The sequence below is a fragment of the Chiloscyllium plagiosum genome, unplaced genomic scaffold, assembly GCF_037043375.1.
Source record: "Chiloscyllium plagiosum isolate Xiang-an unplaced genomic scaffold, Cpla_swu_hap1 HiC_scaffold_32, whole genome shotgun sequence".
In the NCBI taxonomy this organism is placed as follows: domain Eukaryota; kingdom Metazoa; phylum Chordata; class Chondrichthyes; order Orectolobiformes; family Hemiscylliidae; genus Chiloscyllium; species Chiloscyllium plagiosum.
In genome coordinates, this window is record NW_028270170.1 from 38,000,336 (window position 1) to 39,153,768 (window position 1,153,433).

Below are 1,153,433 nucleotides of genomic sequence, written 5' to 3' on the forward strand. Positions count from 1 at the left end.
GTGTGGACTTATTGGTCCAAATAGCCTGTTTCCACACTGTAAGGATTATATTCTAAAAAATAATTTTGGGTACATTACTCAGGGAATCCCATGGCAAGCAAGACAGAAGTGCTCAACATTGTGCATTCTAGCTTCCAAGCCTCTGACGTCATATTTAAAATGTTAGAGTCAAAAAAAACTGCAGAGGCTGGAATCCAAAGTAGACAAGCAGGAGGCTGGAAGAACATAGCAATCCAGACAGCATTAGGAGGTGGACAATGTTTCGGTGTAACCCTTCTTCAGGCCTGGGGGTAGGTGTAAAGGGAGCTGCAGATAAAGAGAGTGGGAAAGTTTTGGGTGGGGAGAGGAACGAGGTTGTGAGATAGGTGAACACAGGTAGAGGGTATGACCTAGTTGGTCGATGGGAGGAATGGAAGGGTGGGGGAGGGGCTGGAAAGGGAGTAGGGGGATGCGAAGGGAGGTCATTTGAAATTGGAGAAATCAATGTTGAGTCCTCCGGGCTATAGGCTGCCCAGGCGGAGGATGAGATATTGTTGCTTCAACTTGAGGTCTGATTCGCTGCGTCAATGGAGGATGCTGAGGATGATCATGTTAGAAAGGGAATGCGAAGGGGAATTAAAATACGTGGTGATTGCCCCTGTGGGTCCAGCTGAGATGCTCGGTGAAATGTACCCCGAGTTTACATTTGGTCTTCCCCATGTAGACAAGACCACATTGGGAGCACTGGATATAGTAAACCAGGTTGGAGGAGAGGCAGATGGACCTCTGTCTCACCTGGAAGGACTGTTTGGGGCCCTGGATGGAGGTGACAGGGAGGGGTGGTGTGCTGGTTGGTAGGTTTTGCATCTTTTCCCCTTGCAGGGGAAGGTACCGGGGACTTTGGGGGGTTGGGCGTCAGTGGGGAGAGTGGCACAAACCAAGGATTGGCAAAGGGAATGGTCCTTGCAGAAGGCAGATCGGGGTGAGGGGGGAGGGGGTGCGGTGGAGAGGTGTTTACAGCAAAGGAGTAGGGCATGGGGGAGGTGCATTGGAAGGTTATCTGGATGACAGAGTAGGGAAAAGCACTGTTCAAATTCTGCGATGCATGGGAGTGGAATGTCTCCTCGTCTGAGCAAATGTGATAGAGGCAATGGAATTGGGAGAACGGAATGGAGTTCTTGCAGGATACTGCTGGGTGGGAGGAGATGTAGTCCAGCTAGTTATGAGAGTCTGTGGGTTTATAGTAAACATGTGTCTTAACAACATTTCATTTAACTCTTCCCATTTCCTCCAAGTCCAGGAGCCATGGGCACACAGATGGGCCTTAGCTACACCTGCCTCTTTGTCAGCTACATCGAACAGTCTTCTTCAGTACCTACACAGCCACTGTGCCACAACCGTTCCACCATTACATCGATGACTGCATTGCGTAACATCCAGACTGAACTGGAATAGTTCATCAATTGTGCCCACAACTTCCATCCTCCCTCCCACAAATTCATATGGTCCATCTTGGACACCTCCCTCCCCTTGCTTGACCCGTCCATTTCCATCTCCACTGACAGTCACCAGACGGACGTTTACTATGAAAACCCTGGCTTGCTATGTTCTTCCAGCCTCTTGCTTGTCTTTATTTACAATGTTGGAGGACACCACTTCTGGCACGATAGATGATTGTGGCCTGAATGACACAGATTATGGTAAGAAATGAGGCAAACTGGTATAAGAGTTCCAGGCAGGTCGATTTTTACAGTGGGAACAACTTCCTGCATCTTTTAATCAAAATTCTGGGCAGAGGGGAGATTCTCACTCGGCAGCAATGGGTTGCCTATTAAAGAGGATTGTTCCTTATTAATGATCTTAATAACTTGCCTCCTTAACGTGCAGTTTTCTACTGAAACAAAAAAAACTTCTAGAAAAACTGAGCAGATCTAGTAGCATCCAAGCACAGAAATAAAGTTTCAAGTTTACAGACCCTTATTCAGAATAACTTTATTTTTATTCTTAGAAGCTGCCAGGTTTCTGAGCAATTTGTTTTTAAACTACTATACCACTTTTTTTTTTAGATTAGATTACTTACAGTGTGGAAACAGGCCCTTCGGCCCAACAAGTCCACACTGACCCGCCGAAGTGTAATCCACCCATTCCCGTACATTTACCCCTTTACCTAACACTACAGGCAATTTAGCATGGAAAATTCACCTGACGTGCACATCTTTGTGACTGTGGGAGGAAACCGGAGCACCCGGAGGAAACCCACGCAGACACGGGGAGAATGTGCAAACTCCACACAGTCAGTTGCCTGAGTCGGGAATTGAACCCGGGTCTCTGGCGCTGTGAGGCAGCAGTGCTAACCACTGTGCCACCGTGTCCTCTTCTTGCCAAATTCACATTTTCCCACATAATATTCCACTTCAAAATATTTTCCATTTGTTTAATCTTATACTATATGTATTCCTTCGCAGACTCTCTACCTCCTCGTGGCGACTAACTTACTGATTATTAAGTCGTTGGCAAATTTTGCTATCATACTAGATTAACTGTTGTATAGTTCCCTGCTTTCTGTCTCCCTTGTTTATTTCTTTAATAAGGGTGGTCAATTTCCTGTTATCCCAGTTGGTTGGGCCATGCCAGAATCCAAGGAATTTTAGAAGATTGCAACCAATGCATTCACCCTTCCTCTGCAATCGCTTCTCTTAAAAACATAAGAATCCAGGCCATCAGGTCCAGAGGACTAATCAACCTTTATGCCAGTGAGTTTGCCTAGTACTTTTTCAACTTCCCTCAAATCAAATGAGAAATGCACTGTGAAACAAAGTACAACTTTAAAAATGCTTTATTAATTCATCTGGGTACAAATCAATGATATTGTGCAAAGTGATACTTCAAGGCAAAAAAATTACATTTAACTCATTTCAAAATATCCTTTGTTCACATTAATGAAATAAGCTTATCATGAATATCCCCTGAATAAAAGTACAAGCTACTTTGTTATTGCTACCACAATCATCAAAAAAAAAGAGTTACATTCATTAATCAGTTGCATCATCATTTTAAGACACATTCAATAAAAGCATAGGGAAGGGCACAAGACTTGAAATGTGGCACTAACACCAGTGTGCGCAACCAGATTATAAACTCTAGAGTCACAGTAATGTTGTCACCAGCATTTTAATAAAGACCTAACAATAGGAGTGGGAGCCTCTCAAGCTATACATCTATTTTAGATATGCAAAAGATTCTAGTGCCCCTGCCCTTCCAAATATATGTTTCAAGTATGGCTTGTGAGCTTTATGCCAACAGGCAGAAGATAATTATAGATACATCAGTACTGGGAACAATATCAGGTGATGAATTGAGAATGTTACATATTCAACTACTTTAACTAAATACAGATTTTTTTCTGATTTGGAGGTGCTGGCATTGGACTAGGGTGGACAAAGTTAATTATTCTCCACAACCACCTAATGAAGGAGCGGTGCTCTGAAAGCTAGTGCTTTCAAATAAACCTATTGGACTATAACCAGGTGTTGTGAGATTTTTTTTTTAAAACAGAATTTTTCTGTACAGTTTAAAATCGTCACATGGGAGGAAGTCATTATGTCTGTGCTGGCTCTTGAAAAAATAATCTGATTAATTCCACTCCCTTGCTCTTTCTTCATAATCTTTCCTCCTTCAAGTATTTCTTCAACTGCCTATTGAAGTTATTGAATTTGCTACCACCATACTTTCCAGATTATAAAATGTGCTGCATAAATAAAGGCATTAAAATACTGAAAATGACTGGTATTAACTCTCTATGCTGTTTATTCATTATTGGCCAATCAGTAAAGTTTAATTATGAAGTCAAAATGTTTGAATTCTCCTTAAAGTTTCTTACTCACAAATATCCCTTCCTATTAGGACACAAACTGTCCATCTTAGTTGGAACCTATCCTTTACCACATACCGAGGCTAGCCTCTATCAATCCAACTAACCACACTACAAGACTTGGACCTTTGGAAAAGTGGGTGGAACTACCACGTTTGGGTCCAGCCCAGCATTTTCCCTGACTCCACAAAAATCCAGTCCTTGACATAAGTTCCTTCAGTACAGCAAAGGTCCTGCTTCTGATTAAAAGCTATATTATTTATAACACTAATTATATTTCCCATTCAAAAAATACAACTTCAAAATATATATATTTAAAAATATTATATGAGAAAAGATCCATATAAATGATTAGCAATCAAACTCAATCCTGGGAAAGGAGGACTGTTATTAGCTGCTAATGGACATTATGGCAGATTATACTGATGACCAGTCTTTTTATTAATTTTCTTTTAATAGTGAGCCAACAGACTTTAGTTGAGGCATGCACACTCGCCATCATCATTGACTCAAATTCACTTCAGCCATGCTGTTTGATGACTTCAAAACTGACCGTTCTGATTTTCAGGAGAAACTAGCAATACTTTAATTTCAGTTCAAACCAGACCTGTGACATAACCCCAAAGTTTATAAACTGTCTCAGGTATGGCAGAGTAAAACACAAGAACCTTCAAAGTGGTCTTGCAGACTGGTAATATTAGAGATATTCTTTCAAGTCCCAGTGCCCAGCCCTTGTTTCATTTTACAAAATACAATTCTGAGATTGCACAAGTTATAAAGTCCCATACTAATCTCAGGAATGACATAAATCCCAGGAAATAGAAAACACACTCAGTTTCCACAACTCGTAGTAATGCTTCATAATGCCAAAGATAGGAATCTTACTCTATATTAACATGCACTTATTTCTTATTAAAGATAGCTCCAGGGAGGCCTTTTTCATATTAAAATTAATTTGGTCAAATCACTTCAGCACTTTCCAGCAATGAAAATCCCTTTAGAACTGACCAGTGGCAAAGAGATCATTCTCATTTGGCTGGACATGTACGGGGATAGTGAGTCTTCCCCAGTCAACCAAAGCTGCACATCTGTAGTGATCCTCAATGATTCATCTGTCATGAGAATCTTTAATATATTGGTTCTTCCACAGAACACAAAAAATAAAATAAAATATGGCCTCTCATTATTTTATTCTCCTAAAAAGGTGAGACCTTTGAGTTAGTCTTCCCTCATCCTATCCCGCGGCAGCTTAGTTTCCCCAATGGTCTGCCTCTTGGAAGGGACAGGTGGTCAGGATGCAGAAAGTGGCATCGTCACCATCTTGTACCACAGCTGACACAAAGTAATGTTTTTCATGGGGAAAGAATGCATCACCATGACCCCACACAAGGTGGATTAGCTCACCCCTTGCCACACTCAATGGGATGACAGACTCCACATGGTGGCCAACAGTTTGCTCTTCAGCCTCCACGGCCCACATGACCTGATACATTCCCACTGAACACTACGTTGTGAAAGGCTTGAGCAGCCTCAACTCAACTGAATGGGGAGAAAAAATAAAACCATCGAGACAACCGAACTCTGACCTATCAAGGTTGATAACTGTATCAGTGGCAAGAACAGCGAGAAGTGGCCAGAAAGTCAATACGCTTAGCTTATCTCAAAATGTCCAGTGTATTATCTCCTTCTGTTGACTTCTATTTTGGAATCAACTGAAGGTGATTCTGTTCCTCTGACACCAAGGACAATCTAAAGGAGTTACATTCAAAACCTATAATACTAAAACATAACTGGAAGTTATTGTAAAATTTATAATTGAAACAGCAAAATGAAAGCAAGCATTAGGTCAAACTGCTTTTGAAAACCCATTTGCACAAACTGAATAAATAGTAATTTTCGAAAGTGTATTTAAGTCACTGAGGTGTGGAATCTGAACCAGCAAATACTAAGCATCACACAAGGGTAATGGCACAGCCTGGTTGCTGAAGGTTAGTTTTACAGTTGTAGAACTGTTTCACCATTGCAACCAGTCCTCACTGCACCACTGCCAATGGAACCCTTTGTTGTTCCATCTTAGAGTGCTTGTTATACTACTATTGCAGATGACCGGAGAGTCATGTAATGAAGGAGGCCATTTGGCCCCTCATCTGTGCTCTTTGAAACAGCTTATAACTAGTCCACACATACAAAAGATCTCCTGCAATGTTTTTTTCTTTCAAGTGATGACCTGATTTCTCTTTGAAAACTATTGTAGAATCTTCTGTCAATGCCCTTTTGGCAAAGCATTCCAGATTATAACAACTAGCTGCAAAAAAAAAACAAAAGCAAAATTTCTCCTAATGTTTTCCCAACCAATTATCTTGTATTCTGATCTTCTGATTACCCAGCCCTCTGTAATGCACTTCACCAAACACCTTGTAACTTTCCATGGAAATTCAACCCCAAAGCGTATCATTGAGAATGGTTATTTGCCATTGATTATGGTTATTTGCCTGACAATAGCAAACTCTCAGCAACTTTATTGCCCCAATAATTCAGTTATTTAGATGCATAATATTTGCCAGTGTTATATTGCATATTTATAAACGGGGATTTCCTGTACTTGCAAACAATTAGATACTCTGAAACTCTTCATAATTCCACAGTTTCTAAATAAGTAACAATTATTTTCCTTAAAGAAATGTATGTAATGAATAATCCAATTTAGGTTTTAAAAGGACACAACAAATTAGGAATTTCACACTGAATTTCAACATAAACAACAGTTTTTAGAACTCCAGGTTTGAGTTTTAGTTTGGACTTTCCTCGTGGTTTGAGGATCCAAGTGGTTAAGGAAATCGGAGTTTTGATGACTGAAATAACAAATCGGAGTTATCATCCCAGTATACAGAAGATACATACAGAAAAATTAAATTAAGACTTGAAATTTAGACTTCCGTCCTTAACCCTCCAGGTCCAGGAATTGCTGTAGTTGGAAGCTGGAGTGCACCGCAGGTCAATTCCAGAATCTGGAATTTCAAAGTCTGGGGAAATAGGATGCCCATTTTGTTTCACCAGCGAGAAACTAGGAATCTGGATCTGTCAATGAGGAACAAGTCAGACATTAGTGCTTTCAATCTACAAATGCAGACATTTAAACTTCATAAATTAGAACGTATTAAAACTTGGGATTTTATTTTCCTGTACCAATATTTAAATATTCTTACTAAACTGTCATTGCAAGTTTTAAAAACAGTAGGCACAGTTTCAAATATTTAATCTTAGAGCGCGTCACCACTCAGTAAGATCAAACTTGATACGTAACCTAACTTCATATACCTGGCTTTTCCCATTTCTCAATGATTTTGGTGAACAATAATCTAACAATCTCAAGATTTAAAACTGACAATTCATTTAGCATAACATTTAAGAAAGGAGTTTAAAATTTCTATCAGCCTTTGCCTGCAAGATTTTCTTGATATCACTCCTTAAATTTTTGGCAAAACCTAGACTCCCAAACAGCAAAAATAGCTCCTCTCTCTCTCTCTAATAGTATGCTGGCCTTCATAACAAGAGCTGAAAATGTGTTGCTGGAAAAGCGCAGCAGGTCAGGCAGCATCCAAGGAACAGGAGAATCGACGTTTCGGGCATAAGCCCTTCTTCAGAATCAGCCCTTCATAACAAGAGGGATTGAGTATAGAAGCAAAGAGGTTCTTCTGCAGCTGTACAGGGCCCTGGTGAGACCACACCTGGAGTACTGCGTGCAGTTCTGGTCTCCAAATTTGAGGAAAGACATTCTGGCTATTGAGGGAGTGCAGCGTAGGTTCACGAGGTCAATTCCTGGAATGGCGGGACTACCTTACACTGAAAGATTGGAGCGACTGGACTTGTATACCCTTAAGTTTAGAAGACTGAGAGGGGGTCTGATTGAGACATATATAAGATTATTAAAAGATTGGACACTCTGGAGGCAGGAAACATGTTTCCGCTGATGGGTGAGTGCCGAACCAGAGGACACAGCTTAAAAATACAGGGTAGACCATTTAGGACAGAGATGAGAAGAAACTTCTTCACCCAGAGAGTGGTGGCTGTGTGGAATGCTCTGCCCCAGAGGGCAGTGGAGGCCCAGTCTCTGGATTCATTTAAGAAAGTGTTGGATAGAGCTCTCAAGGATAGTGGAATCAAGGGTTATAGAGATAAGGCAGGAACAGGATACGGATTAAGGATGATCAGCCATGATCATATTGAATGGTGGTGCAGGCTCGAAGGGTAGAATGGCCTACTCCTGCCCCTACTGTCTATTATCCAAATGGCTCTGCACACACCCTCACATCCATAAACTACCTTAGGAAAAACCCTTTAATCCGATTCCCTCATAACCGACAGGGAGCATCAACATGACAAACTATACTCTCCTTCAAAACAAAAAAAAACTTACCAGATTACTGATTCCTGTAGCCACCTGGCCAACGGTAGCTCTTCGCATATCATGTACAATCAGACACTCTCCACTGAATGTGTGGATTCTAGCTTCAACTCCTAGAATAGAAATCACAGCACTTAGAAGAACTCTGGCTTTGTTTCAGCTGTCCTAAACAATTGCTACCAAGCCTTCAAATGCTTAATTTCTGCACTGCCATATCATTAATCTTGTTCAGTCACTGGGTTAGATTTTGACACCTTTACACTTGTGATTCATCTGAATCTTGTGGTCTGAGCTTTCACAATAGATGCAGAGGAAGGGTTTCGGGCCCTCTCATTTCCGTTTCCTTTCAGTGTCATGGAATGGACGCATCCTCTTAAGAAGATGTCAGCAATAAGCTGTGCCTCTGGGATTCCCTAACCACTCGAGGGGGCCTGGGAGGGAGGCAACAGATGCTGAGAAACAGAAAATAAAAACACGAGTAGACCAGTCTTTTGAACCTGCCCCACCAATTCAATATGATCATTATCCAACTACCTACCCTGGGCCAATTGCACAATTGCGTTTATGTTCCTATTTCTCAACACAGACCAGACAAGGAATGTGACCAGGCCATGCTAATCAGAAGCATTTAACAGCATCAAAATTCCTATGATCCCCTTCCACCTGCCCAACTAATACAACAGTAGGAATCAAAAGAAATTGTTCATCAACCTATTTTCGTGTTAACTTTTCTTATCTAATTTATTAGCAAGAACCCACATGCTCTAAACTTTGACCATCACACTTGTGTGTGAGAGACTGATGGAGAGAGATGTCATGATTTCTCACTATTTTTAAATTCCTTATATTTCAGCAAGGTCTCCAGAATCGAATAATGTTATCCTAGTTTATTTCACTGATTAAAGTCAAGAAATAGTCCATCTTTCTGTATATTAATAGCCAATATCAAAGAGTAAATGGATTTGGCATTGTTCTACCTCTCAATATTTTCCAAATATTTAATTTTAGATATTTATCTGGATAGTTTTAAATGGGTGTCCACTCATCTCAACCTTTTTTTTAAAAAAAAAAATCTTATTAGCATAACATATTGGGAAATGGAATCCTGGGTTTACTCATCTACACTAGTCAAAACTTTTACAAAAGATTAAATTAGTCCTCGGCACTGAGTGATAGCAAACCAACCAGCATTTTGCACTTCATGCAAATTATTTTTCAATTGTAGCCAAAAGAAATACAGATCAGTCACTAATTCACAAATAAAAACAAATTGCTGGAAAAGCTCAGCAGGCCTGGCAGCGACTGTGGTGAGACATCAGGGTTAACGTTTCGGGTCCATTGACCCTTCCTCAGAACTGAGGAGGGAAATTCTGAACTGAGGAAGGGTTACTCAACCTGAAACGTTAACTCTGATTTCTCTCCACAGATACTGCCAGACCTGCTGAGCTTTTCCAGCAATTTTCATTTTTGTTTCTGATTGACAGCAGCCACAGCTCTGTCGGCGGATTCACAATTCCATATTTTACAATCTTCTGTCCAAGACTAATTCCATCTTTTGTGATTCACTTTGATGAGGATCATTCCTCCCTGACTATAGAACATAGAACAGTACAGCACAGTTTAGGTCCTTCGGCCCTCGATATTGTGCCGACCTTTTATCCTTTACTTCCCTTAAGGTTCACAAAATATAGGTCAATACATATCAATGATTCACTATGTCATCTAAACATCAATTAAAGCTTGACTGTAAAGTGGTAGACGACCATTTGTTGTCTAAACATTTTTCAAATGGGCATTCTGAATGTGCTTATTTTACCATTGAAAAGACTTGGCATGTCCTGCTGGTGATCTAGTCGCTGACTGAGACTAAAGCTGGCACTATGGCCATCAGTCAGACTATTCCAAGACATTGAATGAATTCCAGAGCTATAGTTACCACTGAGGCTAGGCATTCCTTTTTGAGAATCCTGAAAAAAAAAAAGGCAGTACATTTCTGGTTAAATGTCATATGCAGCACTGGAATTGCGGAGTGTGAAAATAATTAAATATACATTGGTTGGAAATATACATTTCCCAATTGGTAGAAGCAGAACACTGCAGATGCTGGAAACCTGAAACAAACACAGGAAGTGCTCAAAAAACTCAGCAGGTCTAACAGTATTTGCAAAAAGAGAGTGAGAGTTAAAGTTTTGACTTTGAGTTCAGAACTGAAGAACAGTCATATCGAAATCAAATGATTTCTATCTCCACAAATGCTGGTAAGACTTGCTGAGTTTTTCCAGTATTCTCTATGCACGTTCCCATTGGTAGATTGAGTTAAAATTTCTCCCCTGACTTTTCCTGCCCAAAGCTACATGATATTAACCAGTCACCATATAGTTTTAAAATTATACTAATTTGCATGCTGTTCCCATAGGCTTGTTGCCCTTGACTAAATCTTTCGTGAGAGATAATGTAATCGATCTGCGTAGTCTAGTAATATTCTGGATCAGTGGTGCTGGAAGAGCACAGCAACTCAGGCAGCATCCGAGGACAGGCAAAATCGACGTTTCGGGCAAAAGCCCTTCATCAAGGGCTGATCCAGAATCTCGTTTCCAGCATCTGCAGTCATTGTTTTTACCTCGTAGTCTAGTAATAGATTAGTTGTACCTTATCATAGTCTTCCATTATGCTGTATGCGTCACTGCTTAACACATCTAATATGTGATCTTCCAACCTTTCCGGAAACACTTGCGATAAGTTGTAAAGTAAAAATTCTGAAACATCAAATGAAAAGATTGAGGAAAACGAACAGACAAGATACTAAGTCTGAATGTTAACAGCAGGCCACACTGTCTTTCAGGCTAAACAGATCACAAAGAACAGGATTATGATAACTTTAAGAAAATACTGATGGAAAATAGTGCACTCACAACCAAACAGAAAAAGATATCCACATTCTACCATCACCTGCACTTTTTAATTACTCAAAGAAACCTTGCAATAATGTCGCCTCTGTGACACCTCAATGTCCAAAAGCACATTATGGTAACTCATATATGCTTGGAAATTGCTATGTTTTATTCGGAATCGTTTCGGAGGACCAGTGCGATGTCATGGTGTGTGTGCGTGTGTGTTCGTGTGCGTGTGTGTGCGCGTGAATTTATTACTTAATCCTTCCAAAGGATACAAGTCTGATCGTTTTTCTCATTATTTCAGAAAGTTTAAAACAGTTCAGGTTACCTCTCTGCAGGTTCCCATACTCTTCCAACAGTTTCCTGTCTGCCTCGTTATTCTGAAATGAAGGCAATGACAATAGTGGTGAGGGAGTGGACAGATCTTCTTCGTCACTGAAGGGCTCAGTCACTTCCTCAGGGATCTGAATCTCTTCATCACGCAGAAGCAGCTGGCTAAAGTTACAGGCGAGTCGAATTAGGTTTTTGGGTCGAGGCCGTCTTTGATAGGCTGGTGGCAAACTTTTCTTGGTCAGAGTTTCCACTGAGCCCATTTTGCCCACGTTGAGTGGACCTCCCTTCAGGTAACAGAATCTGGGCTTGTTTGAGTCAATGTTGGTTGGCACTGGCTCTGATCCAGGAGGAGGCCGGCCTCTTGTGGTACAGTGTCCACCGTTCAGGTCCGGTGCCAGGCCAGTCGCTCCACCATCACAACCGTCATCATTTGACTTAGAAGCACAAGTTATTTTCTGAACAGGATTAGTCGGAGAACCGCCTGTAGCCCCTGCAATTCAAATGAGGGTAAAATTTAAAAAAATCAAAACATGGGAAATAAACAAATATTACACACTTGCAGTTCCAGTGCCACTGTTTTCAATGAGACACTAACTTCCACCCACTTTTAGGTGAACTCTTTTTCACACCCTTTCAAGGACATCACAATGTAAGGTTATTCAACACGTAACCAGGTAGTTACGTGGACTGAATCACATGTACTTCACTCTGTTGGATAATGTGTTTAAACTTGACTGAATAAATAGCCTTAAATGGTTTGAATCTACATTGAGGAGTAAAGGCTCAAAGAACAGGTCTGGCTGCTCACTGTGGCTCGTTACTGAGTGTACAAGCCCAACCTACTCCAACTCTCCCCAGAAGAAAATCCTTTCATACCCAGAAGCAGCCTAGTGAAACTGTTCTGAGGAAGGATCATCAGATTCAAAACATTAACTCTGATTTCTCTCCACAGATGCTGCCAGGCTTGCTGAACTTTTCCAGCAATTTCTGTTTTTGAACCTTCTCTGGACTACTTCTAATGCCATGATATATTTCTTCAGATAAGGAGATCAAAACTGCTCATGTTATTCCAGTGCCTTGAATTGATTTGACAGGGCCTCCCTATTTGTATATTAAATGCACTTGGAATAAAGGTCAACATTCTATTTACCATCTCTACGGGGAAGGAACATGGCTGCTCACTTTTTGAAGTTTATGCACCCGGACCCCAATACTCTGTGCTGCAGCTTTCTCTATTTAAATGATATTCAGCTCTTTTGTTCTTCACATTTTTCATATTATATTCCATCTGCCAAGCTATTGCCTCCTCACCTAACCTGCATGTGTCCCTATGTAGATGCCTTGTGTCATCCTCACTACTTGCGTTGCCAGCTATTTTTGAGCCATCTAAAAGCTTGTTGAGAGTACATTCACTTCTGTCATCCATGTCTTTGATATAAAGTGTAAACAATTGTAACCCCACCCATAACTCCCTCTAAGAATTTATTTCCTAGTGCTCACACCTCCAAACAGATCTTATTCCTAGCCTCAGCCTGACATTTCATACTGCTCAAGGTTACTGCAAGTGAGATTAACAATGGAGTGCCCACTTGTAGGCAGCTCAGAGAAACAGACAGAAGGCAAAATGAAACTTGGTTGAGACTTTGCAAGCTCACTTTGGACATTTACTGATGTCAAGAAAAAGGAGAATTTCATATCATTGGACAGGGCACAGCCCAAACCCAGGTGGTGAGAGACACAGACATTCCCTGGGTGTTTTGAGGATTTTACATTGTCTTGTCTTTGTCAAGCTCTATTCTTAATACAAACATATTCAGCTTCAATTAAAGGAAGGCAATTCATGAGCCATCAACCTCTACTTACGTTGTCGCAGTACGGCTAGCGCTCTGTGCACCTGGGCATGGAGTTCAGATACTGTAGCTCTGTATTGTGGGTCTTTCACCAAACCAGCCCTGATGACATTAGCCGTGTGTGGACTGCACGTGGGTGGGATTTCATCCACTGGAGGATCATGTGTCACAATCTGTTGGGAAACACACCAGGAAGTCAGTGGTGATGTGTAATCATACTATTATCTGTGGGACACTAAATTTAAAAACAGTTGCTCAACAATGGACAAAATTATAAAATTTAAAAGCGCTGTAACAGAAGTTGGGTTTGCCCGAAGCTGAATGAAATTCAGAAGGTCAATTGTGCTACAAGGTATTATTTAGACTGTTATTTGAGTTATGGGAAATATCCACATGGGCCTGAGCTACTGTTTTCTGTGGCATCGTATGAATCCAGTTACAGTGTCACGGAGACTGGGAAAGGGCGTGATGGGGTTTTGGGGGCTTGGCAATGCTACAATATTCTTTCAGCTGACTACTGCAGCACAGTGAAAAAAATGCTCAAATTGATTTGAACTTCAGCCTTCATTGTGTTGAAAATATACAGCTGTTTAGCATCTTTCCATTCAAGTCTGGGATCTCAAGCCAGATGGCATTTCAAGCAGGGACAGTCACGCACACAAACTCCAATTAACACGGCATGTTGCTTCCTCGATATAAAACCTTACCCATTTGCACTCATCAGTTACCACAAATTTTGCTACACACCATTAAAACTCACCTTAAGCAGCAATTGATTTGTGGAAACATTTTTCCAGGGATGACAGCCAGTTAACATGTGCAGCATCATACAAGCAACACTCCAGCTATCTGCTCTCACACCAAATCCCTGGCCTGCAACAACCTCTGGGGCCATGTGTGTCACTGTCCCAAAGCAGTGATTGCCTGTAGAGAGAGACAAGGAATTAAACATATGTTACTCACAAACAATTCCATCGGAAGCACGCTGAAAACAGAGAAGTGGGCAGTGTCCAAACAGTACAGAAGGATTTATTTGCTGTCCTCCTCCCTTTGAGATAAAATGAAGTTCCAACTGACTTAATCAAACTGCTTGCAGATGGGAGTATTCAGCTATTCCTCAGTAGGTGCCTGCATTCAACTGGACCTCCTGAAAAGGTGCACCACCAGGTTCTGAAGGAGTGCTTGTCCAAAAGCCTTGCACATAACAGATGCGTATTACTCATTATCCAACACAAGAAGTCACTGAAGAACCATTTGTCCCGAAACGTGGAAGTCTAAAGATATTCAGCTCTGGCTTTCTCACCTGCAGTTCACCAGCATTAACTAGCAGCCCACCAGTCTTGTGGCACAATGGTAGACCCAAAGGTTCAGGTTCAAGTCAGGACGTGATGTCATAGCACACCCAACCCCGTAATTGAAACAAACTTGTGTGGCCCGTGATAAGCTGCTATGGACTCTGTTAAACTCCTATCCTCATGTTATCTCCTTCCAGTTTTTCTCCCATCTCCGTTTGCCCCTCCCAGCCCCACGTCTTTTCTGAGCTACTTTCTTGTTAAGATACATCTCAGTGTGTTCAACCAATGCGTATAATTAACTCTTACCATGTGGTGTGCTCTTGCCCACTGATTTCAATTGCGTTGAATGTCCAAAGTCACAAAGATAAACCTCCAAACCCCTCTGCGATATCAGCACATTGTCGGCTGAGAAATATATAACACAGCAATGATTAATATTGGGGTAGAATCCTTCAAGGTCAGTAGTCAGCTTGCAATGTCTAGTCAAAAAATAATGCTCATTTTATGACGTACAATAATATCAAAGGGATTGAAGCAACAAAGATCATTTTAAAGATGAGACTAAGTTATCACATCAAAAATATACTTCCTGATGGAAACCCAAAATCAACAGTAATGAAGGAGTGGTCAGCTATGACCTCACCTTTAACATCTCCGTGCACAATTCCATGAGAGTGTAAATGTTCCAGTGCTTCCAGGACATGCCCAGTGTAATGCAGAGTCAGAGCTTCAGGAAGAGGTCCTTTGTTCACTATTAGCTGTGCAATGGATCCACCTAAACCAAGCAACAAATCTCACAAATGGCATTCCAGGATATGAACAAAATACATTAACAGCCCACTTGTGAGGACACAATGGATTGTACAAAGCAAGCGAATACTATTACCATCTGCTGTATTTTCCAGCAATTAGACTAAACCAGCTGACTGAGATTTTCCACATCTCAGTCTGCCCTGGACTCAACCCTGATAAATGCAGACTGAGCCCCAGAGCAGATCCAGTTGTAGCTACATATATTGGACTGTAGATATTAAACATGACAGAATAGATCTAGGTAATCAGAATAACAAAAAGCCATGGTTTTATAAAAACCTAAACTTAACATCGATAACCACCAAGTGGCAATTTATCTGGATTCTCTCCTCCTATCGATTTTAATGCTCTTTGCACAAAGCACCTTCATGGAAGACCAAAACCTCACCTTCATCAGCAAGAAAAACGCCATATCCAATCAGCCACATAAAAGCTGATTGGCAGACTTCTTGGCCGAGAAGGTCTCTCGATGAAGTCCAACCTTTCCAGAGGCTGCTGGCCAATCAGAGGCCAGGAACCTCAGAGCTAATCAATTGTGGCTAGAGGCCTGGGCTCAACATTGAAGGGTTGCAATGGCAAGGAGGATTTCTTTTGGGCTGAGGGAATCCTAGGAGTGGGGTGACCAGCCACATGGGTAGGCGGTGGTGTTAACAGCTCACTCCTTGTTCCCAGTCTGGGCCTCCTGATTGGGACAAAATGGAGGCTTCCCTCCCAAAAAATGCGGAAGGCCATCTTGAGTTCCCAGTCAGAAAGGCAGACATTTTCTCACCAGCCAGAAAGCTGAGAACTCAGACTGGTGAGGAGTGGAGATCATTAACTGCTCATTTAAGAGCTTTAATTGACAGTCAATCATGAAGGTTACCTATGGACCTTCCCACACAAAAATTAATTTCTGAGGTGACAGGAATGGTATAGGTACCTTGGCAGTACCAACTTGTCTAATCATTTTCCCTTTTCATCCCACAATTTGCACAGTGTCATGTCACGTCAACTCTTAATATATTTCCCCCCCCCCCCCCCCCCAAGTCTTTCAAGATGGAGCATTAATCCATTCTAACTGCTTGAATGCAATAATGTGTTTGGTAGAATTGGAGTGCAGATGATTCGAAATGTGTCAGATGGGGGTGATGCTTATACCAAGATTTGCATCTTACCTTGAATCAGTTGCATAAAAAGAGTGATCATTTCCCCCTCTCGTACTCCCCCATATAGTGGAACAATTCGCCGGGAGTTAACCTTGCTCCAGGTCAGTAACTCTTGTGGCTGGAAATTAGCCAAATGAATCTGGAAAGGATCAATGGACAGTACATTCTCAAACCCATTATTTGTATATACATTACAGTTCTATCAAGGCAAAACTATCAGCCCGAAATCGAAGGATTCAATGCAAATAGCACTGTTATTACTATTCGGCCACTTAGGTGCTGCTGAGAAATTAACACTGTTTGATCGCTCATTTTATTAAAAATTAAACAAGAAATCCTATTGATGCACACAAGTCTTACAGGTGAAAGATGGTAAACTAGAAGAGTTGGAGAATTTCACTGCCATTTCACTGCTGTGGGGTAGCACAGTGGCTCAGTGGTTAGCACTGCGGCCTCACAGCGCCAGGGACTCAGGTTCGATTCCAGCCTCGGGTGGAGTTTGCACGTTCTCCCCGTGTCTGCTTGGGTTTCCTCCAGGTGCTCCAGCTTCCTACCACAGTCCAAAGATGTGCAGGTAGGTGAACTGGCCATGCTAAATTGCCCATAGTGTCCAAGCTAGGTGGATTAGTTGTGGGAAATGCAGGATTACAGGGATAGGAGAAAGAGGATGGGTGTGTCTGGGATACTCTTCAGAGGGTTGATGTGGACTTGATGGGCTGAACAGCCTGCGATTTGCTCGATGTCAGCTTTCTCTTCTAATGCCACGTGTTTCAGTTTCTCAAAGTGTTTTCCATTCTGCCACAAAACTTTTAAAGATCAGAGAATGAGCTGCCAGAGGAAGTGGTAAAAGCTGATACAATTACAACATTTAAATGGGCATATCTGCTTGGGTATAAGAATAGGAAGGCTTTAGAGGGATATGGGCCAAGTGCTGGCAGATTAAATTTAGGATATCTGGTTGGCATGGACGAGTTGGACCGAAGGGTCTGTTTCCATGCTGTACATCTCTATGTCTTTAAGTGACTTAGCCACACTTTCTTGCTCAAGGCTCCTGTGAATACTATATTGTCCTTCCATTACTTCTCCTTCCATTGGATATTTGGGGACATCTTGTCAGATTATTGAGCTGGCCATTTTCCAAATGTAAGTATTGATAGCAAAGCTGTCCAACTGTGGAAGGCAGGAGAGCTGAATGGAGTCCTATCCTTGCCTAACTGACTCCCTTCTACAGTGTCTTACAGCACCATGATGAGGAACCTTCCTTAGCATAAAGGTATCTAGCATTGTAGGCAGACTGGGCAATCAGATATGGTCCATAGAACTGAACTGCTCACCATATAAACCAACTGAGATGTAATGAGTCAAACAAATGATTTCTTTCCATGTTGTACTCCAGTTATTTAATTAAAATACTGCCTAGTTATTTTCCCAAAAATACATTTACAATTGTACAAACCTACCCTTTTAGCAGCACAGGTGAAATCAGTAGAATGATCCTTTGCCACATACACTTCCCCAAAGGTTCCAACACCCAGAGGGCTGGAGATGAGCGACCACTGCCTGTTTTCTTTGTACTGACAGTCCACAGGTTGCAATTTCTGGACAGTGAAAACGAAATGAATTTCAATGCAGGTTTCATTTATAAAAGCACAACATCAGCCAGAGAAAGCTTCCACATTTCAAGACTCTAAGCCTTGAAAGCTGACTGTGTTCCTGCTAGCAATCATAAAGGAAACAACACCCCACTTCTCAAATGCAGAAAGATACTCTCTTCAAAAGAGGCAACAGTTTATCAGCTGAGTCAAGTGTTGGCTTGCCTGAGTTCATCAGTTTATGCCCTTGAGTTAGGCATTTGTATGTTGAATGATTCCACGCATACGCAGCCTGATATTTTCAGATAACACTGTGGAAATGACATAGGCACCATCTTCAAGATGGGACACGAAATTAACATTTCATTTGTTGAGATGGACATAAAAATCCAATGGAACTCCACTGAATTGAACTGGGAGCTTGCCCTGGCCAATATTTATCCTCAATTGATGCCACCAATATAAATAAATTGGTCTTTCATTTGACAATTGGTTGCCAGATTAATTGTGCAAATTGGCTCCCTCATTTAACTATACTTCAAGAAAGAACTGCTTGGAAAGCCCAAGAATGTGAAAGGGACTGTGTAAAATACATGTTACTTTTTCTCTTTTAGGTCTTCTGAACATCACAGACCAGCCAGAACCTATGAGAATTTGTAACCAGTTTCCTCCTGCATCACAGCTCACGCCATTCAATAACCAATGATTAGGAGTTAAGTCAATGCTTAGTTTGACAAATCCATCGGACAGCTCCAGCAAATGGTTTGGATGAGACACCGCACTGCCCTGAAGTGGATGGAAAAGGGACTTTCAAAAGGGAATCTCCTGGATCAATCCAATGCTTCCACTACCTATTTCTCACCTCAATTAAAGCTCGATCTAGGTTCAGCTGGTGAAGAATCAGAGGGGAGCCCTACTTGGAGTAACAGAAGTTTTGGTATTTCAAATACATCAATGTCTTAAACAAAGACACCATATCAGACTGGATTACCAATATTGCACTCCGTAACAGCATAATTTAGCATTTTGTAAATGTTGTACTTTTTTACCTCATGCTGAAGGACACCTTCATTAGTTTCTGGAAACTTTTCCTTTTGTTTCCACCTATCCGAGTAGATTTCCCACTGTAGTGCATGATTTCCCAAGTACATTATACTGTCAGAGATCACATAGCCCTTCCTAGCATCACTGTGACTGGCAGAGAACTGTGGTGGAGAGGTCTCTTCTGCACTGATTGAATCAGGAATCCTTATTCCAGTGTCTCCTCCTTCATCATTGATGTACAGCATAGCTGCACTATTTTTCAAACAAAGTTCCTGCTTTTTGAATGTCTCAGTTGGATCAATCTGGTTTAATTCAGGTTGCCGAACTGAGCCAGTGTGTAACTTCCAGTCGAAAGTCTTTGCCACTTTTGGCAAGGCCATATTGTGCATGAGGCCGCTATTTTTCGTTGATGATGAGGGTATAGGCCTGACATTAGATTTCTTCACCGTGTTTTCCAAGTTTTGAATATTATAGTATATATTCTCAATTTTTTCATCTTCCCGGAAGCGGTTCTGCAGACCTAACCCACAGAACCCAAGAGAATCTCTCTCGACTGTGCGGAGGTGAACTTTTTCAAGATCACAACAGCTGCTGCCACTGATGGTAGTGCTGCTGCAAAAGTCAGAGGTGCTGTTGTCAGCATCGTCTTCCTGCAAATAGAAAACATGACATTTCACTATCACAGGGATGAAGTTCCATTATAGAAATACAAAAGCCCCCTAGAGTCCAGAATAGAATTACCAGAGGCTACACAGACTCAAGCTTGCTTCACAAATATGGTAGATCACTGTTTGTAATCTTAGAATGAGAAAGACAAAAGAAGGGTAGAAATCCTTTATCAAATAGGTGTCAAATTAGAGGTTAAGGTTTGTGATGCCACCTGTCCTAAAATCTCCAGGAATCAAATAATAATTTCCCAACTAGCTCAACATGCAATCCCACAGAAAGTTCTGGGAGTACTTCAAAAATGGCGGAGGTGGAGGTAGACATGTTTTATTGAATGCTTTGGATAATTACTATGAAAGAAAGTGGACAATGGTGAGGAGTGGGTGACAAACGAAGTTACTTTTCAACAGATGTTACCTCTGTTTTTCTGATCACATGGGCTGCCTGACTAACTGAGTATTTCAAGTTTTTTCTGCTTGGCTTAAAAGGTGACAAATTGGACTGGACTGGAGGGCTTATCATATAAAGGAGAGGTTGACTGAGCTCGGACTTTTTTCATTGGAGAAAAGGAGGAGAAGAGGGGACCTAATTGAGGTATACAAGGTAATAAGAGGCATAGATAGAGTCGATAGCCAGAGACTATTTCCCAGGGCAGAAATGACTAACACAAGGGGTCATAGTTTTAAGCTGGTTGGAGGAAAGTATAGAGGGGATGTCAGAGGCGGGTTCTTTACACAGAGAGTTGTGAGAGCATGGAATGCGTTGCCAGCAGCAGTTGTGGAGGCAGGGTCATTGGGGACATTTAAGAGACTCCTCGACATACATATGGTCACAGAAATGTGAGGGTGCATACATGAGGATCAGTGGTCGGCACAATATCGTGGGCTGAATGGCCTGTTCTGTGCTGTACTGTTCTATGTTCTATGGAATCGGAGTTCATTTCAGGAAACTGTATTCAATGATGAAGACCACAGTGTAAGGATACAGAGGAGTCTAAAACAGGAGTACAAACTGAGGTCCAGAGAAAGGGTACCACATACTTGAACTGGTATTGGAGGACAGCTCTCCTGCTCAGGGGTCTTTGATCGATTTTGCGAAGCTTTGGTCTTCCCCTTGACCTTATGTTTGGATTTTCTCTTCCCACGCTTCCTTCTGGGATATTTATGAAGTTCATGGTCCTGTTGTAACTGGGGCAGTTGTCCTTTGACGAGCTTTGCCACATTATTTGGAATACTTTCTAAACTCAACCTTTCTGCATGGTTACTAAGAAAACAAACAAACAAAAAAACCTGGTCAACACATATGTACTGATGTGATTTTAAATGTGGCAATCTCACAGCCATCATTTTTACTTATACAGTCCACAGTACAATATCAACTTAAAACAATAACTTTCTCAATCCAATTGTTTGTATTTACATACAAATATATTCAATGTAATTCTTAATCTGGACACGTTTCAGAAATTTGGATTGCATTCCCTTGAGTTTTGATGGTCTTTTCTAAATTATCTTTCACCATTAGTAAGCTAATCAGTCAGTAATTGTGTTATTCCATTGCAGCTAACATTTGTCCAGTTCTAAGCCACCTCTTCTCCTTTAATCAAGGAATGACTGCATTGAAGCTGTATTTAATTGGACACCCATTACCTGTAACTGTTAGGTGTAGCAATAAACTGCGGCTTCTCACAACTGGGAATGAGCTTCTGGTTCCCCACACCTACAAAGAGAAACATAGAATCTTTTACACATTGCAAAAGAATGCCTCCAACTAATGCTAATAAGAAGTACCATATTAATCCAAACAGAGGAAGCTGTCAAAACTAAGCTGGTCAATTATACAGGGCAGGAATCAACATCATCTCAAGTTATTTTGGAAGTAGGAAGCAATTCTTAAATTAATGACAGCTCTGTCTCACTAATAGATGATATGTGCGGCCCAGATACCTGATGGCCCAAGAAGTTATTTGTTATTTTTTTTTAAGTGTGTGGTGAATTGTTTTCTTTTATACTTATTTCCAATTCGCTCATCAATAATTTATTTTCCCGCTTACCCAGAATCAATCTGAATGCTTCCGCTATAATGCAATGCTTCTGTCACAAAGGGAAGCAGTGGGTGGTGCCCTTGAACATCAACAACTCTGACTGTTATTCTGTCAACAGCAATAATCAAAGATGAGGTGGGATTAATTTCTGTCTCTGTTTCAGAATAGATCCCTACAAATATACAGTTAATGATCTTTAACCTTTCAGGAAGAAATAAAATCACTGGAGAACAAAAGTGTGCTCTTTGACATTCCCAGTGTTAGGCATCTATGAACATCACTGCTGTAGAAAGACAGAAATGCTGACATGGCACATCTTCAGTTGACTTCTGCCAAACCTCTGTATAGTGAGTGATGTAATTCAAGCCCAATGCAACACAGGAGGATTCTCGGTTTACCTGTCGCCTGTGCGATGTATGAATATTTGCTTCCATTTTCATCTGTTTCTTGTTTTGCTGTTCCTTCAGTTAAAACTTTCTCTGGGAGGCACATTTTTGTGCAGCGTTTGTATTCGCTGATCTCAGATCTTTTGCTCTCCATCTGGCTAACTGGGAGTTCCTGTTGGTCCCTGATGTCTGATTCAGCTGTGTGACGAGATGAGTGTTTGACTGCCATCTCAAGTTGACCTGGAATGCAAGCAATAAAAATAAAATTCCAAGGAAAGGAAAATTTAAAAAAAAATTGAGTAGGAGTTCACTTTGACTTCTTAGCCAAGCGATGAATTATATCGATTGGGCAGATACCAATTTGAAATGGAAGACATTGAGTCATGCCACATACTGAGGCCATTCAGCCCATGATGCCTCTGCCAGCTCTTTGAAAGTGCTATCCAATAAATTTCATTTCACTGTTTGTTGCTAACAGCTCTACAATGTTTTCTTCCATCCAGCATACATCCAATTCTCTTTTGAAGTTACAATTGCATCCGCTTCCAAGCAACGTATTCCACATCATAACTCACTATTTCAAAAAAGATCTCTTTTTTGCCAATTATCATTAAGACTGCTCCCTCCAGTTATTGATCCACCTACATATAGAAAACAAGTTTCTCCTTATTGACTGTAATCTAAACTGCTCACAAATTTTCAACACCTTTGTTACCTTTCTCCTTCTCCATTCTGCTTTAAAGAAGAGCAACCCCGGATTCTCCACTTCCTTCGAATAACCGTGTTCTTCATTGCAAGGTAGAGATTGTCCTCATATAATGTGCTCACAGTTTTTTTTAAGTCTTGAAGAGATTTATTCTCTGTATGGAGTGTTTGATTTAGTTGTTAACCGTTGTTGTTTTACATTGTTAATTCCCAGTAGACGAGACTCTATGCCAATTTCATGCCATGAAAAACATGAGATCCCAATGTGCTTCACCTCAAATTAAATAATTTTGAGGAGTGGTCACAGTCAAAATATTCAATTTTAAAATACTTTGCAAAGAAGTATCGCAAACATAAAAGCATTGCTCACAAGCACAAGTGGAATTGTGACTCAAAAATCTGCTTTTAACTGTGCTTTTGTTCAACGTCTCTTTCAAAGATGTAACCATCAATATTGCAGAAATGCCTTTGTGCTCCACAGGAGTGTCTGTCTATATTTTGTGCTCAGATGTGTGTGTAAGGCTTCAACAGCTCTCTTAAACCAAACAGCATTCAAATAATGTCAAGGTCTCATCCAATGAAGGGTTAAACTAGGCAAATTTCCACACACTATTCCTTATTAAATAACCCCAATGATAATAGTGTCCAGAGTACTAATGTATAGCATCCTTGCTGCCTCACAATCTGCATCTCTCACATTCTTCTTTTCATAACTATAGAAAGACTTAATATTCTACATCGCAGTTCAATTGCAGTTGGATTGTAGCCACTGTGGTAACTTCAAGAGACTTTGCAGCTAATTTGTACAGAGCAAGCTTCCACATAGAGCAATTAATTACTAGATCATCTGTTTTGGGTGTTTGTTGAGAGATAAATGGAGACTGTACATTAGCATCCACCATTCAGAGGCAGGTCTATAACTTGCATAAGTCAGTAAAATTGAGGTACTCGACCATCACTGATGAGGGGCTGCTGATGCTACCTTTGGTTCTGTCATTTTACTTTAACCTTGGGTGGGCATGGACCCTCAGTGCACCTAAACAATTCAGCAGTGCTATTTGACATTGTTTAGAATTACAGATCTTCTTGTCCACACAGGCAAGGAAATGTGTGTTGGTGACAATCTTGTGCATGTTCAGTTTTTCTGTTGCTGTCAAATTTATCAAAAGTTCACTCAGGCAAATTAGGCACAGTATCAACTGTGTCTTGTTCCAGACTGATTTCCAGGGGGAAATGACACATTGAGTTTACCTGGGCTGCAACAACCTAGAAAAAGAAAAAGTGTTAGGTTGGAGTCTTAGTCAAGACAGAGTTTGCTATTCTCCAGCAAGGCCTCAGTGTTGTTTGATAGTGGAGAGTTATGGTCCCCATTCCTAATTGCTATCTAATGGCCCCTATCAGATTTTTGGCATAATGGGGTGCATTTGGATTTGACTGTGAAGCCCCCCCCCCCCCCCCCCGCCCGCCCCCCTTTGGTATACTGGTGGCACTCACTGTCCTGGCTCACAGAAATAATGATCATTTGGGCAATATACAGAGGATGATGCACAGCCAAAACCTCATGGAAATATTTGACTAAAAAAGGCATCAGTTGCTTCAGGAGACGGAAGGAATAAAAAAAAATAGTATTACACACAGTCTTCACATCGCCAACAGACAATTCGGTCAAACAAACAGTCTCACACCAGTTTCTAATGTTCCATAGAAGTCACTATCATCCAATAGAATGAGCCATGCAAAATATGTTTGTACAGCCCAATCTGCTCTTCTCTTATCAATTAGACAGTCCCACAAAATGCATTTGCTCATTAAAAGAAAATTATTGCTGACGTTTCCATTTTACTTTGGTGAAGTTTGAAATGGAATATTTTAACACCAAGGTGACATAAGTTGCTGTAAGGATTAGTGGCATTGGCCAGATGTTGAGTGAAGAGCCATTCACTCACAAATAATTCTAAACAACACCCTGCAAGAGAAGCCTATATGGCACTGTGAATTATTTGATTTCCCTCACCCTCAGCCAGCCTGTGGTTTCCTTGTGTGGAACTGGCATCTTTGTACCTACAAGCTGCTGTTGGTTGTATGTTATGGGCTTGTGCCAACTAGGAAATTGGCTGAGACTACCTGCACACATTCCACTTAGGAGCCTTTGAATTGCAGAAAGAGGAGTCTTTTATATCATGTCTGGGCTGGGTAGAAAACCAGATCCCAGAAATAAATAACTTCCACAGCAGTCTGCTGCACCTTCTGAACTTAAGACTGTTTTCACTGGATTCAACCCAAGTTGTTAAAAGCCATACTGGAGGAAGTTTAAGACAGCCGGCCACAAGTCACCTTGAACAACAGTCATCCAAGAACACTGGGCACCAAAGGTAAAGTGACACCGCAGCAAATCACAGAACTAATTTTCCAAGTCCCTTTGTGTCTCTCAGAATGAACATTATGACTTGGCATTATTCTCCTGTCTTTTCTCCACAAATGTAAACAATTATCTAATGCGCTCTTGGCGTTTTGTTTGCAAAAATAAACTTTCTTCATAAATAATCCATTAGAACCTTTCAAAACAATTTAAATCAGACAATGCTGAAAACACAACAAAAGAGCACAGATGCTGAAGTGAACACTTAACACTATTTGGTGGAATTGGAACATGAATATGACAATTATATACTGTACATGTACATGACAAACATACAGCCCCAGGGATTCTATAAGTTGTTACATCCTTGGGCTTGAACGCCTCATTTGAATCTGTCTCCACACTTTCAGACAGTACATTGCAGACCCACTGTATTGCAGCCTAACCACATGATGAGTTTTTTTTAAAATTCCTACTTTGCATTTGTTTCTTTTGCAAATTACCTTATGTCCCGGTCATCCCGTTCTCTATTACTTAATTAGCGGAAACAGTTTCCCCCTAACTACTCTGCCCAGCTCCCAAGGACTGACTACAATAGCAGAATTATTCCTCAGTAAAACCCGTTCAAAATGAACAATTGATACAGGCAGTCAGCGTGATGGAACAGTCGCCTCTCATTGTCTGTTTCTAAACCAAAATTGGTGTTTTCAGCCACTATGCTTCGCTAGTGTTCCCGGAAATCATAACGAAAGAGGTTAGAAGGTGTCCGTGTTTACCCGAAACACGCTTGCTGCTAACCAGCATCACATTTCACCAAAATGCCCACAAAAGTGGAAAGTGTGTAGTCTAAAAACGCCGCAGATGTAACAATATCGACTCGTACTGTATGGGGAGGGTTGAACCCGTGAGGTTTAAGATTTTGAACAACCAGATCACTTCATAATAAAAACAAACTTCCAGTCACGGTATTTCTTTGACAAGGAAGAAAGTAACATATTCCTATTCTGAGAACAAAATTAGCTAACAATTAACACAGTAACATTTCCAGTGACTTTCCAAATTTATCCTGCAGTTTCCTGGTTTTCTCGCTCGAGGTCAAAACGCACTCTCAGCTGGAACACTGAACAAAACCCTTGTAAAACCTGTGGTGTACATACCCCAGAGGCAGAACAGAACCGTCACAATCACGAGTCCCCTGCTCCCAGCGCTGAGGAAACGGCTTCTGTAGTTTCTAAGAAAAATCAACTACAAAAACTGCTCCGTCTCAAGTCTCCTCCCTCGCTCTTGCTGGAAAACAGCCAAAAAAGTCTGAACCAATGACACAGCAACAGAATGAGCTCAACCCCAAAGCCATTGGCTGCTGGTGTTCCTGATTTACAGGAATAGTACCACCTCATTCAAGGAAGTTTTTTTTAAAAACTGAAACAACAGGCCTGGTCGGTATGAGCGTGTCCCGGTTTGTGGGGTATGGAAACGTTTGTAACACGGTGTCAGGGACTGTACTGTGCCCAGCTTGTAATTTTTCGATCCATTGTTGTCAGCCAAGCACAGTGCTAAAGAGTGAAAGGCTTGGTACAGAGCACCATGGCAACAGATTCCTGCATTAACATTGAAATATTAAACCAAAGTCCTATCCACATTCCCAACTTCCCAAGGATCTTAAAAAAAGAGCAAGGAAGATCTGCTCACTGTCCTGCCCTCAACCACCAAAACAGATTATAATGCATGGCTATTATCCAAATACTGTAGATGTTTGTGAGAACTTGCCCTGAGCATAGTTGCCTTCCGCGTTGCTTCGTTGTAAATGCACATCAAAGGAACGTTAAATGGTTGCGAAATTATGCATTTCCTGAGGCGAGTGCTATCAGATTAAAAAACAAGTTCTTTCAATATTCGGTGTCTAATGCAGGGCCTGGATTAAACGTTCCTTGTAATAATAAATTGCAGTGCAACCGTGATTATGACGTTTCTCAGTATTTCATACAAACACCATTGTTTTCATGCTATCTAGGTCCCACACAAACAATTTGGGAATGACTAAATATTCTGTTTTAGTAATGTTGTGAATAAATGAAAGTTGACTACTTAGATTTCCATATTAGCACTCACAAGTTAAATAAAGGCATTATGTAAACTGGTGCTGAAAATGTGTTGCTGGAAAAGCGCAGGTCAGGCAGCATCCAAGAATCGACGTTTCGGGCATGAGCCCTTCTTCAGGAACTTGTGTCGACTAAAGGGCTTCACCTTGACCCTACTGCCTGATGAAGGTTGGTTCAAATTATTCTCGTGCAGCAATTCAAAATGAAGCCCATTGGCTCACCAAATTGACTGGTGAATCTACATAATGCAGGCTCTGTGGCTTTAACTTTTTTTTTTAACCCCCACACTACCACCTAAGTGCGGTAGTGCTTATTTTTTCCCCCAGCACCCATGGTGTGTGTGTGCAGGTGTGAGACACAGTGGAAGACACAAAGTGCACCAATCTTTACTCAATTTCCACCACCAGGAAGATAGGAAAACACCCGGGTGGCCAGTGACAAACACTGCCCTTTACATCAAAGGGCAGTGCTGTGTGATCAAAACAGTTCTGTGGCTTTAATGTTACGAACACACCATTATCCTGGTATTTGATTCTCATGACAGTCTATTCCAAGTGCCATTACGTGGTCAATCTCCAAACCTGTCTCAGCCCATCAGCTGCTGAAAGCCACATCCCGGACTTTTCACCTTTAGACTTCTGGGGAGGTTTTATCAAGGGTGGCAGAGATGGAACTTTAGCAAACTTAGTCAGCCCACAGTGATTTCTTTGTCCAGTTATCGGATTGCCCCTTTCACTGAGCAAGGTTCCCAGTTAACTGATAAGATATGTGCCATATATCTGCATGAGAATAATTTGAACCAATCTTCCTCAGGCAGTAGGGTCAAGGTACACACTTTCAGTCAACACAAGTTTACATAATGCCTTTATTTGACTTGTCAGTGCTAACATGGAAATCTAGTGATCAACTTTTCATTTATTCATAGCATAAATTTCACCAACAAAACCATTTTTTTAAAAAAAATCACATTTTATTAACCATCACACCTGACTAGTTGCAAATTATTGAGTTGTGCTTCCCTTTTCAAAGCAACAAACTACACATGAGGCAAAGCAACCACAGTCCCAGAGGACCAGTCTCATTAGGGAGAGACAACTGGTTGTGGTTTAACTGGAGGGTCGCCACACCTCAAGTGATGGGCAAGGTTGAGAAGGCAGAACCTGCAGCTGGTGCACAAATGGAATCTGGATTGTTGGTGACACTCTGCATTACAAATTAACCATCCACCTAACCAAGCTAACCGACCATGTTTTGGGACAAACGATAAGTTGGAACTAACAGGAGCATGTGTGCAATGAAAATTCAGACCCGTCGGTATGCTGTGTGTGTGGTGACCTACAGAAACCAGAACGCATAGAGCATGCTCAAACAACAATGCCTTACATTCATATCAAGAAACAAAGAAACTTCAGAAGCATAGCCACAATTATATTGTAGGAAAATGTGGCAGGTAATATTTTATGCCGCAAGATATCACAGACAGCAATGAGGTAAATTGCTCATTGATGTTTATGGAGAGGTCAATATTGGCTAGGACACTGGATGAACTCTCTCCTTCATTAAATAGTGTCATGGGATATTTTAAACACGTCAGACGAGGTAGACTGGACACTAATCTAACCTCATTCAGTAGATTACATCACCAATAATGCCTCACTCCTCGAACACTGAACTGCCAGTCCGTAATGTTCTCATACCACTGGACTGAGGGATCACATATAGGAGATGATGGGTCAGTGAGAGGGGTATTGTCATTGTCAGAGGATGGGAGAAGGTGGTCATTATGTGGGGAAGGGGTCACTAAGTGAGTGGGGAAGAAGTCAGTATGTGTAAGTGCACGGGGGGCGGGGAGGGGTTTAGTCATTTAGAAAAGGTAATTTACAAGATTTGAACATCACTGACTGGTCCAGAATTTTTTATTGCCCATTCCTGAATGTCCTTGAGAAGGTGGTGGTGGTGGTGACGTTTCTTCCTGAATCACTTAGTCCACATGGTGAATGTTCACCATAGTGGGGTTAAGAAGGATGTTCCATGATTCTGGCCCAGTGATAGAGAAGGAACAATGATTATAGTTCCAAGTCAAGATGGCGAATGACTTGGAGGATGCAGTTATTCACATGTATCTGCTGCCTTTGTCCTTCTAGGTGGTGAGGGTAAAAGGTTTAGAAGGTGCTGTTGGTACTCAGTGCTTTCATTGTGTGGCACTGGTGGAGGGAGTGAATGTTCAAGGTGTTAGATCAGGTGTTAATCAAACAGGCTGCTTTGTTCTGGAAGATGTCAAATTCCTTGGGTGTTGTTGGAGCTGCACTCATCCAGGTCAGTGGATATCATTCCATTACACTCCTTAATTGTATCTTGTAGATGGTAGACAGGCTTTAGGGAATCAGGAGGTGAGTTAATTGCCCAGAGCTCCTAGGCTCTGACCTACTCGTGTAGCCAAGGTATTTATGTGGAGAGTCAATTTCCTGGTCCATAGTGACCCCTAAGGATGTTGATAAATGATGGTATTCAGTGGTAATGATGACCTTGAAATGTTAAGGGAGGCGGAAGCAGGGTGTCAGTGTATTTCTGCAGATGGGATAAAGGGCAATGTTTGCCATAGAGTGTGGGGTCAATATGTATCGACATATACTTTATGACAAATGACTTTATTTGAATTTGACCAGCAACACGAATGACCACTAAATCAAACAAGTCCTGCATTTGAAGTTTTATATATTATTTGGATGTCAATCACAGAGTGGTGGGGAGAAGAGTTACGTGTCAAAAAGAGTATGATTAACAAATAATATTGGCAAAGATCTACTGTGATTATACCACCTTTTTATTTAATTTCTAGCCTTGACAAAACAGGGTCATGGTAAAGTCAACGCAGCAGCTGAATTGAACACAGATATTTCAGTCAGGGATTGCATCATGCAAAGTGCTTAAAGCCTTTCAATTCTCCTGTGTGTAGCTGTGTTAGTGTGCAATTCATGTAATGCTGCTGGTGATTGAAGACAGATGATTCTTAAGAGGCCAAGGCTAGGGGAGCAAGCACTCAGAGGCAGGAAATCAGAGCCATTTGAATTCTGGATGCTGCACAATATGTTTGTATATAGCTGTCTGAAACTGGGTTTACCTAAACAGAACACAACTCACCAGGAATGTTTGCTAGTCTAGTCTATTAATTACTGAAAATGTAGTTTCCTCTTTGGCACTCAAAATAAAAACTGGAGGTTTGAGAAATGCTTCAAAGGTCTTTGACAGGCAACCATTATGAACGTATCTCAAGAAAATTTTATATGCAATATAATTTGATATATAAATTTTTCACTCAATAAAAATCTACAGTAATAAGTTCAAAGAAATTGGTAGGCTTATTGTCATCACCCAAAGACTTAATTACAACTGAATTTCTGCAATAACTGTTCTTTATTTAAGTACTTCCATTTATATAGTACCATACACAAGTTCAGGACATTCCAAAACACTTCGCAGACAATCATGTACTTTTGAACATGACTGGCGCAACATACAGAAAACACAAGTCAAAATACACTCACCAATCTCTCACAAATAGCACTATCACAATGATCAGATAGTCCATTACAGTGACATTTGTTGAGGGATAAACATTTGTAGAATCATAGCATTCTTACAGCATGGAAGCAGACCATTCAGCCCATTAAGTCCACACTGACCCTCTGAAGAACATCCCACCCAGACCCACCCCATAACCTTGCATTTCCCATGGCTAATCCATATGACCTGCACTTCCCTGGATACAATAGGCAATTTAGCATGGCCAATCCACCCACCCTGTACATCTTTGAACTGAGGGAGGAAACCAAATCATCCAGAGGAAGCCCACACAGACACAGGGGGAATGTCTGTGTGGGGTTTGCACAGTCACCCACCCAAGGCGGTTATCAAACCTGGGTCCCTGGTACTGTGAGGCAGCAGTGCTAACCACTGAGCCATTGTGCTGCCCTCAAACATTATCCAGGATACTAGCAGAACCCCATTGCTCTTCCTTTATAAGAATACAATGGGATCATTTACATTCACCTACTGGGGCAGACGATGGCTCAAGTTTAATGTGTCATGTATAAGACCACACCCCTGACACTGCAGCACTCCCTCAGCACTGCAACTTCCTTTAACCCATTGTCCCTGGAAGTCCACTTGCGAAGAGGGTTCCTTTAACAGCCTATTCCCATTCCTTGTTGAGCAGAACTGAAATTCTTTCTTCAATTAAAAGAATCATATTTACCATTGTGAGAATAAAAGCATTTAACTACAATGGCACACTTCTTCCCTAATGTTCTGCAAATACCCATTTAGGAAGCAATAATATAGAAGGCATGCTGAGATAATTGCAGACAGTGAGATATTGTACCTTACCAATGTTACATGGAGGCCAAACTGTTCCACCAATCAATCCCATTATGGCTGATACATATCATAGCTCTATTTATCCACCCTGGTTGTATATCCTTTGCCCTAATGAAATTGATCAGTTTCAGCTGACCCCGTCCTTAACAGCTTCTTGATGGAGAATTTGATTTCCAACAGTTTTTATCTGAAGAATTGCTTCCTGACATTTCTATTAAATGGTTCTAATTTTAACAGTGCCCTGAACACCTACAGTCATGGAGTCATAGAGATGTACAGCACGGACATAGACCCTTCAGTCCAACTCGTCCATGCTGACCAGATATCCTAACCTAATCCTCGTCCCATTTGCCAGCACTTAGCCCACATCCCTCTTAACTTTCCTGTTCATATACCCATCCAGACGCCTGTTAAATGTTGCAATTGTACTTGCCTCCACCACTTCCTCTGGCAGCTCAATACCCTTTGCGTGAAAAAGTTGCCTCTCAGATCCCTTTAAAATTTTTCCTGTCTCATCCTAAACCTACGGCCTCCAGTTCTGGACTCCCCTACACTGGAGAAAAAACCCTGTCTGTCTATTTACCCTATCCATGCCCCTCATAATTTTATTAAAATGTCTGTAAGGTCACCCCTCAGCCTCCGATGCTGCAGGGAAAACAGCCCCAGCCTATTCAGCCTCTGGCTGTAGCTCAAATCCTCCAACCCTGGCAACGATTTCTGAATCGTTTCAAGTTTCACAACATCTTTCCCGTAGGAGGGAGACCAGAATTGCACAGAATATTCCAAAAGTAACCTAACCAACGTCCTGTACATCTGCAGCATGACTTCTCAACTCCTGTACTCAATGCTCTGTCCAATAAAGGAAAGCATACCAAATGCCTTCTTCGCTATCCTATCTACCTCCATTAGGGGAAAGAATTTCTTTGCATCTATCCTATTAATTACTACAGACAAGCCATAGAATCAAGCCCAAGGTTACAATCCAGTAATAAAACCAGTCAACATGTATCCTCAGCAACACACTCTTACACTGTCTGAATCAACATGACACATGAAGAATTGCCAAAGCAAGCAGCCTTGGCAGACTTTGAACCTTAGCCTGGGAACAAAAAGGTATAAGGCTGCTGACCAAACTGAAAACATCAGAAGTAATAATGTAGGGCCCTGCACTCTATACATGCAAGAATTGTACTCAGTGCCAATGCCATGCTAAAAAGCTCAAAGTGCTTTTACTTGTGCTGCCTTTGGAAGCTTCTGAAGATCAGAAGGTAGGACAAATACCAGACACTGAGGCACCCATTGAGCTGGCATGCCAAGTATACTATACGGAGACAGTTAAAACAGGTCTTTATGGCAGAATGCCTGACACTCACTGACCAAAGTGAACAGTCCATGGTCTGGGGTGTACCCTCATGGTGGTCAAATGAAACACTACAAGAACACACCGAAGGCTTCACTTAGTTGTTTTGGTATTGACCCTAATTCCTAGGAGTATCAAGTCCAAGAAAGCTACATTTTGCCCAACTTAAAATGGGCTGCACGGTGGCTCAATGGTTAGCAATGCTGCCTCACAGCGCCAGGGACTGGGTTCGATTCCATCCTTGGGCAGCTGTCTGTATGGAGTTTGTATATTCTCCATGTATCTGCGTGGGTTTCCTCCCACAGTCCAAAGGTGTGCAGGTTAGATGGATTGGCCATGCCAAATTGCCCAGTAATAGAACATCGAAAAGTACAGCACAAAACAGGCCCTTTAGCCCACAATGTTGTGCCAAGCATTAATTCTAATGTAAAGTAACCTAACCTATGCACCCCTCAATTCACTGCTATTCATGTGTAATATCCTGGGATGTGCAGGCGAGGTAGATTAGCCATGGGAAATGCATGGTTACAGCAGTGGGGTGGGTCTGGGTGGGATGTTCTCTGAAGTGTTGGTGTGGGATGAATGGCCTGCTTCCATACTGTAGGGATTCGATAATAATAGACCATGTCGCTCCTTCAAAAGCAAGTCTGTATTAGAAGCAGAGAAAAAATGCATCAAGAAGAAATCCTCAGCCAGCAACTCGTTCAAAATGCAATCACTTTCCTTATTTTATCCTGTGAACTGTTATTCTACTCCAAGACTATACAACTTTACTACCATAAAACAGAGGAGCTGAAGCAGGTCATTCAGCCCATTGAGTCTGCTGTGCCATTCAATGACATCATGGCTGATTTGATAACCTTTAACTTCAATTTCCTGCTTTTCCCCTAAAACCCTTGATTCCCTTACTGATTAAAAATCTGTCAATCTCAGTCTTGAATATACTTAATGACCCAGCCTCAAATGCCCTCTGTAGTAAAGAATTCCAATGATTCACTGACCCCAGAGAGAAGAAATTCCTCCTAATCTCTACCTGAAATGTGTCAGCCTTATTCTGAGATTATGCCCCCGGCCCCAAACTCTCCCAAAAGGAGAACCAACCTCTCTGTATCCACACTGTCAAGCCACCTAAGAATAGCTTAATAAGACCACCTCTCATTCTTCTAAACTCCAATGAGTATAGGCCCAACCTACTCACCTCCATACCCACAATCAACCTTGTGAAACTTCTCTGGACTGCCTCCAATGCCAGTATGTCTTTCCTTAGATAAGGGGACCCAGACTGTTCACACTATTCCATCTGTGGTCTGACTTATGCCTTGTATAGTTTTAGCAAGATCTCCTTATTTTTATACTCCATTCCCTTTAAATTAAAGACCAATTCCATTTTCCTAACCTATTACCTGCCGAACATTGAAGCCAGCTTTTCATGACTTATGCACAATGACTCCCAAATCCCTCTGTGCTTTGTGTTTCTGCGATCTTTCCCCATTTAAATATTAGTCAGTTCCTCTAGTCTTGTCAAAATGAATAATCTCATATTTTCCCACATTATATTCTATTTGCCAAGATTTTGCACACTCCCATAACCTCTGTACATCCCTCTGCAGATTCTGTCATCCTCTCCACTTGCCTCCCCATCTATTTTTGGTGCTGTCCACAAACCTGGTTACAGTTCATTCACTTCCCTCATCCAATTCATTAATATATAAATAACTGTGGCTGAAGCATTGATTCCTGTGGCACTCTACTAGATTCCTGTTGCTGTCTGAAAATGACCCCTACCCCTGTTTTCTCAACTTCCTGTTAGCTAATCCTCTAATCCATGCTAATATATTACCTCAAACACCATTATAGAACCCTTGACAGTGTGGATGCAGACCAGACCATTCAGCCCATCTCAGTCCATCTCCAGAAAAAAAGTTTATCTTAAAATTCTTACCTTATTAAGTAGCCTAATCAAATGCAGTCTGAAAATACAAATATATTACATCCACTGCTTCCCCTTCAACTGTCCTTTGTTACGTCCTCAAAGAATTATAATAAAATATATTAGTCATGATTTCTCCTGCCTGAAGCCATGCTGACTGGTTGATCATACTAAGTACTTCTGAATGTTCTGCTATTACATTCTTTATAAAAGGCTCTAACATTCTCCTTTTTGAGTAATCATACCATGTCGATTAATAGGTACCACATTTTATCTTTAGCTCCTATTTCTGAACTCCAGCTTCTTAGCTCATGATGCAAGGCCTTTGTGTTAGGATCTCAAGTTGTCCTGCCTTGACTGGCCAGCTACCTTGCAATGCTGACTAAGACACAGACTGTTTGTGTGTGTTTCTTTTCCTTTTACTACATGGCTATAGTGGCTACTCTTCAAATGTAATTCATTGAAGTGTTTAGGAATGTTACAAAAGGTTCCTTTCAAATGCAACAAGTATCCTTTATTTGTTTAAACCTGAACATCACTAATGATGTTACAAATCTAGAGGACAGGAGGCAAAACAAATGAGTGTCACAGACCTGCTGAAGACCACACGGAGAGGTGAGATAGGCCACAGAGACCCGCTCCACAACAAGGCTAAGGAAATCCTAGTCCCACTACTGAAAAAGAAGGGATGTGAATGGCCTGTACAAGCTGCCATTATTGCTTCAGTTCCCCTGGCATCATAATAGCTAAAGTCACAGTTTGACCTGGAGGTGAAATTGAGGGAAGAATGATGAGGGTTAGTGAGTTAACACAGTGAGAATCACGCAGCACTTGCTCCAGACAACTGACACAATTTACAAGGAAATCACAGAGTTGTCTGATTTGGATCGGTTCAAAGATCCTCCCTGACTCTCTGTCAGCCTTCTGCCCTGTGCCTGCTCACTACCCACCAGCAGAGGAAGTTATCAGCAAGCTGCTGTGACATCTGCTCTTACAGTCAGTGCGCACATCACTTTTGGAGTCTACATTTGACTCAAGGTGGAGTTGGCTACGTGCCAACGACAGTTACAAGGGCAGCAGTTATTCTAAGCAGCTGTAAGGTTCTATCCACCTGTCATAGCCAAGTGCACTGTGACTGCATTCATCTTTTGTTTTTCTACGTGTCCCAATACCACCAACACCATCCCTTTTGTCATTTGATCTCTGTTATTCTCAACAACTCTCAGATGATTTTTTTTTCCCTTTAATCCATCTCTTCACTGAAGCCCTACCTGAAATAACTCCATAGAGGTTGGTATCCCGTCACCAAGTCACCCTTTATCTATATGTGCATTGTACTTGACACTGGTCCAGCAAACGCAAAGTGAACAGAGCCTCTAACACTCCTGTTCTTATCTGTCAGCCAGGGCTCCCTGACTGAACCTGTTAATTTGGTCCAATCAGGAAACTCATATTCTATGAGGTCCGCCAGGCTGACCTCATCACACTGACTGCATTGCTCCCACTCCGAGTAAAAGACATAGACCGGGTCATTTTCTTGTACCTCCTCCTGGGGAGTTTGAACTGGATAAGGTTCCTCTGAGTCTGACTGATTCGGGCAGTGTGTAATGCAGAGTAGCTCACATCTTACGTCAGGACTGTTTGGGAAGAAATTAATTCTCTTCTTCAAGCAAAGGTGTCAAGGCAGCGACATTAGCTGTGACCATCTCAGATGTAGCCCCCGACTTTTGACTTTTTGTCAACATGTTCATTTTGGAAACCACTAGATGACTTTCGTGCAGTTCAACCAGTATCCAGCGGTGACCTTTCCTCGGGATAATTACTCTTGCTGCCCATAATGATGTGCTGTCGTATATGGTGATCTGGTCTCTCTGGGCCCAACTTTGACTTCTCCCATCACCACCAGCTGTTTCAGTTTTGCCAGACCAGATATTTCTGCATCCAAAGTCTGATATTGTCAGCTGAAAAAAGTGTGTCCAGAAAATTTCAAACTATTCCTGACCCTCCCAGTGATGGTATCACCGGTGTGTATCTGCCAGTGGTAGCTCAACGCATCCACATTTGCTACTTGACCTCCAGACAGTGTTCCAACTTATAATTATACACACTTAGTATTAGAGCCCACTACTGAATTCAGCCTGAGGGTGTCCACTTCCATTGGAATACCCTGCAATTCATGTGCTCCATGCCGCATTTTCTATTGACAAAGCCAACTGCAATGTGCCAATTGGCGCACCGACCTCTACACCGCTGAAGCCAAGCGCCAGCTCGCAGATACCTCCTCCTACTATCCCCTCGATCATGACCTCATCTCCCATCACCAAACCATCTCCCAGACCATCCACTACCTCATCACCTCAGGGAATCTTCCACCCACAGCCTCCAACCTCATTGTCCGTGAACCCTGCACTGCCCGTTTCTAACTCCTACCAAAAATTCACAAACTGGACTCCCCCGGTCGACCCATTGTCTCAGCCTGCTCTTGTCCCATTGAACTCATCTCTGCATACCTGGATACTGTTCTGTCCCCCTTAGTCCAGGAACCCCCCTACCTATGTTCGGGACACCACCCATGCCCTTCAGTTCCTCCAAGATTTTCATTTCCCGGTCCCCAACACCTCATCTTCACCATGGATATCCAGTCCCTATACACATCCATCCATCACAACAAAGGTCTCCAAGCTCTCCTTTTCTTTCTCTCAAGCCATCCCAACCAGTACCTTTTCACCGACATTCTCATCCACCTGGCTGAACTGGTCCTCATCTTTAACAACTTCCAATCCTCCCACTTCCTCCAAACCAAATGGTAGCCATGGGCACCTGCATGGGACCCAGCTATGCCTGCCTCTTTGTCAGTTACGTGGAGCAGTTCATCTTCCACAGTTACACCAGCACCACCCCCCACCTGTTCCCCAGCTACAATCGAGGAGATTGAACAGATCAGTTCATCAACTTCACCAACACCTTTCACCCGGACCTCAAATTCACCTGGACCATCTCGGCACCGCCCTCCCCTTCCTGGACGTTTCTATCACCGTCTTTGGTGACCGACTAACCACAGATATCTACAACAAGCTCACCGACTTCCACAGCTACCTAGACTACACCTCCTCCCACCCAACCTCCTGCAAATATGTCATCCCTTATTCCCAATTCCTCCACCTCTGCCACATCTGTTCCCAGGATAACCAATTCCACCTTAGAAAATCCCAGATGGTGTCCTCCTTCCAAAATTGCAATTTCCCTGCCCACGTGGTCAACGATGCCCTCCAGCGCATCTCCTCCACTACCCACACCACTGCCCTCGAACCCCGTCCCTTCCCAATGCAACAAGGACAGAAGCCCCTGGTCCTCACCTTACACCCCGCCAACAATCAAATTATCCTCCAACACCTCCACCACCTACAAACAACCCCCACCACCGGAGACATATTTCCCTCCCCATCCCAATCATCATTCTAGAGAGACCATTCCCTCTGTGACTCCCTTGTCAGGTCCATGCCCGACACCAGCCCACACCCTACTCCTGGCACCTTTCAATGCCACCGCAGGAAGTGCAAAACCTGTGCCCACACCACTCCCCTCACCTCCGTCCAAGGCACCAAAGGATCCTACCACATCAGTCATAAATTTACCTGTACCTCCACCAATGTCATCTAATGTATCCTTTGCACCCGACGTGGTCTCCTCTACATCAGGGAGCCAGCACAATTACTTGCAGATTGTTTCAGAGAACATCTCTAGAATACCCAAACCCACCAACCCCACTACCCGGTGGCTGAACAGTTCACTCCCACTCCGTCAAGGACATGCCCTGGGCCGCCTCCATCGCCAAACCCTTACCACCTGGCGCCTGGAGGAAGAATGCCTCATGTTCCACCTTGGGACCCTGCAACCACACGTGATCAATGTGGATTTTAACAATTTCCTCATTTCCCCTCTCCCCACATTGTCCCAGTCCCAAGCCTCCAACTCGGCACCGCCCCCCTGACTGGTCCATCACCTTTCCCATCTATCCGCTCCACCCTCCTCTCCGACCTATCATCTTCTTCCTCACCTTCATCTACCTATTGCATTCTCAGATACCTTTCCCCTATCCCCATCCCCTCTCATTTATAGCTCATCCCTCTCCGGCCCACAAGCTTCATCCCTGATGAAGGGCTTATGTTCCCCACCCCGAAACATCGATTCTCCTGCTCCTCGGATGATGCCTGACCTGCCGTATTTGCCATCACCACACTCTTGACTCTGATCTCCAGAATCTGCTGTCCTCACTTTCTACCAGTTCAAATGGGTCAAGCTTCCCAAATAACAGCATGATGCCAGAAACGCTTACCCCAACTCAAAGACAACTGTTGCAATCCACATTTCCTCAGGATTGTGCTTTGCACTCATAACATAACTGCACAGAGGCCGGTATCCCATCACCAAGTCACCCTTTATTTACAGATGGAGAGTTCTTGACACTCAGAGCCAGCTCTCAGAGTGAACAGGATTTCTGACACTCCTTTTCTTATCTATCAGCCAGCGCTCCCCGATTAGACCAGGTTAACAGGCCCATTCAGGGAACTCATATTTTACAAGCTCCACCTGGTTAACCTTCTTACAATCACTACAATACCCCCAATGACAAAGCCAGCTGTACCTCTGTTCTGTACTGGCTTAGAAACACTCATATTTCTGACAACTTCTAGTTTAGATGAAATTTGACATACTGAATGAAATTTTATGCATGCAGCAGGACCCTCCTCACTACCTTCGGGGAAGGGTTACCACATTAAATGTCAAATCAGGCAGATAAATAGCCAGTGATGGCTGGTCCTCGGGTCAAGAACACTGGATGTGGAAATCCCATCCCTGCTCCCCCCCAGAAGAAACAAGACTGGTCTCTCTCCATGACAGGCAATGCTACGGAGTCTGGTGCTCACTATGTGAAATTCACACATCAGAGGCCTAGCACTGTCAAGAGACTCAAGTGAGCGAGGGGTGGATGGGGTTTGCAGGGGGTTAACACTCTAGGGGAGGGCAAGGATTCAGATGAAAAGACAGGGGTAGTGTGAGCTTCCATGGGGCCCGCTCTCAAATCTGGGTCATACCAATGAGGCACCGAGTGCCTGACAATGAGGATAGCCCACCATCGTCACCCTGCCAACCATCGAGCCTACAAACAAACCTAACAAGTTGAGTCGCAGCATTGCCAGGGAGTGGCCTTTAAGCAGGCATTCATTTCCACTTGAGGACCTCACTGGCATCAGGAAGGAGCCACAAGCCTTCCACCCCCCCACCCCCCCCCCCCCCCCACCTCCAAACTCACCTTGGCAGAGGGCATCAAGTTCTGTCTTTAACTTTATCTCTCTCTTCACAAATGTTGTCTGATTGGAGTGTTTCCAGCATTTTCAGTTTTGCTTGGAAACTTCTATTTAAGTAGACAGAGAAGGGCAGCACAACACTACTGAAGGAGGGTCACCCCATTGAGAGAGAAAAAAAGTGCATTTAAATGCAAGCGCTAGAGTGAAAGTCAGGTTTGTAGTTAAATCTGCAAATCAAGACTGCATTTGTAAGTCCCACCCATCGAGCTAGAATCTCAGAGTACATTCCTGAAATGAACATCTTCCTCCTGAACAAGTACAGTCATAATTTTCTCCCATTTTCCTGGCATGTGTCACATCTGAGTTTATCATCTCTATTATGCTTGCTACTCAACTCTTCAGTAGTCCGGTTATCATAATACGCGCTTTACTGCCTCTGCAGTATTTATAGCTTTCTATTGTATCTCAACACAGCTTGATTATTGGTGAAAAGCATTTTGATGCTCTATGTTTAAAACAGTGCGGATTGCATGGGTCTCTGATTGTAGCAAGCAGATAAGAAACAAAATGTCAGACTGAGATGAGATCATCTACCTTAATATATTTGATAGCAAGTACATAATACTGGAAAATCAGTGAACATTTTCCACTCTGAAGAGGGTACTGCATTGCTTCTTCAAAATTGGTTAGGAAATTACTGAATTAACTAGTTTGTAACTCTTTCGAGAAAGCCTAAGGTAATGCCACCAGACTAGCAAATCAGGGCTCCACGCCAATGGTCTGGCGACATCAGTAAATCCCCACCATGATAAATTGAATTCCATAAAAATTTGGAATTAAAAAGCTAATCAAATGACGACCAGAGCAACTATTGCTGTAAATGCCCATCTTTAGGATCAGTATGTGGGAAGAATGTGCTATTTTTCCCGGGCAAATGACTTTGGGGCAGATGAAAAGCAATAACTAACTCTCCCGACAGGTGTGGGCCCGCAGCAATGGGGAAGGAAGTCTCCCATTCTGACCAGGACTGGCCTTCATATGACCAGATCTAGTGATGTGGCTGATTTTCAACCGCCTGTTAAAATAGCCTCACAAGTTACTCCACGCAGGGGCAATAGATTTAAGACAGATGTCAGAGGCAGGTTCTTTACTCAGAGTGGTAAGGGTGTGGAATGCCCTACTTGCCAATGTAGTTAACTCAGCCACATTAGGGAGACTTAAACAATCCTTGGATAAGCACATGGATGATGATGGGATAGTGTAGAGGGACGAGCGGAGAATAGTTCACCGGTCGGCGCAACATCGAGGGCCGAAGAGCCTGGTCTGCGCTGTATTGTTCTATGTTCTAAAAACTGGTCCAGCCAGTGATGCTCATGTTCAGTGAACAAACTTTAAAAAAGGGTCATGAATGACATTGAATAAACGCCAGCACTTTCTTGTAACTGAGTCAACATCATCAGTGCAAGGAGAAGAGATATTCTCAGGTTAATGGTGATAAGGTGAATGCCTTGCCCTGCGAATGAAATACACAGGTAACAATGACCCCAAGCCATGTTGACCTGGAATGCAGCTCGGCATGTAAGAGAAGGAGGAAGTTGGGTTCATTCCAGCAAATCTGGGAGGACTCCAAATACATCCTGGAAATGAACAAAGGAGAGGCTAAATATAATCCAAAAAAATAAAGCATTTATGTAGCACCTGTCATGATGTCAGGATCTCTCAAGTGAAACACAGAAGCCAATTGTACACAATGAGCTCAAACAACAAGGTAGCAATGGCCAGTTAATTTAGCTTTTATATTATTGTTTGAAGGATAAATATTGGTGAGGGTACCAAGGTTAACCCTCACTATCTTCTTCCATCCCAGCAGTGAGATGTGACCCCGACCTCCTGACTCAGAAACATGTAAATTACCAGTAATCATGGCTGACACCACGGACGCTTGAAGTGGTTCGGTAACTGTAAAGTCAGACAAGGATTTAATATAATGAATGATCCCTGTTTTAAAGACATTGAAAATTTCTGTTTTAAAATAAAGCTGCTAATATGAAAAACAATAACCACAGCTCCTATGCATTTCACAACTATGAATAAATAAGCATACCACACATTATTCCCATAACATGCAACAAAAGAAAATTACAAAACATAAAATAAACAAACTATTGTTCATTGTATTGTTCACATGGAGTATTAACTCTTATAGGCAGTCATGTTATCCAAATTACCAACAGCATTAAAAAAAGTATTGATAAAACAGAAACAAGAAACTGGACATGGCAGGTAAATCAACCCAACTGACTGACATTCTGTCCACCACCTCCAACATTCACCCCCCTTCACCATTGAGGCACAGTGGAAGCAGTGGGTGCTGTGTAACCTGCCAAGACCCCTTCCATACTCATGACTCTGATCACCCAGAAAGATGCATGGGACAATGACCATTTGCATCTACCTTCCGGGATATACTCATCTTGATTTGGAATGATATCAGCATTCCTTCACTCTTACTGGGTCAAAGTCTGGAAGATTCCTGAAGAAGGGCTCATGCCCGAAACGTCGATTCTCCTGCTCCTTGGATGCTGCCTGACCTGCTGCGCTTTTCCAGCAACACATTTTCAGCAAAGTCTGGAAGTCCCTTCCAACTTGCACCAGGCTGTTCTGAAGGTCCAAGGACTCCAGAGATTTTCTTAATTTATTCATGGGACAAGGGCCTCACTGGCTAACTTAGCCTTTATTTTGCATCCCGTATTGCCCAGACAGCAGTTAAGCGTCAACCACATTACTGTGGGTCGGGGGTCACATGTAGGCCAAGATTGGAGTGGTGCTGGAAAAGCACAGCAAGTCAGGCAGCATCCGAGGAGCAGGAAAATCAACATTTTGAGCTAAAGCCTTTCCTGATGAAGGGTATTTGCCCAAAATGTTGATTTTCCTGCTCCTCGGATGCTGCCTGACCTGCTGTGCTTTTCCAGCACCACTCTAATCTTGACCCTAATCTCCAGCATCTGCAGTACCCACTTCTGCAGGCCAGACCAGGGAAGAATGGCAGATTTCTCTCCCTAAAAAGGACATTAGTGAACCAGATTTTTTTTTTGGACAATTCGACAATGGATTCCTTTTCATTGTTGGACTCCTAATTTTTATTGAATTCCAACTCCACGGTCTGTTGTGGCATGATTCAAACCCAGGTCCTCAGAACATTACCTGGGTTTCTGGATTAATATCTAGTGATAACAACAGGACGTTGCCTTTCCTGCAAGATTCAAGAAGGTAGTTCTCCATCACCTTCACTGAGATAATTAGGAATGAGCAATAAGTAATCACTGATGATCATGTTGCATGAACGAATTAAAAAAAAACTAAAAGCAATCAAACATGTAGCTAATGTGACCCTAGGTGACAGTACTTATCATAGTCATTGCTGTGTTTGCAGTAGGTATTCCCGCAAAAATGCTCTTAACCTCCTGCATGCTTTTGGGAGGTGCTTTGTAAGAAACAGTCCCAAAAAGGGATAACCTTCCACATGTTCCACACATACACCTAAATAAGGGCAGACACCTAATTCATTAAGTAATCATAACAGTATTGCCATGCTGAGTGGGGGTAGGTATAGGGGCTGCCAGTCATTGTGGGACTTCTTTAGAGGCCACAGAGGAAACATCACTCCTGAAATATGCTCAATATTGTTTTCAGCGACAGTTGTTGGCACGCAAGATAAACGGAGTCACCTGCAAGTTGTGTCACCAATGACATTGATACTCAATTTGATATTGATGTCAGACTCATTTTATTTGAGTGTCACCATTCTGTAGACATCACTGTCTGCTGCTGTATATCTTCACTGCTGGATTTTCACATTTACAACAACACCAACACTGCAGCCCAATGGAGGAAAGACTCACCCTGGGGCAGGTTTTGGTAAAGAGTCAGTTTGTAATGGGAAATGGCCTAGTCATAGAGCTGTACAGACCTTTCGGGTCCAAGTCATCCATGCCGACCAGATATCCTAAATTAATCTAGTCCCATATGCCAGCATTTGGCACATATCCCTCTATGCCCTTCCTATTCATACACCTATCCAGATGCCTTTTAAATGTTGTAATTGTACCAGCCTCCACCACAAGGTTGTTTCCCTGGGTTGGGGGCGAGTCCAAAACTAGACAGCATAGGTTTAGGGTAAGAAAGAAAAGAATTTAAAAGTAACCTAGGGGCAACTTTTTCACAGAGAGGATGGGATGAATATAGAATGAGCTGCCAGAGCAAGTGGTGGAGACTGGTACAATTACAACACTCAAAAGGCATCTGGAAGGGTACATGAGTAGGAAGGGTTTAGAACGATATGGGCCATCTGCTGGAAATGGGACTAATTTGGGAAATCTGGTCAGCATGGATTAATTGGACCGAAGAGTCTGTTTCTTTACTGTATAACTCTATGACTCCATTATTAGTTCATGGAGGACTTTGCATGGAATCATCAAGAACCTCCAGAAGACCAGTGGAACAGGTTGGTATGAATTCAAAGATAGCTAAGTACTTGTGGTTAAAACAACTTAAAGTCAAAGAAAAATAGGCCAACACCATTTGCATCTGTAACTGCTGGGGAGGGAGTGGCATCGTGGCACCCGAACCCTAAGCTCACACTCTCCAGACTTCAGCTCAAAATGGTGGAATTTGTATCCAATGAAAATCTGGAATCAAAAGCTAACCCAATGATAACCATGTACCATTGTCAATTATTGTAAAAACCCATCTGGTTCACTAATGTCCATTACAGAAGGAAATCTACCCTCTTTGTCTGGCCTGTTTGTGACTCCAGAGAGACAACAATGTGACGGACTCTCAGTTATCATCTGAAATGGCCCAGCAAGCCACTCCGTTCAAGAGCATTTAGGGATGGGTGATAAGTTCCTGCCTGGCATCCCATGAATGAATAAAAAAAGTGCAAAAATAACAAGTTGGCTCTGAATGGTGTGATGCCCCTCATTACAATGTTAAGCTTACAGAAATAGAAGAGGAATGTATTTGACTGACAGAAATTAGTTTAATTTCCAAAGGTCTCTGCTTGAGGTAAGGCATGGAAAAGAACATTTATTTTTGAAAACATTATTGCAAACGTGGGATGTTTTCAAGCAGTGAAATCAAATATGTATGAAAAAAAAAGACCAGCCAAGGAAAATCCAGACGTATGCACACAGTCAAGTGTTAGGACCTGTACTGTAAAGACAATATTTATAGAGCCACAAGTATGGTGTATACAAAGCCCTGGGTTGACCCTCTGTTTCTTCTGGCTCAGCCCCTTCCACCCACACACATTTATGGTGAGTTGCTAGACTATGTGATACTTTGTAGAGTATATCAATTTTCCTTTTTTTTTTAAGAAACCTGTCTCAGCTCAACTGCTAATACAACTTTGGTTACCTCTAGACTCAACTATTCCAACACATTCCTGGCTGGTCTCCCACCCAATATCTTACGTAAACTTGAGATCACCCAAAGCTGCTCCTGTCTCAAATCACAGTAAGTCCCATTCCTCCATCATCCCTGTACTCACTGACCTACAGTTTTCCCATCCTTCTTTTCAAATTCTTCCATGGCCTCGTCCCTCCCTATATCTGAAATCTCCTCCAGTTCCACAATCCACCAGGATATATACAGTTACACCTTTTTGGTCTCTTGTGCATGTTCAGGTTTAATTGCTCCACCACTGGTGGCTTTCAACTGACTAGCTCTCAATCTCCAGAAATCCCTGGATGAAGGCTTCATCTGGAGGCTCACTGAAGATGTTACCTAGTATGGTGACAAACTGTCTGAAAACGATACTTCCAGCTCAGCGAGCAAACCTATATTCAGAACCTGAGCAACAGATCTTCTCAAAACTCGCTAACTGTTTCATAATGCTTTCTGTGGAATCTGTCATTACACTAAAGGCACAATTAAATGCAACAAGTTGTTGAAGCTTCCTTTTTGTTAAAGATGGCCATTATTACATCTGGGTGAGTTGGCTGCACAGCTGAGGAAGCAACTCATTTCACACAGCAGTGGGCGAGTGATGTCACAGAGTCAAAAATCTGCTTTGCGTGAACAATGATGCAGCTGCAAATTTACAGGAATGTAACTGTGATTGTAAGTGTCCACCTCAGACCAAGTTCTGGAAGAACAAAGCTTTTAGAAACCCAGTAGTTAATAATTAGATTTAAAGGGGCTGTACTTTCATAAAAAGCAGTAGTTTTCTTTAGAGGGTGCTAGTTATTATTGAATGTGCTCTGCCACCATTTCAGGCATTGTTTTTGAGATGGTGACAAATAGCTGCATTAGAATACCTTCTCATCTCCTGTTCGATCTTAAATCAGTGCTCCTCAAACTTTTTTTGTTGTGAACCATTCTGGTGCTTGCAAGTTACCAAGAGTCCAGACCTGAGAGTGGGAGGGGTTGGGTGCATGCCCAGTGATAGCAGGTCTAAGGGGGAGCGGTTTAATCCAAATTATAAAGCAACTAACCTTTACTTTATTCTTTATTTCCAAACAGGATTCAGATCTCTAGTTAGGCCACATACACAAAAATGGTGATTTAAAAGGTGCCACAGAGTTGATTTTACTTGGGACTCCATAGCACTTTTGTTGCTTTGAAGCTTGTGACTCCACAATTTTGCCCTGTGTCCCCACTGGAGGTCACGACCCATAGTCTAGAAGACCTGGTGTTAAATCACATCCCTTGCTTGTCAAAAGGTTCTGCCAACTTCTCACTTTAACTCCTAAAGACCCTTGTTGATCTATCTGTACCAAGTATAGAAGATGCTTCTGTTTAAAGTAATTCTTGTGTATTTAATCCAGGTTGGTTGTAAGCCATCCTCCTCTACTGCTGCCTCAATGATCAGTTCAAGATAATATTTTCCTCAATTTAAAAAAAAAAAATCTTACACCGATTGAAAAGATATCCAACCCATTAGTCCCAATGTCTGTTAGCCCTGATCAAATACTTTTCTGCCTTTAGTTAGTCTTAATTGGTCCTATTTTTCTCTTTGAAGTGAATACTAACTGACTGTGGTTCTTCTATTTTGATTTCAAAAATATTTCGACCTGAGCCAATCTCCCTCTCAATCGTTCCTACCACAAGATTTGCCATTTTCTCTTCCACTATTAGTTTGCCCTTCCTTAACAACATATAGCCCTAACTTGTCCTTCCATTTTCTACCAATGTTCTCTCATCGAAGGGGTAGCATTATTAACCATACAAAAATTAATGATGATTATAACGAGTTAGAAGACTCTCCGGGAAGATGCATAAAGCAGACAGAGCATATCCTTATGTCTGGTTTCCATATCTCATTTGTCCTTGATCAGAAGATCATTCACCTCAATCCAGAGATGGTACCTGTGGGGCACCAGTTCCCATCATGTATGGCTGACCATGAATCTCTCTTGCCCCCACGCCTGCCATGGGCATTTTGGAAGGATCTGCAGATTCACAGTCAGCCTGTCTGGCCATATGAAAAACATTGCTTCAATGGCTATCAAGTTCAGGAGTAAGACTCAAACTTAGAGATCCTGGCTTAGGTGCACTACAATATTATTACAGAGAAAATAAAAGTATACTTCAGGATTGCTCTTGTCACTATATTTAGCAAATTCACTTTTATGCTACTTTGTACATCATGGGACAAGGGATGTTGATGAAATGGAACACACTGAAATGTCCAGTGTAAGTCAGGCAGAGTCAATTCAGGCAGAGAGCATTTACATGAAGAATGAAGCTTCCTCTACATCACTTTCTTTCAGCAACTGTTGAGAAAGTACCCTTCCATCCTATTATATGGTATTTATCAACATAAATTGTAAAAAGAGTAAATAGTGTCAAGTATTGCTGAACACAGACACCATCAAATGTTGTGCTTATAGTTTCTTCCTTCCAATGATCCAGGTTGAATCTTCAACAAGTTGCTTTCACCTAGCTATCCTAATCTCAACCCATCAATCTAGCCTGGATTAGAAACATGCCATTGAGCTAAAGGTCAGTACCTAACCTAATTTGTCATGCAATTTACCATCTGTTCTATTCAAATAATTCATGATGTAATAACCACACAATAGATTTCTCATTACAACTCTCAAGAATAAACTCAGGAACTCCCATTCAATCCAGTTGAAGGTTAAACTGGGTCAGTGAATGTGTGATTTCATGAAACAATCAAGCTACATGACAGTTAAACATGTTCCAAGATACCAGCGATTGTCACATATCCCAGATGCAGAGTAGACAGTAATATGATGATACCAGACAGTCATTTATAGAGAGGCTGTTTCTTTCTTCTTGTCCCATATATTGTTCACAAGCATATATAGACCTCATTACTCATTTTGTGTAACTGTCACTTTAACACCTCAGCCCTGTCAAGGGCCAGGATTTTTGCCCACTGTAAATTTACAGTAAGCAGTTTTTGTTTTACTTCTGAGAGATCTAGGGAAGTGGACATCAGTCAACATAGCCAAGAATCTACTTATCTTTTAGTTTATTTGCATACACAAGTTTTTATGCAGCCGCTGTTTTGGTAACTGTCATCTTCTCAGTTGTCAATGTGTGTGTGTTATTGAAATATAGTTTCAATTGTGCTCCAACCAGTACAGCTTATTAAAATGATAATAATTTCATTGTTAAGGGAGAAAATAATTTTCAATGTGAAGTATTTCCTTCAACAATCACAGAAAAAAAGGTATAACATGAAAACGTAGTGTATTAGAAATTTTGGAAATCACTTAGCTCAATTTGCAATATAGAGTGACACTAACAGCATGGGTTTTATTTCCCGCACTGGCTGAGGTTATTATGAAGGATTCTCCTTCTCAACCTCTCCCCTCACCTGAACAATGGTGATCCTCAGGTTAAACCACCAGCAGTCATCTCTTTCTAATGAGAGGGCCACCCCATAGTCTGATAAAACTATGTCAACTTTATCTTTACTTTGCTGGAGATTTTAAGTTATTTGTTGATAAGGGATGCAAGACAACCTGGTTTTATTCTTTCCTGGGATATAGGTGTCTCTGGCAAGACCTGCATTTATCACCCATCTCTAATCACTGTTGAACAGAGTGGTATGCTATACCATTTCAGAGGGCAGTAAAGAATCAACCACAGCAAAAAACACAGATCATGCTGGAGAAACTCAGCAGCTCTGTGGGAGAGAAAACAGAGTTAACATTTCGGATTCAGTCACCCTTCTTCAGAACTGGTTGCTGGACTCGAAACATTAACCCTGTTTTTCTCTCTACAGATGCTGCCAGACATAATGAGTTTCTCCAGCATTATCTGGTTTTGTTTCAGATTTCCAACATCAGTGGTTCTTTGTTTTATACGAGTCAACTACATTGCCTTGGGCTTGTAGTCACATGTAGTCTAAATATGGTAATATTTAGTTACCTGAAGAGCATTAGTGGATTAGGTGAGTTTTAAATTGATAATAAATCCATATCACCATGACTAGGTTTCAACGTCTTAATTAATTATGAATTTAAATTTAGCAAAAATATGAACTGTAGATAACAAGCTGCTCAAACTTTGTACTGGTGGTCTCATGTGAATCCCTCATTGTGATTAGTGGAATTCCTTTTCGTATTCAGCCTTCTCTTTTCAAGAGCATTTCAAAAATTACTCAGATTATATAGTGTAATATTACTCCTCCCACCCTCAGGACTGCATAGAAGAACTATGTACATGGCCAGGTGCACCCAGGGCCGAAAACTGTGACACAACAAAACACTGGTCATTAATTTTCCTGTTGCTCTCAGAGCAACTGTTGGAGTACTATCAGGCAGTACACTGTAAACCACTGCTCAACCTTTGTACTGAAGAGCTACTGGGTTGCTGTCATTTATGAATTACTCTTACAGGTCATATTTCTCAGCTAGAGATCAGACCATAATCAGTGTTTATTGCTTTGCCAACAGCTGTAATAAATCAGAAATAGATGTTTCATGGAGAATAAACATCCTCTAAAAGATAAATGATATGCAACTTTTTTTAAAGAATTCCAAGAAATGTGTGTACAAATTTAACAAGCTCAAAAGTGTCCATAAACAAGCCCCTTTGCCATTTTTTGAGATTGCTAAAGGAAGGTTGAATTCATCAAATCTCTTTTCTTGAAACCTAAACCTACCATCACAGTTGTACTGTTTTTAAAAACTCCCTGGTGTGATTCAAATTTAAACCTTTACAGCAACATTTAAAGCAACAGCTGCTTTTGAAATGAGTATCGATCCATATAAAGTGTACAATGACACGGTTTGACATTTTGTAAAATTAAATGTACACTGTATGAATAGCACATACTCTTCATTATGGTGCAAATTCGGATCCAGCTGCAGTTCGGATTCCAAATTTACACCAAAAGTTCTTAGTTTTACACTGGAAATTGCTGTTGTCATGTAAACATAGCTAAAAAGTTCTTATAATAACATTGTAAACACAGAGCTGAGATATTTTAATGCAAGTAAAGTGTTTCCACCTTTACTAGTAGTGTAATTTGCAATTAATGATAATGCAATTAACAACCAGTGGGAATTAAATGATTTTGTAATTAACTACAAAGACCTTAATTTCTAAGAAGAGTGGTTGTGACTACTGGCTTCTATGAATTGCCAAACCCATTAGGATTGGAGATTATTACCCAGGATACTGTGTAATTGCTATTTAATATTAATCTGTAATACAGTATATAATGAAAAAGGGCTAATTCATAATCTTATTGAAGACACTTTAGGGATGAGTGACCACAATATGGTAGAATTTTACAAAATGATTGAAAGTGAGAGGTGCAATTTGAAGAAAGGATTTTCAATTTCAAAACGAGAAATTATGAAAGTTAACTAAGAAGATGAGGTGCAAAGTGACTTGGGTAGATTAGGAAAATACATTAAAAGGCATGACACTACACAGACAATGGATGATCTTTAAACAAGTATTTCACAGCCTACAGCAACTATACAATCCTCAAGGTGCAAAGTCCTCAAAATAGGTGAATCAACTATGGCTGGCAAAGGAGGTTAATCATTGTTTCAGATGAAAAAGATGTATAAAGTTGCCAGAAATAGTAGCAAGTCTGAGAACTGGGAGGACTAAAAGATTATAGTAAAGGAGGATCAAGAAATTGTAAGGAATGGAAAAATAGAATATGAATGCAATCTAGCAAAAAAAACGTATAGCTAATATGAACATAATTTCAGTACAGGCAGGGTTGGGAGAATTTATACTGAAAACAAAAAAAAAAATGCTGGAAATCACAGCAAATCAGGCAGAATCCATGGAGAGAAAGCAAGCTAACATTTTTAGTCTAGATGACTCTTCAGAGCTCAGCAAGGAGAATTTAGAATAGGAAACAGGAAATACAGAAATGACAGAGATAAATGATTACTCTCTATGTGACTTCACAAAGTAAGATAAAAAATGTCTTCCAGAATTAGAAACCCAACTCCCCAATGAGGAATTGAAGGAAATTATTTTAAGTAGGTAAGTTGTACTGGAAAAATTATTGTGCTGTTAATTGATAAATCCCCAGAATAATATTTTATATCTCAGAGTATTGAAGGAGGCAACAAACTTCCAAATGCAGAGACTTTGGAATAATTCCTGCAGATTGGAAGCTAGCAAATGTCAACTTAAGAAGATAGCATGAGGGAAAACATGGAACTCAGACGTGTTAGCCTTACATCAGGAGGAAGGAAGGTACTGGAATCTATTATAAAAGATGATGACAAATTGGCATGGGTAATATTGATTTCCAAATGGAAAATAATGTTTAACAAACTGAGTTTTTGAGGATGTTACTAACAAAAAGGGAAGTTAATGGGCATAGTATGTAATTGATTTTCAAAAGGAATTTGACAATGCTCCCCGCCATTGAAGCGTGCTAGTTAAACATAAACATTTGGGATTGGAGGTAATGCATTTTTTTTAAATTTAGAATTTGCTAATCAGCAGAAAGCAGTGCAGTAATAAACAAACAATCATTCTCACAGTGGCAAGTTATGTCTAGTTCAGTATCGCAAGCTCAGTACTGAGGCCTCAGATGTTCACAATACAGTATACAGTAGTGAGCTGGGGACCAAATGTGACATTTCCAAATTTGCAGATGATATAAAATTGAGGGAGGGGATAAATGATCAGAAACAGAGGATCAAATTGTATATGGATCATGTCACATCATCCCCAGCATGGCACGTTGTACTGTATTGATAAAATTGAAATCGAAAACTGGACATCAATAATGATAACCTGATTTAAATATGGAAATTCATCTTTGTTTTTAATTACAAAGGGTCAGTACCTGGGCACCAAGTGTTCACAATATATGTCAATGATTTGGAGGTGGGGATTAAACATGTTATTACCAAATATTTGTATGATACATAATTTTGTGGGAACATCTGTTGTGAGGAAGACTTGATGAACCCCATAGTAAGTATTGTACAAGGTTCTTATATGCTGGTACAATTTAATCTAAATTCTGAATTATATTGAATCTTATCTCATGTCTACCTTTCCTTATCTTTATCCCTTACCCTTACTCCCAGCAATATTTTCCCTTAAAGAAGTAATTTTTTTTGTGGGTGTTGCCAGTTAGACCAATATTTATTGCTAATCCCTCATTGCCCAGAATGCAATTAATATACAGCAACACTACTGTGGATTTGATGTGTAGCCGAGTAAGGACGAAACATTAGTTTTTTTAAAAAATAACAATTGGCAAGGTTACATGCTCACTTAGTAGGCTCACTTTTTTTTTCCCAGTGATTTCAAATTTCACCGCCTGGGTCATGGTAGGATTTGAACCCTTATCCCCAGTATATTAGTCTGGGGGTCTGGTCTACACGTGCAATAGTATCACCACTGTAGCACTGCCTCCTTAACAAACAGAAAGGTGAAGATTCATATTACTGATATTAATTTAAAGTATTCACACATCAGCTCCTGAATTTCCACTTTTAAAAGATAAGTGGCCTAATTCTGTACTTTTAAATGTTTACTTGCCATTGCAATGTTGCTTTGAACTTAATGGCTTACAAATGAGTAAATAAGGAACTTTCCTGGTTTCGTGGGTGGATATACAATATTATGCCGTACTGAGCCACATGAACCAAGACAGCCTAGTTGACTTGACAGGGAGTGAATCCCTAGAGATGTACAGGGGCAGGAAGAGAATACTTAAAAGGGATGTCAGGAGAGCTAAAAAAGGACATGAGATAGCTTTGGCATATGGGGTTAAGAAGAATCCAAAGAGATTCTACAAATACATTAAGGACAAAAGAATAACTAGGGAGGGAATAGGGCACCTTAAGGATCAATGAGGCCATCTATGTGTGAAACCACAGGATATGGGTGAGATACTAAATGAATATTTCACATCAGCATTTACTGTGGAGAAGGACATGGAAGCTAGGGAACTTAGGGCAATAAATAGTGATGTCCTGAAAAATATCTATATTATAGAAGAGAAAATGCTAGAGGTCTTAAAATACATAAATCCCTGAGACCTGATCAGGTTTTTCCCAAAACTTTGTGGGAAGCTAGGGAAGTAATTGCTGGGCCCCTTGCTGAGATATTTGTGTCATCAACAGCAACTACTGAGGTGCTGAAAGATTGAAAGGTGGTTAATGTGGTGTCATTATTTAAGAAAAGTATAAGGAAAAGCAGTGAGCCTGATGTCAGTGGTGGATAAGTTGTTGCAGGGAATTCTGAAGGGCAGTATTTACATGCATTTGGAAAGGCAAGGACTGATTAGAAACAGTCAGCATGGCTTTGTGCTGGGGAAATCGTGCCTCACTAACTTGATTGAGTTTTTTTTAAAAGTGGTGACTAAGAAGATTGATGAAGACAGAGTAGAAGTTGTTGTCTTTATGGACTTCAGCATCATGGTTCCACATAGTAGACTGGTTAGCAAGGTTAGATCACATGGAATATATGGGGATCTAGCTAATGGGATACAAAATTGGCTTGAACAGTAGGTGACAGAGGGTATTGATGGAGGGTTGCTTTTTCAACTTGAGGCCTGTGATCACTGGTGTGCCGAGAGGATTTGTGCTGGGCCCACTGCTTTTCATCACTTACACAAATGATTTGGATGTGAATATAGGACGAATGGTTAGTAAGTTTCTAGATGAGACCAAAATTGGCGGTGTAGTGGACAGTGAAGAAGGTTACCTCAGAGTAAAGTGCAATCATGATCAGATGCGCTGGGGCAGGTGGAGCTTAATTTAGATAAATCGGAGTTGTTGCATTTTGATAAAGCAAATCAGGATAGGACTTATACAGTTAATGGTAGGGCCCTGGGGACTGTTACTGAACAAAGAGATCAAGGGGTGCAGGTACATAATTCTTTGAATGTGGAGTCACAGGTAGATAGGGTGAAGAAGGTGGTTGGTATGTCTGCCTTCATTGGTCAGTGCATTGAGTATAGGAGTCGGGAGGCCATGTTGCAGCAGTACGGCACCTTGTTTAGGCCACTTTTAGAATACTGTATTCAATTCTGGTCTCCCTACTATAGGAAACATGTTGTTAAACTTGAAAGGTTTAGAAAAGACTTACAAAAATGTTGCTGGGATTGGACAGTTTGAGCTTTAGGGAGAGACTGAATATGCTAAGGCTTTTCCTTAAAAGGTTTATAAAAATTATGAGGGGCATGGATAGGGCAAATAGCCAAGGTCTTTTTCCCCAGGATTCATAACTGGAGGGTATAGGCTTAAGGTGAGAGGGAAAACTTTAAAAGGGACCTGAGGGGCAATATTTTCATGCAAAGGGTGGTGCATGTATGGAATGAACTGCTATAGAAGTTGGTGGAGACTGGTACAATTACAAAATTTAAAAAGGCATCTGGTATTTGACTAGGAAGGGTTCAGAAGGATATGGGCAAAACGTTGGCAAATGGGACTAGATCAGTTTAGGATATCTGGTTGGCATGGACATGTTGAGCCAAAGGATCTGTTTTCATGATGTATACCTCTATGACTCTATCACTATGTAAAGCAACTTCTGGAGGATTAGGACAGGCTTTGTGAATGGGCAAGATCATGGTGTAGAATTTAATATGGAAAAACTTGAAGTTATGCACTTTGATAGCAGGAAGTGATGTACAGAGTATTTCTTAAATAGTAAGAAGTTGAAAAGAATAGATATCGAAAGGGACCAGGTGTCCTTTACATGAAGTCACTGAAGGCTAACATACAGGTGCAGCAAGTCATTAGGAAGGTGAATGGAATGTTAGCTTTTATTGCATGAGAGTTTGAGCACAGCAGTAAAATCTTGTTTCAGTTATATAGAAGCATGGGGAAACCACACCTGAAGTACTTTGTGCAATGTTTGTCTCCTTACCTCAGCAAGGATAATATTGCCATAGAGGGAATGCAACAGAGGACAATCAGATTGGTTTCTGCGATGTCAGGAATACTCTAAGATAAATTAAGAAACAAGGTCTGCAATCTCATTGATACCCACAACATACAAAAATAAAGGGATAATATGGCACTGTCAATGTTGGACTGGGGTGGACAAAGTCAAAAATCACATGACACCAGGTTATAGTCCAACAGGTATATTTGAAACTGCAAGCTTTCGGAGACTCCACTTCTTCCTCAGGCAGCTAGAGAGAGAGAATTGGACACAGAATGTACAGTAAAAAGGTCAAAGGGTCACACAACATATGCAAATGTATTGAACAAACCTAGATGGTTTTAAAGTCTTTAAACAGTTAGAATGGAAATGTAGATTTCGATTGATATGTAAATCCCAGAATTTCTTTCAAGTCACTGCCCCAAGATAACTTCAGGTTTTAGCAGAATAACGGTGTCACCTCAGATCAGACATGGTAGATGCAGGTACAATATTTCCCCTCATTGGGGAATCTAGAATCAGGAGTCACAATATGAAAATACGGAGAATGCCATTTTAGGACCAAGAGGTGGAGAATATTTTTCGGTCAGAGGATTATGATTATTGGTCAGAGGGTTGAGAGCCTTTGGAATATCCTTTCCCAGAGGATTGTGGAAGCTATGTCTTTGAGTATGATTAAAATAGAGTCGAATTGCTGATTATCAATGGTGTGTAAGGATATGGGGATAGTGTGGGTAAACAGTTGATCACCAATGATCATATTAAATACTGCAGTAAGCTCAATGGGCTGAAAAGCCTATGCCTTGTTCTTATGTGCTTATGTTGCTGTGTTGAACACACAGGAGAAACATCATAGAACGATACTTTTTCAAAGAAAGTTATGTTTGCTCTTTGCATTTGAGCATCTTTCTTTGTGAGTTATAAAACTATTACATATGGAGGAATAGAACATTTGACTGGGCAGGGCAACTGCAGGCAAGAGCTTATGTGCTGAGACCTCCAGAAAAATGTGTAGAATTGGCAATCCTAATAGGTCTGTTGTCTGCGCGCTTTGGACTGTGTGGGCGAAATTGCAAGCTGTCAGTCACACTTCACTTTAGCTGACCAAGAGTCTAGTTTGAAAGAAGCCTGAATGACTGAATTATTATCCAAACTAATAAATATGTTTGGAAAATAAACACTCCTCTGAATGCAAACTAAATTAAGATATTAGACAATAACGCTGGACCTCTTTGCTATGAACAGTGGTTATGACCGTAAGATTATGTTGCGAAAAATTACCGACTAAATGAATGTCAACTAGTATTAGGATTTGCATATATCCCATTAAATTAATTCTAAAGTCCAAATGATATGGTAAATAACTGTGTAAATTGAGCTGTGAATTTTAAGGTGGCTCAAACATTAGAACCAGAAAGGTTTAGCTATTTAAATATAACTTAGAATCAACTAAATTAGATTAGACTTAAAAGCCTTAAGATTAGACTTAACATCATATTTTTATCTGAAGCCTTTGCACTTACAGATGGTGAAAGCCAAATCATTCAGCATAGTTGATTAATCCAGAAACAGCTCACAGCCATGACTTCCCTTGCCTGCACCTTCACTGTTCAAATCAAAGATCCATTCTTCCCATTAGTGAAAGATATAAACGAATACTTTGAATTTACATAGTTCCTTTGTACAAAAAATAAAACACCTTCCAAAGCCCAATACAGAGTTTAGGGAAGAAAATGTATTAAATCAGTATACCACAAGCTATCTTGGAGCATGAACTGACTTTTAAATGACATTAATGATAAATGTGTAGCTCAAGTTTGGGTAATTAATGTAGAGTTTTAATTCAAGTATGAATTTGTCCATGGTAAGCAGAACCCCACATACATTTAGTCAGTATGCACTGTGGTCAGTAATCTTCGAGAACATTTAAGGGACCTCACAGAATCAGACTGACAAAACCAACACAAATATTTGTTGCTGAAGATCAGTTTGCTGTTTATTTTGTACCAGCACCATTGTCTCAACATAACCTTTGAGGGTCGTAGGATGGCTCAGTGGTTAGCACTGCTGCCTCATGGCACTACAAACCTGGGTTCGATTCCAGCCTTGGGTGACTGTGTGGAGTCTGCATATTCTCCCTGTGTCTGTGTGGGTTTCCTCCCACAATTCATAAATATACAGGTTAGGTGAATTGGCCATGTTATATTGCCCATAGTGTTCAGGGATGTGCAGACTAGGTGGGTTAGTCAGGGGTTAAGTTTAAAGTAATAGGGTAGGGGAATGGGTCTGGGAGGGTTACTCTTCAAAGGGTCGGGCATAGACTTGTTGGGCCAAATGTCTTGTTTCCATGGTGTAGGGATTCTATTCTATTCTTAATAGTGCTTGTTGAAATAGAGAATAGGATTAAGTTATAGAATAAAGTGCAGAACCAGACACAGAAATCAAACTATAGATGGTTTACTGGTTTGGCAGAATATAGCAATTGATATTCCTCAGGGATCTGCAACAGGCTTTCAGCTTTTGATTATCTGCATCAATCACTTAGATGAAGGATCTTTGATGAAGTTCTACGTCCGTCTTTGCAGATGACGAGAGGAAGATTGTTCTTTAGAAGTGTATTGTAGCATATTCAAACAAGTTGATATAAAATATCTATATCACACCGCATTAGGACTCTTCTGGTGCATTGATGGTGTCCCTACCTCCGTTCCATAAAGTTTGGATTCACATCTCAGTTTAAAAAAAAATCAATATCTTTTTTAGCAAATGTAAAATTACTTTCTGTTTACCGCTGTAGAGTTTGTGCATGAATGACTTGAAGTTGCTTAATGGTCTTTGCATGTTGTCTTATGGGATGGTCAAAACCTAGTAGATCGGTGACTATAAGACATGTTGATCAGCTACTTGTGGCCTACAAATTGTTAAATGATTTTTAGTGAATGCTTGCACAGCAGTTATTATTTTGAAAATTCACCAAAACCTCAATTTTCCTGCTCCTCGGATGCTGTACTTTTCCAGCATCACTCTAATCTTGACTCAATTTTTGGGTCAATACTCAGCTTTGCCTAGCTAAGGTCTAAAGGCATCCTTGACTGCTGGCTCAAGGTAAGCTCTCCATCATTACTAAAGTCCTTTCAAGCATCGGAGTAAGTCTCCCAGGATAACACTTAAGGTTAGAACATTGTTACAATTTTTTTCAAACAATCATATGTTCCAATTTGCTTCATAAAGTTGCAACACTACTCATAATTTCAATTCATGGGTCCACTATTCTCAAGATGTCTTTCCTCTAGGCCACGTTGACGAAGTTATAGGGAAAGGAGTAGGCCATTTAGCCACCTCAAGCCAGTTCCACTGTTTATTACAGCATGAACTAATCTGTATTTGAAATCTATTAAGCTGTCACATACCTTGACATCCTTGGCTAATAAATGACAATCTTGAACTCTGAAAATTGAAAACTCAGCATCCGGTCGTTTCAGAGAGAGAGAGAGAGAGAGACACAGAGAGAGAGGAGAGAGAGAGAGACACAGAGAGAGAGAGAGAGAGAGAGACAGAGACACAGAGAGAGAGAGAGAGAGAGAGACAGAGACACAGAGAGAGAGAGAGAGAGACACAGAGTCACAGAGAGAGAGAGAGAGAGACACAGAGTCACAGAGAGAGAGAGAGAGAGAGAGACACAGAGTCACACAGAGAGAGAGAGAGAAAGAGAGAGAGACACAGAGAGAGAGAGACACACAGAGAGAGAGAGAGAGAGAGAGAGTTTCCACATTTCCACTGCCCTTTTGTTGGAAAAATGCTTGCTAATTTCACCCCAAATAGCAAAGCTCTAGTTTCAAAATTGCGCCGCTTTATGCGGCACTTCCCCACCAGATGCACACTTCTTTGTGCTTACACCATCAAATCATTTTACAGTTTTAAGCAACTCTCTTTGATCACTCATTACCTCAAGGGATTAGAAGCAGGTTCATGCAGCATGTGCTCATAATTTAACCCTGGTGAAATTTTGTAAGTGTGCTGTATATTTCATCCAAGACCAAACTGAGTTTTCTGAAGGAGATGCCCAGAGTTAATCTACTTTGAGGCCATGTACAATGCAAGCATCAAATCCTTTCCTTTTGTATTCTAACCCTCTTGAGGCAAAGGTCAACTCCCTATTAACCGTTGTGCATCTGCACACTGTTATACATGCAGCTTGTCTTTAAGAGAGTTCCTCTTCAAGGACTACATGTGTATACAATTTTGTAAATTTGCCCTGCCAGTTTGATTTACATTTGCAAACTGCACACACAGAAATCAATTAGTTTGTTGTAAAGTGTATTTTATACCTTTTTTTATAATTTTTATTCCTGTTTTAAATAAACTAAGCCAATGCGTATTACATTAACGATAATTAATTTCTCATCGGGGATTGAGAAACTCTGTGGGTTAGTTTAAAATCACTTTAAGCCAATGCGTATTACATTAACGATAATTAATTTCTCATCGGGGATTGAGAAACTCTGTGGGTTAAAAGTGATTTTGTGATTGAACCAGGTTTTGCTTAATTAAAGAAAACTTTTTTTTAAAAAAAAGAGCCCTTGCAGAGTAATATTATAGGACAGAATTTCTAGCATTTCTGTGTAACACTTAAACGCCTGATCATTCAATAATTAGGGCACGTCTTTCCCATATAACATTTTTAAGGTTCGGGGGCAGCAATTATTCAATAAGAAGTACTGAGAGATATCAGTGTTCATTCAATATTTTGGGGGTAGGACCACTTTAATCTATTCAAATTATTTATTAGCCTGACCCAAATTATAACAAGAGTGGATAAAGAATGGAGCTGGAAAAAGCACAGCAGGTCAAGCAGCATTGGAGAAGGAATGGATTTGACGTTTCAGGTTGGAACTGTTCATCAGGACTAATGAAAGATTCCAACTGGAAACACTGACTCCCCTTCTTCTCTGATGCTGCTTGGCCTGCTATACTTTTTCCTAGCTCCACTCTTTATCCGCTCTGACTCTCCAACTCACTACCTCCAAATTATAACAAGGGATGTTCAAAATTTTCTTCAATTCCAAATGCAAAATACAGCAGACAAGAAAAAAAATACAGAAAATACTCAACAGATCAAGCAATATTTCTGCCTGCCTGACCTGTTTTCAGCATTTAGATTAGAGTAGTGCTGGGAAAGCATAGCAGGTTAGGCAGCATCCGAGGAGCAGAAAAATCAACACTTCGGGCAAAAGCCCTTCATCAGGAATGAAAGTGCTTTTGCCTGAAACGTCAATTTTCCTGCTCTTCGGATGCTGCCTGACCTGCTGTGTTTTTCCAGCATTACTCTAATCTAGACTCTGATCTCCAGTCCTCACTTTCACCCTGTTTTCAGCATTTTCTGTTTCAATGTCTTTTTGCAAATTCACGACTTCTATGACTGAATTTCCACTGCCAACAAACTATAAGAGTTAAATTGGCTTCATATAGCCACCTATAGTAGTTTTGTATTACAAGGCAATGGACACAATTCAAAGTTACACTGTGCACCATTCCTGCACCAATGTGCACTCAAAGCTACTTTGCATAAATACAAAAGTAGTTTTGTCAATACATCTGATGTGAATTAGATCGCTGTACATATAATACAAAACGAACCAGTAGTTTGCATAACTGCACACTGCAACTGTAACCATCATTCAGTAGTTGGTATTGTAGGTTGTTGTGTTTAAAGTTACACATTATTAATACTCTTTATATTAGTTGATCTAAATGGGGTTTTATTAACTAAATTACTTGTTGTATTTATATTTTTGAATACAATTAAGCAGCAGTTGAGAGTAAAAAATGCATATGCAGACCAGTTTCCTGCCCAAATTTACTATATTGTCACAAACCCATGCATTATATTTTGGGAGTAGGTGCCAACAGCTGTTGAGCATACTCTACAGCAAGAGACCTACTCGAACACTCAACCACAACTACACCTATTCAAAACATATAAACAATGTCTATTTTCAAAATAGTTAATAAGTTTCCATTACAACTAAGTATGTGTAAATAGCCCATGGTTCGGCCTTACAAACTCTCCAGTTTACAGAGTTATAGAACTTTTAAACTTGTTTAAACCTTTAGAGATTTTTCTAATCGACCTTTTACGCAGACCTCCAGATCGGAGGGACATTATTACAACAACTCCTCCATTTAAAGCTTTGCTGCTCATTCAGCAAGATTTAACTGAGGGACTAAAACGTCCTTCAAATATGGGACAAAATATGAATGCATTAATGTCAACTGCTGGCTGTGAAATTTGAAAAATGTTAGTAATAACATTTACCATGAAAAATGCTCTGACATTTAAAACAAAAGAGAGACTTTGTACCGTTAGGAAAATATAAAATGTCTTCGATGCTGTTTAACAAACTTCCTCTTTTTAAAAAAAAACAAAGCAGCCATTTTATATTTTACATTTTTTTCAAGCTCACCAAGACTGGAACAAATCCCCTTCTCAATTTATTACCACCCCAATAATTCCCAGCGATTCCTCGCTGCTAACACTCACCTGGGAGATCGGGGCAGGTGAGATTCAGACAACCTGCCGGTCTCTCTTTATTTGCCCCTTTTTAGACCCAGAGCAAATGGTGAGAATCGGCGACACTTAAAACCGCTTTATCGCCGACAGCAGCTTCAAACTGATTAAATACAAAACTGAAACCGAGCCTTTTATTGGGGCTAAAAATATACCTCACAGCATCAACCCACTAAAACCCAGGCGTGACATGTGCCTGTAACAAAGTGAGGTGTATTTCAAGGTATCAGCAACTTCTCTGAAGATTTCCCTGACTTTTTTTTATTAAACAAACACATGTTTATTGCAATAACTTTCGTGTTTGTGTTCCAGTTGCTTACAGTTTAATATTAATTGTTGTTGAAGTGAATTTCCGATGCATTTGCACCCTCTGTTGGGCGTCAGCAGCATTGTAAATGATCTCTCCAATCAGTGCTTAGAGAAAGTGAGGACTGCAGATGCTGGAGATCAGAGTTAAACAGTGTGGTGCTGGGAATGCACAGCCGGTCAGGCAGCGTTGGAGGAGCAGGAGAATCGACATTTCGAGCATAAGCCCTTCATCAGGAGTGGGGGGTGGCCCAAGGGAGCTGAGAGATAAATGGGAGGGGGGAAGGAAGCTGCTAATGCAGTAGGTAGGTGAAGTTGGGGTGAAGGTGATAGCTTGGAGAGGAGGGTGAAGCTGCTTTTAACAGACATCTCAAGAAAGAAGTTGTATTTGTATCACATCTTCCCCAATCTCAGGATGTTCCAAAGTGCTTTACATACAAAAAATTACTTTCGAAATACAGCCTTTGGAAGAATCGCTGCAATATCCTACAACAGAAACAAAGCCAATGAGCAAAAACAGAAACAGAAATTGCAGGAAGAGACTAAGCATGTCTGGCAGCATCTGTGGAGAGAGAAACAGAGTTAATGTTTCTGGTCCAATGACCCATCAGATCTGATTTCTTCCAGTTTTTTATTTCTGCTCTTGTTTCTGATTTTTCCAGCATCCACAGTTCTTTCAGTTTTTAGTCAATGAACAATTTGTTTTTGGTGTTTAATAAATATTGTCCAGGATAACTTGATAACATTTCATCTTATTAGTAATTGTGCCCTGGAGCTTTTACCTTCACTAAAACAATTTGACATGTTTTTTAAATCTGTTTCTGGAACTTGAACACTAGCAGCATTGATTACCCATCCCTAAGTGCATGGGAAAGAGGCAGTCTTTTGAAACATGCAAGGTTCTAAAAAAATTGACAGGGTAAACCATGAAGAGTTTGTCCCTTTTTGCTGAGAAGCTAGAGCTTGTGGAGTGGGGGGGAGTCAGAGTCATAGAATCCTTCAGTATGGAAACAGGCCATTTGGCCCAATAAGTCCACACCAAACCTCTGAAGAATAACCCACCCAGACCCATTCCCCTACCTATCACTCTGCGTTTCCCTGACTAATGCACCTAAGCTATGCATCCCTGAACACAATGGACAATTTAGTTTTGACCAATACCTGCACATCTTTGAATTGTGGGAAGAAACCAGAGCACCAATAGGAAGCCTACGCAGACACGGGGAGAATGTGCAGACTCCACCCAGACAGTCACCCAAAGCTGGAATCAAACCCAAGTCCCTGGCACTGTGAGGTAGCAGTGCTAACAACTGAGCCACTATGCCAGCCTCCCAGAAGGGGTGAGTATTTAGGACTGAGCTGAGTAAACATTTCTTCACAGAAAGGGTTGTGAATCTTTGGACTTCTGAATCATCAAGGGTTGTGGATGGAACATTATTAAAGCTGAGGCAAACACATTTTTGCTCTCTTAGGGAATTGAGGGCTACGTGGAGTAGATGAGAAAGTGGAGTTGAAGTCGAAGATCGTCTCTGGTGGCACTGAATAATGGAACAGACTCTTGGGGTCATGTGACCTACCCTTACACCTACTCCTGTCTGCGCCTTGTCAATGGTGAGGAGTCATAAGGCAAGTTACTCACCAAAGAATTCTCTGTCTGTGACCTGCTTTTGTACCAACAATATTTAGATAGCTCGTCCAGTTACATTTCTGATCATGTGTAATCCTTGTGGATAATTCTGTGATGTCAATGACAAGAGATGATACTTAAATTCTCTCTTATTGGAGATGGTGATTGCTGGGGACTTGTGTCTGAATACTACTTGCAATTATCAGTCTAAGTCTAAATATTTCTCATGTCTTACTTCTTGCAGACATAAACTGCTTTAGAATTCAAGGAGTTGCAACTGCTACTAATTATTGTGCAAACATCACTACTTCTGAACAATGATGTGGAGAGTCACTGGTGAAGCGACTGAAAATGATTGTACCTCGATCCCTGAGAATGCTGTGCAGTGCTGTACTGAGAATGATTGGCGTCCCAACATCCAGAGCAATCTTGCTTTGAGCTGGGCATGATTCCAACCAATAGATCCGTTTCTTCTAATACTATTGACCTCAATTTTGCTTGGGCTCTTGAATACTCCATAAATTGTTCAAATGTCACTTCAATGTCAAGGGTAGTCTTTCTCACCTCATGTCTGGATTTTAGTTCTTTGTCTATCTTTGGACAGAGCTGTAATTAGGTTTAGAGCTGACTGACCCTGGCAGAACCAAAACTGAGCATCATTGAGGAGATTGCTGCCGAGTAGTTTTATTTGACAGTACTATCGAAGACACCTTCCATCATTCTGCCGTGATTAAGAGCAGACTGATAGGTAAGTAATTATAGAGTCATACAGCACCACAAACTGTCTGTCTAACCTATCCATATTCACCTGGTATCCTAAACTGAACTAGTCCAGATGAAGGGCTTTTGCCCGAAATGTCAATTTTACTGCTCCTCGGATGCTGCCTGAACTGCTGTGCTTTTCCAGCACCACTAATCCAGAATCTAGTCCCATTTGCCTGCATTGGCCCATATCTCTCTAAACCTTTCCTATTCATGTACTGTCCAAACGATTTTAAATGTTATAATTATGCATTACCTCTATCAATTCCTCTAGCAGCTCATTCCATACATGCACCACCTTCTGTGTGAAAACTTTGCCCAAGAGGGCCCTTTTAAATCTTACCTCTCTCATCTTAAATGTATGCCCTTTGGCTTTGGGTTCCTTATTTTTGGAAAAAAGACCTTTGCTATTCACCTTATCAATGACTCTCATGATTTTATAAACCTCTAAAAGGCCACCCTTCAGCTTCCAATGCTTCAGGGAAACAAAGTCCCAGCCTATCGAGCCTCCCTTTATAACTCAAACCTTCCAGGCTCTACAACACCTTTGTCCATTTTTTTTTCCCTCCTGTTTCTAGTTTAACAACATCCTCTGTATAGCACGGAGACCAGTATTGTACATAATATTCTAAAAGTGGCCTCACCAATTACCCTGATTCGATTTGCCATCTTTTGCTGAACTGAAAATAATTGTCAAATTTTCCACAAACTGAAATTGCTGGAAAATTTCAGCTGTTCTGGCAGCATATGTGGAGTGAAAGCAGAGTTAATGTTCCAGGTCCAGTGACACCTCTTCAGAACCCAGAATATTTCTGTTTGTGTTTTTGATTTCCAGTAGCTGCTCTATTTGACATTTTTTTAAAATCTAATTTTCCACATTGTTTGCCAGATACTAATATCGTGGTTTTACAAGATCAACTTGATGAGGGGGACAATTATTTCTGGACAATATGTCTTCAGTACTGCAGCCAGGATATTGCTGGGGTCGACAGGGATTGCTAACCCAATAGCTTAATCCATTTCTTGAAATCAAAGGAGTGAATCAAATGGACTGAAGACTTCAATGTGTGATAGTGGAGAGCTCAGGATGAAACCAAAATGCATCATTCATCGAATCCTACACTGTGGAAGCAGGCTATTTGGCCCATCAAGTCCACTCTGAAGAGCATCTCAACCAAACCCACACCCCTACCCTATATTTCCCATGGCTAATCCATCCAGCCTGCACATCCCTGTACAATTTAGCATGGTCAATCCACCCAACCTGCATATATTTGGGCTGTGGAAGGATACCAGAGCATCCAGAGGAAACCCACACAGACATGGAGAGAAGGTGCAAACTCTGCACAGGCAGTTGTCCGAGATGGAACTAAACCTGGGTTTCTAGTGCTATGAGGCAGCAGTGCTAACCACTGAGCCACCGCACCACCCCTGTGTCATCTGTGTCTCTCTTTGTTTTTAGATTAGATTACCTAAAAATCTTTTCTTGCTCTTTGAGCACAACTATTTGATCTTCCCACTTAATAACATCAACGTTCATTTCCACTTTCTTCATCTGTGTATTTTAGGACTTGCATGGCCCTGACTTAGCTTTATAATGACCACAACATCAATGTGGAACTCCCATTTCAATGTGACTGACCATCCCACAGGCACTGAGTTTACAGGAAATGGAGGCATTTAGATAGTGATGACTATTATAAGGATAGTAACACCTAAGCTTCTGACTGTGAATGTGGCTGCTATGGTCTGGGAGTCACTGAAATCCAGAGGACATCCCTACCAGCATAGGTAAAGAACTAGTTCATCATTTGGACTCTCTCTTTCTATCATTTCCATGGCTATGCTGTTATTTCCACAGTCATTTCAACTTCCAAACAGTTTTTTCTAGCCTTTGCTTAAGAACCTGGCCTGGACCTTATTGATTTTTACGTTTCCTATGATCTGTTTCAAAGATTGATTTCTTGGCTCATGTCTTGCCCGTGCTGATGAGAGTCATAGAGTCATAGAGATTTACAGCACGGAAACAGACCCTTTGGTCCAACTCGTACATGCTGACCAGATATCCCAACCCAATGTAGACTAACCTGCCAGCACCTGGCCCATATCCCTTCAAGCCTTTCCTATTCATATACCCATCCAGATGCCTTTTAAATGTTGTAATTGTACTCGCCTCCACCACTTCCTCTGGCAGCTCATTCCATACACGTACCACCCTCTGCATGAAATAGTTGCCCCTTAGATCGCTTTTATATCTTTCCCCTCTCACCCTAAACCTATGCCCTCTAGTTCTGGACTCCCCGACCCCAGGGACAAGACTTTGCCTATTTATCCTATCCACGCCCTTCATGATTTTATAAACCTCTATAAGGCCACCCCTCAGCCTCCGACGCTCCAGGGAAAACAGCCCCAGCCTGTTCAGCCTCTCCCTATAGTTCAAATCCTCCAAACCTGGCAACATCCTTGTAAATCTTTTCTGAACCCTTCCAAGTTTCATAACATCTTTCCAATAGGAAGGAGACCAGAATTGCACGCAATATTCCAACAGTGGCCTAACCAATGTCCTGTACAACTGGAACATGACCTCCCAACTCCTGTACTCAATACTCTGACTAATAAAGGAAAGCATACCAAATGCCTACTTCACTATCCTATCTACCTGCGACTCTACTTTCAAGGATCTATGAACCTGCACTCCAAGGTCTCTTTGTTCAGCAACAGTCCCTCGGACCTTACATTAAATGAGAGAGTTTCTCTAACTTGTGAATGTATTCTACAAAAGTCTCACTTTGCTAACAGCCAGCTTGTTTTGCTTGCTATAATTTCATTATTATTGTGCCATAATAAGTCAAGAATTTCATTCATTTTGGAATGGTCCACACTACTGGGGGTCTCATGGGCAACACTAGTTTGAAACAGAAATTGACCAAGTCTATTTAGACAGCACCTGCTGAACCCACAACCAGTAAGATTTGGATGGACGAGTGCAACACATGTATGTGAACACCACCACCTGCATGGTCCCTCTAATCAAGTCACATCCTAACTTGGAAATATATCGTCATTCCTTCATTCTGGATTCCTCTTCACACAACATTGTGCATTTACATACAACACATGGATTGCAGTGGTTCAAGAAGGCAGCTCACTCCCAACTTCTCAAGGGCAACTAGGGAAGGGCAGTAAATTCTGGTCCAGCTGCGACTCCAACTCTGACAAGAGAATAAAAAACATTTATATCAGATCTTTCCATTCCTCTGCCTTTGGGCTCATTTTGCCATCTCCTTCTCTTCATTACATCATAGCTTGTAGAAATTAAAGCAGCAGCCTCTTGCACCATGGAATTCTCTCCACTTTCCTCATCTTCTCCACAAAACCTATTTCTTGAGCCAAGCTCTTGGCGTACTGCCAAACCTCTCCTTTTCTGGCTCAACATGCATTTTCGTTATGTCCACCTGCAAAGTCCTTGAGGCATTTTTTATCTTAAAGGTGCTATCTAACAGTAAAATTCTGTTCTTATTCTCACAATTATTTGCTTTCTGGCAAATTACTTGACATGGTCCCAACCCCCACACAGTCATATGAGATGGAGAGGGTCCTTTATATAACATTTATTTCTTAATGCAGCAGTTGAGCCAGGACTCTACTGTCACTAGAAACTGGAAGGTGTTACCCTCATGAAGTCTATGAGCATAGCTGAGAAACTTAATTATTTCAATTTGGAGTTGGATTTGGTACTGGGTAATGAACCCAGCCCGGTGTTAGATTTGGAGGTAGGTGAGCTCTTTGGTGATAGTGACCATAGTTCAGTTACATTTACTTTAGTGATGGAAAGGGATAGGTATATACTTCAGGACAAGAATTATAGCTGGGGGAAAGGCAATTATGATGCGATTAGGCAAGGTTTAGGATGCAGAGGATGGAGAAGGAAACTGCAGGGGATGGGCTCAATTGAAATGTGGCCTTGATAAGTATGTACCTGTCAGGCAGGGAGGAAGCTGTTGAGCGAGGGAGCCATGGTTTACTAAAGAAGTTGAAGCTCTTGTCAAGAGGAAAAAGGAGGCTTATGTAAGAATGAGACATGAAGGCTCAGTTAGGGTGCTTGAGGGTTACAAGTTAGCCAGGAAAGACCTAAACAGAGAGCTAAGAAGCACCGGGGGGACATCAGAATAGATAGGATCAAAGAAAACCTTAAGGGTTTCTATGGGTATGTCCCTCTCCTTCCTAAACCTTTCCATTTCTATCTCGGGCGACTGAATCAACACGGACATTTACTATAAACCAACCAACTCCCACAGCTACCTAGACTACACGTCCTCCCACCCTGCCCCCTGTAAAAACGCCATCCCATATTCCCAATTCCTTTGTCTCCGCCGCATCTGCTCCCAGGAGGACCAGTTCCAAATCCGTACAACCCAGATGGCCTCCTTCTTCAAGGACCGCAATTTCCCCCCAGATGTGGTCGACGATGCCCTCCACCGCATCTCTTCCACTTCCCGCTCCTCCGCCCTTGAGCCCCACCCCTCCAACCGCCACCAGGACAGAACCCCACTGGTCCTCACCTACCACCCCACCAATCTCCATGTACAGCGTATCATCCGCCGTCATTTCCGCCACCTCCAAACGGACCCCACCACCAGGGATATATTTCCCTCCCCTCCCCTATCAGCGTTCCGAAAAGACCACTCCCTCGTCAGGTCCACACCCCCCACCAACCTCCACTCCCGGCACCTTCCCCTGCAACCGCAAGAAATGCAAAACTTGCGCCCACACCTCCCCCTTTACTTCTCTCCAAGGCCCCAAGGGATACTTCCATATCCGCCACAAATTTACCTGCACCTCCACACACATCATCTATTGCATCCGCTGCACCCGATGTGGCCTCCTCTATATTGGGGAGACAGGCCGCCTACTTGAGGAATGTTTCAGAGAACACCTCTGGAACACCCGGACCAACCAACCCCACCACCCCGTGGCTCAACACTTCAACTCCCCCTCCCACTCCACCAAGGACATACAGGTCCTTGGACTCCTCCATCGCCAGACCATAGCAACACGACGGTTGGAGGAAGAGTGCCTCATCTTCCGCCTAGGAACCCTCCAACTACAAGGGATGAACTCAGATTTCCCTAGTTTCCTCATTTCCCCTCCCCCCACCTTGTCTCAGTCAAATCCCTCGAACTCAGCACCGCCTTCCTAACCTGCATTCTTCTTCCTGACCTCTCCGCCCCCACCCCACTCCGGCCTACCACCCTCACCTTGACCTCCTTCCACCTATCACATTTCCAACGCCCCTCCCCCAAGTCCCTCCTCCCTACCTTTTATCTTAGCCTGCTGGACACACTTTCCTCATTCCTGAAGAAAGGCTTATGCCCGAAACGTCGATTCCCCTGTTCCTTGGATGTTGCCTGACCTGCTGCGCTTTTCCAGCAACACATTTTCAGCAGGAATAAAAGAATGACTACAGTAAGATTAGGACCAATCAAGGATAGTAGTGGAACATTGTGCGAGGAGTCTGAGGAGATAGGGGAAGTGCTAAAAAATGATGATGTTGTCAAGGAGAATACTGAGACATAGGCTATGAGACTAGATGGGATTGACGTGCACAAGGAGGAGGTTTTAGCAACTCTGTAAAGTGTGAAAATATATAAGTCTGCTGAGCCGGATTGGATTTATGCTAGGTTTCTCTGGGAAGTCAGGAAGGAGATTGCAGAGCCTTTGGCTTTGATCTTTATGTCACCATTGTCTACAAGAATAGTGGCCGAAGACTGGAGGATAGTAAATGTTGTTCTCTTGTTCAAGAAAGGGAGCAGAGACAACCCTGGTAATTATAGGCCAATGAGCCTTACTTTGATTGTGGGTAAAATGTTGCAAAAGGTGGCAAATGGAATTTAATGCAGAAAAGTGAGGTGAATCACTTTGGAAGGAGCAACAGAAATGAAGAGTACTAGGCTAATAGTAAGATTCTTGGTAGTGTAGATGAACAGAGAGATCTCGGTGTCCATGTACATGGATTCCTGAAAGTTGCCACCCTGGTTAATCGGGTCGTAAAGAAGGCATACAGTGTGTAAGCTTTCATTAGTAGAGGAATTGAGTTTTGTTGCCATGAGGTCATGCTGCAGCTGTACAAAACTCTGGTGTGGCCGCACTTGGAGTATTGCATACAGTTCTGGTCACCGCATTATATGAAGGATGTGGAAGCTTTGGAAAGGGTTCAGAGGAGATTTACTAGGATGTTGCCTAGTATGGAGGGAAGGTCTTATGAGGAAAGGCTGAGGGACTTGAGGCTGTTTTCGTTAGAGAGAAGAAGGTTGAGAGGTTATTTTATTGAGACATATAAGATAATCAGTAGGTTAGGTAGGGTGGACATGAGAGCCTTTTTCCTCAATGGTGATGGCTAGCACAAGGGCACATAGCTTTAAATTGAGGGGTGATAGATATAGGAGAGATGTCAGAGGTAGTTTGTTTACTCAAAGAATAGTAGGGGCGTTTAACACACTGCCTGCAACAGTAGTAAACGCCAACTTTAAGGGCATTTAAATGGTCATTGGATGGACATAGGGATGAAAATGGAATAGTGTAGGTTGGATAGGCTCCCAATTGAGTTCACAGGTTGGCGCAACATGGAAAGCTGAAGTGCTAGAAAACAAATATTTCATAAAGTCTAAGATAGGTTCCTGGCAAAAAAGAATCAACTAACAACTACACTTTGCCTTTGATGTAAGTTTTATCAGTTAAGAATTAACTCTTAAACCAAAGAAGGATATAATAGGACAGATGACCGTACGTTTGATCAAAGAGGTGGATCTCATTGAGCAAGGTAAAGAGGTGGGCATGTATATCAAAGGGATCCATTGCTGAAGACCCAGAAGTCCTTGACTTTGGAGGGAGGACTATGGGGGTTGCATATCCAGAACCTGTCAAGATTAAAGAATTTCAAATCTCAAACCTGTTTGGAGGAAAAAACTAAAATGTAGTTCATAGAATTTTGTTTTCTTTTGCTTTCTGATGTCCTGTATACAGGTAACCAGGTTGCACTGTCACATTGGGCCAATATGTAGAGACAGTTACCAGTTTATTTAGAGCCTTGAAACAATCTTCTTGCCAGAGTGGTGTAAAATTTTTGTTCAATTTATAAATACATGTCTGAATTGTTCAGTCAAATTGCAGATTTCAGTCAGACTTACAGATTTGTCATAGTGAAAAGAGAGGCCATTTGGTTCATTGTGACTGCATCGGCTTATTAAGACCATAAAACCAATAGACATAGGAGCAGAAATTAGGCCATTCAGCCCATTGAGTCTGCTCTGCTCCAACATTCAATCATGGCTGATAAGTTTCTCATCCCCATTCTCCCACTTTTTCCCTGTAACCTTTGATTCCCTTGATATTCAAGAACCTATCTATCTCTGTCTTAAATATACTCAATGACCTGGCCTCCACAACCTTCTGTGACAATGAACTCCAAAGATTCTGGATGAAACATTTTCTCCTTATCTCTGTTCTAAAAGGTCTTCCCTCTACTCTAAGGCTATGCCCTTGGTCCTAGTCACTCCTATCAATGGAAACATCTTCCCAACATCTACTCTGTCCAGGCCGTTCAGTATTCTGAATGTTTCGGTTAAATCCTCCTCATCCTTCAAAACTCCATGAGTATAAACCTCAGATGTTTCTCCATACGTTAAGCTTTTCATTCCTGGGACTATTCTCATGAACCTCCTTTGAACATGCTCCAGGGCGAGTACATCTTTCCTGAGATATAGGGCCCAAAACTGCACACAATACTCCAAATGTGGTCTGACCAAAGTCTTATTGAGCCTCAGAAGGACATCCCTGCTTTTAAAAAACATTACTCCCAATTTTCAGCTTTATCTCCACACTTTTGCACATCACTTTTATCCAATTATCATCCAATGCACTCTTGAATGCCTCAATTGAACCTGTCTCCAATAGACTTTCCAAATGTTCACTGAGTCAAAACCTCACTTCACTCTTGTTTATTTTGCAGATCATATTAAATTTATTCCTTCTTGTTCTTGTTCCTTTTATGAGCAGGAAGAGTTTCTCCCTATCTCCCCTATTTGGCTCACTTATGATTTTGAAAACCACCTAGTGGTATCCTCTTAGCTCACTAAGGAGAACAGTCCCACCACCTTCAATAACTAAAGTTTACCTTTCCTTGAACCATTCTTGTGAACTACTTCTGCAAACTCTTCAATGCATTTACATCATTCCTATCATTATAGAATCCCTACAGTGTGGAAACAGGCCATTTGGCCCAACAACGCTGCACTAACCCTCTGAAGAGTATCCCACCTAGACCCCTACCCTATTACTCTACATTTCCCCTGACTAATGCATCTAGCCTACACATCCCTGAACACTATGGGCAATTTAACATGGCCAATTTCAGACAACCTGCACATCTTTGGATTGTGAGAGGAAATCAGAGCACCCAGAGGAAGCCCATGCAGGCACAGGGAGAATATGTAAACTCCACACAGTCACCCGAGGCTGGAATCGAGCCTGGGTCCCTGGCGCTGTGAGGCAGCAGTGCTAACCACTGAGCTACTGTGCCATCCTCAAATATGGTGCCCAAAACTGTGAGCATTGGTCCAGCTGAGTTCTGATAGGTTTCCTGTTCAAATCCACCATCATTGCCTTGCTCTTGTACTCTATGCCCCTATTAATAAAACCAAGGATACTGTGTACTTTGCTGACTGCTCTCTCTACCTATTCTGCCAGTTCCAATAATCTGTGCACATATACACCCAGATCCTTCTGCTCCTGCACCCCTTTAGAATTTTAACCACTATATTATATTGTCCTTCAATGTCCTTCACACAAAAATGCATCACCTCACTTTTTTTGCAATAGAACTCATCTGACAGCTATCTGCTCACAGTACCCCCTTGGCTATATCTTCTGGAGTTCTACAATGTTCTAAACTTACAATTCTTCCAAGTTTTAGGAAGGGTTTGGAGGGATATGGGCTGGGTGCTGGCAGGTGGGACTAGATTGGGTTGGGATATCTGGTCAGCATGGAGGGGTTGGACCGAAGGGTCTGTTTCCATGCTGTCCATCTCTATGACTCTATGACTCTATCTGCAAACATTGAAATTGCCCATGGACACCAAAATCTAGATTATGAATATATATCAGAAAAAGTAAGGGTCCAAATACCAATCCCCTGGAAGCTCCACTACAAACCATTCTCCAGCCTGTGCAATATCCATTGACCATTAATCTGTTTCTTCTCATTCAGCCAATTTTATATCTATGTTGCTCATGACCTTTGATCCCATGATGTATAAACTTCCTCTTAAGTCTGCATTGCATCAAACATCTGAAAATCTGTAAACACCCCATCAACTGTGTTACCTCATCTTGTCTTTCTGTTACTTAAAAACTTCCAGCAAGTTAGTTGAATATGATATTCCCTTTAGGAGTCCATGCTGATGCTTCCTAATCATCTAATATTTACACAAGTAACTAACAATGCTGTCCCAAATAATCAAATAATTTAACTGAATACAAACTGACTCATCTGTAATTGCTCAATTTCTCCTTACAGCCTTTCCTGAATAAGGCCTTAATGTTAGAAAGTTTTCAGTCTTCTGAGAGCACCCCAAAGTCTAGGGATGACTGAAAGATTGTGACTGGTGGCCATGCAAGTTCCATTCTCACTTCCTTCAAAATCCTTGGATGCAACTCATTCAGTCCCAGCACCTTGTCAACTTTCAATACCCACAGTCTATTGCTATAGTGAATATAACATTATCCCCATAAATTTTGAACTGTCTAGTGACTGACTTCTCTCCTTGCTAGCCATGGCCCGGGCAGCATGTCACTCTTCAGTAAAGGCAGATGGAAAGTATTCTTTTAACACTTCACCCATGCCACCTGCCTCCAGATGTAAATCGTTTCGGTCTCTAATTGACTCTACACATCTTTTTACTGCCCTTTTAGTATTTATTCAGCCATAGAAGACTTTGGGATGCCTCTTTATATTGGCTGCCAGTCTTGACTCATTTCCTCTAAACTTCCCTTATTTACATTTTCACCTCCCCTCTAACTTTGATGTCTCTCTTGATTCTCAATTTTATTTTCTTACTGACACTTGTCAGAAGAACGCATTTTCTCCCTTGCCTTAATTTCTATCTCCTTTGTCATCCAGTAAGCTCCGGGATGTAAGTTTGCTCGCTGAGCTGAAAGGTTCACTTTCGGACGTGTTGTCACCATACTAGGTAACATCATCAGTGAGCCCTCGGACGAAGCTTTGTCCGGAGGCTCACTGAAGATATTGCTCAGTATGGTGACGAAATGTCTAAAAATGAACCTTCCAGCTCAGCGAGCAAACCTATATCCAGAACGTCAAACTGAGCTACAAATCTCAAAAAAAAGTGAGCTCAGGATTTGTTTGTTCTACTTTTCCCATTTGCGGGTATGTGCCTTAACTCTACCCAACACATCATCTTTGAAGGTTACTTTATATCCTGCCAACGTTTTGTTCCAGTCGATCTTGCCCAGCTCTGTTCTTGCCCCATTGTGGTCTGCTCTCTGCCAACTGATTTTTCTCATACTGGACCACTGCACTTCATTCCCCACCAGCATCCTGAACCTTACAAGGCAATGATCACTGTCTCCTAAATATTCCCCAATTGACATTTGATTAACTTCGTCCACCTGATATCCTAGAACCACATCCAACAATGCATCCTTTCTTGTTGGATTGAAAGATAATGCTGTAGGAAGCCCTCCTGTATGCACTCCTGCAACACTTGCCTCTCAACCTCACCATAACTGTTCCCCAATTTGGGTAATTGAAATCTCCTATTGTAACTAACCTATAATGCTAGCATCTCTCTGTAATTTCCCTGCAAGTTTGTTATTCTAGATCCTTTCCACTAATTGGTGGCCCACTGTCTACACCTAGCAACCTAATTGTACACTTGGTGTTCCTTAGTTCTAGCCAAGGTGATTCAGTGGTTGTACCTCTGTCTCAGCTCGATGGGCTGAGTGGCCTATCTTTGTCCCTTGTATGCCGGAGAAATTAGACAACCTTTTCGAGAAAAGTGCAAAGCTACGATGGGATGAATGGCCATCTCCTATGCCATTGGATTCTATGAGTGTGATATCAGAATGAGCGAACAATGGTTCCACAGAATCCTTCTCAGGCTGGAGTGCATGTATGATCAAACAGTTTTCTGGGCTAAAGAAGCGAGCAGCACTTTCCTCTTTTTTTGTTTTTCTATGCCCTAATGCAGCCTCACATTCACCTTTACAGATATGCACATTGTTCACTTTAAGTTATTTTACTTGATACTGGGTTTTCATGTCTGGTTCAAAGAAATGTTGTTAGTTCTAGTAACATGATAAATTAACAACCCAGGCCTCTGAGTCATGTCCTCTTCCTGCAAAGTTTGCAAATGGTAATTGGAAGCAGGCATTGACTCTTCAGATACCTAACCTTTTGTGTCATGAAGTTTGCCAACAGTAGTATTCGTTGCTAGGCATTAGCTTTCCAAGCGAGATCATCATACTATCTTTGGCACAGCCAAAGTGTTTAGACTGTTACTTTATTATGTATCACAGGATAAATTTCTTCCTCCCACATTCAGGGTCACGGCATCTGACAGCTGATGCAGTTCCCTTCTCCCTAAGAGAGCAGCTGTGGTTGAGAAACAACAACCTCACTAATATAGAGGCCAGCACGTAAAATAATATTACTTTAAAAGTAGGAGAGGTGATCACTGAGTGAAAGAGAATTAATGCACAGGTCATGACGGGGTTAGGATAAGTGTTGTAGGGAGTGGTGAATTTTCTAGCAGAGGAAGAAAGGATTCCAAACCTCAGTTGAAGTCGAAGGTTTTTGTAAAGTGTATGACAACAGGGAGGGTGACACAGCTGCTCAAAGTTAGCACTGTTACCTCACAGCACCCAGAAGCCGGGTTTCAATTCCATCCTCGGGTGACTGTTGGTGTGGAGTTTGCACATTCTCCCTGTGTCTGCGTGGGTTTCCTCTAGGTGCTCCAGTTTCCTCACACAGTCCAGAGGTGTACAGGTCAGGTGGATTGGCCATGCTAAATTGTCCATAGTGTTCAAGGATGTGTAGATTAGGTGCATTAGCTATGGGAAAGCAGAGTTAAAGGGGGATGGGTCTGGGTGGGATGTTCTTCAGAGAGTTAGTATGGACTTGTTGGGCTGAATTTGACATTGTAGGGATTCTGTGGAAAATATCAATGAAAGTGAAAAATTACAAGATGACAGCTAAAATTCTCATTTATAACATTATTTTTTTTCAGAATTAAGTCAATATTTGTGACTATGTCAATGATAAGTTATAATGTGGTGACCACATCAACTTGCTCCAATGTTTCTCCACTGTCAGCCAGCTGGGTGGAGTTGTTCTTATTTACTCCTGTTCCTAGCTACTGAATTGTAGCTAAAGAATTCTGCTCTAAATCTAATCTAGGGAGATGGTTAGATTTCCTCTTGTTGGAGAAGATCATTTCTGGTTCTTGCCTGACCCAAATGCTTCTCTGCTGCAAAGTTCCCTGATGTACTCTGCCTAATGATCTCCTGCCCAGTTATGCAGAAATATACAGATGCTATTTTAAGGCTCTGTCAAAGATGGTCTATAAACATTTCCAACTTCTTCTACTGTCAAAATAAAGTTTGCATTGTTTATTTATTTTGTAATCTGATTCTCTTTCAGTCCTGTGCGTAATTGCGTAATTGCGTAGCTTACATAGAAATCAACAATATGAACAGGGCAGCAAGATTAGGATGGAAATCTCAGCAGGATTGTCCAATCATTCATGTTAGGATAAAATGTGTATATTAGAAGGTCCTACAGTAGGATAAGGATTAACAAAGCAATGGCAGCGTGGATACAAAATTGGTTAAGTGTCAGCAGTACGAGGCAGTATTGAATTATCGATTATCAGACATGGGGGAGTTATCCAGTGCTGTAGTCTAGGGGATACTATTAGGATCACTGCTTTTTTTGATATAACATCAACAAACCTGTACTGGAGGGAGATAAGTCCAGAAAGTAAAACTGTCTGTAGTCGTGCACGTTCCAGTGCTTCAGGAAAAAACCCGTGTCCCTTTTAAATGAGTTGAATGTTTCTGTCTCAACTTCCAAACCAAACCGGACAATGACTTCCAGACACCCATCCTCTGAGTTTTCCTCACAGCCTTTCTAATCCTTTCTCCACATACCTTAAATCTCTGAGCGCTGGTAATTCATCTTTCTGGTAAGGGAAACAGGTCTTCCCAGATCACTCTATGTAGGCCACTTGTTATTTTGAAAGCCATGATTAAGTAACTGGACAGGTTGTCATTAAAAAGACAACATTAGGCTAACTTTCATTTTGCATTTTATTGAATTCAAATCTCTCCATCTGCCATGGTGGGATTTGATCCCACGTTCCCAGGGCATTAGCCCTGATTGTAAAAGTTGTCCACCTCATGTGATCTTAGAGATGTAGAGCACAGAAACAGACCCTTCAGTCCAACTCGTCCATGCCTACCAGACATCCTAAATTAATCTAGTCTCATTTAGAGTCATAGAGTTATAGTGATGTACAGCATGGAAACAGAGCCTTTGGTCCAGCTCATCCATGCCAACCAGATATCCGAACTTAATCTAGTCCCATTTGCCAGCACTTGGCCCATATCCCTCTAAACCCTTCCTGTTCATATACCCATCCAGATGCCTTTTAAATGTTGCAATTGTACAAGCTTCCACCACTTCCTCTGGCAACTCATTCCATACACGCACCACCCTCTGTGTGAAAAGGTTGCCCCTTAGGTCATTTTTATATCTTTCCCCTCTCACCCTAAACCTATGGTGGGCGGCACGGTAGCACAGTGGTTAGCACTGCTGCCTCACAGTGCCAGAGACCTGGGTTCAATTCCCGCCTCAGGGAAAAATGTGTAAATGTGGCAGCTGCCAAGAGGCCTGCTGTCAAACCCCCTAACCTGACCACATCAAATCTCCCTTTGTCTATCTTTGCAGGCCCAATACCCTCCCTAGATTGAAGCCAGAGTCAAGCCAAGTTTCCTTAACACCTCGCTTTGAAACTAGGTAAAAACAATGACTGCAGATTCCTGATGGAGGGCTTTTGCTGCTCCTCAGATGCTGCCTGAACTGCTGTGCTTTTCCAACACCTCTAATCCCCTCCCTTTGAAACTGCCCTTTCTCCTTCCTGATCTAATCACATCCAACCCTAGTATGTTCAAATTTTCCCATCACCGGAACAATTCCCCCAGATTGCCAATACAGCCATGCCAATTCCCAGACTGCTCGGTGTGTACTTTAGACTCATAAATAGTGGGCAGAGGGTCAGAAGAGCAAATACATATGCACTTTTCTCTGTGCAAAAACAATTGGACAATAATAGTTGAAAAGGTCAACAACAAATAACAACTGGGAGACAAACAGTGTAAAAGACACAAAATTCTTCAATTAGATTGAAGTGAACTTTTTTTTTGTTTTTTTGTTTTTTTAAGATTAGACTCCCTACAATGCCGTATTTTGTGAAAGGGTTCAGAAAGGATTTACAAGGATGTTGCCAGGATTGGAGGATTTGAGCTATAGGGAGAGGTTGAACAGGCTGGGGCTGTTTTCCCTGGAACATCAAAGGCTGAGGGGTGACATTATTTCTTGTGAAAGTGCAGGTGAAACTTGGGATGCGGAAGGCTTCTTTGGGGCCTTGGACAGAGGAGAGGGGGTTGCAGGTTTTGCAATTCCTGCAGTGGCAGGGGAAGGTGCCAGGAGAGGAGGGTGGGTTGTTAGGGGTGTGGACCTGACGTTTCCTCCGGGTGCTCCAATTTCCTCCCACAGTCCAAAGATGTGCAGGTCAGGTGAATTGGCCATGCTAAATTGCCCGTAGTATTAGGTAAGGGGTAAATGTAGGAGTATGGGTGGGTTGCGCTTCGGCGGGTCAGTGTGGACTTGTTGGGCCGAAGGGCCTGTTTCCACACTGTAATGTAATGTAATCTAATCTAATCTATGCCTTCTAGTTCTGGACTCCCCCACCCCAGGGAAAAGACTTTGTCTATTTATCCGATTCATGCCCCTCATGATTTTATAAACTTCTATAATGTCACCCCTCAGCCTTTGATGTTCCAGGGAAAACAGCCCCAGCCTGTTCAACCTCTCCCTATAGCTCAAATCCTCCAATCCTGGCAACATCCTTGTAAATCCTTTCTGAACCCTTTCACAAAATACGGCATTGTAGGGAGTCTAATCTTAAAAAAACAAAAAAACAAAAAAAAAGTTCACTTCAATCTAATTGAAGAATTTTGTGTCTTTTACACTGTTTGTCTCCCAGTTGTTATTTGTTGTTGACCTTTTCAACTATTATTGTCCAATTGTTTTTGCACAGAGAAAAGTGCATATGTATTTGCTCTTCTGACCCTCTGCCCACTATTTATGAGTCTATAGTACACACCGAGCAGTCTGGGAATTGGCATGGCTGTATTGGCAATCTGGGGGAATTGTTCCGGTGATGGGACAATTTGAACATACTAGGGTTGGATGTGATTAGATCAGGAAGGAGAAAGGGCAGTTTCAAAGGGAGGGGATTAGAGGTGTTGGAAAAGCACAGCAGTTCAGGCAGCATCTGAGGAGCAGCAAAAGCCCTCCATCAGGAATCTGCAGTCATTGTTTTTACCTAGTTTCAAAGCGAGGTGTTAAGGAAACTTGGCTTGACTCTGGCTTCAATCTAGGGAGGGTATTGGGCCTGCAAAGATAGACAAAGGGAGATTTGATGTGGTCGGGTTAGGGGGTTTGACAGCGGGCCTCTTGGCAGCTGCCACATTTACACATTTTTGGACCAACGTAAATGAGGTCAGAATTACGATTGTACATGCAAGTAGGTATTGTCAAGCTAGAAGGTAATCCAGCAGTAGCAGAAACCACCAAGCAGCTGCGATGGTAGTAATAAGGAACAAGTTAGTGAATGGGTGAGGTGCAAGACTAACCTTTGGGAGGGCAAGACCTAGAGCTTTATGGGGAAGGATATCAAGGGAAGGTGACCCTTGCATAGAATTGTGTATTTTCACTAATACGTCTCATACATCACCCGAAAGTGAAAGGATCATGAGACAGATTAGTCTTGCTACTCTCCTTGTACTGCTACAACTCCAAAGGAAGAACCATTGAAGGCTCCTAAACTAGCAGTGGCAGAAGCCAACAGCAGTCACCAAAAAACCCCGTAGAGAGAGAAGGAGCAGGAGAAGAGTCATGCTAAAGGAGAACTCTTGCACAGAACAGAATCTCCAGGCTACAATGTAGCTATCTCCAAGTGAGTGACAGCCAGTGTCAACTGTGCCTCAAGATGTCATGCTACCTAGTATCCATGCTAACTACTGAATGAGAATCTGAAAGTGCATGGACTAGGTGGCAATCCCATTCCAGTAGCTCTTAGGATAACAACTGCCCTTAATTTCTAAGCTAGTGGATTGTTTCATGGAGCTACTGAGGATCTTTGTGACATTTCACAGGTGGCAATCATTCAAGCAACAAAAACCTCTTCTCATATTAGCCTACCAGGCATGTGTTCCTCTTCCACATTAGACAAAGCAGGCCTTGTAGATTACCACCAGGGAATGAAATAGCAGCAACCTATCTTGTTTTCTATTCCCTCTTTTCATTCTCCCAGTCACATTGACACCCAAGATCTTTTGGCACACCCATGTCTGGGAGCAAGAAACATCTAGAAGTTGGTAAAAAAAAACTCCTTCAGCACCTGGTGCACTATTCTTTGGAGAAATTTGCAACTTCCAACTATGAAAGAAAGTACCAAATTAAATTGAAGTAACAATCAATAAGAGTCACTTAACCAGCAACTAAGGTGAAAGTACTTGATGACCCATTTAAATAGCTGAGGTGGCAGTGTGCTGACGTGCTTCTGTCACTGAATATTCAGCTGAGCAACATTGAGTCTGAAATGTGGAGCTTCAAAATTACAATATTGTCTCATCAGCTTTTAACATTGATTGACATCTGATCTGCCTGTCCTGTATTTTTCTGTCAGCTGTTCACTATGTGTGTGCTACCCCTTCATCAATATAGCTTCTGTCTCTACAAGCCCCTAAAAAATCCTTGTGTGCTTCCAAAACCAATAATGGTGCTTGCAGCTACCAGAATATGGGTATCATTATCCCAATATTTTTGCTGAATTTATTTATAATTAGACTCAAAAGGTTCAAAAGCCAAATGTGCATTCTTCAATCTTAAATAAATACAGAAACTGCTTGAAATACTCAACGGTTAGGTAGCAGCTTAAGTAGAGAGAGAGAAAGAGACACACACAGACAAACAATACTAACAGCTTAAATTTTACTAGCTTTTGGGCAGAGGGACAGTTGGAAGAAGTAGGAGAAAGTGGGGACTGCAGATGCTGGAGATCAGAATCGAGGGTGTGGTGTTGGAAAAGCACAGCAGGTCAGGCACATCTGAGAAGCAGGAGTATTGAAGTTTCCTGCTGAAGGGCTTATGCTCGAAACTTTGATTCTCCTGCTTCTCAGATGCTGCCTGACCTGTTGTGCTTTTCCAGCACCACACTCTCGACTATCATAAAAGAAGTGCAGGCAAAGGCCCCATGAAGGACTATCTGCCCGGGCTGTTGGCATTTTGCTGATGTAGAACATTTGCATGAGGTGAGGAGGCTGCTAATGTGGTCACAGTGATCTCACAGATGGCAAGTATAGGCTCCAGACACATCTTTTGACCTGACCTCAGGGAAGACCGTAGTAAATTTAAGTGCAATTTTCAATTCACTGTCCTTTCAATATTTCCTCTTCTTTGTGTCCCAGGTTATGCCATGGTAGTGACCAGTAGAGGGTGCTGTTATCAGCTGCTTGTTCTGACATTGTAAAGCAGCACTCAACATAATTAAATATCTTAATAGAAACCACAAAAAACACTGGAAATGTTTTTATGGGAAACACACAAATATATATACTTCCAGTTATTAAAAAAATGATCTGCGCTTAAGCATTTTCTTTCTCTCGTCCTCTGCCCCAAACTTGGTTTGAGACAAAAAAAACTGCAGATGCTGGAATCCAAGGTAGACAAACAGGAAGCTGGAAGAATACAACAAGCCAGGCAGCATCAAGAGTGGAGAAGTCAATGTTTCCATTTCAGGACCTGAAGAAGACCTGAAATGTTGACTTCTCTACCTCCTGATGCTGCCTGGCTTGCTGTGTTCTTCCAGCCTCTTGCTTGTCTACCTCTGCCCCAAACTAGCAGGCAAAATTCTTGCACCTCAAACACTAGCAGCTCAGATACTGGCAGACACTGACAGATGAATACTAACAGTTCTTTATGACCAGGTCCTCACTGAAACCTCCATATGGCCATCCAGGAATTGGAAGCTGTGGTATAAACATCGCTCAGCACCTCACTGCCATCTGAACAGCACATATGAGGAAGAAAAACGGCTGCTAGAATTTCTGAGACAAATCTATTCACTGGGACATCATCAGAAATCTCATGATGTTCTCAAAAATGGTCACAGACCTGAAACATGAAATCTTTGATCTCCCTGTTAACTGACCAGTTGACAATGTCACTAAAAGTAGTTAATCAGAGCAGTGGTTCTGTACAGTAGCATTCCTGAAGAAGGGCTCTTGCCCGAAACGCCAATTCTCCTGCTCCTTGGATGCTGCCTGACCTGCTGCGCTTTTCCAGCAACACATTTTCAGCTCTGTACAGTAGCATATCAAGGAAACTAAAACATTGGACTTTAACTCTATCCAACAAACAAAAGCATCTCTTATACATACAAGACTACGCTTACAGACATTTGAGGCACCGGGAATGTCCAATAGCTGAATGGATCCCATTTAACTGCAGTTGGAAGACCTCAGATGGTGGTCTTTTCCCACTGCACTTTGGCAGCAGCTGCCTCAAGTCTTAGTGCGTCCCTCAGCACATAGTCCTGGACCTTGGAATGTTCCAGTCTGTGGCACTTGGTTGAGGTCAGCGCCTTCTTCTGGAAGACCAACAGATTTTGGGTAGAATAGCGAGTAGGATCATTTAAAATATACCATGTATGCAACAATGCTGACCTGTTTGACTTCAGTGAATTCCCAAATCAGATACCAACCTTCCAGACAATCCCCCAAATGGGAGTGACGCCTCGCCGAAGAATTATATTTACTCTAAAAGTTTACTCAATGAGTTTGAATGATCATTTTATTCAGATTTGTTTTATTTTTTGCTTGGTCATGTAAAAATTATATTTACTAGCAGTTAAATATTTAAGATAGGGCTTCAAAGTAAATTCACAAAATTACTTTCTTGATAGCTTCAGTGTTCAGATTTACCATTTTAGGATTGATAGCTTTAAAGAACAATTAATCATACTTGAATGTTCAATTTTCTGATCATTTGTCATTTATTGATATCTATCTGTGGAACTGCTTTTGGTCTGTTTATGGTGAATCATTAGATATTTGATGCTCACTTCAGATATTAATTACTTTTTGTTCACTGTCATGTGAGTCTTCTTTTTTTTGTTTTTAACTGCAGTTCAGTGGACCCGAGAGACTCTGGAATTATTTTCCTGAAGTCAGCAAAGATCAAGCAATGTTTAATCGAAGTCCTCAAAATTATCAAGGATTTTAACAAAGTAAACAAGTAGAAAAAGTTTTGGCAGGAGGGCCAGAAACCAAAGGGAGCATAATTAATTAAACTGGCAAAGAAAAGTAGGGCTGAATCTTACCAGAAACTGACCAAGTGTCAATTTTGGTGAGTTTCATGAAGAGTTTCATGAGGATGTTGCCTGATGTGGAAGGTACTAGCTATGAAGAGAGGTTGAGTAGGTTAGGATTGTTTTCATTAGAAAAAAGGAGATGGGGGGGGGGGGACCTGATTGAGGTCTACAAAATCATGAAGGGTATAGACAGGGTAGATAGAGATAAGCTTTTTCCCAGCGTGAAGGATTCAATAATGAGAGGCCATGCTTTCAAAGTGAGGGGTGAAAAGTTTAAGGGGGATACTTGCTGCAAGTACTTTACACAAAGGGTGGTATGTGCCTGGAATGCCTTGCCAGCAGAGGTAGTAGAGGCAGGCACAGTAGATTTACGTAAGATGTGTCTGGACAGATGCATGAGCACGTGGGCAGCAGAGGGATACAGATGCTTAGGAATTGGGCGACAGGTTTAGATAGTGGATTTGGATCGACTCAGGCTTGGAGGGCTGAAGGTGCTGTTCCTTGTTCTTTGTTTATCAAAGTGAGGCCAATTGAATTTCCTCCTCTGATTACCTATGCACCATATTCCTCTGGAGCCCTAATCATCCTATTCTTCCAATCACCATAGGTGGAAGTACTAGCCACTACCAGGTCATCCCAGAATCCTTGGGGCCAGTGTCTTGTTTGAAGCTCAGTCATGCTCTCAGCCAAGCATGGGCAGCCTGGAGTTTCCTTGGCTAATGGGACAAACATCAAAAGCAAGGCAAGGGACTGATGCTGTGAGCTTCGAAGTAGGCATAAAGTGAGTTAGCGCTAAGAGAGTGAACAAGCAACCTTAAAATGCAGACTGTTCCAAACCATGAGCTGGGAAAGCACTGCCTAAAAGGATGATAGAGGAAAGGGCAATAATATCCTTCAAAGGTGAATTGAATAATTGTTTGAAAGAAATAACTAACAGGGATAAACGGAAAAGGTGGTAAGATTGCAAATGATTGGAAAGCTCCTTCAAACTGTTGGCACAGATAGCAATAGACCAAATTATTTCTATTGTGTTATAGTTCCCAATACTTCATGATAGGTGATATATTTGAACCACATGGCAAAGTCAAAATTCACATGATTTTCAAATTAGTGTAAGTCAGACATAAATTATTGAACATGAATAACAACATATCCAAAATATGTGGTTTTTCCTTAACCATGTCGTAGAGTCATCGTGATCAAATAAAGTGTCCTATAATAACAGAATGATGGCAGAATGTCATCCAAGTGTAAATTATGTGCTGTACTGAAAAGTTTTGCGTAGGGCAATCGTGTTACATTGTAGTACAGATCTAAGACTTATGTATAAAAACATAAGTTTCCACTTCAGGGTTGAAATTGGATTGAAGATCCTTGTAGTATTGTTTTTATTCTTTCATGTTGATTTCTGAACCCTTTGTTCCAACAATGCCCTGAATTACATTCACAGGTACACGATCTATGTTTGAAAATGGTCTGTGAAGCAATATGATCAGATTAGAGTGATACACTTTTCCTAAAGGGAAAAAAAAGTACATTGTCAAGTACCTGATACAACAACAGAATAAAGCCAAAGATTGCAAACATTTCAAACAAATGAAGTGCCTCAGACAAAATTGAACTTGTTCTTACTTGTTTTCATGACTTTCTTTCTGATTCCTCTTTCTTTCTTTCTCGGTGCACTATTTACTTTATTTCCTCTTAATTTTTGCATCTTTCTCATTTGGTTGCATTCCTTCTCTGCTCTAGCTTTCCATGATGTCTGAAGCCCTCTGTGGCTATTCCATCACATCAATCATTCAGCCATCATTTGGGAATAAAACTAAAAGGAAACTAGCACATCAATGGGCACACTGGGAAAGAAAATTCCCAGAAAAGCTGGAAACACAAGGGTCCATCAGCATTCATGGACAGGACAAATAATTGACCTTTTGTCATTTTTCTGTCTTTCTCAGAACTAGAAAATAAAAGATGAACTGGCACATCCATGGGAATCAAGCACTGAGGTAGAAGGGGTGGGGGAGGTCACTAAACAGCAACAAAGGATTAGATTGTATATGAGTTACATCACATCACCCCAGCATGGCATCTTAAATTAGTAAAGCTGAAATTGAAAGCTAGACATCAGGAATGATAACCAGTCAATTATTGTGAAATCTGATCTGCTTTTTTTTAACACAAGGATTCATACTTAGGGCAATTGTTCACAATATATGTCAATGATTTGGAGGTGCTGACAAAACCTATTACTTCTAAGTTTGCAGCTGATACAAAGTGAGGTGGGAATGTGTGTTGTGAGGAAAATGTAAAGCAGTTTCAGGTCGATTTGGACAGGCTTCGTGAATAGGCATGAATATAACCAAAACATGTGAGTGAAATAACTCCATGAAAGCCGGAATCCCGTCACCAAGTCACCATTTATTTGTACATGTATTGTACATGTCACTTACCCAGCTAGCTCAGAACCAGCTCCTCAAGTTAACAGAACCCCTGACGCTCCTGTTTGTATCTGTCAGCCAAGGCTCCCTGATTGGAAGCGGCCAACAGCCCCAGTCAGGAAACTCATATTCTATGAGGTCCACCTTACTGACCTCAATCACTGCAAATATACAAAAGGAATTTGGTGCCTTTGGTGAGAAATCATTGAAGGTTAGTTTGCAGGTGCAGTAAGCTATTAGGAAGGCTGCTGAAATGTTAGACTTTATTGCAAGAAGATTTAAGTACAGGAATAATGAAATCATGCTTTAATATTATAGAAGCTTGGTTAGACTGTACCTGGAGTACTGTGTGCAGTTTTGATCTCCTTATCCTGGGAAATACATTATTAACTCATAGGGAATGGAACAAAGGTTCACCAGACTTGTTCCCAAGATGGCAGAACTGTGCTATGACGTGGGATTTAGCAAACTGGGCCAGTATACTCTACCATTTCAAAGAATGAGAGATAATCTCATTGGAGCCTATAATGTACTTCAAATGATAGTCAAGATAGATGCAGGAAAGGTGTTTCTCCTGGTTGAGGAGCCTAGACGTAATGGCCACAGTTTAAATATAAAGCGATACCACTGAGGTAAAAATGAGAATTTTCTTTTACTTGGGGGTTATGAACCTTTGAAATTCTCTCATGCAGTCAGCTGTGGAGGCTCAGTTTTTGAATATGTTTAAGGTAAAACTTCATTTAATTCTGATCATCAATGGAGTAAAGAGATATGGGGCTGGGGTGAGTACAAGATGTTAAAGTATTTGATTGTAGATCTATACCCCCATGAGGGGCCTCTCGGTTCTGAGATTGGTCAAAAGAATCACTAGGAGTCCAGTCTATTTCAGCAAGGTTTGTTACAATCAGCCATGGCTACTGTCAACCAACAGAGTGACAGAGATAGGATCGGTCGCAATCTTTTTAAATGACATATGGCACTGGAACAGGTGATCCTGGATCATCTACTTGTTCACATTTTGTTCAGTACTGGTCAGAAGACTAATATCAGGGTGAGTGCTTTAGTGCATTTATCAAGAATAAAACCAGAATAACTCATGAAGGCATCAAACCGCTCATCAATGTAAGAGAACGTGGAGAAGAGTGACAAAACAATTGGAGGAGAACAGGGAGAGAAAAAGACACACACTATTTATCCATGAGAAAAAATATAGCCTACATTTCAAATGACATCACAAAATATCAAAATGTTCAGAATGATGAGGAGGCTAACAGTTTGGGTCTCTAGGATCATCAAACAATGTTAACTGTTGAACAGAGTTTTTTGAACAGCCTTGGGTGACCATCTGTGTGGAACTTGCATGTTCACCCCTTGTCTGTGTGAGTTTTTACTGGGTGTTCTGGTTTTCCCCTCCAGTCCAAAGATGTGCAGGTGGATTGGCTATGGCAAATGAAGGGTTATAGGGATAGGGTAAGGGTGGGGGGAGCTAGGTCTGGGTGAGATGCTCTTTGGAGGCCTGAACAGCCTCATTCCACACTGTAGGGATTCTATGATTCTAAGGGAGTATCCTCATGATTGTAAAGACGGCACACAGTTTGAGTGTTTTATAGCAAGCCATTTTGAGGAATTATTGAAACAATTCTAACAACACAATAATTTAGGAGCAATCAAGAGCTGCTGGAATGATTGATAGATGCTGTGAAACCAAATGCATGAGGACTAATATGATATTCTCCAACAAATCTGTAAGCAGATACCTGAGGCTTAGAGCAAGTATTATATCGAATTAAACCTAACAAGCAGTAGTAAGATAAGATGGAGGCTGAAAAACCTAATGAATTGTGCTGCATAGATAGAATACCTTGAAAGGACAATATATTGTGAAAGTGGACCAGCACTGCCCAGGTTATGGTAAGGCAGCAGGTATGTGTGGTCTGGGTGTCTGAATACTAAAGTATCTCCAAGAGACAAAGAGAGAGAGAGAGAGAGATAATATCAGTGTTTCTGCAGAACAATGCAGTGAACCATCATTTGGCCTATTTGGAAGCATTTGAATCAGATTCTGTTTGAGGCATGTGTATCTCCAAGATACGTGTAACCTCAATACTGCAGGGAGTTTTGACGAATGCATAGGATAGGTGGAAAATTGGAGCAGTGTGGAAATGAACCTTTCAGCTCAGCGAGCAAACCCACATCCAAAACTTCAACCTGAGCTACAAATCTTCTCAAAACTCACTAAGTAGATCATAAACTTTAGAAGAAATGCAGTTCATTAACTTTCAAAAGGATTCAGGATGAGAACTTTGATCAACCTTCATGAAGAAGCTTGAAGTTATGGAACCAGACCGGAAGAGTATGGACTTTTGTTTACGGATTGTATTCCAGTTCCAAGAATTTTGTAACTGTAGATGAGAAACTTACTAAACACAACTCGTTCAAAAGTGAGCCAAGGTGGGTTAATTGCTGTGATACATAATCCTGCTGCCTGGTGATGGATGTTGACATGAAGCACATCATGATAGTTGGCAAACCACACAGTGCCATTTATGAGTGTTTCCCAGGCTTCCTCATCTAGAAGGATGTCCAATTACATGGCCTTCTTCAACTTGTTTATTATGACCAATCATCCCCAGTCTACAAACATCTCAGATCTTTGGAGAAAGAATCACTGTGCAATTGGTCCTTTTAGAAATGTAAATATCCTAAAACCTTGCTTGCATTTAACTATCTGGTTCCCTTGTCAACATCTTTACATCGATTCCTGGTTTTCATTGTGGAAGATGTTTTCTCATAATCGAACCAAAGGAGCCATGTTTGCCAAACATGATCATGATATCAACGCCTGCAAAATGTTGGAAAATTAACTGGTGACTGAGCTAATATCATGATTTATTTAATCATCTGCCACTAACAAAAAGATTATTTGATTCAGAGCCAACAATCATCCGATTAAGTCAGGAGCAGCATTTTTTTCTCTTTAAGCTGCAACATGAAGTTACGGAACAGGCTATAAATGAGCAGCTCACTTTAAAATATTGATCTTGCACAGCCATACTAAATAACTTAAAGATTCCACAACAATAAATTAATGGTCATGTGCAACAAAAGAGGGACATTGATGAACTTTCCGCTCAGTAGTCAGAGGGTGGTGATAGGAGGGAAGAAATTATTTGGTATTGCTTCAAATGTTTATTTGGAAGGTTCAGTGAGGAGCCAGACAGCTACCTCAGCCCCGCAAGGGTCCAACAGTTCGCCTTCACCTGACAGCTGCCCCAGAGACAGGACCATTGACAAATGGACAATGGTAACCCCATAAACTGGGGGTTAAAGAAGGTCCTTTTGTTGTAGAATAACAGGGGGCCCACTCAGTAGTTGGGTTCTGCTGGCACCTCAGCTAAATACCAAGAGACTGGATGGTTAATATACAGAACTGTAAACACAATAACTGTAAATATGATTAACTCAATCTGTTCTCTGTATGTAAAGACATGCAATGTATATATATGAATGGTATGACCAATTGTACAGGTTCCAAAGATTTATTTCTATGAATAAAGTATATTTTGAAATTTAAAAAAAGTTTGGAAGGTTCTTGTACTTTCTCAAGCTATCTCTCTACCAAGTTAACTGCTTTCATATTTCACAGAACAATTTGTTTGGAAATAATGGACCAAGCAAAAAGTCCAGAGAACATTTAAGACTAGTTTTGAAAATCATTTTCTTCTGGATGCAATGCTGATTGCAACCCAGAAGAGGGAGCCATCATGTACCACCAACACAAGTGTTCCAGCCAATCCTTGTGCTACTTTGTTAAAACAAAAGTTGGGTTAATACAAGAGCCCACATATGAGAGATATTTTCCTGTCTTCAGTAGTTTCCTTTAGGACAATGAAAATTTGAACTGTTGTTTAAAGTAGGAACGGAATTCATATCTTTCCAGCTGAGATGTCTACGATTAAAATTTGGTAATTCCATCTGTCAAAAGCAATTCTTACTCAGGCAAAATGGTTCCATGTGACTATATAGCTCCCTTCAAACCTCTGTTAAAGGAGAAGAGATGCACTGCTGTAGAGACTGTCAAATTTATGCATGCTGATGTTGAAGGAATTGTGTGGAAATCATGGAGGACTAGAACATGGCTTCAAAGATGACATCTCCCACAGAGAAAGAAATGTAGCCATGGGAGGTTGAAAACCTTGTTTGAAACTAGGGCAAATATAATGTCAAGCAGAACCAATAACAATGAAGCGCACAAGAATAATGTAAAAGCAAGAAAGACTTCCATTTATGCATTGCTTTTCATAGTCACTGGCATCTCAAAGTATTTTACAGCCAATGAATTAGTTTTGAAGTTGTTAAAAATGTGAGGGTTTTATTAGCTAAATATGTACTGAACTGTCACTTTTAATTCAAAGTAAAATAGACTAACAGAGAGTTCTGAAAAGTGTCAACTTTAGTTCTCTCTCCTGAGATGCTGCCGGACCAGTTGGGTTTTCCCAGCATTTTCTGTTTTTATTATAGTAGAAAAGAATATGTATCCCGTTGATAGTTCTCCCTGACAAAAGGCCTACGTGACAAGGTTGCTATGGAAACAGGGGTTCAGGCTCTATTGAAACCAACATGGACGTTATTACCATTTAGTTGTACTCAGGTAAACAAGGAGAAATGTGCCTGCTAAAAGCTAGGAGCACTTGGACTCATTGATACTGTGGGAGAGTCTGGTATAATGAATAAATGTGGTGTAGGACTTTTGGATGTCTTAGGAAGTTAAGGGGAGATATCGTTTCTGTAGTTTTAGCTTCCCATTACGTAATATTTCGTTAATATTGATTTCAGGTTGTTTGTTACAGTAAAAATCTTAACAATGTGAAACCTTCTTGTCAGATTATTTCAAAAGTGTCCATGATATTTTGTCTGGCATATGAGCCTACAGGCTGCAATGTGTACACTGAAGTTTGCTAGTCCTTAAAGAAGTTAATTTTGGTGTATTCATTTAAAAATGAGCTTGCTTATTTCGAGAACTCAAGCATTTCTGGGGAAGGTTGGCTTATCTGTGAACACAGAGAGCTAGCCTTTTCAGACAGACAGATATGCACACAGAAAGGTGCTGCCAGTTGCGATATAAGACCAAATTCAAAAACCAAAACCAATTGTCTTGGAATTCCAAAGAGAAACTTGGTGAAGAATTGATTTCCATACTACAGGAAAGGCAATCATAACCATTGTTTTAGCTCCTTTAGTATCATATTCCTGAAAATGTAAGTTAATTGATGTAAAAGCTACATTTCTGTAGAGTGAAAAATTTCAAAGGGAGTATTTTTGAAACTAGTTATCGAAGCAGGTGATATGAAAGCAAAGCCGTGGAAAATAAACAAGTATGTTCATGCATTGAATGATGCAACAAGGGTCTGATATTCTCACTTAGATCCATCTTACTGAAAGCAAGTTGCATTTCGCTTAAAGGAGACTCATTTATCTTCATGATACATGTCAATTTTCTGTAGATCCTGGAGATTCTACTGAATTTGAGTAATGTGTGATAAATAAGATAAAAAGGGAATTTAAGATTGGAAGTCAGGCTTTGGGTGCTGTTATATAGATTTAGGCATGAAACAGGTAAGACGTTGGATCAGCAGTCTTGCTTGAAAGTGTTAATTTGAACCCCAATAAATCAAGCCAGGTCCTCACATAAAGATGACTTTACATCCAAGTAAGAAACAGTCCACTTGGGAAGTTTGTTTGGATAGTTTTGCACTCAGAATGGAGTCGATACCAGTTGTGAAATATTTCAACTGAGTATTTAAATGAAAGATAATATTGTTGAGTAAGTATTGAGAACAAATAGAACATTAAAGAACTTGAATTTAGAAAAATCACATCCAAGTTTCCATCCTTAGGTGACATAGAAGATAGCAGTGACCACTTTACCAAAAAGATGTGGATGCTTTGGGGAGGGTGGAGAGGAGGTTCACCAGGATGTAGCTATGAAGAGAAGTTGAGTAGATTAGGATTATTTTCATTGGGAAGATGGAGGTTGAGGGGAGACCTGATTGAGGGCTACAAAATCATGAGAGGTATAGACAGGGTGGATAGCAAGAAGATTTTTCCCAGAAGATTTTACTAGGGGTCAAGAGTTCAAGGTGAGAGAGGAAATGTTTAAGGGAGATATGCGTGGCAAGTTCTTTACACAGAGGGTAGTGTGTCCTGGAATGCATTGCGAATGGAGGTGGCAGAGGTGGACACGATAACGATTATCTCTAGATAGATTCATGAATGGGCAGGGAGCAGAGGGATACAGATTCTTAGAGAATAGGTGACAGGTTTAGTTGGAGGATCTGTATTGGTGCAGGCTTGGAGGGACAAAGGGCCTGTTTCTGTGCTGTAATATTCTTTGTTCTTTGTTTGTTCTATATCAAGCCAATCATTTTGTGTGATGATTCACATCATGCCAATGTTATGGATGACTATTTGTACATTGGCAGAGTTTATGTTGGTGGGAAAGAATAATAAATGTTATTTTTTGGCCTGGGAAGCCAAGAAAATAAAATGATGGTCAAAAGTACTTCAGTCTCTGAAACAAAAGCCACCGTAGAAGCAAGAGATGTGGGAGGATATTTATCCAATAATCTAAAGGAAATCTTTACAAGGGGCAAACTGAGAAAAAGTTTGTCCATATAATGTTATAAGGATAACTATTCTATTTTCTACAATGTACATCCAATGAAGGGTGTTGGTGAGAAAAGGTTGCTAGCACGAAGGATATGTTATAAAGAAAACCAATTTATAAAATAAAGTTGGTTAACACAAGTTCATAAGACCATAAAATATAGGAGAAAGTGAGGACTGCAGATGCTGGAGATCAGAGCTGAAAATGTGTGGCTGAAAAAGGGCAGCAGGTCAGGCAGCATCCAGGGAACAGAAGAATCCACGTTTCGGGCATGAGCTGAGCTCGTGCCCGAAACGTCGATTCTCCTGCTCCTTAGATGCTGCCTGACCTGCTGCGCTTTTCCAGCAACACTTTTTCAGCATAAAATATAGGAGCAGACATTAGGCCTTTCAGCCCATCAAATCTGCTCTGCCAATCAATCATAGTTGATAAGTTTCTCAATCCCATTCTCCCACTTTCTCCCTATAACCCTTTGATCCCCTTGATTCTCAAGAACCTGTCTATCTCAGTCTTAAATATACTCAATAATCTGGCCTCCACAGCCTTCTGTGGTAATGCATTCCATAGATTCCCCACTCTCTGGCTGAAGAGGTTTTGCCTTATCTCTGTTCTAAAAGGTCTTCCTTTACTCTAAGGCTGTGCTCTCGGGCCTAGTCTCTCTTACCAATGGAAACATCTTCCCAACATCTACTCTGTCCAGACCATTCAGTATTCTGTATGTTACAATTAGATGCCCCCTCATCCTTAAAAACTCGATTGAGTATAGTTTCAGAGTCCTCAAATGTTCCTCATATGTTAATCTTTTCATTCCTGAGACCATTCGTGTAGACCTTCTCTGAACATGCTCCAGGGCCAGTTCATCTTCCTGAGATATAGTGCCCAAACTGTGTACAATTCTCCAATTGTGGTCTGACCAGAGCCTTTTAGAGCGTCAGATGTACATCCCTGTTTTTATGTTCAAGTCCTCTCAAAATAAATGCCATCATTATATTTGCCTTCTTTACTATTGACTCAACCTGCAAGTTTAACTTGCGAGAACCCCGGACTAGAACTCTAGTCTCTTTGTACTTCAGACTTTGAATCTTCTTCCTATTTAGGAGATAGTCCATGCCTCTACTCTTCCTATAAAAATGCATGACCTCATACTTTCCCATGTTGTACTCCACTTACCACTTTTTTGCCACTCTCCTAACCTGTCCAAATCCTTCTGCAGCCTCTCCAATTCCTCAATGCTACCTGTCCCTCGACCTATCTTTGTATCATCTGCAAACTTGGCCAGAATGCCCTCAGTTCCTTCATCTAGATCATTAATGTATAAAGTGAAAAGTTGTGGTCCCAACACTGAGCCTTGTGGAACACCACTTGTCACCAGCTGCCATCCTGAAGAGGACCCTTTTATCCCCACTCTCTGCTTTCTGCGAGGCAGCCAAGCTTCCATCCATGCTAGAACTTTGTCTCGAACACCATTAGCCTTTATCTTACTCAGTCGCATTCCGTGCAGCACCTTGTCAAAGGCTCTCTTGAAGTCCAGGTAGATGACATCCATTGGCTCTCCTTGGTCTAATCTGCTCGCTAATTCTTCAACGAATTCTAGAAGATTTGTCAGACTTGACCTCCCCTTGGTGAAACAATGCTGACTTTGCCCTATTTTACCATACACTTCCAAGTATTCAGAAATCTCATTCTACACAATAGATTCCAGGATTTTACCTACGACAGAGGTTAGGCTAATCGGTCTGTAACTTAACATCTTTTGCTTTATTCCCTTTTTTAAACAGGGGTGTCATGATAGCAATTTTCCAGTCCTCTGGGAACATCCCTAATTCTAGCAATTCCTGAAAGATCACCACTTATGCCTCCACCATCTCTTCAGCTATCTCCCTTAGACCTCTGGGGTGTAGTCCATCTGATCCAGGTGATTTATCTACCTCCAGGCCATTGACTTTTTCTAGCACCTTCTCCTTGGTGATGGCCACCATATTCAGCTCTGTTCCCTCACTCTCTTGAATTTTTGGGATATTACTTGTGTCTTCCACCGTGAAGACTGATGCCAAGTAATTATTTAGTTCCTTAGCTATTTCCTTGTTCCCCACTTCTATCTCTCTAACGTCATTTTCCAGTGGCCCAATGTCCACTTTTGCCTCTCTTTTGCCCTTTATATATTGAAAGAAACTCTTATAGTCTTCCTTTATATTACTGGCTAGCTTACCCTTATATTTAACCTTCTCCCTTCTTACTTCTTTTTTGTTGCCCTCTGCTGGACTTTGTAAGCTTCCCAATCCTCTGGTTTCCCACTGCCCTTTGCCACAATATATGTTTTGCTCTTTTGCTTTTATGCTATCCCTGACTTCCCTAGTCAGCTATGGCTGCCTCATCCTCCCTGCATCATCTTTCTTTTTTAGATTAGATTACAGTGTGGAAACAGGCCCTTCGGCCCAACAAGTCCACACCGACCCGCCAAAGCAAAACCCACCCATACCCCTACATTTACCCCTTACCTAATACTACGGGCAATTTAGTATGGCCAATTCACCTGAGGCAGGAATTGAACCCGGGTCTCTGGCGCTGTGAGGCAGCAGTGCTAACCACTGTGCCACCATGCCGCCCTCGGGATGAATCTCTGCTCTGTCTCCTGAGTTACTCCCAGAAACTCCTACCATTGCTGTTCCACTGTCTTTCCTGCTAGGCTCCTCTGCCAGTTAATTCTACCCACTCTTCCCTCATGCCTCTGATGTTGCCTTTATTTAGCTGTACTACTGTTACCTCTGATTCTATCTTCTCACTCTCAAATTGCAAAGTAAATTTAATCATATTATGATCACTGCCTCCAAAGGATTCCTTCACCTTGAGCTCCCTTATCAAGTCTGCCTATTTGCGCAACAGTAAATCTAGTATTGCCTGTTCCCTAGTGGGCTTCACCACAAGCTGCTCCAAAAAGTAATCGTATAATCACCAGCCATCAGGCTATTTCTTAAATGAAAATATCACTTGCAAGAAATTATGCTGTGGGCCTAGAGTCACACATAGGCCAGACCAGGTAAGCACAGCAGATTTCCTTTTCTAACGGGATTTTTAATAAGAAAAAACAAGTTCACAATCATTCAACTCAAACTTCAACATCTGCTACAGGGGGACTTGAACCCACACCTCAGCAAATAACCTAAGGTGCTGTACTACAGGTCCAGTGACTTACCAGTATGCCACTGCCTTGCTTATATAGTTTCAATAAACTTTATTTAAAGACATGTGAATCTGTTAATGTAGAAAATAGTTAGGCAGATGATTTTGGTTAGTCAATTAAATAATTAATTAAATAATTAATTGACTAGACCGATATACAGTGGGAACAAGCTGGATTGGCTTGTGGGCAGGAGCTGTAAGACTGAATTGTATGTTTACATAAGAAAAAAAAGACTGTATTGTTAATAAACCCTATCCACAAAGAAGGATGTCTTGCTTATGACTCACTGACTGGCTTGGATCTGAATTGACAACAACTGTTATTGTGTTGGAAACTGAAAGATAAATTAGAATACAGGAATGACTCTAATTCGGAGAATGGACCTTTTACAGTCATTCAAGCTGACAGGTAGCGTCTTGGTTTAAGGTCTCATCCAAACTACACACCTACAGTATTAGACTGGAGTGAGCACCTTGCCTTTTCTACTTAAGCTCAAAAGAAGGACTTAAACCCAGCACCAGGCACCAAGTGAGCCACATCTGACACATGAAAGTAATGCAAGAATTGGGACAGGAGAACTAAACTTTAAGAGATAGTTAGCATTGTATAGAGTCGTGAACACCATATGCCAGTTAGTTACAACCACACATTTGAAGAAACATGTGATCAAAGAAACAGTAGGTTTATCCAATAATCATCAGTGGTGTTGTGAGGCATGGGCTAATGCTCTAGGGTTCAAAGCCCACCATAGGATCTGCCTGAATTTAAAACCTGTTAATAAATCTCAAACAAAACATTATTCTGAACAATTCTTGTCAGAAAACATATCAGATTTATTAATGCTGCCTAGGGAAGGAAAATAATCATTCTTACCTGATTTGGCCGATCTGTAACTTGAGATGGTGGATGGTGGGACCCAGGGAAATAGTGAGGAAAGAGATCAATCTGAGACTGGGACAGTTGGGAAAAGGAGCGAGTCAAACAATCAGGGCAGGCAGGGACAAGGTAGGACTGATAAATTAAACTGCATTTACTTCAATGCAAGAGGCCTAACAGGGAAGGCAGATGAACTCAGGACATGGTTAGGAACATGGGACTGAGATATCATAGCAATTACAGAAACATGACTCAGAGATGGGCAGGACTGGCAGCTTAATGTTCCACAAATGCTACAGGAAGGATAGAAAGGGAGGCAAGAGAGGAGGGGGAGTGGCATTTTTGATAAGGGTTAGCATTATGGCTGTAATTATGGACGATATCCTGGCAATATATCCAGGGACATTATTTGGGTGGAACTCAAAAATAAGAAAGGGATGATCACCTTACTGCGATTGTATTATAAACCCCCGTCAATGGGAAATTGAGAAACAAATTTGTAAAATGATTTCAGTTATCTCTAAGAATAGTAGGGTGGTTATGATAGGGGATTTTAACTTTCCAAACGTAGACTGGGACTGTCATAGATTTAAGCATTTAGATGGAGATGAATTTGTTAAGCGTGTACAAGAAAACTTTATGATTCAGTGTATAGATGTACCTACTAGAGAAGGTGCAAAATTTGACCTACTCCTGGGAAGTAAGGCTGGACAGGTGACTGATGTGTTAATGGGGAGCACTTTGGGGCCAGCAGTCATTATTCTATTAGTTTTAAAATACTGATGGAAAAGGATCTAAAAATTGAAATTCTAAAATGGAGGAAGGCTAATTTTGATGTTATTAGACAAGAACTTTGAAAAGCTGATTGGGTACAAATGTTCGCAGGTAAAGGGATGGCTGGAAAATGGGAAGCCTTCAGTAATGAGATAACAAGAGTCCAGAGACAGTATATTCCTGTTAGGGTAAAGGGAAATGCTGGTAGGTATAGGGAATGCTGGATGACTAGAGAAATGAGGTTTTGGTTAAGAAAAAGAAGGGAGTATATGTCAGGTATAGACAGCAGAGATCGAGTGAATCCTTAGAAGAGTATAAAGGTAATAGGCTTATGCGTAAGATGGAAATCAGGAGGGCAAAAAGAGGACATGAGATAGCTTTGGAAAATAGAGTTAAGGAGAATCCAAAGGGATTTTATAAGTACTATAAGGACAAAAGGGTAACTGGGGAGAGAATAGGGTCCCTCAAAGATCAGTAAGGCAGCCTATGTGTGCAGATGGGAGAGATATTAAATGAGTATTTTGCATCAGTGTTTACTGTGGTGAAGGGCATGGAAGATATAGAATGTGGGGAAATAGATGGCAACATCTAGGAAAAATGTCCATAATACAGAGGAGGAGGTGCTGGATGCCTTGAAATGTATACAAGTGGATTAATCTCCAGGGCCTGATCAGGTGTATTCAGAAGTCTGTGGGAAGCTAGGGTAGTGATTTCTGGGCCCCTTGCTGAGATACTTGATTCATCGATAGTCACAGGTGAGATGCAAGAAGACTGGAGGTTGGCTAACGTGGTGCCACTATTTAAGAAAGGTGGTAAAGAAAAGCCAGGGAACTATAGACCAGTGAGCCTGACGTCAGTGGTAGGCAAGTTGTTGGAGGGAATTATGAGGGACAGGAATTATATCTATTTGGAAAGGCAACAACTGATTAAGGGTAGTCAGCATGGCTTTGTGCATGGGAAATCATCTCACGAACTTGGTTGAGTTTTTGGAAGAAGTAACATAGAGGACTGATGGGAGGAGAGCAATAGATGGACTTCAATAAGACTTTCGACAAGGTTCCCCTTGGGAGACTGGTTAGGAAGATTAGATCTCATGGAATACAGTGAGAACTAGCAACCTGGATACAGAATTGGATCAAAGGTAGAAGATAGAGGGTAGTGGTGGAGGGTTGCTTTTCAGACTGGAGGCCTGTGACCAGTAGCATGCCACAAGGATCAGTGCTGCGTCCACTGCTTTTTGTCATTTTTATAAATAATTTATATGTGAGCATAGGAGATATAGTTGACACCAAAATTGGAGGTGTAGTCGACAGTGATGAAGGTTACCTCAGAGTACAACGGGATCTTGATTAGATGGGCCAATGGGCTGAGGAGTGGCAGATGGAGTTTAATTTAGATAAATGTGAGGTGGTGCACATTATGGAATTGAATTGAATTTATTGTCACATGCACCGAGGCACAGTGAAAAGCTTTGTCTTATGAGCAATACAGGCAGATCACAGAGTTAAATAGCACAGATAGTAAATAATAGGCAAATAGTGGCAAAAACAAAAATGAAGATACAAGCGAACGTTAAGAGTTTGTGAGTCCATTCAGTATTCTAACACAGTCGGGTAGAAACTGTTGCGAAACTGGCTGGTGCATGTGTTCAGGCTTCTGTACCTTCTCCCCAGTGGTAGAGGTTGTAGAAAAGCATTGCCAGGGTAGGATGGATCTTTGAGAATGCTGGCAGCCTTTCCTTGACAGTGGGCCCAGTAGATGGATTCTATAGATGGGGAGTTGGCCTTTGCGATTGTCTGGGCTGAGTTCACCACTCTCTGTAACTGTCTCCAATCTTGAATGGTACAGTTGCCAGACAGATACATCAGACAGAATGCTCTTGATGGTACACCTGTAAAAGTTGGCAAGGGTATTTGCCGTCATGCCAAATTTCCTCAGCTGCCTGAGAAAGAAGAGACATTGTTGGGCCTTTGTAACCAGTGCATTCACAAAATCAAATTTAGCAGGACTTATACACTTAATGGGAAGGTCCTGGGGAGTGTTGCTGAAGAAAAAGACCTTGGAGTGCAAATTCATAATTCCTTAAAAGTAGAGTCGCAAGTAGATCAGATAGTGAAGAAGGCATTTGGTATACTTTCCTTTATTGGTCAGAGCATTGAGTATCAGAGCTGGGAGGTCATGTTGTGGCTGTACAGGACATTGATTAGGATGTTGATTTGGAATATTGCATGCAATTCTGGTCTCCTTCCTGTCAGAAGGATGTTGTGAAACTTGAAAGGGTTCAGAAAAGATTTACAAGGATGTTGCCAGGGTTGGAGAATTTCAGTTGTTAGGAGAGCCTGGATAGGCTGGGGCTGTTTTCCCTTGAGCATTGGAGGCTGAGGGATGACCTTATAGAGGTGTATAAAGTCATGAGGGGCATGGATTGGATAAATAGACAAAGTCGGGGGTGGGGGAGTCCAGAACTAGAGGGCATAGGTTTAGGGTGAGAGGGGAAACATATCAAAGTGACATAAGCTGCCATTCACGCAGAGGGTGGTGCGTGTATGGAATGAGCTGCTAGAGGAAATGGCGGAGGCTGATACAATTGCAATATTTAAGAGGCATTTGGATGGGAAACATGAATAAGAATGGTTTCGAGGGATATGGACAAAATGTTACCAAATAGAACTAGATTAGGTTCGGATATCTGGTCTTAATGGATGAGTTGTACTGAAGGATCTGTTTCTGTGCTGTATGTCTTTATGACTCTTTCACTCTAAGAGAAATGCTACAGCTCCATGGACACAGCAAGTTCTTCTGAAGAATAAGTAACCAGATAGATCTGTTTCGCAAGTGATGTTGGTCAAAGATTAAAAGTTGCAACTTGTTTGAATAACACCATGGGATCTTATGCATTCAGCTAAGAGGACAGACAGTGCCTAAGTTGAACATCCCATCTGAAAGGCAACAGTTCTGGTATTGCAGCCTTTCCTCAATACAGTACTGCACAGACGTATTAACTGAGATTTTCTGGAAAAGTCTTTTGAAACTATGACTTTTTGATTTAGAGCTACCATGCTGCTAGAGGACTACATGTGTGGAAAGTGCAACCAGCTTCAGCTCCTGAGAGACTGTGTTAGGGAGCTGGAGCTGGAGCTGGATGCATTCAGGATCATCCGAGATGCTGAGCGATTCATAAATAAGAGTTTTAGTGAAGTGGTCACACCTCAGACAGTAGCTGGGTGACCACCAGGAAGGGCAAAGGAAGTAAGCAAGAAAGTGCAGGAATCCCCTGTGGCCATTTCCCTCAAAAACAAGGATACCGTTTTGGATACTGTTGGGGGGATGACTGTTCAGGGGAAAGCAGCAGAAGCCAGGTTGTTTCACTACGACTGGCTCTGGAAGTACAGCAGGAAAGAGTAAAGGTCCCCTTAGTGATAGGAAACTCGATACTTAGGGGGAGAGATAGGAGACTCTGTGGTAGCAAACGGGAATCCAGGATGGTGTGTTGCCTCCCAGGTGCCAGGGTCCAGAAAACAGAAAGTTCTCAAGGGGAGGGTGAGCAGCCAGGAGTCATTGTGCACGTTGGCACAAACCTTATCGTTAGAAATAGGGATGAGGTCCTGCAGACTGATTATAGAGAGCTAGGAATAAAATTAAAAATCAAGAACTTGTTGGTAATAATCTTTGGATAATTTCCAGTGCCAGATGCTAGTAAGGGTAAGAACAGGATGAATGTGTGGCTAAAGAATTGGTGCAGAAGGCAGCGATTCAGATTTTTAGATGATTGGGATCTTTTCTGAGGCAGAGGAGACTTGTTCAAGAGTTGCACCTGAACTGGAGGGGTCCAATATCTTGGCGACCAGATTTGCTTGTGCTGCAAGGGAGGTTTTAAGCCAGATTAGCAGGGGTTTGGGATTTTCAACAACAGGGAGGCAAGTCCGAGGCTCGAAGGAGATACAGTAATCAGAAACAGTAAGCTGAAGAGACAGGTCACTCTGGAACACAACATGAGCAAGGAATGCATATTGGATTAAATTGCATTTATTTCAATGCAAGAGGGCTGACAGGTAAGGCTGATGAATTCAGGGCATGGATTGGTACATGAGACTGGGATATTATAGCCATTACAGAAACATGGCTAAGGGAGCGACAGGACTGGCAGCTTAATGTGCCAGGGTACAGATGATTTAGGCAGGACAGAGGTGGTGGATTTAGGGGAGGGGGAGTTGCATTTTTGATTAAAGTGAATATCACAGTAGTAGTCAGAGATGAAATAACTGAAGGATCATCCAGTGATGCTTTGTGGGTGGAGCTAAGAAATAAGAAGGGGATGGTAACGTCATTGGGGTTGTGCAGTAGGTCCCCAAACAGTCAACGGGAATTAGAGGAACAAATATGCAGGGATGTTGGGGAGACTTGCAGGAACAGTAGGGTTGGCATAGTAGAGGATCTTAATTATCCAAACTGACACTGCTAGAGTGTGAAGGGCTTAGATGGGGTGGAATTTGTTAAGCGCATTCAGGAAAGTTTCCTTGAGCAGTATATAGAGTATCCTACTCAGGAAGGGGCAAAACTCATCCTACTCTTGGGAAATAGGGCAGAACAGGTGATGAAAGTGATAGTGGGAAAGCACTTTGGGACCAGTGACCTTAGTTCAAATGGAGGGGGACAAAAACCATACAGTGACTAGTGGAGCGCCCATTACTGTTTGTTATCTATATCAATGATTTGGATGAGAATATACAAAGCATGATTAGTGAGCTTGCTGATGACACTAAAGTTGACAGTATTGTGGACAATGAGGAAGAAATTGCAGCAGGATCTTGAACAGCTGGAGAAGTGGGCCAAGAAATGGCAAATGGAGTTTAATATAGATAAGTGTGAGGTCCTGCATTCTGGAATGTCAAATCAAGGTAGCAGTTTCATGGTGAATAGTCTGGCCTTAAGGAGTGCAGTGGATCAGAAGTACCTTAGATTTCAGGTGCATTGTTCTCTGAAAGTGGACTCACAGGTAGAAGAAGATTTTGGTACACTGGCCTTCATCAGTCAGGGCCTTGAGTATAGAAGTTAGGAAGTTATGTTGCAGCTGTACAGGGCGTTGGTGAGACTGCATTTGGAGTATCATGTTCAGTTTTGGTCACCTTGTTATTGGAAAGATATTGTTCAAGTGGAAAAAATGCAAAAGAAATTTACAATAATGTTGCCTGGACTGAATGCTCTAAGTTATAGAGAGAGCTTTGGCAAGCTAGGACTTTTTTCTTTAGAGTGTAAGAGATTGAAGAAGGATCTTATAGAGGCGTATAAGATCATAAGAGGCATGGAGAGGGTGAATGCATAGAGTCTTTTTTTCCTAGGGCTAGGGGATTTTGGACTAGAGGGCATCAGTTTAAGGTTAGAGGGGAAAGAATAAAAAGGAACCTGAGGGGAAAAATTTTTACACAGAGGGTGGTAAAATTTGTAATGAGCTGCCAGTGGAAGTTGTTGAGGCAGGTACATGAACAACTTTTAAAAGGCATTTTGTCAAATACATGGATTGGAATGGTTTAGAAGGATATGGGCCAAATGCAAGGAAATGGGGTTAGCATGGATGGACATTTTGGTTGGTATGGACCAGTTTGAGTCAAAGGGCCTGTCTCTGCGCTGTAGGACTCCACGACTCAATGAGGATGTAAGTTTAACATCTTAAAGAGAAAATATGATCAGGCTTGAGTGGCAGCATATGTAAAGAAGAATCTAATGAAACTGGTCATGTCTCACTAAATTACTAAATGAAGTGTCTAATATTTATGAATGAACCTGTCACCAACTTATACTGAATAAATATAAAGATAAGTAAAATGGTAACCTACAGTGATGTGTTTCATATCTATAATAGATAAACAAATGAGGTTATACTGAATGAAAAAATATAGATCAATAAGGAGGAATATGATTTTCAACTGTACCAACTTGAAAAAGTAAGAGATCTGATGGGCATAATACATCGAGATTTAAGTGAAATGTTTGACACAAAGCAACAAAGAAAACTTGTGTACATGTTTGAATACTGTAAAGATTGTTTATGGATTTCTCAGATGGAACAAAAATGAGGATACTTGCGAGGGAATGGAGGCTATATCCCCCATGGAGCTGTATTTGCAAAGAAGAAGGTGACCAGTGATGTGACAGGAGTTGGTGATGTTTCTAGAAGTGAGGATAGATACAATAATATCCTTTTTTCTGATACCATTGAACGGGAACCTTGGAAATAATGAAGTGATCAAATCAGAGGAATTGGTAGCACTCAGACATTGACTGACATGTTGTTTTATATCAATAAATGGGTGACGCAAAAGGAAACAGATTAAACTGGATCAGAAGTTAAACAGGTCCAAAGCTATCTTGCTAAAACCATCAGCAGTCAAGAAAGCAAGCAAAAAAATTAGGTGTGTTTTCAAAGGATTACAGGAGAACTCCCAGGAAATGTTAATAAGTTTGTACAAGGCATTGGACCAACTGCAGTTGGAACACTATTATATATCTCTAGGCTTCACATTATGAATGCATCTTGGAGTTTAAACAGGGGGTAGCTCACTTGATAACTTGGTTATAAGAAGAAGCTGGAAAACCCGAGAAAAAATTCATAATTCAAAAAAGGCTTGGGAGTGGGTGTCTGTGCAGTAAGGGTACGGGAAAGTTGGGGGGGGGGGGGGGTGGCGGCGGTGGGGTAGTAGGAGGGATGTAATCTTATCAAACTATGAAAGATTCCAAGTGCTACACATGGTACGATCTGCAACCAAATTACAACATAATTACAAAAGCTATCACAAGAACAATAGACATGGAAGAGGGGAAGTTAGAAAGCATGTGGACAGATGGTCCAATTTAAATGCAAAGTAAGCAGATCTGTTACAAAAAGCAGATCAAATAAGAGACATGTGGTCTGCAAAGAGTAATATTACAAGCCTGTGAAGCCAGTCAGTAGCATTTTACCCTCATTGTTACCCAGCACTAGATATTTGGGCACTGGGTCCCTGAATTTGCAATATGCACTGCATATGTTTGAGGTTGGTCTCTGCTAATGTGGCATTGTATAATAAATAGGTACGTATTTATATTCTTCTTCTTTTGGTGTATTAACACATTCAAATGCACATTTTCGATCATATACTCAAGCATTGAAGGAAAATTAGAACAAGATGATCTACTGACCAAAGGCTTAGCTAAAACAGTTGATCTTAAGGAGTGTCTTAAAGGAGAAAAGAAGCAAGAAGACTGAAGATGGGAATTCTGGAGTCTTGGGCTGTAGTGGCTGAAGGCACAGCTGCCAACAAACAATATACCAACGTGTCAGTGTGGACTTGATGGGCCAAATGGCTTGCACACTGTAGGAATTTTATGATTCTATGATTCTGTGAAGGGCATGGGGTTGCACAACAAATCAGAATGAATGTACATAGAGTTCTGGATGGTTGTATGACTAGAGGAAGTGACAGAGATAGGAAGGCAGTTTAGCTATGAAGAACACAAAGTTGAGAACTTTATATTTCATATTGTTTCTCTGAGGCACATAAGCAGATCAGTGAGAACAGGGTGATTAGACTTTGGTGCGAATTAAGACACAGCAACATAGTTTTGGATGAGCTTACTTTTATGGATGGTTGAAGCAAAATCTTTTTCAGGAGACCATTCAAATGAAAATTAATTTTAGTGCTAGGCATAAGTCCCCAAAATTATTTGCTTTGAGGGTCTGCAACCTTTGATTGGCATGACTTAAAGGTCTGTTGCAGAACTAAAAAAGAATTAGAAGGAATGTATGTGCTGGATTTTTTAAAATCTTTGATTTCTAGACATTCATTGTTACTAAGAGGAATGTTTTGTGGAATTCCCATCATCTAGGCCAGCATCAAACACTGCAAAGCTCCTGTCCATGAATAAACCAAAACATGGAAATGATCCAAAACTCTGCTGTGCAGGTTTTAAACTTGACCAAGTCCTGTTCACCTTTCACCCTGTGCTCTCTCACCTACTTTGGTAAACATATGGAGTTTAAAAATGTTATTCTTGTTTTCAAATTCCCCACATCCTTTTCTTGATAATCTCCTCTAACTCTGCATCTCTCTGAGGTATCTGCACTTCTCTAATTCTGGCCCCATTGTGCATCTGTAATTTGAATCACTCTGTCTGGGCTCTAAGCTCTGGAATTCCCTCCCTACACCTCCCTGCCTCCCTAAATTGCCTTCCTCCTTTTAAGCTATCTTTGAAACATAAATCTTTGAGGAGATTTATGATCATCTGAATCACTATCCTAATGTCTACCTTAAACATTCACTCCCACCACTAATGTTACACAGTAGCAACAACGTGCCCAACTTACAAGCTGAACTTAAGCAACTCTCTTTCAATAGGCCCCGCAAAGCCATGGCCTATACCACTTAGATGGACACGGGCAGTAGATCGATAGGCATACCACCACTTGCAAGATCTGTCTAAGCCATTACCAGCCTGACTGGGAATCACAGATCAGATTTTTCAGTCTCTTGATAGTCAGAGACCAGCCATACCCTGAGAAGTGTGGCTGGGTCACTCGGATGAGCTGTGCCAGTACTATGTGGGAATTTCCCGGGAAGTTGAAACTCTAAATTATGTAGTGTCTTAAAAGCTTCTGAAAAACTCCCAAAATCTATGTTAGAGTTGTAAACCTCAGATAATTCTGACTTACGTTAAGTTAGCCAGGAATGATTAGAGGATTAAAACCTCCTCTAATTTCTGGCTATCTATAAAACTGACTTCCTTTGACTCACCACTGGACCTAATCAATTACTTGACTTGATCAGCATTGCTGGAAATGTGTTGCTGGAAAAGCGCAGCAGGTCAGGCAGCATCTAGGGAACAGGAGAATTGACGTTTCGGGCATTAGCCCTTCTTCAGGAATGATCAGCATTGCTCACAATAGAAACCTAAGTGACACCCCATTCCTGCCATAGACATACAAACCCCGACCCCTAATGCATGGATACCTGACTTACCACACTCCTTATGGACACACAACCAAATCCCCATCCTGGACACCTGCCCACTCCCAACTGTAATGGATACCTGAGGGCAACAGAGCTTACCCCCCCTCCCAGACACCATTACATTTCCCTTCCTTACATACCTTTCATCTGTACCTCCCCATAACCCCTCCACTCTACCACCATACATTTGCCACTCTATGCCTCACCCATTTGACATCTGTAACCCTGCCACCCACCTTCCAACCAAACAACCCCATCCACCTCATACCCTACACTTCCAACTTAACTTATGCATTTGCCTTTTCTCAATTACCTGGTGAGATGACTTTGGGACTTTTAAACATGGACCACTGCTACTACTGATAAAAGATGTTGTGGTTTCCCTTACAATCCACTCACCACTGCCTTTGCCGTTTCCTTTATTGCTTCAGTTATGTGACTTCTATCTCTGAAGGTCATCCAGAAAAATCACAGAAAGCATACACTAGACTCACTTTTCTAAACAGGGCCGGCTGCTTTAAATGTTATAATATTTCAAGTGCTCACCCAGGTACTTTTTAAAGCTTTAAGGTTTCCCACCTCAACTATCCTCTCAGAGAGTGTATTGCAGATCCCTATGCCGTTTGGGTGAAAAAATGCTTCCTCAAATCCTCTCTAAACCTCCTGTTTTTCATTTTAAAGTATGCCCCCTTCTTATTGATCCTTCAATGGAGAGAACAGCTGGTTTTTCATTGATCCTGTCACATTGATCCTCACCAGATAATTGAGAAAAGGCAAATGCATAAGTTAAGTTGGAAGTGTAGGGTATCAGGTGGATTGGTTGGAAGGTAGGTGGCAGGGTAAAGTGCCAGGATAACCTCTCATAACCTTAATGCACTTCCATCATGTTTTCTTTACACCTTCTCTGCTCCAACAAAACAACCCAACTTATCCAGCCTTACTTCTGGGTCAAAATGCTGCAACCCTGGCAGCATCCTGGTGAATCCAAAAGAGGTGGAAGAAGTGGCCCATTCTGCCCATTAAAGGCACTACAATAAATGTGAATTGTTGAATTGAGCCACCATGCTAAAGATGACTTGGTTTAAAAAGCCTTGATGTGGAGGTGTCAGTGTTGGACTGGGGTGGACAAAGTTAAAAATCACTTAACACCAGGTTATAGTGCAACAGGTTTATTTGGAGGTACTAGCTTTCAGAGCACTGCTCCTTCAACAAGGAGCTGTGGAGCAGGATCATAAGACAGAATTTACAGTAAAATATAGTGTAATGCAACTGAAACAATATATTGAACACACCTAGATTGCTGGGGTCTAGATTAAAGTGGTGCTGGAAAAGCACAGCAGGTCAGGCAGCATCTGAGGAGCAGGAAATTTAATGTTTCAGGCAAAAGCCCTTCATCACCCTTCACACAAACCAAGATTACTGTTAAGTCTTTCATCTTTTAGAATGGGTTACAGGTTTCAGATCATTAATACGTAAATCCCAGAAATTCTTTTGAGTTGCATTCTCGAGATAACATATGAAAAAAAAAGTGACAGCTCAGCTCAGACAATGCATTAAAGTTTAAACAGCGGAATCATCTTTAGCCCCTGAGTGTACCTGACAGCCAGCCAGCCGCCTCCTCACCTGAGCACCAGGTGGGGACGCGTGTGGGGCGAGGGGGCGGGGCTAAGGGGAACCAAGCGCCGCCCACTCGGCGAAGGGGGCACGCGCTCCTGCCCGGACGGCCAGCCGGCAGGCGCGTTCCCGCCCTTCCAAAGCCAGGGTGACGCGCCGTGCCACGGGAGCGCGCCCGCCTTCCGCGCTGACATTTCTCGCCCAGGTGAGGTGCGGCTGCGGAGGGTTGGTTGCAGTTTGGTCGGAGTAAAGGAAGGCGATAGTGAGTGAGGGAGGGAAAGAGAGAAAGAAAGAAAGAGGAAAATAATCCAGACGGGAAGCTTCACCAACATCACTGCATTGGAAGGAAGACAAATATACTGCTAAATCCAAAGGAAACCTGTGTGCGGGGTTAAAGTGTGTGTGTGTGTGAGAGAGAGAGAGAGAGAAAGAAAGAGTCGGAGTTCTGGTCAAAGAAAGAAAGTCTCTTCTATCTTCTGTTCCTCTCTCTCTCTGCCGGTCCGGAGAGACACAGGGGGAAACCATGGCGGAGCAGGAAAGCCTGGAGTTCGGGAAGGCAGACTTTGTTCTCCTGGACACCGTCAGCATGAGAGAGTTCATGGCCAACCTGAAACTGAGGTAAGAGAAGGTTAAGGGAAAGAAGAGACGTCCCCTTTTCCCTTCCCTACACTTGGACCATGTGTTAGAAAAAAGAAGGAAATGAGATTTAAAACGAGGAGAAAGGTGCTGGGGATAGAGGCTGTGTTCGACTGTGTAACGTCAAAGCAGGGGAAATTCCTAGTAAACACACCGATTTGGTGGAAGGTTTCCCTGGGAGCGGGGGGAGTTAATCTAACATTACCTGTTCATTTACATCTGGGGAAACTGAAACTTCTTGTACTGATTGTTAGGATACAACCCTGGCGGCGCAAACTTTTTTTTGGAGTCATGATGTTGGAGGTAAAAACTTGTCAAGTGTTGCTTTCTGTTTCATTCCATGAGCCTTACTTGTACAGCGATGTTCTGCTCCATCATAGAGGCGAAAGTGATGTCTGCCCCATTGTATGTGGAGCATATTGTACAGCAGGTAACGTTGCTACGATTGTTAAAATCTAATTTTATTGCAGAGCTGTTCTCTGAACTGTCTCTTTTAATGTGGAGCAATGATGGGAATTGGCATAGCCTGGGAGGTAGTGTTGGTGAGGAGGATATGTGTCTGCCTTATTCCTGCTGACAATCCAAATTTCTTTTGTGATGGATTTATCTCCCCCACTCTTACAAAGCCTAAATCAAATACATTTCTCTAATGTCTAACCACTAAGTATACAAACATTCATTATATCTATGTACATACATATATACATTCATATGTATATGATTGACTGTGCCACCCCTTGCACTGTGTGCATTTAGGCAACTACAAGGCAATATTCCAATTATTGTTCTCAGTAAATTATGATCTGTTGTTACCTGAAATGCAGCAGAAGCAACAACAATGTTCAAGATATAATTTAATATAATCTTAAAAGAAAACTATGGGGAAATACTGGGGATTGGGATGAGGAGTGTAATTTCTGAGAATCAGTACAGGAATGGAGGGCTAAATGGCAACCTCCTATGTCCCATGATTCTTTGAAGAGTGTTTTAGATGTTACTGTTGGAATTGAACTCCTAGCTTAGCTGATTACTTTAAAATTGCGTGCATTTACATTCTGAACAACAGAGGATGATTACGAGTGTGTTACAAGACTAACACAATGGAGGAGTTGAGTGTTAAAGATTGTGTTTTTTTAATTGTCCAGCCACACTCCGAGTTGACTGTATTCTGTTTTGTGACTATTAATTGTATCACTCCACAAATGGTTGATTGTTTCATTCTGGCAGCCATAATTGCTGTGTGCCTTTGTGTCATGTGGCATGGAGGAGAGAAGTTTGCTACAAAATTGTACATTGTACGTCAGTATAGTTTTTTTTTTAATGCAGTTGCATGTATTGTCAACCCATGTTGTGAAGTCAAAAGGATTTAGGGGTTGCCTGCACAATTGTAAATTGCACTTTAAAACTGTTCATTGTGTGCTCAGTACTTTGAGATGTTTGATATGGAATCACTTCTTCTCAAGTTAAATTTAGGCAGCCTGTTATTTGGGATCTGGCTCCTGATGATTGTGCTGTTTCTATAACCCAACAGCAGGCAATTGGACCCGGTCTAACCCGTGTCTACTACTAGGCTACAGAAAACGAAAATAACAGCATACACAACAGGAATAGGTTCACGGTTGATGGGCTCCCAGAATCTAAATTAAAAGAACAGTATAAATGCAGCATCAATGATTGTGATTTGATCTCCGCATCAGTTCTATGCTAGAATCATAGAGTTGTACAGTTTGGAAACAGACCCTTCGATCCAACCTGGCCATGCTGACCAGATATCCTAAATTAATCTAGTTCAAATTGCCAGCAGTTGGCTCATATCCTTCTAAACCCTTCCTATTCATATACCCATCCAGATGTCTCTTAAACGTTGAAATTGTACCAGCCTCCACCACTTCCTCTGGCAGCTCATTCCATACAAGCACCACCCTCTGCATGAAAACGTTGCCCTTAGGTCCTTTTTAAATCTTTCCCCCTCACCCTAAATGTTTGCCCTCTAGTTCTGGACTCGCTCACCCCAGGGAAAATATGATGGTGACTAAACAGAAATAAAACTCTCCATTATAAATTTTACCCCAAAAATGAATTCTGTTGAAATTCAGTTCAGATTTCTGCTTTGCTTTTCAATTTGGCTCCTAACAATATAATTCTAGCAATTTTATTGAAAGACTGTCTGAGTATCTAAATAGATTCTGATCATTGATGCATTCTAATTTAGTTATCTTGGCTGATGAGGACTTCGCTCCCTGTGTTCCTTCATACATTGAATCATTTTATTAAGTTACTTTAACACAAGTATATTGTTGAGATAGGAAAGGATCTTATTGCATTTTGTTACTTATTATTTTTAAAAGTATTCCAATGAATCCTTTTAAGCAATATTTGGTCTATATGCCTGTATGTGTCAAGTTGATCAGTGTTAGCAAATTGTTTTACCAAGGTGAGTATCAGTTGTGTTCATTTTTACCCTGATTGATATGTTATACATCTGCATTTCTTATAAGGGGTTATCGACTAATGATTCCCTTCATAATGTGGGGTGCTGAAGTTAACTTCAGCACAATTACTGTTTAGTCACTGAGCTCAGGACAGATTAGGAATCAGTCCAGAAATCACTGGTCCAAATAGTTCACTGACACACTCTACAAACCAAAACACTATAAGATCATCTTCAGTTTGAAAATATTCTTGAATTCTATTCATCCCACCCTAGATATACTGCAACATGTGAATAGCAAGAGGAGAAACTTACTGCTTTTGTATTTCTAGACTTAGGCCACAGAAAAAAAGTGTAGGTAAAGTTTCTATTCTTGAACAAGGTTTGTTCACCAGCTCAACCTCTTGAATTTAGGCTGTGGCTCAATTGTAGCATTTAATCTCTCCCTTTTTATGCAAAACATACTTTGAGGGTATGACATTCAGATTTGTAGCCAACATTTTAGATTTATTTTGATTTGGTTCCAAGAAGTGCTATAATTGACATTAATCCCTTCTGTGAATTTAGTAGCCAACTATGCTTAATGCTTGGTAATTGGACACGTGGAGCAATGTTTTAATACTGTCAATAAACTTCAATAGTTATTGCTATTACAGCAAACAAGTAGCCTACAATTGAGAGTAACTTGTTTTATATGCTTTTGTTTTAAATAGACCTTTTGTTCTGTAATATATTTTATTTTGCCCATTGCTATTTAGAGCTACCTTTTGGAACAAAATTGAATTCATTGGTAACAGTCTTAGCTTTGAATCGTAAAGTTTGTGGGTTCAGGTCCCTATCCAGAGTCTTGAGTGCATCAATCCAGACTAGCACACCAGAACAGCTTTGTCTCTCAAATGAAACATTAACCCCGAGGAAGTAAGCGAGTGTCCTGTTTCATATTTATCCCTGAACAGACATCAATCTGCACTGTCTGGTCATTATCTTGCAAATTGCCTGCTGTATTTCTTGCAACATAACAATAATTAAATTTCAGAGGTATTCTGGCTGTAAAATGCTTTGGGAGGTTGTGAAAATGAAAGGCAGTATATAAATTCAAGTCTTTTCTTCCTTGATCTCCAATTTAGTGCTAAACCACTGGAATGATTGGACCAGTTCATGTCTCCTTGAACTTTATTTGGTGATCTTGCAACTAAACCATCATCAGTTTACCCTATGACAGGCCCTCTTTTTCTTTTTCTTTTCTGCATTGTCTCTCCTTCTTCTCTCTTTCTTCAGATTCTGTCTGCACCTCATCCCCCGCCCCCAATCTGAGCTTGCTTAAAGCTTCTTGCATTTGGAGCTTTTTCTGAAAGGTTCATTAAATGGTGAGTATTTCCAGTGTTTGCTATTTTTAATAATATGGACTCCATTGGCTGAATGGTCTTATTCCTATGCCATCATGGTGTTATGACTGTGTTTTTATGAGAGTAAGACATGGGAAGAATGGAAATCTTCTATTCTAAGGGTTTTTGTTCTTCCTTGTTTGAAACTGCAAGTAGATTTAATGTTTCAACTGAGAGCATTCCTGATGGTTTATCTCCAGGTTCCTCAATGGTCAGGTGAATGTAGGCTTGAACAATAGGGCAGTAGAACTCTCAATAATCAGAGTTCTACAGCACAGAGACAGGCCCTTTGACCCAAATTGGTCCATGCTGACCAAAATGTCCATCCATGCTAACCCCTGCACTTGGCCCATCTCCTCCTAACCTTTCCTATCTGTGTATTTGTTCAAATGCCTTTTAAATTTTGTTAATGCACCCACCTCAACCACTTCCACTGGCAGCTCACTCCATCTGGATGTAGGTTTGCTCGCTGAGCTGGGAGATTCGTTTCCAGATGCTTCGTCACCCTACTAGGTGACATCTTCAGTGGGCCTCAGGCGAAGCACTGTAAATGATTCCTGCTTTCTATTTATATGTTTGGGTTTCTTTGGGTTGGTGATGTCATTTTCTGTTCTTTTTCTCAAGGGGTGGTAGATGGGGTCTAACTCGATATGTTTGTTGATGGTGTTCCAGTTGGAATGCCATGCTTCTAGGAATTCTATTACATGTCTCTCTTCGGACAAGCCAAACAGAGACACGCACGGGAATTCCTAGAAGCATGGCATTCCAACTGGAACTCTATCAACAAACACATTGAGTTAGACTCCATCTACCATCCTCTGAGAAAGAACAAGAAATAAGATCACCAACCCAAAGAAACCCAAACATATAAATTGGAAAGCAGGAATCATGTACAGTGCTTCGCCTGAGGCCCACTGAAGATGTTACCTAGTAGGGTGACGAAGCATCTGGAAATGAATCTCCCAGCTCAGCGAGCAAACTGACATCCAGAACCTCAACCTGAGCTACAAATCTTTTCAAACCTTGCTAAGCTCATTCCATATATGTACCACCCTCTGTATAAAAGAAGTTGCCCTCGGGTTGGCTTCTATTCTTTTCCATCTAACTCTAAACTGATGTCCTCTAGCCCTCGATTTCCCCAATCGTGGGCAAAAGACTGTGTGCATTCACCTGATCTATGCCTCTCATGATCTTATATTCACTTTCTATAAGATACCCCCTCAGTCTCCTACACTCCAAAGCTAAAAGGTCCCAACTTGTCCAACCTCTCCCTATAACTCAGACCAGAGAGTCCTAGTAAATTTCTTCTGCCCGCTTTCCAGTTTAATAACATCCTCCCCATAGCAAGGTGACCAAAGCTGAACACAGTACACCAAGTGCAGCCTCACCAACATCCTGTACAACTGCAACATAACTTTGATTAGATTAGATTACTTACAATGTGGAAACAGGCCCAACAAGTCCACACTGACCCTCCAAAGAGCAACCCACCCAGACCCATTCCCTTACATTTACCCCGTCACCTAACACTACGGGCAACTTAGCATGGTCAATTCACCTAACCTGCACATTTTTGGACTGTGGGAGGAAACCGGAGCACCCGGAGGAAACCCATGCCAATAGTTGCCTGAGGTGGGGATTGAACCTGGGTCTCTGGCGCTGTGAGGCAGCAGTGCTAACCACTGAGCTACCGTGCAGCCCACATGTCTATACTCAGTGCCCTGACTGATGAAGGCCAGTGTGCCAAAAGTTGCCTTAACTGCCCCGTCTACCTGTGACTCCACTTTGAGGACCTTGCACCTGAACTCCCAAGGTCCCTCTGTTCCACAACACTACACTCCTTAAGCCCTACCATTCACCATGAAACTGCTACCTTGATTTGACTTTTCAAAATGCAAGACCTCACACTTATCTATATTAAAACTCCATTTGTCATTTCTCGGCCCACTTCCCCAGCTAATCAAGATCTTGCTGCAATTTCTGATTGTCTTGCTCATTGTCCACTATACTACCTATTTTAATGTCATCTGTAAACTTACTAATCATACCTTGTACATTCTCATATAAATCATTGATAGAGATAGCAAACAGTAATGGGCCCAACACTGACCCTGAGGCACTCCATTAGTCACAGGCCTCCAGTTTGACAAGCATCCTTCCACTATTACTCTCTGATTTCTACCATTAAGCCAATTGTGTATCCAATTTGGCAGCTTCCCCTGGATTCCATGCAATCTAACCTTCCAGAGCAGCCTACCATATGGAACCTTATCAAAGGCCTTACTGAAATCGATATAGACTAGGTCTACTGCCTTCACCTATTCAACCTTCCTGGTCACTTTAAGAATGAACTTTAACAAAATTGAGAGGCATGACTTCCCTTGCACAAAGCCCTGCTGACTACTCCTAATCAAATCCTGTCTTTGCAAATGCATGCATATTTTATCTCTTAGAGTCTTCTCAAGTAACTTACCTACCACAGATGTTAGGCTTACTGGTTGATAGTTCCCAGGTTTTTCTTTGCAGCCCTTCATGAATAATGATAGAATATTCACTACCCTCCAGATCTCCAGCACCTCATCTGTGGCTAACGATGATACAAAATTTCTTTTGCTGATTCAGTACCTCCATTGCCACTTCATAGCTTCCTCTTGACACTACTGGTATTAACGCAGCAATGGGTAGGGATGAACCATTCCAGAAGCCTGAAAAGCGAACCCATTTGGAATTGATAATGGGCTTCCAGGAGGGTTCCTGTTCCAAAGACACTCATTGCTTGATCAAGGGACCCTGATTCATAAAAGTTGAGATACAACAGGAGATGGATGGGGTGCTCATTGAAAGCCATCACCGATTACTGCCCCTTGCCTTGGCTATGGACAGAACCCTTCCCCTCTTGATGCTTTGGCAATTCTGACTCTGGTGGATGCAGTAGCAGCTCTCAACCTCCTGAGGCGCTATCTGCAGTGATAACTGTCAGGATTTGATGGGCTAGCAATATCATAGCAGATACCACGATTGTGTCCATCTGAGGCCTAGGATTGCCAGGTGACTGAGATCACATGTGAATGACAGTCGAATGGAGGATGCAGAGTGAAGGAGGGTTGGTAGCAAGGATAGAGGTGTGACTATGATTTGGACCCCATGTGGCGTCCCTGAATTCTGTATGGAGTTTCTTTGAAGAAGGGGACTCCCTTTGCTTTTCAGGCCTCCTGCCCGATCAGCTTGGTGCCTGCTTTGGCTGAATACCCATGGCAGTGGATGAGACCCATCCTGGCCTCAATTGGCAGGAGAGTAAGAAGAGAATCCTGGCCTCGATTGGCAGCTGGGTAGGAAAAACATCTGTGAAGCTCTCAACCCTGGATTTAACCATGGCTGAAATTGAAAGTCAGCACATTCCCCATCTAGTTGACTCCTGACTGATTAAATGTCAATCCCCAAAGCACTGGGGACAGTATTAGATTCTCCTCAAAGATGTGAGAATGCTCTGGCATTTCTGTCTCTTTCCCTCGCATTTTCTTTTTGGAAATGTCTTACAAGCCAATCTTTGCACACTTCAAACTATTTCTCCCCCAAACCACCTTTATGTCAAGGCAGTCACCTTTATTTGAGCCGTGCATTCAGGTGTTTTCTTGTATCTTAAGGGCACAAAAGAGCTCATTATCCACTTGCACACAATTCTGGCTGGTGAGTGTGGTAGTCATCCATCTGATAGCACTATGACTAATTCAATCCCCTCCCCACCACCCAGGGTGCTAGAGGGCAACAAATTGGACAAAGACCAGAAATTGAATCTGGACCTCTCCTAGTCTATGCATAGTTCATTTCCATGTTGGGTAGCAATTTTACTAATTCAATGATTAGGAGAACCAGACAAGCTATTTTTAATTCACGAATACATGTTGATATAGAAATACAAAACTACAAGTCAGCTTTGTATTACATTTCTGAGCAAAATGTTGTAAAAGCTAATAAAGTATACAGAAGCAGTTCCACATGTATTTATTTATTTATTCAGTGTTTTTGAATTCTTCAGAAACAGCATGAGGATGCAATCAAAAATTCCTTGAGTGAATTATAAGCAAAGCATATATTTCTGCTCCTGCTGATAAAAGCCCATGCAGAAACAGCCTGTCTCCTTTTTCATTAAATTGCACACAGTGTAGAGGAGTGAGGTGGGGGTGGGGTGGGGGGGGCGGGAAGTAATACCAAGCAGAAAATTAGTGTGAACGATTTGGGTTCTTTTATGGGACATTGTTTCAAATTTTGATCTGTCTGATCAGGACCTTTCCAATATGCCTGGCACTCGACCAATAGAACGTGAAAGCAGTGGTTTTAAATTTAGATAAAATCTGTTGAACTATTGCTCGCCATAAGATTTGAGGGTGTGGCTTGTAAATAATTTGCTAACTAAGGTAAACAGTTAGGACTCATTTACTTTGGGATTACTCATGTATATTCTTTGTGGACCAATCTGTATTCCTTGTTTTGAGATCTGAACCATTTTCAGTAAGTCTCTGACACACATTGCTGCAGTGACTTAAAAGCCAGACAAAGTGGTTGTTATGAAAGGCTAAATTGGGCACCATAGTCTGTTAGACAATAATTTGCACAAGAAAGTACTGTGGTTGAGTGATGTATTAACTGCAAGTACTTATCTTGAGCGCTTTATGTATTTTTGGAGAACCCCAAGGGAATGTGGAAAACATGTAAGAATTGTTGTAAAACTGTAATTTGTCATTGGCTGAACTTTGTAATTATAGGTGGCCTTCCTTGTAGAATCGTTTGTACTTAGCTCCTACAGTATCACTTGTGGAAAGGGTTACACTGGGTCCTATTTTAAGAACACCAGGCACAAATCCATTCAAAAAGATGTAAACGCTGCACTTTCTCTTTGCAAAATGTCGATTTATATAGAATGTTAGCAGTTTATATTGGTACAAACTTGAATGCTCTAGCAAACTAGTGAGAGTTTAAAAAAAGAGTTGGTATGATTGAAAGAATTATACATTTATAATTATAAATTATAAATAGTTAGTTGTGCGTCATTCTGTGCAATTTTGCAGCTGAAGATTCCTTGATCTCAGCCATGTTTCAGACTAAGTACCTAATGCATCAGGTAAGTTTGCACTTTTTGTAAAGAAATAAAGACATACTATGCATGTTGGAAATGTGAAATGTAAACAGGAATTTGGCACCTGAAATAAGACACAATAATGTAATGTCTTAAGGCCATCACCCCTTCTCCCTAAAGAAAAATCGCAGGATTGTTCATTAGGGGTCAACAGTGGATCAATGTGAAGCAAATAATCTGTTTGTTTACAGATGCTGGTAGGTGTGTGCTTCCCTTCTCAGAGTTTTTTTATGATTATCGTCTGTTTAGTTCAGACCTATATTATTACAGATTAATCTAATTTACTATGGGCATTTGGGACCTCTTGAGAATTGAGAAATTAACTTGAAACATGAGGAAGAAGCCTAGTGAAGTACCAATTGTGCAAAAGCACAAGGCTATATCACAAAAACAGGAAATATTTGAATGATAATTGAAGGTAATATCTAATCTTCAGATTTAAAAGATTGCAAAATGGTTGAACATTGCCCTTGTGTTTTATGCAATCTCATCCACTCAGTACAATAACAGTTTATTACTTCCCATCCATTTTTCTCTTGAAACTACTTATCTAGCCAATACCATAAGCAACCAGGGACTCTGGCAATAAAAGTGCAAGATAGCTGGTTGGGTTCTTTGCCACTCTGCACGTGGGAGAACCAACCAAGATTGAACTATTAGTGTTTTTAGTTTATTTATTAGCTGGGATGGGGCAACTGAAGTACAGGAAGAAAAATAACAAAATGAGAAGAAAGATTGAATCAATAGAGAGCAAAGAAACAGAAAGGAAAAGTACATTCGTTTTTAAATTCAACATTTTTTAAAAGAATCTGAGGTGATCTGCTATTGAAAGAAATGACGCTTTGGAAATTAAATTGATCTCCTTTTTAGCTGAGGCTGAGAAAAATAGCAGAGCTATGAACCACCTCATTTTAAAACAAAGGCTTTTTGCCGTTTAGTAGGAACCCACCTTTTTGTGATGTTTAATTGACAGTGTCTAATTGTGTGTCATGCTGTTGAGAGACACACGACTGTGTGATCCACAAGTCCTGTTTTTGTCAAATTCTGATCCAAAAATGATATTTTAAAATCCTGTTCGTTGATTCAACTTTCATTGTTTCCTTGTTATTTGCATTCGTTGTATCTTAAGTTATATTGCTTTGAAATAAACATGATTATTAGTTTTAACCTGAATATAATAATCTGACAGTATGATGCTGTTTTTTGAAATAGACAGCAAAGCATGCTTTTGTTGGTCTTCAGCAATTCTTAGTCTTGCAGCATGTAGTTCTATCAAAGCTCAGTTCTGAAGAAGGGTCACTGGACCAGAATTGTTGATTTTTGTCTCCACAGATGGACCTGCTGAGGATTTTTTCAGCCATTTGGTTTTGTTTCTGATTTCTTGCATCTGCAGTCCTTTTGGCTTTTTGTTCCATCAAAGCGACTTTATAGAGATACAAGTTCCCATTCATTAACTGTTCAGGCTGTTCAAGGGCAACTGTTTTTCTTCAATGCAACATATGGTCTTGCATTGCAAACCTTTAAAAGGAGATTTTACTATTCAGCATTGATGAAATGTACAAGAAAGCTCGTTGTACTGTCTCTTCAATGTTTGTTGAGGAGGCTGTCACACTTAGAATATTTGACTTGCGTTCGCTCTCTCAGGGAGGAGAACCATGTATTGATGGACTTTGACATTATTTGTGACATCATGTGTTTTGGTTTACAATTAAAAATAGTTTTCATTATTCTTCAGTCCCTAAATTGGTGAAACCCCTCACATCACTAATTTGACATTTCTATTTATCTACTGTTTGTTTCTATTGTTATGTGGATAGAGTGGCAATTTTATGAATGGTTTTACTTAAATCTATGATCATTTCGATGTTGATTGAGATTGCCTGAAGTTAGAGAGAGTTTACTTCACAAACAGGAGCATGTTATCCATGAAATATCACCAAATCCCCTGAGGGCTAAGTTTGAGGCAATCAGTAGGGTAATTCAGAAGGGAGCTCCAGAGTGGCTGTCAGGCTAATTTGGAGGAAGAGTGGAATTGATTAGAAAGTAAAGTTTCGCAATTAGTTACCTTGTACCTGAATAAGCATTACTGTGGTGGTTTGAGAGAGTCATCATAGAATTATTATCAATATTTGTACATCTGTGTATAGTTGACCTGACCGTGGGCGGCACGGTGGCACAGTGGTTAGCACTGCTGCCTCACAGCGCCAGAGACCTGGGTTCAATTCCCGCCTCAGGCGACTGACTGTGTGGAGTTTGCACATTCTCCCCGTGTCTGCGTGGGTTTCCTCCGGGTGCTCCGGTTTCCTCCCACACTCCAAAAATGTGCAGGTTACGTGTATTGGCCATGCTAAATTGCCTGTAGTGTTAGGTAAAGGGGTAAGTGTAGGGGAATGGGTCTAGGTGGGCTGCGCTTCAGCAGGTCGGTGTGGACTTGTTGGGCCGAAGGGCTGTAAGTAATCTAATCTAATCTAATAAACTGTAGTGAGATTGCAGCAACATGGGAGAACAAACAAAAACAGAGCAAATCATGTTGAGGACACAAGTCCTTTTGGGAAAAGTAAAACTTCAAAGTAGAAAAGAACAAAGGATACCTTGCAGCTAGGCAAATACATAGTTATTTATACTATGCAAAAAGTGCATTTGTGTAATGTCTTTCTCAATCTCACATCTCGCAACGGTCAAGAAAGTACTTTTTCTACGATAACTACTATTATAATGCAGAGAAGTAAGACAGCAACTTTGTATGCCAGTCTGCAAACAACAATGAAATAATAGAACATAGAACATAGAAGAATACAGCGCAGTACAGGCCCTTTGGCCCTCGATGTTGCGCCGATCCAAGCCCACCTAACCTATACTAACCCACTATCCTCCATATACCTATCCAATGCCCGCTTAAATGCCCATAAAGAGGGAGAGTCCACCACTGCTACTGGCAGGGCATTCCATGAACTCACGACTCGCTGAGTGAAGAACCTACCCCTAACTTCAGTCCTATATCTACCCCCCCTTAATTTAAAGCTATGCCCCCTTGTAATACCCGACTCCATACGCGGGAAAAGGTTCACGCTGTCAACCCTATCTAACCCCCTAATCATCTTGTACACCTCAATCAAGTCACCCCTAAACCTTCTTTTCTCTAATGAAAACAGCCCCAAGTGCCTCAGTCTTTCCTCATACGATCTTCCTTCCATACCAGGCAACATCCTGGTAAACCTCCTCTGCACCCGTTCCAGTGCCTCCACATCCTTCCTATAGTATGGCGACCAAAACTGCACACAATATTCCAGATGCGGCCGCACCAGAGTCTTATACAACTGCATCATGACCTCAGGACTCCGGAACTCAATTCCTCTACCAATAAAAGCCAGTACGCCATATGCCTTCCTCACCGCACTATTTACTTGGGTGGCAACTTTCAGAGATCTGTGTACATGGACACCAAGATCCCTCTGCTCATCCACACTACCAAGTATCCGACCATTAGCCCAGTACCCCATCTTTTTGTTATTCTTCCCAAAGTGAATCACCTCACACTTAGCTACATTGAATTCCATTTGCCACCTTTCTGCCCAGCTCTGCAGCTTCTCTATATCCTGCTGTAACCTGCCACATCCTTCCTCACTGTCAACAACTCCTCCGACTTTCGTATCATCCGCAAACTTGCTCACCCAACCTTCTAACCCCTCTTCCAGGTCATTTATAAAAATGACAAACAGCAATGGTCCCAAAACAGATCCTTGCGGAACACCGCTAGTGACGGCACTCCATGAAGAAACTTTGCCATCAACTACTACCCTCTGTCTTCTTCCATCCAGCCAATTCCTAATCCAAACTTCCAACTCACCCTCAATGCCATATCTCCGTATTTTCTGCAGTAGCCTACCATGGGGAACCTTATCAAATGCCTTACTAAATTCCATATATACCACATCTACCGCTTTCCCCTCATCAACCTCCTTCGTCACCTTTTCAAAGAATTCAATAAGGTTTGTGAGGCACGACCTGCCCTTCACAAAACCATGCTGACTATCCTTGATCACATTATTCCTATCCAGATGTGCATAAATCCTATCCCTTACAATTCTCTCTAAGACTTTGCCCACAACAGAAGTGAGACTCACCGGCCTATAGTAATGTTCTAAAGATGTTGGTTGAGAGCAAAATTTTCAAAAGAAAACAAACTCTGGCATGCTCAGGCCAGTGTGTTCATTCAAAAAATGTACAAATGCCATTTGGGTATGAAATCTTTCCTTGGAATGCCTTTCACGTGCAGTTTTTGTAATAAGGATATTAAAGTGCTTAAATGAGTAAAACTACTATATAGTGTTTAAAATTTAACACTGGTTCACTTTTTCCTTTCGAGTGATTCTGAATATGTACGATGTATAGTTGTTGTGTGTCAGTTCAGTTGGGGATTCTAACCTATAAATAGATCTAGTGGGCTGAGGTGTCTATTACTTGATTATTTAACCTAGTTAAGCTTGCAACTACAACCACTTGGGATATAATTTGTCTGAGTCAGCAAACCCTCAGGACATTTGGGATTGGTGCTATAGTCACAGTTCTAATTTACTGTGCAATATTATAGATACATAATTGTCATTGTCTAATCATAACAGAGGTTTTATATTTTATCTGTTCAGTTAACAGGCCAGGAAACTGCTTGTCTTTTACCAGCTTCTTTCTTTACTCATTGGAACATGATGGACTTCTCACAGAGAAGAATATTCTTGTCCTGTTAAATTCTAGATGATCGAACCATGATGAGAACACTAGACAAAGGGGGCAAATGAGGCTGTTACCTCTTTGATACTTCCCAGATTTCTTGGAATTGTATGAATATAGCTAGAATTAATTCCGCTATGCGGGAGATAGTTGGTTTATGGAGATAACCACAAAGATGCTGTGTTGACCTTTGCATTGCAATTGGCAGTCTCTGGAGCATTTATAGTTAGAGACATAGAGATGTACAGCATGGAAACAGACCATTCGGTCCAACCTGTCCATGCCGACCAGATATCCCAACCCAATCTAGTCGCACCTGCCAGCACCCGGCCCATATCTGTTCAAACCCTTCCTATTCATATACCCATCCAAATGCCTCTTAAATGTTGCAATTGTACCAGCCTCCACCACTTCCTCTGGCGGCTCATTCCATACACGTAACTCCCTCTGCGTGAAAAGGTTTCCCCTTGGTGCTCTTTTATACCTTTCCCCTCTCACCCTAAACCTATGCCCTCTAGTTCTGGACTCCCCGACCCTAGGGAAAAGACTTTGTCTACTAATCCTATCCATGCCCTTCATGAGGACTGCAGATGCTGGAGATCAGAGTCAAAAAGTGTGGTGCTGGAAAAGCACAGCAGGTCAGGCAGCATCCGAGGAGCAGGAGAGTCGACATTTTGGGCGTAAGCCCTTCATCAGTACTTACGTCCTTCATTAGGGCTTACACCCAAAATGTTGACTCTCCTGCTCCTTGGGTGCTGCCTGACCTGCTGTGCTTTTCCAGCACCACACTTTTTGACACTGGAACATTCACCTGGTGGAAATCTAAGAAAAGAATAAGAGAAGGCCTGTCAGTTCTTATCCTATCATTGAATAATGCACGCTCATGCTCCACCCTCATTAATTGCTGGTACTATTTTTGGAGTTGGGGGAGAAAACCTCAACACAATATGTTTTCAATCTGCAATTTTAAGTTACCAATAATTCTTTGAATGCTGTTTCAGATTACCATTTACGCTGTGCACTGTAATATAGAATCTGAAAATGGTACTGTCCTGAAGGGATAGAATAGGTGTAGCAGCCAAAATTCTTGTTTCTTTTCCAGGCATTTACTTTCACCTGCTTCTATTTTTTTTGTGGGGTTGGGACAATAGAGGGGAGAAAATAGATTGGCACTCTAAATGATGTTTGTTTGTTTGAAGAGCTGGTACAGACATGATGGGCTGAATGACCTGAGCACTGGAACAATTCCGTGATCTTACATGGGAGCAGCGCAATGCAGGTTGATCACCCTTCTTCAACATCATAGAATGCATCTCAACTTGCCAATTAGTCATACTGTGATAATGTAAAGCTATCCATAAGCATTTCCAGACAGACATGCAGAAGATTAATGAGCCACTAAGTTAGAGAAAACAATAATGTTACAAAAAGATGGAACTAATCCGTTAATATTCCAGTGCTTCCAGTGTTGATTTGAGGGAAAACTGGAGAATGATTTGGGCAATTTAGACTGTATTTCATTTCCGTAGATTTTTTTGTTGCCCTTAAGGGAAGTTGGTAATGTCACTGATTCTTTATTGTGTGGCCCGTGTTATTGTTGAGGTTCAACTGCCACCAGAGAAACTGATGGAATTTAGTTAGTAAGTGTGGCAAATAAAGCTTGTCTTTGTATTGGTGAGCATGAAACTGTAATTGATTGAATCTGGACAAAGTAACACCAGACACCGAAATGTGGTGGACTGCACTCCAAGATGGCCTTGGTTCAAGGTCAGAAGGCAACAAATGCTGACCTTGCCAAGAACCTCAAAAAAAATTAAAAAGACTGCGTATTTTATGAAATCTGTTTTTTTTTTTGGAGATTCTTTAACGGTTGATTTACAAAGTCAAAACACAATTCATCAGAATCAACATGATTTTATGAAGAGTAATCATGTTTGACTGACCTGCTATCATTCTTCAAAGATGTAGCAAGCAAAGTAGATAATGGGGATCTTGTAGATATAGGATATCTGGATTACCAGAAGACATTTGATAGGGTGCTGCACAAACTTAACATACAGTATAGGATCACATGGTGTGAAGGGTAATGTTTTATTTTGGATGGCGGATTAGCTAACTAACAAACAGAAAGTAACAACTCATCATAAATGGATCTTTTTCTAGTTGGCAAATTGTAATTGGTGGTATGCTACATGATGCCATATTAATTTCTTAAAATGCAGAGATTAAATTACCATAGCTAAATTTACCAATAATATTGAAATAGCTGGGAAAGTAGGTTGAAATGAAGAAATGAATATTTAGTCATCGAGATGTACAGGATGGAAACAGACCCTTTCCATGCCTGTCCATGCCGACCAGATATCCCAACCCAATCCAGTCCCACCTGCCAGCACCCGGCCCATATTCCTCCAAACCCTTCCTATTTGTATACCCATCCAAATGCCTTTTAAATGTTGCAATTGTACCAGCCTCCACCACATCCTCTGGCAGCTCATTCCATACACGTGCCACCCTCCGCGTGAAAAAGTTGTCCCTTAGGTCTCTTTTATATCTTTCCCATCTCACCCTAAACCTATGCCCTCAAGTTCTGGACTCCCTGACCCCAGGGAAAAGACTTTATCTATTTATCCTATCCGTGCCCCTCATAATTTTGTAAACCTCTATAAGGTCACCACTCAGCCTCCGAAGCTCCAGGGAAAACAGCCCCAGCCTGTTCAGCCTCTCCCTGTAGCTCAAATCCTCCAAACCTGGGAACATCCTTGTAAATCTTTACTGAACCCTTTCAGGTTTCAAAACTTCTTTCCGATAGGAAGGAGACCAGAATTGCATGCAATATTCCAACAGTGGTCTATCCAATGTTCTGTACAGCTGCAACATGACCTCCCAACTCCTGTACTCAATAATCTGACCAATAAAGGAAAGCATACCAAACGCCGCCATCGCTATCCTATCTACCTGTGACTCCACTTTCAAGGAGCTATGAACCTGCCCTCCAAGGTCTCTTTGTTCAGCAACACTCCCTAGGACCTTACCATTAAGTGTATAAGTCCTGCTAAGATTTGCTTTCCCAAAATGCAGCATCTCGCATTTATCTGAATTAAACTCCATCTGCCACTTCTCAGCCCATTGGCCCATCTGGTCAAGATCCTGTTGTAATCCGAGGTAACCCTCTTCGCTGTCCACTACACCTCCAATTTTGGTGTCATCTGCAAACTTACTAACTGTACCCCTGATGCTCATATCCAAGTCATTTATGTAAATGACAAAAAGTAGAGGACCCAGCACTGATCCTTGTGGCACTCCACTGGTTACAGGCCTCTAGTCTGAAAAGCAACCCTCCACCACCACCCTCTGTCTTCTACTTTTTGAGCCAGTTCTGTATCCAAATGGCTAGTTCTCCCTGTATTCCATGAGATCTAACCTTGCTAATCAGTCTCCCATGTGGACCCTAGTCGAACGCCTTACTGAAGTCCATATAGATCACATCTACTGCTCTGCCCTCATCAATTTTCTTTGTTACATAAATTGATATAAATAAGTTCGGTGGATGGTCCAAAATTTGAAATTTAATATCAATAAATGAGTAGAGTCAATTTAGTTATTGCATCTTTGGAGTCGTATGTAGCCCAGACCATGTAAGGATTTTTTTTTTTGCGAAATGATATTAGTGAATCAGATGGGTTTTAATGACCATTGACAATAGACCAAATATTTTCACAATTCAAATTTCATGGTCTGTCATGGTGGCATTCAAACAAAGGTCCCCATAATATTATCTGGCCCTCTGGATTGGAGTGACATTGCCACCCACACCATTGCTTCTGTCTGAACTCTGACCAGAGGTTTGCTGGCGTTCCTTGACTTTTGGCAGTGTTTGGCAGTCTGCTCAAACAGTGTATCATTTAACTTGTTCCAATTTCCCTGTCTTTTCTAAAGATCTTATATTCTAGAATGTTTTGTTCCCATTAGTGGAGCCTCTGAAATGGCTACCACGTCATACTGTTTAAGTTGACCTTCTGCTTCTGGTAACTTGTTTCATTCCTTATGTTTCATGTATTTGAGTTCCGAATGCTTATCTGCTTGATCACATTCTTATTTCGTGAAGATGTTTCTCTCTCGATTTTGACTTGATTGTACTTTTCTTGCTAAAGCTTGGTATTATGCTCCATGGGCAATTCAATATGCTCTATAATTTGCTTATTTTTGTCATTTTTTGCATCTGGAATATTTATCTTAATTACTTCTCATTTGAGTTTTGCTGTCATTCGTCTTTCTTATTTTTAGGTTCATATTTCTCTCTAAATCTTTGTCATCCTCTTCTCCAAATTGGTTCACCATTTTTATTAAACCTACTCATACTTCCTAATGAAACTTTTGTCCAGATCTTGTTCAGCAACAGCAGTACAGTTCTTACTAATCAGAGTAAGAGTCCTCCTGCTGCATGTTGCTTAAATTCAGTTCGGGTCTCCTCCATAATACTCCACCATTCTAGTTCTCCCACTGCTGTTTAAATTCACCACCCAGGCATCACTGTTATCCTCAACTGCTCAAGTTCTCTCTTGTTCTAACTGATATCTAAGTTGTTTTCCAGTGTTGTGCAGTTAAGTTTTCTGTTCAAGCTGAATGACCTAATGAAATGGATCAGCATCATTTTTATATTTAGAGACATAATCACATGAGCTATGACACTGGGTTGAATCATTTTTCTTCTATTAAATGGATGAACCTCAAACAAGCTGAATCCAACTTAAGTAATGTCTGACATCAAGGGTGGTATGGTGGCTCAGTGGTTAGCATTGCTGCCTCACAGCACCAGGGACCTGGCTTTGATTCCACGCTTGGGTGACTGTGTGGAAATTGCACATTCACTCTGTCTATGTGGATTTCATCTGAGTGCTGTGGTTTCCTCCCATAGGCCAAGTGGACTGGCCATGCTAAATTGCTCATTGTGTTCAGGGATGGACTTGGAAGGGTGAACTTTCTAGGGAAATGCACGGTAACAAGGATAGGGTAGGGAGTGGGATGGGATATTCTTCAGAGAGTCGGTGTGGACTAGATGGGCCTATAATAATGACCTGCTTTCACACTGTAGGGATTCTATACGTAATATCTTGAATCCAATAAACAACTGATCCAAATCACCCAGTTATTTGAAAAAATACTGTTTATGATCTCTTCTCCATCTCTCACGTAAATGAGCCTTTGAAATATATAACACGGTTTTGAAGGGGCCTGCATTGTCTGGTCTACAGTGCAGATAAATTCACACCTTTGTCCCACTCCTCCACCCTCAAGTCGTGCACATCTTTTTGCTCAGTTACTTTTAGTTCCACAGACCAGACCTCAATGACAGTATGTAAAAAAAAAAAAATCTTTTCAGTTCTACTTACTGTTCAGTTTTGAAGTCTTGTTGCTGATGGTCTGCCCATGTGACAGTTGATTTCTGTGCTTGGATAGTCTCCATAATCTGAATGTGTGCCTTTGTAGGTGAGGGATGTTTGACAAGGCTTGTTTATTCTGCCAGAATTGTAACTGGGGTGTGTAATGGTGCGTAAATCATGTTGTGTGGTACAGGTGTAGCTTTGGAAACCAGCAGTGTTCTAGGTTACTAGCTAACCCCTTTTTAATTTTGGGCCAGAGGTGTATATTTGAGGAAATGTGATATTAAGAAAGATAATAAGTACTGGAAGTGTTGCAGGTCAGTCAGCATCAGAACGTGAAATAAGTTAAACATTTTGGATGGAATTGCAAGCTACACAGGAAAAGAGGTGTTTATGCAAGAGAGGCAAGTGTGTGCAATTGTCAGGAAGACATTTTTAGCTTATGTTTAATATGGGTTTGGCATTCTCATATTTTAAGCATTTTAATCATGTCTTGGTGCTAAGAACTGATCATGTTTTAATTCATATGCATTTTTCCATATAAATGACTAAAGTTGAAATTGTTGAGGCACATGATACATGCAAGAATTACAAATGTATTAAAGTCCTTAAATACATTTATTTTCATGTTTTTCAGATAATAATAAGTCATGGGTTGTCAGTATCATTTAAAGAAATTCATCATCTGTACTTCCAAAAGACTCATTGTGTAATGATTTCACTTGATCCTCTCTTTATCCAGTTAGAAGTCTTGCACTTCCATTGCTAATTGAAGGATGCAGTTTGTTAATGCTTTGTCTCTGTGCAGTGAAGTGCATGGAATTTTTTTTTGTTAATTTTATCTGAAATTCTGTTGCTTTCCAAATGCAAACTATTTGTTGTATAGTCTCATGTGCATGACTTCTTAGTTCTTAATCTGGTAATCTGCCATTGACATTAAATGTAAACTTGAAAGATTTTTTGACTTGGGATAGGAATTCAATCAAGGTTACTTGTATCAGTATGTGCATGTTTCCAGCAGGGGCATGATAGTCAGTCAGATCTGGGGCTGCAGTCTTTGTTTTTGGTCATGGATTTCTAACCTAGTGCACTGAGGCCAATTCTACCAACTCTATCAATTGGAATTGGTCATCTTACTCTCAATATTGTCTCTATTCCAAGATTTTATTGATGATTATTTCACTCTGTTCTCATGAGAATTCAGACAAGTTTGTCCACTCCTGTGGGACACTCTGGGCACGTGTGTCAACAGATTGTTAAATTGGTGATGACGTGTGGTGAATACAGAATGACCTGTCCAAATGCAGCAAGACTTGCCCAATATCCAGGTTTAGGCTGATATTTGATAAATAATATTCATATCAAGCCAGTTGCGATAAGGGAAGATCGGGGAGCAAATGACTGCAGATGCTGGAATCTGTATTGAAAACAAAAAATGGTGGAAATCACAGCAGGTCAGACAGCACCCGTGGAGAGAGAGCAAGCTAACGTTTCAAGTCTCGCTGACAATTCTTTAGAGCAATCTGTGAGAAAATCTAACTGTTGTCCCTTGACATACAATGGCACTACTATCACAGAATCCATGAGGTCACCATTGACCATGTAAGTACTGTGGCTAGAAGAATAGGCTAGGAATCCTGCAGCATTCCCCAAAACATGTCCACCACCTACAAGGTATAAGTCAGGAGTGTGATGAAAAACCTATGTAGGACAAAGCATCCCACTTGATTGACACAACATCTGCAAATACCAACTCTTCCCACCACCAATGCACTGTGTACACCATCTACAGGATACAGTGCAGAAATTCATCAAAGTTTCTTTTGACAGTGCTTTCCAAACTCATGACCACTACCATCTGCAAAGGACAACAGATACCATCACGTGCAAGCTACTCATTATCCTCACTGTTTCTTCAGTGTCACTGGGTCAAAATTCTGGAATTCCATTTTATGTGTGTTTACACCAAATGACCTGCAGTGGTTCAGAAAAGCAGCTCACCACCATCTTCTCAATGGCACCTACGTATAATTAATGGATGTTGGCCCAAACAGTAACACCCATGTTCCATGAATGAATGAAAAAGTGGGCAGTCTTGTCACTAAAACCATCTTCTACCAACATCCATGTCCATATACTTCTTAATTAAGAATTTGGGCCCCAGATATCCTCCCCTCACGCCCTATTGAGGAAATTGAAACTGCTGCATTTGTTGGTCTATCTGTGGTTAGCTTGCTATGGTCCAAGGATTGACTTAGACCCCTCCAGGACTTCGATATACACTGCATTCACCAACTGAGCTAATGGGATTACTGCATTTTCTGTCATGTAAATGTAAATTCTGATGTTCAGTGTTAAATTTATTGCTTTAATAGCTAGGTTACCATGCATAATTTGAAACTCAGCCGCATTCAAGATACAGGTAGTCATAGAGGTTGGTTTTAAAGTGTATCTTTAAAGCAGGAGAGAGAAACAGGAGAGGTTTAGGGAGAGAATTCCAGCATCAGAGAGTAAAGGAAAAGTGGTTGTGCAGGAGACAAGAGTTGATGGGGCACAGATATCTGCAGAGGGTTGAAGGGCTGATAGCATAAGAAAATATAATTGTTACATACAGAATTGCAAGGTCTTGTCTTCAGTCTCAGTGAGTGGAATGTACAATTTCTGTTACAACTATGTGGTTGATTCAAGGGCTTTTTGATATAGGAGAAAATCCTGCAAACCACTGTTTGAATTTGGAAATTGATCCACCATCATTGAAGTTGCTATAATTTAAAATTACTACCTGTGGTTCCTAAACGGAACAGGTTTATTGCTTTAAGTTCGCTGATCAGAAGCCAAATAACTCAGCAGAGAGAGGGAAGCAAAGCCCTGAGTGATTGCCTCTGGTGTGAATTTGCCTCTATGTATGGAAAGATTACATATAGCGAAAGAAAGATGTCAAATTGCGTCACTGCAGTATTATTTTAAACATCTGAGCTGTTTTACCCAAATGATTGAATACCAGTGGTTGATTGCACAGGATTCTACAGGATCTGACAGCACCGCAAGCATGTCATTTGTGACTAGAATATTTTGGAATACTATTTGAATCCACTTCAGTGTTGATGGCCTCCCTCATTCCCACTGATACATACACTGGAAGAGAAACCTTTTGAGGAAGCACATATGTTTCATTTTGTACTTTCATATTTGGTACAGGATTTTTTTTTTAGTAAGTCTGAGTCAGTACTTTATGGGGATCTGTCATCCTGATATTTGATTAGGCATTGGTTTAAACAGGGCACCTGTTGGTTTTCATTGTATTTCACGTTATCTAATGAAGGCAGCGCTACTTTGAGAATTCAATTGACTTGAACAGTCAAGTTCTAATCTGGTCACTGCATTCTGACTAACGTTTGAATAATCCAAGGTTGTAACCTTTGGTCTGGCAGCACATTTATAGTTAAAGTTTGCACTGAATCTTTGAAACCATACTTGGATAGAATTGATAAGCAATTATCTTTGTGACCATAGCTGCTAACCAATTATATTTTTCAACTGTCTATTCCAAAGTCAATTGAAATAGCTTGATCCTTAAAAAATAAATAATTGTGCATATTGCTGAGCTATTTTACATCATTATTTAAAGTTTTTTTTTCTCTTTTTTCATTACCCCCTCTTTCTCAGGCCCCAATTTTATTTCATACCTAAAGCCACTGAGCTGTCCTTGAATATTATTCCATTGTCATCTCTGGTTCATCACATAGGTGAACCTGAACCAATCGTTGACCAGAGTTTAGATGGCAGGGTCATCATGGCTAAACTGGTGCTCTCTGCTTGATGTCCACACACAAGTAAACTTTCCAATAGAGGTCAATGAATATTGATAAGAAACAGAGAAAAAAATTGTATTACTTTACTACAGTACTGGAGTTTCAGTCTTAAGTAGATAAGGCTTCTTTATAGAATTAATGTTTCATTTTACATACATTACCAATCGCATTGAGTGATAAGCTTAGGTCAAACTACTTGTTCAGAGGAATTATACTATATTTGAACTTGTGTATGTTTGCAATTTGTGGAACCTGTAGCGGAATGATGCAATGCCTAAGTTTTCAGTGCTGGGTAATCTGATGATTTTCAATCCTTCAATGATTGAAACCATCTCCAAGAAGCACTGAACATAGTTCCAGCCTTGAGTTCTTCAGAACTTTAAAACAAAGGGGCTGAGGTTTCTAAGTGAAACTGATTTATTTTTAATATAATTGGAATACAGACTTTGCAATCATTAACTCTCCTGTGATCCACGAATTAGTGCATTGGTGTTTGGATATTATAGGATTTGGGAATTGATTGATGGCAGAAACAAAAAGTTATTTGTCTATGTTTTCTCAGCATAATGGAAATGATGACCTATTCCATACTAATGGATTACTAGTAAAATTATAATCAAAATTGTGTTCCAGTCCCCCAAATCATTCCCAAACACTTACAAGTAACTAATTATGGAGAAATTTAAGGGAACCATCTGTGTTGTTTAAAGAGTAATGGAAGGCATGGAGGCATCAGATTGAGATGCAAATTGATTAACCACTTGTAACAAGGGTCTTTATCCTTCAGAAACATTGCACCACAGGGTGAGCCATTGATGCTAAACATTTTTGCTTGCAGGCAATTCTGGTCTCCCTCCCATCGGAAGGATTTTGTGGAACGTGAAGGGTTCAAAAAAGATTTACAACGATGTTGCCAGAATTGGAGGATTTGAGCTACACTGAGAGGCTGAATAGGCTGGGGCTTTTGGAGGCTGAGGGGTGATCTTTATAGTGGTTTATAAAATCATGAGCGGCATGGATAGGATAAATAGACAAGGTCTTTTCCCTGGGGTGGGAGAGTCAGAACTAGAGGGCATAGGTTTAGGGTGAGAGGGGCAAGATATAAAAGGGACCTAAGGGGCAACATTTTCACACTGAGGGTGGTGCATGTATGGAATGAACTGCCAGAGGAAGTAGTGGAGGCTGGTACAATTACAACATTTAAAAGGCAAAAGAAATAGGAAGAGTTTAGAGGGATATGGGCCAAGTGCTGGCAAATGGGATGAGATTAGGTTAGGATATCTGGTCGGCATGGACGAGTTGGACCAAAGGGACTGTTTCCATGCTGTGCGTCTCTATGACTCCACTTGCCCTCACTTTGGGGACTAAGAGCTGATGAAATTGAAGTGACTGTCTTTATTTTGTGCAAGATTCATTTTGGAGTTGTTTTCCAAAGGAATATATTTAGTAAATAAAAAATAACCTTTTAGAAAACTTAACAATAAAAAGAAATTTATGCCAAATGAAATGGCTGACCTAACACATTTCTTAGTGGTGAGTTAACTAGTAGTCTCTATTTGTGAGACATTGCAATTACCAAAGATAAATGGAGAGAAAAATGACTGTGATGCATCTTCAAGACTAAACTGCATATTGTTAGAGCAAGTATTTATTTTAAGAACTTAAAAGGTTCTCTGTACAACAGTAAAACTTTGTTTAGACTCTCTTTTTTCACCAGTCCTTATACTAATTCAGTGGTTAAGTAGAGTCAGAGAGTTGGACAACATCGAAATAGACCCTTTTGGTCCAATTCATCCATGCTGACCAGATGTTCTAAATTTATCTAGAATCATTTGCCAACATTTGGCCCATATCCTTCTAAACACCCTTTCAATTAAGGTTCTATTCGGTAGTATTATTTATAATGGTTCCAAATTCAATGTCCAGCCTGTGATGGTATGAGTTGGGAGTTGAGGTGGGGCGGGGGGGAGGTGGTGTTGGTGGGAGAGAAAAATTTGAGTAAAGAATCTTTTGCTTTGTGCTGATCATTGTGTTAGGCGAATGGAAATTATGGGCACATAGAAACATTTTGACAGTCCGCTTGGGTGGAGGTTACTGTTTTGTTTTAATTTGTTTATAGGATATGGGCATAGTTAGTTAAGCTGGAATTTATTGCCAGCTGGTCTGGTGACATCTGGAGAGACAGAGATTGTGTTTTGTAACCAATATAATGCTTCATTGGATTGAAGATTAACTCTGTTTCTTTCTCCAAAAATGCTGCCAGATCTGCTGAGTTTCTCCAGCATTTTATCTGTTCTTTTCAGATTTTCAGCATTCACAGTACTTTGCTTTTAATTCAGTGTTCGTTGCCTATTCCTAATTGCCCTTTAAACCTGTGCAGATGAGTTACTGCAGTTTTTGGCTGGGATAGGTGATTGGATGAGACAAGTGGATGGAATTTAAAAAATGTTATCAAACTAACTTTGAAAGTGGTTCCAACCACTTTAGTTGATGTAAGATAACCCCATACAGCAGAAATGCATACACAATTCAATACAGCATATGGGATGTGATACATCCATTTTTGAAGTTAAAAATCACACAACACTAGGTTATAGTCCAAAAGGTTTAATTGGAAGCACTTGCTTTCGCAGCGCCGCTCCTTCGTCAGGCCTGATGAAGGAGCGGCACTCCGAAAGCTAGTGCTTCCAATTAAACCTGTTGGACTATAACCTGGTGTTGTGTGATTTTTAACTTTGTACACCCCAGTCCAACACCAACATCTCCAAATCAACCATTTTTGAGTGTACTTCGGTGCTGATTTTGTTTTTGTTGTTCTGCAGTAGCCCACAGTATGTAATAAGCTGCATGATGAATAGACTTTCTCTCTTTCTTTTTAGATATCTTCAAATTGTGACATAAATTGAGCTTCTGAGTCACATTACAGTTTTTAGCCAGGCTATTCCCTTCCTCAGAAGTGGAAATAGAGTTTCAGGTGAGGGGGATGGTGGTGGGGAAGAACTGGTAGGAGAGAGATGATTGGATAGGTAGACACTGGGGAGGCTCCTGCCCCCTTCCCACCACCTCAGAGTGGGAAGGCCTTCCTGATCCAGTGAGGTCCTTAAGTGATCAAATAATGACACCCTCAGAGCCTTGTCCCACTTGGGCTGCAATTATTTCAGTTTTCAGTGGGGTGAGAAAGGGCTGATCTATCTAATCCTGACCAGAAACTAGTGTAGGGTCTTTGGCAGGATGGGTATTGGGATCCTTCAGTCTGCACGTGTTTTTGCACAATCACAGCTTGCTGTCTACATGCCAGCTTTCCCCCCCCCCCCACAAAGACCTTACTTCTGACCCCATTGCCTGGTCTCTCCTTGACCCCAGAAACTGTCCTCCGAAACAGCACTCTTCTGTACTGTCCTTTCATTTGGGGACCTGGTCACTGCTGTGGCATTGCTGAGCTCTGGAGAAGGTTTCCTGTTGAGTGGGACCTTCTGGTCTGACTTTGGCTGCCAACAGACATTCTCGCTAGTTTTACAAACAGCTGCTGACTTGACGTGTAATCCAGCAGGTTTTCTGACAAAGTCAGGCAATGGGATTTTCTCAATTAAATCTTCTTACTTTCATACTTAATCTGAAAACAGGGAAATACTGGCCTTTTCTTTAGTTATGCTAAACGTTTTAGTGATGTGAAGTGCAGATCCTAGTGTTGGTGTGTGGTCTGCTGCTTATACATGCACAATATAATTACCCAAATCAAGTGAGAACTACAACATGCTTACTTGGAAATCAAAACATTTCTCAATTAGAATTGAACTATGTTAAATTATGGCTTGATCTGCACCTTGAGATCATTTGCCTGTCTTTGTTCCATATCCCTTAACAAACCTGCCTGAGGAATCTCTTTCAATCTTGGTTTGGGACATTTTTACTTGAATCCTGCCTTAGCTACAGACAGGTCCTGATTTCCCAGTCTATTTATGCATAGATCTCCCAACGGATATTTTCCTACATCTACTTATCAATCAACTCCGTTAATCTTCTTAAACACCTCAATTAGATCACCCTTTTAATTTTCCATTTCAATAGTATACATGTTGAATTTATGCAAACTAGCCTCATAACTTGTCCCTGTCGCCTCAGAATCATTCTGGTGACTCTACACCTGTTCCATGGCTCGAACATCCTTGATGTGGTGAGGTGCCCAGAATTGAGTGCCAAATACAATCAAATGTTTGCTACAGAGTGTGTGTGACATGGTAGACTCCTGATTGCACCACCAGCAACTCCTTTATTTCTCCTTTCCCTTTTCTTGTTTTCTTTGAAGGTTGCAGCACACTTTGGATATAGCTCAGAGACAAGTGAAAACTCTCTGGTCCATGCAGGGGGTTGCTTTCTGCTGCAATTTTTACAGAAACAAATCACAAATACTGCTATTAATCCCCTTTTCTGCACTTCAAAAAAAAAACTCTAATTAAATAGTCCTTGGTGACTTGCTGTGATGAAATCAAAAGTGAACAGTTAGTGGAAACTTACAAAACTGGAATGGAAACTTGTCAGAATCAAATCAAAATAACATTTAGCAGTGTGGTGATGTACCCCATCCACTGTGGTGCTCACTGGTCTGTTAAAGGTCTCTGCTGTGCTGATGAATCCTCCTTTCTAAACTTTATTCTTGGACTTGTGAAGTTAAGTGATGGGGATGAACGACGAGTGAGTCTTAACAAGATGAACCAGTTCTTCTCTAAACAAGGTGATGTAGTTTATTGAATAATAGAACAGGTACTGTCCAGGTTACATTGTGTAGTCAGATATAGTCTTAATAATGATCAGTATCCACTGTAATAAATCACATTTTTGGGATTATGGACTGAAATTAGTTTCGGATTATTAGAGAGTCCAGGAGAGTTTCTTACCTTGAAAATTGAATATTGCATAATTTTATGCTGTGCAATCTGGTGTTGTTTTTTGAAGCAGTGAAGGAGGGCATTTGAGACTGAGCAGAACCAGAGTCTCTGAGTAAAGGAAACACTACCTGATGAAAGCCCTCTAGTTGAGTTGCTGAGAGTAAAATGCTTTAAATACCTGCAAACTGAAAACATTGCTTTCGTGCTCTCTTGACCTCTCACTTTTGAACACATGTTCTCTCCCCACCTGCCCCTTCCCATATGGGGGGAAAAGGATAGAAAACCCAGAAGGTTTAATAGAGAAGATTCTAATCCAAGAGAAGACCCAAGTCATAGAGTTGTAGAGCTGTACAATATGGATGCAGACCATTCGGTCCAACGTGTCTATGCCGAACAGATATCCTAGATTAATCTAGTCCCAGTTGCCTGTATTTGGCCCATATCCCTCTAAACCCTCCCTTTCATAAACCTATTCAGATGCCTTTTAAATGTTGTAATTGTATCAGCCTCCAGGACCATCTCTGGCAGCTCACTGCATACGCACACCATCCTCTCTGTGAAAATGTTACCCTTTAGGTCCCTTTTAAATCTTTTCACCTCTCACCTTAAACCTATGCCCTCTAGGTTTGGACCCCCCCTTGGCTATTTACCCTATCCATGCCCCTCATGATTTTTCAAACTCTATAAGGTCACCCCGCAGTCTCCAATACTCCAGTCTACTCAATCAATGACCAAATTGAAGAAAGACCCTGTAGACATGTTCAGTGCTAAAAGCTTAAGAAAATGGCTGACAGTTTTACCCATCGTTAAAATCTGGACAGTGATCTTCAGAATTTTGTTTACCTATCTATATTCTTTATTCACTCATAGTATCTATGTCAAAATGTTTGCCGTTTGTCTATCTTTATTGTGAGTGTGTGTGTGTGTGTGTGTGCGCGCGCGCGCAGGGGTTTTGTAGGAGTAAAGTTCCATAAAAATACATTACAAATCCTTTCTTTACTCTGGATTTTGTTAAACTTGTATCTAACTTAAAAGTGATTCCTTTGTTAATGACGAAATCTGGTATGAATTGTTTGTATCCTGATTCGCAGTCAGTCAGCCAAATTGTTCATTGTCACAGTATAATTGAGATTTTATAGATTTTTGGGATGGCTTGTGGAAGGGTGAGGCACCATTACTAGTACACTTTTCTCCATTAACTCTAGGGATGGCCCTATCTGGATCGAGAATTGGGATGACTTGTGTCTCCATGCAAGACTGTATGACATTATCAGATTGGGTAGAGCTTAATGCAGACTCAAATATGATCCTTTTCAGAGCCATTATTTTCTACCACACGTACCATGCAGGCTCTTCCACTGTGGGGGAAGGACCATTACTGGCAATCCCCATTCAGTCCTAGAACAATATGAATTTAAGTCTAGTGTTTACTTATAGAGATTGAGCGCAGGGATATTTCATGGTTGCTTCTTTTCTGTTTCCTTAAACTAGTAAGGTCCTGAAGGTAATTGTAGTGCTTTTACGTGTGAAGCGCTGAAAGCATAGGACTTGAACTTGGGATCCTCTGAAATTGAATGGCTCGTTTATACACAGCCGTTAATAGAGCAAAGGCTTTGAAAACCTGCTTTATAGTTGGAAGACTTTGCCTCTGAGGGTCAGTATTATAATATCTCAAATTTTCACCAGATATTTCGGGGAAATGACTTTTACCAATATGTTTTTCTCGGCGGCAGTAGTTTTCCTCTACTAATCTTTTTGTAAACAGACATGATTATACTCTTGATTCTCTGTTGACACTGAACCTATGATCACACAAATGACTTTTTGGACTGGAGAGGGGTTTCCTTTTCATTGAATGTTGAACATAATCTTCTGGATATCAGGACAATTGGAACTGTTAATTTGCCTTTGAATTATGAATTTAACCCTGTATATTTTAGGACTGCATTTGTGAAACAAGACATTTCCTACTTCTATACAGTTTAGTTTCAGTGCCATTGGAAAAATTGCTGTTACTGATTTAAATCATTGTTTTGAGTGAAAGGGATTTAGTATAAGGGCTTAGTTGTGAAGGCAGTAACGGTGTTCCAAATGCTGTTTCAAGACAGTTGAAGGAAAATGTTTATTTTTTTGCTGGAGAATTAACTTCCTTTTCTCTGATTTGTGCCTCTTTGGGAAATTTAACACAGGAAATTATCCTGAACATTATGACTTGCTTTTTTGGAAACAGTATTTTTATAATATCAAATTAGGCATCAAAAATATCAAGGTAACGTGCCATCATAATGTTAGAAACGTTCTTATCTTCAATTTATAGAGCATAGCATTGGATTTGTTAGAAAGTAAGGACTTTCATTTAAGTTGGGAATTATCATTTCCCTTGGGTACCCTGAAACATCAATGTATTGCTTTTGATTTACAGTCACTGTTACAGGGCAAGAACAGCAGTCAATGGACATATAAATGATCAGAAACATTAGTGAATACATAACCTAAAAACCTGTTTTCAAATGAACTTATAGTGGCTTTGAAACAGGTTTGGAACCTATGGTTGGAAAAGTTGCTTTGAAATTGCATGTCCTTCCTTTACAAGGATTCCACTACAATCCTAATGCTCCTTAATCCAATGCCTTTAGCAATATTGATGTTTTCCAGTATTAAAATTGGGCTCTGGTGGATGGGGTGAATAAGTAATAATACAAGGGAGCAGCTTGCAGATTTTCAAGATCAAACTAGGTAAATTCAGCCTTTAATAGGTCCCACTTGTGATTAAAAAAAAGTGCATGTAACATACTCCAAGGAGCAAATAAAATGCCACTTAAAATAAGAACAATAAATTAGCATCTTCTGTTGAGTGACCATCTAAAGCAAAACCCATTGTTAAGCCACCCAGAAATTAAAGGTGTATTTTATGAAAAGCACATCAAATTTTCTCAAGTTCCAGCATGGATTATCAAACTGGAAGGTTTGTTTTCAGACGTTTCATCACCATACTAGGTAACATCTTCAGTGAGCCTCTGAATGAAGCATTTGTGGTGTAGCCTGCTTTTTATGTTTGAGTTTCCAAGGGTTGGTGATGTCATTTCCTGTGGTGACATAATTTCCTATGGTGATGTCATTTCCTGTTTCTTCTCTTGGGGGGGTGGTAGATGGGTTTCAAGTCAATGTGTTTGTTGATAGAGTTCCGGTTGGAATGCCATGCTTCTAGGAATTCTTGTGCGTATCTCTGCTTAGCTTGTCCTAGGATGGATGTGTTGTGTCAGCCAAAGTGATGGCCTTTCTCATTTATATGTAAGGATACTAGTGAGAGTGGGTCATGTCATTTTGTGGCTAGTTGATGTCCATTGGTTTCAATGCCTAATGGCTTGGGAATTACCTGGAATGATCTTTGCTCATCTTGACTTCTTTGCATTAACATTTGTTGGAAAAGTGCACATATGTATATTGATAAAGGCTTTTAGTATGATCACTGTTGAAAATCTTCTGACCCTGTGTAAATTTGCACATGAAAGTCAACTACTGAGATGTATCTGCTTGTGAAATCATATTTTCAACTTTGCATATTCAACATCATACTGTTTTCATAAAGTACCCTTAACATAGTAAACACCCGAAGGCACTCTAGAGGAAGGTTATTAGACTGAGTTTGATATGGAGTCACATCAGGTCAGTTAGCTAAAATATTTCTGAATGATGGAGGTTTTAAAAAATCTCTTCAAAGAAGAGAGGGCTAGTTAGGCATAGAGGCTTAGTAAGAAATTTCCAGAGCTCAGGACCTAGTCAACTGTAAGGACTGTAATCAGTAGTTAAGCAGTGAAAAATTAGGAACGTTGCAAAGGCCAGAATGGGAAGAGAGCAAGTATTTCCAAGCATCTCCAAGGGCTGGAGAAGGTTGCTGGAATCTGCAAAGGCAAAAGCCGTGGAGAAATATGAAAACAAGGATTGAGCAATTACTGAGCTGTGAGCGAGTGGAGGTTAGTCAGCACAAGGGTGATGGCTAAATGGGATTTGGTAAATGTCAGGATATGGGAGAAATGAAAAGCAAAACAAGATCAGCATCTGGTCATGTCATTTTGTCTCATTCTAATATTGCACCTTCAAAATGTGAACTACAGGGCAGAGTCCCAAGGTGTTGCTCCAATGGTCAGTTGACCCGGAATTGTTGGGTTTTATTTTGCTTTTGGATTGGATCTAAAGCTACAGTCTCAACTGATATGCAAGGAGTTGTCAGAATGCCAATTGGTTTTTTTCAAAAAAAACCTGAGCACTTGGGTAAGTAGGAAGCATGGGTTTAGGGCGGAGTGAAGAATTGTTTCAATTTATATATGACCAGTGTCTTTGAAATGTCTCACAGCTTAACTTTACAGTAGACACTTGCTTTTAACAGGATTAATGTGCAGGAATATAGGGTCCAGCAAGTTCAGCTGTTTGATTTGGGTGTTGGATAGTTGAAGCTCTAACATGTAGGTAAGACTCTTGTGGTGCCAATTGATGCACACAGAGGCTACTGCAAACTAAATTTCAGTGAACTAATCTTCATCATATTATTTCCACACTTGGAGGTTTTGGCAGGAATCAAATCCTTGATGTCTTGCCATATTCCATAAAATCCAATCTCTTTCAAATTAAGCTGCACATAGTCTGCTTGATTACTGCTTCATTTGCACTGACATACCCGGAGCCTTATTGTCGTCTGTGTTTATCTTCAAATCCTTTCATGGGTTACTTTCCAAGATGCAAGGTGCTACATGAATGAAAACAGCTCTTTGCTCCATTGCTCACAGCCCATTTTCCTGATTTCTCTCTTGATTTATTTAACTTAAGTTTCTAATTAACCTGTTCAGAGATGTTATTGCACACTTTATTCTGTAACATTATGGGGTCCTGGGTTCAAATCCTGTCATGGCAGAGAGCAGATTTTGAATTCAGTAAAAATCTGGAATTAAGAGTCTAATGATGACCATAAATCCACTATCGATTGTCAGGAAAAACCCATCTGGTTGATTAATGTCTTTTAGGGAAGGAAATTGCCATCCTTTACTGGGATCTGGTTTGCATGTCACGCTCGACCCACATCAATGTTGTTGACTCTTAACTGCCCTCTGGGCAATTGGGGATGGTCAATAAATGCTAGCCTAGCCAGCGCCACTCTCACCTTTTAATAAATAAAAAAAAGGACCTAATTTCTCCTAATCAACCAGTTCAGAGATGTTATTACACACCTCTGGAGCAGCTGGAACTACTCTAGACCAGAGGTTGGGGCACTACTACTGAGCCATAAGAAGACTCTCCCTGGTTTCACTTAACCTAATCAGCTGACTGAGAGCATGTGTTGTAGTTTGTCTTAAAGGCGTTGTATAATTGCAAGCTGCCTGGTTGGTTAGGACACTGGAAAATGGGTAGTAGTGTATTCAGTCACTTGTGCTTGTTCCACCTTTCTATATTTTGAGTCTATGTTCTCATCTTCATTTTGTAATCCTTATTACCTTTGTTGTTACCACAATGCAAAATCTGTCAGTTTCCATTCTGTAATTTTCATTTCCGTCAACATTGACGGACTGTTTTTGGGATTTAGGCTTGGTGGTGAGGTGGGAAAGAGTTCCAGTTTTCCACTATGTTTTTCTGCACTGATGTGGCACTTCATTGTGGGCATTCAAGACAGAGGAAACATTTTACATCTCTCTACCCACTTAATTATTTTTTAGTCATCTTACACTTCAGAACTGGATCACATCATAGTCTTCTGTTCTCTGGAATACAAGTCCTGTCCTCATAATTTAAACCTTTTAGCCTCAGTATCCTTATGAATTCTGAATAGTCTGCAAGCACCTCTTAAGAGCTGAGCACAGATCTGATGGGGGATGAAAATTCCTATGGTGGGAACGTATAAAGTTATTAATAACTCAGTGTACCAAAGGAAATTGTTTCTGAGTTTCTAGCTGTTGGACTGAGTTTGTGGTTTGGCAACACTTTTACTTGTAGGCAGCATGTGGTCAATGCAAAGAGTATGAAGGTACGATGGCAAACATTCATCCAAAAAACTAACCTAAAATGAACTGAAAAACTTGTCCTCATCCAATTACCTATAAAGAATTCAAAGAAAAGTGTTTAATCTGTGCGTGTACATCCTTCAGTCCCAGTTGAATCGTTGAGTCCTCCAGGAATGAAAATTAATTCCACAAAGCTGACTCATGTAGCACAGAGAAAAACAAGAGAAAAGGACAAAATAATGAACTAATAGTTGAGTAACCGAGAGTGCACTCCTCAATTCTCCCTCTGCCACTTTCCTTCTCCTTAGATTTATAAAATGTATTTAAAATAATGTCAGAAATTCTGTCTTCGCAACCATCCTAAATGTTCAGGTTCACATTTAGGATCCTCTTCTTCCTCATGGAGACATTGTAGTGATGGGAAGGTCTAATTACAGGGAAAGCAATTAACATAAGCTGCTTTCAATGTAATGGATACTCTAGGAGTTCATAATGAAAATAAAATATTGTGGGTAAACTAGACAAGTATAAAACGTCGAGGGAATGGGGTCGGCACATTTGTCTGAAATACTCCCATTCTTTGATCTGCTTCATCTGAAGATTATACTTGACAGTGCCTCTGCTGCACAGCAACATGAGATGTTGATTGTTATGTCTGACAATTAGGAGACAGGTGGTTCTGTTCCAGAGTTCATATACAAGGCAGGGGATGTTCACATGTCTGGGCTTTAAAATTACACCTCTATATGGGATTACATTCATAATTTGTAAGCTTTTGTAAGTCGGATGTTTGTAAATCAGGGACCCCCTGTAACTTTTATGATATCATCATATACTCATGATATCATCACTATCACAGCAAGTGACCTGAAGGTATAAAGATCTCTGACTCCATCTTAGCTGAGGTCACTTGAGACATGAGGCCACTGATGAAAGTTGTTTACTCTTTTGTAATCAAATAGTTTAATGTTAGCCCTGATACAAAAATGACTGTAATATCGGTTGAATCTTTAAATACCATGTTACCCACATCTAGGTGTTGTATTACAGAAGCTGCCATCAGCATTGCCAGATCAGGTACACTGCTGGACGCAAAACCCACACCACATTAGTTCATTACCCACTGATGGTATGTCATTTCAAATAGAACTGAGGGGTATGAATCCACTGTCACCATCACACCTTCACGTTATATTTCAATTTGTCAGTGTTGAAAATATGAACCCATGACAAATTCAAGACATTTCTTTACTTAATTAAAAAACAATAAACACTTTAACATCTCTCACCAGCATCTATTTTCCTCTAATTGTTGTGAATCCAGAGGTTATTTAGATTATTGTGGCTTTAAAGAGTTTAGCCTTAAGCATAGCTCCATTTAACAGAGTAAAACATTGTCCGTTACATTTTGTATTCCTGCACATATAAAACAGTGTAGCCTCTGCTGTCGTATGAAAATTGCCATGCAAAATCTAAATTACTTTTCTTTTCATGTGAGTGCAGCTAAATTCCTTATCTTATTTATCAACGTATTTCATTCACTCGTTTTGGAAATGACCCCACTAGTGTGGCTGTGCAGAAGTTACCTGTAGTTTATGTTGTCCTCATTGTACACTCTGTCTGTGCTAGTTTACACATGTTCGGTATGTTCCATGCTGCCAACACTGCACAAGCTCCCAGTAACAGTGTACCTTCATCGTGACCAAACAAAGAAAGGCATGTTTACTGTTTAAAAAGTCTGCTGTCACTAAGCTTGACTGTCAAGACTGAAATGTCTAATCTTCTAGTTTACTGTAACCACATTAGTTTATGTAACCCGAGGGGCAGGTTAGATTTGAGCTTTTAGAAGGGAGGAGGAGGAAGAAGGAGTTATAGATTCTTGTAAACAGAATGCAATCACTTTGCAATCTGTCTTCCAAAATGTTTTGAGCATGAAGTGGGCCAGAGATATGTATGTGGGAGACAGCAATATGTGAAACTAATGTTGTAGTGCTGACAACAGAAGCAAAACATTTCCTAATCTTGTGGTGTAAAAGCTTCAAAGTTCTAAGCTGAATAAATCTTCCATTCTGTACTATATCTGATCAACATAGCTGACTGTTCTCTAGCTCCCCTGATATCTCATTTAGTAAATCATTTGTCCATTTTACAACTGAGCTGCACAGATGAGGCAGGCATTGAATTCATTTTTTGTCTGTACTAAGTCTTTGCTAGAATTATATAGTGCAACCTTTGGACCATCAAATCTGTACCATGAAAATAATCTAAATCTACACTAGTCCTACTTTCCAGCACTAGGCTCACAGCCTTGATTGTCACATCATTTCAAGTGCTCATGCAAGTACATTTTATAGATTGAGATTTCCTGCCTCGACTACTCTTCCAGACAGTGCTTTCCAAGCCCCAGCCACCTGAGTGAAAATTCTTTTCCTCAGATCGCCCCTCTAAACCTCTTACCTTCCAGATTAAAAGTGTGTCTCCTTGTTACTGACCTTTGAACTAAGGGGAGCTACTGCTTTCTATCCATCCTGTCCATACTCCACATAATCACATACAGTTCTGTCAGGGCTCCCCTCAACCTTGTCTGTTCCAAAGAAAACAACCCAAGCTTATCTAGCTTCTCTTCATCGCTGAAATACTCATCCAGGTAACATCCTGGTGTATCGTCTCCACACTCCCTCCAGTGCAGTCACACCCTTCCTATCGTGTAGTGAGTAGAACTGCACATCGTATTCCAGTTGTTGCCTGAGCGTGTGCAATGCCAGCAGAACCTTCCTGCTGTTATAAAGTACACCTCAATTTAAAGGCATATGTCCCATGTACCTTCTTAACTAACTTATTTAACCTGTCCTGCCACCTCAGGAATTTGTGAACAAACAGCGCAAGATCCCTCTATTCCTCTGAGCTTCTTGATGTCATACCATTTATTGAGTACTCCCTTGTCTTGTTAATTCTTTCAAAGTGCATCACTTCTCATTTATCACCTTTTAAACCCCATCTGCACTATTCTGCCCCTCTGACCAATCCATTCATATCCTACGTAACCTAGATCATCTTGTTCATTGTTCATCCTCCTTTTTATTACATGCTGCACCTGGCCAATATGCAAGCTTACTTATCATCCCTCTACATTTTCTTATATATCATTTTTACATATGTCACAAAAAGGGACCTAACACTGATCCTTGTGGTACGTCACTAGTCTCTAGCCTCCAGTCACTAAACAGCCTTCTACCACCATCCTCTGACACCTGCTACTAAGCCAATTTTGGATTCAACTTGCCAGGTTACCCTGATGTCTGCCCTGGGCAGTAATTAGATTGACCATTCAGCCAGTGTTTTAGGACTAAGGAAATGAAAACCTGCTAGATTTCCTGCTCTTGATCATTTTCAACTGGAAATGTTCTTGCCATTTGTGAATGGGATATTGCAAGGTAGCACAATGTGTTCTCTGAGCACGCGGATTGTCCTCACTAGACTTTGGTTAGAAACATACAATATGCAATGGCTTTGGGAAGAATTGCCAGTTTATAGCAAATAAGATGAAATAATGTAGGACTAAATGAGGATAAATAGTCCTTGTTACTGGAGGTGAATTGGGAATCTATCCATCACTTCGTAATGATTCGTCTGACCCTCTCTCTTTTCCTATCCTTTCCTTTAGATTTCACCTGTTTTAGAATTTACTAATAATTCATTTTGAAATCATCAACTTGCACCTTCTGCAATTCTATTGCAAAGCAATGCAGTTGCTTTCTTTATTAAACACCAGAGAACATTCTTTGAGGCAGCTGAGCAGAACAGAGTTCCATGGGTAAGAGACATTTGAGCTTCAGTTAATTTGCCAAGACTCTTCAGGCTTCACAAAGTGGAACTGAGTTGTAAATATTTATCTAAAGCATTTTATTTATTACTTCCTATTCAGTTTGGCCAATTGCACCTGGAGTTTCAACCTTCTGAAAGCATTTTGGGTCCAAACAGCATAATTGTTGGACTACAGAAAAAGCAGGAAATACTCAGGAGCTTTGGCAGCTCTTGTATAGAGAGCGAATGAGTTAATGAGCTGGAAATTATGGAATTGGGAATGACAGCTGTCTTCCCTCTGCATCCCCCAGAAGGAGAAAATAATGTCAGTGGTCAGCTGACATTACTGGCTGTTTGGAAACCTGCCCCACAGCTATAAAGAATTCTGGGAGATTAAATTAGCTTCTAAGAACATACCCATACATCACCCTCAAGCTGCTACTCAATCACATTGGCAAGCAGTACCAGTGGTCTATAGTGAGTGCTGCTGGGACTACCAGCAAACCAAGGAATCAATACCCAATGGATTCTGAAGGAGGATAAATCCTGAGACCCAGGATAAGTGTTGTCTTTGGTACCTTTGCGAAAGGATAGCTTCCAAACTTTGGGTAGGTGGGAAGGAAGGGAATGGGTGGATGTTTCCAATGGGTGAGGGCAACCTCCAGTGATGAAAACGTCTTCCTTCCTGTCACTTTATACAGTTTGAAACAAATATAAACTACTCGCATTAATCAAATTATTCTGTGGGCAGTATAGTATTAGGATCAGTGAGCTTTTAAAGAGTTTGTTTTATTCTTCAGTATTTGCTACATATGGTGTGGGGGTTGTCTGCTAAATTTGATACCTACCCACCCTCTTTTATGAGAGTGAACTTGTGGGATTGAGTGGGAACATGCTAAGTTAGCTGTCCTCCCTTTATTACATGCTGCAATTGTCCAAAACATGTACTGGAGACCATGTACAAGTCATTCTACTACAAAGCACATTTTGTTAATGCAAATTTACTAAACGTGATTAATGGATTGGAGACACTGTCTCTGAAGTACTAATTTTTAAAGTGTATATTGATTATAATGCGATTCTAGCCCCATTAGTTTAAATGGTGCTGCTATTATATTGAAATTTTCTTATAACATAGGGTTACACGAGAACAGAACTACTGCGTTGTAGCAAAACCGACTGAAATATCCAATTCAATGTTTCAGGTTGGTAACTTTTCATTAGAACACAGGCACAGCAATCATACACCATCAATAATAAAATTATTTGTCATAAATGTTATGCTTTTTTGGCATTCAGTCATGCCCTTGTGTGGCTTTGCAACAGGATTTCCCTATTATTAAGCTACCAATTAATTGTAATGCCTGTTGCACATGTGCTAATAGTTGCAGCTTCATATATTCCAGCAGCTACTGATCCCTTTGCCTACACTGATTTTTCTTGTGGTGGGTTTGATGGCTATTTTTTAATTTGAAAGTATTACATGCCTTTGGTATGTTGGAATACACTAAAGTACAAATACATCTCTCCAAATGTCACCTTTAATCAAAATAAACGAAATACGTAAGCACTATTATTTGCAGTTACAAGGTATCCAATATACTTGACCAACACAGAAAATTACTATTCACAAACCAATCTTAATTCAAGACTGTCCGACTTTAGTTGGTCTCTGTCCATTTTTTGCATAATTATTCTTTATATTATACAAGTCTTTTCATCGTATGCACATGCATTATTATTGGCTGCTTGTTTAGTATTGGTTTGTTTTCCATTCCCTTGTTGGGGAACTATGGACATCTCAGACTGATCTCTGTACTCTATTCAACTGGTGAAATCACATCTTTCTGATAACGTGTCAGAAGTGAAGGAGATCCTTCTCTCTCTCTCATAATTGTCTGATTGCTGCAATAATAAGACTGCTTGTTCATATTCACTGCATGTGATGGAGGTTATAACTGCCCCACATAGATACCGATTTACTAGGTGAGTTGTTAAGAGTGTGAATGTTTACACTGTGGCTCTCTATTTCTCAACTCTGGCAATGATTTTGCAGTTTATCAAATGGTATTTAGCTTTTTATGGTGTAACTTTGATTTTGTCACTCACTCCTGTTACACTTTCTGGCTATGATTTCTTTTAGAGTAGATACAGTGTGCTGTGACTTTAGCTTTTGGAGTGGATGACCATGTCTTCAGTAGGTGCATTTATTCACTCTCCGATTGAACTATGCAAGTGTGTGCTGGATTTTTTTAGGATCCCTTGGTATTTCACTACTTGACTGGGATTGGTATGGACATAATGTATGGTGTTAAACTTCACAATCATTTATGAAATGCCTGAATTTATCATTCTTATTGAAAACCATTGTTGTGTGTCGACTCAATTCCTTGTTGTCTTGTGCATATAGCTTCAACATCTCTTTTCCTATCTCCTTGGGGATAAGGGCTCTCTTGTGCAGGACGCTTAGGTATTCATCTGTTTGTCTAATGCTCCCATATTGCAACAGGTATGATCTTGATGGTTTTGACCAATCCATTCATTACTACTACTTGTAGCTCTTAGAGTTTTGTGTCATATCACATAGGTTTACTTGATTTAGCAAGACTGTTGTCTCTGCTGGGTTGATGACTTCCAGAGCATATTGACCTGTTGCTTTGCATTAAATTTGGAAGCTTTCACATTCTAGCTTACCTCCTAAACTTTCTTCAAAGAGAGTGCTGTTTTCAAAAACATGACTGCAATGTATGTTTATTTGCAAGTCACTTCTAAATGATTTGGAGATAGTGAGATCTGCATGATTGGATGGCGGAGTGGACTCAATGGGCTGAATGGCCTAACTTCCATTGCTATGTCTTATGGTCTTATGCAGATGCTGGAGAGTAAGAGTGGATAAAGAATGGAGCTGGAAAAAGCACAGTTGGTCAAGCAACATGAGAAGAACAGGGGAGTCAATGTTTCAGGTTGGAATCTTTCATCAGGACTGGGGGAGGGGAAGGGGGCTGAGAAATAAATGCGGTGGTGGGGTTGGGGAAAGGTGGTTGGGATGACAATAGTTGGATGCGGATGGGAGGTGGCTGTGATTGGTCAGTGTGACAGGTGGTGTGAGGTGAGAAGAAAGTCGGACAGATTGGGTCAGGTTAAGGGGATGGAGTAGAGAGGGAGGGCTGGGCCTTGGATGAGGTAAGGGGAGATTTGGATAACCATACAGCCTTAATATAGAATTCACCAGCCTCCAGATCTTTCCACCTCATCCCAGGCCCAGCCCTCACTCTCCATCCCAACCCGCTTAACCTGACCATATCTGTCCATCTTTCTTCCCACCTATACACTCAACCCTTCCCGTTGACCAATCGCATCTGCATTTCACCTGCATCCACCTATTGCCATCCTACCCACCTTTCCCCCAACCCCAACCCCTCCTATTTAGTTTGCAGACCCCCTCCTCCTCCCCCAATCCTGGAGGAAAGATCTGGCCTGAAACATCGACTCCCCTCCTCCTCTGATGCTGCTTGGCCTGCTGTGCTTTTTCCAGCTCCATTCTTTATTTATCCTAAATGAAAACTTTGCAAAAGAAATAACATTCTATGCAGTTTCTTTGGAGCATATAGAAGGGATTTAAGAAATTTACTTTGAATTGACATGTGGTCAGACTCTGCTGTCACTTTGTTTCTGGCAAGCAGTTAATGATTAAAATACTCACCTTGGCATTAGCCAGTCACTCTTGCTGATTCTGCCATTTTGTAGTCATACGCTGGATGCAAAAGTAGCTAGTTGTCCTTGCTGCAAAAGGATTGCTTAAAGTCTGGTTCCACAGACATCAAATTCAAGCTGACTTTGTTGTCCGTTTTATCACCTCGGTGTTGAGGGTTGAAATTATTTTTTGATTCAAGCTGCTTTTTAGTCTGTGCTGCAATCCACTGCACATTCTTAAAAAAATGTTTTATGTCGAGGTTCATTCTTTGACAAATTCAGCAAAGAGCTTTGTTAGGTAGTTGACAAATCCAATAAATTGTTGCACTGCTTGCATTATCTGTTGGTTGCTGCATTTCTGTTACAGTTTTCGTTTTATTGGGATCAGGGCAAAGTTCTTTTGCTGTCAGTTTTCACGATTTCTGTATTTGGTTCTTTAGCTCCATCTCGTTCTTGTTCAGCTTCTGATTATTCTGATGAGCTCCCTCTAACATTTACATGAGACGTGGTTTATGACGGGAGAAGCCATTGTAACTCTCCACCTGTGCACGAGGTCATCCATGATGGCTTCCTGCCTCGGGAGATCACTGACCACCTCATGCTGTCTGCACTGATACTCTTCTGGAGCACTGCATGTGCAAAATGGCACATGGCGCTTGTGACCATTTGTGTGTCCGGGATGTAGTTAACAAACATTGCTTTCATCCAGCATCATTTTCTCTCTAGATTACTAAATACATTTGCCATGGCAACTTGCACCAAAATTTCTTTGATTGTGCTATTATGTGATTTCTTCAAAGCTTTATTGATCTATGCATATTCTGAACGTTCCATCTTTTTTTTCCCCCACAGTTATCAGGCTTGGAGTTGCCACTTTCTTCATTACTCACTTTTCCTCCGGCCCTTCTATCTTACCATTCAGGTTGGATTTAAGAGCAACTTTTCAGCTACAGCTGCATTGTAGCTTTCATATGTAAGGGACCAGACCAAGCTTTCGACTTGCTTCAGATGATATGATTAGATTTTGCTTTATTGTCTCTTATTTAAAATTGTGAATCTTTCAATTTGGCTTTCAGTTTTACCATCTTGCGATGACATTTATCATCACTATTGAGGGCTTCATTTTCAGGTTATCATCTTGAACCATTTCAGTAAAGCTCATAATCTGGTATGAAGCAAAGGTTCCTGTTGGACACTTTCAAATGAACTTAATGAGCCTTTCTGCAGTCATCACTCCAACAATCTCAAACCATTTATCACCTTCAGAACTGACAATGTCCACCTGTTTCATGATGTAAAAGGCAAAAAGTTGTTATAGTCATACGACCATAGGGCTTCTCACTCATTAGAAAGAGTGGTGGTTGTTTAACCTGAGGGTGACCTCAGCTGGTATGGGAATTGAATGCACACTTCTGGCATCATTCTGCTTATGGGGTGGTTTAGGGTGCACTGCAACCTACTTCATCTTTACCCAGGACTGGAAAAAGTTTGGTTCTGTAGCTGTTGCATCGTTTTGCCACTGAAACTGGAATAAGTTCCAGTTTTGTCTCCAATCGCTTTCATCTCCATGCCACCTGAATTAATTCTTCCTTGTTTCTTACAATGGCTGCCTCCCTTGCAGCTCTGAAAATCTACACAATTTCAGCTGCTTACTTGTGACGCAATCTTTCATGTGGGTTTAATGGCTTCAACTGAAATTAACTACATTGGAGATCAGATGTCTCTGTCACGTCAAAGTATTTAATACACAGGTATGTTTCTCCAAACATCCACTATCACTTACAGGTTAAGAAAAATTTGCTTTGAACTGAATTTCCAAACAGTAGCATACAAAAATCACTTAAAGTATAAATGACATGAAGCACCTGTGAAATGGGTGTGTTTATGTATAATGTATAAATAGATGTTTTCAACTGGAGCCTGGTTTACTGTTTATAGCAGTTAAGTAATTGAGTCATTTTCACAGATATTATGTGTAAACACTTTTTTTTGTGCAGGTGTCTTAGTATGTTTTGGGGCAGCACGGTGACTCAGTTGTTAGTACTCCTGCCTCACAGCGCCAGGGACCCGGGATCGATTTCCACCTCGGACGACTGTGTGGAGTTTGCACATTCTCCCTGTGTCTGAATGGGTTTCCTCTGGGTGCTCCGGTTTCCTCCCACAGTCCAAAGATTGAGTGAATTGGTCATGCTAAATTGCCCACAGAGTTAGGTGCATTAGTCAGGGGAATGGGTCTGGGTGGGTTACTCTTCGTACGGTTGGTGTGGACTAGTTGGGCCGAAGGGCCTGCTTCCATACTGTAGGGAAGCTAACCTAATCTAATCTAATGTAATCTAATCTGTTTCCTGACTATGTTGAATCACAATTGGGATTAATTTCCAGTGAGCGATTTTATGATCACTTTGGTTTGTTATGAAGTAGTCTTAAATGTAGTCTTTGGTCTTAAATGTAACACATTTTACCCTGTGTAGTGCTGCATATTTTCTGCATGCAAAACAGTAAGGTCTAAAGAGTATTGCACATGATCCTGCTGTGCAGATAAATGTTTCCCCTTTGGGATTGGCTTCCTTTGCAAGGTTGAGTGAGTGGTCTCAAATCGACTTCAAATAGCTACTTTACTGCACGCTTATTCCAGAATGGACCAAGGGTTTCAGATTTCCTGATTCTGATTCCTGGTGGAAGGAACTGGAAAATAGTGAACTTGTAAATGGTAACCCAATTCTCATGTCTGAACTTGTGAATCACTTGTACCTGTGCTGCATTGTGCATGGGTTGAAAACCTGGCAAATGGAGTAATAAGCAGCTTACAATAAATGCAATGGCGATTCAGGAAATGAGCTTCATTTTGGTCAAAGTAAACTCTGCCTTCAGTTTTCCTACCATATTTTCGTCTGCATGGTAATATGGCAAAGTGCTTCAATGCTCATCGTTAAATTTTGTGTGTAGCGCACTTGGCTCTTTCGGTGTGAGGAATGTTTAATCATTTTATTAACTTTAATTTTGCAGTGCATTCCATACAATTGCTTTCGTATTTAACTCAAATTAATTAGAGTCGACCGGACGTTTTTTTCTTAAAATTGTAAACAAATATTTTGTACTTCAAATAGAGCCCAAGTGTTAACTGTGGATTTTGGTAATGTTTTCATCTGAATCAGAAAGTTTGTGGAAGTAGGAAATGTTAGCATGAAAGTATGCTTCATATTCTACTGGAGTGTTATGAGAGTGTTGGAATGGCAAAGACAGTATCGTTAGGATAAGATGTTGGAAACTCTGTCTGCCATATTAAATGGATGGAAATGATCCTCTAAGAAAGAAAGTAGGTGAGCTCTCCTGATTATTGTTTCCTCCTGGGTAACTTGAAATCCTGAAATACACAAATACCAAGCTGATGTTCTTTATTTAGTCTGTGTCATTGAGCTGTACATTATGGAAACAGATCCTTCAGTCCAACTCTTCCATTCTGACCAGATATCTGAAATTAATCTAGTCCCATTTTACGAGCATTTGGCCCATATCCCTCCAAATCTTTCCTATTCATATACCCATCCAGATAACGTTTTAAATGTTGTAATTGTACCAGCCTCCATCATTTCTTGTGGCAGCTTATTCCATACATGCACCACACTTTACTTGAAAAAGTTGCCCCATATGTTCCTTTTAAATTGTTCCCCTCTCATCTAAACCTATGATCTCTAGTTTTGGACTCTGCTACCTTGGGAAAAAGACCTTGGTATTCACCCTATCCAAGCCCCTCATGATTTTATAAACCTCTATAAGGTCAACCCTAAGCCTCTGATGCTCCAGGGAAAATAGTCCCAGCCTACTCGGCCTCTCCCTATAGCTCAAATCCTCCAACCCTGGCAACATCCTTGTAAATCTTTTCTGAACCCTTTCAAATTTCATAACATCCTTCCCACAGCAGGGAGACCAGAATCGAATGCAGTATTCCAAAAGTGGCCTAACCTATGTCCTGAACAGCCACAACATGACTTCCCAACTCCTATACTTTTAGAGTGGACAAATTTTGTGGAAAATAGCTGGAAATAGCTGAGAATGCTGCAGTAGAATGACTGGAACCATGGCTTTTCCATTGGTGCACAATATTAGAATTATTCTCATCAAATGTTTTGAGGATGCCACTGCTAATAGTATTATTGCAACCTGTATTCTGAATATAGTAGCAATGCTTGTGGCCAGAGCGTATCAATCTTGCTTTAGGAAAATGTAATGTTATCATGATACTTGTAATAGCATAAGTATCTAATTGGGAGGGAACAATTAGTTTTACTAGGAAGGAAATAGGCATTTCTAATATATATCCATGGCACAAAAAGTGCTACTGCTGGGAATGTAAATTATAAGCTGAGTTTTGGTAGAGTGTGGAAATCTTTCTGATGAATTGAGCTCTGATTTGTGTGGCCTTCAATGTCAGTACTCATACTTTATTTCCATATGTTTTGTGACGTGGACAAGTATCACTTTGTACACCCACTACTTTGCATTCGCAGGATTGTTAGGATAACTGTGGGCATTCCATTAGCTTGAAGCACAGACAGGCACTTCTGTACCAAAGCCAAATCAAATTGTACTCTTCAATTTGGGTAGTTTAAAAATAGCTGTACTCTTTACATGTGCCCAATGTGTACTGTGGCAAGCAGGCAAAATATTTTGTTCTGGTACTGTTTGCTAACTAAAGATTATCGACCTATTGACACCTGTTTCCATCTTTACTCCCACTCTGGTGTTGTTACCGTCGCTGCTCTTCAATTGCCAAAATATCACAGTCTAAATACTTTGTTGTACTGATACAGTTTTGAGAGCAAAGAGAAAATAATAACCATATATCTTTCCCTACATGGGAAACTTCAACTGTCTGCTCTGTGACCTTGGTCAGATGTGGATTCTTTTTCTAACTAACCAAATTAATATGCAGTTGCAACTCTGGAGGAGGTGGAACTTGAAAAGAGGCATCCTGGCCTTGAGATAGAGGCACTACTATGGTGCCAGTTGACTACTTAAAAATATTGTTACTTCAGTTGGATGGTGCATTGCCTTGTTTCTGTGGTTTTTCCATCCAGTACAGATTTTGATGTGCATGTGCTTGTCTAGCAGGGATGAGGGGCTTCAGTTACATGGAGAGATCGGTCACTTTACTACAGAGGACATCAAAGGGAAATTAAATAGAAGTATTCCAAGCCATGAAGGGTTTTGATGGGCTAAGTGAGGAGAAACTGTTTCCACTGGTAGCAGAGTCAAAACCAGAGCCTGTGGAGTTCTGTTAAATTACAAAAGCCACCAGAGAATTATTTCTATGAAGAACGACGTGACAATCTGTACTGTTAAAAATACTTGCTTTAAAAGATTTCAGAAGCAAATTAAGAAAGAACTTTCAAAGAGGAACTAGAGAAGTACTTGAAAAGGAACAGGTAGTAGGCCTCTGAGGAAAACAAGGAGTAGAATCATTGCACATCTTTCAAAAAGCTAACACAGACATAGAGATCTGTATGGCTCCTCTATTGACTCTATTGCCAATGCTGTCAGTCACGTGGTCTTGCATGACCTCTTTTTACTGCCTTCCGGCAGCAAATGTGAAGTGATTACCAAGAAACTGGATTGCAGTAGTACAAACACACCAGCACTGAAACTTGTCCTTAACTGGGGTCAAGGGAATTTGTTTGAGTAATATCAAAGGAACTTTGCTAAATTTTAAGCCTGAGGATGTTAGAATGTGGAATTATTTGTGAAAACGTAGAGTGGACAGAATATATTCCACCAAAGTACTATATTAGCATCCCTCAATTTGAATACAATTCATGCCAAATTGTTACAAGAATAGATTGGCACTGTTTGAACTGATTCTGCCTGTTTTGTGCTAAATGTACAGATGTGGAGGTTGGTGTTATGCATGGTGTCTACTTTCACTTCATTGCATCTATCTCGGATAGTTTATTTGGATACATTTAATACCAGTCTAGTACAATGAAGGGCTGGATGCCTGTACTGACAATTTCTTGCCATAATTTCCATTTTTCATGGAATCCCTTCAGTGCAGAAAGAGGCCATTTGGCCCATCAAGTCCACTCCAACCCTCCAAAGAGCACTCCCCCCAGACCCACTGCTCCACCCTATCCCAATCAGCTTCCATTTTCCATGGCTAATTCACTTAGCTTGCACATCCCTGGACACTATGGAGCAACTTGGCATGGCCAGTCCACCTACCCTCCACATGTTTAAGCTGTGGGAGGAAACCAGTGTTCCTGGGGGAAATACGCAGCCACGGAGAGAATGTACAAACTCCACACAGTCATCCATCCAAGGGTGGAATCGAACCTGGGTCATTGGCACTGAGGCAGCAATGCTAACCACTGTGCCACACTGAGAGCCATACTTTAGAGCTGCCATACTTTTGAAGAAAATTGAAAATTACTGGGAAACATGAACTTCTCTTGCAGGATTTAAATTTTAACGCCAGTTAACTAACAAACTGCGAGCAATTTTATCATTTAAATTAAATTCTGTGAACTGAGTGGCCCTATTATCAGAGCTTCAGGTAAATAGTGTTATGCCTTAGCAAGTTTTTAAATTAATTTCCATCACTATTTGTGTGCTTTGCAGAAGTATATTTGCCTCTTTGTTTGAATAAAAGTTTGTTCCCAATTCAGCAGTGTGATAATTCAGATCCAATGATTGTTTGAAAATTTTTCTCAAATGCATTTTAGAAAATTCTGGTTCATGTTTAATTCTGGTCTCCCTGCTACAGGAAACATGTTGTTAAACTTGAAAATTTGCAGAAAAGATTTACAAGGATGTTGCTCGGGCAGTACAATTTGAGTTATTGGAAGAGGCTGAATAGGCTGGGGCTGTTTTCCCTGAAGCATTGGAGGCTGAGGAATGACATTACAAAGGTTTTTAAAATCATGAGGGGCACGGATTGTGTGAATAGCCAAGGTCTTTTTCACAGGGTAGCAGAGTCCAAAACTGGAGGGCAAAAGTTTAAGGTGAGAGAGGAAAGATTTAAAAGGGACTTAAGGGGCAGTCATTTCATGCAGAATGTGACACTTGTATGGAATGAGCTGCTAGAGAAAGTGGTAGTGGCTGGTACAAATACAACATTTAAAAGGCAACTGGATGGGTAAATGATTAGAGCTGAAAATGTGTTGCTGGAAAAGTGCAGCAGGTCCGGCAGCATCCAAGGAACAGGAGAATCGACGTTTCGGGCATAAGCCCTTCTTCAGGAATGAGGAAAGTGTGTCCAGCAGGCTAAGATAAAAGGTAGGGAGGAGGGCCTTGGGGGAGGGGCGTTAGAGTTGCGATAGGTGGAGGGAGGTCAAGGTGAGGGTGATAGGCCGGAGAGGTCAGGAAGAAGATTGCAGATTAGGAAGGCGGTGCTGAGTTTGAGGGATTTGACTGAGACAAGGTGGGGGGAGGGGAAATGAGGAAACTGGAGAAATCTGAGTTCATCCCTTGTGGTTAGAGGGTTACTAGGCGGAAGATGAGGCGCTCTTCCTCTAACCGTCGTGTTGCCATGGTCTGGCGATGGAGGAGTCCAAGGACCTGCATGTCCTTGGTGGAGTGGGAGGGGGAGTTAAAGTGTTGGGCTACGGGGTGGTTGGGTTGGTTGGTCCGGGTGTCCCAGAGGTGTTCTCTGAAACGTTCCGCAAGTAGGCGGCCTGTCTCCCCAATATAGAGGAGGCTACATCGGGTGCAGCGGATGCAATAGATGATGTGTGTGGAGGTGCAGGTGAGTTTGTGGCGGATATGGAAGGATCCCTTGGGGCCTTTGAGGGAAGTAAGGGGGGAGGTGCGGGCGCAAGTTTTGCATTTCTTGCGGTTGCAGAGGAAGGTGCCGGGAGTGGAGGTTGGGTTGGTGGGGGGTGTGGACCTGACGATGGAGTCACAGAGGGAGTGGTCTTTTCGGAACTACGTCCCGCCAGACGTAGTCGACGCTGCCCTCCACCGCATCTCTTCCACTTCCCACTCCTCCGCCCTTGAGCCCCGCCCCTCCAACCGCCACCAGGACAGAACCCCACTGGTCCTCACCTACTACCCCACCAACCTCCATGTACAACGTATCATCCGCCATCATTTCCGCCACCTCCAAATGAACTCCGATTTCTCCAGTTTCCTCATTTCCCCCCCCCCCCCACCTTGTCTCAGTCAAATCCCTCGAACTCAGCACCGTCTTCCTAACCTGCAATCTTCTTCCTGACCTCTCCGCTCCCACCCCACTCCGGCCTATCACCCTCGCCTTAACCTCCCTCCACCTATCGCAATTCTAACGCCCCTCCCCCAAGTCCCTCCTCCCTACCTTTTATCTTAGCCTGCTGGACACACTTTCCTCATTCCTGAAGAAGGGCTTATGCCTGAAACGTCGATTCTCCTGTTCCTTGGATGCTGCCGGACCTGCTGCTCTTTTCCAGCAACACATTTTCAGCGCTGATCTCCAGCATCTGCAGTCCTCACTTTCTCCTGGATAAATGATTAGAAAGGGTTTAAGAGGGATATATGCCAAATGCTGGCAAATGGAACTAGACTAATTTAGGGTATCTGGGTAAAAACAATGACTGCAGATGCTGGAAACCAGATTCTGGATTAGTGGTGCTGGAAGAGCACAGCAGTTCAGTGCTGGAAGAGGAGCAGTAAAATAGACGTTTCGGGCAAAAGCCCTTTATCAGGAATAAAGGCAGAGAGCCTGAAGCGTGGCGAGATAAGCTAGAGGAAGGTGGGGGTGGGGAGAAAGTAGCATAGAGTACAATAGGTGAGTGGGGGAAGGGATGAAGGTGATAGGTCAGGGAGGAGGGTGGAGTGGATAGGTGGAAAAGAAGATAGGCAGGTAGGACAAGTCATGGGGACAGTGCTGAGCTGGAAGTTTGGAACTAGGGTGAGGTGGGGGAAGGAGAAATGAGGAAAATGAGGAAATGAGGAAATTGATGCCCTGGGGTTGAAGTGTTCCGAGGCGGAAGATGAGGCGTTCTTCCTCCAGGCGTCTAGTGGTGAGGGAGCGGTGGTGAAAGAGGCCGGACCTCCGTGTCCTCGGCAGAGTGGGAGGGGGAGTTGAAATGTTAGGCCACAGGGGATGTGTGGTTGATTGGTGCAGGTGTCCCGGAGATGTTCCCTAAAGCGCTCTGCTAGGATGCGTCCAGTCTCCGCAATGTAGAGGAGACCGCATCGGGAGCAACGGATACAATAAATTCTATTAGTGGATGTGCAGGTAAAACTATGATGGATGTTGAAGGCTCCTTTTGGGCCTTGGATGGAGGTGAGGGAGGAGGTGTGGGTGCACGTTTTGCAGTTCCTGCAGTGGCAGGGGAAGGTGCCAGGATGGGAGGGTGGGTTGTAGGGGATCATGGACCTGACCAGGTAGTCACGGAGGGAACGGCCTTTGCGGAAGGTGGAAAGGGGTGGGGAGGGAAATATATCCCTGGTGGTGGGGTCTTTTTGGAAGTGGTGGAAATGTCGGCGGATGATTTGGTTTATGTGAAGGTTGGTAGGGTGGAAGGTGAGCACCAGGGGCGTTCTGTCCTTGTTACGGTTGGAGGGGTGGGGTCTGAGGGCGGAGATGCGGGATGTGGACGAGATGCGTTGGAGGGCATCTTTAACCACGTGGGAAGGGAAATTGCGGTCTCGAAAGAAGGAGGCCATCTGGTGTGTTCTATGGTGGAACTGGTCCTCCTGGGAGCAGATACGGCGGAGGCGGAGGAATTGGGAATACGGGATGGCATTTTTGCAAGAGATAGGGTGGGAAGAGGTGTAATCCAGGTAGCTGTGGGAGTCGGTGGGTTTGTAAAAAATGTTAGTGTCAAGTTGTTGTTATTAATGGAGATGGAGAGGTCCAGGAAGGGGAGGATAAAACGGAGGGATTGGAGGCCCTGGTCATGGCGGAAGGAGGTGTAGAAGGATTGGATATCCATGGTGAAGATGAGGTGTTGGGGCCAGAGAAACAGAAGTCTTGGAGGAGGTGGAGGGCGTGGGTGGTGTCTCGAACATATGTGGGGAGTTCCTGGACTAGGGGTATAGGACAGTGTCGAGGTAGGTAGAGATGAGTTCAGTGATGGAACTGGAAGAGCACAGATGAACTGCTGTGCTCTTCCAGCACCACTAATCCATAATTTAGGGTATCTGTTCAGCATGGATGAGTTGAACGTAAGGGTTTGTATCTGTACAACTATGACTCTGTGACAGCAGATTGCAAAAGAATAAATTGGAGCATATGGTTTGAATCTAATCTGAGATGTTTTTACTCAAGCTCTGGATGTTAATAGAATACTAATTTGTGTTTAATTGTGAACAGATGGTGTAGATGAGATGAGGTTTCATACAAGCATTGATAGAGGTTTACTGCAGCTCACATTCTTCCATTTTCAAGGGGGCTCAGAACACCTGGGTTCAAGTCCCACATGCTTTGCAGGTGTGTCATAACATGTCCAAACAGGTTGATTTAAAGAGAATTATAAAGAGATACTTATTAAGTTCGGTGTATTTTTGCGATGTTTAAGTTAAACAAATCGAAGAGTGTAGTGCTGGAAAAGCACAGCACATCAGGCAGCATCCAAGGAGCGGGAAAAACGTTCATCTGGAAATCTGATTTCCAGCATGTGCAGTCCTCACTTTGTCCTGAGTTAAATAAAGGTAAGGCTGAATAAAGATTGGCGTCACCACAGTCCTCCTTCAAGTGGCTTCCATGACTAGTAAACTTGATGCCGAGTCATATTCTGGAGAGAAAGTGTCCCTCTGCTGTTTTTGTGTTTTATATTTGACTTGGCAGCTCTATCGGTGGATGCTTTGTTTAAAGAAGTTAAAAATCACACAACAACAGGTTATAGTCCAACAGGTTTAATTGGATGTACTAGCTTTCGGAGCAACGCTCCTTCATCAGGTGATCATAATCACCTGATGAAGGAGCGTCACTCCGAAAGCTAGTGTGCTTTTTAACTTTGTACACCCCATTCCAACACCGGCATCTCCAAATCTTGTTTAAAGAAAAACTTCTAGATTGCTGTAAGTATGACCATCAACATTGACAGAAAGAAATCGGAATATTTACCAGGCCAGAATTAAAGGAATAGGTAAGAGTTTGGTATAGATGAAAGATGCTACGGTGTAGGGAAGGCCAAACTTGTGAATAGTTAGAAATTCAACATGAAAGTTTCTGCTATAGGCAGAGAGGTCTGAGAAGCAGTAGGTCAGCAAAGATGGGGGTTTTCAATGAACCAGATTTAGCAGGTATGAAGTTCACGAGTTTGGGGAATGAGAAACTTTCTATGAGAGCATTGGTAACGTCTGGAGGTGACCATAATGAGAGTTGTTGTGATGTGGTGCACTAATGTGATTCCAGTGCTAGAAATAATTGTGATTTCACATGATGGTTGTGTGTATGAAGAAATTTCATATTCAGGTTGCCATATATCTTGGTTTCCCACAATTTATTCTTTAGAGGTGGCATGTAACTAAAAAGCGTTTCTGGCATATTTCTCCTGCAGGAAAATGCTCATTAATAGATGGAAAATCTTTCTGGTTCTGCATGAGCTTCGCGCCAAGTTGTTAAGGTCTGGTAAACTACACACAGCTCTGCTGAGGACATTATATTTTAGAATATGTCCTGTAATGTATAAAGGAATGGAATGTTTCTTACTCCATTTCCAAAGTTGACAGAGTCAATAACTATTAACAACAATTCTGATGGTTTTTGAAGACATTTTAAAATCCTTCGATTGAGTGTGACTTGGTGATAGTGTCATGTTTCAACATCTGGGTTGTGAGTTCAAGTGTTACCAGAAGATTTGAGCGCACAATCTAGACAGATACCGTGTGCAGTATCCTGGGAGTGTAGCACTCCTGACGGTCTCGCTCTCTGGATGAAATAACATGTCTAGTTGCCCTTGGCCAGGTTCGCATGAAATATCTATGGCATCATTTGAAAAATAACAGGAAAATTCTGCAGGTATCCCAGCTTAAAAACTATTTTCCACTCAGCCCTCGAACTGATGAACAACTAGTGTACGTAAGTAATTATTTTCTGTATGCAAATAGACTTCCATTATTGGTTCCATAACACGAATCATGCTTCAAAAGTAATTAATTGCATGTAGAACATTTTGGGACTTGATCAGAAATTAATATGAGTTCTACTCTTGCCTTATCCAGCTATAATAAGGGGACATTTCAAGAAGTCTGGAAAATAATTGTCACTTTTGAAGTTTTCTGGCTCAGAGGAAGGAAGGTTCACACGCTTGCGCTGCAATCAAAAATGTAGGCATGATGGTGATCGTTATAAACAGGAATGCAATGAACTTGGGCCTGATTTGGACTTTGGGGTTGGATTTTTAGTTTATGTAAAAAAACAAAATGTTTTTACTTTTGACCCAAATATGACTAACATTTTGTGGTTTTCTGTGCAATTATAGAACCATGATTAGTGACTTGACCACAGTGATGAACAAATATTTCCCAAAAGTAGATTTAAAGAAACTGCAGGCAAGCTTTTTCATGTACCACAAAAAGATATGCAAGTAAATATTTTTGAAAAGGCAGATATTTTCCCTCCAGGATAACCAGGAATAATTTTAAATATTGCACATCTAATCAGTTTGTGAACACCATTGGGGAACTAAGCCATCATAGAGAAAAGGCCTTCACTCTAGATTTTTTTTCTCACAGGTCTTCAGACTTGTGTGACAGTGATTGTGAGAGAGGGAAAATCAAGATAGCCAGGAGCAACAGCTGACTTCCATTGTTTCTAATCTATTTGTTGCCTATAAATTCTGAATTATCTAGTAATCAAATGACACAACCGAAGCAATGCTGCATGGGAGCAGACTTTTGTTTTGCATGGAAAAAAATAAATTATATAGTAAATATTTTTTTAATGTAAAGTCCTCATCAGCAGTCCATCAATTGAGGGTGACATCATTGAGTTTCTGCCTGAGTTCTTCCTGAATAAATAGGCTCATTCTTGACTCTCAAGTCTTTGGACAGACAGGGAAGGTATCAACGTCTGAGGTGTATGTTTTACTTCCTTTTCTCTCCACCTTTGCTGACCTACGCCTCAGTATTAAGATGTTTGGAAACATTATAAGCGATTATTAGTAAGCTTCTCCCAGTCTTTAATGATATGGTAGGGTGCTTCATGGAGAAACTGAGTTGTTTTGAAGCATTTTCTTAACCCTCTTGGAACATTGGCTGTTTGAGAGTTGGGAAAGCCGGAGATGTAATATGTGAAATGAATGAGAAAGGATTGACTAAAGTTTTATATCCTTGATTTCTTTTTGATTCTTTCACTAAGATGTAGGATTACTGGCTCAGCAAACACTTATTGCCCATTTTGACCTGTTGCAGCCCACTGTGTTGTTAGGGAAGAAGTTCCAGGATTTTCACCTAGGGGAGATACTAAATTAATATTTTGCTTCAGTAAAGGATATGGAAGATATAAACTATAGGGAAATAGATGGTGACATCTTGCAAATTGTCCAGATTACAGAGGAGGAAGTGCTGGATGTCTTGAAACTGGTAAAGGTGGATAAATCCCCAGGACCTGATCAGGTGTACCCGAGAACTCTGTGGGAAGCTAGAGAAGTGATTACTGGGCCTCTTGCTGAGATATTTGTATCATTGATAGTCACAGGTGAGGTGCCAGAAGACTGGAGGTTGACTAACATGGTGCCACTGTTTAAGAAGGGCGGTAAAGACAAGCCAGGGAACTATAGACCGGTGAGCCTGACCTCAGTGGTGGGCAAGTTGTTGGAGGGAATCCTGAGGGACAGGATGTACATGTATTTGGAAAGGCAAGGACTGATTAGGGGTAGTCAACATGGCTTTGTGGGTGGGAAATCATGTCTTACAAACTTGATTGAATTTTTTGAAGATGTAACAAAGAAGATTGATGAGGGCAGAGCAGTAGATGTGATCTATATGGACTTCAGTAAGGCGTTTGACAAGAGAGACTGATTAGCAAGGTTAGATCTCATGGAATACAGGGGGAACCAGCCATTTGGATACAGAACTGGCTCAAAGTTGGAAGACAGGGTGGTGGTGGAGAGTTGTTATTCAGACTGGAGGCCTGTGACCAGTGGAGTGCCGTGAGGACCAGTGCTGGGTCCTCTACTTTTTGTCATTTACATAAATGATTTGGATGTGAGTATAAGAGGTATTGTTCATAAGTTTGCAGATGACACCAAAATTGGAGGTGTAGTGGACAGCGAAGAGGGTTACCTCAGATTACAACAGGATCTTGACCAGATGGGCTAATGGGCTGAGAAGTGGCAGATGGAGTTTAATTCAGATAAATGTGAGGTGCTGCATTTTGGGAAAGCAAATCTTAGCAGGACTTATACACCTTAATGGTAAGGTCCTAGGGAGTGTTGTTGAATGAAGTGACCTTGGAATGCAGGTTCATAGCTCCTTGAAAGTGGAGTCGCAGGTAGATAGGATAGTGAAGAAGGCATTTGGTATGCTTTCCTTTATTGGTCAGAGTATTGAGTACAGGAGTTGGGAAGTCATGTTGTGACTGTACAGGACATTGGTTAGGCCACTGTTGGAATATTGCATGCAATTCTGGTCTTCCTGTCAGAAAGATGTTGTGAAACTTGAAAGGGTTCAGAAAAGATTTACAAGGATGTTGCCAGGGCTGGAGGATTTGAGCTATAGGGAGAGGCTGAACAGGCTGGGGCTCTTTTCCCTGGAGCGTCGGAGGCTGAGGGGTGACCTTATAGAGGTTTACAAAATTATGAGGGGCATGGATAGGGTAAATAGGCAAAGTCTCTTCCCTGGGGTCGGGGAGTCCAGAACTAGAGGGCATAGGTTTCGGGTGGAGAGGGGAAAGATATGAAAGAGACCTAAGGGGCAACGTTTTCACACAGAGGGTGGTATGTGTATGGAATGATCTGCCAGAGGAAGTGGTGGAGGCTGGTACAATTGCAACATTTTAAGAGACATTTGGATGGGTATATGAATAGGAAGTGTTTGGATGGATATGGGCCGGGTGCTGGCAGGTGGGACTAGATTGGGTTGGGATATCAGGTCGGCATGGACAGGTTGGACCGAAGGGTCTGTTTCCATGCTGTACATCTCTGTGATTCTGACAGTGAAGAAATAGCAATATAGCTTCAAGTCAGCATGATGTGTGGCTAGGAGGGAAACTTGCATCTGGTGCTGTTCCTATGCTGTGCTCCTCTTGCCATCCGAGGTGGTGGAATTTGTGCGTTTGGAAGTTCGTATCAAAGGAGCCATGGTGAGTTTATAGCCAGTGAAATATTTTCAAAGTATCGTACTTCTTATTACATTATGCGTATTATTGGAGTTCTAAAAACAGCCACCAAGTTGTGCATAGCAAGCTTCAAGAAAATAATGTGTAAATAACCAAGACCTCAAAATGATTGAGGATAACTTTCCAAAGACATTGGTTGAACTGCCCTGCTTGTCTTAAGTAGTTTAATGGATTCTTCAGTACCAGCTTGACATAAGAATCGCTTGTCAATGCAGCAGTCCCAAAGTGCTGTATTGCTTTGCACTGTCTGTGTTCAAGTTTATGGAGTGGGGAGCCACAGCTCTCAACCTTCTGGCTTTGATGCAAACAGCTACCACTTCACCAAGATCATAAGAAATCGGAGTAGGTGTGGGTCATTCAATCCCTTGGGTTGACTTCACCATCCAATGAGGTCATGGCTGATCCGATTGTGAATTTAACTTCACTTTTACCTGCAGAAGTGTAGATCCCAAATCCATCTAACTTAGCCTTGATTATGTTCAATGATCTAATCTTTCTGAGGAAGAGAATTCAGAGGCTTAATGACTCTTTTCCTTTAAGAGAAAGGAAATACTTGCTTGTCTTCATCTCAATTGGCAGAATGCTTTGAAACTATGCCACCTGGCTGTAGTTCAGCCCTTTGTGTAAGAAGCTATCTATTGGTCATGCCCCTTCAGATTCTTTGTTTTAATAAAAGTGCACCTCTTTCTCTTAAATTACAAACAGTAAAGAACCAATCTGCTGCAGCTTTTCCGACAGGACAACTCCTCCTTCATTCCTGAAATTTTGGTGAGTCTTTTAAGTACATTTCAATGCATGTTTGTCACTCTAAGTAGGAAACCAAAGGTTTTCTGTTTTATTTAGGCAATGTGGGCATTGCTGGCTAGGCCAGCATTTATTGCCCATCCCTCATTGCCTCTAGAACTGACTGACTTACTAGACCCATTTCAGAGGTTGGTTAAGAATCAAGCATGTTGCTGGGGATCTGAAGTCATGTGTAGGCCAGACCAGGTAAGGAAGACAGGTTTTCTTCCTTGAAGGATGGTTATGACTCACATGAATTTTACTACAATGGTCGCCTTTTAATTCCAGGATTTGATTAATTAAAATGTCATCATCTGCTGTGATGGGATTTGAACCCATGTCCCCAGGATATTAGCCTGAAATTATGCATTATCTGGTCTAGTGACAATACCACCTCCTCTCCCCCCAGACCCCGTACATTGTACTCTAGTTGCAGTCTTGCCAATTTTAAATAGAAATATTGAAGTGGAGTTCTTGCACTTTGTTTAGGTCACTTTAAAATTTGTGGTTAAACAATTGGACCCTGGGATTTCTCTTAGTGCAATCACAGCCTAACCAATGAAATTACCAAGGTCTGTTGAAAAGGACAACATTTGTGTGGGACAGATGAATGCATTCATTATGTCATCCTTGGGTGTCTTCAAGCTTGGGGTGGGGCAGCTGATTTTAAATGCAAATGAAATTGCGCTGTCTTTCAGTGTACTCTCATGTTTTGATATCTTATATGAAAATGCAAATAGCTGTGGGTATCTTGACTTGATCCTATTTAATTTGGGAGAGTGCCTTCAAATTAAGGGAGCACTCAGTATAGTATGAGAGGCACATGTGATCATGTGTAAAACAGTTTCCTCTGTTGCTTTCCCTTTTAGGAGCATCCCATGTTTTTCAGATTAAAGGAATAACAGCTAGACTAAGCACAATTTATAAAATCAGTGCATAACTATAATATTGGCATCAGGCCTATAATAACTGACCATGCATTACTGAAAGTACTCTTTGTGAAAATCAACTATTAATGTATTGTGATTTTTGGTAATACAAATTTGTCTAGACTTTGGCTGTGGGGTTATCTACCATTTAGTTTAAGGGAAGGGGAAACAACTTTAAACATTGAGTTTTCTACTTGCCTTCTGATCCTCTTCACTTGTAATGTTGATGTTCAGTAAATGTGTTCTGGCATTATGAGCATAGTTTAAACAAGAATTAGTCTGTCTGGCCCAACATCTGGGGCAAAATCAAAGCCAGATTATGCAGTGATATTGTGGTAGTATTGGGCAGGGCATTGATGCAGCGATGGAGAGACTGAAAATAGTGTGTAATACGAGAGCTGCTGTTAAACAGAATGTTTCCTGAATGTTTTAAAAATAACTGCCTTCCAGTACAAGATTTTGTTCTGGCTCATAATTGCATATTTCAGCTATGAAGATATCCATACAATTTCCAAAGCTGTTCTGCAGGCAAGGCCCTTGCATAACTTAACTGAAAACTTTTTAATTGTCTTTGCTTCCTGTACTGTTGTTCATCCACATGTACAACTTCTGTGCTCATGCAGGATCCCTTATGAATGCACAACAATGGTCTTAAAAAGCTAATCTTTTTCTTCAACTCTGTTCTAAACTTAACCAAACCAGATATAATTATTTTGCTTTTGGGGGTATGGAATAAGAAATTTAAACATGATTTTTGTTTCTTATTCCTGAACTCCACTGGAAAGCAAGCATATGGATATTTAATGAACAATCGCGTTGTGGTTTGGCTGAGGTTTTCAAGCTTCTCTACTGATGCCCCCATTCTTGTCACATAATATGCTGATACTGATTGTCCAGGTTTCCATATGAGGGTGACTACTTGATTAATGTGTTGGCTCTCATGGGATTATTGCCCAACAGTGTCGTGGGCAGTAGAGTCATGGAAAAGTTGATAAACTTGAAATCAAGTAAAAAAAAAAAAAATTTTTTTTAGTATTTGTCAGCTAAAATCATACCGATGCAGTTACCTGGGTATGCATTGTCCCATTGGCTGGTCAGATTCATCAGTGGCCAAGGCACGATAGACCATCAGTTGAGAGTTGCTCTAGTTGGTGCAGCATTGACTTTGGAAGCCATGAGGCTTCAGGCTCAGGTCAAACATGAGCAGCTAGAACCATCTGTTGTTTACCATCTACCTCCCTCCTACAAGTTACAGCTAGTGAATCCATACTGTTCCATTTGAACTTATGGACATCAGTGATTCATAATGCAGGTTTGCTGCCACCACCTTGAGGGAAACTATGAAGGGCCAATAAATGCCATCCTTGGTCGTGGAGCTAACATCCTAAGAATGCAGTAACAAAAATGCCACAGGATTGCTTGCTTTAAAATTGTTGTACATCAAAGATTTGTAATATTTATTTTGCAACATAGTTGGTGCTGAGGAAGACCATTTCATCCAGAAGTTCTACAGTCTCTCTGTTGTGATATTAACTTTTTTTCTTTCGTGATTCAAAAGTTTTTCTCTCCGTTATTGTATGGAATCGTATTCTATTATATCATTCTTTTGCAGAATTTTGCCCCTGTGCTCCTGTGATGCCGTTTTGCTATGACAAAGGTGCTGTAAAAATACAAGCTGCTGTTGCACCTGACTAGATTTTATTGTTGTTCTAACACACAGCAGTTCAGCATATTTCGAGACGCTTTTCTCAGGTGATTGTCTTTGGGGGAAATTTGTATTTGCATGAGTCATCAAAGCGCAAAAAAAACAACAACATTGACAGAACTGAAACAAAGTTAGTAATTTTACTTTTTTGGGTTTAAATTTATGTCAGAATAAAGTAGTGTTGCTCAGAATGAATTCTTAGGGCACTAAGCAAAACAGTATTGAATGTTGGCTTTGGACAAAAGAGCTAACATTTTGGCAACACATTCTGAAATATACTGAATTAGTCAAATATTGATGTACTCTCTGCAAGTATTTCTCTGGCTTTCCTTCTAACATTTGAAATACTGTGTCAGCCATTTAAAGAATACATTTTTTTGTTAATATACAGCAACAGAAGCAAAATGCTAATAAAGTCAACAAAAAAAAGCAGAGTATATTCTCAAGATACTGTCCTTAAAATTGTTGAGTGTCTAATGGATAGAAATCAAATTCTCCTCTTGGTATTGTGAAAACATTTATGGAGGATTTTACATGATTAAAATATAAATTGCTATAAACATTAAAACATAATACATTAGCTCATTCATTCTTTGTCTCATCAGTTTAATTATTACTTGGAGTTAATTCTGGACATCGGTGCTTTTCCTCATCAAATATGTATTAAGCCAAAAGAGGAATGCATTCTTGTTAAATTAATAAGTATGTTTCCCTTCTACTGTCCCTGTGTTATTTCTTTGCATATTACTGTACCATGTAGTGTGACCTGTCTTATTTTATAACAAAGATCTGAGTCAGTGCTCCTGTGCTGTGTGTGTCATCTGAGATTGGAAGTGGAACTTCATTTTTCTTGAGAAAGTTCTAGATCAAAGAAAAACCCTGCTAATTTGCCAACTGTTTGTAGAGAAATTACACAAAATTGGCTTCATTTAGCTGGCACATCACCAGTTTTGTACAGCGGATGATGCAAGTTTTTTTTTGCCTCCCTAAAAATACACAGTATGGTGGAACAGCAACAGCAGCTTCTGTTTGTATCACTGAACCATTATGGTGCAAAAGGAGACCATTCAACCCAGTGTGTGTCCACCGACACTCTGAGCATCATGACTTCATGCCATTCTCTTGCCCTTTCCCTCACCATAATGCTGCAAATGATTGTGTTTCAAATAACCATATACAGTAATGCCCTCTTGAATACCTCAACTGAACCTACTTCCACCACACTTTTAAAATTTAAAAAGTCTCAAGGCTTTTTACAGGAGTATTATCAGACAAATCTGCCTGCACAAGGAAATATAAGGACAGCTGCTCAAAATTTTGTTTGAAGATATAGATTTAAAGGAGAAACTTAACTGGGGAAAGAGAGAGGCAGAGAATATTTAGAGGGAATCCAGACTTAGGGAGGTAGAGCTGCTAATGACAGAGCTCTTCATTGTCTTTATTTTGGCCTGAAGGAGTCAAAGGATTTTCCCCTCATTCCAGTAACCAAGCCATTTAATCTGCTGCCACAAGGTATGTTCAGTGTTGGGTTTAGTTTTAACTGAATATTTGTTTTCATGTAGGTTTGCTTGCTGAGCTGGAAGCTAGAAGGAGCTGAAAACGAACCTTCCAGCTCAGCGAGCAAACCTATGTCCGGAACCTTGACCTCAGCTATAAATCTTCTCAAAACGCGTTTTGCTTTCATTTCATGTGAATGCACCACCAATTTAAGGAATGTTTGGAGAGTGGTGGGAGTGGGAGGAAATGAGAATTAAAACAAAAATCTGAATTTAAAAACTAAAATGAGAGTAATTAAAATTGTTTATGCTGGGAGATGTTTTGTTATTGAGTCTAGTTGCCCACAGTCTGAACATTCCGTAGTGTAACTAATTTGTTTTGTGAATGTGCTGTTTTATAGTACAGAAGTTTTATGTCAATATAATCTTTGTTTGAAGCATAACTTTTGTTTAAATATTATTGATGTAACATTTCATGTCACATCTTGTTATTAGAAATAAAACCAAGTAATTTTTTATTCATTCTTGTGATATGAGCAATGTTTTTGAGGCCAGCATTAATTGTCCACCCCAAATTGCCTTTGAGAAAGTTTCGGAGAACTGCTGACCTTGGACCGCTGCAGCCCATCAGATGCAGGTAGACTCGCAGTATAGTTAGGGAGATTCAAGATTTTGACCCAGCAACAGTGAAGGACTATTGATCTAGCTTCAAGTCAGGATAGTATGTGCCTTAGAGATGGTGATGTTCCCATGTGACTATTACAATTGTCCTTCTAGTGATGGAGCTCCTAGCTGCTATTGAAGGAACCTCGTTGCAGTATGTCTTGTCCGTGCTTCTGCAACTGAGCACTGATGTTAGATGGATTGTATGTTTATGGGAACAGGTAGGGTGTCAATCAAATGGATTGTGTTAGGTTTGGCTCCTGTGTCCTTTTGGATCTGCACTCATCCAGACAAATGATTATTTGAATTCACTACTGAATTTGTCCTATATGTGGCTTTTGGAAAAGAGGAAGTGAGCTGTATGCTGCAGAATTCCCTGCTTCTGACCAGCTGCTTTTTCTTAGCCAGTATATTTATTTGGCTTGTCCAGTTCAGTTCTGGTAAGTGGTAACTCCAGCAGTCAAGGGTGTTGGTATTGGGGATTCAGGGGTAATGTTATCCAGGGGTAATGGTGAAATTCTCTTTTGTTGGAGATATAAATTACCTGGCACTTGTGATATTGGTATATTTGTTTGTTTATTGCACAAAATTTTTAATAGCTGAGTTATCTTACTACTTTTATATTTTCATCCTCCATTCCTGATTATGAGAACTTGGTTCCTTTTGAATTTATTTTTAACAGATGGCAAACAGGCAGGCAATCAACATCCACCTACAAGTTCCCTCCCTTTATTTGCTGCCAACTAACTACCTTATTTTAGTAACAAAATTGTACAGGTTGTTGGCATTGGATGATGCTTGACATCTTAAAATTGCAGTCATCAATCGGTAACTTGAGAGGAGAACATCGCAAGGTATGGAGAACATGCCATGCAGAACTACTTATAAGATAAGAGAGGTGGAGTTGGGAAAAGGTAAAATTGTTTTTAATTTTTTGTGTGTGTGGTGTTCGTTTTAGCAACCTTGAGTTTCTGGTGGGGTTATGGCCAATATAAGCTAATTGTTCTTCATGGGGCTTGTTAGTTAAAACGGAGGTGAACGTGAAGATTTGCAGGATAACCACCCGAACATGTCTACTGTTAATTTTGTGGCTTTTTGTGTAAATCAGGTAGCCTCTGCAGCCATTTTCAACCAGATTCAATCAAAGGTGTTATATTTTAAGCAGTCAATGGAAATAAACATTATTACTCATACATTAAACTTAATGACAGATTAGTGGTCTTGAATGCCAGCGTGAGTTCTGAGACAGTATAATTCACCAGTCTGCCTTAATTTGTCCTTTTTTGCTGAAATTGAAACAAACCCCAAACAAGTTCACATTGTTTCAGTGTCAGTCACACTGAATCAGTCTGCAAGTTTTGAAGTGTTCTGTTAAAATTGGCATCAAAGCTGTTGTAGAAAGCTGGTATGCTTCTCAAAACATGATCATGAGCCACTCTTTCCAAGGGCAGAGAGTATGCAGCCACTATGATGCTGAGAAGTTTGTTTTCAAACATATGGATTGTCATGTTTTTGTTTTTCCTATGAATGCACTCACTTGTGGCCATTATTAATGTGTAAGTAAAGCTATCCACAGCATAACCCCTTATGGTCTGTGGCTCATAATGTGGAGTGTGCACTATTTTAAAAAAAAAAAGTAATTGGCAAGAGCTGTTGAGCTCCCATTGAATGAAGACATTTAAACAATCATCATGTGGTAGGATATCAGTATGAAACAATTTTTAAGAACACAATACGATCATTAGCTTTACTCTCATTTTGATCATTCATCTACTTTCTCAATGCCTCAATCCTTTCTCTCTTCGAGAACAGATTTGTTTATTTCATGAATTCAAGTGTGCTGTCTGCTTCAGTGTTCTTTCCTGGTTACTCGTGTTCAAGCCTTTTGAGTGAAAGAGGCCTGCTTTCTGTGTATTATGTAGAATATGTATTCCTATTTCCTACTTCTACAATACGTATCTTCCCAGGTGTCAGCAAAGTGAATCTTCCCTGAACCTCAACATTCCTTTACTGAGGACTCCAGAACTGTTGACAGTACTTTACATGTGACCTTTGAAATATCCTGTACAGTGGTATCAAGATTTCCCTCGTTTTCTTTAGACTTGATGCTCCTCTCAATAAAGACTAACATTCTGTTTGCATGCTAACTTATTGTGATTCGTGTGCAAGGACTCCCAGATCCCCCTGCAGCAGTCTGCAGTCTCTGAGTATGTAAAAACTGGACAGCATGGATAAGTTGGGCTGAAGAGCCTGTTTCCATGCTGTAAACCTCCATAACCCTGTGTCAAATATATGAATTAGGTGCAGACGTAGGCTATTCAGCCCATTGAATCTGCTCCATTATTCAATAAGTTCATATTTGATAAGTTTGTTTTCAATTCCAAATTCCCATTCTCTCCCTCACCCCTCTGCCCAAATAACCTTGTATAGATTCTTGTTTGGCAAGGAAATCAATTTTTGACTTAAAAGTATTCAATGCCTTAGATATTAGCAGCTGGTCAGAGTTCCAAAGTCTCCCAACACTCTGAGAGGGGGGGGGAAATTCTCCTCATCTCTGTCCTAAAAGGATGACCCCAAATATTTAAATCGTGCCCAATCCAATCATTTTAAAGAAGCAGCATATAGCAAAACAAGGGTTTAGTGAGGGAAATGTCATTCACCAGCTAGATCAAATTAATCAGTTTTTAATTAAGAGTACTGGTCTAGACTGTTTCTGTTGTATATATGTTTGAAAATAAATCATTAAATAACTGGATCATATACCTGCTGTCGTAGGAACATGGATTAAGTGTTGATGATGACAATTTGCCAAGTGTTGCAAGGGTCTTGAGATTAGAAAGGGTGTATTACTGCATTAATTGTTTGCACACTAAACATTGTTTAATAATGTGATGTTTGGAATTTGAAAAACTTGGTGCTTATGGCAGAATTCCAGGAATGACATTAACCTTGAGGCCACAAGGGTTATAGGGCATTGCAAGGTACTGCAACATTGATTTATTGTTGTTACATGTACCGAGATACAGTGAAATGGTTTGTAAGCTATACAGGCAGATCACGCCAAACAAAGGGTAACAGAATAGAGTGCAGAGTACAGTCATACAGCTGCAGAGAAGGAACAGAGAGAGAGATTAGAATTAACATTTGAAAGGTCCATTCAAAAGTCTGATGACAACAGAGAAAAAGCTGTTCTTGAATTTGTTTGTATATGTATTCAAACTTTTATAGCTTCTGTCCGACAGAAGAGGATGGAAGAGAGTATAACCAGGATGGGAGAGGTCTTTGATTATGTTGGTTGCTTTCCTGAGGCAGTGGTAACTATAGATGGTATTGATGATGGTAAGTTGATTTGCATGATGGACTGGGCTGCATTCACAACTCTCTGTAGTTTTGTATTGTTTATCTCATCTTCTGAAACATGTTATTTTAAGTTTGTCATATGAGGAAAGATTTTCAATCTTGGACATAACTCTGAAGATCACCCATTTAATGATTTGTGGTGTCACATCAAAGCTCATCTGGCCCAGCCCTCTTAATCCAACGCTGTTGCAACCTTCAAAATAAGGTTGTAAACTTTCCAGTGTCAAAACAAAACAATTCCACTTGATCAATCTGATTTCTTGCAATCTAAGAATTAGGAAATTTTGTTTCTAAAAAGTGTTCCCCCGCCATTGGACTGAGTGATATTGTGTTGAGGGAGTGCCTTGAAAGATGTCACTGACAGATTGGATTGTAAAAACTGCGTTAATTCTGCACAGAAACCCACACGTGAAATCAATATTTGTGGCAACTGTTCTTTGGGAATGAGCTGCAGAGTTGAGTGAGGGGTGTGTGGAGCAATACCCCACAAAAGTGGGAAATGATGAATATGAAGGTTCAACAACAAACGGAGGATGATGGAGCAACTCAGCAGGTCGGGCAGCATCTGTGAAGAGAGTTAATGTTTTGAACTTGCTATGACTTCTGCAGAACATTCTTCTTCAGAACCTGCTTCACAATTCTAAATTCTTGTGCCTTTAGGATTCCACACCTGAGTTTAGTATGTTGAGAGCATGAACACTTCTGTGTTTTGATTGCATGCTCTTCGCCCACCCACCATGCACACGCACATGCACAATCTGATATTGCCCTGCTTACATGCTTCCAGTAGAATGCATACTTCAGGTGATCTGAGGTGAGATGGAATACGAGAACTTTATACCCTGCAGTTGCTACAGTGATGATTCTTGAAGGTCTCTTAACAGCATGCCGACCATGAAACATAACAAATCTATCTCCTTGAACCATTGCAGTCTTTGGGCTGTCGGTCCACCCACAGAGCTGCTAAGAATGGAGTTTCAGGATTATAATTTAGGAATACCGAATGTTTGGTGATATACATCCAATACAGGGTTTTGTGTGGCTTGGAAATCTTGCAGATTTTAGTGGTCTGGTGTATCTACTGCCCATATCCTGTAATTGCTGAAAATGTGTTGCTGGAAAAGCGCAGCAGGTCAGGCAGCATCCAGGGAACAGGAGAATCGACGTTTCGGGCGTAAGCCTTCTTATGCCCGAAACGTCGATTCTCCTGTTCCCTGGATGCTGCCTGACCTGCTGCGCTTTTCCAGCAACATATTTTCAGCTCTGATCTCCAGCATCTGCAGACCTCACTTTCTCCTCAAAGATATCCTGTAATTGGCAAAGGTCATAGGTTTGGAAGGAGCTGTCAGAGGAACCTAGCTGTGTTACTACAGCGTATCTAGTAGATGTTCACATTAGTGCCACTGTGTGTCAATGGTAAAGAAATGAATGTTGAATGCAAGATGTGGAGGGAGTGGTGCAGATGAAGCTGCTTTGTCCTGAAAAGTGTGAAGCTTCCTGAGTGGTGTTGGAGTGGCACTCATCCAGGCAAGTAAATATTCTGGCAAAATTTTAACATGTACCTTTTATAGATGGCACACAGGTACTGAGAAGTCAGAAGGTGAGAAAATTCCTAATCCCCATGCGGATAGCCTCAACCAGCTCTCTAATCTCCCTCTCTCTTCCCCCTCTCTTCCTCCCCTCCTCTCTTCCTCCCCCATCTCTCTCCCTCACCACCCCCATCTCTCTCCCTCCCCACCCCCATCTCTCTCCCTCCCCCCATCTCTCTCCTCCCCCCCCCCCCCCCCAACGCGCACACAGACACTATCTGTCTCTCTCTCACATGTGCATGCACTCACGCAGACAAATTCTCATACACAAGCTCTCTTTCATACGCACCCGCACTCTTGCCTTCTCACAGTCTTATGTCCCTTTACACTTACACTCTCACATGCACACACTCTCACCCCCATATGCACACACTAACATACAAGTTTATGGGGTGAATTTGTACTTGCAGAATTACATTTTATTTTGCTCAGGAACTGCCTGAATCTATGTAAAGATTCTGTAAATCCCTTTTTTTAGAAATAGAATCAGTCTGAACATGGGGGCAAGGACAACCTCACCCAGGGCACCCCACACCTTCAGTCTGAGCTGACATGGCATCTATTGTTAAAGTTCACTTGAGAATGTAACTTTAAAAATATGTTCTGGGATTTACATATGAAAGAACTGAAACCAACATGGTCATTCTAAAAGATCAGAGACTTAACAAAGAATCTAGGTCTTTTTCAATATATAATTTCAGTTACATCACACTGTAAACTTTTGCTATAAATTCTGTGTCTTACAAACTTATACTCCACAACCACCTGATGAAGGGGCAGCGCTCTGAAAGGTAGTGCTTCCAAATAAATCTGTTGGACTATAACCTGGTGTTGTGTGATTTTTAACTTTGTACACCCCAGTCCAACACTGGCATCTCAACATCATAATCCCCAACATGTCGCCATAGTATTTCTGGATTTTGCAGTTAAGCTTCTAGCATTTCTGGGAACCACCCCAGGATGTTGTTAACGGGAGGATTCAGGGATGGATAGTGGTTAGATTTTCTCTAAATGGAGATGGTTATTGCCTGCCACTTGTATGTTGTGAACGTTATCAGCCCAAGTCTGATTGTTGTCCAGGTCTTGTTGCATATCGACACCTACTACAATATCTAAGGAGTTGCAAATGATGTTAAAATTGTGCACTTTTTGATGATCATCCTCCGTCCTCCCCTCACGATGAAGCATGGGGTGGTGAATGGCGGTGGGTTCATATTTAAGATTCTATTATGCAAACTTTGCTTAGATGGATAGTGATTTCAGGTTGTGGCTTTTATGTAGATTCACTTTTCAAGTTCAGTTCTACAAAAGAATCTAATTTGAATTAAGTAGAGAGAACCCGACACACACCACCGCACCACATGTCTCCTTAAGCATCTGTACAAACTTGCTCAGGTCCTGGTTATTATTCCAGACAAATATAGATGTTCTTATTGCTGTCATGCTTTAAACCTCCTTGTTATCTACTATACATACACTGAGATGGTGCATTCTTTATTTATAAAGTGGTTACCTCAAACAACCCTTGCCCCATACCACATACTAGTTAAAGATGACAAGACCACAAAATACAAGGTCCAAAGAAGTGACCACAGTTGAGAGTCACTCAGAAAAATGTCATTAGAATTTTTTCTGTGGCCCAAGAAAATTGCTGTAAGGGCATTGAAGGTGAAGAAAGATGCAGAATTGAAAGCAAATTTGCACCCTGAAAAGGCATTGTGGACTTTGTGTAATTCAGTTTGCCCTTCTCACTCTTAATTTCTTCTAAACACAAGTTCCTATATATCTCATCCATATTCTGAAAGCAGGTTAATTCTCGTTGTGCTTTTGCTTACTGTTGACGGCCATTATGCACTCTGGATCTTGTTTTCTCAACAAATCTGCTATGCCTTCAGAAGTCATCTGAAGATGCCTTCCTTCGAAGATGTCTTTGTCACTCTCGCACCCTATCTTGCATCTTTAGTTTTTGCTTATTGCTTATCTGTTGTTTGCTACCATGTTAGATTTCTGAAAGATCCTTCCAAATCTGAGGTGTGGTCATTGTTAGATTAGATTCCCTACAGTGTGGAAACAGGCCCTTCAGCCCAACAAGTCCACACCGACCCTCCGAAGAGCAAACCATACAGACCCATTCCCCTACATTTACCCCTGACTAATGCAATTTAGCATGGCTAATTCACCTAACTTGCACATCTTTGTGACTGTGGGAGGAAACTAGAGCACCTGGAGGAAACCCACACAGACAGTTGCCCGAGGCAGGAATTGAACCTGGGTCCCTGGTGCGGTGAGGCAGCAGTGCTAACCACTGACCCACCGTGCTGCACTTGTTGAACCTTTAAAAACCTGTGGTCCCTTTGATTATCCCTGTCTGAAAAAACACAAAAAAACCTCTGCTGTTAATTCAGCTAGTGATTATATCTGTATTACTCAATGTTTTCTTCACCTTATTCTAATTATAATCATTAGTTTTAAAAAGGTAAGATATGAGGGTTTGTTTTCATTGTTGAATGTTACAGGGGTGAAGATGGCCAGTTTCAGCTAGAGTGGTGAGAAAGGAAACTAAATTGTAAATTGGTTTATGAATGTTTAACTTTTTAGTATAAGTGAGTATTTTGGAATTTCTGGAGGAGACTTGGTCAACTGTTAAGAAATGTTTCTGTTTCCCAATCCTGTTCCAGCCTCGTCTTTTCTAAAATAAAAAACGTTAACTGAAGTGAGGGCATTGCTATGAATTCTGAACCATTTTTGCAAATTTGTTTGAGAATATTAACTCCTGCAAAATAATAACAGGACAGAAGTAAAAACAGATTTTTTATCAACGTGTTGCTTAATAAAACTCCGTGTGGGTGGCACGGTGGCAGTGGGTGGCACATTGGCACAGTGGTTAGCACTGCTGCCTCACAGCGCCAGAGACCCGGGTTCAATTCCCGCCTCAGGCGACTGACTGTGGGGAGTTTGCACATTCTCCCTGTGTCTGTGTGGGTTTCCTCCGGGTGCTCCGGTTTCCTTCCACAGTCCAAAGATGTGCAGGTCAGATGCATTGACTATGCTAAATTGCCTGTAGTGTTAGATGAATGTAGGGGTATGGGTGGGTTGCGCTTCGGTGGGTCGGTGTGGACTTGTTGGGCCGAAGGGCCTGTTTCCAGACTGTAAGTAATCCAATCTAACTTGCTGTACAAACTTTTCCCATTTGAGATTTGCTATTCTTGCAATCCTGATCTTATGAGTGTGAGGTGAAAAACCTCAACAGCATGTCTCTATCAGCAACATGTGAACTTCTGTGCTACCTAGGGACTAATCCTCATCAAATTAACACAGAAGTTGTCGACTAGCATAAATGGGATTAGCTTTCCATTCAGAACACTGATTGATACTACAGTACTTGTCCTTTGCCATGTAATGTTGGCTGGACTTGCTTTCTCCTGACCCGGAGCAGATATTACAGTTTGCTGAGCTGACCATCAAGGCAGCTACCCTCCCCATATGATGTTACTAGTGTCTACAAGTTAATGAAATCTGTCATTTTCAATGTGTCGCACATCATTTTATGAAATAACCAATAAACAGTAACTGAGGAATTGAAGTGCATGCAATGATTAAAAAACATTTTTTGCTTTACCAAATTAGAAAAGAACATACCGAGAACATTCAAATTCACATGCATTTGCCTGTGAAAATCTATTGTTTCTTTCTGATGAGTCATACCAGGCTTAAAACATTAACTCTGTTTCTCTCTCCACAGATGCTGCCAGACCTGCTGAGTTTCTCCAGCACTCTTTGTTTGAGTGTAAAATAATATTGGTAAAGCATTGCGAGTTGATAGAAGTGTGAATAATTATAACTAATGGATAATACAATTGGCAATGTCCATTTTTAATGATAGGGGTGGTTGTGTTGGGGTGAGATTTGGGTGTCATTGCTGACCATTCATTGATAGTAATCTTTATTATTTTAGATGAGAAGGATTCGCTGAATGGATAGGAAAAGTATACACCCCAAGGTAGTTGAGGGCAGGCCACAGATGCCTCAGGATGAATAATGAATGAATGGCACAGAGGGCAGGAAGAACAGGGGCTACCTTCAAAGATGAGATATTTTGAGTCAAGTCATGTTACATTCTGTCAAATAGGGAAAGGTGGAACAAAATGATCTGGAGCTCCCTGGATAACAAAGGATCGAAATTAAGAGTTTAAAAAAAATGCGCTTATGGTAGATGTCAGGTAGAAAATAAAATTTGAGAACCAACAAAAGCATTGCAGGTTTAGAGGGGAGTTGAAAAATTAAGAGAAACGTAGTGAAAGGACTGGCAGTGAACATTAAAGGTGTTCAGAGAGGTCGGTGATGCATTTTGGTAGAAAGAACACAAAGGCAACATAAAATAGAAGGTACAATTGTAAGGGACAGGAGCAGAGGAACCTGGGTGTAAATATGCACAGACCATTGCAAGTGGGAGGACAGATAGAGAGAGCAGTAAGTAAAGTAGGCAGTATCCTTAGTTTTATTAATAGCTGCATAGAGTACAAGAGCAAGGAGTTGATATTGAACTTGTGTAAGACATTTTTGATTTCAGCTGGAATATTGTGTATGGTGCTCGATGCCACATTGTAGGAAGGATATGAGCACGTTGGAAAGTGCAGAAGTGGTTTACAAGATTTGTTCCAGAGATGCGGAAACTTAGCTATAAGGACATATTGAAGTTGGAACTGTTCCCCTTGGAGAGAAGAATGCTAACAGGTCTGATTGAGGTTTTCAAAATCATGAGCAGGCTGTAATGAGTAGATAGAAGTTGTTCCCACCCATAAAAGGAACAAGTACAGTAAGACATAGATTTAATGTAATCTGCAAAAGAAGCAAGGGTGAGATGAGAAAAAATCTCTTTCACTCAAGATAGATATCTATAGATGGAGAATGCAGTGCCTGGAAATAGTGGAAGCAGTTTCAATTGAGGCATTCAAAATGTCTCCTACCTCTGTCCATCTCCCAGTTTGTTGTCTGCATTAACATTTATGCCATGCTGAGGGTCATTTCTTGCCTTTTCTAAACACTTGCACAGATAAGAGTGTACACAAGGCGCCAAGCTACCAACTTAGGAATGTCAACATGAAGCCTGAATCAAATAATTTTGCTTCCAAAAACAGTTTGCATGTTTCCAGAGAAAGAAACAAACAATTTCTCTTTCGCTGTAGTCTTATGCTTTTTTTTAATATTTAATCTAAAAAGTATTGTTTATTGAAGGCCCAATTTTTCGGCACCAGTTTCACATGATGTAACTTATTTAAAAAAATGAATTGGGTCTCAAGAACTGCAGGAGTGATGCTAAATTCAATGCAAAGTTAAAAATCTCACAATACCAGGTTATAGTCCAACAGGTTTATTTGGAAGCTCTAGCTTTCGGAGCGCTGCTCCTTCATTGGGTGGTCGTCTCCAGCTGATGAAGGAGCAGTGCTCCGAAAGCTATTGCTTCCAAATAAACCTGTTGGACTATAACCTGGTGTTATGTGAATTTAACTTTTGTACACCCCAGTCCAACACCGGTGTCTGCAAATCATGACTACCGAATTCAATGCAGCATTTGCACCTACTCTTTCCAGCTGCATTTTTACTGTACCTAGTTTTTGAGGACCTGTCTGCTGTCCCAGTGAGCTTTCCTAACAGCTTTGGGACAGAAAGTTACATTTTAGCTTCAATATCCTCTGCCTGTCAATCAAGTGGAAAATAAAAATTAGATTTGATTGTAGCTTAGAGCAATATGCTACCAGCTGTGGTTCGATTGTGTTTTATCGTTGGTTGTTTGGATGAATTAATGAAAGAGGTACTTATGTTAATTCTTTTAATGCCAGCCAAAAATAGGTCGTCCTACCTTGAGTAGCTTTAGACCATAGAGCATTACAGCGCAGTACAGGTCCTTTGGCCCTTTATGTTGCGCTGACCTGTGAACCAATCTGAAGACAATCTAACCTACACCATTCCATTTTCATCCATCTGTTTATCCAATGACAATTTAAATGCCATTAATTTTGGTGGTCTACTACTGTTGCAGGCAGGGTGTTCCATGCCCCCACTACTCTGAGTAAAGAAACTATCTCTGACATCTGTCCTATATCTATCACCCCTCAATTTAAAGCTATGTCCCCTCATGCTCACTATCATCATCCAAGGAAAAAGGCTCTCACTGTCCACACTATCTAATCCGCTGATTATCTTATATGTCTCAATTAAGTATCCTCTCAACCACCTTCTCTGTAATGAAAACAGCCTCAAGTCCCTCAGCCTTTCCTCATAAGACCTTCCCTCCATACCAGGCAACATCCTAGTAAATCTCCTCTGAACCCTTTCCAAGGCTTCCACATTCTTCCTATAATGTGGTGACCAGCACTGTATGCAATATTCAAAATGTTGCCACACCAGAGTTTTGTACAGCTGTGGCATGACCTCATGGCTCCGAAACTTGATCCCTTTATCAATAAAACCTAACACACCGTATGCCTTCCTAACAACCCTATCAACCTGGGGGACAACCTTCAGGGATCTATGCACATAGATACCAAGATCTCGCTGCTCATCTACACTATCAAGAATCTTGCCATTAGCTCAGTATTCTGTAAATGTGTTGCATCTTCCAGAGTGGATCTCTTCACACTTTTCCCACATGAAACTCCATTTGCCACCTCTTAGCCCAGCTCTGCAGCTTTTCCATGTCCCTCTGTAACCTGCAACATCCTTTGTCACTATCCACAACTCCACTGACCTTAGTGTCATATGCAAATTTACTAACCCCTCCTTCTATGCCCTCATCCAGGTCATTTCTAAAAATGACAAACAAGAAGTAGCCCCAAAAGAGATCCTTGAGGTAAACCACAGGTAACTGAACTCCAGGATGAACATTTCCCATCAACATCCACCCTCTGTCTTTCTATAGCTAATCAATTTCTGATCCAAACCACTAAATCGCCCTCAATCCTATGCCTCCATATTTTTTACAATAGCTTACCGTGGGGAACCTTATCAAATGCTTTACTGACATCCAAATATACCACATCAACCACTTTACCCTCATCCACCTGTTTGGTCACCTAACAGAACTCAAAGGTTTGTGAGGCATAACCTACACTTCACAGAACCATATTGACTATCCCTAATCAACTTATTCCTTTCTAGATGATTATAAATCCTATCTCTTATAACCTTTTTCAACAGTTCACCCACAACCGAAGTAAGGTTCACCGATCTGTAATTACCATGATTGTCTCTATTCCCCTTCTTGAACAAGGGGACAATGTTTGCTATCCTCCAGTCTTCTGGCACTATTCCTGTAGACAATGATGACATAAAGATCAAAGCCAAAGGCTCTGCAATCTCCTACTTGGTTTCCCAGAGAATCCTAGGATTAATCCCATCCAGCCCAGGGGACTTGTCTGTTTTCAAACTTTGCAGAATTGCTAACACCTCCTCTTTGTGAACCTTAAACCTGTCTAGTCTGGTAGCCCATATCTCAGTATTCTCCTTGACAACATTGTCTTTTTCTCGTGTGAATATTGACGAAAAGTGTTCATTTAGCGCTTCTATCTCCTCAGACTCCACACACAAAGTCCCACTACTGTCCTTGATTGGCCCTAATCTTATTGTAGTCATTCTTTTATTCCTGATACACTTTTAGAAATCTTCAGGATTTCCTTGACCCTATCTGTTAATGACTTCTCATGTTCTGCCCCCAAACTCTTCTTAGCTCTCTCTTTAGGTCTTTCCTGGCTAACTTGTAACACTCAAGCGCCGTAACTGAGCCACCTTGTCTCATCCTTACATAAGCCTCCTCCTTCTTCTTGACAAGAGATTCAACTTGTTTAGTAAACCACAGTTCCCTCACTTGACCACTTCCTCCCTGCCTGACAGTTACATACTTATTAAGGATGTGCTGTAGCTGTTGCTTGAATAAGCTCCACATTTCAATTGTACCCATCCCTTGCAGTTTCTTTCCCTATCCTATGCATCCTAAGTCTTGTCTAATCGCATCACAATTACCTTTCCCCCAGTTATAACTCTGGCCCTGCTTTGTATACATATCCCTTTCCATTGCTAAAGTAAACATAACCAAATTGTGGTCACTATCAGAGCTGAAAATGTGTTACTGGAAAAGCGCAGCAGGTCAGGCAGCATCCAAGGAGTAGGAGAATCAACGTTTCGGGCATGAGCCCTTCTTCAGGAATGCATCTGCAGTCCTCACTTTCTCCTGTGGTCATTATCACCAAAGTGTTCGCCTACCTCCAAATCTAACACCTGGCTGCATTCACTACCCAGTACCAAATCCAATGTAGCCTTGCCCCTTGTTGGCCTGTCTACATACTGTGTCAGGAAACCCTCTTGCACACATTGGACAAAAACTGAGCCATCTAAAGTACTTGAACTATGGTATTTCCAGTCAATATTTGGAAAGTTTAAGTCCCCCACAACAACTACCCTACTACTTTCGCTCCTATCCAGAATTATATTTGCAATCTCTACATCTCTGGATATTCAGAGGCCTATAGAAAACTCCCAACAGGGTGACCTCTCCTTTCCTTTTTCTAACCTCAGCCCATACTATCTCAGTAGATGAGTCCTCAAACGACCTTTCTGCCACCTTAATACTGTCATGGACTAACAATGCCACATGTCCCCCTCTTCTTACTGAAACATCTAAATCATGGAACCTGCAACAACCATTCCTGTCCCTACTCTATCCATGTCTCTGAAATGACCACAATATCGAAGTCCCAGGTATCAGCTCATGATGCAAGTTCATCCCACCTTATTTCAGATGCTCCTGGCATTGAAGTAGACACACATCAAACCACCTTCCTGCTTGCCAGTGCACTCTTATGACCTTGAAATCTTATTTCTGACCTCATTACTTTGAACCTTCTGGACACTAGAACTACAGTTTATGTTCCCCTGTTGCATTAGCTTAAACCGTGCCAAAGAGAGTAGAGATAGCAAACACACTTTGAGTTAGACCCCATATACACCCACTGAGAAAAAGAACAGGAAATGACATCATCAACCCAAACACAATATGGAAAGCAGGCATTATCAGCAGTGCTTCGCCCGAAGGCCCACTGAAGATGTTACCTAGTATGCTGACGAAATATCTGGAAATGAACCTTCCAGCTCAGCGAGCAAACCTACATCCACAAATTCCCCCACCCTTCAGGATATTGGAACCCCTCTGGTTCAGGTGTAGACCTGTTTGACGAGGTCCTTCCTACCCCAGAAGGAGCTCCAATTATCCAGGTATCCAAAACCCTTTCTCCTTCACCATCCCTGTAGCCACGTGTTCAACTCCTCTCTCTCCCTATTCCTCCTCTTGCGAGCACAGGGCACTGGTATCAAACCAGCGATAACAGCACAGTTTGTCCTAGCTCTAAGCTTCCACTCTAGCTCTCTGAATTTTTGTCTTAAATCCCCATCCCATTTCCTACCCATGTTGTTAGTGCCTATGTGGACCACGGGGGTCTGGATGCCAGCCCTTTTCCTATATTGCAACAATATCTAAATTTCAGAATGCATTTGTGTCATAAAATATGTTTTATAAACTCGTCCGTTCGTTCATTCGTTCATTGTCTTGAATGAGATGAATGCAGATTTTTTTTAATGCGCTGATCAATGAAGTAAGCGGGGCATGTATTCAAATGATCAAAAATCATTTTAAGGCAAATTTTAGGAAAATGCCTTCACATGAATGGTGATGAACAGTTGGAATAAATTTGAAGGTAGATACTAGGGAAATTCAAAATGCAACTGCATACAAGCCTGGAAGAGCTGAAATACCTGTACCTGATGGACTTGGAACACATTTTGGCCTTTGTGACTTATATGAAGGAAAAAGTCTGGTGTTCCAGTAAGTTGTAACCCATTTGATCTTCATTGGGCAGCAGATGAAAAATGACGTAGCGGAATGCAGTGAATTAGTTTTGCAGCTGGTGTAAATATTGTCCATTCTTCATTCACACTGCTTTATGTTGGAAAAGTAAGCTGAAGATAAACTTGTTTTGTCTTTTGTAGAATCTCACACTCTATTCAAAGGCCATATGTAGAATCAACCAGGATTTATCATTGTAAAGGGTGAAACTATGCTGTTGTCACGAATGACATCAGGCCTTGTTCGAAAATGTTTACCTTCTCTCATTGAGGAGATTGACCTTGATACCAAATAAGAGCCATAGAATTTATAGCATGGAGCTGGTCTGTGCTGGTGTTAATGCTCCTCTTGAACATTTAACCATATCTGTGTGTTCTCAAATATTGCATTTTAAAATCTTTATTCATTGGATGTTAGTGTCATTTTTTGCACGTTCCTAATTACTGGTTATTTCATAGGGCAATTGAGGCAACTACATTATTGTGGGCCTGGAGTTGCATATAGCAGGTGAATGGCAGATTTCTTAACAGATATTTGATGAACAAGATAGGTTTTTTCAATAATTGGTGATAGGTGCCAAGGTCACCACTAAATTTAAATTCTATCCTTGTTGGGGGAGTTGACCCCCCCCCCCCCCCCCCCCCCCCCCCTCCCCTCCACAACCTTTATCCTGGGCCTCTGGATTGCTAGTCCAGTAGTTTTATCACTGCATCACTGTCTCCCCTTCCACGTAATACTGTGGATGTTAGGTATCTGAAGTAGAAGCAGAAATTGATGGAACCATGCAGGAGATCAGGTAGAAAATGTGAAAAGAAAAACAGAGTTAGCTAACCTTTAAATTGGAGCTCATTCTTCTATTAATTTCTCCCTCAAGTGCTTAGCTAACTTCCCTTAATTGCATGTACAGTAAACTATTCCACATCTATTTGCTTCCTGTGACAGTGATTTCCATGTGATTACCAAATGTTCTATATTTTACTTGCCAGATAAACTGGTGTAAATTTTAATTTCAATATACTGAGCTCAGACAGACAGTTTTGGTATAACAGTAGGCCAGACTGGGTGCTTTTGTCTTCAATATTTCCCAGACTGTTTATTGGAGCAGGTCCAGTCACACGCTTAGTTTATGTTGCGTATTCTGACCATTATACTAAGGAAGTTTATTTCCATATATGGTGACTGGATGTTGTAACGTTTAAAGAAACAGGATCTGATTTTCAATCTGACAATGGCACAAATCAAGCCTGATTTAAGGTTCAATGACTAACTTCCAAAACTTGATACAAACATAAAAATCAATGGCAGAAGAAATAGTGTGTTTTTCATGTGTAGATACTGCACTGTCCAAGCAAGAATGTAGTTTACGTAAATATGACATTGGTTAACTGTAAGTCAGTTGAAGTGCTAATGCCAATACCCAATTCAAAATAAGTGAGCCCAGGTGTTAAAGACTGCAAAGGGTTATGTAAATAAATGAATAGAATGGTTTACTTCATTGGGAACAGATATAAAATTATGCAACTGCTAGGAATTGTTCTTTACAGATGCCTTGCGGCAGAGATGAAGTTTTGACTTGTATTTAGTTAGCATTTACAGTTCTCAAATAAGAGATCATGTTTGGCCCTGCACTAAAGGTTTGCTGCAATATTTACCAATCTTGCTCTCTCACCCCCAGCTAAAATCCAGTCAGTCCCCTATCACCGCCACAAATATGGTTGTCGAGAATTTCCAGGAGTTGGAGGGTCAATTCCAGAGTATTGCTTTGAACTGTGGAGGAAAGTCATGAAATATAATTGAAAATTCGGTGGCCACAGTTGGCCACCCTCGTATTATGCACTCAGATGCATAGCCATCACATGTGGAAAAACTCTGTTGCAACTGCTGTGCGGATGTTCCCTGATCATTATTTTCCTCTCATCATTCGCTCACTGTCTTTCAGCATATTATTTCAAATCCATCCTATGCCTTGGTATGCTAGAAATAGGGAAACTAACTGCCTTAATGTCAAAATGAGTAATCTCATAATTTTTACCCCTCTCCTTTTTGTCTTGGACAAAAAAACGGCTGTCAAAATTAAGAGACCAGTTGTGTTCTTTAAGCTTTGAAATGAGAATTAAGGGATTATGCCACTGTAAGTTTACTAACTCTTCAGGTTCCAATTTTCATTTGTAAGTTTACTTCAATGATATATGTAAAAAGGTAAATTCACCTTAGTCTTACCAGGCCGTAGGGCTACTGTTTCATTAAAGAGTGTTGACTGGTGGTTGTTTAACCCAACTGTCACTACACATCAGGTTGAGAAGGAGAATCCTTTATCGTAACCTGAGCCATTGCAGGAATTAACCTCACGCTTTTGACATCACTCTAAATCGCAAACAGGCTGTCCAGTCACCTAGCTATACCATATGCTAGCCATTGGTGACATCAACTATAAATGCATCAGCTCCCATATCTATGCTGATAACACCTCACTACCATTTTTCAGAACATCTCAGACTGCATGTCCAACTTCCAATGCTGTGTGAGCAGAAATGCCCTCGAATATTGGTACAACCACTCTTTAAAACTTCTATCTTGGTTCAAGTTTGTGACCAGCTGTGCTAATTTTTTTATATGACTTACTATGAGTTGTTTGAATCTGATAATTTCTTTGGGATAAAGCTTCTTGGGATGCTTTGCTACGTTGAGAATTTTTACTTATGCAAGGGGTCTTTGGTTCTAGCTGTTGCTGATTTTGGGATAGAATGTTAGAGAATTCCTCTGCTTTTGGTAGTGTCACAGATTGTTTTCCATTCATCTAAGGAAGCCCAATATGATACCCCGTCCTTCAATAAAGTGCTAGGCAAGGTTTTATATTCCATTCCCTGCAGTGAAGCTCAAATCCATAATTACCTGTGACGATTCACACTGGGCTAAGCTAGTGCATATCTACTTCATTGTTTTTACTTGCTTTATCAGATCTCTAACATTCCTCATCGAAAAGCACAGTTTGAAGTTTTATTTCCAACTAGGAGCAAACCTGCTGTGTAATTGGTTGTCAGGAGAGATGCTTCTGTCTTTTTGTGAGAGCACATCCTGTTCCTGTGGGATTCTTCTAATATATGACAAACTGATTTTAAAAGAGTGAGAACTTGGGGTCTAATGCTCAGTGATGTATCACTAACCAATACCAGTATCTGCTCTGCATGCTGATATGGTGTATAAGCTTTTTGTTTTAAATATAGATTTAATAGTTTGCTTATTAGTGACTGAGTTATTATGAATTTTAATTTCCTTTTATTTGCACTCCCAATTTGAATTTTGTAGTCCATCTGTAAAATACAACTGAGCATACTATTGGAAGAAATTACTCTTTCACTGAGTTGAGATCTAAATAAACCTCCTGCTGTTGAACTACAAATATATTTTTAAAGAGAGAGTTTAAGCTGAGGTCCAACCTTCTTTGAATAGTGCCATAGTGATCTTGTCCATTCGAGAGGGACAATGGATTTAATACTTCAGCAGGCACCACCTCAATGCAGCAGGCCCTTGGATCTGTTTGGAAGTGTCTGAGCATGCATTCAATGCTCTGGAGTTATTTCCAGTTTACACCAGAGCTTTTGAAATTGTTTTTGGTAACTTGTTTGTTGAATGCAATATATTAATCAGTGCCTCATTGAATACTTCTGTACTTCGTTATATAGTACTCTGGTTCACATCTATAAAAAGCTCCTTGATCAAACTATACCATAATTCAGGAGAACAAATCTATGTGCACTGTGCAGCCTATTGCCTGAAATAGGGTTGCTGTCTTTATTGTTGCCCTTAAGCAAATGAGTCGGAAAAAAATCATCACTGCTAAAGAGCTTCAGAATTGTGGAAAACCTGTAGCAAATGTTTACAAATCTGCTATCCTAGCTGTTCCTAGAGTGGAAAATGGTGCAAGCAAATGTGGTTGAAGGTGCAGACTGTTTTAAGCCACATGCTGTAATGTAGTTTATTTGACTGTCATTCACATGAAATGAGAAATCACCTTTCATAGTGGATTATTGTTCTGGAGGTATGTTTATTGTTTTGATGTGAAATTCTCCATGATCTCATAGCATAGCAGAAAATAGTTTTGTCACTCATTGAATAAGAGCAATCCATTCCTTTGTACATTACCAAGAAAGCTTTTTAATAAGTGTTTTCTTACTGTCTACTTGGGATCTCTCTCCTGCAGTGTTTAGGCACGTGTGGGAAAACTATGATCCTCATACCACGAAAACCTGTTGAACCTGATTTTCTTGCAATCTGTGCATTCCAGTCAATCTTCACTGACATCACTTCAGGACTGTGATCATACTGAAGCTCTAATGCATCATTTACTTACATGTGTGTGTGCTCGTGCAAATTATCCACTATAAAATGTAGTTCTTTTGCAAAAAATTTCCATCTTTTTGCTAATCGTGCCTGTGCTCAGTGACCACATTGGCTCCCAACCTAGCCAAGCCTCCTTTTTAAAAATTCTCTTCCTCCCATACAGGACTTTGATCCAGTGACAGTGAAGAAAGGGCAACATATTTTCATATCAGGGTGTTAAGTGGCTTGGAGGGGAACTTGCAGGCGGTGGTACCCTTGTTCTTCTAGATGGTAATGGTTGTGGATTTGAAAGGTGCTGTCCAAGGATCTTTGTTGAATTTCTGCAGTGCATCTTATAGATTGTACACACTGTTACTATTGCTGTATCGGTGGTGGCGGGAATGGATGTTTGTGGATGTGATGCCAATCAAGCATGCTGCTTTGTTCTAGATGGTGTCAAGCTCCAACATGTGAGTGTTGTTGGAGCTGCTTCCACTCAGGCAAGTGGGGAGTATCCTGACTTGCGCCTTCCATCATTTGAGGCTTTGATGAGTCAGCATTCCACTCGCTGTGGAATTCCTAGCCTTCGAACTGTTCTTGTAGCTCCTGTGTTTGTGGTGAGTCCAGTTGAGTTTCTGTTCGATGGTAGCGCCCAGGATATGATAGTGGGGGTTTCAGTGATGGTTAACACCACTGAATTTTGAGGGATGGTGGTTAGCTTGCCTGTTCTTGCTGGTGGTGGTTGCCACGTTTGTGGTATGACTGTTACCTACCATTTGTGAGCCCAAGCCTGGATATTGTTGAGATTTTATTGCATTTGATCATGGACTGCTTCAGTATCTGAGGAGTCCCAAATGGTACTGAACCTTGTGCAATCATCAGTGAACAACACCACTTCTGCTCTTTGATTAAAAAGGAAAGTCATTAGTTAAGTGTCTAAAGATGGTTGGGTCCTGAGAACTCCTGCAGAGATGTCCAGGGGCTGAGATGACTGACTTCCAACAACCACAATTGCTTCATATGTGCCAGGTATAACTGTAACCAGTGGAGAGTTTCCCCTTTGCATGTTGTTTCCAGCTTTGTTAGAGCACCTTGATGCCTTGCTCTGTCAAATGCGGCCTTTATGTCAGGGGCTGTCACACTCATCTCATCTCTAGAATTCAGCTGTTCTGCCCATGTTTGAACCAAGGCTGTAATGAGGTCAGGGATTGAATGGCCCTGATGGAACCCAAACTGGGCATCACTGAGCAGATTATTTCAGAGCAGATGCGCTTGATACACTGTTGATGACACTTTCCATTTTATTGATCGAGAATAGTGTGACAGACAGTGACTAGCCAGTTGGATGTGTCCTCCTTTTTGAGTACAGGATATTCCTGGGTAATTTTCCACATTGTTGAGTAGATGTCAGTGTTGGAAGAGCTTGGCTAGGGGAGTGACAAGTTCTGGAGCACAGATCTTCAGTACTATTGCTAGAATGTTGTCAGAGTCCCTAGCCTTTGCACCATTTGGTGCCTCCAACCATTTCTGGATATCATGTGAAGTGAACTAAATTGGCTGAAGACTGGTGTCTGTGATGCTGGAGACCAGTGGAGGAGGCCGAGATTGATCAGGGCTTCAGCCTTATCGTTTGCACTGATGTGTTGGGCTCTTCCATCATTGAGGATAGGGATATTTGTGCATCTACCTCTGGTGAGTTGTTTAATTGTCCTCCACTATTCCTGACTAGATCTGGCAGGACTGCATTGGTTGTGGGAATGCTTAACTCTGTCTATCACTTGCTGCTTATGTTGTTTGGCATACATGCAGTCCTATTTGGTAGCTTCACCAGGTGGACACCTCATCTTCAGGTGTGCCTGGTACTGCTCCTGGCATAGCCTCCAGCACTCTCTATTGAACCAGGGTTGATCCCCTGGCTTGATGGTAATAATCAAGTTGGGGATATGCCAAGCCATGAGGTTACAGATTGTGCTGGAGTACAATTCTGCTGTTGTTGATGGTCCACAGCACCTCATATATGCTGGGTCTTGAGTTGCTCTATCTGTTGAAATCTATTCCATTCAGCACGATAATAGTCACACAACACAAAGGATATTAATGAGAAAGTGGGACTTTGTCTGCAAAAGGACTATGCAGTGGTCACTGTTATCAATACTGTCATGGACAGATATGTCTGCATTCAGTGGATTAGTAAAGATGGGGCTAAATGTGTATTTTCTTCTTGTCTTCACAAACTGCTGCAAATTCAGTCCAGAAACTATGTCCTTTAGCATCTGACAAGTTTGATCAGGAGTGCTGCTGCCAAGCCACCCTTGGTCGTAAACATTGATATCGCTCAACCAGAATACATTTTGTGTCCTTTTCCCTCTGTGCTTCCTCTAGGTGGTGTTCAACATGGAGGAGTCCTGACTCCTCATCTGAGAGAGGATGGTATGTGGTAATTAGCAGAAGCTTTCCTTACCCATGTTTAACTTGAAGCCATAAGATTTCATGATGTCCAGAGTTGATGTTGAGGACTACCAGGGCAACTCTATCCTGACTCTGTAAATCACTATGCCTCCACATCTGCTGGTGGGAATAGACTCATCCAGGGATGGTGATGGTGGTGTCTGAAACATTGTCTGTAAGGTATGATTCCTTGAGTGTGACTGCCAGACTGTTGCTTGACTACTCTGAGAGACAGCTCTCCCAATTTTGGTGCTAACCCCCAGATGTTAGGAAGGAGGTCTTTGCAGGGTTGACAGGGCTGTTTCTGCCATTGTCTTTTCTGGTGCCTAGGTGATCCATCCAGATTCATTTCTTTGAGACTTCATAGTTATTGGTACAACTGAGTGGCTTGCTCATCAATTTCAGAGGGCAGTTAAGAGTCAACCTCATTACTGTGGGCCTGCAGTCACATGCAGGCCAGATCATGGTGAGGATGGCAGTTTCCTTCCCTGAAAGACATGAGTGAGCCATGGTTCAAGGCAATAAATCTGAAGTGGGACTCAGTTTCAGCAGCTCACTGTGATTGTCACCATGCATACGGGAGAAGTTGGTTGCTTTGTTGATTAACTTGACCATTCTATATTATTTTCAAAAGCTTGTTCTTTTGTCAATGGTACAGTAAATCATTGTCTTGTTACCACTGATTAAACTCTGCAGGTTTTTGTTATTGTTGTATGTCACTTTGGCTCAGCTGATAAGGCTCCCATTCTGAGCCACAATGATTTGTGTCCAAGCCCCACTCCAGGAAATGAGCACATCATGTAGATTGACAATGCAGTGCACTTCTGAGAGTGCTGTGTCTTAAAAGAGCCGGAAATCAGCACATGCATTCCAAAACATGCTGCTGTTATGTCTAAACTCAGAATAGAAGGTGAAGCAACAGCAGCCGGACTCCAAACCCTAGACCAAGAGGCAGCCAACTCTGTGTATTCTTAATGCCCTCTTCTACAGCGGTGAGACCTGGGCAGCATGAGGTAAGGCTGGGCAGTTTCCATCTTTGCTTTCTCAGATGGATGTGTCCTCTGCATCTCTCAGCAGGACACGATCAACAGCTGAGGCCTGGGAATGTGCTAAGTTCATCACTGTGCCCTCATTGCTAAGCCATCAAAATCTCCACTGTCTTAGTTGAGAGTGTAGTGCTGGAAAAGCACAGCAGGTCAGGCAGAATCTGAGGAGCAGGGGAGTTGACGTTTTGGGCATAAGCCCTTCATCAGGAAATCCCAAAAACGTTGATTCTCCTGCTCCTCAGATGCTGCCTGACCTGCTGTGTTTTTCCAGCACTACTCTCGACTCTGACCTCCAGCATCTGCAGTCCTCACTTCCTCCACTGTCTCAGCCCCATTCTATGGATAGTTAACAGCTATATCACCAATGACCTTCTGCATAGTGAACAGGCCCCGGATCAGAATCTCCAATACTAGTCACGTGCAAGCGAGATATGCAGTTGTTAGCCATTGATTCTGGCAGCTGGGAAACAGTCACTGATGGTGGGGAAGTGAGAAGATTGTTAGGAAGGGTGTTAGAAAAGTTGAGCAGAAATGGAATGCTTATTTGGGTGAGAAGTAGACCCATACAAAATACAGGCCAGTGCATTGTGCCCCTCCTCATCCTTTAACAAATGTGCTAGAGGCTGCAGTGCCAGAATGGGGTTTCTGAGAGACACCAGGCAATGCTTAATATTGAGTTGACCACAAAAATGCACACTATCAGCCCATGGAATGAAAAGCTATCATCATCTTTGAAGCATAGTGCCTTTTTTTAGATTGACCTTGACACAAATAAGCGCCCAGAGCCGAAAATGTGTTGCTGGAAAAGCACAGCAGGTCAGGCAGCATCCAAGGAACAGGAGAATCGACGTTTCGGGCATAAGCCCTTCTTCATAAGCCTTCTTCGGGCTTATGCCCGAAATGTCGATTCTCCTGTTCCTTGGATGCTGCCTGACCTGCTGCGCTTTTCCAGCAACACATTTTCAGCTCTGATCTCCAGCATCTGCAGTCCTCACTTTCTCCACAAATGAGCGCCCAGAATGGAATAGAAGTCCCACATGGTCATTTGGTCCATCGAGTCCACACCAGTCCTCCAAAGAGCAGCCTACCCAGGCAGTTACTTTTGTTTTTCCTGTTTCTTTTTAATTCACTTGATGTCGCTGGCTACCCAGCATTTCTTGCTTGATCCTAGTTACCCTTGAGAAGGTGATGGTGAGTGCTCACTACTGCCACCTCAAGGGCAGCTAGGAACAGGCAAAGAATTCTGGCCCAGCCAATGACACACACAGGCACATCTGGCTGACATCCTGTGGCAAACTGATAATTAGACAACTGTGTTTTGACTGCTGTGTGTGGAAGTTAGTTGGTTGATCAAGGTTTTTAATCAATAATTGTAAGGGTCCACAAATAAATCTTTTAAGGACGTCCAATAAGCTCAAGTCTGCAATAATATATCATTTCCTCCTTTATAACTGCATTAGAATCACCACCTATTTTAGGCAAGAAATACATAATCTTCAGTTACAGTCTGTAACTTCAGTAGATAACATGCTTTTTGGTTACGCAGACATAATAAGATGTTAATTAATCATTCCAGTCAATCATGAAACTATGTGCTTGGAAGTTTATAATGATGTCCGTCATCAAAATAAATAAGCTGCATCTACTGAATTGGAAGGTAAATATAAATTGCAGTTTAAGTTTTTAAGTTTCATGCTTTTTTTTCCCTCACTTGAAAAGTTGAAACCTTTTTAAATAAAAAGCATTTCTTTGGTGGTATTGGCACAGTGTGCGTCATCTGGTGTGAGTCAAGAGAGCTGAAAGGAAGCTTTATCTGAAGGTGGGAGGTGTTTATTCTCAGTGCAGCTGGCAAAGCCTAGGTCTAGAGTGAAGGAAGGAAATGTCTAAGGATGTTGGGTTGAATTTTAACTCTGGCTATCAAGAGAGCAGGCAGGACCCATCCTGTTCCCTCGTACAAGTTTTGGGAGATAAACACACCAAACGACCAAGTAGCCCTATGTCAGTCATTTTGCTGTAACGTTACAATAAAGAGTAGTTATTTTTTTTTCCAGTTTAGTTTCACATGTAGACTGCTTTAAAACTGGAAATATTCAATGACTTCAGAATGTTTTAAATTTAAAATTAAATTTTGGTCTGCAGTTTTTTGCTCGCTCTCCACTCTCCCACCAACATGCCATTCAGCTGGTTCTTAGTCATCCTAACAGGATGCTGTGAAATACTCGATTAAGTTAAAAGTGATTTTCTTTATCCCTTAAATTTCTTTGGTCTTGCCCTTTCACCTTAATGTCTCCTCTCCTGAAGAGGATAATTTAAGCTGGAATAAGGTTGTTGAGACTTGGGGCTTCACTGTGGGCGTATATATCTTGTAGCCCCCCATAACTACCATTGAGTCGGGCCAGCTTCTCAATAACTTATGGTTCATGCCACCCCCACATGTCAACTTATGTCTCCACCCAGCACCAAATGTCCATTAATCTGTCGACAAACTCATAGCACTTTTATACCCATTCACCCAACTTGTACAGAGTCAAGGAACCCTGTATTATTAATGGCATGTATGGAATTGCTTTAAAAATTTTTAATAACTTTCTTTAAAACTTGCTGTTTGTACAACCCTATAAAAGTTTCTCCTGTAGATTTTTTGTGAATGTAGAACACTCAAGGGGCTGGAATGAAGCAAACGGCTCATTGTTATTCCATTGAGCAGCTGCTGGCTGTCTAACACTGTTGGACAACATTTCCTGGAGCCCAGCTGTAGGAATATGTTCTCATTCATGTCCTTAGCACTTGAGTCAGTTGGGCTGTAAAAGTAAAAGGCTGAAATGTACACCTACAGTTCATGCAGTGTGTGTCCGTCCTCTGGGTAGGTGCATGGTGCACTGTATTCTTAGTTGTGATGACAGCCATGCAAAGGAAGGAGTTGCCAAATTGCTGACTGCAGATTGACCACTTTTCTGGGGAGAAGCAAGGTGTAAGCAGAGTTGACTTGGGGTCAAAGTGGTCTTGTGATGGCCCTGCCTGTTAGAAGTTTAGTTCCAGCAATACCTCTGTGTAGAATTATCCTCAAACCATGGCCTGCTTATTTGTGTTTAATCATTCTGGGTTCGAGTAAGTGGTGCATGTCCTTATCTAGGGACATATTAGATAAACATTGACTTCAGCAAGGCCTTAGACAATTCTCCACATACTAGGCTGGTTAGTAAGATGAGGCAGCATGGAATCTAGGGAGAGCCAGCCAATTGGATACAAAATTGCCTTGATGGTAGGAGAAAAAAGATAGTGATAAAGGATTGTTGTTCAAGCTGGAGACCTGTGACCAACAATATGTCACAGGGTCTGGTGCTGGGTCCATTGTTGTTTGTCTTTTATATAAATGATTTGGATGGGAATATAGGAGGCATGGTTAGTAAGCTTGTGGATGACACCAAAATTGTTAAAACATCGTACAACATCAGTTTTTAGTCCAACAGGTTTATTTGGAAGAACTAGCTTTTGGAGCGCTACTCCTTCATCAGGTAGTTGTGGAGCAAGATCATAAGACACAGAATTTATAGCAAAAGATAACAGTGTCATGCAACTGAAATGATATATTGAACAAACCTAGATTGCTGTTAAGTCTTTCATTTTTTAGAATGGGTTGCAGGTTTCCGTTCATTAAAATGTCAATCCCAGAATGTCTTTCCAGTCACATTCTTGAGATAATTTAAGCTTTTATTTAAAAAAAAAGTGACACCTCAGGTCAGACAGTGCATTAAAGCTGTGAGGTTAGAGTCTGTCTGTGTCCTAATCTTGAGCCAGACTGGTTCTGTTTCCAAAGTAGGAATTTATAAAGTGTTATGTGGATTGACTGCCTGCAGATTGTGTATACTTATTGAACAAAATAGAATGTATCTGCAAATGCAAATTCACCCCATAGACGTGTGTGTGTGTGTGCGTGCGCGCACATACATGTGAGGGAAAGAGAATGTGAGAGTAAATGTTTGTGCGCGTGTGCTTGGAAGAGTGTGCGTGACTGTCACGGAGTATAAGCCTGTGAGAGGGTGTGTCCATGGATATGGGGTCACCTGTAGTGTGACAGGAACCCAAGGCCTCAGTTGAGGCCGTTCTCATGGGTACTGAACTTGGCTATCAGCCTCTGCTCTGCCACTCTGCATTGTTGCATATCCCAAAGTCCACCTTGGAGGATGGTCACCTTAAGCTCGGAGGCCGAATGTCCCTGATGGCTGAAGAGTCCCCTGACTGGGAGGGAACACCCATGTCTGGCAATTTGTTGAGTGGTGTCCATTCATCTGTTGTCTTAGCATCTGCTTGGTCTCATCACACGCACATACACGCAAACAAGCATACACACACACATTCACACTCACATGCACAGTCTCTTCTTCCCTCATCTCCCTTCCCCTTCCCCTCCCCCTCCTCCTTCCCCCTGCCCACTTCCACCCTCCCTCTCTCCCCCTCTCCCTTCCTCCTGTCCCCTGCTCCCTCCCCCATTCACCCCCTGTTCCCTTGCCCCCATCTCCCCCTGCTCTCTCTCCCGTCCCTTCCCCTCGCTCTCCCTTCCCCTCCCTTCACCCTTATCCTTCCCCCTGCTCTCTCTCCCGTCCCTTCCCCTCGCTCTCCCTTCCCCTTCCTTCCCCCCCCCCCGTCTCCCCGTCTCCTCCTCCCCTCTCAAGTGCCTCAACCGCCCCGTCCCGTCTCGACTCGCCTCGCCTCGCCTCGCCTCCATGCACACAGACGCAGGCAGACAGGCAAGGTCTTTTGCCCTGGGTGGGGAAGTCAAAAACTAGAAGGCATTGGTTTCAGGTGAGAGGGGCAAGATTTAAAAGGGGCCTAAGGGGCAACATTTTCATGCAGAGGATGGTGCATGTATGTAATGAGCTGCCAGGGGAAGTGTTGAAGGCTGGTACAATGACAAAATTTAAAAGGCATCTGGATGGGTATATGAATAGGATGGATTTAGAGGGATATGGGCCAAGTGCTGGCAAATGGGACTAGATTAGTTTAGCGTATCTGGTCAGCATGGACAAATTGGACCGAAGGGTCAGTTTCAATGCTGTATATCTCTATTACTATAAATGTTGTAATTGTACCCGACTCCTCCACTTCCTCTGTCAGCTTATTCCATACACTCACCACCCTCTGGGTGAAAACGTTGTGTCTTAGGATGCTTTCAAATCTTCCCTCCCTCACTTTAAACCTGTACGCTTTAGTTTTGGACTCCCCTAACCCTGGGGAAAACTTCTTTACTATTCACCTCATCTATGCCCCTCGTGATTTTATAAATCTCAATTAAGTCACGCTTCATTCTCCTCTGCTCCAAGGAAAACTATTCCATCCTATACAATGTCTCCTTATAACTGAAACCCGCCAGTCTTGGTAATATACTTGTAAATCGTTTTTGCACCCATTCCAGTTTAATAACATCCTACCTATAGCAGGGCAACCAAAATTGTGTACAGTACTCCAAATGTGACTTTACTAATGTCTTGCATAGCTGCAACATGACATCCCAACTCCTGTACTCAATGCTCTGACTGATGATGACGTGTGCTAAATGCCTTTTTCATCACCCTACCTACCTGTGTCGCACTTTCAAGGACTTGTGTATCTGCACCCCTAGGTCTGTCTGTTCAACAACTCTCCCCAGGGCCACACTATTAACTCTGCAAGTCCTGCCTGGTTTGTCTTTGCAAAATGCAACACCTCACATTTATTTGAATTAATATCCACCTGTCATCCTCAGTCCACTGGCCCAGTTGATCAAGATATCATTGTACTCTTCGATAACCTTCTTCACTGTCCACTATACCAATAATTTTGGTAGCTATGATGTGGAAGGCTGGTGTTGGACTGGGGTGGACAAAGTTAAAAATCACACAACACCAGGTTATAGTCCAACAATTTTATTTAGAAGTACTAGCTATTGGAGCACTGCTCCTTCATCACGTAGTTGTGAAGCAGGATCATAAAACGCAGAATTTATAGCAAAAGATTACTGTGTCATGCAACTGAAACAATGTACTGAACAAACCTAGATCATTGTTATGTCTTTTATCTTTTAGAGCGGGTTGCAGGTTTCGGTCATTAATATGTAAATCCCAGAACTACTTTTAAGTCACTTTCTCAAGAGCTCCTAAATATTGTACCCAGTTGGCTAGCTCTCCCCAGACCCCATGAGATTTAACTTTACTCGACAATCCATGGACAGGTTGGACTGAAGGGTCTGTTTCTGTGCTGTACATCTCTATGACTCGATAACTTAAGCTTTTAAACAAAAAGGTGATGTCTCAGCTCAGACAATGCATTAAAGGTGAAAATGTGTTGCTGGAAAAGCGCAGCAGGTCAGGCAGCATCCAGGGAACAGGAGAATCGACGTTTCGGGCATAAGCCCTTCTTCAGGAAGCCCTTCCTGAAGAAGGGCTTATGCCTGAAATGTCGATTCTCCTGTTCCCTGGATGCTGCCTGACCTGCTGCGCTTTTCCAGCAACACATTTTCAGCTCTGATCTCCAGCATCTGCAGACCTCACTTTCTCCTCAATGCATTAAAGGTGTAAGGTTAGAGTCTGTCTGCATCCCAACCTTGAGCCAGACTGGTTCTATCTCCAAAGTAGGAATTTATAAAATGTTACACTGATTGTCTGTTTGCATTGACCGCCTGTAGGTTGTGTGGGTTTTGAACAAAATAGAATGTATCTGCAATTACAATTCTGCAAATTCAAATTCACCCCATAGACTTGTGTGTATGTGTCTGTCTGTCTGTCCACCCTATCTACCTTTGATGCCACTTTCATTTACTCTATCAATGCTCTTCATGATTTTATAAACCTCTATAAGGTCACCCCTCAGCCCCCAATGCTGCAGGGAAAGCAGCTCCAGCCTTTTCAGCCTCTCCCTATAGCTCAAACCCTCCAACCCTGGCAACATCCTTGTAAATCTTTTCTGAACCTTTTCACGTTTGACAACATCCTTCCCATAGCAGGGAGTTCAAAACTGAATGCAGTATTTCAATAGTGGCCTAACCAATGAACTGTACAGTTGCAATATGACCTCCCAAATCCTATACTCATTGCTCTGACCAATAAAGGCAGATGCCAATATCACTATCCTATCTACCTGTGACTCCACTTTCAAGGTAGTACAAACCTGCACTCCAAGGTCTCTTTATTCAGTAACACTCCCTAGGACCTTACCATAAAATATATAAGTCCTGTCCTCATTTGTTTTTCTGAAATGCAGCATCTCGTATTTTATCTAAATTAAACATCATCTGTCACTCTTCGACCACCTGATCGAGATCACATTGTACTCTGAGGTAACCACCTTCGATGTCCACTAAACCACCAATTCTGGTGTCATCTGCAAACTTACTAACTGCACCTTCTATGTTCACATCCAAATCATTTGTATAAATGACAAAAAGAAGTGGACCCACCATTGATCCTTGTGGCATACAGCTAGTCACAGGCCTCCAATCTGTCAAGCAACCATCCACCACCCTCAATCTTTTAGCCTGTATCCACTTAGCTAGTTATCTCTCTATTCTGTGTGGTCTAACCTTGCTACCAGTCTACCATGAGGGACATTGTTGAACTCCTTATTGAAGTCCATATAGATTACATCCACTATTTAAATCCTGTGCCTCAGGATTCCCTCTAATACCTTGCCCACCACCAGTGTCATGCTCACTAATCTATAGTCCCCTTAAATGACATTTGGACAGATACATGGATAGGAAAGGATTAGAGAGGTATAGGCAAATATTATTAGTTTGTTTTTGGGAACATAGTGTGCATGGACAAGTTGGGTCTGTTTCCATGCTATATGACTCTATGATTCAAAGTGAAATCTTGCCAGTAATGTCTTCATTTGGGGATTATATTGTAAATTTGATTATTGGTTTATAGTTCTCCATTAGGGATTGTAATGATTGGAACCTTTTACATGGTCTGTATTGTGCAGTGCAAATGCTTTCATGTAAATGCTTTAAGAGATAATTGCCTGGCCATTTTTAATTTATTCTTCCTTCCTAATAGGTTTGAGAAGGGTAAAATTTACACTTACATTGGTGAAGTGGTGGTTTCTGTTAACCCTTACCGTCCTATGAATATCTATGGAAAGGATACCATTGAACAATACAAGGGGCGTGAACTATATGAGAGACCACCTCATCTATTTGCTATTGCAGATGCAACATACAAAGCCATGAAGCGGAGGTCAAAGGACACGTGCATTGTCATATCAGGTAGGGCATGACTATTTTGATGAAAGATTGCAGGGATTGGAGTTGGGTGGCAGAAGATTCTATTTATTGCTGTCTAAATAATTTACCATTAAATAGTACATTTTGAATTTGAGATCACCAGTTTGTTGGACAGCTGCACTTAGTTACTCACCCCTGCCAGAACATGTGAAACTTCATATGCCATAAGTATAAGTTAACAATCTCTCCCAGTATGAGAGAACCTACAGCCATTCATTTCTCCTCCTTCTGCCCCAGTCTGAGCATCAGTTAACATGAAGCAATGATCTAGGAATGGGATTTAATCCGGCAGAGTTTCATATGAAGAATAAAGGGGCATGTATTTATATTGTAACTTCCAAACCCTCAAGATGACAAAGGGCTTAGCAGCCAATGAAGTATTTTTAATGTTTATTCACTGTTGTAATGGAAGAACATGCTATAACCAACTGGATGGCCCCAAACACAATAATTTTCATTTCCTGTTTGCTAAAGGTTGGCAAGTTTATGATCAGATGGATATGCACGTGCAGTGGTTTATTGTAACGAGAGTGCATGCGTTTTACGTGTAGGAAAACAAGGGAGTTGCAAATACGGATCAGTATTCCATCCATTTCATCACTCTTCCTGATGGTCTTTGTCAAGAATTCTGTTGAATTCTCTACTTCAATGTTACAACATAACATTGCTTTAGACCTTTGCTACAGTATACTATATGAAGGTGAGCAGCACAGTGAAGACTCAGCTAATTACTAAGACAGTCTCCATGCTAAAGGGCACAGTTGTTCTATCTTGATGAGAATTAGTATTAGCTTATTTTGTCTGAAGTTTGAAAGAAGGGGAACAGGCTGTGATTTAAGAATTGGAAACTGTTTGTTTTAAGGTGTTATCATGTTTGAATGGGAGGCTGGAGGCTATTTTAAACTGAAACAAGACAGGTTTAGAATTGGGAGACTGCAGCTTATATATAGCTGTAGATTAGTTTGTTGACTAATTTATCTCTCCCAATAGGGTTTTATGCTGGAAAAGTATTAATATTTGCAACAGCATGTCAGCTGTAGCTTTATGGAGTTAACTTTTCCTCTTTCTGGATTCCAGGGGAGAGTGGTGCTGGTAAAACAGAGGCTAGCAAATACATCATGCAGTTCATTGCAGCTATTACAAATCCCAGCCAACGTCAGGAGGTGGAAAGGTAATAAATGGAGACTTTAGTTTATGCATAATTTGAGTAATTGTTTCCTTTAATAACATGTACTTTAATGTTTTCTTTCAATCCTCCCTGCGTGAGAGGGAGAAATGTTCTCATCTCTGAGACTGTTGAATGGCCAGAAGCACTTGATGTCTTGGCCTTATTTTCGTTGCATTCATTTTCATTAACTCATTTTATTTTGGTTACACCGCACATTTTGTGATTGTCTTAGAAAGTCTGACTGTCATCATTCAACACACTAAAACATATTGAACATCAACAAGCACAATTCCATCTCCAGGACCAGAAACAAAATCTCGTTCTTGTAATCGCTGCCACATGGAAAAACCTGAAAGTGATACAATGCCCTAACAATCTACTCCCTTGACCTCTGAACTGGATGAAGTTACTGTACCCCTCTGACACTGTACAACCTTCACCAAGTTCACTTACCATCCTGAAAACATCAGTGCCCAAAAGTGCCTTAAAATAGTTCACAAATATTCAAAAACTACTTCATTACTTTGAATTGCAATGACTGTAGTGTGTAGGTGGATTTTGTAATATGCAACAATATCTTAAAAACACCAGTGGATGGAAAAACAATTACTTGTTTTTATTGAATGAAAGAGGAATGTTGGCTGGAACATCGGAAAAACTACTTCCTCCTTCAAACAGTGACTCTGGAACCCAATATCAGCAGCAGGATTCTTGGTTGGTACATAGGCAAAGCAAACATTGTTCTGTGTGATATTTGACCAGCATCAACAGAGGTATTGATAAACATGAGATGGAGTAGCCACCCTTCTAATCAGAAACCCCCTCTCATGCAATTCATGCCATTTATTAAAAAGAGCTTTTCACTGAGGAATCTCGACTCCAGAGTATGTCTTGAGAATTTTGTCAGTATCTTCTGACCTATTGTATCTTTTTGTACAAATTTTAACTATAGATTTTGATTTATTCTCTCACCCACCACCAGCAGTGTCGCTAAACATATGAGATGCCAATATTGTGCTAATATCGGTAAATTCCAGCTGTATTAAGTCACCCGTTTGCAATATGCTTTAATTAGAATTGAGTTAGAAGCAATCCTTTGTACAGTTTGAATGAACAGGGTGTGACGTTTGCTGTTGAAGGCAATAACAGAAATATTTAAGGGATGGTTTCATGTGCAATTATATACGACACCAATCCTCAACCTCACAACTTGAATTATATTTTTCTGAAAACCACAATTTCGATGAGTACATTGTCTCATAGGCCCTGTAGAATTAAGGACTTTTAAGAAAGTTTAGCTAGCTTTTTCCACCTCTGGTGGAGCACATGCAAATATGTCAACAAGCAGGGCACATTCTCAATTTATAAAAGCCAAATAATGAGTGTGCTGGAAATCTGAAAGCATAACAAAAATGTTGGAAATGTTCAGGTCCACAGATATGTGGAGAGAGGAATAAATTAATATTTTATATGTGGTTCATATTTATTTTAGGGAGTTCCAGCTTATTTTAAGTATAGCACAGCTTTAAGAAAGTTTGCACTCTGCCTAATAATCGATTATAAGGGGAGCCCAGATACATTTTTCCCATAAAAAAATTGACTCTTCACCATTTGGATCATTTTCAATTTTAGAACAATCTTTCACAATGTGTAGGTGCTGGGATTCCAATACCTTTGAGCCTTTGGTCACCTTTTGATCCATCAGGCCGGATTACAGATGGTTTCTGAGTGTTACCCATTAAGCGATACCTTGTTTGTACTTGGGTTTCTCTGCAGCCCCCTCCAGTTCTTATAGATTTTTTTTCTGGTTTGGACTGAGACCTTATATCTGACATATAAGCCCATGGTACTTCACAGCACTCTATTTTACTTATGTGAACTGAATTCAGCAATGATATCCAGGATAAACAATTAATAATACTTGTTGAGTAACATGTAAAACATGTGGTTTGCAAGAGGCAAGTCCAAATAAGAATGTATTTCTACAAACCAGTGCCCGGTGATATTTTTGTGATATGATGTAATACTGTAATGATTCTTTCTTTTGCAGGGTCAAGAATATGTTGTTAAAGTCCAATTGTGTGTTGGAAGCCTTTGGAAATGCGAAAACCAACCGAAATGACAATTCCAGTCGATTTGGAAAGTACATGGATATTAACTTTGACTTTAAAGGTGATCCTATAGGGGGCCATATCAATAACTACCTCTTGGAAAAAGTAAGAATTGATATGACCAAATTGATTTTGCTTCTAATTAGCCTGTATTTTTGGATTGACAGAGTAAAGGGAGAACAAAATAGAAGGCAACTAGCTAGGAGTTGTGTGCCAATTCTGATTTTAGATTAGCTGACAGGTGGAAGTAGCCCATTGTTGTATGTGGTAAAAATAGGTAAAAACTAATTGTTGCATGTGGTCATGTGCTAATGCGGGAAGACAAATGATTGATTCAGACTCAGTGAGTTGACTGGTTCCTTCTCTGCTGTGAATCTCAGTACATTTAATTGTTCAGAGTTTTGAGCAATCTTGAACCTTAAATCCAAAAAGGTGCACCAGGTAAGAATTGCAGCAGATAGGATCATGATAGTAATTAGTCTTCGATGGGGGGTCGTGGGGAAAGGTGGGCAAAGTGTAAATACTTGTTTTGACATCAGTGCTCACATTCTGTGAATGAATAAATAAGGAGACATTTGGGAACTTTTTTTAACTCAAGTTATTGAATTTCCTTTTAAGACATTCTTTTAGTTTTCATTATCAAAAATAATAGAACAGATTTTTACCACATTTTATGATTAAAATCTGCAACTGTTTGCGAAATTATAATGTTTTACTAAAGAAATCTGACTAACTTGCTCTTAATATTGCACCTGACTCAGAACTATGTTTGGCCACAAAACAAATCTGATTAAATCTTAAAAAGTTATTGTGGGGGTGGGGGTGGTTTTGCATTGGGAGTTGTTTGAAGGAGGACATTTGTTTTCTGTGCGTTTAAGTAAAGATCCATTTTTCTGTCTTTGGAGAAGGAGTTGACAATAATTCAGAGCTCAGTTTGAGTGAGTGCGTACACGTCTCAACTATATTCTGAAGGTTGCAATGGTTTTGGATTGAAGGTGATGTAGGTTGGCAGTTTCCCATCTGTTCTGTAGATTATCTTCATTTTTTGGGATAACTAGTGGAGGGGAAATACAGTATTGTGGTAAGGAAAATGGAAGAGAGAATTGATGTAGTGATGCAACCTTGTCTCATCCCCGTTTCCATTAAGGTAGTGTTTGTGATGGTTCATGGCTTGCATATCAAGGGATGGGCAGAGGATAGTGACAAATATGTCTGAGAGCAGCTCAGTTTGAGATGGACGTGCAAAGAGGTCCTTTGTTTCTACTAGTAACTTCATCAGCTGGACGAAAATGACAAAATTCAAGACTTTATCAAGTGTACGCATAAAGTTTTCATTGCTTGGTAATTTCACTATAGTTGAAGAGATGTACAGCAGCCTACAGTAGCTAAAGGCAGTAATAGAGTATCCAATCACAATGTAAAGAGCAAATGTGAATAAAAATAGAGGGTCCAACAACTTATGAAGGTATACATGGTTTCTTCAGCACCTTTTTTGAGATGATCTATAGCCCAAGCAATAAAGGATGCATTTGCTGAGAGCTGATCATGAAAGGGAGCTGATCAATGACAAAGAGGCAGTCAGTGCTCACTGGAAAGAACATACTGAAGGTCTCGTTGACTGAGATTGTACAGTCCTTGACCCCATTCCTCAGTTCTCCATCCATTTCAGTCTTGGTGCTATGTCGATACACCATTTCAGGCAAAGTTGAAAAAGCCATTTGACAGGTAACAAACAACGTAGTCCCTGGAGTAAATGGAACCCATTCAGAAAATCTGAAGAACACTGGAGGTGCACTCTTGGCACAGTGGTACAACCTTATATTTTTCAAAATGGTTTGAATGTGAGTATAAGAGGTACAGTTAGTAAGTTTGCAGATGACACCAAAATTGGAGGTGTAGTGGACAGCGAAGAGGGTTACCTCAGATTACAACAGGATCTTGACCAGATGGGCCAATGGGCTGAGATGGAGTTTAATTCAGATAAATGCAAGGTGCTGCATTTTGGGAAAGCAAATCTTAGAAGGACTTATACACTTAATGGTAAGGTCCTAGGGAGTGTTGCTGAACAAAGAGACCTTGGAGTGCAGGTTCATAGCTCCTTGGAGTTGCAGGTAGCTAGGGTAGTGAAGAAGGCGTTTGGTATGCTTTCCTTTATTGGTCAGAGTATTGAGTACAGGAGTTGGGAGGTCATGTTGCGGCTGTACAGAACATTGGTTAGGCCATTGTTGGAATATTGTATGCAATTCTAGTCTCCTTCCTATCGGAAAGATGTTGTGAAACTTGAAAGGGTTCAGAAAAGATTTGCAAGGATGTTACCAGGGTTGGAGGATTTGAGCTACAGGGAGAGGGTGAACAGGCTGAGGCTGTTTTCCCTGGAGCGTCAGAGGCTGAGGGGTGACCTTATAGAGGTTTACAAAATTATGAGGGGCATGGATAGTGTAAATAGGCAAAGTATTTTTCCTGGGGTCAGGGAGTCCAGAACTAGAGGGCATAGGTTTAGGGTGAGAGGGGAAAGATAAGAAAGAGACCCATGGGGCAACTTTTTCACACAGGGTGGTATGTGTATGTAATGATCTGCCAGACGAAGTGGTGGCGGCTGGTACAATTGCAACATTTAAGAGGCATTTGGATGGGTATATGAATAGGCAGGGTTTGGAGGGATATGGGCCAGGTGCTGGCAGGTCGGACTAGATTGGATTGGGATATCTGGTTGGCATGGACGAGTTGGATCGAAGGGTCTGTTTCCATGCTGTACAGCTCTATGAAATGGGAGGAGAGCACTTACTAGGGTGGAAAAAGGTTTTAAAAATTAATTTGCAACTTTTAATTGCTGGCTGAATTAAAATGGCTATACATTTTCCATTCCTTGCTGCTATGAAAGTGAAAGGTGATCAAGGTTTGTGAGATGATTTGTAGCTCGGGTGCTCGTTGTTGTGGTTCTGTTCGCCGAGCTGGGAATTTGTGTTGCAGACGTTTCGTCCCCTGTCTAGGTGACATCCTCAGTGCTTGGGAGCCTCCTGTGAAGCGCTTCTGTGATGTTTCCTCCGGCATTTATAGTGATTTGTATCTCCCGCTTCCGGTTGTCAGTTCCAGCTGTCCGCTGCAGTGGCCGGTATATTGGGTCCAGGTCGATGTGCTTATTGATTGAATCTGTGGATGAATGCCATGCCTCTAGGAATTCCCAGGCTGTTCTGTTTGGCTTGTCCTTTAATAGTAGTGCTGTCCCAGTCAAACTCATGTTGTTTGATATCTGAGTGTGTGACTACTAAGGATAGCTGGTCGTGTCGTTTTGTGGCGAGTTGGTGTTCACGGATGCGGATCATTAGCTGTCTTCCTGTTTGTCCTATGTAGTGTTTTGTGCAGTCCTTGCATGGAATTTTGTACACTACATTGGTTTTGCTCATGCTGGGTATCGGGTCCTTTGTCCTGGTGAGTTGTTGTCTGAAAGTGGCTGTTCTTCGAGGAGAAAGTGAGGGCTGCAGATGCTGGAGATCAGAGCTGAAAATGTGTTGCTGGAAAAGCGCAGCAGGTCAGGCAGCATCCAAGGAACAGGAGAATCGAAGTTTCGAGCATAAGCCCTTCTTCAGGAAAGGCTTATGCCCGAAACGAGAGTGGCTGTTGGTTTGTGTGCTGTTATGAGTCCTATTGGTCGCAGTAGTCTGGCTGTCAGTTCAGAAATGCTCTTGATGTATGGTAGTGTGGCTAGTCCTTTGGGTTGCGATAACGGAATGAGGACATGCTGCAATCCAAAGGACTAGCCACACTACCATACATTTGCTAAAGGGATCATAAAAAATGTCTAGCAAATCCAGTGCAGGATTGTGTTGAGAGGAAAAATACATCTTCTGAAACCATGAGACATTGTAAATTCCAACAACAGGTATCATACGGCACTGTGGCACAGTGGTTAGCACTGCTGCCTCACAGCGCCAGAGACCTGGGTTCAATCCCGCCTCAGGCGACTGACTGTGTGGAGTTTGCACATTCTCCCCGTGTCTGCGTGGGTTTCCTCCGGGTGCTCCGGTTTCCTCCCACAGTCCAAAGAAGTGCAGGTTACGTGAATTGGCCATGCTAAATTGCCCGTAGTGTTAGGTAAGGGGTATGGGTGGGTTGCACTTCTGCGGGGCGGTGTGGACTTGTTGGGCCGAAGGGCCTGTTTCCACACTGTAAGTAATCTAATCTAATCTAATCTAATCTAATCAAAGTGCCTCTAGTAATAGTAAAATAGTAAAACTTGAATAGTAAAATTCCCTAATGATGGCAGAGTACTAAAGGGCGAGTACCAAAATCAAGGTGAAACAAAAACTGAATTTCAGTTTGATTAAACTGCTAAGTCATTTCTGGAGGTAAGCGATTGAGAATCAGTCAGAATGAAAATGTTACACCATAGCCCAACCACATAACAACTTGGAAACTGTTGAGCAGATTGTCACTTTGATCAGATGCAGTAAAAGTGAACAATCAAATACATTAATGTAACTGCAGACATTTTATGTATAACTGGAAAAGCAGGCATCAGTCCCAGAGGGCAACAGTACCCCAGCAATGGAAATGGATGATTTATAACTGTTAGCATGGCAACGATACACTGGGAATTAAAACCCCATCATATCAGCAATTAGATACCAGTCAGTCAATAACAGTTGTGCACACCCATTATAGGAAACTTATATGATATAAAGACTATGTATGCAATGGTTGTATAGAGGCTAGAGTTAATATACTGTTTTGATAATGAGTTAAATTTTCTTTGTTACTATGTATATTAATTAACTTGTGCAATTTGTAACTGAAAGTATTAGTGTATGGATTTTGTTGTGTAAAAGGGGATGTTTAGATAAATGCCATTGAACTTGATGTATTGGCTGACTTGCCATTGTGATTTGACCTCTTACTTGAGCTGTAAACGCCGTTGTGTGCAATCTGGCAGCCATTACAAACATAGAATCATAGAATCCCTAAAGTGCAGATAGAGGCCTTACAGCCCATTGAGTCTGCACCAACCCTCCGAAGACCATTCCATTCAGACACTAGGAGAACTTGCAAACTCCACACAGGCAGTCACCCCAGGCTGGAATCAAACGTGGGTTCTGGCTCCTTTAAAGCATGGTAATTCCTAAAGATACTTTACCTGAAATGCGAAAACTGTGGTTAAATAAATTAAACCTTTAAACCTTTAAACTCAAAGAGGAAACATAGGGTGTTGGTTTAGTACTTCCTTGGGCAAGGTCTTCCTGCTAATTTCTGCTGATGAGTACCCATTTTGAGTTTAAGTATATTTTACTCTGATGGGAAGAATACTTGCTGTGTTATTTTTAACTTTGGTGCCTACTTTCTCGGGTTTACACAACCCTGCAGAATTAGTATTTGCAATTTTATTAGTTATTCCATTAGCTCAGTGAGTTATTTTGAGGGGATCAAATATTTGCATATGAATCATCAATGAGTGTTTTAAATTCTGGAGAGTTGTTGCTTTATCTAAAACTTTAATGGTGTTTGTTTGACAGTCTCGGGTTATAGTGCAGCAGCAAGGAGAACGAAACTTCCACTCCTTTTATCAGGTTAGTATCAACAAATAAATACATGATTCATAACCTGATCAGATCATTCAAGTCCTTGTGAAATGTTTGATTCTGGGGGCAGACGGAGCCTTAGCTTAAAGTATAATTTAAGGGGTGATACCTCTGACACTGCAGTGTTCCCTCATTACAGTGCTTTTGGCGTCAGCCTAGATCAAGTATTTATAGGCAAAAAGTCTGGCTGATTACTTGTCCATCGATGTACCCAGAAATGTGAAGCCATGTGTTGGGTCCCAATGTGCTGCTGTTGAGGCCAGCCTCCTTCTCACAGACTGGGCATGAAGACCTGTGATCTTCTAGTATAAGGCTGGGTGTTTGGTGGCCATTGGAGGATTTGCCCATTGCTGACATGGGAGTAAAAGTCTCTTCTTCCAGTGATGCTAATGCTTCAGGTCCTGATAAAGAAAGAGGCTGTACAGAACTGCTGGAAGCCCCAGGGTGGTCTGACTGGTCATTTCAATCAATAAACTTTAAACGTGCACTGACCCTAATAAAATTAGCAAGTACTCTTTTTAGTAAAATGGTTCTTGTGGCACAGTCGTAATGTCCTTGCCTGTGAACCAGAAGGTCTACATTCAAGTCCCACCTGCTTCAGAAATATGTCATCACATACCTGAGCAGGTTGATGAAAAATACCTATTTTGGTATGCCAGACAGTGTACTGTACTAGTTGTGTTATCACTAGTTGTGCAAAGCTTTTGTTTCAGGAGTATTGGGAATGTCACAACAGTCAAACCAACGTGGAAGAGACTAACCAAACTAGGGAATGAGGGTATTTGCAAATAGCCTCTGCAGGTTATTGGCCTCACCAAAACCATTTCTGCATGATAGAAATAATATTTGATACTGGTATAACTGCTTCTTATGTGCTTTGATTTGAAAATGATGTGTTCATATTTTAGTTACTGTTGGGTGGTCCTGAGAAATTGCTACGAACCTTGCACATTCAGAAAGATCCAACTGCCTACAACTTCATCAAGGCCGGTGGAGTACTGAAGGTAAGGCTATAGTGTGTGACTAGAGAGAGAAATCAAGCAACTTTTTTTTTTGCTTCCTAGCGATTATGCAACAACTGGAATATAATACCAGTTAAAAACTATTTTTCCAAAATGTGGAACTGGAAATTTGCTGTTTATTCCATGCATCCTTCCCATCCCTCTAGAAACATTTCTGTCAATGGGAATTGGAATGAATCAATACTTCCTTCTTTTAAAGACCACTGCCTCTGAAAAGGCACTTCCTTGCCCTATGCTGGGATTTTTGGCTGGCTAGGAATGAGGTGGGAAAGAGACATCTGGTAGGTTACATTACAGCTGAGCACAGTTCCATGCCTCTGTTCGTGTATGCACCTTCACTCGAGGAGTCTGTGGGTTGAGACCAGGAGCGGAAACACAGGTTAACTGTATCCTCCCTGAACCAGAGATTTTTTTTCTATGATTTGCAACAAGATGTACAAACCTGACTCAGATGAAGTACCTGAGAAGCTAGGGCCATTTAGTCTCTGTAATGGCTAAATGAGCTCACTAATTCCTTTGCAGAATCTATGGATTAGTTGTAAATGTAAGTGCATTGGGAAATATTGAATGAAAATTATTTTGTGTAATCAATAATATAGAGTCTGTTCGCACTGATTGTGAAATGCTTTCCTAAAGTTTAATTATCCTTTTGCACACAGTCTGCTATAAACGATGCTGCAGAATTTAAAGCAGTTGCAGATGCAATGAAAGTGATTGGTTTCACTCCTGAAGAGATTCAGACGGTCTACAAAATTCTGGCCACTATTCTGCACCTGGTAGGTTCTCTGTTTCTGCAGTGAGTGAAAACACACCTTTTCAATAAATGGAGATTACTGTACAATCATATCCAAGTATGTTCAAGCTGACCTGCTTGGAATATTGCACCATAATATAAATGAATGCAAAGTATTTTCTGGATGAGAGTAAAGCAAACATAGTCATATAGCACTGAAACAGACCCTTTGGTCAAGCTCGTCCATGCCGACCAGGTATCCCAAACTAAACTAGTCCCATTAGCCTGCCTTTGGTCTGTAGCCCTCCAAATCTTTCCTATTCATGTACATGTCCAAATGTCTTTTAAGTGTTGTAACCGAGCCCGCCTCTATCACTCCCTCTGACAGTTCATTCCATATATGCACGACTGTGTGTAAAAACGTTGCCCCTTAAGTACCTTTTAAATCTTTTCCCTCTCATTTTAGACCTATGTTGTCTAGTTTTGATCTCCCCTATCCTTGGAAAAAGACCTTGGTTGGCTATTCACCCAATCCATGCCCCTCAAGGTTTTATAAAACCTCTGTAAGGTCACCCCTCAGCCTTTGACGCTCCAGGGAAAATTGTCTCAGCTTATCCAGCTTCTCCTTATAACACAAACTCATCAGTCCGGGCAGCATCCTTTGTGATTTTGTTTCTGCACCCTTTCTAGTTTGAAAACATTCTTCCTATAACACTGCGACCAGAATTGTACACAATATTCCAAATGAGGCATTACCAATGTCTTGTAAAGCCACAACATGTCCTAACTGCTATACTCAATGTACTGACCAATGAAGGAAAGCATGCCGACTGCCACTCCAGCACCCTCTCTGCATGTGATGTCACTTTCAAAGAACTATGCCCTTCTATCCCTAGGTCCAACTGTTCAACAACACTCCCCAGGTCCCTTCCATTAACTGTATAAGAAATGAGATGTGCAGCAGATGAGACTTGGTGGAAGTATAAACTTTATTTATCCCTTATTCCATGAGAGGAGTACATAACCAGGTTAAAGGATATTAATTTACAAACCTCTTTCGATCTTGTGGTTCAACTGTTTGGATATCTTGCTAACTTTGCTGACTCGCTTCAGCATAGGAGGCTTAAAATCTATCTCTTCAACCACTCTCTTGGTCATCTCAATTATTGCTACAATAATGTGGAGCAAGAGTAGTCCATTTGGCCCTTTCACCCTGCTATTTAATACCTTCCTGGATAATCTGTGTCACCCAACCTTCCTGAACAATCCATGTTATCTGTTCATTCCATTAAGATCTGGACATCCTTGGATCTCCATGTCAATGTGCTCACTGACTGGACCATCTACCGTTCTCTGCAGGGGCGAATATCAAAGGCCTAGATCCTTTTTCAGTGAAGAAATTCTCATCATCATGGGTCTAAATGTTTGACCCCTTTCCTATGATTCAGACACCTGCTTCTACACTTCCCAGTCTGAGGAAGCATCTGCCAAGAAAGTCATTTATGAATTTGAGTTCAGTGAAGACACTTCTCATTGTGTAACAATTCAGCAAATATGGGCCTCATCTATTAGATTTTCTATAGAGAGCAATTTACTTATTCTGTACGTGAGTTTAGTGAACGTAGTTGCGGGTATGTTTGCCAAGCTGAGAAGTTGATTTACAGATGTTTCATCCCCTGTCTCGGTGACATCCTCGGTGCTTTGGAGCTTCCTGTGAAGCGCTGCTGTACTGTGTCTTCTGGAATATTTGGTTCTGTTCCAGCTGCTGGTTCTGGTTGTTCATTGTCGTGGCCGGTTTATTGGGTCTGGGTCCATGTGTTTGTTGATGGAGTCCATGGATGAGTGCCACCCTTCTAGAAGTTCTCTAGCTGCCCTCAGTTTAACTTGTCCTATGGTTGTTTTGTTATCCCAGTTGAATTTGTGGTCTTTGTCATCTGTATGTATGGTGTTCATGGATGCGGATTGCTAGTTGTCTGCCTGATTGCCCTATGCAGTGTTTCATGCAGTTTATTTACATTGCAATGTTAATTTACATTGAACCTTGTAAATTATGTTTGTCTTGCACATGGTGTGTATAAAGTCTTTTGTCCTGGTGAGTTGTTGTCTGAGCCTGGCTGTCACAAACCTGAGTGGTCAGAGGAGTCTGGCTGTCAATTCCGACGTATTTTTTATTTAAGGCAGCGTGGCTAGTGAGTTAAGCCATGTTATGTCCTTGTCTTGTTGTTTGTTAGGCATCTGTGGATGAAGTTGCGGAGATATCCATTCTTGACAAATACTCTGTTGAGGTGGTGTTCTTCCCTTCATAGGTTGGGTGCTGAAGTGTGTTGTCGTCCTTTTGAACAGGGTTCTGATGCAGCTTCTCTTTTTTGTGTTCAGGTGGTTGCTGTTGTAGTTCAGGATCTGGTGCATGTATGTGGCTTTCCTGTACAGTTTTGTGGTGCATTCACCGTTCTGTGTTCTTTGTACCAGAACATGCAGGAATGGGAGTTGGTTGTTTCCTCTCCTGTAAATCTTATCCCTGTGAGTATGGTATTGATAAAATGATGTGTGCTCACGATTTCTGCTTTCTTAATAACAAAAGTGTTATCAATGTTTGGGTAATTTTGTGGGAGGGCTGTGTATCCCAGTTTTTGCATCACTGCTTCTGCTATGAGGCCAGAGATGTATGAGCTCCTAGGTGTCCCATTGATTTGTTCATCTATCTGGTGGCTGATGAAGGAGCAGCACTCCGAAAGCTAGTGTGCTTCCAATTAAACCTGTTGGACTATAACCTGGTGTTGTGTGATTTTTAACTATGAAAATACTTAATTTTAATGATGTGTTGAAATTAATCTTGAATAAGATCAGACTGAATCTGAATGTCCACCTCATCCAGGCGGCACGGTGGCTCAGTGGTTAGCACTGCTGCCTCACAGCACCAGATTCCCAGGTTTGATTCCAGCCTTGGGCGACTGTCCGTGTGTTGTTTGCATATTCTCCCTGTGTCTGCGTGGGTTTCCTCCGGGTGCTCCGGCTTCCTCCTATTGTCCAAAGTTGTGCAGGTCAGGTGAATTGGCCATGTTAAATTGCCCATAGTGTTAGGGGCATTAGTCAGAGAGAAATGGGTCTGGGTAGGTTACTCTTTGGAGGGTCAGTGTGGAGTTGTTGGGCTAAAGGGCCTGTTTCCACACTGTAGGGAATCTAATCTAATCTAATCATCCATGGTCACTGGCATAAAGAGTTATAGAGAACAGACCGGAAAGTAGAGTTGAGGCTGAGATAAGATCAGTTATGATTGTATCAAATGGCAGAGCAGGCTCAAGGGGCAATATTGCCTCCTCCTGCTCCTCATTCTTGTATTCGGTTCACTAATGCCTGGGTGCTGTTTGTCTATGCAGGTATCATTGTCACACAGCACCATCTACTGGCCACATTTCTATATAACTTACGATTCCATAATTAAAGCCAGCTTTATACTCCTCCCATACTGCCAGTTGCAGAGTTTGAATGCCCATCGTGAGAGATTACAGAATATTTACAAGACTGATATATGTGTAACTGAATATTTGCACTCCAAGTTTTCTTTCACTACTCTATGCTTTCATGCCTTAATACCATATTGTGACTAAAATTTGCCCCGAATTACAATTTAGACTGCATTAACTGTGGTGCATTTGACATGGCTGTGTTATTTCCTTTTAAAGATGTAAACATAGTAAAAGTCGAAAATTGTGTTAGTGAACAGCGAAGGATTTAATTTATTGAAAACTGAACTAGTCCATTCCCACACTGTCTTCTAGTTGGTGGTATTGACCTGGTGAGGTAGCTTAATGCTGATCTTAGAGTAGCAACTTAGCAGTTGAGAATAGAAATCCACAATATTTTCAGCATACAATTTTGGAAGGCATTGGCATTGGCTTTGTGCTATTGTCAGTAGACTGTTAATCCAGAAACTCGGGTAATGATCTGGGCACCTGGGTTTAAATTTGGCCATAATGTTGTGAAATTTGAACTTAATAAAAAAAAGTCTGGAATTAAGAGTACACTGATAACAATTAAACCATCGATTGTGTGATTATGCTGTCATTTTAACAAGGTTATTTTGTCCTTGTTTTCTTTCAAGAAGTCATAAAGGCAGAGGTGCTGAAATATCTGGGAAAGAGCTTATTTTGACAAATGGCTGGGGAGTAGCCATAATGAGTTTTGAAAAGATTTGTAGCTCAGGTTGAGGTTCTGGATGTGGGTTTGCTCGCTGAGCTGGGAGGTTCATTTCCAGATGCTTCGTCATCCTACTAGGTAACATCTTCAGTGGGCCTCAGGTGAAGCACTGTACATGATTCCTGCTTTCTATTTATATGTTTGGGTTTCTTTGTGTCATGTCATTGTCATGGTGATGTCATTTCCGGTGGTGATGTCATTTCCTGTTCTGTTTCTCAGGGGGTGGTAGATGGGGTCTAACTCGATGTGTTTGTTGATAGTTCCGATTGGAATGCCATGCTTCTAGGAATTCTCATGCATATCTCTGTTTGACTTGTCCTAAGATGGATGTGTTGTCCCACTCGAAGTGGCATCCTTCCTTATCTGTATGTAAGGATACTCGTGAGAGAGGGTCATGTCGTTTTGTGGCTAGTTGGTGTTCATGTATACTGGTGGCTAGTTTTCTGCCTGTTTGTGGTGTGGCCAGTTCTCGCAGTTCAGGTTTTTTTCTAGTTTTGTTTAGCTGTAACAGTCATGAGCTGCTACAGTAAAGAAAGGTTCAAAGCTTCAGCAGATGGTTCCTGGCTGGCTTTCTCTCTGAAATCTCTTTGAAAGTTGTTTCCTCATGCATTTGAATTTACCTTTTTGCCAAGGGATATGTTTATTGGACGTTGTGGGAATTGAAATAGCTGCTTAGTTAAGTTGCTGTGTTGAGTTGGTTGGGGTTTCAAATAGTTAAGTTATTCTTTATTCTGTTTTCTTTTGTTCATGTTTCAATTGTAGTGTTAAATTCTGTTTGCTTCAAGCCAAGTGGTTTAATCAGCTGCATCACTCCTGGAATATCCATTTCACATTCTGCCTTTAAAATAAGAAAAGTTAAGGTCTGTGCTACCTTAAAATATTTTGAGGGGGTCTGGCCTAGCCCATAACAATTGTCAGAAAAACAAAAGTCTGATTCACTAATGTCCTTTAGAGAAGGAAATCGGCTGTCCTTACCTAGCCTAGTCTACATGTGACTCCGGACTCTCTCAGTGCAGTTGACTCTTAACTGGCCTCTGGACAATGAGGGGTGGGCAATAAATGTTGGAGAAGACTGTGATACCCACTTCCAGTAAATGCATAAGAAAAAAAAAGCCTCTTAAGCTTGGTCCACCATTAATCCGCTTTTCAATTCAATTATTTATCCACTTTGGTTTCATGTTCTTTAATACCCTTGCTCGACAAAAATCAATTGAAGTTATGAAGTAGAGCTCCAACCAGTGGTCTAGAAGTTATGACCAGCAAAGTAGCTATTCCTTTGCTGGGAAAATGAAAGGTTTGTTTTCCTGCCACTGGTCAGTTTTACTTTGATTCCAGTGTGTGATTGTTCCTTAATACCTCACAGCATGTTGGCCATTATCTTCCACAATCAAAGAATCAACAAACAATAATCCTCACTAAGGGGAAGGGTGTGACCACAAAATCACACTAAATTTAATGAAAAGGTTGCAATAGACATCTCATCTAATTTCTTGCTTTGCGTCCTTATTTAAACTTAGAATATCTTCAAAATCTTCATTTTTTTTTCAGTTGTTTATCCCCCAAACTTTGCATCACCTTGCCCTTGGCAGATCTTAACTATGGAATTTATTGATCACTTCATTCCATTGAAACGTGGTTACAGACAAACACCTTTTACTGTTTTACATATTACAAGTTACATTAGGTAAGGCTTAATTTTAGAGAAGCTGAATTTCTGTAGAATAATTCTCCTCAGCTGGTGAATCAGTTGCTATGGATTCTATTTAGCCTAAATTAAGGGAGAGAGAAAGTCAGTGCTGCTTTGTACATGTCTGTTTCTGATGTCAGTCTAGCCACCTCTGCCAGAAGAAATTGTGGGTGGACAACAAGATTGAACTTGGTTGTAAAGTTCTTTACAGCCAAATAATCAACTGATACTCATCGGGGAGGTGTTCAGACACTGTTTTGACTGTATCAGTTTACAGAGCGATAGAAATTTCAAAACAAAGGAAGCAATTGCCTGGGTTTAAAAGGTATTTAAAAGGGTTCTCACAGTTGGGATCTTTTGTCCATATGAGTTGGATAACAGACATTTATCTCTGTCTGTCTAATGCTTAATATAAATATTGTGTGCAATTTGGTTCCATTTTATAAGAAGCTTATAAGAAAGTGCCAAAGGATCTACAGGTAAAAATTCTGAAGTCAGAAGTTGTAGTAATTCAGAAAGGCTGAAGAGTCTGTAACCTTTTTTGCCAGAAAGAAGATTAGGTATGTGGGGTGGGGGGGGCGGGTTGGTGGTGGTGGTTGTGGGACAGAGGGTTGCAGCGGAGGGGATGGGTGAAGACCTGATTTGCTACATTTCAAAAGTACTTCAAAACTAAAGACGACATTTTCACTAATGGGGAAATCCACCACCATCAGTCCTAAATATGAGATGTGACTATTAAATCTAACACACTGTTTAGGAGAAAACTCTTTTACCTGGACAGTGCTTACAGTATGGAACTTTACTGTCTCAAGGAGGAAATTAAGCAAAGGGTGTAGATCCACTCATGGGGAAACTAATCCAGAAGGAAAGAAAACACTCAAAGTGGAAAGTGGTACAGGTTGGTCTGACTTGTCTACTTCAAAATGGAGCTCCCACAATAACAATTATTTCCAAATTGTTCTGCTTTTGTTTTAGCCTTTGGTGAAAAAGCACGGTGAGGCAGGAAAAAATAGTGAGATGTTCCAATATGGTCAGATGAAGTAGGAAAGGAGAGAGTTCCTGTGGAGCATAAACACCAACATAAAGCTGATGAGTCACAGGCCTGGTTTCTAGGCTGTAAATTCTGTATAATTTTAGGTGCTGTCCACTTATGTGAGGCACCAGAGATTGAGAATTAAATTCAAATATTTTGAATTCAAGAGAGCAGGGAAAAGGGAGAACACATTTTGAAATGGACTGAAAGTTGGGTAAATGCCTCAAGCTTGAAATCGGAATTCTTAAAGTAAATTGCTATTTTGAAAAGGTCAGCTTTGCATAATTTTATGTCCGTTAACACAATGTCTATTTTAATAGAGATTCTCTGTATTTATACAGTTGAATTTGGTGCACCCATTAAAAATTGTGGAGACTTGTGAAAATAATTCCATTGCCAGGGGATTGGGCAAACAGCATGAGTTGCAAAATCCAATTGTCATAGGATTGAATGTAACACAAAGAATAAGTTGCATGATGGTTGCTTTTTTGAATTGTGAAACGAAAATGAAATAGATTACATTTTCATTTGTAGTGAATTGTCCTGGTACACACAGCTTTGCAGTAGATTTCATGTTTAGCAATAGATCATCTCGCTTTAGCCAGTTTAAATGTGCAACACAGGAAGTGAGCTGGTGTTTGCAAAGATGTCACTTTAATGATGATTTATGTGAAGGTGTAGTGCTGATATGATTGTGTCACTGTTATTTCTGTTCATGAGCTGTACAACTCCTGCGGCTTGCTGATAGGTTCCCCCTTTGTATTGTCTTTGGTGTTGCAAGGTATCGGAAGACTGTTACTTGACATCAGTCCAATGACTCCTTGAGAGATGTTAGTTTCATAGTAGTTCAGTGAGCTACTTGTATTTGACACTGTATATAGATATGAAGCAGCCTGCAAGTCCCACACTTCCCACAGGATTTAGTGGCACTGATATATTTCCTTTATTGTTGCTGTTGGCTGTGAGATCCAGAGATTAAACCCTTTTATTCTAATAATAAAGAAAAAAATAAAGAATGACTTTAGATTAATAACAGCACCGTTCACACAATATTATATAGTCAATGTAGTGTCATCACTGTTTTGATATAGGAAGTGCAGCAGCCAATTGTGCACAGCAAGGTTCAATAAACATCACTATGATAATGGCCTGCTTTAATGCTTTTGTCTTAATAAGAAATACTGGTTAGATCATGGGGCACAACTTCCCTGTTCTTAGCACAATCTAGCTGTACTGGCACACAACAGTTATCTTAGAAACAGAGAATCCCCAGAGTGTGGAAGCAGGCCATTCAGACCGTCAAATCCACACCAACTCCCTGAAGAGTATCCCACCCAGACCTGTGCCTACACTATCCCTGTAACTGTGCATTCCCCATGGCTAATCCACCTAGCCTACATATCCATGGACACTACAGGCAATTTAGCATGGCCAGTCTGCCTAACCTGCACATCTTTGGACTGTGGGAGGAAACTGGAGCACCCAGCAGAAACCCACGCAGACAGAGGGAGAATGTGCAACGTCTACACAGAGTCATCCACTGGTGGGATCATACCCTTGCCCCTTGCGCTGTAAGGCAGCAATGATAACTACTGAGCCACCATGCTGACCCAAATAGTGCTAAGGGTCTCCAGTAGGGCATTTGACAGGGTTTGTATTCCATTGTTTTTGCCATTCTTAGAAAGTCATGTTATCATTTATATTTGGAGATATGAGTGAATTTCTTTTTTATAAATTGATAAAGTGAGTATAGACTAGCCACCTGCTACATGAGTTTGCATTTATATAGTTTATTTAAGACAGTAATGTCGAGCGTCGTATCCTGTATTTTATCTCTCTGGAAGAAGAGACCATCTTTGAAGTCAACCAAGCTGCTTTGGAAAGGGCAGAGCATCTGTGGTCAAGTTCTGGCACTCCCCACAAACATCAGACATTGCATTTTTGAGGAACCTGAAGACAAATGTCATAAAACTGGACCACAGGGCTGCTTTTGATTCAGTGTAGTACACTGTAATACAGTGTAGTACATTTTTCCTCCGCTTTGAACTCTGGTCTTAAAAGTTACTAAAACACTGCTTTGCCACAAACTATTTGGTATTCGGTGGGACAGTGCTGTTTCTCTGCCAGGGACCCAGGTTTGATTGCACGCTCGGGTAACTATATATGTGGATTTTGCATATTCTCTCCGTGTCTGTGTAGGTTTCCTCTGGGTGCTTCAGTTTCCTCCCAGAGTCCAAAGATGTGCAGGTTAGGTGGATTGACCATGCTAAATTGTCCCATAGTGTCCAGGATGTGCACGTTAGGTGGGCAATGCAGGTTAGGGTATGTGGATGGGTCTGGGTGGGATGCTCTTCCAAGGAATGGTGTGGACTCGCTGACCAAATGGTCTGTTTCCACACTGTTGGGTCTCTATGATTTCGTCCAGCTTTAGCAAGGGAGAAGCACATTGAGAAGGCTGACCCTCAGACTAACCCAGGGATCAGTGCCAGCCACAATTTTACTTAACAGAAATAAAAATGACCTGTAAACATGAGCTTGCATTTGTATAGTGTATTCAAGGCATTCAAAAATATTCAAGGTGTATTCAATGTCAAGCATCATATCCTTATCATATCTAGTGTCACCTGCTGAATTCCTCCAATATAATATACAGTAGATTTGCCTCCACAATGCCACCCATATGGTTAACCAGAGACTAAAGCATGATTCCAACCTGACATAGTTAGGAGTGACTGTAGGTCAGATCTTGTCTTCCTGGAACATCTGAAGTAAAACAGTAGCAATGATCAAATCCAGAAGCTATCCCCTAACCAAACTTGTAGTTACAGGAGCTAATGAGATGAACAAAATCTTTATCAATATAAAACTATTGCATAACCAATGACAGAGATTGGTATTTACATAACGCACCTTATTGTAGCTGTTGGGAACATTATGATATTTTTATCTGTTGTCATGCCAGCAAATTTAAGAATAATGTTTTGCTTAACAAGTCTCCAAAACGCAGCAGTAAGCAAAATAATTAGTGAAATGTGGATTTTGTTTTTTGAAGGAGGACTGTTGGCTGTGTACAAGGACAGCTCTCCAACTTCCTTTCTATAATTCAAGAGTTTTTCAGGGCCACGTGAATCACCAGAACAGGTGACTGGATAAATCCAATCCCAGAATTAAATCAGGCTTGATAGATCATTTCCTTTCTCTAGTTTTATTTGATGTGGTGTTCATTCACTGAAACCTGAAGCTACAGGTTTTCTTTAACAACAGATCAGAAGTTTATTACACAAAGGACAGAAGTAAGTAAAACGTAAAGCAATTTATCAAGGTTATTATGGGCCAGGCCAGAGCCCCCTCAGGATAGTTCAAGAAAGCAGCCTGGATCCTAACTTTGCTAGTGTTTTAAGCAGGTGTATAGTGGATATTCCAGGAATGATGCAGCTGGCCCAACCACTTAGTTTTAAATAAAACAGAATTTATTTGCAAGATTGCCAAATGAACAAACAATAGAAAACTGAATGTAGAATAATTTAACCTATCCAAAAACACAACAAACTATACCAACTTAAAGATACTATTCCAAATTCCTGCAACAATCCCCATAAACTCCCCTTGGCAAAAAAAATAAAATCAAAGACCGGGTCTTACAGGGGAGATGTCAGAGAGATTCAGCATGGAACACCTTCCACGTAGTTGTTTCTTTGACCAGCAGCCTCAAAACCAATTGACTGCTTGCTTTGAACAGCCAGACTGCTAAAAACCCAACCCAAACCAAACCAGAGAAAAGCTGACCTGGGAGAACTAGCCACTCCCCTTTCATTGTACTCGTGTTCTATTTTAAACTTAAAAGCTTCCTCAAGTAGATCACCCCAGACGTTATGGAGCCTGTGTGTCTTTATCACCTCTGGAAAAAAAACAAAGACAACGTAACCTTGTTAAAGGAGCAGCATCATTACAAGATTTAGAATACCCAGAAAAACAAAGAAAAATCAACCTATTCCCCAATGCCACTATATTAGTGATTCCAAACCAGAGCAATTACTCCTACATATAAAATCTTTAAGTTGGGCTTATGTCACTCTCCCTAGTTTCTATCCTGTGAACTCTGAATTTATTTTTCATGAATATTTGCAAAATCCAGATCTTAGACTTTTGCAGCTTTTAATAATCTATAGATTTCTAACTAAACACTCCTGGTTTGGAAGTTGCACAAACAGAACTTTTCTACTGAGCTAACTCATTACCTTAATTGCTTTGAAATAAACTCCTTTCTAGATGAAACAGGAACTATATTTTCTTTTGATAGTCAGGTCTGCTATGAACTACCTAGTTCATCTTTTCTGACGGTTTGCAGCTAGTTTTCTTAATGAGCTGATAAAGGAGAAGGATCTTGTTTTGCTGCTTTATTTAGATGAAATGTGATGTAACGGTGGTGGGACCAGACTGAAAAGCAACTTGTAGAAGGAATTTGGATGTGTGGTTGGAAGGAGCTGTTGGGGACATCGGGGCCAGAGTTGCACCTCTTTCTGCTCTATGATTCCATGGTTCTTTGTTACTCTGAGCCTTAACATTGTTTTAAAAACATATCAGAAACAAATATAAAATGAAACCAAATGTTCAGGTAGTGATTAAAAGGATAAATTTAGGTGCCTAGGTTTAATAATTCACCATGAATATTGTCCTCTTCAAACTGTTCAGATGCTAATTTATGTTAACCAAAATGGGGACAAAATGTGTCTTGCATACAGCTGACTTCCTCTTTGAGGTTATGATAGAGTAGCAGGTTTCATGGGGTTGGCAGCCAAGGGATATAGACTGAAGATATTTAGTAAAATAGTCAAGGAAGATCAGAATTTTCTTATGTGACAAGTTATAGTATGAAATGCCCTGGCCAAAAGTGTCATAGAAATTGTGGAAATGTTAGAAGAAAATTGGATATGTAGTGAATAGGACAGGAGTCTTGAATTAATAGCTGTTTCAGAGAGCTGGCACAGGCAGAAGGAGCCGTGTGCCTATTTTTGTGCGGCATCTTTCTGTGATTGTGTGAAATTGCTGGTATTAATCATCATCTTCAAAGAGAGGAGGTTACTATGTTCGATGTAGATAATTGGTTAGGAAGATGCTGACAAGAGTTCCGCATCTGAAAGATCAACCTGTTTTCTGTAATTTCAGATACAGATGGAGCTGCTGCATATTTCAGACAATTTCACTTTTTACCAGTGACTTCAGCTTTCCTGGATTTTTGCTTCTATTCATTTTTTGTCTTTGCCTTTAATTTTTATTCCTCTATTTCTTTTCATTCTTTTAATTTTATTTTTACCACTCTAATTAAAAATGTTCCGATCACTTCCTTATCAGTTTTTTCTTTCATTTAGTTTTCATTTATTTTACAATGATTGCCTTTTCCTTTCATGTCCTATTTGCTATTAAAGTTGCTCATTTCCTGCACCTGTACTGCCTGTTCTGCCTCCGTTACTATTCCATTTCATGTGCAATGATCCCCATAATCTCACAAGTACTGTTCCATTCACAGAAAACCAAACCCTTCCCAAACAACCATTCTAAATAAATGAGGCTACACTGATATTTTCGAAAGGAGACACAATAGGAAGTGCTTCTAGGCTAGCATTCTTCTCTTTACATACCAATGATCAGTGTACATCAAAATCTTCACAGATTGTCTTTTCAAATGCTTATAGATTTATTGTGCATTTCCAGCATATTGTTTTAATTTCAACTGTCCAATGCTTTTTTTGCTCTTTTATTTAAATAACCCTTATGTTAAAGTTTAATTAACTAGCTAGTTGTTGCTGCTATTGTTCATGTTGCAGTCTTCCTGATTATTGATCTTTATCAGTGTCTATTTATAAGATGGAAATCTCTTTCTAGAAGTCATTTTAATGAACCAGGGAAATTTATGATGACTTAGTGTGTCCTTTTTGTGTCTTTTTTTAAAAACCCAGGGAAATCTGAAATTTGCAATGGATGGTGACTCGGTTTTCATTGAAAATAGTAAGTTGGTATCCGTGATTGCAGAGCTGCTTTCAACAAAAAGTGATGTTGTGGAGAAGGCCTTAATGTATCGGACTGTAGCTACAGGCCGGGACGTGATTGACAAACAGCACACAGACCAGGAGGCAAGCTATGGACGGGATGCATTTGCCAAGGTAACTGAATTAAAACCAAGCCTGCCGTGCAATAGATGATTGAAGATTTCCCCAAGTCTTTATGACAGCCTAATCACTGGGAAGCATAGTCAGATTTCACATACCTTTATTTTGTAACAGGGTGCTTTAACCAGAACAGTGACAATTTAGAATGTTCAGAACTATGACTTAAACCTATGTTCATTGTTGGTAAGCCTGCTCCAGGTTAGATTTCTATTGTATGTATAAATTAGATTTCCAAGATGCTTCACAGGACTTAACAGCAAAAACTGAACATTGTATTGAAACTGGAGATATTACACCTTGCAGTACCGGTTAGATTTAACCTGGAAAGGAAAATTTTGTTGCCTTGCTTGAAGGTGATTATGGCAGTTGTGGCAGATCCACCTTGTGATAACTAAATCTTTGTTTAACTATGAAGTATACTGCCTTACAATCTTTTTCCATACCATATTGTAAACTGAGTTTGATGCATATGCTTGCATCTCCTCCAAAATCATTATCCCGCTTTATAACTACTGATGACTGCACTAGTATCTGTTTGCAGGATAGGTTTTGTAATTCATTCATGGGATGTGGGCTAATTTCATTTCATCAATTTAGAGTTGATAATAAAAGGGCTTCCCCACTGTAAAGCATATCAGAAGCAGGGAAAAGGTTGACCACACTCTGTTCAGACAGTTCATTTAAAATAAAAGCAGCTTCTAGATGTCTTCAGGGAATACTTCAACATGAAGTGGCTTTCAATGAATCAAGGTTGCAGTTACATTTTGATGATCTGCTTTTAAGGCAGCTATGTAAACATGAGAAAATGCCTTTGAGCTGGCTGTGCGCATCTGAAACAATCGCCTTGAGAAAACAGCTTCTCAATGACTTGTGTATTGACAACAATAATGTACGTTCCCAGGCATTCTATATTTTAAAAGATTCTAAATTGAATTCTTAGCAGTCTAAATCTAAGCATTATTTTTCATGTACACATTTACTTCAATTTGAGAAAGTAAGGGTTTGGTCATTATAAGAAGAATTAAAATTGGACAATCCCTGGAAAGTGCAGACTTGGAAGGTTAGATCTTTTTTATTTTGTTTCATGTCTTTTATTTGTGCCCAAACAATTCATGATAGAATATAATATTGGCTACTGAAAAATAACTGTCATACTTTTATCACTGAATTCATGACATCTTAAAAGAACATTTCACAGTAACTTAGCTATTCCATCTTAAGCATAGTTGTGTTCTCATTCAGTAGACCATGAACTTTAATGTTGGCAATACATAAAGAACATAAATGGGGAAAAAGAAATGATAAATTGCCTTTGACCAGAATGTGGGCATTTGGATTAGTTTGGACTTTGGAAAACTCTTTCTCTTGGGGAGGCAATGGCTTTGTGATATTATAACTAGACTCTTAATTCAGAGACCCAGGTGGAGGTAGTTCTTCGATAACGCAATAATTGCGTTCTTGTTCAACCCCACCCTATAGAAAAATTATGCTTTAGGAACAGCACTTAGTGTTGGTGATGTCATCGTATTATAGCCAACACGTTTTAAAAGTTTGCACTTGAGAAACCGTGTCCCTGATTCATCAATCGCGTTACAGCAAATTCACGTTAACGAAATGCATGTTCTAGCAGAACGAAAGGATGTGATGAAACTTGAAAGGGTTCAGAAAAGATTTACTAGAATGTTGCCAGGGTTGGAGAGTTTGAGCTATAGGGAGAGACTGAATAGGCTGGGGCTATTTTTCTTGGAGCATCGGAGGATGAAGGGTGACCTTTAATGAGGTTTATAAAATCATGAGGGGCATAGATAGGGTGAATAGACTAGGTCTTTTCCTTGGGATGGGAGAGTGAGAACCAGAGGGCATAGGTTTAGGGTGAGAAGAGAAAGATTTAAAAGGGACCTAAAGGGCAACGTTTTCATGCAGAGGGTGTTGCATGTATGGAATGAGGTGCCAGAGGAAGTGGTAGAGGCTGGTACAATTACAACATTAAAAGGCATTTGGATGGGTGTATGAATAAGAAGAGTTTAGAGATATATGAGCCAAGTGTTGGCAAATGGGACTAGATTAATTTAGGACATCTAATCGGCATGGACGAATCGGACCAAAGGGTCTGTTTCGTGCTGTGCATCTGTATGACTCTATGACCTGTAATGTGCTGGGGTCTCTGGTTCGAATCCCTCCATGGAAGATGGCGAAACTTGACTTCAATAAATATGTGGAATTAAGGGCATTCAAGAATCCATTATTGATTGTCAGAGTAAACCCATCTGGTTCACTAATGCCTTTTAGGGAAGGAAGCTGCCATCCTTACCCGGTCTGGCTCACATGTAACTCCAGACCCACAGTAATGTAGCTGATTCTTAAATGCCTTCTGGATAATTACGTATGGGCAATAGATGCTGGCCTGGCCAGTATTGCCCTCATCCTATGAACGAGTAAATTTTAATAAATTGCTTTTCGGCATCTGTATGACCACTATAATGCATGATCATTCCTAGACATTCTTCACTAAAAACAAGTTCCAGAATCACATTTCAGCTGGCTAAATTTGAGTGTTATGTTTCCAGATGCATGTTTAGGGAAATGGTTTTCATGAAAAAAATAAGTCAGAAAGGAAAAGAATCAAAGGTATTTGCCTTATTCTCGAGAGCAAAGAAATAAGAAATTGCATAAATATTTTCTAGAGGAAGGTGAAAATAAGAGAGCAAGTGTATCTAAGGAGGTAGTGATGCCAGTTTTCAAAAGCAGACTAACCATTCTAATTGCATCATGTCCAGATGATTTGCATTGCAGGAAATTGAAAGGGAGTGAGGAAGAGATACTGTAGAGTAGACTGATTATAATTTTCCAAAATTTTTAGTAAATGGGTACTGTTTTGGGATTGAAGACTGGCACTCTGCAGTTTGCAAAGTTGCAAGTTAAAGTGATGTGAAACTAAAATTCACACGCTGATATGTAATGAAAATAGTGATTCTGTTGAAAGAATTGGAGCAAATTGCGCTCAAAGTTTCTAATTTCATTTTAAAAGATATTTGATATGTGCTACTTAAGACATTTGTGCAGTAACTTTGGTATATGATACGAAAGAAAATGTAGAGATATGGCTGAAGACAGAAATTAAAGAGCAGGGTTAAATCAATTTATTGATTTCAGGAATCAAAAGGAATTTAATTTTGTTAATAATAGTTATGCAAGTTATTCGATTTTGGAAATAATTTGGACATTGACACAAAAGGGATTTAATTTTCTTAATAATAGTTATGCAAGTTATGAGGAATCATGCAGGGAGGCAGGAATGGGTTGTCGAGTTGAATGATTGGTGTCAAATGCAATGATGTGAAATTTAAAGCAATAAATTATTAGCAGATAATAAGTGGAAGGAAACCTGCTTTAATATTTGAATAATAGAGGAACAGAGATGTGCAATATGTACATATTTGAAGGAGTTCAGCTAGACAAGGTCTTTGGAAAAGCAAACTGTATTCTATACATAAGGTCACACAACACATGAGCAAGGAAGTGATCTTCCATTTGTACAGGAAAATAACTAGCCATGGTTCAAACATTGAATGGCTGTGGGTATTCATTGCAGAGAGGGTATAAGAACTATGAAACAGGTGCAGTGAAGATTCATTAGCGTAGTACAAGGAATAAAGCATTACAGTTATGGAGAAATTCTCACCAAATTGGGGCTGTGTTCACACAGAAAGGGCCAACTGTATGCATCTCAAGTTTTCAAAATTAAGTTCAGAGATTGTAAATATTGAAAGCCTGTCTCTGAAGTTTCATGAATCTGTAGCAACACTTGTGTTTAAGTTTCTTTATCAAAACCCCATGGCCTATCCTGGGGGGAATTATTGGACAAGGTTTGACCCTGAGTCACAGAAGATATCCGAGCAAGTGACCAAACGTTTTTCAGGAGGGCAAAGACGTAGGAAGTTGGGTGGTTTATGGAAGGATTTCTCGAGCTTACAGCCTCAGGGGTTGAAGATATGACCACTGATGCCAAAGTAGTTTAAAATTGGAGATGCTGAAGAAGCCAGAAGTAAAGAAACAGAGATATACTGGAAGATTGTTTGGGCTGGTTGAGGTTGTAGGGATAAATAACACAGATTTTGCCTTGCTACTCAAACAGTGAAGAATAAGAGTTAGAAGATTTTCTGATACGGTTATTTAGGTCTTGATTGTATCAGAGACTTGTGATATTTATAAAGGCATTTGTCTCTGGTAATACTAGTCCATGTTAGGTTAAAGTGAAGCAAAAGAAAAAGTTCTACAACCCTGAGCTCTGAACACAAATCCATGTTCATGTGAAACACGCAGTGTCTGGGGCTTTGGAACTATCCAACCAAGAGATTAAGAGTTTTGATCACGTAGTGGATGATCTAATAAATTTGCTAACATTTCTTGTGACATAAGAGAGAAACCATTAAGGAAGTTCTGCTGGTCTGGTTACTACAAAGCTTCAGTTTTGAAACGCTTTTGAAGTGGTGTAATTATGCAACTCAGTTGTAGAAGCATAAAATATGGTGAATTACCACAAGGCAGTTATGGATCAGAAATAAGTGCTGGCTTTCCAGAGCCACAATATCCTAGGAATAAATTCATTGAAATGAAGAAAGGAAGGAAATACCTTGGAAGTAGTAGTTACAGATGCACTGTAACTAATCTGAATGGCACTCAATTCTATTATACTTCCTATGAATCATTTTGAGTTGACATGGTGAAACCATTGATTTAGATTGTTCTGAATGTTGTTACTTAACAAATAATTGTTAACATCAGTTTAATTGGTGTTTCAATGCTTGTTCACAAATTGCAGGCAATATATGATCGGCTTTTCTGCTGGATTGTCAACCGAATTAATGACATCATTGAAGTTAAGAATTATGATGCCAAAATCCATGGGAAGAACACTGTTATCGGTGTCCTGGATATCTATGGCTTTGAGATCTTTGACAACAACAGGTATGCAATTAAAGGAGCAGTGTGAGAGAAAATTGGGGTGAACTTCAGGCATCAGCAAATCTGGACAAGGGGTGAGCAAAACAAATCCTCCTGCATCGTATTAGCCAGCAATCCTGATGCTGAGCATCCATTTGTATGGATTTCAAAGGGGAGTGGCATTGGATTTAGCTATGATGCCTATTAACACTGTCTTGTCTAACGTATGAGAAATGGATATTTTGGATAAGCTATTAGAGTACTCCTGGTGCCAATGGAAACTGTGTCAGAGAAAACTTGGAACATAAGGGATACCATTTGAGAAGGTAGGAGGTGGCAAAGAAAGAAAACATATAGAGAAGTTCTGTAATTGCAGCCACATGGGAAGATTTCTGATCACGTGCATGACTAAAGTTTATAGTGGAACATACCTGAACCATATACTATAGTCTTTGTTCTGTAGGAACTAGTATTTCAGCCGTCATCTGTGGTTGAAACAATATAGAGGCTAAATTGGTGATCCTTGCTTACAAACAGCACAAATTGCAGAATCCGAGCTGTATTGTTTCAGGCCCTCACTCCAACTGACAATATCAACAGGTTTGTGAGAAAATAAGTAGAATAAGGCAGTAGAGCATTCACAGAAGAAATTGAAGTTTTCAATTAGTGCAGTGTGTTTCCCTCCCCATCCCCAAGTTGGCTGTGCCCCATATTAGATATTTATTGCATCTAAATGATGTGCATACATGTTGGAATTGGTGTTTCTAGGCAATACATTCATTAAAAATTCTACAAAATAACTGTAGTCCACCTTTGATTGCTAGTAGTCCGAATCATTGCATAAATCACTCACAGCCTAAAACATTGCTGCAACTTTCTAATAGTACTTTGGCTTGAGTACTATACTCATGAAGCCAATTGAATTGTTAATCAGAGCAAAATAGACAAACACTAAATTTATTTCATTGAGCCGTGCTAACTGAGACATCATCGACTGTGCATCAACACCAATCAGTGTGAAGGAAGTATTGACATTACATGGTACCAAAGATGTGATGAACACCGTCAATGCCATGAGAACAGTTAGGCACTGGAGCTGCCAAGGTGATACCAAGCAATTGTGGGTGCCAGCTGATGCCTTTATGAAATGGTCAGACCTGCTAACCTTTTGATTTGGTAGTGTTGATGGTGTATTTATGTTTGAAAGAATGAGGCATTCATCTGTAAAATAACTGAAATGGTGGAATTTGGACTAATCTACTTGGCAATTGATGGTTAACATTTCCAGGCTGCAATAAAGAACACGTTTGTCTCTGTATGGTCAGTAACTGGTGGGGCAGCGGGAAATTTTTCCTACAGCTGCTTAATCTAGATGTGAACCTGCTACAATCTGGATGACTTTGTTCAAAAACAGTGTAGGAGACCTTATTTCTGTTTCCAAGTGAAAGATTCATTTGGTGATGGCTTGCTCCTTTTGGTGCTTGCTTTTTCTCCATCTTAGTATTTCAGTTAGTCATCTGACTCCACAGAGTCTCGGTAAATACTTGTGTAGGTAAAGGGAATGAAGGCATGAAAGCTAAACCTGCAGATGAGACAAAGATATTTGGGGAAACACATTGGGACCATTCAGACAAATATAAATACATTGAGTAAATGGACAAAAAGCTTGCAGATAGAGTGTAACCCAGACAAATGTGAAGCAAACAATTGCTTAAATAGAGAATGACTACGTATTTCTGACGTGCAGAGGGATTTTGGTGATCTGGTGCACAGGTTCCAAATAGTTAGTAAGCAGGTACAGCAAATAATTAAGGTGGCCAATGCAGCACCATCTTTTTATTACAAGAAAAATTGAACATTTTAAAGACAAGATTTTAGGCATTGGTTATATTGGGCATTGGTGAGACCGTAAATTTCATAGTGTGTGTTTTGGTCTCCTTATTTAAGCAAGGATGGAAATACACTAGAGGTAGTTCAGAGCAGGTTTGCTAGATTAATACTTGGAATGAGCAGGCTGACTTATGAGGAAAATTTGGACAGGCTAGGCTTGCTTCTTAGAAGACAGGGGTGATTTGATTAAGTACGTTAAGGTGCTGAATTGTCCTGATAAGATAAACGTAGAGAGTACACTTGCTCTTGTGAGTGAATCCAGAACTAGGAGGCAATGTTTTAAAGTAAGGGTACTACCTTTCAGGACAGCGATGAAGAGAAATATTTTCTGAGTTGAGTGAATTTGAAACACTCGTACCAGAGTGGAGGCAGGGTCATTGAATGTATTTAAGGTGGAGGTGGATAGGTTCTTGTTAGGGAAGGCAAACAAAGGTTATCTGAGATAGATGGGAATGTGGAAATCAAACCACAAACAGATCAGCCAGATCTTATTAAATGGTGGAGCAGGTTTCAAGGATCAAATGGCCTACTCCTGCTCCCAGTATTTATACAGGTATGTACCTACAAGGCTAAGATTAAGTTTATAACTTACCATACAGATGGGAAACTAAACTTAAGTAATTAAATACATCTGGAATTAAAATGCTGTTATCAGTAGTGGTGACCGTGTAACTGCTGAACTGCTATAAAAACCCCTTTGAGTCGTTTTGAAATGGAAATTTACTGTCTTTGACTATTCAATAGCAGTTATTCTGGCTAGAAGGCCGTTTAGGATTGAGGTCAGAAGGAATTTCTTTGCTGAGTGTCAAGATCTTTGGAATTCTCCACTCCAGAGAAGTGTGTTGGTTCAGTCTTTGAATATGTTTAAGACTGAGGTTGATAGATTTCTGTGTATTAAAAACGCCAAGGGGTTGTAGTGGTTGGAACCAGGTTGACCTTATTTAACCATAAGGTTCTTGATTGGGGTTAATAACCTGGGTCAATCAGGAAAACCTTTGTTGATATAACCAGGAGATTGGAAACTCCCCAGTTGAGGACTGATCAGTCAGGGTACTGTGCACTAGTAAATAGAGTGTCTTGGTGACAGGATATTTCAGTGGCGACAGGAGAAAACAGAACGTGCCCGAAGAACATTCACTTGCAACTGTCATCTTGGTGTTGGGGTAAGCATTTTTGGCATCATGCTTCTATTTGAGAAGCTTTGACACTGCTGTTGAAGACTGCGCCCAGTAGGTGGAAACAATGTGATATTTTTTCCAGGAAAATGACATTGGGACAGAGGAAAACCAACGAATAATCCTTTTGACTGCTTGCGGACCCACAGCATTCTCAGTTATAAGGGGCTTAACTTCCCCAGGGGCACCAGACACTAAAACTTCGAAGAGTTGATGGAGCTGGTAAAGGAATATTATGACCCCAAACCTCCTGAGGTACTATAGGCTTTATTCAACTGTTAGAGAACTGGGGGGAAATCCGTATTGGGATTTTTGATGAGGTTGTGATGACTGGCAGAGGCATGTGATTCTGGGTTAGCCCTGAATGAGAAGCTGGGACAATGTTTGGTATGTGGGATGAATGATGTAACCATGTAGAAGCACCTACCAGCTGAAGATCAACAGGACTTCAAACAGGTACTGGAGCTGCCATTGTCATTAGAAAATGTGGCAAGCGGAGCAAGGGAACTACAGGGCATCCCAATGGAAGTGACTCCCTCACCTGACCAACTGAGCTTGGAGTACACAACTTGAGTGTCAGAAATTGCAGAGCGCCTCACAGGGCATGCCCTGAGCAGGCGGATCCCTTTGCCACTCCACAACAAAGTCTAGCCTCGGCCAAAGGGGTAAACAGTTCTTCAGTATCTGGTAGCAAGCCATTTTAAATGCTACCAGTATGGGGACTTGAGACAGGAAAGGAGTCTTACAAGGCTTGATTTCAGTAAGAAAACCCATTGGCCAGTACCCAGGAGAATGCATGTCCTGAAACGTTCCCCTACATGTGGGTTGGAACAGTTAAATAGTTTATTGACGTCCAAATCAGAGCCAGATTAAAATTAATGTTTGGTTAAATGGTCACCCATGGAGGTTGATACCAGTGCAACTGTATCTGTGGTTGCAGAGTCTGTCTTCAATAAGTTTCCCAGATGTTTTTCGAGAAGGACTTGGGGCTCTCAAAGGAGACAAAGCCACTTTATATGTTGACGAGGAGGCAATTCTGAGATTTCGCAAGGCCTGCCTGGTGCCATTAGCTTTGCAGGCAAAAGTAGCGGCAGAAATAAGGAGGCTGGAGAAATCATCAAACTAGTTGTACTGATCGTGAAGCCTGACTGGTCAGTTTGCCATTGTGGGATTTTAAGCAAAATGGTAAACTGATTCTTGCAGAGAGCACTTGTATGCAAAGTTGGGGGGGATGCTGTCCTTTACGGAGCAGGATGTAAGCCTTACCTACCTGCAATTGTGACTGGTTGTTCAATACAATTAGTATCCATAAGGGTTTATATCAAAATACAAGACAACCATTTGGGGTATCATCAGCCTGTGCTCTTTTCCAGCAGAGCACAGAACACTTTACAAGGGCTACCTCAAGTTGCCATTTATCTGGATGACACGCTTATAATTGGGAAGACAAATAAAGAGCACATGGAGATCTTGGAAGTGGTGGTTAAATGTTTCTCCCAGGCGGACATATGTCTTAGAAGGGAAAAATGTATGTTCCAAATGACCTATTTGGGTTACATAGGCGACAAAACCGGGTTGTGCCTGTTAGAGAAAGTGAGGGTGGTCAAAGGAGCCCTAGCTCCCACACCTGTACTAGAACTTGGGTCTTTCCTTGGATTAGTGAATTATTATGCAACATTCATACATAACCTGGCCTCCATCTTGGCACGTTTAGACCTGCTGTTGAAAAAGGGGCAGCCTTGGAAATGGTCACATTGCCAAGAAGTAGGGAAGTGGAAAAGCTGCTATCATCTAAGGTATTGGCTCACTCCTGTCCAAAGCGAGAGATAGTGCTGACATGCGATGCTTCCCCATACAGTACTGGGATAATATTGGCTCACTGGTGGTCCAATGGACAGAAACTCCTGAGAATGGATGCTTCCCGAACTTTGGTTGATGCCGAATATAAGTATGCACAGATAGAGAAGGAACACTTGGCGATCATCTTTGGTGTGTGGAAGTTCCACCAGTACCTTTACGGACAGGAATTTTAGTAGTAACAGATCACAACCCCTGCTAGGGCTACTGAAGGAAGGCAAGGCAGTGCGGCCCATAGCTACTGGTAGAATTCAGCGTTGAACACTTTATGCTCAGTGGGTACAAGTAGAAGTTAGTAGCCAATACAGATGCCTTGAGCTGCCTCTCACTAGCAGAAAATGCACTAAATGTGCCTCCCCAGGAAGAGTCCATTTTGGTTTTAAACTTTCTGAAATACTCTTCCAGTCACTGCTGACAGTATTCGACTATGGACCCAAAAAGATCCTGCCCTAGCAAAATTGAAACAGCTGATGATAATGGGAAAAACAGAAGGGCCATTGCAACCAGGAATAATACACTGGACCCAGTGAGACAAGATCCACTGTAGAGGACAGCATGTTACTGTGGGATGCAAGGATGATAGCCCTGAGTGAAGGTCACTGCCAGATACTGGCTGAACTCCTCCAGGGTCAACCAGATGTTTCCAAGATGAAGATGCTAGCAAGAAGTTATGTTTGTTGGCTAGGGTTGGATGCTGACATAACTGCATTGGTAAAGCAGTGTCCAGAATGCCAACAAGGGCAAACATTGCCACCAGCAGCACCCTCAGATTGGTTTCATGTCGACTATGCTGTTCCTTTCATGAGTCAATGTTCCTGGTCATTGTGGACGCCTGTTCATAGTGTTAGGATGTATATAAAGTTTGTACGGAAAACTCTGGGATGATGACTGAGAAGCTGTAAGCATTGTTCGCGATACACTGACTCCTGGAAGTGATTTCATTTACCAGCAGGGATTTTGAATATTTCCTAAAGATAAATGATATTTAGCACGTAAAGACAGCTCAATACCATCCGTTGTCAAAGAGTCTAGTGGAAAGAGCAGTCCAAGCATTAAAGAAGCAGCCTGCAGCGTTGATTGACATTAAACTGTCCCAGTTCTTGTTTGATTATAGGACCACCCCTCACACAACAATAGGGATAGCTCTGGCAGAGTTGCTGATGGGGAGAAACCTCTCACACCAGGTTAAACCTGATATTTCCAGACCTGGGCTTATGGCAGCAAGAATTCCAATGCTAGCAACATGCCTCCGCCAAGCGAGAGAGAGAATTTAATTCGGGGGATAAAGTATGGTTTCAGAAACATTGAAAAGGCCCAGTGTGGGTACGAAGCAAGGTTGATGCGAGGTCAAGTCCCGTGACTTACAACGTTCAGGTAGCTGATACAGTCCTGAATAAACATGTGGATCACCCGAAAGCTGTCACCTTGCAAACTGGGCAGAAGCAAAGCATACCTGGCCCCTCAGAACAATTAGAAGCCCCGTCAGAAACTGCAGGTGCTGCCCCTCCAGCTATGTCGCAGAGGCTTCAGAGTCTCCATTGCTGCTGGAAGAGGAGACTTTTTTGAGAAATTACAGACACAAGAGACAGGCCACGGTCAGCATACATTTCCTGTGTCCGAGTCCGAGTCAGAGGAACCAGACCTGGGATGAAAGTGTTGCAAGAGAAGCTGCAAGCAAAAGACCAGGCCGACATCCCCAGATTTATTGGGAGCAGGGATGCAGTGATTGGGATCAGGTTGACCTTATTAGCAACAAAGTGCTTGATTTGGGGTTATTAACTTGGGCCAATCAGGAAAGCCTCGGCTGACTAATGTAACCAGGAGATTAAAATCTCATTAGTTGAGGACCGACTCCTAGCTGGCTTGCCACAGCCAGTGTACTGTGCACTAATTAATAAAGGGTGACTTGCTGACAGGGCACTGGCCTCTCTGCTGTTATTTCAGGATACAGGGAAATGTCGGAAAATGGTATTGATTGAGAAAATCAGCAATGGTCTCATTGATTGGCAGAGCAAGCTTGAAGGACTGAACAACATCTTCCTTTTTTTATTATCTTTATAGCTGCTCTCTAAAATAGCTTGGAGAGCAACTCTGATATCAGTAAAGGTAGCTCAAGGGAAATTACAAATGGGCAATAAATGGGTTCATTGCCCGTGTCACTAAAGTCCCATGAATGAATTTTCTAAAGATTTATTTCTGACAGCTTGTTCTTACATAACAGCCAATAATATCCAGGCTGTTGTGTGAAAAATGGACAAAACCCATGATGAACACACACAGAGATACAACCTGAATCTCCGTGATCGGAACTGCATTGAATTAATTGAGTGGGTAACAATCAATTACAACTGAAGAACTTACACGGCTTCCTCTTGAGGTTTCTTCTAAATTACCTGGGGAAAATTTAGCTGATGAAAGCAACACACAATAGGCAAGTCTGAACATTACTGATGGTAACTGTGTGTTTTTGTATATTTTCAGTTTGGAACAGTTTTGTATTAACTACTGCAATGAGAAACTGCAGCAGCTCTTTATCCAGCTTGTCCTGAAGCAGGAACAGGAAGAGTACCAGCGTGAGGGTATTCCCTGGAGACATGTAAGGCACCAAGCAATTTTATTTGGGTGTGCATGTCAGTTTGTAATGAATTGCTGAAGCAATGGGATGTTCCTTTTCATGACTTAATGCTTGTCTTTTTCTGAGTGTCATTTCTACATGCCAAAGCTCTGTCAAGAGTATTGTAATGATGCACTCAGACAAGCACTGTCTGCCTCATCAGCGTAACTTTCATTTAAATGCTTTGCATGCATGCATTGCACTTGGGCAATCCACAACTGTAATTTTCTTTTCCAGACTCCCCTTGCCAACGGAAGTGATTTAAGACTAAATTAATCAGATTTTGGATGTAGCAGTTCCCAGTGAAGTGAGCTTCATCAGCTCTCACTCAGTGTGACCCTGCAGCTCAATTTGAACTCTTGTCTCAGAGCTAAGCAACAGTGCAAGGTCATCAGATTTCTGTCAAAAGCTGACAGCTAATAGTCCCAGTGCAGAAACAATGTTTTCATTCATTTGAGCAGACAAATGTTAAACAAGTGCCCTATATAACAGGAGAAAGTGAGGACCTGTGGCTCAACACTTCAACTCCCTCTCCCGCTCCACCAAGGACATGCAGGTCTTTGGACTCCTCCATTGCCAGACCATAGTAACATGATGGCTGGAGGAAGAGCGCCTCATCTTCCGCCTAGGAACGCTCCAACCACAAGGGATGAACTCAGATTTCTCCAGTTTCCTCATTTCGCCCCCCCCCCCCACCTTGTCTCAGTCCCAACCCTCGAACTCAGCACCACCTTCCTAACCTGCAATCTTCTTCCTGACCTCTCCGTTCCCACCCCCACTCCGGCCTATCACCCTCACCTTAACCTCCTTCCACCTATCGCATTTCCAACGCCCCTCCCCCAAGACCTTCCCTACCTTTTATCTTGGCCTGCTTGGCACACTTTCCTCATTCCTGAAGAAGGGCTCATGCCCGAAATGTTGATTCTCCTGCTCCTTGGATGCTGCCTGACCTGCTGCACTTTTCCAGCAACACATTTTCTGCCCTATATAACAGCCTACTTGAATAACTGATAAGCTCCTTTTCAATATATTATGTGTTTTCTATTTTATGTGCCAATGGGATATGCGAGAAATATTGTTAAGACAAATCTCACATCGTTGGAGATGCCATGTGAGATTAGGATGAGTAATAAAAGTATATTAATAAAAAGGAAGCAATACAGTTTTGTTTTTCTGTAAGGTCGGCATTGGTTAAAATATAGTTAAAAACCACACAACACCAGGTTATAGTCCAACAGATTTATTTGGAAGTACAAGCTTTCGGAGAGCTGCTCCTTCATCAGGTAGCTAATCACTGTGATTTTTAACTTTGTCCACCCCAGTCCAACACCAGCACCTCCATATCATTGAGAATATGATGAGCTCAAGTGTATACTTGAATGGAACATGTTTTGACAGGGTAAAAGAGAAAGACTTGCATTCATAATATGCCTTGCAAGATGTCAAGAAGTTCCAAAATGTCTTACAATCTATAAGTACTGTCTAAACTACAGTCTCTGTGGGAATTACAGGAGGAATTTCCTCAAGGTCCCAAAAATAACCTAGGGAGAAAATAAGTTTTTTTTTCATGATGTTATAATTATTGGCTAGTTCTCTCTCCTTTATGCAGTCCATTTGATGCAAGTAGCTTAAAACTCTAATTCCAACCCTTCCCCTTCCTTTTCTCTACTGTTAAAGCAGCAATAAATTATAATTCGGTTGTTAAAAGTGTTGAATCTTTCTTTTGAGATTCCAGGAAGGCAAGTACTTTGCATAATAAATATGAGCAGTTACTCCACCTTTCTTCATGTTATAAATTAAATGCATCCTGTGTTAATTTTGGTCATTTTGATTTTTGCCGAAAGGATTGTAAATGTAATTGACCAAATAGTGGGTGTCTAAAAGCAAATGACTGTTTGATCTCTCTGCAGATCGATTACTTTAACAATCAGATCATTGTGGATTTAGTGGAGCAGCAACACAAGGGTATCATTTCAATTCTGGATGACGCCTGTGTAAACGTTGGGAAGGTCACTGATAAGATGTTTTTGGATGCTTTGAACACCAAACTACAAAAACATGCACATTACTCCAGCCGGAAGGTAACTGTTCTTCAATTAATGAATTGATAGTGAATGTAGTGTGCTAGACGTAGAGTCATAGAGATGTATAGCACAGAAACAGGCCCTTCAGTCCAACTCGTCCATAGTTACCATATAAGTTAAATTATTCTAATTCCATTTGCCAGCATTTGGCCCATGTCCCTCTAAACCCTTCCTATTCATATACCCATCCAGATGCCCTTTAAATGTTGTATTGTTCCTGCCTACACCACCACTTCTGGCAGCTCATTCCAGACATGCACCACCCCTCTACGTGAAAAGCTGCCTCTCCGATCCCTGTTAAATCTTTCCTCCCTCACTTTAAAACTATGCCCTCTAGTTTTGGATTATCGTCTCCGATCCCTGTTAAATCTTTCCTCCCTCACTTTAAAACTATGCCCTCTAGTTTTGGATTATCGTACCCTCATTTCCCACGAATGGGCTTTTTAAAATCATTTATCAGCAAATTGAAGCCTGTTGAATTAAAATAACAATAACTGTGTACATATAAAATTTGCTAAAAAGCACTGGGATAAGAAATTTGCAATTCCGACTTCTAGATCATGGAATTTCACCTTAAGTTTTTTTTTCCCAATTCATCACCTGATGCACCCATCACTTCGCCCCTCGGTAATCTGCCAGTTCTGAACTGGCTTTGACAGACTCTGTCTACCCAGTAGTTGTAATTTCACTGTATAGCCAGCAGCGTGTGTTCCTGTACTAGGCAGTAATCTTTGTTACCTTCGCTGTATGCGCCATTGCTATTAGTTGGGTGGAGAACGCAAGGCTAAGAGAGAGAAACATGAAATTCTTTGCTTTATAGATAGAACCACAGAGTATAAAAGCAAAGAAGTTGTGTATATAGATTTTTAGCGAGGTGTTAGATAAGTTTCCCAATGGTAGGCTCATTCAGAAAGTAGGGAGGCATGGGACACAGGGAAATATGGCTGTCTGAATATAGAATTGGCTAGCCCATAGAAGACAGAGGATGGTAGTAGATGGGAAGTATTCAGCCTGGAGCTCAGTAGCTAGTGGTGTTCTGCAGGAATCTGTTCTGGGAGCTCTGCTCTTTGTGGTTTTTGTAAATGACTTGGATGAGGAAGTGGAAGGGTGGGTTAGTAAGTTTGCTTATGTCATTAAGGTTAGTGGAGTTGTGGATAGTGTGGAGGGCTGTTGTAGGTTGCAACGGGACATCAACAGGATGCAGAGCTGGGCTGAGAAGTGACAAATGGAGTTCAGCCTGGAAAAGTGTGAAGTGATTCATTTTAAAGGTTGAATTTGAATACAGATTACAGTGTTAAAAGCAGGATTATTGAGCAGTGTGGAAGAACTGAGGGATCTTGGGGTCAACGTCCATAGATCCTTCAAAGTTGCCAACCAAGTTGATAGGGTTGTTAAGGTGTATGGTGTGTTGCTTTTCATTAGCAGAGGGATTGAGTTTAAGAGCTGCAAGCTCCATAAAGTCCACTGGTTAAACCTTTGGAATATTGTTTAGTTCTGGTTGCCTCATTATGAGAAAGATGTGGAAGCTTTAGAGAGGGTGCAGAGAAGATTTACCAGCATGCTGCCTGGACTAGAGGGCATGTCTTATGAAGAAATGTTGAGGGAGCTAGGGCTTTTCTCATTGAAATGCAAAATGAGAGATGACTTGATAGAGATGTACAAGATGATGAGAGGTATAGATAGAGTGAATAGCCAGAGACTTTTTCCTAGGGCAGAAATGGCTATCAGAAGGGGGCATAATTTTAAGGTGATTTGGAGGAATGTTTGGGGAAAAATGTCAGAGATAGTTTTTTTACACAGAGAATGGTGGGTGCATGAAATTCACTGCCAGCAGTGGTAGTAGAGTCAGAGACATTCGGGACATTTAAAGCAACTCTTGGATAAGCACATGGATGATAGTAAAATGAAGGGTATGTAGATTAGTTTGACCTTAGAGTAGGATAAGACATCAAGGGCCGAAAGACCTATACTGTGCTGTGCTGTTCTATGTTCTAAGTTAGGTTAACCCTTGGTAAATCGCTGAGAGATTTACTACAGTAACTTCAGTTACATAGAGGGATTGTAGAAACCAACATTGTTCTTCTGAGAGTAGAAAAGCTTAGAGAGATTCCACATTTGTGCTTTACTAATAGAAGTCGTTTGTAATTCAGTCATCAGCCTTTGTGATTTGTCTGCCTTTCATACTTGGGTATGACTCACCTTCTACTTGTGTACTTTTGATTAGGATATGACATTCAGTCTGTCCTGAACCGCACATTTCTACTGTTTGTTAATTGTATGAGTTAAGCTAAATACATATAGGTGGAGGACATTTGAAAGAGAGACCTAGTGAGTTGAACTGAGACATACGCATGCAATATTTCACTCTGAATAAATTTATCTGAACTAAAGTTTTCTCCTTTTCCAGTGGATAATTAAGCATATAATGCTATAGATGCCATACTATGATAATGTTCACTGTATGACTTTAGAGTATAGTGACTGCTTATTGCTAAAAATGAACTGCTGATAGAGCAGATTAGTTATTATCCTGCCACGTTAGCCATTTGTGACAGTGATCTAAGTAGATCAAAAACACATCTGTCTGTGTGTTTTATTTGTTCCTTTGTGTAATATGATGTTCAGATCAAGAAAAATATATTAGGGAGCCACTTTAATTGGAAAGGCAATGTTGTCTGTCAAGAAAAGTAGGATTATTGTTCCCTAATACTTATCTGTATTTCATGACGTTGTAATTGCAGAACTAAATTATTCTTTAAAACAACGAGTTTTGAGAAAATTTGTCTCACTGATTGAGGTTCTGGATGTAGGTTTGCTCTCTGAACTGGAAGGCTCGTTTTCAGACGTTTCATCACTGTACTAGGTAACATCCTTAGTGTGCCTCCGGACGAAGCTTTAAGACACAAAATACTGTTTCATTTTTCCTGATAATAAAGTGGAAACCTAACAAAAACTAGAACCTCTTCTCCCAACTTGAAGGAAAAGCAGAGAACTGACTTTCTGTTGTTGCTTTAAAATCCTGGAAACATTTACACACAGCATTATATTGCAGGCCCAATTAACAACTTTGTTCCCTTCAACATTAGGACCCCTTAAGTTCTCACTTATACTTCTTTGTAAAGGTCGTTGATACGCCTATATAGTAGTCTATCTGTGTTCATGAACAGACACATTGCAAACATATATTGATTTATAAAGGAAAGTCATGTTTTATTTTAGTTTATACATCAGTGAGCATTGGTCGAGTGCTTCTAAGCTGTGTTTCAGTGTAACCCCATTTTAGGTCGTGAGGATTAATGATTGCAGAAACCGGCAAAATGAAAATGGCAATGAAGCAACAGAGTTACATCCAATATGTCTTTACTAAATGTAGGAAATCTACATAAAATAAATCAAATGTGAAAACTTGAGATTAAAGATACCTCAATTATTCTCACAAAGGGTCATGTCAAAAATCGGTGTGTGATGACAACAGCAGAATCTTCCTCTGATAGATGGTAAGATTCTAACAAAGGTTCTGCTTAACACACTGATGAGCCATACAGTGGGAATGTGTACAGCTATCCTTACCAATGTGCCTGTGAAACATCTACTACCTCCTTTAGATATGTTCACCGATTATGGCAGAATCCCCCCCCCAAAAAAAACCTTGCCAGTTAGAAGCTCACCACACAATGCTGAGAAGATGGACTAAATGAGCTTGTCTAACTGAGAGTTCAGTCCCTCACTGGGAGTGAGTGCTACTCTGGGAGCTGCCTGCCAGTCATATTAGCCAGCAGCCCCAGAGGTCACTGCCAGAACATGCAGACCCAGGAAGGGAATCCATTGAATCTCCAATCCAGGTAAGACTGCTGGCTTTAGGCTGTTTTGTTTTTACAAGTCAAGAGCGTGGTGAGGTTGGATCTTAAATAATGTGATAGCAACTTCCTTTCAACGATTTTAATCGCTATTATATCTTTTAAAAATGAAGGCTATTGTCACCTGAACCTGCCAAACATAATGCTTGCCACCAAAATCTTGGGATCAGGCACTTATTTAAATATGCTGGATGAGTTGTTGATTTTGCTGCCTGCCATAACTGTATTGTGCGGGTGAGCTCAGGTGTGAATGGGTGGGTAGTTGAAACAACTGCACAGAGGCTGGTATCTCATTACGTCACCCTTTATTCTCTTGTCCACAGTACACTGTCCATGGCCAGCCAGCTCGGTGTCAGTCACCTGAACTGAGGAGATTCTGATCTCTGATTATGTTAGTCAACCAGGGCTTTGGCCCAGGTTAACAACCTCAATCAATAACCTCATAGCCAACACTACAAACCTCCCCAAGGCTGACAATGGAGGCCTAGTTTTTGGCTTGTAGCTTTTCCTGTAATGTTTTTGCCCCAAGTCTGGTTTGTCTGATTCAAACTCTTGATCAGGGCAGTGTGTACCAGACCACAGCCTGCCTCTTGCATCCAGAACATCTCGGGAGAGTTTCCTCCTCCTCTTCGGGTGGTAATGGTATCAAGACTACATCAATCTTGGACGTTGAAGTTTGCTTGATACTTGATGGAAGGGCAGCATCTACAGTTTCTGACAGGCCTTCTGGTTATTTGGGGTGGGGGGGGGGGATGCGCAGGTATGTTTTGTTCTCGATCCGTTTGCGAGGTAATAGCTTTCAGGTGATCCACCTACCTGAACTTTAAGTGACGGGACCTGACCTCCCGTTAACCTTGCCTTCTACCCAGACGGGGCATTTCCAGCACCAAACTTTGTTTCCCGAATTACGTGGTCTCTCTCGCTAGCACGTGGCTGGCATTGGTGTTCCTGCTGCAGTTTCACCCACTTTCCTCCTCTGCACACCCCCTCCCAACCTGGTTCAGAATCTTCTCCCCATCAGCAGTTGTGATGGAGCTATCCATGTTGTTGGAATTTGGATGGTCCTGTAGTCGAACAGGAACCGGGACAGTTTGTTATCAATTGACGCTGTAGGTTGCTTCTTTAAGCCTGCCTTCAATGTTTGGACCGCTCTTTCTGCTAGACCATTAGATGATGGATGTTATGGGACTGTCCTTGTGTGCCGAATGCCATTTGAATTTCGGAATGATTCAAAATTCTCTAGTGGTAAATGACATCCCATTGTCCGTGTAGTTTCATGTATCACAAATGATGCTCACAGCTTCTCATTTGCAATCCCTGAGTTTGCGGAATGATCTTTATGCATGTCCAAACACTTTGAACAGGTGTTCACAATGACCGGGAACATTAAGCCCATGAAAGGAACAGCATAGTTGACATGCAACCGAGTCCAGGGTTTTCCTGGCCATTCCCACGAATATGGGGGTGCTGCTGGTGGCAATGTTTGCCTTTGTTGGCACTCTGGGCACTGCTCCACCAATGCTGTTATGTCAGCATTCAACCCTAGCCAACAAACATATAACTTCTTGCTTGCATCTTCATCTTGGAAACTCCTGAATGATCCTCATGGAGTCCTTTACTTGGGATCATTGCCCTTGTTCCCTATAGTAATGTGCTGTCCTCTACAGTAATCTGGTCTTGCCAGTTTCAGAAAGGCGTCAATCTGGATTGCAATTACCAATAGCTGTTTTAGTATCGCTAGGACGGGATCATTTTGTGTCCAAACTGTGATATTGTCAGCAGTGACTGGAACGGTGTCCAGGATCTTTAAAACCAAAATGAACTCTTCCAGGAGAGGCACCACCAGTGGTGTATCTGCTAGTGTGAGGCATCTCAAGGCATTCACATTAGCCACTTGGCTTCCTGGACAGTGTTCTAACTTCAACTTGTACACAGAGAATGAGGGTCCAACGCTGAATTCTACTGGAAGCTACAGGCGGCACCCCCTTGCCTTCCTTCAGTCACCCTCACAAGGTTTGTGATCTGTTAAAATGACAAATACTGGTCTGTAAAGGTACTAGTGGAACTTCCTTACGCTAAAGATGACCACTAAATGTTCCTTCTCTATCTGGGCATATTTGTTTTGGGCATCAGCCAAAGTCTAGGAAGCATACAATATCAGGCATTCCTTTCCATTGGGCCACCAGTGAGCCAATGTTACCTCGATATTGTAGGGGGAGGCATCGCATGTCAGCACTACCTATCTCTTTGAATCGCAGTGGGCCAGCACCTTAAATGATAGCTACTTGGTCACTTCCTTGGAGGCGGCTACTTGGTTATGTGATCATTTCCAAGGCTGACTCTTCACTAGCAGATCTAAAGGTGTCAAGATGGAGGCCAGGTTATGTATGAATGTTGCATTGTAATTCACTAATCCAAGGAAAGACCTAAGCTGTGGTTCAGATGTGGGAGCTGGGGCTCATTTCATAACTCTCTCTTACTCTTCCAGTGGGCGTAATGTGGTTTTGTCAATTCTGTAACCCAAATAGGTCACCTGGAACAAACATTTTTCCCTTCTAAGGCATACGCTCGCCTGGGAGAAATGTTTAAGCACCATGTCCAAGTTCTACAAGTGCCCTTTATTGATCTTCCCTGTTATTAGTACATCATCCAGATAAAAGGCAACCTGGGGTAGCTCTTGTAAAGTGTTCTCCTTGGTCTGTTGGAAAAATGATACCCCAAATAGCAGTCTTGTATATTGATATAAATCGTTATGTGTATTAATTCTAGCATACTTCTGGGACGCCTCATTCGGTAACAATTGCAGGTAGGCGTGGCTCTTGTCTAGTTTTGTGAAAGATAGCACCACCCACCAACTTTGTGTACAAGCCCTCTATGCAAGGGATTGGGTATTTATTCAGCTGCGAGAAGCTGTTTACCATTTACTTAAAATCCCGGTAGAGGTGAGCTGAGCCATCAGGCTTCACAATCAGTACGACCAGTGCTGCGTATTCGGCAAACTGCACTGGTTTGATGATTCTTTCTCTCTCCAGCCTCCTGATTTCTGCCTCTACTTTTGCCTGCAAGGCAAATGGCGCTAGGTGAGCCTTGCAAAATCTCGGAATCACTTCCTGGTCAACATGTAAAGTGGCTTTGGCCCCTTTGATAGTCTGAAGCCCTTCCTGAAAAACTCCTGCATATTTCATTAGGACTTCACTGAGACAGCCATTTTCTAGTTGAAAGATGCTGATTCAATCCAGATGCATCTTTTTCAACCAATTCCACCCTAATAGACTTGGGCCCGAGCATTTTATTGCCATCAGCGGTAACTGCACCAACTGCTTCTCATAGGAGACCAGAACCAAAGTAGTAGAGTACCCTTAATCTGTAACGGTTCACCAGTGTACATTAGTTTTGCACAAGCCAAACTAAGAAAGGCTGGAGTCCCGAGTGAATCTTGTTAAAGACAAATTCTGCAACTGCAGATATAGCTGTGCCAGTATAGACCTCCATGAGAACTGCCTGATCATTTAACCAAACAGGAAAATTAATCTGTTTTGATTTGGGTGACACTAAGGAACTCAATTGTTCCAAAGCACATGTAGGGGGACTTTCCATGGGGTGCACTCTCCCAGGTACCGGCCTGTGAATTTCCTTACTCAAGTCAGCCCTTGTAGGACTCCTTTGCTGTTTTGAGTCCAGATACCGACCAGATCTTGAATGGTTTAGCCACTTGGCTGAGGCTCAGCTTTGTTGTGGAGTTCTGCTGTGGGGTGGCCGAGGGTCCCTCTGCTCAGGATATGCCCTGCTTGAGGCCCTGTGATTGCCTACACTCAAGTGGTCTCCCAAGCTCAGTTGGACAGGTGAGGGAGTCAACTGGGATGCCCTGTAGCACCCATGCTCCACTTGCTGCATTTTCTATTGACAAGGCCACCTGTAGTGCCTTTTTGAAGTCCTGTTGGGTTTCAGCATGGTTGTGTCATTAAACTCTCAGGTCTCAGCACCTCATTCAGTGTTAACCCAAAATCACATGCCTCTGCTAGTTGTCTTAACCTAGTCAAAAATCCCAATATGGATTCCCCCTGATTCTTTAACAGCCAAATAAAACTGATAGCCACTCGGGATTAGAGGAGGTTTGGGGTCGTAATATTCCTTAATCAGCTGTATCAACTCGTGGAAAGTATTAGTGTCTGGTGCTTCTGGGAAAGTTAAGCCCCTTATAACAGAGAATGCTGTGGGTCCACAAGCAGTCAGAAGGATTACTCGTTGCTTTTCATCTGCCCCAATGTCATTTGCCTGGAAAAAATCATGTTCTTTCCATATACTGGGCCCAGTCTTTGACAGCAGGATCAAATGAGTCAAGCTTCCCAAATAAAGGCATGATGCCAAAAATGCTTACCCTAACACCAAGGTGACTATCTGAAATGAATGTTCTTCACACACCTCTTGTTTTCTCTCGTTGCTATTGAAATAACTGTACAGAGGCTGGTATCCCATCACACTTTATTTACTTGCGCACCAGTACACTGACCATGGCCAGCCAGCTCAAAGTCCATCACCTGACTTTTAAGTTAATATTTTTTCCAGTTAATTTTTTTTTCCCTTTCTGCGGAGCACCTTCGACCATTGCACACTGAAACAACGGCATAGAAGCCGGGTCCTGTTACCACGTCACCCTTTATTTACCTGTGCACTGTACTCCTGGCTATGGCCTGCCAGCTCAGTCAGTCGCCTGAACTTAGGAAGTACTCATCTACTGGTTATCTTAATCAGCCAGGGCTTTCCTGATTGGGGTTGTTAATCTGGGCCAGTCAATGACCTCGTAGTCAACGAGGTCAACCTGGTTCCGATCACAATCGTAGTGAACTAGCAATCCTCCTGATATGATCTATCCCTCACCAACAGCACACTTATACACACACACACCCTCGCTCGCTCTCTCTCCCTTGCTTGCTTGCTCAATCTCTCTCATTCGCTCTCGTTCACACTCTCACTTCAAAGCACTCCGAATGGGGCCAAGTAACACAGATGCTATTAGGTTCCATGTGAGATGCATTTGGAACGTTGTGGGTGTCATTCAGAAGGATGGCCCTCAATATAAACAAATATTTGGGAAATATAAATAGATTTTGATAAGGTCAGGTTAAACTGAAACGAAACTGATATTGCTGGTTTGTCATATTTGTGTTTGTGCTGCTTTAAAGTATATATGAAATAGGGTCTGAAGTATAGTCACTGGATCCAAAAAGTTAACTTTGCTTTCTCTCCACAAATACTGCCAGACTAGGAGTATGAATAGCTGCTAATGGGGACTGTTAGTGGCAACAATGGATAGTTTCCAATAGCAGACCATGTGATAACAAGGTCAGGTGTGTGGGGCTTGGGCTAAGGACTTGGGGGAAGGTGCCTCAAACCTTAAAATTGTTGAACTCTGATACCTGTTCCCAGCTCCCTTTGGACTGTGACCCCACCACGGAACATCGGGTAACTGAGTCCACAACAGTCACTAACCTTATTTCATCTGGTGATAAACCTTGCTCCCCCCACCCCACCTCCCCAACCTGTCTCCAAGCTCATAGTCCCCCAACCCCACACAGCTCACTTCTACCTCCTTCCCAAAATCCACAAACAGGACTGTCTAGGCAATCCCATTGTCAAAATCCACAAACAGAACTGTCTAGGCAATCCCATTGTTTCTACTTGCTCCTGCCTCAAAGAATGCATCTCTTCCTACCTTGCCTCTTTTATCTTCTCCCATCGTTCAGTCCCTTCCCACTTACATCCATGATGCATCTGATGTTTTACATCAGTTTCGGAATTTCCGGTTTGTGGGATCCAGCCTCCTCTTTAAAATGGACATGCAATCCCTTTACATATCCATGCCCTATCAGGATGGTCTCTGGGCCCTCTGCTTCTTCCTGGGGGAAAAAAGCCTGAACCATCACCAATGTCCTCTGTCTGGCCGAGCTCACCCTCACTCTGAGCAACTTCTCTTTTAACTCCTCTTACTTATTTCAGGTCAAAAGAGTGGCCATGGGTACCTGCATGGGCTCCAGTTATGCCTGTCTCTGTGTGGGATGCGTGGGACATTGCTTGTTCTAGTTCTATTCCTAGTGGAGGGACAGCACCTTATATTTTGCTTTGGAACCCTCCAGCATTTTGGACTCTATCGATCTCAACAATTGTATTCCTCACCACCAACACCCCCACATTGTGCATTTAAAAAACACTTTTTCCTAGCTATCATCAATTCTGAAGATGAGTCACTGGACCCGCAACTTCAATCCTGATTTCTCTCCACAGGTACTGCCAGACCTGCTGAGATTTTCCAGCAATTTCTGTTTGTGATACTAATTAATAGTCTTGATATAAAATAGCCTCTAGAGATGAGTAGCCATAATACATAATATGGTGGGACATTACAAACTAAAACCTGAAGTGAAGCTGTTACTGGTGGTTTGTAATGGCTCAGGTATGTCCTGCATACTCAGTCCCAAGAGTTTGCTGCTTTGGACAAAGTTATCAACTCCATATCTTTAATATGAGCTTTTGACTTTAAACCATAAGTTTTATAAAAGCATTAAAGGGCAACTCGACGGATAAATTTCCTCATGTTATCGTTTTGGCTGTCTGAAATTGTGGGAAAGACCAAAAGCATTTTTTTGAAAGAAGCGTGGGAGCCTATATGACTAATGTTTTAACATTTCACACGTATGTGTGAAATAAAAATGTGATAATGGGAAGTCAAATATCATGGTAAGTAGTGAGATTTTAACTTTTAAAAAGGTTTCTCCATAATCAATCTAAGATAAAATCAGTAACTAATATGGAATACAGCTTGCATTTAACGATAAATTAGAACATCTTAAACTTGTGACAATGAACCATGAATTAAAAGTCATGTCTGAATATGCCACTATGACTAAAGAACCAGCAGCCACATCCTGTAATGGTGCAGTGTTTTTGATGGTTATATTCACTGCACTGACTAGAAGTATCAGCTGATGGCGTCAGGTTCAATTTTCAACTGTTGTTCAGAGAGTGTATTTCTCAGAAGGTGGAAGTAGTTGACGCTATTTCCGGTTTCTCACTGGCTTAGTGGTATTGTGACATGACAAGTCAGATCATTCAAGAAATTACGCAACGTGAGTGTCTGCCTATGGTTAGCAAAATGTGCAACAGAAATATTGTTCAGAAGTGATGATAACCTGAAATGCTTGTTCTTGCTTCTTAGAAACTGAAATAGTTTTCATTACCTGCAGAGGGCTGTCCAAGTCCATTTCATTCCTGTGTTGAGAAATTTAACTACAGGCTCTTAGATAATACGACAACAGTTCTGAACAGCATTGTGCCCAATTTAACAATCAGATACTTCAAATAACCAATCAGGGTGCACAATATTGTCCATTAATTCAGTTTTGCAGCAGATTATAATTTTGGGCAATAAATTAATGAACTGCACTTTTGAAACTTGTTCACAGGATGTGCCACATTACTGGGTAAGCTAGCATTTTCTTGGCCATTGACAATTGCTGTGGAGAAGTTGGTGTTGAGCTGACTTTTTGAACAGCTGCAGTCCATGTGGTATCAGGACAAGAGAGGGAGGGAATTCCGAGACTTTGACTTAGTAACAGTGAAGGGACAGCAATATATTTTCAACTCAGAATGGTTTGGCCGAGGACTTGCAGATGATATTCTCATGTACTTTCTGCCCTTATCCTTCAAGATGGCTGAGATTGCAGTTTTTGAGATGCTGTTGAAGGAAGCGTCATGGGTTGCTGCAGTGCACCTTGTATATGATGCTGGCACTGTGTCAGTTAGCAGGAACAGTGAATGTTGAAGATGGTGGATGGATTGCTTCATCTTAGATGGTATCCAGTTTTTTTGTGGTGTTAAAGCTGTACTCATTCAGCCAAGTTCAGCGTATTCCATCATGTTCTCAATATGTGCCGTGGTGGTCAGACTTTGGACAGTTAGATACTTGCCACAGAGGTCCTAGCCTGTGATCTGTTCTTGTAACCATCATACTTTAATGGCCAATGAATTTCACGATATGATTAATAGTAAAGCCTAGGATGTTAGTGCATAAATTCAATAATAGTAATGCTGTTGGATGTCAAAAGGAGATGGTTGTATTGTGTTGTTGGAGATGATGTTGCCTGGTATTTCTGTGGCACAAATGCTCATTGCAACTTAAATGGTCAAGTTTTTCAGGTCTTGTTGCATATGCATATGGACATAGCCAGCATCAATATAGAAGTAGTCACAAATGGCACAAACGTTGTGCAGTCATTAGCCAAGATCTCTACTTCTGAATTCATGGTGGAGGTGAAGGTTTTTGATGAAGGTGGCTAGGCCTGTGTCTCATTTGAGACTGGTACAATTACCCATTCAGATGCCTTTTAAATGTTAATGTGAGTAGCAAAGGTTTAGAGGGGTATGAACCAAGTGCTAGCAAATGGGATTAGATTACTTTAGGATATCTGGTTGGACCGAAGATAGAGATGCTGCACATCTCTAAGATTCCTCGTTAAAGAGAAGGTGGTTAAGAGGTGACTTAATTGAAATGCATAAGATAATCAGAGGGTTAGATAAGTTGGACAGAGGGAGCATTTTTCCTCCGATGATGATGGCTAAAGCAAGAGGACATAACTTTAAATTGAGGGGTGATAGATATAGGACAGATGTCAGAGGTAGTTTCTTTACGCAGCAGGTCAGGCAGCATCCAAGGAGCAGGAGAATCGACGTTTTGGGCATTAGCCCTTCTTCAGGAAAGCTGAACCATTTCTTTCTTTTGGCTTGCAATTGCTGAAGCCCTATATTGCTCCTCCATTGTGACACCCAATTTTTGGTAGGCCTGGTGCTGCCCCTATAATGTCCTTAAGCTGTAGTAACCCCTTCGTTTCCCTACATCAGATTAATGCTGCTCTACGAGGACCTGAATTAACCATCAGAACTGTAGCCAGCAGGACCAGCCAGTGATCATACTGGATTCGCGTGGACATCAGGTTTAAAGCTATATTTACAACCACCGCACGCCCCCCCACTCTCCATTTTTAATTCTCCTACATCTTTGTTGGATACCCTAATAATGTCCAACTAGACTTGGTGCACAAACAGCAAAACTAAATGTTATAAATATTGTCTATTGTTGGAAAAAAAAATCCACTTCGCCGAAGACTGACTTGCCTCATTTATCAGGGCAATTACAAGAAGATAAAGAGAAAATGACAGTTTTTTGTATGAGAAAAGAATATTGAATGATTGGCAAATGGACTCTGGAGAGAGAAAAAGATGTTGTCTTGATGAATGCGCAGGTTGACAATACTGCCATTGAACTACCTTGGTTTGTTTACATTTTAAATAAGGCAGAGTTACTCTGGTTAAACCGTGATCTGTAAGGTATGATAGGATGAATATGATTATGACAGATTGTTACTTGATTTTGCTATGGCACAGATCTCCCAATATTTACACAATGCTCCCCAGATGTTAGTCAGGAGAACTTTGTGGAATAGACAGTGTTCGTTTACTGTTATTCCCAGTTCTTAGGTTAACACCAGGTGGTCCATCTAGTTTCATTCATTGCTTGTTTGGTTGTTGAATTGAGACGGTATCAGATTTGAAATGGATTGCCAATTGCGATAGCTCCACTCCACTACTTGTGAGCACTAGAGTCATAGAAATGTACAGCACGGAAACAGACTCTTCAGTCCAACCTGTCCATGCCGACCAGATATCCCAACCCAAACTAGTCCCACCTGCCAGCACCCGGCCCATATCCCTCCAAACTTTTCCTATTCATATACCCATCCAAATGCCTTTTAATTGTTGCAATTGTACTAGCCTCCACCACTTCCTCTGGCAGCTTATTTCATACATGTACCACCCTCTGCGTGAAACAATTGCCCCTTAGGTCTCTCTTATATCTTTCCCCTCTCACCCTAAACCTATGCGCTCTAGTTCTGGACTCCCCCACCCCAGGGAAAAGACTTTGTCTATTTATCCTATCCATGCCCCTCATAATTTTGTAAACCTCTGGAGGCTGAGGGGTGACCTTACAACGCTCCAGGGAAAACAGCCCCAGCCTGTTCAACCTCCCCCTATAGCTCAAATCCTCCAACCCTGGCAACGTCCTTGTAAATCTTTTCTGAACCTTTTTAAGTTTCACAACACCTTTCTGATAGGAAGAAGACCAGAATTGCATGCAATATTCCAACAGTGGCCTAACCAATGTCCTGTACAACTGCAACATGACCTTCTAACTCCTGTATCAATACTCTGACCAATAAAGGAAAGCATACCAAACACCATCTTCACTATCCTTTCTATCTGCGACTCCACTTTCAAGGAGCAATGAACCTGCACTCCAGGTCTCTTTGTTCAGCAACACTCCTTAGGACCTTACCATTAAGTGTATAAGTCCTGCTAGGATTTGCTTTCCCAAAATGCAGCACCTTGCATTTATCTACATTAAACTACTTCTGCCATTTCTCACCCCATCTGATCAAGATCCAGTTGTAATCTGAGGTAACCTACTTCGCTGTCCACTACACCTCCAGTTTTGGTGTCATCTGCAAACTTACTAAATATACCTCATATGATCAGATCCAAATTGTTTATATAAATAAGAAAATTAGTGGACACAGCACTGATCCTTGTGGCACTCTACTGGTCACAGGCCTCCAGTCTGAAAAACAACCCTCGTCTTCTACCTTTGAGCCAGTTTCAGTATCCAAATGGCTAGTTCTCCCTGTGTTCCGTGAGATCTAACATTGCTAACCAGTCTCCCATGGGGAACTATGTCGAATGCCTTACTGATGTCCACATAGATCACATCTATGTCTCAGCTCTCATCAATCCTCTTTATTACTTCTTCAAAAAACTCAGTTTGTGAGACATGATTTCCAATGCACAAAGCCATTTTGACTATCCCTAATCAGTCCGTACCTTTCCAAGTACATGTATATCCTTTCCCTCAACACTCTCTCTAACAACTTGCCCACCACTGACATTAGGCTCACTGGTCTGTAGTTCCCTGGCTTATCCTGACCACCTTTCTTAAACAGTGGCACTACGTTAGCCAATAAAATATCTGAGACAGCATATGAACCATCTACATCCTATCTACTTGGCTCAGCACAATAGGTCAGTATTTTGAAAAGCAATGAAAAATACTCAACATTCTGATATAAACAGATTGACCTTGCATAACACATTTTTTCTGCTGAGGTTGGTACAATGCTAACCGGACAATGATTGTCACAGTGGTATGCACTTTCTTCCCTCAGTATACACACTGGGATTGTTTGGCCTAGTTATTACTGGCCCAGTTTTTCTTTTAGGTTGAAAGAGCTGTTGCACAGTGTATGGGGGTTGGAATGAATTGCAGCTTTTTAAAAAGTCCATGGTGATTTAAGCAAGCGTGTTGTATTTTCCAGAGATCCGTTTATGTAACCTTTGCTGCAGGTCTTGGTTGTGGAATTCTGTTTTTGAAAGAAAATGATTTTCTTCATCTTTGTCTGTGCAAGGAAAAGGTTACCCAATCCCCCTAGGCCTCTGAAATTGTTGTTGTAACCTGTCTGACCAATATTCAGCACTTTCTCCTCAACAAATATAGCTTTGACCAGGTTGCAGAGAATTTTCAGTACCATTGCTGATAAATGAGATCATGATACTTCAGTTAGATTTCACTGCAATAGGAGAAATGGGGTATTGCACTACCTCTCAAAAAGTAAAGGATGCCGGGCATGTTCTGTTATTCTGCAGCTGATTGCTGGTAGTTAAGAATGTATTGTACACATTTCTTTTTATATTTCAAGATCAAGTAACATTGAATGTCCTGTTGAACTTTGGAAGGAAATGTTATCAGTAGCACAATTCTTTAGAGTCTGTACCGCTGTAAGGAGATGGTTTCTTTTTTATTTGTTCCTTTATGGGAGGTGTGCGTTGCTGAAAATTTGTGTATCCTTTAAGTGGCCTGCTAGGTCATTTTGGAGGGCTGTTAAGAGTCAATCGTGTTACTGACAGTCTGGAGTCACATTTAGGCAGACTAATAAAGAAGGCAGATTTCTTCTCCTGAAGGACATTAATGAACCAGATGGGTTTTTACAATAATTTGATAGTTTCATGGCTCACCAGAGCTATTCCCAGAATAACAGGACTATCGTATGAAGACAGTTTGGGAGCACCAGAGTTTTGAAAAAAAGACAGGTTTTCATTCTGATCTACAGAATGGGTAAAGGTCTGGGCAGGGTGGATGCTTCCTCTGGCAGATGCCTCTTCAGTCCAAGGCAAGGAGGAATTATTTTACTTTGTGAACCTTTGGACTTCTTTAATAGTCGATGTCCAGCAGAGAGTGACCGCTCCATGGCCTCCTGAAGTCAACAACAATCTCTTTCATTTTGCCCATGTTACATCCAGTTACAGGAGGAGGTATTCAAATCCAGCAGACTCAGCTTTCCAATCAGGTGCTGAGGAATGATAGTGTTAAATGCAGAATTAAAGTCTATGAACACTAATCTGACATAAGTGTCTTTCTTGTCCATCTGGGTGAGGGCCAGATGGAGGATGGTGGAGATGGCATCATCTGTTGAGTGGTTGGGATGATACCCGAATTGCAGGGTGTCCAATAAAGGGGGCAGCAGGGTCTTCATCTGCCTTATCACGTGTCTCTCGAAACATTTCATAGTGATGGCGTTAACGCAACAGGACGGTAGTTGTTGAGGCAGGACACTGAAGATGTCTTTGGCATGGCTTGATGGTAGCTGTAACTATAGTGCAACTCAGGGAGATGTTAAAATGTCCATGAGAATATCCACCAGTACGTCACAGCATCCTCTGAGCACTCTGCCAGGGATGTTATCTGGTCCAGCAGCTTCGCGTGGGTTGACTCTGCATAGAGCTTCCTTCATGTCAGTCATGATAAGACACAGCACCTGGTCATTGGGAGGCAAGGATGGTCTTCCTTACTGCCATGTCATTTTGTGCCTCAAACCATACAGAGAAGTTGTTCAACTCATCCGGGAGGCATCACCAGCACAAGCAGGCAATACTGTTTTGTAGTTGTTGATGGCCTGAATACTCATCCACATGCTCTACATATCACCGCTGACTTGAAAGTGGCTGCGTATTTTCTGTGCGTTTGCACACTTTTTGCTTCTTTGATGGCCCAGAACAAATTGGCCCTCGCTGTTGTTAGGGCCTGTTACACACCCCTGATCTCTTTATTTCCAACTGCAGCTGGGACATTGACTACCTCAGGCTGTCTACCCCCCTCACCCACTTCAACCTCTCACCCATCAAACCGGTGGACATGGTGGGTGCAGTGGTAGTTTGGTGCATCAACCTCTACACTGCTGAAGACAGGTGCCAACTCGTGGACACCACCTCCTACTGCTCTCTTGATCATGATTTCACCTCCCATCACCAAACCATCATCTCCCAGACCATACATAACCTCATCACCACAAGGGTCTCCCATCCACAGCCTCCAACCCCATAGTCTGGGATCCCTGCACCGCCCAGTTCTAACTTCTACCCAAAATCCACAAACCTGGCTGACCTATCATCTCAGCCTGCTCCTGCTCTAGTGCACTCATCTCCACATGCCTTGACACTGTCCTATCCCCCATGTTCCAGGAACAGCCCACCTACGTGACTTTCTTTTCCCTGGCTCCCAACTCCTTTCATTCACCGTGGGCATCCAGACCGTATACACATCTACCTGCCATGATGAAGGCCTCCAAGTCGTCCTCCTTCCTCTCCCATCATCCCCACCTGTACAATTTCACTGACACACTCATTCGTCTGGCTGAATTGGTCCTCACCCTCAATAGTTTCTCCGTTGAATCCTCCCACTTCATCCAGGCCAAAGGGGTAGCCATGGGCACCTGCACGGGCCCCAGCTATGCCTGTCTCTTCGTCAGGTATGAGGAATAGTCCATTTTCCGCAGCAAGACTGGCACCATTTGCCACCTTTTCTTCCGCTACATTGATGACTGTCTGTAATGCTGCCACCTCATGCTCCCATGAGGAGGTTGAACAGTTCACCAACTTCACTAATACGTTCCACCCCAACCTTAAGTTCACCTGGACCATCTGAGACACCTCCCTTCTCTTCCTGGACCTCTCCATCTCCCCTAATGGTGACCGTCTCAACACGGACATCTCCGACAAACCCACCAACTCCCACAGGTACCTGGACTACACCACCTCCCACCCTGCCTCCTGTAAAATGCTATCTCTTACTCAATTCCTCCGCCTCCACGCATCTGCTCCCTGGAGGAGCAATTCCACCATAGAACACACCAGATGGCCGCCTCCATTAAACACTGCAATTTCCCTTCCCATGTGGTTGATGCCCTCCAGCGCATCTCATCTACTTCCCGCACCTCTGCCCTTGAACCCCACCCCTCCGACCACATCAAGGACAGAGCCTCCGGTCCCTCACCTTCCACCCCAACTTCCAGATAATATTGCATCATCTTTTGCCATTTCTGCTATCTACAAACAGACTCCACCATCAAGGATATATTTCCCTCCCCACCCCTATTCCATAAAGAACATTTCCTCTGCGACTCTCTTGTCAGGTTCAGATCCATGCTCGCCCACCCACCCCCCACCCTCCCCTCCCAGCACCTTCCCCTGCCACCACAAGAATTGCAAAACCTGCACCCATATCTCCCTCCACCCCTCCAAAGGAGCCTTCCACATCCGTTAGAGATGTCCCTCCACTTCCACACACATCATTTACTGTACCGTTGCTCCCGATGTGGTTTCCTCTACATTGGGGAGAAACAGGACACGCACGAAACAACCCCACCGCCCCATGGCTGAACACTTTAACTCTCCCTCCCCCTCTCCCAAGGATATGCAGTTCCTGGGTCTCCTCCACTGTCAAACCCTTACCATCCAACATCTGGAGGAAGAATGCCTCATCTTCCACCTTGGGATCCTCCAATCACCCTGGATTAATATGGATTTGATCAGTTTCCTCATTTCCTCTCCCCCGCCTTATCCCAGATCCAACCTTCTAACTCGGCACTGCCCTCTGGACCTGTCCATCTTCCTTCCCACCTATCTATTCCACTCTCTCCTCTGATCTATCACCTACCCCCCACCTCAATCTACCCATTGCCTTCCCAGCTACCTTCCCACTCCCTCCTCCCATTTATTCTCAGCCCCCTTGGGCCACAAGCCTCATTCCTGATGAAGAGCTTATGCTCAAAATGTCGATTCTCTTGCTTCTTGGATGCTGCCTGACCAGCTGTGCTTTTCCAACAGCACATTCATTGACTCCAATCTCCAGCAGCTGCAGTCCTCACTTTCTCCCTGTTGTTAGGGCCGCTTTGTCATCCGCTCTGAAGGCGGAATCACGGGTCCTCAGCAGCAGCACGCCTCTTTACCATCATCTACAGCTTCTGATTGGGCAAGAAATAGTGATCTCACACACAGTGACATCGTCAATGCACTTACTAATGTTACAAGTCACTGACAGTGTGTGCTCTTCTAAGTTAATGGAGTCCCCATCGGTTGCCGTCTCCTTAAACATGCACCAGACAGTGTGCTGAAAGCAGCTGAAAATGTGTTGCTGGAAAAGCGCAGCAGGTCAGGCAGCATCCAGGGAACAGGAGAAACGACGTTTCAGGCATAAGCCCTTCTTCAGGAATGAGGAAAGTTTGTCTAGCAGGCTAAGATAAAAGGTAGGGAGGAGGGACTTGGGGGAGGGGCGTCGGAAATGTGATAGGTGGAGGGAGGTTAAGGTGAGGGTGAGGTGGAAAGAGGTCAAGGTGAGGGTGAGGTGGAAAGAGGTCAAGGTGAGGGTGAGTGTGCTGAAAGCAGCCCTGGAGAGCAGAAGTGACTCCTGCCGGCCAGTTTTCACCTGCTTCAGAACCGGTTTGACACGTCTGATGAGTGATCTGCATGCCAGAATTAGCATAACAGAGATGTGGTCTGAGGAGCCAAGAAGACTTCATGGGCTGAATGTCCTATTCCCTTTCTTCTGATTTTATGATGCCATTGCTGATATTCAATTCCAGAAATTTTATTTTTATCAATTGAATTTAAAGTTAATCAGTTACCATTGGTGGATTTGAATCTGTTTCCAAAGAATCAGGCTTTGCCTCAGGATTACTCATCCTGTAACATTATCACAATGCACCAGTTGTTTTGCCATGAGACTGCCGCACCTTGAAACTCGAGAGGTGATCTTACTGAAATACCAAAGGTCCTGATGAGAATTTGTTTTGTGTGTGTGGAGGTTATTAGTTGGTGGAATTCTCTACCACAAGAGCAGTGGAGGCTGAGTCACAGAGTTTTGATCAACAAAGAAGCTGAGGCTTATAGGCAGGATGGAGCAAGAGAAAGACAAAGTAAAGTGGAGTTGAGATCACAACCACATCAATGTTGGTAACAAATGGCAGAGGAGGTTTGAAGGGTTGACTGGGCCATTCCCAAGCCTTGTACGTCAGTAATCACACTCATTCCATCATGGATATTAATTAATAAGCCACAGCAGATTAGAGAGTTCATCTTCAGTCACTGTAGTGAATCACTATGAAGCTGATTAAACATTTGCATTGTCAGAGTCTTGCGCTGGGAGTGTGTTCATCATTGCTTTGGGTTCGGAATGATGGGAGACTCTCAAAATAAGAGGCAATATATGGATATCATTAAGTTAGGAAAAAAATGTCCTGTGAAAAAAAGTATTCACAGGGATCATGACCCATAGCACCAATACTACATTAAATAACTTGTGGATTGTGCACAATACTTGCATATTGTGCTTTCAGTGTCCATTTGCTTTCCTGTAATTGGATTATTAAAATAATAGACTAGCTCTTCTATTGCTTTTGGGTGTTGTTAACTGCCGATAGCGGGGGTATAATATGTAGCACTAAATGACCAGTTATAGGTACTAAAAATGTTTCTATATTGCAAACGGACTGAGAGGGGAATCAGTTGTGATTCTCGACAGCAACTCTGTGATTTCCATTGCGATTAGCACACACTGATGTCCAGCCAAAATTAAACTGGGCTTGGTTGTGATGCCCACCTCCCAGGCAATAATCTTTAACAAGTACCATTTCATTAAACAGCCACTTGAAGATAACAATGACCCATTGAACTGGATTCCAAAAGTCCTACCTCCAGAAGAAAATTGAAGAATGTGTTTGCAAATGTAAAGTAGTAATTTATGAATTAAAACCATTATGTTGTAAAACCAGATTGGGGATTAAATTGTCTCTGACGTATGTTAAATGATGTTTCAAAATAAGATTGATAATAAATTGATTAATCAACTGAGATAAATGTAAGCCTGATGAGATGTGGACATCAATATTTAAATTCTGTAAAATGGACTGCAAATATTTTTTCCTTATGTGGGAAGTCATGTTGAAGTTGTATAGGATGTTGGTGTGTCCCCTTCAGGAGTATTGTGTAAAGTTTTGGTTGTCCTGTTGTAGGAAGGATATTATTAAGCTGGAGAGGGTTCAGAAAGAATTTACTCTGATGTTACCAGGAATGAAGGGTTTGAGTTATAAAAATAGGCTGGACGGGCTGAGACTTTCACTGGAGCATAGGAGGGTTGGGGTGTGACCTTATAGAGGTTTATAAAGTCATGAGGGGTGTAATTAAGGTGAATGGCAGGTGTCTTTACCCAGGGTAGGAGATTTCAAGACTGGGGGCATATTTTTAAGGTGAGAGGAGAAAGATTTAAGAAAGATATGAGGGGCATATTTTTATTACAGTAATTCATGTGTAGAATTAACTTCAGGAGAAGTGGTGGATGTTGGTACAGTTACAAGGTTTAAAAGATATTTTGGAAAGTGCATGAATAAGAAATAGGCCAAGTGGAGAAAGGTGGGAACTAGTTTAGTTTGGGATTATGGTCAGCATGGAGTGAGGTTCTGAAGGGTCTATTTCTGTGCTGTATGACTATACTTGTACATGAGATGTGAGGTACATGGATAGTCAGCATTTATTGACTTTCTCCAACTCCCTTGAGAAGGTGTGAGATGCTATCTGAAATGCTGCAGTCCTTATGGAGCATGTAAAAACCCCCAGTGCTGTTTGGGAGGAAGTTCCAAGATTTTGACCTAGCAGCAATAAAAGAATGGCAACATAGCATAAAGAGGAATTGCAAGTGCTAGCATAGTCCTGTGCCTGCCACTGTTGCCCTACCAGGTAGTAGTGATCACTGGTTTGGAAGGAGCCTGGGTTCTTACTATTGTGCATCTTATAGGGGATGCGCATTATAACCACTGTGTACTTGTAGTGAGGGAGTCATTATTGAAGGTGGTGGATGGATGTGAGCCCAGCAGACTGCTTTCTCCTGGATGGTGTTGAGCTGCTTTAGTTCTGTTAAATCTCCACTCATCCATGCATGTAGTGAGTGTTCCATCAGACACCCATCTTCTGCCTTGTAAAATGTAAATAGACATTGAGGTGTCGGGAATAGAGTTATTGCTTACAGCATTATGGTCTCTGACTGGCTTTTGCAGTCAACATATTTATTTGGCTGTTCTAGTTCTGTATCTGGTCAATGGCAACTTTAAATTATGTTGATAGGGGAATTAGTGACAGAAATTCCATTGAATGTCAGGAGGAAAATGATATATGGTCATTGTCTGATGCTTGTGTGGCCTAAATGTTACGAGCCACATATTAACCCAAGCTTGTGTTGTCCAGGTATTGCTTCTATATCTGAGGACTGGTGAATATTGTGGTAATCATCAATGATTATCTCCACTTCTGATCAGATAAAGAAGTTAAGATGCTGAAGATGGTTAAGCTTAAGACATTACTCTGAGGAACTTCTTCAGTGAAGTCCTGGAATTGAGATGATTGACCACCAGTGACAAAAAGTATTTGTGCCAAGAATCACTTTACCTAAGAGAGTTTCCCTGATTCTCCAGTTTTATTATGTCTCCTTGGTGCAGCAGTCATTCCAATGCTTCTTGATGTCAAGGGCAATTACTCTCCCCTCATCTCTGGAGCTCATATTCATGTTTGATCCAAAGCTGTAATGAGGTCAGGAGTTCAATGGCCCTGGCAGGACCCAAGCTGAACATCATTTACCAGGCTGTTACAAATTATTGCTGGGAAGTATTATCAACATCCCCTTTTTTCACTTTGACTAAGAGTAGACTGATAGGGCTGTAATTTGCTGGGTTAGATTTGTCCTGCATTTTGTGCATAGAATATACCTGGACAATTATCCGCATTGACAGAGGCCAGTGTTGTAGTTATTCTTCAATTTATTATTATTCCATTTTTAGTTCAATTCTTGGTCTCTTTAACTGTTTCTTCACTGTCCTTCCCCACTGTGGTCCTGATTTATTTTTTTCTTTTCTACCTAGCACCTGCTTTTCACAAAACACGAAGGTATGAGGTTCCATGTATGATGATTAGATTTGGTTACATTTATTTGAGAAAGTGAGGACTGCAGATGCTGGAGAGTCAGATTCAAAAAGCGTGGCACTGGAAAAGCACAGCAGGTCAGGCAGCATTGAGGAGCAGGAGAGTCAATACTTCGGGTCTAAGCTTTTCATCAGGAATGTGGAGGGGGAAGAGGGCTGAGAGATAAAAAGGGTGTGGGGGTTGGTGCTGGGGGGAAGGTAGGTGGCAATACAATAGGTCAATGCAGGTGGGAGGCAATCGTGATAGGTTGGTAGGGAAGGTTGAGCGATAGGTGTGAAGGAAGATGGACAGGTCAAGAGAGTAGTGCCAAGTTGGAGTGTTGGAATTGGGACGAGGTGGGCGGAAGGGAGATATAGAAACTGGTGAAGTTGACGTTGATGCCGTGTGGTTGTAGAGTCCCGAGGTGCAAAATGAGGCGCTCTTCCTCCAGTTGGTGCGTGGCTTTGAATTGACTACCTGCCTGAGGAAGGAACAGGGGCTCTGAAGATTTGTGGTTTCAATTAAACTTGTTGGGCTATAACCCAGCGTCATGTGATTTTTGACTTTGTTCTGTAATTTAAGCTTAATCCAGTGCATATTTACCAAACTTTGTCAGAAGAGGAATCTAAGAATGATAAGTGAACCTGCATTGACCTGGATCTGCTGCATTTGAGGAGAGAAATGTCTCCCTGTAACAAGGGTATCTGCTGTCTTCTCAATACTGGATTAGTTCTCTTTATTTCCTGGTTCTGTTTTCAATATTAATGACTCCTAATAGCAAAGGAACAAGACAATGCCACTTGCTCTACAAGCCTAGTTTGCTATTTAGTTTGATTTTTTTTTAAATCATTCCGAGGATGTGGCCTTCATTGGTTTGGCTAGCATTTATTACCCATATCTAATTGTCTTTGAGAAGGTGGTGGTGAACTGCTCTGTTGGACCAATGCAGTCTGTTTGGTGTAGGTGCACCATTGTCATGTTAGGGGGTGGGGGAGAGCCAGGATTTTGATCCAATGACATTAAAGGAACAGTGATATATCTCCAAGTCAGGATGAATGGTTTGTTGGAAAACTTGGAATGGTGATGTACTCCAGTATCTGCTGCCCTTCACCTCCTTGATGATCAAGGTAGTAGTTGTGGGCTTGGAAGGCACTGTCTAAGGATCTTTGGTAAGTTTCTGCCATGCATCTTGTTATTCCTACTGAGCAATGCTGGAAAAAGTAAATGTTTGTGGGTGTAGTGTCACCCAGCAAAGTAGCTGCTTTGTTCTGGATGGGGTCAAGCATCTTGTGTTGTTGTATCTACACTCATCCAAGAATGTGGGGAGTTTTCCTGACACTCCTGCCTTGTGAGTGGTGGATAGAAATGCTCATTGCCTGGCACTTGTGTAGCACAGATGTTACTTGTGTAGCACAGATGTTACTTGCTACTTGTCAGCCCAAACCAGGATGGTGTCCGGGTCTTGCAACATTTGGATATGGGCTGGTAGAGTCCTTCAACTCCCATTTACCGTTCTTAATTCTATATCTATTGATACCCTTAACTAATAATAAAAAAAAATTCAGTCTTGCAAGTTCCAATTGTTCCAGCAGCCACAGTTCCTTGAGTGAGAAGACCATTTGAAAATATAAATATATGAATGAGGAACGGAAGAACTCAGTCCTTGTGCCTGCTCCTTTATTCAATAAGATGATGGCTAACCACATCACTCAATTTCTGTCTACTCCTGATTACCTTTCATTCTCTTGCTTATTACAATTATCAAGAATCTGTTGACATCTGTCTTAATGTTATGGACTCTACTTCCACTAACTTTTAGTGAAGAGATTTCCAAAGTCTCTTGGCACTTACAAAGGGGGGAAAAAAAAACACAGTTTCATCTGTTTTAAATGGGCAACCCTTTAGTTTTAAACAGTGACCAAGTTCTAGATTCCCCCACAAGAACAACACCTTTTCCCACATGCAGCCTGTCAAGATCTCAGGACCTTATCTGTTTCAATCAACTTACCTCTTTCACTCCAGCGGGTACAAGCCTAGCTTGTCCAACCTTTCCTCATAAGACAACCATCCACTGTAGGTCTTAGTCTAACAAATTTCCTGGAACTGCTTTCAATATATTTTACATCCTTCCTTAAGTAAGGAGTTCGATACAGTACAGTATTTCAGAAGTGGTCTTACTACTAGGCAGAATTGGGTACTGCAGATGCTGGAGATCAGAGTCAAGATTAGAGTGGTGCTGGAAAAACACAGCACGTCAGGCAGCATCTCCTCCCCTGAGGCTCCCAGCCTCATTCCTGATGATGGGTTTTCACTCAAAACGTTGGTTTTCCTGCTCCTCGGATGCTGCCTGATCTGTTGTGGTCTTACTACTGCCTAGTATCACTAATACTGTCCCTACCTTTGTACAATATCCTCATAAGCAATAACATTCTATTATCCTTCCTCAGTGTTGTCCTACATGTGTCACCTTTTCACCTTTTGTGATTCATGCATGAGGACACTTGGGTCATTCTGCAATCTCTTTTATCATTTAATTTTTAAAAGTTTTTTTTTAAGTTTGTGATGATATTGCTCCACTAACAAGGTTTTGTTGACTTGGTTTGTTTTTTGGAGGTTGTAAAAGACACAGATTCTGAAAAGTCTAAGTTTGAAGGGTTTTTGGGCCAATTTGACTATAACGAACAGGTACTGCCTCAGGCAAAATGCTTTTAGCTTTTTAGGGAAAAAAAGCTCTTGTATAATGAAAGGGAACTGCTAGTTTGCCCAGCTCAGCTTTTCTCTGGTTTGGCTTTAGCTGGCTACTTCTCTGAAAGCAGTCATGCAGTTGTGAAGCTGATTGACCCAAAGAAGTACATCTTATGCTGACCCTCTCTCTAACTTCTCTCCTGTACGACCTTGTGTTTGATTTTATCTTTTGGGCCAAGGGATGTTTATGGGGATTGTTGCAAATCTTGGGAACAGCATCATTAAGTTGATAGTCTGTTGGGTTTTCAGATAGGTTAAGTTATTTGGTATTCTGTTCTATTTTTGTGTTTCATTTGGTGATCTTGTAAATAAATTTGGTTTGTTTAAAAACCATGTGGTTTGACCAATTGCATCACTCCTGGAATATCAGTGTTACACCTGCTTAAAATAACTAGCAAAGTTGGGGTCTGGGCTATTTTCTTGAAATGTTTTGAGGGGGTCTGGTCTGGTCCATGACGAGTTTAATTTTAAAAAAATTCTTCCTGACAAAATGGACAATTTCACATTTTCCCATATTATGCTTCATTTACCAGATCTATGCCCACTAACTCAACAAGATATTTTTAACACACTTTTAGCACTGCTTCCTAATTTCATTCTTACCCAGCCTGTAATCTTAATACAAGTCCCTTTGTAATTGATTTCCCCATAGCAGAGGAAATGGGTTTCTTTGACAACAACAACTTATATTATGGTATGTAATTATATTATTATATTAAAGTATATAAATACAAAATGTTCCAAATTCTTCACTGAAACATTACAAAGCAAGACAAGATACTGAGGTACAAAGGTGGATGCCATGACAGATACTTGAACAAAGAGAGAGTTTTAAGGAGCATTCATGAAGGACAAATGATATAGAATTGAAGAGGTTTAGGAAGGGAACTCCAGGGCTTGGGACCTACCCAACTGAGGCACAGCCATTACTGGAGGAGTACTCAAAACTGGAATGCTAAGGAGGCCAGAATCTCTCAAGCAGAGATATTGCAGAAGGCTGTGGGCTTGAAGCAGATTTGAGAAATGGAGCAAGGGAGCCATGGAAGGATTTGAAATGTGGATGAGAATTTTAAACATTGCGGTGTTGCTAGACTGAGAGTCAGTGCACATGATGTTATCAGTGAACTGGTCTTAATCTTTCAGTAAGGACATAAGAACAGAATTTGAATAATCTTCAGTCCACACAAGATATATATACTCTGGCTGACAAGTCATGAGTTCATTGGAATCATCCAGTTTGAAGGTAACAAAGGGATGAAAGAGATTTTCAGCATATGAGCTGAGGCAGGGATGAATTTGAATAATTATATTTGCAGAGATGAAAATGTTCTGAATGAGAGATAGGATAGGTAGCTGCACTATTGAAAGCTCATCACAAGGTCACTAGGACCCATTGTTATGCATATTCTGGTTTAGTCTCAGACAGTTTCCACAGACTGATGGAGTTTGAACTGAAAACTAGGTCTTCAGTTAAGTCAATAGGTTACTGATAAAATTTTCAATTTACTATTTGTCTGATGAGCAATCTGATCATTTAGCAATGGTGGAGGAGTTGAAAGGTGTGTTGGGTGCAGCGCACATTGTTGTTAGAAACTAATGTTATGCTTTTGCAGTATTGCTGGGGAATAGCATCTAAATGAGAAATAGAGAGGGGTTCAACAACAGATCCATGTGGAGCACCAGAGGTAATGTATGGGAGTGGGAAGCAAAACCATTTTTCCTTTCTTATTCTTGGGATGTGGACATCGCCAGTAAGACCATTATTACATATGTCTAATTACTTGTGAACTGAGTGACTTGTGAAGCCATTTCAGGGGAAGCTGAGAGTCAACCATACTGCTGTGGTATTGCATTTACTTGTAGGCCGGAATGGGTAAGGATTATGGATCTTTTTAATTAAAGGACAGTAGTGAACCAAATGGGTTTTTTATTGCAATCAGTTAACCATGTCATGATCATTGTGTATTAGCACCAAAGCTGAAACATAGCCATATGTCAGATATGTTTATTTTCTTGATAGAATTTAAACTCCCAGCTGCTGTCATATCCTTATTAGCCTGGGTCATCAGTTTACTAGAGAAATAACTAATGATATTATCACTATGCCCTGATTTATCATTTTAAGTGATACTCTGGATACAATTAAATAAATAAGAATTGGACCCGACGAATGTAACCAAACTCAGCTGTACACCAGTTGAAATGGTTTGGAGAAAGATGATGTGGTCAGCTGTAGTAAACACTACTGGTTGGTAGAGAAGGATAAAAAGGAATACTTTGCATTTGACACAATCATATAGATTACTGTTTGCTCTGAGAACCATTTCAGTACTGTGCAGGGACTGAAAACTTGTTTTTCTTTATCCATTTGCAAGATGACGTAGGTCATCATTTATTGCCCACCCCTAGTTTCCCAGTGGGCAGTTAAGAGTCAACCATGTTGCTGTGGGTTTGGATTCACGCATTGACCAGACCAGGTAAGGATGGAAGTTTCACTTCCTAAAGGACATTAGTGAACCAGATGAGTTTTTCCAACAATCGACAATGGATTCATGGTCCTCATTAGATTTTTAATTTGAGATTGGTTTTAAAAATTAAATTCCAATTCCGCCATCTGCCATGGCAGGGTTTGAACTGGGTCCCCAAATATTTTACGGGTCTCTTGATTAACAGTTCAGTGATAATATCACAAGGCCATCACCTCGCCCTTGAATAATAAAAACATGTAGCAATCTCATCAAATCTATTTTAAGCATCTTAATTAGATCACTCCTTAATTTTCTACCTTTGGAAATACAATCCAAATTTATCTTCATTGCTAGGTCTTGGAGGATTAGGTTTTGTTCTAGTAAATCAACATGCAAATAAAATCTTCTGATCTCTCTACCCTCCTGTGGATTTTGAAATCAACTCACTTTAGTTAATTCTTCCTCAGTACGAATAAGTACAATATATCTTTTGCTCCCTCACACTGTGTCTCACTATGTCTCGATGTTCGTGTCTCTGTCTGTCTCTGTTGCCTTTAATTTATCTCCAATTTCCTTGTTCTTATGACAACATTCACATCCATATGGTATGTTAATTAGAAGCAGTAGTTTTATTCTGCTTTTTATTTCTCAAAAGAACCAACACTTTTTCTGAAGATTTGTTTTGTAAGTTTTATCCACTTCCTATTGTCTTTATGACCTTTCCCATCACTTGTTAATAGGCTACCCACCTAGAAAGCAATTGCACTCGTTTAATTTCTTTCAATGTTTGAAATGCTGAAAGTCCCAGACTTAAGACTATTTCAAAACTGAACATTGGAACCAAACAACAACAACAATAGACCATGAATACAGCGAGTGGATAACGATTAATAAAGATTGCAGCAAGGTTATACTCTGTTCACAAATCTTTTCGATCTTTATAGTTAAATTGTTAAAACACGTCATTAAATTTACCATGAATTTTAGTAGGTGTTCAGAATATAATTAATTTGACAAATAGGAATGTGAGTAATTATGGTAGACATGGAAGAGATCTAAATGTCTCCTGGACCCGATTTCATTAAACAGTAAAGAGATATGGATTGTCATTAAGCTGTAGCAAAACAGTAATATATAAAAATATTAGCATACTTTGATGCAAAATAACATGGATGAGAAAAGAATGAAGCATGTGGAATCATTTTCTCATTTGGATGGCCTGATGACATCTGACTGTAATCACTAAAGGTGTATGAAACAAATTTTCCTTTTGCTGGCTTTAGTTCTTTTGCCAAAGTAAAGATGCCTGCTGAAGGTAAAACCCATTAAAAACAAATCGTGCACATTTTGTGCTCTGCTTAGTTTGGAGTTGTATTACTTCATCATTTATTGAGAGCAGTTATTAAAAGTAAGTGAATTATACTTTTCATGTTGTGTGCTGCTTAAAGTCTTCCCTTGTTCATTTTGTTTAAGGTAAGGTCAAAGCATCCTGTAGAATTGAAAATTTTCAATTTTTCTGCTTGCATTTGTAATTGGTTCAGACACCGAATAAACCATTTTCTTTTTAATTAGTATAGTTCTCAATATAATAGACGAAAGTCAGCCTGATTCTTAAGATTTCCACAATCCTATTTAAGATGTGTTCTACTTCTAAGGGTATTGAATTTAGATTTTGAATCCCAAGGGAGACTTCATAACTAAGCAGTCAGCTCAGCATTTCAAGTGGATGGGAAACTGCAATACACAGTGGATCAGTGCACTTGCTGAAGCAGCACCACAGGGCAGTGTTTGAAAAGGCATGTAGGTTAAAAAATGGGTTTGATTCTGAGGAGTGGCAGTGTCATACAGATTGCCAGACCAGCCTTTTTTTTTTTGTTACCAAAATAAGGAGCTGCATGTTTGAGATTTCTCTAGACAGCTCTGGATATGCAAAACCATACTTGCATTCTGAGAGTTATTTCATAGTGTAAATGTGTCAGAGGAAAGTAAACTATACTCCTTTTTCACAGCAGTCCGTTGGCATAATCTGAAATTTCAAGGTGCTGACAGCAGTGTGATGTTGAGGTATAGGAAAATAGAGTGCCAGGTAAGTAGGGGGTAGGCTGCCAAGTGGGTAGGGTGCTCAGGGGTCAGTTAAGTGAGGTAGTGTTTAGGATAGGTGAGGTGGGTGAGAGGATGGGTGTCAGGTCTGAGAGAATTGAGGTTTATTTGGCAGTCTGGGATTTGGTTCAAGTCTGGTGATAATTGAGGTTTGGGGCTAGGGATGGAGTGGGATGGGGTATCAAGTAAGGACCTTGTGAGATGATATGTAGTTGATGGTGAGTGAAGTACATATGTTAAATAGTTACTCAGAAATTAGAAAGTGTACTTATTCATCTAACTCTTCTGTATAACACTTGTAGTTAATTTCATTAATTTGGCACCCTCCAAATTCTCGAATTCCTTTGATTTAAACAGCGATGTTCATAAGGTGTAGACAAATCACCCAGTGAAAAACTCAATTTATGACAACACTTTCAGATTGCTGTAGGATTCTGCAGGTCCCCATGTAAAACACCCTTAAATGCTTGAATAATGGCTGGCCTTTGAAAAAATACAGGCCAAAGTGTTACATGTTGTTTCTTGCTGAAAGCTTTATTTATATAATTGAAAATGGGTTTAGAGCAACAAGAAGCTTATTCAATCAGGTCATGTACACCATAAACGTTGAATAATACACCAAGCCATTTACTAGTTTCATTGATACCAATGATCAGATTCTTAGTATAGCAAAAAAAATTCCAAAAGTGCCTATTATGACAAAGAAGCTTAAGAACTTCCTTGAAGACTTTCCAATGGGCACGACTAACACAAACTTGCATTAATGACTGCATCCATCTTGGGATGTGCTTTCTTTTAGTCTGGTTCAGCTTCTATTAGGATGGTTTAAACTAACCTATAGGATTGCAAAAGCCTGATTTGCATTGAATGTACTTTGTGCAGGCATATGCTCAATTACTTGTGCTAATTTGATACCAGGCAAATTCTACATTGTTTTAAAAAAAAAGTGTAATGTAGCAGGGACGCCTATTTTGGTATTTAGTTGGTGCTAGGGTTAGATATCAGACAGTGAATGCAAATATAAATAAATATATCCTTTCTGTCTTGCATTGAGAAATCCAAAAATGTCATTGTCAAGCATAAAAATGTCATTGGTGCTGTGTAATGACCTATTACATCTCACAAATATATGCAATCAGAGTATCATCTTGTAATCCTGCGCATGAACACAAATTAATTATTAGTTAGCAAGTGGATTCTGGTTGTTAGAGGCATTACCATGGAGAACGCACCAATTAATGATGTGGTTACGCAAGGTTAACTGCCAGGCTTTGTTGCTGGGTATGTCGGCCATTTGCCCCAAGCTCTGCTGGAAAGTATCAAACAGCATTCCCTTCATCTTTTCACAAAAAGCAAGGTACTGATTGGACAATTGCTTGCAAAATTGACAGCACAGTGTATAACGATAGATGTGATTTCGCAATTGGACAATATTTCTGGATAAAACATAAGATATAGGATCAGGGCTAGGCCATTTGGCCCATTGAGTCTGCTCTGTCATTCAATCATGGCTGATCAGTTTCTCAACCCCATTCTCCTGACTTCTCCCTGTGATCGTTGATACCCTTACCAATCGAGAACTGATCTATCTCTGTCTTAAAGACACTCAATGACTTGGCCTCTATAGCCTTATCCAGCAATGAGTTTGACAGATTCACCACCCTCTGGCTAAAGAAATTCTCGTTATTTCAGTTTTAAACGATTGTCTGATCACTGTGGGTCTATGCCCTTGGGACCTAGTCTGTCCTATTCATTGAAACAACTTCTCCATGTCCACTCTAACCAGACCTCTCGGTACTCTGAAAGTTTTGATCAGATTCCCTCCCTCCCTGCCCCCAAAACTTCTAAACTCCATTGAGTACAGACCAACAATCCTTAACTGCCCATACCAAACAGACCATTCTCGAGATCATTGTTATGAACCTCCTTTGGACCACCTCAAGGCCAGCACATCCTTCCCGATACAGGGTCTGAAACTTGTTGCAGTATTCCAAATGCAGATAACCAATCCCTGCATTTGGATTCTAGTCCTCTCAAAATGAATGGTAACATTGCACTTTACCTTCCAATTGCCAATTAAACCTGCATGTTAACCTTTAGAATCCTGAACCAGGACTCCTAAGTCCCTTTGTGATCGCATTTCCAAAGTGTTTCCCTATATAGCAAATAGTCTGCACCTCACTTTTTCTCATCAAAGTGCATCAAGCTTTTTCACATTGTATTCCATCTTCTTTCCCCAGTCTCCTAACCTGTCTGAGTCCTTCCCTGCTTCCTCAACACTACCTGTCTCTCCACCCATTTGTGTCAACTGTAAACCTACCAACAATGCCCTCAGTTCCATCATCCAGCTCATTAAAGTACAATGTGAATAGTTGTGATCCCAACACTGACCTGAAGAACTTCACAAATTATTGGCTGCCACCCTGAAAAAGACACCTTTATCCCCACTCTCAGCCTTCTGCTAGTCAGCCAATTTTCTATCCATGCTAGAACATATATCCAAACACATGGACTCTTCATCTTAATTAGCAACCTCCTGTACAGCATCATGTCAAGGCTTTCTAGAAATCCAAATAGATTACGTCCACTGGATGTGTTTTGTCTAACTTATTCATTACCTCCTCAAATAATCCTAATAGACTTCAGGCATAACCTCCCCTTGACAAAAGTGTGCTGATTCAACCCTATTTTACCATGCGCTTCCAAATAGTCTGCAATCTCATCCTTAATAATGGACTCTAAAGTCTTAGCAAAAGCAGAAGTTAGGCAAACTGGCCTATAATTGCCTGTCTTCTGCCTCCCTGCCTTCTGAAGCAGCTGTTCATTTAGATATTTTCCAGTCTTCCTGGACCCTCCCTCTAGGATGATCCTGAGCTTGTGACGAATTGCATGCAGAGCTAACTTAGAATTGTTAATTGGGCTCACTGTGAGATCTGGCTGTGTGTACTATAAACTTTGCATATTAAAGAACATGGCCCTGTGTATTATATACAGACAGAACGTGCACACGCAATGCACTGATTTTTAACGTCAATGAACTAGGTGATCAGTATTTGCAGGTTACTTTCTCAGGATGATGTCCTGACCAATCAGGGTGAACACACCTTGTTTGACTTTTTAAACAAAAACCTGACTGTTAACTGTCAGTCATCATTAACTCATTCATTCTCCATGGTAATGCCTCTACCAGGTAGACTGCATGCCAATCAGCGCACACTTCTTATGCAGTAGAAATGTTAATTTTCTCCTTCTGAATTATTTTGATGAATGCAAGAAAAGAAATTTCAATAGAATGTATTTTCTTAAGCAACAGTTGAGTTCTGGTCTACCAAATGGCTATTTTAATCATTGGCCATTAATGTTATCAGCCTCTGATTCATTTGTTGAATTAGGCAGCAAAAGGCATTCCAACATTATAAAGGATTTTTTGTAGATTCATAGTTCAGCACAAACACCAGCTTCTACCTTTCCCTACTGGACTCTTTCCTTATCTAGAAGCCAACTCCAAACTGAAGAAGAATCCAGCTCTTAAATACAGTCCATGGAGCATTGTCTGCTGTCAATCGATCTTCAGGCTGTTGTGGGTTGACTCATAAAAGGGGCGTACGTTTCTAACACTGAAAATAAGGAAATCTCTGTTGAAAGTGAGCAGTATGTTCCCTGCAACAGATCATTTTTTTTGTATCTGAATGCCTATGAAAGAATGGAAACATTTTCACAACCCATTCTATTTCAGAACCATCCCTTTTTCAGACTAGGGAATGTGTCTTGTATGTCAGGGGAGGTTTCTGCTGTACATTCTCTGGTTAATCTCTGTACGAAAGTATGGCAAATTATGTCCTTTCGATTAACATATACCTCTTCATTTTAGATTCCAACTCAGTTTTAAAAGAACAGTCTGTTAGCAGGAGTTAAAATATCAGTGAGGTGGAAACAGAAACAATATATTGTCTGTTGTGGTCTGTGTGTACCTTGCTATAAAAGTTGAATTTATTTTCAGAAGAGCAAAGATTTATTTGTTACATCAGATAATACATCTGAAATATAAAGTAATGTGATGACTACTGGTGAAAAAATATGCTCATCATGCCCAAAGGTGTTCCTTTCTCTTTAAAATATACTTTTGCGCAGTATTGTAAAAGCATTTTTCAGATGTTCAACAACTAGGATTTTAATATCCTCAATTAGCAGTTCCTTTTCCTCAGGAGTGGTCTTTGTTTTTAAGAAATTTCCATCAGTAAACACCATATATGGAAAACTTGCTTGTTGTTTTGTCATAGATTTGCTTGAAACACTGATCTGATTGCTAAATTTCATCTGATTGGAATTAACCATTCTTCCCTCCAGGTATCTAATTAATACTCTGCCAACATTGATCCATTTGAAGTCATGAGCACATCAAATTTGATGGGACCCCATCCTGGTGTATAATTAGTCTGTTTACACAACAATAACCAAAATCTCTCATGCGCATCCAGTCTTTTCTGGAGAGATGCTAAAACATTAACAATCTTGTATCCATTTCACAATAAATCATGGATTATGTCACTTTTAAATTGGTAACAAAAGCAACCTTTTTGCCTGTTGATCAGAAGCCATTGTCTGAATAATTGATCACCACTAACAATTGCCTTATTGAACTAAATTAATTGTAGACAAACTTATTTGGTAAAATAATCAGCTGATCACACCCTCTGATGCAACCAGACCAGAACTTGAAATTAATACCAAAATTTGCTACTAGAAGTAATCCTCATGCAATTGTTAAGTACTCTAATACTATCTTTGTGCAGTGGTTAGCAGACTATTGTCAAGAATGACAAATGGTCACTAACATGTGATGTTATTTTGCTTTGTTTCAGCTTTGTGCAACTGATAAAACCCTGGACTTTGATCGAGATTTTCGCATTAAGCACTACGCTGGGCATGTTGTGTAAGTTTGAAAGTGAAAGTGTTGAAATTATCCTTCCCCTAGTCTACCAACCATTGTTCCCCTTTCTATTTCCTATAGCAACTCTGATAAAATATTAATCTCTAGTTCTTGGGGCCAACACTCTGAGTGCCAACAAAGTGGGCATAGCAAGCGTAATATACATGATTGTCAGCTCAGTCCATCATGGCTGACACAAGTATGCATGCAACTAGAAGCTAGGCTCTGGAATTCTTTCTGAATCTCTTAGCCAACCTATCTCTTTCATCCTTCAAAACGATGGAGGTTTCTAATGATTATACTTAAGGCATCATGACCGTGGGGCAGGGTGGATGAAATAAGTGCTTGACATTTTGACATTTTCATAAAAAAAAATTTTTTCTCTATGAAGATATTCTGTGATTGGCTTCATTGACAAAAACAAGGATACTCTATTCCAGGACTTCAAGCGACTAATGTATAACAGGTAGGTGTGTGGAAATAATTTATTGATTTTAAAAAGAGGTTTAAAAAAAAGTCTTTCTTCCTGAAGTTATCTGATCATGACAATTCATCTGAAATTGCTTTGTCACTTGCTTGACTTTTTCATACACATTTCACACTTAAATTACTGCAGCTAGAGACAGTATTGCGTCATATATTGAGCCCAAGCTTTGCATAAATCATTGTTTAATATTGCAAACATATTTTCTAATCAATGAATGAAGGTTTACAACTGTCTTCTTGATAACTTTCAGTCGAGAATATGATGTAAAATTGAGGATTCTGTTAAACCGAAATAAAAAATGCCACAGAAAAAGAAATGTTCACACATGGACAAATATTTCACAAATATAGTGTGAAGTTAACACAGAGGGCAGCTACATATTAATCTGTATGCTTTTTATTATTGAACAATGTTCATTTATATTTGTACTGGTTTCATTTTGTGTATCAGGAGCAGAGTAACAAAATCACCCACTGGAATTGACTGGTTCACTGTGAAATTATATCAATTGATTAATTTACTTTGTACCATTAACAAAGATGGTTTTTCCTACTGAAACAGCATAATTTCACCTGAAGAAAACAGCTTTCTGAGGTTGGCCACATATTTTCATAATTCTCGCTCTTTAATGGTAACTGAGCACAGGGCTCAATTGCTCATGGGCTCATGCAGCAGATCCAGCCGCATCCCCACAGCTCCGTCGTTCACTTTCCGGCTCGGTAGTTTGGTCACCTTTTTAGTTTTGTTTGCCCTGGGGTTACCACCACCTGTGGAAGGTCAGGGCCTCATGTATCTCCATCCCCACTCCATCTCGAATGGTGGCATCGGAAGATGAGTCATGACATCATTGGTCAATTCAGAGCCAGGACCCACCGGTTGAGGTCAGGCGTTGGAGGTGGTGACGCGGAAGCAATGGTGCCAGTGGTGGCAGGAAAGGAACACATTGCTAGGATCACAGGGATGATGTCAGACGGTCGTGACTGGAAGAGTAGAGAAGGCTATGGAGAGGGAAAGATTAACATTTGAAGCTCTTTAAGATTTCATTATAACAATTTAATATTAATTTATTCAGTATTTAACCATTTGTACAATTTATTCAGTAATTTATTCTGTAATCCAAGATGGCGCCAGAACGTGCTGACACTATACATTTTTCACTTTACCTCGGTACAATATTAAATAAATCTAAATATAACAATTTATGAAAGTAGGATAATTGATTTCATGACTATCCCAGTTTTTATTTAAATGTTATGTGTATAAATCTACAATTGCCTTCAACTATTGTTTGGCATTGCCGCAAGATTTACCGCCCACCAGTAACTTTAAATATGGATATTTAAATTTAAGAGAAATTGTCATTGTAATTACACAGTATTCTTGAGCTGAAGTGGCATGTGGCACAGCTTTCTGACACACTTGGCCACTGTTTTGGAGTCAGGCTTGTGTGTTTGGTTCTTAAGTGGTAAATTCAAGGTAGCTGTTCCACTATGGCTAGGGTGGAAAAATTCGAGCAAAATATTTCCCTGTAGCAAGGATGAAATAATAAGATGGGTTGTATCCAGTGTGCAACTCTGAGCTGAACTTTCAACTCAGACATTTGCACATACCTCTAAATGTACCCCTCACATAGAGATCGACAGAGGTGAAGTGAGGCAGTCATAATAACCATGAAGATAAACTGATCAGGTAATGCACATGATTTATCTTCTGTTTGAATTTTTGTTATATATGCAAACAAGTCTCTTTAGATACAAGCAAGATGAAGAGTTGGAATACATTGGATGTAGGTTTGCTCGCTGAGCTGGAAAGTTTGTTTTCAGACATTTCATCACCATACTAGGTAACGTCTTCAGTGAGCCTCCGAATGAAGCCAACTTGAACTACAGATCTTCTCAAAACTCGCTAGGTGGAATGCACATTTGGCAGAGTAGCTGAGTCGTCTCAGTTGGTACACTCAGTGAGCTAATCTTTGTCAAACAAAAGGCTGGTTAATTCTTTGTTGGTGATACAAAACTTGGAACTGTTAATTGATTACAATGGGGAATGTATGGACTAACAGAAGTAGAAAGTGGCAGATGGAATTTGATACAGAACTTGGATGGTGTGTATTTTGGCAGAAGGGCTATGGACAGACTGTATTTCAAGACATAGTTCTGAAATGTGTGCAGGGATATGATGACCAAGGGTTTATATACATAGATCATTGTCAGTGACAGGACACATAGAGAAAGTAATTAGAAAAACATATGGTCTCTTGAGTTTTTTAAGTAGAAGCATTGAGTATAACAGTAAGGATAGCTGATGGAGATAAAGAGAAACTTCTTCAGCCAGAGAGTGTTGAATGTATGGAATTCACCACCACAGAAGGCTGTGGAGGCTACGCCATTGAGTATATTTAAGATGGAGATAGACAGGTTTTTGATTGTCAAAGGGATCAAGGGTTATGGGGGGAAGGTGGGAAAATGGGATTGAGAAGCTTAGCTATGATTGAATGGTGGAGCAGATTCAATGGGCTGAATGACCTAATTTCTGCTCCTATGTCTTATGGGCATCAAACTGAAACTTTAGAAAGCTTTGGTTAGGAAACAACTAGAGTTGTATATCCAGTTCTGGTCTCCATAACGGGAAGGACAGGATCATTTGGTTTTCATTGGTTGATAGTACAAACCGATTTAACAGCTGAAACTTTTAACACAACTCTTCAATAATCAAAAATGTTTTGGTGGGAAGTTAGGTTAAAATAATTGATCATTTTGGCACTTTGTTCCATGATAACCTATGATTCAAGCCTTATCAAGGGAACAAAATTGATTTGCAGCTGGGCCGTAATCTGTGCAATATTCCTTGGTAATTCTTGTTAATAAAATACTCTCTTCCCTCTCACTAATAATTGACTGAATTAATTCTAAAACACTTGTCTTGAATGTAAACTTTTTTTCCTTAAAAGAAGATTATCAACCTAGGAGTACCAAAGCTGTAGAATTCAATCCTTCAAGCAGTCAATAAAATGTGTCTTTATACAATAGACATTGAAACACTTGTTCACCTGGCAGAAAAGATTTGAAAGATAGTTAGCAAAAAGGTGAATGTAAAGTTTCTGATGCTGTTTCTTGTAGAATCTTTTAGCAAATCTATATTGTTAGGTCTGGATTCCAATGCTCACATAGTATACAACTCAATGAGCTATTATTAAAGGGCCAGCAGAAATATTATATGCATAACTGATTAATTATGAACATGATGTAACAATTTCATCATCTCATTATATTAAGCTTTAAATCGCTCACTGGATTTTTTTTATCAACTTGACCATATAAGCCAGCTTTCGTTTTGCCTCATTTGACAATAATTTGACTTCCAAAATGTATGAAGTACATGCTGTCAATGTGGATTGACATTGCTTCAACCTGTCATGTTTAAAAGTTTTGATTGATAATTAACTTTGTACTTCGCCAGCTCAAATCCTGTGCTAAAGAATATGTGGCCAGAGGGGAAGCTCAGCATCACAGAAGTGACTAAACGGCCTTTGACTGCTGCCACTTTGTTCAAATCCTCCATGATTGCATTGGTAGAAAACTTGGCATCAAAAGTAAGTCACCCATAAGCTTAAGTGTTTAACATTCTCTATTTCATTTCTCTATCTCAGTGACGTACTTGCAGTTCATTTAGTAAAATCAGCTCGCCAATTGTCATTGTCATAGAGATATACAGCATGGAAACAGACCTTTCAGTCCAATTTGTTCCATGTCCAGATATCCTAAATTAATCTAGTCCCATTTACCAGCATTTGGCCCATAAGCCCCTCAACCCTTGCTCTTCTTATACCCATCCAGATACCTTTTAAGTGTCATAATTGTACCTGCCTCCACCATATCCTCTGGCAAACTTGCACCATCCTCTGCATGAAAAAGCTACCCCTCAGGCCCCTTTTAAATCTTTCCCCTCTCAGCTTAAACCAATGCCCTCTAGTTTTTGACTCGCCCACCCTAGGGAAAAGTCCTTGTCTATTTACCCTATCCATGACTCTCATGATTTTATCAATGTTTGTAAGGTCACCCACAGCCTCTGATGCTCCAGAGACAAAAGCCCCAGCCGATTCAGCTTCTCCTGATAGCTTAAACCCTCCAACCCTGGCAACGTCCTTGTAAATCTTTTCTGAACCCTCTGAAATTTAACAACATAATTTCTCAAACAGGGAGATCAGAATTGAATGTAGTATTCTAAAAGTAGCGTCACCAATATCCTACTCAGCTGCAACATGACCTCCCAATTCCTATACTCCTTGCACTGACCAAAGAAGGCAAGCATGTTAAATACTGTCCTTGCCACCCTGTCTACCTTTGACTTTCAAGGAACATTCCTGAAGAAGGGCTTATGCCTGAAACGTCGATTCTCCTGTTCCTTGGATGCTGCCTGACCTGCTGCGCTTTTCCAGCAACACATTTTCAGCTTTCAAGGAACATGAACCTGCACCCTTACAGCTCCATTCAGCAACACTCCCCAGGGCCCTACCATTAACTGTATAAGTCCTGCCTTGATTTGCCTTGCCAAAATGCAACACCTCATACTTATCTAAATTAAACTCCATCTGCCTCTCCTCAGTCCATTGGCCCATTTGATCAAGGTCCAATTGTCTTTAATTTTGGATTTTCTAAATGAATGATGTATATTGTGATTTATTAAAGGGAGCATATAAGAAGAAACAGTGTTGACATTTGCTGAAGCGTAGTTTGAGTTTTTAAAATATGGGTCCCACAAATCATACTAAAATTGTTACTCTTTTCATTTGTAAATCTGCAATCCTCCCATTTCACAGTTAATGACAAATGGAAGGAGAAAGTACATAATTCCAACCCTTAGAAATTGTAGAGAGTTCCCAAAAAGGCCAAAGTACACATTAGGAGATATTCTCTTGTAGAGAAGATTAGATTTTTAGATTACATTACAGTGTGGAAACAGGCCCTTCGACCCAACAAGTCCACACCAACCCGCCGAAGCGCAACCCACCCATACCCCTACATTTACCCCCTACCTAACACTAAGGGCAATTTAGCATGGCCAATTCAAACTCCACACAGTCAGTTGCCTGAGGCGGGAATTGAACCTGGGTCTCAGGCGCTGTGAGGCAGCAGTGCTAACCACCGTGCCGCCCACTAAGGATCTCTTCCTTAGCCTGAGCTTGAAAGTCCAGATTTTGTCTTTGGCGCAGCAATGTCATACAAACAAGACAATTTTAAAGGAGTCATTAACCTGTTTAAAATAAATGGTTTATTACCTGCAGCAAATTATTGATCGTAGCCAGTTGAGTTCACCTGCTGATATTGACATGATTTCCTTAGTGAGGAGACTATAAACTGTGTAAACAATGTAGTGCCATCTATTGACACAGAATTTGGTTTTTATTTGTTTACATATGCTCATGCTATCTTTCTCCTCCAGCCGAAAGAATGCTGGTAGATTGATATCTCAGTATCAATCATCGCATAAGATGCTCACTATTGAGCTAATAGTGTTGCATTGCAGTATAGTTTACAGATTAGACAGATCTGTGGGCGGCACGGTGGCACAGTGGTTAGCACTGCTGCCTCACAGCGCCAGAGACCCGGGTTCAATTCCCGCCTCAGGCGACTGACTGTGTGGAGTTTGCACATTCTCCCCGTGTCTGCATGGGATTCCTCCGGGTGCTCCGGTTTCCTCCCACAGTCCAAAGATGTGCAGGTTAGGTGAATTGGCCATGCTAAATTGTCCGTAGTGTTAGGTAAGGGGTAAATGTCGGGGTATGGGTGGTTTGCGCTTCGGCGGGTCGGTGTGGACTTGTTGGGCCGAAGGGCCTGTTTCCACACTGTAAAGTAATGTAATCTAATCTAATCTGTACTTTTAAGACAATACATGAAGTAATGGCATGCAATATTCTAGTATAACGATACCCACCATTCCTTTAGTCATTCTGTGTATTGGATCTGTGTAGTATGTTCGGCTAGTCAGCAGTTTTATGTTAACATCAGGAAGCATAAAACACAGACTCTCTGTAAATCTGTGCTATTGTAACCATGCAAGTAAATAAATTGTATTTACAACCTGAGACTCCCACTTAGCAAGCTTGACTTTCCCTCGTCTAATAAACAACAAACTATATAGTGGTTGCAGGGAATGGGCTCTTAGTGCTACTAACTAATGTACATAAGTAGTAACTAAAGGCTGGAAAGGTGGCGACAGGGACATTATCTTTCTATCTTTGGGTTCAGAGTTGAAATTATAGGTACACTCAGGATAAAAGTACCACAACCAAACTAAAAGCTGCAAATGTGTACAGAAGCACAGTGAGTGTTCTTCTGCTTTCTCTCTCTTGCACTTAAACAGGTAGTTTAGAAGAGGTCAGGGCAACTCTGATTTTATGAAGACAATTTAAAAGTCCTTAAAGATAGCCACAATCAAAAAAAGTGACCCTGGAATAAAATGCAGATAAAAGCAGTAAAATAAATCATACATGAAAGAGGCTTTACCAAAATCCAGATGTAGGTCAGTTCTGCTATTCACAATTTACAAAAATGTGTTTAAAGAAACAAATTTGAAAGTTCATGCGATGTCATCACTGTTTTCTTCATGGCATGAACATCTATAGCACAAATATGCAACGTTTAAAGGTCAGCAACTTTTTTTCTACTACAATAATGAAAGGAAAATCCAAAAAAAAATAGGATCAACACTATACTGCAATGTAGGTTGTTACACTGGCTTTTTGAGAGTGTAAAGCCACAAAAAGAAAGCAGGAGTATCAGACTATGGATTGATAATCCATTGACATTCTATCAAAGTATCGGTTACTTAAAGAAAGAAATGTTTGTTATAGACCAACAAATACCTGACACAGATTTATAGATAGTCAAACTTCAACTCATTTTGGGCACTAAAAAGTTAAGAACAGCAAAACCCTCCATTATTTCTGACAATGACCACAAAGACCCTGAACAAGCTTTTCAGATTTTAGTGGATCAATTTATATTTCAGTTAATTTCAAGATATAGAGGTTTCAATTCCCGTGATACCTATGACAGCTAGCTGAAACAGTCAATCAGTTTATAGGTAGGTGTCAGTGCAAAGGAACAGGATGTGATTGTCCAAAAGCTAGCTTAGCTAAAATACTTATGGATCTGATCATTGCCCCTATACCATTAAATCCTTCAGTAAAGCGGTTTTGGACAAACCCACATAAGGCATCATTGGCACTCTTTGAGAAGTTTGACACAATTCTAGCAAGCACTTGATTCTATAATACTATTGGAACTGGTGGCAGATTTGGTAGAACCTTCAAATATTATATGAAACGTGGCTTGTTTTCCACCAAGTTACAGCCAGCTTTTTATGATGCATGCAAGCCGTGTTCCAAGAGTGAACATTGAATTTCTGATTCGGAGATACCGGTGTTGGACTGGGGTGTACAAAGTTAAAAATCACACAACACTAGGTTATAGTCCAACAGGTTTAATTGGAAGCACACTAGCTTTCGGAGCGACGCTCCTTCAGGTGATTGTGGAGGCCTCGATCGTAACACAGAATTTATAGCAAAAATTTGCAGTGTGATGTAACTGAAATTATACATTGAAGAATTGATTGTCTGTTAAGCCTTTCATCTGTTAGTTTCACTTCTTTCACTGTATTCTATCACTGTATTCTGATCGAGGCCTCCACAATCACCTGAAGGAGCGTCGCTCTGAAGGCTAGTGTGCTTCCAATTAAACCTGTTGGACTATAACCTGGTGTTGTGTGATTTTTAACATTGAATTTCTTGCATGTTTCAAGCCAGAGAAGCACCAAGTACAACACAATCTCCACAGCAGCTTGTGAAGAAGAGCCAAGCAAGGAACAATGCCAAAGAAGCTTCCTCTGTTCTGTCTATGCCACACAAGCATATTAACAAGATGCAAGGAGTAACTGCAACATTACAGCTTATACCACAATCAGACAGTACATGAGGTAAACCCACTATATTAGGTGGACTCAATCAGAAAGGTCTGAAGCCATTATCTCCATCTAAGCGAAATACCACTAACTTGCATTGTTACTAAAACTGATAGTGGTTTTAGTGCAAATACACATCTTGCGTGAGTTGTACTCAAAAACTGACACCGTATAGTGCAGTCAAAACAAACTAAATTAACTGCTTACAACTGGTCAGACATGTTGTGCGGTGGCATAATTCATCTGACATGTTTGTATCTTCCTTGGGATGAGCAACTCGAAGCTTTTACGTTGTTGAATTTGATAGATTACCTACCTACCTATGCGTAGATCTACTTATTAATATGATTCATAGATTACAGATCAGTTAGTTGCAACACCAAAGATGCCAGACCAAAATACCAATCTTGTATAAATGTCACAGCTGGAGCAGAGTAGATTCAGATGATGACCAGATGCAACAGCTGAAAAACATCGGCAGGTGGCATGAATGAAAAGTTCCTGAGCTAGAGCACTCATTTTTCTTATTGAGAGATGAACTAGGACTCTCCTAGAATGTAAACTTTAAAGGCTAACAAATCATTCTGCCAGCTCCATGTCAAGACTTGCTCAACAGTAGGCATTCAGGTCACATGGGTGCAGAGAGTAGGAGTGGTGGGAGAAAGAGACTGATACGTGAATATACATATTGTCCTGGGATTAATAAAGACATTAATCAACATGCCAGTTCAATTAATCACGGCAATCAGTTGTGATCCATTTGTTATTACTGGACAGACCAGATCCTGGTCTGAAGTCTTGCTTGACGGATCGTATTTGCCTTGTTTTAATTTTAAGAAGGTGGCCTCTCTCTGAAGCCTAAGTATGCACATGCAGGTTTGGTTTTCACAATAAAACAAATTTATTTCCCAAATAAAATATAATAAAAACTATTTGCACACTACAGTTTTGAGACACATGGTTAAAAATCATCCAATTAATCCCCAATTCTCTTATCACCTAATTGCAGTGCATGAGGCATTGTTGGAAAAAGGGAGAAAATGATTTCTGAATAAGAAATCTATCAGACACTCAATGTCAACTCTGTTTCTCTGTCTACAGGCACTGAGTTTGTTCAACACTTTCTATTTGTTTAAGATTTCCAGCATCCACAGTATTTTGCTTTTAAATAATTAATGAACATGTAGGCAGCCATCCTGACTTGAACCAAATCAACAGATGAGAGTTAAAAAGCATGTGGGTTCATTAAAAGACAGTACCTTTTTACATTCAGTCCAGGTAATATGCCATTTTAATCCAGTGGTCAACTCCTGTAATGAACTAGGGAAGGGAAAAAAATAGAACTCCATATAATCAGTCACCCATCAAATAGGGCATTGACTCTGGTACTGAAAATATCTTGCCACACATCTGCAAAAAATAATACATGTTGATTTACCATGGTAGCTAATGCACTACAGAGTGAAGCCATGCATCCCTGTTGCGATAATTGTGTAAGAGCTATATCTGGTTATGGTGTACAATCACCATGATGTTATCTGAATATTTGCTACCTTTTAAATATAGTTTGTTGTGGCATAGAATGCAGACCAGGTAGGCCTGAACCTTTTACGATAATACATGACATTATGATGTGACGTGTGGGATTAAGATGCCAATGTCTCCTTTAGTCATTCACTTTGTCAGAGAGACAACACCTTGTCATCAGTCAGTCAGCTATGTATATGTAATTTATAGTAACATAAGTCAATTGAAAACCCAGACTGTGTGTAAGCCTCTAGTCGTGTTGCCATGTAAACAGCGTTGCAAATAAGCTAAAAGGCATCCGTCTCAACAGGAACTCGACAAAGGTGATCTATACTACATAGAATAACATAGAAAGCCAAACCACATCAAATAGAAAATGTGAGTTTGAGATTTTGATGCTCTTGGATGATATATTATAGAAAACAAGCAATTGTTATAACATTCATTGAACTAGAAAGCTTCTAATAATTTGTTTGCAGTGTGGACTAATTGATCTGGAATTTGACTGAAAGCTGTTAATGATCCTTTGAACTGTTTCCTGTGCCTGATGTTACACTCATGCTATCAAGAAAACGCATTTTTATTTTGTCTAAGTTAGAAGACAAAAGACTTGACGAGGTACTGGGGAGAGACGAGCCAGAGACTGGCTGTAACAGTGATGACTGTAACAATGATTCAATCAATAGGAAACTGAAGTCCCTCTGTTAAAAGTCAAATTGAAATTGCTTTCTCCTGTTGTTAGAGAAGAAGCTCTGTGTGGAGGCTCCCCCCTACTTTTTAATGGACATTAAAGGTCCATTCTCTATTGATTTTAGAGATAGTGAATCACTAATGGCTATAGCACAGATTGATTGAAGTAAAAACATAATTGGACTATGACTCTGCAGGAGGCAGGGAGGTATCAGTTTGTTTATCTAGAATCTGTCATTTTATCAGATTGTGATTTATCAGCCATTGACATAGTCAGTGCAGATCTAAGAATCAGTGCCTTTAGCTTTTTTTTCTCTGTTCTACGTTTTCCTTGTTTCATACGAAGCATCCTCTTTATCTTTAACGTCAATATGCTTCACTTACTATTGCACCTTCACTAAAGCATTAAAGGACTATTATTTATTTACCCAACCACAGTTTGCCCTTGTGTGTAATCTTGTGAAAAGGACGATTTTTTGCTTTTGCATGTGAACAAGGCATTTCTTCAAACAAAACATTTGGGATTAAGATCCCAGCAGTAACTTTCTCCCTTCTCTACCGTTTTGAAGTTGAACAATTTTTTTTTTCTTATTTGTTCATAGGTTGTATGTCACTGGAAAGAATTGGAAAGTGTATTGCTTATTCCTAGTTTCCCCCAAGAAAGTAGTGCTGAGCTGTTGCTTTGAGCCATTACCATCTTCTACTGTAAATAATTTCAACAGAGCTGTTAAGAAGTGAGTTCTTGCTTGTTGAACCAGTAGGAGTGTAGGTTTGGCAATATAGTTCCAAGTCAACATGATGTAAGACCTGTTGATGCAGTTAGTCATATTCCCAAGCGTTTAGAGTCATAGTCATAGAGATGTACAGCACGGAAACAGACCTTTCGGTCCAACCCGTCCATGCTGACCAGATATCCCCACCCAATCTAGTCCCACCTGCCAGCACCCGGGCCATATCCCTCCAAACCCTTCCTATTCATATACCCATCCAAATGCCTCTTAAATGTTGCAGTTGTACCAGCCTCCACCACATCCTGTAGCAGCTCATTCCATACACGTACCACCCTCTGCGTGAAAAAGTTGCCCCTTAGGTCTCTTTTATATCTTTCCCCTCTCACCCTAAACCTATGCTCTCTAGTTCTGGACTCCCCGACTCCAGGGAAAAAACTTTGTCTATTTATCTTATCCATGCCCCTCATAATTGTGTAAATCTCTATAAGGTCACCTCTCAGCCTCCGATGCTCCAGGGAAAATAGCCCCAGCCTATTCAGCCTTTCCCTAAAGCTCAAATCCTCCAACCCTGGCAACATCCTTGTAAATCTTTTCTGAACCCTTTCAAGTTTCACAACATCTTTCCGCTAGGAAGGAGACCAGAATTGCATATAATATTCCAACAGTGGCAGAACCAATGTCCTGTATAGCCACAACATGACCTCCCGACTCCTGTACTCAATACTCTGACCAATAAAGGAAAGTACGCCAAATGCCACCTTCACTATCCTATCGACCTGCGAACTCCACTTTCAAGGAGCTAAGTACCTGCACTCCAAGGTCTCTTTGTTCAACAACACTCCCTAGGACCTTACCATTAGATGTATAAGTCCTGCTAAGACTTGCTTTCCCAAAATGCAGCACCTCGCATTTATCTGAATTAAACCTTCATCTGCCACTTCTCAGCCCATTGGCCCATCTGGTCCAGATCGTGTTGTAATCTGAGGTAACCTTCTTTGCTATCCACTGCACCTCCAATTTTGGTGTCATCTGCAAACTTACTAACTGTACCTCTTATGCTCACATCCAAATCATTTATGTAAATGACAAAAAGTAGAGGGCCCAGCACCGATCCTTGTGGCACTCCACTGGTCACAGGCCTCCAGTCTGGAAAACAACCCTCCTCCATCATCCTCTGTCTTCTACCTTTGAGCCAGTTCTGTATCCAAATGGTTAGTTCTCCCTGTATTCCATGAGATCTAACCTTGCTAATCAGTCTCCCATGGGGAACCTTGTCAAACGCCTTACTGAAGTCCATATAGATCACATCTACTGCTCTGCCCTCATCAATTCTCTTTTTTACTTCTTCAAAAAACTCAATCAAGTTTGTGAGACATGATTTCCCACGCACAAAGCCATGCTGACTATCCCTGATCAGTCCTTGCCTTTCCAAATACATGTACATCCTGTCCCTCCAACAACTTGCCCACCACTGAGGTCAGGCTCTCTGGTCTATAGTTCCCTGGTTTGTCTTTACCGCCCTTCTTAAATAGTGGCTATGTCTTTGGAAGCTCATTGAGTTCATCTTGTAATTAGCATACATTGATGGAGAAAGCAGATGTTCCAGTTGGTGGATGGTACCATTTTAGGTCCTAATTGAAGCTGTATTAACCTATCTACATGGACAGTGTGCTATTGCACTGTCTTGTTGGTGATAGACAGGCTTTGGGGAGCCACTCACTGCAGACCACCCAACCTCTGATAAGCTGTTATAGTTGTAGTCTTTATGTAGACTGTCCAGTTAAGTTTCCAGTCTCATGACCCCCATCCCCATCCTATGCAAGATTTTGATAGTTTGGGATTTGAGCAATAATAATGCAATTGAATGTCAAAAGGTGGTGGCTCAGTTCTATCACTGAGTATTGTCATTGCTTAGCACTTGTTTTGAACCTTTTTTTTGGGAGTGCAGCTTCTACAGAATACTTAAGGCATTGAACATGTATTTTGTGTCAGTCTTCAAAGTGGAAGAGACAAATAACATGCCAGATACTAACAAGGGGACGAAGGTAGGTGAGGACCTGGAAACAATCATTATCATGAAAAAGGTAGTGTTGGGCAAACTAATGGAGCTAAAGGTAAGACAAGTCTCCTGGTCCTAATGAAATGTATCCCAGAGTGCTAAAAGAGATGGTGAGAGAAATAGCAACTGCACTTATGGTAATTTTCTAAAATTCACTGGACTCTGGGGCCGTTCCAGCAGATTAGAAAACAGCAAATCTGTCACCACTGTTTAAAAAGGGAGGTAGATAAAAGATGGGGAATTATAGACAAGTTAACTTAACTTCTGTAGTGGGGAAAATGCTTGAATGTATTATCAAGGGTGAAATAGCAAGACATCTAGATAAAAATTGTCCCGTTGGGCAGATGCAGCATAGGTCATCAAAGGCAGGTCCTGCTGAACTGGTCTACTGGAATAGAAACAGTGGACAACGGGGACCCAGTAGATATGGTATATTTAGATTTCCAAAAGGCATATTCGACAATTAGCTGCATAAAAGGCTGCTGCAGAGGATAAAGATGTGTAGCATTACAGGTAATGTATTAGCAAGACTAGAGGATTGGTTAACTAACAGGAAGCAAAGAGTGGGGGTAAATGAGTGTTTTTCTGGTTGGCGATCAGTGACTGGTGGTATGCCTTAGGGATCACTGTTGGGACTGCAATTATTCACAATTTACATTGATGATTTGGAGTTGGGGACCACGTGTAGTGTGTCAAAGTTTGTGGATGACACTAAGGTGAGTAGCCATGATGTGGAGGTGCAGCGCTCTTAAAGCTAGTATGTCCAACTAAACCTGTTGGACTATAACTTGGTGTTGTGTGATTTTTAACTCGGGTGAGTGGTAGAGGACTGTAAACCTTTGCAGAGGGAAATGGTTCAAGTGAGTGGGCAAAGGTCTGGCAGATAGAGTACAATGGTAATAAATGTAAAGTCATTCATTTTGGGAGGAATAACAGGACAAAGGACTATTAGGTGAATGGAAAAAAATTGCAGCACACTGCTATGCAGAGGGAGCTGGGTGTCCTTGTGCATGAATCACAGAAGGCAGGTCTGCAGGTACAACAGGTAATTAAGAAGGTAAATGAAATGTTGTCTTTCATTGCTTAAAAGGATTGAGTTTCAAAGCAGTGAGGTTACGTTGCAGCTGTATAGGGTGCAGATGAGGCCACAACTGGAGCATTGCACGCAGTTTTGGTCTCCTTACTTGAGAGAGGATATATTGGCACTAGAGGGGGTGCAGAGGAGGTTCACTAGGTTGATTCTGGAGTTGAGGGGTTGGCTTATGAGGAGAGTCTGCGATTATATTCATTGGAATTTAGAAGGATGAGAGATGATCTTATTGAAACATATAAAATTACGAAAGGAATAGATAAGATGGAAGTAGAGAGGATGGTTCCACTGACAGATGAAACTAGGACAAGAGAGTATAGCCTTGAAATTAGGAGGAGCAGATTTAGGACTGAATTGAGAAGAAACTTCTTCACCCCGAGAATTGTGAATCTGTGGAACTCCATGCCCAGTGAAATAGGTGAGGCTTCCTCATTGAATGTTTTTAAAGCTAAGATAATTTTTTGAACAGTAAAGAAATTAAGCGTTATGGTGAGAGGATGTGTAAGTGGAGCTGATGCCACGAAAAGATCTTACTGAATGGTGGAGTGGGCTCAAAGATCCTGATGGCCTACTTCTGCTCCTAGTTATTATTTATTATGATCTTGGGAACTTGTGAACCAAGGGAAGGGATGTTAGTTTTTTGTTCTTTGGAAATTGAGTTGTCCAAATGAGAAGTTGGAAACAGTGAATGCAGAGGTCAAGAGAAAACACATTTAAATCATTTAATCAGTCCCTTCTGGGGTAAAGTTAAAACATAACTATTGTGTTTGTTGATCTAGTTTTACCGTAAATTTATATCTAATTTTTTTTAGATAATGAGTTAAATGAAAACAGTTTTGTAAATGTCCTAATAACAGAAAGAGATGTCAGCATGGAAGCAGCTGCTAATTGGTGAGTCATTTGTTAAAGTCCATGTATTAGTGTAATAGAAGCTCAGACCCATGGAATATGTATCCTGTTCCCAATGGGAACTGAAGAACATTTCTCCTGCAAGTCCTGGAAAACCACACATACAGGAAATGTCAGCTACAGCATCTTGAGATCAGGGTTTCCCAGTTTGACAATCTTCTAACATCACTGCAGCGTATCCACACGTTTGACTATTCTCTGGTGAGCACTTTCGTAGATGCAGTTACACTACAACTTAAAGTTATGCAGGTAGAGAGTAACAGGTGAATATCAATTAGTCAAGAGGAAGAATAAGGCAGGTCGTGTTCATATTTCCATGTGGCTATCTGCCCCTTCAGCTCACCAACCTTGTATACCATGTTCCACACATTCACATATGTGCAAAGCAAACCTCATTTTGGCCATAAGCAAAATCAGAAAGTGTTGGACAACCCCAACAGGTCTATCAGTATCTTGGACAGAGATAAAGACGTAACATTTTGAAGCTAATATGATACTTCAGAATTGAAGAGGTGAGAATGTTGCAAAGGTTGGGAGAGGAGTATGGAACAGAAGAGAAGGTCAGGAAAAGCTGAGTGTGAGGGGGATTAGAGGTCAAAGAAAAGACAAAGCATAGATCCAGAGTAGGTTTTAATAGCACAGTTTAGGTCAGCTCTAACGGAAAGCAAAGCTATGAAAACAAGATGAGAATAGTGGGTATATCAAAATAGAGGATGGCTCTTATCTGAAATTGCTGAACTTAATCTTGAGCTCAGAAGGCTTCAAAGTGCCTGGGAAGAAAATGAGACTGTGCTCTCCAAATTGCAATGTGATTCATTGGAAAATGGCTGCAGACCTTGGAGACACATGAGAGTAAGATGGAATATTGAAATGTCAAGTGACCATTTGAGGACTGAACTGAGATGCTCTGCAAAGTGGGTACCCAATCTGTGTTTCATCCCCTCAGTACAAAGGTGACTGCAATGGGAGTAGTGAATAGACAATAGGTGCAGGAGTAGGCCATTCTGCCCCTCGAATACAGCAGAGTAAGTTGAAAAAGGTTCATGTAAATGGCTGCTTCACTTGGAAAGAGTGGGAGTTGGACAACAGGTAGGACAGAGGCTTTTTAAAAAAAAGAACAAGCATTGCACTTTTCTAAATTGACCTTATTACATTTCCCCATTCTCTGGCCACCTGATACCAACTATTTTGTATTCCCTTGCTATCCATCTCTTCTAATTCTACTGCACATCCTGGTGTTTGTCTCTAATATTACCACCTTGCTCCCATAACTCTGCAGAGTTCAAATACCTTCTGGCTAAAAGAGAGGCTGGACACAGATACAAAATATTCTTGAATGCAAAGTGATTTGATTTGATTCAATTTATAATTGTCATGTGTACCAAGGTATAGTGAAAAGTGTTGTCTAATGTGCTTTACAGGGTTATCACACAATACATGTGCATCAGGGTGACGGAACTGAGTGCAAGATGCAATGTTACAGCTGCTGAGAAGGTGCAGAGAGAGATCAGCATTAACATTAAAGAGGTCCATTTAAAAATCTAGTAGCAAGGAAGCAACTGTTCTTGAATCTCTTCATATGTGTATTCAAACTTCTATATCTTCTGCCGGCTGGAAGAGAGTATAACTGGTGTGGGAGTAGTCTTTGATTAAGTTGGTTGCTATCCCGATGCAGTTGAGGAAAGATAGACAAAGAAAGAGAGTGGGATGCATAACAATATTAATTCTGAACAACATTATAGGTACTGAAGAGCAAAGATGTCAAAGAAAGGTCAAAGGCAGAATCCATTTATTTACAGCTAAGAAAGAACAGAAGAATAATATTGCTAGGTGTAATCAATGCAGGTCATTCTGCTATAATGTGCACTTGGTCAACGCAATTGTCGAATTGGTGACGTTTCTAAGCACAAACTTTTAAAGCATGTGTTGGCTGTAACACAATTACATTGCCAAAACTTTAAGTGCTGTTTCTAAAGTGCAATTTTTCTATCATGGGGTTGCACAAGAATCCAACTATATGTTATAGATTAACTAACTGTGGGTCATCAAATATTGGGAAAGACTTAGAGAAAGACATTTGTAAGGAAATTATAGAGAGATACAAAACATATGCAATAGTTTTAAATTGGGTTTGTTCTTTCACATTTGCATCACTGACTAAGTCAGCCTTTCTTTCTCATGCTCATTTGCCTTAAAGTGATGCAACAAAGCGTTTGGAGGAAAGTAAGGGTAGAAACTGTCAAGGCATTGGGCACAATCTTACAGTTCATAGACGTCCAGAGAACCCAAGAATTGAAAATCGTATATCCTTGTTCAAGTAAAATTGTTTAAGGATAAGCCTCAAAACAATAGGCCAGTCAGTTAAAACTCAGTGGTGTTACAACCTTTAAAACCAATGAACCAGATCCTCTGGTCAGTGTTGGAGAAGGTACTGGGATTGCGATCTGAATACCAAATATTAGTGGTTTGTGGTTGGGGTGTTTTCCTGTCAATAATGATCCTTTCTATGCTGACCTCTAAGAGGCCTGTCTAATTCAGTGGTGGAGAATCAACCATTTGAGTCTAGGAATAGGCATTTGACTAACATAACAACACATAGTTTATGCAGAGTTAAAAATCACACAACACCAGGTTATAGTCCAACAGGTTTAATTGGAAGCACACTAGCTTAATTGGGTGGCACAGTGGTTAGCACTGCTGCCTCACACCACCAGAGATGCCTCAGGCGACTGACTGACTGTGTGGAGTTTGCACATTCTTCCCGTGTCTGCGTGGGTTTCCTCCGGGTGCGCCAGTTTCCTCCCACAGTCCAAAAATGTGTAGATTAGATTAGATTACTTTACAGTGTGGAAACAGGCCCTTCGGCCCAACAAGTCCACACCGACCCGCCGAAGCGCAAACCACTCATACCCCTACATTTACCCCTTACCTAACACTACGGACAATTTAGCATGGCCAATTCACCTGACCTGCACATCTTTGGACTACTAGCAGGATGAGGTCACGCAATATTGGAAGTTGATAACTCTCTATTTAAAACAATATATGATCGGTCTTCAGTTCATTGGTTTAAGTGGCGTGTTTTCCGTTCATGACAAGAAAAAAGTGCAATTGCAATGAAGGTCAGGTGTGGACTTGTTATGTAATGTAATGTAATCTAAAAAATCTAATCTAGCTTTCGGAGCAACGCTCCTTCATCAGGTGATAGTGGGTAGCAGTAAGTATAGTTAACAGTCACATGCAGGATGATATGGTAGCTCAGTGGTTAGCATTGCTACCTCTCAGTGCCCAGGTCCTGGGTTTGATTCCACCCTCTCCTGTCTGTGGAGTTTGCATATTCTCCCTGTGTCTGTGTGTTTCTCTTCTGGGTGCTCTGGTTTCCTCCCACAGTCAAAAGGATGTACAGGTTAGGTGAATTGGCTGTGGAAAATGTAGGGTTACAGGGATAGAGTAGGGGGCTGGGTGGGGTGCTCTTTGGAGGATCAGTGTGGACTCAATGGGCCAAATGGCCTGCTTCCACACTGTAGGAATTTTTGGTTTAAAAAGAAATGTATAAAACTATAAGGAAACAGATGTGTCAGTGGAGACACTCCACTCTTCTGTTAGGCTGCTATATTCTCCATCCAAAGACTGTGTTAGATCATCAAATTGGGTGTTAATTCTTTGAGAACCATTACCTAGCTGATTCATCTTTAATCTGCCCTTTTAACAATTTTACAGTGGAATATTTGTACCTTCATATTATCACCTTCAGGAAAACAGGTACAAATGGAGTCAGGTAGCAACTGACAAAAATTTCATTGCAATTGCACTTTTTTCTTGTCATGAACGGAAAACACGCCACTTAAACCAATGAACTGAAGACCGATCATATACTGCTTTAAATAGAGTTATCAACTTCCAATATTGCGTGACCTCATCCTGCTAGAAGTGCTAAACCTCTCTCATACTCTGACAATATTTTGAAATTCTTCCTCTACCCTACAACAATGTTCAACCCTCTCTAATCCTCTAAGTGTTTCCTACCTCATCCCCTGACATTAGTCATCCCTGTATTTCTCACCTGAAAGTGATTACTGCCTCCTCTCATCTGTGTTTATGCCCTCTTTCACTGTGAATGTTCTCTGCTGTTCCTTGCTATGATGATGTGACTCATTTTTATCCACCACCCAGCAGTGTTTAGCCTTCCTCTATCCCCTGTACAATGTCCATCATCTGCCTGTGGAAAATGTTCAGCACCTCTGTCCCTCTCCACTTTTGGCAATTCTGAACCTTCCAAGACTATCTGTTCCAGAGCCAGGGATTCTGCATGTTGAGTCAGGAGTGGGTGTGGATTTGGCGTGGGTGCTGTTGAACACTGTCGGTAGTGCAGGGAGTACTGACCACTGCCAATACAACAGCTGAGTATTGGTCTGGCTGCTGAAGTACTTTTGCACTATGCTGCTTTTATACCTGCTGTAACAGCTGTAGAGTCATAGAGATGTACAGCACTGAAACAGACCCTTCAATCCAACCCATCCATGCCGACCAGATACCCGAACCAAATCTTGCCCCATTTGCTAGCATTTGGCCGATATCCCTCTAAGATAAGTCCATTTAAAAATGAGAGGAAGTATAGCCCAAACGTTCAAAGTCTCCATGACTCTAGCCATCTGACCACACTGCCATTGAAAAAATGGAGCAATCTAGGCAGGTTGAAACAGGCAATTGGAACTTTAAGTTTCCTATATCAATATCACAGTAGTGTTCAAATCAGAACTTCCTCAGGATCTGGAGGTGGATCTTGGACATAAGTTGAACAAGGCGCCTCTCTCTAAGTTAGAAATTTTGCAGCAACATGAAGTCATGAAGTAAATGTGGGTTAATCAAGGAAAGGCAGCACAGACTCATTAAGAGGAAATGGTGTTAACTAGCTGAATTTTTTTTAATTTGCACATCGGATGTGAGTGACACTGGCTCGGCCATCATTTATTAGTTATTCTTAGTTGCCCTCGTGAAAGTGGTGAGCTACATTTTTGAACTGGTGTTGAGCATATGCTATTGGTAGATCCACAATGCCATTAGGGTGGAAATTCTAGGATTCTGCTCCAGTGACAATGAAGGGGTGGCAATATATTTCCAAGTCAGGATGCTGAATGACTTGAAGGGGAGCTGAGTGTCAATGGTGGAGAGAGGAAATAAGAACATAACAAATAGGAGCAGGAGTAGGCCATCTGGCCCATCAAGCCTGCTCCGCCAATCAATAAGATCATGGCTGAGTTTTTGTGAACTCAGCTGCACTTACCCGCTTACCTTAATTATTTTATGCTCAAAAAGTATCTTCGCCTTCAAAACATTCAATGGCTGTCCTCAACTGCTTCACTGGGCAGGGAATTTCAAAGATTCACAACCGTTTGGGTGAAGAAATTCCTCCTCAACTCTCAATCCTAAATCCGCTCCCCTTTATTTTGAGGCTATACCGTCTAGTTCTAGTTTTGCTTGCCAGTATTAATAACCTCCCTGCTTCTACCCTGTCTATGCTCTTCATAATTTTACATGTTTCTGTAAGATATCCCTTTCATTGTTCTAAATTCCAGTGAGTACAGTCCCAGTCAACTCAATCTCTCCTCAGGCCAGATGTCAGATCTCTCTGGGGGAGTGTGTTTCTGTGATAGTGGCACAACTGCCTCACCTTTACCATAGCCCTAGAGAGGGACAGGAACAGACAGTATGGGAAGGTATTAAACTGAGGGAGGGGAATTTATACTGCTATTAGACAGGTGCTGTGAACAATTGTTCTACAGGAAATGTACAACAGAAATGTGGAGACTGTTTAAGGAGCACTTGTTGCGAGTGTTGGATACCATTGTCCCAATGAAACAGGCCTCTTTCCTTGGTGAAGGAGCCTTGGATGCCGAGAGAAGAGGAGCTTTTTGTCAAGGGGAAGAAGGAAGCTTATTTAAGGTTGAGGAAGCAAGGATCTGGCACAGCTTTAGAGGATTACAGGGTAGCTAGGAAAGAACTCACAAATGGACTGAGGAGACCTAGGAGGGGGCACGATAAAGCCTTGGTGGGAAGGATTAGGGAAAACCCGAAGGGGTTCTACACCGGCGTGAGGAATAAGAGAATGATCGGAGAGAAGGTAGGACTGATCAGGATAATAGAGGGAACTTGTTTGCAGTCTGAAGAGGTAGAGGAGGCCCTAAATGAGTTTTTTGCTTATAATCTCTAGAGAGAGGAACCGTGTTGATAGTGAGAACACCGTGGGCCAGGTTAATAGGCTTGAACAGATGGATATGAAGAAAGTGGATGTACTAGAAATTCTGGGAAGTATCAAGATAGGTAAATCCCCAGGGTCAGATCAGATATATGCAAAGTTACTATGGGAAGGGAGGAATGAGATTGCTGCACCTTTGGTGATGTTCTTTTCATCCTCAGTCTCCATGGGAGTAGTACTCGATGATTGGAGGGAGGCAAATGTTGTTTCTCTGTTCAAGAAGGGGAATAGGGAAATCCCTGGGAATTACAGGCCAGTCAGTCTTACATCTGTGGTAAGCAAGTTACTGGAAAGGATTGGAATTTATGATTATTTGGAAAAAACATAGTTTGATTAAAGATAATCAGCATGGCTTTGAGAGGCACAGCAAGTCGGGCAGCATCTGAGGAGCAGGACAATCGACGTTTCGTGCAGGAGCCCTCAGGCTGACTGGCTGTGCTTTTCCAGAACCACTCTAATCTTGACTCTAATCTCCAGCATCTGCAGTCCTCACTTTTGCCATGGCTTTGAGAGGGGTAGGTTATGCCTCAGAAGCCTTATTGAGTTCTTTGAGGATGTGCTGAGACAGGTTGACGAAGGTTGAGCAGTGGATATGGTGTAAATGGATTTCTGTAAGGAATTTGATAAGGTTGCCCACGGTAGGCTCATTCAGAAAGTTAGGAGGCATGGGATACAGGGAAGTTTGGCTGTCTGGATACAGAATTGGCTGGCTGAAAGAAGACAACGAGTGGTAGTGGGGGGAAAGTAATCTATCTGGAGGTTGGTAATGGTGCCTTGCAGGGATCTGTTCTTGGGCCTCTGCTCTTTGTAGTTTGCATAAATGACTTGGATGAAGAAATGGAAGGGTGGGTTGGCAAGTTTGCCAATGACACAAGGTTAGTTGTATTGTAGATAAGGTCGAGGGGTGTTGCAGGCAACAACAAGACATTGACAGGATACAGTGCAGAACTGAGAAGTAGCAGAGTTCAAACTGGATAAATGTGAAACAATTAATTTTGGAAGGTTGATTTTGAATGCTGAATACAGGGTTAAAGACAGGACTCTTGGCAGTGTGGAGGAATAGCGGGATCTTGGAGTCCACGGACATAGATCCCTCAAAGCTGATAGGGTTGTTATCAAGGCATATGGTGTTTTGGCTTTCATTAATAGCGGGATTGAGTTTAAAAGCAATGAGGTTTTGTTGTAGCTCTATAAAACTCTGGTTAGACCACACTTACAATATTGTGTCCTGTTCTGGCCGCCTCATTACAGGAAGGATGCAGATACTTTAGAGAGGGTTCAGAGGACATTTACCAGGATGCTGCTTGGATTGGAGGGCTTGTCTTATCAAGAGAGGTTGAGTGAGCTCGGGCTTTTCACACTGTAGAGAAGAAGGAAGAGAGGTGACTTGATAGAGGTGCACAAGGTAATGAGAGGCATAGATAAAGTAGATAGCCAGAGACTTTTTCCCAGGGCAGAAGTGGCTGTCACGAGGGGTCATAATTTTAAGGTGATTGGAGGAAGGTTTAGGGGAAATGTCAGAGGTAGGTTCTTTACGCAGAGTGGTGGGTATGTGGAATGCACTGCCAGTGGTGTTAGTAGCATCAGCGACATTAGGGACATTTAAGCAACTGCTGCACAAGCACATGGATGGCAATAAATTGAGGGGTGTGTAGGTTGGTTGATCTTAGATTAAGAAAAATAGTCAGCACAACATTGTGGGCTGAAGAGCCTGTACTGTTCTATGCTCTATAAGGCAACCTTCACAATTCTAGAATCAGCATGGTGAACCACCTCTGATTCACCTCCAGTGCCATTACATCCTTTCTCAAGTAAGGAGATCAAAACTGGGCACAGTACTCTAGGGGTGGCCTCATCTTATACAGCTGTATCATAACTTCCCTATTTTTAAACTCCATCCCTCTAGCAATCCTTCTTAATTACCTGCCAACCTACTTTGAGATTGTCACAGTCAAGCCTTGTCCTGGATGGTGTCAAGCTCAGAGCTGCAACGATGTAGAAGAGTGGAGAGTATTCCATCGCACCCTTGACTTGTCAATGTTGGGCAGGATCTGGGGAGTCAGGAGATGATTTACTTGCCGCAGTGTTCCTTGCTTCTGATCTGCTCTTGTATATTGCTGAGTTCAGTTGAATTGGTAATGCTCAGAATGTTGGTAGTAAGTGATTCAGAGATGGATACACCATTGACCTGAATATCAATAAGGCCAATTATGTCGTAAGACATTGAACAAGCTTTTTATGCAAATTACTGCTGAGTGAGAAACTTGCAGGTGCATAACAATGGTGTGAGATGCTCCTAGTGTCAAGTTAGGTTTTGCTAGACTATTCAGACTAATAGAAAATCAGCTTATTACTTAACTAGAGAGAAATTGCCAAATACTGCTTTACGGAGAGATCAGGGTGTCCTTGACAATGAATCTCAATATTAACATGCAAACATATAATGTACTAGGAAAGCTAATAGTGTTGGCCTTAATTGTAAGGCAAATATAGTATAAAAGTAGGAAAGTCTTGCTAATTGTACAGGACATTGTTGAAATAATGCACTTTTTATTTGCTGAAAGTGGTTCATGGAACATTGACTATATTGAATTACCGAATGAAATGTGGTTATGAAAGCTTGAGCAGATTGAGTCTGCACTCATTGGGGCCCATAGAATGAGAGATTATCTTGTTGAGACATGCAAGATCCTGAGGGGGCTTTACAAGATAGATGCTTCTTCTTGTGGAAAATTATTGGGAGCAGTTTCAAAATGGTTGATAGGATATTTCAGATGGCGATGAGGAATTTCTTCTCTGTGCGAGAACATTCCAAAGATTAACCGACTTCAAAGAGCAGTTGAGGCTGCATTCGGCAGATTTTTGATTTGAGGGGCAGGAGAAGTGGAGTTGAGGCTGCTAACAGATCAGCTGTTATTTTACTGAGTGGTTGAGATGGCTTCAAGGGTCATGGCCTGTCCCTGTTTCTTCTGTTCTTGTCTTTTTGACTATTTCAAAGGGCCTCATTATCTGCGACAGCCACTTTAGATCCCAGTTTGGATTTTGAAGAAGGGTTAAGTGAGAGGAAGGAAAAGAGGTAGCAAGCATAACTGAACTTCATACCTTTTCTCATTTGTTAATTCATTGCATGCGAGCGTTACTCCATTATCATTGACCATTCCTAATTACTTCTGAATGGCTTCCCAGATAATTTCAGGGGCCAGTTTGACTCAACTACCTTTGAAACTTTGTGCGTTCTAGTTGGAATGAGCTATAAAAGCCTTTTATTATAAGGGGTTCATTGTACATGGTCTTGTTGGCTTTACTTTGTGGTCCAGTTTGTACCAGAAATCTTTAGATGGTTTTCCAGAGTATTGAATGAAATGTCGAAAACAAAGCAATAGGTTTCTTATAAATGCCATTGTATGTGAGCTTGAGTGTAGTCATTTTAAAGTTTAGTAACCATTTCAGCAGCCATAAATGTCAGTGTCAAAAAGCATTTGGATGGATGTGGATTAAACAATTCAGATGTCTTTGCTTATTAATCGTAACTGCTGACAAAACTAGACCTAGATTTGTTTCTGATGATGGATCTGTGTTGGGAGTATTGCAGCTGAATGAGGATAATCTGGTGAACACTAAGTGTCTCAAGGTTCACTGTATTCTTTTTTTTGTGGCCTGATTTCTAACATTGTCAGGGGAAGCTGTCTTATCTTTCTGTTTCCCTCATCATGCTGGGAAGATTGCTTTTTTTTTGTCTGATGGAACTTTGCAGAATGCTGCCTGTTTTCCTTTGATTTGCTTTGCAGGACACTAACCATCTAAACTGACAGCGGTGATTGATTACACTCTTGTCCCAAATGCAATATCTGCAGTCTCCAATTCCCTCTATTATTACACCTTTAGTTTGTCTTTCTTCCACAATAGCTGTCCTTGAGTCTTGAATCCTCCTTGAAATGTGCCAGAGTTAATGTGTTGGCAATGTTTCTGGACAGCAGTGATGAAACTCAAATAATATTATTGCTAGCATAGCACCGCAAAGCTATCCAAACAAATTTGTTGCATGTCCAGGTTAATTATAATCCAAGGTTTCACACATGATGCTTTTCATAATGCACTGCTCTGCATTGTTGATATAGATTGGTACAAAACTCTTAGTACATGGCAACTTAGGTCCTTTGGTGACTATTGGCATAATTTGAATTTTGACTTTTATGGTTGCAATTTTTAATTAGTTTCTATTATGTTTGCAATGTTATATAAGCATGGAATAGATTGGAAATGCATTTTTAGAGGATCCTGCTTTCAGGCCAGACTTTTAGTCAAATTTACAAATGAGGAATTCTGATTCCTCTGGTCAATCATTTGGCCTGCCATCTCCTGTCGTTCCCATCCTCTCCATTCTCCTTTTTCTCTCGCTTTCATTCCCTTCATTATATATTTTTTTCTTATCTTCCTCTCTTTTCCCCTTCTCTTCCTCCTTTTCTGTCTCTTTACTCCACTGACCCAGCTGCTTTGTTTGAATTTTACTTGTTTCACTGTTAGCATTAGATGGTTTGTGCTCTTCATACTACTTGCTTTCCTCAATTTTTACTTACTATTTCTTTTTCTGTGATTTCCTGGTTGTTTTAGTTGACTTGCTTTAAATCTGATGCATTGAGTAATCCTTTGACAATTCTTCTTTGTCTAAAACTATCTAATTATATTGTCAGAGGTTTGAATTATGTTAGCTTTAATTGTGATAAAATATTTCCTATAATCCATGATTGAAAGATCTCTCCAAAGTGTCATCCCAGAATGTTTAGTGTTAGTCCTGATCAACAAATAGAATTTGCTTGTGAATTATACATTTTAAATTGAACAGTTTTTTTGGATACTTTTTTTCATTACTGCATTATTGTCATGACCGACACACAACACAGAGGCTATCAGTTGGTGCATATATATATGGTTTGGAAAACAAATTTACACATGGTCTCTGAGCAAAGGAAACATAGTTAGTAAGTTTGTGGATGACGCCACAGTTATTGGAGTAGTGGATAGTGACGAAGGTTATCCAGGATTACAAAGAGATCTTGATCAGTTAGGTCAGTGAGCTGAGGAGTGGCAGATGGATAAATGCGAGGTATTGCATTTTGGTAAAACAGATCAGGATCTATATAATTAATGATTGGGCCCTGGGTAGTGTTGTAGAACAGAGAGACACGGGGGTTCAGGTGCATAATTCTTTGAAATTTATGTGGTATGTTTGGTATTCAGCAAGCTTGACTTCATTGCTCAGACCTTTGAGTAAAAGAGTTGAGATGGTTATGTTGAGGTTGTATAATGATTTTGGGGAGGCCTCTTCCGGAGTACTGCGTGCAGCCCTGGTCACCCTGGTATAGGAAGGATATTATTAAACTGGAGAAGGTTCAGAAAAGGTTTACCAGGACATTGCTGGGAACGGAGGGTTTGGGTTATGAAGTTAGGCTCGGACTTTCTTCACTGGAGCATAGGAGGTTGAAGAGTGACCTTAGAGTTTTATAAAATTATGAGGGGCATAGATTAGGTCAATAGCAAAAGTATTTTTCCTGAAGTGGGGAATGCAAAACTAGGGATCATGTTTTTCATGTGAGAGGAAAAAGATCTTAAGGATATGAGAGGCAACATTTTGAAACGGAGTGGTTAGTGTGTGAAATGAACTGCCAGAGGAAGTGGTGAATGTAGGTACAGTTGTACCAGTTAAAAGTCATTTGAATAAGTAAATGAATAGGAAATGTTTGGAGAGATATGGGTCATGAGCAGGCAGGTGGGACTAATTTAGTTTGGGAACACGGTCGGCGTGGTTTAGCTGGACCAAAGAATCTGTTGCCATGCTGTTTGACTTTATGACTCCTAAGTACATGAATCTGTGGAAATCACAGGTTAATGATGCCAGTGAGATAAAGCAATCAAGAGGAATAGCACTGGGGAAAAAAATGCTAAACTTGTATAAGAGTTTGGTTAGATCACAGTTAGACTTGCCACGTCAAGTCCATAAAATGGTTGCTGTTGTGTATGGACTTCAGAACACTGGAGCAAATGTTATGGGGTTATACTTCTGAGAGTGTTAAACAGCAGATTGGGAACAGAGTTGGAATATACTGGAACTGGAGCACTAGATCTAAAGAACACATGGAGGTGAACACATAAAGATAGATTAATCTTTAATTAGTGCAACTATAAGGTCAGAGCCTGGCGTATCCATGATTACCACTTACAGCTGTAATAAGTACCAGTGTATGATAAATAATGTTAATTTGTTGTCTAATCATGAAGACTGCCCTAGACTTTGCCTTCTCAACCAGTCTGTCTTGACCCAAAACTCTGTGAGACGTTAAACCACATGGTAAAAGAGTTGCCATTTATTAAAAAGTGTAGAAATGCACTGGAATGGATACAAAACATATGTCCAAAGATGATACAGGAAATGTAGGTTTCTCTTGGAAATAGAAACCTGAAGGGTGTCCAATGTCTTTAAAATAACCAAAGATTCTGATCAAATAGGGACAGTGTTTCCACTTGTGTGGAAGAACTAACCAATACAAGATAATCATTAAGGGATCAAGTCGGACTCTGGTAAAGAGTGGTGAGAATGTGGAATTCACTGCCACAAGGAGTACTGAAAAATAATGATGATTTGAGTGGACACTGAATAAGTATATGAGGGAGAATTAAGACAACCAAGGTTACACTGCTGGAGACAATGAGAAAGTAAGGGAGCAGGTTCAAACAGAGTATAAACATCAACATGGCTCTTGGCTTATCTTGTACATCTGCAATTTTACAAAGAATGACCATCAGTGGTTCCAATGATGCATGAAGAGTGAATTTACAAAAATCCAGTACTATCACTCTTTGAACTACGTAAAACATTGGAGAACAGAATTATTGACTTCCAAGCACTTGCAGTGTTTCTGCAAGTAGAACTATGTCTGTACACACACTCCAGTACAAGGTGTGACTGATTTAATGGAAGCATATTGTATAGCTATATTGGCATTTGTGCTATTGCTGCTATATTGTATGCGTGCCAAAGCACTAAGGGTGAGATTTGCCTAACTGATACATAAATTTACGGTACTGTCATAATCCATTTACACGTTTTCATCAGCACTGGATCGCAAACGAAATTCATTGTACAGCATCAAAAGTGTTTTGCCTGTTGGACATGAGAATTTATAGATGATTATTTCTGTTTGGCAGGAGCCCTACTATGTCCGTTGCATCAAGCCCAATGAGCAGAAATCTCCACTGCTGTTTGACGATCAGCGCTGTCAGCATCAAGTTGAATATTTAGGTTTAATGGAGAATGTTCGTGTTCGAAGGGCAGGATTTGCTTACCGACAGTCTTATGATCGGTTTCTACAGAGGTAAATGTTTATGATCAAGTCTGATAAACTTTGAGGGGTTAAAGAAATATAACTAATCATACAAAGTTAGTTTTGTCATATGTTGTGCCATAAATCATCAAACATAGAGTAATGAAAAGATTGAAATTGTTGGTAATGCATTGATTGGGATTTGGAAGAAGTTTTTGTCTCAATTATAGACTGTCAGTTATCATCTGATCATTCCATCCCAGCCTTAAATTATCATTGAAGTCAGTTTTAGATTGGTGCAATTTTGTTCAATTGAAACCCATATCTTCTGAGCACTTTTACATTTGAACATGTGCCACTAGTCATGATGTAGATCAAGTAGGAAAGGGACTTAACTCTCTTGACCTCAAATGACCATTCTTCAGAACAGAAAATGCCACAGACTGGATACATTCAGAGGAATGGAGTTCATTTTGTTCTTGTCATCAATGTCCTTTGGCAGCCAATAAGACCTCAGGCCTGCTGCAGACACAACTACAGACTTGTGTTTCTTATTTGGATATGAACTAAACCACTAGGTGGAGCTCTTTGCAGTGTTATATTTTCTCACTGAGGGAATTAGGAACTGGAATGAACTCTCAAGAGTTCTTTCTGTTAATTGGCCCAGGAAGAATAGTATTGACAGAGCCTAGAAGAGGTGTTCTGGAAAAAGAACATCCAATGCTGCAGAGAAAAAAAAACAAAAACAGCGTTATTGTGCAATATTTGTCACTTGAGGCATGACATTAGAACCAATGAAGAAATTCATGAACCATGCTGATCTCCTGCTACATATTGAAGAAAACTGTTGAGATGGTAAAACTCTGAAGGGAACCGAGCTGTGCATAAATGTAAACATGGTGCTGACGTCCAAAATCCTTACTATCACTGAACATTTGTGAAAGCAATTATCACTTGCAATGTAACTTGCAGCTGATCTGAATAGGTACAAAGACATTGAAACTATGTGCTCAGTACCAGTCCTACCTAGAATGTGTACTGCGATAGGAGGTGTTGATTGGCATAGGAAGTGTTGATTGCACACCACCCTTATTTTAATTTCTCCACTCTTGGCAGTTTGTGTTTTTAATTGCCTCAGCCTCAGAATCTGGAGTTTTTGTCCTAATTTCTTCACCTGTATGTTCTCACTTCTTGAAACCTATTACTTTGGTCAGGTGTTTACTCATTCATACTGTTATTTTCCATGTGGTTGCATGTCAATTTTTCTTTGTTAATATCCTATGAAATGTTCTGGGACATTTTATGATGAAGATTCTACACAAATGGAAATTGTTATTGAAAAGGCAGGGGTGTAAGCAATCAGGTTCTGAAATCTGATCTACTCTTTACTAATCTGTACTTTTTTTATATCCAAGGGAAATATGGGTATCACTGGCTAGGCCAGCATTTATTGTCGATCCTTAATTATTCTGGAAAAGTGGTAGTGAGCTGCCTTTAGATCCTCTGGAGCTTTGGGGAGTAAGTAATAAGTACTCCTGTTAGATATGAAATTCTAGGATTTTGACCGTGACAGTGTAGGGACAGTAACAAAGTACCAACTCAGTTTGAAGGGTGACTGCAGGGGAACTTACAGCTGATGGTGTTTCCATACATCTACTGTCCGTAACCTTCCAGGTAGCAGAGGTTATGGGTTTGGAAGATGCAGTCTGAGGAGCCTTGGTGATTTGCTGCGTATATTATGAATTGCACACGGCTGCCACTGGGCACTGGTGTTGCGAGGAGTGATTGTTAAAGGTGATGGCTGCTTTGTTCTGGTTGTTGATAAGTTTTTGAGAGTTGTCCAAGCAAGTTGGGAGTATGCCATCACAGTCCTGACTTGGGCCTTGTAGATGTTGGACACCCTTGAACATCAAGGGGTGATGGTTAGATTTTCTTTTGTTGTAGATGGTCATTGCTGGCACAAGTGCTATTTGTTGAATGCTACTAAATGTTGTCCAGGTCTTTCTGCGTTTGGGCATGGACCTTTCAGCAGCTGAGGAATTATGAATAGTTCTGAATGTTGTGCAATCATCAGCAAACATCCCAAATTCTGAACTTATGGATGAACTGAAGATAGTTAAATCTTGGACACTACCCTGAGAAGATCCTGCAGAGATGTATTCAACTTGGAGTTTTGAGAAGATTTGTAGCTTAGGTTGAGGTTTCTGGCTGTATGTTTGCTCGCTGAGCTGGAAGGTTCATTTTCAGATGTTTTGTCACCATACTAGGTAACCTCTTCAGTGAGCCTCCGGACGAAGCACTGATTGTGTCACCCACTTTCTATTTGTGTTTCCTTGGGTTTGTGATGTCAATTCCTGTGGTGTTGTCATTTCCTGTTCTTTTTCTCAGTGTGTGGTAAATGGGATCCAAGTCAATGTGTTTGTTGTTGAGTTCCAGTTGGAATGCCATGCTTCTCGGAACTCTCATGCGTGTCTCTGTTTAGCATGTCCTAGGATGGATTTGTCGTCCTAGTTGAAGTGGAGTCCTTCCTCATCCATATTAAGGGTACTAGTGAGAGAGAGTCATGTCTTTTTGTGCCTAGTTGATGTCCATGTATCCTATTAACACCAACAGCAGCAAATGAACTTGAAAGACCCTATACAGACAACAAGCAAAACTAATGTCAGTTACAAAATACCTGGACAAACAGGCAGAAATCTGGCTACCAGGATACATGAACATCAACTAGCCACAAAAAGACATGACCCACTCTCGCTAGCATCCTTACATATGGATGAGGAAGGACACCACTTTGACTCAATATTTTTTCCCAATACCTTGATGTTTTCCAAACCCATAACCTACAGCAGCAGGTGCAGGGGAATAGCATCACTTCCATTTCTCTTCTAAGTTGCGCACCACGCCATAATGGACACATAAAGTTACTCTTTAATCACAATATCAAATTCGTAGATTCTGACCAAATAGTATTCTGGGAGTATTGACTCCAAACGAACTCCAGGTCAAGAAAGTGATGCACCACGAGCTTCTGGAAGGCATATAGGAATGGACAAAGCATGTTAATCATACTTGTGATGCTAGTTTCTCAAGAATTTAAATTTGTAAAACAAAAATCTGTTGAGCAAATTCCATGTTTCAGCTTGGCTTCTGTTTGATTCCACTTTTTAAATGGTAGATATCTTCTGTGTGCTTGTTTATGACACCTTCTATTTTGAATACTTTTAATATTTATACACCTTGATTTGCTGACTTCGTCTATCTCTTATATTCAGGTTTATATAATCTCTCCTGATAATTTGATGTCCTTTATGAAAGCCTAGACAAGTTCCACTACTTCGCCAGGAAGCGTTAGAGTGTTGACAGATTGTTAGGTCATCACAGTCATATTTAGTTTGGTCTTTACAATAACCACTTTCTAAGAGAGTCAGTGATTTGGGTCTGCAAAGTCCTGTGATAAGTACCTCAGATTGCATCTTTTTGCACATTGTTAAATTTACAGAGTCAATATGTGGCAAGTTCATGGAACTTAAAGATTTTTTTCAGGAGGACTTTAACTGTCCATTAAAACTAAATACTACATTTTAAAGAGGAAGAGTAGTATCTCTCAAGAAATATGAAAATGAGGCTGTACACGTCAACAGAAGGGGTAATGGTAGGCTGTAAAATACAGAGCATGATCTTCCTTGTATCTCTGCGTTTCCTCTAATGTTAAATTAAAACTAAAGAATGCATAAGGAAAAGGTCAGTCCTTAGCCTGCTGTATCCCACACATATTTATATATTCAGTCAGTTCTCCTCCATATGGACCTCAGCTTGTTTTTAATCCTGATTTGAAATACAAGATAATCCTCCTGTTTCAATTCATGTTAGTTCAGGCTCTTGAACCTTCTGACTTTTCTGACAAGAGTTAACCACCTCTCCAACCCTACCTGGAAATATCTCTACATGTAAACTTCAGTCTAAATTTCTAAAATATCATTTGTCAGCATAACTTTCCGTAATCCCAGGAACTAATTGCAGTATTGCTACTGTCCTGTCTGAGCCAGCTGAGATTGAGTCAGAATCCTTCCAGCTGGGTATTGTAAACTACATATTATAAAGACTGAGCCCACTGGGGAATCCTGAAAGATCATCCTTAACCTGGCATGACAAGCACTTCTGAGCATTCAGACTCCCACTTAGGCCATTTACATTGATCACAGACAGCCCCTTATTTTGCACAAATGGCGCTAACATTTATCATTAGCATTGAAATCAATCGCAAAAGCGAAACTTAACATTGAAAATATACTAACTACGTGGTTCAGTTGAGTATTTACTGATTTAAAACTGTTCTTCATCTCGGGAAGTTACACAATCAGTTGTGCATTTTCTTCAAATTCAGGGTGGGGAAGGAAACTGCTGGAGATGGGAACAAATTGCAAAGTGGAGTTTATTCAAGGACCAGCTACTTATGTTAGGATGAGATGTGATGGTTCAGTTACGGCGTTTGAGAGTTACAAGCTAGCCAGGAAAGACCTAAAGAGAGAACCAAGAAGAGCCAGGAGGGGACATAAGAAATCATTGGCGGATAGGATCAAGGTAAACGCGAAGGCTTTCCCGAGCTATATCAGGACTAAAAGAATGACTGGAGTAAGATTAGGGCCAATTGAGCATAGTAGTGGGAAGTTATATGTGGAGTCAGAGGAGATAGGGGAAACGCTAAATGAATACTTTTCGTCAGTATTCACACTAGAAAAAGACAGTGTGGCTGAGGAGAATACTGATACAGGCTACTAGACTAGATGGGATTGAGGTGCATAGGAGGAGGTGTTAGCAATTTTGGAAAGTGTAAAAATATTTAAGTCCCCTGGGCTGGTTGGGATTTATTCTAGGATTCTCTGGGAAGTCAGGGAGGAGTTTGCTGAGCCTTTGACTTGATCTTTATGTTGTCATTGTCTACAAGATTAGTGCCAGAAGACTGGAGGATAGCAAATATTGTTCCCTTGTTCAAGAAGGGGAGTAGAGACAATCCTGGAAACTATAGACCTATGAGCCTTACTTCAGTTGTGGGTAAAATGTTGGGAAGGGTTATAAGAAATAGGATTAATATTCATCTCTAGATGATTACAAATCCGAAGTTGATTAGGGATAGTCAAACACAGTTTTGTGAAGGGTAGGTCGTGGCCTCTTTAAGAAGGTGACCAAACAGGTGGATGAGGGTAAAGTGGTTGATGTGGTGTATATGGATTTCAGTAAGGCATTTGATAAGGTCGGCTATTGCACAAAATATGGAGGCATGGAATTGAGGGTGATTTCACAGGTTGGATCAGTAATTGACTAGTGGAAAGAAAACAGAGGGTGGTGGTTGATTGGAAATGTTCAGTAACCAGTGGTGTGCCACAAGGATCTGTTTTAGGTCCGCTGTTGTTAGTCATTTTTATAAATGACTTGGATGAGGGCATAGAAGGATGGGTTAGTAAATTTGCAGATGACACTGAGGTCAGTAGAGTTGTAGATAGTGACAAAGGATGTTGTAGGTTACAAAGGGACATAGATAAGCTGCAGAGCTGGGCTGAGAGGTGGTAAATGGAGTTTAATATGAAAAAGTGTGAGGTGATTCACTTTGGAAGGAGCAACAGGAATAAAAAGTACTGGCCAAATGGTAAGAGTCTTGGTAGTGTAGATGAGCAGAGAGATCTCTGTGTCAATGTGCATAGATCCTTGAAAGTTGCCACCCAGGTTGATAGGGCTGTTAAGAAGGCGTAGGGTGTGTTAGCTTTTATTAGTAGAGGGATTGAGCTTTGGAACCATGAGATCAAACTGCAGCTGTACAAAACTCTGGTGCGGCCACATTTGGAGTATTGCATACAGTTCTGGTCACCGCATTATAGGAAGGATGTGGAAGCTTTGGAAAGGATTCAAAGGAGATTTACTAGAATGTTGCCTGGTATGGAGGGAAGGGCTTACGAGGAAAGGCTGAGGGACTTGAGGCTGTTTTCGTGAGAGAGAAGGTGGTTGAGAGGCGACTTGATTGAGACATTTAAGATAATCAGAGGGTTAGATAGGGTGGACAGTGAGAACCTTTTTCCTTTGATTGTGATGGCTAGCCTGAGGGGACATAGCTTTAAATTGAGGGGTGATAGATATAGGACAGATGTCAGAGGTAGTTTCTTTACTTAGAGGGTAATAGGGGTGTGGAACGCACTGCCTGCAACAGTAGTAGACTGGACAACTTTAAGGGCATTTAAATGGTCATTGGATGGGCATATGGATGAGAATGGAATAGTGTAGTTTAGATGGGCTTCAGATTATTTCCACAGGTCGGCGCAACATTGAGGGCCAAAGGGCCTGTACTGCGCTGTAAAGTTCTATGTTTTAAGAGGCAATCAAAAGTTTCTACTGTCAGAAGTTTTTTATTTCCTGATTGCCTTCTATGAATTTTTTATGTGATATGGCCATCATTGAAAAGGCCAGCAAGTGTTTCCCTCCCTAACTATATTTGTTAAGATGGTAGTAAGATGTCTTCTTGAATATGGCTGTCCATCTAGTTCACAGTGCCATGCAAAAGAGCATTCCATGATTTTGATCCAGTCACAGGGAAGGAATGGTGCTATAGTTCCAAGTCACGATGGTTGTGGCTGGAAGGGAGCCTGCATCTGGTGATGTTCCCCTATGACTGTCCCACAACGTGGTGCAGTTTTGGAAGCTGCTGTCAATGCAGAGTTGCTGCGGGGCAGATTGTATGCTGCACACTCCTGTCTCTTGTGTCACTAGAGGGAGTGAATGTTTGAGGTGGTGAGCAGGGAGCAGATCAAGTGGATTGATTTGTTTGAGATAGTCTTGGGCTTCTTGAGTATTGTTCAAGCTGCGTCGATTCGGGCAAATGGAAAGTACAGTTTTCCATCACATTCCTGATTTGCACAAAGATGATGGGACACAACTCTGGGAGGATAGGAAGTTAATTATTTGCTCCACATTTCCAGGCTTCTGACATGTTTTGGTAGCAGCACTCTTTGTTCTGGTCAGTGATAATTCCCAATATTATAATAGTGGGGAATTCGATGATGGCACTGTCAAGGGAAGCTGTTAGGCATTCGGTTAGAAATAGTTTTTGCCCAGTGTTTTTGTAGTGTCAAATGTACTGACCAATTATCAGCCCAAACTTGAATGTTGTCCAGATCCTGCACCGTTTGGACAAGGACTGTTTCAATATCTGAAGAGTTGTGAATGGTATTATGCAATCATCAGCAAACATCTCCAAGGTAATTGATAAAGAAAAATGAAGACGGGTGGGCCTAAGAGACTATTTTGAACAACCCCTGCAGCAATGTGCTGGAACTAAGAAGTTTGACCTCCAACACCATCAATCTTAGCTATGTTTGCAACCAGTGGAGAGGCTTTCCCTGATTCTCATTGACTTGAATTTAGCTAGGGATTTTTAAGGCCACACTCATGGCCTTGATGTCAAGGCCAGTCAATCTTGCTTCACCTCTCAGGTTCAACCCATTTTTCCATTTTTGAACAAAGGTTACATGATGATCAGGAGCTGAGGGAACCTGGTAGAACCCAAACTGAGCAATAGTGAGTGAATTATTACTGTACAAGTATCATTTACAGCATTGATAGACAATAGACAATAGGTGCAGTAGTAGGCCCTTCAAGCCAGCACCACCCTTCATTATGATCATGGCTGATCATCCACAATCAGTATCCTGTTCTTGCCTTATCACCACGACCCTTGGTTCCACTATCTTTAAGAGCTCTATCCATCTCTTTCTTGAAATTATCCAGAGACTTGGCCTCCACTACCTTTTGGGGCAGAGTATTCCATACACCCACCACTCTCTGGGTGAAGAGGTCTCTCCTCAACTCTGTTCGAAATGGCCTAACTCTTATTTTTAAACTGTGTCCTCTGGTTTGGGACTCACCCATCAGCGGAAACATGCTTCCTGCCTCCAGTGTGTTCAATCCTTTAATAACCTTATACATCTCAATCAGATCCCCTCTCATCCTTCTAAACTCAAGCGTATACAAGCCCAGTCGCTCCAATCTTTCAACATATGATATCCTGGCATTCTGGGAATTGACCTTGTGAATCTACATTGCACTCTCTTAATAGCCAGAATGTTCTTCCTCAAATTTGGAGACCAAAACTGCACAAAGATGGTGACACTATCAGGTTTCATTTCTTGAAGCAATGTCTTGAATCAAATTGGTCAAATACTGGTATCTGCAATATCTTGCTGAATCTGAAGGGACTTGATGGGGTGATGCTGAGAGGCTGTTATCTTGATTGTGGGAATCGAAAACCTGGGGACAAAGTTTAACAATTAGCAGTTCCTCATTTAAGTCTGAGAAGAGAATTAGTTTCTGAAGGGAAAAAAAGAACTGCGAATGCTGGAAATCTGAGACAAGAACAGAAATTGCTGGAAAATCTCAGCAGATCTGGCAGCATCTGTGGAGAGAAATCAGCGTTAAACTTCGGATCTTGTCACCCTTCTTCAGAACTTCAACCTTTTGTGAATTTGGTGGTCTGTGAAATTCTCTACCTGAAGGAACGTTGGAGGCTGAGTCAGGGCTGAGTTGGATAGATTTTTGACCGAAAAGAGTTTTGAGGTTTATGGTGCGGTGGGGTGGAGGGGTGCAGACAGCAACATGGAGTTGAAGCTACAATGACATCAGTCGTGATCTTATCGAATGATGGAGCAGGCATGGCTAATTCCTGCTCCTCATTCCTGTTCTTGTATGAGCCGAGGACACCGGAAGGAAATTACATTAGATCATCCACTTGCAAGTCTGGTCAAAGATGGTTGCAAAATATTTCAGTCTGGTCTTTTGCATAAACTAACAAAATAGTAAACAATAAAGCTGTACTAAATTGAAATGATAAAAGAAGTACTTTAGTTGTTAACAACACTGATAGTTGATTGACATCACCACACAACTACTTCAACTATCATTATGGGAGGAAGTCAGAAAGTGTAGACTGAACAGGTTCAGGCAGCTGTTGGTGTGCTTTTAGCAAATGGATTAATTACCTCATTGATACAAATGAGTAGGGATTTGCTATTTCACTCTTTTTGGAACATCAGCTCCCATTATATGCATTACAGTCTGTTCATTTTCTTTTTGTTCATAACCATCAAAAATGAAACTCTACATTGCTGTTTCAAGTTACTTTGACTGAACATAAACAAAAACAAAGCAAAGATACATTTTATTTATTTAAATGTATTTAACAAGCACTTATTTATGCAGTTCCACACTGCATATTAGAATATTTTTTTATTGAACATTGTGCTAATGCAGCTCTTTGTCCACCCAAATGCACACAAGCATATTCTAAACTCCTGACAATTATTTGTTCTTGTTACAATGTCTGCTGCTAAAATATAGGTTCACTTAATGTGACAAAATACACTGATCCAGTCTGTTGATTATTATGGGAATGCTTCACTAGCAAAAAAATAATGAAGCAGATGGTGCTCTGCGTCAACATGACATAGACTGCTGGGATGCATTAACAATGTGTTCCAATACAGCATGGAATAATTGTCTGTTGTTATAGTGGGAATGGCCTGCACAAGTCAGCAAGCAGCACAAGTTAATTCTTTAAGGTGCACATTTGATATCTTGTTTTGCTGTTATTTTGACTTGGTTTTTGAGTTGAAATAAGAAGCACACTGATTTGGATGAATGCTGAAATAATTTGGTGATTCATTCTGCATTTTTTTTAGTCTTTTCTCCTGATGCCCTGGAGACATTCTGAGGGGCCGTGAGTTATCCCACCCTCTAATACCTTGCCAACATTTGCCATGTGTGAGTTGGCAGCTTATTTGACAGCTTGAGTCTGTTTTTGTTCTTGTCCAACATACTTTTTTTTGTTTAATTCATGCCTCTCAGCATTGGTGTGTTCGAGAATGAAACTGTCTTCTTTTCTATTTCTCCTTACCATTGATTACCAAATACATTGCCTGTTGTAACCTCTGTAGCATTTTTAAAATGTTGTACTTGGGGTTTGGATGTTGCTGCCCCTAATTCTCCTGGGGAAGGTGGTAGTGAGCTGCTGCCTTGAATCTCTGCAGTCCTTGGGGTGTAAGGGCATCCTCAGGTCTGGTAGGGAGGGTGTTGCAGGGTTTTGGCCATTGATAGTGAAGCCATGTCAATATTATTCCAAATCAGGATGGTATGTGACTTGGAGGGAACCTTCAAGGTGGTGGTATTCCCATGCATTAGCTATTACAGGCCATTATATTTATATGGCTGGTCGAGTTCAATTTCTAGTCAGTGGTAACCTCAGGATGTTGATAGTGGGGGATTCTGTGATTGGTACTGCCTTTGTGCAGCAAGAAGGTTTGGTTATATATTCTCTCTCTGGTTGGAGATGGGTCATTGCCTGGCATTTTTGTTGTTTGAATGCTACTTTCTACTTATCAACCCAAACCTGGATTTATTTAAGTCTTGCAGCATATGGACACAGATGGATTTCGTATCTGAGGTTTTGTGAATGGTGATGAAGATTGCGCAACCAGCAGCAAATATCTCCATCTATGACCTTATGATGGAGGGAAGATCATTGATAAAGTGGCTAAAGATGGTTGGGCCGAGGACAATACCTTTAAATCTTTACAGTGATGCAATGAGTGACCTCCAACAACACAAACATCTTCCTTTGTGTTAGTTATGATTTCTATCAGTGGAGAATTTTCCCTCTAATTTCCATTGACTTCAGTTTTGCTAACTGTTCTTGATGTTGCAATCATTTCAATGCTGCCTTGATGTCAAGGGCAGTTACTGTCACCTCCCATCCCGAGTTTAGAGCTTCTTTCAATGTTTAAACCAAGGCTGTAATGACACTTGATATTAGTAAGTAGTTTATTCCATTGCAAATGCTGCTTGATAGCATCGTCAAGACCTCTTGCATCACTTGGCTGATAAAGAGAATGCTGATAGGGCAATAATTACCTATTTGGATTTGTCCTGCTTTTTATACTCAGTGCGTATATTGCCGGGTAGATTAGATTCCCTACAGTGTGGAAACAGGCTGTTCGGCCCAATCAGTCCACACCAACCCTCCGAAGAGTAACCCACCCAGACCCATTTCCCTCTGACAAATGCACCTATCGCTATGGGCAATTTAGCATGGTCAATTCACCTGACCTGCACATCATTGGACTGTGGGAGGAAACCCATGCAGACACAGGGAGAATGTGCAAACTCCACACAGGCAGTTGCCTGAGGCTGGAATTGAACCTGGGACCCTGGTGCTGTGAGGCAGCAGTGCTAATCACTGAGCCACCGTGCCCCCTAGATGTCAGTATTGGCTAGAACGCAGCTGGTTCTAAGTCTGTACTAAGTCTTCAGTACAATTGTTGGGATGTTTTTCAGGTCCATGGTCTGTGCAGTATCTAGTGCATTCAGCCATTTCTTGATGTCTTGGGAAGTAAATCAAATTGGTGGAAGGCTGGAAGAAAAACAGAAATTGCCAGAGAAACTCAGTGTTTCTGAAGAAGAGTCATAGAGATGCACAGCACGGAAATAGACCCTTCGCTCCAACATGTCCATGCCGACCAGTTATCCCAGCCCAATCTAGTCTCATCTGCCAGCACCCAGCCCATATCTCTCCACCACTTCCTCTGGCAGCTCATTCCATACACTTACCACCCTCTGCGTGAAAAAGTTGCTTCTTGGGTCTTTTTTATATTTTTCCCCTCTCACCCTAAAAGTAAGTCCCCTAGTTCTGAACTCCCCCACCCCAGGGAAAAGACTTTGTCTATTTATCCTATCCATGCCCCTCATGATTTTATAAACCTCTATGAGGTCACCCCTCAGCCTCTGATGCTCCGGGGAAAACAGCCCTAGCCTATTCAACCTCTCCCTATAGCTCAAATCCTCCATCCTGGCAACATCCTTGTAAATCTTTTCTGAACCCTAACAAGTTTCACAACATCCTTCCGACAGGAAGGAGACCAGAATTTCAGTAATGTTCCAACAGTGGCCTAACCAATGTCCTGTACAGCCGCAACATGACCTCCCAACTCCTGTATTCAATACTCTGACCAATAAAGGAAAGCATACCAAACACCACCTTCACTATCCTATCTACCTGCGACTCCACTTTCAAGGAGGTTTGAACCTGTCCAAGGTCTCTTTGTTCAGCAACACTCCCTAGGACCTTGCCATTAAGTGTATAAGCTTTCCCAAAATGCAGCACCTCACATTTATCTAACTTAAACTCCACCTGCCACTTCTCAGCCCATTGGCCTATCTGATCAAGATCCCGTTGTAATCTGAGATAACCTTCTTCGTTGACCACTGCACCTCCAATTTTGGTGTCATCTGCAAACATACTAACTATACCTCTTATGCTTGCATCCAAATCATTTATATAAATGATGAAAAGTAGTGGAGCTAGCACCGATCCTTGTGGCACTCCACTGGTCACAGGCCTCCAGTCTGAAAAACAACCCTCCACCACCACCCTTTGTCTTCTACCTTTGAGCCAGTTCTGTATCCAAATGGCTAGTTCCTCCTGTATTCCATGAGATCTAACCTTGTTAACCAGTCTCCCATGAGGAACCTTGTCAAATGTCTTACTGAAGTCCATATAGAACACGTCCACCGTTCTGCCCTCGTCAATCCTCCTTGTTACTTCAATAAACTCAATCAAGTTTGTGAGACATGATTTCCCACACACAAAGCCATATTGACTATCCCTAATCAGTCCTTGCCTTTCCAAATACATGTGAATCCTGTCCCTCAGGATTCCCTCCAAACAACTTGCCCACCACTGAGGTCAGGCTCACTGGTCTGTAGTTCCCTGGATTGTCCTTACCACCTTTCCTAAACAGTGGCACCTCACTAGCCAATCTCCAGTCTTCCAGCACCTCACCTGTGACTATTGATGACACAAAAGTAAGAGGCCCAGCAATCACTTCCCTAGCTTCCCACAGATTTCTAGGGTACACCTGATCAGGTCCTTGGGATGTATCCACTTTTGTGCGTTTCAAGACATCCAGCACTTTCTCCTCTGTAATATGGACATTTTTCAAGATGTCACCATCTATTTCCCAATATTCTATATTTTCCATGTCCTTTTCCACAGTAAATATTGATGCAAAATGCTTGTTTAGTATCTACCCCATCTCCTGCGGCTCCACACAGAGGCCGCCTTGCTGATCTTTGAGGGGCCCAGTTACTGTTTTGTCCTTAATGTATTTGTTAAAAAAACTCTTTGGATTCTCCTTAACTCTATTTGCCAAAGCTATGACATGTCCCCTTTTTGCCCTCCTGATTTCTTTCTTAAGTATATTCCTACTGTCTTTATACTCTTCTAACGATTCACTCGATCTATCCTGACATATGTTCCTTTTTCTTAATCAAACCCTCAATTTCTTTAGTCATCCAGCATTCCCTACACCTACCAGCCTTCCCTTTCACCCTAACAGCCTTCCCTTTCACCCTAACAGCCTTCCCTTTCACCCTAACAGGAATATACTTTCTCTGGTCTCTCGTTATCTCATTTCTGAAGGCTTTCCATTTTCCAGTGTCCCTTTAACTGCGAACATCTGCCCCCAATCAGCTTTCGAAAGTTCTTGCCTAATACCCTCAAAATTGGCCTTCCTCCAATTTCGAACTTCAACTTTTAGATCTGGTCTATCCTTTTCCATTACTATTTTAAAATGAATAGAATTATGGTCACTGGCGCCAAAATGCTCCCCCACTGACACCTCGGTCAATAACAGCTTGCAAAACTTGTGACTTTAGTCATGCTGAGGAACATGGGCAGCAGAAGCATGGGGACTTTGTCACCTGAAATTTCCCTTCAAGCTACACACCATCCTGACTTGGAGCTATCGCACTATTCCTGCAGCAGTACAACAAAGGTGTACTACCACCACCTCAAGGCCAATGTGTTAGGGGCAATGAATGTTGGCCTCACCAGCAACGCCGCACCTTTTTGAAAATAGTTTGTGTTTTGTAGTTCATTTATTTCTGCACTGTTTCTGTATCGTCGTCCTTGGCAGTCAGAAGTGTTTCTTTTCTCACCACTTGTATAGGTATAAGATGATTTCAGAGTTCACTTGGCCAAACCATGACATGCGATCTGATCAAGAGGCTGTGAAGAAGCTGGTCGAGTGCTGCGGGTTTCAGCATGATGTGGCTTATGGGAAGACTAAGCTCTTCATTCGGACTCCAAGAACATTGTTCACACTGGAGGATCGGCGGACACAGATGATTGAAAGGATCGTCCTCTTCCTGCAGAAGGTGAGCAAGAGACATTAGTAGTGAGCAGCTCCATCACCATTATAGTATATGATAATTGGATATTCAAGAATTGGAATAGCAAATGTTATGTTTGATGTGATGAATCATCATAATCTGACATTATTGGAAACTGCTTTGAAAAGTAATCATATCCCACCCTCCCCAAATAAGTTGCATGTCCTTTAAATCCTGTTTACAATGTAAACCATACATAACAAATGTAATTTTTTTCAAATGCTATATAACCTTTTGTTGTTGAAGTGAAATTGAGTACACTTCTGAAGCAAAGAATAAATGCTGTGTCACTTTAAAAGTAAAATAATATTATACAGAGAATTAATTCTGGAAATGTAGCCCACTTGTACGTTAGAGAAAGAGTTTTGAGCTGGCAGTATGAAGGGAATAGGAAGGTAAAGGAGCGTTATGATCTAGCTGGGCACAAAAATCAAGAATCTTCTGTCAAACGTGTCTCTCTGAGTCAAATTTTGGAGTCTGAAATTTGATGGTGTGAATTGCAGAGATGATGCTTTTGCGGATTACAGTGTTCTCATCCTCAGGAAGCAACCTTAACTATTCAGGTGTTGCCAAATCACAGCTTATGCGAGAATTTATATTTATGATTTGGAGATGCCGGTGTTGGACTGGGTGGACAAAGTTAAAAATCACACAACGCCCGGTTATAGTCCAACAGGTTTAATTGGAAGCACACTAGCTTTCGGAGTGACGCTCCTTCATCAGGTGATAGTGGAGGGCTCAATCCTAACACACAGAATTGCTATAAATTCTGTGTGTTAGGATTAAGCCCTCCACTACCACCTGATGAAGGAGCGTCACTCCGAAAGCTAGTGTACTTCCAATTAAACCTGTTGGACTATAACCTTGTGTTGTGTGATTTTTAAATTTATATTTAGTTCTTGTCCTGTCTCTTCTGGAGCCTAAATTGAGCACCCCTCATTTAGGTGTTAGTCTGAATTATACCCTTCCCTTTAGTCAGCTGAATGAACTGATACTCCTGACAGGTTCATAATCTCAGGATTTGGGCACTTTATCGATTAACCTCTTCTTCGTAGTCTGTACTTAACTTTTATTTGACAACATGGGTTTCTCATCTGGTAATTGATCACCTGTACAACCACCATGCCTGTTTTGCGACACTTCAGTTGTTAAACATGCTGACATGACTCATGCCACATTTATCACACCCTGTGACTTGCTGTAAGGCAGTACTGTCCTTGGTGCACAAACAGAAGGATATACAAATAAATTTGTTGCAACTCGTACCCAAAATAATAATTGGCCAGTGGTTTGTTTGCGGACATCCTTGGGAATTTATTCTTAAGTTTTAATGTTGCGGACTCTTTAATTGCAGCTGGACTAAAACCAACTGGTGAATCTGTACTGGCATCCAATGAAGGCTGGCTAATTTTCCTGCATGGGATGAATTTGATCTATTTGTGTGTTTTGTTTTCTTTCTGTTTCTCTCCATCTGTCTCTCAATGTATTTACATATAATTCAGCTACTTTGTCAGTAATTTATCTTATGCAATTAGAGCTTTCCAGATGAATGCTATGACCACAAATTTTGTCTCAAAGTATCAGAATTGAGGCTGAATTTCATGTTGCCCACTGTTTCCTCAGATTAGGAATTACAGCTAACTCAGTAATGAGCTGATGTTTATATCTGCAATTAAATGCTTCTATATCACACTGTGCACTAATACAAAGTTAGGGATACAGAGCACATCTAATTACAAAAAAGATTGAAAATTCAGCTTGAACTTCTATTAACAACAGCACAAATCTTTTATGTACTCTTCAATTTAGTAATTCTATTACACTGTTATGTGTTAACTGTAAAGTCGCTTTCAAATTATGGGAGATGTAATTCTACACAATCGTTAAGGGGAAAGTTGTGGCTAATGTTTAGCATGAGCAGGCTTGTCAGTTTTTTTTCAGTTTCTGGATTAGTGGTGCTGGAAAAGCACAGCAGTTCAGGCAGCATCCAAGGAGCTTCGAAATCGACATTTCGGGCAAAAGCCCTTCATCAGGAATAAAGGCAGTGAGCCTGAAGCATGGAGAGATAAGCTAGAGGAGGGTGTGGGTGGGGAGAAAGTAGCATAGAGTACAATGGGTGAGTGGGGGAGGGGATGAAGGTGATAGGTCAGGGAGGAGAGGGTGGAGTGGATAGGTGGAAAATGAGATAGGCAGGTAGGACAAGTCTGGACAAGTCATGGGGACAGTGCTGAGCTGGAAGTTTGGAACTATGGTGAGGTGGGGTTGTCCATTTTATTAATGAAGATGAGATTCTGGTTCTCCTATCTCCTCCCTGTGGCCACTTCCGAGGACAGCTCAAGTGCTGGGGGAGACAGAAACACAAAGCTGTTTGAGGAAAATTGACGAGAAAGCCCCAAGAGATGAAAACCAGTAAGAGAAGGAAAAATGGAATCTGTGTGAGGAAAGAGAGCTAAATAGATAAAAGAGCAAACTTTCAACTGTCAGCGTTGACACAGCATGAAAAGCTGAATTCTTTTGAAAAGCTAAATTGTTAAATCAGGCAAATTTGTTGCGGGGGAATGATGATTGGTTTAAGTGACTCTTGAACAAAGGCTTGTGAGAAGACCTTTGATATCCTTATCATTGTTTTATTTGTTGTGGCAAAGCAAGTAGATGCTGTCACTGAACAAAGTTAAAAATCACACAACACCAGGTTATAGTCCTGCAGGTTTATTTGGAAGTACTAGCTATTGAGCGCTGCCCCTTTATCAGGTGGTTGAGTCCTGATGAAGGAGCAGCGCTCAGAAATCTAGTGGTTCCAAATAAACCTGTTAGACTATAACCTAGTATTGTGTGCTATTTAACTTTATACACCCCAGTCCAACACCAGCACCTCCAAATCATTGCTGAACAGTGTTCTTGCTACATTGAAGTGTTGACATGGTGCATTTTTGTGCTCATAGCTCATTCTCTATCTCTAAACTCGGTCTTCAGATTGACTGAAGATTGCAAGTTTTTAAAACATAGTTTACTAAATCATTGCTTTTTGACTGTCTGTCTTGTTAGTCTATTCAACTTGGTCTGTCCTACATTATCGAATGTGGGTCCTTCAGTAAGATTTCTCATTACGAAAAACATGGAGCACTGTGGTTGCATTTAAAAGGGATAGTTTGCTTCAATTAAGAGTGCTGTAGAATTGCTAGAATGACCTAAGTTTTGACGAATAAAAATGTTTGTCACACATCTCTGAAGTTGGGAATTGTGCTAGTTGTAATCTTTAAAGTTTTTCTGATTTTCTTTTTAAACCTGGGATCTCTTGCTTTACATCATTGCAACAGATCATTTAACACCATCTTTGTAGGCTAAAAGGAAATGGAAGCCTATGCCAAATAAGAATTGAGAGGAGATTAGCTGATTAAGGAGTTTATATAACTTTAAGGTCAGTTTTGACAATAAACCTGAGTTGTTAAAATATTTATTTAAACTAGACCTGCGTAGAGCCGTACAGTAAACATTAATGCTCAAAGACTTGTAGACTTTATTTTCTTTCATTCTTCATTGCCTTTGGTGCTGAGCTACTTTCATGAACTGGTACAGTACATGAGGTGCATGTACAATCATCACTTCTGTAGCTGAATACTAACTTCTTGTAATCCATGTACCAGGAGACTGAGATCTGCCAAATTCTGCGGTTTATCTTCATTTTAATAATTTACAGTTTATCTATTTCCCCCTACCAAAATGGACCATCTCACATTTTCCCACATATTCCATTAGTCAAATGTTTACACTCATTTAAGAAGTTTGCAAAAGGATAAAGGTAACATATGTGCTCATCACAACTTGATCATCATAGAATCCCTACAATGTGAAAATAGGCCATTCAGTCCATCAAGTCCCCTCTGACTCTCCCACCCAGATCCATTCCCCATCTTTGTAAGCCTGCATTTCCCATGGCAAATCCACCTAGCCTGCACATCCTTGGACACTGGGATTTTAGTACAGCCAACCATCTAACGCACATGTTTGGATTGTGGGCGGAAACTAGAGGAAGCCTATGCAGACATGGGGAGAATGTGCAAACTCCATACAGACAGTCACCTAATGTTGGAATCGAACCTGGATCCCTGGTGCAGTGAGGTAGCAGTGCTAACCACTGTGCCACCCCATTATTCTACCATCCATGTTAGTGCCTTTGACAAATTTAGGGTAGGTTTGCTCCTGCATCATGTTATTGATTTCGATTACAAAAAGATTGAGGCCTCGGCACTGATCCTTTTGGAGCTCCAATAGTTAGAGCTTGCCAAATTGAAGATGACCTATTTTATCCTTACTTCTGGCTACCTGTTGGTAAACTAATCCCCTTATACACGCTAATGTACTAACCTTTGCACCATCATGTAGCAACCTTTCAAATGCTTTTTGGAAATTTAAGTATACCACATCTGCAGATTTCCTATGATCCACATTGCTTGTTACTTCCTCCATAAGCTCTAATGAATCAGTCAAACTTGATTTCTCTTTCATGAAACCTGTTGCTGGAAAAACGTCAATTACAGTCATGACTTTAAACAAGAAGTTTTGAATTGGACACTGGGTGACTCTTCACTTGGGTTTGTAGATTGTTAATGAGGGAAAATTGTAGAATCTTCATTTCTGGTAGTTGTAATAAGACTATTTCAGAGTTCTTGCGTAATGGTACATGGTTTTTGCTTTCTCTTTCATTATATTAAAAAAAAACTTGTTTTTTATTGGTAAAAGTGAATTGGCAACCTCTTGTGAGTACGCTCATTAACGGACCACCATGGTAAAAGAACAACAAAAGTAAAAATTATGATCTACCATGCCAGTTTTCTCTCTGAATCTGACATGTCCTATGTTATCATCAGCTGGAATCACAAAGCCTACAGCTTTCCATTTTTAAGATTAGGATCGATTTTGTTTCTCTTGTAAGAAGAGCTTTCATGCTCATGAAGTAGATTTGCCATTGCACATAGTGAGGTTTTTCTTGCACATATCTGAGCACCACTTAATTAGAGACATTGATTTCTTTGTGAGCACAAGCAGCATGCAAACTGCAAGCTTTTGGGACCATAAATATGGAAACAAGTCCAGCAAGGTCAACCATACTGCTGCCCACACATAGCTTTCTCACTCATGAACTTCTCCCCTGTATGGATGATATCTGTCCCCTCTTTCAAACCCTCAGGAGTACCAAGCAGATTTATTATATTTCTATAGGTTTAATTGATTTCTTGGCAAGATTTAACACAATTTCTTGTCAAAAATATTGATTGACCTAGAATTTTCAGGCTGTTTATTTCACTGATTAGCAATCTTATCAAAGAAGATATTGTCCTTTAATTTGATATTGCCTGAGGCTTGTGAATTTTGAAGTAATGACCTTTAGTTGAAATGTCCTTTAGCCAAGTGCTCACAGTCCAACCAAAAGGAAAACAGAAGTATTACTATAAATGACTTTCAAAATCTTGCGAATCCCACAGCATTTTACAACTAATGACCCATTTTGAAGTGATGTCACTGTTGTCATGTAAGAAACATGGCAGCAAATTTGTACATAGCAAGCTCCCACATGTATCACTTGCCAGAATTTTTTTTATGATATAGATGCTTGGACTACCCTAATCTTAAAAAAAAAAGTCATGGGATTCTTTAGTAATCTAAACTTTATAATCTAAACTTTATTCAAATCCTAAATGTCCAAATGGTTTAGTGTTCATGAAGCCATTACCTAGCTTGACCTGTGTTTCAAAAGGTTAATCAAATTGCTCTTGAAAGTTTCTCTCCAACCAGAGATGATGATGAGGCAGGTCAAATGTAGCTGCTGGGCATAATGCAAATGCTACTGCAAAAAAAACCCGAACCATTAGTTTATATCTTCCATGAACACTTCTATGGTATGCTCCCTTTTAAACCCACCTATCTACCTCCTGGAAAGTTTATGTAGGCCAGAAATGAAAAAGTATAACTGAGAAAAATATAGAAAGAGAGCAAATATAACCATGTTGTACAGTGATGGTAGAATATATGACAAAGTATTTAATGTTTTAAATCTGCTCAAGTGTCTGCTGAGAATGCAGTTGCCCTGTTAAAAGCGCATGTCAGCAGTGATGTCAGATAGTTACACTGTTATTTCTTTGTGCCTCCGGCTTTTTCCAATTAGCTATTGATCTTAAGCCAGCTGAAGTGGAGTGATGGTGGACTCTCAAGATATGCTACATTTTCACAATAGCCGCAAGTCAAGTGATGCAGAGTTGATGAGCAGGCAAACATTTTGAATCTTTTGGTGATGAGAGAGTACCCTATTGATTCAGAAACTCTAGCCTTGTCCTGAGCACTCCCCAAGGAGAATAGCAGCGATAATGATATTTTCTATAGATTGAGAGAGTTTTATGTCCATCATTGTTTTAACTGTTTGGACATATTGTGTAAGTAAACCTAAGCCTTTAAATACGTATTGTTTATATCTGATATTAGTTTGTAAAGTTGTTCGTTCTGCGCCAACATTTATTTTAGTGCCTTTTGCATATAAAATGCTCCAAGTGAAAATCCTATAAATGGATGTCAAGCTGTGAGTGACAGATTAGGACTGTGACAGCGGTCGCATAAAAAAAAAATATGGTCTTGAAATTTATAAAGGATGTATTCCGGGATTTAGGCCTGAAAGCTTTGGGTTGGTGTCATTTTGGGGTGGGGAAGGTGGGGAATATGCTTGTTATTGAAGATTCAAAGGGCATTGGAGGAGATCTAAGGTAGGCAGGAGGAAGATTGGTGGGAATTTGAAGAGGAGGATCAAAATTTTAAGTTGGAAATATTGGTGACTCAGCATAGATGAAGTGTGATAGAGATAAGTTGCAGCCAGCTGAGATTTGGATCTATTGGAATTGGTGGAGAATAAGCAGCAGCTGTGTGTGTTGGGGAAACTGGTTGTTAAGCTAACAAAGGCATGGATGACTGTTTCAGCAGTGGAGTTGAGCATTTTTGAAGTCCTGAAACTATGTCATCTTGACGGTTAAAGGATGCGAGATTAAGACTTGGCTCATGTTCAAATACAAAATTGAAGTTGCACATGGTTTTGTTCCATTTGAGAGATGACAGGTAGCTGGATCAAAATAATAGCAATGGAGAGGTCACAGAAATTATTTTAGTTTTCCAAATATAGTGGGGTTTGAATTGTTCTCCTCTTCCCAAATTGCAATTGTACATGCTTAGTTCAGCAATGATGCAGAAATAATTAAAATTAATTTAGAAATGAATAAGTTACAAAGTGATCAGTGAGTGTCGATTGCATCAACTTGGGTACATTTTCAGAGGAACCCGAGGAAACTAGCAAATGTGTTGAATGCTAAAGTACTTGTGTCAGTTCTCGTTTATCATGATACTATCTTGGTGCTTTTTGCCTGGTTGCCTGACCATCCTTATTACAAGATTGAGAAACATTTTGATTTTGTGGTCAGTGCTGTGAAAATTTATGTTTTAATAAGAAATTCAGGAATTGAGCACCAGGTAAGGGAAGTATTGAACATTTAGAAAGCGTTTCAGATTAATGCGAAGACAATTAGTTTCTCACGAGATAAAGAGCAAAATGAATGTTAACTAGTTGTACCCAAGAATTTCTAGGGGGAAAGAATTGAATATGGAATTGAAAATGACACTTTCCCATAGATCTTGACCGTAATCTAGCTCTTGCCGTATCTTTGAGAATGTTTCCAATGTTTTCTGTCTGTGACATTTCAAAATAAATTGTACAGAAGTCCAGAACATCTAAATAATTTTAGCTAATTAACTTATCTTATTCACCCTCTCTGGTGAATTTTACTGAACCTACTGGTTCAGCAATTGACCAATCTGCAGACCATTGATACTTAACCTTGAAGAGAGAGGGCAAGAAAGGGAAAAGTGTAATTATAAAAGAAAAATTCCACTTCACTAAAGAACATGAATGATGTTAATCCTGCCTGATGTGGGTCTCATCTTGGAGCTCAGGTAATCTTCCAAATAAATTGTATGTTAATTCTGTTCTTCGGAAGGCGTGTAGAGCAAAGGATTCTTTTTCTGTGGTGAATTGATTTTAAACACAAGGTCATTATTCAGTGGGTCAAGAGGTTGACCTCAAAGCTCCAGCGATTTTAAACAATAGCTCTCATTTCCATTTTCGGTGATGAGAATGCATGATCGATGCTATGTTTTTTTTCCTATGACAGTCGCCTGCTGGGTAGGGCTGACAATATGAAGTGTTGGTGAAGGACATGAGTGAGCTACCATGTAATTAAAATAGAGGGGTTGAAGGTGGTTTGATCCCTATTACTGTAAATCCTATTACTGAAATTTCAAATGCACATGCATATAAATTATTTCATTGAGGGATGTACTTGAGCACTGATGCTTTACTTAAATCGTGACCAGATAGGAAAGGTTATGAACATTAAACATGAATAGATTCAATGACACAAAGAAGAGCCATCAAATTTATATTTGATGGACTACATATCCTTTCCCGTCTTGCAACAAAATATGGACTGATTACGTTTGAAGGTAACTGAAATGCATTTGTTAAACATACCTTCTCCTACTTATAACTAAAAATTGGGTTCGCCCATATTTAAAAAAAACCTCACCTGATTCACTTCACACTCCCTTCAAAATTGCTCGTGGATTGATGAAAGCCGGCAAGTTGTTATTATGCTCCACGGGAATACTGATACAATCCAGAACATGTAGAATTAACCCTAGTGCCTACTTTCTGTTTTTGCTCCTCACACGCTATCTTCACAAACTGTTGAAGCGCAGAATTTTACAGCAAACTTTATCGAAATGCCCTCCTGTTAATACCATACTGAGAGATGGGCATCTCAGAATGCCTCCGTGAAATATAGCTTGAGGTAATTTAAATAAGCAACTCTACCATTCAGCTCCTCTATTCTTCCTGTCGAAGTGCATAACCTCACAATTTTCCCATATTCTGTTCCACCTGCTAAGCTTTTGCCCAGTTGCTGTTCTGTCAGCAGCATAGTTTACCTTCCCACATATTTTTGTCATCCAGAATCTTGATAGTCACTTTTGTCATTTAAGTAATTAATGTATGTTGTTAACACTCATCCCGGTGGCATTCCACTAGTTATAGTTTACCCTCCAGAAGCAGCTGGGATCAAGGGAATCCCTGGAGGTATAAGGGGAATAAAGGAGTTCACTGAAGAAGGAAATCAGAAAGGCAAAAACGGGGCACGAGGTCAGCTTTGGCTGAGAAGATTAGGGTGAATCCAAAGAGATCCTTTAAGTATATTAAAGGAAAAAGAATAACTAGAGAGAGGAAATAGGATCCCTGAAGGACCAAAGTGAACATGTATGTGTGGAACCACAGGAGGTGGCCAAGGTCCTCAATTAATATTTCTCTGTTTACCATGGAGAAAAACTTAGGAACTTGGGGATAATTCATATCACAATAGAGGAGGTGTTGGACATGTTAAAATGTATAAAGGTGGATAAGTCTCCTAGTCCTGACCAGATATATCCAAGGAACTAGAGAAGAAATTGCAGATGCCTGGTTGATATTTTTGCATCATTGTTAGCCATGGGAGAGTCCTAGAAAACTGGAGGGTAGCGAATGTTGTGACCTTATGCAAGAGGGCTGCAAAGGGAAACCAGGGAACTATGTATCAGTAAGCCCAACATCTGTGGGAGGTAGGTTACGTGAGAAGATTCTGAGTGATAAGATATATATGCACTTGGAAAGACAGAGTTTGATTAGGGGTAGTCAGCATGGCTTCTTGCATGGTAGATCATGCCTCACAAATTTGTTAGAGTTCTTTGATGAAGTGACTAGGAAGGTTGATGAAGGCAGGGCGGTAGATGTAGTCTTTTTGGATCTCGATAAGACCTTTGATAAAGTTCCACAGGGTAAGCTGCCCTGGAAGGTTAGATCACATGGAAACCAGGGGAGTTGGCAAATTGATTAGGTTAGATTCCCTACAGTATGGAAACAGGCCCATCAGCCAAACCCTCCGAAGAGTAACCCACCCAGACCCATTCCCCTATATTTGCCCCGACTAATGCACCTAATTCTATGGGCAATTGATCATGGCTAATTCACTTGACCTGCACATCTTTGGATTGTGGGAGGAAACCAGAGCACTCCGAGGAAACTCACGCAGACACAGAATGTGCAAACTCCACACAGACAGTCGCCCAAGGCAGGAATCAAACGTGGGTTCCTGGCACTGAGAGTCAGCAGTGCTAACCACTGAACCTCCGTGCTGCCCTAATGGATACACAATGGCTTGATGGAAGGAAGCAAACAAAGGGTAATAGTGGAAGGATGCTTGTTGGACGGGAAGCATGTGACTAGTGGAGTGCCTCAGGGGTTGGTTCTGGACCCATTGCTTTTTGTTATCCATAACAATGATTTGGATGAGAATATACAAGGCACGATCAGTAAGTTTGCGGATGACACTATAAACTAGGCAGTATGTGGGAAATGAGGAAGGTTATCAGAAATTGCAGCGGAACCTTGATCAGCTGGGGAAGTGGGCCAAGAAATGGCAAATGGGATTTAATATAAACAATTTTGAGGTCTTACATTTTTGAAAATCAAATCAAGGCAGGAGTAAATGGTACGGACTTATGGAGTGTAGTGGAACACAGGAACCTTGGAGTTCAACTGCATGGTTCTCTGAAAGTGGAGTCATTGAACCTAGAATGGTACATCACTATGCAGGCCCTCCAGTCCTCGATGTTGTGCCGACCTTTTATCCTAGTCTAAGATCAGACTAATCTACATACCCTTCACTGTACTCTGATCCATGTACCTATCCAAGGGTTGCTTAAATGTCCCTAATGCATCTGACTCTACTACCGCTGCTGACAGTGCATTCCACACACCCACCACTCTCTATGTAAAGAACTGATTTCTGACATCTCCACTAAACTTTCCTCCAATCATCTTAAAATTATGACCCTTGGATTGCTAAGGATTGATGCTGGGTCCTCTACTTTTTGTCATTTACATAAATGATTTGGATGTGAGCATAAGAGGTACAGTTAGTAAGTTTGCAGATGACACCAAAATTGGAGGTGTAATGGACAGCAAGATTACAACAGGATCTTGACCAGATGGGCCAATGGGCTGAGAAGTGGCTGATGGAGTTTTATTCAGATAAATATGAGGTGCTGCATTTTGGGAAAGCAAATCTTAGCAGGACTTATACACTTAATGGCACACTTGTACAGATGACCAAAACATCATAGTTCCAAAGAAGGCAGCACGTTCGCACAGTGGTTAGCACTGCTGCCTCACAGCGCCAGAGACCTAGGTTCAATTCCACCCTCAGGCAACTGTCTGTGTGGAGTTTGCACATTCTCCCTGGGTCTGCGTGAGTTTCCTCTGGGTGCTCCAGTTTCCTCCCACAGTCCAAAGATGTGCAGGTTAGGTGAATTGGCCGTGCTAAATTGCCCATAGTGTTAGGTGAAGGGGTAAATGTTGGGGAATGGGTCTGGGTGGGTTGCTCTTCGGAGGGTCGATGAGGACTTGTTGGGCTGAAGGGCCTGTTTCCACACTGTAAGTAATCTAATCTAAAAGGCATTTGGACAAATACATGGATAGGAAGGGTTTAGAAGAATATGGGTCAAGTGCAGGAAAATGGGGTTTGCGTGGATAGATATTTTGGTTGGTGAGGACCGGTTTGGGCTGAAGGACCTGTCTCGGTGCTGTAAGAATCTATGACTTGACCCTTATCTCATGATACTGCTCTCTATTAGTTAACCAATCCCATGTCCTTGCTAATGACCTACTGTAATGCGATGGGGTCGTATCTTATTACAAAGCCTAACATGTTCCTTATTAAACACCTCTAGAAAAGCAAATATATTGCATTCACTGCTTTCCCTTTATCTATCCTACTTGTTACTTCTAAGACTTTTGATAAATTTTGTCAGGCATGATTTCTCCTTCATAAGCCATGTTGACTCTGCTTCCTTATGTTATATATTTCTAAATGCTCTGCTTCCTTATGTTATATATTTCTAAATGCTCTGCTATTACTTGCTTTGTAATAGACTCTCACCTTTTCCTGGCTGACTTGCCTATAGTTAGCTGTTGTTTTTTATTCCTTCCCTTTTTGGAGATGGTTTTACATTGGCAGGATTCTAATCCTCCAGCACTTTTCTAGAATTTAAAAGTTCTTGTAAGATTATTACAAGTGCCTTCACTATCTCTGTAGCTATTGTAAGGACCATGTCTCTTTTTATTTTTGTCTTTTAAAAACTGAAGAAGGGCCTGTGCCCGAAACGTCGAATCTCCTGTTCCCTGGATGCTGCCTGACCTGCTGTGCTGTTCCAGCAATAAAGTTTCAACTTTTAAAAACTGTGAACTGCAATGAGAAAGAACTTTATTTTTTGCAAAAGACAGGTGTATACCAGCATGGCACTATAATTTCACAGCAAGGGATTGTGGCTATAGGTTCCTGCAATGTGCAAATAACCAGGAGTCAATTATTTACATGTAAACTCAACTGATTCTCAGGTAACTGTTATGGAGATACAGACACAGATGGAGAGAAAACACACAGAAGGGAGTGTTGTTCTCTCCAGCATAAGCTGACTGTCCTCAACAGTTAAAAAAAACACTGTTTAAACTTGAAGGAAACCAGTTACCTTTCTTGCAGCAGTTGCTGTTAGCTGTGACTTTTGAGATGATAAATCAGCAAAATTTACCAAGTGAATTACTTGCTTTGCACTTTTCTCTGGAATGAAGCTTCCAGAAGGAAGACATTTGAACATCAAGGGCCTGGCGAACTGAAGAGAGTTCAGCTCAATGTTGGAACCTGGAAACAAAAGTACACTGAACTGACTTTCCAGCTTTTTTTTACCTTCACTAATCTATTTTCCCTATGTGTGTGTAATTAAAGGAGCAGTGTGTAAGGGGATTCTAATTAGGTCATGTTATATGCCAATGATTTATATCTGTTTATCTACTGTAGCTATTGTCTGAGTACTTACACTAAATGGTTTTTGTTCAGAACTATACTGTCATCATCCTTGGTCTGAAAGTCGCGCAAATTGGGATGTTTTGTGATTCTTTAAAAGAGATATTTAGTAATTACGACTTCAGAAAAAGCAGGGTTTGATATATGGTGCTTTACCCCAGTATGCTGTAACAATATCCTGTGATACATCCATACAGGTCCAGAGAACTTGCAGTCTTTATTCCCATTAGTTAACCTGGTACTGTTTTCCTTGAGTGATAGTTGTTGCATTTGTCTCCTTTCCTCCCTTTCATTGATTGGTTACTACTATTGCATTGCAGTTAGTATCTTCTACCATGAAATTTGATGCAAGGTGTTTATTCAACTCTTCTGCCATGGAATACCCAATATTATTTCCCTAGCCTCGCTGTCTGAGGGGCCTGTAACAGACCAGTGACCAAATCCAAGTTCTTCCTATTGTGCTGTGTTTGGATACTTAGTGGGTGAATCCATTGAACTAAGTGACAGAAAAGACAAGCTGGCAAAAATAACTTTGTTACATCAAGTCGTGAAATAATACATGGTGTCTTTATGTGTCCTGTTTCCATGCTATATATCTCAATGATTCTAAGTATGAAACCTAACCTGCATTATATATTGAATCTTACTTAAATCAAATGAACCTCATCACACTATGGCCTATATTCCAAGCTAGCTGCAAAGATCAAGGTCACTGAATACTGCTTTAACCCCTGCTGTATTATTGTTTAATGTGATATGTCCCTGATCTGCTAAAAAGATTCTACCACTATAAGCAGATTTGCTTTGCAATATCCTGTCAAATACAGTAGATTAGAGTTCTCTGTTCTTGTAGGGATAGCCCAAAATAAAGACAAAGATTATACCATCATATCATGCAGGGAACATTACTGCCTCCAGCTTCAGTGCATCAATTCAAATAACCAAAGGTCTGTGCGTATTGAGAAAGTCTGTTGTTTAAAGTAGTTCAATATCAGCAATTTAAATAATGAAGCCTGTCTGGTGGCTTCAAACTATCCAGGCGTAAGCTTGCAATTAATCATTTATGTAAATCACTTTAGACTTGATACACGTTTCTTTTTAGTGACTATTATTTTTTGTTTTGAAAAGAGGAAAGCAGTTTATTAGTTTGTATTCTGAGGTCTTGCTGGTGTTTTTCATGTTATTAATAAATTTACTGCAAATTATTTAATGATATTGATATGTACGCAGTGCTGACCTAATCAGCTGGCCTAGTTTTAAAATAAAGCATTTTGAAATGGGCAATGCAATCTTTTTCAGAATACGTACAGCAATATGCCTATTAATAATCCTGTATGAGACAGAGCTTGATTTTAGATAAACCTAGATGGCAAGCTAGACAGCATTGGATGGTACGCAATTTATCAGTGTTTCTGAACTCATAGGGATAGTGTTCTAAAATTTATTTTTGTGCCTTACTGTGTTTTAATTAAATTCCTTCCTGAAATTCAGTCAGATGCATTTTCTGTTATCATGTGCAATTCCTTAAATAAAACCTAAGCACATCTATAACAACAAGGGTTTCATTTAAAATTGCATCCGTGGTCACAGTTAAACGAGCCATGGAAATGATTGCTAGGTGCTCATTAAGTAGTCAAGTTTGCTTCCAGTTATCAAATGCACAGAGGGACACCAGAAGCAACCTTGGCAAACAAGTCTGAAAGAGAATTGGAGCAAACATCAAATGACAGACTAAGATGCAGCAAGATAATTAATTATAATCATACGCTTATCTGAATGAGAGATGCTGCCAATGAAATTAAGTTAAGCAGGAAGGACTATATCGACTCATCTGTGAGGAAAGCAGTTCCATAATAAAATAGCATTTACATAAAATAAATCAGAAAAGGAATAATATTATTTTTTCCAAATGACTCCAAACATCACTGAGTAGTTTCCTTGCATAATTCAATATGAATGATTTCCTATGTAAATTTTCCCTTAAAAATTAGGTTACAGATTTTCTGTGACATTAGCAGTATTTCTTAAACAGCTCAACTTTAGAATTTGACTTTATTTTTTAAAAAAAATCTAGTATTGCTGCACCACAAGACATTCTTAATCTGGAAAGTGATTGTTGCAAATTTGTACGAAAAATATAAAATTCATTTGGGTGAGCACCTGAAACATTGACATTTGAAACCATGTTCTCATGACAGCATAGCATAGAGAGATCTGAAAGTGAACAAGTGAGATAAATGTTAGGATAATCTATTTTTAATGATGTCAGTTATAGGATGTACATTGGTCAGGATACCAGAAGAACTCCCTTACTCAACTCTAATAATACCATTGGATCCTTCTTCCCCAACTGAAAGGGCAGACACTGTCTCTATTTAATGAGCCACCTGAAAGGTGGTGCCTCCAACAGTGCAGCAGTCTCTCAGCCCGACACTGAAGTGTCAACTTAGGTTTTGTGTTGAAATCTCCAGCATGAACTGCAGCAACTGAGGCACCGTTGACACTTGAGAGAAAAACAGAAAAAGGATGTGCCAAACATCTTTGAAGATGCTTCCTGAATTGCTCCCAAAACTTATAGGTTAAATGTTATCACACTCTGGTAGAAAGCTTACCCTTGATGTTAGGAAAGGTAGGTTATTTTCATATGTGTAATACATTTGCTGCCTAACACCACAAATAAATTCAAGATCGGAAAGGAAGACGTTAATATTTCACTTAAACTACCTTGAAATCTAGTAGCTCAAGTGAAGATGTGTACACAAAATGTAAAATTAGCATTCCTTTTCAGATGCCAAACAACTTTTTGCCAGTTTTTGATTCTTGTATTTTCATTTTGACTTTTCACAACACAAACATATCCATTCAAACCAAGTCAGGACAAACCCTACAACACTATCAAGATCATATAATATTTTCAGAAGTGTGAAGCTATTCATAACATTTATTCTGAAAGACCTTGCAGTCGCTTTCTGTCAGACTCTGATGTCCTTTTGGTTCTTGATGATTTCATAACTGGTGTCTCTTGTGCTTCATCCAGCAGTCTGTTCCATGTTTTAACTACACTGTGTGAAATAGAGTTTCCTGATGAGTTTGTTTATTTTCATCTGATATCCACTTAACTCATTCATTGTTCAGTTTGAGGTAATCTTCAAGATCTGCCCTCTACATTTCATCTTTGATTATCTCTTTTCAAGGCTTAAGAGTTCATATTTCTACTGTCTTTTATACTTCAGTTCTCTGACATTAGGGATTAGCCTTGTGGCTCTTAACGGGATTGTCTTTAGTGATTAAATATCTCTCTTGTGTCTTTGTGAACAGTAGAACCCATTGGTCTGTTTCAGTGTTGTTCCGGTCAGCAGTGTTTACCCTCAGCTAATTTATTTCTCCAATTTGCATTTTACTGATTTGACTATATAATTCAACATTTTGTTTGCTTCATCAAGGCTGCTCCATGATAATTGGATATGATGGTTAAGCAAAGCATTCCCAAGACTCTTAGACACTTCTAACATTGTTATCCGACGCCATTAATGGAGGACTTGAGGGAGTTTTGTGCAATACTTCTACATATAATAATTTATCACTTTAAATTTTATCTGCCATTCTACCCACTTCCAGATTATCCCTTATCTATTTCATAGTTACCACACTGTGTCAGAGTGAATTGGCTCTTGTAATTTTGCCATTTCATTATTGTGTATCGGGATCAGTCACTTACGTAAATTAAAACAGTTCTAACACTGAGAATCCAAGTTCGCTTATGGAAGCAGAAACCAGGTTACCAATATATTTTTGACTAATCAGATGTCTCTTCAGTGTGGAAGTTGCGTTACTAATTTGCTACCTTTTATGCTTTGTGGTGCATACTGCAGTGTAATGTGCAACTAGGTCAGTTTGTGCTGATTTTTGACAGTGGTAATACTTATATAAACATACTTGTGTAATTCATAGTTTCAGGTCATTGCTGTCCAAATGAAAAGTTTTGCAACCAGGACCAGGACTGAGGGTTGTCAAAATTGTGCGCATACTTCTTATGTACCTCACTTGGCAAACATCTTGTCTAGAAATTATTACTTGGAGCATAACGTCATAGTTATCAGAATGCTATTTTGAATATCCATTTTAATTTTTTAAATGTGTCAAATTTCAGGGCACAGTTTACACTTGGTTACCAGGCCTTGGTAATTACCAGTTTTACTGCAGTTTTCTGTTCTTTATCTATATATCAGCTCAGGTATTGAACAACTGGTTTGCAGAACAATGCCAACAGTGTGAGTTCAGTTCCCACGCTGGCTGAAATTACCAATAATGGACTCTCATTCTGAATCTCTTCCCCTGAGTTAAACTACTGCCAGTCATCTCTCTTTAATGAGAGAGCAGCCTGTACAGGTCTGGTAGGACTATGGTGACTTTACCAAGATTATATACTGAAGGTCACCCATTTCTGTTGGAGTGTTCGAGTCCTCTGGTATGTATCTGTAAATGTTATCCTGTCACTATACCTCAACGTTTCTTTTTCTCTTCCTTCATGGTCCACTTGTGCTGCTTTTGGTGTGTGACTGATACTCACTGCTCTAATTTTGGTCACTCAATCACCAAGATACTAATGGTGTCAACACCGAATCAATCCTGCAACTGTGAACTTTAACAGACCAAAGAGACCTTTCAGCAATTACAATTTTGCTGTAATCATTTATCAGGAGATTTGATTTGGACTTGGAAGGTGGACTGGAGTTTGTGGTTTAGGATTCCCTAGTGTTTGTAGTCTTATCAATCACAAGGAAATGTAGTTATAGTTTGATGCTCATCATCTTTGCCTCAGCAGGGCATCACTTTGAGAATTCCACTGTTTCACTGAAGGCACAATGCTGGAACCTCATTCTCTAAGTTATATTTATTTGTAATTGATTTAGGATTGACTATGAGCAAATCATTTAGCCACAGGTAGGGTGGGTGTCGGGGGGGGTGGGGGGTGTGGGGGGAGGAATGGAGGGATAGAGGAAACCTCTTGGATAAAGACCTAAACTTCTACTAACTGCAAAACCAGTAAGCATACCATGTTGCAGCCAGTGTAAATCATGTTCACAAAACTATGAACAGATTTTTTGGTATGTTTTCAATTGTTTTTCTTTGCTCACTCTACTCAGCTCCCAAATATGCTCAGATATCTGATCGGTTTGGCAACCTTCCTCAAGAAGACGAGTGCATTACAGTTTGTTTCCTCAGTATACAGTGAACTGTAAAGCAAATCAAATGCAAGAAACCGACAGTGGGAAGCTCTGGAAAGGAAACCTTATATGGGTCCGATGACCAGTAAAATACTGCACAATCTGTGTGCATGAAATGCTTTCAACACCAGGGATGTCACACTCGAGGGATAGGATTTTTTTTAAAAACTTGGCACTTGATAAAGTATACCAGCTAACACTAACTGTTAGTTCTGCACAATAATAATTGTCATCAAAATGCAACACTGGCCTGTTGAAGGATTTTACACACACAAGCCTACAAGCAACTCTTTCTATTTTATTCCTGAAAGCAGGGATAGTCAAGGCTTTAGGCATTTCTGTCCCATGCAACCCCCACGCCTCTCCATATTAATGCAGCAAAAATTCTCTTGGGGTGTACTGTGGCAGTATGGCCTGATGTTTCCATAGTAACTGTTAATTATTCACTTTCTGTGAAGCACAGCTGACACATCCTAATATCTCTTTATATTTTTTCTCCTGCGCTTTAACATGTTTTGCAGATTTATGTGGAATTTTAAAATATTTCTGCCTGTTTATCATATAAATTTTAATAATTTATCGATTGTCCAAAAAGCATTTCTAACCTAATGGGTGTTGCATACAATATATTAATTTCCTAAGGAAAGCAGCTTGCTTCACATTGGATAACAACTGCTCTACAGTATTTTCTTAACATGTTCAAAAATGTTTTTGTTTTATTTATTTACCCTTGGTCCTTTCCTAATGGCACTACTACTTGCTGGAGTACGATTCAGGCTGTCCTCAAGCATCTAGTGAATTCTGACAGTGACAGACATCTCATTAGACTCTTACCTGCCATTCGTTTATGCAGAACCCGCAGCTCTGGATAGTCTTTTGTCGTCAAAAGCAGGAAATTTATTTGTTTCCTGGGGATGTCCAAGCTGCTGAAGCCAATTGCAGAATCCTAGCAACTTCAGTTGAAACATTTCATGGAGCCTTCAGTTCTATATTGAGTATTACAGCAAAGGGTGCCTTTACCCACAGAGCCATTAGTGACCTAACATTGTAGAGCCTTAACTTTAAAGCTATGCTTGAGTGTAATGTGCCTAAAAACTGGAATTGGTATTTTCAAACACTCATTAATGTTTGTGACTTTTCCTGGATTCCAAAAGCTCACTTTTAAATCATTATTATCTGATTATCAGGATAAGCACAAGCCATTTTGGAATCCTAAATAAAAATTGAAAGAACTGCAGATGCTGGAAAACAGAAAGAAAAACAGAAATTGCTGGAAAAGCTCAGCAAGTCTGGCCGCATCTGTGGAGAAACGTCAGAGTTAACCCTTCAGGTCCAGTGACCCTTCCTTGGAACTGATAGTAGCGAGGAAAATATCGGTTTTTATGCAGAAAATAGAGTGGGGGTAAGGGGTAAGTGATAAGTGGAGATAGAGTCTAAAGAGAGAGAAGAACAATTGGACAGATAAAGGAGTATCCAAGGACTCAAACACACCGACTGTGTTTGCTGCTCACAATGTGGTCTCCTCTACACTGGGGAAATGAAGTGTAGACTAGGTGAATGCACCAATGGGATCCTCCTGGACAAACCAGGAGATTTATGGTATAAGTATATGGTACGTGCTGCTTTTTAAAAAAAAAATCAAAATACATTCAAATGTAAATGTATCTTGTGTGGTACTTCAACCAAGCTAAATGGTTGGATTTTGAAAAGATGGAGCAACTCAACTGTGCAGCCATGAGACACAGTGTGCCATCAACAACAGAACTGTATTCCACTACTATCTGTAATCTTATAGTGTGGTATATCTCCTGATCTATCATTATAATTAATCTAAGAATAAACATGAGTTCAATGAAGAATGGGGAAGGGAATGGCAGGAACAGCATTGGGCTTGCCTAAAAATGTGTAAAGATACAAGAGACAACTATTTATGTGCCAAGCAGCATGCATTAGACAGAACTAAGCAGTTGCACAATGCCAATGGATCAGATCTAAACCCTGCATTCCTGCCACTTTGGAAATCAACCTTACCTTCTCCCTTGCAAGGCATACTTGTTCTCCCTAGCATCTGAAAATAATGACCTGTTGGAGACTCCAGGCCCCCTTTCACCTTATTCCTATTGTATTGAGATTGGAAATGAGAGAATAGGCTGGGAGCATGATAGTTTCATGCTTACAATTACTGAGACAAATTTTCAATTGGAGGTATATGGTGTTAGATCTCAGATCAATCATCTCTTTAAATGATAGAAGTTTGAGAATCAAAATGGTCTCCTGTTGTTTCTACAATATCATCAAACACTGAAACTGACTATTTCAGCTCTAGTTTCAACAAAGTTTGCAATGACCATAATATAATATTTAATTATTGGTTTTCTCTTGACTTTAGTTTTGTTAAGAGCTTTCTAAGAACTGGCCCTTAATTAAATTCCTGACCGAACAATGCACAGTGCTTAATAAACTGCTACATCATCAAAATTGATTTCTCCTATTTAGTTCCCTTTTTTTTTTGCATCTCAGCAGTGTTGACATGAGAAAAATACTGACTGGAGATTTGCTGAATGCACAAACTGCAAAGTACAGAGAAGCAAAAGTCATTGTTGCCATGGACATATGGTATACAGAATGCTTCACCTGGGTGAAGGTACAGTAGAGTCACACAAATATACAGTACAGAAACAGACCCTTCGATCCAACTCGTCCATGCCAACCAGATGTCCCAACCCAATCTAGTCCCACCTGCCAGGACCTGGCCCATATTCCTCCAAACCCTCCTTATTCGTACACCCATCCAGATGCCTTTTAAATGCTCTAATTGTACCAGCCTCCACCATATCCTCTGGCAGCTCAGTCCACACATGCACCACCCTCGGGGTGAAAATGTTGCCCTTTAGGTCCCTTTTATATCTTTTCACTCTCACCCTAAACCGATGCCCTCTAGTTCTGGATTCCCCCACCCTAGGGAAAAAACGTTGTCTCTTTATCCTATCCATGCATCTCATGATTTTATAAACCTCTATAACATCACCCCTCGGCCTCCTACGCTCCAGGGAAAACAGCCCCAGCCTATTCAGCCTCTCCCTGTAGCTCAAGTCCTTCAACCCTGGAGACATCCTTTTGAATCTTTTCTGAACGCTTTCAAATCTTTTCTGAATGCTTTCAAGTTTTACAACATTCCTTCTGATAGGAAGGAGACCAGATTTGCGCACAATATTCCAACAGTGGCCTAACCAATGTCCTAGACAGTTACAGCATGACCTCCCAACTCCTCTGCTCAATGCTCTGACCAATAAAGGAAAGCATACCTTTCTTCACTATCCTATCTACCAGTGACGGTACCTTCAAGGATCTATGAACCTGCACCCCAAGGTCTCTTCAGCAACACTCCCCAGGACCTTACCTTTGAGTGTAGGCAGGAATTTACTGTATAACTGCTTAGCACAATATCCTGTTTCTGCACAGTCTGCCTCCTTTTAAAGACAAGGATCCCCTATGTGTTTTATAGTTGTATTAACTTATACAGACAGCTTCAAAGTTTTGGTACATACATACGCACCTTAAAATTGTGTAATTTTGTCACCACCTCCTTCCTTGCAAAATGTATCACTTCACACTTCAATCTGTAAAATTTCATCTTCCAATTTCACCAGTTAGACAAGATCATCCTGAAGTCCTACTATCATCCTCATCTTACTACTACTTAGATTTGTGCTGTCTGCAAATTTTGGAATTGTGCCCGTTGTACCTAAATCCAGGTCATTAATATCCATTAAAAATAGCAATGACTTTTCATCTAATCTTTTGGATTCAATACTATATTGTTCTTTTATGGTCTGGGGAAAATATAACGGTGCAGCACAAATCTTTGCTTCTCTCTCTGTCTCACTCAATTTCCTATTCATACAGCCACTGACCCTTTAATTGCATCAGCTTCAATTTTAGTAAATCAATAATTAAAATGTTTACAAAATGCCAGATTATTATGCTCCTTTGTGGCATGCACCCCCATTTTCCACCCCACCCCCAATCTCCATTCCACACATCACTCTTTTAACCCTTTGCCCCATATTGTCCTTCCCACTACCCCAATGTTAATAGCAGCATTCAAAGGTAGGTAAACTAGTCTATGAGCCTGCATTTGGCCCATATTCCTCGAAACTTTTCCTATTAGTGTACCTGTCCAAAAGTCTTTTGTAACTGTACCTGCACCTACCACTTCCTCAGGCAGTTTATTCCACATACAAACCAAACTCTGTGTGAAGCAGTTGCCCCCCCAGAGCATTGAGCAGAGGAGTTGGGAGGTCATGCTGTAACTGTCTAGGACATTGGTTCGGCCACTGTTGGAATATTGTGCGCAAATCTGGTCTCCTTCCTATCAGAAGGAATGTTGTAAAACTTGAAAGCATTCAGAAAAGATTTGAAAGCGTTCAGAAAAGATTCAAAAGGATGTCTCCAGGGTTGAAGGACTTGAGCTACAGGGAGAGGCTGAATAGGCTGGGGCTGTTTTCCCTGGAGCGTAGGAGGCCGAGGGGTGATGTTATAGAGGTTTATAAAATCATGAGATGCATGGATAGGATAAAGAGACAACGTTTTTTCCCTAGGGTGGGGGAATCCAGAACTAGAGGGCATCGGTTTAGGGTGAGAGTGAAAAGATATAAAACGGACCTAAAGGGCAACATTTTCACCCCGAGGGTGGTGCATGTGTGGACTGAGTAAAAGGTAGGTGAAAGAATAAAATCCGTATCAAGATATGGTGACATATAATGTGGAAAGGCACAGCTTTGGTAATCATGTGATTTTATTCATAATTGCATTGAATGGTTGGTATTTCTTTATTTCCAGAAACCAAATTGTCTTTTTTTTTTGTTTTCTGTGCATAGTGGTGGGATAATGTCATCACTGGTGCTGAACAATTCATAATTGTGATTATGTTAGAGTTGGCATTTACAATTGAAATGGATGCTAATCATTATTTGTCAGCGGCAGCTCTTTCCTTGGACATATCATCCGCGTGGGCCTTTGGTGATGAACCCCAATGTCATGCATGGCCTAGGAGCTAGATGTAAAGGACAATAGACAATAGGTGCAGGAATAGGCCATTCTGTCCTTCGAGCCTACACCACATATATTAGACAAGTCACCGCACAGTATGAAGGGTGGTTTATTACTGAGTAGGCAGCATCAGGGCTCAGCATTAAGGGCCACTATTACCTCTGGGTTGCACAAATTACTGCAATTGGAAGTTCAACAGAAGTCATAGCGTCAGCACGAAAACAGATCTTTCGATTCAACTTATTCATGTCAATTCACCCTGTTATAGGAAGGATATTATTAAATTGGAGAGGGTGCAGAAAAGATTTACAGGATGTTGCCAGGACTGGGGTGGAGTGTGAGTTATAAGGAGAGGCTGGGACGTTTTTCAACTAGAGCACAGGAGGCTGAGGGGTGACCCGACAGATTTATAAAATAATGAGGGGCAGAGATAAGGTGTATAGAAAAGTTCTTGCTCTAGGGTTTGGGAGTTCAAAACTAGAGGGCATATTTTTGAGGTGAGAGGAGAAAAATTTAAGTGACCTGGGGGGGCAACTGCTTCACACAGAGTTTGGTTTGTATGTGGAATAAACTGCCTGAGGAAGTGGTAGGTGCAGGTACAGTTACAAAAGACTTTTGGACAGGTACACTAATAGGAAAAGTTTCGAGGAATATGGGCCAAATGCAGGCTCATAGACTAGTTTCATTTAAGAGCTGAAATGTTCAGGTGATAAACTACGAGGGGACATCTCTGGAATTACAAATAAGCTGCAAAGAAGGTGCCAAGTTCGAACAGCAATAACAGATGGATAGCAAACTGTAACGAGTGGGTTCCGATACAGTTCTCAACATCAACTACTTACAATCTAAATAAATGATCTGCAAGCAGGGACAGAGTGTGCTATATTAAAATTAACAGATGATACAAAAATAGGTGGGAAAGCAGGCAGTGATGAGGTGATAGAGTTTATAGATGAATATTGATAGGTTCAGAGACGGGCCAGAATCTGGCAGATGGAGTTTCATGTGAATAAGTGTGATGTTGTCCATTTTGGCTGGAAAAATGAAAGGACAAATTATTGTTTAAATCGGAAGCAGATTCAAAGTGCGTCTGTGCAGAGGGATTTGGATGGCTTTGTGCATGAATCACGGAAAGTGGGTGTGCAGGTACAGTATTTAATGAGAATGGCAAATGTGATCCTGGGTAGTAGGCAGGAAAGTGAAATTGACACCAGGATAAGATCAGCCATAATCATGTTAAATAGCGGAGCAGGCTTGAAGGGCTGAATTGCCATTTCTATGTCATTCCTATGTTCCTATGCTTGTCAAGGAGAGAGTGCAACAAAGGCTCAGCAGACTCCTTCTTGGGATGGCAGGTTTGTTTATGAGGAGAGATTGGGTTAACTGGCCTGGTATTCACTGAAGTTTAGAAAGATTAATACAAAATTCTGACAGGGCTGGATGCAGAGATAATGTTTCCTCTGGTCAGAACATCAAGAACAAGAGGTCACGATATTAGGTAGCCATTCGGGCTGAGATGAGGAGAAACTTCACTCAGATGATAGTGGATCTGTGGAATTCTCTGCAACAGAAGGACATGGAGCCCATGCCACTGAATTTATTCAATAAATAGACAGGATTCTAGATGTTTTAGTTTTCAATATGGAGAGAAATCACACATATAGCATTGAGAGAGAGGATTAGGCATGATGTTAAAAATCTGCACAATCTCAGTGGACTAAGTAGCCTACTCTTGGTCCGCTGGTCTGTTTCAATATATAAGAAAATTAGACCATATGTAAACTCCATGTATGATTTTGAAATGGCTTCAGCTAAAGCTGCAAAAGAGTTAAATGTATTGGTAAATTAATTGAAAAGCATGTCTCCACTGTAAATCCACGATACCAATAGGTCATTGAATTGCCTGGCCAGATTGTATATCATTCTGTTACAAATGAGGTTATAATATTGCATTCTCCTCTGTTCTCCCAAAGTTAAAGAAATAGTTGAGGATTGGAGACAGTAAAAAGAAGAGCCAGAAAAGTTGATTATTATTATTATTCATACTACTATTCTTACAGATAACTGAGATCTCCTTACAAATTTCTCAATTTCCCACTGACTATTGCGGGGGTTTATGGTACAATCCCAATAAAGTGATCATCCTTTTTCTTATTTCTCAGTTCCTCCCAAATAACCTCCCTGGATGTATTCCTAGGAATACTGTACCTAAGTACAGCTGTAATGCTATCCTTTATCAAAAAAGCCACTATCCATCCTCTCTTGCCCCGCCCCCCCCCCCCTTTCTAACCTTCCATAGCATTTGTATCCTGGAACATTAAGGTGCCAATCCTGTCCATCCCTGAGCCACATTTCTGTAATTACTCTGATATCTCAGTCCCATGTTCCTAACCATGCCCTGAGTTCATCTGCCTTCCCTGTTAGGCCTCTTGCATTGAAATAAGTGTGGTTTAATTTATCAGTCCTACCTTGTTCTCTGCTTTGTTCCTGCCTGCCTTGACTGTTTGACTCGCTCCTTTTCCCAACTATACCAGTCTCAGGTTGACCCCTTTCCTCACTAACTCCCTGGGTCCCATTCCCCTACATCACTAGTTTAAATCCTCCTGAGCAGATCTAGAAAATTTCCCCACCAGTGTATTAGATTTCACCTCCCCCGCCCCCGAAGAAATTACAATGATCTAAAAATGTGAACTCTCTCCCCCCAAATCCCTACCCCTCTCCCCACACCCCACACCAGCTCCTTAGGGGGGAGATAAAGCAGCTCCATCTGCTTTATCCTCCAATTCCTACCCTCACTAGCTTGTAGCACCGGAATAATCGAGATATTAGTACCCTCAAGGAGCTCCTTTTAAATTTTCTGCCTAAGTTCCTATATTCTCCCTTCAGAATCTCATCCTTTTCCCTACTATTAGTTCCAATGTGTACAATGGCCTCCTGCTGGTCTCCCTCCCTTTTTGAGAATATTCTGCACTTTCTCCGAGATATCCTTGATCCTGGCAGCAGGGAGGCAAATTACCATTTTGATTTCTCGCTGTTGGCTGCAGAAACATCTGTCTTTCTTTCTGACTACAGAGTCCCCTGTCACAATCGATCACTTGGAAGCTAACATACCCCTCATTACATTAGGGCCAGTATCTTGGCTGTTTGACCAGAAACTTGACTGTTCGTGCTACATTCCCCTAAGAGCCCATCGCCCCCTAAGTTTTCCAAAACCGCATTCTTGTTTGAGATAGGGACAGCCACAGAAGACTCCTGCACTATCTGCCTCCATCTCTTACCTTTCCTGGAGGTTACCCATCTACCTGACTGTTTCTCCTGTTTTTCTTCCTTCCAATAACTGCCATTCATCATACCTTCAGCTCCTGTAAATTCCTCATTGCCTCTAACTGCTGCTCCATCCGATCCATGCAATATGATAGGATTCGCAAGCAAACACATTTCCTGCAGACATAATTATCAGTAACATGGAAACTCTCCCCAACCTCCCACATCTGACAGGAAGCGCGCATCACTCTACTAAAGGCCATCTTCGCATCTTAACAATCTACAGAACCAGAAAATAGCACAGTCTTACTCCTCAAATAAGCACTGCTCCAAGATAGCTTAGAGCCCATGTTTTATCTTTTCAAAATTAAACTTAAGAGACATATCTTGATAAAACATAAAATCAGAATTGAAACCACTCTTCTCTCTTTGTAGATTTACAAAAAAAAAGTACGATTGCATTTAAAGACTATGCACTTAGCTGCTCCCAGACTGTGAGCTCCCCCACACAGTTCCTCCAAGGTCAGCTGTGAATTTTGCTGTTTGTTAATTTTTCTTCGATGCACGCCGGATGTCCAGAGATACTTGAATTCAAACAGCAAAGGCAATAGCTGTGCAGATTTGCTGCTATGTCAGCCATAATTTTTTCCTGTCCTCAATCTTGGATTATCCAGAATCTAGTCCCTTTTGCCAGATTTTAGCCTTATTTCCTGCTAAATTCTTCCTATTCATACCCCCATCCAGATGCCTTTTAAATGTTGTAATTGTACCAGCCTCATCACTTTGTCTGGCAGCTCAATCCATACACACACCACCCTTTGCATGAAAACTTTGACGCCTTTTAAGCCTTTCCCCTCTCTCCTTAAACCTGTGCAGGCTAGTTTTGGATTCATCTCCCCTGGAACGCACTATCCATGGCTCTACGTTGAAGTAGTGACTACAGGCAAAGACATTTAATTGGTTAAAAACACTATGGAACATTTTAACCATGAAAGTGTTATATAAATATAATTCTTTATTATCAACGAGGTAAATACTCTTTAATTTCTGATTGCTAGAAATGAATAGATCATATGTGGCGAGGGTAATAATTGTTAAAATATCCTGTAGAGAGTTGTAGATGGTGTTAATTCTCAAGAGAATAAATTCCTGTTTACCCATTTGATAAACAATCTCCTATTGTCCCAAATTCACTTGACAATCAGGGACTATGAAAGCTATTCAGCTCAGATAAATCCTTAGTCTCAATACACCACCATTGTAGCATCCTATTGTTTCTTAAACATTTCCTGCTTGCTTTAGTCTCCAGTATTTTATCTGGAAATTATTTTAAAACAGTGCTCCTGAATAAACAATTTACCAATTTTAAACTGAAAATAACTTTTAATTACTTTGAACTTTTGTCCTCTGGATCTACTCCCATTACACAGGAGGTATAGTTAGTAAGTTTGTAGATGACACCAAAATTGGAGGGGCGGTTGGCAGCAAAGAAGGTTACCTCAGAGTACGACAGGACCTTGATCAGGTGGGCCAATGGGCCAAGGAATGGCAGGTGGAGTTTAATTTGGATAAATGTGAGGTGCTGCATTTTAGGAAGCAAATCTTAGCAGGCCTTATACACTTAATGGTAAGGTCCTGGGGAGTGTTGCTGAACAGAGAGACCTTGGAATGCAGGTTCATAGTTCCTTGAAAGTGGAGTCCCAGGTATATATGATAGTAAAGAAGGCACTTGGTATTTTTGCCCTCAATGCTCAGTGCATTGAGTACACGAGTTGGGCGGTCATGTTGTGGCTGTACAGGACATTGGTTAGGCCACATTTGGAATATTGTGTTTGAATCTGGTCTCCCTGCTAAAGGATGGATGTTGCAAAACTCGGAAGCGTTCAGAAAATATTTACGAGGGATGTTGCCAGGGTTGGAGGGTTTGTGTTGTAGAGAAGAGGCTGAATAGGCTGGGGTTGTTTTCCCTGGAATGTCGGAGGCTGAGGGGTGACCTCATAGAGGTTTATAAAATCATTAGGGGCATGGATAGGGTGAATGGACAAGGTCTTTTTCACAGAGTGGGGGAATCCAAAACTAGACAGCATAGGTTTAAGATGAGAGGGAAAAGATTTAAAAGGGATCTACATTTTTTCTCACAGTGGTAGTGTGTGTATGGAATGAGTTGTCAAACAAAGTGATGGGAGCTATTACAGTTACAATATTTAAAAGTCATCTGGATATATGAATTAAGAGAGTTTAGAGGGCCAAGTGCTGGCAAATGGGACTAGATTAATTTAGGATAATTTTGGCATGGACGAGTTGGACCGAAAGATCTAATTCCATGCTGTTCAGCCGAATGATTCCACGACTGTGGAATTTGGACCCTACTATACAGCTAAAGTACCAGGAGAGTTCCCTGTAACTTGAAAGACAAGTGAAATTGTGTGGTGTTCACTTGAGCTACATGAGACTGTTACTTTTTGGAGTATCAAGGTGGATAATATTTGAAACACTCGGCCACCAGATGCTCCTGGGGACTGGAAAGCTGTCCATCAGCAGCCTTTGGATTGGTCCAGCTGTAGCTTGTCTTAAACTGAGTGCTCAGACATCCAGAATCCTGAAAACAGGAAAGATCTCTTCCTTTCTGTGAGTGAAATGACAAAAGAAAAATTAAGACTTGAACAATAAAGAATTCTAATGGAGCAGAAGATGTGGTTGGCAATTAAAGCAAAGATTGGCACATTATGTCACCATTGATAAAATCATAAGAACTGAGAGAAACAAGTCATGCCACTCTTGTGACCTTGACTTGTGAACTACAGAATTTGTTTTTCCTTGTCTGTATGTTTTGACTCAGTGTCAAACTGTTCTTGTGATCTTTTTTTGTAAATGGATGTGTGTGTTTTGGGGTTATAAAGGAGTGTAGCTTAAATTGTATAGTAATGGGTAATTCATTTTTGTTTGCCACTTTGTTAAAGAAAAGTGTGGCTAACAATAAATAGTTATTGACCTGTTAATGAAAAAAACCTGGTATGAATTACTTTTTATTCTGAATTGATTATCTGATTATTTAATTCAGTAGTTAAACATTTGTAATGACTTGTGGGCAAGTGGAGTTCATTTGTTGGCTTACTTTTCGCAGTTGAGTTATGACACAAAATGATCTGTTAGTATTCATGAGGGATAAAGATTGGTCATGCCAACTTGCCTGCTCTCCTTCAAAAAGCGCTGAGGATTTTTGTCAACCTGAGAGTTTATAAAGGACCTTTTTGAATTGGTTTATTATTGTCACATGAATCCAGTTACAGTGAAAAGTTTTGTTTTGTGTGCAACACAGGCAGATCATAACATACAAAGTGTGTAAAGGTAGTACAACAGAGCAAAGAGTACAATGTTACAGTTGCAGAGAAGGTGCACAAATAGTGAGATTAATATCAAATTTAATTATTAGACCTCCATTTAGAGGGAAGGAGCTGTTCTTGAATCTGTTGATCCGTGTGTTTAAGTTTTTGTACTTTCTGCCCAATGGAGTAGGTCGGAAGAGATTATAACTGGGGTGAGAGGGTATATAATTATGGGTTGGCTGCTTTCCTGAGACAGTGAGAAGTGTAGATGGAGTAATGAATGGAAGGTTGGCTTGCATGAGGAACTAGGCTGTGTTCACGCTCTGATTCACCTGGATGGTAGCACCTCTGAAAATGCAGCTACACTGGAGTGACAGTCTAGTTTCATGTTCAATTCTTTGGAGTGGAACATGAACAATGGAGGTTGCATCATTGAATATTTTTAATGCAGAGGTGGGTGGATTCTTAACTAGCAAGACAGCCAAAGGCTATTGGGTGCATGGAGAAATGAAACTACAATCAAATCGGTCATGATGTTATTGAATGGCTAGCCTGCTACAGGGACCAAATGATTTCCTCCTAGTTCATAAATATTCTGTAATGGAAATTGCAAAAACACAAATATAATATTTGAATTTGATTTATTGTTGTCATGTATCGAGATACAGATAAAGTGTTATTTTATGGGCTAAACAGGCACATCATACCATTCAAAGTGCACCAAGGTACCAGAACAGGACATTGAGTACAGTGTGAAAGCTGCAGCAAAGGTGCAGAAGAGAGAGAGACCAAAATTAACGTTGGAGAAGTCCTGGATGTAGGTTTGCTCGCTGAGCTGGAAGCTTTGTTTTCAGACGTTTTGTCACCATACTAGGTAACATCATCAGTGAGCCTCCGATGACGTACTGGTGGTATGGCCCACTTTCTATTTGTGTTTCGGTTTCCTTGGGTTGGTGACGGCATTTCCTGTGGTGATGTCATTTCCTGTTCTTTTTCTCAGGGAAAGGTAAATGGGATCCAAGCCAATGTGTTGGTAGAGTTTCAGTTGGAATGCCATGCTTCTGGGAATTCTCATGCGTGTCTCTGTTTGGTTTGTCCTAGGATGAATGTGTTCTCTCAGTTGAAGTGGTGTACTTATCTGTATGTAAAGATACTAGTGAGAGTGGGTCATGTCTTTTTGTGGCTAGTCGATGTTCATGTATCCTGCCTGTTTGTCCAATGTAGTGTTTGTTACAGTTCTTGCAAGGTATTTTGTAAATGACGGTAGTTTTGCTTGTTGTTTGTATAGGATCTTTCAAGTTCATTAGCTGCTGTTTTAGTGTGTTGGTGGGTTTGTGGGCTACTATGATGCCAAGGCGTCTGGCATAGTCTGGCAGTTGTTTCCAAGATGTCTTTGATTTAGGGGAGAGTGGTTAGGGTTTCTGGACATATTTCATCTACTTGTTGGGGTTTGTTGATGAGAAATCAGCAGACAATGTTCATTGGATAGCCGTTCCTTTTGAATTCCTATAGGTGGCTTTCCTCTGCTCTTCATAGTTCCTCTTACATACAGATGAGGAAGGGCACCACTTCGGTTGGGACAACACATCCATCCTCGGACAAGCCAAACAGACGCACGTGAATTCCTAGAAGTGTGACATTCCAATGAGAACTCTAGCAACAAACTATTGACTTGGATCCCATTTACCACTCCCTGAGAAAAAGTACAGGAAATTACTTCACAGTGGGAAATGGTGTCACCACAGGAAATGACATCACCAACCCAAGGAAACCGAAATACACAAATAGAAAGCAGGCCATACCACCAGTGCTTCACCGGAGGGTCACTGATGATTTACCTCGTATGGTGACGAAACTCCTGAAAATGAACCTTCCAGCTTAGTGAGCAAACCTATGTCCAGAATCTCAACCTGAGCTACAATCTTCTCAAAACTCGCTAATTTGAGAAGTCCATTCAAAGATCTGATAACAGATGAGAAGAAGCTGTTCTTGTATTTGTCGTCTTACATACATTCAAACTTTTATATCTGCCTGATGGCAGAGGGTGGAAGAGCGTATAACCAGGATGGGAGGGGTCTTTGATTACATTGGTTGCTTTCCCGAGGCAGTGGGAAGTATAGATGGAGTCAGTGGATGGGAGGCTAGATTACATGACGGATATGTCGAATTTCCTTAGCCTCCTGAGGAAGTAGAGGCATTATTGTGCTTTCTTGACCGTCACGTTGACATGGGTAGACCAGGACAGATTGTTGGTGATCATCACTCCTCGGAACTTGACACACCTGACCATCTCCATCTCAGTACCATTGATGCAGACAGAAGTGTGGTCTCCACTCCATTTCCTTGAAGTCCTTCATTTTGCTGATATTGATGGAGAAATTGTTGGCTTTACCCCATGCCGCTAAGTATTCAATCTTTTTCCTGTGCTCTGCCTCGTCGTTGTTTGAGATCTGACCTGCAACAGTGATGTCATTAACAAACTTGTAAATGCACTGGGCTGTTTTCATGACTCTCTGTAGTTTCTTGTACTTTTGAGAAGATCAGTTGCCATACCACATTGTGATACATCCAGATAGAATGCTTTCTATGGTACATCTATAAAAATGGTCAGTCTTTGTGCTTATCTTTTCTAACAATACATGTTTTTGAAATGAAGATGAAATTTGTACTTATCCTCTAGCCCTCCCCCAAGCATTCGTCATTTTAAGTGTTTTCTTCCCTCTCTGTTTGTCTTGCATCATCTGGGAATAAGTGTGGGTTTTTTTGCTCTAAGCATTCTAACTGAAGTGAACAAAGAACATTTGAGTTCAAATCCTAGTGGGCTTTAGTACAAATTTTAATTGGCATTAGTTGCTTGGTAAACATTATAATCACCAAGTAAATTAAAAAATTAAAAAATTAGTCTACCCTTTTGGTTTGGTTTGGTATGATTCAATTATTGTTACTAATGCACCTCAAGACCATTACCAAGATCTGTTCATTGTTGCCTTATAAGTGCTCAAAGATTCCAATTCTACCACCTTTTCAGGTAGCAAGTTCCAAAGTTACTCAATCTTGTGTGAGAAAATAAAAATGGCCTCATCTCAGATTTAAGTGGATGACCTTTTATTTTTATCAGTGACCTCTAGTTCTAGGTTGTTCCATAACAGGAAACATTGTCTCCACATTGACCCTGTCAAAACGCCTCCGTTTCAATCAAGTCGCCTAGCATTCTTCTAGACCACATAGATAAAAATGCAGCCTGTCCAACCTTTCCTCATAAGACTAACTATTCCAGGTATCTGGTACACATTCTTTTGAACTATTTTCTATCCGTTTATATCCTTCCTTAAATAAGGATACCATTACTAAAAACTGTAATTCCAGATGTGGAAGCAATGCAATGTATAATTGAAGCGTAACCTTCTTGCCTTTAGTATTTAGTTTCCATTTCAATAAATACTAATATTCTGTTCGCTTTCTTCATTACCTGCTGTAACTGCATATATTAACCTTTTGCAATTCATGCACTATGACACCTGGATCCTTCTGCATTACAGAATGGTGCAATCGCTCTCCATTTAGATAATATGCTGCTTTTTAATCTTCTGCCAAAATGGAAAATTTTGTATTTTCCCCATATTTTAATGCATTTGCCAAATCTTTGCCCAATCATTTAACCTATCTATATCTTTTTTCAAGTCTCTTTTTATATGCTGTTCAAATGTATTTCCCAAACTATCTTAGTATTATCAGCAAATTTGGCAACCATACTTTTTGTCCCTTCATCTAAGTCATGCATATAAACTGTAAACCATTAAAGTTTGAGTTCTGAATCCTGTGACATATCATTCATTACATTTTCCCAACTGAAAATGATCTGTTATGCCTACTTTCTGCTTTCTGTTAGTCAGCCAGTCTTTTAGCCATGTCATTACGCTATCCCCAACACACTACTAAAAATCACACAACACCAGGTTATAGTTCGACAGGTTTAATTGGAGGCACTAGCTTTCAGAGTGCTGCTCCTTCATTAGGTAGTTGTGCTCTGAAAGCTAGTGTCTCCAACTAAACTTGTTAGACTATAACCTGGTGTTGGGTGATTTTTAGCTTTGTACACCCCAGTCCAACACCGGCACCTCCAATCCGAACACGCTGAGCTTTTATTTTCAAATAATCTTTTGTGGCACTCCTATCACATTTGTACTCTGGAAATCTATGTGCAGTACATTCACTAGTCCCCCTTTATCCCCTCTAGCACTTGTTGCTTCTTCAAAGAACTACAATAAACTGAATAAACATGATTTCCCTTTCATACAATTTTGACTCTGCCTGATTACCTTAACTTATCCAGCTGTCATGCAATAACTACATTAATAATCGCTTCTATCATTCTCCTTGTGTCAGATGTTAAGTGGCCTATAATTTCCTGCTTCATGTTGCTGCCTTTTTGAATACAGGTATCACCTTTGTTATTTTCCAAAGATTCGGTGCTGGGTCCTCTACTTTTCGTCATTTATATAAATGACTTGGATGTGAGCTGAAGAGGTATAGTTAGTAAGTTTGCAGATAACACCAAAATTGGAGGTGTAATGGATAGTGAGAAAGGTTACCTCTGATTACAAAGGGATCTTGATCAGATGAGCCAATTGGCTGAGAAGTGGCAGATGGAGGTTAATTTAGATAAATGCAAGGTGCTGCGTTTTGGGAAAGCAAATCAGAGCAGGGCTTATACACTTAATGGGAAGGTCCTAGGATAGTGAAGAAGGCATTTGGCATGTTTTCTTTTATTAGTCAGAGTATTGAATATAGGAATTGGGAGGTCATGTTGCAGTGGTTAGGCCACTGTTGGGATATTGCGTGCATTTCTGGTCTCCTTTCTATCGGAAGGATGTTGCGGAACTTGAAAGGGTTCAGAATAGATTTACAAGGATGTTGCCAGAGTTAGAGGATTTGACCTGTAGAGAGAGGCTGGGGCTGTTTTCCCTGGAGCATTTGAGGCTGAGGGATGACCTTATAGAGGTTTATAAAATCACGAGGGGCATGGATAGGGTAAATAGACAAGGTCTTTTCCCTGGGGTCGGGGAGTCCAGAACTAGAGGGCATAGGTTTAGGGTGAGAGGGGAAAGATATAAAAGAGACCTAAGGGGCAACTTTTTCCACACACACGGTGGTACGTGTATTGAATGAGCTGCCAGAGGAAGTGGTGGAGGCTGGCACAATTGCAACATTTAAGAGGCATTTGGATGGGTATTTGAGTAGGAAGGGTTTGGAGGGATATGGGCCGGGTGCTGGCGGTTGGGACTAGATCAGGTTGGGATATCTGGTCGGCATGAACGGGTTGGACTGAAGGGTCTGTTTCCATGCTGTACATCTCCATGACTCTCCCTGGGGATCACCACTTTCAATTTGTCTCCAATCTGCGAAATGCGCATCTGTACGTGCCCTCTTTATCCTATCTTTTAGCCAACTTCTAATCTTTGCTGCTAAAGACCCATCAATCCCAAACATTTCTAATTTGCTAACCAACCTGTCATGGTACATAACAACTGCTTTCTGAAAGTCCAAATATATTAAATATACACTTTCCACAGCATTACCCTCATCACCTGTGTTACCTCATCAAAGAACTCTATCTAAATTTGACAGTCATAACCTGCCATTGACAATGCTATGTTGACTGTCTCGTAATTCATTTTTTCTCTAAGTCTACCTTATCCCATATTATGCCCTCTGTCATTTTCCTGCTATTGGTATCAGGCTGACAGGTCTGTAGTTTCCTGGGCTATCCTTTGCCCCTTTTCTTATGCAAAGGTGTCACATTTGAAATCCTCTAGTCCCTGGGACTCCTGTGTTCTGGGAGGTCTGTCAATCAGTCTGCAGTTTTCTCCCTTACTTTTGTCAGCAATCTCGAATGCATCTCATCCAGGCCTGGTGACTTCTCCACCTGGAGTGCTGCCAGACTTTCTTTTTAAACACTTCTTTATCTGTTACTGTACTGCCCAGTTGCTCAACACCTACATTTTTAGCTAGGCCATTGTCACCATCTCTAATTTGGGAAAGACTATTTTGAGGGAAAATGCAATCAGCATCTGAAGAAGTGAAGGGGTGGTGAACACTGTCTGGAGACTATAGTTAAACAAAGAAGTGCCAGCTGTGGGATAACAAGTAATTGTCAACATGCAGCCTTAAGACATCTACTTAACAGAAAACTGCTGTAAAACAGAGATGTGGTTTGACTTACCCCATTTGTCAGTGGGATTTGGGTGCACTCCACATTTCTGAAGGATTCCTGATGAAGGGCTTATGCCCAAAACTTCGATTCTCCTGCTCCTCAGATGCAGCCTGACCTGCTGTGCTTTTCCAGCACCACACTCTCGACCCCACATTTCTGAAGGAGCCTGGATCAGAAAAACCAGAGAGTAATGCAGAGCACAATCCTAATGCAGTGAAAGTGGGAATGGTGTAACAATCTGATGATTGCCACTCCCTGGAAGATTCAGGTCCTGATGTTGATATGTTAAGGGATGTGATTATAATGAAAGTTGCAGTGTGTTCAGGAGTAAGGTTAAACTTGATTAACACATATAATATGGTTGTAAAGGCGAGGCCAGTATTTTTTACCCATACCAGAATGCCTTTGAACTGACCGGCTGACTGGCCATTTCAGGGAGGTAGGGATCTGGATCCACAAGTAAACAGACAGTTATGGATTGCAGATTTCCTACCCTAAAGGCCAATACTGAACCAGATGGGATTTTTGACAGTGTTACTTCATGGTTACAGTTAATGCGATTGGCTTGTGTTCCAGAATTTATCAATTGAGTTTAAATTTCATCAGCTGTCATGGTGAGATTTGAACTCCTGTCCCTAGAACATTAGTCAGTGCCTCTGGTTGACTAGTTCAGTGGCATTTTCAACCTTTCTTCAAGCCTAACGTGCACACAGAAATGAGATTTGTCGTCGGCACAGTCAGTTTAGTGCCATCCGATGCATTCTTGTGTCAGAGTTAGAAAATGGTTACTTTAAGTTACACTCCAGAATTTGAGCCACATGGGGCTGGTTAACTGTTCTTGGAATACTACGTTTTTGAGGTGTTAAATTAAAATCATGCGTGCTTTTTCTAGAGATTGAGATAGATGGTAAAGTCCCCTTAAGTGGCCTCAAAGAAGAGTGGGGAATTCTGCCAGTTTGGTATGACAGGAAATGATGCAGTTTGGTTGGTGTAGTGAGGTGTGGCAAAGTGCCATGCAAATAAACATGCTTGTTCCCTCTGTTGGACTGAAAAGGTTCATGCTCTGACCATAGATATAGGTAAGAATATCTTGCTACTTATTCCCAATATGACAACATGGGTCCCCTAAACATTAACAAACAATCTATCCAAATAAAGGATCCACTGCCAAGGAAAATACATTTATAATACAGCCAAGAAGCTTTAATAGCAAAGTGCAAATCCTTCCATTGTGTATCAATGCTAGGCAGTAAGAGTTTGAGAGAATCCTTATCTTCTGTGTGGTAGAAAGGAAGTTGAAGCCTTATCATTGTCATCCATTGTTTCAGGCTATAACATGGATGGAAATGTGTATGCTGCCATAACAGCTCAGACTCCTTGAATGAACTGTAATAACTGTCTAACTTAGTCAAATGTTCTATTAGAGGTTTATGGTCGTGTGGAGTGAATGGTGAGTACCAATTCCTTGCCACTAAAAATCTGATCCAAATTTGCCATTACACAGTTTTCAAACATAATATGTGCTTTATAGGGAGAGGCTGAATAGGCTGGGGCTGTTTTCCCTGGAGCATTGGAGGCTGAGGGGTGACCTTTATAGAGGTTTATAAAATCATGAGTGGCATGGATAGAATAAATAGACAAGATTTTTTTCCCTGGGATAGGGGAGTCCAAAACTAAAGAGAGCATAGGTTTATGGTGAGAAGGGGAAGATTTAAAAGGAACGTAAGTGGCAACATTTTCACGCAGAAGGTGGTGCGTGTATGGAATGAGCTGCCAATGGAAGTCAAGTGGTGGAGGCTGGGTTAATTACAACATTTAAAAGGCATCTGGATGGGTATATGAATAGGAATGGTTTGGAGGAACATGGACCAAGTGCTGGCAAGTGGAACTAAATTAATTTAGAATATCTGGTCGGCATGGACAAGTTGGAACAAAAGATCTGTTTCCGTGCTGTCTAGCTCTATGACTCTAATAAAAAGTTGTTGTCGCCATGCGCTGTACTGAGTTTATTTATTACGTTTTTGTTTATCGATCTCATTTACTAAAACAATCTGCAATGCAAATTACTTACCATTATCAGTAACATTTTCCCTTGTTTGAATCCTGTAAAAGGATTGAAGCTCAGTGACTGTGACATTTTGGTTTCTCTTTCTCCATAGCCTGGCAGCCTATGAGGCTGTTAATGCAGATTTCCTATGAATTATTCATGATCAGGTATTGAGGCATGCAGTGTGAATATACATTATTAAAAAACACTATCACTGTCAACCATAGTATACTGACAGGGTAAAAACAATGACTGCAGATGCTGGAAACCAGATTCTGGATTAGTGGTGCTGGAAAAGCACAGGAGTTCAGGCAGCATCCGAGGAGCAGTAAAATCGACGTTTCGGGCAAAAGCCCTTCATCAGGAATCAGGATTGTCGCAAGGCTTGTGAAGGTTTGTAACGCAGGTTGAGGTTTAGGGTGTAGGTTTGCTCGCTGAGCTGTAGGTTTGATATCCAGACGTTTCATTACCTGGCTAGGTAACATCATCAGTGGCAACCTCCAAGTGAAGCGAAGCTGTTGTCTCCTGCTTTCTATTTATATCTTTCTCCTGGAGGTGGTTCCTGGGGTTTGTGGTGATGTCATTTCCTGTTCGTTTTCTGAGGGATTGATAGAGTGCATCTAGATCTATGTGCTTGTTTATGGTGTTGTAGTTGGAGTGCCAGGCCTCTAGGAATTCTCTGGCATGTCTTTGCTTAGCCTGTCCCAGGATAGATGTGTTGTCACAGTCGAAATGGTGGTTTTTTTTCATCCGTGTGTAGGGCTATGAGGGAGAGGGGGTCGTGTCTTTTTGTGGATAGCTGGTGTTCATGTATCCTGGTGGCTAACTTTCTTCCTGTTTGTCCTACATAGTGTTTGTGGCAGTCCTTGCATGGAATTTTATAGATGACGTTGGTTTTGTCCATGGGTTGTACTGGGTCTTTTAAGTTTGTTAGTTTTTGTTTGAGAATGTTGGTGGGTTTGTGTGCTACTAGGTTGCTACTAGCAACATCCCATCACACACAAACAAAGCTGTATCAGAACACTATTCCAACGAGCCACCATACACTGCAGCACAGACAAACTTCGAAAAAGAGGAAAACCACCTATACGACGTATTCAAGAAGAACGGATACTCAAAAAACACAGTGCGCAGGTTCCTCAAGAACAAACCACGACAAGCAGACAAAACACAGCCAGAAACCCTAACCACCTTACCATATATCAAAAGTTTCAGAAATGACAGCCAGACTATTGAGACCCCTCGGAATCCTAGTACATAAACAAGCACATAGATCTAGATGCCATCTATCAACCCCTCAGAAAACGAACAGGAAATGACATCCCCCACAAACCACAAACCCCAGGAACCCCATCCAGGAGAAAGATATAAATAGAAAGCAGGAGACAATAGCTTCGCTTCACTTGGAGGTCGTCAATTATGATGTTACCTAGCCAGGTAATGAAACGTCTGGATATCAAACCTACAGCTCAGCGAGCAAACCTACACCCTAAATCAGGATTGTATACTGACAATCAAGAACCTGGATGAGGGAATGATTAGATTATGAACGCACATTATTGCATCTTAAAATGTTCAGTGAATGTGCAGTAATCTTGTCAATAATTTGATGAAAACTACATCTCGAATATCTAAAAAAGCTAAGTTGAACTTTTTTAATTCATTCTGAAAATCTGAAACAAAAGCAGAAACAGGCCATTCCCCTGTCAGGCAATGTTAGTGTTCAAAGAGGTAGGAAATGAAAATGAATTCGGTTGATAACCTTTAATCATGTGATAGGAGGTAATTGACTTGATGCTTTAACTCACATTTTCCCTGTGTGTTTTACCCTTTCTCAACTCACTTTTCAAAAGAGGCCTGAACTGAGGACTGAAGAGAAAATGCTGTCCTTCACATTTTTCCTGTGATTAGCAGCATTTCAACATCACATGTCCATTGTAGTATTACTGTTGTACGCGCATTAGGGCATGGATTTAAATGAATCACACGCTTGAGGTATAAGAGGCTCTTCAGTGTTGTGAAAACATACTGACTGGGGGGGGGGGGGGGGGAGGTCATACAATAGGACAAAGAGCTTAGTGAGTGAATTCTGGTGCTGTAGACCAAGACAGCTGATGTGAAGTAAATGTGTTGGAGGTGGTTTGTAGGGCTGGAGGAATCAAACTAAGTTTAACTTAATAAACGAAGTATCACATATCTCATTTTCAATAGAAATTTCAGAGTTAAGTAAATAGAAAACAAATGCCTCAAAATTTGACTCTGAATATAAAGTTGAAGGAATTGCATTGACATCATTTGGCTTGCACCAAATGATGTCAAGGGCATTTATGAGTGTTATTTGTAAATACCAGTATATAGATCGGCAGATCAGGACATCTGTCAGTGTCTTACGCTGATTTGACAAACGTTTTCAAATGTCTTGTTTCAGTCAATGATCTCTCTGGAAAATGCAGCTGTTTTCAGTTTCCTTACCAAATACTCTAAAGTGTCCGTTTTACTGCACCATCACCCTTTTTAAGCATCAGTATGCCACTTGGTTAGTTGCTGTTTACTATCTAATTGTTGCTGCAGAATTAGGCTTTTGGAGAAGTTGTCAAAAGTTATTTAAGTCTGCGAGCAATGGTACAGAGCATTGGAAAAATGTCTCAAAGGCATTTTCATGGATAATTTCCTCTTGGTCATGGAGCTATAAATGCCATTCTCTTTGGGCTACATCATCAGAGCAAAGTGGCAGCAGAAAAAGACCTGTTATTTATAAGGGAAGACAAAAAGGGAGAATCATTGTCTCATCTGTGGACTTTACCTCTGATATTTTACCTAAACTAGGAACAATATGTGTGGAGAATGGCCCAGCTGATAAGATTAATAGGCATGGCCACTCAAGTACCAAACAATAACCACTTCCCCTTGACGTTCAATCTCATGATTGTTGCTGAATCTCCCACCAACACAATCATGGCAGTTCCCTGAAACTGAACTGGACCAGCCCGCTGATGTGGCTGCTGCAACAGCAGTTCTCTGAGCCTTCTGACTCCCCAGACCGAAGACAAGACAGGAGTCTAATTGAATACTGTCTGTTTTCCCTAGAAGAGTATAAGTCTAACATTACTCTAGAATCTCATGATCAATTCCCCATCCATCAGTCCAAACATTTACCAGCACTGCAAATAGTCTAGCAATGCATTCTGTTGACAAGATCCGCTGCAGCAACTCTTCAAGCCCCATTAGTATCACCTTTCAAACCCTTGTTGTCCACCATCAGGAAGGACAAGAGAAATCAATGCACGAGAAGACCAGTTCTTGCCCATCGCCAAACTGCACATCTTTACAACTTGGAACAATAGTTTTGCTGTCATTGGGCCACCAATACAAAACTTTTCTTAAGAGCATAGTGAGTTCACAAGTACCATGTGGGCTGCACTGGTTCAAAATCGGTGGCTCACCACCATCAACTGAAGTGTCATTAAGTAACAACAATAAATGTTGGCCTTGACAGAGAACCTGGCATTTCGTAAATTAAAAACAGATGTATTTGCTGACCTTTGCCACTACATAGAATCATTAGAGATCTTGTGACACTGCATTCTTGTCCTTGACACCAGGCTAGTGATCTTAATTGCCATGACTATCTGCTCCAACTGCATTCGGAGTACTTTTCTGGAAGCCACCCCAACTCTGGAACAAAAGATAATCTCTAGTTAGGTATATGTTCATCAACACTGACTCCTGTGCAGCATCAGAAAGACTGGGGCCATGCTGATGCTGACGTGCCTATTGCTCAATCTCTACAGTTTCTTCCCGGATCTCCATTCATCCACAAGCAACAATCCAAATGGAGCCGTGAATGACTTTGTCTGCAAGAGCGGCAATCAGGCTAAAAGTAGTAGTTTAATTTTAAGTGGTGCTAATCTCATGCATCCTGGAACCCAGTTATGGTGTACAGCCAGGAGCATGCTCAGCTCAGGGCTGCACAATACAATCAGCATCGTTAGCAAACAGCACAAAGTTTGCAAAAGGCCTGTGTTATTTTGAATTGGCGTTGGTTAATCACAGATTATGATCCCCATGTCCATTTTCAGGACCAATAAAAATTTTTAGACTGAAGTGGTTTTTTTTTCTGAAATTACTACTTCCTTCACCATGGTATAGAATCACTAATTGCTGATGTTCAGACTTTGGATGTATTTTCTTCAGCAACACTCAACGCCAAGGACCCAGATTTGATTCCAGCCTCATGCTGTCTGTGTGGAGTTTGCGCATTCTCCTGTGTCTGTGTGAATTGGTGCTTCGATTTCCACCCACAGTCCAAGATGTGCAGGTTAGGTGAATGGGCCATGTTAATTTCCACACTGTGTAGGTAATCTAATCAATCTAAATTGCCCAACGTTTTCAAGGATGTATTGACCAGGTGCGTTAGTCAGGAGAAATGTAGAGCAATAGGGTAGCAGAATGGGTCTCGATGGGATACTCTTTGGAGGGTCTTTGTGGACCTCTTGGGCCAAATGGCCTGTTCCCAATTTATAGGGATTCTATGATGCTATAATATAGAATACAGGCCAAGATCCAATCCTCTTGCTATTGTCCTGAAGAAGGGACACTGGACCCGCAGTGTTAACTGTGCTTTCTGTTCACTGATGCTGCCAGACCTGCTGAGTATCCCGAGCACTTTCTGTTTTTATTATGTCGTGATATTGTGTTTGGAATTGGCATAACATGGGATATGGCAAAGAAAGTGGCTTTGGTGTAAGGGTTGATGAGAATTAGAATTATTGTCACTGATTAATTGCTCTTCGCCTGATACCAACTCCCCACATTCCCCTCCACAACTCCTGCCCCTCTGACACACACTATCAAAAGTGAAAACTTTAATGAACTCAGTGTTAGAGATTATCACGTCATTATCCTGTAAAGCAATCTCCACTGAACTTTGTTCGCTCCTGATGCTGAAATTAAATCTTAATGCTTAAAAATTGAGTAGATGAAATTGAATGTGTGTCAGGTATGATGCTGATTCGTGGTCCATGTATTAGAGTAGATTCATAGTCTTTGAGTGATTTGTCCTGCAGGAGTGTCTGACATCTGTTTGGCATCTGTTCAGCATCTGTTCAAAATCTGCCTATCTGAGCTAAGCTCCAAATGGTAGCGAGTCAGATACGCAAGCCTATCTCAGATTGCCCCTGAGCTCCAAATCATTAGGTGGATGAATGACCACTGACTCCCTGGCAAAGATGCAGATATGTCCTTCCATTAAAGGTTTGGAGACAAAGGCTACTACTTTAAAATTGTTAATGATTTTACAGCATTGCAAGCTCTAATATGCTAATCACAAAAGTAGGCTTGTGCCAGATCTAAATTTAACCACACTGAAACAGATGGCTCCCGCAGTAAACTGGCAGATCACAAACAGAGAAATTCATTGGTTTTGGCTCTCGGCTAACAACGTTGGCATGCAGTGGAAATTTAACAAGCAAACTACTCCTTTCACAAATGATTCAGCCAGTTGGTGATGAGAACTTAAATTAGCTAAATGCACTGGTTTCAGTTGATTTAACTCTTCATTTTTTTTTCTCTGTTGTTTTGCATGCTTTTCTCCATCAATTAAATCTTTTCAAAGCAATTGTAGCATTTTGTCTATCAAAATGAAGTTAACTATTGATAAGAGCTCCAAGTAATTTGAATGTAAATACCTCCGGTGCTGACAGTATAAGGTAGAACTGATGATTGGTAGTGTGCCAGTTGAATACCTCTACATCATCAGCTGTGAAGTACATTATTTTTTCTAATTGGTAATTCTTCTCTTTTTGTCATTAACAGTAATGTTGCTGATGAAATCATGATCAAGTCAGATGACGTGGAAGTGGTCTGTGGCTGGCCACATTACTACAGAAAATTCAGTTTCCCAAAAATGGTGCTGTTCTCACTTAGTGGCAATCTACAGTATAATGGGGAACAAAATTCTTCATACTTTGTACTAAAGGGCCACGTCAGTATAGAAATAGATTGTGCCTCACTCGTATGCATTACGGATGAGGATCGATTCAGCTTCCAAGATAGTGTTTCATTATTTTACTCAATGTACATATACTTCGAGCCAAATTTCTTCATGACTGCTAGCAGAGGTTTACTAGATAACGATCATGAATAAGACTATCAGTTGGCTGACTCCTTCACCCCATCTCCCAAATCTTCTGTACATTGAAGTCACTTAATCATATGACCCAGATGACCATCCTAGATCAGTCAATGGAAGTGATCAAAACTGGGATCTTTGAGACACACATTACAAATGACCTGTTGACATGCTACTACACTTGGATCTGAACCAGAACCTTGTCGGCTCAAGTTCTACTCCATTTTCTGAGTTGAGAGTGTGTTGCTGGAAAAGCACAGCAGGTCAGGCAGCATCCTAGGAGCAGGAAAATCGATGTTTTGGGCTGGAGCCCTTCATCAGGAATTCTGCTGATTCCTGATGAAGGGCTCCGGCCCGAAACGTCAATCCTCCTGCTCCGCGGATGCTGCTTGACCTGCTGTGCTTTTCCAGCAACACACTCTCAACTCTGATCTTCAGCATCTGCCGACCTCATTGTCTCCATTTTCTGAGTGCAAAGTGTAAACTAACATTGCACTGCAATATAGAGAAGTCATGCATGATTGCAGGTAGTTTTTTTGTGAATAAGGAGCTGAATTAATGTCTATATTCCCTCTCAGCTGGATGTCTCAGTCCCATAGAACAGTTTGAATGAGAAGCAAGGAGAGCTTTCCAATGCCCTGGTAATTTTATCCCTCAAAGAGCGAGATCTTAAAAAAAAAACTGTTTATTACTTCATTGTTATTTGTGGAAGCTTGTAGTGCACAAAGTATAAAATCATAGAATAGTTACAGCACAGCAGGAGAACTTTGTCTGTCATGTCTATGCTGTCCCTCTGAAGGACCTTTGTAATACTCCCTGCTCTCTCTCCTTGTAGTCCAGCACATGTTTACTTTTCAGAGAATGATCCAATTACTTTTTGAAAGTGTCAATTTACCCCAGCTCTGTCATAGTCTCAGGCAGTGCATTCCAGCTGCATCATAAATTATTTCCTCATGCTGCCATTGCAAGCTTTGCAAATTACCTAAAATCTGTGGCCTTTGTTCTCAATCCTTCCACCAATGGGGAACATTTCTCCATTGTCCAGACACCTCTGTCAAATTTCATCTGAATTCTTCTGCCCAAGAAATGTTGTCTCATGTCCTCTGGCTTTCGACAAAAGCTGAACCTTTCAGCCATGGAAAGACTCTAATGTCTTCCTAAAGTGTGCTTTTTAAATTCTTTTTCACTTGTGGAATGTAGGCTTTGCTGGCTGGCCAGCATTTATTGTTCATCCCTATTTGCACTTGAAAAGGTGATGGTGAGCTGCCTTCTTAAACTGTTGCAGTTTAGGTGCTGTAGGTTGACCCACAATGCCAGGATTTTGACCCAGCAACACTGAAGAAACAGCGATATATTTCCAAGCCAGGATGGTGAGTGGCTTGGAATGGAGCTTTCAGGTGGTGGTAAGACCATGTACCTTAGCCTTCTAGATGGAAGTGGTCATAGGTTGGAATGTGCTGTCTAAGAATCTTTGAATTTCTGTACTGCATCTTGCTGCTACTGAGTATCAGTAGTGGAGGGAGTGGATGTTTGTGGATGTGGTGCCAATACCATCCACGTTTTCCTGGATGGTGTCAGGTGTCTTGCACCTATCCAATCCAGTTGAGATCCTCAAGAAGATTTGTAACTCAGTTTGAGCTGGCAGGTTTGTTTTCAGGTGTTTCGTCACCATGCTAGGTAGCATCATCAGTGAGCCTCCGGTGAAGCGCTGATATTCTGTCCTCCTTTTTGTTTGTGTCTTGATCTGTTAAGGTGGGTGATATCACTTCCAATTCTTTTTCTCAGAGGTTGGTAAATGGGGCCCAAATCGGTGCGTTTATTGATGGAGTTCTGGTTTGAAGGCCAGGTCTCCAGGAATTCCCACATGTGTCTCTGTTTAGCCTGTCCGAGGACGGATGTATTGTCCCAATCGAAGTGGTGTCCTCCTTCCTCTGTGTGTAAGGGTACTAGTGATAGCTGGTCATGTCTTTTGCTGGAGAGTTGGTGTTCTTGTATCCTGGTGACTAGTTGCCTGCCTGTCAGTCCAATGTAGTGTTTGTTGCAGTCCTTGCATGGTGTTTTGTAAATGACATTCGTTTTGCTGTTTGCTGGTACAGGGTCCTTTAGGTTCATCATTAGCTGTTTCAGTGTGTTGGTAGGTTTTGGGCTACCATGATGCCAAGTGGTTGGAGTAGTCTGGTCGTCATCTCCGACATGTCTTTGATGTATGGTATTGAGGCAAGAGTTTCTGGGCGTGTGGCGGCTGCTTGTTTGGATTTGTTGTTTAAGAATCGTCGGACTATGCTTATTTGATATCTGTTCTTCTTGAATATATTGTATAAGTATTTTTCTTCTGCTGCTTGTAGTTCCTGGGTGCTGCAGTGGGTTGTGGCCCGTTTAAATAATGTCCTGATGCAGCTCTGTTTGTGGATGTTGGAATGATTGTACAGAGTATTCCATTACACTCTTGACTTGTGCTTTGCAGATGATGGATAAGCTTTTGGGAGGTAGGCAATGAGTTACTCGTCACAATATTCCTAGCCTCTGACACTCTCTTATAGCCACTCTGTTTATATGGTGAGTCGAGTTGAGTTTCTGGTCAATGGTAATGCCAAACATGTTAATAGTGGGGGATTCAGTGATGGTAACACCATTGAATGTCAAGGGGCTGTGATTAGATTGTCTCTTATTAGAGACAGTCATTACCTGCCATTTGTGTGCTGTGACCGTTACTTGCCACTGTCAGCCCAAACCTGGATATTGTTGAGATTTTGTTGCATTTGAACATGGTCTGCTTCAGTATCTGAGGACTCTCAAATGGTGCTGAACATTATGCATCAGCAAACATCCCCACTCTGATCTTAGGATGAATGGAACAAGCGGAGGATAGTTGTCTTGACACTACTCTGAGGAACTCCAGAGATATCCTGGAATTGAGATGACTGACCTCCATCAACCACAACCATCATCCTATGTGCCACGCATGACTACAATCAGCAGAGAGTTTTACCCTGATACCCATTGACTCTAGTTTTGTTAAGGTTCCTTGATGTCACACTCAGTCAAACGTAACCTTGATGTCAAGGGCTGTCACTTTCTCCTCTCTTCTGGAATTCAGCTGTTTTGTCCAAACAAAGGCTCTACTGAGATCAGAAAAGTGAGTTGCCCTGGTGGAACCCAAATTGGGTGTCACTAAACAGGTTATTAGAGTCAATCCATATGGAAATAGACCCTTCAGCCCAACTTGTCCCTGTAATGCTTCAGCCTCATCTTTTGCGTTGATGTATTGGGCTCTTCCATCATTGACGATGAAGGTATTTGTGGAGCTGCCTCCTCCAGTGAGTTGTGTAATTGTCCTCCACTATTCACAACTGGATGTGGCAGGACTGCAGAGCTTAGATCTGATCCGTGGGAATAGCTGAGCTCCATCCGTCACTTGCTCATGCTATTGGGCATACAAGTACTCCTGCTCAATAGCTTGATCAGCTTGACAACCCATCTTCAGATATGCCTGGCGGTCCTTGTGGCACACCCTCCTGAACTCTTCATTGAACTAGGGCTGATTTCCTGGCTTGATGCTAATGGTTGAGTGGGGGATATACTGGGCTATGAGTTTGCAGATTATGCTGGAGTATAACTCTGCTGCTGTTGATGACCCACAGTGTCTCATGGATGCCAGTCTTGAGTTGCTATTTCTGTTTGACATTTGTCCCATTTAGCACGGTGATAGTGCCACACAACACAATGGAGGGAATTCTCTATGTGAAGGTGGGACTTTACCTCCACAATGAATGTGCGGTTGTCACCCTTACCAATACAGTCATCCTGGCAAATGCGTAAGGATGAAAGTCAACTACGTTTTTCCTTCTTTTTGGTTCCCTCACCACCTACAGCAGACAGTCTAGCGTTGTCCTATCCAGAATGAGATGCAGTCACCCAGATGAGGTGGAGCCAGTGGTTTATACAGATTTAAATGGATTTGCTTTTCAGTGCTCTACCCATTTGATAAATCCAAGTTACTGTCTGTTTACTAACTGCTTTCTAAACATCTCATGCCACCGCAGTGATTTCCACACATATACACAAACCTCCCTCTGATCCTGCAACTAATTTGAAATTGTTCATTTTAGATTTATATTGTATGTTCTTCCTACCAAAATTAATCACTACATATTTCAATCACTTTCATCTGTCACTTATCTCCCAGTTCCACCAACCTGACTGTGTTTTTTGGAAGTTAACCACCTCACAGTTCACAATATTTCTGTGTTCTGCATTGTCTGCAAAATTTTGAAAGTGTGCCCAAAATGTATCTAGAAGAGTAAGGATCCTAATACTGGTTCCTGGCTCACTCCTCGTCAAACCTTCTTTTACCCAGAAAAACATCCATCAACCACTAGTATATTTCCTGTGACTTAACTGATTGTTACTACTGTCCTTTTAATTCCATGAGCTATAACTTTTGCTCAAGTCTGTTATGCAATATTCTATTGTATGCATCATGACATCCATGTTCCTCATCAACACGTGATGATACAAATTAAAAGCAGAAGCATATCACTCAGCTTCTTGAACTCTGTCATTCAATAAGATCTATTTATTCCACATTTCTGCATATCCCCATAACCTTTCACCACATTGCTTGTCAAGAATGTATCAATTAGGTAAAAACAATGACTGCAGATGCTGGAAACCAGATTCTGGAATAGTGGTGCTGGAAAAGCACAGCAGTTCAGACCGAGGAGTAGTAAAATCGACGTTTCGGGCAAAAGCCCTTCATCAGGAATACAGGCAGAATGTATCTATGTCAGCCTTAAAAATATTCCACGACTTTTTTTCCGCTGCCTTCAGGAGAAACAGTGTTCCAAAGTCCTGTGTAAAAAAAAAAACAAACATTTCTCTTGTGAAAAACATTTATTTTGTGGAAAAATAAAGTTCTCTCCATCTCTGTCTTAAATGGGCAAACTTTTAGTTTTAAACAATGATCTCTTAGTTCTGGACTTTCCCCATAAGAGGAAATATGCTTTCTACCACTTCTTTGCCAAGTCCTCTCAGAATCTTGTACATTTCAATCAAGTTTCTTCTTGCTTTATAGATATAAGCCTAATATGTCCAGCCTTTCCTCAGAAGACAACCTGTCCGTTCTAGATGTTGGTGTAATGAACCTTCTTTTAAAGGATTCTAATGCTTTCACATCCTTCACTAAATAAAGTGACCAATGGTGTACACAGTACTCCAGTTGTAATCTCACCAATGGCCATATAACTGAATCAAAACCTCCCTACATTTACAAATGAAAGCAAAGTACTGGAGATCTAAAATTGAAATACAGTGAGAGATTCAGCAGGTCTGGTAGCGTGTGGAGAGAGAGAATTAATTTAAATCTAAAATGCGTCTTCCTTTTCCTTGATAAAGAGGGATTAAAAAATATTAATTTAATGCCTCAGCCATGCCCTAGCCTTTACACTAATTTGATTTTTAGTCTCTAACTGGCCCCACTCTTCCATCTCTTGCAGATTATATCCCTGTAGAATATGGTTGGATACACGTTTGCAACAGCTGCCAGTCTCTTCTCATGTTCTCCTTTTACTCTCAATTCCCCACTGATCTGGTTCTAAATTATTTTGTCCGTCTGACCCTTGGCTTATGGACACTCCTCTTAAGCTCTCTCTCTTTCATCATTTAGGGACTTCTGGAATTGTTTCCTGTACCTTTTTACCTTCATGGGAATATACTTTGCCTGTCCTTGTATTAAAAATTGAAAATCTGCAGACATAGTAAGTCAGAAACAGAAATTACTGGAAAAGCTCAGGAGGTCTGGCAGCCTCTGAGGAAGGGTCACTGGATCCAAAACGTTAACTCCGATTTCTCTCCATAGATGCTGCTAGACATAGAACGTACAAATTTGCATAGAACATAGAATGTTTACAGTTCAATGCAGGCCCTTCGGCCCTTGATGTTGCACCAACCTGTGAAACCAATCTGAAGCCTATCAAAACTACACTATTCCATTCTTGCCCATATGCCTATCCAATAACCATTTAAATGCCCTTGAAGTTGGCAAGTCTACTACTGTTGCAGGCGGTGCATTCCACGCCCCTACTACTGAGTAAAGAAACTACCTCTGACATCTGTCCTATATCTATCACCCCTCAATTTAAAGCTATGTCCCCTTGTGCTAGCCATCGCCATCAGAGGAAAAAGGCTCTCTCTGTCCACACTATCTAACCCTCTGATTATCTTCTGTCTCCAGCCACCTCTCAACCTTCTTTCTAACGAAAACAGCCTCAAGTCCCTCAGCCTTTCCTCATAAGACCTTCCGTCCATACCAGGCAACCTCCTAGTAAATCTTCTCTGAACCCTTTCCAAAGCTTCCGCATCCTTCCTATAATGCAGTGACCAGAACTATAGGCAACACTCCAAATGTGGCCGCGCCAGAGTTTTGTACAGCTGCAGTATGATCGCATGGCTCTGAAACTCAGTCCCTCTCCCAATAAAAGCTAACACACCGTATGTCGTCTTAACAATCCTCTCAACCTGAGTGGCAACTTTCAAGGATCTATGTACCCAAACAGAGAGATCTCTCTGACCATCTACACTACCAATAATCTTACCATTAGCCCAGTACTCTACATTCCTGTTACTCCTTCCAAAGTGAATCACCTCACACTTTTCCACATTAAACTCCATTTTCCAATTCTCAGCCCAGTTCTGAAGCTTATCTATGTCTCTCTCTGTAACCTACAACATCCTTCATCACTATCCATAACTCTACCGACCTTAGTGTCATCCACAAATTAACTAACCCATCCTTCTTTGCGCTCATCCAGGTCATTTATAAATGACCCAACACCGACCCTTGCAGTACACCACTACTAACTGGACTCCAGGGTGAACATTTCCCATCAACCACTACCCTCTGTCATCTTTCAGCAAGCCAATTACTGATCCAAACTGCTATATCTCCCACAATCCCATTCCTCTGCATTTTGTACAATAGCCTACTGTGGGGAACCTTATTGAATGCCTTGCTGAAATTCATATACACCACATCAACCAGTTTACCCTCATCGACCTTGGTCACCTTCTCAAAGAACTCGATAAAGTTTGAGAGGCAAGACCAATGCTTCACAAAACTGTGTTGACTATCCCTAATTATTATTCCCCTCTCGATTATTATCCTATCTGTTATAGCCCTTTCCAACACTTTACCTACAACCGAAGTAAGGCTCACTGGTCTATAATTACTAGGGTTGTCTCTACTCTCTTCCTTGAACAAGCGACAACATTTGCTATCCTCCAGTCTTCTGGCACTATTCCTGTAGACAATGACAACATAAAGATCAAGTCAAAGGCTCGGCAATCTCCTCCCTGGCTTCCCAGAGAATCCTAGGATAAATCCCATCCGGCCCAAGGGACTTATCTATTTTTACACTTTCCAGAATTAAGACCTGAGCTTTTCCAGCAATTTCTATTTTTGTACTTGAAGTATCTGTCTCAACAGTAGCCCATTGTTCACTTAAAGTTTGTCTCCTAATCTCTGATTCCAATTTATTTGAACTAGAACCATTTGTCATTCCATTGAAATTGCTTTTTCCCATGTTATTTTTCCTCTGCCTTGCTCCTTGTATTTTCCCATGCTAGCATAAACTTTATGATACAATCATTATTGTCTCCTAAATGTTCATTTATTGATACTTTTCTCATCTTGCCCTAAACCTATATTGTCTAGTTCTGGATTCCTCCGCTCCAGGGAAAAGACCTCTTCTGTTTACCCCATCCATATGCCTCATGATTTTATAAAGATCTATAAGGTCACCCCTCAGCCTCCGACTCTTCAGTCCCAGCCCATTCAGCCTCTCCCTATAGCTTAAATCCTCCAACCCTAGCAACACCCTTGTAAATCTTTTCTGAACCTTTGCAAGTTTCACAACATCCTTCTGATAAGAGGAAGACCAGAATTGCATGTGATGTAAAACTGACCTAACCAATGTTCTGTACAGCTGCAACATGACCTCCCAACGCCTATACTCAAATCGATAAAGGAAAACATACCAAATGCTAGCTTCACTATCCTACCTGTGACTTCACTTTCAAGCAGTAATGAACTTGTACTCCAAGGTCTCTATGTTCAAGAACACTCCCCCGGACCTTACCATTAAGTGTATTAGTGCTGCCTTGATTTGCCTTTCCAAAATGGAGCACCTTACCTCACCTGCCACTTCTCAGCCCATTGACCCATCTGATCAAGACTCTGAGTAACCTTCATCCACCTCTTTCTCAGGAGCCACATCTAGCAATGCACCTTTTTTCATTGGGCATGAAAAATGCACACTTGACAGGAAGACGTGACCAGTCTTTACTTACACTGTAACTATCCCAAACTATGTTTAGAAACAAAAATTCCCTGTTAAAGCTATTATATAATTCTTGCACCTTTCTGTAATTTTCTTGCAAATTTGTTCCTCCACATATTTCATATAAGACAATGGTCTGTGGACTATACAGATCAACATAATTGTATCTCTTTATTCCTTAGCACTTGCTAAATAAATTCTGTCCTTGAACCTCGAGAATGTACACACTCTCTGGCACTGCAATTTTGTCTTAGTACTGCCCAACTCCACCCTCCCTCCCTTCCTTATCTTCTCAAACACCTTGTACCCAGAAATGTTTAATAGGCAGTTCTACCTCTCTGAGCCAAGTCTCTCTTATTGTCACAATAATATAGTCTTATTTGGCAATCTACATCTGTAGCTCATCAGGCATGTTTATCACATGACGCACATTCACATCTTTCTTCTCTAATCCCAAAGTGAGACAGCTTTCCCTCTTGTGCTAAACCCATCTAATATCGTACTATTTCATTCGGTATTACTACCTGTTCCTTCCAATATTCTTTGCATTTAGTATCCTTCACAAGTATTACTTCCTGGTTCCTATGCCCCTGCCAAATCCGTTTAAACTCTCCTCTAAAGGATTAAGAAAATGCCCTTCAGAGAACTCAGTCCAGGATCTGTTTAGATAAAAGCCTTCTGGCCTGATCTTTCTTCCTCAGAATTGACCCAGTGTCCCAAGAAACTAATGCAGTCCTTCCTGCACCATTAAACCAACCACTTAATAATCTGCTCTGTCCTGCTACCTCAGTACTCACTTACATGTGAAGATTTGGAGAGTAATCTGGACATTATTACTTTTGAAGTTCTGGTCACTAATTTGCTGTCGGGTTTGTGAAATCTGACTGCAGGAATGCATCCTTCTTTCTTGCAGTTGTCTTTGGTACCAATGTAGACCACAACCACTGGATGTTGTCCCCCTCCTGTCACCCCCACCCGCCACTTCCCTGGCTTTCTCATCAGGTAATGTCCCCAGCTATAGTCTTGACTCTGGTTGCCAGAGCGCGCTATCACACTCAATCTGAACTGAAGTGTAGTATGCGAATAAGATTTATGGGACTGTTGAGCTACGTATCTATTTCTTCTTGATTGCCTATTGGTCACTTATTCTCTCCCTCCCTGTATACGTTTAAGTTCCATTTATAAATGCACCATCCACAAAACTCTTCACCAGCAGGTGCACTGCAGTGTTGCCAACTGTTTCTCAAGCTCTGAAACAAGTGTCCTTACAGTAATCCATAACCCAGGAAATGCCTTGGAGTTCTCGCACTGCACCAAATGTGCATTCCAGATATTTGAAAAAGCCTTCTATTTGAAAAATCTTTACTCACCATAGTAAAAAAAAAATGCTACTCAATCCTTCTGTTGTCGCTAAAATATGGAAAGATTATCTGTTTTGTATCCTGTACTGCAACAGTGACCATTCCACAAAAGCACTTTGTTGGCCATAAAATGCTTTGGGATGTTCTAGGGTCCTCAAAAGTACAATATACATCCAACCCTCCTTTATTTAGAACCCACAATTCTAGAACTCCATGGAAACATAACTTTTTTTTAATATGTCAATCACATCCTTTCTGTATATTTGCTGAGTTCACCTTGGTTTGCAAAGTGTGAATCTGTTGGAATATCAGGCACTTGGTAAAATCATTGGATCTCCTTCAAATGGCCAAATAAATGGCTTTGAGTATTTTAACACCGTTAACATTTCAAAAATGTTGTTAATACTGTAGACATAAAGAAAATGCAATCCTATTCACAATGCAGGTTGCGGATATTTTAAGCCACCAAAACAATTTTGAAGGAATTATTGGTGATGTGATTTGTTCACGTTCGTTTCCAGGGAGACAGATTTGTACTTTCTGATAGCATTGAAGCTAATGTAGGTGTTGCCAGTATTATATTGGAAGACTGCTAAGATTATTCTCCATGCTCCATAAGGTTACCGAGATTGAGTCTTGTATCAGTTTCATGGGGGAGTTTTGGCAGTGAAGCATTTTCTTACCAAATAAACTCCCCAGTCTCCATGTTAAGCAAGACTTTAGTGACTCATTAGTAAGGACACTGGTTGTACAATTGGTCTGCACAGCTGCTGTTATGCTAACGTTCCATGTGACTTCCTCACATCTCTCTTCATTCAACCCTGTCAGTTTAACTTTTTTTATTTTGTAGCTGTTTACCCAGCTTCTCCTTAAAATCATCAATGATGTTAACTCATCTGCTACCTGTGGTCATGATTTCCACATTCCAGCTACAGTACGCACGTTAAGCATTCCTGCTTTTGCTCTAAGACAGTGAGTAATATTGCATGAGATGCTTGCGCACTTCTGCGTTTATTGTAAGAATGGGAAAATAAGAGGCATGTCAGAATTGCAATTAACCTTGACAGGGTTTTTACATTATGTGGATTTTTCACTTGTCTTGCTGTACAGGGGTTAGGCTTGGTATTTGCGGTTCCTCCTCCAACAGGTGGTGACGTATACGTTAAAGTCTGTGTTGGCCACCAGACAACTGCAGGTGCCACAGTCCGTGCAGTTTCAGTGTATCAGTCAACACAGCCAAAGACACTACAACAAGTTTATTTCATGCAGCATGGGAGGTGATGGCCTAGTTGTAGTAAACTGTTAATCGAGAGACTCAGGTTCTGGGACCTGGGTTTGAATCCCCTATGGAAAGTTTAAATTCAATTTTTTTTTAAAATCTGTAAGAGTCTAGTTATGAAAATGAGACCTTTGCCCATTATTTGGGGGAAAATTCCTCGCCTGGTTCACTAGTGACCTTTTAGGGAAGTAAATCTGCCATCCTTACCTGGTCTGGCCTACATGTGACTTCCAAACCCACTCTTATGTGGTTGACTCTTAATTGGCATATTGGCAATTAGGGATGGACCATAAATGCTGGCCAGTGGTATTATCAGATTGGGGAAAAAAAGATAGCCTACTGCTTTACAAATGAACTACAAAACCATTGGTCCAGATCAGTGCTCAGAAAAGAGTCTTTGCTGCCTCACTCCCTGTATAAATTAGCAAATGGGGTGGCAAATGGAACAGTAAGGGTGTCACCCCATGGGATGCCGAGGCAAGCAGTGAGCAGACAAGTGAAGTGGTGAGGGAGGGGTAGCAACAGTCGTACTGTTTCCAGTTCCAGTATAGTGTGCTGACATCAAAGCACTGGCTTCCTCTTCAAGTACATCAGCAGGAGATAAGCCATAAATTAAAATGGAAATCTTCACTCTAGCAGATTAATGTTTGAGTATGAAGATTCTGCTTTGGAATATCACAAGTCATGTGACAAGTTCTTATCCACCACTTTTCCTTCTGGTGTTTCCATGGTCTGGATCCATATGTTGTGATCTTGTCTTTACCATCAATCTCTTTCCAAATCCAACTGACAACAACATACATTTATGCTGACTTTTACCAAGGAATCAGAGAGAGAGAGAGAGAAAGATAATGAACTGAGGTTTGGATGGTTCTTTGTTTGAAGTGGGCAATGGAAGATGTAGCCCCTGACTTGCCTCATGCTCAGCTGGCATGGCCAACCTTGCTCGATGAATCTCCTGCTAACTGTCACTAGATACCCAAGAAAGCAAGATATTCCAAGTTTCTGTCAGCATTCGTAGTTCCTACCAGCTCCCATATGTCACCAGCTGTTTTTGAAAGAATCCTACATCACAATGTGGTCACATCCACTTTGAGATCACCAGGAAGGAGACCAGGAGATTTTGAATGGGGTTTAGTCAGGTCGGTGAGCAGAGAAAGACAAGGACTACTGAGATGCAATATGGTGAACAAAGAATTGGAAACAGAAGGGTGGGACATGAACGAAGGAGAGATACAGTGAATTGGGAGAATAGAGGTGGAACTAAAGGATGTGAAGGAAGTAATCGTAGGCTGGTAGATCGAAACTTGGACAAGGGGAATGCATGTCACTCGAAGTCAGTGGAGTTAGAGCTCAGACAGATTGAGAGATGCAGGTGGGGTTGCTGAGAATGAGACTAAGAAACAGAGAGGATGCAATATATAACTAGGTGCAAGAGCAACAGTTTACAGTGTGTAATTAATGAGAGAGAAATTGCTAATAAGATCAAAAACCTTTATTGTTGGAAAACAGTGATAGGTTTTTTCCCTTGGTGGGGTGAATGGGAAAAAGGAGACAGAGACTGCTCATTCTTGGAGGAACTAAAGGGAAGGAAGGGAAACAGAACCTGATTGAACTTAATGTTGGGATGATAGAGTTATTGAGGCAGAGGTGGGAAGATTATTTAAAAAGGAAATGGGTGAGTACTTGGAAAGAAAAGAATAAAGAGGATCGGGGGGTGGGGGGGAGTGGGAGGGGCAGAGCTTGGGTAGTGAGAGAATGGGTCATCCTTGACACAAATGGATGAAATGGCCTTTGCAATAGATTCAATGAACAGTTTCCATTTATTCAGTCAGAATCCAGGGAATGATTTACAAATATTGGTACTGAATGGAGTCAAGGACAATTTTCCAATGAAAATTTGCTCACAAACACCAAATCCATTGTGTTTGTGCTTGTCTTGACTTGGTTCATGTTTTGGTATTTGAAGTCCAATTATAGATTAGCTCAAGGACAAACCTGAAAAGGGAAAGAGATGGAACCTGTTAAAAGTGACATTAACCCTTGGGCAATGCCAGGGTGATTATTGCTTTGGTTACAGGTGGATTGCTTACAGATTGCACAGCAAGCATTATAATTTTTGTTATCATTTATATGCAGGCTACTGGTGAGCAATAATGTTCAATTTGGTTAAGAGGGGTATTAGTATTTCTCTTAGATGTTGGTGCAGTTTTAAATATTAGTGGATGAAAAGTTCCTCCCATCTCTCCCTTTCCTCCTTGCAAAATCGTTCCTCTAGTCTTCTACACTCTCAGGTTTCCTCCTTTCCTGGCTCACTGGTGGATCCTGTTTCTTGAAACTTGCTGCACAAAAAGAGCTGGTGCAAAACCACAAGTAGAAAGAGAGTCAACTGTGATGACTTGGCATATGAGGTAAATGCAATAATGCCTGTAATTGTTGTGAGAGCAAAAACCCAAGACTACATCCAACTGAAGTTACCAACCACAGCACCACCTGATGACTGTTTCTGGAAAGACCAGGTTTATTTTCATTTGGAAATGAGATTTAAAAATTGACAAAAATTAAAGCCACAGCAGGTTTGTCTGATAAGAAAAGCAGCCAAGCAGAGGAACCCAGATATATGTGAGATAAGATGATGCTACGCAATTCTGTACAGATGTGGGAATAATTGAGTACACTCCTCTAGTTAAATACATATACACGGCACAATAATAGAACACTGCTCAGACAGTTCAAAAACCCCTCTCACTTGTATTCAGACTTGTCCAATAACACAACTGTTCATTTTGCAGATGTGTCACACATCTGATTATTTCCTGTTGGGGGCATGCTTGTGCAGAAAGCTCATTTCTTTTCTATCCAAATTGCAGCTTTGTTTTTTTGTTTCAGACAGAAATTTCCTGCACCTGTTGAAGTGTTCCTCACTGGTGGTTCTCTGCTTAACCACTTGTGAATACTGCCATGATATCTTGCACAAAAGTGCACTTTTCCCTGAAGCTAACAATTACACAGATCAGTTTACAAAAGGAGGGAAGACTTCTCACATTCTGAACACTCACAGAAAGCAGTTGGAAACACAAAACATTATTAGATTAAGCAAAGCTATAGGGGAGGGGAAAGAAAAGTATACATTTGCCAGAGCAACTTTGTACTGATCAGTTTTTAAGTTGTCCTTTACAGTTTCTTAAGCTTTCTGTCATGTACATTATTGATTTTTTTTAAAAAAATTAAACATGGTGTGGTCTTTGCCTCCAGCAGGGTATTTATGAATGAGGCAGCAATGATTGTGTTAGCTCCTGTAACGTAAGAACTAGAAGTGGTAATGTACTGAAAGCTCCAATAGATGGTTTGGTAGATGGTTAAATCAGTTGTGTGCCAAATGTGCTTGAGTTTACACCTATTGGAATTCAAGAAGTAAGATGGAAAGCTATGCTGGGAAAAGCATTGGACGGGGATGATTACAGGTTACACTGAGGAGTAGGGCATCAAAATTGGTGGTGAAGAAGTGGCATATTGGTAATATCACGAGACTAGTAGTGTCCCCCCCCCCCCAACCCGCACAGCAGCCAGAAATTCAAGCATACTGTTAAACCCATCCGCTGCACTGATGTCCTTAAAGGAATGACACCTGCCATCCTTACCTGATCTGGCCCACATGTGATTCCAGTACCACAGTATGTGGTTAACTCTTAGCTGCCCTCTGGATAATTTAGGTGTGTGATAAATGCTGGCCTAGCCAGTGATGTCACCTGCCAGTGAATAAATCAACGAAAACAATGAAGCTGTAGGTCAATTGTGATGAACAGACAGCCAAATGCTAGTATATTGATGACCCTTTTTTAAAAACTCCTCATGGTTCTGGGATTGCACCTGATCAAAAGGCTTTTTCTCCAGTCATTTACAATTACATTTTTTTTCCTGCTTCTGTAATGGTATAAGGTTACATGGTAGGAGTCAGAGCTGGCTTTGTGGTTGATTAGGACCATGAGAATAAATATTAGAATAAAACAGTAGATACTGAGTTTGAAGTGTTGACAGTGAACATAGGTGGCACACTTATTTTGAGGAAGAAGTTTAGACAAAGGGCAGTCAAATTCAGAAGATGAAAGGAAATGAAATCTGAGATTGAAATAATCCAGGATGAGAAATTGTTCCTTGCAGATAACCGGAAATTCAGAGAGCAGAATGATAAGAAAGTCAAATGGATATTTGGAAACATTAGAGAATGAGGATTTTAAAGCTGAACTGCATTGATAGAACAAGGTGAAGTTCTCTTCACTATGAAGGCTGAGAACGTGCCAGAGAAGTAGCAGAAGAGATCAAGGTGTGGTTTGATGTGAATTACACTTCTACATTCTGTCCTCAATTAGTTTTGAAAAGAGATAGAAAACAGTTGTGAAATACTTGAACTTGTTATGGTTTTAGAGGTCAATCACATCCTTTCTGTATATTTCAACTCAAAGCATTAAGTCCATAATCTGTACACTTGAAATTGCCATTGGATTTGTTAAAGATATCGATGTTGTACAGGAAAGCAGAATCTGCGAAAGGCTGTTGTGTCCATTTGAAATTAGTGGACTAACTTTATATTTTGTAGTGTTTATATAGTTCCTCAGCTTAATGGTTTTCATGTCCCAGTTTATCCTGATTAACAGAGTGCCCTTTATTTGACATCAGTTGAAATATATTTCATTCATTGTGCAAAGTGGCACTTTATCACGTCCTCTGACTTGTTTCTTGAGCTAAGGACTACAGCTGGAATCATGCAAATTGGCATTAGAATGGTGAAGTGGCCCATGTTCAAGCTGAATGTGAAATGCAATACGAAGGTTAGTAACAAAGAGAATTGACGAGGACAGAGCGGTAGATGTGATCTATATGGACTTCAGCAAGGCATTCGACAAGGTACATCATGGGAGACTGGTTAGCAAGGTTAGGTCTCATGGAATACAGCCAGAACTGGCTCAAAGGTAGAAGACAGAAGGTGGTGGTGGAGGGTTGCTTTTCAGACTGGAGGCCTGTGACCAGTGGATTGCCACAAAGATCAGTGCTGGGTCCTCTACTTTTCATAATTTATATAAATGATTTGGATGTGAGGATAAGAAGTATAGTTAGCAAGTTGCAGATGACACCAAATTTGGAGGTGTAGATTTAGATTATTTACAGTATGGAAACAGGCTCTTCGGCCCAATAAGTCCACACCAACCCTTCGAAGAACAACCCACCCAGACCCATTCATTTACCCCTTCTCCTAACACTACGGGCAGTTTAGCATAGTCAATTCATCTAATCTGCACATTTTTGGACTGTGGGAGGAAACCAGAGCACCTGGAGGAAACCCACACAGACACTGGGAGAATGTGCAAACTCCACACAGACAGTTGCCTGAGGCAGGAATTGAACCCGGGTCTCTGGCACTGTGAGGCAGCAGTGCTAACCACTGTGCTACCGTGCCGTCCATAGTGTAGTGGACAGTGAAGAAGGTTACCTCGGATTACAACAAGATCTTCAACATATCAGCCAATGGGCTGAGAAGTGGCAGATGGAGTTTAATTGAGATAAATGTGAGGTGCTGCATTTTGGGAAAGCAAATCTTAGCAGAACTTATACACTTAATGGTAAGGTCCTAGGGCATGTTGCTGAACAAAGAGACCTTGGAGTGCAGGTTCATAGCTCCTTGAAAGTGGAATTGCAGGTGGATAGGATAGTGAAGAAGGCGTTTGGTATGCTTTCCTTTATTGGTCAGAGTATTGAGTACAGGAGTTGGGAGGTCATGTTGCAGATGTACAGGACATTGGTTAGGCCACTGTTGGAATATTGCGTGCAATTCTGGTCTCCTTCCTATTGGACAGATGTTGTGAAACTTGAAAGAGTTCAGTAAAGATTTACAAGGATGTTGCCAGGATTGGAGGATTTGAGCTATAAGGAGAGGCTCGGGTTGTTTTCCTTGGTGTGTCGGAGGCTTAGGGGTGACATTATAGAGGTTTATAAAATTGTGAGGGGCATGGATAGGATAAATAGACAAAGTCTTTTCCCTGGGTTGGGGGAGTCCCGAACTAGAGGGCATAGGTTTCGGGTGAGAGGGGAAAGATATAAAAGAGACATAAGGGGCAACCTTTCCACACAGAGGGTGATCAGAGTATGGAAAGGACTGCCAGAGGAAGTGGTGGAGGCGGGTACAATTCCAACATTTAAACAGCATCTGGATGAGTATGTGAATAGGTAGGGTTTGGAGGGATATGGGCCGGGTGCAGGCAGGTTGGACTAGATTGGGTTGGGATATCTGGTCAGCATGGACGAGTTGGACTGAAGGGTCTGTTTCCATGCTGTACATCTCTATGACTCTATGATGTTTCTATGCTGCTGTAAGAATCAGATATGCGTGCTCTTTTGCGTCCTCTCTGTTTCTAACCATGGCATTCATAGTAACAGGAGTAGATTATTCAGCTCCTTGAGCCGACACGACCATTGAATGAGATAATGGCTATACCAGGGATAATCCCCGGAGGGGATTAAATATGGGGTGGGATCAAGTGGCTAAATATAATGGGGGCTAGAGGTTGGTATCAGTTTTAATTTTTATTACGGTTGAGGCTAATCATCTTCCTGACAGCATGAATAATGTCGCTGGCTGTATTGAATCCAGTGCTGGTGGAAAATGATCCCAGCTCCACATTCCATTAATATTTTGTCTGCCTGTGGTGAAGAAAGTACACTGCTCAACTCATGTTTGGGATTGACTATGTGTTGAATGTTTACCAAGTTTTGGCTGCTACTCTTTAAGACTCCTAGCTTCAATTTCAAATAACCTTCCCACCCATTCCCCAACTCCCTTTCCACCCATTCCCCAACTCCCTTTCCAGCCCCACTTCCTTCCATTCCTCCAACCAACCCCACCTTTAGCAGGTTTTGAGAAGATTTGTAGTCCAGTAACCCTAGCCACTCTCCCCTACATCAAAGAAATGACTGCCAGACTACTCAGACCCCTTGGCATCATGGTAGCCCACAAACCCACCAACACACTAAAACAGCAGCTAATGAACTTAAAAGATCCTGTACAGACAACAAGGAAAACTAATGTCATTTACAAATCACTGTGCAAGAACTGTAACAAACACTACATTGGACAAACAGGCAGAAAACTAGCCACCAGGATACATGAACATCAACTAGCCACAAAACAACATGACCCTCTCTCACAACTATCCTTATATACAGATAAGGAAGGACACCACTTTGACTGGGACAACACATCCATCTTAGGACAAGCCAAACAGAGACATGCACGAGAATTCCTAGAAGTATGGCATTCTAACCAGAACTATATCAACAAACACATTGACTTGGATCCCATTTACCACTCCCTGAGAAAAAGAACAGGAAATGACATCACCATAGGAACTGACATCAGCACAGGAAATGACATTGCCAACCCAAGGAAACCCAAACATATAAATAGACAGCAGGAAACACCAGCAGTGCTTAGTCCAGAGGCTCACTGAAGATGTTAACTAGTATGGTGATAAAATGTCTGAAAATGAACCTTCCAGCTCAGCGAGCAAACCTACATCCCGAATCCCTCCTTTAGCTATCAACCGGATTCAATCCTCCTATCGGCCTACCAGATTGGACCTACCACTTGTATTCACCTATCACCACCTCACCACTCTGCTCCTTCCCCAGCCCCTCTTTATCTGCAACTCCCCCCTAGCCCATCGCTGAAGAAGGGTTATACCCGAAATGTCAGACTTCTCCACCTCCTGATCCTGCCTAGCTTGCTGTGCTTTTCCAGCCTCTTGTTCGTCTACTTTAAGACTCTTAGAAATTATTTCACAGAGCAGTTAAGTGAGTGGAACATTGTTTTAATGTTATGACTACATAGTGAACAATTGAGAAAAGCTATTAACATGTCTGAATCGTAGATTACAAGGCTATGGAAGATTTTCATCATTCACCAGTAAAACCACACTTTGAATGCTGTGCTCAATTTTCCTAACCACAATACAATAAGCTGTGCTTGCACTACAATGTATAGAAAACAGCAGCAAAAGCATTTAAAGTGGCATATCAAAAACACTTTGCAGATGTGTAAACATGAAAGGCAGAGACTGAGCTAAAGAATGGAGAAATTAGTAGCAGTGTGTGAAGATTTGATCAAAGAGGTTTTGTGAAGGCTTAAAGGAAAGAGAACAATGAAAGATTAATGAAATTTGTTGTTGGCATACAGTATAGCCAATAAAGCTTTGTATTACCTTTAAATTTGAGTGTAGATATCAGGTGCGAACATTGGAATGAAGACACATCACTGCATGTCCTGAAGCAGGAGAGGAGGCAGACATTATGTTAAGGAGTCAAGGGTCCTCATAATGGAGAGCTCATGATGTGGAAAGCAAAACGCCAGTTTGAAACACATACTAAGGTTGTATAAGGGGAGGCAATGGCCTTGTGATATTATCATTGAACTGTTAATCCAGGAACCCAGGTAATGTTCTGGGTTCGAATCCAGCGTGGTGAAATATGAATTCAATAGAAGTCTGAAATTCAGAGTCTAATGATGACCATGAAATTATTGTTGTTTGTTGGAAAAATCCATCTGGCTCACTAATTTCCTTTAGGGAAGAAACTGCCATCCTTACCTAGTCTGGCCTATATGGAATTCCAGCTCCAAAGCAATATGGTTGGCTCTTACCTGAACTCTGGGATGAGCAATAAATGCTGGCCTAGCCAGTGATGCCCTCATCCCATGAACAGAAAAAGTCTGTTTCATCCTGATAGGCAGAAAGATGTCAGCAATAACTGTGGCTGAGGAGGGAATAGGAATAATCTAATAGTACAGGCATTAAAGAAGCCGAGACAGTTCATGGACAGGTGTGACATCAATGTACATGTGGAACCTGATTGCATGTTTTCAAATAACATAGCCAAAGAACAGCAAATAAATTTGGAAGTTACATGTAAGTGGACGTCAGAAGGTATGTATAACAGCGAACTATGGATGATGAAATGTGAAACAAAACAGACTCTCAACAGATCTGGCAGCATCTGTGAAGAGAAAGCCAGAGATAACCATTCACCAGAATGGGGAAATAATTGCTAGGTAAATTTCAAAACCTGCAAATGTGGAAGTTGGTAAGAAATAGAACTGTGTATTAGTAAGGAATGTAAACTTACTACTTATTAAATAAAACTCTAACAGGGCTAGAGCAGTGCAGAAATCTGAGAGTACAAATAAATCATTAAAAGTACTGACATAGGTTATAAAGAGATTTTTTTAAAAAGATAAACACTAAATTTTATTTTGAAAGTGATACTCGAACATGGAGAGTTTAATTTAGTATTAGACCCAACCTAGTGTACTGTATACAGTTCTATTTGTTAAACTATAAAAAGAGAGAAACACTGGAGAAAAGCCACTACAAAAATGAAACTAGAAGCATTATAGCAGAAATACATAGTTTTATGTATAGCTGTAGAGGCTGAGCAGTGTCTTTCTCTCTCTATTCTCTTGAAAAGAAAAGGCTGAAAATCGGCCTGATCGAAATCTTGGCAATTATGGAAGGCTTTGACTGAGGTTTTAAGAGAGATGGTGGTGTTGTAATAATGTCATTGAACTGATATTCAAGAGGCCCAGGCTAATTCAGGCCTCCAGTATAAACTATTCCCCCTTAATCTCACGTCCTTTGTAAATTCTGAAATTATATTTCCAATCTCTGAGTCCAAATTATTTAGCTAAATCAGTGGTCCGTTTGAGATATAGTTCCAAAACCCACCATGGTAGCTGATGAAATTTGAATTCAGCTACTTAATAAAGAATGTAAAACTAATCTCAGTGATAGCGACTGTGTGAACTATCACAAATTATTGTAAAAATCTGTCTATTTCACTGATGTTCTTCAGGCATGGAAACCTGTTGTCCTTACCTAGTTTGACCTACGTGTGACTCCAGACACAGCAAAGGGTTGATTCTTAGCTGCATCTTGAAATGGCCCTTGCCATTTTCTGGAGAATGAAGTGAACTAGATCATTCTAGCAAATTTATTCTGGACTATCCCCAGTGCATAAATCTATATCCATAATACCATATAGAGTTCCCAGTGCTTTAACTGTGGTCTAACCAAATATAATATCTCTGATTTTCAGTTAAATCTTTCTTTGTCAGTTTGGATATTTTGGACTTGCCGATATTGAAGAACATTTCTCAAACCGTGAAAGAATGTTTTACAAAAAGTTGTTTAATGTTTGCCACCACAGCATTAATTATTTGGTCCTACTCAGAATCTGAAGTTTGGGAATGATCCATATGGGCTTGAAATGCAGTATAGAAGCAGCTGGTCGGTAGCATTGAAGAAAATGCGAGCCATCATTATGTATGGGCACTTGCATTTACCTCCCAAACATTACTTCCTCCAAAGGAGCCTGGAGCAGCAGTGGTGTACATCAAGGGAGCAGATTTCATTTGGAATCTGTTCAGTTGTTAAGCACAAATACTGCTATAATTTTTTTGTCTCATGTAAATTGATGGTAAATACAAACACTCAAATCAGATTTATAGCACTATTAACTACTTAAATATTCAAGAACACTTGCATCCGATCAATGTTCAGTTTGCATTATCTTTAAATGTGAAAATTCTATGTTCAGAAATGTTATGGCTGCCCTGAATGTGTTTTACATTAAATTCCAGAGCCGTTGGGATATATTTACTGTTTCTAACTTGGCTTCAAATATTGGAAGAGGAAAGATTCAGAGTCAGCAGGTGCTTGTTAGTTTTATTTCCCACTGCCCTTTGATCAGTATTATCTCAAGGTCAACTAGGGAAACAAATCATCTTCAGCCACTTGACAACTTAAACAGTATCTACTTTCTGGTGAATGAAGTTCCAGCCTGTTAGATCATTCTAGCAAATATATTCTAGTCTATCCCCAGTGCCTAAATCTATATCCATGATATTGTATGGAGCTCACAGTCCTTTAACTGTGGTCTAACCAAATATAATGTCTCTGCTTTTCCATTAAATCTTGCTTTGTCAATTTCAATATCTTGGACTTGTCAATATTGCTGACCATTTCACAATTACATGCCCATACTGCAAGTTTATTAACATTTTCCAATATTTTTGCATGTTGTAAGAGATGTTAAAAGAAAGCTAAACACTAGGTTTCTTTTTTGAAAGTGATATCATTGAACATGGAGAGATTAATTTAATATTAGTTCCTACTTGTGTACTGTGTGCAGTTCTAGTTAAACTATAAAAGTAGAGAACCACTGAAGAAAAACCACTACAAAAATGAACCTAGAAGCACTATAGCAGAAATGCAAGGTTTTATATATAGCTGTAGAGGCTAAGCAGTCTTTTGTTCTCTTCTCTTGAAAAGAAAAGGCTGAAGATTGGCCTGATCGAAAACTTGGCAATTATGAAAGGCTTTCACTGAGGTTATAATAGAGATGGTGGTGTTGTAATGATGTCATTGAACTGGTAATCTAGAAGCCCAAGCTAAGTCAGACCTCCAGTATTAACTATTCCCTCTTAATCTGGCATCCTTTGTAAATTTTGAAATTATATTTCCAATCTCTGAGTCCAAATTATTTAGCTAAGTCAGTGGTCCTAACGCTAAGTCTTGTGAGATATTGCTGCCCACTTTCTGCCAGTTATAATTGAAGTGGGCATCTTTGGTTGATCTACCTCCCAGGATGTATCCTGAGTCACCCTGACTTCCTCGATTTATTTTTAATTCGTTCACGTGATGAGGGTGTCACTGGCTCAGCCAGCATTTATTGCCCATTCCTAATTGCCCAGATGTTAACAGGTTGGCCAGAACAGGTAAGGTTGGTAGTTTCCTTCTGTAAAGGACATTAGTGAACAAGATGGGTTTTTTAGACAACCAATTCATGATCATCATTAAGAGTGTAATTCCAGGGATTTTCTTTATTGAATTCAAATGTCACCATCTATAGTGGTGGAATTGAACCTGGATCCCCAGAACATCATCTGGGTCTCGGGATTAACAGTCCAGCGATAATACCACTAAGCCATCGGCTCCCCTGTAGATGTTGCCATACATAAGGTTGGCATTGGAGTTTGTTCCTACGCTGTAGACGCTGTGAATCTGCTGCATCTCTGTCTCTGCCTATTGAAGAGTGATGCTTGTTGGATCCTCTGAAGTTCTCATAAGCTCTTTTACTTAAATTTGTACAGAATATTGATCTTTGTATTACAGCAGAGGACTGTCCATGTCAGAATTACATCATCATGCTACAAATTATCATATCACAAACATGTACGTTCTTGTTGTACCACAGTTCGGGTGCATTCAAACCCTTTTTTCTCTTTGGTTTACTAGTAATCAGCTTGTCAAAGCTCCCTAAGCTTGTCAATTTTGTATGTTCCACATTAAGGGACCATAGTTTTATCTCTCCAGAATGAATGTGATCATTAATCTCAGACTGTGCTCAAAAAACTAAAAGCCTGATGAAAATTCATGCACATAGCAGCGATATATTGCAATTACACCCTTTAGTCTCTGACAGATGTTGCTTCTGGCAGAACAAACTATTGCTTTCTGGTTTTATTATACCATTTCCAAGCCAGTTCACTACTTCTGCATTTGTATATTAAAGCCAAAGTAGAATTTGCACAATTTTTCATTTTCCTGGTTTATATATAACTAACTCCTGGTCAGTTATATCCAAGTTAGAAGGTCCACATACAGGTTAAATTCCTAATGCTAAAGAACATTTTTCCAGATGCACATAGCACTTGCAAGGTCACATCTATTTGCTATTGCATTTAGTTTCCCTAAAAGGAGAAGTTTCTGTCGAGCAGTAGGCAGCAGTTTACAACTTGGAATTCTCATCATTTGGAGGACAGATCATGCATGAAAAACTGCCATTTAGCTTGAGGGTTTCAGATGAAGCTTGGGGATGGGCAAAAGCTAGACATTTCCTCTTTGCTAACATTAAAAAAAAAATTGAAGATGACTATCCCATCACAGTACTAATGGAAGTGAACAAGAGGAATGAGTTCATGGAAAACTATATAATTGAATTCAGTAAGTCTGACCATTTTTTAGACCATTTCCATAAGTTAAAAACTAATGGACTGTAATTAACTACGTTGTTCCAGGCCAGAACCCCTCAAAACATTTTAAGAAGGTAGCCCAGACCCTACCTTTTCTAGCTGTTTTAAGCAGGTGTAAGGTGGATATTCCAGGAGTGATGCAGCTGGTCAAATCACTCAGATTTAAACAAAACAGAATTTATTTTACAAGACTACCGAGTGGAACACAAGCAAAAGAGAAGAATTTAGAATAACAACTATTTGAAAACATTACTGACTCTATCGGAGCTTAATGATGTGCTGTTGTGATTTCTTGCAACATCCCATAAACACACCCCTTGGCAAAAAGGTAAATTCAAATGCAGTTTCTTATAGAGGAGATGTTAGAGAGAGAGGGGATCGGCCAGGGATCATTTGCTGAAACATGGAACCTTTTTCCACTGCAGTGGCTTTCACGAGGTTCCCAACTAAAACTAAACCAAACTAGAAAAATCCCTGAACGGGGAGAACTGGCCTCTTCTCTTTCATTGTGCGAGTGTTTAAAAAAATTCCTAAAGGCCTCCTCTGTTAGCCATTATTAAAAGTAGCCCGTTTGGGCACATTGGCACCGCTGCCTTTACTACCCCTCTTGGAAAAAGCCAGGGGCAAAATAACCTTGTTAAAGGGTCAGCATCATCTCAGCTTTTATTAATGTCCTTCAGGGAAAGGAGCCTGCCATTCCTATCATGTCTGCACTGTAATGAGACTGGGATAGGAAGAAAATTCCTCACTCGGCATTGCAGAGGATAACATTGGAGTGCATGTCCGCAGATCATTAAGGTTATAGCAGGACAGTTTGACAGGTAGTCGAGAAGGCCAACAGACACGTTCCTTTATTAGTCAGGGCAAGTAATAAATCGGCATTGAAATTATGCTAGAATTCCCTTTGGCTGCAGCTAGTGTCCTGTTTACAACTCTGATCACCTGTTTATAGGAAGTGTGTAATCATCCTAGAGAGGGTACAAAGGTGGTTTATAAGGATGTTGCCAGAACTGGAGAATTTTGACAATGTGTAAACAATTGTCTGGCTAAGGTTGTTTTCTTTGAAGTAAGTAGTTGTGGGGATGTTTAATTAAAATTTATGAAGTTATGAGGGGCTTAGAGCAAATGGATAAGTACTTGTATGCCTCAGTGTAGAGGTCGATGACATGGGGCATGGATTTAAAGTAATTGGTAGAAGAATGACAGAAAAATTGATAACCACCTTTTTGAGGATTCTGATGAAGGTTTTAAACTCTTAGCTTGGCAGGGTGATAGAGGCAGAAATTTTCAATGCATTTGAAGTACCATCAACTGCGATGCAATGGGCTTGGAGCCGAGAGCTGAAATTAGGCTGGATAGCTCTTTTTCAGTTGGCACAACCATAATTAAGGGGAGAAAGTGAGGACTGCAGATGCTGGAGATAAGAGCTGAAATTGTGTTGCTGGAAAAGCGCAGCAGGTCAGGCAGCATCCAAGGAGCAGGAGAATCGACGTTTCGGGCATGAGCCCTTCTTCAGGAAATAATTAACCCAATTGCGTAGCCCTGTAGTGTAGTTTTCTTTCATTCAGATCCTTTGACTTCTGATTTTTCAGTATATCAAATAGTCTTGCTCTCTGTCTTTCAGAACCTCACTAAAAGCTTTAACCCAATCGGAACTGCTGTAGCATTTATCATGTAGGTATGGATCTCAACAATCCAGTTTTGGTGAAAATCTCAAAAATTACAGTCTGGTATGTTTCAGTCTGTATTTCTTATATCTTTAGCACAAATGACACAGTAGAAAAATAACAACATCTGAGGTTCAATCTTGGTTAATACTACGGTCTTACATTTATTAATGGTAGGCTTCAGTTATGATGTATTATGTATTGTATTATCCAAGAGCAACATTTCGGTGCAGGATTGTTGTTTTTGAGCACAATATTTACACAGCAGGAAGGAGCAGCTGGCCTTCCCAATTAAAATTCTGCAGAGCAAAATAGTCTCCTGCACAGTATGGCTTGTTTGTACTGTAGTTTACTGACAAGCATTGTCATCCTGTTTTACAGCCTGCTTGCTAGACAAGTAGATTTCTTCCCCTGTTAACGATGCAATGAACTCTGTTGAATTAAAGAACACTATCTCCAATAAACTTCCCATTGCCTAAGGCACTGCAAGTAAATAATGAACTGCTAGAAGGGTGAATTATTTTCTTTCACAATGTTGTCGTATTCAGTGTGCTCAAGTTGTAAGACAGAGATTCCTACTAATACATTGTTGATTGAAAGCCCTTCATTGAAATTGCATCTAAAATAATATGCCTTGCAAATATAAAATGTTATATCTGTGTTTTGGAAGTTGATTATTGAAAATTTCTGAAATTGACTGGCTAACTCGTTTGGTCCTACAGTTTGTGTGACTATTGTGTTTTGCCTGGGAATTTGAACAGAAGCACCAATGATAAAATTTCTAGAAACAACAGAAATTATGACACATACAAATAATGGGTCGATCTTAGTACGACAATGCACTAAGGATCTGTCTGTAGGCTTAGGTGAATATTAAAAGACCACCTAGTATAATTTCAATAAGACCCACCAAGTTGTCCTAATCTGCAGGTCGAATTCACCCTTCAACAATAGCACAACCAAAACAAAATCCAGCTCCATGTCACATGCTAATGGCACAGAATCAATTGTCTGTTTTGCCTACATAACAGTGAGTATCTTTCAAAAATAAAATATCTTATTGTGCTTTATAATATGGTGAGAAACAAAGACAAACATTTCTTTTTGCGACATGAGGAGGATGTTCAATGGATGCTTTTGAGTCCAGATAGCATCCAAACTGTTTTCTGCATGATGTTTTTGGACTAACCAATGAATAATTTCTTTACAGCGGTAGTCCTGAAGCATTGTTGCTGAGCAACAAGATACCTTTCCCAACAAAGACTTGCAGTAACACATACAAATAAACTTAGAATAACATTCTGAAATAAAAGGCTGGAAGTGCTTGGAATGTACAATAGGTAAACATTAATCTATCTTCATAGAATCCCTACAGTGTGGAAACAGGCCATTTGGCCCAAAAAGGTCCACACCAACCTTTGGAAGAGTATCCAACCCAGACCTCTTCCCCATTACATTTCCCATGACTAATGGGCCTAACCTATACATCCCTGAACAATGGGCAATTTAGCATGGCCAATTCACCTCACCTGCACATCTTTGGACTGTGGGAGGAAACCCATGCAGAGATGGAGAGAAAGTCCAAACTTCACTTAGACAGTTGCCCAAGGCTGGTGTTGAACCTGGGTCCCTGGCATTATGAGGCAGCAGTGCTAACCACTGAGCCACCGTGCCACTATAGGTCAGTAAGCTTATCCATTAAATAAATGAGCCAATAAGGTCCTTAGTATGTTTTGAACTAGTTGATCACAGTCAGGGTATTAGGTGGAGAATTAAAACTAGTCCCAGATCGAGGACAGCGAGATGTACTCCCAGTTCTGCTTCTAGGTATTTTCTATATCAACCCATTCAGAGATTTTGTGACACACCTCTGTCCTGCATCCAACCCTATTTAGCAACTGCCGCTGGAAAAAAGTGCATTTCTTCCTACTCCATTAGGCTGCCTTGAAAGCTCCCCCCCAAGGTGAAAATTGTATATCAGTTGTATTTTAAATGTATGCACGTGGAAGCCATTTATTCAGGTTTCACTTGAGCATGTATTGAGGCTCTCTTGTGGTGCAGTGGCAGTTTCCATACCCCTGTCCATAATAAGTCAATGCTTTCTCTCCTCAGATGCTAACAGACCTGCTGAGTTTCTTCAGCAATTTGTTTTTGTTTCCACCCTTCAGCATGTACTGTTCTTTGTTTTATTTTACTGTTTTATTTTACTTTTTGCTTCTTGTGAGCAGGTATCAAGCTTTGTAGTTTATTCCGTGTTTCCATTCTCGGGAACCCGCCTCTTCTATCGAGTGTAACAGGTTTAGAAGCTGAACTTGAGTGTTCAGGTTAACTTCTTCATAAGTTTGTATTTTCTTTTGGGTAAGGGTTTAACCTTCCCTGTCACTATTTACACCAAAATCAGCTGCAAGTTCAGCCTCTTCTGTATCTTTATTCTTTGGCTATGACTTTCCGTGACTAACTATGGGCTTAAACTGTGCAAGATCCCAGACTCTTCACAGATGACTGGCCATATTGCCTCACTAAGTGCTCCGGCAGTGCCTTTGCATGAATCACACACATTGCTGATCTCTGCCGCCTTAGCCATTGTCCTGTTTTGGAAATTCTACCTCTTCTAGAAATTCTGTCTCTTCCACCATTCCTGGACTTTGAGCACGTTAGAAGGAATGACATCCCCACATCACACTGGTTGAAGCTGAGAAGCCCCTCACTTTGTTTTGCATTGTTGCTGAATGAAATTTCTGGGATATGATACGATACATGATGTGCACAACCATCTACCTGGAGTTGTGAGTGAGTTGCGGATTTGTGGTACCCTGAACACAACCCACACTCTTTCCAATGTGGATATTCCACTTGGGAGAGGATTAACTGCACTAAGGTACATGCCCTCATAAACATCTCCCATATGGCAAATACTGTACACTTGGAGATGTCCAGTAAGCATATAAGGAAAAGATGTACATTATGCGATGGTGAAGCAACAAATGAAAAAAATGATTTACTGTGGAGGGATGAACATTTACCAAACTAAGTCTAGGATGGGAGTTGGTCTATGGAGAAAGATTAGATAGAATGGACCTATAATTTCTGGAGTTTTTAAGAATGATCATAAAATGGAAATCACACCCATTCCTTTTAAACTTCAGAGAATATGGCTCATATAGTGACTGGAACCTGGACTGGGGATCCCATTGGCTATGAGATCCTAGATTGAGTTTGTTAATCTGCACTAACCAGGGAGCCCTGCCAGACTGATATAAATAGGAAATTCAGAGAGTCTCCTCAATATAGGGACTGGCTCTGAGCTGGCTGGTCAGAGCCTATATACTGAGCATGTGTAAATAAAGGGTGACTGGATGATGGGACACTTGTCTCCTTGGAGTTATTTCAGTGCACCACCACCTTCTCTTGGGCAGTTAGGGATGAGCAGCAAATGCGCCCTAGCCAGCAATGTCCATATCCTATGAGTGAATTTAAAAAATCTACAGGCCCACTTTAACTATTGCACCGAAGGACAATTAGTCCATTGCAGGAATTAATTTGGTGAACCATTGTGTACTTCCACTATGACAAATACATTTTTCCTTCGTAAAGAGATCAGAACTGAATGGAATTCTCAAAGTTCAGTCTCATCAAGAGACTACATCATTACAGGATGACCTCTTTACTTCTATTTACAAACCTCTTGTAATAAAAGCTAACATACCACTTGGCTTCATACCCAAGAAAAGGTGACTGCCTTCAAGAACAAGGACAAAGTGAATTAGAGGGAGTGGAAACTTGGTTGGGGGTGGGGGGGGGAGGTGGAAAGACAGCAAATTTGCAAGTATAAAAAGTGAATTTGATGAAAGATCCTGTCACAGCAACTGTGAAATGCATAATTTTCATAGAAATGGTTTCATACTATTGTAATGTTGATATCATAGGGGAAACTTTGATCTTGTAAGTATTATTTCTGTCGAACAATTTCCAACCAGGAATAACATCCCTGAAGTATTGCATTTCATTCCAGGAGTATACCCTTTTCCTATCAACGGTATCAAATGTCTCAATTATAATGCTGTAAATAGAAGCATTTATACATTACATACACTTAAAGCATCACTTCAATGCTTTTTACAATGCTTGCTTGTAAATATGTAACTTTGATTTCAAATTCTGCTTTTGTGAAACAACTGTTATCATATTTCTCCACATAAAGCAACTTGAATCGACTTAGTGAATGCTGCAATCTGACAAAAAAAACATTCCTGGAATGCACAGTAGGCCAATCAGCATTGCACTGGAAAGAAAAAAAATGTATCATTTTCTTTTATTTAATATCAGTGTGTTGTTGCACCTATTCAATGCCAAAGATGCCTGAGATTATTTCATCAGAAGATGAAAAAAAAATGTACCTGCAGCTCGATCATTGAAAAATTAATGATGATAAACCATCCAGGACTGCTATTTGCTATGAAACCATTTATCATTTGTGTCAGCATCCATCATTCACTTACTTCAGTCATATTTTTGGTTGCCTTAGTCAATTTATTTTCTACCAAGATTTCCTGGAGTCTCTCTAGTACATATTTGTGGAATACTAAAGCTGGTATAGAGGAAGTAAGATGAAGCCTGTTGTCAAAGGATCAATTTCAAACCAAAATTGCTAACTATTAAGGAAGACCTAATTTATATATGAATTGCTACGTTCAGAACTACATATATTTTCATTGAGTAGTTCAATAAGAATTTCAGCAGTGTGCTGTAGATTGTGTTGTGTTGTACTCCATCATGAAAAGTCATTGTGCTTTAGAAAGCTTTCAAAGTTTCTCAGTTCAAAGGCTCTTTTAGTAAAGTTTGGGCCTTGACACTTTATGTTCTTGCCAAAAACCTTTTTCTTCTGACTGTTAAATTCTCTGAATATTCAGTTATGTTTGCATCAATCCTTGTTGCTTTAATATAACCGATGGCAGAAGCTAACAACGTTAACCCATTCACTGGTTCAACGTGACCACTGTTGATCATGTGATCCTGAGTATGGACTGTGTGTGCTATAAGTGCAAACTGATATAACCTCTAGATCTCAGTGTTACCCGCTTAATGTTTGTGAGCAAAGTTCTGTGTATGTATTTTCAAATGCATGGCTAGAGTGAGCAAAACTGCGGAATATTCATCCATTGTTAGATCTTAATTTAAATGATCCAAAAGCACATTCGTCTTGTGTGCATGCACACCATCCATACCCAAAACCCCTCATGCACAGACTAAACAGCATACACACGAGCATGCACATGAATGAGTACAGGCGTGAACACATGATTTAGTAAAAGGTCTATCACACCAGAGCTGCTGCTGCTTTTCCTGTACCATTCACACATCATATCCACAATTCTATTTTTAGCTTCTAAGGGTGAAGGAGCTTTGTTCTTCTACATTTAGCAGCTGAGACAACTAGAGAATAGCGTGATGCATGTATTATTGTGATTTATAATACTGATTTTACAATTTATTTGAGTATTTATGACCTATTGAGATGATGCATTTTACTTGCTCTAAAGTATTTGTATTGTCCAATAATTTGAATTAAGCAAAATTAATTTCAGAGTAAAAGGGTAATTCAGCATTGAGTAGGAATCAAATCATCAAGTAATTCACAGCTGCTGGTTAGTCAGTCTGATCACGGGGACCTATTTACATCACTGCTCTAAAAGAATCGCATTAAAACCAGTAACTGATTTTCTCTGGATTGGTATACAAGTATTACTGTCTGCAGTCTAGACATTATAAGTACTTCTTTTTTGCAGACCATTAGAAGACTAATTAAGTACTTGGAAATGCATAACAATTAGTATAATTAAAACCACTAATTTCAATAGCACCTAGGGGAGGAGTATAGTCAAAAGAAACTGTAAAATGTTTAGTACCTGCTTATTGTAACTTTCAGACACCACTGATACGACATGAATTGCAGTTCTTGCTATCTGTGTTTATTTCATTGATCTGTGTTCTGCACCATGACATTAAAAACACTTAGTTGTGCCAGTCTTTCACACAGTGTTCATTTTATGAACAATCAGAACTACCTCGTCACTTTGAAGTTAAAAATGAAAGCATCAGTGGGCAAGATTGTTTATTTGATTTTCATGTCACACTGCTAGATTACTTTGTTTATGGAATAGGTATCACTTGCCTTTTTCCTTCCACATGGGAGGCGAGTGGGTAGCTTATGAGAGTTCTGTATCATCGTCAATACCACTTAATGTTGACTAATGCCAAAAAGAGTGGGTTACATGTCTCTATTAATGTGTGTTTAACATCTGTTTCTGGCTAGTTTGTGATTGAATGCTCTATAATTGCAGCCTCCTCCAACAATAACCAAGCCAAGAACTGTTAACTTACTCATAAAGGATACAGAAAATGAATGACTAATCAGGCATAGATTAGCCATACTGGATAAAGTATGTTAATCGATTTAATTGCTAGAAGTATTCTGAGCCCTCATACTACTTGTTAAGTAACAATAACTTCATTAGCAGATATTACCAAATGGCTCGACGGCTGGCTTGTAATGCAGAGTGACAGGAGTAGTGTGGGTTCAGTTCCCATTTCAGCTGAGGTTACCTTGAAGGTTTTGCTTTCTCAGCTTACAGGTGTAGATGACAAGCAAGTTTAAACCACCACTAGTCATTTCCCTCTGAGAGAGCAGTCCTATTGTCCTCTGAGACCAGGGTACTTTTATGGCATTTCTACTGAATTATCGTATTGATTTTTTTGATCTTTTAAAGTCAGCTGAATGTAAACACCCAGCAAAATAGCACTCTGCTACCATTGATTTTTAGCTGTAAATGATCAAAAACTATGGAAGTCCTATATGTAGGAGCTCTTTTTGGCCTAGCAATTATTCTTGAGGCTGTTCTCTGCTTCCAATCCAGTTATAGAGTCAGAGAGTCCTAGAGCACGGACACTGACCCTTTGGCCCACACTGGTCCATGCCAACCCTATTTCCCTGCACTTGGCCCATACCCTTCTAAACCTTTCCTATCCATGTATTTATCCAAATTTTTTTTAAATGTTGTTAATGTACCCACCTAAACAATTTCCACTGGCAGCTCATTCCAAATGCAAACCACCCTCTGTGTAAAAAAAAAAGTTGCCCCTCAGGTCCATTTTATTCTTTCCCCTCTAACCATAAACCTCTAGTCCTCGATTCCCCAATCCTGGGAAAAGACTGAAGGCATTCCCCCCATCCATGCCTCACATGACTTATACACTTCTATAAGATTTCCCATTGTCTGCTATGCTCTAAAATAAAAGTCCTAGCTTGTCCAACCTGTCCCTATAATTCAGACTATTGAGTCCTGGCAACATCCTTGTAAATTTCTTCTACAGTCTTTCCAGTTTAATAAATCCTTCCTGTAGCAAGGTGACCAAATCTAAACACACTATTTCAGTTGCGGCTTCACCAATGTCCTGTACAATTCAAAATAACTCCCCAACTTCTGTTTTCATAGCCAAACCTCAGCTGAATCAACCTGCACTTGTCCATCCTATTTCCTCTTGCCAAACCTCTGATATACCTCAGCAAGCCACCAGCAACCTTTTTCCTGTCTTAAAAAATCCCCAAAGTGACCTTTGTCCAGTGATTTTAATAGGTATAACTAACCTGGTGAAATTCAATAGCCACGTTGTGGACCTAACTGGAAATTTTATTGTTTTGAAGTGAGATTGTGAGTGATGTTTTTTCTGATTTTTGAGAAATCATATTGTTGATACCCCAACTGCATTATGTAACCTTATATTCACTGCTCCCATTCAGGGAATGAAGCCTGCCAGCCCTAGCCAGAATGATTGGTGAGACATTTGATTCCAGTCTCTCATTATGTGGTTTACTCTTTGTGTTCTTTGAAGTGGCCTAGCAATTTGATTAGTTGTAACCAATCATTAAAAATGTTCGAAATCATGGAACAGGATTTTCATGAACTCAGAAACAAATTTAAAAATTGCAGGAAAATCTCAGCAAGTCTAGCAGCATCTGTGGTCAGAAATCAGAGTTAATGTTTCCCATCGATTCTGAGGAAGGATCACTTGACCTGAAGCTTTAACTCTGATTTCTCTCCACGGATGCTGCCAGACCTACTGAGCTTTTCCAGTAATTTCTGTTTTGGTTTCTGATTTACAGCATCCATAGTTATTTTGTTTTTTATTTGTGTAAACTAAGCCTTGTGTCAGAACTCTGAAAATCTCAGGCCAGCCAATTCTTAATTCCTCTACATTAATATCTGGGAACTTGTTCATAAGTTGGGCAATCCATTGAAATGTATGCTGCCTGACCTGGTTGTGTATTGAATTGCATCCATCAGCAAATGTGATTTTCATTGCCATTGAATATGACCAGCAGAAGAGACCAACTAGTGATCGAAATATTGTGGTGTATAGTCAGCTTGAAATCGACAAGGAAACGTCCATCATTGATTCCAGATAGAAAACATAGAAAAACATAGAAAAAATACAGCGCAGCGCAGGCCCTTTGGCCCTCGATGTTGCGCCGATCCAAGCCCACCTAACCTGCACTAGCCCACTATCCTCCATATGCCTATCCAATGTCCGTTTAAATGCCCATAAAGAGGGAGAGTCCACCACTGCTACTGGCAGGGCATTCCATGAAACTCACGACTTGCTGAGTAAAGAATCTACCCCTAACATCTGTCCTATACCTACCCCCCCTTAATTTAAAGCTATGCCCCCTCGTAATAGATGTCATGCAAGACCATCTTTTAATGTCAAATGGGGTCAAGTTAACTTCATTCTGTGCATGCCAACCACCTTTCTTGATCTCTACTCACTTTTGGGAAGCAACAGAGCAAGATGTGTTTTCAATACAAGCTTCATTGACTTGACTGGAACATGATTGACTTGGTCATACCTCCACTAACTAACTGAGCAGGAATTCTGAAAGACATTGGAATTGGATTGAACCCACATACATGATGAGGTACCAGTTCCACAAAATGGAGTTGTGTCCACAGTACCTTTTACAAACGCACTTATATTAATAAGTGTTCACTGCAGCAAGTGGAACAGACTTAAAAGTGAACAGGGTGGACAGGCAGGGTTTTGAAGAAGGCATTTGGCATGCTTGCCTTCATTGGTCAGAACATTGTATATAGGAATTGGGATATCATGTTGCGGCTATGCAAGACATTGGTGAGACCATTTTTAGAATACTGCTTATAATTCTGGTCATCCTTCTATAGGGGAAGGATATTAAACATGAGAGGGTGCAGAAAAAATTAACAACGGTGTTATCGGGACTGGAGGGTTTGAGTTATAGTGAGAAGATGAGTAGGCTGGGGCTTCTTTCCATGGAGCATCGGAGACTGAGGGGTATGAGGGTGAGTAGCCAAGTTCTTTATCCTTAGGGTAGGGGAGTTCAAAACTAGCGGGCATAGGTTTAAGGTGAGAGGGGAAAGATTTAAAAAGAATGAGGTGTAACCTTTCACACAGAGATTAGTGCATGTATAGAATAAGCTGCCAGAGGAAGTAGTGGAGGAAGGTACAATTACAACATTTAAAAGGCTTTTGGATGGGTATATGAATGGCACAGGTTTAGAGGGATTTTTCTTTCTGTGGACAGAAATCAGAGTTAATGTTTTGGGTCAAGCGATCAAATGTTAGCAGATGGGACTAGGTCAGATTGGGATGTCTGGTTGGCACCGATGAGTTGAATCAAAGGATCTGCTTCCATGTTGTGTGGCTGTATGACTAAGGATAGAGATAATAGCCTTCCCACAGAAGTAGGTAACTCAAACTCATGTGATCCACCAGCTGCAAAATTCACTGTCAAAAACTGTATGGTCCAAAGGAATTGAAAACCTTCAGGTATCATTTTCCTCCAACTTTGTTTCTACGAACAAAGATAATCTCTTGTTGAAAAATTAAGTTATATTTACTCGATCAGCTCACTTAATGAAGGAGTTGATGGTGATAATGATACATCCATCATTGTCAATAATAACAACCTATGATTTATCTATATCTGTTAAATATTGGTCCTCTGAGAAGTATAAAATCTGAATTTGGAATTGCTTTCCTGCACACAGGTCCATCTGATAGCTGAGACCCTAAGAGATTATTTTCCTTGATTCCGTTTGGGTTCTCTTTTTCAGATACTTAACTAGTATCAGGCATTTGAATTAAATGATCAGGCCACATTTGTTATACTTTCAGTAGAATATTTCTTAAACCTAACGTATTTGCTTTCTGGAGAAGCTCAGTGACTAGAATCTAGGACTACCAAAGAATTGTCATGATCCTTTGAGAAACCTCAATCTTTGTATTTGAATTTTTTGATGTGTTAACTCTAAGTGACCCACCTATCACATGCGGTCAGGATGTTATCGCAATTGCCTTGGAGATCAGAAGTTTTGATTCCAGTTAAATGGCTCTTTATATCTCTTCGCACCTCATGGAACTATCAAAGACAATACCAGGTTTAAACAGTCTGTGGTTTATTTAATTTCACAGTGGGTTGTGTGAAATGATGCTACATAGATCGGTGAAACTGCCTCCTGGAGACGTCAACTCTTTGCTGGTAATAATTTGGTGGTGCGAAGGAATTTCAGAGGATGATTGCATCCATAAATTTGCATGTAACTCTGAAGTTAAAGAAAAGAAGTTTCACTGAACTCATTCTAATCATTTCAAAATTAACCAGTGGAGTTCTAATGAGTATGTTGGCCAGCATTTATCATTCAATTTGCATCAATAAAAATACATTTGAGCTAGTAAAAAATTATTTGCATTTATTTACTGCCTCTACAGTGTAGCCACTGTTGTAATATTTTTAATCAACAGATTCAAGGATGTTAAGATGCACCTCTGGAGTAGATAGAATTGAACCTGGACCTGCTGGCTCATGGGGAGGGTACTGACACTGTGCCACAAGAACCCTGTAGTCACCATTGTAATGTAGGACACATGTCAGCCAATATATGCACAGTAAGCTACCAGAAACAGTAATACAATAATGACCAATTGTCTGCTTTTGAAGTATTAATTGAGTATTAAACATTGGCAGCGATGCTCGGACTAACTTGCCTGTTCTTTTAAATAGTACCATGGGACCTTTATGCCCAACTAAGGGCAGACAGGTTTAATGTTTCATCTGAAAGACAGCACCTCCAGCAGTGCAACACTCCCTCGATGCTGCAACGAATGCCAGTCTAGAATTTTGTGTTCCAACCCTGAAACGCACATTAAACACAAACCTTCTGGATCTGAGACAAAAATATTGCAAACTGAAATTCATCGCTTTTTGTTGTTTGTGAGAGTTTGTTGTGAGCAAATTAGCTGCTGCATAAAATATAGCTCCTACATTATAGCAGTGAATGTACTTCAGTGACTATAATGTGTTTTGGGACATTGAGGTTGTGTAAAGGCATTGTATAGAATCAAGAACTTTTATTCGTTTTTAACCATGAGTCAGGCTGTTTTCTTTGTCTTTGACATGTTGGACTAATTTGTCATGTCCCAGTTATATAGTTAGCATGATCTGTTTGTATTTTTAAATTTTAAAAATGAAACCAATTGTTTGCAAATGTAACTTTTTAAACTTACGCTCCTTGACTTGACTGTCAAATTTTGTTAAAATGTGGCTAGGGACAAGTAACTTTTGATTCAAAGTAGACAAAATGAAAAATCCAGGTGACTTACTAAGAGTAAAGCAACAAGATCTCATGGTATGCAATAACAACAATAAATTTTATAATCTACAATAATTATACAACTTCTTTATAACACCCAGAATTAACATGGGAAACATGAGTAATATACTGTGATCAAATTCTACAAGTGCTCATTAGAAATCAAATAAGATCAAGCCAAATCCCACACATTTTTCAGCAATACCTCCCAGATGTTAAAGACTCAAAAGTCATCAAATCCCATTGAATTTCACAATTGATTATAAATCTCCATGTCTGCTGATCTGGTCTTGAAACCCCTCACGAGCTGTTTTGTCATGGACAGCATTGACAATTGATTCCATTGAATTGATCCCCCTCCTTTGCTTGGTCTGTGTTTCCCTGGATTGCACTTTGTAATCAGTATTCATTCATAAGCACAACTCAATTTCCTGACAGCTTACTTCACCAAGCCAGTCCTGTCTCTGACTTTGGAGATCACATCAGGTCAAACAGCAACCAGGGAGAGAGAGCCAGCTAATGTTTTAAGTCTAGATGACTCTTCGTGTACGTGTATGGAATGAGCTGCCAGAGGAAGTAGTGGAGACTAGTACAATTGCAACATTTAAAAGGCATCTGGAAGGGTATATGAATGGGTTTGGAGGGATATGGGCCAGGTGCAGGCAAGTGGGACTAAATTGGGTTGGGATATCTGGTCGGCATGGACGAGTTGGACCATAGGGTCTGTTTCCGTGCTGTACATCTCTATGACTCTACATGTGCCACTCCTGGGCAAAACTGAATGTCCCTAACCTTTTGAAACAGTCAAGTGGAAGAAGCATTCCTGTAACTGTGCCCTGATAGTTACATTCTAATAGAATGTTAGAAATGGATCTCATCACAAACTAAAAACAATGTGTATTGATTTAACAAAAAAATCCAAAACTAAGAATATTTTGAGTTTAAAATTTGCCTTATTTTGTGATTGAATTATAGATTGAGTGTTGATTCACACTCCGCTGCCCCACAATTGCTCTTTATGGTCCTGCTTTTCCTGAGAGTGCCTATAATTTATAGGCAGAGAGATCAAAAGATCATACAAATAGTATGAGTGAAGTGTGGACAGGCTGAATAATAGGTTTCTGCAGTGATCAAGTGTCAGATGGTGTGTGTAATGTGTCAACACCTGGATAACAAGTGAAAGGATGACCTATAACCCAATTAAATGAAACCGAGAGATAATTACAAAAAGAAATTAATAATAAGGTGGTGCTGGGAGACAAATCAATTGCCTGGAATAACATAATATGTATAAGAGTCATATGCCAAGGGTCTAAACAAAGTAATGAGTAATCCAAAACTGTACAAACTTCACTTAACAAAGGAACAATGCTCTGAAAGCTTGTGATTTCAAATAAATCTGTTGGACTGTCAGAGTAGACAGTCAGAAACTTTTTCCCCCGGGTACAACAGAGTGTTACAAGGGGACATAAATTTAAGGTGAAGGGTGGAAGGTATAGGGGAGATGTCAGGGGTGGGTTCTTTACCCAGAGAGTGGTGGGGGCATGGAATGCGCTGCCCGTGGGAGTGGTAGAGTCGGAATCATTGGCGACCTTTAAGCGGCATTTGGATAGATACATGGATGGGTACTTAATCTAGGTTAGAAGTTCGGCACAACATCGTGGGCCGAAGGGCCTGTTCTGTGCTGTATTGTTCTATGTTCTATAACCTGATGTCATCTGACTTCTAATCTTGTCCACTCCAGTCCATCACTGGCACCTCCATATCTTTCCTGAGAGTTGCTAGTTCATGCAGAGGAAGCAGACTGCTTTTGTAATGTAATCTACGGTCCAAACTCCTGCCTCGAATGAAATGGTTTATTACCCAAAGGTAATTTTATAGAATCCAAACACTCTGAGACATTAAACTACAGCTTTTAAAGTACACTAAATTCATTCAACCATTTAAGAGACACACTTGATATATGTAGTCAGCAAGTAGAGTTGGCAGAGGAGCTGAACATATTTTGGGTGTTAGAAATTGGATACGTTTGGGCTACCAATTAGATATTAACCTACTTGAGCCTTCAGTAATCCTTCAAAACTGAAAGATTATTAATATCAGACAAAGCTACCATTTTATTTATTTTGTTAATGGTGTCTTAAAATACCTTGTATATAAACTGTTTTATATCAGCTAAAGCTTAGCTGAGCATGCAGAATAATCAGTATAAAGTTTTAACTATGAATATCAAGTTTCAATTAACTGTTTTATGATAGATGTAAAATACATGGGCCTTTAGTCTGGAGAGCCAGATAGCATCGTAATCGATTTATGTCGGGCTAATAATATCTCACTGGATTGCAGTCCAAATGAAACCTTACTCAAGTGACAAACAAGGGAACTCTTATACCTCTGTCAAGTGCCCCAAGCCAACCATTCATAGTTTCATGCAAAAGGCAGCATCTGCTTGTCTTGGAAAAGTAATTTGCAAGCAGCTTGCTCGCAGCATGTCATCCTAAATAATTAATTTTACTGTATACTTACAATGCAGGACAGCACCATTAAAAGATTGTTCTGTCACGTCTTCAAGAAGTCTGTAAAAGCCAAGCAGAATTGTGTTCTTAAAAATACTCTTCCTGAAACTACTGGAGCACACGTCAAAGATGAGATCATCTTGTTTTACTTTGTCTTTAACCTGATTCCATTAGCAGGACTTGTCAAGTACAAACTTATAGAAAAATATGGATTCTGTGAATCCGGTTGGAGGAGATTGAAGTATTAATACTAATGTTTTATTTTTATGATGGTTTTCTCCTAATTTCCTATTGAGTCACACTCTGAACTAGTTATGAAAGACTCTGTAGATTAAAATGTTTGAGATGGGCGATTCATATGCATTGGGACTTGTATTTTTTAAGCTATCTTGAGGTTAGTGCAAACCAAGTCTAATACTGAGTTTTTTTGGTTTGAATGCCAAGTTTATATGACATGCCTATGACATTCCCTGTTACCACAGAAGGCAACCAGTATCTGCCAGCAAAGCCCTTGATACACAGCCACTCATTTTATAAACTTATTTATAAATAAAACTGTACCTATGACTTTATTTTCTAAGTCAATAATTTTAATGAGATTACTGGTTTTGATCCACATGTGGATAAGACACCATGTTTTCAGTAAATTGCTTGAACCTTTCACCAATCCTTTGCTATGCATTGCATGGAATATTTGTCGAAGAACATTCAGTCATAACTTTCAAAAGAGAATCGGATGTACACTTAGAATGACATTGTAAAATGATTGTAACACAGAAGGAATGCATTTAGCCTGACAAGTCCACACCAGTTCTTGCAAAAACAAATTAGGCTGTTGTCCTTAGCCCTCTTCCTATATCCCTCCATTCTTTTCCCCTTTTAGATGCTCATCAGTTCAAAGCCTTTCCTTACGTTGCCCGTATCTCTTTTGCACAACATTTTAAATTTATATTCTTTGGTTCTGCAACTTCCTATACATTTGAAAATGAAAAGAATAGAGGCTTATAGGCATAAACTGAGAGTAGACTTTGTGGAACAGATTTTTTTCAAAGTCCAGGCATAGACATGATGGAGCAATTAGCGGATTCTTCTGCTAAAAAATTGTGTAAAATAGCAAGGATTTTGTTTATTTGTACATAGTCCTTGGCTCTGGGACAGCCACAAAAGCTAATTCTCAAGGTCACAAAAAAATGCTCTAATTTTATGCAGCTCAATCCCTTTGAAGACAGCACTGCCAGTCACCCTGAGCAAATGTATAATGTTATGAAACTGATTCTATGGCAAAATGGGAAATTATGTAGTCGCTGTCAGGATTTCAAGCACCTGAAGTTAGCTCTATCAATTCACGTACAGATTTGAAGCACCTTTATCTTCACTAATTTCCTGTTGAACAATCTTTCCAGTTCTTGTGGATAAATGTCTGCCGCTTTCCTTTGTGAAATCTTTATCACTGTTAAACCTTATAGAAAATCAAAACTATTTTTTACTTTTCTAAGAAGCTCAATTAGCTGGAGGAATGGTTCTTTTTCTACTTTAGATCTAACGTTACTTCATGGCGATTCCAATCTCATTTTGTAAGCATGTGCTGAAATGCATATCATTGTCTGCTGAGGGTAACTATTTCACTGCATTCAACCATCCTGACTTGGAGGTGCTGGTGCTGGTTAAAAATCTCACAACACCAGGTTATAGTCCAACAAGTTTATTTGGAAGCACTAGCTTAGAACCACCTGATGAAGGAGCAACATTCCGAAAGCTAGTGCTTCCAAATAAATTTGTTGGATGATAATCCTGTGTGTGTGATTTTTACCTTCAACCATCCTGGGCTTGTATTTTCTCCATAGTTCACCTCTAGGGTTTTTAGTATCGCGACAACCCATCCATGCGTAATTTAAGCAGTCATGTTGAATAAACGATAAGCCTATCTTGGTCTACAGAAACTAATGTTACAATACACTTACATCACACTGGGCAGCACAGTGGCTCAATGGTTAGTACTGATTCCTCTCAGCACCAGAGTCCCAGGTTTGATTCCACCTCAGCCGACTATCTGTATAGAGTTTGCATATTCTCCCAGTGTCTGCATGAGTTTTCTCCAGGTGCTCTGGTTTCCTTCCACAGTCCAAAGATGTGCAGATAAGGTGGATTAGTCTTGGGAAATGGGTTACACAGGGATAGGGTAGGGGAGTGGGTCATGGTGGGATGCTCTTCATCAGGTTAGTGGGGCTAGATGGGCTGAAAGGCCTGCTGCAGCAGTGTAGGGATTCTGTGATTCCATGAAGTCAACTTTTGGCTGCGGAACAGAATTCTCTCCCCCAACCCTAAACCTTTGCACAATCAAAACACCCACCTTACACATAATTTACACTGTTTCTTAAGTAATCATTCAACTTTTCTAGGCCCAATGAAATATTATTCTTGGCTCCCAGTGGTTTATTTCCGTCTATTTCACAGTCTGGCAAATTTTTATCCTCAACCATTTATCTTGGTGAGGGTTTTGTTTGGGATGTTCTCTCTCTCATGTAACTTCGACAAAATTTCCAGCCTTGTTTCAAATCCAGGAAAATTCGAGCTTTTCAATGAGAGTGAGAGTTCCAACCTGCATTCCTGCACAAAGAATCATAGACAGTTAGAGGCAAAAGTCTCTTTCATCTGAATCTTAGTGAACTGCCTTGTCCGAGTGTTACAGTGATATTTCGTGAAAGCTTGAGCGCTTTCTAGTTTTTTTTTCTCTAGTTCCTGAAGGCCTCTATCCATTTCAAAGCCCAACTACAAGGCAACATGATCTACTTGGGCCTTTGTATCCAGTAGCTATTCTTTAGACTCCAAATCTATTTTATCTTGAATGCAACTAGATGATTACAAGTATAAACATATACCGTTGTTGTTAGCACCATCTTTGGAGACCAGCAGTCTAACCACTGTAACCACAGATGCCGCTGCCAACTACGAACACCTTACATCTTCCTTCTAGCAAAGCAACACAAGTCTCTTTAATTCTTAATGCCTACATCACATAGTAATGATGGTATACCGATTCAGCTTGGGTCACATGCTCACCTTAATTTTCTCCTGGAAATAAAAACAAGTTTCAGATACTCAACAATCTTATAAACCTCATGTTTGTAGCGTTAAATGAATACCATGTATTCTGTATATATGTGCCTTTTTTATTATAGACATTAACTAGATCCAAGATACCCATCACAAAAGTAATATGGTAAAGATCTAAGGTGGGGTTTGAAGACAATGTCTTCAATCTGTGTGTTCCTCTCAAAGAAATCATAACCAAGAGTGAATATCAAATACAATAATCTGATCACTTCGGTAATGAGGAAGTCACAAAATGGTGAGAGGTTGGTAGAAGTTATTGTTGTCTAGAAGCTAACCCTATGCCCATGAGTGATAAATTTTCAGTGAGGGGAGAGAATGTAAATTAAGAAGAATAGGAATGTTATGGTTTAAGGTCTGGGAGACTATGGAAGTAACAAATAAATTCATTGTTGGTAATGATGCTATGCTGCGGAAAAGACCAGGAGGATAATGATGGTAATGAAGCACATTCAGACTCTGCAACTTTAGTTAGGACTATTTTAGCAGGGATGGAAGCTTGAGTTGGAGGATTTATAGAACATTTTGCAAAACATGGGCAAAGGATTATCAGGTGATTTAAGAATGTTGGGGAAGAAAGAGAGATTGGAGGTGGATAAGTAGCTTGTAAAGACAGAGAGCTCGGAGGTGGATTTTTGAAGAGAGATTTTATTACACTAAGCTGTAAAAGGAGGCTGACAGTACCTGAAGAGTCAGTGTCACTTGCTGTGTCAACCAGCAGGACAAGAATTTGGATTATCATGATTTCAATGTGAATAGGTCCAATGGAATAGGAAGTGATCCCATGAATGGGATGGTAGAGAAATGGAAAAAGGATGTGTCGTCAGAGTTTTCTGGCCAAGCGGAAACTGGTGCAATTTTTGTGGAAACAAAATCCACTAGCTGTCTTCACATGGTTGGAGGGGGAAGAGAGAAAGGCTTATGGAAGTGGTGGATTGGAAAATAACCTAGCTTCTCTTTCTTGGGTGATCCTGGAATAGAGAGTGGTTTTGAGGAGCGAAACCTTGACAACACTTGGTGTCATCAATCAGACCTCATGTTGAATGGTTAAGCATCTATATAGTAAATAAACTCCAATCTCTGTCTGTTGGGCTTGATGCAACAATGTTGTGAGTCATACCCAGAAATACAAATCCAGGAAAAGTTTTCTTGTGGACCATGAGTGTCCAAGGTTGACATTAAGCTCTGCAAATTATTGTTTGCAGAAATATTGCTTCAAATGGAGCTAGTAAGGTGTTTGAAGATGCTGCCAAATGTGATTTGGAGAAGATGATATTTGTCTGGGAAAGGGCTGTAGAAGGAAGTGGGTTTTGAAATCAGGATATGGTCAGATTATGACTTTGTTAGTTATTGGTACCATGGAATGCAAGGTCATGGGAAATGGTGGATTCAAGGGAGTGATTGTGGGTAACTCAAATGAGTTAATGGTTAGAGGAGCAGGAAGACATCATGTGGTTTTGTGATCGAGGCACGTGAATTAGTTCAAGCAGATCTGAATTAGCCGTAAGAATAAGAGGGTGGTTATGATAGGAAATTTTAACTTTCCAGACTGGAACTGCCATAATGTTAAGGGTTTAGATGGAGAGAAATCTGTTAAGTGTGTGCAACAAAATTTTCTGATTCCGTATGTGGTTGTACCTTCTAGACAATGTACAAAAGTTGACCTCCTCCTGGGGAGTAAGGCAGGGCAAGTGATTTAGGTGTCAGTGGGGTAGCAGTTTGGGGCCAGTGACTATAATTCTATTAGTTTTAAAATGGTGACGGAAGAGGATAGACTGTTCTAAATTGGAAGAAGGCCAGTTTTGATGGTATTAGGCAAGAACTTTCAAATGTTAACTGGGGATGGATATTCAGTTATAGGCACAGCTGGAAAATGGGTATCCTTCAAATTTGAGATAATGAGAGTGCAAAGACAATATGTTTCTGTTAGGGTGAAGGGCAAGGCTGGTAGGTGCAGGGAATGCTAGATGACTAGACAAATTAAGGTCTTGGTTAAGAATAAGAAGGAAGCATATTTTGGGTACAGACAGCAGGGATCAAGTGAATCCCTAGAGGTGTACAAAGGCAATAGGAGTATACTTAACAGGGAAATCAGGAGAGCAGAAAGGGAACAATAAAATGCTTTGACAAATAGGATTAATGAGAATTCAAAGGGATTCTACAAATGGATTAAGGACAAGAGTAATTAGGGAGAGGATAGGGCCCCTTAAAGATCATTAAGGCTGCCTATTTATGGAACTGCAGGAGATGGGGGAGATACTAAATAAGTATTTTACATCAGTGTTTATTGTGGAGCAGGGTATGGAAGATAGAGACCATGGGGAAATAAATAGCATCTTGAAAAAAGTCCATATTTCAGAGGACAAAGTGCTGGACGTCTTAAAACTCATAAAGGTGCATAAATTTCTGGGACCTGATCAGGTGTACCCTGGAACTATGTGGGAAACAAGGGAAGTGATTGCTAGGTTCCTGGCTGAGATATTTATACCATCGATAGCGACAGGTAAAGAAGACTGGAGTTTGGCTAATGTAGTGTCACTTTTTAAGAAAGGAGGTAAGGAAACGGCAGGGAACTATAGACCAGTGAGTCTGATATGGGTGTTGCGTAAGTTGTTGGAGAAAATCCTGAGGGATGGGATTTACATGTATTTGAAAAGGCATGGACTGATTAAAGATAGTCAATATGGCTTTATGCCTCTGAAGTTTTGTCTCACTAATTCGATTGAGTTTTTGAGGAAGTAATGAAGAGGATTGATGAGGGCAGAATGGTGGACGTGATCTATATGGACTTCAGTAAGGCGCTCGACAAGGTTCCTCAAGGTAAATTGTAGTAAGGTTATGTTACATCAAATACAAGGAGAACTAGCCATTTGGATATAAAACTGGCTCGAAGTTAGGAGACAGAGTTGAGGTGGAGGGTTGCTTGTCAGACTGGAGGCTTGTGACCGATGGTGCACCATAGAGATCAGTACTGGTCTACTGCTTTTCATCATTTTATATAAATGATTTGGATGTGAATATAAGAGGTAAGGTTAATAAGTTTTCAGGTGACACCAAAATTGGAGAAGTTGTGGACAGCAAAGAAGGTTACTTCAGAATGCAACGAGATCTTGATCAGATGGGCCAAGGAGTGGCAGATAGAGTTTAATTTAGATAAATGTGAGGTACTCCATTTTGGAAGGGCAAATCAGAGCATGACTTATACACTTAATAGTAACGGCCTGGGGAGTTTTGCAGAACAAAGAGACTTTGGAATGCTGGTTCACAGATCCTTGAATGTGGAGTCCCAGGAAGACAGGATGGTGAAAAAGGTGTTTGATATGCTTTCCTTTATTGGTTGGTGCATTGAGTGTAGGAGTTGGAAGGTCATGTTGTGGCTGTACAGGACATTGGTTAGGCTACTTTTGGAATATTGCATGCAGTTCTGGTCTCCCTGCTATAGGAAAGATGTTGTGAAACTTGAAAAGGTTCAGAAAAGATTTACAAGGATGTTGCCAGGGTTGAAGAATTTGAGATATAGGGAACAGCTGAAAATGCTGAGGCGGTTTTCCCTGGAGCATCGGAGGCTGAGGGTCGACCTTATAGAGGTTTATAAAATCATGAGGGGAATAGATAGGATAAATAGACAAGGTCTTTTCCCTGGGGTGGGGAGTCCAGAACTAGAGGGCATCAGTTTAGGGTGAGAGGAAAAAGATGTAAAAGGGACGTAAGAGAAAACCTTTTAACACAGAGGGTGGTGTGTGTATGGAATGAGCTGCCAGAGGAAGTGGTGGAGGCTGGTATAATTACAACATTTAAAAGACATCTGGATGAGTATATTAATAGGAAGGGTGTAGAGGGATATGAGCCAAATGCTGGCAAATGGGACTAGATTATTTCTGATTTCTGGTCAGCATGGACGATTTGGACTGAAGGGTCTGTTTCCATGCTATACATCTCTAGGACTCTAAGACAGTTCACCAGCCCATTTTGAAAGTTTAGGGTTGAGCAGCACATGTCAGCTTTGTCAATGATGCCTCAAAAGAAAACAAACAATTGAAAAATGTAAGCAGGCTTGGAGATGTCAGTAAGGGCTATGATCTTATAGTCTGTCATCCAAGCTTCCACCTGAGTTTGCTTGTCAGAGCATGCATCCATTCAAGGTTACGAGTCGCGAGAATTTTGTCTGCAAGTGAATGGATAGACGCGAGGGTAATGCAGAAGGGCAAGGGGTGGGAATTATCAATCTAGTGCCTGAGTTCAAGGTGGCAATTGTGAATAAAGTGAGTGGGATTTGACAGAATTTAGTGAGTTTACACTTTGAGCAGGTAGTTCAGTGTCGAGAATGTGGTGCTGAAAAAGCACAGCAGGTCAGACAGTATCCGAGAAGCAGGAAAATCGACATTTCGGGCAAAAGCCCTTCATCAGGAATGAGGCTGGGAGCCTCAGGGATGGAGAGATAAATGGGAGGGGGATGGGGCCGGTGGGGAAGATAGCTGAGAATGCAACAGATGGATGGAGATGGGGGTAATAGTGATTGGTTGTAGGGGAGGTTTGAGTAGATAGATGGGAAGGATGATGGACAGGTGGGATGGGTCATGAGGATGGTGCTGAGCTGGAAGGTTGGAACTGGAATAAGGTAGGTGGAGGGCAAATGAGGAAACTGGTGAAATCCACATTGATGCCATGGGGTTAGAAGATCCAAGGCGGAAGATGAGGCATTCTTCCTCCAGGTGTCGGGTGGTAAGGGAGTGGCAATGGAGGAGGCCCAGGACCTGCATGTCCTTGGTGGAGTGGGAGAGGGAGTTGAAGTGTTCAGCCACGGGGTTGGTGCAGGTGTCCCAGAAATGTTCTCTGAAGTGCTCTGCGAGTAGGCGTCCTGTCTCCCTAATGCAGAGGAGACCACATCGGGAGCAACAAATACAATAAATGACATGTTTGGAAGTGCAGGTGAAACTTTGGATCTGGAAGGCTCCTTTGGGGCCTTGGACGGAGATGAGGGAGAAGGTATGGGCATAGACATCTCCATCCAAGGCCCCAAAGGAGCCTTCCAGATCCAAAGTTTCACCTGCACTTCCAAACATGTCATTTATTGTATCGATCGGTCATGATGCGGTCGCTCTCCATTGGGGAGACAGGACGCCTACTCACAGAGCGCTGTAGAGAACATCTCCGGGACACCTGCACCAACCAACCAACCCCACCGCCCAGTGGCTGAACACTTCAACTCCCTCTCCCATTCCGCCGAGGACATGCAGGTCCTGGGCCACCTGACGCCTGGAGAAAGAACACTTCATCTTCCGCCAACCCCAGGGCATCAATGTGGATTTCACCAGTTTCCTCATTTCCCTCCACCCCCACAACCTTATCCCAGATCCAACCTTTCAGTTCAGCACCGCCCTCATGATCCTGTCCTACCTGTCAATCTTCCTTCTCACCTATCTGCTCAATCCTCCCCTCGACCTATCACCTTTATGATGACCTCCATCCACCTACTGCACTCGTGGCTACCTTCCCCCCACCAGCCCCATCCCCTTCCGTTTATTTCTCCACCCTCAAGGCTCCTAGCCTCATTCCTGATGAAGGGCTCTTGATGGTTCTTGGATGCTGCCTGACCTGCTGTGCTTTTCCAGCACCCCACACTCAACTCTAATCTCCAGCAGATTCACCAGACACTTTCACCTGTGTCAAGCCACTGATTTCTTTGATCGGATTTCCTAATCTTAACCATGGAAAGAATGTGGGTTTTTTATTTGATGTTAAAAGTCCAGGTGTGTTAATGTAGCGAGTCTTCTCGAGGATCTTGAAAACGTTGCATCGGCTCAATGGTTAGCACTGCTGCCTCTCAGCACGAGCAACCTGAGTTTAATTCCACCCTTGAGTAACTTTCTGTGTGGAGTTGGCATGTTCTCCCCATGCCTGCGTGGGTTCTCTCTCGGTTTCCTTCCACCGTCCTAAAATGTGCGGTTAGATGGATTGGCCATGCTAAATTGCCTATAGTGTCCAGGGATGTGCAGGCTGGGTGGGTTAGTCATGGAAATGCAGGGTTACAGAGATAGGGTAATGGGCTGAGATATTTGGAGGGAAGGTGTGGACTTGGGCTGATTTGCTTGCTTCCAAGCTGTAGGGATTCTATGATTCTATGAAATCTGGCTATCTTAGTTTTATCAATGATGAAATGGTGTGGTCTCACCGACTAAAGTGAGTTATGTAGAGAAATTTGAACCTACCTGAATCAAGCAGTTTCTAACAATGATAAGTATAATTTATAAGTGAACTGGAGAGTCCAAGTAAGGATTGCAGATAATGCACACGATATCGGTAATCAAAAATCCATTGTTAAGCAGCGCTTAATAAGACAGCCATATCAAATTCAGAAGGAAAGATATCTGTAGGTATGTGGCTTAAACTACTTAAGGATTCTAAATACTTGCACAGTTTTAACTTTTATTTGGGTATTTTGGTGTACTGTATTTCTAGTCCCTGTAATTAAAACAACTAATTTCTTTTATAGGTCTGGAGGGGTACCATTGCTCGAATTCGCTACAAACGCACAAGAGCTGCCTACATTATTATAAAACACTACAGAAGGTACAAAGTGAAGTCCTATATCTTGGACGTGGGCAGACGCTTCCAGAACGTTGGAAGCATGAAGAATTATGGGAAACATGTAAAATGGCCGAATCCACCCAAGATCCTGCGTAAATTTGAGGACACATTGCAGTCCATTTATCAAAGGTAACTGACTTAGCATCATTATCAGCAAAATGTGGTAATTGTGTTCTCCAATTTAAAATTTGTGATGTAATTTTTATGTTGGCCCAGATCTTCCAGTTTCTGGATGGTTGAAAACTGAATTTGTTCTGGAAGTTGTAGGTCTCTCAGAGCTCCAGATACATAGTCTTTGCTATAATTTGGCAGCTTTACCTTCTAATAGACAATTAAGTGCCATCTGGAATGCTTCAAAAATGTCCCCAACTCTGAGTTACAGTCAGACTCTTTAGCAGGTTCTACCTTTAATGCTCAAACAGGAAATGTTTGAGAGATTCAGACCTGATCTTGCTCTTGGCACACTCTAAACCTGACTGATGATCACTCTCACTGACCCCAACACCTGACCCGCTGACCCCCCTGAGCCACAGACATCAGATTCTCACCCACCCCAACCACTGCCGCCTCCATGTTGCAAGTTGCTACCTTTTAAAGCAACCCCTCCCTTCCCCCCCCCTCCCCCCCCCCCCCCCCCCCACACAAAAACAAGTCTGCCCACTGACTCCACCCACCCATTCCTCTTGACTTTCACTTCTGTACTTGTCACTAACCTGGCACTGTGACCTCTCACCTGCCTGCCACCATATCACCTCACTGATCTGCCGTTTGTATTGCCACACACACATGACACTGTACCCCGTTAGCTACCCATGACCTTATCCACACACATGCCACCAGTATCCCATCACTCATCTGCCACCCAACGTCCTCCACCTACTTACCACCTACCCTTTACCACTTGTTATCCTACCCCCTTCACCACCTCGCACCATATTCTCTCTTCCACTTAGCTTTACATGCTTGCTTGCTCTCAATTGTCAAAGAGGCTTTGGGATGTTTAATTTGTTTTTACTTTCTAGAATAGTACTATTATTGCTGTCGGAATGTGTTCTGTGATAACCCATTCTTATACTGTCAGTATGGTTTTCTGGACTGCTTTTGGGGTTATAGATCTTAAGAAAGTAGTCAACTATGCCAAATACAGGATATGATCTAAACTTCAAGAATGTATCAAAGAGCAAAGCTGTAAGAAAATCATATTCGCAAAATCTAGTATTGAAATTCGAGGAACGCAATGACATTAAACATGTTTCCTAATATCTGACTGTATATCTTGCTTTCAGTAAAGGAGCGCAAGAAAGAAGATGCTGTAAAATGCAGTACCTTCTGGAAATTGGTTTAACAAAAATGTAATTGTAAACTTGAAATATTAGCACTAAAGGTTTGTCCTCGCAAGCTTAATTTGGCAGCACTGAAGTCTTTTTAAAGAGTGTTAAGTCTGAGAACCTTTTTAGATCGGTAACCTACTGGAACAAAAGCATTGTTCTGCTAAACTCCTCCATTATATTCTAAAGCTTTGTTTGTTCCCAGCTGTCTGACATTTCCCAGTGTCAAAAGCCATGTATTCGTTACTTGTGGCTTCCATTAAAAGCAGTGCCTGAATAGAGCAGGGTGCCTTATTGGGTAATTACAGTTGACTCAAATTTGATTTGTTGAAATAAAATCATATTTTGAATTATTTGCTTCTGACCACTCAAGAAAAATAAATTTAGTTACAACTATTTTTAAAATTGCTACGACAGTTTTGGTGAAATTGGGTCAGACTTGCCTTTTTTGACTCCAGACTTTTATGTAACAAAATTAGTGGCTTTAGTTCTACCCGGAGCTCAGTTTCTTCTATTTAGATGTCGGGCTCTTCACCTTCACCAATGATTAGTAAAAGTGGCTCATTCTTTCCTGATACCTTGAAATCTGATATGTTTCAGTATGCATATTTCCAATTGGAACAAATGCACAATAAGATTCCAGGGATTAATGTACAATCATGAGCCTAAACATCTGAACAGTAAACTATAACACATTCAGAAAGTGATTGATTTTCACCCTCAGCTACGCTCTTTTTTGTTCACCAATATATATATTTTGGCCTTGGATGAGCCTTTGTGGTGAAGAAATTTACATTTGGATACCCAATAGTGAACACTAATAATAATATAAGCCAAATTCTGCTATTACAATGTATTGCCAAAACTAGACAGCATGCCACCTGTATTGCCATTTCCGTGATTTGTATACCCAGACCCATAAATTGTTCTGGACCTCCGAAAATTTCAAACTTTTTTACAATTTCAAAAGCACCCTGTTCAGTTCCTTTTACATTCAAAATAGGTGTTCTCAAGCTTGCTTACATTCAAATCCGTTGGCTATATTTTGCCCTTCAGGTCATCAAATAATATCATTTACTAATTTTTAAAATTCATTTATGGGATGTGGAAATCATGACCAGCATTTATTACCTAAGATCTAGTTGACCTTGAGAAGAAGGTGGTGAGAAGTTGCCGCCTTGAACACTGCAGTCCGTGGGATATTGTCGTATCTGTAATGCGGTTAGGAAGGAAGTTCAAGTATTTTGACACAGCAGCAGTGAAGGAATGGTGATATATTCCTTAGTCAAAATGCTGTGTGGCTTGAAGGGAAACTTGCCATGAATTTTGTACCCATGCATCTTCTGCCTTTGTCCTTCTATGTAAAGGAAATCACAGGTTTGGTGGTACTGTTTAAGGGACTTCGGTGAAATGCTGCATTGCATCTTATAGATGGCGCACAGTGCTGCATGTTTGCAGCATGGTGGACGGGTGAATACTGAAGATGGTGAAGAGGGCTGCTTTGTGCGGAATGGTGTTGAGCTTCAAGTGTTGTTGGAGCTGTATTTGTCCTGGCAAGTGGAGAATATACAGTCATAATCTTAATTTCTGCCTTGTAGATAGTGGACAGGGCAATTAGGAGTTGAGTTACTAGCTGTAAGTCCTCCAGCCTCTGATCTGTTTTTGTAGCCACAGTATTTATGTGTGAGGTCCAGGTCAGTTTTTTTTTTCATTGATAAACCCCAAGATATTGATAATGGAGGGTTTAGCAGTGGTAATGTTATTGAATGTCGAGGGGCAAGTTTTAGATTCCCTCTCTTGTTAGAGGTTGTCATTGCCCATTATAATGTGGCACAGATATTTATTAGGATCAATTGGCTCAAATCTGACTGCATATATACTGAATGCTACCTATCCAAATAGTCACAAACGGTGCTGAACCTTGTCCAATCATTAGTGTACAAGTACAATTGATGGAAGGAAATTCACTGACTAAGCAGCTGAAGATGGATTATGCTCGGGTACCACACTGAGAAATTCCTGCAGTGATACACTGGAACTGAAATGATTGACTTCCACCAGCCACATCTGTTTCTTTTTTTGTGTGTGTGTTAGACATGAGTCCAGCTTCCATCTAGCTTCAGAACCATGTATTTTTATGCCATCTGCAGTTTTGGATATATGACTTTCTATTCTTATCACCTAAGTCATAAGCAAATGTTGTGGCCCCAATTCAGATCCTTCACGAGGTGAAAATAATCATATCCTGCCAAATATGTAGTTACCTACTATCCTTACTCTGTGTCTCCCTTTGCTCAGGTAATTCCAAGATGGGTCATCCACAGATATTTGCCTATCCATTACTTTAATCACCTCTTCACAAAATTGAATTAGGTTTGTCAAGCATGATCTATCCTTTACAAACATGTGTTGGGAAAAGCTTATGTCAGCCAGTATGAACCACAAGCCCTAGGAAATAAATTTTCACCAATAAAACTGAAATGAGACATTGAACCTAGTGTTCAGAATTAACAGCACCAAGATGTAATAGTTGTATTGCATTTTACTGACTATCTGATTTCTTCTGATGAAGTTTATGCGTTGCATTTAATCATTATTTTTACTCATTTTATTTGTTTGCTTTCTCCATGGGTTCTGAAGTTTAATAGTTTTTGCTCCTCAAAAGGCACAAAAATGAGAACAGTGGACACCATTTGGTACCCATATACTACACCCAGTTGGCCATAATTGCTGTATCGGAATATGTATTGACAGGTAATTGGCATTTGGTGTAGTACAGAAGAAGCTGACCCTGTCTTTACCCCTAGTCTTATATTCAGGCCTATTGAAGTAGAAATATGTAGAAACTGTCAGAGTGGAGCAATTCTAACCAAGTTTACAACTTCCCTATTTGGGCATGCTGTGAGAGTTAATTTACTGCCACATAGGTTTGCCACCGTTCATTTCGCAAATATGGAGATGGATGGTTCAATAACTTAATTTGGGCAAGCAGGAGTTTAAGAACACAGCAAGTCAGGCAGCATCAGGAGGTGGAGAAGTCAATGTTTTGGGGGTCACATCCTGCTGCTGCCCAGCTTGCTGTGCACTTCCAGCCTCCTGCTTGTCTACCTTGGATTCCAGCATCTGTAGGTTTTTTTTGTCAATAACTTAATTTTTCATTCAGCAAATTCATAGTCAGATGCTTATAATTTACCTATCCTCAAGGAAAGCACAATGAAAGTAGGTTTGACATCTGTTTCCCAGTTCAAAATGGGTTGGATTGGAACAGAAGTTTTGATTTGCTGTTTGGAGCTGATGAAAATATTATTAGAAATGACATCAAACAAGAAGCAATGTGGGAAAATAATGGACTACATTTTGTTCTCCAATTTATACTACAGATATTTTTAGTTAGCCTGTTCAAACACACGTTTGGTTCAAAATTCATTTGGTAGAACTTGTAACTATGAACTGAGAGTTCAGTGTGATCTTTTACAATACAAATCCATTAGTGCACATTACAGTACAATGTGATGAGAACTCCTTTTAACTTAGCCTCAACTCACTGGAACTTTTGGCTCTGTGTCCGAATATGGTGGGTACAAATCTCAATCTAGAGTCTTGAACACAGAACCTCACCTGAGGATGTGCTTTTGGGGGGACTGTCTTTCAGGTATGATATTTAGTCCAGGCCCTATCTGCTTTCTGGGCTGGATAGCAAAAAAGGTGGTACAACATTGTTGTCAAGAACAGCAGGAGAGTTTGCTTCAATATCCTGGTCAGTTTTATCCTCCAAACAATTGCACTTTTAAAAATTTGTTTGATTATTTACCCTGTTCCTATTTGGGTGTTCATTTGTATAGAAGTTGATTATCATGTTTCCTACTAGGATTGCACTTATTGTTTTACAGGCAGTTTTGTAGGCCCTCATGTAGTGAGGCCCTGAAGACTGTTGTACAAATGAATGCCTTTCTTCACATTCAAGCTAACATGCTTTCATTCCAAATCTGTCAATAGGTGGAGAGCACATCAGCTGATTAAGAGTATACCACCTGCCGATTTGCTGCAGGTCAGAGCAAAGGTTGCAGCTGTGGAGAATCTGAAGGGTCAGCGGGGCGATCTGGGCCTGCAGAGAAGCTGGGAGGGCAATTACCTGGCAACTGTGAGTAACAGATTCTATTCTGGAGAATTTGCAACATCTCAGAAGGCAAAACCAGTAAAGTTTGGCAAGTGAGACATACTAATCCAATTCATCTCCCATACTTTAAAATGGGCATCCGGTACAAACAGTATTACTGTACTGGGTGGGGTTTTCCCTTGAGATGACTCCAAATTCCTCCTCTCTTCATTACTGATTGTCACATATTGTTTCAAATTCCTTATGTTTATGATCAACAGTTAATTTTTTTTTGATATTCCAAGGAGAAGTTGAAATATCATAAACTGGTATTACTTCCTGTAATGGTTACTGACTCCAGGTTTTAATCAAACAGTGAAGTAAGGTTTCAGTGTTAACTTCATGTACCTCCTATTCAAGGGCTTCTCATCAGAGTTTGCTCTCAGTATTGTCATTGCAATGCATTATCTCAGGTACACTGGTGTAAAGGGATTCATGGCAGTGTGATTTAAACATAAACTGTTCATTAGAAGTCGAACAGACAAATTTTAGGAGTTCGCCTTACTTTATTTATGATCAACATATTTCGATGTGGATGTGTGAATTTTCATACTCATAGTCATCCAACATGGAAACAGACCCTTCGGTCCAACTCATCTGTGCCAACCAGATATCCCAAATTGACCATTTGCCAGCATTTGGTCGATGTCCTTCTAAACCCTTCTTATTCATGTACCCATCCAGATAAATGTTGTAATTGTACCTGCCTCTACCACCACCTCTGGGAGCTCATTCCATACACGCGTAACCCTCTGCCTGAAAAAGTTGCCCCTAAGGTCTGTGATGATGCTGCTCCTTTAACAAGGTTATATCATCTTTGGTTTTCTTTTCAGGAGGTCACAAAAGTGCAGGTTCTGAAAAGTCTAGTGTTGAAGGGTTTTAGGGCCAATCTGATTAATATTAACAGATATTGCATCAGGTAAAAGGCTTTTAAGTTTTAAAAAAAGCACATGTACAATGAAAGGAGACTGGCCAGTTCTCCCAGCTCAGTTTCTCTATGGTCTGCCTATACATGGAAAGCAGTCAGGTAGTAAAAGCTGCTGGATCCAAAGAAGCAGGTCCATGCTAATCATCCCCGCGCTCTCTGACATCTCTCCTGTAAGACTCTGTGTTTAATTTTACCTATTGTGCCAAGAGGTGTTTGTGGGAATTGTTGCAGGTATTGGAACAGAGATGATCTGTCAAGTTTTCAGACAGGCCAAGTTATTCATTGTTCTGTTCTTTTTTGTTTTTGTTTCATTTCGTATCTTGTAAATAAATTCTGTTTTGCTTAAAAATAAGTGGTTTGACCAATTGCATCCCTCCTGGAATATCCGTGTTAAACCTGCTTAAAACAACTAGCAAAGTTAGGGTCTGGGCTACTTTCCTGAAATGTTTTTGGTGGTCTGGCATGGTCCATAACTGGTCTCTTTTAAATCTATCTTCTCTCACCTTAGACCTATGCCTTCTAGTTTTGGACTCGCCCAACCTAGGAAAAAGACCTTGGCTATTCACCCTCATGATTTTATAAATCTCTATAAGGTTACCCTTCAGCCTCTGATGCTCCAGTGGAAAAAGGCCTCAGCCTATTCAGCCACTTCCTATATTCAACATCCTTGTAAGTCTTTTCTGCACCCTCAAGTTTAACAACTTGCTACCTATACAACAGTGACCAGAATTGTAAGCAGTATTCCAAAAGTGGCCTCACCAATGTCTTGTACAGCCACAACATGACATCCCAACTCCTATACTCAACGTACTGATCAATAAAGGCATATGTGCCAAACGCCGCCTTCACCACCCTGTCTACCTGCAATTCCACTTTCAAAGAATGATGAACCTGCACCCGAAGGTGTCTCTGTTCGGCAACACTCCCCAGGGCCCTACCATTAATTGTATAAGTCCAATCCTGGTTTACCTTACCAAAATGTCACACCTCACATTTAGCTAAATTATCCTTCTGCCACTCCACAGCCCATTGTCCCACTGTTCCTGTGATACTCTGAGATAATCTTCTCCATTGTCCACTATTTTGGTGTCATCTGGAAACTTACCAATCTTACATCCTATATTCACATCCAAATCATTTATATAAATGACAAAAGCAGTTGAACCCAGCACCTTGTGGCACGCCACTGATCACAGGCCTCCAGTCCAAAAAACAATTGTCTACCACCACCCTTTCCTATCTTTAAACCAATTAGTATGCAATTAGCTAGCTCCCCCAGATTGCATATGATCTAACCTTACTAACCAGTCTAACATGCAGAACCTTGCTGAATGCCTTGCTGAAGTACATACAAACAATGTTTACCACTTTGTCTTCATCGATTTTCTTTGTCACGTCTTCAAAAACCTCAATCAAGTCAATCAGACATGATTTCCCACACACAAAGTCATGTTGATTATCCCTAATCAGTTATTGCCTCCCCAATGCATGTAAATCCTAATCCTCAGAATCCCTTCCAACAACTCACCCATCACTGATGCAAGGTTCACCGGTCTGTAGTTTCCGGGCTTTTTCTTACCACCTTTCTTGAATAATGGGTGCCACATTTGCCAGCCTCCAGCCTTCTGGCACATCACCCATGGTTATCAATGAACAATGGCACAAATCATTTGGTGAAATCAACCCAAGAGAAATCTGTCTTATTATTGAGGATCTTATCACAAGTGGTTCCTGTGTCTTGGACACTGCAGACATCCTTTGTAAGGAAGGATTAAAGATCACTGATGCAGTTATTGGACCTAGAGCAGGGAGGAAGAACCAGGTTAGAAAAGACAGGGATATGTTTACACCTTGTTTGTTCCCTATCCAAATTATTAGAAATTATATGCAGCCAAGGAAAACCTGAAAGTATCAAGACATTCTTTCGAAAAAGCGCGTTGCCAGCAGTGTGTAAAAGGATGAATGATTCAACAAAACCGCCTAATACCCAGCCTGATGGAACACTTGCCAATAAAAACCTTGTCAAAAATGTAGTTATGATTCTTGTGTCAGCTTCCTGGGGTCTACCCAATCACAGCAAACCCTTTTAAGAAAATGGAATAGAAGCAAACCAACTTGTGTCTTGCTGCTGATGTCACAACCTCAAAAGAGTTGCTACAACTGGCTAGTTCGCTGAGTAGTGAGATCTGCATACTGAAAACATATGTTAACACCTTGAATGATTTGAATCTAGATGTGTTCAGAGAGCTAAGAGCAATTCCTGACCAGCATGAATTTGAAGATCAAAAGTTTGCAGGTATTGGGAATACTGTTAGACACCAGTGTGAGGGTGGAGTATTCAGAATTGCTTCGTGGTCTGAATGCACATGTGATTCCTGTCCCTGGAGTAGTGAGAGGATTGAAGGAAACTGGATTGCATCTGAATTTACGGTGCTTGCTGAAATGAGTTCCAAAGGTTCCCTTGCAACTGGGGACTTCACCAAAGCAGCTGTAATTAAATTATTCTAACCTATTGCTAAATGAACTAAGTGAGAAGTGGAATTGGAATATCTTTATCAGAAGGTTTTTATGTCTTTTTGCAACAAATCAAGGCCTTTGTTATAATGAGATTATGGAAGGAAATAGTTTAATTTTCCTTCCTGATTATAGCTTCTTAATTGAAATGTATATTATAGAACCATACAGTGAGTACAGGAGGTGACCCTTCACCTGTTGTGTCTGTTCCTACCCTCATCTCAGCTCGTGCCACTCTCCTATGAAACCATGAAGATTTGTTCTTTCCAAAAAATTGAATTTTAAATAAACAGGATAATCATGGCAATTTGAGCATTGGTGGTTGGCCAATATTTATTGCCCATCCCTAATTGCCAGTGGTGGTAGTGAGTTACCTTCTTAAAGACTGCAGTTTAAGAGAAAACTTTATAGCAACAGCCTTGTAAGGATGACAAAAACCAATAAATTAGTAAACTTTGCTCTGAACATAGTAGAGTCACAGGAATCAATCTTAAAAATTCTGTAAGAATCTAGTGACCACTATTCTAATTACTTTACTTTTCAGTATTTTAACCACTTTGGTTTCCTCCACCCCCCTTTAATATAGAACATAGAACATAGAAAAATACAGCGCAGTACAGGCCCTTTGGCCCTCGATGTTGCGCCGATCCAAGCCCACCTAACCTACACTAGCCCACTATCCTCCATATGCCTATCCAATGCCCGTTTAAATGCCCATAAAGAGGGAGAGTCTACCACTGCTACTGGAAGGGCATTCCATGAACTCACGACTCGCTGAATAAAGAATCTACCCCTAACATCTGTCCTGTACCTACCACCCCTTAATTTAAAGCTATGCCCCCTCGTAATAACTGACTCCATACGTGGAAAAAGGTTCTCATGGTCAACCCTATCTAAACCCCTAATCATCTTGTACACCTCTATCAAGTCACCCCTAAACCTTCTTTTCTCTGATGAAAACAGTCCCAAGTGCCTCAGCCTTTCCTCATACGATCTTCCTACCATACCAGGCAACATCCTGGTAAACCTCCTCTGCACCCGTTCCAGTGCCTCCACATCCTTCCTATAGTATGGCGACCAAAACTGCACACGATACACCAGATGCGGCCGCACCAGAGTCTTATACAACTACAATATGACCTCAGGGCTCCGGAACTCAATTCCTCTACCAATAAAAGCTAGTACGCCATATGCCTTATTCACCACACTATTTACCTGGGTGGCAACTTTCAGAGATCTGTGTACATGAACACCAAGATCCCTCTGCTCATCCACACTACCAAGTATCCGACCAATAGCCCAGTAGCCCGTCTTTTTGTTACTGTTACCAAAGTGAATCACCTCACACTTAGCTACATTGAACTCCATTTGCCACCTTTCTGCCCAGTTCTGCAACTTATCATATCCCGCTGTAACCTGACACATCCTTCCTCACTGTCAACAACTCCACCGACTTTCGTATCATCCGCAAACTTGCTCACCCAACCTTCTAGTCCCTCCTCCAGGTCATTTATAAAAATGGTAAACAGCAATGGTCCCAAAACAGATCCTTGCGGAACACCGCTAGTAACTACACTCCAAGATGAACCTTTACCATCAACTACTACCCTCTGTCTTCTTCCAGCCAGCCAATTCCTAATCCAAACCTCCAACTCACCCTCAATACCATACCTCCGTATTTTTTGCAATAGCCTACCATGGGGAACCTTATCAAACGCCTTACTAAAATCCATATACACTACATCTACCGCTTTACCCTCGTCTACCTCCTTAGTCACCTTCTCAAAGAATTCAATAAGGTTTGTGAGGCACGACCTGCCCTTCACAAAACCATGCTGACTATTCTTGATCACATTATTCCTATCCAGATGTTCATAAATCCTATCCCTTACAATTCTCTCTAAGACTTTGCCCACAACAGAAGTGAGACTCACCGGCCTATAGTTACTAGGGTTATCCCTACTCCCCTTCTTGAACAAGGGAACCACATTTGCTCTCCTCCAGTCTTCTGGCACTATTCCTATAGACAACGAGGACATAAAAATCAAGGCCAATGGCTCTGCAATCTCCTCCCTTGCTTCCCAGAGAATCCTAGGATAAATGCCATCAGGCCCAAGGGACTTATCTATTTTCACCCTTCCCAGAATTTCCAACACCTCTTCCCTACATATCTGAAAGCCGTCCATTCTAATTAATTGTGACTCAATATTCACATCGGCAACAATGTCCTGTTCCTGAGTGAATACTGATGAAAAGTATTCATTCAGTGTCTCCCCAATCTCTTCAGCCTGCACATGCAACTTCCCACGACTATCCTTGATTGGACCTATTCCTACCCTAGTCATTCTTTTATTCCTGACATACCTTTAGAAAGCCTTAGGGTTTTCCCTAATCCTACCAACTAAGGACTTTTCATGTCCCCTTCTTGCTGCTTTTAGCTCTCTCTTCAGATCCTTCCTGGCTACCTTATAACTCTCAATCGCCCCAATTGAACCTTCACGCCTCATCTTTACATAGGCCGCCCTCTTCCATTTAACAAGGGATTCCAATTCCTTATTAAACCACGGCTCCCTCACACGACCCTTTCCTCCCTGCCTGACAGGTACATACTTATCAAGGACACTCAATAGTTGCTCCTTGAACAAGCTCCACATATCAATTATGCCCATGCCTTGAAGCCTACTTTTCCAAGCCACGCATCCTAAGTCGTGCCTCACCGCATCATAATTTGCCTGCCCGCATCTTAACTCTTGCCCTGCAATGCACACTTATCCCTCTCCATCACTAGAGTAAAAGTCACCGAATTGTGGTCACTGTCCCCAAAGTGCTCACCTACCTCCAATTCTAACACCTGGCCTGGTTCGTTACCTGAACCAAATCCAGTATGGCCTCACCTCTTGTTAGCCTGTCTACATATTGTGTCAGGAAACCCTCCTGCACACATTGGACAAACACCGACGCATCTAACGAATTCGAGCTATGGCTTTCCCAGTCAATATCTGGAAAGTTAAAGTCCCCCATAACAACCACCCTATTACTTTCACTCTTCTCCTGAATCATCCTCGCAATCCTCTCTTCTACATCTCTAGGGGACTATTAGGAAGCCTGTAGAAAACTCCTAACAGGGTGACCTCACCTTTCCTATTCCTAACCTCAGCCCAAACTACCTCAGATGGCGAGTCTTCATCCATCGTCCTTTCCACCGCTGTAATACTATCTTTGACAAGCAATGTCACACCTCCCCCTCTTTTACCCCCACCTCTGACCCTACTAAAGCATTTAAACCCTGGAACCTGCAACAGCCAATCCTGTCCCTGTTCTACCCATGTCTCCGTAATAGCCACAACATCGAAATCCCAGGTACCAACCCACGCTGCAAGTTCACCTACCTTATTTCGTATACTTCTTGCATTGAAGTATACACACTTCAAGACACTTTCCTGATTACAGGCACCCTCCTTTGAGATTGATGCCATGTTCCTAACCTCCCTACACTCCAGGTCCTGCACCCTAAAGCTACAGTCTAGGTTCCCATGCCCCTGCAGAGTTAGTTTAAAACCCCCCAAAGAGCACTAGCAAACCTCTCCCCAAGGATACTGGTGCCCCTCAGGTTCAGGTGTAGACCATCCTGTTTATAGAGGTCCCACCTTCCCCAGAAAGAACCCCAGTTATCCAGATATCGGAATCCCTCCCTCCTGCACCATCCCTGTCGCCACGCATTTAACTGTTCTCTCTCCCTATTCCTCGACTCTCAAAGCCTCCCAAGTAGCATGGGCAAATCTCCCTACCAGGATATTGGTCCCCTCCCAATTCAGGTAGAACCTATCCCTCTTACACAAATCACTTCTACCACTTGCCCCCTGCACCAGCTCCTCAGCCACACATTCATTTGCTATATCCTTCTATTCTTGCTGTTACTAGCCCATGAAACTGGCAGTAGTCCATTCTCAAGTGCCTGTATTTTAGATCCCTGCCTAATTTCCTATATTCTCTAAGGAGAACCCCATCCTTTTCCCTATCTATGTCATTGGTATCAACCTGCAAAATAACTTCCTGCTGGTCACTCCATTTTCGGAGCATTCTACAGCCGCTCCGAGAGATCCTTGACACTGGCACAAGGGAGGCAACACATCATCCTGATATCTCGCTGAAGGCTGCAGAAACATCTGTCTGTGCTCCAGACTAGATAGTTCCCAGAGAGTGCTGAGAGGCTATCCTCCCTATGGTATCCAAAATGGCTTACCAGTTTGAGATGGGGATAGCCACAGGAGACGCCTGCACTACCTGGTTACCTCTCCTACCATTTCTAGCAGTCAATTATCTACCTGTAAGTATCTGTGATATCTCCACCCTGCTGAAGCTGCCATCCATCAGACCTCCTTGCTCTTGTAAACTCCTCATTGTCTCTAAATGCTGCTCCAACTGATCCATGCAGTCCAATAGGGTTCGCAACCAAACTCTTTCTGCAAATGTAGTCTCCAGGAACTTTCAAAATCTCCCAGGTCTCCCACATCTGACAGGAAGAGTGCATTACCCTACCATAAGCCATTTCTGTCCCTTTAACAATCTGCAGATCCAGAAATTACTTAAAAACAAACACACAGCATGCTTTGCTCAAAAAGTTGTATTAGCCGAGACTTACTGCACAAAAACAGTGCTGTGGGATAACTTAGTATCAATCATGAATATTAAAAGCCAATTGAGAGAGATCACAGTGTAAACTTAAGAGAAAAAAAGCCCTCACCTTACTCACTGATATAGACTTACATTAAAAAGGATTAAGATTTATAAGTTATATAAGTCTTAAAAATTAATGATCAAGCTCAAAAACCAGAGTAGTATTCTGTAGTTTCGGTCAGTGTTTTTTTTGTTCTAAATCAGTGAAACCTCTGCAGCTCAGTGATTAACTCCATTTAATCACTCAGGAAGCTTTTGTCTTCAAAAATGAAGATTATTCTCATGCGCTTCACATTACTTCTGAAGCACTTAACTCACCCATGCTATTTCTCTCTCTCAAAATTAGGTACCTTTGCTATAAAAAAATGTTAACATCTTCACTTTTTGGTGCAGGACTAATATTTCTTAATTGTTTTTATGCTTTGGCTGGTGTGAAAGAATTAAAAACACGCACATTCCTCAGCAGCTGCAAAGGTTGATGTGGTTGATCTGGTCAGAGTTGGATTTCTCAGGTGAACCTGAAGGTGGATCAACTTAAAAGAAAGAGCCCTTCTTTCTTTCTTCCGGGTGTTGCAAATAGGTACATTAGCTGCATAGCAATCTGATGTCTTTTCTTGCAAATGCTCTTGATTGCCATTTTACATCATCTATTATGTCTATTACCAAGAACAATGAGTGCTGCTTTATCATGTGACTGCCCATGAACAGCCAGGACAAGGTCCAAATAAGATGCTGTGGAAATTCCCATTTAGCAGTCTGAATTATCATGCCTCAGTCATTTTGATTTTATTCAACCATTGGTCATTGTTTTTTTTGAAAGTGAAACTAACATATATTACACTGAAGGTGTCAAATGTGATTTGTTTACTTTCAGCTGATCAACAGTGGCTCAATCAGAAAGTAGGCTGTCTTTGCTTTCTCTAGAGATAGTGTAGTTTCTTCACCCATAAAAGGTACCAGGTGACCCTCGGAAGCCATGTTGATTTTTAGTCTTTAAAATGTAGATTTTAGATTATAACTTTAATATTATCATGGCGTTACAAGCTTTAATAACCATGAAGGTTGCCCAACAGGGAGTAGTTGGAAACCCGGTATAGTTCTTTAAATACATTCTGTTAATTCTGACAGATTAGTCATTCTGATATCATAACCACTCTACCTGAAGGAAAAGCCCCTAAAACCTGTGTATAATACTTACTGATCTGACTTGTCTTGTATTCCTCATAACAGTGTTCAGTGTGACAAGTGCACTCATTTCAAATATGATTGCTTTATTTTAACCTGTTTCCCCATCTGGGCTAGTAATTTGATGGATATTGAGAACTGTCAATGCAGTTTAACAATTTGGAATATTAAAAAATAACTTGAATTTGCAGCAAATGTTGCAATGAGCATTAAATGTAAGAAACTGGCACTGGGTCAATTTCAGTATTTTGTCATCACTGATCTATTGTTAAGAAGAAGTTAATGATCTTAATTAGAGAAGGTAAATGGTCCAGATCCTATGTTAATTTAGATACGTTAAATGTCACACTAGATCTGGCAATGATTGGCTCCAATGTCATTTAAGTATGAATGGTGTTTTTTTAAAGCATTTGTTATTTTTTTCTCTTGAAAGATCTCTACTGCTCTCGTATTGTTTTAAGATCTCATTGACCATGAGCTTCAACTCTCAGACTGACGTAATTTCAGGCTTTAGGTTTCAGCCTTCTCTGTATGGCGCTAAGTTTAAGTTCTATTATTTATTGGAAATGTTTTAATTCATAAAATGCTCTAATGTACCTTAGTAGTTGAAACAAAGTGCGCTGAAACGACATTGAACCAGGACGTGTCATTATAGCTCCCCCTGAATTACATTTAAATAATGCACAGGAGATAAAGCACTCTTTATGGTAAATGTGTGTAAATAATTCATTCTCCTCCAATTCCAAACCTTTCAAAATGTGAAATTGAGTTCATGTTGAGATAAGTTTTGCCCAGAGCAGTATCCCAGTTGTCACTTGCTTTTAAGACCAATTTGATCTGACCCTGGCTGTTGCTGCAGATACAAAAGACAAATGTTCCCAGGCTTTGTCATTTCCTTAAATATCTCTGTGTAGTGTACTCCAAATATTTGAGTATTTATGTATCTCAGAGAGGTGGGTGAGGATACGTGGTAATTTGACACCAAAATTAAGATTATATTGTTTCGTCTATTTCAAGAATTGTGTGAACTAATGTTCCAGAATATCAGGTTATAGTCAAGCAGCTTTATTTGGAAATACCAGCTTTCGGACCACTGCTCCATCATCCACAACCACCTGATGAAGGAGAACCACTCCAAAAGCTCGTGCTTCCAAATAAACCTGTTGGGCTATAATCTGCTGTTGAGAGATTTTTAACTTTGTCCACCCCAGTCCAACACTGGTTCCTCCAAGTCATGGTGAACTAATGTGATTGTGATAAAGAAGTTTTCAATTTATCTGGGAGAAGGTATTTGTAGAAATTGATGCCTACAGAACAGAAGTGTATCAATGTATCTGCCATGTCAATGCCAGCTGTTCGCAATAGCAACTTAATTAGGCCTGTTTCCTTTCTATTTTTACTTAGCCCTGGAAATCTTTTCCCCTTAGATAATTACCTCATTCTATTTTCAAAGCCAGGATTGAATTTGCCACCATCAAAGCGATGAAGAATCTTAACTTTCTTCAGGGCCCAATTTAATCCTGAGCCTCTGACCGAATGCAGGAAATAGCAATTTCCCTGATCTGGGAATTTCAATGTCTCTTGGCACAACACACAAACAGCAATATTGATTGTAATTCTAAATCTACTCAAGTCCAGTCTGGGTGTATCCATTTATGAAAAGCACCAATCTAGGTCCCATTGTCAACCATTTATCAGACAAAAATAAATCCCTTGCCTTAGGTGGAGACTGGCTTGTTAGCACTGACTCATTGGTCAGGAGTTATAATTCTCATATTGGGTCAATGTAGGGACTGAGAGGTCCCAGGTTCAAATCTCAAGTGAGATGAGGTCTTCGACTCTGAGCTTTGGCTGTTCAGTGGTTGGCACTGCTGTCTTACTGCACCAGGAGCTGGAGTTGTATGGAATTTACACATTCTTCCCGTGTCTGCGTGGTTTCCTCCAGGTGCTCGGTTTCCTCCCACAGTCCAAAGATGTGCAGGTTAAGTGGATTGCCCATGCTAAATTGCCCATAGTATCCAGGGATGTGTAGGTGAGGTGGATTAACCATGGTAAATGCGGGGTTACGGGGTTAGAGATAGGGGCTGAGTCCGGCTGGGATGCAGTTTGGAAGGTTGAGGCAGACTCAGTGGGCCAAATGGCCCCCCTCTGCACTGTAGGGATTCTGTGACTGGGGTGCTGATGTCTAGAATGTGGGGAGAGAGTAAACAGCGTAAACCGGTGAATAATTGCAGCAACCCTGGGATTTGAATGCATTGCAAAGTAAAGCTATCCCTCTGGTGATTGCTTGGTATGTACTAAACATTGACTGATCAATATGAACTTTTATTGGTGATTAGGAGTCATTGACCTGAAAAGGGAGCTCTTCACAAATTCGCCTTGACCTGTTGAAAATTTCAAGGATTTTTATTTTTAATTCAGATTTCCAGCATCTGCAATGTTTTATATATGTGTTACATTTGCAGTTGTCTGAAAAGTAAAGACCAATTAATTCCTAATAACTGGACATGCAAAAGTAATGCATTCTTTCTTGTATGGATTGGTCATTGTTGCTATTTACCTATGATAATGCCTAAAACAACACCTTTTTACTTGTACAATGCACATGAAACGATGGAGAGAGTAGCAGTAAAATAATACTGGACCTGTTAATGACAGAGAAAGGCTGCCACAGCATGTCAGTGAGATTTAAGAAATTAATTACATTTCTATAGCACCTATCTGAAACTCAGGAGGTGCTAAAGTGCTTCACAGCTAATCAGCCACTTCCGAAATATAGTCATGTTGTAATATCATAAAATATAGCAGCCAGTTTCTGTAGGCAAAGTCACAAACTGAACTAGGATAAATGGCCAGGCTGTTGGTCTGGGTATAGGATACTAGAATAGTTTCTCATCTTAATTCAAATTGTACTATGAAATCTTTAAGTTTGAGTCTTTCAGCAGGTATATCCTCATCTTAAGAACTCATCGAAAAGCAAGCTGCTTTGAGAGTGCAATATTCCCTCAGTATTACGGAGAGCTTTGCCTATTTTATATCTCCAAGTCCCTGGGTGGATTGAACCTGATTTTGTAACTCAGCTACAATTAGGAAGTCAAGACTGATATATAAAAGGATAGTAAATCTATTTTTCCTTGTTTACAGATGTGGGCATCACTGACTAGGTAAGCATTTATTGCCCAGCCCTAATTGCCCTGGAGAAAATGGTGGTAAACTGTCATCTTGGACAGGTGCAGTCCATTTGGCATAAGAGCAATGCTTTTAGGTAGAAAGTTTCAGGCTCCAGAGACAGTGAAGGAACTTTGGTATGTTTTCAATTGGAAGAGATGTTGTTTAAAGAGCATTGGTGAGTTGCTGGAGTCCATCTTGCCACATGCTGCTGTTACTGTGCATTGGAGGTGAAGGGAGTGAATGTTGAAGATGTTGAATAGGAAACCACGGGCTTGAGCTGCTTTATCATGGATTGGGTTATGATTCTTGCATGTTTTTGGAGCTGCACTCATCCAGGCCAATTGAGAGTGATCCATTATATTCAAGTGTTACCCATTAAATTGTAATTAGAACTCATACAGCAACAGTTAGATAAGTTTTGCTGAAAAATTAAAACCATGTTAAATGGGTGATAGTAAACTATTGCTCATTAACCTTCCTTTCTTTGTACCACAAAGTACCAATGATCCAGAATTTTATGGAGAAAATAAAAATGAAATTTTAAAGCAGACATTACCCAAAAATGGGTAGATGATCAGCACCAAGCCACTGTTATCCTTGTGTAGAAAGGAGCTCTCCACCAGTTTCCCTGTGAATGTCAAGGAATTGTATTTGCAATGTCAAAATAATTAAACTTAGCAGAAACTTCAGGGCTCTTATTCAATGTATGGATCATTTTAATGACTGGATTAATGTTCCTGCAATCACTGTCAACCTCAAAGGCCCAGAGAGGACAATTAAAAATATTGCGTCTCACTTCTGCAGGTATTGGTCTCATGCTTTGTTCAATGCAGAATTCTTTCAACCTGATGGCCCTTTCAGAAAATTCTGAACTAGTATAAAAGAGTTATAATGAATTGAAGTGAAAATGTAATAAATTATTCAAGAGATATTTTTCAGTGTTTAAGTATCACAAAGGAAAACACAACCAGAGTCCCCCGCTTTCCTGTGACTCAATGTTGTGACACCTGGTACCTTCTTCATCTGAAATCAGTTACGGTTATGCAACTATAGTCATTTGAATCAAATGTCGTTGCAATAAGTTCTTATTTGCCAGGAGTAATGAGTGAGATCACTGTACCCTCCCACTCATGTTTGAGTTATTTTGTATCACTGTTCGAAGTTGAGTGCTACTGTAATCTTGATGATACCCATAATATATTTCAGTTCTCATCATTTAAATTGCTGCTATATTACAATCAGCTCGATGTTAGATGTTGTAACAAAGCAATGATTACCTCCAGTGACAGATAGAATAGAAGACATCCTAATGCTGGCCTAAAACTTTATAATAATACTCTGATATAGTTTTAGTTTTTGCTTGGATCCCTGTGTTTAAGTTTTGCCTTAAGTTTTTCCATTCATGGTTTTAAAGTACACAATTAAAAATCTTCTACCAGTTAGAAAAAAAATTAATGATTTACATTCATTGTCCAATGCACAATAACAGTAACACTTTGTTGCATTTGGTTTCTACAAATTAACTGTATTTATGAAAAACATCAATACAACTGAATTTGTTATGCAAATTCATCAATATGCACCATTTTAAAACAAAAACATTTGGCAATACTTCCTATGTAGATTTTGAATTAATAGCGAGGAGATGAAGCCTCCAGTTTCCTGCATCTCATTTATTCTGCAAAAGCTGCTGAGCATTGGTTGGCGAGATGACAAAAAAAAACCATAGTTAAAAATAGACTGAGGATTCTTTTTAAAAGCAGGGAATAATACATGTTGAAGTTTCTGCTACTGATTTTCAACTGAAGGATGGGGACTTTCAAGAAATGGTTTGCAAAAGAGAATAGACATGAACCTGGAAACCAGAGTAATTAAGGGCAGTTGAACTACTCAAGCAGAGAAAGTTGAATCTATTGTCACACCCTTCTGACTTTCTCCTCCTCTGATGGAAAGTAGGTTCTAATTTACATGAAGTAGGTGATGTAAAAATCACCATCTTATTGCTTTTTTAACAAGCTACAGAGGCGACTGCACCAACTAGAGAAACATGTTTCTGCTTAGTGCCATGTGGAAGACATTTGCTGGGGTCATAGTTAAAAGCCTCTTCTCTCATTGTGGACCAAGTGTACCTGGAGCATGTGTGGTTTCTGTAGCAGTGCATCTGCTGTGGTTATAATCTTCAATGTCAGCAGCAAGAGAAATGCAGGGACTATGGTTACATTTACATTGTTGTATGACTGTGAATCATGGGCAACTTACAAATACCAAGAAAAGATGCTCAACAATTTCCATATTTGCTGTTTGTAGTTAAGTGTGGTTTTATTTTGGCTGGCTAAAATCACTAATGGATGCTGTTGTGGTAGATCGGCTTTGGTCTAGATGAATGGTGAAATTGGAATTAACGACATGAATGGCTGACATCTGTTCCTGAAATCCAATTTCTTACAAGAGAAGGCATATTGGTGTTTCAGTGAAAGCTAAGTCTCATAATCATGTTAGTGTTTTGCTCCAAATGGAAATGCAGAAATTTGGAAGGAAAACAAGGGCACCAAATTGTATTAGGCAAAATTTAAAAAGATAAGTGAGCTAACTCAAATTAATTTTAAAAAAGTTGTGATAATTAAAAGTAGCTAGGATATCATCCAATTAGATACGTTCCAGGAGAAATGAGGAACTAGTAAAAGATGCTTAGAAACTGCCTTTCAGTTTCTGTTGAAACTGAATGTGTACCTTTGGCCTGAAGTTTGGTTAATATTATGTCTATTTTCAGAAAGGGAAATAGAGCTAACTTTTGCATAATAAAAGTTTTTAGACCAATTAGTTTAATATCCATGGTAGAGAACGTTTTGAAACCAGAACATGAATTACTAAATATCCAGTTGAAGAGGAAATAATTTGGTTATAATTATTTCAGAAAGACAATGACATGATGGAGCAGAGAAATGCAATTGGCTTTCAAAAGTCAAAGTACCAAGTCACTGAAGAATTTCAGGAATGTGACATTAGCAAATTGGATTAAACATATTAAAAGAAAAGTAGTGAATGGGAATTTCTTGGAATGGCTTTGCTAGTCTATTCTGTTGGACAATTTCTGTATGTTGTGTACATCAGTGATCTGGACACTGTTAGATAAAATAGTTTCCGAATTTGCCAATAATATTAAAATAGGAAAAGCGTACTTAGATTAGATTACATTACAGTGTGGAAACAGGCCCTTCGGCCCAACAAGTCCACACCGATCCGCCGAAGCGTAACCCACCCATTCCCGTACATTTACCCCTTTACCTAACACTACGGGCAATTTAGCATGGCCAATTCACCTGACGTGCACATCTTTGGACTGTGGGAGGAAACCGGAGTACCCGGAGGAAACCCATGCAGACACTGGGAGAACGTGCAAACTCCACACAATCAGTCGCCTGAGTCGGGAATTGAACCCGGGTCTCTGGCGCTGTGAGGCAGCAGTGCTAACCACAGTGCCACCGTGCCGCCCACTACTGAATAGTGCATAATGAAAGCAAAAGTAAGCGGATAGTAATAGACTAGTGGAATAGCAAAGAAATGGTCATTGGATTTCTTTGTCTGTATATGAGTATTTTAGAAAGTAAGTGATGATCATACTTTGAAGAATGTCTAGATAATGTGGAACAGCAGAGGAGTAGGGTGTTTCAAGCTCATCTGAAGCATCATCTGAAGTCTGCAAGACCATGAAACAGTTCATGCAATATTGGGTTTGGTGGCAAGATGTATAGAATAGAAAAGTTGAAATATGATGCAAGTCTATATGAAACCTTTGGGAAACGTGCAATTTTAGCCTAGCACTGTAGGAATGATATTAAGGCAATCAACCAATACAAAACAGATTGAGAAAGTTGCTGCTTTGCACAACGATACACAAAGGTGTCAAAAGAGCAATTGTTTTCTTTCCATCAGATTGAGATTTTTATGCACGACAAAATAATATAAGGAATATGAGTATGAGTAGACCCATTAAGCCTCTTCGACTCTTTATTTTAATCATGGCTAATCTGTGGCCTCAAAACCACTTTTCTGCCTGCTTCCCATAATTCTCAGTTGCCTGAGACAATAAATGTCTACCACAACCTTAAGTATGTTCTATGTTAGAGCCTTCACAATCCTCAAGAGCTGACCCGCTTATTCCCATTCCTTGGTGCTCTCCTTCCCTCCCTATTACCCCAAATACGGTCTGTACTAACCCATGCCACTGCACAATGTCGCTTAACTCCTCATCCCAAAAAGATTCCCTAGATAGCAAAACAGTTCCACAGATTTTGGACCTATCCTGATCTCTACACACCCAGATCATGAAAATCTCTCAGGAGTGGAGTGATTTCTCTGGGCTGTTACCTCCACAAAACACAAACTGAACATTATCCCCTCTCACCTTAAAATGGTCAGTGTTGTGTTTAAGGATTGGGCTTCCAATTTCGGAGCTCATCAGCCATTTATACCACGATAGAGAGGCTCCCTGTTGTGTGTTATGGACCAGACTAAACCCCCTCAAAATATATTAAGACGGTAGCCTGGAACCTGCCTTTTTCTTATTTTAAAAGTAAATGTAAGGTGTTGTATTCCAGATGCAATTCAATTAAAGTTAAGCAAAACACAATTTATTCACATACTGCAGTTAAAATACAGCAAAAAAATGAAAAGAATTGGCCTTGCTGTAACTCTATTGGAAAAATTAACAGAATAATAGAGTCATAGTGATGTACAGCATGGAAACAGACTCTTCGGTCCAACCTGTCCATGCCGACCAGATATCCCAACCTAATCTAGTCTCACCTGCCAGTACCCAGCCCATATCCCTCCAAACTCATTCATATGCCTCTTAAATGTTGCAATTGTACCAGCCTCCACTACTTCCATTGGCAGCTTATTCCATACCCGTACCACCCCCTGTGTGAAAAGGTTGCCCCTTAGGTCTCTTTATATTTCCCCAGTTCCAATATAGTAACATCCCATAAACACACTCTTTGGCAAAAGGCAAATTTAGAGCACAGGTTGTCTCACATGCAACTCCAGTTGTTCAAGAGGAAAAACATCATGAGAACTCTGAGGGAGTATAGTACAGAGAGATATACTGCAACAGCGACCCAGCACAACTACTGAAAAATTAAAGTCCTAGTTCTGTGAGAGTTCGACCACACCCATTCAGGTCTGTCTTTATTGTTCCAACTTTGATAAATAAAAACACAATGCCTCACAATCTGCTTAATTTATTGGCTTTCAATGAACCTCTTGGCACCTCTGTCTTAAAAAGCTTTCTTCTTAAAAAAGAACCAGGACAAAATAGACGTCTTAAGGTCATAATATCATCACAATGGCAAGATCTCTAGATGTCTCTGCCTGTTTCTGTCTCTAGTTCACTCATCAACTGTAATGACGCAAAGAAAACAAACTTGAATTTGTCAGATTTTTATAAAATCAATATAAACATGTAGTCATTGAATAGAATCACGCAGTGTGGAAATGAAATATTTGTTCTGTTGCAATTCTGCTAGCTCCTCAAAAGAGCGAACTAATTTTGTCCCATTTTCCAATTTCTGTTTCATGTTTCTGCAAATTAAAAGATGTATATTTGAAGAGAATTGAAGATCCCATTGGATTCTGATTCCACAATTCTTTGATGATACAGCACAGATCTGAACAGCTGAGTGAAGGGAGTTCTTCTCCAGAACTCCTGATTATTTTAAAGTTTTGATAGTTGTTTACTGACCCCTCTGTCAGAGGAAAAAAGGTTTTCTTTCCATACCTTATTGAAAATTTTCATATACCCCTTTAAAAGCTAACATTCCCCTTAAGGTCTGGTACCCAGAATTATAATCTAGCTGAGGCAGAACGAAATTTTTAAAATATTTGCATGACTTCCTTGAGTTTGCAATCAGTGCCCCTCTTATAAGGCAAACATTGCAAATGCTTTCTTCTTTGGTATCTTCTAAGATTTGTGAACATATGCATCCAGGGCTGTTCTTAATTTGCACTCCCCTCAAAGTGGTGTTGTTTTGATTATACCACCTCTCCATGGTTGTTCCTCCAAAAGCACATCGCTTCACTTTGGTATGGTGGAGGGCATCCAATATTGCTCCAATAAGTATGTAAGTCAGCTTGCTGAGCTTTAAGGTTAGTTTTGTCACCATACTAGGTAACATCATCAGTGAGAGTCTCTGGTGAAGTGTTGGTGGTATGTCCCATCTCTCTGGTTATAGGTCTTGGTTTCTTAAGGTGGCTGATGTCATTTTCGGTTATTTTTTTTCAAGGAAAGGTCGATAGACTTAGATCCTATGTGTTTATTGATGGAGTTCTGGTTAGAATGCTATGCCTCTAAGAATTCTCGTGTGTGCCCTAAGATGCGTATGTTGTCCCAATCAAAGTGATGTCCTCCTTTGTCTGTATGTATAGAAACTAGTGATAGTGGGTCGTGTCTTTTGGTGACCAGTTGGTGTCCATGTACCCTGGTGGCAAGTTTCCTAACAGGCATAAAATTCACAAAAGAGGAGGAGAATGGCAACAGCCTCTCATTCCTAGACGTGACAGTTGAACGTACAGTTAATGGAGAGCTTCAAACTAGTGTCTACAGAAAAACAACACACACAGACCAACTACTTAACTTCAGAAACAATCATCCCAACGCCCACAAATGGAGCTGCGTCAAGACATTACTTCAATGAGCTACATCACACTGCAGCACCCAAGAACTACAAAAAGTAGAAGAAAAATATCTATACAATGTTTTCAAGAAAAACAGGTACCCAATAAACATCAACGTCGCTTCCTCAGAAACAAACCCAAACAAGCAGACACAACACAACCAAAAACTATAACCACATTACCATACATGAAAGACGTATCAGAAATGACTTCCAGACAACTCTGACTCCTTGGCATCATGGTAGCCCACAAACCTACCAACACCCTTAAAAAGTGACCAATGAACCTAAAGGATCCAATCGATACTACCAGCAAAACTTACGTAATTTACAAAATACCATGCAAGAACTGTTTAAAAAAACCACTACATTGGACAAACTAGCAGAAAACTTGGCACCAGGATACATGAACACCAACTGGCCACCAAAAGATATGATCCACTATCACTAGTTTCTATATATATATTGACAAAGAAGGGCACTACTTTGACTGGGACAACCCACACATCCTAGGACAAGCGAAACAAAGACACGCATGAGAATTCTTATAGCCATGGCATTCTAACCAGAACCCCATCAATAAACACTTCGATTTAAATCTATCTTCTCTTGAAAAAAAGGAATTGGAAGTAAGATCACCCACCTCAAGAAACCAAGACCTATAATTACAGAGGCAGGACATACCACCAGCACTTCACCAGAGATTCTCACTGATGATCTTACCAAGTATGGTGACGAAACATCCGAAAACAAACCTTCAAGCTCAGCAAGCTAACTTACTTACTTATTATCAACCTGAGCTACAAATCTTCTCAAAAATCACTAATTGCTCTTAATGTTTTAAATGCGATCTGACCAGAGCCTTACAAAGTCTGGGAAGTACATCCCTGCTTTTATATTCTAGTCCTCTCAAGATGAGTGACAACATTGCATTTGACCTTCTAACTACCGACTCAACCTGCAAGTTTATCCTTTGCACTTCAGATTTCTGAATTTTCTCCCCATTTAGAAAATAGTCCGTGCTTCTATTCTTCCGGCCAAAGTGTATGACCTTTCACTTTCCCACATATTTCACCTGCCACTTCTTTGCCCACTCTCCAAACCTGTCTGAAGTTTTCTGCAGCCTCCCCACCAGCTCAATACTACCAGCTCCTCCACCTATTTTTGTATCATCTGCAAACTTAGCCAGAATGCCCTCAGTTCGTTCATCCAAATCATTAATGTATAAATTGAAAAGTTGCAGTTCCAACAATTTGTGGAACACCACTAGTCACTAGCTTCCATCCTGAGAAGGATCCTTTTATCCCCACTCTCTACCTTCTGTCAAGCTTCTATCCATGCTAGTACCTGGCCCCTAACACCAGGGGCCTTTATCTTAGTCAGCAGTCTCCTGTGCTGCACCTTATCAAATGCCTTCTGTAAGTCCAGATAGATAACATCCATTGGCTCTCCTTGGTCTAACCTGCTGGTTATCTCCTCAAAGAATTCAAACAGATTTGTCAGGTATGCTTCCTTCTTAAACGGAGGGTTACATTGGCAATTTTCCAGTCCTCTGGGACCCTCCCTGACTCCAGTAATACCTGAAAGATCACTACCAAAGCCTTCACTATCTCTTCAACTATTTCCTCTGAACTTTAGGGTGTAACCCATCTGGTCCAGGCAATTTATCCACTGTCAGACCTTTAAGTTTTTATAGCACTTTCTTCTTGGTGATGGCCATCATACTCATCTCTGCATCACCACCCCCCCAACCATTCTCTTGAATATTTGGGATATTACTCGTGTCGTCTTCCATGAAGACTGATGCAAAGTACTAATTCAGTTCCTCAGCCATTTCTTTGTTTCCTATAGCTACTACTTCAGCATCATACTCCCAACACAGAGTGACCAGGAAGAATGTGCAATCCCTGGGAGCTTAGGCAAGTGGGGGAGGGAGGCATTGCTGTGATTTGTTCCAGCCATTTTAACAAGGGGCTGCTTTGTGGTTGAGGTGCAGCTGGTTAGATCTAAGAGAGGGCCAAGGTGAATACCAGGCTTTGAGGAGGGCAAGCAGCAACAAGGTGAGGCTACAACTTTTGTTTCTTCTCTTAGTCTACTTGTTGTTAAAGAGGCAGAGATGGCAGTCATTGTAGTGGTATGCTCCTGCCAGCCGTGGGAGATCAGGGAGCAGTCGACTATGGGCCTGGTGACTCTGTCTGCAGCAAGTCTGTCTGGCTGCAGTTTCTTTCAGGAGAAAGTGAGGTCTGCAGATGCTGGAGATCAAAGTTGAAACTTTATTGCTGGAACAGCACAGCAGGTCAGGCAGCATCCAGGGAACAGGAGATTCGACGTTTCGGGCACAGGCCCTTCTTCAGGAATGAGCAGAGTGTGTTCAGCAGGAGAAGATAAAAGGTAGGGAGGAGGGACTTGGAGGAGGGGCGTTGGAAATGTGATAGGTGGAAAGAGGTCAAGGTGAGGGTGATAGGTCGGAGTAGGATGGAGGCGGAGAGGTCAAGAAGAAGACTGCAGGTCAGGAAGGCGGTGCCGGGCTGGAGGGATCCGGCTGAGACAAGGTGGGGGGAAGGGGGATGAAGAAACTGGTGAAGTCCAAGTTCACCCCCTGCGGTTGGAGGGTTCCCAGTCGGAAGATAAGACGCTCCTCCTCCGACCGTCGGGTTGTTGTGGTTTGGCGGTGGATGAGTCCAATGACCTGCATATCCTCGGTGGAGTGGGAGGGGGAGTTGAAATGCTGTGCTACAGGTTGGTTGGGTTGGTTCGTCCGGGTGGCCCAGAGGTGCTCTCTGAATCGCTCCGCAAGTAGGCGGCCTGTCTCCCCAATATAGAGGAGGCCACACCGGCTGCAGCGGATGCAGTAGATGATGTGGGTGGAGGTGCAGGTGAATCTGTGGCGGATATGGAAGTTTCCTTTGGGGCCTTGGAGAGAAGTGAGGGGGGAGGTGTGGGCGCAAGTGTTGCACCTCCTGCGGTTGCAAGGGAAGGTGCCGGGAGTGGAGGTTGGGTCGGTGGGGGGTGTGGATCTGACAAGGGAGTCGCGGAGGGAATGGTCTCTACGGAAAGCTGATAGGGGAGGGGAGGGAAATATATCCTTGGTGCTGGGGTCTGTTTGGAGGTGGCGGAAGTGACGGCGGATGATGCGCTGTACATGGAGATTGGTGGGGTGGTAGGTGAGGACCAGTGGGGTTCTGTCCTGGTGGCGGTTGGAGGGGCGGGGCTCAAGGGCGGAGGAGCGGGAAGTGGAGGAGATGCGGTGGAGGGCACCGTCGACCACATCGGGGGGGAAATTGCGGTCCTTGAAGAAGGAGGCCATCTGTGTTGTACGTATTTTGAACTGGTCCTCCTGGGAGCAGATGCGGCGGAGACGAAGGAATTGGGAGAATGGGATGGCGTTTTTACAGGGGGCAGGATGGGAGGAGGTGTAGTCCAGGTAGCTGTGGGAGTCGGTTGGTTTGTAGTAGAAGTCCGTGTTGATTCGGTCGCCTGAGATAGAAACAGAAAGGTCTAGGAAGGGGAGGGAGGAGTCCGAGACTGTCCAGGTGAATTTGAGGTTGGGGTGGAAGGTGTTAGTGTAGTGGATGAACTGTTCAACCTCCTCGTGGGAGCACGAGGTAGCGCCAATACAGTCATCAATGTAGCGAAGGAAAAGATGGGGGGTGGGGCCAGTGTAGTTGCAGAAGATGGATTGTTCCACATACCCTACGAAGAGGCAGGCATAGCTGGGGCCCATGCGGGTGCCCATGGCTACTCCTTTTGTTTGGAGAAAGTGGGAGGATTGGAAAGAAAAGTTGTTCAGGGTGAGGACCAGTTCGGTCAGTCGAAGGAGGGTGTCGGTGGAAGGGTACTGGGTGGTACGGCGGGAAAGGAAGAAGCGGAGTGCTTTGAGTCCTTCGTGATGGGGGATGGAGGTGTACAGGGACTGGATGTCCATGGTGAAGATGAGGCGTTGGGGACCGGGGAAGCGGAAATCCTGGAGGAGGTGGAGGGCGTGGGTGGTGTCACGAACGTAGGTGGGGAGTTCTTGGACTAATGGGGACAGGACCGTGTCGAGGTATGCCGAGATGAGTTCGGTTGGGCAGGAGCAGGCTGAGACGATGGGTTGTCCGGGGCAGTCAAGTTTGTGGATTTTGGGCAGGAGATAGAAACGGGCGGTGCGGGGTTGTGGGACTATGAGGTTGGAGGCGGTGGATGGGAGGTCCCCTGAGGTGATGAGGTTATGGATGGTCTGGGAGATGATGGTTTGGTGGTGGGGGGTGGGGTCATGGTCAAGGGGACGGTAGGAGGAGGTATCTGCGAGCTGGCGTTTGGCCTCATCACGAACGTAGGTGGGGAGTTCTTGGACTAATGGGGACAGGTCACGAACGTAGGTGGGGAGTTCTTGGACTAATGGGGACAGGTCACGAACGTAGGTGGGGAGTTCTTGGACTAATGGGGACAGACCTTGTAGATTGGTTGGAGCAGCAGTTGTAAGCACTGAGGAGCATACAGGAGACAGAGACTGTGATAGATAATAGCTTCTGGGAGATGGTCACACATAGGCAACAGATGCCTAAGAGAAAGACCATGGAACGAGGACATACCACAACCAAAAGGACTAGCCACACTACCATACATCAGGAGCATCTCTGAACTGACAGCCAGACTACTGCGACCCCTGGGACTCATAACGGCACACAAACCAACAGCCACGCTCAGACAACAACTCACCAGAACGAAGGACCCGGGACCCAACATGAGCAAAACTAATGTAGTGTACAAAATACCATGCAAGGACTGCACAAAACACTATATAGGACAAACAGGAAGACAGCTAACAATGCGCATACATGAACATCAACTAGCCACGAAATGACACGACCAGCTATCCTTAGTAGCCACACACACAGACAACAAGCAACATGAATTCGACTGGGACAACATTACTATCATAGGGCAAGCCAGACAGAGAACAGCCAGGGAATTCCTAGAGGCATGGCATTCATCCACAAACTCCATCAACAAACACATCGACCTGGACCCAATATACCAACCACTACAGCGGACAGCTGAAACTGACAACCGGAAGCGGCAGGGACAGACCACTATAAACACCGGAGGAATCATCAAAGAAGCGCTTCGCAGGAGGCTCCCAAGCACTGATGATGTCGCCTAGCCAGGGGACGAAACGTTTACAACAAAAACTTCCAGCTCGGCGAACAGAACCACAACAACAGATGGTCACACTGCAGGTTGATCAGGTTACAGCCAGGAATGGTAGGGAGGTAGATTAGATTAGATTAGATTACTTACAGTGTGGAAACAGGCCCTTCGGCCCAACAAATCCACACCGACCCGCCGAAGCGCAACCCACCCAGACCCATTCCCCTACATTTATCCCTTCACCTAACACTACAGGCAATTTAGCATGGCCAATTCACCTAACCTGCACATTTTTGTGCAAACTCCACATAGTCAGTCACCTGAGGTGGGAATTTAACCCACATCTCTGGCGCTGTGAGGCAGCAGTGCTAACCATTGTGCCACCATGCTGCCAGTAGTGTAGGAATCACTTGTGGCTATCCCCCTCTCTCACAAATATAACATTTTAGATTTCTTTGGGGGGGGATAGCCTCTTGGAAAAATAACAGCAGCAGCCAGAGCTGTGGCACTGCGATGAGCTCTGCTGTAAAAAAGGATATGGCAAAGTCCAAGCGAGCCATTGAGATAGGGGACCCTAGTCAGGAGCACAGGCAGGCTTTTTTTTTGCAGCCCCAACTTAGTCTCCAGGATGATGTCTTTTGTCCCTGGTGCCAGGGTCAAGGGTCATTGTACACATTGGTGCTAACTGCACAGGTGGAAAAAAAGGATGAGGTCCTACATGTGAGTATAGTCAGTTAGGCAGGAGGTTAAAAAGCAGCACCTCACGGGTAGTAATCTCTGGATTACTCCCAGTGTCACATGATAGTGGGAGTACAAATAGGAAGATAGGACAGAAAACTGTGTGGCTGAGCTGGTGCAGGGGACAGGGATTCAGATTTTGGATCATTGAGATCAGGAGAGTTTAAACTAGTCTGGCAGGGGTTGAGATCCTAAGCGGTAGTGAGGCAAGGGAGAAGGTTGACGCTGGTACGGAAGTTAAACAGAACAAGTTAAATAGACAAAGCAGACAAGAGCATGGCAGAGAACAAGGGAAGACTGCTGAATTAAAATGTGTTTTTTTTTCCACTGCAAGAGACCTGGCAGGTAAGGCAGATTAACTCAGAGCATGGATGGGAACATGAGGTATCATAAAGCTATTAGAGAAACTTGGCTGAGAGAGGGACATAATTGGCAGCTCAGTGTTCCAGGATATAGATGCTGTAGGAAGAATATAAGGCAAAAGAGGAGGGGGTCTGGTGTTTTTGATGATGGAAAACATCATGGCAGTACTTAGTGGGGTTTTTCCTGGGGGATCATCCAGTCAAGCTATATGGGACTGAGAAGTAAGAACACAGTGATCACTTTGAGCTGGATTATACTATAGGCTCCCCAGCAGAAAATTGAGCAAATATATATATAGAGCGTAGATAGCTGTAAGAATAATGAGGTTGTAATAATAGGGGATTTTAATTTTCCAAACATAGACTGGGACTGCCAAAGTGTTCAGGGGAGGAATTTGTTAAGTATGTTCAAGAAAACTTTCTCAATCAATATGGCAGTGTGGAGGAACAGAGGGATCTTGGGGTCCGTGTCCATAGATCCCTCAAAGTTGCCGCCCAGGTTGATAGGCTTGTTAAGAAGGCATATGGTGTGTTTGCTTTCATTAGCAGGGGGGTTGAGTTTAAGAACCGTGAGGTTATGCTGCAGCTCTATAGAGCCTGGTTCGACCACACTTGGAATATTCTAGTCGCCTCATTATAGGAAAGATGTGGAAGCTTTAAAGAGAGTTCAGAGGCGATTTACCAGGATGCTTTCAGGACTGGAGGACATGTCTTAAGAAGAAAGGTTAAGGGAACTAAGGCCTTTTTCATTGGAGTAAAGAAGGATGAGAGGTGACTTGATAAAGGTGTACGAGATGTTGAGAGGCATAAATAGAGTGGATAGCCAGAGATTTGTAGCATTGCGGAAATGTCTATCACAAGGGGACAAAACTTTAAGGTAATTGGAGGATGGTTTCGGGGAGATGTCAGAGGTTGGCTCTTCACACAGTGTGTGGTGGGGGCATGGAATGCACTGCCGGCAGTGGTAGTAGAGTCAGATACACTTGGGACATTTAAATGACTCTTGGATAGGCACATGGAAGATAGTACAATGAAGGGTATGTAGGTTAGTCTGATCTTAGAGTAGGATAAAAGGGCGGCACAACATCGAGGGCCAAAGGGCCTGTACAATACTGTGCTGTTCTATGTAGACAACCTGACTAGTAAAAGGGCTACGTGATTGAGGTGTTAGTAAGGGAGCACTTTGAGACCAGTGACCATAATTCTATTAAGTTTGTGGCCCGCTGTCAAGGAAAGGCCGCTGTCAAAGATCCATCCCTCCCTGGCAATGTTTTTCTACAACCTCTACCATCAGGGAGAAGGTACAGAAGCCTGAACACACGCACCAGCCGGTTTCGAAACAGTTTCTACCCTACTGTTGTTAGAATACTAAATGGACTCTCAAACTCTGAACATTCACCTGTACCTGTGTTTTTTGTTTTTACCGCTATTTACCTATTATCTATACTACTTAACTCTGTGATCTGCCTGTATTGCTCACATGACAAAGCTTTTCACTGTACCTAGGTACATGTGACAATAAAATCAGTTCAATTCAGTTATGGAAAAGGATAGATCTGGTCCACAGTAAAGGGCCGTCTGGCAAGTGGAAGACTTTCAAAAGCAAGATAACAAGAGTCCAGGGCCAGCATGTTTGTGTTAGTGTGAAGGGCAAGGCTGGCAGGAGTTGGGAACACTGGATGAAAGCTATTATTTTCTGAAAGCTAGTGTTTTCAAATAAACCCACAGAACTATAACCTGGTGTTGTCCAATCCAGTCCAACACCAGCACCTCTACATTATAGGTATCGAGGCTCTGGTCAAGAGAAAAAAGGAAGTGTATGTCAGATATGAAAAGCTGGGTTCAAGTAAATCCCTTGAATATAGGGGGTGTAGGAGTACAGTTAAGAGGGAAATCAGAAGGGTAATAAGGGGACATGAGACACCTTTGCTAGATAGGAAAATCTGAAGAGATTCCACAACTATATTAAGGGCAAAAGAGTAACTAGGAGGAGAATAGGGCCCTTAAAGATCAATGAGGCCATCTATGTGTGGAACCACAGGATTTCAGTAAGGCGTTGATAAGGTTCCCCACACTAGGCTATTGCACAAAATACAGAGGATTGAGGGTGATTTAGTAGTTTGGGTCAGAAATTGACTCACTGAAAGAAGGCAGAGCGTTGGTTGATGGGAAATATTCATTCTGGAGTTCAGTTACTAGGGTGTGCCACAAGGATCTGTTTTTGGTCCACTGTTTTGTCATTTTTATAAAAGACCAGTGAACCTAATGTTCGTGGTGAGTAAATTGTTGGAGGGGTTTCTGAGAGACAGGACCTATATGCATTTGGAAAGGCTGATTTGGGACAGTCAATATGGGCTGTGTGTGGGCACTGATGTCTCTCAAACTTGATTGAGTTTTTTGAAGAAGTGACAAAGAAAGTAGCTGAAAGGAGAGTAGTAGACATTGTCTACTTGGACTTTAGCAAGGTCTTAAACAAGGTTCTGCACGGTAGACTGGTTAATAAGGTTAGATCACATTGGATCCAGAGAAAGCTGGCCAGTTGGATACAAAATTGACTTTACGATAGGAGACAGAGGTGGTAGAGGGTTGTTATAGAGTGATAGTGATACAGCATGAAAATAGACCCTTTGGTCCAACTCACCCATGCTGACCTAATTTCCCAAACTGAGTTCCACTTGCCTGCACTTGGCCCAAATGCCTGTAAACCTTTCCAATTCATGAACCTTATCTAAATGTCTTTAAACGTTGTGACTGTACTTGCATCTAGCACTTCCTCTGTTGTTCAAACTGGAGGCCTGTGACCAGGCAGTATGTCACAAGGGTCACTTCTGGGTCCACTGTTGGTCATTTACACAAATGATTTTGATGAGAATATAAGAGACATGGTTAGGAAGTTTGTGGATGACACCAGAATTGGTAGTAGAGTGGACAGTGAAGAAGGTTACATAAAATGGGACTTGCACAGTTAATGGTAGGGCTCTAGAGAGACCCAGGGCTGCAGGTACATAATTCCTCAAAAGTGGGGTCACAGGTAGACAGGGTGCTGAAAAAGATAAGTGTGCCAAATGCTTTTATCAGTCGGAGCATTGAGTACAGTGGGATGTCATGTTACATCTGTACAAGACATTGGTAAGGCCACTTAGGAAGGACATTATTAAACTGGAAAAGGATGTTAAAGGTTTACAAGGGTGCTACCAGGGCTGGAGGGCTTAAGTTATAAGGAGAGACTGGATAAGCTGGCATTTTCCTCCCTGCACCATAGGAGGCTGACGGGTGACCTTATAGAGGTTTATAAAATCATGAAGTACAAAGATAGTGTGAATAGCCAAGGTCTTCTCCCAAGCGTAGGGGAGTCTATAACTAGAGTGATGCATAGGTTTAAGGTGAGAGGAGAAAGATTTTAAAAGGGATCTGAGGGGCAACTTTATCACACAGATGGTGGTGCATATCTGGAACAAGCTGTCAGAGGAAATGTTACAGTACAGTTATAACATTTAAAAGACATTTGGAAAGGTACGTAAAGAGGAAAGGTTTAAAGGAATGTCACCAAAAGCAGGCAAATGGGACTAGTTTAATTTGGCGAACTTGTTCAGCATGGACAAGTTAGGCTGAAGCATCTGTTTCCTTGATACATGACTCTGAGACTCTAAATTACTGCAGTTCTATAATTTGTGAATGCGAAATAAGTGAAAGCCTAGGACAGTCTTAGATTTCTAGCTCATTCTCATTTGAAAGTGTGGCAATACCACACTTTTTCTTCTACTGGTAATATGTTGATTGTCAATTTACCTTTCTCCCCTTAATCATCTTATCAAAAAAACCTCTGATCATCGTTCTACTATGCCATGGATCCTATTTTCCTGTTTTTCATAGTCCCATTAGAGTTTGATGAGGGAAAACTATCTCATTCATGGGTGCTAATCTGAAGCATTCTTCATTATTCTGTTTTGATGGATAAGCCACAGACCTGGATACTGGTGAATAAGCCAAAGCTCATCAATGCACTTGTACAGTTAATATATTCATGGATCCAGAGAGGATTTGTGCAGCAGCTCATAGACTCCAAACATCTTGGATCTGTTGGTTCAACAGAGATTGAGTCATTTCTGATTTGGGGTGTTCTCTGCAGAGGGAAAATACATGTTGTCTGTTTAGACAATGCAATAGCATTAACAACTGTCTTGAGGTAAAAGTACCTTTTAATGTCAACTCCTAAGAATAAAGGTACAGAATATCCTGCCTAATGACCACATTGGTTATTTTTCATCTGTTTTTATAGTTTTATTGTTTTATAGTTTCCATCCCACTTGGTGATCTTACAATTAGATATGGTCAAAGCAGTTTAAATCACAGATGATCTCATTGTGAAAAAGTGGGTGTGAGTGGTTGGTGAGGGGTAACTTAATGACTGTGGGCTTTTGTCTGCTATATTTAGAGGCTGTGTAGATATTGGTTTTTGGTGTTGTGCTTCCTCTGTTGGAAAAAGCTGGGGGCGCAGAAGGGGACTGAGCAAAAATAACTGCATTCATGTGTGTTTCACACTTTCCATTCTAAGGTATTGTGTGATTTTCAAACAAAATACTTATGAGAAAACTGAATTGGTATTTGCTGTTCTTCAGTGCTCCATTCCAATTAAATTACTGTTTTCAATAGCTGAAGTAACCTAATTTAGTAATTAAAATGATTCTCTCTTTCACTTTATTAACCCTTTCTCTTCAAATTCAAAAGGAGGCGGCGATGGCCTTAGTGGTATTTTCACTGGACTGTTAATCCAGAGACCCAGATAATGTTCTGGGGACCTGGCTTCAAATCCGGCTATGGCAGACGATGGAATTTGAATTCAATAAAAATCTGGAATTGCGAATCTAATGATGACCATGAAACCATTGTCAATTGTCAGAAAAGCCACCTGGTTCACTAATGTCCTTTAGGGAAGTAAACTGCTATCCTTACCTGGTCTGACCTACATGTAATTCCAAACACAGAACAGTGCGGTTCACTCTTAATCACCCTTTGGGTAATTTGGCTTTAGCAATAAATGCTGGCCTAGCCAACAAAGCCCTCATCCTGTGAATGAATAAAAGAAAGTCAGTGAGAGAGCTGACAGTCACCACTGTCATATGCAGTGCCATGGAGTAAGGACAGATGTGTATCCACAGTTTTGAAATTTAAGATGGATTTAAGTTTCCAAAGATATCACCACAGTCTCCCATGCAGAAAGCATATTTGGAGGAATTGGAGTACAATTTTTAAATCAGCAGATCACACCATATTTTGGAATTTAGTTAAAACAAAATAAAGATTCTGACAAAACACACAGGATTAACAAACTTGCATAATAGGTGTTTCACTGTCTAATGGTTTCGAATATGCTTAATTGTGAAGTGATTTATTTTGATGGAAGCTTAAGGAGGCCATAAATATACTGCTCCTGCTAAAGACTAAGCATCTTAGTGGGGTAGAGGAGCAAAAAGATCTAGATTTCACAAATCACTCAAGGTACGTACAGTTAAAGTAGTAATATTAGTCTTCAGCAGTGAGCTTCATTGAACATAACTATATACAGTGGGATGCAAGAGGGTATATCTTCTCTGCAGCCCTATACAGCCCGCTCCAGTATCATGTGATTGGATGTCACGGTGACATAGCTTCTTTCACACAGGTTCATCAGGTACCCTTAGTCTGATGTTGTAATTAACCTTTTACTATACAGTTACTAAAGACATTAAACAAATTGGTCAAGCACTGGAGTTTGTTTCTTGAGAGATATCAATGAAAAAACCTGAGTCACTGCTAGCTGAGAGATAATCTGAACATCTCCTTGGGTTTTCTGCCTATAGGCTGGTCAGACCCACTGAGCTGTGATCTCCACTAACTTACGAAAGGAGGCAGGTACCAGATCCACCCAAGCCAGAACTTCAATCTAACCCCATGTTGCAATCTATTCAGCCAACTGCTCACCCAAAAACTTTACAAGTTGATGCTCAACCTGTGTGACACTATTCAAGGCCTGAATGGATCTTGAACCCAGAACTCTTTAGGTATCCTGAGAGAAGGCTTTACAACTATATAGGAACTTGATAGTATAGTTTTAGAGAAGATGTTTCTAATTGAACAAAATTCAAAAGAATGAGAGATCATAGCCATAAATAAATTCAGGTATGAATTAAAGAGAAACATCTTTATGCAACGAGTAGTGAGAACGGAGAACTTGCCACCATAAAGAAAATCTGAAGCAAGTAGTATAATGTATTTATTGTGCAGCTGAGCATGAGAGAGAAAAGTGGGTACATAGGAACCTCAATTATCCGAATGAGATGGGTGGCACTATTTCGCTCAGATAATTGATTCTTCAGTTAATGAATTCACTGCCTTTCCTCTGGGGCTTGGAACTTTCTGTGAAGTCTGCTCCCTGTTCAGGACACAAGGCATCAGCACAGCACCCGCTACCCCTCCCAACCCTGACCAACACTGCACCCCGCCTGCCCCCCCAACCCCATCCAACACTGCCCTCTGCCTGCCCCCCAGCCCTGCCCCCCCCCAACCCCATCCAACACTGCCCAACACCACTCTCCGCCCGCAATCCAATCCTGTCCAACAATGCTTCCCCAGCCCCATTCCCCCGCCCGCCCCCAACCCCGTCCAACACTGCCCCCCCATATCCCCCTGGCCCTGTCAGCCCCCCCTCCCCCTCCAGGATGGTCAGTGTGGACACCAACAGTAAGACTGCTGCTGCCTTTGGGAGGTCGCTCTCCAAATAACATATACACACACAGACAGAGGCACATACGCTTCCACCTTTGCCCTCTACAGGACAATGTTGGAGAGATTATCTGGGGAAGCGGGATTTAGGGTACACCCTTGTGTAGAACTCCTGGGAAAGTGTGGGGAGAGGGAGAGTGGTCAGGAGGTCAGTCATTTGGAGACGGTGCCTGGGCTCCCATCAATGTCCAGGACTGTTCTCGGCAGTATTTCAGTAAGCCGATATCATTTTTGATCATTGTAAACAAAAGATGCGATCGGGGTTGAAACAGCTCTTTGATGTAATGTTTCTATCAGGACCTTGAGATCTCCTCCGGATAATCCGATATTCAGATAATCTGTATATTCATAGGATTAAAAGAATCAACATGAAAGGAGGCATGTGTGTCCAAATTACCTGTTTCAGTACTTTAATTTCTGTGCAGTTTCTCAGACATCTAGGGACCACAGAGATTTTTCATCTGTTGAGTTCTGGGACAATTGGCTATGCTTCCAGGATTTACTAATAAACTGCAAGGTGCAAACTATGAAGTATGACCTCTGAAAAGGTTGCAGTAGAGAGAGGGAGATTCACTGGCAAAATCGTGTCAGCATAGACTGCAGTACCATCCAGCTGAGAGTCACAAATGGACATTTATGACCATGCACCTAGTATCTCAGCTTGTAGGGAAATAGATGGTGACATCTTGCAAAATGTCCAGATTACAGAGGAGGAAGTGCTGGATGTCTTCAAACAGGTAAAGGTGGATAAGGACCTGATCAGGTGTACCTGAGAACACTCTGGGAAGCTAGAGAGGTGATTGCTGGGCCTCTTGCTGAGATATTTGTATCATCGATAGTCACAGGTGAGGGGCCGGAAGACTGGAGGTTGGCAAACTTGGTGCCACTGTTTAAGAAGGGTGGTAAGGACAAGCCAGGGAACTATAGACTAGTGAGCCTGATGTTCGTGGTGGGCAAGTTGTTGGAGGGAATCCTGAGGGACAGGATGTACATGTATTTGGAAAGGCAAGGACTGATTAGGGATAGTCAACATGGCTTTATGCGTGGGAAATCATGTCTTACAAACTTGATTGAGTTTTTTGAAGAAGTAACAAAGAGAATTGATGAGGGCAGAGCAGTAGATGTGATCTATATGGACTTCAGTAAGGCTTTCAACAAGGTTCCCCATGGGAGACTGATTAACAAGGTTAGATCTCATGGAATACAGGGAGAACTAACCATTTGGATATAGAACTGGCTCGAAGGTAGAAGACAGAGGGTGGTGGTGGAGGGTTGTTTTTCAGATTGGAGACCTGTGACCAGTGGAGTGCCACAAGGATCGGTGCTGGGTCCTCTACTTTTTGTCATTTACATAAATGATTTGGATGCGAGCATAAGAGGTACAGTTAGTAAGTTTGCAGATGACACCAAAATTGGAGGTGTAGTGGACAGTGAAGAGGGTTACCTCAGATTACAACAGGATCTTGACTTGATGGGCCAATGGGCTGAGAAGTGGCAGATGGAGTTTAATTCAGATAAATGCAAGGTGCTGCATTTTGGGAAAGCAATTCTTAGCAGGACTTACACACTTAATGGTAAGTTCCTAGGGAGTGTTGCTGAACAAAGAGACCTTGGAGTGCAGGTACTTAGCTCCTTGAAAGTGGAGTCGCAGGTGGAGAGGACAGTGAAGAAGGTGTTTGGTATGCTTTCCTTTATTGGTCAGAATATTGAGTACAGGAGTGGGGAGGTCATGTTGCAGCTGTACAGGACATTGGTTCGGCCACTGTTGGAATATTGCGTGCAATTCTGGTCTCCTTCCTATTGGAAAGATGTTGAGAAACATGAAAGGGTTCAGGAAAGATTTACAAGGATGTTGCCAGGGTTGGAGGATTTGAGCTATAGGGAGAGGCTGAACAGGCTGGGGCTATTTTTTCTGGAGCGTCGGAGGCTGAGGGGTGACCTTATAGAGGTTTACAAAATGATGAGGGGCATGGATAGGGTAAATAGGCAAAGTCTTTTCCCTGGGATCGGGGAGTCCAGAACTAGAGGGCATAGGTTTAGGGTGAGAGTGGAAAGATATAAAAGAGACTTAAGGGGCAACATTTTCACACAGAGGGTGGTACGGTAATGGAATGAGTTGCCAGAGGAAGTGGTGGAAGCTGGTACAATCGCAACATTTAAGAGGCATTTGGATGGGTATATGAATAGGAAAGGTTTGGAGGGATATGGGCCGGATGCTGGCAGGTGGGACTAGATTGGGTTGGGATATCTGGTCGGCATGGACGGGTTGGACCGAAGGATCTGTTTCCAAGCTGTTCATCTCTATGACTCTAAGTGTTCTAACTTTGGTAGCGACAGGTGGAGGGCAGGAGAAAATATCATCACTGGAAATGCCCACTTTTGTTTTTAGAAAGAGAATGAATTGCAGTCTACTATTCTAATCGCCTGCAACGATGCCGAGCACCCTTTCACGTTAATATTGATTCATGGTTTGTCCATTGGGAAGCATCTGAAGAACAATAGCCTTCTTACACAACGCTGAGAGAGTGCATTTTCCAACTGCCTTTTATTAAAGAAATTTCATACAAATATGGTAGTGGTTCCAACCAAATAGCAATGACAGACAGCACATTATAACCTTTAGAATATACATGCAAATGCACTTTAACAATCACTAACTGGTGTCAGCCATGTTACTAACATTGTAATCACTGGGATAAAGGGCAATTTATGGTAGTGATTAGATTAGATTAGATTAGATTACAGTGTGGAAACAGGCCCTTCGGCCCAACAAGTCCACACCGACCCGCCGAAGCGAAACCCACCCATACCCCTACGTTTACCCTTTACCTAACACTACGGGCAATTTAGTATGGCCAATTCACCTGACCCTGCACATCTTTTGGACTGTGGGAGGAAACCGGAGCACCCGGAGGAAACCCACGCAGACACGGGGAGAACGTGCAAACTCCACACAGTCAGTCACCTGAGGCGGGAATTGAACCCGGGTCTCTGGCGCTGTGAGGCAGCAGTGCTAGCCACCGTGCCGCCCACAAAGTGAGGGAAGTCTCACAAGTCTTGACATTTTAAGGACTCTTGTTTATTGTTATAGTAGCACAGGAAGATTAGTCATGGCTTTATCAACAATTTTTGAAAAAGTCTTATGACAAGAAGTATTTGGGATGAATTCTACAAATTTTCCACATTAAAAGCCAGAAAAAGAAAAGGTTGGAAAACGCTGCAAGTTTGTTACAAAAATAGATCAAATCATTGGGTAAACATTCATTTTGTTGATTCAAGTGAAGATTTTTAAATTTGTGTGATGCAGTTTAAATTCTCTCTTCACATTCAAATGGGTGGCGGAATATTTCTAGACCTTTCATTATTTGTAAATGTTATTTATTTCTGTATCTGGTCAGATCAAGGCTTTATGAACATGCTTGAGAATGTTTGCACTTTCCAGGCTATTTCTCACTCAACACAGTCAAAGCAGTCAATATGTTACCTCTACTTCTTTCAGGAGGTCTGTGTAGACTGATCAACTAGATAAGGAATAATTGCATCTGTATTGTGAGGCGGGTGGCATCGCTGCAACTAGCCCCACCCAATCCAATCCAATCCATCTCTCCACCCTTTAACTTGCTTTTGCTTTCCTGCATCCTGCTGATTGATTCAGTTTTTTTAAGACCTAATTTTCACAGCAAAATTTGTGGCTGCAGCAATTGGATCTGTCGAAAGCTGAATGTGTGAGGGGTAGAGAGAGAGAGAGAGCTCCTGTCAGCTGCCAGTGTGTCTGTACATTTAGTGTGCTTCAGCCTGTGGTTTCCAGCCTGTGTCTGGCTGCTTTGTGGGGCATATTTAATCTCACTGGAGCTCTGAGACCAGCAATGATCTGATTGACTCGGCATTTTCTTTGCACTCAATTCTTGGAAAGCTTATTCATTGTACAGAATAATTCAGCAGCTGTTTGAGAAGTTTGTTACCACCAGAATTCATTGATATATTTATGGTGTACAATTAAATGGGTTTCCTTTATATTGCTTGCTACATGGAAGTATAACTTGAGTCAGTAAGGATATTAGCTTTGTATTTTTAATATCTCTTTCTCACGTTAGAATACCTTCAAGCTGTTCACGTGGATAATTATTTTTGCAGTTACTGTTATGCAGATAAATGCAGTGGCCACAAGGCAATGGTAATGTGCTCACATTCACTAAGAGCATGAAGGAGAATCATTGGTCTGTACATAAAAACACTCTGTTTGTTCTTCATGCACTGAGATTTTTAACAGAGAACAGCACCTCCAAGATTGTATTAGTTCCATTAGTACTGAAGCAGAGTAATAGCTTAGTTTATGGTGCTGAATACTTTAGGTTGGGTTTAAACTTATTGCCTGTTACACAAAGTGTTATTAATTGAACAAAACTAACACCTCATCAAATCCCTATATAGATCATAGAATCCTGACCGCGTGGAAACAGACCATTCAACCCATTGAGTCCACACTGACCCTCCAAAGAGCATCCCACTCAGAACCACCTGCCCAAGCCAGGTAACCCTGCATTTCCTGTAGCTAATTCACACAGCCTGCACATCCCTAGACACTTTGGGCAATTTAGCATAGCCAATCCACCTAACCTGCGCATCTTTGGTCTATGGGAAGAAACCAAAGCGCCCAGAGAAAACCCACACACACATGGACAGTCTGTGCTGGTGAGGTAACAGTGCTAACCAATCGGCTATCATGTAATCATTTTGCTGTTGAAGGGAGCAAATATGAAACTCAAAGGCCCCAGTGAAAGCACCTAGGCCTGAATTTTCAACCTCCAGTTAAGTAGCAGGAGTTAGACAAATTTCTGGTTTGGTCCAACTACCTCAGGAAAATGTGGCTTTGGAGGTCCAGTCTTTATTGCCAGAGGGTGACATTCAGTTGCATTCAGGACAGTCAACTTTGAAAAAGTTCCAAGGCAGCCACAGGGTTTGGGTACAAGGATAGGCCGTTGAAACTGCAAGCACTTGAACCTATGTTGTAAATATTGTTTACTGACTCATCAGGTGGTGACAGGAGTTTAGGTTTAGTCAATACAGATTCAGTGGGCCAAAGGGCCTCTCCTATATTGTATAAGTCTAGGGCAGAATGGACTATCATAGCACCAATAAATTTGTGGTTAAGGACCAATGATTACTCATTGATATGTCCATAGCTGGGCTTGCCTTGACTCCAGATGACTCAAAACTAGGTCAGAGATCATCTTGGAAATTTCTCCCCACTTGCTTATTGAAGAGTCGTGTGCTGTGCAATGGTGTTAAGAACCTGTAGGTGGAGAGTCACTGAAGGAAGAAATGTTCTCATATAATCCAGGAGTAGAATAATAGTGTAAGAGGTGAGCAAACCTTATTCCTTAGTTTGCATTGTGTGCACCTTTTAGTTCAAATTACAATAGAGAACCCATGCATTTGTTGTATTTTGTTTATATTCCTATGGTTTTCATATCAGTCACACACTAAAGGAGCAAAATGTAACAAAATGTAGGCACAACTGGCTATGTGGGAAGGGGAGAAAAGACACACGTTAAACTGATACAGATCATGAAGCGAGATGTTCCTTAGCAACTGGAGAATCCATAAGAAATAGGAATGCGTATATTGCAGGGAGCAGCAGAAACAATAATCTAGTTAGAGCTCAATGCTGAATATTTAACACTAGCAGGTTTCATGTGAAATAAACCTTAATTTACCAGAACACCTAGCATATCTGTTGGTCAAAGCACATTCCAAATGCTATTCTTGTACTGACTCTGTCTGTCACATGAAGATAAAATTAAAAATTGAGCATTATGTGAAATAAGCATCGGACCATGTCGTGCATGGATACAGCAGATTCTTACTGAATTTAAATCAGGTGTTGAATTTATTGATTAAAAAGGTGGAAAATATTGCAAATATTGGGAGTTTTAAATTAACCAAAAGTACTGTTCTTCTGACATTTTATTCATCCAGCATCTGGGGGAAAAGTTCAAAGTTTGTATGTGCACCCATCTGAACTGTTAACCGTCTCATTTTACAAATGCTGCTTTAATTCCAACATGCACTGTTCTCATTTGATTTATTGGGATAAGATATGTGTTTCATTCCCAGAAGATATCTGAATAGTTTAATTAAGCAGCTCCTTTTGTTTTAATTACCAAGTCCTTAGAATATTAGGATTGTTTTTCATAATATTTCTTGTGTAGAATTCCCTTAATCTTTCTTAATCCTTATACCATTGTAAAGTCCTCTTCCAGAGGTCAGATATTGCTGGACATTGGTGTTGCAAGAAAATGAAAACATTTTGATTAAAGCAATAAGTAAAACTTGGCAGGTAGTTGAGACAGAAACCTTTAAAAAGCACTTGGATGAGCACATGACGTGTCCCAATGTTCAAGGCCATGGGTTTAGTGCAGGAAACTGGGACTTAGGTCCCAGTAGGTCATAGTATATTTATAGCAGTACAGACCTGATGGGACAAAAGGCCTCTTCTCCATTGTGCGATTCGAAGATCAAATCAAATCTGCACAAGCATCTCCACACAAAGGAAAAATAAAAATATAAAAGATAAAGATTTAAAGTTAGCTCATTCTAATGTGGGAAGGGGAGAAAATACGGGCATAATACGGGCACACAATTTTTCGGTCTGTTTTTCTATTGAGGATGAGAAGCAGTGAGAGAGAAATATACCTTAAAATCAGCCCTACCTATTGTAAGGAAACATATATTTGGTGTGTAAGAAGCCCTACAGGATAAGGCACTTGTAGCCAGTGAAAGTTGTCAGAAGAAAATGCACATTCTTGGTAACTTCAAAAGCTTGTTGGAATTGATCATCCTTCAGTGTCAAATATAACAAATTTTTACTCTCTTTCTAAAGAAAAAGGCAAGGAATTATCTCTCAAATTGTCAGAAGAGTTCAGATGAGTTACAAATTCATGGTAGTATGAGGAATCGTAAAAAGGATAGGTTTGTTGTATAAGCAATGCTTCTGAAGTGTTTAATGTTTGTTGCATTGGCTCTGCCCATTCTTCTGATGCCACACACAGTTGAGATAGAAGTGAACAGTTCTATTCTCTCTATTAAAGTGGACAGATGTACCTGTACCAGTTCCCTATGATTCTAGTAGTTCTATAGTTTTACTTATTGATATTGTGTAATAAACTGCCTTGTTATCCAAGAACACTGTCTCTTCTGTAGATGATTTTCAGTGAGGTATCCTGCACCACCAATCAGTAGATAGCCCCAAGACAGAGGAGGATGGTGGCAGCAAACTACCTCAAACAATCTTAATCATATGGTGAGAAATTCCACAAGGTGCCAGTGAGAAACAAGTCTTGTGGATCTAAGTATATGCTTTTGTTCAAGAGGGAATTATCATGTTTGATGCTCTTAAAATGCAGAATTGTAACCACCTTATCTCCTTCCTTTTGTGGCCCCAATTCAGAACATCTGGTAACTAGTCAAGTGACATGCATCTGTAGTTAAAAGATAGCATAAATAACAGGAAGGAATTAGAAAACAAGAACACATTTACCCTGAATGGTTTCCAACCTGCAAGTTGGGAGAAAGCAGGAATTATGTTAAACCCCTTATGAGTTATTGATTTTACTATATGTGTGCCAAAATGATAGTGACACAAGCCCTACCTACCCATCATATAATCTCAGTTGTGACACTGTCTATAATTTGTCAGTCTGCTTTTTGTCAGTGCTGGAGGATCTGGAATTTCATTCAGCTCGGAAGCCCAGCACACCATTATAAAAAAGAAGGCTGAAGCATTGACAACCATCTACAACCAGAAGTGCTGTGTGTATGCTCCATCATCATCCTGAGGGGTAACCACCATCAAGGTGGCAGCAATGGAATCAGCAACTTTCAGCTCATGAGCCTGGGCTCGGCCTCTCTGCACCATTGAGGAGCCTGGAGCCAGGGGCTCAGTGACCGATGACTGGCAGCAGTGTCTGGAGGAGCATTGGATGGGGAACAGGAGATAGGAGACCAAGCCTGTGGCTCCAGCTTAGATGCAGTGGTTGTGGGAGTGGCAGCAATGGAGGCAGTAGGCCCGTAACCAAGATCCCAAGACGATGTCAAGCAACGTCTGGAGGAGCAGCAGAGGAGGATCAAGAAGAAGAGAGAAAGATGAACTCTATTGTAGCAAAATCTTGCATTATACTCAGTGTTTCAAGATGATGACAGAGCTTGGCAGCACTTCACATTTAACATTCAAAAAACATTTTTCATTCTATTTTTATACACATGACAATAAATCTAAATCACAGTTACCAGTCTTTAACTCTTTTCACTCCACTTCATGTGATATTAAGAAATGGTGGAAAGAATTTGGTAAATCAATGCTGCAGACTCCTCTTACTCTTCAGTTCAAACCTATTCTGCATGTTTATTATTGTCCTCCCTCAGTTACAGTGTGCCATATTAAGGGTATTTTAAAAATCCCAATAAATTACATCTACTTCGTTACCATTGTCACCTTAAGATTTTCTGCACACTATTTCTCATAGCTTGATGTTCTTATATTCTTTATAACAGGGATTCCATTACTTGTCAGTGTCGAGCTGACTTATTTCCTCAACATGTTTGGTCCTTCTCCTGAAATATCGGGATAATATTTGTTTCGCACCGATCCTCTGGTACTAAACCTCTTTCTAATGAATTTTAACACAGATGTGGTAATGCCACTACAAGCTGTCCTCTACATTCTTTTAAAATAAATGGATGCAGTCATTCAGAAGGGTTTTCTCCATTTTGAGTTTGTTTAGTTTATTCAGCATATCCACTTCTCTCCATTCCAAAAAATCAATGCCATTTATCATACATTATTCAATGTCATATCAGTGTTGTAACATCTGAGGAAAAAGCTGACACAAAATAATTTTTTGGTATTCTGCTATCTCTGTTTTGTTTGTAGTATTTATTCTGTCTGTCCCTTGGCCTGAATATAATCACTGTATTCCATCCTTTTTTATTGAAATAACATTTCATGCCAAAAAGGATCTAATATTCTCCCTTATTGTTCCAGGGCATCATGAATCTGCAAAGCAGGAGTAGGCCATTGACCCTAAACCTTCTCTGCTATTCAATAAGATCATGACTGATCTGAGTGTAAACATAAATCCAAATTCTCACCTAGCCCTGATAACCATTCACCCTCTTGCTTAATAAAAATCTATCTACCTTTACCTTCAAAGGTGTTATCACTGAATTCCCCACCATCAGCATATTGAGAGTTACCATTAACCAGAAACTTAACTGTAACAACCACATAAATACTGTGACTACAATAGCAGGTTGGAGACTGGGAATTCTGCAGCAAATAACTCATGTCTTGACTCAACAAAGCCTATCCACCATTCAAAAGGCACAAGTCAGAATATGATCGAATAATCTCCATTTGCTGGATAAGTGCAATTTGAGCAGCATTCAAAATGCTTAAAACCATCAAAAGTAAAGCAGCCCACTCAATCAGATCCTCATTCCCCTCTTTAAACATTGTCTGTCTTCACCACTGATGCATACTGACTGCAACATGTGCCATCATTGAGATACAATGCACAGTACTCAGTAAGGCACCTTCAATAGCACCAAGAAGGGCTGCAAGCTAACGGGAATGCCTATGCTTTCAGGTTTCCTTCGAAAACACACAACAAAGTACCATAACAATATAACCATCACTTCACAGTTATTGGGTCAAAAACCTGCAATTCCCTCCGTAGTTTTTCATTTTGGGTGTAACTATACCACATGGTCTGCAAAGGTTCAAGACCTTCACAAGGGCAGAAGGAGTTAGATCAAAAATGCTGATCATATAGAATCATAGCGCTTCTCCAATTCTCTTGCACTTTCTTAATTTAAATCACACTACTGTTGGCAGACATGCCTAATTGTCCAGTTGCCTCTTTCTAATTTCCTTCCAAAACCTCTGTCTCTACATGCTTCCTCCCTTAAAGCACTCCTCAGAGCCTACATCTTTAACAAAGCTTTGTCTGAATATCATCATATATGCTTGAATATTCCTGTGCAACAACATAACATGTTTGGCAACGTTGAAGGGGCTATTTGAGTGCTAGTTTTAAGTGTTTTTGAGCTTGAGGAGAGATAAAGAAAAGAGATGTCAGATGAGATGTTCACTTCCTATGTATCTGAACTTTATGGCTTCAGAATGAAGAATGTCAAACTTCATTTTTAATTCGACCTGCATTCAGCAATATATAACTTGACAACACTAAGTTGGCACAAAACGTGTTTCATATCCTTTCTTTCTGTCTAGTAATTCAGTCCAGATTTTCAGCCACACTTTCCGATAGGTGAAATATTAACCTGTAAGATCCTGTTGACCTTAAATTTTGAACTCGTGACTCTATTCAGTCATTACAAAACACAAATGAATGGAAATCGTTACCCTAACCCCACCAATCCTTTTTCCTAAAATGTGCAAGATTTTAAGACACAAACATTGCTAGGTTACTGCTGTGACTTCTATGTTAGTCTTTTCTATTTTGTTGGTATATTAGTACCCAGTAATTAGCATTTAAAATGATTTCTAGATGTGGAATTCTGAAATGAATGTCTCAGATTTATCGTCATTGTGATTGCACAAACCCCTATTGGATCTGTCACATATTATGATGACAGTAAGTGGAAGTTTTTCCTTTCATAGAGTCATGGAATCATATAACGCAGAAATAGTCCCTTTGGCCCAACTTGTCCATACTGACCAGATCTCCCAAACTAAGCTATCCCATCTGACTGTGTTTGGCCCATATCCCTCTAAACCTTTCTAATTCATGTACCTGTCCAAATGTTTTTTGGATGTTGTATCTGTACCTGCATCTATATCTATCACTTCCTCTAGCAATTCATTCCATAAATGCACCACCCTCTGTGTGAAAATGCTGCCCCTCAGGTCCTTTTAAATATTTCCCCTATCACTTTAAAAGTATGGCCTGTAGTTTTGAACTCTCCTATCCTAGGGAAAGACCTTTGCTATTCACCTTATCTATGCCGCTTATGATTTTATAAACCTCTTGAAAGTCACCCCTCAACCTGCTAAGCTCCAGGGAAAAATGTCCCAGCCTATCCAGTCTCTCCTTATAACTCAAAACCCTCCAGTCCCAGTAACATCCTTGTAAATCTTTTCTATATCTTTTCCATTTTAATAGTGTCTTTCCTACAGTAGGGCATCACAACTGTACACAATATTCTAAAAGTGGCCTCACCAATGTCCTCTACAGTCCCAACATGATACCTCAACTCCTGTACTCAATACTGTGACCAATGAAGGCATGCATACCAAACACTGCCTTCATTATCCTATCTATCTGTGATACCACTTTCAAGGAACTATGTCCCTGCATCCTAGATCTCTCTGTTCAACAACACTCCCCAGGCCTCTACCACTAACTGTGTAAGCCCTGTCCTCGTTTGTCTTACCAAAATGCAACAGCTTGCATTTATCTAAACTAAACTACATCTGCCACTCCTCATTTAATGTGAGAAGAAAGTAGTACCACTTTGAAGACCTTTTAAATTTATTACCCAAATTCAGAAATTTTGTTTCTTCTTCCCTTGTTTGTCTTCCTAATAGATGTTCATTTTTTTTCCCCAACCTATTGATTATATTGAAATGTACAACATTGAACCAACTTGATAGCCAGCAATGAGGAGTGGAATACTGTACCGATAAAGTATCCAGCCAGAAATTTGCCAGTTAGATTTAAGATGTTGAAGTTTACAGATGTTTACATAAGCTTGCTGCAGTTTTATGATTGAACAAATATGTCAGTGTTTCGAGATTGTTTTAAATTTAAAGTAAAACAAAGTGAATACTGTGACCTGTTCTAAAGTCTAGCTGGTATTAGGCTTGCGTAGATTGATTGGTAGAGCCCAAAGGAAGGCTTAGATTGTTTTACTGGAGATAAGGTGTAGAGTATTTACTATTAGGGAGTGTGTTGAGTGTTGGGACTCAACACACTCCCAAGTGTGTTGAGTGTTGGGACTGTGAAGTCATAAACAGTTGTGATTTGACCTGACCATTTAGTTCCAAGATGAAAGTATTGGTCTTTCTTGGATAGCTAATTAGCACATCTAACAAGGTGCAAGATCCATGTGATTCACATTGCTAGCTGGAAGGATATGCAGAGGAGACCATTGTGAAGGTCAATTTCCAGACTTTCCTAGAATATCACTGAATATCTCTCACAGTTTTATGTGCAGATGTCCTGGACTTGAGAGAGAGAGACAACATCTAGAAACCAAACTTTTGGGGTAGTACTTGGAGGAATGTGGTTGGGAGTTTGTACTTTGGTGAGAAAGATCAAATGCATTTAAATTTAAATTAAGGCCTGAAATGCCACCAAGCACGGTCTATAAGGAGACCCTCCAGAAAGAACCTCACTGTGAGCTTGATAACAGAGAATAGCACACAAAAGAAGACCTTTCCAGCAAAACAAATGCATCATAGGAACTAAGAAACTGTGTATTAATTTTGAGAATATTGGGTGTCCAAATAAAAAACAGTGTAAAGTATACCTATAAAGTATTCCAGTTATATCATGTTCTGTGGTTTTAAAGTATCTGATTTCCACAGAATTAGTGTTTAAGTCATAGTGTTGTTAATCATTTGTTACAGTAAATATGTGTCATTCTTTAAGCCATTAACTGGAAATGTTTACAAGTTGTGCATTGTAACAAACTTGCTAATTTAAAGTGCTTCCTTTTATTCATTATAAATTGGGTTTATAAAACAAATTATAAATGGAGTTTGGCTACCTGTTTTGGTTTGGAGTTAACTTATCATGCCGCTTTGCACACCAAGAACCATGACTTTCTAAAATAATACATGCATACTCACATGCATGCACACCTGTAAAATACTAATAATAAATTATTTGGACATCCTACAAAATAAGAGCATAAGAACTAGGAGCCAGGAATAGATGATTAGATTAGATTAGATTACTTACAGTGTGGAAATTGGCCCTTCAGCCCAACAAGTCCACACCGACCCGCCGAAGCGCAACCCACCCAGGCCCATTCCCCTACATTTACCCTTGACCCTAACACTACGGGCAATTTAGCATGGCCAATTCACCTAACCTGCACATTTTTGGACTGTGGGAGGAAACCGGAGCACCCGGAGGAAACCCACGGAGACATGGGGAGAACGTGCAAACTCCACACAGTCAGTCGCCTGAGGCGGGAACTGAACCCGGGTCTCTGGCGCTGTGAGGCAGCAGTAATTCAGCCCCTTGAAACGGCTGCATCATTTCACACAACCATGGTTGATCTCATTGTGGCCTCAACTCCAGTTTCCTGCCTGTTTTTCATAACTCTTTAACCCATTACTAATTAACAATCTGTCTATTGTTATAAAGTGGAGGTTGACCCCCCCCACCCCCGCACCCGAGAACTAAAACTGAAACACTCAGAGGATCGCCTTGCCCTATAATCTGGAAAACAAAAAAGTGTGAAAAGTGGTATAACCTGCTCTTAACCAACTTCTAGTGGTTAAATAAAACAAATTCTTGACACACTTTTTAAAATCAACAAGTAATTTATTTATCTAACTAACTATGAACAAATTAACTTAACTATTAACAAGCTAAATAAATCCCTTTAACTACTAACTAATATTGATTAAAACAAGAATTTACTGGTATGCTGTTCCAAATAGTACAAGTCCCACTCATATACAAAAAAAATAGAATTTGCTCTCTTGAAATTACAGTCTTCTGGAATATTCTGTGTCACGTTCTATCGAAACTTCCTCCTGGAATGCCACCTCCAATTCTGCAATCAGGAATGCCTTTTTCCGTTGTTGGTACCATTATCTTTTAGATGATGCCTTCTCTGATACATAGGCAACTGTGAGAGCCCATTTCTCTCTCCAGAGCTGAGAGCTGTTAACTCTGCCAGGATGGCAGTTAGCTCTGCCAATTTTTCAACTGCCCCCTTTTATATCCTTGATGACTTATCAATATGTTTAAAATTGGATTGGTTCTAGGTTGTCAAAACCATCAGATTTAAATTTGATAGGTTTTTAATATCTAAGGACCTGGTTTAAATTGATTGGCTAAATTCAAAACCTGAAAATGTGTTGCTGGAAAAGCGCAGCAGGTCAGGCAGCATCCAAGGAGCAGGAGAATCGACGTTTCAGGCATAAGTCCTTCTTCAGGAATGAAGAAGGGCTCATGCCTGAAACGTCGATTCTGCTGTTCCTCGGATGCTGCCTGACCTGCTGTGCTTTTCCAGCACCAGACTCTCGACTCTGATCTCCAGCATCTGCAGTCCTCACTTTCTCCTAAATTGAAAACCTGTTGTCTTGATAAAAACTGTTGCTTAGCCTGCTAACCGTATGGCCTTTTGATACAATATTTCAGTTTGGGCTCTCTGCACCTGCAAACTTTAAAGCTGCTGTTCACAGACATTCATTTTAAATCTAAGCACAGAAAAAACATAATCTTTTAAAGAGACTGTGCAGTTCTTTTCCCATTTTACAATTTTCCAAACATTAAGTTCATAACACTATCTCCTCCTTGAATTTATTCCGTGTCCAACATCCATCACACTCTGGGGTAGTGAATTCCACCAACTCATGACCTTTTGGGAGAAGTAATTGTCTTAATGGTGATCGTCACTTGATCATTAAAATTATGTGGGTTTTCTCAGCACTCTATACTGGTACATTCATTGAAATGTAACAGCATTTAATTTGCATGTTTTCTGTTTCATTATTTTATCCTGTTACATCAGTCTGTTAACTGTCCCCTCCTTTGTGCCATCACAAATGGGTGATAAATCTGGATTGTAACAGTATTCAATACAGTGAACACGTGCATAAATAGTCCTGATAGTTTGACGGAGCCTAAGGATAGTTGAAATGCTGTCATTGTTTGTTCAATTAAGCTGATTACATGCTAGTCACAAGCGAGGCCTGAATACATTTTGATCAGATAAGTGAATGATATAAACTTGGGGCTGTTTACAAGCTTACGTTAAGAATTTTAAGCACAGTTTTCATCATTCTATATTTCTGTTCCTTTGTCTTTAGTGCCACAACACAAATAAACACTGCTAATTAATGCAGTTACAAGAATAAAAAAAGAAATAGAGTCCGATAAGTCTTTGGCATATTAGCACATGTGCAGACTCCCAAATATCAAAAGAAAGACTTGGAGACTTGCTCAATGTCTCAGTGGCTCATGAAGTACTCAGTATGATCCTACACAGATTCTGAAATATGATCTGCTTGTATATTTGTAGTTGCGACAGCTTTCCAAAGGTAAGGAGAAATTATCCAGGATTCTTGCTGCTGATTGTCATCTGCTCCTTTGACTATTGCTGAATCGTTGGGTGAGGTCAGGATTGGATGTATCGGCCCTGTTGGCATTCCAACTTCGCTGTTCAGGCTGTCCTTTAGGACCCAGGATTACTTGCTTCCACTCCAATTTGACAAGTCCTGAGTTGGTGGATAAGTCCAATATGTGATCACCAACTCGGCTACAGAAAGGGCTGGTGGTGCATGAAGGTACAAATGGGTGAGGTTTGGAAGGTTGTGTGCTCTCTCCAACACCTTGATTTACCTCTGTGCGTTCTTAACACAGTCTTTTGATGAATTTTGGGTCTTCTGAAGAAACCTTTCCCTTTCAGTCTGTTCTAAGCTAGGGTATCTCACGGGTCAGCAGGAATGTTTGATCATTTCAGGGTTGTTTTGTGTTTTCTTGTCACAACAGATTTTTCATGAGAGCAATTGTTTAAGGAGTCTGGAGCCAAGCATCTGAATGACAGGTCCTACCCAGCGAAGATGGCTTTGACTGATTAGTACCTTGATGTTGGGAAAGTTAGCTAGTGAGACGTTGATGATGTTGGATTGTTTTTTGTACCATCTGATTTGCAGAATCTATCACAGCTTTCCCTCCATCTCCAGATGAAGTATGTCCTCTTAATACAGGATACTGTATTCTTAAAAGTAATACCCCCACAAGAGTCAGTACTTGCAGTGGGCAAGATGAGGAAGCTTTCTAGCACTGTGGTTAAGACACTCGAGTCACTCGCTGATCGTATACGAGATGGTAATGTGATAATAATGTCATGGGATTCATAATCCAAAGGCCTGGGTTTGTAGCATATGATGCCAGCATAGCAGCTGGTGGAATTTAAGTTGAATTAATAAAATCTAGAATTGAAAGCTAGTAATAATAGTGCCTGTAAAACCATCAATTGTCATAAAACCCATCCAATTCACTAATCTTCTGTAGGAATGGTAGCCTGTAATCCTTACCTGATTAGCCTACACGTGACTCCAAATCACCGCAAATGTGGTTGACTCTTAACTGTGCTCTGAAATATCCCAGGACATCTCAAGGACAATTCAGAAGTGGGCAGTAAATGCTGTCCTTCCCAATGATGTCCATATTCCTTCATAGAATTTTGTTTTAAATTACATAAAATGTAAAAATTATGCTCTATTTAAATTGGATTTTTCATAACTTGTAACATGATTTATTTTTGGAAAAGCAAGTGTTTGAAGCAGAGGAAAATGGGAGTCATGTTGAGAGAGCTGTGCAGTGGGTTCAGTTGTGGGTTGTTCTGACACTGAGACAAATGGCAAATGTCTTCCTATACTGTCAGGTTCTGTCATTCTACTTGGGAGTTTGATCTGAGAAAATGAACACAAAAATAGATACGAGACACTGGTTAAAGACAACTGTTGGGCATGGCTTTCCTGAGGTCACATATCTGGTGTAACAAAGAATCAAATTTCCATGGATTTGAATTTTCCACTGTGTCAGATTGCGACTATAGGCCTGAAAAAGATTGTTGCTTGTTCAAACAGAATCTATTTTCAGGCTGTGGATGATAGTGTGTGAAACGAGCCTGTAAATTAAAACATTTTAGTTCACAATGCAATGTGACTGCAAATTTACAATTCATGTCAGTTTCCTTTTCAGCTAATGTTCACAAGCCTTGATTAATCAATTTGTTTTGTTAATATGTTAGTCAGAAGTTATTTTTTCTGCATTGCAAATCAAATAAATCGCCTAAATTTAAAGGCTGTTCTTTTTCGGAATTCTTCAAATCACAACTTCCGGGTCACTTCCTAACTTTCAATGGATTTTTATTGAGTATTCTCATTTTAAAACAGCTCTGCAGTTTTGAAACAAAATTGATACATCAGAAAAGTCAGGATCATCTTATGTTGGTTGGATGACACAGACGCAATTTTGTGAAGAAACAGAAGACGACAAATGGCTTTGAGATGGAATTGTAGAAGTTGCTTACCATATCTTTGCTTCTCTTTTCTTTTATTTCAGAAACAGGATAACCCACAGATGACACCTGCCTTTTCTGCAAGAGCCAGTGAGCTGAAGCGAAAAGACAAATACATGAACACGCTCTTTTCTAGCCATGTACGGAAGGTAAGCTCATGATTTGCTCTGATTGCACATTGAGGAAAAGTATCTCAATTCAAACACATTTAGATTCTCCACCTACATGATTTTATTTTCTTCCCCAATAATTCAGTGAATAAATCACCTATTGTGTTGCAGAGAGCACAAAACCATAAGTTAACTGATCTCGGCTGCAATTCTGTAGGACTGCCGTACTGATTATCAATAACTGGAAACTCAGAAGTGGAATAGATAAATAAAATCAGCCGTAGTTCTATGTGACTAACTAAAGAAAAGGTTCTATCAGGCATCTAGCTTTAAATTACTAACTTCTGAGTAAAATCTGATACTGTTTTAAATTTTGATAAACTTTGAATTATTAGGTCTCAACTAAAGTATTGTTTTGAATTCTGGACTCCAACTTTACACAGGGCATCAGAAAAGATGCAGAAATATACTATTGTGTTCCCAGGAATGAAGGAGTCCAGTTCCTCTGAGATTAGATTCCCTTCAGTGTGGAAACAGGCCCTTTGGCCCAAGCAGTCCCAAAGAGCAACCCACCCAGACCCGTTTCCCCTCTGACTAATACACTTAACGCAATGGGCAATTTAGCCTGGCCAATTCACTTGACCTGCACCTGAGATGCTACATTCTGGATTAGTGGTGCTGGAAGAGCACAGCAATTCAGGCAGCATCCGAGGACAGGCAAAATCTGAGGACAGGCAAAATCGACGTTTCAGGCAAAAGCCCTTCTAGATTGTTCTGAAAATATCCTCCTTGGACTGAGGAAAGGTTGAAGGGAGGTATTCTAGAGAGGTATGGATAGAGTAGATTAGGTGAAACTGTTTTCATTGACAGAAGTGTTGAAAACCAGAGGACATAGCTTTAGTATGAATGGCAAAATAGCCAAAGGAAAAACATTTTTACAAAATGAATGGCTAGGTTTGGAAGAAATGGTGAATACAGATCCTATCATAGCTGTCAAAGAATCTGAATGATGATGTCAAGAAGAACATTTGCAGGAAAACGTAGGGGTGTAGGAATCTGTGAATTGTTCTAGTGTGCCTATTTGATGCTTGCTCTGCTCCCTTCCAAGTCCATTCACCCAGTATAAATTATATTATATGACTCATTAGTTATGTACAATGGAAAGTGTGGAACTGCTGCCGAGAAAGTACCCATTCGGAAATGTTCTTTAGGAGAAAAAAATGCAACAATTCCTGAAGCATATAAAAGTGTGAATCAGACAAATTGTTAACATGTCAACAGCAGAGGCTTCAGTACCTTTTTAATATTGTTCAAATAAACATTGAGATATTGATCAAAGAGATCACAGCAAGCACAACTCAGTCATTTGGTAGTACAGCACTTGAGTGCAGCTTGAAAAAAAGCTACATTTTGTCAAAAGTTTTCATCTTCCACACATCAAAGCAATTTGCTAGACATTCCAAATTAAAGGGAAAACTACATTTATATTGTTTCACAAGAGAGAGCTGATTGATTGTCAAATGGATTCTAATTAGCAGCGATGTTGCCATGAAGAATGCATCAGTTAATAGTGAGAAATGGTTAACTGTCAAGCTTTGTTTACTTTTTAAACCGAGCATATTAACACTGGTCAAAACATTGTCCTGAGAAGTGAACCAGAAAATGGCTGTCACCTATTTTGTTGTGTTGAAATGATTGCAGTGTGTGTGCATGTTCTCTCTGTCCACCAAGGACAAGACCCTGTGTATTAATATATGTAGCTGCGGTATAAGCAAGTGTTGGCCTACTATATCTGATCTGATGATGACACTGCATTCTGAGTTTTACAAGTACAGGCTGTTTGGGAATGGACAGTATCCTGTCTGTTGCAAACAGCCAAAGGGATATGTTGATTAATATGATCTGTCAGTCTTTGGAAGCTACAGCCTACATACCTAGTATCACACCAGCACTGCAATTCACATGCCCCATTGCTCATTTGTGTGATAGGTGTAACTGGTTTTTGACTTGAAGATAGCATCCTGTAAAATTGTTGTATGGAGCAGCTAACTACACCTCTTGCTCAAACATTTAGTTGGAAACTTGGAGCTGGAAAACCATAGCTATTGCAGAAATGTGGCTCAGGGAGGGGCAGGTCTGGCAGCTTAATATTCCAGGTTATAGATGCTATATGAAGGACAGAAAAGGGGGCTAGAGGGAAGACGGAATGGCATTTTTCGTTAAGGATAACATTACAGCTGTACGTAGGGATGATATTTCTGGGAGAACATCCAGTGAAATTATATTGGAGTAAGGCTAATTTTGATTGTATTAGGCAGGACCTTTCAAAAGTTGATTAGAAGTTGCTATTTACAGGTAAAGGGACAGTTAAAAAGTGGAAGACCTTCAAAAAATAAGGTAACAGGAGTTCAAAGGCCATATGTTCCTGTTAGTGTGAAGGGCAAGACCGGTAGATGTAGGGAATGCTGGATGGCTAGAGAAATTGAGGCTCTAGTCAAGAGAAAGAAGGAGGCATATGTCAGGTATGATTAGATTAGATTCCCTACTGTGTGGAAACAGGCTCTTCGGCCCAACAAGTCCACACCGAACCTCTGAAGAGCAACCCACCCAGACCCATTCCCCTACATTTATCTCTGACTAATGCTCCTAACGCTATGGGCAATTTAGCATGGCCAATTCACCTAACCTGCACATCTTTGGACGGTGGAAGGAAACCGGAGCACCCGGAGGAAACCTACGCAGACACTGGGAGAATGTGTAAACTCCACACAGACAGTTACCTGAGGTGGGGATTGAACCCGGGTCCCTGGCGCTGTGAGGCAGCGGTGCTAACCAGTGAGCCACCATGCTGCCCAATGGCACGGATGACTGGGTTCGAGTGAATCCCTAGAGGACTATAAGGGCAGCAAGAGTAAACAGAGGAACCTCGATTATCCGAAGGATACGGGCAGGGAGTATTTCATTCAGTTAATTGAATTCCGGATAATCGAATGCCAGCTAACGTAGTTTAGCCGAGCATTGGAACCTTGCGATCTTGCCGGATAATCCAATATTTGGATAATCGAATGCTCTACAATCGAGGTTCCTCTGTACTTGAGGGAAACCAGGAGGGCAAAAAAGGAACATGTGATAGCTTTGGCAAATGGGGTTAAGGAGAATCCCAAGAGGTTCTACAAATACATTAAGGGCAAAAGAGTGACTGAAGAGAGAATGTGTCACTTTTATTGATGTCATCGGAGTGTAGGAAAGTTAATTGAATGTTTTTAATCTTCCAGTTGCTGAGACGTACCCTCTAACATTGGCTGCTGTGTTTCCCGTTCTACAATCAACTGACAGCTTTCTTTTGATACTTTCTTTCCTTGTTCAGACTCTGGGTGCCCTCAGCTTTCTCCAGTTGCCAAGTCTCTCCATTCTTTGTTACTTTGTGAGGCTGCTGCCTATCAATTAGCCTATGGGGTCCATCAGTCTGAGATACATCTGTTTTAAATAAACATAATAGAAACAGGGCAAGGAAAAGAAAAGCTGACCATGGAAGATTTGTTTTCTGGAAGTTTCACCTAATCCTAGAAAATGTAGAGGCAAATGGTAATGCAATCGTACACCTTCTGTTTTATTTGCTGTCAGAAGATTGCTGCTTAGTTTTTAGAGAAGCTGTTATTTAGGTCATGAGACTCACTATCCTCATTAACTGCTGAACTAAGTTCAATTCTTCTGTTATGCAATCCCTTCTTAATTAGGGGTGTGATGCTTGTACAAATTCAAATTCAACATTCTGCCTAGAGCCTGCCCAGAATCTCCCCTGAGTTCATAATGCCATCCAGATCACAGGCAGAAAATCTGCATTTCTGGCCTCCTGCCAATATCCAGAGACCTTGGTTTTGATTTATTTATTGTCACACGTACCTAAGTTCAGTGAAAAGCTTTGTTTACAAGCAATACAGGTAGATCATAGTAAGCACGGACATACATAGAACATAGAAAAATACAGCGCAGTACAGGCCCTTTGGCCCTCGATGTTGCGCCGATCCAAGCCCACCTTACCTACACTAGCCCACTATCCTCCATATGCCTATCCAATGCCCAATACAGATCACAGATTGAAGGGAAAAAAATGCTTAGAAATATACAGGTTACGTAACACAGGGCTTGCACTCAGCAAGATCCACATTAACAAGGTCAACATTATTTGAAGTTAGAAAGTCCATTCATCAGTCTAATAATGGCCGGGAAGAAGCTGCTCCTGAACCTGCTGGTGCATGTGTTCAAGCTTCTGTATCTTCTGCTTGATGGGAGTGATTAGAGGAGAGCATTACTGGGGTGTGATGGATCTTTGATGGCTTTGGCAGCCTTTCCATGGAAATGAGCCATGTAAACTGAGTCTATTGATGGAAGGTTAACTTCTGTGATGGTGTAGACTGTGCACACCACACTCTGAAGTTTCTTACAGTCCTGGACAGAGCAGTTATGCACCTTAAACAGTAGCCTTTCAATGGTGCATGTGTAAAAATTGGACATGCTAAACTTCCTGAGCTGCATGAGGAAGGAGAGGTGCTTTCTTGACCGTGACATCTATGTGGGAAGTCCAGAGCAGGTTGTCAATTATCATCATTCCTAGGAACTTGACACTCTCTATCCTCTTAACCTCTGCTTCATTGATGTAGGAGGGGGTGTGTTCTCTTTGCTTTGTGAAGTCATGGGCGGCACGGTGGCACAGTGGTTAGCACTGCTGCCTCACAGCGCCAGAGACCCGGGTTCAATTCCCGCCTCAGGCGACTGACTTTGTGGAGTTTGCACATTCTCCCCGTGTCTGCGTGGGTTTCCTCCGGATGCTTCAGTTTCCTCCCACAGTCCAAAAATGTGCAGGTCAGGTGAATTGGCCATGCTAAATTGCCTGTAGTGTTACATGAAGTGGTAAATGTAGGGGAATGGGTCTGGGTGGGTTGCGCTTCAGCAGGTCAGTGTGGACTTGTTGGGCTGATGGGCCTGTTTCCACACTGTAAGTAATCTAATCTAATCTAATCAATGATCAGTTCTTTATTTTTGCTGACATTGAGAGAGAGGTTATTTTCATTGCACCGTGCCCTATATCTCCTTTCTGTATTCTGACTCGTCGTTCCATATTCATCCTACCACGGTTGTGTCATCAGCAGACTTGTAGAAGGTGTTCTTTCAGAATTTGGCAAAGTAGTCGTGGATGTACAGTGAGTAGAGTAGGGCACTGAGGATGTATTCCTAGGGCTCCAGTGTTGAGTATGGAGGAGATGCAGTTGTCTACCTTCACTGATTGCAGTCTGTGGGTCAGAGAGTCAGAAAGCTGAGAGACCAGTTGGAGAGGGAGAAGCTGGCAAGATGCAAGTGGTTCGGACATAAACTGCCCAGTTTAGCCACTTCTGGTACAATGTCATCAAGACACAGAGCGACACACCCACATATGTGTACACCATCTCTCAATCTCCTTAACATATGTAAGGACAGTGACATATGGATGTTAATGCAACAAGGTTCTTGTGACAGCACGTGGGCTAAGAAAAGGCTGTCATGCCATGTAGTTTCTTGACTTCACAAAACGCTGCATCCCCAAGCTTTCCAATATTTTTGGAAACTCAATGAGCTAAACTGAAATATGATGTATGAATTTTCTTAAGCCTGTGAAATACACAAGCTGTGACAGACTTAAAGCTGTTTCCAGTTGTGCAACTGTAGGAAAAAGACTTTTCAATTTATATAGTTTTGAACCATTTTAAAGGTTCGAAAGGCTCTCAGTGTGAATGCAAACAAATGTTTTGTAATGTACCGTCTCATGCTAGGGGATATATCAGATTTTACTTTTGCTGTTATAGTAATTTCCAGCAGAATGGAAAAAATACTGGGGGAATACACCAGAACAAACAGCAAGCCCACCACAATATCTTTTGTTCCAAGTTTTGACACAAAACATAGCATTTATTTCAAAAATTAAACATTTAAAAAATCTTAGTGTTCTTAGATTTTTTTCTCCCAGATTTTTCTTATCATCCCATATTTATAATGACATTCTACATTTTGCTGTTCCTGTACTATTTAGAAATATTTTGCAAAAAACAAATTCTTTCATGCACTTTGCCTAATTATATAATACTTAATACTGTTCAAAATACTTTAATAAAGGTATCTCTAATCTTTAAAGGATTCGGTATTGTTCAAAACTCGACATCAAATGCCTTTATTTTGATTAATCACCAAGCGTTCATACTTGAGAAGGAGCAGGAAAGAATTATGCTGTCTGTGTGTGTTTGAAATATAGTAGTGATTGGGCACGAGGGAAATGCAAGGCAGAATAAGATGGTTTTAGACTGCATGTGTCTATATGTATGGAGCGTGATAAATAGGGTTGGTGAATTGCAGACACAAGTAGCCGCATGGGGTAATGCTGTACTGGCAGACTGGACACTTAGTATTCCCAGCTTCAATATATTCATGATCAATAAGGAAAGGAGAAATGCAAGGGGTGTGATCAAAGATGTTGTTACAGCACGAGGTTAGAATTCAGTAACAATAAAGGCAATACGGATCACTAAATGGAAAGAAAAAATATTGTTTGCAAATTGTCAAATGATCCAAGGACGATAGAATTGTGATCATGGAAGAGTTCAATTATTCTAATATAAACTATAAAAGTAACAATGTAAAACACCAGAGAAAGGGGGGAATTACTGCAAACAGACTTGCTTAGTCAGCTATTTTCAGATGAGCAAGGGGGAAAGCAAAATCACTGCTGTAACTAGTTCTGGGAATTAAGTGGAACAGGTTGAATATGTTTCATTGAGACAACATCGTGATCACTGATTCCCACATGCTATCAGGTTTAATGCAAAATGGGGAAAAATCCAAGGTAAAAGTGCTAAGTTGGAGAACTAATTTCACCGAGTTGGAAAAGGCTCTAGACCGATTGGAATCACAAATTGGCAGCCAATTAAAGAATCAAGCAGCCATAGAGTCCTACAGCACTGTGACAAGCCCTTTGGCCCAAACTGGTCCATGCTGATCAAAATGTCCATCCACGCTAACCCCATTTCCCTGCACTTGGCCCATATCCTTCTAAACCTCTCGTTTCCATGTATTTGTCCAAATGCGTTTTAACTGTTGTTAATGTACCCACATCAACCACTTCTCATTCCATAAGGATACCACCCTCTGAGTAAAAAATAAAAAGTTGCCCCTCAGGTTCCTTTTCATTCTTGCCCTCTAACCTTAAACTGTTGCACTCTAGTCCTGGATTCCCCAACCCTGGGGAAAAAAAGACTGAGTGCATTCAACTTATCCATGCTTGTCATGATCTTATACACTTCTAAAAGATCCCCCTTCAGTCTCATGAACTTGTCTAATCTCTCCCTATAACTCAGACCGTTGAGTCCTGGCAACACCCTTGTAAATCTCTTCTACAATCTTTCCAGTTTAATAACATCCTTCATATAACAAGGTTAAAAATCACAACACCAGGTTACAATCCAACAGCACTTAGAACCACCTGATGAAGGAGCAGCACTCAGAAAGCAAGTGCTTCCAAATAAACCTGTTAGACTATAACGTGGTTATGTCTGATTTTTAACTTTGTACACCCCAGTCCAACACTGGCATCTCCACATCATTCCTATAGCAAGGTGACCAAAACTGAACACAATACTCCAAGTACAGCCTCACCAACATCCTGCACTACTGCAACATAACTTCCCAGCTTCTATACTCAATGCCCTGACTGATGAAGGCCAGTGTGCCAAAAGCCGCCTTCACTGTCCTGTCTACCTGGGACTCCACTTTCAGAGAACGCTGCACCTGAACTCCAAGGTCCCTCTGTTCCACTGCACTCCTTCAGGCCTTACCATTCACCATGAAACTCCTACCTTGATTTGAATTTCCAAAATGCAAGACCTCACTCCTAAATATATTAAACTCCAATTGTCATTTCTCGGCCCACTTCCCCAGCTGGTCAAAGTCCTGCTGCAATTTCTGATCACCTTCCTCACTGTCCACGATACTTCCTATTTTAGTGCCATCTGCAAACTTACTAATCATACCTTGTACATTCTCATCCAAGTCATTACATTCTCATCCAAGTCCATTACAAACAGTAATAGACCCAGCACTGACTCCTGAAGCACTCCACTAGATTCAGGTCTCCAGGCCAACAAGCATCCTTCTACTATTACCCACTGCTTCCTAGCATCAAGCCAATTGTGTATCCAATTTGCCAGCTTGCCCTAGAATCCATGTGATCGAACCTTCCAGAGCAGTCTCCCATTTGGTTCCTTATCAAAGGCTTTACTGAAATTCATTTAGACTACGTCTACTGCCCTACCCTTGTCAAACTGCTTCAGAGTTGTTGGAACTGCACCCATCCGGGCAAGTGGGGAGTATTCCATCCCACTCCTGGCTTGTGCCTTGTAGATGGCGGATAGACTAAAGGGTATCACGAGGTGAGTTTTTTGCCACAGTATCCCTAGTCTCTGACCTGCTCTTGTAGCCACTGTGTTTATGCAGTGAATCCAGTTGAGTTTCTGGTCAATGGAAACCCCAAGGATGCTGATTGTGGGGGATTCAGTGATGGTAATACCATTGATTAGATTAGATTCCCTACAGTGTGAAAACAGGCCCTTCAGCCCAACTAGTCCACACCGACCTTCTGAAGAGTAACCCACCCAGACCAATTCCCCCTAATTAATGCACCTAATGCTTTGGGCAATTTAGCAATTCACCTAACCTGCACATCTTTGGACTGTGGGAGGAAACTGGAGCACCTGGAGGAAACCCGTGCAGACACTGGGAGAATGTGCAAACTCAACGCAGACAGTCGCCGAGGCTGTCAAGGGGTGGTGGTTAGTGTCTCTTGTTGGTGATGGTCATTGTGTGGCATTTTTGTGGCATGAATGTTACTTGCCACTTGTTGGCCCAAGCCTGGATATTGTCCAGATCTTGTATCTGAGGAGTCGTGAATGGTGCAGAACACTGTGCAATCATCAACGAACATCACCACTTATGACAGAGGAAAGGTCATTGATGAAGCAGCTGAAGATTGTTTTGCCCAGGACACTAGTCTGAGGGACTCCTGCAGAGATGTCCTGGAGCTGAGATGACAGACCCTCCACAACCTAATCTATCTTTCTTTGTGCCAGGTATGATTCTAACTAGCGGAGTGTTTGCCCCCGATACACATTGATTCAAGTTTTGTCAGGGCTCCTTAGTGATATATGTGGTCAAATGCAGCCTTGATGTCAAGGGCTATCACGCTCACCTCACCTCAGGAACTCAGTTCTTTTGTCCATGTTTGAACCAAGGCTGTAATGAGATCAGGAGCTGAGTGATCCTGGTGAAACCTAAACTGGGCGTCGCTGAGCAGGTGTTGCTTGATAGCACAGTTGATGACCCCTTCCAACACTTTTGCTGATAATGGAGAGGAGACTGGGAAGTAATTAGCCGGTTGGATTTGTCCTGCTTTTTGTGTACAGGACATACCTGGGCAATTTTTCACATTGTCGGGTAGATGCCAGTGTTGTGATGCCACTGGAGGATTATAAATGATTATATCTCTGTTCAACAAATGTGTTACCTAAAGACCGGTCAGCCTGATACTAGTGTTGGGAATGCCTCAAAGGCAATCATTTTAAAGAAGATGAATTGCAAATTTTTTTTAAAAATCAATTTAAAAATGAAAGCTAGTACATTCTTATTAAAAGCTAATTGTGTTTGAATGGCTTGATTGAGTTCTTTGACGTAATGGAGCAAATTGATTAGGGTAACAGAGTTAATAGTATATACATGAAATTTGAAAAAGGGATTAATAAAATGACATATTCTAGAAATGTTCAAAATTTCTTGTCCAAAGGATTAAGGAAACAGTGACATTTTTGATACAAACTTGGCTAAAGACGAGAGAACTGAAAGTAGCAATGATAAACAATTTTCATTCTGGAGGTAAGAACAAATTTTGTTCCTCAAAGCTCGGTGCTAGGACCACTGTTGCTTTTGGATAGCTATTAATAACCTAGACTCAGGAATATTGAGCAAACTTTTGGTTTGCTTGGGACACAAAACATGAAAATACTATCGGTAATGAGGAAGGTATAGAAGGAAATAGACTGGAAAATGTGCAGATGCACAGCACGCATGCTTCATCTGGAAAAGCATGAAGTGATTTGCTAAGAAGAATGAAGAAAGACAATATGAATTAAATGATACAATTTTAAAGGAAGTACAGGGACAAAGCCAACAGAGGTACAAATGTACAAAAGTCTGAAAGTGCCAGGGCAAGTTGAAAAGGCTGTTTAAAAAGAATATGATGTCCTTGTTTTGCTAGGTACAGGCATAGAGTTCAAAAACAAGGATGTTGCTGCGACTCTATCCAACTGTGATAGAGCTTCTGGATAATTCTCAGGCAAAAGTGAGGACTTGCAGATGCTGGAGATTAGAGTCGAGAGTGTGATGCTGGAAAAGCACAGCAAGTCGGGCAGCATCCGAGGAGCAGGAGAGTTGATGTTTTGGGCAAAAGCTCTTAAGGGAAGGTAAAGTTAGCAGATATATAAGTGATTTAGATGTGAACATAGGAGGTATGATTAATAGGTTTGCAGATTACATGAAAATTGGAGGTGTAATGGACAGTGAAGAAGGTTACCTCAGAGTACAATGAGATCTTGATAAATGGGCCAATGGGCTGATGAGTGGCAGATGGAGTCTAATTTAGATAAATGTGAGGTGCTGCATTTTGGAAAGGCAAATCAGGGCAGGACTGATACTCTTAATGGTAAGGTCCTAGGGAGTGTTGCTGAACAAAGAGACCCTGGAGTGCAGGTTCATAGCTCCTTGAAAGTAGAGTCACAGGTGTTTAGGATAGTGAAGAAGGCATTTGGTATGCTTGCCTTTATTTGGTCAGTGCATTGGGTATAGAAGTTGGGAAGTTATATTGTGGTTGTACAGGACATTGGTTAGGCTATTATTGGAATATTATGTGCAGTTATGGTCTCCCTCCGATTGGAAGGATGTTGTGAAACTTGAAAGGGGTTAGAAATGATTTACAAGGATGTTGCCAGGGTTGGAGGATTTAAGCTACAGGAAGAGTCTAGATTAGAGTAGAGTGGTGCTGGAAAAGCACAGCAGGTCAGGCAGCATCCGAGGAGCAGGAAAACTGACATTTCGGGTAGGTGCCCTTCATCAGGAATGGAGAGAGGCTGAATAGCCTGGGGCTGTTTTCCCTGGAGTGTCAGAGACTATGGGGTGATCTTATAGAGGTTTATAAAATCATGAGGGACACGGATAGGGTAAATAGGTCTTTTCCCCAGGGTGGGAGGGAACTAGAGGGCATAGGTGTAAATTGAGAGGGGAAAGACTTAAAAGGGACGTAAAAGGCAACTTTTTCACACTGAGGGTAGTGCATGTATGGAATGAGCTGCCAGAGGAAGTGATGGAAGCTGGAACAATTATAACATTTAAAAGGCATCTGGATGGGTACATGAATAGGAAGAGTTTAGAGGGATATGTACCAAGTCCTAGCAAATGGGAAAAGATTTATTGAGGATATCTGTTCAGCATGGAAATCTTGGATTGAAAGGTCTGTTTCAGTGCTGTATATCTCTGATTCTATCTCTATAAATGCAATATTGCAGTCAAGGAAAAGCTAGAGAATTAAAGATGAGACACCTTTGACCAAATAGCCTCATTTTGTGTTGTAAATTTCCTGTTTCTAGAAACCACTGCTGGTCTGCTTAGATTAGGAAACTTAAGGGGAGATTTGATAGAAGTGCTGAAAACGTGAAGGTTTTTGGTGCAATTATTTGGGGAAAAGTTCTTTCCAGTCAAAGATGGGCTGGTAACCAGACTACACAGGTTATAGCAGGTTGGCTGAAAAAATACCATGAAAGGAAACAAAATAAGCAACAAATTTGTTATCATCTGGAATGCACAGTGAAAAAGGTAATAGAAGCAGATTCTGCATTATTTTCAAAATTGAACAGGATAAAATCTCAGTAAATTTTCTAGGATTATTGGGAAAGAACAGGGAGTGGGGCTAATAGGACGACATCTCAAGAACTGGTATTCCAATGATAATGGCCACCATGCACTATTGTTCTGTGATTCTATATTTAACTAAATATAAATGTATATAAATCATTTGGATGAGAATATAGAAAGCCTGGTTAGTAAGTTTGCGGATGCCACCAGCATTGGTGGCATAGTGGACAATGAAGAAGGTTATCTAAGATTACAAAGAGACATTGATCAATTGGGTCAACGGGCTAAAGAGTGGCAGATGGAGTTTAATACATTTTGGTAAAACAAACAACAGCAAGACTTATACAATTTAAAGTAGTGTCTTGGGTAATGTTGTAGAATAGAGAGGTCTCAAGGTTCACAAACACAATTCCTTGAAGTTTGTATCACATATAGAAATGGTGGTTAAGAAGGCATGCCTTCATTGCTCAGACCTTTCAGTGTAGGGGTTGGGACATCCTGTTGAGATTGTACAGGATATCGGTGAGGTCTCTTCTGGATACTTTCAGTTCTAGCCTCTCTTTATAAGAAGGATATTATTAAGCCAGAGAGGGTTCAGAAGAGATTTACCAGGATGTTGCTGGCGATGAAGGGTTTGAGTTATGAGGATAGGCTGGGACTTGTTTCACTGGAACGTAGGAGGTTGAAAGGTGACCTTACAGAGGTTTATAAAATAATGAGGGGGATTTCAAGATTAAGGGTCATATTTTTAAGATGAGAAGAGCAAGATTTTAAAAAGACATGAGGGGGAATTTATTTTTACACAGAGTGGTTTATGTATGGAATGAACTTCCAGAGGAAGTGGTGCATGTGGGTACAGTTAAATATTTAAAAGGCATTTGGAGTGATATTGGCCAGAGGCAGGCAGGTAGGGCTAGTTCAGTTTGGGATTATGGTCAGCATGGACTGGTTGGACTGAAGGTTCTGTTTCCGTGCTGTATGACTCCATAATATAGAAGTGAGAGTGTGTGGTTTCTGATGCTGCCTTTCTTCTAATGTTATTTAACTCTTCAATTACTTCGAAACATATAGCCTTCATCCAAAAGTTATTGAGGTCCCGTCACACAATCTTATTAAGGGAGAAGGAAAGATTAAAATCAAATAGTCTCATTGTTAAAAGCTGTTTTTGTGATTTTTTTTTCTCCAAAATCACATCAATTTTGGATGATGTGGAATAGAGCGTTATTTGCTATATTAAGTTTCTTCTGAACAGTAATCCACAGTGCATTTTCTCCACCATTACCAGACACTTAGATTGTCCAGAATGGTTAACCGAAGACTTGGTCTTCATGTTCAAATAACATGAAGTTCATGATGGCATTGTAAGTCATTATGAAGGAAGAGCTGTAACTGCATTGCAAGCACAGTTCTCGTGTGAGAGATATATTCTATGTTCTTATTAAATATTAATGACTTTTCAAATTAAGGTTAGTGTTATCTTGTCAGCCTCAAAGGATTTAACTTTTTTCACAGTACAGTACAACCTCGATAATCCGAACATTGATTATCTGAACTTCAGATTATCCGAACAAGATCTCAAGGTCTCGAAGCCTGGGTAAACTGTGTTATCCAAACATTCAATTATCCAAACAAAATACTCCTCGCCTGTGTCATTCAGATAATTGAGCTTTTCCTGTATAACAGAGATTGATTTCTCCCTTAAAACATTTTTTGAGCACCTTTTCTAACCTTGGAATGTTGTGAAGTGTTTTGCAATAGATCAGTTATCTTTCACTAGTAGTCACATTGGCAATGTCAAAAAGTTGATTACGCATTACAAGTTCCCATTAACAGCAATGTGATAATGCTCAGATAAGCTGCTTCATGAATGATAGTTAATGGAAAAACATTGACCGATACAGCAGGGAGAACTTCCCCAGCTCCTCGAGACCACAGACATAGTTAGGTTTATCATCTCTTTGAAAAGACAGCCCCTCGGTTGATGCACTACTCCCTCAGGGCTGCACTGGAGTATCAGTTGAAACTTTATTGCTGGAACAGCACAGCAGGTCAGGCAGCATCCAGGGAACAGGAGATTCGACGTTTCAGGCACAGGCCCTTCTTCAGGCCTGTGCCCGAAACGTCGAATCTCCTGTTCCCTGGATGCTGCCTGACCTGCTGTGCTGTTCCAGCAATAAAGTTTCAACTTTGATCTCCAGCATCTGCAGACCTCACTTTCTCCTGCACTGGAGTATCAGCCTAGACTGTGCCTGAACTTTCTGGAGTGAAATTTGATCCCACTTCTCCAACAGAGGCAAGAATGCTACCCATTGAAAAGATGTCAGTTCCCAGTAAACATAATACCAAGCGCAGAAGGACTACATGAAGCAAGATGTATGATATTAGCTCGCCATTTTGGATCAAATTTCAAAGTAATTCAGTAATGTAATTATTACTTTGTCTTGGGTCCATGTTTATTTGACCTAAATGAATTCTTTGTGAGTTACTGCAAAGAGTTTTTGACTTAATTCTACTTTAGTTAATATTTGCATTTTAAACACTTAGAAGTTATACTTAATCATTACATCCACCAATCTGCATTTCCTTTTCCATTTAATATATTTTATCTCAGCCATTTCCTAATAAAAGCTGGACTCATTAAGACTCTTGCCTCTGAATCACCTGATTGTGTGTTCAAGCCTCCTTTCAGAGCCTTGAGCACAAAATCTAGGCTGGTGCTATGCACGGGTTTTAAGTGCTGCCTTTCAAACGAGATTAGATTAGATTAGATTAGATTACTTACAGTGTGGAAACAGGCCTTTCGGCCCAACAAGTCCACACCGCCCCGCCGAAGCGCAACCCACCCATACCCCTACCCCTACATTTACCCCTTACCTAACACTATGGGCAATTTAGCATGGCCAATTCACCTGACCTGCACATCTTTTGGATTGTGGGAGGAAACCGGAGCACCCGGAGGAAACCCACGCAGACACGGGGAGAATGTGCAAACTCCACACAGTCAGTCGCCTGAGGCGGGAATTGAACCCGGGTCTCTGACGCTGTGAGGCAGCAGTGCTAACCACTGTGCCACCGTGCCACCATGCCACCATATTGGCACTCTCTTTGGGACAAAAAGCAAATGAACTCTCCTAATATTTAATCTTCAACCAAACTGATGAAAACAGATTAACTAGTTGTTGATTTCATTACAAAATAAAAACAGAAAGAACTGCAGATGTTTTACATCAGAAGCAAAAACAGAAATTGCTGGAAACACTCAGCAAACCTGGCAGCATCCATGGAGAGAAATCAGAATTAACATTTCTGGTTGAGCGACCCTTCTCAGAACTGATTCATTACTTTTTAAATGAATGAATGATTTATTGTCACCTATACTTTGACGATACAGTGTAAAAGTATTTTGTCGACATAATCTAGCACCATTTCGAGTTACAAATAAGGATAGAAAGAACTTACTTAAATAAGAGTTAAACTTCTGTTCAAATTGGTGTCCTAAGTCTGGCTCAGGGCTTTTACAAGGTATGCTCCTACTCGAGGAGTCCCTCTCCAAGAGCAGTAACGACACCGGTGATGCAGCAAGAGACCCCGACTCTGCGGCTGCCGCCATCTCACCAGCACTGCCGAGAATCCAGGCTCCAGGTCTACTACCACCACCAGGAGTCCAGGATCCTGTGTTAGGAGCAAAATAAAGCAAGTTATGGGGAGGTTATGAAGTATCACAAGTAATGCTTTTCCAGCAAGTGTCAGGTAGATTTGAACCTGCTTTTTCAAGGGTTGTAACATGTACTAGAAACTGGTTGGAAGCAAGAACAGGAAAACAGACCAACTTCTCTCCCATCAGAAAGTTAATGCGACCTAGGGCACTCAGAAATAACACCATACCGGGTTGTAGCACAAATGTCTGAGGAGCGATACCTGATGATCATAGAATCAGTGTGGAAACAGGCCAGTCAGCTCATCGAGTCCACATCCATCTTCCGGAGAGCATCCCAGCAGACCCATCCCCTATGCTATCCCAGTCACCTTGCATTTCTCAAAGTTAATTCATCCAACCTACACACCTGGACAGTATAGACAACTTAGCATGGCCAATCAACCTAACCTGCACATCTTTGGACTATGGGAGGAAACTGGAGCACCTGAAAGCAAAGACTGGGCGAATGTGCAAACTCTGCACAGACGCCTGAGGCTGGAATCGTACCTGCATTCTTGGCACTGAGGTAGCATTGTTTTGAATTTTAATCCATAAACAGATTTAAAATACAATCTTTCTTTAAGCTGTCAGACATTGGATATTGCTGTGAATCAGTCTTCCAGTGTCACAATGGTGAGTGCACTTTATTAACAGTGATGCAGTTTAAGACATTTAAAAGACTTGAAAGAGGCTTATATATGCAAGATTCAGTATTCTTTAATATTGTACTGTATTGTTGCAATTCTCTGTTGAATCCATAGTGAATAAATGTGGTAATTGAGGAATACTGATTACCCTGTCACTTTGGCAACTGCATCTGCCAAAAGTATAACCCCAAAGTGTATCATAACTTTGGACTTTCAGAATGCATATTGGCGTGCCTTGATTTTCAACTGTGGTTAGTCGATAAACTGATTGTGCCAATCCACTTTCATCTTATAGACGTTGTCTTAACTTTCCCAAAACTCACTGTGCCAATGCACCTACATGAGTAGTGGTGATGGGATGTGACATGCAATGCCCATACTATATACAGGGCAGGATTATTTTGTGTTTCACTCTTGTTGGCTGGGTTATTATAACAAGACCACAATCAAAGACATCTAAATACTGTATCATCGTTGTAGTTGAGAAATTTCTTTGAAGCTATAAAATATTGCTCTCAGAAAATGATGAGCATTTGCATTTAAACTTTTCTTTCTACACAGCTGCTAGGCTTTGAAGGCACATTCTTGTAATTGAAAAAGAGTTTGGAGTTTACTTGCTGTTTTCCTGGAGGCGGATGTCCTGACACAAATCTGGTTGATGTGAAAGTTATATTTTGTAGGCTTGTGATTGTGTATCATCCCAAAGGCAAAATTGCTGTACATTCAATCAGTTTTTCATCAACTACACAGATGTACCCTGTGTTATCAGCTGCCAATTACATCATGCTCTATAATATTGAACCCACTGAGTATGCCAACAATCTGTAAGGCAATCCTAGTTACAGGACTCCATTCAATTGGATAGCATGATAAACTGAAGTCTCCATCTATAGGAACCCACACAAAATCTATTTGACAAAGAGTATTAAAGAGGTAGATAAAAGTATGATCCAGGAATTTTATGGCTTATTAGCCACTTCAATATCAGGATGTAACTTTTATTTTCTTAATTCTCATTAATTTTGCTGGGGTGGCACACTATTGAATTTTGAGGAGATTGTAGTGGAGTCTAATCCTGTCCTCGTTGACCTCTCTGTATAGCATTGAACATTGTCTTTTGGATGAATCAAGCTGTCTGTCTTCCAGGATGAACCAGAAAGATCTCATGGTACCATTAAAAAAAGAGCTAGAGAGTTAGCCAATATCTAACTCAAGACAAAACCTAAAACAAACTTATTGGTCATGAATCTAATTTCTATTTGTGGGAGTTTGCTGTAAAGTTTTACGTAACACTTTGAGACTTCCAACGGTGAATTCAAACACTTGAAAAATCAGGTGCTTTTTCTATGAATGATTAAAAAGCAGTACTCACTTTTAAGAATATTTTACAATATCCAGAAGCTGTGAAAGATACAAATCTTGCCTGTCTGCCTTGTCAATAAATAAGGAGTAAGAAGCATGAACTACTGTATGTCTGTTCCAATTTCCCACTTATTTGCTATGTAAAATCAGCCCAACTGTTCAGAAACCAGAGATTTTGCTGATGTGTGTGGATTAACATAACTGGCATATGAGGAGCTCTGGTTGTATAATTCAGGCTGATGCTGGATCTGAAATTAGTGACTATCTTGCATTGGTGATGTCAGATCAATGCCATAATATTTAATTAGTAACAGGAAGAGCCCCATTTTGCTGGTCAGTTATACCAGGGTGCAAAAGATCTGTACGTGTGGTGAAACTATCATTCAGAGTGCAATCTGCCAAGCATCCTTATAATGGTGCCCTTCAGGGCAGTAAGTGTTCAAACTGAGCAATGTTTGTAAGTTCTTCTTCCCAAGAGATAGGGCAATAATTTGAGGAACCTTGTGGAGGTCATATCACATGATGAGAAAACAATCTGGGTTACCACCATTCCTCCTGAACCTGAAGGAAGATTAAAGCCCCAGAAAATTTGGTCAAAATCTGAATTGTTGATTTCATAAGGCTTGGCGGGGATAATTCCCATACCCTTCTAAGAGCTCTGCCTTGGATTTGTATTAATGTTTATTGTACACTTGTCTTTATCTCACTATAGATAAATCGATTCAATAAATCTGAGGACCGTGCCATTTTCATCACTGACCGGCATCTATACAAGTTGGATCCACTGAAGCAGTATCAAGTGATGAAGACTATTCCTTTGTATAATGTAGGTCACACTCTAGTGAAGTCTATGTAAAATGTCTCTATATAACAGTAATTTCTTTTGTCTGTCTGCCTTCTTTATTTTGCCCCACTCCCATATTATGTTTTGATATCTGCTTGATAAGACAAACCAGGGACCAGCTGTGATGGTTCTGCTAGAGTCACTATGTAGCTGGCCACCATCGGACTCCAGTGCATTCTCACTCGACTTGGCTATTGCATTTTCTTCAAGCTTGTGCAAGGAAGCAGCTGCAACATGCTCAAACCCCCACGTTCAGATCCTCCCCCACCTGATGGCCCGATAATTTATCATTGCCATTTGGGAAATTGCTGGCACAGATCTGCATCCGGCCTTTTTGAGGTGCAATGAACTGTAACACAAATACCTACAACCATGTATTTGATCAGCCTGCTAGGGCCAGTTCCCCTAAAACATGAAAGCTTAACTATGCAGCAAAGATTAACCAAATATTTTTTAATCAGGTGACTACAAGTAAGCCAGTGCGGTAAAACAGTGAAATTCTGATATGAAGCATCTCCTTCAGCATTGGATCAAGCATCATGTTCACACATGACTGTGCAATGAAACCCTTCAGCCTCAATACCATAACAGGCATTTTTCTCCGAATAATCTTTGACTCATCTTCTGTCTTTAAAAACAACCTGATGAATATATCCTGAATGTTAATCATTCTAAAGCCAGCAAAGTAAACAGATTTTCTTTCAAGAAAGAGATGTGCAAAACATATTTGTTTGAATTAATTTGTTAATGGTATTTAATTTTTATTGAGAAGAAGATGCATTATTAATATTTAATCAATTTCTCAAATTCAATCCAATTTATTGCATTGGTTTATTGGTTAGTTTCATTTTCATCTATGAAAAAGGGTTTTATTTGTCAACTTTCTGTGTGTCTTGTCCTGCTTAGAGAGGGTGTGTTTAACACTTCAAGATGAAATCTTTTGCAGCAGTTTCACCCAGATGATCCTCGATAAATTCATCTTACTGTCAGAATAGTTCAGTATCAGCATTTCCGTGGTAACCCAGTTTCCATAGAGATCTCCTTGGAGACTGCATCAGCTGATGTCTCGCTGTGAGATGGTACAGAGACATAGTGAACATAAAATAATCACACTGCTTGACTTGCAAACCTCAACGTGTCTCTCTAAATTAAAGGATAGTTGCAATAATCACTGTGGGGAAGGTCAAAGCACATTACCAGTACCAAAGTTAGCATCAATTATGCCGGGAATTAAAAGTTAACTGTTTGAGGATCTCCGTAGCATTCACCAAACTGCTATTTTTTGGCTTGACTGAATAATCTGATGAATTCAACTATTGTTTATTAGTCTTCAATCTACCTTATGACACTTCAGAAAAGCTTTGCAGTAAGAAGCTTATGATATTGAAAGCTGTTGAAGAAGTGGGAAGGGTTAAAGTATTTGCTTTCCAGCTGTCTGTAGCTTTGCAGTATAAGTGTTTGGTGTTCAGGATGAGCAGTGGAATACTAATTGCTTCCTGAATATTGGCGATGTATACTAACAGGCATTAAAGAGTGACAGCTTGAAATGGGGTGACTGAATTGTGCCTATACTGCATTGTCCCATTTCAATTTATCTTTCTCTTGAACTTGAGATGCTTGCAGTTACAGCTGAAACCAGTTTAATAGACAAATTAAAATGACATCACTTTTCCCTTTATATATATCTGGCAAATGTCCATATTACTTCTGTTCTGTACAAAGCTGCTGTTGAATTTCTAGGAGAGAGAAAAAAAAAAGAGGCTGGGTGTTTGGGGGAAGAGGGAATGTGATTGAGACTGCTGATGTTACGTATTGATTTAAAATAAAAGCTTTTACAGTGGAGATGCTTCGGAGGTCAGATGCCAAGATTTAAACCAATGTATTTCAGTGAGCTGAAACCTCATTTTTAAAAAATTATTATTTGTGTTAGTGGTAAAGAAAAATTAAATAATGGGTTGGCCATCTTATTGCCTTTCATCAGACCATTGGGTCCTTCATGACGATATCAGCTCTTTGAGAAATCATTATCCTAAACCCCTGCTGCTTGCCCTTAGCCGAGCCACTGTCACTGATTCTCAGTGCAAATCTGACCCAGGTGTCAATCACTCCCCCAGTCTGGCTTGGTGCACAGTATTCATTATTCCTTGTGTAGCTCCATGCTCACAACATCATAAAAATTAAGAACAGGAGTAATCTATTCAACCTCCCTCAAGCCTGCTCTGTCATTCATTAAAGTCCTGGCTGAACAAGTTGCGGCCTTAAGTCCAGTTTCCTGCTGAGACTCCAAAGCCCTTTACTGTTTAATAGATCAAAAATCTGGCTAATTCAGCCATGAATATATTTAGTGGCCCAGTTTCTACTGCTCTCTGGGGAAGAGAATATCAGCTTTATCACTTCTATAACTGCATCTCACCTTGTTTTGATCATTCTTATTTTTAGATTCCCCCAAGGAGGGAAACACCTTCTCAGCAATCATCCAATCAAGCTTGTCAAAATCTTATTGGTTTGAACAAGCTCACCTCTCATTCTCCTAAACTTCAATGAGTAGAAGCCTCAAATAATTGAGTCCTCAGAGGACAACATTCAAGAAAGCTGAAGACATAGTTCTTGCAAATAAAGGGATCCAAGGATATGAGTTGAAAGCAGGAACAGGGTACTGGGTTGGATGGTCAATCATGGTCATATTGAATGGTAGAACAGGTTCAAAGGGCTGAGTGGCCTAGTCCTACTCACAAATTTCATATTTAGAGTCATAAAGATGTACAGCATGGAAACAGACCCTTTGATTCAACTCGTCCATGCCATCCAGCTATCCTAGATAAATCTCCTCCCATTTGCCAACATTTCTCTCTAACCCTTTCCTATTTGTGTACCCTTCTAGATGCCTTTTAAATATAGTAATTGCACTAGCCTCCTCCACTTCCTCTGGCAGCTCATTCCATACACACACTACCCTCAGCATGAAAAGGTTGTACTTTAGGTCCCTTTTAAATATTTCCCCCCTCACTTTAAATCTATGCCCTCTAGTTTTTGACTCCCCTATCCTGGGGAAATGACCTTATCGATTTACCCTACCCATGTCCCTCATGATTTAATAAACCTCTATAAGGTCACCCATCAGCCTCCAACGCTCCAGGGAAAACAGTCCCAGACTATTCAGCCTCTCCCTGTAGCTCAAACCCTCCAACACTGGCAACGTCCTTGTAAATCTTTTCTGAACCCTTTCAAGTGCCACAGCATTCCTTCCTATAGGAGGGAGATTAGAATTGCACACAGTATTCCAAACATTGCCTAACCAATGTCCTATGCAGCCTCTATATAACCTCCCAACTCCTATATTCAATGCACTGACAAATAAAGGTAAGCATACCAAACACATGTTAACCCTTTCATTCCGAGGAGCAACCCAATAAACTTTCTCTCAGCTGCTTTCAGTTACAGCGCAAATGCTGTGAGACTTCATGTCAAAAGATCTCTAGATACAAAAAAAATGTTTCCATGAGCTAGATTGCGGAGATTAGAAATGTGATGAAAGTTCCTGAGCTATCCCACCACTGTTTGGTCAGCCCATCCCTTGTGCTAGGGCAAAATGGTTATGCTTTGATTGTTCCATGTTTTGTGAAATTTGTGAATCAGTCACAAAGCACAGTGTATGAACAGTAGTGTCTGGCATTGCTAATTGTCACCTTATTGCAATGTTCCAGTTGCAATAAAACAACGCATAGAAAACTCACACTATGCAAAGTATCAGGATTTGTAGACGCCAGTGTTGGACTGGGGTGTACAAAGCTAAAAATCACACAACACCAAGTTATAGTCCATCAGGTTTATATGGAAATGCTGGCTTTCAGAGTGTTGCTCCTTCATCAAATGGTTGTGAAGAATAAGATTGTAAGACACAGAATTTATAGCAAAAGTTTACAGTGTGATGGAACTGAAATTATACAATTAAGAAAACCTGGATTGTTTATTAAGTCATCATCTTTTAGAATGACCATGTTGGTTTCAGTTCTTTCATATGGAAATTGCTAAACTTTTTTTTAAAAGTTACATTCTCAAGTGAACTTTAACAATTGGTGTCATGTCAGCCCAGAAAATGTATTGAAAGTGTTAACTCCCTGTGTGAGGCTGTCTGTGCCACAATGGTCAGACTGAATCTAATCCAAAAAAATGGATCTACAGAATCTACGGATTCATGCAGTTTTTGAGCAAAGTAAAATGTAATTCTGCAAGTACAAATTCACCCCACATGTAGGGGTGTGTGTATGTGAGAGCATGTAGGGTGTGTGTGTGTGTTTCTGTGAGAAGGTGTGAGTATATGTGAGAGTGTGTGTATAAAGGGCTTTAGGCCTGTGAGAGGATATGTGTGAGTGTATGAGAGAGGGTCTGCGTGTGTGTGTGTGTGTGTGTGTGTGTGAGAGAGAGAGAGAGAGAATAGTGCAATGGGATCACTTGTAGTGTGACATGAACCCAAGGCCCAGTTGAGACCATCCCCATTGGTACCGAACTTGGCTATCAGCCTCTGCTCAGCCACTTTGCATTGTTGCCTGTCCCGAAGTCCATCTTGGAGGACGGTCACCCGAAGCTCCGAGGTCGAATGTCCTGGACCACTGAAGTGTTCCCCGAACTGGGAGGGAACACTCCTATATGTTGTTTGTTCTGCGGTGTCCATTCATCTGTTTCCGTTGCCGTAGCCTCTGTTTGGTCTCACCAATGTACCATGCCTCAGGGCATCCTTACCTGCAGCTTGCCAGTGGGGTCCAAGTTGACTCCTTAGTTGACTAAACAGCAGATAAAGGAGAAGCCATCATCATTCAGAATGAATGACCTTCTCAGGAGACAGACATGAGCTGCGACCGACAGGGTACCCTTTCTTTTCCAGCATTTCCCAGGAGCCGAAAGACTCCACCATGTTCTTCGCAGCCTGCAACACATTATCAATGAGGATGTGCACCTCACCAAGACCTTCCCCACACCTCCACTTCTCACCTTTAAACAGTCACCACCCCTCAAATAGATCATTGTTTGTAGCAAACTGTCCAGTTTTCAGGACAATACCATACAACCAAGTCACGGTAGACGCTGCAAGACATGTCAGAATGTCAACACAGATACCACCATTATATGTGGGGACACCTCCCACCACACATGTGGCAGGTATTCATGCGGCTCAGCCAACATTGTCTATCTTGTATGCTGCAGGCAAGGATGGCCTGAGGCATGGTACATTGGCAAGACCAAACAGAGGCCATGGCAACAGATGAATGGACACCACAGAACAATCAACAGACAGGAGTGTTCCCTCCCAGTCGGGGAACACTTCAGCCGTCCAGGACATTAGACCTCAGACCTTCGGGTTACCGTCCTCCAAGACAGACTTCGGGACAGGCAATAACGAAAAGTGGCCGAGCAGAGGCTGATAGCCAAGTTCGGTACCAATGGGGATGGTCTCAACTGGGACCTTGAGTTCACGTCACACTACAGGTGATCCCATTGCAATCTACACACACAGTCAGATGGACGCAAACAAACAAACACACACACAGACTCTCCTACACACGTGCGCACACAATCCTACAGACACATACTCACACACACTCTTTCTCATACACTCACACATTCCCTCCCCCACACAGACACACACTCACACAGACTCTTTCTCATATGCTCACACATTCCTTCCCCCACACACCCTCTCACAGACTTAAACCCCTTTACACTCTCACTCACGCACATAAACAAACCCTCTCACAGACACTCATATCACCCCCCCAACATGCGTGTGTGTGCGTGCGCGCGCACACACATTTGTAGGATGAATATGTACTTGCAGAATTACATTTTACTTTGCTGAAAAACTGCATGAATCCATGTAAGGTTCTGTAAATCCGTTTTTTAGATTAGAATCAGTCTGATCATTGTGACACAGACAGCCTCACACAGAGAGCTAACACCTTCAATACATTATTTGTGGGCGGCACGGTGGCACAGTAGTTAGCACTGCTGCCTCACAGCGCCAGAGACCCGGGTTCAATTCCCGCCTCAGGCGACTGACTGTGTGGAGTTTGCACATTCTCCCCGTGTCTGCGTGGGTTTCCTCCGGGTGCTCCGGTTTCCTCCCACAGTCCAAAGATGTGCAGATCAGGTGAATTGGCCATGCTAAATTGTCTGTAGTGTTAGGTAAGGGGTAAATGTAGGGGTATGGGTGGGTTGTGCTTCGGCGGGGCAGTGTGGACTTGTTGGGCCGAAGGGCTTGTTTCCACACTGTAAGGAATCTAATCTAAAAATTATCTAGGCCGACATGATGCCAGTTGTTAAAGTTCACTTGAGAATGTAGCCTTTTAAAAAAAGTTTAGCTATTTCCATATGAAAGAACTGAAACCGACATGGTCATTCTAAAAGATGAGAGACTTAACAAACAATCCAGGTCTTTAATATATAATTTCAGTTCCATCACACTGTAAACTTCTGCTATAAATTCTGTCTTACAATCTTATTCTCCACAACCACCGGTTGAAGGTGCAGCACTCCGAAAGCTCGTGCTTCCAAATAAACCTGTTGGACTATAACCTGGTATTGTGTGATTTTTTTTTACACTGCAAAATAGGGCTATCACTTTTTTTTGCTAACGCTGTCTCTCTGCAAAAGCAACCCAGCCGGTCCTGCCCCTAAGCTCTTTTCCTGTAATCCTGAAATTGTTTTGTCTTCATAAAATTATTCAATTCCTTTTTGAAAACCATGATTGAACCTACCACCACCATGTTCTCTAAGTGCATTCCCAGTCACGCTGCTTGAAAATTGTCTTTACCTGTGACCCCAGTTCGGAGGAACGGTCACTCAACCAGAAACGGTAGTCCCAATTTCACTCCATAGATGCTGCCAGACCTGCTGAGCTTTTCCAGTAATTTATTTATTGTTAAACTCATGACCCCGATGCTTTTTTTTTGTCAGTCATCCTGAGATTGTGTTCCCTCATTGTTGATTCTTCCACCTATGGGAACAATTTTTTTTCTGCCCAAACTCCTCATGACTTTTATCAACTGCTTATCAGAGTTTCCTTCTCTAAGAAGAACAATCTGTAACCTATCTCCATATCTCCAAGATCCCACTATAGCTGGTAATAGATTTCAGCACAGTATCACAGGTGAAAGTATCCAGGCATGTCATTAGACCATGCTAACAGTAAACCTATGACTTTAGATATTTCCTATTTAGTTGTTTTCTGTATCTCTGTGTCGGAAGTTTGTTTTCTCTGAGTATTGTGTGTTATTTACCCTTAGCTGCCCAGTCTCTTAGCTTATCTATTTTTTTGAGTCAGAGCAAACTGATAAATGCACACTGTGCTTTGGATATTTTCTCTGAACAGACCAGTAAGTTAGTGTCCTCTGATGAATCAGTAAGAATGGGTAGTGCTCTGCATAATAGGTCTGTGTGTTCAGATGAGGAGAGCTGGTTCATCTTGAACTTTGGCATGGAGATGACTATTTCAAAATGAAACCTGCATGATCTTTTTTATATGCTGCCTGTTGTATTTGGACATTTGATTCCTTTCAAAAAGGTGTGGTACTTGAAATTCAACCATAGTTGTGTCATGGTTTAGAGCTTTTTTAAGAGTTAAATCAACATAATATTCAGTGATATGATATGGGAATCTGGAGCTGTGTGGATAGCTAGCACAGATACAATGGGTCTAATCTCAGAGTATTACAATCATAGAAACTGACAATTTGTTCTGAAACAGTGCATATGATTCAGGATAGAAAGATAATGTCAATAAGTTAGATGACAGTATTGTATTTCTACCCCTGTCTGCAGGTTACTGGAGTGAGCGTGTCATCAGGAAAAGATCAGCTTGTTGTGTTCCACACCAAGGATAATAAAGACCTCATTGTGTGCCTTGATAAAATGCAGCCAGCCAATGAGAACCGCATCGGCGAGCTTGTGGGTGTTGTAGCCAATCACTTCAGAAGGTTAGAGGAATTGAAAATGTTCTATTTGCTTTGAACTGAGAAATTGCACACACTCCTTGTGTGAGACTAAAGTAGAGTTAATCAATATATCTCATTTCTCCTCCCTGCAAGGCCCAACATAATTATCAAGGTTTCCAATTCTTCCACACCTAAAACATCCAGCATGACTGACAAGATTCCAGCTGTCTGTGAAAAAGTGTACTAATACATGCTACCCAAACTCTGTCCCACTGAGAGCCCATCTTGAGGCTTGAAAATTATTTTGACCCTTTGATGAATGGTTAGAGGGGTCAGAGTGCCGATGGATGGGGGTTGAAGGTGATGGTGGAGGTGGTCAGGCTGAAGAAACCAAGATGAAGGATGGTAACCTCAGAATGCACAACCGCAAACATTCAACTCGCACTTTGGTAAATGCTGTTCTAATGTGAACATACAACTGTATGAATTAGTAGCAGAAATAGTCCACTCATCCCCCTGAGCCTGCTCCACCATTCAATAAGATCACAGCTGACATGATTGCTCCCAATTCCCTTGTAACACGGAAATGATGTACACCCTTTCAGATCAAGAATCTTTCTACTTGTGTTTTAAAGACAGTCAAGCACTGTGCTTTCACCACCCCTTGAGGAAGAGAACCCACAAACTTTCTCCTCCTGTCTGTCTTAAACTACTGATTTTTAAACAGACATTTTTGAATCTGGATACTCCTGTAAGTGGAAACATCCTTTCCAGTGCATCCTGTGAAGACCCCTCAGCTTCTTATATGTTGGATGACTGAGAGATGAGTTTATTCTAAACTCCAATGGATACAAGCCAGAGTAGAACCATAGAATCCCTGCAGTGTGGAAACAGGCCATTTGGCCCAACAAGTCCAGACCAACCCTCCAAAGAGTATCGCACCCAGACCCATTCCCCTATCCTATTACTATACATTTCCCCTGACTAATGTACCTAACCTACACATCCCAGAACACATTGGACAATTTAGCATGGCCAGTTCACCTATCCTGCACATCTTTGGTCAGTGGGAGGAAACCGGAGCACCCGGAGGAAACCCACACAGACACGGGGCGAATGTGCAAACTCCACAGAGATAGTCACCTAAGGCTGGAATCAAACCTGGGTCACTGGCACTGAGGGGCAGCAGTGCTAACCACTGGGCCAACATGCCACCCACTTGTCTTAACATTCCTCATTCCAGTCTCCGTCCAATAAGTCTTTGAACGAATTCCACTGTACTGCACCCGGGTTTGATTCCAATCTTGGGTGACTGTCTGTGTGGAGATTGCACATTCTCCCCATGCCTGTGTGGGTTTCCTCCGGGTGCTCCGATTTCCTCCCACAATCCAAAGATGTGCAGATCAAGTGAATTAGCCATGCTAAATTGCCCATAATGTTAGGTGCATTAGTCAGGGGTAAATGTAGGGGAATTGGTCTGGGTGGGTTACTCTTCAGAGGATTATTGTAGACTTGTTGGGCTGAAGGGCCTGTTTCCACACTAGGAATCTAATCTTAAAAAAAGTTACTTAAAAAGAGACTACTGCTGTACACAATACTCAACGATCTCACCAAAGCCCTGTATAAGTGAAGTATAAGCATCCTACTTTTGTATTCAATTCCTCACACAATAAGCAATAACATTTTATTAGCTCTCATAATTACTTGCTATATCTGTTTATTAGACTTTTACGATTCATGCTTTGGATCCAGATATGTTGCGCCAGTTTTTAAAGTTGTGCTTGTTTCAACTAGGTGGATTTCCTGTTAATTCTTAATTGTTACTTCTAAACCAGTCCTTTAATATTAAGATAATGATGGGGATTGTATAGGTTCTTCATGATACTTGTGTTTCTTATTTATTATGAGTTGAATCTGGCCCAGATAATTAATCAAAACATTTATGTCAGATGTGTGTGCGTATTCAGTTACAAACAGGTGAAGGAACAACAAACTTAATGGATAAACTTACTTTCTTCCTCAGTAGTTATGATTTGGTTAATCAGTGCATCTCTCGGATGGAAGCTCCCCTCAGATATTGCTGCAATGTCTGCCTGCAGTGCATAATACAAGGTCTTACGTTTTCAGTTCTCAGAAAGTAGTCCAGTCAAAAAAAAATCATTTAACAGGGAGTCAATTTTTCCATGTCTTTAATATAGAATTCTAAGTATTCCATCAACACAGAAAGTAGTTGTAAAGTTGGTGTGTCAAAGCAGTGAATGTTATTGTCATTTGTATCAGGTCATGTTCAAATTAAATAACTAAGGCTGGTAGCAAATGCATTCATTATTTTATATTTGCAAGCCAAGATTTAGATATTGGTGGCACTCCAAGCAGCTGTGTAACCTGCTTAATTCCACAGCAAGCTAAGAACTTCAGTCATTTCAGCTAAGAAGGTAGACTGCTTAAATTATCATGCTAAATTGTCCATAGTGTCCAGGGATGTGCAGGCTAACCGGATTAGCCGTGGCAAATGCAGGTTGATAGAGATAGAGTAGGGAGATGAGTCTGGATAGAATGCTCTTTAGGAGGTTGGTGTGGATTTGCTGGACTGAATGACCTCCTTCCACACTGTAGGGATTCTATCCACTTATACCATGCTACTTCTGTTTATTTAGTATCTTTAACATTGTAAGACATGTTGCGAACAAATGACTGAAATGTTGAGAGGCAAACAGATGTTGCAAGGAATCATGGTCATAATGTTATTTAATACATTGTATTGTATAACACGTTTGTAAACAGAATTGGGATTATTTTGTGTCATGATTATTGTGCCACTAACAATGAGAGAGTTCACAAGTACAAGACTTATTAAGATTGAAGGCAACATATTTGATAGACTATAGAAGCTGCAGTTTTGTAATGAAAATCCAACCAATTCACTTTAGGGAAGAAAACTCCCACCTGCCCGCTCCACAGAGGACCCTGTATACCTAGAAGCTGTTAAACAGTCACAACAAAATCAAGACAATAGTCCATGAGTTATTTGCAGAATTTCTGGACTCTGACCTGCTGTTGTAGCTACAGTATTTATGACCTCCAGGATGTTGATGGTCGGGAATTCAGTGATGGGGATGTAATTGGGCATCTAGGGGAGATGATTAGATTCTCTCTTGCTGAAAGTAGTCTTTCCCTGCCACGTGTGCACCTCAAATTTCCAGCAGGTGGTGAAGCTCACCACAGAAGGACTGCAGAGTTGCTTACATAGGAGTTAATAATGTCAAAGTAACCTTTCAGGGTTAGAGGCCACGGTTTTATGGTATCAAATATTTGTTTTTCTAACATTTGAAGTTTTAACCTAAGAAAACTAAACCAATGGAGACCTGGTAATTGGGAGAGAATGTATTATGACATTAGGTAAACCCCTCTGCTAATTTAAACTCGACACATGGAGAAGTTCACCTTGTGCCGTAATCTGTTAAATTTTGAAAGTCAAAGAAATATCCCAGATTTCACTATTTAAAATAAAAATTAACAATTTTATTCTTTATATCCAACAGACAACATTAGACACTATTTACAACTCCTTTTTCTTAAACCTATCTTTTAACTCCCACTCTACAATACTGGTCCGATAAAAACCCCGATTAAGATTTACAATAAAACCAGTCAGCTTTGTCAATTCTCCTTTGTAGATTTTTCTCGATCAGCTTCGATCTTCTGTTGCACAAATTTCTTGTGGACAGGTACCTTTCAGAGAGCTATTCACTTAGCAGTCACTATTGTTGGTTTCCTTGGCAGTTCTCCCTCTAATTGTTCAAAATGTCTGGTTTTATGCCGTAAAATATCAATCATTTCATTGGTTCGATGTCATCAAAACACTAAATTCAAATTCAATTGGGTTTTGGTATCTGGGGCATAGTTTAAACTTAGTGGCCAAATTTGAATTTGTTTTTGTCCCATGGCAACGCAACTCCAGCTATTTGCTTCAACCAAGTGTAAATTGTTCCGTACACTCTGTGTGCTTTCAGTCAGTCCTTGCTAGCTTCCCCTCTTTCTTAATGGTACAGTACACACTTACACCTCCACAACAAATGCAATCCTAAAAGTTCCAAAATGCAAAAAATGTGAAGTGTCTTGAAAAATTAGTGGCCATTTAGCATAGTTCTTCTGTGTGACCTGAGTATCCTTTGACAAGCAATGACCAGATATTCATGAAGGAAACCAGAAATGAGACTTTAGAAAGTTTGCAAACCCGCCATCATTAACGAGGCCCCCACCCACCATTGCTTTAAGGAATATTTGGGTTCAGGGAGGCATTGATCACACCTCCAGAGGCAAACCCCAGGTGGCAAAGGAGTCATGGGTGATGTGGCTGGCTGAGCTCCGAGAATGACTAATCCACTGAACATAACAGGCAATTTTGGCACCTCTACAGAAAGAAGTGCAAGTTTTGTTTGATTGACATCTTCATTGACCTGTGATAAGTTATTCTTTCATCATGGTTTTTCAATGCTGATGTGTTTATTTACATAAAATGAATAGATCTGTACTGGATAACAGCCTTTTGGAATGGTGAATAGTTGATAGCTTTAAGATGGGATAAAAGGGGTGCAGTGTATTTCAATGCAAATGTTGAGTGACTGTTTACTTTGGCTGACTTCAGGACAAGAATCACCCAGTAGTTCTGTGGAACACACCTGACCCCATCAAAATTGTAAGGTTGCATTTGAAATGGCCAGCCCGACGATGAAGGTGCAAGGTGGGATTGCTGGATATAGGTGAAAACCCAAACTCCTCTCCCTTGTCAGACAAAATAACCAGAAATGGGAATGCAGGTGTCAACTTGGGCCATATAAATTGGGCCAAAATCTCAGATTGCGATGTAGCTGAACCTTTTAAATTGAAGTTACAAGGTTTATTTTGTTAACCAAATGACTCAACCCATACTCTGAAAGTAAGATGGTTTAGAAACATGATGTAATTACAAATAAAGCTTCTTAATGGCAGGACCGCTGTGGCAAACAAAGCACTTTCCTCATCTTTTCATTGCTAACTAGAAGGCTGCAGGTAACTTACATGTACTGATTGGATGTAATACATGGTCAGTGTATGTCTCTTGATGTGTTTGTACTACGTAATTATGACTACAAATCCATACTTATACCCAATTGTAGTGTGTGTCAATAAGAGAAAGCTGTAGATGCCTAGTCAATCAGTTAGTTGTATGTCATGTGCTTTGGAAAATTCTATTCAGTCATCACAAAGGGTCAAAGTATTGGCTTACCTATGGCAAAAGGAATCCCTTAATGCATTTGTTTAAACTACCTATCCTAATGCTGTGTTTACTTTCATACGGGATTGTCAATGTCAGCTCTGACAGCAGCAGCCCTGCCATCCAATTGAAAGGCATTAGTGCTGCCCCAGGGAAAACTGGAGGCCTACAGAATAAACCAGTATCCACAGGTGAACCTGCATGGCTGCTAATAGGTGTATGAAACCTGCCACTGACATTGAGGTAGCCAATTTTGTAGCCATTGGATGGATAATGTGCTCAGTCCACCTGTTCACTATAGAGAAGCAGGATTTCCACTGCATGGATATTGAGTAAGCTCAGGGATTCAAATTAAATTTCTGATAGCAACTTAATAATCTGTGTAACAGTATACAATCTTGGGCATGTAGCATTTTGATCTCTGTGTTCATTTCAATTGCTTAATGCCTTGGCTACCTCAAAAATTGCCCCATAATATTTACGTAGGCATTATTTTGGCATGGGATCCTGAAACAATATTACACAGCAGCATCTTAAGGCTGGTCTGTAGTGCAAGCGCAACATCAAAGAAATAAATTTCATGCACTCAAGTTGGAATCAAGATGTATTGTTCCTATAAATCTGTTTTCGTTGAAAATGGTCATTTGCCTACCATGCCTACTCTGGCTGAGAGACTAATCTAATTGTTCTAATATTTCCTTGCCCTTTTCCCATAGCCACACAAATTATGCACACATTTTCCCAATATCCTTTTGAAAGTTGGTATTGAAATTGCTTCCACCCCCATCTCCAGAAGCACATTCCAGATTATAACAACTTGCTGTATTAAGGAAAAACTTCTCATTTGCTTCTCATTGCCAGTTGCTTTAAATCTTTGACCTCTGGTTACCCCCTGCCACTGGAAGTTGTTTCTTTATTTACCCTATGAGCACCTCTATTCAATGTTTGCTTAACCTTCTCTATTCTAAAGACAGCAACACACTTTCTGCAATTTTTCCAACAACTGAGGTTTCTTATTCTGTGCCATTCCAGTCAATATCTGCTGTCACCTCTCTGAAGGTCCTAACAACCTTTCTGGAGTTTGGTACTCAGAACTGCAGTCCCAGTACTCCATCAACTGCCTAAGCAGTGATCTATAACTTCCTTGCTTTTGTACACAGTGCCTGCCTATAAACTAAGGGTGTCTCAAGATATTTTTTAAAAATTCTCTTGTCATTTCAAATATTTTTGTATCTCCATGCCTAGTGTCTATATTCTTGCATATCCTTCAAAATTGTATTACTTAGTTCACATTCTTATTCTTACCAAGATGGTTCACTTTGTACTTCTCTGCATCAAATTTCACATGCCATAAATCTGACCATCTCACCAGTCCATGTGCTTCTGCAATCTGTTACTGTCCTCCTCACCATTTGCTGTTTTTCTGAATTTTGTGATATGTACAAACTTTGAAATATACCTGTAGACCCAAATTCAGATTACTAATATTTTTTAATAAAATGATGACTCCTGCATTTCCCTCCAGTGTGATAAACAACCTTTCACTATTATTCTGCTTTCTGTCCCCACCCCCCCACCACCAAATTTCAAAGCCACAGGCTGGACATCACATCTTCCAACTAAGTATGTTTTGAGTTGGTGGAGGGGTGGGGGGGGGAAGCGGAGTGACTCATTCCTACCCTTTCACTGAGCTCACCCCCCAAAATATAAAGCATACGGGAGTGGACACCAAAATTGGCAGCCTACCTGTAATATGACAGTATTTAAGAGTCAGTTGAGCTTGTTAAAACCTCAGTTGACCCCAGTGGTATCCTCTCCATAACAGCCAGCATTATTAAGTTGCACAAAGAGAGAGGAAAAAAGGGGCGTACTACGGTTTGAGGGTGGCTCTTGCCGATCAGGAGCAAACCTCCAAAATTCCTCCTCTTTCTCACCCACATGTTCTTTAAAACTCATTCCCTATCCACTCTACCCTCCTTCCCCTAGTTGTGGAAAAATACCCAGTCCAAAGCTCTAGGACTTGCCTGCATTTGGGACTCCGAGGCCCTCTATGGATCTGCTTACAGTCCCAGAAGTGCCCATTATGGTGCTCTGGCACTGCCAAGCAATCTGACTGATCTTTCCTCCACAGCCACCCATGCTTCACCTGTATTTTCTGCCCCTTATTGCAAATGTCCACCTCACGCAACAGGTTTCAATTTTCCTTGAACGTCTTTAACGTCATACAGAATCAAAATCGTTTCAACCAGATTAGCTTCATCAGTCTTCTGTGTTATTTCATCAGGCAAATCAGTTGCAAAAATGTCAACCTTAGTGGGATAAAGTTAAAAATCACACAACACCAGGTTATAGTCCAACAGGTTTAATTGGAAGCACACTAGCTTTCGGAGCGACTCTCCTTCATCAGGTGGTAGTGGAGGGCTCAATCCTAACACACACAATTTATAGCAAAAATTTACAGTGTGATGTAACTGAAATTATACATTGAAAAATTAATTGTCTGTTAAGCTTTTCATCTGTTAGAATACAGTGATAGTTTCACTTCTTTCGTGTGTAAATCACAAAACCTTTTTTTAACAAAGTTGCATTCTCGGCTTAGCTGTTAACAATGGTTAAAAATCACACAACATCAGGTTATGGTCCAACAGGTTTAATTGGAAGCACACTAGCTTTCGGAGCGATGCTCCTTCATCAGGTGATAGCTAACAATGGTGATAGCTATCAGGTTAACAATGGTGATAGCTAGACAATATGTTGAAGGTGTTGGCCCCCTGTGTTCTCTGTCTATGCCATGAATTTTAGATTGATTCTAATCTAAAAAATGAGGTAACGGAGTTTTTCATAAATTCATGCAGTTTTTGAGCTCAGAGTTCTACATGAATGCATGCAGATTTTGAGCAAAGTACAATGTAACCCTGCAAGTACAAATTCACCCCACAAAATATATGTGTGCATGTGGGTCTTTGTCTGTCTGTCTGTGTGTGTGTGTGTGTGTGTGTGTGTGTGTGCCTGTCTGGGTTGGGGGTTGTGAGTATGAGAAAGTGTATGTGTGTAGTGTGTGCAGAGTGTCTTAAGTCTGTGAGGGGGTGCATGTGTGAGTGAGGGTATGTGTCGATGTCTGTATGCATGTCTGTGTGTATGTGTGTCCATGTGTATGTGTGTATAGGAGTGCCTGTGTGTGTGTGAGAGTGTGTGTGTTTGTAGGAGTATCTGTGTGTGTGTATAGTGCAATGGTGGTCACCTGTAATGTGACATGAACCCAAGGTCCTGGTTGAGGCACTCCCTATGGATACCGAACTTAGCTATCAGCCTCTGCTCGGCCACTTTTCTCTGCTGCCTGTCCCGAAGTTCACCTTGGAGGGTGGTCACCCGAAGGTCCGAGGCTGAATGTCCTGGACCACTGAAGTGTTCCTCAACTGGGAGGGAACCCTCCTGTCTGTTGATTGTTGTGCGGTGCCCATTCATCCGTTGTCGTAGCCTTTGCTCGGTTTCCCCAATGTACCATTCCTCCGGGCATCCTTGCCTGCAACATATAAGATAGACAATGTTGGTTGAGTCACATGAGTACCTGCCATGTACAAGGTGGGAGGTGTCCCCACGCGTAATGGTGGTATCTATGTCCACACTCTGACACGTTTTGCGGTGCCTACCGTGACAGGGATGGAGTTGTCCACAGTAGGCAGTGGTACAGGACATTCAGCCTCGGACCTTCGGGTGACCATCCTCCAAGGTGGACTTCGTGACAGGCAGCAGAGAAAAGTGGCCGAGCAGAGGCTGATAGCTAAGTTCGGTACCCATAGGGAGTGCCTCAACCAGGACCTTGGGTTCATGTCACATTACAGGTAACCACCATTGCACTATACACACACACAGGCACTCCTATACACACATGGACACATACACACGGACACACATACCCACAGACACAGATGCGCACACAGATACCCACAGACACACACACTCCCACACTCTCACATGCACCCCCTCACAGACTTAAGACACTCTGTACTCACTACGCACACATACACTTTCTCACAATCACAACCCCCAACCCAGACAGGCACACACACACACACACACACAGACAGACAAAGACCCACATGCACACATATATTTTGTGGGGTGAATTTGTACTTGCAGGGTTACATTGTACTTTGCTCAAAATCTCATGCATTCATGTAGAACTCTGAGCTCATAAACTGCAAAAGTTTATGTAAAACTCCGCTATCTCACTTTTTAGATTAGAATCAATCAAAACATCGTGGCATAGACAGAAGACAGGGGGCCAACACCTTCAACATATTATCTAGCTATCACCATTGTTAACAGCTAACCCGACAATGCAACATTTTGTTAAAAAAAAGGTTTTGTGATTTACACGTGAAAGAAGTGAAACTATCACTGTATTCTAACAGATGAAAGGCTTAACAGACAATCAATTTTTCAATGTATAATTTCAGTTACATCACACTGTAAATTTTTGCTATAAATTGTGTGTGTTAGGATTGGGCCCTCCACTACCACCTGATAAAGGAGTGTCGCTCCGAAAGCTAGTGTGCTTCCAATTAAACCTGTTGGACTGTGTTGTGTGATTTTTAACTTTGTACACCCCAGTCCAACACCGGCATCTCCCAAGTAATGGGATAAAAGCAGGAAATCGGTACAAAGTAATGATGCTCATTTGAACAGTTGGTGCAAGCACAATGGGCCAAACAACCACCTGCACTGTAACAATTCTGTGATTATCATAAAGATGTTGGAATTCGAGAAGTAATGTTTCAGTTCTGTCCAATGTTTGGCAAGTCGCACTTTGAGTACAATCTTCAGTTTTACCTTCAAGTCTTAGTGAATGCTCGGAACGAAAACATGGTATATTCAACATAGTTTAAAGGGTTAATTAATTGAGATAGATTGTAGAAACTTGACTTGTATTCCTTTCAGTTTAAACAATTGAGGAATAACTTGCTGTCCATACCTGGCTTATGCCTCCTTTTTCTTGACCAGAGCTTCAATATCACTAGTTATCCAGTGTCCCCTATTCCTCCCAGCCTTGCCCTTCACTCTTAACAGGAACCCACTGTCTCTAAATTCTCATCATCTCACTTTTGGAAACCTTCACTTGCTAGTTATCACTTGACATTCAAACAATGTCCCCAGTCAAGTTTTGAAAATTGTCTGTATGGATCCACAGGAGATGGATGAGATATTAAACAAATATTTCACTTCAGTATTTACTGTGAAGGAAGACATGGAAACTAAAGAACTTGGGGAAATAAATAGTGGTGTCTTGATAATAGTCCACATTACAGAAAAGGAGGTGCTTGAAGTTGTAAAACGTATACATCCTCAGGATCTGATCCCAGGACATAGTGGGCAACTAGGGAAGAAATTACAGACCCTCTAGCAGAGATATCTAGATCATCTACAGCCACAGGTGAGGTGCTAAAAGACTGGAAGGTGGCTAATGGTGCATTATTTAAGAAAGGCTGCAAGGAGAAACCAGGGAGCTATAGACGAGTAAGTCTGGCATCAGTGTTGTTGTTTCCGTGCTGTATGATTCTATAACTTAAACCAAGTGCTTCAAATGATTAAGGGTAATAGGAGAGACACCAATTCCTCTGGTGTGAGAGTCCAATACAAGGGCTTAATCTTCAATCAGTGTTCAAGAATGAAATCAGAATGCATTTTCACTCGCAGGTTAATGACGTTTTCTGTCCCTATTGCCTATGAAACTGGATTCATTGAAATATTCAGGACTGAGATGGGTAGATTTTTTTTATTGGTTATCAAGGGATAATGATCAACTGGGTAAGTTCAACAGAGGTGAATGCCCACTCCTGTGAATCAAATATTAAAATTTGGGGTGGCACAGTGGCTCAGTGGTTAGCACTGCTGCCTCTCAGCGCCAGGGACCTGGGTTCAATTCCAGGCCTCGGGCGATTATCTGCGTGAGTTTCCTCTGGGTGTTCCAGTTTCCTCCCATAGTCCAAAGATGCGCATGTTAGGTGGATTGGCCATTCTGAAACCCCATAGTGTCCAGGGATGTGTATGTTAGGTGGGTTATCCATGGGAAATGCAGGGTCAGACAGTATTGAGAGGAGTTTGGGTGGGATGCTCTCCAGAGAGTTGATGTGGACTTGTTCAGCCAAATGGCCAGTTTCCACAATGTCAGGATTCTATGACTCTAGGAGGGTGTACGTATGACCCAAAGATGCGCCAAAGAATTATCACTTCTTGCCCTCGGCATCTCAAACCTTTGAAAGAGTTGTTTTATACCCAAAAACAGCATTTTCTTTCATACTTCCTTGCCTCAAATCAAGTTGAATTTCTTTAACTGTAATTTGTAAAAATATACATTCTGCGCAAAATCTTTTTCAATTCTTATATATGAAGTTCCTATTTGAAGCACTATATCTAAAGAATTCAGCATCAGAGCTAAATCTAGTCATGGCTGATCTGTTTTGAGTTTCAGTGCTTCATATGGCTAATAACTTAAGCTTGCTGAGTCAATGGAAATTCACCAGATTATTACAGTTATGTTAGTCTCAAATTTAAGATGTCATTTTGGGATTGAAAGGAAGTGTTTTCACATGCATCATTAAATGACTCATCAAGTACAACTTAAAGTTCGGACAGTTCTGGGTGCTCTTAGCAGTGTGCCTAATTATCACAGAACAGAAAGATATTGGGGCCATAGAGCTGCTGCAGATCTGTATTCTGCTTTTTAAATAATTGACAATTGGTATGAGCTTCAACCGGTGGAAATGGATGTGACAATAACCAAGCAGTAGTCACTTGCAGGACTGTGCATTTCCTGTGATATATGATGTCATTGATGGTACAGTGACTCACCTGTGATCTAAGCCGCATTTATTGTTTTAGATCCTGCAGGAGTATCACTGAAATTCACTAATTTGGACTCAGTAGAAGGGTTAAGTGTACTATGACTCAGTCGATTATTGCTTTGACTATTTGCTTATTGTTTAAATCCTTTAACTGCACAATTGAGAGATTCTGTGCATGTTTTTAGTAATTGTGAACAGTGCTACAGGTTTTTAAGGCTGTTAGTTTTGGCAATTGACTCCAAAAAGTAAGATTATTAACCTTACTACCTAAAAGGGATAGAATTGAAAGCTTTTACAAAATTACTAGATTGGCTCCAATCCAGTTTGAAAGCTTATTTGAATTGAACAGGGCTGGTCAGGCTAGACGTGTCTATAAAACTGATTTACTAGAATTTGGGTTACATTCCAGGAGGTATTTCTTTTTCAAAAGTGTTTCCATCCTCCGAAATAAGCATTGAGATATGTTGAATGTTGTACAACTACATCTCTTTAAAACAGATCTTGACACACTGCTTAGAGAAGAGAAAATGTCCATTGTGGTGGTAAATTGCTAGTTAGTCGAGTTTACATAAGAGTCCTGGACAGCATGATCTAGAATAGAGGAGCCCATATGTGTTGGGGAGGGGTGCTTTGAAGGGGGTGGAAGAGTAATTTTCTTTGCTCACCGTTACCTTTTACTCCTGTACCTTTTGCGTAAATAGTTAGGGTCAGGATACATTACATTCAAAACTCAGGTGGAATATCTGGGAGCTGCACTGAGGAGTTGTGCAAAGGGGTTGGAGAGAGTGCAAAAAAGAATCATGAGAATGATTACACCAAAAAGACTTTAAGGAATAGGAGTAGACCATTCAACCTCTGCCATTTAACAGGATCATGGCCGATCCAACATTCCTCACACCCACTTTTCTGCCCTTCCCCATAACTCTTGATGGGGAACTTAGTTATGAAGTCCTGCCTTCACATTGAGGGATACCTCCATTGTATGGCACTACCACCATGCTAAATGGGACAGACTTTGAACAACCCAACAACTCAAGACTGGGCATCCAGAAGATGCTGTGGGTCATCCGCAACAGCAGAACTTTACTCCAGCACAATCTGCAAACTCAGGCTTGGCATATCCCTCACTCACCTATTACCATCAAGCCAGAGGATCAAATCTGGTTCAATGGAGAGTGCAGAAAGGCATGCCAGGAGCAGCCCCCAATATTCCTGAAATGGTGTGTCAACCTGGCGAAGCTATTAAACAGAACTGCTTGCGTGCCAAACAGCATAAACAGCTAGTGACAGACAGATTGAAATGATCCCACAACCAATGGATTAGGTCTATATTCTGCAGTCTTGCCACAGTCTTGGTGGTGGACAATTAAACAACTCACTGGAGGAGGAGGTTCCACAAATATCCCCATCCTCAATTATTAAAAAGCTTAACAGAACAGTGCAAAGGAGAAGGCTGAAGCATTCACAGCAATCTTCAGCCAGAAGTGCCAAGTGGTGATCCATCTCTGCATCCTTCAGTGATCCCCAACATTACAGATGCCAGTCTTCAGCCCGTTTGATTCACGCCACTTGATATCAAGAAGTGGTTGGAGGCACTGGATATTGCAAAGGCTACAGTCCTGCCAACATTCCAGCAATAAAACTGAAGACTTGCTCCAGAACTTGCCATTCACCCAAGCTGTTCCAGTACAGTTACAACACTGGAATCTAGTGCCAATGTGGAAATTTGCCCAGGTATGTCCTGTACACACACAGCAGGACAAATCCAACTCAGCCAATTAGCATCCTATCAGTCTGTTCCCAATCATCAGTAAAGTGATGAAAGGTGTTATCAACAGTGCTATCAGACAGCATCTGCTCACAATGACCTGCTGAGTGACGCCCAGTTTGGGCTCCTCCAGGGCTAGTTTAGGCTCCACTAGGGCCACTCAAACATGACAGCCTTGATTCAAACATAGAAAATGAGCTCAATTCCAGAGGTGAGGTCAGAGTGAAAACCCTTTATATCAAGGCTGCATTCAACTGAATGTGGCATCAAGGAGCCCTAGAAAAACTGTGGACCATGGCTTTCAGAGCAAAATCTCCACTGGTTGAATCACATCTGGAACACAGGAAGATGGTCGTGGTTGTTGGGGGTCAGTCTTCTCAGCTCCAGGACATCTCTGCAGCAGTTCCTCAGAGTATGTCCTAGGCCCAATGATCTTCAGCTGCTTCACCAAAGACCTTCCCTCCATCATAGGTCAGAAGTGGGGATGTTTGCTAAGGCACAATGTTTAGCACCATTCGTGACTTCGCAGATGCTGAAGCAGTCCATGTTCAAAGGCAACAAGATCTGGACAGTATCCAGGCTTGGGGTGACAAATGGCAAAAACATTCGTGCTATAAAAAACCAGGCTATAACAATCACCAATAAGAACAATCTAACCACTGCCCTTTAACATACAATGATTTGCCATCACTGAATGCCTCACTGTCAACATCCTGGGGGTTACCATTGAGCAGAAATTCACCTGGACCTGCCACATTGGCTACACGAGCAGGTCAAAGGCTGGGACTACTGTGGGGAGTAACTCACCACCTGACTCTCCACAACCTGTCCATCATCTACAAGGCGTAAATCAAGTGTGTGATGGAATACTCCCCATTTGCCTGGATGGGTGCAGCTCCAACAACACTCAAGACGCTTGACACTATCCAGGACAAGGCAGCACATCCACAAACATCCACCACTGATGCTCTATAGCAGCAGTGTGTACTGTATGCAAGGTGCACTACAGAAAATCAACAAAGATCCCCAGTCAGCACTTTACAAACCTGCAACCACTTCCATCTAGAAGGAGAAGGGCAGCTAATATGTGGGAACACTACTACCCACAAGTTCGCCTACAACCGTCTTGAAATATATTGCTTTTCGTTCAATGTTGCTGGGTCAAAGTCCAGGAGTTACCTCCTTCAGGATATTGTGGTTCAACCCACAGAAGGTGGACTGCAGGAATTCAAGAAGGCAGCTCACCACCAGCCTCTCAAGGCCAGCCAGAGACACCCACAACACTGCAATGAAACAGAGGCCTGCAGAGGTTAGGTCTTTTCCTTTCAGAAGAGAAGACTGAGAGGAGATTTGATAGAAAATTATATCAGATCAAATCACAAGGGATCTGCATAGATTAGTCAGGCAGAAACTGTTCCCATTCGTGGAAAGATCAAGAATAAGAGGGCACAGATATAAAATACTTAAAAGGAAAAAATGCATAGTTATGTGGATAAGGCAAGAGAATGGCAATAAGTGAATTGCTCATTCTGAGAGCTGGTGCGAACACAGAGTCATAGAGATGGAAACAAAGCCTTCGCTCCACCTCATCCATGCCAACCAGATATCCTAACTTAATCCAGTCCCATTTGTCAACATTTAGCCCCATATCCCTCTAAACCCTTCCTATTCATATACCCATCCAGATGCCTTTTAAATGTTGCAATTGTATTCGCATCCACCACATCCTCTGACAGCTCATTCCATACACACACCACTCTGCATGAAAAAGTTGCCTCTTAGATCCATTTATATCTTTCCCCTCTCACCCTAAACCTATGCCCTCTAGTTCTGGACTCCCCCACCCCAGGGAAAATACTTTGTCTATTTATCCTATCTATGCCCCTCATGATTTTATAAAGAGCTATAAGGTCACCACTCAGTCTCCAATGCTTCAGGGAATACAGCTCCAAACAATTCAGCCTCTTCCTATTGCTCAAATCTTCCAACTCTGGCAACATCCTTGTAAATCTTTTCTGAACCCTTTCAAGTTTTACAACAACCGTCCAGTAGGAAGGAGACCAGATGTGCACATAATATTCTAAAAGTGGCCTAGCAAATGTCCTGCACAGCCACAACATGACCTCCCAACTCCTATGCTCAATGCTCTGTCCAGTAAAGGAAAGCATACCAAACACCGCCTTCACTATCCTATCTACCTGCAACTCTACTTTCAAGGAACTGTGAACCTGCACTCCAAGGTGTCTCTGTTCAGCAACAAGTCCTGCTCTGATTTGCTTTTTCAAAATGCAGCACCTCATATTTATCTAAATTAAACTCCATCTGCCACTCCTCAGCTCACTGGCCCATCTGATCAAGATCCTGTTGTAATCTGAGGTAACCTCCTTCACTGTCTGCTGCACCTCCAATTTTGGTGTCATCTGCAAACTTACTAACTGTACCTCCTATGTTCACATCCAAATCATTTATCCAAATGATGAAAAGTAGTGAACCCAGCACCGATTCTCGTGGAACGCCACTGGTCACAGGCCTCCAATCTGAAAAGCAACCCTCCACCACCACCCTCTGTCTTCTACCTTCAAGCCAGTTCTATATCCAAATGGCTAGATCTCCTTGTATTCCATGTGATCTAACCTTGCTGACCAGTCTCCTATGAGGAACCTTGTCAAACGCCTTACTGAAGTCCATACAGATCACGACCTCCGCTCTGCCCTCATCAATCCTCTTTGTTACTTCAAAAAACTCAATCACGTTCGTGAGATATGATTTCCCATACGCAAAGCTGACTATCCCTAATCAAACCTTGCCTTTCCAAATACATGGAAATCCTGCCCCTCAGGATTCTCTCCAACAACTTGCCCACCACCGATGTCAGGCTCACTGGCCTGTAGATCCCTGGCTTTTCCTTACCACCTTTATTAAATAGTGGCACCATATTAGCTAACCTCCTGTCTTCCAGCACCTCATTTGTGACTATTGATGATACAAATGTCTTAGCAAGGGACCCAGTAATCACTTCCCTAGCTTTCCACAGAATTCTAGGGTACACCTGATCAGGTCCAGGGGGTTTATCCACTTTTATGCATTTCAAGACATCCAGCACCACCATCTCTATAGTATGGACAGTTTTCAATATGTCATCAATTTATTTCCCCATATTCTATATCTTCCAGTCCTTCTCCTCAGTAAACACTGATAGAAAATACTCATTTAGTGGCTGCCTCACTGATCCTTGAGGGGCCGTATTCTCCCCCCAATTACCCTTTTGTCCTTAATGCACTTATAAAATCCCTTTGGATTCTCCTCAGCCCTATTTATCAAAGCTATCTCATGTACCCTTTTTGCCCTCCTGATTTCCCTCAAGTATACTCCTACTGCCTTTATGCTCTTCTAAGGATTCACTCAATCTCTGCTGTCCATACCTGATATATCCTTCCTTCCTTATCTTAACCAAAACCATCATCCAGCTTTCCTTACTGCTACCAAATTTTCCTTTCACCCTAACAGGAATATACTGTCTCTGGATTCTTGTTATCTCATTTTAGAAGGCTTCCCATTTTCCAACCATCCCTTTACCTGGGAACATCTGTCCCCAATCAGCTTTTGAAAGTTCTTGCCCAATACCATCAAAATTACCCTTCCTCCATTTTAGAATTACAACTTTTAGACCCAGTCTATTCTTTTCCATGACTCTTTTAAAACTAGTAGAATTATGATCGCTGGCCCCAAAGTGCTCCCTCATTAACACCTCAGTCACCTGCCCTGCCTTATTTCACAAAAGTAGGTCAAGTTTTGCACCTTGTCTAGTAGGTAAATCCAGATACTGAATCAGAAAATTTTTTTGTTAACAAATTCATCTCCATCTAAACCCTTAACACTATGGCAATCCCAGTCTATGTTTGCGAAGTTAAAATCCCCTACCATAACCACCCTATTATTCTTACAGATAACTGAAATCTCCTTAATTTGTTTCTCAATTTCCAGCTGACCAATAGGGGGTGTATAATCCCAATAAAGTGGTCATCCCTTTCTTATTTCTCAGTTCTAGCCAAATGACTTCCCTGGATGTGTTCCCAGGAATATCTTCCCTAAGCACAGCAGTAATGCTATCCCTTATCAAAACGCCAATCCCCTCCTCTCTTGCCTCTCTTTCTATCCTTCCTTGAGCATTTGTATCCTGGAATGATAAGCTGCCTGTCCTGTCCATCCCTGAGCCACGTTTCTATAATTGCTGTGATATCCCAGTATCATGTTCCTCACCATGACCTGAGTTCATCTGCCTTCCCTGTTAGGCCTCTTTGAGTAAATGCAGTTTAATTTATCAGTCCTACCTTGTTCTCTGCTTTGTTCCTGCCTGCCCTGACTGTTTGACTCGCTCTTTTTCCCAACTGTACCAGTCTCAGAATGATCTCCGTCCTCGCTGTTTCCCTGGTCCAAACCCCACACCCCCACCCCCCCCCCCCCCCCCCACCGCCACCACCGCACTAGTTGAAATGCTCCCGAGCAGCTCAAGCAAATCTCCCTGCCAGTATCTTAGTCCCCTTCCAATTCAGGTGCAATCCGTCCTTTTTGTACAGGTCACTTCTACTCCAGAAGAGATTCCAATGATCCAAAAATGTGAATCTTTCTCCCCTGCATCAGCTCCTCAGCCATGCATTCATCTGGTCTATCCTTCTATTCCTACCTTCACTAGCTTGTAGCACCGGGAGTAATCCAGATATCACTATCCTCGAGGACCTCCTTTTTAAATTCTTGCTGAACTTCCTATATTCTCCCTTCAGAATCTCATCCTTTTTCCTTCCTATGCCATTAGTTCCAATGTATACAATGACCTCCTGCTGGTTCCTCTCCCCTTTGAGAACATTCTGCACCCTCTCTGAGACATCCTTGATCCTGGCACCAGGGAGGCAACATACCATTCTGATTTTGTCATTGCTGGCCGCAGAAATGTCTGTCTGTGCCTCTGACCAGAGCCCAATATCAGAATCGATCGCTAGGAACCCAAAGTACCCCTCATTACATTAGAGCCTGTCTAAATACCAGAGACTTGGCTGTTTGTGCTCCTTCTCCTGATAGTCCATCACCCCCTATATTTTCCTAAGCAGCATATTTGTTTGAAATGGGGATAGCAACAGAAGACTCCTGCAATACCTGCCTAGCCCTCCTACCTTTCCTGGAGTTAACTCATCTTTCTGACTGTATCTGTGGCTTTTCTCCTTTCCTATAACTGCAATTCATCACACCCCTAGCTCATGTAAATTCCTCATTCCGGCTAACTGCCGCTCCAACTGATCCATGCAGTTTGCTAGGGTTTGCAACCAAAGACACTTCCTGCAGACATAATCATCAGTCACATGGAAACTCTCTCTCAACTCCCAAATCCAACAGGAAGAGCATACCACTCTATTAACAGCCATCTTTACTCCTGCACAACCTACATTCCCAGAAAATAGCACTGTCTTTTTGCTCAAAAAAAAGAGCAGTAACTTAGTACTTAAGGTTTATATTTTTAAATTTTAATTGAGACTGATTTCAATAAAACATATTATTAAGAAAGAACCCACTCTGCTCACTACTGTAGCAACATTATGCGTTTAATAATATGTACTTATATGTGCCTGTGATGTGAGCTTTCTCTCTCACAGGCTCCCCCAAGGTCAGCTGTGAATTTTGCTGTTTGTTAATTTTTCCTAGACGCACTCTGATGTCCAGAGATACATGAACTTAAACAGCAAAGGCAGTAACTGTGCAGATTCACTGCTTCTTTCTCTCTCTCCCTCACTGATGGGTCGAATGGCTTATTTCTGCACTGTAATAGTTCTATGGCCAATTGACTGCAGGCTAGTTTTCCTGTGCCTTTTCTTGGCTTTTTGTTACTAGAGCTGCAGTAGTAGATAATTTGCTTTTTCTAGTCCCACCAGAAGCTAGGACTGTATGACTGAAACAATTATGGTTTAATGTATTTCTAATTATATTGCACCATAAGCAGCTTCATTATTTTGCAAACTTACTGTATTTTTTTTTTGAAAATGGAAAACATAGGACTGTGTTGCATCTGCCTGCAATAATTTGATTGGAGTTTGACTACCAGAAACTGTGTATAAATAGTCATCATAACCATGCTAAACATGAGAGCTCTGGTCATGGGTTATTCATGTGATGGCTATTGAAGTATTTGGAATGTTATTACATTGGGAGAGTTTACAACTGAACCAAGCAAACAGTGTAGTGCATGAGACTTTCAAATAGAAGATTCTGGAATTTTTGGGGAGCTTATGTAAAGTACCCGTAGCTTGGGGGGAGAAAAAGCTTTTTAGGTTTCTATTTGGGTCATCTTTGCACATGTCTTGGCTGAAGCTGACTATGTGAAACTATTGTTTCTGAAAATAGGAGGTAGTTCTAGAACTTCTAAGAATATGCTTATCATCTTCTAAAGGATTTACTTTAAACACCAGGAGTGTTTGGTTAAAACCCTTAAGAGGGTAGTTGAGGCTGAGAAAATCTTGAGTCACTTATATGAAGACTTCAGAAAGAGGCTGTCAGATTCTCAATGTGGAGGATTGAAGCCACAGTTAAACTAAACTGTATAGATTTGAAAGAGAAGACCTTTCTCTCTGGTGTGAGTACTGTAGTGGAGTGTTGTGATTAATGGGTTTTGGAATCTTTAAGTTTATGTTATTATTGTGTTGAATGGTTTGGTTTATTTTATCCTCTATCCTTTTGCATAATAAACTATTTTATTGTTAAACCTACATCTGCACTATTGTGTGTTTCAGTGAATAAACCACCTCAGTAAAACCAAATCAAAATACAAAATTTGATCTGTCTAGCTAGGTTTCAATCAGAGGTCTGAGTTGTCCAGCAGCAGCACCAGCTGGGATGGTAATACAATGATATTAATAATGAAAAAAGGCAGCTTATTAGTTTGAAGGTTTTTACTTGATTGCAGTGTTAGATAAGTTCAATAGCATACTCTAATAAGAGGCAGAGAATCACCAGTAGCAGCTTCTGGATTTCTGCATTTAACTGGTGCAGAGGTTAATGTCAGTTTCACAATGCAAGCTCTGTGGTTAGCACTACTGCCTCACAGCGCCAGGGACCCAGGTTCAATTCCAGCCTCAAGTTTGCACATTCTCCCCGTGTCTGCATGGGTTTCCTCCAGGCGCTCCAGTTTCCTCCCACAGTCCAAAGATGTGCAGGTCAGGTGAATTGGCCATGCTGTTCAGGGATATGTTGGCAAGTCAGGGGTAAATGTAGAGTAATAAGGTTGGAGAATGGGTCTGGGTGGGTTACTCTTCGGAGGGTCGGTGTAGACTTGTTGGGCCAATGGGCCTATTTCCACACCAGGTATTCTATTCTCTTCTATTCTAGGGTTTTGAGCAATGAGGTCTGTGCTATTCTAGGGTTTTGAGCAATGAGGTCTGTGGCAGAATCAGGAGAGTAATCAGGTGAGGCACATCTGAACATCAGGAACAACTCACTGCACTTTTAATGTATTTGCTGAGTATTGAGGCCAGTTTCTGACTAGGCAGCGGCAGTTTGTCAATTAAGAGTGATTATAGCTTGTTAAATGCCTTATTAAAGCTGCAACTCACCCCATTAATATTCTGCTTCCTATCTTTCCATACACATCGATCAATCTAGACATTGAGAATTCTCTATCTGGAAGGCAGAGCAGATACTTGGCTACTTCAGCTCACCGTTGGCTGCCAGCACACTCTATTGTGCTCAACAGTAAACAGTATCACAGGGCACAATCCATGGCCACACGGACATTAGGTCCAACATTTTCCAACCTGTCACAACCATCATGGCACCTCACTGATCCACTTTCAGGCTGATTAGGAAGGATAGACCTGCTTGCAAGGCATGCTGGCAACTAGCATTGAAAGGTTGCTTCTGGAACACTTTAAATGCTTGAGCAGGCACTCAGCTCACAGGTTGGACCAGACTGTATTCATACTAATTGTGTAAGGTTCTGGATGCCACATTATAGGAAGAATGTGAACACACTTGACAGAAGAAATTTGCAAAAATGGTTCTAGGGATGAGGAACTTTAGTTATGATAGACTGAAGTGGTTGGGACTGTTCTCCTTGTAGAGAAGAAGACTGAGAAGAGATCACATAGAAGCTTTCAAAATCATGAGTGGGCTAGATAGGGAGAAGAACAAGGTATAGATCTTAAGTGATCTACGAAAGCAGCATAGGTGAAGTGAAGAAAATCATTTTCACTCCACTTGGGTATGGAATGTATTACCTGGAAATGTGGCAAAGGCAAATTGAGTTCAGAGGCATTTGGTAGTTTATTAATCTAAAGTTCCATGGCCAGGTGGTCCCCCTGCATTTGTGCCAGAGAGGCATGGAGCTAACTGTAAACCAAATATGCGGCTCAAAAACTTGCAGAAAGTGAGTTACACAAATTAATATTTACTTATCTCAAAACATCAAACTGTTCAGCCAAGCAATTCCTTTGTATTTATTCTTGTTGGAGTTGTTGGACGTGAGTGTCACTGGCAGGTTAACATTTATTGCACATCTTTAGCTGCCCTTGAACTGAGTGGCCGTTTTACAGGATAGTTGAGAGTCAACCATTTGGCTGTGGGATTTGGAGTCATATATAGTCCAGACCAGGTAAGGATAGCAGATGTCCTGCTCTGAGGGTCATTAGTGCGCCAATTAGGTTTTTTCCTGACCATCAATAGTTTCGTGGTAATCAGGAGATTCTTAATTCCAGATTTTCTTTTTCCATTAAACCAACCTCCAATTACACTTGGTCAGGAATCTCTTAACATTGCAACCAGATTTTTAAATAGAGCAGTAAAGAAACTCAATGTTTTTTATTGAATTAAAATTTCAACTACTGACACGTTGGGATTCAAATGTATGTTCCCAGAGCATCAGCCTGAGTTTCTAGCCTAGTGACATTACTACCATGCCACCAAGGTGTTTAAATGCAAATTAAACTTAATTTAAATGGAAATTTAAGAAAATTGTGTTCTCATAGGCACTTCCTTAGGATGTTACGTTAATTTCTGATCATCTGATCACAGGGACTGGAATGGTTGGTGAATGTTCTGGGGTTTACATGTTTCAAAAGGAATGGGGGTGGTGCGCGGGGAGGTAAAAGAGGTGGGGGAGTGGCATTGGTAATCAGTGATAGTATCACAGCTACAGAAAGGGAGGTCGTCGAGGAGAGTTTGTCTCCAGGGTCAGTATGGGTGGAAGTCAGAAACCGGAAAGGAGCACTTACTTTATTGGGAATATTCTGCAGACCACCCCCTCCCCAACACACAAGGTAACAGAGATACAGAGGAACAGTTTGGAAAAGTGCAGAGGTAATGATTGTTGTCATGGTTGACTTCAACTTGCCTGATACTGATTGTAACCTCCTTAGTGCAATTAGTTTCAATAGAGCAGATTTTGTTAAGTCTGTCCAGGAAGGATTCCTGACTCAGTATGTAGATAGGCTGACTAGAGTGGAGGCCATATTATATTTGGTACTTGGCAACGAATCAGGTCAGGTGTCAGACCTCTCAGGTGGGAGAGCATTACGATGATAGTGATCGCAACTCCCTGACCTTAATTATAGTCATGGAGAGAGATTGGAGCAGATGGTATGGGGAAGTATTTAATTGGGCGAGTGGGAATTACAATGTAGGAACTGTGGAGCCGATATCATCAGGAAAGTGCATGACAGAAATGTTGAGGTAGTTTAGAGAGCACTTGCTGTGAGTGCTGGATTAGTTTGTCCAACTGAGGTAAGGAAGGATGGTAGGGTGAAGGAACTTTGGAATACAGATGTGGAACATCTAGCCAAGAGGAATAAAGAAGCTTACTTAAGGTTGAGGAAGCAAGGATCAGGCAGTGCTCCAAAGGATTACAAGGTAACCAGGAAGGAACTGAAGAATGGGCTTGGGAGAGCTAGAAGAGGGATGAAAAAGCCTTGGCGAGTAGGATTAAGGAAAACCCTAAGACGTTCTGCAGTTATCTGAGGAAGAAGGAAATGGCCAGAATGAGGGTAGAGCCAGTTGCGGGTAGTGGAGGAAACTTATGCCTGGAGTTGGAAGAGGTTGGGGAGGTCCTTAATGAATCCTTTGCTTCAGTATTCACTAGTAAGAAGGACCTTGTCATTTGTGAAGGCAGCGTAAGACAGGCTGATATGCTCGAACAGGTTGATGTTAAGAAGGAGAATGTGCTGGAAATTTTGAAAAACATGAGAATGGATAAGTCCCCTGGGCCAGACGGGATATACCCAAGGTTATTTTGGAAAACAAGGGAAGAGATTGCTGTACCTTTGGTGATAATCTTTGTCTCCCCACTGTCACTATCCATATGATTGGAGGGTAGCAAATGTTATTCCCTTGTTCAAGAAAGGGAGTAGGGATAACCCTGGGAATTGCAGGCCAGTCAGTCTTACGTCTGTGATGGGCAAAGTATTGGAGAGGATTCTGAGAGATAGGATTTATGATTATTTGGAAAAGCATAGCTTGATTAGAGATAGTCACCATGGCTCTGTAAGGGACAGGTCATGCCTCACAAGCCTTACTGAATTCTTTGAGGATATGGCAAAACACATTGATGAAGGTAGAACAATAGATGTGGTGTACATGGGTATTTGATAAGGTTCCCCTAGAAAGTACAGGGGAATTTGGCTGTCTGGATACAAAATTAGAGACTAAAAAACTGCAGTTGCTGGAAAACCTCAACAGGTCTGGCAGCGAAGAGAAATAAAAGTTAACATTTTGGGTCCAGTGACCCTTCCCGAAAACACTGAACCCGAGATGTTAAGTCTGATTTCTCTTTACAGATGCTGCCAGACCTACTGATCTTTTCCAGTACCTTGTGTTTTTGTTTCTGATTTACAGCATCCACATTTATTTTGGTTTTTATTTAGTAAAAAGCTGCACTTGCTTCTGGGGACTGATAGGTGTTACTTGCCTTTTGAGCATCTGTAGAATTACAGTAAGTCAATGATCCCTGCACCCAGTTCACATTTACTGGATCCAGGTGTCAATAAAATCCTATCTGGCTTTTGGCACCTGATGATGCAATGCTCTATTGTCTTCCTGCCTAATGTCTTCATCTTCCTTCTAGGAAGACTGCCGCTGCTCTCCCAGCTCTTCAATATCCATCACATTCCATCTTTTCCTGCTTCAGTTGTATGGAACACAGTGTGCCAGGATTATATAGGACACTCTGACTGGACCAAACCCTGTACTTGACTGGACACAATGTAGGAGCTACAGTCTTTCCAGGTGAAGCAGCATTCCACCTGGACCACCTCCAAACTGGTCTATTGCATTCGCTGTATCCAAAGTGGCCTACTGTAGATTGGAGAAACCAAACGTAGGCTGGATGACCACTTTGCAGTCCGTGCAAAGGATGAATCTGCCCTTGGCCTTATGCAGTACTTCAGTGAATCACAGAGCAAACTGGAGGAACAACATCTCATCTTCAGACTAGCCACTTTATAACCTTCTAGACTTCATATTGAGTTCAACACCTTCAGATTGTGAATCCATTTCCATCCCTTCCATTTCTTTTAACTTTACTTTTACATTCTCTGTCACCTTGTTCTCGGTCCCCTCTCCCCACTCCTATGGAACTATCTGTTCTTTCCAGTCTGGCAGTTAGACACATTGTTCTGCCATTCTTACATTCCAATCACTTAATCCACATTATTAATACCCTTTCACCCCTAGCACTCCACTCCCCCACCATTGCATAAATACTGCCCCCTCCACACTTTGTTAGCCCTGATGAAGAATCATTTAGACTTGAAATGTTAGATTGATCTCTCTCTCCAAGAATGCTGCTTGACCTGTTGTGATTTCCAGATTTTTTTGTTTCTTTGACTGACTTTGGCAGGACCCCTGGATGGATAAAGGTCCACTTAATTTGACCACAGTCTACTTCCCTTGACTCATGACCATGTGACTAAAATGCATGCAGTATGTTTACCATATAATCTGCTGGTGTTTGCTGTAGGTGTGATATTGGTGCCGCATAGTGATATGTCTACCTCCTCCACTAATCACTGCGGACAACTATGTTAAGCTGCCTGGGTTTGTGTCTATGATAAATGACCAGGCAAGGCAGAAGCATTGAGACTTTGAATCAGACAGCAAAATGCAGAAAGGCAAGCCAAGCTAGAGATACTGTGAGCATCCAAGTAGTGAGTGAGCATTGAGAGTAAGTGCAGAGCCCTGAGATGGCGTTGCTCCAGTCCATTAGCTGAGTGTCTGTCATTGCAAACTGGTCTGTCTGTGGCAGTACAATGGAAGGTGCAGTTACTCATCAAAGTGCAGAAATCAAGAAGGGAACTCTATTGAAGTGGATCAAAGATGTGCCATGAGGAAACAGTGAGGCTAGTGCATGTTCAGTGCCAGGGCACAGGCAGGTGCAGCCCATGAAGCAAACCTAGTGATGTTGGCACCACTGTCCATAACGGAAGCCTGGAGGAAAGTGGTGAGTACCTGCTCAAACTTCCATGTCAAGAATTGTCATAGTCTAGTTTCTCTCTGAAAAATAGAAAACTATATATGAATGAGGCAATATTAGGTACTAAAGAAATAATAATACATGCAAAAACATCTCCCACTGCTGACTAGTGAGATTCTTATCTCACTGTTCAAAACTTGGTTGCAAAACTTTCTCATCTGACTCACCATTGCCCACTTTATTTAGGGTTGGGAAAATACAGCCTTACAATGTACTGTGTAAATTCCACAATGAAATCCAGGATTCAAAGAGTTAGCTCCGTTATAAAATCCAGTAGCACTAACTTAAATAATCCCTGTGGCTGCTATTCACAAGGACTGGCTGATTGTAGTTTGGTCTCAATTTCCCATCATAAAACAATTTTACTTTTCTTCAAACACATTGCAGACACCACCTCTGCAAATGGATCAAGCATAGCTTTTTGAATAGGGGTCTCGCCCGTGTACATGATAGAAATCCAGCACCTCTGTTAAAGCCTGTAAAGGCCATTCACGATTTGAATTGCATTTTAGACTTGGCCGTGTGAGTTAGCTATTTATTTTTCTCAAGTGACTTGTGTCATTGTGCGTTGATAAAGTCTGATCTGGTTGATCTTTTCTGTCTAGTAAGGCAGATGGCTTGTCTTGTTCCAGACAGGTAATAACAAGGTAACCATTGAAAGGTTGACCATAATGAAGATTAGTCACACAGAGAATGAAATAGTTCAGGCACATTGGCTAACATCTCATCTCAATGTCAGCTGGACAAGGAAACTGTATTAACCTCAGTTTCTGGCTGAGGCACTGCAGAGACTTCCTTTAAAAGCTTTTTTTTAAAGAAAATCAGTAGTTTGCCATGTTCTGCCTAAAATTCACAGCAGCAAACAGAATGGCTGTTCTTTCATAGTTAATGGGTCCAGTCCACTAGAAATAGGGCTGGGTGAATTAAATTGGCATGATTGTATTTGCAGGTTTTGAATGGTACACTGCAAAACAATCTTGGGTCAGTTTATCCTTTGATTTGAAACATGAAGAATGAGTGCAGTAGCAAGTGTCTTTTTGACAATTCCCTGTTGAGAACTTTGCTTTTTACGTGACCCTTTCGCCGCAATTCTATTTGTGTCTTGCTCAAATTCAGTCATTTTGCTTTTAAAGTATGGGTTGTGCTTTCAAACCCCTCACCTTCCCACCCCCACCACCAAACCAAAAAAATTAGTACAGTAACTCCAGATCCCAAATCCTTTACAGGATTTCACACTGACCAGCTTTTGCACTCAAATGCACAAATTGAAAATGGAGGCAGACAGGCCCATCAAAATTTCAGTGAGGCCCAATCTCAGGACATTCTCAATCAGTGTTCACTGAGGAAAGGGACATGATGAGTGTTGAGATTAGAGATAGAAGTTTGATTAGTCTGACATAAGTAGTGTTGACATAAGTAGTGAAGATGTGTTGGGTAGGCTAGATGTTATTGAGGTGGACAAATCCCCAGGACCGGATGGGATCTATCCCAGGTTGCTGGGGGAGGTGAGAGAGGAAATAACTGGGGCCCTGACAGATACCTTTGTGGCATCCTTAAACACAGTTGAGGTGCCAGAGGACTGGAGGATTGCTCATGTTGTCCCCCTGTACAAGAAGTGTAGTAGGGATATTCCTGTTAACTACAGACCAGTGAGCCTGACTTCAGTTGTGGGAAAGTTGCTGGAGAGGGTACTGAGGGATAAGATCTATTTATGTTTAGAAAAGAATGGGCTTATCAGTGATAGGCAGCATGGTTTTGTGCATGGGAGATTGTGCCTTACCAACTTAATAGAGTTCTTCGAGGAAGTGACCAAGTTTATAGATGAAGGAAGGGCTGTAGATGTCATTTACATGGACTTTAGTAAGACGTTTGATAAGGTTCCCCATGGTAAACTAATAGAGAAAATGAAGTCACATGGTGTGCAGGGTGTTCTAGCTAGGTGGATAAAGACCGTTGAGCAACAGGAGATAGAGTAGTAGTTGAAGGGAGTTTCTCAAAATGGAGCAAGGTGACCAGTGGTGTCCCACAGGGGTCAGTGCTGGGGCCACTGTTGTTTGTGTTGATATACATAAATGATCTGGAACAGGGTCCTGTTAGTATGATCAGCAAGTTTGCAGATGACATGAAGATTGGTGGAGTAGCAGAAAGCATAAGCGACTGTCAAAGAATACAGGAGAATATAGATAGACTGGAGAGTTGGGCAGAGAAGTGGCAGATGCATTTTGTGAAGTCTAATTCTAAAGCAAATTATACAGTAAACGGAAGAGCCTTGGGAAAAGTTGATGAGCAGAGAGATCTGGGAGTGCAGGTCCATTGTTGCTGAAGGTTGCTGCACAGATGGATAGAGTGGTCAAGAAGGCATATGATATGCTAGCCTTCATCAGACAGGTTATTGAATATAAGAGCTGGCAGGTCATGTTAAAATTGTACACAATGTTGGTTCGGCCACATTTAGAATATGGTGTACAGCTCTGGTTGCCTCATTACCACAAAGTTGTGGACGCTTTGGAGAGGGTGCAGAGAAGGTTTATGAGATGTTGCCTGGTATGGAAGGTGCTAAATATGAAGAGAGGTTGAGTAGGTTAGGTTTGTTTTCATTAGAAAAAAGGAGTTAAGGGGGGACCTGATTGAGGTCTACAAAATCATGAAGGGTATAGACAGGTAGATAGAGATAAGCATTTTCCCAGGGTGAAGGATTCAATAACGAGAGGTCACACTTTCAAGGTGAGAGGTGAAAAGTTTAAAAGGGCAAGTACTTTACACAGAGGTGATAGGTGTCTGGAACACGTTGCCAGCAGAGTAGTAGAGGCAGGCACAGTAGATTCATTTAAGATGCGTCTGGCCAGATGCACAAGTAGGTGGGGAGCAGAGGGATACAGATGCTTAGGAATTGGGCGACAGGTTTAGACAGTAGGTTTGGATCGGCTCAGGCTTGGAGGGCCAAAGGGCCTGTTCCTGGGCTGTAAATTTTCTTTGTTTCAGGACACTCGATTGAGGTGCATGCCATCTGTACCACCATCATTTATGTACTTAATATAAGTCCAAATGAATTTCTTCCTCTCCTTATAGTAACAATTCTTGGCTTACAAGTTTTTTCTCTCAGCATCTAATCATTCCTTTCTTGTGATTATGTCAAATTCCTAAAACAAAGATCATTAGAAGATCTTTTCTGAGAAACTATGTATGGTTGGCATTGCCCACATCAAGAGCAATGACTGAATATTTTGAGGTGTGGCAATCAGCAATTAATTTATCACTCTGCTCATATTCTTTCCCATTAGGACTAAGTTTTCGAGCCAGCAATTTCAGTCCCGCTTCTTCAGAAATGGCCAGACATAGGTGAAATCATCACAGCTCCCCAGTAATGTGGGCTAGTCAGGAAAGTCAGACCCTTATGTAGCAGTCAATGTGCTGTATTCCTTACTTAATTGTCAGTGGCACAGCCAGTCACTTTGGCAGTTCCTCTGAAAGGGTAAGTGAGAGGATAGGTTAGAGGTACAAGTTAGGGTTAGGCATAGGTCAAGGTGGTTGGCGTCTGGCAGCACCATGGAGTGTAATGAGGATGATGTCAGGGCCAGTGGGTCAAGGAAATGGTGAGCAGGGAGGGGGTTTTGAAGCTTCATGTTTGTAGTGAGGACAGGGGTCAGGAGACACAGGATTGGAGTTAGTGCACACGAGTCTGGTTGGCAGGGAGTTGTCAGGCTTCATGGCTGTAAGGGATAAAAGTGGAGGTGTAATTTTGGGATGTAACAGGGTGGAGGAAGCAGGTCGGCACAATAGTCAGCCACAAATTAGACTAGATTTTTGATTGTCTAATTTTTCCTGGGTTTAATTAATTTAATGGGGGCAAAACTTCCTGAATTCTCCTAAGTCATGGTTTTTTTTTAAGGATCTGTTGGGATCTTCCACTTCCTGCTTTATTTCCAAGGAGACTGCTGCATTCGGATTGCACAGGGTTCCAACATGTAAATCTCGTCTACAGTAATCCAATCACCACCTGGTTATCTGAATATCCTGACCCATAATTTTAGAAGTTACTAATTTGCTGACCAATAGAAACATTTTTTCCTGAATTACTTCATTACAGTTTTTGATCATTTTTCAGACACCTCTCAGGTTGCCTTTTAACCCAACTTTCTATAACAAAGTAATATTGTTTCTCTCGTCTCCATTTGTGTGACAGAGTTGTCACACTCCGAGCTTTGCCTGAGGCCCACTGAAGATGTTACCTAGTATGGTGATGAAGCATCTGGAAATGAACCTTCCAGCTCAGCGAGCAAACCTACATCCAGAACCTCGAGCTGAGCTACAAATCTTCTGAAAACTGACTAAGAGTTGTATATTTTACATTGAAGAAACAATTTGCCCATTATAAGGAGATTAGTCAAATGCTATGTACTTGTATTTTTAAAGCTACTAAAAGAAAGCTTATGACTCCAATCCACTTATGCTGCTTGGCACTATAAAAGCAAGTGATGATGAAGATAGCAATTTAAACTGAAGAAAATGTATTGGCAGTGGTTTAATGGGCTAGATTTATTGCAGATATTAGAAGTTCAAAGTGGTTTAGACATTGCACTATTTAACTGTCCCTAAGTCTGATTATTGGCATTGTTGCAATACCACCTTGAGATGGTATAGCTATGTCTGACTAGCTGTTCTTTTTAAGTTTCAAGTGTCATAATTCCTGTGCCTTATCTGTAACATATTGTTAAAAGAATTGACATTAGGATATATTGGCTATTGAGTCAACACTGAAGCTCCTGAAGTATTCCTGAGCCTAGTCTGTGGATGTCTTCTCTTGTTCATTATCAAGATAAACAGAGAGTTCTGGATGTTTGTGGGGTGTGGGTGGGGGCCACACATTCAGCATGCAGTTGGATAACAAGGGGTGAACGAATTTGAATGCAAGGGTCAGAATTTTAAATCAACCCACATGAGTGAGTGATTTATTTTTTACGTACTACAAAATAGTATAATTTGGTCATTGCTCAGAGCACAGTGGTCAAAATGCCTTTTGGTTGCATGCTATGACAAACACCTCTGGTCTGTCCATAAACAGTATCCAACTTTCCCTGTGGCTCACTATCTTATCCTTCTTGATCCATCTTGTTTATATTTAATTCCTTGTATTATGATGTAGAACTATAACTTCAATTATAACTTGTTCCGATATAAAGATCCAGCCAACTGTGAGCAAATGTGTTCTGTAAGAACAGAACCATCCCTTCAACAGGAAAATAACTTATTTTCACAAGTCATTTTGATAAGTTCAATAATTTCACAGTCATCATATTTTCTGATCATCATTTAATTGATATTGTTGAGACCTAAAATTTACTAGATAGAGGTAAGTTGATATCTCCCTGATTTTCCTGCTGGATTTGAAAGGCCTGTTTAGCATGCCTGCCTGACATGATCTTTGCACATTAGAAATACCATTTACACCGCTTGAGCATTTTCAAGTTGGTTTACAATATTAACCCATTAGGACTGACCATATGAAGAATTAACACAGTGCTTTCAAACATTTCTCAGTTGTGGGATAAGGTAAGGATAGACTCTGAAATATAAACAGAACTGCAGATCCTCTAGTATTGGCATATTGTCAGCAATCACAAACAAATTTTGATACACTCATATTAATGTCCTGTTTTAACTTCAGTAATAGTGCCAGACACCAAAAGGGAAACTGAGATATTAACATAGAAGGACTAATTTACCAAGGAAAATAAATTTTACCAGGAAAAATGTGTGCTGTGTGTCAATAAATGTGCATATTTATTTGTATTCTTGACCATTGCCTGATTGTTGTCATCGCTTTGCCTGCAAACATGATTCCACCAGGGCTATTGATATTTTCTTTACCTCTTTTCCATTCAGTATTCCATTCATTTCATCTGTGAGGAGAATGTTACTGTTTCACGACTCATTCTTCAAATCCCAATCCCTTCTCTATCACTACTGATGATTCTTCAACAATTTTTCCCATGACTCAACTTGCCCACTCATTTCTCTTGCTCCCTCTGACTTTTTCAGTCGTCAAATATTCTCTGCATCCCTTTCATTGCTATCACTCCCTCACTTTAAAATTCTTTCAACCCCATCTCCAAACTTAAGCTTTCAAAAGTGTAATTACCAACCAACTGATCTTCTCCAAATCTCCTTCCTTAATTCTTTCTCTTGTGGTCTTGACCTCGTATCTGTCTCTAAATTAATAATGTTCATACCTCTCTAATCTTAACCTAGCAGAGGTTTCACCACCATCTCTTGTCCAGCATTGAGTATTGCAAGAGTCTACCCTCTTTCTGAATTTCAGTGAATGTCCTTCATCTGCATATGATGAGCTTCTATTTGTATTCTGAAAATAAAAACAAAACGTTATCTTTCAGATATGCTGGTGAAAGGATAATAATCTGAAATGGTAATATTCTCATCGCAGATGCTGCCAGTATTTTCAGCATTTTTAAAAAATTTTGATTTCAGATTTCTACCATCAATGACATTTTACTTGTATGCTGAAAATGCCTAGTTTCATCTCTCAATTGCCTTTGACTGCCTTTTTATACTGTCAGATTTTGTTTGATTGTGGATGAATCGCAATTTCTTTCAACTGAACTTTAAGGAGATTATTTTTAATTTCAGAGTTTAATTTGGATAAATGTAAGGCATTGTATTTTGGTAAAACAAACAAGAACAGGACTTATTCAATTAAAAATAAGGCCTTGGGTAGTGGAGTAGAACAGAAAGACCTTAGAAGTTCATGCACATATTTCTTTAAAATTTGCATTGCCGGTAGACAGGGCAGTTATGAAGGCATTTAGCATACTTGTCTTCATTGCTCAGATCTTTGAGTATAGGAGGTAGAGTATGTTGAGGTTGTACAGGATGTTGGTGCAGCCTCTTCTGGAATACTGTGTGCAGTTATGGTCTCCTTGTTTTGGGAAAGATATTATTAAGCTGGAGAGGATTCAGAAAAGATTGACCAAGATGTCGCTGGGAGTGGAGGGTTTACGTTATAAGCAGAGGCTGGAACTTTTTGCACTGGAGCGAAGGAGGCTGAAGGGTGACCTGATAGAAGTTTACTAATCATGAGGGGCATAGATAAGATGAATGGCAGATGTCGTTTCCCTAAGTGGGTGAGTTCAAAACTAGAGGGCATAGGTTTAAGGTGAGAGGAGAGAGATTTAAAAGGAACTTGAGGGGAACCTTTTTCGCACACACAATGGTTCGTGTGTGGAATGAACATCCAGAGGATTTACAACATTTAAAAGATGTTCTAATAAGTGCATGAATAACAAATGTTTGTTGGGATATGGACGAAGTGCAGACAGGTGGGACTAATTTAGTTTGGGATTATGGTCAGCATGGACTGGTTGGATCGAAGGGTCTGTTTCCATGCTGTATGACTATGATGTCAGATGCTATCCTAGCCCTGGCACCATTCCTGTACTCAAGCACTCGCTCAGACTCAGCCGGTCCATTCACAATCTTAGCATCCATTTAGCCCTAAACTAAACTTAAAACTGCTCTTCCAATCTTGTGAGGAAATTGCTTATCCCTTAAACAAACTTTTACCATCTTTACTTTGCATACTTCTGTATCCTCTTTGTAATTAACTTTACCTTTCCCCTCTGTCAATGTAAACTTGCTGAAAAGCTAACAACAGCATCTTGTCCTGCATTGAGTCTTAAACATTAACTACCTTAATTCCCAGATGTCTGTGCTGTCTATTGCATTTAAAATTCTAGTCCATGTCTACAATTCATTTCATAACTTGCACTATTCCGTCTGCAGTCTCCCTCAATATCGTTTTGTTTCAGAAAAGAGACAGTTTCCTAATTTTGGTTTCTTATACATTTTCCTCACCCTTTCTCTAAAGCAGTCATCACAGTGCCTTTGGTTGTCATCTGTTCACTTTATGAAGTTCCCTCAATAAATCCGTCCACTTCTCAACTCGTTTAGTTTGGGGAAACATGGTCAGCATGGACAAGTTGGAGGGAAGGGTCTGTTTCTGTGTAGTATGGCTCAACTTCTTAAATCACTTTTAAAATGTTTCGCAAGTCCTGTCACTTTGACCAAACATTTTGTAAATGCTCCAAATCTCAATCTCTCTCACGCTGTCTGGTTCAACATCTGTTTCCTTTGTCATTTACCATTTTGGAATTTATTTTAATGTTAAGATCCTATATAAATGCAAATTTTTTTGCCTAGAGAGACTTCATTTTGCCTCCCTTTGTGTACTTCCTGGTTTTTTGTTCAGCTTAGTTGTCTTCCCCTTATTTCACATCGACCTTTTATTTGCAAATTGATTCATTAGCTACTGAACTTCATGATTGACATTTTGTCACTGAGTAGTTCTCCCCCCACCTTACCTCAGTTCCAACCTTCCAGCTCAGCACTGTCCTCATGACCTGTCCTACCTGCCAATCTCCCTTCCCACCTATCCGCTCCACCCTCCTCTCTGACCTATCACCTCCATCCCCACTACCATTCACCTATTGTACTCTTTGCTACCTTCTCCCCAGCCCCACCACCCTCCATTTATCTCTCCACCCTGGAGCCTTCCTACCTCTATTCCTGATGAAGGACTTTTGCCCGAAACGTCGGTTTTCCTGCTCCTCGGATGCTGCCTGACCTGCTGTGCTTATCCGGCACCACTCTGATCTAAACTCTGGTTTCCAGTATCTGCAGTCCTCACGTCTGCCTAATTTTAATAGAAGTCATGCATGCAGTTTTGCTGATTTAAAATGGTCATTTTAATTTGCTAATTTGAGTTCTGAACAGAGACTGGGTGGAACGTGGAGATGCAATCATTCTTGAATGTGGAAAGGACAGGAGATTTGCGTCAGACTATGAAGACAGGACAGGACAAGGACATATTCGGCATCCATGGAGGAGAATTTGTTTTTTAATTTTAAAAAAAGTTAAACGTAAAACAAAGGAAATAAGGAAAGCACCCCCCAAAAAAATGGTGGCCTCCTGTGCTGTATGATTCTGTGATTCCATCTCTGCATTCTTTTGGACATAGATATGTCGTGATGGAAAGCACAGTTGCTATTAGGAAACTGAACTGCAGGTCAGTAAATTTGTTCAGCATACCATAGACAAAAGCCCTGGATTCATTTCTATCTCAGCTGGCATTTTCACTGAGTCTTCTCCCAGATGGTACGATGCTGATTTCAGCTGTTTAATAGAGTACTTTTTTCAATAAAGGGAGTGAACCTGCACTATGGATTACTCAAAGTCTACCTTTTCTAACTAGTCCTGAGGTGTCCACAGGACTTTGGAGACAGGATCGAGTCAGATTAAAATTCATCCTTTAAGAGAGTCAATGATATTTTTTCAAATTTACACTAAATAATTTTTTTATTGCAATCATAGTTTGGGTTCAGAGAATGGTTCAAGTTGCAGATTAGCATTAAAACAATGTAATAGGGCTCAATTTCCCTCTGCATTGGTTCTTTCTATAATCCTTAGAAGTGGAGAAAGATGTAATAAACATTGATAATCACTAATAAAACTGATAAGGAGTTCAGGAGGATCATCTTTATTCCGAGGTTCCTTTTAAGATGAAATTTGCTACAACTAGAAATGTTTGCCGTGAATATTACATAAATATATCTCCGTAGAAGCATAATAAACTCCTGATAGAGAAAAGAACAGAAGAATACGTTGATAGCGTTAAACTAAGTGGGGTATGAGGAGGCTTTGTGGAATAATTGGGCAGGGAGCCCTGTTTCTGTGTTGTACTCTCTCTAATTCTGCGCAAATGCCAATATGGTTTAGTTGCTCAAGGTTATAACTACATACACACTTTTCAATTTAATTGTGCAATTCTACATTTCACTATTTAGTTACCATGCAATTGACCAAAACATTGTTAATACAAAGACTGCTTCTCTTGGATTTTGCTTTTTTTTTTAAAAGAAAAACACCCAATTGCATTCAGTATTTAATGTTTTGTGGCTTGATCTGTGGACCTGCCACACTTCTATGTGATTTTTACCCTCTGTGAAACAGAATCCTTTTTTCTTTTTGGAATAGCATTCTGTCACACCGCACCAAGGCCACATTTGTTTGACCCCTTTCAGTAAAGTGACCAGGCTAAGCCATTTGTGACAGGACTATCGCAACAGCAGTTGTAAGACCCATCTGTTCGAAACAGCTGCTCCAGTGTTCGCCTGCCTAAGCGTTCCGCACCTTATGCCAAAGATATGGTAGCATGTTCAATTAAAAAGTGATATCCACTGTTTTTGAAGTGAGTTAAAAATGTAACAGTCTGGAGATATCACTTACTGACCTTGACAGACATATAAAAGCTTAATGGTTCGAGTGGTAATGACTTATAGTCCAAGTACAATATGCATTTAATTATCTGTACTAAAATAAATATTCCCTCTCTTGCTGCTCCTATGTTCTGAATAGGTCATCCAACTTGCTATTCCCCCTCACCACATTAAAATGAAGATTCATTGCACTGTCATCACCTCCTCTGATTCATTCTCTTATACCAACCTCAACACACATGAAAATTTCTGACCTCCCTCAATCCACCAATGTTTAAAAACTGTAACATCACCAGACCATTACTTCTAGGTTTGTATGATCATCTTAGCTACTCATTTCAGTCTTCGTAATCAGATGCCTCTATTTCTCAACACAAAGGCAGCTTCTCAAAATAACAATTGTTGTTGGGGTATTGAATCCAAAATCATCCTTTGGAAAGATATGTTTAAACTTGGCAATGAGGTTTCTTTAAAAATATTGTGTACAGCTTCATTCAACAAAGTAATTCTCCAAGGTAAATGGACAACAATCAGGTTATTCCCTTTTTTTTTTCAGTTAAATAGATGGAGCCACAAGGTCTTTATTCTGAAAATCATGTACAAATAACCTGACAATTTCAAGCCAGTTTCTAGCAGCTGATAAGTGGCTGTTGTTATGGCAACACCAAAAGAGCTCTGCATCTAATGTCTGTTGGGAAAATTATGTTGGATGGTCTCTTTTCCAAGCGGAGGATTGAGTGAAATATTTTCTTCAGTAAGATTCTTGCCAGCAGTTCAATCTCGACTGCAGATTCATGCCATTAATTTTGCTCATTGTTCCAAACATAAACTGGTTGAAAAGGTCGTAGGCAGAGGTGATAGAGCATAAAGCCTGTCCCGTGGTGTTTGCGAAATACTGTTTCACCCATACAAATCAAGTGATAGAGAAAGAAATTGTTTCCTAGAATAATGTAGTCAAAAAGAAAAATGAACTGCAAACAGTGCTGACGTGAGCTATAAGAGACGTTTGAAATTGCTTATTAAGGTCAAATGGCACCTGTCAAATAAAAGCAGCTAATTTTTAATCCATGTATACATGCTTCTAACAATAATATTAACATGTTATACTGGCAGATGCTGTCTGTGCAGACATTTTCTTTTGATTATGTTTAAGAGCCTCTCCTCTCATGTCCATGTTCGTGATCTGTTGTAGATTTTGTTGATATTTACTAAGCTATCAGAAAGAAATCTTAGTAATAATCAAACCAATTTATTTAATAAACATTGATACTGTGGCATGAATAACTGAATGCTGTAAGTGTAGCATATTTGGAAGGAACATGTGTCTTTGAGCTTCTGCTTCTCAAAGCTCTCCTCCACCAGGGATTTCCTCATGTTCTGCTGTAAACTAATTGACAAAGATGGATTGCTGCAACTCCATAAAGGTTGTTTCATGTGCCTATTAGACTGATAGAACATAATTTAGATGGAATTTTGTCTTTCTTTGTCTCTCAGTTCCTGTTTAATCGTTATTAAATTGAAGGATTTCACAAGGAGGGTACAACTGATTATTACTAGTAGAACAGCACAGTTGTTGGCGAGACAACAATGGCACTGATAAGCCCAGCACATTCTGTACTTATCCCATCAGAAAGGGACTGGATGTGCCCAACTGTTCAAATATTCTTGTAACAAAAATGATCCAGAACCACTTTGTCTCCTGTCATAAAAGTAAAAGGTGGTGGAAATGTTGGTTGTGTCACCATAGTCTTACCAGATCATAGGGGCTACTCTCTCATTAGAGAGAGAAGCGACTGATGGTGATTTAACCTGAGGGCCACCAAACCTCAGGTGAGGGAAGAGGTTGAGAAGGAGAGTCTTTCATGGTAACCTCAAACCGGTGATGGGAATTGATCCCATGCTGTTGGCATCAGGCTGCTCTGTAAACCAGTCTCAGTGCATAAAGAGGCAGGTTGTGTACGCTGAAACATCATAACACAGTGCTTAGCTGCTCATGTGTTCTGCTGCCTCAGCAGAGGGGAAGAGACCTGTAGGTGACGTGCACTATTCTCACAGTAAAGGAGAATCAATCTGTTGATGAAGTGCCCTACTCTGCCAGCACAACAGGAAGGAGCCACCTGGTGACTAGGCTTGCTGCCCCAGAAAGAAGGTGAAAGGAAGTGCTTTATGCCAAATCTTGTTTTCTCGTCTCTGAGGATAGGGCTTTCAGAATACATGTGCTATATCTGAGCAGGAATTGGAATATTTTGGCCGAGAAGCTGTTTAATCACTTAAAATTACGTATATAATTGTGTGTTAGCTCTTTTTCATTTTACTGAAAGCATATTAATGTATTAACTTCATTAACTTAATGAAAAATACATCACTAAATCATTCTGTTGGCTTGTGGTTTATTAGGCAGATCAACTCTTTGCACACGGTGGGAGTATGACATCAAGATTCCCAGTTTCCACCCTCCAAACAATACAATTTGGTTTACGTCAATCACAGTTAATGTGATTATTATAAAGTAAAAGAGTCTGTCGCATTATTTCTTCTTCCATCTGTCTGAAAAAGGATAGTTGCTTGTGTGTCATAACTGGGTCAGCCTTGCACATCAGTGATGTTTATCAAAAAGTAATAATCTTGGCAATTTTGCCAGTTAAAGAGCGTGTGACCACAATGGGATATAAAATGTAATTTCTGACATATGGAACTTTCCTCCAGTGATACTATTTGTGTTTTAGACATCTATTTTGTCCTCCCAATGGTTTTGATTTTAACTCCTTCATGCCTACTTTCTGCTTGGCTAAAGATACAGGTGGTGATGCAGTTATACTAGAGAACAGGACTTCAATGTTTCAGCTCTTAACTGGCCAACAGCAGTTTTAAATTACCAATCATAAGGTTACCAGACAAAAGCTGACGGGCTTCATATTTCAGCTTTCAGATCTGGGCCCGATGACATCAGAGGGAGGCCTAAGCAGAGGGAGTAGTTAATGGTTTCCTGATCAGGACATACCTACATTGAGCTAGATGAGACCCCTGTAAGATAAGTTTTAATATTTATTTCAATTATTTTTTTAGAGCCCTGAACCAGCTGATTTTAACAGCCAAGCAAGCACTATCCATCAACTTATGCAGAGTCATGTATGCGTGTATTAAACGTGACCATTCTGATCATGCCACTGTTTATGCTGTACTCAAGAATCTTGCCATTCATCATCTCCTGAGTTTGTCAGCAAGACTGTCAATCCCTTTTTCCCCCCAAATGCTGATCTAACTTCTCCTTAAATCAATCTATACCACTCATCTCAGCTGGAGCAAGTTTTGGTTGTAAAGTCAATAAGTAGCATATTAGTGACATCTGTCATTTAAATCAACTAAAACTACCTGCTAGTATTTACTACATGGGAGTAAACATTCGTCCCATTAAGCTAGTAGCCAACAATTTAACCCATTTACAATGACAGCAAGAAGAGACTGTTCAAACTAGGAAGAAGAGCTGAGTGATGAGTCTGAAGCAAAATGCAAAGAAAGTTGATGGTTCAAGCAGGTGTAATGTGAATGAGAAAGGGAAATATGAAATATTGACTAAATTAATTCCTTTGGGATAGCAAAGATGTTTAGGCTGAAGCTTATGACTAATAATTGAAGATATTGTTTCCAAGGAGGAAGACCTTGATGACATCCTCCGATGCATCTTCATATGATCTCATTGTTTTAGGGTTCAGACTTAGGCAAACATTAGCTTCCATTATTGCTTCATTTGCTGATAGAGTAACATTGATAAAAAAAACAAGTTGTGCAATAAAATCTCAGCTGCTTTGAATTTTTGAGAAATTTTGTTATGGGTAAGATTGCAGACATGTTTTGACCCACTCTAGAGCACAATTCTGCAAGGTCTAGAAACTGGTACCTTACCTAATCTGTCATAAGTCGACTCGATACATATGAGTCAGATATTTGACATGGGGCATTACAACCCACTTACACAACTACCTTCCATATGTGGCTATGAGGTTATCGATCAAGGACAAACTTCTCTAGTCAAAGACATGAAACCAATTGCTGAGCGTTCATTCTGAGAATAGCTGCTGTACGGGACTTTCTTCCTGAGGCCCATGTTACATGGTGTCTATTTACACGTTAAGTGAACAGGGTAGCTTTTTCTTTCAAAACCTAGTGTTCCATTCCTTGTAATCTCACCAGTTAAACAGCGCAAAAGAGTTTATCTTGCAGAAACAACAGTGTTTTTGTTTTAGGTGTATTGTCATCAGGTGTGTAAATCATGTATCTTAATTTGGGAGGAGGACCATTCACTTGGTTGTGATACAAAGCAAGTTCTTTCCTCAAGAGGTCTATTATAAAAATAATACTTTTCTCAGTTTTGTGTCCAAGTGTCAGGAACAAAAGTTCTCAAGTCAATTGTTCTTAAATGAAGAGTGCAAATTTGTCTTTAGCACCCAACCTTAGAACAGCATTTATAGAAATCTCATTTGTTCCCAACACTTGCAATTTAAATTAAACAAATTTTATTAAAACAGCTCAAGGCACTTTGAACCACAGAAGTTAATGGTAGGACAGAAAGCCTAAAACTTCATCAAAGACATAGGTTTTAAGGAGTACATTAAAAGGGAAAAGAGAAGTAAAGAGATAGTGGGGAGGAAGTTCCAAAGCTTAGGCATAGCCATCAATAATTTAATTATGAAAATCAGTAATGCAGAATTAGATGGCCACAGACACGTGGGAGTGTTGTGGGGTTAGAGTAGAGTAAAGAAAGGTAGGGAAGATATGTGGCCATGGAAGGATTTGGGGGGAGAAAGGAAGACTTTTAAATTGTCAAAAGCTTGGTGTTGGGCAGTGAGCAATATGTCACAGGTGAAAAGGGCTCAATCATCAGGGACAGGAGTGAAATAGGTAGGAAAGGAGTTTATAGTGGGACTGAAGATGATGGTTTTGGTTTCCCTACTGTTTAACTGGAGGACATTTTTGCTCACCTGTTACTGGATGTCAGATAAGCAATCTGAAAAATTAGGAGTTGTATTTGTTCTACAAATTTGTGACCATTGTAAATTGAGTCTTTATTAAACTCATTTCACCATAGAACATTGATCAGCAAGAACAGAATGACTCCCATCCCATTGCAACTGAACTGGACGCACATCCAAATCCCTTAAACCAAATAAGTGTTCTAATCCAACCCCTTTAACTACATTTCATATTTCTGTTAAACATGTCTGTAAATCATGATCATCAGGCAGAAGCAGTTATGCAGAGGTTCGAACAATCAGCCATACCCATGATCCAGCCCAAGCTTTGGATCTGCTATGTGGGTGACACCTTTGTCATCACAAAATGGAATAAATTAGAAGAAACCCACAAACACATAAACAATATGCTTACTGATATAAAGTTCACCAAAGAGGAAAAGAACAACAACAGACTCCCCTTCCTAGATGTTGCAGTAGAATGAAAAGCCAGTGGAGAGCTGCAGACCAGCGTCTACAGGAAAGCAACACACACACACAAGATACTCAACTACAAGAGCAATCATCCGAACACCCACAAACGGAGCTGCATTTGGACATTATTTAAATGAACCACAACACACTGCAGCACCCAGGAACTATGAGATGCCCAAGAAAAACACCTAGCCAACGTATTTAAGAACAACGGGTACCCAATAAGTACAGTCCGCCGATTCTTGCACAACAAACCTAAACAAGAAGACAAAACACTCCCAGAGACTCTAGCCACCCTGCCATACATGAAAGACATCTCAGATGATGACCAAGCTACTCTGGCCCCTTGGTATCATGTAGCCCACAAACCTACCAACACACTGAAACAATTCTTGATGTATCTGGAGGACTCTGTACCAACAACCAGCGGAACAAACATCATATATAAAATACCGTGCAAGGACTGCAACAAACATCACATCAGACAGATGGGCAAAGAAACTAGCCACCAGGATACACGAACACCAACTAGCCACCAAAAGACGCAACAAACTATCACTACTATCCTTGCACACAGACAAGGAGGGACACCAGTTCGACTGGGACAATACATCCATCTTGGGACAGGCTAAACAAACAAACACACTGGAATTCCTAGAGGCCTGGCATTCAAACCAGAACTCCATCAACAAATACATCATTTGGACCCCATTTACCAACCTCTCAGAAAAAGAACTGGAAATGAAGTCACCCACCACAACAGACCATGACACACAAATAGGAAATGGGACAGTACACCAGAGCTTTACCGGAGGCTCACTGATGATGCTACCTAGCATGGTGATGAAACGTCTGAGTACAAACTTTCCAGCTCAGCGAGCAAACTTACAACCTGAAGTCTGTTCCGACTCATTTTCAGGGACAACAATATAATCACTGCAACACTGCACAGTTCCCGATGTTTGTGCAAATGACTTGCTTGCAAATATTTTTCTTCCCAAGTAAAACTTAAGGACTCCTGCTTCATTCATAATTCCATTTAGTAGTTATTAGCATTCTCATAAACACCACATGTGGCCAGTGCCTGTAAATCATAGGTCTTTGACCTGCCCCAGATTTCTAATGCGCCTGTTCTATCATTTCCATATTCAGAAACTAGCCTGTGACTCTGCCTCAACACTTGTATGTGTTGAATAGACAATTACCTGTGTGAATTTCTAAGTGTATAATGGAATAAATTAATCAAAACTCTACAAGGTTGTAGATTCCAGAATATAAACACATGTATCACTTTTTGGCAGGAGTAAATATTGGGTCATAAAGCAGCAACACTATTGAAGTGTCAGATTCAAATGTGGTAGAGCCACTGTTTGCATTATTTATGTAGGTTTACAAAAGACCCAGTTGACAATATAGAAGCATATTTAGAAATTTAGTCCTAACTGAGAGGGTTAGAAATCTGAACGTATTTTTGTGCTACCCATTTAAATAGGATTGGGTGACTCAGGTTTCAAACCAGTATGGTTTATACTAAATAAAAACCAAAAGAACTGCGATGCTGTAATTTAAAAAAAATACAAAAGTTGCTGGAAAAAAGCCCAACAGATCTGATAGCATACATGAAGAGAAATCAGTGTTAACATTTTGGGTCCAGTGACCCTTCCTCAGACTGTGTTGCGTAAGTGCCAGTTGGATTTGTGATCTGAAATTAGTACACAATAACTTATAGCAGTCCATCTGAAATGCAGTTCATATTGGATCATGTGCTGTCTTGTATGTAATGGGCAATTGTAGGGTATTGATGAAAAGATGTTGCCAAAACTTCTCATCCTCAACTCATCAGGGCAAATAGAAGAATGTCAAATTTCAGGCAATTTGTTCTACAAGGTTCAAGAATGCAGGTTGATTGAGCAGCACTAGTATGAATTACAGTGTCAGTGTCACTTTTTAGATAATCAGTCAAGCATATAATGTGGCTCAACAATTCTTACCACAGCAGATATACATTCATATGCAGGGATCAGTTATCTGTAAATAAAAGGAATATGTCCTAGCCTGTGCCTTTTTGAATTATATAGGAGCCTGGAGAGCTTACAGTTACTTGTTATATTCTACATAGCAACATCCCAGCTGACTCAAAGTTGACTTGCCAACCAATCAGCATCCTTTATCCTCCAGAATAAATTGTGATTGTCTGAAATTTTGCATTCTTGTGTTTGACCTGATGAGCACAAGATGAAAACTTTTGTCAATCTGGCTGTCTTTTCAGCTGTGTTCATTTTCTGTATTCCCAAGCAAGTAAATGCAGAGCTCTTGTTGGAAAGTGAAAACAGATGCATATCTGTTAAAGCTAAGAAATAGAAATATCAAACAAAATTGCATTTTGCATTGGCTTTCTCACACTCAGCATATCCTAAGGCACTTCAAACCAAATTCATTATTTTCATGCGTAATCTCAATTATTCTGTATGCAGCACAGCAACCAACTTAAATACAGCAAGTCCCACCACACAATGTGAAATAAATTATCAATTAATCTGTTCCAATGATATTGTTTGAGAGAATTGTTAACCAGCATATATTTTGAGAACATAAAAACGTCCCTGATTTCTTCATATAGTGCTATCAGATCACTGTACCAGTGCAGCATTCTCTTCCTGAAATCGCACCTATGATTATTTACAATAGATCTAAGCTAGGACTTGAGCTTCTGATCCTCTGATTCAAACAAATATACCAATAAATGCTAAATTGTCATATAATAGCTCTGTTGAGAAATGTCCTGTAGGAGTGTGCAATAAGCAGAATAGAGTCATAGAGATGTACAGCACAGATACAGAGCCTTCGGTCCAACTTGTCCGTGCCAACCAGATACCCCAATCTAATCTAGTCCCATTTGCCAGCACTTGACCCATATCCCTCCAAACCCTTCCTATTCATATGTCTATCCACATGCCTTTTAAATGTTACAATTGTACCAGCCTCCACTATTTCCTCTGCCAGCTCATTACATACACTCACCACCCTCTGCGTGAAAAAGTTGCCCCTTAGGTCCCTTTTATATCTTTCCCTTCTCACCCTAAACCTATGCCCCTTGAGCTCTGGATTCCCCGACCCCAGGGAAAAGACTTTGTCTATTTACCCCTCATGATTTTATAAACTTCTATGAGGTCACCCCCCAGCCTTCAACGCTCCAGGGCAAACAGCCTCACCCTATTCAGCCTCTCCCTATAGCTCAAATCCTCCATCCTTGGCAATATCCTTGTAAATCTTTTTGTGAACCCTTTCAAGTTTCACAACACCCTTTTGATAGGAAGAAGACCAGAATTGCACGCCATATTCCAAAAGGGGCCTAACCGATGTCCTGTACAGCTGCAACATGACTTCCCAACGCCTGTACTCAATGCTCTGACCAATAAAGGAAAGCATACCAAATGTCGTCTTCACTATCCTACCTACCCACGACTCTACTTTCAAGGAGCTATGAACCTTCACTCCAAGATCTCTTTGTTCAGCAACACTCCCTAGGACCTTACCATTAAGTGTATGAGTCCTGCTAAGATTTGCTTTCCCAAAATGTAGCACCTCGCATTTACCTAAATTAAACTCCATCTGCCACTCCTCAGCCCATTGGCCCATCTGATCAAGATCCTGTTGTAATCTGAGGTAACCTCCTTCGCTATCCACTACACCTCCAATTTTGGTGTCATCTGCAAACATACTAAGTATACCTCCGATGTTCATATCAAAAACATTTATATAGGTATTGACGTTACATGACAAACCAGCTATCCAGCCAACTGAGCTGCTCCAAGGGAGGAGGAAGAGGAGGACAAACCAGTTTCCCAGCTATGTGTCTGAATACAGATTATACTCTCCCTGTTGCAAATTGCACTTATGCAAATGTTGAGTGAGTGCAGTGTCAGGTTTGGTTAAAAGATTGAATAGCATTGACAGCATTTGCATGTAGGATGACTACTTGATCAGGAAGCAAGATGGTTAGGTAACTTCTTTGGAACTAGACTCCTGCTCAAATCAGCACGTTTGCAAGTGGAGAGGAAAAGAAAAAATAAATTAGAGGACTGATTCTGTTTTTAGAATGATGACAATATAAGCCACCAAAAACTGAGAGCATATTATTAAAGCTTAACCTCAAATCCTCTCTTTTTTTTAATCCTGACTTTAATATAAGCTCAAAAATTTCATAAATACAAAACCAATCGCTTCCCATCGCAAATGATCTCCTTCACTTTCTTGGATTGACACTTTGAATATTAATTAGCAGGTAAATTCATTAATCATGATTTAAATATTAATTAACAGGTGAATTCATTAGTCACAAAGAAATGATTCCTGCTTTCCATAAATGAGTTATTTCACAAAAACGTTTCTTACTGTCGAGTCTTTGTGACATTAGCTGCATCCAGAGACTTTTGTTAATCAGCCTTCTCGAAGAGAGAAAATGCTGAAGGTTTGAATCTTGCCTCATAGGCAAATGTTCTTCTCTGCACATCAGGCAAATGGCTTTTGCTCTCTGTGCAATACTGTGGAAGGAAAGTGCACATTTTTCAATGCTCCTTAGTTGAGCTGTGGACTCTAGAGAACATAGCTGCATTTATTGTGGAATTGTTCAAAAGTGAGGCCATTTCTAAAAGTGAAGGAAAAGAGGTGAAGTTAGTTATTATGTAATGCAGAGCCTTTTTATGAGAAAGATGAGTTGTGAATCCATTGTTGATAGGATATTTTTAGATTCCGCATTGAGCTGACTCTCTTTCCAGAAGACCTCTCTTATGAAATCATGAAATCTGGGACTTTGTCATGTGATCACTCAGTAATCAAAGGAGACAGTGGTGATTCAGAGAATCTGAAGAATTATACGGTCTGGCGTATTTCCATGGAATACTGCAAAAAAAAAATAAAGTGAGATGTTTCTTTAAAAGTGCTTTGAAAAGAGCTAGAATAGTGCTGAGCAACTAGTTGAGTTGTAAACAGAGTAGAATGGATTTATATGAGAATAAGGGGGATTGGCAAACCATGGGCCTTTTTTTAAAAAAAAAGGCCAACTACTCCATTAACCCTGTTCCATATATTTGATTTATCTAACATTTGTGCAAAGGTGAAAACACCCGTCAACTATCTCTTATCACAACCCTTCCACTCCCACCCCATCCCGATAGCCATGTAACTTCAATGAAATGATAAAAAAAATCAGAAAAATCCAAGGCAAATAGGAATTGAAGTACTTTGCGCAATTACTCTCCAGCTCCTCTCAGACAATCAAAATCACTCTAAATCACATGAACACTTTACTTTTGCTGTTTGTTTTGTTCTAACTGTAATTCGTTTTGAGGATTGTTGGCTTGCAGCTGTAAATGAAAAGCTTGAAGCTCAGTCTTCTGCTAGTCTACCAGGAGATCGGTTATGCGAACAACTTTTACAAAATAAAGTAAGGACTGCATGGACCGTTTGTGCAGCATTGGTCAGAGCATTCATTTAAATAGTTTAAAGTTTCAGGTTGGAAACAACCTTCAGTGTTTTAGTGACATTGCACTTAATCTGTGCAATTTATGCAATTATTTTATGTGACATGAAATAACCAATGTCAGGGATTATGCTCCACTTGAACCTGCTTGCATCCTCATGATGGAATACAATCAGGGAATGGTTACAGCACAGAAGGAGGCCACTCTGCCCATCACATTTCACCAAGTACCACTCCTTTGCTTTTTCCACATAGCCATGACATTTTTCTATTTCAGATAATCATCCATTTTCCTTTTGAATTCTCCAATTAAACCTACTTTAACTATGCTTCCAGGCAATAATTTCCAGATCCTAATCACTTGCTGTGTCTTCATGTCATCATTGCCTCATTTATGCCAATATTTTAGTTCTCTCTTATCTGGGTTATGATAGCACATTCTCTTTGGAATGAGAGGCTGTGTGCTCCACTTCAACATCAGAACTTGAGCACAAAACCTTGGCTCACCCTCAGTCCCCAGTGCTGGATGAGTGACACAATGTTGAAGATGCATACTTCATTAAACCAAAGTATATTCATCTGATGGATTGAAAACTGTGCTATTCAGAGAGGGGACATTTTCCTTAGTGCACTTGCTAACGTTCTTACTTCAACCAACACCATCAAAATAGATTAACAGATACAGTCTGTTCTAATATAAAGCGATAGTTCCATTCCCACACGACCCTGCGTTATAAGAAAATCGCGTAAGAGTAACACCATTTAAACTAACGGGGCAGGGATCATGCTATAATCAACACAGGTGAGGAAAGTTCACGTTCTACAAATAATGGTCTAAATTTTTCAATTGTGTCATAGCCAATTTGCGTTGAAGAAACGTGTTGTAGCAGAACCAACTGTCGGTCAATTTCTTACTGTTTATAGGAACCTGCTGTGCGCAGAATGACTGGACCTCAATTATTCTTGCAAGTAATTGCATTTGGCTGTCCTAAGAGGCATAATAAGACACAATGTTAGTATTAGTTCTTTTCTAACTAAATAGCAAACTTTTCCTTTCAAATACATGTTTCTGTCCCTCATTCATGCCTGTAAACTTGGGCTTCCTAGGGCCTTTGCTAACTCCACATTAAGTGACAGCCCCCCCCCCCCCCCGATCATTGTTCAGTTTTTCTTCATCATGCTAATGTTGCTATCTTGTATTATTAACTTGGATAGTTGTATACCCGAAGTGCACCAGGCTTCGTGTTTTCTCAATGTAATGACTAAACTACAACTTCCAATACCCATTAGTGGAACACTAAAAATCCCAAGTTTATTTAGTTCTTCAGAGGTAAAGCTTTTTATGTCTGTAAGGTCCAACCAAGAGACACCATTTCTTATTTGTTTGTTATATTTTTCCTAGGTTTTTTGCTACTCTTGCTCACTTTCTCCACTCACCTCAAGTAGGTTATCTGCATCTGTTATGAAAGCTGACCTTAATGTGGTGTATGTCAAGCATTTACTTTGACTCAAAGCTCTCCACCCTCTGTCAAGCACTAGTTCTTTCCCAGACTTCAGTGCTGCCTTCTTATTCAGGAGATATCTTATTTGTTCTCTGACCTTATTTGTTCAATTTAAACTTAAATTATTTCCTTTTAAGTAGTCTTCATGTTCCTTCAAATCTAGTGAAATGGCAGTTTTCTGCTCCAATTCAATTTAGCCCTGCACCTTACGACCATTGGTTTCCTTTAGAGGCTTTGAGTATTTATGTTTAAGTTTTACAAAGCTTCTCCATCTGAAACTAAAGCCAGACTGACACTAATATTTGGTCCTGAAACCCATCTTTATCTTTATTGTAATTGAATAAAGTGAGTAAACAATTGGTGTTCTTTATAAGAAGATTTGAAGGCCTGGATTCAATTCCAACCTACTGCAGAACTATGTCATAACATCTCTGAACGGGCTGATTTGGAAGAAATCAATAAGATTTGATGAGTTAGAAATTCCGCTAAGTGAGAATCACCAATCATGTAAAACAAGTGGAAAATTTGAACCACTTTAACCTTCACTTTAATAAAGTCACGCAGGTTTGGAAGCAAATTATTTTAAACCAAATTTGAACGTGACAGACTGAAACTGTGATCTGAAGGCAGAGTTATATTGCCATTGATCCTGTCTGGTTCCAGTTGTTCTCATTACATTTCAAGGGCATCAAGAGTTACCATTCTGGCATTCACTTATAACTTGTGGTTCAATATCTGATGACATCATCAACTTTCATTAATTTGACGGAAAAAAAATGCAATCTTTTAAAAGCATTTGAGATCAGGCTCTATTGACCTCTGACCAATTGCTTATGTTGCTTTCTCTTAATCCTTGTTTATCTAGAGGTGACCAATTCCATTTGTGCAGACTTATATAGAGTAAGCTGATTACAGAGAATCACCAAATGAACTTTTGTTGTTCAGTGAGATGATATCAAAATTAAGATGAGAAAGGTTAACCATCCTTAAACTTACTTGTAATGTGCTTTGATTCTGTTGTTTTAAACCAGCCTTCTGAGCTGCAAAGCCATCATTGGCAAGGTTACAATGCAGTGTCTGTTTGACTTTTAATGATTATTCATTCTATGACTTTAAAACTGATCTAAGAATGTGAGAGTAAACTGATATTTAAATTAGTATCTACTGCTCATAAACTGCTCTCCAAATCCAGGCTTATAGGAGTAATTTTGCTGAACAAAGCATTTGTTGGTGAAATTATTTAATTTTTTGAATTGAACATTAAAAAGTTTTGATAGGGCCTACAGAATTCACATTTCAAGATGTAAAAGTGCAAAACAATGTCAACATCATTTTGTCCTAATGCTACCAAATTGAAATGTGAAGAGAAAATTCAGCACGGGGCAGCACGGTGGCACAGTGGTTAGCACTGCTGCCTCACAGCGCCAGAGACCCGGGTTCAATTCCCGCCTCAGGCGATTCTCTGTGTGGAGTTTGCACATTCTCCCCGTGTCTGCGTGGGTTTCCTCCGGGTGCTCCGGTTTCCTCCCACAGTCCAAAGATGTACAGGTCAGGTGAATTGGCCATGCTAAATTGCCCCTAGTGTTAGGTAAGGGGTAAATGTAGGGGTATGGATGGGTTGCGCTTCGGCGGGTCGGTGTGGACTTGTTGGGCTAAAGGGCCTGTTTCCACACTGTAATGTAATGTAATCTAATCTAATCTAAAAAAAAAATTCTGGAAACGTTCAACAAGTTGATGAGCATCAATGCAGAGGCAAGCCCGATTTAGTATTTCAAGTTAATGAGCTTTCATCAGCAATGATCAAGTTCGGAAACTTAGCAGGTTTTAACCAAGTTTAGGGATAACATAAGAGAGAGATGAAAGAAAATAAATGGAATGGTAGCTCTACATAAAAGACAGGTGGTATTAAAACAGTGCAAGGCAAAAGTAAGTCGTAGTGAGCTGGGTTATTAAAAAAACTGGTGGATCTCGCGAAAATGAAATGAAGGCATTTGTTGGCCATCACGAGTTATCCTTGAACTAATTGGCACTTGAGGCCATTTCTGAGGGCAATTGAGAATCAGCCACATTGCTGTGGATTTGGAGTCATATGTAGACTAGATCAGATAAGGATGGCAGATTTCTTTCCTGAAAGGGAACCAGATGGATTTTTATGGCAATGGTCAGAAATAAACTAGCTTTGGTTTCAAGATCAGATTTTATTGAATTCAATAATGCTAATGGGAATAGAAGAACCATCACTTCTCATTGCCACCCAAAATTGTAGGACCAATTGTTATAATCAGACAGTCATTTCACTCTACTGTTTTCCCTGCTTCAAAAATGACAATTCATTAGTATATTCTGAATTGAATTACATGGCCTATGTATTTTATTTGTCCTTCCCCAGAGATCTGACCCATAAAGGTCATGACCCACTCACTCCTATTTGCACTCAAGTCTTATTTTGCCTGGAGATTTAGTGACGGCCATTTTTAGTTTTGTTGCCTCACTAATGAATAACTCCCATATTAGAACCTGAAGATATGTTAGGATATATGCAAATGACTAAAAACATTGATTTGAACTTTTTGAGTGATCTCTCTTAATAGCAGTGGTGTCTTGGAATCATTGATATCAAGCTGAGTGAATAAGTGGGGTCTCAGTTAAATGTCTACTTGATAAGGTGGCATTTAGCACCCGAGGTACTGCACTGGAGTATCTGTTGGATTTTATGTTCAAGGTTCTGCTGTGTGGTTGAACCTTCAACCTTCTGACTCTACAGGGATCGTGCTAACACTGCACCATAACCAGCACTGTGTTTATTACTGCACCAGCTGAGCAGGAACTGGTGCCTGGACCCTTTTCAGCTCTGTTCTTCTTTAAGTCCATAGCTTCAAAATTGGAGGAGAAAATGATCTTTTCTGACATATCTGCGTATATAATTTATTAAAAGGGCAATGATGGTAAGGGTATTAAATAAAGAGCTCTCCTGTGCTACTGGAACATTGGATTTGGGGGAAATGAGCCATGTCTGTCCAGCAGCATTCACAGTAATGAACATACTACATGAATAGCCCAGCATGTGTTCTCAGCTGATAATCTAATCTTTCTAATTATCCCAGAGAATGCTGTTCTTGTTATAAGTAGTGTGATTTGGATGCAATGCACCAGATCTCCTGAGCTTCTGTGGTGATCAGTTTTGAAAGCCACCAACGTTTTGTAAATAATTGCGAAACGTAATGGTGCAAGGGAGAATCACAACCATTTGAACACAAATGTGCCATTCTTTTCTCGCCTCCCTTGAGGTAATTTTCATTTTCCTGTTTATTGAAAGGCTGTAAACTTGCTTTCATTGAAACACGCCCCACTTCCTCAAACCCCTGGCAACAGAATAAGATGATGATGCCCCTCCCCTGCATTGCTGAGGCATGTTCATCATGCTGTTCTGTAATACTTTTGGGTCTTCGCTGCTTCATTTTTTTCGGTTACATTGTACTCTGCACAGGTTTTTGTGTTCATTTCCCTCCCTCTTCGAAACACATTGGTTGATCCTCTAGTACTGCAACAGTGGCCATTTTTTGGTGCTTTGGTGGTTGGTCATTGTTAATTATCAAGGTGAAACAGTGAATGAAAGCTACCTATTTAATCACTAGGAACATCTCTTTCTCTCTCCTTTTTCTTCTCTCTCCTTTTCTCTTTCTTCTCTCTCCTCTCTCCTTTCTCTTTCTCTCCAACACATTGACTGATATTATAGTACTGCAAAAAGTGGCTATTCTTTGGTCCTTATGTGGCATTGGTTGATGGGTAAGGCAAAACTGAATGAAAGCCACCTATTTGATTATTAGAAACATCATACCTCAACCACTTCTGGCTGGCATCCATGCAGCCGTACCTTCAGGAGTCACTGGGCAACCATGTAATATCCCTGAGATTTGCATTTTTATTCCACTCTTAAGCTAGAAAAATATGGCAAGGTTATTCAGAAGTGTTATCTGACAATAAAAAAATTGGCACAGAAAATTTCCAAGGGTCTGATAGTAGGACATGGTTTTAATCTCCAACCTGTCCACAAGATGACTGATTAATCTCCAGTGAAGTAGAAAGACTTTCTTACAATTTATATCCTCTGAATCATATAATTATTGTACTGGTGCAGTACATTTTGAGGCAGCATCTTGGTTTTTGAACTCATGCTATACTTGACAGCATCCACTGAGCCAGAAATCTCTAAGTTGAAGAGCTTCTGAGAAGGATGAATATATGAATTATGTGCACTTAGTTATTATAAAGGAAGGAAGAAATGAACCACTCACATGTTGAATCTTACTAACGTTCTTCTTTCATGAATTATAATAATGCACTGCAACTCTTTTTGGTGTTTATTTTTGTTGTCTTTATTCAAAATTTTGTGTTAACTGAATATTTTAAAAACTTTTCCTTTTCAACATCCCAAATTGTCAAATAAGTAGTGATAGCTCATGAATCTCTTTAAACATGAGCTGTCTGATTTTCAGTGTAACATCAAAATAGATCATGTTCTGAAACTAAACTGAGGGATTTGTTACTCCAGTTGAACAGCATCTGGTCAGAATAGATGTATCTACCACTTTGCTGGACCTAACTACCCCTGCCTCTCAACATGTGACTGTTTAGCAGTAAATTCATATAAATTATCCCATCAAATGCAATTCCCTATTGTTGCTGAAGCCATTTTCACAGTATAGGTGAGTATACCTAATTGTGAGTGTATGTAGGTGATGGCCTAGTGATATTATCGCTAGACGATGAATCCAGAGACCCAGAAAATGTTCTGGGCACTTGGATTTGAATCCCACCAAGACAGTGGAATCTGAATTTGATAATAATCTGGAAATAGAAGTCAATAAAACCCATTGCCGATTGTCAGGAAAACCCCATCTAGTTCACTAAAGGGAATCTGCCATCCTTATCCAGTCTGGCCTATATGTCACTCCAAACCCACAGCAATGTGGTTGACTCTGAACTGCCCTCTGGAATGGGTGATAAATGTTGGCCTAACCAGTGATGACCTTATTCTATGAATGAATGACGATTAGATTAGATTACTTACAGTGTGGAAACAGGCCCTTCGGCCCAACAAGCCCACACCGCCCCGCCGAAGCGCAACCCACCCATACCCCTACATTTACCCCTTACCTAACACTACGGGCAATTTTAGCACAGCCAATTCACCTGACCTGCACATCTTTGGACTGTGGGAGGAAACCGGAGCACCCGGAGGAAACCCACGCCAACACGGGGAGAACGTGCAAACTCCACACAGTCAGTCGCCTGAGGCGGGAATTGAACCCGAGTCTCTGCCGCTGTGAGGCAGCAGTGCTAACCACTGTGCCACCATGCCGCCCACGGTGGCACAGTGGTTAAATACATCATGTCAGTATAATGCAATAAGAAAATTAGATTATTTGAAACAATGTCAAACTAATATATGTTTCTGTCACAAAATTCTCTTTGACATGGTAAATCATTTACTAAATGGGCGATTAACTGCAGGTCCTTGCTCTGGGTTGTGGGAAGTGAATCTCAGTAGTGGACCTGGCAGCAGGTACCTGCCAGTACCTATGGGAAAGGAAATGGCTGCAAGGGTTCAATTCACAAACAGGAAACAGAAAAGAAAAGCATCCTATTTGAGGGAAATGCATACATTAGTTTATTTTTAGAAAAGTCTTATTTTTGTATTTCTCTTTCCCACAAAGAATGTCATTGATTACTGAACTTCCTCTACAACCAACAGCTGAAAAGTATCCTTGTTTCCTGTACTCCACAACCGATTCTGTGTCAGTTAACAGCCAGACACCAAATAGTTTGGATTGGTAAACAGATTACTTGTGAATTCAAAGAGAGGTCTTAATTGCAGACTGATATTTAATATCCACAATTAATTCTGTCAAAGTCCTACCAACACACAAGATGTGTGTTATGCTTTCCCAAGTTCATGAGTGAGAAAAATTGCAATATTTTACATTCTGGTTAAAACAGTAACACTTTCATAGGAAGATGCATCTACAAATAGCAGAAATTGCAGTGCAAAAGTCATTTTTAGATATCTACATCAACTTTGTATTACTTTAAGGGAATCCGACAAGCCTGTCCTGCCTGTATCCACTGTATCTAAAAAAGGAATGAACATAATTTTGATCATCCCTCCACTGCTGTCACACCATGGCTTTAGTGTATACTACCCATAAATGGTATTAGAGTATTAAAGCAGAGAAGGTAACCATTCAGCCCATTGTCTCTGTGGGAGTTTTTTAGGGGAAATATTCTATTAGTTTCTCCAATACAATTGCTTCTGTGGTTTAGTATGATCCTTTTAACTGTATGCTAACGTGCTTCATGAACAGATTAGATCATCCCTGGTTTCTCTGGGCTTTGGAAGCCTTCTACATACACCCTTTGAGGCTTCCCCTCTTGATTAGGCTGCCTCTCACCCCCCCCCCCCCCCCCCCCCCCCCCTCCACTTTCTGGTCGCTATCAATCCTGTTTATCCGTGTCCTAGAGTAAGGCGCTCTCACTGTTTACAGTATAGTAACACCCTATATTTACACTTACCAACTGTTTTAACCTAAACCCTACCTAACTGAAAAAGTCTCTCCTATGATTAGTATATTGAAGTAAGAGACAGTACCAGGCATGAAATGCACACTAAAACCTGCAACAATAAACATTGAGAGTTCCATCTTTTGCATTAAACATATGATTTTAATGTTTTAAAAATTTGGGAAATTCTGATGTCTGCTTAGTGAAGCAAATTACATTTTGTGAATAGGAATATATTGTTAATTAAGTACAGGCAGATCTCACATTATGTTCATATGTCAGTTTGTACACAAGTCAAACTGACCATTCATATGTCAAATGCATAAAACTAATAGTAATATGGGATCTTGTTCAAAAGTATGAGCATTTGTAGGTCAGACATCACCTGCTTTATTAGCAGAATGAACTTTTCCTGGAAGCATTGTGTTAGTTGATGCACCTAGCATGAAACAAAATTCAATGTTTTTGACAAATTTGCAAATTAAAACTAGAGGAAGATAACGCAGGTTGCACTGCTCGATATATTTTCTCTCTTTTCTTCTTATATGAATGATGCGATGTTCCACCATTGTGACAGTTCATGCTATCCTGCTGCAACCAATGTTGTGTGATTGGTACAGTCTGACATTGCTATTTGCTTCCTCTGGGTGAAGATTGATTGGTAATCAATCGTGAAGACTGTTCCAAGACCTTTGATGTGTACATCACAGATTCCAGGCACATGCTGAGAATAGATAATGGTTTTGTTCCCAGACAGAATAAATCAATTTGGAGACAGATGCCCAAACCATAATGAACACATACTTGAAGTTAATCAAAGAATAAAGGGATTTCTCACTGGCATCATGTTAGGTATTATAAAGTCAAAGTGAAACATAATAAAGGTAAATCATGGTTGGATTAATAGTCCAGTCTCAATAGTAAACAGGTGTCTAACCTCACAATTTATTTGGTGTGAAAGCACCAGTTGTACCTGAATCCTCATCCCTTAGCAATTGCTTGCTCGAGCTCAGCTATGAATTGAATGCTGTAGTACCTTTATGGCAAACCTGCTTTGCTAGATGCAGGTTGAACAAAGCCTCCAAACAAATATTTATCCTTCTGGCAAAATTACTAAAACAGATGAACTCATCATTATCGCTTTATTATGTGCAAATTGTCTGATGTAATTCCTTGCATCATAGCAAAGATTACACTTTAGAAGTATTTCATTGGCTTCTAAGCACACTGAGATAGTGAAGTAAAAGTGAAGTGCTGGAGGAACTTGAAAATTCCAACTGAAATGAGAAACAGAGTTAAGATCTATACAACTGATTGTTAAAGTTGGATCCCTCCAATTTCGTTGCGACATGTTTCTGTTTGCAGCATAGTTATCCATCCAATTCCATTTCCTCTCCCCTCCCGCGAAATGTCATAGATTCCCTGCAGTGTGGAAACAAGTCATTTGGCCCAACAAGCCCACACCAACCCTCCGAAGTGTAACCCACCCAGACCATTCCCCTACCCCCTTACTTTATATTTACCCCTGATGGTGCTAGCTATGGAAAGGTTGAGTAGATTAAGATTATTTTCATTAGAAAGATGGAGGCTGAAGGGGGACCTGATTGAGGTCTAAAAAATCATGAGAGGTATAGACAGGGTGAATAGCAACAAGTTTTTTCCCCAGAGTTGGGGACTCAATTACTTGGGTCACAGTGAGAGGGGAAAGGTTTAGGGGAGATGTGGAAAGTTCTTTACGTAGAGGGTGGCAGGTTGTTAGAATGCGTTGCCAGTGGAGATGATAGAGGTGGACATGATCGCATCATTTAAGAAGTAGCTAGACAGATACATAAATGGGCAGGGAGTATAGGGATACAGATCCTTAGAAAATAGGCTACAGGTTTAGACACAGAATTAGGATCAGCTTGGAGGGCTGAAGGGCCTGTTCCTGTGCTGTAATTTTCTTTGTTATTTGTAATGCACCTAACCTATACACCCCTGAACACTATGAACAATTTAGCATAGCCAATTCACCCAACCTGCACATTTTTGGATTGTGGGAGGAAACCAGAGCACCCAGAGGAAACCCACACAGACACTAGGAGAATGTGCAAACTCCACACAGAGGCTGGAATCAAACCCAGGTCCCTAGCGCTGTGAGGCAGCAGTGCTAAACACTGAGCCACCATGTGAATGTTTATTTTGAGATGCCTGCATTCAAGGCCAATGTGACTTTTCAGATTTCCAGCATCCTCAGCATGTTGCTTTTATCTGAAGTAGTTTGGTGGTTTGGAGAGTTCACACTGAACTTTGGGTCAATCAGTCACGATCAAGTATGCCATATACTAGTTCAGCCTGGTCTACTGGAGACTGTTTTAAAGACCAAGGCCAGTGAGTTATATTTAAGAAACTCAGTTTTCAGATAAATGGAGTGCAAGAAAAGCTGACCTGAAGCACTGTGATGCAGGGGTGTCAAGACAGAGCAATTTTATGAAAAGGTGGTAGTATACTGGTAACCATCACTGGAGTAGTAATCCAGTAGTAATTCTGGGGATATAGGTTAGAATCCCAACGTGGCAGATAGTGACATTTGAATTAAGTTAAATAAATTGGAATAAAAAGTAGTCAAAGAGTCATAATGTTGTTCAGCACATATACAGACCCTTTGGTCTAACTCATCCATGCCGCCCAGATATCCTCATCTAATCTAGTCCCATTTGTTAGCACTTGGCCCACTAACCCTCTAAATCCTTCCTGTTCATATTCCCATCCAGATGTCTTTTAAATGCTGTAATTGTACCAGACTCCTCCAATTCCTCTGTAAGCTCATTCTAAACAGGCACCATTCTCTTGTGAAAAGGTTGTCCTTTAGGTCCCTTTTATATCTTTACCCTCTCGCCCTAAACCTATACCCTCTAATTCTGGACTCCTCCACCCTAGGGAAATGACCTTGTCTATTTACACAATCCATACTCCTCATGATTTTATAAACCTCTGGAAGGTCACCCGTCCGACGCTCCAGGGTAAACAGCCCCAGCCTATTTAGCCTCTTCCAATAGCTTAAACCCTCCAACGTTGGCAACATTCTTGCAATTTTTTTCTGAATCCTTTCAAGTTGCACATCATCCTTCTGAAGGAAGAAGGCCAGAATTGCACGCAATATTCCAAAACTGGCCTAATCAATGTCCTATACAGCTGCAACATGACTTCCCAACTCCGGTACTCAATGCTTTGACCAATAAAGGAAAGCATACCAAACACCTTCACTATCCTATTTACCTGTGACTCTACTTCCAAAGAATTATGAACCTGCACACCAAGGTCTCTTTGTTCAGCAACACTCCCTCGGACCTTACCGTTAAGTGTATAAGTCCTGCCACTCCTCAGCCCACTGGCCCATCAGATCATTAGCCTTCCTCCAATTTAGAATTACAACTTTTAGATCCGATCTATCCTTTTCTATGACTACTTTAAAACTATTGAATTATGGTTGTTGGCCCCAAAGTGCTCCCCCACTGACACCTCAGTCACCTGCCCTGCCTTATTTCCCAAGAGTAGGTCAGGTTTTGTACCTTCTCTAGTAGGTACATCCACATACTAAATAGGAAAATGTTCTTAACAAATTCCTCTCCATCTAAACCCTTAATACTATGGCAGTCCCAGTCTATGTTTGAAAGTTAAAATCCCCTATCATAACCACCCAGTTATTTTTCCAGTTAACTGAAATCTCTTTGCAAATTTGTTTCTCAATTTCCCATTGACTATTAGGGGGTCTATAATAATATCCCAAGAAGGTTATCATCCCTTTCTTATTTCTCAGTTCCACCCAAATAACTTCCCTGGCTGTATTTCTGGGAATAACCTCCCTCAATACAGGTATAATGCTATCCCTTATCAAAAACAGCACTCCCCCTCCTCTCTTGCCTCCCTTTCTATCCTTCATGTAGCATTTGTATCCTGGAACATTAAACTGCCAGTCCTGTCCATCCCTGAGCCACATTTCTGTAATTGTTATGATATCCCAGTCCCATGTTCCTAACCATGCCCTGAGTTCATCTGCCTTCCCTGTTGTATTGAAGTAAATGCAGTTTAATTTATCAGTCCTACTTTGTTCTCTGCTTTGACCCTGCCTGCGCTGACTGTTTGACTCGCTTCTTTTCTCAACTGTACCAGTTTCAGAATGATCTTTTTCCTCACTATCTCCTTGGGCCCCAACCACCACCCCCCCTCACCTTACTAGTTTAAATCCTCCCAAGCAGCTCTAGAAAATCTCCCTGCCAGTATATTAATCCTCTTCCAATTCAGGTACAATCCATCCTTGTACAGGTCACTTCTACCCGAGAAGAGATTCCAAAAATGTGAACCTTTTCCCCTGCAGCAGCTCCTCAGCCATGCATTCATCTGGCTCTATCCTCCTATTCCTACCCTCATTAGCTCTCAGCACCAGGAGTAATCCAGATATTACTACCCTCAAGGACCTCCTTTTTAAATTCCTGCCTAACTTTCTATATTCTCCCTTCAGAATCTCATCCTTTTCCCTTCCTGTGTCGTTGGTTCCAATGTGTGCAATGACCTCCTGCTGGGCCTTCTCCCCTTTGAGAACATTCTGCACCCTCTCCGAGATATCCTTGATCCTGGCACCAGGGAGGCAACATACCATTCTGATTTTTCACTGCTGGTCACAGAAACGTCTGTCCCCTATCTCAATCGATTGCTTGGAACCCAACATACCACTCATTACATTAGAGTCAGTCTCGGTATCAGAAACTTGGCTGTTCGTGCTCCATTCCCCTGAGAGTCCAACAACCACTACATATTTCCAAAACACCATACTTGTTTGAAATGGGGATAGCAACAGAAGACTCCTGCACTACCTGCCTACCCCTCCTACCTTTCCTGGCGTTAACCCATCTACCTGACCTGTATCTGTGGTTTTTCTCCCTTCCAATAACTGCCATCCATCACACCCTCTAGCTCATGTAAATTCCTCATTGTCTCTAACTGCCGCTCCAACCAATCCATGCAATCAAAGACACTTCCTGCAAATATAATCATCAGTAACATGGAAACTCTCCCTGAATTCCCATATCTTACAGGAGAGGCATATCACTCTACTTTAGGCCATCTGTGCTCCTTCACAATCAATGATGACTGTGTAATCACTCTTATTTGTCATAATAACCCATCTAATGTCATTTAAGCAGGAAATCTTCCATCCTTACCTGCTCTAATCTACATGTGACTCCAGACCCGCAGCAACTCGAATGACACTTAGCTTCCCTCTGGGAATAAATGCTGGCTTAATCACTGAACCCATATCCCTTGAACAAATATTTTTAGAAACTTGGGAACTTTGAATGCAAAAGCTATAATAAAGAGGCCTCATTTTGAGAGTTCCTAGAAGACAATTAAAATGAACAAACCATTTTTTGATTGTTCATTTTCAGCAAATTCTGTTGAATTTGTATTCTTGAAACAAATTAACCTAGCATTGTACTGTTATCACGGTTTTCAATTGTGGTGTGATTATCTGTTTCTCAGTCATTGACTTGCAGATTCCAAGAAATTGTGGTAACATTAATTTAGAGCCTGCATCTGTAAATGAAAACATGTTGCAGAGAAATTGGAGAGACCATCCTTTTAGTTGTATAGATCCTATCACAACATCCATAGTATCTAGCTGAGTAATTTTTCAAACACAAGTTGTTTGACTGCCCTTTTCTGCACAATATTTAAATTGCAATATTACACACACACTGCTGATGCTTTGACTTGACAAAATTCCATTTTCCTTCCCCACCCTCTGGATGTGATGTTTGGTTTGAGATGCTTGCATTGCCAGGCAGGCCTGCAGCAGTCAAGCACAGGATTTGTTACCATGGTAACTGGATCAGCATCGAAATGATGGCCATGTCAGGATGCCACGACTAGAGACTTAATGAGAACAAGGCTGCTTAGAAGCTAAAGTCTCTCAACATTTGAATTCCTTTTCTTCTGCCTATGTCTGACTAACGTTCCCCTTTTTCTTCTCAAAAGCATATTTCTACTTTTTTGGATACAATTCTCGGCAAATTGGACACCTTCTGTATCTCATCCATGTGTGTTTTTTAAAAGATTTCTGAGGCAGGAGGATAAATTGGGCTATTACACTGTGCAAGGCATGCCAGCTGAGCCTGACTCAATGCTCCCTGGATTCACAGCAGAGCAGAGATTCCTGGATGGCAACCAAGAAGGGGAAGCCATCACTGATTTTTCATTCCTCTGCTCCAAATCCAAGGCTTTTGAAGCCAATTGCTGTAGCTCACAGGACACGCTGGCTGAAATCTAACTCGCAATCATGAAACTTTCTCCTTTCTATTTCTTTCAAGCACGATGGCTTTTCAAGTATATATCTGAGTGTTATCTCTATAAAAGACATCATTTGGAAGAGTTACTGCAATGTAAAATATCAGTATTTGATTGTTTTCAACCCAGCAACTTGAGAGAAGTTACGAATGGCATTGTTATGGCACTGCTCATGTATTTTCAAATTTATTTCTCAATCAGTGATGAATAGTACTGTATTATTTTCAGAAAAGGCAAAGAGCAAACCAAGAAGTGTTTAACAATTTGCTTCACTTTATTAGCCAGTAGGTGGTAGAGACCGTAATAATAAATTTTATTTTAGAATTAGTTAATTAGAGGCAGTTAACAAAGAAGGAAGGTTCTTACTTTGCTATCTTGTTATTTTTTGAACAAGTTAGATATCATAAACTTGAACTTTGAAAATGCATTTAATACAAACTGCATCTGGAGTTAGAATTTTATTCTCTGGAGTCTATATAAAGGGGGGAGGGGTTACCTCAAAGACAGTTATAAAATTCTAACTAGACTAAACAGGATAAATGCAGCAAGAATGTTCCTGAAGATCAGGGACTCTGGAACCAGGACTCAATGTCTAAGGATATGGGATAGTTAAAAATCACACACCAGTTGTAGTTCAACAGGTTTAATTGGAAGCCCTACTTTCAGAGCGCAGGTCCTTCAGGTAGCGTATAACATTGTAAGACACAGAATTTATAGCAAAAGTTTACAGTGTGATGCAACTGAAATTATGTGCATCATTTAGGCCTAAGATGAAAGGTTTCTTTACCCTAGCGTGGTGAGCTTTTGGAATTGTCTGCCATAGAATGTGGTTGAGAACAAAGCATGGAATGTTTTGAGAAGGAGTTAGATACAGCTCTTAGGGCAAAAGGGATCAAACAACAAAGCAAGAACAGGGTACTAAGTTGGATGATTAACTATGACTATATTGAATGGTAGTGTGGGTTCAAAAGGCTGAATAGCCTATTCCTGCTATTTGTTTATGTTTCTAAACCACATGAGATCCATTGCAACGATGGAGATGAATTGCATCAATGCTAAGTTGGGGACATAGCTGAGAACTGGCTGAGTGTAGAAAGGAGAGTGTGGGAGAAAGTGGATGTTTTCACATTGGCAAGATATAGTTCTTACTATGTCCCAGGAAGCTGCTTTGTCACACTCACTGTATGTCTAGATGATTTGCATGTAAAAGTCATAAAAATTTGTGGTTTGCAGATCTTGTCAAACAATGACAAATGTGGACTAACATAAAGAAAGTGAGGTGCCATGTAGAAACGGTAGTTGAGTATTGATAACTGAGGTAACTGAAAGATGAATCAAAATGGAAATATGTCAGAACAGTGCAATTGTAAATGGATGCAAAATAGAGATCCAGATTACAAATACAAAAATAGTCAGAAAATGAGTAGGTAGAATTTATAGTTTTGTATATTAGGGTATTGCATTGAAAAGTAAACAAGGCTTGTGCAAGGCATTATTCCATACAGGAGCCATGAAATAAATATTTAGATACTAAGGGTGTAAAGACACCCTTATAATGAGATATTTTATAAACTGTTTCAGACTCTACCAACCATGAACAATAAAATCATGGGGAAGCAGGACTTGCTGCTAAACTATAGGAAATTTAAAAAATTAAATGGACTAAGTATAACAGGAAGGGACTGATTGAATTGGTCTAGAAGCATCAATTACAATTAAAGGTTTAAACAAGGCACTGACTAGATGTTTGAAGAGAGACTTCAGGGTTGTTGTTATTTCTTGCATGGAACACTGAAATTGATGACACTTTGAAGGAGTACGGTCTAGACTGGAGCACCAATGTGCTAGGAATTACACAGGAGGGAATAGCCAAGAGTAGAAATGCAGTCACTACAGGAGATGCATTAATCATGGGAACAACAGGCATTTCAGAAGCCACCATTGCGTGTCCCGCAAGGTGTTACCTTGCTGGTACCTGACTTGAGGACATCATGGAGAGGATTCAGAATATTCTGCAGGAGGAGGAGAATGAGCCAAAGGTTGCTGGCATATGTCCGTACCAACAAAGAACAGGCTGCTATTGGTGTCTTGCAATCAGATTTTCAGGAGCAAAGGAGGAAGTTAAAAAGTAAGGGCAGATAGGTAATAACTTGTAGACTACTCTCTCTGGCACTTGTGAGTAGAATTATGAAGATAGGGCGTGTCCTTGCACAGCTTGAGGCATGAATCAGATAGGGCTTCAGATTCGTGAGACGTTGGGATTAATACTGGGGAAAGAAGAGCCAATTGAAAGACAATCGAACACTACTGAGACCAATATCCTCGCCAAAGGCCTGCTGACAAAGATATATGTTTGGAGGTGCAGGATAAGGCTAGGAGATTTAGTGAGTACTTTATATCTATGTTTGCTAAGGAAGAGGAATCACAATATCAATAAAACCAGAGATGGTAGAAGTAATGGATAGGGTGAAATTTGAGGAGTACTGAAAATGCTTAGAGCGACTAGGTTGCGTGGTCCAGATGGCTTGTTGCCCAGGTTGCTAAAGAAAGTGAAGATGATGACAGCAAAGTGTGCCATAATCTTCCAGTCTTCTGGAGATATGGGAAGAATATGCCAGTGGATTAGACAGTGTTAAATGCAACACCCTTATTCAAGGAAGGGTGTTATGACAGTTCAAGCAACTGCAGGTCAGCCAGTTTAGCATCTATGGTGAATTAAGTTTTTAGCAATAACAATTGGAGGATGGAAAAAGAAAATTAAAAACCACTTGGAATTTGAGCTAGTTAAGAATAACCAGTACAGGTTTATAAAATATGGATTGTGTTTGACTAATTGATTTTTAAATGAAGATTAAGGAAAGAAATGCAGTGGATATTGTCTATATCTATTTCAGGGAAGTGTTTGACAAAGAAACTCATCAATAATTGGTTAGCAATGTTGTAGCTCATGGAGTAGTGACAACTTGAATAGCAAGTTGGAAATGGGCATAAAACAGCTCGTGGTAAAATATTATTTTCAGACTAGAGGAAGGGTAACAGTAATGTTCCACAAGTGTGTAAGGAATCCAGATGTAGTAAATAAGCTGACAGAATACCATCAGATTTACTTTGCATTTAAAACTGAACAAAATAGAAAATAGGTAACAGTGAGCAACTTATGCTTTTTTATTTCTGTAATGGACACCAAAGTGCACAAAGACGTGGACTAGAGTTATCTTATAGAATTCTCGCATTTGCTGAGGCTTCCATAGTTTCTTGCCGCTATAGGGCAATATCTTCACTTTGGCATTCTCTTCCCTCTCGCATTGAATGTGGTTTTGACTTCATTCTCATATCCTAGATAGTCATTTTACTAACCATTTGAGCCTATAGATGAGTTACCAGGGCACAGAATTAATTTTTAATTGTATCCCAGCGTCTGGCATGAACTCCCAATCCACATTCCTAAGTAAAATGGCTTTCATGCTTCCAGACACCTTATCAACTGTACAGTGCAGTCTTATGCAGTTACAAACAATTACACAGGTTGGATTTGCAAAGGTTTTCTGAGTCTTAAGCTTGCAGTTAAATTCATGCAGGCTTGTTTTAAGGCTACAAAATGTGAGGAATACTGGCGTGTTTAATTCCTTTATGAAGCTTGACTCTACGTAATGATTTTCTCACCAGGTCAGAACTAGTACCTTGATTTTTGTGCTATATATAATGACTTAGAGCAAAGTTTCAAACTTTGCTAATGATACTGAACTTGGACAGGTGACAAAGAGCCAGTATGATGATAATCACCTTCGGTAGGATGTTGGTAGACTTGCACAAAAAGCTTCCAAATGTGAAATAGAATTTATTACTGAAAGGTGTTTAGTGAAAAGTATTAGGAGAGGCAGTATAGGCTTGATGGCAGAGTTCCAAAGGCTGTTTAGGGAGAGAGGGACCTGTCCCTTGTTATTGCATGACTTGAAGGTGGCAGGACATATGATGAGAGTGGTGGCGTACAGAATTTTAGGCTTCAAAAATAGGGATATAAAGTTTAGAAAAAAATCAAAAACTAACCTGAACTCTGGTTAGGCCCAACTAGAGTTTTGCTTTTAGTTCTGCCCACTACGTTTTCCAAAAGATGTAAGGGATCTTGAGAGGGTGCAGAATGGTTCTAGAATGGTTCCATGGATTAGATGAGGAGAAAGTGAGGACTGCAGATGCTGGAGATCAGAGCTGAAAATGTGTTGCTGGAAAAGCGCAGCAGGTCAGGCAGCATCCAAGGAACAGGAGAATCGACGTTTCGGGCATAAGCCCTTCTTCAGGAATGAGGAAAGTTTCCTCATTCCTGAAGAAGGGCTTATGCCCGAAATGTCGATTCTCCTGTTCCTTGGATGCTGCCTGACCTCCGTGGATTAGACATCAGCTAAAACGCAAGATTGGAGAACCTGGGATGATTGTTATCTTGGAACAAAGGAATTTGAGAGGAGATTTGTCAGAAATCTGAGATTATGACAGATTTGGATAAGGCCACCAAGGAATAGCTGTTCCCACTATCTGATGATACAGGAACTAGTGCACACAACTTTATGCCTTCGGTCAAGACATGCAGGGAAAATGTAAGGAAGGACTTTTCTCATGTAATGAGTGATGATGTTGTAGAATTCTCAGCCCACAAAATTAATGGAATGGACACCAACAATGGAAACTTGATGGGAGTTTGGAAGGTGAAAGGGTAGAGCAAAGGAAATGGTAGTGACTGAATTGCTTAGCATGGACTGGATGAGCTGAAATGCAGAATGGGAGTGGGAAATTTGAAACTCAAGTGGATTAGCCATGGTCTTGTTGGATGGTGAAACAAGTCATAAGAATGAAATTGTCATAATAATGACTTGGTTTTTGGGACCATAGTGAGTTCTAGTAATATGTTAATGAGTAACAACATATTAAGTTAGAAAGCATAATGGAGGCATTTGGAAGAATATGAAATTTCAGAAATACTAATTTTATTTTTCATTTTTCTTAAAACACCAATTGGACCAAAAATCCTGGAGGGTCCCTAACATTACACCGTTGATTATAAAATTTCATTAGAATATTAGTACATTACTACAAGTGTCTGTTAAACCTGAATAAAATACCTCTGAAATATGTCATTTTGTCAAGGGCCTTACAATATAAGCTGTACATTTGTTTCTTAAGATTCTTGGTTTTGCTATTACATACAGGTCAGACAGGTACCTGTTAAATTACAAAGCAGCACATCCTAAACTGTGATTGTGACATACAATGGATTACAAAATGTGATCCTGGAGTCACAAACTCCAAAGCAGCATAGGTGGCACAGTGGTTCACACTGCTGCCTCACAGCGCCAGAGATCCAGGTTCAATTCCCGACTCTGGCGACTGACTGTGTGGAGTTTGCACATTCTCCCCGTGTCTGCGTGGGTTTCCTCCCACAGTCCAAACAGGTGAATTGGCCATGCTAAATTGCCCGTAGTGTTAGGTCAAAGGAGTAAATGTAGGGGAATGGGTGGGTTGCGCTTCAGCGGGTTGGTGTGGACTTGTTGGGCCGAAGGACCTGTTTCCACACTGTGAGTAATCTAATCTAAGTAATCTAATCTAAAAAACGACAGCCATGAAGCTCTGACTGAGCATGAATAGCTGTGAGGTACCTTTGAAGTTGTGTATTATTTAAATATTGGATGTAGCCTAAGTGACTGATCTTTGAGGCTTGATCCTTGTCCCCCCAAAAATTAAATAGGCCTTTTAAAATTCCCTGAAGACCAACCCCTTTCACTACGCTTTCTTACCTGTCCTCCCACCAACCCGGGTCTCTCAGCTAACCCCTGCTCACTGCACCCTTCGTTCTCATGAAAAGCCACAAATGAGGTCACAGTTGGAATAAGTTTAGGAATCATTGATTGATCTTAATCATGTGCTAAGTCTACCAACCAAACTGGCTGCTATTTTGAGGCATGAATGTACAGAAGCTGATTGAAATGGCACCAAATGAAATGGCACTTGTAATGCAGGGTCTGACTATCCAATGCTGCCACATTTGGTTTGCTGATAAAGCGCAGAAATTCTGGAATACACTTACTGTTTGCTTCTAATCATCCTTTGCTCCTTTGTTTCAATTGTGACAAATCTAATCTGAAATTCCATTAAGTAAACAAATCGAGGGTATCTTTGTTATTCATTCAAAACAGATGCTAAGTCAATGATTAGACAATTTCCCGGGAATATTAAGGAATTGTATTCCCTACAGAGCTTGGCAGCCACATTTAACTTTGATAATTAAAGAGAATTTTAATTTCCACAATCGAGATTAGCTACATGAATTTAACATACTGCCACAAATAATTTCCTTTGACATGTTTAGCAGTGGGATGCATTGTATATCTTGTCTCAATAGAAACTGATTAGCGGTGCAAGAATATATTTCTATAAGTCCGAATGTTGCAATACTGGGAATTCTGTGCCACAGTGCATTCATATAAAGAACCATAAATAGAATGATAGGTTAGAACTGTATGGCTGTTATGCAGTCATTAACATTTGTAAATATGCGCTTTCCTTCCCTATTATTCATGCCTGCATCATTTGTATTGTAACCATTTCTAATTTAATTCATTCTCAAAGCCTCACAAAAAATACTCTACAACTCTCTTCATTCCAGTCTTCTACATTTCCTAAAGGAATAATTGTTACTCTTCAGAGGTGCTTTATTGGTTATAATGTACTTTGGGAAGTCCTGAAAGATTTTATTTAAATACAACTATCTATTTTCTACAATCTACAAGTTGTGACAACTGACATTTATCTAATCACCATTTAAAAAAATGTATCTAGTCTTCTCTTGTACTCTTTTTGTAGCCTTCGTGAGTTATCACAGTTGAACTTCAACCTTTTGTTGAGGTTCCATAAGAATGAGGGGAGAAACAAAATGTTTCATAATGTTATCTTACTCCTTGGAATGATATAGCATGACATCTGATTACTAAAATACTTGGCGAGGTCATTGTAGCTTTACTTTGCTGCAACATTTATACAGAAACTATTTAATCTCAAGTCTCAACTTTACACAATTAAACTATAGTAAACCACAGAATTGTAGCGATCTGGATATATTGAACCTAAAGTTAGTTTGCTTATTATCATTTAGTTGTTCTCACAGTGTGTATCTCCCTCAATAAAATCTCCATTAACTAATTAATGCAGGGACTTTTTTTTGGTTGAATTTACCATTAATGTCGGTTACATTGGTACCCCTGAACTTGGCACCTCAGAGTAACAGTGCTAAGGTTTACTTCGGGTCCACTGAGTTCACCATGTGACACAAATCTCATTAACTTATATAAAAAGTTTACAAGTACAATGAATAGTTTTGTGACACCATGGCAGTGTCCCTGCCTCTGGACCAGGAGACCCCAGTTCAATTCCCATCTGCCCCCATGAAGTACATTCTCCAAACTGTTGCTTATTAAATATGTACAAATGTGAGCGAGTTTTGAGAAGATTTGTAACTCAGGTTGAGGTTCGAGATGTAAGTTTGCTTGCTGAGCTGGAAGGTTTGTTTTCAGCGGTTTCATCACCATACTACGTAATATAATCAGTGAGCCTCCAGTGAAGCACTGGTGGTATGGCCTGCTTTTTAGTTATGTGTTTAGGTTTCTTTGGGTTGGTGACGTCATTTCCTGTTCTTTTTCTCAGGGGTGGTAGATGGGTTCCGAGTCAATGTGTTTGTTGATAGAGTTCCGGTTGAAATGCCAATCTATTGTCTTGTCCTAGAATGGACGTGTTGTCCCAGTTGAAGTGGTGTCTTTTTTCATCTGTATATAAAGATACTAGTGAGAGTGGGTCCTGTCTTTTTGTGGCTAGTTGATGTTCATGTATCCTGGTGGCTAGTTTTCTACCTGTTTGTCCAGTGTAGTGTTTGTTACAGTTCTTGCAAGGTATTTTGTAAATTACATTAGTTTTGTTTGTTGTCTTTATAGGGTCTTTCCAGTTCATTAACTGCTGTTTTAGTGTGTTGGTGGGTTTGTGGGCTACCATGATGCCAAAAGGTCTATATAATCTGGCAGTCATTTCTGAGGTGTCTTTGATGTAGGGGTGAGTGGCTATGGTTTCTGGACACATTTGTCTACTTGTTTGGGTTTGTTGCTGAGATATCACTGGACTGTGTTCATTGGGTACCCAGTCCCTCTTTGACTGGGACAACACGTCCATCCTAGGACAAGCCAAAAAGAGACACGCAAGAGAATTCCTAGAAGCATGGCATTCCAACTGGAACTCTACTAACAAACACATTGACTTGGATCCCATTTACCATCCCTGAGGAAAAGAACAGGAAATGACATCACCAACCCAATGAAACCTAAACGCATAAACAAAAAGTGGGCCATACCACCAGTACTCCACTGGAGCCTCACTGATGATGTTACCTAGTAGGTAACATCACTGAAACCACTGAAAACAAACCTTCCAGCTCAGCAAGGAAACTTCCGTCCATGTACAAGTGTAATTTGAGGGCTGACAATAGCTCCACAGTGAATTACTGATATTCCACAACAGCTAATCTTTTAGTGTCGTTCCTACTTTTTTAAATTGAGAAGCTAAACAAGCAACAGATGTGACTGGGGTTCACCATGACAAATGTGAGTCTTACTGGGTAAGTGTGACAAACTGGCTGAAGTGAAACAGCAGTGCCTGGATTCAGTTGGTTAGCTTGGGTGTTGAAATGTCAGTGAAGCTTGGGCCTTTATCTCTGAGGAAAGTGATGATGATATTGTCAGAGCGTGACTCTAAAACAGCCTTAAAGGATATAGTGACACACTAATCCTTTTACTAAGATTATGTCTGCTGTAATCACCGAGGGGCTGGGGAGTGAAGGTATATTCTTGTGCTGAAATAGATGTAGTGTCAGACCGACATAAATGTGGGTAGCAGTCCACCGATCATAATTATGATAAAATTACTAATGTCTGTTCTGTGGAAAGAAGTGAATGGGTGGAAAAGGCAATGATTTTGTATTAGTGTCAAATTTATTTAGGACCCAGTATGTGATTCAATGAGTAGGAATGTTTTAGATAGAAATTTCTTCACTTATTAGATTTATTCAGATTGAAAGATGTGCACACTAAGTTCTGTATATGAGTTAAAAACCTAAGAACTAGGAGCAGGAGTGGGCAATTCAGCCCCTTGAGCCTGCATCACTGTTTGATATGGTCATGACTGATCTCATCTCGGCCTCAACTCCACTTTCCTGCCAGCTTTTCATAACACTTAAACTCATTACTAATTAAAAATCTGTTTATCGCTTCCTCAAATTTACTCCGTGTTACAGCATCCAACACACTCGGTTAGTGAATGTTTAAATGAACAGCTCATGAACTGTCAGCATCCACCAGCATCATCCCACTAACCTGACTGCAACTTCAGGATTTAGCACAAAAACCCCAATAATATAGTCTGTCATTCACTGCTCTATCAACTGTGGAATATGCTGTCATCCTCCTCACGCCCTCCAGAGTCAGACATCAGCAAAATCAGCAGATCTGAAGATGCACTTTCCCAATCTTTCGTTGTTTTTGGAAACCCTGTCAAAACTCACACCTTGTTCAGTAAGGTATGCCAGGGCTTTTTAGCAGCAGTCTAAGTAATACATATCTGAATAACTGGGTCCTGAAAAAGATCTTTTTTTTAAATTTGTGGAATGTTGTTAAGTATCTTAGGCAGCAGGGTGGCTCAGTGAGGGGCAGCAGGGTGGGTCAGTGGTTAGCACTACTGCCTCACAGCGCTGGGGACCCGGGTTCGATTCCAGCCTTGGCCGACTGCGGGGAGTATGCACATTTTCCCTGTGTCTGTGTGGGTTTGCTCCAAGTGCTCCAGCTTCCTCCCACAATCCAAAGATGCGTGGTTTAGGTGAATTGGCCATGCTAAATTGCCCATAGTGTCCAGGGATGGTATAAGTTAGTTGCAACAGCAGGGGAAAATAAGGATAATGGGCTAGGGAGGTGGGTCTGGGTAGGTTCGTCTTTGGAGGGTCAGTGTGGACTTGTTGAGCCGAAGGGCCTGTTTCCACACTGTAGGGATTCTAAGATCTTCATTATCATTATTTACTGGCTTGTTCAAACTAAACTTTTAAAATCTGTTCGTGGCATGTTAGCTTCTACCTTAATCTCATAAATGTATTAATCTTTGTCACTGTTTCTGTAAAATCTTTAAAAGTATGATTTCATTATTGGTCGAATAACCAATTCCCTTCCTGGTTTGCTGTCTGAGAATCCTTTCATGTGATTGGTGACTAGAACAGTTTAATGACATCACTCCCTCTGGTTACTGTAAACTCAAATTAAATGTGCTATAGTCCAGACAGCTGGAGAGTGTTGAGGTTCTCACTGCAGAGATAGCTACACTTCTCAGTACAGCCTTCATCGAGGTCACTGTCTCGTGCATTGCTTTATTGCAAATGTCAAAATTTGGGTTCTAATAGTGACTTGAAATATTCAAGAAGAACAGTTGTTCCTGTAGTGCTGTGCAATCCATTCCACAAGCATAAATGGGGCAAGTCGCATCAGACTGGGAATATCATTAACCCTTATAAAAACTATAATTAAAAATATAAAGGATTGCAAAACAATAAGCCTCCAACAACCAAATCGAAATAATCCTATGGGCAGAGAAGCTTAATATTGTAGGAACTGTCACTTACAGAATCTTTCCTTTGCAGGACTGAGCTGTGCCTTGGCTTCCTTCTGACAAAGTGACTCCACTCTTCCAGCTGAGATGCCAGACTGTTTTCTTTGTTTCAAACAAGACAGAAATAGACCACACTTATTAACCAACTACATACTCTTTGGTGAAATCCCTTCAATCTGTCATTTACTGTTCCACCATTTTACAGACGATTGGCTTGCTATTGGTAAAGTTTTGTAATGAATGCCAGCAATTCACTTGATCTAGTCTTAGGTCATTCTGTGTTTCTACACTTGATTTTCAAACATTATTTTGCTCATATGATTAATTATGGATTTTATTCTGAATGATTAATGTCCTGTTAAGATGTTGTTGTGAAAGCTACTTGATGGCTTTAGGGCAAATGATGTGGTATTGAGCCATGAAGACCCAGAAGGTCCTCAATTCAATGATTTGTGCTGAGTTAACAGGATCAGTGTGGCGGTAGGTGGGATATAAGTGGGAGGAGGCAACTGCCAAAGTTCTTTCTGATCGTGTGACTATTTGGCCAAGTTTGATTTTGTCTGTGTTTTGTGATTGAACATTCCAGCAACACTGCCTCTTTATTTTAGTGTAAAGGTAATGCTGTTTTGGCTATAGTATTGAAGTGATGAAGCTGCTCCTTTTACAAGGTTATGTTGTCCTTGTTTGTTTTCTCAGAGCAGTCATAAAGTACGTGTCTAAGTTTGAAGGGGTTTGGGGCCAATTTGATTATAGCCAACATATACTGCCTGAGGAAAAAGGCTTTCAAATTTACAAAATGCACTTGTACAATGAAAGGGGAGCGGCCAGTTCTCCAATCTCAGCTTTTCCTCTGGTTTGGTTTGGTTTTAGCAAGTAGTCAGTTGTGAAGCTGCTGGACCCAAAGAAGCTGGTCCATGCTGATTCTTCCTCTCTCTGACATCTCTCCTGTAAGAACCTGTGTTGGGTTTTTCCTTTTTTTTGCAAAGGGGTGTTTATGGGGATTGTTGCAAGTATTGATCAGCTTTGTTTAGTTGGGGTAATCTGTTGGGTTTTCGGATAGGTTAAGTTATCCTACATTCTGTTTTCTTTCATTTGTATTTCTTTCAGTAATCTTACAAATAAATTCTGTTTTGTTTAAAACTGGTTGGGGCCAGTTTTGTTTAAAACTGGTTGGGCCAGCTGTATCAGTCCTGGTGATACACCTGCTTAAAACAACTCGCAAAATTAGGGTCTAGGCTACTTTCTTGGAAGGTTTTGAGTGCCTGGTCCATAACACTGAACATCCAGGGGCACCATAAGCCAAAATGAGATGAAAATAGGAGATGGGTTTTGGGGGAGGATTTCATGTAGTACAAAAAAGTGCTGACAGTAGAGAAAAATCTGAGGAAGCAAATGTGTCTCCAGAACTAGAACTCTAGTTTTAATAAGACAAGCCTGTGCTGGACAGAATAGTGGCTCAAGCCTTTGATGCACCATTTGTGTGGGAAGACTCTCATTCCTAGGATGCAATGGGATGATCAGTTGAACCCCAAGTTTTCATTAATCTTCATCTCAATCCCTTCACATTCAGTACCCAAATTAGCATGAAACTCTCAATTCATAGACATGTAAGAATTACTTGCTGTAGCAGAAACCCGTCATGAAATGTACGTCATGAAATGATAAGAGAAAACACAAACTCCAGCACCTACTAGAACAATGGGAATACTTTTGACCCTAAAGTGGCATTACTATGAACCAGAACAGAATGTTGAACCTTAAGCTAAGAGATGATATCCTTAGAATGGAGTGTAAAAGCAGAGTCTTGTCTGACTGCTGGAAGTTAAGTCTATGGTAATATTTGGAGAAAAAGGGGCTTCTGATGTCCTGACCAATATTTTTTCTGCACCCAAAACAGTCGAAAATAAATTACTTTATTTTTCAACTAATATTGGTTTGTAAGGTTCATGTGTAAAATATCTGCCATGACTGCCTTCACAAGAACTTGCCAATTATTGTACGGTTTGGTGACTTTCTTCAAACATAGTAAGGCATAATTTAAGTGCAAATCTTTTACTATCCTTCATTAAAGTATGTCTGATGGGAAAACGTAGGTCCGTTAATGTGAAAGATGCCAAAATTATGGTGCCAGTGTCACCAGTTATTAGAAACCGATGTGGCCTAAAGTTCAAGCTGACAGCAATGTAGAGAATTTAGCACTGGAAGTTCAAAACAGAGTGTGTTCAATTGTATGGCATCAAACAGTGCAGCTATCTTCATCGAGATATTCAACAAGGGAAAGTGGCCATGTGCAGTGAAGCAATGTCCACAAGTGGCATGAATGCCTGCTAATTCTTAGTGAAGGTAGTGAGACTGCAAGTGATGTAAATGTTTCAGTCAGAGGTAATAAGCAATCCCAAAGCAATGGATGAGCCACATTTGAAATAGTATTGAGATGTCTGAAACAATAGGACAGAAGTGCACTCACTCATCCCATCCTCACCAAACAATGGTGGAAGCTGATGGCATCATCATTTGAAATTTTCCGTTTTTCCTCTATCTTTGAAGACCATAAGACATGGGAGCAGAAATTAGGCCATTCAGCCCATCAAGTCTGCTCTGCCACTCAATCATGGGTGATAAATTTCTCAACCACATTCCCCTGCTTTCTCCCCGGAACCTTTGATCCCTTGATACTGAAGAACCTATCACAGTCTTAAATATATTCATTGACCTGGCCTCCACAGCCTTCTGTGGCAATGAATTCCACAGATTCACCACTGTCTGGCTGAAGGAGTTTCTTCTTATCTCCATTCTAAATCACCTTCCCTTTACTCTGAGGCTGTGTCCTCTGATCCGAGTCTCTCCTACCAATGGAAATGTCTTCACAACATCCACTCTGTCCAGGCCATTCGGTATTCTGTATATTTCAATTAGATTCCCCCTCATCCTTCTAAATTTCACCTAGAGTCCTCCAATGTTCTTCATATGTTAAGCTTTTCATTTCCGGGGCCGTTCTTGCGAAGCATTGAAAACTTCAAATAATATTATGAAATAAGTGTTTCATCTAATTTCTTGTTACATTTCATAAGCTCTTTGTGGAAGGAGAAGATAGCTTTGTTTGGAGTCTTGATCAAATCTCTTGATAGTTTTTTTTCAAGGATATTACAAGAAGGACAGGAGAGTATAAGAAGAATCAGTAAATTAGTATAAAAGATTTAGATGAAGGGACAAATTTGTGATGATATGAAGATAGGTGGAAAGCAAATTATAAAGAAGACATACCCTGTGATGGGATATAGGTAAGTGAAAAAGTAAAATCTTGACAGAGTGCATTGTAGAAAAATATGAGGTTGTCCACTTTGGTGGGAATAATGTAGCAGCAGAATATTAAATGGAAATGCTTTGGTACAGAGGCTTCTGAATGTCCTTCAACATAAACTCATGTTAATACTTTCGATTTATCGGCAAACGGAGTCTAGGCCTTTATTGCAGAGTGTAATTAAAGCTAGGGGTTAATGTTTCAAAATGAGAGGTCTGCTCCTTAAGACAGAAATAAGAGAAATGTCTTCTGAGTTGTTAGTCTTTTCAATCCACTATACCAAAGTCATTGAATGTATTCTGGCTTGGTTAGACAGATGTTTTGATCTGCAGGGGCTTTAAAGATTATGGGGAAAGTAAGTTTAACTCCACAGTCGGAGCAGCTAACTGGCCTTCCACTGTTCCCATTCCTCCTCTTATTTGTGTTTCTTCTGATAGTGTGACCACTCATTTTTACAGAATACCAGGACATAGGAGTTCCTGCCCAATTTGTTGGGTTGCAGACATGAATGCATCAAAATGACTGTCTTTTTGGTTTGCAAATTTATAAATGTGGTAAAGAACATTTCCATCTCTGCGGTCTATGGCATAACAAGACACATTGATAAGCAAGTTTTATCTGTTAAACTGTCTTATTCATCAATGTACTCTTTATAAATATGTATATAAGATTGACAGGCACATGCTATAAGTGGCTTAGCAGTTTAGTTCAATTGGCTGGATGGCTAGCTTGCAATGTAGCGTGGTGTCAACAGCATGGGTTTAATTTCTGAGGTTACCATAAAGGACTCTCCTCCTCAACATCTCCCCTCCCATGAGATGTGGTGACCCTCAGGTTAAATCACCATCAGTCATCTGCCATAATGGGAGCCCTATCCTATGGTCTAGATGGACATTGGTGATTTTACCATTACCTTTTACAATGTCTAAAACCTGTCTGAAACTTAATCTGTGTACAATACTGAGTATGTGCTCCACTCAATTGAAAGTCTCTGACTGTGAAATCCCTTAAATCTTATTCATCATTAATTTGAATTCTAGCAGATGATGAATGGAATCGAGCACTATTGCTACCTGAAATATGTACTTTCTTTAATATAAACAATGGGAGTTTCAAACTTGGACTTAGCAGCTCTCCTCCGTAACTTGATCAGTTTATAATTGACAGCAGGTCAATCTCAGGACTCCAGTATTACATCACTCACACCCATCCTGATATTAAGCGGTACAAGCTTCAATGAGTGTTACCCTAGCTAAACCGTGACCCTATCCCTTCATTACTATCATATCCAGGTAGACTGATCGTAGTGGCATGTTAGATAAAAGTTCCTTTTTCAGACCCTAACAGTGACTCGCGGAGCTATTCTATCCCGTACCCTATGTTGAAATAATAACCTAGCCATTTCACAAATTTCTACATCATTCTCAGTATATGTGGTTGAATCCACATAATCCAATCATTAATTAGTAAAATGGTCAGACAAAAAGATTATTTATTCTGGATCAGCACCTAATTTCACATAAGGAATTAGGCACTGGTTTAAAGTTGCTTTGAAGTTCAAGTCTATAACAGCACAATGAGTAAAGTGGTCTCTTGAGATGTACCTGAGTGAACAGGGAAGCAACTGAGTAGTTCAATAACCAACTAGATGTAAGAGATAGAAAATAAACTATGAAAGAACTGAGAGGAATAAAAGTGGGTCACTTCAATGTCTGAGCTGAAAATGTGTTGCTGGAAAAGCGCAGCAGGTCAGGCAGCATCCAAGGAACAGGAGAATCGACGTTTCGGGCATAAGCCCTTCTTTTCTCCTGTTCCTTGGATGATGCCTGACCTGCTGCGCTTTTCCAGCAACACATTTTTAGCTCTGATCTCCAGCATCTGCAGCCCTCACTTTCTCTCACTTCAATGTCTGGTAAAGAAAGGGAAATATTTAACTGTGGGGGGAGGGGGAACAGACAAAAGAAACACAAAATTTAAAAAGCTTACTGTTTTGTTTTTTTTCTTAAAAGCCTACCTGAAAAATTAAAATCCTGAAAGAATGAGACTCTACAATATTAATGGTTAATTAAAGGTTGCTTGACAGTAATTAACAATTGCTACATCATTAAAAGGATATTTATGCTGCTAATTATTGGCACCAGAGATCTGCATTAGTTAAAATTTATATTTACTATGTAGTTACAGCAACATCAAGACACTAATGCACATGAGAGTGATTCAGTCAGGTTTGAATGTTGTCTTTGCAAAGCTAATGGCGCAACCCAACTTCAAGCATTTGCAACATCACATTTAACAGGGCATCTGTGCCTCGCCTGAAGTTGGGTATCATTTATTCATTAAAAAAATGGATCATCGCTGCTAACAGCTTATTTAACAGCAGCAGCTGAACAAAACTTCTCTTTCTCCACTGCAAACCATCAAAAGAAAGAGAGAATTTTAATTGGTAATGCTACACGTTGTCAATGGTCTTAAAGGGAAGGTTTAGATTGACATTTTCGTTTCTTTATTGCTTCAGTTAGTGTTTGCCCATCGAGTGTCTGGGTTGAAAGTAGAAGAAAATGTGGCAAACATTGCTTAAATGTGACCTTTGCTTTAACAATCATAATATCCTGAGTGGGTTCAATCACCAACAGGGGTCAAAGGGAAGTTTGCCAGTGTCTTTTCTTCATCACTACCTGGATTGTTCTTTTTCCCAGTAAATTGCAAAGCACTGGGGGACAGGGGTGATTGGTGATTGGATGGTGGGAGGGAATTTAGGAGAGATTCCAGAAGGCAATAAGTGGCTTGTACAATGTCCCAGAATTAATGGGTATGAGTCAGGTTTGGTGGATCTACCAGTCTTTTCCTGCTTGACCCCTTCATGTGTTATGCTGAAAGATTTACTGGCAATTCTAGATTCAGTGATCTTGAAATGTGATCTTGAATGACGAAACACAACTGAGTTCTGACAAAGGGTAACTAGATTCATAACGTTAACCCTGTTTCCTCTCTGTCCAACACATTGCTGCCAGACCTACTGAGTTTATCCAGCATTTTGTTTCAGATCCGCAGCATCCACTGTTTTCCTTTTTATTTATTTCATTATTTTGGTGAGTAAATAAGACATTTACACTTTTGGTGCAGCTCATGGAGTAGTGGGACTCGACCAATTCTCGTCACCTTCCAGAGACGCAATAGTATCCACTCTAATAAGCAAAAAGGACTGCCGTTCGAATCTGATTCATGGTACCATTGTCCTGAAAGTTCACTGGACTGACAGTTTTGATTATGGAGCTTGTGGAGCTGAATTCAAACTGCACCCCTCTGCCTTGGAGGCAAACATGCTACCAACTAACCTGTGCTGTTGCTTCACTGTCTCTGTTTTAAAATACAATAAGAGTTAGTTGCTAACCTCCTATGGAGTTTTAAGACTCTACACACTAAATGACTGATGAAATCTTCACACACAATTCTGCCTACCATGCCTCAGTCTCATAAAACTGCTGCACAGACTGAAAAAAATAACCAGATTATACTCTTTGCTATCTTGATACCAATTCAAAGCAATTGCAGAGTTGATAGAAATGAATTGATCTTCATTAAAATTCAGTGTAGATCCTTATAATCCAACACATTGGACAGAATTCAATGCTCCCTACTCCCTTTCAGCAATGTGTTTGGAGAAATTTAATCAGGCTGGAGAGAGCGTGCAATGGGGATGCTGCTGCCTTCACATCTTGGTCCAATTAAGGCTGCCCTCTGAATCCTATGTCCTTGGGAAGGCCAGGTGCTGGGTAGCTAAATGTCCGAACAATGCCATTCCAGGGGGCATTCTCCAGTGACAGTTGGTGAGGAGTTGCTGGGTTAAAAATAAATTGTGAAATTTGAATTAATAAAAACCTAGTATAATGGTCAACATTGTCAATTGTCACCTGAAGTAGAAAATCTGCCATCTGCACAGTTCTGGCCTACATGTGACCCCAGATCTAGAGCAGTGTAGATGACTGTTAATTGCCCTCTGAGAAATTAGAAAAATTAAGTTAAATGCCAGAGAAGCCAGCAATATCCTCATTCCAAGAAAGAAAAATTTTTAACAAGGAAGCTGCGTTCTGCCCCAGTGAGGATCTGGTTCCTAGAAAAGGTTCAGAAGGAAAAGGTGAATACCAGTCTTTGTGCCAAATTATAGATTTACAATAAAACCTTTGTGAATCTCTGAAAAGGTTTTGCTGCCTAATTCAACATATGTTGGTTTGTTAAACATGGTAGCAGAAGAATTAACCTTGATCTCTTCAGGTAGGAAGATAAAGAAAACAAAAGAAAATCCCAGTGGCTTTTTAAAATAGACGTACTCTATAGCCAAAGAAATATTTTTTGAAGCTTGGTCATTGTTGTAATTGAGGAAGCACATTAGTTAATTTGCACAAAGTAAACTCTCACCAACAGCAATGTGATGGTAACCAAATAATCTGATGCTGTGGTATTAATTATTGACCAGGACATCAGGAGCATTCTCTGTTTTTCTGAATATTGGCATCTACCTGGTCAGGCCGGTGAAATCTAGGATCTTGTATGAGAGAGGACTCATCTGACAATGCAGTGATCCCTCAATACTACACTGGAGCATCCAGCTTTGGTTTTTAAGCTCAGGCCCTGAAGTGCAACTTGATCCCAGGCCTTGTGATTTAGAGATAAGTGTGCTATTAAACGAACAATAGTTGACATGAATTAGTTGCGACCTGTAGTTACTTATTTAGTACAGAAAAATGCAGCAGCCACTCTGCACACAGGAACACGTCGCAAGCTGCAAATTACCAAATTTCTCTTTTTAGCAACATTGGTTCTAACTCTTAGAACATAAAACATAGAAAAATACAGTGCAGTACAGGCCCTTTGGCCCTCGATGTTGCGCCGATCCAAGCCCACTATCCTCCATATGCCTATCCAATGCCCGTTTAAATGCCCATAAAGAAGGATAATTTGTAGGACGGTTTATGTTCAGGTAAGAAGGCAGATGACATCTCAGCTTAATATCTCATCTAATAGATGGCCCTTTGGTGCAGTGCTCTTCAATGCCGTTTAAGAATATCAAGCTTGATCATCTTTGAAGCAGAGCTAGAACCCATTTGCCCCAGAGTGATCCCCACTGAGCCCAGACTAGCTGACTGTGAAGAAATGCTTGCTGAAATAATTTGTGAACTTGTCCATTCCCATTTCACAGTTCTGAGGAAGAGTCACTGGACCCGAAACATCAACTCTGATTTCTCTTCATCAATGCTGCTAGAGCTGAGCCTTTCCAGACATTTCTGTTTTTGGTCCGTTTCACATTTCTGTACCATTGTTTTGTTATACATCCTCTGGAAGAGCACCAGGATGCAGACCTTAAATATCCAGGTGCTGTACTAATCCAGGTGAGTAAATCTCAACTGTTCGAAATCTCTATGCACAGGGGAAAAATCAGAGATGCCAGCAGAGACTTGTATCATCTGCATGAAAACCCAACTTGGGTGCAGAATTCTCTTTGTATACAAGCACCTGCAGCTATCACAAACCTTTATTACTGTGGTGTTAATATTACTACAGATTCCTATTCATTCTGCAGTTAGCTTTGTTTCCTTGAATAACATGAACCAGATATTTGTATGACTTCAGGACCTTGATATGCACCTGAGTAAAGTAAAGAAAGGTTGATTATATAAAATGGTTTGAACCCAGAATATCTTGAGTTGATCAGATTCAAGATAAAAGCTGACATGGAAGCCACAGGAATAACGTTGTGAATCATGAAGTCCTTTTTTTTTTCAAGAAAATATTTTTCATTAATTATGTTCTATTTTGCAAACAAAAATAGAATTAAATGTCAGGAGACCCCATGCTGGAAAATAACATTTTCCTTGTCTTCCAGTATTGGAAGAAAAGTGAAGTAGTTATGTCAAAAAAATTGAGTAGATAATAATCTATGACTTAAACAGTGCACCACCAAAAAGGTCAAATAACAGGAACAGAAGCTTATATTTTCTGGTAAACAAAACATGTCACCTTACTTTATAAGTATAATCATTGCCATATACAAACAATGGGATGAGCATACTTTTGTTTAAAAAGATCAATGTTCTGAGGTGGTACAACCTTTAAAGAGTTACAACCTCAGTCTCAACAGTTTTAACCCAATCATATTTGTAAGTTCTATTTCAGAATGTCCCACATTAATTTTAGATTCAATGATTCTTCTTTAGTTCTTTCCCTTTGCAGTTCATGGAGCTGTTGGAAATAATCGGCTATTAATAAATAGGGGTGTTACAGCTCTGGAAGTAGAAACCTGACAAAAGCTTTAAAGATTGCATAAGGACCTACTTGCAAGGAATCAATATCCCACACAGTCTTGCTTTAGGAAATGTCAGACTATCAGGAGAACTGCAAAGATGGTTGTGATAGAGTGAATGGGTGCTATGTCAGTTTATTTATAATCACCTTTTCAAAGACTTTAATGGAGAACTCAAGCTATTCGTGTGACTTTTGGCATTAATTCCTCTGACTTCTCAAAGCAAGTTTCTGCTCATCAGCCTTTTAATTGTACTCTGCAAATATTAGCATTTGAATGTTTAATGCTCTTGCATGAAAATTTATGTGTTATTTCAAGTGAGTACTGACCTAGCTAATTTAATGGGGTTAGGAGCAGGAAGCCAATCAACCCCTTGAGTCTGTTGTGCTATTCTATTAGATAGTGGTTGATTTATACTTCAGCTCCACATACTTTCATTTCTTGTGCCTTTCTTAACAAAAATGTATCAATCTCAGCCTGAAGTCTTTTATTGCTCCCAGTTTTAATAGCTTTTATTGTGGGGAGTTCTAGATTTCCTCTTTGTGAAAATGTCCTTCTTGATATCACCCCTGATGGGCCTAATTATATTTTGAACTTATGTCGCCCATTTCTGGATTTTTCAACTGTTGAAAATGGTTTCTGTCTACCCAATGAAATCCTCTAATCATCTAAAGCAACTGATTTATGCCATCCCTAAACCTTCTGAACTGAAGGGAATACAAGCAAAGACTAAGCCGCGTCTTTTTATCATTTAACCCTTTTAACTGTAATTTGATTGTGAGATATCTGAGCTGCATCCTGTCCAAGGTCAGTTTATCCTTCCAGTAGTTAGTACTTGGAACTGAATGCAGGACTTCAGATGCAATCTGAGCAGAGCTTTATTTTGATTACATTACAGCACTTTTACCTATTTGTAAACTAATATTTACAGTGTCATTTCATGGTGACAATAGTGGAACCAGATCAGAGACAGGAAAAATATTTTATTCACTGCACTTAAAGTTCGCAAATAATTCCCTGATCTTGAGATAATTTAATGACAAGTGACAATGACAAGTGTGGGATGAGTTCAAAATTATACAGTTTGTGACCTCAGCCGTGGCCTGCAGGCAAGTCACTGTTACCATGTAAGAGAGTTTTCCAGCTGGGATTGCAGAAGTGTGAAGTACAAATCACCCAAAGTCACATCAAAATAAATACTAAGTGTGTTTTCTTGCTTATAGAGGGAAAATTGTTCTCAGTACTTGAAGGTATGATCATTGTAAAGCTGACTGCTCAATTAGCCTTAATCATGATTGGATCAAGGACAGTTCTCATTAAAATACTCATTGAGAGCAAATACTCATTGTTACAATTCTGCTGTCATCTCTGATCATGGTGAAACCAAAAGACTTCCATTTATATAACCATGATTGACTCCTCTGAAACAAACAGCGAAATTGCTGAAGAATCTCAGCAGATCTGCAGCATCTGTGGAGAGAAAGCAGAGTTAACATTTCAGGTCCAATGACCCTTCTTCAGAACTGATGTCCTTAAGAGTTTTCAAAGAAATGTATTGCCTTCATGAGCATTAATTACACTTTGTAGAGCAAACTTGACAGCACAAACAAGTCACCCAAATAGTACAAGATAAATTAGCAGCTAATCTATCTATTGATATGAGTTAATGGAGAAGCATTGTCCAGGACACACTCCTTCAAATGATTGGCATTGAACCTCTACATCCACCTAGGAGAGCATATACAGTAGCTGTGTCAGTTTAACATTTCATCCAAAAGATAACCAACTGTTAACCTAGAATTTGTCCTTGGGAGTCTGGAATGGGTCACGAACCCCACATCCTTCCAAATCTGAGCTGGAAATGCTGGCATTGAACAATGGCTGATCACTTGCTTAGAACAACCAGTGCCAAGACTATTCTGAGTTACTTATGAATAAAAATAACTCACGCTGAGTAGCACAAATCTTCCAACATCTCTCATACAAATAAGGAAGTAATTGAACCATAAACTTATCACAACAAAAGAGTGCCTTTTAAGAAGTATTTTAAAACACCTGGGAGGATACCATTGTTTTAGAAAAGATAGTGAATCTACTTTCTGGTTCTAACAATGTTGCTTTGAAAAAGTGAATGGATGTGGAACCACTTCTGTACAAAACATAAGGTGGGTTTTAGTTTATTCACTAAAATGTCAGTACACACTTCTATTCATAGCAGTACCAGCAAATGCTGAACTCCAATCCTGCGACTTTGACATCCGGAGATCTGCTCCCCAAGTAGGTCTGTTAGATTTCAAATCTATAATACCTGGAGTGCAAAATTCATAAAGGCTTTAGCAGGGATGTCAGCGGCAGGTATGTGACATTGATGAGATTATAGAGCAAAAAAGGAAAAAGCAAGATTGACAATTGTAAAGTACTTTTCATGACTACCAAATGTCTCAAAGCACTTCCTGGCTAATGGACTACTTTTTTGAATTGCACTCTGTTGTAATACACCAAATTCAGAAGCAAGGAATCAGTGCCACTGAGTCTTAATGGGAATGTGCAGCTGCCATAAGAGTGATTAGAATTGTCTCTGTTATACGTCAGATTTCCTTCAATCAAGGAAAATCAAGATTAAACAATCCAATTTAAGTTCTACTTACTGCTCTTACAAAATAAGGAATTGATGATCATGTAGTGAGCAAATCTTTGTTTTAATGGAGTAGTTCTGAGCAGACCATTTTGGTTGGAATGCAAATCAATTGTAAACACATCAAGAAGATGAATAAAAAAGCATAATTGACAACCTGACTGAAATGGCGTGCCAAAGCTTTGCTTATTGTGACCTTGACTGAGCTTGTTTTGAAGCTGAGTTTGAGATTTGCAATTTCTTCCTGCCTAATTCTCAAACCTGTATGAGAAGAATTAGTACTGACCCTCACCATCATCCTGAAAGTGAAATATAACCTTTGTTTCATAGATCCTCTTTTTTTTTTAGAGAAATCATGTGGAACATAGCTTTCTTGGGCTTGGGTTTATTAAAAGGCAATTGCAGCAGTTTCACAAGAATTTTTGTGCATTGATTTAGTGACTGAATGCTGCCATGATTCCCTACATTGTACAGAACTGCTACTTTGCCAGAATTGACATTGGCAATGATCTTGGCATCAGCCTACTAGTTGACATCTCAGATGTGAAGTATGACACAAGCACATCGAGAGTGAGATAAACTAGGAAAAGCAAGATAATCATTTTAAAAACTCAACTATAAGTTGAGGTTGGAGTACAATTTCATGGCCAATGTCTGTGATTCTTACAAGGGTGAAACTTCACCTGTAGTTCACAAAGGGCTAACAAAGATTTCACTTCTGTGTTGTTGCACATTAAGAACTATGTGGCTCAAAAGGTTGGCATCATTGTTTAAATGTGTTTATGTATGTCTGCAAGAATGAGTTTAAAAAAGAGCCAACCACAGATAATCTGTTCACAAAGTCAGTGACTTGATAGCACAGTAATGTTGACTTGAAAGTATTTTAGTTTCAGACATGGAACATGGAAGCAGTGGATTATTTCAAAGTTGCGTTTTGTTCTCAGTTGAAGTTGGTGCATCTGGGTCATTGTGAGTAGTTTTTGCTACTTGACAGTCTTAGACAAAATTGTATTCCCTCAGACCCCCTATGTCTTTATTAAAGGAAAGCAAATACTGTTTAGTGTCAAAAGGTGCTTAGAGTCATAGAGATGTACAGCACAGGAACAGACCCTTTGGTCCAACTCATCTATGCTGATCAGATATCCTAAATTAATCTAATCTCATTTGTCAGCATTTGGCCCATATCCCACTAAACTCTTCCTATTCATGTACCCATCCACATGCCTCTTGAATGTTGTAATTGTACCAGCCTCCACCACTTCCTGAACAGATGGTAGTAAATCCAGTCCAGTGTGTGTATTTACAAGGAGAGCTGTAGCCAGACCAGCAGCTACCAATAAGTTAATGAGTAACACATGTTTTAAATAAAGTTGAATAAGTAGCTATACATGCAGGATACGTTAATGTCAAGATTATGTTTCTGAACTAGAGCAATAATTCAAATCACCATTGAAATTTTTGAGTTTGAATTTAATTTTAATTTTTGAATTTACTATTTAATATTTAATTTTTAAGTATTTTCGGCTTGATATTCCCTGCAGAAGATAGGAGATACTATTGGATTCTGGGTTGCAATCAGAACTGGTAGTGATTTCTCTTAGTTTGGGGTCTTCAGTAGGCAAGCTCTGAGCCCCTTCTCCAAGATGGACTGCCTTCAAAGTGGGCACTAGGAAGCTTAGAGGAACAAAGAGATCTTGAGGTTCTCGTCGCTGCACTCCAGGAAGGACCCAATTGCACTGGAGGGATTACAGAGGAGATTCTCCAAGATGTTTCCTGGGATGGAGAATTCTAGCTTGAAAAGACATTGGACAAGCTTGGATTGTTTTCTTTAGAGTGGAGAAAGTTGAGATGGCACCTGTTTGATTTGTATAAGGTTATAAAGGGCATGCACAGGGTATATTTGTAAACTGAAAGGCAGTAGGTTTAGAGGAGATCGGAGGAAAAGCATTTTCACCCATGATGTTTTGGGAATCTGGGATGGACTGTCCGGGAGGGTAATTGAGGCAGGAAACCTCACAACCTTTAAAAAGTGCAGGGGGGGGCCCTAGTTTACAAACATGAGACTTATAAATGCTTGTGTTTAGAAACACAATCCCATGCAGGGTTGTAATTTTAAATATCTAACATATAAACATTTCCTGTACATAGGAATGTCTACTTTATATTATCCTGCATTGTATTCCAACATGTGTAGAAAACAACTTGCAAACAGGCTTAGGAATGGAACATATTTGATTTGATTTATTGCTTGCGAGTTTTAAGAAGATTTGTAACTCAACCAGAACTCTATTAACAAACACACTGACTTGGACCCCATTTACCACCCCCGAGGAAAAAAAAACAGGAAATGACATCACCATAGGAAATGACATCACCACAGGAAATGACATCACCACAGGAAATGACATCACCAATCCAAAGAAACAAAAAACATAAAAAGCAAGAAACATCAGCAGTGCTTCGTCCAGAGGCTCACTGAAGATATTACCTAGTATAGTGACAAAACGTCTGAAAATGAACCTTCCAGCTCAGCAAGCAAATCTACATCCTTGATTTATTACTGCCATGTGTACCCAAGTACAGTGAAAGGTTTTGTTTTACATGCAGTATAGGCAAATCATAACATACAAAGATGACAGTGTGATTGAACAGGGCATGAAATACAAAATTATGGCTGGAAAGAAGGCACAAAAAGCAAGATCAATATTAGATTTGAACTTTGAGAGGTCCGATCAGAAGTCTAATAACAATGGGGAAGAAGCTGCTCTTGAACCTATTGGTATGTGTGTTTAAGCTTTTGTGTCTTTTGCCTGATGGAAAAGGTTGGAAGAGATTATAAATGTGGTGGGAAGTGTCTTTGATAGCTGCCTTTGTGAAGCATTGAGAAATATAGATAGAGTCTATACTTGGAAGGTTGGCTTGCATGATTGGGCTGTGTTCACAACTTTCCGAAGTTTCTTACGGTCCTGGACAGCGCAGTTGCTATACTAAACCATGATGTATCCAGATAGAATGCTTTCAAGGATGTGTTTATAAAATTTGGTGAGAGTCCTTCTGGACAAATGAACTTCCTTAGCCTCCTGAGGAAGAAGAAACATTGCTGTCCCTTCTTGACTGTCATGTCAATGTGGGTGGTCCTGGTTAGATTGTTGGTGATCATCACGCTTAGGAATTTGATGCTCTCAACAATCTCCACCTCAGATCCGTTGATGTAGGTAGTGGTATGCCTCCCTCCTTACTTCCTGAAGTCAGTGGTCAACTAAAGAGTTGAGGGAGAGATTGTTATCTTCGCACAATTTCACCAAGCACTCTATCTCTTTCCTGTATTCTGTCTTGTCATTGTTGATATCCAACCAACAATGGTGGTGTCATCAGCGAATTTGTAGATGGGAATTCGGATGAAGTTTGACCACAAAGGTTCACACTCCAGAGGCTACCCGTATTTGAAAGAGCATTTGAAATGTCATAACATTAAAGGCTATGGCTCAAGAAAGTGAGGCTTTAGGGTGGTTTTGTCAGTTCAGACTTGATGGGCCAAAGCACCTTTTCTGTACTATATGATTCTATGACCCTGTGATACCAGAAGATTTGTGAACTTGCAATGTTTGAACCATATTGTCAGTCAATCATTAACAAGCACAGTTTTTGTTTTAGGTGAACTCCGTCTTGCTTTCGAACATCGTATTCATAGAGAACTTGTTGTGCATCACCTAATGGGATGGTTAAGACAATTCTTGGATGTTGAACATTGCCATAATCTCTTTCTATTGTTTTAGTACTACATGGACTACGACCAGTGTAAATCTTTTCTGGATGTTGCTAGGGTTGGAGGATTTGAGCCAAATGGAGAGACTGAACAGGCTGGAGCTGTTTTCCCTGGAGCGTCAGAGGCTGAGGGATGACCTTATAGAGGTTTATAAAATCATGAGGGGCATGGATAGGATAAATAGACAAAGTCTTTTCTCTGGGGTGGGGGAGTCCAGAACTAAAAGGCATAGGTTTAGGGTGAGAGGAGAAAAAAATAAAGGAGACCTAAGGGGCAACTTTTTCACTCAAAGGTACATGTATAGAATGAGCTGGCAGCGGAAGTGTTGTAGGCTAGTACAATTGCAACATGTAAAAGGCATCTGGATGAGTAATGAATAGGAAGAATCTGGAGGGATATGGGCCAGGTGCTGGCAGGTGAGACTAGATTGGGTTGGGATATCTGATTGGCATGGATGAGTTGGACCGAAGGATCTGTTTCCGTGCTGTACATCTCTATGACTCTGTGCAGGCAGATGGGACTGGTTTAGAATGGCATCATGGTTGGCATGGACACAGTGGGCCGAAGGGCCTGTTTCTGTGTTGAACTGTTCTATGTTTTGGTTGCCTGCAGAAAGTAATGGGGGAGATGAAATATTCTTGAAGTTTTAGCTTTTTTGATTAAAAAAATGGCTTTATTTGCCTGTACAGCCGCAACATGACCTCCCAACTCCTGTACTCAATACTCTGAACAATAAAGGAAAGCATACCAAACGCCGCCTTCACTATCCTATGGTCTATATCTCCCTCTTCCCTGTCTGTTCATGTGTCTGTTTAAATGCTTCTTAGACTCTATGAACACATCTTTTTCTTCCATCTCCCCTGGCAGCAGGTATCTCCCACCCTCTGCATTAAAAACCTGCCTTCCACATCCCTTCAAACTTCACCCTTCTCACCTTAAACATATAACCTCTCATATTTGATATTTCCACCCTGGGGGGAAGAAACTCTGATTGTCCACCCGATTTATGCCCCTCATACATTTACTTCAGGCTGAAGATGAACAAATAATACTGGCCTTGCTTATGATGCCCATAGACCAAAAATTATTTTTAACAATTTTTTTGTGCTCCAAAAAATTATAAAGGAGTCAGAACTTGATATTAATTTTTCCTAAATATCACTTTATTTCCTGACAGCACCTTCAGTCATCTTCAACCATCTTTAGCCTTTTAAATTTCAAATTTCATGTCAGCTAATATCTCCATTCATACTCACCTCACCTTTTTCTTTTGTCCAGCTTAATGCTGTCTTGTAGTTCTATCCATGAGCCTTCATCTCAGTCATCATAAAAATGGATTGTCGCTCTGCTTATAGACTAACTCATGCTTCATTTGAGTTAATACAGTGAATGACAAATGACCGGATGACTGACTGCAGATTGCTTAATGTATGTTGGGACTACTTTGACCATGACTCAGATCTATGACATTCCACCACCACCTCACCTCCCCCCCAACCCCCACCCGCACCAGCCCCAACTTCAACCAACACAGACACATGCATCTGCACACAAAAACGCGCGCGCGCAGAAACATGCCCGTGCACAGGTTGCTGTTTTACGTACTGGTAAAAATTAACCAGGTTGAAATGATTGGTAGTTCATTTATCAACTGTGCTCTCATGAAGAGGTACTGTTTCTTGAGTTATCATTTTATCTTCTTCAGTTAACCCAATTTACTAATAAAATGGAGCAATTTGATGAGCTTCCCTTTCACAAAGTATTTTTTGAGTTCTCTGAGAATTGGTTCTTAAATACTATCCACCAAAAGCAAATGTTACCCAGTCAGTATACACTTTGTGATTTCTACAATGCCATGCACTACAAGATCAATCACCTTGGCAACCTTGTGAATATGGCCCTAGCCATCTGCTGACCCTGTAAAGTTGATGCTGAGATCAGGCACATTAAAGCAATCCTGATAACAGATACCCTGATAAAATAATTACTCATTATATGTCACAAATATGAAAGGGCCTACGTATATCAGTTTGGGCTCTGCGAGGCCCTCAGCCTACTTCAGATTACTCTGGAAGTGAAGGGCATCTCAAAACTTTGAACATCAGGTGAAGCTAGAAGTCTCACATGCTATTATGCAGTAAATTTACAATTTGTGATTTTGTCACAAACCAGATGCTACCATTGAGACATTTTGTCAGCCACACAAATGAGTAATGTGATGCCAGGTATGCAGTCCATATATTTCAGCAACTGGTAGACCATATCAAACAACACATCCCTTGACTATTCAAGATAGGTAGCAGGCCACTCATGTTTATCCAACCCAAGCTTGCAAGTCACAGAAACCCATATCCACCATTAGATATGATTCTGTTCTTTGAAATCACTCTGAAATAAATCAGACTCTGCCAAAAGATGCACTGGAAACCAAATTAAGTCCATCCGCCAATCTCTCAGTGTGATGTATCTATGCATGCTAAAAGCTACATACGCAAAGATACAGGACCTTGTTTTATATAAGCAAAATGAATTTGTACATGTGTTGCACCCTTTTCACAAAAAAAGAGTGATGGAGACAGCCAAACTCTACTGCACCCTTGCGGTCAATCCCTGAAGAATCAGAATCCAACTGTATATAAAACAAAGAACACAGAATTCTGGAAATCTGAAACAAAACAGAAATTTCTGGAGGAACCTTTAAGGTTTGGCAGCATCTGTGGAGAAAGAAGCAAGAGTTAACATTTTGAGTCCAGTGACACTTCATCAGAACTGAGAATTAAGATTGATGTTAACTGTTCTTGCATCTCCAAGTCATGAATGGCCCAATCAATTAACACCATCTTTTCCAGTTGTGTAAAATGGTCTCTCTTTTATCAGTTCCATTTCTTGCATCCAAGTTCTGATGTGTGAGATGAAAAACTTTGACTTCTAGTCTCCGTTTTGCAATCTTTAAGCTCTGTACTACCAAGCATCCTCAAAATAATGCCCTACATTTATGCCTTTCACATCACCTGTTGATTTGTCCAAATTATAGCTCAAGAATAGAGTGACAACAGATAATAGTAACACTACTAAACAAGTCAAAACTTAGGGTGAAACCTGGCTTGACAGGTTACAAGTTGTATTTTTGTAGTTCAGTAATTGTGGTAGTAAGTCACTGCACATTGTCCTTTTAACAAAAATAGGCAAATTTATTGCTCAAAAGAATAAAGAAATAAAGTTATATGGCTACGTATGGCTATTTTGAAGAACGTTAACACAAAACAGCAAAAAGCAACATTCAGCCCTTTCTCCAGCAATGTCTTTTACAGTCACTCAATCCCAGTGAGGTATCGGCGGGTCGGTGTGGACTTGTTGGGCCGAAGGGCCTGTTTCCACACTGTAATGTAATCTAATCTAAATCTAATCTCTCCTAACTTTAATCTTTACATTCCTTCTTAACCAGCAATTACAAATTTTTCCTTTGGTTAGCTTTCTAAGCAGTTCCTACTTGGGATTTTCTCTGTTACTGCCCATCCCAGAAATACACAAACATTTGGCTACTTCAGCGACCTTTTCAAACAGAATCTTAAGAAGAGTCCTGTCTACTTACACTGTTCAGTTTTAAAACTGAAAGCTCTGAAAGCCTGACTTTCACAAACTAAACTGTCCTTCTGCTAGCAAGAAACTGTCCTTCTCAACTGAAATCTGCTTGTGAGCCCTTGCCTGTGTTGTTTGTACATGTCATAGAAATTCAAACTTGTAAACATTTCATCACTTAACTTCCCAGGTAGTTTATCCAGTCATACGGCTTAAATGGAATGCTTTCTTGGAAATAATGTTTGAACTCACTTCTCAAAAATAACTTTCGGATCTCTCAAGATAAGTGAATGACCTTCACAGAACTAAAACCAAAAGCCCATTTGCCTCTACTGTAAATCCAAATTCCCAAATTATAAGAATGTATTAAAATCCCTTATTGCACCACATAGTGAGGGGCTGAAAGGACCAAAGTTGCTGAAGCTGCATTCTGCAGAAGGATTTGTGCTGGTTTTAACCAGCTTGGTCTGCATTTATCAGCTCAGTTTGTGACCATTTCTTTTATACCTGTGGTAGATCATTGTTGTGTGAATAATAAAAGTACTTTGATCATGTCAGCTCAACATCAATGAATCTTGCAAACTGATCATAACGTTTACAGGAAGTTCTGATGTGACAGCCAAAAATCACTGACAGCAATTCCTCATTAACTTGAATAAAATATGATTCTAGTCTATGTACAGAACTGTCCCAGCACTTGAATAATTTATGCAAAATGTTGCTGGAAGCAAGTTACTGACAAATTTGATTTACCAAATGCAAGTCTTGGAAAAATATTAACCTTTGCAAGAGATCAGTGAATCTATTCAGAGGTTAATTTTGCAACAGTCTTTAAACAAATTCAGCTTAATTTTTTTTAAGACATTTGATAGGACAGTGTTTGTGTATTGCTGGAAAAAGTCAAGTGTGTGGTGCTGGAAAAGCACAGCAGTCAGGTAGCATCCGAGGAGCAGGAGAATCAACGTTTTGTCGATTTTTCATCTGGAATCCTGATGAAGGGCTTATGCCCAAAACGTCGATTCTCCTGCTCCTCAGATGCTGCCTGAACTGCTGTGCTTTTCCAGCATGACACTGTCAACTCTGAACTCCAGCATCTGCAGTCCTGACGTTCTCCTATTGATGCAGAAAGGTTTTTTAAGCTTTCATCTTGCATTCATCAGGATAATTAGCAATAATACCAGCCATTCACTGGGTCCTTTTGTTTACAGCAATGCCCAGACTAACTTGCCTTGTTTAAAAAAAATTTTTAAGCCTAGCAGTTAACTGTCAATCATCATTTAATTATTGCATTCCCCTGGACAATGCCTCTACCAATCTGCCACTTGCCAATCAATTCGCATTCTCTTCTCGAACAGTATAAATGTTGATTTCCCTTTGAATTGGTAATCTCGTGAAATGTTCTGATGTGTGCAAGGTGTTAATTTTTGACAAAGTGTATCTTTTCTCAGTGTAATTAAAAAAAAAGCCTCCCAGATGTCTATGAACAAAATGTAGATTGCCATAGATGTGTTTTTTTTCAGTGCAGTGGCAGTCCATGTGAATACTGGAAGCAGGTGTAATGCAGTTCATTTAATTTGAAATGCATTTTAACAAGACATCAGTTTGCAAATGGACTCTGAACAATGACTTTAATTGTAAAACTATCAGAGTAAAAACTTTCACAGCAACATCTGAGCTGCGAACAGGTTAGAAATAAATGTAACCAGCTTTCAGACTGAATGACTGTGCATCCTGTCAGCTGAACTTTGTGGGCAAGAGTCTTGGACTTACTGTTAAATTACACTTTACAGTTACAAGATCCCGGTCTGAGCAAAGAAACAGTTCATATTTATTTAAGGCCTTTCCTGACTTTAGAATAAACCAAAGTGCTTCCCAACTAAGGAAGTTTTTTTTTAAATGGAGTCTACTTTTATTATTCACAGCAGCCAATTTGTGCACAGTAAGTTTCCACAAACATAACACAATATGCACCAGCAAATATGAGCTTGGCGTTGTTGTTTGAGGAATAACTGTTGGCCTGGGCACTGGGAGAATTCCCTCATTGCATTTTCATGACATCACTTTCTTCTACCCAAAAGAAGAGAGGAAGTCTAGGTTTAACTCTACAACTAAAATCGATTCTACCCACCGTGCAATAAACGTATATTCAAATATTAGTGGGCATCATTTGCTCAAATGTCTGGAAGAGGACTTGGAATTCTACCTTCTGCTTCAGATATGAGTGTTCTATGCTGGGTCACCACTGACATTCAAGAATCAATCAGTCAAAGAGGAATCAGCATTTGGAATAGTCCCCAGATAGGATTGTGAATTCAATAATCCTAGATAATTGCAGGGAGGAGCTGTTTCCAGCCAGAAAACCCTAAAAGTCTAGGAACACAGAAGCCGATCCTAATGGTAGGACCTCATTGACATTTTTATTTCACTTTTCCAGCAGCTGATCAGATTTACGACTGTCCAGCTATATAAGGGAAAGACAAAAGTAGAAGGCTATAGGTGGGATCTACTGGCAACATTACCTGGCATCAGAGAAGATGGGGTCATTAAGGGTGCTTGCTCAGTGCAGGCAGAAGTAGAGAGGGAGAGATCAGCATTTAAAATGGTTGAGTTTGTGGGGGAATGGTATCTGAGGGGATAATAAACTCTCGACTCATTCTCACAGCACATTCCATGAGCTTCAAGAAATAAAGCCCCTGCCAAAATTCTTAGGAATATGGCTTCTTTTATTCACTCATGGGACATGGGTGTTGCTGGCTGAGCAATATTTATTCCTCATCCTTAGTAGCTCTTGAGAAGGCAATGGTGAGCTGCTGCCTTGCCTTGTTGTAGATCTATAATACAGCTGTGGAGGGAATTCCAGAATTGTCCCAGCAGCAGTGAAGGAATGGTGAGTGGCTTGGAGGGCAGTATGCAGGTAATTGTGTTCCCTTATATCTGCTGTCCTTATCCTTCTCTATGGAAGTAGTTGTGGGTTTGGAAGGTGCTATCTACGGAATTTCTGCAGCTACAGATGTTGGTGGTACAGGGAGTGGGTGTTTGTGGATGTTGTGTCAATCAAGTGGGCTGCTTTGATCTGGATGGTGTCAAGCTTCTTGTGTTGTTGGAGCTGCACCCATCCAGGGAGTATTCCATCACATTCCTGACTTGTACCTTTTCGATCAATGTTGGACAGGGTTTGGGCAGCTATGAGGTGATTTGCCCTCTGCAGTATTTCTGGCCATGGTGTATTTAGTTTCAGTTAAATAACATCTGTGCAACTGCTCCAGAGCAATTTATTGGATGATTGTCAAACTCTTTGCTGTGAACCAGATGTGAGCCTTTTCATGGTTGATGAAGAACTGTCTTAAGATCACATGTTTCAATCACCATGCCTTCATTACCTCTCGCTTTGACTATTCCAATGCACTACAGCTGGTCTCCCATGTTCTACTCTTTGTAAACGTGAGGTCATCCAAACCTATTTTAGGTCGAACTGAGGACACTACCCTGAGGGTATCGTGCAATGTATTTCTGTCTATAGTTACAGTCTGTACTGGATGCCTTATGTTGTTCAGGCTGTAGTATGTGGAGGATGAAAAGGCTTTGAGCATAGCCCTGTGTTCAAAAATTGTATTTATAGTTACAATAATCATACTTCGACAATTTGGCTGAAGAACCTCATTTTTTAAACTTATCAAAAAGCTGGGCTTTTTTATACTTATGTATTCCCAAATGCAGTTTTTGCCTTATTTTCTGATTTTAATAGATGAGATATGGACTCTCTAGACTAGTTTAATTATGCATTTGAATGAAAAACAATGCAATCATTAGAAGGGTTACGACATAATGGATCAGATGAACTGTCACTGAGCTGAAATAGTCTTATTAAGCCCGGGACTTGAATGGTTCGTTTAACGCAAAGCTGTACATCAATCATAGCAAGCATTTCCCTTTGCTCTTTGAAACACACCAGTGTACCTCCAATTGACTAACACTGTAATTGAGGCAAATGGAAAGGTTAATAATTCTGTTACCATGGTTACCAAATATGCTTTGGTCATTTCAAAGCACCAATTGTGACAGATAATGTTCCATAACATAGCATGATGGTGTTTATCCCTTTCTGCTGTTATTTACTGTGCTGGTATTGAATTAACAGGTTGAATGTGCTGATTTCTCAGTGTGCACACAGCCTCCTGTCACCAGGGAGCCGTAGTGAAAGTAAACCCAAAGGATTCTAAAATGGCCTTCAAATCCTTTTGTAATGCAACCAGGAGGCTGATCAATCAGCATCGACGATAGGAACACAATGATATTGTTTAAAATAAATCAAACAAAATATAGGAAAAAACAATTTTCAACTTCACGATTCAGTGAAGACGAGTGCTTGTCATCCTGCTGTTCTTTTCTCCACTTCTGTTCTGAGCATCAGAGGGAAGGATAACAGCACGAGGAATGGAACATTTTCTACTTCACTTCTACATTGGTGTCAGCAGCAGCCATTCCAGAAGCGGGCTTCCTGCTGCATCAGTACATGATTTGCCTTTCCAGTGCTACCTCGTGCATCCAAACTAATTGAATCAGGATAGTATTGTCATAAAGCTGGTCCTTTTTTCTAAAAGCTGTTGCTTCTCAAGGATACTGTGTCTTTGATTTTTTCAGAGGGGTCGTAAAACAGCCTGGGCTCTGAAATGTCTGGTTTGGTACAGAGATGAAAGGGTTTACTGAGAAGCCTTTTTGTTTATACGTAAACAGTTGAGACTTCAGGCCAAAGTTTTTATGTTTTAGAAATGACCTGTATAATAAAACGGGAGTAGTCAGACCTAAAAGCTGATGTCTTATTTGAGTCAGTTGTGCAGTAGGAGTTAAACTCTCTCTCCTTCTGCCTTTCTAACTTTGACCTGTAGGCCTCTCTTTCATTTTTACTTTGTGCTTAAGGGGGTTTGTTTATTGGGACTGTTGTGTATTTTTGGAATAGCATAATTAAGTCTAGTTTGGATAGACTGAGTTCTGTGGGTATTTTATATTCTGTTCTTTATGTTTCATTCCGTAATTTAGTAAAAACATTTTTGTCTGTTTTAAAACCTGGTAGTCAACCTAGCTAACTTACTCTGAGTAATTTTCACTGTACACTTACCAAACCAAATAACAAAGTTATGGTCTGGGCTGCCTGCTTAAGAATGTTTTGAGTGGTCTGGCCTAGTCCATAACAGTATTGTCTAATGTGTGGCTGACTTGAAGGCAGATTAAAATTGACCAAAATTATTTCATCCAAGGACTAACATTGTAACACTTTGCACTGAACTTCAGGGCAATTTTGAGGTAAATCAAAGGAACCAGTAAAAATGAATCTCCTCTCTCAGATGCCATAATAAATTTTCAAATGAAGCTGGATACCAAGTGTCATTCAGCTAAAGGTAGCAAAACCGACAATCACAGTGCTACTCTTGAAAATGTGTTGCTGGAAAAGCGCAGCAAGTCAGGCAGCATCCAGGGAACAGGAGAATCGACGTTTCGGGCAGAAGAAGGGCTTATTGCCCGAAACGTCGATTCTCCTGTTCCCTGGATGCTGCCTGACCTGCTGCGCTTTTCCAGCAACACATTTTCAGCTCTGATCTCCAGCATCTGCAGACCTCACTTTCTCCACAGTGCTACTCTTGCCTTCCATTTACACACGCAGTTTGTAACAGGTTGAGTGAACCCGAATCAGTCTTGGGGAGCACTGTCCAATTTATCATTCCACTCACATTGTTAGCTCAGCAGATCCTAAACCTGCTGATCATTTTCAGAATGTTATATTTTAATTTCAGATTTCCAAACACCACACTTTTAAAATGTTATTTGGTCCTGCTCACATGCAAACATTGCTCCCTGGCTTATTTACTATGTTGAAAATTGTCATCTTAAATCCCTCTACCGTCATCTCCCGCAAGAAGTATGAGGAGCTCATGGACTTCGTTGTTACTAACATTAAGGCAATCCAATCAGCAATCACTGTCACTGCCCTTTTAACTAGATTACCTCCAATTTCTTTTAGTGTCCCATCTTTCTGTAGGTTCTCTCTGATCTCTCCTCATGCCGACTTTGAACTCATCTTGTCTCACTTTCTATTTCTGCATCCTATCATTGGTCGAGTAGAAATTTCCTCAAATTAAACATTGGGAGGTCAGAAATCATTGGACCCCCTTACCCCAGAAAACTCCATTCTCCAATTGCTAACTTCTATCGATCTCCCCGACCGCTATCTGAGGCTAAATTCATCTAGTCCATGAGTCCCACCTGTTTCTGATATTAAACTGTTGGCCACTGAACTTTTCTTCCAGGTCCTCTTCTCTATTATTATTAACAGCTGTCACTCCCTTCAGGTATTATCCTTCCCTCCTTTAAATCTGCCATCATCCCCTCTCTCCTTAAAAACAAAGGATAACCCTTGAACTTTCTCTGTGGAACTTCCATCAAACTCCTGATTGTCTGTGATAGCTGAGCTCTTCAAATTCAGACCTCTTGATTATCCTTGGTTTTAATTGCTCCAGAATTAGTGACCATGCCGTCACCTGTCTGGACCCTAAACTCTGAACTTCTTTCTCCAAATCTTTGTCTCTCTGTGTCTCTTTCATTCTTTAAGCTGCTTTTTAAAATCTGGCTCCTCAACCAGGCTTTTGGTCATCCACCTTAATATTGGCTTGTTTCAGTACCAGTGGTTGACTCTGAACTACCTTCTGAAATGGCCAATCACTTCTCAGGCATTTGACGATGGGCAGTAAATTTGCCAGAGGTGCCCAAATCACATGCCAAAATTTGTATCCAACCAAGATTTCTCAAACACTTCCTGATGTTCCACACAGTGGTTGTGTTATATATCAGAGTAGTCAGAGCTTCAGTTTAGCTCTGATTAGTAATTTCCAATAAGTTCATTGTTTTAAACACACAGACCATGAAACTCAACTAATTTATGGTTTTGAATCTGTAATGTCTGCTCAAACTAAGTTGTTAAGTACAGCAAGGCAGGGGAAGAGTATTTCACCAAGATGGCTGCATATGAAATGCAGCTTTACTACAAAGAGCTATTGCAAAAACCTATTGTTAATGCAGAGTTAAACGGACGCGGGAAGCTTTTAAATTTCATTCCTAGCTTGTACTGGGCAGGTATTGGGTGTTTCCTTACTTCCTCCAAGATTTGGAGATTGCCAGCTTGGTTTTAAATTCCTCATTGTATTGATCATTATTCAATTGCATCTGACCTAGATGTCCAGTGAAACCAGGATCAGCTCAACAGCGTTAAGTTGCTGTTTCATCTCGAGGACTCTGGGCTCACTCCTAACCCAGTCTAATAAAATGGAAGCTCTTCCCCAGCAGCACCCACCTCAATACATATGTTAGGCCCTATGAGTTTGGGGTAGTTTAAATGTACTTCCTAATGTTTTGGTACTTCCTACAGCACACAAAACTGCACTAATTTGATGTCAACAGGCACTAAATTGACATTTTCTTTTTGAGAGACCAAAACCACAAAATGGGAAATATTACAGATTTGGAGGTTGAGGGAGGAGTGGTTTTCTTGTTAAAAGCAGAATAAATGTCACTCTGGAGCTGTTTATGTTCCTGGTCTGGGATTATTATTGTCAGCACTGAAAATTCAGAAGAAATCATGTTGCTTTTGCAAAATCCACAAAGAAAATTAATATAAAATAAAAATTGTATGAAGCATCTTTTATTGCCACGATGTTTGCACTGTGGACAATAGCAATGAGGTCAGTGATTTATTGAATAATGTTTTAATACCATTTAGACTAGATTAGATTAGATTACTTACAGTGTGGAAACAGGCCCTTCGGCCCAACAAGTCCACACCGACCCGCCGAAGAGCAACCACCCAGACCCATTCCCCTACATTTACCACTTCACCTAACACTACGGACAATTTAGCATGTTCAATTCACCTAACCTGCACATTTTTGGATTGTGGGAGGAAACCAGAGCACCCAGAGGAAACCCACGCAGACACGGGGAGAATGTGCAAACTCCACACAGAGAGTCGCCTGAGGCGGGAATTGAACCCGGGTCTCTGGCGCTATGAGGCAGCAGTGCTAGCCACTGTGCCACCGTGCCGCCCACTAGTGGCTAAATACTAGATAGATGCTTTCTGCGAAAGAAGCACAGCATATTCCAATATAGTTCTGTTTGCCGAATGGAGTAGAAGGCGAGAGTGTAGTGCTGGAAAAGCACATGGTTTTCTTCTGAATTTCCAATGCTGACTTAATAATCCCAGATCAGGAACATAAATAGCTCCACAGTGACATTTATTCTACTTTAAACAAGCAGAACCACTCCTCCCTCAAACTCCAAATCTGTAATATTTCCCATTTTGTGGTTCTGGTCTCTCAAAAAGAAAATGTCAATTTAGTGCCTGTTGACATCAGGTTAGTGCAGTTGTGTGTGCTGTAGGAAATACCCAAAACATCGTTGAAACTATCCGAACTCATTTCATAGGACCTAACATATGTATTGAGGTGGGAGCTGGTGGGGAAGGGCTCCCATTTTATTAGACTGGGCCTAGGAGTGAGCCCAGAGTCCTCGAGATGAAACAGTAAGTTAACACTGAGCTGATCCTGGTCTCACTGGACATCTACTCGTATTTGTGTCAGATGGCTTGATGAAGGGTTGATAGAGTCATAGAGATGTACAGCATGGAAACAGACCTTCGGTCCAACCCGTCCATGCCGACCAGATATCCCAACCCAATCTAGTCCCACCTGCCAGCATCCGTCCCATATCCCTCCAAACCCTTCCTTTTCATATACCCATCCAAATGCCTCTTAAATGTTGCAATTGTACCGGCCTCCACCACATCCTCTGGCAGTTCATTCCATACACGTGCCATCCTCTGCGTGAAAAAGTTGCCCCTTAGGTCTCTTTTATATCTTTTCCCTCTCACCCTAAACCTATGCCCTCTAGTTTCTGGACTCCCCGACCCCAGGGAAAAGACTTTGCCAATTTATCCTATCCATGCCCCTCATAATTTTGTAAACCTCTATAAGATCACCCCTCAGCCTCCGACGCTACAGGGAAAATAGCCCCAGCCTGTTCAGCCTCTCCCTGTAGCTCAGATCCTCCAACCCTGGAAACATCCTTGTAAATCTTTTCTGAACCATTAGAGTTTCACAACATCTTTCTGATATGAAGGAGCCCAGAATTGCATGCAATATTCCAACAGTGGCCTAACCAATGTCCTGTACAGCCGCAACATGACCTCCAAACTCCTGTACTCAATACTCTGACCAATAAAGGAAAGCATACCAAACGCCTTCTTCACTATCCTATCTACCTGCGATTCCACTTTCAAGGAGCTATGAACCTGCACTCCAAGGTCTCTTTGTTCAGCAACACTCCCTAGGACCTATTAAGTGTATAAGTCTTGCTAAGATTTGCTTTCCCAAAATGCAGCACCTCGCATTTATCTGAATTAAACTCCATCTGCCACTTCTCAGCCCATTGGCCCATCTGGTCAAGATCCTGTTTTAATCTGAGGTAACCCTCTTCGCTGTCCACTACACCTCCAATTTTGGTGTCATCTGCAAACTTACTAACTGTACCTCTTGTGCTCGCATCCAAATAATTTATGTAAATGACAAAAAGTAGAGGGACCAGCACCGATCTTTGTGGCACTCCACTGGTCACAGGCCTCCAGTCTGAAAAACAACCCTCCACCACCACCCTCTGTCTTCTACCATTGAGCCAGTTCTGTATCCAAATGGCTAGTTCTCCCTGTATTCCATGAGATCTAACCTTGCTAATCAGTCTCCCATGGGGAACCTTGTCGAACGCCTTACTGAAGTCCATATAGATCACATCTACTGCTCTGCCCTCATCAATCTTCTTTGTTACTTCATCAAAAAACTCAAACAAGTTTGTGAGACATGATTTCCCACGCACAAAGCCATGTTGACTATCCCGAATCAGTCCTTGACTTTCCAAATACATGTACATCCTGTCCCTCAGGATTCCCTCCAACAACTTGCCCACCGCCGAGGTCAGGCTTACCGGTCTATAGTTCCCTGGCTTGTCCTTACCACCCTTCTTAAACAGTGGCACCATGTTTGCCAACCTCCAGTCTTCCGGCACCTCACCCGTGACTATCGATGATACAAATATCTCAGCAAGAGGCCCAGCAATCACTTCTCTAGCTTCCCACAGAGTTCTCGGGTACACCTGATCAGGTCCTGGGGATTTATCCACCTTTAACCGTTTCAAGACATCCAGCACTTCCTCCTCTGTAATCTGGACATTTTGCAAGATGTCACCATCTATTTCCCTACAGTCTATATCTTCCATATCCTTTTCCACAGTAAATACTGATGCAAAATATTCATTTAGTATCTCCCCCATTTTCTGTGGCTCCACACAAAGGCCACCTTGCTGATCTTTGAGGAGCCCTATTTTCTCCCTAGTTACCCTTTTGTCCTTAATATATTTGTAAAACCCCTTTGGATTCTCCTTAATTCTATTTGCCAAAGCTATCTCATGTCCCCGTTTTGCCCTCCTGATTTCCCTCTTAAGTATACTCCTACTTTCTTTATACTCTTCTAAGGATTCACTCGATCTATCCTGACTGTACCTGATATATGCTTCCTTCTTTTTCTTAACCAAACCCTCAATTTCTTTAGTCATCCAGCACTCCCTATAGTTACCAGCCTTCCCTTTCACCCTATACTTTCTCTGGATTCTTGTTATCTCATTTCTGAAGGCGTCCCATTTTCTAGCCAACCCTTTACCTGCGAACATCTGCCTCCAATCAGCTTTCAAAAGTTCTTGCCTAATACTGTCAAAATTGGCCTTTCTCCAATTTAGAACTTCAACTTTTAGATCTGGTCTATCCTTTTCCATCACTATTTTAAAACGAATAGAATTATGGTCACTGGCCCCAAAGTGCTCCCCCACTGACATCTCAGTCACCTGCCCTGCCTTATTTCCCAAGAGTAGGTCAAGTTTTGCACCTTCCCTCGTAGGTACATCCACATACTGAATGAGAAAATTGTCTTGTACACACTTAAGAAATTCCTCTCCATCTAAACCTTTAACACTATGGCAGTCCCAGTCGATGTTTGGAAAGTTAAAATCCCCTACCATAACTAACCTATTATTCTTACAGATAGCTGAGATCTGCTTACAAGTTTGTTTCTCAATTTCCCTCTGACTATTGGGGGGGGTGTATAATACAATCCCAATAAGGTGATCATCCCTTTCTTATTTCTCAGGTCCACCCAAATAACTTCCCTGGATGTATTTCCAGGAATATCCTCCCTTAGCACAGCTGTAATGCTATCCCTTATCAAAAATGCCACTCCTCCTTCTCTCTTGCCTCCCTTTCTATCCTTCCTGTAGCATTTATGTCCTGGAACATTAAGCTGCCAGTCCTGCCCATCCCTGAGCCATGTTTCCGTAATTGCTATGATATCCCAGTCCCATGTTCCTAACCATGCCCTGAGTTCATCTGCCTTCCCAGTTAGGCCCTTTGCATTGAAATAAATGCAGTTTAATTTATTAGTCCTACCTTGTCCCTGCCTGCCCTGACTGTTTGACTCACTTCTGTTCTCAGCTGTACCCGTCTCAGACTGATCTCTTTCCTCACTATCTCCCTGGGTCCCACCCCCCCACCTTGCTAGTTTAATTCCTCCCAAGCAGTTCTAGCAAATTTCCCTGCTAGTATATTAGTCCCCTTCCAATTTAGGTGTAATCTGTCCTCCTTGTACAGATCACTTCTACCCCAAAAGAGATTCCAATGATCCAAAAATGTGAATCCTTCCCCCATACACCAGCTCCTCAGCCATGCTCTATCCTCCTATTCCTGCCCTCACTAGCTCGTAGCACTTGAGTAATCCAGATATTACTACCCTTGAGGACCTCCTTTTTAAATTTCTGCCTAACTCTCTGTAATCTTCCTTCAGAGTCTCAACCTTTTCCCTTCCATTGTCGTTGGTTCCAATGTGGACAATGACCTCCTGCTGGCCCCTCTTCCCCGTGAGAACATTCTGCACCCTCTCCGAGACTTCCTTGATCCTGGCACCAGGGAAACAACACACCATTCTGCTTTTTCTCTGCTGGCCACAGAAACGTCTGTCTGTACCTCTGACTACAGAATCCCCTACACAATTGATCTCTTGGAAGCCAATGTACCCCTCATTGCATTAGAGCCAGTCTCAATACCAGAAACTTGGCTGTTCGTGCTACATTCCCCTGAGAATCCATCACCCCCTACATTTTCCAAAATAGCATACCTGTTTGAAATGGGTATATCCACAAAAGACTCCTGCCCTAAATGTCGACCTCTCTCACCCTTCCTATGACAAGCTTATGCCTGAAACGTCGATTCTCCTGCCCCTCGGATGCTGTCTGACCGGCTGTGCTTTTCCAGCTCCACACTCTCAACTCTGATCTCCAGCATCTGCAGTCCTCACTTTCTCCTGAATGGAGTAGAACCCAGCACATCTTCTATGATCTGTTTAAGCATAATCTCTGACTTCACGTTTTATGTTGGCAAACCTTTTTGTTCTTATTTTCTCATAGGATATGGCAAAGCCAATATTTATTGCCCAAATTGCCCTTTCACTGAATGGCTTGCTTGGTTATTTCAGGGGGTAGTTAAAAGTCAAATGCATTGTTGTGGATCTGGAGCCTCATGTAGGCCAGACTGGGTGAGGATGGCAGATTTCCTTCCCTGAAGGGCATTGGTGGACCAGATGGGATTTTACGACAATTGATAGTTTCATAGTTGTCATCGTGAAACCAGCTTTATATTCCAGGTGTATGAACTGAATTCAAATTCTATTAGTTACCACAGTGGAATTGAATGCACATCCTCACAGCATTAATTTGGGCCTCTAGATCAGTAATCTGGTGATATTGCCCCAAAGCCACCATCTCTGCAATGCCATTCAAAAATCACTTGCATTTTGTATTTGTTGACATAAGTGAGATTAATATAAGGGAATATGTATATCTCCACACGTTAAATAAACTTAACTTCTTTTTCTATCCGAGTCATAATATTAGATTAGATTAACTTCCTTTCCAGAAAATACGGAACATTGATTGTGTCTATATTAAAAGAGAAATTTCAGAGGAATCTTGAGGTATTTTTGCACCAAGTTCAAGTAAATACAACCAGATTTCTTCTAATGCATCTGACATAGTGAGAAAGAACGTGAATGTATATAGCAGCACCTCCACTACTCTGGGTGTGTGGAACATTTCAAGGCCATGAGTTATTTCCAAGTGCAATCAGTGTTGCTCAGTAGAAAAATGCAGCAGCCAATTATCTGATGCCAACAGAAAAGTTAAAAGAATAGCCAAGTTAATTTTTTTTGGTGTTTGATAGCTGAAAAATGTTGGTCAGACTTTGGGAACTATTTGCACTCATCAAAAAGTATAAAGACCGTTCAAAATAGGAGCAGGATTAGGCCATTTAATCTGGCTCCTTAATCCTGTTCTGCCATTCATGGATGACCTAACATTCCTCGTGTTCCAAATTCTCTCAATCCCCTTAGAAAAGAAATTCCTTGCCATCTCAAGTGCCAAGTAGTATTTGTGCTACACAATTGCCTCGTAATGATAATCTCTAATAAGAGATAAACTAACCACTTAAAATTCAATGGTGTTACCATCACTGAATCCCCCCACTATCAACATCCTGGGGTTGCCATTGACCGTAAACTCGACTGGACTCACCAAGTAAGTACAGTGGGTGGAAGAGCAAGTCAGAGGGTAGGAATACTGCAGTGTGTAACTCACCTCCTGACTTCCCAAAGTCTGTCCATCATCTATAAGGGACAAGTCAGGAATGTGATGGAATACTCCCCACTTGCCTGGATGGGTGCAGCTCCAACAATGCTCAAGAAGTTTGACACCATCCAGGACAAAGCTTTGTTTGACTGGCACTTCACACACAAGCATCCACTCCTTCCATTGCTGATGCTCACATGTATGTTATCTACAAGATGCACTGCAGAAATTCACCAAAAATCATTAGATGGTAGCTTCCAAACCCACGACAACTTCAATCTAGAAGGACCAAGCCACTCCTCATTCTTGTTTGGAAATATATTGCTTTCCCTTCACTGTCGCTGGGTCAAAATCCTGGAATTTCTTCTCTAACAGCATTATGGGTCAACTTACAGCACATGAACTGCAGTGTCTCAAGAAGGCAACTCACCATCACCTTCTCAAGGGCAACTAGGAATGGGCAATAAATGTGGCCAGCCAGTGATTCCTTCATACCATGAATGTATTAAAAAAAAACTCAGTTTTAAATTGGCGCCTTTTCATTCTGAGACTATGCCCTCTGGTCCCCATTAGCGGAAACATCCTCTCAGCCTTTACCTTGTCAAATCCGTAAAGAATCCTCTATGTTTAAATGAGATCACATCTTATTTGTCTAAACAGTCCCAATCTGTTTAGCCTTTGGTCATAGGATCATCATGATGGTCTTTCACTGAGCAGCCTCCAATGAAATGACATAAATCCTTATATCAGGGCACCAAAATGCTCACAGTACTTGAAATTCTTGAAGCTGCTGTGGTGGGTTTCAAACCATGCTGACCAGAGTCTATACCTCTGAATTACTAGTCCATTGACATTACTACTACACCCTGATGCCCAGCACTAGGCAATAATTATTTCACCTCAAAGGACAGACAGGGCCTTCACTTCGAAACAGTCATTGTTTTGTTTAGCGTTTGTGCAGATGGAGATGAGCACGGTATGCTCTTCTGCTTTCCCCTCGAGGTGCCTTTTATCCTGACCCCCAAGTAGATTCCAATCCACGACTTAATCACGTAACATTGTGGGTGAGTTGTTGTCTCTAAGGAGAGTCAAGCTGATTTAGCAGGAAAATTTGGGAGCAACAAGACCTTGTGACAAAAGGATGTAATGTGTTTGTGCTACTTTTCTTAAACGAAGGGAAAATCAGGTGTAAAGGAGCTTGTTCAAGGCCATATTCTTGATGCATTTCTACAGGTCCCTCTCATAGACAAATCTAAGAGTGTGAAGGGTAAGGTCAACATGAGGCCAAGCTCTAAATAAAAGGTAGAGCTTTTAAACATCTCACGTCAACACCCAGTAACTCCTGTGGTTACTTTGAACTCTGTGACAATCCTGCACCTAGTCTAAATTCACCATCCACGACCCCTGTGCCCCCACCCTCTGTGGTCATGCCAATAAGAGCACTTTTACCCAAGGTGGTGCACCAAAAGGAAACTTCCTGTATCGAGCTACCCACCTCAGCAATGAAAATTGGGTCCATTAATTCTGGTTTTTTTCCACAGACCTGCTATGTATTTACAGAATTTTCTGTTTTTAAATTTGAACTTGTTGCATATGCAGTGTTTTGCTCTTGTGCTGCATTTTGGCACTTTGACGATTACTTCAATAGTTGAAATTTGTCAGGTGATTTAGTAATGGTTCTTCTTTCACAGAACCAGTAGTTGGCTGATCACTGTGGTGATGCATTTAAGCAACCTGGGCAACATCCACATTTTCCTATGGTGCTGGAACACATCGTTCTGAGGTGTATTTCTTCAACAGAACTAAATTAACACAGACGTCAGCAGTGTTTCTTGCCTAAAATGCAAACATGTTTCAGGATTAACTCTAATTTTCCCAGTTCAGTGGATCACAAGATCCCAAGGTTGATTTTGGATGTGTGCAAAATTAGCTGATTTCAGCCAAGATTGTGGCTCTGGGAGGAAGCTGTAAGTACAATTGTTGTCTTTTGATTCCAGCAGTCTGCACATTTTTTCCCCATCCCCTGATCCCATTGCCTTTCTTTCATCCAGGTGACGTAACCTGGACCAGCCTGAATTGTATTCTCTAAACAGTCTTGCTAAATCTCTCAGTATATTTACCTTTTAAAAGCTCTTCTCATTAGTCAATTGCCTAATCTGTCCCTCCTGGCCCAGCATGAGTCTTAGTTGTGAGTGTACATACAATATTTCGTGACATTAAAGACAATATTTAAATGGATAATGTTGTTTGTGATGCTGCTATATTGCCAATCACCTCTTTGACACCTGGACTGTACAACCCCAAGCTCCTCACCCTATCTCACAAACTGTTCCTAATACATGCATGTGAAAGACAAAAACAAATGTAACAGCCAAAGGCAATGATATCTAGCTCCAGGATTGTCAAGCCACAGTCAACAGTGTCTGGACTCTGTGCTGCAATCTGAGGGCAAACATTGGTATAGTGCTTAATGTCACTGGACTAGTAATCCATCAGAAACAAAGTTACAAATCACACAACACCGGGTTATAGTCCAACAGGTTTAATTGGAAGCACTAGCTTTTGGAGCACCGCTCCTCCTTCATGTGTTGTGGAGTGCACAATTGTAAGACACAGAATTTATAGAAAAAGTTTACAGTGTGATGTAACTGAAATTATATATTGAAAAATACCTTGACTGTTTGTTAAGTCTCTCATTTGTTAGAATGACCACGATAGTTTCACTTCTTCCATATGTAAATCACAAAACTTTTTTTAAAAGTTACATTCTCAAGTTAACTGTAACAATTGGTGTCAGCACAGGTAAGATGTTGAGATGTTGAAGATGTTATCCCCTTGTGCTCCCTGTCTGTGCCATGATATTTAGACTGATTCTAATCTAAAAAGTGAGTTAACAGAATCTTACATGAATTCATGCAGTTTTTGAGCAAAGTACAATGTAACTCTGCAAGTACAAATTCACCCCACAAATGTATATGTGTATTGTGCATGTGGGTTTTTGTGTGTGTGTGTGTGTGTCTGTGTCTGGGGTGGGGGGGTTGTGAGTATCTGTGAGAGAGACTGTATACGTGTGTGTGAGTTTAAAGTATTTAAGTCTGTGAGAGGGTGCATATGAGAGGGTGGGAATGTGTGTGTATGTAGGAGTGTGTGTGAGTGTGTATAAGAGTGCCTGTGCATGTGTGTGTGCGCACACACCAGTAGGAGTGTCTGTGTGTGTGTGTATAGTGCAATGGTGGTCACCTGTACTGTGACATGAACCCAAGGTCCTGGTTGAGACCCTCCCTATGGGTACCGAATTTAGCTGTCAACCTCTGCTCGGCTAATTTTCGCTGCTGCCTGTCCCGAAGTCCGCCTTGGAAGATGGTTACCTGAAGGTCCGAGGTCGAATGTCCTGGACCGCTGAAGTGTTCTCCACTGGGAGGGAACACTCCTGTCTGTTGATTGTTGTGTGGTGCCCATTCATCCGTTGGCGTAGCCTTTGCTCGGTTTCGCCAATGTACCAAACATACATTTTTGGAGAAACTCTGCAGGTCTGGCAGCATCTGTGGAGGGAGAAACAGAGTTGAAGTTTCAAATCTCATATGATCTCTTCAGAAAAGCATTTCGAGTGAAAACTCTAGGGATATGGATTTAACTTGGCAGTAGCTGGCAACATTTGAATTGTTTCATTGTTATGTTGGCTAATCCACTGATCAAGAGCTGAGAGTAAGAAAAGGGAAAGGGTTAGTAGCTAAATAATATGACTGCTGCAAACAGTACTGTTCAACATGCGACCCAGGTTAAACCAATGAGCTAGATTGGTCTGACAAGTCTGACCCCCATACTGTTCCTGTGCATTGCAACTGAATGTTTGGACTGGTTCCAGGTAACATGTGCAATCCAAGAGATAGGGCTTGGCCACAGATTGTTACAGGTATATCCATGATATGGTACTAGAACATTCAGGAGGCAGAATTAAATGTAGTTTATAACAACTGTTTGGCGTAAAAGATTGTGCTGTCATTTGTTAGGTATGCAGTTTGTTTAATGGGAAAGAATGAAGGCTTTCTGTCGGTCGCTCAATGTTAATTTGTATGCATGGGTTATCATCAATCTGCATTGTGATGCTTTATGCCCTATGCATATAGAAGAGAAACTGGATGAGAGTTTTGGGGGGAGTTGCTATTGCATTATATCAATGATCTTTAGAAAACCGAGCAGCAATTAGTCACGTAGAGACATGTACACATACTCACGTACCTGGATGTGTGCAAGTACAATTGCAAGTTTGAGAAAGGGAACTTGAAGGCAAAAGGGAAGTTGCACTGCAATTTATTTTCATTCAAAGACTGACAGGCTACAAGTTTCCATGGAATGAAGGTCATATCATAAGTTTAACAGTTTAAGTTGATACATGAAACAGTTAGATGCTTTTTTAAAAGTGCAATAAAGATTGTGGTGAGAAGGCCAAGTATTTTGAGGTGTAGCAAAAGTTTTTTTTGTTTGTCGGGCAGTGTGGCCTTTTACATTTTAATGATTCTTCTGAAATTGGAATGAGTTCCTATTCGTCCCCTTGTCTTGACTTTCTGCAAAATAGTTCGATTTCTTTTTACAAATATAAAGATGTCAAAAGCAATCTCTGCAAAGTGCAAAGTTTTCTGAAAAATCCAAGTGCTTCATCCTGAATTTCATTGATTAAATAGATACTCCTCTGGTGGTGATATAGTTTGAGACCGAGGACATGTTGGATAAGTCATTGGTGAGGCTGCACTTAGAGTACTGTGTATAGCCTTGGTCACCCTGTTATAGGAAAGACATAGTTAAACTGAAAACAGTGCGAAGAAGATTTATGAGGATGTTGTCAGGATTATTAGGCCTGAATTATGGGTAGAGGATAGGACTTTATTCCTTGGAATGTAAGAGAATAAGGGGTGACCTTATTGAGGTGTACCAAATCGTGAGGGGCATAGATAGCATGAATACATACAGTCATTTCCACAGGGAAGGGGAATTGAAAACTAGAGGCCATAGCTTAAGGTGAGAGGGGAAAGATTTAAGAAGAACCTGAGGGGCAACTTTTTCACACAGAGAGTGGTGTGTATATGGAATGGGCTGCCAGAGAAAGTGGTTGAGGAAGGTACAACAGCAACATTTAAGAAAAATTCGGTTAGGTACATGGATGGGAGAGTTTAAAGGGATATGAACCAAATGCAGGCAATTGGAACAAACTGATTAGGCTACCATGGACCAGTTTGGGCCGAAGGGCCTATTTCTATGCTGTACTACTCTGTAACTCTACAACATGGCATGGTTGAGACCTATAGTGTAGAATTCAGATATGCCAGAAAGGTGAAATCAAAAGGTTTCATCCAAGCCTCGTGAATTTAAACACAGTGAAAGATGCCAGCCTAAGTTAAACATATCTTTTGTTATGGTTGGTGTTTATATTTGTGTGAATTATCATTCCATTGTGTGAGTATTCTTCACTCTGGTATTAAAACCAAAAGTTGTTTCAGGGAATTAACCTACAAACTTAAATAATTTATATTTCTTAATCCTGCTTAAATATCATTGCTCAATAAAGGGCAAAAAGAAGCAACAGTTCCAAAAGAGATTTCCTATTACAGTACATTTCCAGTCCATTGTGACAACTGGCATCTCCAGAGGTAATTTGTGGAAATGAGGCAGTCCAATTGGCTCATGTGTCACTATAGGAGAACGTAGGAAACAGTGATCATTGAAGCATAAAGTTTAGATTGATTGTGAAAAAAAGACCAGGAGCAATCCAGAAGAAGAAGAATTATTAGAGAGAAAAGCAGACAAATCCAGAGTTCTCTGGGTGATGAGAAAAATGGTGACTAAGATGGAGAAGAAAAGGTCTGTCTTTGTCAGGGTTGGATGATGCACCCAAGAATCAGGCTGAATAAAAACTGATCAAGGAGAATTGAAAAATCATTTTAGAGACGCATAGAGAGAGAATGAAAAGGGACTGGCAGCTAATGTAAAAGTCAATTCAAGAGTCTTCTGTCAGCATATAAATGGTAAAAAGATGTTAAAAGGATAATTGGGGCCTACTGGGGACAAAAAGCAGATTTGCACTGAGATAATGGCTGAGATATTACATAAATACATCAATGCATGACCTCTGTCTTTGCCAAAGAAGAAAATGTTCCTCAAATGTTGATGAAAGATGAGGTCGTTTAGATGTTCAAATGATTTATAATTAACATGGAAGCATTGGATAGGTTGGCTGTATTTAAGGTTGATAAGGTATCAGGACTGAATAAGATGCCACTAATGCAGTTCAAGGAACAGAGATTCTAAATTGTGAAGTCATTGGTCATAATTTTACAATCTTCCTTAAACTCGAGGATGGTGCCCAAGGACTGAAGAATGCCAAGTTGTACAAATTCTAGAAACAATAATTTCAGCCAAAATTAACTCTCACTAGGGAAAATGCCACTTAATTCATAGAAAGCCGATACAGAATTATGAAGGGCAAATTGTACGTAGCAATATTACTGGAATTCTTTGAGTTAACAGAGAGGTTGTTGAAATAATGCTGTCGATGCAGTGTACATGAAGTGATACGTAAAGTGAGTAAAGTTAATGCTCCATCTATAAACTGGATGATTGTAAGGTGGATGCAAAATTGGCACAGTGACAGAAAACAGTTAGTTGACTGATTGAAGGTTTGTTGTCGAGTTCACCAGGTCTCAGTACTGGGGAACCTTCCACTTCCTGACATATACTAATGACCTTGGTGTACAGAGCACAGTTTCAAAAGTTTGGGAGATTTTGACTGTACCCACACAGGAAAGCACTCAATTCTTTTTAATGAGAAGTTTCCCTGAACTGAACTTGCTTGCCATCTTCCTCAGTGCAATTTGGTGGTTTACTATCTGACTACCTCTTCAAATGCATCTTGTGGCTGGCAGAGATCCCCAACAATATTCTGGCCACGCCCAGAGGCTGATTCTCTCATGGTTCCCAGATGGTCAGGAATTTGTTTATAAAATTTAAGGTAATTTATCATACGACATTAAATTGCCTCCATAACCACTATTAAAGTACCTCAATCATCCCAATAAATTAACCTCCGTGTTCCTATAAATTAACACAAACATCAATACCCCCGATTACTGCACAGACATTTTGAATTCAAAGTCACCTTTAAAAGGATTCTTTCTGGAGCTGATTTTTCCTTCAAACAATGAGAGTAATTCCCATTCAGTTTGGTAAATGAGAAAGTTCTTCCACAATGTAACCACAGTGCTTTCCTGCAGCACACCCAGTGGAATCCCTGATTTACCATTCTGTCATCGCTCTGATTGGCCAATCAGGGCATTGAAAGGCTACTGGTGATAGGGAGGCGAAAGTTTTGAATCAGACTGGATGCTGCTGAGAAGGTTTTTTTTGTGCACGTGGCAGTGTCTCAGCATAGCATTCCAATTCCAGTTTGCAGTGTAGTGTGAGAGGGAATGTTTTGGGTGTTGAGTGAAACAGTGAAACTGGCACAAGGGAAGAGAAAGTGAGGAGACAAAACTGAAATATTTGAGAAATTTGGAGAAGACTGTTGGGACCCTGGAATGTTAACTTAAAAAAAAGACTGTCCTGATAAAACCAGGATATCTTGTCAGCAGACTTCGCTGCTGCATTTGTATGAAACAAGTGACTTCACTTCAAATGAATCTTATTGTATGTTGAAGCAAAGTTGTTTGCTTATACATGGAGTGGAGCCAGTCAGATGACGTTTTGGAAGGATTCCATAGCTCCGGATCTGAGATGTTGTAAAGTTACGAGACTTGAGAGTTAAAGTTGAGGTTCTGGGTACTGCCAATGATTATTCAAAGTGAGATTCTATAGCAAAACAAAATGAAACAATTCTGAAAGCTGGATATAGCAAAATAGATTTGGCGACCTTTCTCGTTTGAGATGTGGCCTTACCCAGTTTCAGTTTCCCTCTGCTACCTCAGCTGTATATGAGCTTGTGTGTCTCAGAAGAACAAGAGTTGTTTTTCTAAAGTGAAACAAAGGTTTATGCAAATGATTTGCCCCAAATCACTTCCTGAATGTTAATGAAGAAAGAAAATGTGCAAGTTAAATCAGTTAAGTCTGCATAAGATGGGTCGTGACTCATAGATAAATAGTTTATTTGCATATTTCACTTGTTCATCCAATAACTTTCAGATATTTGTCTTATTTTCTCAAAAACCTCTCAATGCCATCCTTACAGCAATCATTCAAGGACTCATGAAGTTTGCTCAGGTGACCCACATTCTGACTGTCCTATCACTATCTCTTTATTGTAACCATGAAGGTCAGGCTGGGAGCTAATCAAATACAGACCAGGATACAGACAGTATCGAACACAGCAGCTCACTGGTTAGCACTACTGCCTCACAGTGCCAGGAACCCTGGTTTGATTCGAGCCTCAGGTGACTTTGTAGAGTTTGCACATTCTCTCAGTGTCTGTGTGGGTTTCCTCCCACAGTCCAAAGATGAGCAGGTTAGGTGGATTAGCCATGCTAAATTGCCCTTGGTGTCCAGGGATGTGCTGGCGAGATGGATTAGCCATGGAAATGCAGAGTTACAGGGACAGAGTAGGGGTTGGGCTTGGGTGGGATGCTGTTTGGTGGTTCCATATGGACTCAATGGGCTGAATGGCCTGCTTCTACACTGTAGCAATTCAATGATTCTATGATCATTCTGAAGTCAAGTATTAGAACATACTATGATTTCCCTATCCACCCGTTATTACTACATTGTTTAACTATGAGTGCAGACAGTGTTCATAACCTACTTGACCAAGGATGGCTTTGCAGCTAAACCAAAATTCTGCTGTCATCTTACCTGATATTCACTTCAGGAGCAATGAGCACTGTCTTGGGTCTAATTCCAGAAATATCTCAACTTCTGGAGAAGAATGACATTGACTTCAGCAGAACATACTGCATAGAAAAATAATAATAGGCCAGATCATCTAAGCTATCTATTACATTTGACAATAAGGACTGGCATTTTCACCATAAGAGAAAATGAGGTCTGCAGATGCTGGAGATCAGAGATGGAAATGTGTTGCTGGAGAAGCGCAGCAGGTCAGGCAGCATCTAGGGAACAGGAGAATCGACGTTTCGGGCATTAGCCCTTCTTCAGGATTCCTGAAGAAGGGCTAATGCCCGAAACGTCGATTCTCCTGTTCCCTAGATGCTGCCTGACCTGCTGCGCTTCTCCATTTTCACCATAAGACAAAGGAGCAGAAGTCCATCAAGTTTGCCCCGCTATTTATAGCAACCAGGCTGATTTGATAATTCACAACTCCATTTTCTTGCCTTTACCCCTTAAATCTAGATTCCCTTACTGTTTAGAAGTCTGTCAATCTCAGCCATGAATGCACTGAAGCAACCCTAAAGTAACTGATCCCAAAGAGGCTGAGGAGTGACCTTATGAAGGACGTGGATATGGTGAATAGCCAAGGTCTTTTTCCCAAGATAGGGGAGTCCAAAACTAGAGGGCATAGGTTTAAGGTGAGAGGGGAAAAATATAAAAGGAACCTAAGGGGCAACGTTTTCATGCAGGGGGTTGGGGGGTGCATGTATGTATCGAATGAGCTACCAGAGAAAGTGGTGAAGGCTGGTACGTTTAAAACGCATCTGGAATGGTACATGAATTTAAAAAAGGTTTAGTGGGATATGGGCAAAAGGCTAGCAAATGGGGCTAGGTTATTTTAGGATATCTGGTTGTCATGGACGAGTTGGACTGAAGGATCTGTTTCCAAGGTATACATCTCTGACTATGATTTCAAACAAAAAAATCATGAATATGAGCATATAGCACAGAGAGATAGTTATCTATCATTATATTATCTGTCACAAAGATATTACACCTTGGAGAAACAGAGGCAATTCTAAACCTCAGAGCCTAGGCAGCTGAAGATGGGTAAAAAGCTAAATTTAGCACAGAGATCTCAAAGGCTAATAGACAGAGGTTCAGAAGGACAAAGCCATGGAGAGATTGAAACCAACAATGAATTTTAAGGTCAACTTAACTGAGAGATGACATAGGTCAACCAGCACAGGATGCTGGATGAACAGAACTTTGTGAGAGTTAGAACACGCACAGCATAGTTTTAATTGAAGTCAAATTTATATAGGGCAAAATATTAGAGGCTGGTCAGCAGTCATTGTAATAATCAAGTCTAGAACTGGTACAGTCAAAAATGCTGGATTGAACAGTAGATGGGTTGAGACAGTTGTGAAGGTGGTTAATGTTATGGACAGTTTTGGTGAAAGAGTACATGTCTGATCAGAAACTCATATCAAGTGTCACTTAAGATACAGAACTTGGAACAACTTACCTCAGTCAGGTTCTGTCTTCCACATTGTTTAATTTGATATTACCTGCAGGTTTCTATAGCATGTCTCTGATTTCTGAGTTCAAATTATTTGTGGTGAACAATAGTATTCCCACCACAGGCCCCAGGATTTCTCTCCTCTGTATTGTAACCATATTGGCTAGTCACTTGCGAAAGGGCATTGGATGTATAGTTCAAAAATTTAGGGTTATGTGGAAATAGTGTGAAAGGGGGTTTAATTGAAATCTCTTTCAAAGGACAGACACTGGCATAATGAGTGAAGTGGCAGATTCCTGCATTATAACAACAATGACTCTGCGTCAATCCTTTGTGAGACCTGGCACTTATCATGTGTTACTTATGTAGCAGCTCATTGAAAGGTTTCTTAAAGGCCCTATATATCTGATCCATTGCATTTTTGGTGCATGGGATTTTTGGCATCTGTAGTTAGGCTAGCATTTAGTGCGCCCGTCTTATAATGATCAGAGAACGGTTAAGAATGAGTTACATTGCTGTGGGTCACATGTAGGCCAAACCCGGTAAGGATGGCAGATTTTCTTTATGACAAGCAAGACTGGTTACATGGTTGCCATTGGAATAATTTTAAATTTAAGGTTTCATTGAATTCAAATTTCACTATCTGTCATGTTGAGGTTCAAGCCCATGTCCCTAAATTAAGATGGGTCTTTTGATCACTACTGAAAATGTGTTGCTGGAAAAGCGCAGCAGGTCAGGCAGCATCCAAGGATCATTCCTGAAGAAGGGCTCATGCCCGAAACGTCAATTCTCCGGCTCCTTGGATGCGGCCTGGCCTGCTGCGCTTTTCCAGCAACACATTTTCAGCTCTGATCTCCAGCATCTGCAATGCTCACTTTCTCCTCTTTTGATCACTAATCCAGTAACAGCGACTCTATGCCTTTACCTTCACTTTCCATTACCTTTGCAAAGTAGCTGTATAGATTGAGTGGACCTGGATTTTAGAATAAATCACTTATTATGTCAAACTTTCAAATCAACAGTAGAATATCCGGGGGTCTCATTTGTCATAGGGTCATTGAGTCATTTGTCACATCATATCTTTGGCTGATTATCTTTATATTTATTAATCATTTAAATAGTTTTCTGATATGTTGGACGGGGCTGGGGGGGGGGTGGGGGCGGCGGCAGGGCACAGTATAACTGCTAGCTCAGTTGACTGGACAGCTAGTTTGAGATTTGGAGTGTAGGTTCAATCCCACAACGGCTGATGTTACAATGAAGGACTCTCCTTCTCAACCTCTCCCCTTGCCTGAGGTGTGATGACCCTCTGGTTAAACCACCAGTCATCTCCTTAATGAGAGAGCAGTCAGACTATGGCAACTTTAGCTTTTTTACCTTTCTATTTTTATAGATTACCACAGGAGAAAGATAGTTGTCAGGAACAATGTGGGTCTTTTAATGTCTGATCACAGTGATATGGTCAATTAACATAAAGGGAAAGCAGACAAGGATTTTCAGCGTTTCCTGGATTTTTCCTGTGGCAGTGTGTCTGTTCTCCAACCCACTCTCCCCTCTATCCCTACCTCCCCCACTGGGGGCCTGGTCTGGGTTGGTCTCACCCTCTAGTCTCATGCAGGCAGCCTGGAGAGACTGATCAGAATCAGAGGTTTTCTGCCCAGCAGAGGGGGTGTTGGGCAGAAAGGCACCAAAAAAAGGGTCCAGAAGGCCTTTCCCCTCCCGGGGTAGGCCTTCTGCCCTCAGCCATCCTGATCTTTAAATTATACCAGCGACTGAGGTCTCTGATCCAGCTCAGTGACAAACAGCTCTCCCTGGTCTAGCTGAAACTCTTGGGTTGCTCCTTAATTAGACTGTGGGCCCAGAGATAGCCAATTAGGAAGCCACCACCTGTAAAATCTCAGTGCCAATATCGCTGTTGGCAAGTGCAGGCTCGTGATTCCACTTGTTCATTCTCCCAAAGCCTATGGTAAAATTCAGTCCATTGTGGCATTGTTTTTAAATGTTGGATATAGCATTGCATATGACAGTAATCACAGGCTCCATTGTTCCTATTTTCACATGAGACGGGTAGGTATTGAATGTAATTGTGGCAAATTTAAACCTCCAGTACAGCAAAACTTCATAGAAAGGGGAAGTTAAGTTCTTATGTCTGTACAAATGTCAGTCCCATGGGTGAACTGTGACCGCTGACCTCATGCTCAACTCATACCCATCCCAATTGAGACAGGCAGATAACATGAGTACTGCCACATTGCACTGTCCACAGATGAGTTCCCAAATCCAAAATCAATGAAATGAAACAACTTATAACTAATTGACTTGCAAACTGTTACAATAGACAAGTTCATTACCTTGAAAATTATTGACATTCAATATTTTTAAAATTGAAAGGAGCTTGTGCTTACTGTGTTAAACTAGAATAGAAATATCTATGTGTATTCCATTCCATCCAATGTTTTTCTCCATCTTCATTCTTCCTTCCTCTGACCACTTCAGAGGATTTGGCTCCTGTTGAAGCATATGTTCACAAGCTCCTGCTGCTTTGCAGCACGTTATCGATGGTTTGTATTTTTTTCAGTGCCTCAGTGTTGGGGTCCTATAGCACATGTGGTAAATGGGTGGTAAATAAACTTAATATTACTCTGTTGTTTCAAGTAATGTCCTTGGCTCAATGGATAACCTTACTCAGGTCTCTGTCTCTGTGTAGGTTTTTGGTTTTCTCTCTGTCCTTGCGTGAGTCTTTAGCCTTACCTCTGATCAACATGAGTCTGCATTCTTCTTCCTGTTCCTTGTATCAGCAGACCTTCCTCATCATTAGCAGTGGTGCTCAGCAGTGTTAATATGAGGTTGGCTCAAAGTTGATGTGGATCTGAAGTAGCATAAACTGTGATAAGCCTGAAAGCACCAGTTCGTTATAAGGCAGTGGTTGGCCAAACCCCAGTGAGAATCAACGTGCTTTGGGTGTTTACTGTGCTATCGACAGCTCCCTTTATAACTCACCCTGGTCTAATCTTAATGTTGGCCGATCACTGAGGAGCGAGTGAATCGGCACGGTGGCTCAGTGGATAGCACTGCTGCCTCACAGCACCAGGGTCCCAGGTTTGATTCTCAGCCTTGGGTGACTGTCTGTGGAGTTTGCACATTCTCCCCGTGTCTGCGTGGGTTTCCTCCGGGTGCTTCGGTTTCCTCCCACAGTCCAAAGATGTGCAGGTCAGGTGAATTGGCCGTGGTAAATTGCCCGTAGTGCTAGGTGCATTAGTCGGAGGGTAATGGGTCTGGGTGGGTTACTCTTCGGAGGGTCGGTGTGGACTTGTTGGGCCGAAGGGCCTGTTTCCACACAGTAGGGAATCTAATCTAATCTAATCTAAAGGATAGAGAATGACCAAGAACTATTGACACACACCTGGGGCAGATGGAGGAATTGGCTCGGGATGTGTGACATCTTAAAAATAACAATTGTTTTGCTTCACCGCCCTAGCATTTTACTCCATTAATGAGAGTAAATGAATTATCAACTTTACTTCCTGTCAGCTCTACACTTTGCCACTTCTCATTGGAAATGAAAAATATCAACCTGGATCCTATTTGTAATCACCAACCACTCACCTGTACTACAACAACACTTTTCAATTTTAAAAACACTTTCTCGTGGTGAAATAACTCATAGTTTTCCATATGAGATATAAATATAATTTTAAGAAATATCTTATGATTTGGATAGTTCAGTAATGATCATATAAAGCTTTATTGCTCTTTCACAATTTCAGGAGATCCCAAAGCACCAATTAAATAATTGTTGTCGCCCAGTCACTGTTGTACTTCAGAAAACACCACAGACAATTTGCACACCAAAAGCTCCCACAAACAACAATTTTATATTAACCAAATTACCTATTGCAGAGCCATTGATTGAATAATAAACATTGGTCATGCCAATGGGGATAATTTCAAATCAAGGTAGTCTTTTACATCCGCCAGAGAGAGCAGTCAGAACACTGGTTTAATGTTTCATGTGTTTCTGCAGCACTGACCTTACTGTACTGGTGCATCAGCCTGGATTTTGTCCTCCAATTTCTAGGAGTTTGAATCCCCAATCTTCAGGCTGAAAATAAAAAGCTCCCAACTGAGAAACAATTAGAGGTATCAAAGAGGTTAAAATATCATCTGGGATTTTGGCAGTTAGGGGAGAAATTTTGGTGTGAAACTGATTAGAAATCTAGGGAGTCAAAAGCAGAAATTGTTTGAACTGTGAAGCAGGTATGCCATCATCCAAAGGAAATTCCTCTGTACAGTGGCTGATTCCATTCATCATACAGATATACCTTGCGAGTTTCCTAATTTTGGAAGAGTTGCAAATCACCTTCAGTGACTCCTGTTTCCACATGTTCCACATGCTGCAGTGTTACACATGACCTTGGAATCAGAAGCCAACAACAAAAACAGCTGATCTGAAATTCTCCCAGAAGATTTGTTGAAGTATATCACGTCTGGCTGTGTATCACATCATATCCCTGTTGGCCTTCAGGCATGTCTAACTTCCGTTTGTTATGTAGTGAATCAAACAAGTGAAGATATGCAGAGCAGCCTTCATTTTTCTCAATGGATCCAGTTACTATTTATATAACACTTTGAAAATTGACCAAGATGTGAGTTTTTAGATTACGTGAATTATATTTATGCTTCGCATGCTTTAAAGTATGAGCAACTGCTGTTTGCATAACTTAATTCAGGACGTTATTTAAAATAAATGAGGTGCTTCTATAATTTTGAGGATGTAGACTTTGATTACCTGTGACTAGTTGCCCTCAAAAAGGTGATGTTACATTATCATCTTCTGTCCATGTGGTGGGGGTAAGCCTACAATAATGTTCAATAGGAAGTTGCAGGATTTTGTGTCAAATATAATAAATGATAGTTGTCTAATTCACTCCAAAATATCTGATTTCGTGTATTTCTGGCCTCTTGAGATTTCCCCCGTTTCAACTGGTCATGCTGTGTATTTTCTGACTTTCATGAGTAGTCATGGCATTTATTTTACCAGGCTGGTAAGTTTCTGGTCAATGGTGACTCTGCTATGTTCATAGAGGTTCATAATGGCATTCGATATTGGGATGATATAGGCTCAAACTTGTTGGAGATTGCTATTAACCAGTACTTCTGTCATGAGAGTGTAACTTGCTGAGCATGGATGATGTCAATAGAAAACATATTTAATTCCTATCTAATTACAGAGGGAAGGTCGTTAACAAGCAGCTGAAGTTAGTTGGACAAGGATATCACCCTGAGGAAGTGCTGCAGCAATATGCTGAAGTTAAGTCTGATGACCTAATCTGCCATGATATCCACTTTATCAGGGCTCCCTGGTGCCAGCATCAGCTCACATATCTAACCAGTTATAAATCACACATCCCCAGGTTATAGTCCAACAGGTTTAATTGGAAGCACAGTAGCTTTCGGAGCGCCGCTCCTTCATCAGGAAGCTCCGAAAGCTAGTGCTTCCAATTAAACCTGTTGGACTATAACCTGGTGTTGTGTGATTTTTAACTTTGTACACCCCAGTCCAACACCAGCATCTCTAAATCCTAACCAGTTATGTTAGCAAAAACGTTCCTGACTAAAAGCTACAGAAAAAGTCCCTCACTTCCTGTAAACTTACTTTTGAAGTATAGTTAGTCATTGTTGTTGATTAAGGTTAATTTCGAAAGTTGATATATTAATCACAAAAATGTTAACAATTGTGCTGCATATGAATGATTCAAGCATCGTTATGATTTTGGGGGCTGTGAGATTGGCTTCTAATCTTTGGTTGCTCCTATCAGTGAACACTTGTGTTCTTATATACAGAAACTGCTTCCGTTTACATGAAAGCAAACCTAAAATAGTTAAAATTGGTTATCAAATTAAACAGGTAAAGAATTGCTTCACATGTGTGAGAACTCAGCATTCTGCCTGTCAGTGGTTCTGTGGTTGCTGTGCGCTGGTGAAAGGCTGCTGAGATCAGACAGCATGACGAGCACATAACATCCGCTGAAGCCATAACCACAGTTGCAGTTGTGACACATGCATCTGTGACTGAACCACAGCTCCTACTAGCATTATCCTCATAACAGTGCTGATGCAGGCAGCACATAAAGCCAAACTGCACTAAAGGCTCACATTTGGCATCCTCACAAAGCATTACTGAGATCAGAATCAGTTTGAACAATTGTTTTGTTCAGTATAGCAGGTTTTTGGGTGCAGTAAGTGAGTAAAGCAGAATTCTATCATTCAATCATAAACTTTCCACCCCATTTGTGGCTTTGCATGATCATAACCATCAAAGTGTTCAGTAGAAAAAAATGCCTATTTCATATAATTACAAATAAAATCTTTGCATTTCAAATATTATCCAATAATTTGTCTGTTAGATATCCAATTTCAGGAGAATGTAGCCTGATCAATGGAGCTGCACAAATAGCTGCCTTTAACTGAAAAGCTTTCAGTTTCATGATTTCTGAAGGAGCACAACATCTGTTATTTACATCTCACTGCAACTCTGTCATATCTCGTTGTGTTAGTTTAATTTGGTTGTGTGAAGGATATGAAACTAGGTATAACAATTGGGGTATTTATTATTAGTTCCATAATGGCATCTGATTTGTAAAGCAGCTAAATTTTAAGCAATAACCACAAAGGAAATAAAGTTGATTTTAAAGGAATTGCGATTGTCTAAAATTAACTGAAGCTGATTTAACTTGTTGTATTTGATCATCTCTAACATGGATTCAATGTCAAAGCCATGCATTGTGCAACTCACCCGAATCAGACTGGCGTTTCCTCAAGACAAAGTGCTTTGACCATACTGCAATATTTATGGAGTCATTAATTCAGAACTTAGTTTTAAAGTTTAGATTTTAAAGGATTGTGTAATTTCTTATGCTTTTATTGCTGAAGCCAATTGTCCAGCTGTCCTGTCAGCATTTTTCTTGGGTTAAGAATGTTGCTGGCCCTCCGAGGTAATTGTGCAGACTTTTTCTTCAGAACGCCTCACAGCGCCAGGGTCCCAGGTTTGATTCCAGTCTTGGGCAACTGTCTGTGTGGAGTTTGCACATTCTCCCCGTGTCTGCGTGGGTTTCCTCTCACAGTCCAAAAGATGTGCAGGTCAGGTGAATTGGCCATGCTAAATTGCCTATAGTGTTAGGTGCATTAGTCAGAGGGAAGTGGATCTGGTTGGGTTACACTTCGGAGGGTCGGTGTGGACTGGTTGGGCTGAAGGGCCTGTTTCCACACCGTAGGGAATCTAAAAAAACAGCAACCAATACAGAAAACATGGTACATCACTGTGATCTGGATACTATTGTCAAACCAATATATATAACTTCAGTATATTATTAAAATTCTTGAGTATATCATAAACACATTTGTACATGTTAAATCCCTCCTTGGGGACTTGATCTTGTCTCTGTATCAGAATAGTTTCTTGATCAGCAATTTACATGCATTGCATCTGAATGGTTTGCAGTTAACAATCAAGGGAGTGGAATCTTTCAATTCTGTACTGTGCTGTCTGAGCCTTCACTTAGATCTATGTCAGTTTAAGCAGTGGAAGCTTTGCACAAGAATGATCATGTAATTAGATGTTCCATATTAACCCTTTCAGACTCATAAATGACATTGTCTCCAAACCTTTTTATCTCATGATCCATGTTATATTTTTGTGTGTATCATTGGATTTATGACTACCTCATCTCCATACCCCAAGTCTGGAACATTACAAATTCAGGTGATCTCGAGTTTTCACTATTGCCCCAGAATGTGTTCTCTCTGGACTTTGAAGGCTGGTAGTTTGCTGATGGAAAATCATTAGCTTTGCTTCTCTTCCTGACAGTCTGAGGTCTGTAGGTCCCTTTTAAACTGGAGAACATTTAATCTCCTGGATTCCTTTTGTGGAGGATGTCTTCAATTCTGCACAGGCAATTTCTTCATTGCAATATCATGATCATTGAACACTGATCATCCCTTCTCTCTGGTGGCTTTCATGGAGTTGCATACACCAGATCTTCAGTCTGTGCCAGCAGACTTTACAAGCTTCAGCATAAATCTTCAGAATGTAAAATAGTTTGGATTCTCTCATTCACCCTTAGTACTTACATTAGTGACAAAAACAGCATGTACACTCCCTCAGTTGTACTATTCAAAATTGCTTCTTGCTTGGCATGACCTCTGTCACAGTCACTGAGGCTATAAGCTGGAATGATAAAGAAATTGAATATTATGCATGAACCTGCTCCTTAACCTCAGTGTCTCACATGCAGTTTGTAGCTATTCCAGCTATTTGTTCATCAAGTTGTATTGCACTTAGAGTAACATCCATTAGAGATGCATCATTTGACTCAAATTGGTTATGCTGTTCAGTGGCTATCTTATTGCATGTTTTTTCCTTTAAGCTTTGCTGGCTCTTAAAGTCTGGCTACTAGCACTCCATTCCAGTCACACACCTCCGTCTCATTGACAGTATGAGACAAATTTCTTTTGCCAACATACCTCATCTCAGTGGATTCTGTTGTCTTTGTTTAGGTACTGCCAAAGATTTGGGGTGGGGGGGGGTGGGGGGTGGGGGGGTGGGGGGTGGGGGGGGGGTGGGGGGGGGAGGGGAGGAGGGAGGAGGGAGGAAGTGTGTGTGGTTGGGGTGTCCTATGAAATCTTATACCATCTGTCCTTTGACCTGTTCCCTGACCAGCTGTTCCTTAACTTTATATAGCTTTGTTCCTTCTGGCGTTTAAAGATAGAGGTCAAGACATTCTTTCCTTCCTTGCCTTTTCCACATACCTTATATCCTTGAGTGTTCCATACACACTTCTTTAGCCATGTATCTGTTATTTGCATACATTATAACCAATCTTTGTATGCCTTTCTTACCCCACTCCTATCTAACATGAAACTATACTTTCCAATGCGCTCACTTTATGAATCAAATTCCTGTTTTTTATTACTTGTGTCAATCTCCTTAATTTTTTTAAAATGAAGCTTGGGACTGAATTACTGCAATGATTTTTTTTTTAAATTTGTATCAAGACTAAAAATGGTGTCCATCTAGGATTTTTCAAAAAAATTAACATGTACCGTTGTAAGTGTACTACAGAAATTAAAATGTAGACCATTGGAATTACACTGTGGTTGAGTTACTAAAAATCTAGTAAGACTTCTCTGTGAAGAAATAGATTGCTTGGAACTGGCTTTAACCATCTCTGTACAGCACTTAGAGCTGAGATAGTGTCTTGGCCCAGTATGGTGGTCTTTCAGCGATACATGGCAGTCTCTTGACCTGACGTGGACTTCCAGTATCGAGGTGATTCATTGAAGTGTGGTCCCACCATTACTAAACTCTTACGAAAGACTGTAATGTTTAACTTTGATCTTTTTTTCCCACCTTGTTCTTAAGATACTATACTTAGGTACTTGTAACTAAGATGGCACCTTGTGTGGCAACATTGTACACTTTTCACTGCATACGTGTGACAATAAAATCAAAATCAAATCAAATCCTCAGCAGTGCTTACTACTTGCTGCAGGGAGCCTGGCATCTTTCTTTCACTGAGTCTGGTGAAACACAAATCAGATGCACTGAATAGGAGAGTGGTTACACATTTCCACATGCAGTGACACTCCAGTCTCTGAGAAAAGCAGAGAACAGCTGCCTGCAGCTACCAAGGTTTGAACCAGTACAGGAAGTGTCTCAGATGATGTTGGCCCCATAACTGCAACACAAAAATACACGAGTAAATTCATAACAAAAAGTTTCAGCCTCCACTGTATCTTACATGTCTGATACTGTTTAGTGTCTGGTACAAGTTCAATGGAGTTGAGTTCGCAACTTGACCTGGACTTCTGCATTCCAAAAAGGGTGCCAATATTCACAGCAGCTGAAGAACAGATTCCCTCCATCAGAAAACTTGCACCTGATTGCGTAATTACTCTTGTATGAATCTTCCACTGCCTAAACTGACAGATCTAAGAAAAGAATTTTAGAGTATTGCAGAGAATAGAAACGATCCCCAGATCCTTTGTTATGAATAAAATCCTGCAGCTATCGCGAGAGGGGGTTACTTACATGGAGAATATCTGGCTGCTTTTAACTTAAAAACAATAATTTTATTTAAAACTTATACTAAAACTCTTCTCCTGCAGTTTAATAACCAGTATAAATTCAATAAAATTTTAATTGTTTTTCAAGTCCAGATGTATGCAGCACTTAGGTCTATCTGTGTTGTTAAGGTGAGATTAACTCTATTTTAATCTGGCCATTTTGTGGAGTGCTTTCCCTCAATTGATGATGAGTCTGTTATAGATTGTCTTGTTCAGAAATAATTAAGTTGCTAAAAAGGGAACACATTTGGACTTATTATTCAAAGCCACAGAGGAGGAGGCTAGGCTAGATGTTGTTTCTTAGCTCCCAGACCCAGCATCAAGCCTGGTCCACATTGAAAGGGTGATCTGTCTGCTGATTGTGAAGGTCAACTGCAAAATGAGCTCCAGATGTCTCAGTTATATCCCTTAGTGACCACAAAACTGCTGCATTTTAGTATTAATTGCTGCTAAATTACTAATCTCACTCTTTGCATCCTCCTACTCTAACTCAAGTTCTTCTAAAACCTTTAAAACTGTGAACCTCCTCATCTCACTCAATCATCTTGGCCTAAACTTGAAGCTGTCTACTCTGTTTCACTGGTGCCACTCTTATCTCTGAATCCAAATGTTGTAAATTCAAGTCCACTCCTGAGTTTTGGAATGACAATATGGTTAGGCCAAAGGGCCTGTTTCTGTGCTGTACTTTACTATGTTCTATGAATGTCATCACACAGTGCATCCATAAGGCAGCAGAGGAAGAAGACTGCAGAGTTTGTAATGTTGATAAAGTTTGAAATCCAGTTTTGGGTGCAGGGAAAATCCCATTAAAAGATTTGTTTTTTTTTAAAATAAAAGTCAAAAGTCCCCATCTGTTGGGTTCCAGTATGGTTGAAACAAGGAAAGTAAGTGTGTGTGTTGTGCAAGGAAACTGAAGCAGATGGAAGGAGGTGAAAGTGCAATGTCCCACTGAGTTAGGAGAATGTAATCCCTTGCAGTAAAACAGTCTCCCTTTGGAATCACAGCTGTCATCTCAGCCTCAAAACATCAATTTCAAACTAAGTAAGTGTTAGGGATATTCTTCTTGACTTCTGTGTTGGCGAATTATTAGAGTCTGCAAATCCTTCATTGACACCAAGCCTGGAGTACTGCCACAATAATTAGATTAGATTAGATTACTTACAGTGTAGAAACAGGCACTTCGTCCCAACAAGTCCACACCGACCCTCCGAAGAGCAACACACCCAGACCCATTCCCCTACATTTACCCTTGCACCTAACACTATGGGCAATTTAGCATGGCCAATTCACCTAACCTGCACATTTTTGGACTGTGGGAGGAAACCAGAGCACCCGGAGAAAACCCACGCAGACACGGGGAGAATGTGCAAACTCCACACAGACAGTTGCCTGAGGTGGGAATTGAACCCGGGTCCCTGGCGCTGTGAGGCAGCAGTGCTAACTGCTGTGCCACCATGCCGCCCATAATGTTTACTGAAAACCTTCTGTGAGGTAGCCTTTATTATGTGTGGAGAAACCAAATATTACCAAGTACATCAGCAAATTGTATTTCATAGTACCATTAAAACATGCCAAGGTGCATCACAGGAGCATTATAAGTCAGAATTTCAATAGGGTCACATCAGTGCCCATATGAAAATATTAAACAGGTTCAGAATCTAGATTACTAGATTTCAAGACTGGGGCATATTTTTAAGATGAAAGGAAAAATATTTTTAAAAGACATAAGGGATAACTTTCTTTTTTTACACAGGATGGTTCAGAAGTGGAATGAACTTCCAGAGGAAGTGTTGAATGTTTACAGCATTTAAAAGGCATTTGGATAAATACATGAATAAGAAATGTTTGGAAGGATATGGGCCAAGTGCAGGCAGGTGGGAGTAATTTAGTTTCGGACTATGGTTGGCATGGATTGGTTGGATTAAAGGGTCTGTTCCCATGCTGTATGACAATGACTACATTAGTTATGTTTTGTTTGAGGAAGCTGGACTGAAAGAAACATGGGGTTGGAGAGTGGGATGGAGCTGAATTATGAGGCTTTGTTTGACCAATACCAGCATTGGGTAGATCACCATGTGCAAAGCTTTAACATTAATTTTGCACATACCAGTAAAGTAGTTCACAGTCTGTCATTTACTGCCCTCGATAGCTAGTTGCGTCACCAATCGGAAACAGTCAAGTCTGGCCTTAACTGTAGATTGACATGACAATTTACCTTAAATGCTGAAAATGAATAAAGACATTGATGTATGATTACTTTACTTTAAGTACATAGACAAGGAAAAAAGTTCACTCATACATTACGTAAATAGTATAGCAGCACTCTTAAAAATAACATGAGCTCAATAGAGATCAGTAACAAACACTCCATTGCTCAAATGCCAAGATAAAAATCTGCGGCTACTGCTTGTCCTGGGTTTGATATTGTAACTGTACAACTTGTTTTGTCTGTACAGTGTTGCTCTAATGGAGGCATCGCACCTCTGTAGTTACAGACAGTTGTAGCTGGACATGTTAAAGAAGGTAATATTCTTTGGAAAATTGACTACAGTCATTTGTGCATGTAGGTGAAACCATGCATGTGCAGATGGCTCTTGAATGCAAATACCATCTTAAATAGTGCTTTGCATTGGGAGTAGGCAATCCACAATTAACACCAGTAAAGAATATTAATAACCACAGGGAAAACCAAATAAAAACTGAAGGAACTGCAGATGACGTGGATCAGAAACCAAAACAGAAGTTGCTGGAAAAGCTCAGCAGGTTTGGCAGCATTTGTGCAGAGAAATCACAGTTAGCGTTTCGGGTCCGGCAACCCTTGCTCAAAATCAAAGACATGTCCATTCAATGGTTAGTTCAGCCTGCTCATCCTATAGGCACATTAGCTTTTCACATCCAATAATCTGATGATGTTATCTGTAATTATTGTTACATATTTTCACGGCAACAATTGCTGAGGGTTAAAGTAATATTTCTAATATTTAGTGATTGATCTCCCTCTTCAATTCACAGCATTCTGGAAAAGCAATTGAATTGGTATTGGTGATTTCTTATTTAACAAAGGGTGATCACCTCTAGTCTTTCCATCCTTGTATTGGCATCCCTGCACTGTGCTCTGTTTTCAATCCGTAATCCATAAAACTTAAAACTTGGTTGTGATCACAAACTAAAGTGTCAGCAAATAAATCCTCAAATATTTGTGTTAGTCAAAAGACTGAAAATCTTAACATTGTTTATCTGTTTAAAAAAAAATTGAAGGATTTAAATCAAAATTGTTCTAACCTGCAAACTTTGAGTTGTTATTTTTCATCAGTTGCTCAAGAACATGCTTTTGTTATTCTTATGAAACCCCAATCATCTTGCCCATCAATATTTACCATTGTTAAGTCGGCCTTGAACCAAGAACAGGAAGTCTTGAGTTCTTTAACTGGACCTGCAACAATGTAAGTAGTCTGTGCATGTTTGTTGATGGAATTGATTTCAACCTGTTTAATAGATGAGACATTTACTTTGAGATTGGTACTCATGCACATTGGCCAAATTAATGGAGCAAGCAAAAAGCAAAAATCACTGAAAATACCCAACAGATCAGGCAGCATTATAGAGAGAAACAGTGTTGACATTTCAGGTTGAGACTGGATCTAAAGAAGCATAGAATTATGGGTTTTTAAGCCATTCAACAGTGGGAAGAAGCAGGAAGATCAAGATGGAAGTTTTGTGTTAGAGCGGGAAGCAAGATGGATTAAATAACCGTAAGTTTCATGAGCCAACTGCTAAAAGAGGGTGTTAAATACATAATGTAAGAAACCATACTGAACACTGCTTTTAAAATTGGAGAATGTACAAGAAGTTGTTAGCAACTTGGAAAAACAAGTAAAACTAACTTATATGGAGACGCAATGGCCTCAACTAGTGTGGCCTACATGTGACTCCAGACACACAGTGATGTAATTACCCGTCAACTGCACTCTGAAATGACCTAGTAAGCCACTCATTTGTATCAATCGCTGTAAAGTCTCAACAAAGAAATGAAACCTGAAGGACCTAGGCATCAGAAAAAACAATGGTAGAAATTGCCCTGTTGACCATGCAAAGTCCTCCTTGCTAACATCTAGGGGCTAGTGCCAAAAATGGGAGAACTATTTCACAGACTAGTCAAGCAACAGCTTTACATTGTCTCTTAAGATATGATTCTGAGAGTACGACAATGTTCCAGACACCACTATCACCATCCCTGGTTATGTTCTGTCCCACTGATGGGATAGACCCAGCAGATGTGGCGACACAGTGGTTTACAATTGGGAGGGAGTTGTCCTGGGTATCCTCAACATTGAATCCAGACCCCAGGGCAACTTCTGCTAGTTGCCACATCCCATTTGCCCTTGGCTGATGAATCAGTACAGGAAGGAAGCACTGAGGATGGCAAGGGAGCTCTGGGTGGGGTTTTTTTAAAGGGTTCAGAAAATATTTACAAGAATGTTGCCAGGGTTGGAGGATTTGAGCTTTCGGGAGAGGTTGAATAGGCTGGGGCTGTTTTCCCTGGAGCGTCGAAGGCTGAGGGGTGACCTTAATAGAGGCTTATAAAATCATGAGGGGCATGGATAGGATAAATAGACAAAGTCTTTTCTCTGGGGTGGGGGAGTCCAGAACTAGAGGGCATAAGTTTAAGGTGAGAGGGGAAAGATATAAAAGAGACCTAAGAGGCAACTTTTTCACTCAGAGGGTGGTACGTGTTTGGAATGAGCTGCCAAAGGCAGTTGTGGAGGCTGTTACAATTGCAACATTTAAGAGGCATTTGGATGGGTATATGTATAGGAAGGATTTGGAGGGATATGGCCAGGTGCTGGCAGGTGGGACTAGATTGGGTTGCGATATCTGGTTGGCATGGACGGGTTGGACCGAAGTGTTTGTTTCCGTGCTGTCCATCTCTATGAAAGTGAGGACTGCAGATGCTGGAGATTAGAATAGAGTGTGTAGTGATGGAAAAACACAGCAAATCAGACAGCATCCGTGGAGCAGGAGAATCGACATTTTGGGCAAAACCCTTCATCAGGAAAGGGATTTTACTGTCCAGCACCAGAAATGGCTCAGCAGCAGTACTACTGATTGAGTTGGTCAGGTCCTAAAGGCCACATCTGCTGGACTGGGTCTGCAGCAGGTGCTGAGGGAACCAACACAAGGAAAAACATTCTTGTCGTTATCCTTACAAATCTGCTGAACATGCAATATCGGTAAGAGTGACCACTGCACAGTCCTTGTGGAGATGAAGCCACTCCTTCACATTGACAATATCCTCCATCATGTTGTGTGGCACAATCACAGTGATAAACAGGACCTACTTCAAACAAATTTAGCAGTTTATGACTGGACACCCATGAGGTTTTGTGGGCAATTAACAGCAGCAGAACAGAGCTCTAGCACAATCTGTAACCTCAGGGCCTGGCAAAGCCCCCACTCAAACATTACCGTAAAGCCAGGGGATCAACCTTGTTTCAATGGAGAGTGCAGGGGTGCATGGCAGGAGCAGCACCAAGCATACCTAAAAATTAGATGTTGATCTGGTGAAGTAGAAACAGGATTACTTGCATGCCAAATAGCATAAGCAGCAAGTAATATTCAGAGCAAAGCAAGCCCACAATCATAGATCAGATCTAAGCTCTACAGCCCTGCCACATCCAGTCGTGAATGGTGGTGGATGATTTAAACAACTCACAGGAGGAGGCGGCTCCAAAAATATCCCCATCCTCAATGATAGAAGAGCCCAGCACATCATTGCTGTGAATGCTTCAGCCTTATCTTTTGCAATCTCCAGCCAGAAGTGTGAAGTGGATGATCCGTCATGGCCTCCACCATTGGTCCCCAGCATCAGACATACCAATCTTTACACAATATGATTCACTCCACATGATATTCAGAAATGGTTGGAGGCACTGGGTATTGCAAAGACTATCAGCCTTGACAATATTTCAGCAATAGTACTTATTCATCAGAACTTGCCTTTCCTTAGCCAATCTGTTCCAGTACAGGATCGAAGAGTATGGTGCTGGAAAAGCACAGCCAGTCAGGCAGCATTCAAGATGCAGGAGAATCGACATTTTGGGCATAAAGCCTTCTTCATCCATAAGCCCTTCATCATCCCCACTATTGACTCTCCTGCTCCTCAGATGCTGCCTGACCTGCTGTGCTTTTCCAGCACCACAATCCTCGACTCTGATCTCCAGCATCTGCAGTCTTCATTTCCTTCCTGTTCCAGTGAAGGTACAACACTGAGCATCTATAGAATCCATACAATGTGAAAACAGGCCATTCAGCCCAACAAGACCACACTAACTCGCGCCCGCACCACCCCCCCCCCAACTCTGTGCCTATATCCCTGCATTTTCCATGGTCAAGCCACTTAACCTTCATATCCCTGCACATTCTAGGCAATTTAGCATGGCCAAACCACTTAACATGCACACTTTTCGACTGTGGGTGGTAACCCATGCAGACATGGGGAGAATGTGCAAACTGCATCCAGATCTGAGGCTGGAATGGAACCTGTGTCCCTGGTACTATGAAGGGACCACTGAGTGGCTAACCACTGAGCTACCGTGACACCCCGATATCTACCAGATGGTATCTACCCAACAATATGGAAAATTGCCCAAATATGTTCTGTACAAACAAAGTAGGACAAATCCAACCCAACCAATTACTATCACATTAGTCTCAATGTCAGTAAAGTGATGGAAGGTGTCATCAACAATATTGTCAAGAAGCACCTGCTCAGTAATAATTTGCTAAGTGACATTGGCCCTGGCAGAACCAAACTCAATCAATTCCTGACCACCTTACAACCTTGGATCAAACAAGGACAAAAGAGATGAATTCCAGAGGTGAGGCAAGAATGACAGCCCTTGACATCAAGGCCACATTTGATAGAGTGTGGCATGAAGGAGCCCTAGCAAAACTGGGTATTATGGAGAAAACTCTGTGCTGGGGTCATACCTGGCACATAGGAAGATGGCTGTGATTGTCGAAAATCAGCCATTTCAGCTTCAGGGCACCTCTGCTGGAGTTCCTCAGGATCATGTCCTCGGCCCAACCATCTTCAGCTGCTTCACCAAAGACCTTCCCTCCATCATAAGGTCAGAATTGAGGATTTTTGCAAGATGTTCAAAACCATTTGTGACAACTCCGATGCTGAAGCCATCCATGTTCAAATACAATAAGATCTAGACAATATCCAGGTTTGGACTGATAATTGACAAGTAACATTCAAACCAGCGATGGCCATTTCCAATAAGAGACAATCTAATCACCATGCCTTGACATTCATAGAATCCCTACAGTGTGGAAACGGGCCATTCGACCCATCAAGTCCACACTGACCTTCTGAAGAGCATCCCACCTACACTTATCGTCCTACTCCATGAAATGGCAAATCCACTGAGCCTGTACCTCACTGGACACTATAGACAATTTGGTACTGCAAACTCTATACAGCCGGCAGGGTTGGAACTGAACCTGGGTTCCTAGCGCTGTGAGACAGCAGTGCTAACCACTGAGCCACCATACTGCCCCCAAATGGTGTTACCATCACTGAATCCCCCACTTTCGACATCCTGGGGGTTACCATTGGCAGGAAACCCAACTGGACTCACCACATAAACACAGTGGCTACAAGAGCAGATCAGAGGCTAAGAATATTGTGGTGAGTAACTCACCCCCTGAGCCCCCCAAAACCTGTCCATCATCTACAAAGCACAAGTCAGGAGTGTGATAGAATACTGCCCACTTGCCTGAATGGGATGCAGCTCCAACAATACTGAAGATGTTTGATGCTATCGAGGTCAAAGCAGCTTGCTTGGTTGGCACTACATCCACAAACATCCACTTCCTCCCCCACAAATGCCCAGAAGCAGGAGATGCACTGCAAGAAATTCACAAAAGATCTTAAGACAGTATCTTCCAAACCCATGACCATTTCCACTGGAAGGACAAGGGCAGCAGATACATGGTAACACCACCTGCTAGTCCCCCTCTCATCCATGCACCATCTTGACTTGGAAATATCACCAGACATTCAGTGGACACAAGCATTACGGAGTCAAAAATCCTGGAATTCCTTCCCGAACAACATTGTAGGTCAACCCACAGCACATGGACTGCAGTGGTTCAAGAGGCAGCTCACCATGACCTTCTCAAGGATTCAAGGGACAGGTTCACATCCAACAAATGAATAAAACTAGATGCATATAAGACATTACTTTCTGGGGCATTGACATCATTTGTATTTGGTTCGGGAGACCTTAGCATAGCAACAACTCTCGTCAGGTTGAAGTTCAGCACAGAGCTGTGATGTGCACAAAGCAGAGAAAAGCAAGGAGACATCCAGAAGTTAGCTGCATCAACTCTATTTCTCTACAAAACAGAAAGTTGCTCTACAAAACAGAAAGTTATTCTGCTTTCAATAAAGCAGAAAAACTACATTCAGAGGTACTGAAAGAAGTAATTCTGAAACCCTAAGACAACAGAAAGGTCCAAAAAAGTAACCAGTGAACTATAGTCTGATCATTGCTCTGCAGGTAACATCAAGGCATCATCAAAGAATCAGACAAATTGTGAAACCAATTCCCCTAGTTTTATATTTTGTATTGGTGAGAAAGAACTGTTCTGATGGCTTTTCTCCCTCCACTCATAATATTGTGGCTTTGTCAATTTTTTCTTTGTCTGTATGTGTAATTTTTTGAAAGAGTTAACATTTAAAATACATATTATAATTTTGACTGTTCTTTTTCAGCTGTGATGCAATAGAGATATTTTTACTGTTACTGGAAAGACCAGGTATTATTTGATTTTATCCTGGCAGCAGTCAGACAGAGGCACATTGGAATTTTCAGCAGTAGACCTCTAACATTACAGAAATAAAGATTTTGTCCAGATGAAATTTGAATGGCTACATGGCAACAATCTAAATGCAACATAGAACAATACAGCACAGTACAGGCCCTTCAGCACTTGATGTTGTGCCAACCCTTAATCCTACTCTAAGATCAAACTAACCTACTTCATTTTACTGTAATTGATGTGCCTATCCAAGAGTTGCTTAAATGTCCCTAATGTAGCTGACTTTACGACCACCACTGTGTGGCAAGAATGGGTGGCTTGAAAAGCACAGCAGGTCAGGCAGCAGCTGAGGAACAGGAGAATCAATGTTTCGAGCAAAAGCCCTGCATCAGGAGTCACTGCTGGCAGTGCACTCCACACACCCATCACTCTCTGTGTAAAGAACCAACCTCTGGCAGCTCCCCGAAACCTTCCTCCAATCACCTTAAAATTATATGCTCCCTTGTGATAGCTATTTTTAGGTTAGATTAGATTAGATTACTTACAGTGTGGAAACAGGCCCTTCGGCCCAACAAGTCCACACCGACCCGCCGAAGCGCAACCCACCCAGACCCATTCCCCTACATTTAACCCCTTCACCTAACACTATTGGCCAATTCACCTAACCTGCACATTTTTGGATTGTGGCAGGAAACCAGAGCATGCGGAGGAAACCCACGCAGACACGGGGAAAATGTGCAAACTCCACACAGAGTCGCCTGAGGTGGGAATTGAACCCGAGTCTCTGGCACTGTGAGGCAGCAGTGCTAACCACCGTGCTGCTGTCCTGGGAAAAAGTCTCCATCTCTGCCTCTCATCATCTTGTACACCTCTATCAAATTGCCTCTCATCCTTCTTCGCTCCAATGAGAAAAGCCTTACCTCCCTCAACCTTTCTTCATAAGACATGCCCTCAAGTCCAGGCAGCATTCTGGTAAATCTCCCCTTCACCCTCTCTAAAGCTTCCACATCCTTCTCATAATGAGGTGACTAGAACTGAACACAATATTCCAAGTGTGGTCTAACCAGGGCTCTGTAGAGCTGCAGCACAACCTCGTGGCTCTTAAACTCAGTCCTCCTGCTAATGAAAGCCAACACACGATACACCACCTTAACAAACCCTGTCAACTTAGGTGGCAACTTGAGGGATCTGGACATGGACCCCAAGATCCCTTTGTTCCTCTACACTGCCCAGAGTCCTGCCCTTAATCCTGTATTCTGCAATCAAATTTGACCTTCCAAAATGAATCACTTCACACTTTTCCAGGTTGAACTCCACCTGCCATTTATCAGCCCAGTTCTACATCCAGGAGAAAGTGAGGACTGTAGATGCTGGAGATCAGAGCTAAAAAATGTGTTGCTGGAAAAGCGCATCAGTTCAGGCAGCATCCAAGGAGCAGGAGAATCGAGGTTTCGGGCATAAGCCCTTCTTCAGTTCTACATCCAGTCGATAGAGTCATAGAGATGTACAGCACGGAAACAGACTCTTCAGTCCAATCCGTCCATGCCGACCAGATATCCCAACCCAATCTAGTCCCACCTGCCAACAGCCGGCCCATATCCCTCCAAACCCTTCCTATTCATATACCCATCTAAATGTCTCTTAAATATTGCAATTGTACCAGCCTCCACCACATCCTCTGGCAGGTCATTCCATACACGTACCGCCCTCTGCATGAAAAAGTTACCCCTTAGGTCTCTTTTATATTTTTCCCCTCTCACCCTAAACCTATGCCCTCTAGTTGTGGACTCCCCGATCCCAGGGAAAAGACTTTGCCCCTCATAATTTTGTAAACCTCTATACGGTCACCCCTCAGCCTCCAACGCTCCAGGGAAAACAGCCCCAGCCTGTTCAGCCTCTCCCTGTAGCTCAGATCCTCCAACCCTGGCAGCATCCTTGTAAATCTTTTCTGAACCCTTTCAAGTTTCACAACATCTTTCTGATAGGAAGGAGGCCAGAATTGCACGCAATATTCCAACAATGTCCTGTACAGCCGCAACATGAGCTCCGAACTCCTGTACTCAATACTCTGACCAATAAAGGAAAGCATACCAAACGCCGCCTTCACTATCCTATCTACCTGCGACTCTACTTTCAAGGAGCTATGAACCTGCACTCCAAGGTCTCTTTGTTCAGCAACACTCCCTAGGACCTTACCATTAAGTTAAGTCCTGCTAAGATTTGCTTTCCCAAAATGCAGCACTTTGTATTTATCTGAATTAAACTCCATCTGTCACTTCTCAGCCATTGGCCCATCTGGTCCAGATCCTGTTGTAATCTGATGTAACCCTCTTCACTGTCCACTACACCTCCAATTTTTATGTCATCTGCAAACTTACTAACTGGACCTCTTATGCGCGCATCCAAATCATTTATGTAAATGACAAAAAGTAGTGGGCCCAGCACCGATCCTTGTGGCACTCCACTGGTCACAGGCCTCCAGTCTGAAAAACAACCCATCACCACCTACCTTTGAGCCAGTTCTGTATCCAAGTGGCTAGTTCTTCCTGTATTCCATGAGATCTAACCTTGCCAATCAGTCTCCCATGGGGAACCTTGTCAAACGCCTTACTGAAGTCTATATAGGTCACATCTACCGCTCTGCCCTCATTAATATTCTTTGTTACTTCTTCAAAAAAACTCAATGTCCATTGCAATTAACAACAGCCCTCCACACTATCCACCACTCCAACCATGGTGTCATCGGCAAAGTTGTTAATCTACCCTTCCACTTCCTCACCCAAGCCATTTATAAAAATCACAAAGAGCAGAAGTCCCGGAACAGATTCCTGCGGAACACCTCTGGTCACTGAGCTCCAGGCTGAATACTTTCCATCTACTATGGGACAGCCAATTCTGTATTCAGACCGCCAGATTTACCTGTATCCCATGCCTCCTTACTTTCTGAATGAGCCTACCATGGGAAACCTTATCAAACACCTTGCTAAAATCCATGTACACCACATTCACTGCCCTACATTCATCAAAGTATTTTGTCACATCCTCAAAGAATTCAGCAAGGCTTGTGAAGGATGACTTGCCCCTCTTAAAGCCATGCTGACTTTCTCTAAACAAACTATGGTTATCCAAGTAATCATAAATCCTGTCTCTCGGAATCCTCTCCAAGAATTTGCCCACCACAGACATAAGACTCACTAGTCTATAATTCCCAGGATTATCCCTATTCCCTTTCTTGAACAAGGGAATAACATTTGCCACCCTACAATCATCTGGCGCTATTCCAGTGGACAGTGAAGATGCAAATATCATCACCAAAAGTGCAGCAACCTCTTCCCTTGCTTCCTGTAATAACCTTGGGTATATCCTGTCTGGTCCAAGGGATTTATCTATCCTTATGTTTTTCAAAATTTTCAGCACATCCTCCTCCTGAACATCAACCTGTTGGAGCATATCAGCCTGTTTTATGCTGTCCTCATAAATGACAAGGTCCCTCTCACTAGTGAATACTGAAGCAAAGTATTCACTAAGGAACTCTCCTACCACCTCTAACTCCAGGCACAAGTTCCCTACACTATCCCTAATCGGCCCTACCCTCATTCTGGCCATCGTCTTGTTCCTTACATGAATGTAGAATGTCTTAGGGTTTTTCCTTAATCCTACCCGCTAAAGCTTTTCCAGCTCTAAGTCCATTTTTCAGTTTCTTCCTGGCTACCTTGTAACCCTGTAGAGTCCTGTCTGATCCTTGCTTCTGTCCAGATTAGAGTGGTGCTGGAAAAGCACAGCAGGTCAGGTAGCATCCAAGCAGGAAAATCGACGTTTCGAGCAAAAACCCTTCATCAGGAATAGAGGCAGGGTGCCTGCAGAGTGGAGAGATAAATGAGAGAGGGGTGGGGGTGGGGTGAAAGTAGCATAGGGTACAATAGGTGAATGAGGGTGGGGATGGAGGTGATAGGTCAGAGAGGAGGGTGGAGTGGATAGGTGGAAAGGGTCCTTGCTTCCTCAAACTTAAGTAAGCTTCCTTTTTCCTCTTGACTAGATGTTCTACATCCCTTGTCAGCCAAGGTTCCTTCACCCTATCATCGCTTCCTTGCCTCAATGGGAAATCTATCCAGCACTCTCAGCAAGTGCTCCCTAAACAACCTCCACATTTTTGTCATGCATTTTCCTGAGAACATATGTTCCCAATGTATGCTCCACATTTCCTGCCTAATAGCATTGTAATCCTCCCTCCCCCAATTATATACTTGAGGAGAAAGTGAGGTCTGCAGATGCTGGAGATCAGAGCTGAAAATGTGTTGCTGGAAAAGCACAGCAGCTTATGCCCGAAACATCGATTCTCCTGTTCCCTGGATGCTGCCTGACCTGCTGCGCTTTTCCAGCAACACATTTTCAATTATATATTTGGCCAAACCATCTGCTCCTATCCCTCTCCATGACTATAGTAAAGGTTAGGGAATTGTGATCACTATTATCAAAATGCTATTTCACTGAGAGATCTGACACCTCAACTGGTTTGTTGCCAAGCACCAAATCCAATATGGCCTACCCTCTAGTTGGCCTATCTACATATTAAGACAGGAATCCTTCCTGGACATACCTGACAAAACTGCTCCATCCAAACCATTTGAACTATGGAGGTTCTAATCAATATTAGAGAAGTTAAAGTCAACCATGACACAAACTGTTATTTCTGCACCTTTCCAAAATCTGCCTCCCAACCTACTCCTCTGTGTCTCTGTTGCTATTGGGGGGGGGGGGTTCTGTAGAAAACTCCCAATAAAGTGACTGCCCCTTTCCTGTTTCTTATTTCCACCCATACTGACTCTTTAAACAAACCCTCCTTGACAACCTCCCTTTCTGTAGCTGTAATTCTATCCCTGATTAGCAATGCCACTCCTCCACCTCTTTAACCCCTTCCCCATTTCTCTTAAAACATCTAAACCCTGGAACATCCAACAACCATTCCTGCCCCTGTGATATGTAAGTTTCCATAATGGTCACAACATCATAATTCCAAGTAATGCTCTATGCTCTAAGTACACCACCCTTATTCCTGACACTTCTTGCGTTAAAATAGACATTCATCAACCCATCACACTGACTGCAACTTTGCCCTATCGACTGTCTGTCCCTCCTCACAGACTCTCTGCACACTGTATCTGGCTGTTCCCTAGCTACCCCATCCTCAAATCCATAGCTCAGGTTCCCACTCTCCTGCCAAACTAGTTTAAACTGTCCCGAAGAGCTCTAGCAAAACATGAGCCCAGGATATTGGTACCCCTCCAGTTCAGGCGCAACCCGTCCTTCTTGTATAGGTACCATCTTCCCCAGAAGATATCCCAATGATCCACATATCTGAAACTGTCCCTCCCCACCCCTGCAGCCACATGTCCAACTGCACTCGCTCTCCGTTCCTAGCCTCACTAGCCCGTGACATCAATGGCAATCCTAAGATTGTTACTCTGCTTGTCTTACCTTTTTAGCTTCCAACCTAACTCCCTTTAATCACTATTCAGGTCCTCATCCCTTTTCCTAGCAATGTCATTGGCACCAATGTGTACCACAACTCCTGGCTGCTCTCCCTCTCCCTTAAGAATCCTGTAGATTCAATCTGAGACATCCCTAACCCTGGCACCCGGGAGGCAACAGTCTTATTTGCAAGCACAGAATCTCCTGTCTGTTCCTCTAATCATTGAATCTCCTATCGCTATCACTCTCCTATTCTCCCCATGTTCCCTTCTGAGCCACCGTGCCAGAGATCTTGGTAGATCTCGCCCCCACCCCCACCCTAACAGTATCCAAACGGTTTACTTATTGTTGAGGGGGCTGGCCATGAGGGTTCCCTGCACTGTTTGCCTATTCTCTTTCCCTCTCCTGACAGTCACCTAGCTACCTTTATCCTGTAACTTAGGTATGACTGCCTCTCTATAACTCTTCTCTATCAGTCTTTCAGCTTCCCAAATGATCCGAAGTTCATCCATCTCCAGCTCTAGCTCCCTAACGCGGTCTGTGAGGAGCTGGAATTGGGTGCACTTCTCATAGGTGATGTGAGCAAGTCACTAGTGGTGATCTTACCTCGCACATCCTGCAAGAGAAACATGCAACTGCCCTAGCTTCCATTCCTTCTGTTCTAAATTGCCAAGAGAGATTGAATGAATAAATAAACAAAAACTTACCTTACCAACCCGCTGCAAGGTCTTTTGTTTGGTTAGAGGAAAACTGGTGGGAGACGATACATGTGTAGTGTCTCGGGTTTAGCCACAGCCCAAATATATCAGTTCACATGTCCCGTGTCCACTCCTGCTGAGCCTTCGCTTTGTCTATTCACAAGGTAATTATTTAACAGGCAATGTACGTTTCCGCCTGCCCCCTTACTCACGCTCTGACCACTCCTGCTGCTGCAATGGAGACTGCTGATTCACGGGGTAAGTATTTAACAGGAAAACATACTTTCCTGGCTGCTCCTGGCTCAACATGAAGTGAAAGGAAAAAACAAGACTAATCCAAACAGCAAAATGGTAGAAACACAAAAAAGACAATTGATGCATGAGAAATGAAGAGTGCATGTTTAAGGGTTGATATAATTTAGCTGTTGAAACAAGGAGAAAGAGGAGTCTTACTGAACTTGCAATCCTGTTGATTTGGGAGCGCTGCACCATCTTGGTAATGGACAGTATTGGTATTTGAGGGAGACAACAATTAGTTAGACTGAGTGAGCTTCAAATTTAGCACTCAGATCCACAAAGTAAGCCAAGTACAATATGCTTAAACCTTGAGCATTATATAACAGGTCAGTCCAGTACTTACAGCAGTAATTATTCCAGACAAGGTCATAAAAATGATTCCAATGAATATTTGGTGTTATCAGTTGTCATTCTATATTGGTGATGTGTTTCTGTTTTAACGCCAGATCTCAGTCTGTGAAACTGCAATGCCTGCTTATAGTAAACGCACAGACATACAACTTCAGTTCATATTTTGTTTGCATATGCTGACTGCCTCCTATTTAAATATTAAATGATGTTAAAGCTAAATAATTGTGAAAATGGCTACAAGTGTTAGAAATGCTCTGACAACACTGTCTCAATATTGCTTCACATCTATGTTGGAAATCGGTCTCGGTTTTGTCCTGAGGTAACCAAGGTGCCATTGTCAGACACTATTTTACAGCAGGATTTCAAACTATCCAACTCTAGATTTGTCTAATTAATTAATCCCTGAGGGACTATCTGGCAGTGTATTGCAGGCAGCAATGATTCAAAGCTTCCATCTATTTGTGCTGCTGATTTTAACTTTAAATGTTTGTACTGATGTCAGTGTAATAAAAAGAAAACTCTCAAAGGACAAGGAATTGAAGTATCACCATCTGGGCCATGTGGTTGTGTGCTTTAGAAATGTTGGGAATTTCTTTCTGCTGTTATCCATAAAAATCAAAGCCCAAACTATTGACGTTAATACTATACAGCAAGTTTTATTGTGTGGAACAAGAAACCGCAAATCCTGAAACCTTGCCAAGGTACTCAGCAAGATTTGGGGCTGGATACCTATCCCTGTGGGGTTGACATTGGGAGAGCCTCAGTCAGGGCTAAAAGCTGCAAGTGGCTTTCAAAAGGCCTGTACATACTTGAGCTTTCGCAAAATAATCAAAGAACAATGAGGGTCACCAGTTTTCCTTTTCTCTCGGTTTGCACTAGTGACTGCTCATTCTTATGAAAACTCATGGGTGTTTACTTAAAAGATAGGCACTTTGTTTCAATAGCTTTAATTTTTTTTCCTCTTTCCAGTGAGAAGAGGCACTTCCAAGTGAAGGTGTGTGACCCCATCCAATGCTCCATGCATGGGAAGAAGTGTATCATCACCGTGGAAACCAAGATCAACCAGTCGCAGCCTGTCTTCACCAAGACACGCTCAGGATATGTCCTTTCGTGGCCTGGGAACTAGCATAGCCTCAGTCTTTCAGAGTTTCATCTCATCCAAAGCCAGAACGTCATTTAAACTCCAATAATTCACAGGCTAACACCATTAATGCTGGGGGCAATTAAAGGAACAGGGCTGGTTCATGTAAACTCTCAAAGTGCAAAAATAATGCCTTCCAGTAGTCTCATCTCTTTTGTCTGACCTGCATTAAGCTCCATGCTGTGTTTAATTTTCTTTGTGACATTCTTTGACTTTCACCCATTGAAATTGGCTTCATCTCTTTTTTTTCCCACTCTCTTCCCCTGGTTTTTGCATTTCTTTCATAATGACAATCATGCCCAGCAGGCTTTAGACTGTAGTTTATCAGGGTTAAGAACTTTTGCACTCTATTTATTGCTTTTATTAAAGTGAACCTTATTTTAATAATAGAGAGATATGGAGTTAGATTCTCCAATATGAAAATGATAAATGAGTTTACAGATTTCAAGTATGTATCTCATACTGAGAGTACCCGAAGTTGTGGTACTAAATTTGTCTTCAAGTGCCTGTTTATTACTCTACTAGAGTCAAAGTTCTGCTAACTTTATTGTGTTTGGGATATTTTGTTAGATTAAGACAATTATCTGAAAGTGGATTCAAACAGTTCATTCTCAAATTCTCATTCTGTGTGATTGGCTAGATACGGTCACCATAAAAAAATCAGATGATGATGCAGTTTCTATATAAAAAAAAGCAAAGTCACCTTCTTTTGTCTAGTATCTCCAAAGGAACAAAAAGTCTCATTTGCCAAGTATTTTCTACTATTGAATGTAGTTTGTATGAGGTTATATAATGTCAGTCGTGGATCAAATTTTAAACCAATTTTGATTTTTTTTCACACCTCCCACTGCCTCTAAATGCACATATACTTCCAAACTTGGCTCAAACAGTACAGAAGTTGTGCTGGAGATCTCACCCACACTTTGTGGTAACATTTGATCGCAGCTTGACATTTGATTGTACAGCAAAACACATGGGTTTTTGAGAGTCTTTAGGAGGGTGCAACAGTTTTTTTTTCCCCTGAACGTTAATTCCCCCACCTCTGCATCTACAGTTCAGTACCTCAAGCAGCTAAATGTGTGTAAATGTAGGCCAGTCCCCAAGCTGTGGTCAGTGCCACCTGTAGCTGGCTGCTAGGTGGAGCCAGGAACTAGCCATCTGAGGTTAAATATCTACCCAGTGTGTCCCCTGTCTTTTGTACGTGTGCCCAATGCCCCTCCCCAACTGTGAGTCTCAGTTAATCAATTAATACAGTATCTCCCTGCTTGATGAGAAGGCAAACAGGGCACAGAAAGCTGCATTCTCTCAATGACACTAAGTGGCAGATGCTTATGCAATGCTATTTCAGTACAAGCATTGTACTTGCCTTATGCAAAGCATCTCCATTTTTCAGTACTGTATTTCCATTGCTATTGACCAAGGATAAGTCAAGATAGATCTGGATATGAATCAGGCAGGTGTTTGTTTGCATGCATAATATAAAGGGATATTCAAAATTTAAGAAGTTAAGTTCTCAAACTGCACTATGGTTTATTGATTCCTGATTTGTTGAAGTGACTAGTTTTCTACCAAATTCTATCCAGGTGTTGGAAGTTCACAATGAAATAACAATGATTATTTTCCTTTTGCACTGTTTGCTGATTGTGGGATATTGCCTACATAGATGACAGGTGAGCACCAAGCAAATCTCCTCAATCTCCGACTGAGCAATTGGTAGAAACCTCCAGAAAAGTATAATGGTTCTCTAAGAGTTTTCCTCTGAATTTACAAGAGGGGATCAGAAGATCAATGGTTGTATGGGATCTTTCTCTCTAATCTGGAAAATTCTTGAAGTGACAGGTGAAAATAAACCACAGTGCAAGCTGAAAGTGACAAATTAAGTTAACCAGAACTCCTCTTGTGGAGTGTTAAGGATCACGGCTGAGGAATGAACCTACCCGTATTTGCCTCAGGGGTTGATTGCATTTCTATTTGAAGGGTTAGATCTAAAAATTTCACGGATGTTCCTGTAGTGCAAGCATTGTTTTATGACAGTTTTCCACTTGAGTCAGAAGATCATAGATTCAAATTACACTCCAGGGCATGAGTATAGACCACTGTAGGAATGCTGCACTATCAGAAATGTTACATGATATATTAAATTAAGGCCTTTCTGTCCTCTTAGTTCAACATAAAATGTCTGAAGCAAAACGTGGAGATTCTCCTAGTGTTCTGACAAATAGCATTTCCTCAGCTGGTCATTGCTGTAAAACCTTGCTGTGTGCATGTGGCTCTGAGATTGTGTAAAAGTCAGCACACTTTAGGACTGACCAGGATGTGAAATGGCTGCAAGTGTGATGCAAGTTCATTCGTTCTTCCTATGGTGTTGTAGTCCAAATAATGATTTGGAGATGCCGGTGTTGGACTGGGGTGTACAAAGTTAAAAATCACATAACACCAGATTATAGTCCAACAGGTTTAATTGGAAGCACACTAGCTTTCGGAGCGACACTCCTTCATCAGGAGCGTCACTCTGAAAGCTAGTGTGCTTCCAATTAAACCTGTTGGACTATAACCTGGTGTTGTGTGATTTTTAACTTAGTCCAAATAACACTGTTCTTTAACAATGATGTCAGAACCATGGCAACATGTGATAAACAGATACAGTGTGTGCAGGTCTGTCTTAAAAAATGATAAATACAATTTCTATCGAAATATTCTTCTTTGCATTTTAAACCACTTCCCTTTTATAGGCGAACTTTATCTAAGTTTCTTGATGAGATCATTTTCCTGTCATTACTATTTTTCTTTATATTATGCAAAGTATTGTGAAGTTGAGAAAACTGAAGTTATAACTACTCACTCATTACTGCTTGACTCTTGTCCAATCTGCAAATCTATCTAATCCGGTCTGTGACTGGGGCCAGTGTGGCATAATATGTCCTAAATTATAATTTTTAAAATATATAAAAGCTTTTCTGTTCTTCAGTTGATGTGGTTATATATACTCATAAAGAAAATGCCATTTCTTTTAGCAAAAACAATTCACTTAAATGTGCTGAAAGGCTTTTATTGTAAGAAAATCTTTTGCAAGGATTAGATCTGTAGGCCGAAATCCCAAATGTTGGTGTAGAGGTACAGGTACCATATAGCCAACACAGGATATAAATAGGCTACGTTTGATATATGATGTTCTGTATCATTAGAGAGCTATTTAACTTGGCTTATGAAGAAAATCACAGAAGACTGACTTTCATCAATAGCCTTTTTTTTAATTTACCATTTTGAAAAGAATAGTCAGGCCATTCGATTCAGAGGAGATAGTGGATTTTACTTGCTGGCCATATGCGAATTTATCAATAAGCGATGCTACTAATTAATACTCAGCTGTATTCCAATGAATGAACTAATAACCAAAATATACACATACTACAGCTTAAGTCATACAATAAACCTTGATCATTATTTATTTAGCTCGCACGAAAACACTTCATGCATCTTCAATAATCTGCAGGGTTGTGTTAAATGGTCATGCTTTTTCCATCCTGGGGAGGATTTTAATTTAGCTTTAAATGCTCATGGCTGATTGGATATTGTGTATTTCGACTGAAGTCTTTTCTATTAACTGCCTGAATTTGATAAAGTTTCTCTTTGACAAATATGATCAGTAAATTAAAGGTTATTGTTTTGACGTTAGTTTCATCTCTGCAACCTGAAATCAGGTTACTAAGCCTGCACAGAATTTGTTCACTTCACCCAGAGACCATGAGTGTGATTAGCATGGCCAATGCAGAAATTGAGGCAGTGATAGAGAAGTCGAAACTACACCTGTTATGGTGAGGTAGAGACTGCACAATGTATGGACAGAATTACCACAGCTTTGTCACTCCCTGATACAATCAAGTGCACACATATCAGCTTTGGTAGTATACAAACAGTTGGCTGTACAGTGTGGCCCTGAGTTTCTTTATTCAGGGAGAGGGAAGCAAAAGGGAGATGAACGAACATCAGAAATAAAATTAAACACCAGTAACACAACACTATTCATTAATGCCTAAATACCCCAGAATTCAGATCATTAGAACACATACAGCTGGGATCTGTAGGTTTTGATTCTGCATTAGATATTGCCAACTGTAATAAAATGATGTATTTAATCAGGAATGAATTATGTACAATGTATAAATCAACTTTACTTTTGGAAATTTAATATACAGAATTCAAATTAACCATGCAATAAAATATTAATATCAGGAGCATAACTTTTTTGTATACAAGTGTTCTTTCTTTCTGTTCATTTGCTTTAATCAAAGAGTATCGTGCAATTTTTAAAAATAATTTACAGATTAGCTGTATTACTGATCTGTTCTGTCCAGTATTTACTTGACAGGATATGCAATGGATTTATTTTCATAATTACTTGATATTTTCCAAACTAAAAGAAAAATTAGTGCTTTCATCAATTAAAAGCCATTCCTAAGTATTCGTTGTTGTCTTTTGATTTTTTTTTCTACACATTGTATTAGTCAAATGCATCTGCACCATACATTAAATTTTATACATTCACTCTAAATGCAAGGGCCAATCATCTCCAGCTGCCCCAGTAAAGTCCTTTCTTCCATTACAAATTGAAAAGTGGGAATGTTTGCTGATGATTGCAGAGTCAACACCATTCACAACTCCGTAAATACTGTAGCCATCAGTATCCAAAGCAACAAAATGTGGACAGTATCCAGGTTTGGGCTGACAAGTGACAAGTAATGTTCACACCACACAAGTACAGGTAGTGACCATCTCCTATGAGAGAGATGCTAACCATTGCCCCTTAACATTCAATGGGCATCAACATCTCTGAATCTCCAACTCCAACCTTTGGGATTTTTTTTTAATTTTATTCATTCACAGGATGTGGACATTACTGGCCAGGCCAGTATTTAATTCCCATCTGTAATTCCCCAGGTCAGAGGCCAGCTCCACAACAATCAAGACATTTGACACCATCCAGGACAAGCAGCCCACTTAATTGTCACCATGTCCACAAGCATTTACTCCCTCCACCACTGATGCTCACTAGCAGCAGAGTGTACTATTGGATGTTGGTTTACTCACTGAGCTGGAAGTTTCATTTTCAGGCGTTTCATCATCATACTAGGTAGCATCTTCAGTGAGCCTCCGGACGAAACACTGCTGGTGATTCCTGCTTTCTATTTGGGTTTCTATGGGTTGGTACCCAAACATATGAATAGAAAGCAGGAATCATCAGCAGTGCTTCATCTGGAGGCTCACTGAAGATGTTACCCAGTATGGTGGTGACGCAACATCTGAAAACAAACCTTCCAGCTCAGCGAGCAAACCTACATCCAGCACAAATCTTCTCAAAAGAGTGTACTATCTACAAGATACACTGAAAAAATTCACTGTCTCCCCAGACATCAGTACAGTGGCGACCTTTGTTGCTTCACAGCACCAGAGACACTGGTTCGATTCCAGCCTTGGATGATTGTGTTGAGTTTGTACATTCTGTCCATGTTTATGTCAGTTTCCTCCCACTGTCCAAAGATGTGCAAGGTAGGTGGATTGGCCATGCTAAATTGTCCATAGTGTCCAGGGATGTGCAGGCTTGGTGGACCAGCCATTGTAAATGTAGGGTTGTAGGCATAGGATTGGGTCTGGATGGGATGCTCTTTAGAGGGTCAGTGCAGACTCTATGCACTGAATGGCCTATTTCCATACTAGGGATTCTGAGACAGCATCTTCCAATCATTCTGTCGAGGAAATATACAACTGTTCCTTCAGTGTCACTGAGTTGATATCCTGAAGCTTCCTCCCTTATAGCATTGTGGGTCTACCTACAGCACATGGACTGCAGTGATTCAAAAGATAACTGAGGATGGACAATAAAAGCTAAGAGTTCACTTGCTTCATGCTGTCCTAATGTTTCTAGCTAAATATCTCAAACTATACGTAACGATTTCGGTGTATCAAGAGATAAAGTTAGATACACCAGAATATAAATGAGACCATATGGCAGAGGAACAGAAATAGGTCACTTAGCCCATCGAGTTTGTTCTACCATTCAATGACATCATGACAATTTGAAAATCCTCAACTCCACTTTCCTGCCTTATCCCCATACCCTTGATCTCCTTACTGATTTAAAAACCTGTCTATCTCAGTCTTCAGAATAGACTCATTACTGTAAAATTATACCTTCCGGTCCTAGATCCTCCCAAGAGTAGAAACTGTCTCTCCACTTCTATCCTATTAAACTCCTTAAAAATCTTATGTTTCAATAGGTCGCCTGTTTTTCTTTTAAACTCCAACAAATTCAAGCCCAACCTGCTCAATTTCTCTTCATAAGACAGTCCTTCCATTCCCAGAGTTACCTAGTGATCCTTGACATACCAGCATACTTACCCATAGCTAGATTCCAGTTGTGGTCTGACAAGTATCATGTATGGTTTTAGCAAGATCTCCCAATTTTATACTCTATTCCCTTTGAATTAAAGGCTAACAGTCCATTTGCCTTCCTTATTGCCTGCTGTACTTCGATGTCAGTTTTTTTAATGATTCATGCACGAGGACACCCCCAATTCCTTCAGCCTCTTTCCATTTAAACTGCAAAAGTGCATGACCTCACATTTTTCCACATCATATATTAGTCAAGATTTTGCCACTTTTGTAACCTAACTATATAGAATCTTGTATCATCCTCACTAGTGGCCTTCCCAACTATTTTTGTGTAATCTATTTGTATTTCTGTAATCTGAACTAGTAAAATATATTAAATAATTGTGGCCCCAGCACTGATCCTGGTGTCACAACACTAGTTACAGGTAGTTATGCTAGAACTGTTTCAGTGGATAAATATATCGATGAAAATTGAAAAGTTTAGGTTGGATGGATTTCAGATTGATTTCACAGGTCAGTGCAACATTGAGGGCCAAAGAGCCTGTAGTGTTCTATGTTCTAACTACCCTTTCTATCCTGACTCCTCTATCTCTGATGAGTTAGACAATTCTCTGTCCATGAAACTATACTGCCCCAGCAACATAGACACTTAAGTAGCCTTGTATGCAATCCCTTATCAAATACCTTTTGGAAATCTGAATATATTACATCCCTTTTATCCATCCTACTTGTTACCTCCTCAAAGAATTGAAAAAACAAAAATTTCCTTTGATTTATACTCCAGTGTTGGTGCTAGTACCCCATGAATTGAAACCCATTCCACCCACACCAATCTTTTCAGCCACTGGTGTAACCCCTGATTTTGTTTACCCTTTGCCAGTTTGCCCATGGCTCAGATAGTAATCCAAAGATTACTTACTTGGAGATTCTGCTTGTTGAGCTTCTAACTGGTCAAAATCTGACAGCAGAGTCTCTTTGCTAATCCTATAAATGCTGTTGATGTCAATGTGTCCAAAGACAGTTGAATCTCTCCCCTCCATTCCAAGTTTCTCCCCTGCCTCATGGAGAAGATTCCAACCTTGCCAAGGTTGGGACAGGTAACGCAGCCTTCCGAGCTCTCTCTCTCTGAGTTGGCGAGAACAGTATCTATCCCTGTAATTATACTAACCCCAACCAGCACTGCATTCCTATTTTCTCCCCAAATTGAATGGCTCCGGTGACCGACTAACCACAGACATCTACTACAAGCCCACCAATTCCCACAGTTACTTAGACTACACCTCCTCCCACCCCACCACCTGTAAAAATGCCATCCCTAATTCCCAACTCCTCCTCTGCTGCATCTGTTCCCAGGATGACCAATTCCACCTCAAAGTCCCAGATGGCCTCCTTCTTCCATGATAGCAACTTCCCTTCCCACCTAGTTGACGATGCCCTCCAGAACATCCCCTCCAGAACATCACCTCCACTTCATGCACCACGGCCCTTGAATCCCACCCCTCCCAACGCAACAAGGACAGAACCGCCCGGTCCTCGCCTTCCACCCCACCAACCGCCTCACACATCGCATCATCCATTGCCACTTCCACCACCTCCAAACAGACCCCACCACCAATGATAAAATTCCTTCCCTATCTCTATCAGCATTCTGGAGAGACCATTTCCTATGTGACTCCCTTGTCAGGTCCTCGCCCCCCACCAGCCCACACCCAACTCCTGGCACCTTTCCCTGCCAGCGCAGGAAGTGCAAAACCTGCACCCACATCACTTCCCTCAACTCTGTCCAAAGCCCCAAGGGATCCTTCCAGATCCATCAGAAATTTACCTGTACCTCTACCAATGACATCTACTGAATCTGTTGCACCCGGTGTGGTCTCCTTTACATCGGGGAGACAGGAGGCCTTCTTGCGGATTGTTTCAGAGAACGTCTCTGGGACACCCACACCCACCAACCCCACCTCCCCATGGCTGAACACCAACTCTCCCTCCCACTCTATCAAGGACCTCTTGGGCCTTCTCCATTGCCAAACCGTTACCACCCGACGCCTGGAGGAGGAATACCTCATATTACACCTTGGGATCCTGCAACCATACAGGATAAATGTGGATTTCAACAACTTCCACATTTCCCCTCTCCCCACCTTATCCCAGTCCCAAACTTCTAACTCGGTACCATCCTCTGGATCTGTCTATCACTCCCCCCCTCTGACCTATCACCACCTCCCTCACCTTCATCCATCTATCGCTTTCTCAGCTACCTTCCCCCCAACCCCAGCCCCCTCTCTTTTATCTCTCAGTCCCGGCCCACAAGCTTCTCCAGCTCTTCGGTTGCTGCCTGACCTGCTATGCTTTCCCAGCACCACACTCTCGAGTCTGATCTCCAGCATCTGCAATCCTCACTTTCTTCTGGCTTCCTATACCACCATGTCACTTCCAATTTGCTCATCCTCCCTCCAGTCTCCACCTGTATTCATATAGCTTAAAAGATCTTCCTAGCTGTTAGGTGACGGAAGCACATCAATCATATCTTCCTATCCTTGATCACAGCCTAGTCTAATGAGTGTGACTGCCTCAAGGAGCAGAGTCCAGGTTATTACCCTCGACAAGGCGCAATATTTGCAGCCTGGATTCCAGCTCCTCAGCTCAGCTCTGAAAGCAGTCAAACTGCAAATACTTGCTGGTTTTCAGCAACTGCAGCATCTGACCTGCTAACACTACTATATTTTGTTTAACTAAATTTACTACTCTTTACAGTTGAGGAATCCCCACTCCTTATGCTTCTTTTTAACACACCAGTATCAATTTTATGTCCAATAAACAGCTTTGTAAGAAAAAGAGAGTAAAATGACTAGAGATCTGAACACAAACTGCAGAACATGCGTTTATTTTTTTTTAAAAACCAGAAAAACCCACCAATCAGCCGCTTTGTATAGGCGATACCAACCAAACACTTCTCTTCATCCTTGACTGAACCCCTTGAGATGCTGAACTCAATACTCTCTTCTTTGTATTTATTGTATCTATTCTAAGTTGCACTCTCATATGCTAAGTCAGGTGAAGACATCTGCTTCAAAAACACCCAATGAGAATTGGGTTTAAGCTGGTTAATAAATTAGACTGCTCCACCAATGAAACACTTGAAAATTATCCTGTTCAAATCCCATAACTGCAGAATCTAAACTCCCAGATTTCACTTTCATGCCAACTACAAACTATATTAGGCTAAATTAGATTGGCATAAATTAAAGATTTAGACACTTATTTATCCAATGAACACACATATTCATTCCACGTCTGAACAAACACTCAGGTTTAAGTTAATTATAAAACTTAATACAGTTTCCCATTGTCACGTACAAAATAAAAAGATCAATAATATGTCACCATTACATTGAACCACTAAACACTAGAGTTAATTCTCAGAAAAATAAAGTCAAACTTATTGAATCATTCATTTACTGTCCAATAAAAGCAGCAAGTCAGGATCTGAGTATAGTTCAATACTGGCTGAAGATCACACCAAGAGCCTGTTCCTAGTCCTATGCCCATTTTGAGGATAAAGTGGAATCATTTATCTGATATCCAGGATTTCCCCATTGAGGTATGCGTTCGAGCTAAAACAGTGATCCAGGGAAATATGCTTGAGATCTGTGAAGATTTATAATCATTATTCAGATCACTTTTGTGAACTTCATATTTTCTCACAATTGCTGAGCCAAAAGATCAATCCCACTGTGCTGGTTCCTGTTTACATATTTTTCGATACATTGTTGATAATGTGATCAGAAAAAGAAAACAGACTCTATTAATTTCAAACCAGATATATGTATTCCAGTTAGTGTATGAGGTGAAAGTATTATAATGAGATTTTAAAGGCCCTGCAGTGTCTGGTAACTGTGCAATCTCAAAAGAAGTATTACAATAGACCTCAGTTTGAAACTGGTTGAGGGAGAGTCAGAAGAGCCCTGTCGTAGCTTACCAAGTCCTGGGCATTAAAATCTGCCCAGTTTAATAACTGTACCTCATTTCAGTAAATCTCCCAGAGTACCGGCCAGTATGACAAGCAGAGTGAAGCCAAGAGTCCGGTGGCAGGTATCCACAGTGGGTTTGAGGCAGAGAGGTTTCAGCAATGAAGACCTGAAGCGACTGCCAACAATGGTGGTTCGAAGAGCAGGGTGAGATATGCATGAGACCAGGTGTCAATAGTCTGGGAGTGAAATATCAGGACTGTGTTCTGTAGCCACTTCTTATTCAAATCGTTGTGATGCACATGCCACAGGTCATTTTAATGGGCCAGAACTATAGTTATAATACTGTCATGAGGTCTGGTTTTAGGATGACAAACATCTTACATTTGCAACAGATCTCATTAAAGAGTTTCCAAGTCAACGATTTTAATTAAGTTTTCAATCCAGCCTTATGATTATGTATCAAACCAGAACAAATCCGGGGATTACCTCTAACAGAATTTTATCATTTACCACTTCCTATTCCCATAACCACTGTTATTGACAACAATGTTTTTGAGTTTTCATTTGTCTCTTAACCTGTCCCTTGTTTTGCCATCACTGATAAAATCAACACTTATTTGTTTTGGGACCCGGGTATAGGTTTAAGGTGAGAGGGGAAAGATTTAAAAAAGGGATCTAAGGGGCAATGCAGTGGGTGGTGCATGTATGGAATGAACCAAAGGAAGTAGTGGAGGCTGGTACAATTACAACATTTAAAAAGTGTTTCAAAGGTACATGAATACGAAAGCTTTCAATGGATATGGGCCAAACAATGGTCAATGAGGCTTGATTAATTTAGAATATCTCATTGGCATGGATGAGCAGGATCGAAGGGTCTATTTCCAGGCTGTACGTGTCTGTAGCTCTCTCTTTGCTGTCATTATTAAAAGGGTCAGCTGGAAGGAATAAATAGTCTATCAGTGCTTGTGTAGAATGGCATCAGCACTAAGATCCCATTCTTAACTTTCTGTTGCTATCTTGTTTCAAGGTATGACATTACAGTAAAATGTGAGATTAAGCATTTATTCCTCACTGCAGCACAAAATATCACCAGAGTAGCCATCATGCTGAACTTCAAAGGGGGTGGCACAGAGGCTAGCACTGCTGCCTCACAGCACCAGGGACCCCCAGGTTCAATTCCAGCCTCAGGCAATTGTCTATGTGGAGTTTGCACATTTTCCCGGTGTCTGCATGGGTTTCCTCTGGGTACTCCGGTTTCCTCCCATAGTCCGAAGATGTGCAGGTCAAGTGAACTGTCCATGCTAAATTGCCCATAGAGTTAGGTGCATTAATCAGAGGGGAATAGGTCTGGATAGGTTTCCACACTGTGGGGAATCTAATCTAAACTCTTTATTCATTAACACGGGGATAGTGAGCATTCCTAATCATTGCAGCAAGTCAGAATTATTACAGTTATTCTTAATTTGAATAACATTGACAAAGCCTGTCCTTTAAATCAGCAATTCAATTTAAATTTTGAACCTGCTCTGTGACAAATTATAGAACCTAATTATTAGTTGTCCCTAAATTTAACTTCTCTTATCGTGGCAATTTTCAGTATATTAGTCAGACATATTGAAAGGGAGAACTACTGCACACATTGTAACACAATATATTATGAACTACTCTAAAACCTTTCTCTTTTCAGACCTTCTTTAAAAAATTACTCTTGCAAGTACATGTTTGTCACATCTCCTAAGTTTCACCTCCATATCTTCAATGCCCCTTTTTTGACTTATGCTTTCTTGAAGCTGTTTGGGACATTTCTTCTCTATAAAAGGTGCAATATATATCCAAGTTGTTGCTTATGAGAAGTCCTTGATATAAATTATATGAGAATTTTAATTCACGATACTTTTCTAAATATTGAAGCTTCCATTTCTTAGCCTTGGTCTTTGAGGCTATGAGGCCTATGAGGCATTGCTAAAGAGAGTCAGGCCCATTAATCCCTGGAAATGTTTCAGAGGCAGCAGGTGCAAGAGTGGATTCTGTGAAAAGCCAACCTTGGTTCTTTGTGACAAAAGACAGCCCATTTGTCCTAACCCTCTCACATCTCACACCCACACTTTCTTCCCATCCCCATCTCATGCATCCCACCCAATCCCTATGATTCCTCATATCCTTATACTAGTGTATATTCCACTACCCGCTCCCATGGCTCCTCATAGCTTCAAAGCCATCTTTTGCTCTTCTTCCTTCCTCCTTGGGCTTTATAGTTCCATATACCACCACCTTTTTGATATTGACCCTTCATGCCAACTTACCCAGTTAACAGTCTGGGCAGATCTCAGGAGTCATGGTGAGATGATTGAAAATAAAATTCTAAGTGTCACTATTTAAAACAAGTACTCTCATTTATTAAAATGGATCCCTTTGAACTCCTCCAATGATTTATAAAAGCAAACATTTAAATCAAGAGTTAATACATTATAAAAATAATTAATTTTATTAATAACACCATATCAAAGACATTGTAAACTTTTGGAGTTGTCATCCAAACTATCAATTGACAGGCAGCACACTGTGATAATAATAGATTCTGAAATGATAACTTGCAAGCTTATGTCAACAGACAGAATGAAATATCAAGCACTGATGGTATTTTTCAAATTTAAAATAGTTTTAAGTTTAAGGGTAAAGATTTAAAGCCACAAAAACCTGACCATTTCAGCAAAATTTATCCAACACCCTGGCACAAATGGTATCTGCTGGGTTCACAGGTAGGAATCTAAATTGGGGCTCCACCAATATCACAGATTTTAAAAACATTCAAATCCGAAATATCATAAATACAAATGCTATTCTTGCAATGGGTGCAAATGAATTAAACAAGTCTGGAAATCTTTCACCTGAGATCAGAGGAAAAAGTACTGCTAGATTGGCATAAGAAAGTATTGGTGGCGAGAAGGGATTACACTGCACTTAACCAATCTGGTCCACATAGGACGCTCTAACTCACACTTTGTGGTTGACAGTTCAAGCCCTCTGAAGTCTCCAGAAAGTCACCGAGTACCAAAAAGAAGGTCCGCTAGAGTTGACAGTCATCGAGATATATAGGACACAAACAGACCCTTCAGTCCAACTCACTCATGCCAAACAGATGCCTTAAATTAATCTAATCCCATTAGCCAGCATATGGCCTGTATCCCTCTCAACCCTTCCTATTCATTTAACCATCCAGATGCCTTTTAAATGTTATAATTGTATCAGCCTCCACCACTTCCTCTGGCAGCTCATTCCACACATGCACCACCCTCTGTGTGAAAAGGTTGCCCCTTAAGTCCCTTTTATATCTTTTCCCTCTCACTTTAAACCTATGCCCTCTAGTTTTGGACACCCATTTCATGGGGAAAAGACTTTGGCTAGTCACCCCATCCATGCCCTTTATAATATTATAAACTTCTATAAGGTCATCCCTCAGCCTCCAACACGCTAGGGAAAAAGCCCAGCCCATTCTGCCTTCCCCTATAGCTCAAACTCTCTAAACCTAGCAACATCCTTTTAAATTCAGTAGCATCCTTCCTGCAGTAGGGAGACCAGAATTGAACACGGTATTCCAAAAGTGGCCTAATCAATGTCCTGTGCAGATAGAACAATTTCCCAACACTTTTACTCAATGCACTGACCAGTACGGTAAGTGTACCTCTACCTTTTTGAGGCAAGTACGGGGCAGCAATAAATGTTGGCTTAGCCAGTGTTCCCCCATGTAGAAATACAAGGTAAAGTGATTCTTCTGTAAGAAAACCCCTTGCAGCAGCATGACTGAAATCAGGACTTGGGGGAATTTCAACAAAGGTTTAAATCACATATAATGATAAGATAAATAACTGTGAAAAACAAATCATGAGCTTATCATATGTGAATTCAGATTGTGACCTACTGACAGACCAGGAGCATTGTGTTGATTATCTCATTGTTCCTTATCTTTGACCCAGATATGGAACCAAGATCAAAGGTTTAGGTTGACATCAAGCCTCATGCAAACACCTAATAATTCAGTTTTCATACATTAGATCTCCAACAGTGGTTCAAAGAATCATTGAAAAATATGAGGCAGCAGATTGGCACAAAAGCAAGCAATAACCGATCTCCATCATGCCAATAAAAGAAACAGTCGCATCTGTGAACACAAGCAAGTCACCTCTCATGTACCCCTTTACTTCTAATTCCACATGGCTGAGATCAGATTACTTGCCCAGTTTCTTGGAAAGGCTCTTGCATGAGCAGCATAGAATCCCCACAGTGTGAAGTAGGCCATTCAGCCCATCAAGTCCACACAAACCCTGCAAAGAGCATCCCACTCACACCCAATCCTGAAACCCTGCATTTTCCATAGCTAATTCACCCAGTTGACATATCCCTGGACACGATGGGTAATTTAGCATGTCCAGCCTGCTTAACCTGCACATCTTTGGACTGTAGGAGAGCTTGTGCTCGAAACGTTGACTTTCCTGCTCCTCAGATGCTTCCTGACCTGTTGTGCTTTTCCAGCACCACACTCTTCAATTCTATTCTCCAGCCCTCACTTTCTCCCTGTAGGAGAAAACCAATGCACCCGGAGGGACCCCACACAGACACGGGGAGAATGTGCAAATTTCACACAGACAGTCACCCAAGACTGGAATCGAACCCAGGTTCCTGGTGCTGTGAGACAGCAGTGCTAACCACTGAGCCACTGCATTGTAATAGGACACAAGGGAAAAAACAACCCAAAACTGCAGAAGCAATTGATAGAAAACACATTCACATTTTTCACAAACAAAGTCTGAACATTTCCATAATGTATCAACAGAAGGAAACAAAAACAATAAAGTGTTGTTACTCTTTTATTTCTCTAGCAGCCATATCCTTTATTTTAACACAGATAAGACTTTTCATATACAGCCTGGCACTTCTAATTGCTTTGCTCTTTCTAATGTTAATATGGCTGTCTTTAATAAAAGAGAACATAATTTGACTTTAAATACTTAAAATAAACCTTGCTCCTATGGCCCCATGTCTTGATGCATTGGAGATTAGACTACAAGTCCAAAGTTCCATTCCTTGAGTTTCAATAGGAATTTATTTGGATGTAACCCCCCAAGAGTTCTGCATCTTTCAATTCTCTGCATTGTTGGTTTGCTCTGCTCCCAACACGTACCTAACCCCTGTAGGTACGTGTTGGGTATCACTTGATGCCCTACATTGCATCCAGTCCTTCAAAACCTCAACATTAAACTTCTCAGCCTTGTGTTCAAACCTCCAAATGGCTGTACCCATCCCCTTGTCACTCTCCTCAGCCGCACAATCCTGCCATATCTGAATTGATCCAATTCCAACCATTTGTAAATCCCAATTTCTTTCACTGCACCTTTGGCACTGCTGTGCCTCTGTGCTATCTAAACCTGGAAAGCCCTCAATGAACCTCTTAGTCTCTTTTCCTTCTTTTTTTTTTAGATTACTTTAGATTAGATTACTTACAGTGTGGAAACAGGCCCTTCGGCCCAACAAGTCCACACTGCCCCGCCGAAGTGCAACCCACCCATACCCCTATATTTACCCTTACCTAACACTCTGGCCAATTTAGCATGGCCAATTCACCTGACCTGCACATCTTTGGACTGTGGGAGGAAACCGGAGCACCCGGAGGAAACCCACGCAGACACGGGGAGAATGTGCAAACTCCACACAGTCAGTCGCCTGAGTCGGGAATTGAACCCGGGTCTCTGGCGCTGTGAGACAGCAGTGCTAACCACCGTGCCGCCCACTAAAACCTCTTAAAACTTTCCAACCCCATCTCTTTGACCAAGCTCTTGGTCATCTTTCCCAATGCCTCCTTGACTCTTCCCAAATGTATCACCCTTCCCAATTGACTCAATGTCAATTTCTTTTTGCGGGAAAGTCCTGCAAAGTGATTTGGAATGTTTTACTGTAATGAAGGTGATACATAAATTCAAGTTAAATTATTATCATTGGGAGAACTGCTTGAGTGTTAGAAAAACAGTTGGAGAAGGGGAAATAGTCAAGAAATGTTGCTAGGCTGATGGAGGCACCAATTTTATCTATGAACAAAAACATTAGTTTTCCAATTTCCAAATCATGTGTTGTCTTTTGTTGAGTTTTAATGTGTGATGATTTCTTAAATTAACAATTTTTAAGTTTTATAAGGATGGAAGAAAAAAACTTAGATGGTAACTGGATGGATAAAAGACATTCAAGCCCCAATCACATGACTCTCAAGAAGCAAGTTAAGGAGAGCCGGGGGCAGCAGTGAGTGATGTTCAGTGTTATGCCTGAGAAATTTCTATCACCCATTGGCAGCCTGAATAAAGACTTTATTCCCATACCGCCAGGTGAAATGAACTAAAGCACAGAATGTAAAACTTAAAAATACATTTAAAAGAACATACTTGCATACACCCTTAACAAAAACTTTTAAAAAACTAATGTTCCTTCTTTCATATGATTGTAAATTAGCAGCTCAAGGGGAATTCTCAGCTAGCTCCTGGAATGACCAGGGGTGTCCTGTCTGGGGAAACTCCAGCACTTTATCAACAACTGCGAGTAGACAGTCACATAAAATCCATGTGACACAGACTGCTTCAGGCACTTTGTTCACACATTGAACAAAACAATTTATGTCAACACCGTGGCAATTGTCTGATCAATTTGACTGTTTTCCACTTCAAATTTGACTGAAAGTTCAGTTTTTCTAACTCATTGCTGGCACCCTTTCTGTTGTTTCATTCTCTGCTCTAACCGTGCAGTCCCAATATGAGTTGTCCAAGTTGCTGGCTTCTCATCCGATTATTCTAGAAGCATGGAAGATCCCTGGCCCACAGTTAATGGGCTTTTTATTTTCTTTCAATCAATTATCTGTTTTGCCAAATTGAGGGGAATGTAGCCATCAAGTCAGAAGCTCACAAGTTCAAAGCTCTCTGCTGCTTGTTTGTGAGATTTAGGTTGGGTCCTCTGGCCTCATACGTCATTTAGAATACCTTGTGAGCAATACTTATCGTGTGAGTGAATAATAGAAAAAAATTAAATGGCATTTGCTGAAAAATGCACATACAGCAGTAAGGTAAGACCAGGATTAGTCTTGTATGACCTTCATCTCTTATTCTCCTTTGTGAAAAGGCCCAGCTGAAATTTTTATTCTTAACACTCAAGAACAGCAATTTAGCTGATGTACCAAATGGCATATCAGATTCCAAATGAGGTAAATGATCCTAAACTGAATTAGGTCATATTAGGGATCATGAAATATTTGAAGTTATACAGTACAGAAAAAGCCCTTTGGCCCATTGAGACTGTACCACTAACTACATACTACTACTGACACTGCCTCGCACTAGGACGATAGCTTTTAATGATATGGCACCTCAACCTCTCACCCAAGTACTTTATAAATGTTGTGAGGTTTCCCACCTGAGCTACCTTCTCAGATAGCGTTTTCCGGACTTTTCCATCAGCCAGCATTTTGCCACCTCCAGTGAGATGCCACAACCAGATACACATTTCTCTCCCCTCCCTTGTCCGCCTTCTGCAAGGACCGTTCCCTCCAAGACACCTTGGTCCACTCCCCACACCCCCCCTACAGCCCCAAAACACCATTCCCTGCAACCACCGAAGCTATAGCATCTGCCCATTTACTTCCTCCCTCCTCAGTATCCAAGGGCCCAAACATGTCTTGCAGGTGAAGTAGGACTTTACTTGCACTGTGCACAACCGAGTCTACTGCATTCGCTGCTCTCTATGTGGTCTCCTTTACATTGGGGAAGTGAAGCGTAGAGATGTACAGCACGGAAACAGACCTTTCGATCCAACTTGTCCATGTCGACCGGGTATCCTAACCTAATCCAGTCGCATTTGCCACATTGGGGAAATGAAGCGTAGACTGGGTGACCACTTCGCAGAACACCTACATTCTGTCTGCACAACAGCCCCTGAGCTTCCAGTTGCCTGTCACTTCAACACACCACCCTGTGGGTGGCTGTTGGGTATCAAGAATTAATGGAGACTTGTAAGAAAGAAACTGTAATAGTTAGGCATAATATTTATGCGCAAGTGGTGACTGAACAAAACAAATTAGCAAAACGAGATTTAAGGATGAGTTCACAGTGTATTCAAGATAAACTGGAACAATATACAATGGAAACAATTAATTATATCAAATCTCAAAGTAGTGTATTAAACTTACATCAAGACCATTAGAAATGCATGATGATGGAATTGGCTAGGTGGAAAATAGGCTAAAAAGTAAGGTGGTTGAGATACAAGGTCAGACATTTAAGGACATCATTTATAACTCTCAACAAAATTATATTCCATTGAGAATGAAAGGCTCCATAAGAAGAACATAACATCTGTGGCAAATTAAGACGGTAAAGATCAGATCAAATTAAATAAAAAAGTGTAAAATCACTGTAAAGATTGCAGGTCAGAACTGTACAGGGCATTCACATGGATTGTGTCCAGTGTTGGCTCTCTCATTTAATGCGGGGCAGATTTGCACAAGAGACAATTCAGCACAGATGGTGGGATGAATGATTTACCTTATGATGAAAAATTGAACGGATTGAGCCAATGCTCATTGGAATTTAGAAGAATGAGAGATAAACATATTGAGACATATACATTTTGGGGAGGTCTTTTAAAACATAAATGCTTAGAATATAGAACTGGGGAGAAGAATTTGAAATTAAAAGGACTTGCATTTAAGACAGTGATAAAGAAGAATTTATTCTCTCTGAGGGTGATTAATCCCTGTTTATTTAGTCCCCTAGAAAGCAATGAAGACAGGTTATTGAATAAATACAAGTTGAGGCAGACAGAGTTTTGATCTACAATAGTGAATGCCTTGTTAAGAAGGAGTATTGGGTATTCGCTGTCGTTAGCAGGGGGATTGAGTTTAAGAGCCGTGAGGTTATGTTGCAGTCCAATAAAGCCCAGGTTAGACCACATTTGGAATATTGTGTTCAGTTCTGGTAGCCTCATTATAGGAAAGATGTGGATGCTTTAGAAAGGGAGCAGAGGAGATTTACCAGGATGCTGCCTGGACTGGAGGGCATGTCTTATAAAGAAAGGCAGAGGGAGCTAGGGATTTTTTCATTGGAGTGAAGAAGGATGAGAGGTGACTTGATAGAGGTGCACAAGATGTTGAGAAGCATAGATAGAGTGGATAGCCAGAGGCATTTTCCCAAGGTTGAAATGTCTATCAAGAGGGGGCATAATTTTAAATGTCATTTAATAATCACTCTTTGGAATGGGTGCGTGGAATGCACTACCGTCAGTGGTAGTAGAGTCAGATACATTAGGGTCATTTAAGCAACTCTTGGATAGGTATATGGAAGATAGTACAATGAAGGGTATGTCTTAGAGTAGGATAAAAGGCCAGCACAACATCGAGGGCTGAAGGGCCTGTACTGTGCTGCACTGTTCTACGAAAATAAAAAGAGATGACGATCTGTTCTTGATGTCATTTCTCTGTGAAAGTACTGATTTCCAAGCAAACCATGTTCACTTGGAGAAATCCAAATGATAAAGCACATTAATTTTGTAAAAACTGCAGTGAGATCTTCAAACGGAATGCCTTGAACCAGTTAGATAATGCTGATCATTGCAGTGTGTGCAGTAAAATTGAAAGTAGAAACATATTAAAGAGCAATCACAAAGGTTCATCAGTAAGTCAGACAATGAGGTTTCCATTCTGGTCTAAGCCTTGTGCATCCTCAAAATCATCAGGTTTCTCCAGGAGTATGACCAGACATCTGCTTTATTAAATTCCCTGACTAACTACCCAGATCTTTTAATTCCTGAGGCTTCACATTTACAAAATACTCTGTCAAAATGGCAGTTTATTTTCCCTTAGGTATCTCAATCTTTCAGAATTCGGTAGCATGTAGGTAATCGCACAGGATTCCTGGGAGTGGGTTATCATTTATAGGAGTCCTTTCAGTGTGTCCATAATTACGAAGGGTCCCAAAGAATGTGTCATCATTTATTGGGGCTCCTGAGAATGTGTCAGCATTGATAGGGAAATCCAGGAAGTGGTCAATAATAGCAAAGGATTCATGACTGTAGGATTTATCAGAAAATATTAGCAAGGGGTCTCCCACAGCAGACTGATTGTGTGGAGTTTGCACGTTCTCCCCGTGTCTGCGTGGGTTTCCTCCGGGTGCTCCGGTTTCCTCCCACAGCTCAAAAAAAATGTTCAGGTTAGGTGAATTGGCCATGCTAAATTGCCCGTAGTGTTAGGTGAAGGGGTAAATGTAGGGGATTGGGTCTGGGTGGGTTGCGCTTCGGCGGGTCGGTGTGGACTTGTTGGGCCGAAGGGCCTGTTTCCACACTGTAAGTAATCTAATCTAATCTGCAGACAGGAAAAAAATGAAAAACACTGTTTTAGACTCACATGATAAATTTAAAGAAAAGCAATGATGAAGCAAAGTTACAGTAATTGGAATCTTTTCTAAAAAGTAGAGTTTGACGCTTAGGGAGGGATCGCTGCTCAATTCTTTCCTTGAAGTAAGTTGATGGTTCGAAACTAAGCAATTGCTTCTTCCAACAATTTCCTTGAACATAATGAAATGTTAGCACAATATTAAAAACTTTTCTTTAAATTAAGAAGTTTTTGACATTCTAAGAAGCTTAAAACTGTAAACTGTAAAAGGGTGGGAGAATGAAGTTCACCAGCATTTCTATTAAACACTTTGGTGATCGTCTTGATAAGGACTGCTTGAAACCATACAACAGCAAAAATCAGTGGCATTTAAGAGGGAGAAATTTGAGAAACTGAAATAAGTAGGAGCTAGCAAAGATTTATCATTTGTTGTGCGTCTTTGATATCTACAATGAACCAATAATTTCTCACTTCAACTACTTCATATGTTTGCAAATTTCACATTTGGACTACCCTCTGCCTAAAGACATTTCCTAGAATTTTCAGTGACTCTTTTATACATAGCGTTGAACTTCCACAAATGCAAATATCTTCTCAATCATTAACCTACAAAAGCTCTTTAAAATTTAAAGACGTCTGTTAGGTTCCTCCCTCAGCTTTCACTTCCCCACAGAAAAGACACCCAGACTGTTCAATAAACAGGGAGTGGGGTCAGATGATGTAGAATCTGTGTGGGTAAAGTTGAGGAATCGCAAAAGTAAGAAAACCACAATGGGAGTTATCTACAGGCCTTCAAACAGTAGTCAGGTTTTGGGGCATAAGATACACCCAGAGATAGAAAAGGCATGTAAGAAAGGCAAGGTTACAGTGATCATGGGGGGATTTCAATATGCAAGTGGACCAATTTGGTAGCAGATCGCAAGTTAAGGAATGTGTGGAATGCCTATGAGATGGCTTTTTTGGAGCAGCTTGTGGTGGAGCCCACTAGGGAACAGGCAATTCTGGATTTAGTGTTGTACAATGAGACAGACTTAATAAGGGAGCTTAAGGGGAATGAACCCTTAGGAGGCAGCGATCATAATATGTTAGAATTTACTCTGCAATTTGAGAGGGGGAAGTGGAATCAGTTGTAACGGTATTACAGTTGAATACAGGTGACTACAGAGGCATGAGAGAGGAGCTAGGTAGAACTGACTGGGAGAGGAGCCTAGCAGGAAGGACAGTGGAACAGCAACGGCAGGAGTTTCTGGGAGTAATTCAAGAGTCACAGCAAAAATTCATCCCAAGGAAAATGAAACATACTAAAGGGAGGATAAGACAACCATGGCGGACCAGGGAAGTCAGGGATAGCATCAAGGCAAAAGAGAAAGCATTTAATGTGGTGAAGAGCAGTGGGAAGCCAGAGGATTAGGAAGCTTACAAAACCAACAGAGGACAGTGAAGAAAGAAATAAGCAGGGAGAAGATTAAATATGAGGGTAAGCTAGCTTGTAATATTAGGAAAGATTGCAAAAGTTTCTTTAGATATAAAAAGGGCAAAAGAGAGGCAAAAGTAGACCGCTGGAAAATGATACTAGAGAAATAGTGATTGAGAAAAAGGAAATGGCTGAATAAGTACTTTGTGTCAGTCTTCAGGGTGGAAGAAACATATAATATCCCAAAAATTAAAGAGACTTGGGGCAGGGGGTTTAGAGATGAGTGCAGTGGCCATTACTAAAGCGAGGGTGCTAGAAAAACTAGAAGGTCTGAAGGTGGATAAATCGCCTTCACCAGATGGGCTACACCCCAGAGTTCTGAAGGAGATAGCTGAAGAGATAGTGGAGGCTTTAGTAGTGACCTTTCAGGTATCACTGGAGTCGGGGAGGGTCCCAGAGGACTGGAAACTCGCTGATGTAACCCTCCTGTTTAAGAAGGGAGCAAGGCAAAAGACAGGAAATTACATGCCAATTAGCCTGAGCTCAGTCGTTGGTAAGAGTTTGAAGTCCATTGTGAAGGATGAGACTTCTGAATACTTGGAAGTGCATGGTAAAATAGGGCAAAGTCAGCATGGTTTCATCAAAAGGAGGTCATGCCTGACAAATCTGTTAGAATTCTTTGAGGAGGTAATGAGCAGGTTAGACCAAGGAGAGCCAATGAATGTTATCTATCCTGACTTCTAGAAGGCCTTTGATAAGATGCTGCACAGAAGACTGCTGATAAAGGCCCATGGTGTTCGAGGCAAGATACTAACATGGATAGAAGATTAGCTGTCTGACAGAAGGCAGAGAATGGGGATAAAAGGGCCACTCTCAGAATGGAAGCCGGTGACAAGTGGTGTTCCACAAGGGTCGGTATTGGGACCACAACTTTTCACTTTATACATTAATGATCTGGATGAAGGAACTGAGGGCATTCTGACTAAGTCTGCAGATGACACAAAGATAAGTGGAGGGACAGGATGTATTGAGGAGGCGGAGAAGCTGCAGAAAGATTTAGACAGGTTAGGAGATGAGGCAAAAAAGTGGTAGGTGGAATACAATGTGGGAAAGTGAGGTAGAAAGAATAGAGGCATGGATTATTTTCTAAATGGGGAGAAAATTCAGAAATCTGAAGTACAAAGGGACTTGGGAGTCCTAGTCCAGGATTCTTTAAGGAAAACTCGTTGGTTGAGTCAGTAGTTAGGAAGGCAAATGCAATGTTGTCATTCATCTCAAAAGGACTAGAATATAAAAGAAGGGATGTACTTCTGAGGTTTTGTAAGGGTCCGGTCAGACCACATTTAGAGAATTGTGAGCAGTTTTGGGCCCTGTACTTCAAGAAGGATGTATTGACCCTAAAAAGAAAGTTCACGAGAATGGTCCCAGAAATGAAAGACTTAACATATGAGGAATGTTTGAGGACTCTGAGACTATACTCAATAGGATTCAGAAGGATGAGAGGGGATCAAACCGAAAATTTCAAATTTTATTCCCTGGGGTGTGAGAGTTCAGAACTAGAGGGCAAAGGTTTAAGGTGAGAGGGGAAAAATTTAAAAGCGATCTAAGGGGTCCTTTTTCACCCAGAGGGTGGTGCATGTATGGAATTGCTGCCAGAGGAAGTGATGGAGGCTGGTATAATTACAACATTGAAAAGGTATCCTGATGGATATATGAATAGGAAGGATTTCGAGAGATATGGGCCAAATGCTGGCAAATGGGACTAGATTAAGCTATGATACTGGTCAGCATGGACGAGTTGGACCGAAGTATCTGTTTCTGTGCTGCACATCTTTATAACTCTATGACTATAACTGCTGTCCATCACACCCAGTAGCCCCTATAAATTCCTCATTGCCTCTAACTGTCACTCCAACCAATCCATGCAATCAGACAGGATTTGCAACCAAACACACTTACTGCAGATATAATCATCAATAACATGGAAACTCTCCCTAACCTCCCACATCCAACAGGAAGAGCAGATCACTCTACTAAAGGCCATCTTTACATTTTAACAATCTACAGACCCAGAAAATAGCAGTCTTACTACTCTAAAAATGCAGCTATGATCTCAATAAAACACATAACCAAAAAGAATCTACTCTGCTCACTATTGTAAATTTACAAAAGAAAAAGCAGAATTACACTTAAAAACCAGGTACTTATCTGCTCTCATGCTGTGAACTCCCCCACACAGGTTCTTCCAAAGTCAGCTGTGATTTTCACTGTGTGTTAATTTTTCTTAGACATACTCCAATGTCCAGAAATACTTGAATTCACACAGCAAAGGCATAGCTGTACAGATTCACTGTTGTGTCAGACAGCAGTGAAGGTATCTTTCTTTCTCTCTCTCACACACACACTACAATTGTTTTGATTCCCCCCCCCAAAGTTCTAAAACAATACAACAGTTTATAAAACAGGAATTACTGTTCCTGGAATTTGAGGAAATCAGCACCAACACTTAAAATACTTCAAAAAAGGAGCAGCTGTTACAGCCACAAATTTTTCCCATCCTCCATCTTGGATTACCCAGAATCCTCTCCTGAGTATATTTAAAACAGAGACAGATAAGTTCTTGATTGCTAAGAGGATCAACATTATCAGGAGAAAGCAGGAAAATGGGGTTGAAACACCAATCAGCCAAGATTGAATGACGGAACAGATTCAATGGGCCGAATGGCCTAACTTCTGCTCCTATTGTCTTTTGGTCTTAAGGTTCAGATTTTCCCGACAGGTACATCAGCTCTTAGGTTGTCCTATTTAATCTTTTTCCAACCTCTCCAGTGCCTCTATATTCTCTTCATAATATGGAGACGTGAACTGCTTAATTTATGTTAAAAAATGTTCCTGATGCCTTCCAAACCAAGAAGGTTACCAGTGGTTAAGAATTACATCATTTCCATTAAAAAAAACAACTTTACTGGGGCCCACACTCCACAACAATACTCAAGATTCCACTATGTTTTTGAAGGGAAGAAAGAGGAAGGATCTTACTTTATGCTCATTATGGAGAGAGATAAATTTGCTTGTAATTGAATCATTCTTCACTATCATTCAAATCTAGTGTCAGCATTGAGCACTCATTCATCAAGTATCACATGGTTATTACACAGCAAGTTTACCTACTCTCCCCTAAACAACTGCCTCAGTAAAGTCACATGGTGGCATTTTTGTATCCATTATGACATTGCAATTATCAGCATGGTATGGTAATCTTATTGTGAAGTTATCTCCATTGTTAACATTGCTATCTTGTTGTGGTTTGGCCATCTGTGTTGCACTGCTTCCAGCACTTGCCAATCTAATGTTCCCCCTGTCTCAGATGCTGAATTGTGAACAATTTATGGCCATGTTTGAGCAGTGAGTTATGTGATGGCCCGAACATACTTCTGTAGATGTCCAGTAACCCCATAGGTCGAAAGGCTGTGTATTTGTCTGCTTCAAGAAAATATATTCAAGTTTCTTACTTTTCTGGTACAGAGATTATTTCAAATGGGTACGTAAATTTGGCTCTTACAAACTGGAGCAAACACAAAGCCATGCAGAATGTCTCACCTTTAACATCCAGGGGTGGCTCAGTCACTTTCACCTAGAATTTGGCCTGAAGTATTTCTCAGCTAAGAGTATCCTCACCCTCTGATGTAGCTATCAGGAGTGAATTACCCATCAAATTGGTAAAGGTCACAGAAGTCTCATACATGAAATAGAAATGAGTCCCTTTTCATATCTGCAAATATAGAGCATCTTGCTGATTTGAACTCTCTTTAAGTCCATAATCCCTGCAACTACTCTTTGATGATGAGGAAAGGCTGTAGATTTCATATACATGGACTTCAGTAAGGCAGTTGATAAGGTTTCCCATGGTATGTTGATGGTGAAAGTGAAGTCACATAGAGTCCAGGGTATACTAGCAAGATGGACAGAGAACTGGCTGGGCAGCAGGAGACAGAGAGTAGTAGTGGAAGGGAGTTTCTCAAAATGGAGAACTGTGAGCAGTCATATTCCATAGGGATCTGTGTTGAGACCACTGTTGTTTGTGATATACATAAATGATATGGAGGAGGGTATAGATGGTCTGATTAGCAAGTTTGTAGATGACACTAAGATTGGTGGAGTAACAGATAGTGAAGGGTATTGTCAGAGAATGCAGCAGACTATAGATAGATTGGAGTGTTGGGCAGATGCAAGGTGATGCATTTTGGAAGATCCAATTCAAGAGCGTAAATGGAAAAGCCCTGGGGAAAATTAATGTACAGAGAGATCTGGGTGTTCAGGTCCATTGTACCCTGAAGGTGGTAAAGCAGGTCGATAGAATGGTCAAGAAGGCTTATGGCGTGTTTTTCTTCATCAGATGGGATACTGAGTACAAGAATTGGCAGGTCATGTTACAGTTGTATAAGACTTTGGTTCGGCCACATTTGGAATACTGCGTACAGTTTTGGTCACCACATTATCAAAAGGTCGTGGATGCTTTGGAGAGGAGGTTCACCAGGATGTTGCTTGCAAAGAGGGTGCTAGCTATGAAGAGAGGTTGAGAAGTTTATGATTATTTTCATTAGAAAGATGGAGGTTGAGGGGAGGACCTGATTGAGGTTTACAAAATCATGAGAGGTATAGACTGGGTGGATAGCAAGAAGCTATTTCCCAGAGTGGAGAATTCAATTACTAGGGGTCACGAGTTCAAAGTGAGAGGGGAATGGTTTAGGGGAGATATGCGTGGAAAGTTCTTGACGCAGACAGTGGTGGGGCCTGGAACGCGTTACTAGCGGAGGTGGTAGGGGCAACAACAATAGCATCATTTAAGATGTATCTAGACAGATGCATGAATGGGCAGGCAGCAGAGGGATACAGATCCGTAGAAAATAGGCGACAGGTTTAGATAGAGAATTTGGATCAGTGCAGGCTTGGCGGGCTGAAGGGCCTATTCCTGATCTGTAATTTTCTATGTTCTTTGTTCTTGACTGGATTGGCCCCACCTAACCGGTTACTTGCTCCACTGTCACTTTCCCCTCTTTTCCTGTCCCATCCCATTCTTCCTGGTCAACCCCCCCCCACGGCCACCCATCATTTACTTGAGGGTCACAGGTGCCATTGCCAATAAACTGCAACTTCCGAGGAATGAGCCCCAGCTTTGGATGGAGTTTCAAGATCTTCAATTTGGAACAGCAATTCTTTCTTGCACGCATGAGCATATGAATCAGAAACAAAACAAGGCAATTCAGCTCCACCATCAATAAGACCATGGCTCGTCTGATTCTATTCACCACTCTTGAACTTGCAGCATGGGTTGGTAACTTGGGACTTCGATGTTGTGACCATTTCGGAGACATGAATAGAGCAAGGAAAGGAATGGTTGTTGCAGGTTTCAAGGTTTAGATGTTTCAGTAAAATGACAAAAGAAGCAGAGGTGTGGCAATGTTAGTCCAGGACAGTATTATGGTGGCAGAAAGGACATTTAATGAGGACTCGTCTACTGAGGTAGTATGGGCTGAGGTTAGAAACAGGAAAGCAGAGGTCACCCTGTTGGGAGTTTTCTATAGGCCTCTGAAAAGTCCCAGAGATGTAGACAAAAGGATAGCAAAGGTGATTCTGGATAGGAGCGAGAGTAACAGGGTAATTGTTATGGGGGACTTTAACTTTCCAAATATTGACTGGAAATGCTATAGTTTAAATACTTTAGATGGGTCAGGTTTTGTCCAATGTGTGCAGGAGGGTTTCCTGACACAGTATGGGGTGTCAAGGGGTGAGGCCACATTGGATTTGGTACTGAGTAATGAACCCGGCCACATGTTGAATTTGGAGGTAAATGAACACTTTGGTGATCGTGACCAGAATTCGATTATGTTTACTTTAGCGATGGAAAAGGATAGGTATGCACCACAGGGCAAGAGTTATAGCTGGGGGAAGGGCAATTATGAGTTGATTAGGCAAGATTTAGGATGCTCAGGATGGGGAAGAAAACTGCAGGAGATGGGCACAATTGAAATGTGGAGCTTGTTCAAGGAACAGCTACTGCGTGTCCTTAATATGTCAGGCAGGGAGGAAGTGGTTGAGCGAGGGAGCCGTGGTTTACTAAAGAAGTTGAATCTCTTGTCAAGAGGAAGGAGGAGGCTTATGTAAAGATGAGGTGTGAAGGCTCAGCCAGGACTCTTGAAAGATACAAGTGAGCCAGGAAGGACCTAAAGAGAGAGCTAAGAAAAGCCAGGAGGGGACATGAGAGGTCTTTAGCAGGAAAACCCTAAAGCGTACTATAGGTATGTCAGGAAAAAATAGAATGACTAGAGTAAGATTAGGGTCAATCAAGGACAGGAGTGGGAAGTTGTGCATGGAGTCCGAAGAGATAGGAGAAGCTCTAAATTAATATTTTTCGTCAGTATTCACACAGGAAAAAGACAATGTTGTCGAGGAGAATACTGAGATAGAGGCTATTAGACTAGATGGGATTGAGGTTCATAAGGAGGAAGTGGTAGCACAAAGTGTGAAAATAGATAACTCTCCTCGGCTGAGTGGGATTTATTTTAGGATTTTCTGGGAAGCTAGGGAGGAGATTGCAGAGGCTTTGGCTTTGACCTTTATGTCATCATTCTCTAATGCCAAATAATGCCAAAAGACTAGAGGATAGCAAATGTTATCCCTTGTTCAAGCAGGGGAGTAGAGACAACCCTGGTAATTATAGACCAGTGAGCCTTACTTCAGTTGTGGGTAAAATGTTGGAAAGGATTATATGAGATAGGTTTTACAACCATCTAGAAAGGAATAATTTGATTAGAGATAGTCAACATGGTTTTGTGAAGGGTAGGCCATGCCTTACAAACCTTATTGAGTTCTTTGAGAAGGTGACCAAATAGGTGGATGTGGGTAAAGCAGTTGATGTGGTGTATATGGATTTCAGTAAAGCCTTTGATAAGGTTCCCCATAGTAGGCTATTGTAAAAAATACAGAGGCATGAATTGAGGATAATTTAGCAGTTTGGATCAGAAATCGGTTTGCTGTAAGAAGACAGAGGGTGGTGGTTGATGGGAAATGTTCATCCTGGAAATCATTTAATAGTGGTATACCGCAAGGATCTGTTTTGGGGCTACAGCTGTTTGTCATTTTTATAAATGACCTGGATGAAGGTGTAGAAGAATGCGTTATAAATTTTCAGATGACACTAAAATCAGTGGAGTTGTGGACAGTGCCAAAGGATGTTGCAGATTACAGAGGGACATAGATTACATTACAGCGTGGAAACAGGCCCTTCAGCCCAACAAGTCCACACCGACCCGCCGAAGCGCAACCTACCCATGCCCCTACATTTATCCCTTACCCAACACTACGGGCAATTTAGCATGGCCAATTCACCTGACCTGCACATCTTTGGACTGTGGGAGGAAACCGGAGTACCCGGAGGAAACCCATGCAGACACGGGGAGAACGTGCAAACTCCACACAGTCAGTCGCCTGAGGCGGGAATTGAACCCGGGTCTCAGGCGCTGTGAGGCAGCAGTGCTAACCACTGTGCCACCATGCCGCCCATTTATAAGCTGCAAAGCTGGGCTGAGAGGTGGCAAATGGAGTTTAATGTGCAAAAATGTGAGGTGATTCACTTTGGAAGGAGTAATAGGAAAACAAAGTCATGGGCTAATGGTAAGTTTCTTGGTAGTATGGATGAGCAGAGATCTTGATGTCCATGCGCATCAATCTCTGAAGGTTGCCACCCAGGTTGATAGGGTTGTTATGAAGGCATACGGTGTGTTAACTTTTATTGGTAAAGGGATTGAGTTTCGGGGTCATGAGGTCATGCTGCAGCTATGGCCGCACTTGGAGTATTGTGTACAGTTCTGGTCGCCGCATTATAGGAAGGATGTGGAAGCTTTGGAAAGGGTTCAAAGGAGATTTATTAGAATGTTGCCTGGTCTGGAGGGAAGATCTTATGAGGAAAAGCAGAGGGACTTGAGGCTGTTTTCATTAGAGAGAAGAAGGTTAAGACGTGACTTAATAGAGACACAAGATGATCAGAGAATTAGATACGGTGGTCTTTTTCTTCAGATGGTGATGGCTAGCATGAGGGAACGTAGCTTTAAATTGAGGGGTAGTAGATATAGGACAGATGTCAGAGGTAGTTTCTTTACTCAGAGTGTCATAGGGGCGTGGAACATACTGCCTGCAACAGTAGTAGACTCGCCAACTTCAAGGGCATTTAAATGGTCATTGGACAGACATATGGATGATAATGGAATAGTGAAGGTTAGTTGGGCTTCAGGTTGGTTCCACAGTTTGGCACAATATCAAGGGTTGAAGTTCCTGTACTGCACTGTAAATGTTGTCCCCTTGTACAAGATTACCTAGAAGTTACCTATCTCTACCTTAAAAATAGTTACAGATTCTGCATCCATTGCCTTTTGAGGAAGGGAATTCCAATGACACATAACCCTCTGATGGAAAAAATGTTTCCTAATCTCGGTTTTAAATGGTTACACTCTTATTTTTAAACTATGATGCCCCAGCACGCACCCCCACTTTAGTTGTAGATTCAGCTACAAAAGGAAACATCCTTTAGATATCCATCCTTTCACGTCCTCTCAGGATCTTTAATGTTTTAATTAAGTCACCTCTGATTCTTTTAAACTCCAAAGTATACAGATCTAACTGGCTGGCCTTTGCTCATAAGACAATCTGGCTTATCACATGGTAATCATGAAACAACCAACTTTTGTCAGTCTTAACAGCATCAATAACTCATCTTTAAATATCTTTTGGCTTTCCACATGAATTACTCTTTTTTATGAAATACTGCTTTGAGTTGTCAGAATCACAATAGAGCATTGCACAAAGGAGAAAAAGACAGCATATTCTTTACATATGCTGAACTCAGCATTTTGCTTAGATGAAAACTAGCCTGGTTTAAATTTAATCCTAAAAACACTTCAAAACAGCACAATAGAGTTATTAAAATCAATGTTCCTGTCCTTTCCTTATATTGGTACAGTCAAGGAACAACACCAGCTGTAAACAAGAAACAGCTGTCAATGATTTCATACAATAGCTCGAATGAATCCTGACATTGTAGTATTGGAAAGGATGCAGAATGGAATATTGTAATAACATGGTGAGCAATATCACACTGTAATTGACACTGAACCAGCTCTGAAATCATACCACAATCTATATAGATTACTAATATGGTCACTTTATAACCCAAGTAGAAATGTCATGGTATGAAATGGTGTGAAATGTTGTGCTGTAATTATCCACTTCTGAATAACACTTTTAAAAAAGTATATGTATATTTTGCTGAGCACTTTGTGACTTTGCTCTACAATTTGGTGCTACAGAAATGCAAGTATTTGGTTCAATGCTCTAGTCTGTATAAAATTACTAATATCAGCCCAAAATCTGTGTTACAAGTCTTTAAGTATTACGAACCCCATAGAATGTTTTCAAAAACATGTATGGACAGGAACATCACCTACACAGCAGTCATTGAGTGGGGAAATGGTGATCATTTCACTGAGTTTTATTCTTCTTTTATACCTTGTCCAGACACCATGTACAGCTAAAGAAACCAAGACTGATGACAATATCATTTCTCATTGGTTTCCAAGCAATCTTGCAGAGCAGCCTATCTATATTTCCCGTTCTCAGTGGTGACGTATCTGATCTGGGCTTGGAGCCAGCAATAGCAGTATGGCTGAGATCGGCAATTCAGGAGCATAGAGGGAGATTAAATTGGTTTCTCAATCATCTGTCACTCTGCAGTTTGGTAGTGCTCCATCAACCACCTTGGGTCACCCATTCTTGATTCGTTTATTGTAAGATTTGTAGATGTCAAGCACAACTTTTGTTCAAACTAGTATATTGTTACGACACAACCAGCATCTGTTAAACACTGTAGTGGGAATTTACTATTCAAAATACATACTGTAGGATCCCACATCATAAAATGAAGTGATTTAGTCAATCATGCATATGCTGGCTTTTTGGAAAATCCATCCAATTTGTCTAATTCCCCTTCTCTTTCCCAATACACTTTCAGCTACCTGTCCAATTCCCTTGACACACAATTTACAACTGTTGTTTGGGACATGCTGGGAAATATGTATGATCCCTCTACTCCCTCACTCCAACTCCACATTGTTGCCTATGGAATAGGCTACCTCAGCATCTCCTTAACTACTACTTGCTCTTTGACAGTCCGCAATGAACCTCCTTCAGCATCACCCCCACACACCCCTCACCCATCCCTCCAATCTATCATAAGCCTCCTGACTAGGAAAGCCTCAACATGCAGAATTCTAAATACAGTGCAAATTTGTAGTACAGTCTATATTCTATATATGTAAAATTACTTCCGAAAGAAGTTAATCTTTCTATGTAATAAAATAATTTGACATGTAGCATAGGTTTACAACTCTTCCCTGTTTTTGTTATGCATCATTCTCTAGCCTGTTTATTTGTTCTCCTGCTAAGATTATCTTTACTTTATCTTCACCAAACATTGGCCACTTAACCATTAACCTGCATTCCAAACTCCTGAATTCTACTTGTTTTCCCTCCCTTTTGTCATGTCAGTTAAGACCATCTTAAGACCACTTTGTCTTTATAAATGCAGGCACAGATCTGCTGTGGCTTTCCAACATTTTATGTTTGCATTTGCTTATAACTAGTAATTTGACACAAAAGCAAAAGTTTTCCAAAGGACACCAATCAGTTCACAGTTTAAGGCCATGGGATAAGCCATTTAGGACTGGGATGAGGAGACATTTCTTCACTTGGAGACTGGTGAGCCAGTGGAATATCTCACACAGCCACTATTTGAGGACAAAACATTGAATGTTTTCAAGAATAAATTAGATTTGGTTCTTGGGGCTAAAGGGATCAAGAGGCATGGGGAGAAAGCAGACATGGAGTTGAAAGATCAGCCATAATCATATTGAATGATGGAACAGGTTTGAAAGGCTGAATGGCCTGTACATGAACTTATTTTTTTTAAGATTAGATTACATTACAGTTGGAAGCAGGCCCTTCGGCCCAACAAGACCACACCGACCCGCCGAAGCACAACCCACCCATACCCCTAACACTACGGGCAATTTATATTATGGCCAATTCACCTGATCCTGCACATCTTTGGACTGTGGGAGGAAACCGGAGCACCCGGAGGAAACCCAAGCAGACACGGGGAGAACGTGCAAACTCCACACAGTCAGTCGTCTGAGGCGGGAATTGAACCCGGGTCTCTGGCGCTGTGAGGCAGCAGTGCTAACCACTATGCCACCGTGCATATTTTCTATATTTCTATAGAAATATTTTCTATATTTCTATTTACAACACTGAAATATTACAACAGGAAAGATTCCAAACTTTGTGTGGTGCAATCCCCTTTGAAATAGAATCAGGAAAGAAGAATATTTTTGGATGTATTCTTTCATTTTCACACCAGCCAGTTAACATGAAAATATTTTTAATCATGCAATGTGCGTAGGGTCACTATGATGCGGTGTGAGACTTGCTAAAGACAAATAAAATCAATCTCTGTTTTACTCCACTTAATGTCTGCTGCTCTAATCTGTGGATTAAGGAAGATCACAACAACAGTAGACCATTGAGCCCATCAATCCTGCTCTGCTCTTTAATCCCACCACGGCTGATTTTCTACGTCCTTACACTTTTACGTGTTAACTCCACATCCCTTGATATCATTAGTCTCCAAGAGGTGGGCTCTTTTAGGCGACTGAACAGCATGGATTATGATGATAAATGTGGTAGATACCTGTTAGAAGTCCAGTGAGGCCAATCTCAATGTGAGGGTCAACCCGTTGCATCTTTTAGGTCGGCTTTGGGTGTCAAATTGGGATTCTCACAAGACAAGCCTTCCTGAAGAAGGGCTTATGCCCGAAACGTCGATTCTCCTGTTCCCTGGATGCTGCCTGACCTGCTGCGCTTTTCCAGCAACACATTTCCATTCTCACAAGACAGCAGAGTTGCCTATTCAAGGGAATTATTGCTTGTTAATGATCTTATTAACTGCACATCTTGCCTCATTAATATGAAACTTCCTATCTTACCACCCACTACTAGATGCCAAAACTTCTCAACATGAAGGTCAGTGTCACTATCTGGTGACTTCAGCTCGTTACTTGCTCCAAAGAACATTTCTGCTGGACACCAGGCACCAATATCTAGGAGCACGCTCCATAGGCACTGGCCACATGCACTGTATGCCATGGACATTGGCACCTGAATGTGCCAGCCTCCAAGAACCCTCTTGGTACATCTCTGATCCACTTACAGTATGTTTCAGCACTTCAGAAACACAGAGTGAAGCAGTAACTCTGATTGTTATACTGCAGCAAGGACACTGTGCATTCAGGAGAAAGTGAGGTACACACACCGAGCTCATGGACTGAACCAGGCTATATCTCCAAGCTGATTGCTCACTGTCATATCACTCTCATTCATTCTTAGCTTACGTGGATGCTCAAAGCATCTATGCCAAGCCTTGCCTTTATGCACTTTGGTCCTCAGCCAGAAATGCCAAGCTGTGCTGTTTAATACATAAAAAGCCAAGAGGCTTGTTATGGTTGTCAGCAGTCCTCAGGCCAGTCAATGGAGATAATCTTCAGTCAGGATATTCTGGCTCAGTAAATCAAGGGTAGCCTCCAATACCATTCCAGGAGCTTGGACACAGTCAATCAGCCACTCGAGGTAGTCAGAATCAGGGCCCGATCCTTGAAAAGAAATCAGGAGCTGAATGTCAAGGCGTCTTGCCACTTGCCTAACTATTTTTTCCCCAATGTTAGCTGTTTTCCTCCTGGAATGAGAGAGAGGCAGGTCTTAAGGGAGATGAAAATGGTTGCATTTTTGATGCAAGTAGGAAGTGTGCTAAGCAACTGAGCAGACAGCACAGAAGGCACGCAGGGTTAATTGTGTTGGGAGTTGGGGTTGACAGACAGCAAAGGAAAATGCTGCAGGCGATACTGAGAGAGGTCTGCACTAATCCCAGGGCACAGCAATTCAGGCAGCATCCGAGGAGCTTCGAAATCGACATTTCGGGCAAAAGCCCTTCATCAGGAATAAAGGCAGAGAGCCTGAAGCATGGAGAGATAAGCTAGAGGAGGGTGGGGGTGGGGATAGAGTAGCAAAGAGTACAATAGGTCAGTGGGGGAGGAGATGAAGGTGATAGGTCAGGGAGGAGAGGGTGGAATGGATAGGTGGAAAAGGAGCTGGGCAGGTCGGACAAGTCCGGACAAGTCAAGGGGACAGTTTTGCTGGAGGTTAGAAACTAGGATGAGGTGGGGGAAGGGGAAATGAGGAAGCTGTTGAAGTCCACATTGATGCCCTGGGGATGAAGTGTTCCGAGGCGGAAGATGAGGCGTTCTTCTTCCATGCGTCTGGTGGTGAGGGAAAGGCGGTGGAGGAGATCTTCCGCCTCGGAACACTTCATTCATCCCCAGGGCATCAATGTGGACTTCAACAGCTTCCTCATTTCCCCTTCCCCCACCTCATCCTAGTTTCTAACCTCCAGCAAAACTGTCCCCTTGACTTGTCCGGACTTGTCCGACCTGCCCAGCTCCTTTTCCACCTATCCATTCCACCCTCTCCTCCCTGACCTATCACCTTCATCTCCTCCCCCACTGACCTATTGTACTCTTTGCTACTCTATCCCCACCCCCACCCTCCTCTAGCTTATCTCTCCATGCTTCAGGCTCTCTGCCTTTATTCCTGATGAAGGGCTTTTGCCCGAAACGTCGATTTCGAAGCTCCTCGGATGCTGCCTGAATTGCTGTGCTCTTCCAGCACCACTAATCCAGAATCTGGTTTCCAGCATCTGCAGTCATTGTTTTTACCTCTCTAATCCCAGGGCAGCAGCCTTGATCCAGATTGGCATAATCTGGTAACATGGCCTCCTTGGCAGGTCCTGCATGAAGAGGACATTCTGTATCACCCCATTTACATAGAACATAGAAGAATACAGCGCAGTACAGGCCCTTTGGCCCTCGATGTTGCGCCGATCCAAGCCCACCTAACCTATACTAACCCACTATCCTCCATATACCTATCCAATGCCCGCTTAAATGCCCATAAAGAGGGAGAGTCCACCACTGCTACTGGCAGGGCATTCCATGAACTTACGACTCGCTGAGTGAAGAACCTACCCCTAACTTCAGTCCTATATCTACCCCCCCTTAATTTAAAGCTATGCCCCCTTGTAATACCCGACTCCATACGTGGGAAAAGGTTCACACTGTCAACCCTATCTAACCCCCTAATCATCTTGTACACCTCAATCAAGTCACCCCTAAACCTTCTTTTCTCTAATGAAAACAGCCCCAAGTGTCTCAGTCTTTCCTCATACGATCTTCCTTCCATACCAGGCAACATCCTGGTAAACCTCCTCTGCACCCGTTCCAGTGCCTCCACATCCTTCCTATAGTATGGCGACCAAAACTGCACACAATATTCCAGATGCGGCCGCACCAGAGTCTTATACAACTGCATCATGAAACTGCTTCAACAGCTTCCTCATTTCCCCTTCCCCCACCTCATCCTAGTTTCTAAGCTCCAGCAAAACTGTCCCCTTGACTTGTCCGGACTTGTAGGGCTTCCAGGTCCCTGCACACAAAACAAAGCCCCTATGTCTGCCATGTCTGGGGCAAATGCCAGTCACCATGCAGGGCAGCTCTGGACTGAACGTACTTACCCAGGTGCACAAGATGGCATCAGTACCAGGAATGCCACTCAATACTGGGATATCCCAGCAGTGACTAATTGTTCTGGGAATGTTGAATGGAAGTATGGGACTAGAATTGGGTGAGAAGGGTGCCATAGGGATGGGGTAAGGATGTAATGAAATAGGTTTGGTAAGGTATGGTGAGAAAACACATTTTCCAATCCCTCCAAAAAAAATCTTAAGACATTCAGCTAAAATAAGAGTAACATACTTAATGACTGAGTTTTATACAGTCCTCTGGAGTTGATCTACCACCTGATGAAGGAGTGACGCTCTGAAAACTAGTGTGCTTCCAATTAAACCTGTTGGACTATAATCTAGTGTTGTGTGATTTTTAACTCTGGAGTTGAGACCTCCAAAGATTCACCTGCCCCTGAATGAAGCAATTCCACCTCATTTCAGTCTTAAATGGGCTTCTCCTGGTCCTTTCATGATAGCTCTTAGTTCTACACTCAACCACCAGGACAACCATCTTATTGACTGCCAAATGTCACACTTTCTAAGAATTTTGTACAGTTCAAGGAGGTTGTCCTGCATTTTTCAAAACTCTGGAGGGATACAGATCCAGTCTCTTCATAAGACAATTCCAACATCACAGAGTTTAAAACGGTAAACCTCCATTGTACTCTCTGCCACTTTAGATGAGGAGTCCAAAACCATATAGAATACTCTAAGTGCGATCTCACCAATGCTCTGTGCAGCGACATCTTTACTCCCGTACTGAAATCGCCTTGTAGTAAAGATCATTTTCCTTCCTCATTGTTTGCTAATTTTTAGTCACTCCAGAAATGGATAAAGAACTGGCTGGGCAACCAGAGACAGAGAGTAATAGTGGAAGGGAGTTTCTCTAAATGGAGACCTGTAACCAGTGGTGTTCCACAGGGATCCGTGCTGGGACCATTATTGTTGCAATATATATAAATGATTGGGAGGAAGGTATAGGTGGTCAGCAAGTTTTCAGATGACACTAAGATTGGTGGATTAGCAGATAGTGAAGGGGACTGTCAGAGAATACAGCTGAATAGATTGGAGAGTTGAGCAGAGAAAAGGCAGATGGAATTCAATCCGGGCAAATGTGAGGTGATGCGTTTTGAAAAGTCCAATTCAAGAGTGAACTATACAGTAAATGGAAAAGTCCTGGGGAAAACTGATGTACAGTGAGATCTGGGTGTTCAGGTTCATTGTTCCCTGAAGATGGCAACACAGGTCAGTAGAGTGGTCAAGAAGGCATACAGTATGCTTTCCTTCATTGGACGCGGTATTGAGTACAAACGTTGGCAGATCATGTTACAGTTGTATAAGACTTTGGTTCGGCCACATTTGGAATACTGTGCACAGTTCTGATCGCTACATTACCAAAAGGGTGTGGATGCTTTGGAGACGGTGCAGAGGAGATTCACTAGGATGTTGCCTGGTATGGAGAGCGCTAGCTATGAAGCGAGGTTGAGTGGATTAGGATTATTTTCATTAGAAAGACAGAGGTGGAGGGGGAACCAGATTGAGGTCTACAAAATCATGAGACGTATAGACTGGGTGGATAGCAAGAAGCTTTTTCCAAGAGTAGGAGACTCAATTACTAGGGGTCACAAGTTCAAAGTGAGAGAGGAATAGCTTAGGGGAGATATGCATGGAAAATTCTTTACGCAGACGGTGCCTGGAATGTGTTGCCAGCAGAGGTGGTAGAGGCGGGCACAATAGCATCATTTAAGATGTATCTAGACAGATACATGAATGGGTAGGGAGCAAAGGGAAACAGATTCTTAGAAAATAAGCAACAGGTTTGAATAGAGGATCTGGAATGGTGCAGGCTTGAAGGGCCAAAGGGCCTATTCCTGTGCTGTAATTTTCTTTGTTCTTTATTCTAAACAAAGACATCCTTTGACACCTGCAGTTCCAATTCTCACTATTCTGCCTTTCCATTTTTTTCTAACAAAGTGAATAATTTCACACAGATTTCCATTGAATTCTATCTGCCATGTTCTAGCTCACTCACTTCGTCCTGTTCAAGTCCTCTCAAAATGTTCTTGCACCCACCTCACGCTTTACATTCACACATAGTTTAGCGTCAACAGCAAATTTTAAAATTTTACAATCTAAATTATTGATGTAGATTGCAAACAGTTGTGGATCTTGTAGTATCCCACTAGTAACAGCCTGTTATCCTGAGAATGATCCACTTATTCCTGTTCTCTGCTTTTTGCCTCTGCTTACTAATTCTCTATCTAATACATTTGCTGCAATCCTACATGCTCAACTTTTATTTACTAACGTCCATTGTGGGTTCTTACCAAAACCTTCTAAAAATCAAAGTGCACATTTGCTGGTGCTCTATTAACAAATAAATCCTCAAAAAATAATGTCAAACATGATCTCTTTTTCATTGACTCAGCCCAACCTTATAATTCTTTTCTAAATGTTGAGCTATCCGATTCTTTATAATAAATTCTTACATTTTCCCTATTAGTGGGGTTATATTTGCTGCTTTCCCATCTCCAGGAATCCTTGCAGAATCTATAACATTTTGAAAGATACAAACATTGTAGTTAGGAGCGGGATAGGCTATTTGGCCCTTCACACCTGCTCTGTCATTTAATAAGTTCATGGTTTATCTAACTGTAACCTCAGCTCTACACTACTATCTACCCCAATATCATTACAGCCCCTAACCACCAATGTATCCTTTATCTCTCTAGCCACCTGTTTCAACATTCTGTGATGAAGTTCATCTGGTCCAGGGAGTTTGTCAAAATTCAATACAATTAACTTTTTAAGTAAGTCTTCTTTACTAATACTACATCATTTTATTTCCTCCATTTCACTAGACTTTTAGTCATCTACTATTTCAGGAGATTTTCTGCAGCTTCTTCTGTCAGTTTCTCCAGAAATTCCTATTCTCCACTATAAATGCACCTGTCTCTAACTTAAATGGGCCCCATTTGTCTGAACTAATTTCTTTCCTTCAAAAACCTAAAGAAGCTTTTACTGGCCACATTTATGTTCTTCACTAACTTACCTTTGTATTCTCTCTTCCTTTTTATTAACCAGTTTTTTGATCCTCCAACACTGAGTTCTCAAGTGTCTCCAGTTTCCAATCTTAACAGTCAATTATTGTCCTTACAAGACACTTCCTTTAATTTACTGCAATCTTTAGCTTCTTTCATCAACTTGGTTAACTCATCTTTCCCCTTGGGAGTATGTGACTTAGAACAATCTATATCAGTGGTAGACAACATGGTGTTTCTCTAAATACCAGCCATTGCCTGTCCACTGTTAAATCTTTTTGTGTCTCTGCCGAATCTATCAATATCAGCTTCACCCCATACCTTAATTTCCTTTACTCAAATTGAAAACCCCGGCTTCAGAATGAACTATATTGCATTTAAGTAAATGTAAATTTCTATCATCTTATGGTCCTTATTTCCAGAAGGCCTCTTATGGCAAGATTACTCATGAGCACTTTCTCATTACACCACCCTAACACAAACAATCCAGTCCCTGGTTGGCCTCTCAATACATTGCTCTAGAAACCCATCCCACAAACAGGGTAGGAAATCATCCTCCACAGAATTAGTACTGATTTGTTTAATCCAGACTATGTGTAAGTTGAAATACCTACTATCATTTTATTACTCATGTTACATAGAGTCATAGAGATGTACAGCACAGAAACTGACCCTTCAGTCCGAGTCATCCATGCTGACCAGATATCCTAAATCAATTTAGTCCCATTTGCTGACATTCGGCCTGTATCCCTTTAAACCCTTCTTATTCATATAACCATCTAGCTGCCTTTTAGATGTTGTAATTAGACCTGCCTCCACACTTCCTCTGGCAATTCATTCCATGCACGCGCTACGTTCTGCATGAAAATGTTGCCCCTTAGGCCCCTTTTATATCTTGTCCCTTTCACCATAAAGCTGTGCCTTTGGACTTCCTTAAACTGGGGAAAAGACCTTGACTATTCACCCTATCCACGTCTTATACGATTTTACAAACTTCTATAAGGTCACCCATCAGCCTCCGAAACTCAAGGGAAATTAATCCAGCCTGTTGAACCTCTCCCGATAGCTCAAACATGTATCTCTAATTTCCTAATTTATACAGTGCCCAACGTTACAACAGTTTGCTAGCCCATAAGTAATTTCCAAGGAGAAAGTGAGGACTGCAGATGCTGGAGATCAGAGCTGAAAAATGTGTTGCTGGAAAAGCGCAGCAGGTCAGGCAACATCCAAGGAGCAGGAGAATTGACATTTCTGGCTCCTTGGATGCTGCCTGACTTGCTGCGCTTTTCCAGCAACACATTTTTCAGCATAAATAATTTCCAAACATGTTTGCTCTTCCTTGCTATGTTTAGCCCCAACCAGACAAGATTTACATGTTGATCCTTTAATCTAAGATCCTCTCTTATTAAATTATTGGTCTTTTCTCTTTTTAAGAATACTATCTCACCTCCTTTTCCTTTTTGCTGATGCCACTCACATGCTTGTACATTCAGTTCCCAATCTTGACATCCTCACCATCTCTAATAATGGTATAGTGATATAATAGTATAATACAATGGTAATTATATCTGACCCATTTCTGCATTCAAACCATTTTGCAAATGCTACATGCACTCACACAGAGCTCTTTAATTCTGCTTTCATAACCTTATTCTCTATTCACATTCTTTTTGGTCCTTGCAAATACTTTGTCAGCCTCCTATTTTTGCTTTCAACATTTCTACTTCCTTTTACCAGTTTTGCTTCCTTCAAATTTGAGCTTGTCCTCAGGTTTCTATTTCGCTGTCACTCAAGGTTAAACTGTCACCAACAGCACTAGTGAAGCTAGCTGTTGATAGGCTAAATTGAGCCTATCCATCTTGTCCAAGTCCAACCTGCTCCAGACAGGTCCCTATACCAGTTCTCTAGCCACATGTTCAATCATTCAATTCTTTCATTTCAATGCTCATTACATATGTGTGACTGCAAATAAACCTGAGATCAATGCTTTAGAAATTATGTTTTTCAATCTCCTTCCTACTCTGCACAGATCTGCTTTCAGGACTTCATTCCCCTTTCTATCTAAGTCATAGGTGCCCATATTTACCTCAACTTTGCGGCAAATGGGGTTTCAAGCTTGGGGTTAAGATTCCACCTAGACAATGCCAGCACAGTGGTTCAATAGTTAATATTGTTGTCTCACAGCACTGGGACCCGGGTTCAATTTCAACCTTGGGTGTGTGGAGTTTACACATTTTCCCGGTGACTGTGTGGGTTTCCTGCAGGTGCTCCAGTTTCCTCCCACAGTCTAAAAATGTTAGGTGGATTGGCCATGTTAAATTGCCTATAGTGTCCAAAGATGGGCAGGCTAGGCAGATTAGCCTTGGGAAATGTGGGGTTACAAGGATTAGAAGTGGGTTTGCAATGCTCTTCAGAGGGTTGATGTAGACTTGAAGGGCTGAATGGCCTGCTTCCACACAGTAGGCATTCTATGATGTCACAGGATTTGTAATCTATTCAGTTTTTAAGTGGAAGGTATATTACATTCAACTCCAATCTAATCTTGACTGGATAAGGATTATTGGAGTAGGAGTAGGTAATATTTTCCACCTCCTTTCTTTTCCTTAATACAGAAAAAGGACTTGCATTTTAAACTTGTTTTTTTAATTCTCATTTCATTCAAAAGCATTTTACAGCCAATGAATAACTTTTGAAATGTAGTCATTATAACTTCATAAGGCAAAATCTAAAATACTTGCAAACTCTGATGAGAGAACTCTGCTTTAAATTGTCAATGAGCATTTAAAGTCTCTGTCCCTGCTTTCTTATTCTACACATGTTGCATGACCTGCTGAGTAATTCAAGATTTTCTTTAAACTTCCAGTATAAAAATTTAAATGAATAAGCAAACAATTTATTTATTTTTAATTAGTTTTATTTCTGCTTTTGCTAATACACTACTGGCTTTAGGTGAATGTCCTCATTGGAATACATTAACAGTATAATTTACCTTTTCAAGCCCATTCCAACATTCCCTATTGCCATAATATATCTAGTCCCACCCTCATAAGAGCCATTCTGCTGTAACTTTGTAACGTTTTCCAATTCTCCACACCAATTAATCCTGTGTCTGCTAATTTAGCTACAAACTGGGGGATGATATTGATGCTGGAAATCCATTACCTCCCAAAAATCAAGGTTGGTTCATTTCATACAAAGGAAACACTTTCATTCCATTAATTTTGACCAAATATAAACTCTTGAGTCTTCGAGGTACCAAGCAAATAAACTCTATTCATGTGTATCTATACACTAAAAGTCAAAGGAAATGCCTTATTTGTGTTGTCAGAATCTCTCTTCATCCTTCTACAGCAACATTGTAAAGTGCAATGCCCAATACTGCTTTGTAATGACCCTGAAAAGAGCCTAAGGATGTTTTCAGAACTACATATGTTATTGGGTCAACATTTCTGATGTGCCACCTGTCACATTGTAGTTGCATTCTCTTGCCACTAGGTGTTTACATAGAGCCAACACTCCCTCCCATACACAAAAAAAATTATCAATGGGCATGGGTAAGTTATCATGTATTTAAATATTTCAAGTTCTTCAAAAGCTTAGATCATTCAAATAATACATATTGTCAATTTCCTATCTCTCAAGCTATAGGCAAATGGAAAAATAATATTCTGTTAAATCAACGGTAATTTCAAAAGTGTCATAGTAGACGTGGGAAGAATTGATAACATGCTGTAGCATTGCCAAGTACTTGTCATAATTTTCTGTGCATTTGCCTGTTTTAAAAGCAACCTTGTTAGGATTGATTTCTGACTCCCTGTTGCATAGAGAGAACTGACCTCTCAGAATGTCTGAATTGCAGTTGAAGATGAGTTCAGATTAATACCAATTCATAAACACACACAAGCTACCTAAACTTCTCATAGGATTGATCTTTCATAAAACTGCTCTAGTAGGTTATAGTTATCATATATTGCCAATCAAATCGAAACAGTCAAGGACTACAGGAATCACAGGAAATTTGTTGGGGGTGGGGGGGGGGGGGGGGGGGAGCAGGGGTTCGACCATGTAAAATGAAGAAGTCATTAATTCAAAGGGAACTTAATATTCATTTCTCTATCAACATTATTTCTAAGATAATTGGACATGTGTGTAACGTCTATGTAGAGGAAACCTGCCAGTGGTTCAATATGAGATTTAACAGTAATTCAAAATTTCAGGCACAGATATGAAGAAACACATTAAAGTTGCAAATGACTTTTTAAGACTTCTGACAATTTAAATTTTATATGCATGCAGGTAAGTATACAACAGGTGTCGGGTGGATTAATGATGAATAAACTAGGTGACCGCAAAAATGACGAGGATGTTTTATTGCCTTAGAATAAAAATACTTCAATTTATTGCAGAGCTAAACTATAAATTAAGATATACTGGGAAGTGGGGCTGTTTACCACTGCCATTAATCAAGTCAAGCTCCATTCTGAGATAAAATTTCACATTTGTTACCTGAAATAAAACTCTCAAACAGGCTCAATCAGTCGTGAATGATCAGTGCATTTATTCATCACAGTACAAAAATAAATAGAAATTAAAAAAAAAATTAACATAAAATACAGCCACCGCTGTTCACAGCATTGTGACACCAATATTCTCAATTTCACCCAGACACACACATACATACACCCTACACACATACAACAAATAACACCATTTGGTCAACAGAGATTTTTTTTTCTTAAATAACAAATTGCACTGGGAAACATTTTCATAATATTAGCACTTTCAAAATGTACAACTGAAGTCTCTCAGTCAGACTTCCGTGTGAAAATGGCACATCCTTAGTAGGTTCTGATTTCAGAGAAACAGAAGTCACGTGCATCCCAAAACGACAGAAAAAAAGTATATATATATTTCCCCTCGTCTTGATGTCGATAAATACTTCTTCAAAACATTGAATGGAAAAAAGAACTATCCCAATACTCAAGTGTTTTCCTTGGTGTTTTTTTTTAAATTGTTGTACAGTCAGTTCTAATATCAGTCTCAGGGACACAGGGATACTTTACATGCACAATACCACTGTAGCAATTTAAAGAAGATTTTTTAAAAAACGTGCCGTTTATCCAGGACGGGTTTTAAATTTGTTCTAAAACACTTTTTTTTAGCAGCATGGAAATAAATCCCTTTCGGACTAGAACCCCCCTGACACACACACACACACGCACATACATACAGAGTAAAGGAAAATGATGCACACTCAAGTCAGTCGAGGTATCGGTTAGGTTCTAATCGATTCTCGAGATTTTATGTGTCTGTGTCTCAGAGACAGTGATGCAGCCGGGGGGGGGGGGAAGGAAAGAAGGGGGGGGGGGGAGGAACCTCAGTCACCGGTCCAAGCCTATGAGCATCCGTCCACTGTCGTCCTGGTTGCACTCGTTTTTGAGGTCGGCGAAGACCTGGGTGAAGAAGTGGGGATCCGCGTTGATTTGCAGCATCTTCGCGCTCATGGCGTCGATGATGCTGAGGCAGCGGTCCCAGAAAGCCTCCTTGCAGCTCTCCACCAGGAAGGGCTTGAGCGGGTAGGAGATCTCGTTGCCCATGTAGGAGTAGGACAGGTAGAGGCAGGTCAGGAGGCTGGCCTGCAGTTCGTGCTCGCTGGCGAGCTCCGGGGAGATCACGTCTCGGCACAGCATGTAAACAAAGACCACGTTGGCCGGAGCCACGAACCCTTGGTCCTGCCAACCCTGCAGGAGCAGCGAGCGGTCCACACTCCTGAGCCAGAGCACCGGCTCGCTGGGAGACAGGTGCTTCAGGCGGTAACAGCGGCGGCACAGGAACTCGCCCAGGCACTTGAGCAGCTCGCTGGTGGACGCCTGTACTATCACCCTCTTGGGAGACGTCGCAGAGCCGAGTCTGGGGCTCTTCTTGGGGGTGGAGGCTACCTTCGAGCCCTGGTTGAGGCGCTGGGCTGGCGGCGGCTGGGCGAAGGTGGACAGGTTGGCGCAGGACAGAGACTTCTTCAGGTTCTCGTTGTTGAGGTGGGTCACGTTGCTCTGGTAGCTGTTGGGGTTGACCTTCTTGGAGCTCTTCTTCTTGGCCGAGGCGGCCACTATGCGCTTCCAGGGCAGCACCGAGATGAGGGACTGCCGCTTGAGGTTCTTCTCCTTGCAGTTCTTGCTGTTCTGCACGGCCGTGTACTGGCCCACTGTGGCCGAGCCATCCTCAAACAGAGCCGCCTTCCTGTAGCTAGGGGACAGAGACAGCACGGTACCCATTGTGCTGGTACTCACGGCTGCCCTGGGGGGGTGGGCTCGGGGAAGGGGGTTTCACTGCTCAGCCTCTGGGACTGGGGGCTATCTGGAGCTTTCACTGCTCAGCCTCTGGGGCTGGGATCTATCTGGAGCTATCACTGCTCAGCCTCTGGTGCTGGGGGATACTGCAGATGCTGCTGAGGTCTCACTGCGTCGGGGAGCCGCCTTGCAGATGTGCAATCTCTTGGTTATTTTCCCAGTGCGACCAATTTTTCTTTTAAAAATCGGGGATTAATCCAAATCATCTGCAGCGTTTGGAAAGCCCAGGTTTTTACAACGAATTTGTGTCCACTCCCACTGATTTTCTTTTTGGAAATCTGCAGCACCGAGATTAATGGCGATGTGTCTCACACACACACACACACTGCAGTAAAATGGCAGATTCACCGGTTTGTCCAAAAGGCGACGAAGTTGGACCTTTCTCCTTCTTCTGGGAACTGTGCGGACTCAGTACAAGCCCCCAGCCCCGTCTCCTCTCTCCCTTGCCCCTGGTTTATAGGAACCAGTCCTCCTCCTCCTGCTGCTGGTCCAGGGAGGGTCTGGATGCCCCGGTCCTGGGAGAGCGTTTCCCCAATCGCTCTCCCTCTACACGGGCGGCTGTTTTCCAGACTGCATGTTGCGGGAGTTGGGGCCAGCCTCTCGCTCTCAGTCAGGCTCAGAGCACAAAGAGAGGGGCTTCAGGACTCCCACCGCCTCACGGTTCCACCGGATACCGGCGTTTTTCTCCCCTCTCTCTATCTCTCTTGCTGCATCTACGCCTTCCTCGCTGAAACTGTTTTTTCTTGCGTTCTGACACACCCCGCCTCCTTCCAGGAGCACCAGTCATAACACACAACGCTTTCCAAACTGGGGAGGCTTATTATAATTTCACTTAACCCTTTAACTGCCACAGGAGCAGTGACTGCGTGTAAAATTATCCCGAATGCTGTTCCAAAGAAGGTGTCATAAACAATATTTGCCCCTCATTTCAAACCTTAAAAAAATGTTTAAACTTCAATGCTTACTGTGTGCGAATTGACTTGTATTTCCTGTAAGTTCTGAAGAAGTCATACTGGACCCGAAACCTTAACTCCGTTTCGCTGCCCCCAGGTGTTACAGACCTTCTCGGTTTCTCAAGCATGCTGGGTTTTTTTACACGTTCAAATGTACGCAATATTTTGTAACATCCTGACATTGGGAAAGGTGAAGGTAAAATTCACCACAGTTCTGAGGAAGGATCACTGGACCCTAAACACTAAATGTGCTTTCTGTCCACAAATGCTGCCAGGCCTGCTGAGTTTTTAAAGTAATTTCTGTTTTTGTTTCTGATTTCCAGCATCCTCAGTTCTTTGGTTTTTTTTACAACCTAGTTTTTGCAGATCTTAGGGCTGCACTCTCATTTGAGACACAGCTCATGGTGGTTTAATCTGACAGTCAGTCGGGGGGTGGGGGGAGTCCAGAAGGACATTCTTTTGTGGTAACTGCATCTGGTACAAGAATTGAACCCATGTTGTGGGCATCACTTATTTGCAAATCAATATTGATGTTAACCAACTCCTGGTATAAAGGTGCAAGTATGATCCTTTCAAAATCCTTTTCTAGCTATTGTTTTCTGTGAATTCTGGACTGGTTCACATTTCTCAATGTTGATAGTGCAGGATATTTGACAGAAATTAGAAGAAAGAGTTATGCCATTGGTCATTTACAATAAACATTATTTTCATTTGTTGCACAGAGAATTTGTGTTATCTGACCCGTCCAGGTCCTAACATTTTCTTCAAATCTGTTCTGGAAGAGTTGAAAGGAATTGCAATAAAAATGGCTTTGAGCATCTGTGGAGAATAGTAGCAATTAAGATATAGTGATTCACAAGATGTTATTAAGTTGCAGGGTCAAATTTACTAATATTAGGGTTATCATTGAATTGAAATGGTATCAGTAGGCCATCTGAAGCCACATCAATTTCCAGCTCATGTTCATTTCTGACTTCACTGGTCCTTGGCCAAAAGTTTAACCCACCCACCACTGTATTCACTTCTGCCATAAGTACTATCGCATCTTCCATCTTACTATCTCCATCAGGCCTGCATCATTATTTATTACCGTCTGCTCTATCCCTCTGTTTGAATATTTCTGAGTATGAAGCCAACTAAGAAATTCAGTACACAACAGTGACCATATTTCAAACTAATGCTTCCAATGCCTATGATATGCTTTGTTTCAAAAACAGAACGTGCTGGAGGAACTCAGCAGGTCTAACAAAGTGTTAACTCTGTTTATTTCTCTACAGGTGCTGCCAGACCTGTTGAGAAAGAGATAAAGGAAAAAGAGATTTTCGTTTTTCTCTGGGAGTCATTACACAGATGATGAACTAGACCTTGGTTCAAAAACAGAACATGCTGGAGAAACTTAGCAGGTCTAACAAAGTGTTGACTCTGTTTATTTTTGTACAAATGCTGCCAGACCTGCTGAGTTTCTCCAGCACTTCAGTTTTTGTTTCTGATTTCTAGTACCCTCATTTCCTTGTTTTATTTAAGGTACATTCCGAGGTTTAGAAACATGCTGTACAGATGCATGTGTCTATTTCAGCAGATAAACATGTAAGCATTTTGAGTCGACTTAAATAGAAACTTCCTGAAGAAGAAAAGTGTACACAACATTGAGGTAAAACAGCAACCAAATGATTGAGGACAAACAAAGAGGTGACATCAAGAGAAATTTTATAACAACTGTACAGAGAGGGGCAGCAAGATTCACCAGACACAAAAAGAATCAGAGAGAGTGGGAGCGAAAGAGATAAAGGAAAATAGATTTTCATTTTTCTCTAGGAGTCATTGCACAGAAGGTGAACTAGTCCTTGGTCAGATATATTTGTTTCAAAATCAGTATATTCTGCTAAACTTGGATGTGGGGGCAGCTTGATTTCCATTTTTGTCTAATTTATAAATACTTCAGTGGTACAATGCTTGCCGTCAGATATGGCTGTTGAGCTAACCAAGAATCTAACATTAATGGCAAAGGAAAGCTCAGTCAGACTGTCAACATTTTAGAGGTGGATTAAAAAGTAAAAAATATTAAGGAATATTTGTGGTAAGATCAAGAAATGATTTTCTCCAGTTATCTTCACAAACATGTTCATGAAACTGTTGACTTTGGGAAGCCTCATGTGAGACAGGCTATAGTCCACAGATTATGGCATAATTTGTGACACCTTTTTAAAATTGTCATTTAAATTAATGTATTGTGCACTGCACAAACTGAGATGAAAATTCAGCATTGACTTGATTTGTAAACAGAAAAACAAATTGGCATTTTAAGAAAAACTGTCTAACCTGACATTTTATTGCTGTGTTGTGCTGAATGAGTATTCCTGAAGGTACTGTCTTTGGATGGTGTGTTGTACCAGGTCCCTATCCTCTCTCTGACAAGCATAAAAGATCTCATGGCACTGTCATGAACAAGTTCGGAGGAGTTCTTAGTGTACGGATCAATATTTACCCCTCAACCAACAGCAGTTAATAAGAAATTATCTGATCTTATTCCATTTCTGTTTGTGAGGGATTGTCATGTGAAATTCACTGCTGTGTTTCCTTAAAGCAGTGGCTACATTGAAGTGTGGAAGTTCCGCAGTCATGAAAGGTACTGTATAAATGTAAGAACTTGCTTATGAAGTGCAGCAAATTTGGGCATGATCTTGGAAGATGCTGTTTCAAGCTCTGATATCAGTATACCATGTTTATAACAGGCAAGCGACAATACTCATTTTCTAATCCTGGAACTCAGACTGTGATTATATGGTAAAGTTTGTCTTTGTGGCTTGCCACATCATTCAAATCCCTTACTGTCGTGTAATTCGTCCAGTTAGTCATTAGCCACTACTTAATATATACTGGCCACAGAATTTGATGTTTATTGAAAAAAAGCACAGATATCATTCCCATTTCTATTTTTGCTTAAAAAGTCCCAATGGCATCAGTGACATGATGATGGTGGTACTCAGGGCTGTCAGCTGCTGACCTTATAAACATGAATAAAACAAACTGACTAAAACCAGTTTACAATAAAGTGAAAAACAATTCTCACCCAAACCCAGGTAATTTCAAGGCAGTGATGTACCAGGTTTAAATCATTATAAATCATTCTAGTGTTATTCAGGGGGTTCATTGTGAGTAAAAGTTTTAATTATATTACTGCCTTATTGTGATAGAGGTATTTATTAAATTCTCCTTATGTCAGCCACTTGCTTCTGAGCCTGAATGAAGAAGGACTTGAGGTTTAAGTCCCATTCCAGAAGCTTCTGTACAAAATCTACATGGCCAATCCTGAACCTTGCCTGCACACTATGGGCAACTTAGCATAGCCAGTCCACCTAACCTGCACATCTTTGGACTGTGGGAGGAAATCCACACAGACACAGGGAGAGTGTGCAAACTGAACACTGACAGTCACTCGAGGGTGGATTTGAATCCAAGTTCCTGGTATTGTGAGGCAGCAGGGCTGATCGCTGTCCCACACCAATCTAGTGCAGTTTTTTTTCATTGAGACATCAAGCCAAGACCGTCTGGTTTCTTGGATCAATGCAAAAACACCCTCACAGCATGATTTAGGGGAAATCTCCAGTGTTCTGACCAATATTTGTGCCTCAGTATCACTAAAGTACCTTAACTGCTCATCCTTGCACTGCTGATTCTGGGATCTTGCTGTTCTGAAATTGACTGCTGCATTTCCTCTTAACGGGGTCGGAGGTCATGAAAGGTAATATATAAATTACTATTAATTGTCCTCTGAAATGTCCCCAGTTAACTACCAGCAATTTTGGATGGGGAAAAAGTGCAGTCCATGTCATGATGCATGAAAGAACAAAGAAAAATTGTTGGATTTGAATCACTTTGTGCAATCAAGTGGCTTCTGAATTGAGCATTCTGCTCAAATAATTGCGACATTTAGTTAAGCAATTAGGAACAACCACTTAAAAGATGCTTTCAAAAACGTTTGCCTGTCAGTTTATTAAAGTCTCGATGTTAGTTCTATTACTGTAAAGGATATCTTTAGTACTTGTGTCTGAGATGTGAATGCTGCTGAAGATTTGGTGGTCTACCTTAAGCGCCCTTAAGCAGGTGTCAGCTTCTTTAGCCTCTCTCGTCCTTGTGATTATAGTACGTATGTTACCTGTGTGTATTTTCAATGTTAGTGAAGACTGAATCCAGATTCTAGCCAACTTTATGATTTAGTTTCCTCTCCCCTGCGCAGTTCAGCTGCATAACTTCATCGAATAATAAAAGGGTAAAGTTGTCATAGGACCATTGGGCTACTCTGTTAATCGAGAAAGATAACAATTTAACTTGAGGGTCACCATTGTGTGGGAATTGACCCCACGCTGTTACCGTTAGGCTGCATTGCAAATAGGCCGAGCAACCAACTGAGCCAAGCGACCCGGGCAAACAGCATTGTATATAGGAAGTGATGAATAACCACTAGTCCTACCTCACACCCGGTCAACATTCTCTTGTTGAATATGGAGACCGGCTTGTTGTGAAACTACAAATACGGGAAATTGCAGATTTTCTGCGCATCCTCCCTGACAGACTGGAGATGCAATATTCTCAATAACCATAGACTTAATTTATCCAGTGCAACAGCCGGATCTCCGGAAACAAAACGGCATTTGCATTTTTTGGATTAAACAAGTAAATAAAATGTCACACTTTGATGTCATGCATATTTCCCGGTTGTAGCCGAGCGTCGCTTGTTCTCTGCTCGCTCTCCTATAAATTTTAAGGATAATATGAATACATTTTACGTCCGTTCAATTTAAAGGAGAAATGGATTTTCTCCTAAAATATTTCCCTCCCTTACTACATGTTTACATCTGCGGAGTCAAGTAGATAACAATTCAGTTCACTGTGCATGAATTTTTAAAACGCTTTGATCATTTAAAGGAGAGAAATTATAATGGTCAGGGCTCTCGGATAGTGGTTTAAATCCTACGCAGTGATCCATCCAGTTTTATTCCATTCCACGTGTTTATATCTAGTCTTTCAGGAACTCAAATTCCATACAAGGGCGACATCTTCTGATCAGTTCGGGAATAACACCCGGATTCACTTCTGTAAATGACACACACAATTGCTGACATTACTCAACATCTCATTTTAACAATTCTGATTGGGATTGCCTTACCATGAAAAAAAGCAAACTAAAACAAAAACAAAACAAAAAAACGTATGTTTCAAATCGATAAGCCGACAATTTAATGAAAACATGCCAGTGTTCCGTACAAACCTACTGGAGTCACAGAGCAGTTAATGTCTCTGATTCAGGAGACAGGTATTATATAAATAAGAATAATCTTCGAGCCTGTTTTGGCATTCAATGAAATCTATGGCCGAATTCCGTATACCCGCCTTTGGCCCATGTCCCTTTATACCTTTGCCTGACAAAAAAAAATCTATCGCCGATTTAACTGATAACTGATCTAGCATCCACTGCCACTTCTGGAAGAGTTTCAAAACCCTACCACCCCTTATGCGTAGACTGTTCTACTGGCTGGTCTGGCCCTCATTGTGAACGATGTCCCCTAGTTCTAGAGTCCTAAACTAGTGGAAATAGTTTCCTGGTAATATCTTTAAAGATTCAGCTTTTAAGTTCTAATATCTTTGTATTGTGAAAGCTGAAATTTGTCTAAATTTCACATCTGAAAAATTTTAGTTAGTCAAAAATGTGACAATTCAGACTTATTTTAATTGCGCCATTTTTCTATCAATACCTAGATTCTATTCGTGTATTTAGTTTGTTGTTTCCACTCCACCAAATACACTTTAAACTTTTATAAACCAAATGGCTAGACCAGTATAACGCTCAACTTACTCTCAATAGATCTTATTTTAGCCATTTATTTAAAAAGGCTGTTCAGGTTGGATTACAGTCAACATCAATTTCTCACTAGTCTCACTAGCCAGCAGCCTGACCAGTCATTCATTGCAGTCTTGGGGTATATTGCAGGTACCATTACCACTTTAGATCAGAGTGGTGTTGGAAAAGCACAGCAGGTCAGGCAGCATCTGAGGAGCAGGAAAATCAACATTTCGGGCAAAAGTCCTTCAGCAGGAATCTGCCGGAAACGTCGATTTTCCTGCACCTCGGATGCTGCCTGACCCGCTGTGCTTTTTCAGCACCACTCTGATCTAAACTCTGGTTTCCAGCATCTGCAGTCCTCACTTTTGCCATTGCCACTTGGCCAACCAGAAGGTGCACTACAGGCACAAGTATCTCTGTTTTAAACTTGCATTTAGATAGGCACATGGTATATGCTAAAACCTTCTTGCATATTGTTGGACTGAAAATTCTTTGACCCTTCACCCTACCAAACTCCCAGAGTGGCCGTTTCACTTAAATAATGGCCTCAAGCCACTAGGGGGAAGACCTCACTTTGCTGTCTGAATGGTTGGAAATCCTGGTGGTCAGAGCTCGATTTGTAGAAGATGTGGGGACCGGACTCTAGCCTGAAGTTTAGCATTCATTCTATGGCATCAAACATTTTTTAAAAAAGGCCTGGTCAAGGCCACAGTCACAGCTTAGACATTGCTGGGCCCCATTGCAATGAATGAAACAGCCTGCTCCACTATTCAAGAGAATCATGGTTGAACATCCAACTTAGACCCCTGTTACTACTTTGTCCCAATACCCCTTGATCCCTTTAACTCCAAGAATTATATTTGGATTCCTATGGAAGAAAGGCTAATTTTGACAGTATTAGACAACAACTTTCAAAGGCTGACTGGGGGCAAATGTTCGCAGGTAAAGGGACAGCTAGAAAATGGGTAAGCTTTCGGAAATGAGATAATGAGAATCCAGAAAAAGTATATTCCTCTGAGGGTGTAAGAAAAGGCTGGTAGGTATAGGGAATGCTGGATGACTAAAGAAATTTAGAGTTTGGTTAAGAAAAAGAAAGAAGCATATGTCAGGTATAGACAGGATAGATCAAGTGAATCCTTAGAAGAGTATAAAGGCAGTAGGAGTTTACTTAAGAGGGGAATCAGGAGGGCAAAAAAGGGACATGAGATAGCTTTGGCAAATAGAATTAAGGAGAACCTAAAGAGTTTTTACAAATATATTAAGGACAAAAGAGTAACTAGGGAGGGAATAGGGCCCCTCAAAGATCAGCGAGGCAGCCTCGGTGTGGAGCTGCAGAATATGGGGGAAGATACTAAACAAGTATTTCGCATCAATATTTATTTGGAAAAGGACATGGAAGATATAGAATGTAGGGAAATAGATGGTGACATCTTGAAAAATGTCCATATTACAGAGGAGGGAGTGCTTGAAATGCATAAAAGTGGATAAATCCCGAAGACCTGATCAGGTGTACCCTAGAACTCTGTGGGAAGTGATTGCTGGGCCTTTTGCTGAGATATGTGTATCATTGATAATCACAGGTGAGGTGCCGGAAGACTGGAGGTTGGCTAACATGGTGCCACTGTTTCAGAAGGGTGGTAAGGACAAGCCAGGGAACTACAGACCAGTGAGCCTGACGTCAGTGATGGGCAAGTTGTTGGAGGGAACCCTGAGGGACAGGATGTACATGTATTTGGAAAGGCAAGGACTGATTAGGGATAATCAACATGGCTTTGAGCGTGGGAAATCATGTCTCATAAACTTGAGAGACAAAGAGGATTGATGAGGGCAGAGCGGTAGATGTGATCTAACTGGACTTCAGTAAAGTGTTCGACAAGGTTCCCCATGGGAGTTTGGTTAACAAGGTTAGATCTCACGGAATACAGGGAGAACTAGCCATTTGGATACAGAACTGGCTCAAAGGTAGAATACAGAGGGTGGTGGCGGAGGGTTGTTTTTCAAACTGGAGGCCTGTGACCAGTGCAGTGCCACAAGGATCGGTGCTGGGTCCTCTACATTTCATCATTTATATAAATGATTTGGATGTGAGCATAAGAGATGTAGTTAGCAAGTTTCCAGATGACACCAAAATTGGCAGTGTGGTGGACAGCAAAGAAGGTTACCTCAGATTACAACAGGATCTTGATCAGATGAGCCAATGGGCTGAGAAGTGGCAGATGGAGTTTAATTCACAAATGGGAGGTGCTGCATTTTGGGAAAGCAAATCTTAGCAGGACCTATACACTTAATGGTAAGGTCCCCTAGGGAGTGTTACTGAACAAAGAGACCTTGGAGTGCAGGTTCATAGCTCCTTGAAAGTGGAGTCGCAGGTAGATAGGATAATGAAGGTGGCATTTGGTATGCTTTTCTTTATTGGCCAATATTGAGTACAGGAGTGGGGAGGTCATATTGCAGCTGTACAGGACATTGGTTAGGCCACTGTTGGAACATTGCATGCAATTCTGGTCGCCTTCCTATCGGAAAGATGTTGTGAAACTTGAAAGGGTTCAGGAAAGATTTACAAGGATGTTGCCAGTGTTGGAGGATTTAAGCTATAGGGAGAGGCTGAACAGGCTGGGGTTGTTTACCCTGCAGCATCAGAGGCTTATACCTTATAGAGGTTTACAAAATGGATTGGATAAATAAACAAAGTCTTTTGCCTGGGGTGGGGAAGTCTAGAACTAGAAGACATAGGTTTAGGGTGAGAGGGAAAAGATATTAGAGAGACCTAAGGGGCAACTTTTTCACAGAGAGGGTGGTGTGTGTTTGGAATGAGCTGCCAGAGGAAGTGGTGGAGACTGATATATTTGCAACATTTAAGAGGCATTTGGATGGGTATATGAATAGGAAGGGTTTGGAGTGATATGAACCAGGTGCTGGCAGGTGGGACTAGATTGGGTTGGGATATCTGGTCGGCCTGGACCGAAGGGTCTGTTTCCGTGCTGTACATCTCTGACTCTATGAAAACATTCAATGTTTTAGCTTCATTGCTTTCTGTGGTGGAGAAGTCCACAGGTTCACCACTTTCTCAGTGAAATTTATCCTTAAACCAGTCCTAAATGGCCTACCGGTCTGCTTCGACTGTGACTCTTGGTTCTGATTCCTTGGTCATCGGGAACATGCTTCCTACATTTATCCTGCATACTCTTAAAATTTTATAGGTTTCATTGAGATTCCCCCTCATTCATCCATTTGATTTGATTTGATTTTTTGTAACATTTTACCCAGTACAGTGAAAAGCTTTGGTTTATGGTATTATCTGCCTGTAATGCACAAAGACTATAGGATGACCAAACATAGCCAGGAACATACAGGTATAGCTGCAAAGGTGCATAGAAAGCAAGACCAACATTAGATTTGAAATGAGAGGTCCATTCAGAAGTCTAACAACAGCAGGGAAGAAAACTGTTTGTAGAAGTGTTTAAGCGTTGGTATGTCAGTGAGCATAGTCATAACCAATCCAGTTCCTGTTCAAATGTCAGTTCTGCCATCCCAAGATTGAGTCTAGTAAGCCTTTGTTACACTCCCTCCTTGGCTAAAACACCCTTCCTCAGATAAAGAGGAAGACCAAACTGTACACAATACTGTATATTTACCCTAGTGCTTAGATTTCTATGACTGATTGAGAGAGTCAGGGAATTTCCAGAATTATTTGATCTGCATCAATGCATGTGCATGCACGCGTATGCGGTTTGGAGGTGGGGGACAAGTAAGGTCACCTGGGAAGTAGTGCTCAGGTGGCCATGAGTATTGAGGTGGCTACTTACAAGGTCTGCCACAGTTAACTGGGGCTTCAACTCGGAAGCTGTTACACTCTTTATACCTCAGTTCATGGCACCAAAGACCATTATCATTTACTCGATCAATGCTCAACTCTCTCTCTATAGGTTAAGTGGTTCTTCACCAAAGTGGTTTCTGTTTAAAGTCAGCAAAGATTTCAAATGGCCCTGTTTAATTTAGGTTTGGCTGCTGTGAAGTATTCTCACTCTCCCCAGATATCACCAATTGGATATGTCAGAAAAGGGACAGGATTTCTGTATTCAGATCCTGCATGCATTTTGAGAGGCTTGCAGAGTCTTCCAAAGTGTGAAAATCTTGCCCTGGTCTTACTCTGCAATGGGGTACTCTGCTAGGAATTCTCCTGCTGAACGGCTTATGCTCAAAACACCGATTCTCCTGTTCCTTGGATGCTGCCTGACCTGCTGTGTTTTTCCAGCACCACACATTTTTCTAGCTGCAGGAGTCTGTTTTCATGTCAAAAAGTTTGGCGCTGGAAAAGTATAGCAGGTTAGGCAGCATTCGAGGAGCAGGAGAGTAGATGTTTTGAGCATAAACTCTTCATCAGGAGTGTGGGGCATCCAAGGGGGCTGAGAGATAAATGGGATGGGGGAGGGGGATGGAAGGTAGCTAGGAAGGCAATAGGTAAATGAAGGTGAGAGGTGATGGTGATAGGTCAGAGTAGAGGGTGTGGCAGATAGCTGGGAAAGAAGATGGACAGGTAAGATCATCATGACTCACTGGGGTATCATGCTAGAAATTTAAATTTCCCTAGGTGCTATTTGGCTGTGCCCCCTCAGTAGAGCCCAAATAAGTCATTTCTTGCTTTGGCAAATACAATCTTTAATGGGTTTATAACCAAACTGACATTCTGTAGTCAAACCACCAGTCAAGTAGTGTAAACATTCTTCCCAGATTTGGCTAAAAACAACCAATTTGTTGATGTAAACACAGTTACATGGTCCTTCAATGACTTTACCGATTAATTGTTGCAACATGTTGGTACGTTTTTAATTCATTGCATTGATAAAGTCCATTTGGTGTTACAAAGGTCAAAATTTCTTTTAACAAGTTGTTTGTTTGTTACAAATCATACATATCCAATGCATTCAATGCAGTAATTCTAAATCTTGGCAAAGAATACAAGGCCGTGTTGATTTTGTAATAATACACAATCTGTGACACCAGTCCAGTTTTGCACCATCAAAATGGTTAGTTCCAGCTTCTAAACTCAGTCCCTCTTAAACTTAATCACTTTCCTCACCTGGGCGAATCTTTCTGGATTGAGTCTGTGAAGATGTTGTCTTAAGGTAACATCCCTCCTATTAAACATCATGAAGAGCCAAAACCATGTTACCTGGCCTACTCCCACAAATTGCTTTATGATTCTGAAATAGTCTATGTAAATGACTTTATAGAATCACGTTTCTCATTTAAAAAAAAAACAAATGCTTCAAAACACCCAATTGTTGGAGGGTCAATTTTAGAATTTCAAATTCTAGTTCCTCCATTTCAAGTTTTCTTAATGCAATATCCCTTTCCATTTCTCTGCTTTTCTCTCTCAATTTCTCTTACCCTGTTTTCTTATAAACTCTGGTATTTGCATTTCTAATGTAAATGTTAACAAAAGCTAGCTGTCATCCCAATTTCACATTCCCTTTCTTCCAGTTTTAAATGTTGGATAATCACTCAAAGCATCTTATTGTTACGAGATCCTTCTTCTCATCTACCTTTGAACTTCTGCTAAACTTCTTGGATTAACTTTAAACAAATATTTCAAGTTCCACTGTTACCTCATTCATTTCCAGAAAGTACTTAGCAACTACAATGGAAAAGGGGTTACAACAGGAACAAGAGAACAGCTCATAAACTAGTATTCCAAGGCTCATTTTAGCAGTTATGAACCTTGCACATTCCAACATTGCAAAGCACACCACAGAGTATAAAGATTCCTGTAGACAGGATAAGAGAAAGAGCTAGGATGGTAGATTTAGGTTTGTTTACACACCTGTTTAGCCAGCTTAAGACAGATGCACTCCGGGGTTGTTTGAATCAATAAGTTACCCTGCATACCTGAATCCTCCTGTAGGCTACATAGAAATAGATCAACTACAACTTGGACATTTAATGATATCAGATCCTCAGGCTGACCCTGCAAAAGGGTGAGAGTGTATCTTATTTACCAGCCACAGTTACAGCAGTAAACCCGCCTTGAGGATAGTCCCATCGAGTATCAAAAAAATACTGAAAGGAGAGCTCAAGACCAGAAGTGACATAGTCTGGCAGAATGAGACAGCTTTATTTAGTCAGATTTAGTCTGTAACAATGTTGGTTTATCAGCAACACGGTCCTCACTTTAACATCAGGAGAATCAAAACCATTTTCCTGGCCTATTCCCAAAATCTATTTATAATTCAGCAATGGTCTTCATGAGTCACTTTATATTTTTCTTCAAAGTAAAACATGATGCTAACAAACACTATGCACCCCCATTGCTCAGTGTTCCTGAGGTTGCTTGAATAAATGTAAATTAACCGGTTTCTCTCCTTAATGACCCTGCAAATGGGCGAGTATATTGATGTGTTGCAGAGTTAATATGCTGCTCTCGGAGAGGAGATAGAAGATCTGTTGAAGTCGAGCAGATCTGTTGAAGTCGAGCAGATCACAGCAGACCACTCAATAGTAAAAACATGTTTCTGGGAAGATGCGAAGTGGCATGGTCTTGGGATACTGGTATAAGAATATATAAATGATGATTAATTACTTCAGAGCATTGAGTATAGGAGTTGGGAGGTCATGTTGCAGCTGTACAGGACATTGGTTAGGCCACTTTTAGAATAGTGTGTGCAATTCTGGTCTCCCTCCTAAAAGGAAGAATGTTGTAAAACATGAAAAAGTTCAGAAAAGATTTACAAGGATATTACCAGGGGTAAAGGGCTTGAGCTACAGGGAGATGCTGAATTGGCAGGGGCTGTTTTCTTTGGAGTGTCAGAGGCTGAGGGGTGACCTTATAGAATTTTATAAAATCACGAGGGGCATGGATACGGTAAATAGACATGTTCTTTTCCCTGGGGTGAGGATGTCCAGAACTAGTGGACATAGATTCAGGGTGAGAAGGGAAAGATTTAAAAGGGATGAAAGAGACAACTTTTTCTACACAAAGGGTAGTGCGTGTATGGAATAAACTGCCAGAGGAAGTGCTGGAGGCTGGTACAGTTACAACATTTAAAAGATATTTGGATGTGTATATGAATAGAAAGCATTGAGAGAGATATTGGCCAAGTGCTGGCAAATGGGACTAGATTAGTTTAGGATGTCTGGTCAGTATGGACAAGTTGGACCAAAGGATCTGTTTCTGTGTTGTACATCTCTATGATTCTATGTCACTAAGGAAGCAGAACGATAATGCACTGAAGAACAAGTCTCAGATACATATCTTGACAAAGCATTCATTATGGCTTGAAGAGAAAGAAATCAGTTTCACTGATCAATGTACTGACATAATCCATAGAGGAACTAACTCAAATAATTAAAGACTGAGAGGGGAAATACTTAAGAAACATCGACAAGATGAACACAGGTGAATGGAACATAGGAAAGTCTTTTAAGTCCATGCCTAATTTGTTGCTGTAATTGTACATTTCTTAACCAGCCAAGGGTGAACCAACATCCCTAGAGGATAGCTTCACTGTGAAAACAGATAGACCGATTTGGGGAAAAAACAGATGCATAAGTTTGAGAACGTGCCTAGTATATATGTCATCAGTCAAACCCCTTGGTTGAGAATCTTTGCTTTATGTTTGGCAGCTGTCCAAATCTTAAGTAACAACAGCTCTAAGAGCTTCAGTAGGTTATCAGCGATATATAATCAAGAAGTTTAATAATCGAACGTGTGCATTAGAATAGGGTAATAGACCAAGGCCCTAAACTGAGGGTCCACTAGTTGATGGTTTGACTCTTCATAACCCCAAAACTTACACTTGATCAGTATTAATTGATGTTAGTGAGTAAAGAAGAAAGGACAGTATCACGGAAATTAGCCAAGAGCTAAAGAGGTAAACTGTACTGGAATTTAAACAGTTTGTAAAGAGAGGCTAAAACAAGAGAAAGACAACATCACATGAGCCAATGTCACAAGGCCACTTTAGCAGTCTGAACCTTGAACATGCCAATTGTCCATCAGCAGAAATGACTAGAAAGGAACTTTATAATGTGTTGAGGAGCAGAACAGAATAAAAACAAATGCCTGTAAACAGGATTAGATGAGGAGCTAGAATGGATGCTTTCTATCTATTAACATGAATGAAATAGAAACAGCGTATGTGTACTTGATCATTGAGTATAAAAGTGGATGGTTTACAGTATATATATATCAGAAAGGGGCGAGACAAGCCCAGGCACAGTCGGATAGTTATGTTGGGCTAAAATAAGAATTACTTTGTCTCTGACGTTATTCAAATAAACACAAAAGGTATCCTACATACTACAGGCCATCTATGACCAGTATAGAAAGAGATTAACCACAATGCAACATTCAAAGCCATCTTCAAATTCTATGCAATAAACTTCAGCGCAACATTGTTATGTCCAGATTCAACATGTACCCATTACTTTAACACACAGATCTCTCATACCCAATGAATTCAAATCCTGGATTAGCCCAACATATCTAATGTTATTACTGGAAAAGTAAAATGCCTGGCTTGATAATTTTAACAAATATTTAACAAGATAATCTTTCATTTAAACAAGCACATCAATGCTGTAAATTTGGCTTTAATAATAAAACAGAAGTCTATTACACAAAAGGTAAAAACCAAATAAATCATAGAACATAAATTTGTAAGATTTTAAAACATAGGAAAATTCCAATCCAATCTATCCCACCACCATTATTTTACAGAGCTCAAGCCCAGAAAGTTAATTTCTGTATCACATCTATAGGTTTAACTTAACTGTTTATTTAAATTCCTGATCTTGAGAGATTTATAGTCTCTTTCATGATCAGTCACACAACCAAGCTTAAACTTTCTCAACTTAGAACCATGAATGTGTCATTCTGACCAAACACTCCTAGTCTGGAACTTCCAAACTAAAATACTAACACTGAGATAACCCATTTCTCAACATTTTTAAACTAACTCCTTTCTCTTGGAAAAACTGTTTCAAACATCTAACTTCAACCAGGATATCTGAACTAACAAGAGCTGTCAAAGTTGTGCGTGCTTCCTCCACCCACCACGAGTTAAAGAAAATCCAGATCTTTCTGAACAGAAGCAAACTAATGCTCCTCAATGCTTACAATCTGCAGTCAAAGTCTCCCAATGCAAATTCACATGGTTTCCCTCATACTTATTTAAAAATAAATCATTGCTTCAGAAATATTGATAAGTTAATTAAACTCCTTGATGCACAGTCCAAATCCACGTCATTAGTACATCATCCAAACTATAAAATAATTACTATATTCCTTATAAAAGGAGAAACATTTTAAATTTGCTGCCGAGCCTGACATTACCTCTTCAAAAAAAAAGTATGGAGAAGTTGAGGAAAAAAAAAAGGAAAATACAAAAGGACAGAATGTTTGAGATAGGAAATTACATTTTTAGTTCCTTAAATTTAAAGAAGCAAACATTTAACATAATTCCAACAAAAACAATTTATAAGACAAGAGCTAAATGTACTTTTTTCTTCTGAAGCTTGTGGAACATGCTACAGTCTAGCTTACAAAAGACATATAAGCTAATAGTAAGCATTGTTGTGTTACAAGTTTGTATGAGGACAGAGAGAAGTTCATGAAGTTATGAAGGGTCATGTAATGCAAGAATGTATCATGGTTTGGTTGTATATTTGATAAGTACCATGCCACGTATGTCTAATTAACATTTTGAGGAATGTCATGGAAAACAAATTTCTACTTCCCATTCTACAACAGGAAGATGGGATCATCACTTACAGGCCTGGTATCTTCTTGTAGCATCACTTCCCACTTCAGGTGAAAACAACAGGTCAATGGCATTACCTCAGAAACTTAAATCCCTGAGCTGACAGCTTAGCCCTAACACCAGGCTTGCCAAACTGTGATTCATGGGCCCCAGTGGGGTTGGCAGCAAAGATCTGATGCAACAATACCACTGTGGAGCTCTGACCAAGTACCAACAGCTGAGAAATTATGCATTTTTGGGAAAGAAAATGGGACCTAATAGTCCACACTTGTAGGCTAAATCCTGTCCTAAGGAAAGTATTAAACACTATCCTAACAATACCAAAGTAAGCACTCTTAGCTTAAAGACTAAGATTTAAACAGCCTCTCCCTCTCTCCCCCCCCCCCCCCCCCCCACCCCAATTCAGACGGCATCTTCCCATTACAAATGCAATTTCCTGTTTCTGCACACCACCACCCCCTCCCCATCAAAAAAGGTATCATTTCTCTACAATCTCATTCACATCCCCAACAAGTCTTAGCAATTTAGAACCAAAGTGGGTTACAATGAGAGAATGATTAGAAACACAGTTCTAACACATTTGTCAATAAAGAGGGAATTAAATATTTACGTAGATTCCATTTGTTCAAACTAATCCAAAAAGCATTTTTGGGATGAGGGGAGTTTATACACCCAACATGCAAGCCTCTCACACATGCTAACTGGTCATGTGAATGAATGTTGACTATGGCCATTTATGTAGCAAACACACCGGATTCTCATGCTGAGCTGAGGGCTACTTAAGAGTACCAGGCTCTAATTTCTTCCAATAATACCAGGGGAGGATTCCAAAATTTGTTTGTAATAAATCATGTGATGGTAGCAAGGACATATGAAAATATAGCCATTAATGGACCAGGAACTATGTATTTAAACATATCAGAACATATGGTAGTGTGGGAGAGTGCAAGGAAATTCCTTTCTGGTCACGACAGTTTAAAAAAAGTGTAACTCAGAATGACAGTGAAGGCCACCAGTAGAAATTTAGTAGTGATTCCGATTTACACATCAAAGCTGATTGAATAAAAGAATGATCTTACAGATGACGGTGGCACAGTGATTAGCACTGCTGCCTCACAGCGGCAGAGACTCTGGTTCAATTCCCGCCTCAGGCGACTGACTGTGTGGAGTTTGCACGTTCTCCCCGTGTCTGCGTGGGTTTCCTCCGGGTGCTCCGGTTTCCTCCCACAGTCCAAAGATGTGCAGGTCAGGTAAATTGGCCATGCTAAATTGCCCGTAGTGTTAGGTAAGGGGTAAATACAGGGGTATGGGTGGGATGCGCTTCGGCGGGGCGGTGTGGACTTGTTGGGCCGAAGGGCCTGTTTCCACACTAAGTAATCTAATCTAATCTAATGACATGTTTAATTGAATGTATAATCCTGGATATGAGCATTTCCAGCATAAAGCTTAAAAATATCACTGTCCCATGGTGAGTGGAGTAAAACCCCCGACACTATGAACAAACACTGTACAAGCCATAAAACATTTATAGCATTTAATTAAAAACTCTTAAAATTCACCAGATCAAAGATTTAGTTTGTTTTTACATTGTGGAAGTATGCAAACAATATCCAATATTTCATATGGACAAAGACATGAATATATATAAAATGTATATTATAAAAACACAAGTGCAGGTAATGGAGGAGATCCATGCACAACATCCATACATTCTACATAGGATCAATCTAATGAAATAAAACTTCAGTTCGGCTCCACGTCACCCACCCATCCCACCCCCTAAAATTAAAAAGGTAACCTACTACAGGGCTAGTACTGTCCCAACTTATTAGTTATTGCAATCATTGTTAGCAACTACTCATTAAAGCAATTTCAACAACAGGACAATATTCTTTCAACAGTGAGTTTCGTCTTGATTATTGAAGTAACATTGCATGTTGATTAATCTACTGAATAAGATTTTTGGCAAAGTATTGGAGTACAAAATTAACTGGGTAAAATAACTTTCCCATTTAAAACAACTCTCCCTTTGGGCTCAAAATAATATCTATGATTTTAATCTTTCATCTCTGCTAACATTCTCATTTTAAACAATTCCCATTTTTCATGTAAGGTTTAAATTGGATACTGAGCTGAACATTCACCAATTGATCTGCCAAAGTTTAATTCGGGTTTACCTGGTGTTTTTTCTAACTCATTCTACTGGATATTGAGGGAAGGTGCCCAAAGCAAGCAAGCAGAACACATGCTGCAAATGAAAATATAGTAGACCTAACAATGCCATTATTATAGAGGATGGAAGCAATTTCCTTTTCATTCCCTTATGTACCAATCTGTCTACACATTATAAAGAACTACCCATTAAGAGTTATTGCTGGTTTTGCTGACTGAGGTTCATCTTTTGGAAGTCTGAAATAATGGTCACTCAAGAGCACTCTGAAAAGTCAGGTGAGCATGATACTGTCATCAGTTAAAGACAGCCATTCCGAATTAAAGCAGTAAAAATCGATCATCCTGCAAAGTCAATCACCATGCTCTATTCTAATATTTAACTACTAACAGCTGAAAAATAATTATAGGCTTGATGATCACATCAGTGCAACCTTCAATCATCTGGTGTAGCTAAGTTGTAAACTAATTGCTGCTCACACTACAATAGCAACTAATACTTTAATATAATTCCATTGCATTCCAAATTTACATTCACACTGCATTTAAAACACCATGTTCTGAGTCAATCCAGCAGCGATTTATCAATGTAGGAAAGTAATTGCAATTGACTATATTTATACAGTATAAATAATTACAAATGCAAGGTCCAGTTGTAAAGGAGCAATGTGCAGGTTCTTAAAAAGCTAGTTCTGAAAAGGATCAGCAACTAGTGCACTCAATCGACAAGCAACTACTATGCTCAAGAACTCTATAATATTTAAAGATTTTATTATTAACTTGGGGATCACCCCTACTCTAAAAATAACCTTCTCAATTATAATTTCATTATTTGATGTTGTTGAAATTTCATAACAGACCACTGCAACAACCTTTCAAGTAAATCTTCAACAAAATGCTAAACTAATTTGTGCAGTTTCGTCTTACCAAACAACACCTCATGTGCATATAGAGTACAAATTAAATGGCATTTTGAAAAAAAGAGGCTGGATTTTCATGGAAGAGGCAGAAAAGGTAAGTCAGGAAACTTCCCAACCAGGCAGATCCGTCTCATTTAAGAGAGAGGTGGCACCACCCACCATATTTTCACCCTAGGGAGGCAATGGGTCAGGCTCCTCAGCTCCAAAGGCAGGCTGGTGGGACTGGTAGGAACATTATCTCCATTTACTGGAACATCAATCCAGTTGTAATGATGCCAGGCCTACCAACTCTCAGCATCCCACAATTTCTTTTCCCTTTCCAAATTCGCCCATCACTCATAGCAGCACCTCCGCCCCCCCCTCCCACCACCAAGTTCACTCTCCAAGTATCCATGATGTACAGAATGAACCAGCCACTGACAAGTCTTCAAAATAATCCTGAAACTATTAAAATTGAAAAGAACATTCTAAACAAAAAAATGCTGCTCATCTCACAACCTCTTAAATGTGTCAGTCAGCCCCACAGTCATTTAAAGCATCAATGTCAAAAAGCTTTTATCCATTTTAGAACGCAATGTTGTGTAAACAAACAGTGGTGGTGGAAATGCCTTTCAAAAGAAACAGCAAGCTGTTATAAGGTAACAGATACACAATTCAAGCAAGCTTTCCCTCTATCTTGTAGCCATATAAACAATGCTGGCTGAGATTCAACTATCCATTCTTGAAACTCAGTCAAGCAACCATCTTGTAAGTGCATCACCATAAGCTAAACAGACGGCCTCATTACAAATCTCTGATTGAGCTCGGAAAATGGCTTATGCACTTGGATTTCAACATATTGATGCAGCTGCAGAGGGAAGAGAAAGCTTTGTTTGATGGCTGCGTCTTTTACCATTTAATATTCTGTTGCTTTGAACTTTTATTTCCACAGCCTTTGGCAGTTTACATACGATTAAGAGGTCTTAAATGGATTAAAGCATTTGGCACTAACATGATTGATTGACACATCAATAAGAGGGAAAGCTGAATGGCTTTTTTTTCTGGTCGCCAACTCAGTCTGGGGTTCCCTTGCAGATCTCCTCTTAAAGGTCATGAACCACAGTTACTTACAGATAAGAGTCCAACTTCATGAAAGTTGAAGGACAGGGGAGTTAGGACTGTACACCCCGACAAGAGCTTGAAAGGACAGGAGTACTGCGAGTGGGCAGAAATCCTGGTGTCAGTTCCCAATGAGATCATTAGAGGGGTCCTGAGTCTGCTTCACCTGGGGAATATCCAGCTCCAAGGCTTTCCTACTATCCCTTGCCCCAGAAGAAACACAAAAGCAGAAAATATGTACACTATGGATGGCTCAATAATATTTTACTTAAAGTATTCAAACAAAGTCAAAATTAGGTTCTTCTGCATCCTGAGTTCCAATAGCCAATCTACAGTTTGAGAGTTTTGTTTTTTTCCCCCCAAAACTAATTTATAAATCTAAAAATGAAAAAAAAAAGCACACATCACACTTTGAAAAAAATGTTTTCTTCTTTATTTATGAACTCATCTGAACATCAGATATACCTGATAATTGTTGGTTAGCGAGAACCGTTTGTACATTTGATATTGATGGCAAGAACCAAAACAGCGCCGGCATGTGTAGGAAACTGTTGGAAAACAAGTCAGGTCAAAAGCAGTGTGATGTCAGCCAGGTCCAGAGACAGCATGGGTCAACGGTCAACCAAAAACCTCTGGATATAACAAAGCGAGAGTTTGGTTAAACCCTCAATAGAATGAAGAGCAGGACAAAATATGACAAAGGATTTTAAAAAAATGTCATACCATCCCCTGATAACCTGCTGGATAAAGGCTACATCAAACTGGAACAAACTTGTTCTGAACAGAATGAGTTTGACGAGGGATTTAAAAACTTTCAGACTGAAAGTAGGACACACAAAAAATCCTAGCATTTCTCCAAGCTCTGGTCTCTTCTGTCACACAGTCCAACTCTCTGGAACACAGACTCTCTCTGTGGAAAGAAAAAGCAAAACAGCTAAATAAGCATCAACAGAGCTGAAATAAAGCCACCCTGATAAAGTTAAACGAATTACTATACCAACTTCAAACCTACTTGAACACAGAACAACTTTCAAACAGAAAAAAAAAATATCTTCACCACCACATAAAAATGGTCAACGTTGATAGAATACAGAATGAGGCTGACATTTGGTCCATTAGCCATATGAACCACAGATGTAACTGACGATCTGCTCTGTAAACGTTGGCAGAGTATTGTACAACGTTACCCTTTCGGAATCTCAAAAAATACACTTCTTGAAAGGGATAAAGTGTAGGTTTACCAAATATACCTAGGATTAAAGAGGTTAAATTATAAAATATCACAAGCTTTGCTTGCATCCTTTTGAATTCAGAAGTCTGAGGGATGATAAGAATTGATAAATGAATTCAATGGAGGAGGTATAGAAACTACTTCTGCATGCAGAGTAATTCTGAACAGGAAAGCATAACCATAAAACCTGGATTTGGGCTATTTCAGAGTTATAGAATAGAATCATAGAATCCCTAATGAAGAGGTAGTAGAAATCTGTCATGTGCACCTGGATTTTATTTCAGTTTAAATTTTCAAGTTTGGGATTGACAGATTTTAGTTCAGCAACGGTTTTTGTGGGGGAACGCTGAAACAGGTCAGCTTTGATCGAACAACTGCAGAATAAGCTCAACAGGCTACATGTCTCACTTCAGTTTTCAACAACACCCGAATTCGACTGAATGAAAAGTGACTTGGAACGGAAACATTGGCATAATGCTCCATCTGTAGTTTGACCTGCAGACCTAATTTTAATGGTGTTCATCAATTATTCATGCTACTAAAAGCAAAAATTCTTAAACATACCAAATTCTGTCATTAAATTATTGTATATTGAAATGAAGAATAATTTCCACTGATGAAATATTCTACTGAAAAATAGCCTTTTTTTAAAAAGAAGAATTCCTACAGTGTGGAAACAGCCATTTGGCCCAACAAGTTAGGATATATCAGAAAAATAATGTGAGCAACCTGCATTCTTTATTTTCCTTTCCTTGAATGTCAGCCACTTAGTGCTGCCTTAGTTAACATTGGGTCTTGAACAAAATAGCTAACTTGCAGCCTGCTTTAAAGCTCATAGAAAAAGGCCTGCTCCACCATTTAATATGATCATGGCTGATCTTACTGCAACCTCAAATCCATATTCCAACCTGTCCCCAAAACCTTCAAATCCCTTGTTATTGAAAAGCTTAACTGTTGAAAATATTCAACAGGCCTCCACAAAGACTCTCAATCTTCAAAAATAAATTCTCCTAATCTTTATCTTAAACTGTGGAGCTCATATTTTTAAACTGTCTCCCCAGGTTCTAGTCTCTCCTAAAGGCCCCAAATGAATTTTATGCCAAACTGAAATCTCATTAGCATCCAGCCTATCGTGTTCCCACAGGAATTTATGTATTTCAATAATATTATCTCATTCTTCTAAAAGCCAATGGATACAGGTCCAACCTCTCCAACCTTTCCTCATAAGGTAACCTTCCCATCTCTCAATTGTTCCAAAGTAATTTCCATAGCTTTTTAAATTAAGAAAGGCTGTAAGCAGCAGCCTGGAAATACAGATCTGAGAGTCTGACATTGGGGACAAGTAAGTTGTTGAAGGTGATTCTGAAAGATAGGATTGACATGGATTTGGAGAGGCAAAGAATGTTTAGGGATAGTCAGCATGATTTTGTGCACAGGAAATCAAGTCTCACAAACTTGACAATTTTTTTTGAGGAATTAACTAAAAGATCGATGAGGGTAGAGCTGTAGACATTGTTTACTTGGACTTTAGTAAAGCTTTTGATAAGGTTCCATTCGGTAGACTAATTAGTAAAGTTAGATCACATGGGATTCAGGGTGAGCTTGCCAATTGGGTACAAAATTGGCTTGACAGTAAGAGAGAGGGTGGTGGTAGAGGGTTAGATTTCATATTGGACGCTTGTGACCAGCAGTGTTCCATAGAAATCAGTCCTGGGTCCACTTTTGTGTCATTTCTATAAATGATTTGAATGAGAATACAGAAGGCATGGTTAGTAAGTTTGCAGATAATACCAAAATTAGTGGTACAGTGGACAGTGAGGAAGGTTTTTAAAGATTATGAAGAGATCGTGATCAACTGGGTCAATAGACTGAGTGGTGGCAGATGGAGTTCAATTTGGATAAATGTGAGATATTGCATTTTGGTAAAAAAAAACAGGACTTTTATAATTAGTGGCAGGGAACTGGGTAGTGTTGCAGAACAGAGACCTACCATTTCAGGTACACAGTTCTTAGGCATTTGATTCACAGTTACACATGGTGATTAAGAAGGTATTTAGTGTGTTTGCCTTATTGCTCAGATCTTCGAGTTTAGGAGTTGGGACATTATCTTGCAGTTGTATATAATGGGTAAGAATTAAAACTGGGGGAAGGCAATTATGACGCAAATCAGGCAAGATTTAGAATGTAGACAATGAGGAAGGAAACTGCAGGGGATGGGCACAATTGAAATGTGCAGCTTATTCAAGGAACAGCTACTGCATGTCCTTGATAAGTATATTTCTGTCAGGCAGACAGGCTATGTTCGAGCAAGGGAGTCGTGGTTTACTAACGAAGTTGAATCTCTTGTCAAGAGGAAGACGACGGCTTATGTAAAGATGAGACGTGAAAGCTCAGTGCGGGCATTTGAGAGTTACAAGTAAGCCAGGAAAGACCTAAAGAGAGAGCTAAGAGGAACTAGGAGGGAATATGAGAAGTCATTGACAGGTAGGATCAAGGAAGGTTTCTACTGGTGTATCAAAAACAAAAGAATGACTAGAGTAAGATTAGGGCCAATCAAGTACAGTAGTGGGAAGTTGTTCGTGGAGTCAGAGGAGATAGGAGAAGCACTAAACAAATGTGTTGCGTCAGTATTCACATTGGAAAAAGAATGTTGTCGAGGAGAATACTGAGATACAGGATACTAGTCTAGACAGGATTAAGGTTCACAAAAGTGGTGGTGTTAGCAATTCTGGAAAGCCCCTGAGCCAGATGTGATTTATCCTAGGATTCTTGGGGATTTATAAACGACCGGGATGAGAGCATATAAGGATAGGTTAATAAATCTGCAGATGACACTAAGGTCGATGGAGTTGTGGGTAGTGCGGAAGGATGTTACAGGTTACAGAGGAACATAGATAAGCTGCAGAGCTGAGCTGACAGGTGGCAAATGTTGTTTAATGCGGAAAAGTGAGAGGTGATTCACTTTGGAAGGAGCAACAGGAGTACAGAGTACTGGGCTAATGCTAAGATTCTTGGTAGTGCAGATGAGCAGAGAGATCTCAGTGTCCATGTACATAGATCCCTGCAAGTTGCCACCCAGGTTGATAGGGTTGTTAAGAAGGTGTTAGCTTTTATTAGTAGAGGGATTGAGTTTTGGAGCCACGTGGTCATGTTGCAGCTGTACAAAACTCTGGTGCAGCCGCATTGGAGTATTATGCACAGTTCTGGTCACCATATTACAGGAAGGATGTGGAAGCTTTGGAAAATGTTAAGAGATTTACTAGAACGTTGCCTGGTTTGGAGGGAAGGTCTTATGAGGAAAGGCTGAGAGACTGGAGGTTATTTTAGTTAGAGAGGAGGTTGAGAGGTGATTTAATTAAGACATTAGATAGTCAGAGGGTTACATAAGATGGACAGTGAGAGCTTGAATGGCGATGGCTAGCTTGAGGGTACATAGCTTTAATTGAGGGGTGATAGATATTGGACAGATGTCAGAGGTAGTTTCTTTACTCAGTAGTAGGGGTTGGAATGCCCTGCCTGCAACAGCTGTAGACTTGCCAACTTTAAGGGCATTTAATTGGTCACTGGATAAACATAATAGACCAAAATAACATCTTGTAGGATAGATGGGCTTCAGATGGGTTCCACAGGTTGGCGCAACATCAAGGGCCAAATGTTCTATAATGTTGGTGAGGCCTCTTCTGGAGAACAGTGTCCAGTTCTGGTCGCCCTGTTGTAGGAACGATATTATTAAACTGGAAAGAGTTCAGAAAAGATTTGCCAGGATGTTGCTGGGAATGAAGGGTTTGAGTTATAAAAATAGGCTGGATAGTCTGGGACATTTCACTGAAGGGTAAAAGGTTGAGGAGTGAGCTTCCAGAGGATTGCAACATCAATAAGGTGAATAGCAGAAGTCTTTTCTGTAAGGGAGGAGAGTTCAAAACTAGGAGGCTTTTTTTTTAGAAAGGTGAGAGGAAAAGAATTAAAAAAGGATATGGAAATTAACTTTTTTTAAAAAAGGAAAAAACCAGAGAGTGGTTAGTGTGTGGAATGAACTGCCAAAGGAAATGGTGGTTGCGGGTACAATTACAACATTTAAAAGACATTTGGATAAGTTCATGAATAGGAAAGGTTTGGAGGGATATGGGCCAACTGCAGGCAGGTGGGACTAGTTTACTTTAGGAACATGATCAGCATGGACTGGTTGGACCAAGAGTCTGTATGACCATGACTATAAATAAGGAGACCAAAACTACACAAAGTACTGTAGGCATGATTTCACTAATGTCCTGTACAATCACAGCAAAGTATCATTCCTTTTCTACTCCATACCCCTTGCAGCAAATAACGTTCCATTTCCATTCCTAATCACTTGCTGACACTTACGCCCAGCCTCTGCTTCCAAACAGCCAAGCAATTCTCAATTCATGTTGATACATTATCCCAAATATAATGAGCTCTTATTGGAGTGTGCGATACCTTGTTAAATGCCTTCTTGACATCACATCTACAGGTTCGCCTTTAGCTACTCTTAAAGCAAAACTTCAATCAGGTTAAACAGCCCCTGATGAGGTACTGAAACAAAAACAAATAGTCAACGGAAACTTATGAACCCAAAACAACATTCTCCAGCATAATGAAATTTAATGTGAATGTAATATATATTACCTTATAAATTTTACAAAGTTCCAACCAACCAAAAAAACACCAAATTTTAATGAAGAGTCTTTCACTGTACCATCTATTCATAAGATGGAGCAACAATACATGTACAAAGTTAACTGACTTTTATAATTTATTGTCCAACAACTACACAGATACTATTCCTCAATTTGCCCATCACAAATTATTCTCTCTCCTCTCCCCAATGAAACATACCCATCTTGAAATGCACAGTCTCAATGAGCAATACAAAAAACATAAAAATACTTAGACACTTAAATATTCACTTATGGGACACGTATCGCTGATTGGACAGCTTTTATTGCCTGCTTCTAGTCACCCTTAAGAAGGTAGTGTCATCTTCCTGAACTTCTACAGTTCACATACTATAGATAGCACTACAATGCCATTTGGGAGTGAATTTCTGGATCCTGACCCAACAGGTATTTCCAAGTAAGAGCGTAGAGTGGCCTGGAGGTAAATCTGCAGGTGATGCTCCCACGTATCTCCTTTTGGATGGTATCGGGCGTGGACTTGAAAGATGCTATCCAAAGCGCACCTGCAAACCCCTACAGCACACTGTGTAGATAGCACACTGTTGCGAATGAACATTACTAGTAGAATGAATAGATGCCCATGGTGCAGTGCCAATCAAGCAGGCTGCCCCATCTGGATGGTATTGAACGTCCCTAGTGTTATCAGAGTTGTACCCATCCACACTACTGAACTGCACCATGTAGATCGCAGGCACATTCCAGAGAATCAGGTGGCGAGCTACTCAATCTCTGACCTGTGCTTGCAGCCACTAGATTCAATGGCAAGGCCAGTCCAGTTTCCACTCAATGGTAACCCCCAGAATGTTTGGAAGATTCAGTGATGTTAACCCTAAATGTCATGGGGCAGTGGCCAGATGTCTCCCACTGGTGATGGGCTCTGCCTGGCATTTCTGTGATGCAAACGTTACTTTACCATTTTTCACCCTAAGTTTGCATATTATCCGCATCTGGTTGTATTTGATCATGGATTGCTTCAGTAACTGAGGAACCATGAATGGTGCTGAACATGTGTTCACTGTTGACTGAACACCCCACTTCTGGCACTTAGGTAAATGTGGGGTGCTACATTTTGGTAGGGCAAATCACGGCATGACTTACACACTTAACGGTAAGCGCCTGGGGTGTGTTGCTAAAGAGACTTTGAAGTGCAGGTACATAGTTCATTGAAAGGGGAGTCACAGGTAGACAGGATAGTGAATAAAGCCTTTGGTACGCTTGCCTTTATTGGTCAGTACATGGATATAGTAGTTAAGAGATCCTGTTGTGGCTATACAGGACACTGGTTAGGCCACTTTTGGAATACTGTGTGCACTTTTGGTTTCCCTGGTATAGGAAGGATTTTGTGAAACTTGAAAGAGTTCAAAGAAGATTTACAAGAATGTTGCCAGAGCTGGAAAGTTTGAGCAATAGGGAGAAGCTGAATAGACTGGGTCTATTTTCCCTGGAGTGTCAGAGGCTGACGGAGTGACCTTATAAAGGGTTAGATTAGATTCCCCAGAGTGTGGAAATGGGCCCTTTGGCCCAACAAGTCCACACTGATACTCTGAAGAGTAACCCACCCATATCCATTTCCCTCTGACTAATGCACCTAACACGATGGGCAATTTAGCATGGCAAGTTCACCTGACCTGCACATCTTTGGATTGTGGGAGGAAACCGGAGCACCCAGAGGAAACCCACACAGACGCACAGAGAATGTGCAAACTCCATGCAGACAGTTGCCCAAAGCTGGAATCGAACCCGGGTCCCTGGCGCTGTGAGGCAACAATACTAACCGTTAAGTCACCATGTTGCCAGTTTATAAAATCAAGAGGGTCACGGATAGGGTGAACGGCCAAGATCTTTTCTGCAGGGTAGCGGAGTCCAGAATAGACAACATAGTTTTAATGCGAGAGGGGAAAGATTTAAAAGGGAACTAATCGGCAATATTTTCACACAGACTGTGGTGCATGTATGGAACAAGCTGCCAGAGGAAGTGGTGGTGGGTACAATTACAACATTTAAAAAGGGATCTGGATGGTTATATGAAGAGGAAGGGTTTAGAGGGATATGGGCCTAGTGCTGGCAAACGGGACTAAATTAATTGAAGATTTCTGGTTGGCACGGACGACTTGGACTGAAGGGTCTGTTTCCATGCTGAAAAGCTGCAATACTATGACTCTACAATGGAAGGCAAGTCACTGATGAAGCAGCTGAAGATAGCTGAGCTTAGGACACTACCTGAGGAATTCCTGCAGAGATGTCTTGGAATGGAGATGAATGATCTCCAAAAACCACAAACATTTACTTGTATGTAGGGTGTGACTCTAACCAGTTTGCCCCTTTATTTCATCGATCCAAGTTTTGCTTGGATACCTTGATGCCATACTCAATCAAATAGAGCCCTGACATGAACAGCTGTCACTCTCACCGCCACATCTGGAAGTTAGCTCGTTTATCCATGCACGAACCAAGCCTATAATGAGGGCAAGAGCTGAGGGGCCCTGGCAAAACCAAATGGTGTTAGTAAGCAGGTGCTGTTTGAAAGCAATGTTGATGACAACTTCCATCATTTTACTGATGATCAAAAGCAGATAAATGGAATGGTAATTGGCTGAGTAGATTGGTCCTGCTTTGTGTGTACAGGAGATACCTAGGCAATTTTTCACATTGTCAGGAAGATGCCAGAGCTGTAGCTGTACTTGGCTAGTAGTGCATCAAGTTCTAGATGCCAAGTCTTCAGTAATATTCCTGGAATGTTGTCAGGACCCATAATCTTTGCAGTATCCAGTAGCTCCCAACCATTTCTTGAAATCAGGTATCGTGAATCAAATTAACTTAAGACTGGCATCTGTGATGCTGGGGACAACTAGTGGAGGCTGGCGCAAATGCTTCAGCCTTATTTTTTACACTCATACTGGACTATTCCATCATGGAAGATGGGAATATTTGTGAAGCCTCCTTCTCCATTAAGTAGTTTAATTGCCCACCGCCATTCACACCTTGACGTGGCATAACTTCAAAGTTTAGATAGGATCCTTTGGCTGCAAGATCACTTGGCTCAAGCAGCAAGTGACAATGCTATTTGGCATGCATATATCTTTGTTTGGTCACTTCATCAGGTTAACACCTCATTTTTAGGTATGCTTGCTGCAGCTTCTGGCTTGCCCTTCTGCACTCTTCATCGAGCCAGGTTGACCCTCCAGCTTGATGATAATGGTTGAATGGGGGATATGCTAGGCCAATTAGGTCGCAGTTTCTGTGGGAGTACTATTGATGGCCCACAGCATCTCATTGATGCCCTGTCTGAAGTTGCTGGATTTTTTGGAGACTGTCCCATTTACCATGGCGTTGTTGACACACTAGCTGATTGGGGTCGGCATTGTCAATATGAAGGGACTTTATCTTCACAAGGGCTGTGCAGTGGTTACTCTTACAGATACAATCATAAACAAATGCATTTGTGGCAGGTAGAATGGTGAGGACGAGTTTAAGTATGCTTTTTCCTCTGGTCAGTTCCGTCATCCCTTGCTGAAGACCCAATCTAGCAGCTATGTTTTTACATCCTACAGTAATGCTGTTGCCGGGCCAATGGTGGACACTGAAATCTTCCACACACAGTGCATTCCATGTCCTTGCCACCTTCACTTCTTCATCCAATGGGTTCAACATAGAGAAGTACTGACTTAGCTGAGGGAGGACAATACATGCTAAATCAACATGCGGTTTCATTGCACATTTTTAACCATGACAAATGGTCTGGTTCAAGGCCAATATGGAGGACTCCCAGGACAACTCCGTCCAAATAATCCCTGTCACCTCTACTGGGTCTGCCCTGCCAGTGGAACAGGATGTATCTCGGGATGTTGATGGTCGTATTTGAGACAGTGGCTGTAATGTATGATTCCAAGAGCATGACTCGTCTGTTGCTCGACTAGCCGGTGAGACAGTTTTCCTAATTTTGGTACTAGCCCCCTGACGTTAATAAAAATTGAGTGTCAACAGAGCTATTTTTGCCATTGTTATTTCCAGTACTTTGGTCAATGCCAGTTAGTCAGATGAGTTTCATTTCACATAATAAAGCTGCTGTGAAATCACACTGAATATATGCTCAGCTTTTTATAAATTCATCATCACTCGATAACTCTCAGAAGAAATTTAAAGGAAACTCAGGATAGTAATCCAAAGAAGTTCTACAGAGACTGGGTGATAAAAATTTACGCTCTGAATAGTTGATTTATTTCCAAACGAAAGAGAATTAGGATGAAGGATTGCTAATTAACCTTATACCTATGCAATAGGCAAGAGGATAAAGGAAGACATTTCTGAGATCAGGCTTCCCTGGAAATGAATGAATCGCTGATAAAATCGCATGATTCAGTGTGGTCAGCCAAGAAAAAAAACTTGGATTTAAGGTACTACTGTCAGATACATAAAGGAGACAGTTCTCTTGCAATCTGAAGGCCAGGGATGAACCATCAGAACAGGTTTTTCTGCTCATGGAATACTTACAAAGGATCAATACAGGAGGAAGTTTATTTTTTCAAATTACTACCTATCCAAATAACAGCTAAGGAGATTTCCAACCCCTTGACAGCTTCCTTGAAAATTAAAGTTTTGATCAAATGTATTGAAATTCACACCTACAGAGCTAAATCTTGATAGGGAGATAGAGGAATGGTGCTATGTGAAAATTGCTGCCCAAAATGCAATGTGGCTGAACTGGATCACATGGGAAACTGCGTGCCAAGGAGAACATACCCAACAATTTAAGCAAGCGCTGGTATATTCTGTTACAATGTTAACTTTATAAACTCCACCCTCTTGATCCGATATCTTTTCCACTATATTAAATAACTAGGTAATTGTAAATCTGCTCCACAAAAAAAATGCTCACCAGCTTGCTCATGTCGAAGTGCTGAAAAGATTGTTTGAATTGTACTCACAATTGCACACATGCCATCTTTCTCAATGTCTGCTTAACAATGGCTGGACCTTGCATCTGAGATGCAAGTCAGATATTTTCCCTTGCCTAAAATATATGGGACTCAAGGTCTCACAATGACAATGTTTAACATCAGGTGAAATTTGAGGCCATTTTTTAAAAAGTTGGAATTTTGGTCTCATTGTGCAGAAGAAAGTACTAATTTCTTTTCCCCAATCTGACAAATTCCTGATGACCTTGCAAGATAGCATTAAGCCAGGATGCAGACAATGTATGTGAAGCCCACAGCTAGTCTCAATCTTTATGAAATGATTTTGGTGAGCAATTGCAATATTTCCAAATTTGCTGATTGATTATAAAATGAGATGAAAGCATAGCTGTAAGGAGGATACAAGGAGGCTTCAGGGAGATTTGGATGGGCTAACTGAATGGGCTAGAATATGCAAATTGAACTTAATAGGAATTGGCGTGAAGTTATGCACTTGGTTAAAAAAAAGGAAAAAAAAAATTCTTAAATGACTTAGAACTGCTAGCATTTAAAATGGATCGAGTGGGCTTGTTCATAAGTGGCTAAAAACTAGCATGCAGGCAGCAGTCAAGGCTGAGATGAGCAGAAATTTCTTCATCCAAGCAGCTGATGGATATTTAGAATTTTCTTCCCTCGGGGGATGTGGAAGCTCATTGAACATGTTCAGTATAGAAATCGATAAGATGTTCGGACAGTGGTAACATAAGGTTGGGTTATTCTTCAGTATGGACTTGTTGGGTCAAAGGGCCTATTTCCACACTGTAGGGATTCTATGATCTTCTATGATCAGGTTACAGAGATGGCAAGGAAAGTGGTCTTAAGGTAGGTAACCAGGCATGATCAAATTGAATGGCAGAGCAGACTCTATATCCTGAATGACCCACTATGATTTTTTTAGCTCGTCGCAGTTTCATTAAAAAGTTTTTTTGGCAGTTAACATAAACACAAAAACTTTACAAGACTAGAATCTGAAGATTAACACAATTGATGCCTTTTAAAAACAGAATCAAAATATCATGAAAAATAAAGTTAAACATATTTAAATTTCATCTTGTTTCATAAAATGGAAGTAATTTTTTTTTGCAAAAGGTTTAGGATATAGAAAATATATGGTTATATTAAATGATTTTTAAAGAATTATTTTTAAGCAGTATTGGAGTTGTTGGCTAAGCCAACAGCTATTGTCAATTCCAAGTTGCCTGCTTGAACTGCTGCAGTCCATTTGGTTTAGGTACACCCATAATGCTGTTCGGGAGGGAGCTTTCAGATTTGACCAAGTGACACTTGAAGGAATGGCAATAAATTTCAGAATGGTGAGTGGCTTGGCAGGGAACTTGTCGGTTTGGAAGGTACTGTCTTGCTGAAGAGTGCATGCACATTGATGCAATGTCAATTAAGCAAGATACTTTCTCCTGAATGGTGACAAACTTCTTGGAGCTGCACTCATCCAGGCAGGTTGGGTGTATTACATCACATTCCTAACTTGTGACTTAGAGGTGGTGGGTAATCTTTGGGGGAACGAGGGGAGTTTCTCACTGCAGGATTCCTAGCCTCTAATCTGCTCCTGTAGCAATTGCATTGACACGACTATTACAGAGTCCAGTTTTTGCTCAATGGGGTAACTCAGTGATGATATTGCCATTGAATGTCAAGGAGCGATAATTAGATGTTTGTCTTGTTGGAGATAGTCACTGCCTGGCACTTAGAGTCATAGAGATGTATAGCATGGGAACAGACCCTTCGGTCCAATCCAGCCATGCCAATCAGATATCCCAACCCAATCTAGTCCCACCTGCCAGCACCTGGTTCATATCCCTCCAAACCCTTCCTATTCATATACCCATCCAAATGCTCTTAAATGTTGCAATTGTACCAGCCTCCACCACTTCCTCTGGCAGCTCATTCCATACACGTACCACCCCCTGTATGAAAAATTTGCCCCTTATCTTTCATATCTTTCCCCCCCTCACCCCAAACCTATGCCCTCTGGTTCTGGACTCCCCGACACCAGTGAAAAGACTTTGTCTATTTATCCTATCCATGCCCCTCATAATTTTGTAAACCTCTATAAGGTCACCCCTCAGCCTCCAACACTCCAGGGAAAACAGCCCCAGCCTGTTCAGCCTCTCCTTATAGCTCAAATCCTCCAACCCTGGCAACATCCTTGTAAATCTTTCCTGAACCCTTTCAAGTTTCACAACATCTTTCCGATAGGAAGGAGACTAGAATTGCATGCAATATTCCAACAGTGGCCTAACCAATGTCCTGTACAGCCGCAACATGACCTCCCAACTCCTGTACTCAATACTCTGACCAATAAAGGAAAGCATACCAAACGCCTTCTTCACTATCCTATCTACCTGCGACTGCACTTTCAAGGAGCTATGAACTTGCACTCCAAAGTCTCTTTGTTCAGCAACACTCCCTAGGACCTTACCATTAAGTGTATAAGTCTTTTTTTTTTAGATTACATTACAGTATGGAAACAGGCCCTTCGGCCCAACAAGTCCACACCGACCCGCCGAAGCGAAACCCACCCATACCCCTACATTTACCCCTTACCTAACACTACGGGCAATTTAGCATGGCCAATTCACCTGACCCTGCACATCTTTTGGACTGTGGGAGGAAACCGGAGCACCCGGAGGAAACCCACGCAGACACGGGGAGAACGTGCAAACTCCACACAGTCAGTCGCCTGAGGCGGGAATTGAACCCGGGTCTCTGGCGCTGTGAGGCAGCAGTGCTAACCACTGTGCCACCGTGCCGCTGCTTAGTCTTGCTAAGATTTGCTTTCCCAAAATGCAGCACCCCACATTTATCTGAATTAAACTCCATCTGCCACTTCTCAGCCCATAGGCCCATCTGGTCCAGATCCTGTGTAATCCGAAGTAACCCTCTTCACTGTCCACTACACCTCCAATTTTGGTGTCATCTGCAAACTTACTAACTGTACCTCTTATGCGCACATCCAAATCATTTATGTAAATGACAAAAATTGTGGCACTCCACTGGTCACAGGCCTCCAGTCTGAAAAACAACCCTCCACCACCACCCTCTGTCTTCTACCTTTGAGCCAGTTCTGTATCCAAATGGCTAGTTCTCCCTGTATTCCATGAGATCTAACCTTGCTAATCAGTCTCCCATGGGGAACCTTGTTGAACGCCTTACTGAAGTCCATACAGATCACATCTACTACTCTGCCCTCAATCTTCTTTGTTACTTCTTCAAAAAACTCAATCAAGTTTGTGAGACATGATTTCCCACACACAAAGCCATTTTGACTATCCCTAATCAGTCCTTGCCTTTCCAAATACATGTACATCCTGTCCCTCGGGATTCCCTCCAACAACTTGCCCACCACTGAGGTCAGGCTCACTGGTCTATCGTTCCCTGGCTTGTCTTTACCGCCCTTCTTAAAACAGTGGCACCACGTTTGCCAACCTCCACTCTTCTGGCACCTCACCTGTGACTATCAATGATACAAATTTCTCAGCAAGAGGCCCAGCAATCACTTCTCTAGCTTCCCAGAAAGTTCTCTGATCAGGTCCTGGGGATTTATCCATCTTTAACCGTTTCAAGACATCCAGCACTTCCTCCTCTAATATGGACATTTTGCAAGATGTCACCATCTATTTCCTTACAGTCTATATCTTCCATATTCTTTTCCATAGTAAATACCGATGGAAAATATTCATTTAGTATCTCCCCCATTTTCTGGGGCTCCACACAAAAGCCGCCTTGCTGATCTTTGAGGGGCCCCCGAGTCACTCCCTAGTTACCCTTTTGTCCTTAATATATTTGTAAAAACCCTTTGGATTCTCCTTAATTCTATTTGCCAAAGCTATCTCATGCCCCCTTTTTGCCCTCCTGATTTCCCTCTTAAGTATACTCCTACTTCCTTTATACTCTAAGGATTCACTCGATCTATCCGGTCTATACCTGACATATGCTTCCTTCTTTTTCTTAACCAAACCCTCAATTTCTTGAGTCATCTAGCATTCCCTATACCTACGAGCCTTCCCTTTCACCCCGACAGGAATACACTTTCTCTGGATTCTGGTTATTCATTTCTGAAGGCTTCCCATTTCCCAGCTGTCCCTTTACCTGCGAACATCGGCCTCCAATCAGCTTTCGAAAGTTCTTGCCTAATACTGCCAAAATTGGCCTTTCTCCAACTTAGAATTTCAACTTTTAGATCTGGTCTATCCTTTTCCATCACTATTTTAAAACCAATAGAATTATGGTTGCTGGCCCCAAAGTGGTCCCCCACTGACACCTCTGTTACCTGCCCTGCCTTATTTTCCAAGACGGTGCAAAACATGACCTCTTCTCGAGTAGGTACATCCACATACTGAATCAGAAAATTGTCTTGTACGCACTTAACAAATTCCTCTCCATCTAAACCCTTAGCACTATGGCAGTCCCAGTCGATGTTTGGAAAGTTAAAATCCCCTACCGTAACCACCCTATTATTCTTACAGATAGCTGTGATCTCCTTACAAGTTTGTTTCTCAATTTCCCTCTGACTATTAGGGGATCTATAATACAATCCCAATAAGGTGATTCATCCCTTTCTTATTTCTCAGTTCCACCCAAATAACTTCTCTGGATTTATTTCTGGGAATATCCTCCCTCAGCACAGCTGTAATGCTATCCCTTATCAAAAATGCCATTCCCCCTCCTCTCTTGCCTCCCTTCCTATAGCATTTGTATCCTGGAACATTAAGCTGCCAGTCCTACCCATCCCGGAGGCATGTTTCCGTAACTGCTATGATATCCCAGTCCCATGTTCCTAACCATGCCCTGAATTCATCTGCCTTCCCTGTTAGGCCCCTTGCATTGAAATAAATGCAGTTTCATTTATTAGTCCTACCTTGTCCCTGCCTGCCCTGACTGTTTGACTCACTTCTGTTCTCAACTGTACCAGTCTCAGATTGATCTCTTTCTTCACTATCTCCCTGGGCCCCATGCCCCATGCCCCCCCACCACCTTACTAGTTTAAATCCTCCCAAGCAGTTCTAGCAAATTTCCCTGCCAGTATATTAGTCCCCTTCCAATTTAGGTGTAATCCGTCCTCCTTGTACAGGTCACTTCTACCCCAAAAGAGATTCCAATGATCCAAAAATGTGAGTCCTTCTCCCATAAATCAACTCATCAGCCATGCATTCATTTGCTCTATCCTCCTATTTCTGCCCTCACTAGCTCGTAGCACTGGGCGTAATCCAGATATTACTACCCTTGAGGACTTCCTTTTTAAATTTCTGCCTACTCTCTAATCTCCCTTCAGAGTCTCAACCTTTTCCCTTCCAATGTTGTTGGTTCCAATGTGAACAATGACCTCTTGCTGGCCCCTCTCCCCCGTGAGAACATTCTGCACCCTCTCTGAGACATACTTGATCCTGGCACTAGGGAAACACACCATTCTGCTTTTTCTCTGCTGGCCACAGAAACATCTGTCTGTACCTCGGACTACAGAATCCCCTAACACAATTGATCTCTTGGAAGCCGACATACCCATTGTTGCATTAGAGCCAGTCTCAATACCAGAAACTTGGGTATTCGTGCGATGTTCTCCTGAGAATCCATCACCCCCTACATTTTCCAAAACAGCATACCTGTTTGAAATGGGTATATCCACAAAAGACTCCTGCCCTAGGTGCCTACCTCTCTTACCCTTCCTAGAGTTAACCCATCTATGTGACTGTATCTGAGATTTGCCCCCCCTTCCTATAACTGCCATCCATCACATACTGTTGCTGTTGCAAATTTTTCATCGCTTCTATCAGTCTCTCCAACTGATCCACTCGGTCTGAGAAGATTCACATCCAACAGCATTTTTGGCAGATATAATCTGCAGTAACCCTTAAACTCTCTTTTAACTCCCACATCTGACAAGAAGTACATATCACTGCAAAGGCCATTTTTGCTCCTTCACAATCTACAGACCCAGAAAATAACACCATCTTATTCCTCTACAAAACACTGCACCAGATTAAATTAATAGCTATGGCTTATATTTTAAGTTTAATCAAGAGATTTATCTCCAAAAACATATAATCAAGCAAGAACCCACGTACTCACTAATACAGCCTCTTTCTTGGACAGACTTAAAACAACAATTAATTTATCTGATTCTGTGTTGTGAACTTCCCCCAAACTGGTTCCTCCAAGATTAGTTGTGAAATTCACTGTTTGTTAATTTTCCCAGATGCACACCGATGTCCAGCAACACATGAATTCAAAAACAGCAAAGGCAATAACTGTGCAGGTTCTCTCTCTCTCCTGCACTGTCCTCACCATGTGCTTCCTTTGTCTGTTCTTCACCCTTTTAAAACTGCTGTTGTTTTGACTTTTTTTTCCAAAGTTCCAAAACAATGCAACAGCATATAAAACAGTAATTGCTGCTCCTAGAATTAGAGGAAATCACCTCCAACACCTAAAATACCTCAAAAAAAAGGAGTTCTTACAGCCAGAATTTTTTCCCGTCCTCCATCTTTGATTACTTGTGTGGCACAAGTGTCACATGCCATCACCCCTGAAAATTGCCCAAATCTTGTTGCATTTATCCTTCAGTATCTGAAGGGTTGCAAATATTGCTAAACAATTTGCAATCATCTGTGTGCATCCTCAATTCTCACCTTACAATGGAGTAAAAGGACATTGATGTAGTAGCTGAATATTATTGAGTCTGGGACACTACCCAGACGGATTTATTAAATATTTAGATTAGGTTACATTACTTACAGTGTGGAAACAGGCCCTTCGGCCCAACAAGTCCACACCGACCCGCTGAAGAGTAACCCACCCAGACCCATTCTCCTACATTTACCCCTTCACCTAACACAATGGGCAATTCAGCATGGCCAATTCACCTAACTTGCACATTTTTGGATTGTGGGAGGAAATCGGAGCACCTGGAGGAAACCCACGCAGACACGGGGAGAATGTGCAAACTCCACACAGAGTCGCCCGAGGTGGGAATTGAACCCCGGTCTCTGGCGCTGTGAGGCAGCAGTGCTAACCACTGTGCCACCATGCCACCCACAGTTGTTTGCAACTGTGTCTCTTACGTTTTTCAAACCTGAAGTCTTACTTGTTTGTAAACACAAATGACAGGGAGAGCAACATTCAAACACCTAAGAGTGGAGAATCACAGACCACTAGTGTCAGCATGGAGATATGGGGTTTGCACGAATGCTAAACTGCAAGTATATATCTAGAGCCGGGACTCCATCCAAGTACAGCAAAGTAGAATAAGTCTCAAAGGAAGTAGTCTTCCATTCCATAACATTACATATAGTATTCTCACTTTTAATATTAATGACATAACAAATTATAGAATTAACACAGGTCATCTGGGGTGCTAACTACCTGTGTTCTGTATATTGTGACAAAAAAAAAAGTCGTCTTTGCTGGCAATAACCTAAGCTGTGAAAATTGAAGGCATTTATTACAAAATTGGTAAATTAGGCAATGGTCAAAGATTGATTAGGAAAATATCTAGACAGACAGAAAATATAATGATAGTTTCCAAAAAGGGAAATCCCATTTGAGAAATGTTATTCAATTTTGAGGTAGAACAGAAAAGGGTGAATATATATACTTCCATAAACTTTTAACGTGATGCATCAATGACACACAAGTATGGTCACGGTACATAGAATAGAACAGAATCCCTAGTGTGGAAACAAGCCATTCAGCCCATAGAGTTCACACTCACCCTCCAAAGAACATCACACCCAGACCCACTCCCCTACTCGATCCCCGTAACCCTGCATTTCCCATGGCTAATCCACTTAGCCTGCACATCCCTGGTCACTGTGGACAATTTAGCACAGCCAATACATCTAATCTGCACAGCTTTGGACTGTGGAAGGAAACTGGACTACCTGGAGGAAACACCGAGACTGGCAAAAATATGCAAACTTCAGAGTCACCTGAGGGTGGAACTAAACCCAGGTCCCTGGTGCTGTGAGGCAGTCATGCTAACTACTAAGCCACCATGTCACCATAAAAAAGGTACAGAATGAATAATATGGCTGCAAAACAGCTAGGAAATATTCCGCAGAGACTGGAATTGGGACCATTGTTGCTCACCATTTACAAAATTTCAAAATTCACGAATGACATCAAACAAGAGATTCAGTTAACACCGTGGGGATGCAGGAAGATGCTAATAAATGTGAAGAATGATCATTAATTGGTAAATAAACTTCAAGACAGATATGTAGAAGATAGCATATTTTACATAGAAGTGCTGGGAAGTTATGTAGTCTTTAAAAAACGAGTGCCTTTTAGGTAAAAGGAGTAGATGCACAAGTTCCTAAACGTAGCAATGCAGATTAATAGAACAATAAATTAAAGCAGAGTATTGTTTAATTCTTCAAGGGATAAAGCAAAAAAAAACCTACTATGGTATTTTTATATCGGGTTGCAAAACAGATTGATGTGTAAAGAAAACATGCGACCTCGACTTAACTACAACACAAATGCATGGATTGACTTTGAATTGCGATAGGGTTAGGGTTCTTCTGTCATTGGATGTATAGAGACACAGGATACTCAATCAGTTCTTTTTCAATTGAAGGCATGTGTGTTAAACAAAATACTTCGATCAAAATTTACTGGTCACCTCCGATCTTTGTGATTTCAAAATTTTAAGCACATGCTTAAAATTTACCTTTCACTGCGCTAGGATACAGCCTCACAGCAGTTTACAAATGTGTGTACAAAACAGCCTCGATTATCCAAATGAATCGGGCAGGGAGTTTTGTTCGGTTAACTGAAATGGTCATAAACAAAGGAAGCGTTCTGAAGTATAAGTGGAACCCTGTGACACACAGCCTCAGCCACAAGCACCGACTTGTGTATTACACCAGTCAGCCTGATCAAATCAAATTGAAAGACACTCTGGGACGGAGCAGGCTATTTTGCTGTAGTTTTACACGGTTCCTCATGTCTGCATGGGCTTCTGTCAGTATCTCTGCTCAGATATGCGCTCTTTCACTCATTCGAATCATTGAACAAGTACCAGAGTCTAAAACAGATTGTCTGAAATAGTCAAACCCAAACTTCGGATTGTAATTAAAGCACAAGGGGAAAAAAAGCTGCATGTAAGTCTATAAATATACCTCCTGAAAGGACAGATGTCAGAAACGTTCTGCTATTTATGACAGATAGAGAATAAGAGGGAAAGATGGAGACAGAGAGAAAGGGGTCAGAGACAATGTGAGAGATAGATAGAGAACGGAAGGAATAAGCGAGACAGAGCAGGAGAGAAGTTGCTGAGCTCACTGGTCGGCAATCTGTCTCGGAAACAGAGTTTCTGCAGGTAGTGACCTTGAGATCTTTTTCGGATAATCTGAAATTTGGACAACTGATGTTCAGATAACCAAGGTTGTTCTGTATTAAGGCAAAGACCCTTTTTGTTAGAGAGATTAGTCACAAAAAAAATGAAGATTTTAAAGATGCAGTCTATTTATAGGGTAACGAAAGAACTTTTAAATCAAGAATCATGATCAAAATGGTTGACAGTTAAGTACAAAATGTCCTTCTCGTGAGTATGAAATGGCAGGTCAGTGTTGCAATAACTTATCAGTGAAGCAATAAGTATATATTTACAGCTTTTTAAGATGTCACTATAGTTGATTTTCTCACAATAAAAAGATGTCACTTAGTGTTGCACCAAACTGGCATACGAATTAATGTTCAATTGTTTTAATGTTAGTAATTTATCCAATTTAACACAAGTCAGTTTGTGTAACATTGCCATGTTCTCCTGCCAAGGCAATAGAGAATTCCCTCACCTGTCAAGAGGAGCAAATTAAGCATTGTGCTAGAAATATATAACTCATTTCTTTCAAGGATCTGCTGAACACTAAATGTGATTTGTGCACTTTAAGTCAGTTCAGGTGACCCATCAACTACTGCACAGGACATTGCATTACATCAGGCTATGGAAATCCATGCTGCTTCAAAAAACTTTCATACAGGCTTTAAGCTCAAACGTTAGGTCATGGAATTAGACAGTAACTGTAATAGAGTCAGAGCTGTACAGCATGAAAACAGACCATTGATCCAATTCGTCCATGTTGACCAGTTATCCTAAATTAATCTAGTCCCATTTGCCAGTATTTGGTCCATATCCCTCTAAACCCTTCCCATTCATGTACCCATCCAGATGCCTTTTACATGTTGTAACTGTACCAGCCTCCACCACTTCCTCTAGCAGCTCACTCCATACAAACACCACCCTCTGTGAAAAAATTGCCCCGTTTAGGTCCCTTTTAAATCATTCCCCTCTCACTTTAAATCTATGCCTACTAGTTTTTGACTTGCCCAACTTGGGGAAAAGACTATTCATCCTATCCATGACCCTCATGATTTCATAAACCTCGATAAGGTTACCCCTTAACCTCTGGCGCTCCAGGGAAAATAGCCCCAGCTTATTCAGTCTCTCCCTATGGCACAAACTCTGGCAATATCCATGTAAATCTTTTCTGGACCCTTTCATGTTTCACAAGAACTTTCCTCTCGCAGGGAGACCATAATTGCACACAGTATTCTAAAAGTGGCCTATCTAACATCCTGTACAGCCACAACATTACTTTCCAACTCCTGTACTCAAAGCTTTGACCAAAGAAAAGCACACCAAACACTTTCTTCACAATCCTGTCGACCTGGGACTCCAGGTAGAGACTACGAACCTGCACTCAAGGTCTCTTTATTCAGCAACACTTCCCGGGATCTTACCATTTAGTGTGTAAGTTCTGCCCTGCTTTGCCTTTCCAAAATGCAGCACCCCACATTTATCTAAAATAAACTCCATCTGCCACTCCTCGGCCCATGGCCCATCTAATTACTGTCCTGTTTTACTCTGAGGTAACTTTCTTCAACGTCCACTGTCCAGATGACACCTCCAATTTTGGTGTCATCTGCAAAACTTACATCCATACCTCCGATGCTCACATCCAATTCATTTATATAAATTATGAAAAGCAATGGACCCAGCACCAATCTTGTAACACACCACTGGTCACAGGCTCCAGTCTGAAAAGCAACCCTCCACCATCACCCTATGTCTTCTAACTTCAAGCCAGTTTTGTATCCAAAAGGCTAGTTCTCCCTGTATTCCATGTGATGTAACCATGCTAACCAGTCTGCCATAAAGAACCTTTTTGAGTGCTTCACTGAAGCCCACATAGATCATGTTCACCGTCTGTCCTCAATCATTCTTGTTATTTATTGAAATAGCTCCAATCAAGTTGGTGAGACACTAATTCCCATGCACTAAGCCAACTGTTATCGAACTCACTGTTACATTCAGGAGATGGGGATGGGTTTAGAGTTAGAGAGGCTTATCTGCTCTAAGTGGTGGGATTTAGAGTACCACCACTTCTTCAACCTTGACACTGCCATCTCTGCTTCTTTCAATACTACATTTCTCCTGCCAATCAAACATTGATAACTGCATTTCCTCAATTAAGTATTCTAGCCTTGCACTGCAACTCTAAGTATCCATCCCTGTCCTTTATAGGATGCATTCAACCTCTTACATGTTGGCAAAATTTTATGTTCTCTTTTATATTGACTGTCATTATATTCTCAAGGAGAATGTCGCAATTAAATTTTAATTACAAAATTTGTTACAAATTAATGATGGAAAACCAATGAAAACATGACAGTATTTTCTTTATGGGAACATGGAGCTTGAATATTTGCAAGATTAGATTTCACTTAATGAAAGAAAGCATTTCTTCAGAGACCTAAAGCAGAGAGACTGGTCTTAAACAACTGATGGATAGAATAAAACAGCCATTTTAGAGTATGAAAAATTTCAGACAATGAATAAAGTAGTGAACAATCCATCTGGGAACTCCATAAAAGACTGTCATCTTTTTATTGGCTGGAATCAAGAGCAGGGAGGAAGGCATGTAGATGTGGAAGATTTACATCAGAAATGAAAATAAACAGATTTACAGCAGAACTAACTTCATTGGCATTGAAACAAAAGATGAAGTTGTGGAAGATCATTCATTCAGTTTTGAAATTTGATTGGTCTTTGCTAGCCATATGACAACTCATGCAAGCCATATTTCAAAAATCAGTAATGATACAGAAATTGCTGGCAAAACCCAGCAGTTCTGGTAGCACCTGGCAGAAGAAAGCTGACTTAAATGTTCAGTCCATTGACTTTTCAGATTCAAAACATTAAATCTGCTTTCTTCCACAGATGCTGCCAAACCTAAGTTTCACCAGCAAACCATTTTTTCTCAGATCTTCAGCATTCACAGTTCTTGGTTTTATTTCAATCAGTAATGTTGGTAAAATTACAATCTAACTTTATCACCATACAGAACATAAGAAAACACTTGCTCCTACATGGCAATTACTCCACCTTAGAATGGGAAAACAGATGCAAACGTTTGACTCCTGTCATCTTACCAATGGCAACTTCAAAAAAAACCCATGGGCTAATTTCCTCTCCCTGCTGTAAAGTTGCAAGGCTTGTATCCACAACCACAAGGCAAAAAGAAACTTTGATACCAAAAAAGCTAGCTAATTAATAAAGGTACATAGGCAGTGAATGGGCTAATCCTGAACATTACCAGATTGCAAAGCCTTTAAAATGAACAGTAATTGTACGTGCACTTCAGGGCATCCATAAGTGTGTTTGGATGGTGTTTTCTGGTTTGTCAACTCCTGGAGGCTAACTAATTTTGACAGCTCAAACAAGATATAAAAGGAAATTGAGGAGTCCTTACTCATGAAATTCTACAGACCATTTTAATAAGCATTGTTATGAAGATGAAAAAAATTAATGTAATCAATTGATTTAAAAATTAGAACCAGAAATCTTAACTTCTAAGAGGATAATGTAACCTAAATAAGCTTACCACAATACATTTAAGTATTCAAATCTTGTTCGCACCTGTATGAAAGTGGTCTCTTGGTCAAGTAGTAATACTGCATCCCAGCAAAGCAGCCTGACCAGTCTCCAACCACCACTAACACCCTCAGCCTAGATGAACTCGTTCCGTCAATTTCTTTAACTTGTCTCACTTCCTCCAAATAAAAGGTATCGTTGTCGTACCAGTGTTTTTTTGAAGTTACCATTGGCAAGATGACAGGAGTCAAACGTTTGCATCTGTTTTCCCATTCTAAGGTGGAGTAATTGCCATGTAGGAGCAAATGTATTTTATCTTTTTGTGTCAGCTTTACTTGGACCCTCCACAAACTCAGTTTCTGGGACAATGATGACTGTACCTGTGCTGGAAAACTTCAACTCTGCTTCAATTTCCACCCCTTTTCATTTTGAACTGTACATCACAGAATCTTTCATTTCCTTCTTCAACTTCTGCTTCCATTTCTGGGGATAGATTGTCGAGTAATATCCATAATAAGCCCCTGATTTCCACTGCACCCCGAGTATACTTCCTTTCACCTAGTCTCCTGTGAGAAGTAATTTTTTTCTCCCAGTTTTTCAGTCTATTCACCTCTTATCATGATCAAACCTTCTACAACAACACGTCTATTAAGTTGTCCTTTCTTCTTAACCAGGAATTCACCTGCTCTTTTGTAGTTGACAAGGCCCTCAATGGTATCTTGCTGGTTCCCACACTTCAGTTTCATCTCTCCCCTCAGCTTCACGTTGCTCTATCAACCACCACACACAAATGATAGCGCTCTATATTTCCATCACTCCCAGCATGATGAAACTACCAAATACACCTTTCCTCCCCTTAATATTCTAAAGGGACTGCCCACTCCCAAGATATCTTGACCACTCATCCATCACCCCAACACCTTGACAATTTCCTATTACCTTCACATGCCATTACATAAGGTGCAAAACCTGCTCTTATACAAAACCTGCGAGGCCACAGGCATTTCTTCCAGTCAAAGCAATGATTTGGTTGTATGTCCTTAAATTTAGTACTCTGTTTACAGCAATATGATCCCATCTACATTGGGGAGACCAAATGTTGATTGGGTAAACGGCATGCAAAATGCCTGTTCAGTCTGTAAGACCCACCCCAAGCTTCTAGTCATTTATCATTTTAACTCTCCACTTCTCATAACATTTCAGTTCTTAGCCTGCTACAGTGAAGCTAAAAAACAAGTTCAAAGAACATCTCATCTTTCAATGAGGCACTTTCGAGTCTTTGAGGCACAATATCAAATTCAATAATTTCAGACCATGAGCTGCATCATCCATGTGGATTTGTTTTGGGGGCTATCTGCTGGTGTGACTTTTGTTTTTCATGTTTTTGCATAGAGGGAGCTGGTCATTATTCTGCTTTCACACCAACTCTGGACAAATACTTTACTTCCATTATTACAAATTTGTCCATTTTCCCACTACATCTCTATCCTAATCAACCCCTCACTCTACTCTACCCAACCCCAGGTATTCTCTTTTGTTTATCATCCTCTTCTTAAATAGTTCAAAACTTGGTCCCTTTCTTTCCCTAATTCTGAAGCCATATTCAGAACTGACCCTTGCCGCTCTTCTTTGATTGTGCCAAAGATAATTATTTCCGGATTCTGCTTTACCTTCAGATTTTAGCATCCACCGTATTTAGCTTTTATTCTGCCTTCAAATGAAGTGGGTTGAGGTGGAGGCTTTAGTTTGTCTACAGTTAGTAGCCTTGCTTCATTTTTAGAGTACAGAGTACAGAGTACACTGACATTATAACTGGGGGATGCTTGAATTAAGTGCAATTTAGGAAGGAATAATTTGGTACCAAGTGAACTAGGATCTTTTTCTCCAGAATTGGTCACAGAGGTGAAGAGACACCAAACGAAGGCAGCCACACATTTGCCACATGCAGGAATGTGCAATTATAGGATGACAATTCTACACACATTTTTATATAAATACAGACACAACAATCTTCTATAGAAGCGTTTTTCTGCAATATTTGCAAGAATGTTAACAATGTTGCACACTGGGAGTCAAAAACATGTATTACCTTTGGGCAAAGCAGTGGACAATTTGACAGTGTACAACCGGTGAACCATCACTCCCAGCTGACAGTCATAATCACAGTCTGACAAATTTTAATTTTAGGTCATAGACACAAACTTAAAATTTTGAAAAGTTGAGAAAACCGAAGTAAGCTTTCAAACAGACTAAGTATTGATAACTTGGCTGCAACAAAGTGACCTAATCAGATGACAATCCCAATCTTTTGGGAAAGGGAAAAGAGTTCAAGTGCAAGAGAGCGAGCGCGCAAATCTCACTCTACGTGTAAGTTGCTTTGTTCTGTAGGTAAAATGTTGTAAAATAAATCATCTTTTTAATTTTTATTTTAAAATTCATTCACATGGCACCACTAACCAAGTCAACATTTATTGACATCCTTAGGTGCTGACAGGGCAGTTAAGAATCAGCCACATTGTGTGGGTCTTAAGTGACTTACAGGCCAGATGGGTTTTTACAAAATTGTTTCTACTGTAGATCCTCAAAATAATTGGGAAAGGCACCGACCTAAACTTTTGACAAAATCTAGTCTTTACATTAAAAAAAATGTTGGATACAGGCTCACATATCTAGTTCCTTTTTAAAGATTTCTGCCTCACCAGACAGCTGTACAAACTGAAGAGAGGAAAATATTGCAAGATGTCCAGTTTTAAGAAATGATACCATATTGATTATGAATAATGCATCACCTCAAGTAGGAATAGTCACATATCAGCTGGACACTACATGCCAGATATTGTTTTTAAAAAAAAGAGATCTGTCCCTTGCATTACATTACACTTACCTATGTTAGTTTTTTTGCCTTGTTGTAGAGAGAGTCCACTACTTTACTCATATTCTGGATTGTTTCAAGCGCAGTTTCATATGTTTTGTCTACTGGAGGCTCATCAAACACAATCAGGACTCCTTCGCCTTGGTCTAAAATACCTGCAAACACAAACAAGATCTAAAACATAAATTGTTGGAAACAATTTCCAGTTTCTAGCTAGATTGTAAATTATTTTTCTCAAATCTAAGAAAGTATGTACATCAATATACAATATCTAATATGAGAGCACCAAAGATACTGGATGCACAATACTGATAAGATTGGAACAACAAACACCAAACCTACAAGACAATTTTGTTTTGTTCAGACTAGCAACCACAGGTTGGTTAATCTGCAAAGGGTTAAAGCTGACAAGTTGATATCATTTTTAAACCTTAACAAAACTATCTCAATTTCTACATAGTTTTCCTTACTCTACAGGCAAAATAAAAAATTTTTCCCAAGGACATGCTGTATGAAACTGCATACTGGAACAACAATACCACATGCAGTTAATATTTCAGTCCTATTGGAACAGGTGAAAAGTTGTTTGGAACAAGAGATTTGATCAAAGTTTAAATCATACCTGTCTTGAGAGATGATTTATTAAGGAGAACTAAAAAAAAACAGACAAAGGTAACTCTTGACAAAAAAAGTTAGCCCTTGAAATATTTTGCATCATTAAGATTTCAAATTGTGATTGGAGCCTGTGTTTAAATCGGTTACATGGAAGAGTTTACATCATTGACAATTATAGTGTATTCAAAGCTGGGTATGATTTTAGGTATGATTTTAACTTTGCTTTTCAACTTTCATGCAGGAACTGTTCAATACTTACCATGAAATTTCTTGTCCAAGATCATCTGAGAGAGTTTTCTTTCTACATCACCCTGGAATAACAGCATCGTGTTAGGTCCAAGTCACATTTAACAGCTGTCCAACTGACAATGTCATTTTGGATTAATTATCTAGGGCAAAATTCCATTTTTCTTGTTCTTGGCTGATTCAGAGTCAATAGCATTTCAAATTCAATAAAAAGTTTTCAAGGAGCCACACAGCAGATTCAGAAAATGAGAAGATTTCAAGATAAACAAGCTCCAATCAACTTAGTTAACGTAATGATAAAGTTTCAGCATTTCAGTTCCACTTCGGGCACTTCCTTAGAACCATCAGTCCCAAGGATAAAAATAGACTTTTCTTTAAGTTATTCAAAACACAACATTCCCTGGTTATAGATTTCCAGATCTCAACCACATCATAAAATAAGTTGTACCCTTGTTAAATTTCATGAGTGAGCAGAAATAAAGGTGCGCTATTCTTTTTCAATCTAATTGAAGCACTCAAATTCTTCAAAGAATTGGATGTGGCTGGTAAATCAGAACCATGTATATTGTAGTGAACTACAATGAAATTATTTAGCACTTAAGAGCCTTGCCATTCATTCTTAACTCAGAACACAACTCCAGTGGAACTATCGAATAGTAAAAAATGCTTGAAGGCAAAGGGAGACTTTCTATGTTTCGCTTTGAAATAGTTTAGTATGTTTGAGACCAACTGACATACTGCAAAAGTAAAAATAAATCTGCAGTCTTCCTGTAGAAAACAAAAATCAAAAACAAGACCTTCAGTTCTTGGGCAAAGAGATAACCCGGTTTTATTTTTGGATGCTGCATGCGTGAAGGCGAAGAGTGCCAAATTAAGGACTGAAACTTTCCGAGTTACACTATATCTCTACAGAAATATTCAGAAAGCAGATTATAATAGGGAGGCAAAGATATTAAGTAACCCTCTTAATTCATTACTTAGAATTCTCACTGTTACAGAACGTACAGAATATAAAACTCAAATATTTGGGGAAACATCAAGGTGACAAGTTAATCCATTTGTAAATTGCTGTAGAAGATAATTGTACGAACTGTACTGCAAAACTATTTGTAAATTCCAAATTCTCTTATCTCTATGGTAATTCAGTTCCAGACTTCAATATTCTGAAGTCCAATATTTCTGGCATCAGACTACTAGATAACAAGAAATTTAAGTGGTGGGAAATGTACCTGGATAAAACTGATGGTACGAAATGCTGCTCAAATTTCCCCTCCTTAACCAAGGCAATGAAGCCAATTGTAGTCAGTTGATTTTAGCCAAATTGGCAAGTAAAAGGAGGAGGAATATAGGAGATCTTCCTAGTTATGAAAGGCTCAAATTCTCTTTTACTACATCTAGACAGGCACTGGCGAGCTGAAGAATGCTTTAGTTTGGAGTCATACAGCTTTAGTAACCATTCAATAAAAGGTTTTTTAAAATGCTGTTGCTGAATTGGGCCAACATTTTTTTCTATCTCAAATTTTCTCTCAACATTTTAACAAGAGCTATATGTAGAAAAACAAGACAATCATTTCACACAAATGATCAGTTCACCTGTGTGTGTTGGTTGAAAGATGAATTTTGCAATGAAGCAACAATGTTTGAATAACACATTAGTATGATAGAGCAAACTGCAGTTGAACATTTTCCTTGAAGTTTCAGCTTAGATTACATGCTCAAATCTTAGTCTAATGCCCTCAATCTTGAGTTGAACCTTATCACATGAGATAAAGTGACATCCTTTAAGATTCAGTTCAACATCAAAATTCAGAATTCCTCATGATCTACTTAAATATAGATGACCACTTACCTTGGATAGTTTTATAATACTTGCTATGTGTTCTATCTGTAAAATTAAGAAAAAGACATTTTATTTTGTTTCTCCAAGTCACCACTAAAAATAGACAATTAAAATAAACAGTTGCAAGTCATGTGTCACAATGCCACGCAAGCATACGTTAAATATGATAAAGCATCAATACAAGTATCTTTTGTTCAAAAGAATTCACCCAAAAACTGTGCTTTAAATACTTATAAACATAGACACAATACAAAAAAAATCAGTTCAAAACTGTGCAATATGCAAGTGTTTATTGTACAAGTTAGTTTGAAAATGATCACAACCATATAAACCAATATTTTGTTAGCTAGAAAAGCAAAAAGGTGCATAAACTGAGGAACTGAGCACAAAGGCAAATAGGCAGAAGTGGGTACTGCAGATGCTGGAGATAGAGTCAAGATTAGAGTGGTGCTGGAAAAGCACAGCAGGTCAGGCAGCATCCGAGGAGCAGGGGAAAAAAAAAAATCAATGTTTTGGGCAAAGGCCCTTCCACCCTATTCTTGACACAAAAGCAAATAACTAATACTAATCTTACATAAAGCTTCAGCTTGGTCCCACAGAATAAGTAGGCCCACAGCAGGAACTCGATGGGTAACAGAGGCAAGGCCTCCAGTGCTCAAGACTGGCAAGGATAGGCCCCCAGTGCAGATGGAAGGCTGCTTGAAGGACTAATGCTGAACTTTTTTAGATGTTTATTTTTCTAATTTATTTTTGAGATTCGGTACCTTTGCATCTAAGATGGTGCCATAAGTGGCGAATTTATAAACAGTTCATTGTATTTACATCAGTACATGTGACAATCAACCTAAATTTTAATTCTATTTATTAGAAGAATTCTCAATTATTTTAGCGACAAGGTCAGGTTTGAGAATTGTGTTACTCTTCTTGGAGTGAAGGATATTGAGGGAAGATCTGAGAGATGCATAAGGCAATGACAAGATGGTTTTTGGGAGCAGCTTCCCTTTACCCAATAGTAACTAGGCACAGATTTAGAACTTAGGCAACAAATTCAGCAGGAATGTCAGGAAAAACTTCCATTAACCAGAGGCAATGACCTGGCCAATGCTGCTTATGAGTTTGGCAAAAGCTGAGATGACCAATAACTTTTAAAAGAAAGCTGGACAGTAATAAATTTGCAGGGTTACAAGGGTAGATGCGGGGTGAATAGGACCGACCAGATTGCTGCACAAAGAGCCATCATGGACTGGATGGGCCAAACAGCCTTCCTCCTGTAGTGTGAAAATTCAATAATATTTTACTTAAATTATTTTACAAAATCATAAGCCTTTGGAAAGGCCAATCTTTGCTCTCCATCCTTAAGTGCCTTTGAGATGGTGGCAATGATCATTGCTTGCAGGTTTACCCACAATGCTGTTGGGGAGAGGTGTAGACATTAACCTATATACATTGTCAGAAGGCAGAATAGTTCCAAGTCAGGATGGTGAAACTTGCAGATGGTGTCAACCTTAAGCATCTTTTGCTCTTTTCCTTCTATGTGGTAGAAGTCATGGGTTTGGAATGTGCTGTCAAAGATAACTTAGCAAGTTATTGCATTGCAGCATGTATGCAGTACACATTGTTACTGCTGTGTATTGGTGGAGGAATTAGGGGCTGTTTATCTGTTATGGATGGGTACAAATCAAACAGGGTAATTTGTCCTGAATGCAGTCCAGTTCAGAGCATTGTTGGAACTGTCCTCATCTATCACTGTCCTGATTTGTGCCTTGCATATGGTGGACAAACATTGGCAAATAAGCAAGTTACACACCTCAGAATTCCCAGTCACCGAATTGCTCTTGTCGCAGTATTTACATGGCTAGTCCAGTTCAGTTTCTGGTCAATGCTACTTTGGCCAGATAGAAATAGTTACATGCTTGGAAGATTCAGTGATGGTAATGCCACTGAATTTCAAGGGGAGGGACTAAGTCATCTTGTTGGAGATGGGCATTGCTTCCCACATGAGTATTTAGCCACATTCAGCCACACATTAACCAAGCCTGAATGATGTTCAGTTTTGGTTGCATATTGACTGTTTCAGTATCTGAGAAATTATGGATAGTACTGCACAGTGAGTATATCTCCAATTTCTCCCTTCCTCGACTCCTGTGTTCCCATTTCTGGGTACAGACTATAAAGTCTCCAAGTCCCTCAGCTATCCAAATGACACTTCCTCATATCGTATTCCCTATTCAGTTTTGGCTATTTCTATTTCAATAATTCAGCTTTCTAACGTTCACAATTTTGATATGCTTCAGGATTCAAACAACTCTGTGAAAGAGATTTTTGTGAAGATTTGAAGCTCAGGTTGAGGTTCAGGTCTAAGTTTGCTCGCTGAGCTGGTAGGTTTGTTCTCAGACATTTTGTCACCATGTTAGGGAACATCATCAATCAAACGTCATTTACAAAATACCGTGCAAGGACTGCAACAAACACTACATCAGACAGACAGGCAGGAAACTAGTCACCAGGATACACAAACACCAACCAGCCACCAAAAAACATGACCAGCTATCACCAGTATCCTTACACACAGACGAAGGAGGACAACACTTTGACTGGAACAACACATCCATCCAAGGACTGGCTAAACAGACATAAATGGGAATTCCTAGAGGCCTGGCATTTAAATCGGAATGACATCAATAAACACATCGATTTAGACCCCATTTACCAACCTTTCAAAAATAACCGGAAATGACCCACCTTAACAAACCAAGACATCTAAATAGAAAGCGGGACAGAACACCAGCACATTACTGGAGGCTCACTGATGATGCTACCTAGCATGGTGACGAAACATCTGCAAACCTACCAACTCAGCGAGCAAACTTACAACCTTAACTCTCTGATATCTGAACGGAGGACCTTTTAGTGAGACTAAAGGCTTGGAACCTGGAGCTCTGCAATGTAGTGGACACACTAGGCTCGATTTGTTATAATTGATGTGCTCACTGCAGTCCCATAGCCAAGGCCCTGTTGCTATTGCTCTCTGATTCACCACAAAGGCTCACAGAATTATGCTACAGAAGTAGGCCACTCAGCCCACCACATTTGAAGAGAGTACTTTAACACCATTTATAGAATCAGATGTACAACATGGAAACAGACCCTTAGGTCCAACTCGTCCATGCCGAACAGATATCCTAACCCAATCTAGTCCCACCTGCTAGCACCTGGTCCACATCCCTCCAAACCCTTCCTATTCATATACCCATCCAGACATCTCTTAAATGTTGAAATTGTATGAGGCTCCACCACTTCGTCTGGCAGCTCATTCCATACATGTACCACCCTGTGTGAAAAGGTCGCTTTTATATCTTTCCCCTCTAACCCCAAACCTATGCCCTCTCGTCCTGGACTCCCTGACACCAGGGAAAAGACTTTGTCTATTTATCCTATCCATGCCCCTCAATTTTGCAAACCTTTATAAGGTCACTCCTTAACCACCGATGCTCCAGGGAAAACAGCCCCAGTCTATTCAACCTCTCCCTATAGCTCAAACCCTCCAACCCTGGCAACATCCTTGTAAATCTTTTCTGAACCTTTTCAAGTTTCACAACATCTTTCTGATAGGAAGGAGACCAGAATTAGTGGGCGGCACAGTGGCTAGCACTGCTGCCTCACAGTGCCGGAGACCCGGGTTCAATTCCCACCTCAGGCGATTGACTGTGTGGAGTTTGCACGTTCTCCCCGTGTCTGCGTGGGTTTCCTCCGGGTGCTCCGGTTTCCTCCCACAGTCCAAAGATGTGCAGGTCAGGTGAATTGGCCATGATAAATTGCCCATAGTGTTAGGTAAGGGGTAAATGTAAGGGTATGGGTGTGTTACACTTCGGTGGGTCGGTGTGGACTTGTTGGGCCGAAGGGCCTGTTTCCACACTGTAATGTAATCTAATCTAATCTAATCTGTAATCTAATCTAAGAATTGCACTTCACTATCCTACCTACCTGTGACTCCACTTTCAAGGAGCCATGAACCTGCACTCCAAAGGTCTCTTTGTTCAGCAACACTCCCTAGGACCTTACCATTAAGTGTATAGGTCCTGCTAAGATTTGCTTTCCAAAAATGCAGCACCTCCCATTTATCTAAATTAAACTCCATCTGCCACTTCTCAGCCCATTGGCCCATCTGATCAAGATTCTGTTGTAATCTAAGGTAACCTTCTTCACTATCCACTATACCTCCAGTTTTGGTGTATATCTCTTATACTCACATCCAAATCATTTATATAAATGATGAAAAGTAGTGGACCAGTACCAATCCTTGTGGCACTCCACTGGTCACAGGCTTCCATTTTGAAAACAACCCTCCACCACCACCCTCTGTCTTCTACCTTTGAGCCAGTTCTGAATCCAATGGCGAGTTCTCCCTGTATCCTATGAGATCTAATCTTGCTCACCAGTCTCCCATGGGGAACCTTGTCAAACACTTTACTGAAGTCCATATAGATCACATCTACCACTCGACCCTCATCAATCCTCTTTGTTACTTCTTCAAAAGACTCAATCAAGTTTGTGAGACGTGATTTCCCACGCATAAAGCCCCATAACCCTGCATACTTTCCACTTAAATAATCAGCTAATGCCCTCTTGAATGCCTCAATTAAACCTGTCTGCACTATAATTCCCAGATAGCTGGGAATGAAGGAGCTCTTCCAAAATATGACTCCTATCAAAATGGTGAATTTCTTTTGTGCTGTTACCCTGAGGCACATGGAAATGATGCTTCAAAATTACCCAATCCTCCAGCACTACCTCTAAATACCAAGCAAAAAATTGCAAGATTGTTGCCAGTCACTCCACAACTTCCACTCTCACATCCTTCAATGCCCATGGGTGTATCGCATCCAGTCCCAGTTTATCAACTTTAATTACTAACAGTTTCCAATTTCTCAGCAGTTTTAAATCTTGGAAATTTTCTCCTGAGTTTTATCCTGTTAATCACAGCCTTGGTAGCTTCTACCTTGTAGTTAAAGACAAATACAAAGTATTCATTTAATATCCCAGCCATGCCTCTTGGCTGTATGCATAGACGTTTTTTGGTCCCTATTGGACTCTTCCTCCTCCTTGGTTCAGCTGAGGGAAGAGGTAAGCACAGAGTGTCGGAACAGGACAGTCAACAAGAAACATGAATACTAAGTAGTAGGACAGGCCAGTCCAAAATGGCTCTGATTGGATTCACATGGCCATACTAGCACAAAATGACTTCAGAACAAACCTCATGGCTCCCAGCAAGAATACAGGCCCCACCTACTGAACAAATGTGAAAAGAAATGACAAAATGGGGCAACTTTAAACTTTCAAACTGCACGAGTAATATTGAAAAAACCTTTTTGTCTAAGGTCACAGTTAACATTTCAGAATGGATTCAAGATCCATTGAATACAAATACTATTGGAATTTATTTCATTCATATACTTTCAATTACCTGAACTCTGGAGAAAGGTTCAATCACTCTGATAAGATTCTGCTCCAATAAGTTGTCATACAGCTTTGCCAGATGTGTGGTGATAATCGGATCATCCCGTAGCTCTGCTTGGAAATCTGTTAAAGCCTGCAAATTGCAAGAGCAGAATTTTAATTGATACTGAACAGAACATTTCCTGAACAGTAAAGTTCACATATCCGTGATTTAAATCAATTCAAGTCATGCTTACGTGGGTTTTTTGTAGGGCTAAATTTAACAAGGCAAAACCTGCTGCAGGTAATGGGTAAAAATGATAAGCCTAAAATCAAGCACTTGAAGTAGTAACAAATGTTTGTCTTTAACCCATTTCTTTTCAGGTAGATTGCCACCTGGAAACACCATCTTGGTTAAAAGATATTTTGCACTTTTGTCAGTTGTTAATTAAGGAGTTCTTCCAAACTAGGACTCACTGAAATGGTGAATATCTTTTATATTGTTGCCTCAAGGCACAAAAAGGCCAACCATAGTTCATCTGGTACCCTGGTCTGAGACTTGAGGACAAAATATGTACTGGTACTCCCACAGTAATATTGAAGGAGTGCTGCACTGTCAAATTTGAGAAGGTGAAGCTCCATTTGCTCTCTCTGGTAGATCAAAAGACATTATGGTAGCAGTGTGGCAAAGAAAAAGAGAGTATTTTCTCAGGTGCCCGAACTAACATTTAATCTCAATTATCACAAAGTAAATGGCTGATCATCACACTGCCATTTGTGGGAACTTGATTGCAAATTTGCTACTGTGTTTTTAGATTATATGATTGAGCACACTGCAAAAGCATTTTGGAAGCTGCCAAGTGGTTTGGGACATTCTGTAGACCTGAAAGATGCTATTTAAACTCTAACAGAAAATCATCCAAGTCTGAATAATGTGCCAGGCTGTTTGAATTTACAACTTCATTTCAAAACGATTATGTTTATAGACTCATTACTCAAGGTAAGGGATGATATTCAGTCCCTTGCGTGGGGGGACCTAGAATCAGGGGATGTAGAGTCAGTGTGGATAGAGCTGAGAAATTCTAAGGGTAAAAAGACCCTCTTGGGAGTTATCTACAGGCCCCCAAACAGTAGTCTGGATGTCAGATGCAAGTTAAATCAGGAGTTGAAATTGGCTTGTCGCAAAGATGTTACTACAGTTGTTATGGGGGATTCCAACATGCAGGTAGACTTGGAGAATCAGGATGGTATTGGACCTCAAGAAAGAGACTTTGTGGAGTGCCTCAGAGATGGATTCTTAGAACAACTGGTGCTGGAGCCGACCAGGGAGAAGAAAATTCTGGATCTGGTATTGTGCAACGAACCAGAATTGATCAGGGACCCTGAAGTGAAGGAGCCATTGGGAAGTAGTGACCATAATACAATAAGCTTCAATTTGAGAGGGAGAGGGTACAATCGGAAGTAACAATATTTCTGTTGAATAAAGGGAACTATGGAGCTATGAGGGAAGAGCTTGCCAAAGTTCAATGGTGCAATAGCTTAGCAGGGATGACAGTGGGAGGAACAATGGCGGATATTTCTGTGTATAATGCAGAAGATGCAGGATCAGTTCATTCCAAAAAGGACAAAAGATCCTAGGAGGAGGCATGAGTGACCGTGGCTGACGAGGGAAGTTAAGAAACATATCAAGTTAAAAGAGAAAAAGTACAACACAGCAAAGATAAGTGGGAAAATGGAGGACTGAAGCTTTTAAAGAACAACCAAGGATTACAAAGAAGGAAATACACAGAGGAAAAAATGAGGTATGAAGGTAAACTGGCCAAAAATATAAAAGGAGGATAGCAAAAGCTTTTTTAGGTATGTGAAAGGCAAAAAAATGGTTAAGACTAAAATTGGGCCCTTGAAGACAGAAACAGGGGAATATATTACGAGGAACAAAGAAATGGCAGAAGAATGGAATTGGTACTTCAGATCTGTGTTCACTGGGGAAGACACAAGCAATCTCCCTGAGGTAACAGTGGCTGAAGGACCTGAACTGAAGGGAATTTATATTTGCCAGGAATTGGTGTTGGAGAGACTGTTAGGTCTGAAGGTTGATCAGTCCCCGGGGCCTGATGGTCTACATCCCAGGGTACTGAAGGAGGTGGCTCGAGAAATCGTGGATGCTTTGGTGATTATTTTCCAGAGTTCGATAGATTCGGGATCAGTTCCTGCAGATTGGAGGGTGGCTAATGTTGTACCACTTTTTAAGAAAGGTGGGAGAGAGAAAGCAGGAAATTATAGACCAGTTAGTCTAACCTCAGTGGTGGGAAAGATGCTAGAGTCTATTATAAAGGATGAAATTACAACACATCTATATAGTAGTAACAGGATAGGTCAGAGTCAGCATGGATTTATGAAGGGGAAATCATGCTTGACTAATCTTCTGGAATTTTTTGAGGATGTAACTCTGAAGATGGACGAGGGAGATCCAGTAGATGTAGCGTACCTGGACTTTCAGAAAGCTTTTGATAAAGTCCCACATAGGAGGTTAGTGAGCAAAATTAGGGCGCGTGGTATTGAGGGCAAAGTACGAACTTGGATTGAAAGCTGGTTGGCTGATAGGAGACAAAGAGTAGTGATAAACGGCTCCATATCGGAATGGCAGGCAGTGACCAGTGGGGTACCGCAGGGATCAGTGCTGGGACCGCAGCTTTTTACAACAAATATTAATGATATAGAAGATGGTATTAGTAATAACATTAGCAAATTTGCTGATGATACTAAGCTGGGTGGCAGGGTGAAATGAGATGAGAATGTTAGGAGATTACAGGGTGATCTGGACAGGTTAGGTGAGTGGTCAGATGCAGTTTAATGTGGATAAATGTATGGTTATCCACTTTGGTGGCAAGAACAGGAAGGCAGATTACTACCTAAATTGAATCAATTTAGGTAAAGGGGCAGTACAAAGAGATCTGGGTGTTCTTGTACACCAGACTATGAAGGTAAGCATGCAGGTATAGCAGGTAGTGAAGAAGGCCAATAGTATGCTGGCCTTCATAACAAGAGGGATTGAGTATAGAAGCAAAGAGGTTCTTCTGCAGCTGTACAGGGCCCTGGTGAGACCACACCTGGGAGTACTGTGTGCAGTTCTGGTCTCCAAATTTGAGGAAAGACGTTCTGGCTATTGAGGGAGTGCAGCGTAGGTTCACGAGATCAATTCCTGGAATGGCAGGACTACCTTACGCTGAAAGACTGGAGCGACTGGGCTTGTATACCCTTGAGTTTAGAAGACGGAGAGAGGATCTGATTGAGACATATAAGATTATTAAAGGATTGGACACTCTGGAGGCAGGAAACATGTTTCCGCTGATGGGTGAGTGCCGAACCAGAGGACACAGCTTAAACATACAGGGTAGACCATTTAGGACAGAGATGAGGAAAAACTTCTTCACCCAGAAAGTGGTGGCTGTGTGGATTGCTCTGCCCCAGAGGGCAGTGGAGGCCCAGTCTCTGGATTCATTTAAGAAAGTGTTGGATAGAGCTCTCAAGGATAATGGAATCAAGGGTTATGGAGATAAGGCAGGAACAGGATACTGATTAAGGATGATCAGCCATGATCATATTGAATGGTGGTGCAGGCTCGAAGGGCAGAATAGCCTACTCCTGCACCTATTGTCTATTGTCTAAGATTAATCATTAACCACCCAAGTAGGAACTTTAAACCTATAAAGTCACGTGATTACTAGTTTTCTTCTGATCTTACCATGTTAGACTCATTTATAATGTCTGGCAAATGTAGTTGACCTCATTTCTAAGAAATACACTCTGATACAAGCCTTTCAGATACAATATTTTGCTTTGGGCAGCTGTGATAGTAATGAAACAACATTTACTTTATTTTCTAACCAAACAAACAAGCTTGCCACGCACACAAACAACAGTTTGGCTATATTATTAATGACAGACAACCTTTTAAGAACAACTCCAATTCAGATGGATGCAATCAAATACCATTCAGAATAATCTTTGGCAACATTCACTGAACAACAGAGGACCAAAATCTGGTTCAACCTGCCAAGTTTACAAACGTACCATCACCATTTATTCCCAGCACACGGTAATAACAGACCCAGATTGCAAGTACTTAGTTATAAATAGCAAACAAATTAGAACCTACATTTCGAATTTTTGATTATGTTTTTATTCATTTTTACAATCCAGGATTCATGTACTTCCATGCTCAATGATCTCCATTTGAAACTGGGGGTGTACATGCTCAGCTTCTCCTAGCTGTAATTCCTTTATCAACAAGGAAGCTGCTGCTTTTGTGCAATGTTCAGTGGCAACACACACACCCTCCCATCCCCAAAATGTCATCAAATATCGTGTACATTTGCAGTTCACCTGTAAGTACAAGGAAGAGGATATACATCCAGAAAAAAGCTTTCCTATTCTGTGTGGGGATAATGTTACAGATACAAGTTGTCCAGTTGAGAAAACATTGTTAGTTACTTTTCATGGGCATGTTCTATACTGGATGGCCCACAGACCACTGTAAAATAAAGTTTCAAATTCACTTTGAAATTGTTTCCTCCACAAATAGTTGGAGTTCTCCTATATAATTGTAGTGCAAAGCAAAGGCAAACATATCAATGTATCCTATTACTTAGGAAGTAAAGCCCGAACAAACAGCATCTCTCTCACACTAGGCCCTGCATACCAACCACTGTCAATGAAATTTCACACTAATTATTTTTTGGATAACTTACTCTTTCAAAATCAGCCAGTGATCGATTCTTACTTGCTTTGGCCACACATTTTAGCGAATCAGTCTTAAGATTAAAGAGATAACCGTTAGTGGAGATGAAATTTCTAGTTGTTAAAACATACCAGAGGCAAAAAAAAGAATAACTTAAGGCTATTTAATGACATACCCACCTGTGTCTTAAAAATTACATACATTTCACCCTATATTTCTTCCAAAGGATAGTAACACATGTGAGTGCGTATTTCAGGACCAAGACAAGACAGCAAGCTGATAACTTACTATCCTTGCTATTTCAAACCAACTTCTATTCCAAGTGTTATTTTATGTTTTCCTATGATTTTCCAGTACATTGAGAGTCATTACTAAATTTGATTCTTATGTTGATGAACTTACTTTTTGCCTTCTTGGCCCAGGTTATTTGCATGGGTTATAGTCCACTTAAATACAAAATATATGAACACAACAAATGCTTATGGAAAGACTCATCAAAACAGCCATATACTGAGGTTAAATCCCAGTTCTCCACATCCCTGCACCTCCGCCCTCAGACCCCACCCCTCCGCCCTCAGACCCCACCCCTCCAACCGTAACAAGGACGGACGCCCCTGGTGCTCACCTTCCACTCTACCAACCTTCGCATAAACCAAATCAGCCGCCAACATTTCCGCCACCTCCGAAAAGACCCCACCACCAGGGATATATTTCCCTCCCCACTCCTTTCCGCCTTCTGCAAAGACCGTTCCCTCCGTGACTACCTGGTCAGGTCTACGCCCCCCTACAACCCAACCTCCCATCCTACCACCTTCCTCTGCCACTGCAGGAATTGCAAAACCTGCGCCCACATCTCCTCCCTGACCTCCATCCAAGGCCCTAAAGGAGCCTTGCACATCCAAAGTTTTACCTGCACACCCACCAATATCATTTATTGTATCCGTTGCTCCCGATGCGGTCTCCTCTACATTGGGGAGACTGGACGCCTCCTAGCAGAGCGCTTTAGGGAACATCTCCGGGACACCCGCACCAATCAACCACACCGCCATGAGGCCCAACATTTCAACTCCCCCCTCCCACTCTGCCAAAGACATGGAGGTCCTGGGCCTCCTTCACCGCCGCTCCCTCACCACCAGACGCCTGGAGGAAGAACGCCTCATCTTCCACCTTGGAACATTTCAACCCCAGGGCATCAACGTGGACTTCAACAGTTTCCTCATTTCCCCTTCCCCCACCTCACCCTAGTTCCAAACTTCCAGCTCAGCACTGTCCCCATGACTTGTCCTACCTGCCTATCTTCTTTTCCACCTATCCACTCCACCCTCCTCCTTGACCTATCACCTTCATCCCCTCCCCCACTCACCTATTATACTCTATGCTGCTTTCTCCCAACCCCCACCCTCCTCTAGCTTCTCTCTCCACCCTTCAGGTCTCTGCCTTTACTCCTGATGAAGGGCTTTTGCCCGAAACCTCAATTTTACTGCTCCTCGGATGCTGCCTAAACTGCTGTGCTCTACCAGCACCACTAATCCAGAATCTGGTTTCCAGCATCTGCAGTCATTGTTTTTACCCTTTTTCCCAGTTCTCCACAGACCATCTTTCTTCCATGTTATAAATCATTTCTGAAATGACATGCTCATTTGGTAGTGTCATGGGTAAATGCATCATTAGTGGTGGGACCATGGCAAAAGAAAAATTGTGAATTTGATACTTAATTTTTGATGAATTAGCTAATCGTGGCACAACAGTTGCTGCAATTGACAATCCTAGGCTTTTGGAGCCTGATTAGAAGTGCATGGACAGTATAAAGTTTACATCCATTACTGTTGAGTATTTGCTAAGTCAAGCCTTTTGGATGAGATACAGAGATCTTCTACTTTTAGGAACAGCTTTAGGAGACAGAAAAAGTGGGTGGAAAAATGAACTTGGGCTCAACTACTAATCCAGACATCCAAGCTTAAAGAGAAAAAGGTAGGAAATGGATTCGGATACTACACTGGAATGAAGGCAGAACTATCAATGACCTTTCTCCACATCTGTTTCTCAAAGGCTGTTAATATTGTTTACAAAAATGGTTGCTCAGTAAATGCCTCTAGATAACTCCACCTGGTTTGCTTAACCTGGTCTTTGGTTACCCATTAAAGCTGGTCTATTGAATGAATTATTTCCTGACAATATTTGGGCCTGTCAGCTATTATACTTGTAAAGAAAACGGAAATCAAGTCACCTCCAGGATCTGACTGCATGAATGACAAAACCTTCTGAAAGCAATCAGCCAGTCTATACATGAACAGATTGCTCTGCAATTCCTCACTATGGAATGAGGAAATTAGGTCTTACTCTAGGTAAACGGAGAGTGAAGTATTTAAAACAACCTGAGTTTAAACAGACAAAATCCATTCTTTCCCTCATTTCCTTCCCCATCCTTTTCTGAAATTAAGTAGCACTGACTTTGTACTTTACCTGTCGCCCAGCATATCGGAGGGCAAGCTTCCCACTCACCAATGCCTGGACATCTTCTGGTCTGAAAGAAGATCAAAAGAACACACATTTTGAAAATTGCTACATGAACCATTTTTCTTCAATTATGATTTTCCAAAGCTCACCCTTACAGCAAACTTCATTATTTATAATGGCCTTAGCCCTTTCCAACATAATGCAGAGCATTGTTGGGCAGCACTGCCAAACTGGAACATCCTATCTTTACCAGATATTTCAAGCACTGCAAACAACAGCAATAAAGCTACTGCAACATTAGTGCCACAAGCATGGTCAAAACCACAAGTATGATTGTTTTCGTGATCTTCAACAATAACAGTAAGAGAAAAGGAGAACGCGTTACTAAAATTTTCACTAACGTCAAGAAACTAGTATCAAGTAAATTGCAACACCGAAGCAGTATTATCTCCGGGCCTTCACTTTACAAAGTTTTAGTTTAACATGCCCAACACTTTTCCTACATGAAACATAATGTCAACAGTCGTTAAGAACATGGTTGGTTGTCTACCTGAACTCCACCTTTCTGTACTAACTTCATATCCCTCAATTCCATTATGAATTAAGGGAATGTTGCAAATAAGCAATTTAGATGAGAAAAACCTTTCAAACTTACGTATTTAACATAATTTTGCACAGCAGCATATATTTTAATGCTGTGATAGCTTTGGGGCTATCAATAGAATCATATCCTTCAAATGCCTCATAAAAATAGGAGTAAGCAGTCTTCCAGTCCTTTTCTTCAGCAGCATGGATAATACCTAGAAGCAAAAATATCAGATTAATGCAAAACTAAATTTGTGACCATGTTTGAAGACTGTCTACTTTTTTTTTTTGCTTAGAGCAACTAAATCTTCATTGTATACCTCCATCAGAGGATTACACACAGGCAACTCCATTTGGACAGTTACAAGGTTAAAACAATTACAGCAAGAATACTTCAAAAAACCTGGATTCTTCGACTGCCCAATGAGTAAACTGATTAAGTCAATGAACAAGTAAGCCATAAGAGTTTCAGGTTTGATCTCAAAATTGTACCGACTAACCAGATTTCGGAAAGGGAGCTGACAGATTATGCAACGGACCACAATACTCCTCGATGAGAGAGAAAAAGCTGGTTGGAGTTCATGCACTCAGTCACTAATCAATGACTCCTGCTGGAAATGCAAACAATAGAGTAGATGGTTGAGACTCACATGAAGGATAAATATTTAGTTGTAGTACCAGAAAGAATCTTGTCTTTACAAAAGGTGTTCCAGAAAAGAGTCAACTTTTCAAGTAAAGGGAGTTATGCTGATGGCAAAAGGCTGGGCAAGCAAATAGTCTCTTTAAAAAAGGAAATGATACAGTATAGGAGTCATGTTGAGGCTGTATAGAACGTTGGTGAGGCCTCTTCTGGAGTACTGCGTGCAGTTCTAGTCACCCTCCTGTAGAAAGGATACTATTAAATTGGAGAGGGGTTAGATTTACCAGGACATTGCTAAGAATGGGGGGGTTTGAGTTTTAATATACAATAGTGAGTAGAGTAGGTTCTCTCTCATGTTTTTATTGGGATCTGTCTCTTGGTTAAATTTTTAAAATATAAGCCATAAGTATTAAGTTAGCCTGGAGCAGTGCTTTGTAAAGCAATAAGACAGTGCTATTTCCTTGTTCTGTAGATTGGATAGACCAAAATGGCATTTAGTAGTGATATGCTCTTCTTGTCAGATGTGGGAGTTTCGGGAGAGTTTAAGGGTTACTGAGGATTATATCTGCAATAAATGTCGCTGGTTGTGAATCCTGTCATATCAAATGGATCAGTTGGAGCGACAGAGGCAATGAGGAATTTACAACAGCTAGGGGGTGTGATGGATGGCAGTTATAGAAAGGGTGAAAAAACTGCAGATACAGTCAGATAGATGGGTTAACTCCAAGAAAGGTAGGATAGGCAGGCGGGTAGAACAGGAGACTTCTGTGGCTATTCCCATTTCAAACAAGTACAGGGGAACGTAGGGAATGATGGACTTTCAGGTGAATTTGGCATGAACAGCCAAGATTCTAGTATCAAGACTGGCTCTAACGTAATGAGGGGTACATCGAGTTCCAAGCAATTGATTGTGTTAAGGGACTCTCTAGTCAGGGGCACAGACAGACGTTTCTGCGGCTAGCAGCAAAAAGATCAGGATGGTGTGCTGCCTCCCTGGTACCAGGATCAAGGATGTCTCAGAGCAGGTGCAGAATGTTCTCAAAAAGGGAGAGGAACCAGCAGGAGGTCATTGTACACATCGGTACCAACGACACTGGAAGGGAAAAGGTTGCGATTTTAAAGGGAGAAGAAAGAGGTGGCAGGAATTTAAAAAGGAGATCCTCGAGGGTAGTAATATCTGGATTATTCCTGGTGCTATGAGCTAGTGAGGGTAGGAATAGGAGGATAGAGCAGATGTGAGACTGAAAAGCTAGTGCATGGGATAGGGATTCACATTTTTGGATCAATGGAATCTTTGAGGGTAGAAGTTTTGGGCGGCACGGTGGCACAGTGGTTAGCACTGCTGCCTCGCAGCGCCAGAGTCCCAGGTTCAATTCCCGCCTCAGGCGACTGACTGTGTGGAGTTTGCACGTTCTCCCCGTGTCTGCGTGGGTTTCCTCCGGGTGCTCCGGTTTCCTCCCACAGTCCAAAGATGTGCAGGGTCAGGTGAATTGGCCATGCTAAATTGCCCATAGTGTTAGGTAAGGGGTAAACGTAGGGGTATGGGTGGGTTACGCTTCGGCGGGTCGGTGTGGACTTGTTGGGCCGAAGGGCCTGTTTCCACACTGTAAAGTAATCTAATAAAAAGTGACCTGTACAAGAAGGATGAATTGCAGCTGACTTGGAAGGTGACTAACATACTGGCAGGGGGATTTGCTTGAGCTGCTCGGGAGGACTTAAATTAGTAATGAGGGGTGGTGGGACCCAAGGAGATGCTGAGGAAAGAGATCAATCTGAGACTGGTGCAGTTCAGAGACGTAGTGAGTCAAACAGTCAGGGAGGCTGGAACAAAACAGAGAACAAAGGTAGGACTAATAAATTAAAATGCATTTCTTGCACTGCAAGAGGTCTAACAGGGAAGGCAGCTAAACTCAGGGCATGGTTAGGGAAATTGGACTGGGACATTGTTGCAATTACAGAATCATGGCTCAGGGATGGACAGGACTGGCAGCTTAAAGTTGCAGGATACAAATGCTATAGGAAGGATAGAAAGGGAGGCAAAACAGGGAGGAGCAGCGGCACTTTTGATAAGGGATAGCATTACAGCTGTACCGAGGGAAGATTTTCCCAGAAATACATCCAGAAGTGTTTTTTGGGTGAAACTAAGAAATAAGAAACCTTATTAGGATTGTATTATGGGCCGCCTAATAGTGAGCAGGAAATTGAGAAACAAATTTGTAAGGAGGAGATTTCCGTTATCTGTAAGAATAATAGGGTGGTTATGGTAGGAGATTTTAACTTTCCAAACATAGACTGGACTGCCATAGTGTTAAGGGTTTAGATGGAGAGGAATTTGTTAAGTGTGTACAAGAAAGTTGAGACAGTATATGAATGTATCTGCAAGAGAAGGGGCAAACCTGACCTACTCTTGGGAATAAGGCAGGGCAGGTGACGGAGGCATCAGTGTGGGGGGGAACTTTGGGGTCAGTGACCATAATTCTATTAGTTTTAAAACAGTGATGGAAAAGGATAGACCGGATTTAACAGCTGAAATTCTAAATTGGAGATAGGCTAATTTTGACAGTTTGAGGCAAGAACTTTCAAAAGCCGATTGGGTGCAGGTGTTCGCAGGCAAAGGGACCGCTGGAAAATGGGAAGCCTTCAGAAATGAGATAATGAGTGTCCAGAGACAGTATATTCCTGTTAGGGTGAAAGGAAAAGGTTGATAGGTGTAGGGATTACTGCATGACTAGAGAAATTGAGGGTTTGGTAAAGAAAAATGAGGTAACATATGTCAGATATAGACAGGAGAGATCGAGGGAATCCTTAGAAGAGTACAAAGGCAGTAGGAGTATACTTAAGAGGGAAATCAGGAGAGCAAAAAGGGATAGCTTTGGCAAATTGGGTTAAGGAGAAGGAGCCACAGGAGATTGGTGTGGTGTGGGGGGGGGGGCGGAAGAGGAAAGAGAGAAGAGATATTAAATGATTATTTTGCATCACTCTTTACTGTGGAGAAGGACATGGAAGATATAGAATATAGGGAAATAGATGGAAGTGCTACATGCCTTGAAATGTATAAAAGTGGATAAATCCCCAGGACCTGATCAGGGGCTCCCTACAACTCTGTGGGAAGCTAGGGAAGTGATCCTGGGCCTCTTGCTGAGATATTGGAATCATCGATAGTCATAGGAGAGGTGCCGGAAGACTGGAGGTTGGCTAATGTGGTGCCACTGTTTAAGAAGGGTGGTAAGTACAAGCCAGGGAATTATAGACCGGTGAGCCTGAAGTCAGTGGTGGGAAAGTTTTGGAGGGAATCCTCAGGGACAGAATTTACACATATTTGGAAAGGTAAGGACTGATTAGGGATAGTCAACATGGCTTTGTGCGGGGGAAAATTATATCTCATGAACTTGATCGAATTTTTTGAAAAAGTAACAAAGAGGATTGCTGAGGGCAGAGCGGTGGATGTGATCTATATGGACTGCAGTAAGGCATTCAATAAGGTTCCCCATGGGAGACTGGTTAGCAAGGCTAGAAATATGGAATACATTGAGAACTAGCCATTTGGAAACAGAACTGGTTCAAAAGTAGAAGAGGGTGGTGGTGTAGGGTTGTTTTTCAGACTGGAGGCCCGGGGCCCCAGGATTAGTGCTGGATCCACTACCTTTCGTCATTTATATAAATTGATTTGGATATGAACATAGGAGGTATAGTAAGTCAGTTTGCAGATGACACCAAAATTGGAGGTGTGGTGGACAGTGAAGAAGGTTACCTCAGATTACAACCGGATCTTGATCAGATGGGCCATTGGGCTGAGCAATGGCAGATGGAGTTTAATTTAGATAAATGCGAGGCGCTGCATTTTGGGAAAGCAAATCTTAGCAGAACTTATACACTTAATGGTAAGATCCTGGGGTGTGTTGCTGAACAAAGAGACCTTGGAGTGCAGGTTCAAAGCTCCTTGAAAGTAGAGTTCCAGGTAGATAGGATAGTGAAGGCAGCATTTGGTATGCTTTCCTTTATTGGTCAGAGCATGGGTACAGGAGTTGGGAGGTCATGTTGCAGCTGTACAGGACATTGGTTAGGGCACTTTTGGAATATTGCGTGCAATTCTTCTCCTTCCTGTAGGAAGGATGTTGTGAAACTTGAAAGGATTCAGAAAAGATTTAAAAAGTTGTTGCCAGGGTTTAAGGATTTGAGCTATAAGGAGGGGCTGAATAGGCTGCGTTTGTTTTCCCTGGAGCATCGGAGGCTGAGGGGTGACCTGAGTTTTATAAAACTGAGAGGCACGGATAGAAATAGACAAAATCTTTTCCCTGAGGTGGGGGTGTCCAGAACTAGAGGGCATAGGTTCAGGGTGAGAGGGGAAAAGATATAAAAGGGACCTAAGGGGCAATTCTTTCACGCAGAGGGTGGTGCATGTATGGAATGAGCTGCCAGAGGAAGTGGTGGAGGCTGGTACAATTACAACATATTAAAAAGGTACCTGGATAAGTATATGAAAAGGAAGGGTTTAAGAGGGATATGGGCCCAAGTGGTGGCAAATGGGACGAGATTAGGTTGGGACATCTGGTCGGCATGGACAAACTGGACCGAAGGGTCTGTTTCCATGCTGTATATCGCTATGACAATGAGTATAACTTTTTTTTTAACAAATAAAAAGCATAATGGCTCATGTGTGGAGTGAACTGCCAGAGAAAGTGCAGCTACAGTTACAACATTTCAAAAACATTTAGCTATGTACATGCACAGGAACGTTTTGGAGGAATATGAGCCAAGTGGGACTAGTTTAGTTTGGGAACATGGTTGCCATGGACTAGTTGGGCCAAAGATTTTTATGCTGTATGACTCTACGACTATGACTCTAAGACTCTCTGCAGTACGGAATTTCCAAGCCAGATTGTCTTATACAAAACAACACCAACATTTTGGAATACAACTGATGATCGTAATGCTGAAAAGGAAGCTTTAAGAGGGTAGACTTGCATGTTGAACACACCTTTCAGGCCCCTAACTGTACCACAATACAGTCAATTTGGGAACAGGCAAGTCCCACAAATAGCAACATGATGACAACCAGGTTTTAGTGATCTTGGTTTGAGGATAAATATTTATCTGCAAGAACTTCCCAGCCTTTTTTGAACGAAAAAGATGTGCCACAAAATGTGGCACATGTTGAGAAGCTGGGCAACATCTTTGTTTTCCATCCCATTAGAAAAACAGTTCCAACACAGCATCACTCCTCAGTATTCTCAAGTGTCAAACTAAGTTATACAGTAAAATCTCTACAATCTCTGAACCAATGATCTTCTGACTCAAGAAGAGTGATCAACTGTGTCAATGCAAAATGATATACCTGTTATCTCAACTAAAGGGTTACTATAAATTACTAAAACTATTCTAACTTCCAGGATTCATTGATAACGTTGCAACATGTGGCATAACATTTTATGGCTTTACACACCACACGTAACATTGCATTTTCTTCGATAAATTTCAGGTAGAAGCATAGCCTATAAAACTACTTTCACTCAATTTCATCCATGACAATTCTGTAATCACTGAAATTCATCCTTTAGCTGTATACAAATGTGGCAGCAGTAACAACTGTCCGTGAGTATGCTCCTCAGGTTTCACACTCCTATGTCTGTATCCTGGTCTGAAAATCTCACAGCAATAGAGAAGCTGGCTCTCTGATAAGAACTGTGCTCAATAGCAAACATGCTGTCAAATGGATGAAGCCCTTACTGTTTGTTAGTAACAACAACCCCAAAATGGCTCATAACACACACTCCCTGCTTTGTGTGCTTTCTCTAGGCTATTTCTGACCTGCTTCCAACCTCTCTCAAAAGAGGTTGCATTTGTAACTGTTGGATTCTGCACTTGACTCCAGACTGCGCACACACTCATGAGCAAGGACTTATTGTGAAATGACCACATTGACATCATAGCCTTAAAAGACAGAAAAACAGAAGGAAAATTTCTACTATAATGCATTAAAGAAAATGCTAAAAATTTAGAAGTTTTATTTTTGTTCCATACCTGACTGCATATCAAGTGCAGCCTGTAGTTTGGGTGGGCAATAGATTGCATTTGCAGTTGTTCGTGCAGAGGTCAGGGCAGCCCGTGCTTTTGGCAAGTTACTCAGAGCATGATATGTTTTACTCTCCAACAGCTGAACTTCCACCAATAGTGCCTTATCATCCATCTTCTTCAGCTCACGAAGCAATTGCGATCCTGAAAAATATTAAAAAATTTAGTCTAGTTTTACTCAAATAAACAAACTAAGTTTGTAACGAGGCAGGATTTTACTGATGATCCTCATGGCTGAACTATTATTCTTTATTTCAGTATAACTCAAAAATATTTCTGAAAATGGATTAATGCAGGTTTGAAATGATATTAATCCTACTGGTGAACAAGTTGAATTAAGGGAAGTTTTATTTTAAACCTAAATACAAAAAGACATTTTACCTTTAAACAATTTCCTGCTCATCTGCCCAATTGTCACAGTTTATGACTCATTAGAGCAGGGTGATCAACAACTTGCATTTATTTAGTTCCTATGACATAGAAAAAAAAAGGTCAGCAGTGCCTCACAGGTGGAAATGGAAGACACTGAGCCTCTGTGGGAGAAGGTTAGGAAAGATGATAAATAAAACCAGTTTAAACTGTGGTCAGAAAACTATAATCAGGGATGATTATTGATCCTATTAAGTCCAGTGCTCCAGGTGCTAATTTTTTTCTGACAAGTTTGCCTCTTTAAAACTTGATGAGCTGGCAGATTGAAGACAGTTACCCAATAACAGCTGCACCCTGATTTAGGTTCAATAACAAATTAGCTCTTTTCCAATAATGGATTTGTAGAGTTTTCAAAAGGATACTTACAGAAATGAACAAGGGCTAGGGGAGAGAATAATGCAATGGAGGCAAGCAGCAAGAATAAACTACGCAAGTAACACCTGTGGCATCAAGATAGGAGTTGAGCAGAGAGCAGCTTTGCTACTGACTCCTTTTTGTGGTGGGGGTAAACAACTGCTTTATTATTCTTTTAAGGACCATTTACACAAAAATAAATCATACATACAATGAGATCAGGAAACTGGAAGAAAATTCAAATTGAGCATTAACTTTGAATAGAAGTCAAAAGGAACCTTAAAAATCTGCATTTACTAAGCAACCAATCACAAAAAGTAAACAACTTCATTTTAAAACAGCTTGGAGAAAGCAGAACAGTACTTTTTAAAATTAATATTTAAAAGTTATAACTCTTGTCACTAAGAAAGTTCCAAGATTAATAGCTTCAGAAATGCAAATTTAGACAACTGTGTTGATTGTAGCTTTATGGGCTACTCGTCTTAAAATGCCAAATCCCTGGATTAAAATATATTGCAAGAGCAAAACATAAATATTACTAAATTAGTTAGCATTATAGCATCATGAGCTTAGAGATTCTTCATCTCAGATACAAAGACCTCAAGATATTTATTCTAATTGAGTAAACTATATCAAAACGATTGTGAAATATTCACGGCAATGTAGGAGGAAGAAAAGACCACCTAGTTCATAGTATGTTGTTTGCTTCACTCTTACATCATCTGTACCTTAACTTTACTCCACACCCATTAATATTCTTGCTCAAGGTACAATCGTGTCTCAAAAATCTCAGCTGACCAAACATTAATGGCCATTTTAAGATACAGATTTCCAAATTCATTGTAACTATTTAATTAGATAGAGAACCCATGAACAATGAGAGGTGGTGGAGACAATGCTGAACTGACAAGGAAGATATGATGCTTGGGTTTTGTACTGCTGTTTAAAGCTTTCAAGAAATCTCAGAATTGAAAAATAAATTGTCAAAATGGCTGCTAGTATAACACTCTAGAAGGAACACAAAAAGCAGTCAGTCAATCATACTAATGAGGATTTTAATTTTTGAGCCAAATCTGTTACAATGTCTTCTGCAGTAATTTGATCCCACAATGTCTTTCAAGTCTGAATTGTTTAGTAACATAAATTACATCACTGTATTGTCAGTCAATGTCCAGACTTTACCCCAGTCCTTTCCAGCTACTAGCGAAATCACCTCCAGGGGAAGAAAGAAAATCTGACACAATCAATTTCAATGTACTAAAACAAAACTATCTCCTACATTAACTATGCTTTCTCTTTCAGAAAAAGCTCAACAGGGTAACAGATTTTCGGTCCACCAGATTTCTTCTCACCTAATGAGTACACACGCACACCTCCAGCAACAGTCAAGAATTAGAGCACTGGTGAATTTTTCTAATTCTAAAACAAGCTCATTAAGGAAATTGTAACTGTTGAGACAACGCAAGTCAACAGATCAGACTTTGAGCCAGACACTCTTCTGGACACACATTTAGCTGGTCATTGATTAAACCCACTCAGCTATTATAGGAATACCTTCAAAAACATACAGGCCAAAAATGCTTCTCTGGTCAAAATATTGGAGGACAATCTGTTCTTCAGCCAAAAGTGTGGCTGCACTGATATCAACTCGAAAATGGAGGAACACACTATCAATATCTAACTAACTTGCTCTTGATACATCAACACTTCAACCACGCTTTATTTCTAATAGAATGGCTGTAAATTTTTATTAGGGGAGAAGACAAGAATATGTCACGATATAAAAATTGTGCTGTAACTTTAAATAGCTGGGAGGTCATTAGTTCTTTTTTTAAAAAGCAGAAATACAAAATTACTCCTTTAGCAATGACAGCTGGCTGCCTAGCAAAGCAAGGTTGAAAACAATGGTGTGAAGCAGATGCACTAAATGGAAATCCATGATCAAGACCTGTTAGACTAATAATGGTTTAATATGTAGACAAAATGAAGGAAAATGTCTACACAGAAATAACATGTATTACCTTTAAGTATGATGGGCAGAGTTGAGTGCTAATAAATTTTTCTAATTGTCAGCTTTCTTATTCCCTTTCTCTTCTCAACAAAACAATTTAATATCTGCCAACTACTAAACTTTTGCAGCACATGCATAATCAGAATAGGAAGGGTTTGGAATGTCTACCCCAAACATCTATGTAAAGCTATGAAAAAAAACTGAAATTAAAAAAAATGGTTTGTGAAAAGCCAGCACTTCTGTACCAACTCAAATTCTGTAATTAAATCTAATTACATTCCAATAGTGTACTGGCCTCTACTGGGCAGTGCAAATGCATCAATGATGATTTGAAATGACAGCAAGTTATGAAAATTTATAGAGGCCTGCCCTCTAGTGGAGCTTCTATGTTATAGATATAACAAAAAGATGTGCAAACTCAACAGAGACGAACCATGAAAATAAGAACCAAAATTGCAAAGGATCACTGACTTAAGAAAAAGGTTTGTGAAGAATATGACAAGACATTGAATATTACATAAATGAAGAAAAAATGGTTTGAAACAAACACACTGATCTCATTTTAAACTGGGGTCAGAAATATACTTCCACTTTAAGCCTGGTGACAACACTTCAAGCTTACTGTGAAATTCTTTGACAAAAATATTGCAACAAGACCTATATGAATAGAGTATTCTTCCCAAACTTTCAAAGAACAAATATGGAAGCTAGCTGGCTTACCCCAAAATCTGTCTCATGATATTTAACACTATGTTGACAAATCAGATTTGAATTCACATATCATACAATTTAAAGCGAGTGCACTTGAAATGAATGCCTCAAGTGTTAACTAATGTTATTATAATTTCCGCTGAAAGCAGCATTACATTATTACAGAGATGCTACTCCACTACCGAGTTGGTAGGTTAAGAATCGTCTCATTTAAGTATCAGTCCACAAGATTCATCCCAAAACAGCTTAAAGCAGTCTCTAAAGATTTCAAACAAATACCAAAGTCCACCACTTTTTGGAACAGACTTAAACCAGCGGCAAATAACCTGTGCGCTGATTAATTACCATCAACACTTTAAAAATTAGAAAGCCAAATAAAGCAAAATGGAGGAAAGTCTTGCATTCTAATTGTCCTGCAAGTTTTGATTGAAGTTTCAAATGCAACCCACCCCCACCATAATACTGCTACAGTTCCCAGACTATCTACCCAATAGATGAAAGGCAGTATCAATAGTTACCTAATTGCAATGCCTCCTGGTACCTCTTAGTGTCAAAGTACAGAGAAACCAAGCGAGCCTGTATAGGAAATATTAAAATAGTTAAAATGTGTGTGTTTCAACTGAAGTTTGTACTCAAATTATTAAAGTGCAATACTTTGGGAAGTACAGTAAAAATGCTAGAGACCTTTAACTCAGTTGCCAAAACTTTTGTATCTTTATTTAAAATGTAGGCCTGACTATTCCTATTTGACAGCCATCCTAAAGTCCTGAAAACAGTTTGCTAAAGTAACAATGATAATAACGTCAGATGCATGCTAACAAAAATTAGAAAAAAAATGAAGTTTTGCTGCAGCAGGGAGATCAAATTACTTCTTCATATCTTGCAGGAAGATCACCACCTGCAAGTTCCCTTCCAAGGTTCTTGCCATCCTGGACTTGGAAATACATCACCATTCCTTCAGCGGGTCAAAATCCTGGAATTCCATTCTGACACAATTGACAGTCTACCTAAAGGAAATGGACTGCAGCAATTCAAAGCACTAGCTCATCACCAGCTTAAAAAGGGCAACAGCCGAAGGTTATGAATAAATCTGATGGCAAATGTATTCAAATTTCAAGGAACTACTGTGGATAAAATTTAACAATTATCAATTAAATATAACTGATTACTATTCAAAAGCACGTCCGCAGAGCTAGTATGGAAAGTCTAAGTGGAACAAATGGAAATTCTACAAAAATGCCACTCATTAGATGGTACCTTTAAGCCACTTAAAAGAACCTCAACACCAAGATCAAAAAGAATTAACTGCAACGCACCAGTTAATAATTGGAACAAACTATGTTCACCATATTGGTGAGTCTGCAAAAAGCACTCAAAAAACATCAAAATACACAAATGCGGTTCTTAATACGAGTTAAAAATACAAGTGTCAAGATAAAAAAAAAGTTACCGCAATAACCACGGCAGCAAAATAGCGCTCACTATGATTTTATTAAAAACAATGCTCATCAATAGCATTTGCACGGGTAAATTTCCAGATTATCACTAGGAACTGCATATGCTAGCCAAACTAATCAGAAGAGATAGTTCAGATCTCAACCAAACCAATTTCAATTTCAGTTATCTTCATAAATACAATCATGCTTCTCCTCATGTCCACACGCTGTTCCCTATAGACTGAAAATGCGACTTTAGATACAGAGTTGACATTGTACAGATTTTCAAATGGTCAAACCAAACATTTCAATTATTGTATTTAGTCTACAAATTAAACTTGAATCAGAGATTTCCTTTCAAAACCCAGAATATTATTGCAACTACAACTCAATATAGTAATTAAACCTCCCTAGAGTCAAAGGCAATTCAATAGAGAATCTCTTATAGGACATTAAATGCACATTGAAAGCAAAAAATACATTGCTTACTACGAATACCAAATCTATTTGGTATCGCACGTTGAGATTCATATGGTTTATGGGGTCTCCCTTAGTGCTATACAAGACTGACTTATCAAAAACAAAGGCAATTTATCATACTCTGTATAGGTGCAGCACAGGAGGTGACCATGCGGTCTCATTAAGAGCAACTTAGACAATTTCACTTTCATGCAATCTTTAACATTTTTAAATCTGCAAATTCCCTTGGTACAAATCAAATTTCCTTTTTGAAGTCACAATCTTATCTGCCTCCAATACACTGCAGCAATTAATTCCTGATCCAAACTACGAGGTGTCAGAATATTTTTCCTCATTTTATGGTTGATTCCTTTGTTAACTGATGTCCACCGATGGGAACACTTGTCTACCAAAATCTGTCCAGACCATTCATAATGTTGAGCACTTCAGTCAAATCCAACCCCCACCCCCCCCCCCCCACCCCCCCAATTCAGCCTTTCAAGAACAATCCCATTTTCCTCCAATCTATGTAACCAAAGTTCTTCATTTCTAGAATTATGGGCTGCATGGTGGCTCTGTGGTTAGCACTGCTGCCTCACAGCACCAGGGACCCGGGTTAGATTCCGACCTCGGGCGACAGTCTGTGTGGAGTTTGCACACTTCTCCCTGTGCCTGCATGGGTTTCCCCCAGATGAATTGGCCAGACTAAATTGCCCATAGTCTTAGGTGCATTAGTCAGGGATACAGGATAGGGTAATGGGTGTGGGTGGGTCATTTTTCGGAGGGTCGATGTAGACTTGATGGGCCGAATGGCCTGTTTCCACACTGTAGGGAATCTAATCTAATCAAAACGTCTCATGCATCTTTTTGCAGCTCTATAAAGGCCTTCAGTCTTCGAAAAGCATGCAGAAGTGAACGGACAGTTCCATTTGATGCTGAACAGGGTTTTTCAAGGTTCACCACAAAGTTGTTGCTTTTGTACTCCATCCTTGTATTCATAAAGTCTGGCATTAAGTATACCTTTGAAACCATTTTCATGCATTTGTGCACATTTACCCCCAAGTCTCTACATCGCCTTTAATATTGTTTCTTCTCATCCATGCGACAAAACGCAACACTTCATACTATTCTGAACAAACTTTCTTCTAGCATGTGTCCACTAACTTAATCAAATTAAGTCTGTCCCCTTGAGGTCCATCCCTTTTCTCTTTCACAGTGAACAATACTTTCAAGTTTTGTATTATCTGCACATCACATATCATTAATATCAAATTAAGATGATGGATTTATATCCACACTACACTCAGAAATGGTCTACAGATCTCTAAGTGATGTTTCATACAAAGCTACAAATTTGAAAAAAATTGTCTTCAAAAATGAGTGCAACAGAAATGGCAAAAATTGGAGTAGGTGAAGATATGAAACCTCCTTAAATTGTACATTACTGACCTACTGAACTTAATTCATTTACTTGAATCCCAAGAATGTAATGCAAGTCTGCCAAGTCAAAAGCTTACCAATCCAATCATGGACACCAAATTTGGATATTTAACCTGACAGGACAGAATACTGTTAGAATCCAGCTCCTCTCTGCCCAACACAATTTACTATTACCTTCCAGCATTATACAAAATGGAGTAGGAATACTCTTCACTCAAATTACTGGTCTGTTCCTGTAAGTATTTAATCAATGAATCAAGACTGCTGGTTGTTCCACAGGCCATTGGAGCACAACGGTACGTGTGATTCAGATATTAGGTCATCAAGGCTGTCTGAAAAGATCAATCTCCCATTGTCAAGCATGTTAATTTGACCACAAAAGGTGACAGGATGCTAGTACATCACTGCTCCTTTTCTGACTGCTCACTAGATAACTGGTATGTGATGGTCAGCCACTGAGTGAAATATAAGCTTGAAACTGTTTCCAATGATGGCATCCAATAGAATTATGTAAAGTTTGAATGAATGGCAAGTGGGTAGATTTGCAAAAGTGCTGCAAGTCTTCCGACTGTCTGTGGGTTCATGAAGCTTAAGTGAATATCCTGAATAAAATCCAAGCTCAATGTGTTTCCAACATAAGAAATAAGAGCCAATAAGATCGCGGTCTCAGCTCCACTTGCCCACCCTGCCACCATAACCCTTAATTCCTTTACTGGTTGAAAAAGTCTTTGTTTTAAAAACATTCAATAAGGAAGCCTCAACTACTTCATTGGGCATGAAATTCCATAGGTTCACAACCCTCTGGGTGAAGAAGTTCCTTCTCAATTCAGTCCTAAATATGCTCTAAATTTGAGGCTATGCCTTCTTGTCCTAGTTTCGCCTGCCAGTGGAAACATCCTCTCTACTTCTAACTTATCTATTTCCTTCATAATTTTATGCTTTTTCTAGATTCTCACCTCATTCTTCTACACAAGAAAAGTACACTTCTGTACAAGAGTACAGAATGTTGAAAATCTTGGGATGACATAAAAAACAGTACATTTGCCTCAGATGCGAATTATTTAAACCTCATTTAAAACCTCACTACTTCAGACAATAATCCTGGCAATTAAATTTTGCTCTTTTTCAGTATACCCAAGGTTCTTAATATATTTAACTTGTATCCTGGAGATGGAAGGAAAAATGAGGAAAAAAAGATACTATATTTATACTGCAATCAGTAACGCATCTCAATTGAAATATCCCTTCTTTAGGAAAAGTATATACCTCAAAATGAATCCAGCTCTCTAGCCTCAAATAGGTTACTTCAAGGTGAACCAACGATCATTAGTATTTATATGTATAATCAAGATCATTTCTTCTTGCCAAGAGTAGCTTCTCGTCATTTACCACATCATTCAAGCCTGAATCTCATTTTACTAAGTGTCGAATTTACTCCCCACGATAGCTAAAATAGCTGATTACACTCCTATAGCTTTGCCAACACTAAAACAGATGGTCTGAGTCAAACACATGACTCAAAATTTCCTCCAGATACAAGTGCTTCCACATATTTGTGTCACCACTTTAAACAGTGCTGTACTATCACTCCACTGGACATTTTTACTTCATTGTTACCTTACAAGCACTTAGCAGACATGGTCTTAGCAGCTTCGAGTTTCAGTTGGTTTAAGATCAACTCTCAGAAACAAAACCAGGCAACAGTCACAGACATTGGTGTTAGGTTTCCTGATCAAAAATTTAATTTGTTCAATTAAGTGTAACCTCACTGCTCTAGGACTGCTTCAAACTTATTCTATATCTATGAACACTGCAGATGAGATTAAGAGAAGACCCTAGGCTTGATGCAAGAACAATAGTGGATGCTCTTTACCAGCTAGTTGTAAAGCAAATGGTCACTATAATGTATGAAAGCCTTCATCTACAAATGACAAGCTCACAATATCATACTTGAGTTATCTTCTGATTTTTAAGATAACCATCAATATGCAAGATGATTCAGGAAAATGTTGAACTGTAAATACATCACAAACTTCAAAATGTCTCCAACTGCATTTTTAAAAAAAAATCTGTCTACTCTACAAGTTCCCTGGATGATACCTCCTTGCAAAAAGTTTTTATTCTACGTCAACAAATCAGAGCAAGTTTAAACACGTTCCCCTGAGATGTCTACAACCTCAATTTTGCAATAAACCAGACAACTTTGTAAAAACAAAACTATAGTTTCATCACATCAAAATTAAACTGCATCACTTAAGATTTTAAGTACAGATTTCACTTGCTATTTCAAACTGCCCTATTCAGAACAAGCTAACTTTATTTTGTAAACTTTAGGAATTCACTTGAAAGAAAGTGATTTCAAAAGCTTGAAGACCCATTTCAGCAAAAATGAGAGTCACATCACAGGCAACCTGCACGTGTGTCTAAGCTAAGTTCCACAAGGGCAGACAAAATTATTCAGACAAAAGAAAACTCTCTCAACTAGGTCAATGGACTACTGTCCTGTTCCAAGATTCTGCTTATGCAGTGATGGCATAAACCACTAACAGGAAAGTACATAAGCACTGGACCAACACTAAATCTCCCCCACTATCATGTGAAAGCCATGCAGAACCTAGAAAGGTTGCAAGTATCAAAAACTGTACAAATCTAACAATTCAATATATTGCTGGTCAAAAATAGATAAGGGAGATTCCTTCAAAATGACACAAGGAAACCAAAATAATGGATTTTATGAACAGCAGTTTTTAAAAAGACTATTTAAGTGTGAAATATGGGAAATAAGTCAAAATTAAAAGATGCTTGCTGTTCCAAAAAGCATTACTTTTGGTAACTGGCCTTAAAAGAAAATTATACGAATACAGTAAAGACAGTCTGCGATTTACGAGTGTTTGACTTATGAACGCTCATACATACAAATAGGATCCCTACTAATTTTAAGGATCCAACATGTGAACACTTGCTTGTACTTATGAATGGATAAGTTATATTGTTCCAACTCGCGTAAGCATAGACTTACAAACATGCTCAAGAATGAAACCATTCATTATGCAGAGACCTCCTGTACAGTAAACTCCTATTAGCTGGTATATATGCGGATGTCAATTACACAAATCTGCTGGTCGCATGAGAAATATTCTTAGAAAAGAAATCCAATACAGTACACTCAAGTATTCTTTCAATAAAAATCTTAAATTTAAAATGTTAAAATGGCATGCAACTTAATCACTGAATTCTGGAAACTCAGTACTTCATTAGGGTCATCAGCAGAACAAGCACTTGCATCTTGATGTCCAGGGCTGAAGCATTAAGGATTTAGATCGAGGAGCTCTCTTGAATAATATTTTTTATACATTTGCCTGCTTTCACAAATAACTCTAAACTTCTTCCTTTGCGCTTTAATGTCATAGATCATTGATGAACTGACACCGAATTTCTGCAAAAGGATAAGCACCCTTTTCTAGTCTCTTACATTCCCATTTGTTTTGAAGTCAAAACAATGCATCTTCACTTCAGTCCTTGCTTGGGAATCATCTTACATGATTGTTGAGGGGTGGGGGGGGCACTAGAAGAACTACCATATGGCAGATGAACATGTGTGATTGAACTTTTTTTTTAAGATTAGATTACATTACATTACAGTGTGGATACAGGCCCTTCGGCCCAACAAGTCCACACCGCCCCGCCGAAGCGCAACCCACCCATACCGAACACTACGGGCAATTTAGCATGGCCAATTCACCTGACCTGCACATCTTTGGACTGTGGGAGGAAACCGGAGCACCCGGAGGAAACCCACGCAGACACGGGGAGAACGTGCAAACTCCACACAGTCAGTCGCCTGAGGCGGGAATTGAACCCGGGTCTCTGGAGCTGTGAGGCAGCAGTGCTAACCACTGTGCCACCGTGCCGCCCAAAACTTCATGCATAAAATTCTCAAATTTACATATTTGAAAGCTTTTATAAAAATGGTAAATTTTCTTTGCATTTTTGCCATTTGCGTTAGAATTACAGATGCTTTGAGTATGGGATAATGGGGAGTTCACAGCACTTTAGTTAAAAACAATTCAACTTCGAAACATTTTCTAAACTCAAGTGAATTGCAAAGTTGAATTGGATATTGTGAGATATTTCCTCTGTGGAGACCAATTAATAAATCAGAAACATACCTCCAAAGCCTGGCGTAAGAACGTCCTCTTCTCAGATTTTGCCCACTCGATGCATTCTAAACATAATTCAACCTGTGAAAGCCACAGTTCAGTTAATTCTGATAGGGAAGTATAAGGGCAATTACAAGGATAACTTCTGGTATGAGTGCACGTCATTTTAGAAATCTATGCAAAGAAAGATAGAAAATCTAATTTTTTTTAAAAACAAACTGTCACAGATTTTGGAGTCTCAGGATGTGCCAAAATAAGAAGAAGAAAGGCTTCAAATACACAGTAAAACTTAGCCATACAAACAGCAATAAAATACATGACTAGATCATCGGGTTTAGTGAGATCACTGGAGGGATAAATACTGTCCAATATTTCAATTTTTCTTCAAAGAGTATCACAGGGATTTTGTAGACACAACGGATGGGTCTCAGTTTAACGGCTCATTTGAAGAATATCACTAAGGTCCCCAAGTCGGATCAGCACTGATCCATGGTGACTTGTATTAGGTAGCTAGTTATCCTTTTGATAGTTCCTTCACACCTTACAATAGCTACCAGCTGGAAGAACAGGTGGACTGCGCTTTCAACTTCACCTATATCAATTTAAGTTCCAGATTCATTATCTATAGCCATGAGATTGTAAAATCCAAGAATTGAGTCGATATCAATCCTGCTTTATTTAAATTGTATTCTTTTGCTTGTTCTATCAGATTAAACATTAAATAGAAAATCAATTTGAGTAAAGGGTTCAGAAAAAACTTACAAGGATGTTACCAGGCTTGGAGGGTTTGAGCTATAAGGAGAGGCTGAATAGGCAGGGGCTATTTTCCCTGGAGCAAGTCGTGACTTTGTAGAGGTTTATAAAATCATGAGGGCATGAATAGGGTAAATCTTTTACCTGGATCGAGCAGTCCAGAACTAGGTGGCATAGATTTAGGCGAGGGGAAAGATTTAAAAAGGGACGTGAGTGGCAACTTTTTCATGCGAAGGGTGGTGTGTGTATGCCATGACCTGCCAGAAGGTGTGGTGGAGGTTGGTACAATTAAACATTTAAAAAAGATATCTGGATGGGTATATGAATAGGAAAGGTTGAGTTGGATATGGGCCAAGTGCTTGTAAATGGAACTAGATTAATTCAGGATATCTAGTTGGCATGGATGTGTTGGACCGAAGAGTCTGTTTCTATGCTGTACATCTCTATGTTTCTATGACTACGTAATTCAGCAGTGTTAACTCTTACCTCTTGGCCAGTTGCCGCTTCCATATCTAGGAACAAGTCGAGCAATGACCGAACCAATCGAGCAGCCTTGGCTTTACTGATGGAATTCAGGAATGGTCTGACGTACTTCAGCAGTCCCCCCAGTTCTTTGGAGAGGAAAAATGGATTTTAAATATCAGGGCTGCATTATACACAAAATGAAAAACAAAATCCTGAATTTTCTTTGGCCATAGACATTAGCCACTTAGTATTTTAGCAGACATAATCTCAGCACTTTGTCTTTGTACTGAAGATGTTTTGAAGCTGTGAATACCAAGATTCAATTTCCACTGAATCTCCTTCGCACTTACTGCCCACACTCTGGGAAATACTCCATCTAATCTGGCTTGAGCAACAGTAATTAGAGGAGATAAACCATATACAAGTAAAACAAAAAAGGATGAAACAAGAAAATAAAGTGCATTGTTGTGAAACAGTAGCAATGACTATTAAGCAGCACTAATGCATTCATGAAACAGCGTCTTGGGAAGAAGGAGAGAACAGAGAGAGGTTGGGGTTCTGTGTGTTCATCCCCCATGGCCTGGTCCTTCCAACCCAGCCTCATCGTTCTCCAACCCTCTACCGATTCATGGCCTTATCCATATTCATGGGGAATAGTACACATGCTCCATGGTGTCAGCAGACTGCCTTTCAATATAAAGTCATTCTCGATTAAAACTTTTAATCTACCTGTTCAGATATACTACCTTAACTCCAGGGCAGGTAGAAACTTTTGACTTAGGTATAGGGGCATCACCAGTTAACATTACAAAACTCCTATCTAAACTGCAACTGGTCACAAGAAATAGGAACATTTCTTGGAGCTGGCGTTTTTGTTTGTCATAAGATGAACAAAAGCAAACCTACAAAAAATAATTAGAACATGCAATCAACACAATATTGAGAAACAGTCTAATTCGATTTATAATTCAACTATTCATTGCATTGGTATAGCCTCCAGATCTATGGGTCAAAAGTTAGAAAACAGAATTAAGTTTTACAGATCTTTGGTGACTGACATAGATACAATGGGCTGAATAGCCTCCTTTAATGCTTTAAATATCTGGAGTCTAACCTAAGATAGAGTGCAATAAAATAAAATTTAACATAATCACCATTGGAATCCAGTGAAGCTACTGTCAGTTTCCCCAAAGAGTACACATGGGGCACTGCAGCAAATAACAACTTGACAAGTTATGCACTTCCCTGAAGTGGCAGCAATGAGCAGATTTTTTCAAAAAAAAATCTGAACAAACTATCTGAAAGGTAAACCATTCACTCAGCGTAAGTTATGTGGCATTTTTCCCCCTCAAGCACGCAATTTCATAAATGTGTACAATCTCAAAAATTTGAATGCATTAGCAGTAGTTTATAGTGGCAAAAGGTTTAATAAAAACCAAGGCACCGATTTAAGGAACAGGCATTACAGCAATTCACTCAGGCTCCGTTGACAGCAGATTCCAACTCTGTGGCCTCTACCATCCAGAAGGATGAAGGCAGCAGGTGCAGGGGGAACACCAGCATTGCAAGCTCCCCTTCAAGTCATAAACTACCACGACTTGCAATTTGCTTGTCCATAAATTCCTGAAGGTGGTAGAGAAGTTTAATAGGGTAGTTAAGGCAGCACATCTTTTCTAGTCAAGGTGTAGATTATAAGAGCAGGGAGGTTATGCTGGAGCAGTACACACTGTTAGGCCACAGTTGGATGACTGTATGCAATTCTGGTCTCCGCACTACAGTCAGTCAGAGCGGATGAAGCAGGGTGGAGAGAGACCGATAAACTCATATTTGCTTTGGAGCAGAGGTAAGATTGAGATGCATGTGTAGGATGGACAGAAAGCAACTGATCCCCTTATTCGAAAGGTCAACAAGGAGGCATAATTTTACAATGAAAGGCAAGGGATTTAGAGGAGGTTTGAGGAAAATAATTTTCATCGAGACAGGGGGACCCTCAACCTTCAAAAAGTATTGGGACAAGCATTTGAAATGTCATAACATTTAAGGGTATGAGTATACTGCTAGAAACAGATTAGTGCAGGTTTAGTGTAGCTTTGACACTACTGACTCGATGGACCAAAGGTCCCCTTTTGTACTGTATGTCTCTTGATCACCATTCCTTCAGTGTCACTGGGGCAAAATCATCCCTTCCCAACAGAACACCACACAGACATCAGCAATCAGGATGGACAATAAATGCTGACTAACCTAGCAACACCTATCCCACAATTGCAATTTTTAAAAATTCAAATATCCAGGTCTCATGCTTTGTAATGGATTGAAAATACCAAATAAGCAAATTCAGTACAGCGGGCCAAATGGTCTTCTGCTGTGAAAATTACTTTGTGTAGAAACTAAACAACCTCTAAGGCAAAGTCCTAATCTGACATACTGTTCTTAAATTCTGCTAAGAATCATCCAAGTTTGCACAGAGAACAGGGTATACCTTATGAAGGCTAGTTGTATGTGCATTTCTGTCAACGAGAGAGGGGAAGAATGCTTTGAGAGCTTGGATGAAACTGGAGAAAAATCAACTTTCACTTCTCAATTCAAGAGGGAATGTCTCTAAAAACGTGAAACAAGTCTGAATTGGGAGAGGGTGAGAAGTGCTTTAAAATATTCTTGGCAAATAGATTATATAGGGTTTCTGAAAGTATTTACATAATTTATGTACTTAAAATGCTTATCAATTGAAGCATCTTCGCAATTTAGTATCTAGCAAGTCTAAATGAGAGGTAGGTTAGTTTAGTGCAGAATAAAGCTCATTCTATAGATCAAACAAACCTAATATTAAGAATAGATCAGAGTGGTGATGGAAAAGCAAGGCAGCAAAAGCAAGGCAGCAAAAGCCCTTCCTGATGAAGGGCTTTTGCCCGAAATGTCGATTTTCCTGCTCCTCTGCTGCCTGACCTGCTGTGCTTTTCCAGCACTACTCTGATCTAAACTCTGGTTTCCAGGATCTGCGGTCCTCACTTTTGCCTAATATTAAAAGAATACTCCATAATGTACAAGCAAAAGATCTACCATTTCATTTACCAGTTATTCAGGGATCATCTGAATAAAATTTCAAATAATATCAGCTTATAATCAATTTTACACTGTAGCTCGCATTTATTGGAAACCAGGTTTGGACTTTCCAAAAGTAATTGTAGTGTGTTTATTCCACTTAAATGGATACAATCCAATACTACTGTTATTAGACACTGTGCCATCTAAGTTTCTACAAAGTCCTCAGCGTGCTCAACAAGTCAGGCAACATCTGTGATTTCAAGACTAAGGAGTATACTTTTAAAACAAAAAAAATGTCAGAGGAGAGAGATTTTAAAACAAAAAAGAAATTGTTTCACACTGAGGGTGGTGGGTGTGGTACAATTACAACGTTTAAAAGACGTTTGGATAAATACATGAATAGGAAAGATTTGGAGGGATATGGACCAGGAGCAGGCAGGAGACACCAGTTTAGTTTGGGATTTTGTTTGATCATACATGCCAAAGGGTCTGTTTCTGTGCTGTACTGCTCTCGGATTCTATGACTGTAAGATTACTTGGTAACATCTGCAATAAAACTTCTGACAATCAGATTGAAAACAAAATAGGAAAGAATCATCAAAGGGTCTGCCTTTTCCCATCCAAAAATCAACAATCCAGCAAAATACCTTTTAACATAAGCTATGACTACCACCTTTTGTGTCCTGGTGGTCTGGCTGCAAGAAAGATTTCAAATTCAGCCTGTTAAGCTGTGATTTCAGAGAGTAGATCTTTGATGGGTTAGGAAAACAGATGGAGTCAAAAAGGCTTTGTTTCTTCTCAGCTGAAGATTCAGCAGAGCACATTTTTGAAGAAACAGCAATGTTGTGATGGCAGCATTAAGGGATAAACAATTTGGGGAAAGCACCCCAAGCAGGTGCAGGAGTAACTACAAATATCTCAAATTTGTCAAATGCCCATTTCACACAGTCTCCTTGTAAGACTCGTCTGCTGCATCATCATGCATAAACAAGAAACTTGAATGCCCTAAAGAGAAACAGGTTTTTGTAGCTCAGTCTCAGGTGCATTCAATGTATGCTGCTGTGTATATATCTCAACTAAAGACACTGTTATACAGTTTACCTGCTGCTTGCCCAGTTTTGGCAAGGAGCCCTCCCAGCTCCAGAATACTCTGCTCTTTAACACGGACAGCTTCTTCGTCATCTTGCTGGATATCACGTTTCACTGAAAATACAACAAATGAGGCATTCAGTCCAGGAGTACTAATTTGCACTTTTGACATTTTTGTGTCTGTTAAAAGGTTTTTTTTGGACACAGTCAAGATGCTTGCAAACATTTTCTATGACAGGTTTCTCAACAGTTTTATACAATGCACTCATAACATACAGCAGTTGAAGAACACCACTTCAAAATATTAGTGCTTACAGAGCTATTAAACAAGTGATAGAAAAATCACAGGAATACCACCTGTGCAACTCTGGATAGTAAACTTTGTGGCAGTAAGACTTGAACAGAAAATTCCCACAAAATAAATATTAATCTTGAATGATAAATTTGCCTCATTGCCTTGCAGGCTTTGGTTATACAGACATGTATCTCCATAACTGGTCACAGGTGACCCATTTCAGCAAGCTGTACTAAATCAGCAGCGAGTTCACCATGTGGATACAAAGTAACACCTATAAACATACAGTCAGTTTCAGATTTACTCTCAAAACACCAAATTAAATTGCTGTTAATATTCTGAATCAGCTTAGGTCCTAAAAATTGAGACAATGGTCTAAACACATCTGCTGTACATCAATGGACTTTGTGAACTGGATGCCCAGAATAACCTTTGCAATGGAACTGGTCAGCCAAAGACATTGCAGGTTTGAGGCCAAAGGCATCGCACAGATCAGCGAGCTGCAAACACCAACTTTGGTGTCCTGGTGGACTGGCAGCAAGTAAGATTTCAAATTCAGCTTGTTAGGTTGTGTTTTCAGAAGGTGGATCTTTCTTGGGTTAGGAAAACAGATGGAGTCAAAAATGTTTCAACTTTGTTCCTTCTCAGCTAAAGATTCAGCCAGTTCAAAGTTTGTGAGAAGATTTGTAGCTCGGGTGCTCGTTGCTGTGGTTCTGTTCGCCGAGCTGGAAGTTTTTGTTGCAAACGTTTCGTCCCCTGTCTAGGTGACATCCTCAGTGCTTGGGAGCCTCCTGTGAAGCGCTTCTGTGGTGTTTCCTCCGGCATTTATAGTGGCCTGTCCCTGCCGCTTCCGGTTGTCAGTTTCAGCTGTACGCTGTAGTGGCCGGTATATTGGGTCCAGGTCTATGTGTTTGTTGATGGAGTTTGTGGATGAGTGCCATGCTTCTAGGAATTCCCTGGCTGTTCTTTGTTTCGCTTGCCCTATAATGGTAGTGTTGTCCCAGTCAAATTCATGAGCAAAACTAATGTAGTGTACAAAATCCCATGCAAGGATTGCACAAAACATTATATAGGACAAACAGGAAGACAGCTAACGATCCGCATCCACGAACATCAACTAGCCACGAAACGACACGACCAGCTATCCTTAGTAGCCACACACACAGACGACAAGCAACATGAATTTGACTGGGACAACACTACCATTATAGGGCAAGCGAAACAAAGAACAGCCAAGGAATTCCTAGAAGCATGGCACTCATCCACAAACTCCATCAACAAACACATAGGCCTGGACCCAATATACCGGCCACTACAGCGTACAGCTGAAACTGACAACCGGAAGCGGCAGGGACAGGCCACTATAAATGCCGGAGGAAACACCACAGAAGCGCTTCACAGGAGGCTCCCAAGCACTGAGGATGTCACCTAGACAGGGGACGAAATGTTTGCAACAAAAACTTCCAGCTCAGCAAACAGAACCACAGCATTCAGCCAGTGTTTTTTTTAAAAAAAGCAAATGTAATGTTGCAATGGTAGCATTCAGGTATTGACAATTTTGGAAGAGGAGCCCAAATGGGTGCAAGGGCCTTTTCAAATATATCTAAAATTATAGAAATGTCCATTCATGCAGCCTCACAATGCTGCCCTCTATTGGGCATACTGCATTCATTTTTTTTGTTCTCCAAGAATGGGTACAGGTATCGTACAGATTTAACCAACTTTTTTTTAAAATTTAGTGGTGGAACATGCTGGAGGCCACAAAAGCTTTGTTGCATTCAGTTGAGTGAATTAAACTTTTTGAACGTCACTGATAAGTTGCCTCAAGACATTTGCAGACCGTAGCCAAACTGGTACTGGGGGGATACAAATAATATAAAAACTATGGCATAACTAAAAAAAATCCATAACACAACTAAGAAATATTACTTTTGCAGATGAGCGCAGGAACAGGATAGAGGTTTAGAAAAGTGACCCAAAGAATGACCAAAATAAAAAGTTCAAAGAGTGATTGGATTTGAAACATGACTCTGCTTCTCCCTCCACAGATGCTACCAGATCAGAGTTTCTCCAGCATTTCCTTTTTTAAAGGAAAGGAACAATGGAATGAGAAAACGAGGAAAAACAAAAACAGATTACAAAATTTTTAACAAGTATATAAAAAGGCAATGAGTAACTAAAGTGTGCATTGTTCCCTTAAAAGGAGATTAGGCAATTAACGAGAAACAAACAAACTACAAAAAATTTTGAACAAGTATTTTGTTCCCGTCTTCAAATTAGAGTCACGTTTTGAATTTCAGGAGCTACTGTCTTTTCTCATTTTGACTCCTTTATTTGGTAATGTAGTCATGTAGCAACATTACCGCCTGTAGTTGCACTTTAATGATTTCCTTCTTGAGTCAAAACTGTAAATCACAAAAACAGACCCTTCAGTCCAGCTCATCCATGTCAACCAGATATCCTAAGTTAATCTCGTCCCATTTGACAGCATTTGGCCCATATCCCTCTAAACCTTTTCTATGCATGAACCCATCCAGATGTCTCTTAAACATAGTAATTGTATCAGTCTCCACCACTTCGTCTGGCAGCCCGTTCACATTTGCTGCGTGAAAAGATTGCCTGTCAGGTCCCTTTTATATCATCATTCTCCTCATTCCTTAAATCTATCCACTCCCTCCCTCCCCCCCATTTTGGACTCCACTGCCTTGGGGAAAAGACCTTGGCTATTCACCCTATCCATACCCCTCAAGATTTTGAAAACTTCTCCAATGTCTGACACTCCAACACAACATAATGAGTTTCTAAGAGAGACAAAAACTGAAAGATTTATTAACTAAGAACTTGGTTGGAAAATTGAACATTCTGCTCTCAGCAGCAGGAAACTGGCTATCTCATGCAACTCCCCCAACTTGCTCACAAAAGACAGAAGGGGTTGGGTAGATTCAACCCTGTGTTGTGTGTGCCTCAGTATGGATCAGCTAAGGATACTGCATTGCGTGACTCTGTGATCAGCTGAAGATACTATGGCAGAGTCCAGTTCAGCAACAGGAAATTAAATTAATTGCTAACTTGTTTTTTAAAAATTGGCCACTTTGAAATATTACATAAATATTAGGTACCTGAGTGTTTACAGGACTGTAGTTCTTTTTGAAATATTTAGTTAATATTCTAAACGGTTAGCACTACTGCCTCACAGCGTCAGGGACCCAGGTTCAATTCCAGCCACAGGCAACTGTCTGTAAGGAGTCTGCACGTTCTGAGTATGTGTGTGTTTCTTCCCATAATCCAAGTGTGTACACATTAGGTGCATTAGTCACAGGTAAAGTAATAGAGTAGGGTCTGGGTGGGATACTCTTCAGAAGGTCAGCGTGGACTTGTTGGACCTAATGGCCTGTTTCCACACAGTGTAGGGATTCTATACTACTTTCTAATACTGCCCCGGCTTTCCATTCTCCTTACACGCCCTCCCAAAGTTTCCATATGTTAATTTGGTGTCCCCTGCATAATTACACTTGAAATATTCTCCAGCATCTACCTCTACCTGCCACATGATCTGTGCCCTAGGACTTGAAAGCCATTCAACCCTGCCCACTGGATTAGCCTATCCCAACCACCTTTAAAACATCCACTATTATTCGCTTAAAAGTTTTAAATACAGTCAGTGTAAACATGGCACACCAATTCTGAAGCACATCTAGGATTTTGCAACTGATGCTTGCTTGATATAATTTAAAAGGGAGAATTCTACAAAATTAACATTGCCTTATAAAGCTTCAGTTCATGACTTATTTGATGACAACACAATTGTATAGTCAGTAGTTTGCACTGATTGTCTCAGTTCATGATCACATCATCTGCAAGTTCTAGCAAGTAATACGCCATCTAGACAATGATATTTCACATAGCAATCTCTGCCTGTAGCTCAAATGTTATATATCATACACTCACAAAAACAGTGAAATCTAATTCCTGATTTAGAAAATTATTTTTCGCCTTTACTCTAAACCCACCTAACTTACTATACTCCACTCTAGCACCAATCTCCTCAGTATTCTGGGAAGGTCACCTAGCTCCCAGATCTCTGCCAAGTATGAACCTTTCCTAGTAGCATAGGCAAAACAAAGAAACTCAGCTCAAACACTAGTTAGGTGTAAACCATCTAGTGTGGGTCTACCTGCAGTCTCCTAAACCCAATTCCAACACCCCAAGTATCTAAAGCCCTTTCAACTATACTATTTTCAGTCACGCATTCATCTTCATTCTCATTTTTTTATTGACTTATGTGTGATGCTGGATGTAACTGGAGATTACAACTTGAAGTACTTTGTATCATAATTCAAGGGATTATGGAAACGCGCAATCATATCAAGTTAGTGATCCACGAAGACGTCTCCATGGTTGAACTATCAAATGGGAGATTCTGCACTAAGTAATTTAGCAAATGCAAAAAAACAAAGCTTATAGTCCTGATAGTGTTCCAATTGAGGAATTCAAAACTGGCATTTGTGTTCACATCAAACTTCCATGAAATTCTCTCTCAAAATTTGGAGAAAGTTAACTACCCATTGTCCCCTTGCTACAGGGACTGTGACAACCTTAATCACAGAATCCCTACAGTGCAGAAACAGGCTGTTTCACCCAACAAGTCCACACAGACCCTCTGAAGAGTATGCCATACAGACCCATTTCTCTACACTTTCCATGACTAATGAATCTAACCTACTCACCCTGAACACTATGGGCAATTTAGCATGACCAATTCACCGAACCTGCACATCTTTGGACCGTGGGGGGAAACTGGAGTACCTGGGAGGAAACTCACAAAGACACAGGAAGAATGTGCAAGCTCCACACAGTCGCCAGAGGCTGGAATTGAAACCGGGTCCCTGGTGTTGTGAGACAGCAGTATTAACCATGCAATGATCAAGAAGGGAGCTCAATTATTCTGTGGAAACAATTGAGTGGAGTTATTTCTGTTTTACCCATTCTCCTGAACAAACTATTTTTTTTAATGTAGCCAGCAAAATCTTCCCAAAAGTAGAATGTGGCTTTAGACATTCCACACAAGAATGTCTGACCTACATTTGTATCACTACAAAGACCAAGAAAAAAGTGTCGAGAACATCAGGAACCCGTCATCGATTTAAGTCAACTGACCAAATGATTTGGCGCAGTAAATTAGACTCTGTGGAATGTACACCAACCATTTGGTGATGCAAATAACTTAGAGTCATAGAGATGTACAGCATGGAAACAGACCTTCAGTCCAACCTGTCCATGCCGACCAGATGTTCCAACCCAATCTAGTCCCACCTGCCAGCACCCGGCCCATATCCCTCCAAACTCTTCCTAATCATATACCCATCCAAATGCCTCTTAAATGCTGCAATTGTACCAGCCTCCACCACTTCCTCTGGCAGATCATTCCATACACGTACCACCCTCTGCATGAAAAGGTTGCCCCTTAGGTCCCTTTTATATCTTTCCCTTCTCACCCCAAACCTATGCCCTCTAGTTCTGGACTCCCTGACCCCAGGGAAAAGACTTTGTCTATTTATCCTATCCATGCCCCTCATAATTTTGTAAACCTCTACGAGGTCACCCCTCAGCCTCCAACGCTCCAGGTAAAACAGCCCCAGTCTGTTCAGCCTCACCCAATAGCTCAAATCCTCCAACCCTGGCAACATCCTTGTAAATCTTTTCTGAACCCTTTCAAGTTTCACAACATCTTTCCGATAGGAAGGAGACCAGAATTGCACGCAATATTCCAATAGTGGCCTAACCAATATCCTGTACAGCCGCAACATGACCTCCCAACTCCTGTACTCAATACTCTCATTAAAGTCCTGTAATGACTTCATAACTACAAACCCTTAAATGTAGATCTGGTAAACATATAAACATGGAAAACAGGTGCAGGAGTAGGCTATTCAGCCCTTCGAGCTGTCCAATATCATGACTGATCATGCAGTTTCAGTATGCTGCTTGATCCCTTTAGCCAAAAAAAAGGGCCACATCCAGCTCCCTTTTGAATTTATCTAACAAACTGGCCCCAACAGCTTTCAATGATAGGGAATTCCACAACTCAGAAGAAATTCATCATCTCAATTCTGACTGGCTTGTCCCTTTCCTTAGACAGTGACAAAGATCATAAAAAGGTCCTTCAATCTCCAAACTGGGGTCAAACAAGGGTAAAGGATAGCCCCAGGCCCACAAAGCATTGAGGCAAAACTCTTGCAAAATGTGGACCAGCTACAGTTGAGTAGCAATAAAGTCTCCCATGCTAGGTCCTGTTAGCCAACTCTCAAATGGCCAACATTTCAGAGGAAGCCGAAAGTTAAACACTTCAAAAGAGACTGAAGCTCTACTTAAAAGCAGCTGCAATGGCCTCAATAATGGGAGAAGCTGGTTACCAATACAGGTAGTTCTTCTATAAGATGATGGTTGAGTTTTTGTGCAGTCCCATGTTATAGGAAAATTGCACTTTAGAAACAGCACTTAAAGTGTTGGCAAAGTAATCTCATTACAGCCAACACATTCTAAAAGTTTGTGCTTTAGAAACAACACCTCCAATTCGTCAATCGCGTGAAATTGCGTCAACGAAACCCACATTGTAGCGGAAAAAGATTAGTTCAGAGTGACACCTTGTCCATCAAGCTGAAATCATACATCAAGTCCCAACATCTTAAATGATGAGGTACAACAGGAAAGGAGGGAAGCACCAAATCCTGCAATCCAGATCCTAATTTCTGTTGGAACACTCTGCTCACCTGCCCAATTTTAATAAGTGAAGAATCAGCCTACTAAGTCATGTGAAAATCCATGGCAGAAATTAACACAGGTGGGTATCATTCCAAATCAAGAAAGCTATTTGCTTCCAACTCAGACCTTTTATGGTCCAAAATGTTTGCATTCAAACATTGATGCATCAGATTCTGGATCAGTGGTGCTGGAAGAGCACAGCAATTCAGGCAGCATCCGAGGACAGGCAAAATCGACGTTTCGGGCAAAAGCCCTTATTCCTTCATTGATGCATCAGAGTCCATCCTTCATTTGTCTTTTGTGTCTTGGATAACAATAAACAGTTGAAGACATCATTCATTATTTTCTTTTAATTTGCATACACATTTGTTATAATTGTGTCTTATTTTCCACCATCTCAACTATTTCCAAGCAAGGTTAATGATTTGCCATCAATTTCATGCACTTTTAGCAAACAATGTCTGGTGTAGAAGTACACAACTGCCTTCTGAAAAATTCATAAAATTACAACATAGACATTCCCCCCCTTGTACAACCATAAAAACAACTAATTAGTCTCTTAGTTATGACATATGCTTTACAATTCCATTACAAACTGGCATACTCCAAGTCGCTCAAGTCTGACAATTATGGATTCCATTAAGTCCACCCAGAGTTTATAACTGAAGTCTATGATTTCCTGATTTCCCACCTTTCCTTAAATAATGAAGGTAACACTTTCAAATTAAAGAAACAATTCCTGCATCGAGCACGCTTTGACAGATGGTTTTCAACTTGGATGTTTATTGCATGACGATTACATCTAATGAGGACAATGAATATTTTGCTTCAGAGTTTAAAGAGAGGGATGTATCCGAAGTAGCAGCAGTACAATTCCAGAATCTGTTATGTGTTACATCTCATCAGCATGGAATACTTGAAAACAAATTATCACCCATTTTCAGGCGAAGAATCACTGGTAATTTAGAATCAGAACAGCCAAATTTAACTAGTTTCAGGACAAGATAATTTAAAATTGTAGGGGTGAGGTGAAAGGGTGGTTGGTGGTGGGGCGCGGGGGGGGGGCGCAGGGAAGAGGGGTGGAGAGCATGGGAGAGGGAGAGAATTAAAAATCAACAGAAACAACAACTATTTAAATAGCACTGGAAGAGAAAAAAGGCACAAGTGCATAAAAATAACAAAATGACAAACTCTATGGATGTCAGCTTCACGGAAGGGAGAGGAAGAAAAAGTTGTAATACAGTCCAAGATACATAGATTATTTGGAGACTTAGAAAGAAGTCTATATAGGTCCACCTGATACACAAGTTCACATTTTAAAATCTATAAGTATATCCACAACAGTGCAAGTATACCTGACCAATGCAAACCTCCAAGAGATAGGGTATCATCAGTAGTATTTTTACATTCTTAAACATTTTCCCCACACATGTAGAAACTAAAATCGACAATACTATTGAAATTGGTGTACATGAAATAAAGTGTAGAATTTAAATTCAGAAAACTAAGCAAATAGAAAATTCTAAAAATTCAGTACCCAGTTTTTATTTCGTTGGCACACAGATGAATTCTCTCACATCAATTAAGTATTAGTGAGTTTTGAGAAGATTTGTAGCTCAGGTCGAGGTTCTGGATATAAGTTTGCTCACTGAGCTGGAAGGTTCATTTTCAGACATTGTTACCATACTAGGTAATATCAGTGAGCACCAGTTAAGTATACACCTTCTTGCATATTCTACCAGCAAATTCCCAAATAGAATATTATATAAACCCCAATTAAGGCAGCACCCTCTCTAACTGGAAAAAAAGTTTTAGATTTTACAATCCACTCAGGAAAAATAGTAATGCAGCCAAGACTTATTAAAAATATCAGAATGGAACAGGGCAGCCCGTCCCATTTTTACACTGATGCATTTTTATCTTCTCCCTTCTCAAACTAAAGATTAACCTCGCTATTAAAGGCAACCATATGGAACTGCATCATACAGTGCAAGATAAAGACCAAGAGACCACTGTCATGTGCAGAGGTAGATATGCACAGCTAGCTTTATCATAATTACAACCCTTGTCACTAATGGCTGAAATATAGCATTCAGGAGCCAATGAAGCAGTGTGTTATATCAAGGAGAGCATTTTAAAGGATGTCTTATGCAATAAAAGAGCCAATGTCAAGTAAGCAGCTAGAGGTAGCTCTAATCTTTGGAGCTATTCTTCAGCAGCCCTAGTTACCAATATAAAGTTGCAAGCAAAAAGGGAGCAGGCCCATCAGGTGCACTTCATCATTCATTAAAGTCATGGCTGAACTTCTACATAAATTTCACTTTTCTGTTTTACCCCCTCAATCGCCCCCTCCTTAGCTCATTTCTCAATTTACTTCAGCCAAATCTCTCTACATCGCAAACTGACTTTATTGACAAACAAGCTCCTAGCTTTGGAAATCATTTTCAAACTTAACTTGATATTCTATTATAAATCACTCTTCAACAGGGCAAATTATAAAAGTTACTAAATTAACAATGTTCATTACAAAATACTAGATTCAGAATAGCTCTTTCCTTCATCAATTCCTTGAAATAATGTTCTAGGAAAATGTTTTGAATGCATTCCATGAGCTCATTCTCTAAAGCCACTTTTTCCAATTCATTTGGTCGATAAAAAGATTAAAGCTTGCAACAATTATTGCAAGATCCCCATGATCAAAAGATGTTTCTTTAAAGCTTTAGGGAACTCTGACAACTTTTAGACAATTTCCCCAACTACAGAAATATTTTGTTCTTGTTGAGTACATCATGAAGCAATTAATTATTAAGATGTCACGAACAAATAGGGCATAAATTAGGCTATGTGGAATATAGTTTGGAATTACAACTACCAATCACAGCTCTTTTCAGTTTGCGTCTAACTGGGTTCAGTGAACAGCTCTGCAGTTGCAAATTTGGCTACAGGCTAGAATATATTTGAAAATAAAAGTAGGGTAATACTTGAAGAAAAATGTTCAGATATCAACTTTTAACATCGTATATGGCAGCACACGTCACAGGAGCAGGTTAACTCCCTGCTTCTCAAGCAGTTGCTGCTTTTGGAGAGATATCATTTAAAAATATTTAGACTGTCACTTGGTATTTCAATAAGTTTGAATGTCTGCCCCATGACAACCAGTACACATGCGCATGATTGCAAGCAGGGTTAGGATTTTCAAAATGCAGTTATTTTTAAAAAGGCTCTCCTATGTCAGGACAAAACTCACTGCAAAAGACTATTTTGTTTTCACTAGCTTTGGGTTTGATAGGTTTCAAAGTACTTTTCCCTTACTTTACAAGGTATCCAATAAGGTGATTCTTAAACATTTTCATCCATGTCCCATTAAGACTAGGCAAAATACCATACAGACCACTTACCATAACTCTACCCATTTGCACTTGCCATCACAAAAAAAAACACAAATCAAATAATGGGAAAGATGTGCCACTTTTAATGAGACACTAATGAGGTGATACCTGGTTCCATGTTGAAGAGCTTCAGTCTTCTATCAACCTCTACTTTTGGCCAGTTCCTCAGTTTTCAATCCCATATGTATAGAAAATCTGATCCTGCAGTTATATATTGTTGGGAATGTGCTTTAGAACACCATCAGCAAGTTCAGTCAAACGTTTCCCAGCAAATATCAGCTTCAGTGATTTTCGCTTCCAATCAGCCCACAGATCACCAAGAGAACCACATTTTGAAAACCAGTGCCACAGAGCAAAAATACCACCACAAGCACTCTTTCAGTCAAAATAAACATATGGCTGCAAACCATGACAAAACACAAATACGCATTATATATCTGCACTTTCATACAATGCTGTTTTGAAATTTAAGACATTGCTACTATTAAAAAAAATCTTATTTATTAAACCAATTCTCAAGTTGCTGAATAGAGACAGAGCTCCATAGGTGCCAATTTTTAATTGGAATTTATTTTAAAAAGTCAACTATTAAAAAGCCTCTAATGACTACCATAATGGACTGGAATGACTGACTACAGTGATTCAAAGCTAGATTCCTTATTCAAACTTTGCTTAGTAGATAAAATATAAATGTCAATATTCTGCAATGCACAATAGTAAAACAAATATGCAATGAATACATTAAAAGACATTTCAAAAGAACTGGCACAGGTGACCGTTCAGAATAAAGCAACTCTTAAAAACAACTGATAAGACTCCTCCTGCATAAGCAGTTGAGGTGCCTTGTGTGGCTGGTGTAGGAACTGTGGAAAGTATTTATTATAGCCAGACAAGTTTGCAAATCAGTTTGTTTTAGAAAGCCATAAGAATTACATCAAGAATAAATATTCAGCTCCTCAAATCATCATCCAGTATTGTGACCGATCCTGTACTTCAACACCATGTTCTCACACTATTCTTATTCCCTACATTCCTTTAGCATGAAAAAAACTAAGGGATCTCAGACTTGAATATACTTATTGGTTCAGCATTCAAACCAGAATTCCAAATTTCTGTGAACCTTCGAATGGAAGAACCTCTCCCAAAGCAGTTCTAAAATGGTCAACAGTATTTAGCCTTTCAAAGATCACAAAACGTTTCTCTCTTCACTCTAGCAAGTTGTGCTAAATCATTAGTAGCAACAAGAGTTGAACACTGATTAAAAATCACACATCATCAGGTTATAGTCCAACAGGTTTAATTGGAAGCACACTAACTGTCGGAGGGCCGCTCCTTCATCAGGTGGAAGGAGCGGCACTCCAAAAAGCTAGTGTGCTTCCAATTAAACCTGTTGGACTACAACCTGGGTGTTGTGAGATGTTTAACTTTGTACAACACAGTTCAACACTGGCATCTCCAAATCATGAACACAGTGGGGAATGTTAAAAAGCAATCTGTGAAATACTGTGCATATGGAAGGGAAAATGAAAGAGATATTAGCACATTATCATTGTGCCGGACAGAAAATCAATAAGTCCCAGAGGCTCAGTCCACCTAGAAGCTCCATATATGTTAGAATCCCACCGCTGCCGCCAAGAGACCTAAGGGGCAACTGTTTCACACAGAGGGTGGTACGTGTATGGAATGAGCTGCCAGGGGAAGTGTCCAATTGGAAGCTAGTATAATTGCAACATTTAAAAGGCATCTGGATGGGTATATGAATAGGAAGGGTTTGGAGGGATATGGGCCAGGTGCTAGCAGGTGGGACTAGATTGGATTGGGATACCTGATCAGCATGGACAAGTTGGACCCAAGGAGCTGTTTCCATGCTGTACATCTGTATAACTTTATTACAATGGTAAAAGTGATACCAGTAGGATGTTCATGGAACTCAGCAATAAAATAGTACAACGGGATTATGAAGCAGTATGGCCTGGAGACAAATTATTTTAACTAGATTTAACAAGTGCTATAATTTTCCACATTTTGCTATTGAATGACTAGAATTGGCAACTACTTTGCAGAAGGTAAAAGTAAAATTGAATTGGAAGTGTTAATTGTATACAGAAATTAGAACAATTTATGACGATATGTACAGCTGGGTCAGATGGTTTCTGGCTGTAAACAACTTTGATTGAAACAGTGTCAGTGATGGATAGTCCAGTAAATTGATATAGTTTCACGTTTTTCTCTGCCACAGATTTAACGTAGTTAGAGACAAAACAAAAACCTGCAGATGCTGGAATCCAAAGTAGACAAGCAGGAGGCTGGAAGAACACAGCAAGCCAAGCAGCATCAGGTTGTGGAGAAGTCAATATTCTTGGTAATCTGAAATGTCGACTTCTCCACCTCCTGATTCTGCTTGACTTGCTGTGTTCTTCCAGTCTCCTGCATGTCTACTACAGATTTAACCTAGGCACATTATATGATGCTTATTACCATGATTCCTGAACGTTCATTTCGTACAATGCATAATCAACAGGATTATAACTCCTCCCAGTAACTCCCACCTTTTTCTATTTACATTATTCTTGATTCCTTTTGCCTTCAAGTGCTTATCTATTTCACCCAAATGCATCTATGCCTTTCCCTTCCACTACCTTTAACATATTAGGACGTGAAAGATATCAAACAAAACTGATACCAAGCCACATAATCAAGTTTCTGCCCTAACACTAATTAAGAGGTAGATTTTGGAGACACAGTCTTAGAGAGACAGTAAGGTTTGCATCAAACTTTGCTTTCTTCAGATTGGAGGCAAACATTCTTCTGAATGGAAATTTAAACCTGAAGATTTTCCATTCAGCCAGAAGCTTCATGAAAATGATTTGCCTTTATATAGCACTTTTCACACTACTGGAAGTCTCAAACCCCTCTATAGACGATGATGTCTTGAAGTGTTGGCATTGTTGAAATGTAGCTAATTGACACAAAAAAATGCACACAGCATTCACAATATTGATTGAGAGTAAATGTGTTCAAATCCTCAGCAATACCATGAATGCTCTTCAAAATAAGTACCATGGAATCTTTTGTATCTACCTAAGCAAGCAGATAGGGGTAATGTTATTTGCAAGTGTTTTAATAGTCTAATGAGAATCAGATGAGTAACAATAAGTGCCTTTCAGATGAAAGTCTCTTAAAAAGAACAAAGTTTATGGTAATAGCAGAAAAATTATGAAGCTGAAGAGGTAGATCTGAGCAGGTTTCAAAATACAGTTCACAGCAAAGGGTAGGAGCACAAAATCACCAATAGAACTTCAAGGTGTTCTGAAAATTCAAAGACTCAGGTGCAGAAAAGTCTGTGTTGGTCATGCACCCCGGAGTCCAAATGAAGCTGGCACAAATGCTTCAGCGAAAGTGAAAAGAACAACGCAGTGTTTGATTGGGAGGAGCAATGAGCATGAGAAAGACAGTGAACAGCCATGCTTACTATTCCAGCAATTATAATAGTGGGCGGCATGGTGGCACAGCAGTTAGCACTGCTGTCTCTCAGCGCCAGAGACCCGGGTTTAATTCCCACCTCAGGCGGCTGACTGCGTGGAGTTTGCACATTCTTTCCGTGTCTGCGTGGGTTTCCTCCGAGTGCTCCGGTTTCCTCCCACAGTCCAAAGATGTGCAGGTCAGGTGAATTGGCCATGCTAAATTGCCCATAGTGTTAGGTGAAGGGGTAAATGTAGGGGTATGGCTGGGTTGCGCTTCAGCGGGTCGGTGTGGACTTGTTGAGCCGAAGGGCCTGTTTCCACACTAAGTAATCTAATCTAATAATTCTTCCAGTTCTAGGTTCCTTCCATCCACTATTGCTACTCCTCCAGATACAGAATCTATGACTGGAGAAGAAGCAAGAACAAGGAGGAACTTATGATCAAAAGTCAAATCAGCAGTTATCTTGATTGGTGGATTGAACCTACTTGACATTCACAAGGAGCCGATAAGCAAGCAAAAAAGAGGGGGAATGGAAGTTGTGACCAGAAAACAAGCTCATCCGAATGAGCTCGAGGATCAACCTGCGGAAGCCACCTATACAGGGAGAGAATGCTGCTTGCAGAAAGGAGGCCCATTACATTTCTTTGAAATCCGGTGGTGGTGGTGGTGGAAGGGAGGGAAAGACAAATAAGCAAAGACATGATTCATTCCGGTCAGTTTATTAACTTTGCTTTTTATGCCAGACTGATAACTCTCTGGTGTTAAACAGCTGCTATTTGAAATTAATCTATAGGCAGCCTCTTGGTTGTCCACAAGTCTATTTGTATGCAAGTCAGAAAATTTTGCAGGACATTATAAAAGAGACATTTGTAAATACATAAAATATTCATATGCCAGGTCTTTAAAATTACATCCCTATGTTAGGATTGCATGCGTAAATCAGATGTTCGTAAAATTGTGAATGCGTCGAAATCGTCGTTTATTATTGTAATTTGGGAATTGTATCCAGATAATGAGGCTTTTTAGATGGTAAGCAATCTAAACTCATTAGGTGGTGACATAGTGAACCCTTACACTTATTGAAGGTTTCCTGGTTCTGATATACACAAGTCAGAAGGGGTTATGTTTTGTTGTTAGTGTAGATTTAATTCTATTGTATGAAAACCTGAAATGCTGAAATACTGAGACCACTTTGTAATGTAGTTACATAAAATCGCCAGTTTTTAAAAGTACCAGAAGATAAACAAAGGGAAAAATGTTAACTTTAAATTACAGGTGTGCAAATTAGTATCATGTGGGAACTTTTTAAAATTCAAATTTAACATGGGATTACCAGAATTACAAACTTCAAAAGCAACTCAGAGCCTTAAAAGAGAGAAACAATTTACACTTAGCCTTTTCTTTCCTGGTAGAAATGGTATTTCCACTCGGACCTTGAACTGGATTGGGATACCATGAATTAGGGACAGGAAGTTATAAATATACACCAAGGCCTGCCAAAGTGCATGATGCATCAACTCAAAAGGCACCCGGGGAGCAGGCAGCTTATAAATCAGTGAAAAAAAATTAAACCATTCAAAGAGAAGTCAAAGGGTTGGGGAAAATTTTTGAGAAGCATGTGGGAAGACAGTGAATACAACTGGTGAAGAATAAGCTCCTGCTTATCTACTTTCCTTCTCTCGTACATCAAGAAACTACCGAGGTGGATCTCGAAAATACAAATGGAACCAACACAAGCACATGCCTATATCCACTTTTTGGCTGGGAATATTCTCAAGGCCAAAACACTCAGTATGCCTTTTGCATACTTCAAGCATTCTGATGGATAGCAGCATTAACTGTGGTGGCAAGCTAAGAGTTTGTATTGTTATGGATAATGACTAGACTGCCACATTTCTGTTTACATTTGATTGGGGGGCAGTAAAGCAAAGGAATAGTAAAAACATTCACTATCTAGAAGTTATTTCCGTGATAGCATCTATCATGGAAGGAGCTCTTTCATCTCTATTGCTTCCAGAAAGAAAATGCAAGTCTCTCTGAAATAGTTCACAGCATTATTATGGCTCAGACATCATGCATGATATAACCCAAGTCTGAGATAGTACCAAGATGCAACCCAGAAAACAGTGTCATGAGGAACCTATAGATGAATTGAAAGGATTTTGGCTGATGCTAGATTCTCCAAATATCACAGAAACTGTACAAAACCACCAAATTCAATGCCTACAAGAGTGTGTTTTGGCACACTGTGAAGCAATAACGATCTTGGAGCTAGGATATGAAAACACAGTGGTCATGGGAGCTGAAAGACAATAGCAAATGCCAAGAGATCATGGAAGGTTGGCAGAGCAATGGCCAACTGGACACAATTGAAGGCAGCCAAACATAATGCAATTCCACAACACATTTTGTGGTGCAGTCTCTCTAAAAGAGCAACAAGACTTGCCCCATTTATTGGACATCATTCAAATAATACAACTGGCCACAGCCAAAGTGAAGCAAGTCTTGTCCCTCATCAACAGAACGAAGAATGACTAGTGAGTCAGTCTTGAGACACAAACCATCGATAATGCCATGATAATGCCTGATCGGTTCCTCTAAAGATGACTTATATAGAACAGCTGTAACCAAGTGGTACAATGTTGGGAAACAAGTGAGAAAAGCACATATTCAGCCGTACAGTCAGCATTGGTAATCTTCTGAAGCAGAGGAAACAAAATAGGATTCTGGAAATTGAAAAAAAAAGGAAATTTAATAACACAAAAGTAATTGACATACATATGTTGGAAACAGTTTACACAATTATTGTCAACAATTTGATTTTCTTTTCTGGATGGTGTTTGTGCTCTTAGCAAAAGAAGGAAGCCCTCAAAAGAAGTTCAGCACAATTCCAGAAAATGGCATCATTATGGGATTACATCATTTTATTAAGTGACAATCAAAAGGAAGTTCTTGATAAAACTTAGCTCGGCAATTTTCTCATTAAGAGCCTTAAAAAAAAAAAAAAAAAATTTTGATCTCTTGGTATATAAACAGTACTACAATGGTCATTTCCAAATGACAGAGAAAGAGTGCTCCAGGAAACTGTTAGTAATGTCATTTTTTTGTTGGTACGTTCATAACCATGACACCAATTAACAGCTGTGACAACTACTTTCATAACTCCTGCTCAACCAAGGACGACAGGTCACTGCAGAATGAATTACATGGAACTCCAACCCAGTAAAGTAAAACCGACATACTGACTACGTCCACAACAGTTTGAAAAAGTGAACCTGCCAAAAATGATAATGGCAGAGTAAAGTCAATTTATTTGATAACGCTCATGTTGGAAAGGAAATGTTAACTGCCACATTCTATTTCGATTAAGTTTCGACACCCACATTAAACCATTTACACAAGTTCTGTAGGGGTTTTGGGACAAACAAAAATTAAGAAAGATGACAGTTTCAATAACTTTTCAAAACATTTATAAACCTGTTTCGCTTTAAAGCATTTTATTAAAAACTCAAGACAAATCTCCTCACAAACAAACCCTAAACAAGAAACTAATCATTTAATTTATCCTAACAAAATCAAATTGTCGTCAAGAGTAAATCTAGTACCCCATAACCTATAAAACAACTAAACTCCTTGACTCAATCTGATATCATATACACATGGCTCCAACACCAAATATGCATATTGAAAAATAACTTTGTTAACTTCTTGGAATGAGAGTTTATTAAAGTAATATTGCTGTGAAGGGGCCATTTTATGAAAAAGGTTTGAACTGAGATAGAGCGAGCATACATGAGACACAGAGTGAGCAACAAGCGATCACAGCATTTAGGGCCTCGTTGGCTGAAGATACACCTACCAATGGAAGAAGTGAAAAATTAGATGTGCGAGACACCAGTACTGGAGAAGAAGTGTAGATTGGAGAAATACAGGGTTTATGCAAATTACAAGATAGGAAGGGGCTCTGCTATCAACTCGTTTAAAGATCAAGATGGAAATTCAACCAGACAATGCATTAACGTAGATCTGAGGAGTACAGAAATGACATAAATAGACAAGGCTGAAGTCAAAAAATGTGTAGAGTTTTAAGACAAAGATTTTTTTTAACATTAACTTTCTATTTTAAAAGGTAGTTAGAGTATACATGAAGACTAATTTCTGCAGTTCAAATTGCTAACCTCCAGGTAAAACCTGGTTTGCATTCCTTGACTCTTGTATCCCTGAATATCCAGCACTGCTGAGAATCTCCTTTTCATTCTAGAATTGTTATATCTCAAAAGATTATTAATGCAGAGCACAAAGTACTATATATCAACATTAACTTTACTGTTTTCTTAATCAATTGCAAATCTTTGTTCAGATTTATGAAAATGGTTAGTCAGAAGTTGGAATTTAAGACTTTCTCATGGGTGGGAGACAGATCCAAGCTACTGGATGTAATTTTCTGGGAATCTGGAGGGCGGCTGATCTCCCTGCTACATTACCCAAGTTCAAGCTCCCACCTGAGATAAACGTAAGATGATCATTTGGAAATTCTACAAGAAAAATAGAATGGGATGGGCCAGAAACTGCTGCAAAAACACTGAAGCAGAAGTGAGCAGTTTTTTAAACAGCAACATGGGCTTGGGAAAGTGGAGCATTTTACATCCAAGAAGCAGATCATCTCAGGGCTCATTTATCACCCTAACTTAAGCTGACCAGTGTTGCTTATTTCTCGTCCTCGACAAGACATTTAATAAAAAGAGGTGTTTAATAATTCGCTACATTATACTTTCATTAATATTCACTTCCATTATTATTTTAAAGTAATAATCTAGATTTTCTTTATATTCTAAATAATGTTATTAAATGTACCTTGACAAAAGCACAAACTGGACTAACAACATGGATTGGCTGAAGGGAGTAAATCCAGTCATTGTTCAATTGACAAGACCATGCATCAAGACTCATCCAAGAGGTTGAGACAGGAAGAAAACTACCACCACATCTCCAGACACGCCCAACCAAGTCCAGTCATACAGTATATAGACATATACATACAAGCCAATAGTAATGTTAGATGTACACATGAAAACAAACATTTTAGGGTTCATTTATCACTTAAGATGATCATTTGCAACCAAACCTCTATGCAATTCCCTACTCCCTAATTTTGGATTGCATAGGTATACACCAACAAAAACTACATGGACAAAATTTTGAATTAAAGCAATTTCTAGCATAACCACAGCTTAGCTTCTCAGAAGTTCACTCTTTGTACCAATGCTAACAAATTAACTTTCATTCATGTACTTATACCAAAGAGCAACTTTCACAAAAAGCAACATATTGATTGAAAAATCCAGTATGCAACTGTGGAGAGAACAGATAAGCATATGCACAAGGAGAATTCTGATGAAAACTGTGCACAAACCCTGAAATGTTTTCTCCACATTTGACCATTGAAGGCAACTAGCATTTCTGTTTTCGTTTCACTTTGAACATGTCCAGTTTTTTTTTTGCTTTTAAAGAAGCAAAAAAGTTTGATGTATAAAGGGATATCCAAAAATGTTCCATTGTTAGGTTCTTTTCCTGAGGTTTCACACGCAAGATGCAATTCACACACACCAACTACTGCAAACAGTCAAAGTTTATTAAAGCTTGTACAACCTAGGTGATCCCCTTTAACCCCCCCCTCGCATGCATGCGAGGTCGAGTCAAAAAAGGCACTGAACAAAGAAAACAAACCCCCTTTATACAGGTCAGATGGCCATGCCTACAGATACTCTGGCCACTCCCCCATAGTCACATGCCACTCTAGACAACCCACAGTCACGCTCAGTCACATGTTTACCCCACTTACAAATGGTAGGATGAGAGCATGCTCGGAAATAATGTAAATCTAAATGCCCTAATCCTGTGGATATTATTAAGTGAACAATTTCCTGACTGATTCCCCAAGACAATGCAGGTGCGACATATCTAGCTTCAGGGGTTGGCTAGAAAGCATTTCTGAAAGGAAGAGATTGAACAATAGTTTAATTTGATAATAGCAGGGAGTAGTAGCAAATGACTGTCTAATTGGGGTGTGGGTGATTCACATTCTTGCATGAATGTTGTTCCACCCACTTCCAGTCTAACTGCTTAATATTACATTAATGTCCAGACAGATATTCCAATTTAATCTTTTAACATTACACCATGAACCATAAGCTGGCTGTGTTGCTACAGTTAATTTGCAATAAATGTCAAATGCAGGGATCTCCACATACAAATTTGCATTTTGCAGAACAGAGATAGTTAAGGAAGCCCCACCTAGTACAGCAAACGGTACTGAAAGATGTTGGGAGTTACCCTTAGAAAAATGCAGTAATCATCAGCATGCTGTCTTCAGAAGAGTCTTCAATATAATCCTAACATATGAAAAGCAACAAGTAATTCTCCAGACAGCTTGTGGACCAGTAGCTTTTTTGAGTTAAGAGCCGAAGTTCCCCTGAAGCACCAGCAGGCACTAATAGCTAAATCTTTCAACCCTTTTTAAAGGTAAGGAATATTACAACCCCTAGCCTCCTCCAATTCTGAGACACTGTTTTTCTGGGCAATTCAAGTACAAGGGGAATCCATATCAGGATTTTTGGCTCGGTTAAGATGACTGGCCGAGGCATGTGACTTTGGTTTAACCTTTTAATGAGATGCTGAGACCCCATTTGGTATGTGGGATTAATTATGTAACCATGCAAGAGCACCTACTAGATTTGAAATAGGCACTACAACTAGATTTATCATTGAAAAATGCGGCAAGTGGAACATATGAGTTGCTAGGCATTCCAACGGAAGTGAACATCCTCGCCACCAATTGAGCTTGGGAACACCACTTGACTGAAGGCAATTGCATAGCCTCACGCTGGACAGAGGGACTCTAGGTCAGCCCACAGCCAAACCCAAAAACAAAACCAAGCCTCAATACAAAAACTGATTGGTGGGGGGGGGGGAAAGAGGAGGAAGGAACTTCACTATGCCGGTCATGAGCCATGTGTACTTGCAACGGCAGGTAGATGAGAATTCCCAGAAGTATGCTACAATTAATACCCATAAGGGCTTGTAGCAATATACAAGATTGCCATTTGGGATATAGTCAGCCTGTGCAATTTTTCAACAGATAATGCAGAACATTTCACAAGGTTGCCATTTATCTAGATGGCATTCTAATAAAAGGGAATACCAATAAGGAGCACTTAGAGATAGTCCTCAGATGTTTCTCCCAGACAGGTGTACAACTTTGAAAGCAAGGTGTGTGTTCTGGTCTCCCCAAGTGACTTACTTGGGTTGCAGAGTCAAGACAGGGTTATACCCATTGGAAAATGAAGTGAAGGTGATCCAAAGGTATCCCAGCTTCCACATTTGCACCAGAGCTTAGATCTTTCCTTGGGTTTGTGAATTAATACGAAAAGCTCATACACAGGTTTGAATATGCAAACTTCACATGGACAGTTGCCAGAGACTGGAATTAAACCCTGGGTCCCTAGCACTATGAGGCAGCAGAGTTAACCACTGAACCACTATGCTAATATTAGAACAGTATGAGCTCTTAGGTGGCCCAATGAAGAGGAATCCCCAAGAGCACATGCATCCAGGACATTGGGCATATTTATGCTCCGCATTAGCCAGATAGAGAAGGAAGGTTTGGCAGTCATATTTGGAGTCAGGAAGTTCAACCAATACATTTACAGACATAAATTTGTAATAAAATAGTGGAACACAAACCCCTACTGGGTCTACTTGAAGAGGACAAGGCACTACTGCCCATTCCTTCAGGCCAAGTTGAATGGCAGGCTTTAATTATGAGTGTGCATTACAAGTTGGTACACCGTTCAGTAGACCAAATAGCAAATGCAGATGAGCCATGTCCTACTGGCAGATATACCACTGGAAAAGTCCATATGGTTTCATGTTTGCAGGACACACTTCCAAACACAATCAATCATCGATGACAAAAACAACAACAACAAAAACAACAACGACGACGACAACAACAACACACTTTGGACACAAGAAAGTCCCACTCCTTACAAAACTAAAACAGTTGGTAGTGATGGGAGAAATCAAAGAGCCCTCACACCAGAATTGAAACCGTTTTAGACACAGTAGAGGAGGCATATGATTATGGGAGTGATTGGCATGAGCAAAGGTTGCTGCCAGATAATGGCTGAACTCCAGCAGGATTATCCAGGGGTTTCCAAAATGTAGATACTGGCAAGATGTTGGGTCTGGTCGCCAAGATTGAAGGTAGACATAGCCACATATGTAGCGCAGTGCCCACAAGAACAAAATATTACCGGCAGCAGCTTCCACCTTTCATTGGAATGGCCAGGTAAACCTCGGCTACATGTCAACTACGCAGGCCCTTTCACGGGCTCAATGTACTAACCATTGTGGAGGCCCAGTCAAAGTGGCTGGACATGCATAGAGTTCATCCATCAAACACAGGAAGAATTAAAAAACTACAGATAATCATTTACCAGCAGGGATTTGGAGTATTTCCCCAAGTCAAATGGCACTCGTCGTACAAGGACAGCTCCATACCATCCATCATCCACTGATCTGGCAAAAGGAGCAGTCCAAACTTTGACGGCAGACTTCAAGAAACAGCTTACAGTTTCATTAGATACTGAACAGTCCCAGCTCTTATTCAATTATCTCACCACCCCTCATGCAACTACAAGGATATCTCCAGTAGAGTTTCCAGAATCAAGAAGATGCCATACAAAACATGCCTAGCTCCTCGATTGCCTTTCCAACTGTTCCAGAACCTGTGGGTTCTCCCTCTTGCATTGAAGATACCTTGAAATCAGAGGTGGATTTGGTGGATGTTGCCCCCTTGATGATTTTGCTGCCAGAACAGAAGAATTACTTTCTTCTGAGATGATCTGGACGCAAGAGGAAATCTACTGTACTTTACACACTGCCCTCAGATGCAAAGTTGGAGTAACATGACTCATAACTAAAACTTCCCAGGAGGAACTTCAATTTAAAAAAAAGCCTTTGTCCAACTCCTCAGAGCAAGAGGGATGCAGTGGTTGTCACAAAGTCAGCCAGCCTCCGAATGAATTCCCCAATTGGCACAGATTAACAGCTCCAATCAGGGAGCCCTGGCTGACAGACACAAACAGGACAATCAGAGTTAAAAATCACACAACACCAGGTTACAGTCCAACAGGTTTAATTGGAAGCACACTAGCTTTTGGAGCGACGCTCCTTCATCAGGTGATAGTGGAGGGCTCGATCGTAACACAGAATTTATAGCAAAAATTTGCAGTGTGATGCAACTGAAATTATACATTGAAAAATTGATTGTCTGTTAAGCCTTTCATCTGTTAGAATACAGTGATAGTTTCACTTCTTTCATGTGTAAATCACAAAACCTTTTTTCTAAATTGCATTTTCAGGTTAGCTGTTAACAATGGTGATAGCTAGCCAATATGTTGAAGGTGTTAGCCCCCTGTTTCTCTGTCTATGACCTGATGTTTAGATTGATTCTAATCTAAAAAAAAAAGAGAGATAACAGAGTTTTACATAAATTCATGCAGTTTTTGAGCTCAGAGTTCTACATGAATGTATGCAGTTTTGGGCAAAGTGCAGCTCCTTGCATTCCCAAGGAGTCTCCCATCCAAACACTGAACAAGTCAGAGTCTGCTTAACTTCTGATGTGGCATTTTCACAGTAGCATGGCCATAGGCACAGCTTCATGCTATTTCATCCAAGTACATTATCGGCACATGAGCCTTGAACTTCTAACTACTGGAGGTGGGAAGGGAACACTTGAGCAAAGCCCAAACCTCCCTTGTCTTTTGAATTACTTGGTAGCAATGGAGACATAAAATATAGACAATTTGGGTTGAATGACCTATTTCCACATTACCACATCCATATATTTTCATTATAATTACACATATGCATTTCCAGGAGGAGTCACAGGATCGTGATCAGGAACAGCAATGACATTATTTTCCTGATCCTAATGAAGTTTAACTGATGCACCCCTGTTGATAGCCCAGCTGAGATTAGTTAAATCAGAAAACAGCAATCAAACCCAGGAACTGCAGATTCTATTGCTCACTTGGTACAGACTGAGCAAGCCTTCACACAAATTGTGTGTTTATGAAGCTAGGCATTTTCAAAAGTGAGTGTGATATTTTTGACATTTATTGAAATCATTCTTCAAATAAATATCATGGAATCACAATACCTCCTTCCCATTATAATTAAAGCAACATAATTTTCTTTAAAAAGCTACATGCCTACCAAACTTATTTAGATTCATCTCATGAGAAAAGGTTCTTAAACAGGATTTTACCAAGTATGGAAGGTTTGAATTATAAAGACTGGGACTTTTTTTTCACTGGAGTTGAGAGAGGACCTTTGAAGTTCATAAAATAATGAGGGGTACAGAAAGAGTTAACGGCAGTTGCCTTTTCTGTAAGATGGAGGAATTCAAAAATAGGAGCACATTTAAGAAGAGAGATTTTTAAAAAAGAGTGAAGGGCAGTTTTTTTTAAAACAGAGGGTGGTTTGCATATGGAATGAACTTCCTGAGGAAGTGGTGGATGTGGGTACAATTACAACAATTACAAGACATCTGGATAAACATATGAATAGGAAAGGTTTGGAGAGATATGGACCAAGAGCATGCAGGTGAAACTAGTTAAGTTTTAGATTATGTTGAGCATGGACAGGTTGAACCAAAGGGTCAGTTTCTGTGCTCTGCAAAATTCACAAAAGGAAGAGACAAAATTATGGAATTATGGAATTCAAAGGTTAAATACAGATATATGTAAAATGAAAAAAAAAAATTTCTAGCAAGATTTCAGGACCAAATTAGATATAGACTGGTCAATAAGACCACTGATTTTGAATTATATGCTTGACCTTTTTTTCCAGGATACCATGACAATTTGTCACAAAAAGGAGAGACTAGACTCTTAAGAACAATGAAAAGTCACCACACTTCCCAAAGTGTGTAACTGATATTGATGCATCCTGTCTCAAATGCACTTTAACCAAAGAAGCAAATTGCTTAGTCATAAAGTTACAGTGTCTACTTGTGCTGTGCAACTCAAGGATAGGATTTTTCTCTAAGTGTGGTAAATTCAATAACACAATATATACCGAACAAGAAAACTGTACAAAGGTATTTAACTATTCCATGGTAAGACGTCCTAATTCCAACTCTGTAATATTATCCAAAAACCCCTACCTCACTTAGCTACTGCTAAAACTGTCATCTATGCTTTTGCATACATTCCTGCCCTGCCTCACACATGGTAGACTCAAACTTGAAAGGGTTTAGAAAAGATTTACAATGAGGTTGGAGGATTTGAGCTATAGGGAGAGGTTGAATAGGTTAGGGCTGTTTTCCCAGAGCATCATGGATAGGGTAAATAGACAAGGTCTTTTCCCTGGGGTGGAGTCCAGAACTAGATGGCATAGGTTTAGGTGAGAGGGGAAAGGTATAAAAGGGATCCAAGGGGCAACTTTTTCTCACAGAGGGTGGCAAGTGTGTGAAGTGGGCTGCCAGAGAAAGTGGTGGAGGCTTGTACAATTGCAACATTTAAAAAGGCATCTGGATGGGAATATGAATAGGAAGGGTTTGGAGGGATATAGGCCAGGTGCTGGCAGGTGGGACTAGATTGGGTTAGGATATCTGGTTGGCATGGACGGGTTGGACCTAAGAGTCTGTTTCCGTGCTATACATCTCTATGACCAAGTCCCATTCATTCACCACTTGTGCTCACTGGCCAACACTAGCTCATGGCAATGTCTTGAAATTAAAATTCAGATCCTTGGTTTTCAAATCCATTGACGCTGCTGTCCCTACTACTCTTTAATCTCTACCACCCTCAATGTGTTTCTGATATTTTCCAATATCTTTCAATACCTATAAATTTTCTCAGTGTTCTTAAAGCCTACTACCATATAGAGTCATACCACATGGAAACAGATCCTTCGGTCCAACTCATCCATGCCAACTAGATATCCTAACCTAACCTAGTCCCGTTTGCCAGCACTTGTCCAATATCCCTCTCAACCCTTCCTATTCATATACCCATCCAGATGCCTTTTAAATTCTGTAATTGTAACTATCTCCAGGACTTCTTCTGGCAGCTCATTCCATACACACACCACTTTCTGTATGAAAAGGTTGCCCTTTAGGTCTCTTTTATATATCTTTCCCTTCTCACCCTAAACTTATGCCCTCTAGTTCTGAACTCTCCCACCCCAGGGAAAAGACCTTGTCTATTTACATTATCCATGCCCCTCATGATTTTATAAACCTCTATAAAAAAAGGTCACCCTTCAGCTTCCCACGGTGCAGGGAAAACAGTCCCAGCCTATTCAGCCTCTCCCTATAGCTCAAATCCTCCAACCCTGGCAACATCCTTGTAAATCTTTTCTGCACCCTTTCAAGTTTCACAACATCTTTTCCGATAGGAAGGAGACCAGAATTGCATGCAAAATTCCAATGTCCTGTACCAACTACTATACTCAATACTCTGACCAATAAAGGGAAGCATTCCAAACATCATCTTCATTATCCTATTGACTTGCGTCTCTACTTTCAAGGAACTATGAGCCTGCACACAAAGGTCTCTGTGTTTTTTGTGAGAAAGGTCTCTTTGTTAAGCAACAGTCCCCAGGACCTGACCATCAAGTGTATACGTCCTGCACTGATTAGCTTTTCCAAAACGCAGCACCTCGCATTTATCTAAATTAAACTCTGTCTGTCACTCATCAGCCCATTGACCCATCTGATTAAGATCTGTTGTACTTCTTTGATGTCCACTACACCACCAATTCTGGTGCCATCAGCAAACTTACTAACTATACCTCCTACATTCACACCCAAATCGTTTATATAAATGACAAGGACCCAGCACCGATCCTTGTGGCACACCACTGCTCACAGACCTCCAGTCGAAAAACAATCCTCCACCACCATACAGTAGTGTTTGTTACAGTTCTTGCAAGGTATTTTGTAAATGACATTAGTTTTGCATCTTGTCTGTATAGGGTCTTTCAAGTTCTTAGCTGCTGTTTTAGTGTTGGTGGGTTTGTGGGCTACCATGATGCCAAGGGGTCTGAGTACAAAATACCTTGCAAGAATTGTAACAAACACTACATTGGACAAACAGGCAGAAAACTAGCCACCAGGATACATGAACATCAACTAGCCATAAAACAATATGACCCACTCTCACTAGTATCCTTGCATACGGATGAGGAAGGACAACACTTTGACTGGGATAACGCTGCCATCCTAGAACAAGTCAAACAGAGACATGCACAAGAATTCCTAGAAGCATGGCATTCCAACCGGAACTCTATCAACAAACACATTGACTTGGATCCCATTTACCATCCCCCTGAGAAAAAGACCAGGAAATGTGGTCACTGCAGGAATTGACATCACCAACCCTGGGAAACTCAAACATATAAATGGAAAGCAGGTTACACCACCAGTGCTTCATTCGGAGGCTCACTGAAGATGTTACCTAGTACGATGACGAAACGTCTGAAAACAAACCTTCCAGCTCAGCGAGCAAACCTACATCCAGAACCTCAACCCGAGCTACAAATCTTCTCAGAACTTGCTGTCTCTTTAACCCTATTTGCCAAAGCTATCTCACATCCCTTTTTGCCCTCCCGATTTCTCTCAGTTATATAGTTCTAGATGGAGCAAAGTGCCAAATTAGTATAATACTCCAGAGAAGAACATTCAAGTCACTATGTAAATACAGTTGGCTATTGCAATAAATTAGTGAAGCATATAGGAAGTACTTTTCACTTCTCAAAATAACAAACTGAAAATTCAAATTGTCCTGCATCTATACAGCTAAATGACATTTTACTTCTAAAACAGCTCTGTCTACAAGGTAAGGGATATTAGTTTCCCAGTACAAGCAAAAGCATTCTAGCAAAAAACTAACTTCGTTAACAAGAGGTGCACCTCGACAATTGAGTAGTTTCGTCTCCAAGCTGTGTACAACAGACTACTGTCTCAAACACAGTCCTGAAGAGGAGAACAATCTGACAAAATAAAAAGTTACACTAAAATATAGCACACAAACAACATTAGTTTCTCATGGCGATTATAGAATCTCTTTCCAGAATTCAAATGAAGTGAATTGAGAAGTTAACGTTTCTAAGCCTAACCAACAAAAAAAGTTTTGAACTATGGAATTGTTCAACTTGACAGTCATAAAGGAAAGGAACATTCTTATGGCCACAATCAGAAATAGGTTTATTGTTTCCCTAACGTATCTGGCATCTGCTTGCTCAACACAAATGACCTGAAGAAGGGCCTGTGCCCGAAACGTCGAATCCCCTGTTCCCTGGATGCTGCCTGACCTGCTGTGCTGTTCCAGCAATAAAGTTTCAACAAAAATGACCCCTGACTAACATGTTCAGCACCATTGTCTTTACTTTGGCTGGCATGGTGGCAGTGTTTAGCACACTGCCTCACAGCGCCAGTGACCCAGGCTCAATTCCTGTCTGGTGACTTTGCATGCAGTTGGCACATTCTCTCCATCTATTTGGGTTTCTGCCGAATGCTCTGGTTTCCTCCTACAGTGCAGAGATGTGCAGGTGAGGTGGATTGGCCACGTTACATTGCCCAGTGGTGCGCCAGCTACCAGGGTTAGCACGGTAAATGCGGGGTTATGGGTATAGGATGGGATACTCCTTGGATGGTCAGTGCAGACTTGATGAGCTGAATGGCTTCTTTTTGCTCTGTAAGAATTCTATGATTATTGCAAAATACATTACAGTCTAGAATTATTGGACAAGACAAAATATAGACAGCATAAGAGACTTAAAAGTAGACTAATTTTCTTTTCAAAAAAAAAAAAGACAAAAATAACTGGTTGCCAAAAATCTCAATTTTATAATATCATGTACAATTTTGGTTGCCCTCTTATAGGAAGGGTGTTGTTAAACTTCAGATGGTGCAGAAAAGATTAACAAAGATGTTGCCGGATTGGAAGGTTTGAGTTATGGGGTGAGGCTAAATTGGCTGAGGCTTTTTTCCCCTGGAACATTAGAGGCTAACGACTGATTTTATAGAGATTTATAAAATTCTGAGGGGCATGAATAGGGTAATAGTTAAGATCTTTTTGTGAGGTTGGAAAAGTCTAAAACTAGAGAGCATAAGTTTAAGGTGGGAGGAGATAGATTTAAAAAGGACCTGAGGAGTAACGTTTTCACAGAGGGTGGTGCATATATGAAACGAGTTGCCAGAGGAAGTGGTGGAGGCAGATACAATTATAAAATGCAAAAGGTATTGGACAGGTATATGAATAGGAAGGATTTAGAGGGATACGGGGCAAATGCTGGCAAATGAGACTACGTCACATTGGGATGTCTGGTCAGCATGGATGAATTGGAGTGATGGGTGTATTTTCAGAATGTATGACTCTATAACTTGACGTAAAAGTATACTGCAAATAAGCTCAGTTGACGTTGAATCCATAAGTCAGTACAGAACTTTTATCAAAAAAGTTTTTCAAATAAACTACAGAGTTGGACATTCGGAGATAATTCTGCCATTACTGCTAAACTGGAAACTGTTGATAAAGTTTAAGTTTCGTGTTAAACATCTGCAGCATATCAAAAGATAACTATAGACTGTTAGATCAAAATCTCCTCACTTCTTTATTGTCAACATTTTTAAAGAAAGCAAATATCCAAAAACAGACAGGTTATTAAATATGCATGCTGAACTGTTCTACTGAAGCGTGTACCCTTTAAATGACATTTGACATGACCATTTCTTATCATTTATATTAAGATTTCTGGCAGATACAGGTATCTGCCCTATAAAAGCACCATTTCTGATGAATGGAGAAATGTCAGGCACTCAGCAAACAGGATCCTTTACTATTCACACACACAGGAACCAACTTTCAACCCACCAAGTTTACATGCACTAATGCAACAAGAGAATCACCAAGATAATGAAGTAGAAATTTGAAGCAGATTGACTTTTTTAATGCAATTGGGACATGCTAGATAGCGTTCAGTCTTGCCTTTAGATGCTTGAAAAAAAATACATGATAGTTCGACCAAGTAGCTCTCAAAGCTGTACTTAAATTTACATAATTATCACTTTCCTGGTTGTAAAGCTGATAGCACAGTTTCCTTGAGTGTGTCTTCATAATGGCTTATTCAGATGTGCAACTTGTACTAAGAGTGTCTAACTGTCAAATAAATTAGTTACCAGAAACCCCTACACTCTGATCAAATAAATATGCATCTTTTCCTTTTTAATATTATTATTCCAGAACCTAGCCCAGTTAACTCCCATAAACTCATCACAGGTAATGTGTCTGTCCATTGCTACTATGACTCAGTAAATTGACTCACTATTGCTAATTCCCTTTCTGGGCATTAGGTCTCCTTTGACTACCTTCCCACCTCAACGCTTTGATGTTTCACTTTAATCCTCCTTTCCTAAAAATCTTTCGGCTTTTATTCCACATAATGTTTGTGGAATATGCCTCATTAAGGATCAACATCCCTGCAAGTTGCCTCTCAATCCGTTTCAGATTCTTTTGAAGCGACTGTTTTCTGCCGGTCGTCAGAGAAGGGAAGAGTCATGTGCGAGACTCTGAGGCTGACAATCTCAAACCTTGCCCTCTCCATTCACCTCCCTCCGGATCGAGCATCCCCTCTGCTCACTCTGCTGGTGTGGGGCGATCTGTTGTGAGCCCAGAGGAGAGGAATCGGACTGTGCCCTCCCCGCCCGGTGTGTGCAAAACTAGGCCCGGCCTCACACTCACAGTGAGTCAGCAGCGTTAGCTCCCCGGCGACTCTTGCCCCGGGCCTCCTGAAACCTTTTGTAAGGCCACCGAGCGGCCACAGAGCCGCCGCTCTCACTCACCGATACTGTGCAGGATGTCTATGGATGCGTTCCGGTCGGTGCTGACTAAGGACTGAGCGCGCTGGAACTCCACTAATGCCGCCGCCACCGCCATCTTTTTCTTCCCTCTCACCGACAATCACATCAACTCCGTCCGTCAGCGCTCCGCCCCCACCGCACCGCGAAACCTATCCCCGGCCCCATACCGCCCCGCCCCTCCGTGTCTGATTGACAGCTGCGCCAGCCATTTCAACATCCTGCCGTTGATGTCATCGCGTGCCCTTCGCCAATTCGCACCAACGGAAGGTGGGACGGACGGGCACTTCCGGCTAGTGGCATAGGTTGCGCGGCAGGCGGCACGCTGACAACACATGTTCGGGGCATGCGTATTCCGGCTGTGTGGAGTTATGGGTAATGTAGTTTTCTTCCTGCAGCATGGACCAGCGTTTGTAGTGTTAATCCAGAAGAGAGAAAGATTGCGGATTATTGTTTCCAGATCTTTATACTATTAATGATTCTGCATACTGCACTGTCTTTCATGCAATTCTCCACTGATTCATTGTTTAAATTTCAAACACGAGCTAAAAGGGAGGTTTATATTCGTACATTTAACTCTTTAGTAGACATGATTTGGAGGTGCCGATGTTGTACTGGGGTGTACAAAGTTAAAAAAAATTACATAACATCAGTTAGAGTCCAACAGGTTTATTTGGAAGCACTAGCTTTTGGAGCGCTGCTCCTTCATCAGGTGGTTGTCTTTAGTAGTTTGCTTAAGTCAGGAATCAAGGATGAATTACGGAGTACAGTACTGTATATGTCCTGTCTGCACAGCACGACTGCCAAACCACTGGGAATATCTAGGAATCCCCTTGAAGTATAAATTGATTTCCTGGTCACATTGTAAACGAACAAGAAATAAATTTATCGGGTACTTAAAACAGTTCTGCGTACATTTTTTTTATTTTTTGAACTTTTTTTTAAAAGAAGAAACAAAAGCAATGGGATTCTGGAAATCTCAAAACAGAAAATGTCACAAATTTTTAACAGGTCAGATAGCTTTTGTGGAAGGAGAAACAAAGTTACATTTTAGGAAGATGGCCTTTCAGAACTGGACCAGATGATAGATAGATGTTTTCTGCAATTCTAAATCACTACTAGACACAGCTAGAGGGTGGCACGGTGGCACAGTTGTGGGCGGCACAGTGGCACAGTGGCTAGCACTGCTGCCTCACAGCGCCAGAGACCTGGGTTCAATTCCCGCTTCAGGCGACTGACTGTGTGGAGTTTGCACATTCTCCCCGTGTCTGCATGGGTTTCCTCCGGGTGCTCCGGTTTCCTCCCACAGTCCAAAAATGTGCAGGTTAGGTGAATTGGCCGAGCTAAATTGCCCGTAGTGTTAAGTGTAAGGGGTAAATGTAGGAGAATGGGGTCTGGGTGGGTTGTGCTTCGGCGGGTCAGTGTGGACTTGTTGGGCCGAAGGGCCTGTTTCCACACTGTAATTAATCTAATCTAATCTAGAGAGTACATTGGAACACTCTCCACTTATTTAGATAAGTGTAAACTCAGACATTATCAAAGACAAAGCAAGCTGCTTGATTTGTACTGTACTCACTATGTTAAACATTTAGTCCATCTGCCACCAGTGTCAATTGCCAGCTTTGTGCATTATCTACAAGATGCACCTCAGAAAGATTATAAGACTTCTTCAACAGCACCTTTCAAACCCATGATCTCCTTTACTTAAAGAAATGAGGACAACAGACTTGAAGGAATGCCACTATCTGCAAACATCCCTCAAAATCAAATGCCATCCTTACTGTGGACTAAAAGCAAACTACATGCAGCAGTAGGATGGGAACCTGAATTGTAGTTCCAGTGTACAGGAAGTTGAGAGTAGTGAGGTCACGAGAGGGCATTGGCAATCAGATGGAGAAAGTGAGGTCTGCAGATGCTGGAGATGAGAGCTGGAAATGTGTTGCTGGAAAAGCGCAGCAGGTCAGGCAGCATCCAGGGAACAGGAGAATCGACGTTTCGGGCATAAGCCCTTCTTCAGGAAGGCCTTCTTCTTCCTGAAGAAGGGCTTATGCCCGAAACGTCGATTCTCCTGTTCCCTGGATGCTGCCTGTCCTGCTGCGCTTTTCCAGCAACACATTTCCAGCATTGGCAATCAGATGTTGGATCGCAATGTGTCTACTTCTGGAACATCTGGAATAAGGTGGGTGAACATGCAGCATGAGTTGGGACCTGGGATTTCGATGTGGTGGCCATTCAGAGACATGGCTAGAGGAGGGGCAGAATGGTTGTTGCAGATTCCAGGATTTAGATGTTTCAGTAAGAACAGAGAAGATGATAAAAGGGGTGGTGGGCGAGTGGCATGGTTAATCAGGGGTAATATTATAGCAGCTGAGATAACATTTGAGAACTCATCCACTAAGGTAGTTTGGACTGCGGTTAGAAACAGGAAAGGAGAGGTCACTCTGTTAGGAGTTTTCTATGGGCTTCCGAATTATTCTAGGGATGTAGAGGAAAGGATGGCAAAGATGATTCTCAATAGGAGTGAGAGTGACAGGGTAGTTGTTATGGGAGACTATAAATTCCCCAATATTGACTGGAAATACTATAGTTCAAGTAGTTTAAGTGGGTCAGTTTTGATTCAATGTGTGCAGGAGGGCTTTGTGACACAGTACGTAGACACGCCAACAAGGGACGATGCCATGTTGGATTTGGTACTGGGGAACGAACCCGGCCAGGTGTTAGATTTGGATGTAGGTGAGCACTTTGATAGTGACCACAATTTGGTTATGTTTACAATAACAATGGGCAGGGATAGGTATATACCACAGGGAAAGATGCATAACTGCTTGAAAACGAATTATGTTGCAATTAGGCAAGATTTAGGATGCATAGGATGGGGAGGGAAACTGCAGGGGATGGACACACTTGAAATGTGGCGCTTGTTCAAGGAACAGCTACTGTGGGTCCTTGATAAGTATGTACCTATCAGGCAGGGAGGTAGTTGTTGAGAGAGGGAGCATTGGTCGAACCTCTTGTCAAGAGAAAGAAGAAGGCTTATGTGAGGATGGGGCGTGAAGGCTCAGTTAGGGCGCTTGAGAGCTATAAGTCAGCCAGAAAAGATCTAAAGAGAAGGCTAAGAAGAGCCGGGGGAAACATGAAAAGCTGTTGGCGGATAGGATCAAGGAAAACCCTAAGGCCTTCTATAGGTATATCAGGAATAAAAGAATAACTAGAGTAAGATTAGGGCCAATCAAAGATAGTAGTGGGAAGTTGTATGTGGAATCTGAGGACATAGGAGAAGCACTTAATGAATACTTTTCGTCAGTATTCACATTGGAAAAGGGCAATATTAATGAGAATATGGAGATCCAGGCTACTAGATTAGATGGGATCACGGTTGACAAAGAGGAGGTTTTAGCAATTTTGGAAGATCTGAAAATAGGTAAGATCCCTGAGCCGGATGAGATTTATTCTCAGATTCTCTGGGAAGCCAGGGAGGAGGTTGCAGAGCCTATGCCTTTGATCTTCACATCATCATTGTCAACAGGAGTAGTGCCAGAAGACTGGAGGATAGCAAATGTTGTTCCCTTGTTTAAGAAGGGGAGTCAGGACAGCCCTGGTAATTATAGGCCAGTGAGCCTTACTTCGGTTGTGGGTAAGGTATTGGAAAAAGTTTTAGGAGATAGGATTTATAATTATCTGGAAAGGAATAAATTGATTAGAGATAGTCAACACAGTTTTGTAAAGGGAGGTAATGCCTAACTAACCATAAGACCATAAACCCAGAGGACATAGGAGTGGAAGTAAGTTCATTCAGCCAATTGAGTCCACTCCACCATTTAATCATAGCTGATGAGCATTTCAATTCCACTTACTCGCACTCTCTGCGTAGCCCTTAATTTCTTGCAAGATCAAGAATTTATCCATTTCTGTCTTGAAGACATTTAACATCCCGGCTTCCACGACTCTCCATGGCAATAAATTCTGCGGGCCCACCACTCTCTGGCTGAAGAAATGTCTCCTTCTGTTCTAAATTGACCCCCTCTAATTCTAAAGCTGTGCCCACAGGTCCTAGTCTCCCCGTCTAACGGAAACATTTTCCCAGCGTCCACCCTTTCTAAGCCATGCATTATTTTGTAAGTTTCTATTAGATCTCCCCTCAACCTTCTAAGCTCTAATGAATACAATCCCAGGATCCTCAGCCATTCATCGTATGTTAGGCCTACCATTCCAGGGATCATCCGTGTTAATCTCCACTGGACATGCTCCGGTGCCAGTATGTCCTTCCTGAGGTCTGGGGCTCAAAATCGGACACAGTATTCTAAATGGGGCCTAACTAGAGCTTTATAAAGTCTCAGATGCACATCACTCAATCCGCAAGTCTTAACCCTCTTGAGATAAATGACAACAATACATTCGTTTTCTTAATCATGGACTCAACCTGCAAGTTAACCTTTCGTGAATCCTGGACTAGCTCTCCCAGATCCCTTTGTACTTTGGCTTTATTAATTTTCTAACCGTTTAGAAAATAGTCCATGCCGGCATTCTTTTTTCCAAAGTACAAGACCTCGCATTTGCTCAAGTTGAATTTCATCAGCCATTCCCTGGACCACTCTCCTAAACTGTGTAAATCTTTCTGGGACCTCCCCACCCCCTCAGTGCTACCTGCCTGTCCACCTAACTTCATATCATCAGCAAACTTCACCAGAATGCCTCCAGTCCCTTCATCCAGATCATTAATATATAAAGTGAATGGCTGCAGCCCCAACACTGAACCTTGGGACTAGCTGCCCATTCCAAAAAAGAATCATTAATCCCAGCCTTTTGTCAGACAGCCAATCCTAGTAGCACACAAACCCACCAACACTCTCAAACAAAACCTAACAAACTTAAAAGACCCAGTACAACCCATGGACAAAACCAACGTCATCTACAAAATTCCATGCAAGGACTGCCACAAACACTTCGTAAGACAACAGGAAGAAAGTTAGCCACCAGAATACATGAACACCAGCTAGCCACAAAAAGACACGACCCTCTCTCCCTCGTAGCCCTACACATGGATGAAGAAAACCATTTCGACTGGGACAACACATTTATCCTGGGACAGGCTAAGCAAAGACATGCCAGAGAATTCCTAGAAGCCTGGCACTTCAACCACAATGCCATAAACAAACACATAGATCTAGATACCATCTATCAACCTCTCAGAAAACAAACAGGAAATGACATCACCACAAACCCAAGGAACCCCATCCAGGAGAAAGATATAAATAGAAAGCAGGAGACAACAGCTTTGCTTCACTTGGAGGTCGCCACTGATGATATTACCTAGCCAGGTAATGAAACGTCTAGATATCAAATCTACAGCTCAGCGAGCAAACCTACACCCTAAAGCCAATCCTCGATCCATGCCAGTAGCTGACCTTGAACACTACGGGCCCACACTTTACTCAGCAGCCTTCTGTGAGGCTTTTTGGAAGTCTAGATCAAAAACATCCACTGGCTTTCCCTGGTCTAACCTACTTGTTACCTCTTCAAAGAATTCTAACAGGTTTGTCAAGCATGACTTTCCCTTACTAAATCCATGCTGACTTGTTCTAATTTGACTCTGCACTTCCAAGAATTTAGAAATTTCATCCTTAACGATGGATTCTAGAATTTTACCAACAACTGAGGTTAGGCTAATCGGCCTATAATTTTCCATCGGCCTATAATTTGTCTTGATCCTTTCTTGAACAAGGGGGTTACAACAGTAATTTTCCAATAATCTCGGACTTTCCCTGACTCCAGTGACTTTTGAAAGATCACAACCAATGCCTCCGCTATTTCCTCAGCTACCTCCCCTCAAAACTCTAGGATGTAGCCCATTGGAGCCAGGAGATTTATCAATTTTTAGACGTTTTAGCTTTTCTAGCACTTTCTCTTTTGTAATGGCTTCCATACTCAACTCTGTCCCCTGACTCTCCTTAATTGTTGGGATTTTACTCATGTCTTCCACTGTGATGGCTGACACAAAGTACTTATTAAGTTCTTTAGCTATTTCCTTATCTCCCAGCACAAGCCTTCCTGCATCAATTTGGAACTGCCCAATGTCTACTTTTGCCTCTCGTTTGTTTCTTATGTATTGAAAGAAACTTTTACTATCATTTCTAATATTAATGGCTAGCCTACCTTCATATTTGATCCTCTCCTTCTTTATTTCTCTCTTTGTTATTCTCTGTTTGTTTTTGTAGTCTTCCCATTCTTCTGATATCCCAGTGCTCTTGGCTACTTTATAGGCTCTCTCTTTTGCTTTGATGCATTTCCTGACCTCCTTTGTCAGCCATGGCTGTCTAATTTCACACCCCCACCCAACCCCGAATAATCATTCTTTTCTTTGGGATAAACGTCTGCACTGTGTCCTCAATTGCACCAAGAAACCCCTGCCATTGTTGCTCTACTGTATTCCCTGCTAGGCTCTGCTTCCAGTCGCTGTTCGTCAGTTTCTCTCTCATGCCCCTGTAATTACCTTTATTTAACTGTAACACCATTGCACCTGATTTTGCCTTCTCTCTTTCAAACTGCAGACTGAACCCTACCATATTATGATCGCTGCCTCCTAAGTGTTCCCTTACTTTAAGATCTTTTATAAAGTCTGGCTCATTACATAGCATTAGGCCCACAATAGCCTCCTCCCTTGAGAGCTCCATCACAACCTGGTCCAAAAAAGCCATCCTGTAAGCTTTCCATGAATTCCTTTTCTTTGGATCCACCGGCAACATTATTCACCCAGTCCACCTGCATATTGAAGTCCCCCAAGATCACCATGACCTTGCCTTTCTGACATGCCTTATCTATTTCCCAGTACATCTTGCGCCCCTGGTCCTGACCACTGTTAGGAAGTCTGCACATAACTTTGTGGGTCCTCAACTCCACCCACACAGACTCCACATCATCTGAACTTATGTCATTCAGTGCCATAGATTTAATTTCATTCTTAACTAACAAGGCAACCCTGTCCCTCTGCCCACCTCCATGTCTTTTCGATAAGTTGTAAATCCTTGGATGTTTAACTGCCAGTCCTGAACCGCCTGCAACCATGTCTCTGTGACACCTACCACATCATAAACATCACGATGATTTGTGCTGTTAATTCATCTACTTTGTTACGAATACTGTGAGCATTCAGGTAAAGTGCCTTAATGCGAATTTTCTTATCCTCATGATTTCCAGTGTCTCTAGTAATATGTCCTCTAAGTTATCCTTATTTTTTGCTACATTCCTGCACACATGCTAACCTGCTGCTTATCTTTCTATTTGACTCCATCTCCCTGTTGCTTTCCCTTCCCACTGACTCACAAGTTTAAGTTCCTAGTGACCATCCTATTTCTCCTTTTCACTAGAACACTGGTTCCAGATTGGTTCAGGTGGAGACCGTCCCATCAGTACAGATCCCCCCGGTTCCAAAACTGATGCCAATGTCCCATGAAATGGAATCCCTCTTTCCCACACCAATCTCTTAGCCATGTGTTTATTTCTCTAATTTTCTTATCCCTATGCCAATTAGCATGTGTCTTAGGCAGTAATCCAGAGATTATGACCCTCAAGGACCTGTTCTTCAATTTCCTTCCTAGTGCTTGATAATCCCAAAACAGGTCCTCCTTCCCAGCCTTGCCTATATAGTTAGTGCCAATGTGGACCGCAACAATTGGATCCTATCCCTCCTGCTCCAATATCCTTTCAAGCCGGTCAGAGATGTCCCGCACCTGGCACCGGGCAAGCAACACACCATGTGGGACTCCCACTCTGGCTCACAAAGGATATTATCTGTCCCCCTAATTATAGAATTTCCTATAACAACTACTTGTCTTTTTGCTCCCGCTCTTAAATGGCCTTCTGCACCATGGTGCCATGGTCAGCTGGCTCATCGTGTCCACAGCCCTTTTCCTCATCCATACAGGGAGCAAAAATCTCATGGACAAGGTCAAGGGCTGAGGCTCCTCCAATCCTGAACTCAGAATCCCCAGACCTGCCTCACTTACAGTCACACCCTGTTGTGCCTAATCACTAACTGAATTTGAATTACTTAATCTACCGGGTGTGACTGCCTCCTGCAACAAAGCGTCCAGGTAAATTTCCCCCTCCCGGATGTGTCACAGTGTTTGAAGCTCAGATTCCAGATCATCAATTCAGATCCAGAGTTCCTCCAGCAACCAACACTTGCTGCAGATATGTTCACTGCCATTCACAATGGGGTCAGCCATATCATACAGCTACAGCACCTCACCTGTCCAGCCAACTCTACTTATTTAATTAATTTATACAAATTTATACAATAACCTTATTGAGTTCTTCAAGAAGGTGACAAAACAGGTGGATGAAGGTAAAGTGGTGATGTGCTGTATATGGTCTTCCATAAGGCATTTGATAAGGTTCCACACAGAAGGCTATTGCACAAAATATGGAGTTTCAGGATTGAAGGAGATTTAGCGGTTTGAATCAGAAATTGGCTAGCTGAAAGAAGACAGAGGGTGGTGGTTGATGGGAAATGTTCATCCTGGAGCTCACTTACAAGAGGTGTGCCGCAAGGATCTGTTTTGGGGCCACTGCTGTTTGTCATTTTTATAAATGATCTGCATGTGGGAGCAGAAGAATGGGTTAGTAAATTTGCAGATGACACTAAGGTAGGCAGAGTTGTGGATAGTGCCGAAGGATGTTGTGGGTTACAGAGGTACATAGATAAGATCTTTGAGGAGAAAGTGAGGTCTGCAGATGCTGAAGATCAGAGATGGAAATGTGTTGCTGGAAAAGCGCAGCAGGTCAGGCAGCATCTAGGGAACAGGAGAATCGACGTTTCGGGCATTAGCCCTTCTTCAGGAATGAGGAAAGTTGGTCCAGCAGGCTAAGATAAAAGATAGCCTCCCTATCTTTTATCTTAGCCTGCTGGACCAACTTTCCTCATTCCTGAAGAAGGGCTAATGCCCGAAACGTCGATTCTCCTGTTCCTTAGATGCTGCCTGACCTGCTGCGCTTTTCCAGCAACACATTTCCATCTACATAGATAAGATGCAGAGCTGGGCTAAGAAGTCACAAATGGAGTTTAATGCAGAAAAGTGTGAGGAGTTCACTTTGGGAGAAGTAACAGGAATGCAAAAAATCATTGAAGGCACTGAATCCTGCAAAGTCTATGGGCACTGACAACATTATGAAAGTAATACTGAAGACTTGTGTTCTAGAACTTACTGCTTCCCAAGACAAGTTCTTCACTTGCAACACTGTTGCAACACTGGCATCTACCCACCCACTTAAAACATTCCGTCAGTCTACTCTTAGTCACTAATAATGTGATGGAATAAGTGACCAATAGTGCTACAAAGAGCACCTGCTCTGTGACGCCCAGTTTGGGTTCTGCCTAGGCCACTGAACACCTGACCTCATTATAGCCTTGGTTCAAACATGGACAAAATAGTTGAATTCCAGAGATGAGGTGAGACTGACATCCTTGACATCAAAGCTGCATTCAACCAAGTGTGACATGAGTGAATGACTTATTGTCACATATATCTAGGGAGATACAATGAAAAGTGTTCTATCGCCACCATCGGCGTCATTTTGAGGTACAAAAGAATAGAAAGCAATTACTTAAATCAAGTTTATCTTCATTGACAAGGGCCCCAAACATGGGTCCAAGACATCTACAAGGTCTCCGTTTTGCAAGCAGGAGCCCTTGCTCAAAGACCTCTAGCAAAAGTGGAATCAATGAGTATCAGGGGCAAACACTATGCAGCTTGTTGTCATACCTGACACATAAGAAGGTGGTTGTGGCTTTTGGAGGTCAATCATGTGAGCTCCAGGATATCTCTGCAGGAGTTCCTCAGTGTAGTGTCTTAGGCCAAGCCATCTTCAGCTGCTTCATCAATGATCTCTCTTCCATCATAAGATCAGATTTAAGGATGTTCGGCAATCATTGTGTATGTTCAGCACCTTTCCTGACATCTCAGATGCTGAAGCAGTCCATGTTCAAATGTAACAATTACTTGACAATATTCAGGTTTGGGCTGATAAGTGGCAAGTAACACAGAAATGCCAGGCAATGACCACCACCATAAGAGATAAATCATAAAGCAGTCCTACTATCCCAGAAATCAGTCTGGTGAGCCCACAATGCACGCTGTCTGTGGCAAATATATCTTTCCTTAGCAAAGGGGGTTAAGACCTGCACATTCCAACTCCATTCCCACTCAATTTAAGCAAAGCTTCTTTGCTGCTGTGCTCACATCCACTTGTGATAGAAGGTCAACATATTGTGTGTCTTCCAAATTGTTGATGGCATTACAGTGATTATAATGGAAATTGGCCCATATGAATGGAGATTAATGAATGGTAAGGCCAAGAGAATCCTTATGCAACATGGAAGGGAAGCAGTGAAGGCAGAAGAATAAGAAGTGCAAGGTATGAGGTTGAGATCCCTATCAATTACATTGAGGAAAAAGGAAAGCATGAGGTATGATTGGTTTGGAAAGTTGTATTGCTGGAATGGATGTCCTGGAGATGGAAAAAATGAGAGAACGGAATTAAGTCCTTACAGGAAGTGCCTTGGGAGGAAGTGTATTCAGGTAGCAGTGGAAATCAGTGGGTTTGCGTAAGACTCACTGACTCCCACAGCTACCATTCTCTAGTTACCAGAATCATCCGTCTCCTGCCAAATAACTGAGATTAAACCACATGGTTCCCATAATGGGGGCTGGATTTTATGTGGAGGTGGTGATCCTGCACATTCTCTGGAAACATGAATAGAGCCTGATTCTGCTTGTTTTGTAAAGTACATCCAGGTTTCACAGTGACCAGGCAGTCAGTTACATTATGCTGTACTCCCACTGCATTTTCTAAGATGGGCATCTGGCCAAGTGATGCGTTGATCTTGAAATTCTCATTCTTGTTTCTAAATCTCTCCATGGACTTTCTGCTCTCTTTCTCTGTAATCTTCTCCAGATCAACTTTCTCGAAAATATCCACACATGCGTAATCTAGGTCTCTGGCACATATCTGAATGTAAATGTTCAAACATTTGGCGTCCCCAGTTTTCAGCTGGTGAGACTCTAAGCTCTGGAATTTCCTCCCTATACCCATCCACTTTGCTACCGCATTCATCTTCAAAGACCCTCCCGAAAGCCTGCTTCTTTGCAATGTTTCCTCTAAGTTGTGCTGCTGCCTGGCACACCAGTTGGCGAGTGGATGCATTGGCATCTGGTTCTGAAGTCACTGCCTTGCACAGACTTTGAAGGTCTCTGCAGCTAAAGAAAAAATTAAAAGAAATCTAGCTTCTTTACCCATCATTTGGCCATCTGGTCTAATATTGGCTTGTTAAAGCTAAGTGGCTGATTTTGCTTTGTAATTCTCTTGTGAAGCACATTGCAGTATACTGTAATGTTAAAGACACATATTTACAAGTGATTGCTGATGTTGAAATATTAACTTTTTTTTCTCTCCATAGAATATTCTTGCCTGGATAAGTAAATCTCCAAAAATACTTAAGCTTGACATGATCCAGGACAAAGCAACCCACTTGATTGGCTCTCCATCCACCACCTTTAAAATTAATTCTCTCCATCACTCATACACACTGACAATAGTGTATGCCGCCAACAAGATGCACTGCAGTAACTCGCAAAGTCCTTGCTATGACAGAACATTTCAAACTGCAATGTAAAAGGGCAAGGGGAGTAAGTGCATCAGAATGCCACAACTGGCAAGTTCCCTCCAAACTGGCTTGGATGTATATCTCCATTGCTTTAGTGTCACTGATTCTGGAATTCCCCTTCTAACAGCACAATGTGTATCTACACCCCAAAGACTGCAGCAATTCAAGAAGGTGACTCTCCATCATCTTCTCAAGGGATTTTAAGCATGACTTAGCCTAACCTAGTGATGTCTACATCTCATGAAGGAATAAATAAAAGTGCTGCCTGATATGTTGAGTGTTTTCTGTATGAAAATATTGGAAATATTAGACTGCAGGTAGTTAGATATGGGCATCCATTAACATTCACTTAAAGTTGCAAAACTTGAAAGGGGTTGCACACTTTAACAAATCAGAAATACACTCAAAATAAAAGAGGAAATGCTGGAGGCTGTGTGATTAAACTTGCAGAAATACGGTCCACTAGAATTTGGCAACCCTCCAGTGTATTGCCAAATCAATAATATTCTTCACTGGAAGGCATTCTCATTTCCACTTCATTGCTTCCATGCATTAATGTTGTATTTAAAATGTAATGGTGGTCAGCCAGTATCTGCAGGGAAAAGAAAAATAATTTCAGGCCTCCTAGCCTCTCGCTGTCAGGATCCAAAAACGTGATTAGAGAGAGGCCTTGCCACTCAACGGCAAGAAAAAGAAGTCTATTTTCTGTTAAAGTACCAGATAAATTGAAGGATGAATTAAAATTGAGACGCAGAACTGCTCTGAAATAAAGTGAGTTGGTGTATGTTGAAGAGAAAGTTCAAGAGCATAGCTGTTGCAGCCAGTAGTGGTGTGGGTGAATCACATGAAGTGGCTAAAGCAGTGACTAAAATAATGATAAATGTTGTGATACCTATGATTGCGGGTGCATCTGAAACAGGAGAGTGAGAATTTAAACTGGAGTTCATTTGACAGAAGTCAAGAAATAAAAAAAATTGTTTTTATTTATGTAGCCCTTCTCACAATCAGTGGATGTCTCTAAATGTTTTACAGTCAATGAATTTTTTTTGATGTGTAACCGTTGTTGTAATGAAGCAAATGCAGCAACTAACTTACATTCAGCAAAACACACACAAATTGCACTGTCCAATAATGGTCAGGTAATCTGTTTCTGTTGTAATGTTGTCTGGGCAAATTTGACCATGAAAGATGAGATAACTCTCTTGGTCTTCTTAAAGATAGCACCACAGGATCTTTTACATCCAGCCAAACAGGCAGGTAAGGGCTTGGTTTAACACTGAAATAAAAGCAAAATACTACAGAAGCTGGAAATCCGAAATAAAATATAAACTGGACAAAGATCTGAAGAAGAGTCTTCCGAATCAAAATCAAAATCTTGCAACAGTTTCTGGCAGACCTGCAGGGCATTTTCAGCACCTTCTGTTTTTACATTGGTTTAACATCCCATTCGCTAGTTGGCACTTCTGACAACAGAGTGCTTCCTCAGCACTGCAATAGAATGCCACGTTTGTACTTATTCTGAATTTGTGTTGAAAAAAATGGAGCTGAAAATGAAGTTAGTATTGAAAAGCAAGTTTTCTTGTATCCCTATTTACATTTCTAATTGAGAATTACAGCATCTGAAGGAATTTCTTTGACTTAATTATAATTTTTGAGAATCTCCTATCTTTAAAATCAATTGTGTTTAAACTGACAAACATTATTAATTAAGATTTTGGATCTGGCAAAGTGCAAAAGAAATAAAAGCAGAAATTGCTGGCAAAATTCAACAGATCTCGCATCATGAGTGGGAAGAATTTGGGTGGCACAGTGGCTCAGTGGTTAGCACTGCTGCCTCACTGTCCTAGGTTTGATTCCAGCCTTGGGTGACTGTCTGTGTGGAGTTTGCACATTCTCCCCGTGTCTGTGTGGGTTTCCTTCAGGTGCTCTGATTTCCTCCGACAGTCCAAAAATGTGCAGATTAGGTGAATTGGCCATGCTAAATTGCCCATAGTGTTAGGTGCATTAGTCAGAGGGAAATGGGTCTGGATGGGTTACTCTTTGGAGGGTTGGTGTGGACTGGTTGGGCTGAAGGGTCTGTTTCCACACTGTAGGGAATCTAATCTAATCTAAAAAAAGTCAGAGTTAATGTTTTAAGTCTGGTGACTCTTCATCAAAACTGATAGCAGCCAGGAAAATTAGTATTTATGCTAAAGATGAAGTTGAGGGAAGGACAGGGATGGGTGAATGGAGGGGTGAGTGGATAGTTGGAGACAACGCCGAGAGAGAGAGAGGGAGAGATAAACAAGAAGATTATGTATGGCAGGCCAGGACAGAAGAAAAGCTGAACAGGTAATAAGAGCTCAGTGTAGGAGAGAATGGTTGAGCTGTACTGAAAGCAACACGTGTCATAACAGGACCAGGTGTGGGCTGGATAAAAAACGTGGAAGGATGGAATCAGGATCTAAGGTTATTAAATTTGATTTTGACTCTTACAGGCTGCAGGGTCCCCAAGTGGAAAATGAGATGTTGCTCTTTGATATTGCACTGAAGCTCACTGGAACACTGCAGCCGGCCCAATATAGAAACGTTGGTGTGGGAACACAGTGGTGTGTTGAAATGGCAGGCAACTGGAAGCTCAGGGTCCATTTTGTGGACAGAGTGTAGGTGTTCTTCAAAGCAATCACCTAGTCTGCATTTTGTTTCCCCAGTGCAGAGAAGATCACATTGTGAACAGAAAATTAAGAGACTAGATTGAGTGAAATGGTAAAATCACTGCTTCACCTGGAATGTATGTTTGGGATTTCTTATAGTGAAGAGGTACACAGGCAGGTCTTACACCTTCTGTGATTGCTTGGGAAGGTGCCATGAGGAGTGGGGTGGTTTTGATGGAGGGAGGGGGAGTTGGTGGGGGAGGTGTTGGTGTTGGAAATGGAGGAGTAGATCGGAGTGTTTAGAAGAGAGCAGTCCCTGAAAGGGGGATGTGATGGAGAGAAAGAAATGTGTGTCTGGTGGAAATGCTGCTTACAAACCTTCAGATGTAGAGGTAAATGGGGAAGTAAGTGAAGACTGGGAAGAGCCTATCGCTGTTGTGGGAGGGAGGGGTAGAGGTGAGAGCAGAAGTGCTGGAGATGGATCAATTACAGGTGAGGGTCCTGTCAACCACAGTAGTGAGAAATCCTCAGTTGAGGAAATTAGATTAAGTTAGATTACTTACAGTGTGGAAACCGGCCCTTCGGGCCAGCAAGTCCACACCGACCCTCTAAAGAGCAACCCACCCAGACCCATTCCCCTACATTTACCCCTTCACCTAACACTACAGGCAATTTAGCATGGCCAATTCACCTAACCTACACATTTTTGGACTGTGGGTGGAAACCGGAGCAAACCCACGCAGACACAGGGAGAATGTGCAAACTCCACACAGACAGTTGCCTGAGGTGGGAATTGAACCCAGGTCTCTGGTGCTGTGAGGCAGCAGTGCTAACCACTGTGCCACCATACTGCCCATAAGCACTGTGCTACCGTGCCACCCATAAGTGGACATTTTCTGAGACTCCGCTATGGATGGTGGTATCGTCAGAACAGATGCAACAGAGACGGAGAAATTAGGAGAACAGAATGGAGTCCTTACAGAAAAGGTTATGAGGATATATAGTTGAGGTAACTGGCAGGGTGGAAATTGGAAGGGAAATTGAGAAATGTTTCCAGTTCAGAATGAGAGAGAGACAATATTGTCATCAAAGTTTCAGAGAAAGAGTTGTGGTAAGGCTTAGAGTTGGGTTGGAATAAGGAAGGTTCTACATACCACACAAGAAAAGACAGGCCTAACCTGGGACCCATGAAGGTACCCATATCCACACTTTTGAGAGAAAGTGAGAGGTGTTAAAAAGAATATTTTTCAGAGTGAGGACGAGTAGGGTGGTGGTGGTGGCCTTTTTTGCAGAAAGAAGAGTAGACACCTGAGAGCATCCTGATGTGGGATGTACATTAAGGGGATTGCATGTCCATGTTGAAGAGAAGATGGCTGAAGACTGTGAACTGGAAATTCTGAAGCCAACATGAAGCATCCAAAGAATCGCACATGTAAGTGGGAAGGAACTGGACAAAGGGAGAAAGAATTGAGTCTAGATGGGAAGAAAGAGGTTCTGTGGGACAGGAACAGGCAGGAACAATGGGTCAGCCTGTGCAGGCCTGCTTGTGGATTTTGGGGAGAAGGTAGAAGCAGGCTGTATGGGCTTGGGGAACCATGTGCTTAGAGGCTACTCTTAGCTCTTAGATCCCCAGATGAAATAAGGTTGGTGACAATTGTGAACACAAAGTCCTGATGCTCAATGGTGGGATCATGGTCCAAAGAGAGATAGGAGGAAGTATCTGACAGCTGGTGCTCAACCTCCACAATGTAGAGGTCAGTGTACCAGACACCACCCTTGCCAGCAGGCTTAATGGCAAAGTCAGGATTGGATCGGAGAGCACTAAGTGCAGTAACATCACAGGGAGATAAGTTTGAATAGGTAAGGGGGGGGTTCAGAGAAATTAAGGTGGCCAATGTGGTGTCAACAGTTCTCAATAAACAGGTCGAGCGCAGGTAAAAGGCTAGAGGGACAGGTTCAGGTGGTGGGAGAGTGTTGGAGATGGGTGAAGGGGACTCTTGTCCATCGAACTGCACAAGGAAGCAGATGTGACGGAAGAAGTCATCGTCATGTCATGCTGAAAGTCATTGAGGTCAGGGTGCAGCGAGATAAAACTAAGACCTTTGCCTAGTCCAGAAGTTTCAGCATCAGAGAACGGAGTGGGTCAGGTGAAAGGATGGATTCAGAGGGAAAGGGAGTGGAAGGACATTCCTGACGGGAATAGGTATCTCTGAGTTATTCCAGCTTGTGTTCCTTAATGCCTGAAAAGAAGAGAAAATGCTTCTTGTTAGAATGTCAAATGGGCCAGAGATGAAGTGGAACTGGTGGAGGGAGCAGGACACTTCTGAGACAGCATGAGGCAGTGTTGATGGAGACAGACGCTGACAGTGTGCCTGTGGTGGTGCGTAGCACTGAGTGTAGATCGCACGATAGGGTGAGAACAGCTGCCTGGGGAGCATTGCAGATCACAGAAATTCCTGAGATCCTGGTGCAAAAGAATTTCAAAATTCTTGATTTGTTTGCCAGTTTTCAGTTCCAAACATGCAATTAACATTCTTAGGAAAAGCTGTAGGGTAGTTGAATAACATTTGTTTACAGGAGAAAAAAAAACTTTGTTACAAATTGATTAAAACTTTCAAAAGTTCAGGGTTGAGTTCAGGACCTTGAAAATAGGAAACAAGCGAAGCAGCAGGTAATTCAAACAAAACTGTCACAATTGGCAACAATGTCATTAAAAAGTTAGTTTTCTAATGCAGGGATTGGGCTCACTTTCACTATAAAAAGCGAAAAGACAACAATAAAGATAACTATTTGGATTTGTGACAAGCTTTGTATAATGGAGGAAATATCTTTAACTAACATTGGTATATAGCAAGAATTGGGACATTTACTTGGTCACCAAGTCTCTTGTAAAATCAAAGGAGAAATCAAGACTTTAATTGACAGTTGTTCTTTTTTGGAAAATGTACCGAAATTAAATCTGTTTGAGTGCTCTGCTATGAATCCAACCCTTAAAACTCCATTTCACACTTCAAATTAACCTGCTATTGTTCTGTAATGAAGTCATCAGCAGCTGATACATGTGTAGCTGTGTGAGAGAAATCAGAGTGAAAGTCAAATGATAACATAGATTTTAATTTCCAAGAATTAGATTGAATTTGAGTGTAATATGGTAATTTAGAACTCTTGATTAACTCTAAATTCAAAAACCTTCTTCCATTCACAAAAGTTTACATGTTGTTTCGTCCATTCTAACAAATTTGAATACATCTATTCACACAAACGTTTTTTTTGCTTTACATGAAATTTGGCAGATGTTCAAATGAGAACATCAAACATCAACATTGTCAGCCAATATATTTGCCAACTGGGAAGAGGAAGGCAAGGCTAGATTTTGTCCTTTGCTTTACCTGTTTGTAGGTAGATTACAATCCTACTGGGTTGTGGGACCAACTCAAAATTGATTGATCCTAACAACTGTGTTGAGCACATAATATAATATTGGTCATGTTAATGTACATTGGAGTATTGTCTGCTTAGCTTGTTTCTTTGCAGAGGGAGCTAATTAATTCGCATGGAGAACCTATTTATGTTCAGTTTGAAAGTGCATGATGTTTTGATTTACATTTGAATCCACACAATAAAGCTTGGCTTTGAGACTTTTCTCCATAATGTCTCTGAGGACTTTCTATCCAAACATCTGAAAGGCAGAACAATTCCCAACAGGGAAAGTGGTCCTCATATCTGCTTAGGTATTTTAATTAGTGAATAGTAACAGGGAATAATTTCGAGAAATAAAAAAAAACAACTAATGTTGCAGAATTCTGATGATAGTTAGTCAAAATTATAATTGCATGAAGATTCCACAGAAACAAAACAACACAAGATAAGTGTTCTCAGAATTAAGGGATTTCTGTCATTATAATAAAGACCACTCTTCAGATGTGTTCCGGGACATCCCAAAATCATGACAGGCACTATGTAAATGCACATTAATTATTTCTTTCCCCCTGTTCTTTTGTGGACCTTCCAGGGACTCTAGTTTAAATGTCACTCCAAAAGAATGAGATCTGAAGGTTTCCAATAATGCAGCTGGAACAAGAAATCTGTGATGTTATAATCTCTAAGAAGAACCAAAACCAAAATAACCAGATTTACTAAATGACATGCCAAATGAAGAAATAACCAACATTGTTTCACTTTTCATCATTTTTCACTGTAGAACAAATCAAAACCAATGGAAATGGTGAATGGACAAATGAAATATCATGTTAAAAAGTAAATTTCACCTCAAGTAGTCAATATAACAAAATACATTGTCCAAAACCAGAAGAACTTCCAACATTCTACGAAGACATTAACATGAGTAGTTCTAAAGTCCTTCAAGTTCTAATCCTAACCAGCCCTGTTCTTACTTTCTTTTTCTCCAAACAGTTTTTTGAAGGGTTTTGATAAACAAGGAAGCTATAACGTGCCCCATTATCAGTACAGAATACCAAGCTTTCAAGTAAGTGACAATTTTTGCCCATACCACGCTACCTGATAAATTGGCTATCAAGTGGCTATTGTCTGCAAGCATACAGCTCCAAGCAGTCCACTTTTATTCAAAGCTGATTCTCCAGTATGTTCCAGAGGTGACACAATTCTGATCTTTGTCAGATAAGCCTGAAGTGTTGATTGTCTGCAGCCCTCATTTCCAAAAACTGTCTTAGTGTACACTGCTTGTTTATCCTGTTATAGAGTCTTAGAGCTGTGCAGCATGGTAACAGACCCTTCAATCCAACTCGTCTATGCTGACAAGATATCCTAAATTAATCTAGTCCCATTTGCCAGCATTTGACCCGTATCATTCATATACCCATCCAGATGCCTTTTAAATGTTGTAATTGTACCAACCTCCACCACTTCCTCTGGCAGCTCATTCCACACACACACCACCCTCTGGATGAAGAAATAACTCTAAAAATCTCAATTCTATTCATAAAAATACAAACTATGAATAGGACATCTGTGACTTCAATTTAATGCTGGAGGATTTTCTGGTCAACTTCCAGATGTTTTGTGTTTTCTTCTGCTTGGAGATTCAGTAACACAGCTGAGCTTTTTTAAAAAGTCTTTCCTACTTTAGGATACAATTCAGGTTTTTTTTAACACTTATGCCAATGTGAAAGGATGTACTGGCACTGGAGGAGTGCAGAGAATGTTCACTCAAGTTGAGTCTAGAAATGAGAACATTGTCTTATGAGGAGAGATTGAGTAGACTGGGACTGTAATCACTGGAATTTAAAAGAATGAGGGGGAATCTTATAGAAACATATAAAATTATGAAAGGAATAGCTAGGATGTAAGCAGGGAGGTTGTTTCCACTGCAGGGTGAAACTAGAATAGGGGCATAGCCTCAAAATATGGGAGAGGAAATTTCATACTGAGTTGAGGAGGAACTTCTTCACCCAAAGCATTGTGAATCTGTGGAATTCCCTGCCCAGTGAAGAAGTTGAGGCTACCATGTTGAATATTTTTGAGGTAAAGATAGACAGAACTTTGAACACTAAAGGAACTAAAGGTTATGGTGAGCGGGTTGGTAAGTGGAGCTGAGCCCACGAAAAGATCAGCCATGATCTTATTGAATGGTGGAGCAGGCTCGGTGGGCCAGATGGCCTATTTCTGCTCCTATTTCATTTCTTCTGATTCCCTGTTTTCCTTTATCATGCCCTTTTTTTATTCACATTGCGGAAATACACCTGAGGAATTTTCAATGACCTTTCAGCATTCCTGTCTGATTCAAAACCAACTGCATAGTGCAACACTGAGCTGACTTCTTTTTCCCATTCAGCACCAGTCTGGGTATCCAATACATCATATAGACAGACTCCTCTCCCGGACCTTTAATGTGCATACAAATCGGTACCACACCAGGTCTTGCCTGCGCCTCTTCCTATGATCTTTAAGTTCTCAATGCTGCCACTATGTTGCATTTCTTGTTTCTTTACCTAAACTCACAAATTTCATGCAAAAGACTGGTAAAGAATAGACAGGTTTTATTTATTGAAAGGCTCCAGCAGATAAGTTACAGAATAGTTCCACAGAGAGGTCTACAGTAGCAATACAGTAACCAACATTATTTGCTGCAGCCACTGACACAACCCACTGACTGATCACTGGTACTTTAGATTCTTGTTCATTGATTGTTTGCACATTCTCTTCAAGTGATATTGCAACACTGGCCACAGTTCAATTCAATTCATTAATTCCTAAATGCTTTCGCCAAAGCAATGAATACAAAGCAACACATATGCAAACAATATATACAGACTGAACATACAATGTTCAAAGCAAACTCATACAAGAGTTAAGTCATGAAACACTGACCAAAATTCTCAGGTTATAGAAATCAATTCAAGGTTCCTTAGTGTATATTATCTCATCACAGTGTAGTTTCTCAAAAAACACACTTTTGTTTGACATTTTACTGTAACAAAAAGCAAAAGTTCACAAACTGGATGATTGCTTCCTACCATTATTCTGATCACTTTCTTTACAGAAAGGTTTAATGACAGCTATCATTTTTATACCATCAGCCACATTCTCAGAACATGCCATAGAGCCTCCCAGGCACTGCCTATGTTATTAGTCATTATGTAGACAAATATAGCAGCCAGTTTTCAAACTGCAAAATCTCATAACTTAGATAATTACATGTTAACCTATTTCAGTTGAGAGCTGCATATTGACTAGAACACTAGGAGTAGTCCCGGTCTTTTTCTTTCCTGTAATTTCATTTTTGAATTTCTCATTTAGGTTTCCACCCAGGCACAATGCCAAAATGACCCAGGGCAATCTTGAGGGACTATACAATCCTGAGGATCATGAAGTTAGCATTATCAAGGGGAAGAGTAGACAGAGAGCAGATGGAGAGCAGATGGAGAGCAGAAGGAGAACAGAAGGAGGACACTATGTAGGGCTTGAGCAGTGAGGCATTATGGGTAGAGCTGAGAAATAAGAAGAGTGCAGTTACATTGTTGGGTCTGTACTACAGGCCTCCCAACAGTAAGCGTGAGGTAGAAAAACAAATAGGTAAACAGAATATGGAAAGATATAGAGGCAACAGGGTGGTGGTGACAGGAGATTTTAATTTTCCCAACATTGACTGGGATACATTTAGAATCAGAGGTCTGGATGGGTCAGACTTTGTAAGGAGCATCCAAGAAAGTTTTCTAGAGCAGTATGTAAATAGTCCAACTAGGGAAGGTGGATTGGACGTGGTGGTTGGGGATTGAGCCAGGCTAGGTGGTAGAAGTTGCAGTGGGGGATTTCTTTGCGAATAGTGACCACAATTCTGTAAGTTTTAGAATATTCGTAGACAAGGATGAGAGCGGTCCTAAGGGAAGACTACTAAACTGGGCCAAGGCCAATTATATCAAAATTCGGCTGGAGATGGGAAATGTGGATTGGGGGCAGCTATTTGAAGGGAAGTCCACATTTGATATGTGGGAGGCTTTCAAAGATAGGTGGAAAATAGTGCAGGATAGGCATGTCCCTTTGAAAACAAGGGATAGGAAAGGCAAAATTCATGAACCGTGGATGACAGGAGAAAATTGTGCAACTAGCCAAGAGGAAAAGGGAAGCATACATATGATCCAGGCAGCTAAGAACAGAACAGGCTTTGGAGGAATATCGGGAGAGTAGGACCAATCGTAAACGAGGAATGAAGCAGGCTGAAAGGGGTCATGAAATAACTTCAGTGAGCAGAATTAAGGAGAATCCCAAGGCCTTTTATTCATATACAAGAAGCAAGAGGGTAACTAGAGAAAGGGTTGGTCCACTAAAGGAAGGTTGTGTGTCGAACCTGAGAAAATGGGTGAGATTCTCAATGATTACCTTGCATCAGTGTCCACTGATGTGAGGGACATAATAAATGTTGAGATTAGAGCTAGAAGTTTGTTTACTTTGGATCAAGTTGACATAAGGAGGGAGGATGTGTTGGGTGGGCTAAAGGATATTAAGGTGGACAAATCCCCAGGACTGGATGGAATCTATCCCAGGTTGCTAGGGGAGGCAAGAGAGGAAATAGCTAGGGCCCTGACAGATACCTTTGTAGCATCCTTAACACAGGTGAGGTGCTGGAGGACTGGAAAGTTGGTAATGTTGTCCCCCTGTACAAGAAGGGTAGTAGGGATATTCCGGGTAACTACAGACCAGTAAGCCTGATGTCAGTGGTGGGAAAGATGTTGGAGAAAGTACTGAGGGATAGGATCTATTTATATTTAGAAAATAATGGGCTTATCAGTGATAGGCAATATGGTTTTGTGCGGGGTAGATCATGCCTTACCAACTTTATAGTGTTCTTTGAGGAAGTGACAAAGTTGATAGAAGGATGGGCTGTAAATGTCATATACATGGACTTTAGTAAGGCATTTGATAAGTTTTCCCATGCTAAACTAATGGAGAAAGTGAAGTCACATGGTGTGCAGGGTGTTCTAGCTAGGTGGATAAAGAACTGGTTGAGAAACAGAAGACAGAGTAGTAGTTGAAGGGAGTTTCTCGAAATGGAGAAAGGTGTTCTATAGGGATCAGTGCTGGGGCCACTCTTGTTTTTGATATACATAAATGATCTGGAAAAGGGCATTGGCGGTCTGATCAGTAAATTTGCAGATGACACGAAGATTGGTGGAGTAGCAGAAAGCAAAGGAGACTGTCAAAGAATACAGGAGAATTTAGATAGACTGGAGAGTTGGGTGGCGAAGTAGCAGATGGAGTTCAATCTAGGCAAATGTGAGGTGATAAATTTTGGGAAGTCTAATTCTAGAGCAAATTATACTGTAAGCGGAAGATCCTTGGGAAAAGTTGATGAGTAGAGAGATCTGGGAGTTCAGGTCCATTGTATCCTGAAGGTGGCGGCACAGGTGGAAAAAGTGGTCAAGGAGGCATATGGTATGCTTGCCTTCATCGGACAGGGTATTGAGTATAAGAGCTGCCAGGCCATGTTAAAGTTGTATAAGACTTTGGTTCGGCCGCATTTAAAATATTATGTACAGTTCTGGTTGCCACATTACCAAAAGGATGTGGGTGCTTTGGAAATGGTGCAGAGAAGTTTTACGAGGATGTTGCCTGGTATGGAAGGTGCTAGCTATGAAGAAAGATTGAGTAAGTTTAGGATTGTTTTCATTAGGAAAAAGGAGATTGAGGGGGGACTTGATTGAGGTCTTGAAGGGTCAAAATCATGAAGGGTGTAGACAGGGTGGATAGAGATGAGGGATTCAATAATGAGAGATCATGCATTCAAGGTGAGAGGAAAGAAGTTTTAGGGGGATACACACTGAAAGTACCTTACACAGAGGGTGGCAGGTACCTGGAATGCATTGCCAGCAGAGGGAGTAGAGGCAGACACAGTAGATTTATTGAAGTTGCGTCTGGACAGATGCATAAGTAGATGGGGAGCAGAGGGATACAGACAGATCTTTAGGAATTGGGCGATAGGTTTAGACAATGGAATTGGATCAGCACAGGCTTGATGGACCGAAGGGCCTGTTCCTGGGCTGTAAAGTTTCTTTGTTCTTTTTGTACACAGTCTGTTCCCTCTCATTTCCTAATCCAATTTGCTCTTATGTTAGCATCTTTACTCAAAAAATACTCAGCACCATAATCTAACTGACCTAACCAATGCTATTATTTTTAACATAATTGCATACACTTTGTGCTCTATTATTTTGGTTATAAAGTGTAGAATCCTGTTTTGCTGGTGACTTTATCAATTTGTTCTCCTACTTGATACGTCTGAGAATATGAATCACAGAATCTCTCTGTTTTTGTACTCCCTTTAAATCAGCACTTCCCAAACATTTTCCCACTTGATCCTATTAGGAATTGAAAATTGTCATGACCGTGAAGTGAGAATGTGCATAGCGGTGTATGGAAGGAGACATGCAAGAGTGCTGGAGGTCCTATGTAAGTGGGGGTTTGTCTGCTAGTGTGGCATGCAATTGATATATGTCAGTCATATCTCTATAATGACCATTGCTGCATTATAATTTCAGCTTGCAACCCACTCAGAGTTATCTTTCTATCCCTGTTTGGCTGTCATGTTGAACTTCCTGGAATTCAATGAAATTGAGAGCAAGCTCCACTCCTGTGCCATTGAGCACATGAATCTGGGCAAATCGAAGTTGCAGTGTATACAACAATCTCCAGATTCTTTTATCTCTTTCTGATGTAACTTGTCTTACCCCTGCCCAAGACCTGTCTACCCACAGGTAGTGGGAAAAGATGGGAGTGCTGTGGAGCTGTAGGAAATGCTATCTGGTATTGGAACATGGAAGTTGGAAGGCAAAAGACTGTCCACAGAAAAAAGTGGCAAAGTCGTTCCACAATTGGAGAGGAAATGTCTTTTTTTTTGTCACTGAGAAGGGAAGACCAAGGTGAAGAGGCTGTTTGCTTTGTTAGGATGGTAGGCTTGTTGATTCTGTAGCCCACCATTGACTGCACACATGTGGCTCTATGGGTTTCCACAACTACAAGGAGCAATATCACCATTGCAGATGTTACCATTCAAGCATGGTGCAGTTGTTATGAAATCATCAAAAGAAATTTAACTTGTTTAATGCTTGCTCACCTGGCAGCATTCACTCTAGTTTCATTCTGCGCCAGTCAGCATTATCCACCATAAGAACATAAGAACATATGTCTCTAAGGCAGACAGAGGATGACAGATCAGAGAGGAGGAATACACATAAATTCCACTAGTGGGTGAAATTAGAACTAGGGGGCATAGCCTCATAATGAGGGAGAAGAAATTTTGGACTAGGTTGAGGGTGAACTTCTTCACCCAAAGCATTGTGAATCTGTAGAATTCCCTGCCCAGTGAATATGTTGAGGCTACCCTGTTGAATATTTTTGTGGCAAAGATAGATAGAACTTTGAAGAGTAAAGAAATTAAAAGTTAAGGTAAGTGGAGCTGAGTCCACAAAGCGATCAGCCGTTATCTTATTGAATGGTGAAGCAGGCTTGATGGGCCAGATGGCCTCTTCCTGCTTCTATTTCTTATGTTCTTATGTTCTTATGCTCTGTTTTCCTTTATGGATCCACTCATAGAGCATGACCCCCTTCCATCATCTCACCACACGGAGGTAGGAGGACCTGCATTGAGAGCCACGAGGTCACAGCATGTAAAAAATAACATGAGGCTGATTGAGACTATAAAGTGACCTCTAACTGGTCATTAAGGTCTCCATTGGTCTCTAGTTGAGAATCAGGACATGAATTGGAACCTGAATCTTGAAGGATACAGATTATTTGGAAATGACAGGAAACTTGGAAAATCTGGAGGGGCATTGAATAACCTAATGATCTTGTTTGTACAATGGAATAGAATGACCCTAAGTTCAGGAAACCAAGATGTGAAAACAATTTAGGTAGAGATGAAGAATGATAAAGGCATAAGTCACTTGAAGAGTAGTGTACAGACTATTTAACAGAAACCACATGGTAGGTGGACCATAATGGACTAAATAATGTGAACTTGTCAGAAAGGCATAGTGATAATCATGGGAGATTTTAATCAACAAACGTCAGATGAGCAAAGGCAACCTAGATAAGGAATTTAAAGGATGCTTTTGTGGGATAGTTACTTGGAACAGCACGCTCCAGAGCCAACCATGGAGCAGGTTATTCTAAAGCTGGTTATGCGTAATGAAATAAGATGAATTAATGATCTCAAAGTGAAGGTACTCCGAGGTATCAGCAACCAAAAAAATGACTGACTTAGCCATGTGCTGATGTGAAAATTAACAGCAGGGGGCTGTATGTAGCCTGTCACATTTGGGGAAGATTGACATCACACACATTGATGTAATGGCCAAGGGGACGCAAAATCTTCCTCAGGAGGATAAGGAAATTTAGCATGTCCATGGGACTCTTACCAACTTTTATAGATGCACCAAAGAAAGTATTTTATCTGGATACATTGTGCCTTGGTATGGCAACTGCTGTGACCAGGATTGTAATTAAACTACACAGTTGTGAACATAGATCAGTCCACCACACAAGTAAACGTTTCATCCATTGACTCCATCTATACTCCTTGATGTTTCAAGGCAGCCAGCATCATCAAAGACTCCTCCCTCTGACTAATGCACCCAACACTATGGGCAATTTAGCATGGCCCATCCACCTGACCTGCACATCTTTGGACTGTGGGAGGAAACCAGAACAAATGCACGCAGACACAGGGGAAATGTGCAAACTCCACACAGACAGTCACCCAAGACTGGAATTGAACCTGGGACCCTGGTGCTGTGAGGCAGTAGTGCTAACTGCTGAGCCGCCGTGCCACCCTTATTGATGGGCCGAATGGTCTCTTTCATTGATTCTATGACTTTTGGATATGATTTGGAGACGCCGTTGTTGGACTGGGGTGTACAAAGTTAAAAATCACATAACACCAGGTTATAGTTCAACAGGTTTATTTGGAAGCACTAGCTTTTAGAGTGCTGCTCCTTCATCAGGCACTCTTAAAGCTAGTGCTTCCAAATAAATCTGTTGGACTGTAACCTGGTGTTGTGTGATTTTTAACTTTACTTTTGGACACCTAGCCAAGGCAGTCCCAGGAGAGTTACAACACAGAACATAGTGCAATTTGATCTGACACTCCCAACCAGCTCAGATATAAGTACTGAGCTTACATTAAAGGCTAATAAAGAATTGGGACCACATACGATCATCCATACAGACACAACTGAACTCCTGGGCCAGGGATAGTTTGTCTGTCTGCTCACTGGAGATGGCAGCCAAACACTGCTACTGACTCAGATTAACTCAGCAGCATAGTAGAGAGTGTTGAAGGACATGCCTACCAGAGCTGAGTACTCAGTTATCGATCTGAAGAATGCATGAGAACACCTGCAAACATACTCAAGCAAACTTTCTGACTCACTGCAACAGGATATGTTTCGAACTTCAATGTCCCTGTAATCAGAGTACGTGGCCCTTTAAGTAATGCTTGGGATCCAAGCCTGCAGTTTCACACCTCTTAATATGGATAAAGAATAGATGATGCCAGGCAGCCTCCTGTCATTGTCTGGCAGGAACCTACCCCCAATCTGACAGAGTTTGCCTTCTCCCCGGTTGCTGATCCATCACTCTGTCGTGCTGTACACTGCTACCCTTGTACCTGTTGCAGGCACTGTGTAGAGAGGGCATCTTTACTTACTCCTCAGCCATCCCTGTGAGAAGGAAGCATCGATCTGAAGAATGCATGAGAACACCTGCAAACATACTCAAGCAAACTTTCTGACTCACTGCAACAGGATATGTTTCAAACTTCAATGTCCCTGTAATCAGAGTACGTGGCCCTTTAAGTAATGCCTGGGATCCAAGCCTGCAGTTTCACACCTCTTAATATGGATAAAGAATAGATGATGCCCATACATTTGTTGCCTAAATTTCTGTTCCTGGGTACACATTGGCCTGTTGGAGGGCCTGGTGTCAGGAGAGTGCCAAATCAATGGTTTCCTGTTCACACACTTGTATGCACTCTTAGCATTGCAGACTGATGTGAAGGAAATGGAGACAGATATCTATAGCACTGTTAGAAATGGCATTACACTGTTGAATATTACTTAAAATGGGATTGCACCATTCATTCATGACCATAGAAGTTCAGGACATTCAGAAGCACTTTACAAAGTTCTGAAATGTAGCTAGTTATAATGTAGGAATTGTAAAGCCAACTTCCTGCACAGAAAGGTCTCACAGACAACAACAATGTAATGGCCAGATCACATTTTTTATGATGTTGAATAGAGGAAAAATATTGGTCAGAAAGCTCAAACAAACACCCTGACTTCACCTTGTGATAGCTTCAAGAATCTTTTACATTCACCTGAGAGGCAAAACAGGACATGAGCTTGTAAACGATCTCAAAATTGGATAATCTATATAATGTTATGAAAAATGAAAACTCTGTATACAGACAATGAACGAGTTACAGATATTTAATTAGGTGAACACATCCTATTACATGTTTGCAATCTACTTGAGAGTGCATTCCAATGCAGATTCCCACAGACTTGCTGTGTATTTCCAACATTTTCAGTTTAATTTATGATCTCCGGTATCCAGGCTTTGTTTCTACATCTGGCACAAATACTAACAAGGGTTTGGCTTCTGCCATTGAAAGGGTTAAATGTCACCCGTGCTCTTGTGCTTGGTGATTAGTTCTGACTTGCTCAGACACAGGGATGAGGGGAGCAGGCAGGGGGTAGAGCTCAGTGGGATTCCAATAAACCTCTCCTTTTCTCCGAATGACACTGACGGATGTGCCACCCTCAATGCTCCTCACACTGAATCTGGTATTGGCAAGATCTTCATAAAAGCAAGATTAATGGTTAAAATGGGCCTTCAGGAGACTAATCCCAGCAGATTGCATGTCTGGGACTATTCACATCAAACTACTGGGCAGATATCATTTATTCTGCCTATGAAAAGGGGAAAAGGAGAGACTGACAGCTACTGACAGGAGGGTCAGGTCTTCAATCCTCCGTAACTGTTGAGAGATGTTAGACAGAAAATGAAAGTAGAATGAGAGTCTAGTTTGATTACAGATATCCTGTTGTCAAGATCCATTTTAGTTGAAGAAAGCAGCTTGAAGACGATGAATCCGATTCGATGTGGCTCACGAGCTTGAATGACACTCTGTTTCCTGGTTATTGTCTGGGACTTTGTGTCGTATCCACAGACACTGGGGAAAGCACTGATGGTTTTATAACAGCCTTTCCTCTGCCGAGTGCTTCTTTAAACCAGTCGGGCTGAATAGCTGTCTAAATTATTTTCCACTGTCCGGCTCTTTGATCTATCAGACTATCAGACAGGGCTTGGAATCTACAGGCAATCTGACAGGCAGTCACGATGAGATGGGAATTGGTAATAAACAACGCATTCAGCTCCAGAGGTGGTGGGAACTCATTAAAGTGGGAAATGCTGCTAAACACTTAATAATTATAGACTGAGTCTTAACCCAATCATTAGTTTTAATCTTTAACTGGTGTTATAGCCAGACACCTAACGCTGCTATTTATGCTTTTGCAAAGTGCATGAGTTTAATGACTAGACATTGAAGGATTGTTTCAATGCCAAAACTGTTTCTTTTTGCCAGAACAAAAATGTTTATGCCTTTTTGCCTTCTTGTAGTTCTGACTGATGCCAACTTTGCCAAAATGCTCTCTTCGGTGGGGTGACATGGGATGTGCTGGAAGTTATTACTCTTTGGTAATCTTTTAGTGTTTTTTTCTCTGTGAGGATTTAGTTTGTCCAGTAAATGCAAGCATGACTGGGCCCATCAGTCCTCCAGTATGTACAACGCAGTACATGTTGGAACTCCAGGCTGTTTCTTATTTTCTCATCAACCTGGTATTCAGGAAGTGCCATCGCTGGAGGAATTTGAGCTCTGAGTTTGGGAATTTGAACAGAAGCAGGTCTCATTGAAGCAAAGCAATGAGCATGAGAAATTCATGGCTGGGATGTGCATCTTGCTAGGATTCAGTCCCTCTGGAGAGTAGAGGCAGAATCTGATCCACAGGTTCAAGTCCTAAATTGGGGCTAGGCAAATTTTGATGGAATAAGACAGGAGCTTGCAGGGGTTGATTGGAGTAGTTTGTCTGCAGGCAAAAGTACCTCCACCATGTGGGACGTCTTTAAACGTGAGATAACTAAAGATTAAGGTCTACAGTATATGCTACTGTGAAGGTGAAAGACAAGGTTGACAGGAATAGGGAACCCTGGATAATAAGAGATATTAAGGCTTTGACCAGAAAAAAGAAGGAAGGATGGCTCAGGTACAGGCAGCTGGGTTCAAGGGAATCCCTGGAGGTATATAGGAGTTTAGTGAAGATGGAAATCAGAAGAGCGAAAAGGGTTAGCCTTGGATGATAAGATTAGGGTGAATCCAAAGAGGTTCTCTAAGTATATTAAAGGAAAAGGAACAACTAGAGAGAAACTAGGACCCCGTAAGGACCAAAGTGGACATGTATGTGTAGAACCGCAGGAGATGGGCAAGGTCCTCAATGAATATTTCTCCTCTGTGTTTATCATGGAGAAAGACATGAAGACTTGGGAACTTGGGGAAGTTAGTGGTAATACCTTGGTGATAGTCTATATTACAGTAGAGGAGGTGTTAGATATATTAGACTCTAGGAAGGTGAATATTTCTCCTGGTCCTGACCAGAACCCTGCAAGAAGTTAGAGAAGAAATTGGGGGGGCCCTGGCTGATATTTTTGCATCATTGTTAGCCCACAGGTGGGGTCCCGGAAGACTGGAGGGTAGCGAATGTTGTGCCGTTACTGCAAAGAAAAACCTGAGAACTACAGACCAGTAAGCTTAACATCTGTGGTGGTTAAGTTAGTTGAGAAGATTCTGAGGGATAAGACATATATGCATTTGGAAAGGGTGTGATTAGGAGTAGTCAACATGGCTTTGTGCATGGGAGATCATGCCTCACAAATTTTTTAGAGTTCTTTGACGAAGTGATCAGGAAGGTTTATGAAGGCAGGGTGGTAGATTTACTTTGATAAGATTCCATTTGGTAGGCTGCTCTGGAAGATTAGATCGCATGGAATCCAAGGGGGCTGGAAAATTGGATACACAATTGGCTTGATGTAGGAAGCAGAGGGTAATAGTGGAACGATGCTTGTTGGACTGGAGACCTGTGTCTAATGGTGTACCTCAGGGGTTGGTGCTTGTCCTATTGCTGTTTTTTTATCAATATGAATGATTTGGATGAGAAGGTACAAGGCATGATTAGTAGGTTTGCTGATGACACTAAAATAGGAGGTATCGTGGACAGTGAGGAAGGTTATGAGAAATTACAGCAGACTTTGATCAACAGGGGAAGTGGGCCGAGATGGCAAATAGAATTTAATATAGATAAGTGGGAGGTTTTGCATTTTGGAAAGTCAAATCAAAATATGAGCTTTATGGTGAATGTTAGGTGGAACAGAGGGACCATGAAGTTCAAGTGCACAGTTCTCTGAAAGTGGAGTCACTGGTAGACAGAGCAGGAAAGAAGGCTTTTGGAAAACTGGCCTTCATCAGTCAGAAATTGGGAAGTTATGTTTCTGTTGGTACAAGAAATTGGTGAGGCCGCCCTTGGAGGATTGTGTTTAGTTTTGCTCACCTTGCAAGGGTGTTGCTAGGACTCAATTGTCTGAGATGGAGGGAAAGGTTGGACAAGCTAGGACTTTTTTTCTTTAGAGCATAGAAGACTGAGGGGGAATCTTATAGAAGTGTGTAAGATTATGAGAGGCATGGACAGGGTGAATACACTAAGTCTTTTTCCCAGGGTTGGGAATTGAGGACTAGAGAACATCAGTTTAAGGTTAGAGAGGAAAGAATAAAAGAGTACCTGAGGGGCAGCTTTTTTACACAGAGGGAGGTATGCATATGGAATAAGCCAGCAGAAGTTGAGTGAGTACATTAACAACATTTAGAAGGTATTTGAATAAATACATGGATAGGAAAGGTTTAGATGGGTATGGGCCAAGTGCAGGGACATTGGGTTAGTGTGGGATTGGACTTTTCTTGTAATTAAGAACCCTTTCCCAGGGAGTATCATTGGATTAGCCTGTTGTCAATCATATCACCATATTACAGTTGATTGGTCTTTAGTTGTAATTAAGGTTGTACTGTCTCTCAAAAAACATCTAAAAATGCTTATTGTTCAATTGTAATTGCACAATTTCAGCACAGAGCACAGAAGCTCCGTGTTGCTGGATAGAATTGCATCAGGCTGCCTTACTTTATTAAACTGATAACCTTGCTTTGTATAGACCGCATTCCATTGATTCTTTGACCAATCTCGAAACCAAGGGGTCCCACCTGGGATCCAGATCTTCATATGGATATTTTAGTCAGCATGGATCAGTTTGGGCCAAATGGCCTGTCTCCATGCTGTAGAACTCTATGACTCCATGAATCCAATCCCTGGTAAAATGGGTCCCTCAGTTGTACAGGAGGAGAATTGGGAAGTCAACAGCAGCAGGGAATCTATACCTAGGGGAATAGACAAACAAATGACTGGCTATCAGTATGAATCCTAAATGATGTTTTGCCTCTCTGATGGCTACAGGGCTCTCTGATTGGTTAGGCTTAGGGTTAGCACTATGGTTAGAGTTAGATTTAAGGTTAGGGTAAAGATTAGAGTTAGGATAAGGGTTAGGATTAGGTTAAGTGTAATAGTTAAAGCGAATGTCCAGCAGTGGTGATTTGAATTGATACCACTGGCAGAGGTTAACAGACAGATTTTCTTGAGCTAGGAAAGAAACTAACGAGCAGTAAAAGTAGTAATCTCTAGATTCTTCCCAATGCCACATGCTGACAAGTATCAAAATACACAGTGGAACAGATGAATGCCTAGATGGAGAAATAGTTCAGGAGGAAGAGGTGAGTGATTTTGGTGGGACTGGATGGAATTTGTTCAGGTCTGGCAGATTGTAATTTATTTTATCTACCAGTCCTCTGAACTAGTTAGAATATTCATGTAAGGAATGTCACATTCCAGGAGGCAACGGGTTTGCTTTTGTCCTGGTAATTGCTGGACATTTCTGGAAATAGTCAATTTGCTCATTCTGAGTCTGTTAGCAGCTATTTTAAAATAGTCTATTTTAAAAAGAGTTAACCAAAATAATTAACCAAAACCAAAGCTGTTTAAACAAAATGGTTTAGGATCTCGCTCCTCCTCCTTTCTGAGCAAAAGACATACTACTCAGCATCTCACTGCAGCTGCCTGAGACATAGCTAGTTCCATTGTCCTTTCAACAAGAGGTATTTAAGATTATTAGACACATATAAGCTAGCAGATAGTGAGAAACACCCAATTGGCTAAAGGGAGCACATGGGCCAGTGAATTGGATAATATTAGCCAAGGTCTGTATTTTAAACACTGAAATAATGCAACCCCTATACTACTGTGATTTGAATGGCACCACAAGAGGTGCTCACACTTACTCTAGTTCTTTATGCATAGGAGCGCTGGCTTTGATTTAATTATACTTCCAATTGTTGTTGGAATTTTCAACATACGTTATCCAGCATATTGAATTGCACAGAATTTATTTTAAATGCATATAAAATATAATATAGAAACAGACCATTTGGTCCAGCTGATTCAGGCCAGCATTTACATTCCACATGAACTACCTCCCAACTCTATTCCTATAACTCTATCTACATATCCTTTTATCTACTCTTGCATATTCTGACCATAACTTCTCATTCTATTTATCCTATTCCTGGCTCCTCCGTGTTAAACAGTGACTTCTTCAGACTCAAATGTGATGTTTTCAAGAAGGCTTTCTGGAGGTATGCAAGACAATCAAAATAAATCAGACGCTAAAAATTATAAAAACAGAAATTGCTGGAAAATATTAGTAATATCTGCGGAGAGAGAAGACTTAAATTAGACTCAAAATGTTAACTGTTTCTTCTCCACAGGTACTGCCTGACCTGCTGAGTTTTTCCAGCATTTTCTGTATTTATTTTGCAAGATGCGTTTATTGAGATAGAGAATATAATCTTCCAGTGACCAAAGTAAGTCAGAAGAGAGTGCCAGGCCTGAAGTGAGAAAGGCACGGTTGGGGCAAGTACTGGGAATTATTTCTTTTACCCAGAAAATAAGCAGTAATTAAAGAAAGATTTTTGACCACAAAACACAAATTGAATTCATTTAACAAGTTACTAAAAGATTGTTAAGTTAACATTTAAGAAGATGAGACTACATGGGAAAACTAAGACTGGAGAGGATTCCCAGTTGTGAGAATCAGATCTTGACATGTAGTTTTTCTGTTAGCAGGTTGAGCAAATAATGGATTTTTTTTAGATTAGATTAACTATAGTATGGAAACAGGCCCCTTGGCCCAACAAGTCCACACCAACCCTCTGAAGAGCAACCCACCTAGACCCATTCCCTACCCTATATTTACCCCTGACTAATGCACCTAACACTACGGGCAATTTAGCGTGGCCAATTCACCTGACCTTCACATCTTTAGACTGTGGGAGGAAACTGGAGCACCCAGAGGAAACCCGTGCAGACACAGGAGAATGTGCAAACTCCACACAGACAGTCACCCAAGGTGGGTCCCTGGCGCTGTGACGCAGCAGCGCTAACCACGGAACCACTGTGCTGCCTATTGCATTAGGATGAGGACATTTTAGCTGCACCCCTGAATGTCTAAATTCTGACTCTGGTAGGATTCTTCAAATCTCTTTTACTTAGAAGCTTTGAGGTTAGTCATTTTGTCACTTTGAGAGTCTATCAATTCTCCCAGTAAGGTTTTTGCATATGACTGATGTCACTGCTATGTACATCATTATCTTGTTATCATAATCATTAACCCAATACTCTACAGGGCGATTAAATATTGAGTATATATGATCCCCATTGAAGGGAAGTTCAAAAAATACATGGAGGAGAAAACAAAAGAGGTTGCATTGACAGGGTGAGATGAAGTAAGGTGAGAGGAGACGTATATGGAACATAGATAGAGTCATAGAGTCCTAGAGTCCTACAGCATGGAGACAGGCCTTCAGCTCAACTGGTCCATGCTGACCAAAATGTCTATCCATGCTAACCCCATTTCCTTACGCTTAGCCCATATCCTTCTAAACCTTTCCTATTCATGTATTTGTCCAAATGCCTTTTAAGCGTTGTTAAAGTACCTGCCTCAACCACTTTCACTGACATCTCATTCCATATGTATACCACCCTTTGTGTAAAAAAGCTGCCCCTCAGGTTCCCTTTTATTCTTTCTCCTCTAACTTTAAACTGATACCCTTTAGTCCTCGAAACCCAATCACTGGGAAAAAGACTGAGTACATTCATCCTATCCATGCTCCTCATGATCTTATACACCTATATAAGGTCCCCCCTCAGTCTCCTACGCTCCTAAGAAAAAAGTCTTAGCTTATCTAACCTCTCCCTATAACTCAGATCCTTGAGTCCTGGCAACATTCTTGAAAATTTCCTTTGCACTCTTTCCAGTTTAATAACATCCTTCCTGTCGCAAGGTGATCAATGTCCTATACACCTGCAACATAACTTCCCAATTTCTATACTCAATGCCCTGATTGATGAAGGCTAGTGTGCCAAAAGCCTTCTTCACTGCCCTGTCCACCTGTGACTCCACTTTCAGACAACCATGCAACTGAACTCTAAGGTCTCTCTGTTCCACTAGACTCTTTAAGGCCCTACCATTCACCATGAAACTCCTACCTTGATTTGACTTTCCAAAATGCATGATCTCATACTTGATTAGATTCTCTACATTGTGGAAACAGGCCCTTTGGCCCAACCAGTCCACACCAAAGAGTAACCCACCCAGACCCATTTCTCTCTGACTAATGCACCTAGTATTATGGGCAAATTAGCATAGCCAATTCATCTGACCTTTGGTCTGGGGGAGGAAACCCACAAAGACAATGTGCAAACTCCACACAGTCACCTGATGCTGGAATCGAACCTGGGACCCTGGTGCTGTACGGTAGCAGTGCTAACCATTGAGCCACCATACCACCCCTACTTAACTTAATTAAATTCTATTTGTCATTTCTCAGCCTACTTCCCTGTTGATCAACGTCCTACTACAATTTATGATAACCTCCCTCACTGTCCATTATACTTCCTATTTTAGTTTCATCTGCAAACTTACTAATCATGCCTTGTACATACTCATCCAAATCATTGATATAGATAACAAACAACAATAAGCCCAGCACTGACCCCTGAAGTACACCACTAGTCACAGGCCTTCAGTTTGACAAGCATTCTTTCCCTCTGCTTCCAATCATCAAGCTAACTGTGTAACCAATTTGTTAGCGCCCCCTGGATTCCATGCAACCTAACCTTCCAGAGCAGCCTACCATGTGGAACCTTATCAAAGGTCTTACTGAAATCCATATAGACTATATCTACTACCCTACCCTCATCAACATTCCTGTCACTTCATCAAAGAACTCTAACAAATTTGTGAGGCATGATCTCCCACTCACAAAGCCATGCTGGCTACTCCTAATCAAACCCTGTCTTTCCAAATTCACGTATATCTTATCTCTCAGAATCTTCTCAACTAACATACGTACCACAGATGTTAAGCTCGCAGAATTATAGTTCTCAGTTTTTCTTTGCAGCCCTTCTTGAATAAGGGCACAACATTCACTACCCTCCAGTCTTCCAGGACCATATCCATGGCTAACAATGATGCAAAAATATCAGCCAGGGCCTCTGCAATTTCTTCTCTAGCCTCTTGCAGGGTTCTTGGATATGTCTGGTCAGGACCAGGAGATTTGTCCACTTTCAGGAGATTATCCTCTACTGTACTATACCCAAGATACCACCACTAACTTCCCCAAGCTCCCACGTTTTGCTGTCCTTCTCCACGGTAAACATAGAGGAAAAATAATCATTGAGGACCTCGCCCATCTTCTCTAGTTCCACACATGCATGTCCACTTTGGTCCTTGAGGGATCCTATTCTCTCCCTAGTTATTCTTTTTCATTTAATATACTTAAAGAACCTCTTTGGATTCACCCTATTCTTCTCAGCCAAGGTTATCTTGTGCCCCCTTTTCGCCCTCCTGATTTCCTCTTCACTAAAGTCCTGTATCCTCTATATACCTCCAGGGAATCTCTTGATCCCCAGTGCCTGCACCTGAGCCATGCTTCCTCCTTTTTTCTAGTCAAAGCCTCAATATCTTTTGTCATCCAGGGTTCCCTATTCCTGCCAACCTTGCACTTCACCCTCACAGGAATATATAGACCTTGAACTCCAGCTATCTCACTTTTGAAGGCCTCCCACTTGCTGGAGGTCCCTTTGCCTGCAAACAGACTACTTCAATCAACACCTGCAAGCTCCTGTCTAATTCCATCAAAGTTCGCCTTACCCCAATTTAGAACTTAACCGTGTTGACCAGTTTTGCCCCAATCCATAACTATTTTAAAATTAATATAACTATGGACACTGGCCCCAAAGTGCTCCCGCACTGTCACCTCAGTCACCTGTCTTGTCCTATTTCCCAAGAGTAGGTCAAGTTTTGCCCATTCCTGAATAGGAGCCTCTATATACTGCTTGAGGGAATGTTTCTGAATACACCTAACAAATGCCACCCCTTCTAAGCCTTTTATGTTGCAGTCTATATTAGGAAAATTACAATCCTCTAACTTAAAGACATTTAGAATTTTTAAGTCACCTAACCTGTTTCTGTTCTTCTTTCTCCATTTAATCATATCTGATAATGAACAAAAGTTGTGAAAGGCATGTTGAATTTGTGATGTGCACAATTTTCAACAAGTACTAATCAGGTACTGCTGTGTTTGCATCCAATCTTCAGAGCGGTCATGTCTAAAATAGACTGGAGCCCTGATTCCGATGTCATCCCACTCTGCCAGTGAGGGGTTGTTACGGTTTTATGATGTGATGGGTATCTCGTTGAAAGTCCACTTAGACATTTAGTGAATACTCTTAACTAACCCCAACTTGCACAATTGGTTAGTTGCTACGTTCTCGATGGTGGCAGTATAAAGGAGTCACTGCGTTTTTCAAAATCACCTCCACCTTTTCAGACAGGCAATAGTTTTGCTCAGAAAATGCAGAAGCCAGAAAATCTGTGACATGAATCTAAAGTAGTGTCTGCACAAATCAGCGAACTCATTGTGACAGGAGTACTCTATAGTGAAGTTGATTCAGATGAAAATTGCCATTTGACACATCTTGAACTATCCTCCATAAACACCAATTCTGCATGTTCCTACCGACACACATTTATGTATGAAGTGTCCATACCAAAGCCACCACCAGGACCAGCAGAAAAAAATCACCTGTCTGCTCCCCATGAGGCCATCTTACTGCTGATTCTTCATTAGTCCACATTCCCTATTTGAGCATGCTTACTCTTTAGGCATGAGAGTATATGTAGTCTTTGTTTTGCATTGCCCTACTTATTTCGGTTGAATGTTATTTTATCTTTAAAGCCTGTTGCTCCTTGATTTACATTGGCATTCTGGTTTAGCATCATGGGCGACCCCACACTCCTAAACCAACTTTACCTCCCAGCGTTAGCTCCTGCTTTCCACTCTATCCCATTCCATGAGCCTTGTCTCCCTATGTTGTTCCTCCCTGGCCTTTGCACATGACATTTCCTCTCCCCTGACCTTGCCTCCCTCTGGTTTTACCTGGGCTGCTTTCTTCATCATTGGAGCTGCTACCTTCTGCTGATTGCAGTTCCAAACTCATGCTGCAGGGCTTCATCAAAAGACAGATGTTGGCTGGTGCTGGCAGCAATGGGACTAAGCAGTTCACTACACTGACAAACTTCTGCTACTTGAGAGAGACTGCTCAATCTAAAAATATAGTGCATAAACTACAAAGTGTACTTTTTTGAAAATATTGGACAGGCAGTATACTGTATTGTGTTTTTTATTTTGCATGTTAATTCAGCTAGAAATGCACACTGTGTGTGGTACAGAGGCAAGAAAGTGTTTAAAGGAACCTAAGTCCAGATTTAAAATTGATTCCTATGGGAACCCACAATTCACTTAAAGTAGTTTCACTTAAAATAAGAATGAAATTCCTCGGAATGTCCAGGAATGGAAGCACAATTTTAAGTGAGAGCTACCTCATAAATTCACATGATATGGTCCCAGTTTCCACTTGCTGAGATCTGTTTTGATATTAAATTGAACTTAGTGTGTTCATCATATGAGTAAATGCTCTCAAGAAATAAAAATAGAATTCAATGATATCCAAATGAAAAATATGATCTATTAAAACTGTTAGAAATATTAAAAATAGGCACTTTGATCAAACAAAAAACAAACTTTTTTACTGAGTTGTACTTTTGCTGGTTCCTCACATTGAGGAACCACAATAAATAGCTGTTTGATTCTCAGTTGGTGAACAGTCTATGTAGACTATTTTCTTTGATATAGTTATGCTGAATATTTTGCCAATAATTCCCAAAACAGCAGCAGCTGTGTTTTTCATCAGATTTTGCCCCTTCTGATAGACACTACGCAATGCTTCTCCTAATGTTTAAATATCTAATTATTGCCACTTCTACAATTTGGGTCAATCTATTATTAAGAGGGGAATATAGAAATGTGAGTTGCTTTCATAGAATCCCTACTTTCATAGAAATGTGAATTTGTGATATTTTTATTGCAGTGTGTCTTTTACTGTACAGGTTTGCTTTATCTTGTGTGGCGGGGTTTTATTATTGTTTAAATGTGTCAGTTCTTCCCATTTTTATTTAATTAAAGCTTTCCTGTTTTGAAAAGAGGAGGTTTGTACCTAGTGCAGAATGATACTTAACTCACTTGTTTGGAAAAGAAGCAAGCAAGCAAGTATCAGAAAGTCAATGCCCAGAATGTTTGAATTTCAAAATGATGGCACTAACATCACTAGCATCGACTCTGCTTCATAAGGAATCAGTGTTCATTGAGAGTACACTGAAAATAGAGATTGACCTTTGACTCCAACTTGCGTCACAATGCAAGAGGAGAGAGAATAACATGATGGATTGTTTATGAACTTGTGCAAATAAAACCCTGAATTCTACACAAGAAGCCATTGAACAAGACTTAAAAAGCAACAGCTGGTATCCAACAGAATACAAGCATAGAGTCCATAGCAAAAGCAGTAGTGGAACACTCCAGTTTAGCAAAGTTGAGAATGCATTTTCTGCAGTTATTAAGCTGGTTATATAGTTTGGCACCTTTTTTTGTAATAAGCATCTCCTTGATTCTTGACAGTCCTACTGTGATATGAAAAAAATCTTTCCAAAGCCTTATGGGGAAGGTAGTGGATTAATATCAAGAGCTGTCACAATGAGAAATGTAATTAGTGCTGATTGGCAGGATTTGATTGGCAGGATGTATTAAAATTGCTTATAATTAACAGACAATGGTTAACAATTGCATTTGATGGGTAGGGGACAATTTAATATTGTGTTTAATTAGCAGGGTATGGTTTAATATTGTTTTTGATCAATAGGCTAGGATATAAACTTGTCCTCCTCTTGTGCCTCATCAAATGTTGCAGATGGTTTGTCTGAAAGCTCGGTGCCCCCAACTGATGTTCCTACTGTAGGCAGACTCCTGAATATCGACATTCAACATGCAAGACATGATTAAGGAAATGATAGCTGGGCACTGGTATTTTCCTACTCCCCTACATGAAAATGCCAGATTTTTTTTATTTTAATTACTCAAATATAAACTGAATGCAAAAGACAAATATGATTTTTATTTGTTTATAGAGTGTGGGCTGTGCAAGCATTTTTTGCCCATCTCTAATTTCCCTTGAAATGAGTGGCTTGCTGGGCCATTTCAGAAGGTGGTTAAGAGTTGACTACATTGCAGATTGTCTGAACCAGACCAGGTAAAGGTCTTAAAGTTTCTTACTTCCCTAAAGGTCATTAGTGAACCAGATTTTTTTTTTAAACCATATGTTGCCATGAGGCTGGCTTTTCATTATAGACTTTTATTGAATTCAAATTTCACCATATGCCTTCATGGTATTGGAACTCATGTCTGAAGCATTAACCTAGGTCTCTAGATTGCTTGTCATTATGACATTACCACTACACCATCACCTTCCTCTCCCCAACTACTGAGAACCCCATATGCCTGATTCGACTGTGACTTAGGATGTACAAAGTATGCTACAAAGAGTAAGTATTTGATGAAAAAACACAGAGAGGGCAAGGGATATCACAAGGGTCCTGATAAAGAGCCAAGTCATATTCTGTTTTCAGTTTATTTCTGGTGCCAACAGGAAACCTCTAATGAGGAAACGAAAATTGAGAAGGGAGAGCCAAATTGTAAGTTCTTGGTAACTACAAGCTGACAGCTACAAGAAGATGGTGATTGAACAACAAGGAGTAAATTTTAGTGTTACTGGTACAAAACAGACTCTATAATATCATCCTGAATAGTTTTCCATATTATTGACATTTATGATGGATAAATTGAGTCATGCTGTAAATATTCGCTAATCAGTTTGTTCAGAGATGGTAGGATACACCATTGGAGCAGGTGGGACTTAAACCTAGTACTCCAAGCTCAGAGTAGCCACACTGTAGATATTTTTTAATCGATCTGTTCAGGCATGTCATACACATCTCCAGGATAGGTAGGTCTTGAACACAGAATTTCTGACTCCAAATTAGAGACACTATCACTGTGCCTCACTGTAGGCATACTATTTATTCAGTGGCTAAGTTTATCATCTGTTTTACATCAATATTGTAAGTTAACATTGACTGGGCATGGAGGGTCATATCAGATGATTTTCTGCCCCATTTTTGTGGCTATATTCATGTCTGGGTATCCTTGGAGATGGAGTCTGCAGTGTCCACCAATACCTTGATGCTGTTAGAGATAGATGGCACTGCAGAGAGCAGGGTGAATTATCTGTTCTTCCAACTCCATCTCGCTTTAGCCCCTTCCCATTCTCTCTACCTTTCCCACACCTTTGATGGCCTGCATTAGCATTAACAGGCTTGAATTGGAATGTGGGTGATTTATACAGATGGTTAATATTTGAAAAAAATTACCATCATGATTTGTTGATGGGGGAACAAAGAAAATCATCCAATTGTGTTTAAGAGCATTTCTGGAAATGAAGGGAAAGAAAATATTAAACCAGGGTTGGTCTGCGTTGACTTTAACATAAGCAATTGATTTATTGATGGTGATTAATAGATTAAAAGATACCACGGTGAATTGCTGTTGGAAAAAAGAAGTTCAAAACACCAACATTAACTCAGGGCACCAACACAGTTAAAGCTTTTAAACAGAAGAGGGCACCCTGGAGCTGGGGAATATTACTCCCTCTCCAACTCCACTTCAATTTAGTTCCTGAAATAACTGCACAGAGTCTGGTATCCCATCACTAAGTAACCCTTTATTTATATAAGCACAGTACATGGACTCGGATAAGCCAGCTCAGAGTGAGGAAACTTTGAGACTCCTGTTTTTTTTTCTTACACTCCTGATGTTTTTTGTTTTTTTTCCCCCACACTACTGCCTAACTGCGGTAGTGCTTATTTTTTTCCCCCAGCACCCATGGTGTGTGTGTGCAGGTGTGAGACACAGTGAAAGACACAAAGTGCACGAATCTTTATTCAATTTCCGAGACTCCTGTTTTTATCTGTTAGCCAGGATTCCCTGATTGGCCCAGGTTAACAACCCCAATTAGGGATCTCATAGTCAACAAGATCCACCAGCCTAATCTCATTCCAACCAGTACAGCTCCGTCCATTTCCTTCATTCCTGCTATTGCTTGAAAGGATTGGTGAACCCAAGGGATTTTTACAGTAAGCGACAATAATTTCATGACCTTCAATGTTAGATTTTATTGAATTTAAATCCCTCAATGGCTGGAATTCAAACCCAAGCTCCCATGACATTACCTGAGTCTTTGGAATACTAGTCCAGTGACAATACCACTAAGCCATCAGCTACCCCTCTGATGTTATTTCACTGCTCCTGTTGGGCAGTCCTCATTGATTGTTGTTTAATTAATTGATTGGTTAAATTGATGGTATTTTATTAAAAGGAATCCCAGGGCATGCGTTATCCTGAGCACCCTTGAGGGATTTAGAGAGAGAGGTGGATCCACAGGGGTTGGGATGCAATGTTTCACTTCCCAATTCCATTTTGACTGAGGCCCTTCCTTTTTACCTTCCTTCTTCTTGTTATTGCACTGCCCTGGGGTGGAGGGGGGGGGGGGGGGGGGGGGTGGTAGGGCTTGTTAATTGTTAATTATTTAATTTTGTCAAATGTAAAATTTGGTGGTGGTTCACAAACAAAACTAAACCAGGATGGTTCTTTTAGTGCCCCTACCACCTGGAAGACCTGGGTTCAAGACGCACCTGCTCCAGAAATACATAATGACACTTCTGAACAAGTTGTTTTAAAAATATTTTTAAAACTTAACCCAGCATTGATTGTGCTCCTACCTTTGAACCAGAAAGTCTTGGTTCAAGTCTCACCCACTCTTGAGTTTATTGTAACAGGTTGATTATCAATATCAAAATTAATTCTGGAAGTACTCCTAGCTTTTTTATTTACTTCCAAGTGTTGAATAAGATGGATAAAGATCAGAGCATTAAAAAAGGAGGATACAAAATGATAGTGAAGTCCATAAAGTCGCCACCACTATAATGTTATGAAGATGTGGGTGTACTGTACCTTTAAGAGAGTTAAAAGCTAGCAGAACTACCTAACCGCACCAAATGTTCTGAATAAGATACTATGTAACATGTGGTCCAGCAGCTCGGGTAGCTGGTTGCCTGGAGACAAAAACAAATTTGAATTCAGCCAATCAGTTTAAATTATACCCCAAAAAATACCAAACACCAATCAAGTTTGAATTAAGAGTATTGACAACCTTAAAAGACAATGACACAATCTGGTGCTTTGGGGATATAAGACCAGGAAAGATTGAACAGTTGGGAGAGGACTGCCAAAAGACTAACAGAGATAGGCTGCTAATCAAAACTCTCTGAGAGGTACCTGCCCAGAGAAGGAGTTTGCACAGAGAAAAACATCAACACAGACCTGGAGAACAGCTCTACCGAGGAAGGTATAAAAAGAAGATTTGACTCATGGCTGGTTTTGAAGTTTAAATTTGTGGTAAATCTTATTTGGAGGTTTTTATCAGACTAATATTATAGAAGGGAAAGTAAGAGATAGGTTATAGGAAGGAGTTGTAAATAGTTGTTAGTTAATTATTCTCTGTTATACTTTAAGAAATAAAATTGTTAATTTTTACTTTAAATAGTTCTTGGCCTCTCGAATTTTCACAGATTACTGCATGAGATAAATCTTTTTTGTGTTACTGGTTTAAATTAAGCAGGAGGGTTTACCCTGTGTTATAACAATAACAATAATCCAGATATGGCATAAAGTTCCAGTTCAGTCCCTGATCTTTCTTGAGTTATTTGATTTTTACCTTGCAAGAGGATGTAAAACTGCCTCAGCTTACATACCATGGTCAGGGAGGAGAAAATTCACCTAAGGTGGCTTCTTCTGGTTGATATCCAAATACCATACCAGTTGGATGAGCACAGAACTGAGAATCAAATTACCTGCATCACCCATTCTTGAGGCACAGAAATCAAGAATAGCCATTCTACAGTGGTACTGGAGGGTTGTTGGTAAGCCTAGGATCTCTGTAAAGGCAATGGAAAAAATTTGGCCAAAAAAACCTTCCTAGTGATCTCGTAAAATACCAAAAATGGAATGTGAAAGCACTGTGGTGATATCAAGTGCACCTCTTGCATAGACAATTCCTTCATTGACTCTACCTCACCCATTGTACATCCTGAGGGAAGACTTTGTATTAGTGAACTGATCAACTTCACTCCTGCTCTCTCTGTCTCTGACTCAACTCATGCAAATACAGGGGTCTTGGTCTCAGCAGTACAAGAACTGCCATTAACTTCACAACGCAGGCTGATGAAAAAATGTAATAATTTAAAAAAACTTTACAGTTTACTCAGTAAGTCTGAGTTGCTGTGACAACATGCACCTTGTAATCTGGAAATGGGCATAAAGGTGGGAGAACCTTCAATGTTCTTCCCATCACATCACTCCCACCCTTATTGACCACCACTGGTGTGTATGCGTTTGACAAATTCCCTACTTGCCTGTTTTGTGAATGCATTTTTTTGGCATCACGTCTGTTTTTTTTGAGAGGGTCCAATTGCATAGAAGAGCTTGAACCTGGTTTTCAGCCATCTTTGAAGCTCTTGTTTTAAGTCACTGAAATGCTGTCATCGGTCTTTTAGAACTAAATAAATGGCTTCAGCTGCTCAATACATAAAGTCATTTTCTAAATAAAGAACATTAAAAAAATGGTCCCGTCACTGTTTAAAAAGTGGCTGCAAATTAAATGAACAAAGAAATACTTACTTAAAAAATTAAGTAAAATCCAATAATATTTTATTCCAGCATTACATTTGCTCTCTTTCTAGGTTCCATTAACAGTCACTCATCAGGTTTTGGGAAGGTTCATTCATTTATGAAGGATTCTTCATCAATCACCATCAGGATTTAGTGACATGCCACTTTATAAGAATTGTACATTCACTGGAGGAGAAAGTGAGGACTGCAGATGCTGGAGATCAGATCTGAAAATGTGTTGCTGGAAAAGCGCAGCAGGTCAGGCAGCATCCAAGGAACAGGAGAATCAACATTTCGGGCATAAGCCCTTCTTCAGGAATTCATTCACTGGCTGACTTTCAAAGACTCAGTATAGGAACTTTACAGCTCAAAAGGAGGCTGTTCAGCCCATCAAGTTTATGTCTGTTGTTGACAGAGTGATTCACTCAGTCTCATTCCTTTGATCTAACCCTATAGCCCTAGAAGTTTGTTTTCTTCAAGGGGCATTTAATTTTCTCTTGAAAGCATTGACTGTTTCTATATCCACAACCCATGGACAACATGGTCTGGGCTGAAAATGTGTTGCTGGAAAAGCGCAGTAGGTCAGGCAGCATCCAAGGAACAGGAGAATCGACGTTTCGGGCATAAGCCCTTCTTCAGGAATGAGGAAAGTGTGTCCAGCAGGCTAAGATAAAAGGTAGGGAGGAGGGACTTGGGGGAGGGGCATTGGAATTGCGATAGGTGGAGGGAGGTCAAGGTGAGGGTGATAGGCCGGAGTGGGGTGGAGGCAGAGAGGTCAGGAAGAAGATTGCAACATGGTCTGGGTCATGACCGCTCACTGCATAAAAATGTTCTTCCTCACATTCCCACTGCTTCTATTATCCAAAGTTTTCAATCTATGTGCCCTAGCCCTTGCCTAGTAAATTAATGGGCGGTTTTCCCCCTTGTGTTTACCATATCTAAGCCTTCATTATCTCATGGGCATTTATCGATTGCCCTTAAATATTTTTTAATGTTTGTGAAGAAACCTGCTTTCATTTGCTCTTATCCTGGTTAACAGTAAATCAGAAACAAATTGGGACACACAGTAACTTAATTGCATCTTCAAATTTGTTGGAGCTGTGGGGATAGTGGATCTTGATTTCCAGTGATCTACCCCAGTGAATCGTGACAAAGTCCTGGACTCTCCTTTTAAGTGGTAATTATTGTATTCCCCTTTAATTGTCATTTCAGCATCAGCTTTGCTGGTATCACTTCCTAAGATAATGATTAATGTATGCAATCAGAATGATTCTTAGCACAACCAAATTGCTTCAAGAAAAAGAGAAGGTTTCAGACACTGAAGATGATAGCTATATTCTTCAAGAATTTATTGTATCACATTTGATATTTGTTTAGAAAAAGCATTACAATTGTTTTGGCACTATTGCTTACTGTTAATTAACTGATAAAATGTGTATAAATCTACAGTCACAACCCGAGGGACTTGATTACATAATTTCAGCCGATTATTCAGTACTATATTTAGGAAATGTTACAGTTCAAATAAGACATTAAAACCAAGCCATATCCCACCTTGCAAGTGAATGTAAAAGACTTCATGGTGTTACTTGAAAAAAAGAAGTGCCTTCTGGTATCTTGGTCCACATTTATCACTGAATCATCACTCCTTAAACAGTTTGAGAGACTATGTTGTTCAAACATTGCTTACATTACAACAGCAATTACAATTCATTAGTATTTAATGGACAGGCAGTGCTTTCGTTTGGTCTGAAGTTGATAAATATGGCTTTGTAAAGTCTTTTTCTGTATAACGCATAACAGATTCAAAGATGTCATGTCTGCTGAGATTCCCTTGTCTAGAGTTGGACATGAGGCTGTCCCAAGTCTGTTCAGGTAGGTAATCTTGCCAACATGTGTTTGCATTGTGTTGAACCAGTCTTAACTTATGGACTCTTGGCTAGGTTCAGGGAAATTGTTATTTTCCATAGATCTTGCCTTTTTTAAATTCAATTCAATTCTGTATCAAGTAAAGATTGCTCACATTTCAAAAATTGTTACAAGGCAGATGACTAAATGTCTCATAATGTAACATTTTAAAATAAAGTTAATTAAGTGCTTTCCCAGTGCTCACCCTGTCAGCCTAATCTTCTTTCTCTTATTCTTTGTTGGTCTTATTTTTAATGTTGCTCTTTTACTGTTTTCAATCTGCTTCTTATTGTTCTCTGTTTAAAAGTTTTCACATGCCTCAGGCACTATGCTACTGTGGGAAATGGTCATGTCACTTGTGCAGTAGGGGTTCCTTCTCGAGGTAGGATTAAGGCGCTTGGGGTACGAATTCCTCCAGTTGCTATGAGTAACGACATTGTGCACGCCGTCATGAACATTACGTTTGTTTGCTACTTCTGGCAAAATTGTCAACTTGCTTTTGAAAGAATTCGATTGCGATTTTGCTATAGAAAGTCCAACTAAATAAATTTTCACACAGTCACATACAATGTGGCTACACAGTGCAACCTTTGGGAAATGTAAGGAGAACTTTATGAAATTGCTTCAGATCTGGGAGTGTTTGGTGAGATTGTATCGACAGTACTTTAGTCTGTATCTAATTAATGTTTTTAACCAGTCTTGGTAACGCTTAATGGGCCAGTGGAGAAACAATTTTATTCTACGCCTCACAATTGGCTTTCCACAATGAAACAAAATACTGCAAATGCTGGAAATCTAAAATAAAAACTGGAAGTGTTGGAAATGTTCAGCAGGTCTCTCTGCACCTGTGGAGACAGAGTTAGAGTTAATAGCTTTGAATTACATGGCTGAGGCAAGAAGCTTGTGTTTGGGAACTTCTCAACATGCTGGTAGAAAAGCACCAAAATGGCACACATTTAATTCTGATTGGGAAGGGGGAGATTTTGGAGGTATGGGGTTGGTGAGTGCAAGTTAGAACTGGGCCCACCAACCCCAGAAACAGATGAGAGATTTAAATTGATTAAAATGTCACCTAGCTCTCACTCCTTGTACCACTCTTCACGGCCCCTTAAAGCTCTTGCGCCAACTCAATGACCTCCATTCCCCCACTGATCCTCATTTCTTCCATGCCAATTCATGCCCTTTCATCAACTATGGTGTAATTTGCACAGAGCTAATGAACTCTATTGTAACAATGCACAAGGAGAACTGTTCAAGAGTAACACCACTCTTCTTTTGCAAACTAAACTGTTCTTCCTCCAACCCCAGAAAAATATCAATGAAACAGATCACTAATGTGTGAATGACACAGGCTTCAAACTCATAATATCTCAACCAGGTGAAGTAAACATTGATACATTACGAAAAGTGATAATAGATTGAACAATTTGTTACAACCATTTAAAGATGTCAATCAAACAAAATCTCTGCAGCTATCAACATTGAACCTCTGCTGAATCAATCCTTCAATGAGTGCCTCAGCCAAGTATGTAAAAATAAGGCCATTCCACTTCACTGAAAGAACTCCTTCATATTTTCAAAAAATGTAACGATTGTGATGGGCAGAGGTTTGTTGTCTTTGGGATTTCAAAGGCATGATGGGGCTGGCAAGAAAATGCAGTTGGTTGGAGGCTGAAAAGTCAGTATAACAAATGTTTGGGAATGATTTGAATTTCAGAAAGGCTTTTGTTAAGTTTCCACATGCAAGGCTGTATGAAAAAAAGCCAGTGGTGTTGGGGCAGTAGCATGGATAGAGGATTAGATAATAACAAGACAGAGAGTTAGGATAAGATGGGATAATTTTAAGGGTGACAACTTGTAAGCAGTGGAGTGCCACAAGGATTAGTACTGGGATTACAATTACTTATAATAGCTATGAATATCTTGAATGAGGGAAGTGAATGTACTATTGATAAGTTTGCAGATGATATGAAAATATGATGTGGCATAGGCAAGAAGGCAAGTGGTAAGGATGACACAAAGAGTCTGCAGAGAGATGAAGTAGGAAAATGGAGTCAAGGATGATCAGATCAGCTAAGGTCCCATTGAATGGTGGTACAGATCCAATGGACCAAATGGCCTACTTCTGCTCCTACGTTTTAGGATCTATTGTGAATTTCCAAGTAGATTCTCTGCAATCTTATCTATGTTCTGTTAAATTTCATGATATTTTCCTGTATGAATTAAACATCCCTCTATTCAAATGTATCAAAATCTGATCATAATTCATATGAGTTTAATTCCTCTTCTTTCTTGTAAATCACATTCATAAATCATGATAGATTAATCAAATCTTGCTCGGTGCCCACTTGATAAGTGTTTAGTCTGAAAATATTCTACACCCAATTCTTCTTTTGTGAAGAAGCAGCAATGCCAAGGTCATTATTATATTCTATTCATAAACAAGATCAACTTAAGGACAGAAACATCCTTGCATCTAATCCATTTTCCTTTGGTCGTAAGATTCAGATTCAGAGAACATTGGTGGGAAATGGCACTCTGACTTGGTTTCAGCCATTTTTCTCAAAAATATTACAAATTCTATCTGAAAAAAAATCTTACTTTTGAATTTTCAACTTTAGGCAGCATCTCCTGTTACCATGTTAGGTGGAATCAAGCGTTATGACCGCAGAGAAAATGAATAATCAATATTCAACTTTAATTATTTGTCTTTGATATTTTAACATTCCCATAGACTAAAAATAGTTTGAAAAATGACATGCTGTGATCACTTGATAAGCACAAGCAATTGACAGGGAATAGCCAAATTGGCTGCCTGGGAATGACAGCTTTAATTGAGAGGCACTGAAACTCAGTGAGGTGCCAAGAAACTTCCATCGCTAGACTAATTCACACTTCAATCATAACTGAGAGATGAAAATTTATCTACTTGACAAGCTCAAAAGAAAGAAGGACATAGAAACCAGAATCCACAGAGGAATGGGAGATCAACAGTCACCTTTGAACAAGAGGCAAGAGAAAGCATTATGGACTGATAACAGCAAAAATACTGAAAGCCTCTCTCTTTCTGTCTCTCACTCTCAATTACAGAGGCCAGCACTTTTGAAAAAGTAAATATGAAAATGTATTGTTCAATGAAAACCCACCTAAAGAAACAGGACAATGGCTAAACTGTGAGGCGTAGGTCTTCTTAGTCTTATAGTCCAAGGAACTCATAAGATCTGTATAGACTGGATTAATCAAATTGGCAAGGGTAGCCTCATGTGTGAGTTCATAGAATGCATTCGTCATGGTTTCTTGGAGTAAAATGTTATGGAATCAAACAGGGTGCAGGCTAATCTGGATTTGGTAATCTGGAATGAGGTGGGATTAATTAATGGAATTAATTCATGGGTAAAGGTTCCTGTAGAGAAGAGTGATCATAGCATGCTACAATTTCAACTTCAGTTGACAGATGAGAAATTGGCGTATCCCACTAACATTCTGGAGTTAAACAAAGATGGAAATGTGTTGCTGGAAAAGCGCAGCAGGTCAGGCAGCATCTAGGGAACAGGAGAATCGACGTTTCGGGCATTAGCCCTTCTTCAGGGCATTAGCCCTTCCTGAAGAAGGGCTAATGCCCGAAACGTCGATTCTCCTGTTCCCTAGATGCTGCCTGACCTGCTGCGCTTTTCCAGCAACACATTTCCATCTCTGATCTCCAGCATCTGCAGACCTCACTTTCTCCTTGGAGTTAAACAAAGGTAACAGAGGCATAAGGACAGATCTGGTATTAATGGATGGATAAGAAGACTAAGAGTTAAGACAGTTGATGAGCAGTGGCAGATCTTTGAGGAGTTACTCAATTGTTTCCAACTGAAACATATTTCAGAAAGGAAGAAAAATAGTAAGCGAATGAAAATACATTCCTGACTAAGCAAGGAAGTTAAAGACAATATAAAAGACATAAAAATTGTAAGCGAATGAAAATACATCCCTGACTAAGCAAGGAAGTTAAAGACAATATAAAAGCTAAGGCATACCATAATGTAAAAGCATGGGTAGGCTGGAAAATTGGTAAACTTTTACAGATTAACAAAGGTTTACTTAAAAAAAGTCATAAAAATAGCAAAGATAAAGTATGAAAGAAATAGTGCAAAATATGAAAAATGAATAGAAAAAGCGTCTGTAAGTATATAAAAGTGAAGAGAGTAGTTAAATTGAATGTTAGTCCCTTGGAGGCTGAGACTGGGGAGTTAATAGTGGGGAACACAGAAATGGCAGTCACTGTATTAATATTTTGCTTCAGTTTTCATGGTGGAGGACCTTGTTATCATGCCAATAGAAACCGGTATTGTAGAGGTTGTAGAAAGGGAGGAACTTAGAAAATTCATCATCTCTAGGGGAAAAGTACTGAGCAAACAATTGGGATTAAAGGCAAGACAAATCCCCAAGGCCTGATGACCTCTATCCTAGGGTCTTAAAGGAAGTGGCAGCAGAGATAGTGGATCCATTGGTTGTAATATTCCAAATTACCCTGGATGCCAGAAAGGTTGCAGTGGATTGAAAAAATCATAATATAACATCGTTTTCAAAAAAGGTGGGAGGCAGAAAGAGGTAGCTAAAGACCTGTTAATTTAACATGTTGGAAACACTTGGGAAATTGTTAGAATCCATTATCAAGGAAGTAATAACAGGAGATTTAGAAAGTCAAAATACAATCCATCAGAGTCAGCATGGTTTTATGAGGGGTAAATCGATTCTGACTAAATTGCTATAATTCTTTGTAGATGTAACAAGCAAGGTGGAAATGGGGATCCCGCAGATGTTGTATATCTGGACTTCCTGAAGGCATTTGATGTGGCGTCACACAAAAAGCTATTGCATAAAGTACAATCACATGATGTTATGGGTAAGTAATTAACTTGGATAGAGAATTGGCGAAGCAACAGAAAACAGAATCAGGATAAATGAGTCTTTCTTTGGTTGGCAAGATGGGGTACCACAGGGTTTAGTCCTCAGGCCCCAACTATTTGCAACCTATAATAATGACTTGGATGCAAGTATAGTACTTCAGTCAAGATAGAAAGCACTGTAGTCAAATTTGCAAGTGACATTTCATTAGATTAGAAAGTAGCTTGCAATGAAGAAATAAGAAATTTATAAATGGATATAGATAGGTTGGGTGAATAGGCCAAAATCTGGCAGATGAAGTTTAATATGGATAAGTCTGAGGTTATCCATTTAACTAGAGGAATAGAAAGTCAAGAGTATGGTGCTGGAAAAGCACAGCAGTTCAGGCAGCATCCGAGGAGGAGCGTGTTCGGGGGTGTCCCACCCTGCCACCTGTAAAAACGCTATCCCTTATTCCCAATTCTTCTGCCTCCACCACATCTGCTCCCAGGAGGACCAGTTCCACCACAGAACAAACCTCATTCTTTAAAGACCGCAATTTCCCCTCCCACATCGTTGATGATGCCCTCCAGTGCATCTCATCCACTTCCCGCACCTCCATCCTCAAACCCCACTCCTCCAACCGCAACAAAGGGAGAACCCCCCCAGTCCTCTCCTTCCACCCCACCAATCTCCATATATATCGCATCATCCTCTGCCACCTACAAACAGACCCCAACAACCCACCCTCCCGTCCCGGCACCTTCCTCAGCCACCACAGGAATTGCAAAATCTGCGCCCACACTTCCCCCCTCACCTCCATCCAAGGCCCCAAAGGAGCCTTCCCCATCCATCAAAGTTTCACCTGCACTTCCACACATGCCATTTCTGTATCTGTTGCTCCCAACGCAGTTTCCTCCACACTGGGGAGAAAGGACGCCTACTCGCAGAGTGCTTCAGGGAACATCTCCGGGACACCGCACTAACCAACCCTACTACCCCGTGGCCGAACACTTCAACTCCCCTCCCACTCTACTGAGGACATGCAGGTCCTAGGCCTCCTCCATCGCCACTCCCTTACCACCCAATGCCTTGAGGAAGAATGCCTCATCTGCCGCTTCGGGACCCTCCAACCCCATGGCACCAATGTGGATTTCGCCAGTTTCTTCATTTCCCCTCCTCCCACCTTATCCCAGTTCCAAGCTTCCAGCTCAGAACCGCCCTCATGACCCATCCACCTGTCCATTTTCCTTTCCACCTATCTGGACCACCCTCCCCTCTGACCTATCACCATTACCTTCACCCACTTATTGCACTGCCAGATACCTTCCCCACAGCCCCACCCCTGTCCTATTTATCTCTCCAATCCCGGGGCTTTCCAGCCTCATTCCTGATGAAGGGCTTTTGCCCGAAACATTGATTTTCCTGCTCCTCGGACGCTGTCTGACCTGCTGTGCTTTTCCAGCACCACACTCTCAACTGTGCTTCATTTTGACTGGTTAATTACATTTGACCAAAATATGATAGTTATATGCTAATTAAAAAGAAAATTTGTTGCAACCGAATGAGAAAAAAGGCGATTCTTGACTCTTCCTCACCATGTCGTAATATTAGCTAAACAAACCACAATGAAGATTTCAGGGTAGGTAATGCAGCTTAGTACAAGGAAGATGGTGGACACCAGTGTGATCTGAAGAAACCATATCTGAAGGACCTGTTCACAGCTCAAGGAACTTTATGATGGAGTTGATGAACTAGAGATTGAGCTTCAGACACTGTGATGCATCAGGTTTAGTTAGTTACCACAATACCTTACTTCAAGAGGCAGTCACACCCATTTGGTTAGATATTTCAGAAAAGGTTCATATTCAGGGACAGGTGAGCACTACTGCAGGTAAGACAATTGTAGGGATTCAGAAGCTATTAGTGGAGGAGCCTTACCTCTTCTAATTGTCCAACGGATTCAAGATTTTTGTAGCCTATGGATGGGAGGAAGGACTACAGGGAGGATAAACAAACTGCCAATAGCCTTGTTTGGCAAGGAACCAGTAAAGACGAGGGGTGAAAAAGGAATGCAATAGGTGACAGTATATAATTAGGAGGATAGATACAATATTCCACAGCTGGTAGTATGGGTCCTGAGAAGTTGTGTTGCCTGCCTGGTTCCAAGATTAAGATCATCTCCTCATGACCGCAGAGTAACTAGGAGTGGGAGGGGAAGGAGTCAATTGTCATGGTATGCATACATAGCATTGACATAAGTTGGGCTAAGAAAAAGTTTCTTCTTTGGGAATACGAATAGCCAGGGGCTAAATTAAGAAACAGAATTACAATAATAAATGTTTGACTACTGCCTGGGCCATATGCAAATTGACAGAGGTTAAATCACACCCAGAGATTTGAATACATGGCTCAAGGTTTACATATTGTGGAACTAGCTAGGAATAACGCTATTTTTGAATCTGTTATTGTGCAAAGAAATTCATTAATAATGTCAGAGTAAAAATGATCATAACACAATTGAATTTCATATTAAGTTTGAAAACAGTTTGATCAACCACGAAGGAGGACTTTAAGTTAAACAGAGCCAATGACACAGATATGGGGGGAGAACTGGCTAAGGTTGATTGGATGAATTAGCTGAAAGTTATGGTAGATAACACACAATATATACATTTAAAGAAATAATTCAGAATGTTAAAAAAAAAGTTCAATCCAGTGAGAAATATCCATTTGTGATTTACTCAGGAGGTTAAGGATTGTCTTTGATTAAAAGAAAAGGATTTAATATTGCAAAGAACAGTAGTAAGTCCAAGGAGTGAGAATGTTTCAGAAACCAGTGAAGAGTTGATAAAATTCATAAAGTTCATAAATTCAGAGAGATAGAATATGAGAATAAACTAGCCAAGAATATGAAAACAAATTCTAAGAGTTTTCACAAATATACAAAAAGGGAAAAACGTAGCTAAAATAAATATTGAGCTCTTAGAGGAGGAGAACAGGGATTTAAAGTGATAGGAAGGATTGGGAAATTTGCAGGTTGACACAAAATATTTCACGTTTGTTCTCACAGTAGAAGATCCAAGTGATACACCAGAAATAGCAAGTAAACTAGGAGCTAAAAGATTGAGAGCATTAAGATAATGTCAACAGGCAAAAAGTATGGAAAAACCAAAGGAATTTAAATGCCTCAAATAACCAAGAATGGATGCCCTACATCTTGCGGATCAAAAGAGAGAGCTGCCAAGATAAAGGATACACTTGCTCTGACTATTGTTTTATATCACATGGTCGGTACACCTCTAAGAGAGATACTCATGATATCATCACCGTATCATAACATTTGACCTGACAATATATGGGTATTGCACTTCATTTTCCTCATGATTATTCAAAGCGAAACACACTACCAAAAGCACAGTACTGCTTGTAACCTCTTGTTTAGTGTGAGCCCAGTCCCTGATATGCCTGTGAATGTAATATCTGTACGTAATAACTAGTTATATAAATGCCTGTTGGATTCTTCAGTACCACAACATCAATGTCTAATTTCTTTTTTTAAAGGAGACGACATTCATATGTCAGTTAACATGCACTGTTGGAAGAAATCAGTCATTTTCCAAAATTCCCTAGATTCATGAACAGGCATCACAGATTGAAAGTTAACAAATGTAAAACCGCTCATCAAGAAAGGAGGTGTTTGACAACAGAAAATGATATCCATATGGCAGATATCAGTAATCAGGAAAGTCTGGAATCTACCATTAGGTAATTTTTAACACTGAACTTAAGACAAAAGACATGGTTTCATGCAGTTGGGGGTAACAGCATGAATGGATGATTGGTTAACAGACACATATCAGAGAGTAGAAGTAAATGGGCATTTTCAATTAGCAGGCTGTTACTAGTGGAATTCAGCGTGGTGCTGGCAAAGCACAGCCTTCAGACAGCATCCGAGGAACATGAAAATTGATGTTTCCGGCACAAGCCCTTCATCAGGCCTACATTTGTTAACTTCCAATCTGCATTCCTGATGAAGGGCTTCTGCCCAAAAAGTTGATTCTCCTGCTTCTCGAATGCAGCTTGACCTGCTGTGCTTTTCCATTACCACACCCTTCGACTCTGATCTATAGCATCTGCAGTCCTCACTTTCCCCTACTTACAGTCTATGTTAATTGCAAAGCAAAAGAGACAGACTGTAAGATATCTAAGTTTGCAACTAACTGAAAGCCAGATGGGGATGCAGGCTGTGAGGAGGATACAAAGAGAGAGGCTACAAAGAGAGGGGTGGTGTGTATGTTGCTAAGGGGGTAAGGCAGCTAGAGTAATGTATAAATAGGGTGCTACATAAGTGGATGATTGCTAAGGGCAGTGATGGGGTCGGTTGAGGGACTTATTGATTCAAGGAGTCTGATGGTTTTAACCATGTCATGGTAGGTCTCAGGTCTGGCAGGGTCAGGGGTCAAGGGTGTTTATGGGGGGCATTCGGGTAGCAGCTGTCATTGGGTCCGGTCCATGCAGATGTGGGGGTCAGGCTGGGGGTGGGGGTTGTCAGGTCTGGCAAAAATCAGGGCTGTGGTGTGTGTATTTGTGAAGTGTCAGTGGTGAGTTTGGGGTTCAGTTTAATAGTTACTCAAAGGTTAGAGTGGGTTTGTAATCTACTAACCATTCCTGGGTGACTATAAACTTAAATGAGTCAAAACCTTATGAATTCTTTGACTTTAAGGGACAGTTTCAGATGTTGCCAGACACTGGGGAATTGCACATTAGGATCATAGTGTCATAGAGTCATGGAGATGTACAGCATGGAAACAGATCCTTCAGTCCAATCCATCCATGCCGACCAGATATCCCAACCCAATCTAGTCCCACCTGTCAGCACCCGGCCCATATCCCTCCAAACCCTTCCTATTCATAGACTCATCCAATGCCTCTTAAATGTTGCAATTGTACCAGCCTCCAACACTTCCTCTGGCACTTATTCCATACAAGTACCACGCTCTGTGTTAAAAAGTTGCCCCGTAGGTCTCTTTTATATCTTTCCCCTCTCACCTTAACCTTATACCCTCGAGTTCTAGATTCCCTGACCCCAGGGAAAAGACTTTGCCTATTTATCCCCTCCATGCCCCTCATAATTTTGTAAACCTCTATAAGGTCACCCCTCAGCCTCCAACACTCCAGGGAAAACAGCCCCAGCCTGTTCAGCCTCTCCCTACAGCTCAAATCCTCCAACCTTGGCAACATCCTTGTAAATCTTTTCTGAGCCCTTTCAAGTTTCACAACATCTTTCCGATAGGAAGGAGACCAGAGTTGCGCGCAATATTCCAACAGTGGCCTAACCAATATTCTATACAGCTGCAACATGACCTCCCAACTTCTGTACTCAATACTCTGACCAATAAAGGAAAGCATACCAAATGCCTTCTTCACTATCCTGTCTACCTGTGACTCCACTTTCAAGGAGCTATGAACCTGCACTCCAAGGTCTCTTTATTCAGCAACACTCCCTAGGACCTTACCATTAAGTGTATAAGTCCTGCTAAGATTTGCTTTCCCATAATGCAGCACTTCACATTTATCTGAATTAAACTCCATCTGCCACTTCTCAGCCCATTGGCCCATCTGGTCAAGATCCTGTTGTAATCTGAGGTAACCCTCTTCGCTGTCATCCACACCTCCAATTTTGGTGTCATCTGCAAACATACTAACTTTACCTCTTATGCTCGCATCCAAATCATTTATGTAAATGACAAAAAGTCGAGGACTCAGCACTGATCCTTGTGGCACACCACTGGTCACAGGCCTCCAGTCTGAAAAACAACCCTCCACCACCACCCTCTGTCTTCTACCTTTGAGCCAGTTTTGTATCCAAATGGCTAGTTCTCTCTGTATTCCATGAGATCTAACCTTGCTAATCAGTCTCCCATGGGGAACCTTGTTGAACGCCTTACTGAAGTCCACATAGATCACATCTACTGCTCTGCCCTCATCAATCCTCTTTGTTACTTCCTCAAAAAACTCAATCAAGTTTGTGAGACATGATTTCCCACGCACAAAGCCATGTTGACTATCCCTAATCAGTCCTTGCCTTTCCAAATACATGTACATCCTGTCCCTCAGGATTCCCTCCAGCAACCCGCCCACCACCGAGGTCAGGCTCACCGGTCTATAGTTCCCCGGCTTGTCCTTACCACCCTTCTTAAACAGTGGCAGCACGTTTGCCAACCTCCAGTCTTCCAGCACCTCACCTGTGACTATTGATGATACAAATATTTCAGCAAGAGGCCCAGCAATCACTTCCCTAGCTTCCCACAGAGTTCTAGGATACACCTGATCAGGTCCTGGGGATTTATCCACCTTTACCTGTTTCAAGACATCCAGCACTTCCTCCTCTGTAATATGGACATTTTGCAAGATGCCACTATCTATTTCCCTACTGCCTATATCTTCCATATCCTCTTCCACAGTGAATACTGATGCAAAATACTCATTTAGTATCTCCACCATTTTCTGTGGCTCCACACAAAGGCTGCCTTGCTGATCTTCGAGGGGCCCTATTCTCTCCCTAGTTACCCTTTTGCCCTTAATGTATTTGTAAAAACTCTTTGGATTCTCCTTAATTCTATTTGCCAAAGCTATAGTTTCTTGGACAATTCTCTCAGAGTAGCTGTGTCTTGACTTATGCATGGTCCTGATGTGCAGGTTCAGTCTATGCTGCTATAATGTCAATCTAGCATTGGAATAACTGGGCCTTAGTCTCCCAGAGCCAAAAAAGATGGAGATAGAGTATGGAACCAAACAAAGAAATAAAGCAAAGAAAGCTTTACCAGAGAGTGTGTGCAATTTTGTTTGAAAATGGAAGTATGGAAAAATTGAAACAAGCAAAGGAATCAAATTGGGGTTTGACATTGTCAAATTCACCGCTGAGCCCCAAAGGCTGTGAAGCGCCAAATTAAAACATATAGAACTGCTCCTCAAGCTTATATTGTTGTTGTGTCAACATCGTCTTACCAGACCATAGGGGCTGCTCTCTTACTAGAGAGATGCAACTGGTGGTGATTTAACCTGAGGGCCACCAGACCTCAGCAAGGGAAGAAGTTTTGAAGTACAGTCCTTCATAGTAACCTCAAGCCAGTGATGGGAATTGAACCCATGCTGTTGGCATTACACTGTTCTGTAAAACCAACAAGCCAACCAACTGAGCTAAACCGATTCCCACTTATATCGCTCTTGAGACTGGACTGGTGCAACAGATCAAGGACAGAGATGTCAGTGTGAAAGCAAAGTGGAGAATTAAAATGGCAGACCATCTGGAACTTCAGGTCACACTTGTGAAGGTCTTCCACAAAGTGGTCACCCAATCTACATTTGCTCTCCCTACTGGAGAGGAACGCACATTATGAACAGTGAATATAGTGGACTAGATTGAAGAACGTGCACGTAAATTGCTCCTTCATTTACAGTCTCAGACAGTGAGGAGAGAGGAAGAAAAAGTGCATGTGTTACCTCCTCTTGCACTGGTGCTGGTGGGAGGAAGATGAATTTGTTATATAAGGCGATGGTTCAGGAAGGGTTAATGTTGGAGGCAACAATAATTTCCACTTAATGTGATGATGTCATCCAGGTGGAGACAAGGCAAAACATCTTAGAATCACATCAAGTACAGACCTATATCCACAGGTCTCCACGTTGTCTTAGTAACAGTGTTTATCTTTTGAACAGAACTTGTTGCTAACATGCAATGAACTAAACTTTGTTATGACACATGCCTCTTCTTGGTGAGACACACTGGTGGTTATTTATCTGCCATCCGAAATGAAGTCGTCCTTAGAACCAGTCAAGGGAAGAGGAATGATGGCAACACCTTTCCACCAATTAATACCACAAGTTTGTTGGGAGTAACAGCAGAGTGGACCAGAGTATCTCAGGTCCTTTGTAATGTAGAAAGAGGTGGGAAGTGTAAATATCTTTACTTGCATCACTCTGGGAGTGATGGAATATGACTTGTTCAACACAGATGCTAGTGGGGTGAAAGATGAAGATGAAAGGCACCTTAGAATCACTCCACATCAAACTTTTGAAGGATAACCCACCCAGACCCATTCCCCTACTTTTACCCCTAACTAACATATTCCTGAACACAATGGATAATTTAGCATGGCCAATTTACCTGACCTGCATATCTTTGGACTGTAGGAGGAAATTCACACAGACACAGGGAGAATGTGCAAACTCCACACAGACAGTCTCCCAACACTAGAATTGAACCCAGTACTCTGGCACTGTGAGGCAGCAGTGCTAACTACCAAGCCAACTTACAGTAGCCCAGGGAGGCATGAAAAGAGGTCAGAGCAGAATTGCAGGAAACGTGATGCATGTGATCCAGGTTCTTGTTAGCCATGTTGTGGTGGAATACTTGGTCAATGGATTAAGAAGATGTCACAGAAGGTCAGGATGGAATGTTGTGTTGTGTAAGGGCTCTGGGATCCTGGAACAACCTTGCAATAATATCATGCAGCAACTTCTCACAGCACCTAGTTAGCAGAGTATGTGAGGGGTTAGGAGAAATAGGAAGAGGGAAACATGTTCAGTGTAGATGTGCCAGCTGTAGACAATAGAATCAATTACATAGTCTTTCAATAATATCATAGAAAGATTTTGAAGCTGGTATATTTCTGAATACCTTGTATTGTATGATTTAGTCTTAACAAGTAATAGGTAGTTTTATATATATGTCCTATGTGCAAAACAATTGTTGACCTTGCCTTCTCCATTACCATGCTGTCTTCAACCCAAACTCTTGGAGGTAGCACTACAAGAAAGATGCAATAAAGCCAGAAGAACCACCATATAGATGTCCTGGATGGCATCAAGCTCCTTGAGTGTTGTTGGACCTCCATAGATCCAGGCAAGTCTATCACACTCCTGAACCAGAGCCTTGTAGATGGGGTACAGGCTTTGGGCGTTAGGAAGGAGAATAATTACCCTGGAAAACCCCAAACTGAGCATCAATGAGGAAGCTATTGCTGTCTAGGCACTGCTGGAACAACAGCACAACAACAACTATCATCACTTTCCTCATTGAGAGTAGACTGATGGGGTTGCTAACTGTCAAGTTACATGTGTCGTGCTTTTAGTGGACAGGATATACCTGGGCAATATTCCTCATGGGTAGCTGCTAGAGTTGCATTGGAACATCTTGACCAGGGGCACAGCTTGTTCTGGACCAGGTCTTCAGTACTATTGCTGTAATGTTGTCAGGGCCCTTGACCTTTTCAGTATCCAGTGTCTTCAGCTGCGTCTTGAGATGATATGCAGTGAATTGAATTGGTTGAAGACTGGCCTTTGTGATACAGGGAACCTCAGGAGGAGGCTGAAATGGATCATCCACTCGGTACTTTTGGCTGAAGATGTTCTCAAGAACTTTATGCTTGGGCTCGCCCATCATTGAGAATGGGGCTATTTATAGAATGAGTTAAACACATGAACAGTACAGCACAGGAACAGGCCCTTTGACCCACCATAACTGTGCAGACCATGATGCAATCCTAAACTAATTCCATCTGCCCACACATGTTGCATATCCCTCTATTCCCTGCCTGTTCCATGGAACGATCTAAATGCCTCCTATACATTGTTATCATATCTTAAATTATCACCTCTACCACCAAATAAAATATGGTAGAGCATAACAGGCACTAACCACCCCCTTTGTAAAAAACTTGCCTCACATATCTCCTTTAAACCTTGCCCTGCTCAGCTTAAACTATGTTGAAACTTTATTGCTGGAACAGCACAGCAGGTCAGGCAGCATCCAGGGAGCAGGGGATTCGACGTTTCGGGCACAGGCCCTTCTTTAGGAATGAGCAGAGAGTGTTCAGCAGGAGAAGATAAAAGGTAGGGAGGAGGGACTTGGAGGAGGGGCGTTGGAAATGTGATAGGTGGAAAGAGGTCAAGGTGAGGGTGATAGGTCGGAGTAGGATGGAGGCGGAGAGGTCAAGAAGAAGACTGCAGGTCAGGAAGGCGGTGCCGGGCTGGAGGGATTCGGCTGAGACAAGGTGGGGGGAGGGGGGAATGAAGAAACTGGTGAAGTCCAAGTTCATCCCCTGTGGTTGGAGGGTTTCCAGTCGGAAGATAAGACGCTCCTCCTCAGACCGTCGCGTTGTTGTGGTTTGGCGGTGGATGAGTCCAATGACCTGCATATCCTCGGTGGAGTGGGAGGGGGAGTTGAAATGCTGTGCTACAGGGTGGTTGGGTTGGTTCGTCCGGGTGGCCCAGAGGTGCTCTCTGAATCGCTCCGCAAGTAGGCGGCCTGTCTCCCCAATATAGAGGAGGCCACACCGGCTGCAGCGGATGCAGTAGATGATGTGGGTGGGGGTGCAGGTGAATCTGTGGCGGATATGGAAGTTTCCTTTGGGGCCTTGGAGAGAAGTGAGGGGGGAGGTGTGGGCGCAAGTGTTGCACCTCCTGCGGTTGCAAGGGAAGGTGCCGGGAGTGGAGGTTGGGTCGGTGGGGGGTGTGGATCTGACAAGGGAGTCGCGGAGGGAGTGGTCTCTACGGAAAGCTGATATGGGAGGGGAGGGAAATATATCCTTGGTGCTGGGGTCTGTTTGGAGGTGGCGGAAGTGACGGCGGATGATGCGCTGTACATGGAGATTGGTGGGGTGGTAGGTGAGGACCAGTGGGGTTCTGTCCTGGTGGCGGTTGGAGGGGCGGGGCTCAAGGGCGGAGGAGCGGGAAGTGGAGGAGATGCGGTGGAGGGCACCGTCGACCACGTCGGGGGGGAAATTGCGGTCCTTGAAGAAGGAGGCCATCTGTGTTGTACGTATTTTGAACTGGTCCTCCTGGGAGCAGATGCGGTGGAGACGAAGGAATTGGGAGAATGGGATGGCGTTTTTACAGGGGGCAGGATGGGAGGAGGTGTAGTCCAGGTAGCTGTGGGAGTCGGTTGGTTTGTAGTAGATGTCCGTGTTGATTCGGTCGCCTGAGATAGAAACAGAAAGGTCTAGGAAGGGGAGGGATGGGTCCGAGACTGTCCAGGTGAATCTGAGGTCGGGGTGGAAGGTGTTCCACCCCGAAGCTTAAACTATGCCCTCTGGTCTTTGCTATTTCCATCCTGGGATTTATTGCCTGTCCCGAGTTGCCCTTGTGAAGGTGGTGGTGAGCTGCTTTCTTGAACTGCTGTTTTGGTTGACCTACAATGCTATTAGGGAGAGAATTCCAGGATTTTGACCCAGCGATAGTGAAGGAACAATGACATATTTCCAAGTCAGAATGATGAGTGACTTGGAAGGGAACTTGAAGGTTGTGATGTTCTTATATATCGGCTTCCCTTGTTCATTCAAATGGAACTGGTCGTGGATTTAGAAGGTGCTGTCAAAGGATCTTTGGTGAATTTCTGCAGTGGTTGGTGGTTGAGGGAGTGGATGCTTGTCAAGCGGGCAGCTTTGTCCTGGATGGTGTCAAGCTTCTTGAGTGTTGTTGGAGTTGCAGCCATCCAGGCAAGTGGGGAGTATTCTATCACTCTGCCTTATACTGCAGACAGTGCGGCACTTATCAATATTATACAGAAACATCAGCCAAGATCATATCCATAAGACCATAAGATGTAGGAGCAAACATAGATCATTGAATCTGCTCCACCAATCAATCAGTTCAATGGTTGATCTGATAATCGTCAACTCCTTCGATTCCCTTACTGGCTAAAAATCTCACCATCTCAGCTTCGAATCTTCTTAATGACCCAACCTCTACAGCCCTCTCTGGTAAAGAATTCCTCAGATTCTCTACCCTCAGAGCTTTTCTCCATTTTAAATAGGTGACTCCATTATGCCCTGTGCTCCTAGACTCTCCCACAAGGGGTTGTGGGAGGCACAGTGGTTAGCATTGTTGCCTCGCGGCGCCAGAGACCTGGGTTCAATTCCTGCCTCAGGCGACTCTCTGTGTGGAGTTTGCACATTCTCCTTGTGTCTGCCTGGGTTTCCTCCCACAATCCAAAAATGTGCAGGTTAGGTGAATTGGCCATACCAAATTGTCCGTAGTGTTAGGTGAAGGGGTAAATGTAGGGGAATGGATCTGGGTGGGTTGCGCCTCGGCGGGTCAGTGTGGACTTGTTGGGCTGAAGGGCCTGTTTCCACGCTGTAAGTAATCTAATTAAACAACCTTTCCATAACTACCCTGTCAAATCACCAAGCAATTGTGTATGTTTTAATAAGGTCACCTCTCATTTTCCTAAAAACTCCATTGAGTACCATCTCAAACCTACTCAACATCATCACAAAACGTAGCCCTTCCATATCTTCCATATCAGCCAAGTGAAACCTCTCTGGACTGTCTCCAATGCCATTATATGTGTATTTGAGAAAGGGACCAAACACTGTTCTTGGTATTCCAGCTGTGTTTACCACAGAGTCATGATCAGGGGAAGAAATTGTTGGAAAATAGGAAGAAAGAGGGAAAGAAATTAAATTGCCAATTTTAATGAAGCAGAAGTACATTGAAACTGTGAGAAAAATTAAAGAACAATGAATACATCTAAGTGGAAATAATGCAGGTAGAGGTACTGGAAATTTGAGGCAAAATTTGATAAAATCACTAGACAGGCTCAGATAGATAGGCATTCTGGATCAGTGGTGCTGGAAGAGCACAGCAATTCAGGCAGCATCCGAGGACAGGCAAAATCGATGTTTCGGGCAAAAGCCCTTCATCAGGAATAAAGCTTTTGCCCGAAACGTCGATTTTGCCTGTCCTCGGATGCTGCCTGAATTGCTGTGCTCTTCCAGCACCACTGATCCAGAATCTGGTTTCCAGCATCTGCAGTCATTGTTTTTACCTCAGATAGATAGGCAGTCTGTGCAGACCGGCTGTGCTTTTCCAGACTAGATTAGAGTGGCAGTCTGTGCAGACAGATGAAATTTCAGGATCTAGGGAAGGGACAACAGCCAAAGTAGCTTGTCTGTTTTCTACACAGATGCTGCCTGGACTCTTGAGTATTTTCCAGTAGATGGCAGCAGAATCCCATTCAGTCAGTTCTAACACGAACCTTAAATGTCAAGTTGTTAGAATTCCATTGACAAAAAGAATATGAAATGGGATTTTGCAGCATATTGTATTGAAAAATAAGTTTCCACAAGATACTGAGATGATGTTGTGACTTGTTTATTAAATGTTGACTGTTTCTGTGTTTTTGAACTTTCTAAAATAGACCGTGCTTTGTATGCTGCAGTTCAATTTTTGGTGGGTTCCAGGTTGCTCTGGCAATTCTCTGATCCATCCAGTAACACTGACTTCAGGCCTGTAGTCTAGGGACAGTGTGGCACAGAAACAGAGATTGCTTGCCATAGACAGGAGGCCAATTAGCGTCCAAAAACAGAAAAGGTGGGTTAACAATTTGAGTGAGGCTCTCTTTCAGAACTCAGGTTCCTGACACAAAGCACTTGCCTCCTTGCTTCCACAACAACGTTTAAATAGAACCTTTATGAAAACATCCCAAGTAAAGGTGCTTCAGGGGAGCATTATCAGCATTAATTAGCAAAGGAAGGAGGCATCAGGTTAGACAACTAAATCCTTGGTCAATAGGATAAAACAAAATGACTGAAAATGCAGGATGTCTCAAGTACAAACAGAAAAACCTGGAAATACTCAGCAGGTCTGACACAATTTGCAAGAGAGAGAGAAACAGAATTAATGTTTCGAGTCTGGTTTGATTCAGAGGCCAAAATGTCAGGGTTTTTTGTTTTCATTTATTGTTGTGCTAGATCTTAAAGGAAGAGGAACATAACAAGAGATTTAGGAGGGTTTTGGGTTCAAATCCTTGCATTGTGTAAGAACTGGTGATGATAGTCACAAACAAGTTTTGTTTTCTCAGTAAGCCTGTTCCTAAAGGATTTAAAAAGGCTGAACAATTTCCACTTTCACTGCCACAGATGTGCCCTCAGTATTGTTTGGCAGGACAAAGTCATCAACATAGAGATTCTGGAGTGTGTTAGTTCCATCAGTATACACTCATTTTTGGGCTCTTGTGGTGCAGTGGTAGTGTCCCTAATTCTGAGCCAGGAGAGCCAGGTTCCATTTCCAGCTGCTTCAGAGGTGTGTCATTGCAAACAAGCTGATTAGAAATTATCTGCCCTCATTACAATGATGTCTGGGCTGGCTCAGTCACAACCATCACTTGGATGATGGTGATGACTGTAAACCCAAGGCCATCTGTACTGTGAACTGAGGGTCACAACCTTTAGGTCATCCACCCCTCTGTAGCAAGGTCACCTACAAATGACATCATGATGGTCAATGTTGACAGTCGACTGGGGACAATCATTGATGGTTCTGATATTCAGCAACTGACTATTGGAGGGGTGATGGAGGAAATAAACAGTAAAGGAATAACTCAGCTGGCCAAGAAGAGGGCCCAGAGAAAACATAGAACATAGAACATAGAACAATACAGCACAGAACAGACCCTTCGGCCCTCGATGTTGTGAACTAATCTAAGCCCATTCCCCTACACTATCCCATCATTATCCATGTGCTTATCCAAGGACAGTAAATGCCCTAATGTGGCTGAGTCAGCTATATTGGCAGACAGGCCATTCCATGCTCTTACCACTCTCTGAGTAAAGAACCTATCTCTGACATCTGTCTTAAGTCTATCACCCCTCAATTTGCAGCTATGCCCCCTCGTACAAGCCAATGCCGTCATCCTAGGAAAAAGACTCTCACTGTCCACCCTATCTAATCCTCTGATCATCTATTAAATCCCCTCTTAACCTTCTTCTTTCCAAAGAGACCAGATCCAAGTCCCTCAGCCTTTCCTCATAAGACCTTCCCTCCCGAACAAGCAACATCCTAATAAATCTCCTCTGCACCTTTTCCAATGCTTCCACATCCTTCCTATAATGAGGCAACCAGAACTGTACACAATATTCCAAGTGAGGCCGCACTAGCATTTTACACAGTTGTAGCATGACATCATGGCGCCATAACTAGTCCCTCTACCAATGAAACCTAACACACCATATGCCTTCTTAACAGCACTATCAACCTGGGTGGCAACATTCGGGGGATCTATGTACATGGACACCAGGATCCCTCTTCACATCCACACTACCAAGAATCTTTCCATTGACCCAGTATTCTGCCTTCCTGTTATTCTTCCCAAAGTGAATCACCTCACATTTATCTGCATTGAACTCCATTTGCCACCTCTCAGCCCAATTCTGCAGTTTATCTAAGTCCCCCTGCAACGTGCAACATTCTTCCACACTGTCTACCACTCCACTGACTTTAGTGTCATCTGCAAACTTACTAACCCTATGCCTGCGTCCAAGTCAGTTATAAAAATGACAAATAGCATTGGTTCCAAAATAGATCCTTGTGGCACACCACTAGTAACCAGACTCCAGGCTGAATATTTTCCATCAACTACCACTCGCTGCCTTCTTACAGAAAGGCAGTTTCTAAAACAGGTGAATACAGGATTTTTGAGCAGAGAATTGGTTATGTGGGTCACACCAGACTGAAGGCTGGCACTAGCAAGAGACTTGAGTGTACAAGTAGCTGTCAATCTGTATTCTACATTGCACATGCATTCACCGCTTGACGAGACAAGCAGCTTTTGACTCCTATCTTGCTTAGGGGACACCTAATAATTTTTTAATGAGCTGGCTGTCACTGAGGTAGAAGAAGAACTGTTATTGTTCAAATAGGGTCTCAACAGTAATGCTGTTATGGGAGGTAAGTAAAATCTACACGCATGTATGTTCCAAAGTCTGTTGCTTTGAGTTTCTGATGCACGTAGCCAAATCACTATTCACATACAGTTGTCTCTGGAGATTTCTGGGCACAGCCTACTCAGGAAATGCAATATAGAAACATTTCTGCTATGGCTCTTTCAGAGGAACAGATCAGTTTCACTCTGAACTCATTTTCAGAAATGGGAGGGATCGGCTGGGCAGTTTTCCCTCACAGATTTCTTGATGCCAATTGCAATCCAAGGATGTGCAGGTTAGGTGAATTGGTCATTCCAAATTGCCCATAGTCAGGGGTTAATATGGGGAATGGGTATGGGTGGGTTACTCTTCAAAGTGTCAGTATTCCATACTGTAGGGAATCTAATCTAATCTAATCAAATCAACTAATTTCACTCACACTCTCAAAGCCAGTCATTGTTCAACACACCCACAGCAGGAGTATACAGCAATGTAAGTAGTTATCACCAATCACATGATTACCAGGATTTCTGTTGAAAAAACATTCAATGCCCTTTCACAGTCATTGAAAGTGACCTTTCAATGACTTCTTTTAAATAAACAATTGCCACAAAACTTGGAATAAATCCATTTCCCAGCAAACATTCAAAATTGAAATCCTCCAGATAAAATTGAAGTGTTTTACAAGAATTATTTAAATGTTTGTTTTTGTAAAACTGTTTCCTATTACCTTGATCCTTTCTAACAGACTCGCTACAATTTCTTTAATAACAGCTTCAAATATCTTTCCTATTAATGATTAAGGTAACTAGCCTGTAGCTTACTGCTTTCTGCCCCCTTCTGTATTGGATGATCAGGATACATTCACTGGTTTCCAATCTAATGGTACCTTCCCCAAATCATGGAAGTTGTGGAAAGCTAGTGTGCTTCCAATTAAACATGTTGGACTATAACCTGGTGTTGTGTCATTTTTAACTTTGTCCACCCCAGTCCAACTCCAGCATCTCCACATCATGTCCCTCTAACCATGTTCTTTTCAGATCCTCAGGTGAAGTTCAACACTGTCCTGAAACAAACTCGCTATCACAGCCACATTTGCTTCCTCAGTGCCTGTCTCCGTAACCAACTCACCCCACACGGACTCCGGACCACCTTTAAACCAGCAGAGTTCGGACCCGAACAGGACAAACAGTACAGATTACAGATTCAAAAACACCAGCAACGGTTCTCCATCAAGATCCTCCGCTCCACGCTTGCAGCAATGCGCCGGTACCTAACCTCTCTACAGTCTGCCCTGCCTCAGCTGAGGGCCACACTCTCTCAGAATTGCAAAGGACCCACTCTGTACTACATCCTCAGGAGAATTCATACTCTCAACAAACAGTATTTCAATTCCATCTCAAACATCAAAAACTGTAAGTACAACAAACTTTTATCTACCCAGCTCCATACCCAGCGCTCCTCGAACATTCCAGAAGATTCCCCTGGCCTCGGAAACACCATTAGCCATGCGGCTGATGCAGCTACCACCCCCACGCTGATTGATGATGTCACTTCTGCCCCCATCATGGCCACTCCCACAGCCACTTCCGCTCCTCACATCATCGCTGATGCCACACGCTCAGTGACTTCCGCCACCCCTACTGCCGTGTCTGCCACCACTTCCGACCCCACCAGCGCCACTCACCTGCATTCTGCTGACACGCCCCCCACAGACCCCACTGTCACTATCCCCACCCCCCAGAACCCCGAGGGGAACACTACCCCTGCTCATGACTCTACCCCCATTCCCCCCACCATCACACCCACTCCAGGTACTGGCTCCGACCCCACTCCCAGCTCTACACCCACACCAGCTCCCAGCTCCCAGCCCTGCCGAGTTTTCACCATCCCTCCAGACCTCCCCCTCACTGAGGACCAACGATCAGTCCTCAGCAAAGGACTCACCTTCGTCCCCCTCCGTCCACGCATCAATGAATTTAATACACGCCGTGACATCGAACAATTCTTCCGTCGCCTCCGCCTCCGAGCTTACTTTCATAATCAGGACTCCCGCCCACCTTCCGAGGACCCCTTCGCCCACCTCCAACACAATGCATCCACCTGGACACCCCGCGCTGGCCTATTACCTGCCCTCGACCTCTTCATTTTCAACTGCCGCCGGGACATTAACCGCCTCAACCTGTCGACCCCCCTCCCCCACTCTAACCTCTCACCCTCACAACGCGCAGCCCTCCAATCCCTCTGCTCCAATCCTGACCTCACCATCAAGCCAGCAGACAAAGGGGGCGCAGTGGTAGTCTGGCGCACTGACCTCTACATCGCTGAAGCCAAATGCCAACTCGAGGACACCTCTTCCTACCGCCCCCTTGACCATGACCCCACCCTCCATCACCAAATCATCATCTCCCAGACCATACAGAACCTCATCACCTCAGGAGATCTCCCACCCACAGCTTCCAACCTCATAGTCCGGGAACCCCGTACTGCCCGGTTCTACCTCCTTCCCAAGATCCACAAGCCTGACCACCCTGGCCGACCCATTGTCTCAGCATGCTCCTGCCCCACTGAACTCATCTCTACCTACCTCGACACTGTCCTATCCCCCCTAGTCCAGGAACTCCCCACATACGTTCGAGACACCACCCACGCCCTCCACCTCCTCCAAGACTTCCGTTTCCCCAGCCCCCAACGCCTCATCTTCACCATGGATATCCAATCCCTCTACACCTCCATCCACCATGACCAGGGCCTCCAAGCCCTCCGTTTTTTCCTCTCCAGACATTCCCAACAGTACCCCTCCACCGACACTCTCATTCGTTTGGCCGAACTGGTCCTCACCCTTAACAATTTCTCCTTTGAATCCTCCCACTTCCTCCAGACCAAAGGGGTAGCCATGGGCACATGTATGGGCCCCAGCTATGCCTGTCTCTTTGTTGGCTACGTAGAGCAGTTGATCTTCCGTAATTACACCGGCACCACTCCCCACCTCTTCCTCCGCTACATTGATGACTGCATTGGCGCCACCTCGTGCTCCCGCGAGGAGGTTGAGCAATTCATCAACTTCACCAACACATTCCACCCTGACCTTAAATTTACCTGGACCATCTCTGACACCTCCCTCCCCTTCCTGGACCTCTCCATCTCCATCAGTGACGACCGACTTGACACTGACATCTTCTACAAACCCACCGACTCCCACAGCTCAAACAGTTTGCTTAGTGTCACTTCCCCGGAGGTAGTGATTTTCTTGAATTCTTCGTTCCCTTCCTTCTCTTGAATCGCAGCTATTTTGTGAATGGTACTTCGATCCTTTTTGCTACATCCCTGTAATACCTGTTCAATTCATTTGCTATCTCTTTTTTCACATTACTAACTTCTGAGACTCACTTTCTATAGGACAAGCACTTTGTTAATTCTTTTCCTTCTCAAAAAAAATCTATGGAAATTCTGATCAACTTTTATATTTATTGCCAGCTTTCTCTCATACTCTAATTTCCCCTTCTTATTAATATTTTACTCACACTGCTATGTTTTATATTCTATCCAATCTTTTGAACTACAATCTGTCTTTGCACAATGATTAGCTTTTTCATTAATTTGGAGATGCCGGTGTTGGACTGGGGTGTACAAAGTTAAAAATCACACAACACCAGGTTGTAGTCCAACAGGTTTAATTGGAAGCAAGTGTGAAAGCTAGTGTGCTTCCAATTAAACCTGTTGGACTATAACCTGGTGTTGTGTGATTTTTAACTTTTTCATTAAGTTATCTTTAACTTGTTTAGTTAACCACAGATGATTGCGCCTTCACTTGAAATATTTCTTTCTCATAGGAATTCTGAATATCCCATTCAATGTTGCTAATCCTTGTTGATCTATCCTTTAACCGAATTTGCCTGTTCACTTTAGTTAACCGTGCTTACAAGTCATTCTGTTCTAAAGCGAAAATACTAATGATTCCACTTTAGCCCAAATAAACTCATAACGTGCCATCTATGGTGATCTATTCTAGTAGGTGTGTGTCCCGTCAAGAACTACAGGAAGTAGTTTGCCTGGCATCAGGTTAGTAATTTGATTTATGGGTTTTGGGTGACTCATGCTGAGCACGGCACCACAGGTTTGTCACTAAGTCTAAACTGAGGTAGTGAATGTTAGAAATTGTTTGGTTATAAAAGATCTAATATCAGACTGATGCTGTACATACACACATTGTGAAGGATGGGCAATGAATGGTAGCCTTGGCTCAGCACATCCCATGAATGAATAATAAAAGCACAACTTTCACCAGGAGCGCAGCGGCTGAGATCAGGAGCCATTGCTGATTTCTTTCCTTTTCTGGTCTTGAAGTGTTGAGGACAGTGGCGGTAAGACTCCTATCATTCATTGGAAACAGACCAGGCATTTAGCTGGCACATTTCCTGTCAGTTTGACTCAATTATACTAGGTAGCACATTAACCCATAATGCCAGCTGAAGAGAGAATAATCAACAATTTGAAACTTTAAAAGCAAGTGAAAGACATGCAGGGAGCAGCTTTAATCTATAATATTGGCCACTTTATCTGGTCTTTACCTCTGGCTCAAGTGACATGGGTGGCTCTGTGGCTCAGTGGTTAACACTACTGCCTCACAGTGCTAGGGACCTGGGTTCGATTCCAGCCTTGGGGAACTGTCTATGTGGAGTTTGCACATTCTCCCGTGTCTGCTCAGGTTTCCTCCCGGTGCTCTGGTTTCCTCCTACAGTCGAAAAATGTGCAGGTTAGGTGGATTGGCCATGTTAAATTGCTCATAGTGTCCAGGGGTGTGTAGGCGAGATGGATTAGCCATGGGAAATATGGGGTTACAGGGATGGGTTTTGGGGGGGAGGGGGGAGGTGGAATGCTCCTTGGGGGGTTGATGTGAATTGATGGGCTGAATGGCCTGCTTCCACATTGCAGGATTCTATGATTAAAGTGGGAAATTAGACTAGTTCAACATTGAGCTTCAGTCCTTGTTCAAAAGGGCACACTGGAATTAACTAGTTGGTGATTAACAAAGATTTTATTGAATCCTTTCTGTTTCTTTTCCCAAGACTAAGTACGATATGGTATTTACTAATATAGAAGTAACTCTACCATAAATAAGGCTAAGAAACAGGAATATTGAAGTTGTCATTATTAGCAACAATGAAGAAAATCTCACCAGCCTACAGTGAGCATCTATAATCCCAGTGGCCTCTGACAGAGTCATTACAGTTTAATTCAATCCAGTTTGTAGGAAATGATTGGGAGGGGATGAACACCCTTTTCTCTTATAAACAGAATGACACATTTTTCACTCTTTCACGTGGGAAAAGCTGCATGCATAGCCAGGGTGCACCTCATCCATCAGGCAGGCTGCCAGAACAACGCAGCGATTGAGTCAGTTCGTCGTGACTCACAATGCCCTCGCACAGTCAAACAGGGAGCCACAAGAGCAGGCCACCCTAGCAAGCAGAAGTGAAGTGGGGGGAGGGTGATTAGGAGCAGCAGGCAAAGCTTGGTTGTTACTCCTGTCAGTGCAGCAGAGCAATGACCTTAAACCATTGTAGCAGGAGGAACTTCCAGTCACAAGTTATTAACCCTTACAGCACTGATCACTGTCTGTGTTGATCATACAACCGTGATGGTCAGCAATGGATATGTTATAGATGCACATGGTCGTAGAAATGTACAGCAAGGAAACAGACTCTTGGTCCAACTCATTGATGCCGACTAGGTATCCTAAATTAACATAGTTCCATTTGCCAGCATTTTGATCCAGTCCCCTGTAACCCCTTCCTATTCATGTACCCATCCAGATACCTTTTAAATGTTGTAATTGTACCTGACTCCGCCACTTCCACTGGCAGCTCATTCCATACATGCACCACTCTCTGCGTGAAAAGTCTTTCCCCTGTCACCTTAAACCTATACCCTCTAGTTTTGATTTCCCCTACTTTTGGGAAAAGATCTTGGCTATTCACCCTATCCATGATTTTATGAACCTCTAATAAGGTCACCCTTCAGCCTCCGACCCTCCAGCGAAAACAGCCCCAGCCTATCCAGCCTCTCCCTATAGCTCAAACCCTCCAACTCTGGCAACATCCTTGTTCTTCAGACAAAGAGGAAACCAAGGCCAGTCAGGAGAAATTACCTGGTATTCACGGTGCAAAGGTTTTTGATGGTTATGCTCCTTTGGAATTTGGAGGGCAGGTCTTAACTAGCCACAGAAATGTAATTCCCCATTGAGGCATCTGGACACACAGCATCATTCTGATCAGTTGACCATTTCAATCTCTCCACTTTATCGCAGATCTTTTTTGTCCCTCTTCCCACAATCCAGCCCATTCCACAGCCTCAATGCCAGTTGTAACTGCTTCCAGTTTTGATGAAGGGTCACTGACCTGAAACTCAAACATTCATTCTCCCTCCTCACATATATCCAAACCTGCTGAGAATTTGCAGTTTCCATTTCAGATCGAGTCTGAAGATTGTTGCACTCACAATACGTTCCCTGCATGTGTTAACTATATTTGATAGGCATTAAGTCATTTGTTTTGGGAAGTTGTGTTGTAAGTACAAGTTACACTGTTTGGAATTTTTTCCCATTACTCAGTGAGTAGTACTCTCCTATCAGTACACCTCCCACTCCAGGCTTTGAGATTAAAATTCTACTTTTGTGCTTTGCAGTTCTGCACTGTTCAAAGTGGCGTTTCTCAAAACAGCCATTGAAACTTACCCACATGTGGTCTCTTAATGGATTCAAAGATCCCATCTCTAATTTCGAAAAAGAGCAGGGGATCTATCCCCAGTTCCTTGTCAATATTTATCTCCCAACCAAAATTGCAAAAGCAGATAACCTGGTCATTACTACTTTCCTGTTTATGGGATTGATAAACGATTGTCATTTCCAAGATTACAACAGTGATTGTATTTCAAAAGTCATATCATTGACACAAAATTCTTTGGGATTTTTGCTGGTCCTGAAGGTACTATTTAATCCAAGATATCCTTTTGTAACTGTTAATTGTTTAGAAGCCCAGAAATTGAGTTTTGCTTTTAAAAAAGGTGTATTTTGTTGAATTTTTTCTTTTTGCACTCATTGGACAATTCACAAGAAATGTCAAAGTAAATGGAAAAAAATGTTTATACTGGTCAGGTGAATTGGCCATGCTAAATTGCCTGTAGTGTTAGGTAAGGGGTAAATGTAGGGGTATGGGTGGGTTACGCTTTGGCGGGTCGGTGTGGACTTGTTGGGTCGAAGGGCCTGTTTCCACACTGTAATGTAATCTAATGTGGGTGGCATGGCGGCACAGTGGTTAGCACTGCTGCATCACAGCGCCAGAGACCCGGGTTCAATTCCCGAATCAGGCGACTGACTGTGTGGAGTTTGCACATTCTCCCCGTGTCTGCGTGGGTTTCCTCCGGGTGCTCCGGTTTCCTCCCACAGTCCAAAGATGTGCACGTCAGGTGAATTGGCCATGCTAAATTGCCTGTAGTGTTAGGTAAAGTGGTAAATGTAGGGGAATGGGTGGGTTACGCTTTGGCGGTCGGTGTGGACTTGTTGGGCCGAAGGGCCTGTTTCCACACTGTAAGTAATCTAATCTAATCTATACTGTTTGAGAGATGAGTGTTGATTGGTTGGTAAGTGGACTCAGATTGGTAGAGATATTGCCATGGAGAATACACCAGTTAATGATGACTGACAGCTAACTGCCAAGCTTTGCTTAAATTATAATCTGGAAACAAACTCTATAAGGAGGGTAGTGTCAGGGGTGTTGCTTCTCTGAGTCTGCTATTGGTAGACAGCCTTGATTCATGGCAGAACAGGTTAAATACTCAGGGGAAGGGATCCTCTCCCGATTCTCTGCACATTTTCATGAATGGATGTAATTCCATGGCACCCTAACTTGCAAAGATCCCAAGCAACTTCACCAATTAGAGATATGAATACAGAAGGTGAATATCTCTGCCTTAGCAGACAATTCAGCCACAGAATCATCACCTTCCAGCCCAACCTGATAATCTATCTGATAGCAGGCTAACAGGGTATGCCAATCTTGATTAAATTACTGTCTCTTTTCAATTAAATGCTATCAGTTATCTGTCAAGCAGCATCACTGAACTGATTATCTTATCTATATGTCTCTGCTGTTTGTCTAGCTGTATGCAAAGTGGCTACTGAGTTTCCCGTTTTATAATAGTGACGACATTTCAAAAAGTATTCGATTCACTAATAGTTACTTTGGGACACCCTGCTATGTGAAAGGTGCTATATAAGTGTAGGTATTCCTATCCCCATGAAAGATAGTGAGAGCATTTGTAATACTCTCTCTGCCTCCGAGTTTAGTGAACACATCATAAACTAACCATCCAGACTCAAACCAATCTGACTAATATGGTTTCTTGCCTGCCCTTGCATGATACTTATCTCCATTAAGCAATTAACCAGTGATGCAGTGTTGTGCTACAACAAATAAATATTTCCTTATTTGGTTGGGATGCCTTCATAGCATTAATATCTTCCATTAATATGGACTTAGCACTATCAATATCCTGGGGTAACCATGCATTAGAATTAGATCGGCCTTATACTATGAGATAATGAGGACTACGGATGCTGGAGGAGTCAGTGTGGCACTGGAAAAGGCATAGCAGGTCAGGCAGCATCTGAGGAGCAGGGGAGTCAAGGTTTTGGGCTTGACCCTTCGTCAGGACTGGGGAAGGGGGCTGGGAAATAAATGGGAGGGTGGGCATTGGGGAAGGTAGTTGTGTTGGTGACAGATGGGCGAAGGTGGGAGGTGATTGTGATAGGTCGGTGGGAAGTGTGGAACAAATACATGGGATAGAAGATTTTGAAAACTGTTGAATTCAATGTTGAGCCCAGATGGTTGTAGGCTCCCAAGGTGGAAGATGAGGTGTTCCCCTCCAGTTTGCAGGTGGCCTTGCGTAGGTGATGGAGGAGGCCCAGTATGGACATGTCATGATGGGATTGGGAGGGGAAGTTGAAGTGGATGGCTACAGGAAGGTGGGGTTGGTTGATGCGTGCGGACCAGAGATGTTCCCTGAATTGTTCTGCAAGTTTGCACGCGGTCCCTACGATGTAGAGGAGACCACAGCGAGACTAATGGATGTAGTAAGTGAGGTTTGAGGCCTCAACATTGAATTCACTAGTTTCCAAATCTCCTCTTACCCCACCCCATCCCTAATCCAACCCTCTGACTTGGCTCCACCCTCTTGGCCTGACCAACGTGTCCATCTTTCTTCCCACCTATCCACACCACACTTCCCCCCGGACTATTACAATCACCTCTTATCTTCGCTCACCTATCACTATCCCAAACACCTTTCCCCCAGCTCCCCCCCCCCCCCATTTATTGCTCAGCCCCCTTCCCCCTCCCCAGTCCTGCTGAAGGGTTAAGCCCGAAACGTCAACTCTCTTGCTCCTCAGATGAGGAGGCCTGACCTGCTGTGCTTTTTCCAGCACCACATTAGGTTAGATTACTTACAGTGTGGAAACAGGCCCTTTGGCCCAACAAGTCGACACCAACCCTCCGAAGAGCAACCCACCCAGACCTATTCCCCTACATTTACCCCTTCACCTAACACTATGGGCAATTTAGCTTGGCCAATTCACCTAACCTGCACATCTTTGGACTGTGGGAGGAAACCGGAGCAAACCCACAGAGAATGTGCAAACTCCACACAGACAGTTGCCCGAGGCAGGAATTGAACCCGGGTCTCTGGTGCTGTGAGGCAGCAGTGCTAACCACTGTGCCACTTTACTGGCTCAGTCTTACACTGTGGCTACAAAAGCAAGTCAGGGGCTGGAGATACTGTGACCAGCAGCTCACTTTCTGTCTCCCCAAAATGTGCTGGTCATTTACTGGGCACAAGTTCAAGAGTGTGGTGGAATATTCTCCATTTGTCTCCAACAACATTTATGAAGCACAACATGATGAATTGCGATTTTTATTTCTTAAGTGTGATGTGAAAACCTGTTGTCTTACATTTGAAGGGTGACAGATAAATTTCCAAACATTTTGCAAATACTCTTGTGTTTCCCATGGTGTCTCTGTCATATTTTCTCAGGTAACCACACCTGTTATCTTGGGGTGATTTTTGGCACCACTACTAATATGTGGCACTGGCTGAGGGCTGTTTGAGGTAGCTCACTACTATCAATCCTTCATTGACATTGCTTTGTCTTGACCCCATCTACTGATCGGTAGTGGAGGATACAGCAAGGTATAATATCTGCAGAAGAGACACTGTGCTTAGAAAGCAAAGTTTATTGTATGATAGCAATAGGTATAACCAGTTATAATGATGTGGAAGTTAGGGAGCTGGGACAGATACATCTGCTCCCTCTGAAAGCTAGAGTAGAAATCCTTGTCTCTAGCCACAGATTATGTGTGACATCAGTAGAATGGGTGTAGCCAATGTAATGTGAATATTAACCTGTTCAAAACCATATCTTATACGTCATCTTATCCAAGCTTTAACCAGGTTGTTAACCCATTATACAATAATTTTATAACTGTATCAAATTTACCACATCATCATCTCTCCTCGGTCCTCTGACTTCACAAATGAAGGAGAAGTCTGGACATTTCATATCTTTCAACATAGAAGAATTATGCATTCTCTTGCTTGAGGCCTGTTGATTCTGATTTTGGTCAGTGGATCATTTATGCTCTGCATGGCCTTCTATCTCTTGAATATTCTTCACAAAGGATGCCTTTCTTTGTTGTTGACCCAGCACCTTTATATGGAGAATTTGAAAAGTTACCTCTTTTTGGTGAGCAATTACAAAAGGGAGGATCATAGACCAGTTTCTGCCAAGAGTGACAAATCCAAAAATTGCTTTGATTATTCTTTGTATTGAAGCTGACCAAGTTAGAATGAATACACATTAATTGACATAGAACATAGGTCATAGAACATTACAGCACAGTTCAGACCCTTCGGCCCTCGTTGTTGCGCCGACCTGTAGAACCAATCTGAAGACTATCTATCCTACACTATTCCATTTTCAACCATATGTTTATCCAATGACCATTTAAATGCCCTTAAAGTTGGCATGTCGCCAACTGCGCAGCATGTTTCTCCTGACAACAACAAGGTTTTAAAAGCTAGGGCGGTAATTCAGTAACATGAGAATAGGAATAGGCAATTTAACTCCTCAAGCCTATACTGACAATCAGTTAGATTATTTTTGATCTGTATCTCAATCCTATTTATCCAGTTGGTTCTATATTCTGAAATACATTTGCCTACAATCTCAACTCTGAAATGTTCAATTGATTTCCTGCAGCATTTGTCGGATTTGCAGATTCCAGTGACACTTTGTATAAATAAGTGCCTTTTTGGACTAATTTTAAGGTGATCTCCCATATTTTGCACTCAGACAAAACAGTTGCACTCTGATGAGCCCTAACAAATCCTTAACAAACAAACCTGGAAGTTCATTGAACACCAATCATTGCAGTTACTAGCAGAACATGTAAATAGGCTTTAAACTGGAGCCTTTCTGATAAGACAAGAAAATAAACCGCTTATTCTTGTGAGTGTGACACATGAATAAACTACAGAAACACCCTGTACTAACAAGAACAAACTGACTCCCCTTTTCCGAGAAATTGGCCTGTGCCCATTACTCTATGTTACAAAACACAGCCAATAGAAACAAACTTACTTTTGAGGCCAGTTATGTAAAATGAACAGAGGAGCGGTTGAAGCAGGCTCAACAGTATCTGAAAATAAAGCAGAAACATCTTAAAGTTTCAGGTAGAAAGTCAACATCAGAAATCTTTCAGATGTTAATAATTGTCCTTTGCATTTCCTGTTTTTTTTATTTTAGATTTCCGTAATTTACATTACATTTGGCTCTTTGACTGTTAATAATTGCTCTGTTGGAAGCACTTCTATCTTTGAGTTGCAAGTTTTAGATTTGAATCCTGCACCAGAACAAATGCAAAAAATCAATGCAGAGGCTTCAGTGCAACACTGAGGGAGAGCGATAGCATTGAAGAGGCAGTCTTTTGGATGAAGTTAAAAATCGCACAATAGCAGGTTATAGTCCAGCAGGGTTATTGGGAAGCACTAGCTTTCGGAGCACTACCTCTTCATTAGGTAGCTGTGGCTAGTGCTTCCAAATAAACCTGTTGGACTATAACCTGTTGTTGTATGACTTTTAACTTTGTCCACCCCAGTCCAACACCGACTTCTCCTTCTGGATGAGACATCTTCATTTGCTCAAAGTAACGTGTAACAATGGAACACATTTGAAATTGTTCAAGACACTAGCACATGCGCATCTTTAAACATGAACACAGTCACTGGCCAACTTCTACTCGGAGATCCCTGACTGACTGGAGCTCACTGATGCTGGCTCCAGGCTCTCCTTCCTTTTGGAGGCGGCATTAATCCGCTGGGACCTCTGGGAGAGCTGGTGAACTGCTGATCCAAGCTCTTATAACAGATTCCAGAATCTCTAGTCACTGGCTTTACTGGTCTGCAGTGGCTTTGAAAAATAGGTTATGAAGACTGGCGTAAGGGAAGACTGCATCAGTGTGACCTTTTTTAACAGGGAATTTTCGCAATCAAAGTCTTTGCTTTATATCATGTGGATCTTCGGGATGGCACGGTGGCTCAGTGGTTAACACTGCTGCCTCACAGCACCAGGGTCCCAGGTTTGATTCCAACCTTGGGTGATTGTCTGTGTAGAGTTTGCATGTTCTCCCTGTGTCTGCGTGGGTTTCCTCCCACAGTCTATAAATGTGCTGGTCAGGTAAATTGGCCATAGTGTTAGGTCCATTAGTTAGAGGGAAATGAATCTGGGTGGGTTACTCTTTGGACGGTCAGCATGGACTTGTTGGGCTGAAGGGTCTGTTTCCACATTGTAGAGAATCCAATCTTGATTAAAGCAGGGACCCATCAGCTTCCTCAGGTAAACCTTTTAAAAAAATGCACTCTTTTGAGAGTATAGGAGTTATGCTGACTACCGTGATTGATTAGATTCCCTCCAGTATGGAAATAGATATTTATTTATTCCACAGTCAGCATCAGATTATCTGATCAGAATGCTCTTTGTGGGAGCCTGGAATGCGCAAATTGGCAGAGTACCCAGATGCCATCCAATACAGGGACTGTTAAATAGAATGCATAATGGCATTAAAAAGACACAGCCCTATCAGCACAGGAAACAGGTCCATTGAGAACATAGGCCGTAAGGTTAGTTTAGACTTTGTTCTTCTGAATGCATCCAATACCTATTCTAGAAAGTCCTACCAGAATGAATTAAGCTCCTGCATATATTAAGCTCACTATTTCCCAAGAACACACACACACACGTACACCCTTCTCCAACAACCTGAGAACAGATGAGGCCTCAGGTTAACCTCACATCTGACAGATGGCTCTTCCAACAGTGCAGCACTCTTTCAGTACAACACCGGAGTGTCATCTTGGATTTTGTGTGCAAATCTCTGGAATGGGACTTGAACCTGCAACTTCCTGACTTAAGTTGAGAGGCATGATTGGCAGAACTGGAACAGTAGGTGGCTGTCAAGCTGTGGGACACACACTTAACAGTGGTTCAGTCCCTCTGTGGTGAGAGAGAAGGAGGAACAATATCTTTAGTTATTAGTTTGAATGACGTTGATATTGTGGGACATAGCTGTGGCTCGTTACAGTTGTCCAGGGCCTTTATCAATTACGACAGTTTCTTTGCTTGGATCTCTAGAATAGCTCCCCTTTATCAGGTTCTTCCAGCACCTATTCTCTGCATTCTCTTGATTTTTGTTTCCCACACTTGAGCCCTCTCCCAAGTGGTCAGTTAATTTGTTCTGTTCATGCTCTCATGGCTGAGATGAATTTGGGCTTGGCTGTATCATGTATCAGACTTGCCAGTAGAATTAGAATTAGATTTGATTGTCACATATAACCTCATTATCTGGGAATCTTTCCATGGTTAAAGCAACGCTCATCACTTGACTGTCTTTGCTGAAATTGTTACACTTATAAAATGTGAACAGTTTTAGGAAGCCACCAGACACATGCCTAGAGGCATCAGTGTTCGATTCAGTTCAGGAAGAAACTCTGCAAGCTCTCCAGACTGGGTGTCTCCATCAAAGTCACAGAGACAGTAATTGGAGAGTTTCTATCTGCAGATGACTGAACTCTTGCTGTACACAACAGGAAGACATCCAGACTATGGCAACAAATTCTCAAGTACTGCCAAAAGTATTCATCCTTAAGTCAGTCTCTTCAAGACCAAGATGAAGTTTCAGCACCAGAATTAATCAGTGATGGCAGCAATCTCATGGTGAGAGAAAAATTCTCCAACCCCAGGTATGCCACTATTTACTAAGACATAAGGAGCCAGATTGCACCTTACTGTGTGGACTGCATGCACAAATTCTTGGAATGAGACCCAATGTCCTGGATGCCATTGACTTTAATGCAAAAGATGATTAGACAAGAATGGTAATGAATGGCCAACTGAATATCAGCTATTTTACAATATAGCAGCAAGCTAAAACTATGGTCCGACAGTGGGCTTCTAATGGACATGGAAGAAGAGGGTGACCCAAGATGAACTAGCACCAGATTGTTAGTTTGTCAAAAGACACTGGAGAGACAGGAGGACATTGGTTATGGACAGAAGAGAATGAACTGTTTTGTTAATTTCATGCATGTTCTGACTAGACCCCCTGGTCAAGACTCCCCAAAATATTATGGAACCAGATTGATACCCATTTGGTAAGCTATTAGGTGAGCAGGGATTTATTGTCTCTCAGTTCTTTATTCACCTTCCCATGCAGATGGTCACAACAAGATTAATTTAAAAATGATTCTTTCTTTGAGGATGCCTTTCTTGCCAAATGAATTTCAGTTTTAAAAGGATCCAACTTATCCAGACTTTCTTGAGTAAATAAAAGACTTACTTACTTAGTTGCTAACCACAAAAAGAATTAACAACACAATGCACATACACACAGATTAGGAATATGAAATGACTCAAAGAAAACAGTCATAAGATATATGGTCCAGACTCTGTGGTGGACAGTGGAATGTTGATAGCTGAACATTCAATTTTGGGGTTTTTAGCTTTGCAACGAGTTAAAACCTTTTTGATGGTGGTTGGATTCGGGGCTCAGCATGGGACAGGGATTTTTTAAACTGCAACACAAGGGTGACTCATGGGTGGTTCATTGACTGTGAGCTTCAATCACACTAGCACTTGAACTCAGCTCACTGGCGTACCTTCTTTGACAAGTGCTTGAACTGGGTTGTAGCCAGCTTTTAACCCCCATTTTCATAGATTCTTGAAAATGCTTAACAGAGAAAAACGTGTCCAGAGGTGGCATTTTGCAGGGGGGGTGGGGGGGGGGGGGGGGGGGGGGGTGGAGGGATAGTTAGCCCCTTGTTATCACTTCCTGTTACTCTCTCGTTTTCTAAAGATTCCCTCACATTTTACAGATGTAATATATCATGGGACTCGCAAGGACTTTACCAGACAGTCACTGAATTCACGTCCACGGTCTCTTTTTCTTTGTTTGTAGCAGTCTTGATTTAAACAAATACATATTGGAATTAAATTTTAAAGCATCCATAAAGGATATGAGGAGTAATTTGTTTTAACTGTCCCTGTCAACCAAGTGAACAATTTTCCTTTTATTGACAAATTTGTTTCACATGGCAAAGGGTCATTGATTTAAGACAGCAGGGCATTGAGAAATGTACGACAGAAGATAAGGGTTAATGAAAACGAGCATTTGGATGAAGCCAAGAGTGAGTTTTGCCATCTATAGAAGGCAACAGCTCAAAATTGGAAAGAGTAGGAAATATTCTACATTTTTACGGTAGTTTTATAGATGTTTATTTGTAATAAATATGACTGCATTTATTTTAATGATTTGCAATGTCTTTCAGTATAAATCTAACTCTGAATATTTCTTTAAAGTTAAAAATCACACAACACCAGGTTGTAGTCCAGCAGGTTTAATTGGAAGCACTTCGGAGCGCTTCTCCTTCATCCGCCACCTGGTGAAGGAGCAGCGCTCTGAAAGCTAGTGCTTCCAATTAAACCTGTTCGACTATAACCTGGTATTGTGTGATTTTTAATTTTGTACACCCCAGTCCAACACCGGCATCTCCAAATCATGAATATTTCTTGGGTATATCAACCAGATGAAGTAAATAATACTACTCCAGCAATGACCACCTGACTAAACAATTAGGGAGACACTTTCGAAGATGATATACCTGACAAAGAGCTTCACTCACTAGTGCTGCTGCTGCTGGGATTCTAAGCAATAGCTAGTGATGATTTTCTACCCATTACAATGAGCAAATTAATAAAAGTGGACACCACCAAATATCCAGTTTGTTTGTGCCTTGTTAAGCATGATCATTCCAGCCATGCAGCCATCTGTAGCTCATCACCGCACACATTCCCACATGTAACAGGAGAATTGAATTGACTCAGCTCTACTGTCACATGTACTCAAATTAGTACAGTGAAAAGTTTACAAGTTGCCACTTACAGCACCATCTTAGGTACAAGTGTCTTGGTACAAATTCTTCAATACAATTTCTTAGGAAAAAAATTAGAAAAATGAAGAAATAAAAAGTCCACCATTACAAATCATAGGAATAAGTCTGAAATTGAAAAATAAAAAGTTCAGAATAACAGTCTTTCCAACCCAGCTTATGCTGGCACCTAGCCTCTAGTCTGCACCAGTCCTTGACTTCAGACTGTGCCGGCCTTGAACTGAATCGGAATATTATTCCCATTTGTTGAAACGACTTGGAGTCAGCTGGCCTAATCCCATTAACTTTTTAGTTTACCCTTTCAAATAATCTCAGGTGTCAGAGCCCTTTAAGATTCTGAATTGAAGAAGAAGTTGTGCAGCTCCTCAGCTCCAGGGCTGGGCCAGGGTGGCAGGGGCCCATGCTTTTTTTGTGTGTTTGTAGCTGTGATTCTCTCCGCTATCAATCAGGCCTGTGCCAGAATTCTGACCTATTGCCAATTACACATTCTTACCCCATTGTAGTCTCTCTTTTATTTGTCTTGTTTCTCAATCACTAATCGGCCTGGAAGTGTTTTCCCAGCCCTTGTGGCGCATGCCTCAGCCAGTTGCTATGCATCTGTAAGAGTTTAATTGTTTTTCTCTTATTCTTTGATTAAAAGTGAGGAGTATGAGGTCAGGGAGTAGAACAGTGAGAGAGAGGAGACATGACTGAACAATAAGTTCAGGGAAAGGCAGGGAGGAGTCAGTTACTGATGGTGACAGATATTAGAGAGGGGTTAAATACACCCTATCACCCATTCATTGAAGCCTATTTAACAGGCTCCTCCAACAGTCTGCAGTGCTGATCCCAGGCTGTCATTCTGGGATACACGAACGCTGAAGTGATATTTTTCAAACACAAATTGCAAGTTAACGTGAATTGTTTAGAAAGTTCTTTCTATGTCTCTTGAATCCTATTTTGTATTTATTTCATCTGAAAGGTGATGCTGACTTCATGAGGATTAATTTCCACAAGCACCAGCTGTTCAAAGTTAGATAATGCTACTAATCATTCTCCATGAACAGAGCACTATTTGACCAGGGAAGTCCTGTAACTCACCCACAATAAGAAACTCAAGCTGTGTGGTAGGGGGTCACAACCAGAACAGGGGATCCTAGAAATATTATGGGCAAGAGTAAACTATTCTGTCTTATCAAGTCTGTTCCAGCACTCATTATAGTGGAGCTTAACATTTACCTATTTGCACACCAATGGGGTTGGCTCGCTCAGTTGGCTGGATGGCTAGTTTCTGCTATAAAGTGGTGTCAACATCATGGGTTCAATTCCTGTACTGTCTGAGCTTACCACGCCTTTTTGATCTTGTCCCTTGTCTGAGGCAAGGTGACCGTCAGGTTAAGCTCACCACCAGCTATCTTTCTCTAATGAAAGCACAGTCCCCGGGACAATGTTGAATGTACCTTCAGTGTGAGGATGAGGCTACATTACAAAACCTACAGCTTCCATATAGACCATTCAAATAAGCTGTATGTGTGTTCCAAATGATCATCCTCCCAGCTTAAGTTATGAAATCCTTTCAGTAAAACTTACACTCCTTTCTCCCTCATTTTTATCTAATTTCTCCTTAAATGCTGTTAGTGGCAGCTACTTCTTCTGGTACCTAGTTTTACATTCTCATTATTTCTTTAAGTAAAGACATTCATCCTGAATTCCCCATTGGAGTTTCTATGACTATCCTGATATTATCTTTCACTGACCTGCCTCTCAAACCACATCATAATCTTTAGGACATTGACCAGGTTTTCCTGGATGTGCTCAACTCAAACAACATCCAAATAGCTGCATATCAACCATCACAAAGCATCCTGCTTGATCAATTTCCCATACACCAAACTAAGCATTCACTGTCTCCGCCACAGATACATAGCGGCTGCTTTGTGTAACATACACAAGAGATACTGCAGCAATTTGCCAAAATTTCTCAACTACATCCTCCAGTTCTTTGATCAGTGCACCCCCACCAAAAAAAGGTTAAGGTAGTGCTTGGGGACATTTTCGCAGTTTCCCCTCCAAAACACACTTGAGACAATATTGCTGTTTTTACATAAAAAATTGATCAAATGGTGCCTGAGCTTCTACTCTTGATCCAACTCATTCATGTGTCATTTTGTCCATTTAGCTGAATCTGCGTGTCCTCCACCCACATCCTAGTTCCAAATTCTGTTATCCTCTCCTCATCCTCTTCAGAGTTCAACCCTTACAACCACAGATTGCAGCAGTACATACCCTGTGAATGTATTAGACACCTTTTTCAGCTTGACACTGCTGCTTTTGGGCTCCAAGCCCTAATTTGGAATTCATTTCGAAAGTAACTTCAGTGTTTATCTTTAACACAAGGTACTTGAAATTGTCCACTGCCTCTGTAATGATGCTTTCAATCTTGTCTATTCCACTACTATTGGGAGCCATTAGGTAGGTCTTTGCATTATTAATGTTCAGACCAAAGGACTCTGAAGTTTTGACTAGGCTTGCAATAGCACCTTCCTCTTCCACTCTTTGGTCTTGAGTGCACTGTTGGCTGTGTACCTGAGGTTCCATTTCCTCCAGCACTTTTAAACGCAGCCACATCTCCCTGGCCACATTTCCTGTATCATCGTCATTAGCTTCTCCAATCACATCTTCAAACAACATGGGTGACAGAAGGTACCTCTGCATAACTTCCTTCTTCAGTTGGAATTGTTTGTATGCCATTCCCAATTTTAATAACTCCTGAAACGTTTCAGTATTGCTCTTGTAATTAGTCATACAAGATGCTTGGTTTCACTGAAGTATCTTTCAAAGGCCATCATGTTGGGCAGTGATGAAATCACTCAGTATTGGCTTTGTAAATCCTTGCATCTTCTCCATTGTCTCTCTGAGAAAGTGAGGACTGCAAATGCTGGAGATCTGAGTCACCTCCCATTTATCTCTCAGTCCCTTGGCTCCCGCCCACCCAACATTCCTGATGAAGAGTTTATGCCTGAAACATCGACTCTCCTGCTCCTAGAATGCTGCCTGACCTATTGTATTTTTCCAGCATCAGACTCCATTGTCTCTATGTATATTTTAGAACTTGGAGATCAGAACTATGCACAATAATCTAAAAGCCAATCAAAGCTCTGGACAAGTTTAACATAATTCTTGGTCGACAGCATATCACTTGAACTTAATCCCAGTGCTTTGTTTGCATGAACTACCACTTTGTCAATGCGTATTACTGGTTTGTCAGTCTGTATCTTAGATCCATTTACCTCATTGAGATTCACCTTCTCCAAGAGATTTGTGCCCATCTGACTCCTCCCAGACCACAATTCTCTAAATTTAAATTCTTGTTGCTCTCTGCACAATCCCAGAGCAGGCGGTTCAGACTATGAGCATTTTGCATTCACGAGTGGGTCATTTGACACCCCAGTGAGCGACGTCACCTTGTGAATCGATTAATTCATAAAAATCCAAAGTTGGTGGTGTGAATGCTGAATTTGTGCTTTGTTTGCAGTTTAATGTCAGTTAAATCTCAGTGTTCCTGAGCTAGCTCAAAAATAAAATCAGCCAAAGTTCAAAGTAAAGCTCGGGTTCAGAGAGCAAGCTGTGAGGATAGATTACATACTTGCATTTCTTTGAGTATAAAAAGTTGATGGTTGATGCACTCAAAGTGTTTAAAGGATTTGATGGGGTAATGAGAAACTGCTTCATAGGTAGGAGAACCCAGAACAAGGTGTAAAATAGAACTAGAGTCCTGAGAAGGGAATTCAAGAAGCACTTTTTTGATCAGAGATTAGTGGAAATCTGAGGCCATATCATTCAGAGGTTTGTGGACACTATTGGACAACTAAATACTTCAAAGTTTTTGTTAGTAAGGGTATCAAGAGATATGAAGAAAAGGCAGGTAAATGAAATTGTGGTACAAATCTAGCTTGATCTAGGCATGAATGGTATCTTAGACTCAAGTGGCCAAATAGCCTACACCTGTTTCTGAGGTTCTGATTTTGCTTGCAATTGCTCTTCTTTTGCGAATCATAGAATCCCTACAGTGTGGAAATAGGCCATATGGTCCTCACTGACACTCCGAAGAGTAACCCGCCCAGACCTATTCCCCTATTACTGTACATGTACCCTTGACTACTAACCTACACATCCCTAAACACTATAGGCAATTCAGCATGGCCAATTCTCCTAACCTGCACATCTTTGGAGGCTAGAATTGAACCCAAGTCCCTGGCGCTGTGAGGCAGCAGTGCTAACACTGAGCTGCTATGGCACCACAGTGGGGCAGCAGGTAAGCATACCAATTAGCTATTGTTTCCATCAGCAAAGCTGAATTGCCAAATCTGTTTGGGAACATGTACAATAAGCCTCACAGTAGAAGTTCATCGATATTAATGTAACCTGAGCAATGGAATTCAGGATGGTTCTACTTAAAAGGAGAACAGTTATTGAGAAGTAGAGGACATGTTACTGCATAAACTTTAACTAAGGAAAGCGTAAGTTAAAACCACCTTGGGAAAATTGCATGAGATACTCAAAGATTGAAAACAATGTGATTTTGACCCCCATGATTTGGCTGGAATATCAAGAGTTGAGCTGGCATCCAATGAAAATATTATTGAAATATTGTCACAAGTTCTTGTTCTTTGCTAGTATTTTTGAGGAGAACAGGACTAAATCAACTGTTGTAAACTCATGACTGATCACCTCCAGGATTTCAGTGGCTCAAGAAGAAACAACAGGAACGTTTTTTAGTTTGTTTTGATGAACACAGATTAAGTTCAAGATTTCGACATGTACCCACAACCATTGATATCTACTCTGACTCAGCCACATTCATTGCTTGAATGAAGACTTATACCCAAAGACTTTTTTCTGCTGGATATCCCTAACTTCACTCCAAATACACTTACAAGTATGATATGAACATGCAAATAAGCAACCAAAAGTCGGTCACTCAGTCCTTTAAGTGTCCGTTGCCATTCAATAAAATTGTGGCTGATCTGATTTTAACTTCAGGTCTACATGAAGATATGAAGATGGCAGCCATTAACAAAGATAGTTGGAAAGCCATCAGTGGCAGTGATGACCTCTGAAGGATGACTGCTCGGAAGTGAATTGGAAGAGATCAGAAAGCTCCTCTAGTTGAGAAGATGTCCCAGAGAAAACAGAGGCCTGTGACTCCTGTGATTTCAGAGACCTAAAATGGATAGGATAGGGTAAATGAGAGGAAAATATCTAGAAATACTGTACACTCAAATAAACTTTGGGGTCCAGCTACACAAATAATTAAAATGGCATAAACAGGTACAGAAAATAATCCAAAAGACTGATTAAATGTTGGCATTTATATACAGAGAACAAAACACAAAGAGTACTCTCTTTGTCTTGCTTCAGCTATGCAAAGCCCTGGTTCAATCGATCCTGGAACAGTTCTGGGCACCATCTGACCATGCAGATTATAGGACCTTGTAGATTTATTTGAATGATCTGGGGACTCTAAAGGCTAAGTTATGAGGAGAATTTCCATAAGTAATCCAACATAATCAAAGACACCTCCCACCCCAGTTATACTCGCTTCCACCCTCTTCCATCGGGTAGAAGATATAAAAGTTTGAATACATGTACAAACAGATTCAAGAGCAGCTTCCTCCCCTCTGTTATCAGACTTTTGAACGGGTCTCTTTAATATTAATGCTGATCTTTCACTGCATTTTCTTGGCAGCTGTAACATTGTATCCTGCGCTCTGTTCTGTTACCCTGATGCACTTATATAATATGATTTGTCTATAAAGCACTTAAGACAACACTTTCCACTTATCTTGGTACACATGACATTAATAAATCAAATTAAATCAAATCAAAGTAGGCTTGTATTGCCTGAAATATAGAAGGCTCGGGTGTGACTTCATAAAACTTTTCTGCATTTTAAAGGAAATAGGTGGGCTAGGTACAGAGAAGCTATTTCCACAAATTGGGTAGTATAAGACTAAGGTACAAAGATGAAGAATTAGGAGTAGACCATTCACTGGTAAAATTAAGAAATATTTCTATATGCAAAATGGGCAGGAGTAGGGGTGGAGATCAAAGCTTAGATTCAGAATTAATCTAAGATTTGGTAACTGGAGAAGTGAGATAGGTAGATGTCTTTGTTAGCCAGAGGTGTTAAGGACTACAGGGCAAAAATGGGCATATGGACATAGGTTGGAGAACACGCATGATCATACTGAATCATGTTTATTTGAACATGCAAGCTTGTACTCCTGTTCCTATGTTGTTATGCCTAGGCTTGATGGTCCAGGTTGGTGTGAAATTTACTGCTTAATATCAGTCATATTTGTAACTTGGCCTCTGTTGCACTTGCCTTTCTCCTATCAAAATTATTGCTTGATGTTTTCAGTGTTCTGAGGGTGTCCCTAATGAAGAACATTTGTTTATACCAGCTGAGTTATTCAAGTATAGAAAGCACTTGCCACATTACTTGTATAATCTCTTTCTCCTCAGCTACAGAGAAGGCTCAGTCCCACAGGATATGTTTAATACAAATATCAAGAGGTTATAGAAGTATAAAGGCAACAACAATTATCTGGGCTTCTCATTCCTCGGTTTCACCGCAAAGACCTTGGCCAGAATCGTTCTAATGAGGCTCCATGAATTAACCAACAATATATACCAGGACAAAACATGCTGCACATTTGCATTGGCTTTTAGTCCTGATGGATTGAGCAATTTCTTGCCTGTGTGGAGATACAGTCAATAGGACAGGGAAAAACATGCCAAATAGGGTAGGTGCTAAGATGTAATCCTTTCTTCAAAAACACCAAAGAACTGCAGATGTTGGGAATCAGAAACAAAAACAGAAATTGCTGAGGAAAAGGTCAGCAGGTCTAGCAGCATTTGCGGACAGTAAGCAGAGTTTTGGGTTGAGTGATCCTACTTCAGAACACTTCCTGTTTCACCTAATCCCTGACATCAAAACTGTCAGGAGTGGAGTCACAAAGATAAATGGTCACTGGGAAGGCCTGTGCCAAGGTTCCATTGACTAACCATGTTCAGAACAGACAGATCTACAACAGATAATATCTTTCTGATAGTATCAGTTTTTAGAAATGTAAAGAGATTATCTATCACCATTCAGCCTTGCTTTTGGGAATCTCACAAAAACATTTTGACGCCATGAACAGGACAGGTCTCTACTAAATACTAAAAAAAATTCTAACTCTTTTTCCAAACCTCACAGATTCATCTGGTCTTTCCATGTTAACCTGCAAGGAATCCTTCAATTTGATATATGTGGCCTATCGTGATCAGAGACTTCTGCAGACTTTCCCAGAAAGAAAACCAGTTCTAAAACTTGATAGTTTGCCTCTTACCTGTGTTATGTTTTCACTTGACAGTAGTTATCAAACAGGGTGCAATTGTTATGTTCAGAGTGAACAACACACCACTGAAAGCAGGCAGCATATTCTGCCAGTTTGGCTGTACACTGATAGACAACCTGTCTCTTGACATATACTCATTGGAAAAGCAGCATCAACTTGGGCCAACTCATAAAATTGGCACAACATCATAGGATCATAAGAATAGATGCATGAGTTGACCATTCATCCTTGGAGCGTGCTCTGCTATTTGATAAACAGCTGACCTGATTGCGAGTTTAAAACCAGTTATCTATCTCTCTCTTAAAATTTTCAATTCCTTTGCATAAACAACAAATTGACCTGCAGGACCAAGGTGATAATCTATAAGGCCTTTGTCCTCAGTGTGTGACTGTAAAATAACAAAGTCTGGGCAGACAAACAGACATTTTCCAAGAAGAAAAATGACTCAATAATTTCTATCTCCAAAAGCTACAAAGAATCCTAAACATCACATGGAAAGACAAAGTCAATGATGCAACAGCTTCTTGTTGGGTAAATGTGTTTTGCGTACCAGCACTGATTCAGCAAAGATTAAGTGTGAGATGATGAAGAGGTTTGGCAGGGTAGTTCTTGCAATTTTAATTCTAGGCTGTGGAACCTAGAACAAGGGGGCAAGGTCTCAGGATTAGGGGCCAATCATTTAGGACTGAAAGGATGTCAAATTTATTCACAAAAGGTTGTGAATTGTTGGAATTCTCTGCTCTAGAGGGTGGTGGATGCTCCATCGTTAAAATATTTAAGGCTGGGATTGACAGATTTTGATCTCCTCGACCCATTGTTTTGTATTGAGTAACATAAATGTTAAGATTGACTTCAAGAACATGCTCCAAGACTGCAGTGGTCAACTGCTGCAAGCTCTTTACTCTGTACTTGGAGTTGTCAACAGATCTGTAACAAAAGACCTGTTGTGGTGGTTTGTGGTGATTGCAGGGCAGAATAGGAGCTCTGAAAATACATGTGGTGAAAAGAGGTTCTGTGAGACACAGTGGGATAGATATTGTGGATGAACTTGCAGTACCAATATTAGTTTTGCACACATATTAAATATTTGCATTGCCAATTCTTCATAATCCCTATTCCACAAGATTTAAATTGTTGGAAAATGTAGTATATAAACAGTTTTCATTGAATGAAAATCACTTTGCATGTGTAATATAGATAACATAGTTAAGGGACACAGGCAGATGGACAAAAGATCATATGACATAATATAAAAAGGATAACTAAATAAATAGACAAAAATAACAAACCGACAGAGATAGATGCAGGTAAGTTAGATGCATAACAGACTGACAGTTGACAACCTCCAATAGTATAGTCACCCAGCAAACTTTAAGAGAGATGGTTAGGCAACTAGAAAGATAGACCCTGGATACAGACAGATATAATTAGACAGATGCACGCTAGATTGTGAGTAGATTACAGATAGGCAGAGAGATAAGAGAGATGGGGTTGATTCAGAGACATTTGTTGCTGTGTTGTTTCCCAAGATGCTATTTTGTGATAAATAGAATCTGTGCAAGATATCATAGGGTGGGGGAGGGACAAAACTGTAGTAAATACCAATTGTCATTACCCCTCAAACCTTCCTCCCCCTCCTATATTGCCCCCCTGCTGAGGTAATAAAGGTGCCTGTCCTGACAGCTCCTTTCCTCACATCAGTGTGAGAGTTATCAGCATTGGCTGCGACTGACATTACCCAGAGTGGAAGGGGAGGAGATCAGTGACACTAGCATTGTTAGTACTATTAATCCTTTTATCAGGCTCACAGTCATTAGAAGAAGGGAAGAAAAGGCCCCTAAAACTCAGGAGATGAAACCTGACAACATGAAAGGGAAACCTTTCAAACAGTGTCAGGCAGGAATTAACAGTTCAGCAAATTAGCTGAGAAAATAGTGAGGAGGTGAGGCAAAGTCATTGGGATGTGACCTGCTACTGGTTGGGATTGAATTCTTGGGCTTGCCTTAACAAAACAATGAATAAATGAGTCCTTACATAGCATTTCCACTTCTTAAAATGTTCTTGTTTCAGAAGAAGATTTTCCAACCCATTTCTTTAAAACGACTTGGAATAGAATGTTAAATTAGGCAAAGTGTCCAGTGCACAATTATTTGATTGTTTTACAAATTACATTTCTTTTACAACCCACTCTTATAATTAAGGTAATGTTGAGGCTATTGGTATAGAGCATTACTGAAAATTACTGATAATTCCTGAAGAAGGGTTTATGCCCGAAACGTGGATTCTCCTGTTCCTTGGATGCTGCCTACCTGCTGCGCTTTTCCAGCAACACATTTTCAGCTGAAAATTAACACAGGTAAAGAACCTCTGAAATGTGTACACAGAAAGACATGAGTTAGGAACGTACTGTCTGAACTGAACACCAGGTTATAGTCCAACAGGTTTATTTGGAAGCACTAGCTTTCGGAGCGCTGCTCCTTCATCAGATGGTTGTGGAGAATAAGATTATAAGACACAGAATTTATATTATATTATAATTATGTTATATTTAATTTATAATTACATTAATTATATCAATTATAATATAATTACATTATATTTATATGATACATTCTGCGTCTTACAATCTTACTCTGCATAACCACCTGAGGAAGGAGCAGCGCTCTGAAAGCTAGTGCTTCCAAATAATCCCGTTTGGACTATAACCTGGTGTTGTGTGATTTTTAACATTGTACACCCCAGTCCAACACTGGCGCCTCCAAATCATGAACTGCCCAGTTCCTCCATAAACTGCTCCATTCCGTAACATCAGCAACGTGCTCAGTATTGAAACATGGAAAGCTACGTGAAATTGCAGGACCTCTATAAGAGTAAGTTGCCTTAAACCAAGCTCATCAGAACATTTAAAAAACACTTGGATGTATACTTGAAGCATCATAACATTCAAGGCTATGGGTCTAGTGCAGGTGAGTGGGACTACTTTTGGTAGTATAGACTCGATGGGCTGAAGGACCTCTCCTGTGCTATACGATTCTATGATTTTTAGGGCTTATACATTCCACAGGAGTAAATTTTTAATGCACAGTAAGCTTTAATTGCTGCCAAACTCTCTATTACTGAAAATTAAGTTCGCAAATGTAGCATCTCATTTATTCATGTTTTGAAAAATATTATGAACATGCCTGCATATGCTCCACACACACCTTCTTATAACCATGTTCAGCTAACCCCAGTGACATAGCATTTATTTTTTCATTCTTCATGTGCTTTCCTGGCTTCCTCTTAGATACTATTTCCTCTTTATAACCTCCACAGTTACGAGTTTCACATTCTAATTATCATCTGGACAAACAGGTTTCTCATGAATTTGCTACTGGATTTACACATAAATATCTTTTACTTTGTTGGTGTGCAATGGGTACGATCTTTACCTCTGAGATAGAGGCCTCTGGTATAAATCCAAGATGGAGTGGTATTTGAACCACTACACAGTATGTAGGCCAACAAGGGGTGATGCCATATTGGATTTAGTACTGGGGAATGAACCTGGTCATGTGTTAGATTTGGAGGTAGCACTTTGGCGATAGTGACCACAATTTGGTTATGTTTACAATAGCAATGGGCAAGAATCGGTATATAATGCAGGGAAAGAGGTATGCATAGGATGAGGACGGAAACTGCAAGGGATTGACACATTTGAAATGTGATGCTTATTCAAGGAACAGCTACTGCGGGTCCTTGATAAGTATATACCTATCAGGTAGGGAGGTAGTTGTCGAGAGAGAGAGCCATGGTTTACTAAAGAAGATGAAGCTCTTGTCAAGAGAAAGAAGAAGGCTTATGTGAGGATGAGGCGTGAAGGCTCAGTTAGGGGGCTTGAGAGTTATAAGTTAACCAGAAAAGATCGAAAGAGAGGGCTCAGAAGAACCAGGAGGGGACTTGAGAAGTTGTTGGCAGATAGGATCAAGGAACCCTAAGTCTTCTATAGACATATAAGGAATAAAAGAATGACTCAAGTAAGATTAGGGCCAATCAAAGATAGTATTTGGAAGCTGTGTGTGGAATCTGAGGACATAGGGGAAGCACATAATGAATACCTTCATCAGTATTCACATTGGAAAAGGGCAATGTTAGTGGAAATACAGAGATACAGGCTACTAGATGAGATGGGATTGAAGTTGACAAAGAGGAGGTTTCAGCAATTTTGGAAGATCTGAAAATAGATAAGACCCTTGGGCAAGATTGGATTTATCTTCAGATTCTCTGGGAAACCATGGAGGAGATTGCAGAGCCTTTGGCTTTGATTAAGTCATCATTGTCAACAGGAGTAGTGCCAGAAGACTGGAGGATAGCAAATGTTGTTCCCTTGTTTAAGAAGGGGAGTCAGGACAACCCTGGTAATTATAGACCAGTGAGTCTTACTTTGGTTGTGGTTAAGGTAGTGGAAAAGGTGATAAGAGATAGGATTTATAATCATCTGGAAAGGAATAAGTTGATTAGGGATAGTCAACATGGTTTTGTGAAGGGTAGAACTAACCTTATTAAGTTCTTCAAGAAGGTGAAAAAACAGGTGGATGAAGGTAAAGCGGTTGATGTGTTGTATATGGATTTCAGTAAGGCGTTTGATAAGATTCCACATGGTAGGCTACTGCACGAAATACGGAGTTTCGTGATTGAAAGTGGTTTGGATCAGAAATTGGCTAGCTGAAAGAAGACAGAGAGTGGTGGATGATGGGAAATGTTCATCCTGGAGCACAGTTACCAGTGCTGCAAGGATCTGTTTTGGGGCCACTGCTGTTTGTCATTTTTATAAATGATCTGGATGTAGGCATGGAAGGATGAGTTAGTAAATTTGTGGATGATACTAAGGTAGGCAGAGTTGTGGATAGTGCTGAATGATGTTATGGGTTATAGAGGCACATAGATAAGATGCAGAGCTGGGCTGAGAAGTGGAAAATGGAGTTTAATGCGGAAAAGTGTGAGGTAGTTCACTTTGGAAGAAGTAACAGGAATACAGAGTACTGGCCTAGTGATAAAATTCTTGGCAGTGTAGATGAACAGAGAGATCTCGGTGTCCAGGTGCATAAATCCCTGAAAGCTGCTATCCAGATTGGTAGGGTTGTTAAGAAGGCATTTGGTGTGTTGGCATTTATTGATAGGGGGATTGAGTTTCGGAGCCACGAGGTCATGCTTCAGCTATATAAGACACTGAAGGCGTATTGGCAAGACACTGATAAGACACCTGGAGTATTGCGTACAGTTCTGGTCACCCCATTATAGGCAGGACTTGGAAGCTTTGGAAAGGGTTCAGAGGAGATTTACTAGGATGTTGCCTGGTATGGAAGGAAGGTCTTACGTGGAAAGGCTGAGGGAACTTAGGCTGTTTTTGCTGGAGAGAAGAAGATTGAGAGGTGACTTAATTGAGATGTATAAGATAATCAGAGGATTAGATAGGGTGGACAGTGAGATCCTTTTTTCTCGGATGGTGAAGGCTAACATGAGGGGACATAACTTTAAATTGAGAGGTGATAGATTTAGGACAGATATCAGGGTAGTTTCTTTACTCAGAGAATAGTAAGAGCGTGGAACAGCTTGCCTGCAACAGTAGTAAACTTGTCGACATTAAGGGCATTTAAATGGGCATTGGACATACATATGGATAATAGTGGAATGGTTTAGATTAGATGGTCACCAGATTAATTTCACAGGTCAGTGCAACATCGAGCACCGCAGGACCTAAACTGCGTTGTAACGTTCTATGTTCTATGGCCAAACAAGTAACATTCATAATGTAGCCAAACAGCTTCAACCTGTAAATCCTTCCAATGATTGGTGGTTTGAGCAGGAGAGATCCCTGATTGGTTGAGTAATAGGAAGTTAAGTTAGAGCTTCTACCATCACTATCCCTTGCTTCAGACAAATAACATATATGTTATAGCAAAAGTGCACATTTCCATAGCAGCCTCCTGAATGGACTACTATGCACCATCTAATATGTATGGTCCCCAGTTCTCGGCCCACCCACTGTTTTGTTTTCTTCTTGAAGTGGTCATTGCTAGCAACACCAGCATTTTTTGTCTCTCCATAATTGCACTTGTACTGAGTGAATAACTAAGGCCGTTTCAGAGGGTAGTTAAGATTCAACCACATTGCTGCAGGTCTGGAGTCACATGTAGGCTGGCAGATCGCAGATTTACTTCTTTAAAAGACATTAGTGAACCAGATGGATTTTTATAACAATCGCTAACTGGTGACCATTACTGAGATTAGTTTTTCATTCCAAATTTTTATGGCTCTGATGATTTGAATGAGAATTTAGGAAGCATGGTTACTAAGTTTATGGATGATACCACTGGTAGTACAGTGCATAGTGAAGAAGGTTATCAAGATTACAAAGGGATCTTGACCGATTAGGCCAATGGACTGAGGAGTGGCAGATGGAGTTTAATTTGGATAAATGTGAATTGTATTTAGCTTCCACCCGCTGCCATTTGAACTCATATATCCAGATCATCAGCTTTGGTCTCTAGGTGACCAGTTCAATGGCATTATCACTACACCAGCATCTCCCTATGAAACTAATTCCTCAACATCAAATATATCAAACTCATTCTTATCTTAAAAATCTCCATCAAGTTACCTCTCAGTCTTCAGTTTTCAAGATATAGACACTTCCATTTTGTTTAGTCTTTTCTGGAAGGTGTAACCTTTCAATTCCAGCATCATTCTAGAAATCTTCTTACACCTTCCCCAATTATTCTGGGTCCTGTTTGTATATGGAGATCGGAATTGTACATACTGTTCCAAATGTGAAATAACCAAGAATCGTTACAAGCTTAAAATCATTTCTTGACTTTTTAATGATATCCATCAGGAAATAAAACTCAGTGCATTTAGTTGTGTGAATTAATGCTGGAATTTTTAAAATAAATCTCTGTTTAAGTGTCTTTCTCTCCTTGACAATCTAATATTTATTTCATCCTCTTTGGACAGATTCTAATGTTTGCAGTTGGAAAACCAGTGGGGGCTCTTGGGGAAGTCCCACATGTATTCCCAAGATTAAGGAGACTGAATGGTAGATTTTTGGAAAACTAATTGACGACAAAACAGACAAAACCTTTAGGCGAGTGAGATTTAGGCAAAAGAATACTTTCTACCCCTCAGCAGCATCAATTTCTGACACTGCAGACATCTGTCCAGATCTATAAATAGGGCATTGAACACAAAGAAGACAGAACTAATTCTTCTTTGTTAGAATGCAAGTTCTTTTAAGATATTAGAAAAGACTAAAGCTGAAACTTCAAATACAAGCAAAACTAACCTTACAGGCCAGTACTGACGTGCTGTGAGTACCTCACCTCTCCCTCCTTTTTATTAGAAATGAGAGGCTGCTGATCTAATTTAAAATAAAATGTCTGAAAGCACAGATCCAAAGTGCTGTTAGAAGAAAATAGAGTTTGACAACATCAAAACAGCAATTTTCAACATTAAAAAGGCTTACGTGTGTCCAGATGTTAGTGGTTCTGCCATTTTCCTTTTCCAGAACAAAGCGAAAAGCCTCCATGATACTATCACTCCCTTTTTGGGACAAAGATCATCAAAAAGCAGAAATCTGCTCCAACAGCCGTAAAATTCTTAAAGCAGCAGTTTAAAACACACTTACAGTGTAATTTTCTACAGATGAAAGAATGTATAGTCGAAACCTTATGAATTAAGCATCCAATGACATCATTATTGAATTACAACTGTGCTCTTCTATTTTACAGATCAAGTGATAAATGATCCCAGGAAAAGAGCACTAAAAATTTGCTTGTCATTGAAACGAAGGGTTGTCACAGACTTAACACATCCAGGCTTTCCTCAGATGTCCAGAAAGATGCAGAAAAGATCTGGAATGTATTCCATAAAGATCAATGCAAATTTAAAAAATAATTTTAAGATTAACAGACTCGGACTAGTGTCATTACAGATGACAACCTGAAAAGTCTATTGATCAGTTTGTCAGAAGATGCCACAACAAAGGGCATGAGTGTGACTTTTCAGAGTCCATCAGAGAGGCTCATTGATTTAGTCATTGGCTCTACATCTCCTAAAGCATTTCAGAAGCACCTTGAGGCAAGTGAAGGTGATACCATTAACACATTACTTGAAGATTAGCACAAGTATGAAGCCATAATGGTTGCTCAATAACAATTGCATGCTATAGGTGTAGCCAATATTATTGCTACAATCAGCAGAGTGCATGGAACCAAAATCTGTAAGAGACAAAGCTTGTTGCACTGACCCAAGACCTTTTCATGATATCCATAAAAAAGTAAGGTCGACTTCCTAATAAAGTTAGATCACATGGGATTCGGGAGAGATTTTATTGCTGGAACAGCACAGCAGGTCAGGCAGCATCCAGGGAACAGGAGATTCGACGTTTCGGGCACAGGCCCTTCTTCAGGAATGAGCAGAGAGTGTTCAGCAGGAGAAGATAAAAGGTAGGGAGGAGGGACTTGGAGGAGGGGCGTTGGAAATGTGATAGGTGGAAAGAGGTCAAGGTGAGGGTGATAGTTCGGAGTAGGATGGAGGCGGAGAGGTCAAGAAGAAGACTGCAGGTCAGGAAGGCGGTGCCGGGCTGGAGGGATCCGGCTGAGACAAGGTGGGGGGAGGGGGGATGAAGAAACTGGTGAAGTCCAAGTTCATCCCCTGCGGTTGGAGGGTTCCCAGTCGGAAGATAAGACGCTCCTCCTCCGACTGTCGGGTTGTTGTGGTTTGGCGGTGGATGAGTCCAATGACCTGCATATCCTCGGTGGAGTGGGAGGGGGAGTTGAAATGCTGTGCTACAGGTTGGTTGGGTTGGTTCGTCCGGGTGGCCCAGAGGTGCTCTCTGAATCGCTCCGCAAGTAGGCGGCCTGTCTCCCCAATATAGAGGAGGCCACACCGGCTGCAGCGGATGCAGTAGATGATGTGGGTGGAGGTGCAGGTGAATCTGTGGCGGATATGGAAGTTTCCTTTGGGGCCTTGGAGAGAAGTGAGGGGGGAGGTGTGGGCGCAAGTGTTGCACCTCCTGCGGTTGCAAGGGAAGGTGCCGGGAGTGGAGGTTGGGTCGGTGGGGGGTGTGGATCTGACAAGGGAGTCGCGGAGGGAGTGGTCTCTACGGAAAGCTGATAGGGGAGGGGAGGGAAATATATCCTTGGTGCTGGGGTCTGTTTGGAGGTGGCGGAAGTGACGGCGGATGATGCGCTGTACATGGAGATTGGTGGGGTGGTAGGTGAGGACCAGTGGTGTTCTGTCCAGGTGGCGGTCCGACGCCCCTCCAACCGCCACCTGGACAGAACCCCACTGGTCCTCACCTAACACCCCACCAATCTCCATGTACAGCGCATCATCCGCCGTCACTTCCGCCACCTCCAACCAGACCCCAGCACCAAGGATATATTTCCCTCCCCTCCCCTATCAGCTTTCCGTAGAGACCACTCCCTCCGCGACTCCCTTGTCAGATCCACACCCCCCACCGACCCAACCTCCACTCCCGGCACCTTCCCTTGCAACCGCAGGAGGTGCAACACTTGCGCCCACACCTCCCCCCTCACTTCTCTCCAAGGCCCCAAAGGAAACTTCCATATCCGCCACAGATTCACCTGCACCTCCACCCACATCATCTACTGCATCCGCTGCAGCCGGTGTGGCCTCCTCTATATTGGGGAGACAGGCCGCCTACTTGCGGAGCGATTCAGAGAGCACCTCTGGGCCACCCGGACGAACCAACCCAACCAACCTGTAGCACAGCATTTCAACTCCCCCTCCCACTCCACCGAGGATATGCAGGTCATTGGACTCATCCACCGCCAAACCACAACAACCCGACGGTCGGAGGAGGAGCGTCTTATCTTCCGACTGGGAACCCTCCAACCTCAGGGGATGAACTTGGACTTCACCAGTTTCTTCATCCCCCCTCCCCCCACCTTGTCTCAGCCGGATCCCTCCAGCCCGGCACCGCCTTCCTGACCTGCAGTCTTCTTCTTGACCTCTCCGCCTCCATCCTACTCCGACCTATCACCCTCACCTTGACCTCTTTCCACCTATCACATTTCCAACGCCCCTCCTCCAAGTCCCTCCTCCCTACAGGGCCTGTGCCCGAAACGTCGAATCTCCTGTTCCCTGGATGCTGCCTGACCTGCTGTGCTGTTCCAGCAATAAAGTTTCAACTTTGATCTCCAGCATCTGCAGACCTCACTTTCTCCTTCGGGAGAGATTGTCAACTGTATACAAAATTGGCTTGATGGTAGAAAACAGAGGCTAGTGAAATAGGGTTGTTTTTCAGATTGGAGGTCTGTAACCAGTTCCGCAGGGATCAGTGTTGGGATGACTTGTGTTTATCATTTATATCAATGATTTGGATGAGAATTTAGGAGACATGGTTAGTAAGTTTGCAGATGATACCAAAAGGGGCAGGACCTACCTAGTAAATGATAGGGTCCAGAGCAGTGTTTTTGAACAAAGAGACCTAGGGCTTCAGATACATAGTTCTTTGAAAGTCATGTCACAGGTGGACAGGGTAGTTAAGAAGGCATTTAGCATGCTTGCCTTCATTGCCCATACCATTGAGTACAGGAATTGGGATGTTATTATTGAAGTTGTTCAGGGCATTGGTGAAAGCCACTTTTGGAGTACTGTGTACAGTTATGATCACCCTGCTATAGGAAGGATATTATTAAATTTGAGAGAATTCAGAAAATATTTACCACGATGTTGCCGGGCTGGAGGGCTTGAGTTATAAGGAGAGGCTGGGTAGGCTGGGGTGTTTTTCATTGGAGGTTGGAAATTGAGGGATTATCCTCATAGAGGTTTATAAATTCATGATGGGCATAGATAAGGTGAATCACTAAAGTATTTTCCATAGATTGGATCAGTTCAAAGTTAAGTGCAGAGGTTTAAAGTGAGAGGTGAAAGATTTAAAAGGGTTGTGAGGGGCAGCTTTTTCGCACAGAAGTTGGTTCGTATGTGGAATGAATTGCCAGAGGAAGTAATGGATGCAGGTACAGTTACTACACTTGAAAGACATTTGGACAGATACATGAATAGGAAAGATTTAGATGGATATGGGCCAAATGCAGGGAAATGAGACTAGTTTAGATTAGGAAACTTGATCAGCATGGACAAGTTGGACCAAAGGGTCTGTTTCTATGCTATATGACTCTATGACTCTGTGTGGCACCAATGGACATTCAAAAGACCAATCCAAATTCCAGAACAAAACCAGCACCAGTACAACTGCACAACACTGGCAACAAGGAAAGTGTTAAGGAGGTGCACTAATCCAGTTACATTGGTGAGGTCAGAGTCAACCAAGTGAAAGACAAAGTTCAGAAAATGACCACACTATGTATACGGTATTGGGTGATCAGAAGCTTTTACAACAATTAATATCACATATCCTGAAAAGACCAGTAATACATTTGGAAAGCTAAAGGAACGTATTGAAAGCTAATCTCAACATTTTGCCACTACATAGCCTAAAAGATATTTACTTTAGCAAGTGACATCCCATCATATAGCCTATGAGAGACCATCTCCCAACATAGAGCAGATTAATAATTCTATGCATTCGCAGAACCATACTGCAATGTCAGCACATCAGCTCCATGAAATCATTTATCTCACAGAATCACAGACATGTTAGAGTGCAGAAGGAGGCCATTTGGTCCATTGTGCCTACCATTGGCTCTCCAAACAAGCATCATTACCTAATGCCAATCTCCTGCGTCCGATTGAAACTTTTCTATCTAAATAATTATCTCATATCCTTTTGAATTCCTCAATTGAACCCCCTTTCACCACATTTCCAGGCAATACATTCCATCCAAAGTAATTGCTGTATTAAAATTATTTTATCACACAACTCTTGCTTCTCTTGCATATTAATTTAAATTTATGCACTCTGATTCTTGTTCCTTTTACATGCAAGAACACTTTCTCCCCAACCCTAACCCTATCTTCTCTATTAAGTCTCATGATTTTGAAAGTCCATCAAATCTTCTCTAAGCTTTTCTTCTCTCCAAGAAGATCAGTCCCAACCTCTTCAATCTATCCTCATACCTGACCTTTTACCATTCTTGTAAATTGCTTCTGCAAGCTGTCTTCATATCTTTCCTATAACATGGTGGCCATAACTGTACACAATGCTCCAACTGAGGCCTAACAAGTGTCTTGTACAATTTCAACATTACCTCTTTGCTCTTCTACTCTCTGCCCCATTAATAAAGCTAAAGACACAGTATGCTTTATGAACTGCTCTCTCCACTTGTCCTGTCCCCTCCAATGATCTGTGCGAACATACACCGAGATCCTTGTTTGGAATTATATCCCTTATTTTATATGGTCTTCCAACATTCTTCTGACCAAAGTACATCATCTCGCACTCCTCTGCATTGAACTTCATCTGCTCCATATTTGCCCATTCCACTTGGTATCAATCAACCTAACAGATAGGGCCAACTGTGCATGCACAGGTGTTGGTACGGTCATAATTCATGAGATTCACAGTACACCCACTGTGAAAGGGCCGGCCACATGTGATGTAATCAAATCAGTCAACAATCTTCAAGGATGTTACATTGACATGAGCTGTAAGTCAGGTACAGGATGGTTACATCTGACAGACTGAGCATATTACCGAAACCACACAAAGACTAAAATATTCATTTTAATCCACACATTGATTGGCTTGACTATGAAGTTGAAGATGTTCTCAAGGCTGATCTGTTACAGCCAGGGTGAACAGTTGCAATTGGCAAATGCTGAGGATGAGCAACTACTGAGTTACAGAAAGTCATTATCTAGGGATGGCCTGACCATGTTAGAGAAGTACCTGAGAGGAACCATGTGTTTTGGCAGTACAGATGTGTAATTGGTATAATATCAAAAGCAGTTTGTAATGATACCACATAGTGACTCATGGATATTGAATGCATAGAATGCTAGCACATGAATCTCTACTCTGGACAGGGATGAATCAAGGTATTCAACAGCTCAGGAACGCATGTGAGGCATCCAAATGTATTGATACCAGAAGAAGCCCCTACATTTGTTTTATTCTTCTATGGATGAAAGTATCTCTGTCAAGGTCGGTATTAGTTGCCTGTCCCTAATTGAGTGGCTTGCTGAGCTATTTCATTGGGTGGTTAAGAGTCAATCCAATTGGATCTGGAGTCATACATATGCCAGATCAGGTAAGGACAGCAGTTTTCCTTCCCTAAAGGGCAGTAATGAACTAGATGGGACTTTTACAGTAATATTTGCAATTAGATTTTAATTTAGCTTTTAATTCCAGATATTAATGAACTCAAGGTTGTCCATTTACCGTGGCGAGGTTTGAACCCATGCATCCAAAACAGTGGCCTGCATTCTTAAGCAATAGTGCACTGAAATCTTTGCTAGATGCCTCGACTTCTCTGTACATGATGTGCCAGACATTCCATGGAAGAACATAGCCACAGATCTATTCACAGAGCACAGGGAAGATTACATACTTGTCATGGATTACTTCTCAAAAGTACCCATCATTTGATGACTTAACAACACAATGAGTACAACCAATGTTGAGATGTAATGTGCTTATTTCAGGTTATTTGGTTTCTGGGTCATGTAGTATCTGACAGCAGACAGCAATACACTGATTTAATTTAAAGACTTGTCTACTAAATGAAGACTGACCCATATCACATCATCACCACACTATCCACACTCAGTCTAGCAAATCAAATAGTATGTATTGTCAATTCATTAAATGTTGAGCAACGAAGTATGATTTTCACATTTTTTCAATACTAATGGTAAAGGAATTACCATCACCAACTGAATTTATGCTTGGAAGGGAAATGTGAATGATTTTGCACGCCAACCAATTGTCTAAACATTCCAAAAGAATGGGCATTCTTCTAAAAAGAATTAAAGAGGTACATGATGAACAAGCAGCTAGAAACCTATTAAAGCTGCACACTGGGCAGAGAGTGAGAACTGGAGAGAGCCTGTCATCAAATTGGCTGGACCAGCAGTATTAGATCTCATCTTGTTTTGACTAGAGCTTTCTAAACTCTTCTGGACCACAACTTCTGGGGCTGAGGGAGAAAAAAGAAAAGCAAAGAGGTGAAGGGGGTTGGAAACCCAGAAAAGAGGCCCAGAGCACAGCCCAAAGTAATCCACCCGAAATAGAGTCAGAAACAATCAGCATAAAAAAGATCAGCACAGTTGCACCTGAACTTTAGTGTGGATTATCTATTTTGCACCTAACACTTTTTTTGTGAACTGCCTGAATTTTTTAGAAGGAGCAAAAGATTTAATAATATATAGACTTTAGGCGTGATATCGAAGCTGTTCTTTATCAATGCTGTCAGATCTGGTTTTAACTTTGAACTATTGTTGCATGAACCAAAGGTTGTGTTCTGTGTTGCTAAACAAAGGTGACACTTTGAAAGATAAGATTTTAATCCGGCATTAATTTGATATATTGCACGCACGGTTTGCATACTAGCTTGATCTGACTAATCCTTCACTTGAAATTGGATCAGCTCGTTGAGCTGCTGTACTGTTTTATAGTCATCCTGTTTGTTTTTTCTGTTATATTATCTTCAAAAGAAGTCAAGGCTGAAAACACAGCAGAGATTGTAATAGGCAATGCTACTACTGACTGCAATTGCTTAATATAAGTGCTTAATAAAATCAAAGAGTAGTCCTCCAGAAGTTTTCAAATCAACTCTTTGAAACTAAAAATTACATTTTGAGCTCTACTCCACACATCTCCAGCTATTCATCCATGGAATGCACATCATATGTGCAAGGGGTCGTGATGACCTAGTGGTATTATGGCTGGACTGTTAATGAGAGTCCCAGGTTCGAATCCCACTATCGCAGGCAGTGGTATTTGACTTCAATGAGAATCTGGAATTAGAGTATAATAATAACTTTGAATCTATTGTCAATTGTCGGAAAAACCCATCTGATTCACTAATGTCCCTTAGGGAAGAAAACGACCATCCTTACCTGGTCTGGTCTGAGTGTGACTCCAGACCTACAGGAATGTGATTCACTCTTAACTCGCAATTAGCGCTGGGCAATAAATACTAGCCCAGCCACTGATCCCACAACCTGTGAATGAATAAAAAAACACAACTGACCTTTTGTCCTTCCTGTTGCAGTATAATCTGGCAGACCTAGATGAGGGGCTTGACAGAGCACTCAGGGGGTAAAGATACCTGCAACTCCCATGCCCCATAGATGATATTGCACTTTGCATCAAATGCCAATGGCTAGTGGCTGTGAGCCTCAATAATAGTGACCTGTTCCTGCCATATGCCTTGTCCCAGCTCCCCTACACACCTTCGTTCTGTCCAGAAGTGCAAGCTGTTTATAGAATCGTAAAATTCCTACAGTGTGGAAACAGGCCATTCAGCCCTCAAGTTATAAACGACCACCTGAAAAGGATCCCACTCAGACCTATCCTCCTACCCTAACCCTGTAACCCTGCATTTCCCATAGCTGATCCACCCTATTTAGCCTACACATCCCTGGGCTCTACAGGCCAATCCATCTTTGGACTGTGGGTGGAAACAGGAGCATCCAGATGAAACCCATACAGATATGGAAAGAATATGCAAACTCCACACTTACAGATGCCCAAGGGTGGGATTGAACCGGGTCCCTGGCGCTGTGAGGTAGCAATGCTAACCACTGAGCTACCATACCGCCAAGTGTTGAAGTGCCCATGGATATCTTGTTCTCAACTCCAAACCCCTTCCTTCACAAATTCTGAGTTCAGCCATCCAACCTTGGCAACCCCAGGAAATACCGAAGCAATGTGAATCTGATGATGACATTTGCATGCTGCCAGTAATCTGACATTCACATCCACCTGTTCATATGTTGTAACTGTAAAGGCTGATGGAGAGTTGGCATCAGCACATGTGGCCTTGAGTGGGCAGCAACCAGGACAGGGTTAAAAGAATGGTTTGTTTACCTGACAGCACACTGAAGTGTAATGTGATGAGCCAAGCAATGCTGCAGCGGTCTCCAAAGAGGAGGTACAAAAAGAACTGGATGGGAGAACTTACTGGCAAATCCAGAGAATTTCAGACGCTTTGCAATAAGATTCCAAACTTCAACTCCTCTGTAATCAGGCTGCCTGGCCATTTTAACAGCGATATATTAGACTCCACTTTGCTGCTTCATGCTTTGATTGCTGTGAGTATTTGTCCACATTTGGGATCCTGTATTACATCAGCCTGTTGAACTGTACAATGTCAAGATATCATCAAATGGACACAGGTTACAGTCAAGTGGACACATATCCTTAAAGAATGCCATGTAATACAGTTAACAGCTAACAAGCTCATCCAGGGAATCGAGGAAGTCCCTCGTAGGACAGCGACACAAATTAATTTCATTCCCAACATGGCCCGGTAAAGATTCTTCAATCTAATTGGATTTGTAGGAACACATTTAGCCTGCTCTCACAGGTTCCAGATTGCCTATAGCATGGTGCTGAAAGGTGTTTACTCATTACACAAAATTCCATTGCCAAAGGCCACAGAAAACATGATGTACAGAACTGAAACAGACTATTCAGCCTAATCTGCCCATGCTGGCGGTTATGCATTTCTCAAGACGCCTTCTATATACACATCCAGATACCTTTTAAATGTTGTAACTGTACCAGCCTCCACCACTTTCTCTGGCAGCTCATTCCAGACACCCACCACTCTATGTGAAAAAGTTGCCTCTTTATTTAAACGTACCACCATGACATTCTGCTCTTTTCTCCTTCCTTACTTATCCAGCTTCCCGTTAGTCATTACATATGATTAAATTCAACCACTATTCCTAACCACCATTTGAATGAAGAAAGCTCTTGTGAAATCTCTGTTGGATTTCTTGAGGACTATTTTATATTGATGGCCTCGAGTTACACTCGGCTCCACAAAAGCTGGACGGGTTGAGCTGTAGGGAGAGGCTGAATAGGCTGGGGCTATTTCTTCTGGAGTGTCGGAGGCTGAGAGATGACCTTATAGAGGTTTATAAAGTCATGAGGAGCAAGGATAGGGTGAATAGACAAGGTCTTTTCCCCAGGGTAGGGGAGTCCAAAACTAGAGGCCATAGGTTAAAGGTGAAAGGGGAAAGATGTAAAATGGACCTAAGAGGCAACTTTTTCACATAGAGTGGTGGGTGTCTGGAATGAGCTGCCAGAGAAAGTGGTGGAGGCTGGTACAGTTACAACATTTAAAAGGTATCTGGATGTGTATATGGATAGGAAGGGTTTAGAGGGATCTGGCCAAATGCTGGCAAATGGGATGAGATTAATTTAGGATATTTGGTCAGCATTGATGACTTAGACCGAAGGGTCTGTTTCTACACTGAACATCTCTATGACTCTATGACAAAGATGAAACATTTTCTCTGTATCCACTCTATCAAAGCCTCTAATAATTGTAAAGATCTGCATTAACCCTCATCGTTCTTTTTATGAGAAAAGTGACACAGCCTGTTAGTTCTTTCCTGATGTGTAAACTTGTGAATTTCTGGTATCACACCTGTATATTCCATTAACAAATTCACTGGACATTCTTAGTTTTATAATATAGCAGCCAGAAGTGCACAGAGGACTCTTGACTTTTAACAATAGAGTGTCACTGGTTCACCACTGACTGCAAAATCCAACCATTGAATTTTTCTTTCTTTTCTGACTTTCTCACCGTCTTTCCTGATGACACTGCTTCTCCAGTACATCCCATGAGGAGGCAATATTCACCTCTCAAACTGCTGACTGTCTATAGGACAGACAATGTGAGGGATCTGTTCCTGATCTGACAAACTCTCTCACACCCAGAAGACAAAGAGAAATAGAAGCTGCTTCCTAGCCCCACCCCACCCCCTCCTATTTATCTCTCCACTCTGGAGGCTCTCTGCCTTCCATCCTGATGAAGGGCTTTTGCCCGAAACGTCGATCTCCCTGCTCCTCGGATGCTGCCTGACCAGCTGTGCATTTCCAGCATCACTCTAATCCAAACTCTGATTTCCTGCATCTGCAGTCCTCACTTTTGCCTAGAGATGCTGAGGCCAACTGTACACATATATTACAATTAGAAAGCAGAGAGCTCTCAAAACTAAAAACCTAAAGGACTGCGGATGCAATATCAGAAACAAAAACCAAAGTTGCTGGAAAAGCTCAGCAGGTCAGGCAGCAACCGTGAAGACAAATCAACGTTAATGTTTGGGATCTAGATGAAATATCCAGAACTGAGGAAGGGTCACTACACCCGAAATTTTAACTTTCATTTTTCTTCACAGATGCTGCCACACCCGAGATCTCAAACCTCTTTGCAAATAATGAAATCATTTTTTTTAATCTCAGCCTCTCTCATACACATGCTCTCTCTCATACACACACACATACACACACACACAAATACACCTGCCATACTCACACCCACGCACAGGCTTATACTCCATCACTCCCACACACACACTTTACCAAGCTTTCACCCACGCAAACACACACTCTCTCGCGTGCACTCACACTCACACACACACTCACATGCACACACTCTCTGTCTGTCTCTCTCTCTTTCATGTACGCACACACACATAGAAGTCTATGGGGTGAATTTGCATTTGCAGAATTACATTTGCAGATACATGCTATTTTGTTCAAAAAATACACAATCTGCAGGGAGTCAATGTAGAAGTCAATACATGTAATATTTTGTAAATTCCACTTTGGAAATAGAACCAGTCTGACTCAAGATTTTTATCTCAGCAAACGTAGAAGCTTTTTTTTGCACAGAAGAATCCTATAAACTACAACAAGATGAACCCAGACAATCCATGTTTGATTGGAAGTCAGAAGTCACACAACACTGGGTTATAGTCAAACAGGTTTATTTGAAATCACAGCTTTCAGAGCGCTGCTCCTTCATCAGGTAAGGTCTGTCCATCCCAGTCCAACACTGGCACCTCCACATCATGATTGAAAGTGGACTTTCTCCTGGATGGAGGGAAACTTGCTTTCATAAATGTCTTGTAATGTATGTGAACTACCACTAGATGGCGGTTCAGTTTAGTAACATCTCTTCGAGGTTCACTTCTGAAAATGCAACATTTCCACAGATTAGCACTAACCCGGCTTGGGTTAGCTGATGAAATGTCCAGGAAATCTAAAACTTTCTGATTCAGAAATATGTGACACCAACTGAGCCACTATGACACTTGCCCAACGTTAGGTTTCTTAACGCAGCCCAACATTTTAACTTGACAAGTTCTGATTCCTATGGCAAGGCCTCCAGATGTGATGTGAACCTATGGCACTATTCGAAGAAGAGGAGGGGAATGCTCCAACATTAATGACTGAAACAACATCATCAAACCGGATCGACAGCTCAAACTCTCATTGACATCTGTGGGATCTTGCTGTGTGCAGTCGGCTGCCCCATCTCCTAATTTACAAAGTGATTGCACTTTATTGGCTGCAAAGCACTTTGGGTCTCCCCATTTTCTTCTTCTGTGCTCCAATATATTTTCTAACTCTGTCTCCACTATGTTCTTTGACTAGGAGAACAAAAAGGCTCCCTGGGCCTTATGGGTGTTGGCGGGTGGTTTGAGATAGTCCAAGGAGCAGGTGTTGCATGAATGCCACAAGAGGGCAGAATGTCCAAAGTGGGATTCACCAAACAACAACATAATTGCTGCCTGCAGACTCATTTGCTTCAAATTGTAAGCTGCGGACGTTAAGCAATGCTTTTGAAAAATTCATTTGGCTCTGATGCTGAGCCAGAATGTAGGTTAATAAAAATTGAAAGCCTGTAGTTTATGTCCTGGGACAGGAAAATGCAGATTGACATAGCAGGTGAGTCTGGGTGGGCAAGTTTGTTTTGATGTTAGGAAGAGCATTCCTGCATCCACCTCAACACAACTGCCCATTCCTTCACACTATGGTATCCATCTATCTTCAGAGAATGTGCCAAGAAGACATGACCTCTGCATTAAATATGGTCTGTTGTGCCTGTAGATGCCAATTCCTGAGTGGCAGACCATTCCACATATGGCACAGGTGAATACCATAGGCCCAATTGACGTTTGTTCTTTCCACTGCATTGAACAGGTGCCAACCACAATTGACAAGGTCCCCACACAATGGCACAAAGTAGATCAACATGTGAGAAGATAGCTCTGCCCACACCACCCAAAGTACAAAACTTGTCCAAAAAGCCAATCCCTCATGATCTTATGCACTTGATATTTATCAAAGAAATTATGAGAGGCTCAGTTGGGTCATGAAGATTGTGCACTGATCTGTGCATCTTGCCTGAGAGCCTATCTCGCAGTCCCACATTAGAGTTTGCAATAACGTCATCACATCAGCATTATTGATGACCTCTTATTCTGTGGTGGGAGCTTGTTGGTCACACAAGCTGTCTGTTCAAATGCTCCTCAAGAAGGTTCACCGGGAGCATTCTGCTATTTCCCAGTGTCCAGCCGGGGAACAGCAGTCAATTCATTGCCTAGTATCTCATACTCTCTCAAGGACATGAGTTACCAGTGTCATCCACCCATTCTCCTTTTCACCAGGATGACAGGAACACCTGGTATTGATCGCTGAATTCAAGGGAGTAGTTTGTTTCATTGTGGTCAATTCCTATTCCTGTTGGATGGAGGTCCAGGAACTAAATTGACTCACGTATGAATCCATTATACTCTCCATGCAGACAATACTTTCCACATCTGAAATCCCAAACATTACCATTTCTAACAATGGGCCACAATTCACCAGTGACCCTTTCCAATCCATTGCAGTCTTGTATGGATTTGTCCATATTACAAGTTCATCAAAGAACCCTCAAGCCAATGCTGAAACTGAACAAGGATACAGACCAAGAAAGAAAGAGGGTTTTCATTTATAATTACAGCTCTACACCAATACAGAATGATCTTGCCCCATGTCAGCTTTGAATTGACCATAGACTGCAAACTAATATTGTTCCCTCAACACAAACTCCAAACATTGTACTGCAGGACCATGAACAACTGAGATGGAAAGGGCCCAGTATAGGGCAACCTGGACCTTTACCTGGAGACATAGGGTTCATGATCTGCCCAGGTTGGAAAGAAAATTCATGTGTAGCTCATGAAGAGGGTGTAATGAGGTATGAAGCTGCAAAAACTGAGATATACCTGCCCAAACATGAAATTGTTTCATCTGAAAAATACAAGCACCATAATTTCTCTGAAAAAGAAGCTCAGTGGATTGCATTACCTGATCCTTCAGAGGAAATTACAGCTGCACAACCATTAACAACACAGACAATAAACAAAGACTCTCACTGAATCAATATGGAACACACAAATCCTACACAACCTCAAAAGAAACTTCATACACCTTTGGGGAGACTGGTGAAAACACCCTGAAAGTCTCATTGACTCAAGATTGGGATACAAACAGACTCTGACCTTACACTTTTAATACAATGTCTAAGCTGAAATGTCATCTTTTGTTATAAAACCTTAAGTTATCTCAAGAAGGTCACTTAAAAGAAGTTCTGGGATTTACATATTAATGAACCAAAACCTGCAATCCATTCTAAAAGATGAAAGATTTAACAATCCATGTTTGTTCAGTATGTCATTTCAGTTGCATGACACTGTAATCTTTTGCTATAAATTCTGTGTTTTATGATCTTATGTTCCACAACCACCTGATGAAGGAGCAGCGCTCTGAAAGATAGTGCTTCCAAATAAGCCTGTTATTTCTCATAACCTGGTGTTGTGTGATTTTTAACTTTGTCTACTCCAGTCCAACACCAGCTCCTCCACATCATAGTTAACTGTTTGCAGCGTCTTGTATTCAGACCTCATAAGTCTCCAACTCCAAACAATCTCTCCACAGTTACATTGATCATGTTAGATACTTTTAATTAATGTGTTCAGAAGTGGATTTACACCTATTTGGACTTGGACACAAGCCTCCTAGCTCAAAGGTAAGGACACTACTTAGGTTGGAATAGGTAGGAGGAGAATTGAGTGAAGTATAAATACCAAGAAGGGTTGATAGGACTGAATAGCCAATGGTGCTATGAAATTCCATGCTTTGACTAATTGAATGTTGTACCACTGTATACTTACTGTACCACACAATATGCCTTAAAAGGGAAAACATCTGCATTCTGTCAAACACTCCTCCCCCTCCTCCAGCACTGGAATCAAAACTCCTTCCCATAACCCCCGGTACTCACCCTCCCCCATCACCAACCCCACTACACATCTCCTCACTTAAATAGCTAACTGAATGTGTACAGCTTGCTGAATGGCAAGTCAGAAGTTTTTGACCTTTTTCTGTGGTGAGTAGCAAACAGAGAGAGAGGGAGGAATAAATAAACATGAGATTTTGTTTTGCACCTAATTGATCCAATGGCACCAGGTTGAACAAAAGCTAGGATGTGTGCCAAGAACTGAAAGGAGCATAAAATGATGGTGAAAATTTCACAGAACCTGTGGGAGCAAAGATCCCCCTCACCATAAAAACCTAGGCCTCAGGATCAAGATGCTCCCATGGTGTATTTGTGGTACAGGTCTAGCCTACATCCCAGCCCTGAGTCATGGAAATCACCCAAATCATGTTCCATTTTGTCTGAAGATTTCAGATGGACCCTATCCACAACAACATAGAATCTCTACAGTGTGGAAGCAGGCCATTCGGTCCATCAAGTGCACACCGGCCCTCTGAAGAGCATCCCACCCAAACCTAACCCCCATCTTATCCCCGTAACTCTTCATTTCTCATGACTAATCCACCCAGCCTGCACATCCCCTGGATACTATGTGCAATTTAGAATGACCAATCCATCTGACTGCATGTCTTTGGACTGTGGGAGAAAACCATGGAGATACAGGGAGAATGTGCAAAGTCCATACAGACGGTTGTTCAAGGGTGGAATCAAATCCAGGTTCATAGTGCTGTGGGACAGCAGTGCCAACCACTGAGCCACAGTGCCATCTATGATATATAAATCTGCAGACTAACAGTGGGTGGGAGAGATATACATCATATAGAACTCATCCTGATAACCACCTATGTAAGCAATTACATCAGAATGCTAACAAGAGGTATCATCATGTACTGAGCTACTATATGTCCTCAGTCATGTGAAGGATGGGTCTGGCTACCTTATTGAGGAATCCTCCAAGCATTCAGTCTGTGTTGTAGAGGAAGGTCTTTGTACAGATAAACACCTTTGCCTCCAAGGCTATCAAACAGCAATTCCACATGTGACATCCTCAAAGGAGAGCAGCCTGCTAAAGCCACCTGACAAAATATCTCATCACTAGAATTCCCTGCCAAGCATCAAGATGGAGCTTTCTTGATGGTAAGAAAGGTCCTTCCCATCAAATCCTTCATGCACACTTTGCTGCTGCACACTGAACTTGAGATAATTGCAGAGAAGAAGAGACCTAGTCTATTTCCTTTCGAATGCCTAGTTGGGAAGAAGATTGGGATACCACATTGGCTCTTCTCATGTTTCATCGCAAGCAACGTAGAGGCTCTGTGTTCAATGGAGTGTTCCCAGAGACATACATCAAGACCATCAGCAACTGCTAGAGGATGATCTTTGAACTGTATGAAACTTGCTGGCCTTCTTGAGCAATCTGTAATTGCAAGTGTTATGAAGCAAATCATATACTGTACTGAAATTGTACAAACTGATTTGTATTGCTCTTAAAATAATGTCAAATTTGAGGCTCCAGAAGAAACAGTAAAACTGGCAAATGAAACATACTGCTCAAACTCACTTGTATACTTCAAAATAGAGGATTAGTATGACCGGGTATGCTGATATCTGATTACTGATTTTTACTGTTTTCTCCCTATCTAGAATATTATTTAATGGATATCAACTAATTTTTAGACAGAAAATAAAGAAGACTTCTTTCAGGGGTCCCAGCCAAGGTGAGTGCCTCCACCAAATATCACTGAAGGAAATGAACTGCTTGCTAACTGATTATGGGAGCTTGCTGTGTACACTCAGATGAATGGAGATTCCAAAGAGAACAATCAGTGGCTGTTGGCTGTTGCCATAAGCAACCACAGCATCCAGGAAACCCATCAAATTGTGAATGATCACAATCCCAAGATTCAAAAAAAACTATTTCTCAGTCCTTCTCAGGGTTAAATGCCATGACAAAGGTTTGATGTTATTGATCTATTCTGTGTAATTCTCCCTTTCCTATGTTGGATGAATGTAGAAGAGATATTTAATCAACAAAAGTAACTTTCATTTATATAGTGCCTTTAGCATAGCAATGATGAGTAGGCATTTTAATCATTGTTATTGAACTAAGGGTTGGGTGGATTGGCAGTGCTAAATTGCCTCACAATTCCCTGGGATGTACAGGCTAGGTGGATTAACCATGGGAAGTGCAGAGTCATGGGGATAAGATGGAATGGTCTTTGGAAAGTCAGTGCCGACTCAATGGGCTGAGCGGTCACTATCTGCACTGTAGGGATTCCATGATTCTATAAATTTGTTACCAGTGCATAACGACACACTGAGACAGAAACATGGAAAATCTTAAGGGATACGTTAAAGATTAGAGGCATCGGAAAGCACAGGCGCTAGCAGCTGAACACACAACCATGGGTGGCTAAAGGATGCTCGAGATTTGCAACAATGTGAAGCACATGTTCCCCAAGCCATCACCAAAAGAGCCATTTTCTCCCCTGAGTTTTCAATACTTTTACATCTGGTAAAATATTTGAAAAGAAAATGACAATTTTTTTTTAATATTACTGTGATTTTTCTCCAGGCTTCCATCTGGCAACTCTCAAGCTCTAAAGCCATGTGGAGAGCAAAGGTTTGGGAACCCTGTGCCTGAGGTATGGTTCCTAGAACTAAACTCAATACTTAGAGGCAAGTGTGGAAACATTCTAAATGAGACTTATGAATTTGAAAGATTAAGGTGGTTCACAAACCTATTTAAACTTTGTTCAAAGTTGTATGCAACACATCAGATCTAGCCAGTTATTTCACTGAACTGAGTGAGATTCATTCACAGTGAAGAAAAGACGACTCCTCTTTACCAACCCAAGCAGCCCACACAGAGTATCTGAGGCAAACCATCACATAGTTTTCCCTGTGAATCATTTTCCCAGTCCAGCATTGTATGTGCAGTAATTCAAACACAGGGTAGACCATTGCTTGAGCTGGGGTTGTTTCAACGATCCATTAGGCTATGACGAATCTATTACTTGCCCATTGTTAAAACACTATAATTTCTCCAGGTCCTTCTGTGCTTCCCTGTAACTGTCAGGGTCGAACGTGTGAGACACCTGCCCTTATTCCAGCTGTCCGCAAATGCACCCTGTTGTTATGTCACCTAATGCACTAAAAACATTAGCTGGTAAAGCTGTAATCTCTGGGGTTTTACTGACACTCGTAAAGCACTGAAACTTCGGTCTCAACTTTATGAAGCCTTTTAAACCCTTTGACTGAAAAGGCAGCCTTGTAATCACTGCCAGCCTCCTATTATCAGAGAAGATATATACTTTAGGGCTAGTTTAACTTCTTTACAGAGATCAGACATAACTGAGCATTTTGGCTAATACTAACATGTAATTTTAGAGCCTGTCATTGTTTCACATGTGATCATTTAAAATGGCTGTCCCTTGCAGCACTGTACCAGTCTCAATGGACACTGGTATTAAGAGAAAAGACAGTTAAACTTCCTTGATGGGTTATCAGAGGAAATGTCGCCCCTTGCCTGCTGTGGAGAGGCATCAAACCCAGGGTCGACCTTAGTCTGTACAGACTTAACCTGGTCACAAAATGTGGTCCAGGACTTGGGAGAAGGCATTGTAAAAGCAGGCAGGAGAAAATTGCTATTTTCAAACTGAGGTAGCTATAAATAAAGGTGTGGATTTGCATTGTTTCTTTAATGTCTCAAAGTGTTTTACAGCTAATCCATAGAGTGAAAAATGACTTCAGCTTTGAGGTCTAATGTAATGGATAAAAATGCAGTAGTCAATTTACACACAGCCTGATCCCATGTAAAAAAAGTTAAAGTTGAAGTTCTAAATTGGAGAAAGGCCAACTTTGACGGTATTAGGCAAGAACTTTCGAAAGCTGATTGGAGGCACTTGTTAGCAGGTAAAGGGACGACTGAGAAATGGGAAGCCTTCAGAAATGAGATAACAAGAATCCAGAGAAAGTATATTCCTGTCAGGGCTGGTAGGTATAGGGAATGCTGGATGACTAAAGAAATTGAGGGTTTGGTTAAGAAAAAGAAGGAAGCATATGTTAGGTATAGACAGGATAGATTGAGTGAATTCTTAGAAGAGTATAAAGGAAGTAGGAGTATACTTAAGAGGGAAATCAGGAGGGCAAAAAGGGGACATGAGATAGCTTTGGCAAATAGAATTAAGGAGAATCCAAAGAGTTTTTACAAATATATTAAGGACAAAAGGGTAACTAGGGAGAGAATATGGCCCCTCAAAGATCAGCAAGGTGGCCTTTGTGTGGAGCCACAGAAAATGGGGGAGATACTAAATGAATATTTTGCATCAGTATTTACTGTGGAAAAGGATATAGAAGATATAGACTGTAAGGAAATAGATGGTGACATCTTGCAAAATGTCCATATTACAGAGGAGGAAGTGCTGGATGTCTTGAAATGGTTAAAGGTGGATACATCCCCAGGACCTGATCAGGTGTACCCAAGAACTCTGTGGGAAGCTAGAGAAGTGATTGCTCGGCCTCTTGCTGAGATATTTGTATCATCAATAGTCACAGGTGAGGTGCTGCAAGACTGGAGGTTGGCTAACGTGGTGCCACTGTTTAAGAAGGGTGGTAAAGACAAGCCAGGGAACTATAGACCAGTGAGCCTGACCTCAGTGTGGGCAAGTTGTTGGAGGGAATCCTGAGGGACAGGATGGACATGTATTTGGAAAGGCAAGGACTGATTCAGGATAGTCAACATGGCTTTGTGTGTGGGAAATCATGTCTCACAAACTTGATTGAGATTTTTGAAGAAGTAACAAAGAAGATTGATGAGGGCAGAGCAGTAGATGTGATCTATATGGACTTCAGTAAGGCGTTGGACCAGGTTTCCCATGGGAGACTGATTAGCAAGGTTAGATCTCATGGAATACAGGGAGAACCAGCCATTTGGATACAGAACTAGCACAGAGGTAGAAGACAGAGGGTGGTGGTGGAGGGTTGTTTTTCAGACTGGAGGCCTGTGACCAGTGGAGTGCCACAAGGATCGATGCTTGGCCCTCTACTTTTTGTCATTTACATAAATGATTTGGATGCGAGCATAAGAGGTACAGTTAGTAAGTTTGCAGATGACACCAAAATTGGAGGTATAGTGGACAGTGAAGAGGGTTACCTCAGATTACAACAGGATCTTGACCAGATGGGCAAATGGGCTGAGAAGTGGCAGGTGGAGTTTAATTCAGATGAATGAGAGGTGCTGCATTTTGGGAAAGCAAATCTTAGTAGGACTTATACACTTAATAGTAAGGTCCTAGGGAGTGTTGCTGAACAAAGAGACCTTGGAGTGCAGGTTCATAGCTCCTTGAAAGTGGAGTCACAGGTAGATAGGATAGTAAAGAAGGCGTTTGGTATTCTTTCTTTTATTGGTCAGAGTACTGAGTACAGGAGTAGGGAGGTCATGTTGCGGCTATACAGGACATTGGTTAGGCCACTGTTGGAATATTGCGTGCAATTCTGGTCTCCTTCCTATCGGAAAGATGTTGTGAAACTTGAAAGTGTTCAGAAAAGATTTACAAGGATGTTGCCAGGGTTGGAGGTTTTGAGCTATAGGGTGAGGCTGAATAGGTTGGGGCTGTTTTCCCTAGAGCTTCAGAGGCTGAGCGGAAACGTTATAGAGGTTTGCAAAATTATGAGGGGCATGGATAGGATAAATAGACAAAGTCTTTTCCCTGTGGACGGGGAGTCCAGAACTTGAGCGCATAGGTTTAGGGTGAGAGGGGAAAGATATAAAAGGGACCTAAGGTGCAACTTTTTCTCGCAGAGGGTGGTACGTGTATGGAATGAGCTGCCAGAGGAAGTGGTGGAGGCTGGTACAATTGCAACATTTAAGAGGCATTGGAATGGGTATATGAATAGGAAGGGTTTGGAGGGATATGGGCCGGGTGCTGGCAGGTGGGACTAGATTGGGTTGGGATATCTGGTCGGCATGGACAGGTTGGACCGAAGGGTCTGTTTCCATGCTGCACATCTCTATGACTCTATGAGGTGACTAGGATTGTGTTGACCGAGGGATGAGTGTTGAATAAAACATTGGAGAGCATAAGACCATAAGACATAGGAGTGGAAGCAAGGCCATTTGGCCCATCGAGTCTACGCCACCATTTAATCATTGCTAATGGGTGTCTCAATTCCACTTAGCCACACTCTCCACGTGGCCCTTAATTCTTTGTGAGATCAAGAATTTATCAATCTCTGTCTTGAAGACACCCAATGTCCTTGCCTCCACTGCGATCCATGGCAATGAATTCCACAGGCCTACCACTCTCTGGCTGAAGAAATGTCTCCTCATTTCTGTTCTAAATTGACCTCCTCTAATTCCAAGGCTGTGTCCATGGGCCCTAGTCTCCCCACCTAATGGCAACAACTTCCCAGCATCCACCCTTTCTAAGCCATGCATTATCTTGTAAGTTTCTATTAGCTTTCCCCTCAACCTTCTAAACTCTTATGAATACAATCCCAGGATCCTCAGCCAATCATCATATATTAGGCCTACCATTCCAGGGATCAGCCATGTGAATCCCCATTGGACACGCTCCAATGCCAATATGTCCTTCCTGAGGTGTGGGGCCCAAAATTGAACACAGTATTCTAAATGGGGCCTAACTAGAGCTTTATAAAGTCTCAGAAGCACATTGCTGCTTTTATATTCCAACCGTCTTGAAATAAATGACAACTTTACATTTGCTTTCTTAATCATGGACTCAACCTGTAAATTAATCTTTGGAGAATCCTGGACCAGCACTCCCAGATCTCTTTGTACTTTGGCTTTATGAATTTTCTCACCGTTTAAAAAATAGGCCATGCCTGTATTCTTTTTACCAAAGTGCAAGATCTCGCACTTGCTCACTTTGAATTTCATCAGCTATTTCCTGGACCACTCTCCTAAACTGTCTAAATCTTTCTGCAGCCTCCCCACCTCATCAGTATTTCCTGCCTGTCCGCCTAACCTCATGTCACCAGTGACCTTTGCCAGAATGCTCCCTGTCCCTTCATCCAGGTTATTAATATATAAAGTGAACAGCTGCAGCCCCAACAATGAACCCTGCGTGACTCCACTTGGCATCTGCTGTCATTCTGAAAAAGAATCTTTTATCCCAATTCTCTGCCTTCTATCAGACAGCCAATCCCCAATCCATGCCAGTAGCTCACCTCGAACACCATAAGCCCTTACCTTACTCAGCAGCCACCTATGAGGGACCTTATCAAAGGCCTTTTGGAAGTCTAGATAGATGGCATCCACTGGATTTCCCTGGTCTAACCTATTTGTTACCTTTTCAAAGCATTCTAACAGGTTTGTCAGGCATGACCTCCCCTTACTAAATCCATGCTGACTTGTTAAAATCCAACCGTGCACTTCCAAGAATTTAGAAATCTCATCCTTAACGATGGATTCTAGAATTTTACCAACAATCGAGGTTAGCTAATCGGCCTATAATTTTCCATCTTCTGTCTTGATCCTTTCTTGAACAAAGGATTACAACAGCAATTTTCTAATCATCTGGGACTTTCCCTGACTCTAGTGATTTTTGAAAGATCACAGTCAGCGCCTCCACTATTTCCTCAGCCACCTCCCTCAAAACTCTAGGATGTAGCCCATCGGGGCCAGGAGATTTATCGATTTTTATATCTTTTAGCTTTTCTAGCTCTTTCTCTTTTGTAATGGCTACCATACTCAACTCTGCCCCCTGACTTTCCTTAATTGTTGGGATATTAGTAATGTCTTCCACTGTGAAGACTGACATAAAGTACTTATTAAGTTCTTCAGCTATTTCCTTATCTCCCATCATGAGTTTTCCTGCATCAATTTGGAGCAGCCCAATCTCTACTTTTGCCTCTCATTTGTTTCTTTTGTAATGAAAGAAACTTTTACTATCATTTCTAATATTACTGGCTGGTTTACCTTCATATTTGATCCTCTCCTTCCTTATTTCTCTCTTTGTTATCCTCTGTTTGTTTGTACTCTTCCCAATTTCTGATTTCCCAGTGCTCTTGGCCACTTTATAGGCTCTCTCTTTCTCTTTGTTACATTTCCTGACTTCCTTTGTCAGCCATGGTTGTCTAACCCCTCCCTGGATCATCTTTCTTTTCTTTGGGAATAACCTCTGGACTGTGTCCTCAGTTATATCCAGAAACTCCTGCCATTGTTGCTCTACTGTCTTCCCCGCTAGGCTCTGCTTCCATCACTTGCTTCTTCAAAATACTGCTATGGGATCTTCACCTGACAGACAGATTTAAATTTCCTCATCTCAAAGACAGCACTTCTAACAGAATAGATCTCCAACAATATCACCTTGGATATCGACCAGAAGATGTTGACATTATTCTGTGTTCAGTGGGGTTGATTTTTACTCATTTGCGATGAGTTGCATTCCAAAGGTAACTATTTAGGCAATGATCGACATCAAATTACGATTGAATGAAATCATCCAACTGAAATTATACAACTCAGTCAGAAAGTATCAACTGCATATCACTGATGATCAACGACCATGAAATGAAGCTGAAACAATGCTATTTGCAATTATCTCGTATAAAAGTGATCAGCAGAAGGCATTCAAGTGATACTGAAAGAAATTAAGGAACTTCTTTGGGGAAACTCTCAAGCTCTGATGCCTTCACAGAGTTTCAGACACCACAATTTTTATCTCAATCCCAATGGATACATGGATACGTGGTTTAACAGAGGATCAATGAAAGTCACTGTGGGTTTGTGTGCATTAAACAAGTTTGGGCAAATTTTCAAAACACAACCATAATATATGCAGGGACATCATATTATGGGTGTATGGTTACAGAGATATACTCCAAAGATCAGCAGTGAATAAGTCTGAGACTGGATGGGGACTGACGTCGATTCTCCTGTTCCTTGGATGATGCCTGACATGCTGCGCTTTTCCAGCAACACATTTTCAGCACTGATGTATACTGCCAGGGTAGGGTGTTTTCTCAAGACTATGGCAGTGGTATGGGCTGAGACTGTGGGGAATGCTGTAGGGTCAGTACTGTGGGGTTAGCATAACAACAACATGAATTTATGTACAGCCTTTAATGTCATAAAAACATCCCAAATTAATTCACCTGACAAAGTATTATCTGAAAAAATTTGATACCAGGCTACATGAGGAGATATTCGAACAGGTCAAAGAATTAAAGCATCTTAAAGCTTAGTTGATGGCTGTTTTACAATGCAGAGTGATACCAACAGCAAAGTTCAATTTCTGTACTAACTGGGCATGAAGAACTTTCCTTCTCAGTCTCTCCCCTTGCCTGAGGTATGGTGACCCTAAGGTTAAACCAGAACCAGTTGTCACTCTCTCTCTGTCTCTTTAATGAGAGAGCAACCCTATGCTCTGGTATGGCTGTGGTGACACTTCTTTACCTTATAAAGGAAGAGACAGTGGTAGAGGAAAGGAAAAGTTTAAGGAAGGCTTTGCTAGCCTTGGCAGCTGAAAAAAATGGCCAATGAAGGTGGAGGGATTCACAATGAGCAAGAGCCTGGTATTGGAGGAGTAAGTGAGGGCTGCAGATGCTGTGGATCAGAGTCGAGAGTGTGGTGCTGGAAAAGCAGGTCAGGCAGCATCTGAGGAGCAGGAGAATCTTTTTTTAATTTCAAAAATATACTTCATTCATAAAATATTTTGATGATCTGTACAATTGGTCGTGCCATACGTACATATACATTCCATTTCTTTACATGCAGAGATCGGAATTAATCATTCATATATACAGGTCTGTACATTTACCATCCATATATTCAGCTGAGGCTTCAGCGGAGTCCATTTACTGAGTGGGCCCCCTGTTCTTCTTTGGCAGGCAGAAGTTACACGGTTGCCTTTCCGCACCACGCCTTGGTGGCAGCTGCCCCAAACTTCAGTGTGTCCCTCAACACGTAGTCCTGGACCTTGGAATGTGCCAGTCCGCAACACTCAGTTGGGGTCAGCTCCTTCAATTGGAAGATCAACAGGTTTCGGACAGACCAGAGAGTGTCTTTGACTGAGTTGATGATGTTCATCTCGTTGTGCGTCCCGGGGAACAGACCGTAGAGCACGGAGTCCCGCGTCTCGGAGCTGCTTGAGATGAACCTCGACAAACACCACTGCATTCCTCTCCAGACTTCCTTTGCATAAGCACATTCCAGAAGGAGGTGTATGACAGTCTCATCCCCTCCTCAGCCGCTTCGAGGGCAGCGTGCGGTGCGGCAGAGAGTCTGGGAGTGCATAAAGGATCTCAGGCAGGAGAATCAACGTTTCAGGCATGAGTCCTTCATCAGGAATGAGGCTTGTGAGCTGAGGGGCAGAAAGATAAATGGGAGGGGAGGTGGGGCTGGGGGGAAGGTAGCTGCAAGTGCAATAGGTGGATGGAGGTTGGGGTAATGGTGATAGGTTGGAGAGGAGGGTGGAGCGGATAGGTGGGAAGGAAGATGGATGGGTAGGACAGATCATGAGGGCGGTGTCAAATTGATGGGGAAATGAGAAAACTGGTGAATTCCATATATTGGAGGAGTGTTGACCTCTCAGTGAGCTGGATGTGTTTCAGAAGGGTTAAACTATGGAGAGAATTGAAAACAAGAGTGTAAGTTTTAAAGTGGATATAATGTGGCTCAGGTTTATCATGTAAGGGAATAAAGACATCTCACTGCTGCTCAATATGCTAAAGACTGTGTAGACTTGAGGTGAGTTAAATAGCCTCCTACTATAATGATAATGAAGTATTTGCATTAAGGTTAAGGTTTAGATGTTTAGAGTTCCTGACGTTTGTGGGACATACCTCGCAGATAAAGTGTCAAATGAAAATTTAACTCACTGCCAATCTGTCCATTCTTTATGGTTTACCAGTACTAACTCCCACCTTGCAGGGCTTTGTCACATCATCCCATTAATTGTTTTTTAATGTTAATACTGAGTCTAAGTTACCAGGCTTACTGGGCACCCACATATGGTGCAATAGTGTTGTCTCTACATCTGAGCCAGACAGTCTGGGTCCAAGTCCCACCTACTCCAGTGGTATAACATTCTGGATGGGTTGAGAATATCAATCAGGCTTATTGGCAGTCCTGTGATTGGCCATTGCTATATAAAAGGGAAGTGAAATCTAAGAACTGTGCCTCTGATTCAAGTGCCTGGGAGTTTGCCGTGTATAAATTGATTCTAACACTACAGAATTGATGTCTTTTTTAGAAGTGATTTGTTGGCTTTAAACCACTTTGGTTTCTCCTGAGGTTGTGAAACAAGATATGTAAAGGCAAGTTTTGGTGACATGGTTCAGTGATTGCATCCCTCTCACTTACTCAAGCAGTGTGTTATAACATATTTGTACAGAATTAATTAAAAAGATCTTTCATGTTATTCATGACTTTGCCCACTCCTTTATAAAAATGAATGAAAAAATAGTTCAAGTGACTTTGGAGAAATCCAAATAAAGGAAACACAGGGATTCATTGAGGCAAACAACATATTTAGGGGATGCTACTCATGCATTCATGAAACATAGGAATTGAGGATTATATTGAGATAACTGCAGAACAGTGAAAGGCGATGCAAGTGAAGCATAAACATTGGCATGGATTATAGGGCTAAATGCCTCTTTCTGTGGTATATACTCTATGTAATTCAATGCAGTCAAACACAGGGCACTTCGGGAATTATTACTGACAAATGTACAAGCGATTATGCATCTTTAATGCTGTCTATAGCAGAAGTTGTTGTTGCTTGACCAGTTGACCCTAAAAGAGAGCTGTAAAGAGATAAACCAACAGGAATAGCAAGGTACGCCAAAGTTGATTACCTTCAAATAGAAACACTTCAGGTTCTGTCTTATACAGGTGTTCCATGCTATTTAACAGGATAGGGAAAAATCAACCGAAGGTAATATTACAATTAGAATAGAATTAGAATTAGCTTTATTGTCACATGTACTCACATGAGTACAGTGAGAAGTTTACAAGTTGCTACTTACAGCACCATCTTAGATACAAGGGTACTGATTCTTAAGTCATAGAGTCATAGAATCATAGACTGGTAGAGTACGGAAACAGATCCTTCAGTCCAACTTGTCTATGTTAACCAGATATCCTAAACTAATCTAGTCCTATTTGCCAGCAATTGGCCCATATCCCTCTAAACCCTTCCAATTCATATACCCATCTAGATGCCTTTTAAATATTGTAATTGTACCAGCCTCCACCACTTCCTCTGGCAACTCATTCCAAACACGCACCACCCTTTGCGTGAAAAAGTTGCCTTTTAGGTCCCTTTTAAATCTTTCCCCTCTCACCCTAAACCTATGGCCTCTAGGTTTGGAGTCCCTTGATCCAGGGAAAAGACCTTTGTCTATTTATCCTATCCATGCCCCTCATGATTTTATAAACCTCTATAGGATCACCCCTCAGCCTCCAACATTCCAGGGAAAACAGTCCCAACATATTCAGCCTCTCCCTATAGCTCAAACCCTATAGCTTTCAGGTTTCACAACATTCTTCTTATAGGAGGGAGATCAGAATTGCACGCAATATTCCAAAAGTGGCCTAACCAATGTCCTGTACCGCCACAACATGACATCCCAACTCCTGTACTCAATGCACTGAAAAATAAATTCAAACATACCAAATGTCTTCTTCACGATCCAACGACCTGTAACTTCACTTTCAAGGAATTATGAACCTGAACTCCAAGATCTCTTTGTTCTGCCACACTCCTTTGGACCTTATTATTATAAGTCCTGCCCTGATTTGCCTTTTCAAAATGAAGCACCTCACATTTATCTAAATTAAACTCCGTCGGCCCATTGGCCAATCTGATCAAATTCTGTTGCACACTGAGGTAACTTTCTTTGCTGTCCACTACACCTCCAATTTTGGTGTCATCTGCAAACTTACTAACTATACTTCCTATGTTCATATCCAAATCATTTAAATAAATAACAAAAATCAATGGACCCAGCACTGATCCTTGTGGCAAACTGCTGGTCACAGGTCTTCAGTCTGAAAAGCTACCTCCACCACCAGTCTCTGTCTTCTACCTTCAAGCCAGTACTCTATGCAAATGACTAGTTCTCCCTGGATTCCATATGATGTAACCTTGCTAACCAGTCTACCGTGAGGATCCTTGACAAATCCCTTATTGAAGTCCATATGGATCACATTCACCACTGTGTTGTCATCAATCATCTTTGTTACTTCTTCAAAAAACTCACTCAAGTTAGTGAGACATGATTGCCCACGCACAGCCATGTTGACTATCCCTAATCAGTCTTTGCCTTTCCCAATATATATGTGCCTCAGAATTTCACCAACAACTTGCCCACTACTGATGTCAGGCTCGCTGCTCTATAGTTCCCTGGCTTTTTCTTACCACTTTTCTTACCACCATGTTAACTAACCTCCAGTCTTCCAGCACCTCACCTGTGACTATCAATGATACAAATATCTGAACAAGGGGCCCAGCAATCACTTCTTTCGGTTCCCACCAAGTTCTGGGGAACACCAGATCAGGCCCGAGGGATTTATCCACCTTTATGCATTTTAAGATGTCCAGCTCCTCCTCCTCTGTAATATGGACATTTTTCAAGATGATGCTATTGATTTCCCCACATTCTCTACCTTCTATATCCTTCTCCATTGATGCAATAGTACAGATTTTTTGGGAAAGAAATTAGAAAAATAAAGAAATAAAAAGTTTAGAATGTTTTCAGCTATGCCAGGCCACCAAGGATGTCACAAGTGAAAGTTCTGATCCAGGTGATGGTGGGTTTGGAGTTTGGAAGAGCATGGGATACCTGAAGGATAACTTGAATCCCACCATCCTCCCACCTTCTGCCCTAATTCAGTTCCAGGCAGTAAGCCTATGATCGAGCTTTCCCCTCTGCCATCAGTTGAACCACTTTGGTGGCTATTTAATAACCATTTAATGGCCTCAATCCACTGCCACTGAGATTAACCCAGCTACGGGGCGGCATGGTGGCTCGAGGGGTGGCACAGTGGCTCTGTGGTTAGCACTGCTGCCTCACAGCACTAGGGACCCAGGTTCAATTCCAACCTTCGGTGACTGTCTATGTGGAGTTTGCACATTCTCCCTGTGTCTGCGTGGGTTTCCTCTGGGTGCTCTGGCTTCCTCCCACAGTCCCAAGTTGCGCAGGTCAGGTGAATTGGCCATGCTAAATTCCCCATAGAGTTTGGTGCATTAGTCAGAGGGACATGGGTCTGGGTGGGTTACTTTTTGGAGTGTTGGTGTGGACTAGTTGAGCTGAAGGGCCTTGTTATACACTGTAGGGAAATCTAATCTACAAGTGGCCCTGTTGCCATACAATGTGCACAGCAGCTGAAACTGTGTGGATAGCTTATCGCCTCAGGTTGCATGGATCAAAGACACTTAATGAACAGAGGGATGAGACATCAGAAAATCTAGGGTGATGGAAGTACTGAGAGACACACCCTAGCTCCAGCCATGAAACATTCTTAAAAGACTGATTTGAACCACTGATTCCTCCTTTAGATGTGGAAAAGACTAATGGTTTCTTAATGCATACATGGGAGATGTACATATCAAAAATGACATACAACTCAAACTTTATTATGAAAGTTATAATATTACACACTGCCTACTGATAACAAGGTTCTAATGAACTATTTCTACAGATAATAATTTCCAATCAAAAGTTAGACATTTACTCACCCATATGTCTGTTCACAGTCTGCATTGCAGATTAATGCACATGACTATATTATCCAACCCTATTCAAACTAATAAATGTAATTCTATTATCCAATCATACTGAAACATGTTCACATATTCTAACTGTAAGTGTATTTTCTAATTATAGCTGTGTGAAATAATTCCACAGAAGTGAGTACCCCGTCACCAAGTCACCCTTTATTTACACATGGAGAGTCCTTGACACTGATCCAGCTCCCTCAGAGCCAGCTCTCAGAATGAACAGAGTGGTAGGGTCTCCTGTTTGTATCTGTCAGCCAGGGCTCCCTGAATGGACCAGATTAACAGCCTCAATCAAAGAACTCATATTCTTTGAGGTGCACCTGGCCGACTTCATTCCAATCACTAGAATATGTACTTGTGATTATCAGAAAACCTGCATTGTCCTTTTTTCCCCTTTCACCCTACTGTGGCTCCATGATGCCTTACCCAAAACTGTCCCTTTCTGTCTTCCCACATTACATATCTGTGGTTTGGGTGATTCTGGAGCTCTGGACACAGACTCCTCTGTGGTGCTACTGAGCACAAGAGGTCCCAGCCTTTGATTGGTCAGCAGTTACAGGTATGTGGGTTTTCTACCATCCTTGGGTCTTGATTTCTTTAACAATGGCCTCACCATTGCCTGTTTGACTTGTGGTTCAATAGAGCCTTCCAAGCAAGAGGCAGCACAGGTAACTCACCGGCTCTCCAGCAGGAAAGTAATGCCTCAATAAGGTTACTCCCACACTGTTTGAATGTGAAGGCTTGTCCTTGACAGGTAGTCTGAAGTTATTCTTTACCCAAAGAGTTATCAACAGTTGAAAGGGTTTTGTCAGGATAGCCAGTGGGTTCAATGAAGAATCAGCTAAGTGCTGTCATAGAGTTGTTCTACCTGAAAGTTCCTTTTGCACCCAATCCTAGATTATATTCTTGGGTGGTTGCGCTATTTTTGCATCCAAGTTGACTACAAGGAGACCTGGCACAACATGAGGGACTAGACAGTTACAGAAACAGCCAGCAGTGAGGGAAAATGGCCTGTACAGGAATCCACAATTGCCAGATCGGAGATTTCAGTGAATGAGGAGAATATCTTAATGGGGAAGAGAATGCAAAAATTGTTCAAGAAACTGTGTGGTAGGTATTTGGCCAGTTTCCTAATCATAATTGGTCTCAGTATAGAGGAGAGAACATTATAAGGGGTGGAAACAGTCTGTTAGCTGGAGGAAGCTGCATTTATTAGGCAATGATCTGTAGGAAAAGTAAGTAAACAGCAATGTATCTTATGTTCTTAAACTAGAGGGTACTACTTGAAGGGCAGGTGTAAGAAAGGGTGGTTGAAGACTGAAATAAAACCAGAAAGTGCTGAAGAAACTCAATAAGTATAGCAGCGTTTGTGTAGAGAAAAACAATTAACATTTTGAGTCTGCCATGAGATGTCTTCCAAACTGCAAGGGACTGGAAAGTGGTTTTTGTCCCATTGACAGAGGAAGAGGAGGTGTGATGGAATAGTTGATGAGGCTGTCCAGAGCAAAAGACAAAGGCAGTGTGAACAGTGGCAAAAGATAAATAGTGATGTAAAATGGGTGTAAATGAAGGTGTGAAAAATAGAAAATGGCCAAAGTCAACATACAACTGTGGAGATTTGGGGAATATAAGAGAAATTGAAGCAGTGGAACTCAATATTGAGTCCCAGAGACTGTAAAGTGCCAAAGCAGAAATTGAGGTGTTAATCTTCCAGCTTGCATTGAGCTTCATTGGAACATTGTAGCAGGCCAAGGACAGAACCATTAGCATGAGAACAAGTGTCTTGTAATAACTTGTATTTATTTAAAAATCACACAACACCAGGTTATTGTCCAACATGTTTAATTGGAAGCACTAGTTTTTGGACCGCCGCTTCTTCATCAGGTGGACAACCACCTGATGAAGGAGCAGCGCTCTGAAAGCTAGTGCTTCCAATTAAACATGTTGGACAATAACCTGGTGTTGTGTGATTTTTAACTTTGTCCACCCCAGTCCAACACCGGCATCTCCAAATCTTTGGATTTATTTGGCTGCTTTAACAATAGAACAATAGTAACATAGTAATATATTCTAAGGTGCTATCCCAAAGGTGTTATAAAACAAAACTATTATAAGCACTTTAAAATAGAACAGATTAGTGAAATGGATGGACAAGTGTATATTACCTTTAATGGAGGCTATAGTGATTATAACAATATCAGCCAGGTGGACCTCATAGAATATGAGTTCCCTGATTGGGGCTGTTAACCTGATTCAGTCAGAGAGCCCTGGCTTAGCGATATAAACAGGACTGTCAGAGGTTCTGTTCCCTTTGACAGCTGGCTCTGAAGAAGCTGGACCAGTGTCAAATACATTGCACGTGTAAACGAAACGTGACTTGATAGGATACTGGCCTCTGTGGAGTTATTTCAGAGGCCATTATGAAGTATTAATTGGAAGTATGCAAAGAGGCAATATAACATAAAGGATATAATTCTAAGGAGGGTGCATGAGCAGGATCACCTGGTTATACCTGTACATAGATGCAGAGGAGGTGGTCATGCTATGGTGGTAAACATCAGGGGATTGATAATCCTATTGACGGATGGGTTTATCCCACCTCAGCAGCTGGGAGAGTTTACATTAATTTCTGGAATTGAAAACCAGTATCAGTAATGTTGCCTATCAGTGTCTACTGTTTTTTTTTAAAATGCTGTTATGTTTTATTAATATCCTTTTTGGGAAGGAAATATAGTATTCTTAACTGGTCTGGCACATGTGAGATTCTAGATCCATGGGAATGTGGTTAACTCTTAACAACCCTCTGAAATTTCCAGCATCTGCAGTCATTGTTTTTACCTCGTTGGTTTTAACCCTCTGAAATAGCCCAGTGAGCCATTCAGTTCATTAACAATTAGGGATGGTCAACGGAGACAGCATCATAATTTGTTGTTCTTCCACAGCAGGGAATTGACCTCAACTGGGTGCAGCCTGGCACATTCCAAGGTCCAGGACCATGTGCAGAGGGATGCACTAAAGCTTGGAGAAAAACCACAGTCTAAAGACTTTCTGCTGAACTTAAACAAGAGCCTGTTCAATTATCAAGCCCTCCTGCTGCCTCAAATGCATGTAAATATAGTCTTGTATAAGTAAGAAATGCCTTGGGTTTGTTTCTTGGTTAGAGTCAAATTCCAATGTTTGTTTCTTCATGTGCTACTGTACAGAGCCAAACTGCTTCAGTGACTATGTAAGTATATAAATATACTTTTATGGATAAAGTATATTTTTGAAATAAAAAAGCAACTTCTCAAAGAATAGATAAAAGAAATTGAAGATGACTGGTTGAGAGAATAGTTCATAAAGTACTGGAGATCCTGGGTTTTCTGAGTAGGAGGGTAGAGCATGGAAGCAAGAAAATAATGTTTAAACCTGTATAACATAATGGATTGGCACCATGCTTTAAAAAAATGTGAAGGCATTGAAAAGAGTTAAAAAATGATTCATGAGAATTTTTCCAGGAATGAGGATCTTCTGTTACGTAGATCGACTGGAAAAGTTGGGACTTTTTTTGACAAGAGAGAAATTTGGGAGAAGATTTGATATAAGTATTCAAAATCAGTAAGCACTGGCTGAAGAGAATCACAGGGAAGCAAACCCACTCCTGATTGAAGGGCTTATGATCAAAACATTGATTCTCCTGTTCCTTGCATGCTGCCTGACCAGCTGTGCTTTTCCAGCACCACTCTGATCTCCAGCATCTGCAGTGCTCACTTAAAACCCGGTTAATGTCAGGGAATACTTCTCAATTTTCAGGGACAAAGGAGTAATATGGTGAAGAGCATCTTTTAAGAAAAGGTCAGAAACTGTGATAGAGTCAATACAGTTTGTCCTTGATTAGCAACCTCAAAGAGGTCAATTCTATCTTGCAACGGGCAATTGAAACAATTCTCTGACATAAAATAAGAGCTTGTACTGAATAATCTTATCCAACAGATGGCACTAGCGACCTGCCTGGCCTTTGAGAAATCTCATCAGAGGACACAACAAAATGGCAGAGAGTTAGGCAGCAGTACAAAGCAAAATACTGTGGATGCAGCAAATCAGAAATAAAAAGATTAAACCTTACTTAACAAATCTTTTCAAAGGAATTTAAAAGTGCACTTTTTGGATCCTTTTTTAAAATCATGCTGCAAATCAGTTTTGTTTCTCACGTTTAAAAATGGTCAGCAAGAATTATTGCAACCCAAAGTGGTTTTATGGTTTACTTGGCACTTGAACCAGAGCTGAGGTATAGATAACAGACAGAATAGTTCTGACAAAGGGCTACTGGATCCATCTTTCTCTCCACAGTTACTGCCAGACCTTTTGGTTTCTTGAGCAAATACTGTTTTTGCTTCAGATTTCCAACACCTGCGGTTCTTTGTTTTACTTCAGTTGTGGGATGTGGTGTCACAGGCTGGCCAGCATTTGTTGCCTGTGCCAAGTTACTCTTGAGAAGGTGGTAGTGCGCTGCCTTCTTGAACCACTGTAGTTCACTTGCTGTGGGTTGACTCACAACATCATAAGAGAGAGAATTCCAGGATTTTGACACAGCAACAGTGAAGGATTGGCGATATATTTCCAAGTCAGGATGATGAGCGTCTTGGAGGGGAACTTGAAGGTGACATTGTAGCCAAGTATCTGCTACCATTGTCCTTCAAGATGAACTATTATAGGAGATGAGAAGAATTCTTTTAATGCCATGAATGTTATGACCTGGATTTATTATCTGACAGGGTGAGGTAGGCTCATTCAATATTAACCTTCCAAAGGGAAAGGTGTTCACACTGGAAAAGGAAAATATTGTAGATATATGGGGAAAAGGCAAAGGCAGATGAACAGCTGTTTCACAGAGTCAGTATAGAAACAATAGGCTGCATGGTCTATGATCCATCATTACATAAATGTGGACATGGCCAATGCAGATAGCAGGTAAGGACATGACTGGAACTGTGGTTGAAGATCACTCAACTTGTTTTCTCAAAAAACCATATTTAATTTCCAAGATTTTACAAGATGTCACAGTTGAGCCTAGTTTTATCTGTCCTGAATCAATATTGAAGTGTACATACCAATGAGAAGAGATTTCTGGGTGGTGATTAGCAATGGCAAGCTAAGATTTTATCATTTCCAAGTCCACAGGAACCCAAGGCCAAACTTACTTCTGCAGTACACCTAGGACGGGCTGGTGTCCTTCTGCCAATTTCCCTTGAGTCAGCAAGAGAAGTGTTATCTGGATCAGTGGTGCTGGAAGAGCACAGCAATTCAGGCAGCATCCGAAGACAGGCAAAATCTAAGAGAAGTGTTATCGCTGAGTCACAGCTAACATCTGAAAAGCAGTTCACTGCCCTAACTAAAATCAGGTAGCCGTGATTTGGAGGAGCCGGTGTTGGACTGGAGTGCACAAAGTTACAAATCACACAACACCAGGTTATAGTCCAACAGGTTTATTTGGAAGCACTGAGCTTCGGAGCACTGCTCCTTCTTCAAGACCTGCTACACAACCACCTGAAGAAGGAGTGGCACTCTGAAAACTATTGCTTCCAAATAAACCTGTTGGACTACAACCTGGTGATTTGTAATTAAAATCAGTTAATATAACATGATCCAGAGATAGAGCCTGAAACTGTGTTAGATTGCATAGATTTGTAGCAGATGAAATGGAGTATGTACTTGCTGACTTTATTCCAGGTAATTAAATCTGTTTTGCCTCTAGCAGTGGTGAGACATTCAGATGCGAATCAATACCTTGTGAATCTAGTGTCAAATCCTCAAATATGTGTGCTGGAGCTGTACAGACAGTGCTCACATGAATGTGAGAGAGTTCACAATGCAACTTCAAAGAGGAGGTTGTAGCATTTAGATCTCAGCTCTAGAAAAAAGCTTGTTTTCCATTACATCACGTATACACTGTAAAGAAATGGGTTAAAAGGTGTAAATTTAGGTGAAGTTACTTGCAGAAAGCTATAAACATGAAATAGGTAGGGGGAAAATAGAATATGTGAAATCATGAAATAGTTGAAGGTAGTTTTGGCCTCATTCTTTACACAGTAGAAACTAAACGGTATGTTATAGAGCATCCATTTCCTACTGGGAGACTTAGGTTATAATTACACCTACTAATTGCCTTAAAAATTTGAAGATGACAAAGAAGGAAGGTTTAAGGAGATAAGGAGCTTCACAATTTTGATGTAAGAATGAATGAGCATAGTGCAATTTGATACCAGTGCAGATAAATTACACGATGGAGACAGTATGTGTAGGATTGCTTGGGACAGCAATGAGACAGGAGGATGAGTGAACTGAATGGTTGAGATTAGCAACCAAAAGTATATGAATAGAATGAAATAGTACAATTAACAACTTCTCAACTTGTGTCCCCTCTGCTTTCCTGAATACAATGATTTTCACATACATTAATCTTCCTCAATAGCTGGGCATTCATCTTCTGTGAGCCTAGACATTGTCATTTCAATATTAGGCTTAGCCAGTAACCAAATGCATAGGGCTGTCTGGGATACTCCCTATTTAACAGCCAGTTCTATTGACCTCAATGAAATTTAATATTGAGCAGGGGCAAACAATTCCTTACCATTTACATTCCCAGCCTGTCCAAAATGGATAATTAGCTGTTGTATGCCTCAGGAAATTAAAGACCCCTTCCACCCCAGTTAAATTCTCTTCCACCCTCTTCTGTTGGGCAGAAGATATGAAAGTTTGTATACACATACCAATAGTTTCAAGTACAGCATCTTCCCCATTGTTGTTAGATTTCTGAATGGATCCCTCAAATTTTAAATTTAATGTTGATCTCGCTCTCTGTGCACATTCTCTGCAGTCGTAACATTGCTCTGTTCTGTTACCCTAATGCACTTTGGATGGTATGATCTGCCAAAACGTTTTCACTGTACTAGGTACATGTGACAGTAATAAAGCAAATCAAATCAAATCAGCTTGTGGCTGTGAGAGTATTACCGCAGACAACATTCCTATTCTTATTTAAATGGAAATTTCTTCACTAGAAATCACTGGATGACAATCAGGCGTAGGATCCTTGCAAGACTTAATGGACACTTTATAGCACCCGAACAGCTTTATAAAAATGGAACCAGCTGCAGTGGCCACTCACTCAGTTAGCCATTGGTAGATAATAAATGCTGTTTCTGTAGTTGTGTTCCAAAGCTGTTAGGTAAAAGATAGCCTTTTGAAAAGATAGAAAACCTGAAAGCAAACTTCTTCACAGGCTCCTGTGAGATGTTTCATCGTGTAAATAACTTTACTTAGTAACATGTTATACCCTGAGGCAGCAAAACATTTTACTGTGCGTTTAAATCTGAATGAGAAAACACTTGGACCCATGGATCTCTACTTTGTGGGTTTGTGTTAATGTTAGTGTGAAATGTAAACAAGGCTCACTTTGAACACAAAGCCTGACTGCAGAGGGTTCGATTGTTTTCAAATTAAGCGTGTCATCCTCTCTCATGTGGTAATGAGCAGGTATGAAGAAGGATGTTTGGAAATGTTGCCTTTGCCGCAGGAACTCAGAAGTTAGATGTGTTGCTTGTTGTTGTCTTCTGCTTTCTCCAGTGACTTTTGTATAGTGCTCCCTATTGAGTGCAGATGTCTCAGGATCCTGTGGACAAGAATCTTTGCATAGTTTAAATATTCCCAGTATCTGATGCCCATCACTGGGTTGGCTCAAAGCTTGACCGTGTGTTAAAGGTCCACATGACCAATGATTTTTCCTGTTCATGTGACATCCAGAGCTGAAAATGTGTTGCTGGAAAAGCGCAGCAGGTCAGGCAGCATCCAAGAAACAGGAGAATCGACGTTTCGGGCATAGGCCCTTCTTCAGGAAGGGCTTCTTCAGGCTTATGCCCAAAACATCGATTCTCCTGTTCCGTGGATGCTGCCTGACCTGCTGCGCTTTTCCAGCAACACATTTTCAGCTCTGATCTCCAGCATCTGCAGTCCTCACTTTCTCCTCCATGTGACATCCAGCCCAACATATAACAACACACCTTTTGCAGTAACAACAACCTGGATTTATATAACTAGGTAAACACCTTTTAACACAAAAGTGAGGAGGAATGTTTTTGGTCTGCAAAGACAGTGAATCTGTGATATTCTTTCCTGTTAAGGGCGGGTAGTGACTGGGTCATTTAGAGTCAGAGAGGTATACAGCAGGGAAACAGGTCCTTCGGCCCAACTTGTCAATACCTATCAGGTTTCCTAAACTGAACCAATCCCATTTGCCTGCATTTGCCCCCTGTTTCTCTAAACCTTTTCTATCCATGTACCTGCCCAAATGCCTTTTGAATGTTTTAATTGTACCCACCTCCAACACTTCCTCTGGCAGCCCATTCCATACACACACCACCCTCTGTCTGAAAACGTTGCACCTCAGGCCCCTTTTAAATATTTCTCCTCTCACTTTAAATTTAGGCTCTATAATTTTGGACTCCCCTAACCTGGGGGAAAGCCTCTGGCTATTTATCCTATCCATGCCCCTCATGATTTTATAAACCTCTAAAAGGTCACCCCTCAGCCTCTGTCACTCCAGGGAAAAGAGTCCCAGCCTATCCAGCCTCTCCTTATAACTCAATTCTTGCAGCTTCTGTAACACTCTAGTGAGTATTTTTGCACCCTTTCCAGTTTAATAACATCCTTCCTATAGCAGGGCATCCAGAATTGTACACACAGCTCCAAAGGTTTCCTTACCAATGTCTTGTAAAGCCGTAACATGACATCCCAACTCCTGTACTCAATACTCTGGCCATTGAAGGCAAGCATGCCAAACACCTTCTTCACCACCCTGTCTACCTGTGATGCTACTTTCGAGAACTATCCATATGCGCCCGGAGGTCTCTTCTGTTCCATAATATTCCCCAAGACCCACCATGAACTTAGTATATTATTTATTTATTATATCGAAGGCTGAGCTAGACAGATTTTTAATAGAGCTGGAAATGTGTTGCTGGAAAAGAGCAGCAGGTCAGGCAGCATCCAGGGAACAGGAGAATCGACGTTTCGGGCATAAGCCCTTCTTCAGGAATGAGGAAAGTTTGTCCAGCAGGCTAAGATAAAAGGTAGGGAGGAGGGACTTGGGGGAGGGGCGTCGGAAATGTGATAGGTGGAAAGAGGTCAAGGTGAGGGTGATAGGTCAGACTGGGGTGGGGGCGGAGAGGTCGGGAAGAAGATTGCAGGTTAGGAAGGCGGTGCTGAATTCGATGGATTTAACTGAGACAGGGTGGGGAGAGGGGAAATGAGGAAACTGGTGAAATCCGAGTTCATCCCTTCTGGTTGGAGGGTTCCTAGGCGGAAGATGAGGCGTTCTTCCTCCAATCGTCGTTTTGTTGTGGTCTGACGATGGAGGAGTCCAAAGACCTGCATATCCTTGGTGGAGTGGGAGGGGGAATTGAAATGTTGAGCTACAGGGTGGTTGGGTTGGTTGGTCCGGGTGTCCAAGAGGTGTTCTCTGAAACGCTCCGCAAGTAGCCGGCCTGTCTCCCCAATATAGAGGAGGCCACATCGGGTGCAGAGGATGCAATAGATGATGTGTGTGGAGGTGCAGGTGAATCTGTGGCGGATATGGAAGTTTCCTTTGGGGCCTTGGAGGGAGGTGAGGGGGGAGGTGTGGGCGCAAGTCTTGCACCTCCTGCGGTTGCAGGGGAAGGTGCCGGGAGTGGAGGTTGGGTTGGTGGGGGGTGTGGATCTGACGAGGGAGTCACGGAGGGAGTGGTCTTTACGGAATGCTGATAGGGGAGGGAAGGAAAATATATCCTTGGTGGTGGGGTCCGTTTGGAGGTAGCGGAAATGACGGCGGATGATGCGCTGTACATGGAGATTGGTGGGGTGGTAGGTGAGGACCAGTGGGGTTCTGTCCTGGTGGCGGTTGGAGGGGCGGGGCTCAAGGGCGGAGGAGCGGGAAGTGGAAGAGATGCGGTGGAGGGCATCGTCGACCACGTCGGGGGGGAAATTGCACTCCTTGAAGAAGGAGGCCATCTGGGTTGTTCGGTATTGGAACTGGTCCTCCTGGGAGCAGATGCGGCGGAGTCGAAGGAATTGGGAGAATGGGATGGCGTTTTTACAGGGGGCAGGATGGGAGGAGGTGTAGTCCAGGTAGCTGTGGGAGTCGGTCGGTTTGTAGTAGATGTCCGTGTTGATTCGTTCACCTGAGATAGAAATAGAAAGGTCGAGGAAGGGGAGGGAGGAATCTGAGACTGTCCAGGTGAATTTGAGGTCGGGGTGGAAAGTGTTGGTGAAGTGGATGAACTGTTCAACCTCCTCGTGGGAGCACGAGGCGGCGCCGATACAGTCATCGATGTAGCGGAGGAAAAGGTGGGGGGTGGGGCCAGTGTAGTTGCGGAAGATGGATTGTTCCACATATCCTATGAAGAGGCAGGCATAGCTGGGGCCCATGCGGGTGCCCATGGCTACTCCTTTCGTTTGGAGGAAGTGGGAGGATTGGAAAAAGATTTTTAATAGAGTCATGGAGATGTACAAGCATGGAAACAGACTCTTTGGTCCAACCCGTCCATTCTGACCAGATATTCCACGCCAATCTAGTCCCACCTGCCAGCACCCGGTCCAAACCCATCCTATTCATATACCCATCCAAATGCCTCTTAAATGTTGCAATTGTACCAGCCTCCACCACTTCCTCTGGCAGCTCATTCCATACACGTACCACCCTCTGCGTGAAAACGTTGCCCCTTAGGTCTCTTTTATATCTTTCCCTTCTCACCCCAAACATATGCCCTCTAGTTCTGGACTCCCCAACCACAGGGAAAAGACTGCCTATTTACCCTATCCATGCCCATCATAATTTTGCAAACCTCTATAAGGTCACCCCTCAGCCTCCAACGCTCCAGGGAAAACAGCCTCAGCTTGTTCAGCCTCTCCCTACAGCTCAAATCCTCCAACCCTGGCAACATCCTTGTAAATCTTTTCTGGACCCGTTCAAGTTTCACAATATATTTCCGATAGGAAGGAGACTGAAATTGCACACAATATTCTAACAGTAGCCTAACCAATGTCCTGTACAGCCGCAACATGACCTCCCAACTCCTGTACTCAATACTCTGACCAATAAAGGAAAGCACACCAAACGCCTTCTTCGCTATCCTATCTACCTGCAACTCCACTTTCAAGGAACTATGAACCTGCACTCCAAAGTCTCTTTGTTCAGCAACACTCCTTAGGTCCTTACCATTAAGCGTATAAGTCCTGCTAAGATTTGCTTTCCCAAAATGCAGCACCTCTCATTCATCTGAACTAAACTCCATCTGCCACTTCTCAGCCCATTTGCCCATCTGGTCAAGATCCTGTTGTAATCTGAGGTAACCCTCTTCACTGTCCACTACACCTCCAATTTTGGTGTCATCTGCAAACTTACTAACTGTACCTCTTATGCTCACATCCAAATCATTTATGTAAATGACAAAAACTTAAGGACCCAGCACTGATCCTTGTGGCACTCCACTGGTCACTGAAAAACAACCCTCCACCACCACCCTCTGTCTTCTACCTTTGAGCCAGTTCTGTATCCAAATGGCTAGTTTTCCCTGTATTCCATGAGATCTAACCTTGCTAATCAGTCTCCCATGGGGAATCTTGTCGAATGCCTTATTGAAGTCCATATAGATCACATCTACTGCTCTGCCCTCATCAATCCCCTTTGTTACTTCTTCAATCAAGTTTGTGAGACATGATTTTCCACGCACAAAGCCATTTGACTCTCCCTAATCAGTCCTTACCTTTCCAAATACATGTCCATCCTGTCCCTCAGGATTCCCTCCAACAAATTGCCCACCACTAAGGTCAGGTTCACCGGTCTATAGTTCCCTGGCATATCCTTACTGCCCTTCTTAAACAGTGGCACGACGTTTGCCAACCTCCAGTCTTCCGGAACCTCACCTCTGACTATCGATGATACAAATATCTCAGCAAGAGGCCCAGCAATCACTTCTGTAGATTCCCACAGCGTTCTCGGGTACACCTGATCAGGTCCTGGAGATTTATCCACCTTTACCTGTTTCAAGACACCTAGCACTTCCCCCTCTGTAATCTGACATTTTGCAAGATGTCACCATCTATTTCCCTACAGTCTATATCTTCTATATCCTTTTCCACAGTAAATACTGATGCAAAATACTCATTTAGTATCTCCCCCATTTTCTCCGGCTCCATACAAGGCCGCCTTGCTGATCTTTGAGGGGCCCTATTCTCTCCCTAGTTACCCTTTTGTCCTTAATATATTTGTAAAAACCCTTTGGATTCTCCGTAATTCTATTTGTCAAAGCTGTCTCATGTCCCCTTTTTGCCCACCTGATTTCTCTCTTAAGTATACTCCTACTTCCTTTATACTCTCTGAGGATTTGCTCGATCTATCCTGTCTATACCTTACATATTCTTTCTTCTTTTTCTTAACCAAACCCTCAATTTCTTTAGTCATCCAGCATTCCCTATACCTACCAGCCTCCCCTTTCACCCTGACAGGAATATACTTTCTCTGGATTCTTGTTATCTCATTTCTGAAGGCTTCCCATTTTCCAGCCGTCCCTTTACCTGCAAACAAGTGCCTCCAATCAGCTTTCGAAAGTTCTTGCCTAATACCGTCAAAATTGGCCTTACTCCAATTTAGAACTTCAACTTTTAGATCTGGTCTATCCTTTTCCATGACTATTTTGAAACTTATAGAATTATGGTCGCTGGCCCCAAAGTGCTCCCCTACTGACACCTCAGTCACCTGCCCTGCCTTATTTCCTAAGACTAGGTCAAGTTTTGCACCTTCTCTAGTAGGTACATCCACATACTGAATCAGAAAATTGTCTTGTAAGCACTTAACAAATTCCTCTCCATCTAAACCCTTAACACAGTCCCAGTCTATGTTTAGAAAGTTAAAATCCCCTACCATAACCACCCTATTATTCTTACAGTTAGCTGAGATCTCCTTACAAGTTTGTTTCTCAGTTTCCCTTCAGACTATTGGGGAGTCTATAATACAATCTCAATAAGGTGATCATCCCTTTCTTATTTCTCAGTTCCACCCAAATAACTTGCCTGAATGTATTTCCGGGATATCCTCCCTCAGCACAGCTGTAATGCCATCCCTTATTAAAAATGCCACTCCCCCTACTCTCTTGCCTCCCTTCCTATCCTTCCTGTAGCATTTGTATCCTGGAACATTAAGCTGCCAGTCCTGCCCATCCCTGAGCCATGTTTCCGTAATTGCTATGATATCCCAGTCCCATGTTTCTAACCATGCCCTGAGTTCATCTGCCTTCCCTATTAGGCCCCTTGCATTGAAATAAATGCAGTTTAATTTATTAGTCCTACCTTGTCCCTGACTGTTTGACTTGCTTCTGTTCTCAACTGTACCAGTCTCAGATCGATCTCTTTCCTCACAATCTCCCTGGGTCCCACCCCTGCCAATTTACTAGTTTAAATCCTCCCGAGCAGCTCCAGCAAGTTTCCCTGTGAGTATATTAGTCCCCTTCCAATTTAGGTGCAATCCATCCTTTTGTATAGGTCACTTCTACCCCAAAAGAGATTCCAATGATCCAAAAAAGTGAATCCTTCTCCCATACACCAGCTCCTCAGCCATGCATTCATCTGCTCTTTCCTTCTATTCCTGCCCTCACTAGCTTGTAGCACTGGGAGTAATCCAGATATTACTACCCTTGAGGGCCTCCTTTTTAAATTTCTGCCTAACTCTCTGTAATCTCCCTTCAGAATCTCAACCTTTTCCCTTCCTATATCGTTGGTTCCAATGTGGACAATGACCTCTTGCATGTCCCTCTCTCCCGTGAGAACAGTCTGCACCCTCTCTGAGACATCCTTGATCCTGGCACCAGGGAAGCAACACACCATTCTGCTTTCTCGCTGCTTGCCACAGAAACGTCTGTCTGTATCTTGGACTACAGAATCCCCTAACGCAATTGATCTCTTGGAACCCGACATTAGAGCCACTCTCAATACCAGAAACTTGGCTGTTCGTGCTACATTCCCCTGTGAATCCATCACCCCCGACATTTTCCAAAACAGCATACCTGTTTGAAATGGGTATATCCACAAAAGACTCCTGCCCTAGGTGCCTAACTCGCTTACCTTTCCTGGAGTTAACCCATCAATGTGACTGTATCTGAGACTTTCTATAACTGCCATCCATCACATACTGTTGCTGTTGCAAATTTCTCATCGCTTCTAACTTTCTCTCCAACCAATCCACTCGATCTGATAAGATTCGCATCCAACAGCATTTATGGCAGATATAATCCGCAGTAACCCTTAAACTCTCTTTAAACACCCACATCTGACAAGAAGTACATATCACTGTACTAAAGGCCATTTTTGCTCCTTCACAATCTACAGATCCAGAAAATAATACCGTCTTATTCTTCTACAAAACACTATCCCAGGTTAAATTAATAGTTATGGCTTATATTTGAAGTTTAATCAAGATACATATCTCCAAAAACATATAATCAAGAAAAAACCCACTCTACTCACTACTGCAGCCTTTCTCTTGGACAGACTTATAACAATGATTAACTTATCTGATTCTGTGTTGTGAACTTTGCCCAAACAGGACCCTCCAAGATTAGTTGTGAAATTCACTGTTTGTTAATTTTCCCAGACGCACTCTGATGTTCAGCGATACATGAATTCAAAAACAGCAAAGGCAGTAACTGTGCAGGTTCTCTCTCTCTGTCTCCCCTGCACTGTCCTCACCTTTGCTTCCTTTGTCTGTTCTTCTCCCTTTTAAAACTGCTGTTGTTTTGACTTTTTTTTCCCAGAGTTCCAAAACAATGCAACAGCACATAAAACAGTAATTGCTGCTCCTGGAATTTGAGGAAATCACCTTCAGCATCTAAAATACCTCAAAAAAGAAGCAGCTGTTACAGAACGAAATTGTTCCCATCCTCATTTGTAAGAGAATCAAGTGTTATGAGGATGAAGTAGGAAAGTGGGTGTAAGGGATTATCAAATCATTGAATAGGGGCGCAAACTTGGGCCAAATAATCTATTTCTGGTCAGCAAAATGTGCCAAGGCAATTCAAAGGAGGATTACCAAACAGCATGTGAATATTGTCCATATAACGATATCATAAACACGCATCCAAAATCTTCACAGAGATATTTATGGAGAAGCTTGAGATTGCATTAGTGACCAGAATAAGAGTATTGATGGCAGAGCCCTAGAGGTCAAGGTGGGTTTCTCAGGTTGGGGGAAATTCCAAATGGAGGTTGTATAGAAATTTGCAAACATGAGTGTGGCTGGACGAGCCATCCGAAATGATAAAGTTTATGATGGATTTGATGAAAAATAGACAAGGACTAAAGCATGCTTGGAAATGGAAACCAGCCTTGATCGAAGTGATTGTGCTAGTCAACATGCTGCAGAATCCAGACAGGCTGCAGCTACCAACAGACAGTTTGCAAGCAAACCTGGTAGCTGTAGGCCCTACAATACACACCCGAATCTGGAGAAAATGAGGAGTGCAGATGCTGGACACCAGAGCCGAGAGTGTGGTGCTGGAAAAGCACAGCAGGTCAAGCAGCATCCAAGGAATGTTTCGGGCATAAATCCTTCATCAGGAATGAGGCTTGTGGGCCATGGGGGCTGAGAGATAATTGTGGGGTGGGGGGGGGGGGTTGGGTTGGTGGGAAAGTAGCTGGGAATGTGATAGGTAGATGAAGGTGGGGATGAAAGTGATAGGTTGGAGAGGAGGGTGGAACAAATAGGTAGGAAGGACGATATTCAGGTCAAGAGGGCAGTGCCGAGTTGGTGGCTTGGGATTGGGATAAGGTAGGGGGAGGGGAAATGAGGAAACTGGTGAAATCCACATTGACCCCCTGTGGTTGCAGGGAGCCCAGGCATAAGATGAGTCATTCTTCCTCCAGACATCAGGTGGTTAAGGTTCGGTGATGGAGAAGGCCCAGGACCTGCATGTCCTAGGTGGAGTGGGAGGGGGAGTTGAAGTGTTTAGCCATGGGGTGTTGGGGTTGGCTGGTGCTGGTGTCCCAGAGATGTTCTGTGAAATGATCCGCAAGTTAGCGTCCTGTCTCCCCGATGCAGAGGAGACCACATCAGCTGCAACTACACAGTAGATGACGAGTGTGCAAGTACAGGTAAATTTCTGTCAGATGTGGAAGGAGATATGCACCCAAATTTGGGTTTGAATGGAAGCAATGATCATTGTCCTCAGGGTAAATGGAAACACCAGGCACAGAGGTGCCTCACACTCTTATTTGGAGGATGCTACATGTGCCCAGCACCACCAGGAATGGTGGCCTAAGGACCACTCTGCCATCAACATGTCAACGCCTGTTTGTATCCAATTGATCAGGGCGATTGAACCTGATTGATCTATTGGAGGACAGTCAAGTTCCTTCCAAAAGGGAGCGAAGACTTTGGAGTATAAGAATCGATGCAACACCACCCTCAGGAGTGGTAACTCGAGCAGTAACTGGAGAGCGGTAATTGCAGAATAACTACCAAGAAGAGAACCCCTGACATCAATGGGAGAAGGCCAGACAACATCATCACATGGTGCAAGACCAAGTTATTTAACGTGATGTTAAATGATCATCCAGAGTTAGGTTAAAGCACAAGATGGCATTTGTAGTGTAAATTGTAAATTATAGTGTATTTTGTTGTGACAGTGTTAATTGTGTCAAATAAATGAATATTATTGTTTATTATTATTAAGAGTCAACACAGTTCTTTTGCTAGATTTAAACCACACCATGTGGCAGGTGCAACATGTATGAGAATCTGAAAGGTGAGGTGGTGCAATCAGTATCGAGACACATTCTCTGATGCCCTTGAAAGATCTGGGCCACTACTCTAATTTTGTCTCCAATGATGCTGCCAGACCTAATGAGTATTTCCAGAACTTTCTGTTTTATTTTAGATTTCCAGCATCTCCAGTTGATACGATTTTCACAAAGTAACTGACCTGATGTGATAGTCCTTATGTTATCTATGCTATCGATATTGGAAATTGTGGTATTGAAGAATCCAGCAGACATTCATAATATCTAACTATTATGCACAAACTACATTCATAGGCATCTCAGTATCTGGGTTAACAATAAGCTATAAAAGTATCATTGAGCACCACACTTCCAGTAGCATGTTATGTTTCAAGTAATCAAAGGGTAAGATGGAGTATGAGACTTTTATACTCTGAGGTCATGTGCTGTGGTGCTGATATCTTGAGCATGTCTCTTAAAGGTATACTGACCTAATTACTTTGCGTCATAATATATTCCCTTTTTCAAAGGTAAAAATTAGCCCAAATAGATATGCATAGCTGCACATAAGCATATTTTGTCAGTTCAATAATTATTCATACAGGTAAACCAAAGCTAAAAACTAACATTTCAGATTTCAACATAACAACCCATCCTGATCTGTTGATCCTATACTCATCTGGGGAGGTGTTCTCTGTTACACTTCTTTGGCAAGTTGGTTGTCTTGCTGTTCATAACTGTCACTTAGCATCACTGCGCAACTAGTATTGTCAAAGCGTTCTTCCTCACTTTCCTCTTGCATGATTGGTATGCCACACATTTAAACTAGATGGCATAAGTTTAAGGTGAGATGGGAAAGATTTAAACAGGACCTAAGGGTCAACTTTTTCATGCAGAGAGTAGTGCTTGTACGGAACAAGCTGGCAGAGGCTGATACGATTTAAAAGACATCTGGATGGGTACATGAATAGGAAGCGTTTAGATTAGATTCCCCACAGTGTGGAAACAGGCCCTTCAGCCCAACAAGTCCACACCGACCCTCTGAAGAATGACCCACCCACACCCCTTTTCCCCCTGACTAATGCACCTCACACTGGGCAATTTAGCTTGGCCAATTCACCTAAACTGCACATCTTTGGACTGTGGGAGGAAACTGGAGCAAATGTGCAAACTCCACACAGACAGTCACCCGAGGTTGGAATCGAACCTGGGACCCTGGTGCTGTGAGGCAGCAGTGTTAACCACTGAGCCACCGTGCTGCCCCATATGATCCAAATGCTGGCAAATGAGACTAGATTAATTTAGAATGTTTGTTTGGCACAGATGAGTTCGACCGAAGGGTCTGTTTCCATGCTGTACATCTCTATGATTCTGTGACTGTAGTCTAAACTGACTTCTGCTTCTTCATAGTGCAGCAACATAATCAGTAATGACTTCGTATGATCTTGGCTGGTTGCATATTTTAGATACCTTTACTGGTTTCTCTTTCAAAGAGAGTATTTCTCTTTCAAATTCATACTCTCTTCCCTGTGCTCTGTTTCAGTAGGTCTCTACCTGCTTTTCATTATGAATACTTTCCTTTATCTTTGAAGAAGAATGCCGTGTGTCTCAGAATGGTTGGACAATTAGTTGTTTGGTGGGGTTTTCTCAAAAGCCTTCTGAGCATAATTTGTGTTGGAGATGGTAATCCCTTCTCCATTGGTGTTGAGATGCAGCAATGCAATGTAAAAAATCTTAATAATCATTGATTTATAGTCCATACCATTTGTTCTGCTGGACTGTCTGAGCATGGATACCAGGGCAAACATAAGATGTAGATCACTCACTAGTTAGTACACGTCTTGAATTGGTTTGTCTGTGTATTGTGGTTGTTGTTAGATGATGTCTGATCCAGGACTTTGAATAAACTGAAAATAGTCTGTTTATATTTAATGCTTATGTTTAAATAAGGCACTCTTAGAAATTTCTTGTATATAGAAATAAATTTCATTCTAAACAAAAAGAAATGAACTATGTCTTCTTGATGATTAATACAATATCTACAAATCTATATAGCTGTGTATACTCACATAAACTAATGCTTCTGATTGTCCAAATTCTCAAACATCCAATGCTGCTGTCTCATCAGCTTTCAATCAGATTTCCAAATATCTATCAACAAGCTGTTGGAGTCTGTTTTATAGTTGGCCACCACTGTTAACTGTGCCATTCAATATGACCATTTGGAGGCAAATCCAATTTAATATACCTATTTACCAGGCCTCCTTAGTGGGTCTGCCTGCAGTTCCAGCAGAGTCCACAATTGTGCTCCGGCATGACGAGACTGTTGGAGCGTCTGGGTGGGATGCATTCTGAGGATGGGTGCAGAGTCAATGGGCCAAATGGCAGTTCAACAGACAGCTGAATACTCCCTCCTTAGGGACAACCACAGATAGGCAATACGTGTTGGTCCAGCCTGCGATGCCCACATCCTGCAAACAAATTAAAGAAAACATTGCAGACATTGCTGACCATTAAAAAGAGAGATCAGGATGGGAGACAGGTGAGAAATTGCAACAAGTGCTTCTCCAATATAACTGTTGATAAGGATGGTTATCAGCAATTTGTGTCTAAAGATACGATGATCACAGACTATTTTAAACAGCCAAAGAGATAAGTCATTATTCTCTGAGATAGGGGGTACTCCCAGACTTTATTTATGGGGAAAAATAAATGAATTTCTACCAGGAAATAAGTTAATTTCTTGCATGCTGACAAAATGGATAATTGGAAAGAGTATAGAGATGCCACTAGTTGCAGTTTATATGCAAAATAAACTTGTACTAAGCTTTGTGACTGGATATAAGCTTGCTAACGACAATGATGATGTGAATATTTTTGGTGGGATTAATTTGTCTGACAGCAGGTTATTCCCCCCATCCCCAAATAGAAAAGGGCAGAAGAGACTGGAAAGGCTGGAGAAAGCTAGCAGTAAATAGCAGAAGGCTAAGAACTGACAGAGGTTCCAAAGCCCTTTAAGGCACAATAGAGCTCTTGAGGTTTGGGATGGCTCAAAGATGATTATCTGAGACAAATCATCATGAAGAGACGCATGGAGACTGGGAACTGAGAGAGATTCAGAAACAGTACAGCAGTCATGAAAACCCATGAAGTTTAAGATGGCTGAATTAAATAGGGATGAAGGCAGGTTCATAGACAATAGACAATAGACAATAGGTGCAGGAGTAGGCCATTCAGCCCTTCGAGCCTGCACCGCCATTCAATATAATCATGGCTGATCATTCCTAATCAGTATCCTGTTCCTGCCTTATCTCCATAACCCTTGATTCCACTATCCTTGAGAGCTCTATCCAACTCCTTCTTAAATGAATCCAGAGAGTGGGCCTCCACTGCCCTCTGGGGCAGAGCATTCCACACAGCCACCACTCTCTGGGTGAAGAAGTTTCTCCTGAGCTCTGTCCTAAATGGTCTACCCCGTATTTTTAAGCTGTGTCCTCTGGTTCGGCACTCACCCATCAGTGAAAATATGTTTCCTACTGCCAGAGTGTCCAATCCTTTCATAATCTTATATGTCTCAATCAGACCCCCTCTCAATCTTCGAAACTCAAGGGTATACAAGCCCAGTCGCTTCAGTCTTTCAGTGTAAGGTAATCCTGCCATTCCAGGAATTGACCTCGTGAACCTACGCTGCACTCCCTCAATAGCCAGAATGTCTTTTCTCAAATTTGGAGACTAGAACTGCACACAGTACTCCAGGTGTGGTCTCACCAGGGCCCTGTACAGCTGCAGAAGCACCTCTTTGCTTCTATACTCAATTCCTCTTGTTATGAAGGCCAGCAGGCTATTAGTCTTCTTCACTACCTGCTGTACCTGCATGATTGCCTTCATTGACTGGTGTACAAGAACACCCAGATCTCTCTGTACTGCCCCTTTACCTAAATTGATTCCATTGAGGTAGTAGTCTGCCTTCCTGTTCTTGCTACCAAAGTGGATAACCATACATTTATCCACATTAAACTGCATCTGCCATGCATCTGCCCACTCACCTAACTTGTCCAGGTCACCCTGTAATCTCCTAACATCCTCATCACTTTTCACCCTGCCACCCAGCTTTGTATCATCAGCAAATTTGCTAATGTTATTGCTGATACCATCTTCTATATCATTAACATATATTGTAAAAAGCTGTGGTCCCAGCACGGATCCCTGCGGTACCCCACTGGTCACTGCCTGCCATTCTTAAATGGAGCCGTTTATCACTATCTTTTGTTTCCTATTAGCCAACCAATTTTCAATCCAATCTAGTACTTTGCCCCCAATACCATGCACCCTAATTTTACTCACTAACCTCCTGTGTGGGACTTTATCAAAAGCTTTCTGAAAGTCCAGATACACTACATCTACTGGATTTCCTTCGTCCAACTTCATAGTTACATCCTCAAAAAATTCAAGAAGATTAGTCAAGCATGATTTCCCCTTCATAAATCCATGCTGACTCTGTCCTATCCTGTTACTACTATCCAGATGTGCAGTAATTTCATCCTTTATAATAGACTCCAGCATCTTTCCCACCACTGAGGTCAGACTAACTGGTCTATAATTACCTGCTTTCTCTCGCCCACCTTTCTTAAAAAGTGGTATAACATTAGCTACCCTCCAATCCTCAGGAACCGACCCCGAATCTATTGAACTCTGGAAAATAATCACCAACGCATCCACGATTTCCCGAGCCACCCTTCAGTACCCTGGGATGCAGACCATCAGGCCCCGGAGACTTATCAACCTTCAGACCTAACAGCCTCTCCAACACCAAATCCTGGCAAATATAAATTCCCTTAAGTTCAGGTCCTTCAGCCACTGTTACCTCAGGGAGATTGCTTGTGTCTTCCCAAGTGAACACAGATCTGAAGTACCCATTTAATTCCTCTGCCATTTCTTTGTTCCTCGTAATATATTCCCCTGTTTCTGTCTTCAAGGGCCCAATTTTTGTCCTAACCATTTTTTTGCCTTGCACATACCTAAAAAAGCTTTTACTATCCTCCTTAATATTCTTGGCCAGTTTACCTTCGTACCTCATTTTTCCTCTGCGTATTTCCTTCTTAGTAATCCTCTGTTGCTCTTTAAAAGCTTCCCAGTCCTCAGTTTTCCCACTTATCTTAGCTATGTTATACTTTTTTTCTTTTAACTTTATATGTTTCTTTACTTCCCTCGTCAGCCACGGCCGCCCATGCCTCCTCCTGGGATCTTTCTTCCTTTTTGGAATGAACTGATCCTGCAACTTCTGCATTATACACAGAAATATCCGCCATTGTTCCTCCACGGTCATCCCTGCTAAGGTATTGCACCATTGAACTTTGGCCAGCTCCTCTCTCATAGCTCCATAATTCCCTTTATTCAACAGAAGTACTGTCACTTCCGACTGTACCCTCTCCCTCTCAAATTGCAGATTGAAGCTTATTGTATTATGGTCACTACTTCCCAATGGCTCCTTCACTTCGAGGTCCCTGACCAATTCTGGTTCGTTACACAATATAGATCCAGAATTGCCTTCTCCCTGGTCGGCTCCAGCACCAGCTGCTCTAAGAATCCATCTCTGAGGCACTCTACAAAGTCTCTTTCTTGTGGCCCAATACCATCCTGATTCTCCCAGTCTACCTGCATGTTAAAATCCCCCATAACAACTGTAGTGACATCTTTGCAACAGGCCAATTTCAGCTCCTGATTTAACTTACATCCGACATCCAGACTACTGGTTGGGGGCCTGTAGATGACGCCCAAGAGGGTCTTTTTACCCTTAGTATTTCGAAGCTCTATCCACACTGACTCTACATCTCCTGACTCTAGGTCCCCCCCGCGCAAGGGACTGAATATCGTCCCTTACCAACAAGGCCACCCCACCCCCTCTGCCCATCAGTCTGTCCTTACGATAACACGTGTATCCTTGAATATTCATTTCCCAGGCCCTGTCCACTTGAAGCCACGTCTCAGTTATCCCCACAATATCGTATCTGCGAATTTCCAAAAGAGCCTCAAGCTCATCCATCTTATGTCTAATGCTTCGTGCATTCATGTATAGTATTTTTAATTTGTTACTGCCCTCACCCTTCCCATCAACCCTTATTTCACTCAACCTCACAGCATGATGCCTTTCCGAGTTTTCTGCCTCATTAATACAGTTGTCTTTCTTGACTTCTCTTGTTCTAACTTTCCCTTCAATTTCCTTTTTAAACATCCAGCTTGTCCCCTCCCTCCCGCTACTTAGTTTAAATGTAGCGGTGTTGCAGTAGAAAACCTGCCTGCCAGAATACTGGTCCCTAACCTATTAAGGTGCAAGCCGTCTCTCTTGTAGAATTTATGTTTACCACAAAATATACCCCAGTGATCCAAGAACTTAAATCCTTGCTTCCTGCACCAGTTCCCCAACCACACATTCAAGTCCATTATCTCCCTGTTTCTGGCCACACCAGTCTGAGGAACTGGAAGCAAACCGGAGATAACCACCTTGGACGTTCTGCTTTTCAGCCTTCTTCCTAGTTCTCCGAAGTCTCGCTGTAGTATGTTCCTCCTCTTCTTCCCGACATCATTTGTGCCGACATGTACCACCACCTCTGGCTCTTCACCCTCATCCTTGAGGATTTCCTGCACTCTGTCCGCGATGTCTTTCACTCTAGCACCAGGAAAGCAACACACCATCCTTAAATCCCGTCTGCTGCCACAAAAACCCCGGTCAGTTCCTCTCACGATGGAGTCCCCTATTACCACGGCTCTGTGCGATGTCCGACTCTTCCGCTCTGCCTCTGCGGCAACTTTTGATTGACAAACTTGGCCGCCTTGCGAACTGGCAGTGTCATCAGTCTCTGCTTCCAAAAGCTTCAACTTGTTCCTGACAGGCACTTCTCCCGGGGTTTCTTGCACCTGTCTCCTCTCTGCCTTCCTCATCATTTGCTCTCTTCTGCTCTCTTCTGGGATGATTGGTGTAATAACATCGCTGAAGGTCTTGTCCAGAAAGATCTCGTTTTCTCGGATGAGCCTAAGGTCTTCGAGTTCTTTCGTCAGCGCTGCAATATGCTCGGTCGATTGCTGAATGTGCACACACTTTCCACACATAAACGAGCCAGACACACCAGAGTCGTTGACCTCCCACATCAAGCACGTAACGCACTGAACCAGCTGGGCAGTCATGTCTTCACCCTCTTCAACTGTGGTGTAATCACTTCACTCAACCTCCTTGTCAAAGAGTCCTGAGCTGAAGCCTCACTCTTCGATCTAAACTTCCTTAGACCCTCTTTTTGTGGCACATCTGTGGACTCTTAATTAAGGTTAGAGAAGGAGGGAGGGAGGGAGACCCTACTTTGTAGGACCTGGGGTTTACAACACACCCACTCTAATAGTAATCACTTACCTTCCCGACCGGCTTTGCACTCCGCCTGAACTTCCGCCCAGCTCCTGCCGCTCTCTGTTGCGAAAAGCTGAAAGAATCCCTACAGTGTGGAAACAGGACCACCCGGAGGAAACCCATGCAGCCACTGGGAGAATGTCTGTCTGTGTGGAATTTGCACATTCTCCCAGTGGCTGGAATTGAACCCAGGTCTCTGGCGCTGAAGGCAGCAGTGCTGACCACTGAGCCACTGTGCTGCCTCACATCTCATAAGGGTAGGACAGAACCCGAAGGAGTTAGGCCATTACCCATCCGTTATTATCCAGGATGTGGATGTCCCTGCGAGGCTGGCAATTGCTGCCCACTTCTATTTGTCCTTCATTTCAGAAGACAATTAAAAGTCAACCATTTGCTCTGAATCTGGAGTCACACATCTATCACACCTAAGGATGACATTTATGAACCAGATGGGCTTTTTTTTTACGACACTCAATAATGGCTCCAAGATACCATTAGAATAGATTTTAAAACCATTTTTTAATTTAATTCAAATTTCACCATTTGTTGTAGTGTGGTTCAAATTCATGCTCCCTAAGAGGTATTAGTTAATTAGTTAAACAAATTATACAACCATGACAATTAAGGATGGTTCACTGATAACAGAGGACAAATAGAGAGTTGCTGTGGAATGAGTTGGTCTTGTTAAGGGCAAAATCCTGCTCTCTGGCTGAAATATCAGAGAACCCTTCCCTGAGCCTTCCTTCTCTTCTTCTGGCCCATCTTCCATTGTCGGAAACTATTATTTAGGATCATTTGATGAGAACTCCCCTCTACACTAGCACTATTGTCATATCATATTTCTCGGGGCAGGTAACTTACTATGTATCAATGAATTGCCTAAATGCTTTTGGCCAATGGAACAACTGTTCATGACCGTTGGATGACCTTTGTCCCCTTTACCTGCTTCATCTAAGAGTTCATTTACTATTCTTTCTAAGAACATAATACTTCTTATTTTTGTAAACAACATTGATAATAGAAACAAAAACAGAAGTTACTGGAAAATTTCAGCAGGTCTTGCAACATTAATGAAGAGAAATCAAAGTTAATGTTTCCTGTCCGATGACCTTTCCGCAGAACTGGTCACTGGACCCTAAACGTTAACTTTGATTTCTCTTCACACATGCTGCCAGACCTGCTAAGCTTTTCCAGCAATTTCTGCTTTTGTTTCTGATATACAGCATCTACAGTTTTGGTTTTTTACACGGATACTAGGGTGCATTTGGCATCAGATAAATTGTTGATACCATTTAACAAACATCAGCGTTTTTCGTAATTCTTCCCTTTTGATTTTCCATGCTAGAATTTTGGAGATGTATACATTACTGTAATAGCTGTTAAATGAACTCTCATGTGACACAGTAAATACCAGGAAAATTCAGCTTTTAAGGAATCTCAATTTCCAACATTATTTACCTGCTGCTCTGTGTGATGCAACTGCCTTGTAGTATACACTGGAACAGCAGCAAGGTTTTCTAGTGTAAGTGGTAACATATTATTGTGGATAGAGTATGATTGGTGACTAGGAAACGGGGTGGGCATAAATGGGTTATATTCAGGTTGGCAGAATGTGACAAGTGGTATGTTGCAGGAATTAGCATTAGGGTCTTAATTATTTACAATTTATAATAATGTCTTTAATGAATGAATTGAATGTACAGGAGCTAAATGTGCTGATGATACAAATGTAAGAAGGAAATACAGTTATGAAGAGGACATAAAGTGTCTGCCAAGGGATAGAGACTGGTTAACTGAGTGTGGAATAAAACCAGCATATGGAGTTTAATGTGGGAAAATGTGAATTTGTCCACTTTGACAGGAAGTAGCAGAATACTTAAGTGGAGCGAGAACTCTTAAGATACAGAAGGACTTGTTTGCTGTGGTACATGAATCACAAGAAAAGTAGCATCCAGTTACAACAAGGAAGGCAAATGAAATGTTGCCATTTTTGTGTGAGGAATGGAATATAAAAACAGAAAGGTTTGGCTCCAGTTGAGTAGAGCATTGGTGAGACCATATCTAGAATACAGCGTACAGGGTCAGTCAAAGGTTGTGATTGCATTTGAGGCAGTTCAGTGAAGTTTCACTCGACCAATTCCTCATTCAGGGAATTACTTGTGAGGAAAGGTTGGACAGCTGGGAGTTTAGAAGAATGAGAAGCAATCTTATTGAGATATATAATCTGCTGAGATTTGTTGAAAAGGGTGGATGCTGAAAGGATGCTTCCCTTTGTGAGGAGAGACGAGGACGAGGAATCTCCCATTTAAGACTGAGATGGGAAGCATTTTTTTCTCTCAGAGGCTGCTATCTTCTCAAGAGAGAAGTGGAGACAGGATCATTGAATATTTGTTAAGGTCCAGTTAGATTCTTCACTAACAAGGGAATCCATGGGTTATTGGGGATTAGAGGAAATGAGGAGTTGAAGTGACCTTAAGTGGTCAAATGCGTACTCCTAATTTGTACATTAATTATTTTCTCTGACCTCAAACTACTTCTTGGAAATCAGGTAAAGGAGGGAGTGAATCACACTCTAGCTATTCCTGACCAACTCCTCCTGGCTATTTACCAACCTGATAAAGGCTGAATTCTGATGGTGGGTTCTGGATGATCCATTTTCTTCCCTGATATCATTTTCCAGTATGAAACTCAGGTAAAGCTAAATGAAAAATGTTTTTTCAAGTTTGCCATCATCTGAGCAATTTGATACAATGTGGTGCTGCAGGTACTTCCAATGAAAGCAATCAATTTTGTGGCTAGTAGCTCCCCACGTGATTGTGTCTAAATTGTAACAAGACCTTAATGTGATTAACCAGGTAAAGATGACTTACATCACTAAAATGCATGAACTAACCCATGAGGTGTTTACACTGTTGACAATCATTTCATATGAAACTTAACATGTCAGAATGTTTCTGATGTTGTGGAACCTTCCTCAGGTCTGTTAGCGTCTGCCCTCAGTATTGTTGGTTTGGGAGAGGTTACAGAGACCACTGTGAGGAGGAGCTTAATGGAAAGATTCAAATATGAGCCTTAGCAATTCTAATTACAACTTTGGTTTCCTGGTTTTCAACTGCTAGGGAAATTGAGCAAAGATTTTAATACTTGAAATGTTCACTCACTGACCATAGGTTTTCAGCTGCATCCTACTAGAATGAAGCTTGTACTAAGCTTGAAGGCCACATTTGCAAGTACAACAAGCCCTATTTGATTTCTATTACAGCATGGAAGTGGGATATTGCTGCTAATATTAACACCCGCTGGCATACCAGCACAACCAGAGAATTTGGAGTAGGTAATTGTCCCTGCTAGTCTCAGATGTTCCAATGCAGTCTTGGATTGTCTTCTATATTCTAAGCTCTGTAAACCTACGGTCATCCAAAACCCTGCTGCTTGAGTCTTAGTGTGCACAAGGTCCTGTTCCCCTACTCCTTTATACTTGCTCACCTACATAGGCTCCAAGTTAAGCAACACTTCCATACTAAAATTGTCATCCTTGGTCCAAAAGTCTTTTCCTAGCCTGTTGCTCCTCATTTCTAACTAATCTCTTCCTGTCTAGCCACCTCAGAACTCATGACACCAGAGAAGAAAAACATTGTCTTTAATCCTGAGGGACTGCCGAAGAACTCCTTCCAATCTCATAACTCTGAGGTCTCTGCACTCCTCAATTTCTGGCCTTTTTGCATCCCTAATTTTAAGGCTCTACCATTCCTGATCACACCTAAGGCTGCCTGTCCCAAAACTCTTTGGAATTCCCTCCCTAAATCTATCCATGTTTCCAACTCAGTGTCCTGATGTAAGACACCCACCTTTTTCCTTTTGTCTTGATCTGAAACGTCCAATACCCTTGATTAGTCAATTCTCAGCATTGAGCATCTTGCAACTATATCCTTCTAATGATTATCCAATGATATTCATCTATTTTTATTTCTGCCAATAATTCATGTCTTATTATGAATGCTACATGCACTCAGCCTTTAAATTTGTCTTTCTATTATTAATTTTTCCAACCCTGACCCTACTTGCTGGTGTACTCTTTGTTTCTTTGCAATGTGCCTTCCGGTGGTTCAGTAGTTAGCACTGGTGCTGCACAGTGCCAGGGACCCAGGTTCAATTCCACTCCCAGGCAACTGTCACTGTGGAGTTTGCACATTCCCCCTGTGTCTGCGTGGGTTTCCTCCAGGAGTTCCAGTTTCCTCCCACAGTCCAAAGATGTGCAAGTGGGTTGGATTGACCATTCCAAATTTGCCCATAGTATCCACAGATGTGCAGGCTAGGTGGGTCGCCATGGGAAATGCAGGGTTGCAGTCTGGATGTGATGCTATTCAGAGAGTCAGTGTGAACTTGATGGGATGAATGGCTCCCACAATGTTAGGGTTTCTGTAATTACCTATGACAGTGAAATCAGTACAAGTTATTGGCTGTGAAACTGCCCTGTAATTATTTTATTCTTTCACAGGATGTGGATATCATTGGTTAGTCATAGAGTCTTAGCGTTCTACAGCATGGAGACAGGCTCTTAGGCCCAGACTGATCCATGCCAAACAAAATGTCCATCCATGCCAATCCCATTTCCTTGCACTTGGCCCATATCCTTCTGAACCTTTCCTATCCATGTGTTTGTCCAAATGCCTTTTAAATGTTGCTAACGTACCCACCTCAATCACATCTGCTGGCAGCTCATTCCATATGCTTACCACCGTCTGTGTAAAAGAGTTGCCCCTCAGGTTCCCTTTTATTCTTTTCCCTCTAACCTTAAACTTATGCCCTCCATTCCTCGATTACCCAAAAATGGGAAAAAGACTAGGTGCATTCACCTATCCATGCCTCTCATGATCTTATACACCTCTATAAGGTCCCCCATCAGTCTCCTACACTCTAAAGAAAAACGTCCTAGCTTGTCCACCCTCGCCCTATAACTCAAATCATTAAGTCCATGCAACATCCTTGTAAATTTCTTCTGCACTCTTTCCAGTTTAATAACATCTTTCCTATGGCAAGGTGACCAAAACTGAACATAAAACTCCAGGTGCAGCCCCATCAACGTCCTGTATTACTGCAACATAACTTCCCTGACTGGTGAGGGCCAGTATGCCAAAATCCTTCTTCACTGCCCTGTCTACCTGTAAGTCCACTTTCAAAACACCGTGCACCTAAACTCTCAAAGGCCTTTTGTTCTCTTGCACTCCTTAAGGCCCTACCATTCACTATGAAACTCCTATATTGATTTGACTTTCCAAAATGCAAAACCTCACACCTATCTATATTAAACTCCATTTGTCATTTCTCAGCCCACTTCCCCAGCTGAACAAGGTCCTGGTGCAATTTCTGATAACCTTCCTCACTGTCCACAATACCACCTATTTAAGTGTGATCTTCAAACTTACTAATCATGCCTTGTACATTCTCATCCAGATCATTAATATAGATAAAAAAACTGCAATTGGCCCAGCACCAAGCCCTGAGGTACACCACGAGTCACAGGTCTCCAGTCTGACATCCTTCCAAGCCAACTGTGTATCCAATTTGCCAGTTTCCCTGGAATCCATGCGATCTAACATGCCAGAGCAGCCTACCATGTGAAACCTTATCAAAGGCCTTACTGACATCCATATAGACTAGGTCTACCGTCGCTACCCTTGTCAACCTTCCTGGTCACTTCATCAAAGAGCTCTAACAAATTTGTGAGGCACAATATCCTATGCAGAAAGCCATGCTGACTACTCCTAATCAAAATCTGTCTTTCCAAATGCAAGCAACTTACCCACCACAGATGTTAATCTTACAGGTCTATAGTTCTCAGGCTTTCTTTTGCAGTCCTTCTTGAACAAGGGCACAACATTTGCTACCCTTCAGTGTTCCAGGACCTCACTGGTGGCTAATGATGATACAAAAATATCAGCCAGGGTCCCCGCAATTTCTCCTCTAACCTCTTGCAGTGTTCTTGGATATAACTGGTTAGGACCAGGAGGTTTATCTAACCTCATACATTCTAACACATTTAACGCCTCCTCAACTGTGAACTCGTCCATCCCAAGGTATTACCACTAACTTCCCCAAGTTCCCAAGTCTTCATTTCTTTCTCCATGGTAAACACAGAGGAGAAATAGTCATTGAGGACCTCGACCATCTCCTGCGGTTCTACACACTCTTGTCCACTTTGGTCTTCGAGGGGTCCTATTCTCTCCCCAGTTATTCTTTTTCCTTTAAAGAATACTTAAAGAAGCTTTTTGGATTCACCATAACCTTATCATCCAAGGCTATCCTGTGCCTCTTTTTTGTCCTCCTGATTTCCTTGTTCAGTAAACTCCTGTATCCCTATATACCTGCAGGGATTCCCTTGATCCCTTATGCCCGTACCTGAACCATGCCTCCTTCATTTTTCTGGTCAAAGCATCAATATTTCTTGTCATTCAGGATTCCTTATTCCTGTCAACTTTGCCCTTCATCCTCACAGGAACATACAGACCTTGAACTCCAGCTATCTCACTTTTAAAGGCCTCCCACTTCCCGGAAGTACATCTGCCTGCGAACAAACTACTCCAATCAACCCCTGCAAGATCTGTCTAATTTCATCAAAATTCACCTTACCCCAATTTAGAATTTGAACCTGTGGACCAGTTTTAAAATTTATTTTAAAATTAATAGAAGTATGGTCACTGGTCCCAAAGTGATTCTCCACTGTCACCTCCATCACCTGGCCTGCCCTATTTCCTAAGAGTAGAACAAGTTTTGCCCCTTCCCACGTAGGACCCTCTTTCTACTGCTTGAAGAAACTTTCCAGAACACACTTAACAAATTCTACCCTATCTAAGCCTTTAATGCTCTGGCAGTCCCAGTCTATATTAGGAAAATTAAAATCCCCTGCTATGACAACCCTACTGTTCCTGCAAGTCTCCCCAGTTTCCCTGTATATTTATTCCTCTAATTCCTCTAATTGACTGTTTGGGGCCTATTAGTACAATTGTAATAATGTCACCATTTCCTTTTATTTGTTAGCTCCACCCACAAAGCCTCACTGGATGATCCTTCAGTTATTTCATCTCTGATTACTGCTGTAATACTCGACTTAATCGAAAATGCAACTCCCCCTCCCCTCCTTTCACCACCTCTGTCCTCCCAAAAGCACCTGTACCCTGGCAGATTAAGCTGACAGTCCTGTCCCTCCCTTAGCCATGTTTCTGTAATGGCTATAATACCCCATGTACTTATCCATGCCCTGAGTTCATCAGCCTTACCTGTCAGCTCTCTTGCTTTGAAATGGATGCAATTTAATCTAACAGACATTCATCGCTCCCTGTTGTTGCACATTCCTGATTGCTACTGAGAAGGTTTTCCACCTTCATGGACTGCTGCAGTCCAAATGGTGTAGTTACACCCACAATGATGTGAAGGAAATTGCATAATTTCATTTGAATCACATATGAATAGCAGAAAGTGGATATGCAGTTGCAGCATATAAAAAGAAAGGCAAATGGAATCCTGGCATTTATTGCAGAAGGACTAGATTATAAAGATAAAGAAGTCTTGTTCCAACTATATAAGACATTGGCGAGACCATGTCTGGAATTTGTGTCCAGTTTTGGTTTCCTTACTTGAGGCAGGATGTGGTGGCAGTTCAGAGGAGGTACACCAGGTTGATTCCAGGGATGAAAGAGCTGTTGTATGAGGAGCGGTTCAATAGCTTGGTCTTGTACTCACTGGAGTTCAGAAGAATGAGAGGCAACTGATTGAGCAATATAAAATGCTAAGGGGGTGTTGGACAGATGTTTCCCATGTGGGACAGTCGAGAACAAGAGATCATAGATATAGAGTCAGAGGAGGTAGGTTCAAAACTGAGATGAGAAGAAACTATTTCTCTCAGAGGATTATGAATCTGCATAACTCACTGCCCCATGGTGTAGTTGAGGCAGAATCAGTCAATAGATTCAAGAAAGAAAGAAATACATTTCTGATGAAAGGGGATAAGGGCTATGGGGAGCAGGCAGGAGAGTGGAGTTGAATCCGGGATAGATCAGCCATGATCGTGGCAAAGTGGGCTTGAAGGGCTGAGTTGCCTACTCCCACTCCTACGAACTACAAGGATTTTGACTTTACAATAGCAAAGGAACAGCAATATGGCTCCAAGCTCACTGGCCACAGTCATCTTTGTACTAACCATGATAGTTCATCCTTATGTTGTTTGGGGGTTTTATATCCCCTCTGATGAGGAGAGGGACCCTCCAACTGCAAACTGCACTAAGTTTCAATCCAGAATTCAGAGTGGAGATATAGCCTCCATTCTCTGGGTCTATACAGAGCAGGGTCTTAAAGCTGCACTTTTTCAAACAGAGAGCATAGTGCTAAACACTGAGTCAGAGGCTCAGCCTCTGCAATTAAATATTCAATAATATAAACAAGAAAGAGCATGAGTCAGAGAGAAGTTGATGATTCCCATGGGATCGAGGTAGCGTGAAGGTAACCCACCATCATTATCAAGGGGCTGCTAACAACCTCTCATGTTGTTAATGGTTGTCATCAGGTAGGTGAAAACCACTGTTTTGAAACTTCCTTTCATGTTGCAGATGAAACAATAAAAATCAGCTGGGCTCGGAGACAAGACTTGAAAGGCTGGGGTGTATAAAATATGCATTGTAAAACGGACATTGTGCTGTGATCAGGAATTTTTTCAAAAGAAAAGATCAAACAAGTGAAACACATGCCGTGGCCTAATAAGAGAAAAATATAATTCATCAACTAATAAGGGAGACACAGATCAGAAATCCCAAATTTAGTAAATTATTTAACTCTAGCTGTTCAGACATGTAATGACACACCTCTGGCAGAGATAGGACTTGACTGGATCACGACCACTGTGCCACAAAATTCCTCTTCAAATCCCAGTTGATGCATTGAAAACCGGCTAGGGTTCCTGCTCCTGATCTCTCTCTAATTAACACAGCTTCACAAAAGTATATGTCAGTGCGGCTCATTGGTAGCATGTAGTATATTGAGTTAGAAGGTTGTGAGTCCCATAATCTAGGTTAGGTTCCCAGTACACTGTCCAGGGACCGTAGCACTGTCAGAGGTCTATGCTTCCAGATGAAACATTCATTCAAGATTCCTTCTGCCCTCATATATGGATGTAAAAGATTATATGGTGCTATGATCAATATAGTTGACTCTTAAATACCTTCTAGCAAGCCTGTCAGATCAAAGGCATGGTGGTTCAGTGGTTAACACTGCTGTCTCACGGCACCAGAGATCATGGTTCAGTCCCAGCCTTGGTTGACTGTCTGTGTGGAGTTTGCACATTCTTCTCGTATCTGCGTGGGTTTCCTTTGGGCGCTCAGGTTTCCTCCCATGGTCCAAAGATGTGCAGGTTAGGTGAATTGGCCACGCTAAATTGCCCATAGTGTTCAGGGATGTATAGGTTAGGTGCATAAGTTAGGGGTAAATATAGGGTAGGGAGAATAGGTCTGGGTGGGTTACTCTTTGGAGGGTCAGTGTGGACTTGTTGAGCCAAATGGCCTGTTTCCATACTATAGAAATTCTTTGATTCTAACCCAAATGGCAATTGGGGTTGGGCAACAAATCTTAACTTTGCCAGGCACACTCTCATCCAATGAAAGAATAAATGAAAACAAATGACTCCTGAGCATTACTTCTCTCTTAGCAAGGTGATTTACTGGTGACTGAGCCATTGCTGTTTGAGAGAGCTTGCTGCACACAAGTCAGTATTTGAGTTTTTTACATTATAACAGTGACTGCATTTCAAAAGTATTTAATTGACTGTAAAACCAGGAAATTCTGTGGTTGACCTCATTCGTTTTTAAGGTAACAATGCTGTGACAGATAACAAGAAGGAAAAATATATTTGAGCCCATCCTCACCAGTCTACTTGTAACAGATGCATCTGTCCATGACAGTATTGATCCAAGTGACAACTGCACAGTCGTTGGGGAGATAAGGCCTTACCTTCACATTGAACATACCTTCTACCATGGCACTCTCACTGTGCCAAATTGGATAGATTGGAACAGATCAAGCAACTCAACTAGGTTTCCATGAGATGTGGGAGCCATGCTTAGCCACATCAGTAACTTTGTGGCCCAGCATATCCCTCACTCTACTATTATCATCAAGGCACAAGATCAACCTGACTTAATGAAGAGGTCAGGAGAGCATGCCAGGAGCTACACCAAACAGGACTACTTGCCAAACGATGGAAAAAGCATGCAAATGACAGAACTATGTGATCTGACAATTAACAGATCAGATCTGAGTTCTGCAGTACTGTCACAATCTGTCATGAATGGAGTGGTTAATTAAATACTAGCAAGAGATCGAAGCTTCACAAATATCCCCAGTTTTAAAGATGGAGCTCAACACATCAGTACAAAAGACAAAGCTGAAGCATAGATGGGGTGATCCATTGCAGGTGATAGTGGAGGGCTCGATCGTAACACAGAATTTATAGCAAAAATTTGCAGTGTGATGTAACTGAAATTATACATTGAAAAATTAATTGTCTGCTAAGCCTTTCATCTGTTAGAATACAGAGATAGTTTCACTTCTCTCATGTGTAAATCACAAAACCCTTTTTTTTAAAGTTGCATTCTCGGGTTAGCTGTTGACAATGGTGATAGCTAGACAATATGTTGAAGGTGTTAGTCCCCTGTGTTCTCTGTCTATGATCTGATGTTTAGATTGATTCTAATCTAAAAAGTGAGATAACCGAGTTTTACATAAATTCATGCAGTTTTTGAGCTCAGAGTCCTACATGAATGTATGAATGTATGCACAATCACCTGATGAAGGAGCTTTGCTCCGAAAGCTAGTGTGCTTCCAAATAAACCTGTTGGACTATAACCTGGTGTTGTGTGATTTTTAACTTTGTACACCCCAGTCCAACACCGGCATCTCCAAATCATAATTGAAGACATGTTGGCTATGGGTCCCGACAACATACTGACAATAGTACCAAAGTTCTGTGCTCTAGAACTGGCTGCATCCTGAACCATGTTTTTCCAGTTCAACTAAAACACTGGTGTCTATGCTATAACGTGGAAAATTGCTCAGGTATGCCCTGTCCACAAAAAGAACAGCTACAACCCAAGCAAATACCACCCTTTCATCTACTCTTGATCATGAGAAAAATGATGGAGCGGATCAATGGCAGTGCTATCAAGTGGCATTTGCAAACGAATAACTTTCTCACTGATGCTCAAATGGGATTCTGTTAAGCCCACTCTATTCCAGATCACAGCCTTGATCCAAAACACAGATGAAAGAGCTGAAGTCCAGTGTTGAAGTAGGATTGACTTCCTACGACATGAAGGCAACATTTGACCAAGAATGGCATCAAGGAGTCTCGGTAAAATTGGAGTCAATGGGAATTAAAAGGAAAATTCTCTACTGGTTGGAGTCGTACCTGACACAAATGAAGATAGTTGTGGTTGTTGGAGTTCAATCATCTCAACTTAGGGCATCACTGTTGGTGCTCCTCAGGGTTGTGGCCTGACCAAACCATCTTCAGCTGTTTCATCAATGACATTCCCTCAATCATAAGATCAGAATGGGAATGGTTACACAATTTTCAGTATGATTTGCTACTCTTCAGGTACATAACTGAACTGGGTCCAAATGTAACAAGACTTAGACAACATTCAGGCTTAGGTTATTGAGGGGCAGGTAAAATTTCTGCCACAAAAGTGCCAAGCAATGACTATCTCCAATAAGAGGTGAACTAATCATTACCATTTGATGTTCAGTTGCATTATTGTTGATGAATCCTTCATTATTAACAGACTGGGAATAATTGATGTAGATTAGATTTGATTAGATTACAGTGTGGAAACAGGCCCTTCGGCCCAACAAGTCCACACCAAGCCGCCGAAGCGAAACCCACCCATACCCCTACATTTACCCCTTACCTAACACTACGGGCAATTTAGTATGGCCAATTCACCTGACCCGCACATCTTTGGACTGTGGGAGGAAACCGGAGCACCCAGAGGAAACCCACGCAGACACGGGGAGAACGTGCAAACTCCACACAGTCAGTCGCCTGAGGCGGGAATTGAACCCGGGTCTCTGGCGCTGTGAGGCAGCAGTGCTAACCACTGTGCCACCGTGCCGCCCACTATGTACAGAAGTGAACAGTGACATAAACACTGTTCGCAACATCAGGTCAGAGGCTCAGAATTCTGCAGTCAGTAACTTAAGACCATAAGACATAGGAGCGGAAGTAAGGTCATTCGGCCCATCAAGTCCACTCTGCCATTCAATCATGGCTGATGGGCATTTCAACTCCACTTACCCGCATTCTCCCCGTAGCCCTTAATTCCTTGTGACATCAAGAATTTATCAATTTCTGCCTTGAAGACATTTAGCGTCCCAGCCTCCACTGCACTCTGTGGCAATGAATTCCACAGGCCCACCACTCTCTGGCTGAAGAAATGTCTCCGCATTTCTGTTCTGAATTTACCCCCTCTAATTCTAAGGCTGTGTCCACGGGTCCTAGTCTCCTTGCCTAACGGAAACAATTTCCTAGTGTCCACCCTCTCCAAGCCATGTATTATCTTGTAAGTTTGTATTAGATCTCCCCTTAATCTTCTAAACTCCAATGAATACAATCCCAGGATCCTCAGCCGTTCCTCATATGTTAGACCTACCATTCCAGGGATCATCCGTGTGAATCTCCGCTGGACACACTCCAGTGCCAGTATGTCCTTCCTGAGGTGTGGGGACCAAAACTAGACACAGTACTCCAAATGGGGCCTAACCAGAGCTTTATAAAGTCTCAGTAGCACAATGGTGCTTTTATATTCCAACCCTCTTAAGATAATTGACAACATTGCATTCACTTTCCTAATCACGGACTCAACCTGCATGTTTACCTTTAGAGAATCCTCAACTAGCACTCTCAGATCCCTCTGTACTTTGGCTTTACGAATTTTCTCACCGTTTAGAAAGTAGTCCATGCTTGTATTCTTTTTCCAAAGTACAAGACTTCCCATTTGCTCACATTGAATTCCATCAGCCATTTCCTGGACCACTCTTCCAAACTGTCTACATCCTTCTGCAGCCTCCCCACTTCCTCAGTACTACCTCCCTGTCCACCTAACTTTGTATCATCGGCAAACGTCGCTAGAATGCCCCCAGTCCCTTCATCCAGATCATTAATATATAATGTGAACAGCTGCGGCCCCAACACTGAATCCTGCAGGACACTGCTTGTCACTGGTTGCCATTCTGAAAAAGAATCTTTTATCCCAACTCTCTGCCTTCTGTCAGACAGTCAATCCTCAATCCATACCAGTAGCTCACCTCGAACACCATGGGCCCTCACCTTGCTCAGCAGCCTCCCATGTGGCACCTTATCAAAGGCCTTTTGGAAGTCTAGGTAGACCACATCCACTGGGTTTCCCCGGTCTAACCTACTTGTCACCTCTTCAAAGAACTCCAACAGGTTTGTCAGGCACGACCTCCCCTTACTAAATCCATGCTGACTTGTTCTAATCCAACCCTGCTCTTACAAGAATTTAGAAACCTCATCTTTAATGATGGATTCTAGAATTTTACCAACAACCGAGGTTAGGCTAACTGGCCTATAATTTTCCATCTTTTGTCTTGATCCTTTCTTGAACAAGGGGGTTTACAACAGTGATCTTCCAATCATCCGGGACTTTCCCTGACTCCAGTGACTTTTGAAAGATCTCAACCAACGCCTCCATTATTTCCTCAGCCACCTCCCTCAGAACTCTAGGAATGTAGTCCATCGGGGCCGGGAGATTTATCAATTTTAAGACCTTTTAGCTTTTCTAGCACTTTCTCTTTTGTAATGGCAACCATACTCAACTCAGCCCCCTGACTCCCTTTAATTGTTGGGATATTACTCATGTCTTCCACTGTGAAGACTGATGCAAAGTACTTATTAAGTTCTCCTGCTATTTCCTTATCTCCCATCACTTGGCTTCCAGCATCAGTTTGAAGTGGCCCAATGTCTACTTTTGCCTGTCGTTTGTTTCTTATGTATTGAAAGAAACTTTTACTATCATTTATAATATTACTGGCTAGCCTACCTTCATATTTGATCCTCTCCTTCCTTATTTCTCTCTTTGTTATCCTCTGTTTGTTTTTGTAGCCTTCCCAATCTTCTGATTTCCCAGTGCTCTTGGCCACTTTATAGGATCTCTCTTTTTCTTTGATAGATTTCCTGACTTCCTTTGTCAGCCATGGCTGTCTAATCCCTCCCCGGATAATCTTTCTCTTCTTGGGGATGAACCTCTGTATAGTGTCCTCAATTTTACCCACAAACTCCTGCCATTTTTGCTCTACTGTCTTCCCTGCTAGGCTCTGCTTCCAGTCTATTTTCGTCAGTTCCTCTCTCATGCCCTCATAATTACCTTTATTTAACTGTAACACCATTACATCCGATTTTGCCTTCTCTCTTTCAAACTGCAGACTGAACTCTACCATATTATGATCGCTTAAGTCATGTCTTCCCAGTGCTCATTCACCTACGATTCAGGAATACGTTAAAATACTGTCCACATCTTTTGTTGGGTGTAGCTCCAATCACTCTCAACACCATTTAGGACAAAGCAGTCTGCTTGTATGGCATGACAACCACAACTTTCAAAATTCTCTCCCATCACCACTGATGCACAGTAGCAATAACACGTGCAGATCCTTACACACTGTGACCATTACTACCTGGACAGAAGATGCAGGCACCACCTGCAAAGTTCCTCTCCAAGTTACTCATCAACCTGACTTCAAAATATAATGCCATTCCTTTACTGTCACTGGGTCAAAGTCATGGAACTTTCTTCTGAACATCATTGTGGTCATCCCTACTAACAAGGATTGCAGCAGTTCGATAAGGCAACTCCCCTCCAACCTTCTGAGCAATTAAGGATAGATAATAAATGCTGGTCTAGGCCAAAGATGTCAACAACTCATCACTGAGAAAGAAAAACAACTGTCGCAGGACATAAGAATCATAAGAGTCACTAGAACAAACACAGAAGAGAGAAGATTCTGGTATTCAGTGTTTATTTAGCCAATTGTTTTCATTAATTATAATTGCTGACATGCAATACAATATCAGTCAATGAATGATTAAACTGGAGAATATTTTCTGTTTAAAATTCTCCAACTCAAGCACATTTAGTACATTTTTTTGCAAGCTTTGGCATATTTCCTGGTCAGTAGTGACTTTCCTGTTTATATCCAGGAATATGCCATTAATTGGTAAACAAATGTACTGAATGTGCTTGAGTTGGAGAATATAAAACAAATACAACTTTATAACCAATACCAATTTTTTCTATTATTGTGATGACAGTCTGCAGCACGTCCCCTATCATGAGATTACATCATATCAAACATTCAGTTTAAACTGTGCAATACTGCAGAATCCATGCCAATTATATAGAAAGGAAGGGGAACATGTTGAATCCTAGATATCAGCATATATTTCCCCATGCTGAGGCAATGTAGTAAAGTTAGAATTGCCTCATTGAAAGCACCCTTATTAGTTACTTGATATATCTAACTAACCTGCTCAAAAATGCTATGACACACCTCTGGAATAGGTAGGACTTGAACCCAAGTCTCCTAGATTAGAGGTAGGGACTCTAACACTGCACCATTTGCAAGATTCAACACACCTGAAAGATTTGGCGACACTTACCAGGTAGCTATCTCCAGGCCAACACTTATCTGTTAATCAGCATTACTAAAGGTCAATGGTCTGGCCCTTGGTCATGTGGCTGTTTATGGGGCATTCACTTGCACAAACTTGTTAGTACATTTTCTTGTAACAACAACTATGCTTGAATAACGATTCTTTGGCTGGGGAGTTGTTTTGGAACATCCTGAGGTCAGGAAGGTCCTGTACAGATGCCAGTTTACTTCCTTCCTCTGGTAGACAAGATAAATGAAGACAGTGTAACCATGAAAATCAACTTTTCCTGTAGGATACCTCTAACCGACACCTCCACTCCCTCCACCCCCGCCCCACCACCGATCTATTTTGCATGTCCAGTGGTCAGTGGGACGAAGCAATACTTTATTCATGACCCAAGTCACTGCTTCCCTGAAGGCTTTTCATAAAATAGGAAATAACCTTTCAAGCAGGACCTCCCACTGTAGCCTGCGCAATGTATTGACTCAGCTCCTCTTTCATCTCTCAATTGCTTTTCATGCAGTCAGTTGAGAAAGGTTGCATTATCAATCAATTATCAAGGGTACTGGCTGGAGGGAGAAAGTGCTTAGAAAACATTTACACATTTACTTTATTTCCTTATTCCTCTTTTCTCCATCATTTTCTTCTCACCAGTCGGTGCAGCCACTAGACTCCCTAAATTCATGATTTCATCATCTTCAGACTCATGTGTGCCTCGGTCAGCTTCCCACTTTCCATAAACTTGAACGGATGGAAATCTCCACTGTTTGTATCCTAATTCATACCAGGACCTGTTCACCCAATGCTACGCTCACTGGTCTACACTGGCTTCTGGTGTTTGCCCCTCCCCATCTCCTTCAGCTCCACACCTCTCCGAGAACACTGTGAACTCTGTAACTCAGTTTTATATACCCCCACCCCTTGCAGCCCACCACTGGTAGCTGTGTTTTCATCACCTTTGGCCTTAGTTTCTACAGTGCTCTTTTTAACTGTCTTTTCAAATCATTTAAGACATCCCTTATTTAGTTCTTTGGCCTACATTTCATCATCTGCCCCAATATTTGACTCAATGTCAACTTTTATTATCTTATCAAATGCATTGGGACATAATGGTGCTATATAAATGCAAGTTGTTTGTGTAAGCCAGGACAGTAAGTGTCAGGAATTGTCTCAAGTGGTTTACGGGTGTAATCACAGTTAGTCTGACCTTGCCCTCACCAGCATTATGCAGACATGCTGTCTAACAGAGGTCACTAGATAATAATCAGATACAGAAAAATGTCACTCAGTGTATCATATGAGTCACTACTGAAGTGATGCTTCTTCTAATATAGATAAAGGTTAGCAACCCATTTGAATTCTGTAAGATCCCACTAACAATTTAAATATACATTGTTATATTTTGAAAAATTAGCTTTTGGAAGAGCAGAAAGTAATTTTCATACTTCAGCTGTGGAAGAATTATTGCTGTAAAGTGCATTCTGTAAAAAGTATAAAGATAGACCAACAGCAAAAAACAGTAAAAAAAAACACTTTTTTACAAATCACATCACAAATTGCTTGCAATACCTTCTCCACTTGTTCTGCCAGACACCCATAAACTCTTTTGTTCCTGTGAGGTACAGCGTTAATGGGTTAATGATCTGTGGTGCACTAAGATGGTGAGAGAGTTAATTTCACACTGATTACCTTTAATAAAATAACTATTTCAAATAATCACCATTGACTAGCCAACCACACTGCTGTCCAAATACAAAAAAGGATCAGTTTATTATCTGTTGTTGAGACAAAGCCAGACTTCAGTAAGGCAGCCTATCCTCAGAACATTTAGAGTTAAACACAAATCTGGTTCAGTAATGTCTGTTAGGGAAGGAAATCTGCCATCCTTAGTTTGGCCAGTATGTGTCTCCAGACCCACAGCAATGTGGCTGAGTCTGAACAATTGCTCTCTGGGCAGTACGGATGGACAATAAATCCTGGCCTAGCCAGGGATGCCCACATCTCATGTTTGTGCTGGAGTGTAAAGGTATTCCACCAGTCCCTCTTCCTGGCTGTTCTCCAAAGTTCTATAAATATTATACCTTCAAGAATTTATCCAATTTATTTTTGAAAGTTATCCCTTAAGTTTGATTTCTTTCAGGTAGTCATTCTCGATTATAATAGTTACTGCATAAAATCAATCCCTTTCCTTAAATCTATGTCCTTCAGCTGTTGACCCTTCTGCTACTGGAAGTTGTTTCTCCTTGCAAATCACAAATTGCTTGCTTGCCTTCTCCACTTGTTCTGTGTAATTAATGTTTGAGTGCAGACACCTCCTTGTCTTCCCGCTCATCGTTTTATGTCACACCAGTTACTTTGTATTGCTGCTCCTCATTCTTTTACCAAAATGTTTCACCTCATACTCAATTTCAATTACTATGTATCTGTCCATTACATCAAGTCTGTTTCTATCTTCCTGAAATCTGTTATTTCTATCAGCATTCTTTATTGCATGCACTGGTACCGTAGAATAGAATGGTACCATGGATATATGTTATATTCATTCATTAGGTGTTGAATGTTGCTGGACAGGCCAGTGTAATTATCCATCCCTAATTGGTCTGGAATGGGTAAGGATGAGTTACGTTCTTGAACTGCAGCATACCTTGGGGTGTAGGGACACCTACAGTGCTGAGAAGAAGGGACCTCCAAGTCATCATCCATGAAAACATAGTTCCAAATCAGGATGGTGTGTGACGCACATGGGAAGCTTGCAAGTGGTGGTAGTTCTGTGCACCTGCAACCTATGTCTTTTTGGGTGGTAGAGAGCATGATTATAGAAGGTGCTGTCGATTTAGCTTTGATGAATTGCTACAATATATCTTATAGATGGTACACACTGCTACCACAGCGTATTGGTGATAAAAGGAGTGAACGCTGAAGGTAGTGGATGGAGTGCCAATCAAGATGTTTTGTTCTGGATGGTGTTAAGTCTCTTGAATTTTGTTGTGACCCCTCCAGGTAATGGAGAGTATTCCATCACACTTCTGATTTGTCTCTTGTAGACGGTGGACAGGCTACTCCACTAAAGAGAGTAGAGAAGTTCAGATTGTTTTCTAAGAGCTGTAAAATGTTGGGGGACATGTGATAGAGATGTTGAAAAGTGAAATAACTGCACAGAGGCTAGTATCCTGTCACCAAGTCACCCTTAATTTACATGTGCGCAGTACATGGGCTCTGACAAGCTAGCTCAAAGCCAGTCTCCAGACGGAGGAGATCTTCTGAATCTGCTGTTTATCCCTGTCAGCCAGGACTCCCTGATTGGCCCAGGTTAACAAACCTAATCAAGGATCTCATGATCAATGAGATCCACCTGGTCCTCGTTCCAATCACTACATGAGGGATTTTGATAGAGTAAATGAGAAAAAAAAAATTGCTTCCACTGGTAAGAAGGTTAACAGCCATAATTGAAGATAATTTCCAAACATGTAAGAATGAGATGAATTTCTTTCACTTAGTCAGTGGTTATGCTTTGACTGTCATGGCAAAATTGTGGTGCATGTAGATTCATTCACAATTTTCAAAAGAGAATTGATGATATAACTGACAAGGTTAACATGTGTAGGGCTAGGAGAAAGAGGAGGGAGTGGGACTAACTGGACACCACCTGAAAAGAGCCAGCAGAGGTGTGGAAAACCTCTATGCCATACTAGCTGAGTCTAACTACACAATAGCCAGTAACTCATCAGAAGTAAGCCAATCTAAGAAATGGTCTGTAAACCTGAATAGTAAATGCTGAGATACTGAGTTTTGCTCATTCTCCCAGGCATTACTGAAAGCCAAACATATTATCATGGAGCCAATTTTCAAGATTGACCAGAGATCCACAGTAGCATTGCTAAAATGTAAGGCCAGGGAATCAGTTAAGAATTTTAAACCCCCTAATACAAGTTTCATCTCAGCTTTCTGGGTGGGCCTTCTGACAAGAAAGTGGTGTTCTCTGACCATAACTGTCAGCAGCATGTTTCGCAAATATTTTGTAATAAAACACAAACTTTGACAGTGCCCAGAGGAGTTGTTTGTATTGTAAATAAAATACCTAAGTCAGAGAAAATGAGAACACATTATTTTGAAGTACAGGTTGAAGATTGTCCATCTAGTTGTTCACATGCTGGCCGAGTCAGTGCTCTAGGGATGTTTTAGTTCCAGTCAGTCTTGTTGTATCCTATTATTTAGTTACAAAACAGGTGTCAACCTTGATTCAATAGTAGAACTATTTTCTGAGTCATAGGCTTTGGGTTTAAGTTTCACTGTTGATATCTGAGCACTAGGTCTAGGTTGACATTCCAATGCAGTACTGAAGGAAAGCTGGAGGTACTGTGTTTTGGATGACACTGAAACAGAAGTTCTGTCTGCCTCTCTTAAGTGCATGTAAAAGATCCTATTAGACAATTTGGAGTACAGTTCTCCCCAATATTCTATCTCCAATGACCAATATCTGGTCATTTATCTAATTATTGCCTGCGGGAACTTGAAGTGTACAAATATTTGCCTTCATTTCTTCATTCATGGAATGTGGGCATTGCAAGTTGGACACTCATTGTACAATTCTAATTACTCTTGACAAGATGCTGGTAAGATATTGTGTTGAAGCAGTCTATGTGATGTAGATACATTGCCATTAGGTGCCACTCCTACTAATGGACATTGAATTTTCCCACCCTGACAGCTTTGTAATTAAAGCTGGGAAGACATTCCAGTCTGACTGCCTTTTGTCTGAATTAACAAGACTAATCATATGACTCAGAGCCATTTTTTAAGACACTGTGTCCAGGTTTTATGCCTCAGCTAATGGCAATACTGGGCAAGTGAGATATCAGAAGCCAGGGTTTGTTATGGGGAGGTCATGTCGAACCAACTTGATTGAATTTTTGCAATAGCTGACCAGGTGTGTTGATGAGAGAAATGTTTTTGATGTAGTCTACTTGGGCCTCTATGGGATCCAAGGAAATTTGGCAAACTGGATCCATAATCGGCTAATAGAGTAGACAAGAAGAAACTAGTATCAATGAGGCATTGATTTAGGGTAAAGGCAGAACGTTTAGAGGAGTTTTAGAAAAAGACTTTAAGAAGTTGGAGAAAAAGTCTTTAAATTGGAACTTACTGCTTGTAAGGGTGTAGAGATAAAAACAATCATAAGATTTAAGTACTTCAATGTGTAGAGATGTACAGCACGACAACAGACCTTTCAGTCCAACTCATCCTTGCTGACCAGATAGCCGAAACAAATCGGGTGGGCGGCACGGTGGCACAGTGGTTAGCACTGCTGTCTCACAGCGCCAGAGACCCGGGTTCAATTCCTGCCTCAGGCGACTGACTGTGTGGAGTTTGCACGTTCTCCCCGTGTCTGCGTGGGTTTCCTCCAGGTGCTCCAGTTTCCTCCCACAGTCCAAAGATGTGCAGGTCAGGTGAATTGGCCATGCTAAATTGCCCGTAGTGTTAGGTTAGGTGTATGGGTGGGTTGCGCTTCGGCGGGTTGGTTTGGACTTGTTGGGCTGAAGGGCCTGTTTCCACACTGTAATCTAATCTAATCTAATCGAGTTCCATTTGTCAGCACTTGGCCTATATCCCTCTAAACCCTTCCAATTTATTTACCTATCCAGATGTCTTTTAAATGTTGTAATTGTACCAGTCTCCACCACTTCCTCTGACAGTTCATTCCATACATGCACCACCCTTTGAGTGAGAAAGTTGTCCCTTTGGTCCCTTTTAAGTCTTGCCCCTCTCACCCTAAAACTAAGACCTCTAGTACTGGATTCCCCCCATCTGGGGAAAATACCTTGTTTATTTACCCTATCCATGCCTCTCATGATTTTATAGACCTCTGTAAGGTCACCCTTCAGCCTCCGACACTCCAGGGAAAACAGTCCCAGCCTATTCAGCCTTTCCTTATTGGTCAAACCCTGGCAACATCCTTGTAAATATTTTTTTAACCCTTTCAAGTTTCACAACATCCTTCCCTAAGGAGGGAGACCAGGATTGCACACAATATTCCAAAAGCAGCCTAACCAATGTCCTGTACATCTGCAACATGACCTCTCAACTCCTATATTCAATGCTCTGACTAATAAAGGAAAGTATACCAACAGCCTTCTTCACTATCATATCTACCTGCGATTCCACTTTCAGGGAACTATGAACCTGCACTCCAAGGTCTCTTTGTTCAGTAACACTCCCCAGGACCTTACCTCTAAATGTGTAAGTCCTGCCTTGATTTGCCTTTCCAAAATGCAGCATCTCACATTTATCTAAATTAAACTCCATCTGCCACTCTTCAGTCCATTGGCCTATCTGATCAAAGTCCCATTGTACTCTGAGGTAACCTTCTTCACTGTCCACTACACTTTAATTTTGGTGTCATCTGCAAATATACTAACTATACCTCTTATGTTCACATCCAAATTATGATGAAAATGGATGGTTATCATACTCAGTGCCCTGCTCCCACTTCCGCAATCAGCCCAGATATTTAGATTGACTGAGATTTTTTTTTAAATGCCCAATTACATCAAGTCCACAAAAGCAGGACAAATCCAACCCCACCCATTACCTAACTCCAGTCAATCAACGCTCCATCATCAGCAAAGTCATGAAAGGAAGTAACAACAGTGCTACCAGGCTGTACTCGCTCAGCAATAACCTGCTCACTGATGCTGTGTATTCCATCAGAACCACTCAGCTTTTATCTTCATTTCAGAATTAGTCCAACATGGACTAAACAAAGGCAAAGTGAGACTAATTGGCTTTGGCTGAATTTAACTTTCCCAAGATTACTGAATTCAGGAATATCCCCTTCCTAAGTATTGAAACTATAACTCTTAAGGAAACAGGCCTGTAAAATTAGATTCAAGGAAAACAATTATATTCACATCTATATTTTAAAAAAAATCACATTAAGGAAAGTTGTAAACTTCAGTACATATTGCATAGAAGCATCTAATAGAAATGGACCCTACTCCGATAACATGGCAGCAAAGTAGGATGCTCCAGCCAGAGCTTGTCCACTCTTGCCATTCTTTTTTCTTTTTCCTCCTTCTTTTCCACCCTTCTCTTGGCCTCGAACAGCCAGCCCGAGACTCTGATTCCCAGCCTCCAAAGCAAGGTCACAAGTTCGTGACCCAAAGCCAGGCTGCCAGCAACCAGCGATGCAAAGCAGCAGCAGTAGCTGCCCAGTGTGGAGCATTATGGCAACCGGCGGTCAGACCACATTGAGGCCCCCTGCATTGGTCTGCTGTGAAGAGCCCTTGTAGAGACTGTGATGTTTGTCTTTTTAACTTCGCTTCTTGTTTTTCAAACCCAGTATCTGACCTACTGTGTATAGCTGTAATGTACCTTGTTTTTTCTTCATTTCTCTACACTGTAACTACAGGTTGTACCGAGGTAATTCTGTGCCTAAGATGGCACTGTGTGTTGGTGACATTGTTACACTGTAATTAATCTTGTAATTGAAGAAATTGTACCTAGGTATCTGTGTACCTAAGATGGTGCTGTAAGTGGTGACTTATAAACTTTTCACTGTAGTCATTTCAACATATGTGACAATAACGCTAATTCAATTCAATATAACTCAATTCAATACTGGGAGCTGGTGCTATTTGAAGATGTAAATGAAGGTGGTGAATTCAAACATAGGGTAAAATAGTTGAATATTTCTTATCATATTGTATAGCAATTACAGCATAAAAATAAGTCATTCCGCTACTGTCTTTCCTGTGCACAAAATTCCTTCCATTCATCATCCAAATCCATTAATATATCATATTTTATTTTCATCTTTATCTAGCTTCTCTTTAAATGTTAAATGTAGTAACTAATCATTGAGATAATGAGCTTCGCATATTAACCTCTCTGAGTAAAGAATTTTCTCCCAAGTTCCTTATTGTGTTTGTTAATAAAATTATTGCAATGTTAAACATACAGAAAGCCATAATATCAGAGAAAGAACAGTGTAAATCAGCTCCACACCTCACGTTTTCCTGATAACTCAACAAATTATTCCTCTTCAAGCAAGTGTCCATTAGCTTTTGAAAGTAATATGGAATCTGATTGGATATTTTCAGGCAGTCTCATCCAGATCTCAACATCCCTGTGTGAAAGAATTTCTAATTTGTCCTTGAATTCTTTTGACAATTATTTTCAATCTATGACCATTATTTACTACACACTTGCGAGAATAAATCATTTCAACCGGCTATAGCAAAATCTCTCTATTTTTGATTTGGAGATGCCGGTGTTGGACTGGGGTGTACAAAGTTAAAAATCGCACAACACCAGGTTATAGTCCAACAGGTTTAATTGGAAGCACTAGCTTTTGGAGCAACGCTCCTTCATCAGGTGGTTGTGGAGTGCACAATTGTAAGACACAGAATTTAGAGCAGAAGTTTATAGTGTGATGTAACTGAAATTATACATTGAAAAATACCTTGATTGTTTGTTAAGTCTCTCATCTGTTAGAGTGACCATGATAGTTTCACTTCTTTCATATGTAAATCACAAAACTTTTTTTAAAAGTTACATTCTCATGTTAACTGTAACAATTGGTGTCAGCACAGGTTGTTGAAGGTATTAGCCCTGTGTTCCCTGTCTGTACCATGATGTTTAGACTGATTCTAATCTAAAACGTGAGTTAACAGAGTCTTACATGGATTCATGCAATCTTTGAGCAAAGTACAATGTAACTCTACAAGTACAAATTCACCCTATTCTATTTTAAATACCTCTGTTAGAGTACTACTTATGTTCTGGAAAAGGGGAAAGAAAGTTTGCAAAAAAAGAGAGTTTAGGATTGAAGTAAGGCAGATTTTATGAAAATAAGACAGGATCTTGCCAAAATAAACAACTACTTGAAGGTAAATTTATAGCAGAACAATAGGAGTCCTTCAAAAAGGTACGGGGAGAATGTATGCCCAACATGTTCCCTCTAGGGTGAAATGTCAGAGCAACAAACACCTAGAATGCTGGATGTCTTGGAATATTCAGGACTGAATTAAAAAGCAGAGAGCTGTATAACAAAGGCGGCAAAACAACAGAGGATTTAGAGAAGTAGAGGAAGTGTCAGGAAAACACAAGAAAGCAATTAGGAGAGCAAAGTGGGGGTACGAGAAACTGCTGGTGAGCAAGATGAGGGAGAATCCAAAGATATTCTTCAAGTATATCAAGGGGAAAAGCATAACCATGCAAAGTGTAAGGCCCATTAGGACTGAAGGGGCAATTGGTGCATGAAGCTGAAAGTGTTAAATAAATATTTCACACCCTCTTTACCTGGGAAGAGGAACTTGTAATTTGAGTAGATGGTCTGTAAAGTTTTTGTGCAGATTGACAGAACAAGCAAAGAGGTATTGGAGAATTTAAAAGTGAACAAATCCCCAGATCCAGATAGTTGTCTACATGTTATTGCGAGAGACAAAGGAGGAAATTACAGAGTCCCTGATCCAAAGTTTTAAATCATTTCTGGCCACAGGAGAGGTGCCAGAGGATTGGAAGACAGCTGGTGTGATCCCACTTTATAAAAAGCTAAAGATAGACCAGGGAACTCTAAACCAGTGAGTCTAACATAAGTAGTAGGGAAACCATTGCAGAAAATTGTGAAGAAGAAATGAATTCCATTCAGAGTCAAGGTTTCATCAGGGATAGTTAGCATGGCTTTGTCAGGGGGAGGTCACGCCTAACAAAACTAGTTAAATTTTTTAAAAAGGTGACCAAGTGTTTGGATGAGGGTGGGGCAGTTGAGGTAGTTTACGTGGATTCCAGCAAGGACTTTGACAAGGTATCACATAGGAAATTGATAAAGAAGGTAAAAGCTCATGGAATCCAGGCTATCTGGTAAGCTGGATGCAAAATTAACTCAGTGACAGGAGACAGAGGATAATGGTAGAATTCTGTTTGTGTGACTGGAGCCTGGGACAGTGATTATAGTGTCTCCTATTGGTGGTGATCATAGCTTAGCATTTGTGTGGTGCCAATATTATTTGCCACTTGTCAGCCCAAGCCTGGATATTGTTCAGATTTGTTGTACTTAAACATGGAATGCTTCAATATCTGAGGAGTCACAAATGCTGCTAAACATTGTGCAATCATTAACGAACATCCCCAATTCTGACCTCATGATGGAGGGGAAATCACTGATGGAGCAACTGAAGATGGTTGCACCTAGGATACTATACTGAGGATGTCCTGGAGCTGAGATGACTCACTTCCAATAACCACGACCATCTTCCCATGTGTCAAGTATGACTCAAGCCACTGGAGTATTTGCCCCCTGATACCCATTGATCCCAGTTTTGTGAGGGCTCCCTGATGCCACACTTGGTCAAATGCAACCTTGATGTCAAAGGTTGTCACCCGTACCTCCCCTCTGGAATTGAGCTCTTTTGTCCATGTTTGAACCAAGGCTGTGATGAGGTCAGGAGCCAAGTGGCCCCAGCAGACCCCAAATTGGAGGTCACTGAGCGGTTTATTGCTGAGCAGATGTTGCTTGATAGCACTGTTGATGACACTTTCCATCACTTTACTTATGATAGAGAGTAGACTGATGCAGCAGTAATTGGCCAGATTAGTCCAGATTTTTAAGTATAGGACTTACCTGGGCATTTTTCCACATTGTTGTGTGGGTGCCAGTGTTGTAACTGTACTGGAACAGCTTGGCTAGGGCAGTGGTAAGTTCTGGAGTACAGAATGTTGTCAGGGTCCATAGACTTTGCAGTATCTGGTGTCTCCAACAATTTCTTCATATCACGTGGGGTGAATGGAATTGGCTGAAGACTGGTATTTGTTATGCAGGGGACCACTGGAGGAGGCCAAGATGGATCATCCACTTGGCACTTCTGACTGAAGATCGTTGCGAAAGCTTCAGCCTTATCTTTTACACTGATGCGCTGGGCTCTTCCATCATTGAGGATGGGAATATTTGAGGAGCTTCCTCCTCCAGTGAGTTGTTTAATTGTCCACAACCATTGTAGACCAGGATTGTAGACCTTAGATCTGATCCATTGGTTGTAAGATCGCTTAGCTCTGCCTATCACTTGCTGTTTATGTTGTTTGGTATGCAAGTAGGCCTGTTGGTGGTTTAACCAGATTAACACCCCATCTTCAGGTATACCTGGTGCTGCACCTGGCTAGCCCTCCTGCACTCTCCATTGAACCAGGGTTGATCTTGGTGGGCGGCACGGTAGCACAGTGGTTAGCACTGCTGCCTCACAGCGCCAGAGACCTGGGTTCAATTCCCGCCTCAGGCAACTCTCTGTGTGGAGTTTGCACATTCTCCCCGTGTCTGCGTGGGTTTCCTCCGGGTGCTCTGGTTTCCTTCCACAATCCAAAAATGTGAAGGTTAGGTGACTTGCCATGCTAAATTGCCCGTAGTGTTAGGTGAAGGGGTAAATGTAGGAGAATGGGTCTGGGTGGGTTACGCTTCGGCAGGTCGGTGTGGACTTGTTGGGCCGAAGGGCCTGTTTCCACACTGTAAGTAATCTAATCTAATCTTCTGGCTTGATCTTAATGGTTGAATGGAGGATATGCCTGGCCGAGGTTAGGAATTGTGCAGGAGTACAATTCTGCTGCTGTTGATGGCCCACAGCGCCTCATGAATGCCCAGTTTTGAGTTGGCACATCAGTTCGAAGTTTTGCCATTTAGCACGATGACAGTACCACACAAAACGATGCAAGTTATTCTCACTGTGAAGGCAGGACTCTATCATGCATCTGCAGCTGGCAGATTGGTAAGGATGAGGTCAAGTATGTTGTTCCTTCTTATTGGTTCCCTCACCACCTGCCATAGAGCTGAAAAATGTGTTGCTGGAAAAGCGCAGCAGGTCAGGCAGCATCCAAGAAGCAGGAGAATCGACGTTTCGGGCATAAGCCCTTCTTCAGGAATGAGGAAGGTGTGCCAAGCAGGCTAAGATAAAAGGTAGGGAGGAGGGACTTGGGGGAGGGGTGGTAGGAATGTGGATTTTGGGCATAACCTCATGGGATCTCCCATCCATCACCTCCAACTCATAGTTCCACAACCCCACACTGCCTGTTTCTACCTCCTGCCCAAAATCCACAAACCTGACTGCCCCGGCCGACCCATTGTCTCAGCCTGCTCCTCCCCACCGACCTCATCTCTGCATACGTCGACACTGTCCTGTCCCCCTTAGTCCAAGAACTTCCCACCTACATTCGGGACGTCACCCACGCCCTCCACCTCCTCCATTATTTTCGCTTCCCTGGTCCCCAATGCCTTATCTTCACCATGGACATCCAGTCCCTGTACACCTCCATCCCCCATTTCGAAGGCCTCAAAGCCCTCCGCTTCTTCATTTCCCACCGACCCAACCAGTACCCTTCCACTGACACCCTCCTTCGACTGACTGAACTGATCCTCACTCTGAACAATTTCTCTTTCCAATCCTCCCACTTCCTCCAAACCAAAGGAGTAGCCATGGGCACCCGCATGGGCCCCAGCTATGCCTGCCTCTTCGTCGGATATGTAGATCAGTTCATCTTCCGCAGCTACACTGGCACCAACCCCCACCTTTTCCTCCATTACATCGATGACTGTATCGGCGCTACGTCGTGCTCCCATGAGGAGGTTGAACAGTTCATCCACTTCACTAATACCTTCCACCCCGACCTCAAATTTACCTGGACTGTCTCAGACTCCCCCTCCCCTTCCTAGACCTCTCCATTTCTATCTCAGGCGACCGACTCAACATGAACATTTACTATAAACCGACCAACTCCCACAGCTACCTAGATTACACCTCCTCCCAGCTGAAAATTTGTTGCTAGAAAAGCGCAGCAGGTCAGGCAGCATTCAGGGAACAGGAGAATCGACGTTTCGGGCATAAGCCCTTCTTCAGGATGCCCGAAACGTCGATTCTCCTGTTCCCTGGATGCTGCCTGACCTGCTGCGCTTTTCCAGCAACACATTTTCAGCTCTGATCTCCAGCATCTGCAGACCTCACATACACCTCCTCCCACCCTGCCCCCTGTAGAAACGCCATCCCATATTCCCAATTCCTTCGCCTCTGCCGCATCTGCTCCCAGGAGGACCAATTCCAATACCGAACAACCCAGATGGCCTCCTTCTTCAAAGACCGCAATTTCCCCTCAGATGTGGTTGATGATGCTCTCAACCGCATCTCCTCCACTTCCTCACCTACCACCCCACCAACCTCCAGATACATCGTATCATCCTTCGTCATTTCTGCCACCTCCAAACAGACCCCACCACCAAGGATATATTTCCCTCCCCTCTCCTATCAGCATTCCAGGAAGTCCACTCCCTCCGCGACTCCCTCGTCAGGTCCACACCCCCAACCAACCCAACTCCACTCCTGGCACCTTCCCATGCAACCGCAAGAAATGCAAAACTTGTGCCCACACCTCCCCCCTCACTTCCCTCCAAGGGATCCTTCCATATCTGTCACAAATTCACCTGCACCTCCACACACATCATTTACTGCATCCGCTGCACCCGATGTGGCCTCCTCTACATTGATGAGACAGGCCGCCTACTTACAGAACGCTTCAGAGAATACCTCTGGGACACCCGCATCAATCAACCCAACCGCCCCATGGCGGAACACTTTAACTCCCCCTCCCACTCCACCAAGGACATGCAGGTCTTTGGCCTCCTCCATCGCCAGACCATGGCAACACGACCCATGGAGGAAGAGTGCCTCATCTTCCGCCTAGGAACCCTCCAACCAAAAGGGATGAATGCAGATTTCTCCAGCTTCCTCATTTCCCCTCCCCCCACCTTCTCTCAGTCCCAACCCTCGGACTCAGCATCGCCTTCTTGACCTGCAATCTGCTTCCCGACCTCTCCATCTCCACCCCTTCTCCGGCCTATCACCCTCACCTTAACCTCCTTCCACCTATCGCATTCCCACCGTCCCTCCCCCAAGTCCCTCCTCCCTACCTTTTATCTTAGCCTGCTTGGCACACCTTTCTCATTCCTGAAGAAGGGCTTCTGCCCGAAATGTCGATTCTCCTGCTCCTTGTATGCTGCCTGACCTGCTGCGCTTTTCCAGCAACACATTTTTCAGCTCTGATCTCCAGCACCTGCAGTCCTTACTTTCTCCTGCCACAGACCCAGTCTAGCAGCTATGTCCTATAGGACCCTACAAGCTCAATCAGTAATACTGCTGCCAGGCCACTCTTGGGAATGGACATTGAAATCCCCCACCCAGAGTACATTTTGTGCCCTTGGCATCCTCAGTTCTTCCTCTAAGCATTACTCAAGATGGAGGAGAACCGGTTCGCCAGCTCAGAGAGGAATGTATGTGGTAATCAGCAAGAGGTTTCCTTACCCAGATTTAACCTGAAGCCACGAGACATCATGGGGCCCAGAATCAATTTTGAGGGCTCCCAGGGTAACTCCCACCCAACTGTATAGCACTGTAATTTCCCCCTCTGCCAGATTTGTCCTGCCTGTAGTCCAGAACATATCCAGAGATGGTAGTGTCTGAGATGTAGCCATACTCGCCGAATCATACCTTACAGACAATGTCAGGCTGTCGCTTGACTAGTCCAAGAGATTATAAGAGAAGGGAGGTCATAGTGGTGCTTATAGAACTTTGAGGAGGAAGTGAGGACTGCAGATGCTGGAGATCAGAGCTGAAAAAGTGTTGCTGGAAAAGCGCAGCAAGTCAGGCAGCATCCAAGGAGCAGGATAATCGACGTTTCGGGCATAAGCCCGAAGAAGGGCTCATGCCCAAAACGTCGATTCTCCTGCTCCTTGGATGCTGCCTGACCTGCTGCGCTTTTCCAGCAACACTTTTTTCAGCTTATAGAACTTTGGTTAGGTCGACAGGGCTGTTTCTGCCATTGTCGTTTCTGGTGTCTCGGTCAATGCCAGGTGATTCATCCGGCTTCATTTCTTTGAGACTTTGTAGCGATTGGTATAGCTAAATAGCTTGCTATACCATTTCAGAGGGCAATTGAGAGTCAACCACAGTATTGAGAGTCTGGAGTAACATGTAGGGCAGACCAGGTGAGGATGCCAGATTTCCTTCCTTGAAGGATATTAATGAACCAGATATGTTTTTCCAACAATAGACAATGATTTCATGGTCATCAGTAGTTTGTGAATGACTCAAAGACTGGCTGAGTGGTTGACAGTAAGGAGGAAGGTGTTACAGTACAGGAAGATATAAATGGATTGTCAGATGGGCAGATCAGTGACTGATAGAATATAACCTTGATAAATGCAAGGTGATGTACCTTTGAAGAAGGAACAAGACAAGGCAGTACTCAATGAATACTGAGACACTAGGAAGCTCAGAGGAACAGTGTTCTTGGATGTCTGTCCACAGATCCCTATAGGTGTCGGTACAGGTTAAAAGGGTTGTTAAGGAGGCAGACAGGTTGCTGGCATAGATTATAAGAGAATGGAGGTCATGTTGGTGCTTATAGAACTTTGGTTAGGTGTTGTAAACAAAGTTAGTTGGCATACTGAATGCAGTGCTAGTTGTCACACTATAGGAAAACAGACTGGAGAAGCTGAGTTTACTTTCTTTGGGGCACAGAAGGTTGAGAGGGGAACCTGATAGAGATATACAAGGTTATGAGACTGCATGGACAGGGTGAATAGAAAGCAGCTGTTTCCTTTATTGGAAGGATCAATAACAAGGGGGCATAATTTTAAAGTGAAAGGCAGGAGATTTGGAGGGAATTTGAGAAAAATCCTTTTATACCCAGAGGATGTTTGGGGTCTGAGACGCACTAAAAGGAGGGTAGTCAAGGCTGGAAATCTCACATCTTTAAAAAGTACGGAGGTGAGCACTTATATAAAAATTATAACGTTCAAGGCTAGTGGCCTAGTGCAGGTAGCATATTTTTAGTGGCGCAATCAGCCAAAGGACATTTTCTGTATTATATGATTCAGTGCCCAAGCTCTCTACATAACAACCTTAGCCTTGCAAAACCTAATATTGTCTCTGGGGTCTTGACTTCATTCCTATTGTGAGGCCCAGAATATGACAACTCTGTAGCTAAAATGTAACCACAGATGTGAAAAGGCTGAGCACAATTTCCCTTTTTCTAGAATGCAATGTTCCCTTTTGAAAGACAAGAGTTGCACATATTCTTAACTGTCTCAACCTTCAACAATTTGTGAATTCACACCTCTCTCAAAAGTACTATTTAGACAGACTGCCTACTCCTCTCTCAAAATGCATAATCTCCCACATTCAAGAAGAGGTAGCAAAAAGACATATTGTAGTAGGGAATTTTATAATTTCGGAAATACGCAGCATCCTTTGTAAGCAGCACAGACAGTCCCACATGGTATGTTGCCTACCCAGTGCCAGGATGAGAGACATGTCTGACCAACTTGAAAGAATTAGTGAGTTTTGAGAAGATTTGTAGCTCAGGTTGAGATTCTGGATGCAGGTTTGCTCGCTGAGTGGGAAGGTTCATTTTCAGACAGTTTGTCACCATATTGGATAACATTTTCAGTGAGCATGTGGATGAAGCACTGCTGATGATTCCTGCTTTCTATTTATGTTTGGATTTCTTTGGGTTGGTGATGTCATTTCCTGTTCTTTTTCTCAGGGCGGTGTAAATTGGGTTCAAGTCAATGTGTTTGTTGATAGAGTTTCGGTTGGAATGCTATGCTTCTAGGAATTCTCGTGTATGTCTTGGTTTCGTTTGTCCTAGGATGGATGTGTTGCCCCAGTTAAAATGGCGTTAATCCTCATCTGTATGTAAGGATACTAGTGATTTTGTGGCTAGTTGATGTTCATGTACCCTGGTGGCTAATTTTCTGCCTGTTTGGCCAATGTAATGTTTGTTACAGTCCTTGCACGGTATTTTGTAAATAACATTAGTTTTGCTTGTTGTCTGCATAGGTTATTTCAAGTTCATTAGCTGCTCTTTTTGAAAGAATATTGGAGAGGGAAGGGGAGGACCGAGTTGTTGTAGTCCACAGCAGGACAAAAACATGGGCAAAACTAGATTAGATTTCCTACAGTATGGAAACAGGCCCTTCTAGATAAGAGAACCTATTCAGGGATTGTGAAGAACTAGAAATTAAAGAAGATCCTCAAGGGTTATAATCTCTGGATTCAACTGCATAGAAAATGAAAAGAAAGGAGAACAAAGAGTCAGGAATCACAACTTCAAGCACACTAGATAAATGAAGGATAATGAGAAGAGCGACAGTCAATGCAGGATTTAAGGTATTGTATCCGAATGCACACAATATATGGAATAAGGTAAATGAACTTGTGGCGCAAATCAAAATGAACAAGTATGACATGTCGGGCATAGACATGTGGCTGCAAGGGGCTCAGGACTGGGAGCTAAATATCCAAGAATGTACATCTTATCAAGAAGAGGGTGGGGTGGGGTTATCTTATAGTAAGAAATGAAATTAAATAGACAACAAGAAACAAAGTAGGGTCAGATGATGTTGAATCTGTGTGGGTAGAGTTAAGGAACCACAATGGTAAAAAAACCATAATGGGAGTTATGTACAGGTCTCCAAACAGTAGTCAGGATTTGGGACACAAGATACACCAGGAGATAGAAAAGATGAGTAAGAAAGGTAATATTAAAATCCCCCATTATCATTATAACATGTAGGTGGACTGGGAAAATCAGGTTAGTAGCAGATCATAAGCAAAGGAATTTGTGGAATGTCTATGAGATAGCTTTTTAGAGCAACTTGTGGTGGAGCCCACTAGGGAACAGGTAATTCTGGATTTAGTGTTGTGTAATGAGACAGACTTGATAAAGCAGCTTAAGGTGAATGCCCTTAGGAGGCAGTGACTATAATATTAAAGAATTTACTCTGGATTTTGGAGGGGGAGAAGGTGAAATCAGATGAAACAGTATTGTAGTTGGAAAAAAAAGGCAACTACTGAGGCATGAGGGAGGAACTGACCAGAATTGACAGGGAGAGGAGCCTAGCAGGAAAGACAGTGAAACAGAATTGGCAGGAGTTTCTGGAAGCAATTCTGGAGGCAAAGCAAAAATTCATGGCCAGGACAAAGACATATTACAAAAGGAAGAGGAGGCAACAATGACTGACAAGGGAAGTCGGGACACCATAAAAACATATAATGCAGCAAAATGCAGTGGGAAGCCAGAAGATTGGGAACCCTACAAAGACCAACAGAGGACAAAGAAAAAAGAAATAAGGATGGAGAAGATTAAACATGAAGGTAAGCTAGTCAATAATGTAAAAGAAGATTGCAAGAATTTCTTTAGACATATAGAGAACAAAAGAGGCACAAGCAGACATTAGGATGCTGGAGTAGTAGTAATGGGGAACAGAGAAATGGCTGAGGAACTGAATCAGTACTGTGTGTCAATCTTCACAGTGGAAGACACAAGTAATATCCCAAAACTTCAAGGGAGTCTGGGGGGCAGAGGTAAATATGGTGGCCATCATGAAGGTAGTGGTGCTGGAAAAACTGAAAAGGTCCAAAGGTGGGTAAATCATTTGGACCAGATGGACTATACCACAGAGTTCTGAAGGAGAAAGCAGAGATAGTGGTGTTAGTCGAGTGATCTTACAGGATTCACTGGAGGCAGGGAAGATCCCAAAGGACTGGAAAATCGCTAATGTAACCCCCTGTTTAAAAAGGGTGTATGGCAAAAAAATGGGAAATTACAGGCTGATTTTGGAGTCCATTGTGAAGAATGAGATTTCTGGATAGTTGGAAATGTATGGGAAAATAGGCAAAGTCAACATGGCTTCATCAAGGGAACATCATGTTTGACAAATCTGTTAGAATGTTTTGAGGTGGTAACAAGTAGGTTAGACCAAGGGGAGCCAATGATATCTGGACTTCCAAAAGGACCTTGACAAGGTGTCGCACGGGAGATTGTTGAGTAAGGTAAGGTTAGAGGCAAGGTACAAGCATGGGCAGAAGATTGGCTGTACTGGCAGAAAGCAGAGAATGGGGATAAAAAGGGTTCTTCTCAGGATGGCAGCTGGTGACTGGTGGTGTTCCACAAGGGTCAGTGTTGGGACCACAACCTTTCACTTTATATATTAATGTTCTAGATGTGTCATCTGCAAACTGTGGTTAAGTTTGCAGATGACACAAAGATAGGTGGCATTGAGGAAGGACAGGTGGCGTTGAGGAGGCAGGGAGGCTGCAGAAGGATTAGGAGACAGGTTAGGAGAATGGGCAAAGTAGTGGTAGATGGAAAACAACATGGAAAAAATGTGAGGTCGAGCACTTTTGTAGGAAGAGGAGGCATAGACTATTTTCTAAAAGGGGAGAAAATTCACAAGTTTGAAGTGCAAATGGACTTGGGAGTTCTAGTCCAGGATTTTCTTAAGGTAAACTTGCAAGTTGTCGATAGTTAGGAAGGCAAATATAATGTTAGCATTTCAATAGGACTCTCAGACCATTTTAATAGGACACTCAGAACATTTTTAAGAGTATTCTGAGCAACTTTGAGCCTCATGTACTGGCCGTGTAGCAGGACCGGAAGAGGTTCATGAGAATGATCCCAGGAATGAAATGCTTAACATTTGAGGACTGAGTCAATACTCAATGGAGTTTTTAAGGATGAGGAGGGAGAACCTAATTGAAACTTACAGAATGAGGAAGTGAGGACTGCAGATGCTGGAGAATCAGAGTTAAAAAGTGTGGATGACGGACTTCTGGCCAAAACGCCGACTCTCCTTCTGCTCAACCAGAATACTGAATGGCCTGGATAGTGTGGATATTGGGAAGAGATTTCCATTGGAGAGACTAGGTCTCAAGGGCACAACAGAGAAACATAGGAAAAATACAGCGCAGTACAAGCCCTTTGGCCCTCGATGTTGCGCCAATCCAAGCCCACCAAACCTACACTAGCCCACTATCCTCCATATGCCTACCCAATGCCCATTTAAATGCCCATAAGGAGAAACCTCTTCAGCCAGAGTGTAGTGAATCTATGGAATTCATTGCCACAGAAGGCTGTGGAGGCCAGGTCATTGAGTATATTTAAGACAGATACAGATAGTTCTTGAATGTCAAGAGGATCAAGGGTTACAGAAAGAGGGCAAGAGAATGGGGTTGAGAAATTTATCAGCCATGTTTGAATAGCAAAGCAGAATTGATGGCCCAAATGGCCCACTTTCTGCACAGATGTCTTAAGGGCTAATTAGATTAAATTGCAACACTCATTATGTTTTCCTATTTCATCAGTCCCAAAGAGTGACTATCCAGATCACTACTACATTGTTAAATTTTATATCACCTTCAAAACTATACTCTATGTCCAGGTTTCTAATAACGTTTTGATTACCGATATTAGTTTGACCTGCCTCTAATTTCCTATTTAATAGTTTGACTGTTTTAGTAACAAACCATTATTAACTTTGTCCCATTACTGCAGCATTGCTCTTGTACCTAACCAAGATTTAAAGATTGCACTAACATGGATGGCACAGTGCCTAGGTGGTTAACACTGCTGCCTCACAGCACCAGGGACCCAGATTCCATTCCAGCCTTGGGCGACTATCCATGTGGAAGACTTGGATATCCTGAAATTCAAGAGAGTAAGGGGGCAGAGGTAAATATAGTGGCCATCTCCCTGTATCTGTGTGGGTTGCCTACTGGTGCTCAGGTTTCCTCCCACAGTCCAAAGATGTGCAGGTTAGATGAACTGGCTGTGCTAAACTGCCCAGAGCGTTCAGGGATGGGGTAAGTTAGGTGAATTAGTCAGGGGAAATGTAGGGGAATGGGTCTGGACAGGTTGCTCTCTGGAAGGTTAGTTTGCAATTGTTGGGCCAAATGGCCTGTTTCCACACTATAAGGATTCTATGAACATCTATTATCATATATCCAGGCCAAGTGACTGACAAGATTGCGGAAATGTGAATTTTTGGGGGGATATCTTGATTATTATGCTTAGTTTGCAACTGATATGTTGTTCATGTCATTCACTTAATTTGTGAAGACAAATACTATTAATTTAATACTATGCCCTCCACAGAATGGCTTACCTTCTCAAACAGGCCAAGATTGCTTCAGATGAGAAAATACATTAGTGAAAATTCCACATATTAATTCAGTGACAATGGTACTTGACTTCCCTGCTTTCAAGTATGAAGAGACAAAGTGGCATCTGCATATTATAAAACATCTAGTGTACAATATAGAAATTTTGAGCAGGATATTTAGCAAAAGTCCTAAGTATTAGCTAGTAAGCCATACCTTTATTTTCAAGTCCAACTAGCACTGATAAATCCATACGGTCAAAGAAATTCAAACTCAATCTCATCATTCCAACTATAATTTTTATTTTTTAAAAAGTTTCTCCTTGAATACTCAATTTCAGTTCTTTGGATTCTTGACATCAGGTTGAGTGGAATAAGTTGAGCAGGGAGTTAGTTTAGTGAGATAGCTGAATTAAGCTGTCAAAAGTTCTTGAAGTTTGATTTCTCATTTCCATTGTGCTGTATTTGGGACATTTGACATAGATTTGGGTAAAACAGACACCCCTCAACTTCAGGAATGGGCATAACCCAACGGTTTTGTCTTGTTAATCACTTTATTTGACTTGATTCACCATTGGTGCACAAATTGTTGAAATATCGCATCTACCTTTTCTTTAAAGCAATGAAAGGTTAGATAATGAAACAATGAAATTTCAGTTATGGAATTCAATATATTACTTTACATGACAATTAGAGTGAACTTTTCAATTTTTAAAAAAGTCGATTTACCCCAGCATTGCACCTTCAATAACAGAGTAAATTGCCTTGACATAAATCAATACACTGAAAAGCTTAAAGGGAATTTAATTTTATTGACAAAAATATTTGCAACCATGTTCTTTTCTTTCACTTCCCTTAAACAGGTCTCAAAACCCAGCAGAAATTCAATTGTAAAGAGACATAGTAACACACTGGCATTAATAAGACTGGTTATTGGAATATATACTTCATACAAGTGCATCTTAACATAAGCTTTCAAATGAAAAAGCAAAGCTGTTTTTTTTTCCAGACTAGACATTATATTTGCACCTCTTTTAATGTCTTTCATTTTAAGAAATCATTTTCACTGTTGATTTGACATGTAATGTCTGAATGAAATGTGCTTTCATATTATTTATAGGATTTAAGAAAACAAAGTATAAACAGAATTAAAATGTTGAGCAAGTTCAAATCTCATATCTGACTATTCACCTGAAATATTAACACACACAGCAGATGCTGCCAGACCAGCTCAGCATTTCCTGATTTTATTTCAGATGTTTACATCTTCAGTTTCTCACTGTTGTAAATTGATTCAGGCAATTCCCAACACACTCCTCTACTTTTATATTGCTGGTTAATATGATTGCCATTTGTATTTTAAAGTCAACTTGTGTTTTTTTTTAAGCTTTGCTCAGATTCAGAAGACATATGTATTCAAGAGGTCAATGGCATACAACATTTTATTTAAAATGGATACCCAATAATTTGATCAATCTTCAAAATAGCCTGAATGGTTTTCATATTTTTCACCAAGTATAATAAATATCATCGACATTTGTGAAGTTTACTAGAATACAGGTATACAATTTTAAATTTCCACCACCTTAAAGTTTAATTCCAAATGTATGTTAAAGAAAAGATCAAAAGAGCTTTTAAAATCACTGTGTTGCTGCATGGATAATGATGCAGTACCTTTGAGGGGTTGGTTCTTGGTATTTACAAGAAATATGGTTTGCTATGTCTTTTATGAACTGGACCCTTCACCCCTCTCCTGTAGTAAACACATACAAGTGTTGCCCTACATTCTTACAGAACTGCAGAATAGGAGCAGCAGCCTGAATGACCTCCATGCATTAATTGTAGTGCAGAATTTAAGTTTCTGCAAGGCCATAAATCTGTAACATTCAGTGCAAACCTCCTGTTATCAGCAATGCTTTTGTTGAGCAATGTTCTTTCCAGAGGTAACAAACCAAACAGACTCACGAGCAAATCATTTTTCTGGAAAATACATTCCCCTTTTCCTACTGCCACCAAGCTTTTCATGCAAGCAGTACAACAGAAAGATTAAATTCAAAAGCAAGGTTTGCAGTGCTCCCAAATTCCAAATCAATATTAGCTAGCAATCCAGCATTTCTCCCTGCTTCCCATCACCACAAGCTAGAAAATGGGCCTTTAAATAGCATCATGGTACTAATGTTTGAACAGCTAAATTACATGTTGCAAAATGATTTCAAGCCGACAAGTATTACTGACAACATTCCAAACGAGAACCATTCATCTATAATAAAATATTTTTGCAATTATTCATAATACCAATTCAAATCAGACCCTAACCCTGCATTATAAAAAGGCACATGGTGAGGAAATTGCTCCCACTCAACAAATTACACACAGGCACAACAGCTTAATTGGTCAATCTTCACGAAGATTATCGCTTTACAAATGTTTGTTGAGACAGCCAGTTAAGACCTTCATAAAGGCCCTCACCATTATTAGCACAGGTTGCCTGAACGTGCCATATTCGTTGACGCATTTGGTGCAGACTCAGCTTATCTGTGATCTCTGCAGGAGTCATTGCATTCGGCAAATCCTGCAAGGAGAACAATTACATTTTAATGAACACTCAGGATTGCTTTATAGAAACAGGGTCATTTACTCTGGCTTTGAATCATCTCAAGATGATTCATTATCATACTTCTCCAGCATCTGATTTTATGTCAGCTATTTCAAGGAAAGTGAGCCCGCTCAAGGGTTTATAGGAGTCAGAAATGGGTGGTGTCATTAATTTACTCTTCTCATCCTCACCGCTGCCAAGTCAGGAACAAAGCAATTGAAGGACTCAAATGCTATTTCAACTGAGATTTGACTCAGAGGAGAGCTTGTGACTTCATATTCAGATGATGACACTATTTTAATCTCCATTATACCACCAAACTCAGTTTAACTGCTGAAATATTCTTCAAAACATCCTCTAGTTTGACTATTCTAAATTTGTTATGTCCCACATTCTACTCTCCATAAACTTGGTCATCCAAAATTCTGCTGCCTTGCAACAAGTCCTGCTTAGATTTAGTAAAAGGTCCACTGCGCAATACTGATCCTAACACAAAATTTCCTGTTAAGCTTGAAAGTGGCATAATTCAAATCACATACTAGAATATTAAACATTAAAAAAGAACTTGAAAGTAAGAGCTAGCAAATAGTGGACAACATATAAAGAAGCAATTCAGGATATTCACAAAAACACTTTAAAACAAAAATCAAGCCAGACTCATCAGTGTCTACTCAGGAAGTTAGCATACAATGTTACAAAAAAAAAATGACAGCAAGTCTGAGTACTGGGGCCTTTTAGAAGTCAGTGAGTAGTCAAAAAGGTTGATATTGGGAAAAAAAACAATGACAGTAAGCTACCAAGGAATAGAAAAACAAGATTGTCAGAGTTTTTACAAATATAGAGAAAGGAAAAGAATAGCTAAAATAAACATTAGTTCTTCGATGCAGAGAAAGACAAAATTATGAGGAATGAAGACATGGTGGAAACTTTGAATACGGTGTGGCTGCCACAGTGGAAGACTACAACAGGCAAGAACCTAGGGACCAAAAGGAATGAGGAAATTGATATACCAGCTAACAAAAAGTATTAAGGGATTAATAACTCATATCCCTAGGATCTGAAGGCCTAAACCCCAGGCATCCAAACACAAAACAGTGGATGTGTTATGGTTTCTCAAATTTACTTAGGTTTGTGAATAAGCCCATCAAATTCAAAGTTTGTAGGTGCAATATAGAGGTCTTAATGCATGTGGCAAAATAAATGAAGAGAACATAGTTTTACAAAATAAAAGCTTGGACAAATTAATTTTTAAGGATATAACTAGTGCAGCAGAATATGAACCATTATATGTAATATACCTGGATTTTCAAATGACATTTGTTAAGCTGTCATGCCAAGGTTGGACTAATGGATGGAGCGTAATATAGTATGGAAAGGAACACTGGTTAACAGACAGACTACAAAATGGATCTAAACAGAGCATTTCCAAGTAGACAGGAAGTGAATAGTAGAGCGTCACAAAGATTAATGCTGAAGCCTTAGCTATTTAATCTATAGAAATGACAGAGACAGCAATATATTTGAGTTTGCTCATGATACAGACCCAAGTGGAAAGGTAAACTGTAAGGAAGTGTAAAGGTTCTTCAATTTGGAGCAAAAGTAATGAAGCAGAATATTTAAGATTTGGGAATCTTACAAGTGGTATTCAAAGGAGGCTTGGATGCACTCATACAATAAATGCACAAGTTAGCATGTAATGCAGCAAACAATTGATATATTGGCCTTTATAACAAGAAATAAATATAGCTAAAATTGTTCAAAGCTTTGCAAAATCACGGGCGGCACGGTGGCTCAGTGCTTAGCACTGCTGCCTCACAGCTCCAGGTTCGATACCAGCCTCAGGCGACTGACTGTGTGGAGTTTGCACATTGTCCCAGTGTCTGCGTGGGTTTCCTCCGGGTGCTCCGGTTTCCTCCCATAGTCCAAAGATGTGCTGGTTAGGTGAATTGGCCATGCTAAATTGCCCGTAGTGTTAGGTGAAGGAGCTCATGTAGGGGAATGCATATGGACGAGTTGCTCTTCGGAGGGTCGGTGTGGACCTGTTGGGCCGAATGGCCTGTTTCCACACTGTGGGGAATCCAATCTAATCACAATACTGTACAGTTCTGGACTCCACATTTCCAAAATATATTTGTATGGAAGCAAATATTACCTAAATTAGCTTCTGGGAAGACAGATTTTCCCTATAATTAGATGCTGAAAACATTGGATGTATTTTCCTTGGGAGGTGAGGAGAGAGTGAGGGGGAATTTCATCAAGACAAAATTCTGAAGGAGCTTGATATGAAATTTGAATCATAGGGTAAGAGTCCCCAGGATCAATATCAGGAGGAATTATCGCATCCAAAAAAGTTCTGAAGTTCTAAAACAGTCTATTCCAAAAGATTAGTGCATTCAGAAAGCGTGTGATTTCAAATAAACAAGTTGGATTAAAATCTGATATGGAGTGACTTCCGAATTTCTTTACTTGATGTCTCTTCCTGAGGCAAACTGCTAAACAGCTCATTTACTTAAGATGTGGTCAACTGACTGCCTCCACCACACTTCCAGACAGTGCAACGTCAGATTTTTGCTACTTTGCAAATCACTTTAAATCTGTGCCCTCTCATTTTGGATCACTTTACAACTGGAACATTGTCTCCCCATCTATCCTACCTACACATTTCATGATTTTGAAAACTTTTATCAGATCCCCTCTTAGTCTTCTTCTCTTTAAGGATACTGTCTCCAAACTCTAACTTATCCTCATCCCTGGAACCATTCTCAGAAACCTCTTCTGCACTTTCTCCCAAATGTGTTCACCCCCTTCTTACACTGTAGCATCAAACTGTACATAATACCCCTACTGAGGTCTAAGAAGTTTATTATACAAGTTCAGCATCACCTCCTTGCTCCTTTACTTTATGCCCCCATTAATAAAGCCCATGACCACATACCTTATTAGTTACTCTCTACCTGACTTGCCACCTTCAGCAATCTATGCACATATATATGTAGGTCTCTCTGCTCCTTTGTCTATGACACTACTACCTACCTGCTCACTCTACTGACTTGTTGATGGAGCTTTGGAGTTCAACGCTTCCATTTTATAATGCTTCCAAATTCTTATGGCCAAACAAAGTAAAACAGATAGTAATTGTTGCACTTCAAAATGATAAATCTAACACTCAACACATTCCTGTAGAAATGATTGACCATCAATAACCTTCAGCTCAATTGACACCTCCCATTTACAGCCACAGCCCTATTTCATATTTTAAAATGCCTTGAGGGTATTTATGCTGTTCATATAGTGTATATAGTCATATTTACTACATGTTCAAGTAAATTACTACATGTTTCAAACCTATAAATGAATCAGAATTTAGGACTTAGCTCATCTTTCATGTTAAACTCATGCAAACAAACAATCAATAAACCTAGTAGGATGACTTTCCCTATGACATCTTACAGCCATCTTTTCTGAAGCTTTTCCCTTATGAACCTCTAAGTAACTTAGACTACATTTCTTCTGCTCTGGTGTTTGAGACAGACAAATTGCAGTTATGTTACAGGCCTTACTCTGAGTGACCTGCTTCTCTCTGAAAGAAGTCAGCATTTTCATTAAATTTCTTGATAGCTTTCTTTCTAGGAAAGTCGATCCCAGTCACCCTACATTATTGAAGACTTTGTTGTGAGTGAATAGTCCATTTTATTTACAACTTTATTTTCTAAACCACTGAAATACTCACTTCAAGCAGTTTCAAACCTCTCATTGAAATATTAATTTCCAGGCAAATCACAATATACAATTATGCTTCCATATTAACTGTATGGAAATTTTAAAACTTGAAGCTTTATATGGTTCTGTCCACTTTAGAACCCAAGTTTTCAATCACGATCTTTTAGAAGATAGAGTCAAGAAAACAGTAAAAACTGTTCACAGGAAATAATAGCCATTACGCAGCTGGTATAAGTTTGTGGAGTCAAGGAATCATTCTAGAATTTAAAGCACAATTGGAAAGTATTATTTGAATGATTAACTGAAGTGCCACCCAGCCTTTCAGGGAGATTTAAACATTCTATATTATTCGAAGAACTACAGAAAAGCTTGTCACAGTATTTTGGCAAACTTTTATCTTTCATCAATGTTGGAGATAACTAACATTACCCGGAATCTACCTGGGCACAAATTATCTAAGTTTACTTATACAACATAAGCCACACTTCTAAAAATGTAGAGTGCTTCAAGTCATTCTGAACTCAAGACTTGGAGGTGCCGGTGTTGGACTGGGGTGGACAAAGTTAAAACGAAAAATCATAACAGGTTATAGTCCAACAGGTTTATTTGGAAACACCAGCTTTCAGAGTGCTGCTCCTTCACAACCACCTGAAGGAGTGGTGCTCCAAAAGCTAGTGCTTCCAAAGCAACCTGCTGGACTAGCACCTGGTGATACACGTCAAACGTGAGTACTGCAGATGCTGGAGATTAGAGCCAAGAGTGTGGCGCTGGAAAAGCACAGCCGTTCAGGAAGCATCTGAGCAGCAGGAAAATCGATGTTTTGGGCAAAATCCCTTCATAAGGAATGAGGCCGGGAGACTCGGGGGTGGACAGATAAATGGGAGGGGGGTGGGTGGGAATGGAGCGGATAGATGAGAAGGGTCACAATGACGTTGCTGAGCTGGAAGGTTGGAACTGGGGTAAAGTGGGGGGGGGGGGGGGGAAAGAGAGGAGAGAAGGGAGGCAATGGGGAAACTGGTGAAATTCACATTGATGCCATGGGGTTGGACGGTCCTGAGGCAGAAGATAAGGCACTCTTCCTCCAGGAATCGGGTGGTAGGGGAATGGCGATGAAGGTGGCCCAGGACCTGCATGCCCTCCGCGAGCACAATGCTTCAGAGAACTCCTCTGGGACACCCGCACCAAATCAACCCCAGCGGCCCGTGGCTAAACATTTCAACTCCACCTCCCACTCTGCTGAGGATTTGCAGGTTCTGGGCCTTCCCCATTGCCAATCCCTTACCACCAGACACTTGGAGGAAGAACACCTCATTTTCTGCCTCAGGACCCTCCAACCCCGTGGCAATGTGGGTTTCACCAGGTTCCTCATTTCCTCTCCCCCGACCTTACCCCCAGTTCCAACCTTTCAGCTCAGCACCATCCTCATAACCCTTCCCACCTATCTGTTCCATCCTCCCCTATCACTTTTACTGCCACCTCCATCCACCTATTGCACTCTCAGCAACCTTCACCCCAGCCCCACCTTCCTCCCATTTATCTCTCCACCCCCAAGGCTCCCAGCCTCATCCCTGATGAAGGGCTTTTACCTAAGACGTCAATTTTCCTGCTCCTCAGATGCTGCCTGACTGGCTGCGTTTTTCCAGCACCACACTCTTGACATTATACATGTCTCTCTTTCCTTTCTTAAAGGGTGACATTATAATCAAGTCTAACCCTCTGAACATTTCTAGATTTCTTTCCTCCGTAAACAAAATCTGAACTAGAAACATTGACTTCTTTCTTTTTATTTGTTGTGGAAGCACAATGAAGCTAAATATCAAGTAATTTATTTAGCTGGGGTTCTTGATTACAGTATTACAATGGGCATAGGCTGCTGTAAAAGAGTCAAACTGAACAGCCTTAAGAGTCGGTAAAAACAAGGACTGCAGATGCTGGAAACCAGAGTCTAGATTAGAGTGGTGCTGGAAAAGCACAGCAGGTCAGGCAGCATCCGAGGAGCAGAAAATCGACGTTTCAGGCAAAAGCCCTTCATCAGGAATAGAGGCCTCTATTCCTGATGAAGGGCATTTGCCTGAAACGCCAATTTTCTTGCTCCTCAGATGCTGCCTGGCCTGCTGTGCTTTTCCAGCACCATTCTAACCTAGCCTTAAGAGTACGTCCATGAAAACTCCTTATGTGCCTCAACTCACCTGCTTATTTGCAAAGATTAACAACACAGCATCTCTTAGTTCATCTTCGGAGAGCATTCGACTTAGCTCATCCCTTGCCTCATTGATACGTTCTCGATCGTTGCTGTCGATAACGAATATTAAGCCTTAAAAGAGAAAGCATAGACTCCAAGAATGTGTCAACTGCATTTCCAATGACAAAATAGCAAGCGGAGACTTCAGAACATATTTTAAAATTACTTCAAACAGATGCATGTTAACACGTTAGATAAAAAAACTTGAAAAATAAGTGAAATAGTTGCTCCACAAGAGATGATGCTGTTCATACATGCTCACTTTTAATTTCTAGAAAAATCCATGCAAGTCATTAGTTAGGATATAAAATATGCTGCCAATTCCCTATTGTCCACTTTTTACCTGGGCATTTTAAAAAAGGCACAAGAACATAGAACAATACAGCACAGAACAGGCCCTTCGGCCCACGATGTTGTGCCGAACATTTGTCCTAGCTTAAGCACCTATCCATGTACCTATCCAATTGCTGCTTAAAGGTCACCAATGATTCTGACTCTGCCACTCCCACAGGCAGCACATTCCATGCCCCCACCACTCTCTGGGTAAAGAACCTACCCCTGACATCCCCCCATACCTTAAATTTATGTCCCCTTGTAACACTGTTGTACCTGGGGAAAATGTCTCTGACTGTCTACTCTATCTATTCCCATGATCATCTTATAAACCTCTATCAAGTCACCCCTCATCCTTCGCCGTTCCAATGAGAAAAGGCCTAGCACTCTCAACCTAACCTCGTACGACCTATTCTCCATTCCAGGCAACATCCTGGTAAATCTCCTCTGCACCCTGTCCAAAGCTTCCACATCTTTCCTAAGATGAGGCGACCAGAACTGCACACAGTACTCGAAATGTGGCCTTACCAAGGTCCTGTACAGCTGCAACATCACTTCTCAAATTTTGAATTCGATCCCTCTGCTAATGAACGCTAATACACCATAGGCCTTCTTACAAGCTCTATCCACCTGATTGGCAACTTTCAAAGATCTATGAACATAGACCCCAAGATCCCTCTGCTCCTTCACCTTACTAAGAACCTTACCGTTAACCCTGTATTCCGCATTCTTATTTGTCCTTCCAAAATGGACCACCTCACACTTGACAGGGTTGAACTCCATCTGCCACTTCTCAGCCCAGCTCTGCATCATATCTAAGTCCCTTTGCAGCCGACAACAGCCTTTCTCACTATCCACAACTCCACCAATCTTCGTATCGTCTGCAAATTTACTGACCCACCTTTCGACTCCCTCTTCTAAGTCATTAATTAAAATTACAAACAGCAGAGGACCCAGAACTGATCCCTGCGGAACAAGAAATTACAAGAAAACAGTAACCATTAAGCGCAACTCCTGGTTAGAAAACATATTCTATAAACACATGCTGCTGCTGCTTCTTTAAAAAAAGGTTATGTTGTCCCTGTTTTTTTTTTGCAGGGGATCATAAAGACACAGGTTCCAAAATATTTGGGGTTACCTACTTAAAGAAGCTTTGAAGTTTTTAAAAACTACTTGTACAATGAGGTGAGTGGCCAGTTCTCTCAGCTTAGCTTTTCTCCGGTTTGGTTAGGCTTGGCTTGGGTTTTGGCAGTCTGGCTGTTCGGAGCAAGCAGTCAATTTTGAGGCTACTGGTCAAATAAACAGCCAAATGAAAGATGTTCTATGCTAAAGCTCTCTGCCATCTCTTTCTTTCTCTCTCCTTCCTCGAAGAGGGAGTGTTTCCTTTTTTGCCAAGGGGTGTGTTTGGGGATTGTTGCAAGTAGTTGGAACAAAATCATTAAGTTGAGATAATCTGCTGGGTTTTTGGATGGGTTAAGGTATTCTATATTTGCTTCTCTTTTGTTGGTTTCATTTGGGAAACAGAAATAAATTCTGCTTTGTTTAAAACTAAGTGGTTGGGCCAGCTGCATCACTCCTAAAATATCCACTATACACCTGCTAGATAGAATCCAGGCTACTTTCTTGAAATGTTTTCAAGAGGTCTGGCCTGGTCCATAACACGAAAGAGAAATGTGAAAAATATTCCCATTTCATATACATCTGTGGGAATTTTCAATTCATACCTTGTGTGTTCTGGAAATAGTGCTTCCAGAGTGTTCTAATTTTGTCTTGACCACCAACATCCCAAACTGTGAAGCTTATATTTTTGTATTCTACTGTTTCCACATTAAAGCCTGCAACACAATAAATAAAAAATAACTATTACAATTCATACTAAATTTAAATCAAAGCACAAAGTACATGAGGAAAGGAAAGCAACAACCATTCAATACTATGCACCCCTTCCCAACAGGAACTGTTTCAGAAACTAATTTGAAGTTGAATTAGGAGTCATGACAGATCATACTGTTATCCCTACAAAAGAAAAACCCTGCAAAAATATATTGTTTTAAAAAAAAAGTCAAATTTTAAGTTTGGAGAAATAACCATGATTAGTGACATTGCAATAATTCGCTGGCCAAAAATGGAAACCAATGGCAAGATAAATTAGCATTTGATTCAGACATAAGCAACTGACTCCAAGCAGTATCAGCATAATAACTTCTTGAAGCAGAGATTTTGTATTTTCTGAACTGAATAAATTTGTCAAAGACTCAGTTTGAAGCAATTAAATTTCAACTGCAGCTGGTCTCTAAATTTAATTTAGGTTAAACAAATTTTACTCCACAACTCTAATGCAAGAAGACAGAGTATAATGAATAACAACCAAGGGTAGTTATTGTTTGGAGCTCAGTCACTCTGCTCTGCCAGGGTTAAAATAGAATATAGAAAAAAAAAATCATCTACTCTGCAATCCCTTTAAGGGCTACTGCAGGACTGGCATAAATTAGGCTGATAGCATGTTCCACCTAACTTCCCTCTGCTCACATTTTCAGAAGGATCCTTCCATTATTTTTCATACTGCTACTAGATAGGCTTAAAAACAGGTGGTGTCCAATAGAAAGCTGCCGGACCTCTCAAATTAGCCAGATCATGAGTGAAGAAGTTGGTTTGACTGCACCAATGTTGGAAGCAAGAAAAAAAGTCACTCAGCATGTTTAAATGACAATTGCAGAGTATGGTCCACACCACCAGCTGGCATGTTGATTCAGGCCACCACGTAAACTGAGTTCTAAAGGTGCATAATATTGACAAATCTGTTTACCCATTTCATAAATTTAACTTCTTTAGCATCAAATAGGACTTCATTTTCCTGAAGTGAATATGCCTCAATTCAAATCATTTTCATTTTTCAGAAAAATATCAGCCCTTACCAATAGTGGGAATAGTTGTTACAACTTCTCCAAGTTTGAGTTTATACAGGATTGTAGTTTTGCCTGCTGCATCAAGCCCCACCATAAGAATTCGCATTTCCTTCTTCGAAAGACCAAATAAACTCAGTAATATTCCCATGCTGTCTTCACTTTACTGATCAGCTCTTTAAAAAAAAAAGAAAAACAACTTAATGTCAAACAAGTGTGACTAACAATTGAATTTTCTGAAGCAGTAACGAAGAGGATTGATGAGAGCAGAGCAGTGGACGTGATCTGTATGGACTTCAGCAAGGTGCACCGACAAGGTTAGCAAGGTCAGATCACATGGAATACAAGGAATGTCATCCCATTCTCCACCCCCACCCCACAATCGAAGCAAAACGCTCACAGACAGTATAGTTTTACCTCCATCTTTATTCCGGGCCTTGGAGGGAGAGAGAATGATCACCCATGTGCACAGAGACAAGTTCACGGTTTTCTCTGGAGTACCAGTTTCTCAATGAGCTATATAGTTATTTTACAGGGAGGGGCATCCAGATAAGGCAACATACATATTGATTGGGTGACTGTTACAATCGAGTATCAACACTAAATATCAAGCCATTTGCTGTTCCAATGAATGTTCTTAACCTTGTTAACTGGCTTCACATAATGAATACTTTTCAACTGACCTTCCATACTGAATGCGTCCAATATTGTTAAATGGCTCTACATAATAACTGCTTTTCCACCTTGTTAACCGATTACCCTTGCCTCCAGCACCCCATTGTTAACTAAGTTCTTATCTCGGTCATGCTCAGATGAACCTCTTGTTTCACAAAACTCAGAATAACTCTTTTCCTGCCTGCTTATACACATTCTCAGGAGAACTAACCATTTAGATACAGAACTGGCTCAAAGATAGAGGACAGAGGCTGGTGGTGGAAGGTTGCTTTTAAGACTAGAGTCCTGTGACCAGTGGCATGCCACAAGGATTAATACAGGGTCCACTGCTTTCCATCATTTATATAAATGATTTGGATGTGAGCATAAGAGGTATAATTAGTAAGCTTGCTGATGACACCAAAATTGGAAGTGTAGTGGACAGGGAAAAAGGTTGCCTCAAAGTCTGGGATCTTGATCAAATGGGCCAATGAGTGGCAGATGAGAGTTTAACAAATGTGAGGTGCTGCATTTTGGAAAGACAAATCAGGCAGGACTTATACTCTTAATGGTAAGTCCTGGGGAGTGTAGCTGAACAAAGACCTTCGAGTACAGGCTCATAGTTCCTTAAAAGTTGATTCACACATAGACAGGATAGTGAAGGAGGAGATTGGTGTGCTTGCCTTTATTGGTCAGTGCATTGTGTGTAGAAACTGAAAGGTCAGGGAGGGTGCACAGGATAATGGTTTGGAATAGTACATTCAATTTTGATCTCCCTGCGATAAGGAAGATATTGAGAAACTTGAAAGGGTTCAAAACGATATAGAAAGATGTTGCCAGAGTTGGGGTGTTTGAGCTATAGGGAGGTTGAATTGGCTGGGACTATTTTTCTGGAGCATCAGAGGTTGAGGGGTGACCTTATGGAAGTTTATGAAATTATGAGGGGCACGGATATGGCAAAAAGACGAGGTCTTTACCATGAGGTGGGGTATCTAAAACCAGAGGGCATAGTTGAGGGGAAAGATGTAAAAGGAACCCAACGGGCAATTTTTTCACACGGAGTGGTCCATGTATGGAATGACTTGCCAGAGGAATGGATGCTGGCACAATTATAACATTTAAAAGGCATCTGGATAGGTATATGAGTAGGAAAGGTTTGGAGGGATGTGGGACAATGTTGGCAAATGGGACTAGACTAATTTAAAATAGCTGGTCAGCATGGACAAGTTGAACCGAAGGGTCTGTTTCCATGCTCTACATCTGTATAACTCTGACTCTGCTATTGCATGCCTTCCAGATGCACAGCCACTTCACAAAGATGAACACAGTCATGCTACATTGGAGATGGGAGGTAAAAGCATAAATAAAGAATAGTCCACTTAGCCTTTCAAGTCCACTTTATCAATGTGATCATGGCTGACCATTTACTACAACACCATTTTACTGCACTACCCCTTTAGTTCTTGAGTTTTAATACATAGAAACTTATCAATCTATGTCCAGAATATAGGCAAATGACTCAGCTTTTGCAGTTTGCAGAAAGTTCTGACCTCAGTGGGGAAAAAAATACCTTTTCAGTCTTAAGTAATCAGCCCCTTATTCTGAGACCACATTCTAGACTGAGCACCATACCCATCCCACAGCCAGAGTAAACATCTCTCCTGAATCTAATCTATTGTTCCTGGAAGAAGCTTAGGTGCTTAATCTAGATCTCGTCTCTTTTAGTCTTTGCTCATAGGACAGTCCTTGCAGCTAAGAATTAATTTGGAGAAACCCTCGTCACATTTTAAAGTGTGTTTTTCTGTATGTAATAACGAGGAAACTACATATTCTCTAAATGTAGTCCCACCAAACCTCTATACAATTACCATTGTTGTCCTGCTCCGCCCCCCCCCGCTTCCTCAGTCGAAGCAAAACGTTCAGAGATACAGTATAGTTTTACCTCCTCCATCTTTATTCCGGGCCCTGAAGGGAGAGAGAACTATTGCCCATGTGCACAGAGACATGAGTTCACGGTCTTCTCTGGAATAGCAGTTTCTCGATGAACTATATAGTCATTTTACAGGGAGGAGCATCCAAACAAGGCAACATACATGTTGATTGGGTGACCATTACAATCAGCGAGTTGTCAATAGTAAAGATTAAGCCATCTGCTGTTACACAATGAATGCTCTTAACTTTAACTAGCTTCACACAATGAATGCTGAAAATGTGTTGCTGGAAAAGCGCAGCAGGTCAGGCAGCATCCAGGGAACAGGAGAATCGACGTTTCGGGCATAAGCCCTTCTTCAGGAATGGCTCCATTCCTGAAGGGCTTATGCCTTTCTCCTCCTTCACACAATGAATACCTTTCACTTTGTTAAACTGACTTTACATACTGAATGCTTCTAATATTGTTAAACGGCTCTACATAATGACTCCTTTTCCACCTTGTTAACCCACTACCCTTGCCTGCAGCACCCCAGTGTAAACTGCAAGCTCTTATCTGATCTGAGCCATGCTCAGCTGAACCTCGTTTCACAAAACTCAATTTAGCTCTTTCCCTACCCGCTCATACTCTATACACATTCTCATTCACTGCTTTTATCATTTCATGATAACCGATAACATTACCAGCTTTCATAAAACTGAGAGCCAGTATTTATGTTTTTGTGCAGCATACAATGGATTATAACAAAAATTGCTAGTCCGTAACAGTAAATAGAATTTGAAGAATCCTCCCGTACGTAAAAAATTCACCAGTAAAGTTCTTAAATCCACTGCCCTTAGTGACCACTCCATCCCCTCCAAGTCGAGTGGAAACAAGACAGTTCTCCAAAATCTCCTTAAATAAAGTCCAACTTGAAAACAAAATTCAGTTTGTCCTTCTGCATCTCTTACAGATCTGATTTCTTAGATAAGGGCAGTTAAATGCTTCACAAAACTGATGAGTCTTCTGTCCTTGCAGAGATGCTTTAGATAGAGGATACCAGTGCATCTGAGTGTTCAGTACAGCAGCTGCAGGCTAGGTCAACGTAGCATTCTTTGCTGCGTCTGCTTCTGCTCTGCTGTTAAATGTAACAAAGCCAACTGGCTGTTGTGATATTAGCTTGATCAATGAACCTTCATATCCATTAAATGACTGAAAGACAAGGTAAAGCTCACGTGGTTTAATGTCTGTGTGGGAAGGCCACTGACAAAAAGCATACCGACCTCCTCTTACTGTTGTTAGCTTCTTCACTTTGTGTTTATGACGGAGGAGCTGATTGAATCCACTGGATCAGGTTGTGGAGGGGTGGGCAGTAGTGCAAAGGTGTGCTTTACCTGTGAATGGAGAAACTCTAGAGAAAATATTAGCTACTGAAAGTATCTTTGAATTTCCTCTGATTCCTTCCTTGCCAAGGTGGTTATCAATATGAAGACAGTTGCACATTTAACTACACTAACTTGTGTCTGCTTATTTCAACCTTCTTTGAATTCTTGAAGTCTGTTACTCTGTTCACTATTTATTTATGACATTAGCAAGTTTTATACAATCCATTAACTTCTAAAATTGTACTGCCTAAAAAATTCAAACAATCAACAGCCCTAAAATCAAACCCCCAGGGGACCCCATTCAGGTTATTCAAGAATTAATTTTCCTTTAGCAAATTGATACTTGGCTAATGTGAAAGCTGTCAGGAAAAGTATTTCAAAACACTGGAAGAGCAAGAAAACAAAACGTTTCCTGTGCTTTAGCAAATGATAAGATAGTTTCAGTTTCGATTTAAACCTCAAATTTTCGTGGGAAACAAATGCTGATTATTTTAATATATGTTCTCCAAATGAAACTCCCTAAGTAAAACAGTCGGAATTACAGTGGCAACTTTGGTAGAGATCAACATTCTTTGAATGAATGATATGAAGGGTGGCTAATGAAGTTTTAACAATAATTAACAGAACCGAAACAGCTCAGTCGCAAGTTCTAATATTCTTAAAATCTTAAGAAAACATCAAACTCAAAATGCATTCTTTTTGGGAACACACTGCATTAAAAACACAGCAATGATAGGTTAATACAATACTCTCATCTGGCTAAAGCATGACCACTGACTCAACTTTTTTTTTAAAACAGACATTGCAGAATTTGAAACAAATCAGAGGCTCAACGCACTCAATTTGTTTTAAGGTTATAAGTTTAACAATTTTAAAAAGGATAAGGCTGTAAAATTTCAATGTAAAAACAAAAGATGCCCCATTACATAGCCCACAAAACACACTGAATCGAGATCCTGATTCAAATAAGGTAAAACAGTTACTTCAAAGGATTTTCCGAACCAGTATTTTAATAAACCAAACAAACATTTAAACATCAAACACTCTCAGCGCGGCACAATTTACATTGAGACTTTCCTTTTTAACTCAAGTACAATCTTAAGATTTCAGCATTTCTGATTTTTTTTAATGAAATTACATTTATAAAAAGAAAGCCCTCGCACAGATTGCATGGCGCTGCAGTCCAAGCTCCTCTCTTTCCCCAGAACAAAGACTCTCAGAGCCTCAAATTTTGCCACTTTCTCATATTATTCCTCACGGGGGATCAAACCCTACTTAAATGCAGAGAGCTCAAACCCCAGCACAACGCGGAGGACTTGAACTCAAATTAACCCATCCAAGAGACTCAAACCCTATTAACACGCAGGGAACTCAAACCTCAATTATACGTACATCCCCCATCCCTTGTACTCGAACTCCAACTACACCCTCCCTCCAGTGCAATGCAGAGGACTGGAACCTCATTTTGTCAGCGCTCTTACGAAACGGTCTCTCAACTAAACTAATTACCGTTCAAGGAATCCATAGAATAGAGAGCAATCAAGCGAGGAGACGGTCTCCGGCAGACAGGAATATGGAGAGGGACCAAGGTTTAAAATCCAACCTTGTGGGCCCGTCTGTCTCAAGACACCAATGGTCCAGGTGACACTGTCTGACGGTAACTATTCGTTTGGATCCTGCCGACTACGCCAATATTATCCTCCTGTTCCCCTCCCCTCAGGGGAAGCAAAACGCCCACAGGGACAGTATAGTTTTACCTCCATCTTTATTCTGGGCCTTGGAGGGAGATAGAACAATTGCCCATGTGCACAGAGACATGAGTTCACTGTTTTCTTTGGATAGCAGTTCCTCAAACTATATAGTCATTTCACAGGGAGGAGCATCCAGATAAGGCAACATTCATATTGATTGGGTGACATTACAACCAGAGAGTATCAATAGTAAACATTAAGCCATCTGCTGTTACACAATGAATGTTCTTATATGCAACCTGAACTGGTTGCATATAATGAATATTTTTCCACATTGTTAACCCATTACCCTTGCCTGCACCCCATTGTTAACCGCAAGATCTTATCTGAGCCATGCTCAGCTGAACCTCTTTCACAAAACTCAGAACTTAACTCTGCCCCTACTTGCTTATATCCGATACACATTCTCACCATAAGACATACTTACTCCCCTTGTCATAAAGGCTATTACACAATTTACTTGCTGTACCTGCATAGGGTCAGAGAGATGTACAAGCATGGAAACAGACCCTTCGGTCCAACCCGTCCATGCCGACCAGATATCCCAACTCAAACTAGTCCCACCTGCCAGCACCCGGCCCATATCCCTCCAAACCCTTCCTATTCATATACCCATCCAAATGCCTCTTAAATATTGCAATTGTACCAGCCTCCACCACATCCTCTGGCAGCTTATTCCATACACGTACCACCCTCTGCATCAAAAAGTTGCCCCTTAAGTCTCTTTTATATCTTTCCCCTCTAACCCTAAACCTATGCCCTCTAGTTCTGGACTCCCCGAACCCAAGGAAAAGACTTTGTCTATTTATCCTATCCATGCCCCTCATAATTCTCTGTAAGGTCACCCCTCAGCCTCCGACAGTCCAGGGAAAACAGCCCCAGCCTGTTCAGCTTCTCCCTGTAGCTCAGATCCTCCAACCCTGGCAACATCCTTGTAAATCTTTTCTGAACCCTTTCAAGTTTCACAACATCTTTCCAATAGGAAGACGACCAGAACTGCATGCAATATTCCAACAGTGGCCTAACCAATGTCCTGTACAGTCGCAACATGACCTCCCAACTCCTGCACTCAATACTCTGACCAATAAAGGAAAGCATACCAAAGGCTGCCTTCACTATCCTGTCTACCTGTGACTCCACTTTCAAGGTGCTATGAACCTGCACTCTGAGGTCTCTTTGTTCAGCAACACTCCCTAGGACCTTACCATTAAGTGTATAAGTCCTACTAAGACTTGCTTTCCCCAAATGCAGCACCTCGCATTTATCTGAATTAAACTCCATCTCAGCCCATTGGCCCATCTGGTCAAGATCCTCTTGTAATCGGAGGTAACCCTCTTCGCTGTCCACTACACCTCCAATTTTGGTGTCACCTGCAAACTACTAACTGTACCTCTTATGCTTGCATCCAAATCATTTATGTAAATGACAAAAAGTAGAGGACCCAGCACCGATCCTTGAGGCACTCCACTGGTCACAGGTTTCCAGTCTGAAAAACAACCCTCCACCACCACCCTCTGTCTTCTACCTTTGAGCCAGTTCTGTATCCAAATGGCTAGTTCTCCCTGTATTCCATGACATCTAACCTTGCTAATCAGTCTCCCATGGGGAACCTTGTCGAACGCCTTACTGAAGTCCACATAGATCACATCTACTGCTCTGCCCTCATCAATCTTCTTTGTTACTTTTTCCAAAAACTCAATCAAATTTGAAAGACATGATTTCCCATGCACAAAGCCATGTTGACTATCCTGAAGCAGTCCTTGCCTTTCCAAATACATGTACATCCTGTCCCTCAGGATTCCCTCCAACAACTTGCCCACCACAGAGGTCAGGCTCACCAGTCTATAGTTCCCTGGCTTGTCTTTACCTCTCTTCTTAAACAATGGCACCACATTTGCCAACCTCCAGTCTTCTGGCACCTCACCTGTGACTATCGATGATACAAATCTCTCAGCAAGAGGCCCAGCAATCACTTCTCTAGCTTCCCACAGAGTTCTCGGGTACGCCTGATCAGGTCCTGGAGATTTATCCACCTTTAACCATTTCAAGACATCCAGCACTCCCTCCTCTCATCTGGATATTTTGCAAGATGTCACCATCTATTTCCCTACAGTCAATATCTTCCATATCCTTTTCCACAGTAAATACTGATGCAAAATATTCATTTAGTATCTCCCCCATTTTCTGTGGCTCCACACAAAGGCCACCTTGCTGATCTTTGAGGGGCCCTATTCTCTCCCCAGTTATCCTTTTGTCCTTAATATATTTGTAAAAACCCTTTGGATTCTCCTTAATTCTATTTGCCAAAGCTATCTCATGTCCCCGTTTTGCCCTCATGATTTCCCTCTTAAAAGTATACTCTTACTTTCTTTATACTCTAAGGATTCACTCAATCTATCCTGTCTATACCTGACATATGCTTCCTTCTTTTTCTTAACCAAACCCTCAATTTCTTTAGTCATCCAGCATTCCCGATACCTACCAGCCTTCCCTTTCACCCTGACAGGAATATACTTTTCTCTGGATTCTTGTTATCTCATTTCTGAAGGTTTCCCATTTTCCAGCCGTCCCTTTACCTGCAAACATCTGCCTCCAATCAGCTTTCGAACGTTCTTGCCTAATACCGTCAAAATTGGCCTTTCTCCAAAGTGCTCCACTACTGACACCTCAGTCACCTGCCATGCCTTGTTTCCCAAGAGTAGGTCAAGTTTTGCACCTTCTCTAGTACGTACATCCACATACTGAATCAGAAAATTGTCTTGTATACAATTAAATTCCTCTCCACCTAAACCTTTAACACTATGGTAGTCCCAGTCGATGTCTGCAAAGTTAAAATCCCCTACCATAACTACCCTATTATTCTTATAGATAGCGGAGAACTCCTTACAAGTTTGTTTCTCAATTTCCTTCTTGACTACTGGGGGGTCTATAATATAATCCCAATAAGGAGATCATCCCTTTCTTATTTCTCAGTTCTACCTAAATAATTTCCTTTGATGTATTTCCGTGAATATCCTCCCTCAGCACAGCTGTAATGCCATCCCTTATCAAAAATGCCACTCCCCCCTCCTCTCTTGCCTCCCTTTCTATCCTTCCTGTAGCATTTGTATCCTGGAACATTAAGCTGCCAGTCTTGCCCATCCCTGAGCCATGTTTCCGTAATTGCCAAGCTATCCCAGTCCCATGTTCCTAACCATGTCTGAGTTCATCTGCCTTCCCTGTTAGGCCCCTTGCATTGAAATAAATGCAGTTTAATTTATTAGTCCTACCTGGTCCCTGCCTGCCCCGATTGTTTGACTCACTTCTGTTCTCAGCTGTACCCATCTCAGATCGATCTCTTTCCTCACTATCTCCCTGGGTCCCACCCCCCCCAACCTTACTAGTTTAAATCCTCCTAAGCAGTTCTAGCAAATTTCCCTGCCAGTATATTAGTCCCCTTCCAATTTAGGTGCAATCCGTCCTTCTTGTACAGGTCAATTCTACCCCAAAAGAGATTCCAATGATCCAAAAATGTGAATCCTTCTCCCATACACCAGCTCCTCAGCCATGCATTCATCTGCTCTATCCCCCTATTCCTGCTCTCAATAGCTCGTAGCACTGGGAGTAATCTAGATATTACTACCCTTGAGGACCTCCTTTTTAAATTTCTGCCTAACTCTCTAATCTCCCTTCAGAATCTCAACCTTTTCCCTTCCTATGTCGTTCGCTCCAATGTGAACAATGACCTCCTGCTGGCCCCTCTCCCCCGTGAGCACATTCTGAACCCTCAGACATATTTGATCCTGGCACTAGGGAAACACACCATTCTGCTTTTTCTCTGCTGGCCACAGAAACATCTGTCTGTACCTCTGACTACAGAATCCCCTAACACAATTGGTCGCTTGGAACCCGATGTACCCCTCGTTGCATTAGAGCCAGTCTCAATACCAGAAACTTGGCTGTTCATGCTACGTTCCCCTGAGAATCCATCACCCCCTACATTTTCCAAAACAGCATACCTGTTTGAAATGGGTATATCACAAAAGACTCCTGCACTAGCTGCCTACCTCTCAGACTTCCTGGAGTTAACCCATCTATGTGACTGTATCTGAGGCTTTCTCCCTTTCCTACAACTGCCATCCATCACATACGGTTGCTGTTGCAAATTCCTCATCGCTTCTGTCTGTCTCTCCAACCGATCTACTTGAGCTGATAAGATTCGCATCCAACAGCATTTATGGCAATATAATCCGCAGTAACCCTTAAACTCTCTTTAAACTCCCAAGTAGTACATATCACTGCGAAGGCCATTTTTGCTCCTTCACAATCTACAGACCCAGACAATAACACCGTCTTATTCCTCTACAAACACTACTCCAGGTTAAAATATAAGCCATAGCTATTAATTTAAGTTTAATCAAGATACTTATCTCCAGAAACATATAATCAAGAAAGAATCCACTGTACTCAGTACTGCAGCATCTCTCTTGGACAGACTTAAAACAACGATTAACTTAGCTGATTTTATGCTGTGAACTTCACCCAACAGTTCTTCCAAGATTAGTTGTGAATTTCACTGTTTGTTAATTTTCCCAGATGTCCTCCGATGTCCAGCGATACACGAATTCAAACAGCAAAGGCGGTATCTGTGCAGGTTCTCGTTCTCTCTCTCTCTCTCCCCTGCAGTGTCCTCACCATGTGCTTCCTCTGTCTGCTCTTCTCCCTTTTAAACTGCTGTTGGAGAAAATCTTTTTCTCCAAAGTTCCAAAACAATGCAACAGCATATAAAACAGTAATTGCTGTTCCTGGAATTTGAGGTAAATACCTCCAACACTTAGAATACCTCAAAAAAAAAAAGGAGCAGCTCTTACAGCCAGAAAGTTTTCCCCATCCTCCATCTTAGATTACCCAGAATCCTTTGCACATTAACTTTTTAGTGACTCATGAACAAGGACATCCAAACCTTTGCAGTTTAACACTTCCTACCCTCTCACCATTTAAGAAATGCTCATCTACTGAAGTGACAGTTGACCCCAGGCATGCCAACACTAAGCACACAAATACAAGATGGCTGCTGAGCCATTACATGGTAAAGTACAGCAAAGTATACACAGAGACTGCCTGAGGCCAACAGGATACCAGCACAATAGACACGGAACACAGATAATTAGTTTAAAGTGGGTAGGGGAAGAGAATACACATCAGTAACATCTACTGTCCAAAGTGTCTGAGTCCATACACTACTTTCAGTAGAAATATCAATTACCTGAGACTGCTTATATACAAGTGTTAATACATTAGATTTGCAATCGTGCAAATCTATCTTCCTTCTCAGGAAGAACGATCACAACCAATTACTTCTGCAGAGCTGCTGAAACTGACAATCTTAAAAATCACAACACCAGGTTATAGTCCAACAGGTTTAATTGGAAGCACACTAGCTTTCGGAGCGACGCTCCTTCATCAGGTGATCAGGAGCATCGCTCCGAAAGCTACTGTGCTTCCAATTAAACCTGATGGACTATAACCTGGTGTTGTGTGATTTTTAAACTTTGTACACCCCAGTCCAACACTGGCATCTCCAAATCGAAACTGACAATGACTGTAATGTTTTCTGTAAATAAACCGTGCTGCACAAACAAAAACTCTATATCTGGATCTTTATAGTATGAAATGTATAAAATACCATGACACGTGCTCCGAGGGTTAGAGAAGGCTCACAGTTGACAGCCATGCTGTCGGACGTCTCCCCCCCCCCCGGCAGCTATAGTTTTTGTCTCAGACTGGGGATTTTCCCTACAATACTACAAGTGTGTATAATCTCATTTCTCTATATAGGATTTCATCTAAATCTTTGCTCACCTACTTAAATCCAAATCCCCTTAAACATCTCTGTATCCTCAGTTCTCATTCTTAGTCAACTGCATCATCTGGACACACATTTAATCTTCACATTCAAATCATTGATGCCAATTGCCAATGTTCAATCCCAAGCACTTGTCCTTGCAATCAGAAAACCAACCTGAAAGTGTCCATTTACGGCAATTATCCTCTGATGAGATGTCAAAGTATTTGTCTTTACAGTTCCTTCATTCCCATGTGCTTTAACTTTAATTTTTGTAATGTTTCAAACACTAAGTAAACATTCTAAAAATCTAAATATACCACATCCATCATGGAGTCAATGTCCTACAGCACCTTTGGTCAGCATGGACCAGTTTTGACCCAAAGTGCCCAGCCACGCTAACCCCATTTCCTCACACTTGGCCCATATCCTTCTAAGAGAAAGTAAGGACAGAAGATACCAGAGAGTCAGAGTTGAAAAGTGTGATGCTGGAAGCTTAGGCAGCATCTGAGGAGGAGAGTCAGGAATAAGGGTTTATGCCCAAAACGTCACCTCTCCTGCTCCTTGGATGGTGCCTGATCTGCTATGCTTTTCCAGAACCACACTTTTCAACCCATATCCTTCTAAACCTTCCTTATGCATGTATTTATCCAAATGCCTTTTAAATATTGTTAATATATAAACCTTAACCACTTCCACTTGCAACTCATTTCATATGCATCTAACCCTCTAAAAAAGGAGTTAACCCCTCAGATCCCCTTTTATTCTTTCCCCTCTAAGCTTAAACTGATGCCAGTCTTTTTCCCAGGGTTGGGGAATCAGTTTAAGTGCATTCACTCTATTCATGTCTCTCATGATCTTGTATCTATAAGGATCCCCCCTCAGTCTCTTATGCTCTGAAGTCCTAGCTTGTTCAACTTCTCCCTGGAGTCCTGGAAACATCCTTGTAAATTTCTTCTTCACTCTTTCCAGTTTAGTAACATCCTTCCTGTAGCAATGCAACCAAAACCGAACACAATACTCCAAGTGCAGCCTCACTAACGTCCTGTACAACTGCAATACAACTTTCAACTTCTATGCTCAATGCCCTGACTGAAGGTCAGTTTGCCAAAAGCCTTCTTGACTGTCTTGTCTACCTGTGACTCCACTTTCAAAGAACTGTGAACCTGAACTCCAAGGTCCCTCTGTTCCACTGCACACCGACATTTTTTTGTTTTAAAAACCCACCAACTCCCAAAGCCACCTGGATTACACCTTTTCACACCCTACCTCCTGCAAAAATTCCATTCCATATTCCCAAATCCTCCGCCACCGCCGTATCTGCTCCCAGGAGGACCAGACCCATCACAGAACAAACCAGATGGCCTCCTTCTTTAAAGACCGTAATTTCCCTTCCCACGTGGTTGAAGATGCCCTCCAATGCATCTCATCCACGTCCCGCACGTCCGCCCTCAAACCACACCCCTCCATCCGTAACAGGGACAGAACTCCCCCCACCCCCAGTCCTCACCTTCCACCCTCCCAACATCTGCATAAACGGCATCATCCGCCAACATTTCCGCCACCTACAAACGGACTCCACCACCAGAGATATATTTCACTGTTGTGGTTCTGTTCGCCAAGCTGGGAATTTGTGTTGCAGACGTTTCGTCCCCTGTCTTGGTGACATCCTCAGTGCTTGGGAGCCTCCTGTGAAGCGCTTCTGTGATCTTTCCTCTGGCATTTTTCGGGGTTTGAATCTGCCGGTTGTCAGTTCCGGTTGTCAGTTCCAGCTGTCCATTGCAGGGGCCGGTATATTGGGTCCAGGTCGATGTGTTTATTGATTGAATCTGTGGATGAGTGCCATGCCTCTAGGAATTCCCTGGCTGTTCTCTGTTTGGCTTGTCCTATAATAGTAATGTTGTCCCAGTCGAATTCATGTTGCTTGTCATGCGCTTGTGTGGCTACTAAGGATAGCTGGTCATGCCGTTTCGTGGCTAGTTGGTGTTCATGGATGCGGATCGTTAGTGGTCTTCCGGTTTGCCCTATGTAGTGGTTTTGTGCAGTCCTTGCATGGGATTTTGTACACTACATTGGTTTTGCTCATGCTGGGTATCGGGTCCTTCATTCTGGCGAGTTGTTGTCCGAGAGTGGCTGTTGGTTTGTGCGCTGTTAGGAGTCCTAGTGGTCGCAGTAGTCTGGCTGTCAGTTCGGAAATGCTCTTGATGTATGGTACTGTGGCTAGTCCTTTGGGTTGCGGCATGTCCTCGTTCCGTTGTCTTTCTCTTAGGCATCTGTTGATGAAATTGCGCGGATATCCGTTTTTGGCGAATACATTGTATAGGTGTTCTTCCTCTTTTTGCAGTTCTGGTGTACTGCAATGTGTTGTGGCCCTTTTGAACAGTGTCTTGATGCAACTTCTTGTGTGTGTGTGTTGGGGTGCTTTCGTAGTTCAGGACTTGGTCTGTGTGTGTGGCTTTCCTGTATACCTTAGTGGTGAATTCTCCGTTAGGTGTTCTCTGTACCATGTTTAGGAATGGGAGTTGGTTGTCATTTTCTTCCTCCCTCGTGAATCGGATTCCTGTGAGTGTGACGTTGATGATCCAGTGTGTGTTCTCTATTTCTGTGTTTTTAATGATTACAAAAGGTGTCATCCACATATCTGACCCAGAGTTTGGGTTGAATTTACGGTAAGACTGTTTGTTCTAACCTTTGCATTACCGCTTCTGCTAGGAGTCCAGAGATGGGTGAACCCATGGGTGTGCGTTGATTTGTTCATATATTTGGTTGTTGAATGCGAAGTGTGTTGAGAGGCACAGGTCCAGTAGTTTGAGTATACTGTCTTTGTTGATAGGTTCAACGTCTTGTTGTCTGTTCTGTATGTCCAGCAGGTTGGCTATTGTTTCTCTGGCTAGGGTTTTGTCGATAGAGGTGAACAGTGCCGTTACGTCGAATGAGACCATGGTTTCTTCCTTGTCTATGTGTATATTTCTGATGTCCAAGAATTCCTGCGTTGACTGTAGAGAGTGTCTGGATCCGCTGAACAGGTGTTTCAGTTTCTGCTGTAGTTCTTTAGCCAGTTTGTGTGATGGTGTCCCTGGTAGTGATACTATGGGTCTGAGTGGGATGTCTGGTTTGTGCACTTTAGGTAGTCCATAGAATCTGGGGGTGTTGTTGCTTTCAGGTTTCATTCTTTGTAGGTCTGACCTGGTTATCTGTCCATTTTTCTGTAGGTTCCTCAGTGTGTTGTTTATCCTATTGGTGAGCTGTGGGGTGGGGTCAAACTCCCTCTTTTGGTAGGTGTTGGTATCTGCAAGTAGTTGTTGCGCTTTTTGGATGTAGTCTGCTTTGTCCAGGATGACCGTCATTCTGCCTTTGTCTGCTGGTAGTATGATTATGTTCTTATCGTTTCTTAGTAATTTTAGTGCTTCCCTCTCCTTGGTGTTGAGGTTATGTGTTTGTCTTTTCCTGGTTATCAGAGGTACGATACTTTGTCTCACTGTTTGTTGTGTCTCTTCTGTCAGTCCATTGTTCCTGAGTGTGCATTCTAGTGCTGCTAGGAAGTCGGCTGTCTTGGCGTCCCTGTGGTTGTAATTGAGTCCCTTGGCCAGTATTGTTCTTTCCGTGTCTGTGAGCTGTCTGTGGGAGAGGTTTCTAACCCAGGTGTGTGTTGTGGTGTCGGCTGTTGTGTGTTAGTTTAGCCATTTTTTTCTTTTAGTGCCATTTTTGTGTGGTGTGGGGTCCTGTTCTGTACTATGGTGACGGCCTGTTCTATGGTCCGGGTCCATTCCTGATTGGTGGTTTTTGAAATTAACGATTTTGGCGCGCAATTTCTTGTCTGTATCTGTGAAGTCGGTTGTGCGCGTCTGTAATCATTACCTGGATCATCCTGAATCCGTTCTGTCTGGCTGTGTCCCTGCTTGTGGGTTGTTGCCTGGTGGTCTGTGTCTGACACATGGTGGAAGGATTCGATTCTTTCGGCATTCATGCAGGAACCGGAGTTGTTCGTATGTGGCGCTTCGGCGGTTGGCACAGGATTCCCATTTCCTGGTTTGCCTTAGCGTCTCTCACCCAGAGGTATACAAAGTTTGAGAGAAGATTTGTAGCTCGGGCGTTCGTTGTTGTGGTTCTGTTCGCCATGCTGGGAATTTGTGTTGCAGACGTTTCGTCCCCTGTCTAGGTGACATCCTCAGTGCTTGGGAGCCTCCTGTGAAGCGCTTCTGTGCTCTTTCCTCCGGCATTTATAGTGGTTTGAATCTGCCGCTTCCAGTTGTCAGTTCCAGCTGTCCGTTGCAGTGGTTGGTATATTGTCAGTGTGCTTATTGATCGAATCTGTGGAGGAGTGCCATGCCTCTATATTTCACTCCCCATCCCTTTCCGCAAAGACTGCTCCATCTGTGACTACCTGGTCAGATCCACACACACACACACCCCACCCAAAACAACCCACCCTCTCCTCCTGGCACCTTCCCCTGCCACCGCAGGAATTGCAAAACCTGCTCCCACACCTTCCCCCCCCTCCCCTCCATTCAAGGCCCCAAAGAAGCCTTCCACATCCAAAGTGTCACCTGCACATCCACCAATGTCATTTGTTGTATCTGATGCTCCCGATGCAGCCTCCTTTACATTGGGGAGACTGGGTGCCTTCTCGCACAGCACTTTAGGGAACATCAACCCCACTGCCCATGACCGAACATTTCAACTCCCTGTCCCACTCTGCCGGGGACATGTAGGTCCTGGGCTTCCTCCACTGCTACTCCCTCACCACCCGACGCCTGGAGGAAGAATGCCTCATCTTCTGCCTTGGAACACTTCAACCCCAGGGCAATATGGACTTCACCAGTTTCTTCATTTCCCATCCTCCCACCTTACCCCAGGTCCAACCTTCCAGCTCAGCATCATCCTGTCATACCTACCAATCTTCCTTCCCACCTATCTGCTCCACCCTCCCCTCCGACCTATCACCTTCATCCACACCTCCATCCACCAACTGTATTCTTGGCTACCTTCTCCCCAGCCCCACCCCCTTCCCATTTATCTCTCTACCCCAGAGGCTCCCTGCCTCATTCCTGATGAAGGCTTTTGCCCGAAACGTTGATTTTCCTGCTCCTCAGATGCTGCCTGACCTGCTGTGCTTTTCCAGCACCACTCTAATCTTGACTCTGATTTCCAGCATCTTGTCTTAAATAGTGGAGTTATATTTCCCACCTCCCAATCTGCAGGGAGGACTCAAGACTATACAAGTTTTGAAAGATGACTGCAAATACAGTTAAAATCTCTACAGCCAGCTTGCATCCAAGTCCCAATAGTTTCGCCAGCACTTTTGTTTAAAAGTATTAATATCTTGCAGTTTACTAGCACCAGTCCCTAGATTCTCCACATCCAGTTTTTAAAAACTCTCTAAAAATAAACACAAAAGTATTCAATTTCTCTGCCACTTCCTTACCCGTCATTATAACTTCAGACTCTGCTTGTAATACACTCATGTTTTGCTTATCGCTTCCTTTCTGCATTCATGTAGAAGCTTTTACAATCAGCCTTTCATTTTCTTGAAAGCTCGATTATTCTATTTTCCCTTTCTGATTGTTAGTACACAACAAAATATACCAGACCATATTGAGAGAGCATCAAAAGTACTAATGAGCAAAGGAAGAGAATTAAATGATTGAAGGCATAAACAAAAGGTCAAATTTCTGAAGCATTTAGAGCAATTCCAAGTCAGGTGGGACCTATACAAGATAGACAGGTTGCATATAAACTGGACTAGGGCCAACATCCTCAGAAAAATTTGCAGGTGATGTTGGGGTCAACTTAAACTAGACCAGTAGGTCAATCGGAACCCAAAAGGGAACTCGGATTAGAGAAAAGCAAAACTTTCAACAGAAGGTAGGAAAGCAAGTAAAATTAGAAGCCAAGAATCAGAATGTAGAAAAAAAATGTTAAAAATACAAAGTTAAGGCAACTATCTGAATGTATACAGCATTCACAAAGGAATTTGAAGACATGGATGGATGAAAATGTGGACAAATTTAGCTGTCTTCACAAAGCCATGGTTACGTTGTGACCAGGACATGAAACTGAATATTCAATAGTGATATTCATCTTTAGGAATGATAGATGGAAGGCAAAGAAGTTGGGTAGCACTGCTAGAGGGATGAAACTGTAAATTAGAGGGGGTCTTCGATTGAAGGATCAACTGGATTCACTACAATGGGACTAAGAAATAACAAGGGGCAAATGGATAAAATTATTCATAGGTTTCAATGTAACATGGATCGTATTTGGCCCATATAAATGAAATTTACAGCTGCAGTAACATGGTTAACACAGTATAGAATGAGCTGCCAGAGGTGTGGAGGCTGGTACAACTACAACATTTAAAAGGCATCTAAATGGGTATATGAACAGGAAAGGTTTAGAGGGATATGGGCCAAATGGAACTAGATTTATTAAGGATACAACATGGACGAGTTGGAGCGAATAGTCTATTTCCATGCTGTACATCTCTATGACTCTATGACATCAAGACTCACTAAACCGAATTAACACTAATGCTCTGGAGGCTGAAATCCTGTAGCAGTCAATGGAGCAACTAACCAAGTAAATTAATTTAGCATTTCGTAACGAGAAAGGGCTAGTTCAAAAACCTTACTGCAAAGGAACCACTCAAATAGTTACTATAATAATTGAATTTTATACAAAGTTTACAAGTGTTTAATGTTCATTTAGAGATTGGTCCCAAGTCTGAACTAAGCAAACTATGAAGGATTGAAGGACACATTTGTCTATGATGGATTGGGAAAACACAAGATGATTTGATGGTAGACAAACATTGACTAGTATTTAAAGATAATACATGGTCCACAAAAAATAAAATGCATACATTTCCCCAAAGACACACAAGTTCAAATCCACTATCTGCAACTCTACTTTCAAGTAACTATGAACCTGTAGTCCAAGATCTCTTTGTTCAGCAACACTCGCCGGGATCTTACCATTAAGTATATAAGTTCTACTCTGATTTGCCCTTTCCAAAATGCAGCACCTCACATTTATCTAAGTTAAACTCCACTCCTCAGCCCATTGGCCCATCTGCTCAAGATTCCATTGTACTGAGGTTACCTGCTTCACGGTCTACCACAGCTCCAATTTTGGTGCCATCTACAAACTTACTGACTTATACCTAAGTTCACATCCAAATCATTTAAATGATGAAAAGCAGTGGAACCAGCACCAAACCATATTGCACGCCACCAATCTGAAAGGCAACCCTCCACCGCCTGCCTTTTTCCATCGAGCCAGTTCTGTATCCAAATGGCTTGTTATCCCTGTATTCCATGCGATCCAACTCTGCTCACCAGTCTCCCATGGGGAATCTTGTCGAACGCCTTACTGAAGTCCATACAGATCACGGCCACCGTTCTGCCCTCATCAATCCTCTTTGTTACTTCTTCAAAAAAAAAACTCAATCAAGTTTGTGAGACATGATTTCCCACACACAAAGCCATGCTGACAACCCCTAATCAGTCCTCACCTTTCCAAATATATGTAAATCCTGTCCATCAGGATTCCCTCCAACAACTTGCCTGCCACCGATGTCAAGGTCACCAGTATATAATTCCCTAGCTTTTCCTTACCACCTTTCTTAAATAGTGGCACCACATTAGCCAACCTCCAGTCTTTCAGCACATCAACTCAGATAAAATATGCTTTATTCATACAGTAGTGTCAGATTGCAGGTTAAGATTTTTCTTACAATGATGTGTATTTGGGTAGACAGGCATAACTTCAAAGTCTGCAGATGACATGAAATTCAAAAATCAGACCACAAGAGGGGGAACAGGCCATTCACTAAGTTCACAGCTGGTCTAATTGTGACTACTTCATTTTCCTGACTGCCTCCAATATCTTTCAACTCTCATCTCATCAGAATCTTATGTTTTAATATAATGTTGTAAAGATGGGGTGAGGACCAGATATTAGGAAAACAGGCTGATGAATTAAGTACAGCTGGCAGTTGAAATTAAACAGATACAGAAGTAATACATTTTGCCAAATTGAGGAGAGGCAAAAAATCTCAGTATATACTGGAAAGGTGTTTCAAGAACAAGACACCTTTGGATGTGGGTACACAAGTTATAGGATAAGCTGAAGTGGCTGTTAAAAAGTTACAGAATCCTCACACTTACAAATAAAATCATGCAATACAGAAGAAAATTACATTTGATTTATTTTTTGCCATGTGTATTTTGTTACCAGTTCGTGACATGTATAGTATTATTAGAAATTATACTAAAGTGGAAATATTAGCTAGTTCTTAGATATATCATTCCTTCAGTGTAGGTATAACAAGGAGATTTACTGCAACATACCAGAGATGCAAGACTTCAGCAACACAAAAATGAAGAAACTAGATTTAGAACAGAACAGACATTTAAGGAGAGATTTGAAAGAGGTAATTACATTGAAAGATTTTAATAAATATATGGAAAATTATTTTCAATGTCAGAAGCATTGGCAAACAGGACACAAGTAGAAGGTACCATTGGTTCCTTTGTCAATTACTATGAGAACATTTTTAAAAAGCAGCATGGGATGATCTTGAACATTGTTCATTGAAGGAGGATGGAAGTAAGTCCAGTTATAGCTCAAAAGGGAATTAGAGAAGTACCTGCATGGAAGAAATGTGCAACTTTGAGACAAAAGCAGTGGAGGGGCACTAATTGGTAGTATTTTCAAAATGCTTGCATTCGTACAATGAGTAAACCAGGGTTCTTCTACGCAATACTAATCCATGATTAGCAAAGTACTGGAAAACATTTTTAAGAGGCAGAACTGGCTTAAGAAAGAAAGAAATATCATGAAGCAACCCAACATTGATCCATATTAATGTTCCTTAGGTAGAAGAATCATTCTTTTCCCCAAGGATGATTAGCTGTGATGCCATTCAATTGCAAAAGCAATCCAAATCAAACAGCTTTACAATTTAAACAAAGAATATTTTCTGGGTTCAGTTGATTAGTCTCAATGAGAAAATTCAGTTACATTCAAAGTCAAAATATTAGTTAAATTGGGCTCAAATTACCACATTGAAAGAATAACTCAAATTAAGAGTTGAATGTGCAATCACAACAACATCCACAGTCACATCAGCACAAACTAACAAAAGAAATCTATTCAATAGCTGTTACAAGTTTTAACCACAGTCATGTCAACCTTTCTTCCTGGTAAACGACCAGCTCTACACACCCAACAAGTAAGTATCACCAAAAGATCAATACTACAAAATGACCATCACTGATCCTCTAAACAATCTATTCAGTGTGAACATGAACTCGATGAGTCTCACACACACAACCCCCATTACATGGAGGGTGAATTTGCATTAGTTTACATTTGGTGTAAAAAAAAATCAATTTTCCATGCATATCATATTTGGATTGAACAGACTCCAGAATGAAATTGGAAGCTTCTGTTTCAAAAGGACCTCAGCTTACAATTAGATTGCACCAATATTGAACACTGGAACAATAGCTGGAATTGTTACAAAATCCTTGTAGGAAACCGCCACAACTTGCAACAGGAAAACAAAATTGTTGACACTGGGCCAGGAAGAAAATAGAAGGATGGCAACTGAAAGCTTAATCACAGGGGTGGGTTTTGTACAGCACCCAATATGAACAGGATGGTGGAAATGTCAAAAGGAATTGCCCAAGCTTAGGGCCTAAATGGCTCAGCACACAACACTTAAGGGTACGAAGTAAAATACGACAGAGCCACACAAGGAAACAATGGGGCAGAGGACTACAAGCTTTAAGATGATGTTAGGAGAGAGAGAAGAGAGTACTGGAGAAGAGAATTTTGGGAAGGCAATTTCAGAGCTAAAGAAATACAGTGACAGTAAAAATACACCTTCATTTCCTCACACTTGACAAGGCTAATGGGAACCAGATACATAAAGATAAATTCAAAAGGGAAAAATGCAGATCACTAGCCACACTTAAAAGAATAACTCCAGCATTAAAATAAAACATTTAATAGACATTCAGCCCCATGTTCAGAACTCCAGGCCATTCTAAGAAAACTTGTTCATTTTCAACTGCAATCAAATCACAAAAATGAAATCTAAGGCAATGTACTGTGAAAATCAATCTCAATATCAAGTTTGCACAGAACAGATTACACTACACATTTCTGAAAATACTTACAAAATTTAACATTTACTTCTAGGCTTGTGAAAATTGCAGAGAACAATTATTACAAAGAATCAAAACCCTTAGCAAACTCCAGTTTCCTCCCACAATCCAAAGATGGGCAGGTTAGGTGTATTGGCCTTGGGAATTGCTCATAGTGCTCATGGATGTGTAGGCTAGGTGCTTAATCAGGTGTGAGTGTCAAGATAGGGGAATGGTTCTTGGTGGATTGGTACGGACTTGTTGGGCCAAAGGGCCTGTTTCCACACTTGTAGGGATTCTCAGATTGTATGAAATAACATACAACGATAAGAATTTGTCCATTAAAATGCATTTGAAATATTCTGGTTTCAAAAGGAATTATGTAATGGGTATAATTTATTTTGAACTTATAGCAAGTCTATACCCCTAAGGCAATTCAAATTGCTGAAAAACAATATAATTTCCAAATTCAAGATAGATGCCTAGAAAGTGGCTCAGGGTTAGAGGTTAGATGAAGGAATCCCTATCTGCATAAACACCCACTAAACTATTAACAACTTCTATCTGGACATATTTTTAATCAATCTGTTCAGCTATCTTAAACACTTCTGGAGTAGGTAGAACTTGAACTTTGACTGTTGGCCAACATGTATGTGCATGACACCTCAGATTTCAGATTTACTTACTGTTCCATATTCCCAAAATTAGTGATGTGTCAGTCGCCACTTTCTGGCACCATCCTAGCACATAATTTAAATATATAGCTTTAAACATGTAAGCAACCAAAGCATCCTCACAAGACTGCTCATAAAATTTAACTAGAGGCAGAAAAACTACAGATGCTGGAATCCAAGGTAGATAAGCTGGAAGGAAGTGGAGAAGTCAACATTTCAGATGTAACCCTTCTTCAGGACTTGGGATGGGGGTAAGAGGAGCTGCAGATAAAGGAGGGGTGGATGGTTTTGGGTGGGGACAGGGGCAGAGTGGGGAGGTGATAGGCGAACAGAGGAAGAGGATATGGCCAGGATGATCGATGGGAGGAAATGAATCCAGTTGGTAGCTGGAAGGAAAGGTCGGTCAGGGGAATGGAATGAAGCAGCTGGCAGCTCAAAACAGATTTGGGCAATGGGAATCCAGTTAAGTTGAAACTGGAGAACTCAATGTTGAGTCCTCCAGGCTGTCGGCTGGCCAGGCAGAAGGTGAGGTGTTGTTCGTCCAATTTGCGGTCTGATTCACTGTGGCAATGGAGTAGGCCGAGGATGGTCATATCGGAGAGGAAATGGAAGGGGATTTGAAATGGGCAGTGACTGGGAGATCAGGTTCGCGCCTTCGGGTCTGGCCAAGCTGCTCCGTAAAACATGCCCCAAGTTTACATTTGACCTCACTGATGTAGAGAAGACCACATCAGGAGCACCAGATATAGTAAACTGGACTGGAGGAAAGGCAAGTGAATCTGTCTCACCTGGATGGACTGATCAGGCCCTGGATGGAGGTGAGGGCTGGCAGGTTTTGCATCTTTTATGGTTGTGGGGAAGGTGCCGGGGATTGAGGCAGAGGGGTTATTGGGGAGAGTTGCGCAAACCAAGGATTGGCAAAGGGTGGCCAAAAGGATCTGTAGAGGGGGCAGAGAGGAAAAAGTATTTAGTGATGGGGTCTAGTTAGGGTTGGCGAAAGTGTTTAAGATGATGTGTTGAATGCAGAGACTGGTATAGTGGTAGGTGAGGACAAATGTCTTTATTGCAAGGTTTAGAGCAGTGGAGCAGGGAATGGAGGAGTTGTGGTGGAGGACTATCTGGAGTGACAGAGGGGAGAGAAGTACCTTGTTCAAAATAGGTGGACATTTGGGATGCTTGGGAATGAAATGTCCCCTTGTCCAAGCAGATGCAATGGAGACAAAGGAATTGGGAGAATGGCATAGAGTACTTGCAGGATACTGGGTGTGAGGAGGGGTAGCCCAGGTAGTTATGGGGTCTATGTGTTCATAGTAAACATCTGTCTGTAGACTGTTGCCAGAGATAGAAATGAAGAGGTCAGGAGAGGGGAGGGAGGCATCTGAGATAGACCAAGTGAATGTAACGGCAAGCTGAAAATTGTGGATGAAGTCAATGAACTGCTCTAGTTCAGCCTGGGTCCAGGATTCAGCACTGATGCAGTCATCAATATAACAGTACAAGAGTAGGGGCACAGTCGGTGTAGGTACTGAAGAGGGACTGTTCAATGTAGCCAACAAAGAGGCAGGCATGGCTATTGCCCATCTGAGTGCCCATGGTCAGCCCCTGAATTTGGAAGAAACAGGAAGAGTTGGAGAAAACTTTATTGAGGGGGAGAACTAGTTTGGCAAGGTGGTGGGGGTGGGATTGGATGGGGAGGAAAAAGCTGACAGCTTGAAGGCCATCCTTATGAAGTATGGACACGTATAAGGACTGCATGTCCATAATGAAGATAAACCGTTGGGGGCCAGGGAACTGGAAATTACTGAAGAGGTGGAGTTGGAATGCCATGCTTCAAGGAATTCTTGTGCGTGTCTGTGTTTTATTTGTCCTAGGATGGATGTGTTATCCCAGTCGAAGTGGTGTCCTTCCTCTTTACCAATTATCCATGCTTCTGTGTTGTCCGTTTTGTTATTTTGTGTAAGTTTACTTGACCAACAGTCGAACAACTTGACCAACAACTTCCACCCAGAGTTCAAATTCACCTGGACCATCTCTTCAACCTCCCTCCCCTTTCTGCAGCTCACCATCACAGTCTCTGGCAACAGACTAACCACAGACATATACTATAACCGACTACCACAGCTACCTAGACTACACCTCCTCCTACCCTACCTCCAATAAAAACGCCATCCCTTATTTCCAATTTCTCCACCTGCATCTGTTCCCAGGATGACCAATTCCACCTCAAAGTCCCAGATGGCCTCCTTCTTCCACTATCGCAACTTCACTTTCCACATGGTTGACGATCTCCTCCACTTCACAAACTATCGCCCTTGAACCCCACCCCTCCCAATGCAACAAGGACAGAACCCCCTTGGTCCTCAGCTTTCACCTCACCAACCTACGCTTACAACACATCAACCTCTGCCACTTCCACTACCTCCAAATGGACCAAACCAGAGATATAATTTCCCTCACCACCCCTATCAGCGTTCCAAAAAGACCATTCCCTCCGCGACTCCCTTGTTAATTTCACAACCCCCATCAGCCCACACCCCACTCCTGGCACCTTTCCTTGTCACCGCAGGGAGTGCAAAACCTGTGCCCACATCACCACCCTCACCTCCATCCAAGGCCCCAAGGGATCCTTCCACATCCATCAGAAATTTACCTGCACCTCTACCAACATCATCTACTGCATCCGTTGCACCCGGTGTGGTCTCCTCTACTTGGGGAGACAGGAGGCCTTCTTGCAGATCATTTCAGAGAACATCTCTGGGACACCCGCACCCACCAACCCCACCACCCCATGGCTGAACACTTCAACTCCCCCCGTCAAGGATATACAGGTCCTGGGACGCTTCCACCACCAAACCATTACCACCTGATGCCTGGAGGAAGGCTTCATATTCTGCTTTGGGACCCTTCAACCACACAGGATAAATGTGGATTACAACAACTTCCTCATTTCCCCTCACCCCACAGTCCCAAGTCTCCAACACAGCACCACCCTCCAGATCTATTCATCATTGTCCCCTCTGACCTACCTTCTCCCTCACCTTCATCCATCTATCGCTCTCCCAGTTACCTCCCCCCACCCACCCCCTTCCCGTTTATTTTTCATTCCTGATGAAGGGCTGATGCCCTTCATCTCCTGCTTCTCGACCACACACTGCAGACCACACAGAGGAACCACACAGAGCAGAGGAAAATCAGTTATACACTGTATTCAAAACGAACAGGTACCCAATGAACACAGTCCACTGATTTCTCAGTGAACCCCAACAAGCAGACTAAACATCTCCAAAAACCCTAGCCAAACTCTCTTTACATCGAAACATCTCTGAAATAACTGCCAGACTACTCAGACCTCTTGGTATCATGGTAGCCCACAAACCCACCAACACACTAAAACAGCAGCTAATGAATATGCAAATACTTCTTTATAAAAAAGAAATTCCTAACAGAGGCCCAGAAATTAGGTGTACCCTTAAGAGTGGGGTTATGTGGGCCCTACTGGTCTACAAAAAAAAGAGACAATTGGCAAATTTTAATTTGCTTGGAGCATCCCATATCCAACCTTATTTAAATCCAATTTAAAGTCAGTTAGGATGTCCTGGCCATTCCAAGACGTCCAGCTCCCACCAAGTTTGGCCAGGCTGGTCTACAGGGTTCAGACATGAATATAAACGGCAACAGGCCGCTTCGTTTGCCAGTTTGCCCCACCCCGGCTTCTAAAAATCAAGGGAGGTAACCACTGGTCAACACTTCAATTCCGTTTTCATTTCGTTCTACGACATCCGCCCCGAGTTTGGGCGCTGTCAATCAACACTACCCTTCTGAACCTTTCCTCTAAAAACGGCGAAGTTTAAGGAGCCGCTAAAATGCCTTTTTTCCGTCTGCGTGTCTCCTGTCCCGCCCCCGGGGCTGGGGGTGAGGGGAGGGGGAAGGGGTCACTTACGTTCTCCCCACGACTCGGTGCCGAGGGTCACACTTCGCACTCACTCTCTCCCCCCCCGGGTTCGGTGTGTGAAGGGGTCCTTTACCGCGATGGGGGGGCGGGGGCGGGGAAGGGGTGTGACCGGGTCCGGGTCCCTTACCGCGATGTGGGGGGGGGGGGGGTGTGACCGGGTCCGGGTCCCTTACCGCGGGGGGGGGGGGGGGGGGTGAGCGGGTCCGGGTCCCTTACCGCGATGTGGGGGGGGGGGGGGGTGAGCGGGACCGGGTCCGGGTCTCTTACCGCGATGTGGGGGGGGGGGGGGGGGTGTGACCGGGTCCGGGTCCCTTACCGCGATGTGGGGGGGGGGGGTGAGCGGGTCCGGGTCCCTTACCGCGATGTGGGGGGGGGGGGGGGTGAGCGGGACCGGGTCCGGGTCTCTTTACCGCGATGTGGTGGGGGGGGGGGGGGGTGAGCGGGTCCGGGTCTCTTACCGCGATGTGGGGGGGGGGGGGGGGGGTGAGCGGGTCCGGGTCCCTTACCGCGATGTGGGGGGGGGGGGGGGGGGGTGAGCGGGTCCGGGTCTCTTACCGCGATGTGGGGGGGGGGGGGGGGTGAGCGGGTCCGGGTCTCTTACCGCGATGTGGGGGGGGGGGGGGGGGGTGAGCGGGTCCGGGTCTCTTACCGCGATGTGGGGGGGGGGGGGGGGGTGAGCGGGTCCGGGTCCCTTACCGCGATGTGGGGGGGGGGGGGGGGTGAGCGGGTCCGGGTCCCTTACCGCGATGTGGGGGGGGGGGGGGGGGTGAGCGGGTCCGGGTCCCTTACCGCGATGTGGGGGGGGGGTGGGGGTGAGCGGGTCCGGGTCTCTCACCGCGATGTGGTGGGGGTGGGGGGGGGTGAGCGAGTCCGGGTCTCTTACCGCGATATGGGGGGGGGGGGTGGGGGTGAGCGGGTCCGGGTCTCTCACCGCGATGTGTGGGGGGGGGGGTGAGCGGGTCCGGGTCCCTTACCGCGATGTGGTGGTGGGGGGGGGGGGGGGGTGAGCGGGTCCGGGTCTCTTACCGCGATGGGGGGGGGGGGGGGGGTGAGCGGGTCCGGGTCCCTTACCGCGATGTGGGGGGGGGGGGGGGGTGAGCGGGTCCGGGTCCCTTACCGCGCCGCTGTGTCCGTCTCGAGCCAACGATACCCTTCCGCCTGTGATGTTGACGTGGCAACCCCGCGCATGCGCCTCTCAATCAGCCCGCCTCTAGCTTCCGGCGTTTCATGGAACAAAAAAATAACAAAAGAAACCGTCCGGATGCTGTCAACGAGAACAGGGTTTGCGGAAGGGTCCCTCAACCCGAAACGTTAACTCTGATTCTTCTCCTCGAATATTGCCAGACTTACCGCGCTCTTCCAGCAATTTCCGCTATGGTTGCCGGTGATTGACGGACCGAGTAGCCAATCAGCGGACGCGGGGTGACGGCCATGTGTGTGGGGCCTTGTTCATGCCAATCCTTTTAGTCAGACATTACATACAGGAACAAAAAAATACTGCAGGGCTGAACAAAAGGTTACACCCAAAACTACTGCTCCTTTATCAGAAAGCTGTGTAGCAGGATTGTAAAACAGAATTTATTGTAAAAGATCACAACGAAAGCGGCTAGTACCTCCAAATAAACCTATTGGACTATAACCTGGTGTTGTGTGATTTTTAATTTGGGAAATATACTGTCATTCTTTCACTGTCACTGGGTCTAAATCCTGAAATTTCCTCCCTTAACACATTTGTGGGTCAACCCACAGGAGGTGGACTGCAGCGATTCAAGAAGGCAGTTCACCACCTTCTCAAGGGCCACTGGGGTCAGGCAATAAATGCTAGCCAGCCAATGATACCCACATCCCACAAATAAATAAATTAACAGAAAGGTCCTTGTTTCAAGAACCTTGGTGGGGCTGCAGCACAATAAAATGAAGACTAACTCTCCAATGTAGTGTTGGAGAGACTTTACTGATGAGATGTTTAACTGAGGCCCCAAGATGGATGTAAAACATGTTTTGAAGAAAAGCAAGGGAGTTATCCATAATGTTCAAGCCATAACAATGAGACTTACATCAAAGGTATACATAATGACAACATACTAATATCAGTTTAATGGTTATGCAGAGGTAACTGGAAAGGAGCAGATGCTGTAACCTAGTGTAAAGATAATGAGTGGAGGGATCAAATGTGTTAAATTTAAATAAGGGAAATTATGAAGACATGAAGCATGAATTCTCTGAGGTGGAAAAGGAAAATACATTAGAAGACATGACTGTACATAGACAATGGATAGTCTTTAAAGAACCGTTATATGAATTACAGCAATTGCTCAATGTAAACTTTCCATAGTTCCATAGGGCTGCTCTGATATGAGAAAGAGATGACTGGTGATGGTTTAGCCAGTGAGTCACCAAACCTCAGGCAAAGGGAGAGGTTGAGAAGGAGTCCTTCATGGTAACATCAAACAGTCCAAGAATTAAACCCACACTGTTGGCACAATCCTACAATGCAAACCAGCCAGACATCCAAATGAGCAAACTGTTTATTTTGCCTTGCTTGTCCAGACCAAATGCATCACCTCACACTTATCTATATTTAATTTGCTTTAGACAGAAGATTGTACTGGAGAAAGTAATGGAGCTGATATTGGATAAATCATGAGAATGGGAAATCATTATTTGAAGATGTTACGAACAAATTGATAAAGGAAAACCAAGGGACATAATACACTTAGATTTTCAGAAGGCTTTTGACCAAGTCCCCTGTAGGATGCTGGTTATAAAATATAAAGAACATCATAAGTTCAGATATTGGCACTAGCTAACAGACAATGAACAAAGATAGTAATAAATGGGCCTTTCTTACATTGTCACGCCATCACTGTAAAGATCAGTACTTGGAGTCCAGTTGTTCACAATATTTATCAATGATTTGGAATTGGGGACCAAATATAATATTTCCAAATTTTTGGATGATACAAAGCTAAGTTGGAGCATGTGTTGTGAGGAAGAGGTAAAGTGGCTTCAGAAGGATTTGGGTAGGCTTAGTCTACTATTCGTAGGGTTTATACCATTTGCAATCCTCCAGTCTTCGGGCACCACTCTGATACTCAAAGAATGTTCAAAATTGTGGTCAAGTTTCTGCTTTCTTAATCCCAACTTCCCTTATGTACACTAGAATGTATCCCATCTGGACTGGGTGACTTCACTTTAGCATTAGTGTAGTTAGCTTTGTCATTTAAAAAATATTTTTATGCTATGTAATGTCTTGTTCTCCTCCTTCCACCCCAGCCTCTATTGTGAGATTCACTGTATTTTCTCTTGTGAAAATACAGGTAAAATATTTATTAAAATTATCAGCCATGTCCTCTATTTCTACAAAATAATTTCTGTTTGTGTCTCCGATAAATCCCATCATTCTTTTAATTAAGATTTTACTTTTAAATGATTATTTTAAAAGTAGGCACAAAATTTACATTACTTACGAATGTTTACTTATACATTATTTCAAATTCTTATATCCTTTCTCAACTTCATCTCACACATTCAGAATGTTGCCTGATTTTCTGTTGTGTACTGTACATAACTACCTTGGTATTTACTTTGAACTGAAAGCCCTTCCTGAAGAAGGAGCTCTAATTTTAAATATCAAATCTTTCCTCCACATGGTAATATGCTTAGTTTGTAACCAAAACTATGTCTGCCTTGAAGACCTGCCATTTTCATTTCATGTTTTCTTGGCCAATGTTTGGTAGCGATCCACATATTGGTGGCCTAGTGGTTAGTACTGCTGTCTCACAGCACCAGGAACCTGGGCTCATTTTCACCCTTGGGCAACTGTCTGTGTGGAGTTTGCACCTTATTCCCGTGTCTGCATGGGTTTCCTCTGGGTGGTCTCGTTTCTTCCCACAGTCAAAGATGTTTAGGTAGGTGGATTGGCCATGCTAAATTGCCCATTGTGTCAAAGAATGCTTGGATTAGGTGGATTAGCCATGGGAAATGGAGGATTACAGGGATAGAGTTGGGAAGTGGATCTGGATGAAATGCTCTTCAGGCCATCATTGTGCACTTGATGGGCTGAATGGCCTGCTTCCACACCGTAGGAATTCTATGAAGTTAGAGCCCTTCCCAAATCACTGAAATTCATTCTTTTCCACTTGATTATTTCCACATTGAATTTTCTCTTCCTTCCCTTAAATTCTAAAAATCCAGTTGTATTATACATAGTTATTTTCCAAAATCTGGCTGGGCTGCCACTTGAATTTTGCATCCACTTTAAGACACACATTTTATAAAGGATGAAATTTACCAGCAAGATTCCAGGGGTGAGGGATTTTAGACATAAGGCTAATAAGCAGGAAAAGTTATCTTTTGAGAAAAAGAGATTGAGGATGTTTTGACAAAGGTGTGCAAGATGATGACAGCCTTCAATAATATGGACAAAGAAAAACTGTTCTAATTTGTACAAGGATGAGAGAGCATGGATTTAAGGCTTTGAGCAAGTGATATGGGGGGAATGTGAGAAGACCTTTTTTACACAGGTAGAAACAGAGACATTCAGAGACATAAAGCAAATTAGATGGGAACTTGCAGAAAGTAAATGTGCAGGGCTCGGGGGGAGGGTGAGGAAATGGAACTGACTGGATTTCTATACTGAAAGCCAAAGAGGTAAAAGGCTAAGTAGCACACTTTTGTTCTTAGTCATTACTCAAGAGTCATTACTCATATCTCCCATATGTCCCAGATCTACAAACATTACTGCTTACAGTCATAGTCATAGACTCTTCCAGGTGTACAACATGGAAACAGACCCTTCGGTCCAAATCGTCCAAGCCAACCAGATATCCTAAATAAATCTAGTCCGATTTTCCAACATTTGGCACATATCCTTCTAAACCTTTCCTAATTATATAACCATCCATGTGCCTTTTAAATTTTATAATTATACCAGCCTCCACCACTTCCTCTTGCAGCTCATTCCATACACACACCATCCTCTGTATGAAAATGTTGCCCTGAGGTACCTTTTAAATCTTCCCCCTCTCACCTTAAACCTACACCCTTTAGTTTTGGACTCTCCCACCGCAGGGAGAAGACCTTGTCTATTTACACTAACCATGCCCTAGAAATATGTCAATAAAGAATTCTCCTCTCCATGTTTTCAGAAGTCTTCACCTTCCTTGCCCAGTCAACTAGATACTATTGCTGCAATACAATTTTCATGTTTCTTTGAACATTGTTAGCATTTTTTCATTAATTTAAATACCAAGAAACTAATCTTTGGTTCCTTAACTCTAATCAAATAGCTTCAGTGTTTTAACCCTTGGATATTTTGTCCCTCTGAAGAGCTGGCTGTTGATAAGGATCCACATAAGGGACTGTTACTGAAAGCAAAAGCTGATGAAATTGAAGACAAATGATTGACTGGTTTGGAAATTAGTTTAGAATACAATGAAAAGGCATAACAGGCTTGAAGAGAAAACTAGTAGTGATTAGTCCATAAGCATTGATGTCAGAGCCTCAGATATTCAGCATATTAATTCATGATTTAGAATACAAGGTAGAGACCCATATTTCCAATTTTTCATTACCAAAGGACCTTTCAGGTGTACCCTAGAACTCTGTGGGAAGCTAGAGAAGTGATTGCTGGGCCTCTTGCTGAGATATTTGTATCATCAATAGTCGCAGGTGAGGTGCTGGAAGACTGGAAGTTAGCTAACGTGGTGCCACTGTTTAAGAAGGTAAAGACAAGCCTGGGAACTATAGACCAGTGAGCCTGATGTCGGTGGTGGGCAAGTTGTTGGAGGGAATCCTGAGGGACAGGATGTACATGTATTTGGAAAGGCAACGACTGATTAGGGATAGTCAACATGATTTTGTGAGGGGGAAATCATGTCTCATAAACTTGATTGAGTTTTTTGAAGAAGTAACAAAGAGGATTGATGAGGGCAGAGCAGTAGATGTAATCTATATGGACTTCAATAAGGCATTCGACAAGGTTCCCCATGGGAGACTGATTAGCAAGGTTAGATCTCATGGAATACAGGGAGAAATAGCCATTTGGATACAGAACTGGCTCAAAGATAGAAGACAGAGGGTGGTGGTGGAGGATTGTTTTTCAGACTGGAGGCCTGTGACCAGTGGAGTGCCACAAGGATCAGTGCTGGGTCCTCTACTTTTTGTCATTTACATAAATGATATGGATGCAAGCATAAGAGGTACAGTTAGTAAGTTTGCAGATGACACCAAAATTGGAGGTATAGTGGACAGCGAAGAGGGTTACCTCAGATTACAACAGGATCTGGACCAGATGGGCAAATGGGCTGAGAAGTGGCAGATGGAGTTTAATTTAGATAAATGTGAGGTGCTGCATTTTGGGAAATCAAATCTTAGGAGGACTTATACACTTAATGGTAAGGTCCTAGGGAGTGTTGCTGAACAAAGAGACCTTGGAGTGCAGGTTCATATCACCTTGAAAGTGGAGTCGCGGGTAGATAGGATAGTGAAGAATGTGTTTGGTATGCTTTCTGTTATTGGTCAGAGTATTGAGTACAGGAGTTGGGAGATCATGTTGTGGCTGTACATGACATTGGTTAGGCCACTGTTGGAATATCGCGTGCAATTCTGGTCTCTTTCCTATCGGAAAAATGTTATGAAACTTGAAAGAGTTCAGAACAGATTTACAAGGATGTTGCCAGGTTTGGAGGATTTGAGCTATAGGGAGAGGCTGAACAGGCTGGGGCTGTTTTCCCTGGAACATTGGAGGCTGAGGGGTGACCTTGTAGAGGTTTGCAAAATTATGAGGGGCATGGATAGGGTAAATAGGCAAAGCCTTTTCCCTGTGGTCGGGGAGTCCAGAACCAGAGGGCATAGGTTTAGTGTGAGATGGGAAAGATAAAAAAGCGACCTACGGGGCAACCTTTTCACACAGAGGATGGTACATGTATGGAATGAGCTGCCAGAGGAAGTGGTGGAGGCTGGTACAATTGCAACATTTAAGAGGCATTTAGATGGGTATTTGAATAGGAAGGGTTTGGAGGGATATGGGCCGGGTGCTGGCAGGTGGGACTAGATTGAGTTGGGATATCTGGTCGGCATGGACGGGTTGGATCGAAGTTTCTGTTTCCATGCTGTACATCTCTATGACTCTATGACTATAAAGTGGTTCCTGTACTGGCAGATACATAGGGAGTTTTTCTGCTGCAAAGTTCCATCTGCTGCTGTCTTCTGTCCTTCCTCCATCAAGAGTGTGGTGCTGGAAAAGCACAGTAGGTCAGGCAGCATCCAAAGAGCAGGGGAATCAATGTTTCGGACATAAGCACTTCATCAGGAATGAGGGGTTATGCCCAAAATGTTGATTCTCTTGCAACTTGGATGCTGCCTGATCTGCTGTGCTTTTCGAGCATCACACTCTCAACTCTGATCACCAGCATCTGCAATCCTCACTTTTTCCCTTTGCCTTCCTCTCTCAATCTCCGTCTTCTATTGTTTAAGTTCCCTTGTATAAATGATAGGTGCATTTAGTTGTGAAACTTCAAAAGGGTTCAGAAGCGATTTACAAGGATGTTGCCAGAGTTGGAGGATTTGAGCTATAAGGACAGACTGAATAAGCTGGGGCTATTTTCCCTGGAGCGTCGGAGGCTGAGGGGTGACATTATAAAGGTTTATAAAACCATAAATAGACAACTTTTTCCTGGGTTGGGGAGTCCAGAGCAAGAATGCACAGGGTTACGGTGAGACCGGAAAAAATTAAAAGGATCCTAAGGGACAGCCATTTCATGCAGAGGGTGGTGTGAGTATGGAATGAGCTGCCAGAGGAAGTGGTGGAGGCTGGTCCAATTGCAACATTTAAAAGGCATCTGGATGGGTATAGCAAGGGTTTAGAGGGATATGGGCCAAACGTTGTCAAATGGGACTTGATTAGGTTAGGATATCTGGTGAGTATCGGTGAGTCCCTTTCCATCCTGGACATCTCTATGACTCAAGAGCTATCTATAAATTAATTGCTATTTTAAAGTCACTTGGACCAACAGAGCAAAAAAAAAGGAGTTTCTACCAACACCCTTGAAATGTCCAGAGAGAGGTGGGCGCCGCAGGGAATGGAGTGCATTATTGCCCCCTCCAACTCTATTTTGATTTAATCCCTGTCCTCCCCTTCACTGTTTGATCACACAGCATTGCCCTTTGATGTGAAGGGCACTGCCTGTCACTGGCCACTCGGGTGTCTCCTTTCTTCCTGGTGGTGGAAATTTGATTAAAGATTCGTGCACCTTGTGTCTTTCACTGTGTCTCACACCTGCACACACACAACATGCGTGCTGGGGAAAAAAATAAGCACTACCGCAGTTAGGCTGTAGTGTGGGGGTAAGGAAAAATAAACAGGAGTGTTAGACATCCTGCTTACTCAGAAAAAAATAAATTAACAGGAGTTTCTACCAACACCCTTGAAATGTTCAGAGAAAGGTGGGCGCCACAAGGAGTGGAGTTCACTCTGATGGCTGGCTCAGTGTCAATGACTCTCCACGTGTAAATAAAGGGTGGCTTGGTGATGATATATTGGCTTCTGTGGAATTATTCCAGTGGCAATTAGGTGGAATAAAAGAAAAGAAACAGGAGTTTCTACGAACACTCTGAAGCGGTTCAGGGAGAGGTGGGCACTGCAGGGATTGGAGTGTTTGATTTCCCCCTCCAACTCTATTTTGATTTAACCCCTGCCCTTCCCTTCCCTTCACTTTTTTGATCCCCCAGCATTGTCCATGTTGAGAAGGGCACTGCTTGTCACTGGCCACTCCTTTCTTCCTGGCGGTGGAATATAAATAAAGATTTACACACTTGTTGTTCTTCATTGTGACCTACACTTGCACACACAACATGGGTGTTGGGGGAAAAAAACAAAAAAAAGGAATAAAACAACGAAAAAATATAAATACGTGTTTCTACCAACACTGTCAAGGTATTCAGGGAGTGGTGGGCACCGCGGGATGTGGAGTGCACTATTTTCCCCTCCGACTCTACTTTGATTTAATTCCTGCCCCGTCTTTTCACTTATTGATGACTCAGCACTGTCTTTTGTTGAAGAGGGTAATGCTTGTCACTGGGCACTCGGGTGTTTTCCTTTCTTCCCACAGGCCGGATGGTATGTTGGGGTGGGCCAGAGTCAAGTGATATCTAGGGGCGGACCAAGAGCCAGAAGGCAGGTAGGCCATCTTCAGCACTGTCACCCTGGGAAGGTACCAGGGCAGGCTGACCTAGAGGTGGTCAGAAAGCGTGGAAAGGTGGCTAAGGAAGCTGGAAGGTGGGTAGACCATCCTGATCGCTGTAGTCCAAGGGGGAGGTGGGGAAACAGGACGCGCTGTCCTCGAGATGGCTGGAAGTGTGTCAGAGAGGACCGAGAGCCAGAAGGGTGTAGGGGCGAGCTGCCTTTGAGTGGCCAGAAGGTGGGAGGGATGGGTGGTTTGTTGGGTTGCCGGGGTGTCTGTGTTATATACAGTGTTTTATTGTTTGGTTTATTGGACTGCCTGTATGTGATTGTGTTCACTGCTTCCTTCTTCATAATTTGGAGATGCCGGTGTTGGACTGGGGTGTACAAAGTTAAAAATCATACAACACCAGGTTATAGTCCAACAGGTTTAATTGGAAGCACAATGGCTTTTGGAGCGACGCTCCTTCATCAGGTGGTAGTGGAGGGCTCAATCCTAACACAGAATTTATAACAAAAATTTACAGTGTGATGTAACTGAAATTATACATTGAAAAATTAATTGTCTGTTAAGCTTTTCTTCTGTTAGAATACAGTGATAGTTTCACTTCTTTCGTGTGTAAATCACAAAACCTTTTTTTTAAAAAGTTGCATTCTCAGGTTAGTTGTTAACAATGGTGATAGCTAGACAATATGTTGAACATATTGTCTAGCTATCACCATTGTTAACAACTAACCCGAGAATGCAACCTTTAAAAAAAGGTTTTGTGATTTACACATGAAAGAAGTGAAACTATCACTGTATTCTAACAGATGAAAGGCTTAACAGACAATCAATTTTTCAATGTATAATTTCAGTTACATCACACTGTAAATTTTTGCTATAAATTCTGTGTGTTAGGATTGAGCCCTCCACTACCATCTGATGAAGGAGCGTCGCTCTGATAGCTAGTGTGCTTCCAATTAAACCTGTTGGACTATAACCTGGTGTTGTGTCCTTCTTCATAATTTAACGTGGGATTCGAGGTTCATCCTCCTTTCCTTGCGAACTGGTTATTTGGTGGGATTTGGGGGTCTGGCCTTGCTGTCCCTTTCCCCTGTAAATTGCTGTTTCTTGTATACTGCTGTTCATGTTAACGGTTTGTTCATATTTTGTACAGTTTAATAAAATAAAAAATAAATAAACAAGGGATTCCGCATCTCCTCATTCTGGGGGCTAACTCTGGGCTGGCTGGTCATAGCCCATGTAACGTGCACATGTAAATACAGGTGACTTGATGACAGGATCCCAGCCTCTGTGCAATTATTTCATGTGGTCAATGACCTTTAATCAGAGCAAAAACAAGTTAGATATGTTGAAATGTTTAAGTGATTTTGAGCCAGTGGAAGGGAAAAGGGTAACAAGAAGACTTTTTTGACTTGCCACACTATTTTGCTCCTGGATTGCACTGTTGTCTCAGTTGCTATGTCTCTGATCAACTGTTCCGTAACTGAAATTGTAAAGTAACATTGTTCAGCCTACAGCCCATAATCACTCCTGTTGCCACATGCAGAGTTTATGATCATCTGACTGGTTTAACTAGTTTTTTTTTCACTTTAGATGTGATGTGGTTCTGAGCCCGAAATTAACTCTTCTAGGTCAAAGCCCTCTTTCACAGCTCCTGGATTATGATGCACCGAGATGACTGTTTCAAATGACTTGCTGATCTGTTATGTACCTATCATCACAACAGGATAATTTTTTGATCACTGATTTTTATCACTCTCCACCTACATCCTCCTTACTCTCGCTATTCCCCCTCACTTAAACGTACACCCTGGGGAAAAACATACTCTCTTGCAAATCACTTACAATTGTATTTTCAAGTTCCAAGCTCTCTAGCCTTTACTTTCCATTCACTATTTCATTCCTGCAGCTATCAATCTTGCCAACACAGTATCTCCTCTACTTTTGGTTCCCACTGCTGTCTCTAATCCTGGTCATTCCAGTAATACAGCACTCAAGTCCACCTCTTAATGTACAAAGACTTGGGCGTGAATATTGAACCGTGAAAAGGTTTGACTAATTATCATAGATCTGACCACATAAAGCACTCACTGATATTGCTCAATATTGCAGAATCATCCTGAAAGCAAAGCTAATCCTATGTTACTGTTCTCCATGAAAAGACTATCTCAAATCACTCTCCTCTCTCTCATCCAGTCTCCCCTCCAATAATATGTGAACAGTCCATGGACTTCCTTGCCACTAAAATTCAGACCACATCCAATCCCAATGGGCCAAACATCCCTAAAGTTCTTCCCTAACCCAGCTGTGAACTTAGATTTTTCTTTTCATTTCACTTCAAGCCTTCTCTGATCACATTGTGCTTAAGTGGCCCATCCTATACTCCCTCAACACTATGCCCACCCAAAACATAATGGTTTTTTAACCTCATTGCTGGCTTCCCTGCAGCGACGCATACCTCGCTTGGAAAGTTACATCCTTAGAGGCGCTGACAACAGTTAGTTGCCCAGCAGTTAATAGAGTTTTAAAAAGTATATTCCAGAGTATGATATTTGGCTCATAGGAGTTCTTTCATTAAGGTACTTTTTTTATCAGCATGCTATACTTTTTTATATAATATGACTAAGAAGTGCTTTGGGATATTATGTTAAAGCTGTAAGTTTTCATTTTTGACGTAGACATGTGACATTATCACCTCATTACCTGTAGTCCATTAGAAACATGGTTAATTCCATCAAGACTGAATTGACACTTCATGAAATACAAGAAGGCACACGACAGAGTCTTCCTGGCTGATTATTGCAACACGTTGATTAAATGTATAGGAACAGTGGCCTATGGGTCACAGTTAGAACACACAGACAGAATTTTCTTTTGGAAGAAAGTGAGGTCTGCAGATGCTGGAGATCAGAGTCGAGAGTGTGTTACTGGAAAAGCACAGCTAGTCAGGCATCCACATCGTGGGCGGCACGGTGGTTGTGGGCGGCACAGTAGGACAGTGGTTAGCACTGTTGCCTCACAGCACCAGAGACCCGGGTTCAATTCCCACCTCAGGCGACTGACTGTGTGGAGTTTGCACGTTCTCCCCATGTCTGCGTGGGTTTCCTCCGGGTGCTCCGGTTTCCTCCCACAATCCAAGAAATGTGCAGGTTAGGCAAATTGGCCATGGTAAATTGCCCGCAGTGTTAGGTGAAGGGGTAAATGTAGGGGAATGGGTCTGGGTGGGTTACGCTTCGGCGGGTCGGTGTGGACTTGTTGGCCCGAAGGGCCTGTTTCCACACTGTAACTAATCTAATCTAATCTAATCCGAGGAGAAGGAGAATCGACGTTTCAGGCCAGAGCCCTTCATCAGGAATGAGATCCACAAGCCTGACTACTCCAGCCGGCCTATCGTCTCAGCCTGTTCCTGCCCCACCGAACTCATCTCCACCTACCTCGATACTGCCCTATCCCCCCGGTCCAGGACACCACCCATGCCCTCCACCTCCTCCAAGACTTCTGTTTCCACAGCCCCCAATGCCTCATCTTCACCATGGACATCCAGTTCCTCTACACCTCCATCTGCTATGACCAGAGTCTGCAAGCCCTCCATTTCTTCCTCTCCCAATGTCCCCACTACCTTCCACTGACACTCTTATTCGTTTGGCTGAACTGGTCCTCACCCTCAACAATTTCTCCATCCAATCCTCCCACTTCCTCCAGACGAAAGGGGTAGCCATGGGCACCAACATGGACCCCAGCTATGCCTGTCTCTCTGTCAGTTACGTAGAACAGTCCATTTTCCAGAGTTATACCAGCACCACTCCCCACCTCTTCCTCCACTACATTGATGACTGCATCAGCGTCACCTCATGCTCCCACAAGGAGGTCGAACAGTTCATCAATTTCACAAACATATTTCACCCTGATCTCAAATTCACCTGGACCATCTCAGGCACCTCCCTCCCCTTCCTAGACCTCTCCATCTCCATCCACGAGGACCGACCTCATTCCTGATGAAGGGCTCTGGCTTGAAACATCGATTCTCCTGCTCCTCGGATGCTGCCTGACCTGCTGTGATTTTCCAGCAACACACTCTTGACACAGAATTTTCTTTTGTTGAGACTAAGTGTGGGAGCAGACATAAAAGTCGGAGGGACTTTCTTGCAGACCATTCAGGCTTTCCTATGTGACTAACTTCTTCCCAGTTCATTACATATTCAGGATTAGTGGTGCTGGAAGAGCACAGCAGTTCAGGCAGCATCCAAGGAGCAGCAAAATCGACGTTTCAGGCAAAAGCTCTTCATCAGGAAAAAAGGCAGAGAGCCTGAGGGATAAGCTAGAGGAGGGTGGTGATGGGGAGAAAGTAGCATAGAGTGCAATAGGTGAGTGGGGGAGGGGATGAAGGTGATAGGTCAGGGAGGAGAGAGTGGAGTGGATAGGTGGAAAAAGAGATAGGCAGGTAGGACAAGTCCAGACAAGTCATAGGGACAGTCCTGAGCTGGAAGTTTGGAACTAGGGGGAAGGGGAAATGAGGAAACAGTTGAAGTCCACATTGATGCCCTGGGGTTGAAGTGTTCCGAGGTGGAAGATGAGGCGTTCTTCCTCCAGGCATCTGGTGGTGAGGGAGCGGCGGTGAAGGAGGCCCAGGACCTCCATGTCCTTGGCAGAGTGGGAGGGGGAGTTGAAATGTTGAGCCTCCTTCACCGCCGCTCCCTCACCACCAGACGCCTGGAGGAAGAACGCCTCATCTTCCGCCTCAGAACACTTCAACCCCAGGGCATCAATGTGGACTTCAACAGTTCCTCATTTTCCCTTCCCCCACCTCACCCTAGTTCCAAACTTCCAGCTCAGCACTGTCCCCATGACTTGTCCAGACTTGTCCTACCTGCCTATCTCCTTTTCCACCTATCCACTCCACTCTCTCCTCCCTGACCCATCACCTTCATCCCCTCCCCACTCACCTATTGTACTCTATGCTACTTTCTCCCCACTCCCACCCTCCTCTAGCTTATCTCTCCACACTTCAGGCTCTCTGCCTTTATTCCTGATGAAGGTCTTTTGCCCGAAACGTCGATTTCACTGCTCCTTGGATGCTGCCTGAACTGCTGTGCTCTTCCAGCACCACTAATCCAGAATCTGGTTTCCAGCATCTGCAGTAATTGTTTTTACCTCATTACATATTCATGCTCACTAAAATGCCAACTTTTATGGGCAGAAAATCTGCTCTCCGATTGCGACTCTCCAGTCTCAAATTTCTGAGCACCATAGTCAAAAAGGCAGCCAGGGGCAGCCCCTCACTCTGCAACTCAGGAGCAACTCAACCTGTGATCATCATCCTCCACCCACCTCTGCAGATATCAGAGACCAAGCAAAATGCAGCACCACACTTTAGTAATGCCTCCTTAGACATTCTTTGATGGCTATTCAGGAGAGAAAGGAAGTTCTTTTCCCCGGGGATGACAAAAAGAGGCCATCCCAATGGATGAAGGCAACCTATACAGAGGCGGCTCTGGAGGTCAGTGCCTATGAAAGACTCAAGAGAACCTATCTCCCATGCCCCAGTAGGATGAATGATCTTCTGCACTCTGCCAATGTACATAGCATTGTCTACTCAATGCTTCATGCTGTTATGAGTGTGAATTAGCATGGTAACATTGCTACTGCAGAGGATTGTCACTCAGGAAGTTGGGTGCCAGGCATCTCCATCAACTGCCTCATGTGCATTTAAAGTCTATTCTGTCTTGCTGCCACCAATGTTGCATTCCTGATGTTACAATGGTATTTCCTCCTACATATCTTCCAGGGTTCACACCTAAAGCACAAAAGAAGTTGCAACATTCAGTAGCTCATGCAAAATCAGCTCATTGGCTTTGCATCATAACTAGGAGAAAATATGATCTGAAAGTTTTTCACCATACACTTGCTTGGGACAAAGATGTAATCACAAAAGATGGTCTTTTGAGTTAAGCTCTCCTTCGAGTTCAGCCTCACCTGTCTATAGGGTCAGATTTGCTACCATAAACCAGAGAAGCTGTTTTGCTTGGCCAGACTTGTTGGCCCAGTCAGATTTCATCCCTGAGTAGTTTATAATAACAAGCCAGATTGCATATGACAAAGAATTTAAGTGAGCTGATCAACATTGAGAGGTGTCATTCCTAATACTAAGTCTTTATGTGAAGAAACACTTTGGCTATGAAGGAGACAAAGAGTAGAAGAAGTTCATACTTACTGGAGTTTGGAAAAAGAGAAAGTGAGGACTGCAGATGCTGGAGATCAGAGCTGAAAATGTGTTGCTGGAAAAGCGCAGCAGGTCAGGCATCATCCAAGGAGCAGGAGAATCGACATTTCGGGCATGAGCCCTTCTTCAGGAATGAGGAAAGTGTGCCAAGCAGGCTAAGATAAAAGGTAGGGAGGAGGGACTTGGGGGAGGGGGAGGGGAGGGGGAGTTGAAGTGTTGAGCCACGGGCATCCACTGCACCCGATGTGACCTCCTCTAAATTGGGGAGACAAGCCGCCTATTTGCGGAACGTTTCAGAGAACACCTCTGAGATACCCGGACCAACCAACCCAACCACCCCGTGGCTCAACACTTCAACTCCCCCTCCCACTCCACCAAGGACATGCAGGTCCTTGGACTCCTCCATCGCCAGACCATAGCAACACGACGGCTGGAGGAAGAGCGCCTCATCTTCCGCCTAGGAACCCTCCAACCACAAGGGATGAACTCAGATTTCTCCAGTTTCCTCATTTCCCCTCCCCCCACCTTGTCTCAGTCCCAACCCTCAAAATCAGCACCACCTTCCTAACCTGCAATCTTCATCCTGACCTCTCCGCCCCCACCCCACTCCGGCCTATCACCCTCACCTTAACACCCTCACTTTAACCTCCTTCCACCTATCGTATTTCCAACCCCCCTCCCCCAAGTCCCTCCTACCTACCTTTTATCTTAGCCTGCTTGGCACACTTTCCTCATTCCTGAAGAAGGGCTCACGCCCGAAACGTCGATTCTCCTGCTCCTTGGATGCTGCCTGACCTGCTGTGCGTTTGGAAAAAGAGGTCTGCCTCAACAATGTACACACCTCATAAATGTGGCCAGGTTTGTGGATATAGGCGCTTCCCAATTTTGGCTAACAAGATTGCACTTGTGAGCCTAATTCCAGGTTAATGAGTATTTACAACATACTAAAGATTGTAAAAGAGCTTTCTGAGCTTGAGAAAGCCAGTCTGCCTGTAAGATTCCATGAACTTAATAACAAAACTTCAACTCAATCTCAGTAAACTGAACTTTTGTCTCCCACACAAATAAGATCCCCAGCCTGCTGTTCTAAAAGCTCAAGACAGGAACAGAAAATTCCAATAGGCCAGATGTTCAACAGAAGATGACGTTGTGGGCTTGTCAGCTTGAAACATTATCATCAGTTTTATTATGGGACGAATGAAAGACCACTTCAAGCATTATGTCCTGGCCATACTTTGTTGATGATTTTTAACTTCGGAGATCCTTTTGTGTGTTTTCTTTTACTGAACTCTGAAATAGCATATTCCTTTCTTCTTCAAGGGGAATGATGTGATATGAGACACACATTGGAAAAAATATCTGGCAACAAAGTCATGGAATTCATTGTGTGACTCATCAGATGAGTCAGGCTATTTCATTGGTTTTTTTGGCACTCTTCTGTGTCTGATCCAGCAAGCATATATTCATAAATCAGAGGATGGAACCTTCTTACTGAACAACCTGGGCATTGGTGAGAAAGTTAGTTTGATGTTGCGAGAAAAATTCCCATTTTCCAACCAAGTGTTGGTTCTCGCTAGTGAGTGACAAGAGAATTGCATGCATGCATTGACATCCGTATTATTACATTATCCCATCTCACTGATATACATTTTCCCTTTTTTCCACCTGCTGCTTATTAACTGGATGGCAACATTTCCTAATATGAAAATCAGAACAGTAACCTGATGACTCCAACTTCATGCTCACTCCTCAGTGACTGAAGACCTGTCCTGAAACAGTAAGCAACCATTAAATTGACATGCATTGTGAAAGTTTAAAAACCTCCAGATGTATTTGAATACATTAGTGCTCTTCTGAATTGCATAATATGAAAATGCAAGTTTTATTATTTCAATTGTCCTATTTGCTTCAAAGTTTCCATTGAATTTCAGCTTAAACATCTGCTTCGCTGTTACAAAGCTTGGAGAGATGACTAAACTCTTTGAATGACTTATTTTGTGGAACATCATTGTATGTGCATGGATGGCTTTCAAATCCATTAATGGAAGCAACTTTGTAGGTGTTGATGACACAGCTGTCAAGGGAAATGTGTGTTTGTTATTTTGCCAGTTTTACGATCTTTTAATAGCATAATGGTTAATAGCATAACAGCAGAATCCCAAATACTTCCAAATGTTCTGTACATAGTGGATTCTAAGTAAGCTTAAATGGGGCATGAGGGGATTTGGGTGGTTGGAGAAACTGAGCTGGTGCTTGGGATGTGATGCTATGGATTCCGTGGGCTTGAGGAGTTAAAGGTGTTTGTGGAAGTTATGAAAGGCATAGGGGCAATGGAAAGTCATTGGATAAGAGTGGTGAGGTGGCTGAGAGATTAGAGATATTTGCACTCATTTACAGAACTTCAGCATCTATCCATCTTCTTTCCAACTTTGAGCTTTCTTCCAATTCCAACCTTACCATCAAACCAGCTGCCAAGGAGAAGGCACAGTGGTAGTATGGTAGACCAATCTCTACCTCGCCGAAGCCAGACACCAACTTGCTGCCACCTTCTTCTACCGTCCCCTCGACCATGACCCCACCTCTCATCAGCAAGCCAATATCTCTCAAATCATCACCTCATGGGATCTCCCATCTACAGCCTCCAACCTTATAGCTCCCCAACCTTTCACTGCAACGCTTTACCTCTTACGCAAAATTCACAAACCGTCCCTGTCAGCCAATTGTCTCCACCTGCCCCTGCCCCACCGAACTCATATCTTGACACCGTCCTTTTCCCCTTGGTCCATGAGCTCCCCACATACATCCGGCACAATACCCAGGCCCTCCACATCCTCCATGACTTCTGACTCCCCGGCCCTCAACACCTCACCTTCACCATAGACATCCACTCCCTATACTCCTCCACCCTTAATAATGAAGGTCTAATAGCCCTCCGTTTCTTTCTCTCCCACCGACCCAACCTGTCTCCCTCCACCAACAGTGGAGGAACTAGTCTTCACCCTCAACAACTTCTCCTTCAAATCCTCCCACTTCCTACAGACTACAGAGATAGCCATGGACACCTGTATGGGCCCCAGATATGTCTGCCTCTTCATGGGATACTGGAAAAATCTCTCTTCTGTCGCTATACTGGCACCATCCCCACTTTGTCCTCTGCTACATTGATGACAATATCGGCACCACCTCATGCTCCCGCAAGAAAGTTGAGCAGTTCATCAACTTCACCAACACCGTCCACCCTGACCTCGAGGTGTCAGTGGGGGAACACTTTGGGGCCAGCGACCATAATTCTATTCATTTTAAAATAGTGATGGAAAAGGATAGACCAGATCTAAAAGTTGAAGTTCTAAATTGGAGAGAGACCAACTTTGACAGTAATAGGCAAGAACTTTCAAACCCTGATTGGAGGCAGATGTTCGCAAGTAAAGGGACAGCTGGAAAATGGGAAGCCTTCAGAAATGGGATAACCAGATTCCAGAGAAAGTATATTCCTGTCAGGGTGAAAGGGAAGGCTGGTAGGTATAGGGAATGCTGGATCACTAAAGAAATTGAGGGTCTGGTTAAGAAAAAGAAGGAAACATACGTCAGGTATAGATCGAGCCAGCACCCAGCCCATATCTCTCCAAACCCTTCCTATTCATATACCCATCCAAATGCCTCTTAAATGCTGCAATTGTACCGGCCTCCACCACTTCCCCTGGCAGCTCATTCCATTCACGTACCACCCTCTGTGTGAAAAAGTTGCCCCGTAGGTCTCTTTTATATCTTTCCCCTCTCACCCTAAACCTATGCCTTCTAGTTCTGGACTCCCTGACCTCAGGGAAAAGACTTTGTCTATTTATCCTATCCATGTCCCTCATAATTTTGTAAACCTCTGTAAGGTCACCCCTCAGCCTCCGACACTCCAGGGAAAACAGCCCCAGCCTGTTCAGGCTCTCCCTATAGCTCAGATCCTCCAACCCTGGCAACGTCCTTGTAAATCTTTTCTGAACCTTTTCAAGTTTCACAACATCTTTTCGATAGGAAGGAAACCAGAACTGCATGCAATGTTCCAACAGTGGCCTAACCAATGTCCTGTACAGCCGCAACATGACCTCCCAACTCTTGTATTCAATACTCTGACCAATAAAGAAAAGCATACCAAATGCTTTCTTCACTATCCTATTTACCTGCGACTCCACTTTCAAGGAGCTATGAACCTGCACTCCAAGGTCTCTTTGTTCAGCAACACTCCTTAGGACCTTACCATTAGGATTTGCTTTCCCAAAATGCAGCACCTCACATTTATCTGAATTAAACTCCATCTGCCACTTCTCAGCCCATTGGCCCATCTGGTTCAGATCCTGTTATAATCTGAGGTAACCCTCTTCGCTGTCCACCACACCTCCAATTTTGGTGTCATCTGCAAACTTACTAACTGTACCTCTTATGCTCACATCCAAATCATTTATATAAATGACAAAAAGTAGGGACCTAGCACTGATCCTTGTGGCACTCCACTGGTCACAGGCCTCCAGTCTGAAAAACAACCCTCCACCACCACCCTCTGTATTCTACCTTTGAGACAATTCTGTATCCAAATGGCTAGTTCTCCCTGTACTCCATGAGATCTAACGTTGCTAATCAGTGTCCTATGGGGAACCTTGTCGAATGCCTTACTGAAGTCCATATAGATCACATCTACTGCTCTGCTCTCATCAATCCTCTTTGTTACTTCCTCAAAAAACTCAACCAAGTTTGTGAGACATGATTTCCCACGCACAAAGCCATGTTGACTATCCCTAATCGGTCGTTGCCTTTCCAAATACATGTACACCCTGTCCCTCAGGATTCCCTCAACAACTTGCCCACCACTGAGGTCAGGCTCACTGGTCTATAGTTCCCTGGCTTGTCCTTTCCAATCTTCTTAAACAGTGGCACCACGTTAGCCAACCTCCAGTCTTCCGGCACCTCACCTTTGACTATTAATGATATAAATATTTGCAACTCCACACTTTTCAACTCTGACTCCCTAGCATCTGCAAACCTCACTTTCTCCTGTTTAAAGTCTATCCGATTTCATACAGTATTAATGTCATCACAATGTGGGTACCCTCACTGGGAAGAAGGGACTTTATCTCCACATGTTCAGTACAGTTGGCACTCCAACTGACACTATCAAGGGCAGATACTTCTGCAGCAGACAGATTTTTGAAGTTGTGGTCAAATATGTTTTTCCTCCTTAATAGTTCCCTCACAACCTGCCACAAACCCAATCTAACAGCTTTGTCCTTCAGGATCCGATCAGCTTTATTATGATGTGTTGCTGAGCCAGCCTTGATGGTGAACATTGAAGTCACCCACCCAATTGTGTGCACTTGCCACCCTCAATATTTCCTTCAAATCTTGTTAAATGTGGAGGAGTACAGTCATCACCTGGAGGGTGGTGCAGGTGTGGTAGTTAGTGTGGTAATTAGCAGGTGCTTTACTTGCCCATCTCCTGACACCACGAGACATTATGCAATGGGATAGCGTACATGTTGAATGGTGCTGGTGGTATCTGGGACACTGTGCCTAAAGCATTTATCTGAGTGTATGATTATATCTGGCCTTTGCTTATCTGATCTGTGAGACTGCGCTCTCAATTTTGAAAATCACACAACATCAGGTTATAGTCCAACAAGTTTATTTCGAAGCACTAGCTTTCACAGCGCTGCTCCTTCATGAGGTGGTTGTAAAGCAGGACCATAAGACACAGAATTTATAGCAAAAGATTACAGTGTCATGCAGGTGAAATTATACATTGATCAAACCTAGAGTTAATCTATGTTTATTCAATATATCATTTCAGCTGCATGACACTGTAATCTTCTGCTATAAATTCTGTGTCTTATGGTCCTGCTTTTCAACCAGCTCATGAAAGAGCAGCGCTCCAAAATCTAGTTCTTCCAAATAAACCTGCTGGACTATAAACTGGTGTCGTGTGATTTTTAACTTTGTCCACCCCACTACACACCAGCTCCTCCACATCCTGGCTCCCAATTTTGGTACTTGTCCCCAGATGTTGGTAAGGAAAACTTTGCAGGGACAACAGAGCTGAGTTTTCTGTCTTCATTTCTATTGGCTAAGTCAATGCCACATGTTCCGTCCAGTTTCATTCTCTTTTTGAGATTTTTGAGCTCTTTGATACAACTGAATGACTTGCTAGTCGAATTCATCAGACAGTTAAGAGTCAACCACAGTGCTGTGGATCTGATGTCACATGTCGACCAGGCAATGACAATTTTCCTATCCCAAAGTAAATTGGTGAACCAGATGGGGTTGTATAACAATGGTTTTATGGTTACCATGAGATATTTTAATTCCAGATTTTAATGGATTCAAAGTCAAACCCAAACTCTAGATTAGTGCTCCAGGAATAATACCAAGACACCATCACCTCTCCCTAAAACATACTTACAGATGAGGTAATTTTAACACTGCAGTTAATTAGGCAGATATACCTAAACACATCCTGAAGTGATACTCCCTATGAAGGGAATATATTGTTCTGCTTTCAGAACATTGAACATTTGCTGAGCTTAATTGGTACAAACATAACAATTGATCAGTATTAGAGGTCAGTGTGACTCTATTTCATTGAACTGTTGGCACATTTTCTGAAAGCTTATCCTGCTGAAAAACAACCTAATGCAGCAAGCTTGACTCTTTAATATTTAATAGTTTACAGATAAAGAGCATTGTCAGCAACCTGTGACATGCCTAGTCTGTGAGACAGCTCTCCCAGTTTTGGAACAATATGCCATTTGGACAAGATATATTCTTCATTAGGTCTTTGACAACTGAGCGTTTTTTTACAGAGGATAGCAGTGGAAGAGTTCTCTGCCCTAGCACATCTAGAGGCACCTGTTGGAAAGCCATGTGCAGTGCGGGATGATACTGTGATGGAATTTAGTAAATTAGGGTGAGCATTATAAAATTCAGCCTTTTAGGGTTGGGAAACAGGATGATGAGTGAAAAAGACGTGGTCTGAGTAAAGGCACAGGCAGCAGTGGTTTGTAGGGAATTCCATTGAAATAATCGACCCGGGAGCTAACAAAACTATAGACAAGGATTGTTAGTTGCAATTGGGTTAAAGTCGGGGTAGAGATGGATGACATTATCATCTATAATTCTAAATAAATACTAAAGAAATTGTACAAACATTTACCATCTAGTGTTTTAGAGCATAACACCAGCCAGATATTTTGAGAAAAGGATGGCTGTATGTCCTCGCACAGAATCATAGAATCCCTACAATGAAGAAAGAGGCCTTTTGGCACATTGAGTCTGCACTGACATTCCAAAGAGCAATCTATCCAGACCTACCTCTTCACCCACTCCTCATAATCCCGTATGGTGAAAGATTCTCTTTGGTATGTCCGAAACTTATTGATCTTCCAGAGCAAACCATTGACCTTGATTGAGTGTTGCAGACTGGCACGTTCAAAGTCCAGGACTATGTGCTAAGGGACACACAAAGTATAGGGCAACTGCCACCAAGGTTCAATGGGGAAAGAAAACTGTCTGAGATCTTCCGACTGAAGGTAAATTAGGTTATCAGACTCTGCACCTACACATCCTTGGATACTGCAGGGCAATTTTAAGCATGGCTAATCCACCTAACCGGCATATCTTTGGACTGTGGGAGGAAAACAGAGTGCCTGGAGGAAACCCATGCAAACACAGGGAGAATGTGAAAACCGTTGTCCAAGGATCGCCACCACTTTGTCAAGGGCAACTTGAGTGAAGCAATAAATGTTGGTCCAGCCAATGACACCCACATCCTATGAGTAAATATGAAAAAAATGTTATGGAGGTTGAAGAAGGCAACCATTGTGAGAGTCAGACTATGAGATCAGAAGTTCAATTCAGCGATATTGAAGTTACGAACAATCTGTGACAGAGCAGAAGAGGAATCAGTTATCATGCAGTTAATGGGATAGGTTAAAGATGGTTGCTTTGATCCTCCCAGCATTTAATTGAGAAAAAAAGGCTCATCCAGGATTTGATGTTGGACATATAGTCTGACAACACAGATACAGTGGAGGATTCAACAGAAGTGGTGATGAGTTGAGGTGGGCATCACCAGCACACCTGGTACCTCCTGTTATGTTTTTGGTTTCCTTTGCCAATGAACCACATGCAGATGAGAAATAACCATGTAAATAAAATAAATCAAGGGAACACAGGGTATTGTTATTAAGTCAAATAAGTAGGACTACAAGACATAATTTTAAATTACAGAAAAATTAATTTAAAATGTATCTCAGAGAAAAGAAAATTCAGAAATGATAATTCCTGAATAATCTAAAAGGTAAATTGGGATTCAAAGGCAAGTTTAACTCCAGTGCAATACTGGACTGATAGGAAGGTATTGGAGTATCAATGCAATACATAGGTCCTTGACTACTTCTGTACTTTCATGACTTTTCAATTAAGGATGGACAATAAAGTTTGGCTTTGTTATTGATGCCTATATTCATGAATGAGCAAACATAATTAGACATAGTTGTGATGCCCCCTTTTCAACTGCAAATCATTTTCTCAGTTCATTCATGAACAAATGGGTATTTAGGTAAGATTTGAATGTAATTTGTTGTTTATAAATTAATTGTGTTTAATCATAGGTAGGTAGTGGACATCCACTCATGATTCACTTGTGTGATTATAAAGAAACTCTGACTTCTACTGCGCTTGTTGGAGAAGGAGGTACTTTTTTTTATAATCTGAAAACCTAAATAAATATTTAAGAAATGGTATAAACACTGACTCTAGTTATATCATTTCCCAGGTAACTTACTGGTGCGTAAAGCCCGTCAAATACAACACTTCAAGAAGAGGAACAGAGAAAGTGGGAGATAAAAAATGAGATTAGATACTAAAATAATCAGTAGTAAGCCAAACAAAAAGGGAAATTAGAGGAAAACAAAATTGCAATGGCCTGACAGAAAAATATGCCATTGTTTGAACCTCCAGAGTATTCAGAAAAAAGCCTTTTTTGCTTTGTTTTAATATAATGTTGACATATGTATATCTTCTGTAACTGTCAAAACTGTCAAAAGATTGCAAGTTCATGCCCATCCTATGACCTATACATCAGAACTAGTCTGATCATCTACCTTCCTAATTTTCTAATTTTTTTTCCTTGAGAATTTGGACTGAAGAATCTTTGCCTGGTACCTTTGTATATAAGATGGCGTGGTGAGTAACACCTTGTAAACTTTCCACTGTACTCACGTGAGTACATATGACAAAATAAAGCTAATACAATTCAGTGCAACAATGAGGGAGAGCTATGCTGCTGGAGGTGATACCTTTTGGGTGAAAATGAATTACAGTTGAAAAGGTGCATCATAATTTAAATGTGCCTTTGCAAAGGAAGCCTGGAGCAAGATGCAGTGGTTTTTGTTAAGGTTCATCCCGACGAGCCCTGTGACGCAGGACTCTGTGCTCTATGGTCTGTTCCCTGAGACGCACACTGAGCCTGGAGGACCATCAACTTGGTGAAAGCCACTCTTTGGTATATCCGAAACTTATTGATCGTCCAGAGCTGACTTTGATCGAGTGTTGCAGACTGGCACGTTCGATGTCCAGGACTATGTTCTAAGGGACACACGAAGTGTAGGGCAGCTGCCACCAAGGCGCAATGGGGAAAGAGAACTGTCTGAGATCTTTCTGCTGAAGGTAAATTAGGTTATCAGACCTTGTAAGTAAATATAGTCGTGTATAAGTAAGATATGCCTTGGCTTTTGTTTCCTCTGCATAAGTAAAGACTATAAAGAATTGAACTGCTCAAGTGATGGTGTATATATGTATGTATGTCAAGATTTGTATGAATAAAGTAAATATGTGAAATTTAAAAAAACATAATTTAAATTGAAGGCCTATCTACCTTCACAGGTGAATGTAACAGTTCTGAAAGTATTATTCCAAATGTCCTTTCTATTATTAATCAATATCAATTAATATTACAAAAGTAGATGACTTGGTTATGATCACATTGCTATTCATGGGAGCTTACAATGCAGGCATTGATTATTGCTTTTACTACATTACAACAGTGACAACACTTCAAAAAAGATATCTGGTCATTGTGGAAGTTAGTGTAAGTTCAAGCGTTTTTCATCATTTTACAGTAATTTTCATGCTCATGTTTTGATCAGTTGGGTTGCTGTGTCAATGTTCTACCTGGGAAGACTGCTGGATAAATGTTTGAAACGAACACTCAGTTGATGTTTAAAATTTGTCAGTTTGTTACTTAAATATAAATTAGATAATCCGTTTTGAATAGTGACCTAATTTACCCATAAAATGACTTGGCAACTATTGTTTAATTCGTACAGAAGACTGAATAGAGGAACCAAATAACTAAGTAAATAAATCTTGTACAAAGTAATATGCTTGAAGCTGTAATTGTTTTTGCTAATTGAATTATACCCCTATATTTTCTGATTTAGAACAATTGTAAAGTCAATGCTTCTTGTAACAAACTAGAGGTTTAATGCTACTGGTGTACTGCAAGTAATGAGGTGACTATTTTAAATGCAGTTCTATTATTTAACAGCTTGTAGTGCATTGTACAATTGTGACGTGCAAATACCATGAAACTGAGATTAAGAGGTTTATTTATTAATGAGATGCGACAAAGCAACCAAGCTCTTTTCAGCTTTGAGAATGGAATGACATTCTATAATGTCTGAAAGAAAGAAATTTGCATTTATATTGCACCTCAACACTTAACCTTTACACTGAGGTCATGTTCCTTCTCCATTGTTAGCATGTCCAGCTGCCCTAATCGTCCCTTCAGCTTTTATATTTGCTGATATATGAGACTGAATCATCTACCCAGTGACCCAGAGGAGTAACAGGAGAGCTGCTTATCTACTACTACATTGTGACATGTTCTTGTATTATTCAAAGAAAAAAGGGACTGATTTGGCAGCAAGGTACCAGGTGGATCAGAATGACATGTGAGAGTTATTAAAATGACTCCATAATGATCAGGGGTTGTATTATCCATGTCAGAGTCCAGAGCACTTGAGAAAGAGAAGTGGCAGTTTAACCTAACATTTTTTCATTCATTCACAGGATGTGCGTAACACTGGATAGACCATTTATTGCCCATCCCTAATTGCCCAGAGGGCAATTAAGAGGTAACCACATTGCTGAGGATCGAGAGTCACTTGTAGGCCAGACCAAGTGAGAATGGCAGTTTCCTTCCCTATAGGGCAATAGTGAGCAAGATGGGTTTTTCCAACAGTTGACAATGGTTTCATGGTCATCATTAGACTATTAGCTCCAAATTCTTATTTTTTTTTAAAGTTGAATTCAAACTTTGCATCTGTCAGTGTGGCAGTCAAACCCATGTCCCCAGAGCATTACTTGGGTATCTAAATTAATGAAAGGCTTATGCCCAAAATGTTGATTCTCCTGCTCTTCAGATGCTGCCTGACCAGCCATGCCTTTTCAAGACCACACTCTTCGACTCTGATCTTCAGCATCTGCAGTCTTCACTTTCTCCTACCTGAATTAATACCCCAGTGATTAAAGAAAGCCCAATGTCTCCCCAGTGCTCACCCATTGGGCAGCCCACACAATCAGATGGTGCTAATGTCATATTCTCCCAATGTTACACACACTGACTTAAATAAACAGTAAATTTGGGAGGAATGTAAAATGAACATTGCTTCTAATCTTGTCAGGTCTCTGGTTAATGAGATAAACTATGATTGTATCATTGAATGGGGCATATAACCTACTTGATTCTGTGGGTTTCCCACTTGATGATTAAAGTTAAAATAGCAGATGTCTGAAAGGATATCAATAAAAAAAACCTTTTTCCTGAAATAAAAGCATCATTTATTCCCATGGCTATAGCATCCAATTATTTAGGTTATTAAGAAGTTTTGGAAAAATGGAAGAACGTTTAAAAAATGAGAAACATGTTAACAAGTAGTTAGCTTGGATTAAACCTCTTGATGTTTTAAGGATGTAGCATAGAGATGATGATAATGCACTGAATGTGATTTAATTGGATATTCACAAGGCTTTCATTTATGTGCGTCATTATAGACAAATGAGTAAGGTCAAAGAATATGGTGTCAAAGACAATTGGAGAATGGGTTGCTTCCTGGCTTTAAGACAAAACAGACAATTTAAATAAAAGATAGTTATTCAGAATGGCAAAGCTCAGAAGGGGAATTCCATAAAAACACCTGTTGCTCACAATTTTCTTTAATGCTTTGGATTGAATCAAAAATAAAATTTCTAAGTTTTTAGATTACAGCACATTAAAGGGAATAGTCAACACTGAGGAGGACAGCAACAAATTACAGGAGCATGAATATTCTGAGGGATGGGCAATAAATGCTGGCTCAGCAGCATAGCTCACATCCCCTGAATGAATAATAATAAATCTTGCAGGGTGGGCAAATAATTAGTAAATAAAATTTAACAGGGATAATTGTGAGCTAGGGTTGGAGGATTTGAGCTCTAGGAAGAGGCTGAATAGGCTGGGGCTGTTTTCCCTGAAGCATTGGAGGCTGAGGGGTAATCTTAAAGAGGTTTATAAAATCATGAGGTGCATGGGTAGGGTAAATAAACAAGGTCTTCTCCCTGGAGTCCAGACCTAGAGGGCATAGGTTTAGGGTATGAGGGGGCAAGCTTTAAAAGGGGCCTCTTTTTCATGTAAAAGGTGATGCGTGTATGTAATGAGGTGCCAGAGGCAGTGACGGGGGCTGGTGCAATTACAACATTTAAAAGGCATCTGGATGGGTATATGAATAGGAAAGGTTAACAGCGATATGGGCCAAGTGCTAGCAAATGGGGCTAGATTAATTTAGGATATCTGGTTGACAATGGAAGAGTTCGAACGAAGCGTCTGTTTCCGTGCTGTACATTTCTATGACTATGACTCTAGTATTTTTTAGTGGGTTAAATAAGGGAGGATGGGAGTCATATATCATTTTCGAGGTGTGTGTCTAGATGAGGGCAGAGGAACAAGGTGATCTTGGACTGGAAGTGCATTAATCTCTAAAAGTTATGCTATAGGTTAGCAAAGTCAAGAAAGAAAACAAGTACAAGGTTTAATTTCGAGAGGGATAGATTTGACAAATCAAGACATTATACGAAATTTGTATTGAACTTATGTTAGACCACACTTGAGTTGGGTTTTTATCAACATTGTACCATTCTCAACATCATAACTCAAGCTCCAAACTGTGTGGCACTTACTCTTCATCTCTTTTTCCATTTCCTATGCAAGTATGATTTTAAATTTTAAATGACAATGGAGTGCATGTAAAACACATGGGATTCAGTACCAAGTGAAGACTTTCATTAGCGTTCCCTAATATCAGTTGACAATGCACAGTTAAGGCTGCACTTTAAGAAAAATCTCCAACGGAAAAAGGGAGACTGCGTCACAACAACAAATTCCTGGGCCAAATGCTTGGTAGTAAGAATATTTTTTCAAATTTACATTTCACTTGCAAAGAGTTCACCTTACTTTGGTTTGATTTCATTCATATTTACACCTTTGTTATTTGTTGAACTTGGTCAAGAGGTAAATGTGCTGACACACCTCATAATTATGCACATTGATCATTACAGGGATGGTGGGGAAGTTTTATATATTGTGATAGAAACAATGCGTGCTTTTTTTGTTCACTCTTTATTGAATGTGCATATTTACATCCAATGCTGTACACACCACCCTGTGGAAATGGCTTAAGTTGCATGCTCATTTGTTTGGCCCTTCTATCTGTTGTAAAAGAGATTGTCAAAGGTCATTCTCAGCAGGGTGAATTAAAACAATGTAATTGAATTCAAAGCAATTTAAGAACGATGACAGCCACATCCTGACATAAACCCAAATGTGAACAGTCCTGACATTGCCCTAAAGGCCCTTCATTTTTTTACCTTAACTGACTGCCCCAATCAGCAGCTAACTGAATTCAGAAAATAAATACCTTTACCCTAAAAGTGAAGAGATTGTAAAAGTAATGATCATGGGGTGTAGTTGAAGCAAATGGTATCAATACATTTAAGGGGAAGCAGTTTTTTTATATATTCACTCATGGAATGTTGGTATCACCGGTTGAGCTAGCATGTTTATTGTCCATCTTTCGTTGTTTTGGAAGCGTTAATACTGAGGAGTGCCTGAGGCATCACCTACTATGATGATGTCATATGGACTGATGGGTAAAACACTCGAGGAACCCAAAGAAGTGAGACCTAACAGCTGGTACTCCTCAGTGTTTGTAACAATGTCTTTCATTTCAATGTGACCTGTAAGTAGTTGTTAATATACAATACATTATAGCTGGTTAACTCTAAGAGGCTTTTTCTAATTTGACCAGGAAGTCCATTAGAAAAAATTGTTTCCATTGGCAGGGAGTTTGGAACTAGAGAGCACAGAATACAAGTGGTTGTCAAAAGAATCAGCATTGAGTTGAGGAGACATTTTTTGAGCAGTGAGTTGTTCTGATATGAAATGCATTGTCTAAAGTTTACTGGAAGTAGATTCATTCATGGCTTTTGAAAGAGATTTATTTGTGATAGGAAAGTTTGCAGTGCTGCAACAGAAATTAGAAAAATAGAACAGTGAAAACCTTTCAAAGAGATGGGCTGAATGGTCTCCTGTGATATCTGATTCTATGACAATATAGACCCCTGGTGTCTCCGTTTTATATGGACACTCAGCAAATCCAGAGCTCCCTTATAAAAAAAGAGCAGGGATCTATTTGGAGCAAATCTGCAGTCTTTAAAAATGTCTTAGCAGGTTCACTGAAGCACATATGGGCAATGCTGCTTCAAAACCTTGCTTTTTTTCTTAGATTAGATTACATTACAGTATGGAAACAGGCCCTTCGGCCCAACAAGTCCACACCGACCCGCCGAAGCGTAACCCACCCATACCCCTACATTTACCCCTTACCTAACACTACGGGCAATTTAGCATGGCCAATTCACCTGACCTGCACATCTTTGGATTGTGGGAGGAAACCGGAGCACCCGGAGGAAACCCACGCAGACACGGGGAGAATGTGCAAACTCCAATCACCTGATGAAGGAGCGTCGCTCCGAAAGCTAGTGTGCTTCCAATTAAACCTGTTGGACCATAACCTGGTGTTGTGTGATTTTTAACTTTGTACACCCCAGTCCAACACCGGCATCTCCAAATCACGAGTACTTAAAATGAGTACAGTGAAACATGTATAAGTTGCCACTTACAGCGCCACCTTAGGTACAGAATAACTTGGTACAATCCTTCGTTGCAGAATCGAAAAATAAAGAAAAAAGATACATTATAGCTATACACAGTATAACCATAGGTCGGAAAAAAAGCAGCAAATTTAAAAAGACAAACATCACAGTCTCTCCAAGAGCTCTCCACAGACCAGCGCAGGGAGCTTCCACATGGTCTGATCATTGGCTGTCACAATGCTCCACACTGGGCCGCTGTCCCCACTCCCACACCAGGCCACAACCGCCATGCTCCACACCAGGCTGCTGTCCCCCCACCCCCTCGCATTAGGCCGCTGGTCACTAGCATCTCCATTTTGGAGGCCGGTGCTGGGTGTCTGAGGCCGAGAGTCCATGAAAACAAAAGAGGAGAAGAAAACCACAAAAGGGAGGAAAAGAGGGTTTCGGTTTGGATTTCAGAAAATCCACCAACCCTTTCCATTTAAAACAAAAGTGAAAAATGCTGAGAAACTCAGTAGACCTTGCAGCAGCTGTGAAGAGACAGACAATTAATGTTTGATGTCCAGTTGAAGAAGGCAATGCGAATATAGTCACAAGTGAACTTTTGGCAAGGTTGGATGGTATTTATTTTAATGTATGAAGTCTTGCGAGGAAGGCAGGTGAATTCAGGTTGTTGATTAAAGATGGAAATTTGACATTGTTGCTTTTATAGACACATGGTTGAGGGAGGAACAAAACTGGCTGCTCAACATTTTGGGGTATACAATCTTTAGCTAAGATGCAGAGGGTATGGTAAAGGAGGAGGTCGTGGAATCAATTACTGTAGGAAGGAGGGAAGATATTTTTAGTGGTTCCTCCATTGAGGCCAAAATGCCATATATACTGGTGTAAAAGTCAAACGTTTTAGACTTTTTTTAAGGTTAAATTTATGGGGTTGACTGTTATGGATACAACTTTCAAGAGGGTGAAATCTGTGCTGCAGTCCAAAATACAATATTATTAGCAGAAGCACAAATGATTTCCAAATTAATAAAGAAAAAATGCAATGAATTATAGTAATTACTGGATAAAGACAATAGAAACAAAAATGAATTAGCAAGCTTTTATTTATACGTACAAAAAGTGAAGCACAAATATAATAGGGCTTTAAATCACAATTGAGCTGAAAATGTGTTGCTGGAAAAGCTCAGCAGGCCAGGCAGCATCCAAGGAACAGGAGAATCGACGTTTCGGGCATAAGCCCTTCTTCAGGAATGAGGAAAGTGTGTCCAGCAGGCTAAGATAAAAGGTAGGGAGGAGGGACTTGGGGGAGGGGCGTTGGAATTGCGATAGGTGGAGGGAGGTCAAGGTGAGGGTGATAGGCCGGAGTGGGGTGGGGGCGGAGAGGTCAGGAAGAAGATTGCAGGTTAGGAAGGCGGTGCTGAGTTCGAGGGATTTTACTGAGACAAGGTGGGGGGAGGGGAAATGAGGAAACTGGAGAAATCTGAGTTCATCCCTTGTGGTTGGAGGGTTCCCAGGCAGAAGATGAGGCGCTCTTCCTCCAACCATCGTGTTGCCATGGTCTGGCGATGGAGGAGTCCAAAGACCTGCATGTCCTTGGTGGAGTGGGAGCGGGAGTTAAAGTGTTGGGCTATGGGGTGGTTGGGTTGGTTGGTCCAGGTGTCCCAGAGGTGTTCTCTGAAACGTTCCGCAAGTAGGCCTGTCTCCCCAATATAGAGGAGGCCACATCGGGGGTCCCCCAAGGGGGCTGAAAGATAAGTGGGAGGTGGGTGAGGCTGGTGGTAAGATAGCTAGGAATGCTATAGGTAGATGAAGGTGGGTGGTGATGGTGTTAGGTTGGAGTGATCTTGTTGTAGGAAGCCATCTGGGATGTTCTGGAGTAAAGGATAGAGTTTTCACAGGAGGAAGAGAGGAGGAAGTGTACTCCAGGTAGCTATGGGAGTTGGTGGGTTTGAAGTAGATGTCCATATTGAGTTGATCGCCTCAAAGATATGCAAGTCCTGGACCTCCTGCACTACCAAATCCTAGCCACCCAATGACAGGAGGAAGAACATCTCCTATTCTGCCTTGGGGCCCTCAAACACATGGAATCAATGCCTATTTCACTAGTTTCCTCATGTCCTGTTCCCCCACCATATTCCAGATCCAATCTTCCATCTCGGCACTGGCCTATTTAACTGTCCTACCTATCCATCTTCTTTCTCACTAATCCACTCCATCCACTGCTCCAACCTATCACCATCATCACCCACCCCCACCACCTTCATCTACCTACCACATTTCCAGCTACCTTCCCCCCAGCCCCAGCCCTGCCCATTTATCTCTCGGCCCCCTTGCCCACCCGCCCACATTCCCGATGAAGAGCTTAAGCTCGAAACGTCGACTCTCCTGCTCCCCAATGCTACCTAACCAGCTGTGCTTTTCCAGAACCGTATTTTGTGATTGTGATCTCCAGTATCTGCAGTCCTCACTTCCTCCTAAATTCTCAAGAAGGGCAAAACTAATAGGGTAATAGCAATAGGAAGTTTCAACTTCCCCAATAATAACTGTGATAGAATCCCTACTATGTAGCAAGAGTCCATTTGGCCCAGTATGTCTGCACCAACCCTCTGAAAAATGTCTATGCAGACCCAGTCCCCCAACCCTATTCCCACAATCTCACATTTACGATGGCTAACCCACCTAATTTGCACATTACAATTTTACCATGGGCAATCTACCTATCTCGCACATATTCGGACTGTGTGAGAATATCGGAGCACCTGGTGGTAACCCACACAGACACTGGGAGAACGGGCAAATTCCACACATTCAGCCAACTAAGGCTGGATCCCCAGTACTGTAAGGCAGTAATACTAACTACTGAGCCACCCTGCCACCCCTGGAACAAGCGATGTGTAAAATGTTTAGAGGGAGTGAAATTCTTAAAATGCATATAAACTAGCGCATAGAAAATCCTACAAGATGGGGTGCTGGACCTAATTTTAGTGAACAGAGTTGGGCAATTGGTAACTGTGATGGGGGCAGGGAACATCTTGATGATAATGACCAAAAATCAGTAAGATTTAAGGTTATCACGGATAAAGACAAGGAAGAAATGAAGGTTCTGAGTCAGGGAAAGGCTGATTTTAATAAGATAAGGCAGAATCTGGCCAAAGTGGAGTAGAAGCAGCTAACTGGAGGAAAACCCACATCAAAGCAGTGGGAGATATTCAAAGGAGTAATAGTGAGAGTGCAGGGCCTACATGCTCCCGTAAAATTGAAGGGTGGGAACAAAACGTCGAGAGAACACTGGTTCCTTTCTGGATGTTAAGGGATATACAGTATTGATATGAAAAAAAAATGAAATTTATGGTAGATAGTGAAGGCTCAAAAGAGCAGATGCCCAAGAGTATAGAAAATGCAGGAGGTTGTTTCAAACTTAATTTAGGAGAGAAAAGAGACGATATGAAAAAGTAATGTTGGGTAACATTAAGGCGAATCTAAAGGTGTTTTATAAGTATATTAAGGGCAAGACAATAACCAACAAAGAATAAGGCCCATTAGGGACCAAAGGGACAATGTGTGTGTGGTGTCAGAAGAAATAGCTGAGGTCTAAATGAGTATTTTGTATTTATATTCACAGTAGAGAAGGACGATGCAGGTCTATAAATCAGGGAGGTGGACTATGGTGCGCTTGAAGAAATTAGCATTGAGATGAAGATGGTAATAGCAATTTTAGCAGGCTTGAAAGTGAATACCCCCCAGGGCCAGATGAAATGTATCCAAGGCTCCTGTGGGAGGCAAGACAGGAGATTGCAGAGGCCCCGATATTAATTTTCAAATTGCCTCTGAAATAACTCTACAGAGGCTGGTATCCTGTCACCAAGTCACCCTTTATTACATGTACAGTCCTTGACTATAGTACTGATTCACACAGTGTCAGGTACCAGAGTATTAGTATCTCTGTCACTGAAACTTTTATGCCAACCAGAGCTCCCTGATTAGACCAGATTAAAAGTCCCAATCAAGGAACTCATATTCTATGAAGTCCAGCTGGCTGACCTTGTTACAATCATTACACTCCAAAGTGCAGGAGGTGTGCCAGAGGACTGGAGGACAGTTAATGTGGCACCACTAATCAAGAATGCTGGTAGATAAACCAGAAAACCACAGGCCAGTCAGTTTAACATCTGCAGTCGGGAAACAATTGGGAAAGAACTCTGAGGGACAAAAGTAATCTCCACTTGGAGAGGCAAGAATTAAGCAAGGATAGTCAGCATGGCTTTCCAAGGGGGAAATCATATCTAACAAATCTGATTGAACTTTCAAAGAGGTAACCAGGTTTACAGATGAGGGTAGTGCAGTTGATGTAGTCCACATGGACTGCCAAAAGGCATTTGGCAAGATTTTGCATAGCAGACTGGTAAAGAAGCTAAGTGCTCATATGATTCAAGTAGTATAGTAAATTAGGTCAAAAACTGGACTTGTGGCAGGAAACAGAGGGTGATGGTCGAAGGCTGTTTTTATGACTGGAAACCAAATGCAATGGTGTACCACAAGTTTTACTATTGGGTCCCTTTCTGTTTGTGACATACATTAATGATCTAGACATGAATGTAGGAGACATAATCAGTAAGTTCTTAGATTATCAAAAAAGTTTATGGCATAGAAAGAAAGGCTTAGACTACAGGATGATACAGACAGGTTGGTCAGAGGGGGCTGAACAGTGGCAAATGGTATTTAATCCTGAAAATTGTGAGATAATGGAAGGCAAGAGAATACAAAATGAATATTAGGACCCTATGAAGTACAGAGGATTAGAGGGACCTTAGTAAGTGTATTCATAGATCCTTGAAAGTTGCAGGACAGTCAGATACAAGGTTAAGAAAGCGAATGGGATATTTGCCTTTATGGGTCAAGACATTGAATATAACAACAAAGAAGTTATGATAGAGCTGTATATAATGTCAGTATGCCACAGATGGTCTCACTACAAGAAGGATCTCGCTTCTACATCAGAGAGGATGCAGAAGCGATTCACCAAGACATTGTCCAGATTGGATTGATTCAGCTACAACAAGACCAGATAGGCTGGAGTTGTTTACCTTGGAGCAGAGAAGGATGAGGGGGGATCTGACTGAGGTGTACAAAATTCAGAGGGGCAAAGAGGAAGTCCATAGGGTGAAACGTTTCCCCTAGTAGAGGAGGTCAATAATCAGGGACACAGTTTGAAGGTAAGGAGCAGGTAGTTTAGAGGGGACTTAAAGAAAAACAGTTTCACCCAGGGGCTGATGAGGATCTGGACTTCATTACCTGAAAAGATGGTGGAGGCAGGAACCCTCAAGACATTTCACAACTACTTTAGATGAGAACTTGGAACACCATAGCATAATAACTGAAATAGCTCAGTCTGGAGACTGCTAGATTGAAGATTTAAAGGTACTTGGTTCAATCTTGGATTTTTATGGTGTATTTGTTTAGTTTTGCTGACTTAAACACACAGGGCCACAATAGTAGTGTCCCTACCAGGAGGCCTGGGTTCAATCCCAACTACTGCAGAGGTGTGTCATAACATTGCTGAACAGATTGATTAGAAAATATCTATGAAGCTATAGGCCAAGTCCTGAAAATGAGATTAGAATAGATAAATGCTTGATGACCATCACAGTATAATTGGGCTGAAGAGCCTCCTTCTGTGTTGTAAAATCCCTATGGCTCTTGGACTTCAAACTCTCTCTCTTGATCCATAGATGTTGCCAGACCTGCTGAGTTTCTCCAGCATGTTTCTTTTTTTAAAATTTTAGATCTCCGCCACCAACAGTACTTTATTTTCACTTGAACCCTTTCCGTTTTGAGGAGAATCTGTCTTTTTTGTTCATTTTATTTAGTTCTTTGGGGCTGGAAAGCAATGGAAGAAATCAAACATTCATTGACAGCAAATAAACTTTTCTAAACCAGATACAAACTGACAACCATTTTCTCTAATATTGCATGTCTACATTGGGTGATGAGATCATTTTCTTTCATTTTTCATCCCTTGTCATTGTCCTCTATTGCGTAGCCTGATAATTTTGTAGGATACAGGAACTTGCATGCCTCCAATTACTTATCATTCCTTCTCTTCAAAACAGAATGGGTGCAACTGAATTACAATTGATACCCAGGTTGGACGAATCTCTTTTCATCATCCAAGGGACTTCAAAGTCAAGGGGATACCTAATTAAGGGCAGGTTAAAGTTCAAACTCTGCTGCTTCAACAATATGCTTTAATTGCAACCTCTAGTAAGCATTACCTCCTGCACAAATTGTATTTTTCATTTCCCAAATCTTCTTGCCTTTGTTATGCCTGAAAATGTAACATGTAATTTGTGCTAAATTATAACCAATTTAATGCTGTGGACTCCCATCATTAGGATAGATCCTACTTTAAATTCAATTCCCTTAAGACTGTGAACAGCTGGCGGAGAGAATCGTTTTATGATCTCACTTGTGGTGCATTCTAATACACACTGCTCAAATGGAAAAAAAAGTGCTCTTCGCCCACAGAGCAATCTGCAGTTATGAAGTTGTAACTGTACAAGTGCCCAGTAGATGGCACTTGGTGAGGATTTTGAAAATTCCTGCCACTATGATCTCCTCACATTAATTATTTCCCATCAATTTCATCATTTTCATTTCCACACAGATCATTCAGCTCCAAGTTTTATTTTTAAATTTGCCTATAACATTTGTACTTTCAATGTTTTGTTATAAATTTTGAGATTAGGGTAAAGAATGTTGACATGCTTACAGGTTGGGGAGGTTGGAGGAGTTGGATTAATTCCCAATATTATTATTTGATTTAGTCTTTAAAATGCACGTGACAAGAAAGAGCACTGTGCCTTGCTGTGTTGCTAAAGATTGGGGCCGTTCAGCTGGTCTAATCAGGGAATCCTGACTGACAGATAAAAAGGGTGAGTCGGTGGAAGGGATGGGTGGTTTGCTGGGTTGCCTGGCATGTTTGTGATATATGCACTGTTTCATTGTTCAGTTTATCAAACTCTATGTATGTGATTGCATTTACTGTTTCCTTCTTCATTGGGGGACAATGAGTCCCAGTCCAGGCCGGTGTTGGGGCAGTGAGTCCCAGTCCAGGCCGGTGTGGGGACAGTGAGTCCCAGTCCAGGCCGGTGTGGGGACAGTGAGTCCCAGTCCAGGCCAGTGTGGGGACAGTGAGTCCCAGTCCAGGCCGGTGTGGGGACAGTGAGTCCCAGTCCAGGCCGGCGTGGGGACAGTGAGTCCCAGTCCAGGCTGGTGTGGGGACAGTGAGTCCCAGTCCAGGCCGGTGTTGGGGCAGTGAGTCCCAGTCCATGCGGTGTAGGGGCAGTGAGTCCCAGTCCAGGCCGGTGTGGGGACAGTGAGTCCCAGTCCAGGCCAGTGTGGGGACAGTGAGTCCCAGTCCAGGCCAGTGTGGGGACAGTGAGTCCCAGTCCAGGCCGGTGTGGGGACAGTGAGTCCCAGTCCAGGCCGGTGTGGGGACAGTGAGTCCCAGTCCAGGCCGGTGTGGGGACAGTGAGTCCCAGTCCAGGCCGGTATGGGGACAGTGAGTCCCAGTCCAGGCCGGTGTGGGGACAGTGAGTCCCAGCCCAGGCCGGCATGGGGACAGTGAGTCCCAGTCCAGGCCGGTGTGGGGACAGTGAGTCCCAGTCCAGGCCGGTGTGGGGACAGTGAGTCTCAGTCCAGGCCGGCATGGGGACAGTGAGTCCCAGTCCAGGCCGGTGTGGGGACAGTGAGTCCCAGTCCAGGCCGGCATGGGGACAGTGAGTCCCAGTCCAGGCCGGTGTGGGGACAGTGAGTCCCAGTCCAGGCTGGTATGGGGACAGTGAGTCCCAGTCCAGGCCGGTGTGGGGACAGTGAGTCCTAGTCCAGGCCGGTGTGGGGACAGTGAGTCCCAGTCCAGGCCGGTGTGGGGACAGTGAGTCCTAGTCCAGGCCGGTGTGGGGACAGTGAGTCCCAGTCCAGGCTGGTGTGGGGACAGTGAGTCCCAGTCCAGGCCGGTGTGGGGACAGTGAGTCCCAGTCCAGGCCGGTGTGGGGACAGTGAGTCCTAGTCCAGGCCGGTGTGGGGACAGTGAGTCCCAGTCCAGGCTGGTGTGGGGACAGTGAGTCCCAGTCCAGGCCGGTGTGGGGACAGTGAGTCCCAGTCCAGGCCGGTGTGGGGACAGTGAGTCCTAGTCCAGGCCGGTGTGGGGACAGTGAGTCCTAGTCCAGGCCAGTGTGGGGACAGTGAGTCCCAGTCCAGGCCGGTGTGGGGACAGTGAGTCCTAGTCCAGGCCGGTGTGGGGACAGTGAGTCCCAGTCCAGGCTGGTGTGGGGACAGTGAGTCCCAGTCCAGGCCGGTGTGGGGACAGTGAGTCCCAGTCCAGGCCGGTGTGGGGACAGTGAGTCCCAGTCCAGGCCGGTATGGGGACAGTGAGTCCCAGTCCAGGCCGGTGTGGGGACAGTGAGTCCCAGTCCAGGCCGGTGTGGGGACAGTGAGTCCCAGTCCAGGCCGGTATGGGGACAGTGAGTCCTAGTCCAGGCCGGTGTGGGGACAGTGAGTCCCAGTCCAGGCCGGTGTGGGGACAGTGAGTCCCAGTCCAGGCCGGTATGGGGACAGTGAGTCCCAGTCCAGGCTGGTGTGGGGACAGTGAGTCCCAGTCCAGGCCGGTGTGGGGACAGTGAGTCCCAGTCCAGGCCGGTGTGGGGACAGTGAGTCCCAGTCCAGGCCGGTATGGGGACAGTGAGTCTCAGTCCAGGCCGGTGTGGGGACAGTGAGTCCCAGTCCAGGCTGGTGTGGGGACAGTGAGTCCCAGTCCAGGCCGGTGTGGGGACAGTGAGTCCCAGTCTAGGCCGGTGTGGGGACAGTGAGTCCCAGTCCAGGCCGGTGTGGGGACAGTGAGTCCCAGTCCAGGCCGGTGTGGGGACAGTGAGTCCCAGTCCAGGCCGGTGTGGGGACAGTGAGTCCCAGTCCAGGCCGGTGTGGGGACAGTGAGTCCCAGTCCAGGCCGGTGTGGGGACAGTGAGTCCCAGTCCAGGCTGCTATGGGGACAGTGAGTCCCAGTCCAGGCCGGTGTGGGGACAGTGAGTCTCAGTCCAGGCCGGTGTGGGGTTAGCGAGTCCCAGGGTGGCGAGTCCGAGGCCAGGGGAATGGCGGGTTTCGGAGCGGAGGCTGGCATGGGGATGATGGGTTTCAGAGCGGAGGCCAGCATGGGGATGACGAGTTCTGGAGCGTAGGCCAATGTGGGGTAACAAGTTCTGGAGTGGAGGCAAGGCCCTTGGAGACCCAGTATGGTCTAGAGATTTGGCCCAGGAAGTCGAAGTCTTGAGGCTTGCATGGACTTGATGGAAAAAACTAAAATTCAAGTACTTTTCGAAAGAAAACTTCTTAATTCTTATGTTGACCTTTTATTTATGATTTTTTCAAGTCTATAACACATACTTAAGCATTTTGTACCCAGGTATCACTTACTTAATATTGCACCAATATAGCAACATTAAAAAATTTTCACTGCATTTATTCCAGACAATAAAGGCTAATTCTACTTTTAATTCTGAACTCTGCTACCTGACTCTGAATGAGGCTTTTGAGCCACTTATTCACCAACCAACTTGTTCACATTTTTTCTGTATGCATCCTGCCTTTGGTGCCTAACATTTTTTTTTAAATGCATTCATAGGATCAGGGCATCACTGTCTAGGCCAGCATTTGTTGTAAAAGAGGTAAAAACAATGACTGCAGATGCTGGAAACCAGATTCTGGATCAGCACCACTGATCCAGAATCCAGCATTTGATTAGATTAGATTAGATTACATTACAGTGTGGAAACAGGCCCTTCGGCCCAACAAGTCCACACCGACCCGCCGAAGCGCAACCCACCCATACCCCTGCATTCACCCCTTACCTAAGGCTACGGACAATTTAGTATGGCCAATTCACCTAACCTGCACATCTTTGGACTGTGGGAGGAAACCGGAGCACCCGGAGGAAACCCACGCAGACACGGGGAGAACGTGCAAACTCCACGCAGTCAGTCGCCTGAGGCGGGAACTGAACCCGGGTCTCAGGCGCTGTGAGGCAGCAGTGCTAACCACTGTGCCACTGTGCCGCCCACATTTGTTGTCCCTCCCTAATTGTTTTGCATGATTTAGTATCATTTAGGACCCAACCATATTAACAGAATTCTACCATCTGCCATGACAGAATTCAAACCCGGTCCCCATCTCCTCCCCATGTCTCTATTTATAAGTAAATGAGAAATCAGTTGGAAATACTGAGGGGTTTAAGTGCCCCATCTCTTCATAGTCACAAAGTGATAATTGTACATTCTGCTTCTATTCCATGTCAGCAATCTCTGCTAAAAAAAAAGTTTTGAACCTGTAGGAACTGGGTTAATCTGGGTTTTGGAAAGCTTTGAAGCTCAAATTAATTAATTAAAATCTGTCTCTCAGGCACATAGATTATGGTGCAAAGACCGATCTTAATTTCATGGGATCTCTGTCCACAAATTGGAAAGTTGATTGCAATAGGCATATAATACAATGTAATATAACTGTCATTCAATATAATTAGCAAAAACCTGTTGAAGAACATTAACTCTTTCATCATAACCTTGGATAATGAAGTTGATGTAGTCAATTACAATCGTGCAGAAACGTGAACACTGATTTGGACGATAAAGAAGGTTTGGCAAAAGAAAAGCTATGCACAGGCGAATAGCGAGACCTCTTGCCGTAGTCTTCCTCAGATATTCTTCAGAGTGCTGCAGTGCTAGATCCCCTGGCAGAGATCCTAATGTCCTGTGTTTAAAGCAGACTCTGACATTTCATATCAAATCAGTGTCATTCCGAGATGTAACACTGAAATGCTTGCTTGACTAGAATATTATGTCCTTTACATGTGCCATCATAACCATGTCTCTGATCCTCCAAAGGTGGACTGATCCAGATAGCAGGAGCATTTATAAAATAACAGTATTGGTCTCTTATTTAAGCAAAGGTGTAAATCTATTGGAGATGGTGCAGAGAAAGTTTACTAGATGAAAAATACTAGAACTGGAGTGGGAGTGGTTGTCTAATAAGGAAAGTTTGCACAAGCTGGGCTTGTATCTCCTGGAGCTTAGAATAGTAAAAAAGTGACTTGAGTGAAACATATAATTTCCTTTGGGGTTTGACAGGGTGTGTGTGGAAAGGACATTTCCTATTATGGGAGATTCTAGAACGAAGGGTCACTGTTTAAAAATAAGGAGTCATCCACTTAGAACAGAGATGAGACAAACTATTTCTCTCAGGAGGTCATGAATCTTTGGGATTTCCATCCTGAAAAGGTGTCATTGAGGCAGAGGTCTACAACACATAAAAAGGCCCTTTGGACCATCAAAGCTGCACCAGTCAAGAACAATTATCTAACTAGCTGGCAGAAGCATAGTGTTTAAGGCAGATGTAGATAGATTCTCGTTAAATAACATGGTGAAAGGTATTCATGGTAAGTAGTAATCTGGATTTAAGGTGGCAATCAGATCAGCCATGATTCTATTGAACAATAGGGTAAGGCAGGGCAGGTTCAATAGGCTGAATGGCCTACTCCTCCTAATTCACATGTTTGTCTGTTAGTAACAAAGTGAATCCCACTACGTTTTGCCAATCTCCTCAGAAATGGAAGAACCAATAATAAGTGATGAACCCAGTCCTCCCAGTGTGGGCTAACACGTCTGGTATTTTGCATTATCTTTCAAATCAATTATATCAAACTGCAAAAAACTGACCTACTCAATCTTCACTTCTTTTCCAGGCCCCTAATATTATGCCTCACTATTTTTTTATATAAATTCTAACAAGTTTCCTGGTTCGAGTCCCTCCCAGTCTTATACCATAAAAATCAAAGCTGACATTCCACTACAGCACTGAGGGAGCATTGCACTGTCAGTGGTGCAAATGTTTAGGTGACATTTTAAATCAAGGTTGCTTGTTTGGATGGATGCAAAAAATCTCATGGCACAATTTTAAAGAAGAGTGAGGGAGTTACCCCCAGTGTATCATGAGGCTACTCCTTTAAGTTGTGACAACATTAATTTTTTAAAAGCTTTCAGCTGCTGGGAACTGTTGTACATTGGAGTGAGACAATATAAACTGCTTTAAAAAAATGATAGGCTTTTTTTAAGGTAGAAATGAGAAAACAACTTAATCATCTTTGGAGAGATGGAAGGGGGTGATTAGCTACAAAGTCAATCATGACCAAGGAATATATTAACAAATGCTGGTCACAGTTCACCCTTCCATCCAGTTTTGCATCATCTACAAATTTGAAAATATTATATTTAGTTCCCTCATACAAACCATAATATATCTTGTGAACAGCTGGGGTCCTATCATTGATGCTCACAATACACTACAAGTCACTTCCTGCCCATTTGGAAAAGGCTTGTTTATTCCTCCTCTCGGTTTTCTGTCTGACACCCAGTTTTCTATCGATCCTGATACTCTAGCCCCAAATGTATTGCTTTATTTTTATACACTAATCTCTTGCATGGAATACACCAAAAGCCTTCTAAAAATCCAAAAACAATCACATCCATTAGCTCCCCTTCATCAACTCTGCCAGTTACATCCTCAAAGAATTCCAGTAGATTTGACAAGCATTAGTTTCTTTTCTTAAATCCATGCTGACTCTGTTCAATTCTGCCAATATTTTCCAAATGCTTAACTATTCATTTTTTGAAAATGGACTTTCACATTTTCCCCACTACCAATACCAGGCTGAGTGGTCTATAATGCACAGCTATCTCTCTGTCTCCCTTCTGAAATAGAGACGTTACATTGGCTACTCTCCAATTGTAAGAACTGTTCCAGAGTCTGTAGAGTTTTGGAAGATGACTGCTGATGTATCCACTATTTCTAGAGCCATATGCTTAAGATTTAAACCTTATATCTGAAGGACAAAAAAGAATTTGAGACTGCATATTCTTAAATTTTCCCTTATAATTGAGACTATTGCCCTTTAACCTTGTGTGTGTATATCCACATGTGCATACATATTATATCTATGCATGTATGTGTCTGTGTGTATTTGTGTGTCTGTGTGCGCGCACATGCACATTCACCCAAATGACTGCCAGAAGGCTAGATGTTATTGCTGCCTTTTAAAATAATTTTTCTGAGCCTTAACAATTAATGAATTTGCTATCCCTTTAACTAAAGAAGACCCTGTTTATTGGCTCCTTGTTGCTCACATTTGTATAGCTTCACACCGTAAAAAAAAGTGAACTCTTGTGGTGATCAACTGTGGAGGTTAACCAGAGTGCAGCTAGTTCATCCCTTTTCACCATGGTGTGTGTTACCTTCTGTATCTTCAAAGTGTGCAATTTCTTCAGGGGCTTGCTTTGCTGTCGTGTGTGTGTGAGGGTAGTGACCTTCTCGTCTTATGAGAAGAGTTTTGCAAAGTAAACAAGTGTAGTCCATTGCATTTCTGCAAATATTTAGAGATTCTACGTTATTACAAAGATGGTTGGGAGGACTCACCCTTTGGTCTGTCTCCCATGAGATCTGACTTTCTTATCCCACCAAGTCATCATAGTGGATGGTGCCTATAACCCTCAATCAAGCATTGACAATATCAGGCCCATACACACCTCTCATCTGGTTGCAACACATGTTCTGGCCAACATTTATCTTTCCATAAACACCTTAATAAAAATATTATCTGCTTATGATCACAATGCAGTTTGTGGAAGTTGCTATGCACATGCTGGCTATTATGTTTTCTAAATTAAATCAGTGGCCACATTTCAAAGAGTCCTTCATGGTTTCTGGTGCCTATAAAAATGTTTTGAAACATACATACATCTTTCTTCCTTTCTGACTCTTTCAGACAGATGTGTTTTTCTCTTAATCCCTGAGTATTCACTCAATGTGAAAAACAAGACGTGTGATTCCTTACACACTCAAGGATTTTCCATTCAGTCTGTCAACAGATATAACCACCCATTTAATTGCATATTAATTGTGTTTTATTATGTGCAGATGGTGGGCATTAACTAGCATTTCATTTTTAAGACAGTAAGACAATTAGAAATAGGAAAGGAAGCCGGCCATTTGGCCCTTTGTGCCTATTCTGCCATTCAACACGATCATGGCTGATCAACACGGTTGGCGTGGTGGTTCAGTGGTTAGCACTGCTGCCTCATAGCGCCAGAGACCTGCCTCAGGTGACTGTGTGGAGTTTGCACGTTCTCCCCGGGTCTGCGTGGGTTTCCTCCGGGTGCTCTGGTTTCCTCCCACAATCCAAAAATGTGCAGGTCAGGTGAATTGGCCATGCTAAATTGCCCATAGTGTTAGGTGAAGGAGTAAATGTAGGGGATTGGGTCTGGGTGTGTTGTGCTTCGGTGTCGGTGTGGACTTGTTGGACCGAAGGGTCTGTTTCCACTCTGTAAGTAATCTAACCTAATCTAAACATCCTGTGGAGGAATAATTTCAAACGTTGCTTCCTTAAATTCCATCTGTCATTTGTCCACCCATTCCAGAGCCTATGATCTCCTGAAGCTTATCACTATCAGAAGATATTTTCAGATTTGTGTCTCATCTGCAAATTTTGAAATTGTACCCTACATACTAAGATCCAGGTAATTAATATAGATAAATAAATGCAGGATCCACTGAAAACCCCATTATATCTAGCTTAAACCTGAAAATCTTTACCATTGCTTTCTGTCATCTATGCTGCTTTTCTTCATTAACTTAATTACAACTTTTTTCATGGCAAAAATTCTTCTCCTCTTTGTTCCAAATGACTGGCCTTTATCCTGAGTCTATGCCTCCATTTAGATTTCCCAGTCACTGGAAACAACCTCTCAGTGTATACCTTATCATGATCATCCATCATTTTTTTAATGTTTCACCTCTCAATTTTCTAAACTCCAGAGAATTTAGGCCCAGTTCATCAATCTCTTTCATCCGTGGATTAGGAGTAATATAGGAGAAAGTGAGGATTGCATGTGCTGGAAATCAAAATCGAAGAGTGTGGTGCTGGAAAAGCACAGCCGGTTAGGCAGCATCCGAGCAGCAGGAGAATCAATGTTTCGGGCATAAGACGTTCATTAGGAATTCTGATGCCTCAGGATTCCTGATGAAGGGTTTATGCTCGAAACATTGACTCACCTGCTCCTCGGATGCTGTTCAACCAGCTGTGCTTTTCCAGCACCACACTCTTCAATTCAATTCGGAGTAAACTGCTGGAAAAACCCAATAGATGTTTACTGACAATATTATGAATACACAACATAAAGATAGAACTTACTTGAATAACTGTTGGTTTCATTTGGTGCTACATAATTTTGTAATATATATTCATGGATCTTTCTGTTCGCTGACCTGCAGACTCATTATAATGCACTTTGGCATTTGTGTTGTTTTCTTCAGAGCTTTGGAATACAATTAAAGGAATTGAACTTGAATCTGAGGCCATGTTGAGCATTTACCATATGCTAAGTGTTATTTTCAGGTCAGTGCATGATACCCTTGCCATTGAATTAGATTCCCTACAGTGTGGAAACAGGCCCTTCGGCCCAGCCAGTCCACATCGACCCTCCGAAGAGTAATCCACCCAGACCCATTACCCTCTGACTAATGCACCTAATAGTACAGGCAATTTAGCATGGCCAATTCACCTGACCGACACATCTTTGGACTTTGGGAAGAAACCGGAGCACCCGGAGGAAACCCATGCAGACATGGGGAGAATGTGCAAACTCCACACAGACAGTCACCCAAGGCTGGAATCGAACTGGGACCCTGGTGCTGTGAGGCAGCAGTGCTAACCACTGAGCCGCCATGCTGCCCCTATTAGGGGATGTTGAGTTCAAGTCACACATTATCACATAGTCTTGGAAATGAGGAAGTGCTGCTCAGTTGGAGGAATCGATTTTTGGAAACAATGTGAAAGTAAAGCACTGTCTTCACCCTGAGGTGGACAAATAAGTTCATGTGGGACTGCTTATCCAACATGTGCCCTACCTTGCAACGTTGATACACTTGCTACAATGTGAAGGCTGTTAGTCAAATAAATCAGCCTCCCTATCCCTATATTTGCAACACAGTAAAATTAAAATACTCAATGACACTCTAGAATTATTCCTCGGCAAAATTTTTAATAACTCATACTATGCTTAGTGAATAACCAATTCTAAACACCAAGTTATAGCTTAAACAAAATAACTAACAATTTATTACTAATACAGTAGTTGTATGTCGTGATTGGAACCAAGTTGATCTCATTGACTATGAGGTCATTGATTACAGTTGTTAACCTGGGCCAATCAGGAAATCCCCAGCTGACTGATATTGGTCCCAAGGTCCCATACCTCCCACAGGAGCCTGTGCCCCACAACCTAAGTCACCTCAGGAGTTTTAGATTTGTCCCCCTTAGGGATGTATAATGGCGGGCCTTGTATAGACTGCTGCTGCGCACCATCCACCTTTTCTCCCTTATCCACCACCCAGACCTGCTGAGGCATATCCATTTGCCACCGGGCGGTGGGGATCCCCAGTGGAGGGCTCTCTACATGGGAGTCCTCCCCTTTCTCTCAGGGATCTGAGGTGGAGGATATTGCACGCAGCAGTCCTCTACAACTGCAGGTTGTGGTGGTTCACAGACTCCCGGGCCAACTGCTTTTTCTGTGATGGTGTGGAGCCCGTCGACCATGTATATATGGGGTGTGGGCATCTGCACTCCCTTTTTGGTTTTCTCGAGGATCTTCTTTTATGTTTTTGGTTGCACTTCAGCCCCATGCCCCTGATCTTTGGGCTCCCAGTGCAGGGGTGGGGAGGAGGTGGTGGGGTGGGGGGGGTGGGGGGGCTGTTGGTGGGGGGTGGGGACAGTCAGAGGATCTCCTTGTCTCCTTGTGGGTCTGTTCCTGGGTCTGGCCAGGCTGGCCATTATTAGCTCCAGGCAGGGGGCCATGGAAGGGGTTGTTCGGGCCGATTGCATTCCATACTTCCATGGTTACATACGAGCCCAGGTGCTCGCGGTTTCTACCAACACCCTCGAGGCTTTCAGGGAGAGATGGGCACTACGGGGTGTGGAGTGTTTTATTTCCCCCACCAACTCTATTTTAATTTAACTCCTGCCCTTCTCTTCACCTTTTTGTTCACACAGGCTTTGCCTTAAGGAATAGCCTGGCCAGGCTTGTGATTAACAGTTCCAGGCAGCAGGCCATGGAGGGTTGTTATGGCCGACTGCCTTCCCTTTTCCATGGTTATGTTTGGGTCTGGTTGTCCTCTGGAGATGGAGCTTGCAGTGTCTACCAATACTCTTGGCCTCTTTAGGGAGAAGTGGGCACTGCAGGGAATGGAGTGTTTTATTTCCCCCTCCAATTCTATTTTGATTTGGTCCCTACCCTCCCTTTCACCTTTTTCACTCTGGGCTTTGCTTATCTCTGATACATTGGCCATACAGGTGTCTTTTCTGGTGGTGCAATGTTAATAAAGTTATTTTCACTTGGTCATCAAACCAGTCAAGTTTGCAGAATGGGCAGCATCAGTCTTACTGATTGTGAAGCAACCGTCTGTGTGGAGTTTGTACATTCTCCCCGTGTCCACGTGGGTGTGCTCCAGTTTCCTCCCACAGTCCAAAAATGTGCAGGTTAGGTGAATTGGCCATGCTAAATTGCCCGTAGTGTTAGGTGAAGGGGTAAATGTAGGTGAATGGGTCTGGGTGTGTTGCGCTTCGGCGGGTCAGTGTGGACTTGTTGGGCCAAAGGGCCTGTTTCCACACTGTAACTAATCTAAGACTTACATGCAAAGTTGGCAAGGGGGCTATCCTTAACAAAGCTGGGCATGAGCTCCACCTACCGGCAATTGCAACTAAATGAGGAACCCCAGAGGTATGCTACAATTAATACCCACAATGATTTATATCAATATACAAGACTAACATTTTTGTGTATCATCAGCCTTCATCCTTTTCCTGCAGACCATGGAGAACACTTTATATGGGCTACCCCAGGTTGCCATTTATCTGGATGACGTTCTAAAAACAGGGAAGACTAATAAAGAGCACTTGGAGAACATGGAAGTGGTGCTTAAACATTTCTCCCAGGTAAGCGTATGCCTTAGAAGGGAAAAATGTTTGTTCCAGGCACCCCAAGTGACCTACTTGGGTTACAGAGTTGACAAAACCAGGTTGTACTTGTTGGAAGAGAAAGTGAAGGTGATCAAAGGAGCCCTCGCTCCCAATCTGTACTGGAGCTCAGTCCTTTCCTGGGATTAGTAAATTATTACGGAAAATTCAAATTTCCATTTTGCTACCCTTACACCTGCTGTTGAAAAAGGATCAGCATTGGAAATGTTCATGTCCCAAGAAGTAGCCTTTACAATGTTGGCCCACTCCCCGTCTAAAGCGAGAGGTAGTGTTGACATGCAATACCTCCATGTATGGTATCAGGGTGGTGTTGGTTCACTGGTGGCCTAATGGAGAGGAACCCCCAGTAACATATGCTTCCTTGACTTTGGCTGATGTTGGACACAAATATGCCCAGATAGAGAAGGAAGGTTTCACGGTCACCTACAGAGTGAGGATTTTCCACCATTACTTTTACGGACAGGAATTTGTCATAATAACAGATCACAAATCCTGCTAGAGCTACTGAAGGAAGATAAGGTGGTGCCACCCATAGCTTCCAGCAGAATTCAGTGTTAGGCCCTTATTCTCAGCATGTACAAGTACACTGTCTGGGAAGCCTAGTGGCGAATGCAGGTGCCTTAAGCTACCTTCCACTGGCAGATATCCACTGGTGGTGCTTCCCCTGGAAAAGTCCATTTAGGTTCTGAACTTCCGGGACACCCTTCCAGGCACCAGTGACAACATCCGACTGTGGACACAAAAAGATCTGGTCCTCACAAAACTAGAACAGCTGGTGGTAATGGCGAAACAGAAAGGCCATTGCAATTTGAATTGAAACCTTTCTGGACCCAGCAAGACCAGATTACCAGAGCTGATGGCATATTACTATGGGGAGCAAGGGTGACTGTCCCAAATGAAGATTGCCGCCAGATACTGGCTGAACTCCACCATGGTTATCCAGTGATTTCCAAGATTGGATTGGATGCCAAAATAGCGGCATTGGCGGGGCAGTGCCCAATGTGCCAATAAGAACAAGAATTGCCACCAGAAGTGCCCCCACATTCATTGGAATAGTCTGGAAAACTCTGGACTTGGTTGCAGGTTGACTCTGCCAGTCCTTTCATGGGCTCAAATTTCGTATTCATTGTGGATGCCTATTCAAGTGGTTGGACTTGTATAAAGTTCATTCGGCAAACTTGGGGATGACGATTGAGAAGTTGCAAGCAACATTCGCAATACATGAACTTCCAGAAGTATTGGTCACAGACAATGGGACATCATTTGCCTGTAGGGAATTTGAATATTCCCTAAAGTCAAACAGCATTCAGTACGTAAGGACAGCACTATACAATCCATTTTCTTGTGGTCTAGCAGAAAGAACGGTCCAAACGTTGAAGGCAGACTTAAAGAAACAGCCGACAGTGTCATTTGATATCAAACTGCCCTGGTTCCTGTTCGATTATAGGACCATCCCACATGCAACGACAGGGATAGCTCTAGCAGAGTTGCTGATGGTAAGAAGACTCTGCACCAGTTTAAACCTGATATTCCCAGACCCAGGAGGGAGGGTGAAACGGCAGCAGGACTGCCTATGCCTGCTACATGTCACCTCTAAGCAAGACAGACAATATAGCTCAGGGGATGAAGTTTGTTGCCGGCACACTGTATAGGTATGGGGTAAGGTTAATACAAGATCATGTCCCATCACTTACTAAATTTGGGTATGTGATACAGACCTGAACAAACACATGGATCAGTTGAAAGCCGTTACCTTGCAAATGGAGCAGGAGCAAAACATACCTAGCTCCTCAGAATAGCCAGAAAGTCGGTCAGAAACCATGGTTTCTCTCTCTCCATCTAGTGTTGAAGAAAGCTCAGAATCTGAGATGGATGCAGCCTCGATATCGTTACTGCCAGAAGAAGAGGAGGAAGCTCTCCCGAGACAATCTGGACCCAAGAAGTGGACTACAGTCAGGTGCATACTCCCATGTCAGAGTCTAGGGGCTAAAACTTCACAAGAAAAGCTATAAGCCAAAGACCAGGCCTACATCCCTGGACTTAGGGGGGGTAAGGGGTATAGTGATTGGAACTGAGTTGACTTCATTGACTGTAAGGTCATTTCTTGGGGTTCTTAACATGGGCCAATCAAAAAAGCCCTGGCTGACTAATAGAACCAGGAGATTGCCTGCCCCTCTTCCGCGGTTACGTTAGGGCCCGGGTGTCCTTGGAGAAGGAGCACGCGGTGTCGACCAACACCCTGGAGTTGTTCAGGGAGAGGTGGGCCCCGCAGGGAGTGGAGTGCATCATTTCTCCCTCCAACTCTATTTTGATTTAGTCCCTACCCTCCCCCTCACTGTTTTGATCACACAGCACTGCCCTTTGATGTGAAGGGCAGTGTTTGTCACTGGCCACCCGGGTGTTTTCCTATCTTCCTGGTGGTGGAAATTGAATAAAGATTCGTGCACTTTGTGTCTCTCACTGTGTCTCACAGCTGCACACACACACCATGGGTGCTGGGGATAAAATAAGCACTACCGCACTTAGGTGGTAGTGTGGGGGAAAAGAAAGAAAAAATAAAATAAACAGAAGGTTCTTCCTGGTGGTGGAAAGAAAAAAACAAAAAAAAAAAATAGAACCAGGAGATTGCCTGCCCCTCTTCCGCGGTTACGTTAGGGCCCGGGTGTCCTTGGAGAAGGAGCACGCGGCGTCAACCAACACCCTGGAGTTGTTCAGGGAGAGGTGGGCGCCGCAGGGAGTGGAGTGCATCATTTCTCCCTCCAATTCTATTTTGATTTAGTCCCTACCCTCCCCCTCACTGTTTTGATCACACAGCATTGCCCTTTGACGTGAAGGGCAGTGTTTGTCACTGGCCACCCGGGTGTTTTCCTATCTTCCTGGTGGTGGAAAAAAAAAAGAACCAGGAGATTGCCTGCCCCTCTTCCGCGGTTACGTTAGGGCCCGGGTGTCCTTGGAGAAGGAGCACGCGGCGTCGACCAACACCCTGGAGTTGTTCAGGGAGAGGTGGGCGCCGCAGTGAGTGGAGTGCATTATTTCTCCCTCCAACTCTATTTTGATTTAGTCTCCACCCTTCCCTTCACTGTTTTTGATCACACAGCACTGCCCTTTGATGTGAAGGGCAGTGTTTGTCACTGGCCACCCGGGTGTTTTCCTATCTTCCTGGTGGTGGAATTTGAATAAAGATTCGTGCACTTTGTGTCTTTCACTATGTCTCACACCTGCACACACACACACCATGGGTGCTGGGGCAAAAATAAGCACTACCGCAGTTAGGCGGTAATGTGGGGGTTTAAGGAAAAAAAAGAAAATAAAAAAAAATAAAAGAAAAAAAAGAAAAAAAGAGAAAAAATAATAGAACCAGGAGATTACGTTAGGGCCCGGGTGTCCTTGGAGAAGGAGCACGCGGTGTCCACCAACACCCTGGAGTTGTTCAGGGAGAGGTGGGCGTCGCATGGAGTGGAGTGCATTATTTCCCCCTCCAACTCTATTTTGATTTAGTCCCTACCCTCCCCTTCACTGTTTTGATCACACAGCACTGCCCTTTGATGTGAAGGGCAGTGTTTGTCACTGGCCACCCGGGTGTTTTCCTATCTTCCTGGTGGTGGAATTTGAATAAAGATTCGTGCACTTTGTGTCTTTCACTGTGTCTCACACCTGCACACACACACACTATGGGTGCTGGGGAAAAAATAAGTAGAACCAGGAGATCCACCAATACTTTCAACCTCTTTGTGGAGGGTTGGGCACTGCAGGATGTGGAGTGTCTTATTTCCCCCTATTTTGATTTAATCCCTGCCCTCCCCTTCACTGTTTGATCACACAGCATTGCCTTTTATGAAGGGCACTGCTTGTCACTGGCCACTCAGGTGTTTTCCTATCTTCCTGGTGGTGGAAGTTGAATAAAGATTCGTACACCTTGTGTCTCTCACTGTGTCTCACACCTGCACACACACAACATGGGTGCTGGGGAAAAAAAAGCACTAGGAAAAATAAGAGAAAAAAATGAGAGAGAAAGAAAGAAAAAAAAGACCAGAAAAAAAATAGAACCAGGAGATCCAACAATACTTTCAACCTCTTTAGGGAGGGTTGGGCACTGTAGGATGTGGAGTGTCTTATTTCCCCCTATTTTGATTTAATCCCTGCCCTACCCTCACTTTTTTGATCACTCAGGCCCTTGATGAGAAGGGCACTGCTTGTCACTGGCTACTCGGGTGTTTCTTTTCTTCCTGGTGGTGAAATGTCAATAAAGTTTTCTGCACTTGTTGTTTCTTCACTGTGTCCTACACCGACACACATGACATGGGTGCTGGGGGTTGGGGGGGTGGTGGTGGCGGGATGGAGGCAATTAGCGCTACTGCTGTTCGGTAAGAAAAAGAAAAAAAAGAAAATATAAATAGGGAGTTCTGAATCTCCTCAAAAAAAAATAACCAGGAGATCCACCTTTACTCTCGACCTCTTTAGGAAGGAGTGGAGTGTTTTAATTCCCCCTCCAATTCTATTTTGATTTAATCCCTGCCCTACCCTCACTTTTCATTCACGTAGGCATTGCCCTTTAATGAAAAGGGCACTGCTTGTCACTGGCCACTCGAGTGTTTTTTTTTCTTCCGGATGGTGGAATATAAATAAAGGTTTCTGCACTCATTGCTTCTTCACTGTGTCCTACACCTGCACACACACGACATGAGTGTTAGGGAGAAAGAAGAACTACTGCTGTTTGGCAGTAGTGTGGGTGTTTAGTAATAAAAAAAACCCAGGAGATTAGAGTGCCCTCTCAAATCATATAAATATGACCAGGACATCCACCAATACTCCTGACCACTGTTGGGAGAGGCGGGCACCGCAGTGGGTGGAGTGTTATATTTCCTCCTTGAACTCTAGTTTGATTTAATCCCTACCGTCCCCTTCACCTTTTTCACATAAGCTTTGTTCACTCTGGGCTTCTTGTCACTGGTTTATTGGCCACACAGGTGTCTTTTCTGGTGGTGAAATGTTAATAAACCTATTTTCACTTGGTGGTTTTCACTGTATCTCGCACCTGCACACACACAAATGTGGGTGCTGAGGGATATGAGCACTACTACAGTATGGCAGTTGTGTGGGGGTACAAAAAAATAGACAGCCAGGAGATTTAACAATACTCTCGACTCTTTAGGGAGAGGTTGGCACCGCAGAGATTGGAGTGCTTTATTTCCTCCTCCAATTCTATTTTGATTTAATCCCTGCTCTCCCCATGATCTTTGATTTCACATAAGCATTGCTGGCTCTGGGCTTTGCTTATCACTAGTTCCTTGGCCACATAGATGTTCTTCCGGATGGTAGAATAGTAATAAAGTTATTAAACTTGGTGTCTTCACTGTGTCTTGCACCTACGCACATACAATGTCGATGCTAGAGAATATAAGCACAACTGCTGTATTGCAGTAGTGTAGGGACAGAAAGAAAGAAATAAAGTTATTTAGATGCCTGGTGTTCTCATTGTGTCTCAACACACTTCAAAAGATCCAAACTGACCATATGAGTTTATGCAAGATGTTTTATAAGTAGAAGTTAATTTATAACTGTTAAGCTTTTAACAATGTGAGATGAAGTGATGCCATTTAACTCTTTAAGAAAATGGCTTCCAACTGATGATGCAAAAAATGTCCAGTCATTTTCCCTCAAAACCTTCCAAAGAGCTGCAGCTGAGTCAAAGCTCTATGTATCTGCATCCTACTAACAATTTGGAGAAAATTCCAGTATATCAGTTCAAAATTAAAATTTCTCATTATCCAACCCAATAGCAATATTCCAACAACTTAATGTTCTGTATTGCATGTGATCATTGATTTCTGTAGTGAACATAAGCACCTTAAATGCCATTCTCTATTAAACATTTATTAAACATGCCTTCTTTAGAAAAAGTCATTAATGAGGTAATTAAACAAGATTACAGACTAGTATATTACCTGATTAAAATATCAAAGAACTCAACTAATTTTCCAGATTGAAATGGTTCCAAATTGTTAATTCTAATTTTTACAACACCTTTCTCAGATTTGTCTTACTGAGAACACCAGCTATTTTGTGTATTATGATCTAACCACACAGATGGGAAAGGAAAGGCATCCAAAGTTATAATTCTCTGGATGACTAACACTGTCAAACTTAGAATGAAACAAGAAAAGAAAGCATAGGGTAAATCTTAAACACGAAAGCGGGTTAGTCAAAGAAAGGATAGGTTAATTAGAGACCAAAAAGTTTATTGTGGAGGCTGTGGGCCTAACTCAGGTACTGGATGACTATTTTGCTAAGTCTTCACATGAGAAAAGGATACTGCCAATGTCACAGAGAAAGAAGAGGTTGGCAAGAAATTGGTTGGATGAGAAAATATTGGGACCCGATCGGAAGCATCTCTATCCATTGAGGGGAATCATTGTCTAAATGTGGAGTTACTGGCCACAATTTTCCAATCCGCCTGACACTTAGAAGTAGAGATAGTGGACTGGATGGTTTGTACCTGTTTGTCATACTCAACCTGCTAGCTGCATTCATCAGTCTCTTTGAGAATGCTTTGTATCTGCCAATGCATCTTAAAAGGAATATTACTTGTGAACTGGCAGTTTGTTTGCTGTACAATATGTTCTGGATTGTTGTGTGACCATGCAACTTCATTGCTTAGTGGGAATGGTGAACTTCAGTTTGTGGTGAAGTTCAAAAACAATGGCTTCAATCTTTACAATTTTATTTTCAAGGAAATTACTGTGCATTAAATGTTGTGACACAAAACAGGAACACTGGTGTATCAGCATAAATAAGTGATCAGTTAATAAAATGGGAAGCAGAGAGTAAGGCTTTTTCAGGTTGTCAGACTGTAACTAGTGGGTGTCACATGGGTCAATGTTGGAAATCAACTATTTACAATCTATATCAATGAAATACATGCAGGAGCTAAAAAGCATGGTAACTAAATTTGTTGGTAACACTGAGATAGATAGGAACTTAAGCTGTCATGTGGAGATAGAGAGTCTACAATGGGATTGTAGACTCCTGATGAAGGGCTTACACCTCAAACATTGACTCTACTGCTCCTTGGATGCTGCCTGACTGGCTGTGCTTTTCGAGCATCTCACTCTTTGACTACAATGGGATTTATACAGATTAAGTGAATTGACAAATTATAATGTGGTAGATAGATTATAATGTGGGAAAATGTGAACTTGTCTACTTTGGCAAGAAGGATAGAAAAGCTTTGAACAATTTAAATGGAGAGAGATTGCAGAATTGTGAAGTACAGAAAGTTCTGGTTGGCTGGTACATAAATTACAGAACACTGGTATGCAGGTACAACAAATTATAATGAAGGCAGAAGAAGTGTTGGTATTTATGGCAAAGAAAATATAAAATATAAGTATTATCCAGCCTTTTATGGCCCAAAGACAGCCAAATCAAGTCAGGCTCTCTATGCCTGTATCCACAACACAGTATAATTAAGGCATTCAATGACTCTCAGAATTGACCTCAATCATTCCAAGCGAACATTTTGCATAATCAGTACCAGATTTTGTGAATAACCAAAACCATACAACAAGTTTGTAGATTAAACAAAAGAATTAATGATTTATTAATAATTATTAATAATTGCAAAATGTCCAGATTACAGAGGAGGAAGTGCTGGATGTCTTGAAACGTTTAAAGGTGGATAAATCTCCAGGACCTGATCAGGTGTAACCGAGAACTCTGTGGGAAGCTAGGGAAGTGATTGCTGGGCCTCTTGCTGAGATATTTGTATCATCAATAGTCACAGGTCGGTGGTGGGCAAGTTGTTGGAGGGAATCCTGAGGGACAAGATGTACATGTATTTGGAAAGGCAAGGACTGATTCGGGATAGTCAACATGGCTTCGTGGGAAACCATGTCTCACAAACTTGATTGAGTTTTTTGAAGAAGTAACAAAGAAGATTGATGAGGGCAGAGCAGTAGATGTGATCTATATGGACTTCAGTAAGGCATTCGACAAGGTTCCCCATGGGAGACTGATTAGCAAGGTTAGATGTCATGGAATACAGGGAGAACTAGCCATTTGGATACAGAACTGGCTCAAAGGTAGAAGACAGAGGGTGGTGGTGGAGGTTTGCTTTTCAGACTGGAGGCCTGTGACCAGTGGAGTGCCACAAGGATTGGTGCTGGGTCCTCTACTTTTTGTCATTTACATGAATGATTTGGATGCGAACATAAGAGGTACAATTAGTAGTTTGCAGATGACACCAAAATTGGAGGTGCAGTGGACAGCGAAGAGGGTTACCTCAGATTACAATAGGATCATGACCAGATGGGCCAATGGGCTGAGAAGTGGCAGATGGAGTTTAATTCAGATAAACGTGAGGTGCTGCATTTTGGGAAAGCAAATCTTAGCAGGATGTATACACTTAATGGTAAGGTCCTAGGGAGTGTTGCTGAACAAAGAGACCTTGGAGTGCAGGTTCATAGCTCCTTGAAAGTGGAGTCGCAGGTAGATAGGATAATGAAGAAGGCATTTGGTATGCTTTCCTTTATTGGTCAGAGTATTGATTACAGGAGTTGGGAGGTCATGTTGCAGCTGTACAGGACATTGGTTAGGCCACTGTTGGAATATTGCATGCAATTCTGGTCTCCTTCCTATCGGAAAGATGTTGTGAAACTTGAAAGAGTTCAGAAAAGATTTACAAGGATGTTGCCAGAGTTGGAGGATTTGAGCTACAGGGAGAGGCTGAACAGGCTGGGGCTGTTTTCCCTGGAGTGTCGGAGGCTGAGGGGTGACCTTATAGAGGTTTACAAAATTATGAGGGGCATGGATAGGATGAATAGACAAAGCCTTTTCCCTGGGGTCGGGGAGTCCAGAACTAGAAGGCATAGGTTTAGGGTGAGAGGGGAAAGATATAAAAGAGACCTAAGGGGCAACTTTTTCACACAGAGGGTGGTACGTGTGTGGAATGAACTGCCAGAGGATGTCGTGAAGGCTGGTACAATTACAACATTTAAGAGGCATTTGGATGGGTATATGAATAGGAAGGGTTTGGAGGGATATCGGCCGGGTGCTGACAGGTGGGGCTAGATTGGGTTGGGATATCTGGTTGGCATGGACAGGTTGGACCGAAGGGTCTGTTTCCATGCTGTACATCTCTATGACTCTATGACTCTAATAATACAGTTGCTTTGACAGAACAAAATCAAACAAGATAATCCAATTAACTGCTGTGATTAAACCTAATACTCTTTGATTCTAGCCTCAACTCACACAAAGACAGACAGACAAATTGACACATTAAATTTAAGGGATAAATAAAAATAGAAAGAAGATAAAAGAGATTAACTGATCAGTTCAACCAATTGATTTCCATGATCCATAGTCTCACAGGTACATGGGAGTGCACCTTGTTTGTTTTCTGAAGATATTGATGCATATACAGTAAATAGCTTCCAGTAGACTCCAAGAAGCATTCAATAAGTACTTATAACTGAGACTCTATTTGCCAAACTTTCCAGAAGCTGATAATGGAAGGACAATGAGGAAACACTGAAACCTCCATCTTGTAACCTTCACAACTACAATCCTTCCAAATTAAAAACCGTTCAAAACCAATTCTTTTTGTTAGACTGGTTGGCTCCCTTTGAGACCCGAGATCAATTTGAATATAATGTATTTCCGGAACCGAAACATCTAGAGTGTTCTTTGAACAAGAAGCAACCTCATACACAACTATCAAAACAAGCTGTTTGCTCTCTTCCTTTAAAAAACCAACTGTTACTCACTGTCCAAAGGTTTCCTTCAGCTCTCAGCTTACAATTCACAGCCTGAAACTAAAAATGTGTTAAAAAAACAGTTAAGGTCTCAACATGATATAAATTGTTGGTGAGACCACATCAGTGGTCAAGAGGGCATATAGTATGCTTGCCTTCATTGGACGAGGTGTTGAGTATAAGAGCTGGCAAGCGATGTTAAAATTGTACAAAACATTGTTTCGGCCACATTTAGAATACTGTGTACAGTTCTGGTCGCCACATTACCAAAAGGATATGGATGCTTTGGAGAGGGTGCAGAGAAGGTTTACGAGGATCTTGCCTGATATGGAAGGTGCTAGCTATGAAGAGAGGTTGAGAAGGTTAGGTTTGCTTTCATTAGAAAAAAGGAGATTGAAGGGGGACCTGATTGAGGTTTACAAAATCATGAATGGTATAGACAGGGTGGATAGAGATAAGCTTTTTCCCAGGGTGGAGGATTCAATAACGAGAGGTCATGCTTTCAAGGTGAGAGGTGGAAAGTTTAAGGAGGATACACACGGCAAGTACTTCACACAGTTGTTGTCAACAATTCACCAGAACGAAGGACCCGATACTCAGCATGAGCAAAACCAATGTAGTCCCATGAACAAATCCCATGCAAGGACTGCACAAAACACTACATAGGACAAACAGGAAGACAGCTAACGATCTGCATCCATGAACACCAACTAGCCACGAAACGACACGGCCAGCTGTCCTTAGTAGCCACACACGCAGATGACAAGCAACATGAATTTGACTGGGACAACACTACTATTATAGGACAAGCCAAACAGAGAACAGCCAGGGAATTCCTAGAGGCATGGCACTCCTCCACAGATTCAATCAATAAACACATTGACCTGGACCCAATATACCGACCACTGCATCGGACAGCTGGAACTGACAACTGAAAGCGGCAGATTCAAACCACTACAAATGCCGGAGGAAAGATCAAGGAAGCGCTTCACAGGAGGCTCCCAAGCATTGAGGATGTCACCTAGACAGGGGACGAAACGTCTGCAACACAAATTCCCAGCTTGGCGAACAGAACCACAAAAACGAGGTATAGTATTAGAAATGCAGATCCCTTTAAGGGTAAACTAGAACAGCACCTGAGTTGATTGAGAGCAGATTATGTTCATTGCATGTTGAGATGGTTTCACAGTGATAAAGATGATTTGTTGCCACTGCCTTTGAGGTTTTCGTGGAGAAGTGGGCACCATTTGGCATGGAGTGTTTTGTTTCCCCCTCCAATTCTATTTTGGTTTCATTCCTATCTCCCTTCACTGTTTTGATCACGTAGGCATTGCCCCTTGATGAGAAGGACACTGCTTGTCACTGGCCACTCAGATGTTTCTTTTCTTCCTGGTGATGGCATATGAATGAGGTTTTCTGCACTCATTGTTTCTTCACTGTGTTCTACACCTGCTGCACATAACATGGCTGCTGATACACATAAGCACTGCTGCTGTTTGGCACTAGTGTGGAGAAAGAAATAAGAAAGCTGATTTGTTGGTAGTCCATTCAAAAGAAAATGCCTGGGTTTTTGAGGATTCTTGTCACAATGTGGTTGTGTTCCAAATTCTAAGGTAGAAAGCCTGCGTTCAAATCACACTTGCTCTTTGACATGTGAGATTGATTGAAATATTAAGACCTGGGTTCATGGTTGTTTGGTGGTGGTAAAAGTATTCAGGGGTGGTGTAATGGTATCTCTGATCAAGATAAAAAAAAGGCTTGGGTTCATCTCAGCCTGGCTGAAGTTTCATCTGCTCCAGAGGTATGTCATAATATCTCTGAACAGGTTGACTAAACAAAGAAGAAGAGTTGAGTTCTTCCAATTTCATTTTAATTGATCACCTCCCTTTTTCGTATTGTTATTATGGCACTGCCCCAGTGATCAGTGGTTCCAATTCGTTAATTTAGTTAGTGAGATGAGTGACTTGGATGCAGTTTATAAAAGAAAGAGCTTGGTTCTACAGTAGAACAAATTCCTGCAGATGATGGAATCTGTATTGAAAACAGCAAATACTGGAGATCACAACCGGTCAGAGAGAGCATCCATGGAGAGAAGACAAGTTAATATTTCCAATAGAGGACAAGTTAATATTTCCAATAGAGCTCTGATGAGGAGTCATCAGGACTCGAAATGTTAGCTTGTTCTCTTTTCATGGATGCTATTTGACCCACTGCGATCTCCAGCATTTGTTGTTTTCAGAGCTGGATTCTACCATCTGCTTTTCTTCAGTAGCTACACACCAGGTGTCCTTGGAGAGGAAGCATGTGGTGCTGACCAGCACCCTAGAAGCTATTCGAGAAAGGTGGGAATGGTAAAGGCTGAAGTGTATGATCTTTTCCTCCAGTACTATTTTGATTTAACTCTCCCCCTTGTTTTCCCCGGTGGGCAGTGCTTGTAATTTGTTATTTGTTTAATTAATTAATTGGGTGATTTGTTGGTGGGTCTTCTTCTTCAAAAAAGCTGAGTTCTTGTGGTGCAGTAATAATGTTCCTACCCCTTTACCAGGAGGCCTGATTTCAAGTCCCACTTCCTCCAAAGATGTATCAGAATATGGTTGAGCAGGTCCATTAAAAAAAAAAGAACTGCTTTCTATTGTTCAGCTCTCATCCTTGTTGTGAGTATTGTTGTGGACAGACAGCACCCCGTGTCCACTGGTATCTTTGAATCTTTCAGAGAGAGGTGGGTATTGCAAAGATTGGGATGCATTTTCTCCACTCTCAAGACTATTTTGATCTATTCTCCTCCTTTACTTGACAATTCTTTCATTGCTAACCTCTATAAGGTTTTTTTCTGTGACTTGATCCCAGGCCTCCTAATGAGACCAGCATCTCACCTTTCTGGCCCAGACAGCCTGGAGTAGAGAGTCCATTTAGGCATCATTAAAGTATTCACATCTGTGGGGACAGGTGTGAGCAATGTCACAGATTGCAGTGATGTTCTTGGCTTACAATGAGCAAAGGGATGCCTGAACAGACATAAATATGGCACCAAAATTTTCAACTTCAGAAGGTACTAATGGGGTGAGAACATCTGCTCCGCACCCGCAGATGACTTACTATTTAAGTCATTATAGATCCTATTTGCATATGTAATAGCTGAAGAACAGATGATGGCTCAAGAAACTTCAACATACAGCAATGCAGATATGATGTCATTTAAGATGCCAGCTGAAGTACCTAACTCAAACTGCTCGTGGCTGAATGTTGATGGGTGAATACTAAAGGAGAAAATGAGGACTGCAGATGCTGGAGATCAGAGCTGAAAATGTGTTGCTGGAAAAGCGCAGCAGGTCAGGCAGCATCCAAAGAACAGGAGAATTGACGTTTTGGGCATGAGCCTTCTTCAGTGAATACTAAAGTTAATGTGTCAGTACTAATGGAGGAGCATTGATGGGTGGATGTTGATGGGTGATCATTGACATATGGATGTTGATGGGTGAACATGGACAGTAGATGTTGATGGATGAACATGGACAGATGAATGTTGTTGGGTGAACATGGACAGTAGGTGCTGATGGGTGAACATGGGTCAGTAGGTGTTGATAGGTGAACATGACAGCAGATGTTGATGGATGAACATGGACAGATGAATGTTGTTGGGTGAACATGGACAGTAGGTGCTGATGGGTGAACATGGGTCAGTAGGTGTTGATGGGTGAACATGGACAGTAGCTGTTGATGGGTGAACGTGGATAGAGGGATATTGATGGATGAACGTGGACAGTAGGTGTTGGGTGGACATGGACAGTAGGTGTTGATGGGTGAACATGGACAGAGGGATATTGATGGGTGAACATGGGACAGTCGATGTTGATGGGTGAACATGGACAGTAGATGATCTTGGGTGAACATGGACAGTAGGTATTGATGGCAGAACAGGGACAGTAGGTGTCGATGGGTTACATGTGCAACAGAGGGATATTGATGGGTGAGCATGGACAGGTGTTGATGGATGAACTTGGACAGTAGGTAGGTAAAAACAATGACTGCAGATGCTGGAAACCAGATTCTGGATCAGTGATGCTGGAAGAGCACAGCAGTTCAGGCAGCATTCAACGAGCAACGAAATCGTGTTGATGGGTGAACATGGGACAGTAGGTGTTGATGGGTGAACATGGACAGAGGGATATTGATGGGTGAACATGGACAGAGGGATATTGATGGGTGAACATGGGACAGTACGTGTTGATGGGTGATCAAGTCAACGGTTCCACGTGAATCATTCCAGGTTGGCGACGTTCTGCGCGCTGACGTCACGGCGCAGCGTTCTGACGCATGGCCCGGATGTTATAAAACGGTGCTGTGGCTGGGGGAGGGGAAGGGGAGCGCGAACGGTTTTGGCTGCAAGGCAGTTTTGAGGCAACCGGCAACCCTGCTCGGTCACCGCAAAGGAACGCCACAATGGCGACCCGGGTAAGTCCGGATCAATGAGGAGGAGAGGCGGAAGCTGCTTTCGCTTTTGAATTCAGACACCGGGGGGTAGCTGAGTAAGTGCAGCCTGATGACCCCCCTCCCCCTGATGTGTCCCCACACCGTGTCACCCCCCCGCACTGATGTCACCCCCCCGCACTGATGTCACCCCCCCCCCACTGATGTCACCCCCTCACTGGTGACCCCCTGTGCCCCCTCTGATGTCACCCCTTGATGACACCCCCCACTGATGTCACCCCCCCGCACTGATGTCACCCCCCCCCCCACTGATGTCACCTACCCCACTAATGATCCCCTGTGTCCCCTCTGATGTCACCCCTGTGCCCCCTCTGGTCACCTCTCCTACCCCCTCCCCAATGATCCCCCCATTGATGTCACCTCCCCCCATGACCTCCTTCTGATACCACTCAGGTGACACTCCTCTGATGACCTCCCGATGTCTCCCTCAGTGACCCCCTCTGATGCTCCCTCTGATGCTTCCCTCTCTGTGATCCCTCGGGTGTTCTTCGTGCCTTTTCTGCTGTCTCCTATGCCCCCTCTGATTCCTCCATTCTCCCTTGTTGCATCACTGCCTGCTCTGATGTCACCCCACATCCTCACTGTGCCTGTGCCCATTCTGGTGCCACTCTGTTTTCCTTGATGCTTCTAACTCCTTGCATACCCCAAGTATTTCTCATCCCTTCCTTCACTTGCATTTGATTCTCTCCCTTTGCCTCTTCTGATGCATTCATATTTTCCTTTTTATTGCTGCCACTTGCCTTGGAAAAAGGATGTAGAGGAGGGAGGTAGTTCTTAGAAGTAGCAGAGTATTGTGCAATGTTGAGGTTGAAATGCCCACGTTGCTGCAGAATGCTTGTCATCACTCAAAGGTGAGAGATAGGAATAAACCCCCTTAGTTGCATCAATATATTTTATATTTTGTTGCATTGCACTTTATTTAGCATTGCTGAGATAGTGAAGCATCGTCCAAATTAAGTTCATATTTAGGTTTAATAAACAGAAACTTAGTAATGTTCTGATAATCTGAAAACTGTTAAATCCCAAATGATATTTAGATGCCTTCAAAGATGAATTGAGAGTGTAATTTGTGCTGGAGTGGGTTATTTTGTATATGAAGAATCGATGATGCTGGTTACCATGTTGAAATTGTGGCTTCTTGTGGACCAGTTTCAGCTGATAAATTTGAATAGCTGATTTATAGACTGCAGCTGTCCTTGGGATATTTTGCCAAAGAATTTGGTGCATCCTGATCTCTATTCATGATTTTGAGTGGCGAGGGGTGTTCTTGCTTCATGAATGTTTCAGCACAAATTCTCAGACCGAGAAACCATTCTGTATCCCACTGGGATTCCTCTGCTTCATGTTCACCTTTATTCTGGGCTTCTTATTCAAACTGCCATTTAAAAAATACCTATTCTTGCATAAAAAATGTGATTGAACTGCCTTTGTTTTAACATCAGTGAATTGTGAATGTGGATTTGAGAGAAATGATGAAAGGAAAATGCTGGATGCAGAAAATGGTAGAAATTTGCATCATCTTTAACAGGAGTGATTTGAGGGCAAGAAGCATTGTGGAAATCTCTATGTTTGAGAAATTTGTAAATATTTAAAGGAAAAGCTTGTATTAACAGTGACCATAGAGATAGTGGATTTTTGTGCCAACCCAACTGGTTCACTTGTGTCCACTAGAAAAAGAAATCTACTGCCCTTGTCAAGTCAGAGCAAATGTGACTTTCATGTCTAGTTTGATATGAGGCCTCTCAGCTGTCCTCTGAAGTGACCTGGCCAGCTTCTGAAAATAGCCCTGAAGCTGCAATAAATGCTGAATTTGCCAGTGATAGCCCATTTCACCCCCTGCCAATTTTCAATTGCTCGGCAGCCTGTAATATATTTGTAATTTTTTAACATTTTATTTCATTTGTAACATTTATGTCGAGTAATTTTGAGTAAAATGTAGTATTGTACATGACGTACTGTACCAGCTGTACATAACAAACACATTTTGAGGTATAATTAGTTGGCTAGTAATGATGTAGTTTGTTTGTCTTGTTTGTTTTACATCTGTAATAGAATCGTTCTTTCTTTGGGCAAATCTGACCACTTTGATAACTTGCCTGAAACACATGTTGACAATAAGCTGACATTGTCCTTGAAAAAGAAAGTAATTTTGATTTAGGATGATAAGATGTAGGAGCAGAAGTTGGCCAGTCAGTCTATTGAGTCTTCCCCAACATTCAGTGAACTCATGGCTGATTTGATAATCCTCAATTCCACTCTCCTGCCTTTTTCCCATAATCCTTGATTCCTTTCCTTATTAAGTATTTGTCTGTCTCAGCCTTGAATATCCTTGATGACCCAGCCTCAACAGCCCTCAATGAGAGCATTCAATTTCTGATTTCTCTGCAATAGGAAAGATGTTGTGAAATATAAAAGGGTTCCTCAAAGGTTTACAAGGATGTTGCCAGAGTTGGAGGGTTTGAGCTACGAGGAGAGGCTGAATATGCTGGAGCTATTTGTCCTGACGCTTTGGAGGATGAGGGGTGTCCTTGTAGAAGTTTATAAAATCATGAGGGGCATGGATAGGGTGAATAGTCAAGGTTTTTTTCCTGAAGATCAGGGAATCCAAAACTAGATGGCATAGGTTTAAGGTGAGAAGCGAAAGATTTAAAAAGGACCTGAAGGGTAACTTGTTCACACAGAGGGTGGTGTGTGTAAGAAATGAGCTGCCACTGAAAGTGGTGGAGGCTTGTACAATTACAACATTTAAAGGACACCTGGATGGGTATATGAATGGGAAAGGTTTAGAGGCAAATGGGCCAAATGTTGGCAAATGGGACTAGATTAATGCAGGATATCTGGTTGCTATGGACTGGTTGGACCGAAGGATCTGTTTCTGTGCTATACATCTCTGACAAAGCCTCTCTATTTCTCTGCAGTAAAAAAATTCAAAGGTGCGCCATTTTGTTCAAGTGAAAAAAGTTCTCCTCATCTGTCCTAATTGTTATTGATGTGGAGATGCCAGTGTTGGGTCATCGTCCAACAGGTTTATTTGGAAGTACAAATGTTGCTCCTTTGTCAGGTTGTTAGTGAGACAAGATCATCGGCCACAGAGTTTATAGTGAAAGATCTAAGTGTCATTCAGATAATGCGATATATTGAACAACCTAGATTGCTGTTAAATCTTTAATTACTTAATCCAAATAAACCTGTTGGACTATAACCTGGTGTTGTGTGCTTTTTAACATTGATCCAGAAGCTCAATCACATATCACATTTCCAGATGACATCAAACAGTAACTGTGATGTAGAAGCAATGCTACCAGGGTAGCAATCTCAAATTAGTGGATGAATTCCTTACTGAAGAAGTTTCAAATTGAATTTGGTAGGTCTGGTAATTGTGAACTAGCAGGAAAAAATTGATCATAAGCTAATGGGATGAGGAATTGTAGTTTCAGGAAGGGACCTCTCTCGCTCTCGCTCTCACTCTCAATTCAGGTTTGAGTGAAAACATACTCAATGGTTTCTGAAATAAGCATGTTAACCTCCACTTTCGCAAAGCAATATGAATAGAGATAAAATGATCTTGCCAACATTGTTATAATTGCATTACAATTCACTGTTTGGGAACAGGCCATTCCACCAAAGCTTAGTCCTCATTTGCACTCCTCTTCCACCACTCCCCCTGCCTCCTCACCCCAATTTAATCCTATCTACTGTTACTTCCTCACTTATATTTCAGATGCATTGATCTTCATCTTTGTGATAGAAAATCCCACATTCTAACCATTTTCTTTGACATGCCATGTGCAAAATGGTATCAGTAAGCCTGTTGTGGTTCTGTTCGCCGAGCTGGAAGCTTTTGTTGCAAACGTTTCGTCCCCTGGCTAGGCGACATCACCAGTGCTTGGGAGCGTCCTGCGAAGCGCTTCTTTGATATTTCCTCCGGTGTTTATAGTGGTCTGTCCTTGCCGCTTCCGGTTGTCAGTTTCAGCTGTCCGCTGTAGTGGTTGGTATATTGGGTCCAGGTCGATGTGTTTGTTGATGGAGTTTGTGGATGAATGTCATGCCTCTAGGAATTCCCTGGCTGTTCTCTGTCTGGCTTGCCCTATGATAGTAGTGTTGTCCCAGTCGAATTCATGTTGCTTGTTGTCTGCGTGTGTGGCTACTAAGGATAGCTGGTCGTGTCGTTTCGTGGCTAGTTGGTGTTCATGTATGCGGATTGTTAGCTGTCTTCCTGTTTGTCCTATATAGTGTTTTGTGCAGTCCTTGCATGGTATTTTGTACACTACATTAGTTTTGCTCATGTTGGTTATCGGGTCCTTCGTTCTGGTGAGTTATTGTCTGAGCGTGGCTGTTGGTTTGTGTGCCGTTATGAGTCCTAGGGGTCGCAGTAGTCTGGCTGTCAGTTCTGAGATGCTCCTGATGTATGGTAGTGTGGCTAGTCCTTTTGGTTGTGGTATGTCCTCGTTCCGTGGTCTTTCTCTTAGGCATCTGTTGATGAAGTTGCGTGGGTATCCGTTTTTGGCAAATATCTTGTATAGGTGTTCCTCCTCTTCTTTTTGCAGTTCTGGTGTACTGCAGTGTGTTGTGGCCCTTTTGAATAGTGTCCTGATGCAGCTTCGTTTGTGTGTTGGGGTGGTTACTTTCATAGTTTTGGACTTGGTCTGTGTGTGTGGCTTTCCTGTATACCCTTGTAGAGAATTCTCCGTTCGGTGTTCTCTGTACCATCACTTCTAGGAATGGGAGTTGGCTATCCTTTTCTTCTTCTCTCGTGAATCGGATTCCTGTGAGTGTGGCGTTGATGATCCGGTGTGTTTTTTCTATTTCCGTGTTTTTAATGATTACAAACGTGTCATCGACATATCTGACCCAGAGTTTGGGTTGAATTTGTGGTAGGACTGTTTGTTCTAACCTTTGCATAACTGCCTCTGCTATGAGTCCCGAGATTGGTGATCCCATGGGTGTTCCGTTGATTTGTTCGTATATCTGGTTGTTGAATGTGAAGTGTGTTGTGAGGCACAAGTCCAGTAGTTTTAGTATGCCGTCTTTGTTGATAGGTTCAGCGTCCTGTTTTCTGTTCTGTATGGTCCAGTAGGTTGGCTATTGTTTCTCTGGCTAGGGTTTTGTCAATCGAAGTGAACAGTGCCATCACATCGAATGATATCATGGTTTCTTCTTTGTCTGTGTATATTTCTGATGATGTCCAAGAATTCCTGTGTTGATTGTATAGAGTGTTTGGATCCGCTGACCAGGTGTTTCAGTTTCTGTTGTAGTTCTTTGGCCAGTTTGTGTGATGGTGTCCCTGGCAGTGATACTATGGGTCTGAGTGGGATGTCTGGTTTGTGTACTTTAGGTAATCCATAGAATTTGGGGGTGTTGTTGCTTTCCGGTTTCATTCTTTGTAGGTCAGCTCTGGTTATCTGTCTGTTTTTTTGTAGATTCCTTAGTGTGTTATTTATCCTATGGGTGAGTTGTGGTGTGGGGTCAAATTCCTTCATTTGGTAGGTGTTGATATCTGCAAGTAGTTGTTGTGCTTTTTGGATGTAATCAGATTTATCTAGGATGACCGTCATTCTGCCTTTATCTGCTGGTCGTATGATTATGTTCTTATCGTTTCTTAGTGATTTCAGTGCTTCCCTCTCCTTGGTGTTGAGGTTATGTGTTTGTCTTTTCCTTATTATCATAGTTACGACAGTATGTCTCACTGTTTGTTGTGTCTCTTCTGTCAGTCCATTGTTCCTGAGTGTGCATTCTAGTGCTGCTAGGAAGTCTGCTGTCTTGGCATCCCTGTGGTTGTAGTTGAGTCCCTTGGCCAGTATTGTTCTTTCTGTGTCTGTGAGCTGTCTGTGGGAGAGGTTTTTAACCCAGGTGTGTGTTGTAGTGTCCTCTCTGTTGTGTTAGTTTGGCCATTTTTTCTTTTAGTGCCGTTTTTTTGCGGTGTGTTGTCCTGTTCTGTCCTATGGTGACAGCCTGTTCTATGGTCCGGGTCCATTCATGATTCGTGGTTTTTGAAATTAACGACTTTTGGCGTGCAATTTCATGTCTGTATCTGTGAAGTCGGTTGTGCGCATCTGTGATCATTACCTGGGTCCGCATACATGAACATCAACTAGCCACGAAACGACACGACCATCTATCCTTAGTAGCCACACACGCAGACAACAAGCAACATGAATTTGACTGGGACAAGACTACTATCATAGGGCAAGCCAGACAGAGAACAGCCAGGGAATTCCTCGAGGCATGGCATTCATCCACAAACTCCATCAACAAACACATCGACCTGCACCCAATATACCAACCACTACAGCGGACAGCTGAAACTGACAACCGGAAGCGGCAGGGACAGACCACTATAAACACCGGAGGAAACATCAAAGAAGCGCTTCGCAGGACGCTCCCAAGCACTGATGATGTCGCCTAGCCAGGGGACGAAACGTTTGCAACAAAAACTTCCAGCTCGGCGAACAGAACCACAACAACGAGCACCCGAGCGACAAATCTTCGCACAAACTTTGATCAGTAAGCTTGGTCGATTAATGTACCCAGTTTAATCAGTAAATGGTGCTGACATCACTTTTTTAATTAATTGCGGCAAAGCAAATTATTGATACCTGCATTAATTACACTTGCTGCAACTGAATTCACTAACTTTAAATTGTCTGAGCCTGGCAGTTGGTTTATGTGCTGTCAGACAGGCCAGATCCTGAATTATAACAGCAACTAACCAAACACACTGCAGCACTCCCAGTTTGTGAAGGGAAGAAGATGACCTCCACAAAGTCTTTGCCAAGAACAGATATCCCTGCAATTTCATCGCAGATGCCAAGCAGATAAACAATGTGACAAAGACATGCCATGACTCAACACGCTAACTACTGTCCCTTGTGTAAAAAAACACCTCTGAACCGAGAGCCAGACTCTCCCAACCACTCGGATTTATGACCGCACATAAACCGTCAGCCATGCTCAGACAGCAACTGACCAGATCAAAAGACCCAACACTCATCGTATGCTGGACAAACATGGTGTACAAGATTCCATGCAGAGACTGCATGAAACACTATAGGACAAACAGGTAGACAACTCTCGATCAGCATTCATAAACATCAACTAACCACTAAATACCACGACCAGCTATCCTCAATATCTATTCACGCAGACGACAAGGATGACAAATTCAACTGGGACAACTTAACAATAATAGGACAAGCCAAACAGAGGACAGCCAGTGGATTCCTGGAATCTGGGCATTCCTCTACAGACTCCATCAATAAGCACATTGACCTAGACCCACCATACCGACCATTGCAACGAAAAGCCGGAACTGGCAACCGGAAGCAGCAGGAACAAAACCAAATAACTTCCACACAACACAGCAGTGCTTCGCAGGAGGTTCCACAGTACTGAGGATGTCACCTAGAAAGGGGATGGAATGTCTGCAAACCAAATTCCCAGCTCGGTGCACATATCCACAACAACTGCAACCAGCACCCGAGCTACAAATCTTTACACAAACAGAGGGAATGGGTCCCCTGTACTTAGAACAATGCGAGCAAGATGCAAGAATGTCAAGGCTATGGAGGTACAATCCTTCTGTCTTTTGTACTTGGCCTCTACATCATCTACCACTTTGCCCCTTCTCCACCACCGATGCTGCAAGACCTGCTGTTTGTTTCAGATTTCCAGTCTCTGCATTATTTTCCATTTTGTTTTTAAAAAAAACCTGCTTTCCCAGGCAATATTTAAAACCTGCTCGCTTGATCAACTTGTGTACAGAGAAACCTCGATTATCCGGCTTTGATTATCCAAATATCAGATTACCTAGCAGGGTGGTAAGGTCCTGATGCTTGGCTAAACTATGCTATTTTGCATTCAATTATCCAGAATTCAATTAACCGAGCGAAATACTCCCCGGCTGTGCCCTTCAGATAATCGAGGTTCCTCTACTTTTGACCTAGTGACATCTTGCATTTTATTTTTTAAAAATCCTCAGTTTTGCTTTGTTGAATTGCTGAATGAATAAATGTTTCCATTTTGCTGCTTTGTATTTTATCAATGTTTGTTATTTTCAGGTAGTGTGTTGGAACTTTTCACGACTGGTAAAATTTAATCGTGGGTCTTGTCAAATGGAACATAACAATTGGTGGAGTTGTAGCAAATGAGGATTTTCAAAGGACACAGCAGGATACAGTTTGCAGATTTGGGTAGAGAAATGGCAGAAGAAGTTTAATCTAGACAAATGTGAAGTGATGCATTTTGCAAGATAAAATTTAGGTGTGATTATTCAAGAAATGGCAGAACTCTTCAGAGCATTGACATGGAGAGATCTGGGCATACAGGTCCACAGATCCCTGAAAGTGGCAACACAGGTTGATGGTCAAGAAGGCATACAGCATGCTTGCCTTAGTTAGATGGGCATTGAGTGGAAAAGCTGGTAAGTTATTTTACAGTTGTATAAAACTTCAGTTGGACCACATTTGGAATGTTACGTGCAGTTCTGGTCACAACACCACTGGAAGGGTGCAGCAATGGTTTACCAGGATGTTGCCTGGTTTTAGTTATGGAGACGGTTTGGATGAAATCTGTCTTTTCGCTGGAAAGACAGAGACTGAGGGGCAATCTGATGTTGACAAAATTGAGATGCGTAAATAGTGGACAGTCAGAAGTTTTTTCCCCAAGATGGAAAGGTCACTGACAAGAGGGCACAGGTTCAACATGAGAGGGGGAAGGTTAAGGGAAAAAGTGCAGGGAAAGTTTTTCAGAGGGCACTTTCTTAAGAGAATAATAAATAATAATTTTCTTTTTGAGCATGTTTGTATAATTCCAATAAAGATGTAAAACACACTGCAGTGGAAATTGAGTCTGCTACGCTGTTTCTGATGAGAACTTTCCCAGTGGGATTTAAGGTGCCTTATTGGGGAAGCCATGATGTGGTGGGTACCTGGAATGTAGTGCCAGTGGAGGTGGTGGAAGCCGGCACATTAGCAATGTTTCAGGTGTATCGTGATTGCCTCACCTTCAAGTGTCGAACAGAGAAATAGAAACTCCCTATGTGCAATAAGTAGCAGGTCTAAATAAGAATTGGGAATTGGCGCAATGTTGTTGGGCCTATTCCTGTGCTGTGTTGTTTTGTGTTGTATTACATAGTTTACTAAAACTGAAGTAAGCTCATATGTGGAAAAGTTTTATATTAGTAAATGCCGTGGGATAAACTCAAAAGTACAGTAAAACTAAGTGTTGCATGGTTTAGCATAGTTTGACTTTTTTTTCCTGTAAAATTATTGTGCGCTAATGATGTCCTCTAGCTGTGATTGAAGAACAGTATTCCACAGTACCTCAGTACTGCAGTACCTGAGAGTGAGCACTGTGTAAATTCTGTGAATCCATTTGATTCGAAAGAATATTTATGATCTGGAATAGAATGACTACTGCTTTGATCCATGTGTGTTTTAAGTCTCTTTCCCAGCCTAAATTATCACAGTATTTGCTTGAATGGATGTTTGACTTCATTGGCAAATTGCACTTTGAGTTTGGATCCTTTGCTGTGGTCCCCATACAACAAAAGGTCCAGGTCAAATTTCTTCTTTTTTTTTGGTTTTTAAAGTTGTGATGACTTGTGCTGCTTGCTTCAGTCTGTTGATCTCATCCACTCGGGGTAAAAAGTAACCTTCCCAACATGGCAAGGGCTCATCCCTGAAGATTTGAGTTGGGATTTCATTTTTTGACTGTTCCATCAAATTGCTAATTTTCGTCATTCAACTAGTTTCTTTATCACTGACAAGGGTTAGTTGTTTTTTTTTTGCACCCCAAGAATGCAGAAACATTTAAACATTAGTATAACTGACACATTGAAGATTTGATACATTGAGTTATACAGATTGTATTTGCTGTAACTTGCTCATTGGGAGTTCTGCAATAATGTAGCTGCCTTCAAGTCATAAGGTGACATCAGATTCATCTGGATTTCATAGTGAAACTAGAGTCTATGTAATTTAGTAATCCAATGTGCAAATATCTAATTTGATTTCTTTATTTCTTGCAGACAATGCAAGCAGCGCGATGTCCAACAGATGAGTTGTCATTGACCAATTGTGCTGTTGTGAATGAAAAGGATTTCCAAACAGGCCAGTATGTGTTTATTATGTGTTTTTATTATATTGAATATTTTCTGTATTGCACTTTGCAAGTATGTTCCACAACTGGGCAATTTCTTAGACAGAGAACAACACATGTAATTACTATTATTCTTGAGCATATATTCTGTAGTTCCAATAAGAATGGAAAACACACTGCAGTGGAACTTGAGTCTGCTATGCTGTTTCTGATGTGAACTTACCCAGTGAGATTTAAGGTGCCTTATTGGGGAAGTTATGATGCAGAGGTGCCAGTAGAGAAAGCCAGAAGTCACATGATACCAGATTATAGTCCGAAAGGTTTATTTGAAATCACAAACTTTTGGAGTGCTGTCTCTTCCACAGGTGAAGCTCTGAGAGCTTGTAATTTGAAATAAACCTGTTAGACTATAACCTAGAGTTGTGTAACTTCTGACTTTATTGGGGAAGAGCAGTTGTTTATTTGACCTTGGGTAGCATTCAATTTGACCACTGGAGTATGTGATGCTCGTATTGGGTGTCAAAGGTGCTTAAGAAGTCCATCAGCTAAATCATAAATTTCACTTTGTTAAAGTGGACAGAAGGAGAAAAAGTAGGAAAGAAGCCAAAAAAAAAATGCTGTTCTTCAGTTATTTGTGTCTAACCTACTGTTTGGGTGTTAACCTATGCTCTGCTGTAGATTCTAATTCATTCATTAGAAACAACAATTTGAGGTTTCCCTCTTATTTCCAATTCCAGACCCAAATATCTTATTGATTTTTCAAAATCTTCTTAAACATATTGTAAGCAATTATGCAATTATTAATCTCTGAAATATTTGTTACTCGTTGTGTAGTGAGGGAATAGAGCAGGGAAAGTAGAAGTGTTTGTTAGATATGACCCATGCTGTTGCCTGCTGTGCCTTGTTCATTCTCCATTTTAATCTGTGCAGTAGGAATTCCAGGGCTGTCATAATAACACTTAAGCAACTTGCTTGACAGGAATTAGATCCTGAAAATCATTGGGATTTACTTTTTCACTCTTTACACTCCATCTTGGTTATTATATAGGGTGTTCAACATATAATTATTGGAAGGAAATTTCTTCTCATTGCTTCTTTCTTGGAAGAGAATTCAAACTGTGTGAAACTCAGATTTCTGTAGCTACATCTGAAAAGTGTGTCAAGCAACAATTATGTTCATTTATAATCAAAAGACTTTATGAAAGACATGAATGAAGATGCCGTGATCATATAGTGACAGAATCAAAGCTATTGCATCTGTTAGCTTTGGAAATTAATGGTTTATGTAGAATTGTGCCAAACATGAAAGACAGTACTCTACAGCTAGCTAAGGATGGGGCCTACACCACAGGACAGCCTAAATTTAGTGATCAAGATAATATGGAAGCCACTCTCCCAGCTTGCAAGCTGCATCCGAACATATGGAGATAGGAAAACAACCTTGGACTAATCCAGTTAGAGAAGTCTCTCATCAAATTACTTTGACATGTGAGGAGACTAGTCAAATGTCAATTAGGCAAATGTGCCCAGTGCAAAGGCATTGCCTCCATCCATCCCTCCAACACTGATTTCATATCCAGTATTTGCAGTCAGCTATGCAATTTGAAACTTGCCTAATATTACAAATGAGAGAGCATCAATGTGGACTCTTTCTTACTTTCTGAGCACTTAATAAAAGCAAAGGAAGAATGCATCAACACATAGAATGGACACCTCAAACTGGCATTCAGTCCAGATAGTCGATTTTGGTGTTTCTACTCCAGTTGAGCTTCTTTTCATCCTTTTTTAATTCAATCTGAACAGTATAATTCATAGAATCACTACAGAGTAGAAACATGGTATTTGGCCTATTTAGTCCAACCACTCCTCTGGAGAGCATCCCACTCAAACCCACCCCCTACCCCCATCCCTGTAATCTAGCATTTGCAATGGCTAGCCTGCACACCCCTGGATGCTATGAGCAATTTAGCATGGCCATTCACCTGACCTGCACATCCTTGGACTGTGGGAGGAAACTGAGCACTTGGAGGAAATCCTCACAGACATGGAGAATGTGCACATTCCAGACAGTCAGTCACCTGAGGCTGGAATTGAACTTGGGTCCCTGGTGCTGTGAGGCAGCAGTGCTAACCACTGAGCCACCAAGCCGCCCTCCACTGATCCTCCATGCTGCCGTAATGTTGAGTTCTTTTCTTACTCATCTGCCTATCGCGCTTCCTTTTGTTTATCTCTGATTTATTTGAACATATGTATTGTGGGACTAAGTGAAACAAAAAGGTAGTTGAAGTGACTAGGCTATGGTTGATAATTGTAAGAACTGAAAACACGCTCTAAGTACCGAGCTTTTAATTTTTAAAACTGCTACAAAGAACTAACTCCTCAGAACTGTGCTAGAAAACGCAGCAAGAAAATAGTTTGAGTTTTGCTTCGTATTGCTCTACTATCAATACTCAAGGGCAAACAAGAAAACAGCTCTTCTTGGAACCATATACTTTTAAGTCTAGAATGTTGGGTATCACCTGAAGACTGAAGCTGCACTTGCAGTCCCATTGCTACCTGATTTTGAATTAGTTCATGGCAGTTACTCTACATCTGCAGAAGCTACAATGATAGCTATGTCAGTCAAACAGCATTGCTTCTGTTTAACTTTCTGGTTTAAATAAAATAATGAATAATTAGCTCAAGGGACACTATTGAAGTTAGTGATCAGCAATTGTGTAAACTGTCAGTGCAAGAGGCAAGAATCTCATTGAGAAGCATGCTGCTGTCTTGAGAAAGCTGGTAACCTGTTTTTCTTTTATCTATCGGAGATCACAAGATTGCAATTAACTTGCAATTGTTTAGGGAGAATTTCACCTGAGTCCAATTAGTGTAAGTTACTTTTAATGGTGTTAAGAGTTTAATGCACATTTCACTGATAGTTTTGTTACCACCCTGATGTTGCCGCTGCTTTTTACTAGTTGTGAATTTTACCTTTTTTATCCTCACCATTGAATGACCAATGGAATTAGAAACTTACTTGCACCTGGGTCTTCTCAGAGATTGGCTGGCTGCAAAGAAGACAATGGGATTTTCTTTTTGTGAGAAATCATCTAGCTTGGGGAGTCAGAGGAAGTTGGGAAGGCCCTTAATGAATACTTTGCTTTAGTATTCATTACTGAGGGGACTTTTGCATTTCTGAGGACAGTGAAACAGACTGATATGCTCAAACAGGTTGATATTATGAAGGAGAATGTGATGAAAATTTTGAAAAACATAAAGATAGGACATATCCCGTCTGGCCAGGGGATTTACCTATGTTTATTATAGGAAGCAAGGGAAGTGATTGCTGTGCCTTTGGTGCTGATCTTTGTGTCCTCACTGTCCACTGGAGTAGTGCCAGGTGATTGCAGTGTGGCAAATGTTATTCCCTTGTTCAATAAAGGGAATAGGGATAATCCTGGGAATTACAGACCAGTCAGTCTCATGTCTGTGGTGGGCAAATTATTGGAGAAGATCCTGAGAGACAGGATTTATGATTACTTAGAAAACCATAGTTTGATTAATGATAGTCAGCATTGCTCTGTGAGGGGCAGGTCGTGTGCCTCACAAGCCTTATTGAATTCTTCGATGATGTGACAAAACACATTGATGTAGGTCGAGCAGTGAATGTGGTATACATGGATTTTAGCAATGTGTTTGATAAGGTTCCCCATGGTAGGCTCATTTAGAAAGGAAGTAGGCATGGGATACAGGGAAATCTGGCTGTCTGGATACAGAATTGGCTAGCCCATGGATGGAGAGTGGTGGTAGATAAAAAGTATTCAGCCTGGAGCTCGGTGACCAGTGGTGTTCCACAGGATCTGTTCTGGAACCTCCGCTCTTTGTGATTTTTACAAGTGACTTAGATGAATTTACCAATGATACAAAGGCCAGTGGAGTTGTGGACAACGTGGAGGGCTTTTGCAGGTTGCAATTGGACATTGACAGGATGCAGAACTGGGCTGTTAAGTGGCAGATGGAGTTCAACCTGGAAAAGTGTGAAGTGATTCATTTTGGAATGTTAAATTTGAATGCAGAATACCGGGTTAAAGGCAGGATTCTTGTCAGTATGGAAGAACACAGGGATCCTGGGGTCCATGTCAATATATCCCTCAAAGTTCCCACCCAAGTTGATAGCCATGTTAAGAAGGCGAATGGTGTGTTGGCTTTCATGAGCAGGGGAATTGAGTTTAAGAGCTGCGAGGTTATGCTGCAGCTGTATAGAGTCCTGGTTAGATCACATTTGGAATATTGTGTTCAGTTCTGGTCGCCTCATTGTAGGAAGTATGTGGAAGCTTTAGAGAGGGTGTAAAGGAGATTTATCAGGATGCTGCCTGGACTGGAGGGCATATCTTATGAAGAAAGGAGGGAGGAAGGATGAGCGGTAACTTGATAGAGGTGTACAAGAAGATGAGAGGCAGAGAGTGAATAGCCAGCAACTTTTTCCTGTGGTGGAAATGTCTATCATGAGGAGGCATAATTTTAAGGTGATTAGAGGAAGGTTTAGGGTAGATGTCAGAGATAGGTTCATTCGACAGTGTGTGGTGGGTGCACATGGAAGCCAGTACAACAAAGGGTATGTGGGTTATCTGATCTTAGAGTAGGATTAAAGGTTGGCCCAACGTTGAGGGCCGAAGTGCCTGTGATATACTAACCTATGTTCTGTACGGAACCTTCTGTTCTGGGATACACTTGGGGTCGGGAGAGTAGTTTCTTAGAATTATGGATCTATCAGATTGAGAACTTAATACAAAATGTATATCACCAAAAACAACAAAAGGTAAACACTTCCAATACCAAGGCTTATTAGGACATTGAATTCTCCTGTAGCGGTAATGGAGGTGGAGTATCTAGCAATGTACAAAGGAAGTACATATGCTTTTATACTTTCAAATACATATGAGGGACAAATAAGGAATGAGTCAGTGTAGGTGACTATGTGTAAGCCTTTTGTTCTCTTTTGAGGAACAAATATTTTCCTGGATATTGGGGTGTCTCCCTGCTTATCAGATGGTGCCATTGGGTATATCACATCTGACGTGTTTGCAACAACAGACTCATTTATACACGTTAACACCTCAAATAAAGTTTGAGAGATTTTTGTGTGGGACTTTCAGCCTTGATTTCTCTAAAACGTATATTCTTATTTTTAGATTAGATTAGATTAGATTACTTTACAGTGTGGAAACAGGCCCTTCGGCCCAACAAGTCCACACCGACCCGCCGAAGCGCAAACCACCCATACCCCTACATTTACCCCTTACCTAACACTACGAACAATTTAGAATGGCCAATTCACCTGACCTGCACATCTTTGGACTGTGGGAGGAAACCGGAGCACCCGGAGGAAACCCATGCAGACACTGGAAGAATGCAAACTCCACACAGTCAGTCGCCTGAGGCGGGAATTGAACCCGGGTCTCTGGTGCTGTGAAGCAGCAGTGCTAACCACTGTGCCACCGTGCCGCCCATGTCTGAGTTGCTTAATTGTGTAGTTTGCTCATGAAATAATTGTGTAGTTTGAAATAATTGTGCCTGCTGGACAAACTTTCCTCATTACTGAAGAAGGGCTAATGCCTGAAACGTCGATTCTCCTGTTCCCTAGATGCTGCCTGACCTGCTGCGCTTCTCCAGCAACACATTTCCATCTCTGATCTCCAGCATCTGCAGACCTAATTTTCTCTCTAGTTTGCTCATGCCCCACTCTAAATGCAGGTGTGCATATGGATGATATTCTATCCACCTAAGAGCTGCTGAGGTGGATTGGATTAAAAGTTGAGTCGTACTTAGTGTAAGTACCTTAGTCCTCAGTGTGATTCTCAGCACTTTGGTCATGCATTCAGTTGTGATAGCTTTTAATGAGTTGTAAATTGGTGCAGGCTTTCAAATTCTCATGGGTCATTGCTTATGTTATCTGCATCAGGAAGAATGGAAGTACAAGAATAGACCTGTTATAAATCTAGTTCCTCTTGGGATCCAGAATGATATTCTGAGCACATTTATATTAGTCCCCTGCTGTAAATGACATCATGGCTTTAATTATAGTCTGTTCCTCTGAATTCCTCTGAATTACTTAAGTTCTGATTGCCAAATCTCTTCAAGGCTGAGCCCTTTCGATCTGAGTTATCCCCACTGACTCAAAAAGCCTGAAACCTCAATGCTCATTCAATCTTGGCTACCCTCAATTTTAATCATTACAATGTTAGCAGCTGTTCTTTGAGCTTCATTGACCTTAAGTTCTGGAAGTTTCTCCCCATCCAGAAGCCTTGTACTTGCTTTGACCACGCTTTAGGTCATCTGTTCTAATACTTCCTTCCATGGCTGGGCCAATCAAATCTTGATGAACATTCTGATGTGCCTTGGAATGTTTTGTTACATTAGAGGTGCTTTATAAATCCAAGCTACTGTTTAACTATGCAATGTCTTGAGGTAGTCAGGCTACTCCCTGTGGAATTTAAAACCATGTTGGTAACTGGGGAGCTGCATGGATGAACAGCCATACAAGTACAATGATTTTACAACTGAAATAATTGTGCGCAATCCATTTCATATGCAGATAGTTCCAAATCTAGTTTGTGATAATTTATTGTCTGTGCATTTTTTTTGGGAACAAGGTCTGTAAAGATCTATTACATTAAATACAGCACTTTACAGACTAAACTATGAATCTTGAGCAGGAGTGGGCTGTTCAGCCCCTCAAGTCTGCTCTGCCTTTCAATAAGATCATGGCTATTCTGGTTATTTTCTTAAATCAACATTTCTGCTTATTCCTGATAACCTGTTAATCCCATGCTTAAAAATAATCCATCGGATGAATCTACTTCATTATCTTTTCAGGAAGTGAGTTCCAAATACACTCACGCCTTTGCGAGGAAAATAAAATTACCTAATCCCTGGTTTAACTGGGTGACTCCTGATTTTTAAATGGCGACCACTAGTTCCAGATTCTCCCATTAGAGGAAACGTGCTGTCCATATCCATCCTGTAAAGGTATGAGGACTTTGTACATTTCAATCAAGTGATCTCCTATTCTTCTAAACTTCAGGTACAAGTTTCGTCTGTCTGAGCATTCCTCACAAAACAATCCTTTTGTTTTATGAATTAGTTTTGTAAACCTTCTCTAAACTGTCTCCAATGCATTTACATCGCCCAATACTGTGCACAATATTTTGGTGATGTACACAATGACTGATTGCTCAGTTTATCAGAAGTTTAAAGAAATGGTGACTGATTTCATTCATACTCATTTGGCTGCAGTGTGGTATGTGCTTGTTTTTTCTATTGCATGGCTAGGCCAGAAAAGATGTGTTTTGCGGTTAGGTTTATTTGCATTTCACCTAATGTTGAGTGTTTGAGGTACTGGTTATTCAAGGTGATTCTGTCACAAAGGTGTATATTTATGTTGTCTCATCTTGCCACCAATTGTTTTTGCTTAATTTTGGTTCAGAAGATTATGGATGAGGTGAGCGTGTCGTTGTTGATTGTTCTTTTTGGTCTCAATAACAGGTTTTCTCTCCAAAGAAAGTCTCAGATTTCTAGTGGCTATACTTGGTTAATTGCAGCATGTAAGTCATAGATTAATGCAACATGGAAACAGGCCCTTAGGCCCAAACTGGTCTATGCTGACCATGGTGTCTGCTTAGCTAGCTCCAGTTGGTCCATATACCATCCATGTACCTATCCAAATGTTTTTAAATGTTGCTGATGTACTTGCCTCAGCTACTTCCTCTGGCAGCCCATTGCATAAATGCATTACTCTCTGCGTGAAGAAGTTGCCCCTCAGGGCCCTTCTTAAATCTTACCCTTCTTAAATATTCTATGCATTCATCTTATCTATGCACCTCATGATTTTACATACTTCAATAAGGTCACCTCATTGTCCTACGTTCCAAGGAATAAAGTCCTATCCTGGCCAACCTCTCCCTGTAACTCAGGCCTGCTAGTCCGAGCAACATCCTCGTAATTATCTTTGCACTCTTCCCAGTTTAACAATGTCTTTTGTATAACAGGGTGGCCAAAATGGTACACAATACTCCAAGTGCGGCTTCACCAATGACTTATATAACTGTAACATAACATCCCAACTTCTATACTCAGCGCTTCGACTGATGAAGACCAGCACGCTAAATGCCTTCTTTCAAAGAACTATGTACTTGCAATCATTGGTCCCTCTGTTCCACAACACTTCTCGGGACCTTACCATTTACTGTACAAGTCAAACTTTGGTTTGACTTTCCAAAGTGCAGTACCTTACACTTATCTGTATTGAATTGCATTTGCCAATCTTCACCCCACTTCCCCACATGATCAAGTTACCTCTAAGTTTTGATAACCTTCCTCGCCATTAGTGACACCTTCTAATTTTGTATCATCCACAAACTTGCTAATTATGTCTTATACATTCACACCCAGATTATTTATATAAATAACAAATAACAAAAGTCTCAGCACTGACCCCCATGGCACACCACTAGTCACAGACCTCCAGTTCGAAAAAAAACCTTCACCCATCGCACTCTGCTTCCGACCATTGAGCCAATTTGGAATCCACTTAGCTAGCTCTCCCTGGAACCCATGCAACCTAACCTTCATGACTAGCCTGCCATGTGGGACCTTGTCAAGGGCCTTACACTAAAGTCCATATAGACAACATCCACTACCCTTCCCTCATCTATCATCTTGGTTACCTCTTTGAAAGACTTCAGAAGATTTGTCAGACGTGACTTCCCTTGCACAAGTTCATGCTTGAATCAGGCCTAATCAGACCTTGACTATCAAAAATGTTGGTTCATCCTGTCCCTCAGAGTCCTCTCCAACAACTTCCCACCACTGATTTTCAGGCTCACTGGCCTGTAGTTCCCTGGCTTACCTTTGCTACCTTTCTTAAACAATTGAACAATATTAGTCACCCTGCAGTGGCTAAAGATGAAGGAAAAATCTCTGCAAGAGCCTCTGAAATTATTTCTTCTCTAGCCTTCCACAACATCTGAGGATGTACTTGATTAGACCCAAGAGATTTGCGGACCTTAATATGCTTTAAGCTTGCAAACACCACCTCTCTAGTAATGTTTATGCAGTCTAAAACACCCCCACTTGTTTCCCTTATTTCCTTAGCATTCATGATTCTCTCCTCAGTAAACAGAGGAGAAATCTTCATTAGAAATCTCCCCTATCTCATGTGGCTCCATACATTGACAACCATGTTGATCTTTAAAGAGTCCTATCCTCTCCATGCCACCCTTTTACTCTTAATCGAGCTATAGAACCTCTTGGAATAATCTTTAACCTAATCTGTCAGGACCATCTCATACCCTCTTTTTGATTTTCTGATTTCCTGCTTAAGTGTGCTCCTACACTTTTTATAGTCATCGAGATTCACTTGAGCCCGATAGCTTAAACCCAATGTATGCTGCCTTCTTTTTCCTGGCTAGAGCCTCGATATTCATCATCAGCCAAGGATCCTAAATCTGTTAGCTTTCCCCTTCACCCTAACATACTGTCCCCAGACTCATAATGTCACACTTTTAAAAGCCTCTCATTTGCTAGTGGTTCATTTTCCTTTTAACAGACTCGCCCAATCGACCTCTGCTAGATCCTGCCTAATGACCCTAAAATTGGCCCTGCCCCAGTTTCGCATCTAACCTGTGGCCCTGTCCTATCTTTATTCATAACTATGTTAACACTGAGAGTTATGGTCACTGGGCTCAAAGTGCTGTCTGACCGATGCTCACTCGCCCAACCTTGTTTCCTAAGAGGAAGTCCAGTGTTGCACCCTCCCACGTATGGCTCTCTGCATATTGATTTAGGAAACTTTATTGGACGTATTTGACAAATTCCTCGCCATCTGGGCCTTTAACAAAACTGGTCGTCAATCTACATAGAAGTCCAGGCTTCTGCCTGGTACTTAAATCTGCTACATCCCTGCTGTGAAGAATACTCTCATTAGGGGTCAGCCTCAGTTTTTCACATCGGCATATTGTAGTCACATTGTAATTTGTCACATGGCATCCAGAAGGCGATATAGGTCATATTACCAAGAGATTACATCAAAGTTAAACACATGTCCATACAAAGCAGAACTCTTGATGCTGCATGATAAATTAAAATTAGTCCCGTGTTGAAAAGAATGGAGTAAAAAGCTGTTTACAGGCCAAAAGTCATTAACATTTACGAACACGTTGAATAATTGTACCTCGATGAGCAAATTCTGTATTGTTGGGGAAACTGATGTGAGAATAGAAAAAGGAGAGTTCCCTGACGATGCCTAAGAGCGAAGCATCATGAGACCAGGGGCCAGAGCGTCGGCCTACCTAGAGAAGCATATCTCAGAACGACTCCTTGGAAATGGTCAGAATTGTTGCATCGTAACCAGAAATAAAATGCCTGTGTATGCACTTGGTGTGCTTGTGTCCAGGAGTTTTGAAGAAGATTCATATTGGATTGGAAGCACTAACTGTTTTCTCAAAGAATGGCTGAGTTTCTCCAGCACTTTAAATTTATGAACCATGAGCTGTTATTTTATTGAGGGCATACTTTATTGAATGCCTTCCAGAAATTCAAATGCACTCCATCACCTCATTCCTGTTTATCCACCCTGCTTGTTACATATTTCCTGTTCCATCTTCCAAGAACTCTTAATACATTTGTGGGCTTTTACACATCTTTGAGAATTACTGTAAATTTACTGCACAGTAGAAACATTGTACCCTGCACATTTCTAACAGATAATTACAGTGCTTTTGTTGGATTGCATTTGGAATGGCAAATCGCTACTACAGTAGGTGTATGTATTTGCCTTATGTAACTGTGTGGGTGTTTCAATCTTCACCACCTCTGCCACCTAAATAAATAGTTGTTCGTTGTACCAAAAGGATGTGCTTCAAAAGGTTTGACGCAGAACTCTGTTGTACAGAATTTACAGCAGAACAGACCATTGAGCCCATGAGATGTATGCAAATCTCAAAGCTCCACACTAGCCTCTTCATATCCTTCTTCCTTTAACCGTACCGGTTCTATTTATTCATCTAACCCTCCTATTTACCTAACTTCCCTTGAAGAGCATTTGTATTGTTCGCTGCTCCATGTGAAAGTTGCATTTGGACTAATTGCTGAATAGATAAGTGGAGAGCAGCTTTAGTTATTCTAGTCTGTGTATTTACTTAAAATCCTGGGCCTTCTCATCCCTACTAACGAACCTTTTAATGCAAGTTCTACAACCCCCAGGATCCTATATTTTGAAGCTTTCAAGGCCATGACCCAAGCTGAGGAACAGCTCTGTTCATTATTGGCTGTGTTTCAGTTATTAGCATGTGATTTAAAAGGTTCTAATCCTGCTCTGCCATTTCAAGCTGAAAAATCAAGGTTCATGCTGCAGTGCAGTTTTGAAGGGAGTCTTGGTTTTTCTTCTGGACACAGGTACACTGGGCCAAGTAACCTCTTTCTATGATTCATGCAGACACTTTCTGACTAATGTGATCCATTTCATTTGTTTTGTTCTGTTTGGGGTAATTTGTAATGGAAGGAAGTCCTAAGCTTTAATGCTTTTAATGGATGAATTGGGGAACAGAAATGGTTACTGCACTGTAGTAAATAATGGGACCTTATTCTTTATTTCTCTTTATGTCCTTGTGTTCTCATACTTATTACCTTAGTCTAATGCACACTGACTGTTCCCTCAGTAACTTTGTCACGATACTACCAAATGGTCTGGTCAAAGGCACATTCAAAAATGTTAAATGTACATATTACCCATCAACCTGACCAGTTTGTAGTTTCAACATGGTATCACTCAATTATTTTGTTGCACTTAATCTGGTATTGGAGTTTCTGCAGCTCCAAGTCAAAATATTCAAAGGTGAGTTGAAAGGCATTTAATAAACAGCTGTATGTGCAGGGTGTGCATATTTTCAGCTACATTTTTCAAGTCAATGCTCATTACAGTTTTGTTTTATTCTGTTGTCCTCCCTATATTCCACCCTTTCTTATATATTGATTTGGCTTGGGAATTATTTTCTTTTAACCAATCACTTAGTTGTTTTCTCTAAAGGTTAATGTTACCTTTGTTGGACCTGATGATGCCTTATTTCCCATTTCTGTCACTGCACTTTGCACTTTTTTGTGCGCACGTTTGTATGGGTGCTGGCAGCCTGGGGCAAGAGTTTGTTGGTCAGAGTTTCTGTCAATGACCGCACAAATGCCACTTCTTCAAAACCAATAAGCTTTATAACTCATTGACCTGAAATTTTAACTCTGTTTCTGTCTTTATAGATGCTGCTAGATCTGTTGAGTATCTCCAACATTTTATTGCATTCATTATTTTTCACATTTCAATATTATAGAACAGATAGAAAAAGAATTAGCAGGGTATGCAAATGAGATTACAATAGAAGCTGAAAATATTATAAATTCAATTCAAGACTTTTATTTTTGAGGAACAAAGATGAAACTCTGTTTTGCCACCATGAATATCATACAAATCCAGATCATTACATAGTTGAGGATTGGCACTGCTCGTCTAAATTTCTACAAATTTAAATGATAAATACAAGCAGTTCCAGGACTTGGTAAAATGAAGAAACATATGCCATTTCCTAATGTCAAAACAAAATAAACTCTTCTGTTTTCAGATGAAGAGTGGTAATCATTAGCTTCATTGAATTCTTCTCAGCAACTGTCCATCAATTGTGAAGAAAATGCTGTATGTCTTTTGAAAAGAAGCATTTTTCTAGTTGTGAAGAACTATGCAATATAGTGCATCTGCATTTGTAGTTTTTTTTTATTAATGGATAATGGGATTCATTTGGGTGGTAGAGATAGATCGATAGACTACCTGCTTTTTAAACAGTGACCTTTGCTACAAGTAGCAACTCTGACCAGTGTGAGTTAATGTGTGTGTTGCTGGGAAAGCACAGCAGGTCAGGCAGCATCCGAAGACTAGCAGAATCGGTGTTTTGGGCATAAGCCCGTTATGCCCAAAACGTCGATTCTCCTGCTTCTCTGATGCTGCCTGACCTGCTGTGCTTTCCCAGCAACACACACTCTCGACTCTGATCTCCAGCATCTGCAGTCATAGAGTCATAGAAATGTACAGCACGGAAACAGACCCTTTGGTCCAACTTGTCCATGCCTACCAAATATCTCAACCCAATTTAGTCCAACCTACCAGCACCCAGCCCATATCCCTCCAAACCCTTCCTATTAATATACCCATCCAGATGCCTCTTAAATGTTGCAATTATACTAGCCTCCAACGCATCCTCTGGCAGCTCATTCCATACACGTACCACCCTCTGTGTGAAAAGGTTGCTCCTTAGGTATCTTTTATATCTTTCCCCTCTCACCCTAAACCTATGTCCTCTAGTTCTGGACTCCCCCACCCCAGGGAAAAGAACTTGTCTATTTATGCTATCCATGCCCCTCATGATTTTATAAATCTCTATAAGGTAACCCCTCAGCCTCCAACGCTCCAGGGAAACAGCCCTAGCCTATTCAACCTCTCTATAGCTCAAATCCTCCAACCCTGGTAGCATCCTTGTAAATACTTTCTGAACCCTTTCAAGTTTCACAACCTCTTTCCGATAGGAAGGAGACCAGAATTGCATGCAATATTTCAACAGTGGCCTAACCAATGTCCTGTACAGCCGCAATATGGCCTCCCAACTCCTGTACTCAATACTCTGACCAATAAAGGAAAGCATACCAAACACCTTCTTCACTATCCTATCTACCTGTGGCTCCACTTTCAAGGAGCTGTGAACCTGCACTCCAAGGTCTCTTTGTTCAGCAACACTCCCTAGGACCTTAACCATTAAGTATAAATGTCCTGCTAAGATTTGCTTTCCCAAAATGCAGCACCTCGCATTTATCTAAATTAAACTCCATCTGCCACTTCTCAGCCCATTGGCCCAGCTGATCAAGATCCCATTGTAATCTGAGGTAACCTCCTTCGCTGTGCACTACACCTCCAATTTTTTTGGTGTCATCTGCAAACTTATTAATTATGCGTCTTATGCTCACATCCAAATCATTTCTATAAAGGATGAAAAATAGTGGACCCAGCACCGATCGTTGTGGCACTCCACTGGTCACAGGCCTGTAGTCTGGAAAACAATCCTCCACCACCACCTTCTGTCTTCTACCTTTGAGCCAGTTCTGTATCCAGATGGTTAGTTCTCCCTGTATTCCATAAGATCTAACCTTGCTAACCAGTCTCCCATGGGGAACCTTGTCGAATGCCGTACTGAAGTCCATATAGATCACATCTACCACCCTGCCCTCATCAATCCTCTTTGTTACTTCTTCAAAAAACTCAATCACCTCACTCTCTCCCAGTGTGAGTTAATGCTCTGTCTGTCAGGAGCTGAACTGATGGGAGCAATCACTACAAAGTGTTTGGCTGTAACTGCAACTGCTTTCGTATTACTGGCGTAAAGGACGTGGCGTAAACACTGCTGAGCGAGTGTGCTGCAGATATGGTTACAAATGAATGACCTAGTCAAACTCTATTTTTGGGTTGGATGAACCTCAATGTGGGCTAGGTCATTCTTTTCAATCTAGTGAACCCAAGCAGGAAGACATTGCTTTTATTAGCCATTTAAAAATGGAACTTCTGTAATTCTAAGGTTCTCAGGTGGCAAACAGATCTGAAATTGGTCAATTACACTTTGAGAAAGTGAGGACTGGAGACCAGAGTCGAAGAGTGTGGTGCTGGAAAAGCACAGCCAGTCAGGCAGCATCTGAAGAGCAGAGGAATCGACATTCGGGCATAAGCCCTTCATCAGGAATGTCGATTCTCCTCCTTGGATACTGCCTGACTGGCTGTGCTTTTCCAGCAATTACGCTTTGTCTTTTCTGAGCATTTTGTGTTATGTGTCACTATCCTAATCAGATGTTTTCCAATCAACCTGTTCATTGATATCGTTACACACCTCTGGAACAGATGGAATTTGAACATGGATGCTACCACTGCACAATAAGGACTCTTTCTGACCCTTGTCAAGATACCATCCTCATCAGCCTATCCAGGGATGTTGTGACATATCTCTGGACTTGAACCTAGACCTCCTGGCTCGGGAAGGGACATTGCCAGCGGAGTATAAAAGTGCTGACACTATCTGTATCAGGTTGATATTTTTAAACATCCTGTTGAGAGATATCATTGCACACCTCTGGAGCACTTGGGACTTGAATCTGGGTTTCCTGGTTCAGAGGTAGGGGGCAATACACCAGAAGAACCCTCACTATCCTTATCAGTTATCTTTACAGATACTGACTGACCTGCTTTGTGTTGATAGCATTTTTAAAATACTTGGCTTTTTTTTTAAACACCTTTTATAATCAACCCACTCAGGGATATTATGCCACACCTCTGGAGCTGGTGGGATTCTGGATTCCTTGCCCAGAGGTTGAGACACTATCATTGTGCCACATGAGCTGTCACAATCCTTACCATATTTTCTAATAATCTCTTTTGAAGATGTTATTATTTGTCTCTGGTCAGGTGGCATCGGAGCCCAGGCCTTCTGGCTCAGAGGTAGGAGCACCGCCAATACCATAAGAGATTTCATTTATCTTCATCTTAACATTTGAAATATTTTTCTTCTATTGAGCCAAGGTTTGCACAAATTTTGCTTCTGCTTTCCAGGCAAGACAAGGTTTCAGTTTTTCCTATGCTGATAGACTTGTTGTCTTTTATTTTTCCCTAATCACCAGAGATGTTGTTATTCACCTGAGAAGAAGGTGGGACTTGAAGCTGGGTCTCCTGAGATATGGACACTGCCAGTGCACTCCCACTGACCTTTTTTAGCCTATTTTTCTAATCAACCTGTTCTGAGATGTTTTTCCACACCACTGGAACAGGTGGGGCTTGAACCCAGGTCTCTTGGTTCAGGGGTAGGGACACCAAGACCCACGTAGTCTGGAAGAACCAGAACTCGAGAACCAGTTATCTACATGTTCCTACTTTGCTGTCATTCCTAAATTTCATGTATACTTCAAGATTCTACTCGTAATTCTCGTCATCCTGCAGTCATGTCTCTGTTCTGGCTATCATTTATAAAATTTCTGTAATCATCTCCCTATCAAGCAAAATTGAGGAAATCATAAGAAAAGTAACTTTGCCAGATGACCAACAAAGCATCCGTTGTCAATACAATTGGATTTGTTTGCCATGTGTACTTAAAGATGGTGCAAAAAGATTTGTATCTGGCGTTCCATATGGATTATACTGCTGTGAATGCAGTCATGCTAACCCTGAGGCTTTGCTTGTGATGTGTATTCGTGTCCACTTAGCATTGTTATGAACCGTGGGTGACATATTGTCAGTTGACCACATTGGCTCGTCGTGTGCTGCAAGAGAAATTTTTTTTTTTGGCAAATGCATTTTTTTGTTTCAAAGCCCATTTTATACCTTTATGAACTCTGTAATATAATGGCCCATATTTTCATCAGGAAAGGAGCCATCTACAGAATCAGGAAACAGGCACGGACAGGGACAAAGGAAACAAGTATAGGGAAACAACCTACCACCAATCAGCTATCACCCAGATGTCAGCAGAGCCAAATTAGTGTGTTCTTAACGAGATGATGGTATGTCATAATTGAATGGTCCTTCTTTGACCAGAGGAGCACTTGCTCCAGGACTACCATTTTTCGGTGGTTCATCTGAAACTGCCATTGAAGCTACTGCTGTATTTGAAGGTATGATATAGTCACACTCACCATACTTGTAATAAGTGTCCCCATGTTCCTGTAAAGTATAGGCAAATTAAGAGATTGAGTCCAGTGTTACTTATGATCAGCCCATTCTTCATGCAGGCCTGCTTGACTGTGATGACTTCCTTTGTGGTGTGTCCTATTACCATCACTTTCATTCCCAGTGGTACAGGTGTGACTGGTATTACTGGCAGACATATGGGCCGACAAAGTGTTACCCATAGTGTGGCTTTCCTCTTGATTTCAAACATCAATCCAAATATTCCATGCTGGAGTCAGTAGTTCCTTACTGCCTGACAGCCTTCTGCTTAGCATGACAAGGCTTTGCAACATGGCAGACTGGCTGTGCATGTGCTAACCTGATCTCTCTCATTGTTTTGGCCATTTTTATTTTGGAAATATTGTTCGAATTCTTCAAATTCATGTGTGAAAATCTGGAACTGGACTGTTTGTTTTCCATGGTCAGCAGTATCCTGACTTTGCTGTGCTTGGTCTAAATAGGAATGTACAAACAATTGCAGTTGTCTTTTAGCAGTTGTTATTTATCACAAAAGCTCTGCAAAGATGCCGAAAAATAAATTTGACACAGTAGTTATTTTGCTTGCAATAGACTGCTGGAGGGTATCAAATAATGACAAAGTGAAATGATTCACTAAAAGAAAATGTCAGGGATTTCTTAGTTATATCTCAAAGTTAAAATTTATCCATATTCCAACAGCTGCTGACATCCCTTTGCAAACCATCTATCTTTGTTTACACTTGTACCTTATTATTATTGCCACAGTACACAAAATATAAACTGCACAAAAATTCCAGGTGCAAAAATAGTTGAAGGTCCCAGCTGATAGTAGGACTGTGCAAATCAGGTTTCAGAGTGAAACCTGATTTGATGGACCATAGTTTATATTTTTGCAATTTGATTACTGTGATGTTGTCACTGGCAGCTCTTGTGAATATGTTTAATGTGCTTTTGACAAACCAGAATCGAAGTTTGTCATAAAAGGAAAAAGAAAGCAAGCTTTTTCATACTGTACAGGAGCTACTTAACAGTTTTATTATAAGTGTCTGAAATAAAGATTCCATTTTATCAACAATATTATAGACACTGAAACCCTGTGAAGGGTCATGTTGTTTTTAATTTAAAATTTCTTGTTTATTTGCCCTGACTGGACTTTGTTTCTTACCTACCAACTTCTATGTTCACTCAATGCTAACTTATTTAGTTAATGTCTCTTCATGAGACCCTCAGACAAAATGCTTGGTTATTTCTTAATGTGGATTCCTTCAACTCTTCTTCCACAACTTTCTGTTTTTGAATCTTTCTCTTACTAGTATTAACTCACCGAAGATGGCTTTGCTCCTGTTCTGAATGTTTTTTAAAAGTTAATGCTTGGTCATAAATTTATTTCTAGTTTTGGTGCCATTCAACGCAATCTGTGTCAGTAAGAGATTGTAAATGTGAATTTCTCTTTTCCTTCATCTTGTGCAAGTCTTGTTTCCTTATGAACAGTAACAAGCTAAAGCTAGAGTGAGTTTGAAACCCACTAAGTTGTGTATTTTTGAGTTTCTAGATTTGCGTGCTTAGAAAATGAAACACATGTTCTTTTCAATCTTCCAACTCTTTCACTCCTGGAATAGAAATGCTTCAAATGACAAAAGTGCTACAATTTGCACTTATTGTTTTTTCAGTTCCACATAAGATGTGTCATAATTTTGGTAGGAGAAAGTGAGGACTGCAGATGCTGGAGATCAGAGCTGAAAATGTGTTGCTGGAAAAGCGCAGCAGGGCAGGCAGCATTCAAGGAGCAGGAGGATCGACGTTTCGGGCATGAGCCCTTCTTCAGGAAGAGCTCATGCCCAAAACGTCGATTCTCCTGCTCCTTGGATGCTGCCTGACCTGCTGCCTTTTTCCAGCAACACATTTTCAGCTTATAATTTTGGAATCCTAATCAGAATTGTACCACTGATTATAGCTTTGTATTTTCATTAAGAAATGAAGGTAAGTAAATTGCACTGCTTTGAAACCAGGAACTTGTATATTGTTTGTTCAGTAAAACCTAATAGATTTCCATGTGATTGTTCAATTGTACATTTAATCCTTTTTTTCCCTCTCTTGTTTGTGATCAGTTTAAATGCTGCTTGAATAATGATTTTTGCCTGGTTTGGTGTCAGCAAATCTCAACAGCTGTTTCTGTGGTGTATTTACCCTTTAATCCTGGCTTGCAGCTGCCATTGGTTAGCACTGTGCGCTCTTCATGGTTCTGATGATATTGCTACCACAAGGTTATTTAAATCATTTTCCTTCTTTCCCTCCTTTTTTATTTATGCAGTTTAAGAAATCTGAGAAATGTCAGCACAGGAGGCGGCCATTTGGCCCATCACGCCAATCCCTTTACTATTTCAGCATCAGAATTTGTTTTAATTCCATTTCTTTGCTGTTTCCATTGGTGATTTTTTTTTTTGTGAAATTTTGTAATCATGCATTAAGGTGACTTAGCTCTGGTAATCGTGTTTGGTGATCCAGGGTCTTTATAGTCCTTGTAATATACCTTTCTACTTTGTTTTTAATTTTGGACCCAAACGTATTTTTCTTTGTTCATTCACTGACCACCATGTGTGTATATATAAGCTTTCACTTCCCTCCAATTGTGATGCTTTCACCCATGTGCCACCATCACAGAGAATGCAGTCCTAGTTTTTCATGCTTATCATTGTAGTAAGAGTCTATATCTCTGTTATCAACTTAATGCAACTGCACACTCTATCGATGCTATCATCCTTTTATAGTATTCTCAAAAGAGCACAAGGTACTGCCATTTGTATATGGTACCCAAGCATCTGTTTCAAGTGGCAATCAAGTTCACACCGTTGACGTCATCAGCAATGCAGTCTACTAAGAAGCTCACCACACCTGTGGACAAAGGTTTAGGAGCCATACCAACAGAAAATTCTATTTAACTCTAGCATTCATTCAACATGGCAGCTCTTGGCTCAGTTACCTCCTCCCTTCCATCTAGGATCAATAGTTAAGTTCTTGCTGTGAATATTTGTTTGGTTAACTGTTAATTAACAATGATGTATTAAGATACACCACTCTTGTTGGTTCAGTATTTCATTGGGCATTTTATCTAGTTCTGTTTCTTTAATGTTGCATAATTGTATATACTTGGAATATAACAAGCTCTTGTGAAATGAGGCCTAGTTTAAATTTTTTTGTACTTGTCTTTGCGCAAGAGATTTTCTTTTATTATTTTTGGGTATTTGAGTATTAAGTGTTTGGGACCAGTTGCATGCTAACTTGTCAAATAAATTTGTATTTTGAACATCATCGCAATCTCCTGCAGGCAGCCTATGCTGACTGACTTGCCTTTGCTTGCTATTCAGCAGTGTATACTCTGTAATCTCATTTATTATGTCAGAATTAATATTTAAAATCACCCTTTGATCTGCACTGGTTTTAACACTTTTAACTAATCCTAGTTGCATCCAATCTGTTGCTAATTCTTGCAAACAATATTTTTCACTTTTGTTTTATTATTTGCTGTTTCCCTGGATGTTGCTAAACCAGATTTTCAGCTTGAATTCAGTGCTTGTTCAGTAGTAGCTCTACAGGAGCAATTGAGATGGAAGACTGCTAGATTTTTCTTCCAGTTGCTTGTACGCCAGAGCGCAGTGATTGTGAAGCTTTTTGAAATTACTGACCTTGAAGGTATCTTTTGTCTGCCATTTTTTTTTTACTGCAGTATTGAAACACTGTTTTCTTCATGCTGGGTAGCCAGCACTTTGCGCATGAGATTAAGTAAAAGTAATTTTACCATAGCCACCCTGATCCATTAATGGTTTCAAGAATACAGCACTTGTGCACCTAACAGTCTCAAATTATCTGACACATTAGACTATGATGCAATTGGTGATTTATGACTGAATCGCCTGAACAATTAACCATGATTTGCAAGAAACATCCAGAGAAAATGGAAAATGATTCTTGCACAACAACAATATTATTCTAATCATTGATGAAATGCTAACTTTTGAAAAATCTCCTTTGGTTAAATGGAGTTCCATGCAGATTTGTCTATAAGGCGAGAGTTCATTGTGGGTACTGGCTACGATTCATGTAGCATAATGTGTTTCTCAATAAAGGTAGGCTGCAGTTACATTAAAGTTATATAATATTGCACAGCTATTTGATTTTGCACTAATTTTAGCAGAAAGATAAGCCTAAGCCAAAGCCTAACCCAATAGCAGAATAGAAACAGATGCAGTCTACTGCATCCAAATAGTGAATTAATTATTGTTGTTCATAACATGTTTACTTCCATCACCATTAAAAGACTTGAATGATTTTACTATGTAGATTATGTGGAACATGTTTGTGGTTTCAACTTCACTTTCCTATCTGTTCCTCTCTAACCCTTGACTTTTTTCTGTCAAAAATCTATCGAGCTGATTCTTGAATAAATTCAATGCCCCTGCCCTCCCTGGGTCATTTTCTGGGGAAGTCTCTGAGATAGGGGAAACATTTTCAATACAGCATTAAAAGAGAGACCTCCTATTAAATTCTGTACTCTAGTTCAACCAATCGTGATGTTTGAATTCATTATTTACTTAAATTAACCATTTTTGCATTGCATAGCTGCCTCCAAGAATATTACTTTCTGAAGATCAGTTGGAATACAGTGCTGAATATCTCATTCCTGGATTTAAAGTAAAATAAGGATTGTTACATCTCAAGACTACCAAGTGAGCCATATGACGGTGTGATGTTAGCCAAAAGATTGAGCTCTGTTGTCATGCTATTTATAGTTGAACAGTCTGCCAGTGCTCAGTATAATGGCTTATACAAGAAACTAATGACTATGCAGGAGGAATATTAGAGAACCGCCACGGTCATGGAGCTGGTTTTCCAACGTGAGTCAGTAAATACAAAGCTACAGCAACATATATTTAACAGACCAGCCTTTCAACTCCAAGCTGATTTACATAATTGGACTATTTGGAAACTTTTGCATACATTTGCTTTCCTAGCTAATACCTCCTTTCAATTATTATATGCAGATTGTGAGAGGGAGCTTGGAAGTTCTCTGTTACTACTTCCACAAGCCAGTCAACAAAAGGGAAGGAGTAGATTGTCTATGGGCTAATCACTGCTAATTCTTGTTGCCTTTAATTCATTATTGTTAACAGCTAACCCGAGAATGCAACTTTTTTAAAAAAAAAAAGGGTTTTGTGATTTACACATGTAAGAAGTGAAACTATCACTGTATTCTAACAGATGAAAGGCTTAACACACAATTAATTTTTCAATGTATAATTTCAGTTACATCACACTGCAAATTTTTGCTATAAATTCTGTGTTACGATTGAGCCCTCCACTATCACCTGATGAAGGAGCGTCGCTCCGAAAGCTAGTGTGCTTCCGATTAAACCTGTTGGACTATAACCTGGTGTTGTGAGATTTTTAACTTTGTACACCCCAGTCCAACATCGGCATCTCCAAATCATGACAGCTCCATAGTCTTGATTCTAATGAATATCAGCTTTTTATATCAGACTTTTATTTTTACTTTTCATCAGATTGCAAAAGCATGACTCAAGTAAACATGTGGGACCAGTCCTTACCTTGTTTATTTCCTATGTCCATGCAATAGGTTGGATGTTAATAGAGATGCAGAGACTGGCTGTCCATCCATAAGCTAGAAGAGGCAATCTGGTGCAAATGCAGGAATATCTTTGTTTGGGGAGTATTATTAAAACTATTGCCAGTGCAAGTTAGTTCTGCATGAATCTGGTAATTACCTTTGCAATTGTGCTTTTTAATCTTGAAACTTCGATCAAAAGTGTATGCTTCAATTGCTTCTCAAATGTGATTCACCCCCTTTTTTCTTTCTTCCTCTTAGTCATGTAATTGTGAAAACTAGTCCGAACCATAAATTCGTCTTCACGGTGAAAAGTCATGCCTCTGTGCTTCCAGGGAGCATCGCCTTCAGTCTGCCACAGGTAATAAGAAGTTATGGGTGCATCCTGGAGCACACATCCATGTGAACAAGCAGTTAGCACCTCAAGAGATGGTTTGATTCTTTTTTTTTTAAACAGCTGAATTATGGGGAATAAATGTATCCACTATGAAGTAGTTCTCTTTGGTAATTCATGTATGAGCGTGGCACTTTTCAAAACTCTTTTTCACCAGCTTTTAACTGGAAAAAAGGTCTGGTGTTGTCTCTGTCTTTCACTTACAACGCACTACTCTCATCTCTAACCTCCTTGTCTTCTTCCATGTATTTAGAATACGTTTTTGTTTCTCAAATGAGTACCCATCTCACATGCAGCTCATTCTGGAATTTCATCCTTCCATTTCTGCCATTCTAATTGCTGAAATAACCCTGGACCACATCATTAATGGCATTTAGTGACAGTGGCCAGCATGATCATCCCTTCCCGTAATCTGTGATTTATTTACTCTTTAACATTGACTGTGCCAGGCACTTGTAGTGCTTTTTACTTTGTCCATCTCATTGGGATTTCCTTTTCTTAGTTCAGGTTGTAATTATATAGAAATAACAATGTCAAAATAGTTCAGTTGGCTCAAATAATCCATGTTTGTGTTTACCCTCTGCGTAATTAACTCTTCGACCCTTTTTGCTTCCTCCAACTCTGCAAAACACCTTGATGTTGGTCTGTGTGTCACATTCTGAATTCTCATCCTCGTCTTGACCATGCATAAAATTAATTTCTTGGTCAAGCCTTCAGTTGTTCTGAATTAGTAGCTTTTTTCAACTTGGCACTGAAGGGCCTTGGACCATTTTCTACAATTGTGTAAACGAGGCCTCTTGAATCCTTTGAAGTGTTTCCCATTATGTTTTGCTCCTGCACATGTTCACACAAGTACAAGTGAACCTCGCTGCTTTTGCTGTCTGCTGACATATTCAGAGTTTCTCCATTAAAAATGTTCACATCATGGAAGCAGAATATTTCTTTTTGGTTTTGCTCTTGCTTTTTGCTTGCTCTTCTCTCAAATGGGGCAAGGTTAATTTAGCATATCTTGTCAACATGGATGAGTTGGACCAAAGGGTCTGTTTCTGTGTTGTACATCTCTATGACGCTATGACTCTGAGACAGAGTCATACAGTACCAACCAGATATCTCAATTTGACCCCGTTCGATTTGCTGGCATTCAGCCAATATCCCTCTAAACCCTTCCTATTCATATACCCATCCAGATGCCTTTTAAATGTTGTTATTGTACCCTCCTCCACCACTACTTCTAGTAGCATGTTTCATACATGCACCATCTTCTGTGTGAAAAATTTACCCCTCGGGACCTTTTTAAATCATTCCCCTCTCACCTTAAACCTATGCCCTTTACTTGTGGACTTCCCCACCCTTAGCCTGATGAAAGAGAGGCACTCTAAAAGCTTATGATTTCAAGTAAACCTGTTGGCAAATAACCTGGTGTCATGTGACTTCTGACATTGGAAATAGACCTTGGATATTCATCCTATCCATGCCGCTCATGATTTTATAAACCTCTGAGGTCACCCCTCAGCCTCTGACCCTCTAGGGAAAAAAGCCCCAGCCTGTTCAACCTCTCCCTATAACTCAAACCTCCAGTCCCAGCAGTATCCCTGTAAATCTTTTCTGCACTTGCAAATTTAACAACATCCTTCCTATAGAAGGGTGACCACAATTGTACACAGTAGTCTAAAAGTAGCCTCATCAAACACAACATGACATCCAAACTCCTATACTCAGTGTTTTGACCAATGAAGGCAAGCATGCTACAAGTTTTCTTCACCCACCCTGTTGACTTGTGATTCTATTTTCAAGGAACTATGCACCTGCATCCCACCCTTTGTTTAGAACATATCCCGCTGTGCATCTGTGTGATTTTGATTTCAGATTTTATCATGCCATACTTTTATCTTGTATGCAACATGGGAAGAATGCAACACCAGACCTTGACTCACTGTTAAGCCTCATCCTGGTGTTATTAATGATGCATGGTCATGGATGTGTGAAAATTTCAGCCCTTTTTGTTGCTGTTCCATATGTGTGCACATTTTAAGAGTGGCATCAATTTAAGATCGTGATCAGTGCACTCTTCCCTCTTTCAGTAGAATTTAGTTTAATTTTCAGCATTCATAGATTTTTCTTAACCTTCGCTACTGTTATGACATTGAATGAGTGTAAATTCACTTTAAAATAGCATTTTCTGAATATTGAAGTAAGCTTAAAATGCAGGCTGAGCTGCCCGAATGGAAACGCAGGGAGATGAGCTGTTCCAAAATAGTTACATGTAACAACTGGGTGTTAAAGGATACCTGAGTTTTGGTTACTTGACGACAATTCGAATTTAACCAATTAGTTTAAATTATGCCCAGGATACTAAAACCAAATTATGTTTGAATTTATTGTTTTGACAACATTGACCTGATGGCAGGGAACAATATTGGGGGACGGGGTATTAAAAAAAAAAGTGGGTATTTTGAAAATTGGTCAGAGAGCAACTACCACCGAACAGCAGAGCAACTGCTGTGGAGCCAGAGAGCTAACTGCCCATCTAAAATCTTGCTCTCAAAGAAAATAGAAGGCACTCTATCAAGGTGCTTTTTCCTGTAAAACATAATCACAGTGAAAAGAAAGATGATGATCCAGGGAGATCAGCAGATGGAAGATTGAAGACAGCAGAGAAGACAGAGACTGTGTGAACTTGAAATTAAGTTAATGTAATGTTTAATAAGTGTATTATTAGAATGGCATGTTAATAGGATTGTGTTCAGTTAAGGGAAAGAGTGTTTGGTTTGTTAATAGTTTTGTTTAGCATTTACTATTAGAGTTAGGAAAATAATTTTTTTTTCTTTTAAGTAGAGGAAATTAGGAGTTCTCTGTCACACCCTCACATTTCAACAGATTGAGGCAAGTAGATTGGGTGTTAACTAACAGGGGTTCGACCTCTGCATCGTAACACTACCATGAGTTCAAAAACTTTAATCTGTTGTTTCAAGGCTGGATCATTTTGATCTAACATCAAACTACTTTTCAAAATTCTGCTTCAGTACTGGCAGGAATTTGCATGATTTGAATATTAATTAATATTCTGCTAAATGAGGAGCTGTGTTTGGTTTGATCTAATACAAATAAAGGCAAAAGATGTTTTCAAACTCTGCTTGTAATTAATGGTTAAATTAGTTCTTGAAGGTGGGGATAATCTTCATATTTGTGGGGCATAAATTTCAATTATGTTTTCATTGGAGGCATTAGTTCATAGGATTGCAGCCCAAATCTTTACATTTTCAATGTACGCCCTTGGTTGCTTCATAATCTTCCTAAGAAGTATAATACTTTTCATCTATTAATGGTATATTGCAACTGGTTCCTGATATCCAATGTGAGATTTGACTTGAAATCAAAAATGAAATATTCACAGAATTATAGAATTCTTACATTGCAGAAGGAAGCAGCTGGGTCCATAGTACCTGCACCAGCTCTATAAGAATATCATTACCTCGTGACAATTTCCTGATGTTTCCCCATACCTTTTACACACTCCTTCTATCCTAATAATCATCCAATGCCCTTTTGAATGCCTCAATCGAAGCTATCTACACCGCATTTCTAGGCAGTGCGTTCTCTACCCTAAGTGCTCACTGCAAGAAAAGTTTTTCTCGCATCATCCTTGCTTCTTTTGCAGCACTTAAAATTTGTGCCCTCTTGGTCTTGTTTGGTTTACAAACACGAACAGCTTTTCTCTATCTATTCTACTCTATCAAGCCAGCTCGTGATTTTGTAAACCTCTATCAAATCTCCTCCCTGCTTTCGTCTCTCCAGGGAGAACAGTTCCACTTCTTCAATCTTTCCTCAGAAACTGAAGTTTCTCAATTAACCCTTCAGGTCTGCTCTCTAACATGTTATCTCCCATGGAAACTCAAAATAACAACAAGCCAGCTAGTGAGATAGAAACCAAGTTGCATGTTATTTTTTGCGGAGAGTGTTTATTGGGGAAATCTTACAGGTCTTATCCTACGTGCAGCAGCATAACTAGTCCATTTTGGGATATTTATTTGGTCAACCTGTTCAGAGATGTTACACACTGATACAAATACATTGTATTTTAAACTGTATTCTCATTTGGTTTAATTGTAGAATATTTTATCACTTCACAGCTTTGTTGACTCGTTGCATGACTTACCAGGGAAGGGTTCAGATGTGAATATATAAACTTGGAAAAGAATATGATCCAGTGCATCTAGAATTGTTTAAATGTGCGAACTGTTGTACTTCACGAATAGGAAAAATTAACTGTTTTGGAGTTGGATTGGGATGATTGCGCTGTTTTATAAGAACCATTCTTGTTCAGCTTATTACATAAAGAGTAGATGATTGCAATGTTAACAGTTGTGCTAATGCTTTACTATTGGCATTGTATGCACTTCCAATCAAGTATGAAATTCATGCAGCCAAGGAAGGGATTATTCATTATTTGAAGTATTTGTTTTTGACATGAGAGAAAAAATGTCTAATCTTGCATTGCTTTTCATAAGCTATTTTCAAGCGACAAGCCTAATTTTAAGTTAAAAATATGATGTGTATCTTGCACAGTTCTGAGTCCTTGGATCCTCTGGGTTTCTTTTTCTTAAACTGTTATTTTTTTTAAAAATCCTTCATTCTTTGAATGTAATTATTGAAATAATGCTATCTGTTAACTCATTATATTTTCCTTGCAGCGAAAATGGGTGGGTCTCTCCATTGGTCAGGAAGTGGAAGGTATGTTTCATTTTATTGCTTAATTAAACATGTTTAATAATGAAGCAGAAATTAACAATTTGCAGACATATCTAACAGTTATAAAATGAGCACAGTGTACAGAGCATGATGTGTGTACTTACAGGATCATAGTTATACAGAACAGGAACAGACCCCTTCACTCAAACTAGTCCATGCTGACCGATTTTCCCAAACTAAACTCATATCCCTTTAAACTGTCCTATTCATGTACCTGTCCAAATGTTTTTAAGTGTTGTAACTGAACATAGAACATAGAACAATACAGCACAGAACAGGCCCTTCGGCCCATGATGTTGTGCCGAACATTTGTCCTAGCTTAAGCACCCATCCATGTACCTATCCAATTGCCGCTTAAAGGTCACCAAAGATTCTGACTCTGCCACTCCCACAGGCAGCGCATTCCATGCCCCCACCACTCTGGGTAAAAAAACCCACCCCTGACATCTCCCCTATACCTTCCACCCTTCACCTTAAATTTATGTCCCCTTGTAACACTCTGTTGTACCTGGGGAAAAAGTTTCTGACTGTCTACTCTATCTATTCCTCTGATCATCTTATAAACCTCTATCAAGTCACCCCTCATCCTTCGCCATTCCAACGAGAAAAGGCCTAGCACACTCAACCTATCCTCGTATGACCTATTCTCCATTCCAGGCAACATCCTGGTAAATCTCCTCTGCACCCTCTCCAAAGCTTCCACATCTTTCCTAAAGTGAGGCGACCAGAACTGCACACAGTACTCCAAATGTGGCCTTACCAAAGTCCTGTACAGTTGCAACATCACTTCACGACTCTTGAATTCAATCCCTCTGCTAATGAACGCTAATACACCATAGGCCTTCTTACAAGCTCTATCCACCTGAGTGGCAACTTTCAAAGACCTATGAACATAGACCCCAAGATCCCTCTGTTCCTCCACCTCACTAAGAACCCTACCGTTAACCCTGTATTCCGCATTCTTATTTGTATTTCCAAAATGGACAACCTCACACTTGACAGGGTTGAACTCCATCTGCCACTCCTCAGCCCAGCTCTGCATCATATCCAAGTCCCTTTGCAGCCGACAACAGCCCTCCTCACTATCCACAACTCCACCAATCTTCGTATCATCTGCAAATTTACTGACCCACCCTTCGACTCCCTCATCCAAGTCATTAATAAAAATTACAAACAGCAGAGTACCCAGAACTGATCCCTGCAGAACTCCACTTGTAACTGGGCTCCAGGATGAATATTTACCATCTACCACCACTCTCTGACTTCGACCGGTTAGCCAGTTTTCTATCCAATTGGCCAAATTTCCCTCTATCCCATGCCTCCTGACTTTCTGCATAAGCCTACCATGGGGAACCTTATCAAATGCCTTACTAAAATCCATGTACACTGCATCCACTGCTCTACCCTCATCCACATGCTTGGTCACCTCCTCAAAGAATTCAATAAGACTTGTAAGGCAAGACCTACCCTTTACAAATCCGTGCTGGCTGTCCCTAATCAAGCAGTGTCTTTCCAGGTACTCATAAATCCTATCCCTCAGTACCCTTTCCATTACTTTGCCTACCACTGAAGTACCTGTATCTTCCACTTCCTCTGGCAGTTAATTCCACATGCGAATAAACCTCTGCGTGAAAAAGTTATCCCTTGGGTCCCTTTTACATCTTTTGCCTCACCGCAGAAATATGACCCCCAATTTTGAACCCTCCCATCCGAGGGGAAAGATACTTGCTATTCACTTTATCTATCACCCTCATGATTTTATAAATCTCTAAGATGTTTGCTCTTAACTCATTGAAAAAACTTGCCAGCTTATCCAGCCCTTCCTTATAATGCAAATCCTCCAGTCCAGTTATCATACCGCATGTGTAGAGACTTGATATGTCATAATTCACTGCTATGCAATACTGAAATTGAATCTGATTATTCTAAGATCACACCTTCTACAAAAAAAATCAAATGATTGGTTTATAATGAAGTGAAGAAAAAATTGAGACATTATTAAGAAGAAAAGGAAGGTCTCCTGGAGGTATCTTTTTCAAGAGAATTCAGTAGGAATGACTGGCAGTTATATTGAAGACAATAAGGCACACCTGGATAAACATGTCGTTGAGGTTTAGTAAACGCATTATTTATTTTGCCTGAGTTGCTATTTTTAAGTAAAGATTTTTTTTTTAAAAACTGCACTAAGTTTGAGTGAGCTGTTTACTCGTTTCCGATCTGTTTACTTCAGTGAGAAATATTCCTGAAAATATGGCAGAGGTTTCAGAAGCCCTTTCTTGTTCCTTTCCTTCCATTTAGGGAGCCTGTAATGATATGTTGTGGTTTGGTAAATAAGCCATCTTTCTTGATTCAAAATGAAAAGGTTTGATCATCCAACTGTCTACAATCTTATATTGATCAATCTCTAACTTTAAGAACCAGCATTATGTCAGCACTGTGGAAAACCTTCACATGCTCACCCATGAATCATATGATTTATTACTATTACATAACTGTGTTGTCGAATTTGTCAGAGATTCGAACCAAAATTGGGGAATGGATTTTTAAAAATTGATGAGAAGCGGATTTTCATGGGGTTTACTTGGGAAGGGAATGTATGGCGTTACATGCACCACAGATATTTAGATCTCATCATAATTTATATTTGTGGCCTGATTTCTGAAGCTTCACTCACTTGGTCAGATTCACAACTGTATCCAATTAGGACATACCATTCCATTCAATAAAGTAATGTGAGAAGTACAAAATAAGTTGTGCAAAATATTTTGGTGTTCAAGTAGTTGAGAATTAGGTTGAGAAGTTTCGAGCTTTTAGCAGGTGTAATGATTTTTCAACAAAGCACACTAGGCAAAGAATTGTGAAACTGGATGCTGTGCTGATGGACTAGTCATACCTTAAGAATTAAAGGCAAATCATAAGTCTTCAGGTTGCTTGGTACTGATCAAAAATATGCACTAGTTAATCTTTGGTGTCAAAAGAATTGGACTTTTCAAAAGAGAGAGTCTTCAAGCCCTGAACTCTAAAATGATGGTCCTTGATGATCCTGTATTAATTTTATTTACACTATAAATCTTGTCTTAGTGTATCTTTTATTTTGAAGCCAACAGGAACTACAATGTGTCCTTCATGCCAGTTCAACCTTAAAGTTCAGCATAACAAAGATTTGTGAGGTAGTCTTCAGTCTCCCTTGATCAGGATGGATATGAATATGTTGGACGCAGTTCAGAGAAGGTTTACTAGTCCTAATACCCAGAATGAGAAAGTTGTCTTTTGAGGAAAAATTAGATTAGGCTTGTATCTGCTGGAATAGAACAGTAAGAGATAACTTGATTAAAACACACAATCTTGAGTTCCTGTTAGGATCAGATTGGATGTGATGTTACACCTTGTGGTAGAATTCAGAATTAGGGGTCACCCATTTAAAATATGGCAAAATTTGTTTCTCTGGTGAGTCTTTGAAACATCTTTGAAAGTTGGTGGAAGTGAAGTCCTTCAATATTTTTATGGCAGAAGTTGGTAGATTCTTGAGCAGGGGGGGATAGAAAGGTGGGAATGCAGCTTTGGGGTTGCAATCAACTAGGCCATCTTATTGAACGGTGGAGCAGGCTTGAGGGGCTGAATGGACTGCTTTTGCTCCTTGATTGTATGAAATAAATCAACAGCTTTAACCAAAATGACCGTAAACGCATAATCATACAGCACAGAAAAGGCCCTTTGGCCCATCAAGTCTGTACCAACATAACTACCACTAAAGGCGCACTAATCCCAATTTTGTGCCACTTCTTCCATATCCCCGAGTGTTATGGTTCTCCAAGTGCTCATCCAAACCTTTTTTTTTTTTTAAAAAGGTTTTCAACCTCCACTGCTTTCCCAGGCAGTGCATTCCTGATTCCCACCATTGGCTGAGGGAAAGCATTTTTTTCTCAAATATCCCCTGAAACGCCTACTGTTTACCCTGAAACTATTGATTTGATTTGATTTATTATTGTCACATGTACGGAGATACAGTGAAAAGTATTGTTTTGTATGCTGACCAGACAAATTACACCTGACAGAAGATGATCAGGGTAATAGGACTGAATGCAGAATATAGAATCCCTACAATGTGGAAACAGGTCAGTTGGTCCAACTGGTCCACACTGATTCTCTGATGAGTAACCCTCCCTGACCCATTCTCCTACCCTATTACTCTACATTTATCCCTGACTAAAGCACCTAACCTGCACATCCCTGAACAGTCTAGGCAATTTCGCCTGGCCAATTCACCTAACCTGCATATCTTTGGTGGGAGGAAACCAAAGCACCCAGAGGAAACCCATGCTGACACGGGGAGAATGTGCAAACTCCACACAGACAGTTGCCCGAGACTGGAATCGAACCTGGGTCCCTGGCATTGGGAGGCAGTAGTACTAACGACTAAGCCACCATGCCACTCTTATGTAGTGTGACAGCCAAAGAGAAGGTGCAGAAAAAAGATCACCTCTGATATGAGAGGTCCACTCATAAGTCTGATAACATTAAAGAAGAAGCTGTTCTTGAATCTGGTGGTACCTCCTTTGTAATTGATCCCTCAACCAAAGGACACAGCTGCACTAAATTCATCCTGTCCATCACCCTCATAATCTAATACACATCATTCAGCTTTCATTACTCAAAAGAAACCAATCCAATTCTGTCTTATCTTTTCTTATAGTTCAACTTTTCCATCCCAAGCAACTAGTGCTGTCACATCTTTACTGTAGTGAAGTGGCCAGAACTGCGCACAGTACTCCAGCTGTGCCCTAACTAATGCTCTGTACAATTCCAACATTGCTTCCTTACTGTTACACTCTCTGATGCAGCTGATGGAAACAAATGTCCCATATATTGGCATAGCTATCCTATTATCAGGCTCAGCCGATTTCGGGATCAGTGAATAATTACCCCAAGATTCTCTGTGCTACCCATTAAATGCTCGTTCATCTGGTTTCTTCCTTGCACTTAAGGGTTAAATGCCATCGGCCACTACTCTGACCATCTGACCAATTCCATCCATAGTGACCATCATCGTCACTATTAACCACCCTACCAATCTTGGTGTCATCTGAAAACTTGCCTAACAATCCTCCCACATTTTCATCTGTATGTTTATAACTAATACTAAAGATCCCAGGACTGATCCTTGTGATACACTGCTGGGCATTGGCCTCCAGTCGTTCAAACAACTTTCAACCACTACCTTTTGTGTCCTTTTCGTACACCAGTTTCTGATCCATCTCACCAGGTTTCCCTTGAATTCCATGTGCTTTAATCTTCTCAATCAGTCTCCCATTTAGGACTTTGTCAAAGGCTTTACTGAAAACAATATAAGCTGCGTCAACTGAATTTTCCTCATCCATACTTGATCACATGTTCGAAAAATGTAACAAATTGGTTAGACATGACCTCCCTTCCTCAAAGTCATGCTGACTATCCCTAATAAACCCATGTCTTTCCATGTTGATATTAACTGTCTGTTTTGGAATTTTCTCCACTAGATGTGAGACTGACCAGTCTGTAATTTCCTGGTTTATCTTTACCACCTTTCTTGAAAAGTGAAACCATGTTAGCTATCCTCCAGTCCTCTGGCATTTCCCCCTCTGCCAGAGAGGAATTAAAAATTTGTGTCAGAGCCCCTGCAATTTCCTGCCGTGCATCTCATGGCAGCCTGGGATGCAATTCATCCAGGCGAGGGTATTTGTCCCTTTTTAAGCCTGACAGTCTCCAATACCTCCCCATTTCCTATGTCAAACTGCTAGTTCCTCAAAATACTTTTTGTTGGACTCGTACTTAAGCTCTCCTTTTCCAGAGTGAAGACGGATGAGAAATATTCGTTTAACACCCTTCCAATATCCTGCCTCTCACCTTGGTCTTTAATGGGTGCTACTTTTTCCCTGGTTAACCTCTTTCCTTTAATGTATTTATAAAATATCTTGGGATTCTCTTTAATCCTGTTTAGAAGTTCCTTTTAATGCCTTCTTTTTGGTCTTCCAATTGCTTTCTTAAGTTCCCTCTTGCACTTCCTACATTCCTCCAGGGCCACAGCTGAATTGCTCCCTATGAACTTTCTGAAAACCTTTTTCCTCTTCTTCATTTATTCCAAGGGATACAGGACATAATCCAGTGCAAATACAAAGCTTTCATTGACTGAAAATTTCATCGTTGAAGAGAAATGCAGTGGTCTTCACAAAGGAGCAGAAGTAGACTGAGAGGAGCAGTAGAGCATAAAACAGGCAACATAAAGAGCAACTGGTGGCGTTAGGAGCACAGGAAATTCAGCAACTAACAGGTTGCCAGTCCGATCTATGGCTCAAGCATTCCCAGGCCCAACTTGCTGAGTGCCTAGCTGGTAGAGAAGCTAATCAAAGACCAGGAGGAAATTGGTCCTAGTTGGGGAAAACTTCTTCATGACTTCCTCAATTCTTTATCAATGTTAATTATTTCACCTTGATTCCTCAGTACCCCATTCATTTTTTGTCTTCTGCCATGCTGATCTGGAGGAGGGTTGAAAAGCTCTCAACAGTTGAAATACAAAGCCTCTGGAACAGATGGCGTACTTGTTGAAATTTTGAAACTAGGGGATATACTCCTAGCACAATTACACAACATTGCATCCCTCATTGAGAAATAGCAGCTGCTAGGGAAAATCAGGGACCCTGTAATCGTGACTGTTTTCAAAAACGTAGATTGGTTGCAATTGCAGAAACAAGAAAGGTGCCTTGTTGCCAACTCCTGCCAAGAAAGTCATTGCAAAGATCTTCTCAACTGTCTTCCTCAATGGCTGAGGAACTCCTTCCACATTGCAGTGTGGTTTTCACTTGTTGAAAGACGTCACAGGCGTGATCTTTACATGTACTGTGAATTCAAGAGAACTGCAAGGAATAGCATCAACATTGCTTTTCTTGATATCAGGAAAGCTTTCAAATCTAAGGTTTATTGAATGTTGTGTTTGTGTTTGGCTGCACTCAGAAATTTGTCACCATTTTCTGTGCACTTCATGATGACTTTTAAGCTATGATCCTCAGCAGGTGAACCACCTCAAACTCTACCTAAATGAGAACTGGGGACAAATAAGGCTGGGTTATTGTTAACAATCTTTTTTTTTCCATGCTGACATGCTGCATCTCACCTGCAGCAAGTTACCCACAGGCATGACGATAATCTAGAGAGTCAATTGGGAACTAAGGCCACCCCAACTGCAATCATGAAGGTTCCATTTGCAGTTGTGTGTGTAGTCTTACTCAGACTGAGCTGTAGGCCATTGGTGACTCTTTGAAACGTGAGAAAATAGACCTTTGACTAAACATCCAGAAAATTAAGGTCTTCTTTGAATAACTTTTGATGAACAATGAAATCCTCAAAAATATGGACCATTTTCTGTAGCTTGGGAGTCACCTCTTAATGAAGGATGCACTGCAATTACTCACCAAGGTTCTTTTGACAGCACCTTCCAACTCTATTGCTTAAATGGACATGGATAGCAGATGCATGGGAATAGTTTTCCCTGAGAGTTGACCTCAAAGCCGTGCACCACTCTGACGTGGAATTATATCCTATTCCTTCTGGGCTGAATTTCAGGAGTTCTCTTCCTGACACCACTGGCAAAGTGGTTCAAGAGGATGATTCACCACCAACTTGATAGTTATTCATGATGCATATGTCCCTAGAATGAATTAAAAAGCCAAACCTAATACTTGTTGACAGTAAAGGGATTAGTAGGATTGGTGGTGAGGTAGAGTCAAAGTTCATCAGAGTACATTTGAAAGTAAATTTTCAGGAAGTGCAATCCTGTGTTGTTACTTTATCCGGTTTTCATAGAATAGAATCCCTACAGTGTGAAAACAGGCCTTCAGCCCAGCAAGACCACACTGATCCTCTGAAGAGTAATCCACCCAGACCCATTCCCCTAACCTATTACTCTACATTTACCTCTGAACTAATCCACTTAACCTACATATCCCTGAACACTATGGACAATTTACCATGGCCGATTCACCTAACCTGACCTTGTAAAGGTTCATGAGTGGCATGGATGGGATAAATAGCCGAAATTAGATGAATTTTTCCAAAACCAGAAGGCATAAAATTAGAATAGAATAGCCTTTATTGTCACATTCACTCGAATGAGTAGAGTGAAATGTTTGTAATGTCGTCGCTTTGGTGACAGCTTAGGTACAGAATATTGTGGTGTTACACGGCGGCACGGTGGCACAGTGGTTAGCACAGCTGCCTCACAGCACCTGAGACCCGGGTTCAATTCCCGCCTCAGGTGACTGACTGTGTGGAGTTTGCACGTTCTCCCCGTGTCTGCGTGGGTTTCCTCCGGGTGCTCCGGTTTCCTCCCACCGTCCAAAGATGTGCAGGTCAGGTGAATTGGCCATGCTAAATTCCCCGTAGTGTTAGGTAAGGGGTAAGTGTAAGTGTAAGCGTAGGGGTATGGGTGGGTTGCGCTTCGGCGGGTCGGTGTGGACTTGTTGGGCCGAAGGGCCTGTTTCCGCACTCTAATCTAATCTAATCTACAGAATTAAGAGTAAAAGAAAAATTGTCCAGCATATGCATATAAACTTTTAAAAAGTATGTTAATTACTCAAAGTCCAGAATAGTGATAAGAATAAAAAATGTTTTTAAGTACCCAAATTACAGACTGTGACCACTGGGTTTCAGAACTTGAGACCTCGCTGTCTCCTCGTGCCGGGCTCTAGCTCGTGGCTAGCCTTCCAGGATTTGCCTCCTGGTTGGCCTGGACTTGGACTGCCTCCCGCGCCATGCTCTGGCCAGTGACTTACTTGCGGGGCACTCCTCTTGCACATCATAGACTCCGACTTGCCTGCTCCATTCTCCATTCTCCCTGGGTAAGTTTCAGAAGTTAAAAGTTGGGGTTGGGACGGGGAAGCAAAACTGCAGAAAAGAAAGGAAAAGGAACTGATAGAGGAGCTCTGGCTGGAGTGTCCTACTGTGCTGCCATCTTGTCTCTATTGATAGGTTTAAAGTGAGAGGGGAAAGATTTAAACGGGACCTGAGAAGCAACTTTTTCACAGTGTGGTGCATATATTGTTATGGACCAGAGCAGACACCCTCAATATTTTAAGAAGATAACCTAACTTTTTCTTTATTTTTAAGGGCAGTTGTGAAGTGCTGTGTCCTAGATGTATTGCAACTGGTCAAGCTAGTTGACATAAAGCAGAACACAATTTATTTAAACACTGTAGTTAAAAGATAATGAAAGAGGAATTTAGAATAACCTAACTTTATTGGAAAGCTTAACAATACAATAGATACGGTAACTATTATTAATTAATTGTTTAAATACAGTAACTTCCTATAAACACATTTCTTGACAAAAAGGAAAATTCAGAAAAATAGATTTGTGTCTCAGGTGACCCAACAGCACAGAGAAACCTCAGCATTTAGCCTTAACTGAGAGAGGGAAAAGATAGCTTCTATTTGTTCAAGCCCACATCAGAAATTGCTTAAAGCTGAACCCAAAACTTAAAAAATAACTGGAAAGCCTAGTCTGTGGGAACTGGCCACAACTAGCCAGGCTGCTTCCATTGTTCCAACTTTTCAAATAAAAACCCAAGGCCTCGCAAGCTGTTTATTCGATTGGTTTTGGTAGTCTGCTGGACGCCTTTGCCATACTCTCTCTTCCAAAACAAAAGGACGAAATAACCTCTTAAAGCCACAGCATCGTCACAGTATGGAATGAGCTGTCAGAGGAAGTGGTGGGGGTGGGTGCAATTTAAAGGCGACTGGATGGGTATATGAGTAGGACAACTTTAGAGTGAAGTGGGCCAAATGCTGGCAAATGGGACTAGATCAGTTTAGGATATCTGATTGTGGCATGAATAAGTTTTACTACTGAAGGGTCCATTTCTGTACTGTAAAATTCTATGACTTTAGAACAAGGTGAAAAGTTTTGACAAAGTATGCCTTTTTTTCAGTCATACTTAGTTTACTTATTATTGTGAATTGCAATTCTACGGACTCATTCTTGCTGATGGGCATTGAAATTGTCAATCCAGAGTTCCTGCTTTGTCCTTGCTGCCTTCAGATGGCAGCTGATTTACCAGCTGAGGAAGAGCAGTAGGTGGTAAATAACAGGAGATTTCCTTGCCCATTTTTGATCTGATATGATGAGATTCCATGTGGTCTGGAGTCAATATTGAGGATTTTCAAAGCCATTTCATCCATTTTAAATTGTTGTCTTTATAAATGCTTACTGACCTGTTGATCTCGTGCTATCTATTTTGTTTTCTGATATCAAACTTTTCTAAAATTTCATAGTCCATAAATCTTTTATGTAGATTAATGAGGGAAATCTGTTACATGAAGGGAATATGTGTTAGCATCCAAATAAGGATCAGTAGTATTTTAACTATTAGAATCTTAACATAAATTCCAGAGAATCTTTTGTAACAGAAAGGCCAATGTAACGATGGTATGTCATGTTTGTATTTTTGATTAATTAATGAAACTGTACTGACTAAAAAATCTATTTGAGCTTCGAGTTTAGAGCAGGAATTTATGTTCAGCCTTTGTTCCTACAACAGTCTGTATCTGAACAATGTATTCGATAGACGATTGATTTTGTTCTGCTGCATGATGCGATAATTGTCTATCAATTCTCACTGGAACTTTCCTCACTTTAAACTTCATTTATTATGTGGGTAGTATTGATGGTGCAGTGATTTAAAATGGTGAATGTTTATAGCTATGAAAAAGTGGATGGCTGACTGTTATCCCATGTTAATTATATCCTTCCTACTGCTCTTGCACATTTTGGGTTCATATATTGAAGATGATACATATGTGTGAACTATTCTGTAAGAGTTAAATAGTAATGTATTATTTTCTAAGTGCCAGTGACTTATTTCCATGCTTTAATGCTCTCTAGGTTTTCAGTAATCTTGCTAAACATTTATTTTTTCATGATTATTATCAGCTTTTGAACTATTTCACTGAACTATAGCTCTTTCCCCATCTCATCCCCTTAAATTATGCCAAAAAGTGTTCGGGTGTTTCCTCACCTTGGTATATGCACTTCTGTTGAGCTATCCATGGCAGTATTGAGATGCTTCTGGACAGCTTTGCCATCTTGAGTAGTGCACTGTAACAAGAAATAACAATGATATCAATCATCTTGTGCAACATTAACACTTGCAGGCCCTAGGGAGCTGAGTTAATACATGTAGCTTTCTGAGTGATTGCAATGCTTTTAGTATGGAAGTATCTTGAGAGCATATCAATGTTATTGATTTTGTTAATTGTATAGTTTTGCCAGATGTTAACAAGGAAGTACTCTTAAAATGAAAATATTATCCATGTTAGCTTGTTGCAATACACAAGCATATGGACAAGGAGGTATCAAATCTAATTGCTGGTTAGTTGTTCTTAGCCAAGATGGTGGCAGTTGCTGAAGTCGATCATTGCTGTATTGGATTAAGGAGCTGAGCAGAGGAAACTGACTAGTTTCTTGCTCTGAATTAATGAGCTATGCTGGAAAGGCTGTACATCTGAGTGGTCCTCTCTACCTGGACAAGCTGCTACTTCAGCAACAGTCATTGCTAGGGTTCCCTTATACCTCCCAGGTCTGTTGCAGCTTGTTTAAATCCATCCATTCAACCTTTAGCTCCTTTCTACTGTAATAAAATGGCTGTAGTAGACAACACAGTACATGATCATGATGTTACCACTACTACTACTACTTACAACTTTCTTCACTTGTGGTGATTACATTCCTCTAATACTCCTTTGGTCCTATTATATTGAAAGAAAGTGAAACCAACGCCTTTACTCAAAAAGCAAGGAGTACAGAAACCAGACCTGTGAACGCAACATTTGTTACAGTGAAAAATTTGAAATTTTCTCTGACAAGTGTTATTGCAGGGTGTTTGGATAAGTTCAGGGTAATGAGAGAGTGAATAGAGTTTTGTGAAACAAAAGTCATATTTGACTGATCTGTTGAAGTTCTTCTGAGGAGGTTAAATGTGTTGTGATTAAAGGGAACTGGTGGATGTACTGTACTTAGATTTTCAGAAGGCATTTTATAAGGTCTCACATCAAAGGTTATTGTGAAAAATTAAAGTCCATCATGTAACAGTGGCTGAGAACAAAGAAAATTTACAGCCCAGGAACAAGCCCTTCGGCCCTCCAAGCCTGAGCCGATTAAAATCTACTGTCTAAATCTATCACCCAATTCCTAAGCATCTGTATCCCTCTGTTCCCCACCCCTCATGCATCTATACAGACATACCTTAAATGACACACACACACTGTCTCTACTACCTCTGCTGGCAATGCATTGCAGGCACCTACCACCCTCTATGTAAAGTACTTTCTGTGTGTATCCTTATTAAATTTTTCACCTCCCACCTTGAAGGTGTGACCACTTGTTATTGAATCCCTCACCCTGGGGAAAAAGCTTATCTCTATCCACCCTGTTTATACCCTTCATGATTTTGTAGACATAAATCAGGTTCCACCTCAATCTCCTTTTTTCTCATGAAAACAAACCTAACCTACTCAACCTCTCTTCCATACCTATCACCTTCCATACATCCTCGTAAACCTTCTCTCAACCCCCTCCAAAGCAACCCCGTCCTTTTGGTAATGTGGCGACCAGACCTGTACATAGTATTTTAAATGCAGCCGAACCAATCTCATGTACAATTTTAACATGACCTGCCAGCTCTTATAATCTCTCCCCCTTATGAGCATTGATGGAAGGTGGGCAGGATAATAGAAAGGAGAGAATAGTATTTTTTTTTCATATTTGGATAGATTCTTGTTAAGCAAAGTATCATGGGAAGGCGGAAATGCTGATTTGAGGTTATAGTCTGATCACCCATGACCTTTGAATGGCAGCAGGCTTATGGACGTTGTATGACCTATTCCACATCCTAATTCCTGTATTTGTATCTTACCATAATCACTTCAGAAAATCCTCAAGGATTCATTGTTATATCGTAAGAAAGCATAAAATGAAAGCGGTTCCTTTGTTTCTTGCTACCAACTCCTTGGCCCTGCCACTGTCTCTGAACCAAAATATTGAAAAATTAAGCTTCATGCAAGCGCAGGAAGCCTTCTGATGCCCTATCCTCTCCATGAGCAACACTTGCCTTTTATTCAAGTGGCAACTACAGAAACTGTATCATGTTTCTTGTTACTGTATTTTGTGACTATTCAGTTGCTCTTCTAATCGGTGTCACATCCTTGACTTTCTACACTTTAGCTCTTTCAAAACTCTGGGGCTCTCAGTCTGTTGTACCAAATTCTCTTGTCTGTCACCCAATTCTGGCTGACGTACAGTTGTCCTTCAGGCTGTCCTTCAGTTCCCCATACCTCAAATCTTAAGTTCTCATTCTTGTTTTTAAGTCTATCTGACCAACCTATTCTTTACCCACTGCTCTATTTTTGAGATTCTGACCTCTTGTATGTTGCAGTCTTTGCCCGTCAATTGGTGATTTTAGTTTTCATCTGTCTGAATTGTTGAATTTTGGGTAATCCTTACTCCACTATTACAATATACTGTAAAGGTAAAGACAGCCGAATAATCTTTATCTGATCCCTAAAGATCTGTCAGTGGAATTCCCTAAAACACATTCATCACCACCAATCGATGTTGCCTTTGATAAAACTTACATCTTTGTCCCTTATTGTGTAGTTGTTGCATGACATCCTTTGTGAAGCTCATTATTCTGTGTTAATGGCACAATGAACTATATTCATTGAGTTTAAATGGCCATAAAAATCCTCCTATGGAAAATGCACTCTGGTTGAGGAATGCAAAAGTGAAATTGAACAGTCGGTGAGTGCAGGCCATCAAGTGGCAAATCGTATTATGTGCAGCTTTAATTCCACTGCAGTTGTATCTAGCGTTCTGTTTCAAGTGCGCAGTGCAACGCATTGCAGATTCAATGCAGTGTTGAAAGTGATGTGCTTTACAATAGGGTACTACTGTCTACTTTTATAGCTGAGAATTTGATCTATCATGTCACGGTAAACCGTAATTAAAAATGACTTTGCTCATCTCAAGATAGCTCTCAATGATAAATTCTGCATGTGGCAGCTGCAGGTGTTTTCTGCTTCTCCATTATCTGCTGTGATTAAGTGGAGTGAAACCTGCTGGATGCGCTGCTTACTGAAGACTGGCGGACAGCACCACTTTATGTGCAGCAACAGTGAATTCTGTACCCTTCATCCCAACAATGAGGTTTCAGTGACTGGCCGAGTCATGGTCTTACCACTTTGCGTGTCCTTTCACAGCTGTCATCCATCAGCACTTTATTAGTTTGTGTTGAGTGAAATTACATTTTCCTGCTGTATCTTAAAGCTGTATTAGTTATGAGATAGTGCTAGTGATGTGAGCTGCAACCCATTGACTAGGTCAACCTTTCTTTCAAGCTCTGGTCAGTGTCTTCAGAGGAATGATGGTCAGATGCCTTTTCTAATTATGCCTTTGGATCTGGTAACTTTTTATTAAAAAAAGACTAACTCAATCCCTTCTCTTATAAAGCACTTCTTTTTCAACCCCACTGCCAACTTTCACCTACAAAATCTGAGTTTCTCGTTGCTTCAATATTTGTAAACAAGACATCCTGTTCTTGTTAAGGATATGTTAAAATGGAAGCTTATCATTTTAGTTTTGAATCATTTTGGCTTTGTCCCTGTTCAGCGATTGTCTTTTCACGATGACATCTATAAAGAAAAACAAATGACTTGTGAAACACTATGATTCTAAAGGCACCTGTACATGTTGAAGAAATGGCTGAAATATGTCAATATGCATCAAATATTTGTTTAGACAACAGGCTTTTTGGCATAGTCCATTAATTTTTTCTTTGGGCATATGTGTCATGTCGAGCATTTAAAAATTATCCCTGGTTGATGCCATGTCAATTTGGCACTTTTTTTTAACCAAAAAGAAGCTTTCTACCTCTAAAGTTCAACTTTGCTCAAATTTGTTGGACAAGTTTCTTTAATTCATTCACAGGATGTGGGCATTAATCCCTATTCATGAAGGTGGTGAATGTCACCCTGAATACAACTGAGTGGTTTGGTAGACCATTTCAAAAGTTAATTAATCTGGAATTGCATGTAGGCCAAACTGGACAAGGGTGACACTTCTCTTCCCTAAAGGCCATTCACAATGGCCATTTGTTTTATGACTATCTGTTAGTTTCATTGCCACTTCAACAGGTGCTCACTCTTTTTTTCCTTCCAGATTTTATTTAATTAATTGAATTTGAATTCTTCCAGCTTCCCTTGGAATTTGGACTCCTGTTCGTTAGTCAATTACTAATTCAGTATCAAGTACAATGCCACTCTCTACCTAGACCTTAACGTTTTGTTCTATTAGTTCATAGAATAATTTGTGGTTAAAACCCTGCAGTTCTGATATCCTTGACAATTTTATCAAAAATTATAATCGTGACTGATGGTCAGGTAGCTAAGCAATACAAACTGTGTTTCTGGCTTAATGTAATGTATTCTGTTAGCTGATATAAGACCAGCGCTTAAGCAAAATGTAAAAATAGCTCAACAAAGGGGAATTGTGTTGGGGTTTGTATTGATGGTTTCTATCTAGCAGCCACCTTTGGAATTAATTGAAGTAGCTGAAGTTTGGCCTTGAGTGATACCCTGAGAAATTCCCTCTGGTTATGAGGATTGGCCTCCAAGCTATCTTTCTTTGTGCTAGATCTGACTCCAGTCAGTGAATTCTATCCTTATTGTCTCCATTGTCTTCAGTTTTGCTGTTCTGGAATTTCTGTTTCTTGAATTCCTTTGTGCTACACTTGACCAAATACTGCTTTGATGTCAAAATTACTTGGCCCCTGAATTTCATGATTAAGCCCTTAGTTTGCAGCATAGCTATAATGTCTGGAGTGGAGCTGAGTGGTTAGACTGAAGTTCAAACTGTATGTTGGTGAGCAAGTGTTTGGGTGCTTGATAGCAGTATGGATGACTTTGTTACTTTTTTGGATGTAATTGAGTCTTGGATCTTTATTTTGGCCACATACTGGTCACCGTATCATTGCTGTTGTGAATAGGTGTCTCTATGATGACCTGACAGAGTCATCTAGACTTGAAATGTTAGCTTGCGCTCTCTTCATGGATGCTGATGATATCATTGTATTGTGCAATTAATCTATGGTGCAGTTGACCCAATTTGACAGAAATCCCCAAATGATACATCCCCAGGTATATATGTATTGATCGCAAGTATAATTTGCTGAAAAAAATCTTTGTTTCTGATGCTGTATTTGATGTCCTGAATGAGACTTTGAGTTTTCTTTAAGCACTTCGATCCCTGCCAATGTCACAGATACATTGGTTCTAACTCTGTGACTCTTTTATTTTTCCTGTTAGCTGATTTATACATTATGCCATTGAGTGAGGTGAAATGACTGCATGGTGTGATACAGTATTACCCACTTACTTTGAGTCCACTTAAGTTGACATCCTGCCTTTGCTGACCACACCATAAAGACTTCATCCATCTTTCTCTTTGTCTTTGCAATTTTCATCTCACTACCTTGATGTCAACACAGAGTGATAACTTGATGGGTTAACAAGCAGCCTTTGTTCCCACCCCAATGTCTTCTATTTGAAGCAGTCCCCATATTTTAACCCCTTTGGCATTCAATAATTCAAATTCAAAAACAGCAAACAGTTAAAGGTGGATAAATCCCCAGAACCTGATCAGGTGTACCCGAGAACTCTGTGGGAAGCTAGAGAAGTGATTGCTGGGCCTCTTGCTGAGAGATTTGTGTCATCGATAGTCACAGGTGAGGTGCCAGAAGAGTGGAGGTTGGCAAACGTGGTGCCACTGTTTAAGAAGGACGGTAAAGACAAGCCAGGGAACTATAGACCAGTGAGCCTGACCTCAGTGGTGGGCAAGTTGTTGGAGGGAATCCTGAGTGACAGGATGTACATGTACTTGGAAAGGCAAGGACTGATTCGGGATAGTCAACATGGCTTTGTGTGTGGGAAATAATGTCTCTCAAACTTGATTGTTACTTCTTCAAAAAACTCAAAGAAGATTGAGGGCAGAGCAGTAGATGTGATCTATATGGACTTCAGTAAGGCGTTCGACAAGGTTCCCCATGGGAGACTGATTAGCAAGGTTAGATCTCACGGAATACAGGGACAACTAGCCATTTGGATACAGAACTGGCTCAAAGGTAGAAGACAGAGGGTGGTGGTGGAGGGTTGCTTTTCAGACTTGGAGGCCTGTGACCAGTGGAGAGTCACTAGAATCGGTGCTGGGTCCTCTACCTTTTGTCATTTACATAAATGATTTGGATGCGAGCACAAGAGGTACAGTTAGTAAGTTTGCAGAAGACACCAAAATTGGAGGTGTCGTGGACAGAGGGGTTACCTCAGATTACAACAGGATCTTGACCAGATGGACCAATGAGCTGAGAAGTGGCAGATGGAGTTTAATTCAGATAAATGCTAGGTGCTGCATTTTGGGAAAGCAAATCTTAACAGGACTTGCACACCTAATGGTAAGGTCCCAGGGAGTGTTGCTGAACAAAAAGACCTTGGAGTCCATTCCTTGAAAGTGGAGTCGCAATTAGATAGGATAGTGAAGAAGGCGTTTGGTATGCTTTCCTTTATTGGTCAGAGTATTGAGTACAGGAGTTGGGAGGTCATGTTGCGGATGTACAGGACGTTGGTTAGGCCACTGTTGGAATATTGCGTGTAATTCTGGTCTCCTACCTATCGGAAAGATGTTGTGAAACTTGAAAGGGTTCAGAAAAGATTTACAAGGATATTGCCAGGGTTGGAGGTATTGAGCTATAGGGAGCGGCTGAACTGGCTGGGGCTGTTTTCCCTGGAGCTTCGGATGCTCAGGGCTGACCTTATAGAGGTTTACAAAATTATGATGGGCATGGATAGGGTAAATAGGCTTTTCCCTGTGGTCAGAGAGTTCAGCATTAGAGGGCATAGCTTACGGGTGAGAGGGCAAAGATATAAGAGACCTATGGGGCAACTTTTTCACACCAAGGGTGGTAAGTGTATGGAATGAGCTGCCAAAGGAAGTAGTGGAGGCTGCTACAATTGCAACATTTAAGAGGCATTTGGATGGGCATATGAATAGGAAGAGTTTGGAGGGATATGGGTCGGGTGCTGGCAGGTGGGACTAGATTGGGTTGGGATATCTGGTCGGCGTGGACAGGTTGGACCGAAGGGTCTGTTTCCATGCTGTACATCTCTATGACGCTATTACACGAAGCAGTTTTTGTTTTATTGTATCTAGTGCTCTGTGTGGTCTCTTCTGTCGGACAGACCAAGCACAAACTTGTGGAACAGATGAGGGAACATCTCTAATCTATACACATCAACCAACTGACCCCCACTTCCCGTAGCCATCCATTTTCAACTCCCCCTCCCACTCACTAAGGAGATATCCATTCTGGGTTGCCTCCAATGCCTGCACAAGGCCACCCACAAAATGGAGGAGGAACACCTCTATCCACTTTGGGAGCCTACAACCACACGGCATAAATGGTGAATTCACCAGGTTCCAAATTTCCCTTCCTCCCCCACCTCGCCTCATCCCAGATCCAACTCTCTGACTGAGACCCACCCTCTTGACTGACCCAACTGTCCATCTTCCTTTCTAACCTATCCGCTCTATCCTTCCCATTGACCTATCACTATCACCTCCTACCTTTGCCCACCTATCGCCTACTTTTCCTCCATCCCAGCTTCCTGCCCCCCCATTTTTCTCTCAATCCCATTCCCCCTCCCCAGTCCTGAAGAAAGGTCCTGCCTGAAACATGGATTGTCTTGTTCCTCAGATGCTGCCTGACCTGCTGTGCCTTTTCCAGTGCTATCATGCTTCAATGATTCATCAACTTTGTTCCCTATGATAAATAAATGAAACTTCCATTTTGTTTTTATTTGACATGCTGCAATCGATGAAATATTTTTTTTCTAAAAAGAAAATGTTTAAGTATCTTTTGTAAAGTGGCAGCCATGAATTATTTAATAGCAGAGAATGCATTACAGACATTTTGCGAAGTCTCCTTGCAGTAAAATACAGTTTTGCAAATTTTTTCCACTTATTTAGAAATCTATAACTAGGATGTGGTTCTCATCAACTAAAACAGAAGTAGCAAAGAATTAACGTAATTGATGAATTTGTTATTCAAGCTAAAGTTACATACCAAAATTAACTAATACAGTTACTTTGAGCAACTAAAAAATGTATTAATTAGATTTTTCCTCAGTTTTGATGTTTTTTTGGGATACATATTCTTTCATGGGATGGGAGTATTGCCGATAAGACCAACATTTATTGCTCATCCCCAACTACTCTTGTTCCACACACGCTGGTTGTAATCACTTTGCCAATCCACCTTTGACTGTATATTCCATACTCATGACCTCCATCATCTAGAAGGATAATGGCAGCAGATGTGTGGAACCGTCACTACCCTCTCAGATGTAATTAGGATTGGACTACAAATTCTGGCATTATTTGTGACACTGGCATTCTGTGAAAGAATTAAAAGAAATTTTGAGGCCCCTTGGTCTTTACGCCTGAACTGCAGTTTACTGTTCAGGTGCGGGACAAATATTTGGTTGTTCGAGAGGGCTGTTGCAATTTTGATTCTGGCTTCATCTGACATCCATATGCGTAATCCCTGTAGGGGTCACTATGTCATGGATCGAAAAGATGCAAGAATACTTGACAAATTTATACAGGTCGTTCTGACATAACACATGTTTTGTTACCACAAATTCGCAAAAACGCAAATGACGAATTGGGGCACTGTTTCTAAAGAGTGAACTTTTAAAACGTGTGTTGGCTGTAATGCAAATGACAGTCAATAGTTGAAGTGATGTTTCCACGGTGCAATTTTTCTATTACATGGGGTCGCATAAGAACACAGCCATCACGTTATGGAAGTAGTACCTGAATGACCTTTCCACACCACCTTAAATTGTGGAACATCTCCAGTTCCAGCTGTGGTCGATTGTGGACTGGTGAAATGCTAATCTATGAAATAAATCTACTTATTGGACTACTTGGAGCTTCAAGTTGCAGTGTGGAATTTTGCGTGCAATGGAAGAGTTTTGTTAAAATGCTCTTCAGTTCTCTAGTGTTGACCTTGGTTAAATGTCACCTTATTGCTTCACTGCAGTGCTGAGGAAGTGCCCTGATGTTAAGAGTACCTTCTTGCAAGTACTGTGTTAAATTAAGCCAAAGTTGCTGCCTTGGATGGATGTTAAAGATACTGTAGCACTATTCAAAGAAGAGTAGGGAATTTCTTATTGTGGAGAAAGTGAGGACTGCAGATGCTGGAGATCAGAGCTGAAAATGTTTTGCTGGAAAAGCGCAGCAGGTCAGGCAGCATCCAAGGAGCAAGAGAATCGACGTTTTGGGCATGATTCCTGAAGAAGTGCTCATGACCGAAACGTCGATTCTCCTGCTCCTTGGATGCTACCTGACCTGCGCTTTTCCAGCAACACATTTTCAATTTCTTATTGTGGCCTGGCAAACATTTATCCCTCAATCGGCATCAGAGAAGAGATTATTTCTTTTTCAGCTTGTCGGGGCATGCTACATGCAAACTGTCTGTTGCTTTTCCGACAAGCAAAATAATGCTCCACTCAAGAAATGATTGGCTCTGAATTACTTTGGGACATTCTGAGATTTTGAAATACTGTTTCTAAATATAAGTTTTTGTTCTCTCATTTAACCAAAGGTTCATCTTGAACATACTAGCAGCCATCATCTGTTTAGGAATTACAGAAGTACTCAGCCAGATTCTATGCTCTTTGTGCAAGAAACTTACAGACTGAATATAAGTGGGGGCCATTTTGTCACATAATTTGTTCAGTTATAGACTTTGAGATTCTATCAGGTGCGAGTTAATGAGCCTGGTCATGTTGCGTGTTATTATTAACTGTGATTAAAAAATGCATTTGAACTGCTTCAGTTGGAAGTTTGTGTCAAATGTCAATTTGCTTGAGCAACTGATGGAATTTCAACTGAGGGTAGATTAGTAGCTGCTTTGACAATGTGGTTAAGGCTGTTTGGTTTACGACATGTAGTGTTACTGCAGTCATTCAGCATGTGGTCAAAACCTGTCATGGTCCTTTTTAACTCGCTATAATTTTAGGCTTGCTTCTGATGACTCTGAACAGATTGATGATCATAGTATTTATGTCAAAAATCGCACTCCACTGGGTTATAGTCCAACAGAAAAGCTTTCGGACCTCTGCTCCTCCTTCTGATAGTGAGGGAGGATATGTTGGACACAGAGCTTATAAGAAAAAGATCAAAAGGTCGTGCAATTGATGCATATGTACTGTGCACACTGAGATGGCAGTTAATATCTTTGATCAGTTAGAATGGAGATACAGGTTTCAATTGATAAATGTGTAAACCCCAGAATTTCTTTCAACTCACTGGCCTTATCAGTATAAAAGAGGTGACATCTCTGGTTCGACAATGCACTTTAGATGTGAGGCCTAAAGCAACTTGTTTAGATTCTGACTGTGTCCGAACTTGGACTAAGACTGGTGTTTCTCCCAACGTAGGAATTCGTAAAATGCCACATTGAATGACTGTGCAGATTGTGTGCTTTGTGTACAAAATAGCAGTGTGTGTCTGTGTGTCTGTGTGTCTCTCACAGGGAGACAGGCTTCCCTTTATCCATCCCCCTTAACACCTCCCCCACCCCTTTACACCCCTCACCCCCTCACCCCCTTTTTGCCCAATCCCCAACACCCTTCCACCTCACCCCATTAACCCATTACCTCCTTAACCCCAACCTCCCTCCCTCGTGCCCCACAACCTCCTTCCGTTTCCCCCCATCCTCCCTCCCTCTTGCCTCCCTTCACTCCCGCCCCCCCCCATTCTCTCCTGCCCCCCCCCCCATTCTCTCCCGCCCCTCCCTATTCTCTCCCGCCCCCATGAAGTGTAAAAATTCTGTTTTGTGGTATACCATATTTGTGAGTAAATCCAGGGGAATATGCTCCATAACAATCTTCCGACAACCCAACAGGCCTGGGGGGGTTTTCTGATGTCCAATCTAGCAAGATATTCTTTCTTGCACAGAATGTAAGAATATTGAAAAGTTTTGCCTTTTGCGAGTCTGCAGGAAATATAATGGGTAGGCCCAAAAGGAGCAAAATAGGGTCCTTCTCCACCCCTACACCTAAAATCCTCTCCATTGCACCCACCACAGCTCTCCAGTATGTTTGAAGCCTGTCACAAGACCAAAGACAATGGGTTAGAGTACCCGTACAGACCTTGCACTTGGGGCATGCTGAAGATACCCCTGGTTTAAATTTTGACAAACAGTCTGGGGCTAAGTGGACCCTGTGGAGAATCTTCAACTGTAAAGCATGGGTCCTATTGCAAATTGATACCTTCCTTGCATTCTCCCAAAATATCCCCCCATGCCTTTGAAGAAACTTCAACACCCAGCTCTCTTTCCCACATCTTGCAGAGTCGATCAGACTCATCTGAGGTGGCACCCCCCAATTGGTGATCTAGAGTACTGACAGAGAGTGTCCTCTTAGCCCTTAGTACCCCTCTTTCTATATCAGATTTGTCGAGATCAGTCAAAAGTGTTGTCCTTTTTTGAATAAAATCCCTAACTTGGAAAAAAAGAGGTCTCTATTAAGTAACTTGTACTTCCGTACTAACTGATCGAAGGACATGATTACATCTCCCTCAAATAAATCACCCATGCAAGATATACCCCGAGCTGCCCAACGTTTAAATCCTGAATCTATCATACCTGGTTGAAAACTTGGCATACCCACTAAAGATGTAAACAAAGATGTTTTGCCAATATTACCTTCTCTCTGCCGAATTGCCCTCCATGCTCTAACAGATTGATGACTGTTGGGTTATGGCAATATTCCCTAACTGTCCTCACCTTGTCCAAAAACAGCAAACTAGTAAGGGGGCACCTTGCCTGGGAGACTTCGATATCTAAGCTGAAAATGTGTTGCTGGAACAGCGCAGCAGGTCAGGCAGCATCCAGGGAACAGGAGAATCGACGTT

General features: G+C 41.2%; 6 protein-coding genes, 2 long non-coding RNA genes and 1 pseudogene across 10 annotated transcripts in view; 4 read left to right on the plus strand and 5 right to left on the minus strand.

Annotated features, from left to right (window-relative positions):
• Positions 1-2,797: 2,797 nt before the first annotated feature.
• On the minus strand, positions 2,798-62,494 carry map3k14a (mitogen-activated protein kinase kinase kinase 14a). Of its 3 annotated transcripts, none has more exons than XM_043675296.2 (16): positions 62,370-62,494; positions 22,330-22,557; positions 21,537-21,606; positions 20,928-21,150; positions 19,227-19,871; positions 18,046-18,183; positions 16,595-16,724; positions 15,271-15,402; positions 14,934-15,032; positions 14,093-14,256; positions 13,346-13,505; positions 11,478-11,972; positions 10,905-11,011; positions 10,072-10,222; positions 8,268-8,368; positions 2,798-6,928 (listed from the first exon to the last, which is right to left on the minus strand). In XM_043675296.2, the coding sequence occupies exons 2-16, from the start codon at positions 22,544-22,546 to the stop codon at positions 6,764-6,766; spliced, it is 2,997 nt and encodes a 998-aa protein (XP_043531231.2). In that variant the 5' UTR covers positions 22,547-22,557; positions 62,370-62,494; the 3' UTR covers positions 2,798-6,763. The 3 variants fall into 3 exon arrangements, with proteins under 3 accessions (XP_043531231.2, XP_043531232.2, XP_043531230.2); XM_043675297.2 differs by lacking the exon at positions 62,370-62,494 and adding an exon at positions 26,539-26,622; XM_043675295.2 differs by lacking the exon at positions 62,370-62,494 and adding an exon at positions 23,033-24,373.
• Positions 62,495-109,752: 47,258 nt separating this feature from the next.
• Positions 109,753-643,068, plus strand: LOC122540010 (unconventional myosin-Id). Its single transcript, XM_043675298.2, has 22 exons — positions 109,753-109,979; positions 202,774-202,982; positions 204,078-204,171; positions 206,219-206,384; positions 211,787-211,840; positions 212,761-212,856; positions 213,534-213,650; positions 226,482-226,685; positions 231,514-231,659; positions 239,039-239,153; positions 241,082-241,252; positions 276,671-276,741; positions 277,130-277,204; positions 280,685-280,817; positions 305,653-305,819; positions 319,811-320,018; positions 413,800-414,023; positions 419,219-419,363; positions 468,856-468,960; positions 487,319-487,432; positions 495,266-495,420; positions 638,435-643,068. Exons 1-22 carry the CDS (start codon positions 109,885-109,887, stop codon positions 638,589-638,591), a joined length of 3,021 nt encoding a protein of 1,006 aa, XP_043531233.2. The 5' UTR covers positions 109,753-109,884; the 3' UTR covers positions 638,592-643,068.
• Positions 421,901-422,814, plus strand: LOC122539618 (uridine 5'-monophosphate synthase pseudogene; annotated as a pseudogene).
• On the minus strand, positions 603,957-618,507 carry LOC148141810 (uncharacterized). The gene is made up of 3 exons (XR_015752518.1): positions 618,490-618,507; positions 615,725-615,795; positions 603,957-604,905 (listed from the first exon to the last, which is right to left on the minus strand). It is a non-coding gene; the product is annotated as an uncharacterized LOC148141810 (long non-coding RNA).
• Positions 643,069-683,095: 40,027 nt separating the features above from the next.
• Positions 683,096-685,633, minus strand: LOC122540011 (cyclin-dependent kinase 5 activator 1-like). Its single transcript, XM_043675299.2, has one exon. It carries the CDS (start codon positions 684,831-684,833, stop codon positions 683,943-683,945), a length of 891 nt encoding a protein of 296 aa, XP_043531234.1. The 5' UTR covers positions 684,834-685,633; the 3' UTR covers positions 683,096-683,942.
• A 20,428-nt stretch (positions 685,634-706,061) lies between these two features.
• Positions 706,062-802,246, minus strand: LOC122540012 (26S proteasome non-ATPase regulatory subunit 11). The gene is made up of 14 exons (XM_043675300.2): positions 802,103-802,246; positions 771,289-771,390; positions 767,164-767,288; positions 765,934-766,005; positions 758,948-759,005; positions 754,874-755,068; positions 748,283-748,427; positions 747,634-747,694; positions 745,181-745,243; positions 740,458-740,583; positions 735,003-735,038; positions 733,167-733,218; positions 732,305-732,447; positions 706,062-706,561 (listed from the first exon to the last, which is right to left on the minus strand). The coding sequence occupies exons 1-13, from the start codon at positions 802,194-802,196 to the stop codon at positions 732,305-732,307; spliced, it is 1,272 nt and encodes a 423-aa protein (XP_043531235.1). The 5' UTR covers positions 802,197-802,246; the 3' UTR covers positions 706,062-706,561.
• A 68,676-nt stretch (positions 802,247-870,922) lies between these two features.
• On the plus strand, positions 870,923-918,689 carry LOC148141811 (uncharacterized). The gene is made up of 3 exons (XR_015752448.1): positions 870,923-871,245; positions 917,676-917,749; positions 918,607-918,689. It is a non-coding gene; the product is annotated as an uncharacterized LOC148141811 (long non-coding RNA).
• A 73,754-nt stretch (positions 918,690-992,443) lies between these two features.
• Positions 992,444-1,031,007, minus strand: LOC122540014 (ADP-ribosylation factor 2-like). Its single transcript, XM_043675301.2, has 5 exons — positions 1,030,866-1,031,007; positions 1,003,458-1,003,621; positions 1,002,267-1,002,377; positions 1,000,157-1,000,281; positions 992,444-994,223 (listed from the first exon to the last, which is right to left on the minus strand). The coding sequence occupies exons 2-5, from the start codon at positions 1,003,594-1,003,596 to the stop codon at positions 994,062-994,064; spliced, it is 537 nt and encodes a 178-aa protein (XP_043531236.1). The 5' UTR covers positions 1,003,597-1,003,621; positions 1,030,866-1,031,007; the 3' UTR covers positions 992,444-994,061.
• A 61,623-nt stretch (positions 1,031,008-1,092,630) lies between these two features.
• The window catches only part of LOC122540015 (vesicle-fusing ATPase), a 283,493-nt gene continuing 222,690 nt past the window's right edge, over positions 1,092,631-1,153,433 (plus strand). Inside the window, exons 1-4 of the mRNA XM_043675302.2 lie at positions 1,092,631-1,092,727; positions 1,102,791-1,102,876; positions 1,125,496-1,125,595; positions 1,130,320-1,130,359. Of these exons, the coding sequence (XP_043531237.1) occupies positions 1,092,716-1,092,727; positions 1,102,791-1,102,876; positions 1,125,496-1,125,595; positions 1,130,320-1,130,359 (238 nt within the window). The 5' untranslated portion in view covers positions 1,092,631-1,092,715. The remainder of the gene's footprint in view (positions 1,092,728-1,102,790; positions 1,102,877-1,125,495; positions 1,125,596-1,130,319; positions 1,130,360-1,153,433) is intronic.

Excerpts from the sequence above, each read along its gene's own strand:
- LOC122540014 (XM_043675301.2), bottom strand. The coding sequence starts at position 1,003,596 with ATGGGAATATTACTGAGTTTATTTGGTCTTTCGAAGAAGGAAATGCGA. Across the intron at positions 1,000,282-1,002,266 it reads CTATTTCCAGAACACACAAG|GCTTAATATTCGTTATCGAC; the intron begins GTATGAATTGAA and ends TTCTCTTTTAAG. Across the intron at positions 994,224-1,000,156 it reads TAATCTTTGCAAATAAGCAG|GATTTGCCGAATGCAATGAC; the intron begins GTGAGTTGAGGC and ends TTCTCCTTGCAG.
- LOC122540011 (XM_043675299.2), bottom strand. The coding sequence starts at position 684,833 with ATGGGTACCGTGCTGTCTCTGTCCCCTAGCTACAGGAAGGCGGCTCTG.
- LOC122540010 (XM_043675298.2), top strand. The coding sequence starts at position 109,885 with ATGGCGGAGCAGGAAAGCCTGGAGTTCGGGAAGGCAGACTTTGTTCTC. Across the intron at positions 204,172-206,218 it reads CAACGTCAGGAGGTGGAAAG|GGTCAAGAATATGTTGTTAA; the intron begins GTAATAAATGGA and ends TTTCTTTTGCAG. Across the intron at positions 419,364-468,855 it reads AGGGCAATTACCTGGCAACT|AAACAGGATAACCCACAGAT; the intron begins GTGAGTAACAGA and ends CTTTTATTTCAG.
- LOC122540012 (XM_043675300.2), bottom strand. The coding sequence starts at position 802,196 with ATGGCGGTGGCGGCGGCATTAGTGGAGTTCCAGCGCGCTCAGTCCTTA. Across the intron at positions 755,069-758,947 it reads CCAGGAGGCATTGCAATTAG|GATCGCAATTGCTTCGTGAG; the intron begins GTAACTATTGAT and ends AATATTTTTCAG. Across the intron at positions 740,584-745,180 it reads CACTGGCTGATTTTGAAAGA|GCTTTAACAGATTTCCAAGC; the intron begins GTAAGTTATCCA and ends TGCAATTTGCAG.
- map3k14a (XM_043675295.2), bottom strand. Across the intron at positions 16,725-18,045 it reads TCACCTGTGCTGCTAAAAGG|ATTCATTTGGCTAATTTCCA; the intron begins GTAGGTTTGTAC and ends GATCCTTTCCAG. Across the intron at positions 13,506-14,092 it reads CAAATCAATTGCTGCTTAAG|ATTGTGACACATGATCCTCC; the intron begins GTGAGTTTTAAT and ends GTTTCCCAACAG.